The sequence below is a fragment of the Antechinus flavipes genome, chromosome 4, assembly GCF_016432865.1.
Source record: "Antechinus flavipes isolate AdamAnt ecotype Samford, QLD, Australia chromosome 4, AdamAnt_v2, whole genome shotgun sequence".
Lineage (NCBI taxonomy): Eukaryota > Metazoa > Chordata > Mammalia > Dasyuromorphia > Dasyuridae > Antechinus > Antechinus flavipes.
The window spans coordinates 240,667,350-241,745,025 of NC_067401.1; the positions used below are offsets into that span (position 1 = coordinate 240,667,350).

At 33.9% G+C, this 1,077,676-nt stretch overlaps 6 protein-coding genes, 1 long non-coding RNA gene and 1 pseudogene across 8 annotated transcripts; 5 read left to right on the forward strand and 3 right to left on the reverse strand.

Annotated features, from left to right (window-relative positions):
• The first annotated feature begins 179,715 nt into the window (after positions 1-179,715).
• KCNQ5 (potassium voltage-gated channel subfamily Q member 5) lies at positions 179,716-829,783 on the forward strand. 2 transcript variants are annotated; one of them, XM_051997265.1, is made up of 15 exons: positions 179,716-180,189; positions 611,572-611,662; positions 671,765-671,891; positions 713,859-714,034; positions 714,843-714,968; positions 732,146-732,256; positions 739,155-739,250; positions 745,404-745,498; positions 749,315-749,341; positions 753,813-753,869; positions 758,126-758,346; positions 785,028-785,136; positions 814,135-814,266; positions 821,952-822,078; positions 824,719-829,783. In XM_051997265.1, exons 1-15 carry the CDS (start codon positions 179,795-179,797, stop codon positions 825,676-825,678), a joined length of 2,850 nt encoding a protein of 949 aa, XP_051853225.1. In that variant the 5' UTR covers positions 179,716-179,794; the 3' UTR covers positions 825,679-829,783. The 2 variants fall into 2 exon arrangements, with proteins under 2 accessions (XP_051853225.1, XP_051853226.1); XM_051997266.1 differs by lacking the exon at positions 753,813-753,869.
• LOC127559233 (60S ribosomal protein L37a-like) lies at positions 766,389-766,699 on the forward strand (annotated as a pseudogene).
• Positions 829,784-850,175: 20,392 nt separating the features above from the next.
• Positions 850,176-852,623, reverse strand: LOC127559417 (insulin-like growth factor 2 mRNA-binding protein 3-B). Its single transcript, XM_051993187.1, has 3 exons — positions 852,359-852,623; positions 851,785-851,982; positions 850,176-850,289 (listed from the first exon to the last, which is right to left on the reverse strand). Exons 1-3 carry the CDS (start codon positions 852,480-852,482, stop codon positions 850,234-850,236), a joined length of 378 nt encoding a protein of 125 aa, XP_051849147.1. The 5' UTR covers positions 852,483-852,623; the 3' UTR covers positions 850,176-850,233.
• A 41,912-nt stretch (positions 852,624-894,535) lies between these two features.
• Positions 894,536-912,180, forward strand: DDX43 (DEAD-box helicase 43). The gene is made up of 16 exons (XM_051997267.1): positions 894,536-895,218; positions 896,849-896,904; positions 898,489-898,618; positions 900,353-900,466; positions 903,285-903,366; positions 903,922-904,078; positions 904,202-904,320; positions 906,765-906,875; positions 906,983-907,124; positions 907,673-907,773; positions 908,856-908,943; positions 909,559-909,686; positions 909,901-910,010; positions 910,285-910,423; positions 910,716-910,803; positions 911,128-912,180. The coding sequence occupies exons 1-16, from the start codon at positions 894,957-894,959 to the stop codon at positions 911,239-911,241; spliced, it is 1,941 nt and encodes a 646-aa protein (XP_051853227.1). The 5' UTR covers positions 894,536-894,956; the 3' UTR covers positions 911,242-912,180.
• A 2,519-nt stretch (positions 912,181-914,699) lies between these two features.
• Positions 914,700-935,986, reverse strand: CGAS (cyclic GMP-AMP synthase). Its single transcript, XM_051997268.1, has 5 exons — positions 933,573-935,986; positions 926,940-927,159; positions 917,784-918,026; positions 915,649-915,748; positions 914,700-915,118 (listed from the first exon to the last, which is right to left on the reverse strand). The coding sequence occupies exons 1-5, from the start codon at positions 934,188-934,190 to the stop codon at positions 914,770-914,772; spliced, it is 1,530 nt and encodes a 509-aa protein (XP_051853228.1). The 5' UTR covers positions 934,191-935,986; the 3' UTR covers positions 914,700-914,769.
• Positions 935,987-949,038: 13,052 nt separating this feature from the next.
• On the forward strand, positions 949,039-975,195 carry MTO1 (mitochondrial tRNA translation optimization 1). Its single transcript, XM_051997269.1, has 12 exons — positions 949,039-950,744; positions 953,201-953,400; positions 953,997-954,114; positions 954,687-954,976; positions 955,464-955,576; positions 958,578-958,768; positions 959,640-959,770; positions 963,851-964,055; positions 964,142-964,313; positions 970,422-970,540; positions 972,372-972,532; positions 974,510-975,195. Exons 1-12 carry the CDS (start codon positions 950,342-950,344, stop codon positions 974,669-974,671), a joined length of 2,265 nt encoding a protein of 754 aa, XP_051853229.1. The 5' UTR covers positions 949,039-950,341; the 3' UTR covers positions 974,672-975,195.
• Positions 975,196-993,493: 18,298 nt separating this feature from the next.
• EEF1A1 (eukaryotic translation elongation factor 1 alpha 1) lies at positions 993,494-997,485 on the reverse strand. Its single transcript, XM_051997273.1, has 8 exons — positions 997,395-997,485; positions 995,936-996,113; positions 995,364-995,543; positions 994,922-995,218; positions 994,691-994,841; positions 994,328-994,584; positions 993,991-994,225; positions 993,494-993,899 (listed from the first exon to the last, which is right to left on the reverse strand). Exons 2-8 carry the CDS (start codon positions 996,077-996,079, stop codon positions 993,775-993,777), a joined length of 1,389 nt encoding a protein of 462 aa, XP_051853233.1. The 5' UTR covers positions 996,080-996,113; positions 997,395-997,485; the 3' UTR covers positions 993,494-993,774.
• Positions 997,486-997,568: 83 nt separating this feature from the next.
• Positions 997,569-1,005,065, forward strand: LOC127561913 (uncharacterized). The gene is made up of 3 exons (XR_007953570.1): positions 997,569-998,179; positions 1,004,184-1,004,252; positions 1,004,838-1,005,065. It is a non-coding gene; the product is annotated as an uncharacterized LOC127561913 (long non-coding RNA).
• The last annotated feature ends 72,611 nt before the right edge of the window (positions 1,005,066-1,077,676 follow it).

The window sequence follows — 1,077,676 nt, forward strand, 5'->3', positions numbered from 1 at the left end:
AAGACCTCAGCCCTAATAAGGATCACTGTGAATTCATATTGACTTATGAAATCACAATCACATATTAGCATTATCTATGTTTTACTCTAGGAATACTTCCTGGAGGGAGGAAGAAGGGTGAAAGTGGCAGAAAGCTAAATAGCACAGTGAATAAAATGCCTGATCTGCAACTCATTTCCTGAGGTTAAATCTGGACTCTGACACTTACTAGTTATGTGACCCTGAAAAAATCACTTAACGCTGTTTGTCTCAGTTTCCTCATCTGTAATATGATTGGAGAAAAAAAAGGCAAACCACTCCAGTATATTGCTAAGAAAACCCCAAAAGGGGTCCCAAAGAATCAGACATGAAAGCAAGCAAATAACAACAAATTGTATTTATACTTATTTTGTTAAACATTTTAATTTGGTTCAAGTGAATTCAAGAGGTCATAGGACCTATGGGTTATATATCTAATATTTTTGTATTATACTATGCTGACTCTCATTTAATGTTTGTCCTTATCCAGTTTTGCTTCTTTAAATTTGATCCATTCTTTCACTCTATAAAGATATTTTGGTTTTGAAACCCCCAAAAATTTATTGAACCTAGAGACTAGGAAGAGAGCAACTGTTTTCTTTCATAGCTAATAGATTAACCAGTAATTGTCATTATTCATCATCATTTTTTTTAAAAAGTACTCATCAAAATAATGAAGAATTAATTTAATACACTTTGTTTTTCTGCCTTGGCTAAAGAAATTTTAATTTCTTTTTTTTTTTTTTGTTTGTTTTTGCTGAGATAATTGGGGTTAAGTGACTTGCCTAGAATCACACAGCTAGGAAGAGTAAAGCGTCTGAGGTCACATTTGAACTCAGGTCCTTCTGATTTCAGGGTTGGTGTTCTAGCTGCCCCTAAAGAAATTTTTATTACTCTTGACCATAAAATGAGAATTGACCTGTGGACATTTAAACAGGCCTCACTATCACATTGTTCAACTAAGTGGGGTGTGGCAATTCTTTTCAATTCTTAGTTTTCAATTGTTTTACAAAACAAACAACAGAGTTGAAGAAAAATAGAGGTTAACAGAACTAACTGGCAAAGGTAAAGACAGATCTCTAATGAAGATATTATTAGCATAGCACACTGATCAAGTTGTAATTAGGACATTCTGGAAACAACTGATGAAAGTTAAGCAGATTTTTTTTTCTATTGTCCAGTTTAGAGACACATTTTTTTTTTTTTCCATAAGAATCATTTCCTTATATTTTCCTTAAGTTTACAATAACAAGTCTATTCACAGGCCTTTGCAATAATGGTAAATAGCCCTCATTAAATACCCATTATATGATAGATACTCTAAAAGTACAACAAAGTAAGGCATATCTAAGCTTCTGATTCCTCAGAAGAAAACTATCAAGACTTTATAGCCCAAACTATTCAAATTCTTCTTTATATCTATTTCAAATCCTTCTAGTCTAGTTTATTTTTTTCCTTCTCATCTCTTCCTTCCGAGTGAAATTCTCTGTCATAACTCTTAATAGAGTTGGAAACTGTTTTAACCTTCCTTTCTCCATTTCAAATAATCACAGTTTCTCATAACTTTATTTTCTGACCTCTCCTGTTTATTTTACTGTCAGCATGATCAGTTTTCCATCTCTCCCACAAGAAAAATGCAATTCAAGTATCACTCATATAATTTTCTTCAGTGTTATGCAAACACTAAACCTTTCAATGTGTGAGGGACCATTTATATGAAAAATTACCTTGTTCAAATTTACTCCCAAACAGAATACTACTTGGACTTACATTAGCATTTATTGAGTCCAAAAATAATGTTAAGAAACTAAAATACAGAGTTCTTTTGGTCTGAGACTTTGAAGGCTACCTCCTTCAGGAAGCCTTTCTTGGTTCCTTCAACTTCTCGTGCCATTTACTCCAAGGTTCCTTTTTAATTTCTCTGGAGATAGTAGAGGAAGAAGAGGAGAAGGCAAAAGAGGAAGAGTAGAAGAATAAGAAGTAGAAGAAGGAGGAGGAGGAAGAAGAGGGGGAGGAAAAGGAGGAGGAGAGAGGGAAGAAGAATTTTCAATAAAAATTTCTTTCTTTTTTTTTTTTTTTTTTTGCTGAGGAAATTGGGGTTAAGTGACTTACCCAGGATCAGACAGCTAGGAACTATTAAGTGTCTGAGGCTGGATTTAAACTCAAGTCCTCCTGACTTCAGGGCCAATTCTCTATCCACTGAGCCATCTAGCTGCCCCCTCAATAAAACTTTCAAAGGAAATCAATATGCTGGTAGAAACTTTTGTGTAAAATTATTATAATAGATAACAATTATATAAACAATTTACATATATTACTGCATTTAAATCTCAATAAACTCACAGCTTTACAAGCTGTGATTTTATTATTATCACTTTTAAAGATAAGGATACAGAGTAGTGATTTATGTGTGATTATGGAGTTAATAAATCTCATATGCTTTTGACCCAGGTCTTTAGTATCTCAGGGCTCCCAGCCTTCCCATCACTTTGTGCTGCTTTTGCTCAAATATTAAGAAAAATTCTTGCTCTTTATTTATAGTCATTTTTATTTTTTCTTAATTTGTTTTAATCATGTCCAACTCTTTGTGACCCATTACTGACAGCAATGTTAGCAATATAATCCAAAAATGTTATTGTGGAGTTGCTTTAGTTATGACCAACTCTTTATGATTCTTGTTAGGGTTTTCTGGGCAAAGATACTGGAGTCATTTATCAGTTCCTTCTCCATCTCATTTTAAAGACAAAGAAACTGAGGCAAACAAGGTTAATTGCTCATGGGTCACATATGTTTGTATCTGTCTAAGGCCAGATTTGAATTCAGGAAGAGTATCTCGGTTTTCAAGTCCAATGCTCTAAGGACTACAACACCTAACTGCCCCATTTTTACTTTAACAGATATTAAATTCGCCCCCACCAGAAGTGGCCTTCAAAGAAAGTTGATTATGGATTATTAGTCAAATAATCTGAAGCATTCTTACTTCTCTCATCTTATAGTCCAAACCTAAATTTAACCTTTCCAAAACAGATTTCATTTGGCTTTATGAATTTCAATACAGATGAGCGCAAATTAAATCCTTTGTTTTTCTCAAGCAATTTGTATTTACCATAAGTACTATACTGCCAGTAGGAAGCATTTCTTGATTTCTAAAGAGTTGCCCTTGGTAAGACTGGGACTTTAACAGAAATGAATTTTGATGCTGAATTAGTTCCTTTTAGAGACATATGTAAGAGCTTTCACAAGTATATTTATTAATATTTGATGCATTTAAAAAATAAGGAGAAAAAAAGCATCTGTGGTGAGATGAACATATGTAGAGAGTTTGTTTTTTTTTTCTTTTTCTTTTTTTCTCCACTGCTGATTTGTGACTGTTGATCTGTCAATATATCATACTGGGATAATCACTCACAGTATAAGTGTTAAATCTGAGCAATTTGTACAGAGGAAAAGTACAGTAAGACAGTATAAGTCAGTACCCAAGAATAGAGACTTTATTCAAATGTATGGAGAAAGATGTACCAAAGCCATATATAATGCTCCAATACCAACACAGAAGAAAAGATTTCGTGGCACCGAACAGTTTAGTCAGCACTTCTGTCATTTGCAGTATGGAGATAATGGGCAGGTAATCTTGGAACTACTCCCCAAAGCTATTCCTTAGGTGTTCTGAATCAGCCACCAGTTTTCTCAACTACAGACAGTGTTTCGAGAAAAAAAAAAAAAAAAGATATAGGAGTTCATCAGAAATAGAACAAAATGTAAAATGTAGCAGCAAATGTTAACAAGCCATTTTGGTCCTCTTGGGGGAGTAGGAATGAGCTTAGAGTTAATAACAAGGTTACATAATAGAGAGGCTGAAACTACAGAATTGGCAGGATAGCCCTCTGAATAGATCTGCATCCTCATGGCAAAAAGGCTGCAAAGCATGTTTTTCTCATTCAAACCCAAACAAAACCAAAATATAGTTATGTGCATATGTGTGTATGTGTGATTTCAGGGGTTTATATTTGTACACCAGCTTTATGAGATTATTTGGTATAACTATATGCTAGCCTGTTATGTGTCAGGCTATATGTATACACATTTGCATGAATAAATGTACACATGTATATATACAGAATATACATTTTGTGCACACATGTGTGAATAGTATATTATGGTATATTGTGCACATGTGCACATATGCTATATATCTTCATTTATATAATATGACACATGCATATGAATGTATGTATTACATACTATTATTATCCCCATTTTTGCTGCTGTTCAGTCATGTCCAATTCTTCATGACTCTATTTTGGGGTTTTCTTGGCAAAAATATTGAATGATTCATCATTTTCTTTTCTAGCTCCCTTTATATATGAGGAAATTAAAGCAAAGATGCTTCAGATAGTGTCTGAGGACAGATTTGAACTCACGAAGATGATCTGGATTCCAAATTCAGTGCTTTATTGACTATGGCACCACCCAGCTACCTTTAATCCCATTTTACAGTTGAGGAAAATGAAGCAAAAAGTGCTGAAGGAACTTTTCAAGAATCACAGACATACCTTTCTATGCGTGTAGTGAGCCACATAGCTGTCTCTTCTAGTGCTTAAAACTGTATTAGACTTTTTGGATAATCTCCATGCACATACATTTAGAGTTTTATGGGCAGTGAATGTGTAGATGTCTATATGTAGAATAGCATTTTGGTTATGTTCACGCAGATCTGTGGGTACATCCATACATAAGTATATGTGCCCATATGTATATATGTTTATGTAAAAAGCAAACATATTTATTTTTAACATGTGTCATTGCATGTTGTTAAATATTATTTTTAAAAAATCATTAATCATCAAAGTTTCATTTTTAGTTCTTGTTTTACTTCTAATTTTCAATCTGCTTAAATTATTTTCTTTTGATAGTCTATAAAAAATCTCATTTCTTTTGTAGTCTAGCACTTCTTTTATAGATGAAAAAACCATAACTCCTCCCCAATTTTTTTGGCTTTGATTTATAGATTTCAAGATTGAAATGTTCCCTGACCCAAAGATAATTATAAATGTTGGAAGGGATATGGGAAAACTGGGACACTAATACATTGTTGGTGGAGTTGTAAACAGATCCAACAAATCTGGAAAGCAATTTAGAATTATAACTAAAGGGCTATCAGACTGTGCATGCTTTTTCATCTAGAAGTGTCTCTACTGGGCCTGTTTACCAAAGAGATCATAAAAAAGGGAAAAGGACCCATATGTGCAAAAGTGTTTGTGATAAGCCTTTTTGTAATGGAAAGGAACTGGAAACTGAAAGGATGCCCCTCAATTGGGGGATGGCTGAACAAATTATGGTTGTTCTGTAAGAAACAACCAGCAGTATGATTTCAGAGAAGCCTGGAAATACTTACGTGAACTGATGCTAAGTAAAGTAAGTAGAACCAAGAAAACATTCTACGCAACAATAAGATTATGTGATGATCAATTGTGATGGACTTGGCTCTTTTCAACAATGAGGTAATTCAAGCCAATTCTAATGGGCTTAATGATAGAGAGAGACATCTGCATAAAGAAAGAAAACTGTGGGGACTGAATGTGGATTGCAACATAATATTTTCACCTTTTTATTGTTTTTTCTTGTATTTTGTTTTTCTTTTTGATCTGATTTTTCTTGTGCCACATGACAAATGTGGAAATATGTGTAAAAGAATCATACATGTTCAACATGTATTGGATTGCTTGCTATCTAGGGAAGAAGATGGGAGAAGGAAGGAAAAATTTTGGAACACAAAGTTTTGCAAAGATGAATGTTGAAAACTATCTTTCCATGTATTTTGAAAATTAAAAAGCTATTATTAAAATAATTTTAAATAAAAGAAAAATAGAAATGTTCCCTGACCTATTCCCCAAGTTTAGCAGCTAATGCTTTCTAAATGATAACTATATGGTTCAAAAGAATTCCTTCCTACCATTAAGCAATAAAAACAAAACTCAGGTCACAACTAACATATTTCAATGGAGTTTATTGAAAAAGGTGAATTATTAAGAGATAAATAACAATAAGCTAGATTCAAAAGAATTCCTCCTTACCATTAAGCAATAAAAACAAAACTCAGGTGACAATTAACATATTTCAGTGGAGTTTATTGAAAAATATGACTTATTAAGAAATAAATAACAATAAGCTAGATATCAAATAGCAATTTGCAGGAAGAGCAAAAGTTACCAGTAACCCTCTAAGTACTTTAAAGAGCATTCTATTGGAACTGGAGAGTATTGGGTTTGCTTTTTTGATCTTACACCAGCCTTTACCATACCAACACAAGTATTAGTAGCCCCATGAAACTTGAAGGGTGTCTTCAGCAAGAGTGTAATTTGAGGCTGTTGTTTTTCAGTCATGTACAAGTCTCCATGACTCCATTTAGAGCTGTTGGGTTGTTTTTATTTTTGTTTTTTGGCAGGGATGTTTTGCCATTTCTTTCTCCATCTCATTTTACAGATTAGGAAACTGAGGCAAACAAGACTAAGAGATTTGCCCAGAATCACATAGCTAGTAAGTGTTTAAGTCTAGATTTAAATTCAGGAAGATGAGTCTTCCTGATTCCAAACATTGTCCTCTATCCACTGTGCCATCTTGTTCTCTACATTTGAGGCTAGAATTTCCTAATTTTATCTAGTAAAAAAGTTCTATTTCTGAAGGCAGTTCTTATCGATAAGATTCTCATTCTTAAAGGTTTTTATTGTTAGAGGTACTAATTTGGCAAGTGTCATAAGCATAAACTCCTAGACAGTCTTTTTTGAGTTTTAATTAGTCAAAGTAGATGTGTCTGAATCATGGATAACCTCTTCTGTAGCTATCAGAAGTCTTTGACCTTAATGGCTTCTGATGTGGGCACTAGTTGGGAAGGAGACCTACTAGGGACTAATTCTCATAAATACACAAGGAATATGATTTCAGTGATACTAAAAGAAACAACTGGTCTTTTTTTAACATGCAGAAAAAACTTTTGCAAAGTTAGAAGGACATAAATAAAAATAAAGTCTATCAAATTATCAAAATATGTGAGGCTATATATAAGGATGCTTCAAAGGAAACTATTAATCCACCATACAAACAAAAGACTACAATAAACCACAATTAATACAAAAGTTTCTTTTATTTACAAAAGGAATTTCCCAAAATGAGAGCTACTCTTCCCATTTCAGAGCACAATAAAAAATAATGATGACGTTAATAGCAATAATATTGACTTGAACTATCACTTAGCATCACTTTTACTTGTATAAAGTGATATGTCATTGGGCATCTAGGTGGCACAGTGTTTAGAGTGTTGGACCTGGATTTTTCTTTCTAACTTCAAATCCAACCTTAGATAATTACTAGCTATGTAACCCTGGGCTAGTTACTTAACCCACTTTGCCTCAGTTTCTTCTTCTACAAAATGAGAAGAAAATGGCAATTCACTCCAATGGGAACACAGTGTCAGATATGACTGAAAACAAGACCCAACAAAAACAACATGTCACTCGTACCTTGAGTCATGATGTAAAGTCACAGTAATCCAAATAAGGCCCTAGTTAATGAAAAAATACAAGACCATCTTGTACAGAAGTGAAATGACTTGTCTAAGACTAAATAAGTAGAGATTTTAATCCAGACGTTCTAAGTTCACACACAGTATTCTTTCCCTTGTTCCAGGCATTCTTTTGTGATGATATAATTACCTAAAACAAGGTTCTGTAGCCCTTCTAAGCCCTTCTAAGACTAAATACTTTAGGGTGATAGTTGTCAATTTTTCCAAAAATTAAACTTTACTTCAAGGGCAGCTAGATGGTGCAGTGGATAGAGCACTAGCCCTGAAGTCAGGAGGACCTGAGTTCAAATCTAGCCTCGGATACTTAAGATTTCCTAGCTGTGTGACCAGGACAAGTCACTCAACCCCAATTGCCTCAGCAAAATAAATAAATAAATAATGATAATAAATTTTAAAAATTTACTTCAACTCTAACAACTGCAAAGTGGGACATATATTATCAGCTAAGGGAAGAAATGGACTCTGGTAGTAGTCACTGATGTTCACCTATCCTTAAAATCCCAATTTTAAACTGGTAGCTGAAAATCCTGTGGGTTAGAGAAAAAACAGTACATTTGGGTGAGTTTTTATTCTTTATGAGAAAAGTAGAGGGGCAGCTAGGTGGCCCTGTGGATAGAGCAGCAGCCCTGAAGTCAGGAGGACCTGAGTTCAAATCTGGCCTCAGACACTTAACACTTCCAAGCTGTGTGACCCTGGGCAAGTTACTTAACTCAAGTCACTTAACCCAATTGCCTCAGCAAAAGAGAGACAGCGATAGAGACAGAGACAGACACAGAGACAGAGACAGACAGAGAAAGACAGAGACAGAGACAGAGACAGAAGTAGAAATATATAAGAATGATATTATTCAATAAAAGAGGAGGTCCCAGCTGTAATTATATTCTAATGATGATAGGCTCCAGACCTTGAATACAGACAAATTTTTGGGTGCTTACTTCTTCATTGTACTTATCCTTATTCTTCAATTCAACAAGGTTTGGGGACCTGAAAAGAACTATGAAAAGAAATAACAGAAGAGGTTTGGAAAGGTTGCAGGTAATGTGGAAGTGCAATTTCCCATCCAGACCACACACACACACATACACCCCTTCAGCCATATTTGGCTTGCATAAAATCTTGTAGAAAGGGCACACCTAAATGTGCCCTGTAAATTCTCCACTCTGACCAACTTTGGAGATATAATCTATTATATTTTCCACATTATGGGGCTTAAGGTTATATCATCACCTTAATTTAGAAAATCTGCATAAAATTTTTTACTTTTCCTTTCTACCAGAGAAAAAGTGCTAATTTTTTTTCTTTTATGGGATATTTACAGTATTTCATCATAGAATTTGGATTGTTATATAATGATATATAACATATATGATACATATAGTTTATGTATTTCTTAGTTTCTAAAATGTTTCTGTGTCACCTTCTAAACTTCATGTGACATTTAGGGCCTCCATAAAACTCCCTCCAAATTCCCATTTAATTTCTTATGCCCACACATAAGGGGAAAATTATGATGTATAAGGGATAACTGTATTCTAGTTCTCCTAAATCCTGAGATCTTTTATTACTTCAATACTTTACAAAGTTGGCTAATCAAGTCAATAGTCTTAGAGTTGTCAATATTCCTGAAAAATTAATCTTTAAAGATATATTGATTCTCCTTTCACTCTAACTCCCTTTCCTTCTTTCTTTGTCTCTTCTTTTATCTCATTTCATCACTATTGTCCCCATCTATTGTATCTTTTTGATCTAGAGTTGTAATTTTATTACTGTAAGCAAAGCCTCTAATTGCAAATTGGCAATCCATCTGTAATTTATACTCATAATGCTTTGTCTGGGGAATTTTAAGACAAAGTGACTTCCCAGATATTATCAACTAGTATATCTCAGAGGCAGAACCTGAACCTTGGGCTTCTTAACTCCAAAGCCAGCACTCTATCTATTATGTAGCACTGCTTCTAGAAAAGTCATGTTTATTGAATGAATATTTAATGAATACATCAGACTGAAGGAAAGACTTTGTGACAGGTTTGGTGTTAAGGAGCCTTAGGGAGCTACAATTTCTTTTTCAACAATAGATCAATGTAGGACTCTGAGAAATGGGAAAATACAAAATTTATAAGTTAATGATTCATAGATGAGGGAATAAGCAATGAGAAGATTGCAAAGCTCTCTAGGAATTCAGTCAAGACTATGGCACTTTTAAATATATAAAGAAAGCAGCAAAATACTGAAAAATTTTTTTAAAAGTCTTAAGACAATTCTAAAGTCTTAAACAACAACAACAAAAAAGAGATAAGTTACAACAATGTCTCCTTTGGCAATTATGACAAAATATTCTTAATTTAGAAAGATGTAGTTTTGCAGTGGCAATTAAGAAGCAACCTTCTAAATTATTGAAAATTCTGATTTTATATATATATATATATGTATATATATGTACATATATATATATATAATGTATTTTGAAAAGAATTTTTTTATTTCATTCAAAAGACAATTGAGTGAATATGAAAAGTAGATAAAAGTCAGTAGGATATTGTGGATAGAGGGCTGGCCATGGTGTCAGATTCCAATTCATCCATCATACATACTAATTATGGCCCTGAGCAAATCATTTAATTTTGCAGTTCTTTAGGCAACTCTATAAGGCTGTAAGTTACCTGATGTTTCCCATTTACATTGGTGCAGTCAGTTCCTATAACAGGAACTTTCTACACTGCAAAATCACATATAAATCATGAGTTCAAGGCTCTTACCATTGAAGAATTAATTTACCTAGAGAGTAACAAGATATACTTACAAGTCCTAAATATAACTAGAGAATCTCAGAAATTGATGAGACCTTAAAAGTTGCCTAGTGCCCACTCCCTGCCCCCAGAAGCATAAAAAGCAACTTTGAGAAGTGGCTATCTAGCTTTATTAGGAACTTTTCCCTGTTATTTTGATGTTGGTTTGACTTTTCTTCTGTTCCAGGACTACTTGCTTTTCTCTCTCTCTCTCTGAAATGGGCATAATATGATTAATAAAATAGCAGAATAGTGGTGTTCAGAATAACTTTCTTAATCCAAGGAGAAAACCAGGTAAGATGCCTTCTGAAATAGAACTGAATAGCTGGACTACTTGAAGTTCCCACTCAATGTACTCATTTTTAACCCTTCTGTGCATCAGGTGAAATCAACCAAATCCACTTAACAGGTTGAATTTTAAGTTTCAGTTATGGTAAAATATATCTAGTACTTCTATAGTAATAACTCAGACTAAAACCCAAACACCTCATAATAGGTAGACCATATTTATTCTATCTATGCTATCAAAAAATTATAAATTTGAAGAGAATTGGACTTCAGGGGTGGAAGAGAGATGCAGTTGCCCACAGAATTAGATGGATGGGAAAAGGCTGTCACATCCAAGGAAAAAATGTCCTCCCTTAGTAGAAGAATAGGAACCCCTATGTCCTTCAGTGAGGGAATGATGAGGATATCCAGATTCAGGAGACTGTGCATGAGAAAATGTGTGCAAAATATGTGTATATCATCATAGAATGGGAAGGAACCAAACAATGACTATGGAAGCCTAAAACAAATAACTGGGAAGAAATAAAAAGGAAGAAAAAGTCAGAGAGAAGAACTGGACATAAACCTAAGTTCCAAAATAGTAAGTCAACAATGCAACTAATAGAATTAGGAAAAATATATAAAAAAATTCCAAAAAGACTACAATATAATGAATAGTTGCAGTATTTAGTCAACAATAATTAATAAACAAATATTAAGCACTTTGTTCCAGGAACTATAATTTAAAAGAAAGTGAATCAAAACCTCCAAGGAAAAAAGAGATTAAGAATATCAGTTATTCAGATTTTTTTATAGATTCTGAAACAAAAGCAAGAAACTCTAAATTGCTTCCAAAAAGGTAAAAATCTTAAAAGAAGTAATCAGGACAGAAATAATATCAGAAATCAGAGATTCCAATGAAAAATTAAGACGAACATCATCTAGACAATTTAGAGGACACAAGGGATAATCTCTCCAAAGCAAATGACTTTGAAGACAAAAAGTATAAATAAAAGGACAATAAGCTTTCCAGGAAAAAATAATAAATTTAAAAGGCCAAATGCTGTAATAAAGGGAAAAATACAAGAAAATTGTCCAGACATTTTGAAAATGGATATGCACAGATCGTTGACCCAGTTCTCAAACTTGAAACTCCAAAGAAGTCAGTGATAAAAATTCAATGCCATATAATGAATTTTTCTAGCTCTCATATCTGAAGTCCTTCATATCTGAAGGAAAATCAATTTTCACATTATCAAATAAACATAAGAGAAATCAGAATTGTGGGAAAAGCCAAGGAAAAAAATCTCAGAATAACTTTCCAAAAAGCTGAGTTTAATCATTAAAAAAAAAAAAAAGTGTTGAGTCATTCCTGCAAAAAAAACTAGAGATAAGCAGAGCATTCAACCTGAAAATGCTACAAATAAAAGAAAGTAAGAAAGTTAAATAAAAGGAAATGAATAAATAATTCTTAAATTATATTCACTAGATTTTCATTCTTTTTTATACTATCACTCTTCATAGTAGAGCAACTCATAGGATTAAACAAAGGCTTATTGATCAAGAAATTAGAGAAAGCTGTAGTTTAGGAGATTTTGGACTTACAATAATGAACTTGCCTCTCATGCCTAGCCCACTGAGTGATATAGAAAGTAAAGGGGTGAGGGGAGAAAGGGGAGGAGATAAATAAGAATACATGACTGTCAAAAGACCATAAGAGCTTTTAGAAGACTGTCATCGATGATCTATCATTAAGCTATGACTTCAACATCCAAAAAGGTATTCTCAAGGGTGAGATGGTGTCTAACATTTTCTTGAATTGACTGTATGCTTATGGAAAGTAGAAAAGGGGGAAGCTAAATGAAAGTTGAATGTTGTCTGACAGAAAATAATGCTATTTTGGGCTAATTCTTTTCAAAAAGCAAATTGTCATTTTCAAATAACGAGCTCCTTTTCCCATTTTGTTTTCCTTATTTTACTCTTCATGGTACAACCAAAACCCTTCTCTTACCCTTAATCTCTTCTCCCAAGTATTTTAAGTATTTTCCACTTAAAAACCTAGAGCTTATTTTCCTGCCAAATTCTTGAATTAGATATATTTTTTTCATTGATTACTAAATTTCTGGCTTTGAACTAAAGAGAACTAATACTTAATCTATTTTTTTCCTTAACTCTGGCCCTAAATTTGGACTATACAAAGTTCATCTTTTTCATGTTTGTTGAAACACTGTGGATTCAGCTCTGGCTGGAGTAACTATTAATCTCCCAATTATCACTAGCACATATTTATCTCTTCCCCTCCTCCACAGGGGCAGTAGAAGGAAATATGTTTCTATTATTCTGGGGTTGTTTCACTTATGTGAATATTATTTCTAGTGTGAGTCTGTGAAGGACAATAAACAAGATTTGAGCTCATTGGTAATCTGGTTAGGGATGAGTCACATATTTAAAAGTTTATCTGAAAGTTAAAAAGTAAAATTAAACCTCTCCCAAAGACACAAATATAATTTGGATAAACCACACATATGTCATTCCATTCTCTTGATATCACTCAATATTTCAAAATTTTAATTAATTTTTATTTTAATTTAATTAATAAATAAGATCTCTTTTTGTTTGGGGTCCACAAAGTATTTGAGGTTAAATTACTTGTAATTCAATTGGATAACTTGGAATGTGTATTATTGTCTCTCATTCTTTTCTAATTCCATGGTTTCAAGGATCACCTCAAAGATCCCCAAATTTCTCTACTCCCACCATTTCTACCAACTTTCTATATTTCCAGTTACCTATTGTATGGCTTCAACTGCATTACCTGCTAGTTCTTCAAACCTGATATGACCCCAAATGAACTCATGATAGAATCTTAGGAGCACAGATATAAAACTAAAAGGTCCTTAGAAGCTAGCAAATTTAGTTCTCCTATTTTATAGATTAGAAAATTGAGACCTGGGGAAAGGGGGATTATATGCTCAAGCAAAGTAGTAAGTTCCATAACTGGTATTTGGACCTCAGTCTTCTTAATCCAGAATTTGTTCTTCCTCTTCCAAAGTTATACAATCTGATCAAAATCTCTGTCTCTTTGTCTGTCTGCCTTGTCTCTGTGACTCTGTCTGTCTCTCAGTATATAGAGAAATAGAGAGAGAAATGTGTGTGTGTGTGTGTGTGTGTGTGTGTGTGTGTGTGTGTGTGATATAGCTATCTCCTTCCCTCCCCCTTTTCTCAAACCACTATTCTTTCAATCATCCAATCTCTCTAAAATATTGAGTCAGCTTTGACTCATACTTCCCTCACCAACAAAATCTAATTAATTGCTAAGTCTTGTTGATTCCACCTCTTCAATTTGCTCTTGTCCCTGAACCCTTCTGTTCATTTCCCCTGAAACCTTCATAATTCACTTCCTCATCTCTTCTTATTTAGACCAAGTGATTCCTAAGTAATCTTCCTAATGCATTGTTTTAATCATGTCATTACTCTTCTTAAAAAAAAAACAAAAAACCTTTTGTTGGGATCCCATTGCCTAGAATAATGTATAAAATCCTTATCTCAGCTCTCAGAATTTTACATAATCTAGTTATTATCACCTTTTTCAACATTATCTGATACAACCCAACTTTATATATTTGATAGTTCCATAAAACCAACAGTCTTCTCATTCCTCTCCTATTTCTATGCCTTTGCTCATATTCTTCTAAAATTAAACTGGACTCAAATACTTCTAAGTCCAAGTTCTTCAAATTCTTCATCTTTGCAAAAAGATATGAATTGCTAAAATGAAAGGGTAATAATTTTCATTTAATCCTGTGAATTATTCTATTAATAAGGAAGAACAATTTCTGATTATTCCCTCCATCTAGAATGTTCTTTCTTTTCATATCTGCTTTCTGACTTTATTAAAGTCTCAGCTAAAATCACATCTAAAATCATATCTTTTCCCAATTCTTTCTTAATTTGAGATTTTTTGCTTTCTTAATTATTTCCTGTTTGTTGTACATATAGCTTGTCATTTTATCCATTAAATTGAAGGATTCTTGAAACCAGAACCTGCCTTTTGTCTCTGGAGTGTGAGGAATAGTCTCAATACTTGGCACAGTGAGCATATAATAGATAATAAATAAATGGCTATTGATTTTAGTCAATCAATGGAATGAGTAATGCTATGTTATAGAGAGAGAAGAAAGGGAACAATCTTTTATTAAATGCCTACTATGTATCAGGAACAGTGCTAAACACTTTACAAAAATTATCTTATTTAAATAGTGAAGGAAGAATCAAAGATATGATATGTGATTTGTTAAAAGGCATATTTTACATAGATGAATAAATGGAGTTATCATAGTAGAATTCAACCATAGGAAAGGGAATGAACTAGTTCATTTGGTTATATAAAATATTCAAGAAAAGGGGCTTTACTTCGATAGCAAGAACACCACCAAAAACTTAAGACATTATGAAAGTCAAAAGAATCAGTTAAGAGTGAGTTGGTGTTTATCTTTGTCTCAGATTCAGATCAGTTGTTTTCAGTTTAAGGAGGTAAGGAAACAAAGGACTTGGAAATCCACTCAAAAAGAATTTTTTTTTACTGAGATGAAATCCATGTTCTGCTATTTGTATGAATTAAAGTAACTCAAAAGTCTTTGTGCTTCTATTATTTATAATCTTATAGGGTTTGATTAGATAAACCAAATAGTCTTTCCTAAGTTCTAAATTCCTCCAAAAAACAATCCAAATTCTCTACTGCCATAAGGATTGTATCATCTTGAAAGTTATTTGTAGAGAACTGGGTTTAGGTGTTTAGTGTCTACTGGGATATTAGAGATTTGAGGACCTACAAGTTAAGGATTCCAGACGTTCTTAAACTTTTGTTCTCAGTATCTTCATGTTGTTAAAAAAAACTATCGAGGATCTGTTCAAAGAGTTTTTGTTCACATGGGTTATATTTATAGCTATTTGCTATATTAGAAATAAAAAATAATTTTGAATTTGTAGACCCTCTGAAAGGGTTTCAGAGATCTCAACAATTCTTTGGACTACACTTTGAGGACCACTGGATTAGACTATAGGGACACTTATAGGAAGTGGGTATTACATGCAGACTTATAATTCTAACTCTATATCTATCTGTTGGTTGCTGTGTTGTATATGGAATATGGCTAAGCTAAACCAGTTTTAAAACGGTACCCAAAATATCTGATGTTGCTCATAGACCTAGAGAAGGCCTTAGAGGCCAAATAGCCCAGCACCTTCATTTTATAAAGGAGGAATCGTGACCCCAGAAAATTTAAATGACTTGCTCAAGATCCCATAGATGTGAGAGAAAGGGAAATTGAACTCAGATCCTAAAATTTAAAAGATTGCTCTTTTTTCTCTGTACCCTATCTTTCAGGTCATTATTTAATTTGGTTGAATTGGCAACATTCTGAGAAAGTAGGATTTTACAACATTGTACATCAGTTTCTATTACTATTAGCATCAATTTATAGAGGTGCTATAATTATATTAATCAATTATTATAATATAATGGAAATAAGTCTCTAAGGTATTATATGTATATATTCTACATCAATTCTATTTAAACATTTAATGTATAGTATAATGTATTTTAAATTATAGCAATGATAAAATTTATCATAAGGCAATTGCATTATTATAGAGAATTACTCTTTGAATTTTTTTTCTACCAATACAGAATGACAACACATTCCCAACTTAGTCTTCAAAAGTTACCTGGGTTACTAAGAAATATGTTCTGACTTGTAGAAGTGTATAGCGTATAGATTGCTAGATTGCTGGACTTGTTCAAATCTGAGTCAAGATAATAACCACTTATTAAATGCTTACCACATGCCAGCCACTGAGTCACATGTTAGAATCAGGAAGAAATAGGCTCAAATTCCAATTCAGTCATTCACTAGCAGCATAACTTTCTCAACTTTACTTTCCTCATCTTTAAAGGAGAGATAACAACAGCATCTATCTCATAGAGCTATAACAATCCAATGAGAGAGCAAGTTGTAAACCTTAAAGTGTCACACAACATACCATGATGATCATTACAGTCCCAAAGTCAATATTTTCAGAGATAAGACTTCAACCCACTACATCTTCCTGATTTCTAAGCCAGATCTCTACTCACTAGCACCCTTTTACTTCATATTTAATGGGGAAACAATGAGGCCCTTGAAATTCACTGAATATTTAGCAAAAGAATTTTATTTTGCTCTAATACAACAAGAATTTGCAGCAAAGAATGTCCAGCTTTTCTGAATGTGCTGTCCTTCTCTGCCTCCAGAGTGGCCCTTCACTTGTTCATCTCTATCTGGAAAACTTTTAGTCAGTGGCAGACATTCACCAAATCTTTAAGACCTATACTACACATAGATAGGCTGTCTTTGTCCCTAGCCCAGGATGCTGCTTAAGGGATACTGGGAGCCTTGGAGCGGGGTAGATTTAAAACCAGATCTTCACAAGTCCAGCTTCAATGTGTTATCTTAAAGATGCTGGAGTGAACCACTTCTTGAATTCTCCTTATCTTCTATGTTTCAAGAAGTACAAAATAGGACCCTTGCCCTTTAAGTAGATCACTGAAAAGCAGTGTTACACTTCACTATAAAGCAGTCATGTCATCTTGCAAAACTCAGGAAATGTTGCAGATAATTTGCTGACATGGATATTTACCCACACCTTAGATCAGCATTCCAATAATAGGATATCATATTATTAAACCCCAAAATGACATGTCCCCTTTCTTTACACTAACATTTTTTCATCTTGGCAAATAGCTAGGATTGCTGTAGCCATGGGGATGTCACCTCAGAGAAATTCAACATTTTGGGTAAGGACCTTAGAATTGATGATGCTGTTGTTAAAAAAAAATGCACCTGACCATGAGAAGAACTTCTTAGAAGATGACATTCAGGAACCATTTGAGGATTAAAAAACCATTGTATAAACCAAATGGCATAGTTCATTTGTTTTGTTTTTGTCTTTACTTTTTTTTTTACATAACTCATTTGTAAGCACTGTAATTAGAAAATTCCCACCAAGATGCAGAGGCCAAGTGAAATACATTATGCACAGATGCACAACTGAAAGGTAATTATATAAAAGCAACATTTGCTGGTGAGGCAAGAGAGGCCAAAGCAAGACATTTAAGGAAAAAGGAAAATCACACAAGTGATCAGTAGATTGAATTATATTGGGCTATTTTTATGACTTTAAGTGGCTAGGGTTTTTTGAGGAATAAGAGTCAGATCTATGTAAGTGTCTGCAACTCAGAAGAGACACTCTGAATTTTTGGCTTTCCAATTTCCATCACATTTGTCTGACTCCACTTCTTTCTGATCACTGACTAGTAAAGAGGAAACTAGGCGAGAATGTATTGTCTCTAAGCAATTTTTGCCTTATGGCAATACCTTGTATCTTACTTATTGGCAACTATTTGAGGCTCTACCCTTTACCTTAATAACTGAGGGCCCAGACATAACTTGAATATAATAATTTTTCAAAATTATTCTTTGCGAGACAATCAGGGTTAAGTGACTCACCCAAGGTCACGCAGTCAGTGTCTGAAGCCAGTTTTGAACTCAAATCTTTCTGATTCCAGGACCAGTACTCTATCCACTGTACCACTTGGCTACCTCGAGCATAATCATATTGATAATAATGACTATATATATACCAAATTTAATATTTTTAAAATATTATTTTTTTACATAACTCATTTGTAAGCACTGTAATTAGAAAGTTCTCACCAAGATGCAGAGGCCAAGTGAAATACATTATGCACAGATGCACAACTGAAAGGTAATTATATAAAAGCAACATTTGCTGGTGAGGCAAGAGAGGCCAAAGCAAGACATTTAAGGAAAAAGGAAAATCACACAAGTGACCAGTAGATTGAATTATATTGGGCTATTTTTATGACTTTAAGTGGCTAAGGCTTTTTGAGGAATAAGAGTCAGATCTATGTAAGTGTCTGCAACTCAGAAGAGACACTCTGAATTTTTGGCTTTCCAATTTCCATCACATTTGTCTGACTCCACTTCTTTCTGATCACTGACTAGTAAAGAGGAAACTAGGCGAGAATTGTCATTTTCTAGAACAATCTTGTGTCTTTCTAAAATGTCATCAGAAATCTTACGAGCAATACTAAGCAATTGTCTGGAAAAGATCTAGGAGTTTTAAAAATATCAAGTTCCAGATTAGTGTAATAAACCACTCCAAAAAGCTAATACTATCTTCAGCTGCTTTTAGAAAACTACAATGTTTAGGACTAGAGAAGTAATAGTCCTGTTTTGTTCTGCCTTTTAGTCTTCCACATCTAGAATCTTATCTCCAGTTTTGGAGTCATATTCTATAAAGGCCATTAAAAATCTCACATTTTATAGAAGAGGTTATTCAGGATATTGACAGGACATTTTTTTTAAAATGGGCAGGCTTTGCATGGAAAAGAGGAGATTTAGAGAGTTATGTGGTCACCAATCTTCAAATATTGGAAAACTGTTACATGAAAAGAGGATTAGACTTATTGGTCTTGTTTCTAGAATCCAGCAAATCAGTTTGACAACAATGAATAATGAAAAGAAAATTCTGGAATTAGAATGCCTGGGTTTAGATCCCAATTCTTATACTACATATGTGACTTTGAGCAAGTTAGTTAGGACCATAGATTTAGAATTGAAAGAGAACTTAAAGATACATTTTTCATGTCAGAAAACAAAGCAGAGAGTAAGCAACTTTTTGGATTACATAGCAATCAAGTATCTGAAATAGGATTTGAACTCCAATTTTTCTAATGGCAAGTCCAGTGATCTCTTCACTATGTCCCAGATTCTCTCTCTTTCTAGGCTGCCTTGTTCTTGTTAGGGCTGGTTGTTGAACTGGAGTTCCCTTATATTTCTAGATCTAGTAATCTATGATCCTACATTATAAATAGGTCGATGTAGGCCTTATGTAAGGGAAAATAAAAACTTTAACAATCAGAATATTTTTTTAAAAAAGACTTTCTTTTAGGAAGTAGTAGAATCTCCCTTTTTAGAATACTTTAGGCAAAGTCTGGATAACCACTTGCTAAGTGTTTTCAAAGAGTTGTCTTAAGTAGGTACAGATTAAACTAAAATGAATTTGGAGTTATCATTATTTCTAAATTCTTCAATTCTCTATGACTCTCCCTCAACACTGCCCATAAAGATTATTTCTTGCATAATACAGTAAAGAATGTGTTGACCAAGGATATGAACAATTTTCAGATAAAGAAATTAAAACCATTTCTAGTCATATGAAAAGGTGCTCTAAATCACTATTGATCAGAAAAATACACATTAAGACAACTGTGAGGTACCACTACACATTTCTCAGATTGGCTAACATGATAGGAAAAGATAATGACGAATGTTGGAGGAGATGTGGAAAAATTGGGACACTAATACATTATTGGTGGAATTGTCAATACATCCAACCATTCTGGAGAGTGATTTGGAACTATGCTCAAAAAGTTATCAAACTGTGCATACCCTTTGATCCAGCAGTGTTTCTACTGGTTTCTACCCCAAAGAGATACTAAAAAAGGGAAAGGGACCTGTATGTGCCAAAATGTTTGTGGCAGCCTTTGAGTAATGGCAAGAAACAGGAAAACTGAGTGGATGCCCATCAATTGAAGAATGGCTGAATAAATTATGGTATATAAATTTTCTATAAGAAGTGATCAGCAGGATGATTTCAGAAAGGCCTGGAGAGACTTACATGAACTGATGCTGATTGAAACAAGCAGAACGAGAAGATCATTTTACACAACAACAAGATTATACAATGATCAATTCTGATGGATGTGGCTCTTTTCAGCAATAAGAAGATTCAAGCCAATTCCAATGATCTTGTGATAAAGAGAGCCATCTACACCATGAGATAGGACTGTGGGAACTGAGGATAGATCACAATATAACATTTTCACTCTTTTTTATGTTTTGTTTGAATTTTATTTTCTTTCTCATTTTTTTCCTTTTTGATCTGATTTTTCCTGTACAGCAAGATGACTGGATAAATATGTATGCCTATATTGGATTTAACATATATATTTTACCATGTTTAACATATATTGGATTACTTGCCATCTAAGGGAGGGGGTAGGGGGAAGAGGGGGAAAATTGGAACACAAGGATTTTCAAGGGTCAATGCTAAAAAATCATCCTTGCATATATTTGGAAAATTAAAAAAAAAACTTCAATTAAAAAAATGTGCTGATCTTGGAGTCAGAAAGACAAGTTCAAATCTTTACTTCAGATATTTATCAGCCATATGACCATGGGCAAATTTCTTGACCTTTCCAGTTCTCAGTTTTCTTGTTTGCAAAAATAAAGGAATTGGAATTACTGCATCTAAGATGCCATCTATATTTATGATCTCTATCTGTAGTTCTATGATAGGGCATGTCATGAGGTGTAATCTTCCCAAACATACATATCACAATAAAGGTCACCTTTGCCTGCTCCATGTGGTACTCCTCCTATTAAAGGTCTATGAACAATTTTATTTATGTTTAAAAATCCCAGAAGGCCCTTTATTCTTCATGTGAATTGGTTTGGGAAAGTCGCTGTGGTGTTTTTGGGAAAGGTGACTAACTATCTCCCTTCAGGGGTATTCATCTGCTATATGCAAATCCAGGAAGAGGGAAATGATGAGATTGTGCTTCTATAATTTGGTTTACTTGTTGCTGAAGAGCAGATTTTAGAGCCTGCAGCACAGTACCCTTCTATTGATAGTACCTGAAGAACAGTAAATAGTTCTGAAGGAAGAGGTTATAAGTAATGACAAGCCTGTGTGCTACTAGGGATTAACAGGTGTACATCTCAAGCAAGAACTAATCCACAGGGTGAGTCAACAAAACCCAGAAGGAGGACAAAAAGGTGAGCCTGAGCCAAATGCTGTGCCAGAGTTAGAGAATTAACAAATTAAGCAATAGCAAAGCCCAAGTTAAAAACCAGGAATGCAATAGTCAGCCAAATGTTGGGTCAAAGAGATAGGCAGGAAAAGATGTCCCACATCCTGAAATGGTAAGTCAGAAGTCATGTAAAAGTATGCACAATGTAAAATGAGGAACATCAGGTGGAGGAGGAAATTCAGTATTTCAAAAATGATGATTTGCTTTACATAAAGAATCCCCAAAATGTCACCATTTTATGATCGAAAGAATGGTTGGCACATTGCCTCACCTCTAACATGGCTTTTTTGAAAGCCATAAACTAATGGGGGCAAAGACAATTGTAAGTAAAAGTATGGTCAAATGAATTCTAATATAGAGTCAGAAACATCAGAGATCATTATCTCCAATTGATATTTTATTGGAATCCCTTCCACAACTTCCCCAATAAGCAGTCATCTGGCTTCTCTTTGTATTTAGTATAATGCAAACCACAAAAGTAGTGAGGAAACATAAAGTAAGGGAAAGGAAGCAGCTAAATAGCACAGTGGAGAGTTAGGGGGGACTGAATTGAAATCTAATCTCAGACATTCATTAATTGTGTGACTCTGAGCAAGTCACTTAATCCTTTTGCCTCAGTTTCTTTAAATGTAAAAATGTAAAAAAAAATGTAAAATGAGTGGGAAAAAGAAATGTCAAACTACTCCCAATATCTTTGCCAAGAAAACTCCATAGGTCGCAAAGAATAAATTTATCAACTAAACAAGGTAAATGAAATAAACAAGCATTTGTTAAGTGCCTGTATGCTAGGCACTATGCTATTTCCACATTTTACCATTTTAATATTTTTACAAATATTATCTCATGTAAAACATGGGTGATCATGTCAATAAGCATAAATAAGCAGAATTCTATCAATTCTGAAGTTGGGCATACCTCTTATAACAGTATAGAACAGCTACCAATCACTACACTCCATTCTACCAATCATTACACTCCATACTAGAAACTCATTATGGCTGGTGATCATCAGATTAGCTGGATTGTTTCTCATTGTACCAGAACAATTATAGCATTATTTATATTTTTTAGATAGATCATGACAAGGCCAAGTTGTAAATGTCCTCCTGTATCCTAAATTCTATACCTAAAAATATTGTTTTTATCTTGTCTGTGAGCTTTATATGTTCCCCTGCTGTAAAAACAATCAACTACAAAGTGTAAATCCCATTTGTATGTACTCTGAAGAGAGAAGATCTCTGGGGACATTACATTTCTCTATGTAAGGCCATGAGAGTAAACTAAAAAATTGAGTCTAAGTCAGGTGAATTACCAAGAAAATATATCTAGGAAAAATGGACCCCAAGCTTTTTGGTTATCAGTACTTACATATTATTTAAAGCATTTCCTTCCATGGGATTCGAAACATGGATTAAGTCAGGAAACTATTCTGGAAATAAGAAAAGTATCTTGTGTTGTCTTCTCTATCACACATGACCAAACTGGGTTCTGTGATGTAACTAGAGATGGCTACCACTAGACACACACACACATATATATACATACATACATACACACACACACACACACACATATATATACATATGTAGAAAATACTTCTATACATACATCTATATATCGTTTTTCTTTGTATACAGATAGCATCTTCTTTCATATGTCTTTCATATTTAATTTGGATAGTTATAATAGTTAAAATAATGTACTTGCTCAAAGTCCTTCTTAAAGTAATATTGTTGTTAATGTATACAACGTTCTTTTGGTTCTGTTTATTTTGCTCTTCATTATTTTGTGTAAGTCTATCAGTTTGTCTAAATCCGTCATTTCTTATAACACAGTATTCTATCACAATCATATATTACAACTTGTTAAAACATTTCCCAATGGACTTTTGATCTATCCTATTCCCCAGTTGGACTATCTCTTCATTCAATACTACAACTGTTACTACTACTATTGAATTCCTGCCTATGTACATACTCCCTTTGCTCATTTCAACTTCCTTGGTTCTGGGCTTTTGTCTCTGACTGACTACCAATAGAATATTAAAATCTAGGTGATCTTAATATATATATGCATATGTATATAAGAATGTGAATATATATCAAAAGATATAATAAATATAAATTGATAAAGAAAAGATAAGGTCAGAAAAAAATGGCATAAGCAAGCAGAGAAGACAAGAATTGAACAATAAAAATAGAGCTGAGGAAAGTAAAAAGATCACTGCAGAACTAGGGTGGGGCAGGAAAATAATTCATTTCCCCTGCAAGGATTAATAATGAAACAAGTTACTCACCTCTTGGCAGAAGTGATGATAGTCTCAAGATGGAGAATTAGATACATTTTTGGACATAGTTGATTCATTTGCTTGACTATGCATATATCTTTCAAAGGTTTCATTTTGCTTCTTTTTCACCAGTGGGAGGACCAGAGTGGTAGAAGAGTGAGAAAATAAATGCTCAATAATTGAAAAGAAAAAGATTTTGTTGTTCAGTCCTGAGTGTTCAAATCTTTGTGATCCTATTTGCAGTTTTCTTGGCAAAATGGTTTGCTATTTCTTTCTCCAGCTGATTTTACGGATGAAGAAACTGAAGCAAACAGGGTTAAATGACTTGCCCAGGATCATACAACTAGTAAGTATCTGAGGCTGCATTTGAATTAAGGAAGATTAGTTTTCCTGATTACAAGTCCAGTGCTCTATCCACCAAGCTATCTACTCCCTTATTTATTATATTTTTAAAGTTTACCATAATAAATAAAGCGTATAGATTTATATGTATATTACATACAATATATGATGTATGCTATATTATATATATATATATATATATGATAGATTGAAAAAAAATTAGAGTAGGTGATTTGATATATAGATTATTTTTGCTATGGATTAATGTTTCCCTTAATTTTTATTTATTATAAGTGATGGCTTGGGAAGGATTAAGAAAGGAATACATTGGAAAATGTAGGTGATATAGGGGAAAAAAAGACACTTCAAAAGCATAACCTAAGACTTGAACAACAGGCTAAGCGTTTTGGAGTTGATCAATAGGTTGACAAGCTATCAAATGCCCCAAATATTTGTTAAAAGTAAGTAGAATATAAAGTCTTAATAGGAATCTTCCTTTAGTAAATAAAAAAGCTGTGATTAGCACACTATATATAAATATGAGTATAACTAAAGTGTCTGAAAACATTTTATTTTCTTATAAATAACCTAAAATTTCTAGGATTATATAATATTGCTTTTCATTTCTGTTCCTTAGTGCCTGGTTCTATATATTGATTAGCTCATTTTCCTTATGTTGCTTACTTTAAAAAAATTAATTTGGCTGTTGTTTTTGTGAAATTCTGCAATTTCTGTATCTATCTTAATTTATAAATACATTTATTTCTTATTGTAAATAGGAAGTTGACAATATCATAGAAATCTTTGTATTGTTGCTTTTCTCTTTCAGATTATTATCAAGGAAGCAGAATCTAGTATCTTTAGATCATATGTATAAAACCTGAATCCTTAAGAAGACTTCACGTGTTTTGATGTTTTTGTCAACAAAATTGTCAGTAATTCCCTTTTCAAAGGAAAAAAGTAAATTTCAGATGATTTTTTCCAATAGTGTCCAATTTCTCATGATCCCATTTGAATTTTCTTGGTAAAGATACTGAGATAGTTTATCATTTCTCTCTCTAGCTCATTTTACATAGAAAGAAACTGAGGCAAACAGGGTGAAGTGGCTTGACCAGGGTCACATACCTAAGTATGTAGGGCCACATTTGAACTCTAGGCTTGTCACTTTATCCACTGTGCCATCTAGTTACTCCTCATTTTAGTTTAAACAAATTCAAATTTTGGGATTCAAGTTGTGCTATTGGGGTACAGATTACTTTTACAAGTAATAAGTCTGGTCTTAGATTATCATATATTCAGAATCATAAAATTCAGAGTTAGAAGGGATTCTAGAAATCATCAGTGGTTCCCAAAGGGATTATGTGGTCAACTAATCAAGAACTGATAACAGATCACATTGTATCCTCTCTGGAATTCTCAAACACAAGATGTGTCTACCACACAATCATTCCTACGTTTATTTTCCACTATTCCTCCCTCTACTATGTCAGCTCCCAACTGTTCCCATTTTGAGCTCTGCATCATTCTCTCAGCATACCTGATGCCTGGGCACCCATAGCAATAGTTCTATAGATGTCATTGGGAAAAGTCTACTCCTTTCTCTTTTTCCCCACCCTTCCAATCACACATCTTCACTCTCTTTTATTCCACATATCCACTCAGGTGCCTAAATGCATGGATTCTACTCCATCATATATCTGGCATCTTATAATTCTCTCTAAATTCACATAGCTACCACATAGTTCAGGATCTTCTCACTTTTCACTACATTACTTCAATCATCTCCTAATTTGTCCCCAAAATTCATGAATGTTCCTCTCCAAAGCATCTTTCACAAAGCTGTCAAAGTGGGTTTTTTCTAAAAATACTTTTCTATTTCCCTATCTAACAAATTTCCATGACTCCCTCTTGGTTCTGGGATTGAATATTATTTATTTTTTATCTAGTTACTTTTTAATTTCTATTTTTACAAGTTTTATATTATACTTAATTATTTGTATGGTAGTACATGCTAAGTAGCATAAGTATTTCTCATGTATTTGAATTCTGTCTCTGCCACTTATTGGCTTTAGGAACTCATCCAATTTCCCTGTGCCTTGGTTTTCTTATCAGTAAAATGGAGTAGATTAAATTACCTCTAAAATCTGTATCCTACCTATAATTTAAATTGAATTTGTGAACTCATGGAAATTCCCATCTATTTTCACAAGTAAAGTTTTCTAGACATACACCACTATTTAGTAGGTTTGTACAGCTGATTATTTGAAATTAAGTGTAATGTTTTCATGAAATCCATTGTTCAGGTTTCCCCAGGGACTTCTTAGGCACCCAAAGTTAAGACTTGTTCTTAGGGATTGACCTCTAAAGGGCCAGTTTATCATTTTGACCAGTGCTCCCACTCCAAAGTTATTACACTCTAGGAAATCACCAAAATACAAAAGAAACTTAAGTTTCTTTGAATGTAGGTAACAGAGCCCCCAACTCCTAAACAATATAGGTATTGGTTATAAGGTAACATTTTTTCATCCATCACAGAAAATGAATATCCAGGAATCCATAAGCAAATACAAAATACAAAAAAAAAAAAAAAAAAAAAAAAAAAGTCAGCCCAGCAGACTCTTCTCCTTTTCTACCTCCCCAAAATAAATACATTTAGAGGAATTCTGAACAAACACTTATCATCTAAATAATTCATGGCTGCTGCAAAGTTGGCCCAGTAGTGAATCTTTGACACATACCTCCAACGCAAATACTCATGGCAGGGTTTTAATCCATTAGCTGTAAAGTGATCCTCTTATGACTAACATCTAATTCTCCAAAAAAGCATACTGGGGAGTGAATGTTCTTACTTTAAGGGCCTTGTTTCTGACTCTTGATCACAGGAGTCCTCAATCTTTTAGGAACTCAAAAACTCAGGTTACCCTTAAGAATACTCTTAAGGCTAAGAGGATCTACTTTGAGGATCTCTAGCAACTCATCTAAACCCATAAAAGGAAACAGAAATACAGAAGGTGTCAGGAAAATACTTTTGGAACTATGTGAAAAGAACTCGGCCATAAGTATAGGCTGGTAGAAAAATGACTTTTCTGTTCTATTCCCTATTCCTCCTCTTAATCTCCCCCTTGCATCTTGGAGACAAGCAAGGTCAATGGCAACAGCCAGATGAATTCCCTGTGTCCTCTCAGCTAGATGCTAAAGATATGTCTACCTCCATAGGAAGTGAACTTCACACAAAGAACTATATCTTGTAGTCTCATTAGGTTTATTAGGGAATGGTTTAAATTGATCAAGGGTTATCTTGATGAACTTTCCTTACAATGCATCTATCTCTGATAAATCTCAAATTAGCTTTGTCCCATTCCTATGTTTTTTATTCTAAATTCTGTCAATCAAAATTTTAGTTATCAGTACAACTTTCAGGCCTTCTCCAAGCTTAATAATCATGCCATACATTTTTTAATTCAGTGTTGGCCAGGATATAATTAAAACCAAAATTTTGGAACACTACATTAGGGCCTTCTTTATGGTTTGGCTTCAATTTATTATCTCCCCCCCTTTCCATCTCTCAATCTGAGTACACCAATTAAAGCAACAGTATCATTGTTCCTGGAAAAGGAAATCACATGGCTGCCTTATGTATGGATCAATGATTCCCATGATTCCCCAAACACTCTCTTCCTTGACTATATATCTAATACAAGTAATGTTCATACCTATTAGAATATAAACTCCTCAAGAACAGGGAACTATTTCATGTTTATATTTGTGTTTCCAATACTTCACCCAGTGATTAGCATGTAGGTGCCTAAGAATGATTTTTATTCATTCACTGTGTTCCAACTTCATCTTTGTATTCTATCATCTGGAACACTTCTCTCCATGCTGGTCAATGAGCATTAAAGAGAAACAAACAAACAAACAAACAAACAAAAAACTTTAGTTAAAATGTAAAGCATTCTCAAAGTTAATAGAAAGATGCTGATCTTTTCCTTTCAAACAACTAATGAATTCTAATGCCACTAATTTTATTTGATTATTATTTATTTATTCTTTCAAATACATATTGCAAGACCAGAGCTGTGGCTTCTTTAAGAAGGGCTATTTTAAAGTGCACATTACTGCAAATGAATTTTGATATATCTGTTCTATTCAAAACAAATATTTGAACTTCTGCTAATTTGAAGGTACTGCATAGCAGTGGGAAAGGAGGAGAAAACTGAATAAGACAAAGTTTCTCTTCTTACGGAGCTTATAATTTAAATGGGAAATGCAAAACACTTGTGCAAATTAATATAATGAAAAGGAAAGTGCAAAAATAAGTTATATTAGAATTTAGAGAAGTGAGAAATGGTTTTCATTTGGGGGAAAACAATCATTAATGTTTACAAGGAAGTCTGTGGACAATAAAAAATTATAAAAATATTCACATCAACATTGTTTCTTAACAATTAAAAACTGTAAACAACTTTTATGTCCAGCATTTTGTGAATGACATATTGCAGTAAATTAATAAAATCTCATCTTTTTTTATCATGGAAAGTGACCTCTCCACTCAATTCTTGTTCTGATAGTTTATCCTGTAATGGAGGGCACTTTTTCAGGTCGGAAAATCTTGGCAATAGGATGTTAATCCCAATAGATCCCAACAAGATTTAAATGTTTTGTGTATAGATCTATGAGCTTGTTATTAGAGGACTAAGTCTTGCTAGTATAAATATACTCGTGAAACTGTTGAAATTAGTCTTGCTAAATTTCAAGTTTCACTAGTATATTTATTATAGGGGTATGAATTTTTTTACTATGGCAACTCATAAAGGCCATATCTTAAATCAGAGGGACTGCAATCTGCTTTAGAGGCAAATGTATTCACACCAATTAAATTACAGATCCTGGAAATGGAAGTGTGAAGCATAATGAATGATGAAATGAATAATGGGAAGAAATTAGAAAAGGAATTTATGTAAAGAAATATTGGGCAAAGCAGAATCTGGACATGATATACATTGATTTCAATGTCTAAGTTAAAAGTACACAGAAAAAAATGTTCAAAAATAGAAGTGAACAAGATATTATTTTGTGTAAGTCAATATGCATGTAAATTACTTCATAGCTACCCTTCATTCACATAAAAAAATCAAAATAACACTTTAATCAATTAACTTTAAAATCTATATTTACTTGAATAACTAAATTAATTTTAATTACTTTAATCAAATTAATAACTTTGGTTGGTGATGAGGCTGATTCTATACACAACTTCTGCTCATAGAAATAATTACATTTTAAAAATATAAGATTTTTTAAATCTGCTAAACTAATTAGAGAGATGGAGCTAACTAATGATGCCAAGGAGAATGGTAAAATGGGAGATGGGGTAAGGGGAAAAAAAGAGAGGAGGGAGACAGAAGGAGGGAAGAAAAAAGGTGGAAAGATGGAGAGAACAAGTGAGCAAGAGCGAGAGAGCTAGAGAGAGAGAGAGAGAGAGAGAGGAGAGAGAGAGAGAGAGAGAGAGAGAGAGAGAGAGAGAGATGCCTTAACATGCACAGTGCATCTTGGGCAGTATTAAATTGATCCACTTACTAACTTCCTAAATATGAGCCAAAGCAGACTATTTCCAAGCAAATTTTTTCCCTCAGTGGGTTTTTTTTCCTTAAAATAAATTGGAATTTGGAACAGGAAATAGAGCCTCCTATAAGATAAGCACAAACAATTATGTTTTGGCAAAAATAAAATCCCTTAACTGATCCATTTCATATATAGTATAGAGTAATGAGATTTGGTAGTATGAAAAGAATGATAAAGATGTATCATATTATCAAAAACTAACCAGAAGAAAAACACAAAGATTTATAAATTGATTTGTTCTATTGTATCAGAAATGTTTGCCTTCTATGTTTGTTATTGAACAAAAGCTAGAAAGAGTAGTAGAGAATAATGTGTGACTCCTATCTGACTAAATAGTATGTATTACTAGACCACTATGAGACTTTGTAGAGAAATTGCCCCTAACAGCTCACTATTAATTGCCAAATGCCAGGTTCCTCTAGCAATTACCCTTATTTCACAGCTCCAGCACAAATGTGATTCACCTTGTACTTCAATTTACTTACAAACATTTGTTTTATCCTTTTCTCCACTTTCAGCCCATCATGTGACAGCTTATTGAGCCTCAATTGACACATAGAGATGCTTATTAAGTTCTAATTATGGAACAGATCCTATGGTAGGTGCTGAGGATACAAAAAAAAAAAATGTAAAAGGAACAAGCTCTACCTCAAGAATTTACATTCTGGCAAAAAAAAAAAAAAACCTAGTAAATGTCTAAGAATAAAATAAGGACAGCTTAGGTGGCTCAATGAATTGAGTCCTAGCTTTGGGATCAGGAAAACAGCTTTTTGAGTTCAAATCTTGCCAGAGATACTAGCCCTGAGACCTTAGGCAAAAATCTTCCTCCTGTTTACCCTAGTTCATGATCTGTAAAATAAGCTGGAAAAGAAAATGGCAGACCACTCCAATATTTTTGTCAAGACAGTCCCAAATGGGGTAGACATGACCGACATGACTAAACACAATATATACACAATACAGAATAAATATAAAGTAAATAAATACAAGGTGATTAAAAAATATGACTATTACCTTTTTAAAGACTCTGGAAAGACTTTATATAGAACATGATATATTGATATATCCTACTGACATCCATTCTGCATGCATGACCAACCAAGACAGAAGATTTAGTCTAGCTGAATATTAATAATGTGCTATTGATCAACTTACATATTTATTAGGTGTCTGCTATGTAGTTGATATGAAATACAACACACACAAAAAGTAAATTATCCTTGCTCTTGAAGAGCTTGAAATCTAGTCAGGGGAGACAACAAATACATAAATAGGTATGTATAAAGTAGATACAAAAAGACTAGAGGGGAGGGGGAAGGGAAGGCTTAGAAAGAAACTAGAAGTTGGGAGGGGTTAGGAAAAATTTCACATAAAAGGTGGTGCTTCAGCAGAATCCTGAAGGTAATGGGGAATTCTTTAAGATGAAAGTAAGGAGGGAACAAATCTTGGCATAGAGAGCAGCACTATGAAGGAACAGAAGTAGGAGAGTCAAAATAGTATGTATGATAGTATTGCTTGATGAATAGTAATTATTATTTGACTCAACATTTATTGTCCACTTACCTCATAAGTAAAGAAAAATCAGAACAAAAAAGAAAAACCACAAGAAAACAACAACAACAAAATTAACAATAGCAAATAAAGGTAAAAATAGTATGCATCATTCACATTCAGCCTCCATAGTTCTTTTTCTAGACAGATGCATTTTCCATCTGACATCTGTTGGAATTATATTGGATCACTGTATTTCTAAGAATTAATTCTATCATAACTCTATCATAATTCTATTATAACATAATCATCATTCAGTCTTGTTGTTAGTGTATACAATGTTTTCCCGATTCTCCTCATTTCACTCAACATCAGTTCATGTAGGTCTTTCTAGGCTTTTTCTGAAAACAGTCTTTTCAGCATTTCTTATAGAACAATAACATTCTGTTGCATTCATATACTGTGAACTTGTTCAGCCATTCCCTGATTGATGGCATCCACTCAGCTTCCAGTTCCTTCCCACTACAAAAAGAGCTGCTATAAACATTTTTTTTGCACGTTTCCTTTTCCCCTTTTATGATATCTTTGGGATATAGAATAGTAGCACTCCATGGATTCTTATGGGAAAGTATGCCCCAGACTTTTAGGAATATTGGTTTTATATCAACAGTTCTGAATATTCCACATTAGTAAATGTAATTTTATTCTTGTTCAGTTGTTCAGTCATATTCAACTCTTTGTATCCCAAAGGACCATACTATCCATGAAATTTTTTTGCCAAAGATAGTGTAGTGGTTTGCCATTTCCTTTTCCAGTGAATTAAGGCAAACAGAAGATATATGATTGATATTCCCAGGGTCACACAGCTAATCTCTGAGACCAAATTTGAATTCAAGTTTTCTTGACTCTTCCCACTAATTCACTTATCTTCCATTAGTAAATTTTATTGTCTAGTCATGTCTGACACTTAGTGATCTCCATGGAAAGCACCCTAGGCCCTTTTATCCTCCATTATCTCCCAAAATTTGTCCAAGCTCATATTTGTTTCTTCCCTGGAACTATCTATCTATGATCTTCTGCCATCCTCTTTTCCTTTATCCTTAAAATTTTCCCAACATGAGAGACTTTTCCAATGAGTTCCATCTTCTCATTATGTAGCCAAAGTATTTAAGCTTCAACTTCAATGGAATGAGTCATGCAGTGAGTCATCTAAATTAATTTCTTTAAATATTGACTGATCTGATCTTTTTGCTGTCCATAGGACTCTCAAAAATCTTCTAAAGCACCACAGATTCCAAATGTCAATTCTGTGGCCTCAGATTTTCTTTTCATCCAACTCTCACAGAAGTTAAGAGAACTAAAAGTTAGCAAAATTATATTGATGGAGAATCTCAACCTCTCTCAAGCAGAACTAGATAAATTTAACCACAAAATAAATAAGGAAAAAGTTAAGGAAGTAAATAGGATGTTAGAAAAGTTAGGTATAATAGACTTCTGGAGAAAATTGAATGGGAACAGAAAGGAATATATTTATTTCCTCTGCAATACATGAAACCTACACAAAAACTGACCATGTATTAGAGCATAAAAATCTCAAAATCAAATGCAGAAAAGCATAAATAGTAAATGCATCTTTTTTCAGATCATGAAGCAATAAAAATTAAACTTGATAAAGGGCCAAGGGAAAAAAAGTAGAGCAAAAATTATTGGAAACTAAATAATCTAATCCTAAAGAATGAGTGGGTAAAATAAAAATCATAGAAACAATTGATAATTTCATCCAAGAGAATGGCAATCATGAGACAACATACCAAAACTTATGGGATGCAGTTCTTAAAGGAAATTTTGTATCTCCAGATGCTTACTTGAATAAAATATATAGAGAGAATTCAACTCTCACAGCTCTATGTTGCTAAAAAAAAAAAATAGCTTTGACTACATGGACCTTTGTTGGAAAGATTATGTCTCCACTTTTTACTATGCTGTCCGAATTTGCCATAGTTTTCGTCTAAGGATCAATCATCTTTTAATTTCATGGCTGCAGTCACCATCTCAATGAAGAGCAAAATGAGCAGAACCAAGAGAACATTGTATATAATACATATAAAAATGACTTTGAGTGAATATGTTATTTTGTCTATAATAAACATCCAAATTAGTTACAAAAGACTATGAAAAAGATGATATCTGGATTCAGATAAAGAACTGATAAATAGAAACATGTAAAGAATATGTGTGTGTGATTGTGTGTATATACATTCCTCTTTGTGTCTAATAGTAGTCATCTTTATGGTAGAATGGGGGAGTGAAGAAAAAAGAAATTTACATGACAATTTTTTTTGTATATTTGAAAAGAATAGCAAGTTATGCATAGTAGATCTGCACAATCTTTTGTGTAATTATCTTTTTATATTTTACTATGTTATAGAAATGCTCATTTTATTCCATAAATTAAGAAATAAAATAAAATATATATATTTTTTAAAGATATAGTTCTGGGAAACACCAATATATCATTGATGTTATTATCCTACACACAAAAGAAATTAAATAAAAAATTTAATGAATACCATTTTGAGATCTATTCTAGGCTTATGAAATGCAGAACAATTATGATTATTGACATTAATAAAGTTTGTATAATGTTATTTTCAGATTCCCATGATCTCTTTTGGCCATCCAATCAACCCTATAAAGTCTGTAAAACAATAATCAGCATCATTTTGCATTTTAAAAAATGACAGCCAGGTAAAGTTTGTTTTCCAAGATGACATAGTTAATAAGAATTCTGATTGAAACCCTATTTACTGATTTTACCTCACAATGGAAAAAAAATATCAATTCATTATTTTACTGAGTTAATAGGAATCTTAAGAATCTATCTTGTCTACTCTTTTGGGCAAAAATGCAGTTAGGAGTAGATTCTGTTCTTAAAGGCTTCGTAATATAAGAAATGTCAGCTAACAATATTTAACATCAGAAATTGTATCTCACCTAGAGTCTTTCAATTTTACCTTAAATTTATTTCCTCCCAACTAAGTCCATTCTCACTTCACAAGAAGAAGAAGTGAATTACTTTCTCTACTTTCCCTATATGCACAAAGTCATATTCTTTGAGAGCAAATAATGCTGTTTAATTGTCTTTGTATCTATCAACCTGCTTGGATTAAAGTATTTTAGGATTTACAGAAACCAGATTTGATCATATCTTTACATAGAGTTTCTCTCTAGAAATACCATAATTTTATTCTCTGGAGGGAGAAGAAAAGAGGAACTCAGTTTCCCATAGGGAAGCCTACCTAGTCTTGTAGTCAATGAAGAGAAAGCTTGTTATTATTTTGGACAGAAGTGCCAAACACAAAGACTATAACACTCCTGAGAGCTGCCTGAATCACATTATTTAAATGTGATATATATATTTAAATATTTAAGAAATATTTATCAAAATTAGCCATAATAAAATAAAATATAGATAACGTTCGTTTAGGATTTTCTAAGTCAATATGCAACCTAGCAAATCCTTAAATACAGTTTAATGGCACCATTTCTATTTGAATTTGATACTACTAGTCCAAAGAATCATGTGCAATGGAAAAACCATCTGTGATCAATAGAAGAATTCCTGGACCTAGTTGCAACTGTAACTGACTACTAGATGATACATTAGATAGAACTCTGAATTTGAAGTTAAGAAGATCTCAATTGAAACCAGCCTCAAGCCACTTGCTAGCTATGTTACTCTGGGTTGGTCTTTTAACCTCTACTGTTTCCTCAACTGCAAAATGAAGACAATAATAATAACTGCCTCACAGTATAATTAAGATCAAATAAAATCATATTTCTAAAGTACCTAACATTCAGTAGCCCTCAATAAAAAAATATGCTAATAAATCAGGAAGTGGAGTGGTTCACCAGACACAGAAGGAGCATTGTCTTTATTATTTGGTGTGGGAGTACTTTTTGCATTATTTTGTTTGGGACAAATAAAGTCCATCACATGTTCAATGTCTTAGTGTTCAGTTAATCTTATTATTTGTGTAGAAGTTAAGGGCACTTTTCTTTTATGTTACTTAGGAATTAAATTCCATTGTTTCTAAGAGATACCTGGGTATAAGCATAAACCAAAAGGTATGAATATGAATAAATCCCTGAGATTGAATTTGTTTTATTTAAACTCAGAGTTTTAAGTTTGAGTCAAAGATTACAACATATAGTAACACTTTTAAAGTATTTGTTGAGCTTTTTAATCTTTGCCTCTAGCTATGACCTACCCCAGTTGCACTGCATTTTTTTAAGAGAATCTTAAAACAGTCCAATTTCATTTTGGATGAGATTCTTACTGACTCATGGCCCTTGATAGGAAAAAAAATCTAAAAGAATTTTCCTCCTGTCACAACACAGCCCAATGACTCGTTGCAAGTATACCCTTCACAGAATTAAAGAAGGAAAATTCTATTTAAAGGTTCAAGAAAATGAAAAAGAAATAGCAACAAGTATCTTATGAAATAAAAATATACATCTCTCATATAGCTATACAGAATCTCAGTCAGTAATAGTAAGGACTGGGCATATTCTTCCTCCCTTCTCCTCACTATGTTTCCTGCAGTTATTATGAGCTTCTTCAAGAGAATCCTTCTGTATTTCCACATAATTCACAGTAGGTGGCAATAGACATTGTTTATAATATGACCCAACTCTGCCCAAGAAAATGTCTCTTTGCTGATGGGTATTAGAAGAAAAGAGAAAGGCTTCTAAGGTTTTTTTTTTTTTTTTTTTTTTTTTTCCTTTTGGAGAAGAGAGACAGTTTTCTTATATGACCAGACTTGGATATATCTTTTATTGGTGATTCCCTTTTGCTAATGCCTGTGATGATCATTGATTTCACAAAAGCTTGACTAGAAAACAAGATTTCACCTCTTTATTTTCATTTCTTTTTTTGGGGGGGATTATGTGTTATTTTTTTGTTTGTTTATTTGTTTAATATATATAGCTCTTTATTGACAGAACATATGCATGTGTAATTTTTCACCGTTATCCCTTGCAATTACTTCTGATCCAACTTTTTCCTTCCTTCCCTCAACCCCCTCTCCTAGATGGCAGGGAGTCTTATACATGTTAAATATATTATAATATATCTAAAATACAATATATGTGTGCAGATCTATATAGTTCTCTTGTTGCACAAGAAAAATCAGATTTAGAAAGGTAAAATTAACCTGGGAAGAAAAACAAAAATGCAAGCAGTCTACACTTATTTCCCAATATTCTTTCACTGGATGTAGCTAGTTCTGTTCATCACTGATCAAATGGATCTGAATTGGATCCTCTCATTGCCGAAGATATCCACTTCCATCAGAGTTGATCCTTATATAGTATTGTTGTTGAAGTGTATAATAATCTCCTGGTTGTACTCATTTCACTCAGCATCAATTCATGTAAGTCTCTCCAAGCTGCTCTGTATTCATCCTGCTGGTCATTTCTTACAGAACAATAATATTCCATAACAGTCATATACCATAATTTACTCAGCAATTCTCCAATTGATGGGCATCCATTCAACTTCCAGTTTCTAGCCACTACAAAAAGGACTGCCACAATTTTTTGCACATACAGGTTCCTTTCCCTTCTTTAATATCTCTTTGGGATATAAGCCCAGTAGTAACACTGCTGGATCAAAGGGTATGCACAGTTTGATAACTTTTTGAGCATAGTTCCAAATTGTTCTCCAGAATGGTTTGATCCATTCACAACTCCACTAACAATGCAACCAGTTTTCCCACATCCCCTTCAACAATTGTCATTGTCTTTTCCTGTCGTTTTAGCCTATCTGACAGGTGTGTAGTTTACCTCTGTATTTTCAAGAAAATCCAAATCGCTAATTCCAGGTTTGAATATGATAGTTACAAATAAATCTTGGTATATTTTCTCTAATAGTCTCCCACCCTACACAGAACATTCATCACTTCTCTAAGAGAAGAGCAATTTAAATTTCTGAGCCATTCACATCCAGAGGACTGTGAGAACTGAATCTGAATGTGGATCACAATTTAGCATTCTCACTCTTTTTGTTGTTGTTCACTTGTATTTTGTTTTCTTTACTTATATTCTTTCCTTTTTGATCTGATTTTTCTTGTGCAGCAAGAGAATTGTATAAATATGTTTACACATATTAGATTTAACATGCATTTTAACATGTATATCATATATTGGATTGCTTGCCATCTAGGAGAGGTGGTGGGGGGAGGAGGAGATAAATCTAAGACACAAGGCTATGCAAGGATCAATGATGAAAAATTATCCATGCATATGTTTTGAAAATAAAAAAGCTTTAAAAATAAATAAATTTCTTCTCATTAACTGAAAGTAGAAGAATTGCCATCATGAAGAGAAAGAAAAAGTAAAAATAATGCCTGAACTCAAGGAGTTTATGTTCTAACAAAGGAGACAATGTGGATATATAACATAAATAAGTTATATAACAGAGTGTACAGAAGGTTCAGTAAGGAAGGGATTAGTGCTGGAAGTATTTAAATCACCCAAGACTACTGAGTCATCCAAAAGTGGGTATGTATGCATGTAAAGGTCTATCTTGTCTCTATGCTGAGGAAGGGGGAAGCAGGAGGCAAGTAGAAGGAACTGTATAATGATTCATTCCACTTTCCAACTCCCCACATTCTTTTTCAGGGGGTAACACCCCTCAGAATGTAGGCAAAGAGTGAAAGAGGAATTAGGTCCATATTAGGTTCATTATGAAAGAGCAGATTGGGTAGAATGAGGGTGAAGGCTTAGGCCAAGAACAAAGGATAATCATTCAACAACACCTACTATGGCTTTGGTTTCTGAAGTGTCACAGCAACTCTCTTCCCCCAAATACCACAGACAGAGCCTCACTGGAAGTATAAGCAGAAACCAAAGCATCCTCCACACAATCTAGATGCAAGAAAGTTCTCTCCTCTGCTGCTTTTAATAGGTCCTTTATGGAATGACTATACAGTACTTAGAGGCTAGTATCAAATCAATTTTCTGATTTTTTTTCTTCTCCCATAAAGCAAAATAATCCCTACTCTTTTAGCTTCGTTTCATAAATCCTGTTTTCTAATGCTTTAATAATCTTTATGGCTCTTCTATGAAACCTCTCCAAGGATGTGTTCCTCTCAAGGTATTTTCTTCAATATCAGTCTCAGCAAAAAAGCATTTTGTACCTAGTTCTACAAGGCACTGTTCCAGGTACTGTGAATAAGTGCTCTTCAACATTTTTTTTTGTTTCAGGGAAAATATATGGATTTGGAAATGTGCCTAACCATACAGTGGTAACAGTGGTCCCCCTGTTAATGGATGGAAATTGGCCCTCTAGGAGTTGGGGCATATAGTAGGGAAAGAAGAGAAGAAAGGAAAGAAGGGGAAAAAGGAAGAAAAAGGAAGGGAGGGAAAAAAGAAGGAAAAGGAAAGGAAGGAAGGAAGGAAGGAAGGAAGGAAGGAAGGAAGGAAGGAAGGAAGGAAGGAAGGAAGGAAGGAAGGAAAGACAAAAGGAAAAACAAAAAATGTATACAAAGACTATTTATAATGGTTAGCTGGAAAACAGGGCAGTTAGGCAGCATAGTGGTGGATCTGGAGTCAAAAATACTCATCTTATGTTCAAATCTAGCCTCATACATTAATGAGACCAGGGCAAGTCACTTGTCTCTGTTTGTCTCAGTTTTCTCATCTGTAAAATAAGCTACAGAAGGAAATGACAAATTACTTCAGTATCTTTGTCAACAAAACCCAAATGAGGTCACAGAGAATCAAAAGTAATTGAAAAAAGACTGCCTACCAACAAGTAATACCTGAGAAATGCTGGCATCAGTTTACTTTGGTCCAATCCTGACTTCTAGAGATAATTACTGATATTGTGTAATCTCATTTGAGCTTCACAGTTACCTGGTACAGTAAGTACTCAACTCTTCTCAGCAACACAATGATCAAAGACAAGTATTACAGAATTGTGAAGGAAAATACTATCCATAACCAGATAATGAACTGATGGATTCAGAATATAGATCGAAGCATATTTTTATCTATTTTATTCTTTCTCATTTTTCCCTTTTGAAGGAAAAAGTATTACCCATATTTTACAGAGTAAGATATTAATGCATAGAAATGTTAAAGGATTTGCATGTGGTCACATATGTAGCAAATATCAGAGGCTCAGAGGAAATTTAGAGCTTCCTAACTCCAAGCCTAACCCCATTTTACTACATTATAATTTCTCTTTAATCTAAGACAGAAAAATGAAGTGGAATCACAAAATCAAGTAGATATTTGGGATTATAGCATAGCTTTCTTTTTTAAACTAGAAGAGATATTAAAGAAAATCTATTCTAAATTAGTCTTTTACTCAGGATTTATCTAAGGATAATGAGCTAATTAATTGACCCAGAATTCTTGTATCAATTGAACTGGAACTAGTCTCTAATTTGTAGATAGGAGCCAAACAAAGCAGGCTAGAGACAGGAGAGTTAGAATCAAACAAAAGAAAATAATACTATTTTCCCCCAGATTTACATCAAGAAAATCTTTAGCATTCATTTTTATAAGATTTTGAGTTCCAAATTTTTTTCCCTCGCTTCCTTCATTCCCTAACTTCATCCCCTCCGCTCTTCTGAAGATGGTAGGTAGTTTGATAGAGTTTATATATTTACTATCATGTAAAATGTATTTCCTTATAAGTTAGTTGTGAAAAAAGAAAGTTCAAAAGGGGAAAAAATGGGAAAGAATGAAGTAGTTTTAAAAATAGGCTTTGATCTACATTCTGAATGCATCATTAACTGATTGTAGATTCCTATGTGATTCCTTAATGCCTTTCTTGGATCATTGTGCTGCTGAGAAGAGCTGAATCAACCATAGTTGATCAACATTACTGATACTTGGCACAATATTTTCCTAGTTTTGCTCATTTTATTTTGTATCAATTCATATGTCTTTCCAGGTTTTCCTGAAATCTGCCTGTTAATCATTTTTTTATTCCACAATAGTTTTCCATTTATATTCATGCTACAGGTTTTTCTGAAGTCTGTCTGTTCATCATTCCTTACTGTATAATAGTATTGCATTATATTCATGTACCACAATTTGTTCAGCCATTCCCCAGTTGATGGGTACTACTTCAATTTCCAATATTTTGCCACCACAAAAAGAGCTGATATAAATATTTTTGCATATGTATATCCTTTTCCCTTTTTAATGATCTTTCTGGGATACAGATCTAGCAGTGGTATATCTGGGGCAAAAGGTGTGCACAGTCTGGTTGCTTTTTGTAAATAATTCCAAATTGCTCTCCAAAGTGTTTAGATCAGTTCACAAATCCTCTCCAACATTTATCACTTTTCTTTTTTGTCATATTGGCCAATATAACAGATATGAGATGGTGTATCAGAGTTGTTTTAATGTGCATTTCTTTATTGAAAAGTGATTTAAAGCACTTAGTCATATGCCTATAAATATTTTTTTAATTTCTTCATCTGAAAACTGCGTATTCATATTCTTTGACTATTTAACAATTGGGAAATGGCTTATATTCTTAAATTTGACTCAGTTCTCAATGCATTTGAGAAATAAGTACTTTAACAGACATACTTCTATAAGGATTGTTTCCCAACTTTCTGTTTTCCTTCTGATTTTGGTTGTATCAGTTTTGTTTATTCAAAACCTTTTTAATTTTATATAATCAAAATTATTTTGCATTTCATAATGTTCTCGCTTTTTTATTTGTTTGTGAATTCTCCCCCCTCCCATAGATCTAACAGATAGAATATTCCTTGTTGTAATTTGCTTATGGTATCACCCTTTAATCATGAATTGTCTTCATTAATGGTGTGAAATGTTGGTCTATATCTAGTTTATGTTCTATAGTTTTCCAATTTGCTTAGCAATTTTTGTCAAATAGTAAATTCTTATTCCAAAGGCTGGGGCCTTTGGATTTATCAAACACTAGGTTACTTTAGTCATTGACTACTGGGTCTTGTGCACCAAATCTATTCCATTGAACCACTGGATTTAGTTCTTAATAGTTCATTTCTTAACCAGTACCAGATTGTTTTGATAGTTACTTCTTTATAATATAATTTGAGGTCTGATATTGCTAGTCCACCTTCCTTTGTAAATTTTTTTCATAAATTCTCTTGATATTTTCTACCTTTTGTTCTTTCAAATGATTTTTTCCACTATTCTTCTTAACTCTATTGTATAGTGGGGGTTTGGGTACTTTCATCACTATAGTACAGTATTGTCATTTTTATTATATTGGCTTGACATACTCATGAACAAATGACATTTTTTCCCAATTGTTTAGGTTTGATTTAGTTGTGTGAAAAGTGTTTTGTATTATGTTCATATAATTCCTAGATTCATCTGAGCAGGTAGACTCCCAAATATTTTACATTATTTTGAATGGAATTTTTCTTTCTAACTCTCTTGCTGCTGGATATTGTTGGTCATATAAAGAAATGCTAATGATTTATATGGGTTTAGCCTATATTTTGCAAATCTGCACTTATTATCAGTGAAGTTATTGATTATTTCAAATAATTTTAAATTGATGTTTTCTCTAAGTATTCTATCATATCATATGCAAATAATGATAATTTTGTTTTCTCACAACCTGTTCAAATTCCTTCAATTTATTTTTCTTCTTTTCTTGCTTAAGCTAACATTTCTAGAACTATAGTGAATAATAGTAGTAATAATAGGCACATTGCTTCACCCCTGATCTTGTTAGGAAAGCTTCTAACTTATTTCCATTACAAATAATATTTGCTGATGATTTTGTATACATATTGCTTATCATTTAAAAAAATTCTCCCTGTATTCCTATACTTTCTGATGTTTTTTTTAAATTATTATCAATAGGAATGTGTGCTATATTTTATTTTTTTTAAAGACTTTTTTTAGCATCTATTGAGAAAATTCTATGTTCTCTATTGATTTTCTTATTGGTATGGGTTTTCCAATATTGGATCAGTTCTGCATTCCTGGTATAAACCCTATCTGACGATAGTATATAATTTTTGTGATATAGTGCTTTAATCTCCTTCCTAGTATTTTGCATCCATATTCATTAGTGAAATTAATTCCATAATTTTTTTCTCTGTTTTAGCTCTTCCTGGCTTAGTTATTAGCACCATTTTTATGTCATAAAAGAAGTTTGGTAGGGCTCCCTCTTTGTTTATTTTTTTTTTGCAAATTCTATATATAATATTGGCATTAATTGTCCTTTAAATAATTGGTAGAATTACTTGTGAATCTGGCCCTAAGGATTTTTTCCTAGGCTGATGTCTTTTGATTCCTGAATAAATTGGATTTAATTGAGTCAAAGTTGCATAAAGTAATCAGCTTCATTCTCCCAGCTAGAGCCAACACTGTTCAATGGCAAAATCATCACCATGACTGGTGATGACTTGAGATTCATTGGGTGACCTTGGTGTCTTCAATATGTAACCAAGCTCTAAGTATTCTACAGCACCTGCTTCACCTGTTTTCATGGTTGTTGGAATAAACTGTTCTCTTCCACCTATTCCATCAGGAGAAGTCTTTATATGCTTAGGATAGACATGCCCTAACTTATCATGGAGTTTGAGGCCTCTTGGTTACTTTCAACCTACTTTAGCATATTTCCTGAAATAGTTTACAGGGATGTGGTCACTGTGCATGCTAATGTTTCTGGGAGTCACAGAGGAGAATTAGATGGATCAGATGGAAACCAAAGATAGAAAGCAGACTTGTAAAGAGCTTGGCAGCCCTGACCCCAGAGGGAGTAGTCTTCCCTGAACAAATCCTACACTCCCCAATTTTTTTTCCCTAGGAAATTTGTTAATGGCCTATTCAATTTCTTTTTTGAAGATGATATTATTTAGGCTTTCTACTTCTTGATGTGTTAAACTAGGTAACTTTAAAAAATTTATTAAAGCTTTCATTTACAAAACATATGCATGGGTAATTTTTCAGCACTGACCCTTGCAAAACTTTCTGTTCCAAGTTTTTCCCTTCTCCCCACTATGCCCTTCCCTAGATGGCAGGTAGTCTAATACATGTTAAAATATATGTTAAATCCAATATCTCTACATTCATATTCATAGTTATCTTGCAGCACAAGAAAAATTAGATAAAGAAGGAAAGAAAAAAACCTGAGAAAGAAAACAAAATGCAAGCAAACATCAACAGAACAAGTGAAGAAAAAGTGTTGTGCACCACACTCAGTTCCCACAGTCCTCTTTCTGGGTATTGCTGGTTCTCTTCATCACTGAACAATGGGAACTGGTTTGAATCATCTCATTGTTGAAGAGAGCCCCGTCCATCTGAAATGATCATTGAATAGTCTTCTTGTTGGTGTGTATAATGATCTACTGGTTCTGTTCATTTCAGTTAGCATTAGTTAATATAAGTCTCTCCAGGCCTCTCTGAAATTGTCCTGCTGATCACTTCTTATAGAACAATAATATTCCATAACATTCATATACCATAATTTATTCAGACATTCTTCAATTGATGGGCGGATTATCCATTCAGTTTCCAGTTTCTTGCCACTACAAAAAGGGCTGCCACAAACATTTTTGTACATGTTTCCTTTCCCTTTCCCTCCTTTAAGATCTCATTGAGATATAAACCCAGTAGAAACACTGTTGGATCAAAGGTTATGGACAGTTGGATAACTTTTTGAGTATAGTTCCAAATTACTCTCCAGAATGGTTGGATCAATTCACAATTCCACCAGCAATGTATCAGTGTGGGTTTTCCCACATCCCCTCCAATATTCCTCATTATCTTTTCCTGTTATCTCAGCCAGTCTGACAGGTTTGTAGTGGTATCTCAGAGTTGTCTTAATTTGCATTGCTCTGATCAGTAGTGACTTAGATTCATATGACTACAAATAATTTCAATTTCTTCATCTGAAAATTGTCTGTTCATATCCTTTGACCATTTATCAATTAAAGAATGGCTTGAATTCTTATAAATTTGAGTCAATTCTCTGTATGTTTTAGAAATAAGGCTTTTATACGAACCTTTAACTGTAAAAATGTTTTCCCAGTTTATTGCTTACCTTCTAATCTTGTCTATATTAGTTTTGTTTGTACAAAAACTTTTTTAACTTAATATAATCAAAATTATTTTGTGATCAATAGTGAGCTCTATTTCTTCTTTGGTCACAAATTCTTTCTTCCTCCACAGATCTGAGAGGTAAATTATCCTATGTTCTTCTAATTTGCTTATAATATCATGCTTTATGTCTAGATCATGAACCCATTTCCACCTTATCTTGGTATATGGTGTTAGGTGTGGGTCAATGCCTAATTTCTGCCATACTGGTTTTCAATTTTCCCAGCAGTTTTTGTTAAATAGTGAATTCTTGTCCCAAAAGCTGGGGTCTTTGGGTTTATCAAACACCCGATTATTGTAGTATTCAACTATTTTGTCCTGTGAACCTAACCTTTTCCACTGATCAACTCGTCTATTTCTTAGCCAGTACCAAATGGTTTTTGATGACAGCTGCTTTATAATATAATTTTAGATCTGGTTACAGCCAGGCCACCTTGATTTGCTTTTTTTTCCCATTAATTCTCTTGAAATTCTTGATCTTTTGTTCTTCCAAATGAATTTTGTCATTATTTTTTTTCTATGTCAGTAAAATAGTTTCTTGGGAGTTTGATTGGTATAGCACTAAAATAGATTAGTTTAGGTATTATTGTCATATTTATTATATTTGCTTGACCTATCCAAGAGCACTTGATACTTTTCCAATTGTTTAGATCTGACTTTATTTGTGTGGAAAGTGTTTTATTATTTTGCTCAAATAGTTCCTGACTTTTCCTTGTCAGATATATTCCCAGATATTTTATACTATCAACAGTTATTTTAAATGGAATTTCTTTTTGTATCTCTTGCTATTGGATTTTGTAGTGATGTATAAAAATGCTGATGATTTATGTGGATTTATTTTGTATCCTGTAATGTTCAAGCTAGCTTTTTGGAGGTCTGCTGGAAGGGCCTTGGTCTTAGCAGGATAGACATCAGAAGAATGGACAAGAAGAGAGTCCAAAGTCTTTATAGTCTCTTACACACTTTGTGTCTGTCATAGTCTGACCCAGTATCTTCCAGAAGTCTGCCAGTGTGCCTGTTTGACTTCCTGTCCCCAGTTCTTATATACCCTATTACGTTTACATCACTACAGCATACTGAATATGTGTGAACTAGAAAACTATTACATCACCATGTTATGCAATAAGTATATATGTGAACTAGTAAACCATAGTCTCATCAATTCCTCTGAGTTTTAACACCTTGTTTCCAGTACACTTCTTTCAAGCATAATTGCTTGAAAGTTCTGGCTCTCTACAGTATTCTGCAATTTTTCTAAAGTTGTGAATTGTTTCTAGTAGTTTTTTACTTGATTCTCTAGGCTTCTCTAAGTATACCATCATACCATCTGCAAAGAGTGATAATTTAATTTCTTCCTGACCTACTCTAATTCATTTAATCTCTTTTTATTTTCTAACATTTCTAATATAATATTGAATAATAATAGTGATAGTGGGTAGCCTTGTTCACTTCTCATCTTATTGGGAATGGTTCTAGTTTGTCCCCATTACATATGATGTTTGCTCATGGTTTTAAATAGATGCTACTAATCATTTTAAGGAAAAGTCCATTTATTCCTATATTGTCTAGTGTTCTTAATAGGAATGGGTATTGGATTTTATCAACTTTTTCTGCATCTATTGATATAATCACATGATTTTTGTTGGTTTGGTTATTGATATAGTTGATTATGCTGATAGTTTTCCTAATATTGAATCGGCCCTGCATTCCTGGGATAAATCCTACTTGGTATGTACATTATCCTGGAGATAACTCTCTGTAATTTCATTGCTAATATTTTATTTAAGATTTTTGCAATATCCCTTAAGGAAATTGGTCTATAATTTTCTTTCTACCTGGTTTAGCTATCAGCACCATATCTGTGTCATAAAAGGAACTTGGTAGGACCCCTTCTTTCCCTATTTTTTTCACTAGTTTATATGGTATTGGAATTAATTGTTCTTTGAATGTTTGGTAGAATTCACATGTAAATCCATCTGGCCCTGGAAATTTTTTCTTAGAGAGTGGATGAATACCTTCTTCTATTTCTTTTTCTAAAATGGAACAATTTAAATAATTTATTTCCTCTTCTGTTAACTTGAGCAATCTATATTTTTGTAGATATTCCTCCATTTCATTTAGATTATCAAATTCATTGGCATATAGTTGGGCAAAGTAACTCCTAATTATTGCTCTAATTTCCTCTTCATTGGTGGAAAGTTCTCCCTTTTTATTTTTGAGATTAACAAATTGATTTTCTTTTTTTTCCTTTTTCTAATCAAATTACCTAAAGGTTTATCTATTTTGGGTTTTTTTCATAAAACCAACTTTTAAGTTTATTAATTCAATAGTTTTCTTATTTTCAATTTTATTAATATCTCCTTTTATTTTCAGAATTTCAAATTTGGTATTTAATTGGAGGGTTTTAATTTGTTCTTTTTCTAGCTTTTTTAGTTGTAAGCCCAAGTCATTGATCTTCTCTTTCTCTATTTTATGCAAGTAAGCACTAGAGATATAAAATTTCCCCTCTAACCGCATTGGCTATATCCCACAAATTTTGATATGTTGCCTCATTGTCATTCTCTTGGATGAAATTATGTGTCTATGATTTGCTGTTTCATCCATTCATTCTTTAGGATTATATTATTTAATTTCCAATTACCTTTTGGTCTATTTTCTCCTGGCCTTATATTATATGTGATTTTTATTGCACCATGATCTGAAAAAAAAATGCATTTACTATTGCTGCCTTTCTGCATTTGATTTTGAGGTTTTTATGCCCTAATACATGGTCAATTTTTATATAAGTTCTATGAACCACTGAGAAAAAAGTAAATTCCTTTCTGCCTTCAAATTTCTCCAAAGTTCTATCATACCTAACTTTTTTTTAACATTCTGTTTACCTCCTTACCTTCTTTTTTTATTTATTTGGTGGTTCAATTTATCTAGTTCTGAGAGAACAAGATTGAGATCTCCCACTAGTAAAGTTTTGCTGTCTATTTCTACTTGCATCTCTCTTAACTTCTCCTTTAGGAATTTGGATGCTATGCCACTTGGTGCATATATGTTTATTATTGATATTGCTTCCTTATGTATGATACCCTTTAGTAAAATATAGTTTCCTTCCTTATCTCTTTTAATTAAATCTATCTTTGCTTTTACTTCGTCTGAGATCAGGATTGCTACCCCTGCTTTTTTTACTTCACTTGAAGCATAAGAGATTCTGCTCCAGCCCTTTATCTTCACTCTGTCTATATCACTATGTTTTAAATGTGTTTCTAGTAAACAACATATTATAGGATTCTGGTTTTTAATCCAGTCTGCTATCCACTTTTGTTTTATGGGAGAATTCATCCCATTCACATCCATAGTTAAAATGACTAATTCTGTATTTACTGCCATCTTATTTACTCTGTTGTGCTTTTCTCTTTCTTTTCCCCCTTTCTTCCTCCCCAATATTTTGCTTTTGATGAAAAGCAAGTTCCTTAAACTGTCCTCACCCTTTAGAGCCCCTCCCCCCTTTTTACATATTTCCCTTAATATTTCTGTTTCTCCTTCTATTAGTCTTTCCCTTTCTTTTCCCTCTTTCCTTCCCACTTCCCTATAAGGTGAGACAAGTTTCTCTGTGAAACCAAATATGTCTGATATTCTTTCTTAGAGCCAAATCTGATGAGAGTAAGATTCACACAAAGTTCATTCCCCTCCCTTTTTTCCCTCAATTAAAATAGGTTTTCTTTGCCTCTTCATTAGACTTAATTTCCCTTATTTTGCCTTCTTTTTCCAGTACCTTCCACCTCTAGTTTCTTTCCTCAAATGGAGAAAGAACAGTATATTCCTCAGTCATTCAATCAAATATACCATTGATCTTACAAATAAAAACAGCAAAAAAAAAAAAAAAAAAAAAAAGTTCCAAATCTGCAACTCTATGCCAACTCAGTAAATCCTTCCTAGATGCATTTTGAATAAAACAATATGGCTATTATGGCCACAAAGAGAAATCTAATCCAAGTAAGATGAAATTGAGTTATTCTAATAAACAGTCCATGTGCAAATCTCAAAACATTTCCAGTCCCTTTCCACCTCTAGTTTCTTTTTCATATTATCTTAATAAAATCAAATTATACCTGCATTCTCTAAGTGTACCCATAACAGAAATATAGTTCTCAAGAGTTCTTTCCTTTTTACCTTTTTATTCTTCTTTTGAGTTCAGTGTTTGGAAATCACATTTTTGGTTCAGTTCTGGTCTTTTCATTAGAAATAGGTGAAATTCACCTATATCCATTGAATGTCTATCTTCTTCCTTAAAAGATAATGCTCATTTTAGCTGGATAGCTTATTTTTGGCTGTAATCCAATTTCCTTTGCCCTTTGGAATACCTGATTCCAGGTCCTTCAATACTTTATTGTAGAAGTTGTTAAGTCTTGGGTAATCCTAATTGTGACTCCTTGGTATTTAAATTGTTTCTTTCTGGCTGCTTGCAATATCTTTTCCTTGGTTCAATAATTCTGAACCTTAGCCACGATATTCCTAGGGGATTTAATTTTGGGGTCTCTTTCAGGAGATGTCGGTGAATTCTTTCGGTGCCTATTTTACCTTCTGATTCTAAAATATAAGGGCAGTTTTCTTGTATGATTTCCTCTAAGGCAATGTCTAGGTTCTTTTTTTCATCATACTTTTTTAGGAAGTTCAATAATCCTTAGATCATCTCTCCTAGATCTATTTTCCAGGTCAGTTGTTTTTCCTAGGAGATATTTCATATTTTCTTCTATTTTTCTTTTTTTTGTTTGTTTGTTTGTTTGACTTATTCTTGAAGTCTTATTGAATCATTCACTTCCATTTGTTCAATTCTAATTTTTAGGGAATTATTTTTTTCAGTTAAGTTTTTTAGCTCCTTTTGTAATTGGCCAGTTGAATTTTTTTGTTCAATGCCTTCTTTATCCATTTCACAAATGTTGTTTTTCAGTGAATTGGTGTCTTTTTCATATCTCTTTTGTAGGATTGATCTCAGTTCATTTCCCCATTTTTCTTCTAATTCTCTTTGAAGATTCTTTATGCAATCTTCCAAGTAAGCTTTGTGAAATGGGTACTAGTTCATGTCTCCCTTTGGAGCTTCATCTAGAGTTGCTTTGCCTTTAGAAACCTCAGGAATAGAGATCTGTTCTTCTCTCTGTCCATAAAAGCTGTTTATGCTGAGTGTTCTTTTTGGTTTTTTATTCTTTTTTTTTTTTAAGTTTAAGGTCTGTTCAATGAAAAGAAGTGACAGCTGCTTTAATTTACCCTGGGGCAGTTCTGTTGATTGATTTTCAGTGCTGAGTAATGGCAGCTAGATCCAGCATTCTTCCAGGGCTCAGTGGTTTTCAATTTGCCTTTAGTAGCAAATCTACCAAACCAAATGCTTGCAACCCAGGCTCACAGAAGATTCCCAGGTGCATGGAATTGCAACGCTCTGACTCCCAGCCCCAGCTCCTTGCCCCATCTCCCTGTGCTGCAGTCTGGGCTCTACAGACTGTCCCCCTGCCCAATTGAAATAGACCTGTTCTGAAATTCTACTAAGGTAGCTTTTTCTGGGAATGTGTTGTACTCCAAATACACATTCATAATATTCATTGATTTCACTCAAATTCAGATTTATTGGCATATAATTGGGTGAAAGAATTCCTAATTGCTTTATTTTTTTTATTAGTTGTTATTTCATCCTTTTCATTTTTAATCCTAAATATTTGGTTTTGTCCAAATTTTTTAAAAATCATATTAACCAATGGCTTATCTATCTTATTGATTTTTTCATAGAATCAGACCCTAGATTTATTTATTAACTCAAGTTTTTTTTTCTTTTCCTTTTAATTTTATTAATCTCATCTTTGATTTTCAGGATTTCAAATTCAGTGCTCAAATAGTATTTTTAAATTTATTCTTTTTTCAAGATTTCACTTTTTTAGTTGCATGCCTAATTCATTGATCTGTTCTTTTTCTATTTTGTTGATGTAAGAATTTAGAGAAATAAACTTTCCCCTAAGGTCTGCTTTGGCTCCATCCCATAAATTTTGGTATGTTGTCTCATTGCTTTCATTCTCTTTAATAAAATTATTGATTTTTTTAAAAAAAGTAACACTTTGTCTTTAGATTATTTAGTTTCCAATTATTTTTAATCTATATTTTCATCACCCTTTATTCAAAGTAATTATACTGCATTATGATCCCAAAAATGCATTTAATATTTTATATTTAATTTTGAGCTTTTATGCCCTATTATGCTATCTATTTTTGTGTAAGTGCCATGTGCTGCTAAGGACAAGGTATATTCTTTTTTTGTTCCTAGTAAGCTTTCAATGAAACTCCATCATATCTAACTTTTCTGATATTCTATTTACTTCCTTACTTTCTTTTTTGCTTTTGCTTTTGGGCTTTTTGATTAGATTTATCAAGTTTTCAGAGGGGACAATTGAGACCTTTCACTGATATAGCTATATTTTCATTTCTTCCTATAACTCACTTAACTTTTCTTTAAGAATTTGAATGCTATACAACTTGGTGAAAATATATTTAGTATTGATATTGCTTCATTGTCCATTGTACTTTTTAGCAAGTTGTAATTTCCTTTCTTGTTTCATTTAATTACATCTATTTTTGCTCTTGCTTTGTCTGAGATCAAGATTGCTACTCCTGCCTTTTTTTTTATGTCAGCTGAAGCATAATACATTCTGATCCAGCGCCTTATCTTTAGTCTGTGTGTATCTCTCTGTTACAAGTGTGTTTCTTGTAAACAACATATTGTAGAATTCTGATGTGTATTTTTTTTATTCTTCTATATGCTACTATTTTATGGAAGAGTTGATCCCATTCACATTCACAGCTATGATTACCTGTATATTTCCCTCCATTTTTTTTGCTTCTATCACCTCTCTTAATCTGTTCTTCCTTGTATCAGTCTCCAACCTCCACTACACACACACACACACACACACACACACACACACACACACACACACACACTACTTCATTTCCTTCCCTCCTACTTCCATGTTGGATAAGATAGATTTCTATATACAATTGATTGTGTATATTATTCCTTCTTTGAACCAATACAGATGAGAGTAAGGTCCAAGCAATGTTCATTGCCAAACTTTCCATTTTTCCCTTCACTGTATCAGGTCTTAATGTAGAATAATTTATACCATTATACCTGCCCCTTCCTTTTGTACCCAGATATGGGATTTGAATCCAGGGTTCTGACTTCAGAACTCATGTTATTCTACTAGACCATGCTGCTCTTGAACTGAATTGAATTGGGAGACAATCATCACATTACAGAATAAAACCTTTGAGTAATTAAAATTTATTCTTTCCAGTTCATAAAACAAGTGTAAATGAGAGGTTTTAAAATGGCCTGCTATAAGTTAACCATTGAGAATTTAGTGAATGTTTACCTTTTCTCTATTCCTTTTCAATCTATCTCAATGCAGAGAAAACAGGGGTTCTTACTAGCATAAGATCAAAATTCTGAGAAACATAAGGAAAAGTATGACAAATCTAGCTTGCATTATTTGAGGGCTTTTTTTTCTGACTTGTTTAAATTTAGACTATACTTAAGAAAAACAATATCACCACCTCCCACACCATAGGTGCATAATCATTTTGTCTTGGGCAAAAACAAACAGAAACATGAAAGACATACACAGAGTCTTGCCTTTTGGTATTGTTTTAGTTAGCATAATTTATCTCCTCCTCTCAAAATAATCACATAAGTCATTAAATACCAATCTCTCAAAGCAACTGTTTATCATACCTACCTATCCATAATATATTTTTTCTTGTTATTATTGTTTCTTTTTCAATCATTCCAGTTGTGCCTGATTCTTCATTAACCCATTTGGGATTTTCTTGGCAAAGATAATAGAGTGGTTTTGCCATTTCTTTCTCCAGCTCATTTTATAAATGAGGAAACTGAGGCAAACAGGGTTAGGTAATTTGCCAAAGGTCACTCAGCTAGTATATATGTAAGTCACATTTGAACTCAAAAATATGAATCTTCCTAACTTGAAGCTTGGCACACTATCCACTGAGCCAGCTGGTTGTGTGTGTGTGTGTGTGTGTGTGTGTGTGTGTGTGTGTGTGTGTGTGGATATAGATAGATACACACACATTTATATGCATATATATGTGTATATAGTCCATGGCATAAGTCTTTGCTATTAAGCCTTAGAAGGAAAAAAGGGAAATTGGAATTTCCAATTTAGAAATTTTATAATTTTTCTATAAGCTGCTCTTTACATTTGACAAGACTGTTTATATGTATCTGAGTGAGAATAAAAGTTTTTCTGGCTGTTTTCCTTCCCAACAGTGTCAGTGTTCAGTCAGTATCTGTGGTTCTCTAGTTGACATTTTTAACACTTCATGAATAATCATCTGTCTTTCCAGTTCAGAATCCACTTCTCCAGGAATATTTATACTGAAAAACTTGAATTAATTTTAAGCAACAACCTACCCTTTGCAAAAAATAAGAATTAAATGATCTCCTCTCTTCTGAACTCTTGATTCAGGCTCTCACCCCTTCATGTCTAAATTTTTACAATAACTTACTGGTTGATCTGTAGAGGGGAACCCTGGATGAGATATAAGACCCTTTAGTCCACTCAAAGGGAACCTGTGACATGTCTGGTTTGGTTTCCCCATACCTCCCAGAAGAATCTCTGCTTTCCTGAGAAGTCAAGAAGTGTGACAACCTGTGTTGTAATTAAAGCAGAGTTATACTAAAGTGGCAAGCAAACATCTACTCACAATACCAAGTTTCTTTTGTGGTTCCACATGTGAAGTATCCTATAGTTAGCACATGTGCAGTGTGCTATAGTTATATATATATATATGTATATATATATATATATATATATATATATATATATATATATATATATATATATATATATTAGAGTACATAAGGCTGAGAAAATTTTGAATAAACAGAGTCCCATTTGACCATCTTTGTGGAGTTCTGCCCCTTCATTCCTCACCCATGATCAGGATTTGGGCTGGTACTGAAATCTCTAGTGAGCAGGTCCAGACAATTGGCACCCAATGTGGGGTTCTGGTAGGGCACACAGAAGCTCAACTGACAAAAGCAGTGCAAGATCTGGCAAAGAGTCCCCATGACCCAGGCACAGGGTAAGTTTAAACAACAACAACAACAACAAAAATAGGCAAGAGAATTGGCAAAGGCTAATCTAGTCACTTTCGTTTTTCATCCAAAATGGGGCAAGTGCTAACAAAAGATCATCCCTCTCCAGGGAAGTATGAAGAATGCTTAGTTAGGTTGATAAAAAAGCAAGTTTTTTAATGACTCAGAAGAAAATCACTGAGTTCTTGGATGTTGTGGAGTGCATAACTTCATGGCTCTCTGGGGAGGAAAGATTGGAGCCAGAAATGTGGAAAGTAGTGGGAGAACAATTAACTGAATACTACCATTCTATGGGCTCTGGATCAATCCCTAAGCACATATTCCTTATGTACAATGTAATAAAATCGGCTTCAAGAAATCCCATATATAAGAAAAAGAAAGCTTTTAGTGTGGGGTATCAAACAAGGAAGTATGAGGAGAACAAATCAGGGGATGGTGCCCTCAGCCTCAGAAGGTACAGAATCTGGGATGGGGATAAAGATAGGGACAATACTGGAAAGTATTGAGGGGCATAGCACTTCTGTTTCTTAATCAGCTTTCACTTCCACTTATGTCCATGCATGCACCCTTGGGGTATCCTGTGATGCCTGATCCTCCTCCCTCAACTCCACATTCTTGGGTGGGAGAAAGAGGAGTGGGAGGGGTGGTAACACATTGGCCCCACCAGCACAGTTTTGCCCTCCTCCTGTGTCCCCATTGCAAGCATTAGCTAAAGCAAGGGAAGAGGGGCTGGTCACATTTGGATTGAGAATAGAAGCACACTCTGTGATTGAAGAACCTGCTTAATGAGCCTCCAGGTCAAATCAGGAGAAGACACATTCCTTTTAATCTGGAAGTTATCAAAAATCTAAAAAAGGCTTATATTCCTTATGAGCCTACATCATCTTATGTTAAAATGCTATTAGAAAACTTGGTTTATGAAATCCTAACCCCTAATGATTGGAAATCCATAGTAAAAACAGCACAAGCCTTATTCCTTATCCAGTGCTTGTGGCTAGTATCTTGTTAAAGGCCAGTAATAAGTAATACAATTATCTAGGATAAGACCTAACAAGATATACATCTTTTATACCAATGTACAAATTAATGTATGCTGTGAAACCATCCCAGAGTGGCAAATTTTATTGGCCCCAACTCCAAATTTTACACAGGGTCCCCCTTAAGGATAGACTGGCTATTGCATAATTGGCCATGGATTTTTAAAGAAAAGGTTTTTATGATCCCTCTTAAAGAACCAACCATTTTTATAGATGCATCCAAACATAACATTGATGCTGTATATTCTCCTGACTTAGCTATATAAAAAAAAATAGTCAGAACTTCCTTTCACTCCACTCAGCAGTATGCAATTATGCTAGCTCTTACTTATTGGTAAATATAATATCTAATCCCGCTTATTCAGTAGCTGTGGTACAAAGAATTGCTACAGCCTAAATAAAATTTGTAGCCTCTAACATATTTCAGCTTTTTTAAGGAACTTCAGGAGCAAGTGAGAAACTGCCCAATTAAATATTACCTCTTCCATGACCCCTCTTGTATTGGTCTTCCAGGACCTAATTTTTATGGAAACTCAAAGGCAGATCACATTCTCACTCCCCTATTTCAGACCACTAAGAATCTAATTCTAAATATTACCAGGCTATATGAGCTTTACATGTGCAGTTTGGAATAACGAAAGAGGAAGCTAGGAGCATAGTAAAAGCCTGTACGACTTGCCTTCCTTTCCATGCTCCTATATTCCCTCCAGGGAAGAATCCTTGTGATTTGAGGCCCAATGAAATTTGGCCAATAGGTGTGATCTATTATAAATTGTTAGGTCATCTGTCTTTTATCCATGTTATTGTGGACACCTTCTCAGGATTTACTTTTGCAGCACCAGCAGCAAAAGAGATGGACTGGGTAGTCATTGAATTCCTTACACAAACCTTTGCAGTATAGGAGTGCCTAGCAATAAAAACAGAATAATGGACCTGCATATACTTCTAAACATTTTGCACACTTTTGTGCACAGTATAAGATTTCACCCACTACTGGCATACCCTTCAATCTTTAAGAACAGGCAATAGTAGAGATAATGAATAGAGATATCGAGATGCTCCTCCAAAAACAAAAGAGAGGGGGAGCCAAAAATAAACCTAGAGAACTTCTAAATTTAATCCTTTATTTTATTAATTGTTTGATTTTTGATGAGGACACACTGACTCCAGCAGACAGGTTTCATAACCTGTCAGAAGGGCAGTGTCTGGTGCAAGCAGCTCTGATATCTTTAGATAATTGCCAAATGATGTGAAGCGATCCAGAGAGTGGTGAATGGAAGAGATCAGATAGGTTAACTGCTTGGGGGAGAGGGTTTGCTTGTGTCTCTACAGATGGAGAAAGAATCAAATGGGTGTCAACATGTCATATCCAACTTGTCCATTTGGAGAGAGACGGAAAAAAGGAAGACCTTTGAAACAAAGGAGAAAACCCAGGAAACATTGAGTGATTCCATCTCTGACTATGACCAACACTGAAAGAGCATGACTGTTAGCTCTATGTGTAGGGCAATTGATTAATGAATATTACCATGACCATAAAAAATAATTGCTAATGAGAGACTGATGCAGGACTTCAAAACCTGCAGGAATCATTGGATTCCCTAATACATGAAGTAATGGACAATTGGCTTTGGATTATTTCTTGGCTGCTGAAGGAAGTGTATGTGTGGTTGTGAATTAATAGTTATTTTCTAAACCTTCCTTCTGGGATTCATGGAAGTTTTGTATAGTATCTTGTTTATTCATATTGCTTGTTATATTATTATTTGCCTGTGTGATTCTTCCTATGCTAAAACTTGTTTTATGGATTTAACCACTGATGTCTACCTGCTTCAATTAAAACAAAAGAAAGCAGAGATATAGAAAGCCACAGATAATGGGGAAGCCTGGGCAAGATATAAGACTCTTTAGCCCAGTAAAAAGAACCCTGCTGATGTGTCTGGTTTGGCTCCCCATTTCCCTACCCCCACCCCCCAGGAGCATCTTGGCTTTCCTGAGAAGTCAGGAGGCATGACAACATGTATTGTAATTAAAGCAAAGTTATGCTAAAATGACAAGGAAACATCTGCACACAATAGCAAGTTGTTTATGTGGTCCCACATGTGCAGTATGCTATAATTATATAAATGTATTAGGATATACAAGGCTAAGAAAAATTGTACTAAATGGACTCCTGTTTGACAATCTTCTTGACTCCACCCCTTCACTCCTCACTCATGATCAGGATTTGGACTGGTACCAAAATCCTCTAGTAAACAGGTCCTGACAATGACCTCCTTCCTTCATCTCTCTAGTATCTTCCCAAAGCATTGGTCTGACTACCCACCAGTGCCTATTCAATAAATTCCACTGACTCACTATTACATTAAAATCAAATATAAAATCCTCTCTTTAATTTTTAAAAGTTTTTTGGTTTGTTTATTTTTTTCCTTGCTGACTATTAGATAAATAATGTTGGTCAGTAAGAACCACATTGCAGAGACCACTCCTTGGTCTTTCCTCTGGCTATAAAATTAGCATATCTATACATGAAAAACTAGATAAATGTGTCTCCTTACTTGTGTTTCTTTGCTAAATTCTTTTGCAACTTAGCTCACTTCAAATGGTATTACAATTACAATAAACTTTGCCCCTTGACCAGGAAATGGGTTCAAGCCTGAAAATTCTTCTGAGACACCTTGTGACATCAGTCTGCGACTCCAGTTCTTTGGGGTTCCCTTCCCAACCTCAAGATGCATATAAAGTCTGCACCTTCTAGGAGAGGTATAACAATAAACCTAAGGCCACCTGATCTTGGGAATGATGTAGTTTAAAATTATATATCTCCTACCCTAGCTTCTAGGGAAGATGTACTGATATCTCTAAGGTTCCCTGGGAAGTGCTATCATTCCACAAAAATTGCAGGCTGTGAGATCATAATTTTTTGGTCAGTGATAAAATTTCTGAGACAATAATGGGGTACATACCAGACCACTTCTCAAATCCACTTGTAAGTCATAAAATTAGCATATCATGAAGTATCTTATCATTTTTTTCTATAAATTTATCCTATTCTGGTTCTTTACTAAATTCTTTTGAAACTCAGCCCATTTAAATTGGCATTATAATTATAAAAAACTTCACCCCTTGAGTTGGAGATGGGTCCGACCCTGCAAATTCTTTTGAGACACCTTGCAACACTGGTCTGGTACCCCAACCTTTTAGGGTCTCCTTTGAACCCTAACTTATATAATGTATAGATTTGAATGGGATTGATTGAGTGAAGTTTTCTCAGTCTAAGAGACTAGGCCTAAGTCACATGATCTCTATTCCCAGAGCCGGAAGATCAGGCCTTGGGCCTCAGGTTGCAGGAAGTCACATGATCTCTAGGTCTAAAGGTCAGACCCTAAGTCAGTGACAGGAAGTTATAGGAAGCGATATGACTCACAGGAAGCAGACAACATCGGTGACTATCGGTCAAGGATGGTTACTTCCTTTTAACCTATCAATGAAAAGGCTTGGGTCTTTTCTTATTTAACCAACTTTACTGCTTCCTGCTTCTCAGGTTGACAAGCACATGCTGAGAGCTGTGATGCCTCCTAGTTGTGCTTGAGCCTCTCCCTGCAGGGACTAAATAAATGCTTTCTCTTTATACCTGAAGATGTCTCTGATTAGTTAATTTGGGGAAGGGAGTCTAGCACTTTCCCACACAGATTTATATAACTAGAGAGCGCTCTCTCTCTCTCTCTCTCTCTCTCTCTCTCTCTCTCTCTCTCTCTCTCTCTCTTCTCTCTCTCTCTCTCTCCTCTCTCTCTCTCTCTCTCTCTCTCTCTCTCTCTTCTCTCTCACGCTCGCTCTCTCTCTCTCTCACGCTCGCTCTCTCTCTCTCTCTCTCTCTCTCTGTCTCGCTCTCTCTTTGTCTCTATATCTCTCTTCTCTCTGTCTTTCTCTCTGTCTCTGTCTCTCACACTAGATAATTAGATAGCTTAGGAAGCATTCCTTGATTAATGGATAGAGATTAGGAGCACTGCTTAAAACTATATATTATTTTTCCTAGCCTAATAATATTTAATGAAGCACATAAATATCTAGCTTGGAAACTCCTGTCTCTTGTTAAGAACAGATAGGTCAAAAAGTCTCTCTTGGAGAAGGGTGGGTAGAAGAGATTTTTAAAATATCTATTTTTGCCTCCTTCCATCCACATTAAGATAGATCCATTTGGATATACATACATGTGGCAAAACTGCACAGTACATAGATACTGTAAATAGTTGTTTGCTAAGCCCCCATTATATTGTAAGTTTCTTGAGATCAGCAATTCCCCCTAGTCCTCATTCTTTCCTCCTTCTCCTTCCCTCCCCTCAAGTCAGCATAATTCCAGACACATTGTAGGCACTTGTTATACTTGTTGACTTAACTTGAAATGTAAAGGTGTATCTCAGAGACTAGGGACTATCTGAATCAGCATATGAAAGGGACAGGACTTCAATTAAACATGGAGACTGAATAGGGATATTAGCTCCAGGGTTTGGCTTGCCAATCACCAGGCACTTTATTTATCAAGTACTTACTGAGTCTCAAGACCTAGAAATAACAAAAAATGAAACAATAATTCCCCCTCAGGGCAATTAGAAGTGCAATGGTTTAGAGCACAAAGGCAGGAAGACACATCTTCCTGAGTTCAAATCTAGCCTCAGACACTTACTAGCTTTGTGATTCTGGGAAAGTCATATAACCTTGCTTGCCTCAGTTTTCTCATCTATAAAATGAACTGGAAAAGGAAATGGCAAAACACTCCAATATCTTTGCCAAGGAAACTCCAGATGAGATCACAAAGAGTAGGATGCAAAATTGTGTGGAATTATGTGGAATTAACTGAGTGAAGACACTTTCATGGGAATATAGCCTTAAAACTATATACCCTAATTGTAACTTAGGTCTTTATAAGAATACATAGAGCTATAAGCTTTAAAAAAAAAAAAAAAAAAGTTGTAGGTATTTGTCTCCTCTGGTTTCCCACCATCTCTTACTTAATATTTAAGTACCTCTTTTAAGGTACTTTTTAAAAGGGAATTTATTCTTTTTTTTTTCTGAGTTAGATTTCTGCTCTTAGAATGTAAGCCCAGACTCCTCCAAACAATGAGAGGAGAGGCCAAGCTGGAGTGGGAGCTTCTGAATTCAGGTTATTTAATCTTGTGTTTTGCACTTTTTATTTTGCACTCCTTTTTCTGACAAACACCTTGTCAGATGGGAAATGCTCTTTCTCGAGACAGCGATGAGGAGAGCCCCAAAACTCTTTCTTTTTCTCTCTCTCTGACTTTGGGGGTAAGCCATGAGGTAAAGTACTTGAGAAGCAACTTGAAGGAGAGATTCTCTTTGAACCCTGCCTCTGCAAAAGACCCACCCAGGGAATCAAGATAAAGTAGTTTCATTCCATTTGAGTATGGAACTCAACTCACTCATACTTAGCCAGAGCTGGAGATTCCAACTCTATTGAATTGGAGATTGGCCCAGAGACACTCATTCAGTTCCAAGATTTTCTATTCTGATTCCAGCTCAAACTGCACCTAGCTTCTATCAAAAGCTGCCCCCAGCTTCTAGCCTAGGTTTCAATTATAAAAGGAGGCAACTTGGGGCTCAGCTCCTTGCAGAGGATCTAACGTGCTAAGGAACCTCTCTCTTTCCTTGGCATAAGCTGCAACTCTCTGCCCGCTGAAATAATATTCTCTTTCAGCATTACTCACTCTTTATTTCTTTCTCTTTCTCATCTATTTTATCTCTATCTCTTTCTCACTTATTCCCTAACAAGACTTTATTCACTCTCTCTGCTACAGGAATTCTTTGATAGAAACTCTCTCTACCTGGACTCCTCCACTAGAAACTTTATATCCCTCTGTCAGGGATTTCACCACCACCACCAAGGAATTCAGTCTTTCTAAAAAAGGCTGACTTCCCAATGCTAATAATAAACTTCTTTTTGCCAGTCTAGCTTTTTGGGTTCATAAATTCCTTTACAAAGGACCCCTGTACCAATCAAAAGGGTTCCCACAACTCATTGCCCTGTGCCAAATGCTAGGGGAATCAAGGGGACCCCTGCACCGAACCTGATCATTTGGGGAAACAACCCCAAACCGCTTCATTTGATTCCCTAACCTCCAGGAACCCTGAACCTCTTCAAAAGTAATCAATTCCTTTTTGCTTTTTCTTACTCTGAGAGTTTCTGATTATTTTTATGATTGCTAGTGCCCCAAACAACTAAACAACAACTTTCCTTCTAGGAGTTTATATTCTACCACAAAAGAAAATACATAGATGCATAATCATATACAAAAGAAATACAGGGCAAATAGATAGCACAGTGGATAGAGCACCAGCCTTGAAGTCAGGAGAATCCGAGTTCAAATCCAGCCTCAAACACTTAACACTTCCTAGCTGTATGATCCTGGTCAAGTCACTTAACCCCAATTTCTTCAGCAAAAGAAAAAAGAAAGAAAGAAAAGAAAGAAAAGGAAAGTTAAGGGGAAAACATTAGTATCTAGAAGTATCAAGAAATATTTATTGTAGAAGGTGACAATTGAGTTAAATCTTAAAGAAAAGTAGGGCTTCTAAGAAGAGATGAGGAAGAAGTGTATTCAGAGCGTGAAGATACAGGAGAAGAAAAGTATGGAAGTAGAAAACAATTCTTGTCTCTGTCATGTGAAGAAGAAAAAGAAGGCTAGTTTGGTTGACCAAAGTGTATGTGTAGGAGAGTGATGTATATATGCACAAGAAGATAGGTTATGAAGGATTTCAAATGCCAAAGAGAAGAGTTTGTACTTGATCTTGGGTGCAACAGGAAACTGCTGTAATTCCCTGATCATAGGAGTAAGTGATAGACTGTGTTATAGGAAAATATATTCAGTAGCTATATGGAGGCTAAATTTGAGTGAGGAAGGAATTAAAGCAGGGAAACCAATTAGGATGCTACAGCAATGGTTATTTGCTTTGATCTAATTTTATCACTCTGGCTAACCATTTAAGACTGCTTTAAGGAATTGTTTTTAAGAGATTTTGAATAAGAAAGATCCTTAAAGCCATTTGACTTATTTTACAGATGAGAAAACTGAGGTAACAAGAGATTAAGTACTTGCTCAGGCTCGTACAGGGAGTGTCAAAGGTAAAATTTAAACTCAGGATTTCTGATTTAAAATCCAGAGCCCTATCAGTATACCATGTTTCTTCTGTTGGATGTGGACCCACAGAGTACTTTGTTCCTGGGATAGCTATTCTTGGCCATAACTGCCATTCAAGTTGATTGACTGTTCCCAGGTGATACATAACCTTATTTGAAAACCACAAAGGCTGTGTAATTTAAATGAGAAAACTTAAGTAATAAGGACAGGCACAATAGCATTTCATGCAGATTATAAGAACATAGATTCCTGATTGCAGGGTAGACATTTCCTAATGTACTGAATCTCAAAAGCAAGCAACAACAAGCAAAGAGCCCAGGAAAATGATAATTATGCTGACTTGAGAAAGGAAAATTAATAATTGCATGCTCTTGAATCCAACACAACACACTAGAAGCAAAAAAAAAAAATAATTCTTTTAAAAAGCAACATTAAAGTCATGCTAGTACAGAGGTGAACTCAAAAACTGAGAAAACTAGGAACATAAAAATAATTCATGTTACAGCCTTCTTCAGAGTTTCTAAAGCAGCCAATTTTGCTTGTTATCATAAGTAGGAAAGATAGACATTTTTCTGTTGCCCCAGAGAATCAAGAGCAGCACCATTCAGTCCTCTGAAAAGATCCTACACTCTTTTCACCTAAAATGCCATAAACATTTTTTCAATTAAAAAAAAAAAACTGAGGCATGGGTAGGTATAAGAGGTAAAGCTTTATGGGAGCATTGTGAGGTAATAGAGGTACACTTGCACAAATACACTTGTAATTACTATCTGTATTACTCTCAAAGGAGATTCTGGATCAAACAGTTCTTACATTGTATCATTGATGCTAACATGAGCCAATAAATACTTCATCCCCCTGAATACTGTTAATACAAATAAAAAACACAAAATAAATATCCCAATTTTAAGTTAAGATCTCATTGACACTATATTTTAAAATGTATCTTTTGCTTTTTATCTCATTGCTCAATGTATCTACCTACTTGTCAATCACAAAGAGCCATGTTAGAGCAAAGAATTAGAAAGATAAGGGGAACTGCTTAAAACTATATATTATTTTTCCTAGCCTAATAATATTTAATGAAGCACATAAATATCTAGCTTGGAAACTCCTGTCTCTTGTTAAGAACAGATAGGTCAAAAAGTCTCTCTTGGAGAAGGGTGGGTAGAAGAGATTTTTAAAATATCTATTTTTGCCTCCTTCCATCCACATTAAGATAGATCCATTTGGATATACATACATGTGGCAAAACTGCACAGTACATAGATACTGTAAATAGTTGTTTGCTAAGCCCCCATTATATTGTAAGTTTCTTGAGATCAGCAATTCCCCCTAGTCCTCATTCTTTCCTCCTTCTCCTTCCCTCCCCTCAAGTCAGCATAATTCCAGACACATTGTAGGCACTTGTTATACTTGTTGACTTAACTTGAAATGTAAAGGTGTATCTCAGAGACTAGGGACTATCTGAATCAGCATATGAAAGGGACAGGACTTCAATTAAACATGGAGACTGAATAGGGATATTAGCTCCAGGGTTTGGCTTGCCAATCACCAGGCACTTTATTTATCAAGTACTTACTGAGTCTCAAGACCTAGAAATAACAAAAAATGAAACAATAATTCCCCCTCAGGGCAATTAGAAGTGCAATGGTTTAGAGCACAAAGGCAGGAAGACACATCTTCCTGAGTTCAAATCTAGCCTCAGACACTTACTAGCTTTGTGATTCTGGGAAAGTCATATAACCTTGCTTGCCTCAGTTTTCTCATCTATAAAATGAACTGGAAAAGGAAATGGCAAAACACTCCAATATCTTTGCCAAGGAAACTCCAGATGAGATCACAAAGAGTAGGATGCAAAATTGTGTGGAATTATGTGGAATTAACTGAGTGAAGACACTTTCATGGGAATATAGCCTTAAAACTATATACCCTAATTGTAACTTAGGTCTTTATAAGAATACATAGAGCTATAAGCTTTAAAAAAAAAAAAAAAGTTGTAGGTATTTGTCTCCTCTGGTTTCCCACCATCTCTTACTTAATATTTAAGTACCTCTTTTAAGGTACTTTTTAAAAGGGAATTTATTCTTTTTTTTTTTCTGAGTTAGATTTCTGCTCTTAGAATGTAAGCCCAGACTCCTCCAAACAATGAGAGGAGAGGCCAAGCTGGAGTGGGAGCTTCTGAATTCAGGTTATTTAATCTTGTGTTTTGCACTTTTTATTTTGCACTCCTTTTTCTGACAAACACCTTGTCAGATGGGAAATGCTCTTTCTCGAGACAGCGATGAGGAGAGCCCCAAAACTCTTTCTTTTTCTCTCTCTCTGACTTTGGGGGTAAGCCATGAGGTAAAGTACTTGAGAAGCAACTTGAAGGAGAGATTCTCTTTGAACCCCGCCTCTGCAAAAGACCCACCCAGGGAATCAAGATAAAGTAGTTTCATTCCATTTGAGTATGGAACTCAACTCACTCATACTTAGCCAGAGCTGGAGATTCCAACTCTATTGAATTGGAGATTGGCCCAGAGACACTCATTCAGTTCCAAGATTTTCTATTCTGATTCCAGCTCAAACTGCACCTAGCTTCTATCAAAAGCTGCCCCCAGCTTCTAGCCTAGGTTTCAATTATAAAAGGAGGCAACTTGGGGCTCAGCTCCTTGCAGAGGATCTAACGTGCTAAGGAACCTCTCTCTTTCCTTGGCATAAGCTGCAACTCTCTGCCCGCTGAAATAATATTCTCTTTCAGCATTACTCACTCTTTATTTCTTTCTCTTTCTCATCTATTTTATCTCTATCTCTTTCTCACTTATTCCCTAACAAGACTTTATTCACTCTCTCTGCTACAGGAATTCTTTGATAGAAACTCTCTCTACCTGGACTCCTCCACTAGAAACTTTATATCCCTCTGTCAGGGATTTCACCACCACCACCAAGGAATTCAGTCTTTCTAAAAAAGGCTGACTTCCCAATGCTAATAATAAACTTCTTTTTGCCAGTCTAGCTTTTTGGGTTCATAAATTCCTTTACAAAGGACCCCTGTACCAATCAAAAGGGTTCCCACAACTCATTGCCCTGTGCCAAATGCTAGGGGAATCAAGGGGACCCCTGCACCGAACCTGATCATTTGGGGAAACAACCCCAAACCGCTTCATTTGATTCCCTAACCTCCAGGAACCCTGAACCTCTTCAAAAGTAATCAATTCCTTTTTGCTTTTTCTTACTCTGAGAGTTTCTGATTATTTTTATGATTGCTAGTGCCCCAAACAACTAAACAACAACTTTCCTTCTAGGAGTTTATATTCTACCACAAAAGAAAATACATAGATGCATAATCATATACAAAAGAAATACAGGGCAAATAGATAGCACAGTGGATAGAGCACCAGCCTTGAAGTCAGGAGAATCCGAGTTCAAATCCAGCCTCAAACACTTAACACTTCCTAGCTGTATGATCCTGGTCAAGTCACTTAACCCCAATTTCTTCAGCAAAAGAAAAAAGAAAGAAAGAAAAGAAAGAAAAGGAAAGTTAAGGGAAAACATTAGTATCTAGAAGTATCAAGAAATATTTATTGTAGAAGGTGACAATTGAGTTAAATCTTAAAGAAAAGTAGGGCTTCTAAGAAGAGATGAGGAAGAAGTGTATTCAGAGCGTGAAGATACAGGAGAAGAAAAGTATGGAAGTAGAAAACAATTCTTGTCTCTGTCATGTGAAGAAGAAAAAGAAGGCTAGTTTGGTTGACCAAAGTGTATGTGTAGGAGAGTGATGTATATATGCACAAGAAGATAGGTTATGAAGGATTTCAAATGCCAAAGAGAAGAGTTTGTACTTGATCTTGGGTGCAACAGGAAACTGCTGTAATTCCCTGATCATAGGAGTAAGTGATAGACTGTGTTATAGGAAAATATATTCAGTAGCTATATGGAGGCTAAATTTGAGTGAGGAAGGAATTAAAGCAGGGAAACCAATTAGGATGCTACAGCAATGGTTATTTGCTTTGATCTAATTTTATCACTCTGGCTAACCATTTAAGACTGCTTTAAGGAATTGTTTTTAAGAGATTTTGAATAAGAAAGATCCTTAAAGCCATTTGACTTATTTTACAGATGAGAAAACTGAGGTAACAAGAGATTAAGTACTTGCTCAGGCTCGTACAGGGAGTGTCAAAGGTAAAATTTAAACTCAGGATTTCTGATTTAAAATCCAGAGCCCTATCAGTATACCATGTTTCTTCTGTTGGATGTGGACCCACAGAGTACTTTGTTCCTGGGATAGCTATTCTTGGCCATAACTGCCATTCAAGTTGATTGACTGTTCCCAGGTGATACATAACCTTATTTGAAAACCACAAAGGCTGTGTAATTTAAATGAGAAAACTTAAGTAATAAGGACAGGCACAATAGCATTTCATGCAGATTATAAGAACATAGATTCCTGATTGCAGGGTAGACATTTCCTAATGTACTGAATCTCAAAAGCAAGCAACAACAAGCAAAGAGCCCAGGAAAATGATAATTATGCTGACTTGAGAAAGGAAAATTAATAATTGCATGCTCTTGAATCCAACACAACACACTAGAAGCAAAAAAAAAACATTAAAGTCATGCTAGTACAGAGGTGAACTCAAAAACTGAGAAAACTAGGAACATAAAAATAATTCATGTTACAGCCTTCTTCAGAGTTTCTAAAGCAGCCAATTTTGCTTGTTATCATAAGTAGGAAAGATAGACATTTTTCTGTTGCCCCAGAGAATCAAGAGCAGCACCATTCAGTCCTCTGAAAAGATCCTACACTCTTTTCACCTAAAATGCCATAAACATTTTTTCAATTAAAAAAAAAAACTGAGGCATGGGTAGGTATAAGAGGTAAAGCTTTATGGGAGCATTGTGAGGTAATAGAGGTACACTTGCACAAATACACTTGTAATTACTATCTGTATTACTCTCAAAGGAGATTCTGGATCTTACATTGTATCATTGATGCTAACATGAGCCAATAAATACTTCATCCCCCTGAATACTGTTAATACAAATAAAAAACACAAAATAAATATCCCAATTTTAAGTTAAGATCTCATTGACACTATATTTTAAAATGTATCTTTTGCTTTTTATCTCATTGCTCAATGTATCTACCTACTTGTCAATCACAAAGAGCCATGTTAGAGCAAAGAATTAGAAAGATAAGGGGAACTCATATAAAGGAAATTTGACATTATGTGCAATATCCTATATTCATAGCTTCTACCTCAGGAAAGAAGATGGAAAGATATCATGACATATTTCTTCTTTGATGCCAGTTTTGGTCATGGTAATTTTACAACTGTTGGTAACTCAGAAGCAGATCACTGGGTTCTCAGATGCTCTGGAGTGCATGTCTCTGTGGCTTTGTAAGAAGGAGAGTTTGGAGCCAGAGATGTGGAGGTTAGTGATAGAACAACTAACTGAATACAATGAATTAAAGAATCCTACAAGTTTTAAAAAGAGGAAAGATTTTAACTCTGGCAGTCAGATAAGGAAGTATGAGGAGAAAAACAAGCCCGAGAGTTGGTACCCATAGCCCCAGAGAGTACAGCACCTGGGGCAAATCTAAGGAAGTCTTTTTTTTTAGAATTTTACTGATTTCTTTTGCTTGTTACTGCTCTAGAAGATCTGCAGGGCAAGGCCATTTGGGGGAAAAGAAAGTTAAGTATCCTAAGTACTATTGTCTGTTGGGCAGAAAGATAATTAATTAAGTACCTTAAGTACCTGAGCATGTGCCCTTAGGGTATTCCCCATTTCCTGACCCTCCTCCCTCAACTCTGCCTTCATGGGGGGTGATGGGGAAGGAAGAGGAGTAGTGGAAGGGCTAGTGATACCATCAATACCAGCAGCTGAACTTGGTGCTGCCCCTTTGGGGTGGAAGTTTGGGGATGGAGCAGGGGATTTTGCTCCTTTTTTAGTGTTTTAAAAAAAAAAGGTTCCCCATCAATCCATGGGGAAAAGACATCTTACAAGAGTTAGGAAACAATTAAGTACTTTGGCTTTTTAGGCAGGGCTGTTGTAGAAGGCCTGCCAACACTCTCACCTGTTCCCATTCAATAGAAAATTAATATATCCAGTGTGGGTGGAACAGTGTTCCTTAATCAGTGAAAAAATTCAGGCCTACTGATACACACTCCTGAAATGCAATTTGGTGATATTTATCCAGATTTTGACTCCCAACAACAGAATCCAGGATCAAGACCCTCCTCCAAAAATAAAAGAAAGGGGGAGCCACAGATAACCTTAGAGAAATCCTAAATTTATGTATTAATTTTTTTTTTATTTTTGATGGAGATGCACTGTCTCTGGCAGACAAGTTTCATATCCCACTGGAAGGGCAGTCTTCAGTGAGAGCACGTCCACTATCTTTAGATGATTGCCAGGTGATGTGGAGAGATTCACAAAGTGGTGAATGAAAGGGACCAGATAGGTTAACTGCTTGGAGGAGAGGATTTGCTTATATCTCAACAGATGGAGAAGGATGCCAACAAGCCATGTCTTCTTTATCTGTTGGAGAGGGATGGAGGGAAGGAAACTCTCAAGGCAATGGAGAAGACCCAAGAACATCATGTGGTTCCATTGATGACTATGCCCACCACTGAAAGAGTTTGGCAGTTAACCTTTTGTGTACTCATGAACATCAGAAATACTTTTCAATAAGACTGATGCAGGACTTCAAAACCTGCAGGAATCATTGGCTTCCCTGACACGTGAAGTGATAGACAATAGATTGCTTTTGGACTATTTCTTGGCTGTGGAAGGAGGTGTGTGTGGTTATGAATCGAAAGTTATTTTTTTACACCTTCCTTCTGGGACTCATGGAAATCTTTATAGTATTTTGTTTATTCATATTATTTGTTATGTTACTACTTGCTTGTATGATATACAACTTGCCTGTGTGGTTCCTCCCATGGTAATGGATTTAATCACTGGTTATATCTGCTTCCATTAAAACAAAAGAAAGGGTGAGATGTAGAGAGTCACAGTTAGTGGGGACACTCTGGGTAAGGTATAAGACCCTTCAGCCCAGAGGGAACCTGCTAATAATGTCTGGTTTGGCTCCCCATCTCTCCTAAGGGCTCTTTCTGTTTATTGAAGCAGTGAATAGAGCACTGAATCTGGAGTTTAAAAGACCTGAGTTCAAATCTACTTTCAGATACTTACTAGTTGTATGATACTGACAACTTCACTTAGCCTCTGACTGCCTCAATTTCCTCAACTGTAAAATGGGATAATAATAGCAACTCCCTCACACAATTGTTGTGATGATCAAATAAGATAGCCTTTTTAAAATGCCTAACACATAATAAGTACTTAATAAATGTTCATTCACAGCATTCATTACTTAACTTTCTGGTCAACATTTAAATGCCTGATAGCTTAAAACATTAATTTATTGTTTTCATTATGTTACTATTTCTTCATTATGTTACTATTCCTCAGTTATTTTTGTTCTTTTTGTTTTGTTTCTGATAGTTAAATTGGAAACAGTGGGGCTAGAGTGGAAACATTCCTGGACTTGGAATTAGGTAAATTAGGTTCAAACCCTAATTCTACCATTTAGTTGCTCTCCAAGAGGACCATGATATCTGGAAGGTGATTCCATGACATGCAAGTGAGAGAGGGCTGTGTAAGGTCACCTGCTTCACTTTGCCCTCTAGAGCCATCTGGGTCCAGTGGCAAGATGTAGATCAAGACAAGTGGAAATGGCTCTGGATGAAATGGGAGACCATGACCTTTTAAAGTTATGGTCTCTAACAGGTCTCAGTTGGACTGAGGCTGCATCCATTCAGTGATTAAGGTTAGGAAGCAATTGAGCAAAGAATCTCCTCTTTCACCTAGTCCAAAAAAGATCTAGATAAATAAATAAATGAATGAATGACTCTGGGAGGGGAAGACCCTCAAGGTTTTTGCTAAAGCAGAAATGATTGCTATTTACATTAAATCTCAGTCAATTAGGACCCAAACAATGATTAAATGGGGCTTGCACTGGACTTATTGGTATAATCATAATTGGTATGAATCTAGGATTCAGTTTCCTTTCTGCAAAATGCAGGAGTTGGATGAAAAGTTCTCTAAAGTCTCCCCTGATTAAATCCTGTGACTGATTTTTATTTCTTTGAAGTCTATACAACTTTGAGATCTAAATGTAATAAATCTTTAATGAATGATTTAGGACTATGATTATAATAATTTACATTAGGACTTTATGGTTTACAAATATCTCATTTGTTCTTTAAAACAACATTATAAAAGGAAAAAGAATCTATTTGTACAAAAATATTTAAAGCAGCTCTTTTTTTGGTGGTAAGGAATTAGAAAATGTAAATAAGCTTATCAGTTGGGAAATAACTGAACAAGTTTTGGTTTTGGTATATGATTGTGATGGAGTACTATTGAGGTATAAGAAAAAACAAGAAAGTTAATTTCAGAAAAACTTGACTTGCATAAAAGTGAAGTGAGCAAAACCAAGAGGACCATTGTTCCCAATAAAAGCAATATTACAAGAATGATCGACTATGACTGAGTTAGCCATTCTCAGCAATACAGTGATCCAAGAACTTCTGAAGAACATGATAAAAAGTATTAACCACATCCGGAAGAATTAATGGAGTCTGAATGCAGGTTGAAACATTATGTAATAAGTGTTAAAGGACAAGATGTGAAACCAGGACTGTCTCATTTCAAGTGAAACACTCTCTCCACAATTTCAGGAGGCCTCTCAGAAATGCTTACTGAAGTATAAATATGGTGATATGTAAAATTTTGGAAAATATTATAATGTCTTCACCAAAAGGGCCTAAGAATATTAATAGAATGCAATTTTCATGGAAGAATAATAATTTCATATTCTTGAAATAAACTAGATTCACAGACCTCAAGCAAACCAATGAGTTCAGGTACCTTCCCTAAAGAGCTGAGTATCATGCTTAATGAGCTAATAATGATCATAATGGGCTGCTAATTTATGGAATGAAAGGTGAAATTGTTTCATCTCATTTCCCTAGACCTCAATTTCATCCAATGAAAGGCTAAAGGAGCTAGACCAGATGGCCTCCAAGGTTGGCAAAGGCAGAATTGAGGCATTTTCCAACAACTTGGCAAGGTATTAAGTTCTTTGATCAACTTGAGAGTATCACAGTCCCTAGACCATTGAATGAAGGGCAACTAAAAGGAGAAAAGGAACTTCCTTTGACTAGTTAAAAGGACTGGTCACATTCCTTGGGCCTATATAAGAAAACAAAACATCTAGTTATTAAAAGAGCCAACCACAGCAGGCAATAAAGAAAAGAACTTAGCTACTGTTCTTTCATGTTTAGAGATTTCTCTCTTTGCCTTCTGCTCCCTTCCTTTTCATATCTAGAGATTGACCCCTAGGAATGGGATGGTGTTGTTTGAGAAACTGCAGACAGATACAAGATTCAAAAAGAACAACCTTGGGGGTTTCTGCTGATTCCAGAGTAAGGATTCCCATTCATTTTTGGGAAAAGATATACAGAAAAGATATACAGTGCCCTATAACAAGATTTTAATAAAACCAGAAAGTGGAAGAAGTAACAACTTTGAACAGTGAAGACCCATTCAATAGAACTTGGAAACCAAGGTCAATACAAGAAATTTGAGGGTATCATCAGTCCTGCTGCTCTGAAGGCATAAGTTGAGATACTTCATGCATACCTCAGCCATATCTCCTTTACATGGGCACCTCTCCACTTTTGAACTCCACAGGCTTCCATTCTGCCCATTGACATTATGAGTATTTGTCCAAAAGCATACTCCCGCTTTATAGGGGAGCAGTTGCATTGCTACTATTCTCTCTTTTTTTTTTTTTTTTTTGCTTTTGTAAATATCTCCCAATTATATTTTAATGTAGTTTAATTTGTACCCAGGGTTTTTGCTGGCCACATGATGCTGGCAGGGCCAGAATTTGATACCTTTGATCTAAATTTAAGAAGATGGTAGAAAATTGCTAATAATTCAGATTAAGCTTAATATTCTGGATACTTTATTTTCTTTCCTGGGGAAACAATTTCTTAAGTACTCCCTAGCACAGTCCTGCCTAGTATCTGATGAAGAGTAGAGGTGTGCCCATAAATGTCCAAAGTCTTTCCAAGAAAAAAAAAATGTACCCAAGATAGACTTCCAAATTCAATTCTATATCTTTATTTTATTTTAATTTATGGAACAAAACAAGCATTTCCATAACATAATACAAAAAAGATTGTATGTAAAAGTGCAAAACTACTGTAAACAACTTGCTATTTTTTCCAACTATAAAACAAATTTTTATATAATTTCTTTTTAATTTTTTCTCTTTTCCCCTCTGTTGTGAGCTTTTTCTTCTCAAAAAGCAGCCAGGTGATAAAAGTTCAGATCTTTTATTATCCCAATATAGCCCGGTTAGCTTAGAGGCCTATCTCTCTGCTTGGTTCCAAGAGCTCTCTCCAAATGTCTTTAAATCCAAAGGTCTGGTTCTTCAGCCTCTGCCTCTGCTGTCTTCAGCCTCCAGCCAGCTCCAGTCTTCATGCCATTCCGGTGAAAATCCCCCAAAGTGCTCTGTGTCTGTTTCTTTTATACAAGAGGGAGGAATTGTGGGATACGAGAGAGAGGGATTATGGGTTTTCTCCCATAGTGCTCTCTGGCCCAAAGAACTTCAAGGAGGTGTGAACTCATTGAACTCCAATGAGTAAAGGTGTGGACACAAGCCTTGTATTAATTAGTTCTACTTAGTACCTTGTTTCAGGTTCTGCCCAAAACATCTTCTTGTAAGATTAGATCAACTCTAATTCGTTAACAGTTAGTAAGGATTCCAACATCTCCCCCTTTCTTTTGTTTTAAAACATAGGGGGTTTCTGAGGGGGTACACATAAAGCCATCAATATGGGCCAGAACTTTGTAACAGATATATATGGTATACATAAATCCATCAATATGGGAGGCATTATACATAATTTACATAAGCACATAGCAATATAACACAGGATAGTAGTAATGTAACAAATAACATGAATCATCCTGAAAATTTACACATGTCCATAAGTCCTAGAAACAGTCCAATAGGATTCCATTGTCCATTAGTTCATGTGCCAGGAATCTAATAATTCCTGTAAGCTCTGAAGTACTGCAAAAGGTCTCATCAACAATTTTTCATCTCAGGGAATCCAGTGATTCTTGCTGGTTTTTCAGGAACTGAAAGCTGAGGATTTTAAAGTTCTTTTGACAGTCTCATTGTTAGCCTTTTCCACCTGTGGAAATATAAGCAGATCCTCTTCCCCAAGCAATTAACCTAATTCCCTTCTATTTACCAAATTTGGGATTTCTTCTCATCATCTGGTAATTACATTGGAGTCGTTTGCATTGGATATTGTCTTGTTGTCTTAAAAGGCCTGTATTCTCCCCAACTGTAATCCTGATTGCTTTTCTGTTGGTTGATGACATCAGAGTTCTGAATTTCTAAAGTCTCTCTGGGTGTGACCTCAGCTGCTATCATGCCCCACCTGTCCTTTGATTGATACTTTAGAGCTGGGCCCTGCCTCTCATTCCTCTGGGTCAATATACATTTAGAGGCCCAGTGAAAGCCTCGGTTACATTTTGGACATGGGGTTTTGGGTTTTCTCTCACCCTGTCTTCTCATTGTATCTCTGTATCTACATTGGGCTCTTAGATGTCCAATTTTTCCGCAATGAAAACATCGACGAGTTTCTCTAGAATTCCTCTGCCAAGAAGGACCTTGTCTTTCCATGTTCATCATAGTCTGGGCATAATAAGCATTTGTGCCCACTGTGGCACAGCGTCTTATGATTTCTTCTAAAGGAGCATTTTTGTCTAGCCCCCATATAATTCTCTTGCAAATCTCATTGGCATTTTCCTTAGCCAAATGTCTAGTCATTATTTCTGTTGCTGCATTGTCTCCAATGGTTCTTATTACAGCTGTTTGTAAACGTCCCACAAAATCTGCAAAAGGTTCATTGGGACCTTGCTCTATTTTTGTGAAAACATTATTTCCATCTTTCTGTCCAGGGAGAGAATTCCAAGCTTTTATTGCAGCCTTAGAAATTTGCTCATACACTGTTATGGGATAATAAATCTGTTCTGAACTCTCTGCATACTGACCTTCACCAGCTAGTTGGTCAAAAGCAACTTGTACAATAGCTCCTGTTTGCCTATTGCGTTGGGCTTGAATCCTACATAATTCATGAAACTTTGAAAGCCACAATAAATTTTGTCCCGGTTCTAGACAAGTTTTCACTATGGATTTCCAGTCATTCGGGGTTAGGATTTCATAAGACAAATTATCTAGTAACATCTTCACATAAGATGATGTAGCCCCATAAAGAGTGCAACCCTTTTTCAAATCTTTAATTTTTTCCAAATTAAAAGGAGTGTATCTTCTCCCTTTCTGACCTGAGGAGTTGAGCTCTTCAATCACAGGATATGCATTTATAAAATCAGATATATCTTCTCCTTCATTTTTTGCCTTAATTAATGCTTTTTCTAATCTTGTCAAATTCTGCTTTACAGGAGAAGCTGACTGTGTTTCTGTCTCTCTCCCTCCCCCTTGTTCCACCCATGAAGGGTTCATTGTGGGGGGAGGATCATGAGATGTGGAATCACCTAATTCCTCCTGCTGTGAAGTATCATACTCAGAATTGTAATTAACTCCATTCTCATCTGATTTGTCCTCCTTTTCACCTAGTAAAGTTGGCAATTCTTCCTCCTGTACTTTCCTTTTCATCATTCTATCACTTAAATAACTTCTTATAGCCAATTGTATTACATTATATGTATTAATTATTGAGTTAGGCCCATTTTTATCATAGAATTGACAAAGATCCTCTCCAACCAATTTCCATTCATTTAGATCTAATTCCTTATCAAGAGAGAAACAAGGACATATGTCCTTTACAGTTTGTAAAAATTCAGTGATTTGCTGTAAACTTATAATTAAACCTTGGCTTTCCATAATTTTGACAATGCTCTGTAAACATTTTCCTTGAACAGAAACAGGCTGTTTTCTAAATATCTGTCCCATCTTAGCTGAAATTCTACTTTAACTCTTTTAGCAAAATTTCTTTATTGCACTCACCCTAATTTCTGGGTTGAAGAGTCTTTTCCACTGGATCAGGATCAGAGGCTTTTCCACTTGAATCAGGATCGGAGCTTTTCCACTGAAATCCACTGAGGGGTCTGTTTGCCCCACGTTGGGCGCCAAAATGTTGTGAGCTTTTTCTTCTCAAAAAGCAGCCAGGTGATAAAAGTTCAGATCTTTTATTATCCCAATATAGCCCGGTTAGCTTAGAGGCCTATCTCTCTGCTTGGTTCCAAGAGCTCTCTCCAAATGTCTTTAAATCCAAAGGTCTGGTTCTTCAGCCTCTGCCTCTGCTGTCTTCAGCCTCCAGCCAGCTCCAGTCTTCATGCCATTCCGGTGAAAATCCCCCAAAGTGCTCTGTGTCTGTTTCTTTTATACAAGAGGGAGGAATTGTGGGATACGAGAGAGAGGGATTATGGGTTTTCTCCCATAGTGCTCTCTGGCCCAAAGAACTTCAAGGGAGGTGTGAACTCATTGAACTCCAATGAGTAAAGGTGTGGACACAAGCCTTGTATTAATTAGTTCTACTTAGTACCTTGTTTCAGGTTCTGCCCAAAACATCTTCTTGTAAGATTAGATCAACTCTAATTCGTTAACAGTTAGTAAGGATTCCAACACCCCTCCTTTCACCCTATAGATTCGGCAATATAGACACAGATATGTAAAACCATTCTGTACATACCTTTATTCATTCTTTTGCTGAATGCAGACAGCATCTTTCTTCTTATGTCCTTTATAATTAATTTGGGTATTTATGATGGACAAAATAACAAAATAACTCAAAGTTATTCTTAAAACAATATTGCTTTTAATATATTCAATGTTTTCTTGATTCTGTTCATTTTACTCTTCATTATTTTCTGCAAATCTTCCCCATGTTGTTCTAAAATTATTGAACTCATCATTTCTTATAGCACAGTAGTATTCCGTCACAATCCTACAACACAACATTTTCAGCCATTCCTCAATTGAAGGGTATCCCTGCAATTTCTAGTTCTTTGCCATTACAAAGAGAGCTGCTAGAAACATTTTAGAACAAATAAGTTATTTTCCTTTTTCTCTAATCATCTTTGGGGGAAAAAAAGGGAGAGGCAGCTAGATGACACAGTACATAGAGTACCAGCCCTGAATTCAGGAGGACCTGAATTCAAGTCTAATCTCAAGACACTTAACATTGTCTAGCTGTATGACCCTGGGCAAGTTACTTAACCCCAATAGCCTCAGCAAAAAAATAAAAATAAAAAAGTAGTAGTATTTGCTGGGTCAAAGAGTATATAGGTTGTTTAATAATTCTTTGGGGTTTAATTCCAGATTACTCTCCAAAATGGTTGGGTCATTTTACAATTCCACCAACAATAAATTAGTGTCCCAATTTTTCCACATCTTCTGCAACACTTGTCACTTTCCCTATTATTTCAGCCAATCTGGTAAGCATAAAATAATACTCCGAGGTTGCTTCAATCTGCATCACACAATCAATAATGATTTATAGTATTTTCATATGACTGTATGTTGTTTTTATTTCTTCACTGGAAAACTATCTCTTCTTATCCTTTGACCATTTATCAATTGGGGAATCACTTGTATTTTTATAGATTTGACAAAGTTCTAATTATTATTTGTGAATCTCCTTCCATTTTGTTTTTACTCACTATATTCCTTCTTAGCCTCCCTTTTTATCCTATACTTATTACCTTGTCTTTTCCTCTTATTATTTCTTTTATCTATTTCTCTAAATTCTCTTCCTTATCATGTCTCCCTATGCTATAATCCTTTGTTTTCTCTTTTTTGATATTTGAATTCCTTTTCAAGTTCTTCCAGATTTAATTGGGGGCTTGTAACCATTTGACATTATTATTTATTGTAGGAATGGCTTTTTTTAACTTCACTATATTCCTCTAAAGATGAATCCATTGGCAAAGAGATGGAAATGAGTCAATTGGGGAGTGGCTAAATAACTTATGGCATGTTAAAGTAATGGAATATTATGGTTCTTTAAGAAATAAGACTGATTATAGAAAGGCTTAGAAAGATTTACATGAACTGATGTTGAGTAAAGCAAGCAGAAGCAGGACAACAAGGTATATGACAACAGCAACATTGTGTGATTATCAACTATGATAGACTTGGCTTTTCTCAGCAATTCAATGATTCAAGATGTATCAAAGCATATTATTTTCACCCTTTTTTCCTTCTTTTTTATTACTTGTGGTTTTTCTCTTTTGTTCTGATTTTTCTCTTTTAATATGACTTATATGGAAATATATATAATTCATATTATATACATATATACATGTGAATACAGATCTTTCTTTTATGCCAAAATAGTCATCAATAATCAGATTCTTACTCATGTTTATTTTTAATTTGATTTATTTTATTTTCAGTTACATAATATTATTATAATCAAGTTTTAATCTCAAATTGTGAATAATGTTGTTCTAGGCTTCAAGTCCTTCTAACTGTTCTTTTTTAATTGGGGGTGGGAACAGGTTTCAACCTCATCATCTCCTCTCTTTCTCCCCTAAGCCCCAGCCACACCATCCCAAAAATGTTCTTTCTTCCTGTATTTCTACAATCAAAAGACATGTGCCCACTCCTCCTCCCATAGCCATAGCCAAGGATTACTTCTGATCAGCAGAGGTCCTTTAATCTTTTGTCTGCTTTGAGGTCTTCTTTGCTGACTATTGATTCAGTGGAGTCAGCCTGGAGGAGTCAAGTAAACACGACTCAGACCAAACTTCAGGCACTGAAATCTTCTCTGAGGTCCTCTCAAAATGTCTTGGGAGAACAACTGTTTTACTCTCTTTATTTTTGCTGCTCTATGTTCATGTCATAGCAATTTTCTGTCTGTTTTTAGAGGAAATCTGGAGAGCCTGGAACATTTGGACCTACTCCACCATCTTCCCAGAATGCTCCTATTTACTCTGCCTGCCTTGAATTAATTGTGCCCTCTGACTGATTAGCTTAAAATTCAATACATCAGTGGAGGTTAACACTGTATACCAAGATAAGATCGAAATGGGTTCATGATCTAGGCATAAAGAATGAGGTTATAACTAAATTAGAAGAACATAGGATAGTTTACCTCTCAGATCTGTGGAGGAGCAAGGAATTTGTGACCAAAGAAGAACTAGAGATCATTATTGATCACAAAATAGAAAATTTTGATTATATCAAGTTAAAAAGGTTTTGTACAAACAAAACTACTGCAGACAAGATTAGAAGGGAAGCAATAAACTGGGAAAACATCTTTACAGTTAAAGGTTCTGATAAAGTCCTCATTTCCAAAAAATATAGAGAATTGACTCAAATTTATAAGAAATCAAGCCATTCTCCAATTGATAAATGGCCAAAGGATATGAACAGAAAATTTTCATATGAAGAAATTGAAATTATTTGTAGTCATATGAAAAGATGCTCCAAATCACTATTGTTAAGAGAAGTGCAAATTAAGACAACTCTGAGATAGCACTACATACTTGTCACACTGGCTAAGATGACAGGAAAAGATAATGATGAATGTTGAAGGTGATGTGGGAAAACTGGGACACTGATGCATTGTTGGTGGAGTTGTGAATGGATCCAGCCATTCTGGAGAGAGATTTGGAACTATACTCAAAAAGTTGTCAAACTGTGCATACCCTTTGATCCAGCAATGTTACTACTGGGCTTATATCCCAAAGAGATAATAAAGAAGGGAAAGGGACCTGTATGTGCAAAAATATTTGTGGCAGCCCTTGTTGTAGTGCTAGAAACTGAAAATCAAATGGATGCCCATCAATTGGAGAATGGTTGGGTAAATTGTGGTATATGAATGTTATGGAATATTATTGTTTTGTAAGAAATAACCAACAGGATGAATATAGAGAGGCTTGGAGAGACCTACATGAACTGATGCTAAGTGAAATAAGTAGAACCAGGAGATCATTAGGCACTTCAACAATACTCTATGAGGATCACTTCTGATGGATGTGGTTATCTATCTTCAACAATGAGAGGATCCAAATCAGTTCCAGTTGATCAGTAATGAACAGACCCAGCTACACTCAGTGAAAGAACACTGGGAAATGAGTGTGAACCACAGCATAGCATTTACATTCTTTCTGTTATTGTTTGCTTGCATTTTTGTTTTACTTCCCAGGTTATTTTTAACCTTCTTTCTAAATCTGATTTTTCTTGTGTAGCAAGACAACTGTATAAATATGTATAAATGTATTGTATTTAACATATACTTTAACATATTTAACATGAATGAGACAACCTGCCATCTAGGGAAGGGGGTGGAGGAAGGAGGGGAAAAATTGGAACAGAAGCTTTTGCAAGTGTCAGTGTTGAAAAATTGCCCATGTCAATAAAAAGCTATAATAAAAAAATTTTAAATAAAAAGAATGAGAGCCTAAAGAGTACCTTGAAGCTAAAGTAGCCATCCCCCGAGGAAATATAAGAAAGGAGAGAAGAATTTCTGTCTCATGTTAATTTGGGAGGACTTAAAAAGGAAAAGAATATTAATTGTCTACTATGTACAATGTATTATTCGTTGGATTATCTATATATTTGGAATGAAGCATATGTTCTGCATTGACATAAAAAAGTTTATAAATTAACTAGCAAGGATTTGATTATCATATGCCAAATGATAACTTCATAGGATAATCCTACATAGCAACTGGGTAAAACATTGCATTGAAGTTTTATTTAAAAATATGTGCATACATTGATCTGTAATTTCAGCAATATGAATATGTCTTCCAGTGTTACAGACAGTATATACATATCCTTTTATCTGTTGTCTTCCATAAATCCCCCAAAGGGGAACCATGAAATATGTAGGTTAGGACATGAATATCAGTGGAACATGTGACCTGTCCACAAATTATCTCTGATTCTCTCTAAGTACTTTTCCCACCTTCTTTTCTGGTCATGTTTCTTTGATGATTCATTTAACATCATTTCTCTTGTGCAATGATGCCTTGGTAATTCAGAATACCTAATTTTATTGTAGGTCTCCCTCGCCCTTTGGATTGCCTACAAGTTTAAGGAAGGAAGAAAGGAATGGAAGGAGAAAGGAGGGAAGAAAGGGAGGGAGGAGGAAAGGAAGGAAGCTAATTGTATTGGGGATCTTCAATGAGTTAGCTCTTTCTAACAAAGGCTGTTATTTGTCCTTCATTCTGAAAAAAGACCATAACATCAGGGAGATGATACCATGACATGTAAGTGAATTGAATTTGAGTGAGGGATGATTGTACGAAGTCACCAGCCTCACTTTTTTTTTCAGAACCATCTGAGTGCAGTAGCCAGATATAGATCAGAATTATTGTCCTATTTGATTATTGATCTTATTCATTGTTCTTCTGCAATGTGGGTCCAAGACATACAAATTGGTATATCAAGTCTATGAACTGCCCTATGACCATATACTATATATTCTGGAATTCATTATGTATTTGTTTTCCAATCTATAATTAGGCAGAATTCTTTTCAGTGATCATAGGTCTCATTTACAAGGAACTGCAATTCTGGAACTTTATTCATCAGCACAAAGTCATTTGCAAATGAGTACATCTGGAGAAATATACCTTCTTTGGGAAATTTGTTCTTTCCGTACTCTGACCTGGACATCCTCTATGAGTGTAGATATTTTCTCCTTAACTTATGTCTCTTAAAATCAAGGGTCATTGAGAGAAACTATTACTATTTTTGCATCTTTCCAAGAATCGAGTATGATTTAAATGTATTCATGAAAGACTCTTTCTTGGAGAGGAACTTTTTTTTTTAGATTTTTTTTTCATTTTAATGACTTTTTACTGACAGATAATTTTTTACAACATGCCAGGGTAATTTTTTACAACATTATCCCTTGCACTCACTTCTGTTCTGATATTACCCGTTCCTCTCTCCACTCCCTCCCCCAAATGGCAAGCAGTCCTATACATGTTAAATATGTCGCAGTATATCCTAGATACAATATATGTGTGCAGAACCGAACAGTTCTCTTGTTGCATAGGGAGAATTGGATTCAGAAGGTATAAATAACCTGGGAAGAAAAACAAAAATGCAAGCAGTTTACATTCATTTCCCAGTGTTCTTTCTTTGGGTGTAGCTGCTTTTGTCCATCATTGATCAATTGAAACTGAATTAGATCTCTTTATCGAAGAAATCCACTTCCATCAGAATACATGCTCAAACAGTATTATTGGTGAGATATATAATGATCTCTTGGTTCTGCTCATTTCACTTAGCATTAGTTCATGTAAGTCTTGCCAATCCTCTCTGTTTTCATCCTGCTGGTCATTTCTTAAAGAACAAAAATATTCCATAACATTCATATACCACAATTTACTCAACCATTCTCCAATTGATGGGCATCCATTCATTTTCTAGCTTCTAGCCACTACAAACAAGGCTGCCACAAACATTTTGGCACATACAGGTCCCTTTCCCTTCTTTAGCATCTCTTTGGGGTATAAGCCCAATAGAAACACTGTTGGATCAAAGGGTATGCACATTTTGATAACTTTTTGAGCATAGTTCCAAATTGTTTGGAGAGGAACTCTTAATGTGACACAGTATTATATTAAATCAAATGGTTTGGTTTTATTTTTAATAGCAAATTAACAAACATTGTGGGATTTTGTATTCTTCATAATATCTAGTCAATTTACCTGTGATGGTAAATATGTGTTTTATTATAGAATATAATTTAGAAAGTCCGCCTACTGGCTTTTTGTGCTTTCATTTAGAGTGATCTCTCTGTGTAGATTATTCTCATAAAAAAGATTTTAAATAAAGGGAAAAATGTGTATTTTTGTAGTTAATTTATGTTTTCTTGATTGCTTCCCCCCTTTTTGGATGTCTTAAGGGTCATTCCCTTGATAGACTCAAAATTATCTTTCCTCTAGCATAGATCTCTTTTATATATTTGACCTAATCCAATTGTTCCCCACTTTGTTTTCCTCATTGACATTCTTTCATCCCATTGAAGCACATCAAGAGCTATAATGTTATGATTCAAATGTGTTAACTCCACATTTCTCCCCTAATGAAGAAGAGTTTATTCTGACATTTTAAAAAATGTATTCCATTTTAAATTTGTGTGTTATCTTTATAGTTTCCCTTTAAATTCCCAAATAATTATCTGCCTTCACTGGATCTCTTGCCACATTTTCTATAAACTTCTTATTTCTTCATATGATATTGTTTCTCATTTTCTGCCATCCTCCTCTATAGATAATTTTATATTCTAAAAACCAACTTTGACCTTAGTCTTAGATCTATATTAACTTTGTAACTAAAACTAACCTTCCCATCATCCTCTTTTCTATTATGTTTGGATATCTATCTTCCAATACCACTTCCTTATGGATGAGGGAAATGGAGTAAGCTAAACTAGTGTACTTCATTCAGACAACTCTATTCTGGAGCTGCCTCAGCAGCTCCTCAGGACATCTCAGCAGCCTTGCCAGCTCTTTCCTCCTTCCTTATGATTACAGAAGAAGAATAGTTCTTCACTAGTTTCAGGATCAAATATAAAATTCTCTGTTTGGTATTCAAAGGGCTTCATAACCTCATATAAAACAAATTTCCATTCTTCTTGTCAAACTAAACAGTGTCCACTGTTCTTCAACTAGTGATACTGCCTTCCTTGCAATTCTTTGTTCCATGCATTTTCACTGGCTGTCTCCCAATCCTGGAATACATCCCCTTCTCATTTCTATTTCATGGGTCCCTTGACTTCCTTCATTTCCTAATTAAAATTTCATCTTCTACAGCAAAACTTTCTGGACTCCCATTAATCCTAGTGTCTTCTGTCTATTGAGTATTTCTGACTTATTTTGTCAATAGCTTTTTTGTACATAAATGGTTTTGTTTTATCTACTTTTATTATATAATTAGTTCTTTGAGAGCAAGGACTATATTTTGACTTTCTTTCTGTCCCTAACACTTAAAACAGTTCCTAGATCATAGTATGTGTTTAATAAATGTTTATTAATTATTAATAAGATTTCATCCCTCCATTTATATTCTTTAAACAGCTAGCATATATTATATGCTATATTACAAATATATATTAAACATAGGAAAAGCATTACAAATACAAAGATAAAAATAAAACATTTCTTTCCCTCAAGGAACTTATATTCTATTAAGAAAAATAGCATGTACACATACAAGTAATTAGAATATATAATATGTTGTTATATTGATTGATAGGTAGAGAGACAAATAGATACGTGTCTATCATTTTTTATCTCATTCTAATTTGACTCTTCCAGTATGTTGCTCCAGGAATTATTCTGTCTTTTATCCAATGACTCCTTCCTATCTGATTATATCCATTCTATAAAGAAATCTTTATATAAGTCTTCTATTTAATTCATATCCTGTTCTATCTCCATTCTATTCTTCAATACTCAACTTCTAGAAAAGGTTATCTATGCTCAAAATCTCTGCTTCCTCATCACCAATTTTCACATTAATCCTTTAAAGTTTGATTTCTACCCCTACTCATTACTAAAAAATACTCTCTAAAAGATGCCTCACCTCCTGACCCACCAAATCCACTAAAACTTTTGAATCCATGTCCTTCTTGACTTACCTGTTCCTTTTGATATAGTTGACATATTTCTCTTACTGTTTGTCCTCTTGACTTCAGAAATGTTGTGATCTCTTCATTCTCTATCTACCCTACTTATTTTTCTCATTTTGTTTCTTTCTTTGTTCTCTTTTTGACTTCTAAGTGATTTTATTTTCCCAAGCTTCTGTGCTTAACTCTCTTCTATCTGTATATGTTTTCTCTTGGCAATAACTAACTTCTGAATTTAATCTCCAGAACTATATCTCTAATCCAAATCTATCTTCTGAAATCCAGATTCAAATTGTCAGCTACTTTTAGGATATCTGAACTTAAATGTTCCCCTCTTAACTCAAACTCAATATGATATAATAGATTTTATTAGCTTTCCCCCCAAAAAAATCCCAAAAAATACTTTTGTCTGGAAAACCTGGTTTCTAAGAAACCAGGTTTCCATGTCCAAAGTTTGGGGTTTGCTATTTGGGGGAAGGGGGGATGTGTACCCTCTCTTTTATTTCTAATATCCCAGCAATTACTAAGTCCTATCAAATTGTTTTTCTAGTGTTTCTTAAATCCACATACTCCTCTATACTCAAGAAAAGTATTTTGTCATACATATCATATAACATTACTCCTATAAGGGAAAATACTCACTAGCTTCCCATTGCTTTTTGAATAAAGTCCCAGCTCGTTTACATGACATTCAAAGCTTTCCACAATCTGGCACCGTCTTGTCTTTTTCAGCCTTATGTTCTATTATTCCCTCTACACTTTCTATACTTCAGCAAAATTGACATACTTTCTTCTAAATGTACTCTAATATATCTAAATGTATCTCCTACCTCTGTTACTTCTCTCTATGCCCAGAAAACCTTTCTCCCTCCCTCTTCTTTCCCTATTAAACTTCTTTCTGTCCTTTAGGACCTAACTCATGTCAAAATATAAGAGAATTCCATTCACTTTGGAAAGAAATGGATAAACTAGTGAGCATACAGAAACCATGGTGATGAAGAGCTTTATGATTATGCCATATGAGGTTTCGTTGTAGGAACTGAAGGAATTTAGCCTGAAGAAGAGAAGGAAAGAAATAATAGCTATCTTCAAACACTTGAAAAGTTGTAATGTGGAAGAAGGGCTTCTCTTGTACAATTTGACACCAGAAATAAGAACTAAGACCAATAGAGATGGAGTTATAAGAAAACAAACTTCATCTTGATATAAAGAGAAACCTCCTAACTAGTTATCCCAAAGTCAAATGAGCTAAATAAGAAATGCTATAGATTTCTTCTCATTAAAAGTCTCCAAGTGAAGGATAGATGACCAGAATGTTGTAAAGGGGATCTGTTCAGATGGGTTAGACTAGATGAGCCCTAAAGTTTAGAAGATACCCATGATTCCACAATCAAAATGCCAGATGCAAAATTTGAACATGCATCATCATGATACTAAATCCAGCATTCTATCTCTGAGGCATGCTTCCATTTTATTTTTAATTAATCTTTATTGGTATGGGTGAATACTTCCCACTTCTGGTAATTCACATGAGAACTTAGAATTTTAGATAAATAGATAGACAGACAGACAGACAGACAGAAGCAAGAACAGGTAAGAAAACATCTTTAGTAGATCATGATACTATTCCATGAGAATAATGTCTATCAGAAATTCTAAAACTCAGAGTGAGCTAAGGCTACAAATGAAAGCTAAATGACAAATGAAGCAGTTTGATTGAAAAAAAAAAACTCTATTAGAGAAATACAAGAAAGAGATCAGACCTTGATTTGATATGGATGAAAGAAATTACACCAATATAACAATAGTAAAGTAAATCTCATTGATTCTTGCTTCAATTCTGATTTCTTATCAATGGATGTAACCTTTTCACTAAAAATGACAGAATAGAAATGACTAAATGTTGTTACCAAAAATAACAAAATAGAAGCAGGGAATCTAGTTGCCTTCAATGAATTTAACTGGCCCAGATAAATAAGTTTCATAGGTCCTGAAAGAACTGGTGAATGTGACTGCTAAGCCATTATCATTGGTATTTGAAAGATGATGAAGAATGGAAGAGGTATAACTTGAACCTGGACAAATATCATGATTTTTTTTCTTAAATGTCAGGTATGTGAAAATAAAGTTTGCACACTATAATCAATGACCTTGACCTTAATTCTTGAGAAAATTCTTGATAAATTATTAAAGCATTGATTAGTAAACATTAAGGAAAGCAATGATTACAAAGAATCAGTATGGATTTATGAAGAACAGATCATTTTGTACTAACCTCATTTTCTTTCTTGACAAGATTTAAAAAGATCAGAGAAATTCTGAAATTATAGTATAGCTACATTTAAGCAAGCTTTTAATCATGTCTCCTATTAGCCTTGTGGAGAGATATAAACTAGACAATAATATGAAAAGATTAACTGAGAACTGATTGCACTGAGAGTGATCTGTTAGTCACTAATCGTTCAATGACAATACAAGCAGAAGGTCTCCAGTGGAGCACACTAAGAATCTGTGTTGAGCCCCTTGCTATTTAACAAGTTTGTCAATGACTTAGATAAAAGTATAAATGTCATATGTATCTTATTTGTAAGTGACACAAAGCTGGCAGTGATAACTAGCACATTGGATGACAGAGTCAGAATCCAAAGCTGTCTTAAAACTAACAACATGAAGTGAAATAGGGATATATTTGCTCTCATAAAAATCAATTTTACATGTATGATATGAGTAAAACTTGATTAGGTAGTAGTTTGCATTTTTACAAAAAAGAGATAGGGGCTGAAGTGAACTTTAAGCTTAATTTGAATCAGTGGTGTGATATGTTGATCAAAAAACATAACATAACACATTTGTTAGTCTCATTAACATGGCTATCCAAAGGCATGGTGAAATGATTAAACCCTCTGTATCTGCTTTGGTCCGACTGCTTTTGAAGATTGTTTTCAGTTCTAGGTACTGCAGTTTTGAAAGGATAATAATAAGCAAGGAGGACAATCAGAATGACAGAGCCTTGTATGCGTTATATGAGGATCACAACAACCTTGAGAGATAAGTGCTATTATCATCTCCAGGAGAGACTGTTGTTCAATCATTTTCAGTAGTGTCTGATTCTTCATGAGTTTATTTGGGGTTTTCTTGGCAAAGATACTTGAGTAGTTTGCTATTTTCTTCTCCAGCTCATTTTATAGATAAGAAAACTTAAGTTCCAGGATCACATAAGTAGTAAGTGTCTAAAGTCAGATTTGAACTCAGGAAAATGACTCTTCCTCATTTGTAATCCAGTTCTCTATGGACTGCTAATTAGCTGCCCAGGAGGGATTCGACTTATTCTATTTGGGTCCCAGACGGCAGGACCAGGGACAGTAGGTAAAAGCAACAAAGAGATAAATTTAGGCTTGATGTCAGAAAAAAAAAGTTCCTAATAATTAGGACCATTCTGAAGTGAAATAGAATACTTTGGGAAGTGTAAGTAGGTCTCCTTCATAAATACATGAGCACTTATCTACTGTGGGGATTCTTTTTGGGGTATAGATTGGACAAGACATTTGTTCAGTTCCTTCTAGTTCTCAATTTCTGTGATTTCTACTTTCTTCAGGAGGTCTAGTATTGAACCATTTTTATCAACTAAATGAAAGGGCAAGTGCTCTTGGGCTATGTTTTAGAGAGATGAAATTTATGCATCCATCATCATTCCCAATAAGTATTCTCTTGGTTTTTTTTGTTTCCAAGAAGGGTAAAGAACTGAGATCTTCCATTAGTGAATAATATTATTATGGTCTGAAATTATTACCTGTTTCCCTCCAATTAGTTATGTTCTAAGGAATGCAGGTTTTTACCAAGTTAAGCCTCTAAAAGGTACCTAACAGCATACATTTTTTGTTGAAATGGATGGTATCCATTCTGTACCCATTATGGCTATTTCAAGTATTGTAAAATGAATGCCCCATGTATCAGCCAATGTTTCTACTTCATTTTAATGTTCCATTAAAGAATTTTTGGCAGATCTTCTAAAGTGCCATGGCAAATCTTGATAATATCCTGCTTTTCTCACTTTGTAAGTCAAGGACTTACAAACCACATGGACCATATATATTGCAGCACTAATTGCATCATGGGCTATGCTTAGAAATTAAGAAATGTGAATCCCACACAACCATCTTATCACTTCTAGAGTTTGTGTTGGGACCAGAAGGCTCACAGATGGAGCCCACGTAAGTAACAGCTACTCCTAAGTGGGCCCATCCGTACAATATCTGGGACTCACAGCATTTCTTAGGAAGCATGAATTTTTGTCACCAAATTATTCTAAAGTAATCCAGGTTGACAGGAAACCCCTTCATGTAACAACTAAAGGTATCCTTACTCTGGCCACCAGTATATGAACAAGTTTTAAACTATTCTATGGATTGTGTTTCAATGTTACTAAAATGTAAATTAAATACTTTCTAAAATGCTTAGTACAGTGAGTGGCACATAGTAGGTGCTTACTAAATGCTTGAACTATCCCTTATTTCTGTCTCCCTCCCTCCCCATTTGTGGGAGAGAATACTGCTTCAGCATGAGTATAAATACAACCTCCTCACAACCAAATAAAGCAGAGATCTTTCTCTTGCTGGCCCATTAATATCCAAGGAAGCTAATCTTTTAAAAAGATAAATCATAAAGTTAAGGATCAGCTTTGCTTCCTGTAGCAATAGTGTTAAAAACCTGGCTTCAAGTCCTGGAAAGGATTCAATTCCCTGTCACCATTTTGAAAGACCACCAAATCTTTCCTAAGAAGACTTCATGCTGTCTGGGCAGCATGCATATAGGGCCTTCCTTTTTTCACACTTCAGTCAAAAAAGTTGTAGGCCAGACTCCATCAGTACTTTGGCAGATGCCTTTTCATACAGCATTTTTAAAAAATAGGAATTTCAGGATACCTCTGATCAGAGTCTTTCTTTGCCTCAGCCTCATTGGTCTCCCCACCCCAAGAAAGCAGAAATAAGAATTTTAAATATTTCAAAAGACAACATATAGGATCATCCCAGTGATGAGAGGAAGTTTTTCATATACTCCATGATGACCCCTTAGTTAGCAAGTTGGCTCTACTTATTTATTTTTGAATACCAAATTTTGTAGTGACAAATTTATTTAGTGGGCCATTTGTATCAATAATAGTTAACATTATTAACTAAGTGCTAATAGCAGTTATGTAGCAAACATGCTTAATAGAACCACTGAGGAATGTCTAATACCTCTTTACTCTTGGGTACAGGGTGGGAGAAAGCTATAAATAACTTACCAGCAGAATGTAAATTATTTGAATACAGAAGTTGTTTTTCATTGGTTTTGGAATACTCAATGCCTAGCAAGTTGTATGTATAATAAATGGTTGCTGAATGAATAAAAGGCTATGTCACCATCAATGGAATATCACAGTTCTGATACTAACTTAATAGTAATCTGAAACAGGATGACTGATTTCCTTTCTCAGGCTGATACCAGACTTACAGATGGATCATCATTTTGTACAAATAAATCACAAAGTGGTGCAGCTTACTTGACTAAATTACATGACAGCTTGGGCCCTTCAACCTATAATTCTGGTATATATTGCTGAAGCTGTTCAATATGCAGCTGTTATTAATATTATGCCATCTTCAAATTAATGAACAGGCAGAACCCTTTAACTAGAAGATAAGACAATTTCTACCCTGCTATATCTTACCTTTATATCAAGTCTTTATATTGACTAAAAGCACCCCCAAAAAATAAATTAAAAAAAAAGTCACACATTCTAAAAAGGTACTCTTTGTTCCATATGGCCTTGTCTTTCACTTATACATACCTGAAATTTTAAAGAATTAATATGATTTCACCAGGAAAGGAAATTCTTTAGGTGGAAAAGTCTCTCATTAATTCAAATTACAAATCTTGTGAGTTAATAGATACGTCACCTAAGATACATAAAAGTTAAATGACTTGCTCTGTGTCACAGAGCTTATGTAAAAGACATGAAGCTTATTGAGATTTTGGTTTTTTTTTTAATCTCCTTAATTTTTAAATTCATCTCTCCAATTTCCCTACCATGTAAGTCATCTTAACAAAGAATATAAGGAGACAGGAGAGAACCAATTCTTCAAAATTAAGCAACATATTAACTGAGTCTGACAGGTACATGCAATATTCCATAACCATAATTCCATACTTATGAAAAGAAGGAAAGGAGTTACATTTTTAAAGACCTTTTCTGGGGAAAAAATTCTTCATTATAATTACATAGAATTCAATTTAAATTTTTTTCTTTTCAATTATTTTATGAAAATCATTGCATATGACAACTTTTTATTTCATTCTGTAGGGTTTCTCTATGTTTTTTTGAACCATCAATATTCATCATCTTTTAGTGTACTAACATTTATTTTATTCATATATCACAATTTGTTCATCAGTTTCTCAAACGATGAAAACCTACTTTGCTACCACAAAAAAGTACCGCTACAAATATTTTATGTACAGGGGAATTTTCTTCCTGTCCCTTTTGGGTAGGTGACTAGCAGTTGGATCTCTGGGTTAAAGAATATGGGCATCTTAGTCACATTTTTAAGTATAATTCCAATTTTTTCTGGAATGGTTAAATCAATTCACAGCTCCACTAAAAGTGTATTTATGTGCCTCTCTTCTCAGAGTTCCTCCAAAATCACCTATTTTCATTTTTTATATTTTTGCCAATTTATTGGAACAAGTTGTCTTTCTGAGTCTAGCAGTCCATCTCTCATGCCACATGGATTTATTTGCCATACACAATCTTAATACAATGCCAAAGGGGGGAAGCACCTTTATCTTGAGTGCCTAAAAATGTCGGAGGTATTGAAAGAAAACAAAAAGCAAGACTGATAGATGAGTAGAAGCTTACCTTTTGAATCTGGGTGACCTGGTATGGCTGAATCATTCAAATTTAACAACATATGAGTCATTCAGTGCTCTAAATGATTCCTCTTTAGGGCTGTCCCTGAGTTGAGTTTAAATCTTAAATTCTACTCTACTCTGAAATTACCTAGGACACAAAGGAACCTTTCATGTTCACCAGTAAAAACAATGGTTCTTTCAAAGTTCCCAAAATAGAACATGACCTATATAATGATTTGTTCAGAGCAGGAAGTAGAGTCAAAGAAATTTTGGATTTTTTTTAAGAAGATTAAGAGCCTCTGATTTTACCTACTGGATTTGAAAGGATACAGGCTAAAAGTCATCATATGAGTATTGATGGAAGTCTAAACTCTTCACTGAGATTCTATGACTCAAGTATGTGTTACCCTAACTTCCATCAGAACAAGTTGGTTCTGATTTAGTTTAAAAAACTAAAAAAGCCATAAGCAATGAGAAGAATTCTTCTCTAACAATTAAAGAGGTTAATGTGTAGGGATACAGCAGTATGTTGATCCTAAATATTAACACAAAAGAATTGTCTATGACTATTGTGTGATATTTTCCCCTTAATGGTGAAGTAGAACAAAAAAGCATTTTACAAGTTATAGAGGGGGAAAATCACATGATAATCAGAAAATGGGTACCATCCCTTGCTGTTTATCATGTCTACATTTCTACTCAATTCAGCTCATTATAGTTATCCAATGTGAAAGCATCTTGACTGGACATTAAATTCTCCTAAGCTATCTATTGTGCAGTCCCTGTTAGTTGATGCTTGTTGTTGAGAACAGATGGTCATTGAGAGTAGTTTTGAGTTAGCAATAGAATAACAATGTGATAAGATTTGAAGGGCTAAAGATATAGAGATAAGCAGGATCTTGGAAGCAAAGAGAGATTAAATGACTTATCCTGTATCTCATGTCTAATAAGAGTCTAAGGCAGGATTAAACTTAGATCTTTATGATTCCAATTTAAGCATGATTGGGTAGACTGTTGTCTGAGACAGTCATTAAGGACCTCACCTTAAGTCACTACTTCTAATACCAGAGTATAGACAATAGAACAAAGGAACTTGGACAAGGTTGAGAAAAAAAAGCTAAAAATAGAAGCTTGCTAGTGATGTTAGATTCCTTGCAGTTTGTAATTTTCTATTTAATATCCCCAATTCCTCATACTGCATGCTAACATTGCCCAGTGCTTCCATTTCTAAATTACAATTAAATTCTTAACACTGTTCCATATGCTTAAAAGGAGCAATGGATGAACAAGTGGAATCTTGCCAATTTCTCTAGTTATTCATTTTGTAAACTTTCTATTTTTCACCCTCCTCCTGTGCCCAAATCAACCCTATAAAGTGCTATTCCTTCATTCCCCTTCATCCTGTACTGAAAATGTCTTTTTCTCTGCTCTCTGATATTCAATCAAAAACAGCCAGACTGGTTATAATAAACAGCATGCATTTCTGGGTCAGAAAGCAGACCATCTGTGCATCAAACATCTGTATAATAAAAACACTAAACCATATCACCAGTTATTGATTTATTAAAAAAATGTAAATTGGTTAATTTTGTAACATTAGAAAATATTTGAATATAAGTACCTCTATTGTAATCATGCTGGACTGAACACTATAGCTTTAATCATTTTCACTAATCATCCAATAATACATTTTTCTATAGTCTCAACTATTACAATTATCCCTATGGGATCTCCTTACCACAGAATTCTTCCTGCTCTCATTCATCTTTCACCCAACTGCCAAATAAATTTTCTCAAAGCAGAAGACTGACCACGTGAGCTCCTTCCTCAATGAACTTCAGTGGCTCCTTATAACCGCCAAGATTTAGTAAGATCTCCTCCATATGGCACTTAAAAACTTGTCTCCAACCTGCCATATATACATTTTTTCCCTTCATTATAGTGCAGGAAAATTGGCTTTTTTGTTGCTCCTTACATATGACACTTCATCTTTTATCTTTTCTATGTTTTTCTATAATATCTCCCTTACATAAGAATGCATATTCTCCTCAGCTCTTGGAATCCTGGGAATCTCTCGTTTCCTTCAAATCTCACTTCATGTTATGTTCAACCTTGTACATAAAGCTTTTCCAGTTCCTTCAGACTACTCATTCTTCTTCCTTCAAAAAAAAATAGATTGTATTTATTGTGTGTGTTTGTGTTGTTCTACTAATAAAACATAGGATCCTTGAAGGCAGAAAATGTTTAACTTTTGTCTTTATATTCTCAGTACCTAGTGTGGTATTTGGTAATATATACATGCTCAGTTTTAAGTGTGTGGATTGACAGATTAAGTAGATGCTTAATAAATACTTGTGGACTATCTGATTAAGTATAATGTTTTCCATTTCACATTTTATAAATATATATATATAATGTTATATTTAATCTTTATAATAACTCTGTGAAGTCAGTCACATAAGCATTGTTGGCTTAGGTAGGATAAATAATTAACCCCAGATCACAAAGATGGAAGTATTCATATCATTGTTCTTTCCAATATACCATATTTCTATTTTAATCATTCAATCAATAAACATTTTTAATCACTTCCTATATGGTAGTCAACTCCCAAAGTCCTGACCACTTTAGAACTGTCTGAGAAGAGACTTCAGTGAATTAGTGAATTGTCACCTCTCTAACCCTGTGTAATCAACTGACATGGAAATTTGCTTGGTCTGTGGGGCACAAACCATCCAATATTTCCCCAAAGTGAACTGATTCCTCATTCAAATTCCAGTAGAGTTAGTTTATTTTCACATATATGAATAGTAGTCCTGCCACCTGGAAATGGGTCTCGCTAAATGGGATAAATATTGTAAGCTCCTTAAGGTAAACTAAAATCCAGCCTTAAAGTCAGTTTAAGAAGAATGTTGTTGTGCTCCTCTGGGATGCAGTTTAAATGATAATGATATTGAAGTGAGATGAGAATGATAATGTGGCACTTTAGATTTGAAACCTTAATTGGAGAATAATTAGGTTTAGCATATAGTGCTAATATAATAGTGCACTATTACACCGTTCATAACACAGTCTTTTTGCATATTCCTTTATGGGAAAAACAAGTAAAATGGCTGAGCCTGGAAAGGGGTGCTTCTGCCTACTCATAGAAAATGGAAAAACTGGTCAGGCAAAATAACATCTTATAAGACAAGTTAAAAAAAAAAAAGGTGTCATGTTACTCAAGGGCAGCTGGAAAGCTGACAAATAACAGGATAAGGATGGTAAGATAAATAGAAAGAGGCAAGGCTGGAGGAGTTTCCATGACTCATTACTGAACTACAGTAAGCAAAGAGACCCAAAGATGGACTCTACAGGGATGAAAGGGAAGTAACCATAGAGGAAAGAAGACAGGCAAAAGTACTGTAAGGTCTCCATGAGAAGGAAAGAGATGAAATGGAATGATGTCATGGAGAGAAAGATACCTTTCTTGGCCAGACATATGGAAAATAGAAGCACAGAGATTACTTTTGTTTATGCTCCTGAGCCAGCAAGGACCTGTTTACAATACTGAAGGTTAAGTAAAAGATGATGGTTGTACCATAAGGTGGCAGGAACACCTTCCTTAAAGTGAGTGTAGTACGCCTGTCTAGAGAGTTAGTCTGCTAGGAAGAATTCAAGAGAAAGTTTAAAATCCATCAGGCTTATGGCAAGCAAAGATACAGCACAGATCATCAGCTGGGTTAAGGGGTTTCATTTGTTTGCCCTGTAACACATTTGAAAAAAAGATGTCAGAGGAAGACAGAAGGGGAAAATGGTATAAACTCACATTTTAATTTTTTTCCTAGTTCAAAAGTAGCAGAAGCCAGAATAAACCTGAGATGACAGTAACTGTGGGAGTGACTAAAATGAAATCAGAAGGTTGTTTTCATTGAGTAGCTATCTCCATGGCAATAAGGATAGCTGTTGTGCACTAAAAAGTGAAAGGAGCAAATGAATAAATAAGGAACATGGTGTCTTGGCTTGGACAGAGTTTGAAGCACACCAGTGAGGAACTGGTGTGAATGTGCAAAGGAGCAGGGGTATCAGGAATGACTAACATTCTAGCTTCCTAGAGAATGTAAGACAAGATTCCTCTCCAGACAGAAAGAGTTGGGGGAGAAGGGCCCTGGTTAACCATAGACATTGCCTGGTTATTATCTCGAATGAAGTATGAACAATTCACCTTAACAGGCTGACTTAGTAACTATGCTTAGACAAACTCCAACATTCAGTTCTTAATGCATCTTTGCATATTTATAATTCCAAAACACATATGAAAAAGTTTTAGATTAAAAACTCAACAACTTTTATTTTGCATTCATTATAGCAAATGAAGCAGAATTTTAATCAAAAGAAAAATAATTGATATTTCTGTTCACCATTGACAACAGAATATCCAGGGTAAGAAAGAACCTTAAAAATCATTTCATTCAACCATCAAGCTTTTAGATAAATATATTGAGGAATAGAGAAATTAAGTAAGGGATTTATTTGCCCAAGGTCTCAGAGATGATAAGATACAGAGCTCACTCTAGATAAAACATTCTTTTTACAACACCAACTAAATATGTTAGAGTGGGTCCCTTACACTAAACATTCGTTTAAATTTAATAATTATTGTAATATTACTACTGTGAACTATGCTCCTCATACTTCCATACCTTTAAGAAATTTCTCTCTTCACAAAAAATTCTAGGTAGGAGGTAGAACAGGTATTTTTATCTACATGATTTCTCAATTGTATTGGTTTTTAGTCATCTCCCAAGGGCACTCAGTGGGCTACTTCTTTTCCTCATAACATGTGTCCCAGAATAGCAATAGGAAGTCAGTGATGGTAGGAACCAAATGTTAAAAAGAAGAGGGAGTCAAAATCACAGTTTTAATAAAAGAATGTGCCTTGCAAGGATAGGCAGTCGCTGTTGACATAATACTATTCTATGGCTGTCAGTAGAATGACCCAGTCATGTTGGTGAAAAGAGTTCTCATAACTAGCTGTTATTCAAGCAAAAGTTCCTATTGTCTCTCAGTCCATAAGACTGGAGGGAATATATTGTAGAAAGATGAATCTTTACCTAGAATGCTGTGAATCTAGAAAGGACAGAAGTAATGTGGGAAGGGAAATTGTGTAGTCAACAAATTTATTTCAGGAAGAAGTGGGTGGCTTTGTTGGTGGTGAGAGCTTTAGTACAGAGGAGAAAGCAACTATCAGCCACCAACCATTGTGCCCCTTTGGATTGGTTGATAGGCATGCAGTGCAGTTACAACAAGGATTTTGCTGCCTGCATAAATGAAGGGAAAGGGTCAGCTGTGGTATTTTTCTAATATTGTGAAACTCCAGAGTAATCTTTGTAGTTAGTGGCCCAAGAGTATGGTAGGATTCAAAAGAACTTTTCTCACCTCAACTTAAGTAGCAGAAAAGCCTAAAAGGAAAAATTGAAGGAGTTCAAAAATTATGTTTCACATTAAAAGGTGTTTTTTTATTAATGTTGTGTGAAACCATGGGTTTGACATATAAAAGAGCTAAAATAATCTTAAGAATATAGAATAAAAAAGTTTTTTTCATTGGTTTTGTTATCTTCACATACCTTAGATGCCTGAAACCATTCACCTTATGTTGTCTCAGGATGGGTCTTCTTTGTGTCATTTGACCTGGATATTCTTTTTAGCACCATTTCTTCCTCCTCTCTAAGGGTTCCTAAGATGGTGATATTAAAGTGCAACTGTGGTGAATTCCATTGTCTTCAATGATAGGGGGAAATGGTAATAAAATTATTTTTGCATTCTTATTCTGTTACTTTCTTTTCACCTTCATCTTTAAATGCCATCCAGCTGACTATGATTTGTTGTTTCTCAATAATCTTCTTTTAAATTGGTTTTATTCTTTCATATATTCATAATCTTTTATTATCATTTTTATATGATGTGTCAAATGAATTTACGTTATGGACCAATGTTACTCTTTCCTGCCATATTTTTCCACTTGGCAAAAAATTATGTGCTTACTAACTAAGGTACTTCTTAGTGTATTTTGATCTCTTTTTAGCAAATTATTTATATCCAATAAGCTGCCTTAAAAAATTACTGAAGTCTGTGTCATTTCTAACATCCATCTCTTATCATTGATAACTTATTTAAAGAGATCAAGATGGAGCTGTTCTACTGGTATGTCATTTTTCTCATTTTTATTCTTCTAATATTGTTCTGTTTTTTACCCTTGCTTTAATAAATTGATAGTCTGATATTAATCCAGACAGTTGGTTCAAAAATGACTTCCTCAACATTAATGAGCTATTTCCTCTCCATGTATAATCACTTTCATTTTTTTTGTGATGTTATTTAGTACCCACCCAATCCATAATGTTCTAATTCTTTTCTTTAAAAATAGAGTACTTAGATCTCAAGTCAGGAAGAGCTGAGTTCAACTTCTACCCTGATACATACTAACTGAGTGATCATAGAAAAACACTTAATTTCCCTAATCTTCATTTTCTGTAAAAAAAAAAAAAAAAAGACTAAGACGATATGGCTTCTAAGAGCTCTTCTGTATCTATGGTTTTTATGAGTTCTTTTGGAGTCTTATTTGTTTCACTGAGTGCAGGAAGTAAAATTATTTTTCTTTGTATCTTCATCTCTTAGCACAGTCCCTCTCACTGTTTAGTCCTTCTTGAGTCCTTGTTGAGTATCTATGAAACCTCTGTGCAGGTTAAAATTTTTAGCCTCCTCAGAATTCAATCTTAATTCCTATTTTTCAAAATATTTCTGCTGTCCTCATCTATTTCATATTTTCACTGAGGCATATATTGATTTAACTTGGCATGTTTTGATGAGCTCATTATAGAATTTATCTCTCTTTGCCCTCTGCAAAAGACATTGATGCATAAGATGCAATTATTATCATTGAGGTCTTTTTGCAAATTTTTGTCATAAATACTACAATATGAGATGAACAAATGTCTCATGAAATGAAGTATTTTGTCATCCCTGGATGAGCAATAAAATCGATTCCAAAAATTCTTTTCTTTACTTTTCCAAAGAGAGCATCTAAGCCATATGTATATTTAGTTCTGACTTTATTATTTCTTCTGATTTTGTTTTTAATGAGTATGTTGAGATCAGTATGATTGTTTTCTCCAGGAATATGTCTATTTGTTTATCATTGGATAACGATGTCATTTTTACAGAATCAGCAGTTCTGTTAGCATTTATACATGATCAACAAACTATATAATTCTTTGTATATTATGCTTTGTAAATAGAATGAATAAGACTTGTATTCTGAGAATTCTAACCTGGAGTCTTCAGAAGTTTTTGTCTGAATTAGAAAAAAGAGGAGGAATAAGAAAGTAGAATGGTGTGAGGTTGTTTAGCTTTTAGGAAATGGTGCCAGGTTTTAAGGTGGAGAAGAATAGTAATAGAATGGGGGATGATCAAAAATTGATGTTAATTAACAGACACTACAGAAGACAATGAGAAAAGGGGGGGAGGGGTGAAGGATGAAGGATGTTTTTCAAATTGAAAGACAAACAAGTAAACCAGGGATTTTCAAAAACTATAATGGTAAGTTGAACAGAGTGCAAAAAGATGTATTTTAGAGGGAAATGGATGCCCTTAATTACAAGATCTGGAAAATATCAGCTAGGAAAAAAGGAAATTCAAAGCATAAAAAGTAATTCTTTTAATATCAATCCACATTTTTTTAATATAAGAAATCAATCCAACATCTTGTGGCTGTGGGATATACTTCATCCTTGCTTAGTTTTGTAGACCTGGGGAGTGAATAAAACCATTCCTCATGGGAACCTAGAGTATCCATTCCTAATTATCCTTCGGTTCCAGATCAAGGGACCCCTATGATATGAGGAAGAAGTGCCATCCAATAATAGAATTCCTGACTCCTTATAACTATAAGATAGCAAAGGTCTCAAAGATTTTCTTTTGGGGAATTAAAACATTCTGGTCCTTTACTGCTTAATTATATGAAAGGACTCAATATGTTGTCTTGTCTTTCTTCCCAGACTTCTTGATCTAAGTTTTGAAAGAAATCTGGGGTTTCAAGATGAAAGTGAAAACAGAGTATATTCTAGGGAGACAGCTAGGCTGCATAATGGATAGAACCTTGGACCTTGAGTCAGGAAGATTTGAGCTTAAAACCAGCTCAGACAATAGCTGTTGACTACAGGCACATCATTTTAACCTCTATGCTTCAGTTCTTCATTTTTAAAATGGAAGTTAATATGAGGATCAATTCTGATGGAAGTGGCTATCTTTGGCAATGAGAAGATCCAAATCAGTTCCAACTGAACAGTGATGAATAGAACCAGCAATACTCAGCAAAAGAGCACTGGGAAATGAGTGTGGACCACAACATAGCATTCGCATTCTTTCTGTTGTTGTTTGCTTACATTTTTGCTTTTCTTCCCAGGTTATTTTTAACCTTCTTTCTAAATCCAATTTTTCTGTGCAACAAGATAACTGTATAAATATGTATGTATATATAATATTATATTTATATTATATCTAACATATTCTTTAATATGTTTAACATGTATGGGACTGCCTGCCATCTAGGGGAGGGAGTGGAGGAGAGGAGGGGAAAAGTTGGAACAGAAGTTTTTGCAAGGGTCAGTGTTGAAAAATTATCCATGCATATTTTTGTCAATAAAAAAACTATAATAACAAAAAATTTTAAATCAAAAAATAAAATGGAAGTTAAAATAGCATCTAGCTCCTAGATTTTTGTTAGAATCAAATGAGATAATTATTGTAAAGCACTTTGTTTAAATATTGTTGCATAAATATTAGTTGTTATTGTTGTTATTATAATTATTTTTATTATTGATGACCAGTGCACAGAGTTGAGATATAGAAAGTCAAATGTGAAGAAAAGCAAGGCACTGATCTTAAGCTTTAGAATTACAAATATTAACAAATAGTCCCTGTCCTCATAGCTTGAATTTAGTACTATTGCCACCTCCAATTAAAGACTTGGTAAATACTTGAATGTTCATTTGAAGTTCAATAAGCATAGCATGTGTTTATCTTATGCACTGTGATACAAAGGCACCAGGAGGGACAATTTCTGCTATAGGAATCTACAGTTTGGTTGGAAGAAAGTAGAGTGACATAGCAATGCAACCATTCTTAGGTGAGATAACATGGGACACTCACAAATGAATTTTATTTATACTGGAATCTCTACCTCAATACATCTCTGACTATCTCATTTTCTGCTTTAACTATTGCAATAGATCTTTCACCAGGCATTTTATGTTTTTTTTACAAAACTCTTGCTCTGATCATTCTTTGATCTATTCAATAAATCCTCATCAAATCAATGATTTACTAAAACCTAGCATTTAAATTTTCTCTGCATCTTGGCCAGAAGGAGGTAAGAGATTACCAGAAGAAGAAATGACTGATTATACAGAGCCACCTGGAACAAGGAAAGAGTCAAAAGGGAAAGATCAGATAAGATTCAGTGCATGTAACAAATAAATATAATAACAGATAAAATGAAATCATTAAGAGTCAGAGCATAAGCCGTGCTTTATATATAGCCAGGAGAACCTCACATGAACATGATCTGAGCAGATGAAACCTAAATTTTATATTATCTCTATATTGTAGTCAGTTGCCTTGACTTTTTACATAAGTTTAGGAACAGACACATATACAGGTATAATGTGATAGACAATTTAATTTTATTTATTTGAAAGTTTCTTCAACAGAATGCTTCAAATGCAAAAAATTAATTTTATGTTAACACCTCTGCCCAGATGGGTAGAAGTTATTTCTGTGATACTGTATTTTGCCTCTATAGCGAAGGGGAAGAAAAAAGCAAGAAGTATTTATATACCACTGGGCATTATGCTAAACATTTAAAACATATACCATTTTAACTTTTAACCAGGTAGATGTTGTTATCATCTCCATTTTGTAGTTGAGGTAACTGAAGGAAATAGAGGTTAAATGATTTGCCCCCCAAAAAATGATTAAGAAGGTCTAAGACTTGATATAAATTCAGGTTTTTCTGACTCCTGGCCTAGCACTCTATCCACTGCACCATCTAGCTAATTCTTATTGAGGGAAATGTGACTTCTGATTATCTGAGACATTAATAAGCCTGATGCTGAATACCTGTTTAAGATTCAGGAAAACTACTCACCCAGAAAGGACAGAAATATAACATTTATATGTTAGTAAGTATGGAATACTGAAAATAGAATGGAGTAAGATTTAAGAAGCCGGGATTATGATCACTGTTTTATCACTGATTTTCTGTGTGATCATGAGGAACTCAATAAACATTTAAATGTGAGGTGCTATATTAGGTGTTGGGTATACAAAGACAAAAATGAAACTCCCTCTTTTCAGGAAATTTATATGTGAAACATCTCTTTTCAAGAAATGTATATGTTTCTGAGGGGATATGGCATATTAACAGTCATTGTGAATGAATATGCAACAATTTGAGTAGGAAACATGAACAACTGAAATGGGATTGGATTGCAAGGTCTTCCTAATCAAAGTTGTATCCAAATTTGTCTTGAAGAAAGCTAGGGAACTTTAAAAATGAAGGTCCCCGGAAATGAAGGGGAAAAAAGTAACTTCTGTGATCATGGGAAGAGCTACATATGGTAGATCTATTTGGCCAGATTTTGGCCAGAATATGGAAAGGAGAGTTATATGAAATGTCTGATAAAATGAGCTAAGAGTCAAAGAATGAAGGAAGGGCTTCTTGTTGTTTGTTTTTATATCTTCAGAACTAAGCTGAATGTCAGGCACATAAAAAGTGTTTAATAAATGCTTGAATGTTGACTGAACTGGATGTTAAATGTCAAGTCATTTCCCTACCTTCACAGTATCATTTCATTTATCTGTAATATGAGGAGGGGCTAGATGACATAAAGGTCCTTTTTCAGGGATGATTTCTGGCATATATATTTATATGCATATGAATGTCTGTGTGGATTTCAGGCATATAATGAAATAGAGAATCTCAAAATGTTTGCTTTGGGGGGAAAGACGGTTTAAGAGAAAGATTACTAAATGAAAACACATAAAATTCTTAGGATAGCAGTATTAGATATCATTTTAAGATAACTATAGGTCATTTCTATCATTCTGCTCCTAGAAGCAAAAACAAGATTGAAATAATCTTCATTAATAATTTAATATGAAAGATTGATATTTGTTTGGGACACAAAAGATCATTTCACAAACAAAAAATAAGCAAACAGAATGTCCTTGTATTTATAATCTTAATTAGCCATAATAAGTCCAGAAGGAATGGAAGAGGACATATTTGTATTAAAACCTAGAAAATTATAATACTTATTTCCAGTATTAAATAAAGAAAAATATTAATCATATGTTTACATGTCTTCTAGTGACAATAAAGAACAAGATGCTTGGGTGAGAGCAGAGGGTTGTGCAAAATAACAAAAGCTTCAAAAGGTGACCTTTTAATTTCATATCTCCCAACTCATTTTTGCCTCCAAACAGATTTTAGAGTATGCCTTTAGTTCCTTAGTTAAGAGGAACTAGTCATCCAAAATAGTTTTCTGATGCCCTTGTGGACCACCAATATCATTTTAGCTCTAGTTAAAAAATTCTGACCTTTATGTTCAAGACTCCAAGGTGATTTCCTTGAATTTTTTTGTTGGAGAGAGAGAGAGAGAGAGAGAGAGAGAGAGAGAGAGAGAGAGAGAGAGAGAGAGAGAGAGAAAGAGAGAGAGAGAGAGAGAAAGGGAGGGAAGGAGAGTTGTCTTTAAACTTTTTAAACTTTTCAAGGATATAGGGCTTTAAGAAGGTTTTAGCCCTACTTCTCATTCAGTGCATATAATTAGTGTTTTAAAATGATATTTACTTAATTGGGTTGCAACAAATAAAAGCATCATTCTAATAAATTTCTCCTTGGGGATAATAGGAGCCTTGGACTTAATCTGGCTCAACCCCTAACAGAAGCATAAAATCCTTCTATAATGTTACTGAATATCAGTCATCCATTTTTTGCTTTAGTTTCTCCAGTATTAAGGAACATCTTGATTCCTAAGGAACTATCTTTGGTCACTTCTAATTTCCTGATTGTTTTTTTTCTTCATTCTGTCTTTCTGTCTTCCTATTGTCCTTCCTTCCTTTCTTTTTCCTTTTTTTCTTTCTTTTTCTTTCTTGTTTTCTTGCTTTTTTCTTGCTTGCTTGCTTTTTTCTTCTTTCCCTCTTCTTCCTTTCTTCTTTCTTCCTTCCTTCTTTCCTTTCTTCTTTCTTCCTTCCTTCTTCTCTTCCATTTTTCTTTCCTTTCATTCCTTATTTGGTTTTTTTCTTTCTTTTCTTTCCTTCCTCTACCTTCCTTCTTTCTTTCCTTCCTTCCTTTCTTCCACCCTTTATTTCTCCACAGAAGTAAAAAAATAGGCAACAATTTTGAATTCCATCTGTTGTTTCTCATTCTTCCTTCTCTAGCCAAGTAGAATAAGCAGAGTAAGTTCTCCATAAGCATAAGTCTTATTTTCTCTTTACAAAACATCTCTATTTCCTTCAAACAAAATTTGGTTGGTATAAATTTAAGACTACTGATCTTCATTTGTCATGAATCTATTTGCCACAGAATAACAGAATTTGAGAGCTGTATGTACCTATATGTGCATATATTGCCACCCTAGTTAGAATGTAATATCCTTCAGGTCTTTCTGTCCTTAGTGCCTAGCATAACACCTAGTGAATAGTAAATTCTTACTTAATAAATGTGTTATTGATTTATTGACCTTAGCATTCATGTAGTGTAACAAAGATATGCCAGATAATGATCATAAATGGTCATCTATCATCTGAAATTTCCAGGGAGAGGGAAATCAACACTTCTTGAAGTTACTCACTCAAATTTTGGATAGATCTATTTTTCCTTCCTTTTTTGAAATATAAATTAAATAGTAAATAGAAAAAAATGACATAGAAAAAGAAAAAATACATTGTTATATGCACAGAATATAAGAGAGGATTCAAAATTCACAACAATAAATTTCCATTTCAAGAAAGCATATATAACAATAAAATACATTGTACTCAATACTGTCCATCTTTTCTTTGCTCCCTTGTAGATTTTCTTTTGTTGTCTGCTGTGCACTTTTTATTTTATTCTTTTTTTCTCCTTTCTTCCCTGCTACCTCTTCCAAGCAGGGTACAGTTAAGCATGGTTAAACATACACACACACATATATACACACACACATGCACATACACACACCCCTATGTGTGTATATCTATGTATATATATATATATATATATACACACTTACATATACCTATACATACAAACATACATATACATACCTACATACTTTTTTGAACAAATTTTGGATAGATCTATTTTTCAAAATACATATATATGCATTATTTCTTGTTTCCTATCTCTGCTAATGCTTCAACTTCTACCTGCTAACTTTACTTGCATATTAACCTATATGCATGCATTGTTTCTGTTTTGATTCATTCCTGATGTGAGTAGATTTCAGAACTACCTGGCCCCATCTAATTCTCATCTAATTTCTCTGTGTGCATTCTTGATCTTCAACCTCATTATTTTAGCATGATTATCTATCTTTTTTTAACCTTTTGGTATACTATTATGCTTTTGAGAATCACATTATACTCACATACTCAAACTTTCTTTTGGACTATTCAATTACTAATGACAATCTTTGAAATATAGTTTACATTTTCATGTATAAAACATAAATAGTTTTTTTGTTATTAAGTCCCTGGAAACTAATCGTTGATCTTGGCTTCTATATGTTAAATTTCCAAGTTTGTTTGTAACAATCCTGAAAATGACAGTTCATTGAAAGTATATTTTTTCATTTATTATTATATTATTATACTTATTATTGATATTATTATAATATTTTATTATACTTAATGTTATTTTATTATTATATTATTATACTTAATTTTGCTGGATATAAAAATAATACTTTCAGCTACAACTCTGGGCCTTTTGATTGTCAATATCTAGTGTTCCAGGATGTTACCTTTTATTGTAGGCACTACTAAATTCTGTGCAATCCTAATTGTAGTTTCAGAATATTTGAATTGTTTGTTGTTGTTGTTACTTGTAAAATTTTCTCTTTGAGCTGAGGGTTTCTAAATTTAGAATTGATTTTTCTATATGTTTTTCTTGCTGGATCTCTATGAGGTAGTGATTAGTAAATTTTTTCTATTTCTACTTTCCTCTCATGTTCAATCACTTCAAGACAATTTTCTTTATTTCTTATATTACTGTATCAAGATTCATTTTTTTTTTGTCATAATTCTCAGGTGATCCAACTATTCTTGTTTTCTTGAGATTCGTTGTTTTTTCTTATGAGATGTCTCACATTCTCTTCTGTTGTTTTATTCTTTATGTTTTGTTTTATTATTTTTTGGTCTTTTATAATTTTACTAGCCTTTCCTTGCCCAATTCTAATTTTCAAAGAGCCATTTTCTTCCTTAAGACTCTGGATCTTCTTTTGTAGTTGATTGATTTTCTTTTCATAATATTCTTGCTTTTCTTGGATTTTTTTTTAGTCTTTCCTCAATTTCTTTCATTTTATTTTTAAAATCTTTTTTGAGTTCTATGAATTCTTTGAAACAGATGATAATTGAAGGTTACTCTTTGGGATAGAGGAGGTTTTTTTTTTTTTAATTTCAATATCCTCCTCTGGAGATGATTCCAGGTTTTCCCTATTCCCATAGTAATTTCCTATAGTGGGATTCTTTCTCCTTTGCCTGATCTTTTTTTCTATATTAGAGTTTGTTAGTATAATCACCTCTAATCCTGGGATAGGGGAGATGATGCCTTTGGTTTCAGTTCTTTCTACAGTTCTCCCCTCTAATCTGGAACCCCGAATTCAAGAATTCTACCTTCCTGAAAGTGCTTGCAGCTAGCTTCCCTGCCTCACTGCTTCTGCACTCATTGTGTATGCTCATTCCTTCTCACCAGGGCAACATCTCTGCAGTAAAACTGGGTCACGCATTCCTAATGAATAGATGTACCCTCAGTCTTCCTGGATTCAGACCCCCATCTCCCCATATTATCCAGGAGGTGAAAGTTCCTATGATTAGAATTGAGGCAAATGCCCAACTCAGCTAGCCCCAGGACTCTACTTCCTGTTTTAATGGAGCTAGCTTGAAGGTATTTGCCCTTCTCACTAGACAAACTTCTGTCCTGGGGTCTTTCTTCAGTCTTCTCTAGTTGTCCCAGGAAGACCTTATTCTTCCCTGCCTTGTTTATTTTTCCCTGGTCTATGTTTGCTCTGGAGAACAATTTTATTTGTTTGTGGAGGATATCTGAAGTGCTTGGAATTTTCTGACCTACTCTGCCACCTTCCTAGAATCCTCTCTGGACAGATATAATTGTAATGAAGTTTTTTTTTTTTATTGTTTGTATTGTTTTGTTTTTTTCTATATGAAGCCTAAACTCACTTCTTTGTCACTTCAGTTCTTTTGCTCCTGATTCTGCAATCTGAAGCCAAAATATAAAAGAATAGATCCTCTTCCACATGACAGATCTTCAAATAATTGAACACAACTTTCATGGTCACACTGATCTTTCTTTTTTTCAAGTCAAACAGTTCCATCAGTCACTCCTCAGAGGACATGCAAACAAAGCTCTTATCATCTTGTTTGCCCTCTTCTTAACTTTATCCAGTTTATAAATGAATTAATGAATAGATGATGAATGAATCAATCAACAAGTGTTTATTAAATTCTTTCTATGACCAAGAGTTGTGCTAAGTGCTAGGAATATAAATAAATAAATAACAGTTCCAGCTCTCAAGAAGCTAAAAATGTAATGGGAGAGATAACAAGCAACATATACAAAAAAAAAAAAATGCCCATCATAAATTGAAGATAATTTCAGGGGAAAGGTAATAAAGTTAAGGAGAATGGGAAAAGTCTATTTGCTAAAGGTAAGATTTTGGCTGAGACTTGAAGGTAACAGAAACCACAAAGTGAAAATGAAAAGAAAGCAAATTCCAGACAGGTGGGACATCTAGTGAAAATGCCTAGAGTCAAGAAATGGAGTTACTTGTTCTAGGAGCTGCAAGCAAACCAGTGTCATCACATCCCAGGATATGTGAAGAGCAGTGAGATGTAAGATTTAAAGATTGGAAAGATAAGAGGAGGTCAGGGTATGATGGATTTTAGAAGTCAAATTGAGAATTATTGTATTCAATCTTAGTGGTAAAAGGGACCCACTGGAGTTCGTCAAATGCAAGGGTGTTGAGGTCAGATTTGTGCTTTAGTTAGATTTATTGAATAATTTTGTGAACAATGGACTGGGGTGGAGAGAAATTTAAGTCAGGAATACCAGCCAGACCATTATGTAATAGTTCACACAGATGATGAGAGCCTGTATAAGGAGGTTGGGGGAATGGTGGAAGGAGGGTTTAGAGATATTATGAAAGCAGAAAATGTCTTTATGTAAAGCTGTCTTTGTGGTTAAACTGCTGGACTTGAAGTGAGGAATATCTGAGTTCAAATCTTACCTCAAACACTAGCTATATGATCCTAGGCAAGTTACTTATTCCTGTTTACCTCAGTTTTCTTCTCTGAAAAATAAACTAGAGGAGGAAATGGCAAATCTGTCTAGTGTCTGTGACAAAAATTACAGTCAGTCACAACTGAACAACAAAATGAAAGTAGTACTGAGTGAGATCCATAGGCCCTACTTCCAGGGTCTACACCATGGTGGCTTCCCTGGGTAATACCTGTAGAGCTTGGGGTTAAAGTAGGGCTGGTGATCCAGGGTAGGAACTGAAACTTTTGTTCCCAAGATTTTTAGGCTTAGGGTCCTAAAGTATCTCCATTGAGATCAACATAATATAGTACTTTGACTCATCTGATACATGCTGCTTCCTGTGTCTTTTCCAGGGCATTTTTCTTTTGATAAGTTACTTAAACTGTGGTGCCCAGAATTACCATATGACAGAAGAGATCTGATCAGAGTACAGTGGTACTATTATTTTATTATTCCTGGAAGTTATGTCTTTTAGTTCAGTTCAAGGTCTTACAAGCATTTTGTCTACCAAATTATATTGTTGACTTATACTGGATTTGCTGTACACTGCAGATTTCTTTTAGACAAACCCTCTAACCATTTCCTGTCTGTTTTATACTTGTAACATTGATTTTTTAAACCTAAGTATAAAACTTTATATTTATTCCTGTTGAATTTCATTTTATCTAATTTATCTTAATCCTTTAGCCTAAAAGATCTTTTTTTAGATTTTGTTGCTCAATATGTTAACTGTCCCTTCCATACTTGTATCATTTATAAACTAGAAATGTCTTCAGAAAAGCCAATGACAATCAATTAATCAACAAACATTATTAAAAAGCATACTGTGCAAGGCACTATATTATATACTGAGAATACAAATGAAAATAATGAACGACCCCTATTCTCAAGGATTTGTTGCATATCACAGAGCAAAACATAGATTCCTGGGGTGCTCCACTGGGTACCTTCTACACACTTATCATTAATCATTAATGCATTCTCTTTGAGTCCAATCATTGGCAATTCTGAATCTATCAAACTACATTGTTGGCAATCTGTATAACTCCAACTTCACAAGAAGAGTATGAAATACTTCATCAAAAAAAGCTTTATTGAAATCTATGCAATGTCCATGTATTCCCCTCTTCCACCAGTTTAATAAGCTTGTCAAAAATAGAAAATGAGGATTGTGCTGCATAACGTGTTCTTGACAAAGCCATATTGATTCTTGTCTTTTTCTTGATTTCTTGATTCTTGATCACCTTGTCTTTTTCTAAATGTTCATCAACCATCTCTTTAATGATCTATTCTAGAATTTTCTCTGGGATTGAAATCAAGCTCTCTGATCTGAAGGGTTCATTCTATTCTCCTTTATTGAAAATTGTGACATAAACCCCAATTCAGTATTGTGCTATATCTCCCTTTTTCCGTGTCTTTCAAAATAATGTCAGTGGCTGAACAATCACATCCACAAATTCTTTGCAATATCTAAAATGTATTTCATCTGGGCCAGATGACTTGAATTCAACAAGAGCACCCAGGTGCTCTTTTACTGATAATTCACTTTCTGTTATTGTCCTTTGTTTGTTTGCTTTGAGACAGTCTTTTGACTTCATCCCTGATGAAAATACAGCAGTTATTCACTGCTGATCAGCATAGAAGCTTGTTTTATTTCTGACTTGGACCAATTTTTTCTTCCTTAGGCAGTTTCAAAATCTTTTGCTCCAGAAGCTCACCATACTGGTTTCAGGTTTAAGTTGATTTTAGCACTACTGTAACTCAGAACTCAGCAAAATTCATTAGCCTCAGTTTCCCCAGCTGAAGAGACTCAGACATGTACCATATATGCCAAGGTAGCCTTACCCATCTTATGTATCAACTCCTTGTTAGTCTTTTTCATTCTGTTATTTCCAGGACAAATGCTATTCTCAATGGCAGAACAAAAGAGAACCAATATAAGTACTGAATTTTTAATTAATAAATAAAAAAGCATCTTAAATTTTTGCCATATGCAAAGCATTATGCTAAATATTGAATATGCAAACAGAAGAACAAGATAGTTCTTGTTCTTCAGGACTTTATAATCTAACAGGGTTATACAACAGAAGAGATAGAAGAGTTTAGTTGCAAAGAAGATTGAAAGATTTTATGGTCCCAAGGGTAAAAGAGCAAAGATGATTGTCATAAATATTGCTTAATGGTCACTTCCACTGATATATTTTCTGTTTCTAATATTGAACCATTTGGAAATACCAAGAACTTTGGTACTGAAAACTCTTTTCTGGATCTTTAGTAGCTGGGGTTGTTGAAGAGATAAGGCAGTAGCAGCAGAATCAATTGTTAGGCTTCATTTCCACTGAGTCCATTTCACAGTTTGATGGCTTCAGAGGCTAAGCTAGAAGCAAATCCAATGATCTGGACATACAGAAACACCTAGAGTTTTGGAGTTTACCTATTCACAAGAGATGAGCAGCTCTTTCTCTTTTTATTGTTGTTAGCCATCATTATGCCATCTACACTCAGCAAAAGTCCTATCCCTCTTTTCATATTCCCTTTTATTCCAATATAGCTAAAAATAATTTTTATTATCCTTATCCATCTTTGCTGGCTCCTGCTTATTCTGAATTTTAGTGTTGCTGACCCTATTGTTTACAAGATTTTGTCATATATAGATAGATAGATAGATAATCTTTGCTCCTATATTCTAACCCAATCTTGGTTAAGTTCTAATTTGGTTGATAAGTTCCTTGATCATCCCCATCAGTCTCTTATTTTTCTTCCTTCAAACTCATTCCAACTTCTTCCTGTTCTTCCTAAAATAAGTGCTCATGATACTGCAGATATGTATTTGTTAGGCAAGAGTATAATAAAACTATTTTTTCTTTCTAGACTTTTTTTTTAAATTTGTGTCTCTTTCAGACTTTGTCAGATTTGCTCCAGCAATAGAGAGATCTTAAGAAATACTCCATTAGGATTCAGAGTTGATTTTTTTATACTTTGTAAAAGAAGTTAAACTTTTAAGTGGCTCATTTGTATACTAAAAGGCAAGCAGTGGGTACAATGTCTAAAGAGCTGGACCTGAAGTCAGAAAGATTCTTCTTCCTGAGTTCAAATCCAACCTCAGACACTTAATAGCTGTGTGACATTGGGCAAACCACTTAACCCAGTTTGCCTCATTTCCTCATCTGCAAAATAAGCTGGGAAAGGAAATGACAAACTACTCCAATATCATTGCCAAGAAAACCCCATATGAAGTCGCAAGTCAGACACATCTGAAAACAATTCAACAACAGACAGCAGAGACAGTGACTTTCCAGTTCATCACCTCCTTCCATTTCTTTCCTCTACTTCTAGTAGTTTTATGAACAAAGAAGTACAACTTCTAGTTTTAAAAAATGGGGAACCTTGAGAAATTTTTGCCGATTATTAGCCAGATAAATGATCATAGTCACAGCTTAGCCTGAAAAGATGAATATTTGGGAACTACACTGAGCAATCACAATAAATTAGCATGAGTTCTCTCCCTGAAGGAACCAAGAGAAGTAACTGAAAGGAAAGACTAAGCTTATGGGCTTTAACTTGCTAAGATGACCTTACTCTTGGACTTCCTGCATGGAAGGTAGCAGGACTTAGAAACAAGATCTTGAAGAAGAAAAAATTAAAAGATTTCAGAACCTGTGCCTGTGGTAAATATTCTTACTCTAATGAAAGATCACAGACATGCTCCAATAGAGAATATAGCTAAGCCAGAATCTGGAGAGAGTAGAAACTCCAAGCCCAGAACTCTAGGCACTGTGTCTTCCAGCTACTCCTAATAGGAGACAGTTATATTATCTTAGAGATATTTTTGAGACATAATATGAAACTGACAATGTATGCAACATTTCTATTTATTTAATACAAACTAGCAAATAAATTTCATTGCTCAACAAATATTTCATTTGGACTGCAAATTTTGAAGTTGCCTTTGAAATTCAGAAAGTCATCATTAGAAGAAGCAATATACCAATTTTTCTTGTGCAGCAAAATAATTGTATAAATATGTATACATATTTTGGATTTAACATATATTTGAAAACATTTATCATGTATTGGATTACCTCTTCCCCACCACTGTTGACCAGGAGAGTAAGATTCATGGTGATCGCACTACCATAGATGCAAGCATAATTGCTAATAAGGTTCAAGGTGAAGAAGGAGGTCAGAACTAGCCAGTAATTTTTCAATTTTGTTTTTGTTATTTAGTCATTTTCAGTCATGTCTGAGTTTTCATAACCCCCTTTTGGGGTTTTCTTCACAAAGATACTATAGTGGTTTACTAATTCCTTTTCCAGCTCTTTTTACAAGTAAGGAAACTGAAGTAAGTAGGTTTCAGTGACTTGCTTAAGATCACACAGTTAGTAAACATCTGAGAATGGAATCAGGAATAAGATATCTACACAGATAACAGAATTCAAAGTATAACTTGGGATTCAAGTCTGGTGCATTTGCATGAGTGTCCATTTCTTTGGAGAGAGTAGTTATTCATTCTGCTTGAGAGGCAAAGATAATAAGAATTTGACAGAGGAAAAAAAGTACTTCTGACTTCTAGATCTGAGAAAAAATATATACAATTTCTGGCCTTTTTCAGGAAGATGATACTAGAAAGAGGAAAAAGACATAGGGAATGCAGAAATGCAGAAAATCCAGAATCTGAACTTTTTCTTGATTTCTAGCTTGCTAAACTAAAGATTTCAGGAATTTCCCTTTGGATGAAATTAGGGAATCTCTATATCTTGGTTGAGCTAAAATACCTCACTTTCAGTGAAAGACTATTATTTGGTGCTTTCTAATCTGTATAATATCTCCTTTTTTTCTTTTTTTATTGATTGGAAATTGGGAAAATTGATTTATTCACTATTCAATATTTGTGATGGTCTTTGTATAAGTAACATTTGGTGGAAAGAAAGTTAAGCATTCTGATGATGGGGCATTCCTTCCCGTTAAGAGATAGTAGTTAGGGAAATAGCTTAAATAAAAAAAAACAATTTTCTTGAGATGAGGAATATATTGTGGGTGGAGAAATAGAGAGAGAGATGGAGAGAGAGAGAGAGAGAGAGAGAGAGAGAGAGAGAGAGAGAGAGAGAGAGAGAATTCTAGTTCAATATTCTCTGTCAGGGGGAAGGTTAGACTAGTTCAACCCCATGGTCCCATTTTTTAATCCTTTTACAGCAGGAATCAAAATCACTTTTGTAGACCAATAGGCAAGATTGTAAAGAAATGCATTTCTCCCTGTAAGACACATTTAATAAAACAAATACCTCAGAGAATACACATATTCTAGAGGTGAACACTTATCATTCTACATAGGCAAAGTTGATAAAGATTAATACCAAAAATAAAATAACTGGAAATGAGACATAAAACACTAAGAGTAAGTATCATTAAATTGAGTCACTTTCTACTTTTGCCAAGAGTTAGCTTGTATATTTTAGGGCAGGATAATAGCCAAATCCATGCTATGGCCAACATCTGAATCTTAAGTTAAGAACACATAAGTCACATTAGAATAACAGATTCAGAATTGGAAGGGATGATGAAAATTATCTAGTTCAACCCCTTTATTTCACACATAAGGAAATTGAGATCCAAAGAAATGAAGTGTCCTGACTAGTTCAGAGAACTAAAAATGTAGGTCTTCTAACTCCAGTTCCAGTAATTGCTAACTTTTCTGGCATGTCCAACTCTTCATGACCCCTTTTGGGGTTTTCTTGACAAAAATACTAAAATAGATTGCCATTTCTTTTTACAGATGAGGAAAGTGAGGTAAGCAGGTTTAAGTGGCTTGCCCAGAGCCACACAGTTAGTAAATGTGTGAGATTGAGTTTAAACTCAGGTATTCCTGACTCCAGGCCCAGCACTCTATCCAAAACGCCATCTATCTTTTCAATGTTTCCATTTGTCCATATATTATTATCCCCATCTATCTAAACAATTCAAACTTTTTATCCCATTTACTCTCAGATCATATTCTAGTTCCTCTTTAGAGAATTTTCCAAACACACTAGTCCACCTCAATCTTTCTCTATTTATAGCACCTATCACATCAAATCTGGATTATACAAATTAGTTCTTAATCAATAACTGTGATGACCGCATATTTAAAATCAGCTGGAGTCAGGAATTCAGGTTAAAGGAAAAATCTTCAATCTTTATTCTCAATAGAGAGAATCCTCAGTAGAGGTGAAGAAGGATTGCGATAGCAATCTGGGCAGCTGCAACAGGAAGCCAGCTAGCAGAGGGGGATCGGAGGTGAAAGGCCATTGAGATAGCAATGGGAGCAGCTGTGTCAAGTCACTTTATTATCTATATTGTTATGCTTTTCAAGGAATTTTGCATAATTTTAACATATATAAAGAACGTTAAAGACACTGAAGGTAGACTTTAAGAAAGCATTTATAATACCACATTCAATATTTTATTTTATTAAATTATCAGAAAACAATAAGCACAATGGAATCCTATACTCTTATCTCTCAGTAGTTATGCAATAGTGAAGATAGGTTCTACTATGGAATATAGCTTTTAAAAGCCTGATTATTTGTTTCTAACACCATTACCAAGGAGATGTTTGGTATCCAGATAAATAGGTCAATGATTATTGATGATCTCTCAGTTGTTAATTTTAGGATGATATCCATAATTTTCCCATGATTTTGTTCTTTACTCTCTATAATCTGAATCTCAGTCTCTCAGAGTCCTCAAAATTGTGACACCTTAAGCAGAGAACTACACTTTGTCTATAACAGCTGCTTTTCCTATCTTTGTTCTCTCCTTATTTTCTCTCATGTTCTCTTATATAAGTATATCTAGGTCTGTGATCAAAGACTCCAAATGTGATGGCTTTACTCTCTCTCTGAAGGCAAAAAGTATTTAGATATTTGCATATATTTTTCCATCTTTCTTCTGTTCCTTGACCTCCCTCTAGTTTCATTCAGTTACCATTACAAGGATTTCACAAAGGTTGCACGGAACTTTACTTATACTTTTGCTTTTTTATTTCTACTGCTTCCTATTGTTATATGAAACAATATTGCACATATTCTTCCAATGGCATTTTTGACATTTTTTACAAAAAGCTTTTATTGTGGATGAATAGTGTTTGTTCCTTTTTGATTAAATGTTTTTGACTAAAATGCCTTCTAGATTCTTTTGGGATTTTTTTGTTTGCTTTTCATTAAGGCTGTTGATTTACATTGGCTAAGCATCTATATGAAATTATTAGTCAGTGTTGATTTCCCTTCTTCCATTTCACATTTTTTTTTTGCATCAAGAACTTGTTTAAATAGGTCAGGTTGAAATTGTTTTGATTATATATCATAATGGCATCCAATTATGTAGATAATCCATAGAACTCAGCAATCAGTATAGAGTATAGACATGTCTTGCACAGACCCTATAAATGGGCAATTAATTAATCTCACAATAGGAGGAATGTGGGCTGAATTGTTTTGAGGATATTGCAATTCTCTTCTTATAACTTCAAACTTTTCCCATAAAACAATGGCCTATTTAGAAGGATCTTAGCATATTTTATAGACTCCATATAATTTTTTTTAAAAATTAGTGTCATCCAGAAGTCAATGGAAAGGTACATGAGTGTAAGAAGATTGTAACAAAATAAGAATCTGTGGAGAAGAACTAAAATCAAAGATATTATCAATGAAATGTAAAAGAGAAGCTTGTCACAGTGAATGGAAGAGATAAACACTGGTCAACCCGAATGTTTTCTTGTTAACCTTTCAATGTTAAAAAAAAAAAAAAATGAAGGTCCCAAGCATAGTGTATGAATCCCCGTAATATTCTTATAAGAATTTCACAGGATAGGGCATCATGGATGGATCATATGTCCACATAGATGAAATTATAAATGCATTTCAATATTTGAATTTTTTTCATTTTCATTTTCTTCTAGGTTTACACTGATATTAATCTTTGTTCTAATAAGACAGCAGTCTAACTATACATAAACAGCTGATTTAGGAATGACTCCCAAATTAATATGGAGTCTTTTGCTGCCTATGAAAACAAAATAAATTTTATTTTTGTAATGTTATTCAAAACTTTTTTTTAATTCTTTTATAAAATGAAGTGTTCATTTATATAGGCTTTGTAGTCTACATGTCATTGGCCTCCCTTACACTTTAATCCTATACCATATTTTCTAACATATTGTTGGCCTCCCCAGTCTATTTCCAGCCTATTTCCATCATTTCTAAATTAAATCCAAGCATGTGTTGATTTAATTTAGAAGGTTTTGTCACATTCTTTGTAGAATTCCCCTACCTTTTTAATCTTCTAACACAAATATTAGCACATAAATTGAAATTATTTTCATAGTGACTTTTTTGCAAAAACCTATCATAAGCACTCTGATGCAAGATGATTAAATGTCCTATAAAATGTTTCATGTTTCCTGGGAATAAACACAAAATATACTCTGCTATTTTCTTATTTTCCTCTATAAGGAGAAACCATGATTGATCCTTTCATTCAGAACCAACTTCCTCCTTTTTATAAAGAATATATCCATATTGGTGCAATTCAATTCCTGCAGTAAAATGTTGACTTCATTGTTCACTGGATGAGGAGCTCATGTTTAGATTATCAGCAATTAAGTTAAAAAATAAAATAACTATGTGGTTCTTCGCATCCTCTGTCCCTTTTTTCTGCCACCATCATATAGAAACACTAGATTGAGGGCCATTTTGTACATTTCTAAGTTTCAAACTTGCCTCAGACAAAGATTTACCAGCAAGTAGTCAGTCTATCAATGATGAACAAAGTCACACTATTAAAATAAGCTGATCTGACACAATCTGAAAACATTTAATGGAGATAAATGTAAAATTTTACTAGGATTCAAAAAATCAACTTCCCAAGTAGAAGATTAAAATATGTGACCAAAGAGCAGTTTATCTGACAAGGTTATGAAAGTTTTAGTGGATTGAGAGTTTAATGTTCAATATAATCCAAAGTGTAATATAACAACCAAAAATGCTAATTTAATTTCAGACCAAATTAATAGTATGATAACATCCACAACTAAGGAAGCTATATTTATATTCTACTGTCTCCTGCTCATTCAATATTTTGAATGTTGTGTTTAATTCTGGAAAGACATTGATAAGCTGGAGAATAATCAGAGCATTATAGCCAAAATGGTGTTGAATTCAAGATGGATAAAAACTGGTTAAAGGAAATGAGGATATTTATCCTAAAGCAAAGAAGACTCATGAATGATGTGACAACTGTGTTCAAGTATCTGAAGGGCTTGCATAGGAAAGAATTAGATTTACTCTGTTTGGCCCCAGAGGGCAAAACAAGCAGAGACAGTAAGAAGTTGCACATAGTCATATTTCAATAGTGGATTATGAACTGCCTCGGGAAAATTGTGTTTTCTACCTCTTTTGAACACTTCAAACAAAGACTGGGTGATTATGTATTGAGTATGCTGTAGAGGTAATTCTTCTTAAGTGAAGGGTTGGAATATATAGCCTCTGAAGTTTCTTCTGAGTTTTTGTGATTCTATAATCTTCCTATCATTATCATATAAAGAAATCACTATAGTTTCAATAAATAGTGGCCAGTTTGAAATAAAAACCTAATAAGTACATCTAAAATTAAAAATGTGATATAATACAAATAACACTAGACTTGAAGAGGGAGGGTATGAGTTCTCACTACATCTTATCAGCTAGGTGATCTGAAATCAGATATCCCGTAGGCCTCACTTTCCTCATCTATAAAATGAGGGGATTGAATTAAGTTATCTTGATAGTCTCATCTAACTCTAAATCAAATGCTGTAGTGAGCTAAATAGACTTTAGAAATAAAGAAAAACTCTCACATAAAAGAAAAATGAACATCCAGTGTGAATATACATCTATAATCATAGAGATTTGCTTTACAAAAGTTATATGAAATGAACTATGTAGGAAATAAGATAATAATGACAAGCACTAATATGTATGTGGTGCTTTAAAAAATACAAGCTGTGTTATTTCAGTTGCTCTTTACAATAAAATGCTAGGCCCCTTTGAGCCTACTGCAAATTCTTAGCATAGCTGCTCTAATTTCCCCGAGGCCAAGGGCTTATGAGTCCAAACTTATAGTCACAGCTAATTCAATCCTTACAGAATATAATATTTTCTTATTCAGGTAGATTTATTACACTATTAAGTAAAATAATAGCACTGTTCCAGATTCACTTGTCTTCCCTTTCTTTATTTAAAAACATGTATTCTTTATGAATTTTTTCCTTTATTTTCTTTTTTAAGTGCCAGATACTTTATTAACATTATCTCATTTTAGTTACACAACAACCTTATGAGATAGGTACTATTATTATTCCCATTTTTTACACTTAAGGAAATTGAGGCAGATAGATTTCAAGTGACTACCTCAGTTTTCTCATCTGTAAAATGAGCTAGAGAAGGAATTAAATCTCTTCAGTATCTTTTCCACAGAAACACCAAATGGTGTTTCACCAATTTCCAAATGGAATCACAAAGAATTGCATAGAATTGAAAAATGATTGACCAATAACCCAGTGTAGTAAAAATAGAAGGAACTTTGGATTCAGAGTCACAAGACCTGAGTTTAAATCACAGCTCTGTGACTTAATGCCTGTATGATAACAGAGCAAATTTTATAACATCTCCAGAAGTTAGTTTCCACATAGTTCATGTATGGGCCTGGATTTCAATTTAGGTTTTCTTGAATCCATGTCCAGTGTCCTATCCTTTGTACCACCTAACTCCCTCTAAAACCTGGAAAAAGAAGATCTAGGTTCAAATTATATCTCATTAATTTATGTCATAAAAATGTTATATCATATAACCTTTTAGAATCCACTTTTCCTCATTTGTAAAATGGGATTAATAACACCTTTACTCTTTGCTATGTAGCTATTTTTTTTAAATAATAGCTCTTTATTTTCAAAATATATGCACATATAGCTTTTAACATTCACCTTTGCAAAACCTTGTGTTCCAAAATTTTCTCCCTCACTTCCCCTACTCCCTCCCTAGACAGCAAGTAATCCAATTATTGTTAAACATGTGCGATTCTTCTACACATATTTCCACAATTATTATGCTACACAAGAAAAATTAGGTCAAAAAGGAAAAAATGCAAAAGAAGTAGAAAGCAAGTAAACAACAACAGAAAAGGTAAAATACTATGTTGAGAATTCAGTCCTCAGAGGCCTCTTTCTGTGTGCAGGTGGTTCTCTCCATCCCAAGTCTATTAGAATTGGTTTGAATCACCTCATTGTTGAAAAGAGCCACATCCATCAGAAATGAACATCACATAATCTTGTTGTGTACAAGGTTCTCTTGGTTCTATTCACTTTGCTTAGCATCACTTCATGTAAGTCTCTCCAGGACTTTCTGAAGTCATCCTGCTGATTGTTTCTTATCAACAATAACATTCCATAACATTCATACACCATAACTTATTCAGTCCTTCTCCAACTGATGGGTATCTGCTCAATTTCCATTTCCTTGCCACTATAAACATTTTTGCACATATGGGTACTTTTCCATTTTTATGACCTCTTGGGGATACAGGCCCAGTAGATACTGCTGGATCAATGGCTACACACAATTTTATAGTCCTTTGGGCATAGTTTCAAATTGCTCTCTAGAATGATTGGGTCAGTTCACAACTCTACCCACAATGTATTAGTGTCCCAGTTTTCTCAAATTCCCTCCAACATTCATCATTATCTTTTCCTGTCATCTTAGGTGTGCAGTGGTACCTCAGAGTTTTCTTAATTTGCATTTCTCTGATCAATAGTCATTTACAGTATTTTTCAAATGACTAGAAATGGTTTTAATTTATTCATCTAAAATTGTTCATATGCTTTGACTATTTATCAATTAGAGAATGTCTTATATTTTTATAAATTTGAGTCAATTCTCTCTATATATTTTTTAAAGAGGCCTTTATTAGAACACCTGGATGTAAAATTTTCCCCCAATTTTCTGTTTCCCTTTTAAGCTTGTCAGAATTAGTTTTGTTTGTACAAAAATGTTTTAATTTAATATAATAAAAATTATCCATTTTGCATTTCATAATATATTCTAGTTCTTCTTTGACCACAAATTCCTTCCTTCTCCACAGATCTGAGAGGTAGACTATCCTTTATTCTTCTAATTTGCCTTACACTATCACTCTTTATACCTAAATCACATACCCATTCCAGCCTTATCTTGGTATAGAGTATTAGATGCTAGTCAGTGCCTAGTTTCTGCCATACTATTTTCCAGTTTCCCAACAATTTTTGTCAAATATTGAGCTCTAATCCCAGAAGTTGGGGTCTTTCAAACACTAGATTACTATAATCCTTGACTATTCTTGTAAACCTAACCTATTCCACTGATCAATTACTCTATCTCTAACCAATACCATACGATTTTGATGTTCCTCTCTGTCTTATTTTATTCATCTTCATATCCTCTCATGTTTTCTTCTTTTTACAGATGTCTTGGCTGCTAAATTTAGGTTCAGAGAGCAATCAAAAGGAAGGAATATCAACCCTATTCTCTATTGGAGCTTTCTAAATATTTCTTATAATAATACAATAGTATTCACTATTAGGTTTACTCTAAAAAAAATGACTATTCTGAAAATAAGTGACCTGCTTTATATTATTATTAATAATAATATTTAACAATATCACTGAGAGTAATGTTAGAAATCATGATAACAATGAATTCTAGTTCATTCCTTTTAGAATGCTTTCTTTTTCTTGGCTTATGTTGCCTAATGCTTTAATAACCCTCTTAAGTTTTTACTTCTAAACATATCAGAAAGGAAAGCCATTACAGAATCCAATTGTGGGCCAGTGTTAACTGAGAATATACCTTAGTACAAGTCCCAACCTAACTGAATAAAATGCAGGCTTTACTTGAGTGTTGAACCCAGGTGCTCAGAAAATGTAATAATGATCTGGAAAGGTTTGTTTCTATTCATAATCATTTATATCTACTCTACATTATATGTCTATGTATGTATATATATACACATATGCAAACATACTTATCCATACACATATAATTGTATTAATGCAATTACAGGAGTTAAGACTAGAAGTCATATTTTGTTACTAAATATATTTTATGTCACATTAAAATCACTTCAATTCATCACTTTCTGATCAATTTTAGTGATAATTTTCTTCTCATAAATTGATATGCAAAATGAATACAAATTGTTCATTAAATGCTCTTTTTTTTACTTCAGTAAATCTTATTTATGACCAGTATGAAAATATCATTTTCACCTTGCCTTACATTAGATTTGTTGAAACTTGTTTAAAAATATAGTGACCATTTCAGAAACTGGAGTTTAAGAATTTCCTATTTAAATAAATGTTCAGAATAAATAATATGTATGCAGTTCATCATTGGGATTCAAAGGTAGAATTTATTACTATGTCCAACATTGAGTATAACCCCCTGTAAAATTAACAGGAAAACAAACTAAATATCTTTTTATTGATTTATTATTCCTTTAGGCATTTTTTTTTGCATTCCCCAGTTAGGGATGATAGATTAGTAGAAGAAGGACTTCATTTATTCATCCAAAGATGGAGATTTAACTGCTTTGCATGTATTAGACAAAAGGATCTTGCAAATCTGAAAACAAGTTGAGATTTCATTACTTTTCTGAAATTGACTGCATTTGACATTTGCCCATTTTCTCCTCCTTTGCTTTCTCAAGGGATTATACTCTCCTACTTCTTTTCCTATTTCTCTACTCTCTTTCATTATACTTTATACTGCTCTTAACTTTTTAAGACAAAAATTCCAAAACTCTCTACTCCATCATTTTCTCATTTCTCTACATACTTTTTCTTGGCAATCATATTTACATGACTTTAAGTATCACTTCTACAGAGCTGACCTATCTTTTCTGTTCATATCATCCTAATGATCAAAAATTTTTCTGTAAGAAATAAAATTCAAACTCCTTTGCTTGGTATTCAAGCTTGATTAACAAACAGATACCACTTTATTTCTTTTCTTTTGTCATATGACATACTTCCATGTCCTCTATGCTTTTAAACATGTATGTCCCTCCATGCATTGTGTTGGTGTTTTTGCTTTACCTTTTCATCTCTCCTGTAAATTGAGGGTTCTAGAAAGTTTAAGAGACATCAGGAAGTAATATTGTCCTTATTCACTATTGTTCTATCCCCTTCTCTTCACTCCCATCCCCATTACTCTAATTTATATTTTCATAACTTTTCAGTTGAATTATTGCAATAGTTTCCTAATTGCTCTCCTTACTTCAACTTTCCAATGTGGCCCACAAGAATTGTCAAAGAGATTTTCCTAAAGCATAAATCTGTATCACTCCCTTTCTCAATAAGCTGTGTTATTGTTCAATTGTTTAAGTGATGTCCAACTCTGCAAGATCCCATTTGAGGGTTTTCTTATCAAAGATACTGAAGTAGTTTGCCATTTTCTTCTAACATTATTACTTCTAGAAGAAAAAATACATCCTCCTGTGTTTGCCATTCAAAGTTTTTCAAAACCTAGCCCTAATATACCTTCCTAGCTCTATTATATATTACTTTCCTTCACACAAATCTATTTTCTTGCTTTCTCTCATACATAAAACTCCAACTTTTCTGCAGGCTGGTTCCCATTCCTGTAATGTATTACTTCTAGCTCTTAGAATCTCTTATTTTCTTCAAAACAAGTATCAGGTCCTACATAAGTCATTTTCTAATCCTCTAACTACTAAAACAGCTAGGTGGAGCAATGGATTGAGCACAAGAAGTAGCCCTGAGTTTAAATCTTCCCTTAGACCTTTACTATCTGTGTGACCTATATGAAGTCACAACCCTTTTGCCTAAGTTTCTTGATCTATAAAAAGATCTGGAAAAGGAAATGGCAAATCACTGTAGTATTTTTGCCAAGAAAACCCTAAATGGGAATATGGAGAGTCAGATAGGACTGGAAAACAATTGACAGACAACTTGTAGCACTCCTTCCCTAACCAATCATCTCTTTCATACATATACAAGCACAAATTGTCACCCACTGTTAGAAAGAAATCTTCAGGACAAATATGTCTCACTTTTGTATTTGTATCTCCACAGTGCAACCCACATCAACTTTTTGGGTCTCATTTAAGATTTTTTTTTTGTGATTCCCCCTCATTCTCCTTCTATACTTCAACAAGGAGCTGTACAAAAGAACAAGTGGTTTTGAATATACTTATATAATACTAATTTATCATTCCTTATACTTTGGGCATATCTTATTTCATGCTTCAGGAAAAAATAGCACTAACTAGGATATTCCTCCATTGCCCTTTTTCTATTCTCTTTTTCTATTCATCTTACTGGAAAACAGTAGGAACTTAATAAATTAACATTTATCAATAGAAAAATTGATTGGCAGAGAGAGAATAGGGAATCTATACTATCCTCAGGATGCTCTGGGATAGGAAATATCAATCTATACCCTGTGGGTGAATATCGAGTTATCTGCCTCTTCTTTCAGCTGTGCTTGAGGTTTAAACTTGTTTATTCTGCAGGTGGTCAGGCACAGAGGAGTTACACTGTAGTTTAGTCTTCTGTAAAGACAGGAGTAGTTTACACTGTGATGTGAGAAGTCACTGGAGCAACTGGCAACTACTATTAGTAAGAACATAATTCTACTCTCTGCTGTGATTGAGACTGCTAGAGACTAGCACTGCAAAGGAGAGTGTGATCCTGAGTCAGGGACAGGAATGCAAGCCATGACAAGAGCATAAAAAGTACTGAGACTTCCAGCTAATGTGAAATCAGTTGCAGAGAAAAGGGACTCTTAGGAAGATGCTGGAAATAAGAGACTGATTTCTCTTACTTTGTTCCTCATTATCTTTCCCTCATATTTCCTAATCCAGAGATAGGGATCCTGATATACACATACTGATTTCTATGAGCTGGTATGCAGGTGATTGAGCAATTCTCCCATTATCCTCCAGGACCTTCCATGGAAAATGAGCAAAGATTTAAGGGATGGGATGGAGGTGGATGCCATGTCCTATATAATTTGATTTGATTGAATTGTAAATCAATCAATATGCATTCATTAAGTGCCTACTCAACCTCTGGGTTAGTAAACAAAGAATATAAAGATGAAAAAATGAAGCAGTCCTTATATTCAAGGAGCTTAAATTCTATAGAGAAAAGCAACAGCTACCACTATATTCAATAAAATAAATAATGGAGATAGAAACCAGAGAGAAGATAGTTCTATTGAATAGAGGAGGTTCACAAACAGGGTACATAGATTTTGAATTTGAATATATTGAGTATTATTCCTCTAATTTAATTCTAGACCCTGTTTCAGTTCATGAAGCCATATTCTGAAAATGACCATCTGCAGGTGAATATAGCTGATACAAAAGCATTGAGATGGAATAGAGAATAGTCTACATGAAAAAGTGCAAATTAGCCAATATGTCTATATTGTAGAATGTGTAGAAAAGGTGTCAAAAGACATGATGCCTTCATGAGAAAGGTAAATCATGGTGAACACCTAAAGATAGAAGGAATCTTAGAAAAAGAGATATAGGATCAAGAGTTGAAAGATTTAAGGGACTTTGGAAGTTCTCTAGTCCAACTACCCTAATTCTATTGCTGAGAAAATGGAGTGCCAGAGAGAAATGACTTGCCCAAGTTGATTCAGGTGGTTAATGGTAGAGCCAATATTCAAACTCAGGGTCTCTGTAATACAACAGAAGAAAGTTTTCAGAAACAGAAGGCAAAGAGGATAATGACTAGGGTTACATTTACAACAGGGAACAGTGATTGTTAGCAACAATTAGGACTACTAGCAGTGACTGCCTTTGATGGTTATCTCCTCTTCCTCCCCCATATTACCCCCAAACATATAATTCCACATTCTTCTTAACATTCTACTTGGCTTAGGTCTTCAAGGAAATGTAAAGTTTTAAGGAAGTATCTATCATCTACCCCATACAAGTAGGAAAATATGCCAGGAGATAAGACATTACAACTATAGTGCCTTGGAGCAATGTTAATGTAGCCTTTCAGTCATATAAGAGATCAGGTCTGGACAACTTTTACTAAGGGTAGTTGGGGGAAAATCATCATGGTTAGCACTACTACAGACTGTAGATCACTTTGACCATAAGAGATAAAAATTCTAAACCTGATAATTATGGACCAAACAATGAACAAGAAGTAAAATATTCTTGGCAGTAAATTCCATAAGTTCAAAATAGTTAAGGGGGAGGGGGGAATAAATGATAAATTCACAAAAAAAAATGGTATTAAATTTTTTTTAGTATCTCTTCTGCAGACCAAAAAAGGGAGATTGCAATAATTATGAAGCCAAGAATCAGAGTTTGAAAAACCTTTCTCTGTCTGTATATTGAAATATCTTTTTCATGATCTGTTGATCATTCTTTAAATTCTTGCATTTTTCTTCTGAACAATTAGAATTTATTGTGCATGAGCCATTGACAGTTGTCATTAGGTAGAATGAATGAGATTTCTCTACTTAGGAGCCATGCAGGAATAATAAGGAAGGAAGAGATAATTGAGGACCTGTGCAATTATACATAGTAGATGCTTAATAATTATTGAATGAATGTTGGACTCACAAACATTCATCAGGAAATACAGTCTTGACAACACAGATTATGAAAACGTAGTTTCATCTGTTTACTGTCTTCTTAAAATATGTCACTGGGAATTACATGAGCTATTTTAATAATAATAATAAAACTAATATAATAGTATATTAATAATACAAAGATTATAGTAATATAATTGTCATAGCTAGCATTTATATAATGCTATATGGTTTGAAAAATTTTTTGCAAATATTATATCATTTGGTTCTCTCAACAACCCTTGGAAATAGGTACTATTATTATTCCTAGTATATAAATTAGGGAACTGAGAAAGTTAAGTGATTTGTCCAAAGTCACACAGCGAGTGTCTGAAGTTGCATTTGCATTCAGGTTCAGGTCCAGCTCTATATCCAATATACGATCTAGCTGCCTCTCTTCTTATTTATAACCCATAGATAGTGTTGTATGCTCCAATGACTAAACATTTTAAGAATTATTGTTCTGGATAAAGAAAGTCTAAGAAAGGATCATCGATTATCCATCAAAAGGTAAGCATCATAGCTGTATTACAAATGCTAGAACCTTGATTTTATTGAGTATCTCCAATTTATTCCATATATTTCTTGTTTGTACATATTTGGTATTCACATGATCTCCTCTATTAAGCTGTGAACTCTTTGAGAGTAGGGACTGTCTTTTGCCTTTCTTTGTGTACTCAGCACAGTCCCAGCTATATAGTAAGAACTTAATAAATACTTATTGACTGACTGTCTGAAATAGTGCTGCTAATCTGAACAACTGGCTATTTAGTCCGTTTTTTAATGCACAAATGATATAGTAGATAGAGCACTGGGCTTGGAATCAGGAAAACATCTTTATGAGTTCAAATGTAGCCTCACATCCTCACTAGCTATGGGACCTTGGACAATTCACTGAATTTTTTGCCTCAGTTTACTCATCTGTAAAATGAGCTGAAAAAGAAAGTGGCAAACCATTCTAGTATCTTTGTTGAGAAAACCCCAAATGGGATCATAAAGAATCAAACATGATTAAACAACCAAACAATAAAAATCTGGGGGCAATAAAGATTACATGAAAGGGATAAAACCAAAATTACTCATTATCTCCTATTTAAAACTAGCTGCTATTATCTTCATCTTAGTTTTACATAGAACTTATGTCAATATAATATTCAATAAATGACAGCAATAAAAGCATTTAGAACTTTCATTAAATGTATCTTTTAAAATGTATGAATGATTAGTATCAAAAGATCAAGAAAGCCCTTATTTAAACACTGGTATGAGTAGATATGCAGTTCTTGAGGAAATAAATACCATTGGCCACAGTTTATTAGTTTCTGCTCTCCAAAGTCCACTAGTTCTGATTAGTATTATTTATAAATCTTCTTTCTCCAAAATACTGAACAATGATATTGCATTGTATTTCAAAATATCAGTTCAACCACTGAAAAGTCCTAACTCCAGAAGCTATTTTTTCTTAAATAAGGACACTAGAAGCACTACTGAACCCATTGAACTTAATGATTTAGACATAAATCTATTTTAGGAATGCACATTTCAATATATTTTTCACCCATCATATTGCTATTTCTTAATAGAAAGACTTTGACTCACACATGACTTTGTAGAGTTGGTCTATGAAAGAAAAATGATTTAGATTTGGCACTCCTAGGGAATAGAACAAGAAGCAAAGAGTAGAAATTGCAAACAGAAAAGATTCAACAGTTTAAATACTTTTAGATCTATCCTAAGGTTTAATGAGAGAGGAGTCTAGAAAGTCATCCAACATCAAGAAATGCATTGAGAAACAATTTGGAATTCCCAAGTTGTCCCTTTAAACTAAAATGAGACTAGCAAACAGCGTGTGTGTGTGTGTGTGTGTGTGTGTGTGTGTGTGTGTGTGTAGCTCTGGGGGTGTTGGGTGTAAAATCAATCTGTTTGGGATCATATCAATGAATCCCAGAAATTCAATTTCTTCTTGCTGCAGAAGTTGGTTGATAACTTGTCCTGAATATAGTAGAAAAAATTCCAATTCATTGGACTAAATGATTTCTGGATTCTTTTCCAACCTTGAGGTTCTGTTGTATTTTCATATACTTCTGGAGACTAATGGTTTTTGAAACATAGTCTAAAACATATTGTTGTCAAAACTTAGTTTGCTGAATAAAAATGCAGGACAGGCAAACTAGAGATAGAGGTGAACAATGATATCAAAAACTGGAGTAACACAACAGATTAAAAGCATGGCCAATAGATGGGGCAGGGATAGGAGAAGAACTTGTAGTGAAAAGAGTTTTTGTTTATCTTGATATTGTGTATATCATTCTTCCTAGTTTTTCTTGGAAAATCAAAATACTGTAAATTATAATTCTGTGAAAAGAAGCATTTTCCTCTAAAAGCATTAAAAACACTGAGAATTCAAAGATTTTAGAAAATATGACAAGGGTTCTTTTCGTTGAAAGAAATTCAACGTGCTGTTTTGAGTATGTTTACTTTAAATTTCAGGCATTCTTTTTTCAGAATGGAAAGTGTGGTCTTCAGAAAGCCACAGTTTCCATTGTATAGCTTAAAGGATAGAGACTGTTTTCTGTTACTAATGTATCCCATTTTCCAGGCAATTTTCTGATACTATAAAACAATTAAGGAAGACGACCTCTTCTAGACTATTTTGCTAAACGTTCTGAGTGCCATCTGCTGTATGCTTATGGCTACTGTATGAATAGGTAAAGACTACTCCTTAGTTGATGCAGGAAGTCGATAAAACTAGAAACAACTCCTGTATCCTTGATGAATAAGTCACATGATGATCTTAAAATTCTGGAGAACAGTGTTTTCAGGCTAACTTTATCTATAAAGAGATCTATGATTAATAATACATTCTATGATTAACGTACAGACTCACACATTTAGAGCTAGAAAGGACCATAGCCCAACCTCTTCCCCCCAAAAAAAAAATTTATAGCAAAGGAAACTGGAGTAAAGGGAAAGGGAAAATGATCTTTACAAATAGATTCATTTGATCTTCATAATAACCTTAATAAATAGGTGCTGTTATTATCCTCATTTTCCAGCTGAAGAAATTGAGACAATCAGAGATCACCTGACTTGCCCAGGGGAGCATAGATAATAAATGTCTGAGGCTGAATTTAAACTCAAATTTTCCTGACTCCCCGACCAGTGCAATATTCATTGTATGCATTGAGGCCAAGACAACTTAGAAATTTGTCCACAGACACAGAAGTAGAATGAAATAGGATCAAGATTTGAACTTAGGTCTCCTGGTTTCAGAGCCTTCTTTCCACTGTACCACTCCACTTCCATGGGGTTTTGATGCAGGTTGGTCATTTTCAATCATGTCCAATTCTTCATGATCCCATTTGGGGTTTCCTTGGCAAAGATGCTAAAGTGATTTGCATTTCTTTCTCCAGCTCATTTTACAGATAAGGAAACTGAGGCAGAAGTATTAAGTCACTTGCCCAGAATCACACAAGTAGTTAATGTCTGTGGGACATGTGGGAGATGAATCTTCTTGACTCTAGGCCAATGAGATTATATATTGTGCCATCTAACTGGATTAATGTGTATTGAATATAGATTATAGTTATATGGTATGATATATCACATGTATATCCCTGTTATATTTATGCTTTCCTTTATTAAAAAAAAAAAAAAACAATGCTTACAATTATTCCAGCCAAGGAGCAGTTTGTAGCCAGCTTTATCTCTTTTTAGAAAGCAACTATGAAGCCTTGAAATGTGTTTTTTAGGAGAAAAATAATGCAAACTTCATTTACACTCTCTAAAGGTTGAAAACAATTCAAAAGTAACTCCTGAAAAAGTTCATGTGTATCAGAGACCACATATTTTCTTGTTGAATGATAAACTATGTTTAATTTTTTAATTAATTAACTAATTTAATACACATTGCTTTATGAATCATGTTGAGAAAGAAAAATCAGAAAAAAAAAAAGGAAAAACCATGGAAGAGAGGAAAAAAACAGGAAAAAGAAGTGAACATAGCATGTGTTGATTTATATTCAATCTCCATACTTCTTTTTCTGGATGCAGATGGCATTTTCTATCCAAAGTCTATTGGTATTGTTTTGGATCACTGAACCACTGAGAAGAAGCAAGTCTTGATCATCTCACATTCTTACTATTATTGTGTGTACAGTGTATTCCTGGTTCTGCTTGTTTCACTCAACATCAGTTCATGTAAATCTTTCTAGGCCTTTTCAAAATCAGCTTATTCATCATTTTTAAATAGACCAATAATATTCCATTACCTTCATGTACCACCATCAATTCATACATTCCTCAATAGGCATCTTTCATTTTTCAATTTTTTGTTACCACAAAAGAGCTGCTACAAACATTTTTACACTTGTGGGTTCTTTTTTCCTTCTTTATGATTTACTTAGGATATAGATCAGTAGTGGCACTATTTAGTCAAAGGATATGCACAGTTTTATAGCCCATTGGGTTTAGTTCCAGAATGCTCTCCAGAACTATTGGATCATTTCACAACTTCACCAACAGTAATGCATTAGTGTCCCAATTTTCTTACATCCCCTCCAATATTTATCATTCTCTTTTCCTGTCATCTTAGCCAACCTAAGAAATATAAGGTGGTACCTCAGAATTGTTTTAATTTGTATTTCTCTAATCAATAATGATTTAGAGCATTTTTTTCATATGACCATAAGTGATTTTAATTTCAGCATCTGAAAATTGTCTGTTCATATCTTTTGTCCATTTATCAATTGGGGAATGTGTATTCTTATAAATTTGACACAGTTCTTTATATATTTTAGAAATGAGATCTTTATAAGAAACACTGGCTATAAAGATTTTTTCCCAACTTTGTACTTCTCTTTTAATCTTGTTTCTGTTGGTTTTGTTTGGATAAAACCTTTTTAATTTAATTTAATCAAAGTTGTTCATTTTGCCTTTCATAATGTTCTCTAATTCTTCTTAGGTCATAAATTCCTCCCTTCTTCAAAAATCTGATAGGTAAATTATCCCTTATTCTCCTAATTTGTTTATGATGTCATTCTTTATACCCAAATCATGTATCTAATTTGAACTTGTTACATACATTTTGGTATGGAGTATGAGATATAGGTCTATGCTAAGTCTCTGACATATTATTTTCCAGTTTTCCCAGCAATTTTTGTCAAATAGTGGGTTATTATTCCAGAAGCTGTAATTTGGCAGTTTATCAAATACTTGATTACTATAGGCCTTTATTATGATGTCATGTATATTTAATCTATTTAACTGATCTATTCTTACATGTCTTAGTACTAAATGCTTCTGCTACTTTATAATATAGTTTGGGGTTTGGTACTACTAAGTCACCATCCTTTGCATTTTTTTCATTAATTCCCTTGATATTCTTGACCTTTTTTCCTTCCAGAAGAATTTGGTTATTTTTTTTTAGTTCTATAAAATAATTTTTTGGCAGTTTGATTAGTATGGCACTGAACAAGTAGTTCAATTTAGGCATATTGCAATTTTTATTATATTAGCTTGGCCTACTCATGATCAATTGATATTTTTCCAGTTGCTTAGATCTGACTATTTGTGTGAGAAGTTTTTTGTAACTGTATTCATATAGTTCTTGCATTTGTCTTGGCATTTTGACCATAGTTATTTTAAAAGGAATTTCTTTTGTTATCTCTTGCTGATAGGCTTTGTCATTGATATATAGAAAGGATGATGATTTGTGTGAATTTATTTTATATCCTGCAACTTTGCTAAAGCTGCTAATTTTTTCCAGTATGTTTTGGACGATTTTCTAGGACTTTCTAAGTATATCATTATATCATCTACAAAGATTTTGGTCATGACCTTTGTTTAGACCAATAATTTTTAAATTTAATTTAAATTTAAATTAATTAAAATATAAATTTAATTTTTTAATATTTAAAAATATTTTAAAAGAGGAGAAAGAAGATTTTAAATGGAAGAAGTAGTTATAACATTTTAAGAAATTCAGTTAGAAACAAAAATTTCAGAAAAGTTGTTCCTTCAAGGTTGCCTAAAAGTTTCAGGTTTCTCTATGTGTGGTGGAAGTTTGTTTGTTTGTTTTTTTCATCAACCTGACAAGGAATCACTTCAGATCTAGAAAGATATAGATATCAGAATACTTCAGATCTAGGAAAAAAAATGAGAGATTATCTAGTCAAATCCAAATTTGCACAGAAATTCCCTGGGCAACAACACCAAAGTGTTTCAGTGAAGGGGAAATTACCACTACTCTCTCTTTCCCAAGACAGAGGTCTTTTCTCTTTTTGTTGCTATTCAGTCATTTCTAACTCTTTGTGACCTAATGGATCATGACAATACAATGTGGTTTTCTTGGAAAAAATATTGGAGCGGTTTGCCATTTTCTTCCTTCTTGTTATTATACAGATGAGGAACCTGAGGCAAACAGAGGTAAGTAACTTGCCCAACATCATATAGCTAGTGTCTGACCCTAGTTTTGAACTCAGGTCTTCCTGACTGCAGACCCAGTGCTCTATCAATGGATACAGCCCTATCAGAGCCCCCTAGTTGTCTTTTTCTATTTTTGCACAGCTCTAAAAATATTCTAAACAAGTTTGTTTCAGTATGAAGCCTAAATTTCTCTTCTCTGCAACTTGTGTCCATCACTCTTTGGTTTGTTTGTTGGGACAAGACAAAATAAGTTTAAGCCCTCATTTACATGATAGCTTTTTAAGAGCATGAAGATAGCTATGCTTCCTCACTTCCACCCACACTGCAACCCAAGTTTTGTTTTGTCCTTTTTTTTAATTTTCTTGTCATTTTCATTTTGAAATTCATTTATTTTTTAAGCAGTAGTGTTGCTGTGAATTTGCCAAATCTAAGTAAGGAACTTAAACAATTCCTTGACTAAAATAAATTCTCTCAATTTTCTGTAAATTATATAAATATGGATGGGTATTAATCACAAAAATAAGTTGCTATGTAGTTCCTTTTTTACTTCTAGATCTCCATTTTTAGGAATAAAATAAATTTTATCATTTGCTTGTCTTCTTAATGGGTAAGAGAAGGACTAGAAAGAGGGAAAGAATTCAGAAGTCAAAAAAATATATAAGAATGGTAAAAATGAATAAATATATTTTAATTAATAAATTAATTCAAAGACCATTAAATTGTCCAAAGGATATTTGCCACATTTCATAGGTCTTTAATTAAGTTCAAATCCCAGTAAAACAAACAACAACAACAAAACAAATTGAATGTTAACAGAGGTTGAATCTGTACTTAAAATCATATCATCTATTTCCTTCAGAACTTCTAGAGTAAACAATAATGATCTCCAACTAGCTATAGTTATTTTTTTCTTTTTCTCTCTCTTATCCCCTCTCTATTTTGCATCTGCTAAGCAGCCTAGTTTTAACTCCACAGAAGAAGATGCCCCTGTCAGGATAGCTCTTCACTAGATCAAGACTTGATTGACACCATCTCCCTTAGTGTCTTCTTCCCTCTGATTGGAAGGCTGGAGGGTAAATGACCAAACTTCTCCCATTACCTTCCTTTTAAAGGGCAACAATTGGATTCTCAGTCACTTCACTTTTCCTCTCTACCTAATTTACACTTCATAGAACAAGAAACATTCTGGTACCTCACACCCTCCCTTTTCCTACTTCCTGTGGTACATTGTCTCCCATTTTAGATTGTTAGTTCCTTGAGGACAAGGATTATCTTTCTTTTTTTATGAATTATATCCCCATTGCTTAACATTGTTCCTGGCACATAGTAGGTGTTTAATAAATGTTTATAGGATTAGATCACCAGTGATCGTTGCCTATAGGTTGCTGATAAATATTAGTATAAACAGGCTGGATTCCTAAAGTGTGATTGTGACTTCAGGTTATAGCAGTAATCTTGTGGGGCTACTTTTAACACTATAACTTGATATGGAAGGATAATTTTTCAACATTGACCCTTGCAAAACCTTGTGTTCAAATTTTTCCCCCTTTCCCCCACCCATTCCCTCCCCTAGATGGCAAGTAATCCAGTATATGTTGAACATGGAAAAATATATGTAAGTCTAATATAGGCATATATATTTATACAATTATCTTGCTGAACAAGAAAAATCAGATCAAAAAGGAAAAAAAAATTTGAGGAAGAAAATAAAATTCAAGCAAGCCACAGCAAAAGAAGTGAAAATGCTATGTTTTGATCCACCCTCAGTTCCCACAGTCCTCTCTCTTAGTATAAGTGGCTCTCATCAACACAAGATCATTGAAACTGGCCTGAATCATTTCATTGTTGAGAAGAGCTAAGTTCATCAGAATTGATCATCATATAATATTGCTGTTGCCATGTACAATGATCTGGTTTTGCTCATTTCACTTATTCACTTTTAAGAAGAAGTTAAAAGATGCAATGTTCTTGGTGGCTTTCTGGAAGTCTTTGGGCAGCCTTCATTTCAGCTCAGTAATCTCCAGAAGAGTAGCCAGGTATTAAAGTCCAGATCCTTTATTATCTCTTTCAAAGTCTTGTCTCCTTTCCTGTGGCCCAGTTAGCTTTCTTAAAGGCCTTCTGGAGTCTTGGTTTCAGTGAAGAAACTAAGGAGGGGAGCCTGCTCCCAAGGTGATGTGAGATGGGATGAATGAATCTGAGTCCAAGGGCTTGGAGTTCAGCTGCCAGTCCGCTTGTCTTCCCTAATTCTGAGCCCAAGCTCTCTCAGGTCCCCAGGAGAGCAACCAGGAGCCTGACTGAAAGTGGAAATGTATCTCTCTCCTTGGCTACAAGAGCTTGGCTTATATACTCTACACTAAGTATAAACTTGTTGTAAGATTAAATCAATCATACTGAACTTAGAGAACTATTAAGCACCAGGCTAAACTAGATAACCATTGTATCATCAGTTCCACTTGCTACTTGTAAGAATCCTTGTTTCAAGTTCCGAGTTCTGGCCCATAACAAAAAGATGCCAACTTTAATATTTAGAAGTATTTAATGAATCCTTTATCTCCTCTTTAAGTCCATAAAAGTACCAAAGTGTACTTTTTAAATACTTTTCAAAAAGCCATTCTCCTACTGATGGGCATGTACTCATTTTCCAGTTCCTTGCCACTACAAAAAAAAAGCTATATGAATATTTGTGGGTCCTATTCTCTCTTTTATGATCTCTTTGTGAAACACTCAGTAGAGACACTGCTGGATCAAAAGGTTAAGCCTTATTTTCCTTACTTGATGGAATCCATCTTAAAATTATATAATACATAGCACAGTATTAAGAATCAGAAATTCTCTCCTGGTATTGAAGAAGATGGATTTCTGTTTTGTACATAACATCTTTTGTTTCTTCTCAGAAACATTTTCTGTCTCTATTTCTGTTCAAATTAACAAATATTTTGGTCAAATTGTAAATAATTTTTCTCTTGAACAAATGAATAATATTCTCACTTTCTTCTCCCAAATGTTCTTCTAATTTACATAGTGTTTCCAGTGAATATATTAAGTAGCAGGAAGGTTTTTGAACATGTTTCCATTGTAGTTTTTCCATAAGATCTTAGTCTGCTTTAGTAGAATGAGCACATACCTCCTTTCTTGTAAAATGAAAGATCTATTGAGCTAATAGGCAGCCTGCTCCATTTCCATTCAGGAAGCAACGTTTCAAAATGTACAAGAGCTTTAGTCTTAAAACACTCCAGAGTATAAGGTTCTTGCATATTTCAGTCCCTCACCAGCCCAGATGAAAGTTTTCAGGCAGTCTGGATAAAAGTCATTGTGTTCTTGTGATGGAAAACCAAAGTAGCACTTAGGCTTGTTTTTGAATTTTTGCCAGTAGTTATTTTCTTACATTACAGACTGTTGTAACTGTCATTGGGTATATAATTCCCAATACATTCTTGATAATTAAACAAGTTGCCAGTGATCACTATAAAATTATTATAACTAAATATACCTTAAAATTACTGACATAGGGAGAAAACCTAATGGACAGCCTAAAATGTCTCTGTTGATTAATTAGATCAAAACTAAAACGATCCAATACTGAGCATTCCATGAAATGCATGACTAAAAAATAAGTGGAAACACTGACCTGTCTGCCTATGTTCTATGACTATTGGTTGGAATTATGTATCAAAATCAGGAAGGAACTATCAAGGTCATCTAATCAAACCCCATAACTTTACAAATGAGGAAGCTGAGACCCAGAAATGTTATGCATTTTACTCAGTCACATAGACAATACACATCAGAGCCAAGATTCTAGACCAGGATAACACCTTACACAAACACACACTTTCCCATCAGTCACCAAAAAAGATCATACAGAAATTACAAGACCATACATATGTAATTTCAACAGCTTGTCACTCTACAGAAAACATCACTGCATAAATTACATTAAAAAATGATAAAAGAAACTCTGGAAGAGTAACTATTAAATCCTTTATATATCAAGAAGTAAATTCTATGAGGCTAGAAACTAAGATATTTGAGAATGGTTTCTAGGGCTAAAGAGAACTCCCCTTTTTTCCCTCTGGAATAGGTAGCCTGATGAGAAGAAGCAGTATCTACCTTATTTGACAAATAGATACTCTTCTTAAATTCTTTGGTTTTAAGGAGGAAAAAGTTTGCTTCTATTACTAGAAGGTCCCAAAAGACTTTGGTGATGCTCTTTGCCAACTCTTCTGATGCTATATTGTGTATAAATTGAGTCAGCAAAAATCTGAATTTTCAATGTTTTTATTACAGAAGGATAAATTTCATTTTATCATGAATTTTTTCTCAACTAAACGTTCTATAATTTTTTGAAAGATATCACTTGCCCACTTCTAACTCAATCATATAAGTTTTGGCTTTCTATCCCCAGTTTTGCTGATCTTTTAGTGAAATATCTTTTAATTTTCTATATAGTTTTACCTCTTTCTATGTATGTTTAATAGATGCTATTAAATCACAAGTTATCTACTTATCCCCACCCCCAAACCATTAATTCCTGCTTGTAGAAGTTGAAAGCACATTTTGAAGTCTTTCTGGGGAAAAAAAAAACAAAACTCAAAACATTATAAATTTTTTTCATTGTAAAGATAATTTTGTATCTTTAAAGTTCATAGCACTAATGACATGACTGTATACTTCAATCTTAATATTTTCCTGTTTGTCACATTCTTATTTATACATCTGATATTACTGTGTGTTGTAAGAAAAAGGTGGGATTTTGTGTAAAAAATATGTATATATGATGAACAGACTGATTTCAGAAAAGCCTGGAAAGACTTATAGGAATTGATGCTAAGTGAAGTGACCAGAGCCAAGAGATTAGTGTACACAATAACAGGAAGATTATATGATGATCAACTGTAACAGACTTGGCTCTTTTCAACAATGAGGTGATTCAAAGCAATTCCAATAGACTTGTGATAGAAAGTGTCATTCACATCCAGAAAGAAAAAAAAAAAAAACTATGAAGAATGAATGTGGATCAAAACATAATATTTTCACTTTTGTTGTTGTTATTGTTTTTTTCCTTGTTTTTCACATTTGATCTGATTTTTCTTATGCAACATGACAAATATGAGATATGGAAATATTGTACATGTTTACCCTATATCAGATTGCTTACTGTCTTGGGGAGGAGGAAGAGAGGGAAAGAAGAAGAATTTTGGAATACAAGATTTTGTAAAAGTTGAATGTTGAAAATCATCTTTGCATGCATTTGGAAAAAATAAAATATCATAACAACCTTTAAATAAGACAACCACAAATAAGTATGCAAAATGATAAATACAAAGGGTTATGAAATTTCAAAGGCATCCAAAAACTTTTTATATAAGAGAATGTGGGGGAATTGAGGAGATTTCATGGGGAAGTTGTATTTGATTTAGACCTAGAATGAATAAGATTTTGGCATACAGAGACTGACAGAAAGATGTTCCAAGAAGAGAATATAGGTTAAGAAAAGCATAAGAATAGAAAACTACAATGAGTGATAGAGTTTATAATGATATATGAAGGGGAATGGATAAGGATGAATTGCTTGGATTAGAGAAAAATCAGAAAGCCTTGCATGGCAGTGAGAGAATATAGGATGAAGTCATGAAATCGTTTCAAATGTAGAACCAGTAAAGGAAAGGGTAGTTGAAAAGGAATGTTGAAATACAATCATGATAAGTCTTAGATGACAGATTAAGGAGTTTATATTATATTTTATTATCTAGAACAGCAGCTATCAAGGTTGACATAGATATCAAGCTATCTCTAGAAATAGAATGATAGATCCCTTAAGAAAAACATTTTACTATTTTATCAAGCATGGCATCTAGGACTTGTCAGAAAAAAAATAATAAGTACACTAATTCCTCAAGCTCAGGTTTCCAACTATGAAAAAAAATTTTTTAGTTGTGCCAAGATAGTGAGTACACTTCTGGTGGGATATCATCATATCAAAAATCCAACCACTGGGAAACATTTGGAAAATCATTTAAGACCTTTTCATTTAGGAATTCATTAGGTGAAGCCAAAATAGTGACTTCTAAAAACATATAAACCCCTTGAAATTCTTGCAAAGCTCCTTAGCCCCAGGGAATAATATCTGTTCTGGTTCTTCTTCCTTCATTTGGTTCTAGTGCAAGTTACATGGACTTAAAAGAGATTTTCCAATTCTGAGGCTAAGTAGCTAAGAGGCAGCTGAATTGTTATAGTACCTCACTTCTTGATTCTCAAAATATAATTTCATATTATGTGAAATGAATGGCATTAGATATACTCTGGAAAATTACAAAGTAGTAGCCTATAATGACAAAATTTATATATTTTATCATACATGTCAAGTTCTCCTTAACTTTAGTCCCAACTCAAATACCATCTTCTACAGTAAGCCTTTTAATCATAGGGGTTTCCTCTTTTTATTATTTCATATTTATCCTTCGTATAGTTTACTTTGGAGATAGCTAGGTGGCACAGTAAATAGGGTTTGGGGCCTGGAGTCAAGAAAGCTCATCTTCCTGAATTCAAATCTGACCTCAGACATTTACTTGATATTTGACTCTAGGCAAGTCACTTAACCCTATTTGTCTAAATGTCCTCCTCATATGTAAAATGAGAAGAAAATGGCAAGTCACTCCAGTGTCTTTGCAAAAAAAAAAAAAATTAAAAACAAAACAGCCACATAAAATCAACTGTGACTTAGAAAATGATTTAACAAAAAAAAGTTTGTTATGTGTATATTTGTTTCTATTTTCATCTCCCCCATTTGATTGTAAGCTCCTTGAGGACTTTTTCCTCTTTCCCCCTAATACTTAAGATAGCCCCTGATACATAGTAGGAACTTAATAAATTTTTATTGAAGAAATCTCACTAATAAAAGATTAATATTATATGTTAATAAGTCTATAAATATGATATTATAAATATATTTATAATTAAATATGGATCATTTTATATACGGATTATTTTTGCAATGACTTTGGATTAGCTTTACAAAGTCTTTGGTTAAGATATTTAAAAATATCATAGCCTATTCATGGGAGAAAGCTTCCAACGATACACTTGTGTGAGCAACAAACTTTGAGAAAAGTTTATTACAGCTGCTCATGCCACAAAACTGTGTGAATTCAGCCATGCAACCACTCAAAGACTGTATTTTGTTGTTTACATTTGAGATTTATAAAAATGCAATGATTTGCCAAGTCCTCTGGGCACAAATACAACCAAAACACTAAACAGAGAAAAAAGCAGACTTGTTTTTCCCATATTTATAATGTTAGTTCTTGAATTACTGGAAGTTATCAGAGCAATTGAGCCTAAGATGATTTACTCAATTTTTTTCTTTTATTTTAAACAGTGATGTCCCGGATTAGCTGAAATTTAAAATGATAAGTGACATTGATAGAGTGGCTATTTATCTACCAATAAGTGTGTTATATGTACTCTAGAAGAAATGGGAGGTTACCAAGAGGAGGGAATGTGAGAAAATTCCTTTTGGGGAAAGTTAATCTATTGATTGACATTTTGAGTCAACCAGACCTAAACAAGCAGCAGCCGAATCTTTGAAAAGCAATATTTAAGAGCTAATCTCAAATGAGGCACAGCTGGGTATTTAACTAAACAATTATAAGGTCTTTGAGAATAAGGATTAAACTAATTTTATAGTGGACAGACCAAACTTTGCTGATTTGCTCAAAGTCACATAACAAATTTATCCAGATATCTCTGACCAAATATCAAATCTTAAACATGTATACAAAAGAAAAAACCCACATTTTATGATAACTAGTATGTGTTACAAAAAGACTAATAATACTTCTGAAACATAGCATGACGGTTGATAATGTGCTGCATTTGGAGTTAGGATAACCAAGGTTCAGATTTTATTTTAGACACTGATGTACCATAACTTAACTTCTCTGCACCTCCCTGATAAAGAAAGTCCCCTATAGTTGTTTATTTTTTTATCTTTCCCAGTTATGACTTACTTAAAAACATATTTTTAGGACTACACATGCATAAACTATGTCCAATTGCTTACCTTCTCAATGAAAGGGATGAGGGAAGAGACAGAGAATTTGAAATTTAACATTTGAAAAAAGTAAAGGAAAATTACTTTTCCATGTAATTGGGAAAATAAAATTTAAAAATATTAAATTTAAAAAGAAAGTCCTATATACTTAAATCATCATTGTATTAATATATTATAAGCATTCTGTAATGATAAATAATCATCATCATTATCATCACCATTATCTTCCAATGGGGCAGAATGGGTAAGCATGTCATTTGTCTATAAAGAGATAAATTTAATAGCTTTTCTTCAATTCCATCGGTGCTAATGTCTTCCCCTAAAATGACCTTCAATTTACCATATATATACATATATCTTTTATGTACTTAGTTGTTTGCACTTTATCTCCTTAAATAGAATTTGAACTCCCTGAGGGCAAGGGCTATTTTTGTCTTTTTTTGCAAACCCAGTGCTTAACATGGTGATAGGCACAAAGTTAAGAGCTTCATAAATACTTATCAACTTAATTTAATCTGGCATAACAAGTGACACTGTTTTAAGATACATCTCATATAAGTTAAAGTATCTTCAAAAAAGGAAATTTACTCAAATAGTAAGATATAGACTCCTGGTTTTCACATTAATCTTTTTTAAAATGTAGGTCAAACTCTGTCAATTCTCTACTCAAAAAAATATTCAGTGGTTTCTTCCTGCTTAAAATATTATATAATTCTTTAGATTTGGTATCAGAAGACCTAAATTTGAATATTACTATTTGCTAGTTATCTACTCTCAGGCAAATGGGCTTAACTTCTATGAATCTTAGTTCCTTCATTTATAAAATGTAAGGAAACCATCTCATGGCATTGCTATATAAACTAAAGGAAATACATTGACTCTAAGATATGTTATGCCATTGAAGTGTACTTCTTCCAATGTGAAGATGATAATTTAGCTATACCATTTCATTCTATTCCACTCTTTTCCATGTTCTCTTTTAAGTCTTTCACAGAAGCCTCAACCAACATGTTAAGAGACTTTTCTCTAGCTTTTGTTACGTATGGATGCCAAAAGGTCCCAAGAAACTAGGTGGTATGTGAATGGAGCACTATACTTGGAGTAAGGAAGACTGATCTCCCCCAGTTCAAATCCAGATTCAGATACTACTAACTGTGTGATCCTGGGTAAGTCACCTAACCCTGTTTGCTCTGTACTATAATATAATAATAATACATAGCATGTATATAGAACTTTGAGACTTAAACAGAACTTTACAAATGTTTTCTCATTTGGTCATCACAACTATCCTGTGAAATGTGTGCAGTTAATATTCCTAGATGATATAATTGAGGCTAATATAAGGTAAGTTATTGCTTAATCTGCATGGCCAGTAAGTATATAAAGCCAAATTTGATCTTAGCTCTTCCTGAGGGAGGGAAAGAGGGAGGAAGGAAGGAAGGGAGGGAAAAAGGGAGGAAGGAAAAAAAGGAAGGGAAGAAAAGAAGGGAGGAAGAGAGGGAGGGGGGAGGAAAGGAGAGAGAGAGGGAAGAAAAAAGAAGGGAGGGAAGGAAGAAAAGGAAGAAGGGAGGGAAAAAGAAAAGGAGGAAGGAAGGAAGGAAGAAGGGAGGGAAGGAAGGAGGAAGAGAAGGAAGGAGGCAGAGAAGGAAGGAAGGAAGGAAGGAGGGAAGGAAGGAAGGAGAGGGGGGAGGGAGAGAATGCTGAAAGAGATGAGGGAGAGAGAGTAGGAAGAAGAAAAGGAAAGAAAAGAACAAGAAAAAAGATCACTAACCTAGCATTTAAGAGTTTCTATAATTTGACTCCAACATACCTTTCCAATTTTTTTTATTCTACCCCTCTTCACAACTATGCCCTGGCTTGATCCATTACTTTCCTATTTCCATGAATTTTCTTAGCCAATCACCTGAGATATGCATCAATACTAGTTGAAATCCTCTTCTTTAAAAACCAAGCTTATATTATCCACCTCTTTCCAAAATTCATCTCTGATCCTCCCAGATGAGAGTGATTTCCTTATTCAAATTTTCTTGTAGTATTTTATGTGGAACTTTCTGTTTTTCTACCATATTATATCTCTAGACCCATATTATTCTACATGCTATTTCTTTCCATATTTCTTATCCATAATAATTATAGACTCATATGATTATATACTTACATTTGGAAGGGACTTAAAAGTAATTTGATTCAATCCCTGATTCAATATGTAAAAACTGAGATCCAGAGGTTAGGGAATCTCTCAAGGTGCTCTTAGTTTGTTTCTTTCATTGCCCTATTTTGTATCATGTAATAATGACTTCAAGGTTTTTAAAGTTTTTTTTAACTATATTATCCCATTTGATACTTACTCCAACCCTTTGAGGTAGATACTAATATAATTCCCACTTTTTGAAAGACAATACAGAGGTTCAAAGAAGTCATTTACCTAGGGACACACTATTAATAATTGTCTGGAATTGAAATCAAACTCAAATTTTCCTGCATCTGACTCAACTACTCTGTTCATTACTCCTTATTGTCAGCTTTTTAATAGCAAACTATCTTTTTTTTTTATCTTTATATTTCTACCGTCACCTAAAATGGTATCTAACACATCATAGTTGTCTACCATTTAATCATAAATGTAATTAAATTATATTTATAATAAAATACAATTGAATTGAATTGAACATATCCACTAGGGAAAATATGCATAAAAACTATTAGTGATGTATGTAGATAAGAGATCATAGAATGTCATAGCTGGAAAGTTTAAGTCTCATTTTATGCTTTAAAAAGGGAGGATCAAGAATGGTTTCTGGGAAGATAGTAAAGTAGATCAGAAAATTCCAAGCACTTCAGATTTCCCCCACAAATAAAATTGCACCCCAGAGCAAACATAAACCAGTGAAAAATAAATAAGTGGGGGGGAAAAATAGGAGTCCTCCTGGGACAACCAGGAGAGACCTGAAGAAAGACCCCAGGACAAAAGTTTGACAAGTGTGATATATAATAAACCTATCCAGGCTAGCTCCACTGAAATTGTAAGCAGAGAGCCTTGAGGCTATCTGGATTTAGTGGTAGCCTCAATCCTAACCATAGGAACTTTTATTTCCTAGACAATGTAATAGTCAGGAATTTGAGTCTGGGGGAAATTGAGGGAACCACTGTTGATAAGGAGTGCACTGTTGAGACGCTGACCTGGGCAGGAAGAAACCAGCACACAATGAGAGCGGAAGCAGTGGGGCAGGGAAACTGCTGGATCCAGGAACTTGCAGGATGGTGAAGTTTTTGATTTGGGGTTTCAAGCTAGAGCAGAGAACTGAAGGACCTGAAGCTAGATACACCATTCTCCACCACCCAGTAGAGGTGGTCATACTTACAAATTTTTACTAAAAGAAAATAAACAAGGTAAACAAGAACACTGTGAAAAGAAAGTCAATCAACTAGAAAAGAAGAAGAGAGAGTTCAAAACAATAAATTTCCATTTCAAGAAAGCACATATATTAGTAAAACACATTGGTTTCAAAACTGTCCATCTTTTTTTCTTCCTTGTGGGTTTTCTTTTATTCTTTGCTGTGCACTTTTAAAAATATTTTTAAATTTTTAATATTAAAAAAATTTTTTTTGGATTTTTTGGATTTAAAAATTTTTTTGTTTGCACTTTTTACTTTATTCATTTTCCTCACTTTTCTTCCTCCCTTCCTCCCCCAAGAAGGCTATAGTTAAGCAAGGATATATTTATGTGTGTGTGTTTTTCTCTACACGTGTGTGTATGTATAAACACACATATATATGTTAAAGAATAAATTGACTCCTTGAAAATTAGAATTGGGCAAGGAGAAACCAGTGAAGTTATGAGACAAAAATAATAATAAAACAAATTTTTTAAAAAATGAAAAAATAGAAGAGAATATGAAGCATCTCATAAGAAAAATGATAGATCTGAAGAACAGATCAAGAAGAAAAAACATAAGAAGAAAGCAGTTACCAAAAAAGAAATGTGATATACTAATATAAGAAAGAATCAAAGAAAACTGACTTGGAATGATAGAACAAGAGGGAAAAGTAGAAATAGAACAAAAAGCCACCAATCACTACATGAAAGAATAAGGAAAACATTCAGGGATATCAGTGATAAATTTCAAAGCCCCCAGAACAAACAAAAATTTACAACAAAACAAACAAAAAATAAAAACAATTTTAAAATGTTGGAGCTGTGATTAGAATTATACAGAATTTATCAACAGCTACAATAAAAGACCACAGATCCTGGAATATTATATACCAACAATCAAAAGAACTAGGTTTGTGGCCAAAACTTTTACATCCAGCAAAATTAAGTATAATATTGAATGAAAAAATGGAATTCAATGAAATGTAAAATTTTCAGTATTTTGTCTGAAACAAACCTATAAACTCAATAGAAAATTTGACATATGAGGCAACATCAAAGACTAATTTCAAGGGATTAAAAAAAAACTATGTTTTATACATGGAAATGTATACCATATCTCAAAGTTTGTCATTAGTAATTAGACAGTCCAAAAGTAAGATTGGGATAAAGCTTATAAAAGGCAAAACCATAAAGGAAAAGGTAAAAAAAGTAATTATACTATACAAATAGTATATTATACTATACTATACAAGAACAACATAGAGGAATTAGATGGGGAAGAAACTAGTAGTTCTGAAATCCTACTCACATCAGAATGAGTTAAAGAGAGAACAATACACCCATACATATACACATACATATGAATAAACACATGCATGTATACACACATACACACACACACATACACATATACACCACAAGAACAGCATAGCACTCTCCAAAATCTATAAATAAGAGGGGGAGATAATTAAAAAAGAAAAAAGAGATGTAGAAGAATGAGTAGACTAATGGAAAAGGGATATAGAAGGAAGGAAAGAATAGGGAAAGTTTACAGAAGAGATTTTTGGGCTGGGGTGGGGGAAGTTAAATAATAGTGATGCAAGTTATTGGGTATAAATAAAATAGAAGAATTAGAAGGGATGGAAAACAAGAGATAATGTATAATATGCATATATATGTATTATACATGTGTGTACACATGCACCTCAACATATATGTGTGTTTATACATACATACACGTGTAGAGAAAAACACACACACATAAATATATCCTTGCTTAACTATAGCCTTCTTGGGGGAGGAAGGGAAGAAGAAAAGTGAGGAAAATGAATAAAGTAAAAAGTGTACACAAAAAAATTTTTAAATCCAAAAAATCCAAAAAAATTTTTTTTAATATTAAAAATTTAAAAATATTTTTTAAAGTGCACAGCAAAGAATAAAAGAAAACCCACAAGGAAGAAAAAAAGATGGACAGTTTTGAAACCAATGTGTTTTACTAATATATGTGCTTTCTTGAAATGGAAATTTATTGTTTTGAACTCTCTCATATGATCCACTATGTATCTGACTATGCTTTTCTCCCCTTTTTTTCTCTCTTTTTTTTCTATTTAAGTTTTATATCCTTTTTTAAAGTGAGAATCAGAGAATTGAAGATACTTGCCTAAAGTCATACAAGTCACTAACAGAAATCAAGACTAGAACAAGGTCCCAAGTCTTGGTCCAAGATTTTTTGCATTCAATTTTTAGTTAAAAAAAAAAAGCAAAAAAACATTATTTTTTCTATTTTTTTATATCCTCCATGTTTTCAATAAAATTTGCCCCTTTTTCCTTCCAGAGGAACATCACTTATAACAAAGAATGAATATGAAGGTACAAAGCCATCAGCAAAATTAACTAAACATCAAAGAGTCATGTTCCATATCCACAATCCTGATGTATGCAAAGAAATGGGGACGATTTCTTCCCATCTATTTTCTTTAGAGACAATCTCATACATTCTTATTATACAGAATTTAGTTTTTGTTATTTTGTTTTTTCCATTTGTATTGTAAGATTTGAACACCAATGCTAGGTTCCCCATATACTATGCCATTCTACTTCTCATATTTTACTATATGATTTACTGTAAAAATTGTTCAATCATATCCACTCTTCATAACCTGTAAAACATACTATCCATGGGTTTTCTTGACAAAGATACTGTTCTGTGTGCAGTTTCCTTCTCTAGCTGTTTAATGCAACTAGAAATTGCCCAAATCACACAGCTAATAAATGTCTGAGGCCAGATCAACTCAGGTCTTCTTACTCCAGGCCCAGTGTGAAATCCCACTGGGCAACCTTGCCACCTTCTTAATAATATTACTGTTATAAAAAATTGTCTTCTGGTTTTGCTCATTGTACTTTACACCAATTCATGCAAGCCTTCCCATGTTTCTCTGAAAACATCCCTTCCATCATCTTGTACAATACAATAATATTCTGTGACATTCATCATTCCCCTAGCATGTGAAGGGATATGGAATGTGAAGGATCTATGGAAGCACATAGGCAAGAATCACAGCGGATTAGAAGGCACAGATGTGAATTGCTATTTATACCAGTAGGGGATGTATACACATAGATGAGATATATTGAAGTGTTAAGGGAGAAAAGTATAATTTTTATATTAAGAGAAATGACATTTGATTCTTTCGAATAGATGAGATAAAGAGATCTCATATAGATGAGATTCAAAAATTCTCACTGCAAATTTATAGTAAAGGGAATTCTTTATGGTATATTTAAAGAAGAGTCAATATTGAGATAATGAATCTATATAATTCCTACATTACACTAAACTTTAATATGTAATTAACTAGATGTGACATAACATAGAAAACTTCACAAATTAATTTATAGTTCAAGAAATAGCCAAAAAACCTATACTACATTAGTAGAACTATGACTTTTAATTATGAATTTAAAAATAATAATGTTAAATACTTTTAATAATACATAAGAAGGAATAATGTGTATTATACCAAGCAATCTATTTGCTGAAGTGATTAGTGAATATTCTTTTAATATTCAAATAATTAAAATGAGCAGGTCAAAATCAATATAGGTAGCTACCCATCACTCTCAAAATTACCACTTCATAAACATTCTAAATTTTTTAAATTAAAATTGCTCCTTGAATTGGAGCATTAGTATTTATGTTTCTATCTACATTTTCTTTTTAATTTATTATAAAAAATAAAATTAAATCCTTGAGTATTATTAATAGTATTCCCCAATGTTTGCAGGCAAAAGAAATTAAATATCAACTAATTTTCACTTACCATTAGCAAAAGAAAAAATATGAGTATTAACTTTAATATTTCCTGTGGAACACTTGAGTACAAGCACTTCCAAGTGAAATGAATGTCCTTTTGCTATTTGTATTGACACCTCCTCAAAGCCAAAAAACTGCATCAATAAAAAGGAAGCCAGATGGAACAACAGCATTTACTTCAGACTAGATAATCTACAAGGTCCTTTGCAAGTTCTGAAATTCTTTTATCCTCTACTTGTAAAATACAAAATAGACACACTAAACAAGTAATGAATAGACAATGTGTCTTATTCATGTCTATTTTGAAAACCTTGTTTTTCTAATAAATATACAGCATACATGGTACATGCAAAATGGTGATGAATACTTGTTACTTGTGAGTTTGGTTACTAAGAACACTAGGATCTACTCTGAGGCTGCTTATGTGTAGGGTAGAGGGTGTATTATGGGAGGACTAACATCTCTGGTATGAGGATTTGCAGATCCCTTTTCAGGGCTGCTTATCAACCTTTGATGTCCACTTTTATCCAACTCTCACCTATGACTCCAAGAAATTCTAGCAAGTACATCAGCCACACTCAGTAAAAGCATCTTGGGTGAATGAACTTAACCAAGTTAAAGGAAACTGACAGGCCTTAAACCTATCAGTGAGTTAGGGAGTTTATATGAAAGATGGGAAGACTTCTCCCAGGGGAATGGGTGGATGAGAGCAGTTTGTTCCAATGGCCAAGAAAATGGATGAAGCAGGAGCTGTGGAGCACTTAGATATTGGTCAGACATCAAAGATACCAAAGGTACTGCATCTGAGAAATTACCAGTTATTTTGACTCTTATCCTGATTGGAAAAGAGTGAGGCTGACAGTTTTATGCAATTCTGCTTCACTTAAATATAATTCATTCTCAAATGAAGAGTGAATTCATTCTCATTTGTTCTCTTTGAAAACAAAAGACAAACATCAACATGTGTACATACCACAATCTATTGAATGGCAACCAATAAAGGCTATTCTGGTATTTTCTTCAAATAACTAGAAATGTTGACTAGTAGTGTGGTTCAACAGATAAATGAATAGATGACCAATCTTGAAGTTAAGAGTTCAATTCAGTGGGCATTTATTCAGTCATTGCAACGCACTCTGTTTGTTGCTGGGAATATAAAGACAGAAATGAGGATCACAGCTATAGAAAAGTGATGGTAGCTCACCTAGTCCAACTCATTCATCATAAAATGATTACATGATTTGATTAAGATCATACAAGTAGCAAGTAGCAGAGACATTATTCAAACAAAGAACCTATGACTTGAGTTTTGGTTCTCCCCCCATGTATCATGTACCATTTTTATATGAAATGGGAGTGAAATATACAGCTAAGTTCATACATAGCTATATGTCTCTGAGCAAGTCATTTAATCCTGATTGTCTCCAAAAAAATAAAAATAGTTAAGTTCTTTCTAGGGTGGGATGAGATAAAAACTCTAGGTATCAGAGAAGGGGCCATTTGAGCTATCTTGAATGGAGCTAGAGAGATTCTAAGAGAAAAAGGTAAGGAAAAAGAGCATTCCAGACATGGGAGACAACCTGTGCAAAAACATGGAGGATGAAGATGTAATGTCAAGGACATAACACAGGAAGCAAACCAGTTTAGTTGGAACATAAAATGTATTATAAGGAGCATTGGACAAGATCTAGGTTTGAGTCATTCTTCAGATATTTATTAGTTGAATGTCTATAGACAAGTCTAACCTCCCAATGCCATAAATAAATGTCTTTAAGATTAGGTTACAGAGTAGTTTCCCCACTAAAAATTTCTAATACTAGTAAAATCACTTGCTTAATTTTTTTTAAGAATAAAGTCCTTGAGCAGGATACAAAATAAATCCACACAAGTCATCAGCATTCTTATATATATCACTAACAAAATCCAACAATCAGAGTTATAAAGAGAAATTCCATTTAAAGTAACTACTGATAGTATAAAATACTTAGGAATCTATCTGCCAAAGGAAAATCAGAAAGTTTATGAGCAAAACCACAAAACGTTTTCCACACAAATTAAGTCAGATCTAACCAATTGGAAAAATATTAAATGCTCTTGGATAGGAGAGCAAATATAAGAAAGATGACAATACTACCTAAACTAATCTATTTGTTTAGCGCTATACCAATCAGACTCCCAAAAAACTATTTTGATGACCTAGAAAAAATAACAACAAAGTTCATATGGAAAAACAAAAGGTCAAGAATTTCTAGGGAATTAATGAAAAAAAATCAAATGAAGGTGGCCTAGCTGCACCAGATCTAAAATTATATTATAAAGCAACTATTACCAAAACCATTTGGTATTGGCTAAGAAATAGATTAGTTAATCAGTGTAATAGATTAGGTTCAAAGGACAAAACAGTCAATAACCTTAATACTCTAGTGTTTGACAAACCCAAAGACCCCAGCTTTGGGGATGAGAACTCACTGTTTGATAAAAATTGCTGGGAAAATTGGAAACTAGTATGGCAGAAACTAGGCATTGACCCACACTTTACACTGTACACCAAGATAAGGTCAAAATGGGTTCATGAACTAGGCATAAAGAATGAGATTATAAATAAATTAGAGGAACATAGGATAGTTTACCTCTCAGACCTGTGGAAGAGAAAAGAATTTATGACCAAAGAAGAACTAGAGATCATTACTGATCACAAAATAGAAAATGTTGATTATATCAAACTGAAAATTTTTTGTACAAACAAAACTAATGCAGACAAGATTAGAAGGGAAACAATAAACTGGGAAAACATTTTTACAGTCAAAGGTTCTGATAAAGGCCTCTTCTCCAAAATATATAGAGAATTAACTCTAATTTATAAGAAATCAAGCCACTCTCTAATTGATAAATGGTCAAAGGACATGAACAGACAATTCTCAAATGAAGAAATTGAAACTATTTCTAGCCATATGAAAAGATGCTCCAAGTCATTATTAATCAAAGAAATGCAAATTAAGACAACCCTGAGATACCACTACACACTTGTTAGACTGGCTAGAATGACAGGGAAAGACAATGCAGAATGTTGGAGGGGATGTGGGAAAACAGGGACATTAATACATTGTTGGTGGAATTGTGAATACATCCAGCAATTCTGGAGAGCAATTTGGAACTATGCTCAAAAAATTATCAAACTGTGCATACCCTTTGATCCAGCAGTGTTACTACTGGGCTTATATCCCAAAGAGATACTAAAGAAGGGAAAGGGACCTGTATGTGCAAGAATATTTATGGCAGCCCTGTTTGTAGTGACAAGAAACTGGAAACTGAGTGGATGCCCATCAATTGAAGAATGGCTGAATAAATTGTGGTATATGAATATTATGGAATATTATTGTTCAATAAGAAATGACCAGCAGGATGGTTTCAGAAAGACCTGGAGAGATTTACATGAACTGATACTGAGTGAAATGAGCAGGACCAGGAGATCATTATATACTTCAACAACAATATTATATGATGATCAATTCTGATGGACCTGGCCCTTTTCAGCAATGAAATGAACCAAATCAGTTCCAATGAAGCAGTAATGAACTGAGCCAGCTACACCCAGCGAAAGAACTCTGGGAGATGACTAAGAACCATTACATTGAATTCCCGATCCCTATTTTTGCCTGCCTGCATTTTTTTTTTAATTTCCTTCACAGGCTAATTGTACAATATTTCAGAGTTTGATTCTTTTTGTACAGCAAAATAATGGTTTGAACATATAAACTTATTTTGTATTTAATTTATACTTTAATATATTTAACATGTACTAGTCATCCTGCCATCTAGGGGAGGGGGTAGGGGGAAGGAGGGGAAATATTGAAACAAAAGGTTTGGTAATTGTCAATGCTGTAAAATTACCCATTCATATAACTTGTAAATAAAAAGCTATAATAATAAAAAAAAAGAACCTATAAAAAAAGAATAAAGTCCTTGAGTTTCTTTTTTAGCCATTATTCAGAATTTTATAGGAAATAATGGAACAGTCAAATCATCAAGACAAAAGTTCCACTGAGATTTCACTATTTAAATTCTTCAACAAAGTCATGCCTCTATCCTTCCTCTATTTTTTTTTCTATTCAACCAGGTTTCTTTAGAAAAAATCAGAAAAAAAAAATGAACTAAGTAACTCCATGATTTATATTGCAAGGGGAAATAAAAAATACTTTTTATTTCCATTCTATCTGCATAGGAAAATTGACTATTTTTAATTGAATATTCACAAAATGCTATCCATATGTCTCTCTGCTGGTTGGTTAGACAAACTCTTGCTTGAGTTTATATATTATAACAATGAAAATGAAGATAATTATAATCATTGATTTTGGAAGGACTAGATAGCTATGGCAGACTGGAATCCATTGTCGTGTAGTTACCAAGACACTGAGGCAGGGAACTCAGAAAACCATAATTTTGAATTCATTGTGGGGTCTTTCTTTCAGGAGGTGATTGGTGGATTCTTTTGATGGCTATTTTACCCTCTGGTTCTAAGATATCAGGGCAGTTTTTCTTAATTTCTTGAAAGATGTAGTCTAGGCTTTATTTTTTCTATTGTGATTTTCAGGTAGTCCAATAATTCTTAGATTGTCTCTCCTGGATCTATTTTCCAAGTCAGTTGTTTTTTCCAATGAGGTAGAATTACACAATGAAGAGAATTTACAAATTCTTTTTTTTTCATTTTTTTCGTTTTGCTTTACTGATTCTTGATGTCTCATTGAGACATTCACTTCTACTTGTTCAATTCTAATTTTTAGTTAATTATTACTTTAGTTAGCTTTTTTGCTTCCTTTTGCATTTGACCAATTGCACTTTTATATGAGTGGTTTCTTCATTGGATTTTTTTTTCCCATTTCACCAATTCTATTTTTTAAAGAATTGTTTTCTTTTTCCATTTCACCAAATCTATTTTTTTAAGAAGTGGTTTTCTTCAGTGTGTTTTTTTTTCCATTTTTCCATTTCCTTTTGCCTTCAATCTCTCCCAACATCAAGGTTTTTTCCAATGTGTTCCATCCTCTTATTATGTGGCCAAAGTATTTACACTTCATCTTAAGTATTTGAGTGAGTAGTCTGAATTAATCTCTTTAATTATTGACTGATTTGACCTTCCTTGCTATTTAAGGAACTCTCCAAAGATTTCTTTAGCAGCAGATTTCCAAAATGTTGATTCTATGGAACTTAGCTTTCCTTAAATCCCAACTCTCACAGCCATACTGGAAAATTCAAATTTTTCACTATATGTACTTTTGCTGGCAAGGCAACATCCCCACTTTATAATATGCTCTCCTGATTTGTCATTGCTTTCCTTCCAAGGAGCGAGGCTCTTTTTTTTTTTCTTTTGAGCCAGGCTCTTTTAACTTCATGGCTGTAGTCACCATTTACAATGATCTTTAAGCCCAAGAATATTAAAACTGATACTTCTTGCATTTCTTTTCTCTTTATTTTCCAAGAAGAGATAGGGCCATTTGTCGAGATATTAGGGTGGTTTTTTTAATGTTAAGTGTCAACCCACTTTTACATTCTCCTCTTTTACTCTCATTAAGGGTCTTTTTAATTCCTCTTCACTTCCTACCATCAGAGTCTGAATATATGAGATTGTTGATAATTCTCCCAACAGTCTTAAATTTGTTGATTTATCCATACTATCATTTTGCATGACATATTCTGCATATAATTTAAATAAATTGACAACATGCATCCTTATTATATGTCTTTTCCAATCTTAAATCAAATAACATTTGTTCCATGTTTGATTCTAACTGTTGCTTCTTGACCTGCATATAATTTTCTCAGGAGGTAAATAAGATGATCTGGAATCCCCATGTCTTTGAAGATTTGTCACATTTTGTTGTGATCCACATAATCAAAGGCTTGAATGTAGCCAATGAAACTGAAATAGAATTTTTTTAGAACTCCTTTCTTTTTTCCATAATTCAGCAAATGCTAGCAATTTGGTCTCCAATTCCTTTGCTTCTTTGGAAACCAGCCTATTTTTCTGGTAATTCTCAGTTCACAAATTGCTGAAATCTAGTTTGCATAATCATGTTGACACATGAAATGAGTACAATTATTCAGTAATTTGGACATTCTTGACATTCTCCTACTTTAGAATTGGGACATAAACTAATTTTTTAAATCCAATAATCACTGTTGTATTTTCCAAATTTGCTATCATATTGAGTACAGAACTTTGACACCATCATCTTTCAGGATTTTAAATAGCTCAGCTGGAATCCCATCACTTCGCTAAGCTTATGGGTTAGCAATGCTTTCTAATACCCACTTAACTTCATTATCTAGAATGCCTAGATCTAGATCAATAACCATACCATTGTAGTTATCAGTAATGTTAAATATTTTGTGTGTGTGTGTGTGTGTGTAGCTTATTCTTGCCACATCTTCTTAAAATCTTCTGCTTCCCTTAAATCGCTATCATATTTGTCTTTTATGATATGTATTTTTGCCTGATGCTTTCCTTTAATATCTCTAATTTTCTTGAAAATATTGCTTATCTTTCCCATTTTGTTGGTTTTTTCTTCTTCTTTTTAGTGTTTATTTAAGAAAATTGTCTTGTCTCTTTGTTATTGAATGTAGGCAAGGGTAAAGAACATACAAGTTCCCTATTGTAAATTATATGTCTAACTAGTATGCCTGGAATTCAGAAATTCAGGTATGAAGATGAAGGTGTAACAAAGGTGGAGTGCTAAGTTCTTTCCCTAGGGCACTGAAATGACAGTGCCATTAAAGCTCTAGTACTACATCAGTAGAAGAAAAGGAGATTCAAAATGAGTTGTCAAGAAGAAGGAAATGGATGCCTGTTCCCTTTCTCCCCATATGCCTTCTTTTTGCTGGTGATTATACTCAGGTGAGCTCCTTCCTGGTTCAACTATTGCCCTCAATCCTTCTTTTTCTATGGGCCAGTGGTCAGGTTTGAAGATTCATTTCATTCTATTTTAGACAGAATTTGTGCTTCTTGAGACCCCCCCAAAATGTTACTATTTTGAACTTATATAATTCTGCAAGGACTTCTGTTTATCTGCTCCAGAAAGAATGGGAGACCAGTTCAAACTGAAACAAATAGCTTTCCACTTCTCTTTTTTAAAGTAATCAGAACAATGAGTCTAAAACCACTGCCACACTATATCTGGGTGTCTATCAAGGTGAGATGGTCTGATATTTGCTAGTCTCTGTCTCTCTTTTCTCCTGCTCCCAAGTCTATATGCTACCAACCTTTTCAAAGAGGCAAACACTCTATGCTGTAAGTAGATATCATGTATATTTGTGTGGGGACCAGGTTTTTCTAAACTAAGACTTATTCAGGATTCCTCTGATAGCTTATCTTTGAAATTAACATGAAATGAGATATTCATAGGTCATTCAATTATTAACAATGAGGAGATTTACTTAGCCATGGCAGGAGAAGGATATTTAATAATTTGTGCACTGAAAACTTCTGACTTCAATCAGCTAAGCAAAACTCTCTTGCCACTAAGTTACCCATCATATTCTGGCCAGCCAAGTATCAGCCTAAAGCTTCTCTTGACCTTTTTGGTCTCAAATGAGCAGGACGTAATGTCAGAAGTATGAATCTTTAGTTTCCTGAGACAATTAAGTCTCTGGGATTGTTTCATTATCTTTTAAGGAAAAAGTAATCTAATTCTCTTAAGGGTGAGAACATGCAAATAATAATGTTCCCATCACACCAAAATATCAAATTGGAATAGTGTTTTTTCTGTGGGACTTTGAAGCATTAAAGAAGTGGCACTACTCACTTAAAACCAAAACATCTTAGGATGATGAGACACTAATACTTCAGGTCTTATAATTATCTGAGACTTTATTTCATGGGGGAAAATGAAAGCCAAAGCATCTCTAGCTGAGATCAGGAACTTGAGCAATTCATATTAAGAAAGAGCAATGGGGACAGAATGGGGACAACTATAGCAATCTAGTGTTTGACAAACCCAAAGATCCTAACTTTTGGGATAAGAATTCATTATTTGATTAAAAACTGCTGGGATAACTGGAAATTAGTATGGCAGAAATTAGGCATGGATCCACACTTAACACCATATACCAAGATAAGATCAAAATGGGGTCCATGACCTAGGCATAAAGAACAAGATTATAAATAAATTAGAGGAACATAGGATAGTTTATCTCTCAGACTTATGGAGGAGAAAGAAATTTGTGACCAAAGATGAACTAGAGACCATTACTGATCACAAAATAGAAAATTTTGATTATATCAAATTAAAAAGCCTTTGTACAAACAAAACGAATGCAAACAAAATTAGAAGGGAAGCAACAAACTGGGAAAACATCTTCACAGTTAAAGGTTCTGATAAAGGCCTCATTTCCAAAATATATAGAGAACTGACTCTAATTTATAAGAAATCAAGCCGTTCTCCAATTGATAAATGGTCAAAGGACATGAACAGACAATTTTCAGATGATGAAGTTGAAACTATTACCACTCATATGAAAGAGTGTTCCAAATCATTATTGATCAGAGAAATGCAAATTAAGACAACTCTGAGATACCACTACACACCTGTCAGATTGGCTAAGATGACAGGAAAAAATAATGATGAATGTTGGAGGGGATGCGGGAAAACTGGGACACTGATGCATTGTTGGTGGAGTTGTGAACGAATCCAACCATTCTGGAGAGCAATCTGGAATTATGCCCAAAAAGTTATCAAACTATGCATACCCTTTGATCCAGCAGTGTTTCTATTGGGCTTATATCCCAAAGAAATACTAAAGAAGGGAAAGGGATCTATATGTGCCAAAATGTTTGTGGCAGCCCTGTTTGTAGTGGCTAGAAACTGGAAATTGAATGGATGTGCATCAATTGGAGAATGGTTGGATAAATTGTGGTATATGAAGGTTATGGAATATTATTGTTCTGTAAGAAATGACCAGCAGGATGAATACAGAGAGGCTTGGAGAGACTTGCATGAACTGATGCTAAGTGAAATGAGCAGAACCAAGAGATCATTATACACTTCGACAATGATAATGTATAAGAATGTATTCTGATGGAAGTGGATTTCTTTGACAAAGAGACCTAACTCAGTTTCAATTGATAAATGATGGACAGAAGTAGCTATACCCAAAGAAAGAACACTGGGAAACAGATGTGAACTATCTGCATTTTTGTTTTTCTTCCCGGGTTATTTTTACCTTCTGAATCCAATTCTCCCTGTGCAACAAGAGAACTGTTCGGTTCTGCAAACATATACAGTATCTAGGATATACTGCAACATATCTAACATATATAGGACTGCTTGCCATCTAGGGGAGGGGGTGGAGGGAGGGACGGGAAAAATTGGAACAGAAGTGAGTGCAAGGGATAATGTTGTAAAAAAAAAATTACATTTCGAACATAAATTCTTCGGCCCCCTCCAAAAAAAAAAAAGAAATATTAGAAAATGAACAACTTCAAAATAAAATTTCAATACAAAATTCTAAAAAAAAAAAGAAAGAAAAAAAGAAAGAAAGAAAGAGCAATGGGGAGGGGGGAGAAGAAGAATATTGTCAACATTTTTGTTTCCTTCACTAAAATCCTATTTCCAAGTTCTGTCATGCCCTAGAGTAGATCTAGAGATCTCAAAATCCATGTCAATGAAATACAAGCTCTGAAAAATTCTACAAAGATGAAAAAACTTTAGGTACTAGGACAGTGATGGACTTGTTATTGTCTGAGGATGAAGCTATTTCAGTTGACAGAGATTCATTACTTCTCAAATCAAAAAACAGAAGTGCTATCTATGTCAGTTATAAGTAATCATACTAAAAAGATCTGTAAGCATCAAATCAAAATATTTGAAGAATATTAAGTACAAAATAGTAATATAGTTGAAGTTATTAAAAATATTTAGAGAATGTCCTAAGGAAGATGAGTGGTCTTGAAACCATGCCACACAAAAATTTGCTTAGGGAACTAGAAATGTTTGTTCTAGACTGGAGAAGACTTCAGACAGAATATACAAATAATGAACAAAAAGTTCAAGGGTAATTTGTAAAGGAATTAAGTTTATTTTATACCATTATTCCTTAGGGATATCTCACTTTATCCATGTAGTCAGGGGTTCTTAATCTGGGATCAGTATTGATTTCATGGTTCTATGAAGTTGGATGAGGAAATAATGTATTGATTTCCTTTGAAATGTTCTATATTTTATTTTATGTGTTTAAAAATATGCTGAGGAGGGGTACATAGGTTTTTGCCAGACTGCCAAAGGAATCTATGACACAAAAAAAGTTAGGAATTCCTAATATGGATTCTATCCTTCTAACCAATGTAGAAGATCACAACCATTCTATAACTTAGTAGATAGTGTTTGAGAATTACTATGTTAATTAATTCCAATATTATATAAATTATTTGGAAAAATAGACAAAGAAAGAGTACTACCAAATTCCTTTTATGACACAAATATGGTTCTGATACCTAAATCAAGAAGAGTCAAAACAGAGAAAGAAAAGTATAAACCAATTTCCCAAATGAATATTTATGCGAAAACTTTAAATAAAATATTAACCAGGAGATTACAGCAATTTATCACCAGGATGACATGTTATAACCAGGTGAACTTTATACTAGAAATGCAGAACTGTTGCAATATTTTTAAAAACCATCAGCATAATTGACAATATTAATAACAAAACCAACAACAATCATGATTATCTCAAAAAAAATATTCCCCAAAAAGCTTTTGCTAAATGCAGCACCCGTTCCTATTAAAAATACTAGAAAATATAGGAATAAATGGAGCTTCCCTTAAAATGATAAGTATTATCTATCTAAAACTACCAGTGAAAATTACTCTAAAGGAATTCATTGTCCTATAGACAATCTGCTGAAAAGACTCTATGAACTTAGGTAGGTTACTTCTTGGAAGGAAGGAAGAAAATAAGCCTTTATTAAATATCTACTCTGTCTGGGGAAATCACTATAGTTTATCAAGTTATTTATGTATATACATATATAAATACACACACACACACACACACATTATATATACACACACACACACACACACACACACACACACATAAACACTATAAATCCTCACAACAAACCCTGTGAGGGAGGTGTTGTTATTATCTCCATTTTTCAGCTAAGAAATCTGAGGTAAGTAAAGGTTCAGTGAATTGTCCAAAATCACACTGCTGTTAGGGTCAGAGGCCAAATTTAAACTCATATTTTCTTGATTCCAGGCCCAGCATTCTATCCACTGTACTACTTAACTGCCTCTAGGTAGCAGTCAGCACAGGACCCACACCAAAAGCCTTTCTAATATGATAAGCTTTATCAGATCTTGAATTCTACTGGCATATCTTTCAAAAACTGGGGTCACCTTCATATTGTGATAAGTTATTAGAGCTGGGTATTGTTAAAGCTGTAGAAATTATAACTGTATGAAAATAACATGAAATGCTTTTGGTAGAGATTGAATTCACATTCACTGGAGGTATTACAGCAGATACTAAAAGTCATCTTCAACTCTTTCCTCTCCAGCTCTTATCCACATCAAATCTATATTACCAAATCTTGTCCTTTTTACCTTCACAATGCTCTCTAGCCATCCCCCTCTTTCCCCTGACATGGCTACTACATTAGCTCAGGTCCTCATCATCTCTTAACTGATAACTACAATAACCTTGTAAGTTGTCTCCCTCACTCAATTTGTTCCTCTCTCTCAAGGCTATATAGCTATAAAACTGATACCTCTAAAAATCGGATCATAGCCCTCTCTTGCTCAAATGATTTTAGTGCCTTCTTATTGCCTCCAACATAAAAAAAAAACCAGACTCTGTCAGTTAAAACTCTTTTTTATGTGGCACTAACATTTTTTTCCTTTTCCTGAGTTGATTAATCATATATGACTCTATGAGACCCCATTTAGAGTTTTCTCGGAAAAGATACCAGAATGGTTTGCCATTTCCTTCTCCAGTCCATTTTATAGATGGAAGTTAGTTGTCCCATTTTTTCCCCTAGACTTAGCACTTGTGGATCATTGCCCAACTTTCAGTCGTCAGTGAAAATTATGCTTTATCTTTCAAGCTCTATTTTGAGTCCATATGTACACTCTGAAACCAAAATTCATGAGTCCCTTCTGCCCGTGATTTATTTAACAATCAGTCAGAAGATACAATTAGTTCAAAATAAAGTAATGTTATAAAATTGCACAGTAAGAAAAATGACAACAAAACATTTCCCCAATAAATCTGACTTACATTATCTCATAAATACATAAGAAACACACATGGAGAGGTACACATGTTAAAAAAAAACATATTGGCAGAGCATATGCAAGGAGATTAATATATGTAGGGAACTCATGTGTCATGCATGGATATGGACAACATATGCTTTTGAGGCTGCAGGACATCTGGTGATGTCATTGCATTTTTCCTGTTGGTCTGCTCCCTACTGGTCATATTGGAGGCATTGTACTGTTCCATTGAATAAATATTCCCTGCCAGGCAAAGCTGTCTTTCTTATGGGACTGTGAATCTTCCCTTTGTTTACAGTTTCTGGCTTCCAGTGAAGTTATTTTGCTAGCTATCTCTTCTTCAGGAAAAAAGTAGGATCCAAAATATGCCTTCAGTTCAAAGCTATAGGCTCTTAGAAAAGCATTAGAAAAGGACTAACAAAAAACCTTCACTAAGGGGAAACTTCTTTCCTTCCTCCAAATTGTGTGACTTCTTGTTCCCTTCAGAGTCTTGGTTATAAAATCTTTCTTCTCTCTAGTAGTTTGCATCTTTTGTTTATTTGTTTGTTTGTTTGTTTTGCCCTGTGGGAGAATCTCTTCAGAACAAACCACAGAAATATTTTTGGCCAAATTGTATTCATAAGTTCAAATCTTTCTTTTAAATGGATCTTTATGGTCAGGTCTCTCAATCAGAGAACTCATTCTAGTTTTGGATAAAACATTCCCCTATCCCTCCAGTTTTTATCTCTAAAAGCTACACTACACAGACAAGAGCCACTCACCTAGCAACTGTCAGATGGTCTGAAGTTACACAATCTTTAAGTTGCTGAACTTCAAAACCTTTCCATTCTCTCACGAAAATGACCAGACATACAAAAAGCATAGAGACAAAGCTAAGTTTGGAAGACAATGTCATTGTATCTCCTTGCTCATAGCCAAATCCATGCATTTCCTTATAATTATTAAATCAATGAAATTTGAAAACATTTTTGGGATTACCCTTACATTCACATTATCTGTCCTTCACTTTATGTTCCAGAAAAATTAAATAACTTTTCTATTGTCTTAAGCATTCCATCTCCTCCTTTCTGTCCAATTGCTCAAAAAATTCTCTGTACTTCAACTGATCACTCTTCTCATTTCTGAGAATCCCTTAGGGAGCTCAGTTCAAGCACTTCTTTCTTGGTCCTCTTCCAAATTACTTTGTATTAATTTGGTGTATATTTGTAATTTATCTCTTTTTAATACCCACTACCTAACACAATGTCTGGAATATAATAAGTGATTAATCACTGATTGTGGATTGGATTGAATTGATGTGAAATAGATTTAATTGGTTGAATGAACAGTTTGGAGCATGTTCATCCATTTGGTAAGTGTTAGATTACATCTAAGGACCTTTCCTATGGTATAATTCTGTGGTTTTCATTGTGAGAACAATTTAGTGTTAAACTGATTAGTATTAATTTTAAGTGGGACAGTGGTTCAAAGATGGAGATTATGTGAAAAGTGAGTCTACTGTGAGATCATAAAGGATGAACAGGAGTTCAGTAAACAGAAAAGAAGGTGGAGAGCATTCCAGTTTAGGAGAACATTGGGAGGAATGCACAAAGTCAGAGATAAGAATGATAAGAACTGGGAGCAAAAGTTCATGAACAAAAGTAGTTTCTCTACCTTCATAGTTCTAATCTCGACTTTATGACTTAATAATTTTGTATTTAGAGAATAGATTGTGAGGTTTAGTCATCTTCTAGTTGATAGCCTCTTCCTTATTTTTAATCTAATACTATTCAGCATTAGCAATACCCTTCCTTAAACAATATTTCAAACATGTCTCACACTCACACTTCCTAGATCCTGTCCAATTAAGTAACTTAAAAAAAAAAAAAAGCTTTTTATAAGGGACCGTTGGAATCTTTACAAACTGCTAACTCATTAGAATTGATCGATTATTGATCTGATCTTACAAGGAGATGTTTTGGGCCAAAACCTGAAACAAGGTACTAAGTAGAACTAATTGATACAATGCCTGTGTTTACACCTTTACTCATTGGAATTCATAAGTATGGGAGATTCACAAAGTTAACTGTGTAACTTTGTGAATTCACACCTCCCTTGAAGCTCTTAGGGCCAGAGAGCACTCTGGAAGAAAACCCATAATTCCATTCTCTCAGAAGAATCCTATATAAGCCCAGTCAAGAGAGTTCAGCTGATTTGGAGGCTGAAGACACAGAGCACTCTGGGAGAGCCAGAAGCCCTCTCTCAGAAGCAAGACAGATTCAACTTAGTGCTGGCTCTAGAGGCTGAAGAAAGCAGAGGCAGAAGCAAAGGACAAAGCTGCAAGAGCTCTTAAAACCAAGGAGAGAGAGAGGCCTCTGAGAAAAGCTAACCAGGCTATATTGGAGATTGAGAGCCAGAAGCCCTCTCTCCGAGGCAAGAGAGATTCATTCCATTTTCCACTTGGCTGGCTGGAGGACTGAAGGACAAACCTTTGGATTTGGAGACACTCAGAGAGAGCTCTTGGAACCAAGCAGAGAGATAGGCCTCTAAGCTAACTGGGCTATATTGGAGGCAATAAAAGATCTGAACTTTTAACCACAAAATAAATAAGAAAGAAGTCAAAGAGGTAAATAGAATACTAGAAAAGTTAGATATGATAGATCTCTGGAGAAAATGTAATGGAGACAGAAAGGAATACACTTTCTTTTCAGCAGTTCATGGAACCTATACAAAAATTGACCATATATTAGGACATAAAAACCTCAAACTCAAATGTAGTAAGGCAGAAATAGTAAATGCATCCTTTTCAGACCACGATGCATTGAAAATTACATTCAACAAAAAAGCAGGGGGAAGTAGACCAAAAAATAATTGGAAACTAAATAATCTCATACTAAAGAATGATTGGGTGAAACAGCAAATCATAGACATAATTAATAACTTCACCCAAGAAAACGATAATAATGAGACATCATACCAAAATGTATGGGATGCACCCAAAGCGGTAATAAGGGGAAATTTCATATCTCTAGAGGCCTATTTGTATAAAATAGAGAAAGAGAAGGTCAATGAATTGGGTTTGCAATTAAAAATGCTAGAAAAGGAACAAATTAAAAACCCCCAGTCAAACACTAAACTTGAAATTCTAAAAGTAAAAGGTGAGATCAATAAAATTGAAAGTAAAAAAACTATTGAATTGATTAATAAAACTAAGAGTTGGTTCTATGAAAAAACCAACAAAATAGACAAACCCTTAGTAAATCTGATTAAAAAAAGGAAAGAGGAAAATCAAATTGTTAGTCTTAAAAATGAAAAGGGAGAACTCACCACTAACGAAGAGGAAATTAGAGCAATAATTAGGAGTTACTTTGCCCAACTTTATGCCAATAAATTCGACAACTTAAATGAAATAGAAAAATACCTCCAAAAATACAGCTTGCCCAAACTAACAGAGGAAGAAGTAAATATCCTAAACAGTCCCATCTCAGAAAAAGAAATAGAACAAACTATCAATCAACTCCCTAAGAAAAAATCCCCAGGACCAGATGGATTTACATGTGAATTCTACCAAACATTTAAAGAACAATTAACTCCAATGTTATATAAACTATTTGAAAAAATAGGGATTGAAGGAGTCCTACCAAACTCCTTTTATGACACAGATATGGTACTGATACCTAAACCAGGTAGGCTGAAAACAGAGAAAGAAAATTATAGACCAATCTCCCTAATGAATATTGATGCTAAAATCTTAAATAAAATATTAGCAAAAAGATTACAGAAAATTGTCACCAGGATAATACACTATGACCAAGTAGGATTTATACCAGGAATGCAGGGCTGGTTCAATATTAGGAAAACTATTAGCATAATTGACTATATCAATAACCAAACAAACAAAAACCACATGATCATCTCAATAGATGCAGAAAAAGCATTTGATAAAATCCAACATCCATTCCTAATAAAAACACTTGAGAGCATAGGAATAAATGGACTTTTCCTTAAAATAGTCAGGAGCATATATTTAAAACCATCAGTAAGCATCATATGCAATGGGGAAAAACTGGAACCTTTCCCAGTAAGATCTGGAGTGAAGCAAGGCTGCCCACTATCACCATTATTATTTAATATCGTATTAGAAACACTAGCCTCTGCAATAAGAGTCGAGAAAGATATAAAAGGAATTAGAGTAGGCAATGAGGAAACCAAACTATCACTCTTTGCAGATGATATGATGGTATACCTAGAGAACCCCAGAGATTCTACCAAAAAGCTATTGGAAATAATTCATAATTTTAGCAAAGTAGCTGGCTACAAAATAAATCCCCATAAATCCTCAGCATTTTTATACATCACCAACAAAACCCAACAGCAAGAGATACAAAGAGAAATTCCATTCAGAATAACTGTTGATACCATAAAATATTTGGGAATCTATCTACCAAAGGAAAGTCAGGAATTATATGAGCAAAATTATAAAAAAGTCTCCACACAAATAAAGTCAGACTTAAATAATTGGAAAAATATTAAGTGCTCTTGGATCGGCCGAGCGAACATAATAAAGATGACAATACTCCCTAAACTAATCTATTTATTTAGTGCTATACCAATCAGACTTCCAAGAAAATATTTTATTGATCTAGAAAAAATAACAACAAAATTCATATGGAACAATAAAAAGTTGAGAATCTCAAGGGAATTAATGAAAAAAAAATCAAATGAAGGTGGCCTAGCTGTACCTGATCTAAAATTATATTATAAAGCAGCAGTCACCAAAACCATTTGGTATTGGCTAAGAAATAGATTAGTGGATCAGTGGAAAAGGCTAGGCTCACAAGACAGAATAGTCAATTATAGCAATCTAGTGTTTGACAAACCCAAAGCCCCTAACTTCTGGGAAAAGAATTCATTATTTGATAAAAACTGCTGGGATAATTGGAAATTAGTATGGCAGAAATTAGGCATGGACCCACACTTAACACCATATACCAAGATAAGATCAAAATGGGTCTATGACCTAGGCATAAAGAACGAGACTATAAATAAATTAGAGGAACATAGAATAGTTTATCTCTCAGACTTGTGGAGGAGAAAGAAATTTGTGACCAAAGATGAACTAGAGACCATTACTGATCACAGAATAGAAAATTTCGATTACATCAAATTAAAAAGCTTTTGTACAAATAAAACTAATGCAAACAAGATTAGAAGGGAAGCAACAAACTGGGAAAACATTTTCACAGTTAAAGGTTCTGATAAAGGCCTCATTTCCAAAATATATAGAGAACTGACTCAAATTTATAAGAAATCAAGCCATTCTCCAATTGATAAATGGTCAAAGGATATGAACAGATAATTTTCAGAGGATGAGATTGAAACTATTACCACTCATATGAAAGAGTGTTCCAAATCATTATTGATCAGAGAAATGCAAATTAAGACAACTCTGAGATACCACTACACACCTGTCAGATTGGCTAAGATAACAGGAAACAATAATGATGAATGTTGGAGGGGATGCGGGAAAACTGGGACACTAATGCATTGTTGGTGGAGTTGTGAACGAATCCAACCATTCTGGAGAGCAATCTGGAATTATGCCCAAAAAATTATCAAATTGTGCATACCCTTTGATCCAGCAGTGTTTCTATTGGGCTTATATCCCAAAGAAATACTAAAGAAGGGAAAGGGACCTGTATGTGCCAAAATGTTTGTAGCAGCCCTGTTTGTAGTGGCTAGAAACTGGAAAATGAATGGATGCCCATCAATTGGAGAATGGCTGGGTAAATTGTGGTATATGAATGTTATGGAATATTATTGTTCTGTAAGAAATGACCAGCAGGATGAATACAGAGAGGACTGGCGAGACTTACATGAGCTGATGCTAAGTGAAATGAGCAGAACCAGGAGATCATTATACACTTCGACAACGATATTGTATGAGGACATATTTTGATGGAAGTGGATTTCTTTGACAAAGAGACCTGAGTTTCAATTGATAAATGACGAACAAAAGCAGCTACACCCAAAGAAAGAACACTGGGAAATGAATGTAAACTATCTGCATTTTTGTTTTTCTTCCCGGATTATTTATACCTTCTGAATCCAATTCTCCCTACGCAACAAGAGAACTGTTCGGTTCTGCAAACATATATTGTATCTAGGATATACTGCAACATATCCAACATATAAAGGACTGCTTGCCATCTAGGGGAGGGGGTGGAGGGAGGGAGGGGGAAAAAATCGGAACAGAAACGAGTGTCAATATAATGTAATTATTAAATAAAAAATTTAAAAAAAAAAAAAAAAAAGATCTGAACTTTTTTACCTGGCTGTGTTTTGAGGTGATTATTACTTTCAACTGCAACTAAGGCTTCCTCCAGAAAACCTCCCCGAGAAACCTGCTCTCTCCCCCAGAGAGAACCTTTATATTATTTTAAAGAAGAAAAAGAACACTACAAGGGATAAACAAGTCCAGGTCAGAAACAGCGTATTAAACTTTGGTGCTGAAACAAGTAGCCTTTGCCCTTCTACCTTACCCTTGACAAGATAGGGAATAAATGTTATTCAGTCTCTTTCAGTTATGTCTAATTCTTTGTGAACTCATTTGGGTTTTTTTGTTTTGTTTTGTTTTTTAGAAAAGATACTGGAATGGTTTGCTATTTCCTTGTCTAGTTCATTTTGAAGATGAGAAAATTTAGGCAAATGGAGAAATGACTTGTCCAGGATCACATAATTAATAATGTCTAAAGACGGCTCTGAAATTAGGAAGAGGAATCTTCCTGATTCCCAACCAAGCATTCTATCCACTACATCATCTAGTAGCTCAGTGTGAAGAAGTAGGAGAAGGAGAGGGAGAAAAGGAAGGAGGACGAGGAGGAGGAGAAGAAGAAGATGAATGACAACAACAACAACAACAAACAAGAAACAATAGGACCCAGAACAACAAGAACAAGAACAAGAAAGAAAGAAAAGAAAAGAAAAAGAAATGCTTGCCATAAATTGGTGCTTTCCTACCTATCGCTATTTACCTTATCTTTAATATATGACCATAATAACAACATTTAACTTATAAGGTTGCTGGAATGATCAAAATAAGTAAGAAAAAAACACTAAGTAAATTCTTATAAAACTTTGTAAATCTTAAAGTGCTATATAAATGTTAATTGTTATTATCTCATCCCATTCAAAAATTTGGAATATTGGAATCTTCACATATCATACTTCATCCAAAAGGATAAAGCTATCATATATACCAAATTAAATCCATCTCTTTTTCATGTTTCTCTCTACTCACATCTTCTGTGAATCAAAAACCCCTTCTGGAATGAATTATTCTAATTACCACCACCACCACCACTCCAGTAAATTGATATTTTTTTATTCCATCTCCGACTAATGTATACATATATAAATTTTTCTTCAATTGATTTTCCCCAAAGTATCTGTTTTTTTTTTTTCAATTCACCACTGTAAGTCAAATCAGCAAGTATTCATTCATTAATTTGAATAAATATTAGTTGAGAGTCCAAAACTCATCACTTTTCAGATTGAAACAAAACATGGTTAGTTATGTGTATAATTTTATAGAATTATATCCTTAATTCAAACAAATAAAATTTAAAAAGATTCTTAGAATATCCTGTATATAGTTGAAATAGAATTTTTCAAAAACATTTCATAATGTTTATGTGATATATATATATAGTGTATACACATATGTTTTAAATAGCAGATGATTCTAATAAAATTCATTTTAAATGCAAACAAAAAGGAAGCAAGGAAAAAATAATAATTTTTAAGATCTCTCAAACCCAAGAAATGGCAATAAAATCAAAATTCTATCTTCTTCTTCTATCTTAGAGATACTGAAAAATCCATGATAGCCCATCTAATCTCATGTCTGAAAACACTACATTATTATTTGAAGCCATGCAGAATACTTTTAATTTAAGCACTCTTTTTGAAAAAACTTAATAGAGAAATCTCAACACCACTAGGGGGCACAGAATTATAACAGAATTTCCTGGTATACCAGGTTAAAATTAATATGAAAAATGTCCCAAAAATCTTAATTCAGTTTTAACCTATAATACATACACACACACACGTGCACACATGCATACAAATGTATATGTGATAGTATATAAAGTAAGATTGTGTGAATATTTGACATACACACATATAATTATATCTAGCTATATTATATATATGGTCTATGCATTTATTTCAAGGGGAAAATGAGATTTCTTTTGCATCTTCCTCTCAACAATGTACAAAGTATATTTTATAAAAAAATAAGATCTAATAACTATAGTAAAATTACTCTTCATGCAGAAATTGCTGTTTAGGTAGTTAATAGAAAGAAGGTCTTATTGATGATGTTCCATCATATTAGCATAAATTTTTGAAGTCAATTTTAAATTTTAAAAGTCAATACTTCTTTATCTAAATTAAGTTTACAATTCAAAGTTGTAATAAATTAAGGGGAAGGTTAAAAGTAAATGTAAGTTTAGAATTTATTTATTTCTATTTAATCTCAATACTTATTTAGCAGAGGTTATATCTACCTTCTTTCTCTATTTCCATTTTAATAACTAGAGAGACATCATGGGGATAAATGGGACTGGTAACTGAGAGGAAGACAGGAGAAAGCAAAATAGAGGAAAAATTTGTGGCAAGAGAGCTGGAATAAGTTAAGAGAATAGAAAAAGAATGGAAGTTTTTGTACTGGGAAAATACCATTGAAAGTTTGGAAACCTCCAGAGATTTTGCCATGACTTAGCTGGAGAAACTAGTCACATTGGGAAGCTACAGGACGTTGAGGAGAGAGAGGGAGAACAAGAGAAAAAGGAAAGAGGAAAGAAACAGAGATCATATAGAACTTAAAGGAAAGGGACTCCACTAGATAAGGTCTCATACTGTACATATTGTCACTTTATAGTTTTACATATCTTTGGAACAAATGATTTCTCCTTCAAGGATTTATGTCTTGTTATTTTCTTTTTAGTAACATTTTCTTTAGTATTGTATAATTGAATAAATTGAGGGATTCACTGCATGTGTACGTGTACACACACACACACACACACACACACACACACACATATATATATATATATATATATATATATCTGTTTATACATATATATGTGTGTGTGTATGTATGTATATATATATATATATATATATATATATATATATATATATATATATATATATATTTCCCCAGGCTTATTTCCCCAAGGCTCCAAGCCAGGATACTGAGAGAATTTCTCCTAATCTGTCTTAATCCTTCATATCATAAATATTCAGAAATGAGTTCTTCTTTAATGAAAAGGAAAAGGAAGCTAATAGTAAATTTGGAGATTTCTTCAGGAGATTCTGTGTGTGTGTGTGTGTGTGTGTGTGTGTGTGTGTTGGTGTGTGTGATTATTATTGTCATTATAACTGATTATCTCCTTTATCTTATTGTTTTTGATGGAGTTCAGTTAGAAATGGTTCTGGGACAAGTTGTTGTCTTGCTATTATTCTATTTTGTTTACTGTTCAATGGACTATTGCACAGATGGATAAAATCATTGCTTTTTTGTAATTGAATAAAAGGATTGGGAATGTAAGTACATCTTCTGAAGTCTCACTAAAAGCAACTTTGGAACAACTCCAATAACAGATAGGATGATAAGGGAGGATATTTGACTCATCCTGTCCTGACATAATTTTGATTTATTTGTTATCTTTATATTTTGAAAACTTTTTTGGACACATAGATTAGAGATTCTGACTCTTTGATATGATGATATCTATTAGAAGATGTACTAATACATCTGGAGTCAAGAAGACCTGAATTTGAATCCGGACTCTGCCATTTAATAAGTGTGTGGCCCTGATCAAGTTAACTTAATCTCTGTCTCCCTAAGTTTCTTTATTTCATTAAAATGAAAATAATTATAAAATCAAACTTCCATGGTCTTATGAAAAATAAAATGAGATATTTGTAACTATAAATTTTATAAATCTTGTCACTGTAGAAATATTTGTTATTTAAAATATTTGTCTTAATGTTATGTCTGGAAAATTATAAACAATAGTTCTGTCTGTGTTAATGATACAATTCCAATGATACAGTTCATTGGTTGAATTCTCTTTGATATGTATTTTGTACAGTTTCTCTAGTATTTGTCCTCAGTTGGTTATAAAAGATACTACAGTTCTGATGTAGAATTTTCATCACCACACTGAATATTACTAAGTATTCAGTACATCTTAAATTGCTGTAACCTATAGTGTTGTGTTGCAGTTTCTACTCTTTTTTCAAATAATCTACTTTGATTATTAAGTCTGAGCTCTTAAATGATAACCTATTTGTACCTGATCCTGAACCCTTATCAAAATCTCCCTTCCTTTCTATAAACAAATCTATAAAATTCAGCCACTTATCATCACCATCATTACAAACTTGCAACCACCTTGGGAGTAGCTATTCCAGAGGAGGAAACTCTGACAGGTAAAAATCATTCAATAATGATAACAATAATAATAAAATAACAACATATGAATATCATACTATATAATACAAAATAATATAATATAAATATGTAAAATTGTTATTGGAAGAAGAAGAAGTTAATCTTTTCACTTTGCTTTGGTCTCTTTGAGCAGAATCTCTCTAGTGATCTCTTTCAGAATCTCCACAACTACTTCTCTACCCACAAGATTGTGACCTGGGGGAATTTTTATTCTAGGTCTCTGCTTTAATGAATGGTGACACATTCTCCTGGATCACTTTTCCAATCATGTTTCACTTCACTTTCTAGCTACCTCCTCCACAACATTTCCATTTACCTTGAAATAACCTTCACTGGAACACTAATGCATTGTTGATGGAGTTGTTAATTGAATTAATCATTCAGGAGAACAATTTGGAACAATGTCCAAAGAGCTCCAAAATTGTGCATATCCTCTACTCCTACAATGCCACTGCTAGATCTATATCCCAAAGACAATCAAAAAAGAGGAAAGAATTTATTTTTATAAAAAATAACAGCTCTTTCTTTTTTTGTTGTTGGCTAAAAATTGGAAATTGAAAGGATGCCCATCAATTGAAGAATGGCTAAACCAACTGACATATGATTGTGGAATATTATTATACTATAAGAAATGGTAAAGCAAGATGATTTCAGAAAACCTGAAAAGACTTACAAGAATTTATGTATAATGAAATGAAAAGAACATGAAGAATATTGTCCACAATAATATTAGTACTGTTCAATGAAGAATATGAAAGACTTAGCTATTCTCATCAATACAATGATCTAAGACAATCCCAAAGGTCTAATGATGAAAAACACCAGAGAAAGAACTGATAATTGAACATGGAACAAAGTTTGCTATTTTTCACTTTCTTTCTTTAAGTTTTGTTCTTTTATTTGAGTCTTCTCACCCAAAATGACCAATATGGAAATGTTATACAAAATTGCACATGTAGAACCAATATTTGATTGCTTACTATCTCAGGAATTGGGGAAGGGGAGAGAAGAGGGAAGAAACTTTAAATTTTAAACAAAAATGTTTTCAAAAATACCCTTTCCTCACTGCTTTTCAATTCTGGAATCATTCAAACACAGTTAAATCAACTCTGCAATTATTCCTGAAAGGGCTATGTCAATCTAATCATTATGGACTCATTCACCATTCCTGTAACTTTCCAGACAAAAGCATCTCACTCTGGCCACTACTCCACTAAAAATGTTGTTTCTTCTATGAGAAGAAAGACTATCTTTGCTGTTTGTATTTGTATTCCTAGAGTTTATGACAATTCTCTATATATGGTAAGAGTTTCATAATTGCTTTTTCCTTCATTCATTTTTAGTAATGCCAACAACCAAAGTTTATTTTCACTGGTCATTTCATATGTTTATAAATATAGGGTATATTCTTGTCCTATTGACTAACCTTTTTCAGTTGTATTGGACCATTTGCTTGTAATCTCACATTTATCTTACTAATTGTTTGAACTGAACCATTCCCAATAAGATTAGGAGTAAAACAAGGTTGCCTACTATCACCATTACTATTCAATATTACATTAGAAATGCTTACTTTGGCAATAAGAGTTGAGAAAGAGATTAAAGGAATTAGATTAGGTAATGAGGAAATCAAATTATCACTCTTTGCTGATGATATGATGGTATATTTAGAGAATCCCAGAGATTCTACTAAAAAGCTATTAGAAATAATCCACACCTTTAGCAAAGTTGCAGGATACAAAATGAAGCCACGTAAGTCATCATCATTCTTATATATTACTAATAAAATCCAACAGTTAGCATTACAAAGAGAAATTCCATTTAAAGTAACTACCAATAGTATACAATATTTAAGAATCTATCTGCTAAGGGGAAATCAGAAACTATATGAGCGAAACTACAAAACACTTTCCACACAAATAAAGTCAGATCTAACCAATTGGAAAAATATTAAATGCTCTTGGATAGGCGAGCAATATAATAAAGATGACAATACTACCTAGACTAACCTATTTGTTTAGCGCTATACCAATCAGACTCCCAAAAAACTATTTTAATGATCTCGAAAAAATAACAACAAAGTTCATTTGGAAAAACAAAAGGTCAAGAATTTCAAGGGAATTAATGAAAAAAAAATCAAAGTGGTCTAGCTATACCAGATCTAAAATCATATTATAAAGCAACTATTACCAAAACCATTTGGTATTGGCTAAGAAATAGACTAGTTGATCAATGTAATAGGTTAGGTTCAAAGGACAAAACAGTCAGTAACTTTTAATAATCTAGTGTTTGACAAACCCAAAGACCCCAGCTTTGGGGATGAGAACTCACTGTTTGACAAAAATTGCTGGGAAAATTGGAAACTAGTATGGCAGAAACTAGGCATTGACCCACACTTAACACTGTACACCAAGATAAGGTCAAAATAGGTTCATGACCTAAGCATAAAGAATGAGATTATAAATAAATTAGAAGAACATAGGATAGTTTACCCCTCAGATCTGTGGAAGAGGAAGGAATTTATGGCCAAAGAAGAACTAGAGATCATTATTGATCACAAAACAGAAAATGTTGATTATATCAAGTTGAAAAGTTTTTATACAAACAAAACTAATGCAGACAAGATTAGAAGGGAAGCAATAAACTGGGAAAACATTTTTACAATCAAAGGTTCTGATAAAGGCTTCATTTCCAAAATATATAGAGAATTGACTCTCATTTATAAGAAATCAAGCCACTCTCCAACTGATAAATGGTCAAAGGATATGAACAGACAATTCTCAGATGAAGAAATTGAAACTATTTCTAGCCATATGAAAAGATGTTCCAAGTCATTATTAATCAGAGAAATGCAAATTAAGACAACTCTGAGATACCACTACACACCTGTTAGATTGGCTAGAATGATAGGGAAAGATAAGGCGGAATGTTGGAGGGGATGTGGGAAATCAGGAGCACTGATACATTGTTGGTGGAATTGTGAACACAACCAGCCATTCTGGAGAGTAATTTGGAACTATGCTCAAAAAGTTATCAAACTGTGCATATAAAGGGAAAGGGACCTGTATGTGCAAGAATGTTTGTGGCAGCCCTCTTTGTAGTGGCCAGAAACTGGAAACTGAATGGATGCTCAACAACTGTAGAATGGTTGAATAAATTGTGGTATATGAATATTATGGAATATTATTGTTGTGTAAGAAATGACCAGCAGGATGATTTCAGAAAGGCCTGGAGAGACTTAAATGAACTGATGCTCAATGAAATGAGTAGGACCAGGAAATCATTATATACTTCAACAACAATACTATATGATGATCAATTCTGATGGACGTGGCCCTCTTCAACAATGAGATGAACTAAATCAGTTCCAATAGAGCAGTAATGAATTGAACCCACTACACTCAGTGAAAGAACTCTGGGAGATGACTATGAACTACTGCATAGAATTCCCAATCTCTATTTTTGTCTGCCTGCATTTTTGATTTCCTTCACAGGTTAAGTGTACACTATTTCAAAATCTGATTCTTTTTATAAGCAAAATGACTGGACATGTAAAACAAACAAACAAACAAACAAAAAACCTAATTGTTTGAACTGAAGAATTATCTGAAGCATACCCTTGATTATGGAACATCTTTATTTACATTTTTTGAGTGAATATTTGACCTTCTTCTTGATACATTTTCATTTAATAGGCGCCTATAATTTCTTTCTTTTTAAATATTTTATTTTTCCAAATATATGTAAAAATTTTTTTAACAGACTTTTAGAAAAACTGAGTTCCAAATTCTTTCCCTCCCTCCTCTCCTCTTCTCTCCTCTGATATGGTAAACAATTCTATGTAGGTTATCCATGTGGTATCATGAAAAAAAATCTCCTCTTCTCTGAGATGATAACCAATTCTATATATGTTATATATGTACCATCATGAAAAACATATTAATCAACACCTATCTTTTCAATATGATGAAATGGAAACTATCACATAATTTTTATTTGACTTAAAGTTTCTTTACTTATCACAAAAGAAGTAAAACAAAAAAAAATCAATTAGATAATACCCCCCCCCAAAAAAAAAAACCTAAGCTTCTTAACCAATTCATAGACATATTCAAAATATAGGAGACCTCAGACATAGCTTAAGTTCTTAGACTCAATGGTGCTAGGAGTTTACATCTTCCCCAAAGCTTTCCCTCCCAACAGACTTTTGTATAGTAAAACCTTTGAATCATCCTGAGAATTTGGGGTCTGTCACAAGCATAAAACTCCTATCTTCTTCAAGTGATTTCTGCTCATTAACTGAGATGTGTAAGACTTGAGTATTTGTAAGTTATTTATTGCTAGTAGGGCAGTGAAATATTAAAAATCAGGGCAAGCATAGAAAGAAGCTGGCCTGTACCATTGCCCTCTTGTCTTCCTTTTTCTGTCTTTGCACAAATACCAGCCTGCAAATCATGCCTGTTGCTGGAATTTACATCATTTCATTCTCTCTTTTTTTTTTAACTATCCTCACATCCTCTCTTTATGGGCAGCCAAGAGATGGAAATTCAGCTGCTCTCCTTTTCATTCCCTGCTCTACGGGTACCTCATTGACATGGGAGGAAGGTGTAGTGATAGTACTATAATTGAAGAGATTTAGACCATTTAAAGCAATTTCTATATGCTGCATCCATGGGTAAAAGTCTGATTCTAAAGTTTTCATGGTCACTGAGAAACTGAGATCAAGGATGATATTGAGGAAAGGTTGGGTTACCTATTCTGGTCCAGGAACTTTACAAAATCATGAGGGAAAAGGAATGTGGGAGCCTAACAAAGTTATGTTGCTTTGGCTAACTATTTTCAAATCAGTTCAATATCAGGAAATCCCCAATCAGAGTCTTTAGGTTGAAAACTACATTTGAGTAGAGTTTAATGATGATTTCCTGAGAAAGGACAGTTCTTTCAAGATACTCACTTGCAAATAATATTTAAATGGTTGCATCTAGCATGAAAATATTACAGAAACTCTTATTACAGATCTATAATTACTCAAGAGTTTGATCTGAGCAATCAACATCCTAAAATTCAAGTAAGTGAAAAAATGTCTATAAGTCAAATTAGGAGAAAAATTTAGACAGTCAATCTATAGAAGACATGTTAGAAAATCTCTAATAAGATAGGTATTCAACCTAATGGGAACTTAGAGGAGAATATGAACATGGGTTCAACATAGACAGATATGGATAGATTGTATTCTTCAGTGCTAGAAGAAAGAACAAAATTCATGAAAACACATTTTGATTTGAGAATTATCTGACCAATAAAAAATTAGCCTAGGAACCAAGTTGATTGATTAATTAGATTTATGGTTACATCTAGTCTTGTAACATTGTAGAATCTGTTTGGAGAACTCTGTATTTACTCAAGAAAGTTTGACCTGATCATCCACATAATAAAACCCAAGTGGACAGAACATGTCTATATTCCAAATTATGACATGCATTTATAAAAAACAAAGAGTCAAGATAGCTGGGTTCTAATGATCCATCATCTACTTCTAATTGACCACTTGGTGTAGAGAAAAGCCATTTAACCTCTTTAGTTTCCTTGTTCCTAAAATGTGATATTGAATGAAAAACATTCCAAAGCCTCTTCTATTTCTAAAATTCTATGGTTCTTTTCCTTGTGTAGATCTGATCCTTATGGAGAACAGTTTTTTTAATAACCAACTCACTTGCCCACCAATACAACTTAGGTTTTTCTAGACCTCTGAAGATAGCTCTCAATCAAAATGCATAGACTGAACAGAATTCTGGTCTCAGACTTGGGGAGAAAGTTTGTAGTAAGCTTATATTAAAGTAATGTAGTCAGTAGCCTAACCTGAGGATGTGTTTGTGGAATAGGTTTATGCCAATATATTTTGGCACCCTCTGGTGGGCAGCGAAATGCTTCATTATGCAATTTAACACCTTTAGAGTATTCAAAGATCCTTATTTCTGAGAAGAAAATTGGGAAACTGTGAACTCTTTCACAAACCTGATTTTCATTGGAAAAGAAAATGTTTTAATGAAGACTATGTTTCTATTGAATTTTCAAAAAGAATAATAAACCATTTCTCTCTCTTTTTTTAAATTTTCCATCTTTTCTCCACTTACTTGGAAGTGGGAGAGAGAAGAAACACCTGATAACTTAGTAATAATACCTTGTAATAGGTAACATTTATAATGTGTTTTAAGGTTTGAAAAAAAAATTTACATATTTCATTTGATTCTCACAATTTGGTAAAATAGGAACTTCTATGATCACCATTTATAAATGAGGAAACTGAGGCTGACAGATTAAGAGATAATCCAAGGTCACATATCTGTGTCTGAGACAGGTTTTGAACTTGTCTTTCTGACTCCAACTCCAGCACTCTTCACCATTATGCCTAGCTATTTTTCCAAAAACTTATGCTTCCAAAATTTATGCAAATATAGCATCATATCTAGATTTTTAGCAGTTACTTTTCTTTGACACATTTAACCAAGCAAAAGCTTCATATATTGAAATGGATATTAGTTGTGTGTGCATAATATTTATTAATTCGTTAGTTTAATTAGCTTCATTTACCTGTAAATGCTAACACTGCCAAAGAATAGGTCCCAGGACATATCTAAAATTAGCATTGCTAATTTTAAATATATATATATTTCTAGACTGATTAACACAGTAAGAGCACATATTGCTAAGTAGACAAAGAATTGAATCAGTTTTCATGTAGACCTCAAATAGAGGAAAACTACTCCAGGGTCACAGAATTTATATTTAATAGGAATATTGGCTAAAGGGAGATCTTGTTGAGAGAATTTTTAAGCAAATTTATCACCAATTAGGGAGGAGGGAACACCCGTAATTTAAAACTCATTGAGAGTAGAAAATTATTCCTCCAGGAAACAGGAAACATTTTCCTTTTAGCCTATTTTAATTGATTTTTTTTTTTTATTTTGGTCAGTCCTGTTATCTGACTGCCTTGAAAAGTGGGGGAAGGAAGTGGGCAGAGAACTTTTCTACCAATTTAGGTCAGATTGGTACTTGCTTAGCAAGTTTTAGTCCTGAGTTGTTGCCTAGAGTGCATTGAGAGACTAAGTGGCTTGTCATAGTCAGATATGTACCAGAGACCACTTGCACTCAGGAAAACGCCTGACTCCATTGACAGCTTTATCCAATATAGCATGATGCATTTCTAATTGTTCTCTTAATAATACCAACACACAGAGTCTACACTACATTTTTTCTTATTTTAAATATGTATTAACATGAAGTGAGGCACTTTAGCAGATTAATAGTTGACCATGGAGTCAGAAAAAACCGAGTGTAAATCTCATCCCTGACCTACATTGACTGTGTGAACCTAGAGAAGTAACTGCTCCTTCCAATGCTCTAACAACCCTCTAAGCTTATAAATTACAAGAAAGTGCTTTTCTGTATGGATAGAAGAAGTAATCCCGAAGGGAAATTCACTAAATCAGTAAAATGACAAATGCATTCCTCATCTCTTGTAATGTACATATTTTCCTTCTGTCACCAGGTCAATTTAAAAGGTCAATTAAAAGAAATTATTTCAGTAATGAGAGACAATGTGTTGGACTAAAGTGCTAGACTCTGAGCCAGAAAAGCTTTAAATCTTACCTCTAAAGCTTAGTATCTATGTGATCATAAGCAAATCGCTTAATCTCTGAGCCTCAGGGCATTTTTTCCTAAATTTTACCTAGGTGAGATAGAGAGCAATTGGATGAAATCATAGATCTCTGAGTTTGACAATACACGCTGCAAAAGTGCTTAATTGTATAGTTTATAAAATCTCATTAATACAGCTTCTACTTATGGAAAGTTGAAGGGGGGAAGTCAGCCTTAAAATAAAGCTATCCCTTAGATGAAGGGTTTCTCTAATTTTGTTCATCTAATATATCATTTCTGTGCAACTTCATGTTAGATAGAAATAGTTTACCTTAAATATACTTAAAGTTTTGTGGGGGTTTTTCTTCCAAAGGAGAGGATTATTAAATATATGCCAAAATTTTAGTTGATTATGAATTTTTTAAAAGTTCGATGAAGCAGATTATGAAACTACTGAGAACTCCTCAGGGCGCTGAATTAATCAGTAGCTTTACTTGACAGGAAACAGGTGTCCTTGTCAAGGTCTCGATGTTCAGTGAGGTTTCCTACAAGTGGGGGGTCTCAATGCAGGGCCTAGAAGATGGTCGAGTTCTTCACTCACTGATGTGAATGATTTAGGGTTAAGAGGAAGTGTTTTATTTATTTATAGTTCAGTGCAGAAAATTACAAACTCACGGAATTTGTCATTTTAAGTTTCTGATATATTGACCCCAAGTTTCCTATACAAATTCTGAAACGGGGTCTAAAGATAGGAAAATGTTTCCGCTCTATGGCATTGGGATACTATCATTGTGCACCCCTACCCCCACCCCTACCTCCACTTCCGTCTACATCTGCCTTCAATATCAGGGCACTAGGCAGTTTCCTGAGCACCTCCTCAACGTGTGGGTGTTCTGTGTGTTAGAGGAAAGAGTGTCTCTGAGTGCTGGTGTACAGAGGAGAGTCACGTGGCGTCCCTGCCCCCCTAAATGTGCTGCTCTGAGAGTGTGTTGTGGGGCTTGGGCTGAAAGGCTGCGGAGAGAGGACTGAGGAAAAAATCTGAGTTGAGAGAAACAGACTGGAGACGAAAGTGTCCAGTGCTGGGTCAGTGTTGACTCGGGCTTTGTCACAACAATCCCAATAATAAATAAAACAAGAGGTAAACCCCACTGAACAAGCAGGAATGACTGGAGTGGGTATGGACCCACTGAGTATATATTGATGCTTATCTCAGCGAAGGCAAGGGGGGAAAGTGCAGAGTTATGCCTCAGGCTTCTCTCACCTTTACTTTTTTTTTTTTTTTTAAAGACCTAAATATCCTAGAACTAAAGATTGCTGCTGTCTTCCTTTCCTTCTCCATTCCATTGGAATCCAGACTTCTGTCAGCTTCACTTGGGGATCATTTTTCTTACAGTTAGAGGAAGTTCCTAAGCCTGAGGAAGAAGGCTTTCCTTTGGTACAGCTTCTACATTGTTTGTAATGGTATAGAGATAGAGATAGATAGATGTAGATAGATAGATAGATAGATAGATAGATAGATAGATAGATAGATAGATAGATAATAGTGTGTGTGTTAGAGAAAGACTATAGATTAATGCGTTTTCAAAGCTGCTTTCAGAACCTGAAGGGCGGAGGAGGACTGGGAGCCGAGAAAAGGAGGATCTCCACGCAACCTGAAGAGTGGGGGTGGGATTTCGGAATCTAAGTGAATGCGTACGGGGCGATCCAGTAAATCCCTCCTTGCAACATGTTTCTCAATGTATAAATAGTGCAACAATACACAGACTGGGGGAGGGGGAGAATCCGAGAAGCTAGAGGTTCATCTGCAGAGAAGACTAAGTGCGTGTTCTCCAAATCTCCCAGATCCTTCTCCTAGACCCAAAGAGTCTCGGCTGCCGCTGCCGCCAGTACCAATTTGGCAGGCTTTAGGACTTTCTGGTACTTAAATGGAAATTTCTTGACTTGAAAGACCAGGGTTCTGGGGACCAGGAGCCCTTATCTTCGTTGTCACTGGCAGAGGTGGCTGTTCTTCATCTCCGACGGGACCACTTTGGAATTTTCTTCCCCCGCCCAATCTGAGATGGATGGATAGTTTCTTGCCCGGCTGTGTGGTCTTCTTTTTATCTACAAATTAACGACGGTGCTGGGGTTTAGAGAAACAACTCGAGAGGGATGCCGGGTGGGTGCGCGCTCTGCACAGCGCTTGGTTTTGCTTAGCACCCTCTTTTTGAAAAGCTAAAAAACTAGGGGCGGGAGGGCGAGCTCTATGAGCTTCAAGGGGAACCCCACACTTGGACAGTCCGCCCTTCCTTTATTTCTCCCCATCCGCTCGAGGTCTGTGCTCAGTACCTGAGTAGGTTGGCCAGGGATAGGGCAAGGCAGGGCTTTTCACGCTCAAACCTATTATCCTAAGGATGGACATACCCGGCTGAGCTGCGTAGCCAGCAGAGGCACGTCGAGCACACGGACCTTTACAGTTGCCTAGTTCCCTCGCTTGGGGCACAAAACGGCTGACATAGGCAGAAGACCTTCCCCATCAGCCCCCTGCCTCTGCCTCTCCTGGAAGCATCCACTCAGATCAATCGAAAGGAAAGGAAAGGCACGGGGTCAGCCTCCAAAGTCGAGTACTTGGCCCAAGACCCAGTCTAGGATAGCTAGTGGGGACGCGATTGGGGCCAGTGTACTCGCCCGCTCGCCTGTGAATACCAGTTCCTGCATTTCGGAAGCTCTGGGTTTCTTCTCTCCCTCTCTGGAGGCAGTTAGGGGAGGCGACAGGATTATGAAAGAAAAGAAAAAAACCCCAGTTCCTCAAGAGCCCTCAAAGTGACAGACACAAAGACCAGGTCCAGATTGATCGTGTGTGGCCCCCCAGACTTGGGAACGATTGCCACTTTCTTCCTCTTCCTCCTTGGCTCGCCCTCCCTCCCCACCCCCTGACCCTAGGAGGCTTGTTGGCTGTCTGCTTCCCCGCCCCCAGGCCGCGGCGGTCGGGCAGGCGGGCAACCGGGGCTCCATCCACGCCGTCCCGCTCGCATGAGACCGTTTTCCCCGCCGCTGGCGCCCCCCTCCCCGCGCCCGTGGTGATGCCATGCCCCGCAACCACGGGGGAGGAGATGAGGGCGGCTCCGCCGGGCTCTGGCTGAAGAGCAGCGCGGCAGCGGGCGGGGGGCGCCTGGCTACGGGCATGAAGGATGTGGAGGCGGGCCGGGGCCGCGTGCTCCTGAACTCGGCTGCCCGCGGAGACGGCTTGCTGCTGTTGGGCACCAGCGCCGGCGCGCTCGGCGGCGGCGGCGGCGGCGGTGGCGGCTTCAGGGAGAACCGCCGGGCGAAGCACGGAGCCCGAATGAGCCTGCTGGGGAAGCCGCTGGCTTACAACAGTAGCCAGAGCTGCAGGAGGAACGTCAAGTATCGGCGGCTGCAGAATTATCTGTACAACGTACTGGAGAGACCCCGAGGGTGGGCGTTCATCTACCACGCGTTCGTGTGAGTACCCCCCGAGGCATGCCGCCTCGGGCTACGCTGCCAGCAGGCGGCGGGCGCGGGGAGCCGTGCAGTGCACTGCCGTGCTGTGGGTGGCACCCGCGTCGTGCCTCCTCCGCGCAGACTACTGCTCCGGGAGTGCATGTGGCCATGTGCACCGCTCCCCGGGAAGCGCGCTCTCCCCCGCCCCCTGCCCGCGCCTCCATCCAGGAGCTCCGGACCGGGCGCCCTGGCGTGCAACTGTTTTTCTCACAACCTTTTACACACACGCACATACATACACACACACCCTCGCTCTGACCCTAGGTTTTTTTTTCTACTCCTGAACTTGTCGGGTTCTTATGCCAGGCAGTATATGTATGTTTCTCTCCTCTGTTTTTGCTGGGCAGGATGTGTGAGAAGCAGGTAGTGAGTCGGGGATAAGAGGATTTGGTAGTGCTAAAACGAAAACCCTTGAGTAGGATAGAGAACCAAGTTCAGTGACCTAAAACTAGTTGGAGAAGTAACGTTTGAAGGATTGCTGGGCAGTGAATGGTCTAGATGCTGGTGGAGGAGAAAGAAGGGGTGTCAGAGAGGTAGGAAGCAAGATTTGGAACCTTGGGAATAATCATTAGGGCTCAATAAGGAAAAGCTGGGTTTTGAGAGAGAGAAGCTGCTCGACTTTCGACTAGCCCGGAAGCCGATTTCATCACCTCCACAGGGCAACAAAATGTGTTAGAATAGACAGCCCGTTACTGGCACAAAGATGTTAGCAATGGGGAAAACTGGCTAATAGTGAAAAATAATAATAAAGTTAGAAATTGTTCCAGCTTCTGGAGCTGGTTATAGATGTGGAGTTGGAACGTGGAATGTTCGCAAGTTTTATAATAACAGAGACCTGCGCTGGGGGGCTCAGTCTTCTCCAAATCTGATATTAATAAGATGCTTCCTGAAGTACCATGAGCTGCTTCAGACGCTTGGGCAAGGGATCAGGCAGGAGTTGAGTTTCCAGCAGCACCATCCTGGCTCTAAATCAATATAAAGTGTGTGTGTTTAAGCAAAACCCTCACCAGCTAGCTGTGAATGCTTAATGAGAAAATGATTAGAAGCAAATGTTGACTTTTCCCTTAGGCATTTAAAACCTTTCACTGGTTTACTACTGTTTCCCCACAAGGTCCATTCATCCCTTCAATCCTTTTTCTACTTCAGTTTTGTGTATCTGGCCATTTCAATGCGATTTTCGAAAGCTCACCTTTTCCTGACTCTTCCCCACTCTCCAAGTGAAAATTTAATCGGTTTTATAAAGAGATGCTTATAGAAAAAGTTATCAATACATTCCTTATGTCTGCTTGAATCTTTTTTTTTTTTAAGATTGTCTGGATTTCTGCATGTACTGTCTAATCAAAGTGGTTCCCAAATATTTTCATGTAAATATAGCTCTCATTATTATTGAAGCATTGACATAGTAGCCTGAAACATTTTTCCAACAAGAAGGTAGAAGCTGAATTAGTATGTGATTCCTGAGTTTGACCAGGTGGAGCTCTGCACTCTGCAAGACTGAAGTATGACAGTTTTTATAGTCCAAAACTGGACTAGACCCAGGCTTTTTTAGCTTACCTCCATCAGATTCACATGTCATCCTTTATTTCTTACAAGGAAAAGATTGGTACATCACAATTAAAACAAAAAGTGTAAGTGATCATTATGAATGGTGTTTAAGTTGCAATATATTCACATGTGTTTCTAGAAATGTTTTACTCTAAATAATGGACATATTAGTTGTGGTTTGGTGTTCAACCTAAGTTGGTAAACACATAGTAGCATTAGAGTTCCTAGTAAATTCATTGGTTTATGTTCGTAAAATATTTAACAGGACTACATTCAGTATTCTATAGTTGCTTCTTAATTTAAAAAATTATAATTTTTACAGATTAATGAATTTCAATTGAATATTAAATGTGAGAAGAATGTACCTACTAAGATTACAATATGTCCATTATATTTCTAAGTGTCATCCTATATTATATCATCTCCATTACAATAACTTTTTGAAGCCACATTCGTGTTTATTCTCTTTTATTTCAAAATAGTTTTGTTAATTTTCTTAAAAACAAAAATAGATTCACTATGAATGAACATATGGATATCTTCCACCTATGGAGAGATGGGGAAAGAATTTGCCCACATCAGTATAACTAAAGTGAAGTTTTCTATATTCGTTTTAGAGCATGCTGCAGTTCCCAAGGAATTAGAAAGGGGTGCTAGATCCACACTAACCAAAAAGGAAAAGAAAAAGGAAGAACAGAAAAAGAAAAGGAAAAGGAGAGGAAGGTCCAGGGGGAGGGATTGCTTTTTCTCTTCCCTTTCTCTGAGAAAGTTGTGTGAAACTTCAAAAGGTCCTAAATAAAGGTCTTACCTTGGTCTTTACAAGTTAGCAATTCAAATATCCTATAGAATAACTGATATCTCAAAAAAAAAAAAAAAACTTATAGTTAGTTGGAACAGGACCTCTGAAAATTTCATTGATAATGAAAGACTTTGTAAGAAAATTATTTCTGGAAAAGTGTGACTAAATAACATGACCTGCCAGCCTGGGAATTCCCAAATCCTACTTAATAACAGTTTTTTTTTTTTTTTTTTTTTTTTTTTTTTTTTTTTTTTTTTGTAGCATGTATTTTGCCAAGAGCAAGTATATGGTGATTAATGAAGTACTTTAGGGATAGATTTACTTAGCAGACCAACATTTTCACTGCCAAGAAACAAGGAAGACACATCTAAAGTTATGCTTCATGTAGAGAAAGATTTCTATTAAGTAGGAAGAAGTTATTAATTCATTGTGATGGTATAAAAATAGCATCTACAGGTTTTTGTTAACACATATTAAAGCCTAAGACTGCTAGAGAATTTAAGACTCCCTATTTCTTTTCCTCTGGTACATACTCTTGGAGAAATGAGGAGGATGGAGAATGATTATTGGGTAGATAAAATAGTGATGGTACTGAGTGGAGGAAACATTAAGATATATAGCGTTTTTCTTTCTTTTTTAATGTTTATTAGGTACCACTAAAGATGATTACTTGTTTTATCTTTTTAACTTGACTAAGGGATAGGAATAGAAATTGGACTGGTGATATCAATTGCACAGCAAACTTCTTGGATCAGGAAACTCCCTCTATCAATGCAGGCTGGTACCTTCTAGGATACCAATAGTTTTAGTTTTCTAACCACAGAGAACTGAAAAGTTGTGAATTGTTCATGGTCATACAGGCAATATATATAAGGACAGAAGAACCCAGGTTTTCTCGGGCTGAGATCATCTCTCTTACCACTGTTATATACTCTCTTTTAATTCATTTGTTTGTTTGTTTTATTAAATAGCTGTTTAACTTGGCATTTTAAAAAGCAGGTATATCTGTCTTTGGATCTCTGTCTTTTAGGTGAATAGTACAAATGGGAAGTTTTATATTTTTCTGAATGATTTTCTCTCCCTCTCTTTGTTTTTTTTTTTCTTTTCTTCTCTCTTTTTTTCTTCTTTTTTCTTTTTTTGCCTTTTAAAACATGGCTCTCTTTAAGAATGTTTTTAGCAAAAGAAAGCATGAAAGAGATCCATACATAAATTTATGTGTGTGTTTTAATAATTGCAAGGGAGAAAATATGTTGCAGACACATCTAAATCACCATTTGTTACTGTATCAAAACTCTGTTATTGTATCTTAACCTGGACAACTAGATTTGGATTCTATGACCAATACTTTGGAGAAAACTAACCTGATTATAAACTACAGAGAGGAAATTGTCTTAATGAGTTCTGTATTTTCTAAAATCAATATGCAGAGAGTTGTTTTAGAGTGTTTCAAAGATTTTTAGAATGAAGGCAGAGATTCTTTACTTCTTTATAGGGGAAAAAGCACAGGGCTAAGAAACAGGACACTCAGATATGAATTCTATTATTAATTTGATTGTCAGCTTGAGCTAATACCTTATTATCTTTGTTTCCTCTTCTGAGAAGTGAGATTAATAAGTCACATAATGATGTCAAAAATCTCCTTTTTGGAACACTTACTTATTACAACTGCTTTATTATTCAGCTAGGTAATGCAGTGATTAGAACAGTAGGCCTAGAGTCAGGAAGATCTGAGTAAACATTCAGCCTCAGACACTTACTAGATGTGTAACTCTGGGTAAATCACTTAATCTCTATTTGTCTTGGTTTTCTCAACTATAAAATAAAGATAATAGTATCTACTTCACAGAATTGTTGTGAGGATTGAATGAGATAATATTTGTAAAGCACTTAGCACAATGCCTAGCCTGTAGGAGGGGTTATATAAATGTCCATTCCCTTTCCTGGATTATTGTTCCAAATGTATGGATGAAATACTATAAGACTCACTTGTACCCAGTAAAACAAGTAGTTAAGTAGTTACCCCAGTAGTCAATACCAGAAATGATTCCAAATCCTGAAGTGTTTCTATCCAATCTGGCCTACTAACATCTATAAGAGGGGTAAAATGAGAAATATATAAATGTATACATAGATCACATATATGTATATAAGTGTGTGTATACATATATCATGTATATGTACATGAGTATGTGAGAAAGTATAAATCAATACATAAACATGATGATATGTGACATAATCTGGGTTATCTCTGATCTCCCAGTTTCTCTCACACATCCCAAAAGTAAGATACTAGCATTGTGTGTTTGATAAAGCTGTAGTTTGGTGCTTTCCCTGTAGAGTGTGCTTAATTACTAACTAAATATTAGTTATGTCGTTTGAGATTATTTGCTCCTTTGGACGTTTATTAATTTTATTTTCTGTAACCTACTATATGCCTAAGTGCTAGATTTGTTATTTGCATTTTATTAATTCTGTCTCCTTACCAAAAATCACTTAACCACTTTTAGATTTAAAATAGCTTTTATTTTACTTTGTGCATCTAGTAATGTATGATATTTTGTTTTATTTATTCATTTTGAACTAAACACAAAAACATCCCAGAAAACAGCATTTCCACAATCATAGCATCTACTTTTTCAAATCATGTAATAAATATTAGACATTATTTTCAATGTTATACTGCTTTTCTGTGCTTCCTTCTAAATTTTCTTTTGCCCTTTGCTGAGCACTTTTAATTTTTTTTCTCCCTCCCTCCCCACCCCACTCTAGTTAAGTCTACCGTATGAATATGCACATATGCATAAATAAATAAAACCAAATAATACACATTTCTACTTATGTCTTTCTCGGGATGTGGATAGCATCTTCTTTCCTAAAACCTTTGTGATTGGCTTGAGTATGATCTCAAAATGACTTAGTTGTTCAGAATTGTTCTTAGAGCAATACTGTTGTTACTATATGCAAAATCCTCTTGCTTCTGCTCATTACATTCTTCATCATCTCATGCAAATTTTTCCATGTTTTTCCAAAATCAACTAGTTCATCATTTCTTGTAGCACAGTAGTGTTCCATTACAATTACATCCCACAACCATATTTTAGAATATTTAAGTTATTTTCCTTTTTCTCTAATTACTTTGGGAAACAGTCTTAATTGTATAGCATGATCAGGGAATACATAGTTTTATAACTCTTTGAACATAATTGCAAATTGCTCTCCAAAATGACTGCAGTTCACAACAGTGAATCAGTGTCCCAATTTTTCCATATTCTCTCCAACATCTGTTGCTTTCCCTTCTATCATTTTAGCCAACCTGATACGTTCAAGATGATTTCATCAAAAAACTGCCTGTTTATATCATTTGACTATTTGCCATTCAGGAATGACCCTTACTCTTATAACAAAGACAAAGTTCTTTATGGATTTGAGAAATAAGAAATTTATCTAAGAAATAACATTAGATCATTTAACATCAGCTACTTGGTCAGTTTCCATTTAGATGCATATTTTAAGAGTGTTCTGTTGGACTTCGAACATATTGAAAAGTGTTAAAAAAAAATAAGGAGCTGATAATGTTGGGGAAATTATCAATAATACAAAACTCAAGAAAAGCAAATTTCTAAATCGAATGAAGTCATGACACAAGAGCACTTGTAAACAAGGAAGAAAGCCAGCTGCCTTTAGATAATTGCTTGCAAAGAAAAAGTGCCAATTTTAATTTTTAATTGCAAATGGCTATTTTGGCAAGTGAAAATGCCAACAGAGTATCTTTTATCTTAGCACAGAGGCACAAAGCAACTTGAAACCCCCTTGTGATATAGCAACCACTGGTAGTTCTGCTTTATGATTTAGTGGGTGTTTCTATTTTAATTTCCTAGATCTTCAATTGTTTACAAGGAACTTACATATAGAGTTTTATTGGGTTGCTAATTGGAACATAGGTTTTCATAATGAGTGCAGTTTTTCAAAATAGATAAAATTATTTATAATTCTTGATATTTTAAATGATTTGGAAGACTGCCTAGTTAAATATATTAGTACATACCAGAATTTTGCAAAATAATAATAATAATAATAATTATAGAGTGTTTTGGTAGTTTTCAGTTTTGATATTTAGTTATAAATAACTGGGGAGAGGAATAATATGTGTTATATCCACCCAATGACTGGATAAGGAAACTTTCACCACCAATGTAGGCTCTTAGTTTCTTTGCAACTCACAGTCTTAGAATTGCCCAGAATACTGAGAGGTTAAATGATTACCCAGAATCATAGGACTAGTATGAGGCAGAGGTAACACTTAACTTCAAGTATTCTCTTTCTCCCAAACTAGATCCCTATGTTGCCTTTTTTTAAATAAAAATCAATTTGAACATTATGTATACCTTGTACTTTAGCAAAATAGGTTTTATATTTAAATGAACTTTTTAGATTTTTTAACTTTCAGCAATAATATAAGATTATTATAACAATATAAGCATGTGTAAGCTGAAGATTTTTTAAGGTATCCTTAAGTCTTACATAAAGAAATATGAAACTTGATCATTTTATATTTCAAAGAATATTTAAGTTTAAGTTTATGATTTGAAATGTGACCTTTTTTTAGAACACAGTTTCAAAAATCAGAGTTTTCATTTTAATTATTTGGAATGTAATTCTAGCATCTCTGTTGCATTTTAATCAGAGATAGGATTTACTTATAGACTGTTATCTTCATCATCTGTGCACTTATTAGGTGAGAGAGAGAGGGGGGAGGAAAAAAGGAAAGAGAGAGAGAGAGAGAGAGAGAGAGAGAGAGAGAGAGAGAGAGAGAAACTGTCACTATCATAGTTTACCAATTTTGTGGGGGTTTTTGCCAATTCTGCAAAATGTTTTTTACTGATTTTATCAGCCTCCCAAACTCTAGATCCTTCTTATCTGAATTCTTGATCTCTGACTACCTGAATTTGTGATTATCTTCTAGTTCTTTCTTAATGTGTTCTTTGGCATAGGCTAACCCTAATAGGACAAGAAGCCAGCCAGCAGTCTCTCTCTGCCTCTCTTCCTCCTCTCAGCCTCCACCCACCAAAATCGTCCTTTCCTATACAACACATCAGGACTTGCACAAAGAGTGGGCAGGGGCCATTCTTTCTCCAAGCATATATATTAATAGAGTAAGGTCCAATTACTATTTAGCCTCATGTGCTTGGGACCTCAGTGCATCAACTCAAGCTTCAGCCCATTACAAATCAGCCGTTCTTTTATAATTTATTTATTTAAAGTGTAGCATGAACAAGACTGAGAAGCTATCTTTTGGGCCTTTCATATAGCATTTGTTGAAGACAAAACTTACTTGAACCCAGATCTTCATGATTTGGCACTATCCATTACACAGTCATACTTCTTCCACATAATTGGGATGTTCAATAAATGTGTGTTCAACTGAATGGAATTAGGATAGATTCATTAGTTTGTATAATTGAAACATGTGAAACACATGGGATTTTAATAAATCAAAAATTAAAACAATGGAATACACAGTGATACAATCTGTAATAAGATGAAGAATGAGAAACCAAGAAAAGGGAGTCAACAATATAAGATGATTCAGAAGTTAAAGAGCATGAAGACTGAGAAAAATCCTTTGAATTGGATAAATTATTGGCTCATTGGTAACCTTTGAAATAGAAGCTTGAAAATTAATGGCAGAGACCATTGAGGTTTCAAGAACGTATAGAGAAAGTTTATGATAAGAAAGTAAAGGTTCAATTTTTTTTAATGTCTTTGGGAAAAAAAGTAAAATATAGATTCACAACATTTTATATTTGAAGCTCAGAAATCATTTAGTCCAAGGTGTGACACTCATGGCTATAAAACTTCTGAGTGCAAGTTGAATCAGAATAAAATGTAAGTGAGAAATGTTTAGCAAAATAAATAAGAATATGTGAAAACATAGACGATATAAGTTTGTTGTTTTCAAGTCAATATGCAATAGGGGTCCATTTCTAATTGAGGTTGTTATAGTTCAACTTTTTCACTTTATTGATGCCAGAAGAAGTTAATTACTCATCCAAGGTTATATAGATATTAAGAGGAATGACAGCTGGATAGAGTAGAAGAACCAGAAGCAGGATTTTTTTTTCATGATAGGAAAAAATATATACTTGTAGGAATAGAGAAAGAACAAGTGGAGACTAAGAAATTAAAGATGCGTGGGAAAGAATAGGATTTCTGGGAAAAGATTCTGGAATGTGTTATAGGTTAGATAAGATGAAAGGCCTAAGGAGAGGAGTCAATTTTAGCCAGGAATTGAGTACCTCTCCTCCTGAGGCAGGAAGGAAAGTAGAGAGAATTAATGAAAACTGAAGTGTTCTAAGCAGTGTAGAAGACATAAATTGAAGGAACACTCATTGTGTGAACTAATTTTTCCTAGTGAATTAGGGGATTAAATCATGCATAAGTGTGTGGATGAGTTGCAGTTTGGGTATTGAGATGAGAGGAAAAAAATTGGAATAGTAACTGTGAAAAAGAAATAAGCTTTTCGCCCTCTCCATACTGTTTTTGCCTATAGATGTTCTGTATTTCACTTGTATTTGCCTTTTAATTATTCTCCAAGTATATAATGTTAAACTCAAATCCCATTCTGTACCATTGTTCCTGAGTTTCCAAAAGCCCATAGCAATTTGTATTCATTTTTCTCTTTTCTTATCTATATCATGTCCTTTTTCTAAGGACCTGTTCATATTCAACCTCTGGATTGTACTAATATTTTCCCCTCCTGGATTTTATATTTAATGTGAGTACCATACTTTTTTTTCATTTCATTATATTCTGTTTTGCATTATCCTTCAGTTGTTTCATGTACTTAAACCTTATTGTGCCAGCTAGATTTCAAGCTTTCACAAGAAAAGTCATATACCATAGAAGTATTTAACACAATAAACACTTTAGTTAAAATCAGTACATATTCTTTATTTTATTCCATTACTACATTTCACCTCTGCACATTAACAAGGAGTTATTTTAATATCTTAACATATTTTTGCAAATATGTTCATGAATGCCCCCCCATTTAAATTGTTGACTTAGATTGCTTTAATGAAGCACTAACATTATTTGCTGTCCAACTTTAAAATATTTTATATTTTCATTACATTGCACCAACACCTCATTCAAAACTGTATTGACTGCTTCATTTCAGTACAAGAGCAGAATACACGAAGTCTGCACTGATTCTTATCCTAGCCTTCCAACAGGAGAGATCTTTGAGATTCTTCAGAATAATATGTATCTGTCTTTCACTTTAGTCTATCTGTATTTCTAACATTTTCCCTTATTCATTTATTCTTTTACTTTTCTATTCCATTCATTGTAGTGTTTCCAGTTTTACCACAATCCAATCTTCTTTTATAAATTTACTTTTTCCTTTCCACATCTAGCTTTCAGAAGCAGTACTTCTCCATTTTATTGCCAGGCATCATTTGTAACCTTATGTGTTCCTCCCTTTAAAGGAACCTCCTAGAGGGAACTAATAATGCACTAACACTTAAAACCATAAGCATGTCCTGAGGCTACATGGTGTAAGTGGCAGTTGCTATCTAATTTAATTTAATGCCTTCTATTCTTTAATTCAACATTGACCTCAGGCAGAACAACCACAGAGGGTAAGGAATTCCAGTTTCCTTATACCATTAGAGCAGGAAGTTTTTTTTTTTTTCTTCTGTTTTATGTTTGTTGTTTTTATCATTTTGTTTTGTTTTTCTTTTAATGAGTGGAGTGATGGGGGTAATGGTCAGCATTTATTTAGAAAAGTTCTAGGATCAGGTATAAAAAATGCTTATTCCCTGCTGGCCCAAGTAGAATATCACCTGCCATAAGAGGGATTTGGGTTTCTAAAAATATGTTTGAGGAATAGGGGAGGTAAAGTGGGGTAAATTTTCTCACTTAAAAGAGGAACAAAAGAAGAAATAAATTGAAGGAATACTCCTTGTATGAACTAATGTTTCCCAATGAATTAGGGGATTAAATCATACATAATTGTGTGGATGAGTTGCCAATGAGTTAAGAGTGCAGCAGAAGAGGAAGGGTGAAGTGGCAGACAACTTGATTCTTACTATCTTTGGAATTGACTCAAAGGCAATAGCGCGCGCACGCGCACACACACACACACACACACTCATTTGGAGGGGGGAGGGGGAATTGGGGGAAGCAATAATCAGAAACAGAACACTTTTGAGGAAATAAATGGAGAGAAGAAGAAAGGAAAAGTAAAGAGAGGGAGGGAGAGAGGAACAAGAAAAAAATGGGAAAAATAACATGGAGAAAAATACACAGTAATCATAATTGTGAAAAAATATATAGCAAGTTTCACTGATAAAGGCCTCACTTCTCAAATATATATATTTAGTATAGTTTTAAATCAAATTTATAAAAATAAGAGCCATTCCCCAATTGATAAATGATCAAAGGATGTGAACAGACAGTTTTCAGATGAAAGCAAAGCTATCAATAGAGATATGAAAACATGCTCTAAACCACTATGAATGAAAATTCATAATGTAATATAATAAATGAAGATAAAAATAAAATAAAAATAAATAAAATAATGTAATAAAAATATGTAAATTAAAAGAAATATGAGGAATTAAATCACCCCTATCAGATTAGCTAATTTGACAGAAAAGGAAAATGACAAATGTTGGCCACTAAATTTCTGTTATAAGAGGTTTGAACCAATCCAATCATTTCGGAGAGCAATTTGGAACTATGCTCAAAGGGCTATAAAACTATGCATGCCCTTTCAGCTAGTAATACCACTAGTAGTATGTATCCCAAAGAGATTTTTTTTTGAAAGGAAAAGAATCAATATGTACCAAAATATTTATAGCATTTCTGTGATGACTGTGATTTAAAATCAGCTGGAGTCAGGAATTCAGGTTAAGGGAAAAATCTTCAATCTTTATTCTTAGTAGAGGTGAAGAAGGATTGCAATAGCAATATGGGTAGCTGCTAAAGGAAGCCAGCTAGAACAGGTGAAGGGGGATTGCAGGTGAAAGGGGGTCGTGATACCAATGCAAGCAGCTGTGTCAAGAAACCAGCCAGCAGTCTCTCTTTCCACTTCCTTCTCTACTTCCCTGCCTCCACCCACCAAAATCGTCATTTCCTATACAACACATCAGGACTTACACAAAGAGTGGGCAGGGGCCATTCTTTCGCCAAGCATATATATTAATAGAGTATGGTCCAATTACTATTTAGCCTCATGTGCTTGGGACCTCAGTCCATCAACTCAAGCCTCAGCTCATTACATCTCCTGCTTTCTTTTCTTTTAGAACACAGGTGGTCATGCCATTCCTGACTCCTCCGGGAGGTCAGAGCCCCTAAGGGGAGGTGATCACACCCTCCTTGACTTCTCAGGAAAGGAGGTGAAAGCACTAAAAAGGACATAATCGCACCTTCCCTGATATCTCAGGAAGGGAGATGAAAAGCACCAAAGGGAAGTGAGGGTTGCTAGCGGGTTTCTGGACTGAAGGGTCTTATTATGCACAAACCCATCAGCATGGGAGGTATTACACAAGCACATAGCAATAATGCAGAGGCTATTAGTGATGATCCTCCCCGCAGTCAGTGCAGGCTTGATGTGGTGTCACAAACATGAATTGCACACCCAAGTAACGGTATAACAAACAATATAAATCAACATGGTGTTGTAAAAGATTGCCAGAAGTTCTAGAAGGAGAGTATGTAAACAGCAGTCACATATATAACTTCTTCAGCAGCTAAAAGATAGTTCAAAACCAATCTATTCTCCATTGCTTCACATATCAGGGAATCCCATGATCCCCCCAAGTTTTTGAAGTCCTGCAAGAGTCTTTTTATGTGTTAGGGAATCCAATGATTCCAGCAGATTTTGAAGTCCTGTAAGAGTCTTATCATTTCTCCGAAAATCCAATGATTCCTGAGGGCTTTCAAGTCTTATGTCTCAAAGAATCCATTGATTCCTTAGGGTTTTCAAGTCTTACAACAATCTTATGTCTCAGAGAATCCAGTGATTTCTGAGGGTTTTCAAGTCCTACAACAATCTTATCATGTCTCAGAGAATCCAATGATTCCTGAGGGTTTTGAAGTCCAACAATTTTCTATGTCCATGAGTCAAATGCCACAACTGCCATGCTCTTTCAATGGTGAGCACAATTAGCAACAGAACCGCCCGATATTTCTTGGGTCTTCTCCTTTGTTTCAAGGGTCTGCTCTGTCTCTCTGTGATGGACAAGGTGAATATGGCTCATTGGCACCCTTCTGATTCCTTCTCTACCTGTAGAGATACAAGCAAACCCTCTCCCCCAAGCAGTTAGCCTATCTGGTCCCTTCCATTCACCTCTTTCTGGGTCTCTCCACATGACCTGGTGATTATCTAAAGATAGTGGAGCTGCTCGTATGCCCTTCCAGTGGATTATAAAACCTGTCTGCTGGAGCCAGTGCATCTTTGTCAAAAATCAAGAAGTTAATAATATGAAGGGTTAGATTTAGAAGTTCTCTAGGGTTACCAAGCAGAAAGAGAGACTGCTGGCTGGTTTCTTGACACAGCTGCTCGCATTGGTATCGCGACCCCCTTTCACCTGCAATCCCCCCACCTATTCTAGCTGGTTTCCTTTAGCAGCTGCCCATATTGCTATCGCAATCCTTCTTCACCACTACTGAGAATAAAGATTGAAGATTTTTCCCTTAACCTGAATTCCTGACTCTGGCTGATTTTAAATATGCGGTCATCACATTTGGCGCCCTAGGTGGGGCTGTTTTTCATTCCCTGTGGCAAAATTGTCCATTCATATCTTTTATAAGGCTCAGCTAAGTTAACACTGGGCACTGAAAAGGCAAATCTTTTCACAGTTCTTTTTGTGGTGACGAAGAGTTGGAAATTGAGGGGAATCCCATCAATTGGGGAATGGCTAAGCAGATTATAATATATGACTATGATGAAATACTATTATGCTATCAGAAATGACAAACGGAATGCTTTCAGGAAAATTTAGAAAGTTATATGAATTGATGCAAAGTGAAATGAACAGAACTAGAACATTGTATATAGCGATGTCAATATTATATGATGACCAACCATGAACTATTATCAGCAATACAATGATCAAAGACAATTCTAAGGGATTTGTGAAAAATGCTCATCCAATCTGCATATGAATGCAGATTGAAGCATACTTAACATTTTTTTTTAATTTGGGGGTTTTGTTTTGTTTGGTCTGTGTTTTCTTTCACACTGGACAATTGGGTAAATGCATTTTCCATGACTATACATATAACCTTTATCAAATGCTTGCCATCTTGATGAACTAAGTAAGGAGGGAAAAAGGAAGAGAATTTAGAATTCACAATTTTAAAAAATAAATGTTAAAAATTGTTTTTATATGTAATTGAACAAGTAAAATATAGAAAAAAATTAAAAGTAATGTTTTCAATTTGGAATAAATCTATCTCTGCTCAAGGAAAAAAAAAGACAAACATGAATTGTTATTACCATTTAGAATTGTTAGAGAATGCATCTTGAAACATAGAAACATGTCTCAATGATTTTTTAATGTATTCTCTTATCTGTATTTAAATAACAGTTTATTATTATTATTAGAAATTTACAGCACAAATAGCCCTTTTTCATTGTAGGAGAAATAAAGAAGCATTAGCGAAGCTACTGCTTTTGGCCTAGTGATATCATGTAAATGTATGAGATCGTATTCCTAAGATTCTAAGATTTGAGGCTACCTAGAGAAGTTGACTGGATATTGTCATAATATCCTGAAGAAGATAGTTTGTTTTGATTCAAGATTGACCATCCTCATCAAGAAAACCAAACAGGTCAGCATTCTTTTTGTTCCAGAAATGTTTGCAAGATTTTAAATTTAGAGCTGGAATGAACCTTAGAACCATCGAGTCCAACTTCCTTAATTTACAGATGAGGAAACTTAGCAGAGAGGTTAAATGACTTACTTGCCCAAGATCACATAAATAGAAAGTTTCTGATGCAAGATTAGAAGCTAGATTTTGCTAACTGCAAATGTTGTTTCTTATCCATTGAGCCACATTAATATCAAATGCCTCGGTGTTTTCTTTTTTGTTGTTCGTTGTTTAGAGCCCTCAAGTATATTCACAATATTATATCATTTGTCTCTTCAAGACTATAGTATTGTTTTTAATCAAAACATCCATGTAATTCTTGTATCAATTATTTTTCTTTAAGAGACTAAATATAAAATTTTGATGAGTCATATTAGTAATGTTTTAGGAAGATTGACCTATCTGTAATATGTAGTACTGAAAATACTGAAGTATCTTCAGAACAAGATAACCAAAATGGCAAAAAACAAAAAGAAACAAAGGAAAAAAAAAAAACCTTGAATTTCATATTGTATGAAGATACAGATATTTAAACCTTAGAAAGGAGAAAGCTTATAGGTTCATGATGCTACTGTTTTTTTATTGTTTTTTCAATTGTGTCTGACTCTTTGTGACTTCATTTGGAGTTTTCTTGACAAAGATAAGAGGAATGTCATTTCATTTTCTGGCTCATTTTTACAAATGAGGAAACTGAGGCAAACAGTATTAAGATACTTGCCCATGGTCACAGAGCTAAGAAGCATCTGAAGACAGATTTCAACTCAGCAAGATGAATCTTTATGATCTCAGGGCAGAACTCTATCCACTGTGATATCTAGTTACCCAGAGACATGTTAAGCTGTCTTCGGATTGTTGTATAGAGAAAGGATAAACCTGCCTTGTTAGAACCAAATGAGGGATATCAGGTCAAGTTTCAGAGAAGCAAATTTCAGCTTGATAAAAGGAAAAACTACCTAATAGTTAGAACTATTGAGTCATGGAATTGGCAAGGTGATGGTTTCCCCCTCATTGAAATTCTTCAAAGACTTAGAAGACAATGTGACAGATGTTTTCTGTGGAGGATTCTTAAGACCTAGGTTTAACTTGATGATCACCAAAATCCCCATCAAATTTTGAAATTATGAGATTGTTTAGGATCATCTATGATTACTATAGTGGGGAGCAAATACAAATAATCTAGAGACAAGATGATGAGTGCTTGAACAAGGATTGAAATTTTGAGGCAAAAAAGAGGGAAGTAATGGAAAAGGAAGAAAAAAGCCAAAGCAAAAGTTCTATTATAAATAGTCAATAAATGTATTGAGAATGAGAGAGGATGGGGTTTGTAGGGAATCTAACATCTTGAGAATGGGTAACTAGGTAGAATATTTATATTAGTGATATAAAAAGGGACATCAGGAATGGGGGATGATTTTGAGAAGTTGATGGCTTTAATTTTACATGCCACTGAGTAGGATGATGAGACATCAAAGTGGAAATAGCCATTGGCTACTTAGAAAAATGTGATTGGATTCTGGGAGAGAGAAAGGAGAAGGAAATTCAAAAATTATCAGAATAAAAAATTTCGTTGAAGCAGAGAGAGAGAGAGAGAGAGAGAGAGAGAGAGAGAGAGAGAGAGAAGAGCACAAGTATCACAAATTGAGTTTTTTGATAAAGCAACATTTAAAGTGCAGGAAGAAAAATCAGTGAAGGGAGCAGAAGAGTTAAATCAAACCAATATAATGGAAAGAAGTCAAGTTCAAATCCTAGCCTTGCAACCCTTTCCTTCTGATCTTCTGCAAGCTATTGAACATTCTGGACTTGTTTCCACATTCCACATGAGTCTGTATTCCTAGACTCATGGAGGGAAAGGGAGAAGAGAATTTCAAGAAGGTTCATTTATGACAGACATTTCACAGAAGGCAATGAGTGAGCATTGAGAAAAGACAATTGGGTTTTATCATTACTAAGTAAATGTTTTTTGATGGATCATTTTAAGTTTAGTTGTCATGGAACAAGTTAAGTTGTAGAGAGGAAAGAATGAGTAGTGAGATAGTAAGATAATAAAAGAAAAGTTTGTATACCATTTAAAAACTTTGGTAGTTAATGGATAGAAATGGCAACATCTCTTGAGAGATCTAGAGGATAAAGGATCTTGCAGATGTGAGGAAGGTTGAACCAGGTGTTAATATTACTATTTGATTGTTAAAGAAACATGTCCAAAGAAAGTCACACTACTAGTTAATAGTGTAACATAGAACAGAACCCAAAGTTTTCTTCTCTTAACATGTCTCCTGCCACATTATATGGAAATTTCAGCAATTATTAATCATGGCTTCATGAAGCTTAACTTGACTTTTTTTTCTAATTAAAACCTTCTACCTAAAAGCTTAATATATCCATTTAGCTAGTGAAAGGAAAGAAGTCATGGCATAATTTAGAAAATTACAATATTTTTACTAGTGTTGACAAGTAGTTTTGTAAATGAGAAAAATGAGAAAATCTTAAGATATTTTCCAGTGCAAACATTAAAGTTTGTGATATTAGCAGCTTCAGTGTAGTTGAAATTGTATTTCATTGTGATTTCATATTGACAAATGCTTAGAATTTTTTAAATTAACATTTTAACTGAAATTTCTATTTTTTCTATTTAATTTCTATTTGAAATCTATATTTTTAATTTTCTAACAAGTTCAAGAAAGGTATATTTTCATAAAATAGGTCATTGTATTTTTTGAGGGGCAAGGGAAGCTTGGACATGTATTGTGTGTATGTATATATGGAATGATTTTAATGAATATTATCACATATTTAGCATCAGATTTTGTTATACCTGGGAAGATCTTAAACTAATTCATCAACTCCAAACATATTATTTTTGTATATAAGGAAACTGAACCCCAGAAAGAAGCAATTAACTGGTTCATGGTCATATAGCTAATGAAAAGCAGAGAAGAGAATAAAACTTAGGTTTTTTGACTCCCAGTTGAAGAAATGTATTTCAATCAAACATTCTGCTCACTTTGTCATCATCTGATATATGTATATGTATATTTATATATAATATCATCTTGTATTTTATATCAAAATTGGTAATGAATTTTTCAAGTAAAATTATTGTGTGAAACTAATTTAATTTAATAATTTTCTAATAATAATATTTTCAACAGCTTTATCCTCAGCTCAAGTGGTCTTTTCTTTTCTTTTTTTTTTGGGGGGGGGAAGGGCTTTGAAACAATACTTTATAGAAAGAAAACAATATATTATCTCAGTGATTTTGCTTTCTATAAAAAGAAGAATTTCTCAAACGTTCTGACAATCAATGAGAAAATTTTTTAGGGCTTAGAAACATATTTGGGCTTATTCAGACTAAGCAAAATGATTCTATAGACTGAAGATGTTTTTGTTATGCTGAAACATCTAATAACTCACCTTTATACAATGTTATACAGTAAGTAGTAAGTTGTTCAGTCCTCTCAGTTGCATCCAATTCTTGTGATCCCATTTGAGACTATCCTGGCAATGGCACTGGAGTAGTTTGTCATTTCCTTCTCCAGCTCATTATATAGATAAGGAAACTGAGGCAAACATAGTTAAGTGAATTTAACCTCAGAGAGATGAATCTCTTAGATTCCCAATCTGACATTCTATATATCAAACTACCTCACTGTCAGTTTTATAGTATACAAACATTAAACTCCAACAGTCCCATGAGGCAGGAAATAGAAATGGGTCATCCCCATTTTACAGATGAACTGAAGACTTAGAGGAATTGAAAAGCCTGACAAAATGTTCACATCTGATAAATTATAAAGCTGGGACACCTTTCAAGGTTTTCTGACCCCAAATTCAGTGCTTTGTTATGGAAAATGTATAGTATTCACATTAGTCAAATAAGAAAAGATAACTTGTTTTCATTAAGGTGCATCTGTGGTCATTGTTGAACAGAGAATTACTTCTTATTGAGTGCTAGAAATTTTATCAGAAAATATATTGAGATAGTATCAAATCATACTTTTGGAGTATTTTTTTCATAATAACTCTACATGTAAATATTTTTATTAAAAGCAATTGACTTGCCTAGAGGCATGCAACTAATAATTGCTGGTGCTGGGAATTGAATTCAGGTTTTCCAATTCTGGATTCAACATATATCCCATTACTTGAGTGGCTCTTGTACTGAATAAGCAACACTCAGGATAGGACTGCTGGACATTACATGAGAATTCCAATAGTAATATGCACAGACACCAACTCAGTAATTGCATATGGTAAATCCATTAGGTCAACTAACTCCAGAAACATAAACTACCTCTAACAGCTGTATTTAAATCTGCCAAACTAAAACAGATTTGGCAGGCAGCTCATATGCTCTAATGAAGCAGGTGCCAAGAGAGTCAGCTGGGACAGAAGCAGCCAGATAAGATAAACCCAGCCCTGAAAATCTTTTGTGGCCAAAAGATGGTATGTAGGCAAAAAACATCAGGCAATGAAAGCTACTAAAATGTTAGTACAAGTGGCCAAAATAAAACCTGAACTTCATTGATCTCTCTACTGACTATATCAGCATTATCAATCTAGCTATCTACCCTCAACTATCTATATCAATCTATCTATCTATCATCTCTCTACTTGCTTATTATTTATCTATATCTATCTGTCTCTCTATTATCTATCTGTCTATCTCATGAACTTCTTTTTATGGTAATAATATATTTAGAAAAGTATTTCATTAACATTACAGGACCAGGAACATTTGGAGGCAGGTAGGTGGCTTCATGGATAGAGCACTGGTCCAAATCAGGAGGGGCTAAGTTCAAATATGGCCTCAAACATTTACTAGCTGTGAGATTCTGGGAAAGCCCTTAACATTTATTTTTCTTAATCCACTAGAGAAAGAACTAGCAAACCACTCCAATATTTTTGCCAAGAAAACCTTGGTCACAAAGAGTTGGATACAACTAAATGACTCAACAACAACATGGATCTTTGGGCTTAAATAGGATGTGTCCCTGAACTATAAATATGGTACCAGTGCAAATTCAGTTGCCAACTTGGGGAGTATATACACACACTTTTAACTTGCAAAAAATGAATTCTGGAAATGGTGGACCCAAACAACTCACCCTAAGTTAAGAACTTCCATATATTTCATCTATGTAGTCACCTGGTCAAAGTGAATATTATGTGGAATATGGTGTTGTCTATATGTAACTCCATCTCTTGACTATCCATTTTAAGGAGATGTCATATTCTTTATCATTTTCTCTAAAGTTCTATCACAGATGTCCCTGATTCTGAGTTTTTTCAAGTCAGTCAATATCCATTGTGCAGGTTAGGAGCAGGGTTGATAAAGAAGATCAAGGGAGCCTTTTGCAAATTCAAGACTTTATTCCTGAATAGTTTGGAGAGGTGATTGTTATTACTGCCACAAACACTAGCAGCCCTTTAAATACATCTTTATTTTAAGAGCTGAATTTTGTACCACCTACCTTTGCTTCCCTGGTGAGCAGACAATTTAAAAACCTTGATCATACAGAGGGTGGCCTCAGCGGGTGTTTTCATTTCACATTTATTATACTGCTTCAATATGTTTAGGTGCTTAAAAAAATAGAAACAGCCTATCTGCACTGTAGGCATGCAAAATAGTTGCTGAATAAGCAAATGTAACCATAGTAGATTGATTGTTTTAATGAACATTAATAAAATAATTTCTGCAAAACATTTAGTTATTCCGATGATAAGGTACCATGTCACATAACAAATGAAATTGAATAACCCTTCATATTACCTTGCTAAAAACAAACCAAAAAAAAAAAAAAACACCTTTTAAACTAAGGGGAAATGGGAGCATCAAGGAAGATATATATCTGCTATTTAGGGCAGGCAAAAGGATAATAATCAAGAAAAATCAGAGCTGTTTAACTCATTTCATTCATATTGGAAAAATAAAATGGCCAGAGATTGATGTCTTCATGGCCCCTGACCGAAAGAGCAACCTCCCAATTTTCTTTTTCTCCTCTCTCTTCTGATCCTTGTCCTGAGATCTGTATTCTGGAGAAGAAGGTACATACCCAAGATTCACTTGTGAAAATGGAAGTAAACTAACTTCCCAGTGATTTAAATGTCATGTGCTTCTTTTGCCTTGGTAAACAAAAGATTGAAAACATCACCCTCTTTTCTGAAATCATTCTAAGGTTTAATTCTTCCTTCTCCTCCTAAGACAAACAATGAAACTATTGCTTTTTACTGAGGGCAAATATCTTCTACAAGTAGACTACCCTTGTTTCAATTCACAAATTGCAGAATACATGAAGAAGAACAAATAGGACTGTTGCTCAGGAGGAATTGGAAGATGATGAAAGACTGTGGAGAGATGACAGAATTTTTCACCTATTATTTTGTATCTGCCTTTGGCTAGGAAAGGAAAGTGATCTTTGGATTGAAAAGTGCAGATAAAAAATTGGCTGATAGGAAGCTGATGCTCAGGGTACGTAAAAAGATGGAAAAGAGATAGCTGTCCTGGACAAATATCAGAACCAGAGAAAATTACATCTCTTACTACTAAAAGAATTGGTAGATTTAATTTCTGAACCACAATAATTAATTTTGAAAAAATCTTTGAAGAAAAATGGAGGTGAACTAGAGAATGGCAAAGACTTTCTTGATTTTTAAATAAGAAAAGATAATGGAGTCTACAAACTACAAGTCAATGAGCTTAGCTTTGATACCTGACAAAATTCAAAAATATATTGTTATTGTTGCTCCTATTTTTTCAACAAGTATTTAGTAAATATTTTTAAAAATTAAAGCAAAAATCACAGAGACTGCATAGATTCAGCAACGTATCAATGACCTTTTTCTTCTGTCTTCCTCTCTTCCATTCTTTTTCCTTTCTCTTCTCTTCCCTTTTCTTTTCTTCCCTTCCTTTTGTAGCTACCTTCAAGAATTTGAAGCACTGTTCTCTGTGTGAAGGAATAGATTTGTTCTGCTTAGCACTAACAAGAGAACTAAGAAGAATGAAGAGAAGTTATATAGAGAAAAAACTTGGCTTGGTATTAAAGGGGAAAGGGGAATTATAAGTGGAATGGACCTTATCAGAAATGTTTAAAGTCTGAGTGGCCTCTCTCAGATATGTTGTAGATTCTTTTTCAGAAACTGATTTGCCACAATAAGTTTTGAATTTGAAATTTTGTGATTCCATCATCTTTGTTAATGCGTTTTATGTGTTCATCTATATCACAGTATTGTGCAAAATACTATGAGAGATACAAGGACAGGGATAGAGTTAGATTTCCGATTCCACTGGTGTTGTAAACTAAAAATAAGGAACTTCTTCTGGTAATGTAGGGTAATATCTTCTCTGAAATATACAATCTTAGAAAGTTTCCAAGGATACTAAGGAGTGATTTACCAAGGGTTACATAGCCAATGTGTATTAGAGGCAAAACAAGAGTTCAAGTCTTCCAAGTTTCAAGGCTACTTTTCCATCCCCTTATCCTGTGTTACTTGTCAAAAACTAAAATGTAGTCCTTAATTTTAAGGAACTGATAGGCTAATAGTAAAAATAAGGTCACAATAAATGTTTGTTGAAGTAATTAAATGCATGTAATAATAATAATAATGGTGTACATAATAAATATTTGTGGAAACTAATTGAATACAATTAGTTCCCACATGTAAAAAGCAAAAAACAGAATAATTAAGACTAAGCACCATCCAAGAAGAAAAAGATCATTATTGACTAATGGGGTCAGGAAAGAAAACTTAGAAGAAGTGTCATTTTGGGCAAGAAATTAAAGGATTACTATTAATAATATTAATAACTGATTTTATGTGTAGTATTTTAGAGTTTAAGCAAAGATGGGAATAAAGTGTATTCCCTAGAAAAAAAGACTGGTATAAAGAAAGGCTGGTTGTATTTGGGGAATATACATAGATACAACTAGAAGGGAAAGTAGGTAGTTGTTCAGTTAATTTGTACCTTCTAGATCAGCAAACTGCATGCAATAAATTAAAAGGCATTTAGGTGTCCATTATCCAAATTGGCTGTCTACATTAATCAAATTAATACAATCAATTGAATTCCGGTCACTTTGTACTGACTGACTAGTCTGAGATTCCAGGTATATGTAGCCAAACTAACAAATGGAAATTAGGGACAGCTTTATCTGAACAATGGCTTTAGGCCAGACGTAAGTCTCAGGCTAGATACATATAGATTGTAACAAGATGATTCTAAGAAGTACTTTTACATGGGACTATTGATCCAATATGTTTGGCACAGTTATTTTTTTCTCAGTGGTTCTATAAACAAAATGATAAATATTCCAGCAATTTCCTCCAGGGCACAAGACTGTAGCTAATTAAGTTGACCAATATATATATATATATAGTGGTAGCAGGTGTTATTGTATATGAATATAGACCTTACCATTAAGACAAAATTACCAATGTGATCAGCATTAGAATTGCTGCCCATGAAAGTTAGTCAGATGCTGTAATGTTCTCTCTAAAATGTAATGTTCTCTGTTGAGGTTTTCTTGGGGATTCTGGGAATAGGCTTCATTTCAATTTAGTAATCACCACAGGAGTAGCCAGGGGTTAAAGTCTAAATTCTTTATTGTCTCCTTCAAAGTCTTGTCTCCTTCACTTGGGGCTCGGCTAGTTTCTCTGGAGGCCTTTCTCTCTCCTTGGTTCGGAGAGCTTGAGCTCCCATCTGCTTTCTCTGGCTTCTGAATCTCCCTGAATTCAAAGGTTTGTGCTTCAGCCTCCAGCTGCCACAAAGGTGGACCATGGAATAAATCTGTCTCAGCCTCCAAGCTTCTAGTGCGCTTGTCCTTTCTGGCCCTGAGAGCTTCTTGCTTATATGCCCCACATTGAGTATACACCAATCATTATATCACTAGGAAACCATTATTTGTTGTAGGATTAAGTCAATGCTAAACTAGATTTAACCATTGTCTCCTCAATTCCACTTAGTACCTTGTTTCAAGTTCTGGCCCATAACATCTCCTTGTAGGATTAAATCAATCATACTGAAATATGTTAAATTAGATAACTATTGTTTCTATCAATTACACTGATTTAGTACCTTGTAAGAATCCTTTGTTTCAAGTTCAGAGTTCTGGCCCATAACAAGATGCCAAATAATTTTTGGTCTTGGCATTGGCAGACACCAATGCAGACTATGACAAAAAATGAAACTTGTAGTAAAGGATACCTTTTTCCTCACAAGATGAAAACAAAATGTAAATGACATACCAGAAATTCAGGTAGGTTATTAGATACATTCTGGATATGTTATCTCTGATGCTTTAAAGTACTATAGACAAGAAATTCTTCAAAAGCTAAAAAAAAATTGTTATCATAATATAAAAACCAAAACTTGATAGGTTTGATAAATTTAACAACAGATTTTTTAAATAATTTTTTTTTCATTTTCAAAATATATGCAAAGATAGTTTTCAACATTCATCCTTGCAAAATCTTGTGTTCCAAATTTTTCCCTCCCTTTCTCTACTCCTTCTCCTAGACACAAAGTAATCTATGTTAAACATGTGTAATTTTTCTATACATATTTCCACAATTATCATGCTACATAAGAAAAATCAGAACAAAAAGGAAGAAAATGAGAAAGAAAACAAAAAGCAAGCAAACAACAATAAAAAAGATGAAAATACTATGTTGTGTTCCACATTCAGTCCCCACAGTCCTCTTTCTGGATGCAGATGGCTCTCTTCGTCACAAGTCTATTTGAATTGACCTGAATCACCTCATTCAACAGGTATTTTTTTTTAACACTTGTCATATGACTATTCCTATTCTAGTTCCTATTAGATTCTAAAGAGTATTTATTTAAACAGTTTAGTAGTTATTTCATTTGATCAGTATTATGTAACAAGAGATTATTGTTTTTGTAGGGCAGACAATATGACAGGTAGCTGAGTGGTACAGTGGATAGAGGTTTGCTTTGGAGTTAAGAAGACTCATCTTTGTGAGTCAAATCCTCACCCCAGCTTCAGACACTTACTAGCTATATAATCCTGGACAAGTCACAACCCTGTTTGCCTCAGTTTCCTCATGGGTAAAATGAATTGAAGAAGAAAATGCCAAACCTGTATTGTCTCAGCCAAGAAAACTGCAAATGGGGTGGAAGAAAGTGACTAAAAACAACTAAAGAACAAAAGACAGTGTGGAACTGTGATCTCATTCAATGTAGGTATATCCCAGTGTGGACATCCCTTTTATTAATAGCTGTGTGATGCAACAAGAGATTAAATGACTTGGTAGTCATACATCTGATCTAAAAGAATACTTGAATTCAGATTTTCCTAAGACTAAGCCAGGGCCTCTATCTACTATGTCAAACTGTCTCTCAATTTACAATTATTATTAAAATGATAGACAACGTTGGGTTATATTAAAGACTTGTAGAGTCATGCAATTGTATTGATGGGAGGGACATCAGAAGTCACATGATCTAATATATCCAGGGTATTTAGTATGTATTTTAAAAGGATTTAATTTTATAATATGCAAGCAACTATTTAGCTTCTTCCTGAAAGCCTCAAGGATTGAAGAACTTAGTTCTTACCAAGGCAACCCATTCTACTTTTGCATACCTTAATTGTTATAAAATTATTAAATTTATTAACTTGAAATCAGTCCCTTGTCAATTTCTACATCCTTTCTCTAGTTCTGTCCTCTATAGTCAAGCAAAACAAAAATCTAAATGTTAGCATTAAGGACTTTAAAATAGCTCCCATACCCTGTGTCATCTTCTGTTATCTAGGTTGAACACTCCATCTTTTCAGTTGACTCTTGTATGTATTTCAATTTCATTTACTACCCTGGTTTGCCTTAGAGATATTGTGGCATAAAAAAATAGAGAGCTGGCCTTGGCACTAGGAAGATCTGTACTAAATCCTAACTCCAACATATATTGGTTTTTGTAACCCTGGGCAATTCACTTAACCTCTCAATGTTTTTGGCTGACCTGAACTGATAGTTTCCTCACATGGGAATTCCCTATATTAATGGAATTAAAAGTTCGGTTATATTGCATCCTGGTCATTACCACTTCCGTTTTTAAGTGTTCACTAATCATCCTTTTAAATAATAAATTCTTGAAAAATGTATTCTTTTTCCAGGAATCAAAGTCAAACTCACTGGCCTATAGTTTGAAGAATTTCTCATCTCACCATTTTTGAAAATCAAGTCAACACGCCTCCTTTTCAGGTCTATATATCTTTCTTGTTTCTACTTTTTTTTTTCTAAAATCTGCACCAACAGCTTAATAATCAAATCCAAAAATCTTTTTGGTACCCTGAGCTACAATTTATGCAGGTAAAATAAACTTTTGAAGGTAGGCATATGCAGCTTTTCATCTGTCTTTTGTTTCAATTTCCCTTTAACTATTTTGCTTGTATACTTCCCAATTTCAACTTCTTCGTTGGTAAAAGAAATAGAAATAAATTAGGAATTGAATAAGTTTACTTTCTCTCTTTGAAAATAATTATCTTACTTCAAGCAATAGTCCTGTTCGTTTTTATTTATTTACTGTCAACATAATTAAAGTCAAAACAAACAAACAAAAAATCTCCTTTCTTTGCCAGTTTCACATCATTCTGGATTTATTACCCAAATTATTATACTGCTTTTCCACTCTTTAGTTGCTTGCTTTTACCTTTGTCTTTTTAAAAGCAATCTCTTCTTATAGTTCTCTTTTTCATTCTCATCAAATTCATTTGTGTTTGTGCCATTTGATTTTTATTCTCTTGAGATTCTTTTATCCTTCTTCAGTCAACTTCCCCTCTGTAATTTTATGCATGAGTTCCTTGCTTTCCATTCTCTGAATTTTTTGAAACACATTCTAAAGCATTAGACTACTCAGCTTTTTCATTGTCATTCATCATGAACTAGCCCCTTCTTATTGATCAGAATAAGATCCAGAATAGCATTTTTCTTTGTTGCTTCCCTACATTTTCTGAAGGATGAAGTTATCAGTCAGATATAAATTCCTCAGCTGCTCTTCTTTACCAGGGAGGTACTTCTAGCAGATGTCTGGATAGTTGAAGTCCCTTGTCACTAATGTATCCTATCTCACTGCTTGCTTTTGGACTTGCTTCAGGAATTCCTCCAGGAAATATCAATGTAGGAAATTCATCTAACTAGATTCCCACCCTGAATCAGATGCTCAATGGTGTTTGACTTTAGGACCTATACTAAAAAAATTCTTTATCTACCTTAGTGGTCAAACTACAGGAAAAAAAAATTAATTTTCTATGATGTTTTGATGGGGTGGCAGGGTAAGAGAAGGGAAAATTATGGGCCAAATTTTAATGTGATTATATATATATTTTTAGATTGTCCCATTATTGAGTCTTCCATCTTCTGGATCACACACCTTTTTTTTTTTTTTGGTTGTATTATACAGGAAATATGTGGGCAGAACAGCTGCACATAGAGACAGCTGCCCCCTCCCCAAAACCGCACCCCAACCATGAATAATAAGAGAAGCTTTAACATTTTGAGTGTAAATATGTGCCTATCCACCTTACCTAGGAAGAAGAATTTAATTTGGCTTACAGTAAAGGATGAAAAGACAGATTATAAATTTATACCGAGTGATTTCCCACATGCCTCAGATTCTTTATTTCTATTTTAAAATTTTAAAATTGAACAATTAACTCCAATGCTAAATAAACTATTTGAAAAAATAGGGATTGAAGGAGTCCTACCAAACTCCTTTTATGACACAGACATGGTACTGATACCTAAACCAGGTAGGTTGAAAACAGAGAAAGAAAATTATAGACCAGTCTCCCTAATGAATATTGATGCTAAAATCTTAAATAAAATATTAGCAAAAAGATTACAGAAAATCATCCCCAGGATAATACACTATGACCAAGTAGGATTTATACCAGGAATGCAGGGCTGGTTCAATATTAGGAAAACTAATAGCATAATTGACTATATCAATAACCAACCAAACAAAAACCATATGATCATCTCAATAGATGCAGAAAAAGCATTTGATAAAATTCAACATCCATTCCTAATAAAAACACTTGAGAGCATAGGAATAAATGGACTTTTCCTTAAAATAGTCAGGAGCATATATTTAAAACTATCAGTAAGCATCATATGCAATGGGGAAAAACTGGAACCTTTTCCAGTAAGATCTGGAGTGAAGCAAGGTTGCCCACTATCACCATTATTATTCAATATCATATTAGAAACACTAGCCTCTGCAATAAGAGTCGAGAAAGATATTAAAGGAATTAGAGTAGGCAATGAGGAAACCAAACTATCACTCTTTGCAGATGATATGATGGTATACCTAGAGAACCCCAGAGATTCTACTAAAAAGCTATTAGAAATAATTCATAATTTTAGCAAAGTAGCTAGATACAAAATAAATCCCCATAAATCCTCAGCATTTTTATACATCACCAACAAAACCTAACAGCAAGAGATACAAAGAGAAATTCCATTCAGAATAACTGTTGATAGTATAAAATATTTGGGAATCTATCTACCAAAGGAAAGTCAGGAATTATATGAGCAAAATTACAAAAAAGTTTCCACACAAATAAAGTCAGACTTAAATAATTGGAAAAATATTAAGTGTTCTTGGATAGACCGAGCAAATCTAATAAAGATGACAATACTCCCTAAACTAATCTATTTATTTAGTGCTATACCAATCAGACTTCCAAGAAAATATTTTAATGATCTAGAAAAAATAACAACAAAATTCATATGGAACAATAAAAAGTCGAGAATCTCAAGGGAACTAATGAAAAAAAATTCAAATGAAGGTGGCCTAGCTGTACCTGATCTAAAATTATATTATAAAGCAGCAGTCACCAAAACCATTTGGTATTGGCTAAGAAATAGATTAGCTGATCAGTGGAAAAGGTTAGGTTCACAAGACAGAATAGTCAACTATAGCTATCTAGTGTTTGACAAACCCAAAGATCCTAACTTTTGGGATAAAAATTCATTATTTGATAAAAAACTGCTGGGATAACTGGAAATTAGAATGGCAGAAATTAGGCATGGATCCACACTTAACACCATATACCAAGATAAGATCAAAATGGGTCCATGACCTAGGCATAAAGAACGAGATTATAAAAAAAATTAGAGGAACATAGGATAGTTTATCTCTCAGACTTGTGGAGGAGAAAGAAATTTGTGACCAAAGATGAACTAGAGACTATTACCGATCACAAAATAGAAAACTTTTATTATATCAAAAAGCCTTTGTACAAACGAAACAAATGCAAACAAGATTAGAAGGGAAGCAACAAACTGGGAAAACATCTTCACAATTAAAGGTTCTAATAAAGGCCTCATTTCCAAAATATATAGAGAACTGACTCAAATTTATAAGAAATCAAGCCATTCTCCAATTGATAAATGGTCAAAGGATATGAACAGACAATTTTCAGATGATGAAATTGAAACCATTACTACTCATATGAAAGAGTGTTCCAAATCATTATTGATCAGAGAAATACAAATTAAGACAACTCTGAGATACCACTACATACCTGTCAGATTGGCTAAGATGACAGGAAAAAATAATGATGAATATTGGAGGGGATGCGGGAAAACTGGGACATTGATGCATTGTTGGTGGAACTGTGAACAAATCCAACCATTCTGGAGAGCAATCTGGAATTATGCCCAAAAAGTTATCAAATTGTGCATACCCTTTGATCCAGCAGTGTTTTTATTGGGCTTATATCCCAAAGAAATACTAAAGAAGGGACAGAGACCTGTATGTGCCAAAATGTTTGTGGCAGCCCTGTTTGTAGTGGCTAGAAACTGGAAATTGAATGGATACCCATCAACTGGAGAATGGCTGGGTAAATTGTGCTATATGAATGTTATGGAATATTATTGTTCTGTAAGAAATGACCAGCAGGATGAATACAGAGAGGCTTGGAGAGACTTACATGAACTGATGCTAAGTGAAATGAGCAGAACCAGGAGATCACTTTACACTTCGACAATGATATTGTATGAAGATGTATTCTGATGGAAGTGGATTTCTTTGACAAAGACTCAGTTTCAATTGATAAATGATGGACAGAAGCAGCTACACTCAAAGAAAGAACACTGGGAAACGAATGTGAACTATTTGCATTTTTGTTTTTCTTTCCGAGTTGTTTTTACCTTCTGAATCCAATTCTCCCTATGCAACAAGAGAACTGCTCGGTTCTGCAAACGTATATTGTATCTAGGATATACTGCAACATATCTAACATATATAGGACTGCTTGCCATCTAGGGGAGGGGGTGGAGAGAGGGAGGGGAAAAATCAGAACAGAAGCGAGTGCAAGGGATAATGTTGTAAAAAAAAATTACCCTGGCATGAATTCTGTCAATATAAAGTTATTATAAAATAAAAAATAAAATATTTATATAGAGTAAAATTTTAAAAATATTTTTTCATTTATAGATAAAAACAATTTAATATTCATTTTTAAAAAATTATAGTTCCAAATTCTCTATCAAATTTTTTAAATAACACTTGAATTCTTTATTCAACTCTAATTTATTGAAATAAGTCTGACCATGATTATAGGATGAGAGAAAAGGTAATAAAATCCCCTTAATTCAGTTTCTTTATGCATGGAGAATATAACATGGAGAAAAAAGAGGTCTGGCTTTAGAATTCCCAAGATTTATTTTCAAGTTCTTCCCTCAATGCTTATTGGCTCTGACTCAGGGTAAATTATTTTAAAACTCTCTGGGCCCCCAGGACAACTCTGGGACAAGGAGAATTTCCATTTGGCAATGACAGGCACACTTTCCATACTAAAAACTTGATATAAGGATGACACTGCAGGTCCAATGATGTGGCATGAATTCTAACCAAGATTAAAGAGATGGAATACCATACCTGTCTTAGATGAAAAGGTACCATGTAGAAACATGCTATATTAAGATCATTTATGGAAGATATTTCCAATGAAAAGTATGTCAGGTTGTTTTAAAACTATGTAGTTTTTAAAAACTGTTTACATTTTGTGGTAGTTGTTGTTAAAACTTATGATTTCATTAGTGTAGGTAACTCACAATGAAGAAATTCCCTCTAGCAATGCATATTTGCATTTGGTCTTCAACAGAGTCTAGATTATTTGACAGGATCACATTAGTAGTGTCAGAAGTACATTTGAACCCAGATTCTATTTCCAAGGCTAGATTCTTTATATGCTATGCCATTCTATTTCTCTTATTTTACTTCCCAGTCATGTACAATTCTTCATGACCCTATGGACCACACTGTCCATGGGGTTTTCCTGACAAAGATCTCATAGTGCTTTGCCATTTCCTTTTCCAGTGGATTAAGGTAAACAGAGATTAAGTGACTTGTCTAGAGTCAGTTGTTTAGCGTCTGAGATCAGATTTGAACTAATTTTCCTCATCAGTAATTTTCCTCATCCAGGCCCAGTACTTTATTCACTGAGGCACCTAGGCCCCTACTTGCCTCCTATGGACTTAACAATCTATAAAATTACAAATCCACATACATGCACCTGCACTAATATGCTCATTAAACTATTAAGCTGCCTTGAAATTTGGCAGAAGTATATTCTTTTATTGGTCAAACAGTAGGTAGCTTTTTGACTAATGAAAAGATTAATTTCTAATTAAGATTGTATATATTTACAGTATGAACACTAAATAGTGTGAAAATAAAATAAAGACTTGAATCAAGTACAAATAAGTAAATTTTGTAAATTTGCAATTATTATACTTTTTCTAAAACGTTATAGCATATCAGAATGTATTCCTACTAATAACTGGGAGAAAAACACTAAAGAAACTAGGAGAAAGAACAGATAGATGGAATTTGGGGGGAAAATGGTTATGGTATTTTGGGTGACTTTGAAAAGAAAGGAAAACCTTCCATTAAATTTTAAAGTAAGATAACATCTGAAAAATTTCCACTCATAAGAGTCTTTATGATGTTGATGTAAAAGCTCAGGTAGAGATTTTTTTTTCACTAACTATGAGTTTTGGTTTTAAAAAATTAATAACATAGTTTTAAAAAGCTTCCCTTTCATTATTGTCTTCTTTATCCACTGTACACATACTCATATCCCCATATCCACACACACACACACACACACACACACACGCACGCAAGCACACACATGTATACATCTTTAGTCTTTTTTTAAGAGTTTGGGTATAATAAACAACACAGCTTAAATATGTGAAGACAGTCCAAACATTCATTCAGACATTTAAAGGGAACCAACCCAAAACAAGCCTTTCATTAAGTGTAGATAATTTTGAAAATAAATTTATGCTTACCCTTTCTGATTTTTATCAGCACCTGTGGCTTGAGATGAAAGGGAAAAGAAGAAATTCTAGATGAAGGCACTTTTCCAGTTCTCTTGACCATTTTAGTTTCATTTTTCTGAGAGACCATCTACTACTCTAGAATATCCATGCATCATCATACCCCACCCACCATCTTTTCCTTCTTACTCTCAAATTGTCTCATCCAAAAACTATACCAGATTTATTGGAGGTGACCAACTACTTGCCAGAATTTCTAGCTTGGATCCTACTCCATACCTAGAAACCTAAGTCTCACTGAAATCTTCAGTAGATTTTTCAGTTGAGGTAGTTTCTGTGACCAGAATTAAAGCAATATCTTTTTTCTTCTTCTTGACAATATGACTCCTGTGTCAAAAAGGTTCATTTTGTTTTTTGCTACATAGGTCTTCAAAGAGAATATAATAGATATCAGAATAGTAACTTGTACTACTCATTCCTATTTTGTTTACTCTGAAAGAATATTTTAATTCTTTTTTAATCTGAAATTAGAAATAAAACAAGCATTTCCATAACAAGAGAAAAGGGAAAGATGATCACCTATGAGATTACAAGCCCTGTTTGTAGTGGCTAGAAGCTGGAAAATGAAAGGATGCCCATCAATTGGAGAATGGTTGAGTAAATTGTGGTATATGAATGTTATGGAATATTATTGTTCTGTAAGGAATGACCAGCAGGATGAATACAGAGAGGACTGGCGAGACTTACATGAACTGATGCTAAGTGAAAGGAGCAGAACCAGGAGATCCTTATATACCTCAACAACAATACTGTTTGAGGATGTATTCTGATGGAAGTGGTTCTCTTCGATAAAGAGAGCCTTAATTGATCAAAGATGGACAGAAGCAGCTACACCCAAAGAAAGAACACTGGGAAATGAATATAAACTGCTTGCACTTTTGTTTTTCTTCCCGGGCTATTTATACCTTCTGAATTCAATTCTCCCTGGGCAACAAGAAAACTGTTCGGTTCTGCACACATATATTGTATCTAGGATATACTGTAACCTATTCAACATGTAAAGGACTGATTGCCATCTAGGGGAGGGAGTGAAGGGAGGGAGGGGAAAAATCAGAACAGAAGTGAGGCAAGGGATAATGCTGTAAAAAATTACCCTGGCATGGGTTCTATCAATAAAAAGTTATTAAAAAAAACCCTATGAGATTGCAAACTATTATATGCAGCTTTTAAATATATAATAAAGTTATCATGTAACTTTCTTTTTCTCCTTTTTTTCCTTCCCCTCCTCCTCTACAGCTGCTTAGCATTAGACACAAATATGTGTGTGTGTGTGTGTGTGTAAAATCATTCTATATACATCCTTCAATTTATCAGTTCTTTCTCTGGACAGCATCTTTCTTCATAGGTCCTTTGTAATTAATTTAGATATTTATACTAGTCTATATGACTTAGTTGCTCAAAGTTCTTAAAACATTGCTTTTACTGCATAGAGCAGTTTGGCTGCTATTCATTTCTCTCTTCATTATTTCATGCAAGTCTTTCCATTGTTTTCTAAAATTAACCAGCTCATCATTTTTTATAGTACAGTGGTATTCCATCAAAATTATAGATTGTCAAATGATAGGGGAAGTCTCTCCTGGGTTTTCATTAGTATTTGTGTTTGAACTGCAACATTTCCCAGATCTTTCATGTACTGAAGTCCCTGCCCCACTTCCTAGTTTTCATTTTTTCCACTGCCTACTTGAGGTTGTCAGATTGAGTGGAGATAATCGTACAGTTCTTTCTTTACATGTACCAAATAATACCCTTTTCCTTGAATTCTCAAGTCTTTACCCTTTGTGGCTCTTTTAACAATTTTTATCGACTTGTTTGCCTTGGTCATTCTGACTTTTCTCCCTTAGTTTCCATCAATTTTGTCATAGGTTCTTTAATTTTGTCCTCAACAACAGAGTTCAGATGGAGGAGGAGCTGCAGAATTGACTAGTCAAGTCTAAGCAATGCCCGGTTATATTTTTTACTGGATTTTAGCAATTGAATTTAGAATCTGCTTCATTATGCTACAAATGTAGTCAATATGTAGCTTATTAAAGATACGGGTGTTTGGAATTGATGAATAAATATTAGCGTATGGCTAATATGCTTCTAAGCATTGCATTTAATTTAGCCAGTACTCATGTGTCATAAATAACTTTAACTTTTACTGTGCAAATATTTAAAATTGTTGAAAACCCTCCAAGGAAATTCATTTATCAAAGCAAATTAAAATGTTCTCAAAAATATTTAAAAGTTTGTTCAGTGATTTTTAACTAACTCTCCATGGCTTCAAAGTTACTGGAGGTTTGCCATTTCCTTCTCCAATTTTATAGATGAGCAAACAAGATTAAGTGACTTGCCCAGGGTTATATGGCTGGGTAAGTATCTGAGGCTAGATTTGAACTCAAATCTAGACTTGTTCCCAACTCCAGGCTAGCTATGTTATCCATTGCACCACATCATTGCCCAAAACTAAGAGGGCAAAACAATTTTTGTTGTTTTGAGTTATAGTGGAAATAGTGTGTGGGGGTGTGTGTGCTATGTATGAGTATATAAATATTTATAACTTAGAGGTAATATGAATATGTTCATGAAAAATTTTATTAACATGAACATTACTTGGTACTCTAAAAAATGTTTTAGACATCCGTGATGCTACATAAGCATTTATTGACTAAATAGGAATTGAAATAAGCATGTTTTAGAAAAATCCTCCAAAAGAACAAAAATAAATGCTTCATGTAGCTTTACTATAGACAGTGTTCTCCAAAAATATATCTAAAGTATAATTTATAAATAGTCCAACATGAGGATTGGCTGCCATAACACTCATTTATTGTGAAGCTGCCAAAAATACTATAATGTGATGATAATAATTCAGTTACTATGCAAATTCTATAGATATTTTATTATGATACTTTTCTTTATTACTTTAATAGGCTTGGAACTCTACTGTTTTGCTTTCAGAGGTGACTATGCATTTGAATAAAAATGTGCCCTAATTATAATATAATTGGTGAGTTAAACCAGCTAAATATCCAATCACAAAGAGCAGTCAGCAGTGGGCAATGGGAGATAGATTAGATTTGGAGCTGCTGCCTACAGTTTTATGTAAACATTACCATCAAATAATACCCTTGTATGAGAAACATTATCATAGCAGGTATATTCATAAATATTTATCTCAAAAAAATTGATCCTATGACTACATCATTGACATCATAGAAGTTATGGGATTTTTTCATTTCAAAAGACCTTGTTGAGACCTAAAAACACTATCTAATTGCATCTCCCTTTTTTGTAGACATTAAGATGTTACAGCACTAGTTGAATCAGGTAACATTGTTGCATCTCATCAGAATCCCTGAGTTAATGGAAATTTTTAAAATTGACAAATATCTAGGTTAAAAAAAAATGTGTCTTTGAGGTAATCATTTACAAGCTTCAATAGATCAACTAAAGTGTGTTCTAATTGATTTGGGAACTTCCTCAGTGTTACATATTACAATCTATCCATGCATTCTTATCCAGTGCAATTTTGTTCATAATCTCCTATAAATCCTCTACAAGAGAGCTACTTTTTCTACTTCTCTTACCATTGCATATGGACATGTGGGCTCTTTGTTGTTTCCCTCACTTTGGTCAGTCAGTTTCTTTGATGGAATCTTATATACCTCTTCTCTTGCACAATTCTCCATTGGTGATGTGCAGACCACTTGTGCCATTCTATTGCCTTTTGGGAAATCCAGAACTAAAATTCTCCAAAGTTTGTGGTATTCTATTACTCACAAAGAACATCACTGGAAGAACACTGATTTTTTTTAAAAATGGTTCTTAATTCAAGAAGTGTGAAGTCATTAAAAAGCATTGCATGTTTTCACAAATATAATCCTTTGTAATTTGCTCCTCTTGTAAATTTGGAGACCCAACTCACTGTCTTCTTGAAATATGTATACATGATATATGTACCAATGGATCAGTTCAATGTATCATCTATCCAATTGAAATGGCATAATCTATACTATACACAATAATTATTCTTCATTCACTTAGTTTTTCCTGTGTGGATAACTTAGAGAAATTATTCTGAGTGATTTTGGATTTTATTTAGGAAGCTCTACAATATTCTGAGAGTTCATGCAATTAGCGCCAATGGCAACATTTGGAGGACTTCACTATTTACAGGAAATCATTTTAATTTAAACTCTGTGACAGACATCTTCCAAATTAACAACAAACCCCCCTTTTGAGTCTACATTCTCTTTTTCATGTCTCATTTTACTTTAATAGCCAAGTGTTATCAAACAAAGTTATTTCTTGTTAGATCTTTTAATTTTGACATATTCTTGAGATGCCTATCTTGTTGCATGAAAATAAAATGACGCATTTAATTAACATGCTATGTATATCTTATCGTTATCTATAATAATATTACAAATTTTTTAAATTTTTAATAAATTAAATATAGTGGTACATTTTACTCATTATAACTTTAAGTCAATTATGTGATCATAATGATGTTCTCTGCTGTCAAGTATCATTTGTGAAACCCTGTCTAATCCCTTGCTAAATATTTATCAAGGCTATTTTTCATCCATGTGTAGATTATTCTAATGAAGACTGTAGAAATGAGAAAGTTGGCTTGTGAGTTGGTATTAATATTTTCTCAGCCAACTTTTTTCCCAAGCATTTATTCCCCAGATTTTTGAGAATTAATCTTTCAATGCCTTCAAAAGAATATTGCTTCCAAGTTGAAACTCATTTGTATACACTTGACTTCTATACAGTCTAGTTACTCTACTCACCTTTTTTTTTTATTTTCATTTTTTACTTCCTTATGTAGTACACTGGAGATATATGTGTGTGTGTGTGTGTGTGTGTGTGTGTGTGTGTGTATGTGTGTGTGTGTGTGTGTGTGTATGTTTCTGATAATAAAAATATTGCAGGACTTTACTATTTTCCCCCATTTATGGGTTATCCTTCTTCCAGCTTTATTTTAAATGGACTTTAGATGACCTTTCAGTTTTTCATCTAGTTTTCTGCAACCATATTTTTCACTTCACTACTTTCTTGCTCATTATTATATGAGACAATATTTCCACCCTCCTTCTCCCTGAGATCTTACAAGTGAATTTATATTCTAAATCCCTTGATTGTTGTATTTCTTTATTTGGGGAAGATATTTATTATTTTGTTGGCTGATATGGTTTCTAGGCCTCTTTGGTCTCTTTATTTGGGATTAATTTGAACTGGCTAAAATTTTTAGGACATAAACTCTATTAATATCTGGTCCTTTATTCTTTTCAAATTTTTGCACAATAATAGTTTAATAAGTAATTTGGGAGTTGTGTTAACTGGCATTATGACTTCTCATTTTTATTCTTTCATTTAATTTGTTATTTATTTGGACTAGCAAGTTGGTGATCTATACGGATTATATATCAGCAGCACAGAATGATTCAGAAATGATTTCTACATTAGAAACAGTAATTTCTTTTCTGTTAAAATATAATCACTTCCTTTTTTATTCTATTATTTTTAGTCCTGTGCTTCTGAACACTCTTTTTGAACAAAGTATTCACAATATGTAGACATGAGACTTTTGTATAATCTCTAAGTCTTTTTTTTTTGCCTCTGATATTACTCCTAAACTATTTTTTCCCAACCCTTTTTTTTTTTTTTGCCATTTTCCTCTATATTCATTTTTTGCACTGAAGCCTGAGTTCTACTTTGGACACATGGAATTTGAAGTGGTAATATGACATCTAAGTGAAAATATCCTTTTGACAACTTGAGACATAGGAATTGAGCTCTAGTGAGAGGTCTGAACTGGTAATAGAGATTTGAGAGCTATAACCATAAAAGTGGTAGCTAATACCATGAAATAGAGTAAGTTGACTGAGAAAAAGTATAGCAAGAGATCAGAAAATTAAAGACTGAACCCTGGCAAATGGTTGCAGTTAAGAGTGAAATGAAGTTAAAAAAAAAAAAAAAGCAAACAGTAAGACAAATACAGAATAATAGAGAACTAGAAGGAAAAAAAAATGCGCTAACAAAGTTTTAAAGAAAATTTGAGCACACAATAGCATCAATTCTATAAAAATTAAGTCCATTTCATAGAACTTTCATCAGTATTTAAAATGAAGAAATAGGAAATAGGCTTTTATTTTATCATGTATACAGTATCAAAATATGAACATTATTCAATGTTGGAAAAATTACACATGGATATGCTTTGTAAATAAAAAGCTTTAATAAAAAATAAAAATATGAATATTATTGCACATTTATCACACTGACAATTTTAAGAGTATTGTTTTTTGAAAATAAAAACAAATTTCAGCAGTTGCTTAGTGAATATTGAAAATTTTGCTTATGCCTAACCTGATTAGATATGCTTGAATATTTGAAATTTTTAGCTTTGTTGGATTCTGCATAATTCATAGTAGACCAGGAATACATTTCAAATGAACAAAACCTAACTTCTGTTATATTGAGCAGCAAGAATTTAAAAAAAAAAAAAAAAGAAACTTTGGTTGTTTCAGTTGGGTGATAATGTGTATAGAACAGAAGAAATTTGCATGATCACATAAGGTTCAATTCTGTGTTCCAAATGACATTAAATATAGGGAAAAAATTAAGTCTTAAAAGCAATAATTAATTGCATAAAGCATATATATATTACATATTTGTTTTACATACTTATGATATTTTTAAAAAATCTTATCTCTTCAAGAGAGTCTACACACTAAGAATTGCCCATATAAATGAAATCACAGGTTTAGACCTCTCCCTACCCTGTCTAAATATGCCCATTTATGCCAGAAATATAAGGCATCAGAGGAAAATCAAAATATATTGGAAAATATGCATGTTTATTATAAAAGAGCCTAAGTCTACATGGTTGTGAAGCACTTTTTGGGAAAAAGTAGATGTTCAGTTATATAACCATTGATCTACACTGCTAAACAGATATCTGAATTTTACCAGATGTTTGATTTTTATATAATCCAAATACCTGAACAATTGATTGAATTTTTCACTTTTTGTCCAGAAGTTTTGACAGAATAGATGTTACAGACTGGTTTTGTGAATAATTAAGATGGTAATGCAAATTTGGTAGGGGACCTTGGAGATCTATACTGATTAGATTTTCTTATTATTACAAGATCTACACAACTGCTAAATAAAGTCAATTGATTTACATGCCCTGAATGGATATATGACCACATCTTACTGGGTGTTCAGACCATTTTTAAAACAAAATCTTTCCATGATTTGGTTGTACAGCCCCCAAAAAGATTCATGAAGGAAAAAATAATCAGAAAAAATAATCCACAAAGCAAATTTCTCTGCTTTCATGTCTGCTTTGTTCATACACAGAGTCATCTAGAACTTGTAGCAAAGCCACCAAAAAATTTCCCACTTTTTGGTCACCGAATGAACTCCATAATATATAATATACAATTGTTGATCTAATATATGTGTGTGTGCATGTATGTATGTACATGTATATATGTAGATGTTCATTTTTACTTCACAATAATCCTTGAATTGATTTTCCTACTCCATGTTTCTTCTGACTTCAGTCTTTCTACCACTCAGAGGTCAAAAAGATCTTCCTAAAGTGCAGGTCTGACCCTATCACTACCTTGCCTAAAACTCCAATAGTTCCTTATTGCCTTGAGGTAATCTTATTACCTGTAAGGAAACACTTCCAATCTGGCACCTTCCCTTTATAGTTTTCTTAAAATTTACTCCTCTCTATGTATTTTCATTGTCTTCCTTGTTGTTCTTCACACACAACAATCCATTTCTCAATTCTGTTTTTTTTTTTTTCCTCTGGCTATGTTTTTCTCCCCTCATCTCTACTTCCTTATTCCTGCTGTCCCAATGAAAGTGTATTCTAAATATTTTTATCTCTAGTATGTACATAGTAGTTTGTTCCTTGCTTTTTTTATTATTATAAGTTCCTGGAGGTCAGGAATTGTATTTGATTTACCTTGTATCTAAGTAATTTATCTTAGGTACTTAGCCCAGTTCCTGCCACATGGTAATTATTTAATAAATGCTTATTGACTTGATTTGTTGACTTGTGGAATAAAGAGATATCTTCAATACATCAAGATGCATTTCACCTATTTTCTTCATTAAGAAAAAAGTGGATTATTATATACTTGTTCATGCTATTGTACAAATTGAAGTAACGTTTTAAAGGTTAGGAAGAAAAAAATATGATTAAAAAATGATGAAATCAGTCCCATTTAATTTCATCTTCTAATCAAATATTAAGGAACAAATCATAGAGTTTCATAGATTTTTAAAGAGATCTTAAAATCAAATAGATTATTTTTTATTATATTTCAGTATTTTTAGAAGTATCAGGGAAATGGTTTTTCATTCCCTCACTTCTTTCCATGGAGTTCTAGTTGGTCTGATTATTTCACTTCATAAACTAGAGATGTTTCAAGGTCTGTTCTGATCTGTTCTAGACTACTGATATTAGTTTACCCTGCCTCAACCTGGATAAATGCATACATAAATAATATATAGATAGATAGATAGATAGATAGATAGATAGATTAATTGATATAGATTTAGATAGGTCATTTATTAAATGCACTGTGTATCAAAAATAAAGCCATTTCCTAAGACATAAAATAAGAAAACAATTCCCTGCTCTCGGGGTTAAATTGTAATTAGGAAAGACAATGTATAAAGGGAAAGGTGGAAAGGAAAAGGTTAGAGTAAATGTATGTACCTGCTTAGGGGCAAAGCAGCAAATGTGGCAGTGGATCAGATATATTTTAATGTTCTATTTCTCTCCTGAATGTTTTTTTTTAAGTGTTATATTTGGAAGAGATGAAAACTACTACAATTGAGTATCTTCTCAACATGTGCACAGCAAAAACTGGGAGAGGGTTACTAGATATTAGGCTTTATTGAAAAAAATTAATTACCTTTGATCATTGAAGATAAGAATAATTCAGTGCAAGCTGCTCTTCGAAATCCTCCCTGCTCCCACAATGACTTGTAAAGGAGTGCAGTTTGAGGGCAAAGATTTAAACCTAGCAATCTTACAAAGAGTAGACACAATAATTATTTGATAATTTGTAAGAGGCAGAGCATGGGAATAAATAAAACAGAAGTCTTGCATATAGAAGGAATATTTTTTGAATTGAATTGACATTAATAAAGATTCCTGTATATATATGAACTATGCAGTGGATGTGAAATCACTGTCCATTTTCATAGTGGGTATAAATACAATAGTTAACAGTTTAAGGGAGGAAGGGCTATGCAAGATCACCTACCTCACTTCCCTCTTTGGGCAGAGGGGAGGGAAGTAAGGTAGGTGATCTTGCATAGCCCTTCCTCCCTTAAATCCAATTTGCTTACATGTTATAGCATCACTTCACTGATTTCATGGTCCTCTTTGAGAATGAAAGATTAACAACAGAATCACAATAAAGCAAATGAAGGTTAACCTTACAAGAACAGGTTTCTTTAAAATATTTTCTTTTCCCAAATACTTTTTAAGACTTGTTTTCTATTGGTTTATCTATGTACATAATGCTTATTCAGTAGAGTATAAGATCCTTGAGGACAGAAACTATTTTGTTTTTGTTTTTTTATAACTGCAGAACCAAATGTAGTGCTTAGACTGTAACACGGAATAAAATGGAACAGATTTTAAAGTAGTGTATTAGATGAAGTGAAATCAAATTTATGATTGAGAAACTGAGTTATTCCTATACACGGTACCTTGTTGATCTGTGGAACTCAAATCTATATGAAGTTTACTTTAAATGAGATAATTTTTTTTAAACTTTGTACATATCTATATGACAAAAAATAACTGGACATACTTAGATTTTTTTGTTTTTATTTTAGATGAACTGATAGTTCCCTCAAGTGGTCAGCAATTAGCCATTAATGTGACCAAAATAAATTCAGTATTGTTAATTCAGTGGCCCAAAGCAGACATCTCAGTGTGTTTTCTCTTCAGCTCTTCATTCATTTTTTAAAGACACAACTCTGCGCAAATAAAATAGCAAAAATCTGATGTAGGCAGCTTCATTAGAAACAGCACAGACAACCTTTCTACACCTAATTGATGGTAAAAATAATATTTTCTTATTAAATTCAACTCCACCAATATTTACTAAATACCTGCAGTCTGATCTATTCTTATAGCTTGTAGGTTTACCTAGAAAATATTTCAGGCTCAATATTAGCCTAAGGCTGAAACCAAGTAATACATAATTAGAAGTTACAGCTTCTATAATATAATGTCTTCACAAATATAATATGGTGATCGTGTTTTGGAGGTCACAAACTCATCATATGAAAGAATGAAAATCAGATGATTAGGATGAAAGGGTGAGTTTGTTATCCATTTATTTAGTGACAAGTTTATGAAAGAAATCTTCATTATTATAGCAAGAAAACACTAAATGTTTTGGTACTGGACAAAATGGCAGCATTTCTGGCTAATACTAAGTTTTAATATTTATCTTAAAATTTTAACTCTCTATGAAATTTCATATGACTATATATATATATATATATATATATATATATGACTAATATACTTTGACTTTCTCTAGCATTTTTTAAACATTCTGATTATGATAGGTTAAGGAAATGACAAAGTGATTTTGGCTATTGAACTTTAATGTGAGAGGAGAAAGCAGGCTGGGTTCTTTTTATAGTTATCATGAATGGATCCTTTCATTAACATTTCACATTACCCACCTAAAGTAACAGGAGCTAAAATGTTTTAGCTGTGGTTAAGTGAAAATTCAAATGCCCATACAAAGTTAGTCAAACTACTTGCTTTTTTAAAAATCATACTATTAATCCAGACTATCATTGTTTGATTTGAAGCTTCAATTTTAATTTTAATTCAATTCAGTAAATATTTATTAAGTGTCTGCTATGTACTATGCTATGCTAAACTATGGAAATACAATTTTTTTTTAAAAAGAAAGGGCTTAATGGTGGGGGAGGGAGGAAACATATAAAAGGAAATTGGAAAGAGGAAGGCCATCAAAGGTACCTGGTTCAGGGGGATGATGTTCTGTGGAGTTCCAAACCAAGCACAGCAGTTGATAGAAAGTCTACATCTAGTTGAAAATTCAGATCCCAGCCCTCTATAAGAAGATGTTTAGTATTCCACTCTCCTGCCCTGCAATGTTGTTACTTTATTATAGAATATTTTATAATTTATATATAGAAAATTTTTAATTTCATTTATTTTATGACATTATTTATTTGATATATATGATATTGATTTACTAATTATTTTATGATTTAAAAAATATTAGAAGTTTCTCATGAGGAGAAAGAAGATATATATAGTATATACTTCTTTGCCTTTTTTCTTTCTCATGTCTGGATCTTTTAAGATTTTTCGGAGAATTTGAGATCCTATAAGCCCCTGGAATTTTATCAAGTCATTTAAAATACTTGTGTTTTACTATTTTAATATTGAAATTTATAGATATTTCTCATTGGTCCTTGTCCAACATATTAAAACCATGTTTTTTTCTTGTGTGTATTTTAATAGATTCTATTGAAGTACTTAGATGGTGTAGTAGATAAGGTACTGAGCCTGGAGTCAGCAAGACCTGAATTAAAATATACTATCAGATATTAGTTGCATTATTGTGAGCAAGTCATTTAACTTCTTTTTGCCTTAGTTTCCTTAAGTGTAATAATAATAATCACAATAATAATAGCTGTGGACAAAAATAACAACACTTACCTCTCAAAGTTGTTGTGAGGATCAAATTAAAAATATGTATATATAGCCTTTAGCACAGTGCCTGGCATATAATGGGCTCTATGTAAATACTTATTGCCTTTCCACCTCCACCCCTCATTTATTTTTGACTTAACATAGATGCCCATCACTTCATCGTAATAAGTAATGTTTGCATACTTTCAATATCAAAGGTAAGAGAAGAAAAATGTATTTTCATAAAAGTATTGGGTATACACTAAGATTCTTTGTTCAGCATTTTAATTCAAAGCTAATTTCTTTATTCCTTAATAGTCTTTCACCTGGTCTCTTTTGTATTGCTTTTTCCTATTTCTGCTAGTTCTCTAACCATGTCTGCTTTCTTTATAATCGTTTATTTGTCTTACTCTCTATATACTTTATGTAGATATTTTGAAGACTGCTTTTAGGATAGAGCTTAACAGTATTGGTCTACAATCTACAATACAATTATAGTTATTTTATCCTAATTGAAAGTACATACTTCCTTACAAAGTAGAAATCAAGTTTTTCTTTTTGTACATTATTTCCATTTTTAAAAAATCTTACTGTTTAGTGTCTGGCTCAAAAATATCTGACTTGATATTCTTATTTGAATGGCGAATCTGTGAGAAATGAACTTGTTTTTGTGGCAAATTTTCCAATCTATAAGTATAAGAAGAAAGTAATGAAAACTTGATAGCTTGGGAAATGGATAATGCAGAATAATTGTTAGATTTTTGCTGGCTTATAGTGGTATGAGTTAGAAATGGCCATAGGGTTAATGATGTCTTCTTTAAATTTTAGAATGATTATTTTAAAAGCCTTCTGGAAAACTCTTCAGCACATGACAATGATTCATCAATCAGTAAAACAATTGTTTCCAACAGAAATTAGAGTAGTAGAGCAATGGGTATGCTAAGTAAAGCTATTATTTAATATTATAATTATAACAACACTTGGAATTTGCTTGATTACATTTCATGAATGGACAGCTAGGTGGTATAATGAAGAGAGTGCCTGGCCTTGGAGTTGGAAAGACTCTTCTTCCTGAGTTCAAATATGACCTCAGTATTTTACTAGCTATGTAACCTATGTTGCCTCAATTTCTTCATCTGTAAAATGAACCAGAAAAAGAACTGGCAAACTTCTACAATATCTTTGCCAAGAAAACCCTAAACAGGGTCATCAAGAATTACTGAAAAATGATTGAATAATAAATGCCATGAATGACCTTTGCAGATGCATTTTGTAAAATGGCATCATCCTTATTTTAAAATAAGCTAATGTTAGCACAAGTTATGTGTCCCTTTTTACTTGCTCTCCCAGTCCCTGATGTTAACAATTGTTAGATTGACCTCCTGTGACCATTATTATCCTAATATAATCTTTCATCTAGCCAAATCCTAAACTAATGGATGTTTGGGTAATTATAGTAATGCTTGTAGACAATAAGACAAAAGGTGAAAATAGTCGGATAGTTTATAAGGCAGGATGATAGTATCTTCAAGACTTGACCACATAACTGGAATTTAATAGTATATCTAGATCTAATTAATTAGAAGGGAATTCAGTGACTTAGAGCTAATTCAGCCCTCCTTAGTTTACAGATGAGTAAACTGATGCCTTAAATTAATTTGTTTTAAAGTTTTGGCGCCTCATGTAACTCATACAGAAACAAATATAGTAACCTGAAAATCAGCACCATTCAATTTTTCCATCTTAACATGTCATACAGACAGCTAGCATCAGAAGTAAAATAAAAACTATGATCCTCTGACTCTGGAGAAGAATGGTCTTTTTATTTTGTCATTTCTATCTAGCAAGTCTATGAAATTTAGGAAATAATTCTTCAATGATAAAGGAATTCAAATGAGGACCAAGTTTAGGGGTAGACATAATGTATTAAATTTTGAACATGTTGAGTTTAAAATACCTGTAGGTTGTCTAATGTTCAGTAGATGCTGTGAGATAGCATCAAGAGAGAAGATAAGGCTGCATATAGACTTTTGAGAATTATTCATACAAAAATAATAATTAAATCTGTGGGAGAAGATGGGGTCACCAAGTCAGACTATGTAGAAAGAAATGAAAAGTGTAGTTATAACAGAGTCAAGTCACAATCACATTAGACATGACTTGGATGATAAATGAACAAAGACTGAAAGGGAGTGGTCAACAAGTTAGGAAGAGAACCAGGAGAGAGTAGTGTTCAAAAAGGAGAAGGGAAGAGAGAGAGAAAAGGAAAGAGAGGAAGAGAAGAAGGAGGAGGAAGAGACAGATAGACAGACAGAGATACTGAGTAAGAGAGAGACAGAGACAAAGGGAAACAGGTAGAAGAGACTATCAAAAAGGAAAAGATGATTAATATTGTATAATGCTGTAGAGAGAGCAAAAAGGATAATGAATGAGAAGAGGCCATTAGGCTTGGTATTACAAGATCATTAGTAATTTTGTAGAGAATGAATTCAATTGAGTGATGAGGTTGGTACTCAGATTGAAGAGGATTTAGAAGAGAGTAAGAACAGAATTGGAACACAAGTGTAAATAATGTTTTCAAGAAATGGCTGAGAAAGAGAAAAGAGATTTAGTCTGGCAGCTAGTGAGGACAGAAGAATCTAGAATAATTGAATGGTACTGATTTTCAAGATGTTATATATGAATTGCACATGGAATCAACATCTTTAAATTTTTAATATAAATAAAATATTTCTGTTTTAGGACCTTTCGTAAATAAAAAAAAGTGTTTGAATTTCATATATATTACCCTCATACTAGGAATTTGGACTCCACAAACCTTTTTTTTATATCTACATAGATCTAATCTACATAGAAAGCCTTACATAAGTAAATAATCTAGAGCATAGAAATATAAACAGAAATATAAATTTCTTATAATTCCTCCTTATTGCTGAATTTATTCATGGGGTTATTTAATTTTCAAGTCACCAGCTATTTATTGAGTGGTTAATGTGTGTTCTGTACTGTGACAGTTCTATGTCTAGCCAGAACATACATATATTATGCTGCCTAGAACTTAAGGAAGTTGCATTTGCTCAATAAATGCTGTGAAATATCAAGTCTGATTCATTCCCTCACATGTAGGAGTGAGACTGGGTAGCTTAAACTTATTTTGGCATAGTCAGCTTGGTTTTGGGCAAAAAGAGTGGAGAAAGAATATTTACTTTGGTTCCCTCATTTATTGGTGATTTGATCCTCTGTGGTGAAAGTTCTGCTTTAGCATCTAGCCCCATAGCAAGGTATCTGCAGGATAGGAATGAGGACTGGAATAATTGCCATGAAAAATATGAGTTGAACGATTATATAGTGGCCACAGCTATTCCTTTCCTCCATCCACCACTTGGAGAATGGCATAAACAGTATGCTTTCATGGCAATTTCAGAGGTCATTAGCTCTTCAGAAATTCCAAGGAAGGAAATTAGAGATGGATTGTCTTTCCCATGCATCTTCCTAGATACAAAAAAAAAAAAAAAACATACAGGAAGAAAAAATGAAAATGAATTTTTAAGATTGAGGAAAATATAATTTTATACTAAGAACTAGACTATCGGATCATAAATTGAGAGTTAGAAGAAATGTCAGAAATTATCCAATTCAACCCACTCATCTAATAGATGAATATATCCAGAGAAGTTACATGACTTAATCAGAGTTATACAACTTGTAAGTGTCAGAGGCAAATTTTGAATTCAGATTTTCTGACTCCAATATAGTAGTTTTAAGTAAACTTAATTGAAATAAATAAGTGCTTATAAATTGAGAATTAATAATTTTTTTAGTGTAAAAATGCTTGAGCTACCATTGAATTTTTTCCTCTCTTGTATTACCTTCAGTCATTTATTGCCAAACTTCATCCCTGAATTATCCCTACTATAAATCTTATTTTCTTATTCATATTCTCCTGAAGAAAATCATATAATTGAATCAACTGGTTTCATTATGCATTTATGTTATTTAATCTTATTTGGACCATCAAAGCTATACAGTTATAGTTTTCCTTGATTGATTTTCTATCATACTTTCCACATCAGCTATTACAAATATTCTACTTGAGTCCTTTAGTTACCTACAGGACTTCTTCCCTTCTCTTCAGCCTCCAACTTTACTGAGAAGTGAAGATGACATGAGTCCTTCTTCCCATTTCCATATGTCAATACCTTTTTTCTTCATGTCCTATTCTCTCCTCTTCTGAATCAATTCATGATAAATAGGTGGAATTTATTCTTCATTTTTCCTACTATCATTTTCCTCATCTTCCTTTAACTCTTTTCTAGCTGCCTACAAACTTGTACAACTTACCTTAAAACAAAACTAAACCCCAAAAATACCTTCACCAGATCAAGTCAATCTCTCCATCTTTCCCTTTTCCAATCAAAATCTCTGGGAGGTAGAATGGGAAAGAGAGACAACTTTTTTTATACTCACTGCCTCCATATTCTCATCTTCCTCTTTTCAATCTCTTACAGACTGGCTTCTGAACCATTAAAAATATTCTCTTCTCTTTGCAGATGATATGATGGTATACCTAGAGAACCCCAGAGATTCTCCTAAAAAGCTATTAGAAATAATTCATAATTTTAGCAAAGTAGCTAGATACAAAATAAATCCCCATAAATCCTCAGCATTTTTATACATCACCAACAAAATCCAACAGCAAGAGATACAAAGAGAAATTCCATTCAGAATAACTGTTGATAGCATAAAATATTTGGGAATCTATCTACCAAAGGAAAGTCAGAAATTATATGAGCAAAATTACAAAAAGTTTCCACACAAATAAAGTCAGACTTAAATAATTAGAAAAATATTAAGTGTTCTTGGATAGACCAAGCGAATCTAATAAAGATGACAATACTCCCTAAACTAATCTATTTATTTAGTGCTATACCAATCAGACTTCCAAGAAAATATTTTAATGATCTAGAAAAAATAACAACAAAATTCATATGGAACAATAAAAAGTCGAGAATCTCAAGGGAATTAATGAAAAAAAAATCAAATGAAGGCGGCCTAGCTGTACCTGATCTAAAATTATATTATAAAGCAGCAGTCACCAAAACCATTTGGTACTGGCTAAGAAATAGATTAGTTAATCAGTGGAAAAGATTAGGTTCACAAGACAGAATAGTCAACTATAGCAATCTAGTGTTTGACAAACCCAAAGATCCTAACTTTTGGGATAAGAACTCATTATTTGATAAAAACTGCTGGGATAACTGGAAATTAGTATGGCAGAAACTAGGCATGGACCCATATTTAACACCATATACCAAGATAAGATCAAAATGGATCCATGACCTAGGCATAAAGAATGAGATTATAAATAAATTAGAGGAACATAGGATAGTTTATCTCTCAAACTTGTGGAGGAGAAAGAAATTTGTGACCAAAGATGAACTAGAGACCATTACTGATCACAAAATAGAAAATTTTGATTATATCAAATTAAAGAGCCTTTGTACAAACGAAACGAATGCAAACAAGATTAGAAGGGAAGCCACAAACTGGGAAAACATCTTCACAATTAAAGGTTCTGATAAAGGCCTCATTTCCAAACTATATAGAGAACTGACTCTAATTTATAAGAAATCAAGCCATTCTCCAATTGATAAATGGTCAAAGGATATGAACAGACAATTTTCAGGTGATGAAATTGAAACCATTACCACTCATATGAAAGAGTGTTCCAAATCATTATTGATCAGAGAAATGCAAATTAAGACAACTCTGAGATACCACTACACACCTGTCAGATTGGCTAAGATGACAGGAAAAAATAATGATGAATGTTGGAGGGGATGCGGGAAAACTGGGACACTGATGCCTTGTTGGTGGAGTTGTGAACGAATCCAACCATTCTGGAGAGCAATCTGGAATTATGCCCAAAAAGTTATCAAATTGTGTATAACCTTTGATCCAGCAGTTTTTTTATTGGGCTTATATCCCAAAGAAATACTAAAGAAGGGAAAAGGACCTGTATGTGCCAAAATGTTTGTGGCAGCCCTGTTTGTAGTGGCTAGAAACTGGAAATTGAATGGATGCCCATCAATTGGAGAATGGTTGAGTAAATTGTGGTATATGAATGTTATGGAATATTTTTGTTCTGTAAGAAATGACCAGCAGGATGAATACAGAGAGGCTTGGTGAGACTTACATGAACTGATGCTAAGTGAAATGAGCAGAACCAGGAGATCATTATACACTTCGACAGCGATATTGTATGAGGATGTATTCTAATGGAAGTGGACTTCTTTGACAAAGAGACCTAACTGAGTTTCAATTGATAAATGATGGACAGAAGCAGCTATACCCAAAGAAAGAACACTGGGAAACGAATGCGAACTATCTGCATCTTTGTTTTTCTTCCCAGGTTATTTTTATCTTCTGAATCCAATTCTCCCTGTGCAACAAGAGAACTGTTCAGTTCTGCAAACATATATTGTATCTAGGATATACTGCAACATATCCAACATATATAGGACTGCTTGCCATCTAGGGGAGGGGGTGGAGGGAGAGAGGGGAACAATCGGAACAGAAACGAGTGCAAGGGATAATGTTATAAAAAAATTATCCTGGCATGGATTCTGTCAATATAAAGTTATTATTAAATAAAATAAAATAAAATATTAAAAAAATTCTCTTCAAGATTATCAACAATCTCTTAACTTGAAATTCAGAATTCTACTAGAATTCTTTGAAATATTTAATAGATAGCCATTTTATTTTCCTGAAAAATGTCTTCTCCCTTAATGTCTATTATCCTGCTTTTTTTTGTTGTTTTCTTCCTATTTGATCAACTATTCTCAGTCTCCTGTTTCATCATTGTCTAATATTCACTCTATCCTGGGTCCTCTTCTGTATTCTCTATTCTTTAGTGCTTCAGTTAACTCAGTTATCATTTCTATGCAGATGAATCATAAATTTACATAACCAAATTCCACATTACCAAGTGTCTGCTATAACATGAAACTTACAGGCACACCGGTTTATAAACTTGGATTCATTCTTGATTCTTTTTTCTCCTTTAATCCTAATATTCAATTAGTTGCTAAATCTACAATGTTTCTTCAGTCACATAGCATCTTACCTAGACAAAAGTGCTCATCAGATTCCACTTGACTATTACAATAATCTTCTAACTGACCTCTCTTCCTCCAACTTCTCCCCTCAGTAATCTGTCCTCACCATAGTTAGCAAATTGATATTCCTAAAATATAGCAAAAACACATTTCTTTTCACATAACTTTGATTTCACATAACATTGATCAAAATAAGTCAAATTGTTTCCTTGAAATGCAGATGATATAAGTACAATTTTGGTAAATATTATATGGAAATATTATAAATATTCACATGGTCAGTATAAATAAACTTGAAAATTTATAAAAAATTCAATTGAATAAACATTTATTAAGTATTTATTAGATGTCAAATACTGCTAAATGTCAGAGCTGATAAATGCCAGTTTTGAAAGCAAATTTGAAAGAACATATCAAGCAAAAGAGCTTGATTTCAGTAGAACAACATACCAATTCTGAGGTATTTTCCTAGGATACCATGAAAATTACTAAAAAAAAGTATAACAATATTTCTAATTTATGACTGATGTCTTATTAGTGTAATGTGGTATAATATATAGAGAGCCAGCCTTGAAGCCAAGAAGGTATGTGCTAAAGTCCTTTCTCTGACCAAATTGGCTGGATGATTCTGGCAGATCAGCTAGTTTTTTTAGTGCTCTAAGCAACTTCATAAAATTCCAAAAAAGTACTGATCTGCATTACTAAAGGAAATATTTTCACATGGGGTTTTCCCTTTGCAAATGAAATCTCAGGTCCAGTCTCTAGTTCCTATTTTCTTAGTGTAGAAATTAATACATTTTGTTCCTAGTCTTATCAGCATCCTTTTTCCCCTAATGATAAGGTACAAATGATAGTGAAGAGATGCGAAAATTGGGGGTGGGGAATCCCCTCTGGTGGGCGCAGTTCCAATGCAAAAGAATTCCCAACCTGAAAAGTCTGTGTGAATTTTTATTGGCACCAAGAAGCCAGATTTGCTAGGAAGACAGACTTCTTGGTGGATAAAGAGTCCTGTTAAGGAAATAACAAAGGTTAACACTGAGAAGAGAATATCTTCACAGTGGGCAAAAGTCCTGACAGGCAGCATTGCCAAGATGAGAACTTCCTTAGCAAAACAAATTCCTGTTTTGGACTTCTGTAAAAATTTGAGGTTCAGAGTTGTCTTTTATTAGCTGTCTGAGGCTTAGGCTTCTGTTCAAAATTGAAAGAGATTGCTTCATGTAGTCAATGTCCAGGTTGGGAGCTATCTGGACTAATCAATAGAGGACCATCAGGCAAAGATCTCCAATGGAATAAAATCACTTAACTTGGGAAGGAGGGTGTTGTCTCGTAAAAGTATGCTTTTCCTATGGGAGAGCTTGAGCCCCTGAGTCACCCTTCTTTTACAGATTAAAGGGGATACAGTTTCAGAGTTCACCCCCATCATGGGGACATAGGTTAAAAAAAAGAGGTAACTAGACACAAAAACTACTTCTATGGTGGATTGAAACACCACCAGTTAGTAGATGTACACTTAGGGGAAAAAAAAACTTCATTATGTATTTTTTATTTGTCGGCATGTAATATAAATATATGTGTGTGTGATATATACAAGCTTTGCTTGCTTTCACTGGGTTTTTTTTTAAGATCCTATATGATTTGGATAGCTTTCAATATGTCAACATCTGTCTGATTCAACAATGAATAATTTAGATTCAGATAATACCATGATTTTTGCATATGATGTATTTTAAGATATTATTTATAATGTGTTGATAAAATGGGCTAGGAGCTAAAACTGTATTGCCAACATCTACAAAGAGGAAAGGGGGGAAAATTGCTCAGAGATTTTGGAAGAGGAGTTATTATCAATTTCTGCAGTGTCAGAAGACATTATAGAATGTAAGCTCCTAGAGGGCAGGAACTGTTTCTCTTTTACTTGTTACTCTAATGCTTGGTATAGTGCCTAGAATTTAGTAAGCATTTATTAAATGCTTTAAAAAAAAATACTGATTTCTTCAGTCATAGAGGTGGGACAGAAAATATGGCATTGAGTTTGAAGTTAGAAGTCTAGAATTCAAATGTGGCTTCACATATTTAGCAGGTCTGTGACCCTGAGCAACTCACTTAACCCTTTGTTGGGTCCCAGATTCCCTATTTGTAAAATAGGGATAATAAAAGCACCTATTTCCCAGCATTGTTATGAGGATCTAATGAAATGCTATTTTTAAAAGCTTTGTAAACTTTTAAGTACTCTATAAATGCTAAACATCCTTCATTGTAATCTGAAAGAGACTGATATAATAGAATGGAAATTGGCCTGAGAGAAGGAGATACCTACATTCACTTACTAGCTGTGTGGCTCTGAGCAAGTTACTGAATCTTATTTACTCATCTGTAAAATTGGTTGTTGTGAAAAAATCTCTTTGCAAAATTTAAAATGCTATGTAAAGGTAAATAGTTGTGACTTCTGATTGTCCCAATGAGTATTATTCACAAGACCCACGAATTTGATTGCTGTTCAGCTCTTTCAGTCACATCCAGCTCTTCATGACCCCTTTTGGAATTTTCTTGGCAAGGATGTTGGAATGATTTGTCATTTCCTTCTCCAGCTCATTTGCTGATGAGGAAACTTAGGTAGTGTAAAGTAATTTGCCCAGGGTCACACAGCTAGTAAGCATCTGAGGCCACATTGGAACTCAGGTGTTTTGGCTGTAGAATTAAAAACCCTATCCATTATACCACCTAGCTGTCCATATCTATGTATCCTATCTCACAGCCATAAATTTAGGCTTCTAGGGTTAGTTGTGTCAATTAGCCATATGCACCACATGGAATAAAATTATTTGCTGACTTGTCAAAATTCCTTTGCCCCCCTCTTCAGTTTCATTTTCCACAAGACTACATTCTTCTGTATTCCTCCCTCATGCTCCAGAAATCTTTTCATCCTGAAATACCACTTCAAACTGGAATTCACACTTCAAAAGTATGCTCTACTCTTGGAACCTCGCTCTGATTGGACAGGACTTTCCAGAACCATCATTGAAGAAGGGCATTTGGTCAGCCATATCTTTGTTTGCTATCACACTATACTTCACTGGATTTCTCCATTATGCCCATTCCCAAACTTTTTCAACTTCTTTTTATGTATTGTCTTCCCCATTTGAGTATAAGTAGCTTGAGAGCATAAACAATTTTTTCCCTTCTATTTGTATTCTAGGCCCCTAGTACAGTGTCGGGCACATAGGAAGTGCTTAATAAATTCTTGTTTATTTGGTTGTGTTATTTTTATGAACAGCTAATTTACCTCTTCAGTTATTTGCATCGATTTTCATTCTTACTGACCCAGACAGTTGAGTTAATTATAAATGTGATAGGTGACAAAGTGAATAGAGATCTGAAATTAGGAAGACTCATGTTTGTGAGTTGAAATCTGATCTGAGATATTTACTGGCTTGGGTGGCCCTGGACAAGTCACTTAACCCTGTTTGCCTCATCAGCAAATGAGTTAAAGAAAAAAATGGCAAACTATTACCAATGTGGTCACAAAAAGTCAGACATGTCTGAAATGACAAAAACAACAAATAAATGTGTCACAGAGATGTGATGGGATGTACACAGACAAATGAATACAGTAACCTTGGAACGCTATACATTTAATCAATAATAGTTCTCTTGCTTTCCAGGAGTCCTCAAACTATGCCCGTGGGCCAGATGAGGCAGCTGAGGATGATTATCTCCTTCACCCACGGCTATGAAGTTTCTTTATTTAAAGGCCCACAAAACAAAGTTTTTGTTTTTACTATAGTCTGGCCCTCCAACAGTCTGAGGGACAGTGAACTGGCCCCCTATGTAAAAATTTTGAGGACCCCTGCTAGACTTTGGGGGATATCCCTCTTGACACTTTCATGATGAGTTTATCAATTACATGAGAAAATTATCTTATCACTTTGTACTCACTTCACTTGAAACCCAAATTGATACTATCTGTTTCCTTTCTAAGAAGTCCAAAAGACTTTTTCCAGTTTCAGGAAATCAAATCTATCTACAAAAAGATAAAAATTCACTGACCACTGATAATGTTCAAAGTAATGTGACAGTCACTAAAGACAGTTACAAACAAAGAGCTGCTCAAAAGTTATGGGCACTGACCAAGGCTGTACAATCAATCTTTGCTCTTGAAAGGAGTCCTATTTATAGTAAGCAACATTCATTTGGATGTGTAATTCTGGTATGTTTGTGAAAATATAATTCATGTTTCTTGAGGCTTATACATATCAATGGCAGATTTGTGTCTTGAAAATTTACTGTGGTCTCTTCCAAACCCATATTTACTTATTGCCGAATATGTTAATAAAATGTCATTGTTGTCAGAGAAATACAAGAGTAATTAAGAAGAAGCTACCAATAGAGAAAAATCTTAATAGAAAGGATAAGAAGTATAACTGCTATTTGTAACTGTTTTAAGTTTTTAAAGTTCCCTCCTTACAATCTTGTCAGGAAAGTAGTGCAAATATTTTTATCCCCATTTTACAAATTAGAAAGTAGAAGCTCTAAAAATTTTTAAAAAGATTTAAAAACCTCATACTTGAAATTCTTTAACTATGTCTTTACATAGTCATACCTCTAGCACATACTTAATCACTTAACCTGTCAATGGTCTTCGCAAACTTCTAAGTTCATAAGTTGTGGAGAAGGTGTTACTTGGATTATTAATAAAGGGAATTTCTTCTCTCAGGAGTTCCCTATAGTAGTGAATTCATAGGTCTAATTATATTCATGTATAGTTATATTCATCCATAAAAATGGACTTAACAGAAGGAATACATTTTTATATTACTTTTGGATAAATCTAAATTCTAGTTCCATGATTTAATATTATCAATCCAGCAATGCCATAATTATAAGGAAAAATACATATTTATTATTCAAAGAATAGCAAATGATGTTAAATTCTGTTGCTGCAGAAGAAATAGCTAGGTCATATATTTTAACATATAACTATGGCCAGTATTAACAATGTGTGTTAAAATGAATAATATTTCATTAATATTTTAATTATATCATAGATTTAGAATTAGAAGGGACTTTAGAGGTCATCTAGTTCAAACTCCTCATTCTATAGGTTAGGAAACCAAATCCAAGTCACAAGAATTCTCATGCAGGTCTACTAAGTCCAAAATCTACCATTCCAATACACCACATTACCATTCCTATTTAAATGAATTTGGATACTTTTCTAATTTTTCACACTTGATCGATAGAATTGGAGGTTTTGCTTCCATTTTTTTTATCTTGGGGATTTTTAGATCGCCATATTTTACCCCATTTGAAAATACAGTATCCACTCAGAACTCAATCCCACTACTCATCAGCACCAAATCTTTGATTTTTCCATTTCCGACATGGGCCCATGGTTCCATCCCTAGGCATCTTTGTGACCCTTCATTTCTGAGCTTTCTATATTGGTGTTTGAGTTAATCCATTAAGTTCACACCCTTTTTCAGTTCAGAATGCAGAAGTTCAAGAGGCCCACAAGCCTCAGCCTCCCCCAGCAGCAGGAATTATAGGCACCAGCCATCATGCCTGACCTGGATAATAGACTTCCAATAATAACTTGAACGAAATCCTGTATGAAAACACATACTTTTAAAGTAACTACTGGCTCAGTTTTAAGCTTATTGTTATATCCATAATTGCAAAGGGGTGAATTTAAAGAAAATTGGTCAAGAAAACTGCTATTTGTTTTTGTAATTTAATAGTGAATTGAGGTTGAAGTTTGCCAGACATATAATAACATCAGTACCCCAAAGATAAAAAACACAATTATAGTTATATATTCTTTTAAATATTCCTGAACATTGGACAAAGGTTTAATTGTAGATTCTCATCTACTTTTCAAATAAAATTTCTGAAAAAATACAGACTGTTAAAACAGCAAAAAATACAATAAATATAAAAAATCTGGTATTAGCATAGTTCACAGGAGATTCCTTTGGTAAGAATTGAATCTGTTTCCTTCCCCCACACTCTTTACCTTACTATTTTCAATTATCTTCCTTTACGGGCTTCTAGCTAGGCCAAATCTTCCTTAGGGACTGATTCCTCTTAAGTTAGGAGAAGGAAAAAAGATCTGGGTCAGCAAATTTCCTCAGCTATGTATTTTACTTGAGCCAGATGCTACATTTCTTACTTTCCCCTTCTACGTTTGTGGACTTCTTGGGTTTAGATTCTGCTTAATCGCTTGATTTAAATTCTCTTCTGACTCTTTCATATAGGGTTCTATCTGCTCATGACCTAGTGGGCCTTGACTCATACCTGCAGCTCTCCCACCTATCCTGGGATTGAACATGAATATTGGCTGAGATGATTCTACAATTCTACAATTTTGACTTTTAATCTTTGTTGATCTCTATTACATATACTTCAGCTTTGTAGTCCTGGCTACTTTCCTGGTATGAAAATGATGGTTTGCTTACTGCCCAAAGGCCCAGGTTTATTTATCTGGAACTGCAATGGCTTAAAAATAACACAGCATATTAGGCTTCCCACCATGATAGTTAGGGCTCTTTGATTGTGTGGGGTGGGGTGAGGTTGGCGGGGTATGATCATAGAGAGACATTGATCAGTAAATTTGACCAAAATTGGTAGTCAGATAGTTTTGAAATTATTTTGCTGACAAGAAGTTAGGTACCATCTGCAATAAACTCAGATTATAAACAATGCTGAACTATAACATTATATTGATAATAATCCTTGTCACTTTGTATTTTTATTGGGGCTGTAATTCCCATGGGGACCATGTGATATTGGGGAGTAAATTTAGGCAAATGTTAACCATGATGTTAAAAGACTTTTGCCTCTTGAGTTTAAATTTTCTACTATTATGGTATTCAAGAAATAGTAATTTCAATTTTATATAATACGTAGTAATTTCACCTTCAAACACAATGGAGTAGATTAAGAATTTCTAAAGTAACCATGGCAACTCTCTTGCTTATATTATAGCACACTTACTATAGCAGAGTATGTGGAGTATAAATATTCTCAGTTTGGAAACATATAAATACTCATCAAGGCAAACATGTTTGCTTCTGATGTGTTTTTAAGAAAACAGCTAATTGCACTATTGTTTTAAAAAATTAAGCACGATGCTGGGGATCATAGCATTAATGGCAAAGTAAAATTATCTTTTTTTGGTGAATCTTAGATTCTGTCCTTTTAAGAATATGAAAACTGTGGAAACCTGTGAAGATTATAGTAAAATTATTGGAATGAGAAAAATACTTAAGAAGATATTAAATTGATTGGATAGATTAAACTTAGATATTAGGAATGATATGCCATATGATAAATCCTTATTGGCAGAGCCACTATATTAAAATATTATTCAAGTATTCTTTTTTAATTTAGTTGACATTATTACATATTTTTGATGTTCAAGTCATTTGCTATAGAGATAAAGATTAAGTATAAAACACAAGCACTGACCTCAAGAAATCAAATGGAAAGTACAAGTACTCAAGATCATTGTTTAGGTCCAAAATCAGGGGCTGTTGGTTCAAATCTTGACTCTTGCCCCTGTGTAAATTTGGGCAAGTCACTTAACCTTCATGGCCTCAGTTTCTTTCTGTGTAAAAAACAAAAAAAAAAGTGAGGAAGAAGAAAGACAACTTCAAAAAAATTATAATGAAAAATGCTATCCTTCTTCCAAGAAAGAATTGAAGGAAATCTGAATGCAGATTGAAGCATACTATTTTATATATATATATTTTTTACAGCTTTTTTTGGTTCTGTTTTCTTTCAAAACATGAATAATATGGAAATGTGTTTTGCATGACTGCACATGTAGAATCTACATCAAATTGCCTGCCATCTAAGGGGGGGAAGGAAGGGACAGGAAGAGAAGGAAGGAGAGAATTTGGAATTATTTTTTTTTAATTTTTAAAATTAAAAAAAATTGTTTTTTCATGTAATTGGAAAAAAATTTTTAAAAGAGGAAGAAGGGGCTAGACCAAATGATCTCTACTGACCTATCCAGCTTTCAATCTACGATCTTTTGAACTGTGATACTAAGAAGAATGAAAAAATTCAAGATAACATCCAAAAGTACTGTGAGAATTATAAGTAGGAAGATATCATTTTTTATTTAAAAAGGATAAGGGATAGTTTCATGGAGAAGGTCTTTCTTGAAGAAAGGGACAACAATAAGCAGATGTTAATTGGGGAGGGGTAGTTAGAGGTAGAGAATCTGCCCAAGACCTGGGAATAATATGAGTAGAAAGATGGAAATAGTTGGGAGCAAGAACAGGATGCAAATGGAGGATGGAGAAGAGTCAGTACTTGTGGAATGGAAAACTGAAGGAGTTCATCATGAGAGAGGCTGGACAGATAGATTGGAGTAAGATTTCAAAGGGTCTTGAATGTTGAAGTCTGAAATTCACTTTATGTAGGCCATGAGGAACCTACTGAGTCAAAGTTTTTGAATACAGGAATGAAGTGATTATGACAGTGTGGAACTGATGATGATCAGGAGAATATAAAAAACTACAGAACAAGATACTTAGGTTAATTGAAAAAGGAATTTTCCAACACAGTTATTAAACATTGGAATAGGTTCCTGGAAAAGTTGTAGAATTTCATTCCTTAGAGGACTTCACATAGTATAATAATTGGCGAGGATACTTTAGGCACAGCTTTGGGGGCAATGAAATGGATTCATTGAACTCTGGAAATTACTTTTAGTCCTATATTTTATATTCCTAGATGTCTCTAATTTTTTGTGATAATAAGAATTTTTCCCTACAGGGGGAAAAAAATCAATTGAAGGTCATCCATAAAAATAAGCTTTATTTAGCCCCCCCCCCTTTTAGAAGAATAAATATATAATGTTCAATTTTCTTGCTTTCAAAAAGTTAGAAAAAATATTTTTTTTAATTTAGAAATGCAATAAATATTAGAAGATGTTACAGTTCTATAATATTTTCATGGTCAATTTGAAGGAAGAAGATGAAGAAAAGAGCTAAGGATAGTAGAAAGAGGAAGAAGACAGGAAATATTCAATTACATTAAGGAGACAAAAGCATGCAAAGGAAAAGAGAGAAAGAAAAGAGAAATAAAAAGATGAAAAGAAGAATGAGCTAGATATTTCTGTATAGAATTTATTTTAGATCACCTTTCAATTTTTTTTCTTTTGGAAAGGTAGGGTAGACCAGGGCTTCTTAATCTTTTTCCACTTGTGACTCCTTTTCACTCAAGAAATTTTTATGTGACTTTAGTTGTATGGGTATAAATAATAGATATAAAAATACGTATACTGATAACGAATCATAATTTTGCTATCCCCATATTCAGTTACAAAACTCCCATATGAAGTCCCCCTTAAGAAGCCAAGGGCTATATTATACATGATTAATAGATTGATGTCAACTCTAATGGTATGCCAAAGTTCAAAATCTTGCTCCGTCACTATCAATGACTATGAAATTGTAAAGATTCAGATTTTTGGTTCAAAAGTTATCAGAAAATTCTTGACTTAGAGCTATATAAAGTTAGAATGTGTTTCATCATGACTCAATGAGTTCTTCATCCCTGGAAGTGTTTAGTAGATCCTATATTATGAGTAATAATGCATGTTTTATAATTTAGGACTATATAATCTTAGTCCATTTCAACAGGGAGACTATTTAATTCCAAAGCAGTGGATAGATTGCTGGGCTTGATGTCATTAAGACTCCTTTTCTGAGTTCAAATATGACTTCATACACTTACAATTTGGGTGACCTTAGGCAAATCATTTAACCCTGTTTGCCTCAGTTCTTCATCTATAAAATGAGATGAAGAAGAAAAAGGCAAACCACTCAAGTATCTTTGCCAGGAAAACTCCAGTGAGATCATAAAGGTAACAACAAATTCCTATCATTAATTACCATTATTTCTATCTATAGTTATATTATTACTCATAATTATGTTGTCATTTAATTGTGTGTAGAGAGAAATAATGACAATAACAATAGCTGACATTTACATAATGCTTACTATATGTCAAGCACTGTACTATGATTTCCAGCTCTTTGCTACCACAAAGAGAGCTTCCATAAATATCTAATATATACCTACACATTTTCTCCTTAAAACATATAAGCTCCATTTCATAATTTGGTCTTCTTATCACCAGTGCCTAGCACAGTATTTGATATATAAAAAGAGCTTACTATATGCTTGTTAATGGATTGACTGAACCGAATGTAGTGATATTTTAAAGACAATTATGAGTAGGTTTAAAGTTTGGAACTTTGTTTCTATATGCCATAATTTACGATACCTTCTTTCAAGTTTAAAATTGTTTGCAATAATACTTTCATACTTCATCTCTTTGAAAATATTTATGTCCCCCTTTATGCTTCAAACAGATGTAAAATTCATATATTTTGTTGTTTTCATTTTCATTTTCATTAAGATACACTAAGGTAATGTGTTAATCAATAGTAGCCTAAAACATGAATATTTAAAATGTAGTTATTTAGGTACAGTGAAAGATGAATTTCTTTCACAATAATAACTTATTTCACATTGTTAAACTGTTATCTGTGTAGGTGGAACGAACTAATAAAATTTGGCCAGGAGTTTCCATGAGAACTGTTTTTATCATCCATTTACAGTGGTTAAATGTCAGGCAAATGGAAAATTATTCTGGGGATACCATCTCTAGTTATATACTATATAGTTCAAATCACTGATGAGGATGGGATTCTGCCTATCTTGTCTCTGATTTTTTTTCATGATTCCATTAGGGTAAAAAAATAAAGGAATGTGATTCCATTGGAATAAAGAATTCTTACTGTGGAAACTAGCCCTTACAGAGTGCTACAAAATATAAGGTTTTTGAAAATGTATTTCCCTAACTACATGTAAAAATAATGTTTAATATTCATTTTTAAAATTTTAAATTTTAAATTCTCTCCTTCTTTCCTCTTCACCCGTGCATTGAAAAGACAAGCAATTCAAAGTAAGTTATACATACACATGTAGTCATGAATTCCATGTCATGTAATGAAAGAAAACAGACCCCCAAAAATTTTTTCAAGAAAAATAAAGTTTAAAAAGTATGTTTCAATCTATGTTCAAATTTCTTTCTCTGGGAATAGATAGCATTTTTCATTATAATTTCTTCCAGAGTTGCCTTGGATCATTGCTGAGAATAGCTAAGTCATTCACAGCTGTTACTTTATACACAATACCTTTCACTTTACAGAAGATGCTCATGTAAATTCTGAGAACATCCTGCTCATCATTTCAGCTTAGCTGAATAGATGATAGTATGATGGAATACTATTTTGCTATAAGAAATGCCCTCAATTGATGGGCATCCCCTCAATTTCCAATTCTTTGCCACCAGAAAAGAGCTGCTATAAATATTTTTGTACAAATTAATCTTTTTTCCTTTATATTTTATATATCTGGAGATACAGAACTAGTAGTGGTATTGCTAGGTCAAAGGGTATATATGCTTTTATGGCTCTTTGGGTATAATTCCAAATTGCTCCATAGAGTGACTGAATCAATTCATAACTCCTCCAGCAGTGCAGTAATGTCTCATTTTTCTTGCATCCCACCCACCATTTGTCATTTTTTTCTTTTCTGATCTAATAGCCAATTTAATAAGTATGAGACAGTACCCCAGAATTATTTTAATTTACATTTCTACGATAAATAATCTTAGAGAATTTTTTCATATTATACATAGCTTTCATTACTCCAACTGTTCATATTTTTTGATTATTTATCAAATGGGTAATGGCTCTTATTTTTATACATTTGGCTCAATTCTCTATTTTGAGAAATGAGGCTTTTATCAGAGAAACTTGATTCAAATATTTCTTTCACAGTTACTATTGATAACTGTATTTTCTTACATCCTATTTTCTGCTCACCCTGTTAATCCTATTCTTTCTTCTTTCACTCTGTCCCTTATCAAAAGTATTTTGCCTCTGACTGCCCCCTCCCTCAATCTACCTTCCCTTCTATCACCTCCCCCCTTTATCCTCTTCCTCTCCTACTTTTCCATAGAGTAAGATAGATTTTATATCCAAATTTGCATGTTATTCCTTCCTTGAACAAATTTTGATGAGAGTAAGGTTCACTCATTCCCTCTTACTTCCCTTCCACTACAAAAGCTTTTTTTAAACACTTCTTTTACATGAGATAATTTATTCCATTCTACCTTTTCCTTACCTTTCTCTGAGTACATTCTTCCATCACCCTTTAATTTTATTATTTATCTATATTCATATTTAACTCATACCTCTCCTCTGTGTCTATATATACTCCTAACTGCCCTGATAATGAGAAAGTTCTTAGGAATTTAAAGTACCAAACATCTTCTCTTGATGGAATATAAATAGTTTAACCTTATTACGTCCCTTATGATTTCCTTTTTTTGCTTACCTTGTTATGCTTTTCTTGAATTTTATATTTCAAAGTCAAATTTTCTAGAATGCTTGAAATTCCTCTATTTATTTAATATTCTTTTTCTCCTGAAGGATTATACTCTGTTTTGATGGATAGGAGAATTTTGGTTGCAAACCTTTTTCCTTTGCTCTTCATACTGTCAAATTTCAAGCTCTCTGATCCTTTAGTATAGAACCTGCTAAATCTTGTGATATCCTGACTGTGGCTTTTTGACTTGGGAGTTCTGGAACTTGGCTATTATATTCCTGGAAGTTTTTCTTTTGGGTTCTCTTTCAAGAGATGATCAGTGGATTCCTTATTACTATTATTATTATTAAATTTTTTCATTTACAAAGCATATGCATAGGTAATTTTTTTTAACATTGACCCTTGCATAATCTTTTGTTCCAAAATTTTCCCTCCTTCTCCCGACCCCCTAGCTGGCAGGTTGTCCAATACATGTTAAATATGTTGGAATACATGTTAGAGCCAAAATATGTATACATATTTATACAGTTATCTTGTTGCACAAGAAAAATCAGATCAAGAAGGAAGGAAAAGAAAAGCTTTGAAAGAAAATAAAATGCAAGCAAATAACAACAGAGGAAATGAGAATGCTATGTTGTATTCCACACTCTGTTCCCATGATTCTTTCTCTGGGTGTGGATGGCTCTCTTCATTACTGCACAAGTGAAACTGTTTTGAATCATCTCAATGTTGAAGAGAGCCATATCCTTCAGAAATGATTATCATATATCCTTGTTGTTGCTATGTATAATGATCTCCTGGTTCTGCTCATTTCACTTAGCATCAGTTTATGTAAGTCTCTCCAAACTTCTCTGAAATCATCCTGTTGGTTGTTTCTTATAGAACAATAATATTCCATAATATTCATATACCACAATTTATTTAGCCCTTCAATTGATGGGCATCCATTCAGTTTCCAGTTTCTAGCCACTACAAAAAAGGCTGCCACAAACATTTTTGTACATGTGGGTCCCTTTCCCTCCTTTAATATCTCTTTGGGCCATAAAGCAGAATTGTCTAAATGGAAAAAGAGGCACAAAAATTCACTAAAGAAAAAACTTAAAAAGAATTGATCACATGGAAACTTATGATTATAAGAAATCAAGATACCAAAAAAAAAAAAAAGCAAAAGAATGAAAAAAATAGAAGACAAATATGAAATGGCTTACTGGAAAAACAACGGTCCTGGAAAATAGATCAAGAAAAGATAATTTAAAAATTATTGGACTACCTAAAAGATATGATCAAAACAAGCCTAGATATCAACTTTCAAGAAATTGTAGAGGAAAACTGTGTTCATATACCAGAACCAGAAGATAAAACATAAATTGAAAGAATCCACTGACCAAGAGAAATGCAAATTAAGACAGCTCTGAGATACCATTACATACCTGTCAGATTGGCAGGATTTGGCCAATTCTGCTTTTTTAAAGTATCCCTCTCCTCATTGTCTTTTTGTACTTCTTTTACCATTTGGTGTAGGGTTTTTGTAAGTGTTTTTTTTTCTTCAGTAATTTTTATATCTTCTTTACTAAGACATTGACTCATTTTTCTCAATTTTTTTTGCATTACTCTTTTTTTCTTTCCAATTTTTCCTCTACTTGATTTTCAAAATTCTTTTTGATCTCTTTTATGGCCTTTGAGACCAATTCACATATTTCTTGGAACCTTTGGATGTAGGAACTTTGACTTTGTTATCTTCTTCTTAGTGCATGTTTTGATCATCCTTGTCATCATAGTAGCTTTCAATATAGTCAGACTATTTTTCTGTTGTTTGTTAATTTTCCAGCCTATTTCTTGACTTTTATCTTTTTGTTACATCCTCTGCTTTCAGGAAGGGGAGTGCATTGTCCCAAATTTCAGTATTTTTGTGTGGCTCTTTTCAGAGATAGTTCTAGGGATGTGTAAATTTTCAGTTCTTCCAAGATGGTGTAATCTGAGTAGATATGTGTTTACTACTCTCTTAGCCTGTGCTCTGGTCTGTGAGTGACCACAAGCATTCTATTTTGCCTTGGAACTATAATGAGGATTTCCATTCCTCTATGGCTGTAATTTCTAGTGTGCTAAAAGCTCTTCTTTTCTCTGATATTGTCACTCAGGTCTATGTCCTGGATCCAAGTTGGACAAAAAACAGAGACCTGCCTCAGGATTAGCAAAGAGATCTCTGTAATTTCCTTCTGACCAGTTATTTAACCTCTTCATCATCATCTTTAGGCTGAGAATTCTGGAAGGCAGCTGCTGCCACTGCTAATTCAATGACTCCCAAGGGCTTCTCCTGATTTGTTAGGGTAGGTCTGCCATGGTGGGGCCAATGCTGGATTGTGCTCCACTATCTCATCCAGGTGCAATGAAACTTTTATGCTGACCTTTTATATTGTCATTGGCTGGAATATTACTTCATCCCACCCTTTTGTAAGTTCTGCTGCTCCTGAAATTGTTTTGTGGCATTAATGAAAGATATTCAGAAGGGTTTGGGGTAAAACTTAGGCAAGTTTCTGCCTTTTTTCTGCCATTGTGATTCCCCCATCCTATTCTCTCCAAAACATAGGTTTTTTTTTAATTGTATAGGATTCTTATGAGCTAAATTCCTTTCACCATCATTATAAATGGTGTAAAGAATCCAGATCTTCTTGATTCCAAAATAAGTATTTTTCTTTACTACATTAACCTGTTTCTAATATGATTACATTATATAATTCTCTCCAACAAGTTCAATGTACATAGGTCAGTTCAGCTAGACCATCTGGCTCCAGCCATCCTATATTCCTCCTCTGGGGATTACCATTGGTAATATTCCCATAAAGACTACTCTTATTGGAAATATCTCCTCTAACTCTGGTTCTAGTAAGATTGTTCCCAGATATTTTTGAGAATGCTAAAGAACAGGAATGTTCCTAATAAGTAAAGACTTTCTAATGATGAAATAGAGTTTAACAAGTCTAAAGTAAAATTTACTATCACTAATTTTACCATGATACTTCCCTATGATTTTTGTCTTTATGAACTGTGATCAGAAGCTGATATCTTAGAATAAAAGATAGCTGGTACTGACCTTTTGCCAGTGACTTACCATGTTGCCAAAGTGTTTACCTTTTTTGGTTCTACATGTAAATATCTAAGAAAAGATATTAATAGCTTTTTGTAAGCAAAATAGTTTTGGAATTGAGGTGAAATATCCTTTAAGGGTAATGTTTCTTTTGGGGAAAAGGGTATATATTATAGTATGTAGTACTGTCTGATAATTACTTGGTGAAAAGGGAAATAATTTAATTAAACTCCGACTCAAGTGACAACAGACTGAGCTGAATAAGCAATCTTATTTGACTTATTTTGGTTTTTGTTACACTGATGGATACCACATGTCTGTCTTAAGTGTTTTATTTTTCTGGGTGGTTAGTAATTACTGCCATTATTGTCTGATATGGCAGTCCTCAGATAATGGCTATTCTGCTTATAATCAAATAAGAAAAAAAGTTATTTTTGGCTTTGCTTATGGAAAAAAGAAGGCATTTTGTGAAATTGTGGTTTAGAGGCCACTTAGCAAAAGGATTGATGGTTTCTTGGAATCATAATTTTAATTTTTCAAAAAAGAAGTAGATGAAAGGAATATTGCTGTAAGAATGAAGCAGTTTGTGACCCTGATGGGAACCCATGTGCCCTTTAAGTAAAAGCAATGGAATGATAAGTCCTCCCATAAAAGGATATGCAGCTATATTAAGAAAAATGGGGAATGAATGGTGCATTTATTGCTCAGATGACTAAGTTCTAATAATAACAATACCTTACACTTATATATCAAGCTGCCCTTTTCTAAGTACTGTCAGATATGATGAGAAAATTTCAGCACAGAAATTAAGCCATCCTCATACTGTCATATTTAGGAAAACCCATGCATGCATGGAAGAGGGAAATGGGGGCCATTGATGCTGAGTAAAGAAAATTGAAAATCACTAATATTTTTTATATTTATCTGATAAAAATTTTAGTCACTATAGGAGACCAAAATATTGAACTTGATAATATATGATCATATATCTGGGATGCCTTCAAACACATTACATTTTCACTTGCATTATAGAGGTAATTCCTATACAGATTAAACTAGTTTCTTATTGAGAACCTCTTCCATCATAAAGACTCCTAGAGAGGTTTCATTTAAAATGGAGTAAGAAAATTTTGTACTTTGAATGTTTTTGATTGGTAACTTTGAGTTCAATTTGACATATATTTACAACTTTTTTAACTTGTAGGTATTTTCACCAATGTATTCAAATATGTGACTAGGAATTTCTCTACTGTTCCTTTAACATCTATGCTTTTTACATTATTGTTTCTCCACTACCCTAAGGAACCAGTGACTACATTTCTTTAATCCCATTAGTGAAGCCTATGAAATGGAAAAGAAAAAAAAATCTTCCACAGCACATTTTCCAAATTTTAAAATTGGCAGAGATTTTTATGGGAAAATGAGTGAGGAAATCAAATTGAGACAGTTTTAATGAGTTTGCAATTTCCTTTGTAAAGGCATTATTTCTTGATATATATGAAAAATATATAAAATTACATGTATATAATAGATGTGGGGTTTAGCATCTCACATACCTTGCATATGCTGGGCACTTATGAATGTTAGTAACAATGGTATGAGTACTTTAAACATGCACAAAACATCTGCAATGCACTTGATCAAAATATTGATTATGTTTTGTCAACATTTTGTGTAATTATCTTTTAATTTAAAAAATTCCAATGATATGACTTCCTCCCCCAGCTGACTTTTCTATAATATAGAAACATTTTATTTAATTTACCTTTTGATTTTATATTTATGCCTTCTTTTCAAGGGGACAAAGGCAATAGATCACTTTCTCTTCTATCTAGTTACTGTGTGGCATAGAAACAGGATTTTCTGAATGGAGTATTTAAATGCTTGTCTATAAGCACCTGACTCTATGGATTTATGCTGTATTCTATAGACTTCAGTATTCAGTTACTCTAGATTCTCCAAATTCATTTGTGGATGTATAATCTTGAATATATGTAATAGGAAAAGGTTCTGATTTCCATGGAAGATTTAAAAATGTGCATATGTATATTTAAAGTTTATTAGCAAACTGATAAGTATATATTCATGGAAGGAGTAGAAAGCATATTGATTCTGATATCTGAAGGACTGTATTTGAATCCTATCTTTTGATACAATATATTTAGAGGAAAGTCATTTAACTTCTCTGGGCCTTATTTTCCTTGTTTATGAAAGGAAAGGATTAATTTAAAGGCCTTTGAAGTATCTTCCAGCTCTAATCTGGAAGTCTGTGTTTCATTTCTCCTATTAAATTATAGACTGTTTGATGGTAAGGATTGTGTTTTAATCATCTTTGTTTCACTTAGCACAGTACCTTGTACATAATATATACTCAATAAATAGTTATTGAATGAGTGAATGGATGAATGGATAACAGAAACAATATCTCCTAATCATAAACTTATTAATAATGAAGACTTGGATTTTTTGGTCATTTGATTAGAAGACTAAACACATATAAACTATAGAACAGAGGTTTATGGCAAGGAATTCTTTATGTCTGTTATGTGAACATAATAGATATTCAAATACACCCACAGTGATCCTGGGAATGTGCTGATGGATTACAGTCATTCACATCCATGCCCACTGTGCTTCTCAGGAATGTAAACATAAATATCATAGCCTGTAGCTACACAGAGGTAGCCAGCTGCTGATTCATTAGCCCTTAGCTAGTTCCTTGGGTGAGGATCTATTCCAATACTCTAATTAATTATTTGTGAAGACCTCAAAGTTTAAAATAGGCAACCCTGAATAGATGTCTTTAATCCTAAAATCCTAAGGATTCTGAAGAACAGGGACTATTGCATGCACACATGCATGAATGTAAATATACACACACACAAACACATTTGATTTTAATCTGTTAAGAAGTATAGTTATTCAAATACAAATACAATCAAAGGAGAAGAAAAGAAAAATCAAAAGAAAAAACTGACGTAATTTTGATGTGTATAAATTTCCATTATCTGTCATTAGCCTCAACCCCAAAGATTTTTATATATCTATACACATATACACATATTTGTAATGAAGATAGATGCATAAATGCTCATAATGAATATATATGTATATATATTTATAATAAAGATAGAAATATGCACATATTTATATTTAATATGTCATCCTTTTATTCATGACTCTTTTCATTTATTTTATATATCTATTACTCTTATTACCTTTACATAGCTGTGGTCAGTTTACATATATAATTCATAGTATAACATATGATATATGTTTATTATTATTATTTAACTTCAGTTGTTTTTTTACATGATGTCATTTAAGTCTTCCCAGACACCTTTGAATTCTTCATTTGTTTTCTGTTATGGCATAATTATATTACATCTGTAAACCATAATTTGTTCAATCAGTCTTCAGTTGTTGAACATTTAGTTTACTTATGGATTTTTGTTTTTGCAAATAGTGCCAGATTCAGTAGTTTTGTACAACTAGATCTTTTTTTTCCTCCTGTCAATAACCTTCTACCAGCAGAATTGCCTTTACAAGAGATATGTGGATTTTTGCTAACGCTTTTTTACATGATTTTCCAAAAAAGGATTGGAATTGTTTGTGACTTCACCTTTTGCCTATTTTTACCACAGCCACATGATAATTATATTTTATTTATTTATTTTTTCTTGTTGAAGATGCTAACCAATAATTATTGACTTCTCTGTTCTATTTAAAAAAAAAAACCCAGCCACAACAACAACAACAACAACACACACACACACACACACACACACACACACACACACACACTTTACTACATAGGCCAAAAATATGCCACTAAAGGAACCAACCTTGGTTATATTATTCAAGTTATGAATATTAGAGTATTTTTCCCTCACTACAATGTCTCAATAGGTTAATTTTTCTTTTACCACATTGCCTGACTTTGGTAGTATAGATTCATTGGGTAGAGGAAAAAGAAGCTACATTAAGAGCAACAACAAAAATATAGCAATGCCTCCTCTTTTCACTTGCAGATAAAATTCAGTCAGTAAAATCATCAAGGCATTAATATGAAACCAGGAGTAGAAATTAGTATTATGCTTCTTTCATGTCTTTGTTGGATGATTCCCAGATAAAGCCCCAAGGAAGCATACATTTTAATTTATAGAAAAAAAATTTTTCAACCTGGTGTTTTAAGTGGGTGTTTAGTAAGTGGCAACAGGAGAAAGAACACTAAACTGCAATTACTTACTGCAAATCACCACTTGCTAGACATACAGCTTACTAATTGTGTACTAATGAGCTTTAGTAAAGAAAAAGGAACTGAAAATAAAAGCATTGCTCTCTTGCTACTTTTATAAAAAATGATATGTTTGAAGAGGCAATGTAGTTATTATATGACAGTACAGGTTATTTGTGCCCATACATTCCCCAAATATCTGGGGAATGACCACTTCCAGAATTGGATAAGGAGGTTTGTGTTCTCTTTCCCTGATGATTCTTGATGAAAGATCACCAGCCATGATCTTCTAGTCCTTTAACTAGAGATTTCACAAGCCCACAAAACTGCTTCGAAAGTACAGATCTGTTTATACACAAAGTAAGACATGAAATAAATTAAATTGAGTGTTACACTTAACTCTGCTGGCATGAGAAAAGTATTTTCCATTTGTGCTTGATAATTTTCCCTCAAAATGGTGGGATTTTCTTTGGTGGGAGAAACAGATGGCAGAAGGAGGGAGAATGGAAATTGTCTAGAAGAGGAGGATCAGTATTTGAGACTGTCAATGCTACAAGTGACAAAATTAACTAATTAAGAAAATATCTGATATGTAATTTAATCTTTACCATTCCAAGAAAAAAATGTATTAATCAATTAATAAATAAGTATTTACTAAGCATCTACTAGGTGTTAGACATTGTGTTAAGCACTTTATAATTATTATTTTCTTCATTCTCCTAACATCCCTGGGAGATAGGTATGGTTATTATCCTCATTTTACAGTTAAGGAAACAAAGGTAGACAGAAGTTAAGTGATTTGCTCAGGATCACACAGCTAATAAAGTACTTGAGACTGGATTTGCTTCCTGACTTGAATCTCAGGACTCTACCCAAAACTCCACCTTCTGATTGCTTTTGTGCACATTCTTTCTAGTTGTTGTTGTTTTGACATGTTGGTTGTGTCTTACTCTTTGTGATCTCATTTGGGGTTTTCTTGGCAAAGATACTGGAGTAGTACACTGTGTCCTTCTTCAGTTAATTTTTACAGTTGAAAAAACTGAGGCAAATAGGGTTAAGTAACTTAGCCCTGGTCATAAAGTTACTTAAATTCAAATCTTCCTGACTCCAGGTCTGGGGCTCTAAATTATCTAGTTACACACACACACACACACACACACACACACACACACACACACTATATATATATATATATATATATATATATATATATATATATATATATATATATATATATACATATATATATATATATATACAACTGAGTTCTGCTTTTGTTTGCTCTAATTGAAACTTTCCATGCTTTTCTTCACTCATCATATTTGTCATTTTCTTCATAGTATAATAATAATTCATTAAAATCATGGCACCATTATTTGTTGTCCTTACCTAAATCTTATTTCATGTTAAAATTGTTATTATTTATTCTTGTCCTCTTTTAGTTGGAATTCAGATAGAAACAGTTCTGGGAAAAGTTTATCTTGTTATTATTCTTTTGTATTAAATGGGCTATGCCTATGGATTATAGCCCAAGTGGATAAAGTTGCTGCTTTGTGAAATTGAATAGAAGGATTAGGTTGTGAGCTCCAAGATTGAGAATCATATCTTGCACTTCCACAAACTTCTAAAGTTATCAAAATCCTTTCCTTATCATATGAAAAATGGATTTAATTGTGGTTTTAATGTTATAAACAATACAAAAAAGAGAGAAATAATGAAGAACTTTGGCTCTGGGGTTTATTTTAATTTGTAGACTTAAATTGAATCATAAAAGTGCTCAAAAAAAAAAAAACTCGAGCTAATTTACTGTAACATTAAGCATCAAAAAAAATTTTTTAAACTTTTTTTCAGCAATTTTGGGTGAAAATCTTTCTAAATGTACTGCATTGCTTCATTCCCTGTTAAACAGTAAGTATTATAAGACATAGTTTAGATTTTCCTTGATGACATAGAATTATATCATCATTAGTGGATTAAAGCATAATACAGTTATGATAAGGGGTTTTTGATGTACATTGCCCACACATTAAATGGATCCACTCCCTAAATATATTTTACATTCGCATAGGAATTTTTGTTCCTCTTAGGTTTTCTATTTGATTCTGACTGCTAGGAGAATGCTTTTTTTTCCTAATTAATCACTATATTTTCTAAGTAGAAACTTCTAATCTGCTGTGGGTTAAGAAATAAAATAGCCAATATTGTTATAAATGTGTATAAAATAAGAGTTGATAGAAATTGAGTGAGGATGAAGTGCTATCTTTCAGATTGTTCATTAACTTTGATGTTTAAATTTAGTGGCATGATTTTTTTTCTTTTCTTTTTTCTTTTCTTTTTTCTTTTTTTTTTTTTTTGCCAGAAGGTCTGTTTTTGTTATTTACTGCCAGTTTCTCAGCTATATTCTGGAGAGCTGAATTTGGCATTCACATATTCTCTGAATAGCTATATTGATGGGGTATTTCAAATTCAAAACAAGCAAAACAGATTTTTCAGTAAGAAATTGCTAGAACTTTATAATTCTCATTACAAATACATCATATTTTACTTAAAAAATAAAAAGCTAGGGAGAAGACAGTAAGACAATTCAATATTTTCAGTATTTTTGAGACTGCAAAAAATCCTGTATTTGAAGAAAATGAAATTTTCATGATACATAAGGAATCACATTTCTATTTTTTCTTAAGTAAGCAAAAAATATACATATGCCAGAGAACAACCCTAGCATGAAAAATCATTTCAAGATACAAAATGATTCATTTGCTTGATAAAACTATTTAGACAAAGCTAGGTTAATTATTAAGTTAATTGTTAAGATTTTAGCTATTTACAAGTCATCTTACAATCCATTTTTGAGAGTTTTCTAAATCATTCATCTTAATTCAGAATTCTCATGATGGGGAAATCCATTTATTGATAATCCATCTGGAGTTAATTTTAAGGTTTATAATAACTTTGCATAATAAAAAGGTCTTTCTGCTGTCTTCTAAGTAAAATAGAAAATTATGCAACTTAACTTTGATCACTCACTTAATGTATATAGATTTTTAAAAGTCACTAGTTACCCCAAAAAATGAGTTCAGAGACAGAACTGTTGTCAAGTTGTCAAGAGTTAAGTTCCATATGAACTACCTTGTATTACAGAAAAGAATAATTGAATTATCATATGCTATACCCTTAGCTCAGTACATCCATTACAAAAATTGTTTTGTTTTGCCAAAAGAAGAAATATGATAAGGAATGTTGTAGCAACACAAAAACTGCTCTAAGATAATAAGCTATATTAATTAGGGACAGAAATAGCATTTTTGTACATAGATGGTTGTGTATTATTATTATCATTAGATTCATATTGGAGAAAACATAAATTCTCATTGAAAATAAAAGATTTAGAAACTACACTGTGAAAATTAATCCCAGAAAGGTAAATATTGATATTTATACAATTTAACTCACAAATTTATGACATATGAATTAGGATTTATTTTATAACATGTTCATTGTATCTGTGTTATTTTTTATGGAAAGCTATTTATGAAAAAACATAATTTCAAAGTGAAGGGAAAAAATGAAGAGCTTTGGGTAAAATATCCCCTTTCATTTCCTGGGGGTAGGCTCTGATTCATTGTCTTAATCATGATCTTCTGTATTCAAATGTTCAAGGGTAGGAGATTAAAATTACATCATATGGCACCCAGAAAGGGAGATAAGCTGTCTTTTCAAAGAATAAAAGTCTAGTGCACTGTTATAATCCTATTGAAATCCAGTCTTAAATATTTATTAATACCATATACATCAATCTAATTTAAATTCCACCATTGGAGTGATTATTAGTAAGTATAAGGAAGTGTTAACTACTAGCATGTTTTTCAACTAGAAAGTTGTTTTTAGTTAAAAGACCTCTGTCCCCATCCCCATTAGATTTAAGTTAGAAATGATAGACCTGTGTACCATTTTATATTAACTTGAAATGTTTTTGTTGTTTGTCCTTTTGTCTCAAAGAGGACCATAACATCAAGGAGGTGATTTCATGACATGCAAGTAAATTGGATTTAAGAGAGGAAGGGCTGGTCAAGGTCACCGCCTCACTTTCCCCTCTAGAGCCATTTGTATCCAGGAGCAAGATATAGATTAAAATGACTGGAGCATCACATTGTCTTCATTGCACCATTCCCTAGATAATTGAATTAAATAAGAGTGTAACTTAAGTAGATCTAGAAATCTTCATCTGGGATGGTAGGCAAATCCAGTAGATTCATTGTGCTTTTTACACATTCCCATTAGGATGATGACTTCTGTGCTAAGAGATAGACCCTTAAGCCATATTTTTAAATTGTAGAATATTGGGTGCAGAATTTTATCAGCCAATTGGAAATTCTCATTGTTGAACTTTTTTTAAAAAAGAATTCAAGGCTATTGGTTTCTTATCAGTGAATAATTGCTAACAAGGTACGTTTCTACCATTTTTAGATTCTTTTAAGTCAATATTAAGTTTCTATCACTATTTTTTTAAAACAAAGTTTATGCACTCTATAGCCAAATATTATGTCTCAAATATGACTCTTGTTTTTTTTCCCATTCATTTCAGTACTTTCATTTAATTTTAAAATATAACAAAATACATACAAAGTAATACAAAATAATTTGAAGAGGGAGTGAGTGCTGTTACCTAAGATGATTAACAAAGGTCACATGAATGAGATGCTCCTAATCTGTTCTTTGAAGAGAACTAGACTGTCAGTTAAATTTGCAGAGAGGAAAAAAATATTTCAGATACAGAGGATCAAAGCCATGTGGGCAAGATGTGGGCATATACATAATAGGTAGCTGTCTGATTTGACTAGAATAGGGATAGTGTGAGGGGGGGAATTATGAAATGACCAAAAAGGTAGGTGGAACCCACTTTGTAGAAAGATGTAAATATGACACTGTGAGATTTGTATTTTGCTCTAGAGACAATAGGGAGCTGTTGAACATTTTTGTGGAAAGAATAGTTATTTACAGAGACAGATTTATATCTTGAGAATATCAATTTGATAGCTTTGAGGACGTTAAATTGTGCACAGGGATCTTTTAGGAAACTCTTGCAGTAATCCAGGTGAAAAATGATAGCTTGAATGAGGATAGACAATTTATGAGAAGAGAAAATGTTGTGGGTTTGAGAGATTATGTAGAGGCTAGATTGACAAGACTTGGCACTTGATTAGGATGAAGGTGAAAAGAGAAGGAAAACTGAACAATGATTATGAGGTCATGAACCTGGATTACTGATTAAATGGTAGTGCCATCAACAGAACTGAAGAAGTTTAAAAGAAGAATGAATTGAAGAGAAATATAGAGATCTCTCTTTTGGACATGCTAAATTTGAGATAGTTAAAGGGTATCCAGATGAAGATACCTAGCATCCAATTAGCAATATGAAACCACAATTCAGGAGACTGATATTTAAGTCTAACTAAATAGAATTGAATATGGAGATCAGGGAGTCATCTATACTGAGATGATGATTGAATATATGGGAATTGACAAAATAAGGAATAGACCATAGAGAAATAAAGAGAATGCAGTCTAGAACCTAGGAGATTATCTATACTTAATGGACAGGAGGATGATTAACTAGCAAAGGAGACTGAGAAGGAGCAGTTAAACAGGTTAAGAAAAGAAACAGAGTAATTTCATGAAAACCATAGTAGAAGAGAATGTTTAGGAGGAAGTCATAAGTGATTTCAAAATCTACACGCAATGCAAGAAAGATGAGAATTGAATAAAGGCCTTTAGATTTAAGAGGGAAAAAAAGGTTTTTAATCTGTAATGATGACATAATGGGTATTTTTTTTCACTATGCTTTTAATCATGAATAACTTGCTCTGATATGTAAAATAGTACATTGCTGCATCATGGAATAATGGACCTAGTAACTCCTCTATTTTGCAGATATAAAAGCTGATGCCTAGGTTTAAATAATTTGCCCAAAGTAACATAGTAAATTTCAGAGTTTTGTCTTTTAAAAAATTACATTTAGGGTTTATTTATTTATAGTGATCTTAAATAATACTTTTGGGTGAGAAATCAGTGCAGAGAAAATCAAATCAGGATAATAGTATACCACAAATAAATGTTAGGTCTGAACAGAAGTTCTTTAATCCTTGAAAATAAGTTACAGATCACTGCACTAAGAATTAATAGTTGTTTTTAATTCAGCTTGTATAAATTATTTAAGATAAATATTCTACTCCTCCCTTTTTTCAAATTAAATGAATTAAATCGAATTTAAATTTAAAATCTAATGTTTTTTGCATTTTAGTAGTTATTTATATTTAAGTTAATAATTTTCAATACTTTAAGCAACATAAATAACTTTTAGTCACTCCCTAAGTCTTTACTGAGATTTTTTGTCCATTCATTTTCATTCACCTTTCTATATCTACTTTTCATTTTAGCCTTGTGTTGAGTGTGTTCTATTTCTATATCCTCAGAATAATACCATCTTTATGTAGTAGTAGATGTTTATACTAATTTTCAAAAGAACAGAGGTTTAGATTTTGTTTTGTTTTAAGAAAGTCACATGACTTGTAAAAATATTTTTGAAAATAACTCTCAATGTCTATAGAGCTGTGCAAATGAAAGAATCTTAAACTGAACATTTTGTAGGCTTACGACCTGTATTTTACAATTACTCTGCAGTTGACCCTTTAGTCCTATTTTGAATTACTAGATGAAAATAAGGTTTCACTTCAAGTGGTAGTTGCTAAGGGTAACTGGTACTGACACCAAAAGATGAATACTCTACTTCCTTAGTATAATGTCTACTTTGTGAGCTAAATAAAGAGCTAAATTGCAGAGAAGGATGTTGGATAAATATGAAATATTAAAAAAGCAAAAACAAGATTATTAGAAGTATAGAATTTTAAAAAATAAAAATTGCTATTTGAACTTTTGATGGCAATTATCTAGCAGTCTGATCTGTTGAACACTTTGCTCTTCCATCTAGTGTATGCAGCAAATCAACATTATTCCATCAGCTATTACTTTCCCTTTTTTTCTCAAAATTTGTTTCTGATGATTATGTCAGAGATAGATATATGTATGTTGATAATATGTATGGAAAAATATTTCATCAAGTTCTCTTGATTTGAAAAGGAAAAAATATATATTGTTAATATGCCTACTTCTGTTGGAAGATTTACTATTTGGAAATTTGGAGTCATTGATGGTTAAAGTTTTCTGGGCAATAGTGTGTGTGTGTGTGTGTGTGTGTGTGTGTGTGTGTGTGTTTATCTTGTCAAGAGTAAGTACATAATGCATTTTGATTTCTACAACTAAATTTATTCCATTAACCTTTACATTGAAAATAATGGAGTTTTTATAACATCATCCAAATTTGCTGCTGATTTTGCTGATCACAAGCTGTGGGATATTGGTTTGCCCTAATAGGGGCAAAAAGCTCTTTATTATTTCATGGACAAATATTAAAAAAAAAAAACTGAATGAATAATGTGGCGATAAAGAAGCCGTAATAATTGGATTAAAGTAATGGAAGGAATTATTGGTTATTTCATTTGCACTATAAGATACAAGAACTTAAAATATTTCAGCATTTATATATCTTACTTGCTATTATTAAATTCTGAATATAAATTAGTTACTAGGAATAGAAAATACAGACATCTTCTGACTCTCTTGGTTTGGCAAGAGAAATTTGTAGTATTTGATTCTAGTAATTCAATTTCATTTTTTGCTAAAATCATAGTTATTTCAGAAAGAACATTTAATATTGTTTTTAAAGCTTTTTTATTTTAAAAACATATGCATAGATAATTTTTCAACATTGACCCTTAAAAAAAACCTTGTGTTCCAAATTTTCTCTTCTTTCCCTCCCCCCATTCCCCTAGATGCCAAGTAATACAATATATGTTAAACATGTTAAAATATGTTAAATCCAGTATATGTATTCCTATTTATACAATTATCTTGCTGCACAAGAAAAATCAAATCAAAAAGGAAAGAAAAATGAGAAAACAAAATGCAAGCAAAGAGCAACAAAAAGAATGAAAATGCTATGTTGTGACCCATACTCAATTCCCACAGTCCTCTGTCTGGATGTAGATGGCCCTCTTCAGATGATTCAGGCTGGTCTGAATCATCTCATTGTTGAAGAAAATCACGTCCATCAGAATTGATCATTGTATAATCTTGTCATTGCCATGTACCATGATCTCTTGGTTCTGCTCATTTCACTCACCATCAGTTCATATAAGTCTTTCCAGGCCCGCCTGAAATCATCCTGCTGATTACTTCTTATAGAACATTCACATACCATAACTTATTCAGCCATTCTCCAACTGATGGGCATCCACTCAATTTCCAGTTTCTTGCTACTACAAAAAGGGCTGCCACAAACATTTGCACACATGTGGGTCCCTTTCCCCCCTTTAAGATCTCTTTATAAGCCCAGTAGAAAAACTGCTGGATCAAAGGGCATACATATTTTGATAGCCCTTTGAGCATAGTTCCAAATTGCTCTCCAGTATGATTGGATCAGTTCACAACTCCACCAACAATGTATTATTGTCCCAGTTTTCCCACATCCCCTCCAGCATTCATCATTATCTTTTCCTATCATCTTAGCCAATCTGACAGGTGTGTAGTGATACCTCAGAGTTGCCTTAATCTGCATTTCTCTGATCAATAGTGATTTAGAGCACCTTTTCATATGGTTTCAATTTCTTCATCTGAAAATTGTCTGTTCATATCCTTCGACCATTTATCAGTTGGAGAACAGCATTCAGTTTTGAAAGCAAGAGAAGGAAAGATAAGCTAATTGTTCTTTAAATAATGATGGTACATTTTTAAAAATGAGATCATTCAATTCTAATCATTTCTATAAAACTTTTATTATATGCCCAATTGTTAAGTAATAAAATAGGTACTAGATGCTGAAGAAACAAAAAGGAAAATAACATATTCCTTATTTTCAAAGGACTTGCAGTTTAATGCCCCTGGGGAAGGGGGAGATAAATATACATATATATGCATGATACAATGTTGAAGATAAATAGAGCAAAGGAGAGTTTTAAATAGAGTAAAATAGAAAGGAGAAAGAGAAAATCACTTTCACTAAGAAGAATCAGGGATGGCTCTATAGAGGAAGTAGCACTTCAGCTGGGCCATAAGTGAAGAAAATTATGACAGGCAAAAATAGAAAAGAAATGTATTCCCCATAGAGAAGACTGATTATGATAATGATTATGCGAGGGAGAAGAGAAAAGAGCAAGTGTGGTGAGTAGCCACCAAGTTCAAATCATGTATTTTCTCCTCATCTTTGTTTTTAAGCATCTTGACTATCTTCAGGTCATTTTAACATAGTACAATGGGGGGGGGGGGAGCAATTGCAAATAAACCAGCAAATCTTATATACAGTTTGCTATTCCTTTAAAAATACATATTAGTTATCATCTAACTTTCTTTTTTTCTTCCCTTTCCATATTCTAGAGATGGCCATAATTAGACACAAATACATTCAAATATACATATATATGTAAAATCTGTATATACGCTTATCAGTTCTTTCTCTGGATGCAGGTAAAAGCTTTCTTTATAAGTTCTTTGTAGTTAATTTGGGCATTTATTATAGTAAAATGATTTATTCATTCAAAGTTGTTCTTTTTTTAGATATCTTCACTTTATTTCTTTTTTTTTAATTTATGGGATAAAATAAATATTCCCATAACATGCCATAATAAAAAAGATGAATGCATATGAAACTTATGTTTTATATTGAGTGTATAATTTGCTGTTTCTTTTAAAAAATACATGATAAAGATATCATATAAATTTCTTTTCTTCCCTCCTCTTTCCTCTCCCCCTTTCCCTAGATGTTACTACCATTAGACACAAATAAGTGTAGTACACATACACACACATGTGCAAGCATGCATGGATGCATAGATGTATGTATATATATGTAAAATTAGTAGCTATGTTTCAATGTGTAATGCAATTCTGTGCATTATGATATTTAAATATGTAATGCACAGTATATCATGCTATGTAAGATATGTGTTAATTTTAACCTATATAAAGAGTGATCTGTCACTAATTTTTTCAAACCATGCTTAAATGTCTTTTTAGCCTCCGCAATTCAAGGAAATGAGCTTAGACTAGATCAGCTCAATTGCTCCTCTAATCCCTCAGAGTCTATGATCTGCCTGCCAACATGAAAGTAGGAAAGAATGTAAAAGTTTTGTGACCCAATCTTTACTGAGCCTTCATTAATAAGAGATGGTAAACTCAGTAAGGCATATTATATACTATAATTGGGACAGCTAAGTAGCTCAGGGGATATAGGGCTGGGATCAGGAATCAGGAAGACAACTTCCTAAGTTCAAATCTGATCTCAGATACTAGTTGTATGACTCTGTGCAAGTCATTTAACCCTGTTTGCCTCAGTTTCCAAACCACTTTAGTGGTTTGTCACTAGTCATATGTGACTAAAACAACTGAACAACAGTGAGTACTGTAATGACTACATTTGTAGTCTTACTTCTAAATACTCAACAACAATATTGAAAGTGCAGGGTTTTTTTTTTAAGTTAACTACTACAGAGATTATTTCCAACAGTTGTCTTCAATATTTACTAATACATAATCACCATGAGAAATCCTCTTCTAGAAGGTAACTAGCCAGAGCATATACCACCCATGGCCTGCTTTTAGCTTTAAATTAATAATACATGGTAAAATGAAAAGAATAAAGACTGTTCAGTCAAAGAAGATTCCCAAGGATGATGACACTTTTATACAAGCTCTGACTAAATCCTACAAGTCTGAACAGGTTTCCTATATGGGCCCAGTGATGGACTCTACTGTTTGAGTAATAATTTAATTAAGTTTGGATTTTCATCATTGGATCTGCTATGTGGTGATGGGTTTTATTTGAGGGAGGTCACAACTCTAGAGCATAATCTACAAAGTTAAAAAAAAAAAAGATGACAGTGTCTCTCAGTAGAGTGAAGGCTCTAATGAAATTACAGATGCTTGAAATATTGAAGTCTACCAACCCATCAATATCTATTAAAATTTAATTTTAACAAATATTAAATATTTTTCAGCTTACTAAAATATAAATATAGCTTACTGAAAAAAGTCCATATATAGTTTGAAAATCAAAACACAGGGTTTTTTCCTACTTCATTTTATAATATGCAAATCATTCAGATTTGGAAATTGTTATTGAACTTTTTTTTGTTGTAATTTTACAGTGCAGCCTTTCTATAATGCTGTCTTCAGGTTTCATATTACTAGATCTTATTTAATGTTAAAATTGTTCAAGGATATCCTTCTGAGATATATAGTAACATGATCTTATACAAAGTGGCCTTCCCCTATGGAAATTAATGCTATATTAAATTACTTAGAATAAGGCAATAGCACATTTTCAGAGTAAGAGGGCAATCTGATTTATAATTTGTGGAAAACAATTAGTAAACTTTCCTTCCATGCTTTTTTTGCGAATCTTTTGTAAAATATATGTATAGTAATAAAAAGAATCACACCTATTCTAGCATATTCCCAATATTCAAAAATATAAAGCATTTTGTTAATGAGTCTTTGTAAAAGGACGAGCCTTTATTAGACTGTGTTCCAGTTTTTCTTTTTGTTGGGAAAACTTGATCCTTTTAAAAGTATAATGTATGCTATGTTCCTTTTCTTAGGCTGAATTTTCATGAAAGAAAACATCCAAATAAAAACAAAAAGATTCCACTATCCAGATTTCTCCAAATATTCATATATTTGGCATCAGACAGATTATTTGTTGGATCTACAATTTTCTAATATTTATTTGAATATTTGGCCTTTCTAACTATTCTTTTTCAGTTTAAGGGGCAATACGATATAATATAAAGAATATTGTATTAAAAGCCTAAAAATTTAGATTTCTACTCCTTGCTACATTTCATATGACTTATGTGACTTTGGGAGGTAGATTAATATGCTCTATGTGTGTAATATCAGGATAATGAAATAATTTTCACAAAGTCTCATTATGAGAAGTAAATGAGATAATGTACATAACAAATTTTGTAGGCCCTAAAATGCTATGCACATATCAGTGATTATGGTTATTAGATTCATTTGAAACTAGTGTGTGTGTGTGTGTGTGTGTGTGTGTGTACATAAACATATATGTATATAAGTTAAAGTTCAGAATTTCAAAGATTTGTGATTTCTTCTGTCTGGCCACTTAATGCAGCCCTAAGATTTTATAAATGGTTTTTTTTTTAGTTACTATGATTAATTAATCCTCCTGTGGTCAAACTGACAATGAGCCTCTGGAGACCTGGCCTAGGCTGGTACTTTGATGATAAACACACAGCCCATTTCCAGAGACCTTTTCTAAGTTGATTTGGACCAATCAGAGCTTGACTCTAATGGTAGAGCCTTTGAGAACTCAGAAGTCAATTTTATGCCCTAATAAGAAATCAGAGTTCAACCCTGAAAGAAGATATATCTTACAAATTTTAGTATACACATATATACACACACATCTATATGCATGTGTATGTTGACATATATATATATAGAATATGTGAAAAATTCCCCATCCTGCAGAAATCATATATCTCTCATATTCATGGCTATTATACATAAATGAAAGGTCTTTATGCTTACATATATATATACATATATATACACATATATATATTTCTATTTAATCATTATCAAAGTATATCAAATCACCATTGTCTTCCTCACTTAAAGAAATCAGTCTATGGTTGTTTTTATAAGGGAAAACACAATGTATCTATAGCAAATGTCTATATTGGCTTCAAGAAAAAATGTGGGGTTATCTGTGCCAAAATTCAATAACATTTTATAATTATTTTTAAAATGCAGTAACCTTAAAAACTATATTGAGTATGTGATTGCCCATGCAGGTTGCAAAAGCTTTTGAATCTTGTACACCTTTGGTCAAGTGCTTGCATTTTTTATTGTTCTTTATCCAGAAATGTTTGATTTGTTGTGTATCACATTCAATTGAACTTCCCACAGCCTTCTATTGCCTTTGTTTAATCAGTGTGTATTGGACAAGGGTGAGATCACTAATGGAAAATAATGAGAAAGAGAAAATAATGAGACTTTTGACAAGGTAAGCAGTCTGCCGAGATAATCTGACATGCAATTTGCACTTCCAGGTTTCATGGCAGCTTCTTGGAAACTCAAAGAAGCAATTTTAATTACATTGCCTTTTTGTCTTGAATTTTTATCTCACCTTCAAGACATTTCTTTTTAGAGTGCTTTACCATGAAATGAGGTGTTATTATACCCTCCATTAAGAATGGGGAAACAAAGTCTGTGAATCTCAAAAATTAAAGATTATTTTATGATATCAGTAATCTCACTCTTTTTTTTTTACAAAATAATTTATTGTCATTTCCTTTAAATGAGTCGTTCATTTGGTGTATCTAAAATAGTTTCATTTATGAAATTCACTTTTCAAACAATATCACATCCATCCTATTAATTATATTGCACTTTGAAAGGCTATATAACAAACAATTATAGATATTTAAACAGGATTTATTCCTTAAATACCTTAATGCAGTTTTAAGCTTTAAGAGAATTATAAGAATAACTTATTCTTGAAATTAAACTTAAATGATTTTTAAGCTTGAATATCTTTTTGCAATATCCTGAATAATTCATATATTATACTTAAACATTTCATTATAAATAGTTCATGATAAAATTATTGTGCATACTTTCAATACATGGCATTTGAAGTTAAATTCTCAATTTTCACATATTTTATTGTTTATTAGTGTTCTGTTAGCTTAATTTTGTGTGACAATTCTCTCTGACACTGAAACTTAACAAAATTATCTTTCTACTAAAATAATACAAGTTTAATTTTTGAAGTTTTAACTGCATTAGAACTTAGCAATTAATTTCTGTTAGAATAACATTTCAAAGATCACAGATGTTATAGTTGTGTTAAAACTTATTTTCTTCTATGGCAAAAATAAAATACAAATTCTGTTCTAAATGCCTTTCAAATAGTGATGCCCTGGGTCTTACCAAATATTTATGGTTAAGGTTGTAGTAGATAAGCATTATAAAGATAGGTTAATTGGATGGATAAATGACAGTGATACAATGCTTCTTCATATCATACTTAAAACTGACTGAACCTGCTAGAGCAACTTCTTGTAATATAAGAATGCAGGAGTCCAAAATTTCCTATTCACAGTTCCACTTGTTCAGTGATGAAGAGAGCCATCTACACCCAGAAAAAGGACTGTAGGAACAGAGTGTGGAACACAACATAGCATTATCACTTTTTCTGTTGTTATTTGCTTGCATTTTGTTTTTTCTCAGTTTTTTTCTTCCTTCTTGATCTGATTTTTCTTGTGTAAGAAGATAACTATATAAATATCTATATAAATATTGAATCTAACATGTATTTCAACATATTTAATATGTATTGGATTACCTGCCAGCTGGGTGGGGAGAGGCGGGGAAGAAGGGGAAATTTTGTAACAAAAGGTTTTGCAAGAGTCAATATTGGAAAAATTACCCATGCATATACTTTGGAAATAAAAATATCTAATTAAAAAAAATTCTCTCTTCATGCCCAAAACTTAGACTCCTAGAGTTTAGAGTCCTTTGTGGGAAAAAAAAAAAGACAAAGATTAAGCATGGAAGTGAAAAAAAAATAAAGGAAGCTGTGAGGAAGGAATATTTGATGCACAGAAGGCAGGTGAATGATGTATAAGAAATTGAGAGAAGATTAAAAAAAATTTGTAGATGAATCAACACTGCAGTTGCATCTCATTAATAGTTTTATCTAATTTTCTTAGTCACAGTTGTCACTTGTCAAATTTTAGAAAAAGAAATCTTGATAAGATGAAATGTCTTATAAAAGAAGTATCCATTCATGCTTGTAAATACAGTCCAATGGGTAGGTTTTTTTTTTTACAATGATGATTATCCTTGGTTTATTTTTAAAAATAAGATCTAAAAAGCACCACTATTATGTTTAGCTGACATTTACATGGTGGTTATTACAGGAAAGGCTAAGCAATTCATAGAGGGAAAAGGAAAGATTCTTATAATACTTTTTTTTTAATCAGGAGAAACTATGGTTTCAGAAAATCTTGATTTCAATATGATAATCAAATGTAAATAATGGAAAGGGTCTACAATTTTTTGACTTGTGAATTCTCTCCACCACTGCAGATCACAACCTTCCCATAATTTAATAGATATGCCCTAGGGAGCTGCCTCAGACAAGAAAAAAAGAGTGGACAAAGATCAGTTGATACAGCTGGCTGATCATAGCTAGCTGGAAAGTAAATAATATACTAAGACTTTAGCATCATCCTATCAAAGAGATAGAATTTGGATCCAGGTTTTACTGATTTTCTAAAACCAAGGACTCAGTTAACTATACCATGTTATTGCTACTTCTTATTCAGAGCAATACAATAATAACTTATTAGTAAAGAAATGAGATTATTACATTGAAAATTTTATGACTTAGAAAATGTGTTTATATTATCTTTGAAGGTAGTTTGATTTAATGGAAAGAGAATTTTACTTGGATGTAGGGATAGATTTACCCCAAATTGCTATTTGTTCATACAGAAACATACACATAAATACACACATATTCATTCTGAATTCACATCTCTTAAGAGGTGGATAATATATTTCATTATGATTCCCCTGGAATTATGGTTGACCCTTGTGCTATTCAGAGTTTTTAAATTTTAAAGTTGTCTTTATGATACTGTAGTTATCACTTAAATTGTTCTCTTGATTCTGCTCACTTAAATCTACATCATTTTAAACAAGTCTCCCAGGAGTTTTTATCCTTATTCTCTTCATTATTTTATATAATACCATGGTATTCAAATGCTGTAATTTGCTCAGCCATTCCTCAATTACAGTTATCTGCCCTATTGCTAATTGTTTGCATACCTCCCCTCCGTAAAGAGCTCCTTTAACTATTTTTATACATATGAATTCTTTTAACCTTTGTTAAAATGTCTTTAGAGTCTATACCTAGTAATAGTATTCTTGCATCAAAGGATATGCACAATTTGATATTTGGGGAGGAGGGCAATTGTTCTAAATTGCTTGCCAGAATACTATGCCTATTCATAGCTTCACTGTAGTATATGAATGTGTTTCCCATGCCTTAAATTATTAGTAACTTAAATAATTTTATGTGGTTTTTGATAGCTTGGATATCTTACTGCAAAAACTACCTTCCATTTCTTTACACCACTTATAAATTAGATGCTGACTTTATATTTTTAGAGAGAAGATAACATTCATATTGATGGTTAGAAATGACTTTAGCTTTGATATTTCTCACAGAAAATACATTGTAAACAATTATTTAATTCTTTTATTCCTCTTTATAGTTCTAAAAATTGTATAACCAGTAAACTTGGTTAAGCTTAGATGACTGGGGATTTAAACACACACACACACATATATATATTTATCTATATATATAGATATATATGTAAGCATGTCAATATGTAAAGGAGATAAATTAAAACCTTTAAGAAAATAGTTTGTCTTTAGTTTAATAAATATTATTTTTTAAAACTTCTTAGAAATATAGAGCTTATTGATTAATGAGCAAGATGTTGCAATTTTAGTAATTAATGAATGAATAGGATATATCCCTTAATTGCCTTAGAATTCAGAAAGAGAAAATGTGTGGTGAAAATGAGCTTCTAGCACTTAAATAAAGGGGTAAATACCCATTTGGGCTATACATAACTTAATTGACCCAAACTTTGCTTCTACTTTATGGGATTCTTGTGAGGAAAACACTTTGTAAAAATGTAAAGCACTATATAAATGTAACATATCATTATTGTGAGGTAGGAAGTATTATCATGTTTCATGGTTTTTTCCCCATTAAGTGAACTGATGCTCAGAAAGGTTAATTGATTCACACGGTCTTGCAGCTAATTAGTGACAAAACTGAAACAAACCTAAGTATTCTGCTTCCAAATTTAGTCTTTTCACTCTACCAGTGCTTCATCAAAATTTGAACTAATCCTTCTTAAAGTTACCTTCAATTTGTCTGTCAAATTTATATATTTGTGCATTATAACAAGTGGATATATTGGCTAGCGTGCTACTAAAGAATAAACAGCAAAAAAGGGAAATAGTGTCACATTATAATTTTCCAGACAATTTAGAACCATATTTTTATGTATGTTCTTCATGACTCATTCCAAGTATATAAATGAATGATGCAAAAAAGATAAACCAGAGCCTATTATATAAATTTAAAATGAGCCCATTTTGGATGTTATCCAAGAGAATTTATTAGTGGAGCTCCCAGAAGATCCTACCTCATTACAATTGCAATTACCTGAAAGTTAGCCTTCCAACCAGAAACAGAATTGGAGAAGGAATACCTTGGGGAGTCTACCATTGTAATTTCATTAGTACATGGAACTCCTGCCACAAAATCACTACTGATAAAGATTGGCAACCCATATTCAGTTAAATCAATGAATGTATCTATAAATATGAAATATATACTAGGCACTGTGGTATAATCTATATTTTAGGGATACAAAGACAAAAATGAAACTGTTCCTGCTCTCAAGGAGATTAAATTCTATGAGGGAAAACACATGTATATGGATTTCTGTAATATATGAAAAATAAATATAAAGCAAATTTTTTTGAGAAAATGATACAAGTAGCTAAATAGTTTAGGAAAAACCTTCATATAGAAGTGGTCCATTGAGCAAAGTTCAGAGAACTAAAGCATTATAAGAAGTAGTTGTGAAGTGGGAGTGAATTCCAAGAATGAGGAATAGCTAACATAAAGAAAAGGAGACAGATGATGGAGTGTCATGAGGAATGACTAAGAAGAAGCCTAATTTATCTAAGCTTCAGGTATGGAAAGGAATAGGATATGTTACTAGAAAAGTAGGTTGAGACTAAGTTGTGAAGGACTTTAAAAAGTAAACCAGAATTATGATGAATAGCAAGCCATTAGAGTTCATTGAGTAGAAAAAATGAGAATCAAGTCTTTTAGGAAAATAAAACCATTTTGATAGCTGTATGTAGAATGAGACAGAAAATGTCATCAATTAGGAACTTGTTTCAGTAGTCTAGATGAGAGGTAGTACAGCCCTGAGTGAGGCTGATGACCTTGTGAGAAGAGAAAAGAAGACAAATGAAAGTATTTAAAGAAGTATATGTAATAAGATTTGATAAATGATTATATGGAATGAGGAGTCACAGATGGCTCTGGTGTCATGAAATTAGGTAACTGGAAAGATGATATCTTCAACAAGAAATAGATAAATTCAGAAGAGAGATGGGTTTAAGAGAAAATGAGGAGCCCAATTTTAAATTTATTGAGTTGGAGATGCTTACAAGACATCCGATTAAAGATGCATGAGTGGGACTCAAGACATGAACTAGGATAAAACATAAAAAAATAAAGTCGCATGATCTTAGAATAGCTTGAAGCCCATGTGTATCAAAAACAACTTTAATCAAGGTCTTTCCTAGAATCAGTATCTATTGACTATGTAATGGTCTCCAAATAGGTTCCTAAGCAAGATTAATCAATTGGAAGATGATAAAATGGATTACATTCCCATTCATTGCACATTAACCATTATGGAGCTTATCTTCAACTCAGCCTTTTCATTCATTAAAGCCCAACACCCCTATGTTCACCTTTTTTTCTTTGACACCATCATTTGATTTATGATGCTTATAACCTCATCAATTGAGGATTCATGCTCAGGATTTTTTGGATAGGCATATAAGATCAAAAAGTTTGGAGGTCACTGAACTGCAAAATAGTACCTATTGAAGAACTAGAGCAAGATCTTAAATTATGTCAAATATTAATGATTTGCATTTCCTTTTTTATAAAAGCTTTTTATTCATAAAACATGCATGGGTAATTTTTCAACATTGACCCTTGCAAAACTTTCTGTTTCAAATTTTTCCCTCTTTTCCCCCACTCCCTCCCTAGATGGCAAGTAGTCCAATAAATCTTAACTATGTTAAAATATATGTTAAATCCAATATATGTATTCATATGTATACAGTTATCTTGCTGCACAAGAAAAATCGGATCTAAAAAGAAAAAAAAAACCTGAGAAGGAAAACAAAATGCAAGCAAGCATCAACAGAAAGTATGAAAATGCTATGATTTGGTCTACACTCAGTTCCCACAGGCATCTCTCTGGGTGTATATGGCTTTCTTCAAAACTGAACAATTGGAACTGCTTTACAAGAGAACTGTTCGGTTCTGCAAATATGTATTGTATCTAGGATATACTGCAACATATTTAACATATATAGGACTGCTTGCCATCCTGGGGGGGGGGAGGAGGGAGGGAGGGGAAAAAACGAAACATAAGTGATTGCAAGGGATAATGTCGTGTAAAAATTATCCTGGCATGGATTCTGTCAATACAAAGTTATTATTAAATAAAATAAAATTTAAAAAAAATTGGAACTGCTTTGAATCATCTCATTGTTGAAGAGAGCCATGTCCATTAAAATTGATCATTGTATAGTCTTGTTGCTGTGTTTAATAATCTCCTGGTTCTGCTCATTTCACTTAGCATCAGTTCATGTAGGTCTCTCCAGGCCTGTCTGAAATCATCCTTTTGGTCATTTCTTACAGAATAATATTCCATAACCTTCATATACCACAATTTATTCAGCCATTATCCAATTGATGGGCATCCATTCAGTTTCCAGTTTCTGGCTACTACAAAGAGGGCTGCCACAAACGTTTTTGCACATATGGGTCCCTTTTCCTCCTTTAAGATCTCTTTGGGATATAAGCCCATTAGAAACACTATTGGGTCAAAGGGTATGCACAGTTTGATAACATTTTGAGCACAGTTCCTGATTGCTCTCCAGAATGGTTGGATTCATTTGCAGTTCCATCAACAATATATCAGTGTCCCAGTTTTCCCATACCCCCTTCAACATTTGTCATTATCTTTTCCTGTCATCTTAGCCAATCTGACAAGTGTGTAGTGGTATCTCAGAATTGTCTTAATTTGCATTTCTCTGATGAATAGTGGAGCATCTTTACAGATGACTAAAAATAGTTTCAATTTCTTCATTTCAAATGCATTTCCATTTAAAATTTAATTCCTTTTTTTTACAGAGTTAAGAAGAAAAAACTAAGAAAGAACTACATTTTGCTGATATAAACATCATGTATCAAATTATTATGTCAAATTTGAACTTGATGACAAATAAAAAGATTAGGAAGGGTTGAAATTCATCAAAATGTTATCACTTAAATTTTCAGGAATTAATTCAATGGCCAAATTTTATTGTTGCTTGAATCCTTTTTCTTGTTAGCTAAGTAACATATTTCTTAGCACTTTCTTTTCCTCTCCTTTATAGATAAGTAATTCAAGTACACCAAAAAGTGTACTTAGAAATTTGAAATATTAGTTTGATTCTCTGTTTATTGCTGAATTCACTTGAATCTGTGCTATATTGGAGTTATAATTAAAGTATAAAGTACATCTAACATAGGTAATGGCAATCAACAGTTTTGAACTTTAACCTTATCATTCTTAAAGCCTAAGGGTTCTTAATTGAATCATTGAGACAAATTCTTACTTTGATTTTCTCAAATCATTTTTCTTAATGACAGTAAAATTATGGAATTTGCTCTACTGGACAAGCTATTAATAAAAATTTCAACAGTGAGAAAATAAAAGAGGTTATGAACCTAAAAGATATGGAAGAGCTAAAAATGATAAGATTTGATAAATAAATTAGAGGTAAGAGAGGCCAAATTTTTAATCATTGAAGAGGAAATTTTTGTAACATTGAAATAAGTAACGAAGTCAAGAGGAGACATAGGTTTTTAGGGAAAGATGATAGATTGATTATCTAAATAATTACTGAGGTATCATGAAACATCTGGATATGTTCTTTACATTGTTCAAGAAACATAACAATAACATGGGAGAGAAATACAAGTTGAAAAAATAAATTGAGGAAATAACTGTGTGTATGAGAGACAGACTTAGGGACAGACAGAGACAAACATGGAGAAGGAAGAGAGACAGAAAGACAGAGACATACACATAAAAACAGAGTGGAAGAAATGAGAGAAAAAAAGAAACTGAGAATTGCAGAGCTTCTAAAGAAATAATTCCTAATAAAATCCTCATTAGTATTACACAAGTGTAAATAATTTTTCCCCTCAATATAGGCCTATTATTTCATTAGTGTAGAATGGAACAATCATTGGACTAACTCTTTCCATACCAAATGTTTTTAACTTGAGATTTTTGAACTTTCGGAAAAGTAATATTTTGATAACCATATTTCAATATAATTGGTTTCTCTTATAATCTTATTAATTTAATTTCATGCATTTAAAAATATTATTCTGAAAAAAAGCTTTATTAAACTGCCTGAAGTGTCTGTGATTTGCAAAAAAAGATTAAGAACTTCTATGCTATATTCCTGCTCTTTAATTTTGTTTAGGAATTGCCTAGGGACATTGAGAAGTTAAATGACTTGCTTGGAGTGATACAATCAGGATATTAAAAAGACTGAAGCCATGTTCCATTACCTCTCCAATTTCATTATTTATTTCTTTGTCTGTTTATTTACTTATTTACTTTTGTCATCCACTTATTCATTTTTTTTAACTTTTTGCTTATGTAAAAACTAATATTGCCCTATCTTGCCCAAGCTAAAAGTGCAGAAATTGTCAGTACCGCCATTAAACACAGTGGAGCTTTGTTTAGAACTTGACACTAATTCTTCTTTATGGCTGTTCTTACGTTCCTTCTATTTTGTTCAAGTTATTTTGTCATTTCCTTAGGTAATTGTAAATCTTGCTTTTTTTTAGACAATACTTCTATTAAATGAGAATTGACTTGGCAGTCAGAGGGGTTGGGTTCAAATCCCATGGCTGATGCCCCCTTCCTTCTCCATCCTTGTATGACTAAGCACTTCACTTAACTTTCCTGACTTCAGTATCATAATCTATAAGATGAGGTGGTACAATGCTTAGTGTCAGGCCTAAAGTGAAAAGACTCATCTACCTAGACTCAAATCTAGCCTCAGCCTCTAGCTATGTGACCCTAAGCAAGCACTTCATCCAGTTTGCCTCAGTTTCCTGAAACAATTTTCTGAACAGAAGGATATGGCAAACCACTCCAGGATTTTTGTCAAGAAAACTCTAGATAGGGTCATGAAGAGTTAGACATGATTGAAATAACTAACAACAAGATTTATTAACAAGTCCCTTAATTTTCCTGGATTCTTGTTTCTTTGTCTGTTGAATAAAGGGATTAAAATACATGGCTATCTCCAAAGATGTGATACAATGATCTGTGAGCTTACTAGTGTGATTACTTCCTTAGCCCAGGTCATAATTTCTCCATGCCTTAAGAAATGATTATTGTTGCCCAGCTACTCCCCAAAACAGTCATCATCTATTGACTAAAATTCTTTGTTGAGCTTTTCTCTCCTAACCTCCTCTAATGAGTTTCTCTCCCCCTGAATTTAGGATGATAGATACATAATCTGCTCTCAAATCTAAACTATAAGCTTTTCCAGTGTGGTAGAATCTGGCAGCTTATATTTCATCAATATAGTCTTCATAATCCCCGATGGAACATTTAAAACGGCCTGTTGTATGCCTTTTGATGGTTTTTTTTGAAGTTTTTTGGTCTGTAAATCCAAGAGTAGAGGAAGAGGAAGCACAGAACTGGTCTAAATAAAGTATATGAATTGTTGAAAGCAATCATTTCAAGATTTATAAATCATATTTTGGTATATATCTCACAGAAGGATAATTTAAGGTCTAGTCAAGAGTCTAGGAATTTTTGGCTTAATGCATATATTTTTGAAAATTAACAAAGTAATTCAGAAAACCACTAATAATTTTTATATTTATTTAAATTATGCAAATGTGAAATGAAATAGTGAAATTGCAAATGGCATATGTTCTTTCCTACACTAATTCTTTGGTCATGAAGGGAGGAATCTCTGTTAATTCTATTTAAAAGTATGTCTTTTGACATTCAAAAGGCAACTATCTTCTGAATTAGTATTGGTTTTGCAAATAGTCTTTTAGCTATAAAAAATTAATATGAATTAATAATATTATAAATAAGTTCTAGCTAAGAACTATTATTATATGCTATGGATATGGGGAAGTAAAGGGTGAAATATATTTATAATGGATCAAGTTTTTTAATATTCACGTTTAAATACAAAATTTTGTATTTCCTTGTAGAGCTGACAAATTTTGACCTAGAATAATAAATCCTCTCTTTCCATATATAAAAATATTATTCTTATCATTGAAAGCAAACACCATGTTTCTCACCTTTACTTTGCCTCCTAATTTTTGAATTGTCTTAGACTATATAAGTAAAGTTCATAATCCCAATTATTGACCTAATTGAATCAATTATATAGAGTTTGAAATTTTCCTAAAATGATATCTAATACATCCTAGTGGGTAGATTGGAATTAGGGAGGAAAAAAATTGGGATTTTTTCCTAGATGTAGGGATTAAGAGGTCCCTGCTTCTCCTATGCAACAGCCACAGACAATTTATCTATTGCTATGAGATTTAAATGCAACCAGACCAGATATTTTACAGATATTTTAACTACCAAATACTTAATGTAATGTTGTCAGGCCCTCTTCCTCCCCTTCTTACCCTCCATATGGCCCTAACTTCTGCTTTGAATACCTTGAAGGCAATTTTTTCCAGTCTTCTAATATCAATTTTGAAATCATTCCTGTTTACATAGAAATCTCTCAGCAAATGTTTTTTCCACATGCCAAGGCAAAAGGCTTTGTAAAACCCCCACTAAAACAAATTTTTCATTGTAGATAACTTCACTAAAGCTTCTGCTCAAGAGTGGATAGGTTTAGGTTGTAAATAAGTAAATATACTTAGCAGCTATTTGCAAGTATATTGGAGTGGCAGCTAGGTTGTAAAAATAATTATATTATAAGGCATCTTTTGCCTTAACTCCTACCAAGCCCTAGCCAAAGTACTGCATGTATTTCAAAAAGCACAGGACATGTTTGAAAATTTCAGTCAAATACTTTTTTAGGTTTTATTTTATAGAATCACAGATTTAGATTTGTAAAAAATCTTCAAGACCACTGAGTCCATCCTGTTCATTTCACAGATGAAGAAATGTGATTAAAGTGACTTTCCCAGGATCACATACATAGTAACTGTCAGAAGCAGATTTTGAAATGAGGTCCCAGCACTCTATCTATGATCACCTCTGACTTAGTGTCTGCTACTTAAGGGAGGCTTTTCAACCAGTCAACCTTGGGGATTAGATAGACTATCTGACAAATTATGCTCTTGTTCTTCCCTGCGTCTGCCATGTGAACCCTCTAAACCTCCAGCAACATTTAAATGTAAGTAAGCATTCTTACTCTTTCCAAAAGAGTTTGCATTTCTCTCTGCTTGGTTACCATAAAAAAATACACATTAAAAATATTCTTCCTGCCTTTAAAATGTACATTCCAGGTGGATTCAGGTTTTTTAAATATGCATATGGAAATCATCAGTGAAACCATTTAGGGATCAAAGTTCAATTTTTTAAATATTTTGAAAATATTAGATATATTTTTCATAGCCAGCGTTTCCTAAGATTGAAACTAGTGGTGAAATGTGACTATAAACTTAGCTATTATATTTGGCCAGACCTTAAGGTGAACATGCAAAAAAGCCTGCTAAGGAAACTATTTGTTACAAGATTGCCAGATCATTCTGAAATTAAAGAATTCATATGGTTTAAATGAAAAGCAGAACTTTTACATGATTTTCAAAACTAGATCTGAATGTTAATAGCACTTTGAGGTCTATCCAAACACACTTAACAAATTTTCTTTAATTTCCCTCTGAATGAAAAGACATGGTATTACTTTATATCAAAACAAGAGTGTAGCTAGGTGGCTTAGGAGAGAGAATGCCATGGTTGGACTCAGGAATACCTGGACAAATCACTTTATCTTATTTGCCACATTTTCCTTGTCTTTAAAATAAGCTGGAGAAGTAAAGGGCAAACTACTTCAGTATCTTTGCCAAGAAACCCAATTGGGGTCATAAAGAGTTGGACATGACTGAAAAATGATTAAACTATAACAAACTAAAAGAAAACATTATGCAGAATTGATGATTTTTGAATTTTTGGCGATTTCTAGGAGAGGATTAGATATAGTTCTTCTGGCCAGGATCATTTTTAAAAGGCTTATTCTATGGGATATTCTATAAAATGAGAGTTTAACAATTGAAATTAATGAATAAATAATTTATATGCAATGATTTTTTTACATCAAAATTTAAAAAAAAATTTATATGTGCTTTGAAAAATAATACAATTGACATAATTTTTAGAAGTAATAGAGGGTGATACAGTAAATTAAATAATAGCAGCTAGCTAGTGAGATAAATAGAATGCTAAATTTGGAGTCTGGGAGACTCTTGCATAAATTATCTCACAACCATAAGCTTATATAAAATTTTCAGGACATATACCTTCATTTAATATTGACTTTCCATGAGTAATTTCCATTTCATTAAGAAATATGCTTTTAAAATTCTGATAATCCACACATTTATTTATTGGCTGATATGTTACACTGATTTCTCAATTGCTAAAAGAAATTTCATGGAAAACAAAACCAAGCTGATGTTTCAGTAGTCCAGAAATATTACTAGCCTGATCAAAAATCCTTACCAGAAAGACTGAGTTATAAACTTTCTATTATTTAGTGGATAAGACTTAGAGACTCATTTGAAGATTTGAGAGAATAATTGGCTTTACTTACACCACATAACTGGTATCAGAATTTCAAACTCAGAAATTTTTCCTAACTCCAGAAGTTCATTAAAAAGAACTATTTCTCCAGGAGTGCTTTACCAAGTGATTGACACAATTTGTTATTGGACTTTTTTGCAAAAGCTGTAAATTCAAGAAAGAATCTGTTCCAATAAGATATGTGCAGAAAGACCAGTAGAATGATTCATGCTTATCACAAACCACTGGGCTACTTTATTTTGAAGTGATATGTATTCACAAGTGGCTAATTTTTGTCATTGAGCTCTACTCTTAAGCATGTACATTTTCCTCAGGATGTCTCCTCCAGTAATTTGATTCTACATGATTTATCTTAGCCCAAAGAACAAATGCAAACTTTACATGGAGTTAGCTACTCAGTAAATATGTTTGATGACCAAAAATATGACATTCTTGGTTTAGAGGGGAAAAAATTATTCATACAAAGGGGCACCATGTTGTAATGAATAGATCATTGGTCTTAGAGTCAGAAAGATGTTCACTCTAGATCCACTTCCAACACATATTGGTTTTGTTACCCTGGACACAATTAACTTTTTGTTACCTATCTCCTGACTAGAACTCTTTAACACCCTTGACACATTGCAAAGAATGTGGCTAACTGCATTGGTACAGTGAGTTTGCTCTTTACCTTTACCAATGAAATCACAGCTCTGATTTGAAGGAATAAAAATTTTAGAGCAAAATGATATATAAACAAATTATATATGTGTGTATTATAAACATTTAAATGTATATTTTATGTGTAATATTCTATTATGCAAATAGAAATATTTTAAAATGGTATTTGTATAGAATAAATTGCATCTTCCAATGGCATTCATCAGTCAAATGTCTAGCCCTGATTACTTATTTCATTTAAAAGTTGTCTTTATTACTAAAAAAAAAAATCTTATTTTAAAATTTTTTCTGACATCCTGTTAGCATACACAAAATGGAAACTGACCTTCCTTATAAGTATTTGGTATATATCTGGTATACTTTTAGATTACTAGATATCCCTGATTCTTTAAAATAGAAGTGCTAATAATGAATTCTCAAAGATATTTACATTGAGAAAAGATAAAAGAGAGTTTTAAAATGGAACAACCCATGATTTGTGTCCAGTAATGGACTGATCATTAAGAATATTTCCTAGTGGTGCAAATAAGATTAATTTATGTTTAATCTAAATGTCTTTCACTGTCCTAATTTTATTGCTGGATAGTGACAAAATCATAATATTATGATCTGCCAAATAAATATGATAGACATTGGACAATCAGATAGGGAATAGAGATTAGATTCCTGGAATATGAAGAATTATCACAAATTTGTAAAGCTAGACAAAGAGAGTGACAGTGAAAGAAATCTCTGGAGAGGAAAGGGTAATAATTTTAAATGAATTTAATGATTTAAAACTACATCTAAAAATTGCTTAAAGAAGCAGATGCTGAATAGTCAGTGTCATTGATTATCTAACTAGAAAAAAAGAAAAACATGAGTATTTCTTTAAAGACATGCCAAACATATTGTTGTTGTTGTTGTTGTTGTTTATTCTGCATTGGGTGTTTCTTGTCAATCTATAGAAATAGGAATACCTTTTAGGAGTAAATTAAATCAAATGCCATTTAGTATCTTAGTCAAGAAGTAATGATTGGTTGGGCTGTGAAGAGAGTCAGTATGATTTTCTTTGGGGAAAATGAACTCTTAGAATGCATTTTCTTAGTCTAACCTGACATTTGTAATTCACTCTGAGATTACTGTCTGAAGGGAACTGCTAATTTAAATAGTCATTAGCTACAATTTATGAGCTAACATTGAGACATCTTGGAAATTTATAAGGCTCATGAATAAATAAAATTTTGAAAAGGAAATAATGGGAATGCCTGGTAATGATTGGATATAAAAAATATTGTGTCAAAACATCATTTCATTTTATTGTTTATATACTTCTTTTTGGAAGAAAGTTCCATTAACTTTCACAGATCTAAAAGAAATACTGGAGACCTAACCAATTCATACCATCAATTGCAAATATGAGGTTTATAAAGTAGAAAGTGATCAGCAGTGATAAGTAGTAACAGGCTAGGTTGTACCTTTTTGCAGTTGGGAAGTGACTCAGTTAAAGGAACTAGGAGAGACTGAATATTTCTATGGCTGCCATTGGCTAATAGGGTAGCATGCGGAAAATCATTTAACCTCAATTCTTGCATTTGTTTTTGGGAACAGGCTGAGAAGTGTTAACAGGGTGGAAAATGTAGTCTCATGGAAGTAAATGCTGAATTAGGTTCCATTGCTAATAATAGTCAACAAACAGAAATGCTTCCACCACCTTTCATGCCACCTGAATATAGAACACTTGTCATCTCTAATAACAGAGATTTGGAGAGTCTGTTTTACAATATATAGATCAAGTATTAAACTTCAGTATTGTAGTATTTTTTTAAAAATTCATTGGTATGGGCCTGGTGTTAAGGAAAGATAAACTCACTGCTTTTGGCCCCAGTCAATATTTGGAAAACTAGCTAGTAGAAGGAATTCTACTTGATTTATCCTACTATGCTTTGGGTTTAGAATGATTCCTTGAAAGATGAAGTAGATCAGAGTCATAATTAGTATTTTTTGTGGGGCAAAAATAGTTAAATGAAGAGTGGGAAGAAGCAGGAGATAAGGCATGAAGTAAAATGTGTCTGGGAAGGAAATGTGGGCTTTAGAACAAAAGTAAAATTCCTCTAAAAGTAAAGATAACCTAAAGCAAATACCCATTTTCTCATGTCAAGGTTATTACAAACTTACAATACACATTATTCCCAACCCACATTACCCTCATACACAGACACACACAGACACACACACACACACACACAAAACGTTATGTGGTGACTAAAGTTAAAATGGACATTAAGGACATACAATGGACAGAATAATATTGAAAAGATCATTAAAATTCTAATCATAAGATACTGATTCAAATATCAACCCAAGCAGTCACTTTTGTGTGATTTTAAGAATGTAAGCAAGTCTCTTCCCTCCCTGAGGCTCATTTTCACCAGCTGTTAAATAATGGGGTTAGGCTAAATCAAGCATTCTTATCTTGGGATCTAGGAACCTATAAGAAATCTGCAAATTGATTTCAGGAAATACATGCACCTGAATTGAAAATATTGTATCTTTATTTCTTTATACAGTTACACTTTTCATATTGAGATTTTCCCCATCACAGTTCCAGTGTAACACAGGTTGCAAGTCAGCAAAAGAAATTAAATGGGAATTTTAGGCGAATTTTTGTGGGAGCCAAAGACAAGCTACAAAGACTAGTAGACAACACAAAAAATGTCTAGAAATTTAGCAATACGTACAATATATGGATATTATTGAATATCCTGATAATCATTGTGTAAAGGTGGACTTGTATTCTAAAAAGTTACCTATTTCCATGTAGAAAGTTGATGGACTCACTATGCAAATTGAGGTGTGTGTATGCATATTTGAATATATTATTTGCAGTGAAGTATATTTCCTGAAGTCAGGAAAACTTATTTCCATTAGTTCAGATCTAGTCTCCTACATTTACTCGCTATGTGACCCTGGGCAAGTCACTTAACCCTAGTTACCTCAGTTTCCTCATCTGTAAAATGAGCTGGAAAAGAAAATGGCAAAGCACTCTAGTATCTCTACCAAGAAAATCCCAAATGGGATCACAGAGAATCAACTACAACTAAGATGATTGAACTATAATAGCATATATACACATGTAAGTAGATACCATGTCTTACATGTATGTTGTACCATTTTAAATGTTGCACATATATACATATTCATATAAAGACACCCCTCCATCCTTCTTTGTTCTTGTACCTGTGTTTTAACTACCTTTGTCCCTTTAGCCTTCATCCCAAGAAATTAGAAGAGTGAAAATCAGCTAGTACTTGGTAACATGAGGATAAAATGGGGTGGGCAGAGAAAGGATGCTTCAGTACTAAGGATCTGTAAAATCTGTCATGTGTGAAATGACTCCAGAAATATAGATTGCAAACCATCCACACCTTATTCTGAGGGCCTTTTGTCCATTTTCTCCCATTATTCTTCAAAGGATGATTACCTAACATGCGGGTGTGGCCTTGTTCTACATTTCTTGATATTACATAAATAATAACGGACCTTACAGGCTATCTCTGCAGGAATCTTTCACTTTCCCAATGTGATGGGCTCACCTCATTTTCTGGTCATAGTTTTCTCTGATAACATTTCTTATATCACTTCTACAGAGTTCTTTCTGGATAATATCTTGCCCATTATAAGCCTTTCCATTTCACTCTAAAAAAATTAAAGTGTTTATACACACATATTATACACCATACATATACTATATATATATAGACACATGCTTTTATATATTATATATGTATAATTATGCATGTCTAAGTATTACTTGTCTTCTTTTAAACATGTTCATCCAATTATTTCCTAAGTTAAACAAAATAAGCAAAAAACCTAGAAAGTTCAACTTCTTATCTTATAGTGTTCTATCATTTATTCAAAAACTCTGGAATGATGTAGATGGAAAATTTTCAATGTAATTAGCTGCCCAAATCTTTTCCAACTTTTGTTAATGTAAAACATAAACTTGACAGATTTCATTCCTTTATTTCTAAAATTATTTATCTTGTCAGAATGCTGATGAGTTCAAAGCTTTTCCCACTAATGCATTGAAATAGGAAAAAAAAATATGTTGTGGTTACAATAAAAATTTCATATGCTTCAGTTTTACTGTCCTTCTAAAATGTGCGCTGTTTGTGAACGATTTAACACAAAGAAAAGAATGTAAATCATAAAATTTTCTACAAAAATGAATCATAACAGACAAATTGATTTTACAACAATTTGACAGGTTGTAAGTATATTAAAGGGTTTAGATAATTTATTTTGGATTTCTAGTTAAATGGTGCTGCAGAAACTGGAAATGGTATATATGAAAATTAGGTCAGATTAAGAAATATCTCTTAAAGTACAATTATATTTTGTTAATATGAATAATTATTGATACTTTGGATAACATTTTTTATATCCAATTAAGTTTTTTCTTCCTGTTTCTTGTCTTTATGATTATTATTATAATAAAATCGCTACTATGTGTTTGAACATAAATTATGGGGCAGAAAGTCAAGGATATTGTCACTCTGGGTTAAAAGATTGGGAGATATTGAATTGAATTAAATCTTTTAAATTACTTCAGATTAAAACCAGAAATTGCTAGGGTTTTTCTTCAAATATATAGTTTATATTGAATCATTTATCTTCACTTTAATGTCCATAATAGTATTTTATATAACTATAATCGAAATCAGACAAAAGAAAGATTAGCAATGAATTCTCTGTTACTAATTTTTCTCCCTACTAACTTCCTTAGTTTTTTTTTAACTTTAATGGAATGACACAGAGAGGAGGAGACTTTTTAATTCTTTCAGACCTCTTTAGTTGATCATGTAGTCTATAGTTGATGTAGCTTTCTTGGGTGATAGTAGAAAGCTGACTGATCTTATGATTAAAAGATCTAAGTTTGAGCCTTGACTTTGATGCTTATCAGCTATATGATCATAAGCAAATCAATTAATCTCCATAAGCTCATCTTTGCTCACCTAGAAAGTTAGTCAGTAATGCTTATAATGCTCACATTTGGGGGTTGGAGCAGTCTATTTTACAAACTTTTGATCACTGCAAAAATGTGAACTAGAATTATTTTCATTATAAGCAAGGGAAGTGAATGCTGGTTGTTAAATTTTCAGTATGAGCATTTATACCTCAGAAATTGGAAAATGGTACAAATCACAGCTGGATTTATTGTTTCATGATTTGTTTAGACTTTTAAAAGGGATGAAGTAAATTTTAATCATTCAGATTAAATTTAAAAGTATATTATGAATATATACCTTTCTCAACAATCTATTATTAAAATTTACCAATGTACAACTACTTATATGGTACCATAATGACTTGGAAGAGTTAATGTCTCTCTGTATCCCTAAATTAATACTGGAGAATAATTAAGCATTGAAGGAGAATCCATTATAAATGCTCATAAAAAAGACAAGTACAGAATAGACATCAGCTTTCTATAGTAATCTACACCAATAGAAATTTTTAAATGTCATTTTTATATGTTCCTGGCTTGTCAAAAGAACAATACTTAAAACTATAGGTAGTAATTTTCTATGCTCATTCATATTCATAAACATGAAGACACCCACATTCCAAGTTAATTAGCATATCTGTATGATACTTAAGTTATCTTTGAGAGGAAATTTAAGTTATCTTTGAGAGGAAATTATTAATTTAATCCTTCTTGGTTTTTTACATTCATGGAGACAGTTGTCCAACCAATTTTGTCAAATAAAACACTTTATCATGTATTACAACAACATATAAATGTGTTCCTAATAGATAGAATTTATATATAGTATGCTCTATAAATAGAAAAATAAACTAACAGAGTGAGAGATATTAGATATATCTAAATAGATACAGGTATATAAAGTATAGATATAAATATATATGAAGATAAATTATATATGAAGATATACATATATATATGTCTATATCTTTAAGGTTTGTAAAATGTCCTACGAATATTGTTTTATTTTATTCTCAAAACAACTCTGGGAGGTTGCTGGTACTATTCTATTCATTTTGCAGATTAGGCCATAATCTGTGCCATGTTAAATGACTTCTGAGCAGGTCATTATTACTTCAAGTCCAGCATTCTATCAATGGCACCCCCTAGCTGCCTTCTTCAACAATGAAAAAATTACAATCAATTAATTAAAAAAATCATTGATAAAATCCTTACTTTTAGCCAAGCACTGTGCTAAATGCTAGAAATAGAGAGAAAAATCAAAAATGATTCCTGTTTCAAGGAACTCACATCATAATAAAGAGATGATATAAGGATCAGTTCAGGCCAGAGAGTTCTGGATTTGGATAGTGTGAGTTGGACATATCCCTTAACCTCTTGCAAACTCAGTATCTTCTATTGTAAAAGAGGGAATTGTGCTCGAAGATATCTAAAATCCTTCTAGATCTAAATTTTTGTATGTATAAAATACAAATAAAATTAATAAACGGTCACTTTGGAAACAAAGGCACTAGTAGATAGAGGGGTCAGGAAAGGCCTCTTGTAGAAGATTGTTTACATATTAATTAACTCACAGAACAAACTGTTTTAATAAAAGGGTTTTTTTTTTTGCCTTATCCTAAATCTTTTTATTTGATTTCATGACTAAATAAAAGCATGGTCACATATCCATACACACAAAGAATTGTTTTTAAAAGTCTTCTATTTTTAAAGTCTGTTTAAAGGTCTGATTTCATACTGTCAGCCGGGATAATTAAAATACTCAGCTTAAGACTGAAGATTTTAATTAAGTAAACATATTCTGGAGGATAGACTAATAAAAATAACATACTTTGATAATACTTTGAATTTTACAGTTTTTTCCATCAAAACATAAATTTAAGATAAATATGATGATATGGACTTATCTTTGTATATCTTTAGAAAATTGTTGACTTCCATTTCAGAACTCATAAAAAATCAATTCAAATTATCAAATACTCACAACATAACATTCTCATTCTTTTGTTGTTCATTTGCATTTTGTTTTCTTATTTATTTTCTTTCCTTTTCAATCTGATTTTTCTTGTGCAACAAGATAATTGTATAAATATATTTACATATATGAGATTTAACATTTATTTTAACATGTATAACATATATTGGATTGCTTGCCATCTAGGAGTAGGGATGGGGGGAAGGAGGGGAAAATTTGTAACACAAGGCTCTGCAATCAACATTGGTAAATTATCTGTGCATATGTTTTTAAAATAAAAAGCTTTAATAAAAAATATTTATCAAATACCTAGTATGTTAATATTATATTATGCTTGGCATTAGAGATTCAAGGACAAAAATCCTTAAGGAAGTAATATTCTCCTGAAAGTAAAGTGGTGGTAAAGAGACCAGTAAGATAGGAAATAATACATACTTGCATCGGGCAGCTAGATGATATAGTGGATAGAGTACCAGTCCTGGAGACAGGAGGATCTGAGTTCAAATCATACCTCAGACACTTAACCCTTCCTAGTTGTGTGATCATGGGCAAATCACTTAACCCCAATTGCCACACACACACAAGATAATAATTCATATATTTATACACACACATGCACATGCATACATACACAAAGGTATATGTGTGTATACATACATACATACAGAGAGAGAGTTATAAGTAAAGGGAAGTAAAGCTTTCAATTGAGTTTCATCTCTTGCTCAGTATTATATCTGGAATACCTATCATATTGAACATTAAAGAATTCAGCTTGAGTGTACTGAATTTGCGGAAGAATTAGCAATTTAATTGGAGCATTGAATTCATGATCATAAACATATAACACCATGTATCTAGACCTGGAATGAATATAAAGAGCATCTACGCCAGTACCCTCATTTGAAAAATGAGAAAACTGAGCCATAGAAAAGCTAACTGACAAAAGATATTAATAGTAAAGATAGAAAGCAAACTTTGACTCAAAATCTAGCTTTCTATGCATTATATCACACTCAAATAATATAAAATCTATCAGAAAGTTGGGGCCAGATTATAGAGGCTTTTTAAATATGCAAGGCTAATATGTATTTTAGCCTGGAGAAAATACAAAGTTACTAAAGTTTCTTAAATGATGGAGTTGTGACTGAGTATAAGTGTGTATACATATACATACATTATGTGCATATTATATATATACACATATGCACACTATATGCACATATGACAAATACACACTTAAATTTTCTTTTATCATATCAATTTATGATATATAAGCAATTTATAATTTTAACTAAAGTTATCTGATCCTTATATCTAGAGTCAGTCAGAAATGGAATAATAATTATTTATTTGTGATATAGAGAAAAGATGCTTGAACACTATGATATTGAGAACTAATCAGATAAAGACATTTATTTCATTATATTTAAATCTCCTGGAATTTAAATCATATGTTAACCTCACAATGGTCCATTTTGGATAGAGTGGAAGTAGGTATGAATTATAATTTTAAGTGAATCATTTTGATTATTAAATGGTACCATCATCTGCTAATTTCTTTATAAAGTTTTTACACTGCCTCTTCTCAATAGACCAAAGTGTTCAATGTTCACTTTGGTCATTCAGGATTTGACGAGTCTTTGATTGTAGTAAGTTAAATTATTTGGAGGAAGGACAGTACCTGATCTGAAGGACCTCATACTAATGGGAGAGAAAACATGCAAACAACTGTTATATAAACAAGCTATATAAAGAAAAATTTTAAAACACTCAACATAGAGAAGGCACTAGAATTAAGTGGTATTAAGTAAAGCTTCTTGTAAAAATGGAATTTTTAGCTGAGACTTGAATTGATATACCACTGGCATAACCCTTCAAATCTCCACCATCCCTTTGATGTCATGATGGGGTATTGGACTAGAACTGGAGTAAATTCTTACCCTGGTTATCTAAAAATTAATAAAATTGGATCCCACAAACCTTGAATTCACAATTAAGGAAGTTCTGCTAAATAATTTGCTATCCACAAAAGTGTGCATGTGATTTCATGTGGGCAAGACTATAGGCAAGGATGCCATCATTGCATATGATGTTTGAAGATCAACTGTTAGCATATAAGGGTTTGATTTATCCTTCATGTGTTTATGAAACAGAGGTGCCTAGATTTCTAAATAAAATGAAGAAACCATGTGGGGAAGAAATAAAAGCAAAAAAGGATAATTACAAAGTAAATTATTAAATTCTGATTTGTGAATCCTTAGAAAGAGAAGTCATAAGTTTTGGAGATCAGAACAAGTCCAATAAAAAACCAAGTCATTCCAGACTAAGCTCAATTTTTTTTAGTTAGTAAAATACTAGAGAAATAATATTTAAAATGTTATATAAAGGACTGCTTGCCATCTAGGGGAGGGGGTGGAGGGAGGGAGGGAAAAAAAATCGGAACAGAAACGAGTGTCAATATAAAGTAATTATTAAATAAAAATTAAAAATATATATATTTAAAATGTTAGAAAAAATTGACAATTTTATGATATTCTTGTTAAAAGGAAAGAGAAAAAATAGGCTGGATGATTATACAGTCAATTTTGAAACTTGTTGTAAAACCACATTTAAAGACCAGTAATTAATAGATTGATATCAGTGTAGAGGAGGGTCTATACTGATGTGTCAAGGACTTCTGGCCCTGCTCCTCCATATTCAATATTGTTATCAGTAACTTAGATGAAGATGGAAAAGGCAAGGTTATCAAACTTAGAGATGTAATAAATCTGGGAGGGAAAAGTATGCCAGAAGAAAGTATCAGGACGAAAAAAGATTCTCCCAGGTTGAAATGATTGTCAGAATCTAAGGAGATGATTTTAAACAGGAATAAATATAAAGATCTTTACTTCTCCTTTTTGCCTATACAAAAATGACCTACCATTGTCAAGCTCTTCCTCCCAGATGAAATCTGAATCAAACTATCAGCCAAACCTAAATTATATTTTCGGCTTTCTTTAGCACTTGTTAACATGTGCCACAAAATTTAACATTTATTTCCCGTATTTCATGTGTCAGTCTAATCTCTAATAATATTTTAAATTTCTTGAGGGTGAGGAAAGAGGTTTTTATTTCTTATTATTTGTACAGTAAGTCAAGCAATAATTACCTACAAATTGCAGTTATAACTATGCAATTATTGTTACAAACATAATTGAGATATTCAAGCATATTTGGCTTATTGTTCTTACTCAGAAAAAAGACTCTTTAGTTATTTGTCCATGTGAAACAAAATTTTAATATAATTCCTTGAGTGAGTTAAGGAGAGAGTTCAAACATTATTCCTAGAATGGGTTCTCTCTTTATCGCCAACTCATAGTATGCCTAAATTCCTTTAAGATGCAATTTAGGGACCAAATATGAAAAGCTTTTCTTTATTCCCTCCAACTGCTTGTGCCTTCCCTCCCAAATTACTTTGTATTTAATATTTACTATATATTTATATTTATTAACTGTGTACAATATATTTACATATACACCTATATATTTATGCATCACATAGATATAATAAATTTATTGTCTCCCTGATTAGAATGAGAGTGAATAAAGATTGTTTCATGCTTTGTACTTGTATCTCCATCTCCTGGCACAATGTCTGGAACAAAATAGGTGCTTAATAAATACTTGTAAATTGGTTGATTTCTTGGTTGATTATGGGCTTTTTCCTTCTCCCTCTAAATAATAGAAAGGAGATAGAAATATTGATGCATGATTAATAGTTATAAGAAGTTGTTTTTCAATTTTCCTTATTCATTTAATAAATATTTATTAAGTATTTATTGTGTGCAGAATGATGTGTTAAGTAATAGGGAGTTTTGACAGGATATAAACCCTGATGTGATGGAGTTTATGATAATACATAAATAAAAATAACTATAATAAGCTATATAATAAATAATATTACATGAAAATAAATTTGAGAATTATATAATAAAGTATTATGTGAAGCCCTATAGAGGGGGTCAGGAGATCAAAGAAAGATTTGTAGAGAAAGCAGTATTTGAGTTTATCATTAAAGAGTGGATGAGACTCGGACAAGATTGGTGAGAGTAAATATTCTAAGCACAGAGAAAATTTGAGCAAAGATTTATATGTACAAGGACTCACTGAATATTCAAAGAACAGAGGCGAGTCCAGTTTAGTTGGAAAATAAACTAGAGAGAGTGATATGAAATAAGACTGGAAGAGAGTATGGCACCAGATTATGGGGATATTGTAGGAGGCTAGACAGGTTATAATAAAGCCTTTTCTTTTAGTAGGGTATCAACTATAAGAAATAACAGATTCAAGAGATACTATAGTGATAGAATCAACTAGACTTTGTCATTGATTAGATATGAGTTGAAGACAAAGGAAGTCCTCATCCTAGTACTAGTTTTTTCAAAAAAATTTAAAAAAATGTGTATTTTCAGCAACTGTAGAATGTACTCTATATTGTATTGAACTTCCTTTATATCTAAGCATTCATTGTATTCTAGGTAGCAGTCAGCAGAGAATAAAGGTAAAGGGCAGGCCTCAGAGCCAGGAAGACAGGAGTGTGGTCCTTGCCTAAAATCTATTGACTATGTGACCCTGGACAAGTCAATTACCTCTCAGTGCCCTAGTCAGTGCTCTAACATTACAAATTACACGATACCTACCTGCATTGCAATGTAAAGAGAGTCTTCTTGTCCAGTTTTCTATACCAATTAAATCATCAGTCTAGTCCTTCCCTATTTGTTATTACTGAAATTTGATTTATCTTACATTGAAAAGTCTTGAATTCTATCCTTATCTATCTATGCATATATAGTCTTCATATGTCAAAATAGAAAGTGTAATGGAATGCAGATTAATGTAGAAGTAATGTAGATTAGTGTGAAAATTTAATACAGAAAATTCTGTCTTGGCTGACATTGGCTTAAAATCTTAGAATACTAATTTTATCCAGCTGAAAATATAAATATTTGTAGTTATTCCTTATTTATCCCTGACTAAATGACATTTTTTCTTGATTTTCTACAATTACAGAAATCTCCCTGGAAAGACAAAAATATTATTATTCATAATAGTCAGTATTCATATAAGTTTACAAAGTTCTTTTGATGTTATCTCATTTGATCCTCAGATAATCTTATGAAATAGATATGATCATTAATACTAATATTCAACTTAACATAGTACCTGACACACAGTAGATGCTTAACAAATGTTTATCAATTGATTGATTGAAATAATTTGCACATTGTCATGCAGATGATAAATATGAGAGGCAGGATTCCAATTCTAGTACTCCTGACTCCACTAGACAACCAATCTACCACTGACTCATATACTTTTGACTTTGTTGTTTTTTACCAAATAGCTGTGGTCTTGATGGAATAATGCTCTGGAGGAGAAAGAGCAAAAAAAGAAATCACTCAACAATATATGCAAATATTAAATGAACAAATTTTATAAAATCAAAAATGCATGATTTTCCAAAAAGCTTTGGCATAATAAATCACTTAAATAGCATTTATCAGATCTTTCTCCCTTTCTTTTCCCTGAAAAATAAAATAGTCATGGAGTACAGCCCATAACCAGTTTCCTAAAACACTTATTTGGACAAGGAGTCATTCTAAATGTGAACTTTTATTGCCTTGTTTTTAAAACATTTCTTTCAACCCATGCAAAGTATTCAGTGCTGTTTGGGCCTGGAATTTCATTCACTGATCAATTCAAACCCTATTAAAATGACTAATGATCTAGGATTACATTTGATCCTCAGAAATAAAATGTTTCTAGAAACAAAAAATACTATTATTCTTTTTCCTATAATATTTTCACAATCCCACAATGCTGATTTTATGGCCCTAAAATGATTTTGGCCCAGAAACAACAAATCTAAACCAAGGGTTCACCTCCAATAAAATCAAGATGAACTGAGAAATAGCTGGAAATGTTCAGCTTTTCTTTGTGTTCTGGAAATAATTTTAAAACTCTGGGTTTGTTCTAACTTTTAGCTACTTCTGCTCTTTCCTCCATGATAGGTAATATGGAGTATGGTTGTTTTGGAGTAAGATCAAATTCAAATCCTGTTTCACACACTATCTGTGTGACCTTAGTAATGTCACCTAACTTTTCTCAGTTTCAATTTCCTTATATGTAACATGGGGATAAAAATAGCACTTCCCTCAATAGGTTGATATGGATGTCTAAGGTGGTAGAGAGTACATGCAGCAAAAAACAGGGCATATGAAACTTAGCTTCTGAACATTAAACACCAGAGGTGATTTTCAGACCTTTGCAGCTTTCTTTTTAATGCATAGTTATGTATTTATGATAGATTTTACCTGCTACATACAAAAATCATCTCTAAATTAATAATATGTTAAAACTCCAGCTTAAAATAAAATTCCAGGGGCAGCCAAATGGTACCCATCTTGGAGTCAGGAAGACCTAAGTATAAACCAGTCTCAGACACTTAATACTTATTAGCTGTGTGACCTGGATAAGTCCCTTAACCCCAATTGCTTCTCAAAAAGAAGCAAAAAGTTAAATAAAATAAAATTTTAAGACAGCACATGTATATGAAAGTCATCTTTTTAGGTGGCACAATAGGTAGAACACTGGATCTGGAATCAAGAAGAACTGAATTCAAATTCATCTTCTCAGATACTTACTAGCTGTGTAATCCTGAACAAGTTATTTAATCTCTGATTCAGTTTCCTCAATGGGGATAATAATTAACACTTATCTCTAGGGTCGTTAGTTGCATAATTGATTCTGTAATTTATTGTTAAAATGATTTATAATTGATTTAAAATAATTATAATTTAGAATAAAAGTTTTTATTGATTTGACTTATAATAAATTTATTATTTATAATAACTGTCAGTACAATATGTATCATTTTTAAAATAAATAAATATGCACATATTTGGGGTGTGATAAAAAACTATTTTACTGATTAAAGTACATAATTTTCAGAATTTAGTGATCACAGAACCAGTTGGCCACTAAAGTTCTATATGGTTACATCTAGGATTTTGTAAGTCACTATGAAAGTATATTTTGTCTTAGACAATAAATTTCTTCAGAAAATATCATATTACTTATAACTTACAGATAGGCAAACAGTTTATGAATGAACAAGAGAGAGAAAGAAGAGCAAGGTAAAAATGGATAATTTAAATTATATTACATTAAAAAGATTTCATATAAATAAAATAAATGTGGCTAAGATCAGAAGGAAAGTAGAAAATGGAAGGATAAGAGGAAATTTTTATTCTCAGATAAAGGTTTCATATTTCAAATATATAAAGAACTTTGTTAAATTTGTAAGAACACGTGTTATTCCCCAATTGATAAATAGCCAAAATATATGATCAATCAGTTTTCTGAGGGAGAAATCAAAACACTTTATACTCATGAAAAAATGCTTTAAACCATTATTGATGAGAGAAATGCAAATTAAAATAACATTTAGATATCACTTACACTTATTAAATTGGCTAAAATGATTGTAGAGGAAAGTGACAAATATTGGAGAGTATGTTGAAAAATCGGGGCACTGATACATTTGTTGGGACTATGAATTGATTCTTCCATTTTGGAGAACAATAAATCAAAATTAAATATTTTTTTTTTACAAAGGAAATATCACATGAGAGAGGATAATCCTATTCTGCTTGGAACTGGAAAGCAGAAATAAGATCATTAGGTAGGGGCTACAAAAAGGCAAATTTTGGGAAAACTATCTTGACAAAGTTTTCTAGAAATAGAAGGAACATCTTCAATAAATAATAAATTATTGATCATTTGTAAAGTTTTTAGTAGCATATAGTGTATCTTAATAAATTATTGTTCTCCTCCCTTTACTCTCCTCACTAGAGAGCATAGGCAGCCATTTATTATAAAATAATAGGATATAGAATTGAAAGTTACCTTAGAGGTGATATACTCTAAATCACTCATTCTTCAGATGAAAAAAATTGAAAACTAAGGAGTTCAGATTTTGTTCAAAGGCAGCCACTCAGGCAATAGTACCTGTAGTATTAAATCTACAGGTAATGGTTGGATTTGATAACCTGTGAAGCTTGTTCCAATCTCAAGATTTTGTAATCCAATGAAACCAAAAGAAATGAGAATGTCAGAATGCTGATCCAAAAGAGGGCTGTTTAATACAGCCATCAGTTAATGCTTCTCCTTTCGAAATTTATCCTGAAGACAATGAGCAAGCAGAATACAAATACTAGGAATAATTGCAAAGATACATACACATATGTACGCATGCACATGCAAATATCCAAGGAATATAAACATTCTCAAATAAATCTTTATCCCCACAACTATCTCTAAGCAGTCCTAGACATACATCCCAACTACTATTATTGCCATATTATATCTTCTAATTTTAGATAATATTACAGTCCCCATTTTGACCCCCTTGTACTTAACAGGAACTCAGGCAATCAACAAGCATTTAAAAAGCACTTACTATAAGCCATACCTTGTGCAAAGTGCTGAAATATCAAAAACAAAACAAAACAAAAAACCACAAAACTACAAAGTAAAGAGAAAGTAATGTCATAGGAAAGATACTGGGAACAGTGCAAAATGCTGGAATTAAAAAAAACTTATCAAATAAAAGGTAATGTCAAAGGAAAGACACTAGGAAGAGTGGGAGAGGCCTCCTACAGAAGGTGGAACTTGCACTGTCTTGAAGCAAGCCAGTGAAATCTAGAAGCAGAAAAGAGGAAGATCATTCCAGGAATGAGATATGGTCATTGAAAAGGCATAAAGTGTCATATTCAAGGAACAAGAGAAATGCTCATGTTACTGCATCATAGATTATGTGAAGAGAAGTATAATGTAAAACTATAGATTTTAAAGATTTAAATGGTTTTTAAATGACAAAAAAGATTTTATATGAAATAAAAGAGAAACAATGAAGAGGATTTCTATTGTTTGATTGATGGATAGATGGGTGGATGGATGGAAAGATGTTAGTGTTAGGTACAAAGCAATTCTCTTTAATAGAAGGAAAGCCCCTTGAAGACAGGGATTGTTTCTTTCCCCTCCTTCCTCTTTGTCTTTATATCCTTTAGCATATATTAGGAAAATAATGAATGCTTTTGAATTTAAATTCCAGTGTTCCTAACTCAGAATATCTCATTTTTCACCTGGCTGCTCTACTATGGGATTTTTCTGAGTTTTCCATTATGCTCCAGGAAGTTCATTATTAGGAAAACCTTATCATTATTCAAGATAACAACAGACTTGGTATTTCAGGTCATCAATACTTTCTGCCTCTCTGATTAGAAGATGAGGTCCATGAACTTCAAATCCTCTTGGACTTAGTTCAAAATATCCTCTCATTTCTTACCTGGATGTACTATTTTGAGACTTCTCTGACTTCTCCACTATACCCCCACATTGAGTACCTTTCTTCCAACCCATACCATTCCTTTACAATTTACTTTTTATGTACTGTTTTCTCCTATTGGAGTATAGATTTGAAGGAATGCACTATCTTTTTACATTTATCTCCCCAGAACTTAGCACATTTCCTGGTATACAATATACATGCTAAATAAATACTATTTATTGATTGACTGATTTGAAACCATGCAACAGAAATGATGATGCAAGTAAGTTTGAAAACTTTTCTGGTTTAGATATTTTTGCATAAAAAGTGTCCCCACAGCTTCTTGTGTAGCTAGGGGGGGATTTAGCTAGTAGCTAGGAGGATTTAATACCTCATGTGTTATTTTAGTCTTAAGTCAGTCAAAGATTTAATGAATCATACTAATAATTCAAATAAAATATACTTCAAATATATACGTATATCTCCAAGTATAGCCATATTTAGATATAATTTATAATTTACAAAATTAGTTTTATATAAAATATTTTAAATAATATTTGGTTTTTATACTTTTGTTATTTTCCTGTTGACTTGCTTCCCAGAAGAGATAATTACTTCATAAAATTGGGATGTTCTAATATTGCCAGTAATCCATTTTCCTTCATTACAAAATCTTTCATATGTATTAAGTCAATTTATGTTCAGAGATACAGATTTAGTAGTATATTTTTATTTCTGTTATTATATGGTCTGTGGTAAGCAATTTGAATGCTCCAGGAGTCCTGGATATATTGAGAGGATTGAAAATCCTTTGCAGTTTACTAAGGAATTTACATCCATCCAGGACTTTTACAAGTTAAAAGTCTAAATCCAGTGGTATCATCTTAAGTAAAACATATCCAAAATATGTTATGAAGCTTTTAATAATGAAGCTTGCAAAATGAAAATATTTTATCAGAAAAAAACTTTAGGCTACATGATTCACTAATTTATAACATATGCTGAAGCCACCTTGGTAAATCCATTGTAATGGTATTAAATTGACATTCTTCTAAATTAATCTCTAATAGGATCCCAAAATTTTTATTCTCCTTGGATAAACATCTACAACTTTTCTCAGATAAAGAAAATTGTCTCTCAGGATCTATAAACATTTTTAATTAAAGTGTACTAAAAAAAAATACAATATGCATGTACTCTTACTCCAAAAATACATGAGGATAATGATTCTATTAATGGGTACTTAGTATAAAAGTTAAAGTAGAAAAAAAATTATATAAATAAGGAACCAGTATAACCAACAGTATTAGCTATAATAATAAAAGAATAATAAGGGAAAATAGCATAGTGCATAGACAGCTAGCCTCAGAATCAGGAAGTTGTGGGTTCAAATCCCCACTCTGACACATACTGGGTTTCATGATCCTCTTAATTCTCTAGGCAAATCTCTAAGATCATAATGGAACTAAAGAAGATAATCTGCATAGCTCAAGGGAATTTCCTGACCTGGAAATTTCTTTTGCCAATAAAATAACAGTTTGGGTCCTTCATCTCAAAAGATATAAGATGAAGAAGTTAAAAGCAAAAGAATAATCATGAGAGAATCAATCATAAGCTGAGTTCCAAGGAATATAGGATATAATTCCATCTACCTTGCACCATCCACAAAGAGAATATACTATTACTTTCTCTTGTATTATCAAGTTCTAATCTGATACCCATTAGCTGTGTGATCAAGTTACTTGACCTCTCTGTCAAGTAGAATTTAGACATGGAAGAGAGTTTGAAGATCATTTGATCTAAATCCTTCATCTTACATATGGAAAATTTAAGGTTCTAAGAAGTTGTCATTTCCCCAAAAGGCTGAGGTAATGAACCAGGATTTAACTCCTGGTCTTCAGCTACCAATCCAACATTGTTGTTTAATTGGGTAGATTGACTCTATTGAAGGTATCCCTACTTACAAAATCATAGATTCTTGATGGAATAATATTGGTCTAAGTTAATAGTGTATTTATTTAGTTAATAATTTTGGGTAATTTGTATTTTATAAGAAAAACTATTATTTCCCCTTACATGTCCCTCAAACAGATTGTTGTAACACACTTCAAAAAATATATTTCATATTTTTGTTCTGTAAGAAACGATCAACAGGATGATTTCAGAGAAGCCTGGAGAGACTTACGTGAACTTATACTAAGTGAAATGAGCAGAACCAGGAGATCATTGTACATGGCAACAACAAGATTATACAATAATCAGTTCTGATGGACATAGCTCTCTTCAACAATGAGATGATTCAGACTAGTTCCAGTGTGATGAAGAGAGCCATTTACATGCAGGGAGAGGACTGTGGGAACTGAGTGTGGTTCACAAAATAGCATTTTCACTCTTTCTGTTGTTGTTTGCTTGCATTTTATTTTCTTTCTCATTTTTCCTGTTTGATTTGATTTTTCTTGTGCAGCAAGATAATTGAATAAATATGTATGCATATATTGGATTTGACATATCTCTACCATGTTTAACATATATTGGATTATTTGCCATGGGGGGTGCAGGGGGAGAGAGGAAGAGGAGGAGAAATTGGAACACAAAGTTTTGCAAGGGTTAATGTTGAAAAATTAACCATGCATATGTTTTGAAAATAAAAAGCTTTAATTAAAAAAAGATACTGGAGTATTTGTTATTGTGATTGATTACTAGAGTGATCTGCTAATTCCTTCTCCAACTCATTTTACAAGTGAAAAAAACTTAGGCAAACAGGGTAAAGTGACTTGCCAAGGTTACACAATTAAGTGTCTGAAGCCAGATTTGAACTCAGGAAAATGAGTCTTCCAGACTTTAGGGCTAGTATTCTATCTACTGAGTCACTGAGTTGCCCCCAAATTATCCCTACATCCTTATATTTTTATAAATATTAGCAATTGGACATTTTGGAAGCAATTTGAAGAAAGATTAAGGAAGTAGTCTTCCATCTATTTGTTTAATACATTCCTCTAGCACTAAAAAAAAAAAAAAAAAAAAAAAAGACATCTACACATGGACACAGTATAATTAGTAAGAAATTTTCAAGCTGATAAGTCCATCAGCTGAAATAACAAAGCCTAGCAGGTGAATTCTTCCTTTCTAGCCTCCCCTGTGGTGTTTGCTTATTAATCTTAACTAAAATATCAACATTGATAAAAATTAGATATCTCGTTTTTAAAGACTAGATAGATCTATAACTATAAGTACCACAAAGAAATGTATTTTTTAATGTGGATAAGATGACTCAGAGGATGGAAATGTTATTAGAAACTTATCTTGTAATTCATAGCAAAAGATGAAACCACACATTTTTAGATTGATTCTGCTTTCCTGACATTTGAGAGAAAATTACAACTTTAATAACATACTTAAGTGAGAAAAATTATATTTTATTAAATATAACCTTTAGTGAACAGGTTGCATTGATTTTTATTTTTAAAATGCTATAGAAATAATTTGTTTAACTTTTGCAAATGAAATTTTCACCCAATAGAAATAGTCTGAAGTTTATAATTCCATGTTTTGTTACCAAGCAGCCAGTTAAAGTAGGATGTCTGAAAGAAAAAAGCAAATCCTAATTTAATTCGACCCAATAATACTATTTTTGATACAAGGTGAATAAGATATACTTTTTAGGTGACTCATAAGAAAGTGATTCCATCAGGGTGGTTTAAACAAACTTCATAAACTATATTAAAGCCACAAGCAAATGCTAACATCTTAGACCTTATACCACAAATTCTAAATGCATATATTATCTAAATACTAAAAGTAATGCAGATAGGAAGAACTTTGGATAGAGATAGTAATAAAAAAGAAAAGGGAAAAATCTGATTACATAAAACCAAAGTATGTGCACAAATAAAATTAATGCAATTGTAATGAAAAGGAAAATCATTAACCTGGGGGAGGGGGAAGGAATAATATTTACAATAAATTTCTCTGATAGAGATCTCATGTCAAATATTAAAACATATAAAAACTAGAGATATTGCCTATTTTATCATAGAATCATTGATTTATGAGACATTAAAAACTTTTTAGCCAACTTTTTCATTTTACACATCAGGAAACTGAGGCTCATGAAGGCTATGTGACTTGCTCATGGTCGCATAATTATGTGTCAAAAGACAATGAATAGCCAGTTTTCAAAAGAAGAAATACAAATGAATGACAACAATATTTTTTAAAATTCCAAATCACTAATGATTAGAAAAATGCAAATTAAAAGAACTCAAAGATTTAGGTTCACAAGCATCAGATTATTTTAAATGACTGAAAAAAGGAGAAATTACCATTGTTAAAGAGGCTATGAGATAGGCATATTACTAACCTATTGTTGGAAGTGTGAAATGGTACAACCATTCCAGAAAGTAGTGTAAAACTCTACAAAAAAAATCATTAATATGCACATTCTCAAGATTCCATTTATAGGCTATATGTCAAAGTGGTAAAGATAGTAGGAAAGGATCTATATTAGAGAAAATATTTATAGTAGCACTTTATGTTTTAGCAAAAAAAAATTAATAAAACTGGAAACAAGGTTAGTACTTTTCTGCTGGAGAAGGGCCAAAGTGGCATATGAATATATTGGGATATTATTGTACTGGAAGAAATGACAGATGGAACAATTTCTTAGAAAACAATATAAACTTATATAAACTGATGCAATTTGAAGTGAAAAGGACCTGCAGAACAATTTACACATTTATTACAATAATTTAAAGAAATATGTTTTGACTTAACAAGTGAATTTAATTTAAGTGAGGCAGATTTGTTATTCCAAAAGAAACAAGCTTCCTACCCCTTGGCAAAGAGGCAATAAGGTAGAGATTCAAAATATTTTCAGATATATCCAGTGTTTACATTTTCTTTGTTTGCATATACTTACTTGTATACAAGTTTGAGTATACTTACTTTTATTTGTAGATGTTGAGGAAACAGAGTTGTGGAAAAGAAATAAAGAGCAAAATAGTGGAACATTGGTATGTATTATAAAGGTATACAGAAAAAGTAGAAAGAAATTTAGAAGGAGACACCAACAAGCAAGGTATTGTTGGTACTTTCATTACATTTAAAATATATAAAATCAAGTTATGTAATAAAGATTGGGTTTCATATACAATTCTCTTTTTCTGCTTTTTGAATATTGAAATATTCACATTTTGATGTTGTTATTTACAGAAGAAAATTAAATACTAGGTTTAGGAGTCCTGGATAAAATACTCAAGTTATAACCAGTTATTTTTCTATTAAAATTTTTTATATGAAAAAATCCCTTATGGAGCAGAGAGTAAGGCTGAAAACTGTAGCTTTGTGAACCTCGGGTATCATTTTTAAAATGAGGATCAAAAGAGCATCTACTTTGCAGGGTTACTGTGAGTCTCAAATGTAATAGCATATGTAATGCATTTTTAAAGCATTAGATAAAGTTGGTTTTACTGCGACGACGACTATTACTACTACTACTACTACTACTATGACAACGATGATGACTACTACTATTCTAGAGGTTATAGAGACCTTATATACTATATAGTACAGATACCTTTTTTTGCAGGTAAGGAGCATAAAACCTGGGAAAACTCAAATGGCTAACCCAAAGCCACACAATTAGTTAGTGTTGGGAATTAAAAACCATCTGTTTAACTCCAATTTCAATATCCTTTCCATGATGTCATAAACTTCTACTCACAATTAATGTAATATGCTGTAAATGTCACTTTCTTATCATAGAAGGTAATGACCTATTTTTTTAATAAGATATCTTTGGTGAAAAATGCAGTAGAAGATTTTTCAGTACAAATTTCAGTACAAAACTGAAATGATATGCATAATTCTAACTCTGATTTGAATTTAGATTACAGGATACAGAGGTAGAAATCTTAATCAAGTAGCCTTCATAGATCAAGGTTAAGACAAAGATGACCAGAAATAAGTAAACCTTAGATTATTCCCTAAAATGAGAAAATTCTCCCAAAAAAATGATTTCATGAATAGGAGAATTGCAGCTATTCCCTAGTAGAGGAAAGTTAAGTTGATCAAAAATTCAGAATTAAATTAAACAAGCATTTATTAAGCACCTGCTAGGACAGAGTATGAGGAGGAAGGGTAGGTGAGAGAATGAGAGAAAGTAAGAATGTTAATTTTTTAAAATAAGTTTTTAAAGGTCTTTTTGTCACTTAGCTCAGAATTGCTGCTGTTATTTGTTATTGTCATCTGCTGCTGGGATTGCTTTTTCCTCTTAGTGTGATTACTTTTTTGTGTAACTGCCCCTGCCAACATATCTGGGGTAAATCGACACATTTTTTGTTCTTTTGAAAGTCCCCCCTGCCATTCTTCTAGAACATAGCTGATCTAGAGACAGTGACAAGATCTGTATTGCAATGATCAGGAGGAGGAAGTAGATATAAATTTCAATAAGGTCAGCATCAGGAGGATAACTTGAGTTGTTAGAAATGTTATGGGCAAGAGAATATTTGAGGCCTGTAGAACTCCTTGAAATTCTTATTTACAACACTAATTTTTAAAAGTAAACTTAAGATGCAAAAATTGAGATAGGTATTTTAACAGGGAATGTATAAATTTCTATGAGATCTGCTCTGTGTTCATAAAAGTCTCTTGGTTAGAATTAAACAAAATAGAATGTTAGCCCTGGAAGGTTCTTAGAAATTATTTCAACCACTTGAATTTACAAAGTTGGACATGGCTATCAGGGTCCTGTCTACAAGGCTAGACTTGTTGTGATTTGTACAGTTGTGATTTGTACCCTGATCCCCCCTTTAGGTAATAGAGAGGGGAAAGACAGAGTGGCTAATTACTATAATGCCTTCTATTGAAACACTCTTGTCTTGCTTCCAACAATGGGAGCGTAGAATTCATAGAATTAGAAATCGAAAGATCAGTCATGTTGGTGCATGTTCAGGCTTATTACATTTTATCTCCTTTAAACCCAATACAAATTGCCCCTCTTAGTCTTTTTCATAGAAAATAGAATATAGTTTCTTGTCTTAACAATGTATGTTCCCCATCCCTAAACTCTAGTACCTCTTCACATCCATCTCATTAAATTTCTAGTCTTCTTCAAGAGTCAGTTCACCCATCAATTTCTCCATAAGACCTATTCTGATCCTCATCTACCTCCTAGTCACCAGTATGCTGCCTCAAAATTAATTTAAATTGGGGGGTAGCTAGTTGGTGCAATGGATAGAGCACCAGCCCTGAAGTCAGGAGGACCTGAGTTCAAATTTGAACTCAGACACTTAAAATTTACTAGCTATGTGACTCTGAGCAAGTCACTTAACCCCAATTTGCCTCACCAAAAAAAAAAAATAATAATTTAAATCTACTTTGTATATATTTCTATATATAGACATATTCTCTCCCTTAGTAAAATACAGACTCTTTGAAGACTAATTTTTTGTCTTTATAGTTCAAATGAGTAGATTAGCACCTGATATATTGTAAGTGCATAATAGATGATTGTTTACTAGTTGACTGATTGACTCCATGTACCAGCATAAGCCTATCTGATTATTTTTTCCAGCCAAAAGTTTCCCCATCAGTTTACCTTTTAGAAAAAGAACTGACTTACCTTTCCCTATCCAGTTATTTGTTTTATTTCCCTTAGTTCAGTCACATGGGACTTGAATTTTGATCTGATAGATTTTCTTGGAATTTGAGGTTGTCCTTAGTAATCTGTGCTTTTTGTTTTTCAATTGCTTTTGAAATTTAGCTATTTTAGGCAGTTAGTTGGCACAGTGGATAGAGCTCCAGACCTGAAATAAGAATGACCTGAGTTCAAATCTGACCTCAGACATAACACTTCCTAGTTGTGTGACCCTGGTCAAGTCACTTAACCCCAATTGCCTCAGCAAAAAAAAAAAAAAGAAAGAAAGAAAGAAAAGAAAATTTAGCTATCTAGCTGTTAGATATTCAGGTTACCTTAGCCAAAACAAACTTATAAAAAATTCATATTTTTGAGAAGTGATTTCTAAGCATTTGTACCCCTAGAAGGAAAAATATATAATAGAACAATGTCAATTCAGGTCTCCAAATAAGTTTTTTGAGGATCTTAACTATTTCTTAACAGTATTGTCATTAAACCTTGTCTCTGTTACCTAGAAAGGTTACAATGACAAAAAAGGTACATTGACAGTGTCAGAAAATCTTATGTGTGGTAAAAATCAATTCTAAAAATACTTAACTTGGAAAAGATGTTTACAGATTACAATAGGGCTGTTGGCACAAGTCTGAAGCTGTCTGCTTGGCATGGATAGAAGTCTCCTTTATTTTCATTTCTTTTTTAAAAAAACAAAAGGAAAAATATCAAGTAAAATCAACAAAATGTAAAAAAAATTATGAGTTTTAAGAATTTTCTCATACTCACAAATGTCTTCTGTTAGTAGAGAAATAGTTTCCTTGGTTCTCACATCTATTGTCTTGATGATTTGTATCTCCTATCAGTGGTTTCAGTGGTCCAATCTCTTCACTGTATCTTGCCTTGAATTTGAATACTTACTTTCTCAACTCTATATTTTCTTTCTCTCTATTTTTACTCTTTATTCTTCCATGACTTCTTTGATATAGTTGGGAAAATCAAGTAAAATAGTCAGAAAGGAAAGCATCTCTACTTTTCTTCTCACCTTTCAATTTAAGGGATATACAAAGACTTTTATAGAAAGAAGATGGTGGGAAATGCCTTTTTAAGTGCAAGAAATTATATAACCAAATACGTGTATATTTCTGCTCCATACTTGTAATGAAATAAATGTCTAGGACAGGGCAATTTATTTTCTTCTGAAATGTGGATGCATGTCAAAGCCCTTCTCCTTATAGTGAGAGAAGATTTAAGGTCCAATAACCATTATCTGAGTACAAAGTACTCTAGATCCTTTCAGAGACATTTAATAAAGAGAAAGACAAAAGATGCTTTAAAAAAGCAATAAGAAGATAAAAATACAAAAGAAAACATGAGCTAGTTTGAAATAGCCTAGGGTAAAACATTCTCTTATAAGATAGAATTGGAAATAGAAGAAGAAATACAAAATGCCAGGGGTACTTATGATGGGGGTGAACCAGGAGATCCTGAGACCCCAAATCACCATTCTTTTACACATTAAAGGGGACAGAGTTTCAGGGTTTACCCCCTCATTTATAGTAAGGTCAAATTTTAGAATGAAAAATAAATTTTAGGCTCATTGACTATGTTTATATTTGAAGCTTAAAAAATTGTCCCACTAAGTTAACGAACCAGATAATTCACTCCATATTGTGCCTAAAATACAACATATTGTAACTAAAGTACCTAAGTGAAGGGAGGTTAGGGAGGGAAATTCAGAGACAGAGAGAGAAAATGATGTCTCAGAAACACAGATGAAGAAACTGGCTCAGAAAGGTCTAGTGGATTTCTCACGACTACACATGACAGAGCAAAAAAATTGTAAATTTGTAGTATGCAAATGTTTTACATGTACTCTCTTAGACAAAAGGGAAGTGAGAGTAGTTGAAGCTCATAAACTGCTGAGGAATGGGAAAGAGAAGATTTGAGTTCTAGGACACTAAGGGAACAATGGACTGCTATGTTTTTCCTCCTTTTCCCTCCTCCCCCCAAAATCCCTCACATGATCCCTTTTTATATCTTCTCTCCATGACTTCCCCTCTCCATCCTTCATTCCAAAAAGGCCATTTTCTTTTACTCTCTCTCTCTCACTTCCTATTGAAAGCTATTGATAGGACCCTTTCCTCATTTTCTGGGAAAGAGCATTGTTTGAGGACTCTCTGAGGCCATAAAAAGAGTATAAAATCCTTAATCCCATGGATTGGATTACATGGCCTGAGAGATGCTTCTAAATGGGATAGAATCCCTTTATAATAACTGTCTCCCTCTTGCATAATTGAATTTGTCTTAATTATTTCTTGGAATTATTTATAGATTGTGAATTCAAAAGTTGATAGGAAAGTGCATTTGGGATAGTATTTGCCCTGGACAGCAGGGAGCAGTTACCCTAGGTGCCAAAGTTGCTAGTCATATTTCCAGAATTAAGATTCAAGGTCAAATGTTTCTTGACTCCAAATTCAGCACTTTTTCATTGTGCCACATTATCTTTCTAAAATGTCTAAGTGGAGGGAGGTTGGGAGTGCAATTCAGACAGAGACAGAGAAAAAGAGAGAAGGGAGGGAAGGAAGGAAGGAAGGAAGGAAGGAAGGAAGGAAGGAAGGAAGGAAGGAAGGAAGGAAGGAAGGAAGGAAGGAAAGAAGGAAGGAAAGAAGGAAGGAAGGAAAGAAGGAAGGAAGGAAAGAAGAAGGAAGGAAGGAAAGAAGGAAGGAAGGAAAGAAGGAAGAAAGGAAAGAAGGAAGGAAGGAAGGAAAGAAGGAAGGAAAGAAGGAAGGAAGGAAGGAAGGAAGGAAGGAAGAAGAAGGAAGGAAGGAAGGAAGGAAGGAAGGAAGGAAGGAAGGAAGGAAGGAAGAAGGAAGGAAGGAAGGAAGGAAGGAAAGAAGGAAGGAAGGAAGGAAGGAAGGAAGGAAGGAAGGAAGGAAGGAAGGAAGGAAGGAAGGAAGGAAGGAAGGAAGGGAGGGAGGGAGGAGGAAGGAAGGAAGGGAGGGAGGAAGGAAGGAAGGAAGGAGAGAGAAAAAGTTATATTATAAAGAAACCCTTTTCCCCATTATGCTTCACACTTGACCATCCTGGAACCCATATTCCCAATAACCATTACATCATCTCTATCTTAATCTTTTCCTAGTCTCTGTAGCTTACTAATGAGGTTCTGCCTTACATGAAAAGAGCTGTCATCCATAGCTTAGCTTCATGAGAATCCTCATTCATATCAACAGGGAATTGAAGTAAGGACATGACAACATTAAATATATTCAGCATATTTGTGTCCCAAAAGGAAACTCTGAAAACACATTCCTGTATAAATATTTTTGTCTTTGATGGTTTAGTCAGAAAGCATAATAGGAGCAGATAGTGTCTTCTTCATATGACCTTTGTAATTAAGGAAAAAAAGAAATTTGCATAATATCTATCATATATTTAAAAGAAATAGCAAGTTGGACGTAATAGATTTGCAGTTTCATGTGAAATAATTTTCTCGTATTATGTTATAAGAATGCTTGTTTTATTCCATAAATTAAACATTAAACAAATAAATAATTTTAAAGCCTACTGGGCTAAGCACTGAAAATGCAAAGAAAACCCAAACCAGATCCTGTACCCAAGGAAATCAGTCTATTGGAAGGGGATAATATGCCAATAACTATATACCAAAATAAATAAATGAAAATAAATGCATCCTTGCTGGCTGACTACTTGTTGATTTATAGACAAATCAAAAGAGGCTAAACTTACAGACCAGTGCATGTGTGGTACTTTTCATAGTTCTCAGTAATCCAAAGTCACCTCCTTATCACCTTAAAATCACACAAGTAGAATTTAAGTGACTTACTGTACACAGATTACACATTAAATGTGCTTTTGTAGATTGGCCTAAGGACCCAGTTATCATATAAAACACTGTTCCTATGGGAAAACAAACCTTGAGTTCCAAAGAATTAATTTTAGAAAACGGACTTTGGACACAAACATTTAGTAATCCAACCCTATTTTAAATTGAAGATTAATGCTGTTTTGTTTTTACAGTATACTATAGGAGATTAATTCCATGAATTTGGGGGATTTGCTGATAGAACTCCTTTACTTGTTTATAACTTTGTAGTCAATCAGATCAAGTATTCATTTTATTTTTTTAATCTCTTCTGGATAATTATGGGGGCAATTTAGTATTTTCAGTAATTTGAATACCTTGGACCAAGGACTAGTTTCTGTGTGGATTTATTTTCCCCTTTCTCCACACATTTGCCATTCATTCAGTTCCTTTTCTTTGTAATTCTTCATGCTATTTTTGCTCATGTGACAGTACTCATATCCAAACTCATTTGAGTTCATTTTTCAAGTAAGAATTCATGAGCAAATTAAGGTGTATTACATTTACTTCGCTTCCTCTTTCTGCTTAAATTTTTAAACATTTGAGATTCCTGTGATATGATTTCTCATATAGATACCCAAAGTTTTGTAGACTGTGTATAGGCATGATGGATCTCCAGGTGTTTATGTATTTTGATTAAATATTATATTTACATATAGTAGTTCCTGATTTTCTTAATGTCCTCATCCTTTTACATATTCAATTGACTAACAGCACTATCAGTGGGAAAATAGGTTTGTAGATGAATGCTGGAAATAAAACAAATGGGGTCAGCTTTTATCAATGGAATAAAGACTAGAAAAGAGTCAATTTCTCTGTTTCTTAGTGGAATTTTTTGGGTTTTGTTTGCTTTGTTTTTAAAGGGTATAAATATAATATAGTCATCTTAAATATACATTCTCCTAAATAAAATTTAAGATATATGAGATCATCTTTTGACTATTGCTTGCCCTCTCTCATCTATATCTGAATTAGATATATTTGAAGCTTATCTGCATCTATATAAGATCAAAATCTTTCAAAAGGCAAATAGGCAATTGAAAGAAACTACTTTTTACTTGGAGTGGAAGGCATATGTCATTCATTCTTAATTAAATTTATTTAATGACTGAGGACTATGAAAAATAAGATAGATTGCTTTGTAGATATACTTTCAGTCTGGACTCACACACAGACAGATACACACAGAAAAGTAGAACATGAGAAATACATAATTTACTTGACTAAGAATAATGTTTTATACTCATAGTCACTGGAGTGAATTTTTTATTTCTTATATTATACTCTTTAGTCACTATTCAGCAATGGTATGACTGATAAACAAATAATGAATCACTGCCTGAAATGAATGACTCTTCTATGGTATTTGCAAAGTCCTTTTTATACATACTGATATGTGACCCTTCTCATGAATGAAATATGGCAACGAACATAAACACAATATCGTTTTGTGTCTCTTTTTCCCTATGTATTTTAATCTCAAAGACAGAAATATGAAAGAAAAGAGAAATGATTCTGTTTTACTCAAAGCAGGCCAGACTATTTAAAAAAAATTCATCATGGCACTTTATTTTTTCCCCTCAAAATGGTAAGATTGAAAATAGAGATTAGAAATTTTGATTATCTATATACATTTAACAACCTATTTTTAAGGCAAAGCTATTGAAAGGAGTCATATAGCTGACAATTTAAATGAACTCATTTCCTAGTAAAATCGAGTATTTGTATGGAGAAACAGAGAGAGAGAGAGAGAGAGAGAGAGAGAATGCTATATATGTATAGATAACATTTTCCTTAATGTTTCTGATTGCTTTTGCTTTACTAATAAACTTGAAAGACAGGAATTTTTGGAATGTGTCCACTGTTTGAATATATTATTTATTCATGATATACAATATTATTACCCAATTTAATTAGTGGCAATATAACTGAGATTTATATTCAATTCTGAATGAATATAATCAAAAACTCTACAAATCTTAAAACATTTCATTTAGGTCAAGTAGTAATTTTTTCCCCTATGAATACAAATGTCTTTCAGATAAGTAAGTAAATATCTCATCTTCAGGTTTTTGATGAACACACTCTTACATCTGTTGATATCATCAATTTATTTAATTTAAGATTAGATTGTAAAGTAGGAATCTTTATTTTTTGGACCAAAATCATTTCTAAATTTTTAGGAAAATTTATATATATATTTATATATACATACATACATACATACACATACATATAGATATTCAAATTGTGACACAGTGAACTTTATTTCTAGTAATCCTTTCACCTACAAAGACATGCCTTAAATATGTGGTTTTAAAAGTTAAATTTAATAATGGAAAAAAAATTATATAAAATCATCTACATTTTAATATGTTTTACCTGATTTCACATGTATAATTGATGTTATATTGTTTGCCTTCTCAATAAATGAAAGAAAAGCAGGAGAGAGGGAAAAATTGAAACTCAAATTTTTAAAAAATGTTAAAAACAGATAATAAAATTTTGGAAAATAAAATAATTTCAAAAATAAAGCTAATTAAATAAAATCATTTATATTATTTTAAAATTAGATAATATTTTTCAAGATATCACCTTTATTTCTTTTATCAAAACCCACTTAGTTAAAGCAGGAAAAGAAGCTGAACACCCCATTTAAGTATAAACAATTTATTTTCAGAGTACTTTTTTGAGGGAGAGGAGGTAATATGGAGTGCTAAACTTCCTTGCTGTGTATATTTATAAAACTCAAATATATTTTACATATAAAAATAATAAATACTAAAAATTTAGCTTGTTATTCAGACTCTCAATGATGCCATCCAGCAGTCCTCAAACTTTTTAAATAGGGGGCTAGTTCACTGTCCCTCAGACTGTTGGAGGGCCGGCCTATAGTAAAAACAAAAACTTTGTTTTGTGGGCCTTTAAATAAAGAAACGTCATAGCCGTTGGTGAGGGGATAAAGATCCTCAGCTGCTGCATCTGGCCCGTGGGCCATAGTTTGAGGACCCCTGCTAGACCAACTGGTCATAAAGATCTCTTAGCAAAGACATTGGAATAGTTTGTTCTTTCCTTCTTCAGTTTCATGCAGACAGGGTTTAAGTCATTTGCCCAGATATGAATCACATATCTATTTGCTCAAGATGACACAACTAGTAAATGTCTGAGTTCAGATTTGAACTCTGCTCTTTCTGGTCTCTCTGACTTCAGGCCTAGTGCTCTATCTACTGTACCTTTAGATGTCCCATAAAAATATACTTTAGATTCAAGTAAAGTCCAATTAAAAATGGTAAAGGGAAAGTGAAAATATATAGAAACAAGTGAAGAAAAAAGAGTGAGACAGAAGGAAGATAAGGAGAGACTCAATAAGTTATAAGGTAAGTGAACATAGGAAATAAACTTTTTTCTCCCACAATCATCTTTTCAAATATGGGGTACTTTTGGAATATGAAATCACTTCCCTTTAAAAATCTAATTCATTATCTATCTGCTATTCACAATTCTTCAACTGTTTTAGTCCTTGATCCATCTCTGGCCATATGGAGGAATAAGGAATAGAGAGATTATTTTAAGGCTATGAAATCAACATCTTTTCTTAAGGTATTTACCAGATGAATTCAATTTTAACACTCTATTCAATCCATGGTCTAAAGAACCTTCCTCTTACCTGGATTAACTATATTTAAAAATTTAAGTTTCCTAAGATTATCCACTTATTAGGCACATATATAGAAACTATATGTATATATAGTTCCTCTATAGTTTTTATTTATGTTAGTAAATTTATAATTATATAAATTTTTGTGTATACTATATATTTAAATGTATATGAAATATTTGCTTAACATAGTCCTTTTCACATAGTAGATATTTATAAGTAAGTAAATAGGCTAATAATTAGATAAACTGCTAACAAATAACATGGAAAAATATATAAATGAATAATTATTGGAAAACCAATTTGCTCTTTGATATCCTGTTTAATTATGGGAAAATCCATTCCTCGAGTAAAGCCTTACATATCAATAACATGTCTCATATATAAGCTAAAATAAAATGGATTGCAAATTGGCTTTCATTTTTAGAATATTAATTCAGATCAGATTAGAAAATTATAATTTCTATTCAACTAGCAACACCATTTTTGTCAGCATCCTATTTACATCTTATCTTTTCAGTCAAAAGTGTTGAAAATCTACTCTTTATCCGTTAGCTATCTTTCTCAATTGATCTTTCAGAGAATGAAATGTTAGTTTTGTGAAAATTTACAATAATTGATTTTAAGTATTGTTCTTAAAACTTTTATCTTTTTGATCCCTTGTTTTGTCTATTACCAATTATTTATTGTCCTCAATATTGTCAGTGATTGTTGACAAATAACAGTTAGAAATTCTATGGAGGGAAATTATCAAGTATCCTGTTTCTTTAACCAAAAAGAAATAAATTAGGGAGTATTTTTTTATCTTACTTCACATTTATAAAGGCATTCTACCAAGCTTCCAAGGTTTTGTCCAAAACATAACTTATTTTTCCTCTAAAACCTGTTCCTCTTCCAAATTTTCCTGTTTCTACTAAAAGCATCCTTTTCATTCCAGTTTTTTATGTTTTTTCAAAGGTGACTGGTAGATTCTTCCTCTACCTTTCCCTCTGGTCCTAGTAAATCTTGAAAGTTTTTATTTTTGATCTTTTGAAATGTGGTTAGACTTTATGTTTTCTTTTGTTTTTTTTTTTTCTAAATCATTTGCTTTACTAATTCTTGTCATCTTGTGGAGTCATTGGGTACTGCTTGGATTCTTTGTCAGGAGATCTATTACTTAGGTAAGGCTTTTCACCTTCTATTATAAGGTATTTATTTTCCCATTAGGCCCTTTAGAACTCTTATTTCACATATTCAAAAATTTTAATTTCTTTCTTATTTTTTCCAGATATTTTTGTAAGCCTTGTGACCAAACCATTTTCCCCACTGACATTCTGCTTACAGTTGTTGTGCAGTTAGTGTTTTCTTCTAGGTTTATCTCTTGGACATCTCATAATGTTTCTTTACAATTTGGGGTACCTTCTTCAATTAATTCATGTTTCTAATCTAAGGCATTGATTTGTTTGATTGCAAACACATGTGTATATGACACAGCAGTCTTTTCTTATTCTGAGATGGGAGTGGGAGGTTTCAGATCCTGTTGAGTTCTGATCTTAACTTTCTAGGTTCCTCTTGCTGTCTTGAACCTGTCCAAATGCATCTCTGTCCAGAGCATTTGTTCAATTAAGCGCATGGTGATTTTTCTGAGAAGATGCCTTTTCAAGATATCTTTTTGTGAAGTCTTGGACTGTATGAAAGAGATTTGGTTGTCTTTTTCTGTGTTTCTTTACCTTTATTTGAACTGATACCTTTTTTAGATCATTGTTGATGTATATGTGAGAGAGTTGATCTACGCCATTCATGTGGCCAATTTAACCATGTTTAACTTTTAAAGCCTTTTACAAACTAAGTCCCAATCTATTTTTCTAGCTTCGTTGTACAATACTTCTCCTTCTCGCTTTTGTGATCTAGCCAAACTACTTTCTCTCTTCCTCAAATATCTCTATCCTCTGTCCCTGTGCTTTAGCTCCCATTACTGATTTGCTATAACTAAAACATACTCCCTTCACAGAATATGTCTCCTTCTTAAACAGCTCAAGCTTCATCTTCTGCATGTAATCTTCCTTGATCTCTCAAACTGCAAGGTTTTTCCCTCATTAAGCACCTTGTATTTAGCTATTGTGGTTGTGTTTGTTCTTTTTATACTTTCCCCCATTAGAATAAAGTTTCTTGAGAGTTTTTATTCCATTATAGTTTGTCAAGAAAACCCAAAATGGGGTCGACTGAAAATGACTAAACAACAACAAAAAACACAGAGCAGGCATTTAAAAATGATTATTAATTGGTAAATTGAATTTGAATTTATGGATGATGTAGTCATACTGTATATAGGTTTTTCTGAATTCTTCCTTCCTTTCTTTGGCTATAAGGTTTTTTCTTTTGGGGTGGAGTAATATGCCAGTAAAAATCAGTATAACTTCACCTGACATGTGAATTGTTGAAAGTAATAGTAAAATTTTGGCTTCAATATTAGCACAGATTTAAACCTTTAGTTTGGAACACAATGACTTTAGGAGAAGAATGGCTTGAAAATAAATTTCTTTTTATCAAGATCCTAGCAGGATTTCTAGCTACTATGATTTGCCTTACTGCTATGTCATGCTAAAATTATAGATTACTTTGTTCATTTAAAAATGATTTAGCTGATAATAACTTTGACATAAGTGGCTTTTATTTAGAAGTATTCATTATGGAGTCATCTGTAGAGCAAAAGCTTTTTTTTTTTAGTTTTTGTTTTAGTTGGAATAAATATTTAGTATTTACTTTCTGATAATTTGAATATTCAATGTTGTTTTTGAAAATATTGAGAGTGTGGTAAGATCTGTATGTTTTTTAATAATTTTATATACATTTTAACTATACAACTTTAGCAACATGATTCTCAACCTTCTTATGATATTTTTAAATCCCTTTGTAAATTTAACATCAAGGAAACTTGACTTAAAGAAAGAACCATTAGAAAAGCACAAATTTGGTTACAATATGAAATGTTTACCAAATATATTCTTTTGAAAACCATATATTTATTTTTTTCTTTGCTTGTTTAAAAAATAACAGAATATCACCAAACTTTATATACCACAGTCCAGCTTAATTTCATCTCTGATAATGGCACTGGTGAATATTATATAGGGAAGAAAACATGACTTACTTATAGGAGCACAGGATTTTCAAGTGGAAAAGACTTAGAGAGCATCTAGCCCCATGTACCTCAATTTATAGATAAGGGAGTAGGTGCAAAGAAGGTAAGTGAATGTCCTTTATAATTAAAATTAAAATGGCAGAACCTGGATTCAAATCCAGGTCTTCTGACTCCAAATCTGATTCAGTTCAAAAAGTATTTATTAAATACCTCTAATCTAGTGTTCTCTACTTTCACATTACCTAAAGATCACCTCAAAGGATTAGAAGTATATCATTTTAGGAAGTTGTTTCACATCTTTAGGCTTCAGTTTCCTAATCTATAAATTGAGAGAGGTAAGGCTTGACGACTTTTAAGGTCTCTCCTAGCTCTAGATCTCTATCTTTATGATTCCTAAAATCTCTTACCTCATTTAAATAATCTAGTATAGGTATAACATCTATAAAATAATCCAAACTTTCTTTATTCTATTTTTTAAATTCTTTATCAAGTTTTAGGGTGATAACATCTATATATTTATTCTGCTTATTAGTGGTAACTTTATCTTAACTATAAATGCATTTATATTTGTTTCATCTATGCCATTCTTTTTATATGGATTTTTGTCCTATTCCCACATCGTCTTTGTTTTTCCAGACTAAGGGTATTAATTTTTCAGTCTACCCTCATACCTTCAATCTCCTAAATCATTTTATTTTCCCTTTCCTGGAATTTCTCTTGTGTTTCTCTTGAGTTATATGACCAGAACTATTTGCAGTGTTCCAAGTAGTATTTCTGCTTTATTTCCATTACCTTATTTTGATCATGTCTAACATTTTGCAGGCCTTTATTTAGACACAGCACAATAGTAGACTAAAGTCTTTAGCAAATAGTTGAAAATGATTCCTAGGTCAGAGATCACCCTTTCTGGTGCAACGACTCATAGCTCAGATTCTGGAGATAGATATAAGGGCTTCTTATATAATATATAAGTAAAATAAAGCTCACATTTATAAAGTGTTTTCAAGTTTTATAACAACTGAAAGATAGTTTTTATTTCTCCTAAATACAACACTTTCTATTTGACCATATTACAAATCATTGACTGACTACTTATCCATGCACTCACCGAGACTCAATACGATTGTTTTAAAATATAGCCTTAGCTCTTTTTGTGGTAACTAAGAACTGGAAATTGGAAAGGGATGCCTCAGTTGGGAAATGGATAAACAAGCAATGAATATGACTTTAATGGAATATTGTTGTGCTGTAAGAAATGAAAAGCAGAATGATTTCAGAAAAACCTGGAAAAATTTAAATAAACTGATGCATAATGAAGTAAACACAACAACTTTGTACATCGTAAAGCAATATTGTTCAATGAAGAACTGTGATTGACTTAGCTAATCTCAGAAATACAATGATTTGAAACAATTCCAAAGGACTTACGAAGAAGCATACTATCTGCCTTCAGAGAAAGAATTGATATTGATTGAATACAGATTAAATCATGCTATTTTTGACTCTTTCATTTTTTTCTTTTATTTGAGTTTTCTTGTACAACATGACTAATATGGAAATTTTTTACATGATTGCATATGAAATCTCAGGGAGGGGAGAGGTAACAGAGATAGAATTTGAAACTCAAAACTATAAGTAAAAATGTTTAATTTTTAAAAATTTAGTCTCATTTTCTCACTGTAATCTTTTGTGTCATCTGCATACCCAGAGAGCATTGTGGTGAAAACTTTGAACCAGTATAAAGCATGCATGCACATGCTCGCATACACACACACACACACACACACACACACACACACACACACACACCTTAATAACAGTCCTAGAATCTTTCCAGGAAAACTGGAAAGCATTTCCAAGGCCATTGAGTCTTACTCCTTCGTTCTACACAAGAGGAAATTGAGTCTCATAAATATGACTTATCCAAAGTAATAAATATCAAAAGTAGGATTGAAAGGTAGAACCTCTTACTCTAGATCTTACTCTTTTTCCCATCAATGCATAAAAATTCCCATTTACTCCAAATTTCAGTGTCTCTAAATAGCCTTAGCTATGACTAATATATTTACTTCAATCCCATATTAAAGCAATCTTTTCAAGTAGTCATTATTGTAGAACCAAGTTAAAGTAATGCTGAAAATCTAAATAAATACATCATTTGATTACCCCTTGCCTTTGTCAATCTGTTTATTAATCCTACAACAAATGACCTAAAAATGCCCTGTTACAGAAATGGTGTTCCCTTTCTTCTAGTAAATGATTCTTATTTAAGGGTTTAATGATCTTTTTCCTCTTTATAGATGCTAATAGTTTATCTCCTATGGAAGTAGGACTCTGCAGGCTTTAGTTCTCAGGATCATCTCCAAAGGATTCATAATATTTCATTCATGTTGTCCCATCAGTAGACCTGAGTCCATAACTTGACTCTGACACTAATTTGTGTGACATTAGGCAAGTATCCCTATTTTTCAGATCATGAAACTGAGGCTAACAAAGATCAAGTGATTTACCCAGGGTTATACAACTAGTAAATGCCTGAGGCTGGATTTGAACACTGATCTTCTTGACTCCAGGCTCAATCTTCTTTCCACATATGTAACCTCTATATCTCACTAGATGACCTCTGGAGTCCCTTCCAACTTTAAATCAATGATTCTGTAATCTTATCCACTTTGAATTTTAATTTATATTCCATTATTCTGAGTGGAGCTAAGAAAAGTTAAGTTTTCCACTTGTGAATTCGTCTTTGTAATTCAATCCTCTTTTGCTGTTCTATATTTAAACTGACCTACTTGTTAATATTACAACTCCCTGATTCTCAATCATTGGGTGCTTTTCAAGTTTCTGCCAGTTCACTTTCATACAATTTGAGCACCCACTTCTCCTGAACATATAAAGGAAAGAATCGCAGATTTGGTATCGGAAGGGATGAATTTAACTCTTCTCTACACTTCTACATATGACACTGCTTTGATTCTTATAAGTCTTAGGTGATCTAATATGAGAGGGTTTTTTTAGGGGGGGTTTTCGGGGGGGAGGGCATTTTTTAAATAGTTCATATTGTTTAATGTTCAGAAGGTAGATGTGGAGGGCAAAGGGCAAAGCTTGGCTCCTTTAAGAAAAGTATCTGGCAAGAAGCAATTTTGAAAGTGGTGCTGGAAAGAGGTAAGTGATATGATACAGTAATGACCTTTTATCATAAACAAAAGGCAAATGAGGGCTATGTGAGGGAGTTGAAAGTCCCTACTCAGCCACCCATTTAATCTGATCCTAATTGGAACATTAGGTCACAAGAGAAGCAGTGCCTGCATGGTCTCAGAATTCTTTGGGATCTTTCTCGCTGACTACAAAGGAAAAAGGAAACTAAAAGCCATTTATCCCAAAAGGAATTGGTTAGGAAGTACCTTGAGAATATTCAAGAATTTTAACACCTTTTACTAGATTTCCAGCAGAATGTGAAAGCTGGGCTAACCAGATGCATAAGGGGCCAAAACAGCTGAGGATTTCTAACTCCCAAATTTCAAGGAGTTTCAGAAGTCTGTCATAGTGGCTACTGTCCAAGTTTTAAAGAAATCTAAGTGAGCAAAAGTTTAAGAAATAGTAACTGTTAAAGTTACAACTCTGTAATAAAGTTACAAAGTTTGGTTACGTACAGGTTCAATTTCTTTTGCTACTTAATCCAAATAGTCATTTGGATTTTTGTCTCATTGTAATAGCTTCTCACTGTTTGCTTTTTAATAAAAATAACCAATGCTAGGATTGTGAGCTTTTATCTTCTCAGTTAAGAGAAGAACCTAATTGTTTGTACTATATTCAATCACTGAAGATTTTTGGTTCCATCTTGAATTTCAGGCATTCCTAGGTTAAATTAACCATTCATTCATTAATCCATTTATTAAACAAATATTTATTGAGAATTTTCTATACAAATAGCTCTATGAGATATAAGGATGAATAAGACATCACCCTTATCCTAAAGTACTTTCCAATCTAATAGAAGAGGCAAAGGTATACTATAATAGTGATAGCAGTATAGGATAGGTGACGAGAAATTCATTAAGTACAAGAAGACCTGAGTTCAAACCTCATCTCTATCATTTATTGCTATGTATACTTTGAGAACTCATTTAATTTCTATGGACCTTAGTTTCCTCAACTGTAGCAGGAGGGATTTGCACTCACAGATCCCTACATCTCTGACTCCTGAGGAAGCATATCTTATAAAGTCAGCCTTCTAGTTCACTGTCAGTAAAGGTCACCATTGGTATCAAAATTTCTCTTCAGCTTATACCAGAGGAAGTTATCTGAGGTTCTTTTTTGCACTCACTTCAATCAACCTTTTCTTATATTTATTTTTATATCATTTCCTCTAAATAAAATATAAGGCTTTTGAAGACAAAATTTGCAGTTTTTCATCTTTTTATTTCCATTGTCCAACATAGAGACATATATTCCTTGATACTTCATCAAAAAGTTCAAAAGAATCAAACACTTTTGATTTAGACTAATCAAAAATCCATGTGATAGTGTCTTATATTTAAAGCAAAAAAAATTTAGAACTTTGAAAGCCGTATGCTGCCTTAAAAATAACCAAATAAAGCTATAAGCAGAAAAAATATTTTTTAAACCTGAATATTAAAATTATTACAATTTAAAATGAGAGAAATGTCAACTAATTTAGACCATAATGACGTGAATAGCACATTTCACACTCTTTTGAATGATTTTACTATATAAGTAGAAAACGTAATCTTTCTACTATTCAATACAACAAAATACAAAGCATTGATTGGATATTTGTGCCACTTTGCCAAGTACTTTATAGTGAGCTACTGCAAAGAAGGGAGAGGGGGCAGTGTGCACTCGCTTACTTATATGACCTTAGTCAAATCATTAGTGAATATATTTATGTTTGCTTTCCCAGCTAAGTTAATTCCTGGTGTTAGACCCTATTTTAATAATTCAGATCAACACCTATGCTTTATGTATTAGTAAGACTTAGGGAGATACTTGAGGTATATATGAGTTAAAAATCTGACCCAAGGTCAACTAGCTAGAATCAGAAGTGAGACTATAATCCAAGTCTTTTTAATTCCAGACCAAATTTTCAATTCACTTTGCCTTCCTCAACATGTAAATTGAGAATAATAATACTTGCAGGATCTGTGTCCCAGATGAGTGAGATTGCCTTATCAGTCAGTAAATTCTCCCTAACTAGAATTCTTCAGGATAAGGCTAGATATTAAGGATATTAGAAAATGGACTTATCATTAGTTAAAGGATTTGACTAGACTTGTCAGACTTCTAGATGGGTGATACAGTTTATAGAATGCTGGATGTCAAGTCAGGATGTTTGTTATTGTTGTTGTTCAGTCGTTTCAGGCACGTCTGATTCTTCATGACCCCAGTTGTAAAATGAGCTGGAGAATGAAATGGCAAAACACTCTAATAGATTTGCCAAGAAAATTTCAAATAGGCTTATGGATAGGGACGTGACTGAAATAACTGAAAAAAATTATTCATTGGGGTCAACCTTGAATAATTAGCCCTTCAAATTATGTCATAAATAAGGAACCAAGTCTCACGAAATAATAAAAAGTCATTCTAGAGTGATATGTTTCATTAAGTTATAGCCCTGAACTTTTACTACTTTACTAAGTTTTGTTTGCAAAGTCATTGCTTCAATGGGATACAAACATCATCTTTACAAAAATAATATTGAAAGAAAATAATAACCTAAATTATTTGCATATTTATCAGCATAAGCAGTACTTTCACAAACAACAGTGTTCAGCAGGCTGAGAACTAAAGACTAAGCAGCCATTCATTTTAATTTGCATTTGCTCCACAAGTTTATTTTGTTGAAAGTCCAGGAATTTGTTATGAGTGTAACTCAAACTCTTTAAATTTATAGTATAAGAAGAAATTTTTCCTGCTTCATCACATGGTTGTTAGAAATAAAACTAATTCTCAGTTATTTGAAATAGTTACAGCTCTGCCTGAAATATTTTGTACCAAATTTCAGAAAGTTGTGCATCAAATGAATATTTTTTTAATTTATTAAATTCTAGTCTCAGAAATTTCCCAGTTGTATGACCTTGGGCAAGTCAGACACAAATGAAACAACTACAAAAACACTGAAACAGCTACATGGCAAAGTGGATGAAGCATATCTTTCTTAATTCAACTCTGATCTCAGACACTAAATTTATGTATCAAGACACTTACTATATGCCTTGTTTTACGCCCTAGAGTAATAGGGTATAGGAGGAGTTTGAGATATGAGATCTAGGATAGATGGATTAAATTTTTTATTGTTGAATTCTGTCTATAATAAAAACATTTCCAAACTCTAGCCAGTTATTTAGACTTTTGATACAAAACATAGAAGTACAAAAGAAAAAAAAAACAGGATCTTATTTGCTATGTTGTGACTCAATTTGCATGAAAATGCAATAAATACTTGAAAATGACTTTCAGATTTCTTGAAGACATAAAGAATACTTTGATTTGTTGAAGATTGGTCCCATCCACACAAAATGACCATTTCTGAAGTCAGTCTTGGTATTGTTATTTATATGAAAAATCTTCTGATGTTGGTGTTTGTTCCCTAAGTGTGGGATAAAGAGCAGTGCTACATAAAATATATCTTTGCATTATGAAGTCTTTAGTTCTCAGCTGCTGAGCACTGTTGTTTGTTACAGTACTGCTTATGCTGATGGTGTCTGAGGTCAGATTTGAACTAAGAAAGATGTGCTTTATCCACTTTGCCATGTAGCTGTCCCTTTCAGTGTTTTTCAGTTGTTTAATATGTGTCTGACTTGCTCAAGGTCATACAACTGGGAAATTTCTGAGACTGGATCTTAATTCAAGTCTTCCTGACTCCAAGCCCAACTCTCTATCCACTGCACCACCTTTATTATAATTGTATTTGTTTTTCTACACTGTCATAAAGAAGATGGTGGGATACTGTTTGATCTACAGTTGAAACACATATGAATGTCACTGGGTTGTTTGTTATTTTAAACAATAGAGCTAAATGAACAGAATTACTTATAGCATTTAGAAACAGAATGTGTGTGTGTGTGTGTGTGTGTGTGTGTGTGTGTGTGTGTGTGTGTAAATATTAGAGTGTTTGGGTTATTTTAAGTATTCTTAATTCCTTATCTCACTATGCTTTAGTTCTTTCTTCTTTGAGACAAATATTAACCCATAAATATCTATAACAAAAATACTTTTTGATGGTAAAAGCAATACTGCATTTGAAGTTTAGAAATCATTTCGTGTTCATTCTTCTTTAAAATAATTTCCCCCCAATATCTCTCAATGGACATTGGTTATTTTTTAAATAAGCCTAAATGCAAAACACTTCCTGTGACCTATGAAAGTCCATGAAAATTTATCACTTTCCTAAGAAATTTCATAAAGATGGAATGGAAAATTGAAATTATAACTACATCAATAATGAAATTTTAAAAACCCTTTCCTTTACACATAAATAAATAATACTTTTATAGTTACATGAATTCATAACTTCACATATAGATACTCCAAGAGGAGGAAGATCATGACCAACAACACTCATTCCATTTGATTCTTACTCTTGTCCTCTCATAAATCAGCAGTGAACATGCTGATAACCTCGCTCTGGTTCTACAATGAGACCTTAACCTTTCTTAGATAGAACATAGACTGTTCATCATTTATCTTTATTTCTAAGATTACCTTCTTTTCTGGTCATATGTCTCTCTCACTGATGACATTCTTTTGGCCTGTTTGTTAACTTATGGGTAAAGAGGTCAAAACTATTCAAATTTGATAAAAATGAATATAGAGGTGGTGTAACCACTTATTCATTTAAGAAGCATTTTTTGAAATACCTTCTATAGGTTAGGAACTGTGCAGGGTGCTGGAAATATGAAGACCAAAAAAAAAAAAAGAGTTCATTTCCTCGAGTATTTTACATTTGGAGTGAGGGGAATGTTGGAGGAGATATTAAATGATATGAATACAGAAAATTAAGTACAAGATATGTACAAATAAAAAGCAAAATAATTTCTTGCAGGGGACATCTAGCAATAGAGGTGAGGATAAGGATAGATTTTCTGTGCCTGAACTGAGCTTTGAAAGGAGGCAGATATTCTAAAAGACAAGTGAAGAAGGACCATGATAGCTTGAGGGAAAAATAAAATTGAATGATAATTTTCTAAAGATGGAGGAGACAATTACTAGTATATAACCCAATTGTAGCAAATTCTATGTAAAATATTTTTTATTTTCATCATTATATTTAGTCTGAGATTTGCCAGGAGGTACTCCTTCTACTAAAGCTATTGAGACCTTAGCACCTTAGCAGAAGATTTGCTATGGCTGAAAATATTCATCATAGGCAGCCTTCTGTTGATACATCTTTCTGAACTTAGTTTGGCTGACCCTCAGAGAGTAGGAACCGGAACCTCAATTGTGAGACATGTCATCAGATTGTTTCCAGATTGACAGTACCTGTTAGAACTTAGGATGAGTTGGATGGCTCAGAGTACATTTGATTCAATCACTCATTTTACAGTGAAGGAAATTGAGTCCCAAGGAAGTAAAGTGATTTGTTCAAGATTATAGAAAGTCAAAGGCAAGTCTGTTTCCAAAGCTCTAGAGGTACTTGTCTCTTCTGTGCCACATTATCTTTCCTGTTGTACTTATTGTTCAGTTGTGTATAGGGTTTTTCAAAGCACTTTCCACAACCATCTTCCATGATAATTTTTGTTGTTCAGTTGCCTTTCAGCCATGTTTGATTTGTCATGATGCCATTTGGGGTTTTCTTAATAGATAGAGTGGTATGGTTTACCATTTTCTTCTTCAGTTCATTTTACATATGAGGAAACTGGGACAAACAGAGGTAAGTCATTGACCCAGAATCACAAAGCTAGTGAGGTTCTGCAGCTGGATTTGAATTTAGGTCCTTCTCCTGACTCCAGGCCTGATACTCTATCAACTGTACAACTTAACTACACAACTGTAGCCTGGCCTTCAAGGAACTAGAGTAACACCATGCCAAAATGAAACATCACAATAGGGCTTCAATGAAAGTTTTGTCATGATTTTTGTTAACTAGTCCAAAGTCACACACATTTAGTGAGAGTCTGAATCTGGATTTGAATTCAGGAAGATAGTCTTCCTGGTGAGAGTCTGAATCGAGATTTGAATTCAGGAAGATAGTCTTCCTGACTCCAAGCCCAGCACTCTTATCTGCTCATAAATTAATTATATTAACATAAAGTTTTTTCTCCATTAAAAGTTTAAAATTTTTATTAGAAATAACAACTATCAGTCATTCAACTAAATTTGCTTAATAACTTTATAATCAATTGCCATTAATGCATAAAATAGCAATATACTGTTTTTACTTCCTCCAAGTCTTCATTTTCCTTTATTCATTCATCCTCATTTACTGTTCCTTATATAAGTATGGATAGCATGTACATCATTCTGATTCTGATCTTTTCACTTGCATCCTGTCAAAAATGTTTTTTCCTGTATTTATTGCAATCTTTTTAAATTTTCAGGCTTATATTCAATAACATTAATAGGATATAATCTATTTCACCATTCTCCTATTGTTAGGTTATCTAAATTACTTCCTTTTTTAACAACATGAAATTTTTTAAATTTTATTTCTATTTCATTTTGAGACTGAATGTCTTCATCTCACCTAGGCTAGAAATGCAATGACTACTCCTAAGTTCCCATTATGCTGGTTAGCTCAAAGGATTTAACCTACTCCATTTTTCCTCTGCATATCAGTTCAGCTTTCCTTAACTATTTTGGTAGTCCTTTGCTTCCAGGGAACTCTTCATATTGGTTGTTGTTGTTCAGTCATTTCAGTTTTCCAACTTTTTATGATCTCACTTGAGATTTTCTTGGCAGAGATATTGGAGTGATGTGCCATGTCCTTCATTAGCTCATTTTTACAAATGAGAAAACTGAGGTAAATAGGGTTAAGTGACTTGCCCACGCTCACATAGTAAGTTTTTGAAGCCTAATTTGACCTTACGTCTTCCTGACTCCAGACTTGGCATTCTATCTACCGCCCCCACCTAGTTGTCCCATCATATTGGTACTGGAGTTAATACAAATAACTGATTGGTTTTAGCCCTACTGGAACTCAGAATTCTCAGATTCAAGCAATCCACAAGCCTTGGTCTCCTTCAGCTACAGGCACTACTTAGAAGCCTACACCACCTTGCTTGGTTAATTACATTATCATGTTGTTACAAAACTACTAACAGATTAAGAACATGCTGATTACTAGAGATCTCTCTGAAATAATCAGAGAAGCTACATAGTACAAACGTAAAATTTCATTTATAGTAAATTAGTATTAGTATATAGTTATATTAAAGGTGCTTATGACTTTACAAGGACATTATACATAAACTGTGTTAATACATTTACTAAACCATGATAAAATGCTAAAATATGAACTTCCAATGAATGTTCTACATTTAATGACTCAAATGTTGACATAACAGAAGTGTGCAATATAACAAAGTAACAGCAAAGAGTCTATCTGTATTCTAACGGTCTGTACAGAGCTTAAAACAAATAATATCACCATCACCATCCTGACAAGTATTAGCTGCAATAGAACCCTTAAATTACTTTTATCCTTTTTTCAAAGGACATTTGAAAGGAATTTCATATTCATTTAAATTTGAAACTTTAACTTATTTTCCCTGAGACAGATTTAATAAAAAAATATTGCTTTGACCTAAACAGAAAATTGTACATAAAGTTTATCAACATTTATTGACTAACAAATTACTGATCCCTATATTTGTTTTTATTATAGAGAGTGGGGTAGAGAGAAAAAGAGATATAAAAGAAATAAAAAGCACAATTCTATTACCCATAAAACTCCTGGTTTAGTTGGGAGATCGAAAATATTTTTTAAACCTATACTTAACACTGGAAAAAAAAAAGGATAATCCAGGGTCAATTGAGATGTGATTGCTGAAATGGTAGTCTGAGTAGAGAGGTTCAATTCAATTCAACCATCATTTATTAAGCATCTACAATGTTCCAAGCATTGTGTTATGTCCTGTGGGTACAAAAAAAACTAAAAATTAAATATTCTTTGCTTCCAAGGAAGATCCCTTTTTGGGGATGGCAGGAGATGCAGGAATTAGACAGGTATACAGATAATTAAATGTGAAATACATTGAAGATGAAAATGTACTACATTGAAAGCTGACCTTCATCCCTCTCCCTACTTTTTTCTAACCTTCTAGATTTTGCCACCATATCTCAGCTGCCTTCTCATTCTGAAACTCCTCTCAACAGCTGAAACTCCTCCTCCTGGAACATTTAGCCCCTTCTCCCATTTGTTAGTTCCTTCTATGAAGAAGAGCACCAGTCATTTTGAGGAAGAGCACCAGTCAACCATCCTTCATTCTCCCCCCTCACTCTAACTCTGACTTTCTAGATTTTGCAAACATGTCCCAGGTAGAGATTTCCCGGCTTTGCTTCTTCAATTCCCTTTCACCCATTAGAAAATATACTTCTCAAGTAGAGGAAATCAGCTTTCTTTTTTGCTTAGCTCAATGCCTGACATATTGTAAGCTCTTAATAAGTGTTTATTGACTACTTTGTAGAAATGGTTTTGCCTCTGAAATATACTGGCTATATGTAACATTGACGAAGACATTGAACTTTTTTGGCACTCTAAGCAGCTTACTAAAACTATAGAATGCAGGGATAAAACTATGGATTTGCAGTGATGAAAGGAATTTCCTCTTCTGAGATTTTCCTATGTATTTGGCTCTATTCCTATTCCTTAGTAATGAGGAAAAAAGAATTAACAGTTGAAATAATTAAGGAAAACTTCCCAAAGGTGAGGTACTTATACTTCCCTTGAAGGAGGATAAGGATGTTGAGAGACAGGTGAAAAAATAGGTAATTCTAGGAAGGGGGAAAAGGGAATGTGCAAATTCACAAAAGTGGGAAAGTATGAATTTACTTTTGGGAATACCTACTGTCCTATCATAGTTGAAAACATAAAATAAATAGAAGGGGGGACTTGAAAGATAGCTTGAACCAGCTTTTGGAGAGCCTTAAAATGGCATACTGAAAAAGCTGCATTTTATCTTAGAGATGATTATCATGATGATGAGGAAGAAGAGGAGGAGAAAAAGAGGAGGAGGAGAAAGAAGGGAATGGAGAGAAGGAGGAGGAGGAGAAAGAGGAGGAGGATAATTAACATTTAAGCATCACTTATTATGTGACAGGCATTGTGTCTATTTAATCTAGAGAGTGACATAAGCAGAACTGAACCTGAGGAAAAGAAGTAAGAGAATATTTTATGTAGAAAGAAACTTTGGGAACAAGTTCTGAAGAATGAAAATAATACAACATGGTAGGGAGGAAGAGAGAAGGTAGAATGTTAAAAGGCAAAATTCAACAAAGAAATTCTAATTTTTCAACTCATGCATAACAAACCCAAGTGATTTTGCTTCTCTAAAATATCAGCTGAGACCTTTTCATCTAATGAGCCATTTTCTCTCTCACTGTTTCCTTTTCCTCTTTTCATGTTGCCATTTAAGAAGTAAGTTGTATGCCATTCTAAGTCTTTATTTTGGGAAAGTAGTTTTAAGGCCATAAATATCAGTATATACAGGAAGAAAAATCAATTAGCAAATCCACCTATCACTATCTTCTTCGTTGTCAACTGTAATCATTTATTTGTTTGGACAAACATCTGCTTTCATTAGACTCATTATTCCCTGGCACTTGTTACAAAACTACTAACAGATTAAGAACATACTTATTACTAGAGACTATATTTTAGTTTTCTTGTATTTTATATTATCTTCCCTGTGATACTCTCCCCACTCTGGCAAAGATATATAAGCACAAGTTAGCCATTATATTTAGTATTACTGATAGAAAAGTGAAAGATCTCACTAAAAGTCATATGGTTTCTTAACATTTGTGGGATTGGGGGATAAATGGGAATCCTGTTGTCATTTTTGAGGGATTGATGCACTTCTTTAATGGAGTTCCTCTCTAGAATTCTAAGGTATCTCCTCCCTTCCCTGCAGAAATATTCAGCAGGTAAGCCATCAGCTCTCAGCACTGTATTATGTTTCATACCTCTGATTAAATCAGTGCCAAAATATTGAAAAACTTTGTCTTGCTGTTTATTTGTCCTGGGGACTGGCTTCTTGATATCAGCTCTCTTCTTTTCTCTTTATTTCCTCAATGGGACTTGTCTAGCTTCTACCTTTTTTAAAGGAACATTTGAAGGGAGTTTTTGATGTACCAAAGCAGACATACCAGTGATCAGGGGTGAGTCACAGTTTCCCCAATGCTGTCAGGCACATACTGACAGATACTAATAGTAGCTGTCACTAAACTAATTTGAAAGCAATGGTGAAAGAAAACAGTGTTCTTACTGTTTTTAACTAAGATGTTTAGTCTGCTCTGTTGTCTATTCAGTGAGCTCAATGGATACTGTACCTAAATGCATCTCAGAGGAAAGCAAATCTTGGTGTGTGTACAATTTTTATATTGGTTTAAGAGGCTTAAGATTTTGAGTATGGTAATAATCGTATTAATAATAATAGTTTGCTATTATCACTAGCAAAAATAATAACTATCATTTGAATATGTGTCACGCACTGTACTAAGCACTTTACAAATTTTATATCATTTGATCCTCACAATAACCCTGGGAAGTACCAAAATTTTTCCCATTTTACATTGAAGAAATTATGTCAGGCAGAAGTTAGTTGACTAGTTCAGGATCACAAAGTTAGTAAATTGTCTTTGGTTGGACGAGAATTCATGTATTTCTCACTCCAGGACTAATACTCCATTCATTTTGCCATCTAATTGCCTATGATGATAATGTATTGGATAAATGTATTGGATAATGTATTGGTAATCTGAGGATTAGCCTCAGACGAGTCTGCCTTTGTAATTCTAGGTTCTATTTGTATTTCCCTATTATTTTTACAATTGAAGTTTCAAAAATATGCATAATATTAACACTGATAGTATCCAAAGAAGCCATCCAGCATAATCCACCCTTGAAAAGGGATCTATTTTATGTCATACCTGGCAAATGGTCAAACAGCATTTGCCTTAAAGACTTCAAGTGAAGGGAATTCCACTATCTCCTAAAGCAGAGTATTACATTTTCTTTAATTTTGCAAACCTTTGTGCTTCCTTATGGGCATCAAATGTTTGTATTCTAATTTTTTTTTGTTTCATTAAATCAATCATCAGTTATTTCTTGAGTACCAATTTGTCTAATTCCTTTAGTGTCTATGGGATACAAAAGAAATACTATATTATTTGGACTATATGATCTATACGCATGAAATGGAATATTTAAAGGATATATATATGTATGTATATGTATGCATATAATATGTGCATATATAGTATAAGTGCTCATATACTGAAAATGATTATTTAATTGATTATAGGTGATAGATTTGAAGAAAGATGCAGCCCATAATGGAATTAATATACTATAATAATATAAAGTACTCATGTAGGTCTTTAAAGTTTGCAAAGTCTTTTCCATATCTTATCTCATTTGATTCTCCAAACAACTCTGGGACATCAATGCTGTTATCATTATTATCCTCATATAACATATAAGAAAAATGACTGTTTAGAAATGATTAAATGGCTTGCCTTGAGCCACAGAGCAGGTTAAGTGTATGGGGCAGGATTTAAACTCAGGTCTTCCTGAGATTAAATCCAATACTTTTCATCGAGACACCTAGTCACATATATATGTATATACACATATATGCATGCATATATGCACATAGGTATATATGTATATATACATACATACACTTTACTGACAAATTTCTATTCCACTATATTGAGCATAAGATCATAGATTCAGAGTTGAAAGGGGGCTTGGAAGCCATGCACATGACAAGTGCTTTTAAAATACTTGTTGATTGAGTTCAGTCCTTTTATTTTATAGATGAGAAAGTGAAGCCCTTCAAGATTAAGGTTGTACAAGATCACTCGGCAGAATTGATGGATCTGGTTTTGAATCCTGCTCTCCTGATGTCAATAGTCTAATGATGATCATTAAAAGCACTAATCTAGTGTTCTTAATACAAAGAAAACTGGACTTCAAACTGTATTTATTAATAATGTGAACATGATTTTATACCATATCAGAATATTTTAGTTATATTAACTCATTTTATTTATATAATAACTTTGTTAGATAGCCACTATATTGATATCATTTCTGTTTTATAAATGAGAAAACTGAGTCACATGAATTTTAAGTGAGTGAAAAAGATACACAGCTAGAGGCAGAGCCAGGAATAATGTTCAGATCTGCAAGGCATTTTTCATTATAGAACATTGATGCTCTGTGATTATTAATAGGAGAATCCATATTTCTTTTTTTAAGTGATCATTTTCAAGAGTGTAAGTCACTGTTGGAGTAGGGAGGAAAGCTCATGCTATCAAATTAGCTATAGTTTTAGGGAAGACTTGTAGCAGCATCTAGCTGCAATTCTTGTCTTGATAGAAATGAGCATAAACTCCATGATGTATGCCATTGACCCTTGAGTCCATTTAGGTGCCTTCAAGAGCAATCACAATTGATTTCTTAAATAATCCTACCCTAAGTAATGGTGATATGTAAATATAAATGGTGGAAACACCATAGTAACAGCAGTAAGAATATATCAAACAGGATATAATGGAAAAACCAGCACTTAGAGTCAGAAATCTCTTATAGCTTTCATCCATAAAAGTGGAAGTAATAATATCTCTTCTATCTTTCTAGATCATCATGAGAATCAGATGAAATAACACATCAAAGCATTTTACAAGTTATAAAATGCAAATGGAAGATATTATTTAGTAGAAGCTCTAATTATGTTTCATTCATAGAAATAAGTTCTATAGGATCAAATTTCTATTAAAAATTACTTTTATTGAAAGCCTGATGAGCAATCACAATCATTAAAGAATTTTATGAACAACATATATTAGGAAGAATATTTGGCCTAGAAATGAATAGTCCTAGCTATGAGAAATCATAGGAAATTTATTTTATTTTCTTGGCTTCAGTTTCCTTTTCTAGGAAATGGTAGCATTGTACTAGAACAGATATTTTTCACCCCTTTTTCATGGATTGATTTGGCAGTATGGTGAAGCCTAGGAACCCCTTCTCAGAAGAATGCTAATGCAAAAAATACATACAATTATCACTGTATAACCTCAAAGAGATTGAACAAAGAGGAGAAGGATACAAGAACAAAAACATTTTTGTGGTAGTAAACTACTGGACACTAACATTATTTGGAGGATGACTGAATAATTATAATAATATTATGGAATGCTATTATATTAAAAGAAATGATGAAAGAGAAAGTTTCAGTGAAACCTTATGATCTATATGAACTGATATAGAATGAAATGAGCAGAACCAGAAAAATTCATACAATAGCAGAATTGAGAAGGCAAACAACTTTGAGTCATGGACTCAAGATAAAACACATTACCCATCTTCCCTATGAGGGAAGTGATAGATTTGCAGTGTAGATTGAGACATATACGTATATGTGTATTTCAACATGGTCAATGTGGAAATACATTTTACTTGACATATTTTTACAGGGCTTTTTTTTTTGTTCTTTTTTATGGAGGAAGGGAAATGGAAAGGAGAGGAACAGATTTTTCTTCACTCGGAAAAAATATTAATGCATAGTATTACAAAGATTGTTGAGAGGTAAAAAGATTTTCCCCCATTAAAGTTCATGGATACTCTAAAAATCTCTTGGATCCCTGATTAAAAGTTCCTGCTCTAGAAAACCCATAGGTTCCCATCTAGCTATAACAATTTATGAGTATATCTTAATTGAGAATATAATATATTAGAAAACCCATAAAATGTTGAAAGAGTTCAAGAGTAGTAAGTAGAAAATTTTAGTGGAAGCAAGGGAGAAATTTTCGTAAAGATTAAGAGAAGGTGGAGTGTCAGGGAACTCTTAGTGTCTCTTCCTGTGCAAGGTCTATCATGTTACTTGTGCATATATTCCATTCAGAAAAAGGCAAAGAAGTGGATTGGCACAACCAGGATTTATGAGCAGCCATTCAGCCAGATGTGTCATGATTCATGAACCACCTGTGGTTTACCCATAACTTGTTTTTCTTAAGTGAAGGGAGTTAACCTTGGGATACTGCAATGATTTTAATGTGTGTATTTATATTTTTCCCCCTATTCTTCCCTATAATTTCTCTTTAATTTCCATGCCATGGTAGAACCTTATAATTCATAGATTGCTTAAATGAGCAATTCTCATACATATCTGTCATTTTTGTTTTTATTCTTAGATCCATTTCTAAGGGAAAATTCAGTCATAACCCACACTTAGTAACACTAAAGCCATTTATACACTGTATCTTTAATCACAAAAGGTATAGAAGAAAAATTAATTAACAGGTGTAAGATTAAAGCCAAATAGATAAAATAGGATTATTAAAAATACATTTTGCCAACTTCTGTGTCAAAAAGGAGTTATTTTCTCATCATAAAATATACTTTAAAATGAAATTATTCCGGTAATGATTCTTAATTATAAGTGATAATAGAATAAATGGATTAATTATTCCAAAAAAATCTCCAAATTCCGTACAACCAACAAATGCTATTAAATTTTACTTTGATCCATTCCCAGCAAGTGGATCTTTTTTTGATTTGAACTTGATCCTCTTATTTTTTCTTCTACCATCAGATATTCATCCTATTGCTACTGGACAGGGAAAAGGCACACAGCCCTTCCAAGGTTCCTTCTTATCTTTTTTCCTTCCCATTTTTCTTTCCTTTCTTCCTCCTTACTTAACTCCCTCTCTCTCTGTCTTCCTTCCTTCCTTTTCCCCTCTCTTTCTTCTTTCCCTCATCTTTCCCTTTCAACTTTTATCCCTTTTTTCCTTCCTTCTTACTGATCCCTTTCCTTAGTTCTTCCTTTTTCCTTCTTTCATCCCAATCTTTTCCCCTCCTTTCTTCTTTCCTTACTCCTCATTTTCTTCTTTCTCTCATACTTTCCTTCCTTCTTCCTTTCACCCAACCCTCCCTCCTTTTGCTTCTTCCTTCAACAAGTTTTATTAATCATTTATTATGTACTACATATGGGAGACACAAAGTTAAAGTCAAAAAAGTGCCTTCAAGGAATTTACGGTTTACTAGGGGCAAACATTCCATACACAGATAAACAAATATAAAATCATATAGAGAATGACTCTAATGAATGGGGCACAAAGATAGATAAATCATTTGATCTAAATTTAAACTACCATATTATGAGCCTGAGTAGATATTGTATTCTGTATGCAAACATAAACACATTGTATACAACTATATACAGAATAATTATCAATAAATACAAGATGATTTGGAAGAGAGGACATTCACAGTTGGTAGGGATCAGGAACTATTGTGGAGAAAGTGGTTCATGAGCTGAATTGTACATCTTTGAGGTAGCAATGAGAGAATGCATTCCAAGCCTCGTGGACAATTGGTGCAAAGGTATGTAGATATGAGATGGATTGTCTTGTGTTAAAAACAGTAAGCAGCTCTCTTGGCCTATGTAGAGTGAATGGAGTCATGTATACTAAGGCTCTACTGGTGCCATTTTGTAAAGGACGTAAAAAAGTCCACAAGCCAAATAAGAATTTTTGATTATTTTGAAATCTCATTTGCTTTAATATTGAGTCTTGCAAGAATTGCATTTGATAGGAATAGTATATTTGAATTTTGTTTTCAATTCACCAACCTCACTTTGCCCATTTAATCTGACCTATTATTGATTATTCTACAGTTTTTGGCTTTCTGTTTTCTATATTCAGCTTCTACCTAGTTTCTCTTCCATTTTTTAATTTAGAATTATTAGATTTCTTCTCTGATTCTTTAATCCTCCTAGTGTTTTGAATTCCTTTCTCTTATTTCAAATTTTATTGTTTGTACTTATCTGAATATACTAAAATATAAATTCCCTGCTCACCCCCTATTTTTCTTTCCTAGGACAATGTCAGTCCTTGAAAACAGAGATAATTTTTCATTCTGATTTTTGTATCATCAACACTTTCCTTGAATATCACCATGTTCATCATAAACTCTTAACAAAGGTTTGTTGAATTGAGTTAAGTTTCTGGGTTTTTTAAACTTTATCCAATTTTTTGAAAAATGCACAAATACTAATATCCATTCAATTGAATTGTTTTATTATACTGATTGAAAATACATTTTGTTAATAAGTATATAAACTTAGTAGCAAAACAATCAGAAACCCAGAAAAAAATCATCAAAACAATATTTTTATTTTGTAGAATTGCTAGATTGATTTTTTAAGAGCCAGAAATTAAATACTGAAAAACAAACAAACTTGATACTCACATTCCCAAACTTCAAGGTGTTTTTCAAAAAACATTTTGGGTGGCAATTTTATATTCATTTTACAGATGGAGAAGTTTATAGACAAAGAAGCAAATAACCTGTGCACATTGTGAGTCATAGACTCAGCTAGGAAGGGAACTCCCAAACTGCCTTTCCTAAAATAGTATGTTGTCCATCCAAAAACAGTGTCTCCACGGGGAAAGAAGAAATGACAGTACCTTTGGCAAGAAACAGCATGTGAAAATTGATAGGACTCAGAATATACAGAGGTAAGGATTATAGGGAAATCATTCTGAATGTCAGATTATGGGTGCTTTTTGAAAAAAAAAAGAAAAAAATAAAGCTACATGAAAATAAAGCTCTATCTATAATTCAAAGATTCATGTTTTGAAACTTACATAAGACAATCTATCTTGAATTTATTCATGTAATTTAGGTACTTTTTTATTTGACCATTCAACAGAATTTTATTTCATACCTTCCAATTATTGACAAATAATGGCAGCATGATTGAGTTCATGAACAGCTGATCTTAAAGCTAAGAAGCTCTGGGTTTAAATCCCAACTCTGATACATATTGACATTGAGATCCTGAACACATCCTTTAATGATTTCACACTAAAGGCAATTTTCTGAGGTTATTTATCAGTTGCAGAGAAGATGTTGATCTGCATCAGTGGAAGGGGTTTTATTCCCTATTTGAAAACATAGGCCCATGTTCATCCCTTTGAAAGTGCTGTGTTCGACAATAGAAGAAACAATAAAATAATTTAGATATAATAATTTCTGTGCTTAAGGAGTTTATAAACTAGTAGGTTGACAAAATTGATATGTCCTTAAGTTCTCATTTTTTGTGGCACTAGCTTAAGCATTAAATCATTTAATCTCTTTAGAAAATTTCTCTTCTCTAAAATGAAAAGATTGGACTACATGATCCCTAAGATTTCTTCTAACTCTAAATAACCATATTATGAGCCTAATAGTTGAGCCTTTGTCACAATAAACTATTTGGTCAAGTCACTGATATTTTCATATATGATATGCCTGATAATGAGTTAGTAATGACGTTTGTCACCAGAAGCACTGTTAATTAAGCCATGATCAGATCTGTTCCATTTCTTATCTCTCCATTGTCCTCTCTCTAACACTTCATCTATGAATATCCATGGGATAACTCAATTGCATTTCACCCCATGTTCACTGTAACTTTATTTTTCCTTAACTATTCCTTTGCTATTTTTAAGGTAAGATTCTCATAAATCTTTTGTCACCCTCCTTTGTAAATCCAAATCAGTGGGTTTTATATTATCTTGTCCTAAAACAATCCTCAAATTAAAAAAAATTTCAAAATATTTATTGCAAGAATTAGGCATAGTCATCACCATTGGGGTAAAATGAGGATTATAAACAAAAGTGGCACAGTCATACATAGCAGGGAGTGATAGTACTTAGTCCACAAAAACAAAGTTAGGGATTGAACCTATGATTTCAGTAATAAAAGGATCTTACCTTCTCTGTAACTCAATTTTAGAGTTGCCTAGAACACTGAGAACTTAAATGACTTGTCTTGGGTCATACAGCTAATATGTGTCAAATGCAGGACTTGAAATCAAGTCTTGATGGTTGCGAAACCATCTTTCCATCCAATACCACATATTGCATACTTCCCAGAAGAATGCTTGTCATATAAAAATAAACCAGACAAGTTGAAAGCTTGCTATGTAATTCATGATATTAAAACCAAAATTTACAACATATTCAAGGGAGATTAAACATCAGCATACTTTTCCCACCTAGTTTGAAAACTTAGCTACTTTTACAGAGAACAGAGGAGTTGATTGTATTTAATCCATGTTGGACATCAAAATGAGAGAAAGAAACTTTGAAATGAGTTTTAAATGAAGAGAGAAAAATTGATTAGTGTTATTTTGTTTAAATGTCTTCATTATCTTTATTGGAATCAGGAAAAAACACAGTTTAACTATCTTTGAACTTGCAATACCCTTTGCTTCTGAATCTTATATTTCTCCTAGAACTCTTCAGCCCTATAGTGTTTCACATAATTCTTGTTGCTAATGACTCATAAGGATGTGTGTCACCTACTAGTCTCTTCTGTGGTGTCTGTGTTTTCTTTGGAGGTCATCTACCGTAGTCCAAAAAAGGTCCATTCCTGTATAATGATTAAGACCATTTCCAAAAGGGCTGTGGCTCTAGTTAATGAAGGTAGACATAAATTCTGACAGAAATTGAGGGAAATTTCTTGGGTGACTTTCTTTATGTCTGTCTGAAATTCTTTGTACAGGAGAGTAATTGAGGCACAAGAATGGGGGGGGGGGAGGGGAAGGTCCATGCAAATCATGATGAAAAGAACCCTGGGCATGAAATTGTCAAAATATCTCTCATCTGTTCTTTTCTATTGTTAGTTTCCTTTGTTTCTTAATTACTTGCTATCCTTTTCTCAGTTTCATTACTTGGAGCACCTTTATTTAAAGACTTGTATAAAGCTCATTGTCTTCTTCAGTTGGATCTTGTTTGTGCATCTACAAAAGGTCTTTATCTGTAACTCTTCTGCCTCAATCTAAATGTAGTCTCTCCTCCACGGTCTACAACAAAATTAACCAAATGCCTTTGAATTTAATTTTGTGAGGTTTTTAGAAGTCTTAATAGTTTAGAAAATTCCACCATAACATGACTCTTTTCAACAATGAGATGATTCAGGCCAATTCCAATAAAGTTGGGATGGAGAGAGCCATCTGCAACCAGAAAGAGGACTGTTGGGACTGAATGTGGATCGTGACAAAATTTTTTCACTTATTTGTTGTTGTTTTCTTACTTTTGTCTTTTTTATCACTTTTTCCCATTTTTATATGATTTTTCTTGTGCAGCATTATAAATGTGGAAATATGCATAGAAAAATTACTTGCTGTCAGAGGGGAGGATGAAGGGAGTAAAATTTGGAACACCAGGTTTCGCGAGGGTAAATGTTGAAAACTATCTTTGCATGTATTTTGAAAATAAAAAGCTATTATTTATAAAAGAAAGAAAATTCCCCTACCAAGTAGTATAGACTTTTTCTTGGGAGAAGGAGGAGGTGAGTGTGGCATAATGAACTGAATTCATAGGAATGAAGTAGCCAGGAATTCATGGGTTAAAATCCTATTTACTATTTTTATGAACATGAGCAATTGACTTAACTAATCTGCCCTTCATTTTCCAGATTTATAAAATTAAATTATTGGATCAGGCAGACTTTTAGCTCCAAATCTATGATTCTGTGTTTACAGAGAGAAAAAATAAAATAAATGATTTTAAAAGTTAATTTAATCCATAAAATACATAATAGTGATTAGGTGTCATTTTTTTCATTTAGCATTTTATGTACATCATGGAATCTAAAAATTTCCAAAAATGAATTTGTACATTTCCAAAAATAAAATTAGGAATTCTAAAAATGAATGTTGTTAAATCAGAATATATAGACACTTAGTTGTACTTATGGAAAACTAAATACTAGAACTATTAATCACATGACAATCATATGAGAAATTAATATATAAAGAATTCATATTCATATAAAGCTTTTTCCAAAATGCTTTTCAATATTAGCTTGCATGGATTAGTATAGAGAAAACCTAAACTATACAAAAGCATTCAAACCAAGTGAATTTTTGCTTGTACTTTGGTCCTTAAGAGAATATGAATCAGGATGAATCACTCCTAGAAAAAGTGAGTGGTGACTCATGGCTTGCCAAGCAAAGGACCACAGTGGGAAAAAAGCTATCGGTGTCACATCCCAGAAAAGACTGGATAATTAATGTTTTTAAAGATCTTCACCTCTAAAGAAAAAATATGCAAAAGTGTTTTGAACACTAACCTTTTAAAAAAAATCTTACATTTCAAAACTAGTAACCATGTAGAAATTAATACAAATAAGAAATTGTAGACTCCAGCACACAGTGGCTTGAGCAGGTTTGTGAAGAGATTTAAAGATAAAATATAAAAGTTTTTATATGACCCTGAAATCACTAGGCAAGCTTCATGAGCAGGGAAGTGACATAGTATGATGAATTTAGGAATATCATTTTGGTAATTAAGTGAATGATATGACTGAAGAGTAGAGAACCTTTAGATAGGGAGGACAACTGAGAGGCTATTGTAAATATGAGAAAGATATGATAAAGGCCTAAAAATCATCCAACAACTTCTTGTTATAATCATATTTTTAATATTTTGTGAAACTTGGGAGGTTATTAAACCTTGTTTTTTTCTATTTGTATAAATGTAAAATAGTATTCTGCTTATTGAATTCTTATATCCCAGATTAGTTTTCAATAGGACAAACATCTTGAAAAGATATTATAAGATTATAGATCTAGAACCAGAAAAAAGCTTAGAAATTATTTATTTCTACTCCATTTTATAGATGAGGAAACTGAGGCTGTGTAGTTATAAGATATAACCAAGTTAGTACACATTGAGATCAGAATTTGAACTCAGATTTTCCTGGCTCCAAATCTAGTATTCTACCCATTAGTAATGTGACATGTATGAATGCCTTCTTCTCTTTTTATAGATAGGACTGTAGAATTGAAAGGGACCTTAAAAATTATAAAAATCTAACTTTTAATTTACAGATGAAAAGACTGAGGACTTAAGAGAAAACCTGGCTTGCCCAAGGTTCCAGAGATAGTGAATAACAAAGTATACATTTTTTTGGGCTTCAAAATAATTTGAATCCACCTCTTCTAACTCTAAATCTGGCCTTTGGATATGATTTAAGATTCTACTTTTCTCACTGGAAAATAGAAGAAAAAGCTGAGGTCCATTTAAGCTCTACTTCCTGGCCAATATAGCACTAATTTTTTGCTGATTTATTTTATTTCCAAGGATGGATGAGTTTGGCAGATTTATCATACCAGAAAATGTAGTCTATTTTAAAGACATTGCCCAGCATTTTATCATTCATTCCTGCAAGAAACATATTATAATATTATAGGAGATCTTCCACAATTTTATTCTTGAGAAAGCTTACACTATCTTTGAGAGAATATGTCAAAATAGCTCTCTGTACAGTTTTGAATCTAGTATTCAGTGCTCATTTTCTTCCAGAGTTAACCATATACACTTGGTATTAATAAATGAGTCATTTGAATGGTTGTTACTCTGTGGAGTAAATTTTGCATCTTCAGGGAACATGTTTGAACTCAGTGGTTTGGTTATTTTACACAATGTGAAGAAAAGATGATGGGCAGCTGGAAAGAGTGCCAGACATAGAGTTAAGAAAACTCATATTCATACGTTTAAATCTAGCACAGACATTTACTAGCTGTTTGACCCTGGGCAAATCACTACATCCTGTTTGCCTCAGTTTTCTTATCTGTAAAATGAGCTAAAGAGCAAGATGGTAAACTATTTTAGTATCTCTGCCAAGAAAATCCCAATAGGGTCAGAAAGAATTGAATATGAATGAAAATAATTAAGCAAGAAAAGATGATCCTTTCTCATCCTTTCTCATACTTCGATGAACCTATTATTCTGATTCAGAGTTTTTATTTCCATTAAAAACAAAAGTTACATGCCCCTAGAACTCTACCTTTCTCTCTTTTTTAAAAAATCTGATCTGCCAATGTACAAATAAGATCTGACTGGACTATCTGAAGGGTGCAGATTCAGAATAGGTATGACTGTAATTTCAAAGACCCTACATGCTTTCCTCCTTGTATTTTCTTTAATTTTCTGAATTTTACTAGGGAGACAACTTGAAGCAATGGAATGACTAGCAGTGGTTTTTTTCACCAGAGTTCAGGATCCAGGTCTACCATTCACTAGATGTATAGTCTTGAGCTGGTCATTTAACTCTTCTTAGCCTTAATTTCTTCACCTATGAAATAGAGATGGTGATACTTCCAGTACCTACCTTTATTGACCCACATATAGTAGAAAGTTTCACATTTAGAGTAAGAGAACTTGGGATTTTTTTCTGCCTCTGGTGTATGATGTCTGTGTGACCTCAAGGCAATATATACCTGTATTTAAATTTAATATGAAGCAGTAAATTTCTAAGGGACCTCCAAACCAAAATATGGAACATAAGGTTTTGCAAGACTGAATGTTGAAAACTATCTTTGCATGTATTTTGAAAAATATAAAAATTCTTATAAAAAAAAAAAAAACAGGTTGGACCAGATGATCTTTGAGGTCTCTTCCAACTCTTGGTTTTTGTGCTTCTGTGAATTAGAAGATACCTTAAGGATCATCTAGTTCCCAACTTCTTAAATTGTGGTTCATGATCCATATGTGGTCTTGTAACTAAAAGTGGGGGTCACTTTATGATTTATTATCAGTAAATGTTTGCTATATATACCTATTTTATTTACTTACATAACTGGGGTCACTTAAAAATTTCTTGGAAATTTGGGATAGCCAGTGGAAAAAAGTTTAAGAAACCATGATTTCGTTTAACTTGTTCATTTTACATAAGAAAAAAACTAAGCCAATGTAACTTGCCAAAGATCATGCAGTGAAGTGTGGCACAGCCAAATCTGAATATCTCAATCTGTTTAAGGAATTCGTTTTGGGGGGAGAACTTTGTAGTTTGCTGTTCAATCATTTTTCAGTCATGTTTGACTCTTCATGACCCAATTTAGGGTTTTCTTGGCAAGGATACAGTAGTAGTTTGCCATTTCCTTCTCTACCTCAAATTATAGATTAGGAAACTGAGGCAAGAAGTGACATAGCTAGTGCCCAGAGTGATATAGCTAGCAAGTGTCTTAAGCCAAATTTAAACTTAGGATGATGATGAGTCTTCTCTACTCTAGTCCAGCACACTCCAGGTCCAGGTCCAGGTCCATTGTTCCACCTAACTGATTTAGCTGATTTTCTGAGAAGGAGGAAACTAGATACGTAAAGAAATTGTCTTTGTTTTTTTATGTATAATGTTGATCTAGAAAGAGAATCTGTAAACTTATTGTTTTTCAAAACATATTATACTAAGGACTTTAGAAGTTTCTCCAGTCTGCCAAAGAGGTCCATGCAGCATTGTGTTAATGGATATTTATCAATTCCCCAAGGAGAAAAAAAGTACTCCTGACATAGTTTTATACGTAATATGCATTATGGACTTTTTCTCCATCATTTTCTCAAGTCTAGGCAATCAACAAAATAAAAACTCAAACCTTGATTTGTTATTTTGCTGATTTCTTATTTGTGAATGCTCACACTGAAAATTTAACAATCAGTTCTCATAAGGGCAAGTTGGCTTCAGCACATTCATAACATCAAAAAAGTTAGTAATCCTAGATCTTAAAGTAAAACTAATTCAATTTATGTTTGTGTCCTGAATATGAATTTTTATAGGCCAAATATGAGAGGTTTTTAAAATATGATACAATTGATTATCAATTCACTTCAACAAACACTTCAGTGTAAGGCTCTATATCAGATATTGTGGAAAAGGCAGATAAAACAGTCTTTGCCTCATTGGTACTTACATGCTGATAGAGTAGGTGAGATGGGCACACAAATGATTGAAAAAGGTTAGAATATGATAGATGTGTGAACAACTGAAGTGCTATGAAGATCCAAGGAATTTTAACTCTCTTCGCACCTAGCACCTAATACAAAGCTTGATACACAAGGTAGTTGCTTAATAAGTGATAATTACCATGGTTTGTTGAAGGTTGATCCTGGCCTCAAAAGAATTTGCATTCTACTTGTAGGTGAAGAGGAAGATGGAACAACAATTGGGGGAGCAAATAATTGTACATAATGCAATTTCATAAACATATGTGGAATGCTTACTATCTGAAAGGCTCTGTAGCAGGTGCTATGGTTGATACAAATAAAACACAATCTTTGTCCTTCAAATGCTTACAAACCAATACAAAAAATAAAAACAAGTAGCCATGCCATGTAGAACGAAAATGTAATAAATGCATAAGAGTAAAAGAAAGAATATGGAGATATGGGAATGAAAAAGCCAAGGGGATTATGATAAATTATATAGAGAAAATAATGTGAGCAGAATCTTAGCAAGATAGGAAGATTATCAATAGATAAAGGAGTAGAGCCCTCAGGGATAGAGTAAAGATGTACATTTCATTTTAGGAATACAGGATTGCATATACAAAAGCATGAAGTGCAAAAAGCTTAATGTGAGAGAAAGGAGTATAAGTAGTACAACTGGACTTGAGGGAAATATTGTAGTAATGTGAATTAAAATTGGAATGGCAGTTTGAAGTCAAATTAAGAAAAATTGAGATCCAGATTAAGGAATTTATATTTTTTTTCCTAAAAGCAATGGAGAATCATTGAAGATTGTGGAGTAGAGTGATGTGATTATAGCTGTGTATTAAGATTATTCTAGTGCCTGTGAGTCTTTTTGGAGTGGGGACACACTGGAGGTCAGGAGGATGAATTGCAATAGCATAAGAGAAATGATTAAGATATATCTTTTCAAAACTTCAGCTTATATTTGCCAAAGTGGTTTAGAGCAATACCCTGGAATATTTGAGGATAAAAGTACTCTTCATTCCCAACTAGTAATTCAGATTCTTTAAGTAATGGACAATAAGACAGTCAACTGCCTGAAAAGAGTAGGTGAGGGAGGAGAGTGGGAGAAAGAGATGGAGGAGGAGAAAAAGGGAGAGAAGAGGGGGGACACAGAGGAAATGAGGGAAGGAGTAAAGGAGAGGGGGGAAATTCATGAAGGGAGAAATGGAAAAAGAAAGAGAGACAAGGTGGGAAGTAAAGAGAAAGAGTGTGTATTAATGTTACAGAGAGACACACACAGACAGACAAGACAAACAGACAGAAAGACAGAGAGAGACAGAGAAGGACACAGGAAGAGAGGAAAGGAGGAAAGGAGCGGGGAGAGAGAAACAATAATTGTTTATAAGTATAATTGACTTTAGGAAATTTCTAGACTATTATGCATACTCAAATCAATCAACACCAATTTTTATTAACTGAAAATACAATTCTTAATATTTATTTGAGAAATACAAGACACATAATTATTATTGAAATAAAAATACAATCAGATTATCAATCAATAAAGCCCTGACCTGGGCCACTACTCCACCCTAGACCCTTACTAGAAAAGAACTGACAGAGCAGACTTCTGTGGCTTTCACCTGTTGCTCAAAATAAAGAGAGAACATATGCCTGAGGTTAAAACCTCTGCACCTCTATATCCTTCCTAGTGTAGTCAGACTATTTGTAAATATCTTTTGTTTTTTTTTTTTGCTAAAATATCTATAGCAAATTTGTCAGCGCCCCAGGAATTTGTGGAATTGGCAAAATCTCAGTCTCAGAATTGAAAGTTACTTCATTATCCATCTCCTTTGAATCATTCCTGAACAAGACTTCCCCACAAGATATCCAATGAACTGTCATTCATTCAGCCTTTGCTTGAAGCCCTTCAGTAAAAGGGGATCAAGGGATAGCTAGGTGGTGCAGTAGATAGAGCACCACCCCTGAAGTCAGGAGGACCTGAGTTAAAAAAAAAATAGGAGATCCAGTAACTCTCTTGTAGCCACCCACTCCATGTGTTTTTTTTTTTTCCCTTCCCAACATCAAGCCCAAAGTTTCCCTTTTCTACTTCACATCTATGAGTTCTATTCTTTATAACAGGGATTAACATTTTTCATACCACGAACCCTTTTGGCAACCTATTGAAGTCCTCCAAAGCTGAAATTAAAACTCAGGTACCCAAAACTCTTTCCACTGTGGTTTAAGTGCTAGGCCTGGGGTTTGGAAAACCTGAGTTCTAATCTAGCATCTCAGAAATTTACTAGCTGTGTGACCCTGAGCAAGTCATCTAACCACTGTTTGCTAGTACTTACCCCTCCCAGCATAGTTTTAATTAAATAAGATAACATTTGTTAAAAAAAAAAAAAAACCACAAACTTTGACACTTAATAGGTGCTTAATAAATACTTGTTTCATTCTTTCTTTTTCCCTTCTTTCCGTCTTTCCCTTCTTTACTTTAAAATAAGTCAGTCTTGGAGATTTGAAAGAAGGAAAAGTTTTGGCTTTCAGTCTGGAAAGTAAAAAGTTTGTACCAAGGAAGATATATTACAGCAGAAGGAAAGGAAGATATATTTGGAGTTTTGGTGAATTTCATTTTATAACATCTCTGGGCCAAGCACTCAAGTTAAAGTACAATGTGGGAAAGAACATAAGGTTTGACAATTTAAAAAAAAGCTAATTCTTTTTCATGCTCAGTTTGAAGTGTTGATGAGATAGGAAGGTGTGAGCCTAGTGGGAAGGAGAGAGGGGGGAAAAAAAGAAAGAAAGTAAATTGACCTGAAGTGATTACATAGCCCAAAACAAAATTGTGCCAATAGTGACAGTTCTTTCTAAAAGGATGTACTCAAAGTACCAATAAGTATTACTGAGCCAAGCACATTCTGCTCCTAGCATGACACAGAACTGAGCTGAGCAAGTAATTTCACAGGCAGAGCAAAGGAGCATATTTACAAAGGGCAGCCTTGCACTTCACAATTGACATATATTGCTACTGAAGTGTGTCTTTATGTGGTCATCACAACTCTTATTAGTTCCCGGGGAAGAGCTTTTAGAGGAGCACTATTAAAATTCCAAATTTCAGTCCTTCATAGGCAGGAGCTCAACTCTTAGCTGATGTTTAATCAACTTGTGGAGCTAATTAATTGTATAGATAGAGACTTATTGGCATCTGAACATTTTGGAGGAGGGAAGAATCTTTGATTCTAAGCTGCCACCAAGTCACAGGTCAATACAGCTTCTTTTCCAGGATCTAGTTGAGGGTAAATGTAGATACCAGTTCAGCACTGGAATTAAAATGAAAGGCACTCTCTTGTTGCTTTCAAATCCTTCTAAAAATAGCCATAAGTCTTGGCCAAAGCTAATATAGACAGGATTCCCATGGAAACCCTTTGGGCAAGGAGAAGAGGGTGTTCTGTTTTTTTTACCAGTTATTAACCAATATGTCCTGCTCGTTCCCTCCTGTAACACATAACTCCTTTCTCATAATATGGGACTGTATTTGTTATGAAAGTTACTGAGGCCTGAAGGCATTTGATTATCATTCTTCATATCTAGTGGGGAAAATACACAGTGCATTGCTTATGCTCGTTTTAAAAATTAAGATTAAAAAAAAAACTTTGCCAAAAAAAGATGTAAGGGGATATTGATGTGGATCAGTTTGATTTTCTTTGCCCAAGCTTTCACTTCTCTTAATGGTGTGTGTCTGTGTGTCTGTATGTCTGTGTATCTGTGTGTGTGTGTGTGTGTGTGTGTGTGTGTGTGTGTGTACTCATGCACATGCCCGTTTTTGTACCATTCAGACTGAGTTCCTTTTTCATAGTTTAAAGTGACTTCTGCCATTTTCTTTATCTATGAAATTCCTCCTTCTTTTCATTTGCTTGGCTTTCTGGAACTTATCTTCCATAAATATCAATTTTTCTATAACTATTTCATGCTTTGATAATGAAAAACTACAAGGGGACTAAAAAAAGAACTCAAACTTGTTAGCTGGACCTTTTGTAAATCTTCTCTCTTCTGTAAGAGATAATTGTTAATAGCAAAATAGTAGAATCAGAATTGGGGGCCACAATGATTAAAACCTAGTTGTATATCACTTCTGATTCATAGTTATAGATATCAAAATACTAAAAACTTGATAATTTTCTGAATATTAAAAACAAAATAAATTTTGCAGTAATATTTTCTATCCATTAAGACAAAAAGAACATTATTTAGAATGTGATTTGCTCTTATGTTATTTTATTACCCCTTATATTCTTTCCTTTTTTTTCTTTTGTTTTTGCTTTATTGGGAAGATAATAAATGTCAGTCTACTTATTACCTTACTAATGTACTTAAAAACTAAAGCTAATTAAAAATTTTATTAATAACTTGATAATAATTCTATAATAGACATTTTATGTATGTCACTATATAAATATGTAGTGCGTATATTTTATGTAAATATATCATGTATATATATTATACATATATACACATATATATTATTTTTTTTATTTATCATAGGATATAATCTCACTCCAATGCCTCATTTTGATATAGATAACACCCTCAGCCCAAAGAGGCAAGTTTTGTCAGGATCTCCTAAGATATAAATTCTTTATATTTAGGCCCAGTGACACAGTGTGTATCTACCATATGTGAACTAGCCTAGAAAAAGTTTACGACTTTTCAATGACAGAGACCTGACTACCAGGCTATAAGCTTCTTTGGAGGAACATCATCACCTAAGACAATAGTTCTCAAATTTTTCTTAATCTCAGAGCCTCTTTACATTTTAAAAATTGAGGGCTCCAAAGAGTTCTTGTTTATGTGGACTATATCTTTACATATTTGTCGTATGAGAATGTTTAATAAAATTTTAAATAATTCATTTAAAAACAGGAATACTGTCAATTATATGTTAATATAAATAGTACATTTTTAACAAAAAAATCCTAATAAAAAAGTGAAAAGAGTGGGGGTTTTTTAATATTTTTGCAAGTCTTTTTTTAATGTCTGGTTTAATAGAAGGCAGCTGCTTTCTTAAATCTGTTCATTCGATCTGTTCCAATATGTTGTTTTGGTTAAAGTTTATGAAGAAAATTTGGCTTGATACAAATATCTTGTTGGAAAAGAGACAACATCCCTTTTTTTACATTGAAGACCCCTGAGGAACCCAAGGAATCTACAGAGCACACTTTGAGAATTACTGGCCTAAGGTATGGAGGAGCTGTAGTAGAGGTCAGCGGTAGAAATACCCTTGTGTGTGAGTTCCACATAAGGTGCTGTGTTCTATAAGAAAATCAGATTAAATTAGACAAAAAAAAATGAGATGCATAAAATTAGAGAAGCTACTTCAAATGTTTGTATGGACTATTTGTCTCTGAACTGTGACAAAGCATTCCAAGCTTGTGTTGATCTGATCAGCCACAATAGGACACATTGTAACTCAACTTTAACCTAGTGATATAATTTTGCTCCTCTTCAAGAACAAAGGACAACCAATCAGAAATACCCACATCAATGAAATAAGTGGTCCTTTGGAAGTATTGTACTATGATATGTCCCTGATTTAATTATTTAACTATATATTTTTTTAAATATATATTATATAGATATACATATATGTGTATGTGGAGAGAGAAGGACAGAGATGAGATCAAGAAACTCTTGAGACAGAGAGAGAGAAGTATGAAATTTGCTTCTTATTCTATCTGTTGTGGTCATATCTAGAGGAACAGGAAACATTCATTTTCACAACATACTGAATGTAAGTTTCTTGAGGGTAAGGATGGTCTTACTTTTGTACATTTTTATATCCAGTGTTTAGCACACTATTTGGAACACAGTAAAAGCTTAGTAAATCCTTTTTCTTTCATTCATATTTAAGCACAACATTCTGAAACATCCTTTGAAAATACTGTCCTATAGATAAATTTATGAATTCTATGTACATTCTCAAGGATGCTTTTGTTATTCAAGCATTTCAGTCATACCCAATCTTTGTGACCCCATTTGGAATTTTCTTGGGAAAAGATTCTGAAGTGATTTTCCATTCACTTTACAGGTGAGGAAATTGAGGCAAATAAGTCTAAATGACTTGCCCAAGAATACCCAGCTAGTAAATGTCTGAGTTTAGATTTGAAATCAGGAGGATAAGTCTTTCAGACTCTAGGCTCAGCATTCTATCTACTCATCTAGTTGCTCTAAAAATGTTAGGAACTGGGAATGAAAGCCAGTAAGAGAAGCCTCTGAATTCCTAAAAAGAATTTCAAAATTCCTGAAGACAGGATACAATTGGCAAGTTTATTTTTTCCTCAACTCCTCTTCCATATAAATGTGTTGCTTGGAGGAAGGAGAAATGTTCTATATAGCTACTATGTTATTACTGAAGTTGCTTCCCATTATAGGAATTAAAGGACTGATTCTAGTTTGGAAATTCCTTTTCTTTTCTCCAATTAGATGAAGCATATCTTCCAGAGTACTTTTCCAGTAGAGCAGTTTGAATGTGGTAGGGGGGAAATCTAAGACCAAATGGAGTCCAGGAACAATGAGGACAAAACTATAAAGACTTGACTTAGATGTCCACAAGAAAGGATATATACATATAGAAATACATACCCCACACACACATACACACACACAAACATATATATATATATGATGAGATACGAGAATTGGGGTGGGAGATCCCCTCTGGCTGGAGCCACAGGTCCTATGCAAAAGAATTTGCAAACCTGAAATCTGTGACAAAAGGAATTTTATTTCCCCTAAGAAGACAGCTTGCTAGGAAGTCAGCCTTCTTAGTGGGCAGGGAATAAGCAAAGGTGGGTTACACTGAGAAGAAGATATCTTCGTCAATGGGCAGTTTGACCTGCCCTTGATTATATTGGGTAAATCTTGGCCTGGGGTCTGGGAGCAGTTTGGGCTGCTCAATAGCAGACTATCAGGCTGAGATCTCCTAAATAAAATCACTTAACTGGGAGTTTGAGCTACTGGCAGTAGTTCCAGACTAATCTTTAATTCAATAGAGGACCATGTCTCTGGCCAAGATATTCAACTGAGATGGATCATTCAACTGGTCCCTCAAGGGTGGGCCTCTTTCAGAGGAGAGTTTGAGACTCAGGAACTTCCCCCAACAAGGGGGACAGTTTCAGAGTTCACCCCAAAGGTTAAGAAACATAATTTACATCATTCTTGCCCAAAAGATCTGTTACATCATGTATATATTGTATATATGCACATACACACACACACACACACACACACACACACACACATATATATATATATATATATATATATATATGTATGTATGTATACATTCGGAGTTGTGAGTAATAACTCTTTCAAACATAAACTTCCTTTATACTTCAAAGGAAATATAATCTCACTATTATAGGCATTATCTCCAAAAACAAAACCCAATCAAACTTTCTTATCCATATGATTCATCCAAGACCTTTGGTAAATCCATGAAATTAGTTTCAACCAATGTTCTGGGAACCTTCCTCTACAAAAGACTCTTGATATTGCATAGACAGTACAGAAAATACATTACTAGCCTCTATTTCCAGTTATTTATTTCTTTGATATTACATTTTACCTTATTTTTCCAATGTAATTCTTGGTTGCTAAAATATTGCAGCCTACACACCTATCATGTGACTTTCCAATTACTTTTCAAAGACTGGGAACTCTATACTTCAGAGATTATGGTAATGTTTTGTGACTCATAACTAAACAGCTTTGCTTAAAGGATATTGATATAAAAAAGAGATATCTTTGTTTTAAGGATAAACTTAAGATTTTTTTTTAAATCATTGAATAATTCCCTAAAGCAAGATGCCTTCAGAAAGGACTTCCCCAGAGTATACTTGGTAAGCAATATATTTGCAACAATGATGTACAAATGCAAATGTGGAAACTAAAGTTCAATTGATTGAGAAAATAATTTTTATAAGAACCTTGACAGATGCTTTCCATTTTTCATCTGCTTACTGTCCTTTTACCAGTTTTATTAAGTGCCCTTGGGTTCATTTAGCTTAACTATGTCTCTTGCAAGTTTTCTATAAACTTGTTTTTCTCTTTTTCTCTTTGCCTTTTGATCGATCTCTCTCTGTCTCTCTCTCTCTCTCTCTCTCTCTCTCACACACACACACACACACACACACACACAGTATTCATAATATCCATAATCTTCCTTCATAAAATTTTAGAGAAGGATTGATATTCAAAACTAATGTGTCCCTCAGCTAACAACTTTTGGAGTATTATTTCTTACATATTTCATCATGTGTTTCTACCATTATCCCCTATACTTCACATTTTCAATGAAGTTGATGGATATCAAATGTGTATATTAATTTAATTTGGAGTGTCTTGGAAAGTTTTTTAAGAATTCTGCAACAAAATGCTAGTGCATGCTACTATTATCCTTATCATGATCTTTTTTTCTGAATGGTCATCATAAGTACAGTAACTCCATATAAATGATACATTTATATTCATGAAACAATATTTCTGTTGCATCACAAAACAACTAATTTTTTAAAGTTTTATTGTACTTAAAATTATGAATATCATTCTTTGTCTGTGGGCCATACAAAAATAAACTGCCCCTGGAACTTGGCCCATAGATAGAGTTTGCTAACTCTATTTTACAGTTGTGGACACTGTCAGAAAGATCAAATATCTTTCTTTCTTTGCTAAGGCAATTGGGGTTAAGTGACTTGCCCAGGCTCACATAGCTAGGAAGTGTTAAGTGTCTGAGACCACATTTGAACGCAAGTCCTCCTGATTTCAAGGTTGGTGCTCTATCGACTGTGCTACCTAGCTGCCCCATTCAAATAGCTTTCTTAAGTTTACACAATAATTAGCTTTGCCAAAAACTATATGCATAATTTCTTTTCTAAAAGTTTATTTATTTTTAATTATAACGACAGAACATATGCATGGGTAATATTTTACATTATCCCTTGCACTCACTTCTGTTCTGACTTTTCCCTTCTCTCCCTCCACCCTCTTCCCTAGATAGCAGGCAGTCTTATACATGTTAAATATGTTATAGTATATCCTAGATACAATATATGTGTACAGAACTATACAATTCTCTTGTATGCATGATTTCTAATTCTAAGTATAATCTGCTTTCCACTACAATATTCGTTTTTAGTGTTCAAACCTTTGACATAACTTAAAGAAAACAACGTGGGTTATAAGCAGGTTCTACTTCATTAATTTCTCTTTTTCCAAGAAAAAGAAATAATTTGTATGAATTCTTTTAATATCTAAGTTTTCACTGAAAAAATATTTTTGAAATAGTGTTAGCAATTGGATCTTTACTGAAGTACCCTCCTCTTCTGGGATTACTTGATGAACTACTGCTAACTTTGGCAGGATAAGTTCCCAAAGAATGACCAACTGCATCTCTCCTCAGTTTTCTAAAGATTAACCTAAGGGATCAGCTAGGTAATACAGTAGATAGAGCACCAATCCTGAAGTCAGGAGGACCTGAGTTCAAATCTAGCCTCAGACACTTAACACTTCGTAGCTGTGTGACCCTGGGCAAGTCACTTAACCCCAATTGCCTTAGCAAAAAAAAATAATAATAATAATAAATATAATTAATTTAAGGACCCCTAGGGATTTTTAGTATTATTGCTCATGAGTCTCCATAGTTGTGCTTCAACTTATTATCTGAGAGTAGTCTCAATTGGACTTCATTAAAAGTATTTACCAAAGTGTTACATTAAAGAATAGTTGAAACAAAATATTTCTCCCTCAAATGCTGAAGGTGCCTATTATTTTAAGAACATTAAATTCCAAAATAATTTGACATTTCTAGCTCATTTTACAGATGAGAAAACTGAGGCAAATAAAGTTAAATTATTTTCCTAGGGCCACATAACTAGTAAGTGACTGTGGCCATATTTGAACTCAGGATAATTCCTGAGTCTTCCTGATTCCTGCACTCTTTCCACTGAACCACCTAGCTGGCCTCCTTTAAATTATTCTTTTTAAAATATGTTACCATAATCATAACCATACTTTTCATTGAAATAAAAGGGTAACATTTAAGTTTTATATTATATATATATAATATTTATATTTTATATTGACAAAAATGTCAACCTCATGAATTTATGAAACTACTTGCATAAAGGATTTTCCTAATCAAATATCAATTGTCCATAATAATACAGGATAAATTTGAGCTTTTTCACCTCTCAGTGACTCAGTTTGCCGAAAAGTAAAACTTAAGAGATATTGTAGGGTTTTTTTAATTAAATGCCCTGATTTTTGACTACTTAATTTCTAACATTTCTTGTGAGTTATAGCTTGTGTCTTTTAGCACTGTTTTCCTCTAAATTAAAGGTCCTATTTAGAGCTAATTCTTTGTATCACTTATAATAATAATAATATATGTACACAAGTACATTTGATATTTTAAAAATGCCACAGATGCCTGCTCAAAAACACCAGGACCAAAAGAGGGTGCAACATCTAAGAGATCATTGGATTCAGCTGAAAGTTACTTTAGGCTAGAGCCAAAAGATTATTTGTATATTACCCACTCGTGAGCTACATTTTATAAGATTTTTATGTATCTACATTGATTTACACATATGCTAGTATAAGTAAAACATTCTTGTCCTAGAAAAAGTATTCTATTGCACTGCTTAAATGTTTAACTATGCATTATGTTTGCCACTGTTTCAACAGATAGGACTCCCACTTACTGCTGTGCCTTATGAATTATTTAACTAAATATATTACATTCATCTATTTTAGTTAAGTTTTCCTTTTATGTGTTCAGTTAAATTGGTCTGACATTATTATCTGAATATGATTTAAATGTTTAAGCTCATCCTCACAAGAAATAAAGTTAGTGGTATAGCACTGAAACCATTTCAACAAAGTACTCAGCAAATGTCAAAAAATAACAATAATAAATTACACAAGAGTATTAATGAACTATTTAGAAATAGAGACAATCTTGAATTTTTACACCTTACTGTAAACTCAGTGCCTTGAAAATTACATCTCTAAATGATATTTTTAGACTTTACACAGTTATCACAAACTATTCATGTACCTTTAAAAAAAATAATCATAGCAATTTACTTCTAGTGTAAAGGAATATACTCTCACTTATGATTCAGAATTAATCCGAGTGTTCTGGACTTTAGCGAAAACACCAATATAGTATAATAAAAATCATTAAAATTATGATATTAATAATTTGTTTCTGCAAGCAGATTTAATAGTCTTACAACCAATATATATTGGCCTTAAAGGAATGAGTTATTATAAACACCATCAATGTAGATAGTTGAAAGAAACAGTGTAGGAGTCCAAATTACAGGTTCAAGAACCTATTTTTCTTCTTTCTCCCACACACACACTCATCTCCTGTCATATTCTTTTCCAATAGTTTGCAAATTTCCAATGTATCTCAGTGTATCTTCTGCTAGGCAAATGCATATAGTATCAGTTGAAAAAGACAGGCTATAGTGCTATTTGTCATATGTCAAAATTCATCATAAATAAATACTCATGGAGTTGCTTACAGCACCAATTAAAATTAGCTCAAAATAAATGACCACAACAACAATCCTAAAGGTATTCAGTTTAGCTAAGATTTTTTTTTCAATCTAGTACAGAAGAAAATTGCAAATGTGTCTATAGTAACCATGAATTTCACATTATTCCTACTAAATGGACTTCAAAAAGCCAAATGTGTTTTAGATGAAGAATATGAATTGCAGAACCTGTCTTACTTTGATGATTCAAATAGTCTCTTAAGAGGGAGGAAGGATAGTCTATACTGAAAATAATGCTATATTTGGAATGAGAAGAGCAGCTACATGGATGATTGGATAAGACTCTAAGCTTGGAGTCAGGAAAAGCTGTGTTCAAATTCAGCCTTAGACAGACTTGGGTAAGTCACTTAAGCTTCTTTTCATCTGTTTCTTCATCTGTAAAATGAGTGGGAGAAGGAAATAGAAAGCCACTCCAATTTTGCCAAGAAAATCCCAAAAATGGTCACAAAGAGTGAAACATGATTGAATAACAGCAATATATTGGGGTAAGAAGGCTTGAATTCAAATTCTAGTCTTTGACAAGGCTTACAATCCATTTCCTGACAGCAATGGTAAATTCAATATATAGAATAAGATATACATGGACAACAAAGGAATTTCTTTTCCTTGACTAAGTATATTTGTAGCAAGAATTTTATTTTTCTTTTATTTCTATTTGGATAACAGGTTAGGAAGAAGAAGATAGAGAATACATAAAAAAGAAAATAAGATCATAGAAGTATTTTTAAATGGACAAAAGGACAGAGAAGGAAGGCCAGTGGGGGGGGAAGGGGGGAATCACAATTTATTTGTTATCTGAAAAGGAATTTCTATGTAAGAGCTTCACAATTTCACCTTTAATACTGTTTCTGTTCTGTTACATATTTAGAAGTGCCTATTTTATTTAGTGTTTGTTAAATATAGAATAAAGAAATGAATAAAGTGGAAATAGTAGTCTATGAGGGTCCCTTCCAGCCCTCCATGTGGGATCATGAAGGTGACACATTTTTAAAAAAGGATTATCTATTTTAGACTGTTGGAAAGATGGAAAGATGTGACAAAAAATTAGATATATGATGACTCAGAATGATGGAGGAACAGCATATGTTTTTAAACAAACATGAATATGGCAGCTAGTTTTATAAACCAATACATATAAGTTCCTTGAAGGGAATAATTGTTTCTCTTTCTTGTCTTTCTATCCCCAGTACCTAGTACAGTGCATAGTTCATAGTATGAGTTTAATAAATATTTGTCGAATGGAATAGAACTGAATTGAATTAAATCTTGCACTTAATTATGATGGGCTTTGTTTTGAGATTAGCCAACAAATATTGGTCTTTGAAAAATATTGTGTCCATTGTTGGGCAAAAACAAATGAATGAAAAATAGACAGACAGACATATAGATACATAGATAGATACATAGATAGTACCTAAGCCAATTTAACTTTTATGGCCTCTTTCATATAATCTGAAGAATTGGAGAGCATTTATAAGATATATTTGCAAAGCTTTTATTTTTTTTGATGTTCTTTAATTCTCCTCCTCTAAGAATGGTGATAGAACATGATACATGCCAGCCCTCTGACAGAGAGGTACTAGACTCAGGATACAGATTGAGATATATTTGGGGGCATAATGGACTTGGTTTTATTAATGGAGTTACAAGGTGGGAGGTAGCTTTTTGTTCACTGAAAAAAATTTAAAAGGAAAAAATTCTCTCCCACTGAAATGATTGATTTCTTCATATCCACCCCATTTCTTTTAAATCCTCTTCCAAATTTTCTAATTCATCCATTCATTTTAGTTATAGGACACTAGAAGTAATTTCTTAAATAAATCTGTGATATTTGTAAACATTTCAGCATTACCTTTATTGCCATTGCCCAGAATTTGGGGGTATCATTTCTGTTCTCACCCACAAATGAATTCACTAATAAAATTAATTTTTTTAATTGTCATCTCTTCAGAAAATACCCATCTTCATATACGTAGAGCTAGTCTCTCCCTGAGTTCTTTTCTATAAGTTCAACTATCTGTTGAACTTTTTGAACTATTTTTTTTGAACAATTATAAATATACAAAACTCAACGTAGTCGTTGATCTGTAGTCAGATCTAAGCTCTTTATCTTTCCCACAATCCTTCCCTACCCACTCTTTGGAATTGAAAGAAAAGGGAAAAGGTAAAGAAGGTAAAGTTGCAATATTGCAACCTTAGTCTGGACTTAGTCTTAATCTATCTCTCAAATTTAATTATATTTTAATCCCCTTCATGCTAGAATGTCTTACTTTCACTCCTTAGAAGTATGGTACCTTTGTACATCTCTGTGACTTTCTTCACATAGACTTTCTATCTTCCTCTCCATTTCAGAATTCTAGTTTTTGTTAAAACTTGGAACAGTTGCTATGAAAATATGAATATTTTCTTAACTACCCTTCCCCACTAACTGCCACTGCTTCCCCCATTCTCCCCAAAATAACCTTTATCTATTTTGTACATGTTTTTGCATGTTTTTATGTATGTGTGTGTTGTCTCTTCCAATGGAATGTATGCTCTTTGAAGACAGGAAGTATTTTACTTTTAGAGCAGCTATGAATGGTATAGTGATTGTGTCTGGAATTGGGGAGACCTGAACTCAAAACCAATCTCAAGGATTTCTAACTCTGTGACCTCAGACAAGTCATTTAATCCCTGTGTACCTTGCTTTCTCATCCTTTAAATGGGGATAGTTAATTGTGATCAAATGAGATAAAATTTGTAAAGTATATATCACAATGTCTTGAACATAGTAGGTGCTATATAATGTTAGCTATTATTACTTCACTCATATCTCCTATGCCTAACACAATGCCTGTCATAATTTATTTATAATCATAATAAATTCTTATTAATTGATGAGTATCTTTTATTTTTACATCAATATATAGCTCTCTATATCATGTCTAGTGAACATCCATCCCCTTTTTTAAAATAAAATTTGCCAAGATACATTTAAGCCTTTTTAGTGGGTGGGGGAAGGGCAAGAGGGAGATAATTTGGAAATCAATTTTTTACATGTTAAAAATAAATACTAAATGTTTAAAATAAGTAATTTTTTTAAAAAGGTCAATAAAACCAACCAACACATCAACTATGCTTGTCAGCATATGCAATATTCCCTATTCATTGCCCTGCATCTTAGCAGAGAAGAGGAAGATACTCCTTTTTCTTCCTTCTTTTTCCCTCCCTTTCTCTCCCTCCCTTACTCTTCTTCCCTTTCTCCCCTTCCCCCTTACACATACACACATAACACACATGCACAGAGGCACAAATATTACTAGGAATACTTCACTGTATATTGGTTCTTTTTTTTCATCTTTCATCTCTTCATTGTATATGCTAAGCAGTTGGTTGGACATCTGGATCATGGAGAACAGACAGTGTAGTCCCCTTTTCTACATCATTTCTAATAGTTTTCCAGAATGATTGGACCAGTTAACAGCTCCACCACCAGTATATTAGTAAGCCTGCCTTCTCACAGCCCTTCCAACATTATTTCCATCTTTTGTCATCTTTGCCATTTGGTTGTCTCTGACATGTTTGAGGAATGAAAGTGGCATGCCCTGGAGAAGTAAATTTGGGAAGAATAGTCTCCAGAATATCCACTGTCCTTCCCTTTGGCTTCTGTTCTGAATACTGCCATTTCTTTTCTTTTTTTTTTAATTTGTTTTAATTAATTTATTTATTTTAATACACATTGCTTTATGAATAATGTTAGAAGAGAAAAAATTGTCTCTTTAGTTTCCTCAAATTTAAAATGGGTATAATAATAGCACCTGTCTCCCATAGTTGTTCTGAGATCCACTCAGATATGTGTAAAGAGCTTAACACAGTGCCTGGCATCTAATAAGTATTTAAGAAATAATTGTTTCTTTCCTTCCTATGATGCTGAATAACTCTTTAAACTTTCTGTACCTCAATTAACTCATCTTTTAAAAAGTTGTTGAGCTGGATGACTTTGATGGTCCTTCAGATTCTGAATCTGTGATCTATTTCTTTATGTTTTTATAAGTGATATTGTTTTGAACATTGAATAAAAAATATATTGACTAGAAATAGTAGAAAATATCTACTATAGAAATGATAGTATCTGTAATAAGAGTTCCTCACCATTTGTGAATTTTTTAAAATATTGCCAATTGTATTTCATTATATTTTCTTTGCAACTCTATAATTTTATTAAAAATATTCTGAGCAGAGGTCCTTAGGCTTCTCTAAAACCTAAATGGTTCATATCACACACACACACACACACACACACACACACACACACACACACACACATGTTAAGAACCTCTATTTTACTAAGGGTAAAAATGAAGATGTGCATTTGCTATAATATGATTTTTTATAAGTTACATAATTTTATAACAATAAATAAGAATATTCATTTAAAATGTAATATTAAACAATAATGGACTATGCATCAAGAGAAAATTGAGTTTAAATCTTATTGCTGACACTGATTTAACTTGGATATGTCACAAAAATCACTCTAAACCTCAGTTTCTTCATCTGTAAAATTCAAACAATAATAACTGTAGTCTACCTCATTGAGATGCTGTGATATTCAAGAGAAATAATGTATCTAAAATACATTGTAAACTTACAAATTTTATAGAACTAATTAGTATAAAAAAGAATAACATGATGGAACCTAATCTTAAGTATAGTAATTCTCAAACTTCTAGGTTTTTAAGACCCTTTTACACTTTTAAAATTGAGAATTCCAAAGGTCTTTTGTACATATGAATCATATTTACCATGTTGGAAAATAAAACTGATAAGATTTTTAAGTATTAATTTATTTTAAAACAATAATAATGAACCCATTATATGTTAACAACATTTTTATGGAAAATATATTTTCAAAAATAGTTCTACATATTTTGCAAATCTGGCTTAACAGAAGACAGTTAGATTCTCATATCAGCTTCTGGATTCAATCTGTTGTGACTTGTTATTTTAATTGAAATATATGAAAAAAATCCAGCTTCACAACAATATGTGCTTAGAAAAGGAAAGCATGTTTTATTAGCCTTTTCTGATAATGTGGTTATTCTTCTTTGATAATACACCAAAACTCAACAAATAGCAATTTATTAAAGGTTAGTTGTAGTTGGATTCTAAATCATATCTATGAACTTTTCAGAGGATGTTGCATTCAAATCCACTGCTTTATGTTATACTCCAAATGTTATCTTTTATGCATACATGATTTTATATTATCATACATTGAGGAAAATATTGGTTTCCTGAGTTATGTAAATATTCCAAATGATAATTTAATTTTTAAAAGCACATTTGTTAAAATCACCACTGATCTCATCAGAAAAATCTTTAAGTATTGGGAAGCTATGAAGCTCAAAGAAATAGATACATATTTTTCCAAAATTCTAATTTTCTCTAGAAAGTTCTAATTTTATCATCACAGGTTGTGTAGCCTCTTGAAAACTCCACTTTATAGTCCTGAGAGAATGAGAGTGAAAAACACAAATAACATCATGGTATTTCTTGAAAATAGCTTAGACCTCAAAGATCTGAAAAGTTCTCTAAGACCTCCTCAGAGCCCTGAGAATCACCAGTCTAATAGAACAGTCAGAACACAGAAACAGTTTATAAAAGGAGGTAAAATAATGGAGGATACAAAGTGCTACATTGGTTGAGAGGAGGGAAAAATGACTTCTATGATCATATTCAATAGGAGTAGTAAAACACATATTGGAGGGGTCATATGAGCAAGAAGTAATGTGGCAAAGCATAGTGCTAGATGACATGAGCAGGTGCTCTGGCTGATGCAAAAAGACCACAAGTAGCAAATGACAGAAAACAGGTCCGGAAAATGACTCTTTCACAAACCCTCTCTTTGTGGTTCTGACATGAGCTAAATTGTGTCATCCAAGGTCAAGATTTTAAAAAAATAACTGCCTTTTCCATTTAAAAAAAATTAATTTCAGTGGTACTTTCTTATACTAAATCTATGATTATTTGATCTTAGAGGTAAGAAAGAAGCAAAAAAAGAGTAACAGCTGTTAATTTGATTGAAGCGGGAAGCCATCCAGACTATTTAAGAATTATTTTTAGCCTTTGCGCTGACAGGTGCTATACCCTCATTCAAAGACTCCTGAAGAAAGCATGCCTATAGTAGATACAACTTGCAAAACTACTTCCAGCAAAAGAAACAGAAACCAGTTTAAATTTAGCAGTAGGAAACAGAAGTATCAGAATAGAAGTCCTCAAAACACCTCCATCAATTGACTGTTAGTGAGAAAGGTAACTTGTCTCTAGTTTGTAAATAGAGTGAACTTCCATTACTTTGGAGAGTTGAGGAGAGAAGGCACATGAGGAGGACTTTGGAAATTTGAGGAAGGTTATGTAGGAATTGCAGCAGAAAATAGCATTCTGTTTTGCTATTCTGGATTTTTAAAACTTGACAGATAGCTTTATCTCTAGGGATACTCTTAAAAGACAGCAAAATATAATGGAATTAAATATTGTGATATTCTAATTAATTGATTTGATTGACAGGTCTGAATATAAGGTAATTACTTTGTACTTCCTTAGTAATGATACCTAAATCTGTAACTCCAGCCTCCTCCATTACCATGAGCTCCAGAAGACTACATATTGGGTATTTCTATCTAATGACTTCCATTTTCCATTCTCTTCTTTCTCTTTCTCTGTTTCTCTTTCTCTGTTCTCCTCTATCTCTGATTCTCTGTATGTCTTTCTCAGTCTGAGAGGTTAAAACATCTTCCTCTTTCAATACCTTCTCAGTCCTTCTCCTTTCTTTCTCTTTTCCATCTTTACCTATTACCTTTACCTTTATCCATTAGTCTAGAACAGACTTTATTATTTTGCTTTTCAAATTCTTCCTTCTTTTCACTTAAGAATAGGTTCTCTTCTCAATTTATATTAAATTACTCTAATTCCCACCAATAATAGTGACTTTTTCTAAATTATTGTTTTCTAAACTAATATTTATTTAATATATGCTAATATTTATTACATTTATTTTCATCTCTCATGTCTGTTCAATTATAAGCATCGAAACTATGTTATTCTTTTTTTTGAATACCTAGTGTTTTTCTTGTAATTAATAACTTCTGTTGAATTTAATTCTTTAAAAATTTATTGTTACAGTGTAGCTAGCTGGTGCACTGGATAGAGCACCAGCCCTGAAATCAGGAGGACCTGAGTTTAAATGTGGCCTCAGACCCTTAACACTTTTAGCTGTGTGACCCTGGGCAAGTCACTTAATTCCAATTGCCTCAACAAAAATAAATGAAAATTTTAAAAAATTATTGTTACGATAGTGAGAGTTATGTAGGGACAATTAAGTAGCATAGTACACAGAACATTCAACTAGGAGTCAAATAGACATCTTCCTCAGTTCAAATCTGGCCTCATTATATATGCAAAACCTTAAAGTGACAATGAATCTTTACATGGAAAGAAAATCCAGCCATTGCTTTTACTCATACTTCATTCATTTGGATTCAGCCAGTTAAGCATATTTACCAGTTGACCTGACTGAAATTTGCTTTTGTGAAGAAAAGATTTATTAAGCTAGATTGCAAAAAACAAAGCCTCTACTTAAGAAAATGAACTATATTTAAAAATATTGGTACATGATATAAAAAGCAAATGCTAATTACAAAAATGTCATCAGAATTCATTCAAGCAGGTAAGATCTTTAATATTTCATTAGGAGATTATTGCAATTACTTTATTTGCCTTAAAAACTAAGACTTTTCTGGTCTGCTTTCTTAACATGTCAGAATTAGTGAGAATTATTTTTATATGATGACAATGAGGTGTTCACTCCATAAAGCATTGGATTTGGAATCAAGAAACTCCTATTTGTAAGTTCAAATATGATCTCAGAAACTTACTAGCTATGTGATCTTTGGTGAGACATTCAACCCCATTGCCTCATTTTCCTCTTCTATAAAATGAACTACAGAAAGAAATGGCAAACTAGTCCAGTATCTCTGCTCAGAAAAAGAAACCCCAAAGAGGGTTACCAAAAGATGGACATAGCTGAAATGACTCAACAATAATAACATTTTTTCAACTACACTATTAACATTTCTATCAGTGGTAGTTGTTTGAGCCACTATATGTATATAGCAATAACAAACATGTTTAAAAACAGTGTTTAATATCTAATATAGTATAGGAATTCAACCATAATTATGTCATTGATAATAGATTAATGATGTCAAACTCAAATAGAAATCAAGATCATTAATTCACATAAGGTTCCTGGCAGGGTGCATATTGACAAAATTAAAACATAGTTTTAATTTTGTTTTATTGTATTTCTATTTTTAAGACTATTCTCAAATATATTTTAAGTTCAGGTCATATTCAAGAGTATTATAAGTCAGGCCATGTGTTTAATAGCTCTGATATAGAAAAATCCCAGGTAAGGTAACTCTCAGAGCAGACTACCATCTTCTCTATCAGATATAGATCTTAAAAAGCTGCTGAAAGCATTGAGAGATTAGGTGTCTTTTCCATCCTCACACAGCCAGTATGGGACTGAGGTAGGACTAAAATAGTGGTCTAATTACTTACTAAACTACACAACCTCAATATATTTCATCTCTTTGAGCCAGTTAAGTTCTAATATACATAGATTTTTTTTAAAAAAGAAGCAGTTGGAGTTAAGTGCTTTGCCCAGAGTCACATAACAAATAAGGTCACATTTGATTTCAGGTCTGACTCCACCTTGCTATCTCATAAGTGTAGATTTTTAAATGGCCCATTTCAGACCTAATACAAATTGGACATTTAGGTAGGGGCTTATAAAGAATTATGGATTAAACCATAACCAAATAATATATATATATTGATGTGACATATCATGGATAATTAGCTTGGTTTTATATATATATATATATATATGTATATATATATATATATACATACATATGTATATATATATATATACATACACACACACACATATATATATGCATATATATGTACATACATAGATTAGATATAGATAAATAGGATAAACCAAGGGTAATTGAAATATTCTTAATTTTGTGAATAAACTAGTCTGCATTATATACTAACCTATACAGTAGTGAATATTCCTTTCTTATAACACAACTTTAGTCAGTATGATTACACTTCTAATTTGATCAAATAAGATGAATATTTTTTAAAATCCCACAGAGATCCACTAGTATTTAACATATTACCAATGTTTTTGTGAATGACATAAACATAATATTTTTTAAAGCCAGAATAGCAATAAAAACATTCTGTTAATGCAGAAAAACAGTATGTGACCAAGGAAAGTTGTACACATAGCTCTAAATAGTCTTGACTTTTCATAAGAATGATTTGATTGTGTAAAGCTTAATATGGGTGAATTTCATTTTAATCTCTTCAGGGTCCACTGTCTGTCCTTTGGTGATGGTGCCAAGGAAAAGAAACTGAAAGGCAAGCAAATCAAGGAGAAACAATGAGCTCATATAATTCACAAGATGAATAATTTATCCATTGATAATTGAAAGCATAAATTATGTTTCATCTTTTGTAAATCTGTATACTGATGTAAAAGTCATCCAGGGAAAAGCTGGATCTCTTCACTATACCTCCTTATTATTTGACAAAGCTTTTTATTAATGAAGAGCTTTTAAATTAATGAATAAATAGGAAAATAATTTCAATCCAACAAATATTTATTAGATGTACATTCCATGCATTGTTTGAAGCTCTGGAGTTATAAAACAATGTCTGGCCGCAAGTAGATTACATTCTGTTGGATGGATAAAATGTGTGTATGCGTGATATAATTTGAAAAGGGAAAGAAAACAAAAATTGGGAGTGGGAGGAAAGAACATATAAAGAAAGATTTCCCATCGGACATAGTATTGAGATAAGTTTTGAAGGAGACTAAACCATAACATAAAGAAGCTGAGAGAGCATGTTAGACAAATCTCAGCAGAGTAATAAAAGACAAGATATAGAATGCCAAATTCAGAGGATAGCAGTTAGACCAATCGGGCTATTTTCATCATTTTTCTGTTCATAAATTCAAAAAAATACTAATCAGATAAGTAAAAAGGCAGCTTGATTTTATACTTTCTCTAGATATATAAAAGATGAGCCATTCTAATTTATGCAAATATCCTAAGTGGCTGTTTGTCAGTCTATAATTCATGAAGAGAGTAATGTAGAGTCTTTCTAGGATTTTAAATAACAAAATGATGAATTTGCATTTCATCCTAGAAACAATAGTCACTGAATTCTCTTGACTAGGATACTTTCATGACCAAACTCATTCTTTAGGAAGAATATTTCAATGAAAATGGATTGAAAAGGGAACAAGTTGGAATCAGGGATTCCAATTAGGAGGATATGTAATAGTCCAGGAAAAAAGTGATTTAAAAAAAATGAATTAAGATTGTGACTGTGTGGACAAAAAGCAGGGGACAAATGGGATAAATTTGATGAAGGTAGAATTGATGAGATGATAATTTAGTGGACAAAGGAAAGAAGGGAAAGTGAAATGGAGGAAGTGGGGGAGGAATCAATAAAAACTCCATCTAAAATGGCCAAATAAAATCTAAATGACCACTATAATAACAGGCAGTCTTACATAGAAGGTCTTGCAAGGCAAGTCCTTGAATTCAAATGGATTTGGGTTCAAGGTCTGCTGCTGTCAATTTTCTTAACCTCTCAGTGCCCTTAGCAACTCTCTAAAATCATAAGTTAAAGAGATGTGTTGATTATGAGTAAAGAAAGTTTTCATGAAAGTGATAGATTGAGAATAAAAAAATTATAATAACGTGACTATCATGCCATGTTAATATTTCATACAGTACCTAATCCATTATGGTTGTTCTATAGATATTAAATTTGACTTGACATTTAAAATATTTTGTTTAAATTAAATAGATTTTCCAGGAATGCAATTTATTTTTGTATCATAGATTAATCTGTTTCTTAGACCATCATAGTAAACTTGAAAAATGATATAATATTTATATTATATGGATCATCATATAATTAATCATATAATATAATAATAATCATATAATGTGCTAAGCAGTAATATTAAGTGATTTATAAATATATCATTATTATTATATTACTATTATTATACATATTTTACCCTTGAGAAAACTGAGTTATAGGTTAAATAATTTGCCCAGAGTCACAACTATGAAGTATCTAAGTTCAGATTTAAACTCAAATCTTCTGGACTTCATATCCTACTTTATCTACTGTTTCACCTAGTTGCCTAAGATTTTGAAGGGATCTTTGAATCATTTTTGTCATTGTTGTTGGTTGATTTCATGTCTAACTCTCTGTGACCCACTTACTGGAGCAGCTTTTCCATTTTCTTCTCCCCCTCCTCCCTTCAGGGTCACACAGCTAATAAATATCTGAGGCTAGATTTGAACTCATAAAGATGAGTTTCTGATTCCAAGCTCAGTGCTCTATCCACTGTATCACCTAACTGCTCTTTTGAAGTCATATTCTATGGTCCAGTCTTTTCATTTCTAGGAAATTAAAAAATAGAGAAGTTGATGGAATTGTTGAGAATCCCATAGGGAATAAATGAAAGACCCTACATTTCACCTCCGGTCTTCTGATATCAAACCCATTTTCCCTTTCATTATACCACACTTCTTATTTGTTATTCATAGTGAAAAATAAATAATATCCTTATGGTTCCAGGAGGAATCTTAAAGGCCATCTAGTTCAATCCCCTTATTTTGGAAATGAAGAAACTAAGTTCCAGCAAGGTAAGATGACTTGACCAGTCATACAAATAATACATGAAAGAGCTGGGATTTAAAAAAAGGTTCTTCTGATTCTAAATTCAATGCTCTTTTTGAAAAATTACTCTTCTCTCCACCTGAAAACCACATATAATAGAATATTTTCATTGACTTCTCCTTTAATCTTTATATTTTTATTGTGAATTTAAGAAGCATCAATTCACACGAATATCTTGATATTTAAAAACTAACTTACAAAAGAAAATTATATTCAAAATTATTAAATTATGGCATGTATAATTTGTTTTTTAAGTGTGTCACATTTTACATGGTAGTAATATAATTGCCTTGTTTGTTTCCCCTGCTCAACTCTTTATTTTGTGTATTTTTTTTCATGTTTTACTGATGATTCTTTCTATTCTTGGGGGGGAGGGGTTGCATCTCTATCATGACTCACTAAAACCTCTTCCACAAATAGATTTCCTCATTCCCTCATAACAGATGCAGTTTGGTGTAGCAGAGAGAGAAAAGGAGAGCTGATCTTAGAGCTAATAAATCTGTGTTCTATTCCAACTTCTGAAACATATTGGCTGTGTGTTTGTTGTTGTTCAATCATTTTTCAGTCCTGACCATTTCTTCAGGACTCTTTCTGGGGTTTTCTTGGCAAAGATACTGTAATGGTTTACCATTTTGTAGATGAGGAAACTGAAGTAAACAAGATTAAGTGACTTACCCTGGGTGATACAACCAGTGAATATCTGAGGTCAATTTGAACTGGCTCTAGTTGGATGAGTTTTCCTTACTCCAGGCTCAAAACTCTACACCACCTAACTGCTCTCAATGATTATCTAACCCTCCTCTTTCCCAGTTTTTCCCAGACAGCTATCTAATGAGATAAGTTCAGAAGATATTAAGCTACTTTGAGGGAGAGTATTTCCTCAAGTAAGAGTTTCCTTGGGGCAACTGTGCTACCTAGAGCAAATCACTTAACCCTGTTTACCTCAGTTTCCTCATCTGTGAAATGAGTTGGAGAAAGAAATGGCAAATAACTCCAGAAAACTCCAGTGAGTGAACAACAAAACATTCCCTTTACTAATGAAATCACAGATCTAGTTGCTATCCCAATCCCTATCTCAAGGAAAACAAATCAATACTTTAGCCATGTCTAAAAATGTCTAAAAACAAATGGCTTATTCATCACTTTTCTTTGACTATTCCATTAGCTTCAGTATTTTTCCAGGGCTAAACTAGTGAGTGTAATTTTTATTTCTATTGATTTTAGCATATAAAGATAGTAATTGTGTTCCACATGAGTTTTAAAGATAATTTGATTCAAATACATAAAGTAGAAATACTATGTAGAATACTCATGCAATTAAAGAAAAAATATTATTTTTTAATAAAAACATTTCCTTCCTTACAATCCCTAAAAAGTAGAATTTTATGCCTTTTGTGGGACAGAGTTGAGACAGACTTTTTGAAGACTGAGTGATAGTTTGTAATGTCCAGCAGGCTCTATCAAGTCTTCCTAACAAGTCTGAAAAAACTTGAATATAAACCTGACATCAGATTGTCATCCAAGAACTAGTCTGGCTACATGTAGATGAGCCTTTTGTCAGAAAATTAACTTTAAAAGGAATGGCAAATTGTACATAATAGATATATAGTTTTATATGCAATTTTTATCATACTATGTTATATAAATGCTTGTTTTATCCCATAGATTAAAAATAAGATAAAATAAATAATTAAAAAAGAAATTAATAAGGAGTTAAAATTATCTGCTTCTTCCTGAAAGAAATGCTCTATAAAATATAGAACAATTCATATTATATATATATATATGCTAATAGATTCCTTATGTTTAGAAAATCAATGTATCAGTGTTAAAACTGTAAATATAATTTATAGTCCATAGTCCAGATAATACTCTATAATCATTTTCTATTTTTAAAAAAAAGAAAATTAACACACTAGTGATGATATTTTTTTTGCCCACATCAAGTCATGTAGGCTCACTCATAAGTTAAAGAGAGGTTGCAGTCAGCATTGTTACAGGATACTTCAACATCCTTGAAATCATATTTCTATGAAGTGTTCAGATAATACATATTGATTAATTTGAGAAATCTGGTAGAAGAATATAAGATACAAAGAGGATGTAGTTGATTTTAGTTTTGTCTTTGAATTTCTAGTTCCTCAAACAGGACATGGCAACTAGTAGGTACATGCCTATGTGGAGCTGATTTTGAAGGATCCCAGTAGTTCTGACCTTTGGTATGTTATGCCAATTGAGTACCCTAACATAAACATCAATTTAGCTAGCTACTGAGAGCAGGAGACCACCAGATTGCCTAAGGAGGATTTTACGGGACCAGACAATATAGAAAGCAGATCAAACTTACTGTGCCATTCAGAAGTGACCTATTCTAAAGTTTCCTTCTGAAAACCCAGCCTGCAGAGTTGCTATGTATGTGTGTGTGTGTGTGTGTGTGTGTGTGTGTGTGTGTATGTATGTGAAAATCATTATGATAGATCTTTTGACCTTGTCAGCAGATAATGGTAAGGTAAACTATAGTCACTGAGGGTTAAATGCAACATAAATCCCCAGAACCACTAAAGCTACTTGACCCAAACAGGAACTTCTCTGATTGTATTTTTATTAAAATCCTTATAGTTGTATAATCTCAATAAGTTTTTATATAAAGAGATTAATTCCTGAGATATCTACCTCAAATGGTGTAGTGATGCACAGTAAATTGTCCTTATTGGAGTCAGAAGGATAAGGTTTTGTTTGTTTACATTTTTTTAATTTTCAGTTTATTAAACAAAATAAGCATTTCCATTATACAGTACAATAAAAATATATTGTACATGAAAATTCAAATATACCATGTATAACTTGCTATTCCCTCCAAATATACAAGAGAAATACCATATAAATTTCTTTTTCTCCTTTCCTTTCTCCCTGTCCTGGAGAAGGTTACATTAGATACAACTGTATTCATGTGTGCATGAATGTGTAAAATTATTTTATATATACTTCTCTATCAGTATTTTCTCTGATTGCAGATAGCATCTTTTTTTCATTTGTCCTTTATTTTTAATTTGTGTATTTATAATAGTCAAAATGACTTAATTGATTTAAAACAATCATTGCTATAACATTTTGATCCTTACTTCTTACACATGTTGGCTGGATGAGCATGGGCAGCTCATTTAAACTCCTGGAACTCCCAGGAACTCTTTAGGATATGAAGTAAAAACTAGTAATTAATCAATATGCATTTGTGGATTAAGGCAAAGAAATTAAAGCCATTTCTACTAATATGAAAAAATTGCTCTGAATCACTATTGATTAGAGAAATTAAGACAACTCTGTGGTACCACTTTATATCTCTTAGATTGCCTAAGTGACAGAAAAAAATGATAAATACTGGAGAAGATATGGGAAAATTAAGATACTAATGCATTGTTGATGGAATTGTGAAATGATACTACTATTCTAGACAGCAATTTAGAACTATGCTTAAAGTGGCAAACTATGCTTAATTGTGCCATACTATTAGGTCCAGCATTGTACTCAGTCTGTATCCTAAAGAGATCATAAAAGAGGGAAAAGGACCCATGTGTGCAAAAATGTTTGTAGCTGACCTTTTTGTAGTGGCAAGGAACTGGAAATTGATGCCCTTCAATTGGGGAATGACTGAATAAGTTATAACATATGAATGTAATGTAATCTTATTGTTCTATTGAAAACAATTATGAGCGGGCTGATTTCAGAAAAGTCTGGAAAGACTTACATGAATTGATGCTAAGTGAAGTAAACAGAACCAGGAGAACATTGTACAAAAAGATTATATGGTGGTCAAATGTGATGGACTTGACTCTTTTCAACATTGAGATGATTCAAGATAATTCCAAAAGAGTTGTGATGGAAAGTGCCATCTACATACAGAGAGAAAATGATGAAGACTGAATGTGGATCAAAGCTTGGAATTTTCACATTTTTTGTAGCTGTTTGCTTGGTTTTTTTTTCCCCTTTCTCATGGTTTTCCACTTTTGATATTTTTTTTGCTCAGCATGATGAATATAGAAATATTTTTGGAAGAATTGCACATATTTAATCTATATCATATTACTTGTTCTTTGGGGATGGCACAGCAGGGAAGAACAGGGAGAAAAATTTGAAACAGTTTTGCAAAGGTGACTATTGAAAACTATTTTTGCATGTATTTAAAAAATAAAATACTATTAAATTTTTTAAAATATGCATTTGTGGAGGAAGTTTCTAATAAGAGCTACCTAACCTATCCTATTATTATCCTCAAGCACAAGTTGAAACAGCAATAATAGGAGGAATCAAGTCTCATATTAAATCTAATATCTATATTTTATTAGAGTAAGATGGCAATAGGGGAAAAGGAAAGAAAATAAACATTTATTTAGTTCCTATGATGTGCCAAATGTACAAAATGCTAAGCATTTTGCATATTTCTATCATTTTTTCACAACAATTCTATAAGATAAGTACTATTATTATCCATATTTTATAGTTAAAGAAACTGAAGGAAGCACAGGTTAAGTGACTTGTCCAAGATCACACAGCCAAGACATGTCCAAGACTAGATATGAATTTGGTCTTCTTAAATCTAGGTCCAGTACCACATATTTATAAATCACTTTGCATAATTATTTTGTTTGTTTCTAAAAACAATTTTACAAGAGAGGTGCTCATATTATTCCTCATTTTACTCATAAATCACAGCAAAATTCAATAACTTACCAATGTCACATAGCTAAAAAAAAATGACTCAAGTCCAATGTTCCATCAATATTAATGGTCAACTGAGTGATTCAGTGGAAAGAGCTGTGAACCTGGATTCAGTGAAACTTGAGTTCAGATTTGGCCTCAGACACTAGTGCATGTTGTATGATCTTGGGGAAATCATTTAACCTTTGATTCAGTTTTGTCATCCACAAAATGAGCATAATATTAGGATCTACCTCTCAAAATTGATATTAGGATCAAATGAGATATTTGTAAAGTGATTTGCAAATCTCAAAGAGCTATATAAATACTAGCTTTTCATGAATGTAATTGATTCCTAGCTATTAAGTACACTTCTACTATTCAATTTTACCATTTTAACTTCTTTCTAAACAGTTTTACCTTCAGTTTTCTCTTAACAAACTTGGAATTTGTATAACAGTGTCTCCTTTTTGTGTAGATAAAGCAGATTTTCTATCTAAAATCATCATTTTATTAAATTAAATCCCATGTTCTGTTTTGCCACATTCTTTTGGCAAAGAATCTGTCCCTATCCCTTTAATAATTGCATACTCTATGCCTTTATCCAAAGTCAATAATAAAAATATTAACATAGAGCCCAGTGTGGATCCTTGAGGGATTCCCTCAAAGACTTTCTTGTAAGTTACCAGTGAACCATTAGACTTGAAATTTGCCCATTCAACTTATTTTTTAATAAGAGAATGATGGTATCATTCTCTAGCCTTACCTTACTATCTTTGATACATAAATAGCATGAACAATAATTTAGTATGTACCAAATATAACTCTATTAAATCAGTAGTATACAAGATAACAAACAGCAAAGGGAAATACCTAAAATACATTGAAATAAAGTACACAGAACAGTATATTGTTAGTTTGAAGGACATAGCCCACAATTCCCTTCTCCTCCACATCTGATAATAGAAAGCTTTATGTAGCACAGACAAATATCCTACGTATGCGCTTCAGATAAAGAAATTGGGGTGAGGGGAGAGCAGAGAATATCATACTATTTAATGAAAAGAAAACTGTAACAATATCAGCTTTGTCAAGTATTTCAGTAGTTGGCTATAAAATCTGAATAAACAGTTTGAGGATAAAGGACATTTTCCTTTTCTGTATTCTGGTGTCTGGCTTTATTTTTAATTTCTTCTTTGTTGATGCTAGTGTTCCTAGATTGGCTATTCATTTTTCTTATTTATAAAGAAAGGTGACTGGAGCCCATTGACAGCAATGAGAAAGAAAGGCTTGTGTGAGTGTTTTATTAAAGAGCCCCCAAAACCTTGGGGAGAAAAATATTTGCAATGAAAAGGCCAAATGGATTTTAGACCCTAGAATCGGAAGATAGTAAGGTCTATTAGGTCTGAAGAAATCTCAATCTCAATTTTAAATTTTTGTTACTTCAAAAGTCTCTATGTTTTTCACATAGCAGGCACTTATTAATGTTGATTGTTTTATTCTATCCTTATATACTGGCAGTTATAGAATTAACCCTGTTAATTACATGACAGTGTTATATGAAACAGGAATACTTACTTGATGTTCGTAGAGACCAATTATTTTCATTTCATTTAATTCATTTCATCAAATCAATTAATTCATTTAATTAAATTAATATAATGGATTCTATCTTAATCCTCAGTTACAAAGTGAAGGATAAATGTACACCCATAACCAATTCAGGCAAATTTCATATAAAGAAAACCAATTGTCTTTATATACCATTCTATATAGAATATGTATTCTATATACTAGTGAACTTCTAGAAAAAAATTGCCCTAGATTGATTCTGTGAGGTTGCATATATTTAAAAAATGTAATTTATGAGACTTCACCTATGTGTTTACTAGATAGAAAATACCTTTAGTTCAAAGCAAAAATATTTTATGAAAGCATAGAAAGGGAAAGAATAATAGAACATTACTCTCTAAAACCAGGGCATTTTTTTTTCCTTTTTATCCCAAATGGAAAGGGTAGCCAATCATACACAAAGGGAACAATTGTGGTTCCAGTACAGAGAAGAATTCGACTATCTAGTGCACATTTGAGAAGGTCACACATACTTGAAATATGTGACCAAACTATATCTGAAATAGTATGCATATTTTAGATGCTGCAAGATCACCAAATCCTTGGTGAATAATCATGCTACCCTTGTTGAGTCTGCTAGCTGCCAAAGATTGCATCACCATTGGTCCCCAATGAACTTGCCATCTCCATTCCCTTATGGTCCTCACTGCACTTAACAGCACTTCAGTTGCTTCACGATGGTATCATGCATCACTACTGGCTTCATGCTTGCTGAACTTCCCTCTCCTATCAATTTCTGATTTTTTTTTCTTTTCAGGGGTGCTGCTGACCATCTTGGCTTCCATTTGCCAGAATCTAGTGATTAAAAATTCTCTCCCAGATAAGAACATGCTGATATGTCTTTAGTTAAAGACAGGAGTAAAGAACAGCACCTAAGTAGACAGACTACAAATTAAGATTGTCTGTTCTTTAAACTCATTTCCTCTTCCTGGCAGGGTACATGACCTTATCTTGAGCCTCTCTATAAAAAATCTCCTTTAACCCTCATAAGTTTCTAATTGCTGTCATCTTACATCTCCTACTTGCAAATAATTTCAGAAGACTTTCTCCTCAACACACTAAAGATCTGAGGTACTTTAATTCTCCTCAACCCCTTAGGTCATCTGGGTCCTTCTATACATATGAATGGACATAAAAGGCATAAACAAGAAATCTAAGTGGGGATACTGTGAGGCTCTCACCTGCAAACATCCTGAACAATCTATTAACTTAACTCCCTGTCTTTCACATGCAGCAACAAATCTTCCAGGCCTTGAGTTGCTCTACAAATTGAAAAGTCCAACTAAAAATTAAAAATCTTTGTATGTTTGTATTCTTGTATCTAGCACATTGTCTAATAAATTTTTATGAATATGGTCCCATGTGGTTATTTCTTTCATCAGTTCAGAGTCTAACTAATCCATACCAGCTCATCCTGCATGATTCTTGTCTTTTCTCTAAATTCTATGTAGGATATTCAGTGTGTTGAAAGCTTTCTTTTGAGATTTTCTTTTTCTTTTTTCTTTTTTCCCCCTGTTTCCATTTCCTAGATATTCATCTGGTATTCCTTGTCATCAATTCATGAGTACCTTACTTCCTATAAATTTTTCTCAATGACATCGTTTTCTTGCTTATATGGCCTCAAAGAAAATAAATTAAAGCCAAATTGACCCCATCATGTGTTTTTCCATCTTTCTTTGAGTTAACCAAAATTTGTATTCTTCTGAGATTGTTTTTGCAATATGTCTATCTATAAAGCATCATTAAAAGAATGTTCCTATTTAAAAAGGGAGATGGTTGAGAGAATGAAAGGGAGAAAGGGAAGAAGGGCAATATATATTCTAAAAGGAGGAAAAATTAAAAGAAAGGGGGAAAGGTCATTGGAGCCTTTTTTTAAATCACAGTAAATAGAAGTCCAGCAAAAACCACAAACAGGATGGTTTTGAAAGCTATATGCTTAATGTGTGTATATATACATATATATCACATATTACATTTATACATTACACATATATGTTATATGTGTGTAATATATTTTTAAAAGCAAAACAAATAGTATATGTTAGCAGTTTCATCTACAATCTTCATTTTCTATTCTACTATGTGTATGGAAATGCCCATTTTCTTTTTCAAGTTTCCTAAGTCCAAAATAAAAAAATATATTTTTAAAAATTCTAAAGGATTTAGGTTCATTCCTTAGTATATTGTTTGTTGAATTCAATTTAATTTAATTTACAAAGCAGAAAAAAAGAATCTTTTACCTTATCATTCCTTTACATATCATTCCTTTATATATCAATAAACAAGTATTTGTTACACTTCTATTATATGAAATGAGTCCCTGAAGGCATTTAAAATTATTCAGTTTACAAAATTCATTTTAAACAGCTTTTTCCATGAGTATAGCACAAAATCTAATATACTTGTAGAGTAGATGCAACTAGTGTTAATTTTCTGCTGATGGTAGATTAATAGTATCATTTTATTGCATAATGCTTGTAATTGAGAAGCAGAATAGAATAGTGGATAGATGATGGTCTGAGTTTAAATCTCGCCTATGGCATATACTAGCTGTGTAATCATGGAAAATTAGATATCATGTTCCCTTCCCCTATATACTTATAATTAGAGGTAACCTTCAATCAGCTTTAAATGGGTTGTGAGCAGATTATTAAATTTTCAGAACAAATATTTACACCTCTAAAATCAGCAAAAGTTTTAAATTAGGGTGTAATGTATTGTTTTGTTAATTCTCTAGATTTAAGAAAATGTTAATGATGCAGAATACTTTTAAAAGTGTGTCATGCATACATGTTTTACCCCCTAGAGAGATAGTAGTTAAAGATTTACTTATATACCTTTGCTTACAATTATTGAAAATGGTATGATCTGAAAAAGAGTAGGATTTTAGGGCCAAATAATCTACACTATAAATAAAATAATCTTGAGATTCTATGTGGCATATACTTGTTTTCCAAAAAAAAACAAGTTTACTGTTTTCCAGCCATATTTCTGTTTTTCATATTCAGATAATTGATGAGGATTATTCACAACTGTTACAGTTAGAGAATTTCAGAGTTGGAATACATAAAGGAAATATATCTGAACTAAGTATTCTCATTGCTTATTATTTTTTCTTCCCCTTTATCATTACATCCCATATCTTTAAGGCCTAGACAACCAGCACTAGACCAATAGCAGGGTTAGGGAAGAATCCATAAGTCTTAAGTTTTGCTAAAGACTTCATTAGTGAAAAAAATTAAAAGGGTCAAAAAATGAATCCCCAGTGGCTTCAGAATTCTTTGAGCCTGTTTGTAATTAAGTTGCACATATATGTCAGGGAATACTTGAACTTATGAAAAAAATCTTATTGATATAATTTAAAAGCTATGCAACTGATAGTTATCATTATTAATGTTCACTTCCTAAAGTGTTCTATTTTTCAAAGCTCTTAATTAAATTTTAAGATACAAGATGCCAAATAATTCTATAAATTTCAATCCTGTAAATGTTGTAATGTAATATGAGTTCTAATACTAGATTTTTTCCTTAACAGATATATGAAGTGAACAATCATTTTCAAGAAATTATGCTTTTCTTCTGCTATTATTTTATAGATGAGGAAACTGAAACCTAAAATCTTTATGAACATGCAGGTCATGGCCAACCCTTGACTAGAATTGACATTTGTTGACTATCCAGAATACTTTCCATCTTTATCATCTCTTTCCCCTATATTATGCTAATTCTTTGACTTTTAAGTCTGTGTATTTAGCCACAATCCAGATTTAAATTCCCAACAGACTTTTTCACATAGATGTTTCTCTGGCATTACCAGCCCAATATGTCCAAAGCTAAGCTCATCACCATTTCCCCAAAGCCTGCCATGAACCCCTTAAATTCTGTCAATGTCATCATGATTCTTCTAGTCAACCAACCTTAAAACTTCACTCATGCTTGACTCCTCTTTTTCTCTCCCTCAGGCCCTATAGCCAATTAGGTATGAAAGACTGTCAGTTCTGCCTCTACAATATTTCTTGTATGTTTTCCATTCTTTCTATTCCAATTGCTAATAATGTACGGTTCAGGCCCTTGTTATTTCTCCCCTAGAATATTGCTATAGCCACCTAATGAGCCCCCTTTGTTGTAATCTCTCCCACTTCAAGAAATCCTACAGCGTAATAAATCTTTCTAATACACAGTTCTGATTCTGTCACTCCTCTGCTCAGAAACCTTCAATTACTTCCCAGTGCTTACCTAATAATCTGACTCTAACCAACTTTTCCAGCTTTATCTCTTACAATTCCCTTTCACATTTAGATTCTAATGCTTCAACCAAACTGGATTGTTCAGCTTTTCTCCAAATTTTTTTTGTTCTTTCTGACCACCATATTTTTTCATAAATAGTTACTAATATGCAGAAACTGTTATAGACATGGGCTCTCTCCCCAAACTCTGTCTATTCAAATCATGCCCATACATCAAGACAACCACAGGTGTCACTCCTTGAATTTAGAGCTAGAAGGGACCTTAGAAATTGTCTTAATCCAATGTTTTTCTTTAAAAATAAAATTAGATGACATTTTAAAAATGTTTAGCAACATCCTAAACATAAACAACAAAAGTAGATGCTTAATAAATGTTTGTTCCCTTCTTCTTACAAATGAGGAAATGAAGACCTAGCAAGGTTAAGTGATGTGATCCACGTCATATAGTCATTAAGTCATAGAGCCATCATTTAAACCCATGAATATATCAAAGATCCCTTTCAGGCCTTAAAATAGTTTGATTTCTTTGACCTTCAATGCTAAGGTCTCTGCATGTAACATTATCCACATTGTCTTGTTTTCTTTCTTTTTTTTTATTTTTGGAAGGTCAGTATGGAGAAGAAGCAAAAATTCTGAACTCTACAGAGACAATTAAATTATTCCATTACTAATGACTTCACCTTTTTGTTTTTAAATCCAGCTTCCCAGTATTAACATTGAAAAAGACTGAGATTCCGGATACAATCAACCCCTACTTAAAGAAATGATGAACCTAATGAAAGTAGGAATGATTGTATCAGATATAGGCAAGGGAAATTTCTGATCCTTCAACAACTTACATGGTCTTTCTTCCCATTCTTATGGGAATCCTATTTTAAATCCAGATTTTATTTATTTTTTAAATGAGAAAAGTTTCTAATTTAATTTATATACTTAACTTTAAATTTTTAAGAATTGAAAGAAGTACTTTTTTAAAAAATGAAGCATGAAAAAAGTATCTCTCCTTTTCCCTCCATCACTTAAACACTCTTCTCAGAGACAAGATTTAGAAGAAACTTTAAAATGAAAACAAATACAACTGGGAAAAAAGGATTCTTGATTTAAAACTTGGAATGATATCAAAGGTCATCTAGATTTTCTTGATTCCCTCAAAAAGACATTTTCTTTCTGTAGTTATTTGTAGATTTTTCTTTTTAAAATATTTATATATTTTGTTATTTGTGTTTTAATTCCTCTCCTAAATTTTGATGTGCCTTATTGTATATAGTCCACGTCTTATTCATCTTTATACCCCCGTATTCCATGCAGGTAGTAGTTTCCTAATAAAAGTTTAATTGAACCGAACCAAGCTGTGGATTATTAGGTCCCTAGTGTGATGGGGAAAACATTTTAAAATGAGAAGTCTGTTTAGCTTCAATAAGAATGATTAATACAATGAGAAAATTAATAGCAAGAGAATTAGGTCATATATTTTCAATTAGTTCAATAACAAAATTTACTTTATCTGGAAAGTAGTGAGAGGGCAGAAGGCATCAAAGGACAAAACTATAAAGGCTGCAAGATGTCAAGTATATGTCTGAGAGAGTCTAGTAACATTTTATAAGTATTTTCCCCTTGATAAATGTAGGGGTTTGTTTTTTGGAGGCTGGGTAGAAAGAACATGTTGGGGGAAAAAAAGCAGTGAACAGAATGTACTTGTATTTCACAAAGGGACATTTTATAATGAACTGGATGGGACCCAGCACACAAGAAGAAATGAATAGTATTGCAATAAGGGGATCCCTGCAATGTTCAAAAAAAAGCAAACTAGACTGAACTTGTCAAGATTCATTCTTTCTTAATGTTTCCAAATCTTTCTGAAATTCATCAGAAGATTAGTTAAATATAAGCAAATTCTTGATTCCCAAACAATCCAGTTGTTTATATCATTCTAGGAAGTTTTGACACCAAGAGTTCCTGAGAGAATTAAAAAACAACATCCAAGAGATTATTAACTTAAAATGCTAAATGAGGCTTACATTTTTGAATGTAGCTTGTATGGGAAGTGGTTTTTTTCTGTATTATGATTGTGTGTTACAAGTGTTTGTCTTTCTTTTTAAAAATTAGTGTTAATCAATTAGGGAGGGATCAGTGAAAGATAAAGAGATTAAAAGCTTGTAAAAAAATAAAATGATAAATGCAAAAAAAAAAAAAAATTAAGGGAAAGAGGGGAATGTATAGAGCATGTATAGAGCAAAAACCAAAATGAAGAAAAAGCAATTTTCAAATGTGGGGTCATATAATCAGGACTGATGTGAACAATTTGGTTTATCCTACTATTCTTTGAAGCTTACATCTATTTCTCATAATGATAATATCATTTCTCCAGGGACTAGGAGATTTTTATTGTTAGATTTGTTCATTTTATTTATTATCTGTGTTGATCATGTTTTAAACAACTTAGATATGATGCTGACAAGTTCAAGAATTAATTTAATAGGACAGTTTGGCATAGTTCTAAACAATTAAATATTTTATAATAACTTGTGTTTATGCCTTCTGTGTTAGTAATATGTATATATGAATATATATATGATAACTGAAAGAATTCTTAAATATAGGAAGCTGACCAAAAAGTCAGTTGTTTTCCATGCTCATCAGCCAAAATTGACCTAAAAAAATCATTATACAAATAAGTAATAAAGTTGTCAGCCTCAAAGAAATGCTTTCCTATAGAAATTAGTGGAAACAGAGAAGTATTCTACTTCTCTGGTATTATGAGCAATGAGTTCTGAAACCTTAAAAAAGAAGGCAAATATGAATTCAGATTTACTTGCTATATACAGAGATGATTCTAAGACAAGGCTCATGCCTCAGGTAGGATGGACATCAGAAAAAGGCCATATATACAAAGTCAATGAGATAAAGTTTAGTATGAAGTTTAGGGGCTAGGCTGAGTTTCTAGGGATTACAAACCCCTTCTCCCCTCACTCAACCGGAAAGCCTCTTTTCCTTTTTTCCTATATCCTCCAACCTTTTAAACACACAATCCTCCCACATACAAAGTGGAAAAGTGTGAAAAGTCCTGGCGCCTGGGGAAATTTCCAGTTGTGCTACAAGGTCATTTTTCTCTAGCTTCTGGTGTCTTATCAAATGACTCTTGGCTAGGTTTCTTGATGGATAGTGTTTCTGGAAAAGCAGTCATTTAGAGAATAGAAAAACCACCTGCAGGGTAATATCTTCACATGGGAGGAGAAAATTCAAAGAAAGAAACTTTACAACTCTAAAAATGTATAATTTAGAATTTTTTAACAACACATAGAAGATTCTATAATTACATTCTAAGCTGTGGGTTCCATTTCTGAAATTCTTTTGTCTTTTAGACTCTTTTTCTACTTTTTTCTTAGATTCTCTCTGTTTATTTCTTGGAAATGTTGCTAAGGATATTATTTTTCTAGCTTATTTTTCTTAAAAGATTATCTTTTATGTGTTTTCAGGGGCTGTTTGTGACATAATCCTTTACCCCTTTAAAAACTCAGTTTAAAAAAAAATACTGAAGTCATACAGAATTCTAAAACCTGTCATGTGCTTTCTGGGTTTCCTACAATGAAATCAATTTTTGAACAAAATGGATCTTAAAATAAGCATAATTCTAAAATGGTAATGCTTTGTTGTTACTAATCATGTTTTTGAGAACTAGAATATTTCAAAACCTTGTGTATACTTTTCATCTTCATTTAAAGATAGATTACTCTCCCAGCTGACTTTGATGATGCTATTACAATTCAACCTGCCCAGATTGTTCTATGTGCTTTGAAACTTGTTGCTGCCCTATAATAACCGGGAGAGCATAACTGCAGGGTTCCAATTACTCTGGCAAAGGAACCTCATTACATTGTCTCTGACTAAGCATGTAATTAATGTCTCTATTTCAAGGCCATTTCAGCAAATTCAAAACTAAAAGATTATCCATATATATTGAGGGAATATGTGATAGTAGGCAATAAAGGCAGAAGTATTCTCAGAAAGTTAAAAAAAATTCCACATAGGTCATGGGTGAATTATCATGGCTAAAGATATGGCTTTAAGTGGCCCCAAAATGCTATTGTAGTCTTGGGAAGGAGGTCCACACATGCATACACATGCATTTCAATATTGATAAAAGGAATAATAGTATTTTATAAGAGGTCCAAAGCCAAAAGACATAAGAACACCAGAATCAGTATTGTGATGTGCAGAACTTTCTTGGGTTGTTTTTTGGTCTATAAAAGAGACATTCCATGTCTGGTCTATGGTGCACAATGAAAAGAAAGAAAGAAAAAATTAATAAAGTTATATTAATGTAGTTTTGATGTTATGGATAGTTGGAATTCTATTTAGTAGGTAGAAATCAGTGACTTCCACAGCTATAGAGTATTTAGTTCAAGTTATGGCAAGAGGAGTCATGTAAATAGAGATGTGTTCAAATGTTCTTTCTAGTTATGTCTATAAATAGGAATGCTTAAGTAGAAACTGAGAACTTCTTCATATGTGTTTATAGTCTCACAGAGTAATTCATTGTTGTATTTTCAATGAGCCAAATTCTTGGTATTCTAACAGTGAAATAATTTTTACCCCATGGACCCCATGATTTCATTGACATAGGTATTCTCTTTAACAATGTCTATCACCAAACATACCTGCCTGCTTAACATGTGGTACTTCTCTCAGTGGTTTCAAATAGATTTGTCACAAAATGTCCATTCAATGTCTGAGGTCTTGATTTGCATTCTTTTTACATTGAATAGATTCCAATAAAATACATGGACTGTCTATTGACTGTCACTCTCTCACATTATGTGAGCAGCACAGTGGTGGGATGTTGGTAAATGTTTAATAACAGATTTTGGAGTAGGAGGTGGGGAACATATGTACAAGATACCTTTAAATTTTATCTGCATTATTTACATTTTGTCCATCACTTTCTTAAGTCTATTCATTCAATAATGCAATAAATCAAATCCCGTTTATAGGGCTTGACAATTTCTGAGGTATAGATGCTCACACTGAAAATGTAGCAATCTGCTTCCCCCAAACTGGTGTGAGCTAGTTTCAGCATACTTCTAGACTGACCCATCATTTTTTCTACTTATACATTTCTTCAATATAATTCTTTACTTGCAATGTGTTTCAGCCTGTTCACACCTACCATGGACCACCTTCTTTGAATGTTTCTCAACTTTAGTTCTTTTAAGGTTTTATATATATATATATATATATATACACACACACATATATATACACATATACATATATATATATACATACACATATATAACACATTATATATAATATATATGTATGTATATATATTAATATATAGTCCATTATTTACATCCATTCAACAAAAGCAGAAAAATTAGGATGCCTGTATTTTTTTTAAAAAGATGGGTTTTTGTTTGAAGCAGAAGCTTAGGGTTATTAAAAGAAATGTAGTCTCAGTGACAATCTAGCCTGTTTTTTTTTCCCAATTTAAATCTGAATCCAAATCATTATGCATTTGCAGCATCTGTCAAAGATATAGGTAATAATAGATGATCTGTATAAGTTGCACATCCAACTATGAATCATAGTCCAGATAATAGGTATTTTTCATCTGCTGATTTTTCCTCTCTCAATTTTTCCAAGTGGTTACAAATCTGATAGAGAAAGCTCTATCTGGAGACTTGATGCAACTGGTTCAGTGTCTTCTGCAAATAGGAACATCTGAAGTCCCTCACCATATACATAGAATCTCATATATTTGGGGTTTGCATTAAACCTTTTTTGTGACTGTGGTCAACACTTTTATTGATTATATCTCCCTATTTTGTGCCTCACTTGATATTAATAATCTGAATATTGTTTAATAAAATTAATTCCATTCCATCTTTGAAGATATCTCTTACAGTTTTGACATATAATAATAGTAGCTAACATTTACATAGCACTTTACAAAGTACTTCACATGAGCAATCTTATTTAATTGTTTACAAAGTACTTCACATGAGCAATCTTACTTAATTGTTACAACATTACTGAGAAATAGGTGTTAGAATTATTCCCATTTTATGGATTAGGAAACCAAGTCTAAGAAACATTTAAAAGAAGGGTCTAAATTCACACAGTTAATAAATGTGTGATCCAATATTGATATTCAGGTCTGATGATTCCAAGGGTAGCTCTACTGTACCGCCTGGCTACATGGGATACACCTGGTTAAAAGAGAGCCTTCAGGGCAGCAAATCAAATAACTTTTTTAATAGTCAGCAAAGTGAGGTTTTTGTAATCTCCATAATTCAGTCGTAAGAGAGTGGACATATGATCTGCTATGGAATACTCCTTACAAAAGCCTATCTTTTCATTTACTTCTGAGACCCTCATCAACGTTGCCTTCAAAGTCTGTATAGATTATTCTCATAAAAATTATAAAAATAGAAAAATAGGCACATGGATTTGTGGTTGTTAATGTAATCTGTGGCCCAGAACTCCATAGAACACTCTGTGATCCTGCAAACTTGGTATGATTTTAAGACCTAAGCCAGAGAGTGAGTATTCTCTTTGGCTCATTTTGCTCCCACCCAGAGTTTACTCTGGGACATCTCCAAATATAGCTAACGTCTAGGTTCCACGAAATGGGAAATAGGTTCTCTAAATCTCGTATGAGGTCCCAAGGTAACAAATTCATTTTGAGGACAAAATAGTATTTATTTCACATTGCAAAGAAAATTAAGATCCCAAGATTCAACAAGATCTATAAATAAATACAGAAAGCACATAAAGTACTTACAGCTGTCCATCTCATAAGGAACTGAAATTTGTATAGCCAAAGGGGGGCAATATTCTGCCTCTCTCTCTCTCTCTCTCTCTCTCTCTCTCTCTCTCTCTCTCTCTCTCTCTCTCTCTCTCTCTCTCTCTCTCTCTCCTCCCCACTTTTGTCTCCTCATCTCAGTTCCAACCTCTGAAACTCTTAAATTTGGAGTTGCTCTGGGGCAGCTTTTGAGGCTTTCCTTATTCAAATCTCCCTTTTTAGTTTAGAAGGCTAAATTCTAGAATTACACTGCTTAGAAAATAAAAACCCAAGGCAAGAGATTAGGATTTAGGAATATTATCCATGAGCCAAGTAGGTAAACTCATGTCTCTGCCACATGCTGCCACAAAATACTATGGTTTTTTTGTTCTGGATTTTGTCTTGAGCTGAAAAAGTCTAATGTTAATAACTCTCTTCTGCAGCTATAAGGCAAGAAAGCTCTGGGCTTCTGGGCTAACCTCTAAATTTTCTCCCTAAGGCAGCCATTAAGAGTCTCTGTATTGTTCATGTACAGAATTCTCCTTATCTTTCTAATTTAGAATCTACTACACTAAATTCTCTGCAGTATTCTGAATAGAAAAAAGACAAAAGTAAAAAAAATTCTGAGGACAACTTTTATAACAATCACTATCACAATAGCTAACATTTGTATAGCACTTATGTGCCAAAAGTCTGACTTTTCCAATTTCTAGTACCTGGATATTTTGGGAGCAACTATAGTAATTCAAAATCAGTAAAGACATCTCAGAAAAAGTTCCAATAGGCATGTTCCATACCTTCCATGCCTATTAGGTATCTCCAAATAAAGGCTTACATTTTGTAACCTCAACAAATTGATCATGGAACTCTTATGATGAATTCCCTTGCACTAATATTATCTCAATTCTCTTTTGAAAGGTAATAATAAGATCTTATATTTTTCAACACCTCTGATATCCTCCTCTTTTTTTTTTAATCTACCTTATGCATTGAGTCCTTGGTGCTCTCAACATTGTTAACATCAACAGGCACTTTCTCTGTGTGTGCTTGGTTTAATTAAGCTGCTTTTCCCATATTTGTTTTCTGAAGTACTATTTTTACTCCCTCTATCCAGGATCTGGCCTTAAGCATCTAAATGTGATAGCTCATAATCCTTAATAGTTGGGTTTCTTACTAAGACAAATTTTGCAGGTGTTTCCCATTTTTGTTATGTTTATTGTCTTGTTCTAAGTTATATCTATAAATACTTTCAGGATGACTTTACTTAGATGGGCATCTGTCTAAGTCTTCTTTAAATTGGTTTTCTTATTATATAAAGCAATATTGGTCATAATATTCTATCAACTATATGAAACTTTGCAAATAATTTTATATTTCTTACTGATGTTGGGTTTCTCTACTTAATAAGAAGATATAACCATCAGTAGCTTCAGTAATTTCTAGATTCTTTTTTTTTTAACAGTCACTGGCAATATCCTTTCTTCTATCCATTTCCCACTTTAATTTGCTTTCATTTGATTTCATCAGTGCTTAGAGCTCTATCAATGCATATCCATACTTTACCTGCAACTTATAGTTTTAGAGAACCGCCTAGGGTACTGATATTTTAAGCAGATTGCCCAATATTATATGTCAGAAACAGAACTTGAACTTGGGTCTTCTTGAATATGATTCCAGCTCTCTATCCATTCTACCTAACTTTGTTTAAATAACGAAGGCTGAAAGCTGTTTTCATCACATGCCATATTTCTTTTTTCTTTTGAATATTTTTAAGTAATTTTAATCTGTGCTCTAACAAGTGGGGCTTGTTTATTCATTGATTCAGGAATGATTCTCAAATTCCAACATTTCCTTAATTTATAGATGAGGAACTTGAGGTACATCCAGGGTCCCATAGGTAGTAAAGGTCTTTTAGAATATGTAAACTTGTGTCTTCTTAGTCATTAACTTCATTTTTTTTGTTGTTAATGTTGAATTTATTTGGTGCTGAGTCCAATGCCTTTCTATTCTTTTCTCAAGGAAAGTATTCGAGAAGCAATTGGCATGAGGGTTTCTGGTAATCAACTATTGCAGTGAATAGCAATAGGATGACACATTATTGAGGGTCCTAGAAAGTTCTTCACATAATTTCTCTATATTTTTACTTCTTAATATATTTTGGCACATAAGCTATATTTTGTGATGCTAGACTTTTTGAAAATATTCATCAAGAGCACTGCCATATCAAATGACTAAATGTTCCATTCATGTACTATTTTTATTGCCTTTGGATCCATGATATAGCCAAAGAGGGCAAATAAGAAATACTGGGAAGTAATTGCATGTCTTTGAACAGGAACTATTTGAAATTATAATTATTAAGTTATAGTTATTGATTCCTGTTATATGCCAGAACTCTGAAACAAGGATTCTTACAAGGTGTTAAGTCAGTGGAATTGATAAAGACTATGGTAGTTCAGTACATGTACTATAGTTCTACAAGATTCACACCTATGATAAGAAAGCATATAAGCTCAAACAAACTTAGCCAGATTCAGAACTAGGGAAGACAGAGACCATGGTGGTGGGCCTCCTGATTCCCCCACAGAAGCCAAGACACATTCAGGAGGACCTAAAGAAAGCTGGCCCAGAGGCAAGGAGATAATAAAGGATTTGGACAAGTACCTGGCTGTACTTGTAGTGATTACTGAACTGAAAGGAAGGCTGCTCCTAGAGACCCAAAGGAAACCAAACCAAAAGAGAACACTACAGATTCCAGTTCAATGAAAATATGCTGTGCAAATTCAAGTAATGCCACTACATCATTGTTGTTCATATAATTGGGACCTAGACAACTGCAGCAACTCTTTTTTTTTTTTTTTTTTTTTGGTACTCCAAAAAAAAATCTGTGATTTATCTTTCATTCAATAGAAATTTGTATCAATCTTTTCATTTCTTGTATAAAAAAGATCAAAGTTGAATTTTATACACTAGCATAATAGCATAGTCATAGGAGAATAGATTTAGAATTGGAAAGATCTTCCAAGGTAATATAGTCTAACCTCCTCATTTTTCAGATAAAGATACTGACTTGGACAAAGAATCTCTCATTTAGTACTAACATCCTAGTTAATATTTATAGGTGTTTTAAATTTTTTTAAACACTCTTAGAACTCTCCATCTCCCTTTCTGCCATTCTACTACTGTCACGGCAGAAGTAGAAAGGGATCACACATGACTGAGGGTTATTATGAATTTGATTCATTGATTTCTATGGCCAAAGATTTTATAACCAAATGGCAAACTTATTGTTGATTAGTCTGTCTATGTATATCAAGGCTACCCTTCAGAAAGCAGATATAGTTTATTGTTGACACCATACATGAAAGATTTCCTACTTTTCCAGAGCTTGTGTTCTGATGTAGACTGTGAATAACTTTAATGACATAATGAGTCTATCAAATGATGAAAACTGATAGAAAGTGATAGACAGAAGGTCTAAGAATTATGGAATTGTGAGCAGAAAATAAATATTATTCCATTTGCTTTACTGAACTAGTCAAGAAATTGTAGCTTTAAATTTAACAATGGGAAATTTTCTTAATATTCACAGTTGGTCAGCCTTTTTAAATATTTTAATATTGAAATAAATATTATTTATTTTAAATATTACTTATTTCAACTTAAACATGTTTTAAGTGATTACTAAGTATAGACAGTGTGCTAGCCACTATGGAATACAAGGTAAATGACATAATCTGTGTCTTTACCCCATGACATTTGCAATCTATTAGATTATATGGCATTTTGAAATAAAATGTCAAACCAGCTCAGATTTTGATGGGTGACATCAAAGTTAAATGTTTGTATTCATATTTTAAAATTATCTAAGTAATAACAGAAGTGTTTGTAATATAAAGGATCCTTTTTATTATAATTACATCAGTGTATCTAATTATTATTTATCTCTTTATTATTAATTAGATTAATTAATTATTTATATATTGTGATGTAATATAATAAATATATTAATAACTAATGTGTTATTATATAAAGAGATATATTATCTCTTTAGCAAAAAGTAAATCCATGGAGGCTAGTCAGGGTGCTGCTCTCTGAGAGAATAAAGCCAAGCAAGAGATGCAGAGTTTAGGAGAGACAGAGACAGACAGATTGACTGAGGGAGGGAGAGAGAGAAAGAGCACAAAAGAGAGTGCAAGAGCTCGCGAGAGAGCAAGGGCGAGGGAGAGAAGTGTTTAGTTAGGGTGGCTAATGAGGAAGAGACGAATATAGCCTTTGCAACATTAGAATGAGATAGGATGAACAAAAGAAATTCAGGGAATTTAAGGCCAGTTCTTTGGGTGTGAAAACCCCCAATCACAATTCTCAGTTGTCTCATCCATCAGGGGGAAAATATCCTCTAAACTGAGAACCTGTTTTATATCTATCATAACAAAAATGAGGGAAATTAGTCCAAAAAAAAGTTGAAGAACATCTTAGGTAATATATAATGCAATAGTCCTGTGTTATAGATGTGGAAGGTGAGGCCCAGAAAAGTTATAATTATTATCATCTCATCTTTAATATGGTCTCAGCTGCAAAAACTGTTTAAATCACCACATATAGTTGAATTAAAAAGCATTATGTAAATCAGAATTTGAAGTTCATTCATTCATACTTAATCACTTAACCAAGTGTTTATTAATTGTCAAGCATTGTACTTCAGTGTCTTTCATACCTTACTCCTCAAATTGGATTCAGAGTTTATGCAAAATGTTCTCTCAAAATGAGAAAAAGTTTTTTTTCTCCCTTTCCAAGTTATGTTATCCAAGCAATCTATAAGTATAATACCTTAGTTCTCAGCCCAAGATGCATATTCAACTTTTTTTTCCTTTTTACTCTGGATTTCATTTATCTAACTGCCATCTAATTATGGTGGATAAGCACCATTTGAATGAATTCTTTGCCAGCAAAAAATAATCATATTACAAATATGTTTGTGCTTACTTAAGAAAGTGAATATTTCAAACAGAATTCAAAATGAATCCTGAGTAGGCAGGCAGCTTTTCCTAACAGGGACTTAAAGCTTTCGATTTCTCAGAAATAGATATAAAGAAAGAATTTCCCATGCTTCTGGTCTTCACCATTTACATATAAATTGATATTTATTTATTATGATAGGCTGTTTTAAGATATTCTACAAGAACTCAGGTTTTGGGGTTTTTTAAGCACAAATATTTATATAAGGTAAAGAAAAGGCAACAAGCATTTGTTAAATGACTTCTATAAACAAGGGATTGTGGTTTATTTGATCACAAATAGTTACCATAATGTTTTTGACTGTATTGAGATGGGAAAGATTAACAATTACTTAACAGCAATGAACAGATACCAAAAATTAACAATCACTTGCCATATAAGGTTTTATTATCAATTATCTGTGATAGACTAAGCTATTTCTCAGAATCATAGATTTCAGAATTAGAAAGGACCTCAGGGGTCTAGCCCATGCTCTGAAAGTGCATTCTATTATTCATATAAGATATGGTCCTGCTTTCAGGATTATTTGGATTGATTGGTTTGTGACTTGTTTAGTTATTGTCCTTCATTCTTAAAGAGAATCAAAATAACATCACTGTGGTAAAGTCGAGTTACAATATGTCCAACTATGACTGATCAGATAGTAAACGAAGAATGTTCTTCCACAGGTTAGACACAAATAGTCCATGTGAACATTGGGGTGGGTTCTCAAAATTTGCCCATTTCTTTGAAATTACTTCAATTCTGCTTTGTTCATAGTGCACAGCCTTCTTTGATGAAGGCACATCATACTGGGTGATCTTGTGTTGTTGTCTCCCTTGTCATGACCATTGAGATTTCTTGTATTGACTGTTGGACCAGCAGAGTTGTGCACACATATAGTTTCCCCCTAATAAACATGTAAACTTTGTTAGGTCAAGGAATCTTTGGTTTTTGCTGTATCCACAGAAAAAGTACATATATATATATATACTTTATTCATATATATGTACCATATATAAATACTTCATATATATATACACACACACATGTATGTATGTATCATGTGTATGTGTGTGTGTGTCCATTGAATTGAAATACCTTTATAAGAATTCATTTTACAACTTCCTCAACATCAACCTTTGTTAAGACCTCTAAGGAAGGAGAAACCTACTACTTCCTGAAGCAAGTATATCACTCTTTTCTATAGTTTTAAATGTGAAGGAAGTGGTTGTTGTGGTCATAGTTATTGTTGTTGTTGCTCACTTCAAGCTTAAATTAGTTTTTCTGCAACTTTTACCTTTTGCTTCAGTTTCTGCCCTGTGGCTCTAAACAAACAAGTTCCTTTTCTCCATAACAGTCCTTCAAATATTAGAAAATAGCTATTTATAGCCCCTAAGTCTTCTCTTTTTCAGGCAAAACACCATTACTTCTTTGATCCTAATGTGGTTATCCCACCATATTGATTTACTTTTTTTGGCTGTTCTCTAGCCTGTCAAAGCTCTTCCTTAAATATTCCTGAGTCAAACACAATTTTCTAGATCTATAGGTCAAGATTCATATCCTATGTTCTGGGTACTATGCCTCTTCTACTGCATAATAACATTGTGTTAGCTTCTTTGACTACAATTTTAACATATCAAGTATGTAGTTCATTAAACTCCAGGATCTGGTGTCAGGAAGACTTGAGTTCAACTCTAGCCTCAGATGCTTACTAGCTGTGTGACTCTGGGCAAGTCACTTAATCCTGTTTGCCTCCTTTTCCTCAACTATTTCCTCAACTATATAAATTCCTGGAGAAGGAAATGGCAAACCATTCTAGTATTTTTGCCAACAAAACTCCTAATTTGGTCATGAATAGTTGAACACAACTAAAATGATTCAGCAACATAACTACTAATATAGTAGTTCCTTGCTGAGAAATTGTAGTTTTATTAAATATGAAATATTGACTATCAATAGATGATAATTCCATAGATAAAATATGAAGTTATATAGTTTCTAGTGCCTTAATTGTAATATGATATGTTGTCAAAATAGCCTTACTTGAGGTTTTTTTCTTTCTTGTGCTTGACAATGCCTAAATGACATCATTTCAGATCAGATAGATTCATTTCAAAATAACTAAATGGAAAAATGTGGTTTGTATAGCCAGAGTCTTGGGTTGGACATCAGACCACCTAAATTCCTGTTTCAGATCTGCAACTGAGCAATATTCTGTGCAGCAGGAGACCTGACATCACCCCAGATATTCAGTCAAACAAATATCACTTTGTTGTTGGTTTTGCAGATTCCAATATTTTGATGGGGAAATATTTTCCCCGCTATTAAAAAGCTATTTTAATAGATACTATTCTGTTAAGATGGAGCTGGTGTCAATCTGAGTGTGGTGGTTCATGATGTCTATAATATCTGCTATCAGAGTGACAGATCTTTGGATCACTTGAGCACATGAGTTCTGAGCTGCAAAGTGCTATGGAGAAACAGTGGTGCCATATTTGATGTTAATATAGTGAATACTAGATGGTGCAATGGATAGGGTACCACGTCTAAAGTTAAGAAGATTCATCTTTCAGACTCAGACATTAATTAGCTGTGTAACCCTGGATAAGTCACTTAACCCTTTTTGCCTCAGTTTTACTCATCTGTAAAATGAACTGGAGAAGAAAATGGCAAACCACTTTACTCTCTTTGCCAAGAAAATCCCAAATAGGATCATGAAAAATCAAAAATAAACAACAAAAAAGCTTCCAGGAGTGGAGTGGAGGTCCATGAATTATTTAAAAAAGGATTAACCAGCCAAGATTGGGAAGGAAGTAGTTCAAATTTTCTATGATGATCAAAGTGGGATCAGACCCTAAGTAGCCTCTGCATTTCCATCCCTAGCAAGAGTTATCTACAAGTAAATATTAAATAAATACAGTAGAACTGGTAGTAAAAGAGAGTCATTGTCAATCTCATTTATACCCTAAAATCTGAGCATGATTTCTCTGCATTGCATCTTTGAGGTAATTTAGGCTGCTTTGTTTGAACTGAATTTTTTATTAGCATGAACAAAAATAGGAACTATTATGAAAAAAATTTTACTTCTGAAGTTCAAAAGATTTGTGACAGAAATTAAGCAGTAATTTATGTCTTGCCATTAAGAGAGATATAGCTAACCACAAAGTTCAAGAAGTTGTTACTTTTACAGTAGGATATTTTCATGAAAGGACAGAAGTTACTGTGAAAGTTCTTGGACTTGAAGTCCTGCCAGGTAAAACAGCTGAACATTTAAATACTTAGGTTTCCTCTCTTCTAGGCTGCAGCAAGCTTGTGGCACAAATAAATAAATATTTTAAAGTGGGAGCAGGTAGTCAGAGAAGGGAGAAGGGTGGCCTAGACCCTAAGAGACCATAAATCCAAACCCAATCCCATATCCCTCATTATATAGATAAAGAGATTAAGACTGAGAGATTAAATGAGGATTATACCACTTGTAATTCAGGTGTTCCCAACTCCAAATTCCAGTACATTACTTATTGTGCCACATAGCTCTTTGTGATTTCATCTTTATAGGGAGCTACATCTATCACCACAAATGTACTCTGCAATTTACAATCCCAGAGATTTGAATGGGTATATTGAGAGATTAAGGGAATTGGCTGGGGTCATATAGCCAAAGGTAGGATTTGAACCTGGAACTTCCTAATAAAGGCCATCTCTCAATAGCCATTAAAGATGTTTAAGAATGGACCGTATTTATACAAAATTTTAAGGCTTACAAAGCCCTTTTTAAATCTTTGGATTAAATCATGTGAATGCTTTTGCCTCTTTTTCAGATGAAGAAAGTGAATTTCAGAAGTCACATAGCTAGAAAATTATAGAGTGAAGATCTTGTACCCAGATCTTCTGACCCAAGACCTAATGAGAAGTCTTTCAACTCTACACAGTCTGTGATTTTTGTGACACTGATGCAAGCTTTGTATTTCTAAAAATATAAATTACTTTTTAAAAATTCCATTAAATGCCATCTAACCACAATCAAATATTGTTGGAAATCTATTGTACTGAACAAAACTGTTTCAATTATACCATTTATTATAGTGTTGTTATGTCATGACTATAAAAATATTCAAAAATTTCTGTTTCTATAGCACAGAAGGTGATACTAAAATAATTTTGTGGTTTTTGTGAAGTTCAGTATAAATTTTCTCACATCTTTATATAAGAATTCAGATTTGTTTGAATGTCTGTTTGACATTTATTTGCCTGTTTGATGTCTATTTGAAAAAATTTTAATTACAAATTATTTCAATCACTCTGATTTTTTTTTAATCAGTTGAAATAGTGCCATCATTCCTAAGAAATTTTTAGAAGGTCTTGAGTCAGAATTTTGGTTCGTATATATAAGCACATAAGTGGTAGACCAAGAAGTTTAGTGGCAAAATGGTCTGTCTTAGATGCTAGATGAGTCATCTTGGGCAAATCACTCAATTTTTTCAAGTGTCTAATTCTTGATCCCAAAGACATGGGGATAATGATAACACCCACTTCACAGGGTTGTTGTGAGGATTGAATTTGATAACACACATAAAATGTTTTTGTGGTTCAATTACTTTCTTATTTGTGACCCCATTTGAGGTATTCTTGGCAAAGATACTAGCATAAGTTGCCATTTCTTTCTCTATATCATTTTGTAGATGAAGAAACTAGATTAATGTAGATGAAGAAAATAGGGTTAATTGATTTGCCCAGAGTCAAAAAGCAAGTAAATGTCCAAAGTCAGATTTCAACTCAGGAAGATGAATCTTTCTGACTTCATGCCAAGGACTCTGTGCCACCAACTATCCCAAAAAGTGCTTTGCAAATCTTAAAGAGTTATATAAATATTAGCTATCATTATTAGATATCATTTTTGGATATTTGAAATTGAAAAGAAACTTAAAACAAGTAGAAATTCTTAATTTTTCCTACCCTAAGAGAAATCTGGAAAAAAATGCTAAAAAATGCTAAAATTTTGATTTGTACTTTTTATATTAGATGTAAGTTGTTTAAATCTATACTTTTGAAAAGCAGATTTTGATAACTAATATCAATTATCATGAATTCAATTAGAAATAAAAAGTCCAGAAAGAACTGATCTCAGTGAGATCATTAGAATATAAATCACTTTTATTTTATCATGCTTTTAAAAATCCTCATGTTCTTACTGAGTATATTGAACCATTATTACAAGGGTAAGTTCTCGAAAAATCATAGATGGGTGAACATGTTTAAACATTTTTTGAGATTATTATAGAACCATAGGTATTAGAAATAGAAGTGACCTTGGTGCTTTGATTTTACAAAAGTAAAAAATGTAAAATCAAGGATAACAAATATGTTCAAGGTAGTTAAATAGAAAGACAAATCAAGGGTTCTTTCCAATGCACCACACTTCTATTTTTAAAAAGAGAAGAAATTTGTCTTCTTACTTTTGGAAATGATTATAATAACAGATCATTTTTGTTTATTAACAACTTTTGGGAGAATAAGAAAAGTTATCACTGGCAACTATGACTGTGAAATCTCTCTTCATGATGAAAATGAAATGTCCAAAAGTTTGCCAAGAGATGTTTGAAAAAAATTATCATGAGCAAATTGAGTTTTTTAGACAATTAAAAGCTGTCTAAATATCAGTGTGACATCAGTTTTAGTAGTTAAGTGATAAAAATGACAAATAATAAATCATCTCTGTATTTTAATATTATATTTCATTTTTTGAAATTGTATTCATTTTAGAAAAATAAATTCATCAAATTTGATTTAATGTTTATACCTTGAAAGAAATTCTAAAATAAAAACTTCCAGAAATCAGACAAAAAAATTCTTTGTCAAACCACTTTTCCAGATTTTTAGTTCAGAAAATAATGACCATGGACATATGTTTGCTGTATATCATAGGCCCAACTTTTTATTTTTTTTAAAATAAGCCTTTTGTTACTTTAAAGTGTACCTTTGCTGGACAATTTTTTATTTCCAAAAGCATAACTTGATAAATCAGCTTAGTCTGTCTAATGTGTTTGGACTCAAATATCCCCCAAAGACAGAATGAATAAGTCCTGTACATTAGTCACCTGCTGGACTCCCTTCAGACATACTGGAACTGTCTAATTTTTTTTTCAAGCACCTGAAATATTTCCTATACTTGCTAGAATAAACAAGATAACCCTGGCCTTTTCTCAGGCTCTAGGGAACTTTAGATCCAAGTGTGATTTCAGACACTTCTCAGTAAAATTGTTGATCTGTGCTAAATGTTAAATCCCATGCACATTCACTTCATATTTCTTTTCCTGAAGTTGTTCTTCAAATGTCCAGAAAAATAAATGTCCCTTTATTCTAGCAAATCATCCCTTCACCTTGGAGAGATATTATTCTGATAATCTTTTTCTCTTATATCACCAAAAATGTTGGCAAATTTAGATTCAAAGGAAAAAATAAAGTATGACATCGTGAACATCTCATGATATTAAAAGTAGTGCATTTCAAGGATCTTTGAGGCCATCAGTTTGAGGATTGTCACTCCACTGACAGGTAAGAGATTCAAATCCCTTTATATCTTAGTAGATGTTCAACTGTCTTCAGAAGTTATTATGGCCAACAATTTCAAAGGACTCTTGATGAAAAATCACATCCACCTTCAGGGAAAGAATCCTGAGTGCAGATTGAAGCACATTTTTTACTTTACTTTTCTTGCTTTTGCAACATGACTAATATGAAGATATGTCTTGTGTGACTTCAAATATATAACAGTATTGTATTGCTTGACTTTTATGTGAAGGAGAGAAAGATTAGAAGGAGGAAGAGAATTTAAGACTTGGAATTTAATTTTTAAAATTCAATGTTAAAACAATTAAGAGTTGCTGTGGCAAAAATATATATATATATCACCTGCCACCATGCTAACAATGAACATTTCTGAGCCTCTCTGAAATAGTCCCTGACCAATAGAGATTGTCTAATACTGGGAATACACTCAAAGGTTTTCCAGCTCAGAAGGATCTGCTAGAGTTTGCAATCCACCAGCATAGCCTTTGACAATCCAGATTTACTTCCATATACTCCATCAAAGAAGGACTTACTTGAATATAAACAAAAAGATTTATATGTGACGTGATTGATAGAGAGCTGGCCTTAGATCCAGAAAGAACTGAGTTCAAGTTGTGCTTATAAACAATACTGACTACATCACCATAGGCAAGCTACTTAACATCTCAAGCAATAGACAATTCTTTCTCATTCTAAGTTGCAAAGAAGGTGCTGACCGACTTTGATAGAGGGAATTTAGTCATCTACTGTGTTTCCCCGATAATAAGACACTGTCTTATTGTTTTTTTGGACAAAAAAAAAAAAAAACCACCAGAGGGCTTATTTTCAGGGGAGGGCTTATTTTAATGAACATTGACAGCAATTTTAATAAACAGGTAAATGTGAACAAAAAAAAGTACCTTTATTCAATAATGTTCATGTCATCTTCTTCAACAACATCGTCATAAGTGTCCATACCCTGAATTCCATCCTGGATGTCTTGCGCCTCTATTTCCTTCAGAAGAAGTGGACCCAATCTGTCATGTCCAGCAATATAGCTCTCTTTAAATGAACATGTCTTGTCCAGGTAACTGCTCGTAGTGCGTTGGCGACACAGCTGTCAGTAATTTTATCCCATGACTTCTTCACCCAAGTCACGACTTCTTGCAGACAGGGCCTCACAAAGTTTCCATGCTGATTTCTTTCCATTCTATTTTCAATATTTTATTCTATTGACTTCCATGCGCAAATGGTCCTTGAATGGCTTGTTTATTGCAATATCAAGGGTCTGGAGAGAGGCAGTCATTCCTGCAGGAATCATTACTTGATCTTTTCTTCTCTCTGCAAGGAAGTTCTTCATTTCTTTAGCGCGGTGAGTGCTGGCTGAGTTCTTCTTTTATCCTCCATCATGCCCCCTGAGTTCTTCTTTTATCCTCCATCATGCCCCTTTTATCTTTCATCATGCCCCCTCACTCCCGCTTACATACCGGGTTTTTATGTTGTCCTGCCTCAGCTTTCCTCCATGGCACTGCTCTCAATGGCGCCAGCAAGCAAATCACTGGGGAAGAACAGGATGGCATGCTCACTGTTGCAGCTCTGATTGGATGCAGCTCGGAGCGCGGCGTGCATTTCACCCAGGGGGGAAGGGGGATGGTGCATACAGAGGGTACCATAATGTAGCGTGTAGCACAGGGGATCACCTACACTACAGTAGCAATCTCAATAGGGCTTATTTTCGGGGGAGGGCTTATTTTAGAGGAATCTTACACAGTAAGGGGAGGGCTTATTTTTGGGATAGATCTTATTATCGGGAAAACATGGTAGGATTCTCCATACCAAGGAATATTTTAGGTCTCAAAATGAAAAAGCATAGCTAAGAAGCGGTATATACTCTATACTTTTAAATCAGGAACCTGAGGTGTATGGATGTGTTTTGTTATTGTTATTCTGTTGTATTGTGTGTTTTTTGATAACAGTATTTCAAAATAGTTGGTTTATTTTGTAGGCTTCTATATTTTAAATGCATCTAAAAACATTATTCTGACAATGAAACTATAGGTTTTACAGACTGAAAAAAATTATACAAGACAAAATCTATAGGTTTTTTTTATCATAAAGTAACAAACGAAATTGATTAATAACCCCTACATATAAATTTACTGGTATTTCATATGACATTTCATATCTCTCCCAAGACTAAGAGAAACCCCATACTATAAAAAGTTTTGTTTTTCTCCTGAAAATAAACATTTCTTTTTCTCTAGAGTTCTGATGTCTCATCATGGCATAGAGGTTATGCAGAATTATTAAAGACTATGGCAGCTAAGCATGAGATCTGACAAGTCCTACCATATTTTAAGTAGTCCTGGTGATAGACAAAGACCAATCTAGCTAAGCAAAGAGAGACACATCAACTCAAGTTGGCTTTTAGGTCATGAGTTGGGCCCACAATTAAAAAGAAGAAAGAGAGCAACCTTGATTCCATTTCAGAAATTATACTTGACTTCCAATAATTTTAAGCTGCTCCTCAAACCAAATCACAACTTTTTTAACCCAAAATATTGATTGCTGTGAAGCATCAAAGTTGAATGTGACCAAAGGGAAATGGAGTGATACATGGGGGAGGGGTATAACTAGGCTGTAACATATTCACAATGGTGACCTATTGCAAAAAAAATGTCACAAGAGAAATCACTGAGGAAAAAGTATGATTGGAAAAAGAAAGCATACTGTCCATAGAGTCTGAGTGACATATTCCAGATAGACAACACCCATTACCCACAAAAGATTTTTAAAAAGCCCCAAAAATGGAAGAGTATGAAAGAGTGGAAATAACAAGCTCTTAGCTTAGAGTTGGAGGACCTGAGTTTGAATCCTGAATGACAATATTTGTAGATTGGGGAAGTGCCTTAATGCCTCTGGAGCTCTTAGTTTCATCATCTATAAAATGAGGGGATTGAATTCTCATTCAGCTATAGATGTATGATTTTATAATCCCCAATTTTCCCAAATTTGTTCCAGAGCTAAAAATCTAATGAGAGAATATAGATGAGAACTGCATAATATTAGAAACCATGGATGAAAAATTATTTTCTAGTCCAAGAATAACCATACCAAGATCATAATCTATATCCAACACACACCAAGCTTTGATTCTCTCCTGGTTTTTGTAACCAACTAAAATGTAACTACGGATAAAACCCCAAGGAAAGAGTATACTTCCTGGGAAGAGAAATGTTTCTATCTCCTTGCTAACATATCAGATCTTGGATTGTTTGTCCTACCTGACACAAAAATAGTTACATGTGACTAAATAACTATTTGAGCTTGAAGGGGTTTCCTGACCATTATTTGGGAATTTTGTCTTGCAGTCATTTGCCTTGCAGATTTTCTGGTTAGCATTATAATGATATTTAACTGTGCAAACAGACAAAAGCGATGGACATATATATATATATATATATATATATATATATTTTAATATTAGCATAAATGATTATTTTTTTTCAAAGCTAATAGAATTGCCTTTTCATAAAGCAAAATTATGTGGGTCATTTTCTGAGTACCAAACCATTTTGGATTGTAAAGCTAATGTTGGAAGATAATTGGTGATCAGGTGCAAATAATTATAATCAGTCTTTGAAGTTATAGCTATAGAAATAACTGGCCCATATGTCAAAAGCCTAATGGAAATTGGCAGGTCAGTGAAAATTAAACTGTGTACAAAATTTATAATTTCCTGTCTAGCCTTTCTCTTCTATTTTTGTCATGTCTCAAATGGGACCTCCATGTCATTTTATAATTTTATTTACCTGCTTATTCTAAAAGAGATGACATAGATATAAAAATCAAGTACTATTCTGAGAATTAGGAATACCTGGTTTCAAATCTCATCTCTTTTACATTTCCAGTTGTATACTTATGGGCAAGGCACTTAACCTTTGTGTGTTTCAGGAAGCTCTCAAGAATTGTCTGTGTCAGAGAAGAGTGAAATCTGTTTCATTAGAGCAAATTGCCATATTAGGAGTTCCTAAACTGATGAAACTTCAGCTGCTTTGAGTGTTCCATATCTTCTACTGAGAATGGGCCTTTTTTCTTTTTTTTTAATCTTTTTCACATCTTTTTCTTTACCTTTCTCTTGCTTTCTTACCTCATGATTAATAGTTTGGGTTTTTTTTTTTTTGACATATAGCAATGTCCAATAAATTCTTACTATTGATTACTCACTTCGGGATATTTTACTTATAATCTAGTAATATGGAGGATAAAGAGAAAAAAAGAAAAGGAAATGTTAGACATGGCTAGAAGAGGAAAAATATGGCAAGCCCAATGAAAAGTTACCAAGTCAAAAAGGAATCAAGGAGAATATTGTACATTTTATTTTTCCTCAATGACATTCATTAAGCTATTTGGAGCCTGGATTTTCAGTCAAAATTTTATTTCTTGTACTTTGCTAATTTCAGTATACTCCCTTGAGGCTTCTTCTAGTGCTATTATCTTTATATTTGTTTTCACTTCCTCTTGTGCTCAATTCCTTTTCTTCAATTTTTTTCTTTAGTTCTGTCCTTTATTTATCTTTGTTTCTCTGCTTGAGATTGTGAACAGATTGTTGTTTGTTTTCTTTTGGAGATTAGTATAATTTGTTTTCTATTTTCCTCTTACAATATGAACCAAATCTGATATGGACTTTCCATAATAAACAATCTTTACTTCCTTTCTAATACATGATAAAGGTACCAATTTCTTTTCTCTGGTTTAATTATCATTCCTTGCTCTCCATATATATATGACCAGTTAGTTTCATTATAACTATTCATTTTCATTTTAATAACAAATGTTTTGTAAAATTCAATTTGGGAACTGTGGCTTTTTCCCACAGAGAATAGTATAGTTTTGTTTTTATTATTTAAATCAATTAATAAATGTCCATCAAATATCTACTTTTTTAATCCAATGCTATGCATGACGTTTCTGAAACATATAAAAAGAGAAAAATCCCATTATAGTTCTTGCCAAAGAATTTATAATTAAGGATTTTTTTAGAATCTTATCAATAGAGTTTCACAGGACTTTGAAATTATTCTTGCTTGTGTATGTATTTGTGTGTGTAGACATATATACATATATGCTATCTTGGTTAATTTTGAGATAAATATATATTATTCCACATCTGAAAATCTTATGTTAATTACAAGAAAGAAATTTCTACATCTCCCTCTTTCCAATTTCAACTACCATCAGATAATATTGTGGATAGTTCTGCTGGGCACATTTGGATAAATGTTAAGAATTTGTCTGCCATTTACAATTGGTCAAGTGCTAACCCAAGATATAACAAAGTATCCTTTGGGATAACAAGTCATGATCTAAGCCACCTATCTCCACTATAGTAGAGTTGCATGTGATAAAAATTGAAGACTAACTTGTTTAAGTGCTTTGGCTCAAGAGATCCAACCCAAAATGTGGGAATTATTACAAGAGCTATTGTCTGTAGCTAAAGTATACCTGGTTTTGGAGGAGGAATAAGGACTTATAGAAATATGAGAAATATAATTCTTTTTTTCTTTTCTATCTCTTTCTTCTTCTCCTTTTTTTTCTCTCCTCTATAACCATCTCCTTATTTCCTGGATCCCTGCTCCATTATTTAAAGCAATGAGAAGATTACATAATATAGAGGGCTAGAACTCTGAAAAAGTATACTTAAGACTCAGTATGATTGATTGCTACTTCAACAGTAAAAATGATTGTTTCAAGAAAAAAAGGGAGAAGGGGGAAGAATTCTAAAAATACCATATTTCCTAGATTACCAATGAGCAATTAATTATCAGTAATTTTTGCCTAATGACCAAGAAGTTGAAAGTTGCAATAAAATACTAAAGGAACTAAAAAATGACTTTTAGTGCATTGGTCTGATGGAGAGTCATGAAAAGATGTAAGAATTAAACAGAATAACAAAGAACAGAGTTGTTGTGATCTGGGCTATTTGAGAGTTGCCCAAAATGATGAGCTCACAGATCCACTGAAGTTCTGATGTCTTTTCAGAATGATTTGGTAATATTTTCTTACTACATAGCTAACATATTAAAAAAAAACTTTAAATTTTGCAGCATACTTTACATATATTTTCTTTGATGGTCACAACTGCTGTGAGGCAGATACTATTATTACCCTCATTTTACAGATAAGTAAACTAAGAGAAAGAGGATAAGTAGCTTGGACATAGTCCACAACCAGCAGGTATTTAAAGAATCATTTAAATTTCAGCTCTCCTAAATCTAGGACCACCACTATAGCAACTTATCTGCTTTCTTTTTTCCCCTTCAGAAGCAAGTGACTAGCCTAAGATTACATAGTATGTGCTTGAGTCTAGATTTGAACTTAGGAAGATGGCGGAGAGGAGGCACAGAGCTGTGTAGCTCCATGCTTTCTCTCACTATCCATTTCATTACAAGCCTCTGAATTAATGCTTGACTGAAAAAAAAAACCCACAAATAGTTATCAAGAGAAGCCATCCTTGAGATTCGCCAAGAAAGGTCTGTCTTTACTGGAGGGCCGGGACGGTTTTAGATCGGGCGCAGGCGGTGGGCAGCGGCAGTGAGAGCACGGGAGCAGACTGGAGAGGGGGTGGGCAGTGATCGCAGCCATCTCTGCGGGGAGAGCTTCGCTACAGGATTAGATACTTTGCTCCGGCAGCAAGTCAGCAGCCCAGCAGAGAAGCTAAAAACACCGGGGGTGAAGAATACAACCCCAAACAGCTGGAGTCTCTCGGGACCTGGCCGCCCCCCCCTCCCCCCCCCCCCCAGTGACTCAACACGCTCTGGGATCTCAGCGCGCAGGTGCAGCACAGTAGGGCTAGTGCCTCACTGCTGCCTCCCCCCACAGTCTGTAGAGGAAGCTCGGTAACACACCCAGCCCCTCCCCCAAAGAAAGACTCCAGTTTTTTCTGTTTTTCTTTACTAGTCTGTCTTTGATTATTAGACAGAATGAGCAAGAAACTGAAGAGGACTTTAACCCTTGACAGCTTCTATACAGATAGAGAGCAGACTCTAAATCCTGAGGAGACTAAAAACAGACAGTCCCCAGGTGAATCCCCAAAGGAGGAGATCATCTGTTCCTCAGCACAGATGAACCTCATAGAAGTAATTAAAAAGGCTCTCACAAGGGAGCTAGAAGAAAAATGGGAAAAGGAGAGGGAGGCTTGGCAAAAGAGCCTGGAGAAGTCAGTTAAAGAGAGAGTGGATAAAGAAGTAAAATCCTTCAAAAATAGGATTGGTGAACTGGAAACAGAAAATAGCTCTCTAAAAAACAAAATTGGCGAAATGGAAAAAAATTCCACAGAACAAAAGAACTCAATGGGACAATTAGAAAAAGATTTTTAAAAAGTGAGTGAAGAAAATACTTCACTGAAAATCAGAATTGAACAATTGGAATTGAATGACTCGAGGAGACAAGAAGAATCAGTCAAGCAAATCCAAAAAAATCAAACAATGGAAAAGAAGGTGAAATACCTTCTGGGGAAGACAACAGACCTGGAAAACAGATCCAGGAGAGACAATCTGAGAATCATTGGACTTCCAGAAAAACATGATGAAAAAAAGAGCCTGGACACTATTTTCCAGGAAATTATCAAAGAGAACTGCCCAGAAGTCATAGGAACAGAGGAAAAAATAAACATTGAAAGGATTCATCGATCACCCACTGAAAGGGATCCTAAAATCAAAACACAAAGGAATATAGTGGCCAAATGCCAGAACCCTCAGACGAAGGAAAAAATATTGCAAGCGGCTAGAAAAACCCAATTCAAGTATCAAGGAGCCACAATAAGGATCACCCAGGATCTGGCAGCATCCACATTAAAAGATCGAAGGGCCTGGAATATGATATTCCGAAAGGCTAAGGAACTTGGTATGCAACCAAAAATAACTTACCCAGCGAGAATGAGCATCTTTTTCCAGGGAAGAAGATGGACATTCAACGAAGTAAGCGAATTTCATCTATTTCTGATGAAAAAGCCAGAACTTAACAAAAAGTTTGATCTACAAATATAGAACTCAAGAGAAATCTAAAAAGGTAGATTTGAACTTAGGTCCTTCTGATTCCAGGTCCAAAGCTTTATACTCTGTGGTACCCAGCTGCCCCCACCCACCTGCTTTTTCAGAGGTTGTATCAGGATCGATTGAGCATCATTTAGAGGAATGAGCTCTAATCTTGCCTCTGTTACTAATTTGCAGAATAAAACAATGATCAAGAGAACTATTTTCTTCCTTGTTGTTCCTCTATGTAGTTGTATCACTTTACACAAGGTACTTTAGATTTTTGGGTCTCAATTTCTACATCTCTGAAGCCCCTGCCAATTCTGAAATTCCTGAGATATTATGGAGCAAAAACTATTTGTATACAATCACATATTTTCTTTTTTGTAAAATGAGTGAAAGAGATTAGATGATCTATAAAGTCTTTTCCAACTTTAACATTCTAAGATTTTAATTAGACAGTAAATAGACACATATTATGTGCCAGACATTAGGATAAGCACTAGGTATACAAATAAAGTCAAAAATAGCCCCTGCTCTCTGGGAATTCACAATGGGAAACAATATATAAACAACTATGTACAAAGAAGACATAGAAAGAATAAATTTAAAAATGACTTACAGGAGGAAGGCACTTGCTAGTGAAGGGGGATTTAAAAAGGCTTACTCTAGATAGGGTGATTTTTTTTATTACTACTCAAAGGAAACCAGGGAAGCTAGGAATTTTTTGAGAAATATCCTAAACAATGTACAAAGATTGGACCTCATAGTAGCGACTACAAGAATGAGAGGCTTATTGCAGCCTGATTTAGAAGAAACCAGGAAGTTTAAATTAAAATATATTGCAGTCCCTAGAATGGGCATGTCTCTGAGCTTAATTTCAACTGAGAAAACTGAATTACTTGGGACAAATCATCTACTCTGCTATCTACATTGATCAAATTAACTGACTAATAGCATATTTCCGCTTCACCCTGTGTTTCTACATACATCAGAGCCTAAATGCAAATTAGATGCAGGTAATCAAATTTCATGAATTAAATATAACAGAATGGAAATCTGTACTTCCACATTTTGGGTTCAACCTCCTTGAATATGTTATAGAACTGTCTTTTTGATCATATTAATGCTTTAGCTTTATTATGTAGGGTATATACACAGTTTCAAAGATTGATATTATATTTAACTCTGCCAGATCATAATTAATGTTATTTACTTGTCAATCCCAATGACTTATGATAGCTATTTAAAATAAATCTTAATTAGTATAAGAAAATAATTATGTGCCTGTATGTTCCTGTACGTATATATTTGTTTACTTCTTTTGGTAGTAGAGTTGATAAACAGTTGATAATTTTTTTTAATCCTTTACTCATTAGTCAGGCCAAATTCAAAAATTCATTTCAATCAGCATGATTTAAGAATTTACTAAATATAAGTTCTTATATTTATATATATATATAATAAAATATAAATATACATATAATAAATAAATACTAAATACAATACTAAGTGCTGAGTTCACAAAAAAAAATATTTCCTAACTTCAAGGAATTTATGTTTCATTGGAGGGGTGAATGCAAAAGCACACATTCATACTAAGTTATTTCAAGAGGACTATTAATAATTGTGGGGTGGGCTTTGGTAGAGTTCAGAGTTGATTGTGAAAGACCTTGAGTAGCATGTGGGACCTGAGCTCTGTTTTTAAGAAACTCAGGAAGGAGTCAGAATTGTAGAAGACTTTAAATTTCAAGCCAAATAGCTCATCTTTTAGCTATTTCAATAAATTAAGATGCTGGGGCAGTTAAATGACACAGTAAAGGGAGCACTGATCCTGAAGTCAGGAAGACCTGAGTTCAAATACAGCCTTAGATGCTTGCTGCGTGACTCTGGATAAATCAGAGTCCCTGATTTGCCACTGAAAGAAAGAACAAACAAAGAAACTATCATGACATTTCAGATTTTAAAATAAGTATATGATATCATCAAATCTTTTCTTTGGGGAATAGCAATTTAGTATTGATGGGACAGATATAACATCCAGAATAGACTAGACTATTCCAGTCTGATATCCAAGATAGACTGAACTATTCCATTAAGACTAACTACTCTGCAATAGTCTGAATGAGATGACTAAGATAAAAGCTTTATGAATGGAATGAAAGACAAATTCAAGTGATGTTGTAAAGGTAGGCTTTCAATTAGAAATTGATCAGGACTGATTCTAACTGAATGTCCAGCCAATTCTCAATAAGTTATACTTTAAGGGGCCAGTAAGATGAACAATAGGAAGCCATGGAAATAATGGCCCAGAAAAGCAAGAATAGTCTGTATACTCCAAATTCAATGGGAAATATTTGCCTGATTTTTTTCTGTGCATTTTGAGAAGGAAAATTTTGAAATAATTGCTACCAAACTGACTTTGGTAATTTGGTGGCAGATCCAGGCACATGAAGACATCAGAAGTATATAAATATTGTCTAGCACATCAAATTCTGGCTTCCTCTTTACAACACAGTGAATAATAGATAGCTTGTTGGCACCTGTTGATAAACTGAATATTATTTGGCCAGATATTTTTCTTCTCTTATTCAATACTTACAATTATCATCCATATGAGCAAAAGTATGAAATATAAGGAGTGGGGAAAAGGCAGGTTCCATAAACATACAAATAATAACTCATTCAATTCAACAGATATTAAGTAACTATGTGGCTTAGTGGATAGAGTACCAGTTCTGGAATCCAGCCTTATATTACTTCCCAGTTATATATCTCTGGGCAAATCACTTAATGCTGTTTGCCTCAATTTTCTCATTTGTAAAATAAGATTGAGAAGAAAGTGGCAAACTACTCCAGTATCTTTGCCAAGAAAATGCCAAATGATGTCACAAAGAGTAGGGCATGACCAAAAAAGGTTAAACAACCAAAAATTGCAAGATACTGTTAAAAGCAACCAGCAGAAACTTCAAATAATAACTAGATTTCACTTTACCAATCTATCAAGACAAAAGTGGTTTCAGGGTCAGTAGACTAAGTCAACCTAGAGAGCATACAGTTGTACTCTTTGTAATACTTCCTGTTACATTTATTTTTTTTTCTAAGAGTTCATAAATGTGCCCTTTATGTGATCCAGGTCTGTATTTTTGTAGACAGCTGGAAAATTTCACTCACACACTAATGTTTCCAATGAACACAAAATACCTCTTCCATGGCGCAGCTGCCAATAAGCAGTATTTTTAGAGGCGCTTGTCACAGTTTCTGTTTGGCTCTGTTGTGAATGTTAATGATCTCCGAATGACTTTAAAAAACTTACTGATTAAAGACAATATAGTGCTGCTTCATTAGGGGTTATGTGTAATAATAAGTGTTTACCACTTATTTATCTAAAGCATATATGTCATTATAATACATTCTAGTTAAGTGACTTGACACATACTGGCAACTCACACAGGTTGATTTCCATAAAAATCTGGAATGGCACTCATTTCTCATTCTGTATTTCCTGTGCTAAAGAGGAAATTGATTTGAATAGATGCTGAGGGTTCGGGTAGAAATGACATTCTTATCTTCTGGACTTTTGTTTGATTCTTTTTTAAATAAATATATCTAAGACAATAAATATTATATCTGGAAGGAACCAAAGAGATTATCTAGTCTGACCCTTGAGAAATTAATTATTTTGACCAAGGTTACAAAATTGGTCTATGGCAGAGACAAGACTTTAACCTCCAGCTTCAGATTCAGTGATCTTTTTTTTTTTTTCAATCGAACAGCCTCTGAAATTTTTTTGGTTAGCTTGCTTATAAAAGTTTACTATTCATAAATATTGGTCTATCTCTCAACTAGTTGTAGATGAGAAAAAATTAGCTGAAATGGACCTTATCATGTTCATAGCATCACAGTTCTAGAGCTATCAAGGACCTTAGACTAGAATAAATCTAGTCTTATCCTTTCATTGAACCAAAATGTAAATTGGAGCCCAGAAATGATATATGCCCAACATCACACAGATAATTATCAAAGGCTGGATGTGAACACAACCCTCCATAATATCGACACCCTTTCATTACAGTATAAAGCCTCTTCTTCCAGACTTGGTGAATGTATAATAAGAAATCCAATAATAAATAAGTCAGAGAAGCCATCCAAAATGTTTATATAGACTATTTGTGTTTGACCTGTGGCAGAACATTCTGACCTCGATTTGGTCTGATCAGCCATAGTTAAATACACTTTAACTCGACTCTAAAATAGTGATGTCATTTTGTTCCTCTTTGATAATAAACCATCTACGCACCAACCAACCAACCAACCAAATGGCAGGTTCAGTACACACAGACTCAGGTAGGTGGCTCAGTGGGTTGAGAGCTGGGTCTGGAGTAAGGAAGACCTAAGTTTAAATCCAACCTCAGACACTTGCTAGTTGTGTGACCCTGGACAAGAAGTCCCTTGGGAAACTTCTTCCACTGGAGAAGAAAATGGCAAACCACTCCAGTATCATCACCAAGAAAACCCTAAAAACAATATTGACATCTACAGGATCACAAAAAGTCAGATATTACTGAACCAAACAGTTCACGTATAACATGCATAAAACATTAGGACTAACCTACTATTGTATTTTTTATGTTTTCTGCATATGACCATAAAGTCTCCAAATGATTGTTAACTACATAATAAAACATTGTGTGTAAATTTCCTTTGGGAATTTGAGAACTAGAAAATCTTGTAGTTTTTCAGAGTAAAAATCTATTTTTCCTCATTCTAAGAAGTGGAAGGATAAAACAGAATTTTCGCCATTTTATTACTTCAGTATTCTCAGAAATGTATAAATGATTGTAAGGCTGTTGAGAACACTTCAAACTACTAAAATATAAAATGCTAGAAATGATGGTTATTGCATTGCTAAAGAAGTGGAACAGTTACTATTTTGGTATTCCCTAAGAGAAGGCTTAGAACTAAAATACTATATGAGCATGCCTTAATATTCATTACCTCAGGGCAAAAAAAGTAAAGATTAAATACTATCACAATTATTATATTTATTTCCCATTTTTACATATTGGGTTTTTTTTAAATATCATCCTCTAGTTTGTCTTGACCTTAACCACACTAGTAACATATTTATACTGGAAAATTTTTAAGTGCTAACAAGATCTTGTGCCTAACTTTTCTCTCTCAGAGGAAACTGACCTCTCATAAACCCTATAGAGACCATTTCCATGTACCCATATACAAAGTAATAAATAACTCTTTTCAGTAACAAAAATGGTTCTATTGTGATACAGCATAATTCAAACACAGGCTTAGATAGCAAGATGTAAGAGATGACCAGAAACCAAAAGCACATGAATAAATAGGTTGTAGATGAGACAGAGATGTGACAACAGTTTGCTGTGCTGTTTTTGAAGTGACCTTGAAAAACTGCTAGAAAAATAAAATTCTTTGTGAAGGAAAGGGTAAGACTGGTACAATGCAAAAAACAGAATCAAATCTTGCCTCTGATCCTAACCATATGGCCTTAGATACATCACATAATTACCCTTAGCTTCAGCTTTTTCATCTATAAGAAGGAATTCCACTGGGTTATCTTTGAATTTTCTTCATATCATAGATCATAGATCATAGATCTAATTTCCTCTCTTCCTAAGAGAGACCTTCATTTAATCTCCTAAAGTTTCCTAAAACTCAGTTAATATAAAAATAGTATATAAAAAAGTTAATATAAAAATGAGGGGCAGTCAATTAATCATTAGATGTTTATTAAGCAATGTTGTACAATTTTTACAGGGCCAGCCTTAGAGTTGGAAAACCATGGGTTCAAATTTTACACTTGGTCTACACTAATTGGGTGACCCCTAAACAAACTGCTTAACCTCTTACTGTGCCCAGACAGTGCTCTAAGATTAAGTAATAGATGGATCATTGGCCCTCATAGTTAAAGTAAATTTCTGTAATGGAAGATCTCTGCACTAATGAAATACCATGTCTTGACCAAAGTAGATATATGATAGATAGATGATAATCAGCCCTGCTGGATGATAAACCATGAACATTCATTTCAACTAAATCTCTCACTCCTAAAACTATTATGATATAATCCTGTGAATTTCATCAACAATGTCACATTTTTAGTTAAACATAACTTATAATGGTCATTTTTTTTATAGAGCACCTATATGTTGTGATTACTATAGCAGCTAGGTGGTGTAGTAGATAGAATGCCTTAACTGGAGTCAGGATGATCATCTTCCTGAATTCAAATCTGGCCTCAGATACTTACTAGCTGTGTGACCCTGGGCAAGTCACTTAATGCTGTTTGCCTCTATTTCCTCATCTATAAAATGAGCTGAAGAAGGAAATGGCAAACTACTCCAGTATCTTTACCAAGAAAACCCTAAATGACATGGTAAAAAGTCAGACACATCTGAAAACAATTGAACAATATTGCTGTAAAGAATATGTGAAATCATTTCAGTGCTGAGGACATTATGTGCCATACAACTTATTTAACTAAAATTAGTGTGGGACAGCCATTCTTGATGTTATGGAGAACAGCTCAGAATCAGCTTTTCTTTAAATGCAAAACAAATCAACAAAAACCACTGTTTACATGTTAGAGTAAGATCTATGGCATCCTGCTGAAACTGTACACAATGTAATTTTGAACATTAGTAGTGAAATGAGATAGAGTTGAAGAGTCACTGTGAATTAGAAACATCACTCCCCTAGTAATGAAGGATGCTAGCTTTATTTGCTGTGCATAGGAATAAAGAGACTGATTGGGTTGGTTTCAAAGCTAAGATGCACTTAGACCATAGTTCCTGGCACATGAGCACCAACAGCAGATGCAGGAAAATGTTTCAGAAATTATAGTAGAGAGGCTAAATAAATAAAATTCATCACAAGCCAGATATGTTCCTCCTCAACCCCTGCCAATTATATACTGTAGGTAGTCATTTGAATTATTGGGAAACACAATTTTAAAGAAGGAAAAAAAAGATCAATTATTATTTAAGTAGGTTACAATGTAGATTTTCCAATGGAATGTCCAATTAACATTGCTTGAGAATATTTTATAGAGTAGTGTTACAATAAAGCATGTAAAATCTTGGAAGAAACCCAAATTTTTTAGCTTTCTGGGCACAGTTTAGAAAAGCATTACTTTTCAAGCATTCATTCTTACCTTTCTAGAGGTGTTATTCTCTCGTGGGAAAATCATGTGCTCTGATGACAAGCTTATTGCATATTGTATTTGTCAGGGACCTTTGGCTAAAATGAGTGTTTTTACTGATACACACACACACACACACACACACACACACACACGCATACACACATAAATATTTCAATAGCTTTATTTTAGAAATCTTATGTACATTATTCTCCTAGTGAGGAAGTTCAACCCTGGATCATCACCAAATTGGCTATATGGAAATTAATTTCTTGTGTACTGTAACTCTCAAGCTAGATAGCCATTTGTCAGGAATATTGCAGAAATGATTTCAACTAATGCCTGGACTAGATGCTATCCTAGGTGCACTCTTTCTCCCTCCCTTTCTCCCTCTCTCCCTCTCTCCTTCTTTTCCTCCCTCCCTTTTTCCTTCCCTTCCTCCCTCTCTCTCTCTCTCTCTCTCTCTCTCTCTCTCTCTCTCTCTCTCTCTCTCTCTCTCTCTTCTCTCTTTCTCTCTTTCTTTTTCTCTCTCTCTCCCTCTCTCTCTGTCACATACACACACACACACACATCATTTTGGTGTTTTATGATTCTGAGACCTTGTGCTAAATTGCAAAGAGGTCATACTCTTCACCAATGAAGGAAATGCCTATTCCACTGAAATTACAAATCATTATAGTATTGAGGTTTCAGTAAATTTCTTTCATTATAAAGATTCTACCCTATAAAGAATCTACTAATTCTATTTAGTACATTAATAAAGTTATTCTTGTAGTATTCTAGAAATATTTTCTAGTACTAAAAAATAAGTATGTTATTCTTACTAGTTTATAAGCATATCCAATGTGTGGGAAGGACTGATAATTAGGATGCCTGGATAGTATCCTCTCCTCAATTTATATTCTTCCCTTTAAATTATTCATAGCTCATTGATTTTCATGCAATGCCCCAATTTCATCCTCATTTATTGAATTGAGAAGAGGGAGGAAACTTAAGGGAAGATGGCAATGGTTATTTGTGAATAGGAACAAAAATAATATGATAGACTACCCTAGTACAGTTATGTCACTATGACTATAATCCAGACTATGTATATCAGAAGATTGCTTTAACTTTCTTCCCACCTCTATGACAGACCAAGTCAAAACTTGGAGGATTAGATCAATCTCTTTTCCATTGTTGTAGATTTTACTAAAAGAAAATTTAAAAAAAACAAAAACTTTTAAAAAGCTTTGCTATATTCTAGGGCTCAAGGAAGAAAAAGGAAAGGAAGAGAACTAGGAAAATAAGAAAAGACCCGGAAGTAAAGTGGCAGGATAAAGGGAAAGGAAACAAGGTAACATATTCAACCAATGGAGAGACAATAAAAGGAAATCAGTAATGTTCACATAGATATAGCATAGCCAAAAACTGTAGTTCCAATGAAGTAGGTCTAAGAATAATTCTAGACTTCTGTACTAATTGTCTTAGTAATCACATGTTCCAGAGAAATTTGGGCATTGTAAGCAGCTAATTGAATACGTTAATCAACTGTCACAACACCATAGTGTTTACTGGAGTAGCTTTTCTTTTTATTAATTGGTGATAGTTTGTGAATTATTTCCATTTAAGGAACAGTCATGGTAGAAAAATAATGTCCCTTTAATTCTCACAGATAAAAAGTGCTAGAAAGATTAGTTCTTTGCAGAATCAGGATGTAAATTTTAAAAGCTCTTTGTTCTTCCACGTGGCATTCATTGACAGAAGTGCCCCATGCTGTGTTAGCTGTGCTCATTAAGGATGTTTTTCAGAAGTGCTCTCAATCTCACACTTTTCACACACATCAGAGATAAACCTGAGAAGTGGAAAATTGTCATGCATTTCAATAGTGCATTATTCTCATGCAGCAGTGCATGAGGACTTTTATTGTATCTTTTTAAATGCCTAATGCGTACCACTAACTAGCCCTTCAGTGGCCCTTTTCTCTATTACTTGCATATAGGTTTTTTTTCTGATTATATCTTGTTTTGTCATCTCTTCTTTTTCTTTTTTTCCAAATACATCTCTGGCTCAACCTAAATGTGTATTTTAACCACTTTTCTGCATATGGGTCAGAACATAAGTATTTATTTTCTATCTTTTATTTTCTTATTAGGTTGTCTTATGTGGGATTTCCAGTAGGATAGTCTATTCTAAAACGAAAAACAAAGATGGCAATGTTTTTTTAATTTGTGCGTGTAGTCAAGTCAATGATCATTTATTGAGTACTTATTATGTGCCAGCTCTATGCTAAATTCTAGGAGACATTTTAAAAAAAGACAAGAAGTCCCTGTGTTCCAGGGACTCACAGTCTATCTGGGACAACAACATGGAAAAAAAAAAACTATGTACAAATAAGATCTATACAGGATAAAATAGAATAACAGGAATGTATTAAGGATGAACGGGAAAAGTTTCTTGAAGAAGGTAGAATTCTATCTGGGAAAAACAAGGAAGTCATTGTCATGAGATCTGCAGAGCAAATAGGGGTAAGTGAAGTGTGAGAAGACTGAAAAAGCAGGAGGATGGCAGCTTTTTCAAGACTTTAAATACCAAATGAACAATTATATATTTGATCCTGATGGTGATAATTTCATGTAATATACTTAGAATTTTAAGAAAGAAATCATATTTTTAGATTTGACTAATATGGCTGATACTTTACTCTTTTTTTCTTTCTTTTTTTTTTTTTTGAAGAAAAAAGGTGATAAAGCAGGTCTCTTGTTACCTTATTCTTGTCATATGTCTATTTCACTTCTTTTTTCAATCATAAATTTCCTAAAGGAATTATATGGGAGAAAGAGAAGATGTATTGGTCATGTGATGAGTAAATGATAGGAAGATGGCCAAAGTGGTCCACTTGTAATTATACAAGAAAAGGGGAAACTCTAGCAGGTTGAGGTTCCACAATGAGCTTTATTGAAGATATGAAAGAGAGGCACATGAGATAGGCATACATGAATAGGTTACAATGCTCTTAATTGAAAGATAATCCAAAAACAATAATGTCATAATTGCATTTGTGTGTTTGAGAACATATCCTCTACTTTGTATTTTACTTGGGTCCTAGCATACAAGTGGTATAGTAATTAGTAATGTTCTTTAACCTAAGTGTGGTCTACATTGCCCTATTACAAATGTCATTTTAATTCTTCTGAAATCATGTTGTTGTATGATGTATAATATGGCACCTCTATGAGAATATTTGTGTTTTTTAGATGTTTTCTATGATAGCTGACAATTGAGATATCATTAAAAGCCCAGCACAGATGCCCAAAAGAAATGCAACACAATCTTCTTCCATTCAGCTCTAACCCCAGTGGATTGCCTGTTCAGTACCTGTTTAGGATTGTTCTTGAGTCATTTCAATAATGCCTAATTCTTTGTGAAGAATTTTTCTTCTCCAACTCATTTTACAAATGATTAAATGGAGGCAAATAGGGTTAAGTGATTGAAAAGTCTAAGGCCAGACTTGAATTCAGAATTTACTGACTACAGGACCAGAATTGTATCCATTATGTCATCCAGCAGCCCCAAGTACAAATATCAATAAACTGTTTCAGTGGATTCCCCACTACGTTGCATGTAAAAATCAGGAAAAATGAACTTTCATCCACTTTCCTCTATCTTCTTCATTATTATAAATTTCACCAGTAATTCAGAATTCCTTAAGTCAATGCAATTAACATGATCTTTTCTATGAGTAGAAAAGGCAGCTAGATGACAATTGTCTGGGAATATTTTTACTAGTTTGTAAATTTGCATTAATTTAAAAGAGTAGCTAGGGAACTCAGTGGATAAAATGTAAAGTGAGTCAGAAAAGGAAATGGCAAACCACTCCATTATCTTTGTCAAGAAAATCCCAAAAAGGGATCATGAAGAGTTGGACATGACTAAAGCAACATGCTTTATAAACAGATATATAAAATATATAAACAGAAGCATTTGAAAAATTTTATTATTAATAAGTAATTTATTTTCTTTAGATCTTATACAGAACATCTTCCATGATACTTGTAAGCATCTATCTCTACAATTAACACCTTGCCTAATGTCTACATTAATTTATCTATAGTTAGTGATATGTCATAGGACCTTAGAAGATATTGATACATATGAAAAAAGCATCTTGTCCTTGAAAAGCCTTTAAGGTTATGTACATATTGTTGTGACCAGCAAAATCCTTTATTTAAATCAATGAACAATAAACAAAGTAACTAAAGTCCTCATTAGTACTTATGGTAGGAGCACACACACACACACACACACACACACACCCTTGGATATCTTTAAAATTATATACTTTGATTCTAATTTATTTCAGTGTAGAAATATACAAAAGAAGTTTGATGAAATTTTTTCTGGAAAATATAGTTCAGATAAAGGAATAAAATTATGTGTTTATAAACTTTTCAAAAGTCTCATACCTGAATATTATATAAGCTTTTATAAAGGTACAATTTTTAAAATTTTGAATAGGTCAAGCACTGAAGGATATTTAAAAACTGAATTTGCCTGTAAGATAACATCATGGTATTATTCCCTTAGAGTCCTTTGGATTTCATTCCTTTGAGAGTCCCATCATTTCTATACAAATTTCACTGAGAAAAGTGTCAACTGAATTCAGTGAAGAAATAGAAGTTAGAGATAGTAAAATTCTTTAAATCCTGGATTCTAATCTAGATCAACCATTGATCCAGTCAATCTATAAGAAATCATCAATATCTGCTTTTGTCAACTCAAGTAATTTTTTTTTGATAGCAATAATAATAGTTAATATGGATCAATTAAAAATGGTGGATCTGTGAAATGGTACAATTATTCTGGGGGAAAAAATTTGTAGATATGACCCCAAAGTAAGTAAACTATGCATGACCTCTTTTCAACAATACTATTTCAACAATATTATTTATAAGTCTATTTATAAGACAACCCCCCGAAAAAAAATTGAGAGGAAAAGTTCTTTATGTTCAAAAATATTTACAATTGTACAAAACCTAAAATTTCCTTGTGGAAGTAATGTTGGAAGAGTTGTTACTTATGAATTATTATGAAGAGGTATAGTTTTCTGTGTGTTCTACATGTTTTGATACATGCAACTGAACATAAACAAATTTAATTATGATCAAATTGCCCCTTATATCTCAATTGCAATAGAACAGACTTGTATTTCCAAAAAAAAAATTATCATAGGGAACTGATTGTAGTCTTTGTTCCCTCTGTACATTAATATGTAAAATAAGAATTATAAATGATTATAATTTCAAAGCAAGAACCTTCTTTGAATGTATGATCCTCAAGGTATCAAAAAACTTAACTTTTGAAAACTAATAGAATGGCACTGATCAATGTGGTAAATAAAAGAAATGGAAGATCTTCCCTGTGGTAAATTAAGGGTTCATTGCTAAGTGGCTCCAGCACCATTTTTCAGAAGTAAATAGCCTTATGTCTACTACAGTAAAAACCACAATAGAGTAGTGCTTCAAGTTAGCTGAGTAAAGGTTTGCTCTATTAATATTATTTAGTTCTGGAGCAAAACTAAATAATATTAAGAGACAACAGGTGAGGGTAAATTTTTCCCCTTCATAAGTGGAAACAAGAATGGGAGAGAATTAAACTTGGAAACATTTCCATTATTTCCATCTCATTAATTAAACTTTTGTTATTGATAAAGGAAAGGGCTTTTTTATTAATATTTTATTTTATTTTATTTAATAATAACTTTATATTGACAGAATCCATGCCAGGGTAATTTTTTTTACAACATTATCCCTTGCACTCATTTCTGTTCCGATTTTTCCCCTCCCTCCTTCCACCCCCTCCCCTAGATGGCAAGCAGTCCTATATATGTTAGATATGTTGCAGTATATCCTAGATACAATATATGTTTGCAGAACTGAACAGTTCTCTTGTTGCACAGGGAAAATTGGATTCAGAAGGTAAAAATAACCTGGGAAGAAAAACAAAAATGCAGATAGTTTGCATTCGTTTCCCAGTGTTCTTTCTTTGGGTGTAGCTGCTTCTGTCCATCATTATCAATTGAAGTTCAGTTAGGTCTCTTTGTCAAAGAAATCTACTTCCATCAGAATACATCCTCATACAATATCATTGTCGAAATGTATAATGATTGCCTGGTTCTGCTCATTTCACTTAGCATCAGTTCATGTAAGTCTCTCCAAGACTCTCTGTATTCATCCTGCTGGTCATTTCTTACAGAACAATAATATTCCATAACATTCATATACCACAATTTACCCAGCCATTCTCCAATTGATGGGCATCCATTCAATTTCCAGTTTCTAGCCACTACAAACAGAGCTGCCATAAACATTTTGGCACATACAGGTCCCTTTCCCTTCTTTAGTGTCTCTTTGGGATATAAGCCCAATAGAAACACTGCTGGATCAAAGGGTATGCACAATTTGATAACTTTTTGGGCATAATTCCAGATTGCTCTCCGGAATGGTTGGATTCATTCACAACTCCATCAACAATGCATCAGTGTCCCAGTTTTCCCGCATCCCCTCCAACATTCATCATTATTTTTTCCTGTCATCTTAGCCAATCTGACAGGTGTATAGTGGTATCTTAGAGTTGTCTTAATTTGAATTTCTCTGATCAATAATGATTTGGAACACTCTTTCATATGAGTGGTACTAGTTTCAATTTCATCATCTGAAAATTGTCTGTTCATATCCTTTGACCATTTATCAATTGGAGAATGGCTTGATTTCTTATAAATTTGAGTCAGTTCTCTATATATTTTGGAAATGAGGCCTTTATCAGAACCTTTAACTGTGAAGATGTTTTCCCAGTTTGTTGCTTCCCTTCTAATCTTGTTTGCATTAGTTTTGTTTGTACAAAGGCTTTTTAATTTGATGTAATCGAAATTTTCTATTTTGTGATCAGTAATGGTCTCTAGTTCATCTTTGGTCACAAATTTCTTTCTCCTCCACAAGTCTGAGAGATAAACTATCCTATGTTCCTCTAATTTATTTATAATCTCGTTCTTTATGTCTAGGTCATGGACCCATTTCGATCTTATCTTGGTATATGGTGTTAAGTGTGGGTCCATGCCTAATTTCTGCCATACTAATTTCCACTTATCCCAGCAGTTTTTATCAAATAATGAATTCTTATCCCAAAAGTTAGGATCTTTGGGTTTGTCAAACACTAGATTGCTATAGTTGACTATTCTGTCGTGTGAACCTAACCTTTTCCACTGATCAACTAATCTATTTCTTAGCCAATACCAAATGGTTTTGGTGACTGCTGCTTTATAATATGATTTTAGATCAGGTACAGCTAGGCCACCTTCATTTGATTTTTTTTTTCATTAATTCCCTTGAGATTCTCGACTTTTTATTATTCCATATGAATTTTGTTGTTATTTTTTCTAGATCATTAAAATATTTTCTTGGAAGTCTGATTGGTATAGCACTAAATAAATAGATTAGTTTAGGGAGTATTGTCATCTTTATTAGATTCGCTTGGCCTATCTAAGAGCACTTAATATTTTTCCAATTATTTAAGTCTGACTTTATTTGTGTGGAAACTTTTTTGTAATTTTGCTAATATAATTCCTGACTTTCCTTTGGTAGATAGATTCCCAAATATGTTATGCTATCAACAGTTATTCTGAATGGAATTTCTCTTTGTATCTCTTGCAGTTGGGTTTTGTTGTTGATGTATAAAAATGCTGAGGATTTATAGGGATTTATTTTATATCCACCAACTTTGCTAAAATTATGAATTATTTCTAATAGCTTTTTAGTAGAATCTCTGGGGTTCTCTAGGTATATCATCATATTATCTGCAAAGAGTGATAGTTTGGTTTCCTCATTGCCTACTCTAATTCCTTTAATATCTTTCTCGACTCTTATTGCAGAGGCTGGGGTTTCTAATACGATATTAAATAATAATGGTGATAGTGGGCAACCTTGCTTCACTCCAGATCTTACTGGAAAAGGTTCCAGTTTTTCCCCATTGCATATGATGCTTACTGATGGTTTTAAATATATGCTCCTGACTATTTTAAGGAAAAGTCCATTTATTCCTATGCTTTCAAGTGTTTTTATTAGGAATGGATGTTGGATTTTATCAAATGCTTTTTCTGCATCTATTGAGATGATCATATGGTTTTTGTTTGGTTGGTTATTAATATAGTCGATTATGCTAATAATTTTCCTAATATTGAACCAGCCCTGCATTCCTGGTATAAATCCTACTTGGTCATAGTGTATTATCCTGGGGATGATTTTCTGTAATCTTTTTGCTAATATTTTATTTAAGATTTTAGCATCAATATTCATTAGGGAGATTGGTCTATAATTTTCTTTCTCTGTTTTCAGCCTACGTGGTTTAGGTATTAGTACCATGTCTGTGTTGTAAAAGGAGTTTGGTAGGACTCCTTCAATCCCTATTTTTTCAAATAGTTTATTTAGCATTGGAGTTAATTGTTCTTTAAATGTTTGGTAGAATTCACATGTAAATTCATCTGGTCCTGGGGATTTTTTCTTAGGGAGTTGGTTGATAGTTTGTTCTATTTCTTTTTCTGAGATGGGACTGTTTAGGATATTTACTTCTTCCTCTGTTAGTTTGAGCAAGCTATATTTTTGGAGGTATTCTTCTATTTCATTTAAGTTGTCGAATTTATTGGCATAAAGTTGGGCAAAGTAACTCCAAATTATTGCTCTAATTTCCTCTTCGTTAGTGGCAAGTTCTCCCTTTTCATTTTTAAGACTAACAATTTGATTTTCCTCTAAGGAAAGGGCTTTTAAGGTTTTTTGTAATCGGTCAGGTATCACATCAAGGAAAAAGGAGAGTAGTACTTTTTCATTAGTGTTACCAAAACTAGTTTATAATAAAGCACATCACTTTTTTTAAAATGTTATTTTAATAGCATATTATTTTCCAATTACGTTTAAGAATGGTTTTCAACTTTCATTTTTGTAATATTTTGAGTTCCAATTTTTTTCTGTCTTTCCCTCCCTCCCTCCCTTATGCCTATGCTAGCAAGCAAACTGATATAAGTTACACATATTCTTTTATTTTAAACATGTTTCTACATGAATCATATTAGGAAAGAAAAATCAGAACAAAAGGGGAACAAAAGGGAGAAAGAAAAACAAAACAAACAAAATATGAAAACAATCTTCATAATTGTTTCTCTGGATGCAGATTGCATTCTTTATTCAAAGTTTATTGAAATTGCCTTGGACCACTGAATTGTTTAGAAGAGCTAAGTCTATCATTGTTGATCTTCACATAATGTTACTATTACTGTGGACAATGTTTTCCTGGTTCTGTTCTCTTCAATCAGAATCATTTCACATAAATCTTTCCAGGCGTTTCTGAAATCTTCCTGCTCATTATTTCTTATAGAACAATAGTATTATATTACATTCATATAAAATAACTTATTCAGCCATTCTCCAGTTGATGAGCATCCACTCATTTTCCATGCCACAACAAACTACAAACATTTTGCACATGTAAAACACATCATTTATGAGATTTGTGTAGTGGGGAAAACATTGGATTTAAGATCAGAGGACTTGATTTGAAATCCCAAATCTTATATATTGCCAGTGTGAATCTATGTTCAGTTTCTTTGCCTGCACATGGAAGACATTGGAATAAATGACCTACAAAGGTTCCTTACTGCTATAAATCTATGATATTAATTCTTTAATACCCTTGTTTACCTACTACATCAAATTCTTGAGTTTCATTACTGTGGATCCTCTTTCCATATTATTTGAAAGTCAATGGAAGATACTGAGCCACAAATTTTTATCACAATGCAATCAATATGGAGACAAAGCTTTATGAAGCAACTTGGTTGAGTCTTAGATGAATGATTTAACAGTTAGTATAACCCTTCCAGAACCTGCTTCCTATTGGCTATGTTTTTAAGATCTCAGGGTTGCTGGAGCCTGGACAATCTGGTTTGGAATTCTATTTCAAACACTCTTTAGCTGTGTGACCCTAAAAAAGTCAGTCAATCTCTCTAAGATTCAGTTTCCTCATCTATAAAATAGGGATAATAATAATAATAATAACACCTTTGTCACAAAGTTGTTAAGTGAGTCATACAAGATTACATTTGTAAAATTATTTTACAAACCTTAAAATGCTCTGAAAAATTAACTATTATTATTGATTTAAGACACCCAGTTGGCTTAGTGGATAGAGCACTGTGCCTAGAATCATGAAGACCTAAGTTAAAAATCAATTCTTAAACACTTAACAGCTCTGTGATCCTGGGCCCCTACCTCCCAGGGTTTTTGGGAGAATCAAATGAGATAATGATTGTAAAGTGCTTAGCACAGTGCCTATTACATAATAGGCAATTAATAAATCATTATTCTCTTCTACTCCTTATTATTGAGGGTTATTATTATTAATGCCCAAATGGTGAAAGGACTTGTCCAAAGTCACTGCTATTTAACTACTTATAATTTATTCAAAATGGAAATTCTGAGTCAGTAAATCAATTGGCAAAATAAAATTGTAAATAGCTTTGTCTATTGATCTCCCTCAGCTTATTTAATTTAGTATTAAAACACAAATTGAATGGACCCTAACTGGTACAAAAACATATAATCATCTATTGTATCTTATGAGGAGTTAAACGTAAATATATGGAGCAGTATTCAGACAGACTGAATTATCACTTACATTCGGATTAATTTACTATGAGCAAATACTGATTAAACTACACATAAAATCCTTTAAGATTCTATCTATTCATGTTAGGATTGATGATTTAAAATATTAACTTGTTTCCCTCTGTTGATTAACATTATAACATCACTATAAACAATATTTTAACATGGATATTAATTAACATAAATTGCATTGTGGTGAGGAGTACCATTGAAAAATTCACCACATAAAAGAAATCATATTAGTTTATTTCACAAATTAAGCAAATAGTGACAATAGAACAACTAAGATGGGTGATTTTATGTTACATATTATTCCCATGGTGTATGTAGTTATTTTAACTATTGATTTTATGAAAGTTGAGCTAATAATATATGAAATTCACCTCTGTGTCACCATTATTATTTGACTAAAATGTTTGCACTGCTATTAAAGGAAATTTTTAAATGACTGGCATTTTATAGACACATGCATATTTTTACCAAGCCATATGGGATTCCTAACCTCTATGTGTTAACAATTTATTTGAGAAATTACTTGTAAGTTGTTAACAATGCACTTGGCTGACTTCTATACTGCGGCGTTTCATAGATATATTTAAGATTGTTATTCATATGCTTTGCCATCTGTGGCTTGTATCCCTAAAATATTCTATGATTCTATGAATACCCCCCAAAAACAAAGTTCATTTTAAAGAGTGGATTTCAAAGAATTATAGAATTTACATTCAAAGATAGTTTAGAGAACATCTAATACAATCCTCCCCCCTATTTTTTTCCAAACAAGGGAGGCAATGACCTGAAAAATCAATGAAAAGTCAAGTTCACAAATGTGGACCATAGTGGAGGACTCAAAATTAGGTCATCCACCTATAAGTCAATTGCTTCCAGTAGGATATGTTTTAAATTTGAGGGATTACTAGCCACCTAATAATGGAAGAATAAAAGAGGAGGAAGACATGGAAGAGAAGGATGAGAAGGAAAAGGGAAGAAAGAAGAACAACAACAACAACAGCAACAACAAAGATAACAGGAGGAGGAGGAGGAGCAGAAGAACAGGGGGAGGAAGAGGAGGAAGAAAAAAAAGGAAGAGGAGGAGGAAGAGAAGGAGGAGGAAGAGAAAGAAGAGAAGAGGAGGAAAGGAGGAGGAGGAGGAAGGGGAAGAGGAAGAAAAAAAAGAACAAGAACATGAGGAGAAAGAAGAAAAAAGGAAAGAATAAAGAGAAAGAAAGAGGAATAAGACCTAATGCTATTATTTGAGGTTTTAAAAATCTTTATAGTATTAATACTAAAACTAAGTATCTTTGTTTCATCTTCCACCTTTGCATTTCTTCATAGCTGGGACTATTTTTTTTAGAATTATAATTCTGCCACTCTATAATTCATTTCCAAAATAAGGAATATCTGGGTGGAATTATCAAGAAAGAATTTCTTTTCCAGAGTGGCTAACGTACTTAACATGCCTCTTTAACATTTATAAATGGCCTCATAAAACATTCCAATGATCACAAGATTAAGTATATGGGCCTCAATTCGGAAAAACATCACTCTTATAATGCTTCTCTAAAGTACCATATTTATAATTTAGTGAATATGTAATAGCATTTTTTTCTGGTTCACTGAATTGTAAGTCAATGATACTAAGGTCTAAAACAGCCGAATGTCCTCTTATAAAGGCAGATGATAGAATTTTATTGGTGTTTGAAATCATGCTTAGGTCTGTTTCTATACTTCAGTATCACTAATAATGCCAAGAAAGCAAAAGAAACTGTGTCTGTCTCTCTTCCCTGATTTTTTTCTCCTTTGGGGTTCTCTCTTTTCTGGTCACAAAGACTACTGGACATTTAGCTTGGCTTTAGGAGAGGTAGCACTCTAATGCACCACATGGTCTTAAGCATGTATGATTTAGAACTTAAAGGTGTTGGAATATATGGGATAGCTGTTGGAATACACAGGAACCACCTGACAGTGACTGCTGGAGGTCCAACCCAGAATGGATCTCCTCTTGTGAGAGGATGATACAAGGAGACTGAGAGACTGTTGCTGTTGTCTGAGCTCTTTGACTGAGAAACTGTTGCTTTGTCTGACCTCTCTCCTCTTCCCTCTGCCTCCAGTTTATCTCATTCTCAGTCCGTGATAACTGTGTCAGCAAAGGCTGCCTTGCAACTCATGTTATGATCCACAACTGTGAAGGCTCTTGGAGAATTGACCTATCCCTTAACATAAAGGGACCTTAAAGATCATCTAGTTCACTCTTACATAGATTCATCCCCTCATTTTACAAGTGAGAATATGAAAGTCTTATATGATAAATGACTTGTCAAGGATCATATTCAAGTAATAAATAGGACCATAAGTTTATATAATACAACAAAACTTATAATAAGTATTCTTCACAACTTCCCAGATCATTGGTCCAGTGATTATCTCTATTTTACAGATGAGGAAATTGAAACTCAAAGATACTAAATGATTTTTCAGGACCTGAAAACTAGTAATTATCAGTCAGAAATCAATTCAGAATTCCTGAAGAAAAAATCTAGTAATCTTCTACTAGAACATAGTTTCCTTACTAGGGAAGCCACAGAATTTCTCAAAATTATTTGTTAATAAATTAATTCATAGAAGGGATCTCAAAAGAGATCCAATTCAATCCATTCATTTTATAGATGAGGAAACTAAGGAGCAGAAAAGGTAAATACTTTAGAACTGTTCCTCACATGCTTTATAAATGCTTATTTCCTGACTAACTGACAAAATGACTGATTTACCTGGATTACATGGGAAATAAACATAAAAAGAAGGATTTCACATCATTTATTCTTCCTCTTTCTTCCTCCATCCCCACCAAAAAGCAGTTTGTTGATTTTCTTCTTCTTGAAAGGATGCTAATTTAAAGAATGTTTCTGTTTGAAAATTAAAGACCACTTTGTGCCTCTCAAAATAACTGCCTTCACTCATATTCTTAACATGTGTATTCATTCACTTTCCATGTCATATTCATAGATGTGATTGTGATCAGCAGTCTCGAACTTAAAATTTTTTGTATGTATTTGTGTCTTTTTTTGGTATGTATTTGTTCATTCCTGGAAAGAGATAGAAGATAAGGAGTGGGATCAGGGAGAGATACAAGATGTAGACAGTCTTTCCAATTTTGTGCCAAACTTTAGCTTCATATGAAATAATTTTTGTGTTGAAAACAAAAGGAAGATTATACAATAAAAACAAAAACTTCTATTATTTCCCCAAAATTTCAAATTGCTTGATTAGCATGTAGGTATCTTTGGGAAGAGTTAAATTTTTAAATAGCAATGAACCTCCCCAAGTTAAACAGCTATAGTAGATTTTAGAGTCCACAGTTTATTCTATAAAAAGAAACCCTTCACACTAATGCCAAACTTTCTGTTTCATGCTAATTTAGGGTTGTTTAAGGCAAAGAATTTTGGCAAACTCATCTTTCTCTCTTTTTTGGTGGTAACTGCCCTTTTTGCTTAAGAATTTCTTGTTTCTATATAGTTTTTGAGTTTCTAAGTTAGCAAACTATTGTAATGAATCATCTAGTAAGATGTTGGTTGAGTGCAATGATGGATCAGGTGTACAAAAATGTGCAATTTTTAAATTTGCACACAGTTTAGGAATAGGTTATTCAGAATTTACAGAAAAAATATCTTGTGGAGAAGACATCTTAAAGTTGGGAACTTCTTTTTAGAGGGGGAATATAGTAGAAAGAACACAGAATTTGGAATCAGGCTCTTCCAGTTCAGTACTTACAGTTGTTCAGTCATGTCTTTGTCTTCATGATTCCTATTTGAATTTGCAAAGATAAGTGAGCGGTTTGCCATTACTTTCTCCAGCTCATTTTACAGGTAGGAACTTTCATATACCAGAGATCCTGTAAAGTTTAAGAATAATAGGGTGATTGGATAGGTACCCATGAAATGAAACATCAAGATTCTGGACAGCACAGGAATTTGTATATTAAGAAACTAAATAAAGTATAAAATAATTCAAATGAAAATAAATGTCAGTGCTTTTGAATAAAATTACTGTATTTCAATAGTTTGTTTTAGCTTCAGAAAATCATGGCTGACTTTCCTATTTTCTATAAATAATAATTTTATGAAAAGAGATGCAATTAACTTTTTAATATAGGTAAGACTATCTAATAGTTCTCATATTCCATGGCCTTCCCTCCCACTCCTCCAATATTCTTCTGTTTAATCAAATCCTAACTGAGATAAATAAAGGAAATTTGAATTTCAATTAAAATTTAAATGAATTTGTGATATCATTGATTCAGAAAATCCCTTCAGTAATGCATTTCATAACCCGTTCATGCCTATCCAACATGTGTCTTGTTTATATTCCTCTCCAAAGAGAAGCACAGTAGGGTCTACCCAGAATGAATGAGGTCTTTCTTACTATGTCCTAACAAATATCATGAGATATTAGTGCAGCCCTCCAGATATACAAACATCTGTCATCCTTTGAGTTTGCTGGGTGACAAGCCTACCTCCTTTTCCTATCAGTTAGTAAATTAATTAACATTTAAGTATCTACTATGTACTAGGCATTTTGCTAAGTGCTGATGAATCAAAGCAAAATTCTCAAGGACCTCTAAGTTAGAAGGGAATGACAACATGCAACTTCTATGATATCCTTTGTCTCCTTCTTCTTTGGAATTCCTTGTTGGCTAGATACTACAGTCTACTCACATTCACTATATGTTTGTCTTTTATCCTCTGTATCATGTTCATCTTTAGTTCTTTGAAAGTAACAGTGTTCCCCTATCTTGTTGCCATATAACAAGACCAGAAAATGTAACACTGAAGAGATGGAGCATTGCTTTCATGGAAATCTTGGGGTCAGTAAAGAACTATGCAGTTTCCCAAACTTGTAATCCAATTATCCTTCTCTTTAGTTTTGGGCCCAATTCATTGTCCATCTGTACTAGCCAAGCCATATAAACATATTTCTAAACAATTCTTATATACACCCAAATACATGTTGAAATCTGGGCAATTGAAGATGTTTACTTGATGATCATGCAAAATATTATTTATTTATCCATTTAGAGTCATTCCATTTCACAAATGTACTTCACTACTTCTAGACTAGTTCTGAGGAAGGAATGACTGTTTCCTATTGCACCCACTCCAATCCTGGTTTCCTCAAAGTGACTTCATAAAAAGTCACTCACCTCCTTTTATATCAACACACCTACCCATGATATGCTCTCTTATGGGTTCAGATGTTTAGGTGAGAGAGAAAGAAATCTTGAATTTATCTTTTTTTGTTGCTATTATTCAGTCCTTTCTAATTATGTGCAGTTCTTTATGATCCAATTTTGGGCTTTCTTGGCAAAAATACTGAAGCAGTTTTTCATTTATTTCTCCAGCTCATTTTACAGATATGGAAACTGAGATAAAGTGATTTGCCTATGCTCACATGCTCATGTAGCTAGTAAATATCTGAAACCAGATTTGAATTGATTCTAGATCTAGTGTTCTATCCATTTTCTTTAAGTCTTACTTCTATCCTTGAGACATCTCAATGTAGCTATTCCTTTTAAATTCAATAGGTGTCACAATGAATAGAGCATTGGCCCTGAAGTCAAGAGTTCAAATGTGGTTGAATGGCCTTAGACACTTGTGTTATATGATCTTGGGCATATCACTTAATCTATCTGCTTCCTCAGTTGTAAAGTGGGAATCATAATAGCACCTACCTCCCAAGATTGTTGTGTGAATCAAATGAAATAATATTTGTAAGGCACTTAACAGAATGGCTGGCATATAGTAGGGTCTCCCTATCTCACTCAGAATGGAAGAATAATAGATATTTATTAATTCCAGCCCACTACTGAAAAAGCATAAGAGTTTTTACCCAAACTTCTGCAACAGATTAAGGCAAACTAGGTGGAATGACTGGTCCAGGATTACACAGTCAGTGAGTGTCTAAGGTCAAATTTGAATTCAAATCTTCCTTACTCCAGACTCAGCACTCTATTGACTATTCTACTTTGTTATATCTAGGTATATAGTGGCTGTCTGCTTTGGTATCTCCTCCTCCTTCTAGACTATACAGACTCTTTGAAGGCAGGTATCCTGTCTTGCATAAACTTTGTACAATTCCTAGAACCTAGTATAGTTATACCCATATATAAAGATGTATTCAATAGGCACTTCATAAGTGTTTGTTGTTGTTGCTATTCCCAAAGAATTGTTTATAGATTAATTAAAGCCAGACTCATTAAAAGAAAATAATTTCCTCTTAATCATAAATTATATGCTCCCTACTGTATACAGGTGCTTTAAAATGATTTGAATCCCAGAAATCAGTGAAAATATTTAAAGACATAAAACATGGATGATAGAAATTCTTCCATAACTTAAATGGTGAATTCTATGTGGGTAGGACTCTTTGGGGGTATTTTTTAAAGTTTCTTTTTAACTGAACATTGAAGAATTTGTTGAAAATATGTATAATTAATTCATCACCTCCTGCTTTTTTGTGAATTTGAATTTGTACATGTAAATTCCCCTATATTGAATTGGGAATTAAAACCTTAATATTCAGCTGAAGAAAACAAAATTATTACTGAAGAATGTCAGCATGTGTTTTGATAATGGTATTTCAATATAATTCTTTTTGTAATCCTGTTTTAAAATTTTTTATACATTTAAGGACAGTAATCCACGACATAAAAAATTGCTAAGAATTCCTTTCTAAAATAACTTTCCTGTAGACCCTTCCTCATTGTCTACTTGGTTTGGGTTGGGTTGGATTGGGTTTAGGGAATTTTTTTTCCATTGAATCTGGGCACAAACTATTTTCCCAGTAGTAACTTGTATGTCAGTAACAGCTGCAGAATGAGGATCACACAAGTCATTGGCAAGAGCTGTGGCTCACTCCAAGTTCTTGACCTCAAGCCGTTTCTGAGTCGGCAAGATGCTGCATAGTGTCTGTCTTTTGCTACTTCCAGCAGGGCATGCTGCACTTTGTAATGCAAACCTCATAAGCTGGCTAGACAGCTAGAGAAGAGAAGAAAATGACAGTGGAAAGAGTGAGTGTTCTAAATAGTTTGTGAGTCTAATAAGCATGGATCAGTCCTGTAGCCATGTTTTTAAAAAAAAAAGTGACAGTGAGTTCTGGATATTTAAAAAACAAGTCACTTTATTTTCATTGTCCATGAGGTTTTTTTTTTCTAAGAATACACTTTGCTTAGAATCCCCAATTTGTAAAACATTTAAGTATGTTTTCATTGGATTCATTTAAGTTTTTCCAAAATATTTCTACTAATAAGTACAATTTCTAATATTTCCTCCCATCATTTTTGTCTGTTGAGTGTCACTATATCCCATGGGGAAGTAAATTGAGCTTCAGAGATTCAATTCACATATTATTTCTGAAAAGTAATTCAGTTTAAAAATTCTCATACTTGTATATGACAAACCATATAATCCTGACTACTGTTTGGGAAATGGAAGGAACAAGAGAGGATATTTGCAGTTTAGCAAATGCCTGTCTCTAGAGAATTGAGATGATACTTTAAAGCACTTCATTGACAAGAGAAGAAATTATTAATTTTTCTTGCAAAACTAAACTATAATTTAATTATAACTATTTTCTATCTTTCTTATGCTTTTACCTCCACTGATTATAATTTTTCATATTTTACAAAGTAAACATTTTCCATGCTCTTTTATTCTTTTCCACTTAACAGATATTGATGTTTTATTCTCACTACTAAGCAAGTGAAAGGGATGTAAAAGTCAGCCTGCCTTTTAATTTATGCATTTATTTGTCAATATCAGATCATTAGTGCTGTTAAACCAAAATTGAAAGTCACTGTCTGCAGCCTGGTGATATTGTGCCAAATATCACCTACAGAGCAAGCTGGAAAACAGCATTAGTATGGAAGCAGGAGAACCATCAAAAGACCTCAATATCCTGAGTCAATAGCTTGAAAAACTTAAGTTATAATTCAGTTCATATAAATAAGTTCTAATCAGTCAATAAGTTATAGTTGGCTGAATGACAAAAACACAGAAATCATACCTGCCTCAGAGAGTTTACTACTCATCAAAGGAAGATACAACACCTAAATTAATAGGTGTGATTATGTGATTGTAAGAATTAGGGAAGAAATGAAGAGAACCATTAAGATCTCCTTCAGATGATGGGTTTTGCAATGAATTTTGAAAAAGTTAAGGATGTTGTTAAATGGAAAGAGTGGGGAGAAAGAGAATCCCAGGAATTAGGAACAGTAGTACAAAGGCACTCAGATGAAAGAAGTATTGTATGGAATAGTAAATAGTCCAGTATCACTCAGTGGACTATGGAAATGTATGGAAGGGAGTAAAATGTAATAAGACTGGAAAGGTAGAAAAGGGCCCAGTTGTGAAGAGTCTTAAATGCCAAACTCTTGTTTAGTTGTTTCATGTCTGAATCTTTGTGACTCCATATGGAATATTCTTGGCAAAGATAATGGAGTGGTTTAGCATTTGAATCTCCAGGTCCTTTTTTAGATGAGGAAACTGAGACAAAGGGTTAAGTGACTTGTCTATGGTCACAAACTGGTTTCGAATTCATGAAGATGAGTCTTCCTGATGGTCTGGCACTCTATTGTGCCCCATCCCCACCCCTACCCAATTGCCCCAAATGCCAAACAAAGGATTGTAGATTAAATACTTAACCTCATGTAAAACCAGTGGAGTTTATTGAACAGGAAATGATATGATCATAGCATTTGCTGTGTATGAAGCACTGTGCTGTTTCTGCCACCAGGGTTACCAAAAACAATGCAAGTAAGAAGGAAGGAAAGAGAAGAAGGAAGGAGGGAAGGAAGGAAGGAGGAAAGGAAGGAGGGAAGGAAGGAAGGAAGGAAGGAAGGAAGGAAGGAAGGAAGGAAGGAAGGAAGGAAGGAAGGAAGGAAGGAAGGAAGGAAGGAAGGAAGGAAGGAAGGAGGAAGGAAGGAGGAAAAGAAGGAAAGAAGGGAAGAAGAAAAGAAGGAAGGAAGGAAGGAGGAAAAGAAGGAAAGAAGGGAAGAGGAAAAGAAGGAAGGAAGGAAGGAAGAAGGAAAAGAAGGAAGGTACGAAGGAGGGAAGGAGGGAAGGAAGGAGAGAAGGAGGGAAGGAAGGAGGGAAGGAGGGAAGGAAGAAGGAAGGAGGGAGGAAAGGAGAGAAGGAAGGAAGGAAGGAGGGAAGGAAGGAAGGAGTGAAGGAGGGAAGGAGGGAAGGAAAGAAGGAAGGAAAGAAAGAGGGAAGGAAGGAAGGAAGGAGGGAGGGAAGGGAAAAACCAATTCCTGTCTTTTAAAGTATTATATTCTACTGAATGGATATGATATTTACACAGATATGCATGTACAAGATAGAGGATTATTAGTAATTATTAATAAATGGAATGTTTTAAAGGAGCATTAGAAAAGGCATCCCATAAGTGCTAATACCAAAAACAGGAGTCAGAGGTAGGGAGAGGAGTGAGAACATTACAGACATAAAACACCAGCAGTGTGAAGGAAGAAGTAATGGATTTAATGATAACTTCAGAGAATATCAGGGGCTCCAATTTTGTTGAAACACAAAATATATAACAGAAAGTAAGATGAAATAATTCTGGAAAAACTAGGCTAAAGCAACATTGTGAAGGTTTTTAACTGCCAACCTTAGTAGCTAATATTTCACACTAAATAAAATAGGGATCTCTCTAAAGTACAGATCTGACCATGTCACTCCCCTCCCTATTCAATAAACTCCAGTGACTCTCTATTACCTCCAGAATGAAATATAAAATTCCCTGTTTGGCAAAGATTTTCAAGTACTGTTCACCCCCCAAACACCTTTCCAATCATCCTATACTAAAAATACACCCACACCCTACTCTTGGCAATCCAACGACACTAACCTCCTTGTCACTGACCTCAAATAAGAAAGTCTCCTGATTCCATACATTTCCCCTGGCTGAACCTATACTGGAATTTTCTCCTTTCTCATCTCTACCTTCTAGCCACCTTTCTTGAATTCCCTACCTTACTTCAAGTTGCACCTTCTATAAGAAATCTTTTCTAACACCTCTTAATTCTAGTGCATTCTCTCTGTTGATTTTTTCCAATTTTTCCAGTATAAAGTTTCTTTGTACATAGTTATTTTCATGTTATCTCTTCCATTAGACTGAGCTGCTTGAGAGTAGGGACTTTTTGACCTTTTTTCATATCACCAGTTATTAGCACAGTGGCTGATACATAATAGATATTAATTAATGTTTATTGATTAACTGACAATAGGAGTGACCACTCAAGAACCTTGCACAGGGGAATGACTGGATACAAACTAGTGGAAAGAAGGATACAGATATGAGAGATTTTGTGGAATTTGAATTGATAATAGTGACAATAGATTGGATATGAGGAACAAGAGTGAGGGAAGCATTAAGGAGACACCAAAAGTTATAACATCAGATGATTAGTAGGATATTGGGAATTTGGAGGTATGATGGGTTTATAGGAAAAGATGAATTTTATTTAAAGAATAATGAGTGAGACATCAGAATGGAAATGTTTGGCAGGCAAGTCTCATCGAGTTAATACTAGGTATTGTACTAAGGACTAGGAGTACAAAAACAAGTAAAAGTCCTTCCCTCAAGGAACTTAAATTCTGAGGGAGAATAACACACTATCACACACACACACACACACACACACACACACACACACACACACACACCTCCTTTGGTGCTAAAAAGCAGGTTGGGAAATGGTAAACAAGTCCGGAAAGTCAGGAATGTAACCCAAAAAAGAATGAAGGCGTATGATTGGTCTGAATACTTCTTCAAAATGGATGTTCCAAGAGGAACTCACCAATCAAAAGAGAAAGTCACAAGGTGGTACTGTCTTGTAGGGTGAATAGGTAGCTAAGGATTAGTAGAAAAATATGGAGAGTAAGCAACTGAGCGGGGAGATGAATGAAGGATTGAAAGTGAAAAAGCTGAAGGCATTTGATGATATAGGCTTAGAAAGATATAAGGGCTACATATACAGATTGGATTACTCAATTATCAATAAATCTATTTGCAAACATTTATTAAATGCCCACTATACGACAGGAAATGGGCATACAAAGGCAAGATCAAGAGAGTCCCTGCCCTCAAGGAACATATTTTATATTTTCAATTAGGAGCTTACAACATATTTGTGCATAAATAAATATAGGGAAAAATATATATGCATCCAACTCTTCATGACTCCATTTGGGGGTTTGTTGGCAATGATATTGGAGTGATTTGCCATTTCCTTCTTTAGCTCATTTTACAGATGAGGAAATTGAGGCAAACATGATTAAATGATTGCTCAAAGTCACATAATAGTAAGTGTCTGAGGCCACATTTGAATTCAGATCTTCCTGCTCTTAGGCCTGGTACTATTATCCACTGCACCACCTAGCTGCTCCTCAACAACAAATACAGGATATGTGTGGTGTTCTCTTATTTCGTATAACATATGATGATTCTCTCTGGGAGCAGGTTTCTTGGGGAAGTTTTCTGGAGGCAGCCTTAGTTTCGGTTCAGAGTAATAATCACTCCAAACGCAGCCAGCAGTTAAAATCCAGTCCTTTATTGTGTCCTTCAAAGTCTTGAGCTTTAGCGCCTAGCTCCCTCCGAATGTCTCCAGCCAGTACAAAGGTGGAATATGGAATGAATCTGTCTCCGCCTCCAAGAGTGGGCTTCTGCCCCTGGCCCTGAGAGCTTATATGCTTATATGCTATACACTGAGTACATATCAATCACTATATCACTGGGAAACCATTATTTTTTGTAGGATTAAATCAATTCTAAACTAGATTTAAACATTGTCTCCTCAATTCCACTTAGTACCTTGTTTCAAGTTCTGGCCCATAACATCTCCTTGTAGGATCAGATCAATCATACTGAACCATGCTAAATTAGATAATTATTGTCTCTATCAATGACTTAACATTTTGTAAGGATTCCAACAGATATGTACAAAGTAATGTGGGGGATAGCATGTGGGGGAAGCACTAACAATGGGAAAATCAGAAAAGTCCTCTTGAGGAAGGTATTTAATTACATAGTACTTTTATAACCATAATGAACTTTTTTATTAGATATTTTATCTTTATAATAACCCTGTCAGATGCTATTATCTCAGTCTTTGAAATAAGGATCGTGAAGCTCAAGTTAATTGACATCAAACATTCAATCAGTCAACCAATAGGCATTCATTAAGTGCCTATGTTGTGATAGTTATACAAATGGAAAGTGGAAAAGTCCAAATCATTTAATTCCAGGTCCACTACACTTTTTCAGTCTACCCTACTGCCTCAAATATTTTATATCTAAAGAAATTTCTCTCTATCAAGGATATTACCTTCATTTCAGTTTCTCAGATTAATAGAATTTTTACAACAGTTCTCAGATCTTATCTTTGGTCTCAACTCAAGTCACCACCTTAGATCAGCTCCTTCTTGCCTTTTACCTAAGTGACAGCAGCCTTCAAATCTCTGTCCATCTCCTCTTAGTTGTAAGAAAGAAATATTTCTTAAGCATGGGCCTATCATTCCCTACTCAATAAACTCCACTGTAGAATATGAGTTTCTCTGTTAGGCTTTTAAGACACTTTACTTAGTTGCCTCAATTTATCTTTCTGGATGAATAATATATTATTCATCTTTCTCACCTTGTGCTCAGGAGCTCAACATTTTTTTAGCATTGTGGAGCCCTTGACTATCGGGTTTTGACCCTTTCTCAGAGGATTGTTTTTAAATGATTAAAATGAAATATGTGGCATGGCACAGGAAACCCTTTATCTATATTGAAATAAAAATGTATTCCATCCAATCTCACAGACCCCCTAAAATCTCTACAATTATCTTAAGAATCTCTAGTCGGGACTAAATGGCTTTAGATTCTTCATACATGGTACTCTTTACTTTATACTGGCCATCTCCTATGACTAGAATAGTATTCCCTTCTCATTTCTGTCTCAAAGAATCTGTCTCTCCTTCAACATGCACTTCAGGCACCATCTTCTACCTGAAGTTTTTCTTGATCTCCAATGCCAATACCCTTCCTTCCTGGCTACTTTGTATTTAGCTACTTTACATATTTTTTTTTGTTTTCATTGAATACATTTTATTTTAATTAATATATTTAATTTAATATTAATTTAATTATATATGATTTAAATTATTATATTTGTTTTACATTAATTCTGCATATATTTATATGTCATGTTATCTCATCTGATATGTTGTAAGCAGAGATTGTTTCACAAATTTTTTTTTGTCATTATACCCCAAACTAGTACATTGTCTGACACTTGTTAGATTCATAATACATACGTATTGATACACTGATCAGGTGATATGATGACATTTAAGAGCTTTATAAAATTCAAATCATTTTTAAAATGTGAAATAGTAACATATTGGCCATCAAAATTGTAAAGTAGATCAAGGGCCAGGCTTGGAGTCAGAAAGACTCATCTTTCTGAGTTCAAATCTAACTTCAGACACTTATTAGCTATATGATCCTGGGCAAGTCATTTAAGTCTGTCTTCCTCCTTTTCCTCATCTGTAAATTGTAGAAATTTCTTTCTAGGGAAGAAAATGGCAAACCACTCCAGTAATCTATACCAAGAAAGTTCCAAATAGAGTTACAACTGAAAAATGACTAACAAAAAATTATGTTTGTGAAATTTGAAACTCTCTGTACAGATGTTAGATATTAGTGTTCTGATTCATCATTACTTTTATCTATTCTGAAAAAAGGGATCTTTGAGAAATGAGCTATGCCCCTAACTAAAAACAAACAAAAATCCTGAATCTTAGAAGATAACACACAATTCATTTCAACTAGAGCAAAGAATATATGGGTTAAAAAAAAAAAAAGAACACAATCACTTCTAAGAGCTTAACTACATATATACAGATAAATATGAGATTTTTTTAAAAGAATATAATATGATGAAGGAAGAAGTTCAGAAAGTTTTATATGGAAACTTTTAAAATGTAAGAATTCAGAAATTAGTCTCTTCTAAAACAGTGGTTCTCAAAGTGTGGCCCAGAGAATTCTAGGGATCTCTAAAACCCTTTCATAAGGTCAACAATTTCTAAATTAGATTTTATTTCTAATATGGTAAATATCTATAAATATAAATACAAAACTTTTTGGACAGATCCTCAATAATTTTAGTAGTATAAATGGATCCAAGAGCAAAAGTTTAAGAACTAGTCTAGAACATGGGTTCATAATCTTATGTACTTATGTGTACTTTTTTGTTGATTAGTTATTTTTATGTCTGACTCTTAATTATCCATTTTGGGATTTTCTTGGAAAAGATTCTGGAGTAGTTTTCCATACCTTTCTACAGTTTATTTTATAGATGAGAATACTGAAGCAAACAAGGTTAAGTGACTTGCTCAGGTCCATATATATCCAAGGTGATACCATATTTGAACTCAGGTCTTCCTGACTCTAGCCACTACACCACCTAGCTATTCCTAAAGCTAGGTATGCTTTGCTGTACACTTTGAAATAAATTGATAGTAGAATTTCAATATGATCTTTGAACCTTTGTAGTTCTATGTCTTTTATTTTATGCATTTAAAAACATTACTCTGAGGAGTCTACAAGTTCTACAAGATGGCCAGAGGAGCTCATTACACACCACACACACACACACACACACACACACACACACACACACATTAAGAATTTCCATTCTAGGGGGATCTGGATTTGAAGTCTACTATGTAATACCAATGCAAAATTGTAGATGTTATCTAGCCTCTCAGTGCCTTATTCCTTATTTATAAAACAATTGCATAGCACATGCCTTCTAAAATTCTTTAATGTTTTAAGTTGTCTGATTCTGTACATTCCATTATATAAATAATCAGCTACCATAGAATAATATTATTCATATACTTGATAAGAAAAGAGGTTTGACCTTTGACTCCAATCAACTAGAAAACTAATTTCCATTAGGAATAGATTTTTAACATATCTTAGTATTCTTATTTTCCATTTAACAGCATATCAAGCAAAGTTGGGGTTATAATTTAAATATAAGAGAACATTAAATGGTCTCTTATATCTAGCATTCTGGTATCCTTTTAAAAACTTCAGCAGATGAAATCCATAATTCATTAAGTCTTTTAAAAATAACTTCACTCCCAACTTTAATTTTGAAAATTAAAAAAGAAAGAAAGAATACTCCTAGCAAATTAGTATTTAGTACCTTTGCCCTGATTAATTAGAATATTGGCACCATTACCCTAGCCTCTAACCCTGCCTGTCCCTCTATATATCCATCAACACATATTTATTAAGCACCTATTATGTGCCAGGCACTTTGCTAGGCAATGGGAATAGAAATACATATTGTTGATTTTTCTGTTGTGTACAACTGTTAGTGACCCCATTTGGGTGGTGTTGGGTTTTTTTGACAAAGATACTAAAGTGGTTTGACTTACTTCTCCATTTCATTTTACAGATGACCATTGTAAGTGATTTGCTCAAGGTCACATAGCTAAGTAAGGTCTGAGGCCAGATTTCAATTCATGAAGATGAGTCTTCCTGATTCCAGGCCAGGCACTCTATCCACTGTGCCAAAATAAAATAATTCCTACTCCTAAAATACTTACATTCTAGTTAGATATCTAATAAATACATAGAACATTATAGAGATCATACATATGAAGTTAATAGATGTTAACATATATAAAAGTTAAATACAAGAAACTTTTGAAGAGAGGATTTTAGCAATTATAAAGAAAGGCTTCATAGAGAACTGCATTGAGATATTTGAATATCATTTCTAAGGGAGAGAAGAACTCAGTGAAGAGTCTAATCACATAGAACAGCCAGTGCAAACAAATGCTTGGAGATGGGAGATGTAGTGCCATATGTGAGAAATAGTTTTACTTGATTGTAGAAAGAAAAGGAGAATAGTGTTGAGCTGAAATTACACAGGGCTTTAACAATCAAACAGAGGAGCTTCTATATAATCCTAGAAGCAATAGGAATCCACTGGAATTAATTGAATAATAGAGTCACATGGTCAGATCTGTAAATTATTTTGCTAGCAAGTGTATAAGGAGAAGCCAGAGGTAGAAAAACTTAATTAGGAGGTCACAGCTCTCTTAGTACTAACACCAATACCAACTGAGACTTCTACTAACTCAAAGAAAATCTTTGCCTCTAACACTAACCCAGAAAACAAAAACCACTTTAGCCTCTGTTTCTCCCTTAGAGTTCTTTTTTTTTCAATTTTAACAAAATTTTTGTGTTTAGCCCAAAGATAAATTTTATGGCCACTGGAGCTACTGATTGATGTAGAACTGGTTTACAACCTTCCTTACCTGTCTTTAAAAAAAAAATCACAGTGGGATGAGCACAGATGTTCTACTTGTAGAATAACCACCAGAGGTTACTACATTGCTTTCTTGTAGAAGAAGGTAATATTATTTTTAACACTGCATTTTTACACAGTCTAACACATTATAAAAAGGGAACAAATTATTTCAAAAGTTGGAAGACAAAATTACCAGTAAAAATACCAGTTGAATCTGCTTTAACCACATAGTATTAGGAAAGAGTTCAGTCACCAGTCATGTCTTCCCCTGAGATTAGTTATTAGATCTCCTGATATGATTAGCCTTGTTAATGCTTTAGGAAAAAGCAGATAATTATCCTGTTCTAAATTTAGAAGCACTCATCATTTTTTGTAGATTAGAAATAGTGAGAGTAAGTATTTCTCTATCAGTCTTTTCATTTCAGAGGTTAAAAGTTAATACATGAGAAGACATCATGCCCAGGAAAAAGTATCTAATGTGAATCTCATTTAATGAAGGTGTTTATGTAAAGAACTACTTTAACATATTCTGGTTCTATTTCCTGATATTTTTGCTATGGCCTTGAAGTGTGTGTCTAAAAATATTCCTGACTTTGACTACACAAGTCATCTGTAAACATTTTTTAAAAGATACTAGTTAAACCATGGCCAGATCTAGTTTACTTATGAAGCAAAAATCCCATCATTTCCTCTAACTTAGAGTCTTCTTCCCCATCACATCTTCCTCATAAGGACTTTTCTAGCCTGAGTTCTATTTTATATAACACTTTGAAGATTATAAAGCATTTTACATACATTATATCATATGATCCTTACAACACCCTTGTGAGGTAAGTACTATACATGTGAGAAACATATTTTAAAAAGAAGAATCAGATATATAAACCCAGTTTACAGAAGAAAAATAAGAATCAGAGGAGTAAAATGAGAAGCAGGATCCAAGTCCAGTTTTAACACTTTGCCCATGTGCTGCCATTTCTGAAAGACTATAGAAACTTATCACAAAATATTTTGGGAAATGCTTAGAGCCTGAAAAACCTTTATGAACCTGAACCTGAAAAAAGAACCTATAATGATAAAATTTCAGGTAGCATTTGGCCACAAAGGTCTGTTAAGGTTCATTCCACTTCAAGGATAATAATCAGAACCTGATTACATATCTAATTCTTCTTTCTAAAATAGTAAATTAATTCATATGCTTCTAATATTCATTCATTCTTCCCCAGTCCAATAGTTTTATAGAAGTTTATAGAAGAAATGAAATCAAAGTTTATCTAACCCCAAACCCAAGGTCTGGCTCATCCTTATCCTTGAACTTTTTGCTCATTCTGTTCCTTATGCCTATAATATCTTTACTCTCTCAATTAAATATTGACTAATCAATTTAAAGAATAGCTCAAATGTCACAGTCTCTATAAAGCACCTACCGATACCAACTAATGTTAACTACCCTCCCTTAGAATCTTATGTAGCACTTTGTTTTGCAGCTTTCTAATTGATATATATATATATGAAATAAGATATTAAATGTGTAATATATATATAACAGTGTAATACATAATATAACAATATTATATTATATATTATATGTAGCAACATTATATATTGATATAAAATTCATCCAAGACAATGTATGCCTTGGGCATATTGTGTGTGTGTGTGTGTGTGTGTGTGTATAAAATATATGTTGGGTAAATTTATATCAACATAAAAGCATATTGATATAAAATTTATCCAAGACAATATTGTTATCTGATGCCTCTCTGGAACTTATAATTTATTAGAGATAATATATAAAAACTTATAATAACATACAGAGGATTGTTCAGAACTGCCAAAATATATCTATGTATCTTTATATGTATACATATATGTACATGATGTATATACTATTACTATAGTAATTTATCTGTGAATGTATATGGGTATGAGTCTATGGATATACATATATCTCTTTATATGTGTATATATGTATATTCTTATATCTATTCACATATATACATATATATTTGCATGTGTTATTATAATTTTTATATCTTATTCCTCCAATACATTGTAAGATTCATAGATGCATTAGACAACAACTTGACTTGTGTAAACTTTGTATCACTCCCAGTTCCTAACATAGTATTCTCAACTTTGCAGCTGCTTAATAATTGTTTATTCAATCAAATCAGTTGTATCAATATTGAATAGAAATAGATATACCCAGGAGTTTATTAAGTAGGTGGCTGTTTGGACTTTTGCTTTAGTAAAATTATTTTACACACTGGAATGGGAAGAAATAGAAGGTCAAGTGACCAGTGTGAAGATTATTACATAGTCCAGGTATTAAGTTATTATATCCTGCATACAGGTGGGATAGTATCAGAAGAGAAGCGTACATACATGAGGATGATATATAGAGGTAGAAATGACCAGCCTTGACTACAGATTGAATATGTAAGGTCTGCTCAGGCATTTCTGAGTATAAAAGTTAATAGATGCTGAGCACTGAAGCCTTGAGGGATCATTTCTGTCAGGGATGGCAAGGGGAAATCACTGGAGCAGCATCATGGAAGATACAGATTGGATAATGGAAAAGATTTCAATAAGTAAAGGGATAAGAAAGAATGTTCTAAGGGACATTAATAGGATAAGATTTAGAGGTGAAAATTCCAAAGGGTGATTAATGAACAGCAAATAAATTAGTTTAACTAGAATGGAGGGAGTGTATAAAGGAAAAGGGAAAGATGGCTATTGCTGAGTTATTTCAATTATGTATGATCCTTCATCACCCCATTTAGGGTTTTCTTGGCAAAGATACTGAAGTAGTTTGCCAGCTGATCCATTTTGCCAGGCAATTAGAGCTTAAGATGTGTTCATGGTCACTTGCCCAGCTAGGAAGTATTTGAAGTTAGATTTGAACTCAGATCTTCCTGTCTCCAGTCCTAATTTTCTATTCACCAAGGCAATAGCTGCCTCTTACCTAACAGCAAGTAAATCAATTTGACTAGAGTGAAGAGTACCTGTAAGGAAATAGGAGGAAATGTGAATAAATGGTAAATAATAGAAGGTTTTGAACACCAGGCTAAATAGTTTTGAACTTCAATCAATAGACAAGAAGATATTAAAGTCTTTGATCAAGAAAGAAGCATGATTTGAAATACAGTTTTGGGAAGATTGATATGGCAAAAGGATAAATCTAATGTAGGATATCAGAAAAGAGAAAGTGTGAAGAATGGAATGTTATTTTTCAGCAATCAGGAAGAATTGAATTTAAATCCAGCCTGAGATACTTCCAAGCTGTGTGATCATGGGCAAGTCCCATGAGTTTTCTGGGCCTTACTTTTCTCATGTGTAAAATGGGGATAATAATACTTATAGCACTTACCTAATAGTGTTGTTATGAGGATCAAATAAGATAATGTATATAATGTGTCTTGGAAACCACTAAGCCATAAATGTCAACTTTTATTATAAACTTCAAAGGGTTTTGTTCATTAAAGGCTTGCAAAATTTTAAAGTACTTTATAAATGAGGACTGTTATTATTTCCATGCATATAAGAAAGAACTGCCAAAATTAAACAAATGGCTGGATATTGGAAACGTAAAAGGAAAAGGAAGAGCTGGAGAAGTCTCCAAAGTTTTGAGCCCAAATAGAGAAAGTGGTAGTGTTATTAAAATAAATAAACAAGTCAAAAGAAAATCCTGGTTTGAATAAGAACTTTAGCTTTAGCTAAGTACAATTTGAGATGATCTTACTATCAGTATATTGCAACTTACTATTAAGGTGAAAAATATCCATTTGGATGTTCAAAAATCAAAGATTGTAGCCAAGGTCAAGAAATACAAAACTTGGAATTTTAATTTGGTGCTGAAGGTGCAGATTAAAAAGCCATGTAGATAGGCTGAAACAAGATCTTCAAAAAAGATAGTAGAAAGAATAAGAAACCAAGAAAGAACATTGGAAAATTTCTACATTTAAATGGTCGAAAAGGGGGAAAGCAAGTAAAGAAATCAGAGAGATAGGAAAAGAAATTAAGTAGCATAATATTAAGTAGCCAAGGAAAAAAAGAGTTCCAAAGAAGTTGTGGTCATTAGTGTCAAATATTGCAGAGTGGAAAAAAGCAGTTGAAGACCAGAAATGCCTTTTAGATTTCGTCAATGGAAAGTCATTGATAATCTTGAAGGATAGTGTCAGTAGAATGGTAAATAAAGACTCAGATTTCAGAGGGTTAAGGAGTCAGTAGATGACGAAGTTGCCACCTTATCAATGTAGACATGTTAAGGATGAAAAGAAGTAAAAATAAGATAATTAGCTTGAGTGCTAATAGTCAAGAGAAGGTATTTTCTTCAGAATGGAGAGATCTGTAGTATTTGAAGGCAAAGGTGAAGATGCTGGATAGAGAAAAGATATTTGGGGGACAGGATACTGGAGGAGGGAAGCATCAGTAGCATGATACAGAGAACACAGGTAGAGAGAATTGTTCAGATCAAGTGATCCTGAAAAGACACTTATTTACATATCACAAAAGTTAAAGAAAAAAGAATTGAGTTGTTTCCTAGAATCTTGGGACAAGAGAATGGGAGTGTACTCAGAAGTTTACTGTCGAAAGCTTTAAAGCATGAGTTTCCTATAGCACTCCTGTTAGAAAATACCTATATTAAGAAGTGCAGAAGGTATCATTTGCGATGTTATTTCCTCAGTTTTTTTTTTTTTTCATGGAGAGGTGCCTTTTCTTGGCATAAGACAAAGAATGGTAGACTGAGTGAGAAGACACACCCTAGAGGAACATTCCTGTTGGTACTTCCCTCCCCTCAGCAGTCTAAACATGTCTGTGGCTAGGGCCCACCACCAACTAAAGATCAAATAAAAAAGATCACCAAGCATTTCTGAGGTTTGTGACAGGAGGAGGATGTATAGGCAGAGTCACTTCTCACACTGTCAGGACCATATGGTGCTTGACTCACCTATCATCCAGAATAGCCTCATTTCCCTAAATATGTCTTTATGCAGGGCTGCGACTCAACCCTGCAGACAGCAGGAAGCCAACAAGAAAAGAATCTTATTCATTATCAGGTCCAACAAATAAATGTAATAATTCAATTTTATTTAATACGCCATGTTCTAGACAGTCTTCTAGAAATTTGAAGCAACACAGTCAAAGGATTTAGGATCTAAGGGGACATGCTTTTTGAGGAAATACGATCCAGTAGAAAAAAAAAAAAATACCGGATATGTACTCTGAAACCTGCGGTCTAAATCCTGACTCTCCTCTTTATTCTATGATTCAGATCAATAGGGATTATTATCCCACAAAACAATTAATATGAGGGCTTTGGCTCTCTATGGTTTTTCTCCAGTCTTAAACTCAATCATTTCAAAATATGTCCAATATCTATAGCTGCTGTAAATCTTTGAAAGGGATTCTGGATAAATGTCAGTGCATGCTCTCTGTGTATTTGAGTCTGTTGAGAACTCAAAGGATAGAACAGATAGTTTTACTAAATCTTGGGTAGAGTTATAACTCTCCAAGTTTTCCCCCTTTAAAATGCAGAGCCAAATCTGAGAACAAAGTCAAATCAAGTACAGAGCTTTCTAGAGTTTTGCCAGTAGCTCCATCTTGCTGTTTGAATATTGGCAATAGCAGCTAGATCTAATTAAAGTATTAGAATTATATTAAGTTATCAGAAGATTTTCATTTTTTTCTTTATGTGAAATACTTTTCAAAAGTTTTCTGAGTTCATAAAGGTTATGTTTATAGTATCTCAAGCCAACAGTTCTCCTTTGGGAGTATATTTTTTAAATTAAAACTCAAGTTAATAGATCAATAAGGATTCTTTTTTATAGAAGTCTGATATAATTCTCTAGGAATATATCTGTGGTAAAAGACAAGGCACTTCTGTGGTTATTGTAACTAATTATTCACTTATACATAAAATTATATTGATCTTGTTATAAAAGATGAAATACTCTGTATAGCAGGTGTGATAAGATTTCCAGTAACATTTCAAGCCATTATAACTGTTATATTCAATTCAATAAAGTTTTAAAAGTATCTGTTATAGATAGGTCACTGTTCTAGGGCTAGTGGGAATATAGAGAAGAATAAAAACTATCTCAACCTTGAAGGAGTTTATGATCTAGTGGGAAGATTAGAAAAGTATACAGGCATAAGTGTAGTCAGGTGTCTCCATGATCCATCCATGATCTTCATGAGTGTAAATGCAGTCTTCAACACTTACTAGTTGTATGAACCTGGACAAGTCACTTAACTCTATTTGCCTCAGTTCCCTCATCTGTAAAATGGGTTGAAGAAGAAAAAGGCAAACCACTCCATTATCTCTACCAAGAAAATCCCAATATGGGGGTAAAAAAGAGTTGGTTATAATTGAAATGACTCAGCAATAATTATAGTTCATGGTAAAATGTGATATGCTGAGTAGAATGCTGGTCTTGAAGTCAGAGGGAACTGAATTTGAATCTTCTCTCAAACATTTACTAGTAAATGACTTCTTCCAGGCTCAGTTCCCTTATCTGTAAAATGAGATTCCTTGTGGTAGGAGCAAATAAAATATACAAAATTCACCACAAACCTTAAACCCCTATGTAAATATTAGCTGCTATTATCATCATCATTATTAAAGAGCCAAAAAAGATCAATCTTATTAGAAGAATAATAACAGAAGAGTTTATAAATGACCCCAGAAGAATTCTAAGTGATGAGCTTGATACCTTTTTGAGCAGGGAAATGAACTTGGTTAGATCTAAGTGCTTTAGGGAAATCACTTTAAATATATTGTAGAGGTTAGGAAAAAGACTGAAGATAGGGAGATTAAAAAGCTATTGAAATAGTCTAAGTGAGAGTTATGAGATGTTGCGCTTAAGTAATGGCTACATGAACAGAGAGAAGCATAAATATGGGAGACATGTCATTAGGAGAGAATCAACAATATATGGCCACTGATTCTTCATGTAAGATGAGCAACATAAAAAGAGTGGAAGCCACAAACCAGTGTGACTCAGAAGATAGAAAGTTGGCAGCTGAGAAGACCTAGATTATGATTTGAATAATAATTTCCAATCTACATTGAGTTCCCTATATTAATGAAATCATCTTTCCAGACTAAATGATTGGCATGCTCACTAAAAATTCAACTATTTCACCCAAATCAAATATTTTGACTTCTTTCATTGACTTTTGTCAAAATATTTCATTTGACAATGAAAAGTGTGTTTTTCCTTTAAAGGCTGGATAATCCCACCTCTCTATAACCCTTTAGACACAGTTATTATTGACTTGTTCTTATCCACACTGAGCAGGAATTCTCTTTTCTAGGTTAGTAGTTCCCAGACTTTTTGGTATCTTGACTTTCCTTGTCCTTTTCATTTGTGTTCCTCCCACTATGAACCCCCTATCAATGGCTCTGCAGAGCCTGGGATTGAGAACAGATTTTAAAAGACAGCCAGTGAGAGTAACAGAGGGTGCAGTTTGGTCCAAGGGACACCAATCATTCTTCACAATACCCCATATATTCATAAAATCATGACTTAAATACCTATTGGTTGCTGTCAAATTCACTCTCCTTTATCTGAATTTGTATTTTGCTTTCCATTCCATTTCTGATTATCTCAATTACCATTCCATTTCTGATTACCTCAATTAGTCTCTGTGATCTTAAATTCTATAATTTCTGTAATATAATATATGTAACATATATAATATAATATAATTTTATAATCTTATGGCTAAATTCAGTTCTTCATTCTTCTTAGCTTTTCACAATGACCTCTATAGTACCTCCAAATTTTGGAGGAAAAAAACTTGACAAATATGTGATCAAAACCAGTAACATTAGGCCAAATACTCCTGTATTCATCCACAAAAAGAAAAAGAATTTGTATGTTTGCTCAAGTAAGCATCTATACCCAGTACTAAATCAGGTTCCATTTTGCTCTTCCCATTGATGATGATTCAATTCAGTAAATAAATTCAATAAATATTTATTCAGTTAATTATTAAAGTCTACTATTTATTAAAGATATTTATTAAAGTCTATTATGTACCAAGCACTGTACTAAATACTACAGATACAAACAAGAAATAAAAAGATAGTCCTTGCCCTCAAGGAACTTACAATCTAATGAAATACACAAAAGGAAATTAAAAGTGAGAGATACCACAAGGTACCGAACACAGGTAAATGATGTTCCAAATCACTGTTGAAAAATGAAGTTACCTGGAAAGTTTTGAGTCCTCTACAAAGGAAGGCTTTAGTAGGAATTTATTAGTCTACCCCTAGCCCTCTAATCAGAGGAGAGAGGTGTTTGAGGGAGTTGCAAAATTGTTGAGTATCAAAAGATGAGTTAATTCACAGGGTGAAATCTCAAGTTATCATTTTATCCTCAGAGAGGCAAAATGTTTCATGGAGTCAAAACCAAACAGAACTACTGATGAAAAAATGGAAAAACTTCCAATGAAAGCAAGACACACAATAACACATAAAATGGCAGCTTTTTGTCAGCTTTTGAAATAATTTTGTTCATTTTCCACATTTTAAAATTAATTTTTACCTTCTAATAAATCCTCTTTTCAATTTGTTCCTTCCTAACACCAACAAGAAGGCAACATACCCATTAGTATTCACAAATAGGAAGATTCCATCCATGTTTGAGTGGGTCTGATCCACCTCTCTTCAAGTACTTATACTCAGTGGTCAATAGACAAGTTTCTTTAAACAGGTCAAAACATGTATCCATTCTCCAATGTACCCAATTCTTGCTGTTTATGAAATTGGAAATAAGAGCTAATTTATGTAAAATTACTCTGTTTCCTTTAACAAATATAATCCCATGAACTTTTTTTTTCAAATAGAGCAGACATGCAAATTAGAAAAATCTATTAGCTATGTGAACTTGGATAAGTCATGTAATTTGTTAGCTTCCTCTTCTATAGAGTAAGGAAGCTGGACAAGGTAATCTCTAAGACCCTTTCCAACTATAACATTGATTTGTTAGCTGGTGAGAAGCATTTATAGCCAGAAAATACTTAGCCCTTAGTCATCAAGTAAATAGCCTCTTCTGTCAGTCCCCCTCCCAATAGATCTGAGATAATAAAAGGCGACCTTATTTATCATTGTTCAACATGCTTCCCTCCAAGTATTTTCTTTTTGGATTTGAACATGGATATTCTATCCTACATGAGCCTCACTCTCTGGAAAGGCAAAGCTCTTAAGATACAAAGTACTATATGAAACTTTTATCAGGTCTGGATTTTCAGGAGACCTTAACTGTAAGAAGTTCACTCAATGCTGAAGATCCCAGATAGGAGAATTCTATTTTGGCTAGACAATTGTTAGTCACATGTGAGTCAAAGTTTGTACTAAAGCAAGAAAAAAACCTGATGACTGATTTTTTTTTTAATGATTATTTAAAAAATTCATTTTATGAATGCCTAGAAAGCCCATGGCCTGATTTTGATAATGTTAGAAATATGATTTCCAGGTAATCTGGCTACTCTCAGGACATCATAAAACACAGAATATAAAAACTAGAAAGCTCCATTATGCCATCGATAGGAAGACAGAGAAACAATTGATCATAGCCCAGTCCATATGAGAGAGACTTGCACTGGGATACATGCTGAGCTCCCCAGGCACCCTTGTTTGCTTCTTAATGTAGAAACAACATTGCTATATTACATGAAATGCTAAACCAGAACCTAAAATGTGTTCTTAACATTCATATGTAACTTCCATTCAAATGACCCAAAAGAATATTCCAGCTCTGCTATTTTTGTATGGTGGTTTTTCAACTGGAATGTAGAAAAGAAGCCAGGAATGTGAGTGCTTTCATTTGATCCAAGGTCCCATTTGTTTTTTATCATTTTCCAGCTCCCATTTTTTAAAAAATTAAAAGTACTGCTGAATCTTGACATTGTGTGATACCTGATTCTAGGCATGGGGATAAGAAATAAGGCTTGATTTTCTCTACTTAAATGAATAGCTCTCCTCATATAATTTGGAGTGCAGTTGCATCAGTTTTCCCTAAATGTTAATTATTATATTTCGAAGAACCTAAAATCCAAATGTTTCATTGAAAAATACACTTCAGAAATATATTCATTTTACCATAGCTTAGGTGGTTTTTTCTTCTCTATTTTCTTCAGCTTTTAAAAATGTACTATTCATTGACACAATCAGATTGGAGAGATCTTTTGAGTCAAAAGATCTGTGTTCAATTTGTGTCTCTGACAAATACTAGCTGTGTGACTATGGACAAGTCAACTTCACAGCACCCCAGGCAACCCTCTGAAATTCTAAGTTCAGAATAGTTGTCTTTCTCCATCACTGGAGAAATTTCCATACCAATGTCCCTTACCAGTGAAGTCATTAGTTTGTGCCCCCACAAAATATATGCATGCATGCATACACATGTGTGTTATACATATATATATTATATGTGTGCACATGTGCACATGAGTAGCTCAGAATGGATGGTATATTTCTGGGCCTTGATTAAGAAAAACCTGAATTTAAATTTGACTTCCCAGATGCTTACTAGCTATTGACCCTGGACAAGTCACTTAACTTCTGTCTACCTCAATTTCTTCAACTATAAAATGATAATAATAGTATCCACCTTATAAAGTTATTGTGAGAATCAAATAAAAGATATTTGTAAAATGATAAGTAAAATAACTGGTACATAGTAGTAAAGTAAGTTTAATAGACTCTTATTCCATTCTATTACATATGTGTATATAAATAATATGTGTGTAACACATTCACAATCAGTGTTATCAGTGCTTAGTATCATTGTTCTCCAAATTATGAAAGTCAGATTAATTTCCTGCAAATGGGTGATATGCTTACTCTATTGAGTAACTTCAAATTCCAGCAGTTAAAGCATGGCTAATTCATCAGCCACTTTTTATTTTTCAATTCTGACCAATATTCATTGGTTTTGGAGAAAAACATACTGTCCCTTCTAAAATTAGACTAGAAGGAATGTATTTTCTCAAGACTAATCTTTTATTGGGACTTTCTACTATTATTTTCAACCAGGGTAATATGCTTCTAGCAATAAAGCTCTATGGCCATGGGCACAAAGTGGATTCTCTTTTTTCCCCTTTTGTCTCTTCTGTTTTCAACACTATTATGGTAATTTTAGGCTGAATTGAGTATATAGTGAAGGATGGTGACCAGAAGGAGCAAGTATAATGCTGATATTGCATGAAGAGAACCTTATTAGACACTCTAGTTAAGCTATAGGTCACTTATACAACAGAACTAAACTTTCAAAAAAAATTAGAAGAGCTGAATCAGAAGGGAAAAAAAAGTTTTGCTATAAGCTAAAGACAAAGGAGATGATGGTTATTCAATCTCCAGGTGATTGTCAGTTATCCACATTGGCAAGACAAAATTAAAATTTTGCTAACCTACCAATGAATTTGGCTATTAAGACAGAGGCCTGAAGCATTATTTTATTATTCACAATAATTTCTGACAATAAGGACCATCATAAACTGCCCAACTTGGAAAACATATTCCTAAAATGATTCCTTCTTCCACTTAACTTTCATACTCCATTTAAGCTAACTACTTTCACATTTAGGTTTAATTCCTCTGCTGAAAAAAATCTTCTGCAACTCTCTATTATCCGTTTAGTAAAGATTAAAGTCCCTTATTGGGCTTTGTAAACAAACCTATCTTTTCAATCTTTTGTCACAGTGCTTTCTTATGCTCCATACTGCAAGCAAATTAGTCTGTCCCCTATGACTCAAATATACCTTGTATTTTCTAACCTCTTTCACTTGCCTCATTCCATCTCATTTAAACTCTATCTCTTTTCCTGTTAAACTCCTACCCATCCTTTAAAACCAAGTTAAAATACCACCTACTATATGAAACTGTCAGTAATGATCTTTTCCCCTTTGGAACTTACATATGCACTTTGTTGTGTAACTCTCTAATGCATTAATCATATATTATGTCTCATTGTGTCTCATGTTAGCATATGTTTTTGATCTCTTAACTATCTGCAAACTCCATGCTAAGAAAGCAGCATAGCATTTGGAAAGGACACTGAGCCTAGTGATATTAAGAGATAGAAAGGGACAGGGCTTATTCCAGAATAAAGTACTGTATTTCATTTGCAGGAATATATAAAGATAAACTTTAATTCCAAAAACACTATCTCTAAAATTTGTTAGGCTTAGATTTTTGATGCTAGAAAAAATTATTTTACTTCCTTAAGATTTAGTCTCCTCATATGTAAAATGGAGACACTACCAATTACATTACTTACTTAAGGGAGCCTTTGTGAGGAAATTATTTTGTAAACTTTAAAGTATTATGTAAACATAAGCTACAAAAATAACTTATAAAGGAAGCTTATATATAAAGCTTATGAAGGAAGCACATGTTGTATCTCCTCCTCATTATAAATGTATTACACACAAGGTAAATTATTACTATATGATGGATTAGAAGTGAGACATCTTGTGAAACTATAATAATATTGCCTTTTAATATGTTAAGTCAGCTTTCTCTTTCCCAAATTTCAGTGAAAGTTTTTATTAAAGAATAAAGAGAAATTGATGTAGAATGTATGTATGCACCATACTATAGTAGGTTTTAAGAGTTATCAGCCATAAAGCTTGTGTTATTGGAGAGAAAAGCTAGTCAACAAACATAAGCATTTACTATGTGCCAAGCGCTGTGCTATCCTCTGAGAATAAAAAAGAAGATAAAACAGTTTCTTTCATTAAGGAATTTATATCAAGGAAACAACCTGTAAATAAGCAGGTGTGTTTTAATAATGGCATTAGTAAGCTAAAGGTTGTCCAGAGAAGGATAATGAGGTTATTGAGTAACTTTACAACTATGCCAGATGGAGAACAGTCAAGGAAACAACAGAAGAGAGAACTTACTGGGAGGGAGAAAGACTGTCATATGTAAGAAGAATTAAATTTGAATTTTCACCATAGAAGCCAGAATTAGGAACAATCAGTAGAGGAAAGTTTTACATTGATGTAAGGAAAAGTTCTCTTCTATTTAGAGATATTCAAAAATGGAAAGAACTTTTTTGAAAGATAGTAGGTTTCCTCTCACTAGTGTTCTTCAAATTCAGATTTGGACAAGATGATCTTGGAGGTGTCTTTCAACTCTTAAAATTTAATTCTATGATATTAAGAGATAGAAAGAGGATATAATACTGTATTTCATTAGTCATTGCAGGAATACATAAAGATGATCTTGAATTTCAAAAACACTGAACATTTCTCCTTTTTATTCAGTGGGAATCATAGGAGAATATGTTAAGAAATTCAGTATAGTTATATGTTGCTGTCCTTGGTATTTGAAGATTATGCTGAAGGTTTTTATCCATGTGAGCTAGTATCATTGATAAAAACCACACAAGATAAATAATATCAAAAAATTCATATAAATATTCTGATACCAGATTCTTTGGCCTCTAACTTCAGTATCCTTTAGCATTGTTTTAAGTTAGTAGTTGCCCAGTTTTAAGCTATAAAGAGAGAGTGTCATTAAATTTCTCACTGATGTCTTTCCCAAAAACTTTATAATCAAGTAATCCTTCTGTTTCTTCTGCCTCATAAATGGATTACTACTTACATCGAATAAGTAGCAATTAAGGAGGTGAACTACCTATGTTTTAAAAACAAATAGAATACAGTTTTTTTCTAGCAAATCTTTCATCTTTAGCAAAAACCAAAAGAAAGTAATGTATTCAGACTATGAAAAACAGAAACTAAAGAACAGGAAAATTTTATCAGATACCTTTTTTCTTAATTATCCATGGGCAGCTAAGTGGCACAGTGGATAAGGAAAACTCTTCGAATTTGTTCAAATCTGACCTGAAATACTTACTAGCTCTATATCTTTGGGCAAGTGACTTAACCCTATTACCTCAGTTTTTCATCTATAAAATGAAATTGGAAAGGAAATGACAAACCATTCCAGTGCCAAGAAAACCCAAAATAAGGTAACAAAAAAATCAGAAACAACAACTATAATTATCCATAATACTAGTTTAATATGATAGTATATTTTGTTAAATTCTCTTTTTTATGTAAATTCTAGTCCAATAGGAACATATTATACTTGACTTAGTGACCAAAAATTGGGGATAAAGGGATTTAAAACCAGTTTCCAAGTTTTCATCTTTGAGTATTGGAAGTGAATTTCATAGGTGCGTTTTTTTTTTTTTGAAGAATCTAATCAAGATAATATGTAACCAGTGTCCTCTCTGTAAACTTTGATTTATTTTGCATTTCCTGGAAGTCTATTAAATTATGGAATGAAATGAGGTTTTTAAATGTTTCTCTACTCACCCAGGACTGCCAAATAAAATTCAGTTCATTTTTTATGTAGGATTGATTCCAAGAGCATGAAAGGAATTTTTCCTCTAGTTAATTATGACTTTTATATTGTTCATTTCATTTTTTTAAATTTTAATGTTTAATACTATTAGTGGTTTTAAGATATTCTTTGGAAAACAAAAAAAAATTATATTATTTTATTTTTCCAAGTCCACCCAAACCCCAAGTTGATGCCTTTTATTCTGTTCATTCTTCTAAATGTGTATATGATATTCTGTATTAGTTTCTTAGTTTATGGAGGACAATGAATGGTCATTTATTTCATTCACCTGAATTTTACCTAGAAGTCTGCTTAAACCAACTCTTTCCAGTATCAATTTATCCTATTTTCATAATCTTCAGAGAAAAGATAATTCTACCAACTTTTCACTATCTTAAGAAATCTCAGTTTTAGATAATTATTGATGTTATCTTCCCTAAAATTCCTCCTGCTTCAATTACTAGCATAGTCTTTAATTGGTTTTCTCCCCTTCTTTAATCCTTCCTGTACTTCACTTCTCTATTTGTCTTTCAATGTACCTCATAAATCCATTTCTACTAAAGAATTGCCTGTTACTCCCTATTTCTTACTACAACAAAATTGAACTCTGACATATTTTCAAGATGTATATTCTCTGTTCCCATGTCTCCAACTTTATTTCTATTTTACCCACAAATTAACTCTTAATGACAGTCAAAAATTTTTTCTAGATTAAGTCATTTCATGTCTCTTTAAATTACAAATATATTGATGAATCTTTGTATTGTATTTCCTCTTCCTTGCATATAGTATTCTTATGGGAAGAAGACCTCTAATCTTCTGAATGCTTTGCCTTCATATATATTCCAGATTATAGCATTAGCAGGATTTATTATTTTCACTATGTATTGCTATCTTATAGTCAGCTTAATATTACTATGAGCACAGTTCTTACTTCTGAACAGTTACAAAATTTTCTGCTTCTCTAAAAGTCGTAGTGCAGTTTTGAACATTAGTAGCATAATAGTGCACTGAGACTCTTGAGGTACAATCTTTTAATGAATTGGATTAAAATTTAAGCTCTTGTTATTCCTAAAAAAAAAAAAAAAAAAAAAAAAACAGGGGAGCAGTTAGTGTGTACTAATTAATTCCTCACTTTTACTTAGGAAAAATGAATATTATTGTGGTTAACATTACCATTTATTACATTTAAACATTTTTTCAGGTACAATACAAAATACAGAGCCATATCCATTGAGAATTTGGAATTGCCAAAAGAAAATGCAATAATCACAACTTCATTGTCTACATATTAATGGGTACAGTTTGATTTTAACTAGTATGATTTTAAATAGCTAAATTTAAGTAGGTATAAAAATGATCATAGAGTGTATAACATTAACTATTACCTTTAGCAAGTCACTTTAACTTGCTTGAATCTCATTTTTCCCATTTTTAAAATGATGATTGATATACCTACGTTACCTGAGAAGAATATTGACAGGATTTAATGACAATTCAGTGTAAAGTACCTTGTCACCCTAAAATGCTAAATAGGCTAGTATTGGTGGGTTTTTACCCACTTATTAAATGGTCAAAAGGATAAAATTGGCATGGCATATTAAGTAAAAATTCCTGTATATCACAAGAAAAAGAATAATGCATATAATAATTATTTAAAGAATTCATATGCTTATCTAGAGGAAAATAAAAAATCATTAATGGCATTGTTTTGTTGTCTTGTTTCAAAATGATCATATGCTTTTTAACATCTTCAAATCCTTTTATAAAAAAATAGAAGAGAGATTATATTTATTCTGATTGGCATCAGGAAGAACCAGGACCAATGCACAAAAGTTTAAACAATCATATTTCATCTCAAAATACGGAGGAACTTCATTTTAGAGTTGTGGAATGGCCTTCTTAAGTTGTAGTAAAATCCTTTTTATTGTAGATATCTTCAAATGAAGGCTAAATAATCACTTCTGTGGTATATTTTAGAAATGATTTGGGCTTTCAACAGGATTACCAGATGACTCCTCCTCCAAAGTCACTCAGTAAGCATTCATGCTCTTAGTAAGTGCCAGCCACTGAGGATATATTGTATCAGGCAAAATGCAGTTCATGCTGTCAATGGGTACTCAGTCTAAGGGTGGAAATAACAAAAACAACTATGTACAAACAAGAAATAGGCTGATTATATGATCCAACTGAAAATGGACCAAAGTATTTATACTTCCAGAGGGTATAGGCTGAGACTTGAATCTATAAACTAATAGACTATGGAAATGGGAATGACTGTGTCAAGATCAGGTGAGCATGGCAAGTCAATATAGGGATTAAAAGAAGTGGTACATCCATTATGTGTTCTCACCTCTTCTTTCCCCCCTACTCTTAAACTTATATGGAATATGAAAATAATAATTGTGCTCTTGGACTTATACTTTTTTAAATTTATGGAATAAAATAAGCAATTTCATAACATATAATTTTTAAAAGTAATTGCACATGAAATTAAAAATCTATTATCTACAATTTGCTATCCCTTTTAAATACATATAAAATTATCATATAAATTCCCTCTTTTAGACACAAATAAGAATGTATATGCATATAATATATACATACATGCACACATGTATGTAAAATTATTCTATATGTATTTCTATTTATTAGTTCTTTCTCTAATTTGTACTTTCTAGTTACCCAAAATTTCAGAAAATATATTACTAATGAAATGTTGTTATTTGCAAAATGGTAACACTTTCATTGAGATTATTATTATAAAAACTCAATTTTTAAGAATAGTTATCCCAGATATGGAAGAATGTGGACTGCCTTCTCTCTCATATATTCTTTATTTTCTCTCCTTCCTCTATTTCCTCCACCCCCTCTCTACTCTTTTCTCTCATCAGACTTAGCAAATAAATGAGTCATCCTGGAAAATGTTAAAAGGAATGTAATTACCTTTAATTTATTCATCTCTAGGTCTATCTATTCCATGAGGAAACATGTTCCTTAAAAACTCAAGGCACAAGTTAACATGATCCAAATAAATTTCTATTCATTAAGGTGGACACATATTTTAGTAATCTACTATTGAAAGATTTATTTATTTATTGGCTTAATTTCATAGCACTACATTTTACCAAAGTTAACACTACATATGAATTCTTAGAAACACTGACCTGAAAGAATCTTGCCAGATTAGAAAAAAATTATACTTTGGATTTCAAAGGCTAGTGTAGAAATCTAGTCAATTATGTCATCTAAAGAGTAAGGTATATTACAAGGCAATCAGCTCTATAAAATTGACATTCCTAACCTTTTGCTAAATTGCATGAAGGTTGTATCATTGCATGGCCAGCTAAATATAAACATAAATAATTCTGTGCTTTGCTCCCTGTGCTTTTGCTGACTGACAGAACAATTAAGGAAACAAGTTTCCTTTACAAAATTACAGCCCCACGCAGCTTTGAGTAAGCAGAAAGTGTACATTAGAAATATTTTTAGCTTGACATGAAACTTTCTAAAGGCTCCCAATTAAGCACTTAAGCACAACAAACTATAATAACAACTGCCAAAATAACTTAGAAATCATACCTTTGGTTGGATCATTCAACGTACACATATATTTTAATCTTAAACCAAAACTATTGTTTGGAGGACATTATGGAAAGACTATGTGTTATGCTTAAACATTCTTTAATTGAAACACTATTCTAATGTAACTCATGAGCAACTTGGGCTCATTTTTTCTAAATGCATGGCAGATGGAGTAAATCTTTAAGTTTCACTATATGATAAAGCATTATCTATAAGATAAAATTTATAAAATAAGTAATCTACAAAGGGAAAGAGAAGTTTGAAATCTCTATGGCTATTTAATAAATAGTTGGGCTGCAGTCTTATCTTCAGGATATGTTATAGTAAGGTAATATTACAAATAGATTTGACCTGGACTTTTTCCATAGCATATAGGGAAGATTTCAATTCAAATCTTGAGTTCTAACACTTGAATTTATAATCTATCAATACCTGGATGAAACCTGATGTGGTAATAGAATGAAAGGCAAAATTTTACTAGCTGTGCAAGACCATAAGTAATGCACTTAACTATTTTATTGACTTTTTTTTCTTATTTGTAAAATGAGAGGTGGACTTCATAGTTAGCAGGATAATGCCAAAATAGGAAACCAGAAGTATTTTGCTACAGTGTCTATATCAGCAGTAATCTAATTTTATAGAATACATCCCAACCATGGAATTTCAGTCCTACACACACATACATATACACTCACATACATATACACATACAAATACCTATAATACATCTAAAACACCATTAATATTGCTAATATATGTGTTATAAGCATTGTTTACATATATGTCTAAATATATTTGTGTGTATGTTTATGCAGATGTGTGTATGCATGTATGTGTATTTGAATTAAATTGGAAAGCAGTAATACCAAGTCATCAAGCATAAGGCATGATTATGCTAGTTACATCAGACAAAATTCTAAGAAATACAATTATTTTCTAAATGTAATTTACTTGATTGTCATTTTATGAATTTTCATAATAAAATAAATCTACTGTGCTTGGGAAAATTACAAATTATGTGTGCTGCATAGATGAATTAGAATTGACTTGTCACCCTACTTGTCTTATGGCAACAACTAAAAATAATGTCAACAGTAAAGTTCTCTATGCCAAATCAATTTTGCTATTGTTTTTTTAATCTGTTGGGGTTGGAGAAACACTAAGACTACTACAGAAGCTTGACTCAAGAGAGATCTGGGATTCATATGTTTCCTCTCACACATACTAACTATATTGCCCTAGGAGAACATTCAACCTTTTAGACAGTCATTTTTTTCAGTTGTGAAAAAGTGATTAAAAAATAATACTTTAAATGGTTATTACACAACAGAATGGAAGAAAGGATAGTAATGTGAGTCTCTTTAAAGGTCCAGAAAGAGAGGGGTAAGAATTAAGAACCCTTCTTCTTTGTCATACTCTCTGTTGTACTGCCAATAACCCTTGGGTAAAAAAAAAATTCTTAGTTACTATTTAAATTTTTTCTTTGGCTAAACTCAGGTGAAGAGGGAAATACAATTTTCTTTGAATTGATTGTCCATAGTTTTTTTTTTTTTGGGGGGGTTTGTATGAATTAATGTGAAAAATTATACCAAGTTTAGCAAAATAAAGAAATTCATTATCCAAAATTTAATCAGGGCTTCTCTGTAATTTGAAACAGTATAAAAAAGGGAATTCTCCCTTAGTCTTTACAGGTCAAATAGCTTTGCTTCATTCCTTCACAGTACTGTTAGTACATATAGTACTGATAATGGTTACCTGGCAACTTACAGGAGAAAGGGTCTGATCCCACCCTCTGGATTTCTGATTGAAGAAGGTATGCTAAAGAAACTAAATGTGCTCCATTGTTAAGCATTATATCTAGTAACTAATTCAGGGTAGAAGAGAGTGTCAGCAGGCTTAGCTACAGAGACAACTGATGTGACTTGAAATGCAGAACATTATCTCCAAGAGATTTTTTAAACCAGGCATTCAAAATATAGACAGAGAGATATAAGATCAATTCTGAAAATTCAGAATAGTTTCAGGAGCAAAAAATACTGAATCCTAAAATGGTGCTTTTGTTAATTAAACAAATCTGATATAAATACAGATATATTGTATCCAGGCTCCATGCAGTCCCATGGTAGTCTATATAAATGGGATATTGCAAATACCTATGTTTAAAAAAAAAAAAAAAACTTTTGTAGGACCATGAAGTTAATCTAATTCCACAGGGCTGCTCAGGCTACATGATGCTTACTATATCTGATTTGTTGGTATTCAGGTTTCATTTTTTTTTCATTTTTTTCATTTGTGTCTGATTCCCTGTGACCCCATTTGGAGTTTTAATGGCAAAGATACTAGAGTAGTTTGCCATTTTCTTCTATAGCTCATTTATAGGTGAAGAAACTGAGGCAGATAGTGTTAATTAATTTGCTCAGAGTCACAAAGCAAGTAAGTGTCTGAAGCTGGATTTGAACTCAGAAAGAAACCTTCCTGACTCAAGGTACAGCACTCTATCCACTGCACCACCTAGTTACTTCACTATATCAGGTTGCTTCCTTCTTTTCAACATAGCTATTTCATCATTTAGAGAGCTAATACTCTTTCGCTTAAAAAGAAAATGTGGCAGAAGTTCTGGAGGTAGTGCCAAGATGACATAGTGAAACTAGGAACCTGCTGAAGCTTTCCCAATTTCCCTCAAAAACTACATGAAACCAAGCCTCTGAACAGTCTAATGGAATGAAACCACTCTCCAGCTCAAGATAGATTTCATTGGGGTAAAATGGGTGTTTATCCCATTGTACAGGAAAGTCAGTCAGAGGATCTTAATCACAGCAGATCAGCAACTGAGATTCTAGGTACTGGTTCAGTAGCAAAGCATACCAGTGGGGCAGTCTCCAGCCCCAGAGGAGAAGGCAAATTGCCAACCTGGCAAAGAAGGCTGTTGCCTGAACAGAGTAGGTAGAACTACCCCCTGCTGTGAGGAAGCCATCAAATGCAAAGGGCCCCTATGCTTAAAGCCAAGGCTCAGGACTACCCAAAAAGCTTGGGATAGTACCCACTGTACCCCAAGAGCAGAATTCAACTTGTAAAGTCACAAAATGAGAAAAAAGAAAGAAAAAAGAAAAGAAGCTTAACCATAAAAAGATAACATGGGGGCAGCTAGTTGGTATAGTGGATAGAGCACTAGCACTGAAGTCAGGAGGACCTGAGTTCAAATCTGACTTCAGATATTTAACCCTTCCTGGCTGTGTGACCCTGGGCAACTCATTTAACTCCAATTGCCTCAGGGAAAAAAAGGTGCTATGGTTTCAGGGAGGACCAAAAAACCAACTCAGAAGAGGACAAAATGCCACTTGGGAAATTTCAAAGCATGATATGAATTAGTCTCAAGTCTAAAGAAGCTCCTAAAGAATTTTAAAAAGCAAATGAGAGAAGATGAAGAAAAATTGGAGAAAGAAATGAGAAGTATGCAAGAAAGAGCCAAGGAAGAAAAAATGAAGAGCAAAGATTACCTGAAGAAAACAATTCCTTAAAAACACAATTTGCCAAATGTAAAAAAAAAAATTACACTGAAGAAAATAACACCTTGAAAAGTTGAATTAATCAAATGGAAAAAGAGACACAAAGGCTAAATTTTAAAAATCATACATTAAAAACTAGAACAGGCAAATGGAAGTTAATGACTAAATTTAGACTTTGAGATTCTGTCAGATAAACTAAAAAGAATGAAAAGATGGAAGAACATATAAAATATTTCATTGGAAAAAGCCAGCCTGGAAAATAGATCTAGAAGAGACATTTTAAAAATTATTGGTCTACCTGAAGGCCATACCCCCCCCCCCAAAAAAAAGAGTCTGAATACCATTGTTTAAAAGTTCATCCAGGAAAACTATCTTGATATGCTAGAACAAGAGGGTAAAATAGTCATTGAAAGAATCCATCAATCACTTCTGAAAAAGATCCCACAAGAAACATTGTTGTAAAACTTCAGAAGGATGATCTCAAGGAAAAAATCCTGCAAGCTTCCAGAAAAAAAATCAATTCAAGTATCAAGGAGCCACAGTTAGGATAACCCAGGAGCTGACAGCTTCTACAATAGAAAATTGGAATACCATATACCAGAAGGCAAAGGACCTAGGATTACAACCAATAATCAACTACCTAGCAAGACTGAGCATCATCTTTCAAGGGAGGAAATAGATCTTCAATGAAGTAAGGAACTTTAGACATTTCTATTGGAAAAAACCACAAGGACAGAAGCAGATATCTGAGTGGATTAAAAATCCTAAAATATGTTGTTTACAAGAAACACATTTGAAACAAAAAGATACATACATAATAAGAGTAAAAAGCTAGAACAGAATTTATTCTTCTTTTATCAAAGCAAAAAAAAAGGTAGAAATTCTGATCTTGGATAGAAAGAAAACATATCTTCAATGGATTCATAATTTCTCAGAAGTAATGTGAGCCTGGGCAACTCACTTAATTCTTGCATTAGTTTCCTCATCTTTAAATCAGGCATAATAGTAGCACTTATGTTCCAATATTAGTGTGAAGATAAAATGTTTGCAAAATGCCTTGCAAATTTTAACATACTATATAAATTCTACCTATTCTTTTTGAAAAAGCACATAAATCTATTCTAGACCCTTTTAGGGGCCCAGGGAACACAGTGTTTTATAATGGGGACAGCATTATACTTATATTCAGGAAATTATAGAATGGTAGATGTACAACTATAAAGAACCTCAAAGAGGCCTTGTGTTCAAATCACTTGCTACCTGTGGGACTATGGGAAAATCATTTGACTTCTTTGGTCCTTATTTTACTCATCTGTGATATGAGGTAATTAATATAGATATTTCAGGTCTAAATCTATAATATGACATTCTCTTCCCCCTCTAGATATATGATTCTGTGATCTTATGTAATCTATCCTAGATCTAAATTTCTCTAAATCAGATTCAATATTCTTCTAGACTTTCTTATTGATTACTGGCTGATACTAAAATCCCAGGTTTTCAGGCTTCAATCTGATTTTCTCTAAATTTAAGCTAATTCCTTATCTGTAACTTTCAAATGAAAATAATAATCCTCCACACTTATCCACCTCTTAGTGATACTGTGAAAATTTGGCAAATTAATGTTTAATAAAGAACTTGAGATGTTCAGAGAAAAGTACTGGTAGCAGCTGGCTTGGAACACTGGGTACCATTTCCATGAGGTGTTTGTTACAGAGTGACTCAGAATCTGCTATTAAAGAAGAGGAAGACATAGTTCTATGGGCAGTTCTATCTTTGACTTAAAGCCAAAAAAATGCAATAATAGAATTTTAGAATTAGAAGGAACCTTAGAGATCATTTGGTCCAAATTCTTTATTTATAGAAGAGACTACTAGGGTCCCAGAGACATAAAATCACTTGACCAAAGTCACAAAGTTGTTGGCAAGGGTAGGGAAAAGCTTACAACTCCTGCTTATTAGACTTGTTTTCTTTCCACATTCTGCCATAAATGTGTAAGGTGATGTGCTCAGATATGTTCTTGAGTTTTTCTGTGATATTTATCAATAATAAAATAGCTCCCATTTTATTCAAAACAATTGAAATCTATTACATTAAACTAAAAATCAAAAATTTTATACTAGCATATATTAGATAATATAGTAGCATATAAAGATTGAAGACAACAGGAAAAGAGGACAGCAAAGGATGAAATGGATAAATAGACAGTGCATGGATATAAATTTGGACAGACTTTGAGATATAGTAGAGGATAGAAGGACCTTATGTTTGTGAGACATAGTGAAGGATAGAAGAACTTTGTGTTTGTCTATGGGGTCATAAAGAGTGAAATATGACAAATCGACTGAACAACAGAAAAATAACATAGATAAAATACTTCTTTATGTATATCACAGCATTTTATTCATAGCAAAGTAGGTACTATAATTATCATTATGCCCGGTTCATAGATGAAGTAACTGAAACTTAGGGTATAAGAGTAAGAGAATTCTAGATGGGTTATTTAGCTATTGAGTGACAAATCTAATAATTGAATCCTGGTCTTCTGACTCAGAGCTCCATATACTTTACATTTCACTTGTATGGCTCTGTTTATCTCCAATTCCCCCCCAAAAAAAAATTTATTTCATTTTGATTTACGCATATTCATTTTTTCTACACCACCCCACCACTGTGTGGGAAAAAATGAAAAAACTCCTCATAAAAATACAGAGTTGAGTCAAGTCCAAAAATAAAATTTTGAGTCTCTTACTTCTTTGACAGAAGTACAAGAGTTTAGTTCACTCATCAGTCCTCTGGAATCATGAGTGATCACTGAATCGACCAGAATATTTAAGACTTTTATTGTCTAAAACTCAAATGTTAATAGCAGCCCTTCTCACTTCCTAGAAGTGCTGTGAAAATTGACAAGTTAATGTTTATAAAGTACTTGAAATCCTGAGATGAAAGTGCTACATAAACATAAAACCATGGTGTGATTCTTCTTTTGCAAAACAGGAGCACCTAGTTCCATAGTGAACCATGTTTCTCATTTGGTTTCCATTTGCCTGTAGCTCTGTTTCTCTAAGTTGGCCAATGAGCCAATGAGTGATTTTTAAATTTTCTGTCTAATTACAAGTGAATGAAAGAAGAGGATGTGTGTTTTACAAGAAGTAAACATCCCCTAGCAAGTAGAATCTTTTTTTATCCTTTTTCATCACTACAATGAAGAGAGTTCAGGCATCAAATCTATTTTACCCAATGTGTTAAAAATTTGACCTCTCCCCGGGCTACTAAAAGCAATCCCAATCCATTTGTTTTAAATAAAATCCCCATGAACATGTTTTATTCAAAAATTAAAAGGAATTGATTGGTGACCAACTGGTATTGAATAAAAATGCATATATTTCTTTTTAAAATCATCAACTCCAGGGCAACCATATGAATGATACAAATGATTGTCAAATTAAGAAAAATATTATTAACACTAGATAACAATGTTGCTCATTTAAAGAAAAAATTGATATCTTGTGGAATGACTTAAATCAAAATAAAATTTGTTTTAATTTGTATATGTAAAATTATCAGCTTACTGACATTTCAGGCAAAAAAAAATTCTCTGCTATTTGTACTGTGTGTCAATAACAATATTAATTACCACTTAGTAGTCAAGAACTGAGTTTATATCCAGCTGTTAATCTGGATCCAGCTCAAAAAAAAAAAAAAAAAACAGTTGTGTACTTTAAACAGCTAGCTGTATTTCAGTGTTTGAGCATCATTTTCTGGGCTTCTGATGATATAGAACCATTCAAACTTCTATTGTGCATTTTTACACTTTATGATTCCTTAATCATTGTTAACTGCTCCTACCTAACCCAAATAGCATCAAAGCATAACTGAAAATGAATAAATAACAATAAAACACACACACACTCACACACACACACACACACACACACACACACACACACATCAGTGATTACACAATTTCCATTTCCTTGTGCTTTAGAAGCTGGTGGGTGGCAGAGTGGTTAGAATATTAAAGTATTCTGAAGTAAGGAATAAGAGTTCAAATCTAGCCTCAAGTGCTTACTAACTATGTGACCCTAGCAAATTACCCATTGCCTGCCTCAGCTTCCTGAGCTGTAAAATAGAGGAAATAATAGCAACTATCTCTTAGGTTTCTAAGGATAATTTAAATAATATTTGTAGAGCACTTAATACAGTCTCCAGCATGTTGTAGACATTTAATAAATGCTTATTCCTTTCCTATTCTCTAAAATAAGAACAGTATCAATGTAGTTTCTATTAAATTTTAAAATGACAACATTTTTGAGAGATTTCTAGCTGTAATCTTAAACACATTAAAATGATCTGAACTTCCTGCAGCACACATTATATTACAGAGCAAATTTTGGGCTTCTTGTCTTTTGTTCTCCCTCTTACAAAAAACCGACTCTTCTTAGAGAGATAAAAGCCTACTCATCTTCCACAAAATAGTGCTGTCCTAAAATGCTTTGATTTATTATACAGTGCCACCTCTCTAAAACATATTTTCTAGAGTCAAAAAACCTCATTGAAAATCTACATCTGTCTCTTACACGTTGTGTGATCTTGAGCAAGTGACTTAAGCTGGGGATCAGTTTCCTCAACTGTCAAATGTGAAGACATTCCACCAGCATTTATTCAGCACATATATGCCAGCTTGGTGCTCAATGGTTGGACAAGATGTCTTATAAGATCTAGATTGTTGATTTTAAGAATAGCATTGTATATGAGGTTCTTTTTGGTCCCTGTTTAACTAAAAGATTTCACTACTATATTAATAAAACATGTCATAGGTTTCAACAATAATGTTGTGATGCAATTCTGATATATATTTATTACATATATGATTAGATATTTTCTTTTTTAAATATAAAAATATAATATACAAAAAAAGTGAAAATAGTTTTCATGGAATTATGGTTTGGGAGTATGTTATTAAAAAGCCATTGAAATTGTACATTTAGTTAGAATTCTGAGATTTTTCCAATTGTTTTCTTAAAATATTTTATAACCCTCCACAAATGCTTTCTGTATGTCAGCTATATGCATGGTTTTGTACCAAGTGTTTCATATGGCAATGACCTACTTGGTACTAGAAAATCAACAAATAAGTCAGCAAATATTTATTAAGAAGTTTCTATAGGGGAGATACTATGCTGGAAGTGAAACTACTAGAGAAATGAAGAGAGAGGAATGAAACAGTCCCAACTCTTAATCCTGGATTTATACCAGGGTTGGCTGTGTTAGAAAGGAGTGGGGGGGAAAATTCACTTTTTGTGAATGGATAAATTATCAAGTGGATAAAATATCAAAAAAAATTCAATATTCTATTTTATTTGTAGGAGCAAATGACAACTACAAATGATAGAAAAATTAGAGATTTTTTTAAAGTCTAGCATATAAAGATTGATTGTAAAGTTAGTATCTGAAGAAGCAGATTCTTAGCTAATAACCCAACTGTATAAAAATAACTATATATGGATAGCCTTGAGGATATCATATGTGGGGATGTCATTTATTATTTTTATTATAAGAAATGTCTCAAATAAATCTGTAAGTTAAGCCTGGGTATCATTCTGTCCAACTAGGAGAAGATGAAATTAATCCCTTTCCCATTTTACCATGCATCAAGTTATATGTGTGTATATATGTGTGCATATGCATGCATATATGTGTGTGTATATATAATCCAGTGTATCTCTATAGTTTTAAAGAAAATCCTATTGGAATATTTAAAAGGCAAAAGTAATTTTATCTTAATAGTGTTTATGTGACAGAATAGACTAAAATTCAGATATTTAACAAATTAAAAATATTGTTCCCCCTTTTAAAAGGAATGTTTGTTAGAAAGATCATAAAATGTTATTAGCACAATCCTTACTGTGCAGAAAGGGCTAAGAAAATTAGTAGTGCTTTGAAGTAAAGTTGATGGAACAAGCATAATAATTAGAGATAAAATGTAAACCTAAAGGAAATGTAATTCTTTCAATTCAAATTGATGGGTATCTGAATTTAATTAATATAAATATACAATCATCCTAATCTTATCCACCCTTAGAAACTGAATTCTTCAAGAATAGGGATTATCTCTTGGCTCTTTTGTTATCACCAGAATTTAGCACTGTGCCTGACATATAATAGGTTCTTTATAAATATTTATCAACTACTGGCTGCCTACACAAAATTAAGGACAGTGGATCCCTTTTTAATATTATTGGTATCAAAAAAACAGGAATAATATCCACACCATTAACTAACCATATCTAGGGTTTGTGCAATTGTGATTCATGGAAATAATTTTTAAAATGGAATGATCAATAAACAAGCCTACTAGATGCCAGACACTGTGCTAACTAAATCCAAGTAGTATTAAGTTCTAATGTACTTTATTAAAGCGCACACACACACACACACACACACACACACACACAAATAGAATATGTCTGTTTTGATTTTTGGATAAGACACATGATTTCATTACTTTAGGAAATCTCAGGAACAAAGTCCCTTCTAAGAAAGTAGATCTGTAACTCCTTTGCAATTTATAGCCTTAGAAAGTTGCTTATAGTTCAGTGAATACCCTCACATCTTGTAGCCACCATGGACAGGACTGGAACTCAGGTCTTCCTGACTCTGAAGCCAGCTTTCTATCTACCATGGCATTCTGCCTTTTATATAAAGTACATTAATTTAGGAAAATAATTTTAAAAGCCTACTCTACCCTTATTTTCAAAAATCCGGTATCAGGATAGAATTGTTTTTTTTTTTAATCTTTTTATCTTAATAGTGTTTATGTGACAGAATAGACTGAAATTCAGATATTTAACAAATTTAAAATATTGTTCCCCCCTTTAAAAGGAATGTTTGTTAGAAAGATCATAAAATGTTATTATTTTAAGAGAAATGTTTTTGCATTTTTTTCATTTTATAAACAATTTTAATAGCATGAAAAAGTAGAGATATTTACAAACCCAGCAAAAGTGTGTTAATACAGTAATTGGATAGTTTATAGTAGGTAGCAGCCATATAAACTCAAACCATATTATGTGGGTGATTTTTTTAAAAAGTAAATAGATTAATTCAATCATGTCAGTTGATAATTGTCTTTTATGCTTTCACAGTTTTCCTGTTTTAATTACATGGTCTTGTGGAACAAAAACATAATTACCATTTTTAGTCTTCTAGGCATCCTTGAGCAAAATCACTCTTGATTTTGACATTTTTGTATCATTGATAATGTGACTTTGCCTTTATTCTGAAGAACATGGAGTTCTATGCAAGATCTAGTTCTTAAATGGCCATTGTTTTATGCCAGTTATCAAACATTGTGAGTGTGAGTGATATAAGAATAAGGATAATCCCAGATTTTTATTGAGTCTACATATCCACTCCTGATCAATACTATACCATACTAAATATTTGTGTTCTCTTTTTTCTGGGAAAGACAGAATTATACTCAAGTAGATTGATAAATTTCTTATCAATTCTATTCATATCTTTAAGCAGAATTAATTTTTTGCAAATTTTATGAATTTTAGGTAACATAAAAGCTATAAATAAAATGGTCTAGAAATTAAAAGTCTGTCATCTTAGATATTTTAGTTAAATTTATCCCTCCCCTTTTACCAGCATATAGGTTTATTTAAAGATTAGACAGACAGCTAACATTTATTAAGTGCCTCCTGTTATATTAGGCAGAGTGCTAAGCACTGGGCATTCAAAGAAAAGAAAAAAATAGTCCCTGCTTACAAGGTGCTCACAATCTAATGGGAAGGGGAGACATGCAAACACTTGTGTACAACAAAGATATATAGATCACAAATTGGGTTAGTCTCAAAGGAAAAGGCACAACATTAATGGCCACTAAGAAAGATTTTTTAAGAGAAAGTGGGATTTTATCTGAGATTTGGAGAAAAACCAGGGAGGGTAGAAGGCAGAAATGAGGAGGAAAAAAGTTCCAAGCATGAAATATAGCTACTGAAAATACTAAGATTATCTAGTATGAGGAACAAGTTACAAGGGTTCTAGTGTTACTAGATCATTGAGTACAAAAGGCAGGAATGAGGTATAAAATGACTGGGAAGGTGGGAATGGCCAATTCATGGATAGTTTCTGAAAACAATCCTGGTGGTAATAGGGAGCCACTGGAAAGTATTGAATGAGAAAGAGGAGTAGTATGGTCAATTTGATTGTTGAGTAAAAGGTAGATTTGAGTACAGACAAAGAAGGGAGAACAATAAGCAAAAAGTGAGGTGATAAAAGTCTGCACCATGCTGGTAATAACAAAGCAAATAAGTGCAAAATAGTTTTCAGAATATCCAAGGAAACTTAATAATGCATATGACACATATGTCAGCCATATTAATATTATTTTACATATATTGTTGGTATTGTGTATATATTTGTGTATATGAAGATATGTATATGTATATATATATATGTGTGTATCTGTATGTATACATATATATAAAATGTGTGTGTATTTATGTGTATGCATATGAATGCATATATGCATACTTAACCCATAGTCTACTTGGTAGAGGCAAGAGGAAGGAAAGGGAGGAAAAGAATAAAGCACAACTGTTAGAGTTCAAATGTTGGAGTTTGTTCTTCTCAGGGCACAGCTGGTTTAGAGGCTTAGAGCCCTTCGGATGTCTCCAAATCCAAAGGTTCTGTCCTTCAGCCTCTGCCTCTGCTTTCTTCTGCCTCCAGCAGAGATGGCTTCTGGCGTAGCTCCACTGAAATCCGTCAAAAGTGTTCTCTGCAGCAGAGTCGTTTCTCTCGAGTCTAGCGCGATCAGCCAGCCAAGAGGAAAAAATGTATTCTGGAATGGCTGTCTCGCCTTATATGTGAACCTTCTGAGAGAATGGGATTATGGGTTTTCTCCCATAGTGCTCTCTGGCCCAAAGAGCTTTAAGGTGTGGTGTAGAAAGTGTACTTTTTGAAGCTAGCATACTTGTGGAGTCCAATGAGTAAAGGTGGGAACACAAGCCTTGTCTTGATTAGTTCTACTTAGTACCTTGTTTCAGGTTCTGGCCAAAACAACTTCTTGTAAGATTAGATCAACTCTAATTACTTAGCAGTTAGTAAGGATTCCAACATCTCCCCCTTTCTTTTGTTTTAAAACATAGGGGGTTTCTGAGGGGGTACACATAAATCCATCAATATGGGCCAGAACTTTGTAACAGATATACATGGTATACATAAATCCATCAATATGGGAGGCATTATACATAATTTACATGAGCACATAGCAATATAACACAGGCTAGTAGTAATGTAACAAATAACAAGAATCAATCTGAAAATTTACACATGTCCATAAGTCCTAGAAACAGTCCAATAGGATTCCATTGTCCATTAGTTCATGTGCCAGGAATCTAATAATTCTTGTGAGCACAATCAGCAACAGAACCACCCGATATTTCTTGGGTCTTCTCCTTTGTTTCAAGGGTCTGCTCCATCTTTCTGCGATGGACAAGGCGAATGCGGCTCGTAGGCACCCATCTGATTCCTTCTCCACCTGTAGAGATGCAAGCAAATCCTCTCCCCCAAGCAGTTAGCCTATCTGGTCCCTTCCATTCACCACTTTCTGGGTCTCTCCACATCACCTGGCGATTATCTAAAGATAGTGGAGCTGCTCGCACTGGACACTGCTCTTCTGGTGGGTTATAAAACCTGTCTTCTGGAGCCAGTGCATCTTTATCAAAGATTAAAAAATTAATGGTATAGAGAACTAAATTTAGAAGTTCTCTAGGGTTACCCGTGGCTCCCCCTTTCTTTTGTTTTTGGAGGAGTGTCTTAATGTCTCTGTTTCTTCTTTCTACTATTGCTTGACCTTGAGGATTGAAGGGTATGCCAGTAGTGTGTAAAATCTTATACTGTGCACAAAAGTGTTCAAAATGTTTGGAGGTATATGCCGGTCCATTATCTGTTTTTATTTCTTGTGGCACACCCATAATTGCGAATGCTTGAATGAGGAATTCAGTGACCACTCGGGCTGTCTCTTTTGCTGCTGGTATGGCAAAAGTGAATCCTGAAAAGGTGTCTACCACAACGTGGATAAAAGACAGACGACCAAAAGATTTATAATGAGTCACATCCATTTGCCAGATTTCATTGGGTCTCAAACCACGAGGGTTCTTCCCTGGAGGCAGTGTAGGAGCGTGGAAGGGAAGGCAAGCTGTACAGCTTTTTACTATGCTCCTAGCTTCTTCTCTTGTAATCCCAAACTGTAAACGCAAAGCTCGAGCAGCCTGATGGTATTTAGAATGGGATTCCTGGGCCTCCTGAAATAAAGGCGTACTGGCCAACATAGTTAAAAGGCTATCTGCCTTTGAATTTCCATCAAAAATAGGACCTGGAAGTCCACTATGTGAATGGACATGCAGGATATAAATCTTTCCTGGATGCTTTCTCACTTGCTCTTGAAGTTCCTTAAAGAGCTGATATATATTAGAAGCTGCAAATTTTATTTGGGCTGTGGCAATTCTTTGTACCACACCTACTGAATAGGCTGAATCAGATATTATATTTATGTCACCTGGGTAATAAGTGAGAGCTAGCATGATCGCATATAATTCGTTTGGCTGAGTGGACTGAAAAGGAGTTCTGACTACTCTTTTTACGGTTAGATCATGAGAGTATACAGCACAAATATTTTGTTTGGCTGCGTCTGTAAAACTGGTTGGTCCTTCAAGAGGAACCTTAGAAACCTTCTCTTCAAAAATCCATTGCCAATTATGCAGTAGTCTGGTTATCTTTAATGGAGATCCATGTGCAAAATTTGGAGCCATGGCCAATAAAATCTGCCACTCTGGGATGGTTTCACAGCATGCATTAATTTGTGCATTTGTATAGAAGGTATATATCTTGTCAGGTCTTGTCCCAGATAATTGTATTGCTCGCTTAATGGCCTTTAATAGAATCCTAGCCACAAGCACTGGGTAAGGCGTAAGGCTTTGTTCTGGTTGTGCTGGGAGGTTCACCCACTCTATCACACTGTCTCCTTGATGAAGGACTGCTGTGGGTGCTTCTTTCGTAGCAAAAACTGATATTTCCAAGGGTTTTTGAGTTACTCTCTCAACTACATTGGATAAAGCCAGTTCAACTTCTCTCAAGGTCTCTTGAGCTTCTTTTGTAAGCCGGCGTGGTGAATTTAAAGCAGTGTCTCCCCTTAAAATGTCATATAGGGATTGCAATTGATTGGTAGTTAAACCTAATACTGGACGCATCCATTGGATATCTCCTATTAATTTTTGGAAATCATTTAAGGTGTTCAACCTCTCTGTTCTTAAACACAGTTTTTGTAGAGTAAGTGCCTTAGGATATATTTCATATCCTAAATATTGAAAAGGAGCATGCCTTTGAATTTTTTCTGTAGCGATATGAAGTTTGTAGTATCTTAGTGTTTCTATGGTTTTTTGTAGACATGCTTCTAGAATTTGTTCCTCCGGTGCACATCCCAATATATCATCCATATAATGTAATAGCATAACTTTTGGAAATGCTTTTCTTATTGGAGCAAGAGCAGCAGCAACATACATTTGACACATAGTGGGGCTGTTCTTCATACCCTGTGGCAAAACCGTCCATTCATATCTTTTATAAGGCTCAGCTAAATTGACACTGGGCACCGAAAAGGCAAATCTCTTCATATCCTCCTTATCCAGAGGAATGGAATAGAAACAATCCTTGATGTCTATAACCCAAAGAGGCCATTCTCTAGGAAGCTGAGTAGGAGATGGAAGTCCAGGCTGAAGAGTTCCCATAGTTTCCATCTGTTCGTTCACTTTTCTTAAATCAGTGAGCATCCTCCATTTTCCCGATTTCTTTTTTACAACGAACACTGGTGAATTCCAAGGACTTAGAGAAGGTTGTAAATGCCCTTGTTCAAGCTGCTCCTGTACTATATCTAATAAGGCCTGAATTTTATCGCTACTTAAGGGCCACTGTTCTATCCACACTGGTGTATCAGTTTTCCATTGGATAGGAATAGGTGAAAGTGTTGGCAGGCCTTCAACAGCAGTCCTGCTTAAAAAACCGAAGTACTCATTTTTAACCCCAATTGTTGTAAAACGTCTCTTCCCCACAGATTGATGGGGATTTTTTCAACTATAAAAGGAGTAAAAACTCCTGTTTTGCCTTCAAAAGTCCATCTCATAGGGGCAGCACTAACTTCAGCTGCTATTGATCCTCCTACTCCAGACATATAGGTATCTGCTTTAATCTTTGGCCAGTGACTGGGCCAACTGGCACCTCTAATAACTGTACGATCCACACCTGTGTCTACCAATCCTTCCAATGGTAGGCCATTTATATAGATAGTAAGCATAGGTCGGTCAGCCGTTACTGCTGCTGTCCAGTATATTCCTGGTTTTTGTGGTCTGGAGTCAGAACCTGGGTGACTATCACGAGGCTGCTTATTAGGATTCTGTATGAATAAACCTGATGCTACTACATCTCCTGGGTGATAAGTCACATATTGTCTACCTGTATTAGTGACTGGGATATTATCTACACATTCCCCAGTTTCCCACATCAGTGTGTGGATGGACACTGTTTTGTACATACAAGGAGGTGAAATGGTCAAGCCTACTGTGCCTGGAGGTAAGGGATCCATAGGCTGGAGAGGAACAGATTTCACCTCTCCAGGGGGTATCTCAGTTGTCCCAGCTGCATACAGCTCTATTCTCCCCAATTGTAATTCCCTTCTGCCATCAGGTTGCTTCCTGGCTGGTTGACTGTGTAATCCCCTTCTCCCATCATATGGCTTTCTGGCTGATTGGTCATGTCTGGGTACTGGACTTCTAGGCACTCTCTGGGTGCACCATTGGCTGCCATCATGCCCCAAGTGTTTTTTGCCTTGGGCCCTGGGGCTGGGCCCCTCATCCCGTTTCCCTGAATCTGTCTGCATTCTGAGGCCCAATGGAAGCCTCTGTTGCATTTTGGACATGGGGTTTGGGGTCTTGTTCTCCCACCTTGTCTTCCCATTCTATCTCTATACCAACATTGAGCTTTCAGATGTCCTACTTTTCCACACTGAAAGCATCTACGAGTCTCTCTGGAAGTCCCTTGCCAAGAGGGATTCTGTCTTCTCATGTTTGGATTTTGGGAAGTCTGCATCATAGCCTGGCTATAAAAGGCACCTGTGCCCACTGTGGCACAGCATCTTATGAGCTCCTCTAAAGGAGCATCCTTGCGCAGTCCTAGTATAATTCTTCTGCAAACCTCATTAGCATTTTCCTTAGCAAGTTGCCTTATCAAGATGTCTGTTATTGCATTTTCTCCATTTGTTCTTATGATAGCTGTCTGCAAGCGTCCCACAAAGTCAGCGAAGGGTTCATTTGGCCCTTGTGTTATTTTTGTGAAGGCCCCCCCCTTGTTGTCTTTATTGTGAAGAGAAGCCCACGCTTTGATAGCATTATCAGCAATTTGCTGATATGCTGCTACAGAATAACTAGTTTGTGCTGTGACATCTGCATAAGGACCTGTACCTGTTAGTAGGTCACAGGTGATTGCAGTATGAACTCCACTTTGAATATTTTGTTGGGCTTGTATCCTACAGAGTTCACTATATTCAGAAAGCCACAAGTAGTTCTGTCCAGGTTCTAGGCATATTTTTGCTATCGATTTCCAGTCATTAGGGGTCAAGATTTCAAAAGACAAATTTTGTAATAGCATCTTAACATAAGCTGATGTAGCCCCATAAAGAGTGCAAGCTTTTTTCAGGTCTTTGAGGATTTCTATATCAAAAGGTGAGTATCTTCTACTTTCTTGACCTGAAGAATTAAACTGTTGAATTACAGGAAAAATGTGGTGTTGAAATTCTGATACATTTTTCCCTTCTTCTCTGGCCTTAATTAGTCCCTTTTGCAATCTACTCATAGGATGAGGTGCTGGATGCTGGGGGGGAGGTGCTGGATACTGGGGAGGAGGTGCTGGATGCTGAGGGGGAGGTGCTAGATGCTGGAGGGGAGGTGCTGTTGCTGTCACTGCCCCCCCCACTACCCCTCCTCCCTCCATCCAGGAGGGTGGAGTTGATGAAGGAGAGTCAATTACCTGCTCCTCAGGTGGGGCTGAGGCTGCCTCAGATTCACCCCACCCTTGAGCCTTACTTAAGTCTCCCTGCCCTGTGGGGATATGGCCATTAATCTGTTCTTTGTCTTCCTCCTTTATCTCAGGCTTCCCCCTTTGGCTATTCCTAGAGTTTTTTCCTTTTCTCCTAGAACAAGTACGGTATTTTAAGGCCATCTGTATCGTATTATATAAAAAGAATACTTCAATGGAAACTGAACGAGGACCGTTTTCATTGTAATATGCGGAGAGCTGTTGACCAACCAATGCCCAGTTTTTTAGAGAGATTTTTTCTTCCTCTAAGAGCCAAGGGGAGGTGCGTTTTAATGTAGCCAGAAGTCTAGCTGCCTGTCCCCAAGTTACAAGTAGCCCTTGATCTTCTATCAGCTTAAGCAGGCTTTCTATAGCACCACTCCTGGGTGGGTCTGGGGTTGGGGGGGTTGGGGTGGGGGATGGAGAATCTTTACCTAGGATCTGTCCCATTTCAGCCAAAAAAGGTTGTACTCACTCAGTTCCTGGTCACTGGAGACTTCTTCAGTGAAAGTAGGGTCCTTGGTTCCCACGCTTGGGCGCCAAATGTTAGAGTTCAAATGTTGGAGTTTGTTCTTCTCAGGGCACAGCCGGTTTAGAGGCTTAGAGCCCTTCGGATGTCTCCAAATCCAAAGGTTCTGTCCTTCAGCCTCTGCCTCTGCTTTCTTCTGCCTCCAGCAGAGATGGCTTCTGGCGTAGCTCCACTGAAATCCGTCAAAAGTGTTCTCTGCAGCAGAGTCGTTTCTCTCGAGTCTAGCGCGATCAGCCAGCCAAGAGGAAAAAATGTATTCTGGAATGGCTGTCTCGCCTTATATGTGAACCTTCTGAGAGAATGGGATTATGGGTTTTCTCCCATAGTGCTCTCTGGCCCAAAGAGCTTTAAGGTGTGGTGTAGAAAGTGTACTTTTTGAAGCTAGCATACTTGTGGAGTCCAATGAGTAAAGGTGGGAACACAAGCCTTGTCTTGATTAGTTCTACTTAGTACCTTGTTTCAGGTTCTGGCCAAAACAACTTCTTGTAAGATTAGATCAACTCTAATTACTTAGCAGTTAGTAAGGATTCCAACACACAACAGAGAACAAAAGAAAACTTACAAGAAAGCAAAGGTGGATAGTTATGATTACAATGTCTTCTATTGTTATATATGCTTTCTTGAAATGGAAATTTATTGTTACATATTTTGAATCTTTCCTTATATATTGCTGGGCACGTGGCATTTTTTTCTTTTTCTGTCTTTTTGCGATTTTTTCTTATTTTGCATTTAAGCTTTAAATAAATAAATAAGTTTTAAAAGAAAACAAAATTTAAAAATATTTTTTTCAAATAAGGCCTATAAAAATATACCAATATTGAGAATAAATTCAGATAACTATATGAACATTCCATTGGATACTCATTAGGTTATAAATATGTATATGTACATATGTATGTGTATGTATATATGTGTATATATACAATCAACAACATACACTCAACTGAAATTTATATATCTATATATATATGTATATTTATATATACATATATATTACAGTTGATTGTATATTTGAGAAAACAAAATAAGTTGCATTCAATTTATCTGGAAAGATAATCTTGATTATGAAGAGTAAATTATTCTGGCAAGATACCAATTATGTATATTATATTTTGAGGTAATATTAGGAAGGAGCTTTGATAAAATTCTGCTGACATTAGTATACAAAAAGAAACATGTAGAAACTGCAAAATCACACATAATGATTGAGATAGAAGGGAAATCAGAGTATTTCCTTTCCAATACACCTGAAATGGGATCTTGCACTAAAAAGAAAGTGGTTTATAAATCAGAAACATGTTAAGTATAGAAATAAGAATGGTTATAGACAGAAAAAAATCAATTTCAACATGCATTTTAAGTCATCCTGAACTATAGATGAGTTTTACATTTAAGACAAAAGTTTCTTTTTAAAACACCTTTTGCTACTATAAATGTGTTTCTACTTCGGGAACAATAAAATTTAATCCTTATGTGGTTTTAAAAAAACAATAAACAAAAAACAAAACAAAACATTTAGCAAAGAAGTGAAAGTAAGAAGTTTGAACAAAATTACTTGGATATTGACCAGACACTCCCCAGAACCCCTCATCCCCACCCCTTCCAGTAGTACTAAAAACAATGTTTTCTGAACTAAGAAAATCCTACGCTCATGCTTAGCATGAGTGTTTTTCAAAAGTTACAATAGAACACAGATGCACACAGATGGTAGTTATATTTTGACCTTATTAATTTTTAAGAGTTCTAACATTAACTTTTATTATTGATTTTTCACCCCACCATTTCTTCTATTCAGAAAACTAAGAACTCAGAGGAGCTATTTGACATGCAACTTTTGATTTAGGATACAATCTTTCTTTCATATATTTATTTGCTACATTGTTATTTTATTAGCTCTAAAGTATCCACATCAATTTGAGGATTCTATTTTCTTAGACATGACCAAACATTACTTCCCTTAGTGAATTCTTATCATGTCTAATGATAACTATATATATATATATATATGCATATATATGTAGTTTTTTCCTTTTTCTATCTTTTCTTTTTGTAATTTTTTCTTATTTGCATTTAAGCTTTAAATAAATAATTAATGCTTATAAAATACTTAAAACATAAAATCAATATTTTTCTCAATTATATTTAATAATAGCAGTGATATATATGTATGTGTGTGTATAATCTCCTGAAGTAGATAACATAAGCATCATCATCACCCAAATTTTATAGATGAGTAAACTCATGTCTAGAGAAGTCAATTGCTAATAGTCACACAGCTCAGAAGTGGCAAATTCATTCTTAAGTCTTCTATGCTCAGCAACTGTGCAGAAGCATAGGTCAAATCTGAAAAAAAGGAAAAAAGGGAGGGAAGGAAGGAAGGAAGGAAGGAAGGAGAAGAAGAAAGGAGGAGGGAGGGAGGAAGGGAGGAAGAAAGCAAGGAGGAAAAGGAGGGAAAAGGGAGGAATGAAGGGAGGGAAGAGGAAAAGGAGGGAGGGAGGGAGGGAAGGAAGGAGAAAGGAAGGAAGGGAGGGAGGAAAGAAGAAAAGGAAACAGAAGAAAGGGAGGAAAGGAGGGAAGAAAAGAGAGAAGCCTTCTAAAAATTAGCACTATCTGAAAATGGAATTGTTTCCTATGGAGGGGTATTAATATACTTCTTGTGATGGGGAACTCTCCACCTCACAAAACAGATGATTCCATTTATGTACTTGACTCTTAGTAAATTCCCATAATTTTTCATAAGTTAAAAATAGTCTTACATGAAGAAAAAACATGCAGCATTAGGCTCTGGAAAATATCTCAAATACTGGCCATAACAGTTTCCTTATTGGATAAAGTGTAGGGCTGGAAGACCCTATAATGCAATTTTGCACTTTCTGTACTTTTTGGGTTCTAAAGAAAAAAAAAACAGAAATGGCTTGTTACCCTGGAAACTGTCTAATGGCCTAAAATCATAGGAGTCCTCCCAACTTTGAATATTAACAAGTGTTATTAAGGATTTGGTTGGTACTGTGCTAGGCATTGTAGGAAATACAAAAGAAGTATAAGACCTTAAGGAACTTGCAATGTGGTTAGTGAGACAAGACTAGTACAAATGAAATGGAAAAGAGCTTAAAATACAGTTAAGTGCCAAATCATGTAGTGCAGTCAATAAGTACAATTGACATCCAGAAGAGAGAGAGAATGAGTACTGAATTGGAATTGAAAAGTGAAAGATGACTAGAGAAGAAGAGTCTGGAACATGAAAAGCTAAAGTTTCAACATGAAAGATGGATGAGAAAGAGTGTGTGCCAGATAATGTCTTACCTCTGTTTTTTCCCTTGAATTAATTTTTTAAAGTAATTTCCAACTCAGAGAAAATTTGTAATTTGAACAAATGGGCCATGCTTTGAAAATATTACCAGTTATCTGTGAAATAAACAGAAGCACTACTTCAGGATGCAGCACCCACTGAATTACAAAGTTATTGAAGAAAGATTTTAGGGCAGGGATCCTCAAACTTTTTAAATAGGGGGTCAGTTCACTGTCCCTCAGACTGTTGGAGGGCTGGACTATAATAAAAACAAAAACTATGAACAAATTCCTATGCACGCTGCATATATCTTATTTTGAAGTAAAGAAACAAATACAGTATTTAAAATGAAATAAAGTTAAATCAACAAACTTACCAGTATTTCAATGGGAACTATAAGCCTGCTTTTGGCTAATGAGATGGTCAATGTCTGGTTCCATATTTGTCACTGCTAGTGGTAACAAGTGATACAAAGTGTGCATCCATTAGTCTTGATCTGGTTGGAGATTTCAAATGTTACATTCTAGAAAAAGTCTGTTCACAGACATAAGTGCTGCTAAAGATGGTTGACATTTTGAGTGCATGGTTCCTGAGATGAGGATATGTTTCAGAGAGGAGAGATGCATAGAAATTATGAAGGCTGCTTGACTTGAATGCGTCTTTCAGAGAGTCACAATTCTGCAGTTCAGCCAGTTCTATTTGGTAAATTGTAGCCACATTTTCAATGTCAATAGAAAACGGTTTACAGAAAAGCTGTATGTCCTGTTCATGGAGATGAAGCTCTTTAAATTTAAATTGGAATTCCGTTTGCCATTTTTTTCAGTGAATCCACACATGTTTTGTTTGGGAATGCAATCAGCGGTTTTTCTGCTAACAGATTTTGAGTTGTGGGGAGATGGCAGAAGTTTTCCTCCTTCACTTGTTTGATGAGAACTAATTTTATTTCAAATGCTTTGACATGTGATTGTATATCACAGATGAGCTTCCCCTTTCCTTGAAGTTGCATACTGAAATTGTTGAGTAGCTCTGTTATATCTATCAGAAAGGCAAGGTGCCATTTCCATTCTGCATCACTGAGCTCTGGTACTTCTTTGTTTTTTGAAAGCAGAAAAGTTGTAATCTGTGGCAGTAAGTCATAGAAATGTTTCAAAACTCTTCCTCGACTCAGCCAATGGACTTCTGTGTGATATAGAACATCTTCATACTCAACATTTAGCTCAGATAGAAATTCCTGAAATTGTCTGTGATTTAGTACATTAGCTCTAATGAAGTTAACACAAGATACCACAATTTTCATAACAGAGTCCCACTTCAGTGATTTACTATACAGCCCTTGTTGGTGGAGGAGGCAGTGTATGGCTATTGGATGAGAATGGTTATGTTTGTCCATCTCTTGGTTAATGCGAGCAATTACTCCTTTCTTAGACCCCACCATGCTAGGAGCACCATCAATTGTCACGCTGGCTAGTTTAGCCCAGTCCAGTTCCAAACCATTTATAGTTTGGCAAACCTTTTTCATAGACATTCTCTACTGTAGTTGTTCCTTTGATGCTTTGCAGTGCAGCAAGCTCTTCTATAACTTCAAAATAATCATTTGTCCCACAAATAAAAATTAGAAGTTGTGCAGAATCACAAACATCATTGCTTTCATCATGTGCCAAGGAAAAATATGAAAAATTTTTTATGGAGTTTTGCAAATGCTGATGCAGAAATGTCTTCCATTTCTTCAATCCTCCGTGTAATTGTAGGTGCTGAAAGACTCACTGTACTAAATAAACCGGCCTTTTCTGGATACATCTCTTTGGCAACAGAAAGAAGGCATTCTTTAACAAATTCTCCCTCCACAAATGATCTGCCAGTGCATGCTATTAGCCTGGCAATTTGAAAACTTGCTCACAGTGATGAAATATTTAGCTGCTTCTGCTTCACAAAAGTATTTTGCTGAGTTGTCAATGTATTTTTCAGTTTTAATATTTTATCTTTTCTCATTTCTCCAACCAAACAATCATATTTATCTTTATGTTGAGTTTCATAGTGTTGATACAAATTATATTCTTTGAACATAGACACGATATTCTGGCATATCAGACATACAGCTCTTTCCTTGCACCGCATGAAAAAGTAATTATAAGTCCACTGTTCTTTGAATAGCCTACACTCCGAGTCAATTTTTCTTTTTCTTGACATCATTATTTCCTAGAGATTCCAAATTGCTATTAGTAAAATACCTATATATATAGTGCTACAAAAACTTTGCCCACACAGAGACATACAGCCTTCAATGCCCAACTTCCTCCAAGCTGCCTCTGTGCTGTGATGCTTCCGTTTCCCACACTCTCTCTCCTGCTCTTCTTGCTCCCACTTCCAACCTTCACTGCTGCAGTGAATTCCCCCTGCAGCGGCTGTGACATGTGCACTATGCACTGTACATCCCCCGTGCCTGTCTGTTGTGGTGGCTGCCATTACTGTACAAGGCCGCTGGCCATCAGTTCTCACATGTCAAGCAGTCCACTAGGTGCTAGACATACAATGTCCCTTTCCTCATGGAGTTTATACTTTATTAGGGTGAAATAATGTGTACTCTGAAAAATAGAAGTATAAAATAATGTTTGGGGTTAAGGGTATTTGCAATTGGAAAAATCAGGTTAACTGTCAGAAGATAGTTAATCTTAGATAACCCTGAAGTTGAAGCATCTGTTAGCTCACAGGATAGAGCACTGGGCCTGCAGTCTGGAAGATCTGAGTTCAAATCTAGCCTCAGACACTTCCTAACTGTGTAACTATGGCCAATCCATTTAACTTCTTATTGCTTTACTAAATGGATCCACTAAAGAAGTAAGTGGCAAACCATCCCTATATCTCTGCCAAGAAAATAACAAACAGGTCACAAAACTAAAATGAATGAACAACAAAATAGCTACAACCCTGAAGTTATCTCAAAATTCTGGGTGGAAATGAGAAAGAAATGTATTTGAAAAATGAGAAACAATGTGAACAAAGATAACACTGCAGAAGATGATGTTTCCTCTCTGATGACTAGTAAAATTGGGATTTAGAGTAATTCTCTAAGGAGAGTGATGTACAACATATAGAAAGATAGGTTGAAGCTACATTGTGCAAGATATTATTTGTATTTTATCCTAGAAGCAAGACAGAGACATCAGTGCTTCTTGAGCAAAGGAATAAAATGGTCAGACTTGTACTTTAGGAATATTTGACAACTGTGTGGATGATGAATTGGACAGGGGGAAATTATAGGGAGAGAGACCAATTATGGTGCATTTATGTAGGGGGGGGGGACATGTATAAAGTTTCTACTATGTGCCATTCACTATGCTAAGCATTTTACAAATATTATCTCATTTGATCATTGCAGTAGCCCTAAAGGTAAAGGCTATTAGGATCCCCTTTATAGGTGAGGAAACTGAGATAGACAGAGATTAAGTGACTTGCTCAGGTAGGAAGTACTTGAGGTCAGATTTCAACTCTAGTCTTCCTGATTCCAGGCCCAGTACTCTATCCACTCTGCCTCTCATAATCCAGACAATAAATGGTGAGAACCACAACTAGACTTGTGAACTGGGGGAAAAGGAATAAATATGAGAGCTGCTGTTAGAGGTAACAAGACTTAGCAAGTGATTATAAATAAGGGTTGAATGAGACAAAAAAAAAAAAAAAAAAAACAAGGATGACATCAAAGTTATAAACCTAGGTGTCCAAAAAGATGATTGTACCTATAACAGGAAAAATGAAACCAAGATCAGGAAAAGAGGTTAATTTGTGGGAAAATATAATGAGTTTTGTTTTGGACATGTTGAGTTTAAGTTGTCTGTGGGGCATGTAATTGGATATTTATAACAGGGAATTGATGCTATGAGCTAACTCAATGAGTCATCTGCATAGAGATCATAGTTAAGCATTGTGGAACTGATTAGTTTACCAAAAGAGAAAAATGCAAGAGAGAGAGGAGAGAGAGAGAGAGAGAGGGGGGGGGGGGGGAGGACAAAGTGCTGAGTCGCTGCCCCCATGCACAGGAAATAATTTGAAAAAGGATACTTAAGAGGAACCAAAAAGGTAAGAGGAGATACAAAGAGTGCCAAGTTGAAAAATTCAATAGGAGACACCAAGAGGGTGTCTAGTGTCAATATAAATGACTGGGACATAAGAAACTGGGAGTAATGAGATTAATAACATTATACTAAAGGACAGCTAGACTATACCTCTAAAAGTCTCCATATTTCTAAAAGGCAGAAGCTAATGATAACTACTATGTATTTGGGAATGGATGGAGTCTATACCTGTGATTTCATCAAGATAAAGAAAATGCAGCATGGAAATTCACTGGGATGTAACTACATACAGTTACTCTGTGTCCGTGGTAGGATTTGAACTCACATCTTGACCATAAAAGCCGTTCTCTATCTATTCCACCATGTGGCTTCTGCATTGACTCATTGTCAGGTTTACAAAATGCCTTATAGACATTGTGCCATCTGAGTTTAACAAGGAGCCTAGTGAGATATGCAACATAGTTATTATTATCCAGATATTTTCAATGAGTAAATAGATCTTAAGGGTGTCTAAGTAACTTGTTTGTGTGTGCTCAGCCAGTCAGTCTCAGAGGTGTTATTTAAATCCAATTGTTTTCTGACTCTAAGCAAGCACTTTTTCTAATTTCCTTAACCCTTCTTGTTTTCAGGAGGGGAGGTGGAGGAAAGCTAGAGAAGCAGCAAGATATAATAAAAATGATCAGTTACCAGAAATTTTGGTGCTGTTACTATCTTAGGCAAGTCATGTAATTTTTTGAACTCAGTGTCCTGACATCAATAAAATACGATCATTTTAGCAGATAATCATTAAGTTGGTTATAACTATAACAGTCTTATTATTCTGTATATACTTATATATGCTCATGTTATCACTCTTCTTAGGATATAAGCTCCATCATTTTTGTCTATACACTGAGCTCAGTTCCTGGCACATTGTAAATATTTCATAGATGTTTGATCATTTTTGCTATAATAATAATAACTCACATATACTTTTTTATATACATAGCACTTTAAGTTTTGACTCTGTAATAGAGATGATTATAATACCATTTTGCAAATAAGAAAACTAATTCTGAGATGGGGTTAAGTGATTTGTCAGGATAAACAGAATTTGAATATGGGTCTCACTTTTTCCAAGTCTTGCTTTCCTTACTTGCTTTCTTACCTACCATTAATCTACTGAATATTTTTAGTGAATAATAAAAGAACTAAATACAACTATCCTTGATATATTAGTCTATTGCTAGCAAGAGTCCTTATTGAAATCTGAGTTACATTAAAATGTAATTAGAACATGCACAACAAAACAAATACAAATGCAATACAGCATAGATAATGTTCGTTCATGGCTTAAGTCAATATCCAACTTCTAGATTTTGTTTCTATTTCAATTTGGCTATTTGCTCTATCAACTTTTTTTTGGAAATTCTTAAATTTCTTTGTTAGAAATTCACTTTACATATATATTCATTCCTTTATCCTTGTCAGTTTTTTGTCCTCAACTCCTGCAGTCTCTATCACTTTCCATAACTCAGGAGAAAACTGTTTCCCTGATCTTTCTAAATTCTATATTGGATTTGACCATGAGTTTATTGTGTCATTATATACCTTTTCTTTGTGTCCTGATTTTTTAATCCGATATAATTTTCTATAAATGCTTTTTATATATCCTCCTCTAAATCATGCTTTATGAGTGTGTTCATTTTTTTATTTTCGCTTAGATCTTCTCAGTTTATTCCCTATTTTTTTCATCTTTGGATATTTTTCTTCAAAGTGGCATCTGTCTATCTGTTGCTGACTCTCTCTCTCTCTCTCTCTCTCTCTCTCTCTCTCTCTCTCTCTCTCTCTCTCTCCCTCACCCCACTTTGATACATTATTTTAAAAGCATGTTTTGAAATTTTTGAAGCAAGGCTGTCTTGAATATTGTGAAGAAGCTACATTGAGAGAGATATTGGAGTAGATTATCTCAAATGGTTATTTACACATTAAGACTCTATGTATCTGCCTTCTCTGCCTTATATATATCTCTTGCTCCTACCCCACACCTCCCACTACCTATTTTTTAGCACAATAGAAGAGTAATAAGCTTTCACTCTAGTTTCTACCTTGCTAGAGCCCTCCATCAAAGTCCTGATATGATATTTAATTCTGGCTTGAAATTGGACCATGAACTTTCAAAGGTCACACTTGTAGACTGCAAACTTGGATTGGAAAGACTCTGAGAACAAGTGTGATCTGTTGTTTAAATGTTATCCTAACAAAATTTGGTGAAACTAATTATCAGAAGGCTGATCATTGAACAATTCATTTCATTCAACCACTGTGATTTTCTAAGAAAGTCTGTGAAAATGTGGGTTTTGTATCTGTGGGAGAGAAATGTTAAATATGTGAGTATTCAGCTACAAATTAATTCTTCATTAAATATTCCCAGGGTAATGGGAAATGGCTTATAATGGTAAATGTCTATTTTTCTGTTTGGCTGTTTCCCTCCTCTACCATAATGCAATGAAAAATAGGCGCAACAAACATAGTCTTGATTATGGAAGCCACACATTAACAATAAAATTTTAGTTATCCTCATTCCATTTTCTAGGGATTATAAATTACATATTTTTTAGTTATAAATGTTATACTTAAGCTTTTTCCCTCCCTTTTTTGCCTTCCAGTTTTTTCCTTTAACTTTTTCCCTTCCTTTTTTTTGCCTCCCAGTTTTCCTTTTTGGCATCCCTTTTCCTAGAATGTATTCTCAGTCTCCTTCAACACTGGTACTTCTCTAATGCTACTATCTTCCCCCTTATTTTTCTAATCTTTATATCCCTAGCTATATGTATCATTCAGTCTTCCTGCTTGTTTCCACTATTCCTATTGCTGCTACTGTATGTCATAGCTAAGATGGTTAGGTTGGTAGTCATGAGGCAGCTTGTAAAATCAAACATAAATTCTTCTAGTTACTGATCAGAATGAACATTTGTATCCAATCTTGAAAATAGTATAAATATCATTAATTTTTATATTGACAATGATTTAACCAAAGATAAGGATTTTTTAAAATCCTACTAAAAGGCTTAAAGGAGTTGATGAGCTAACTATTAAAAGCTAACAGTACAAGAATCAATAATATACAATTCACAGAATTTTTCAGTTATATATTCAAAGTCATCTAGCTTAGGGCTTCTCACTATGAGGGTGAAGAAATTGTTATTTATTATCAGTAAATATTTGATTTGTCTACCTATTTTATGTACCTATATACCTAAAGTAACATAAAAATTTCTCAGTCAAAGAGGGGTCATGAACAGAAAAAGTTTAGGAAGCCCTAATTAGTTAAACCCAGGAATGCCTTCCACAAGATTCCTGAGTGCCCATAGAGCTTCTTTTTGGAATTCTCCTGTGAAAAGAAAATCAGTATATTCTGAGCATCTTTCTGCTCCCTCCTGTTTTCCTTTTGGACCACTCTAATTTTTTTTGTTTACATCAGCCCAAATTCTACTTCTATTGCAATGTAATTGTTTTTTTTTTTCCTTCTACTTCTTGGCCCCCTCAACATACACACACACACATATGTACACACACAGACAGGAAGAGAAAGGAAGGAAAGAAGAAAGAAAAGAAGGAAGGAAGGAAGGAAGGAAGGAAGGAAGGAAGGAAGGAAGGAAGGAAGGAAGGAAGGAAGGAAGCAAGGAAGGAGAGACAGAGAGGGGGGAGGAAGGGAGGGAGGGAGGAAAAGAGAGAAAGAAGCAAGGGAGGGAGAGACAGCTCAAAAGCCCTCCCCATTTGCTTGTCTTTTCATTTTATTTTTTCTTGTGTTTTTTTTTTCTGTCCCTAGCATTTACACTCAAATTTAAAGGAAAGAAAAAAAGAGAAAACCCTTGTAACATCCATTCATAGTCAAGCAAATTCACACATTATCCACATCCAAAATGTTGTCCTGTTCTAGGTCTTGAATCCATCTTTTCTGTCAAGAAACATCATTGATTTTCAGGACTCATGGTAGCTCATTACATTGAACAGATTTCTTTAGTGCTTCACAGTTATTTGTCTTTCAAATGATGTTCCATCCTGGTTATAAGTCTGTTGGTTTTTCTCAGAATGCTATTAGTTCCTATGAAATATCTATTAGGGCCTCAAAACTGTTACACTTATATAGTGACATATAACCAGGACTGGTTAACACATCTTCTCAAATGCTGATACCATTCAAAAAGCATTAGCATTGGGACACACAATTGAAAAATCTTTCAGTCTGGAAGGAGTGTCTCACCTTAGACACTTAGAACTAAGCCATCCACAAAGAATTGGCTCCAAGGATCCACACTCATACCCTCTTCCTTCTTTATATTCACTGCATTATTCAACAACTACTCTGAATTCCCTCATTCTACTTGGCTCATTCCATAACCATTTTCCACTTTATAATAAAATACTTTGGGCCAAATTTTGCCACTAAGCCAAATCTCCCTCTATCATTAGCATCAAAGAACACCTCTTTTATAGACTGGGAAGTTAATTAGAATTTATTGGCAGATTCACATGTTATATCTTCCTAACACAGCTTTTCACCTTTCCTCAAGCTTTTTAAAACTAAAATCAAATAAAGCTAGCTTTTCATACGATAGCCTTTAAACACTTGAAAATATATAATGTGCCCCTTAATTCTTTTGTTTTACTTGCATGAAATAATGAAGAGTGAAATGAGCAGAATCAAGAGAATGTTGTATTCAGTAATAGCAACATTATTTTGAGAATGACAGGGAAAAATTATTTGACTTTTATAAATACCCAGATTAACTATAAAGGACATATTAAAAAAGATATTTAAATTCAGAGAAGAATTGATAAGTAGAAATACATATAAAATAAATTTACACATCCATACATACACATACACACACATATAAATGGTAGCCATCTTTAGAGTAGAGGAAGGAGGAGGGAAGGAAAAAAAAGGGGAGAAAGAAATTCTCATGACAATTTTTTTTGCATATTTGAAAGGAATAACAAGTTGTGCATAGTAGATTTGCAGTTTCATGTACAATCATAATTTTTATTGTAGTGTTTTATGGAAATACTTATTTTATTCCATAAATAAAGAATAAAATAAACTTTTAAAAAAGAAAAAATATAGCATCACTCCCTCCCCATCTCCAACTTAATTCTTTGCTTCACTTAATTTAAGATTTTTAGTTCCTTCCTGGTCTTTCTTAATAATGGTCTTATAGTATCTTCTGACTAATTTGGTTGTCATCCTCTGAACATTTTCAGTTTGTCGATATCTTTCCTAAAATGTGATACCTAAAACTGAAGAAAATAGTCCCCATATAATTTTCCCACTACAAAATACAAAATACAAAAAGGGGATTATCATCTCTCTTACTCTGTAAAATATACTATAGCTCTCAATATAACCTAAGAAACATTAACATTTTTGGACCACAATCTAACTCTATTGACTTATGTCAAACTTTTCAGTGTGCCACAACTCTCCATATTTTTTCATATAAGTTGTTTTCCTCACAAACTTAATTTTGACCCAAAATATGTTTGAATTACAGTAATAAAGATGTCTCTAGGCTAAAAGCTGAAGTTTTTATTTTATTAGTTATTATTTTATCTTTTCTCATAGGAATGCATCCACAGTTTTAACTGTACAAGCACAGAAGAAAAACTGATGACATTTTCTGTATTTTTCAGGCCCATTTCTTTATAAATAAGGCAATTTGGGTGTATTTCCAAAAAAAAAAAAGAATGTCTGGTTAGTTGCTTCAGGTCTCCACTCAATTCTGTGCACCGAGGCATGTTTTGGAAACATAAATTTTCACTTCATAGGTAGTAAACTGTGAGGACTTTAAATTCTCTATAAGAAAATATATCAAAGACATGATTTTTGATAATTTTCTAGGAAGAACTATGGATCTGAGCCACAGGAAATGTTCCTAGGAGACATAAGTCCCTCATCATATCTATTTCTACTTCAATAATTTATAACCACATATAGACTTTGTGATTTTTCCAGACTCAAGGAAATGGAAAATGTTAATCCCTAACAGTAAGTTACCAGATATCCCAGCATAAACAGGAGCAAACTTCTGTCTCAGAAGCTTCTGTAGATCTGGAGACTTCTTGGATCCAAAAGTCTTCTCCAAGGATGCATTCCTAAGTATCATATAAGTCATCTGTATGAGTGAATCTTGGTTTTGCAGACTTTTAGGCAACACTTTATTTTACTAGTATCAGCCTGTTGGTCTCCTTGACAAAAATTCTATTATTTAGATATTTGGGGGACTGGGGGAATCCATTCTCAAGTGAATTACTGATTTTGCTGTACTGTAATACAGAATTCCTTTATGTAAAATATATTGGACAGACTACAATCTAGACTAGATATGAAATCAATTAGAGTGTGTGTTATAACTCTGAATTCTCAGCACTATACACAGCTAGAGAATGCAAACTTTGAATTAGAATCTAGTCATTACATTAAAACCCTTTTGTAGAATCTGTGTTAAATCTCTTCATATTCCCAAAAACTTCAGAGTGACTAGTAAATGCTAGAGATGTTCAATAAATGGTTATCTGACAGTCCATGATTTCAATTAGTCTTTTTTCTTTAAAACAAACAAAAAACTAGCTTCACCTAAATCACCACTTTTATTGTGGAACTCTATTAGGCCAGATATTGTTGAAACTATAATCTGTGGATTAAGCTAGAAATCATTTAGAATCTGTGTATCAGGCCTCTGTATTCCTAGAGCCTAAGGCAGTTAGGGAATGTAATTTCTAAACTAGATTAGAATATTATTGTTCTGTAAGAAATGACCAGCAGGATGAATACAGAGAGGACTGGCGAGACTTACATGAACTGATGCTAAGTGAAATGAGCAGAACCAGGAGATCATTATACACTTCGACAACGATATTGTATGAGGACATATTTTGATGGAAGTGGATTTCTTTGACAAAGAGACCTGAATTTCAATTGATAAATGACAGACAAAAGCAGCTACACCCAAAGAAAGAACACTGGGAAACGAATGTGAACTATCTGCATTTTTGTTTTTCTTCCCGGGTTATTTATACCTTCTGAATCCAATTCTCCCTATGCAACAAGAGAACTGTTCGGTTCTGCAAACATATATTGTATCTAAGATATACTGCAACATATGCAACATATAAAGGACTGCTTGCCATCTAGGGGAGGGGGTGGAGGGAGGGAGGGAAAAAAAATCGGAACAGAAACGAGTGTCAATATAAAGTAATTATTAAATAAAAATTAAAAAAAAAAAAGAAATTATGTGGGGTCTATATGTTTTCTCTTTCTCTGTTTCTGCCTTTGTTTCTGTCTCTTGTCTCTGTCTCTCTTTTTCTTTCTGTCTCTCTGTCTACACACACACATACACACACACTCACTCATACACAATGTATGTGTACATATATGTATGTATACATGCATATACATATATATACATATTCCCAAAAATATAACTATATATATATGTGTGTGTGTATATGTATATATATATATATATACACATACATATATATATATATATATATATGGACTTTATAAACATTCAATAGATTTCTGCCTGACAATCTGTAATTTCAATTTGTCTGAAGCAGAAAGTTGTGATGACTGTGTCTTGAAGTAGAAATGTCAGCTTCTACTCATCAGTGTGAAGATGCCAATCAACAAGTATTCATTTATCTTCCACTATGTGGCCAGCACCATGATTGACATTATAATATACTCATTTGGACATACTACAGTCTAAAATAGTGGTTCTCAAAGTATGGTCTAGAGAATCCTGGGGATCTCTGAAACCCTTTTAGAGGAACTACAAATTCAAAAATAGTTTTTATTTCCAATATGGTAAATGTCTATAAATATAATCCAGATAAACAAAAATGCTTTGGAGAGATCCTCAATAATTTTTAATAGGATAAAGATACTGAAAACAAAAGTTTGAGAACCACTGGTCTAAAACATTATCTTCATGTCTCATCCCTAACCAAACAACCCCTTTTCTAAACTTTTCTATCTAGTGTGCTACTGTTCTTCCAGTCTCCTAAAGTGACTTCAACATCACTCAATCACTCATCACTCTCCTTCACGATATATATATATATATCTGCCATTTTCACATATTAAAAATGTCTTATATCTACCTCCTTTTCACAACTCAAATGACAACCATTTTAGCTCAGTCCCACATCATCATCTCAGTCCTGTACTAGGGCAGTTGTCTTTCCTAATTAAATGCTTTGCCTCAAATTTTTCTCCTTTCTAAAATATCTACCACACAACCATTGGTCCTCTTCAAAAAGAAGGATAAACACCAACAATCACACCACCACTGACAGCGTGATTTTCCTTAAGTATAATTCTTACTTTGTCAATCTCTTCAATCCATTTCAACATTTCCTTGGCACTATGACCAAATACACTTCCTCTGTTTAATTCATAAAGTCCTTTACAACCTATCGTCAATCTACCTTTATAGACTCATTAGGTATTATTCTCTTCACACACTACAATCCACAAAAACTGGTCTTCTTGTTCTATGTGCACATATGCCACTCCATCTGCTGTTTTCATACTTTTGCTACAGCTGTCCCTCAGACAGGAATGCATTCACCCTTCACTTTCCTCACTTAAGAATAACTTTTCTCCTTAAAGATATAACTCAGGAGTAATCTTCAATATGAAGTTTTTCCTGATTACTTCTCTTATTACCCAGAGCTATTATTGTCCTCTCTCTGTAAACTATGGTGTATTTACTTTATATGTGGAAGTTAGGTAATGCACTTGATGAAATAATGGAGTTCAATGGATGGAATACTATACTTGGAGTCAGAAAGAAATAAGTTCAAAGGATGCCCCAGACAATTATTTCCTGTGTCTCTGAGCAAGTCACATAGTCTCTGTTTCAGTTTCCTCAACCATAAAATGGAAATCATAATAGCATCTACTTCACAGGATTGTTCTAAGGAGCAAATGTGATAATATTCATAAAGTAGCACAGTACTTGGCACATGGGAAGTGCTTGTTTCCTTCCTTCTTATCTACCATAAAAACTATATGTGTATATATTGAGTAAACTACATTTTCTTATATATTGTTTCTCTTTTTAATATGTTTTTATGTAACCAGTGCCTACCACAGTGCCTGAGTCAACATAGAGTCTTAGCAAATGCTTATTGAGTGGTTAATATCAAAGAAATGTACAAGCTGATTCATGGCTTAAAAGTCTATATAATCTGGCATAGGGAAAAAGTCTTAACATATATGAAAATTTTCATTGATAAGATAATATGGTATATAGTATTCATTTATATGATATTAAATATAAGTGTAATATGAATTCAGAGATATAGTTTGAACTAGTGTACTTATAGAAGGTCCCTGGGAAAAAAGGAAGCATTGATTTGAGTATTGAATGAGTAGGAGTTACATCCATAAAAAAGATAGTCTTGTAGCAATTTACAATTAAATGTTTTTGGTATGCTTTAATTAATATTTTATTTCTAAAATCCATATCATGTCTGAATTAGAAATATTTACTGAAAGACTATCGCAAAAGATCATTACAATTATATTTAAAATTAAAATCTATGTTTTTCTATTCTCCTGAATTAAAACTTACATCAGGGAGCCTCTTTTCTTTGTAAAATGAAACAAAATCATAGTTCCAAAAAGCCAGACTGATTTATTCACTTTTCTTTCTTTTTTTCCTAAGGTAAGCATACAGTAAAGTGTTCTTTGTTATAATCCAATCTTCATTGTATTTTGCTTATAATTTAATCAAAAATGTAAAAGTGGTCTGCTAAGGCTCCTTAGGACAGAACTACTTAGTACATAGAAACAGTAAATTATTAAAGAGAGTCCCAGTGGCTTCAGTCTTAATGCAACTTGAAAAGTGACTAATGTGTCTCCTAGGTGTAACTTTTGCTTGCTGGGAGAATTTCACTTAACATACAGCCTGATTTAAATTTCATAACATCTCTGATCTGTTTTTTTCAGTGGCATTGTTGGATTGTTTGCAAAACAATTTGAAGTTCTTAAAAGAAGACTTATTTATAAGTGCAAAATATCAGAACTGGTTGAAATAAATTTAGGTTTGTGAAATGACATTGGGGTTTTTGAAAATTTATTTGAAGTCTAATCATAAACATACATTCAGTTTAAAGATGCAATATGAAAAACAGAAAAGCTCAATGGGCTAATGACATAATGCACGGTATTTACTTTTAAGTTATTATTAGAGTAGTGTTTCAATTGAAAATTAATATAGATGATTACTCACCAAGGCCTGATCAAAATTTATTTCTTTAATCCTTTATTCTAGATGATTGGACTTTCCTAATCAAAAGTAAAAAAGGTTCTTCTGTTAGGAGGATTCTATTTCAATTCCTGGTACCAAGGCCAATCAATGCCAGGCATGTTTCTGGATTGATTGACATGTAAATAACACTATATAAATTAATTTTATGTTTCTTTTCATAATGTATATGTACATATGTTCTCAAACCAGCAAAAGTCACATCAAGAAATCTTTTTTTCTCCCATTATTTACACAGAAAAGAGTTATAAGGAAAGAGCACATGATTTAGCATAACAGAATTTCAGATCAAATCCCACTTCTACTTACTACCTATGAAATCTTTGGCAACTCATTGGACCTACCTAGACTTCAGTTTCCTTATCAATGGTTTGTTTTTGAGGGATTTTTTTTATTCTTTTGGTTTGGGAAAGAATTTTTTTAAAGCTAAAATGGTGTCTTCATCAGGGTAAAGAATTCCCTTTACCAATGCAAAACAGAAACCTATCTCACTTTCACTCTGCTAGATCTTCCCAATATACTAATCGTATAATGGGGTTGATTAGATTTGGGTTATTTTCATTTAGTGGTGATATAGGGAGGAATTGGGATTCTTTTAGAAGAGCAAAGTGGACTACTCGCATGCTGTAGACAGCTGTGAGTGTTGTGGTTAGGATTATACATAGGGCTCAGGTGTTTACGTGTGATGTATTTGAGATATTAAGCACTTTGCCAGTGGTCACAAGCCTCTATGAGTCAGGAGCAGAATATGATTTCAAGTCTTTCTAACTTTAATACCAGTCTATTTATCTACTCCACTATTCTGCCTCTTAAATATACATAATGCAAGTTTCTTAAGAATAGAACATTGCTGTTTTTATATTCTCAGCATCTATCACAGTGCTTGGTATAGACCAAATTATTAATACATGTTTGTTAATTGATTGATGTATTAAAGACTACATAAATTAACTTGGTGGTCTCTTTGGTACTGTACCAATATCCATAATCCAAAACCAACATGATAAAGAAGTGATACTGGCAGACAAAGTCAATTAACAAAATAGCTGCAAAGTACCATTCTCATTTCACCATAAAAAAAGGTAGAAAATGGAATTACTGCACCCACCACAGTATATCCTACCTTATATCCTACCTGTATTAAGATGAATACAAGGCTACTATCACCCTACCACAAACATGCTTTGAGATTCAGTGCATTATCTCTTTGACAAACTAATCCCCATACTTAATTGTTCTGATCACTAGGGATCTTGAATAGGATGTTTTGCCATCCAACAAACTAACACCAGTAGGATGCCAGCTGGAGTTGTGTCATGAAAACTTGGCCCCAATTCTAAACTCAACAATGTGTTGAAATTAGGGCATATTATTTACTTAGTTCCTGGCTACATACTTACCACTGACAATTAAAGATCACTAATAATGGCTTGTGTTTGTATGAACCCTTCATCCAAGGGGATCCCAAAGCACCAAATGAATCATAGTAGAGTCATTTAACTTTCCCCGTGGAGTATTTTTATAAACTTAGATTTGAAGCGGAGAGGAGTGTTTTTCTGAAGAGAAAAAATTCTCCTGAATATATCTTGGGGATGGGAGAAAGGGTATACATTAGTGGGAACTGTAGACAGGACACTGGTTTAAATCAAGAGATTTAAATGTTGGTTTGGTAAGAGCCAGCTCTCTATAATTTTTATATATGCTATCAACTTTAGGACAAGGATGTGTATGGTCTTCACCTTTTCATCTTTTTCTCTTCCCATTTCAATCATCTATCCAATTCTCTGCTCTGTAATAGTAATGGCTAGATATGAGGAATGTATTCCTTCCTTGTCTCCAATTTTCAGATTCATTATCTACTTCCAAGGCTCAGTTCAGGTGCTACTTTCCATATACAAGCTACTTCTTCAATATCCAGCTATTAGTATGTCATCATTCTTTATTAATTTTACTACAATACTTTCTATGTTCTCTTTGTTGCCCTCTTCAGTTCTTAACTATGTGAAAATATACACGTATGCAACTTATTTGTATGTATGTCCCAGGAGAACAAAAGCTCATTGAAGAAAGGAACTTTTTTCATTTTTGTCTTTGTTTTGTTAGTCTATTGTTCAGTCATTTCAATCATGTCTGACTCTTCATGACTCTATTTGGGTTTTTGGGGGGAGAAATAATGAAGCAATTTGCTACTTCCTTCTCTAGCTCATTTTACAGATGAGGAAACTAAGGCAAACAGGATTAAGTGACTTGCCAAGGTGCATACAACTATTAAGTGTCCAAAGTCAGATTTGAGCCCAGGAAGATGAATCTTCCTGACTCCAGGCTCAGCACTCTATCCACTGAAGCACTCTATCCTAGTTGTCCTAGTGCCTAGCAGATGATGTTTAATAGGTTTCTGTTGAATTGAGTTAATAAAATATAGCCAAAAAAATTACAACATAACTAAATCCTTCACCTCCCAAATGATTTATTAAGCTGAATTATGTGTAAAATGCCTGCCAAATGGGTAGATTACAAGAATTTTGACCTCATCATTCTTATCATGGTAAAATATCATTAGTAAAGTCACTTCCTGAAAAAAAGTAATGGTAATACAAAAACATTGAGAAACTGAGGCAGTTGCTAGATTCACTGAAGTTTAGATTGTCTAACACAACTGAGGAATTTGTTGTGTTTCAATCATGACTAATTCTCTGCAGCCTCACTTAGGGTTTTCTTGGCAAGGATCTTGGAGTAGTTTGCTATTTGGAGTTAGTTCCCTTCTCCAGTGAATGGAATTAAATAAAAAAGAGAATTAAAAGAGGTCTTGGAGATCAAACACCTTTCCTTTAAAAGAATTCTCTCTACAACATTCCTTCCAGATGGACATCTATTCTCTATCTGAATACTTAAAATGTTTGGGGGAGTTCATTATTTTTATTTTTTTAATATGAAGTTAATCATCAACAAACAGAAATTGCAATATTCATAAAAGCAAAAAAAAAGTTTTTATAAAAAAATGTGAATTTCCATCATGTAAATTATTTAAAATTTCAAATAACAAAGTAACACTGCTTTTTGAGTAAGCCTTTTTCCATTGTTGAATGACTTCAATTATAAGAGTTCTCTATTTTCATGTGAAATTTACCTCCATTCAAGTTCTATCTACTGGTCATCATTCTGACCTCTAGAAATGTCAAAGTAGAATAAGTCTGATTTCCCTCTTCCTTACAGTGGCTTTTTAAATGCCTGAAATCTTGATTTGGAATCATGGCACCTCCTTCCTCTCTTTCCCCCACTTCTTATCTTATCTAGGCCAAATATTTCTATTAGCCATAACTTATTCTCATAAACATATATTTTTCAGAGCTACCTCTATTCAATTGTATGATCTTAAAAAAAATTAGAATTGGATTTGAGCTACAATCTATTTCCATTATTTTAGGCTCTTGACTTCACTTAACTAGGCTTTTTCCATAGAATCTTGAAGCCCTCTCAAGATATGCTTAAATCATCCTTTAACGTAGCTAGCTCAGTAAATGAAGAGGTTTAGATAACTAGGCCCTTTTCTTTCCTTCTGCAAAATCCTGTCTCATTTCTTTCTTGCATTCACTCTACAGAGTCAGACAAAACTGAAATGACTGAATAATAACAATTAATATTAAATTAAATAAAAAGCCAATAAATTGTCCATCTCAATTTATTGCTTTCAGCAAATTGTTGTTTGTTTAACCATTTCTTATCTAAAATACAAAAGGAGAATTTCTATTTTTATAAATAGATAATTTAAGCCTCATTATTTAAGGTTTATTTTAAATATTATTTAGGATCAGCATCTACCCATTTTGCTGCAATATTCCAACACAGATATGCCATGAATAAGCTGGGAATTGTATTTCTCATGTGGTAAATTTAAGGTACCTTAGTGTGTTTATAATATAATCTTTCAATGGAGATTAAATTTGTTTTATAGTTCTTGCTTTTTAGTACTTAGACCAAATGTAGGTCATATTTGATTAATTATAATTGGTTCAGTGAAAATCCCATTATTCCAAATTTCATGATTGCCTATACTTTCCTCAGCGAAAAGAGTTAAAACTATGTTTGCACAAATTCACAAAAAAAAAAAAAAAACCACCCTGGAATTTTATTTTATTTGGGAAAAAATAAGTAGTTGAAAACATTTATTATCCTTTGCCTTTTAAAATTAATTTGAGAAATGCAAATTAGTGAAAGCTAATTAAAGTTGTCATTTACTTTTTATAAATATGATGTTTCCATTTCCATATCATAATTTTGCAGTCATAAATTTAATTGTTTAATATCAGTGTACTCTATAAAAAGTGGAACCATAAGACATTAATATCAAAGTTAATTCTTAATGTGAAAATTTTGACATGAAATTCAGGGAAAAACAAATAAAGGCAAACTTCTAGCATTTTACTCTTTTCTATCTTTCCTTTCCTTATTCACAATTCTTTTGTTAATATAATAAACCATCGGACAGCTTTACCTTTCAACGTTAATAAATAAACCTCTCATATAGCCATGATATGGGAATTTTGGAACCCATGATAATCATAACCTCAACAAACAAACAAACAAAAAACCTCACCTTTGGAATGCAGGGCTAGACACTAATTTTATGAGGGCTGGAGACTGAGATCCTTTAAACTGAGGGTGTTGCTGTGCATTAGAATCAGAGAAGACTTAGAGCCTTTCTTGCCTAATCTTGTAATTTCCTATTTTAATTAACACTTTCTAATTTGATTCTGGGGTCTATAGTTTCTATGATGTGGAAGAACTACAAATGAAGTTAATGCCCTCTGAATGTATTGCTCTATGACGAAGTTCTACTCATCTCACCCTTGTGAACTAAGTGTACCAAATTTTTTTAACCACATCTCGCTTAAATAAAAACACATGCACACATACTTACAACATATACACACATCATTTCTCCTTTAGAACAAAATAGCAAAATAAAAAAATTTTCTTTATGAGTTACTTTAAAAAGGCATTTTTGGAAGGAAGTGTTGAGAGGGTGGTGTTAAACTTGTTATTTGATTAATGACTGGGACTCTTTACTTCAGTGCAAATCAGCAATTGTTCTGCAATTTTTAATCTTGGAGGACTTCCTAGGGGGATAGAGAATAAATAACTTGTTCTTGGTTACACAGCTAATGCACTCTTTAAACTTGAATCTAGATCTTTTTAATTCTAAGACCAACACTCTATCCACTGTAACTCAGTTGTCTTTAAGATGTATTGTCATATTATTCTAAAAAGAGACAATATAATCAGCATCTTTTTCTTTAAAAAAAATTGATTTGTATTCTAATTGTAAGGAAAAATTAAGTTTTCAATAAATTCTTAATATTTTTCAGAATTTTTCTTAAAAGCATCTTTAAAACTATATAAATTGAGGGGAAAATGTGCTATTTTTAATCTCCTAAATTATTAAGTAAAAAACAGAGTGATTTAGTGGATAAAGAACTAGCTTTGGGAAGATGTGGATTCAAGTTCTGATCCTGATACATTCTGGCTTTGTCACTTTGTAATTTAGTGGGTGATTTAGTGGATAAAGAACTAGCTTTGGGAAGATGTGGATTCAAGTTCTGATCCTGATGTATTCTGGCTTTGTAACTTTAGGCAAGTTTTTTAACAAAGTCTCTTCTTCTTCCTCTCCACCCCAAGACAGGCATACTTGTTTCCATCTCTCATTTGTGAATCTTCCATCTGAAGTATGGGCCCAGGGCCCAGGAAAGCCAGGCTTTACTCGCATTCCAGCCATACTTTTAATTGACCAGAATTCATCATCATCAACTGCCTTCTTACATTAGAATTTTCTTCCTTCATATTGCCCTATTTCTCTCAAACTCAAACTTTCTTTCTAATATATAAAATATAACCTTTGAACCCAACCCAAGATCATGCCCAGTTTAGCAAAAAAAAAAAAAAAAATTTAAGTATTCTCTAAGTGATAAGTACTATGGTAGATGTTGAGACTAAAAAAAGTAGAAATAAAACATTCCATTAGACTTTGACTTCTTTGAGAACAATACAATAATTTTTTTTAATTTGGGGTTTGGGTTTGGGGATGTGTGTGTGTGCGAGTTTTGTTGTTATTAACCTTGTATTCCCAGAATTTAGCACAGTGCTTGATACATAAATGAACTTAGAAGATTTTGGCAATTAACTGACTCCCTGCTCTCAAAACTGAACACTCTCAAACTATAATGAGACATCCAAGGATGAATACTGACAAATTCTGAATATACTAAAATCTGCTTTACAAAACAAAATATAAAGATAAATGAGAAATAAAAATAGAAGTACTCTATAGAACCTCCTTTTACAGATTAGATAGAAACTGATTATCGCATATTTAAGTACCTATGGATGTTCGAGAGGGTTTGGGGAAGCCTTCTGAGTTTATTGGCTCAAATCAGGAGTTGACTTGAGGGACCCCAAGGCTAGAATCACTTCCAAAATAGACTCAACAAACCTTGATTCATCTTGAAGATAATCAGAAATACACTAGATCTCTTTATTCTTCCTTCGGCTCCCACTCATGGAGTTTAAAGTTATTCCAAAGGGATTCTAGCCATTTCAAGTTGCTGTCTAGGATCTTCAGGGACCATCTAATAGCAATTGGAATGCTAAACAGGGTACAAAAGTTATCTCTTCTGCCAAGCAGCATGCCCAGGATAGATTTCCCAGAACCAAGTATAGGCCTCTCAGATTTGCCCTGGTACCTACAAGCAGCAAAGGTCTCAGAACCACCCCAAGGAATGTCTCTGCAAAGCTACAAGACCTACTTTCTATTATTATCAAATAATTAGAAACCAAGTAGAACCAAGGGCACCACAAATGTCACCAAGAAAATAGCCATCAGATATGATTTTATTGCAACAAGTTTGAGCTACTATGACTTGTTTTTCATGAACAATTTGCCTGCTAAAATGTTCAAATTCTAAATTATCACATGTTCAGTCACAGGGGAGAATAGGAAACAACTTGACATTATGAAAAATTCCCCTTCAATACAATTATTATAAATTTGAGATTTGTGAAGTATATAGTGAAAAATGTTAATTTACATGAATCATTTTATTTGATATTCACAGCAAATTTCTGAAGCAAATGTTATAGGCCTTATGAGCCCCATTTTACTGATGAAAATATTGAGGCCAAAAGAGGATAAATGATTTCTCTTAACCTACAGCTGATAGAGTAAGGCTTCAAATACAGGTTTCCCTGATCTTAAAAAAAAACTCTCTTGAAATATAATATGCATATTTAACATGTATAAGACTGCTTGTCATCTGGGGGAGGGGGTGGAGGGAGGGAGGGGAAACATCAGAACAGAAGTGAGTGCAAAGGATAATGTTGTAAAAAATTACCCTGGCATGGGTTCTGTTAATAAAAAAGTTATTTTAAAAAAAAAGAATGAAAGAAAAAATAAATAAAAATAAAAACTAAAAAAAAAGAAGTATTTTGATATAGAAGGTTAATCATAGCATATGATGCTTAGTTTATTCATCTGTTAAATGGGAATAATAGCTAGCAATTATATGACTCTTTACAAATACTATCTCATTTATTATCACTATTTTATAGATGGGAAAACTAAGGCAGCCAGGGGTTAAAGGGCTTGCCCAGGGATACCTTATAAATGAGACTCTGAGGCCAGATTTCCCCCTACTGTCTTCCTGACTTCAGATATACCATTTTATGTATTGTACCTACCACCTAGTTTACTCTAAGCTGCTACCTTTATTTCACAATTCTTTGTGAGACAAAAAGGATATGAGGTATGTAAAGTCTTTGGATCAAAGTATGGATTTTATAAATGCTTGATGACTGACTGTTTTGCAATCTTAATGTCAAATTTTGTTCTTCTGGCATTTCAAAACACTTCATAACTCTCTCCTCCAGGACCAACTCTCTTTACTTCAATCTCTTGTTTTCTTTCTTCTCTTCCTGCTTTGCCACAGGTAAATTCTGACCTTGCTTAAATTCCATTAACCTGTTTGGGCTTTAGTTTCATCATCTGTAAAGTGAAGACTAGATACAGACTTCACAGTCTTTAAGGTCTCTTCCAAATCAAAATCTATGAATCTATTATTTTCCCATCTTCTCTTCCAAAGTAATAGGTTAATGGTGTAGTCAAATGGGAACATATTGTCCAGGAAGAAAAAATTTTAATTTCCTTTATTCTCACCTCAAGCACAAAAGGTATCTTGAAATGCCAAATATGTGAAAGTTTTCAAACTCCAGGAGCCCAAAAGGCTTTTAGGTCCTCCCAAAGGCAAAAACCAAATAACAAAGAATATTTATATAATTATTTGAGATTTGTAAAGTATATAGTGAAAAATGTTACTTACATGCATCATTTTATTTAATATTCTTGAAGCAAATGTTGTAGGCTTTATGAGCTCCATTTTGCAGATGAAAATACTGAGGCCAAAAGAGGATAAGTGATTTCTCTTAACCCACATCTCGTAGGTATTTGAGCAATGCTTCAAACACAGGTTTCCCTGACTTGAAATGTGGCACTTTATATAATACAACATGATTCCACTCAGTATTGTATGATAAAACCCTCTCTTGTTACATGTCATAGTAGAAAAAATACTACATTTAGAGGCTCATGACCTGGGACTATAATTTGCTAGATGTGTATGATCTTAAACAAATCACAGAGCCCATCTGAATACCAATTCTCATCTGCAAAATAGGAATAATATTTAATATTTGCACTACTTACCTCTAAGACAATGCTTCTTATGTTTCTTGATCTCTCCATTTAACTTTTAAAATGTATTGAGGGCTCCAAACAAAAAGCTTTTGTTCAAGCAATGGACAGATTTTTCTCATATTAGGAATCAAAATATCTCATTATTCTTATAAAAATAAGTTTAACCTCACAGACATCCCCCTTAAAGAATCTAAGGTTCTGTAGATCATACCTCAAAAACTGCTTCTCTAAAAGATCTCTCTGACTTTTTGTGTGTGTTACTCTTTTTAAGTCTTTCTCTGTCTCTGTCTCTTTTTCTCTCTCTGTCTCTTTGTGATTCTGTCTCTCAGCATCTCTCTGTCTCTGTTTCTTTCTGTATCTGTCTCTCTGTTTACCCTCTGTCTCTGTGTTTCTGTCTCTGTGTGTGTGTCTTTTCCTTTTTTTCTGTCTCTGTCTCTATGTTTCTCTCTGTCTTTTTTTTGTCTGTCTCTCTGTCTCTGTCTGTCTCTGTTTTTGTCTGTCTCTGTCTCTTTTTGTGTGTCTTTATCTCTGTGTCTCTCTGTCTCTGTCTTTCTTTGTGTCTGTGTGTGTGTCTCTCTGTCTCTGATTCTGTCTCTCTTTTTCTCTCTCCCCCTTCCTCCATACTTGCTGTATAACTTAAAATTTTAGAAATTTGTTTGGGACACCAAAAAATTAATTGGCTTGCCCCATCATCACAAATAGCATGTGTCAGAGGTAAGAAATAAAATCAGGATAGGAAGACCAGTCTTCAATCTCCTACATCATGCCTCTCACTGGTACTATTTAATCCTTGGAGGATCAATCAAGATAAGACATAGTAAATGTTTTATAATCTTTAGATCATTATGTAAATTAAATTGTTGCATCATATAATATGTGGTTCCTCTTATAAGCATTTAAAAAGAATTTAGAAGAGAAAAAAATATCAGTGTGTTTTATTAAAAGCTTATTATCCTAAATTTAAATATGTAAGAAAGTTATATAGAAGCATAGCTAGAATAGTGCTAAGCTAAGAGAAGAGATGAGGAGACCACCACTCTTTCAGTAGGGAGATGGGAAACAAATTGCTAAGTGTTACATATACTTTCAACTATTGTCACTCTCGATTTGCTAGATTTAACTCTGTTTCAAAAGAAGGCTCTTTTGCGGGGAAGGGAAGAGTCAGAGCAGATATCCAGAAGTGATTTATCAAAACAAAAGTTTGTCAATAGAAGTTACTTTTAAAAAGAGAAAGGAAAAAAAAATAAGAGGCATGACTGTATTCATGAAACAGAAATTGATTTTTTTTAAGGTTAGGAGGGATTCCAAGGAAAGGCTACCACCAAAGTATTATATGATTGATGATAAGAAAAATTATTAAGATTCTCTAGGTGAGATGGAAAGAACCCAGGGTTAAAAGTTAGAGAACCTGAATTTGAATTTGAGCCTCTATATTTCATATATCTGTATTGGCAAGTGACTTCCAGTCTCTGGGCCTAAATTTCCTCATCTATAAAACAAAGAGGTTAAGCTGGATGATATCTGAGATGCTTTCTAGTTCTAAACCCTATGATCTGTAACAGATGGTATCTTACTCACAGTCCCCAAAGAAGAATAAATCAAGAAATTCTACATTTTAAAAAGGTTTTTTCTATGATGAATATAAAATCATACAGTAAAAAAAATCTAGAAAGGTCATACAGTATTATCTAGGCAGAATTTCAACTAAATGAGCCCAGAGAGATGCACCTGTTCAATTCAAAACCCTCTAGGAAGAGACATGCTAAAATCTTCCTTAGTGACCTTTTCAGCATCTCTCACACTTACAATAAGAGAATTTTTCCCCTTGTAACATTCAACCTAAACTTCCTGGAGAAAAATTATAGCCCATTTTCTGTTTAGTCATTAATGGAAAATAAGTACAAATAGACTCTCCCTTGTTGAATTTTCATATTCACACAACTTTTTCAATTAACCTTTCTCCTTTGGTCCTAAAGTTAATAATGCTATAAGTAAACTTATAAATTGAAAACTGAATTCAGACTCATTTCTTTTGGCTCCAGATATTTAATCTTCAGCTTGTTACATTTGGCCTTTCTCTTCCTCTTGAGGATGGATCTGTGTGTGTATATATGTTTAGTAATAGCTAAGTAAGGAATGGTTAATTTTAGTCTCAGGGTCAGAGCTTCTTGAACCTGTAGCATGTTTCTGTAGATATCAAGTACCTTTTCTGTGTAATGTTATGGATTTTGTAAATAAACCCAAGCTGTAATGGGGGGAAGGGGGAGATTCTCCATGTATTTCTAAACTCTGAGTAGGGTGTTCTTTTTTCCTTCCATCAGAAAGCTTGTCCTAATAAAATTCTCCACCTTTTTTGGACAGAGTAAGAACAGAAATGCTTACATGGTATTTCAGCTTCCAGATATCAGATGTGATTTATTATGGAAGAAGACAGCAGGCCCAATGGCTCTAACTGGCTTAAAAAGAGCCATTCTGTACTTTCTGCTTAATCATGTTAGAAGTCATCTTAGCATTTAATTACATTTCAGGTGCATTTCAAAAGGAGTAGCACTGTTGGTGTCATACATTAAAAATAATCTGAAAAATTCAGGTTATCTTCTTGGGCGGGAAAGCAGTGTGTTAGTACATCTAAATAGACTTGGTGTAAGATTTTAGGACTTAGAGAAAATAGTATCTAAAGTATCAAGTCAGTATGTACCTTGCAAAAACTTGACATTCTTCTCTAAGTGTCTCTAAAAATTATAAAATTCTATTTTTTCATTGAATCTATAAGTAAACAACATAGAAGATTATTAGGAAAGGATAGGGACTGGTCTAGAAAACTCTTACATAAGGAAACTTTCTGTGCCAAAATAGGTCAGAACACTGGTACATCTAGTCTTAAAGCGTTTCCTAGAACATTGAGAAGGTAGAAGACTTATCCAGGGTCACACAACTAGTATGTGTCAAAAACCTTGTCTTTCTTTAGATTCAAAGTCTATCATGTATTTCCTATACCAGAAAATATAAATGAAGATCAATAGCTTAAATAGCTTAAAAGAAACAAGGACACCTTTTCCAAACCGAAAGACCTTACTTTTTTGGATTTTCTTTGAAATGAGAGAATTTTTTTATAATCATGAGTGAACACTACACATCATTTCTTGATATAAAATTTCTTTGGGACGAAAGGAAGACAATATGACTAATCACCACAAAAGAAATTGGATACCATTTTGTATTTTTATGGGAAATTTTATGGAGGAAAAGATTCACATTCATCAACCTGAGTGGAAGAAACATATAGTGATTTATTTGTATGTAGAGAAAATAAGCTAGTAAATAGTAAAAAAGGAGAGAAATGGGACCTTTTAGGTTCATTTAGAACTGATATTGACCTATATACAATTAAATGAACTCAATTTCATAGAAATAGCACAAAAAATAGTGTCAGAGTTGAAGTCAGGAAGACTGGAATTCAAATCTGGCCTCAGATACTTACTAGCTGTGTACCCAGGGTAAATCACCTAACCCTGTTTGCTTTAGTTTCTACATCTATAAATAAGTAGGAGAAGGAAGTAGCAAACCATTCTAGTATCTTTGTCAAGAAAACCCACAAAGTTAGACAAGTCTGAAAAATGATTAAATCACAACTGTGAACTTCTAAGGTAAATTATTTCCTCCTCAATTTTTCCCTCAGTCAATGACTGACAAGCATCATTAAGAACTATAATGCAACAGGTGCTATTTTGAATTTCAATTATATTGCTACCTATGAAACAATCTCTCAGACTTTTATTTTGTTCTTTTAAAAATAAAAGACTATGTACTATATAATAACTGAAATCACTTCTTGGTCAAAAAGATCAATTTCTATGACTTGGGCACACAGTTGGTAGCATTGGGATTTTAACTAAGATCTCTTCACTCCAAGAATAACAGGGAAGAAGGAATGAAGAAGAGGAAAAGGAGGAGGAGGAGGAAAAGGAGGAGGAGAAAGAGTAGGAGGAAGAAAAGGAGAAAAAGAAAGAGGAGGAGGAAGAAGAAGAGAAAGAGGAGGAGGAGGAAGAAAGGAGGGGAAAAAAAGGAAAGGAGGAGGAAGAAGAGGAGAAAGGAGGAAAGGAGGAGGAGGAAAAGGAAAAAGAAAAAACCTATATCCAAAACCATCAAGGAATGTCAAGTTCTAATTAGCAAAAAGAAAAAAAAAAAATTTTCCGGTGGTTAAAGTAGGCAAGGCTAACATAACTGTTTAAACTTTAATATCTAAATAAATACATAGAATACTATGTAGCTATTAAAAGGTACTCCTAATGAACTAGGTTGATAGAGAAATATGTATATTTGTAAAAAATAGGACACAATAATCTGTATACTCTTATTACAACAATTTCAATTATATATGTCCGTATGTATATTCACACATATACACATTAATAATGATTTGGAAGGATATGAGTAGAAATGACAGAAATTGTGGGAGGAAATAATTGTGACTTATTTGAGTCTATGATAATAAGAGAAGTATAGACCTAGTCTGACACCAAATTAAGATTTGTTTACGTTTATTTCAGGAAGATCAGAGAAGAAGATATATATTATATATACTCCTATATCCCACAAAGCAAAAAAATAAGATGTTCCAAAGAGCAAAATTCTAATTATGAAACATGAATTATTCTGACTATGAAAGGGGGAGATGTCTAAAAAAGAAAACATGGTTATTTGGGAAAGTTGCCAATTAGGTAGTTTAATAGATGAAATGCCAGGAAGATTTGAGTTTACACCCACTCTCAAACATTTACTGGCTATATGATGGTGGGCAAGCCACTTAATCTCTGTTTACCTCAGCTTCTTCATCTATAAAATGGGGATATCAAACTCCCAATTCTCATCTCCATCACATTCATCTTGCAACTCTCACAGCAGTTGTGAAAATCAAATGAAATAATTGTAAAACACAGCACAGTGACTGGCACATAGTAATTGCTATATGTTGTTATCATCATCATTATTCACTCTGATTTTTAAAAATATGTCTAGAAGATGGAAATAATTAGTAACTCAAGATGAAGCATTGATTCTGGAGTCAGAGGAGACGTGTTCAAAATTTATCTCTGATGCATTTCAGTTCTTTGTGATTTGACTTTTTGTGAGTCATTTAGAAGTAACGGTTTTCCATTTCTTTCTCCATCTCATTTTATAAATGGGGAAAATGAGGCAAGCAAAATAAAGTGATTTGTCCAATATCACACAGGTAATAATTGTTTGAAGTTAGATTTGAACTCAGAAAGATAAGTTTTCATGACTCCAGTCTTCAGGCTCTCTCCACTACCACCACCTACTTTCCCAATTCACATTCTATTGGATTAGAAGAATTAGGATATCGTTATATATAACTAAGTATATTCAAAATATATACAGAGGCAAATGGAGGTAATCCCAGAGGAGAAGGCACTAGCAGCTGTAGGGAAATGAAAAAAATCTTCTTGCAGGAAATGGATTTTGAGCTGATTCTTTCAGTAAACCAGAAACTCAGTGAAGCAGAAGAGAAGAGAAATCACTCCCATGCAAAGATATAGGGATAGATAAACATGGAGATGGTCAATTTTCATAAAAGGCAAGCAAGTAAAATGTTCAAACTTTAATATAGTGAGCTTGACTTCCTTTAATTCCTGGCAAAATTCTCAAGCTATTATTGAATGGCTTGTTGGAGAAGTTTTAGAAATGGGACTATTTATTACTAAAAACCAATAAGAGTTCATCAAGAATAGATCATGCTATAGTCAGCTCACTTAATTTTTTAAAACAGGATAGCTGTGTTTAACATATATTGGACTACTTGCCATCTAGGGGAGGGCATCGGAGAAGGGGGGGAAACTGGAACACAGGGTTTTGCAAGAGCTAATGCTGAAGAATTGTCCGTGCATATTTTGAAAAATATGTTAATAAAAATTAAGATTGCTACACAAGAAAATATTGAAATATCATAGAGTTATAAATGGGTATGGTGATATTTGTGTAGCACTTTAAGGTATATTAAATTCTCTATATACATCAACTTCTTTGATCTAGTTCAAGGTTTTTTAACTTGGGTGAAAGATTCTCCAGCCTTATCTCTCATAGATCACAGGGGAATATAGGAAATAAATTGTGTGCTTTATTTCTTAAGCATAATTGCAAGGTATACTCTAGAATCAGTTTTATATTAAGTGGGAGTAAGGAAGTTTTATTAAATTTTAAAAATGAAAACCCCTGGAATGTAATCTTCTTGAAATTGGGAACTGTTCATTTTTGTCCTTGTATCATAAATGCCTCACATAAAGCACATAATATTTATAAATGTCTGTTGAATTGAATTGAATTAGTAATAATCCTATAAAATTGGGTCTGTGGATATTATCCCCACTTTCTACATGTAGCATACCAAGATTTTAGTGAATATTATTTCATAGAATTGCCAGGAGTTTTTAAAACCTCAAAAACTTTTAGCATGTTATATTTTCTTCATAGGCTACTAGTTAGCATAGCACTTCTCTAAAGTTTGTAAGTTAATAATTAAGGATAAGGCCAAGCTAGCCGAGAACTGTGAAACATTTGCTTCCTGTTCCCTCTCCTATTTTTCTTCCACCTTATTGTGCTTCCTAATTCTACCATACTATCTACCTGCCAATTCTTCCTGGCTTTTTGTTGTGGTGTCCCATTCAAGATAATCAATGATTATCTTGATATAATCAAGATAAGCAATGATTATCTGCTACCATCTGCCTATACTCCTCATCTACTTATCCTCCTCACAACTACTTTGGGTACAATCTTCAACTTGCTATCAAGCTGAAAATCATATAAGTTACTTTGAAACAAAGTTAACTGTTGTTGGTCCTTCTTTTTCAAAGATTAATAACATTATGAGGGGATAAGGAGAGTGTTTTACCTTGCTTGTGAATTGGATTTAATCCAATTGCACAAAATCGGCCTTATTGTTTCTCAAAGTCATCAAAGTCCAGCAGCAAAACAAAAATCAGAATGCGGGGCAACGGCCCGAGATGCAATGGATGACCTTAACATATTCAATGACCTTGGCACGTGCTTCATCCCCTTTCATGGCCATTAGAACAAATTATTCTTATTCACCCATTCCTCTGGGAGAAACTTTCACATGCTTGGGGTAGACATTTCCCTATCTCACTAATGGATTTGTGGACCATCATTTACCCTCAACCTGGTTTAGTCCATCTGTTGAGACAACTAATGAAGGATGTTAACCATTCCAGAAACATTTGTATTTGCATTTTATATGGCTCTCAAGCAGAAGAAAAGAAAACCATTGGTGACAAAATTATCTGTGGATATCAAATGATAGATATTTGAGGGTAAGAGAATCTTTCTAGAATCCTTCAAATCATATATGCCATATTGGTATAGAAAAGGTTCATTGTTGAAAACACTGGCTTTTCTTAACATGTCAGAACCTATTGAATAAGGAAAGATATTGGGCAGTCTGGAGCTTTCAGTAGGTGCTGGTAGAAAATGGATGTTATTGAATTTTTATTTTAAAGTCTTCTTATTTTTTTTCACGTTATTTTTGTAATTCAAAATAATCAAGTTCTAAACACCAAATGATGATATAAAAGAAGTGGAAGACAACAGTCCTACCTTACAGTAGAAGAAAGAATCTTCTTAAAGAAATTATCTAATTGAAAAAATTTATTCTCCATTTGGTGTTGCCATTTTTGGATATATAATGAAAAAATGTCTACCTCGACTTTTACATTGATAATAAAAAACTCTAATTTACTTATTTTTTATTATAGCCTCAATTTCTATATAGAAAAAATTTGGGAAACAAAACAAATTAAGCTATAAACATTTTTATAAGCTTATGATATGAAGTACAGTAAAAAGAGCACTAACTCTGGAGTCAGAAGGCCTGGGTTCAAATCTTACTTATGACACTGCCTGTGTGATCTGGGGAAATGTATTAAACCTCATTGAACCTCAATTTCCTCAACTGTGAAATAAAAACATTGGATTAGATGGACTTTGAGGTCACTTCCAATTCTCTAACTATGATCCTGAGGCTTGAGTTTCAATCTTCATTCTACTATTTACTATGCATATATCTGTGGGCAAATCAATTTCTCACCTATAATAATAATTATTATTATTAATGACATATATAGTCCTTTAAAAATTTGAAGAAATAATATAATTATTACAAGATGTATTCTAAGAAAGCCCAAAACATAAAAGTCTAACATGTAATTGTTAGTGGAATCTAAGTGCTTTAAAAAAAAGTCTTTGGATACTCTCCACCCATCTTTTAGGCTTATTTTTTTTTCCCAAAACTGGTTTTCATTGCCTTTTATATCATTTAACTTTAATGGCAATTATTATACACCAATTATGATTGCTTTATCCTTACTCTGTTCTGTCCTTGTATAATATATTGAAATACTATATTAGATTATATCATTTTATAATCATCTATATAGTATATATATACTATATACTTGTATAAAGAGTAGACATTTATACTCTTTATGCTATACATATAGTATAGTATAGTATATACTATTTTCAATCAGAGATTCATCTAAAAATTGAAACCACACAACATTAAATTTGTAGTTTTCTGAGCTTTGTGTTGCAAGTAACTTGATTTTAAAAAAAAACAGATTTCTGTCCTGTTTTATTTTCATCTTTATAGAAACTTATAATATGACTAATGAGTGATGATTCATGCAACTCTTGGCATATAATTAATCATAGGCATAGAAACCATCATCTTCTATGTAGTTTTTATCAGCCATGCTCCTTACTCTGCCTCCTCTCTTGCTTTGTATTACTAGTTTGCCTTCCTGCAGAAATATTCTGACATCAAAGCCATTTATTCCATATTAGGGTAGTGAGATATAGTATCTGGAGAAGAGATTCATTTCTAACTTAAAAGTATAATGAATTTTATTCTTAAACTTTTCATCACTTAGCTATTAGATCCTATGACAATTAGAATTTTCTCCTTATCTTAAGAAATCTCACTTAATGCTTATAAATATATACAAATGTATTTATAAAAAATATAAATAAACTTTTCATCTTTTATAAAAGGAAGCATTCATGCACCAAGCATTTATTAAGTATCTACTGTATATTAAAACAGCTCAATTAGATAGCTCAGTAAATAAAGCACTGGACCTGAAACAAGAAGACTTGAATCAAAATCTGGCTTTGGACATTTACTTACTGTCACTTTACCTTTGTTTACCTTAATGTGCAGAAGAAAAAAATGGCAAACTATTCCAGTATTCTCACCAAGAAAACCCAATGAACAGTATAAGTGTCCTATGATCCATGAGATCACAGAATCAGAGATGATTGAATAACAACTATGTATAAGAACTTATTAACATTAAGTATTCATTCAATAAAAAGTTGTGGGTGGGGAGCAGCTAGATGGCACAGTGGATAGCGTACTGGCCCTAGAGTCAGGAAGACCTGAATTCAAATTTTGCTTCAGACATTTAACAGTTACTAGCTGTGTGATCCTGGGTAAGTCACTTAACCCCAATTGCCTCATAAAATAAAAAACTAAAGCAGGACGAGGCCTCAGAAGTCATATAACCCATCCCCTTAATTGTACAGAAGAGGAAATTAAGATCCAGGGAGATTAAAAAGCTTGCCTAAAATTGTGTAAGTAGTAAGTATCCAAGGAAGGAATTCCACTAAGTCCTCTGAGAAATTCAGAGCTCATGCTCTCTCATTGTGTCACATTTCTTCCTGACAAGCCATAAATCTTTATAAGCACTGAAATATTAAAATATATTTTATAAATATGAACCATTTGACTTTTTGTTTATTTATCTGTCAAGTTGAGTTGGAATTATAACAAGGGAAAAATCCTGGTAAGACCACTCCTCATGCTAAGCTCATACTCTATTTAAACCCCCTGAGGCATTCATTGTTGGATTTTACAGCCTACTTTCAAAAAATCAAAGCTCACATTTTTTAAAGGATTCTGAAAAAAAAAGTGAAAGAAAAGGAAGAGAATCCAATATGAAAAAAATAAAAACCCTGGGATGGAGCCAACTTTGAAAAAAAGGGTCAAGAGAATAGAACATTAGTAAGTACCAGGAAAAGATAAAAGCCAAGAAGAAAGCATTCTGCCTTGTGCATGTATAAGGGCAGGGGTTGCAAGAGGACAGAACAGAGAAGTTCCTACTGCTACCTGCAGGAAATCCTCACCCGACAATTTGCAACACAGCAGGTGATGAGTGAGAATAAGAGATGACAGGCAACTGACTGAGCCAGCACAAAAGATAAGGAAGTAGAGAGGCAGAACAGTATGAGAAGGAAGAATCTCAAATAAAATGGATTAGTAGGGAAAATGCTTAAGTGGTAAATGGGCAGGTATGCTGTTGAAATAAAGGTGCTCAAGTCAATGAAAGGTTGTGATTAATATGTTATAGCATATGGTAAAGGTCACAGTTATTATCTGATATTTATTTAGAATGTAACAGGCATGTAAATACATATCTTTTCTGCTCTTCCAGACAATTTAAGCACTATCATTGCCACACCTTTGGAAAGTGTGAGCAAACCTTGTCTCAGTTAAATATTATAGTACTCTTACAGGAAGCAAAGTGCGTATAACGCATGTACCAATGGCAACTTTGTCCACTGATGGAGAGGATTTTTCTTCCCTCCAGAAGTGCATTACATAGAGCCCATACAGTGCCCAGCCTCAGTAATTATACATACCTTCTCTGAAAAATTCAGAGTACCTGTAGAGGGTCACAGACAATGGGGAAACTCTGAGTGAGGTATAAGACTCTTTAGCCCAGAGGGAACCTGCTAACTATGTCTGGTTCAGCTCCCCATTTCCCCTCAGGGCTCTCGGCCTTTCTGAGAAGTCAGGGGGTAACAATCTGTGTTGTGATTGAAGGAGAGTGATACCAAGTGGCAAAGAGTCATCTACGTACAACAGCAAGTTGTTTATGTGGTCTCATGTGCACAGTATATATTTAGTACATATGCAGTGTTGCTTTGGTTATATAAGGGTATGAGGGTATATAAGGGTGAAAGAACTGAGAATAAACAGACTCCATTTTTCCACCATCCTCGGAAGTCCTGCCTCATCACTTCTCCATTAAGATGGTATATTTTAATCACCCCGGCATGGAGGATCTAGAAAACACAGTACATTTTGTCACCCCAACTTGGGGCTCTAGAAAGCAGGATCAACAAGTACCAAATAAGAGAAAGGAAGGAACGAAGGAAGGAAGGAAGGAAGGATGGATGGAGGGAGAGAGGAAGGGAGGGAGAAAGGGAGAGAGGGAGGAAGAAGGCAGAACAGAAAGGAAAGAAAAGAAAAGAAAGAGAAAATTGGCATATGAACTTGGGGGTGGGGATTCTTGGCACTTAGTAAGTACTTACTGTATGTTTCCTGATTGAATATCAGCTCTTTAAATGGTCAGATGAGAGCAGTCCCCTGATATATAGAGCCACCATAAACAATCTTTTATTTACTGGCTTTTTTTATTCTTTTTTGGTGGTTGTGGTTTTGTTTTTGAAAGGCACTTGGGACTAAATGATTTGCCCAGGGTCACACAATTAGGAAGTATTAAGTGTCTGAGGTCAAATTTGAACTCAGGTCCTCATGACTCATGGATCAGTATTCTATCCACTGAATCATCTGGTTGCCCCACTTTATCTAATTAATAGAAGAGTTACCCACCCTTGTCTACCTAACTCCATTAGAACTCTCCCATTTGACCAAGAACAAGAAATCCCCAGGGTTTTCACTAGAATTCATTCCTGGAAACCACATCATAAAGCAAATCACTATAAGATAGATAGTATTTTCGATGTTATGATAATTTATTACAATTAGCTTTCAAATCCTATAAATGTATATAATATAGTATTTCACCCTTTCACCCATTTTTATCTCTTTACAAGTATAACTAATCAATATCAAATCAGCAGCAGATAACAAGAGAATTAAGAGGAAAACAATCAGTGTCTTTAAATCCCTCCTTCAAGCCTTTCCTGTAATCAGGAACGGAGGATGTAGTTCAGCCAACCATTTACATGTAAGGGGAAAGTTATAAAAGTAGCTACAAAGTCATTAACAGGAAATTTTCAAAAGAGCTTCGAAATATCTCTGACATAATTGCTAGAGTAGACACCTTGACTCCAATTGACTGCTGCCTTTGGAGCAGCATAAATAGATAGTCCCATGATGAAATAGTATGGCAGGAGGTAGCAAGAATTGTGTTGTTCTCTTTATTAGGCAATTAAGATTGAGTAAAAGAGAGAACTGCAAAGTAGCATTACTTTGAGATTGACAGTATTCAACTAACTGCTTTTGACACTTAAATTACTAGACTAGTTTCCAGGCCAAATTAGTCATTCAGCAAGCAAATCCTTTCCCTAATCATCCTCTTTCTTTACTCCTGACACCATACCCCTTCAAAGCATACTCATACAAAGTCAGGATGCTTTGAGCTGATACCAGCAGCTCCCTTATAGCAATGATTTTCTGCCCATATCTGCCAACAGAACCGCCATTCTTCATCAGTCCTTCATATATTTAGATACTATGTCACTCAGTCCATATATATTAAATATATATACCAATTTGTTATCTATTGTGCCTTTGAGTATAGTATAGTTTCCCATTTATCTCCTTTTATTGTCTTTTTACTTTCTTCCTCTCTAGCCCTAATTAATATCCCTGCTCTTTTTTTATTTCATCTGAAACATTTTGCTCCAATCCCTTATTCTAACTCTATATGAATTAATATGCTACAGGTATGTTTTTATGAATGTTTTGTGAATGCATTCATCTCATTCACATTCATAGTTATGATTATTGTATGTTTCCTGTCATATTGTTTTCCTGTATTTTTTTTCTTTTCCCCATCCTTTCCCTTCTTTACAAGAAGAAAATAATAAAAGTGAAAAATCATTTAACATGTTTTATTTATAAAGGAAGCAGTTTATTACTTCTCCCTTGTTCCCTTGATCTCTCTGAGCCCAATTTTTTACTTTCCTCTTTCCTTTTAATTACTCCTCTCATGCTCTCCCTTTCAACATTGCCATTTGTTTTGTTTATATCTATTTCCTTATCATCCTACCTTCCCTCTTATGATCCCCTCTCACTGTCTCCTCATATTTCCCTATTGAATTTAAAGTGTTCCTGTAACACCATATTTGTGGTAGGGGGAAGAAAAGTGGTGATATTCTTGTGTTCAATCTGCCTTTGTTTGATTCAGATGAAAGAAAGTTAATAGGATGTCTGTGTTCCATCTCTTTCTCCGTATTTGAATTTTCTTCACCTTACCTATCTCTATTTTGTGAAAAAGTGTTTCCTTCATCTTCCCCCTCTATTCCTTCCCTATAATGGTCCTCTTCTTATACTAAGGCCATAAAAATAGAACAAAACCACATGTGAACTCTCTTCCTGGCTCATTCATTGTTGTTGCTGATGTTAGTGGTGGTCCTTCAGGAAGGTGATGCTATGACACGTAAGTGAATTAAACTTAAGTGAAGGAGAGCTGTGCAAAGTCACTAGCCTCACTTTCTTCTCTGAAGCCATTTGGATCCAATGGCAAGATATAGATCAAGACAACTGGAGATGGCACTGGAAGCAATGGAAGACTACCTTTTTAAGCTATATTTTAACAGGTTGACTGATATAATACCCAATCCAGAAATTAAGGCTAGATAAAACTTGAAGCAGAGAATAGGCTCTTTTACCTGGTCAACACACACACAGACACACATACACACACATGCACTCATATCTGGGAGGGGAAGACCCTCAGACTTTCTAGCCAAAACAGAAACAATTGTTATTTACATTCACTCTGAGTGAATTAGGGCCCCAAAAAAGACTAAATGGGGCTTGTCCTGGGACTAGAGTTCTGAGAAGACGCCTTTTTTCTCTCAATTCATCCTCACATAGTTTCTTCCAAGTGATAAAATCTGCATGACTTTCTATGTTTCTCTTGTCTTTTGCATTTCCATTTCAAATATTTAACGGTTCTGACCTTTTCATGAGAAATCTTTGGAAATCTCCACTTTCATTAAAACTCCATTTCCTTGCTTCCATCTTTTGAATATGTTCTTTTAAAGTCTGAGTTGGCTGATGTGTTCCCTGTGGATATAAAATATATCTTTAAATAGCTTTCCCTTAATCCATCATCAGAATCATTTATTTGTATCTTCAGAATTTTTGCTTGAGAGCACTCCATATTTTTGGAATTGATTTCCCTATAGAAACATAACTCATTAGATCTAATTATTCTTGATCTAAAGTCTTAGAAATCTAGCAACCCGAAATGTTGAGCTGGCATCAACCATGTCTAGCTTTCTCTTTCTCATTAATCACAATTTCTAAAGGGTCCTTTGTGATGACCGCATTAGCACCCTGGATACTTAAAATCAGCCGGAGTCAGGATAAGCGAAAGTCCTTGATTTTTATTCTTTATCTAAGGGAGAGGAAAGCTTGCTGACATAGGAATCTCCTCTTTCTTCTCCTGCTCCGAGCCACCTCACTAGTCCTACTCCACTCTCTAAATCCTCCACCCAATCTCTCTATACAACAGATCAAGGCTGCACAGAGTAGTGGGCAGGACCATTCTTTCTCCAAGCATATGCTAATAGAGTATTGTCCAATTGGTAATTAGCCTTAAATGCTGGGACCTCAGTGCATCAACTCAGTTTCAGCCCATTTCGATCCTTCCCTAAAAAATTTAATCATTATTCTTCAGTTACCAACCCCTCTTTATTAACCACTCATCTTTGGAGAAATGAAGTTATGAAGTGGATAGCAGCACTAATAGATAGCCAAATAGATCTTTGTTGTATTATTGCAGACCAAAATCGATGTTATATATATCCATATGCTCTGTGTTATTTATGAAGCTTATGCAATATACTATAAAACCATTAGACAACCAAAAATGCTATATAAAATTCACCTGCCATCATGCCTTAAATAAAGTTTATAAGATGTAAAGATAAAAAAGCCTTAATTGCAGCTCTCAGTGAGCCTGCAATTTAAAATACTTTTTGCTAAGGATATCAGGAAAGCCTGAGATATGTTCAGAGGATAAAATTTTTTGCAGAAAAAAATTTATGTTACTATTTGTTTCAAGGGTTTGTTCTTGTTGGGGAGAGGGAAAGTAGAGCTAGGGATAGCATAATCCCAAAAAAGTTATTGATGAACATTAAAGAAGAAAAGGAAGGCCCTGAAGAATCACATACAAGAGGGATAACTTTGAAAAGTACATGACGAATTAATTCAATATTTTAAAAGAGAAGAAAGCTATACATCATAAAGATTCAGTTTCCTTTATAACACTTTCTATTCTATATATATGGAAATGATCTTTTTATGGGACTTTTAATCTCAGGATTTAAAAAAAATTAAATTTAAAAAAATATTATGCTATTAAGTAGGTTGTAATCATTGACCAAAATATATGTACATATTAACCATTTCTGCACTAACATAGCAAATCTGCATTACTTGCCTTTTAATTAGTATCATGGTTTCTATACTAGGAACTATGTGGGGATACTAAAAATTCATCCACATCATACAACTTCATGACTAATTGGTACTCCTGGAAATATCAGTTTTTGCCTGAATCTACAATATTAAAGCAATCCACATATTTTTCAAAGATAGCAGAGCTCCAACTCCAGTCAGAGTCAGTCCAGTACTTGATAAAGGAAAAAGCATTTGATTTGGAGTTAGAAGAGAATGTGTTTATTCAGTCATGTACAACTCTCTGTGATCCTTATTATGGAGTTTTCTTGGCAAAGACACTGGAGTGGTTTCCATTTCCTTCTCCAGCTCATTTGGCAAATAAGGAAAATTAGACAAATAATTAAGTGACTTTCCTAAGGTCACACAGCTAAGAAACATCTGAAGTCTGATTTGCACTCAGGAAGAGAGATCCTCCTGACTCCCACCCAGCACTCTATTCATTGAGCCACCTAACCGCCTGTAGAGAACATGCTTTTCTGATAACTCACTGATTCTGTTTCTTCTTTTGTAAAAATGAGGATTGTATTGACATCACCTCCCTTACCAAATAGTTGAGAGGGAAGTGTTAGGTGAGCATGAAGGTAATAACTATACAAATGTGAGTAGTAGTATTTTGGACTCTCAATTTTTGAGCCCCTGAACCTTAACAAAAACCTTTGGGAATTTTATTTTTCAAAAGCCACCTCCAAACCTGTTGGGAACAATGATACCTCTCATCTTTGAGATGAGATCCCACAGATATCTAAAGAGAATTACTAGGCATTTGGCTTCACTATGGAAGAACATAAGTAGCAGACCTGGGGAGTAACAATCAGTAAATGTATCTGACTGTAATATGATATGACAGTAGGATTTCCTCCACCAATTACTAACATGGGAAATGTCTGTGAGCTGTTTTTCACTGGGAGCAGATTCCTCTAGATAAAAAGCAATTTACAGACTGAAGCATGCTTCAACAATTTTTAGTTATATATATTTTGTAAAGGACAGTTTCTTTCTTTAAAAAAATATAAGATATTCTATACTATGAATTTTCTGGGTCTGTTTCAGAAACAGTAATAGCAATTTTTTGTTTTCTTTTGAGAAATACATCTGCTATGAATTAAAACATCTACTTTCTTTCTTACTGAGTTAAGCAATAAAATAGTACCATACCTTTAACAAGTTCTAATGGTTGTCAGTAAGGATTTCTAAAGCTCATAAAATGGAAGCATGTAACTACAATGGTATAGTAAAAATTATGGTGGCAAGAAAAGACATATGGACAGATCTGTGAAGGCAGAAGGAAAGATATGTCTTTCTTTTGCCCACCTTAGAATTTTCTATTTTATGTAAGTTTTTCCATATCTGGTTATCTATGAGAAGAAAAGCTTTAAAAGAAATGCAAAACAATCTTTTCCAGCATGGCACAGATAGAAGGGTAGGCTACAGCTAACTGGTGTTAGAGAGCTGGTAAGCAATGCTGTGTGAGGAAAATCATGGAAAAACAGCAGAAAGAACAACAATTCAAACTTGACTCAGGCTATGGAATTCTAAAGGAAATACTCTATTTCCTGATCAATAGTGTGTGGTTTGAGATGAGAAAAAGGGATAAGGGAAATCACCAGAATGAGAGGGTGATACAATAGAAATAACAATAACAACAAGAACTAATATTTATATAGTACTTACTATGTGCCTGGTAATAGTCTATGCACTTTAAAATGATGATCTCATTTGATCCCACAACAATCCCAGAAGATATGGGCTGTTATTATTTCCATTTTACAGATGAGAAAACTGAGGCAAACAGAGGTTAGATGACTTGTCCACAGTCAAAACTCTATGTGATTATCTGAAACTGTATTGGAATTCAAGTTTTCTTGATTCAAGTCCAACCTTCTATCCACTGTGCCACCTTCACTATCAGAAGATATAGATTCAAATCTTGCTTCCCTTATGTGATATTGTTCCTCAGTTTCCTCATATGTAAAATGAGTGGAATGAACTAAATTGAGGTCCTTTGTATCTCTAAATTTGTCATCTGATGATTTCAGAGGATAATCATTATTAATCATACAGAAAAAGAAAGAATATCTAGTAGCTACTAGGTCAAAGAAGAATAATATTTCCTTACTAGGATGGGCATGTACCTTTTATGTAAGGTACTATCAGTTCTCTAATTAAAATATTGTAATATATCCCATATCATATGTTCTTTTTTCTTCCATAGCAAAACATTTAATTTCTCTCCTATAATAATAATAAAAGCACAATATTATTATTCTATTATTTTATATCATTTCAGTTTCTGGTTTTTCATGACCCCTTTGGGGGTTTCTTGGCAAAAATAGTGGAGTCATTTGCCATTTCTTCTCCATTTTACAGATGAAAAAACTGAGGCAAACAGAATTAAGTGAGTTGACCAATATCACATGGGTACTAAGTGTCTGAATCTTTATTTGAACTCATGAAGATAAATATTTGAGTCTAGTACTCTATCTCTTATGCCACCCAGCTGCCCTGTTCTATTGTTAGTAAAAATTAAAAGTTATTTTTTCATCAGTGGAAATTTGCTTGTAGTAATGTATCTATAGTTTTTCAACTTCAATTTATTGTACATGGCACATGTTTTCAATCTGTTAACCAAAAGATAAGTGTAACCTATAACCACTGAACAAAGATAACCATCCAACAGAGGTACCGAGACTACAGCTTAGTCTGTTAGTACTATGTTTTAACCAATTAAGTCATAATAATTTGAATTGGTATTATTGTATTGCTTGCTTCAAAGTTTTTTGTATACATCATTTCATATAATGCTATACAAAAACTTAATAGCATCACAAAACTATCTGTGCTAAAGGAAAGATTTTATCATGTGTCTTAATTCCATTGCCTTCATCATTCTTTTTTTCACAACTTCATTTCAAAAATAACCAAAATTGCTCTTTCTTTTGCCCACCTTAGAATTTTCCATCTTAAGTAAGTTTTTCCATATCTGGTTATCTCCAGGAAAAAAAAATTTTAAAAATGCAAAACAATCTTTTCAAGCATGACACAGACAGAAGAATAAACCACAGCTAACTGGTGCATTCAGTTACTCTGATACACAGTGAGCTAGTAAGCAATGTCATGTGAAGAAACCATGGTGAAAGAGCAGAAAATATAGAATTCTTTTAGGAAATGGATTCTATCTTCTAATCAACAGAAATGGGTGAAAACAAAGACAAAAATGAGACAGTCTCTGTCCTGAAGAAACTTGAATTCTACTTGGGAAACTATGAAGTACATTTGTTTTTTAACATTTATCATAGACCAAGGGGAGGCAAACAATTGGCCAAAGAAATTTTTTTCTGAAATAATGAAGTATTTTGATGTGTTCACTTTTAAGAAAAAGAATTAGCCTTAGCCAAGAAAAAATCAGAAGAGAAATGTGATGACTTAACCATAGCTGAGCTGGAAAGTGACAAGCACACCTTGCATACTATATGTCATCCAGAAGAATGACTTTTAAAAGGTTGTTTCTCTAGGAAGAGGAGGAACTTTCAATGAAAGCAAGGATAGTACACTGGAAAAAATGTTCTTTAAGAGATTATAAAATGTCAGTACATAAATAATGCTTAGTCTCTTTGGGTCTCACTTTCCTCATGTGTAAAATGAAGTCAAATGAAATGACCACCATGATCCCATCCTGCTCTAGAGATATGATCTTGTTGAATTATGAAAAGCATCAAATCTTTCATTTTAAGCAATGGAACAACCATCTATCTGCCTGTTATTCAAGCAGCTATGGTTTATTGAGAGCTTCATATAATATTTGTTGGATTAATCTTATCTTATTATGTCCCATAAGCCTGTATTACTCATTTTAAAGGGGTACAAAAGAGACATTTAGTAGCTTCTTTTAAAATGCCATCTAATCCTCATAGTCTAAAAGATTAGAGTACAATAAAGTGTTGTCTCTACTCCAGAAGTTTTAGCCATTCCCCAGAGAATCTAGTGATGATCTTTACAGCTGAGACAATTCATAATAATCAGAGAACTGTTCATTTGAAGAATCATTTCATTTTTACTTTATGATGCTATAGCCAAGAAATAGATGTGATCTATGGATATTAGAGTACATGAAATATTTTTTCTGAAACACAAATCAAAATCCAGAAAATTTAAGACCTTACACAAATTAAACAAACAAACAGAGGCTAGCTTGACAATCTTCAATAAAACCTCTTACTCAGGTTTGATCATTTGGAGAGCTACAAATGTAGAGGAAGCCCATACTTGCAAATGAGTTCTGTTCTAAATGTTCATTTTTAAGTCTGAGTTAAACTAAGAAACCACTTTCCAGTAGAAAAAAAATGTTATAAATGGTCACTAGATTGCTTGGCTTATACCCAAAAGGCTATTTAATCCATGATATAGATTAAATGCTTTGCATTTGCCATGACAAATAGGAAATTATATTGTTTTAAATTTAATTGTTAAACAAATTCTAAAAAATTAGATTGATTAAAGAGCAGTTTTTCTGTATCTTAAGTGCCCATGCCCAAGGAAAGCAAGTTACAACTTTTTCAATATCCCCACTATATGACAATTACCTATACAAAGTACTATCAGTTTTTCTGATATCTAGATGGCAGAATAAGAGAAGAGGAATTATGCGATGAGAGGTAGAAGGGGTTCCTAGCAAATTTCTAAGCATTTCCAAGGCTTTTGGAGGTTCATTTACTAACCATACTAAGTACTAGCAAGTATTTGTTGTCCGTTGTATGCAACATCTACTATGAGAGAGGTTGAGCCCTACTTTGAATAAAACAAGGCCTCTCCTCAGAAAGAACCTTTTGTTGTTGTTATGAGGCAGTTGGAGCTAAGTGGTTGCCCAGGAGAGAGGGGCACACAGTAAGTGTCAAGTGTTTAAGGTCAGATTGGAACTCATGTCCTCCTTACTCCAGGAGCTATTGCTCTCTTCATTGTGCCACCTAGCTGCCTCTCTATTCAGAAGGAACTTAAAATTATCCTGATGAATTATCTATCATGCCTTGCATTTATAGAGCCCTTTTCAATTTACAAAATGTTTTCACATGCATTATTTTATTGAAAATAAACCTGTAAGGTAGATAGGACAAGTCTTGTTGATTTCATTTTTACAAATGAGAAAATTAAGGTACAGACAAGTTAAAATGGTTAATCCAAAGTCATGCGACTGATATAAAAAGTAGGAAGGATTTCAAATCAAGATATGAATAAAATTTACCAAATTTTTATCATATATCTTCATACTATATGTGATGTGCTGATGGAGTTATAAAACTTCTCAGAATTTGAACCCAGCTCCTCAAACATCAAATTCAACACTGTTTTCATTGTTCCAATGTTCTGAGATCATGAAAGGATTCATGGAGGAAGTGGAATTTGAGTAATACCTTCAAGGCTTGGTAGAATGTATATATAGATAAAGACCAAAATATGTGTAAATATTAACTATATTATAATATATAAACATATGTAAACATAAATAAAAGTATTTTAATATATTTATATATAAACTTTCAATATATCTATATGTAATATCTAACATCTAATTTTTTGTATATAACATATATATAGAAACATAGAAAAATAGTATTTCAAAACTGAATTTCTTGAATTCAAGTTAATATATTTTAACTTTGCAATAGCATGTAAAATATCAGATGTATAAATATATGCATATATGTATATATAATATTAGACATGTGGTATGTGTAAATGCACATTATATATATGAATATTGTATATGTATATATGTTCCTAATCTATATATGTAGTATTTGACATGTTGCTAAGTTGAATAGAGAACCTGAATAGAAAATTTACAAATAGTCATTTCCTGACATCCTTTTGTTTTGTTTTTTGTTGTTGTGAACATCAAGGGATAAACAGTAGCATTCCATCAGAAGAGTTATAATATATAAATAGAAAGAAAGAAATTTAATGATATTACAAAATTATATAAAATCACTTTTCCTTAAAAAAAAATTAGATTTCAAGGAAAAAGCTACAGCAATCAGATTTAATAGAAAAGTCTATTTGTCTTGATGTTAGGACAAGAGATAGAATCTTTTAGATGACAAATTCTAGGACAGAACTTTAAAAGAAAAGAAATGTCCCATGATCTCTAATAAGGTGTTTTGGTTTTGTTTTATTTTTTTAAGTAAAGGAAATTGACTTGGTAGAGTAGAATGAAAAGGAAAAAAAGAAAAAGATGAAATTGGAAGGGGATATATGCAACTCAAAGTCCTTTATTTGGCCAGACCTCTGGAAAATGAAAGCACTAAGAATAAATTTTGCCTAAGTGCAGATGACTATCTTCTGCCAACATCAGTTCATTTTCACTGATGAAAACTGAAGAAAGTAACAGTTGCAGCTTAGGTGAAGAGAATTACCCAGCAATACATTTATCAAGCTGCACCATGGCTCAAGTCCAAGGCTAGTATCGTTGGAAACACAAGAGTAAAAGAATGTAAGTAGACACTTAAATCATCTCCAGTATTCTCCATTCGCCTAGCCTAGACCAAAAAGAGAAGAGGAAGATACTATACACACGGAAACAAATCAAGCAGAAAATTGTGTGTTGAAAGCAGTTCACCCCTTGTTAGATTTGCTCTTCCAATTTTTGTTGGAAAAATTTTGTTCTTTGCAATAAATTTATCTCCTTTAAATTTAAGTAAGGCATTTTAGATTTAAAGATTTAAAGACTGACTGCCTGTCCTATTTATTATGTAAAATTGGGTTAAGTCAAACCTGCAGCCCTTGCTGAAGAATGCTTTTTAAGAGAAGGAAAACTAAAAAGTGAAAATGGCAAAATGGTACTTTCATATGATTGGGGGAGAGATACTGGGGGAATTTCATCTCACTATGATGAGTTATTTCTTTAGCTTCTGCCATGGAGAAAAATAATAAGAAACAGGATATTTTAGAGCAGAGTTGCTATTTGAAAGTGACAGGGACTGTGTAGAGGCAAAGGCACTTCTTCCTCATCCAAAAAATTATAGTTTCTGAAACATAAGCAGAACTTCTATGAAAAACAGCACATATTGCCAAAATGGAAGAAAAATTCTCAGATAGGACTTTTGACTTGAAAGATTCAATGTGAATTGTTGAGGGGAAAGTTAAGAATTAGTTTTAAAAGTAGTGAATTGGTCATCAGTTGTTTTCTTTTTGCTATTTTTAAATTGCTCCAAAAACAATTATTGACCTTTCTGTTTTATGTTGTATAAGTTTCAATAATAAAAGAAGAAACATATCATAGCAGAGTAAATAAGAGAAATCAGAAAGATTAGGTGTTTAGATGTTTAGATGTGGGTTCTGGTATGTATTGACATCTTAAGAAGATGAATCTTAAGCAAGTCATTTAACCTCCTCTCATCCTGGAAACTCCTTATGACAACAATGCTAAATTCAAAAAAGATTACTGATTTGCATCAATGGAGAGAGTTTCTATACCAGAAACTATTAGATTCAAAAACTGAGCTAAATTTTATTGTGACATTTAGTCGTTTTAAACATAAAGTCTTACATTTAGGTTCAAGAAATTTATTGTACTAATATAAGATAGAGGAGATAAAATTAAATATGATAGAGGAGATAAAATTAAATATTCATCCATCTATTAAAAACAATAATAACGACCATGTTTTAGTGAACTGCAAGCATATGATTTAGTATGAAGTAGAAGCAAAGTGGTATAATGGATAGAATGCTAGATTTGGAGTCAGGAAGTTCTCAATTCAAATCCTTCTTTAGACACTTTCTTACTATGTGGTCCTGGACAAATCACTTTACTTGTCTCAATTTCAGTGTTCTCATTTGTACAATGGGGATGAGAATAATAATAACTTTCTCATAGGGTCATTGTGAGGATTAAATATGATAATTATATATAATGTTCTTAAAGACCATATCAGCAGTTATCAAAGTGTGATTAGGCATCCCTACAGACCCTAAGACTATTTCAGAGGATTTTGGAGGCCAAAATCATAATGCTAAAACATTTTAATATCTAATATAGCAAACACAAATCAAAGTTCCTCAGAGTCCTCAATAAGATGTCAAGAATCACCAAAGTTTATAAATGATAGCTATTTTGCAGTTTTTTCATTAGGCTATACTAAAAATGGCAAACCTTTCAGAAATAAGGGTGTAATTGTCCCACTGTTGTTGTTGTTTGTCCTTTGTTATTGAGGAGGATCATGACATCAGGGAAGTGATTCCATGACATGCAAATGAAATGGATTTAAGTGAGGGGAAGTTGTGCAAGGTCACCTGCCTTACTTTCCCCTCCAGAGAAATCTGGGTCCAGTGGCAAGATATGGATCAAGATAGCTGGAGATGGTCCTGGATGAAATGGGAGACCTTGGCTTTTTTTAAGCGAAGGTTTGACTGAGACTTCACCCATGACTAAGACTAGGCAGCAATTGAGGCAAAGAATCTCCTCTTTTACCTAGTCCAAAATATTTATAAATCTGGGAGCAGAAGACCCTCAGGATTTCCTGCCAAAGAAGAAATGATTGCTATTTACATTCAATTTGAGTCAAGCAGGATCCAAACAATGACCTATTGGTGGCCAATAAGAATCAGATTAGTTTTAGTTTAAGATGTGATCCTTTAAAAAGGAATCTAACCAGTAAAACCCCCAAGATATCTTGCGACAGTTCAGCGTGTAAAAGAGAAAGAAAAAAATTCTTTTAAGAGCATTTGTAGGTTAGGGTATGAGACCTTATGTTCTCTGCCACAATCAGACTGCTTCTAAAATATCACATTCAGGTCTGGACATTATATTTAAGGAAAGAGAACATCCAGAAGATAGTAGCCAGGATGGAAAAAATGTCTTGAGTTCATGACATGAAGATCCATAAAAAATTGAGAACATTTAGTCTAGAGGGAAAGAGGTGGCTTAGAAAGGACATGATAACTATCATCAAATACTTCAAAAATTATCATATGACTTATCTAGACCTCTCTTCCACAGTGATCAATAGAAGGAAGATGCACATTTTGGCCAGTTGTAAGAGGAAAACACCTTAACTTATAATTAATAGTTAAAATGATCTTCTTTGGGACATAGTTTCTTCCTTATGGAAGTCTTTAAGTAGAGATTAGCTGACTGTCAGTTATCATAATAGGGATTCTTGATTTATTTGTTTTACTAGCTATTCAAAGTTTGATTTGGAAGGCTACTAAATTCCTTTCTGAGTCTGCAAATCAACTTTTCTAAATTATCATTTTCCCTATCTCCAACAATAAAATTAGAGTTCTGGACTAAAAACAAATGTTTACATTTTAATCACAAAAGAAGGCGTGAAAAATATAATGTAGTGGTTCTCAAACTTTTGTTTTCAGTATCTTTATCCTATTAAAAATTATTGAGGATCTCTCCAAAGAGTTTTTGTTTATCTGGATTATATTTATAGACATTTACCATATTGGAAATAAAAACTATTTTTGAATTTGTACACCCTCTAAAAGGGTTTCAAAGATCCCCAGGATTCTCTAGACCATACTTTGAGAACCACTGATATAATGCCTTGTTTCAATGGAACACACTTTCATGTTAAGTTCTAATAGATGAATTGCTTTCTACTATTATTTAGCATAAGGAATAACATCTCAAGATGAGAGGATAAAAAAAAAAAGATGAGAGGGTAGATTGTCAGCATTTTAAATGATAAAAGAGTAAAAAGAGCAAATTACATAAAACATAAAATGATAAATTATTGAATTGAGCAATAATAAATATCATGCCCTTGAATGCCAAAGTTATCCTGTAATTGACTAAACTGCCATTCTTCTCCTTTATCCTTTACAAATTAATTCAAATATAACATTTAAAAATGTTTACAATGAATCTTCATGGGTCAGAAAGAATTTTTTTGGTTGTTGCAAATAAGCATACATGTGTGCATAATTGTGAAGTTACCTTCAACTACTCTGTATTTATTTTGCATGTTTAGATTTATCTACATTGTCTCCCTCATTAAAGTAAGGGTAGAGACTGTTTTTGCCTTTTTCTTTTACTCTAAGTGCTTAGCACACTGCTTAGCATATAGTAAATGCTTAATAACTAATCTTTGCTGCTTACTTGAATGATAGGATTAATCAATTCATTCTCCCCTTTTCTCCTCATCTGAGATCTATTTGATCCCTGAGGTTGTTTTGCCTCCCTAAAACTCTACTGAAATTGTAATCAGGTTCCTCAGTATTTATGTTCCCTTCATCCAAAAGTAAATTGAATTCCCAGTGAATGGATTGGCACTGGAATAGAAACTGGTATACAAACTTATCAATGTTGCAGTACCTGACCTAGAATCATGGTTCTATAATAGACACATTTGACATGGATGGTCATAGAAATTAAGATCAATAAACAGTTGTATTGATAAGTAAAATATTTAACAACCAGCTCTCTGGGGTAGGAAATGTAAATACTACACACTTAAGTTTTATCTATATTGCTAACATTTTCTGTATCACTTTCACAAATCTAGACAATCAACAAAACAATAAATCAAGGGCTGGTTAGTAGCATCTGCTGATTTCCTAGGGGTAAAAACTCACACTGAATATTCAATAATCTCTTCCCAGGACCCAGTCCAAGCTAGTTCACACCCCTAGATAAAATACTAAGAACTACACCTTATCCACAGCCAGAGAAGCAATCTATAAAGTGTTAACTTCTGGGGTCTGGGAATTTAATTCAATTCAACCTATATTCATTAAGTTCCAAAGAAAAAGACACTATACTGGATAGATATTATAGATACAAATGGTAAGATTCAAAGGAACATATGGCCTTGAGAAGCTTACATTCTATTGAACTTATAATATATAAAGGGCTAGTTAAATAGAAGTAAATCTGAAAAGGAGAAAATATTGATAACTAAGAGAATCAGAAAAGTCTTCTTTTAAGAGGTGACTCCTGAACTGAGCTTTGAAAGAAACTAAAGATTTAAGAAGTGGAAGGAGAGAGAAAGTATGTGCTATTTATAGAGGACAGCTTATAAAAAAACACAGGGGCAATAATAGAAGAAAACTAAATTGGAGGAATAGCAACGAGGGTGATTTTACAGGCCAGAGTATATGAAGGAGAGTTGTAACTGAAACACCTGTAAAGGTAAGCTAGAAATAAATTATGAAGAACTTTAAATATGAAAGAATTTATTTTTATCCCTCTGGGCTAGAGGGAATCTTATGAGCGTTCTTTAGCTGAGTTGGATATGGAGAATGAAGGCAAATTGGAGTCATGGATTGATTCCAGGTCATGAAAGTGGTTGACTGATAGGTGAGTCAACTAGGCCCTGCATTTTTATGCTGGACCAGGATGTTTCAAATAAATTCAAATACAGCCTCAGTAATTTACTATCTCTCTGGGCAAGTCACTTAACCTTTTTCTGCCTCAGTTTCCTCAACTTTATGTTTATAATTTCACTAAACAGCAAATTTAGGCTGGGAAAGAATATTAAAGATCATTTACTCTATCCACATACATGCATACTTATTTTAATAATAAGAAAACTGGGTCCAAGAAAAGTTCAATGATTTGCCAAAGTTTGCACAAGTAATAGATGGCAGAGAAAATACTTAACTTGAATTCCTCCAAATCCAAATGGAAGAAACCTTACTGACCATCTAGTTCACCCTTTTTTCTTGCAAATGAGAAAGCTGAGGCTTAGAGAGGTTAAATGTCTTTTTTTTTAATTTATGGAATAAAATAAGCATTTCCATAACAGTACAATAAAAAAGATGGTTGTACATGAAACTATAAATCTACTATGTTCAATTTGATATTCTCTTCAAATATACAACAAATTATTATGTACTTTTTTTCCTTCCCTCTTGACCTCCCCTCCTTATCTTAGATGGCTATCATTAGACACAAAAAGATATATCCACATTGTTGTATTTTTAAGTTCTTTCTCTGGATGCAGATGGCATTTTTCTTCATATGTCTTTTATAGTTAATTTGGGTATTTAAACTAGGCAAAATAACTTTTTCACTCAGTTGTTCTTAAAGAAACATTGCTGGTTGTCTTGGTTCTACACGTTTTGCTTTTCATTTTTGTGCATCTTTCCATGTTTTCTAAAATCACTGAGGTCATCATTTCTCATAGCATAGTAGTATTCCATCATTACAATCATATATCACAACTTATTTAGTCATTCCCCAAATGATGGGCATCCTTACAATTCTAGCTTTTTGCTGCCATAAGGAGAGCTTCTATAAACTTAGGGGTTTTTTTCTTCTTTCCCTAATCATTTTCACATATATTAATGATTTATTATATATTTTGATTTATTGATTATTGATCCTAAAAATAAACTTGTAAGGTAAGCCAGGAAATTATTTTCTCCACTTTACAGATGAAATATCTAAGACTTAGAGGAATTAAGTAGTTTCTTACTTGTAGCTCACTTGTAGCCATGAAGTGACAAAATGAGAACGAAAATTCCAGTCCTTATTCCATGTTCAATGCTCTTCCACTGGGCTCAGTCCTACTTGAGACCAGCCCTGGCAATTTATGCACAGTTAGATGCAAAATCTATTACATGGACAAGTAGATTGAGAGGATTGAGAATTTTAAGAGGGAGAGTAATAAAAATTGCAAAAATATATGTGTAGCTATTAAGAGAACAACGAAAATTAATAATAAAATAATAGTTTGGGAGATTAAAGTTTGGAAGGAACTACAGGAAATACAAATATTATTGAGCCCTAGATAGGTGTTACAGGAAAAGCAAAAAAGAACACACAATCATTAGAGCTTACAATTTAGTAGAAAGACATACAAAAATAACTCTAGTGCAAAGTATACTGAAAAATTAAAGAAAAAAAGACAGAGAAGACAGTACTCTTGATTAGAGGAATCACAGAAATCTTTTTGCATACAGTGAGATTAGTCCTTGTTGTTTCAAGGACTGAAAAGGTCCAGAAAGAAGCTAGGGACATTCTGGTATAAAAGTGGTACTCTTTTGCTGGGCCACATCCTCCAAGTTATCTTCTCTTCCACATCAGCCTACACTGAATTTCTTAGCTTCTCTTCCCAAACAGTTGAAGTTCTTTGAGATGTGGCCCATTTTTTAGTCCCAGAAGTCAGCAAGAGTTTCAATAGGAGAGTAAAGAGGATTTCAGGAAACTAGGGAGATGAATCCCTGGGCCTGACACAATATATATAAAAGATAGAAGCTATAGGAAAAGAAAAGGGAATAAGAAAAAAAAATATTCTGGGTAGGGTTTGGGGTGAGGTGGCTGGGAATATTCTTTTAAAGGAGCAGAAAAAGACATTTGCTCAAAAATACCTTTCCAGTAAGGAGTATTAATTAGGCGTTATTGCCATCTATGTTTAGAGTAGAATTAAAAATATATTTCTGGACATAATTTTTCAATAAAAGTTCTATGGAATTTCCATATTTAATCCTAAACATAGCCATGGGAGCAGTCCTTATTTGAATGTCTTATTATGAGCAAAATACTAACATATGATAGTAAGGCAAAGTAGCTAGAAAACCAAAGTGTGGGTTTTATATCTCATTACATATATTATACTCAATCATGTATTTTATAATGTTTGTATTTGTCTTCCTCATCTTGGTGCATTATTGCTGATTATCCCTTATTGCTGGTATATTCTCTCTCATCATTACTTCTGAAAATCCCTTGCCTACTTTACAATCTAATTCCTTTCTTCAAGTTCAGATGTTGCCCATTCAATTAAGATTTCACCTTCTGTAGGATGCCTTTCCCAGTGTCTCTCTCTTTCTCCTATATAACTTACCAGAACCTTCCCCTTAAAAGTTATCATTCAACAATTTAGTAGGTATCTTATGGATACCTATTGTTGTCCCTCCCATTAGAAGCCTTGAATCCAAGTTCTGGATCTGTCATTCACTAGCCATCAGTCATTTAATCCTTCAGAGCCTCAATTTATTCATCTGAAACATAAGAGTAATAGTATACCTCTTCTGCTAATTTCATATATATTGAATAAGACAATATACATATATATGAAAATACTTTTACTATTACAGTGTTATACAAATGTGAGAATTTTCTAAAAAAAAAAAAATTAAGCATTAGCTTGAATCTTCCTTCTTCCCTCTCTTTTTGTCTTCTCTTTAATTGTTCTCTCTTCTATCTCGCTTATTTTCTTTTTCTTCCTCTCCTTTTTTCTTTCTTTGTTTATTCTCTTTTATTTTTGCTTGGCAACCATTAAGTGTATAATTAGGATTAGGTTTCTAATACATCAATCTGGGTAAATTGATCCTATATGAATTTCTTATATGTTTATTCCAAGCTCATAAAACTTAGATTTTGTGTGCCATACTAGCATCTGGCCTTCAACTTTCTTTAAAGATTTTGCACTGTTCTCATATTAAAACTGAATTATTCTCTATGCTGACATTTTTGCTGATGGTTTCTATGTTTTAAAAAGTATTGCTCAGGCATTTTTCCTCTTTATTTGGCAGAGTACAGACCTGCTGTCATTCTTCACTGCAGCAAACACATATATAAGCATTTAAACTGACTAATTGAATCTAAGAGAGAAGGAGAACTATAAGAATAAAGACATGAAAATAAGTAGAAGTGTCTGAAACTTCTGTTGAATTGAAGTGAATCATCACAGATTATTTCTATTATTTGATGTTAACATCATTTCCCGAATTTTAGGTGAAATGACTTGAAAAGGTTTCAAAATGTTCAGTCCCTATCTATTAAATGAGAGTTAGACTGTAACCCTCCCACTCCTAGTATTTTATGACACAATGACTCTGATGAACTAAAAATGTTGATGATGTGATAACAATGATATATTGCCTGCTAACAGAGCATTTAGGAGAAAGCAGGCACTAATGAACACTTGATGAATCATGACCACATATATTTTTGTCCTAATGAATGGATTAATTCATTTAATGAACTTACAGATCTTTTCTCTAATGAAGAAATCTCCTCCTCCCAACTCCAATTATTTTAAACTCTCTTTTATATTATTGTAAGAAGCTTTTGTAATTTATCAGCAGTAACAATTAACTAGTTTTATTTTTTTTACTATTTATTACATAAATAAATAATGGTTTCATAGTTATATACCAGTATTGAGTTAAAAGGATCCATATTCTCTCTGAGATTTATTTGAGAATATTACAAAAGCAAAGAATACTTAAAAGACTAAGATGGCAGTGATGTGTACATGTATATTTTTTAATTCTATACTATTACTTTGTATGGATGACTATTCAGTAAATTATGTAAAAGAAGATACTTGTATATTCATCTTCACTCAAAACGGATACATCAAATAAGACTGAATACTAAAATTGAAGGCCTTTCTATTAGCAATCTGACATGCCATGAATGACAGCATGGCAAGAAGAGTACAAGGAATCAATAGTAGAGGGACTTTGGACATGTAGGGTGGGAATGAGAATGCCAAAATTAAGATATGACCAAAAGAAATTCTAATATAAATACCCTTGAGGCTAAATACAAAGTGTTAGGTTATTACTGCCAGTATTGAATGATAAGAAGCTCATTATCTGTGCTTCTGTTTACATCCCTCATCTCATCTAATTATTCATTTAAGTAAAATCCTGCTTACCTATGAGCACATGAAAATGAACCTGACTTCCTGATGGGAAACACCAGACTTGGAAAATTCAAGCAAATTATGAAAGGGAAACATGCTCTACAAAGACCCATAATCAGGATAGAAGTTTTTAATCAAAATAGTCCCTACCTTGGGAATAGAAGTATAAGCAAAGCTCAGCACATTAATTTGCTCATTGCACTTTCCTGCTATGGGTTTTAACCAAAGCTTGCCTTTAATCTTAACACAAATGTGGGAAAAGGGCTTCTGGACATGTAGAACAACATGATTTTTTGTTTATATTTCAAGAACATTTAAAGCCAAATTCTGTGTGCAGATATGTGCATGGGCACGTGTGTGTTGCATATCTCTAATGGAACAGAATCACAGTCACTGACAAGAATCATTATTAGTCTCTATGGCAGCAGTTTTGCATCTCATATTTTCATAGAAGCACAAAGCAGAAAAGGAGATGTCTCATATGTCTTCTTTTCAGCTAAGTTTATTGTTTACCCAGGATTAATAATGGGAAATAATCCTTAATACAAATCAAAAAAGAGACAATTCAAGTCTCATCCTAAGCTTTTCCTGGTCATAATCTAATAAGTCACCAAGACCATGCTTGCATTAATATGTCTAAGAAAGCCCTCCAGCAGCTGATATTAGCTTACATTCCACTCCCCTAAGCATTTCAGTAGAGCATTTGTAAAGAAAATGTGAGTCAGAAGAGAATCAAAAATAGAGATTCTGAGGGTAGCAGGGAGGAGAATGATTACTATAATGAGAAGCTGTACATATGGGCAGCTCACTCTTTGTAATAATAATTGTACAGAAGTTTGGAGGTATTGCTGGCTCATTAACTATAATAGAGTAAGACATCAGCATAACAGATATTTGTGTTCAGCCTGATTCTTTCATTCTAACTCTGCAGTGAACTCTGAAGCTTCAAGTGAAAGAACTCCACCTCTTACAGTTTGCTTATCCAGGATAAGAGGAAGCTGAATTCTCCCACAACTTATGTAAATCCTGAGGATGGTTCTTTTTCATCCCAGTTTCTAATATTCAGGCTTGAAAATTATGCTTCTATATGGAAGCTCTGTTACTTATTTGTATGCTACAAGCCAACTTGACACATATTAGGAGCTTAATAAATGCTACTTGTCTGATTGACTAAGGATAAGTTAGGGAGAAACTGGAGCAATATTTCATTCCTTAGCACCCACAGAAAATATTTGCCCTAAACTTGATAGAGTGCTTCATAGCATTCTCTTTACGTCTGGTTCTTCCTTCTACAAAATACCGTAGTACCTATGTGAACAATTCTTTCAAAAACAAAGCACCTTTTAACAAACTTGATCTGGATAATGAATGAGTGAAAAATGTTTATTAAGAATATTCTATGTCTGCACATGTATAGCCTATATCAAATTGCTTGCCTTCTTAATGGGGGAGGAGAAGATGGAGAGAATTTAGGACTCAAAAAATGTAAATGTTAAAAATTGTTTTTACATGTAATTGGGGGGAATACTAAATTAATTTTTAATAACTTACCATGTGTCAAACAACATTCTGACTAGTAGTATACAAATACAAGCCCTAAAGGAGCTTATATATCAATAAAAGAAAATAACATATAGAGAAGAATGGTGTCAGGGAAAGGTGATTTAGGCTGTGGAGTGACAAAGATGGATGGGGAAGTGATCAATTTGGCAGTTAATCACATGCTCTTTCCCAAAGCAATAATACTATTATTTTGATATCTATGGTCAAAATATGAGACAGAAAGAAGAGATAGAGAGAGTAGAAGCAGGGATCAAAAGATAGGCGTATGGTTAGAAAGTGACATTTTGGGAAAATTTTGGTCTCTTCTTTGCTAAATTGGAGGTAAAAGCAACTTAAGAGGAGGAGACAATGATCCTATCCCATGTACAGACCTCTTCTAAGAATATCAGTACTCAGGCCTGATTAATGGCAGGACCTCACTCACGGTAATGTGGGAAATGGAGCACACACCAACCAAGCTGCCTACAGTCTGCTTTGGCCTTGAGCTGAAAGGAAATACTCCTACCATGTTGTTCAGGAATCTGAGAAGTCATAGCACACCTCGCTGTCAGGAGCAGGTACAACAGAATTGCTCAAGATGGCACAGCTGTGAAAGAATCCTAGAGTTTTTAATATTTCTAGTTCCTGACACCTGAGTGTTAGGAAGCAGCTTAAAAATGCATTTTCTGAATACTGGGAGTCCCACAATGTAATTATAGGGAGCATCTTGAAGAAGGAAGGCTAAGAAAGTAGAATTGGGAGGGGAAAAAAGGCTTCTATGACAGATGAACTTTAGTTCTATCAAAAGTTCCAGTACTTTTTCTGTTTATTTCATAAGGATGCAATAGAGATGGATTTAAATCAGAAAAATCTGAAAAGAGAGAAAGCTAGAGAAGTTATATTGTACTTTACAAAAAATAAGGATAGTTATTTAATTGAATGTTGTGTGGTACTATGGAAAGAGCCTTGATTCAAGAATCATGTCTGACCCCATTTGGGATTTCCTTGGTAAAGATAATGAAGTGGTTTATCCTTTCCTTCTTCAGTTTATTATACAGATGAGCAAACTGAGACAAATGGGATTAAGTGACTGACTAGTCACACAGCTAGAAAATATCTCAATCAAAAGATAAGATTTCAAATCTGCTTCTGACACCAACCTACCATCTTGATGTCCTGGAGAGTCACTTCATCATCCTGAACCTCAGTTTTCTCAACTATAAAAATGAGGCCCTAGATTATATGGCCTCTGAGGTTCATTCTAGCTCTAGGTCTTTGATCCCTTCATTAGAGCTTAGTTTCCTTATCTGTAAAATTGACATTTTATGGGAATGATTGGAATAGAGTTTTGATTTTAAAATCAATGCTATTAACTCAAAAGTCAGCTCCAAGAATTAAATGGAATAATGTATGTAGAACATCCTGTACACACTCTCACACATTATTTAAATAATAACTATTATTATCAGTGATGTTGGAATAATTCTCTAGTGCATTATTGTGGAAATGATCTTAGATTTTCTAAAGGTCAACAAAGGTCAAGTTCTAGAAGGTTATTTCAAGCATGAAAAAAATCTAAACACTAACCAAGAGTTCTGTCTGTTGTCCTAGAAATGTCCTAGCTAGAGCAAGTGCAGTGAGGCACATCACCACATAGTTGATCATAGGTGATGCCTTATTTGGATTGTAGTAAATCATGAAAAAGATAAAAATGTAAAAACAACTCTTGTTTTTCTACTTCATCTTTTACAGTGATGGTGACAAAGTGATAGAAGAAGCTAAAGAAAGTACAAAGGATCATAAAGAATTTAACTAGTTAGAAAACATTTGAAGTAATCAATGAGGAGTAGTTATCCAACCGTCTGACAAGAAATGAAACACTTAACAGAAAGAAAATATGGTTAAATAGAAGGATGATTCACATTTCTTCTCAGATAGGCAGATAAATAAAGAAGTTAACTGAATTTATTTCATCATATCCCCCATTGCAATGTATAACTTTATCAACTCTTAGTCATCTCACCTAGCAATACATCCATCTATACTTATACATATACACCTACAATGAAAAAATAAAATGAGTAATAAATGCATATTGTCCAGATTATGATGTATAGTTGAACAGAAAATCCATTAAGGTAACCCAAAACTTTATCTGTATATTTCTTGGACAGTTACAAAGTATGGATTATTGTGTGGGACCAAAACTTTGAAGAATGAAGAAAGTAAAGTACATTGCATTTAGAAAATTGACCAGGTCTTTTAATTATCCCAAACTATTCCATATAGCAAAAGACTATCTTTTCATTTCAGTACTCTTTCTGCTAGATATTTAAAGATTGAACGTATAAAACACCAAAAAAATGCAAATTACAAAGAAACTAAAAAGTGTGGGAGACATGATTAGGTACAAATAAGCCATAGAATATTAGCAAAGCTGGCCTATGTAAATAGAAAAGGGAATTAACAAGTCATGTAGAGATTTTGAGTGAAACATGTAGAGAACCAAAATAATGTGCTCATATTCATGAGATCTTAAAAGAATCAGAGAATGATGCCCATGGCATTGAACAGATTTTTATTAATAAAAAATAAACTGGGACAAGAGTTGGGATAATGAGATATAGACAGGTTGCAAATATTAAGAGTGAAGGGAATATTCAATTTGGAATGATCATGGATTTAGCTAAGTATTTAAGGAAAAGTAAAAAAATGAGCCTTGGACTAGTGGATAAAGTGATGGACGTGGCATCAAGAGGACCTGAATTCAAATCTTGTTCAGATATTTATTGTTCATGTGACCCTGAACATATCATTTAATCTCTCTCTGCCTTGGTTTCCTTATCTGTAAAAATGAGGATAATAATTGTCCTTGATTCATAGGCTCATGTGAAGATCAAATGAGATAACCTAGGTAAAGTGCTTTGCAAAATCTTAAAGCAGGAAATAAATGTTAATTATTACTTTGCTATAATAACTTCTCCCCCCCCAAAAAAAAAAAAAGAATAAACTGACATCTATATCTTCTGAAAAAATCCAGGAGGAGTAAAATCAAGAGACCACATGATCATAGGTTTAGAATGAAAGGGATGGAAGAAACCTGAATGTTCATCAAGTCCTAAGTCTCCTTTTTACAATTAAGGAAATTGAAGTTCAGACAGTTTAAGGGAAGGTGAAGCTACTTTTGAATCCATATCTTCCTGATTCTGACTTCAGAATTCTAAATCCACTGAACCATGGAGGAAAGGAGAGAATGATAAGCTCAAGTGGAGCCCATGGTTTCCATTATTGACTTAGGGAGTTGTTGAGTCAAATTTTAAGATTTTTTAACTACTGCACTATGTAAATTGCAAAGATGGAATCATTATTATTATTGCATATGCATTTATCCTGCAACTTTGATACTAACCATAGCTTGCACAATATCTTAAATATGAAACATACTTAAGAAAAACCAAAAGCCTGGGTTTGAAATTAGTTGTAGTGGGTGGCAGACATCCCAGAAAATTTGTTCTGCCTCATCATGCAAGAGGAGAAGAAAGCTGGATGGCATTTGAAAAACTGGAGCACTTTCAGTGATCCCAAGCTGCCTCTTTGGATGCTCTTCCATAGAAAGGCTGTGCTCCAAGTACAGGGGGGACCTTTTATGTAGTTGAAGATAAACTGTGAAGTGCTTAGGTTGCTTATGAAATACCACATCAAAGATAAAATGGCCATATGCTACTTCATTGATGCTTTTTTATGCTTAGCATTTTACCAAGAGTTTAAAGTCTAAGCACCCTGGTTCTAAAAAAGGGGGATTCTTCCATCTTTATACCTAGTCAATTCATAATAACAAGTCTCAATATAGGAGGTATGAAGAGAGGTGGGAAGCAGATTTAATCATCCTTAAAGTGTAGAAATACTCCCAAACCACTATATACTGGAAACAATAAAGACCCAAAAGGAACTTTTCTTCATATTTCTATTATGTACTTCAATTCCATTATCTTATCATTCTTTCCCTCTCCAATCTTGCATTTATTCAGAAGTGTTATGATTTTAAATATACAAAAGAGCCTAATAGATAAAAAGTGACTTTAGAGTTAGAAAACCTGAATTGATCTGTGACCTTAGGCAAAGCATCAAAGTTTTCCATACTTCAGTATGCTATAATTAACAATAGGACCATTTTTCTTGTTTGTCCTTTGTTTTTGAAGAGGATCATTGACAACATGGAGTGATGTCTTAAATTGCATATGAATTAGATTTAAGTGAGGCTGAGTTGTGCAAATCTGCCTTGTTCTCTTTTTCTGAGTCATAGAAGTCCAATGGCATAATAGTGGGACCATTAGCAGCTTATAGATGCTTTCCACCTCTTATCATCAGAAAGTTATAACCTTTAACATTTTCTTCATATTATTTTTACTTGAGAAATGTTCAAATGGCCTTTTTGCTTCTTTAGAATATATTAATGATGTTCATCCTTTATTTAAGCTTCATCTAATTTGTTACTCCTTTATTAAAATATAGCCAGACCTTTATCTATTTGTCCTTAGCTTCCCTGCTTTAAAAATATATATTTTAAGTTATGCCTTTAAAATTGAATGAATCAGCAACCTTCTTTTAATGGTGAGCCAAAAGGTCTAACTTGCAATTCTTGCAATTTGTTTGGCCCATGTAGAAATGAACTTAGTCTATATATTTTGTAGACATAGTCAAATCATCACAAAAATTTTTTCTTGAGTTAGTACTTACATTTCTTATTTTTGGATTATATTTGCCAACCACAAAAGTGATTTGATGAAGTAAATTGAGATTGGATAACAGAATTTCCAAATTGTGTACAATCATAGAATTATAGAATTAAAGGGGACCTTAAGCATCCTCTGGTCACATTTTCTATGAGATTAGTTGTTCCCTAAGATTGTATTTAGTTATAACACTTCAAGTATGAAACATGTATATGAATATAAGTGAAACATGGCTCCCTCTCAGTGGAGGTATGGAATGAAATATACTTTCTCAGATGTTGTCAATGTGTTCACTTCTTTTCTTGGCTGTTCTAGGGTTCTATTTTGGGAGGAAAGGGGATGGATTCATTTGGAGTTCCAGTGATATTTTTAAGAGAACATAAACAAATTTTGTTAACTTTGGTATGAACAATATGGCATAGTGAATAGAGACCTGGCTTCAGAATCAAAAGCCCTTTGTTTCTACCTGTTTCATATGATTGTGTCGACCCTTGCCAAGTTTCTTTAACCTCTCAGTGTCCCCAGGCCATTCTCTAAGACTATAAATTTCAGGACAAATTTGCACTAATAGAAAAAATTCCTCACTGTTAAAAAGTATACATATATACAAATGTATACATGTATATTTGTGTTTATGCATATTATACAAAGAATTTTCCTATATCCTAGTGTGTACATACATATATACACAGAGATAGATGTATATATATGTGTGTGTGTGCATGTATGTATAAATATGTATATGTTTTTCCTGTTGTGTGAATTGATACACACACACACACATATTTTCTTAGTGAATACCTCATAGGGTTGTTTATGAAAATAAAAAAGATAGTATATGTAAAGTTCCTTGCAAATTTTAAACTACTATGTGAATGTCTATTATTAATTAAATAATATCTCATTATAATTTCTTTCCAGCCTGAAGTTTATATTTACTACTACATGCTTCCCAAAAAGGGAAAATGAGTGTTAGGAAAATTCAAACACTTTTAGTATTAATACTAATGTTAGTACTAAACTATTAACTAGCACAAAAGATTGCCGGTTAGCAGCCCCAGGTTCAGTTTTCTGACTAGCAGGAGACCACAGTTTATTTTTGAATACTCTATAACATCTGGCATAGTGCTAAGTCAATAGGACATACTTGATAAATATCTGTGGATTATTTGACTTAGCAACATATTTTTGTCCCTAGGTAACATAAGATTTTAGGAATTACTAACAAAATTACAGAACACAAGCCTTGAAAGGGACTTCAGAAGTAATGTGTAATCCCTAACCCTAACCTAAAAGTAGTTCACTAGATAGAGTACAGGGCTAGGGTCAGGAAGATTCATTTTCTTGAGTTCAAATCTAGCCTTAGATATTTGCTAGCTGTGTGACCCTGGGCAAGTCACTTAACTCTGTTTTCTTCTATTTCCTCATCTATAAAATGACCTAGAGAAAGAAATGACAATCCACTCCAAAATCTTTGCCATGAGAGCCCCCAATGGGATCATAAAGAGTCAGACATACCTGAAAAAATACTGAACAACAACTTATTACAGAGAATCAGAGAGAGCTGAAAGGGATCTTAAAGTGCATTCTCCTCATTTTACAAATGGTAAAATGGAGGAACAGGGAGCCTACTGTACTAATCCAATATTTCCCCAGGTAGTTAGAAGCAAATATGGAACTCCTAACTCATGTCCTTTGATTCCAAATGCAGTGCCCTTTCTATTGTCCCATGATGCTTCCTAAGCATGAATCCTACCTGCCATATCCCTGATAAATGAAGCAGCCATCAAATCCAAGTTCTTGTTTTTGACACAAAGTTTAACCAGTCCCTTAAGGGAATCAGTGATGAACATTTGACTTGGAAACCATTCTCGCTAGTTTCCATTTTTAATTCATCATTTTTTCCTAAGGAGTTTTTAATATGAAAAGGAATTTTTGTTCTAACAGATCATCTACTTCTGCTGCTAATTTACTACTTGAAGGCTCAATCCCTTGAGACACATCCATCATTTCCCAGACAACTCCCCATGGTCTTGGAAACTTGGGCTGAACTCTATTTTTAGAAAACAATAGGCAGCAGAAATAGGTGAACTTAAGAATGAAAATATCTTCTCTGAAACAAATAATCCTTCAGTGAAAGTTGAAGGAGGAAAAATGATTACAGGTCCCTTCTCTAGGGTCTTTTCAGCTCTAGATCAAAAATTCACAAAATTAGAAGTTGCAAAAATGCATAGAATAAGGACCAGATTAAGATTTTTTTTGCACTTAGACTCACCAATATCTAGGACAGTACTTGGAATATTGTAAATACTTAAGAAATATTGAGTGATTGATTGGACCCGTGATTTCATTGTTAAAACACTCCCAGTTAAAGAAATTTCCTTTACTTATATAAGCACTTTCTCTGAAAATTATCATCTTTTTAACATGCTTAGACCTCTAAATAATTAAGTGATTTCTTCAGGGGACACACAAACAATAGATTCAGAGATAATACTTGATCTAAGTCTTTCTGGCTTTGAGCCTGTTTTTCTCTCTACTGTACTTAATTTAATCCAAAAAAGAGACAGTATGGTATAAGCTGGAAGGTCAATCTTTGTGTCAGGAAAACCTGGGTTCAAGTCTGGCCTTTACCACCTGTATATTCATGAGTGACCATGATCAAGTTGCATAAATCTCTCAGGATTTTAGACATTTCTTTCTCTAAGATTTTAAGTTACAAATGAATTTCTTATCTTCCATTATGCAACTAAACCCTTCTCTGCTCCAAAACATTAATAAACACACTAAATCATGGGAAAAGATTTCTGTACTTAGATATCCACATAATCACTTTATTGATGGTGACAGTGAGAGGGTTGTAGGTTATTTGTGGATTTTGAAATAAAAATAGCTTCACAGATGCCTCTAATTCTAAATCCATTAATTGGGTGAAACAATCAGTCAAAACCATTGTTCAGCCTGTAGACCATGAATTAATTTACTGTTTCAATAAGTTGTTTTGGCATTTAAATACATGCTATCTCAAAGACTATAGTATCTTTTTAGAATATGTCAAAAATGAATATAAAAAACTTTGTTCTTCAACATATATTAACAATGTAACTGAAACTGAAGATAGTATTTATTTAAATAGCTTTTTATTTTCAAAATATATGCAAAGATAGTTTTCAACATTCACCCTTGAAAAACCTTGCGTTTCAAATTTTTCCCCAGTCTTCCTCCCCACCCCTTCCTCTAGACAGAAAGTAATCCAATATATGTGAAACTCGTACAATTCTTCTATACATATTTCCACATTTATCCTTGCTGCACAAGAAAAATCAAATTGAAAAGAGAAAAAAATGAGAAAGAAAACAAAAAAGCAAGCAAACAACAAAAAAGATAAAAAATACTATATTGTGATCCACTTTCAGTCCCCATAGTCCTTTCTTTGGATGCAGATGGCCCTCTCCATCACAAGTCTTTTGGAACTGGCCTGAATCACCTCATGTTCATCTGAATTGATCATCGCATAATCTTGTTGTTGCTACTCATAATCTTGTTTCTACTCACTTCTCTCAGCATCAGTTCATGTAAGTCTCTCCAGGCCTTTCTGAAATCATCCTGCTGGTCATTTTGAAGATAGTGTTTTTAAAATATATTAGGAGATATTTTATTTCCAGGCAGAGGAAAGAAAGATTTCCCCAAATTTCATATACATCACTATTTGCTTTTATGATTTGATAATATATTGGAATTAGAATTAAAAGACCTAGATTCTGGCTTTGCCTTTACCAGTTCTAGTTGCATAAAAGTAATCTAATTTAAAGATGATAAACTTTTCCCCCATAAAATTCTTTTGTCTTGAAGCACAAAGGTAACTTTAAAATATTAATTAATGTTGCTAGAGCAAGAAATTATGAGCTTATTAAAAGCTACACCATTGTGAAAAAAGAAACACACTTAAATTGTTCATATAAAAAAAATCAGTTCTATAATATCTACTGCTATCCTATTCTTTAATTCCCACTTCTCTCTTCTTCTATTTTAGATTTTGGAAGGCTGTGCATTTTTTTTCAGCCTAATTAACTATCCTTGTCATAAGAGGAGGCGCAATAAATTATAATAAGAACTATTCACAGGCACCTTCTATGTACACAACACTGTATTACACCCAAGAGAGGATAGAATAGTGAATAAGACATGAACCATTCTCTCAAGAAACCCATAATTTTAGAAGAATGCTAAGACAGATACACAAATAATTCTGATTTCCCTCAACTTATATTAATAACAAGGATCAGGCTTACTTGAAAAGTTAAGATGGTTAACTACATTTCTTCTAAGAATGTATAAGTTTCCACCTTGCAGAATTTACCACTGTTTTAAAAATCTAAATCTTTTTATAAAATTTTAAGGGAAAGATAATGGAAACTATTTCCTTAGAATAAAGACAAATTAAGTATTTCAAGAATTTTCTCATCTCCACAGTGCTTATATAGATATAGATAAGAGAAAAAAAGACTATTTTTATTCTGTTATAAACTCTACTAAAAGAGTAGTAGATGAAGCTTAAGATTTAGAATCAGAAAGCTCTTATTTCAAATTTCCCATCACACAATTATAGCTACACAACCTTAGCAAATTACTTTATCTCCCTCCGCCTCAATTCCTCATGAATAAAATGTTAAGTCTGGACTTGATGGCATCTAGGACCTCTTCCAGCTCTAAATCTGTGATTCTATAAATTAAAGGTCATTTTTTAAAAATTCAATACTATAGGAAATTCTCTTCAAAATCTTCCCAAAATCAGTATCCATCAGACATTGGCCAAATGAAATAAAAATGTGTGGCTATTTCAGTATTTTGTAATCCTCTATTAACTTCATGGAAATGAAATTTATGAAAAAAAAAGTACAATCAGAAAGAATTTTGCTTTTGTAATATGTGTCAAAAATCTCTGGACTGAATCCCAGTGAGATTTTCATGCACTTTAACTGTGACAAGCTTAAGAAAAAAATTCCAGAAAATGTGACTTGTTCATCTCTCACTTAGAAAACTGTCTGAATTGTTTACACTAGGAATGAGCTAGGCAGGTTCACTCTTGTTTCATAGATGAATTGTTTTGCTGTGTAGCACCTCAGTCTATGCAGCCTTTGTAGATGGCAAGTTTCAGAGACCTTTAGTCATGAATTGGGGGAAGGGACTAAGCATTTACACAACACTCCTTATTTGCCAGCAATTGTACTAAAGGCTTTACAAATGTTTTTTTCAGTTGATCATAGGAGTAAAGATGAGAATAAAAGAACCAATCAATCAAATAGCATTTATTAAGCACTTTCTATGTTACAAGCACAGTGCTAAATACTAGGGATACAAAGAAAAGCAAAAAATACTACCTGCTCTCAAGAAACTTCCAGTATAAAGAAGACAACAAGCAAGCAATCATGAATAAAACAAGTTATACACAAGGTAAATTGAAGATAATAAACAGAGCAAAATCCCTAGCATTAAGGAGGATTAGGAAGGGCTTCTTTCAGAAAGTAGATTTTAGCTGAAACTTGAAGGAAACCAAGAAGTAGAGACCAAAGAACTGAAAATTTTTCAGTGAGATGATACACGAAAAGATGCTTAGCTAAAAGGAACCATTGAGATTATGTAATTCCTCATTTTTATAAATGACACAATGGAGGCAAGGATTACACAGGTAGCAAGAAGCAGAATGTACTTTTCCAACAGCAAAATCATGACTATCTGTATATCATTTCAAGTCAATAATACTATATCTCTGCATATAGTATAAGAAAACTGGCCAGAGAATCTAGTTGTTCTCTGTTCAGTACATAACAAAATATTTGGGGACTATTGTTCAAATAATATAACTTTGCATTTGATATAACTACTACATTTTTTTATATCAATTGCTTCCAATTAATGAGTCCCTCATCAATGATTGGTAGTTTAATTGTTCGAATTTTCCCCCATGATCTGAGGAAATAAACTTCAGTTATATATATATAACTTGTATATGTCAAATATCATTGGACTTGAAAATTATTCATGTTACCACATACCTAAGATCTTCAAAAAGGAAACACTCTTGGATGAATCAAGATGTACTACTTTTAAGACAGTCCCAGGAATGACATTTTGGAATTGAGAAACAGCTTTTCTTAAATAAAGAGTAAATGCTTAAGAATTTCATCTTTATCAACATGATATTGCTCTCTGTTGTAACCACTTTAGAAAATTGTAGCTGAGGAGAAATACTATCATACTAATTTCTTTAGTCAAAATTCCCTAATTACACAATAGACTGTATTGCTCTTTCTTGTTAATTATAATTCATTCAGCTAATTAAAACAAAAAATGAAAACTGATTTTAAGTGACAGATTGGACAAATGTTTTTATGGTTGTTCTTCAAATTACTACTTGTAAATATTACCTTCATCCAGGTGCACAAAATTCTAACATAGAGTTAAAAGTCACCTTGATATCGGGCTCTTGGATAGTCTTTGTTTTTATTAAACATTTAATATTTCCAGGATATTTTTCTTCTATTTTATTTTTTTCCTCAAAGACAAAATGACGTAGCATGATTTTAGCACCTTTTCTACTGGTGAAGAAATTGCAAAAGAGGAATTAAGTAATATGACTGAAACAATATAAGCAAATAAATGACAAATTCAAGCATACAGCATTCATATTTAGTTGTCTAGTAGATTGCTATATTATCTGAGTCAATTATAGTAGCATCTGCCTCTCAGAGTTATAAGGATTAAATGATATATTAATTGGAAAGTGCTTAGTACAATGCCTGGTACATACTAAGCAGTATATAAATATTAGCTGTTATTTTTTATTATTATTGTTTTCTAATAAGCAAATTCAACTCATATATTCTATGAATTCAAGAATTATGAGGCAAAGGACCACAGTGAAAATGATCCTGAATAGTTGTATAAATCAAATTATATTTGAAAATTTTAGGTAGATAATTCATTAAAATTAGTAGAAAAGGTTATTAAAATGAGACAGTTGCTAGTCTAGTACTATTACTATCACTATTAATCACTGTGATTAATAGCCGAGTAAGTGATCTTAACTTTGTGTCTCATTTTCTTCACCTGTCAAATGGGGGTAAATGCATCACTTCACAAGGTCTTGTTCAGCCGAATCTGATTCTTCATGATGTCCTTTGAAGTTTTCTTGACAAGGATGATGGAGTGGTTTGCCATTTCCTTCTCCAGGGGATTAAGGACAACAGAGATTAAATGATTTGCCTGAAATCACATAGCTAGTAAATATCTGAGGTCAGATTTGAATTCAAGTTTTCCCAACTTTAGATGCAGTACTCTATTCACTGAGCCACCTAGCTACCTCCACTCACAAGATCTTAATGAAATTCAAATGAGATGAGATATTAAAGAATTTTGCAAAATTGAGAGAGATATTGCCAGGGTTTCAGGTGTAGCTGTTTCTAAAAGGATACTAAATCAGACTGGTGCAGTGGGAAGAGAGCTCAGTTTGAACTCAGAAGACAAATTCATATCCTGACTGTTTCACCTTCTCTCTGAATATCCTTGAACAAGTTTTTTTAACCCTTTTCTAGGTTTTGTTTTCTCTTCTGAAAAATGAGGTAGCTGTGTCACTTAACCCTGTTTGTCTCAGTTCCCCCATCTGTAAAATAAGCTAAAGAAGGAAATGATAAATCACTCCAGTATCTTTGCCAAGAAAACCCCAAATGGGGTCACAAAGAGTCAGACATAACTGAAAAATTACTGAAAATGATCCTGAATAGTTGTATAAATCAAGTTATATTTGAAAATTTGTAGGTAGATAGTTCAAATCATTAAAATTAGTAGAAAAGGTTATTAAAATTCATTGAAGGCACACTGGCCTAACCAAATAGGGAAAAGAAAAGAAAATGCATATTTAGGAACTATGAGGATAATAGAACTGTAGGCACACCCGAACATGATTGGAAAAGGCACTCTTAGGTCTTCACTCTCATTTTTTAAAAGTAGAAAAAGAACATGTAATGAAATAAAAGTGATTTTAATCAATCTCACAATAAAGGAATTTACATACCAAAATGATGGAGTAAATTTGCTCTAAGCACAGTGGGTTCTATGCAGACTTTAATTATTTAAAAATCACTCTTTTTTTATTAAATGATTTTTTGATGTTCAATTTTAACATAGCTGTGACATCACAATAATTCATTTTGTAACAAAAAAGTTTTGAAAACAAATCAACACAATAGCCATGTCCCAGGGGTCTCCTTCACCCCATAGCCACCCATCCACCACCCTTCTATTAGAATGTGTTTCACTCTCAATCCTCTGAAGTCACAGTCAATCTGTGCATTGAGAAAAGTTCAGGAATCTTTCAATATTGTTTCCTGCATGTTTTGATTGTGTATATATACATATATAGCTTTTCTGGTTCTCTTTATTTCCTTCTGCATGAGTTCAATGAAGTCTGCAAAAGTTTTTCTGAATTCTTCAAATGTGTTGTTTCTCATAGTATAACATTATTCCATTATATTTTGCATATGATATTTCATAAATTGGGGACAATAAACACCAAATTCACATAATAAGCACTTAATGAATATTTGTTAATGATGATAAGAGATTTAAAATATAATCCATTTTGTAGTTTCCTTCTAGCTTATGAGTTTTTGAATGACAGAATATGATTAAATTCATCATCCAATGCCCATATGGAAATTGAAATAGAACTGAAGCTGCCGTTTCAATTTTGGGCAACTCTATCTTTCAGGGCCTCCATTCAATCATTTACAAAATCAACAAATGAGGCTAAATTTTCTCAAAGGTCCCTTTTAATTCTAAAATTCTCTGAATTGGAGTAAATCTGAGAAGGTTCAGACATTAAATGCTTTTGCCCAAGTGAGGGAGGGAAAGAGAATTAAAAACCATGTATGAAGGACAGAAGAGGAATTCTGTGAAATAATACCCACTGTCCAGTCTGAACTGCCCACCCACTCTGTTACTTCCCATTGGCACAGAAACTACCTGCCAGCATTTTCAGTTGGCCAAGAAACTGTAGAGATCTGGAAAATTTTTATTATCGCTAAAACAGTGAATAAAACAATCATTGGTGGAACAAAGTCACTTCTATGTATTGCTATCATGAATCTTCAAAAACATGATTGAGCAGAAATAATAAAAAGGACTATATTTAAAGAAACAGGCAGGAGACTTAATAAGAAAACAGCAAGAGAGCAAGGGCATAAATAAGATAGAACAAAATATGTACTTGTTAAGCGCCTATTCTGTACCAGGTGCTGTACTATTAGTACTGGGGTTACAAAACAGAAAAAGGAAATCTCTGCCCTCAAGAAGTTCATACTCTAATAATGAAAGAAAACACAAAAAGAAGTTAAAAAGCAGAGAGAAAGAGGGGTAAGAGAAGGTATTCAGAATGGGGCATGATGATGATGATGTAGTAGAATTCAAAGAATTCAACTAATGGACTAGGAAGTTTTTTGTTCTTCCTTCCAACTCTCCAAACAAGGTTCAGAGACTTCTGAGGATCTAATGAGGTGTCAATACCAAAGCTAAAGTATTTTCTGGGACAATGTTTCCTGTTGATAAGCTTTTTAGGAGGACAGTGATGGTAGAGTGGAATCCAAAGAATGTGCTTGATGGGGGTGGGAGAAAAGATAAAATTCACCAAAATAGTTTCAGTCCTTTCTATGAATCTTGAGTTCTCCAAAGCTATATTAGAGGAACACAAATCTGACAAGTCATATCAAACTAGAAATGCTTTGAGGATTATTCTGGTAATGTCATGAATGTTTTTTGAGCCTTTCCTCCAAGAACAGCTTAAATGAGTTGGGGGAGATTCACCACCAGATGGACTACCAGGTGGTAAATTTATCTCCAACTACATTAACTCACAAATATAGGCTACTAAGGTATCTGAAACAGTTTATTGATTTATTGTTTGCATAAATTATGGGTTATGATCTCTAAAGAGAAAATAATGAGTATTGTTAAATTGAGGAAATTTGACATTTTAATAATTTATAAGATAGAATTGCTAGCTATAGTGATTGATGGTATTTTGAGAACATTAAGTCAAACCAGCTTGTCTATATCATTAAATACAATCTTGCAATGGAAAGTCTGAGGCAGAAATAGCATCTTATAAATTTGTTGGTTACTTGTCTAAATGGATGAATGGATGAATGAGTGATTGAAATTAATTAAAATGAGAGTTCTAAAATAGCTAACTTTGAAAAACAGATAAAACTTTTCAGTCAGAAGAAGCTATGTTATATGTTGTCTTAAGATAAAATTCACTAGGATAAATTCAGTTGAGATTTACTTACTGCTAGTTTCCTAAATTTATAATGCCACATTTGATTCCAGAAAAACTAACTCCAAAATTTGGATTTTAAGTATCTTAGCTAGCCTGGGATGTCTAAATCCTCTTGAAAATAACCAGAGTATTTGAAAGCATGTTTGCCGTTAACCAAATAGTAAGCTATGTGGTTTTAGCTCCCTTTTGATGTCATTAATGTGATTCAGTTAATCACCACAACCAAGCCATCTGGCCATTTTAAAGGAACCTTTTCTCAAATGGTACTTGAAGTAAGGTTAAAGAGGTCTCCTTTAAGGGAACCTTTAATTAACCATATGCAATTCTACTTGATAATGTTTATGCATATGTTGCTTACATTAATTGCTTTAGTAAGGTAATTAATGTAACACGTTGACTTCTGTTCATTTGAAATATAACAAATGTTCATACCAGCTGTGGAAATGATTGAATGTAGTAAATGAATGAGTCATTGATGGATTTGCTTGTTCAAATCAAATCTGCTATTCAAGCTGTCTTCTGACTTAGTAATCAAGAAAGATGCTTCATTGACCTGATGATCATAAAATTCCAATGTTATTCATAATTTGGGGAAGCTTATTACATGACTAATAGAGTCACTGACCCTTTCTTTACATTTCTTCATTAACCTTTGTTCTCTGCAGCAAATCAGATCATCTTTGAATGCAGTTAATTTTGAAAAGAGTAGCCTTTGTCCTTTTTCATAATCAAATATGTAGCTAATCCTTGAACAGAAACATCGCGATTACCTGTTATGCATATTGCCCATTTCTAATTGGATACCAAAATACATTTGAGAGTTTGAAAGAGTGATCACAGAACATACTCCTATTATCAGTTATTTGCACTTTTACCATATTCTCCTACAGTAGTATATTTTCAAAAATACTAAAGTTTACTTACCTTTTATCAATTCAGAATGGAAAATATAATAATACCTCATTCTGAAAAAAAGTGATAGACAACAAACAGGAAGGAAAATAGTGATGAGAGCCTATTCTCTTTAAAAAGAACATATGAGATTTGAAGGGAATGTCTATACACTCTCCAAAACCACTTTTTAAAAGATAGTAAATTTCACTTTTTGAACTTGAATGTTCAGTGGCATTTTTTTTAACTTTATACTCTGGCATTTCAAAGTATGAGTATGAAACCTGCCACGTAAAAAATAAAATCAGGAAGAATATATGGAACATCATAGATAGTACCATTTTCTACGATTTAGAATGCTTCAGGATTTGATTATAAATTCATTCAGAGGTACAAATGCTCTTCATATTAACTTGTTTTTAGTGTTCTTTGCTAGCAACTTCTTATCTTTAAAAGGTAAAATATGCAATGATTCTTTTTAATTAAGTACTTTTTTTCAATTATCACATTAAGTTTTTTCTCCTTCCTGTCTTTCCCGCTTCCCTTCTCTCTGGTCAAAAATGGAGAAAAAAAATTATGGTCTAGCAAAATAGATTCCTGTGGTTTTTTCCTGTATATTAATCTATCTCCTCTGTCAGGAGATAAATAGTATTCTTTATCTTGTGTCTTTTGGAATCCTAGATAATCATTGTTTTTTTCAGAGTTCTTAAATCTTTTCAAAATTACAATGTTGATGTTATAAGGGAGGAAAGTTCTGCTTACTTCAGTTTTAATCACTCCATACAAATTTTCTCAGTTTTCTCTGAAAACTCCCTTTCTTATAACATGACAGCATTCCATTACACTCTTCTATTTTAATTGGTTGAACCTTTCCCTAATTGAAGGTATTCTTTTAATGTTCAGTATTCTGTCACAATACAAAAATAGAGATATTTTAAATATTTTTTTCACAATATGACCTTTTTTCTTATCTTTGCCCTCTTTGGATTGTAGTGCTAGTAATGGTATTACAGAGTCAAAAGAGTAACAGTTTAATAACTTTAGAAGACATAGTTCCATATGTATAAAATATAAAATATAAAATCCCATTCTTTCTAAAATGGCCTTTTCTAATTTTGAGGAAGTTTTTTCTTTAATTGGAATGGAATGCTCCTTTATCTTATATTCTTAGTTCTTCCAGCTAAAAACAGCAAAAGCACATTTAATTTCTGTTTCTCAACTACATAAAGTTGTCTCTCCACCTCCATGGTCTTAACTATACCCTCCCATTGCCATGCAATTCTCTAAATTAAACATCTCCAATTCATTATACTAATCCTCATGTGGCATGGTTTCCAGCCTTCTTTCCATCTTGATCACCTTCCTATGAACACCTATCACCTTGTCAATTTCCTTTCTTAAAGATGGTACCGTAACTAAATATATTACTTCACATTGGTCTAACCTGAGCAGAACATAACAGAAATATCATTTTCCCATTATGTTTCTGTTCATGTCATTTAAGATCACATCACATGATCAACTATAAATGGCTTTGCTATTCTCAGCAGTACAATGATCCATAACTACTCTGAAAAACACGATGAAAAATCCTATCCATAACTCAGAAAAGGAACTGATTGTGAGTGACTACAAATTGAAGCATTCTCTCTGTGTCTCTCTTCTTTTAATTTTTTTAACTTTATTTTTCTTTTGGGTTTTTTAATTAGGATGGGAGATCTATGTTTTCTTTCACAACATGACTTTTATGGAAATGTTTTGCATAATTTCATATGTGTTTTCTTATTTGGGATAGGGATAAGAGAGCGAACCTAGAATTCAAAAATTTCAAAACACAATGTTAAAAATATTTTAAATGTAGGGAAAATATTAAATTAATAAGATCATATCACAACACTGTCATGTTTTAGTCTTGTATTTTTATTGAGTTTATAATCCCATAAAACTACCAGGTCTCTTTAGTATAAGCTATTGTCTAGAACTATGGTTCTCAAAATATAATCCAGATAATCTTTGAGGGTCTCTGAAACCCTTTCAGAGGGCCTAAAAATTCTAAATTAGTTTTTATTTCTAATATATTAAATATCTATAAATATAACCCACAAAAACAAAAACTATTTGAACAGATCCCCAACAATTTTAATAGTATAACGATATTGAGAACAAAAATTTAAGAACCACTTGTCTAGAGACTGATTCCCTACACTCATCCAATCCTTTATTTTTACAGATAATTTTTAAAATTATTTTTGAACCTATAATATCTTATCTTATTACACTTATGTAGAGAACTATTTTGATTCCCTGAATCATAGATTCAAAGCTATAAGGAAGATAAGAGGTCATCAAGTCCCTTCATTTTACAGATAACAAAACTGAAGATCAGAGAGATTGAGTGATTTGCCCGTGGTCACAGAACTAGTAGTGTCTGAGGCAAGATTTGAACCAAATCCAGAGTTCTACTCAAAACACCACATTTTCTTCTTAATTGACTGCTACCTGCATTAGCAGTACTATGGTGTAGAAAATAATCTGTACTTGTATCCAGAGCTGAAATGAATTTGTATAAAATACTTCATAATATGGTATCCATTTCCTTGTAAACACATTTCAGTTTTTAAAAATGTAAAGAGAGTAAGATTTATGATTTGCAGAATCATTATGTAGTCTATATTGTATCTAACAAGAGTATAGGGAAGCAATTGTTTGAGTCCCTAATTAGGCTTTTATCATCTAATACTTTTCATGTACCTGTATTTGCAAAGGTAACAGTATCAACGCATCAAAGAAAGTAAAGGAATATATTTATATCAATTTAAAATGATCACTCTCTTTTCCCAATTAGTGTAGAAATATGAATATGGATGAAACTGATGCCTTAAACAAAAAGTCTTTTATGTTTACTATTGGCAAAGATGCTTTGCAATTTATTTTAGTTACCAACATGTTTTTGCAACTTTATTTAGCTCAATTCATTATTCCAACCTGTTTTTTAACCCAAAGGAGGGGGAAAAAAACATTTTAACTTTCCATAAGCCACTTTGATCTTTCTCAAACAGAAAATAGATTATGAATCAATTGAATGATGTAAAGGAAACAAAAATGTAACTTTTTCATTTAGAAACAGATTTTAGTAAGAGAATACCCTTGCAGTTCCAATCTTCACAATGACTCCAGAACCGGTAGATAGGAGGAGCAACCATATCAAGTTTGCTTATGATTTATTTAATTACTCTAGTTTTTGACAAGTTGAAAAAAATCAATTTCAGAAGCTGAGTCTTTAAGGTCTTTATTTTGTTTGAAAAGATTAAATTATAACTTTTAAATAAAATATCCAGGTGGCACAAGATGTGAACATATGGAGATTGCAGGTCTTAATTAAATAGTAAAGAGCAATTAGGCCTCTAGACTGCTGAAGTTTTCCTCTCTTCAAACAACAAATCAAGCAATAATTAAGTGCCTGCTGTATGTTGAATCCTTTACTAGGTACAGAGGATACAAAGAGAGAAATTAAATAGTATCTGCCTTTAAAGAAGGGAAGGGAATAAGATTTATATAGCATCTACTAAGTGTTAGGCACTGTGCTAACCAGCTTACAAATAAATACCTCATTTAATCCACACAACAATCCTGTGAGGTAGCTATCATTATTATATCTATTTTATAGTTGAGGAAATTGAGACAGAGGTTAAGTAACTTGCCCAGGATCACACAACTAGTAAATGTCTGAGGATAAATTTGAACTATGATCTTCCTGATTCTAGGTCAAGCTCTCCAGTGATTGGACCACCTATCTCCTTCAAGAAACTACTTTTCTGTATGTGTGTAGATGTCTTTGTGTATATAACTATCTATTATGCCCCCTACCTGCCATATAGACATAGCTCAGTAATCTATCTTTATAAGCCACTGACAAAAATTATCGCCTATTGGCCATCCATCCTTCTGTGGTAAGCAGAAACTTTGCTCTTTGAATAACCAATATATTGTTCAGAACCAAGCTTTGTTCCTGTAGCCTTCCCAGTTTGATATATCCTGTCAAAGCTTATACTCATTAGTATTTTTGTTTGTTGTTGTTCAGTCATGTCCAATATTTCATGACCCCATTTGGGGTTTTCTTGGCAAAGATACTGATGTACTCTGCTATTTATTCATCTTTATTTGATCTAAATAAAGAAGCATACACACAGAGATATGACTGTAAATATATGTAATGTTTGTGAACATATATATATGCATACATATAATATAATACAAAACATTGTGTATGTGTATATGATCTCCTAAAAGTTTATATATACAATATTTATGTGTATAGAAGAGACAAAAAAATAAATACAAGGTAATAAGTGAGTGGCCCATAAGCTGAGTTTTGAAGGTAACTAGAATCTTAGAGGTAGATATAAAAAGAATTGCATTTCAGGATAGCTATCAACTTTCCCAAAATGAAATCTTATTTGAAATAAAAGATTGTTCCTACTTTCAGCATGAAGACAGGCTATTCCATTTACCTTCCCCTGTGCTTTGGGTGAATGCTCTTAAGATTCAGGTCTGTTTTTATTCTGTGTCAGATGTCAGAGGTTCTTAACATTGTTTCATGGAACCCTTTAGCAGTCCAGTGAACCCTAAGGACCCTTCCCAGAATAATATTTTTAAATAAATAAAATAAAATACACAGGATTCCGAAGGAAACCAACTTGGTTGAATTACCAATTAAAGAAATAATTAACCAATTAGTTATCAGATTGAAATGTTATTCCTGTCTTGTTTATTACAGTGCTTTTGACATACAGAAGTAACCTATAAATTGTTTAATAATTTTGAATTAGGATTGTAAACTATAGTTTTAGAGACTAAAGAGGTCCTTTTCTATGTTTCCTCAGGACCTATCTCAGTGCCAGGTTGATTGGAGTGCTTGATAAATATTTGTTTATCAATTAGAGGGCATCTATTCCCTTTTTATTACTTTCTAGATTAAGAACTAAAGCTCAAAGAGGTTAAATAACTTGCTGAAGTTCACATAGTTAATTTCCCATGTCCAAGTTGATCAGCATTGTGTTACCATGGAAAGAGTGCTAAATTTGGGGATCAGAAGTGTATTTGTGTATATTTCTTGTACTGTAATTTATTTTTATAATATTTTTCAAAGATATAAATTATGACACCTATTTCTTAATGAATAAACTAAAGAATGAGAAAATGCCCAGACTGCCTAACATCATTGTTGTTGGTGGGGATGTTGGTGGTCCTTTATTCTGGAAAGGATAGCTATCGGGAAAGTGATATCTTTACTTGTAAGTGAATTGAATTTGTGTGAGGCAGAGCTGTGCAAAGTCATCACCTTCACTCTTTTCTTCCAGAGTCCTCAGAGGTAAGTGGCAAGACATAATAATCTGGCCCTGGATACAATAGGAGACATTGGCCTTTTAAAACTAAGGTCTTTCCCAAGATCGAGTTCTGGATCTATAGTCAGGGGGACCCAAGTTCAAATCTGGCCTCAGACACTTTCTAGCTGTGGATTCCTAGTAAATTTTTAAGCTTGTTTACTTCAGTTTCCTCGTTTATAAAATAAATGGCAAATCACTCCAGTATCTTTCCCAAGAAAACTCCAGATGGGGTCACAAAGAGTCAGATGTGATGGAAAAACAATAACCTAACATCACAGAAAGAACTCAAAGCATAAACAGTTATCTCTCCTAAGAGGTGACTGTGTAATTCTGCCAGAACGAGAAGGAACAGATAAAAGATATCCATCGTACATCTATCTACTTTACAGAATGGATGTACTTTCACAATGGTGGAATTAACAGAATTTTATTACTTTCGAAATATCCTTTTTCCCCCCATTGATATTAAATCACACATATTCTCAGACATGTTTCTACAATGAAAAATGAAATCTCCAAAAGATTATGTAGAAAATATTTTGTTAACATAGAATTAAAAAGGGAATCCTCCACTAAAGTTCTTCTCCAGGACCTCACCACACTGTGGTATTGCCTAAACATAGATTATTGACAGGTATACTAATGAGTGAAGCAGCTGGTGACTCAGTGAATAAAGCACTGGACCTAGAAAACCTGAATTCAAATCTAGCTTCAGATACTTCTTAGCTGTGTGAATTTAGGCAAGTTACTTAACCTCTTATCATCAGACAAAATGACAAAATGGAAGATGAATAAATAATAGATCACTCCAGTATTTTTTTGTCAAGAAAATCCCAAATGGATTCATAAGATCACATGACTGAACAACAAACAGAAATACTAATGAGTAAAACTCTGACAGGGTATAACAAGCTGGAAAAGCTACAGGAACAAGGCTTGGTTTTGAACAAGATATCAGTCATTCAAAGAGCAAAGTTTCTGTTTGCTCATTACCAGAAAGATAGTCACTAGGAGATAATTTTTGTCAGATACTCATGAAGATAGTCCACTGAGATATGCTGGTTTCACTGTGTGAAAGTAAAGGACTCTCTCTTATCAATAAAATCACCTGATCCTTGAAAGATTAGCATGTTTTGGGGATTGTAAATAACCTATCACTGGAAGTATTTTTTCAATATTATCATTTTGCAAGGATTTCCATACTGTAAAATTTCTTCTTTGTATTAGTATAATCTCAATATCTCAGAGAACAGATAATGTTCTTGTGCCTGAGAATCACAGGCTACAATCCACATGGTTCTTAAGATTTAACTCCCTTCTTTTTTTTTATTGCTATTGATGGCTCCTTATCAATTTCAATAGGATCAGGGATTTTGAGTTGGCAAAGATTTTATCATCCATTCAATCCAATCTCTCTTTTTCTAAATTAGGAAAACAGGACCAGAAATATTTTGACAATTGTTTGGATCAAAAAGATAATAAAAATACAAAGTCAAGATTTAAGCACATCTTCTAACTCAAAACCTAATGCTCATTCCACTGTTCCACTTTGGTATGCGTTATATGTATTTTTCTTGTTGTCGTTCAGTCATTTCAATCATGACTTTTTAGGATCCCATGTGGGGTTTTTCCTAGCAGAGGTTCTGCAGTGGTTTCCCATTTCCTTGTCCAGCTCATTTTACTATGAGAAAGCCGAGGCAAACATGGTTGAGTGATTTGCCAGGGTCACACTAATAAGTGTCTGAGGTCAGATTTTCACTCAGAAAAATGAGTCTTCCTGCCTCCAGATTAGGAACACTCTCTATCATACCACCTATCTGTCACATAGATATAGATATAAGTAGAAATACAGATACAGATATTGACATAAAATTGGAGTTTTCAGATATTATACAAAAATATTTTTTGAAAATTAATTCTGAAAGCTCAAAAAATCAATGCAAAAGGTTTACTAAAATGAAGGAAGCTGATGTCAGATATGATAACAGAATTAGCAGCTCTATTAGAATGTTTTTTTTTTTCATTTACAGAAGTTTTAACTGACTAATAAATCTACTGTTTCACTAAATACATGTGATTAACACTTTGGCCCCACTCTATCATAATTTTCTTATGAATTTGAACTCTCAAAATTTACAAGAGAATCAGTTTCTCTGATTTTTTTCACCAATCTATTAAGTATATTAGAAAATCCTGGCACAACAACTGAAATTGTTCATTGGTCATGAAATTTAAAATAGATATTTTTCACATTTTAGTTGGTTTGATCCAACATCCAAATCCCAATTTTTAACTGTAATATAATAATAACATATAATATGATTTTTTAAAAAATTAATGATGAGGAGGCTAGGTACTTGGGTTTTCAAGCGAAGTTTTTCAAGACTTTCTTACCTATTGCTTTTTCCTCTCCTTTCTCCTTTGTATTGGTTTTATTGTGTTGGTTGGTGGGAGAAAATATTAAATGTATGATAAGGAGGCTCAAGTTCATTTTTTTATTTATAAATATTTTCTTCTTTATAGTGCTTTTATTTATCTTATTATAGTCATTGAGTATATTGTTTTAAATTGGTTGTTGTCCCTCATTCTTGAAAAAGACTTTAATTTTAATATCATATTTGTCATTAAATATAGTTCCCCACTCACCTATGCCCAGACTACAGAATTCAGGTCTCCGTTATAATAATTTTTTTTAAATTACACAAAAATAACCAATATCCCCTACCTTTCTGTCCAGAAGAGAAAGACCATACAATCACAACATTCAGAGCAGAAGAGACTTGGATGTTATTTAAAACAAAATTGTCATTTTGCATTTCTTAGGATCATAGGTTTAGACTAGGACAGAACCTTAGATAGTCTGTGTCCCAGTTCTTTTGTTTTATTGATGATTAACCCAAAGTCCAGATAGTTTAAGCAACTTATCAACAGTCATATTTTTTTTTGATTCTTCAAATTGTATTTTTTTCATCAGTTATGTCAAGAAAAATTTTAGCATTTGTTTTTACAAAATTTTGAGTTCCAAATTTTTCTCTCTCCCTTTCTCTCTCCTCTCTTCTTTCAAAGCTAATAGGCAATTAATATAGCTTATATATGTGCTATTATATAAAACATTTTCTTATAAATATAGTTGTGAGAGAAGAAAGAAATCAAAAAGAAAAAAAAAAAAAAACAAGAGAAAAAAGTTTAAAATATATGCCTCAATCTGCACTCAGAATCCATCAATCTTTATCTGGTTATGTATAGCAATTTCCTTCATAAGTCCTTTGTACTTGTCTTGGATCATTGTTGCAGAGAAGAGCTGAGTCAATCATAGTTGATCATTACACAGTGCTGCTGATACTATAATATGTTTTCTTAGATCTGCTGCTTTCAATTTGTATTAGTTTGTACAAGTCTTTCCAAGTCTTTCTGAAATCTGCCTTTTATCATTTCTTATTGCACAATAGCATTCCATTATAGTCATATAATACAATTTGTTTAGCTATTCCCCAAATAATGAGCATCATCTCAATATCAATATCCAATATTTTGCTACTGTGAAAAGGTTATTATAAATATTTTTGAACTTTTAAGACCTTTTTCCTTTTTTTAATGATCTCTTTGGAATGTAGACCTAGTAGTGGTACTGCTGGATATTTCTCATTTTATCTTTTCATTTTTGGTATGCACAGTTTGGTTGCCCTTTGGACATAGTTCTCCAGAATGGTTGGATCAATTCACAACTCCACCAACCGTATGTTAGTGTCCCAATTTTCCCATATCTTCTCTACCACTTACCACTTTCCTTTATCCTCATATTGGCCAATCTGATAAATGTAAGGTGATATAAAAAGTGATTTAGAGCATTTCTTCATATGCCTATAAATTGCTTTGATTTTCTTCATCTGAAAACTTCTTATTCATATCTTTTGACCATTTATCAATTGGGGAATGGTTTGTATACTTATAAATTTGACTTCGTTCTCTATATATTTGAGAAATGAGGCCTTTATCAAAGACAATTGCTATAGAGATTGTTTCCCAGATTTCTTCTTTCATTCTAATCTTAGTTTCATTGGTTCTGTTTCTACAAAATCTTTTTAGTCTAGTATAATCAAAAGCACCTATTTTGCATTTTGTAATGTTTTTCATCTCTTTTTTGGTCATGAATTTTCCCATTCCCATAGGTCTTACAGATAGACAATTCCTGATCCCTCTAATTTGCTTATGGTTTCTAATATTCTATTTACTTCCTTAGTTTCTTTCTTGTTTATTTTTGTTTGGATTTATCAAGTTCTGAGAGGGAACAGTTGAGGTCCCTCCATTAGTAGGGTTTTAATCTCTATTTTTTTCTATAATGCACTTAACTTCTTGCTTAAGAATTTGGATTTTATTCCACTTGTTGCATATATGTTTATTATTGATGTTGCTTTGTTGTCTATGATAGCTTTTCTCAAAATGTAATTTTCTTCCTTATATCATTTGATTAGATCTTTTTTTGCTTTTAATTTGTCTAAGATCTGCTTTTTTAAAAAATCAAAAAAAATCAGCTGATGCATAGTAGATTTTGCTCTAGCTCCTTACCTTTATTCTGTGTGTCTCTCTGCCTTAGTGTGTTTTTTATAAACAACATATAGGGTTCTGGTTTTTAATCTACTCTGCTATCTACTTCCATTTTTATGGGAGAGTTCATCCCTTTCACATTCACAGTTATGATTACTACCTGTGTATTTTCCTCAATCTTATATTTTGTCCAGTTTGTTCTCGTTTTCCTTTCACTCTTTCCCTCCTTGCCAGTTTTTTTCTTCTTTTATCTATCATCTTCCCCAAATCTACTCTCCCTTCTGTCAGAAATCACGCCTCTTTTGGGTAATCTTTTCCTCTCTTACTTCTCTATTGGCTAAGATAGATTTCTATATTCAACTGATTGTATATATTATCCCTAGTCATATTTTTACTGGCAAAAGCAACTTTTAGACCAGACTCCTCTGGTTTTAAATCCAAGATTTTTTTTTACTAAGCCAAACTACTGTGTGTTTCATTATCTGTTCTCTGGAACCAAGATAGATCATTATATTCCTCATGGTTTTGCTTCCTTGTAGTATTTTTATTTATCTTATTATAGTCATTAAGTATGTTGTGTTAAATTGGTTGTTGTTCCTCATTCTTGAAGAGGTCCAAAATGACATCACTATGATGGGATCAAGGTACAATTGACTAGTCAGACTAATATGAGCATAGAAGTCTCTACCACAAGTCAGGCATAAATAGTCCATATGAACATTTGGAGTGAAGATGCCTCTAAATTTGCATCTCATATTTCTTTTGAGTTGCTGCAATTCTCCTTTGCTCATAGAGTACAGTGCTTTCTTTGATGGGGGTACATATGCTGAGTGCCAGTGTCTCCCATTCCACATTGATATTGTTACAAAATTTTATTATAGTCATGTGTATTTAACTCCATTTTTCATTCTGAATATCATACATAACTAAATAATATTGTCACCTATTTATACTTCTCTGATCCATCACCTTTCAATAGTATTTTAGTTCCTAAAGCTATATTTGCCATTTTCACACATACACTCCAAATACAAACAGGCAGATACATTTTCCTGATTTCTCTTAGCATCCTTCCTTGTCTACTAATGTCATTGGACTGCCAAGCATGAGTCTAAAAACTGTATAAGAAAGATTTTAGAAGACACCAGAACAAAAAAGAAAAAAATATACTAGAAAACAAGCAAATAAATGTGAAGACAAATAGCAGAATTCACTACCTTGAAACAAATCAAATAAAATGTTTTCCAAATTAAGAATCTGATATTCAGACCAATGTGCATAATTGCTTTGTTGCTTAACAATCCTTTCTTGTAGATATGACTGTAACAAAACAGGAAGCATCCCTTCCCAAAAATTGAATAGGAGAATTGAAGCAATTCGCTAGCCTCACCTAAACCAGACAAAAGACAAAAGAAAAAAAGAGCTCACTTCATATCCAGAAAACACTATCTTCTTTATTTATTTCACTTTTATCATTTCAGCAAATTAAAGCTTAAAACTTCTTATTCCATTTTTAAGAACTTTTAAAGACACGCACATACACACACACACACACACACACACACACACACACACACACTTGTATATATATGATATGTTTATCACCACAACCTTTGATTTCATTAGTATGAGGAAGTCCTAGTATGAACTCTTCTATCAACTCAAGTCAGCACTTGCTTGAAAGCTATACTGAGAAGTTAAATGACTTTCTTGGAATCACAGAAACAGTATGTGTGAGAGGAAGGATCTAAGCATAGGTCATCCTAACTCTATAGCTGGATTTCTTATCAGATGTGACTTTGGGCAAGCTACTTAATCTCTGTCTGCTTCAGGTTTCTCATCTATAAAATGGGACCATTAATAGCACCTATTTTATAGTGTTCTTTTGAGGATAAAATGAGAAAATGCTTTGCAAACTTTAAAGCACTATACAATGCCAGCTTACATATCTATTTAAAAATATATATACATATTTACATACATATAAATACATGTCTTTGTATGTGTATACATGTCCAGGGTTCCTAGTTAGCAAAGTAGATAAATCACAGAGCTTGGAGACTCATCTTCTTGAGTTCAAATCTAACCTTAGACACTTACTAACTGTGTGACTCATAACAATAAACCCTGTTTGTCTCAGTTTCCTCATCTTTCCCCCAGAATATGAGAGCTGAAAAAAGAAATGGCAAACCACTCTAGCGTCTTCACTAAAAAAAAAAAAAAAAAAAAAAAAAAAAGGTTATGAAGTGTCACAGACAACTGAAACAATTGAGAAAAAACTGTGCATATTTAGTGTGTTTATTTATTCATTTATTTGTGTGTTTGTTTATTTTGTTCAATAAGCATTTATTACTCACTGTGTGCCAATTACTGTGTTGTATAGAAAGAAGAAAATGAAAGATAAAATAGTCCTTGTTCTAAAAGAACTCCTTTCTTCTAGGAAGAAACAATATATATAGAGAAAACTAAAAAATATACATAGGAAATGCAGAGTAGTACTGGGTGAAGAAGAGGTCAAGAACAAAAAAGAGCATCAGTAATGATTTCACCTAGGGAAAGATATATGTCGAAAACACATTTTTTTCATAGTGACTAGTTCCCAGTGCACATCATGAGGCATAAATATGCAAGTTTTAGCCCTATAATTGGATGTGATTTAAATTGCAAATTTTTATTTAAAATTAAAATTTTTAAAAAGAGTTATCTCTATTAGCAATGCTATTTCAAAACCACCACAGGTTGCTTGCTACATTGATAAGAATATAATAGCTACGTTTTGTCAAAACCCTGTAATCCTTGTACCGTAAAGAAACAAGCCCTTGAAATGTATGGCACAGTGTTGTCATTATTATTGTTGTTTCCCTATTTGTTAAGCACTAGAAGAGTTCTTAGAATTGGTTGGTGCAAGAGTAGAGTTAAGTTTGGCTCACTAAGGATGGAAGTGCTCTGACACTCTCATTTGGCTGAACCCTGAGGGCTCTACCAAAACCCTGGCTGGGCTCCAAGATAATCACAGGGTAAGCAAAATTTCAAGGGTTTGGACTGAGTACTGAATACAAGGATCTGACCAAAGCACTGATGGCCCCATCAAGCAAAGGGAGGAAATAAAGGTCTGTGATTTCATTCCAACCATTCTAAAATTCCAGAGGTTCTTATTTTCTGTTTTAGGAATTTTAAAAGGACATTTTTACAGGGCACATTCTTTTGTTATGGGGTTTTGATCACAGTCCTATCAAGGCTGATAGATAATATTTTCCATAATTGGCTGAGGTTAAATACTGGGCCCCTAAGCAAAAATTTCAGAAAATTTCCTTTGCCCTCTTGACATTCACAAAATAATTATCTCTATGAGAGACAAAGAGAGGCACACACACTGACAGACAGACAGAAGAAGAAGAAGAAGAAGAAGAAGAAGAAGAAGAAGAAGAAGAAGAAGAAGAAGAAGAAGAAGAAGAAGAAGAAGAAAAGAAGAAGAAGAAAAAGAGGAAGAAGAAGAAGAAGAAGAAGAAGAAAAAGAGGAAGAAGAAGAAGAAAAGAAGAAGAAGAAAAGAAGAAGAAGAAGAAGAAAAGAAGAAGAAGAAGAAGAAGAAGAAGAAGGACGAAGAAGAAGAAGACGAAGAAGAAGAAGGACGAAGAAGAAGAAGGACGAAGAAGAAGAAGAAGGACGAAGAAGAAGAAGAAGGACGAAGAAGAAGAAGAAGGACGAAGAAGAAGAAGAGAAAGAGATGCCTTGGCACACATAGTGTATCTTGGGCAGTATTACTGCAAGATTTCTTTGTCAACCATTGTTATTTGATCCAGATTGGAATGGTTATATCCCCTGTTTGCAATCAAAAAGGTAAAGTTGATTATTATACTTTTTTGACTGGATATTTTGCTTTCTTTATGCTAACTAAAGGAAAGACTCCAAGTTGTTTTTGTCAGAAACTTTAAAAGTCAATTAATATAAATTAATAATACATTGTCATAAGAGTATAAGATTTAGAGCCAGAAAGGACCTTGAAATCTATTTAGTCCTCCTTTCATTTAGAGTAGGAAATTAAATAACATCTAAGTTTACCAACTAGTATTAGTTGTTCTAATGGTTATAGTGTTTCAGCAGTATCTTCCAGGAGTAACAATTGTGTTAGTTTATAACAGTGCCCATATAGTTTTCTTAACAGTTTACAAATGAGGAAACAAAGACACAGAGAAGACAAGAGATTTATTTGTAAAGGATCCCATGGCTACCAGCAGATTGTTGTTATTGTTAATCCTGTCTGATTCTTCATGAAATCATTTTCTATTTCCTTCTCCAGTTTGTTTTATAGATTTGGAAACTGAGATAAACAGGATAGTGATTTATCCATAGTCACCAGATAGTAAGTGTCTGAGGCCAGATTTGAAGTCAGGTACTCCTGACTCCAGGCCCTGCACTCTATCCACTTCATCATCTAGATGCCCAACTGGAAGAATTTAGCTTTAAAAAGAATGTTTTCAACTCTAAATATAGTGTTTTAATCATTTCACCACTATGCAAATATCTTCCATTATCATTAATAATAAAAATTATTTTATTCAAACTAGCTGAAATTTCAGGGAAAAAAATAATCTTATTTCTAGCTCTAATAGGAAGTATAAGGAAAGAACAGCAGATAAAGAAATTAGAAGGCCTGAGTTTGGGTCTAGGCCTGCTTGCTTTCTATTTTACTTTGAATGAGTCATTTCTCTGAATCTTGTGTGTGTTCTTAAGTGGCAATAATGGCATAAGATAAAGTCAGAGTTAGAAAGAATTGGGTCGTCTTCTCTCTGACCTACACTCTCTCTCTGTTACTAAGTATAAATAATTTAACTATTTAGTGATTTCAAGCAAGTTTGTAAAATTATATTGCAGGTAAGTTGTAGCTGTGTGTCAGGAGATAATATTGTTATATCTCAACTTCCCTATCTTGATAAAATCACAAATCTGCACACACATCCCAAAAAAAGTCACAAAAGGTGTTATATGATTTCTTTCATCCAATCTGTTTGATGGGGTCTTTTTTCAATTTCTCAGAACTCTAACCTTTGTATATTTCCTCCTGACCTGTTTATCTACCATCTTTCCTCTCCCTGAGGTGTTGAAAAGAAAAGTGGATCAGTAGTAGGACATGACAGATATGAGGCATCTGAAGATCTCATTTTCTGAGATTCTAGAAGCTTATTGTTATTAATTTTCATTTTCAAGAATTAAATAGAGGTAATGGTATTAAATGTATTTAGATCTAGCATCTAGATGTGCAGTAGAGAGAGTAATGTAAAATAGGAGGACTCATCTTCCTGAGTTCAAATCTGGTCTCAAATGTTTACTAACTGTGTAAACCTGGTCAAGTCATTTACTTCAATTTCATTATCTAAAAAATGACCTGGAGAAGAAAATGGCAAACTATTCCAGTATCTTTTCCAAGAAAACCCCCAAATAGTATCTCAACGGGTTAGATTACAACTGTAAAAGACTCAAAACCAAAATGCTGAAGTCAAGAAATTATGATCATCTGAGCAAGAGCTATTGTATAAAATTTTATGCTTTTATATGAGGGAAAAATATCATTAGATCCTAAAAGACATTTCATTTGGAAACAATCTTTCCAACTAGTCACAGATTTAGTATATTGTTTTCTAATAAAAAGAGGAAAGATTATTTAGCCAGTGAAAAGTAAAAGAAGCATCAACATCTTTAACTTTATGCTTTTCAAGATAATTATTAATAAATATATACTTTCTCTTTTATTTTATTTTATTTACATATTTTTAATTAAGAAGCATTTTTCTCCCTCCTACCTCCTGCCCTGCTGAAAAACAAAATAAAGCAAATCCTGTTTAACGAATAAGCCTAATCAAGTCAACAAATTATCAATTTGGCCACTTCTGGAATTCAAGTTTCATTCTACAGATTGAGTCCACAGACATTTCTTAAATACAACCTTCCCTTTCACTTTCTTGGTCATGTTTTTTAGAAATCAACAAAACAAAATTTTGAACAATCATTGACCTAGAATAACAATATGACACCTTTTCCTCAGAGAATGTTTCTACACAAATACATGACAGTGTCGTTACCCTTCACTGATTTTGCATGTGACCAAGTATTCAATGGGTGGATTAACAGTGCTCCAAATAAAAATGTAAAACTTTGGGGACACTTGACACATCAGCTACACAGCTGTCAATTTGGCAGTTGTAACAAATTCAATCTTGTGCTGTGCCCATCAGAAATTCAAGGGATTAACTACAAAAAGGTATGAAAAATTGAATGCAAATGCAGAAAAAAATCTCTGTTGCCATACCCTAATTATGTACTAAATTTCTGGGTCATTTGCAAAAAAAAAAAATATATATATATATATATACATATATATATATATACTAATTTAAATAGTGTATCAGTTCTTAAGACAAAGTAACAATTGTCGTTCTTTAAAGAAAAAAAAACCTATTTAACAGCTTTACCCTAATATTCATAGATTATAGTTTATAGAAAAGTAGCATGAGTAATGCATAGAGGATTAGCCTAGAAGCTAGGAAGACCTTATTCAAATTCTGCCTCTGATATAGGCTAGCTTTGTGACCTAGGGAAAGTCATTAAATCAGTCATTCTCTCAATGCAATAGAGCAAAAATGCATTGAATTTTGAGTAAAGAAATTTGAGTTCAAATCAAATTCAAATCCATATTATCCTATTTACTAATTTCACATCTATGGGCCAGTAACTTAACTTCTCTGAAATTCAGTTTCCTTACCTGTAAAATAAGAGGGTTGAACTAATTGACTTCTGATGCTCCTTCTGGCATGGCTGTCAGATCAACTGTTTTGGCTGAAGTTATTACTCAAATATTTAAGTTCTATTCTGACACCTTATTTTGACTCTGATTCTAAGTTCTAGTGTTAGATTAAAATGAAAAAGGCCTAAATTCAAATCCTGTCACAGATAATAGCTGAGTGAACCTGGGCAAACCATTTAATTTTGGCCTCCATTTCTTCAAATTTAAAATGAGGGGAATTGAACTCAGTGGTCTCTAAGGTCCCTTACAATTCAAAATCTATGATTTATGAATATATGAAAGGTTTTGTCACCTTCACCCTGGCAGGATCAACCAAGATGGTAAAGTTTCATTTATATATATAAATGTTGACATATATGGATCTCTCATCCAAGAACCAGTCTATTTCAAAAGAAGTTGCTCAATGTTGAATTGGGGGTGGGAAGTGAGGTAAGAGGAAGAGACTGAAGGGGTAAGGTTAGAGTGCACAACAAATCAAGAATTATCTTCAAAGGCATTATAAGCTTGCAAAGTTCCTCAGTGGTAAGAACCCCCATACTAATGAGATCACTAAATGACTGGGCAAAAAAATTAGCTTATTAAGTCTTGGGCTGCATCAATCCACACTACGCAGTTGAGCCATTTTCAAGAAAAATAGTTGAATTGGTTTGCTTATTTTCAAGGCATAAATAGCCAGTAGTGTAGGTGGAGATAATTCTTAATGATTACATTTTTTTAATCTTTCAGTTTACAAACATACAGATCCAAGCTTAGTTGGCACACTAAATGCACAGAATCAAATTGTTCTAAAGGGAGATGAGGAAAATTAGGTAATCTATTTCAGAATCTTTTCCAAAAACACCATTGGTGCTTCAGCATTAAAAGAAAAGACAGTTTCTTCTCATTTACAATTTAAATAGGAGCTGAAGTTCTAGCCTGGTAATGCATGTTATTGTCACCTGTTCTTTTTTTAAAGAAGCATTAAATGTGCCGTTTAGTTTCTGAAAATCTCCTATTAATTCTAAATCAAGGCCTGCCCCTCTTCTTCTATTTATTCCAGTATTCTGTGGAATGGCCAGACAGCCCTCATTGTCCTCTTGGCCCTATTCCTGACTTTCTAGACTTCAAAGTCATGCTGTTATACAGAATACCTTCAGCTTCATCCCCACTCAATTCTCCCTCTAGGCTTTTTTTTCTCCCTCTAATATAATGTCTTCTTCGATTAGAATGAAAACTCCTTTTAAGGATTATGTCAGGGACTGTTTTTCTCTTTATTTATATGTATATCCCCATTGCTTAGCACAGTGGTGGGCATACAGTTAATCCTTAATAAATGCTTATTTCTTATGAAACAACTTTTCCTTTCACTGTATACCATGTAACATGTATTTAATAAAACCTGAGCTAAAATTATTTCAGATCATAAACTCAAATGAGAGATTATAATGTCAAGAATTTGTGAGGATTAGATAAAGGCAACCATAGTCTCAGTGAGGCAACATTATTTTTAGTTACTAAATCTTCCAACAGCAGATTATAGAAACTATCAATCATTTTCCAGTTCTTTGAGGCTTCTAATTAATCAAGCAACTGAGTTAATAATAGCATGTTTTTATTAATAACATACAGAAACACCTGTACTTATTCATCATGAATCTTCAGAAATTAGGTGGTATTCAAAGAGTGTTAATGATCATCTGAAAATTAGTGAACATGATCCAGGACTAATTTGTCATTAAAAGTAAAATAACTAAATTTTCAGTAAACTCATATGAAGGGAAAGTTTGATAAATTGCTGAATTTATAGAATAATTATTCATATATCTTAATTTACTTTCTCTCCCTTATTGCTTTTAAATATTTAGTTTCTCAACACTAGTTGTTTTTTTTCTTTCATCACTGATGCTATATCTTTTATAAGATGAATGTAGTTAAAATAAAGTTGATAGGCTATACTCTCAAATGAAGATACTTTTACAATGGAACTCAGCCACTTCTCTGCAATCTGTTATTGTAATGAGTTCCCTAACACTGAGAGGTTAAATGTCTTGCCCAGCGTCATCCAGCTAATAAGTGTCAGAGTCAGGTTTCAATTCATTGTACTACAGTTGTCTATATGGTCAAAATGGAATAGACATACTGAAAACAGGCTTCACAACTTCAAAATTATATTTGTTACCATTGAAGCTTCATTATATATGCGATGAAATTAATGTGTCTATTATTCAAGATAACCCTTTTTATCTTCATTGAGAAAGTTAATTGTTTAAATTTCCATCCTATGGAATATTTTAATATGTAGATATGCAAGCAGTTAGTTGTCCCCTAGGCACTATTCTAGGTGCTAAGACTGCAAAGATAAAAATGAAATTATCAAGTTCTATTGAAAGTAAGCAAGTCTAAATATGATACAAAATAAATACAAAGCAAGTTAAACAGTTGACACAGTGTATAAAAAAACAGGACTGGGGTCAGGAAGACCTGAGTTCATATATGCCCTCAGACACTTACTAGCTGTGTGATCCTGGATAAGTCATTTAAAATGAGCTGGAAAAGGAAATGGCAAACCATTCCAGTAACTCACATAGAGTTGGATGTGACTAAAACAACTGAACAACAAAATACAAAGCAAGTTCAAAAAATATGGGGACATTAACAACTGGGGGTATCAAGAAAACCTCATGCAGGGGCAGCTAGGTGGCGCAGTGGATAGAGCACCAGCCCTGAAGTCAGGAGGACCTGAGTTCAAATCTGGTCTCAGACACTGTCTAGCTGTGTGACCCTGGGCAAGTCACTTAACCCCAATTGCCTCAGCAAAAAAAAAAAAAAAAAAAAAAAGAAAACCTCATGCAGGAAATGGTTCTTGAAATTATGTTTTGAAAGGGAGAAGAGATTCTAAGAAATGGAGTTAAAAAGAGAGAACATTATCAGAATGTGAGACAATCTATACAAAGATACAGAGAAAGAAGATGGTTAAAAAAATAACCTATAAGGAATAGCAAATAGGCCAGTTTTTAATATATGCTTTTTTTGCTGAGGTAATTGGATTTAAGTGTCTTGTCCAGGGTCATACAACTAGGAAGTGTTAAGTGTCTAAGACTAGATTTGAATCCGGGTCCTCCTGACGATCCACTGTGCCACCTAGCTGCCTCAGTTTTTCATAATTCTAGATTTCCTTCTTCACTAATGATTAGAAGGAATGAGTTGGTTTCCAAGGATTTGGGCTTTTTAACAAGTTACTCAACTAGTAAATTTATAACAGGAAATTCTTATTATCTAATCTAAATTTGTTATGTAGTGTTTCCATCACTTCTTCACTTTCTGACTATTGTGGAAATGTAGAGTAAAAAGAAGGGATACTGTAAAATAAATCTAGAATGATATGCTAGAGATAGACTGTGAAGGACTTTAAATGTCCAATATAGGAGTTTGTGTTTTATCCTAGCAAGAATAAGGAGTCACTAAGGTTTCTTGAGCAAAAGAGTATCCTGGGTAGAAGATATATAATTTTTAATACCAGTTCGGCAGTTCTATAAAGGATGGGTTGGAGAGGAAAAAGAGGCTAGACACAGAAAGACCTATTAGTAAACTATTATAGTTATCCAACCAATAGTTTTCTTGTAGAAGATGGCACTTGAGCTAAATTTTAGAATAAGCGGATAGACAGAAGATAGAGAGTACAGAGAAAAAGTGCTGAACTTAGAGATATGGAACCTGGATTTGAATCCAACCTCTGCTAATGGGATGTCAAATTCATCATTGTAAAATGAGCAGATTTTGCTAAGTAACCTGTAAAATACTTTTCAACTTTAGAGCTATGGTCCTGTGATTCCAAATTATAGATGGGTACATGAATCCCATAGTTTAGTTTGGGTAAATATAACACTTGTGAATGATGATGATAACTACAAAATTAAGGCCACCCCTCCCCTTTAAGGAGGAGTGAAGGTACAGATATTGAAAATAAAAGACATTAAGAAAGTGGTATTTAGGGTACTATTGGGGATGTCAACACAAATATTAAGACACAAATTGACCTGAAGTATTTGAGAAATGGAACTCATTCTAGGACAGAGTTGTTCTTGTTCAGAAACAGGGAATATGAGAAGATATGTAATATTATTAGTATAGGAAAATTTCAGATGAGAAAACCAGTGTAGTTCATAATCTACTTATCAACTTAGAGTCAGAAAATTACCTGGAAAAATGAGAAGTTAAATGAGTTACCCAGGATCACATAGTCAGCAAATTCCAGAAACAAAATAAACCTAGGACTTTCTCATTTTAAGATCAGGTAGGTGGTGAAGTGGATAGAGCACCACCCCTGAAGTCAGGAGGACCTGAGTTCAAATCTAATCTCTTAACCACCTACCACCAAACATCTTTAAAAGATACATGCATACAGACTTAAAGGTTGAACTGTCTTCTCCTAATATAACTCTAGATCTTTTATTAACAAACCATCTACATTTTACTTCTGCTTTATATGCCTTCTTTCCACATTGGTATGGGGAATTCCTCATTCTATTCTATTCTATTCTATTCTATTCTATTCTATTCTATTCTATTCTATTCTATTCTATTCTATTCTATTCTATTCTATCCTATTCTATTCTATTCTAAAAGCATAATATTCTGCATGTTATAGTGTGAGACTTGTCTGACTCCATTGTGAAGTACCCTGATCAGAGTCATATAATCAGCATGTGGCAGTGGCAGGACTTCATCCCAGGTCTACTCTACTCTGAAGGTACCTCTCTAACTACTGTACCACACCATTTTTCTTATACTTTTTCCATCTTCTTACATAGAATCCTAACTCCCTCCCCATAAGATACAACATTCCTGTATACCTTCATCCCTAACCATGCCTAATACTGAATGTATCTCTGCCCCATGAAATATAGGGAGAGAAAGAAGAGATGTATTCACTGACAGTTTTATGTATTTTTCTTGCCACCATCACTCACCATTTCTCTTCAAAGTTTTATTCCATGTAGATATATCATCTTATTCTGACCTGATGATAATTGACTGAGTCCCCAGGCCATTTGCCCTACTTTATCAAAAAGTTCAGTACCTAGTTCAATAGCTTCCTGTGAACATCTTGCTCCATTTGTCAAAATCTTGGGCAGATGTGAATTTTTTTTTGGGTAAAGTATGCCCCAGGAAGATAAAGAGCTTCTTGTCTTTCCGTCTTTAGTCTGTGTTTATATAAGCCATTGACTGACAGTGCAAGAGTGGAGTCTAAATATACCAGAAAGACAGATAGGAAGTGCCCTCTGTACCACCCATCATTGTAAAGTCAGGGGTAGTGGGACATAAGGTGCCTCAGTGGGCAAGGACTGAAAAATCATGACTATTCATGACCCACCATAATCATGAGAGTAGTCACATTTAGATCCTACTCTTATTGGCAAAATGAAAATTAGAAGATGCTCGAAAGTCCATCTATTTTCTCTACTGACAAAGGATAACCCTCAGAATTCCAAAAATCATGAAGTTATTAGATTTCTTGGGGCAAAATTTGACCTTTCACCTAATTTCTAGATTTATTCTTCCTTGTCCATAAAATTTCTTTTTTATTTTCCTATTCAATCCAAATGGTTAGTGAATGCAATGAATGGTGATGTTTGTGAAGGCTTTCATATCAAATTAGGTTCTATAAATGTATAGAGTATAAATAGCTCATTGTTACAATAATAATATTATCCATGATGTGTTTTTAAAATAATTTTATTACGAATGGAAAGTCGTGAGTTCATAGGGAGTTTATTTAAAAAAAAAAACTAAGAGAAGAGCTCATGTGTTTTTAATTTGGCAATTTGAGTTTTCTATTAAATTAAGAAATCTCTCTATTGGGACAATACTTTGGTGCCATAATATTGAATAGTAGTAGGGATCAGAGATCCAAACCATTGTGGTTCCAAAGACATAATAGCATTGAAAACTAAGGGTTTTGTAGGTCTCTCTGTATTGTGTTTCTTATACTCTTATACTTTTTATACTTTTACTCTGAAAGCATAAACTAAAACATAAATACCAATTTCCATTTGTTCTTAGAAAATACAAAAAAAAAACATAATTCATCTCAAATTCATTAAATGAATATAGACTAGGACTAGGTAGGGACCAGACTTGGGGTTTCAGTGGAACCAGAAAATTTCTGGATGATGAAACCCTTTATTGAAATGAGGCAGCAGCTTTCCTGAAATTTATAAGAAGTTTAGGAAGTTACCCAGAACAATAAGAAGTTAAGTGATTTGCTTGCCCATTTTTTACACAGCCAATTTATGAAAGAGATGGATGGAACTTAAAACTAGATCAAGGTCTCTTTCCATCATGCCATGTCACCTTTCAAATAAATTAATATTTAAATAATAAAAATATTCTTTGTTTTGTTAAATATTCTGTATTAGCTAAAGTATAATTATAAACAGAAATAGATGATCAATCAATTAAAGAGAAAAAAAATTATGAAATTATTAGCTTTTCTTCAGTCTTCAAATTTGTATCCCCAATACCTAGCAGTGCTTGGCACATAGGAGTATTCACCAAGTCTTTCTTGATTGATTGGTTGGTTGGTTGGTTTAAATGTGTTGATATATTTCTATATTTGCTTTATTATATAACACTGTGATGATAGTAATCATAAGATTCAATCCAATTACATTACAACATTTAGTAAGAACCTCTATATGCAAAAATCCAAACTATGAAGTTTAGCTAAGAGATGGTCTGTACCTTCACAGGATTTACTGTCTACTAAGATAATGTGGCACATAAACAACTATGCTACTGAATAATGCCTGATAAATGTATGAAAGGATTATAAACAAACCACTCTGTGAAGAGGAAAAATAATTACTGATCAAAGAATAATGGAAGGCATCCTACAAGAAGTAATATTTGAACTGACCTTTAAAAAGATATAAAGAACTTAACAGATAGAACTAAGAAAAATGATTTAGAGAAGATAAGGAGGAGCCAGCCAAAGCAGAGGACACATATTAGAAAGGTGGGGAAGAATCAAGATAATGTAACTTTGAAGAAATTATATGTTGGCTTTTAGAATAAATGGAGAAAACAAGACATCTTAATTCCTGTTTCAAATAAACTTCTATAAATGTCATATTTGTTCTTGAATTTGATTAGTCCCTTCTACACCTCACCAAATTACTCCAAAGCATCTTTTATCCTTCTAAACTCTAATTAATCAATAGTTATTAAGAGAATGATAAAAAGAAAATCGCATAAAATCATTTTCTGGCAAATCAGTAAATATTATTGGTACTGATTCAACACTGCATGTAACATATGTGATTTCCAAGAATTTCAAGGTGTTTAAACATTTAAGGTGTCTTAATAGATTTGAATATTTTAGCTCCTTTGTAAAGAATATGTATATATACATGCAAATATACATATATATGTATGTATTGTGCATTTATAGATATAAGTGGCATAGATATCAACATATAAACACATTTGTATATGTATACCTCACTGGTAAAAATCCTGTAAAATAGGTACAAAGGAAGAGTTTTTACTTCCATTTTCCCTACAAAACTTCTGTGCTGTTGTTCAGTCATTTCAGTAATATCTGACTCTTCATGACCCCATTTAGGGTTTTCTTAGCAAAGATACTGGAGTGGTTTGCCATTTCCAGCTCATTTGACAGAATGGCAACTGAAGCAGTCAGGGTTAAAAGATTTGCTCAGGGTTACATAGCTAGTGAGACTTGATTTGAAATTGAGATGAGTCTTCCTGACTCCATGTTTGGCATTATATCTACTGAGCACCTACGTGGCACAGTGGACAGAGTGTAAATCTCAAGTCAGGAAGACCTGAGTTTAAGACATGAGCTTACATTCTTCTGCTGGTAGCAATAGATTTTCTATGACCCATTCTTCTTTCACTTAAGTCACTTAACTTGTTTGCTTCAGTTTCCTCATTTGTAAAAATTGGGATAATAATAAAAACCTATTTCCCAGGGTTGTTATGAGAATTAAATGAGATACTAATTGTAAAATACTTATAACAATGTCTAACATGTAGTATTGCTATACGAATACTATTGTTATCATTAGTTATTAATATTAATTATAATAATCTAGTCTAACCCCCTCATTTTTGCTGGTGGAGAAGCTGAGGTCAAGAAATGTATCTAATTAAAATATAAGCCAAAAATTACATCTGCATATATACTATTCCTGGAAAACAAAAAACTGAGATCTCATGTAAAACCTAAGGATTCTATTTTTCTTAACATTTTGTCAAATGGTCATTTTTACAACAACAAAAACCCAATTCCATTTTGTTTATTTAGATGTAATACTGTAATAAAATGCATGCAAAAATCTTTATAATTCATGTTATTGGGATCTTTTGTCCCAATAAATAGACAACTCTACTCTTTCAGGACAGTTAAGAATGTATTCCTTATCTAGGAAACAACTCTTGGTACTTCAAGAAAATAAGGTAATTTTGAAATAACTGCTCAGCTGCACTTCAATTAATAAGAACTCAAGTTTTATTGAGGTCTTATAAGAGGAGGGAAGTTTTCGACTTTCTAAGGATTCAGCACAAACTCATTAAAGCCACATGAACTTTCTTCATTATCTTACTGTAAATATTCTGGCAGATGCCCCAGTCAGTGGGCTTACTCTTCCCAAGGATTTCTCCTGTGGTTTCTAGATAAAGGAGATAGTACTGAGTTTAGAGAATGTTGTTTTTGTTTTATTATTCATTTGTTTGTTTGTTTTACCAGACTTTCAATTTGATTGATGCATTGTGCTCCCAGTAAGGAATTTTTTTCTATCAATGTAGATTAGCACCTATTCTTCAATGAATACACTTAGAAAATTAACTGGGCCACTAAGAAGTTAGAGCTCTAAGCTAGTATGTGTCAAAGGCAATTCTTGGACCCAGGTCCAAGTTGAGGCCAACTTTTGTATCTACCATTCCATTTTGCTAATCAGTGCTAAATTATTCTTTTCTCATTTGGGAAAGATAATGTGATTACATTCTTGATACTCTTTCTGGTTTGTGGTGTCTTTTTTTGTTGTTTGTTTATATCTATGTGTATATGTTTATATATATTTAGAGAGAAAGAGAGATAATTTGACACTCATGTATTTTATTACGTTTTTTTTTACTTTATCTGTCCCCAAATGATACTTATTTACATATATGTATACATGTTCATATTACAAATTTATGTCTATATAAAATATATAGAGAGAGCTGTGTACTAGTGGTGTATCTAGGTATCTTGCTTAATTACAAATGCAGAAATGCTAACACATCATTTCAGTTTATTTATATTGAAACGATTCCCCAAAAAAATAATTGAACTAAATATAATTCATTGAGAATAGATGAAGATATTGCTGGCAATATTATTTACCCTATGAATACTTGCAATTAATATGATAGCAGTGGCACTTCCTCTCTTAATATTCTAGGTGACATTAATGGGAAAATGATAAAGAATCTTTGGGTCAAAGTTAAGTATGTATCTAGCCATTCCATATCTCTAGATATCCTTGTTACTCTTTTATTTTCTTCAGATCAACATTTCTCTCTGGTTCCAAAATCAATTTGGACTCTCTCAACTATATGTATTCCTGTGTTTAATTCATCATTTTAAAAAAAAAATGTAACAAAAAACATTAAAAAAAAAAACACTGACCAAATTAAAATAAAAATTCAACAGTTTCTACAATGTAGAAATCATGCTGCATATTGGAAATTTGGGTTAAACCTTAGCTTACTATTGATTCTATTTATATTGACAGTTATTTAATGTCAGATGTTCTATCTTAAAAAGCTGCTCCTTTTTTCTGACTTTGTCTTATACCACAAATTAGCAACAGAAGTATTGTTTTCTTCTTTTTTTGTATTTATTTATTAAGTACCTAATTATGATATAGCTGCCATATTCTAAAGATAAATATATAGGATGATGAGTATTATTGCAGATGCAAAACGATGCATAAAGATGTGTCTAGGAACTTTTTCATGTGTGTTATTGGTGTGCATAAATACAAAAAAAAAAAACTGACATTTTCTTAGATTTACCTGGTGGAATTGAGCCTTACCTATACATGAGAAGTAAAAATTGGCATACATATGGATTATCAGATAAGATAGCCATTTCCTAGGATTACAAATTCAATTCAGATACATTTTCATATCAATATTCCCAACTGTGTATGAAAAATATTTAAAATTCATCTTGCCTAGCAAATTTCTGTTATTCCCAAAACTTATGTGTTGTAGTATACTCACAAAATATTACAATATTCAACTATTTCCCTAATTCCTTAAATTAATAATTGATCAAGTTCCATATGCCAAATTCTCTTAGAGGCAGTGTTGGCATTATATAAACTAGTGCAAAGGTCATTTAACTTCAATACCTTGCATACAATAGGCAATAAATTAAACATTGTTTAATTGAATTTAATTGGATTATAAATAAATATTTCAGTACTAATTAATCATTCTTCCTCTCTTTACATATCAAGATAAAAATCTTAACTTTCCCAACTCTGAATTCTTGTTGTTAAAAATGAGAAAAACACTGTTCTTTATCACCTTTTATGTACCATCTTGTACAATCCATTCAGCAACTCATTGTGTTCAGTCCCAATTCCACCCAAGACAAAGAAATTTTTATTTCTCTTGAAAAAAGTTGACTTAAGAATGGACTAAATGGATTATAGGATCCTAGGTTTAGAACTCAGAAGGCAATTAAAAACTCATCTAAATCTAATCTTCTTCTTTTACAGATTAAAGAACTAAGGTCAAATGACTTGCCCAAGATCATGGATGTAGTAAATGGCAAGACTGGTATTCAGACCCACTTTGGCCATTTGACTGCAAATCCAGAATTCTTCCTTCTGTAGCATACTATGTCAGTTTTTTTCCATACCTACTTTTTTATCATGGTAAACTAGCTAATTGAAAAACCCTTGAGAATAGATGAAGATATTGCTGGCAATGTCTTTTACATCTATGAATAACTGCAATTAATATGATAGCAATAGCACTTCATCTCCTGATATTGCAGGTGACATTAATGGAGAATTTCAAATACGTTGTGATATTGATTCAAGATTGCCGTATTCTATTTACTGGTATTTTATATTGCCTGTTCCTTTATTTGGGCTGATAGAAATCTGTAAACAAAGCCAATATTATTTAAATTTAAATAATAAAAACAACAATAATGAAACTAGCATTTACATCCACCTCAAAGATTTACCAAAGTGCTTTATCTGGGCAGCTAGGTGGCACAGTGGATAGAGCACCAGCCCTGGAGTCAGGAGGACCTAAGTTCAAATGTGAATCAGATACTTAACACTCCCTAGCTGTGTGATTCTGGGAAAGTCACTTAACCCCAGTTTCCTCTCCCCCCCAAAAAATACTTTATCTTCACAACAACCCTGGAAGGTAAGCCTAAATTATATCCTTTTTACATATGCGGAAATTTAAGCAGACAGCAGTGATTTAGCTCAGGGTCAAATCACAAGATAGTGTCTGAGATGAAATTTGAACTTAGTTCCAGACTCCTGGTCTAATTCTCTATCCACATTCTACCCACCAGCATTTCTTGATAAAACCATTTATTATCTTTCATTATGTCCTTTATGGTGAATCATTTGGTAGGATTTAGAGATTTATCTAAAGTTCCAGAATAGAGAAATGAGATTCACTTTTCACAAAGAAAAAATAAAATTATCTGAAATTCAGATAGAAAATTCTGACCACTAATTTATGTATTCATTACAAAAACAGTTGAATTATTTGACAATTACTTTGATTTTCTGTCTCACCAATGGGAATCTAACTGCCATAGTTCCTTTTCTAGTCACAGATTACATTCAAACCCCTCCCAGCTGTCTCATTACGTTAAAAAGTTATCAAATAGACAGCTGTTGTATCCACATTCCTTGGTCCACATTGATGACTAAGGCACTTTATGTCATGCGATTAACCACTGGAATCTTTACTGGCAACCCAGTTACACTTTTAATTTCTAGATAGTTGATCTACAAGGGAAGTACTAATAGGTAGCAGCCCTGAGACTAGAAGAACAAACTAATCCCCTTCTGTTACTACTCTTGGTGAATCAGGCCTTGAATTCCAAAGATTTATCTCTAGAAACAATGCAGTTTGAGAGGAAGTAAACAAATTGAATGTATTTGTCAATGTGCCCGATGAAGACAAACTCCTAGAATTTACTCCATTTGCCATATCTCTCTCTCCAAAGACTTAAGTGAGGCAGCTTATGGCTCAATAGAGTCAGGAAAACCTGAGTTCAAATCCAGCTTCAGATATTTCCTAGATGATACTAGGCTAGTCACTTAACTTTTGATTGCCTGATAAAATATATGTATTATTGGAGACACAGCTAGGTGGTGCAGTGGATAAAGCACCACCCCTGAAGTCAGAGGACCTGAGTTCAAATCTGACTTTGGACACCACCTAAATATTTCCTAACTGTGTGACTCTGGGCAAGTCACTTAACCCCAATTGCCTCAAAAAAAAAAAAAAAGTTATCTACTGGAGAATGAAATGGCATATGACTCTAGTGTCTTTGCCAAGAAAACCCCAAATGGGATCACAAAGGGTCAGATATGACTGACCAACATCAAAAAAGGGACAAAATATTTTCTTTTAATTGGCACAGACTAGGATCCCAAAAGGCAGGTCCACTATCACTACATTGCACTCTCTTGGCACTTCATTTCCAAACAGATCTTTCTACACATACACTCAAAATGCACAACTTAGAATAAGCTATAACTATCCTTATATGTCCAGGCTCAGGTTTCTATGAAACTGAATTCAGCAAATGATGGAAACTCATTGTAGAACTCAAACTCTCATTGTCAAACCCTTCAGCCAGACCTCTACTTGATCTTATTACTGACTACTGTGACAGATTGGTTAGCTACATTTTTCCCCCTGACTCCCACCCAGCCCATGTTTCCAGCCACTGTTATTTTCCCTAAAGAACCAAACCCATGCTTCTGGACTCTCTCATCATAAGGATCATTTATCATGCCCTTTCTCTCATCCCTAGCCTAGTCCATGTAAAGTTCTTAGAACCAGGCTTGAACAGGTCCCCACTTCAGACTCTACCCCACAATAGAGACCAGAGGGACCCTGTAAAGTTAAGTCTTGGCCTACAAAGTGGTGTTGCTGACATATTTTCTGGAATGGAAGAAAAAGAGTGAAGTACACTGAGAACTTATTTTCTCCAAATCACAACATTATTAGAAACCTTAGAATCATAGTATGGAAATGTGGTTCAAATTTCACTAATGAGGTAAAGGTCATCTTTCAATGAGACATCCTGACTTGTTTAACGTAGGACAAAAATGAAGGAAAAATGTTTGTGCTTAACACTCTGAAGTAATTATAATCTACCCATGTAAAAATAAGGCTCTATAAGTTTGCCAAGAAGAAAATAAGAGTCAAGTGGTAGAATAGGAAGCAAAGAGAAGAGATACTATATGGCAATTGTGCTGAATTGTTGTTTAAGCAGGAGTGGTTAAAAGAGCCAAACCATAACTTCAAAGTTACTCAATCAGCACATACATGTTGTGCACACACAAACACAAAAATTTATCAAGTACTTTGTCACTTGTGCCAATGGTTTTTTTCTGTTTTTTTTTAGCTTATGGATCATTTAGATGTGTCATCATTATCATTATCATCACCATCCATCAAGCATTTTCATTACACCCTCTTTTAGCTATTGCGCAGTGCTAAATATAGACTTATAGTTCATGTTTGTAAAGTACTTTAACATTTTTTCCAAGTACTTTCATATTCAGTCCTTCTCTTTTCTAGACCAATATATTCTAAAAATCTCTTTTAGGAAAATTGTTCCATATATTGGAAGTTTCTCAAGATGCACTTGTAGGGAGATTTATAATAGCTCCTAATTGGAATGATTTTTGAAAATGATACTAACATATTTTGATGTGTAAGCCAAAACAAATACTTTGGTGGGAGGGGGAGGTAAAAGTAAGATATATACAAACTGCTAGATCTACAAAGAATTGGAATATTAAACCCACAAAATTCTTTAAAATAAAATATTTTGTTCAACTAAGTACCACTCCTATTTAATAGTTTAATATTTTGATTGTTCAACAGTACATTAAATATATTTGTGTTCTAATCAAAATGGTATTGAATTATATGTTATTTCAAAATAGGAATGCCAAACTATGCCAATCTTGAATTTTGAAAGGAATTTCACCTTAATAAAAACTCAAAAACAAGGACAAATAATGTAGCTTCAGGTTTCAATATCATATTCTAAACTTAGATCAGGTTCACAAATTGTTTTTGAACCTGAACTGAGTAAACATGGTGTGAACTGGAGCTAAGTTACAAGGTTTGGCATTCTTTGAAATTCGGTTTTCCTTTTGCTGTATGTTAACTCTATCCTCGCCCTGCTAGTGTTTTAACAGGCTGAACTGAATTCAACAATATCTTCTTCAACCTTGCACTCACTGCACTATCTCTTATCTCCTTCAAATTCCCATTTAGATTCTACTTGCAGTTGCCCACATTTATGCCCTTTCTTCTCTTTTATTAAAATTGATCCTGCCATTAACTCTTTGTCTCCCTTAAGCTGATGAACTTTCTTTGTATTAGAGTTCTTTGCGTTTAGTTAAATGTTACTTTTTAAGTGTCATTTAGGTCTTTTCATCTCTATATATGTCTCAATAGGAAAGGGGGGAAAGACATATTTTGTCAGTTTGAAGAATTGCAGGTATGAAACCCTCTTCTGTTTTGCAAATTGGCAACTCACCTTTTAACAGTATCAAAGAGAAAGGATTTGAATCCAACTCTGATTCAAAGATCAATCAAGTCATGATTGCCATCCTATCTCTAGTTCTTTGCACAATTCAAGGACAATATATTCTGTTTTTTCATTATCTCACAATTCATTAAGCATTTTAAGCATCTATTATATGTTAAGTAGGCAGTTCGTTTATATAAAAAATAGGGTATAGAACTTGAAGTCAAGAAGACTCCAAATTCTACCTCAGATACTTAGAAGCTATAACCCTGAGCAAGTCCAAGTCTGTCTGCTGTCTGCTGTTTGCCTCAATTTCCTGAATTGTATAATGGAGACAATAATAAGATCTAACTCACAGGTTGTTGTGAAAGGCAAGTGACATATATGAAAAGCTCTTTGCAAACCTTAAAGCACTTAATAAATATTTGCTGTTATTGTTTTTCTTGTTAATATCACTGTGCTAAATGCTGGAAATACAAAGCCATAAATGAATTAGTGCCTTCCCTCAAAGAGTTTACATTCTATATAATAATTTGCATAGTGCCTCAACATTTTAGACTTATTTCTAGTAAACAGATATTGGTATGTTGAATTAAGTTGGCATATAAAGGAGAAGAGCTTTTACTGACATCTTCTTTATCCCATTAAGATGCATTTGTTTGTAGAAGCAATCTAATTAGTGCGCATTATTCCAGAGATCAGTCTGACCTGGTTTTTGCCAGCTATAAATCAGAATTTTCTTCTTCAATTTAACCATCCCATTTGACCTAGCTATTCTGAAAGGATAGGGGAAATAATATTTTCTTGATCATCTCTAAAAAAGCACTATTGACCACATTATCAAAATCTTTTATGTTGGTTGTCCATGTGTTTTTTGCTGGTACAGGTCTGTCACATATTGTACTTTTAATGCCCACAATTAAAGAGAATGGATAAAAGATATGACATATGAAAAAATAAGAAATTCATTTTCCCATTGTTAACTTCTCTCCTTTGTTTTCATTCTCAGTCCTTGCCAGTAACCCACACATAATAATAACTCCAGTCTTTGCCAAGCTTTTCCTTCTTCTACTTAACCCTGAGTGCATTTATTATTTATTACCCTATCTCCAGTTCCCATGACCATGGTTTACTTGTGTTTTACTTGTTTAACTTTAGATGTTTTTCTTTAAAATATAGAAATGGAAGATGATGATGTAGTGAGAACATATGACAGTTGGAAAAAAGCAGAGGAAACTTCATAGAACATTTATTCTGTGCTTCATTCTTTTTGCCACTGCCTAAAAAAAACCTAGTTATCTTTGTTCATGAAAATAGATAGTCTAGGGAATCTCACAATCACTGAGATATGCGATTTTAACTAGAATCTCAATATTGCCTTAGAAATCATTTTATTTTTCCCTAATTGAGCCTAATCTCCTCCTCTCATCTCAAGGCCCCAACACAAATCCCAGCTTGCACAGCAGATACCTTTCCCTCCTCTAAAACTGAGAATATTGAGGCCATTTCTCTGAGCTCCTTCATCTCCCTTACTCTACAACTCAAAATCCCTTTTCTGTTCAGCCATTATCTCTTTATTTATTCTAGTCTCAGAGTATGAAGAGGTTTTTTTCTTGCCAAAGCCTTCTGCTGATAACTCTAAATCTCTATGACCTCTGGAATTTTGGACCAGTCACCAAATCTCTTGATTTGAGTTTTCTCACCTATAACATATGGATATTGGCTAATGATGAAGCATGCTATTCATCTCCTATCAGACAAGTGATGAGCTAGAAGGACAAAATTGAGGTATCCATTTTCAGGCACAGTCAATGAAGGAGTTTGTTTTACTTTATCATACTTAATGGAGTTTGGGAAGCAGCATGGATGGGTAGTGATAGTAATTCCCCATCTACCCACCTTACCAAAAAAGAAGAAAGATTATCAATGAAACATCTAAAAATACAGAAAACAGAGTAGTAGCAAATTCAGAAGGGGAATCAATTCCCTTTCAATCACTTTAAACAAGAAAGGCATTGTTGGAACTATCCTGCTACATTTTTATATTTTTAAAAAAAGAGGCACATAATATTCACCATTTCATACATAATCTTCTTTTTGGGGTTTTTTTTTTAGTTGAAATATTCATATTCATAGTAAGAAAAAATAAAATTTAAAGTTACAAAATGAGGAGATTGGATTGGACAGTCCCTTAGGTCTCTTCTAGCCCTAAAGTCATAGTAAACTCTTGTGGTTGTATCTCTTTTTGGAATTATATTTATCAATTACAATTATCCCTTCCACATTGCAACTTAAAAAATTAAATGGGAACTTGGAGGAAGTTTTACAGAAGTCGCAGACAACACACAAAAGCCAGCAAATGACACAGAAAAGGTTTTAAAAAATTCAAAAATGCATAAAATAACTAAATAGCATTATAAAATATCACATGCTTTATTTTTTATACTATATTAATTATGAATTTTTCTGGTTTGGAGGAAGGGTCAAAAAATTTTACATGGATTTTCCTATTTGCAAGAGTACTTGCAAGATGATGGGATAGTGAGAACATAAGAAAGTTGGGAGAAAAAAGAGAAAACTTCATAGAATATTTATTCTATACTTCATTCTTTTTTTCCCATTGCCTAAAAAATCCTAGTTATCTTTGTTCATGAAAATAGATAGCATATAGCACTGAACTATAGCTCTCCCGCAGTCACTCACTCAATAAGCATTTATTAAGTACTTACTATGTACCAGGCATCATGCTAAGTATTGGGTATATAAATAAAGGAAAAATATATATGATCTCTGCTCACAAAAAAAAAATTACATTCTAATGGAAGGAGATAATTGACAAATTTTTTTCAAGATATATATAGGGTTGGGGCAGCTAGGTGGCATAGTGAATAGAGCACCAGCCCTGAAGTCAGGAGGACCTGAGTTTAAATCTGGTCTCAGACACAACACTTCCTGTCTATGTGACCCTGGGCAAATCGCTTAACCCCAATTGCCTTAGAAAAAAAAAAAAAAGGCATAGATAGGACTAATGGAAATCTCACAACATAGCTAATATGGAAATATGTTGTACATGATTTCACATGTATAATGATATCATATTTCTTGCCTTCTCAATGTGTGGGAGAAGAAACTAAAGAGAGGAAGAGAATTCAGAATTCAATTTTTTAAATAAATATTAGAAAGAAATTTTTTTTAAAAATAGAACATATTCCCAGAAGGAAAAGTTAGATGGGGCCTGGAAAAGCTATCAAAAGAAGATAGGGTCTAAGAGCTAATAAGGAAGCCAGAGAAGCTTGGAGACAATGGGAAGAAGCGAAAAAGGACTATCCCAAGCATGGGAGTTGTGCAGGGAGAGAGCAGCCAATAAAAAGACACTAAGTTAGATCATGGAAAAACAATAAGCCAGCTCTGGTGGTTTTTAAAAGTCAAATAAAAGATTTTATATGTGATCTTAGAGGTAATTAGGTAGTCACTGGAATGATAGGTCAAAGGTCCACGTAAATAGTATAGAATTAAATTGATTCACCAAAGAGCAAGGAGAATGAAGGGATGAGAGTGTATACAGTGTAGTTCAAGTCCCAGAGGGCAGGAATTGTTGTTTGTAGCAACTAACATAGTGCCTTTCACAAGATGGACATTTAATGAATGTTTATTTAATTTAATGGAATCAGCATAAGTGAAGTTTTTATTTCACTGTTCACATTCTTTGATTAACTTTTAAAACTTTTATTCAGCAACCTTAAAATAGAGTGAAATTTAGATATATATTTCCTTTATATTTATCTTCAACCATTTTATCCATATACATTGATCTGTGATGCCAAAAAGAATCATGAAAATAAATTCATAATTTCTACCTAAACGCTCACAACTATAAAATTAGGATCAATAGACACATCAGTACATGTAATTTAATCTTGTCTGTTTCTCACTATTATGTTTAATTTTTTTGTTATTTGATCATTTGGTCATGTCAAACTCTTCATGATCCCATGAGTCATATAATACCAGGCCCTTCTATCTTCCATTAACTCTCAAAGTTTGTTAAAGTTCATGTTCATTATTTACACTATCTAACCATTTCATCCTCTGCCATCCCCTTCTAGTTTTGCCTTCAATTTTTTCTCAATATCAAGGTCTTTTCCAATGAGTCCTGTTTTCTTGTTATGTGGCTAAAGTATTTAAGCTTCAGCTTCAGTATTCAATCTTGCAGTGAATAACCTGAATTAATTTTTCTAAGTATTGATTGATTTGACCTTGGTTCAAGGGACTCTCAGATATGTTTAACTGAGCACCATAATTGGGATAATGGATAGAGTGTGAACCTAGAGTCAAAAGCTCTAAGTTCAAATTCTTGCCTCAGGTATTTATTAGCTTTATGATCCTGGATAATGCACTGAACTACTATCAGTTTCATTTTCTTAAATTGTAAAAATAGTACCTACCTCACAGGGTTGTTATGAAGATGAAATGAGATAATATATATAAAGAACTTTATAAATCTTAAAGTACCATAAAATTAGCTACTATTGTTGTTGTAATGACAGGAGAAAAGGCAGAATGAGAAAAAATGAAAGACCAAAAAAAGGGGGAGAAAGAGAGCAAGAATAAGATAGGTAGTTGGATAATGAATAAAATGAAGTAATACAATAATGCTGACAGGAAAAGATAAGCAGATCAATAAAAGTAACCACTTAAGATAACTAAAATCAGCATTCTACAGTTTATCCATTTAGAGCAAGGTTATTAAACAACACTAAGTTGAGCTTTGGTAGCCAGAAATTCACTTAGTACATTCCTTGCATCCTTTAAAGATTTTTTTATTTTTTGTTATTGTTGCTAAATCTTCTGTCCAACTGAGTAAGCCATTTCTTTTCTTATTTAAAAACTTTTTTGAGGCAAGCCTGCTCATTGGTTAATGTTTTCCCTCAATCCCCAGTCAGCAGTTGGCAAGGATCTGAGTTGAAAATTTTGTACCACATAAAGTGTCTTTTCTAAAAAAGGCACATTTCCCTTAAATAACTGTATCAAAAGTTGGTTTTGATGGCTGGCTCCATTTGTGTAATAAAATTGTGTCTGACATCTGTTTAATACAACTACATGAGGCTTTTAAGTGAAGGACAAACCTCAGAATGAAGGCTGATAGAAACCTGCTGCTAGTGGGGCGTGTGTGCTAGGAGAGTTGATTCATCTTGTCAGCTGTTATTATCTTTTTATCTGGATCGAGTTAACTTGAGATTTGTACTGAACTCATGGAAAAGATCCGCTTTTGTTTTCTTTATAGCAGATAGGAAAAGTCTTCTGGCAGAGGTCTTCAAAGGCTCTTAAGTCAGTAGCATCATGGAAATTTGGCTGTAACCCGAGCCCTTGGGTAGATATAAACTTTAGTTAAGGTTATTTAACAGACCATTGTTCCATAATTTTTCATTTCTTTATTTTATATTAGCATAGTTGCTGACAGTCAAGAATGAGCCCATATGTATGTTCCTAGTATTGTATAGTCTAAGTAATTGTAAAATTTAAATTTAAATTGGATGAATAAACATGAAAATGCAACATGAATTAAACATCTAGAGTCCTTCTGTACTGTTTAGCTTGTACTCCATTAAATTTAGCACTAAGTATAGAATTGAGGACTTTGATTAAAAGAGAAATTGGACAACTAGATTAATTTATTGGAGTGCACCTCTGCTTATTTAATCTTTCCCCCCTCCCTTTTAAATGAATTTTTAATTAGTTTTAGTTTTACTAAGACTCAGAACTAAAAGCTAACTATCCTACTCTATTCTATCTCTTAGTGGGAAATTTGGACCTTTAACAGAAAATGATGAAATATTTGATTGCTATATTGTACATTCTGGGAATTCTGGGGATAGATTTTTTTCAGCTCAAATGGTATATATTTTTCTCAAGAGTATTTTATTTTTCCAATTACATGTGAAGATAGTTTCCAAGATTCATTTTTCTAAGACTATAAGTTCCCAATTTTTGCCCTTTACTTTCTTATCTCATTCCTCCCTAAGACAGCAAGCAATCTGGTATAGGTTATACATGTACAATCATCTTAAATATATCAAATTATATAATATATTTAATGTATTTTCCAAACCTTTAAGTGCTATAAAAATGCTAGCTATTCTTATAAAAATGTACAAATTCAGCCTCTGTCTGTCTGTCTGTGTAACTCTGAGCAAGTTTCTTAAATTCTGTTTGCCTCAGTTTCCTTGATTATAATATGGGAATAATAATAGTGCCTACCTCCCAAGGTTATTGTGAGGTTCAAATAAGATAATGTTTGTAAAAGGTGCTTAGCACAATGCTTGGAAGTTAGTAGGCACTCAGTAAGTGTTTATCCTCTTCCTTTCTCTTTTCTTTGCTAGACTACACATTCCTCCTTCCCAAAATTGATTCTTCTATGTCATGGTATCCAGTTGCCTTCTCCCTCCTTATCACTCACCTTTAGACACATTCTAATTTGTCAAAAATACTTTCTAAAATATGTTACTCAAAACTCAATATTGTCTTCCAAAAGCAATTAAATACATAATATAGTAGAACTACTCTTACTTTGAGTCTGGATATTATGCTTACATTAATGCATTACAACTCTATGTTTGGAGCTTTGGTTGCCATGTCAAACTATTTGCTTATATTTGTTTTGATTGTACTTAAAAGACCACAAGATCACTTTAATAAGAATCATTGTCTAGACACATCTCTCCATTTTAATTAAGATTAAGAATATGTAAGATACTTAATAAGTGTATAATCCTTCCCCTCCCTTTCTCATGTAGAACTTTACACATTTTCCTATCCAATTTATTCTAATTCCAATATGTTGAGATTTTTCTGGATACTAACCATATTGTCCCATGTATTAGCCATTCCTACTAGATTTATGTCATCTATTAATATAATGCACATATCTTCTAAATCTTCATCTGAGACATTTTTAAAGAGTATGGAGTATGGCAGTTAGCCATCTTTTTTTTTACACACATATACATGTTTTATCTCATAACAGTGATAACATTTCAAAAATCAAAATCACCGAGAATTACTTTTTTTATGATATAGCCTAAAGTCATTATCTTCCCCCAAATATATTTCTAGAATATTTTCTAGAAATTTAGATTTCTAGAAATCTAGAATATTTCTAGAAGGAATCTGCCCTACAACTTGATTCTTACTTGCCTCATCTCATTTCCTGCTGCTAAAATCCTTCCTGGACCTCAAAGTCTGGTTTAGCAACCTCTCCTTTCTCTGAACCCCTGGCATTTGTAATAATCTATTTTGTTATAATCATTTGGGCATTTGTCATCCTATTTGCCTGACAGACTTTGGGGGCAAAGATTAATGTTTTATATTTGTATCTCACCCTACTGGTGTTTTGGATATATTCTTAATATTTATTTGTTGAGTTGAATTTAGCTTTTTCAGTCCTCGGGTCCAAAATATCAATAAACTGCATTTAGTTGCTATTGTACTCCTCCAATTTGTCCATTCCTGAGTAAACCTAAATAAAAAATAAATGGTTATAAAACTATAGATTTAAAAATGTGAGAAATCTTAGAAGCCATCAAGTCTGATCTATCATTTTATAGATGAAGAAACTGAAATAGAGAAAAATTTTAAAATTTGCCCAGGACCAAGTGACTAGTAAGTATATGAGACAGGATTTGAACTCAAATCTTCCTGACTCCATGTCCAATGCCTTTATATTCTGAAAAGGTCTAAAGGGAAATAGTATTCTATTTGTCCTTTCATTCATTCCCAGGATAGTGTTTTTTAAGTACTTTCTACATTCAGAACTGAGTCTCAAGATACTGAGAAAAAAAAAAAAAAAGAAAATGCATCAGTTTTCTCTATGAGAAAATGATCCAAACTCAAGCTAATTTAAAAGAGAATTGGCATCAACCCATAACTTATTCTCCTGGAATAATCCTTAAGCAATACAGATTCTGTCCATATTTTCTTGGGTATTTCCAATGGAAGAGCAAATGTTTTTAAAGAATATGTGATTTTGCCTAGCCTGCTCTTCACTCCTTTACAACCTTTTCAATGTTAGAATCAATATTTGGCCACCAGACATAGTGTCTAGCCAATAACCTCATGAAAACAACTCCCAGATATGTTTCATGTAGTGTAATCAAGATAACATGGCCACCTTCTGGATTTCCCCATAAAAGGCATCTTTTACAGATGGATAACTCATGCTGACAGCTATGGACTGCCTAAATTCCTCAGGCAGTTTCTCTACTGGTCACTCTCTTTACACAAAATTCAGAGCTTTGGACATCCCAAAACATCATACAGCTGCAATTGTATGATGTGAGCAGTCTAAAGAGATGAATTGGAAAGATTTCTTAACACAAAAACTCCCAATGGTGATGTCACAGAATATTCTAGTATATGTAATGGCTTGGACATCAGCATTTGTCATTGGCCAGGCTTCTAAATAACTTAAGCCCTAAATGGAAAACTATAGGTGATGAATTCTGTGAAAAGAAATGTGATTATTTCCCTTAAGATTATCTATTACGGGACAGTGAGATGGCACAATGGATAGAGATTCAAGTTTAAAGCCAGGAATACCTGAGTTTAAATCTGGCTTTTAAACCATTATTAGTTGTGTCACTTAATCCCTGTTTGCCTTAGTTTCGTCATCTATAAAATGTGCTGGAGAAGGAAATAGTAAAACTACTATAGTATCTTTGCCAAGAAAACCTCAAATGGGGTTACAAAGAGTCAGATGTGATTAAAATAATAACAATAGCAACAGAATATCTATTAAAGCCAAGCTACAATATATTTCTGGTTAGTTTCTTTCTTGTTGATGATGCATAACAATAGAAGTCTAGTTGTATTTCCCTTTATAACATAAAATAATGCTCTAGGATTTCATTTTCTCAAAATATATATTCCAAATTAAGTTTAACTATAAATAAAAGAATTTAACAACATCACTTTTGAGTCATCTTCTTAAATGCATAAAAACATCAATAAGCAAAATGAAATGTGGTGGTCACTGAAGTACAAGATTAACAATAAAAGAGAGAAAAAGTTTTGCTTTTGTTAGGCAATGCAGGTGGTCTAATGGAAAAGAACTGGGTTATACATGTCAAGAAATCCTGAGATCAAAGGTCAGCTTTGTTATAGTGAAACTGAGCAAGTTACTTCATCTTTGGGGACCTCAGCTTCCTTATTTATAAATCGAAGGGGTTAAGTTAAAATGATCTCTCAAAAAAACTTTTTGGCTCCAAATCTTGTGATCCTAAAAACTGAAATTATAGCTGAACTGATTAGGAATCCTTTTGTGGGTTAACCTCACTTTTCTCCCTAATTCTCAGTATCTTTCCCATGCCCCTGATCTTCACTAACTTATATTTGGACAATAAAGCTAAAGGTTTTTTTTAGAGATTATTTAACTTGAAAATACTGAGAAATCCATTTCTTAATCTAGAGCCAAGTTTTTCTGATTTTGTTAGGAACCATGTTTATAGGTCTATATGTGTGTGTCCTTAATATTTTTAACTAAAATTGCTAGATTGATTCTTGTTTGTGTATTAGTAGAACTGAAACAATTCCTGAAAATCCAGTACTGTTTTGGATCTTCTGACAGAGTAAAAACTGCTTTGAGCTTTACATCACTCACCATCATTTACAGCATTAACAACTGCTATCTCGTGTGCCAGGCTCAGACTTCTAGTCCATCCAAAGCCTTTGCCTCAAAAGACCTTTTCCTATTGGTTGTTGCCATCTGTATTGGTCTATCAGTCTCTGTTTTTCTGTTTCCTTTTCTTACAATCCATTCCTCTGCTGACTTTGTTTATGTATTTTCTATTTCCTCTTCCAACAGCCCATTTCTTTGTGTATTAGTTAATATTTAGAAAGTCCTAGTATCCATGTTTAGCATATATTGGACTACTTGTCATCTGGGGGAGGGATTAGGGGAAAAGGGGGGCATTGGAACCCAAGGTTTTGCAAGAGCTAATGTTGAAGAATTGTCCACGTGTGTGTTTTGAAAAATAAAAAGCTTGGGGCAGCTAGGTGGCACAGTGGATAGAGTATCAACCCTGAAATCAGAAGGACCTGAGTTCAGAAGTAGCCTCAGACACTTAACACTTCATAGCTGTGTGATCCTGGGCAAGTCCCTTAACTCCAATTGCTTCAGCAAAATAAAATTTTAAAGAATAAAAACCTTTAATAAAGAAAAAAATGAAAGAAAAAAAAGAAAAGGTAGAGAAGACAGAAAAAATGTAAGAATATTCTTTATGAAACTATTATAACCTTTATTTTTAGAAGAGATTGAAGATAAGTCTTGTAGTGATATTCTCTGGGAAGCCAAATAAGAAAACACTGTTGAACTATTTCAACAGTGAGGATTCGGAAGGTGCTTGTACCCATGTGATGTTGCCACTTAGTCATTTCTGTCATGTCTGACTTTTCATGACCACATTTGAGGTTTTCTTGTCAAGAATACTGGAGTGGTTTGTTATTTGCTTCTCTGGCTCACTTTACAGATGAGAAAACTGAGGCAAACAGGATCATTAAGTGATTTGTCCAGAGTCACACAACTAATAAGTGCCTTAGGCCAAATTTAAACTCAAAGAGATGAGTTTTCTTGACTTCAGACCCAGCACTCCATCTAGTCCTCTCTACTTATAGCCAGTGCCCCTTAAAACAGCTGGAAAAAATCATTTGCTCACTATCCTACAACTTCATGTTGAAAGAACAGGGTAATCATACCACAGTCATTTTCATGTTCAATATAGCTGAATAGGACAGGTAACAGGTAAAGCTTTCTTATTCTAATAATAAGTTTTTAAATGCAAGATAGTAGTTCTGTCATAGAAAGCTGAGGGAGGAGGAAGAAGTGTTGATGATGAATAGAAATTTATTAATAAACTTCACAATCTAGGCTATTTGCAGAGCAATACATACCTAATTAAAGAAATGACATCCCAACACTGAAGTGAGGGAGATATTGGTGTGTTTTTTCAACTAAACTTTCATTAGGAGCTTTCAATGTCTAGCACTAAGAGACATAAAGATAACACTGAAGAATTGTAAGGCTGCTAAGAAATTTTGCTGACTGCTGCATTTTGAAAGCATGCCAATTCCAGGCCAGAGGAGAAGCAGAATGCTTCTAAGTGTATTATTTTGGAAGATACCAGCACTAGTTGAATATCTTGAACTTCTTTGCAAAGAAGCCCTTTTTTTTTTCTTAAAATGATATTTGGACATCTTGAGTAAGGAGTCTTTGAAATATAACTCTTGCTAAAGCCTTGAAAGGAGATACATTAGGCATCTCACATGATTAGAACTACACCAGGTTCATATATATATATTTTAAAGATTAGATACCTATCCATATCTATGCTTTAGAAATCTCATCCACAACTTACATGAACGGATGCTAAATGAAATGAGCAGAACCAGGAGATCACTGTACACAGCAACAACAAGATTATATGATGATCAATTCTGACAGACATGGCTCTTTTCAATAATGAGATGATTGAGGTAGTTCCAATGAACTTGTACAGAAGAGAGCCGTCTACATCCAGAGAGAGGACTATGGGACTGAGTGTGGATCACAACATAGCATTTTCACTCTTTTTATTGTTCTTTGCTTGCATTTTATTTTCTCATTTTTCTTTCCTCTTTGATCTGATTTTTCTTATGCCACAAAATAATTCTATAAATATGTATACATACATTGGATTTAGCATATATTTTAACATGTTCAATATCTATTGGATTGCTTGCCATCTAGGGGAGGGGGTGGAAGGAAGGAGGAAAAATTGGAACACAAGGAGGAGCAATTGGAACAATTTTAAATCATACTTATTCATTCAGAAACATGACTTTAAAAATAGAAGAAAATACTGACAAACTATTACCAGGAAGCTTCAGCAATCTAATGTGAGGTTTCTTTTTTTTCTTCATTCTAAATTGAAAATTAGCACTAGATTATGTACATAGGTCTAATAGTATCTAGGGAACAGTACAAAAAAACTCTAGAATTTAAATTAAAAGTTTTGTGTAGAATAATAAATAATGCATATTTCTGTATTTTCCTGATTGGGATATTTTATTAAACTAGCAATGGTTAGGCATCATGAATTCTGGCCCCAGTGGGAAACATTAAATTTTGCTAGAAGAAAAGAGATGAATGTGAGGTTACTGTTTTTCTCACAAGAAAAGAAGTCATTTATTACATAAATCCTTTGGGGGTTAATTGTCCACTAGATGGACTTAATACCATTTTCTCCATCTATCTATTCCCAACATACATAACACCCATGAAGAAACCAAACCTTGTTGACATAAGCAAGAATAGGTTTGTCATTTTCAAGATTGCTCAAGGCAATCTAAAAAAAACACTGAATCCAGTCCTATATTGTTTAGAAATAGTTTTCTCTTTTCTTTCCAAGAGCACATTGCATCTTTCTAGAATTAAATATATCTTCTATTTAAGTTAGTAACATGCATTTTTATGAAATATTATAAAACAAATTCTAACATAGAAATATTCATAATAAAGACAATTTATCTTCATTCAGAAAGATAAATATACTCTATTTAATCACAGATTTCATTTTAAAGATATTTGTTTAAATGTATTCCTTGTTGATTGGAATACCCTATTCGAGCCCCAAGTGAAGGAAACAAGAGATTCATTCCACCCTATGACTTCAAAATTACATAAAGTTCCCATGGGAATATGGTCCACTGATAGGGAGTGGAAAGGGAAGAACAATTAACATTTTATTAAGAAGTTCACATAATTTTTCTCCTATCCATTTTTACAATCATGAGACAGAAAAAGAGAGAGAGTAAGAAGGAGGGGAGAAGAGAGAACACTTTTTAAGCTTTAAATGAACAGCGAATTTACTCAATTAACTTTCCAATTTCCAATTAATTGTATTTGTGCCTTCGTACATATTTAAAAGTATGATTCTGAAATATTGTTATCTACATTACTCATTTTACTCGAGTATATGACCTATATAATTATGTTTTGATTGTTGTAAAGATGTGTTAAATCTATTGCAGAGTAAATCAATAGTAATAGCAAATGTCATTGTAGTTAAAGTAAAACAATGTAAGATCCCTTAAGAATGTATACAGTCTTTCACATTGTGTCTTCCTCTTTTCCCATTCATGTTAAACTAGGAACCTTCAAATACAATGAAAACAATGACTTTAGGGCAAAAATAATGTAGTTTTTGTGTTGCATACAAGTATTAATTTTAAATATTGTATATGTTTTATTAAAAGGTTCTTAAGAGTCCATTTTTATTGAATAACAATAGCAACAATGCAAGTCATTCAATAATTAATGTACATCTAGATCTTTTTTATGTAAATTGTATCTCTTGATAGCTGTGTACACTTTAAATAACCTATGCTTTTTTCTTTTGTATCTTTAATGTTATTAAGCCAAAAACATTGCATGCTGACTGAGAATTGTGAATTTTAAATCTAGATTGAGCTACTTAGATTTTTTTGGTAATCCATTGACCTGTGACATCATGGCTTGAATTAATGGACAATGTCTGATTAGTCTCTACAACTATTAAGAGTGTGAATATTTGTAATACTTTTAAGTCCAATTCAAAGTAACTGCTAGTTGTGAATAAACATCGTGAATCAAGCTGCCAAGTTTTTACTGAAAAATGTCCTTCTATTTCTATAAATATTTCATGGTACTTGACTGCTCAAATCAGAGCCAGAAGAGTCTTATTGTTGTTGGGGGGAGGGGAGGTGGTGTTCCTAGTTTACATAAAGAAATCTTTACATTCTTTAATGTCAAATGGGAGACAGAATCTCATTTCATCCTTACAACAAAAGTAGTTGCTATTATTATCACCATTTTACAAAAACTGAGGAAAGTTAAATGATTTGCCCTAGATCACACAACTAGTATCTGAGGACTAAGTGTTTGAACTCAGGTTCTCCCAACTCAAAGTCTAGCAATTTATCCACTGCACCACCTCCAGATTTTTCACATTACCTGAGAAGCTGAGAAAGGTAGTAAAATTAGGAAATATAGCCCAAAGAAAATAGGAAGAGAAAGCAAGGAAACTTAATGACCACTTTTCTGAATGATCAAGAATTAAAACTCCTAAAAATTGTAGTCAAACATAAAAATTAAATCAAGTTCAAATAGTGTGTTAGACTTAGATATTTCAATAACTCAAATCTTTGCTCTAATTGAGGCATGTACTCCATCCATTTACAAAGATTGCAATCCCATTGTCTTTCTCATCCTATATGAGTTTTTCTATATTCTCTTCTAAATCCTACATGAAGAGTATAATCAAGTGTTAGTGGAGTGTTCCTCAAGCCTCTAGGCATTATATGTATACTAATTGAGCATGAGGACTTCATCAGTGTTTTTCTTGCCCTTTTAGCATGAAAATCACTCCTTTTTCCAATTGTGATTCTTCACTAAGCATTAAACTACTAATAATGGATTTCTTTGTAATTAGCTAAATCGGTCCTCAGAAAGTATATGTAGTCTAATGCTACAGATATACTCAAAAGTTTTTCCTTTGACTCAAAAGTCAATCCTTTCAGAGACTGTGCTCAACAAACAAGTATTCAAGTTCATTTGATGATGGATCACATTATGATGAAACATGATGGCTGAACCAAAAACTATATACACTAATCAATGTTATAGTCCTGTACACAGAACACTTATAACATGTTTTTGAGAATGATATAGATGTTATAAATCAAATAGAATTTTAAAATGTTAGTATTAGAAGTTACCATAGAGATCATTTAGTCTTACTGGTAAGTAAAGGTTAAGTGACGTGGCCAACTATACACAACTAGTTGGTGACAGATCTTCTCTAGAATCCATTTCTTAATGCTTTTTCCACTTTGCCACACTAGGAATGTTTTAAAGCAGTTATAGATTTAAATCCATATCTTTTATAAGTAATTGTCATAAGATCAAACAGATCAATGAACTTTATTTGAGAAACCATCATTAATTTAGATACATTTCTGGAAGAAATAGTCTATTGTAAATTAATTTAATGAGATTTTAAATTCTCCCTCTTATTTTTGAGAAATCTGTTGTTTAGAAAGTAATTCTTAACTTTGTGATACTTCTCAAAGGGATTTACAGCAGAGCTAAGAGACTTTTAGAAAGTAGAAAGTTCTTTACTCTGCTACGCTCAATTGAGGGCTTCATGATAAAATTACTATTTTTTCACTTAAAGTGGAACCCACAAATGGGATGATTTTGCCAGATCATACACATGGTACAGATCAAAATCTCTCTCCTCTAGCTAGAGAAGTGGTATCCTGTAGGTGCAGAATAAGGCATACATTGTAATAAGTGGTTTGTTTTATTTAAGTGTACTTTTTTACAAGGAATTATTCTTGAAGGGAAGAGGAAGTTTATTGAAAAAATGATAATTAGATTTTTAAAGGACATCAATTAAATCTTCAAGTCCCATTTTCTACTAGAGGCAATAGTTTAAAAGTTGAAGGGCAGCTAAGTGGCTCAGTGGATAAAGCACCAATTCAAAGAGAAGACCTGAATTCAAATATAGCCCTGGATACTTCCTAACTATGTGATCCTGAACAATTTGCTTATCCCATCTGTTTCAGTTTCTTCAACTATAGATAGAGATAATAACTCTCCTCATATGATTGTCTTAGGCTCAAATAAGATAGTATTTACAAAGCACTGAATATATAGTAGACATTTAATAAATGCTTGTTCTCTTCCCTTTATGCCCATTATACATATTGGATTATGATCACAAAGCATTTCCCTCAAGAGTTAAAAAACTATGTCAGTACCTGGAATAGTTCTCTGGCAGAGGCAGTGAACAGCTGACATGAAATGGAACCATTTCAAATTGGCCTTAAAAACTAATCTTGTTTTTCTTGGGCTGGAGGAGGAGCAAGGCAGATTGTCCAAGTCTTAGTAGTCTGACTTACTAGAACTCAGAAAATATAAGACAGCTGGGAAATGTTCACAAAACCAGTATCTTTCAGTTCTATTCATGAATTAATCCCTTTCTTCCTTCTCATTTCAAAGGAAAATAAGTATACATTCACATACACACACACACACACACACACACACACACACACATACACACACACAAATATGCACTGTCTCTTTCTCTTATGTGTTGCTTAGTGTAACCATATACGGAAAACAAGATAATGGTAATGAAGCAATTGGTAAAAGATCAACAGTGTCACTCTCCCTATCAACACAGGAAATAAAGGATCATGAATTTAAGAATGCTTTGGTACTTATCTCAGGGTGTTGTTGTTTTTTTGGGTTTTTTGCCCCCATAAGTCGCTTTAAGGGATAAAAAAAAAAGTTTCTTGTCTTATCACTTTGGTTCAGTGAAGTTTTCAAACCTCTCTTTGTAATTTTGGTAGTCAGATTTCTTATCAATTCTCTCATCATCTATAATCCTTATTTCCAAATGAAAATGAGTATTTTGATTTTTGAGATATAGCCATGAATAAGAAGTATTTAAACAATAGCCCATCTATCTCAGTAAATATTTATAGAGCATTCACGATATACTCAGTATAATATTAGGCAACTCCCACAATCAAAAGAAACCGATCATTTCCAAGGAGTCTGTATTCTTGTTTGAGAGAAAAATCTAATAAACCTAAAATAAATGAGGAGAAATAGTTCAAGAAATATATCTTAAAATATAAAGGAAAATAATATTAAAGGATTTCAGAACTCTGATCAAAGTCATGACCATCTTCTCTTAGTAAAGAAGTAGTCTATATGTGAAGAATAACAAAAATATTGTCAGTTATGGCCACAATGTTGATTTTTTTAAACTGTACTTCATTACAAGGAATGATTCTATTGTAAAAGATAATTAATTGAGAAAGAACAGTAATATTTTTAAAAGAACATCAATAAAATCATCAAGTATTACATGACGTCAGAAAGATTTGAATTCAAATCAGACTTTAGGCACTTACTAGCCATGTGACCCCAGATAAGTTATTTAACTCACTTTCTACCTCAGTTATAGTTACATGTGCCACAGTTACATTTCATCTATAAAATTAAAATAATAATATCTATCTGCCAGGATTGTTGTTAGAACAAACCTATTATGACATATTTTTTAAACGCTTTGCAAACTTTAAAATGTTATAAATGCCATTTTTTATTATCATCACCATTATTTTTATTACATACTAGACATTATATACTCTAAACAACTTACTTAACTTCTTGGTACCCTAAACAATAATCCAAGATTATGAATTATAGAATAGATCCCAGTCTTCATTGATAAATGATTTCCTTACTGGAAGTTTACTATACCATTAAAATCAAAAGTCCAGTACAAAAATTGATGATTATGATAGTGGTAATGGTGGTGATGGTGGTGGTGCTGGTGAAGGTAAAGATGAAGATGATGAAGTGCTAAGTTTTTTGGTATTTAACATAAGTGCTATGGACTTGGAGATGGAAGATATATGTGTGAGCTAAGTTACTGAATGAAAGCTTCATGAAGAAAATGGCTCCTAAGCTGAATTTTGAAGAATGTTGAAGACTTTAACTTAAAAATGCCAAGGACTCCCAGTTCATCCAGAATCATCTCTGTCCTCCTGTTCTATATCTTGCCATTGGATCCAAATGACTGGAGGAGAAAGTGAGGCAAGTGAACTTGCTCAGCCCTCCTTCATTTGGATCCAATTCACTTTCATGCTATGGCATCTCCTCCCTTATGTCATGGTCCTTTTCAAGAAGGAAGAACAACCAAAATCTGCTTAGGTATTCCTTAAAAAGTATTTAAGCAGGATTTAAGCAGACAGAAAGGAGGTAGAGTCAAATATAGAAAAAGAAACAAAATCAGAGAAAATGAAACAATAAAGAGCAGGACTTAACAGTCAAATCTTGCCTCAGATAGTCATGGTTTTGTGATGCTGGGCAAGTCACCCAACTTTCTCCTCTCAGTTTTGTCATCTATAAAATGAGTATAAAAATAACTCCTACTAGCAATATTTTGAAGATCAAATGAGTTAAGCATTTAAAGTACTGTATAAAAATGAGCTACAGTTATCTTCATCATTATTAATAGCTGAATGACTATTGTGGAGCCAGTTAGGTATTTGGAGCAAAAGCTTCATATTGGGGCATAGTGAACCAAACTATTTTGTAGGCCAACAAGGTTAAGGTACATGCCTATAGTCACACAGCTAATTAGTATGTGAGGCTGGATTTGAACTGAAGTCCTTCTGACTCTAGCATTAGTGCTCTCTCCACTTACCACCTCACTGTGCTTGAATCAAATTAGTGAAAACATTAGATACCAGCAGGAGTAGTTTGGATTTGACAGGTTTGGACTTGGAGGATTTGCACTGAGAAATTTGGTTTCCGTAGTAATAATGACCTTAACGAGACATGATGAAGATGATGTCGTCAAAAGATTATTCTGGCAATAGAGTGCATGATAGATTGAAACAAGAAGACCTTAGAGTTAAGTCCATTTAGAAGATTGTCTAGGTTTGAAGTCATAAAGGTATGAACTAAAGCAGTGACAGTAGAAACTAAAAAGAAGAGACAGATGTGAAAAACATTTCAAAGAAAGAAGGAATGTGGTAAAGAGTGAAAAGTAAGGGAAGAATGAAGAATGAAGGACAAGAAAAAGTCAGACATAACTGATTTTCTAAACCTGGGGAATTAGGAAAATGGTAAGTACCATTGACAGAAATGAAGAGTTTAGGAAGTCCAATAAAAGTAAAGAGAAAAGGTAATAATGAGATTCTATTGTTTATCATCAATTAATCCATATTTCAAGAAGATGCTAGACAATCTTGAACATTTTCCTGTGATGAAAAAAAGCAGAGATGACATGATAAATGAATAATGCTCTTTATTCCCTTAAATATATTGATTTGAGAAACACAAAAATCTTTCCTGATGAAAAATATCACCCCTACCAGTCTTTTATGGTGTCTAAGATTCTCTGTCCCTTCACTTAAGGCATCACATCTCCAGAAGAACCTGGTCAAAAGGCACGTATTTGAACTGAAAAGTTTAATATGTAAAGCCACTAGTACCTTTTAACAGATGAGTTCTCCATTCCCTTTATCTTTTTCATACATACAAAAACAAAAAAAAATCATGAAATAGAAAACATGACAGGTAAATACTGATGGGAAGAATGAGATATACCTAAGAAGGATAGGCATAGAAGGCAGGACAGTAGACAACTGAAAGGAATTCAAGAATAGGAAAGAAGGTATCTACAGCATGGGGAACTGGATTGAGGAGAGAGAGAATAATGAAGATAAATTTTCCTTATTTAACAATTTTGCCTGCAGCTGGTTCTGTTTTTTAGTAAACAAGAATATAACACTGGAACAAAGAGGTCAGTTTATTCTGAATCAATCTTATTTAATCCCAAAATAGCTTTTAAACTATCTTTTTCTTAAATCCTAAAACTTCAAAACAAGAAATAATATTATTAAATTTTCCTTTCTTGGCTTTTTATTGTAATCTTTATAAATGTAAAAGTGATTCTTCCCTGCATAATTGAATTATACAGGTAAATCTCATTATCAAGTTCCACCATTTACTCTCTAGGGAAACTTGAGCAACTTATTTAGCCTAGCTTTAGTTTTCTCTTTTGCATAGCTCTACCTAACTCCCAAGGTTCCTGTGAGCAAATCTCAGATGCTATATAAATATGAGCCATTATAATTACTCCATGTGGCAGGACTAGCAGTTTTCCCTAAAAGCTGAAGAAGATGAAATACTTCAATGACTTTTTCTCCAGATTCTGACTCTTTGATGTAAGACTGGATTAGCTAGTTGAGGTGGATGGAACATTAGGAGATAATGAAATATCTAATCTATCAAGATTATTTTCTGTAATGATTTTCTGTCAGACTTTTTCTGTGGTATGACATTCTCCAACAGTGTTACTGGCAAAGGAGAGAGTGTCTGTTGGACTTTCTGCAGTGTCAAGATCAGTAATACTTCTCAAGACATCTTTGAAGGATTTCTATAACCATAGACTTATGCTGCCTACCTCTGAAGAAGATTGCATAAATTTGGGAGAAATTTTATATACTGCAAAAAAAATCTTCTGAAATGTTTCCTTTTCAAATCTCTAGCACAGAAATAGCTTATTCTGGTAATGAGATTTTATATTCTATTTGTCACTTGAAAGTATTATGTCTAATAAACCACATATAGAATTAGAATTTTCCTAATTTGAAAATTTTATTTTATATATATATGTATAGACATGCATATATTATAATGATATATCATATCCATATGTGTGTATATAGATATAGACATATGGATTGAAAGGTAGTATGACATAGTGGGTAAAGTCTGACCTTGGAATCCATAAACTCCAGTCCTGGGACCATGGAGAAGTCAGTTAACTCAATCATGCATTACATAACTCTCTGTGGGTTTTAGAGAATTACCTAGTTAAATAATTGAAATCAGTTTCCACTATGGAAATTCACTATAAAATCCCAAGATCATATGTGTGTATTTATGTATGTGCATGTATTATATACACATATGAGTATTGTGCCTATGTACCAAACATATGTTTATGTATATATGTATATATCCACATAGATATAACCTATTAATGAGGTAGCATAGATTACTGGATAGATTCTCTTCTTTCCTGATCTTTACTAGCTATGTGACCTAAGTCACTAAACTATTAGTTTTAAGATAGCATCCTAGAATTTATTATGAATGGTTTGATTTGAATTGGTAGAGAGATTTCCCTCACCTGAAATTCTTCATGCTAGTAAAATTACATAATCACTTACATGCAGTATATATTGATATATATGCATGGATATATCATTGATAGGATAAACTTTCTTTTCCTGCAACAGACAATATCTCCATGAATTCCTGATATGGAGTCTCAGGTTACCAAGCTTCTAGGCCATAGGTTTATTTTTCTAATAAGTCTGAATGTATATCAAGTTTATGAAAGTATAGATAGTATTTTAATATAATAACTCAAATATACATAACATTATTTCAGTTTTTAAAATCCTTCCCTGCAATAATATTTTGAGGAAAATAAAATAAATTTCAGCATGCTAATTTTATATATGAGGAAACAGGCCAGCAAAATAAAATTGTGTTTCCAAACTTACAATGAATCTGATACTTGAACCCAGATCTCTACATTTCCAGTCCAGTGAGTTTTCAAATACATTGCACTAGGAAATCAATTTCTGTAAAATTTAAATTTAGATACTGAGATGAAAGGAAATTAAAATTTATAAGGAAGGACATCACTCTTATGAAACTCTATGTGTGAAAAGTATTGAATTTTAAAAATTTATTCTAAGATGAACAAGAAAAATATCTTACTTTCAATTGAAAGTGCAGCAAGATATCTAAGTTGTTTTATTTTTCCTATGCAAAAATCTATAGAAATTCAGTAAAAGACTGAATGACAATCAAAAATCATTTTGAAATGAAAGCATAAAAATTCTTTGTGTTGCCTACAGCATCATGGCAAAAGAAAGATCCTCAGGAAAAGTTTTTAGCTCTTGAAGTTTTAGCCTATTGTAAAAGCCACCTGACACTTATTACAGATACTAGCACCCACTTAATTTCTTATCTCTTTCCTTTCCATTATATTTTTCAACCTGCCAGTGTTGAACATAGAGACAAGGATGAAATACTGTTTTGATTGATTAGAACCAATTCTATTTGGTACAAATGACCCAATGGAAATAACGAAGAGGGAAAACTGATTTACCCTCTATTCTGTCAATCACATAACAGCAATGAATCATTCAGGGACTTAGTCAAACCTGCCAAAGAGAATTCAAAATATGAGATCACTTTGTTGCATCCATTTGTCTTTTGAGTCTTTTGACACTTACAAATATAAAAAACTATGCAATATAGAGAAGCTTTTCTCATGGTTATAACCTATATTGACAGAATCTTGAGTTTGACCTTGAATTCTGAAGTCATATTACACCTTTAGAGATCTCTGTGCCACAGAGGGCTATATAAAAGCTAATGTTGTGCTCCTTTTCTCAAGTCACCCAATGAAAACTTTTTATGACTGAACTTACAAGCAATGTGAATAACATTCAAATGGCCTGTTCAAGCTGATTCAAGTGGTCACCCCTGCTGAGCTTCAAAAACTCAACTCCTTTTCCTGTACTTGCACAAGAAACATGGACTAGAACCCCCTAATGTCAGGAATTATGAAAAAATCATGGGTTCCATTGCCATTTTTCATATAAGAATACTGAAAAAAAATTTGGAAAAACAAGAGAGTAAATCCAATTTATGCATTACTGAGAGACATGACAAAATGATTAGAAAACCAGCCATAGAGTCAGGGAAATTGCCTCTGATATATACTGACTATAATACTTTAGCGAAGTCACTTAACTTTTCCCTGTCTCAAGGCAATTAACACTATAAATTGTAGAATAAATTTGTTTGTTCATTGAGGCAATTGGGATTAAGTGACTTGCCCAAGGTCACACAGCTAGGAAGTGTTAAGTGTCTTGAGATCAGCTTTGAATTCAGGTCCTCCTGACTTCAGGGCTGGTGCTCTATCCACTATACCACCTTGTTGCCCTTAGAATAAGTTTTGAGTTTGCACTGATACAGTGATTTTTCTTCACAGGAATTTCCTTACATCAGTGAAATTATTAGTCTGGTCCATTTTTTTCCCTTTGGTTTGGTTTGAGCTTTGTTTTGTTTTGTTTCATATTTGTTTTTGTCAAATTTTGGAAGTATTTTGTACAGTTTGCTGAATGACTTAAAATTAAACTGTCCTTGAACAATAGAACATGATTCCATGGTTCTAAGATATTAAGTTTCTAGAATCAACCTTTCTTTACAGAGAATTCATCAAAAGAAATGGTAGTCAAAATGTCACATCTGACTGAAGCCATGTCTGTTTAGATACATTCTCCATGTGTCTTCTTTTTTCCAACCCATACTCCAACTACCAATCTGTTCAGTTCCTTTCTGTCCACATTTAATGTAATCCAAATGAATAACTGTAACTTTAGGGTCAGTAGTGTTCATCTATAGTACACAGACAAAATAGCTGTCTGTATGTCAGAAGACCTGTTCTAATATCTAACTCTCCTATAGAATAATCTTGAAAATGTCATGTCTAATGTTGATTTTCTATTGTTGCTTCCTGAAAATAGAATCCTACAATGAAATGAGGTTCTACTATTGCCAGGATAGTTGTGGTTTGAAAAACCAAAGAATTTTAGAGTTGGAAGGTACTTAAAAGCTCAGTTAATTTAATCTCCTTTTTTTACAGATGAGGAAAATGAGATTCAGTCTTATATGCAGACAGAAAGATGAGAAAGAATACAAAACAAAAGGATAGAAAGAGCCTTGGATTTGGCACCAGAGTACTTGGTTTCATTTGTGACATTCAATTAGTCATTTAACTTAACTGGATACCATCTTTATGTAAAAATGAATGAGGGAGCTGGAATAGCTAATCTTTAATGTCACTTTTAGCTCTACAGTATATCCACTGCATATCTTAGGGCCATGCATGAGTAATAGGATAAGAGAATTGGGCCAGTGCTTCCCTACTAAGGCTTCCTTACACTTTCATGATATCATTTCTATCTTTTATGTTCAACTATAGTTATTTGTAGACATCCTTCATCACATACAAACCTATAATAACCTCTTCTATTCCTCATTTTTTAAAAATAATAAAAACATCTATTTCGCTCTTAATATTATATAATAACCTATATTTAGACAAATACACTTTTCTCAATTGTGGTTTTATCTTTATGCATACAAATATTTTAATCAACAAATTATTTAATATATACATATGTTTGCAAAATGTTTTACTTATATTATCTCATTTGATCCTCACAATTACCCTCTGGATTAGGTGCTATTATTATCTCATTTTACAGATGAAAAAACTGAAGCTGAGAAAGGCTAAATAACTTACCTAAGATCATAAAGCTATTAAGTATATGAGATAAGATTTGAACTCAAGTCTTCCTGAATACAATTACAACTTTCCAACTTCAAACCTACCTATTGCCTACACTCATGCACACATGCACACATGTGTCCACACATGCATGTGTGTAAACAGAGTACATTTTATTTGTTTTATATATAAATATATGTGCACATAATTTCAAAAGACTTAGAAAAGTCATCTTTGTGTTAAATTCTAAAAACCTCAAAATAAGAAATAGCATTATTGAATTTTTCTCTTCTTTGTTTTTGAAAAATCTTTGCAAATATAAAAGTTTTCTTTTCCAATGTAATTCTATTTTATAAATATACCTCATCATCAAGCCTAATGTCAGTATTTACATATGTAAGTATGTGTACAAGTCTATCCAGGTATATAGATGGATATGTGTGTGTATCAATAAAATGCTTTGAAATGCAATAAGAGTTTAACCTCCCTGTATGCAGAGTCATTTGAGCAGTCTAGAGAAGCAGGAGCAAGATTCTTTTTAAAGCTGATTGTGGACATTTATTTTCAGGAAAATAAGGATTGCTTTATGTCCCCATAATGAATGTTTTTCAGCCTTTCACAATCTAAAGAATCTTTCATCGCTTCCAAAATTGTATAATATTGGTATTCAACTTCCTACAAGAAGATAACAAACCCCATTAAGAGCCAATCCTAAAGGGAATTGTTTATCTATTTCTCTTGAGTAGGTACTCTGTGTGTACTAAGCATTGGAATTTATGTTTTGCGCTCTCTGGAGACATCTGTCTGGTGGTTTTATTTTTTCCTGATGTTACATCAGATCACAAAGTCTGCTGCCATTAGTTCTTTAACTACTCGAAAGGATTTTTTTTCTGTCTGCTGTCTTAGTCACTTCACTACCTTATCTCTACAGGCCAAATACAATAAACTAATCTCTGGGGAGAATCAGTTGTCAGCTAGCTTCCCCATAGAGTCTACACAGGATCAATTTCAATTCTTTTTAATTTCAGTGCATTAGTTTATCATATCCTCATAAGAAAGGGGCCTTTCAAACAGAAGTTTGCAGGATATATTTACAAGCTTAATTTTTATGGAGAAATGCTTCAAGCCCAGACAATTATTGTCAAACATTTTTAACAAATGGCACAACCTTTGTCATATCTCACTTCCTTGCATAAACAAGTCCTTTGAAACAAAGGATGGAAAATTTAATCCACATGGTTTATGTCATCAAAACCATTAGATTGGATTATTTTCCATTGTGTCAGCAATGAATGGTCTGTTGAAAAGATGATTTAAAGGGGAAAGTCATGTGCATTGAGTAAATAGTTTCTCTTCACTTAGTAAGTAAAAATGATTATTTTGATCACTATTGTAATTGGGATTAGCAGAATACTATAACATCTATCTTTCATTAACAGTAGAAAATAAGATCTATTTTCATATGGACCAAAGTGGGATAGACCTAGTCTGCAGAATTAATAAATTTTTGAGCTTATTGAGACCTTTGAAATTATCTCTTCTAAGGCCTTCCTTTACAACAACAAAACAGGGACTCAAAGAAAATAAATGATATACGCAAGTTCTTACGAGCAGTAAATGACAAAACAGAGATGAAAACCTGAATTTAGATCATAGAATCATCCATTTAGAACTAGAAGAGAGCTTAGAGTTCATCTAATCAAACCCTTTCATTTTACATATCAGAAATCTCAGCCTCAGAGAAGTTAAAAGACTTGACCAAAATCAAAAGGTCATTAATGAGAATCAATCAATGATAATTTATTAAATGATTAAGCTAGAATCATAACCCAGATCCTTTGGCTACAAAGATAGTAAGATTTCTACTATATCACAGATAGAATGAAATCATTTGTATCATATATCCTTGTGACTTCCTTTGCTCCTTAGACTTACCTGCTATCCATGAGGACAAGGCCTTTGTCTTACATAAACTTTGCAACTCTAGATTTGCTGTCGCCATTAATTTATGGCATATGGATAAAGATGACAGAACTAAACCTGATGAGAAATTGCATACTGAAACTAGGTCTGTTGGAACTACTATGTGTTTGCTTATCAGTGGGAAAATATGTAATTGTAGAATTATTCAATATTTGGATATTTGATACATTAACTCAACAATTCAAATTTTATTAAGCACTTAGTAAGCACAAGACATAATGTTAGGCACTGGGTATGCAAAGAAGAAAACTGAATTCTTGTTCAGAAAGATAAGAGGAAAGATAAGATTAAAATATTAGGGACACAAAACAGAATGTGCTAAACACCAAGGAGAGGGCCAGGCAAAATACTCTAAAAACACTAAGAAGAGAAGTTTTATAGTCAAAGGCCAAGATGGAATGGTAAAAGAATCAGAGAATATTTCTTTGAGAAATAGCACCTGGTCTCAGCTTTAGAGAAAAAGGGGATTCAAAATACAGACGTAGAAAGGAATTCATTGCAAGCATAGGTGTTAGTGTTATTGGTAATGGTGTGTCCTTCATTCTCAAAGAAGATTAATGTAACAAAAAAGATTGAATAGAGAAATAATTGGATAAGAATGGGGGACAAAACCTAATTCTGTTTGGAAGGAACATCAAGTTCCTGAAAGGGTTTGAAATAAATGACTGAGAAAAGCAGACTGGAACCTGAGTGTATAGTATTATAAATGTCAAGGTACAAACTAATATTATAATATTTGGTAAGCAACAGGGAGAGCTTTATTTCTCTGACTTCTACTAATCTAACAGATGTATAGCTTTCATATTCTATTGATATCCATTAACTGTCAGAACATGAGGAAGGCCTTCAGCAAATTGGGTGGGTACCCTATGACAAACTGAAGAAAGCACATGGATAAACATCTTCCAAAATGAGTAGATATTGGTGAATAATGATCTGCATCTTTAGAGGGAATACCCAGTTCTTTGATATGACATATATTTTAAAATATCTATATCATTTGAATACCTCAAATGATTTGGTGTGTCTTCATGAGTTTCAAATATGGTTCTCATGAACTATGTTTTAAAGCCCAAACAAAATTTTATTTATCATAGTAAATAAGTAATATTTTCCTTGTGGGTAAAAAAATGTATCTTTATGTACTAAAATAATGCTATTAGTCTACTGTCAATATGATAAATGGTTTACACTGCTTTCTCAGCAGTGATACATTTGCTTTGACCCATATATAATCTTATACCTTAGCTTCCCTATGGCCAACTTCTTATTTCTATTGAAGGTACCACCATTGCTTTAGACTCTCAGGCTAGAATCCTTTGAATCATCTTTCACCCTTGCCTCTCCTACTTCCATTTTATAAGCATGTTTTTCTTTGTAGCCCCTTATATTCACTAATACTACCACAGACCCTCATCAGCTCTTACCTTGATTATTACTTTGATTTCCTAATTGGTCTTCTAGGCATACTAGTATCTCCTAAATGTCAGAAGAATACATGGAATCCTCCACCCCAGCTTGTTCAGGGAATCCCTCATGATGAATAAGACTGTAATAATCTCTAAACAATCTGTCTCTAAAGAATCTTTTATACAGCTTGTTAAAGTGATATTTCTAAATCACAGGTCTGACTGTATCTCTTTCATTCAATTAGCTCTACTGGCTCTTCAGTCCCTCTAGGATGAAATACAAACTCCTCTATTCTCATTTAAAGTCCTAAACAATCTGGCTCCCACTAACCATTCTACAGTTTTTATTACACATTACTCATTTTAATACATTCTCTGGTCCAACCGCACTCGCCTTCTTTCTGTTCTTCAACTATGACATTTCACTCCGGTCTCCACACATTTATGCTAGCATAGAATGCATTTCATCTTCATCTGTGCTATCTAAATTATTATTTTTCATGAAAGCTCAGTGCAGACTTCTATCTCTTATTTGAGATCTTTCTTGATTTCCCTAGTTGTTTAGTTTTACTTTCCTTGCCTCCCTCCAAAAATGTTCCTGTATTTCTGTGTATGTTTGATGCAAATATCATTCCCCCTAATAAAAGTTAAAACTCTTTTAGGTCAGGAATTTTCTTTTTTTTTTTTTGCTTTTCTACCCAAAACTACTATATTTTAGGTTCTTAACAAATGCTCAGAGATGAATTGGTTTCTCCAAAATGCCTTTCAAATCCTTTCTCTCCATTATCAATGCCATTGCCTTATTCCAGAAATCTGTCATCCCATATGTGAATTATATTACAAAGGCACAAAACAAGTAGACTGTCTCCAGTCTCTTCCTCATCTATTCCAGCTTTAAACTTCATTGCACTAAGCATTGAGAGCAATGTAAATGGTAAATAAATAATGCTCCATTTTCTAATGAAGGGACATGACATCAATAAATCAATAACATCAATTTTAAAATAGGAAATGATATAGAGAGAGGTGTAAAGCATGTACTACATGAGATCCAAAAAAAGGGAAGAATGAGTCATGGCAATTTGTTGGTGGAGATAACATTTTTTTGTAGATAACATTTTAACTGGGCTTTAAGGAATGTATAAAATTTCCATAGATGTTGATGGGTATAAAGACCACTCTGGACAAAGGATGGCATGAGATAAGACCTGGGGACAGAGAAAAGTGAGTCATAAACTGAACAATTAAACAGTCCGGTTATAAAACAACTAGGTCATACAGTGGATAGAACATGAGCCAGGAGCCAGGAAAACCTGTGTTCAAATTTGGTCTCAAATATTTATTAAATATCACTTACCCCTTTTGTTCAAGTTCTTCATTTATAAAATGAGCTAGAGAAAGAAATGTCATACCATCCCAGTATCTTTGTCAATAAAACCCGAACAGGATCACAAAGAGTAAGACAAAACTAAAAAATAACTGGTACAGCATGTGAAGGGAGAAATATAAAAAAGGTAAGGCTAGGAAGGTTAAGTGATAGCTGATTATAAAAGGCCTCAAAAGTCAGGGTAAGGAAATTAGATTATATAGGTTAACATAAATTTGTCAACACTAACTCCTTTGTTTATCTTAGTGCCCAAGATATTAGACAGTTTGTGAGATGGCATAGTACACCCATAAAACATAAGACAACATAGACATGAAAGGAAAGTCACTGAAAAGAAAGAAACCCCTTGTAGCTAGACTGTACTGTCAGCAAGAATCAGTTCCAAACAGGAGAATGAACCAATCTTACAAGAAGCAGCCCTAGAGAAAGAAGAACTGTTAAATTTTGCTAGCCTCTTGCCATAAGTGCTACCTGAAGCAACTTGACTTCTTTGATGTAAATCTTACATTCTATGTAAGAAAGAGACAGGATACATAAATATAGGTTTATTCAGGATATGTACAAAACAGATATAAGGTAATGTTGGGGGTGGAATTAGGGAAGGTAGTAGTAGTTATGGAAATCAAGTAGTTAGGGAAATCCATGAAGGTATTGCTTAAATTGAGCCTTGAAAAAAACCAGATATTCCAAGTGGTCGATCACCAAAAAATCTGCGTCCAAGTCAAAACTCTATCTCTGTCTGTCTGATGCTGGGCAGGATTCCAATCAACTCTCAAAAACTCTAAATTGTGGGATAGTTGCTGAACTACACTAGCAAAGAGTTTCCCCACAGGGAATTTCAATTCCAACACCAATGAAATCACAGGAACCATTTCTTCCAAAGTATATTAAGTGGCCCAAATGACAGAAAGCTTGGCCTAAAGTCAGGAAAACCTGAATTCAAATGAAACACATCATCTGTATGATCCTGTACAACAAATTAACTTCTGCTTGTCCCCGTTTATTTAACTGTAAATGGGAATAATAATAATAGCACCCACTTTATAGAGTTATTGTAAAGATCAAGTAAGACATTTTTGTAAAGCATTGAGCACAGTACCTGGTACATAATAGATACTTAATAAATACTAATTCTCTTCTTCCTCCTTCCCTTACATCTCTCCCAACCCCAACAGAACTTACCACAATACTAAGCACATAATTGGTGATTACCAAATAGGAATCTGTTAATTGACTGATTCTAGTCAATAGCTAACAAGATCAAAATCTTATAAAAATCTGTCATTACTCTGGCCACATGAACTGTCTTTGTTGAGCACAATATAGAGTTTTTAACTTGTGTTGGGTATTTCCTGATGTTTATGGATTTTTGACCTCTTCCCTGTGGGGTTTACCTCCCATTGATATAGATCACAATCTTTTCACACCTTCCCAACCTGTGCTGAGCTTTTTAGTTTTTCCCTCAGTTTTGTAAATCATTGAAATTCTCCTATGCATTCCAGATAGAATATGACCCCATAGCCTTTTCACTATTATGCTAAAATGACAAAAGGAAAGAATTTTTTCACTTAATGTCTCTTAGTTGCTCAGGAAAAAAAAAAAACTTCCCACTCTAATGACCCAATAAAGAAATATTAGCAATGAGGCAATGATTATCAATCTCATATTTTTTGCTGATTTTCCTAGAAATGATACAGAAGCTTAACATGGATCTGGAGGACATCTGACATCTATCACAGTTAATTTTGAAAATGCAGGCACTAAGCCCTCTGGACAAGGAGTTGATTCCAGTTTCATTAAGCCATCTCAACATCCAGCAATTTCATTTAATAAACCAGAGTTGACCCCATCTCCTGGCATGCAAAGGATGCTGTTACTCTACTTTTGAGATTCACGTAGAAATACTCCTCACTTATTTTCAACTTAATTTGAGACTTCTCATTTTCAGTTCACTTGTGACCAGGCATATTAAGCAAGGCCTTTGGAAGTAGACTCTGTTGACGTGGGGCTAACTACAGAATGAGAAAGAGGTTAGCCCTTTGACTTTAAACACAGGACAACACAGACTAACAAAGATGCTAAGCAATACAGTTAAAGGCATGCAAAATAACATCTTGGTTATATATAGAGAGAGAGGGAGATAATTATAATTCATTTGATATCATTTTTGTAGTTTATAGAACATTTTCACAGACATCTCATTCTCATGAGAATCCTGTTAAGTAGAAGGGACAGTTATGATCTCCATTTTGCAGATAAAGAAACTGAGACTCATTGGTTAAGGAAAATACCTGAGATTACAATACTTGTATCTGATAAATCCAGGGTTCAATCAAACCTTCTAAATCCAATTTTCTATACCTCACTGCCTCCTCTAAATCTCAAAGAACATATATACATGTAAAGAAGGCATTGTTAGGCACAAAATTTTAGATAAGTAAATTTCAAAAATGTTCATAAAAGGAATAACTATATTCCCACCAGAAAAAAAAGGTAGGCACTAATATACTGCCAGAGATTCTGGTACAATAATAATAGGGTTTCTATAAATTTTTAAGGGCATCTAAGTGGCACAATGGATAGTGTCAAGCCTGGAGTCAGGAAGACTTGTCTTCCTGAGTTCAAATCTGGACTCAGACACTTACTAGTGATGTGACCCTGGGCAGGTCACTTAACCCTGCCACCTTAGTTTTCTCATATGTAAAATGAGCTAGATGAGGAAATGACAAATCATTGCAGTATCTAGGCCAAGAAAACCCCAATTGTGGTCATGAAGAATCAGATACAACTGAAAAACAACAGAACATTAGAGCTTTAAGGTTTGCAAACTAAAAGAAAAAAATTAATATATTAACATTTATAATAAGAAAGAAAACAAAACATGATATGACTCCTGTTTAGGGCAGATAGAAAAAAAATAAATTTTATTTAGCTTCACCATAAAGAGAATGATCATCAACCTGCGATATATAGAACAATTAGATATTATAAAGTTAAGTCTTCAGATCTAGGCAAATTCTATCTTAGCTTACTTTTTAAAATTGCAGATGTGATCAAAGAATTACTATTGAGAAATCTTTGAGAAATGGAAAATGTGTAATAAAAATGATGATCAATAAGTGTTATTATGTTCAAAAGTGTGTGTGTTTGTGTGTGTGTTTGTGTGTGTGTGTGCATGTGAATGTGTGTATATTAGAGAGAAGAGATGATGGATACCAATCACAAAATTCTAGAACAGATGTTTTTTGAATTTTTGAGGTCAGAAGAGGGGAGAAGAATGCCATCACTGGAAGAAAAAAAGTATAAGGATTCTCACTAGAATTACTAGGTTGGTAGACCAAAAGAGTCATATAAAATAATGTATTTTGTCAAGGTATTCGGTAAAGTCCCAAGTGATAGCCTAGTGCACAGATTGTCGTTATGGTCAGAGGGCTGAGCCTTCTTCCTTTTTATATTAGATTATAGTAACTGTGCTAAAGGAATGTTCCTGAGTTTACTTTTAGATTGTCTCAACTTATTTAATCAGCTATCACTCTTAGAAAGGAAAGCACCATAAAATATGCTATTTTCCAGAGTGTCTGATTTCATCTAAACCCAGATATAAACATTCAGAATATGGAAGATGAATACTCAAAAATATTAGCTGATAGCCCTGCTTTTAAAACTTTGCAATGATTCCAGTAATTCCACTTATTGATTAAAGCTCTTTATGGCTATTTAAAGCTTAAGAAGTACTTGTTGCATTAGCTAGAGGAAGGGAAGGAGAGGGGTTTATTCAACTGCATACTCCAAATCAACTTTAAAGATTCCAAGTAATATTGTACTTAATTCTCCTTGAATTGCAGTGGGACTTGGAGCTTGTTATCAGGTACATTTTGTCTGTGAAATGCTTTTCTTTTGTAGAAAAATCATTCAGATAGAACATTTTGCAAATTACCAAGTTTCAAAAGAAATGTAATTTCAAGATACTTGAGAATGAAATAGACTTCAGCTGCTCTCTTTGACAAGTACACTCTTTTGTTGACATTAGGTAGCATGTCTGCCAGGCAAATACTATATGCCAATGTGTTTTCTATAGATGCTAATATATATGTGTCCCTCTTATACAGTGAAAATAAGTCTACATTTGAATTAAATTTTATGTAAACAAAGACTTAACACACATTATTTCAAGTCAAAGCAAAATCATTTTATTTGAATTTGTTAGAAGCTATTTAAACAAAAAAAAGTTTCATTTTTGCCTTTGTTTCTCTGTAATCTAGCACAATTCTTGGCACATATTGATTGCTTTATAAAATGCTTGTTGATTGAACTACATAAACTATATTGCACCAAGTGCTGTGTTAATGCAGCTAGGTGACAATGAATAAGAGATTTCTTAATCAAGTAATTTGTTTCCTTGGAAGGAGGATGTAACTGCAGGCATTTCTATGTTATTGAAGACAGATTGAAAGCTGCTAGACTGCATATGTCAAACTTCATTAATCCTCAACACATTTTAAATTTCTCAATGATACACCTAGAAAGGATATGAGTTCAACACCCCAGCCTTAGACATTTAGAATTTATATGACCCTAAGCAAGTCATTTTACTTTGTTTGCTTCAGTTTTGTCAATGATAAAATGGAGATGGAAATATCATCTATTTCCCAGGGTTGCTGTGAGGATCAAATGAAATATTAGAGAGATTTAGCCAGAATATGATGTATAACAGGCACCTATATAAATAGTTATTTCTTTCCCCTATTATCTGACAGTGTTCTTGCTATCACTGCTATCAACAGTAATGGTAATAATGATACTGCTTCAATATGGTCCAAGAGATGTTCTTATGTTTGTACATTTTATAAAAATTAACATAGCTAAAGACATAGAAAGTCAGATAAATTCAAATTTTAGAGAGGGTAACTTCTTAGGTTTACAGTGTTAAGGCTGCTGGGAACTTTCGAGACCATTCAGTCCAGTCTTCTCATTTTATAAATGAGAAAACCAAAATTTAGAGAAGTGCTTTGCCTTTTTGCAGAACAATGTAAGAGGAATACAATATCTTCCAACTTCTACGGGCAGCTTAGGGAAGCTAGGAGACAGGGTGGAGGCAGTAGGGACTCTTCCTGTGCAAAAATGGATTTATAGTTATAATGGTTTACACTCTGAAGGTTACCAATTAAAATATTGCTCTAGTGTACAGGCCTTTTTTTGCAAATCATTTATATGGGAAAGATATTTACTTCTGATTGGGTGGAATATTCAAGAAGAGAGATGATGGAAGAGGAAATAAGAGAATTGACAGGAAAGGAAAGGGAAGAAAAAGAAAGGAAAGGAAATGAGGTATCTTGAGATTACATAATATACACGTAGCCCAAATCTGTGTATTCTATAACAAAAATAAAGAAATAGTACAATTACCATCATGAAGTCTACAGAGATATTTAAGTGATTAAATAAATCCTTTTCCTACTTTCATGATTTCTTTTGTTCCTAGAATATTAAAGCTGCATCTTAATGTTAGTCAATCTTCCCTTATTTGATATCATGTAAATTTCATGATCTACAGAAAATAATATCACTGCTTTAATCAGTAGGTTTTGTGTTATCCAAATAGAGAGCAGGAGGATAAGCAATGAACTGCCGATTAATATTTTTCAAATTTAAATGAAAGCAAGTATAGTTTTTAATATGTTGAGTGGATACCCTTCTCCCTTTGTGAACTTATAGAAAGTCAGGCATGAATGGAATATAAGGTGCCTGAGTGAAGGGAATTCCTACATAATTCAGATCATAGATTTCTTCAAGTATTTCAGAGACACTGCTTAAGTTAAGAGTATATTTTTTATCTGTTAATTTTTATATTGGTGAACTGGTTTAAGGCATAATACAAAAAGAATGTAAATATGAATAGAAGAGGGTGAAATATGTGTACTATAAACATTTTATGGGTTTTTTACATTGGAATCCTTGAATTTTTCTTCTGAAGTAAACTTCTCCCAAAAATGGCCATCAATTTTCTCTCTTTGATATTTGACTTGTCACCAGAAACAGTACTTCTGAGTTAACTGCCAGTCTTCCTTATATTTCAATGGATTGCATGAGATTTTCAGAAGTAGTTCAAAATTATAAATATGTCCTGGAGTAAGTAGTCAAGACTTTTTTAACCTGCTACACAGAATGATTAGCTTCAGATTTTGAAAGTGAACCTTCCCTTGAGTTAGATGACTTATTCCAAGGTCATTATCCAAGCCATAGAATTTATATCACTCTGATGCTAAGATTGGAAAATCCATCTACTTGTTTCCAAGAAGAAGCAACTTACCTGGATTACTAGTTAAAGATAACAACTCATAACTTCTGAGACTCACAACTACAGTCACAAGAATGATTAGAGAGGAGTAATTTCTGTTGCCTGATTAATTTAATAGGTAATTTCATGCTCCTCCTTCTTTCTACTTTTATGAAAACAAAAGCAATAATGGTTCAGAATCTTGAAAATGTATCAACTTTTTCCTATGAGCCAATGGCTTGTCATAGGAATTGTAGCCAGTGCCTGAAAAGGAGCTGTCCATGGTTGTCCAGAGATTAACATGTTCTGCCCTTACCTTCCACTTTTACTCTCAAATTGTTTCTTGGAGAAAGTTAGCAATTAAACTATAGTCTGAGGAACCCAAAGATTCTTTATTTGGAAGAATAAAAGGCAAACATCTACTAAAAAATTCTTCCTTTATTAAGTTAAAAATATCATGTCAGCGCTTCGAACCATATGATACTGAATGGAAACATGCATATGTTGACACTGAGTGTATATGCTTTCCAATTACCTTTATCATTCAACATTTATTCATTTAAATTGTTCTAGTTGTTTTATTATTAGCAATTTAAATGTATCTATCTACAATCTTAATTCAATGTTCTTATCAGATTTATTTTTGTTTTTGTTTTCCAGTTTTCTCCTTGTCTTTGGTTGCTTGATTTTGTCAGTGTTTTCTACCATTCCCGAGCACACAAAATTGGCCTCTAGTTGCCTCTTGATTCTGGTAAGTGAAATTTATGAATAGAAATTTACATAAAGTCTAAATACTGCCTAATTATAAAATGTATATCTATGTTATTTAGAGTTTGTGTTTTCTTTCCAAAAATTCTATCAGAGATGAAAAGGATGAACGATGGAGTGCAACAATTTTGAAATTTAGGGAGTATCAAGAAGAATTGCTACAAGCAGGATAACTTTCAAAGTAACTAGCTATACAAAACACAGCTATGGTTTCATATGCAATGCTTTTTTTTTCCTGTACTACTCTGTATGTTGAAATGCCTGTTTTGCTTGTTGTTTATGTCCAGAATAAAAAAGAAAAACTTTATGTAATGAATAATCATGGGTTGCAAATTAGGGGTTTGGAGTACATAATAAAGAACAGACAACACTAGAAAGCACTTTGGTGATTATATTTATACATCCTAATTAGCAAGTTATCAGAAAAGTCCCAGGCACTGCATGGGATTTCTTTTTCCTTTTCCTCTTGTCTCTCATCATATGGTATAATGGCAGGTACTCAACAACTCCAGTTTGGCAGCAACTAAACAAAAAGGAACATGAATTGAATAGAGAATAGGAAGGTGGCATCTGGTAGAAACATAGGTGGCTCTTTCATGTGCTATATAAACCAACAGATTGCTTTGAGAGTTCCATTGCTAATACTGTTGCTTTTATATGTAATCTGAAGTATATAGGCATATGCAATTCTTTTACTAAATTAGAAAAAAGTTCCCCAAAAATGTTTTAACCTAAATTATTTTGTGTCATGGTTCTGGAGTTGGAAGGAATCCTTGAACTATCTGTACAACTACCTGATTTTACAGATGAGGAGACTGAGGCCCATAAGGTAAAATGACTTTCCCAAATTCACACAAAAAATTAAACAACATAGCTAAGATTTAAACTCAAGTCTTTCACTAAATCCACTAAATCCACTCTCAGCTCTTACACTTAAATCAATCAAGTCCTTACAATGTGCTGGGCATTGGAACAAATGCTAAAAAATATAAAAATAAAAGATGGAATCATGCCTATCTGTAAAAATGTTTTTACATTCTTTTTAAATTTAATTCCATTTATTTTGTTATTTTTTAAATTCCACATTATCTCCCTCCCTTTTTCCTTCTCTCTCTCTAGAGAAGATCATCATTTAAGAGAGAGAGAGTAGAGACAGAGACAAAGAGACAGAGAGAGAGAGAGAGAGAGAGAGAGAGAGAGGTAAAATCATACTATTCCTACTCATAGTTATAAATTCTTTTTCTGGAGTTGAATAATATATTTCTTCATAGGCCCTATGTAGTTGATTTGAATATTTATAATGTTCAAAATAGCTTAGTCATTCACAGTTATTCTTCCAACAATATTGCTGTTACTGTATCCAACATTATCTTGATTCTCCTAATTTCATTCTTCATTATTTCATGTTAGTCTTTCCATTTTTGTTCTAAAATCAATCTGCTTATCATTTCTACAGCATAGCAGTATCCTATCACAATCATATACCACAACTTATTTGGCCATTTTCTAATTATTGAGCATCCCTGTAATTTCCAAAGGTGTTACAGTTTAACAGGGACTCATGCTTTCTAATACAACCCAAATAACCTTTTATAAGAACTATATCAAATATAATTTAAAATTTGTACTTTTCCAGTTATTGTGATCTAATACAGTCCTCAGAGCTGCTGACTAAGGCCTAGAAGTAACAAGGGTTTTTTTTTTCTTTCTTTAATAATAATAGCTTTTTATTTTTCAAAATAATTGAATTGAATTTTTCAAAATTCAAAAAAAATCAAAGATAATTTTCAACATTCACCCCTGCAAAACCCCTGCATTTCAATTTTTTCTCCTTCCCTCCCTACATCATCGCATCCCCTGAACAGTAAACAATCTAACACAGGTTACACATGTGCAATTCTTCTAAAGATATTTCTATAGTTACCATACTATGCAAGAAAAATCAGATCAAAAGGGGAAAAAGAGAAAGAAAAAAAAGCAAACAAACAACAAAAAAATTAAAATACTATGCTGTGATCCACATTCAGTCTTTATGTATATAGTCTTTTCTCTGAATGTGGATGGTTCTTTCCATCACAATTCTATTAGAATTGCCTTGAACCACCTCATTATTGAAAAGAGCCAAATCCATCCCAGATGATATCACATAATCTTGTTGTTGCTGTGTACAATGTTCTTTTGGTTCTACTCACCTCACTTAGCATCAACTCATGTAAGTCTCTCAAGGCCTTTATGAAATCATCCTGCTGATCTCTTCTTATAGAACTATAATATTCTATTATATTCATATAACATAACTTATTCAGTCATTCCCCAACTGATAGCAATTCTTTTCTTAAAGGACTATTCAAATAAGCCACAAATCTGTTCATTCCAATTCAGCTACACACCTGTGAAATGGTGTACCAATGCATCCCCCAAAATAAAGAAAACTTACATGGATGAAACATTATTTCATTTGAACAAACTAAGTTTCAGTACTCTGGATGCTCTGTGAAGGTAGAGAGTGAAAAAAAGTAGTTAATTGCATTCTCTGCGGCATAATGCAGAGAAAAGCACTGAAACTGGAGCCCAAAGACAGTTCCAATAATGGCTCTGCTGCTTATATGACCTTGGAAGAGTCATTTGCCTCTCTAGGCCTTAGTTTCCATATCTAGAAAAGGAAGGAATTGTACTTGATAGCTACTCAGGGGGGCTATAAAACTATAAATGTGTGAGCATTCTCTAGGTTTACTTGACATTAATAGTGACATAATAATTAACAATAACTAATTAATCATTCTGATGTATCTTGCAGAAAACAGTCATTCTGGTGGCCAGGGAATTGTTTTTCATTAAATGTAAAGTTCTACTTAGGACCAGAATATAAATACATTCCATAATCCAAGAGTCTAACAGTATTCATTTGATATGTCAACCATTGATAATGGACCACCAGACATTACACTAAATTCCATGGTAATTACAGAATCAGGTGCTGATTGCAGTCATGATTTTTTTAAGCTGTTAAGGAGGGAAGAATTGACCAGCAGCAATTCAGTAATTTGGAATAAGTTTGAATATGGCAATTTGAGAAGTAGTCCTAAATCCATTGATGTCAAGAGTATTCTTATTTATTTTAAGATGAGTACCTCTGTATAAATGGAAGCACTGCTTTGAACAATGGTGGGCAGGCATTGCTTGCTATGTAGTGTTCTCAGAAAGCTGTTGCTAAGTGCTTTTCTATGAGAGAGGAGATTTGTTAGTCATCTTCTTTTTATTCAAATTGTGATGAATTATCAAGTATCTTAGGGCACTCTACTCTTTGAAAAGAACAGCATTGTTAATATCAACTTAGAAATATGCCCAATGTGTTGCATGGCTAATTATGATTTAATCACTGATGAAAACTAAAAACAGTTTTCATAAGAACATAGCTTTAATTAAATAGCAAAAACTCAAGTGTGTCCATGGTTTGCCCATTTTTCCCTTTAACTAGAAATTAATGAACAAAAAATGTATGCATACTAATTTTTTCACCAGTTAATATTTGCATGTCATTTATACTAATTGTATAATTGCTGTAGACCAGCAGGGAAAGAAATAGGAAATTCTAGCACGCATAATGATTTGAGGAGTATGCTGTTAATATTTTAATATAAAATATTTAGCTAGTTAATCTGATTTCAAATTGAGTTTCTCTCCTGGGGATTATAAACAATCAGAATTTGAAAGGCAAAATTTTGACATTTGTTTCCATTACAAGTAGAGAAAAAAATTTAAATTGGAGAAAAACATAAACTACACAATCACAATTTTCATTTTTTATGAGTAGATTTCTACACTAGGCAGCATGAGGTAGAGGACAAAACCCTGGATTTGAGATCATATGATTTAAATATCAGTTCTGCCTTTTACCTCCTTTGTTAATCTCTTTGGACTCCTCCAAAATAATATAAATTCCCTGAAAACCTCACTTTTTTATTTATTAATTGATTGACTTCCTTTTCCTCATTTGCAAAACTACTATCAATGATTTCTAAAGTCTCATTTCTAAATTCTGTGTTTCTAAATAAGTCTATTTTGCTATGCTGAAATACCTTTCATGATATACCAAATTTGATCTTCATGAATCATTTTTCATGCGAATTAAAAGATGTCCAAATCTGTAGAGTGAATCACATTGTAGTTGAAATTTTGACCATCAGACATCTATTCCAAGATCACCTTCTTCCACATTCCTTTGCATATTTCTCTGATCCTTTTTTTTGTTGGGGGGGAGGAGGAGAGAACAAGACCTGTGATTTATAGCTAAAGACAGTTCCCTTTGAGTAATTGCTTCCACCAATAGAGATAACCATAAACTGCAGTTTAGAGTATTAGAGAATTATTTAGAGTAATTGAGAGATTAAGTGATTTTTTTCAACTCACATTGGATATTTACCATTTCTCTGGACCTCACCTGTTCACCAATGACTTTGAAAACTCTAGGTCTACCAGACTTTGTCAAATATCACAAATATCTCAACTTATATTTCAACTTTAGCCTTCCCCAAAAAAATAATTCATTCCTTCTCTTATTCCCGTTCATCCTATTTCAATACCATTAAATTAGACCAAGCAAACAATCAGGTAAACACAAAGTAGAAAAAAAAATCACATTCAATGGCAATTTTCCATGCTACAAATCCTAGATTTGATGGATCTGTTTGATTGTTTGACTTTTAAATTATATGGAACAAAAGAGGTAGAGTTTTATTCTTTACATAATTGTCTCATATTCTTGATAGATTGATAAAAGTGATGTCCATAGTGTTTCTGCACATATTCTTGCCTTGTGTACAGAAATGCAGATTTGTGGAATTTTGATAATATTAATCTGGAAATATTAGAAATTACCTTTGAAAATAAGGTTTTTTCAGCAGTCTTAAAACCATGGTCAAGTGTCTTATAATTATGTTGAGTTTTTTGTACAAAAATTCTAATCCAGCTAAATGTATTACATTGGCACACATTACACATGAGACATATGCTCCTTCTAACTACTTTCTATTTCCAGTGACTAATAAAACAGTTCTTGATGGGACTGATGACAGTTTTCATGGTTTTATCAACTGTTCTATCAAAGGTCTACATCTGTTGAGTAGAACATTGGGCTGAGAGAGCTCCAAAACTGACAGCGTTGATTATTGTGGCTTCCATCCAATGACTCAAAACTGTGAGCACAACATGACACGGAGTTGTGCATGGGAATTCCAAGGACAATGTGGAACTTGAGCTCCTTTCCTGCAGCTTATAGCCTCACACCATATGCATTTCCTGGAGTTTGTTTCTCTTACTTAAAGTCGACCTTCCAAAGTACAATTCCCATCACCTAATGAAGACTTTTCTGTCTGAGCTTTCTCTTCAGACACGGTTATGTTTTGATTACAACGTTTGCTTCAAGTGTTGCTTACAACTCTTTGCCTAAAAAGTTATTTACTTAGTATAAATAGTAAATAGTAAAGGCCCAGTTTATCACAGTATATTAATCCACAAACTTGGTTCTAAGAATTCCAAATAAAAATTGACAAGGATTACTATAAGGAAACAAGATCTAGTAAATCTAGCAAATAAAGCAAAAACATCATGTCTGATACTGCTATGTCCAATCATAGTCTGCTTCCCATGAGGTGGATACATGCTTATGAAAAGGATTGTCAGATCTTCGCATTAATTACTAAAGGGAACTTTATATTTCTGGAAGATTCTTATTTCAAGATAAAAAAAATCCTATACTCTCTCCTGAAATAATCAGTTGAAGTTCAGCTAATGCCTACTTGGGGAGCCATTTGCTTCCAATTATATTCATTCTAAGATATTAATTTTAGACCTTTAAATATGTTGAGTACATATTACCAAAATTTTATAGATTAAAAAAATGAGACCCAAAGAAATTAAATGGTCTGGTCAAGGGCACTCATGTAGTAAGTGGCAGAGCCAGGATTCAAACCCAGATGCTTTAATGCCACATCCAGCATACCACATTGTCTCCTCTTATTTTGAATTGTTTTTCATCCTGCTTACTCTGTGCAAAACTGAATTTTACTTTCCTCACCTATAAACAAAGGCATTTAATGTTATGTGCTTTCAAGTCCATTCCAATTCAAAAATTCTGTGTTCTATAACTTATAATCTATTCTGGGAATGATGTAATCTCATTTTGCCATACAATTCTATCTTTAGGAACAGGAGAAAATGAGAGTTAGTGATGAGGTACCCAAGGTTATACATGGACAAAGCTGCACATGAACAAGAGTGACCTTAAAGTTATAGTTATTCCAATCACACTACAGAGTAGATGGACTGGGCTGATTAATTAAACTGAATTTAAAGACTGGAAAGAGAATAGACTCTTGGTTCCCTATAGACTCAGCTCAATTCAGATATGATATCTAAGGTACCCCTTCTTTTGATAAATTCACTTCTAATTTACTGATTCCTCTAATTGTCACAAGCCATAATTCAAGAGTAATACAGTTACAGCATTTTTTATTCCAGTTTGCAGAAAGAATTTAAAACTAGATTTTCCTGACTCTAGATTGGTTGATTGATTGATTAATTGATCAGTGAGAGGCAATTTATAGATCTCTATAGAATCCATGGTCCAACCAAACTGTATTCTTGATATTTCTTATACATGATACCCCATCCCTTATTCCGGTGTTTTTTGCAGATTATCCCCATGCCTGGAACATCCTCCCACCTCATCTTCATTACTTAGAATCTAAACGTTTCCTAATTCTTCCAACTCTTAACCAAAATTATCTTGTATATATTTTGAATACCTTAATATGTATGTGTTGTCTCCCCCAATAGATTCAGATATGCTTGTGAGAGTTGTGGTTTGCTCACATTTTTGGCACTAGCATGGACCAGAAGCAGACATTGGACCCAAATGATCCTGACTTCAAGGTCTGTCCATTACATGATACTACATTTATCAACCAGTAAAAAAGCATTTGTTAAGCATTTACTATATGCCATTGATTGCACAAAGACAAAAATGAAATAGTCCCTGCCCTGAAGGAGCATCCTTCCTTTCTACTTAATGTGGGAGGAGCTATGAGGCAGATACTATTATTTACCTGTGCACATTCATTTTCTCTAACAATGCAAAGCAAAACCCACCCATTCCTGCCCATATTGTTTTACTCTTATTAATACCCTCCCACAAGTCCCCCACGATGATCCATCAAATATTCTAGAGTTTTTTCTTGCTTTTTCCTCTCATTGTGAGAGCACCAGGGGAGTACTCTGACTATTGATCTGTCGTCTTATTTTCTCTTTTTGTCATACAATTTGTGCTGTTTCTATCCTTCTTTTTCTTCATATGTTGTATACTCACCATTCACTTTTCCATTGCCTTCTATATAATTCTCCTTTGTTATTAACTCTTTAGAGAGAGCTGTATTTTTCTGTCTTATTACTGTTTAGCAACAATTATAAAATGTAAGTAGTAGAAAGATGGCTCTTGCCTGCTTGAAAAGCTTAAAGAGTGTAAAACAGTCTTGAAATCCCCGATAATCAATAAGAATTTATTAAACATGTAGTTTTGTGCCAGGCACTGTGCTAAAAGGCAAGGATATAAATACAAAAACTGAAAGGATCTTTATTTGCTCTCCTCCTGTTTAACTCTGGAACAATTTACTGTCCAATTGTACTGTTCAGATAAACATTCTGATGAAAAAGCTCTGTAGGGTATCTATCTAAATGAATGTTTGAATTTGAGAAATGGACATTCTTCATCTACTTGATCTTTCCTGTGTAGATAGGACAAATTCCTTTGAGTGACTGATAATCTCTCCAAGAAGATTCTGCAGTATTCTGGGAATTAATGCAATAAACACAGTGTCATTTGTAAATGGAAGCCTTTGGATAATGACCAAATCTTTTAGAGGGATGTATCTTTGTATTGCCCAATTAAAATGGTATGCAACCCACCTTCTGCTGCTTTTGGTCAGGAAAACTGTTACCAATTTGAGATACATGAAAAAGGTCTCATAATATCTTTTGACCTACGCTAAGCTGCCCTTTTATCAAAACTTCAAAATATTACCATAATTTGACTGATAAAGGGCAAATTGTGATGTGTTATACAGATGTTCCAGAATACCTGGATAGCAGACACACTACAAACACAACAAGAACTTATAATCTGCTGATTTCAGCAGATAGCAAATCAAATATGGCTGTTATCTTGCTTTACCCAATTGATGTGTTCCTGGTATAAATTTTATATTAAATTACAATACACATTAAATACAATAATTGAACTTTCTATCAAAAGAACATACTTTGTGTTCTTTGTAAAGTGGGTCACTCCTTACTTTGTCTGTCTCAAAGGTTTGAATTCTTTTGTTTATTTTCATTTTTGATGATCTCCAATCATATTAGCATTTCCCAGAATAATGGGAAAACTTGAAGATTTAAGAGAAAGCTTTCTTTTGTACTAATTGGATTCTGAAATTTAAATAGCAAGACATATGTTATGTTCATTGCTCCCTTTATAGATTCACAAAATTTAAGAATTGGAAGGAATCTTAGAAGTGATTGAATCCAAGCCATGCCTAAAGAGGAATTCCTTCTAGAGTAACCCTGACATATTCAGAACAGTGTTATCAGCATTGCGGGAGGACTGGAAACCAGTTGAAAAAACTCAGATAGTTTTAACCTAGAGATGAAAAATAGGAAAAGAATAAAACCTTTGTCTTTTAGCATCTGAAAGGTTATTAATGAAAGAGGGATTACATCTATTCTGCTTGACACCAGAAAACAAAATTAGAATTGGAGAATTGAAGCAATTAAAAAAAATGTTAGATATGATGTAAGAAAAGACTTATCCAGCCTGTTTGAGACTTCCAATAATGGGAAACTCTAGCCTCCCTATTCCACTTTGGAATAACTGAAATTTTTTAAAGTTTTCCTTAGATCAATCTTATTTCATAATAATCACTTGCTGTCTTATTCCCAAAATAGATTTGCTGCATTATTTTAATCAGGAACTGATCAGGTCAATCATGACTACAGTCTGGTTGAAAGACCCATGGAAACAACACACTACAAGAGAATTTTTTTTTATACTTTGGAATATATAATTTAATGGGAGGAGAAAGGACAGGGTTTCAAAAAATACTACTCCAAGCAATTTGGAACTATGCTCAAAAAGTTATTAAACTGTATATACCCTTTGATCCAGCAGTGTTTCTACTGGGCTTATACCCCAAAGAGATACTAAAGAAAGGAAAGGGACCTGTATGTGCCAAAATGCAGCCCTGTTTGTAGTGGCTAGAAGCTGGAAAATGAAAGGATGTCCATCAATTGGAGAATGGTTGAGTAAATTGTGGTATATGAATGTTATGGAATATTATTGTTCTGTAAGGAATGACCAGCAGGAAGAATACAGAGAGGACTGGCGAGACTTACATGAACTGATGCTGAGTGAAATGAGCAGAACCAGGAGATCATTATATACCTCAATAACGATACTGTTTGAGGATGTATTCTGATGGAAGTGGATCTCTTCAATAAAGAGAGCCTTAATTGATCAAAGATGGACAGAAGCAGCTACACCCAGAGAAAGAACACTGGGAAATGAATATAAACTGCTTGCATTTTTGTTTTTCTTCCCAGGTTATTTATACCTTCTGAATTCAATTCTCCCTGTGCAACAAGAAAACTGTTAGGTTCTGCACACATATATTGTATCTAGGATATACTGCAACCCATTCAACATGTAAAGGACTGCTTGCCATCTGGAGGAAGGGGTGGAGGGAGGGAGGGGAAAAATCGGAACAGAAGCGAATGCAAGGGATAATGCTGTAAAAAAAAATTACCCTGGCATGCGTTCTATCAATAAAAAGTTATTTTAAAAAAAATACTACTCCAGAATAAGAAAGTCATGCATGAATATGCTTCCCAGAAATAATTCAGGTAAGAATATAAACTACTATCACCCTAAACTCTTTATTGATCAGTGTTCATTTTTTTAAATTTGCCAACATTCTACTTATCAAAGTGTCCTACTTTCTCCCAAACCTCCACTTCTATGGGAAGAGTAGCCAAATTTGACTTAAAACTACCTTATTAACACAATTTGCCATCATAGAATCACAGATTTAGAAATATAAGAAACCTTAGAAGTTATTTTATCTAACCTCTTTATTTTACAGAGAAGGAAACTAGAAGAAGGATCAGGAAAGATGTTACTGCCTAAAGTTACATCAGTAGCAAACTTCAGAGACAGTACCTGAATCACACTCCTCTGATTCCTAAGCCATTTATATATCATGCTGCTTCTACAACTTTTAGATTATCCAAAAAAAAAAATTTTGCCACAAACATTTTTTCAATAATAAATTTTGCTATAGTATAATATCTACAGATCAGATGCAGACAAAAAGATTATACTTCTTTATCTAAAATCTCTAGCATTGAATATAATATGACAGGATCTCAAAGAATATAAATAACCCATTCAAATAGAACTATGTTGTGTTTTTAACTGAAATGACAAACTATAAAATGTGACAGTATGACATAAGAAGCATGAGTGAGAGTATGATAGCTCTAATATCATAACCTTGCAATTAATGAGAAAAGCTTTTATATCTGCCCAAGAAACAAGGGAAACCATGTAATTATTTTCCCACTTGACTCTCATCAAGAAAAATGCAAATAAAAATCTAAATGATTCATGAAGACTTTTAAAATCATCAATCCACTGGTGACTAGGAAGAATTAAAAAAAAAAAAAAACCTCAAGTGGTTAACCACCTACACTGAATCTTAACTAGGAGATAATAATATAGTAACTTGCTATGTAAAAGTAGTTGAAATGTTATTGGAAATAACTGTACAAGTTAAAGATATTGAAATCATGCCTGAAAAAATCTCAGTATATGCTTTTACAAAGATTTTAAGAAGCATAATACTGATACAATGAGGTGTGGACAGTCATGTGTGATCCTAACTCCATTCTACACTACATTTTATTAGAATATTTGTTTCTAGTGTTAGAAAAGTAGTCAAAGAGAGCTTCTTAATAGATTGCCAGGGGAAGGAACAAAAGGGAGAGAAAAAGAAAGAAGGGAAGGGAGGAGACAGAGAAAAAAGAAAGGAAGAAAGGAAGGAAGGGAGGGAGGGAGGGAAGGAGGAAGGAAGGAAGGAAGGAAGGAAGGAAGGAAGGAAGGAAGGAAGGAAGGAAGGAAGGAAGGAAGGAAGGAAGGAAGGAAGGAAGGACTTATTAATTATCTACTATGTGCCAGGCAGTGTTTAAATGCTAGGAATATAAAGACAAAAATAGAAATAAAAAGTAGTATTTATGTAGCACCTTGACATGTTCTGGACACAGTGTATGTTCTTTACAAATATTATCTTATTTGATCATCACAACAAGCCTTGGACATAGATATTATTATTGTTTACATTTTACAGGTGAAGAAATTAGAGGCAGACAGAGAAGTTAAATGACTTACTCAGATTTATGTAGCTAGTAAGTTTCTGAGCTGCTTTTGTCCTCGGTTTTGACTCTAGGTCCTGCTCACTATCCCCTACACCACCTAGCTGCCAAATTTACTTATTTGTTGATTTCCTCCAGTAGAAGATAAATTCCTTGAGGGCAGATGCTAATTTGAAATGAGGCTGCAAGGCAGTGCAAAGCACAAAGTAGCAATTAATAGAGGATTGTTGAATTGAATTGAATGTTTTACAAATAACAACATGGAAATGTTTATTTGTCATGGAGCCACAGTTTAAAGGAGGTAAAAATAAGATGTCACCTGCTAGAAGACTTATCAGCTTTTAGAAAGTTAAATATTCCCAAACCCTAAATATCAACCAGGCAAATAATATTTCATTCTGGATTAAATAAAGCTGCTATTGACTTGGCTTCCTCCATATCTGTAAATCAAGGAAAAAACACCAGAACAACTTGTAAAATTAGAAATTCATAGCTGTAAGTGTATCTGTATGTGTGCATATCTGTGTTTGATATAGATATATTAAGCCATTATTATCTGTTTATTTCTGAACCAAATTAAGAGGAATTTAGAATGTCAGCTGTATGTTTCTGAAAGGATCTTAATATGATGTTAAAAAATGTAGTTTTGAAAAAGAAGGAAGAACTCTAAACAGGTCCCTGGCATTAGGAGAAAAGACACAAGAAATAAAGAAGAAAAAGTCCAGGACCATAACAAGAAAAGTTAGGACCCAGGAAAATTACTTTGTATGATCAATACTATGTCTATCTTTGTCCAGTCAAATATTTTTATATCTACTACATAATTTTGGGTTAAAATAAACATCATTTGGCCTTGAAGAAGAAATTTTTAAAATATGAATTATAGTATATAGAGGTGTAATGCTGGAGAAACTGAGGCAAGATAGAGGTTAGAGAGTTATAATAATTTAATTTATTGGAAAATTAATTAATTGACTGGATCAGATTCTTGTCTCCAAGTATCCAGTACCAATATAAGTTCTCAATGACATGTGTGTGTATATACATACATATACATATGTATGTATATACACACATGTGGCTCCACTATGGGGTAGACTGAGGCAGGAGCAGAGCCAGAGTGCTGAGAGCGGGAACACGGGACAATCAGTCAGATCCTGACAGGTTGGGGGGAGGCATTCTGATAAATTGGAATTACAGAATGAGGAGAGGCACCAGACATTCTGATGATGTCAAGATAGAAGGTCTTTCTCCTTATCTGAATCATCATGATTAGGAGGGAGGAGTGGTTTTATAGGATTGACCAGAACAATTAGGAACTGAGGCAGAACAATTCAGGGAAACCAAGGCAGGACAATTTTGACCAAACCTATGTGAAGCAAATAAACCAAAATAAAACTAGAAAAATGCAAAGACTTATAGCAAGGAAAAGTCTCTCTCTGCTTACCCCAGAGTTAATCAGCAATACAAAGGCTAGCATGTCAGGTCCTCTGCAGTTGGGGAGCATCTCAGCCAGAGAATCCAGTTTGAGATGGACAGTTCACTGTGAGTTAGGTCTGTGGTCATTTGTGCATTTAACTCAGCTTCTGTTTATAAAGCAGCAGGGCTCAAGTCCCATTCAGAGGGGCAACCCACTCCAGGAGAGAAGGGTGAGGCTTGGAGTAGCTCCACCTGTCCTTGTCCACAGGAACAGCCAGGGCTGAAAGGATACAGATTTCTGAGAAGATTATGCACAGTTAAACCAAGGCAGGCAACCCCAAACTTTTAGAGGCCTTATATCAAACTGCAAAGTCCTTTGAGAATGCTGAAATACTAATTAAGAAATGGGTTACAGGGGTGGAGAAACAGAGAAATGGCTAGTCACAAGAAAGGAGTCTGATTTCAGGTTGTTTCTAAATCCCAAAAACTGAGTCTGCCAGGGCAATTCCAACAGAATAAGGGATTTCAAAGTTGAAGCATAAGCAGCAAATCATAGTCTAGTAAATTTAAGGACTTCCAATTCAATCTGAACTAGTGAGATGGAGGGGAGGCAGAAGTGCCTAAGACAAGTGAATAGGAACTAGGGGTTCCCATTCTTTCAGGTATTTTTGAGAAAACGCACCAGTTTCCCCAATTTCCTATCTTTTCCTCTCTTTTTTTCTCATGGAAAGGAATTATCAAATAAACATTCCACATATAAATCCCAAGAGTAAATCAAAATTCTTATACATAACAGACTAGTACTGTAGGGTTTCCTAAAAAATCCCTCAAACATAACAGCAATAGTTACACAGTTTTAACAAATTCCATCCCAAATTTTAAACACACAGTAATAGATGACCCAATCAGTCATTCATCACCATTCCCAAATTCCCCATATCAGTCCAAAGTGTACTAGGAGGAGGGGAGATGGTCTCATTCAAAAACTGCTTCATGCTGATAGGTGGAGACTCTCAGTCCAGGGAGGGGGATGGGTGTAGTGTGGCGTGCTGACAATCAAAGCTGATCTAGGTCCCAGAAGCAAGTCAATATCTGTAATCTGACCAAAATCTAGGACGAAAAAAAAAAAATTAAAAAACAAAACAAAACACAAACCTAACAAATAAAGGTTAGAACAGTCTGAGATAGAAAGACTGGTCCACAATGATGGCTACAAGATGTGGAAAGGCCAAATAGACTGGCCAGCAGCTTCCTATGTGAAGAGATGCTTGTCTCACAGGCAAAAGTCTGTCAGCTATAGTCCCTATAAAAAAACAGCAGTTGGATCTCACAGACCACTATTAATTTTCCTCTCATTAGTTAGAAACCTTTTAAAAAAACACTTGAATATCATAGACACAATATACAGTAACAGATAGATGACAGACTAAATACTTATTTGCCCAAGTATTTAGAATATAATGATTACATATAACCAGATTGGAAACAGCAAGATATGACATAATTGAATTGTATTAACAGTTTCTATTGACCATTGATCTGATCATAGAAATCACTCACAAGAGGAAAAAATGCAGAGACATAACTATAACATAACATAAACAGTTAAAACTCAACCTTCAGCACATACAAGATAAAATAGCTTTAATTCATTTTTACTCCAGTTAATTATCCCACTACCTGTCAGAGGGTGGAGCTTTAAAACTCCCAAATAGCATTAACTATAAGCCCAAGAAATTTTACTTCCAATAACAAATCCCATTAACCAAAGTTTCAGATAAATCCTAAACAGATATTTATCATAACCTTATACTGATAACAGTAAGAATTTTTCTTAGTAACTTTACTTCTTTCATATCTAAGTAGACAGTTTCATAAGTGAACATTATACATATAAACCAGTTTGCTTTTAAAATACCCAATACATAGACAAATATCCCAAATTGCATATTGTCCATAATAGAAACATTTTCAAAAGGACAAAAAAAAAAAAAAAAAAAACTATTATTTTCAGAGGCTCTTTCAATGACCTCAGGATGACCCATTACAATCAATTAAAACTTAGATAGAATATCCTAATACCACATAAAAGAATCCAAGAGATTCTTAAATATATTAAACTTTTAGAAATAACCCTACCAAAGTATGAATCACATTTATGACCATATTCCTTAACCAAGGAAATCATTATGTATCAAAAGAAACAAATATTCAGTCAATTAACTTAAATCACACTTTGCTCCACCAGGTGGCTACAACTTGATAAAAAATGTCTGGAACACACTTAGTGGGGGGTGGGGAGAAGGAAGGAGAGGATTCTCCCCACTCTATCTCCAAAGAAGCAGGGGGGAGGGAAGGCGAGGTAAACTGCACCCCTGGACAAAAGATTCCCTCCTGTTTCCCTCTCAATTTTCCCCATACAGAAATCCTTCCATTAAAAACTTTCCTCTGTCTTTTCCATTCTTTCTAACTAGATACTCCATTGCTAAAATAGCTATTAAGTAACTATTAAGATTCACAATACAGTGGATAGCTAAATGATTCCATAAAACCCACATGTCCAGCAAAACTGGATTTAAAGCATAACTTATAATGTTAACAAATTATCCAAAGTGTTTCAGAAGGTAACAAACTTTACCTAATTAGAGACATGTGACCCCTTTCAGGCAAGTTAGCAAAACTTCTCTCTAACAAGCAATTGTTCTTAAGACCTTATATTCAAAGATAATTAAATCTAGCCTGCATAGGCAACAGTAAAATTATTTCCCACAATTTTAAAACTGCCCAAAAGAATACATTTTTTTTCACTATTTCTCCAAAACCTTTCTCTGAGTTTCAAAGCAATTAGCGTAAACTCCTTTGTCCTCCAGAGACCCTATCTATCTGCCCAGCCCAGCCTAAGCCAAGCCTGAATTTTAAACTGTTTCAAGGAAAAACTCCAGTGCCAGTTTTAAAATACTTACAAATTAGTGCAACAACTTACAATGTTTAAAATCACAAACAAATTCTATACCAAGCACAGTTGCAACATTGAAAATAACAATTCTTAATCATTGTTCCTAACTTTTTAGCAGAACTCTTTAACCAACAAGCTAGACAGACAAGTCACACAGAACACAGACATAGATTGCTCAGTTACAACATTAAACAAAACATTTAACACATATAACCAGAGAGTGCCCAAAAAGGTGATCAGAGTCAGAAAAGACCAGATATGTCTTAGGAGACACCCAAACCAGAGGGGATCGTCCAGCATCCTGGAATGATACCATTCTCAGGATTTAATGCCCATCAGCATTCTATTTTTCTTAGAATCCAGATGCTAGCACAGACAGACAGAACAAGTAAACAATCAGATTATGTCCTAAAATATCCAGACTTACTCTCCCATGGCCAAAATTGAGTGTCCACCATTGGGCTGTGGCTGAAAATTGTTTTTTCCCAGAGATTCTGGAAAAAATCCAAGGACCCAGATCCTCAACTATCTCAAGGCCCAAAGTGGAGACCCAAAGGTCTCTAATCTCTAATCCTGCTCTCATTTTCTAATATCTCGGTGGGCAGACTCCAAATTATAATGCCAGAGAAACTGAGGCAAGATAGAGATTAGAGAGTATTTAATATTTTATTTGAAAGGAAGAGATTTACTGGGACCAAATGGATCCATGGTTTGGTCCCAGGGCTGAATGAGACTATTGTCTCCAAGAATCCAGCAAACAATCTGAGTTCTCAATGACATATATACATGTGGCTCAGACAAAAGGGTAAACCGAGGCAGGGGCAGAATCAGGGTGCTGAGAGCGAGCTAATAATCTGGTTCTGACAGGGTTGGGGCATGGGGAATATCTGATAAATTGGGATTACATAATGGGGAGAGACACCCAACATTCTGATGATGTGTAAGACAGAAGATCTTTCTCCTTATCTAGATCATCATGATTGGGGGGGGGGGGTTGCAGGATTGACCACAACAATTAGGAACTGAGGCAGAACAATTCAGGGGCACCGAGGCAGGACAATTTAGGGAAACTGAGTCAGGACAATAAAAGAGAACTGTAGCACAACAGTGGGAGAGGGCCAATAGCCTAACTTCTTTTTCTTGCTTTCAGAAGAAGAGGATAATTAATAGCACATTGTAATGTACACGTACCTCCTACTGAGTCCACTCTTCCACCTCTCACTTCTACTGGAAGGTCATTTCTCCAAAGACTAGTTGATTAGTTTTCCTTTAACATTCTAAAGGTAACCCTGAGGGGATAGTATTTCTTGAAATATCCTTCAAAGCTTCACTATTGTAGCTCCCAGTGACATCAGCCAATAGTCACAATTAGCTTTTAATAAAGATTATTTACTATGGTGTTATAGTAAAAATTGTTGGTACAAAATATTCTATTGAAAAACTTGGGGCATACCTTCAAATAAGTATATACAGAATCCACTGCAAGAATGGGCTTAAATGTATAATATTATTAATATTAAGTGAGGCAAAAAAAACTAGGGGACTCACCAAAAGTGTCATGGAAGAGATCCAGTGAAAAGTTCAAGTTGAAAAGGGATTTCACATAAATGATAAGATTCTCCATAAGCTCTTGGTTATTTATTGCATGTTGCTAATTGAATCAAGAATTGGACAATGATAGAACTTCCTGGTTAAGATCTATAATCACTCAAAAGGATTTACCTAACCATTCACACAAGGGAGAAAAAACAACAAATTAATTGAGTTGAACACACCAAAGAGTTCATTCTCCAAAGAAATCATTGTGAATAGACATTGCAAGTGGATAATGAGTTGGGCATATACATAATTAAACAGAAAGAGGAAAGTGGTTGGAATTGCCTTTGAGAAATTGCAGGGTTTTTTTAATAACACTAAATTTCTTCTGAATGAAATGTCTACAATTTTGATATCATTATTCTATTAGTTTTGTTGTATGACTGCTAATCATGGAATACTGTAGGAACTAAAATTTTAAAAGAAATATTATGCAGATGGCAATGGAAAGTGGAATTGAAGGTGTGGTCAGGCTATTTTTCTTTTGTCTATAATTTACTTATATAAAACCTAAAAGAGAATTATGTATTAAAAAGGGCAAGAAACTTCTGTGTGGCCCATTGGAACCTAAAAAAAGTCAGTGAATAGAGCATTGGGCCTAGAGTCAGGAGGAACTGAGTTCAAATCTACTCTCAAATACTTACTATTTGTATCTTTATTTCATTCTCCTAAGGTAAAAATGGAGATAATAATAATAATATCTACCTCCTAGGATTTGATCAGACATGATAATATTTGTAAAACTCTTTGTAAGCTTTTAATGCTATATATATCACAGTAGACAGAGTGCCAGCCTTGGAGTGAGACTTATCTTCCTTAATTCAAATCTGTTCTCATACTCTTGCTAGCTGCGTGAGCCTGAACAAGTCACTTAATTCTGAATGTATCAGTTCATTATCTGTAAAATGAGCTGGAGTAGAAAATGGCAAACCATTCCAGTATCTTTGCAAACAAACAAAACAAAACAAAACACAAAAGATATCATGAAGAGTCAGACACACCTGAAAAATGACTAAACTACTAACTATAATTTTTATTATTAATGACAAAATATATTACAAATACAAAATCATTTATAGAGTATAGGGAAGGAAAGTACAATACCATTTAGTTAATAATAATCATTATTAATATGAGATTTTTAATTTTAAAATTATTTTGTTCTGGTTTCGATAATAAACCTGAATATAGATCTGTTTTTTCTGGTCTTCATTTCAGCCAGAATCCTATAATTAGGGGCTTTTTATACTATCATTTCCTTTATCCAAATTCCCCCCTTCCCCAAAAAGTACAAACATTTCAAACTATTTAAAAAAGAAGATTCCATACAATATACAACAGTGGATCACAGAGGCAAAATAAGAAACTAGAAACAGATTAGAGTGAAAATAAATAGGAGTTCAATTGGATTGAGAAAAGTACCCACACCATAAAGTATAAGTGGAAGTCAGAATCTAGATGGAAAGTATTATATCTGGGTGCTATTGGAATTTATATCAAGATAATGTCTAGAAACAAGGACTGGCAATCAGAAGTCACACTAGTGTTATAGTTTCAAGCAAGATGGTACATTAAAGTCAGTTTACATTCAGGACACAAGAGATCTATGGGAACTTAAATGTGGTCGGAAAGAAAAGCAGGAAATTTTTCATTCTAAGTCAAAATCTTTCCCAACCAGAAGTTCCTTATATGACTCCAATAGGGACAGAAAGCCATAGAAACAGAAATATTGGACTTCTGAAGTCTTAGCCAGAATAAGAGAAGTGAATGCATCTGACTAGAGTGAATGTGCAGGTGCAAAGTAAAGGGAATTTGTAATATCTGGTTTTGATTTTGATTTCCTATAAATTTCCAATATTAAAATATTATCATTGAGTCCTATATTTGAGCCCTTTCATAGCATAGTGTTGGCTCTGATTACATAAAGCAAAAGCCAATAGCCGTAGAAGACTACAATGTTGGAAAGACCTTTTGTACAACCTCAGCAACTGACTTAATCTGTTTTCTGAGGACCAACCTAGCTAAATACAAAGAGATATATCATTAGGAGATTAGCCTCTTGGTGACAAATTAATCAGCCAAGGCAATACACAAATTTAAACACACACACACACACACACACACACACACACACAAAATGGTTCTGTGTGGACCCATTCTGAATCTTTATATAAAACATGAATCTTTATTAATAGTGGCAGAATACTGGAAAATAGGGCAGCAAGTATGAATAATAATACAGCTTTTACACCTTCTATAAACTTTAGTTGAGATATTGATACTTTCCATGTGAAATCATTGAACAATGAGAAAGTATAGCACTAAATCATATGGCATAAAAATCTTGAAAACCTAAATATAATAAAATGTCATTTAATATAATATATAAGCATATAATATAAATATATTATACATGTTACTATATATTTATAATAATTATTAAGGATTTATTGTTATTGTAGTATTGTATTATGTCCAGTTCTTCATGATTCTTAAACCATATTTTATACATAGGTTTTTCTTGGTAAGGATACTGGAGTGTTTTGCCATTTCCTTCTCCAGTGGATTAAAGCAAACAAGTTAAGTGACATACACAACAACTGGGCCATACAACTACTAAGTGTCTGAAGCATGATTTGAATTCAGGTCTTTATAACTCCAAATCCAACACTATCCACTGAGGAGGCACCTACCTGCTTCCTAGTTTATTATTAAATATAATACTACTCTAATTTATATCAACATATATTTAATATAATATAATATAATATCTCCTTAATTAATATTAATTTATATTCTAATATGAATACAATGTTATTTTAAGATATTTAATATAAACATAATATAAATTGTTTTATTTATAAAACATTAGAGAGAAGGAAAATGCAATTAAACAGCAGGTGATTTATAGGTCCTCCTGAGAGAGTTATATTATTGACTATATGGACCTAAGAGGTCCTTTCCTAAGAAAGGGAAGAAATTTAGTTTAATAATAATAACTTTCATTTACATAGCACTCTAAGTTTTATAAAGTACTTTATAAGTTTTATCTCATGGGGGGATTCTGAGAAGATGGTGGAGTAGGTTGGTAAATTTCAAGCTCTCCCAAATTCCCTCACAAATAGAACAAATTTCCACCTTAGGATGACTATAGACTGATGAAAAATCAAGACTTGGGGCAGAACAAGGGACCTCTTGATACAACCCGAGAAAACCTGAAGAAAGACCTCTTGATACAACCCGAGAAAATCTGAAGAAAGACCCTGGACTGAAGAATTAACTGTCAGTAGTGCAGACACCTCTGGACTGGCTCCAAAGAAACACCAAGTGGGGATCCCTCAGGCTAACTGGCTGAGGCTGGAACCTCAGCAGGAATCATAGAGACTCACCTCCCAAACTGTTTGTCAGGTCGAGGTTTGAATCCCAGAAAGTGAAGTGAACCTTGGCTGATTGGGAATACCAGGGCCAGCTGTGCTGCTGAGACACAGCCCTCTGGGAGAAAGAACCGGCACCAATTGAGCACAAAAGCAGCAAGGCAGGAGCACATTTTAATTTTAAAAAATAACTTTTTACCCCAAAGAGTAAGATGAAATGGCTCCCCTCTCACAGAGAATTTATAGAACTCAAAGAATTTAAAAATCAAATGAGAGACATTGAGGAAAAACTTTTAAAAGTAAAATAAAAACCATTCAAGAAAAACAAGATTATGAAAAAAAAAAAGTTAACCAACTAGAAAAGGAGGTACAGAGTCTCAAAAATGAAAATAATTCTTTGAAAATTAGAATTGGGCAAAGGGAAGCCAGTGAAGCTATGAGAGATCAAGAAATAATAAAACAGTTATAAGGAATGAGATAATAGAACAGAATGTGAAATATCTCGTAAGAAAAATAACACATCTGAAGAACACATCAAGAAGAGAAAATATAATAATAATTGGACTTCCAGAAAGTTGTGACCAAAAAGAGAACCTTGACACAACAATGCAGGAAATAATCCAAGAAAATTATCCTGGAGTAATAGAATGTGAGGGGAAAATAGAAATAGAAAAAAAAAATACACTGATCACCATCTCAAAGAGATTTTTTATGGGAAACACAAAATAATAATATTGACAAATTTTGAAACTCCCAAATAAAAGAGAAAATCTTGCAAGAAACAAGAAAAAACAATTCAAATGTGCTGGAGCTACAATTAGAATTGTACAAGACTTATCAACACAACAAGCTACAATAAATGACCAATAGAATCATATCTACCAACAATCAAAAGAACTAGGCCTGTGACCAAAAAATATATCCAACAAAATTATTTATAATTTTGAATGAAAAAAATGGACCTTCAATGAACTTGCAGATTTTCAGGACTTTTTGTCAACCAAACCAGAAACTTATCAGAAAATTTAACATATAAAAACTAGTATCAAAAATCAATTTTCAGGAACTCAAAATGGACAAACTATTCGTGTTTTTTTACATGGAAAATGTATACTATATGTTTAAGATTCATATCAACAATAGGGTAACTCAAAAAATGATTGGCAGAGTTAAGGTAAAAATAGTAATCATGTTATACAAATGAGATATAGAGGAAGAATAGACACAGGGTCGTTAAAGGGGATAGGAGGACTAAGTTCTGAAAACCTATTACATCGGGAATAGGCAACACTACATATACCATGAAGGTATATATGTATATACCTACATATGTATATATGTATAACACCCTCCAAAATCTATTTTAAAAGCGGGGAGGGATCAGCAAATGGAGAAGCAAAGGGTGAGGGAAGAAGAAAAAGGAGGGATCCTTGGGTGGGAGGAGATTAAGTAATAGCAAGGCAAGTTATGGAGGAAAACTTAATTAGAGTCAGCAAGGAGAGGAAAAAAGTGTGTATGTGTAAGGGGGGGTGTGTGTATATGAGTGTATATGTTTATATATATAATATACATTATTGTGTGTGCATGAGTATATGTGCATATATATACATGTATATATAAATATATCTTTTCTTAAATGTAGCTTGCTTGGGGACAGGATGAAAGGAGGAAGGAAGAATAAAGTAAATAAGGTGTGCAACAGAGACCCCAAAGAACAATTTACCAGGAAGTAAGGAAAAAAATGGACATTCATGAGTATAATTTCTTCTACTAATAAATGTACTTTCTTGAGCTGGTAATTTGTTGTTATATATTTTGAATCCTCCCTGATGTTCTGCTGGGCACATGACAATGTTCTCTTTTGTTTTGCTTTATTTTGTTTTGTATGACTTTTCTTTTTTTCTTATTCTGTTTTTTCAAATTTAAAAAAATATTTCATCTCATCTAATAAAGCAAACAGTTGTTAAATGATTTGCCCAGGATAATATTGCTGTTAACTATCTGATGGTAGATTTGAACTTAAGTCCTCGATTCTAGCACTCTATCTACTGTATCACCTACCTGTCTTTTTATCTTGATAACTGCCTATCATATTTATTATGTGTAAGGAATTATGCCAGCCATTGTGATACAAAAGCAGAAATGAAATATCCCCTGCCCTTCAGGAACTTAAAATCTTATCCGGGGGAAATGTACATATTTAGCTACATACAAAATAAAAATACATAATTGGGGAAGGGAATCAGTAAAAACTGCTATGATAAGGAAAGGCTTTATGTAGAAAGTGGTATTTAAACTGAAACTATCTGAATCCAGAGAAAGAATTGATTAATAAAAGTATATATGGTATGATTTTACATATACATATGAATGTACATAGGTATATATTCTTATATATGTATATATATTTATACATATATACATACACATATGTGTGTGTATTTGTGTCTAATGGTAGACTGGAAGGCAGTGGGGAAGAGGAAAAAATTGCATGAAAACTTTAAAATAAACAGAAAGTTGTACATAATAAAGTTGCAGCTTCATATGCAATCATTTTCTATTATACTGTGTTATGGACATGCTTATTTTATCCCATAAGTTAAAAATAAAATTAATTTTTAAAATGAACTGAGTCTTAAAAAAAAAAAAAAAAAAGAGAGAGGTCAAGAGGAAGTACATTACAGTAATGGAAAACAGACATTTCAAGAAGAGAGCTGGGAGGAGAAGGAGGAGGAAGAACAAAGGACGGGCTGCTGGGCCTAGAGTCAGGAAGATTAATTTTTCTGAATTCAAATTTGACCTTACTAGCTGTGTGAGCTTGTGCAAGTCACTTAACCAAGTTTGCCTCAGTTTCCTCGTCTGTAAAATGTGCTGGAGAAGAAAATGGCAAACAATTCCAATATCTTTGCCAAGAATACTCCAAATGGCTTCATAGAGAGAGATGCAACTGAAAAATGATTGAACAGCAACAACAAAAGACTAATTTGGTTGAAAGGTAAAGGTGGGTAAGGTCCATTAGTCTGGAGAAGCAAATTAATGCCAGAAGATAAAGAACCTTGTAATAATGTAGAATCACTGGCATTTATTAAATATTAGAGTGACCTGGTCAAAGAAAATCACTGTGGAGGGATAGCTAAGTGGCGCAGTGGATAGGATACCAGCCCTGAAGTCAGGAGTTCAAATTTGGAATCTGACACTTAATACTTCCTAGCTGTGTGACCCTGGGCAAGTCACTTAACCCCAATTACCTCAGCAAAAAAAAAAAAATCACTTTGGTAGCTCAGTGGAAGATGGATTGAAATAGGGAAAGACTTGAAGCTGGAAGAACAATTAAGGGATTATTTAAATAACTCAGTAAGAAGTGGTAAATGTAGTAGTCACAGGTAAAGAGAAGGACATGGATTGAGAGATATTATGGAAACTGCATAAAGATTTGGTAATTTATTGGGATAATTTATGTGGGTTAGAAAGAGAAAGAGTCAATGCTAGGAAGTGCAATGACTAGAAAAATGGTGGAGCTCTTAACAAAAATGTTTGGCAGCATTAAATTTCTTACTTAAGAAAAAAAGAGAAACTTAGATTACCTCAGTGGATAAAGTGCAGGTTCTGGAATCAAGAGAACCTGAGTTCAAATGTGACCTCAAACATTTAATACTTAAGAATTGTGTTACTCTGAGCAAGTCACTTAACCCCATTGCCTCTCAAAAAATAGGAAAGAAAGAAGACAATTTGTGGAAATATGTTTAGAAGAAATTCACATGTTTAACTTGTGATGGATTGCTTGCTATCTAGGGGAGAGAGGGAGAAATTTTTAAAGGCTTTGCAAAGGTGAATGTTGAAAATTATCTTTGCACATATTTGGAAAAATACAAATCTGTTATTTTAAAAAAATAAATAAATAAAGCAACAGGTTTTTGTAGTCACATACTCAGGTAGCATCTAGATGGAGCAATAGTTAGAGTGCTGGACCTGGAATAAAAAAAATTCATCTTCCTGAGTTTAAATCTAGCCTCAGATATTAACTGTGTGGCCATGGGCAAATCACTTAACCAAATTTGCCTAAATTCCTCATCTGTAAAATGAGCTGGAGGAAGAAATAGCAACCTACTGCAACAGATAATCCCAAATAGGATAGTGAAGAGACAAAAATAATTGAAAAATGTAACTCATCTGAATACATCTATACAGGCTAAGCTTATATATGAGAATCTTTTCAAGAAAAAGTAGATAGCCAGATACACACATACATCTCTAAATACACAGATAAATGAATGAATAAATAGATAAATGGATGCATAAATGAAATATGTAAAAAAGGATAAAAATGAAAACTAATAAGCAATAGATTCCATGTAGAAAATAAAGGTTTGCTATTATAATTGTCCCTATCTGTATTTGAGGAAAAAATGGGTAACTCTTGTTTTGAAAACTGAAATTCAGGGAAGCTAGGTGGCAAGTGAATAGATCACCAGCCCTGAAGTCAGGAGGACCTGAGTTCAAATATGACCTTAGACACTTAACACTTCCGAGCTGTGTGATCTTGTGCAAGTCACTTAATCCCAACTGTTTTAACCAAAAAAAAAAAAAAAAAAAAAACTAAAGTTCAGAATAGACAAGGCAGAACAATGGCAATCTCTTAGGGCTACAGCAGCCCAGCAATCCTTAACATAGGATCACAGATTTAGAACTAGCAGGAACCTCGGGAGTAATTAGGTGCTCACTTTACAGAAGAGAAAACTGAGGCAAAAAAAAAAAATTAAACAGCATGCCCAGGATCACATAACTTATAATTATTAAGACAATATTTAAATGCAGATCTTGCTGTTTCCAGATCTAGCACCTTCACAACAACACATTACTGTTCAGTCATTTTCCATTGCAACTGATTCTTTGTGACTCTATTTGGAGCTTTTGTCAAAGACACTGGAGTGGTTTCTTTCCCCAACTCATTTTACAGATGGGGAAGCTGAGGCAAATGGCAGAAAGTGACTTACCCAGGGTCACACAGCTTATGTCAGATGCCAGATTTGATCTCAGGAAGAAGAGATTTCCTGACTCCTGTTCTAGCTCTCTATCTCCTGCACCACCTAGATGTCCATACTACCTCTCAAAATTTCAAAGTCAGTTACTAATAAATATTACTAAATAAATGATAAATAAAAATTAATAAATAAACTTTGCAAATTCCATAGTGTATAAACACTGCTATTCTCCTAAAGCAGGTATGAATCCCCTTGTCAAAGTAAAGTAAGCAAACATTTTCTCTGCTATTTTAGACAAGATGTTTGGCTCAATATTTTTAGTGTAATTTCTAGAATGCATGTATTAATCTCATTTCATAACTACTGCCCCATGGGCATGCTTTAAACTGAATTCCCGGGAGACTTTCCTTGGAAATAATATCTTAAAATAAAAGAAACTATAAGTTGGAGGAAAATCCAAACCACTCAAAAACCAGTTTTTCTTAGTGGGTTTGAGGTTGAGGGAGAAAGATAGGATTTTGATGGATTCCAATGATCTTTATCTAATCTATACAGTATTATCTAGTGTCTAGATACAGGAAGTTATCCTAAATGATGAACACCTTTTTCAGTTTTCAACCAGATGTTTGGTGTCATGAGGTCTTAGTTTGAGAAAAGTGCAATCATTCTTAGAATATTAATTTGACATGAAATTCATATCTCTAGTTTAAATATTCATATGATTCTGATTCCTGATTGACATGGTACTGCTAGGCTGATTTTTTCTTTTTAAATCAGGTGGAGAATTTTTACATTTTAATTGAACTAAGCACATATTTTATGGAAATTATTAGAGAGACCTTTCTTTCTCCCTCTTCAAAATATATATTGTGCTCTTTTTTTATGTTACTGCTTATTCAAGTGAATAGAGTAAGTGTTCAAAAGTTAAGAAGTAGCAAAGATAATGTCAATGAACATAGGTTAGTCTGATGTGCTGACTTGATAGAGGAATAGGCTTTGGGAGGTAGTGTAGTGTAGTTTAGTGGGAAGAAGACTAGATATTCAAAAATCAGGAAACAGGTGAAAATAATGACTTTTTACATTAATTATGTAGCTTTGTGAAAGTTATTTACCTCTCTGAAAATGTCACTTCCTTTATCAGCCAATTAGCAAGCATCTCTTAAGTATTTACTATGTGCCAGACACTATGCTGAGTCCTGAAGATACAAAGAGAAAGGGAATTAAAAACAACAACAAAGTCCCTTCTGTAACTAGTCTACATGTTAATAGTCAGTTATAAGATACAATACAGAGTAGATGGTTAGGTAGAAGGAGCAGCTAGGTTGCACAGTGGATGGGGAGCCAGTCCTGAAATCAGGAAGATCTAAATTCAAATTCAGCCTCAGATTCTTAGCTGTATGATGCTGAACTAGGACTTAGCCCTGTCTGCCTCAGTTTCCTCATCTATAAAATGAACTGGAAAAGGAAATAGCAAATCACTCCAATATCTTTGCCAAGAAAACCCTAAATAGGGTCACAAAGAGTCAAACATGACTGAAATGGTTGAACAAAAAGAAGAGACAGAAGGTAATCTCAGCAGGGAATGCACTAGCAGCTGGAAAAGGCCTCCTGCACTTCAGCTAAATCTTAAAGGAAGTCAGAGATTTTAAGAGATAAAGATGAGGAAAGAGAGCATTCAAGAAATGAAGGGCAACTAGTAAAAGGAAACAATGATTTTGTGTGTGAGGAACAGTAAGTAGGCCAGTGAGGCTAAACCATAAGTGGGAGGAAATAGTAAGTTAAAAAACAAACAAACAAAAAAGACTAGAAGAGTAGAAAATGATCAGTTGTTGAAGCAAATGTGTTTATATTTAATATATAAATCCTAGAGGGAATTTAAGGAGTCACTGGAGTTTATGATGCATGGGGATGATATGGTCAGATCTATGCTTTAAGAAAATCACTTTGGTAATAATAGTACTTACAATACCTACCTCAGAGAATTAGAGTGGCAAAAGAACTTGAAAAACCTTTAAGCATTAGAGAAATGGACATTTTTTGTTATGGTAACATTTTGAAGGGTGTGACATTTTGCTCCATTGTTTCAATACTTCCATTGATTATTGAACTGAAACTTTCCAAAACTCATTGGCTTCTCTATCCCAAACTGCTACTCTTTTTGAAGCCTTACTACTCAGGTAGGCTCTCAGTCTTTTTTTTAATAATAAAAAAAAATACATATCAACACTTTTTGTATCATCATCCAGCTTGGAATTGAACCTATTCAAAAACTGAACCCACCATTGTTATGTCACGTTGGGACATGTGTGAATGAAGGATGGATGAAGGATATTAACAATAGACAGATAGCTATTTATGTGTTAATATGTCTTTGGAATATAAAAGAAACCTTCAAATGAAAATTAATTTTACTATCTCTTCCAGTAAAAAGACAGGGAGATTGAAGGTTGGCCTTAGAGCTAGAAATACCTACTTTCAAGTTCTGCCCTTGACATATACTGGCTTTGTGACATTGAGCAGGTTACAGCTTCTCAGGGTTTTAAGTAACTTTTTAAAACCATAAATTGCATTAAAAGACCTCTACTGGTAGAGGGAATGTCCTTAACTAGAAACTCTAAATGCTAATAAATTCAGAGGTCCAGGCCATATTCCATATCCTCTCTTTCTTTCAACCTTATTATATTAATTTCCAAAAAAAATTAAAATAACCAGGCTTTCTCTTATCTCTAATAGATTTAATTAAAATGATCGTGTAGTAATTGACTATATATAACCTGTATTGAATTGCTTACTGTCATGAGGAGAGGGAAGGTGAGAAGGGGAGAGAGAAAATTTAGAACTCAAAAAAAATTTTAAATGAATGATAAAATTTGTCTTTACTTGTAACCAGGATAAAAATAAAATAGAATTATAATGTAGGTTTGATGCTTCCTAGATCCAGTAAATTGCAATATCTATGGCTTCCTTCATTTTAGGACAACTAAACAAATCCTGAGTTCAATTCTTTTCTGATACTGAAGACCTTTAAAGTTTGTAGATACATGGAAAATGTAGATAATGAAGAAACTGAGGCAAACAGGATTTAGTGGCTTGTTTAGAGTCACATAGCTGGTATCTGAGGCTGAATTTGAACTCGGCTCTTCTTTGCTCTAGGCTCTGCCCTCTGCCTACTCTGCCACCTAGTGCCCTTAAATGTATGTATCTTCCTGTGTTCTGTGAAGTTAATACCTATTTGGCAACTGCCCATCAACCAATGCTAATTAAAAATTTTATCTTGTAGCCTTTCATTTTGATCTCTTGATTGCCTGTCAAATGGATATAAATGGGAGGAATTAATCTTAAGCAGGATTTTAGAATCTCTGGGTTGGAGAATGTCCCAAAAGTATTTAATAAATGTTTGTTAATTGAGTGATAAATTGATTAAACTCATAAAAAGGAAAAAAACAACAGTTAATGAGACTGATGAGAATATTATTAGATGGGACTTTATATAATGGATGATCACAGCCCTTGTATACATTGTTTAGTTTCTTTTTTAATTAACTCGAGTCAATACAGAACAGGTTTCTCTTTGTTCCTAAACATAGGTGCAAAGGAGATTAAGATATCTTCTTTACTTGTCTCAAGATAATTAGTAAATTCCCTCAGTAGCGGGTCATAATCTAGCATGATCATTTGGACTACTTGGGATGTATTTCAGGTTCCAAGTTCAGGTAGTGCTTATTCAGGGCCTTGGACAATGCAAAAATATGATGAAAATGAGAATCATTTTTCATTCATTAATGTTCTATATTTTGAATAGAGGGAAATAAATGTGTTCTAGTAGCTCTCCTGAAATGTCTTTGGAATTTGACTTTTTTTAGGAAATTTTATCTAAAAAGTCATTGTATTACCATGTAATCTACCCTCAAGTGTAGAGTGTCAATGCCTCTGCTAGACATACATGCCCTAAGAACATCAAAGACAGATAAAATGGTATATATATTTATGTGTATTATACATTATGTATATGTATCATATGTATTATACATATATATATACATGTGCATATATATGTATATGCATAAATGTGGGCAGGTAGGTAATACAATGAATAGAGAGCTGGACCTGGAGTCAGGAAAATTCATCTTCCTGAGTTCAAATGTATCTTCAAATCTTACTGCCCCTGGGCAAGTCAATTAATCCTGTTTGCCTTAGTTTCCTCATCTGTAAAATGAGCTGGAAAAAGAAATGGAAAACCATTCCATTGTCTTTACAAAAAAAATCCCACATGGGGTATCAAAGAGTCAGATATGAACTAAAAGAATTGAAAAATAAATACATAAAATGCACAGAATTTGCATAGAAGTACTTTTGTGGTAGCAAAAATCTAAAAGCAAAGTAGGTACCCAATGACATGGAAAAACAATTAAATATGATATATTAATGTAATGAAATATTATTACTATTTAATAAATGATGAAGAGGAGTTCAGAAAAACTTAGGAATGTTTGCAGGAAACTATATAAAGTTCCCAAAATCAGAACAACTTGCATAATGACCCCAATAATGGGAAGCAGTACAATTTTGAAAGCCATCAAAATTCTGATGATTTTTATCAGAGGTGTAATGAATTATAGATGTGTAATTGAGCATTTATTATCACACATGGTCATTTTATGCATTTGTTTTACTTAATTGTGCTTTGTTTCTGATGAGGTCTTCATGGGTAATGAAGAAGGATAGTTACTGGAAAGTAACATTATTTTATTATATTCTGTCAACTTGCCCCAGATGATAATGTTCCAATAGATCAAAAGGGCTTTCCAGGTTAGAGCTACAGATTTATTTGGCAGAGTTTAGAGTGTCTCTGAGGAACTAATAGAGAATGTAGTTTGTGAAATGGCATAAAAACATCTCAGTTGCTTTGCTTAGATAATAGATAAAACCATCCTTTTATATTGATCCTCTGATCCCCATAAATATTATAAAATTATAAATGCTAATTTTAAAGTAATAGATAGAAATGTAATAAAAATTCTCTATGAGCCAAACAAGAGCCTACATTTAGCCTTTAAGAAAATTAATGAAAACCACAGTGATTATTATATGGAGTTGTTGCCTTTGAATTTTATTTAAAAATAAAATAAGGTGGATTCATCCAGAGATGAAGCTTTAAGGAAAATCTTGTTATAATTTGAGTACTTTAGAGTATAAGTAGTGAAGAGGTAACCCTGAGCCTAGAACGGGATATTTCAGCCTAAGGTACATATAGAGTGAAGGAAGTAAAGAAGGAAACAAGTCTTTATTCAGTGTCAGGCACTGTGCTAAGTGTTTTGCAAAACTTATCTTGTTTGAGCATCACAACTACTCCTGGTGATGAGTGCTAGACTCCCATTTTATAGTAGAAGAAACAGGCAGATGGATTAAGCGACTTACTCAGCGTCATGCAATTAGTGTCCGAGTTTGGATTTTAAAATATTTGAAAATTGAACTCCAAGTCCCATTGCTTTAAATACTCAATCAGAAAGGAAAAAATATAGTCAAGGTCAGCAGAAAACTGTGTAAGTATGCTAATCCCCAAAACAGGCACCCCTGTAAACTAAAGGCTCTAATAATTACAACAAAAACAATTACAAGTTGACTGGCTATAACAATTGTCTCAATTGAATCATCAAACAACTTCTGGAAATAAAAACTAAAGTCTTTAACCAAGAGGGAAATATTGATAATTTAGGGAGATGGCCAATAAGACTTCATCTAATATGAGAGATATTCAACAAATATATATGAATACATGGAGAGATATAATAATATTTCATTTATTTAATCCAAATAAACATGTCTCAAATTTCATTTTATATATCTAATGCCTGCCAAAAAAAAGTTTCTTTAATTATAAAGTTGAAACTTTTAACCAAGTTGAAAAAAATAAACTGGATATTATAATAAACTCAGTATCAGTTTTTTATGCCATTCTGAAAAAAAAAACAAAATGTTTTTCTTAATTAGGAATCTTTTCTGTATACAATAATATATAACTGACTAGATTTTGAGTTTGTAAGGGGCAGTACTTAATTTTTGCCTTAAAGATAATGCTTTTAATATAAATCTGTCTACATCATTCACTGGCTATTCCTGATATCTTGAATTCTGTCCCTCTTCATCTCTGCCTCATGGCATTTCTGACTTTCCTCAAGTGTCTGACCTCTCTTAAAGCTAAAGAGCCTTCTCTTTGTTGATCTTTTCCAATTTATCCTTGATATATAGCTAGATAAAGGTAGCTAAATAATGATCTATCATCTATCTATAACTATATAATATGTAATGCAAATGACCATATACAAACAATATCTATTGAGAGTGAGAGAGAGGTTTTCATGGTTATTCACATGTTTTTCTCCCATTAGACTGTGAAATTCTTGAGAGCTGTTGTCTTTTATCTTTCTTCCCTAGTACCCAGTAGATATATTAATATATTTATGTGTTTAATAAATGCATGTTGACTCCCTAAATATCACCTATCTTCATTATCTCCCTAATCCAAGATTTTTAGCATCCAATCCAATGCTATTTATTGGCTATTTTCTGATCTACTCAAAAACATCTTTTAAATTCTCCCTGGTAGAAAGAAAAGAAATACAGGTTACACTATTTTTCTTTCAAGTTTTCTGTTAAGGTTCTCATCCTTTGCTCTTGATTATTATTCTGTATGTACCTTGGTGGAATGGATAGAGTGCCAGTGTTAGGAAGATCTAAATTTAAAGTCTGTTGCAGATCTTTACTAGCTGTGTGACCTTAGGCAAGTCACTTTCATCTCTTTCAACCCATTTACTTTTCTGTACAGTGGAAATAATAATATCATCTATTATAAGGAGTTATTGTGAGGATCAAATGAATAATATATGTAAAGGTCTTTGTAAGCCTTAAATTCTATGTAGATGTTAACTATTATTATTCATCTTGAAACTAAAATTGTTCATCTTTAACTCTCTACTTCCTACATATCTCAAATACCAGAAATAATCTTTAAAAAAAAAAACATGAATACCTTTTGCCCATAATATCCTTTTTCCCTAATTCCCACTCCTTTTCTCCAAGTCATTATATCAACATGAAAAGCTAAAAAAAAATTTAAAAATAACAACTCAATAATAATATTTCAATAATAACAATACTATAATGATTACAGAGTGCTTTAAAAAGCACCTTTGCAAAGGTCCTCTGGTGTTCCATGAGGTTTTCAAGGTGATTATGTTTGAAGTGAATCTTGAAGGAAAAGAACCTAAAGGCTCAGGTTTTTCTTTTCTGATGTCAAAGCATTTGATTATGTCAAGAACTCAGGTGAAGCAAACTCTCATATCTGAAAGCCTTTCCATAATGGAAAGGCTCCAAAAATGGTGTCTGTTGTCTAAGAACTAGTCAAGTAGGTCATCCATTAGAAATGAATTTTTTATCCATGACAGCTTAAAAAAGAAAAATATTAATTAATCTTCAACCCTAACTTGCCCCCCCCTTACACTTCTGCTGAAGCAAAAGAACAAAAAAAAAAAAAAAAGAGCAAAAGGAGGTAAGATTCACACAGTGTTTAGATCATCTCAACATATTCATTTTTCTATGTTATTTTCCAGTGATCAGAGAGCTGTTCTATTATTGGAGAAATTGAATCTTGAAGATATTGAGATTCTAGGTATAAATGAAACTAGAAGAGAAAAAGAAGTCATATTAAATAAAAAGATGGCTCATAGAGTCATCTTGGAGAGAAGAATATAAAGAAGTAGGAAGTATCTATTATGGAGGATGAAATGGTGGGAAAATTCTATGAGGAATTTGACAAGACCATCCAAACTAATGATCAAATGAGATAACACATGTAAGAGTTCCAGAAAGTGCTATACAAATGTTAGATGTTATTATTATTACTATGTAAAGATCAATACTGTGTGACATCAGTGAAAAAATTGGCACAGGGGATGATGATAAAAAATAATATAGGAAAATATGACTCAAAATTAAGAAATTAAAGAGGCCAAAAAATGAATAGACTATTCAGAAGACTCATTCCTGTATATCACTAATATTTTCTTCAATAGGGAAGTACATGAAGCATATGGATACATAGTGCACATAAAGAACATGGTGAACCCTAAACTTTTTATTTTGTTGAGTATTTTTAAAGTATTTTCTTAGATAGAGATATAATCTTGATCTTTCAACAATGATTTTTCTATCAATACATTGATGCCATGAGAAATGTGATCATAACTGTAACTTTGTTCAGTACTCCTTTGATTGCCAATATCAAATGAAGCATGAAATGGGGAGACATTCTCATCCTAGATATTTTTACAGTTTGGGAGAGTGTGCTGCAGAGTCCAAATAAAAAGAATTCTTTGTAGATGGTATATTCCTCTAGATATTTCTGTTTGTGAAGGACATTATCCCAGTTGTAACAGCCCCCAGAATACTGCAGACCCCTCTCAGTGAAATCCCAAATCTTTCCAAAAAAATTACTTCAACAATGCAAAAAAGAAAAAAAATTAGTGAAAATTGCCTACTATTGGATCAATAAATAAACACTTATTATGTGTTAATGCACTAGAAATTTAGGGAAAAAATGAAATTCCCTTTCCCCAAAATCCTTCCATTCTTTTGGAAGGGACCAAATATGCATATGTGTGTATATAAAAAACATACAAAATAATTAGAATATATTTGGGGTAGGGGATTCTATAGGGGGACTATCTGGAAAGTTTTCATATAAAAGCTGAGTTTTGAAGGAAATCATATATTACAAGAAGTGGAGATGAGGAGTGTATTCTGTATGTGGGGGCATAGCAAGTAAAGAAGAGGCAGTCAATGCAAAGGCTTGAAGCTAAGAGCCGGATTATGGTGTGTGAAGAATTAAGTTGAATAAAAAGGCTGTTGACCTGGTATATTGGTACTTGTGTCCTACTAAGCAAGAAAGGAACAAAAGAAGGGAGGAAGAAAGAGAAAAAAGAAGGAAGGAAGGAAGGAAGGAAGGAAGGAAGGAAGGAAGGAAGGAAGGAAGGAAGGAAGGAAGGAAGGAAGGAAGGAAGGAAAGAAGGAAGGAAGGAAGGAAGGGAGAAAAGGAAGGAAAAAGGGAGGGAAGGAGGGAGGGAAGGAGGGAGGGAAGGAGGGAGGGAAGGAAGAAAAGGTTGAAGGAAAGAAGAAAAGAGGTGATGGATGTAATATTCTCTTTAAAATGTAACATTCTCTTGTTAGGGTTTTCTTGAGGTTCTCTGGGAGCAGTCTTCATTTCAGTTCAGTAATCACCACAAGTATAGCCAGGGATGAAGGTCCAAATCCTTTATTGTCTCTTTCCAAGTCTTATCTCCTTTCCTGCGGCTCGGCTTTCTTATAGTCTAGATCCTTTATTATCTCCTTCCTGGGTCTGGGCAGTTTTCTGGAGAGCCTTTCAGGTCTGGCCTTGGTTTTGTGAACTTGAGCTCCCGCCTGCCTTCTCTGGTTTCTGAATCTCCCCAACTGAATCTGGGCTGAGGCTCCTAGCTTATATATGCTCTCTTATTAAAGATGTGAATCTTGTAGAACTCTAGTAAGTACTAAGAACATGTACTGAACTAGAGAACTGTTAAGCAGCATGCTAAACTAGATAACCATTGTCTGAATCAATTCCACTGACTTAGCACCTTGTAAGAATCCTTTGTTTCAAGTTCAGAATTCTGGCCCATAACAGATGAGAGAAGGAGGAAGGAGAGAGGGAGGAAGGAAATTTGCCCATAATCGCACAGTGAACAAATGTTAAGTGCCTACTATGTGCCAATCACTATGATAAGCACAGGAAGTACAAAAAAAGGGAAAAGAAAGTCTCTGCCCTCAAGGAGTTCACAATCTAAGGCTCACAATCTAAGGCTCAGAGCCTGCTTATAAATCCAGACTTGACTCCCAAGATCAGAGCTCTTTTCCTAATACCATTCTGAAAGGAGAGCATCTCAAAAGTGCTGTTTTCCATTCATATCATGAAGTGAGACGTGGGGAGAATTTTATTAGGAAAATAAGAGAGGTAAAATGGATGGTTTTCTATATCCTATTTACCTGGATTTTGTCCGTATAAGTGCATTATCTTTATTTATTCTTATAGCATTAAAGCATGTATATTGAAATTAAATTAGAAAAACATATACCAAAGTAAATATAAATCATTCTTAGGTTGGCTGCTATTTAAGATTATCTAAATCCTCAAAGATTTCATAGACATTTAGACAAGATAAATGAGTTGTATTTGCAATCTTGCTGCATAGTACCAAGTATAAGCCTTTATTGTTTATTACTAAAGCCTATCTCAGTATGTTTCACCAACTAAGTATTTGATAAATTTTTATTGAATTGCATTTTGAATGTTTAATGAGCATATGCATAATTTGGTAAGTTTAAGTTATACTTTAGGTGTGTGTCTGATACAGTCTTATTTTTGGCTCATATTTATATTTCTATTTCCTGCCCTATGGTAGGAAGAGATGCAGTTACTCTCCATGACCTGCTACCTATACAAATTGCTTATTTGTTTCATTGCACAATGTTCTTTTTTTGTTCTTGACCAAATATCTAATATATAGCCCGGCAGTTTTGATTTTTTTAAAGCAAAGTTTTTTAAAAAGCAGAAAAATCTTCATCCATCCCTCTGGCTTTGCCCAATTTCCTATTCTTGATCTGTTTTTCCAATACTCTAATTTCTATAGTCTTTATACTCCCTACCAAACTTCCATTTGAACTTCAGCTCCTGAATTTCACCTCACCTTCTGCTGTGATTAAGTTATTCCTTGGTATTTTTCTCTAGCCAAACCAATCCCTGATTGCCTCTTGCCCTTCCTTTTCCCTTCAAAGAAATCTAAATTGTCAGGAGAGTTTTAACAGTAGCCAGACTCCAACAGTAACTGGAGCCAGACAGGGTGACAGTGTTTTTTTTTATTGAATGCAGAATTCTGGTCATTCCTTATTTGAATGATTCTTTCTACACCCTCAGAAGTATTGGAAATAATCAAATTCAAGGATTCAAACTGAGACCAAGTAGCATTTTTCACCATCTTTATTAAGAGGGAATTTTAGTTATCAACACAAGCTGACCAAATAATGGTCTGGATTCTACTTTAATGGAAGACTCTATTTTAATTAGCTCATTCATCATTTATATGTAAAGAATTCTATCAAAGTACCCAAATTATGTGTTCTCTCAAATTAGATATTTTTATAACAATTTCATGTGTGTAATGGATTTCCTTAGCAAAACTCATAGATATGTAAATATAAAGATAGTGTAGATATAGATACAGTAAGTATAAACTTCAATAAATGTATCATAAATCTTCAAATTAACAGTCATAATTAATGAGGTTTCATTATGAATGTGTTCTCAAAGCCAGTGAGATTAGGCTATTACTACTATGTTCTATAATAAATGCAATGAAAGGGTGAAGAAATTATCAAATGGGAAGTTTCAACCATCTGCACAATTTGAACTCTATAAAAGTTAGGTCAGTAATAAGTTTAGGGAATATACAATCATAGGATCTTAAAGCTAGAAGGGACCTTAGAAATCATACAAGTCAACCACATCATTTTACAGAGTCAAATCCAGGGTAAAAGGTCAACATCACAGAGTTAGCAAGTAAAAGATAACTATGGCCAATCAGTCCCCTTAGTTGGTGGTCATCACTTGGATAACATGGGGGAAAAAATTAAAATGAGAGGGAAAGGGTAAAAATGAGCAATTATATTACACAAATGAAGTGTGAAAGGAAGAACTGATACAGAGGAACTAGGCTAGTAGTGCTAGAACTTTACTCTCATCAGGTCTGGGTTAAAGAGGGAACAACATGTACAACTAAAAAGATATAAAAGTCTAAACTTATGAACAGAATAAGGGAGAGATGTGTATATTAAAATTTGGGGAAAAGGGGGGAGAAAATAAGGAAGGGGCTCTTAAAAGGATAGATAAAGTAATTATTAGAAGGATAAGGGAAGAGGATAAGATAATGGGGATGGTATAAAAAGAGAAATTGAGAAGGACCATAGTGAGTAAAAATAAGATGGAGGGAAATCCACAAATAGTAGTTATAATTTTGAATGTGGAAATCACCCATAAAACAAAAAATGGATTACAGAATGGATTAAAAATCAGAAATCAACAATACATTGTTTACAAGAAATAGATCTAACAATGAGAGATATACACAGAGTTAGAAATGAAGGGCTGGAGTAGAATTTATTATGCTTCAGCTGACGCAACAACAAAGATTAGGGTAGTAATGATCTTAGACAAAGTTAAGGTTAAAATAGGTTCAATGTAAAGAGATAAACAGGGTAACTTCATTTTGATGAAAGCTATTATAGACAGTAAAGGAATAACAATATTGATTCTATATGCACCAAATACTATAGGATCTATATTTTTAAAAGTTAAATGGATTATGGTACTCTAACCTTTTCCTCCAAGAACTAGATAAATCTAACCAAAACCAAAAACAAATAAGAAAATCAAGGAAGTGAATAGAATTTTAGATAATCTAGATATGATAATTATCTAGAAAGAATTGAATGGGAATAGAAAGAAATACACTTATTTTTTCCTTAGTGACTCATGGCACCTTTACAAAAATTGACCATATATTAAGACATAAAAATGTTATTAGTTAAAAGCAGAAAAAGAGAATATTAGAAGTATCTTTTTCAGATCACATGATACCCCAAAAACATAGGGTAAAAAACTAATTGGAGATTAAACAACTTAATCTTAAAGAATTAGTGGATTAAAGAACAAATTATAGAAATGATTAATAAGTTCATTAAAAAGAATGACAATAATGAGACATATAATCAAAACCTATAGTTCACAACAGCAGTAAACAGAAGAAAATGTTTATCTCTAAATACTACATCAAAATAGAGAAAGTGCAGATCAATAAATTGGGTAAGCAATTAAAAAAACTTTTTTTAAAAAATACACTAAAAATCCCCAATAAAATACTAAATTGGAAATCTGAAAAATTAATGGTGTGAATAATAAAATTTAGTTGTAAAAAATTAAATTAGTAAATAAAATTAGGAAACTGGTTTTATTTAAAAAACAATAAACTAGATAAACCATTGGTTAATTTGAGGATAGGAGAGAAAGAGAGAGAGAGAGACAGACAGACAGATAGACAGATACCAAATCACTAGTATTAAAAGTAAAAGGGTGATATACCACTAATAATGATGAAATTAAAACAATTATAAGGAGTTATTTTGCCCAATTATCTATTAATAAATTCAACACTTTAAATGAAATGGAAGAATATTTGTAAAAATATTAGGTAAAATTATTGCAGGGGAAACTGACAAAGTCTGGAGAGGATAAGGGAAAATTGGGACACTAATTCACTGTTAGTGGAACAGTGAAGTGATCCAACAATTTTGGAGAGCAATCTGGAATTATGCCCAAAAAGTTATTAAACTGCCTAAACCCTTTGACCCATCAATACCACTACTAAATTTATTTCCAAAGATAATTAGGGAAAAAGAAAAATAATCTATACATTCTAAAATATTCATAGAAATTCTTTTTGTGGTGGCAAAGAACTGGAAATTGTAGGAGTGCCTATCAGTTGGGGAAATAACTGAATAAGATGTGATATATAATCATGATGGAATACTATTGTGCTTTTAAAAAATGACGAACTAGTAATTTTAGAAAAACATGGATAGATTTGCATGAAATAATAAATAATGAAATTTCCCTATCAGAGGACATCTAGCAGAGCCAAGAGAACATTGTATATGCTAACAGTAATATTGTTTTGAAAACAACTTTGAGCAACTAAGTCATTTTGACTGTCATTAAATACTCAGATTAATTATAAAAGACCTATGAAAGAAGATGCTATCTGCATCCAGAGAAAGAACTGATAAATACTAGTATATAGAGAATGATATATGTCTGTCTGTGTGTGTAATGGTAACCATCCTAGAAGTGGGAGGAGGGGGGACCTGGAGAGAAAGGTTAAAAAAAAAGGAGGGGGATGAAACTTCCATGACAACTTTGTTATATATTTAAAAGAAATAGCAAGGTCTACATAGTAGATTTTCAGTTTTATATGCAACCGTCTTTTATTATTATTATTATTATTATTATTATTATTATTATTATTATCCTATGTTATGGGATACCTATCATGTATGTTTTGATTAAATGACCTCTGAAGTCCCTTCTACCTCTCAAACTCTATTATTCAGCATTCACCATTCTTTTAATCATACATATTCCCTGTGTTTGAAAGCAAGAACCTTCAGACATATTCCATAATTTGGAGAACTGTGCAAATCCTGCTGAAGCATATTGTAAGCCTAGTTCTTGAGTTTGTTCCTCTTCTCCATTAACATGAGAATAAGTGGATTATCATAGGGATGAGTTAGTGGTGAAATAAGCAGTTGAGGAGTTTCTCTTTCTCCCTGATTCTTTGCCTTCTTCATCTTCACCCCCATTCTCTCCCCTCCTACACACCCCATGTTCTGTCAAGTGCTGTGAAAGGCGATGTAGCCCAGGATGAAGACAGAAGCTATAAACAGACAGATGCTGCCATCTTCACTATGACCTAATCTTCTTCCCTATCAGAGGACACTGTTACATTAATTTTGAAACTGGCATAACAGAAACGCCTTCCTGGAAGTTGGCAGTCAAGGTTGGCAAGGGATAGAAGAAAGAATATCAAATGGCAAATAAGGGAGAAACTCCTTTCCTCTTCGAGCCAAGGAAAATACATTGCTTTTGTCTATCTGGTTTCCATAATGGAGACCAAAACTCTAAGGGCTCCTTATTGAATTTTCATACAGCTCAGTTGTCATTGGTCACTGAGCTCTGTTATAAATTTACTTTTCAGTACACCTTGCTCTGGGACTCCTTTTGTGCGGATCTTAAAAGAGGTCAACTTGACACGTCTGTATCACTTTACAGCTATTCAGGCATTGGATGGTTCTCATGAAACAGTAGGCGGATAAGAAGTGGACGGCATCTGATCCTTAAATATCATTCACAACTACATCTGCTTTTCCAGAAGGAATATTAACTCTGCAGGGTTTCTGGTTTTGCGCAAAGTATTCCTTCAAGTTGGAATTCCAAAGCTTTTAATAATAGTGTATAGACACAGACTTTTGTTATTGATTATGTATTGGATATTGCATATTTTTGTTTTTTGGTTCTTGGTTTTTTTTTTTTAATTAGGACCTCTGATTTCGTTCCCAAGGAGCAGCTCCTTCTAGCAATACAAAGCTTTTCTGAAGTTTTGGTAGTTTTTAAAAATTAACCTGGGACCCTGATAGATGAAGTGACTTCCCCAGGAAACAATGGATAGCACAGGAGATAAGAGTACTGGTCATGGAGTCAGGAAGATCTAACTTTAAATCGAGCCTCAGACTAGTAGCATGATCTATTCTCTGTTTGCTTGAGTTTCCCCAAAGGTAAAAGGTGATAACATCAAGATCAAAGGAGAGCAACATTTGTAAAGAACTTAGCACAGTGCTGGTACATCATTGTTGCTGAGTCATTTCAGTCATTTCATCTCTGACTCTCCATGACTTCTATTGGGATTTTCTTAGCAAACATACTGCTAGTATATCCTTCTCCAGCCTATTTTACAGATGAGGAAACGGAGGCAAACAGGGCTAAGTGACTTGCCCAGGGTCACAAAGCTATTAAGTGTCTGAGGACACATTTGAACTCAAAAAAAAAGTCTTTCTGATTCCAAACTCAGTGTCTTATCCACTGGGCCACCTAGCTGCCCTTGGAACATACTAGACACTGTACAAATGTTTATTCCCTTTCCTCTTCCTTCCATAGTCACACAGCCATTATATGTCAGAGTCTATACTTGAATCTGAGTCTCCTTGACTATGAAACCATATCTAATATATCATGATGCTTAAAACAGAATGCTTTGGAAATCAGAATTCTATTAATTTACATGTTTGTGGGATCTGAGAGTCTATCTATGGTTGCCTCTCCAATTTTAAATTGAGGAAACTGAAGAAAAATAAATTCAAGAAATGTTTATTAAGATGAATACATGAAGAACACTGTATACTTCTTGGAAAAGATATGAAGTTTAGGTAAAGCATGTTCTATTTTCTTACAAAGCTTTAAGGCTAGCATGGATATATGACCATAGAATCAGAGTCTGTCACACAGTAGGCATTTAGTAAATGTTTATTGATTGATTAGAAGAGTTAGAGTTGGCAAGGACCTGAAAGATCATCCATTACAATCCCCTAATATTATAGATAAGGAAACAAGTCCAGAGAAGGTTAAGTGTATTGCCTATGGTCACAAAAGTGGCAAACAACAGAGCTATTATAATACAAATTAATATGTACCAAGTGCAGAAGTGAGGCATGAAATACTGTGACAATCATTGGGGGAAAGCCATTACCAACTGCGACATCAAAGATCCTATGAAAGAAGTAGCATCTGAGATCTGTAAGAATAGCTGCTGACAAAGAAGCTCTTTCACATACAATTTTTTATTCAAATCTCTGGGAAAGAAAAAATACAGATGTTATCTGAATCTTGCACATAAGAAAACTGAAATCTAATTTACACAATTAATGAGTAATTAAGTTTAAATCTTTATTCACACAATTAATGAGTAACAAAGTTTAAACCTTAGTGTTCAGATCCCAAATTTAATGCTTATTTCACAAAAGCACAATCAGTAACCATATTACCTGTATACTGTTTTTCTAAGAGTTGTACTGTCCTTATAGAAACATCAATGAAAGAATTAATTCTGCAACCAAATAAAGCAAGAGGAAGGAACAACACTTGTTTTTATGAGTACGCATCATTTCTCTCCCAGCCACATGATATTCCCAAAGCAATCCAAATCAGTGACATTTATATTGTTGATCAATGCCATCAGCACTTACTGGATATTTGGTGCTTATGCATAATTGATGACATAGGTAGAAGTGGAATATTAAGATATGTCTATGACGAAAACAAAAATATTTGGCAGCTGCATGACAAAAAAATAAAAGAAATAGTAATCCAGAATCTCATTCAGTTAATTTGAGATTGTGTTATAAATGAGAATTCTTAATCTGTTTGTGGAAGCAGCTAGGTGGTTCAGTAGATATAAAACCCTGTGCTTGGAGTCTAGAAAATTTGAGTTCAAATTTGGCCTCTAATACTCATTAACTATGTGATCCTTGGCAAGTTACTTAACTATTATTTGTCTTAATCCACTGGAAAAGTAAATGGCAAACCACTCCTGAATCTTTGCCAAGAATATTTTATGATCAGTATGGTCCACAAGGTGGATATGACTCAACAACAACAATTTATTTACTAGCATAGGTGGCTTATGGTATAAGCCACCAATATTACCTGGCAAGTATTATAAATGATTTGAATAATTTAAAGAGAGACAAATGCAGAGAGTCTAAAATCTCCAGAGATGACAATTGAAATGTATTTTTGAAGTTTACATACTTAATAAAATTCAATTTATATTGAAATTAGTCATTTGGAACCATTATCTTTTTGTTTGTGATCTGTTTTGAAGGACATAAAACTTCATTTTTCTGCATTTAAGAGGCATTATAAATGTAAATAGGAATCATAGCATGATAATAGAGCCAGCACTGCCTTAGAAAGCTGGGTCTTAAGCCCCAACTCTGTTAAATAGAGCCTCCATGACTCAATACAAGTCTTAGGTAACAGTGAAAGACAGAAATGGTGAAGTTCCTCATCAGGGAGTTCCCTATACTAATGGAATCACACTTTGAACTGATGGATTATGCATTTTTTTTAATATAGACTACTCCAGATTTTCTTTGTCTACTTTATGTCTCTGCTTTTCACACTGCTCAAATCTACTTAGATTTAATCCCAACATTGGGGAGGGGGGAGAGAGAAAGGGAGTGTCTGTGTGAGAGGTATACATCTAGAGCTTTTCAGAAGTCCTTCTCAGTTCTAGTTCTATTTTCCTATGATCAATTAATGAAATCTTGGTGAAGAGAAATAAAGAATTCAATAACAGTAGTATAAACAGATAAGTACCATCAACCATAAAACAAATATACATCATGAGTTTAAGGCTACTAGTTTAGTTCATAAATCATGAAGTCTCTCAAAAATTACTAAATGTGAGAATGGGACTTATATAGAAAGAATAACTTTTGGGCAATAGGTAAGCAAATCAAGACCAAAATATAAGATAAATTGTAGTGTTATTTTTTTCAAGAATACTCAGAAAATTCTGTGTGTGGTACCCTAGACTAAGAATTAAAAGGGATCTGAGGGTCTATATAGGGTTGCCTCTCCAATTTTAAATTAAGGAAACTGAAGCTCAGGGAGTTTAAGTGACTTTTCCCAATGTCATATTGTTAGTAAATGGCAGAGAAAGAATTTGAACTCAGAGCCTCAGGATTTTGTTCTGGTTCTCTTTTCATTACATCCTGATTCAAGCTTAAATTTGAATCAGATAACCCAAACAAACCTTTAGCGTTTTGGAAAGTGCTATAAAAGACTACAGAGTAGCCTATACTTTTGTTGTCATTCAGTCATTTTAGTTGTGTCCATCTCTTCCTGACCCCTTCTGAAATTGTCTTGGTAAAGATACTATAATTGTTTTCTATTTCTTCTTTAGTTCATTTTACAGATGAGGAAACTGAGGCAAACAGGATTAAGTGACTTACCCAAAGTCACCCAAGCAGTAAGTGTCTAAAGTCAAATTTGAACTTAGGTCCTCCTAGTTTCAGGCCTGATGCTATATTCTCTGTGCTACCTACTAGTCCATTGTCTGTAGTATTTTGAGAAAAAATAAAAAATAATAAAAACAAAAAGCAAAGAAAACCTTGATTTTGGTGATCATCAGCTCCACACTGTCCTTAGTTTTACTCCTTAATGAAGTAACAAATCTCTAAAAAATCACTCCTCTAAATGTCACTCTCCCCCTCATATATCTTATACATTTAGAACTCAAAGGGATCTTAAAGGTCATCTGGTCCAATAACCCAAAACAAATTAAAATGAAATTGTTTTTGTTAAACAAATCCATATTTATCAAAGTAAATAAAAATACAATAAAATATAGATAATGTTAATCTGTGTTTTTCTAGTTAATATGTGAAACACATATAGGAGTCTCTTTCAATTTGTTTGACATTACTGATCTAGTCCACTGCCCCCTCTTTTTATATAGAAGGAAACTCTAGCCTTTATATAGGAAACTATAGAGATTCAGTGACTTGTCCAGAGTCCTATAGATAGCTAGTAGTATGGGAACTTTCCCAAAGATCTTCTGAGTCCATTTTATTCCACTAAGAAGTTTCCCCATTAAAGCTGTCATCCAAGTATTCCTATAAATGACTCTGTTTTTAGATTGAGTTGTTCAGTCATTTCAACCCTGTCTGAATTTTCTTGACCTTTTGAGGTCATTTCCTTCTCCAACTCATTTTATAAATGAGGAAACTGAGGCAAACAGTTGTCCAGGGTCACATAGTGTCTGAGGTCAGGTTTGAACTCAGGAAGGTGAGTCTTCCTTACTCCAAACCTGGCACTCTATCCATGGTTCACCTAGCTTCCCCAAGTACCTACTCTAGCATTTGGAATAACATTTTAAAAGTCCAGTGTTTTAATATGAATGCAAAAATAACAACAAAACATGCAAACTAAATACTGTAAACTTATAGAGACCAAGTCCAGTCTAATTAAGTTACAGGTATTTATAAAGCATCCCTTTCACTTGCAAAGACACTGTGCTAAGTTTTGATGATACAAAGAAAGGGGGGAAATAGATAAATGAAAAGGCACCTTTCTCTGATACTTTGCAGAGATGGAGGGCAAGTCACAACCTTCTGCTTGCCTTAATTCATTAGAAAAGGAAATGGCAAACCACTTCAGTATCTTTGCCAAGAAAGCATCATGAGCAGCATGATCCATGGGGTCAACAACTCTAGGAGACAAACTAGGATGAAATGTATTGGGAAATGTAGCTCATATAAAAAGAAACTATAACAATATAAGTTGTTTTTAGCTCTTCAAGTTGGTTAAAGATTGCCTTATCACTTACTTCATCTCTACTATCCTAATTGTGGGAAATGATGAGCTTATCTGAATAAATCATAACAGTGATGATTATGGGTGAGGATGAGGATGAGGATGGTGGTGATGGTGGTAATAATGGTGATGAAAGATAAAGAGGAAGAATAAGAACTTTATGGTGGCAGCTAAGTAACAGTGAATAAAGCAGTGGGCCTAGAGTCAGGAAGAGCTGAGCTCAGATTCAACCTCAAGTACTTACTAGTTATGTGACCCTGGTTAAGTCACTTAACCTTTGACTCAATTTCCTTAGCTGTAAAATGGGATTGATAATAGTACCAACCTAGTGAGAATCAAATGAAATAATTTCTATAAAGTTCTTAACGCAATAGTACAGAGTAGTCATGGCACATAGTAGGTACTTGAAAAGTGTTTGTTTACTCCCTTCGTATTTACAAAATACTTCAAGGCTTGCAAAGCCTTACAACAATCCTGCAAGGTATGTACTGTCAATGATGGTGATTTATAATTCCTTGGTTTCATCTCTGAAATTACAGATGCCAAACATCTGGTAGAGCCAAAACAAACTGTGCTAGAAAACAGAAGGGACTCACACTCTCTCTCCTTCTTGAACCTTTCCTTCTTTTCAAGTAACAGAAGGTCCATGATATCAACGGTGACAAATATTCTTCCTACCTTGGGAAAAATTAGTGGTGAAAACCAAGAGCTAGAAAAAATAGAGCAAGATGCAAAAGAAGAAATCATATCTTGTGTTCTATGGGAAGAGGAAAGAAGATGTTCATTGCTCCCAAAATGAGTTCAACACTAGAAATAATAAGCGTGAAATTGGTTAATTACCATAACTGTCCTATTGCAGAGATTAATCCCAAAAAGGTACATTCCAGCATAAAAGGTATCTTACTATAAGATGCTAGGCTTACTCTTATTCCAATTAGTGTCAACAAAGCTGAACAGATGGGATAGGGAAAAAATCATAGGTTGGGTAAATTTTTTACTGATTTTTTTTTAAAAAGTACATTTATGCCTCATTTAAATAAGCAAAATGTTACAGAATTTTATTTAATAGCACTGATAAAATAGAGTACCAATTCACTCCTAGTTAGGAAAACCAAAATTCAAATTCAGCTGCAGAAAGTTTTAGCTATATGACTCTTATCTAGGGACTCCTGTGTACCTGACAAGCTACTGTTTTTTTTTTAACTCAGAGCTATATTTTCCATTATAGTTTTCATCACCTTAGCTTAACACTTTATTGTTTGTTGCTATTTAATCATTTCAATTATATCCAACTCTTTGTGACCTCCCTTTGGGGTTTTCCTGGCAAAGATACTGGAGTAGTTTGCCATTTCTTACTCCAACTCATTTTATAGATGAAGAAATTCAGGTAAACAGTGTTAACTAACTTGTCTAGAGTTTCACAACTAATCTGTTGTCTTAGTCTAGATTTGAACTCAGGAAGATAAGTCTTTTTGACTCCTAGTGCAGCCACTTGGGTCACCTAGCTGCTCTAACCTTAACTCTTCCATAAATCCATCTTTGTTTTGAAGTCACTTGAGTATGAATTTATATATTGAATTAATTTAGCCTCTTAATGGGTTTTTCATGGAATTCCTCTACTTATTTTTGCTTTGCCACAGATGTGGGTTGTAGTTACTTTTCATGGATTTTTTTTTGTTTGTGTTCTTTATGATCACTGCATATGAGATGACCAAGTGTCCCATGAAATTATGCTTCCAAAAAAAGTTCTAATTACCTTTGAATACATGGTAAATTTAAATTCTACCAGCTCTTTTATTTTCTTCTTCAAAAAGAATTCATGAACTATATTTCCCATTTAGTTGAAACTTCTTTTTTTCCCCTCCGATTCCATTAGGTTCTAAGTTGCTTAAAAGTACAGTGTCTTTGACCTCTTTTTGTAGCCCCAATGCTTAGAGTAGTACCTGGCACAGAATAGACACTTTTTAATTTGTTGTTCAGTCATTGTAGGTATGTCTAATTTCTTGTGATCCCATTAAGGGTTGTCTCGGTAAAGATATTGGAATGGTTTGCCATTTCCTTCTCTAGCTCATTAAATAGATGAAGAAACTCAGGCAAATAGGGAGAGTGACTTACTACAGAACTAAAAAGTGTCTGAAGCTGGATTTGAACTCATGAACATGACTCTTCCTGATTCTAAGACCTGTGTTCTAAACTATATGATCTAGAATAAACACAATTAATATTTACTGAATTGACAGGATCCCATTTCTGGCAAAAAGTTCAATATTGATATAATTCAATTCTTTCAGTTATAACAGAGGCAGTATAGCTATATTAGAAGTCAAACAATTGGAGTTCAAGTCCTATCCCTATCATCTGTGTGACTCTAAGCCTCAGTTTCCAGATCCTTAAAAGTGGAAAGTTGATCTTGTTGACCTTTCAGGTCTCTAAATCTATGGTCCAATATTGATTTTTTGGCCATTAAACAAGGATGATTTATTTAAAGTAAATTAATATTTATACGTTTAAAACTGTGATTCTCCTCATCTTCTGCTCCCTTTTCTGCCACCGTCATCACTGCAAAAAAAAGAGACAGGTACATGAGAGTGAGGGTAATTTTATATTTCTCTTTCTTTCACTGATGGCTATGGCTAAAGATTGAGACATGTAATAGCCAAACTACTGGAACTGAGGCTTTGTTAGCGAGGCTACATCCACAGATCCAGTTTTTCAATAAGAGCATTCTTCAAGCCTTCTCCACTAAGTAGAACCTGCCAGAATTCATGCTTTATTGACATGGCCTAGGAGAAGTCAGTAATCTTCTACATCATAGCTTTGGATCAAGACTCTATGACAAGATCTTCACATATTAATGTTTATATATATATGGCACAATGAGTCAGGAAAAATCTGACCTTAACCTCTGGCTGCCTCAGTTTCCTCAAATGTAAAATGGAGATGTTTTTAATGAAGATCCAATTAAGTATTTGTAAAGCATTTAGCACAGTGCTTGGCTTAGAGCAGATTCTGTAGAAATCCTAGCTATTATATTATTATCATTATATAATTTCATTTCATATCATATTATTAGCATTATTACCCTTAAATTGTTGGTTGTCTTGCTTGGGACAAGCCCAAAAATGATTCACAAGAGCACCAAAAACCTAAAAACTCAGAAGTAAATGAACAGAAAATCCACACTTTAAAAAGCAAGGATTTGAACCAAATGAAATGCTGGTTTGTTTCAGTTCATTTTTGAACAATATTTTGAACCAGTTTTAATCTAATTCTATTCCTTTAGAAAACAGAAGTCCGCTGCCATTTTGAACTGGCCCACCAAATTTTATTTGGAAAAATAATGTTTGAAAGTAATTCAGTAAGAAAAACTGTAATATTCCTGTTCATTTCTTTAATATAGCTAGGTAGCACTGGGGCAGTGGCAAAATAGATAGAATATCAAGCCTATTTTTTCCACAATAAGGTGATTTGAGGCAATTCCAATAGACTTAAGATGAAAAAGAGCCATCCACATCTAGAGTGAGAGCTAGGAAGACTGAATGTGGATTAAAGTATAGTATTTACACCTTTGGTTTTTGTCTGCTTGGGTTTTTTTCTTTCTGGTGTTTTTTCCCTTTTGATCTGATTTTTCTTGCATAGCATGGCGAATATGAAAATATATTTAGAAGAATTACACATGCTTAACCTATATAGATTGCTTGCTGTCTTGGGGAGAGAGGACGGGAAAAAAGAGGAGAAAATTTTGGAACACAAAATTTTGCAAAGTGAATGTTGAAAACTATTTTTGCATGTATTTGGAAAAATAAAGTACTATTTTTAAAATGAAGGAAAAAAGGAATGCCAAGCTTAGAGTCCAGAAGACTCATCTTACTTACCAAGTTCAAGTCTAGTCTGAGACATTTACTAGCTATGTGACCCTGGCCAATCTTATTTGCTTCAGTTCCTTCACTGTAAAAGAAGCTGGAGAAGGAAAATGGCAAAAAAAAAAAAAAAAACCTCCAATATCTTTGCCAAGAAACCCCCAAAGGGGTTATAAAGAGTAAGATATTACTGAACAACTAAACAACAATACAGGTGGCATAGAGGATAAATTCCAGTTTGGGAGGCAGGAAAACTTGTATTTGAATCCTCCTTCAGATACTTATTTGCTGCTTGACTCTAGGAAATTCATTTCATTTCTCTCATTTGCCTTTTCTGTAAATTAAGCATAATCATAGCTACTGACCTGTCAGAGTTATGAGAATTAAATGATAAAATAGAAGCAAAATGTTTTGCAATTTTTAAAGCACTAGAGAGAAATTATCTATTTTAATTAGTATGAGTCCAGTTTTGCGTTTATGATTCTGTTTCAGACACCTAATAAAAAGAAATCTTTTACAACAAAGTCTGAAGAAAAGAACTTGATGACCCTAATTCTTTCTTCCCAGTTGATATGGGGTGGCAAAACCTGTGTTGAATTGTCTGTTAAGGTACAGAAGGAGAAAAAAATTACACACATTCCCCCTACCAACTAACTAGAGACATCTATCACTGTTTTAATAAATGCAGTCCTATAGAAAGGAGGAACAGAAAAGAAGAGGTGTTGCCTGAGATTTTCTTCACATAAATGCAGAGCTAAATGGAGGATTTTTAAACTGACAGTTATGCAGTGGGTGGAGAAGAGCTGGTTTTCTTGAGATATTTGTGAACTCCTAAAGAGATGGAAAAAAGTTAGAGTAAATTCCTACTCATTAAATTACTGGCAACAACTTAGACTTTCAGAAGACCAGGTATAATGCTAGTCCAGGAAGGACTGCTTTATAAGCCAAATCTGTCAGTAGTAACTTTCTGTCTCCTCTGAAACTCCCATAGGACTCTATTCTCCCTGTTGTCCCTCCAGGTGACTAAAACCCTCATGCTATTGCTATCCTTTCTCCTCCCCCCATTCTCTCAAACCTGTTTTTAAATTCTTCATTCATACAAAAAGGTCAAATTAATTTTTGATGAGTGAACATTAGTGAATAATTGTTCATAATATCACTTTCTGCCTCCTGGGTATGGAACTTGTAAGAGAAATGAACATTCAGGGGAAAGGCATGAAAGTGTGATGGTAGATTTTCAAGTAATAATCAGTTAACTGGAATGAGGAAGGTCCTTGGGGGACACTACTAAAATAAAACAAGTGCTTGCCTACTACACCTACCTGTAAATCTGGTTCTGGCCAGATGCTTTCTTCATTATTATGGAATTAGAGTGAACTCTGAATCATTCATGCTAATAAAAGGGAAAGTGAGACATGGGTGGTACAGAGAAAAAGATCATTCAAAAATCATATTCTATTTGTCTTTTCAATATACTGAGACAAATTTTCACATATGTATATTCTCAACTCTCTCTAAACCTACCCTGCATTGGCTCATTGAAGAGTGTAGGTTTCAGATCACTATGGATAACCTACAAACTGGAAAATCAAGAGTTGGTTGAATAATCATTTATGCCTGAAAAAAGTCAAAACCTATTATAAGCATCTATCTTTTATTAATATTGAAGGTTTTAATAACTGTATTATGTCCAATTCTATCTCTATCCAAAACATAAGGATATGAACTGTGTTAAATTTTCCTTTGTATTTTCTTGAGAAAGTAGTGTTTTTCACTGAAGTTACTAACCTGCTCAATAACATCTGCTCAAAATTGAAAAATTGTCAATAGTCTAAGAATGAAAAATTATAGAGTGGAGTTTAAGGGTGAGAAACATGTCAAAGGAAGGTTCTAACATACTTTAACTCAGAACTTTCTCCATATTATATACTTAAGATTATCACTTGGGATCTTATGGCTTTTGGTGGGAGGGAAGGGGGGAATGGGATGGGGTGAAGAATATCTAACAATCTCCCAGTTATAATTTGTGCCCCTGACCTAAAATGGATATTAAAATAAGCAAAGAGGGTGAGTTTCAGTGTAGGCAGTCAGAGACCTTGGAGAAAGGCCAAATGAAATAATATTTAGGGTTAAGAACATGCTGAGCTATTAATATGGGGAAGTTAAGATGGGCAAGTAAACTCAAGGCAATATGTTTGTAGTTATTTGCTTGCTGTAATCCTGCACTTGGAGCCAAGAGTTTGAATTCTAACTCAGATACTTTCTAACTGTGTGATCCTGGGCAAACTCTCTGTCTCAGTTACCTCACCTGGAAAAATGGGTGTAGATAACAGCATCTGCTTCAAAGAGTTCTAGGAAGTTAAAAAGAAATAACATTATTAAAGCTCTTTGCAGACCTTAAAACACTATATAAATGTTAATATTATCATTGTTGTTGAGATTGTTATATCTTGTATATACCTACTGAGGGCAGAGAATGTCTTTGTTTGTACCAGTGGCACTTTCAAAAACACCTGGTAAAAAGTAAAGATTTAATAAATATTTCTGATTGATTAATTAAAACTATTATCATACATGGTGAGAAAGACCTGTGTTCAATTCCTGCTTTTGGCTCTGTGATTATGAGTCATTACTTAACTTGGTCAGAGCTCTGAACAATTCTTAAAGATAACTCCTATAATAGATATAATAGATAACTTGCATTATAGGGGCAGAAATCACAGAACCTTAAAATACTGATGTATCCAGTCAGAAATTAACAGGGACAAGTGAATTGATTGCTAATTCCATATCTATTAAAAGTTGATGAGTTGCATGACGTTTTGTGTCTGTGTTCTAGTTTTCGGATTTATAATTGTGTTTGGAGAACACTCCCTCTACAGGAAACTAAGAATATAGGCAATATGATATCATTATCTCCATATTCTACATAGAAAGCTTGAGTAGCACCAGGGAGCAGCAAATACTCAGCTGTCCAAGCAAATTTCTACTAGCTATAGAAGTGAGAATAATACAGTACAGATTATGAAACACATTTCCCTCCACTTAGTAATGAGGTAGTTGAATATTGCTATAATGTCGATTTTAGGTTGTTTTGTCTAAAAGTTCTAATTATTTTTTTCTTTATTACAATAAAGGACTTAGTGCCATGAAGAGACTGGGGTGGATAATATAGGGAAATAACTGTAAAAAAAATGATCATTAATAATCCTTTCCTCCTTCTGATAAGAGGGTAGAAAACTGAGAGTTCTTCCCAGAACCTCCTTTTAGGGAGATGTTCAGGCCAGCTGCTTATTCATTTCACACCAACTCTATTCCTTTGGATTATTCCATCATTCCCTATTGTGCATAGTAGGCATTTAACAAATATTTATTAAAGGTTTTTTTTAAAGAAGCACAGATAATCATCAGGACTACTTTTGCTAAAAGATCAGGAGCCTTCTGGTCTAGAGGCAGGCACATTTCTCGTCCTTGAATTGAATACAGTACCATTAGCAATCTTCCATAGAGAGATAATTAATTTTGTCAATAAGACCCTAAGTTTTAAAAAAACTTATAACTTATTATTGCGTCTAACCCTCTGAGAACTGCATGTAGGAGACAGAGCTTTCCTGGGGAACACTAATCTTTTCTTTTTTTCATGTCTCCTCATGGGAGAAGAAAGAAAATCAATTTGTCTTTGAGCCACTGTATCCACCAGCTCAATTCCAAAGTTCTTCACTGGAATGAGCATTAAAAGGGTGAAAGAGAAGACTCAGGGAAGTTGGCAACTATCTTCAAGAACCTTATTGTCTTTCTTGTGGAAGAGGAATTTGACTTGTTCTTTGTGGACCCATAGAGAAAAATTAAAAATATAAGTGGAAGTTGCAAAAAATAGCATTTACAAGCACCAATATAAAGGGAAGGGCTGACAGGATGAACTTTATAGTAATTAAAGCTGGCTAAAAGTAGAACAGGCTGTCTTGAAAGGTAATCTTTGTAGGTCTACAAAAATAAAAACTGAAAGGCTGACCATTTATTACAACAACCATCACAACAGCAGTCTAGTTGAAGCACCTTTTTTAAAGTGAATTGAACTAAATTTATATTGAGACCCCTTCTTACTCCAAAATTATGGAATAATATGATTCTGTGGAATGGTCTTGAATTGCTAGTGGAAAAAGAAACCAAATTTCCATTTTTATGAAAGATCATTAGTTCTCTCTGGCCATTCTATTTCCAATTTCCTCTTCCTGTTCACTGTCTTACAAGATAACATTTTAAAATGTTCTTGTTTTACCAATGGTAGGATGTGGTACTGTTGACCCATGTTCAATGGGGCTGGGTGGTTTTCACATCAAACAAATAGTTATCTGTAAAGTCCAAAATACTAAAGAAAAAAAATTCAAGACTTTTTGAAGATATCTAACACTAGACAAGTGAGGTCTTTTGCAAATCTGGACACTCCTATCCCACCATCATCACCACCACTATCATCTCTTTCCAGTTCTGGAGCCAAAATCAAAATAAATCTCTATTGTACCTGGAAAGAGTCTATCAGTCTACTCTCCCATGGCTACCCTTACTATTCCTGTAACTTTCCAGACCAAAATATTCTTTCCTGGATACTACACTCTTTTTTTAGAATATTAAGCTTCTTGAGGACAGGAACTGTCACCTTTGTTCTTATGTTTTTGTTCCTTAATAAATGTTTTTAATTCATTAGTCATTATTTGTTTCAGATATTCCCACTCTTCAACATCTCACTTCTAAAATTCAGTGATTTGTTTGTTTGCTACATTGATCTTCATGTTCTGATTTTAAGAGTCACGAGTAGATTTTATCACCATTTATTTTTATACTTCCAGAATTTTCCACTTTCCCCATAATTATGACCACAATCCTTCTGACTGATATCTTCCTTGAAGATTTACATCTCAGCTTACGTCACAAAACTTTCCCCATAGGGATTCTATGAGAAGAGATCCTGGCCTGACTGTTCTAAGTTACTTTAAGTACAGAGAAGGGGAAAAAAAGAATGAAAAAAGCTGGAAATTGATTGTGCTGATATTCTGAATAGAACTGTGAGCTCCAATTTGGTGTGACTAATTAGCCACAGCTCTTCAAGAATTGGTGCAAATGTCACAGGGTTTATAATGTCAACATTTCATTTTCACAAAAAATTCAACTTGATGGCATAAAACCAGGAAAAGCTAATGGCCACAGCAGCCATCTAGCAAATTAGACAAAGGTCACTGAGTGTTTTAATGAACAGTGCTGTTAATTAATGAGAAAACAACTAGAACATGGGCTATTTGGCGTTGTAGCATCTTGCAAAAATCAATCAATTTTGACTTAAAGCCACTTTAGGAAGCACAAGAATAATATAACTCACCAAGACTAGTTTGAAATCTCTAGAGACATAGAAAAGCTATTTCTAGAGTTTGTTAAATGAGGACTCTTGTATCTTTAATATCCGAAAGATAGGGTTAATGGCTAGATCATTGTTCTAGGAAGCAATAGGCTTGAATTATATTCACATCTTTTTTCACTGAATCTTAGTTTTAATAATTTCTGTGTCTTTTCTCCTTACTTCTAAACCAAGGACAGGAAATATGTTCCTTATGGTATATTATAAAAATTAATGAGGGAACACAAGTGTGATGTGATATAGCACACAGAGCCCTAAAGTATGAAAAGCTTACTAACCATGCGAATTTCATCCATTCATTCACTTCTAATCCTTTGTTTTTTTCATCTAAAAAATGGGTAATGAAGCATCTAATACTCTTTACCTCACAGAGTTGTAAGAATCAAACAATTATTGTGTAAAATATTTTAATTGTAAAACAGGATTACATATTACTGTGGATGATATGTATAGTGTTGATAGCATTTCAATATTGATAGAAATGTGAATCCCTGGGGTTGTAGCAAAAAAATAATTATATGTTACTTTAGTTACATTATACCTTTCTTTTAAGAATTTTATTCTTATTTGGCCTCTTTCTGCCTTCTTGAAAAGAATGAACATTTCTTAGGAAGGGACAGCTAAGTAGTTCAATGAATAAAGAGCAGAGCCTGGAGTCAGGAAGTTGTTGCTGTTATTGTTGTGGCTTAGTCATTTTCAGTCATGTCTAGTTCTTTGTGATCCTTTTTGGTGTTTTCTTGACAAAAATACTGGAGTGGTTTGCCATTTTCTTCTCCAGCTCATTTTATAGATGAGGAAACTGAGGCAAATGGGGTTAAATAACTTGTTCAGGGTCACATACCTAGTAAGTGTCTGAGGCCAAATGTAAACTCTGTTCTTCCTAATTCCAGGCCTAGTGCTCTAACCACTGTCACACTCCACTGCCCTGGAGAAAGGAAGACCTGAGTTCAAATTCAGCCTCAGATACTTGCTCACTGTGTGACTTAGGCAAGTCACTTAACCCTGTTTGCCTCCTTTTCTCATTTTTAAAAATGAGCTGGAGAAGGAAATGGCAAACCACTCCAATATCCTTTGCCAAAACAAAAAACAAATGGGGCCATGAAGAATTAGACGTGACTGAAACAACTAAACAACAAAGACAAGAAAAAAATTATCAACTTAACCAGAGAACTATAGTTTTAAATGGCAAAAGCCAAACTATAACACTCCCTGACTCCAGGGTCCAACAAATGAGTAAAACTAGTTATTTAATTCAAATTTAGGGTTTCTGGAACACAATTTGGCTATGTTATTGTGAAAAAAGCACTGAATTAAAATCAGAAGACTTGGATTCAAATCCCAGTTCTGTATCTCATAACCTCATCTATAAACTGGAGAAGATAATAATAATAATATTGATATTATTAAAATATTTTTAAAATTAAAATATTAAAATAAATTAAATTATATTTTAAATTTTTTAAAAAATATTATGAAGGAGCCCATCAGCTTCATTTAAATGTCAAAGGGGTATGTACCATATTAAAAAAAAAAAAAAGGTAAAGAATTCCTGGTATAACCTATCTCTGTCCCCTCACTGTGGAGATTAAGAAACCTAAACCCGGATAGTTAAATATCTCATACAAGGTTATGCAGAAAATAAGTGGCAGAGAATGAATTTGAATTCAGGTCTTCTGTAACATGCTGACTTCTCCTAGTTAATAGTTAATAGAAAAGTAATATAAAATATTAATATCTAGTCTTCACATCATTAAATTTCTACCATGAATTCCAGAACCACAAATTTGGTTCTTTTTTTAAAATGGTGCAAATACCATGTTTGGTTTTGGGGAGGAATATACTCAGTTTTTCTGTAGCCAAACTTCTTACTTAAATCTCAGGACAGATCATACCTTTCTACAATATATAAACTACTTCCCCTTGCCCATAGGCAAAGTTTGAAAAACATACCTGTGTTTTGCTCTCCCCTGAACTATAATGATACTAGTAAAATCAAAGAATAAATCATCTCTTAAAACTATTCTCTCCCTCGTCCAATCTGTTGTGTTAAATGAAATAACTAAATGAAATTGGTTCATTTAGTTGGTTCTTCTCAAAACTTCTCCTTAATAACTTTGTTACTCAAATCACTTAACGTGTCTAGATCTCAGTTTCTTCATCTTTTAAAAGAAAAGGTGGAACTTATAGGCTTCTAACTTTATGATCCTACAACCTTATGACCACACATATAATTGAAGATTATTTTAAATCATATATGCACCAACAATTTAATTTTTAACACTGTGTCCACCATCTTTCATCAGTAACTCAAGATGTTTCCCTTTCACAAGCAAGAGAGCATCCCCTTTGTACCCGCTTCAACATAAGGGAAACATCAGGCTTTAATTCCATACATTTATTCTCACTGATTACCATTTATATTATTATTACTAGTGGTAGCAGTAGTAGCAGTAATAATAATAGTAGAGTAGTAGTAGTAGTAGTAATTGGAACAGTTATAAATGTAGTAGCAGTAGAAGTAGTCAAAATAGTTATAGTAATAGTAGTAAGAATAAGTCCAGTAGTAGTACTAGTAGTTGAAATGATTATATTAATAGTAATAACAAAGTAGTTATATTAATCATAGTTGAAGTAGTTACAATAATAATAGTAATAGTAGCAGCAGCAGTAGTTATGATAGTAATAAAAGCAGTAGCTATAATAGTAGTAGCAGTAATAGAAGTCAAAATAGTTATAATAATAGTAATACTAGTTGAAATAGTAGTTGTAGTAGTTGAAGTACTAATAATTGGAGTGATTGTCATATTAGTTACAATAGTAGTAGTAGCAATAGCAGTTATAATAGTAGTAATGCTATTAGAAGTAGTAACAGCAGAATTTTTATAGTGCTGTAAATTTAGCCAAACATATTGCATGCTTTTTTTCATTTGATCATCACAATGAGTCTGAGATCATGCTATGATTATCCCCACTTTTCAGATGAGGAAACTAAAACTAAAAAGTGGTTTGCCCAGGGTAACAAGGATAATAAAGGTCTGAGGTGGCATTTGAACTCCATCTTTCTGATTCACTCTACTGCTACTACCATAGAGGGATGAAGGAATTGGGGTTGCTCTGATATTTTTTGTTTTGTTTTGCTTTAAGAGCACTATGAAGTAGCAAAGAACCAATTTTGATCAACATAGCACTTGTTCCCTAGCTAATCAGTACAACAAGTTAATTATGTTATTCTTGACAGGGAAAAGCTTTTACCTTCCAAATGTAATTTTGGCCTTTTATTCTATGACAAGCCTCTTAATGAGCCATTTTGAGTCTGCCTTACCTCAGAGTTAACTTCCAACTCTTCCTAAATGGCCTCAGAGTCACAGATCCATAACCATGATGTTATCATATCTCACAGAGGGGCAAGATAAGATAACAACCTAACTTGCCAATAAGTACGGAGTTCTTAGTATCAGTTTCTCCTCTCATGCAGTATGAATGTCCACCCTTACATGGTCTGCTGTTTTGTAAAAATGTAATTAAATTATAGGGAAAGAGATTGAACTGTGGTCTTATTGATATAGGGAACTCTCAAGTGGGAAATCCTCTAACAATGTAAATTAGCACTTAGTCTGCAACAGTCTTAAAGAGTTAGCTACAGTGAGGAGAAGTTAAGTTATTTGCTCAGGGTCACATAGCCAGAATGTGACATGGGCAAGGCTTAAATCCAGACTTGTCCTGACTCCTAGGTCAGCTCTTAATCTACAGAACAGTGCTGCCTTATTTAAAATAATAAAAAAGGAACAAAATTAATGTGTAAATGTTTGCTTCCCCACAAAACAGGTCATCTTCACAGGCTTAAGATTTTCCTTCTCTCTCTCTCTCTCTCTCTCTCTCTCTCTCTCTCTCTCTCTCTCTCTCTCTCTCTCTCTCTCTCTCTCTCTTCTCTCTCTCTCTCTCTCCTCCTCTCTCTTTCTCTCTCTCTTCTCTCTCTCTCTCTCTCTCTCTCTCTCTCTCTCTCTCTCTCTCTCTCTCTCTCTCTCTCTCTCGTCTTTCTCTCTCTTTCCTCTCTCTTTCTCTCTCCTCTCTCTCTCTTTTCTCTCTCTCTCTCTCTTTCCTCTCTCTCATCTCTCTGTGTCTCTCTGTATCTCTCTGTCTCTGCCTGTCTCTGTGTCTCATAAGCATTGAAATGAAAATGTTTTCTACCTAATATATACATTTGAAATTAGGTTGCTGATTGTAAATTCAGACATTCTTCATTACTAGGTAGCTAATCTAAAGTCTATCACTCCTCCATATGGATTGAACAGATTATCAGTTATTCAGCCTTTATATATGAAATTGGATCAATCCTAAAATGTAAAGACCTGAAGAGGAATAATGTTTTGCTGCACATATTGTTGTTGTCCAGTTATATCCAATTTTTTATGACCTCATTTGGGGTTTTCTTAGCAGAGAGTAGTTTGCCATTTTCCTATCAATTTAGTCGATCTAGTAGATCTATTAGTAGTCAATTTAGTAGATCTATTTCCTCTGGCAATCAGAAGTTAACTGCCTTATCCAGGGTCATGAAGCTAGGCTAAATTTGAACTTGCGCCTTCCTGACTCCAGGCCCAGTGCTCTGAGCTACCAATTGCCATGTATTTGCAAGGATTTTTTGTTGCAATTTGATTCAGAAAAGAAGAATAAAAGCAGCATGATATAGTAAGTAAAGTTTTGATATAATCTAATAGAAAAAGGCAGAGCTCCAGGATTTGAATCTCAATACTATCATTAGTTTCTCTGAGATCTTGAGCCAGTCATCACTCCACTCTAGGTCCCAGTTTGAAGAGTGTGGCCCAGGTGACCCCCAAGGTCCAGTTAAAATTAAAAGCTCCAAGTGATGACTTAACATATTCAGAACTACCCAAAAGTCAGCTGGTTTCCTCTAAAATACCTGCCACAAATATATATATATATATTTTGTGCTTTTTAGGAGTTTGTGATGATTGTTGTCTTCGGTTTGGAATTCATCATCCGTATCTGGTCGGCTGGTTGCTGCTGTCGCTACAGAGGATGGCAAGGAAGATTGAGATTTGCCAGGAAGCCATTCTGTGTTATAGGTGAGCATCAAAGCAATGATACAGACCAGCAACAATAACACCAAGTTTTCTCAACGCCCCGTATTGATGCATGTGAAATTGATACAGTGCTTTCAGGGCTGATCTGAACTAAGCATTGATTTCAATTTGAACCAGCATTTCTCTTTACTGACACAGCATTCTAACTGAGATTACCTAGGATGGATAAATGTCTAACAGTCATCAAAATGCCCATCAATGAACACTATGGAAATAGTGCATTCAAAGAATTCCCTTTCACTGACACAAAGAAATCTGTTCATGATGTTATCTGGCATGGATTTTTTTAAGGTTACACAGAGATAGATAGAAGTTATTGATTTCTAGATGACCTTAAATAGTCATAAGTACTTTCACATGGTCCCTCACCAACCAACCCTGCCAGTTTGGAAACCTAAAATGATGACTGTACCAGAAGTCACAGTACATAGTTCTATTATAAAAGACTTTTGAGAAATAAGGAATGGAGATTAAATGGCTCTCTAGATAAAGTAGACTTAGTTCAAAATCATCTTAAACTTAAATTCTCCCAACACTCATCCTGGCAGAGTAGATCCCAGGGTAACTATGACATCTCCCCTTAGGGCACTACGAATATCCCTTGGAGGAATTTGGGTGGAGAGGGAGTGAAAAGAATGTCTTTTTAATACTATAGCCCCAACCACTGTGTCTCATATATTATTATTTGACATCAATTAGTAAGCAAGAGTTAGGTAGCTTTTAGTGTTTTCTGAACTCTGAGGATAAGAATCATGGATTTTCCCAGACTGAACAAGCCTGGCAAAATGTAATGGTTTCTGTCTTATTTACTAACACAAGCAGATTCAAGGGATGTCCAGCAGAAGTATTCTTTTTCTTACCATAGTTCTACTTGGGGGATGACTGGGTGGATAGTGCTAAATCTAGAGTCAGGAGGACTCATCTTCCTGAATTCAAATCTGGTCTTAAGACATGTAATAGCTGTCTAATTCTGAATAAGTCACTTAAGCCTGTTTGAATCAGTTTCCTCGTTTGTAAAATGAATTAGAGAAAGAAATAGCAAACTAATCCTGTGTTGTTGCCAAGAAAATCCCAAATGAGGTCACAAGGAGTAACACAACTGAAATGAGTGAACAACAGTTCTATTTCAGACTTCTTAAAAGATCTGTGTATGATGTGAGCTACGTGCTTTCTCAGTGTAAGCAGGCTAACACTGCATCTGCAACCAACAAGAATGTTCAGAATCCTTTCTACTTGGATACCAGCATAAAGTGACATAATATGAGATGCTGTTAATGAGGATACAAATAGCATTTTTAAGTAGCATGGCTCCCACACTAACAATGAGCTTAGGACAAGTATCCTATCTACCACATCAATTTATCAAAGACTGAATATTCCCTCATTCTCTCTGATCTTTCTCTATCTCAATTGAAATTCAAACCAAAATGGAGTATGGGGACTACAACATTGTTTGGGGTTCTTCTTCCATTATTACCATAGTTGATATTTCTCTTTTTTAAAAAAAAATATTGAATATCAATGCTCACATGGCTCCTAACTACAAGAATCTTATACTCACTAACATAGGCATATAATGAGATTTTAGATCTGGATCTGGAAGAGACCTCAAAGACTATCTAATTTAATGCCCTAATTTTACTGATAAAGAAGAAAAGGTATTTTTAAAATACCTATTATGTAACAAGCACTATACTAAGTACTTTACAAATATGTCATTTTTTTTTCATCACAACAATACTGTGAAGTAGGTGCTATTATTATCCTCATTTTACAATTGAGGAAACTGAGACACACAGAGCCATATCATACAGTTAACAAATATCTGAGGCCAGATTTTAACTCAGGACTTCTTAAATGTAGGTCTGGCACTCTTATTTGCTGTACCATCTAAATGCCTGTGAAGAGTAAACTGAAGTCCAGGGAAAATTAAGGTTGTGCAAGTAGTGTTCAGAAGGTGTTATAACTATCATTACTTATCGCTTTCCAGTCCTATTTATGAATTCTGTGCTTTAAAATCTCCAGAAGTCTGTAGTATAATCCACTACATGATATCCTCCCCAGGCACATGCATAACAGAGGAATGTTTACATGATATATAGGGGAAGCCATCCTGGGAGCTAGACACCCTGGAGCTACACTACTTTATCACTCAAAAATCACTTTTGGCTTTCATCCCCTCCCTCCTGATGACACATTCGGTTCTGCAGGAAGATGATCAGCAGAAGAAAAATGGGCCAGCTTTGCTCTTAGAAACTGACTTCAGAAGGTCCCAGAGGACCTTGCCAAGAATCACCCATCTCACAAGTATCTGAGGAAGAATTTGAATTCAGGACCTCCTAACTTCAATTCCAGTGTCATATACATTATTCTCTGTTACTGTCACTCACTGATTTAGAACTATTGTTTGTCAAAAGCCAGAGATATCACCACTGATGTCTTAGCTTGCCTGTAAATTGCACTTAAATGAGATTGAAAGGGACCTCAGAAATCATGTAAGTCAACCTCCCCATTTCATAGATGAGAAACTAAAACTAAGAGAGGAAATGTAATTAGCTCAAATATAGGTAACATATAGTAAAGATGGGATTCCAAGTTAGATTTTCAAATTACCAATCTAGTGTTTTTCTAATAAAGTCATGAAGCCTTCCCAGAATTAAATTATATTTGGTTATGTCAATTGACTTTATCATAAACAATAAGAATAGTTCACATTTGTGTAGAAATCCTTTAACTTTTACAAAGGTTTCCCATAGTATTTCTTTTTTTTTTTTTCCTGAGCCAATTGGAGTTAAGTGACTTGCTCAGGAAGCTAGGAAGTATTAAGTGTCTGAGATCATATTTGAACTCAGGTCCTCCTGACTTCAGGGCTGGTGCTCTCTCCACTGCACCACCTAGTTGCCCTTCCCATAGAATTTCTGTAAGGCAAAATTCAACCACATTTTATAGAAGATAAACTTGGAAAACTTTGTTATGGTTAAACATGGTATACTGGAAAAAACATTTTAATGTGAGTCAGGACACTGAATATAAATCCTTGTTATATCGAAACACACTGTCTGAACACAAGCAACTTACTTCCCATTTCAGGCTCTCAGGCTAAAAGATAGAGTAGACCTAAGGGGTCTCTAAGATATTTTACAATGTTAATAGTGTATGATTTATTCGATTTGACCATTTCTTTTCATTAACTGGCTGCTTTGATATACAAGTACAGCCTTTTTTTTTTTTCCACAGAATGTTTTATTGAGTTGGGTCTTTCATGTCAAGATTCAGCATTATTTTTTCAAACTTGGGGGGGAAGGATAAAACTCAAAGTGAATTATAAATTATCATAGTCCTCAGATGCCTTCCTGGTGCTGAATTAAGACTATTGCTATTTATTTGTCCAAATATCTCTTCCCTCAGACATCATGATTCTTTTCTGTTGTCGAGTTATTATGCTACTTTACAAGCAATGAGGTGGGTGTAGGAATCTTTGATTTTCAGGAATAGTCCACCCAGAACACATAACTGAAGAGATTTGATTTTATCACATTTTCTTATTTTACTCTCTATATTCCCGGACAGCAAAAGCTGCATCAAAAAGCATGGTAACCTGATCTCATATTGTCTCACAAAAAAAATACTTCATATTCCCCAGGAGGCCAAAACTAACCAGTCCAGATAACAGATGGGCAGCCAAAATTTACTCAACTTATATTGTATGAAAAAGGTTTTGTGGATGATTACAGGAATCTCCAACTTCACATTTTAAAACCAATTTAAAATTGGTTTCTCTCCAACACCGGGAGTTGGGAAAGCATTTATTCTGGCATAAGAGCTAGAAAGAAAATTCCATCTATAGGAACCTGCTGTCTTTTGATAACTGCTTTTAGTCTATAGATGCATCGGCTTCCCTTAGTCCTTGAATCCCCTCTCTTCCTTCCCTAGATACCATTGTTTCTTTAAAAAAAAAAAAGAAGAAGATCAAAAATAGCATCCTTTTCTCTTTGATGATCTATCCCTCCTGTTAGAGACATGTACAGATTGATACATACTTCACAGTTGGGGTGTCATTTTATTCAGAGATAGCTTCAATTTAATTGAGTTCAAAGTATAGTACTATCTGTCTTTTCATTCACTCCGTTATTTTATTCCCCCTAAATTAATTGCTTTGCAAAAGGAGTTAATGTCATCTAAGTGAAACTCAGTGATAACTGATTCAGAGGATAGGACTGGCATTTAGGTTTGGGATAACTGTTTCTTTAGTTTATAATATATATACATTTATGATTTCACTAAATAAGATAATATCTATAAAGTGTTTTAGCAAAGTGCCTGATATATAGTAGACACTATTAATTCTTATTCCCTATCTCCCTCATCTGGAGCCTAATTAAATCTGTGTAATGATGAGCTATGTTTTAATGGAATCTGCTTTGATAGTGACATAACCTATCATGAAAGAGATTTGGTTAAAATAATAAAATAGCTACATGGCACAGTGGATAGTGCACTGGACTGAGAATCACGAAGACTCATCTACATGTGTTCCAATTTGGCTTCAGATATTTACTATCTGTGTGACCACTTAATCCTGTTTACTTCAATTTCCTTATCTGTAAAATAAAATAGAGAAGGAAATAGCAAACCATCCCAGTGTCTTTGCCAAGAAAATCCCAAATGGAGTCACAAAGAGTCAGATATGACTGAAATGACTAAACAAAAACAAAATAAAGTGTTATTATTTTTCATTCTCAAAAAGGACCAATGATATCAGGGGAGTGATATCTTGATTTGCAAGTGAATTGGATTTACAAGAGGCAGAGCTGTGCAAAGTCATCAATTTCACTCTCTCCTCTAAAATCATGGGAGTCTAGTACCAAGATAGGTGAGGATGACAAGGGATAGCACCCAGATTCCATGGGAGATCTTAACTTTTTAAGCTAAGATCTTTCCCAAGTTTCAGTGTGAGTGAGGCAACAGTCATTCAGTGATTAAAGGTTAGAAGCAAAAGAAGACCTAGTTTGACTTTACAAAAGAATCGGTCTAGGAAAAGACCCTCAGTTTCTGGACAGATCAGAAAGAATTGCTATTTATATTCGCTTGCTATTTACATTCACTCTGGCTTGGGCTGGGACCTATTATTGGTAATCAGTGGGAACCAGAATGAGCTCCATTTGAATCCCAGTGGGTTTTATCAAAGTCTGGTTTATCAGAGCTTTATTTCTAGAAATTATAATTGAAAGCTACATAAAACAAAAGAGCTAATTGTCCCAGTTTTTCCAGAAAATAAAAAAAATACTACTAGAATAAAGTGAAGTAAATGCATTACAACAGGTTGCACAAATATTAAACTCTTGTTTAGATTACTTTTGTGTTGGCCATTATAGAATAAAATCAGATTAATTCATGATAATTACATATAATCTAAGCTTACATTTATATAGTACCATGTTTTTAGGTCTAGATTTAAGATTTCATTGGTATCAAAATGGGTCCATGACCTAGGCATAAAGAATGAGATTATAAATAAATTAGAGGAACATAGGATAGTTTATCTCTCAGACTTGTGGTGGAGAAAGAAATTTGTGACCAAAGATGAACTAGAGACCATTACTGATCACAAAATTGAAAATTTTGATTATATCAAATTAAAAAGTCTTTGTACAAACAGAACGAATGCAAACACGATTAGAAGGGAAGCAACAAACTGGGAAAACATCTTTACAATTAAAGGTTCTGATAAAGGCCTCATTTCCAAAATATATAGAGAACTGACTCAAATTTATAAAAAATCAAGCCATTCTCCAATTGATAAATGGTCAAAGGATATGAACAGACAATTTTCAGATGATGAAATTGAAACTATTACCACTCACATGAAAGAGTGTTCCAAATCACTATTGATCAGAGAAATGCAAATTAAGACAACTCTGAGATATCACTACACACCTGTCAGATTGGCTAAGATGACAGGAAAAAATAATGATGAATGTTGGAGGGGATGCGGGAAAACGGAGACACTGATGCATTTTTGGTGGAGTTGTGAACGAATCCAACCATTCTGGAGAGCAATCTGGAATTATGCCCAAAAAGTTATCAAACTGTGCATACCCTTTGATCCAGCAGTGTTTCTATTGGGCTTATATCCCAAAGAGATACTAAAGAAGGGAAAGGGACCTGTATGTGCCAAAATGTTTGTAGCAGCCCTGTTTGCAGTGGCTAGAAACTGGAAAATGAATGGATGCCCATCAATTGGAGAATGGCTTGGTAAATTGTGGTATATGAATGTTATGGAATATTATTGCTCTGTAAGGAATGACCAGCAGGATGAATACAGAGAGGCTTGGAGAGACCTACATGGACTGATGCTAAGTGAGATGAGCAGAACCAGGAGATCATTATACACTTCGACAACGATATTGTATGAGGATGTATTCTGATGGAAGTGGATTTCTATGACAAAGAGACCTAACTGAGTTTCAATGGATAAATGATGGACAGAGACAGCTACACCCAGAGAAGGAACACTGGGAAACGAATGTGAACTATTTGCATTTTTGATTTTCTTCCCGAGTTATTTTTTTACCTTCTGAATCCAATTCTCCCTGTGCAACAGGAGAACTGTTCGGTTCTGCAAACATATATTGTATCTAGGATATACTGCAACATATTTAACATATATAGGACTGCTTGCCATCTTGGGGGGGGGGGGTGGAGGGAGGGAGGAGAAAAAACGAAACATAAGCGAGTGCAAGGGATAATGTTGTAAAAAATTACCCTGGCATGGATTCTGTCAATACAAAGTTATTATTAAATAAAATAAAATTAATTTAAAAATTAAATATATATATATATATATAAAGATTTCATTGGTATAAGGAACTTCCATTAAGAAAACCAATTCAAAACAGTGTCTGCTCTACAACTTATAATGGAAGAGAATTCCTTGGATACTAAGAAATCCAAGGGCTTATTCAGGGATGCATAGCCATTACATAGGAAAGATTGGATTTGGACTCAGGTTTTCCTGACTCTAAGGTTCTTACAATTCATTATATCACTCTGAATCTTAAATATAGATTGTACTTTATTTTTTAAAAACAGATTTTTCTATGCCCAAAGGGCTATCAAACTGTGCATACCCTTTGATCCAGCAATGTTTCTACTAGGTCTGTAACCCAAAGAGATCATAAAAAAGAAAGGAAGAAAGAAAAGGACCCATATGTGAAAAAATGTTGTAGCAATCCTTTTTGTAGTGGCAAGAAATTAGAAAGAGAATGAATGCCCATCAATTGGGGAATTGGTAAATTAAGTATAATATATGAATGTAATCGAATATTATTGTTCTATAAGAAACAATGAATGGGCTGATTTCAGAAAAACCTGGAAAGTTATATGAACTGATGCTGAGTGAAGTGAATAAAACCAAGTGAACATTTTACATAGCAACAAGTTATGCAATGATCAACTGTGATGGATAGCTTTTTTCAATGGTAAGATGATTCAAGGCAATTTCAATAGACTAGTGATGGAAAGAGCCATTCACATCCAGAGAGAGAACTACAGAAACTGAAAATAGAGCATTTTCACCTTTATTGTTGTTGTTATTGTTATTGATGATGATGATAATGATTTGCTTGTGCTTTGTTCTTCCTTATAGTTCTTTTTCCTTTTGATCTTTTTTTTTTTTTCCACAACATGATGAATGTGGAAATGTTTAGCAGAACTGCATATATTTAACCTATATTGAGTTGCTTGCTGTGTCGGGGAAAGGGGAAGGAGAGAGGTTTGAAACACAAGGTTTTGCAAAGGTGAATGTTAAAAACTATCTTTGCACGTATTGGAAAAATAAAAGGCTATTTAAAATAAATATATTTTAATACTGAGGGGAAAAAAACAATTCTTGTTTGCCTAAGGGCAAAATAGCACTAACCCTAGCAAGAGATAGGAGAATGGAATAAATGACCTCTCCTTGGCCCCTAGGATATTGTGATTTGATATTCATGTCAAATGTCTTCCATGAACTCTCCTTGGAGTATTCCCAAAAGAAGAGCATCCACAAGACTGCTGTGGCCTAGGCATTGGTTCAGGGGACATATGTGAAGACTACTACTTTTGATATGGAGGACACAATCATTATCCATTGGCCCGTTTTTCCAATACCTCTAGCCAATAAAGAGACTAACAGTCCATTTGTGCTGGTAAGCCCCAGAATGACTGTTTCACAATTTTATGCTGCTATTTGAGATTTGTTTCATATCTATTACATGTAATCAAGAGCCAATTCTCAACAACTTTCTGGTTTTCTTTTTCCAGACTATTGTCCCCTGACCCATGATGCAAAAAAGACAGTGTCAAAGCACAGCAAGAAATCATTAATTTGTGTGTGTGTGTATACCTATATTTTCACATTTTATAAAACATCTTTTAGCCATGTTTAAATTAAGTGAAGATCTGCATGTCCTTTCTTAAAACTAGAAGTTTTCTTTCACAGCTGTATTGATTTAACTCCCTTTGTGTTTGGGGAGGAGTCACTTTAAAGCTGATAAGAAACTGTCTTCAGTAAAAGGACCTCCCTCTTATATCCTAATTTGTTCAATGCACATCCCTCCCAGCAAGGCAGTAATGATATTTTCACAGCTTTGGGTATTGATCATTATACTTCTGGTTGGCAGAATGTTTTTGGTTTAGCACTTCATAATTACAACCCATATTGTCCTGACTTTACCTAGGCTGCCTACCTATACTATAAACATTTGGTGATTGCCTTTGCAATCTGACACAGATTATTCAGACCAGTAGCCAAAGTGGCAAAAATGTTCATGAAAGTGGTTTCATAATCCTTTTGTGTTTTCACTAATGACCTTCCAATGAATAGCAAGTGGTACCAAAGACTGGTACTTAAATTATAGTAATGAACCTAATCTGTCAGAAAGTCTTGCAAATTATTTCTAGCAGTGATTCCTTGGGCCCTTTGGTGTCTTCTTCTGAAGAAATCGATATTTATGCATCTTTTTTTCAGTCTTGCAGTATATCTCCCGGGAAGCATAAGACAGCAGTCTGATATTATTCATGAACCTATACTTAGAGTTATACACATACACCTACACACATAACATGCATGTGTGTGTTTGTGTGTGTGTGTGTGTGTATTTCATCTCTTTCATTCCCATTTCAAAAACTTTTTTTAAGCAAGTTGATCCCTGATTAGGAATAGAGTAATAAATCACAAGAGAAACATTTCTCTCTTAAACATATTTCTTTGAAATTTGATACTGGGCCTTCAAGAAAATGTCAATAACTATTGTGTTTAGGAAAAAAAATAATAAACCAGACTCTTAGCTTTACTAAAACCAAAAAATAAAATGATTAGCTGTATTTAATCTCCATCAGTGTGAGTTTATCTTAATAAGGAAACAGCTGCCCATATATTCAGAAGGTGGACCAATGGAATTCCAGAATTGCTCTTCTACCACCACCATTTTTAAACTGATATATATATGCATGTTACTTCCTCTTCTATCTTTGCTTTTAAAGAATTTTGTTATGTTATGTTTAAACATCTAATTTGTCTTCTCCACACAATTCTTGCTTAGATTTGTATATCATTTCCTCTCTAGCATATTTTTAACTCACATTTTCCTTTAATTCAATATGTCCTAAGTCTGAAAAAAATATATAGGCTAATTCTACAAGTATGTCTAAATTGATCATTTGAAGTTGAACCCTAAATCATCACATGAAGTTATCAGAATCACAGAATTTGAAGAGAAAAATACTTCAGTAGCCATCTTGTCTAACCCATGCCCAAAAGGAATTCATATTTTAACATACCTGGCAAGGTTAAAAAGTCTTTATTTGAAGAACTCCAGTGAAGAAGAATCTATCCACTACCTAAGGCAGCCTACATTCTGCTTTTAAACAGCTCTATTTATCAACAAATTCTTCCTAAAATTAATCCTTCTACTCTCAGTTCTAAAATGCCTAGTTCCTTCGATCTCTTATTGCTGTTCAGTCAATTTTCAGTCCGACTTTTCATGACTCCATTTGGGATTTTCTTGTCAAAAATAGTGGAATAGTTAGCCATTTCCTTGTCCAGCTCATTTTACAAATAAGGAAACTGAGGCAAATAAGATTAAGTGATTTATCAGGATTCCACAGTAAGTGTCTGAGGTTAAATTTGAACTCAGGAAAATGAGTTTTTCTGACTCCAGGCCTGGCATTCTATCTATTCCCATTGGTCCTTTATCAACTTTGTTATCTCTTTTAGATACTCTGCAGTTTATCAATGTTTTTCTTAAACTGTGACAACCAGAACTGAGCACAACATTTCAGAAATAGTCTGGCAACAACAGAGAAAACAGAGTGACTACCACCTCTTTAATTCCTAAAAGCTTTGTCTACTTTAACAAAAACCAAGATGGCATTTGTTTCCATTTTAGTCAAAGTAACCATACCAAAAAGAAAAAAATCATAGAACGGAAGAGACATAACTATGATGAATTAGCCAAACCTTTAACCTACTAGAATAGTCAGGAAATGGTGTCTGCTCAGTTATTTTTGTTACTCTTGATTTAAATTAAGTGGTATTCATGGCCAGCAGGAAATCTTCAGGGAATCTTCAGAGAATCTCTTTAAGAAAGAGAAAAAAACAGGTCTGAAATCTGCAAACAAAATGCTAGATCTGTATTTTGCAACCATGAAAATAACCAAATCAGTTTGTTTATTGCTGGCATCTGCCTTGAAAGAAAAAGAGGGAAAAAAGCAATAACCCAACTTGTAGTTACTTTGCAGTTCCCATCTATACTTGAGGACTCCAAAAGTGCTGCCCTTAGGGAAACTGCAAAACAATAAACACAAAATGACCTCCTGGGGTACTTCACTACCTCCTTGCATGGAATCCAGTCCTGCTTTATACTAACTTTCACTCCATAATGAACCCTGTTACCTGGCTTCCAGTATATTTCCTAATTGGCTAGATTGCCCAGAGCAAGAAAATGTCTCCTTGGGAATATTTTGGAATGCTTGTTAGTTCTTAAAGGCCACTCAGATGCCTTTTTAGGAAATTATTACTCTGGTGCACTAAATTTGAACTTATGGATAGACTGGATATGATCTGAGAAATCTGGCATGATCTGAAAGAATCCATAGAATTCTTCGTTTCTAGTAAAATGTACAACTGTTTCTCAAAACTTAAAGCTTACATGTATTTATCTGATTTTAGTAAGTAGTTACCTTTTCTACTGATGTAAACCTCAATTTTTTAAGAATAATGCTATACTGTGTAAATTACAAGGGGGCATTTTACAAAGAGTTTAGTTAGGTTTAAGAAATTAAGTGGAATAATTAGATACCAATTCATTCCTAATCAGTAAGAATTGGTTTCTTAAATGTTAATAAAAGAAACAGCATGATGGAATAAGCAGAATATTGAACTAAAAATTAGGAAACCTCAGTCTGAAGCCAAGTTCCTCTACTAGCGAAGTGTGAATGTGACAAGTCAATTAAACTATCAGTGCCTGTTTTCTTGCCCATAACATGAGAAATTGGACTGGATATTTTCAAAAGGTTCCCTCAAATTATAAGTTCTATTATCATAAATTATTAGAAAAGGCTACAAAATAACCAGAAAAATGCAAAATACAGCCACCATGAACAAACAAAAGAGTATTAAAAATCAAAGATTTGTTTCCCATCTTAATACTGACTTCTGAATCCTCCTTTCTTGGAGTCATTTTTTCTAAATGTCTTTGCTCTACCACAAATTAGCAGTTCTGTGACCTTAAACAAATTGTTTCATATCTCTGAACTTTGGTTTTCTTATTGATAGAATTTTGGAATTGGAGATTTCTAATACTCCTTTCAATAATAAAATTAATTTTGATTCCATTCATTTAATAAATATTTATTCATTCAGTCCCAACTAAAATCCCATCTTCTACAAGAAGCCTTCCCCAACATCTCTTAATTCTAATGCCTCCCCTATGTTAATATTTCCCATTTATCCTATATATAGCTTGCTCTGTATGTGTATTTCTTTTAATGTCTCCCCCATTAGAATGTAAAATACTTGAAAGTAGGAACTCTTTTTGTACAGGCATCATTTAACACAGTGCCTGACACATAGTAGGCTCTTAATAAATACTTTTTGACTGATTGATTGAATAGCTCTAGGTGCTTGAGAAATTTATAAGTAGTTAAGACAATCTCTAATGGAATTTGCAATCCTACAAGGGATTACACATGTGCAAATAATTATTTTGTTTATCGTTGTTTTGTCAAACTCTTTTAGGGTTTTCTTGGCAAAGATACTAGATAATCTATATTTTCTGTCATCTACTGGCCTTTGCATCATCTTCTATGTAAGATGGAAGATCTGTGTAAGATTTTTTGGCTCCCCCTTCATACCAGAGAAGTCTGAATTTTTTCTATTTCTTTTATGGGGTATTTATAGTGCCTTATTGTAAAATTTGAATTAAATATTTGGTCATAGGCTATATGTAGATCTATGTTAAGTAAAATACTTTTTTTGCATCATTTGCTGGCCTTTGCATGAATCTTCAATTTCTGCAAAACTCCCCAAAAAATTCCCATTTAATTTTTTATGCTGACCCACAATATATAATAACTACAGTGAGAAAAATCGTGATGTGGAAGGGATAACTATATACATTAATTGTATAAGTACTATGTAATATCTGAAAAAAGAATATAGTAAATGTTTAATAAATTCTTGTTGAATGACTGATTTCTAACTGGAGTGATCAGGATAGAAACTAAGTTAGGCTTTGAAGGATAGACAGGATTTTTAAAAGTAAGATGTACATAGTAATACAGTCATAAATACATTCCCATAAGCATTTTTCAGTATTTTCCATTCAGATTGCTGAATGTGGCAGGAAATTTTAATCTCATTGATCTCTCAATTTCTTCCTGATTTAGAGGTCCATATCTAGAGCAGCCTATAGTGGGCTTTTCCGAAGTCACATAGTTTTTAAGTGCCTGAGTCAAGACTCAACTACAAACTTTCCTGATTTCAGCTCTGGCACTTTATGTCCTCTGCTACCTTGTTTCAGCACATACCCAGAAGTGTTGATGTCTGTATCTGTGCAACTATGTCAGCAGCCCTAGCTTCGCCTTGATTTGGTTCTCCTATTTCCATCACCATTCCCACATTATCCACACACACAACACTGTGCCTAAATTGGCCTACCTATGGTAATGGAGAGAATATTGAGTGTGAAGACAAAGGACCTGTGCTCTGACATTTACTACCTAATCAATTTTGGATGGTAACAATAACAACAACAATTATATCTAGAATTTATATTGCATTTTAAGACTGCAAAGCTCTTTACCAAAATATTATCTCATTTTATCCTCAAATAATCCTGAGAAGTGGGTGTTATTGTTACTTTCTTTTTTATTAATTTTATTTTTCATTTGCAAAATAAAACAAGCATTTCTATAACATAATTTTTTAAGATTCCATTTGAAACTGCAAACCTATTATGTATAATTTGCTGTTCCTTTTAAATATCAGTTATAATATAAATGTCTTTTTTTCTTCTCTTCCACACCTACTAGAGATGGCTGCCATATATATATATATGTAAAATCATTCTATACATTCTACATATAGTTCTATCTATAAGTTCTTTCTCTAAATACAAATGTCTTTTTTTTTTCATGTCTTTTGTAGTTAACTTGGGTATTTATAATAGTCAAAATGACTTATTCAAAGTTGTTCTTAAAACAATATTGCTAGATGAGGAAATTGAGACAAACCTAGGTTAAATGATTCTAACTTTAATCTTTCTGACTCCATATCCAATACTTAATATACTTACTCCACCATACTACTTTGCTTCTTCAGTCACTTAATCTCCTGAATTTTCTCATAATTTCCTCATTTGTAAAATAAAAAGCTTGGACTAGATGATCTCTGAGTATTTTTCCTAGCTTTCACTCTATCAGTTTTTATCATTTTACTTTATAGAAGAAGTTCAAGTAGGGAGAATATATTTTACAACCTTGCTATTAATAAAATGAATCCAACTCTATAGTATTAAGCAAATTCTCAAAGTATACTATCTGATACAAGGGAAAGAAAACTGGAAATATTCAGCAGAGTGGCACATGCCTCTAATCAATGCTACCAGAAAGGCTAAGGATGGCACATGACTTGAATTCTGGAATTTAGCACTGTTGCAAGGCAGAAAGGTAAAGACTAAAGTTGTTTGCTCACACTAAATTAAGCATCAGTCCCCAGGATCAGGCCGCCGCCACCCAATCTTGGAAGGGATGAAATGATCTAGCTCAGAAATGGAGGAAGTCAAAGTTTCCGTGCCATTCAACAATGGAATGAGGTGATAAAGAGAGACAGTAGGGAGAGAGGGAAAATAGACAGACAGACAGACACAGGTTCCCAAAATTAAATAAAATAAGAGAAAAACTAATTTAAAATCAGAAAACAGGGCCATTTGCAACCTCTGTGTCTCTGTGGCTAAATTTCTTCAATGGCAAATTGAGAGAGTTGAATTACATAACATCAAAGGTCCATTCAAGCTATAAATCTATAATCTTATGACATAAAACTCTGCTCCATCTTCCTCATTCTGCATGTCACAGCATAGATTTAAATGGTTAACATTTATGTTTCTGTGACAAGCTGCCATGATGTTCAATCTGAAGACTTATGATCTGTTTGCAACATTAAACTATCACTATGGGGCAAATTTTCAAAGTAGAGCTTGGGATTTGCCAGTGTGAATTCCATTAATTTCAGTAGGAGTCCTTTAGTCAAGTTACTGTGGAGTTTTGTAAGTGTGTGATAGCTTTTTTTTTTTCCCTTCTTTTTAAAATAAATACCATCTAATGACTCAGTCTGCTAGCTGAGAACAGGATTTGAAAATGTAGACAATGTAGTTAGTATAGTAGGTGGCTTTTAAAATTAGATTTTAAACCCTCACTCTTATTAGGCTTACCAACAACAATACAAATACTCTGGAAAATTCTAGAGAGGGTACCTTTCTATAAAAGAACTTGGGGTTCAGGGAGAACATAGGACCCCTAAAGAAGCAGGGTCCCAGCCTAACATTGTTATTCTCCCTGGGAAGACAAGAAATGGGAGTCATTTTAGCTATACACCAAATGACAAGTCAGCAGTGCAGTCAGAACACACTCCATGTTTCCTGGTAAGCCTCTAGTCTTAATTTGCCACCTCTCCTTAGATGCTATTTTAATTGCAGCATAATCCTTTAAAGCTACATATAGGATACTAATGAGGGAGGCAGAAAAACATAAATTTGTGACCACAGTCCCTTGTGGAAAAATCTATATTTTTGTATCTCACTTCAGTTTATGTTTGATTGTTAGCAGAGAAAAGCCATCTCCTGCAAGGAAGGAAAGGGGGACACTGAATGTGAGATATTGCATATACTGTCAGATGTGTATTGGTTGGGTTTGCTGAGCTTTTATTTTTTTCTTTTTTTTTTTTTTTTTTTTACAATCCTTGTTAAAAGGGAGATTCATCAGATTAAGTTGGTGGGAAAGAAGAATAAAAGAAGAAATGAATGTGGGGGAAAAAATGAATGTGATGTAAAAACAAAAGGAATTTTCTTTAAATACCTGAATTATAATATACTTTTCTGGATCTGCATTCTAGACTATGTAAGATAGTGTCACATACAGTTAAATAGGATCTTTGTTCTTCATATAGTCACAAATTCAGATTTAGAACAAGATGGGATAGAGATCTAGTCCAGCTCTCTCCTTTTATAGATGAGGAATTGAATAAAGTTAAGAGAAGTACTCAAGCCCATATGGGTAGTAAATGGCAGAAATAGGATTTGAAACCAGATGTTTTGGATTCATATGTAAATATTATCCAATTTTCCCAATTAAAAACCCATTTCCCAATTAAAAATTTAAAAACTAGGAAAGTTTTTCCTCCAGATGACATGCACTATTATCCCTTAAAAAGATCTACAAGGAAATAAATGGTTAAAAAGTCCATGGAAAAAGCATGCCAGATGATTGTCTCCACGCCAGTCATCCCTTGGGAGTTTTACAAAATAAAAGGACCATATTAGGAAAAATCATGTCCCAAGTTTCTTCATTTTCTGGAAAAAGAAAAGAGTGTATCTTCATGTTCTTCTTTTGTCATTTGTTATCCTTTTCACAGGGATATTTTATGTCCCATGACTTCAGGCATGTTGATATTTCTATTGTCTTTTTCCTGTGTGTGTGTGTGTGTGTGTGTGTGTGTGTAAGTGTGTGTGTGTGTGTGTGTGTGTGTGTGTGTGTGTATTGGATAAAGTTTAAGATTTAAGATCTTATCTGCTCCCAAAATAGAAGCTTTTAGATAAGAGAAAGTGGTTCTTTATATTGGGTAATGGAATATCTGGTGTCCCCAGAGTCAGGCCCTAAAGTCATAATCTCAAATTGATAGAGGAGTCTTCTGATTAGATCTGATTTACCCCTTAGGAGGCCTAGTCTTTTAAACAGACATCATTGCCAATGCAGTTCTGGACATAGTAAGCAGGGACTCATAGTTAATTGTTCTCTTCCTTATTTATCAGATCTAATGGTTTAATTAGTTTACATAGCACCTTGTTTTGCAAAACTCTTTACATATGTTATTTATGTTATTTCATTAAGTCATCACAATTACGTAGGTGCTATTATTATCCTCATTTTACAATTATTCTCAAAAGAAACTAAGGCTGAGAGGCTGACTTACCCAAGTTAACACTGCAAGTTTTAACTCAGGCTTTCTTTGCTTCAAACCCAGCACAATCCACTGTACCACTTAGTTGTCTCGGGGGAAAACAACCATAGCTTACATGGAATAAAGCATTTTTCTGTCTCCAAGTCTAACACTCTTTCTGGTGTCACCTCCCTAAGATCCAGCAAACATTCTCATTATGAGAGGAGACTGAAGAGTGGCCAGTAGGGACCCAGTCCCTGAAAGATGTGCAGTGTCTTTTGCCTGCTCCAAGGCAGCCTTAGTTCCTTTTAGCCAGTCCTCTCATCATATTTTTAAAACACAAATGAAGATGCCTGGAATGTCCTTCTTGGCAATGGCATATGGCTTGATGTGTAATTGAACTACATTTTTTTATTCCAACGATTTACAAAGTACACATTTCTATTTTTTCTGTAAATTTAAGAAACATTTTAAAAAGCTGAAATTGCAGAAAAATCACTTAGGTCAAGAAACAAATAAAAATGTAGTTCATCACATTCTGATATTTATAAATTTGACTTATATGTGAATACATTTAGAGACTAATTAATTTAAAAAGCTAATAATGCATATATTCCTGTACCAATGCAATCTGAACTGAAACTAACTTTGTAATAAGAAAAAACTTGACTTGAGCAAGTCTTACTGAAATCAGTCTTAATGATACTTCCTAAAATGATTTTGCTGCATTATATAAAGCTGAAGGGCATAATTCCAACAAAATAGTGTTTAAAGCAGCTACAAAGATATAATGATGCTGGTTAGATCTACAAATATTGGTTAGAAAAAAGATAAAGAAATGGTAAAGAATAACTTATTAATAAATAAGATATTCTTTACCATTTCTTTATCTTTTTTCTAACTCTCTGCCTAACTTCCTTCAGGACATCTTCCATCTTTTATAATAAAATTCATTCTTGCAGGCAGTAAATTTATCCAAAAGTCTCTAATGGATGAAATTCAAGATTTGACTCTGTTCTCAGTCATCTTCCTTAATCTTTCTTAAACAGTTGACACTTTCAGCATTTGTAGGACCTTGAGATCATGGCACATTGAAGTTTGAAGGCGCTATATTGTTTACACTGGATAAAAGTTAGGGGGAAGCATGATAACTGTCTTCTACATTTGAAGGATTGTCACTCAGGTGAGGGCTGCTTAGCTTCAAAGGACAAAACTAGAAGCAGCATTTGGAGATTGCACAGAAGCCAATTTAAATTTGAAATGTTAGTAAATGGTAACAATAATCCTCACCAAAGATCTTCCAGCAAAGCCTGGATGATCACTCTTGCTGTAGGGATGCTATAGGGATGGTTTCTGTTTAGATAGCAGTTGGATTAGATGAGATCTAAGGTCCCTTCCAACTCAGAGATTCTATAACTACTTTTTCCTTCTCTCCATCCCTCCTCATCTTGAGTTTTATGGGACTGTAAAACCTTGTTGCTTTTACCTCTCATTATTACCATTTTTTAATCTTTCACAGGCTCTTTTTTGTCCCCATAATACTTTAAAAGGTTTGTCTCTTTTGACTGACCTCATCTTTACCATTTCTCTTTCTATTCTAACCTATTCTCCTGGTATCTTTCCTAACATCTTGCTTATATATCGTGTCTTCATTTATAAGCTTATTGATGGAAAGGACCATGTTTTATCATTATTATGTACTATAGCAACCTTCTAACTGAGAATAGTTACCCAAAAAAGGGTTTTATTTTTCATTAAAATTACTTCATTCTTTGGACTACCTTTAGTTGAAAAGTCAGTGAACCAGAGTAAATCCAGCGTTATCTCCTCTGGTTTAAGAGTTAATCCACTTGAATTACTCCACAGGAGACTTGGAAACTAGTGTATATTTGTTAGAGAGACTCAGAGAAATCCCCTGAATTTGGATATTTATATATAGAGATTAGAAACAGAGACATCTTAGTCATCCTTTAATTTGGACTTTTTTTGTATTTGCAGCATTTCTAAAAACAGAAGCAGACAGTACCTACCATAGTTTCAGAAGACCTCAGATAGAGTCAAAAGGTACCTTAGAGATCATCTAGTTCAATTGCTTATCCTATGCATGAATCTCCTCTACAGCACCCCAAAAAATGATCTTTTAGTCTGCTTGAATACCTACAGTGATATGGAACTCATTTCTGAGGGCAAAATGCATCATATTTGGAGAAAATGTTAGGAAATTCTTAGGAATTTGTTAGGAAATATGATGCATTTTGGAGAAAATGTTAGGAAATTCTTCTTTGTATTGAATAAAAATTTGTTCTCTCCTTATTCCAATAAATTTCTACCCTCCTAAAACAAGTAGAATATCTATATGGCAGACCTTCAGATATTCTTGTACAGTAATCATTTCTCACTTACCCATTCCAATCTTTTTTCTTTAGGTTCAACAACCAGATCCAAAGGTTCTCAATCTTTTTGTATGTGTCATGGATTCCATTAGCAAAATCTGTCAAAGGTGAAGCTTATGGATTCCATCTCAAAATAATGTTTTTAAAGCTATAGGATTAGGGTGGATAGAGCACCAGCCCTCAAATCAGGAGAATCTGAGTTCAAATCCAGCCTCAGATCCTTAGTTATGTAACCCTGAGCAAGCCACTTAATCCAAACTGTCTTACCAAAATATAATAATAATAATAATAAAGTTCTATAGGATTTTATTTTAAATAAATTCTTGTATTTAAATATATAACATTTCAAAGGAAAACAATCATACTGAAATATAGTTATCAAAATATTTTTTTAAAACAAGTTTATCAGTGTCAGATTAAGAATTTCTGCTCAAGAAATCTTCATATGACAAATCCCCCTCCTTAAGTTTGGTGCATATATCTGAATATAATTTTCCATATGTAATTATATGAAGACATTGTACAGTTGGACTAAAGATACTTTCTTTTCTCTGTACTATGCTTCAATTAATGCCACACAAGATCATTTTAGCTCTCACAATTAAGCTTATAGCAAAATAAATTCTCTAAAATTTCTTCACATGAATTTCTGTCAATTTCCTTAGGTTGCATTTGTTAAGTTGGCCTTTGTCCCCTCCCTTTCCAGGTGCAGGATTTTATATTTATCTCTTTTAAATTTTGTTACTTTACATTCTACTCAATATTTCAGCAAGATAATTTGGAATCCATATAATGACATCTAATGCTCTAATGATGACCTTCCAATTTTATGTCACATATAGCATTGAAGAACTAGTTTGGTGCAGAGGCAAGAACATTGACTATGGAATCATAAGACCAGATTTCAAATCCCACCACAACCACTTAGTTAGATATGTGTTTTTGGATAAATCACTAAACCCCTCAGGCCTCAACTAAATTTTTATGAGAAAATTAGCCTAGATGTCTCTGAGATGTTTTCCCTGTCTAAAGACAGCTAAATGGTTCAATAAATAGATTCCTGGGTCTAGAATCAAAAAGACCCAAATTCAAATTTGGCATCAGACATATACTAGCTGTTTGATTGGGCTAAGAGCCTGAGCAAGTTAATTAAATGCCAACTGCCTCAACTGCCTCAATTCTAAAATGGGGGGGGGGGGGTAATAATAACATCTATTCCCCAAGATTGTCATGAGGATAAAATAAGATATTTGTTAAAGTACTTAATACAGAATCTGGTACATAATAGATGCTTGGTGTGGGTATGGTGGGGAGCAGTAGGTGGTATAACAGAGAAAGCATCAGGTCTGGAATCAAGAAAGACTGGGTCCAAATCCAGCCTGAGATACTAAGTAGCTACGTGACCCTGAGCAAATCCCTTAACCCTATTTGTCTTAGCTTCCTTTCCTCAAAAATTGTCTGGAGAAGGAAATGGCAAACCACTCCAGTATCTTTGCCACAAAAACCCCAAATGGGGTTACAGAGACAGACAAAACTGAAAAAAAATTGAGCAACAAAGAAGATGCTTAATAAATGTTTATTTGTTCCTTCCATTTCTATACATAATATCCTATGATATATCTTTATCTGGGTTTTTCATATTATATACATATGTATATATATATATATATGTATATATATATATATATATATATATATACTCATACATACATACATACATATATAAAAGCATATGTATGTGTGTGTATATATGTATAAATTTTCAGGAATAAAAATGTAGATCTTCCCTCCAGGTTGATACCAACCCATTAATCAATATGCTCTCAATACGATTTCTCATCAAGATAGAAATCCACCTAACTACTCTCATGTAGTCTGAACCAGTTGACTTGAACTCATATGAAGCAAATAAATCCTTCTCTTATATTAGCATTTTGTTTATTTTTGCTTCAATACTCTCCTTTTATCACTGCATAAAAAGTTGCACCATTCTTCCAATGTTCCCCTGCTTGTTCTCAAAATCCAGGCCCATATTTTTAATACCAGTATTCTCCTGGCACTATTATATGACTGCAAGTCATAGAATGCTATAATCTGAAGAATTAAAGTTAAAGACACACAAAAGGCATGACATGAGTATGATGGTTCTGAGTGGGCTGCAAAGCATTATAAATACACTTTTTTAATTTTGCAAGAGAAGCAGGGATAGAGCCTGGAAAAAAATAGATAGACTGTCACATAACCAGAGCAAGGTATAACTAATAGATAGTCCATATGCTAGTATTCATGCAATATTAAACAGATGAAGGAAGGCCCTCAAATATTGAATATACTCCTGCAGTAGATTATTGGAGGACTTGAACAAGGATGACCAAACATGGATGTTGCATGTATCATTGTCAAGAATACCCATATTGATGAGTTTACATATCAATTGCACTTTTGAAATAATCCATTTTCTCTTATTCATTTTTACTGTGAAAGTAATAAAGGTGGAAATAAATAGGGATTTGGTAGATTTGCTTTCACCAAGTTAACAGCATCATATTCACCTCACACAAAAGGCCAACTCCTTCATTATTCTTCTTGCCCCAATATGTTGAGGGGTTTTTAATCTTCCTTGTCATCCTTAGAATTTTCTGTGTACTTCAATTCATTATGGATTTTAGCCTTCTTTATGGCAGTGCCACACTTTTATATTTCTCCTTGGTTACATGCCTCTACTTCTGTTTGTTCATGTATTTTCAATTGGTATTATCACATAATAAGGCTCTTTAGCTATTAGGCCTTTTTTTGTCACTATTAGGGGTCATTCAAGGCTGTGTTGTCAGAATTTTATCCTTGAATGCCTCTTATCCCTCTTGAAGTGTATTCCACGTTAGAAACTCAAACCATAAGATCATGTTCCAGAGATCTCTTCTCTAAATTTGATGAAATCCATTATCCTAAATAAAGAATTCATTTCTGACTATTCCAAATTTTCCCCTTTTTGACTCTCACAAACTCTAAGAAGACATAATTATTTTCTCCTGGTTTCCAAATCCATTTTACTCCATCAAATAATTCTTTCTTGTTGGTCCAGAGTAGGTCTCATTCCTTACTTCTCCTACCTTATAAAAATATACATTATCATCAAAGCAAGTTAATTATTTGTCAGATGCTGTGGGTTTTTTTTTATGAGACCTATGGCATATGTCTCAAAAAATTATATCCATTGTGTTTTTTTATCTTCCCTTTATGCCAGTTTTGTGATATGTGTCAGGAATTCACCATACATTTGCTCCACCTGGCTTGGAAACTTGTAGTACATTTATTCACTGATACTTTTCTTTCCCTTCCATCTTTTTCTTTATTCAAACTCTCTTACACTAGTAGTTTCCAGCCATTTTAAACATGAGCATTACTTTTTTTTTTTAATTCAAAATGTCTCAGGCACTTTGCACAACAAATAGCGTATAAGAATCATGATTTTACAGAAATATCCTGATAAATGAGGCAAACATATTTCTGGCATTCTTTAGAGAATTGTTTCCTTTTTTTTTCCTAATAGTCTCTATTGGGTCAGGATGAAAGATCATTCTTTGGAAATAGACATACAAATATTAATTCTACTATTCAGAAAGATTTCCTCTATGTGTGGGTATGAATGAATATAGAGAAGATCCAACCTTGGTTGAATAGCAATTCAATAACACTTTTTAAAGGAATTTACTTTATTTTTTTAACAAGAACATCTTTTTTTGCAACATTTGGGGAAATAGTAATACATATGTTGTTCAATTGTGTCCCCATTTGTCCTTCGTGACTCTATTTCTTGTCAAAGATACTGGAATAATTTGCCATGTTTTTCTCCAATTCATTTTACAGAGGAAGAAACTGAGGCAAAAAGAGTTAAGTGACTTGCTCTGGGTCACATGGCCATAAGTGTCTGAGGCCAGAGTTGAACTCAGACATATGATATTTCCTGACTCTAGACCTAGCACCTAGTATACATAAATCCATCAATATGGGAGGCATTATACATAATTTACATAAGCACATAGCAATATAACACAGGCTAGTAGTAATGTAACAAATAACATGAATCATCCTGAAAATTTACACATGTCCATAAGTCCTAGAAATAGTCCAAAAGGATTCCATTGTCTATTAGTTCATGTGCCAGGAATCCAATAGTTCCTGTAAGCTCTGATGTACTGCAAAAGTCTCATCAACAATTTTTCATCTCAGGGAATCCAATGGTTCTTGCTGATTTTTCAAGGACTAAAACAGTTTCATCTTGTGTTAGGAAATCCAATGATTCCTGAAAATTTTAAAAGTCTTTTTAACAGTCTTATTGTCAGCCATCTGATTCTTTCTCCATCTGTGGAAATATAAGCAGATCCTCTTCCCCAAGCAGTTAACTTATCTAATTCCCTTCTATTTACCACTTTTGTAATTTCATCATTTGGTAATTACATTGGAGCTGTTTGTCTTGTTGTCTTAAAAGGTCTGTATTCTTCCCAACTGTAATCCTGATAGCTTTTCTGTTGGTTGATGACATCAGAGTTCCGAATTTCTAAAGTCTCTCTGGGTGTAACCTCAGCTGCTATCATGCCCCACCTGTCCTTTGATTGATACTTTGGAGCTGGGTCCTAGACCTAGCCCCAGTCCTTATGCCTTTCTCTTTATAATCCATATTAGTATTCCTGAAGAGATTATTTAAAACATAGATATCTATCCTCAAATATCTATCAAAACTGGGCAAGCTCTATATTTTTACCTGTTGAAAAGTTCCTGAAATTGGTAACCTTTATGACAATCCATTAATATCAAATAAAAATGTCAGCTTATCCAAAATAATGCCCTGCTAGTAGGATTTTATTTGTATCCCACTTAGAAATTCAAGAATAAATGCCTCAACTTGGCTTTTAAGGACTTCTGTGAACTGTCTCCAATTTATTTCTCTAGGCTTATTTCATATTCATTTCCTTCTATATTTTAAGTACAGCCTAGTTGGGAATACAAAATATTCCTTGAATTCAGCCCCTCACCTCCCACTTCTATAAATTTTCTCAGGCTGTTCTCCTTTGCTATAATATAACCCTTCTGAGATCTTTCAAAATTCTTATTTTTCCTTAAAGGGTCACCCCAAATCGCACCTCCTGTATGTGATCTTCCCTGGTAACAGTACATAGTGTATCAAGCCTGAAGTCAGGAAACCTCATCTTCTGAACTGAAATCTGACCTCAGACACTAACTGTGTGAACCTGGACAAGTCACTTTAATTCTATTTTGCCTCAGTTTTCTCATCTATAAAATAAGCTAGAGAAAGAAATGGCAAAGTAGGTAATGAAGAGTTGGACACAATTGAGCAGTGACAAATGCTTTAGTGAATTAATAAATATTTGGAAACTATAATACTTAGATTGGAGGAATTTGCTATTCAACCAGGGTTGGGTCGTCTCTATATTCATTCATACCCACACATAAAGGAAATCTTTCTGAATAGTAGAATTAATATTTTTATGTCTATTTCCAAAGAATGATCTTTCATCCTGACCCTATAGAGACTATTAAGAAAAAAAGGGAAACAATTCTCTAAAGAATGCCAGAAATGTGTTTGCCTCATTTATCAGGATATTTCCGTAAAATCAGGGGGTTTGGTTTTTTCCCATTAATAATTTAGATAAGCCAATGTCTTTTTCCATCATGCTTTGCTTGTATAAAAGCACTTAGTTATTTAATTAAATGCCTTTTTATGTATTGGTATGGTTTTTTTTTAATGAAGCTGTGCTCCTCTAAGGCTGACTTTTTCTTTGATTTTTCTCTTCTGGCTTTTACAAGAAGTCTTAAAATATTTGATTTTTTTCTCTTACCACGGGCTTTAATTCTGTATTTGGAATTTGGAGATCACAGTGCTGTGGCTAATCCCCAAGAAATCTGTAATTTGATGACTCTGAAATTGATCTCTTATCAGATTTCTGTGGGATTGTGCTATTTGTTGATCATGACATGAAACTATACACAAAACCCTTTTTTGTATTACATTACTGGGATATTTTTCAGTTTTCTGTTTATAGGAACATTTCTAGCCACTGAATGGTGGTTAAGCTCCCCACAAAAAGGTGACTAGCTGTAGTTTCCTTTAAAAGAATTGCTAGGGTTACATCAGCATATGTTGTCAATAAACCCTGCTGTTTATTCTCCCTTAATCAAAAAGTGACATATTCCAAAATTACACTGCAGGAGTCAAAGGAATTGATAATGAGAAAGAAAAATGTGAGTTCAAAGCAGAATTTTATCTCGTGGCATGGAGAACAGTCTTGTTGCTAGTCTGTGCTGAGTTTTGGTTTTGGTTTTTTCAATAATTTTCCTTTTTATTTTTATGAAATAGACACATATAAATATTTGCCCCAACAAGGTACAGAAAATGGGACTACAAATTAAGACATTAATCCCTTTTCTACACAGCTTGCTGAGTTAGGTTGGTTGGGGTTTTGTTTTGGGAGGATTTTTTGTTAGGGGTTTTTTGGAAGAGAAAGGATATTAGGGAGGGTACATTTCAAATATAACAGGGTAATTCCAATGTTGTACTTGTTGTCTGTGTCCCCTTCTGAACTTCCTTATCCTCTCTTCATGATATTTTGTTGTGTTTTTTTTTTTTTAAGAATTGAATAACATCCTTTCCTTTTTTGTATCCTTATAACAAGAATACTCATGCAAAACAATTCAAAATATTTGTTATGTCTGAAAATGTCTCACAATATCTCTAATATATCAGGTATGAGGAATTTTAATTCTACCTCTGCAAATAATTGGCTGAACAAACTTTACACAACCTCATATAACCTATCTCAGCCTGTTTCCTTCCTTTATAAAGTATATATGAAAAAATTAACTTATCCTCATAGGTTGGTGCCATAGTTTCTTCCACATAATGATTGCTTAGTAAATATTGGTTAAGTTCAATTGATAAGTAACAATCAATATAAAGTAATTGCAGAATCATAAATATTTGAGAAACTATTATGTACCCAGTTTCACTATGAACAAAATCCATCCTTAAAAAATTGTATAAATTCACCAGACAAGGGTAAGACTGAAGTAAAAAAGTGTCCAATTTTTATTTTAGTCAGCTACAGAAAAAAAAAAAAAAAAGGTTGCAAAACAGCAGGAAACTGAGATTCAATAAAATCTCAGTGGATCATTAGGTATTCATTTAAGGCTTTTATTTAATCCAAACCATTTCCACAAAACACCATCATTTCATTCCTCAGCAAAATCCAAGTCCATTTTCACACTCCAGGATTTAATCCTAAGAATTATTAGAGCCTAAACTATAGGCAGTTACTTATTTCTAAAAATACCAAATGTTTGGAGAAAGGAAAGAAGGAAGGAAGGAAGGAAGGAAGGAAGGAAGGAAGGAAGGAAGGAAGGAAGGAAGGAAAGAAACAAAGAAAGAAAGGGGAAGTAAGTGAAAAGAAAGAAAGAAAAACAGGGGAAGTAAGTGATTGCCAGTTTCTCCAGGAACATAATGTTAGTTACCATTCATAGGTATCATATATGCGAGAATTCTACACTTTTTAGGTAAGTGACAACTCCATCTACAGAATCTCAATAGCATGATCAATCCATAGAACTTCCTGAAGACTCACTATCAATAATACACTAGTAAGTAATGAATTCTTGGAATTTGTATCAAGTCTAAGTCATAATATCAAGTTTCTTATCACAAAGAATCTTCATATCCAAACATTACTCAAAGTGCCTCAGTGCCAGGGTTCATTGAGTCTTAGTCATCCAACCAGAGGGTATGTAAAATGAAAATATTTGTGAGATATTTTCATTTTTACTCTGCAGAGTTAATACTGAAATAACATTGTTCAGTTGCTGACATACAAGTATGCAGGGTATGACACTGAACAAAATCTCCAAGTGTTGGATTTCACTATGTGACATGGGGGATTTCCAATAGAAGTTTGCCCCCTTGATCATTCATTGGGAAGAGTCCAATTCTGCTTTTAGTTCTCTGGTCAGATAGCAGCAGTATGGAGTTTCACTCATGGTTTGGTCTGAATGTAGCCTTGCATTTTTGGCCGGTAGCAAAGAGACTATTTGGCATAGTGAATAGAGAGAATTGGCTCTGAGGTCAGAAAGATCTGTATTCAACCCTGCCTCTCAAACATACTCCCAGTGTGCTGCTGGTCATATCACTTAATCCCTTGAGCAACTTTCAGTTAGTTTAAATTGCAGAGAAGGTGCTGATAAGTATTAGGTGGAGGAAGTTTCTCCCCAGGAAGTCTACACTGATAAAATCACAGAAGAAAGAGAGAGAGAGAAAGAAAGAAAGAAAGAAAGAAAGAAAGAAAGAAAGAAAGAAAGAAAGAAAGAAAGAAAGAAAGAAAAAAAGAAAGAAAGAAAGAAGAAAGAAAGAAAGAAAGAAAGAAAGAAAGAAAAAAAGAAAGAAAGAAAGAAAGAAAGAAAGAAAGAAAGAAAGAAAAGAAAGAAAGAAAGAAAGAAAGAAAGAAAGAAAGAAAGAAAGAAGAAAGAAAGAAGGAAGGAAGGAAGGAAGGAAGGAAGGAAGGAAGGAAGGAAGGAAGGAAGGGAGAGAGGAAGGGAGGGAGGAAGGGAGGAAGGAAGGAAGGGAGAGAGGAAGGGAGGGAGGAAGGGAGGGAGGAAGGGAGGGAGGAAGGGAGAGAGGAAGGAAGGAAAGAAGGAAGGAAGGAAGGAAGGAAGGAAGGAAGGAAGGAAGGAAGGAAGGAAGGAAGGAAGGAAGGAAAAGAAAACATGCCATGGAATGTTTTTTAAAAGTGGTTAGTTCATTATTAATATTAATCATTAGTTCAATCATGTCTGACTCTTCTTGATCCCATTTCGGGTTTTGAAAAAGATACTAGAGTGATGTGCCATTTCCTTCTCCAGCTCCCTTTTGTAGATGTTTTCTGAAGAAAACAGAGTTAAATGACTTGCTTAATATCACGCAACTATGATTCCGAGTCCAAAGCTCTATTCACTGTACCAACTAGCTGTCCTAATTAGAATATTAAGAGTCCAACATTTTAGGTTCTAAGAATTAGTCCTCAACCTTTCAGTGAGTACAGTTCTTGTCCCCCTCCCCCCAGTCTGAAAAGTTCTCTCATTTTGACTTCACTTCTTAGAAGCCCTCATTCCTTCAAAACTCAAGTCAAACATTACTTTCTGTGGGAGATCTTTCCTGGTAACACACAAACATACACACACACACACACACACACACACACACACACACATATCTACCATCTATTCTATCCATATTTTGTATGTATCTATTGATATATTTGTTGTCTCCTCATCAAAATGTAAGCTTCAACAAGACTTATTTTTTCCTTGTCTTTCCAGCACTTTCCAGCTTATTTTTTGACTACTTGATTTCTATATTTCTATATAAATATTTCTGTATCTTAACAATGAAGCCCCTTAAAATGAAGAAACTCTCCCTGTCTATTCTAATTCACTTCTTCAATCATCCAAAGTATCATTCAAAAAAGTTGCATTAATTGAGGAAAAATGACATGTCGTCTCTGAAATTTTCTCTTGTACATATATAGCTTGGATATTTTCTTTATATTTCAGTGGCATATGAATATATGAGGGTTTTTTTAGCTGTCATATCACATATTATTAACACATAATGATCTTGTAGCCTATTAAAGCCCTTAGGTTTTTTAATTGTATTTCTTCCCCGGCTTGTATTTGTGAAGTCAATTTTTTGACAGCTAAGTGGCACAATGAGTAAAGTGGCAGACCTAGAGTAAGGAACTCATATTCTTGAGTTTAAATATGACGTCAGACACTTACCCCCTGTGCGATCTTGGTCAAGTTACTGAACTTCATTTGCCTCAGTTTCCTCTGTAAATTCCTCTGTAAATTAATCTGGAGAAGAAAATGGCAAACAACTCCAGTAACCCTTCCAAGAAAACCCCAAATGAGGCCACAGATACAACTAAAAACAAATAAACAAATGAACACACAGTAAAAATTCTTACATCTCCTTTAGAAATTACATTTTCTTCTATTCAGTCCAATATTTTAATCTGTTGAGACCTTTTTGAATCCTGAATGTCATCAGGAGTATTAGCTCTTTCTCCCAACTTTGGGTCATCTGCAGATTTTATAAATATACCATCATTCTCTTTATCTCAGTGATTGATAAAAAAGTTTAATAGCACAGCTTCAAACAAAGATATCCTAATGCACTTCACTGAAGAACTCCAGCCAAATTGATGTCAAGCCATCATGACTAGTCTTCAAGTCCTGCCATTCAATCAGTTCCAAAACCATGCAGTTGTACCAATATCTGCCGTGTATCTCTTTATCTTTTCAAATAGAATGGCATGAGGCACTTTATTAAATGCCTTGATAAAGCTGAGGTTAACAATATTCACTTTGCATATCAGTTCAACTGCCCTGCCAAAAATATAAATAATAACAATAATAGTTAATATTTATGTAGTACCTACTATGTATCAAGTACTGCTCAAATTGCTTTTTACAATTACCTCATTTGATCCTCACAACAACCCTGGGAGGTAGGTATTATTATTATCCTCATTTTACAGTTGGGGAAAATGAGACCAACAAAAATTAAGTGATTTGCCCACAAATCTAAAATAAGTGTCTGAGGTTGAATTTAAACTCAGGTCTTCCTGATTTTAAGCCCAGCATTCTGACTTTTCTGCCACTTAATTGCCTAAAGTGAATGAATGAATGAATAATTAGATAGACAGATAGATAGATAGATAGATAGATAGATAGATAGACAGAAAGATAGATAGATAGATAGATAGATAGATAGATAGATAGATAGATAGATAGATAGATGAATTTTTAAAAAAAGGAAGGAGATTAGGTCTGGAATGGCCTGTTCTTGCTAAAACTATTCCACCTCTTTTTGAAAGCCATTTACTTTTTCTAGCTCTTAACTAACCATCTCTTTAATAACATCTTCTAGCATTTTGACAGGCATTGAAGCCAAACTCACCAAGTAACCATTTGCAGACTCTATTCTCTCCTATTTTTTGAAAATCAAGACATTTGTCCTTCATCAGTCCTTTAGTACTTCTGTTGTTCTCTAAATATCATTGATAGCAGTTCAGTAATCACTTTTACCAGTTCTTCTGAGTATGAAGTTAATCTGAGCCAAGTAAATCGAATTCATTAAGGGTAGCTAGGGTTTCTCTAACTTAATACTATGAGACATATTTGTCCTACCCTTTCTAAACCAAAGGTCATTCTGCTCAGCAGAGAAAACAGAAGCAAAATTAGAAGTGAACAGTTCCTGTCCCTTCTTGGATTTTCACCTTGTACTGTGATGGAGCTAACAAGAAACTCCATTATTGTCCTTAGTTTCTCTCACCAGCTCCATCCCAAGGTAGAAGTGAGTCATTCCTATAATTTAAATCATGGCCCAAAAAATCCAAATCCCATCCTCAGATACCACCTTTTTAACCAGCTGTTCACTTACAAAATCATTTTTCTCTCCTATATCCCTTGCCTTCAATGGCAAACTGTTTGAAAATACCACCTGTGCCTGGACTCTTACCCAAGAGTACATAATCTTAGCAACCGTTTCAAAGTTTCTTCTGGAAGTATCATCTCTGCTTATATGAATCACCACAAATGGATAGTCTTCATCTACTTTGAAGTTTTAAAAAGGTCTCTGTTAGGGGTAGAGGAAAAAAACAGACCTATTGTCAAATAGTTCACTTAGTTCATCTGAACAGAAAGTCATCAGCCTCCACTACTCTTCTTCTGACTTTTACTGGATAATATCTTATCTAAAAGCTCTATTTTCATCATTCCTAAGAAAGAAAAGCAGATGCTTTCCTCTGAGATCATAAAATTGCTTCCTCTTCAGGAAGAACTTCAAATTGGAACTTTTGGCCCCAAATCTAGAGTTCCATCTTCCTTTCCGCCTTTTAGTGACGTTTTCTTACTCTCCAATGTCCTAACTCAGGTCAGATTTCCCTTCTATGTCTTTACATCTTTTTCTACCCCTAAATGAGGCTCCTCTTTATTGTTGTTTATTTATTTGGTTTTTTTTAAGGAGCACATCATTATCCCCCAAAACTTACAATATAGAGAAGTATTCCTTGAGCCCCTTCACCTTCTCTTCTAGAAAAGAAACCAGCTATACTTAGAACAGAGATTGTCCATCACAAAATTGTGGCAGAAATGCAAACATCACACACTCAAAAGAAAAGGTCATGTTTGACATTTACTGATATCAGACCATGCTAAATTTCCTTTTTTTTTTTTTAATATCACCTCTTGGCTCTAAGTTAGACTAAGTTAAATCCTTCTTGTTCTTGGTGTCTTATGGCATTTGTTCATTTATAGACTTTGTACATTCCTAGTGAGTTGTCACTTGGCATAGGTGGACTAGTGATAAGAAGGGGTATAGGTATAGTGAAAAAGAAAACTGAGCTGAGAGTAAGGAGAGCAAGTCCTTTTAGTCCTGCCCTCACGGTTTACTGGTTTGTACAAGTAACCTTACTTAAGAAATTTCCTCATTATTGGTGGCCTTATCGAAAACCCCCACTATCCTTCTGCCCTGGAGCTCTTTTGTCCCGTTGATGTGCATCTTCTGGTATTTCCATTTTATTAAAGAACAAAGGGAAACTATCTTTCATTTCTTCTCCCAGCTCTGATTCTGATTCATTGGACTTCATCACCATTATCCCACCCCACTTTTCACCTCCCTTTTATCTTCCCTTATTAAGATGTAAAATCCGGAAGGAAGGAAGGAAGGAAAAAAACGGGAAAACATATCAAATATATCAAGTGTCTGCTGCTACATGCCAGAAACTGAATTAATACTTTGCAAACATTATCTCATCTGATCTTTAAGAACAAAGATTTAAATTTTTTCCTTGTATTTATATATCCATTCAAGAACACAGTGGTTATTGACTTGGCTAGCATTTAAGTTCTAATTGCTCCATAGTCCTTATCTATAATAGTTATCATTAAAGTAAATAATATTTTTAAAAATTTCCAATTTTCAAATGTCTTCCCTTGTCAACAGAAAATGAGAATACCAAGAGACCATCTCAAAATTGTGACAAAGAATCTGGTGAAAATTCAGTTGAATAGTAGGAAAGGTAGAGAACAGAGACCCAGCAATCTCTCAAAGCCAACGTAAAACAGTATTTCTACTGGTAGATACTCCATTTGTCAGAGTTCTCCAGGCCAGGCAGAATGCCAGTCAGGTACAATCACAGCCATATGGAAAAGGACAACATCCACTACTATAGATCCTTGGATAAAAAATGTTCTAGCAATGAAGCCTTCAAGAAGTGGCAGCCAGAATGAGACAAGGTATGGAGTTCTTCTATTTCCTTAGAAGGCAAATACTGGGTCCCAGATGAAATATAATTCCTCCCCATGGTGTCCCTCTATGTCTCACTGACACTATGGCACCTGGAACAACTGCAGAAATGGAGTATTATCCCTTCTTTCCCAAAGCTTCAGGGGCCCCAGTTTAGAGTTCCACACAGTCCTCCAACAGTCAGTTTCCAAGCTGATTCATGGCGAGGAAAGAGGGGTACCCTAATAGTTGTGACTCTTACTCAGTGAGGAACTTATCTTTCTTTTGTATCACTCTACATCAGACTTTAGCTTGAAGAGAAGACAAGAAAATTGGTAACTCCCTCACAGCAAAATTACTAAACAAAAGAATGCTGTGTTTTCTCCACCAGAATCAGGGTTTCACATACTTGGAAATAAATAGTTAACCTATGATTTAATTCCCAGGTTAAGAAACTCCTTTTTCCAACACTGTTCACAACTTTCTCCACAACTTGTAAACTTAAAAGTTGCCCAAAGCACTGAAAGATTAAATGTCTAGGGTCACACAGTCTATTAGTAAGTACTAAAGACATAACTTGAATTCAAATCTTCCTGGTTCAATGGCTACCTCTCACCTCATCATGTCACACTGCCTTTCTTACATGCTATAAAACCTATATATTATCTTGTATACAATCACACATTCATTTTTTCTTAGGCATGATAATTCAAAAAATCTCATAAGATTAGTTTTATTGCAGTTTCATGTAGTTTTCCTTTAACTCTAGAATTATCATTATTGTCCCAGGAAAACTGGAATTTCTGGTTATCTTAAACAATGCAAACCTTGCTCTTTCAAACTATTTTTCCCCAGTGAATCTTTTCATGCTCTTGATAATTTTTGGCAATTCTTCTCTGACCTCCCTTTAAGCAGTCTTTCTACCACAGCCCTGGAGGATTTGGAACAGAATACTGCCTTGTTCTGTAACACAATGCCTTAGTGTATATAACCCCAATATTACCTGGTCCTTTGAGGGCAGATTTCACTTCAGACATCTAATTGGCTGCCTAATTCCATTTCTGTCTATCCCTTCTTTCTTTTTATCTGCCCATATTTCTTCAGATTAATGAAATCTCAGTTTGCCTGGCTGGATCTCTTTCTTTAATTTTCACCTCATAGTTTGGATTTGTGCCATCTTCTTAACTATGCTGCTGCTCACAGTCCTTCATAATGTGAGAGTTCTCTCCTCGTTTTCCAACATAGTGACTCCAAGTCTAAGTCCCTTCAGTTAGAATTCTTGAAATGTGTATAATAAACAGCATAAATTACTAAAAACTTCAAACATAAGATTTTAAGAAAAGGCTTAAGCAATTTGGATTACTTTGTCTGCAGAAGAAATCATGGAAGGATATAATAACCAAAGCTTTAAGATATAATATTTGTGTAATGTAATGGAAAAACCATTGGATTTAAACATGGTGGTCAAAAGATAGGGGCTTAAATCGCAAGTTTGCTATTGCTATCTGTGTAGCCAGAAGCAAATCACTTGAACTCTCTCATACCCAATTTCCCTATCTGTAATCTGAAAATAACAACTATTAGGATTGTTATAACATCATCATCAATAATAATAATAGCTAATATTTATATAGTTCTTTGCCAGGGACTGAGCTAAGAACTTCACAAATACTGTCTCATTTAAATCTCTAAACAAACTTGTGAAGTGGGTGCTATTATTTTCCTTTTTTCAATCGGAAAACTGAGGCAGAAAAAGATTATGGTTACACAGCTAATAAGTATTTGAGAGAGAATTTGAATTTAGGTCTTCTTGACTCCAGGCCAGTGCTCTCTCCACTGCACAACCTAGCTACATCTCATAAAAATCAAGCAAAATAATGAGTTTTTATAAGCCATAGTATGAACATAAAGGACAGTCTTAATTACAAGGAAATGATAGGTGCCCTTATTTTCTTTTTGATCCAGAATGAAATCAAGATGAAGTCAACCAATCAATTTTTATTAAACTATTTGCCAGAGGAAAAGCATAGAAGGGCAATTTCTGTTCAGTAGTAGGGAATATTTCCTATGACACTGGAAGAAATCACCAAAAGAAAAAAAAAAAAATCACTGAATAATCTGACATAATGCAATTTATCTATGGCTCCTTAATCCAACCTCATATTTAATGTCAATTCAATTCAACATATATGTATTAAAAATACAAAGAAAAAAACAAAATGGATCCTAATGCAATTTAACAAGTATTTACTAAGTACTTTTTATATGTCAGGCACTATATATGGCAATAGGAATATAAAAGCAAAAAAGAAATGCTCTCTGCTCACAGGTCATTATATTTTACTATGGACTACAGTATATTAGTATTCCGATATGTAAATACAAAATGATTAGAAGAAAAAAGAATTTTGAATTGGGGAAGGTCAGGAAGAACTTAATGTAAGAAATGAAAATTGAGTGATTCTTGAAGGAAATTTAGGATTACAAAAGATGGAAGGCAAGGAAGGAGTACATTTCATACATTCAGATGCATAAAACTTTTATGAAATAACAGAGATAAAATATTGAGTTGGGCACAGCTAGTAGCCCCAGTTGACTGGGATGTAATGTTTGTGAAGCAAAGTAAAATAGGGAAGGAAAATAGTAATGGGAAGTCTACTTTGTGGAGGAATTTAAATACCAGTCAAAGCAGCTTCTATTTTATTCTAAAGGCACAAAACTGTTTTCATCAGAGAGAGCAGTGTGATCAGACCTTTGCTTTGGGAATATACATGGAGAGAGAGATTAGAAATTGAAAGAAGACTAGGAATTTTGCGATAATCCATACAAATTGCCAAGAATTAAGATAATAGTTGTCTGAGTGATGGAAAGAGAAATGATGTAACATGTGCAGGTAAAAGCAGTAGGAGCAACAAATGACAATAAATGGGAGAGATGAAGAGTCAAGAATGAGTGTTTATCCTTATTAGCTATCTATATGAATACAGTCATTTCTTCACTGTCCTTTGGGTTAACTGAAATTTTGATTCTTCTTAATTCCATAACAAGGGATGTTTTTATAGACAAAAATCACATTATAATATGTCTCTTCTTAGTATGTTTACTAGATTGTTTTGAGATATTAACTAGTCCCCTCCCCCACAGTTTCTTGATTTTCTTCTCATTTCTTTTTCTCTGAAAGTATGAAGCTTTAAAAGTACTCTTTTAAAGCATTAGTCAAGACATCTTCTCAATTATTAATTATTCTGAGTTGTTTTTTCTTGCCTATAGTCTCATCTTGCCTCTCCATAATTATATGTACTCCAGTTGTTTGGAACTTTGGTTTCATTCCTATTTTATTCTCCATAATGCCCTTTTCTTTTCTCCATGACTTTTCACTGATGTAACTTACTCTTTTTTGATTTTCCACTTGATTTTTTTAGCTCTCATTACTTCTTCTGCTACTGATTTTCTTAACTCATAGATTCTTGCCTTTATTCACAGAGGCTGAAAATAATCCTTAACAAAGAAAAAATTGATCCTTCTTTAGCTAAGTATTTTTCTTTTCAAAAGAACTATAATCTATATATTTAAGTTTATAGCCCCTTATTATGAAGTTCATTTTTATTGGGGCTTCAGAATGAGAAAAAAAAAATCTCATACTGATTCTACTTCTATACTTTCTTTTGGTTGTTCTGCCAGAGAAAGCTTGCGTCACTAGTTTCAAGAGATGGTATTATGAGAGTAATCCTATTCCAGGGCCTGAGGTGACTCCTGGACTGACTCCTCAGTGGTTCCTATTACCTCACTGGCTGCTTGATCCATGGGGCTTAGTGATATACAGGTTGGGATGTCTGCAGAAAGTGAAGGATGGAGGTAGTGAAATTTGGAAAACAGTAGCTTATGGGCACATTAAATGAAGGGATTTAGAGGGCAACAGAGCTCTAGTATAGTTCAGCTACTTGATATGACTGGGAACAAGGACCACAAGTTTAGTGTTCACATTTCATTAGATCTTCACCATTTTCTTTTTCCAGAGAATGAACAAAGAAAGAAAGATAAGATATCTTCTGTTCCCTCCTTCCCTAAATAGTCTTGCTGATGATTTAGGCAAAGAAGAGAAGAAGGAAAGTTGGTGCAGATGAGATTCATGAAAAATCGAAGGACTGGGGACATGTTCTTCCTTTCATCATCATCCCTAAAATGAGAAAGTTAAACTAGATCTTCCCTAAAAACCCTTTTAACATATCTTTATGATTTGTTCATTCTTCCTTTCATGGTTCTCATGTGTTTAAATTCTACTATGAAGATAAGCAAATTCATTCACTTTAGCTTCTGTCTTACCATAAATTTACATTCCAAAACATCATGATTTTTATTTTCATAAATTGTGCTAAGAGGTTGCTATGATATTTTCCCTTACAGCAGTTCTCTAATTGATTCTTTTGAAAACTTCTGTTATTTTAGATGAAAAGCCAGTGTGGCAAAATAAAAAGAACACTGAATTTGGCAATAGAGAATCTGTGGCTCAAACACCATCTGTGTGACCTTAGGCAACTTCCATAGACCTTTTCATTTCCTGATATAAAAAAAAAAAAATGAGGAAGTTGACCTAGATCTCTGAGGACCCTTACAATTCTGAATCTATGGTAGAATCTATAACTTAATTTCCTGAACCATTAATGAAATATGAAAAGGCAGCTTATCCCTTATTGAATTCTATTGACTTCAGTTAAAACAAAAATAAGACTTTATAAATCACTCTGTCCAACTCTCTCCACTTGCATACAAGAAAGTTATAGCTCAGAGAAGGAAAATGAGTTGCCTATAGTCATACAGGTGATAAATATCAGAGCAGGATTTAAATATGTTCAAACTCAGATTTCTTTCCATTCTACCATCCTATCTCATTAGAAAAGAAGAGAAACTGAAAATTTCTGAAAAGAAATCACACCAATGAAAATGAATTCTTAGTAGAATAAAAGGGAACAGATGCCTCCAAATTAAGTTAAAGTGGTTTCCAAATTTTAAAATGTTGTTAGAACAGAAAAACACTAAAGGGTTTTGAAAATAAAAAGTCTAATGGGCAAACCAGTTTATGAATATAACCTAACAAGAAAAAAAAATTTTTTAAAGCAACATTCACCATTTCTGCTTTGATTGTTCATCTATGGTTTTAATTTCACTAAACTTTGACTTTCTATTCTGATATGAATTACAATGAGATGATTAAATCAGATCTGCTATTACTTTTGCATATTTTAGTGACTTTGAACACTTAGACTGAGTCATTTTATATTTTTTTTAATTAATTCAAATCTATGACTGTTCTTTTGATTCCCTTCCCCTTCTTTTTGGCTAATGAACTTTGTTCTTATTTTGGTATACTATAAGATGTAGAGTATTTTTTAAATATTTTGTGTCTTATGTGTATATGTATATTTCACATACATTTCACACAATTTTGTCTCTTAGTTTTCAATGTTCTTTCCTACCAAAGACAGCAAAAGCAATGGAGAAATGGAAATAATCCTAAATCTGGAACCAATTCAATTCAATAAACATTTATTAAGCATCTACTATGTTCTAGGCACTATGCAAAGTTTCAAATCTCAGCTTGACTTTTCCATTTAATAGCTTGATGACCATGGGCAAATCACTTAATTTCTCTGAATTTTTATGCCCTTGTCTATTAAATGGGATAATAATCACTTAATTTCTCTGAATTTTTATGCCCTTGTCTATTAAATGGGATAATAAATCACTACACATTTCATAAGGCAGTAGAAAATACATACATGCATATATATATATAAATTTATTGTCTTTGATATTGGTAATATTTTTATGAAATCATGGAATTCCAGAGCTGGAAGTAGATTTTAAAACAAACATATCAATATACTATTGGTAAAGTTGTGAACTAGTCCAACTATTGGGGAAATTGAGTTAAAATCATGTTAGAAAAATTACTGAAATGTCTATGTCCTTCCAAATTCAATCTATCACTTACTATTTGTTGAACCTGGGCAAATTAACTTCTTTAGCTCAGCTTACTCATCTGCAAAATGATGTTAATCTAGATGATATCAAAAATATCTCCCAGTGCTAAATCTATAAGCCTATAGATCTCGTGATCTTATGACCTAGAAATCCTATGATAAGCATATACCTCCAAGGAAATCATAGATAAAAAGAAAGGCCCTATATGCAAAAACACATTTATAGTAGCACATTCTGTAGTAGCAAAGAATTGTAAATAAAGTAGATGCCTATCAATCAGAGAAAGGTACATAAGCATAATGGAATTTGCACTGTAAGAAATGATTGATATGAAGAATTTGGAGAAACATGAAAAGATATATGAATTGCCACAAGGTGAAGTAATCATAACCAAGAAAATCAATCAATAAACATGAATTAAAGTAACTACTACATACCAGACAGGCACCTATGTGGCACAGCGAATACAATGCCACACCTGGAATCAGGAAGACTCATCTTCCTGAATTCAGGTATGATCTCAAGCACTTAAAAGCTGTGTACAAGTCGCTGAATCCTGTTTGCCTCAGTTTCCTCACCTATAAAAAGAGCTGGAGAAGAAAATGTAAAACCAGTATCTTTAGACAAGAAAATCCTAAATGGAGTCACAAAGAATTAAGCAGAACTGAAAAAAGTAACAAAACAAAATATATCAGACACTTTGCCAAGTTCTAGACACTATGCTAAGAGTTTTATATATATATATAATATGCAACAATGAAACAAGAAACAAGAATAAAAGTAAATACTATGTAAGTATGATAAAACTTATCTCTGAAAAAACAACATGAGAAAATGCATCAATCACCTTTCCTTCCATGAAAAGGTAGAGAATCATGAATATAGACATTGCATATGTTGATAGTTAACAAAATGACTGGTTTTACAGAACCACTTTTTTTTTCTTTCAATGCTTCTTTGCTTTTTTCTTGGGACTCTCTGAGACCTGATTTCTTTTTTTAATTATATATAAATTTTATTATTATTTTTTGGAGTTAATTGGTGTTAAGTGGTCACACAACTAATAAGTATCTGAAGCCACATTTGAACTCAAGGTGCTTCTACCTCCAAAGCCAGTATTCTATCCATGACACTACCCTCTAAGGTAGATGCTATTATTAACCCCAGATTTTAAATGAAAAAACAAAGGCCAAGAATGTAAGGGATTTGCCATCGTCACACAGCTAAGTTAGGGTGTAAAGAGAAAATTGAATATAGGTCTTCCCAGTTCCAAGTACAACACTGCATTCACTAAACCATCTAGTTGTATCACCTGGGTGGTATAAAAGCTAAAGAGGAATTTAAAATGTACAAATTAAAATAACAATAACTAGAGGAGTTTTTTTTTAAGCATTTTCTTTCTCTCCTTCCCTCATGTGATTACATTTAGAGAAAGACTCTTACACCAAGAGGCAGCTAACAAAGTAGAAAGAGTCCTGGAGTTGGAGACAAGAAGCCCTGAGTTCAAATCTTTTCTTAGACATTTATTAGTTGTTTGAATTTAGACAAGTCACTTAATCTCTCTCAACCTCATTTTTCTCATTTGAAAATATCTATCTTATAGAATTGTTGTGAGGATCCAGTGAGTACATATATACAATACATTGCAAATCTGAGAGTTCTATATTAATAATATAATTTCGCAACAATATTATTACAATATTAATAAAATAATATGCTAGTTATTATTATCTCCATTGACTTTTAGTCCCAGAACACATATAGAAAACTGGTAGGAGGAAATGGACAAAAGGCCCTCAAGCATTGTGTCTAAGGATGGTCCTAACCTTTTCCTTCAGTTGCACCCTCTTGGCCTAATACCTAACATATTCCAAGGGACTATTCATAAAAAAATCAAAAATGTTGCAAAAGAATATTCTTCTCCTCACTTGAATACTGTGCTTTTCTCAGTCATTACAAAAAATTTGAACTGAAGAGTGAATCTGAATTAATACAGTTGTTAACCTGGAAGATCACAGGATTCTAAATGTAGTAACCTTGAAGTTTAACGTTGTTTTTGTGTGTGAAATCTCTGTATGACATGGTCCTCTCAAAGCAGAAATATAATTTTACTTGAGGACATTAGGGTCAAATTAATTTAGGCAAAAATTTTCATGATAACTATTCAGCTCCATTTTTTCTACTATAAAGTACCTGTCCCTCCAGAAAGATTTCACCATTGAGGATACCAGATTATTTTCTTTTCTTTTCTTTTCTTTCCTAAGCTAGTTTCTCTTTATTATTCATCTTGTTTCCCTAGTTTCAAGGTGACTATATATTTTAGAAGTTGAAATGTGGATGTGTAAGACATAGTTATGTATTTAAATACATTTTATATATTGATGTATAAATTACTATTAAAATATATTGCTTACATGCTGAATATATATATTAATGACTAAGTCTATAAGAATAACCCTATGCTAGTGTCTTATCCTGGCACTGAAATTCCAGAAGGAAACTCAACTCATTGGAAGTTTCCAATGGCTGGTGTTCCAACAATGTTATTTTAATAAGAATCATTTATATAAAACTGTCATTTATATAAACCTATAAGATTTGCAACTTACTTTATGAATCTATATTATCCAATTCTATCAATCCTCTCAATTAGACTTTGTTATTATCCCCCATTTTACTGATGAGGAAACTGTTGCAGACAAGAGTTTAAGTGTTTTGCCCAGGGCCACATAGGTAGTAAATATCTCAGACTGGATTTAAAATTAGGTCTCCCTCAATTCCAATAGACTTGAAATAGAAAGTGTTATTCACATCCAGAGAGAGAACTATGGATACTGAATGTACATAGAAGCATAGTATTTTCACCTTTTTATTTATTTGTTTGCTTTTTCTTTCTCGTAGCTTTTCTCCTTTTGGTCTGATTTTTCTCATACAACATAACAAATATGGAAATATATTTAAAAGAATTACACAAGTTTAACCTATATGAAATTGCTTGCTGACTTGGAGAAGGGGGAGATAAAGGAGGGAGGAAGAAAAAATTGTAACACAAAATCTTATAAAAATGAATGTTGGCAATTACCTTTACATATATTTGAAAAAATAAAATGCTATTGAGAAAAAATAAATAAAATAAAATCAGGTCTTCCTGCCTCCAAGTCCTGTACTCTAAAAGCTCAAGATGATATATATTCATATTCATATTCAACTTTAGTTGAATCATCTAATCTTATGCAGAAACACCCAGACTTCTTAGCTAGCTTATTGAGGATTAGATGTTTTGTGGTTCTAGTCTGACTGGGGCAAATGAAAAAGTTCATGCTTGAGTCAGAGGAAAGAATAAAGCCTCTGCCTACGACAACTTTGATTTCTTTCTGCTAGCATAAATGCCATCTGAGTAATATCTACAGTTCAGGAGAAAAAAGCTGAAGTTTTGATAATTTTGTGGTTAAACAAAGACAAAAGGATTTGGTCAAAAATGTTTGCTTGAGATCAAAAAATTCTGGATTATTCCACTAATGGCCACTGTCCCATGTTTCTTTCAGATACCATTGTTCTCATCGCTTCAATAGCAGTTGTTTCTGCAAAAACTCAGGGTAATATTTTTGCAACATCTGCACTCAGAAGTCTTCGTTTCCTACAGATCCTCCGCATGGTGCGTATGGACCGAAGAGGAGGAACTTGGAAATTATTAGGTTCAGTTGTCTATGCTCACAGCAAGGTAAGTTTGTTTTTTGCATCACAGGTCAAAATTTGTTCAAGCATTTCATTGGATACATGGCACAGTGGAAAAGAAGATTGAATGTGAAACCATAGGTTCAAATCCCCTGAAATCATCCTTCCAGAGCCTGTTTTCCCTTATGTACAATGAAAAATTATATTATATAGATAGACATAGATATTTATATATATATATATATATATATACACACACACACACACACACACACAACATAAGGACACTATAGAGAAAGCATTTTGTAATCCTTAAAGCATTATGTAAATATGAAATGTCAATTAATTGTTTTTTATAATACATAATTAAATTAACAAATAAACATATCAGTTTAATTCTAAATCTGGATGTTAGATGCTGATTAATGCTGATCTGCTATATGTTGGTCAGTAATGTTTTTTGCAAAATAATCATAAATAATATACCGACCCGATGCATTGTGATGTGGAATGTAAGTGCCTTTGTTGATGTAATCTGTACAGCTAAAAATTCTCCATCTATAATTAAATATAAGATTCAGTGTGATACATTAAACAGAATGTTGAGCTTGGGTATGAAAACCTGGGTTCAAATTCTTCATTTGACATTTACTAGCTGAAGTGGGCAAATCACAACTTATTTGTGCCCTAACACTTATGTATTAAATTATAAGTTGATTATGGTCTACATTAATGAAGGGAGTTTTCATATCAGAAGTTTTTCATAATCATAGAATTCCTTCACATATAAATGAACATATATATTTCTTTTTTATCTTTCCTATTTAAAATTCTTTCATTCCTTTTGTATCTAGGAATTAATCACAGCTTGGTACATAGGATTTTTGGTTCTTATTTTTTCATCTTTCCTTGTCTACCTGGTGGAAAAGGATGCAAATAAACAGTTTTCTACTTATGCAGATGCTCTCTGGTGGGGCACAGTAAGTATCAAAATAATCATTTGTTTAATCATTGGATGAGTGCTATGCAATGTTGTTTGTGAATATTTCCATCAAAAGTTACTAACTTCAGGGAAACAAGTTTAGTATATATGTACCATGTTAAGGATAAACAAATGAAAAATATAACAGTGGCATGAAATAAAACAGACATGCAAAGTAAAAAATAGAAGTCTGTCTATCTATCTATCTATCTATATATATGTGTATATATATATACATATATATGCATATGTACATATATATGAGCATAAAAAGTGAACTCGATCATTTGAACTCTTAAAATCTCTCTGTAATATATAAATGCTGTAATATTTCAGAAAACTCTTATTTCCTTGACATAAATATACTCTCTACTTGAGCAGATCTCATTCTCTCAGTTGCTTAATAAATAATAATCAATCAGTATTTATTAAGCACCTACTACATGCTAGACATTATTTCTGACACTAGAGATAAAAAGACAATAATAAAATAATTTCTGTCCTCAAGGATATCATATTTTATTGGAGGAAACAACATTTGACATAGAAAAAACAGATAGAAAGATAGATGGATGCATGGATGAATAAATACAAAGTATATTTTTTAAAATACAACTAATTCATTTTAAGTATTATAAATACTCAAAACAACTACAAAGGACCTAGGAATAAAGATACAATCTGCCTCCAAAGAAAGAACTGATAAGTAGAAGTATAATATGGTATGTGTGTGTGTGTGTGTGTGTGTGTGTGTGTGTGTGTGTGTGTATGATGTATATACATTTATTTGTATATTTACATATATTTGTATATAATGGTAATCATCTCTAGGATAGGGGGAAAGGAGGGGAAAAAATATAAAAATGCATAGCAGAAAAAGGAACCCTAGAAAGCAGAATAGCTTTGAAAACAATGTACAATATTTTTTTAAAAAGTAAATATTCTGAAATGTAAATTCATGGTTTTTATAATGATCCTCTTTTTATGTTGTGCTATATACATGGAAATGTTCTTTTTTGTCTTTATGTATTTAAGTCCAAGATGAATATTAAAAATATATATATAAAATAAATCTGGAGAAGGAGCATTAGGAACTGAGAATATAAGAAATGGCTTTAAAGAAAAGACTTCAAATAGAATGTGTCATATGAGCAGCATTTTGAAGGAAACAAGAAATTCAGTAAAGTTAAAATGGGAATGAATTTCAGGCAAGGAGAACAGTCAGTGCAAAGATGCAGAAATGGGAGCTGGTGGGTCATGTGTGAACAACAGAAAGAAAGGCAGTGAAATACAAAAAGAGCATTAGCATTATTACATAATAAGGGTGGGAGGCAGGTAGAGTCCAAGTTTTGAAATACTTTAATGGGTAAACAGAGAAGTTTAGATTTTGTTCTTCAAGGTATTCAGAAATCATTGGGGTTCTTTAATTAAGAGAGTGACACGATCACTCCCATAATTTATGAAAATCAGTTTTGATTACTCTGTGGATAAACAAAAAGGAAAATGTCACTGAGAGACAGAGACAGAGAAAGACAGAGGCAAACAGAGAAAGAGAATACAGAAGAAAAAAGTGGTTGACAATGGCAAGAGCTTCAAGAATTATTATGGTCAAAAAATTGAAACGAGACAGAGAGAACAATTAGGAGCCCATTGCAATATCGGAGGCAATGTGTTTGAACTAGAGTGGTGATTGGAGTAGTAGAGAGAAAGAAATGGATGCACAACATACTGTGGAAGTAAACATTTTAGTAATTGTTTAGATATGTAAAATGAAGGATGGTAAACTATCAAAGATAATGCCAAGGTTGCAAATTTAGGATTGAAAGGATGGTAGCACAATTGAGAGAAATAGAAAAATTTGAAAAGGGGGGTGAGTTTGAATGAAAAGATAATGATTTCAATTTTGGACATGTTGAGTTTGAGATACCTCAGGGTTATCCAATTTGATATATCCAGGAGAAAATTGGAGATGTACAACTAGAATTCAGGAATGAAACTAAATAGAATATATAGATAGAAAAGTCATCTGATAGAGATTGAAATCCATGAGAACTCATGAGATTGACAAAGAGAAAGGATAATTTAGGAGTTCTTAACCTAGTGTCCATGAGGATCCATTAACCTGGAAGTAGGGGAAATTACATCACCAACTTCTAATTAAAACAATGTTTCCTTCAAGTATTAAAAAAATGTGATTCTGAAAAGGGATTCATAGGCTTGATCAGATGGCCAAAGGAGTCTATAACACATTTTATAAGTTTGAAAAATTTATACTATAGAAAAAGAATAGCAAAAGGCATCACACAACCTTAAAATGAATCCATAGAAAAGGGTATAATATGAAAAATGAGCATACAGAGGAGACTGAGAAGAAATGTCCATACAGGTAAGAGGAGAACAGTGTCATAAAAACTCAAAGAAGAAAGAAAATCCTGAAGGAGTAAGTAGTCAATAGAATTGCTTCCAAATTTATTATAACCAAAAGAGTCATCAACCTATTAAAAAAAAAAAATCCGATGATAAGCCAATAGATATGCATTCTATCCCCAGAGTTCTCTTGCTTAGCAGGGCCTGTTAGATTTGGGCTATGCTGACTTAGTCTTCAAGAATGATAAGGCATTAATTTATATATTTATATACCCCTCCAGTCCATTAAAAATTTCTCAGTCACAAAGAGGTTGTAAGTGGAAAAAAGTTTCAAAAGTCCTGTTATAAATAACATTGATCATTTTCTAAATATTATTGTTAAATAGAAGTGGAGAAAATGCAACACTTATTTATATAAAAACAAGCAAATAAAAGACAGAAATTTCCATTTTCATTAACATGATAAAAATCATTTATCCAAATGAAGAACTAGGTTTTTTTTTTTTTGCTTTTTCCCCTTTTTTTCCTCAGTATTTTATTTTTCCAAATATATGCAAAAATAATTTAAATGTTCACTTCTGTAAAACTCTGTATTCGAAATTTTTCTCCCTCTCTCCCTCACCTTCCTCTTTCCCAAGATAGCAAGCACTCTAATATAGGTTAAATATATGGTATTCCTTTAAATATATTTCTATATTTGTCATGCTGTGCAAGAAAAATCAAAAGGAGGGAAGGGGAGCCACAAGAAAATAAACAAACATAAAGATGAAAATACTCTACCTTTATCCACATTCATTCTCCATAGTTTTCTCTCTGGATGCAGATGGCATTTTCCATCCAAAGTCTATTGGAATTGACTTGAATCACCACATTGTTGAGAAGAGTCAAGTCCATCACAGATGATCATCACATAATCTTCTTGTTGTTCTCTATGCTTTCCTGGTTCTTCTCAGCATCAGTTCACGTAGTCTTTCCAGACTTTTCTGAAATCTGCTCATCATTTCTTACAGAACAATATTTCTTTACATTCATATACCATAACTTATTTGGCCATTCCCTAGCCGATGGGCATCTCCTCAATTTCCAATTCCTTGTCATTACAAAAAAGAATTGCTACAAACATTTTTGCATATATGGGTCCTTTTCCCTTTCTTAATTATCTGTTTGGGATACAAACACAATGTCAAGATTGCTGGTTCAAAAGTTATGCACAGTTTTATAACTCCTTTGGCATGGTTCTAAATTATTCTCCAGAACGGCTGTATTATTTCACAACTCTACTTACAATGCATTAGTGTTCCAGTTTTCCCACATCCCTTCGACATTTATCATTATCTTTTTCTCTCATTTTAGTCAATCTGACAGGTGTGAAGTAGTTCCTCAGAGTTGTCTTAATTTGCATTTCTCTAATCAATAGTGATTTAGAGCATTTTATATGACTTAAAATGGCTTTCATTTCTTCATCTGAAAATTTTTCCTATTCTTTGACCATTTGACAATTGGGGAATGATTGTGTTCTTATAAATTTGAGTCAGTTCTCTATATATTTTAGAAATGAGGCTTTTATCAGATACACTGGCTGTAAAAAAATTTTTCTGTTTTCTGTTCCCTTCTGATCTTGGTTACATTGACTTTGTACAAAAACTTTTTAATTTAATGTAATCAAAATTATTCATTTTGCATTTCACAATACTTTCTAGTTCTTCTCTGGACATAAATTCCTCCCTTCTCCACAGATCTGACAAGCAGATTATCCCCTTACTGTACTAATTTGCCTGCATTATCAACCTTTATATCTAAATCATGAACTTTAGAGTCATTTTTAATGAAGAAAATGTAACCACTTTCCCAATAAAAATTAGATCCAAGGAAGTATTTCTATTCTTATAATACTAGTATCATTTGATATACTTCCAGAAGTGCTATCTATAACATAAGGTAAGAAAAATAACTTTAAAATTACCATCCACAAAAAAATAGATAATATAAATATCTGATGGTATATGGCATCCTATGACTGTCAACAAAAATAAAATTGAACATTTAAGAAAAAGAATGATAATACATTCCAGAGAAAGAACTGATGACATCTGAAAACACACTAAAACATAATATTTTTTACTTATGTTGTTTCTTCTTGTTTTTATTTTGTTTAACTTTCTTCCACTAAAAAAATAAAGCATCAAAAGACTCAGTGAAGAAATGTATTCCTAATGAAATGTGTTAGAATTGTTCAGACTAGATGTGTAAATCCTGTGGGGTTTTTTTCTTTTCATTCTCTTATAGGCTCACAAACTTTATCTCTTCATTTTTTGTAATATCAAAATATACTTATTTGGGTGTTATCTTTAATTAAGCATGTCAAATAGGAATTATTTTGTGAAAATGTAAAGTATCTTCAATTGTCCAATACTTTTACAAACTTCTTTGATTTCACAACAGATCCATTATAACACCACAAACATTTATTCCACAAAGGTGAATTCTCTAGAAAAATCATTAATAACTTTTATTATACCTTATAGACTAAAAAAGAAAATGAAAATAAATTGACATTTCAATACTGGCAAAAATTTTTCTGCTATCTGAATCAAAGACAAATAGATCTATTATTCATATACTCAAGTGCATCTGCAATCTCATTGATTGGAAATTCGATTCAAGTTTCAGTGTGTCAAAATCAGTTATCCCTCATTCAAGCCCGTGGTTGCAAAACCACAATATTTGAATTCTTCATGGATGGATTCATAATCTCATTAGTTGTCAATACTACCATCTCCTGTGCAGATTGCAATTTTTCAATACCTTTCCATCTCATGAGATTACTGCCCACATCTTTCTGTCAATCTTCCATAAAGGATTCCCCACCCCCCTCAGTTCCATGGAGGGTATTTTCTAATGTTTTTTCTATTCCATGGAAAATACAGCATCAGATTGTCTGTTGTATCTCATCCTCATCTCATGTATGACTCACCCAATTTTCATACACATCCTGTTTCTTACTTTTTCTATGACTCTTTTTGCATGACAGCATTGTTTATATGTTGCCACCCTACTTGAATTCACCATGAACATTTCTGTGCTCATTATGTCAACAAAGTCTTTGACATTGTCAGATGGTCCTGCATCAGAAACTGATGGTCTTACATCAGTAGAAATGTTATTAAAGAAGTGTCATTGCCATCTGCTTTGCTGCTGCACTCTATAGACCATGAAGCCTTTCCATCTGACTTGCAGATGAAACCTATATGTTTTGTCTCTCCCATTAGAATGTGTGTTCCTTAAAATTAGTGACTGTCTTACTCTTCTATTTTTAATCCCAGATGGTCCTTGAGAGTACGACCTTGATACAGATTTTAGTTGGGATAATATTGAAATGTTCTGGGCCTTGATATAATTAATTTATAAGCATCTGTGAACTGGAAAACTTGAAGAAGTCCCCCATCTATAAGAAATTTTCATACTATCATAGGGAATTCTTCTTCTATTTAGATTCCATGCAAGACATTCTTCATGCAATTGCAAATGACTTAAGTGAGCATATGTCTCCCTGTTTTGTGCCTTGCTTGATGTTGACTCAGAGTAGACTACAAAACAAAGTTTTTCCATGGTCACATCTGCTACAGAATTTTATATGAATGCATAGGAGATAGATTCTTTGAAGAGAAATTTTAAGATATATCTTGTTGTATTGAAACAGATTTTTCTAATCAATAAATAGAGCAAAATTTTGTTTTCTATATTTTAGTCAGTTATATGATTAGGAAGATATGATCTGCTATAGAAATTATATACAAAAAATATCTACTCCCTTCTCTTCCTTTCATCATAAAAGCTTTTGATGCATGCACAGACCATTCTCTTAAATGTGTTATATAGATCAAGAAGCAGTCATATAGTTTAAAACTGCTGGCATGTTTTTTATCACTTTCTTGGGCTTTTGTCTTGTTTTATTAAAATCTAATCTGTTATCTTCTCCATTATTTTCAAATTTTTTACCCATTAAGATATCTTGAAAATCAGTGCCAAATTACCTTTAAAATTGTTTTATCCCCAATGCAGATTTCTCTTATTTTAATATAGTCAGGTCCAGCAACACTTATAAAAATAATCTTAAACACCATTGTACTTGTAATTGGATACTGATTTGGCAGGATCCGTTTATCAGTATTAATGAGAATAAAGTATTACAAAAATACTAACAGGTCTGTTTTTTTAATGTCTGCTTTGGTTTGTTTGTTTTCTTCTCATCTTCTAATAATATCTACAAGTGTTCTCAGGATAATGTGCTAAACTGGGTCTCAATGACTTTCCCTTTGTATTTATTTTCTATATTTTGTATTTAAACATCATGTGTTTATTTTGCATATTTCTCCTTTTTTAACCAAAAAATATATTAACCACTGATAGACACTAGGTAATAATGAGATGAGCAAGATAGTGCCTGTTCTCAAGGAGATTATATTTTTTTAGAGAGGAGACAACATAACACGATGTAACATCCTAGCATGATACATATTTATTAACTGCCTAGTATATGCCAGGCACTGTGCTAAGCACTGGGGATTATTTTGTTTATTTCTAATATAAACTTATAAATGTATATATTGCTTTACCTGATTCAAAATAAGTCCTTGAAGACAGAAATTGCTTTATTTTTGTCCTCATAAGCCCAGAACCAAGCATAGAGCCTTCTACATGGTAAGTGCTTAATAAATGTTAGTTGTTTTACTCATTTAGTAAGGGTAGAGCCTTTTTTCCCTTCAACTGATTGCTAATGTTTTGTGAAGAAATATTATTTGTATTCCTCCATCATATTTTCTCATTATGTTTTGCAAATGATGTTGTAATTGAAGCTAGTGGCGCTTTGGATACCATGTGTCTTGACTAAGAGAAAACACTTTACTAGATGAGGTGATTTCTGATCCCTTGATTTTCTCATCATAATGATTTAATTTGCCTGGCTAAAGAGAGCTTGTAAATTATCCTTCTATTTATCTATAATTGATTTTGTTATGTCAAGAATGTCAATATGGATATGGTTCCTTTCTTCTGATAGATTCTGTTTTTAACAATCAGGAGATAAAGATAGTATGTTAACATACCAGAATAACAATACGAAACTAATATTTGTAAATAATTTAAGAACTCTATTATCCTTAGCTTTTGTCTAACCTGCATCCCTTTTTTTTCTACCCTTCTGATACTATCAGCATTGAAGAATAGGACTAAGAGATACTTTGCATTTTTATCTAGTTCATCTCAGCAAAAAAAAAAAAAAAAATGTCACTTAATAATAATCAACCTTCTGGTGAAGATCCTCTCTGCAATGATCTAAGGTAGCCCTCAGATAGCAGACATAGGTTTTAATTAGGCCTGTATATAAAACTTGTTCAAATTGGTTAGACCTGTCAGAGCTTAAGCTCCAAGGATGGTATTTTTTTTTTCAATCAATAGCACTTACTAAGCTTCTAATATGTGTCTGGCATTATACCAAGTGCTTCAGATGCAAAGTGGCAAAAACAATCCTGCCTTCAAGAAACTCACAGTCCAATGGGGAAGGCAATTATATATAAATAGCTACATAGAAGCAACATACAGAATAAGTAGAAAGGAACTTCACAGAGAAAGGCTGGAATAGCTAGAATTGATCAGGAAAAACTTTAAATAGGAGGTGATTTTCTTTCTTTTTTTTTTTTAATAGCTTTTCATTTACAAGTTATATGCATGGGTAATTTTATAGCATTGACAATTGCCAAACCTTTTGTTCCAATTTTTCCCCTTTTTCCCTCCACCTCCTCCCCTAGATGGTAGGATGACCAATACATGTTAAATATGTTATAGTATAAATTAAATACAATATAAATATACATGTCCAAACTGTTATTTTGCTGTACAAAAAGAATCAGACTCTGAAATATTGTACAATTAGCCTGTGAAGGAAATCAAAAATGCAAGCAGGCAAAAATATAGGGATTGGGAATTCAATGTAATGGTTCTTAGTCATCTCCCAGAGTTCTTTCACTGGGCATAGCTGGTTCAATTCATTACTGCTCCATTGGAACTGATTTGGTTCATCTCATTGTTGAAGAGGGCCAGATCCATCAGAATTGATCATTATATAGTATTGTTGTTGAAGTATATAATGATCTCCTGGTCCTGCTCATTTCACTCAACATCAGTTCGTGTAAATCTCTAGGAGGTGATTTTCAAGCTGAACCTTCCATGCAATGATACTATATCCCAGGGCATGACACAATAACTGGCATAGAGGGCACTTAATAAATATTTATTGACTGAGTCAAGTTTTGAATCTAGGATTTCATTAGTTCAGAGAACAAAAAATCAGTATTCTTTAACTTAGGAGTTCCTAACCTAATCTGTGAACTTGGGTGGATGGAGAGATAGATAAATGGATTGATGGAAAGATAGAAAAATATAGATAGATAAATAGGTAGATAGGTAAATAAGTAAATATGGATGGAGAAAGAGGCAGAGAGAGATGGATATATTAGGTGGACATTTAAATAAACAGATAAATGAATGGTTAGATAGATATAAGGAAAGAAAGACAAAGATAGATGGATACATAAGTAGAATGTAAATAGATAAATGAATAGATGATAGATAATTATATTTCAATATAATTAGTTTTCTTTGGAAGCATATATATTCATTTTATGTATTTAAATGTATAATGTTTTAAATGATATAAGGGTTTTTTTAAATATGTTATTCTGAGATGGAGTCCATAAGCTTCACCAGACTGCCTGAAGGATCTATGACACAGAAAAAAAAGTTAAGAATCTTGATTTAACTTGAAACTTTTTTTTCCTTTAACCAAAAGAATAAATAGACATTAGAATATGCCATAACCACAAGTCCTCTGTTAATGTAATCATTTAATTTTCTTCTATTACTTTCTCCCAACTCCCACCACTCCAAACACACTCAAGCATTAATGGACATTTTGCATTGTGTATACACACACACACACACACACACACACAAGAGAGAAAGAGAAACACATGCGCACAAACTCACATACAACTAAAAAAAGGCAGTTGTTTTTTTTTTTTTAAAAAGGGCAGTTAAACTGACAAAATGGTTGCTTAAAATACCTTTTTGTGTACAAGGCAAATGAAAATATATGACTCATGGGAAGATAAACTGTGTAAACTGAGAAAACAGAAGATTTTTCTTGCCAACAAAAGGAAGACAATTGATTAACCAAACCTTGAAAGCTACAAATTTTTATTCATTTGTGATATTTTTCCTTTACTCTTTTTTTAGAGAATTCTAATGTATTTAAATTACTAAGACACACAAATGAATTCTTACCATTAAAATTCAATTTCTGGTGGGCTCAACCTGGCAGAATCTTTATCCTCCTTTCCCATTAGCATTCCTTTTTTTTCCCTCCCTATTAATAAGAATCGCTGTATTGTGTGTTAAACAGTATGTGGGAAACTCTTAATATGCCTCTCACTTAGTCACCAGCTTGTTTCTTTTACCAGAATAACTCACATAGTGTTTTCTTAAAAGGTCATATCTGTGACATCCCAAGGGAAGTCAACATGCTTTCATTGATTTGTTTATTTGTAGTGATACTATTTTGACTGATGATATACTTTTTTGAATGTATATTTTTTTATCTTTTTTAATATATTTTGAATGGCTTTCTCTTTGTAAATGTGTCTGTGTGTGTCTTTCTGTATGTGTCTCTGTCTCTGTGTGTATGACTCTTTCTGTGTATCTCCGTCTCTTTTTCTGTGTGTGTTTCTCTCTATCTCTGTCTCTTCCTTCCTTCCTCCTTCCTTTAACTTTTCCCCTCCATCTCTCCCTCCCTCCCTCTCTCTTCCTTCCTTTTTCTCTCTCTAATTCTTTCTCTTTCTCTCTCTCTCTTTTTCTCTGTCTCTCTCTCTGTTTGTCTCTCTCTCTCTCTCTCTCTCTCTCTCTCTGTGTCTCTCTCTCTCTCACATACAAACATGCAAGCATGCACATGCACTCACACACTATTTTTGAATAAGAGTAAAAATCTCTCAAGATTCTGAGCTTCTAGAATTACAAAAACTGCTCTCCACACTGTATGTTTGTTGATATTGATTCATCAAATGAATCAATCTAAAAACTAAAAGTTGTCACTATGGGTACAGAAGCAGAGATTTTCATTTTATAAAAGGTAAGAGTTAAATGGAAGGCCTTTCTCTTCTTGATATTTTACAAAGAACATCCCTCAATGACTCATCTCTAAAGTGCAAAGATGAAAGAGATTTCACTTATAAAAGGACTAAGATCCTGACACAAATGAATGACTGTATTCACTATCAAACAAAGATTCTAAATGTAAAATGTAAACCTTCCATGTTGAAGGTCAAGGAAATTTGATCTCAAAGCCAGGGTTCAGATCAAAACAGGAGAAAATATTATATTTAACTAACAGATAACAAAAGGTAAAAATGTCAGACCAATAAGCTTGAAAGTAGTAGGCATCTAATTGTACACCTGAAGACACAGAGTATGTCAATTTGATGGAGAAGAAATAGAATAAGACTAGAAGTTAAAAGTCTTGAGTTCTAGTGTCATCTCATGAGTTATAGACTAATTACCAATTCATCTTAGTGAAAAGATTTTCTACACTAGTAATTTCCTAGGACTCAAAAGACTGTTTTTTCTACTCCAACTCTCTGCCCCCTCCTTGAAAAAAAAAAGCCTAAGAAAATTAAAGAACAGAAGTAAAAGATATCTCTATCATGTCTTCTTATGCATATTCATACACGTATGCTTAAGTAAAACTATTTTTACATAAAATCAGAGTGCCTTTAAATTGTTCTACCATATAAAAATATTTTGGTGAAACCTCATGTGTAACATAAAAGCTTCTCAAGCTATAAAGAATAAGACCTCTTAAAAGAGGACCCATCCTAATATTAACTCATATATACTGTTTCAATTCATTTCCTAAAAAGTAGCCTCTACATTGAATACACTGAATAAAAGAAATTATTAGCTTATAACAAAAAGATTAGTTCTTTCGCCAACACTAATGTGACCAAGTACTTCTACCACAAATACTCCTAGGATGGTTAAATGTATCATCATAATTTATCAAAACCCTTTTTTCATAAATGATGCATACCTAATTATTATGAATCTGTTTTTTTATTTTCTTTCTCTTTTTTTTTTTTTTTTGCTAAGACAATTGGAGTTAAATGACTTGCCTAGGGTCACACAGCTAGGAAATGTTAAGTGTCTGAGGACAGATTTGAACTCAGGTCCTCCTGACTTCAGGGCTGGTGCTCTATCCACTGTGCCACCTAGCTGCCCCTGTTTATTTTCTTTGGTAATCTTACACTCATGCTCACTCTCACCTATATATCTCTGCATTCTTCAGTATCAAAATAGACAGTTGACTTCTATTAGATTTGCTTTAAAAATCTGAATGTCCTGTCAACATTTTGAACTCATGTGTTCTAAATGGAAGACATCTTTTCCCCTAAACTCCTTCTCCAAACATCCCTATTACTGTTGAAAGCATCATTATTCTTCCAGTCACCCACATTTATGACTTTAGAATCATCTTTGACTGGTTTTTTTTTTCTGTTTCATCCTGTTCCATATACATTTGAGTGAAAATTTTGTCCATTTTGCTCCAATAATATCTTGTCATATTTGGTCCTTTTCTCTATCTGCCACAATATCCTAGTTCAGGCTCTTGTCACTTCTTGCCTACACTTTTACAAAAACCTTCTAATTGGTATTTATCCTTCAAGGTTTGCATTTTTTCCTCATCCAACCTCCATACAATTGCCAAAATAATCTTCATAAAACATAGGCTACACTACATCACTTACCTGCTTAAAATTCTTCCCTGGATCCCTATTACCTTTAGAATAAAACACATACTCCTTGGCCTGGCAATTAAAATCCTCTACAATCTAACTGCAACCTACCTGTCAAGTATTATATAACTTCCCTTTCTGCAATGTATAATCCAATCAGAGTGGTCAACTAGTGGATCCCATCTCAATATTTCTTCTCCCATCTCAATGCCTTTGTCTCAACTATTCTCATGCTTAAAAAAAGCATTCTTTCCTCACCCTCCCTTTTAACATACTCAGCTTCCTTCAAAGCTCAGTTCAACCTTCACATCCTAAACATTTTCCTGTGCTTCTTTGCTTCTCAATTATCTTAATATTTACTTATGTGTTTTATATATTTTAAATCTTCCTTGATGTTCTGCTGACAGTTTTGTTTTGTTTTTTTCTTTTTATTTTCCTTTATTGTCTTATTCTATTTTGTTTTTTCTAATTTTATATTTAGTTTAATTTTTTAATTAAAATTAGAGAACAAATAAAAATGAAGTATTAAATGATAAATATTAATTTATTGAAATCAGAAAAAAACCTATGTGTATGCAAATTATATAACTTAGTAAAATATAAGTTCTTAGAGGACAGAAATCCATTTTTATTTTATCCAGTACTTGGCATGTGCCTTAGTGTTTTAAAAAATGCTTAATATATTTAGGGAATTGAATTAAACAGAATAAAATCCAGTGCTTAAACTCTAGCACTTTCTCTTATTTTTCCCACCCCTTGAATTTTTTAAATTTTATTTTTAATCTATGAAATAAAACAAGCATTTCTATAACAGTGAAACCAAAAAAAAAAAAAAAAAAAGATGATTGCACATGAAACTGCATATCTCTTATATATAATTTGTCATTCTTTTTAAATATATAATAAAGTTATCATGAAAATTATTTTTTCCATTTTTTCTCCTTCCTTTCCCTCATCTGTGTTATCACAAAGCAGTAAGGGAGAAAATAACAGTCATAAGTCTACCAAAGGAGACATCAAATTTCCCATTTCAGTGTTTAATCCTCTGCTATTCAATGGCTACATAGAGAGCTAGACTTGGAGTCACAAAGATTTGACTTCAAATCTAGCCTCAGACACTTATATCCAGTCTCAGACACTTATTTACAAGCTCTGTGACTCTAAATAAGTCACTTAACTTCTGTCTGCCTTGCTTTTCCCAATTGCAAAATTGGGACAATAATAACACTTATCTCCCAGCATTACTGTGAGCATCAAATGAAATCATATTTGTAAAACATTTACAATGCTTGGCACTGTAAAAAGTAGATGCTTGATAAGTGCTTTGTTTCTTTTCTCCTCTGGATGAAAATTATTTAATTCATTGGGGTTTATTTTTGCTTTAGTTAAGCTGTACTAGTGAATTGCACAGTTAGTCAAGGTTTTCTGAATAAAAGATAAAATCATTGCTTCTTCATCATATTGGTCATCCCAGAGCACTATGATGATTTGGTAGAGTTATCAGGCATCAGCTACTTATATCTTTTGCTCAATATCTCTGGGGTTCAGTCACTGGCAAAAGAGAGGGAACTCATTGGTATTCCTAAGCATAATGGAGCCTGAAGTGTTCTCAGGAGCTCTACAGAGAAGAAGTAGGTTTTATGTCATCTTGTTTCCTACAGCTCAAAAGCCAATGCACAACCTTATTTAAAACCATTTATGATGGCAAAACAAATATGACAAGATGCAATCAATACTGACTTGACCTGCCATTACAATTGGTGGTTATCTCAGAAGGTCAGTGTTCTTTTCTAGAGGGTTAAACTAATGAAGAATTTTCCAGAGAGCACATCTATCAACTATGTCAATAAAGATAATAGGTGTCCTAAATGCTGTCAAAGATGATGTGGCTGAAATGCTTCCAAAGATAATGGGTCATGAAGATCATGTCTACAATGCCTTCTTTTTCTCTGAAAGTGGGCTGCTTATTAATAGAGTATAAAACAGGAATCAGATTTGGTGTGCAATTCTGGATATGTAGCCCAATGGATATATTATTATCCCATTGTTTCATAGATGAAGAAAAGCAGGAGGGAGGAAGAAAAGTATTGAGAACATTACAAGAACTTCTCATATAACTTTGTATAAACACTCACTTAAAAAAAAAAAAACACCAAATTTTTATTGAGTTTAGCAAGCCAAAAGTCAGAAAGATTGTAGAAAGATAGAAATAAGCTTTTGGTCAGTTCAATATTAAAGGACAGTTTCCTCCTTTAATTCAAACAATGTACAAAGTATGAAGTGATAAATATTGGGCATTTTGTAATTACTAAGAAAAGCTTTGGAGGGTTTTTTTACGTGTAGCTTAAACCATGGAAAATCACAGATAGAGCAAAAGGTAGATTGACCTCTAAGTAGAGTGAGTCAGTGCAGATGTAGGGGAAAGCTATGCCTCCACCATACAAATTGTTACCAATATCAAGCATCAGATACAGGAAAAAACTCACAATTTTACATATAGCCAACATCAGTGAGAGAAAATGAAATTGCTGTTTTTTCTAATTAATCAAGCAAGCAAACATTTATTAAATATCTACTATATGCTAAGCACTGTTAGTTTTCAGGGAATTTTCATTCTATCAGTGAAAACAACACATGTACATATAAATATATATGGAACATACGTGAAATAAATACAGTTATCCTTTCCACATTGCAATTTTCCTGATCATGGAAGGGCATAAGAAATTAAATAAAAATTTGAGGGAAGTTTTGTGGAAGCCTCACATGACATGTGAAAACCAAAAGAAAACACAAAATGTTTAGAAACTCAGAAATCCATAAAATACATGTATAGTATTATGTAATATCTTTTAATACATAATAATTTAGGTTTCTCTGGTACAAAATGAAAATAAAAAAATTTATGCAGATTTTCCAGATCAAAGGGTGCCATACCCCTACCACTTCCACAATATGGAAGGGATAACTATACAAAGTAACTTTGGAAGGAAGACAATAGCAACTAGGGATATGAAGAAACACTTTACAAAGAAGCCAGTGCTTGTGAGGTAAACTTCAAAGGAAACAGGATATTAAAAATCAGAGATGAAGAGAGATTGCCTTTTTGGCATGGAAGATGAGTAAGAAGAACATGGACACCAAATTTAGGTTAAATGCAATTATCAAACTAGGCTCTAGGGAATAGACAATGTCCCTCCTCTTGGGTGAGAGATGAGAGACTATGAGAGTAGAATATTGCATATGCTACCAGATATGCTCATTTTAATCTGTTAGGTTTTCTAACTAATTTTATTAAATTTCTTAATGCTTAATTTAATTTTCAATATTTCAGAGAATTCGTTAGGGATGAAACATATTTGGAAATCACTATAATATGTACAAAGTCAGCAAAAAATATCTTACTTTGAAGCACCATTCCCTTCCCAAAAGATGATGCTGAATCTTTCCGGATAGTTAATTCTTGGTTGTAATCCTAAATCCTTTGCCTTCCAGAATATGGTATTCCAGGACCTCCAATCCTTTATTGTAGAAGCTCCCAGATCTTGAGTAATCCTGATTGTTGCTCCTTCATACTGAAATTGTTTTTGTCTGGTACCTTGCCGTACTTTTTTCCTTGAGATTGTAGTTTTGGAGTTTTGCAGTAATGTTTCTTGGGATTTTCCTTGTAGAATTTCTTTCTGAAGGTGATTGATGGATTCTCACCCTTCATTATAGTTTCCTCAAGGTCCTCCCCAGAATCCAACCTAGTAGCTTATCTCTATTGCTTCAAAAGTATGAGAGGGCAGTGAATGCTGAGTAAATGGAATCTAATCTAAGAGAACCCCAGAGCTGCTTGCAGGGGTCCTTGAACTACCGCCTGCGGGCCAGATGCAGCAGCTGAAGATGTTTATCCCCCTCACCCAGGGCTATGAAGTTTCTTTATTTAAAGGCCCACAAAACAAAGTTTTTGTTTTTACTATAGTCCGGCCCTCCAACAGTCTGAGGGACAGTGGAACTGGCCCCCTATTTTAAAAGTTTGAGGACCCCTGATGGGGTTATGAGTCTACCTCCTGGATATTGCCTCCTTGTGGTCATGGTAGGTATTAAGGTAGAGAATCTCTAAAGCATAGGAAGAAGGTAAAGAAGAGAATGTTAACATACCAAAGGGCATTCTGGGTTGTCACTCTCTCAGTTTACAAAATCCCACTCTCCCATACAATGGAGAGAATTGAATTGATATAGAAGAGACTACATGATACTTTCTACCAGACCCCCTTCTATCTTTCTAATCTTATACTTCTTCTCCCTACTACAATAAACATTTATTAAGCACCTATTAAATGCTAGGCATTATACTAAATTATGGGAAATTCAAAAAGAGGCAAAATCCAGTCCCTGCCCTCAGGGAGTTTACAACCTAATAGAGGGGGCAACATGAGAACAAATTTACACATAGCAAGAAAAATATAGGATAAATATATTTAAGAAAGGGGGAGCAATTTAATCATAACCTAGATACTGTTGTGCACATACAGAGATAGCTCCTATCTCTGAATCTTAATATTGATTGGCTAATTCCAAAAGCTAAAATGTTCTTTTTCCTGACCTCAGTCTCTTTGAACCCTGGTATTCCTCAAGATTCAACTCAAGCACCACATGAAGTCTTTCCCCAACTGCTTATGCACTCCTTTCTCAAAACTACCTCATATTTATTTCATATATATTCAGCAGATATATAAATATATGTGTGTTGTCTCCCTGATAGAATATAATCTCTTTGAAAATAGGGAAAGCTTCACTTTCTCCTATTGTAATCCAAGCACTCAACCCAGTATGTCACAGAAAATTAAGGCCCTGTAATCAAGAGGGTCAACTAAACACATCAGAACATGATTTAATAGAAAAGTATCTTTGCCTCTCAAACACGGTTCCCACATTTCTTTGTAAGTACTTAACTTTCATGCTCTGCTTGTTTTGTTTTTAGATTACATTGACAACGATTGGCTACGGAGATAAAACTCCCCTAACTTGGCTTGGAAGATTGCTTTCTGCAGGGTTTGCCCTCCTTGGCATTTCTTTCTTTGCGCTACCCGCTGTGAGTATCTTTGCAAAAAATCAAACAGATAAAATAAGCCTTTAAGGAAATGTTACATTGATCTTTCCATAATTTAACCTGTGTATCCAAATTATTTGCAAAAAAAGGAATACTTTTTTGGCATATTTTTTGTGATGGAATACTACTGTGCAATAAGAAATTATGAATTTAATAATTTTAGGAAAACATGGGGAAAAATTCATAAAATAATGAAAGATAAAATGAGCAGAACCCAGAGAACATTGTATATAGTAACAGCAATATTGTTTTAAGAATGACTTTGAATGAAAAAAATTGACTATAAGTACCCAAATTTACTATAAAAAGCCTGTGAAAAAGATATTATCTGTATCCAGAGTAAAAACTGATAAAATGAAATATGTATAGAATAATTTTACATATATATGGTATAATATATTTGTGTCTAATGGTAGTTATCTGGGGGGTGCAGAGAGAAGAAAAAGAGAAATTTACATAATTTTGTTGTATTTTTTTAAAGGAATAGCAAGTTGTTCATAGTAGAGTTGCAATCTTTTGCAATCTCTTGTGCAATCTTTTTTTTATTGTACTATATTATAGAAATGCTTGTTTTACTCCATAAATTAAAAACAAAATTTTAAAAGATAGATAGGTAGATTTATTTCAACTTTCACTAACTTTTTAAGTGTCTACTGGATAGTAATCAACTGTTACAGAATACTGGGGAACATACAGAGATTAAATGGCATTAAAAGTCTAATTAGGGTTACTTTGTTACTTAACCAGTATTTTTTATACTATCTAGAGGAAACGGTCACTCAGGCATACTCTAATATCAATTATTCATACCATTCACAAATTTTAAATCTATACAGATGTTAAAATGTATATGCTCCATGTTAAACATACTAGATTAAAATTAGTCTATGAATTTGCCTTCCCTGCTACAGATGAATTTGCATACATTAGATATTTATGTCCCCAGATTCATAGGCATTAAAAGAACATAATCTTTAATTTTTAAAGTGTCAGATATTTTCTTCTTTATGTCACAGCCATCAATTTTCTTAATGCATAGCCTCAGTGTTTTGTCAGCAGATAGACAAGCACATACATTTTCTGTTTCTTTCATACATTTCTGTTTAGCTCTATTATAAAAGCTATAAGAGTAATCATTCTGTTCTCTGGTTAACTAACGACATTTATTTAGTAAAATTATATTTCTTTTTGCTTTGACCCCAATCTTATTTCTTCCTTTCCCCTTCTCTCTCCCCTGGCACCTCTTCCCTCCTCCAATCAGCATAGAGAGCGGTGAGCTGGCAATGCTGTGAGCATCATCAGTGAGGGCTCATGTGAAGAAAAGTGTCCCTTCTGTCCACATTCAGATGTGATGGTACCAGTCCCAGTTTGCTCAGAGGCACCACTTCACAGCACAGCACAGAAATTGCCATGAGAAGTGGCTAGGGGACAGAAAGGTTTTGAGGAGGCAAAACTTACATCAGTTTACTTCTGAGCTCTCCTTTTGTTTGTGAAAGGAGCCTGGTCCCTGTGATATGAGATCAGAAATAAAGTTCTGTTTGACATTTAAAGTTCACATGATATGATCCCCAATTATTTTTTTTATCTTCTTAGGCCTTATTCCCTCCATTCATTCTACAATCTATATATACTCTCTCTTTTCTTTGCCTTCCCACTGACTGTCTCTCTTTCATAGAATATTCTCCCTCCTTCCCTCTAATTCCTGATTTCTCTGATTTCCTTCTAATCTCAACTCCTAGGTCATTCTTGGTCCCTCCTTACCTGATAGTGCTATTCCTTCTGAAATTATTTTCCATTTACTTTGTACATATCTTATACGTACTAAATTGTTTATATGAAATCTCCCCCATTAGAATGTAAATTGTTTGAGGACACTGACTGTTTTTTGCCTTTCTTTGTATCTTCAGTACATAATAGTGCTGGGAACATAGCAAATGCTTAATAAATGCTTCTTGACTGGCAACAGACCATTCTAAACATTCATTTATTCAGAGGACATTTTACCCATCAACCTCAACTCTTTGGCTTATTTCAAAAATAAGAAAATAAATTTTAAAATACTCTTGAACTATGTTTTGTTTTAAATCAGTCACCTTAAAAATATTATAAATATACTAAATGTATTTTTTTTGATGCTGCTAACTCAACAATTGCACAACATAATAACATATGTTCTTCTGGTAGGTATAAGTATATCTATATCTAGTACCTAATCTAAGTATAAATATATTTTCTTCCTATTCTGAGAGCAGAAATACTGAGACCACCTATCTACTATTCTTTGCTATCTAGAACATGGCTAAAAATAGGAAGAAAGGGCCTCTGAGCAACAAAAATAGATGTCTTAAAACTCATTTATGTGTCTTATTCATAACAAAAGCCCTTAAGTCCTCAATCAAGATATATGTACTCTTTAATTCTACAACATTCCAACCATTCACAGATATTTTCATCCATAGAATATTAGAAGATGCAAATTAAAAGAGGAAAGAGGTTGATAAAGATAGACACAGTAACAACAAAAAATGATAGTTAAAATGGGATAAAATGATAGCAATAAAAAGGATCAAAAGACCCCTATAAATATAAATAAGAAATCAAAAAATACAATGATCTAAATACCTTTGGAGGGAGGAAGAAATATAAAACTTAATACTTTCTGCATAATCAAGAAATAACTAAATGATGTTAGGGTGATCGTTATCAGTTCCAAAAGATAAAAAAAAAGAAAAAGTAATATTTTGGGATGACAGTCCTTTAAGAATTCAGGAAAATGTATAATATTTTTGAGAAAGCCTTATATCTAAAAAAAACTAATTTGTTTTATTTGATGTGGACCTGACATGTCACTGGTATAAAGAATTCTCATCTTTAAATAATAGCTTTTGACACGGCAACTGAGAGGTTAAGTTACTTGCCAAAGGCCACAGAGCCAAAAGTCACAGAGCTTGAACCTGGTTCTTCTTGACTTCAGAGAAGTCTTTATTTACAATGCCATCCTGCCCAATCTATTTGCTTCTTTTTAATAGATATTTAATGAGTTAAACTTTGGGTTACATGAAAAATTCATTTGTGTGTACTTTCCATTCCCCAACAATGCAAGAACAAAAGAGGTGTTACTATGAGTAGAACAAATGTACAATATAGTGCTCGATATACTTTTATCGAATGAATGAACAAATGAAAGGATGTAATCAAGAACCTATTTTAGAAAAGTAAAATAGCTAGAAATGTCACTAAGGCCTCTGTATTCTTTGAACTGTAAAGCTTTGCTCAAGATTGGAGGCATGTGTTGACATTTTTAATACATTTTAGAATGAATCTTGGCTTCTCACTGCTGATTTTCTCTTTTTATTGCTGGAGAAGTCATTACCTACATATATTCTAGGCATATTTTGTCCCCATTTCTCATATCTCCATTCCTCCTTTCCAAAACCCATCAATAGCAATCAATTCTCACTTTGAAGGTTCAGGGTGAGAAATTATTGAATCTTCCCTATCTCCCCAGGTATACTGAAACCAGTCAATTGTTAAATTATAATTGTGAGCATGAAAACTGACAATTACAAATCCAGACTTGATTTATTGTCTTATTACTTGTCTAGACCCAGGATTTAGAACAACCCTACTGACTGGGGTAGTTCCAGATTTGTACAATCTGGAAGCTAAAAATAATTTTTACATTTTTAAATAAAGCTACTTTAAAAAAAAAAACCATATGACTGGACAAATTTGACTCTGAGGCCCTGATTTTCCAATTTTTGGCGAATTTAAGGAAATGACAAAGAAGAAAGAAAAAGATTATATATTTGTTAAGGGCTGGTTATGTGGCATGCTCAATACCTTACAAATATTATCCCATTTTATTCTCACAACAACACTATAGTATTATTCTTATCCTCATTTTACAGTTGGGAAAACTGAATTGAGTTGCCCAAGATCACACTCACTAGTAAGTGTGTAAGGCTGGATTTAAATTCAGGTCTTTCTGATTTTAGGCCCAATCTTCTATCCACTGTGCCATCAATATGCTATGAATAATACATGTAAAAGTGTGCACATGTTTTTCACCTAAGGTATTTAGGAAACATTTACCAGCATACTTCTGCCTACACCCAAGCTAAATGTTTACCTAAAATTTATACATATCCCTCTCTTTAATTCTGAATGAATGCTTTTCATCAGAGTACTGGTTACACTGTGGTATCCATACTGTTTAACTGCAAAAACATAAAGCAAAGCTACAAAATATAACCTCACTATTGACTGTCCCAGTATTCCCTTTTGAGTTTCATTTAAGACACCCATAAAATCTGGAAAATTGAAAAACTAAGGGAAAAGAGGAGAAGGGGGTAAAAGCAAGATCATAAGAGGGACAATAATATATTTGCTTTATGACATTAAATCAATAAGCAGCCACAAGTAAGATGGATGAAAAAGAGCCCTTGGAGTCAGGAACACCTTGATTCAAACCCTACCTTAGAAATTCACTAGCTGCATGATCCTGAGTTAGTTACATTCATTTAACCTCTCTCAAACTAGGTATCTTCTTGTCTAAAATGGGGGATACTAATAATAGTGTTTTTGCAAGGTTCTTATAAATTAATATATTTAAAGCACTTTTTAAACCGTTGAGCACCTTATAAGTGCTATCACTATCATTATTATTAATATTGATAGTCCATAAAAGGCATTTTAACAGACTTCTATCTAAGGGTTCTGTACTAAGTAAAACAAGAAGAGAGGAAGAAAAAACTGGAATAATGCCATGATAGGACAATGAACAGGCCTGGTTTGATTTAGATAGTTTGATGAGGAGAGATTTAATAAGACCTACCATAGCCTAATTCATTATTCTTGAATAAGATCAATAGGATTTTCAACCCATGGCCAGCAAATCCAAATTTGATCATATGTTACTTGCTAGATAGGTACTATGTAGAATTTGTTTTCATTTTCCAATGAAATCTCATCCAATCTCAATCCAAAATTTCAAGTACAAAAGACAAAGTTTTGGTCTTCTTAGCCATGATAAGCACCATATTGTAAAGGATTTGTTTTTATTTTGTTTTTCTAAACTCCATATCTAAGTCAGAGTAACACCCTAAAAGATTACCTTTATGCATACACACATCTCCTTCCGCTTTTTTTTAAGTATTTTCTTCCTAGACTTAATGCAGCAGTTCTATTATCACATTTCAATATATATTTCTTATTTTTATTAACATATATTAAAAAAGATGATTATAAGAAAGATCAATCCAATAGACATCTTAAAAGACAACGTGGTATTTAGGGGAACAAAGGAAACATTAGACATGAAGTAAGAAAATCTAAATTCAAATCCTATCTCTACCATTTAAAAGATGTGCAATCATGGGTAACTTCTCAGTTTCCTCATCTGTAAAAAAAAAATGGAAATAACCATATTTGCATTTCCTATTTCACATGGGCTATTGAAAAAAAAATGGTTCTAAAACATAAAGTCCCATGTAAATGGGAGCCTTTCTTATGCCTTTACATAGAGCTTTCCAGTGAAATCTAGGCATCATAATGGACAATAATTTGACTCTGATTCAGCAATCTGCTGCTAGTATCATAAAAATTAAAGACAGATATGAGATTGGAGTGAAATAGATGAACAAAATCATTGTACTGGCTGGAATCTAACTAAACTTGACAATATGTATATATACATATTGTTGTATGTATATGTTGTTCCAACTCAGATCTGAGTTAGCACATAAGCAAAACATCTACAAAGGAAAAGCTGTGAGTCTATAGTTAGGAAAACATTTGAAAGACATAGTGAGTTGACCAGAATCCCCCACCTATTCAGGTAATACATGTTTATATCTATAATAGCAGTTCATTGAGATTCTGTGATTCTAACATTAAAAATCTTTCTCTGTCCTAAATACTAGGATAATTTTTGTTCAATCAATATGGCCTGATGGTTTGGAAATTAGCATAGGTTTAGCAAAGTGCTGCAAATGCTTGTGTATCAGCACCAGACATTCTCTAAATGCTCCCTTAATATAAACTCACACCCATCACACTTTAAAACAATGGTTCTCTACTGAAGCAGAATTCCAAACCCTCCATTTCATAAGAGAATCCTATCTGAGAGTCACCAAAAAATGTCAGCATGGAGTAAACAAGAACCAAGAAAAGCCTGTAATTTTACTGAATGTAAGACTTTCTGGAAATATTCAGAAAAAAGCCAGCAAATGATGAGCCCTTTTTAGTTTACTAATTAATGACATCCTGCTTTTAAAAGATTCTTAGTGTAGAACTCAAAATCTTACAAAATGAATATTGAAAACTATCTTTACACATAATTGGAAAAAATAAAATATTATTAAGTACTATTAATTTAAAAAGGCTCTTGTGATATTTTTAATACTGTGGCATTGATATTTTGACATTACATTAAAATGTAAAGATACTATCCTAGGTGCTCATACTAAGCAATATGCTTTGTATCCAACTCAATTTAATAAACATTAGTTGTTGGCAGATCTGATGTGTAAAGAATGGTGCTGAGCACTAAAGGAGATACAAAGAAGTATGAAGCATACATGGTGCCTAAGCTCTTGGAGTTTACAATCTAGGGAGTGAAATTAACCATATAAAGAAATATAAGGCTAATAGAATAGAAATACGATGCTAAATTGAATGAATAAGAGGCACTGTATGCTGATAAAATCCTTGGAGGTCATTAAACCTCTAGATAAAGAAGGATCAGGAAAGATTCCATGGAGAAACAAGACCTTCAAGAATTTTATCATTAAAAAATTATTTCTTAGTTTTCTGATATTCACCTATTTTAATAGGTTCTTAAAATGTAAAAATGGTTGTGCTTTGTATTTTATTCCAGGGTATTCTTGGCTCAGGGTTTGCATTAAAAGTACAGGAACAGCACCGTCAGAAACACTTTGAGAAAAGAAGGAATCCAGCTGCCAGCCTAATTCAGGTAAATTTCAGTGTAATAGGTGGGTAGCAGAATCTGTCTCAGTTAAATACTTGTTGGGTACATTTTATAGTCTTTGTGCTTCATTGTTTTGGAGAATTGTTGTTTTGTTTAAAGGAACATGAAGCCTGAATCAAATGTATAATAACATGAAAACATCTTGGATTTGGATTTATTGGGTTCATTTTTTTCCAAGGAGCTAAATGTACATTTTCAGTGCTTCATTCATGCATCATTCAGATGAATAGGCTTGCCAATAAGGCCAAGCAGAGGGCAGTGGCTGGGTGGTTTGCTGGCTGAATTAATTTATTTTATGAATAACTTAGAAAAACAGAATTGATCATTACGTGATGGAGCAGAATATGGTACTAACCCTCATATTAAATTTTTTTTGAACCAACAGGATAGCAGCTATCTAAGGTGACAATACATTTAAAGTATAATGGTTGGAATTTCATAGTGAATTAATTTTAGCTATCATTTGGTACAACTTGAAACAAATATCCTCTTTATAAACTGACCATACATTTTTGGTTGGAAGTATGAAGAAATTCAGTGTTGGAGAAAGTGAAAAATTAAGCATGATGTTTAACTGAAACCAGTTCACAGGAGCATTGACTTTTTTAGTCAGCATTTCTTCTTATTCAGTGGCTATGAACTTGTATTCCATAGCCAACAAAATGCTTTCCCTTCTCTGCCGTCCATAGTTTACTGGCATGCCGTCTGCTATTGGACCTTGTAGAGAATTTAACACACTTTTTTTCCCCCACTCAAATTCTTTTTTCCCCTTATGACCTAATAATACACAGTAAGCTTTTGGTTATACAGGGGTTGAATATCCAACATGCAAATTTTTTCTAGATTTCTGGCTTCTCTTTCTGTCAGTTTCTTAACCACTTTGATGCTTATTGGTACCTTTGCCAGAGATTGAATGGGGAAAGAAGGAGAAAGGAAAATTTGAAACCATTCATTTTTCTTCTCTTTATTAGCTCATGGAAAGACTGTTTATATCTAATAACTGAATGGTTTTTGGTTTCTTTTTAATTTGAATTCTCCCCTCTTGCCTGTTGGCATTGAAAGCAAAGGTAAATGTAATACCCAATTAAATTAACATGAAGGCAAATTTTTACTTCATTTTTAAATTCCCAGTTTTCAAAATAAAATTGGGGAAGGGAAGAAGATATAAGTCCCCCCCTTTTCTAAGCTGGGGAAAAATTTACTTCTGAGCTCTGGGAGTCAAACAACATCTGGGGTTATGAAAAGGAGAGTTATTTACTTTGTTCGGTTTTTAAAAGTTGCCCCAGTATCCCTTAATCCTTAGGAAAGCATTGATTGGTTGTTTGGTGTGTTCAATATCATTAATGAATTCTCACTGCTACTGTCCTTTAATCTTGCTTCACTCCAAAGCATCAGTAGCTGAATTTGAAAGTGAGGCCCTTTACAGAATATTTATTACAAGGCACATTTATGATAAGAGAATAAAGGAAGAAATTTTTTTACTTGACAAGTCATTCCTCTTAAGGCCTAAAATGTTTGAGGAAAATGAATCCCAAATGAACTTTTTCATTTGATAATTTCTGCTGCTAAAGCAAATGTATAGAGGCATAGAAGTACATTGAATGCACCATAGGAGAGTCCATGAAAAAGGAAGGAACCTCTCTCCATAAGGAGCTATTTGTTTTTTAATCATTTTAGGAAAAAGACTCTATCTTGGAAACCCATGATACATTTTGTTATATGCACAATGGGAAAAGGGGAATGGCCCCAGGTGTAGGGGGTAGGGAAAGCTACAAATTAGGCATCAGGAAAGTAAAATTATCAGATTTGTAAATTATTCTTCTGCTTATCTTTCTAATGCTGATTCTAATTATTTTTTAACAAATAAGAGTATTCAATGATCTTGACTTTCTAATCAAAGTTTTGTGAAATTTATTTGGGGAGGGGAAGTAATGTGCCACCAAAAAAGGTTTTATTTCATCATTACCAATAATCAAGTCACAATCTGTTCATTTTTAAAAAGCAGTAAACTGAATTAGTTGCAGTATTAATAAAAGGGTAATTCTTCATTGTGTTCTTCATTATTTTCACTATCCAAAATTGGGGTCTACAAGCTAGTCTGCACATGTACATCTGCATAATTTATATCACGCACTACATTGGTATACTAGCTATATGTGCTGACATTTTGTTCATTTATATATTGACTAAATTCTTCTTAGACAGCAGTGTGTTGAGAATAACAAGCCCAAACCTAATCCTATTTGGTTTAAATCACAACTATTGTCTTTTTAGAGGATAATACAAACAAGAAAAATACTCAGTGCACATCCAAGAAGCAACCAACATTACTGGTACTTCAGAGCTTTCATGAAAAAATACAAAAGCACCTTAGTTTGCAACCACTGTAAATCCAGTACCTTCATATAATCCATTTAAATAAAGTTTTCATTTAAAGAAAAGCAAATAACTTATGACAAAAAGTATATCTTTCTAATGGTCTATATGTTTGCCAAAGTCTTATAATTCCTAAGTTTTTGATGAGTCATTTCAGTCCAACTCTTTTGATCCTTTTTGGGATATTCCTGGCAAAGATTGTAGAGTGGTTTGCCAACTCCTCCATTTCATTTTACAGATGAGGAAAACTGAGGCAATCAGGGCTAAGTAACTTTCCCAAGGTCATAAAGCTTAAGTGTCTAAGACGAGATTTGAATTCAGGAAGATGAATCTTCCTGACTCCAGGCTTCAGGCTCTATCCACTCCTCCGCCAATTTGCCCAATTCTTAAGTGCTATCAAAAATTCCAAAGCTTTTGAATTGGTATTTTAAAAAAAATTCTTCCCAAAGTCCCATATTAACCATGTATTCACATAGTTACTATGTAAGGTTATATATACAGTAAAACTACATTGCAATGGTCCACAAGGATCATTATCAATCTCTCCTCCTCCATAAGAAAATCCAAGTTATGCCTGACTTGTGTATATAATTATGTATTAAAATTTGAATTAGATTGTTTTTCATACAGCCCCAAGCTTATCAAATAACAAGCAACTCTACCCTGCATTGTTGATCACATAAAGTTGACCTTTGGCATATATGTGTGTTAGGATCTGTCCTAGACATTTTTTATTCCTTCTACCAAAAAATGATATGGCTGAAAAAGTTCAAATGTTTTGAATTATCAATGCATTAGTCACTTAATCATTTGTTAATGAAACTATTAGAGTTCACTTCCCAATATGTACTGGCAACTTATGATTTCTCAACTATTTATATTAGAGATAGAGTTCTTCAAATGTACTTAAGGAAAATACAAGGTTATTCTTGTGAAAAGAATAGCAGAACTATTCATTTCTTTTCTTTTAGACTAAAACTAGAGTTCCACTTAGTCCCTTTTATACTGTTTGTCTATAAAACCAATTTTTATTAACAGAGAAGATTGAAAAAGCCAGTAATTGACAATTAAGAATAGATAGGATAGAAGAGAGGTGAGAAGTTGGTGGTAAAGAAAATGTTCAGTCTTTCTAAAGTGGACCTGTTCTGCCTATTATTCTTTATGGCCTTGTGGGTAATGATTCAGTCTCTTCATATTATTGTTTGATTATGATTTGTTGTGTTGGGATCTTGAGGATAGGGAAAAGAATGGAGTTGCAAACTCATTGATGAGTGAGAATACACACAAGCTTTGACATCCAAATACAGATATTTATGGAAATGATTTTAAATAAGTGGCCATTTCCAATATGACCACAGTGGGAAAATTTGTTGAGTTTACTCCATAAAAAACAAAAGTTATTTCAAAAAAAAAAAAAATCCATGGTTTGTCATACGATTACCTTAAATTGAATTGTAGATAATTGTGCAATTTAATATCTAGACAGCCGAGTGGCAGAGTGGATAGAGTACTGACCATGGATTCAGGAAGACTCATCTTACTGAGTTCCATTCCAGTCTCAGATACTTATTAGCTGTGTGACCCTGGGCAATTCATTTAATGCTATTTATCTCAGTTTCCTCATTTGCAAAGTTAGCTGGAGACGGAAATGACAAACCCACTCTTTGTATCTTTGACAAGAAAGATCCAAGTGAGGTCACAAGTTAGAAACAAATAAAACGAATCAACAACTATAATTTAATATTTTTTTTAAAAAAAGGTAATCTTTAGGAAGCTGAGATTTCTCATGTAAATTAGATGCCCAATATCTACTCATATATACTTCAGCACTTTTGTTCTAGATTTTTTGGGTGCACCCTCTCCTGTTAACTCATCAATGAACCCCTCCATCAGGCACCTACTATATACAAGGCACTATGCTAGGCACTGTGGATACAAATACAAAGAAAGAAACAATCTTGATCAATTTATAATCTAATGAAAATTCCATCCTAGGCACTCTCTTTTCCCATAAGGAGATTACTACTCTGCCATTCAGATTTCAAATCTCTCAGTTGTTAGAAAAACAACATGATATAGTGGAAAGAATGTTGGATTTGGATCAGAGATCCAAGGTTCAAAATCCCAGTTCTGGCTCTTGCTACCTATGTAAACCTGGGTATGACGTTTAATCTTTGGAATTCAGTTTCTAAATCTATTTTCCTAAACTTCCATGCCTGATTTGTGATCTATTTCTTTAATTCATCACGTATTTCTATTTTCTGATCAGAAAATCTGTAGCAAACTCCCACTACAATAATTCTCCTCTCTTGCCCCCAAATACTCTCCACCAAAGATCTACCATGCCAACACATTCATATAATGAATCCAATAAAATCCATTGCCATCTATCACTCTGATTCCTGAATTTCCTCACATAAGAATGTCTTTTTGATAAACCCTTTTTGTTCAACCTGAATTAAGTTTCTCCTGTTGATACATTTCAACACAAGTCATGCCTTACCAAGTCATGTTCCCACTAAAGTAGTTTAGTTCCTTGGATTAAAATATCCAATTCATTTATTATCCATAGTTCATGTATTTTTATATAATCATTTCTAGAATATTTTTCCTATGGATTACTCAGAATTATTGTTCTTTGAATAGCATATTGGTGGTTTTTTCTAATCATGAATGAAATGAGCCTAAGTAAAGGCCTGATCTGTTTAAATGAACTTGTCATTTAAAGTAAAATAGTTTCGACATATTGGTTGCAACAGCATACTTTGCTCCAGAAATTTGAGTTAATAGTTTGTCATGATAATGTGCTCAGGTCAAATACATAGCAAGAATGCTCATTAAATGTCCCTAGAAAGTAGTTTTTAATGGATAATTTTTCTAGATATTACTGTATTTCTTGCACCATCACCTAGTTAAAGAAAAAAACTGAACCTGTCATTTGAATATTTTGTCTAGATAACAAATATATTTGGGGTGATAGATTTTTTTTTTTAATTTTCCATCAAGCTCCGCTATTGTGTAGACAGAATCAAGAGCCAGTCCTGGACTTCCAACTTTTCAGCATTCCCAAGTTGTACTTGGAGAATCTTATCTTTTCCCCTGCTCTAATTTTGGTCTTGGTTTGGATTATCACTATTTCTTTACATCTTTAGCTTCAAAATAATTGTGTAAGTTCCACCTCAGGAAATTTCATAAATTGAAATCATTTACCACTCCTGTCTATTTACTAATTAGATTTGAAACTATTTAAAAGCTATTTGCAGCTGTCTAATTGATCTTTAATTAAAGGATTCAAGATGACTGTCTTTTCCTATATCATATTTTGGTTTTCAAAGATTTTCCTACAAGTTTTCCTGGTATAGTTTCCTAAGCTAATAAAACAAGCCATACCCTTGGTTTAGGCCAAATTAATTTTTTTCCATAAACAAGTACTAATTTATTTAATATCATTCTATGTTGGTTTTCTTGTGCTTTTCTATTCTTTCCTGATACCAGGCTGCTTGGTGAATTTATTTGACTGACTTCAGAGGAACAAGCCTAGCAACCACCTCACCATATTATAAAAGTATTCTTCCATCCCTCAGGCATGTATCAGGACTATGAATGATAAGGACAGAAATCCTTTAACGTGTATTGTTTTACTAATCAGCTTTTCCATTTTTGTTCTGTCTCCTGCTCCCTCTGCCTTGTTTTGTTTTTTTTTTTTTATTCTTTTCCTTTTTTTCTTTTTTCTTTTTTTTTTATCATGTATCCGGCCCATAGTGTGTATGGCGTAGTTATGCAGCTGATGAGAAATCAGTTTCCATTGCTACCTGGAAGCCTCATTTGAAGGCCTTGCATACCTGCAGTCCTACCAAGTAGGTACCTGTCTGAGAGTCAGTGGTGTGCTCTATGTCTGTTCCAGCCTGTTTTTGTTTTTATTTTTGGGTTTTTGTTTTGTTGTTATTGTTGTTGGTTTTGTTTTATTTTGTTTTGTTTTTAATGAGCATTAATGTTTGGCTTAAGTAATTCTGTGTATCTCTTTGGGAGTTTCAAATCTGGCTTGTTAGCAACTTGAACTCCAGATTTAATGTACCTGATAAAACCCATTGCCATCTATCAATGATGCTAAGTAAATAGATTAGGAGGACAATGTTCAGAGTCTCACAATCTTATATTCTTTACTCACCGAAATCATCAATGATACCAATCCTTTGTTAATGTTCATCAAAGATGTTAATAATCATAGGCAAATGAATAAGTATGTTGTTTGTTTTGCTAATTCTTTGAATGTTGGCATGAAGAATAGTGCACAAACAACTTTTAAAGGTAAATTACTTCCATGAATTTTAATGATTTCTAGAAAAAACTTTGTAGAGAATTCAATTTGTACATAATATTAAGAAATCAAGACTAAAATCTATATATGTGTATAGACTCAGATATATACTTATGCACAGAACACTTCTACTATTCCATCCTAGTCCTTCAATACCTCTATCCATAATAACTGCAATAACCTGAGGGCAAGTAAAAAGATTTCAAAAAACCCTCTTTTCTATATTCTATATATTAATTCTTAATCCCTCTCAATAGACAAGTGATTTAAATTTACCCATTTAAATCTGAAAGTTCCATTAAGAGTAAATATCATCTGTATATTATGATTTAAAGAAACAACATTCTTAACTTTCATTTTGAAATCAAACTAACATAATTGTTGAAGCAAATAAACAAATAGGACAGACTTAACTTGATTATATTGTGAGACTGAAGAATTTCTCTGTCAGCTTAAAAATTTACTACTTTGTTATCATTAGCAATCAAAAATGTCAAGATAATATGATGCTGTCAAAGACCTCAGCAAAAAAAATTACAGGACTCATTCTAAGGTATAGAGCCTGACAAATGGCTATTGATAAATTGAGTCAATCATCAATTAAACTATTTAAGCAGTTAATGGAGCGGACAACCAATAAATATTTCTTGAATTGACTGGGGTTTTATCTGGTTTGGTTGAAATGGGTTGTGTCTGTCCTTTAACTGTTTAAATATTGTGACTTTTGCTTTTCCCATTTAGGACATTAAAACATCTTCTCTTCTAACCTCAAACTAACCCTGACTTTGATCTTTATGATCAAGTAAAATTGATTTAATGTCCTAACTACTACAGGCAGGGTTCTATTCCTGAATGGGAAAACTTCCCTTTTTTGCTGATTCCAGAGGAACCTTACTTCCTCAGATGATAAGTAAGGAGACTTTGTAAATTTAGGCTTTATCCATTTCATTTGTCTGGGTCCAAGGTTTTTATCTACAAAATTTGGAAGTTATCCAAGATGATTCTAAAAATGATTGCTTCAAGATACTATGAAAAAAATGCTGAACTTCAGTCAGAGGACTTGAATTTAAACCTGGCTTTGCTAATGTGACTTTGAGCAAGTCACAATTCCTCTGGGCTTCAGTTTTCTCATTTATAATGATCTCTAAGACCCCTAACAGCTTTAGAGTTATTATTCTATGATTCTTTATATCTCTCAGATTCTGTGATTCTGTATGCCACTGTTTAGAACAATGTCAGCACCGAGGACAGTTCTAAAGACACCAGATTTCAGAAATAGACCTATCTAAAGTCCCACTTTAAAGATAATTGATGGATACACGTTAACTGAATACTTTTTTCCTGGGTAAAACATATAAACCATAAGCATTTACTTTATTGAGGACTAGGCCTTAGGGAAAGGCTTCAGACCATTGTAGTTATAAGAAGCTGTGACATTTTAGGAAAAGAACATAGCAAATTGCCAGTGATTCCTCAGGGTATGAATCTTGGAAGAGGAAAAAATAAGTAGAATTTGGAAGCATTTTGTATTTCTAAACCTCTTGAGGGAACTTATGCAAACAAGTGTTTGCTACATGAATTTAAACAGAGAAGGGTAGAAGGAAAGCCAAAAAAACTGAATTTTAAAGTGATAAAAATAAAGTAGTTTATTATCACATGAGATTATTCAGCATCCCCCAAGCAATTTTAGAAAAGTCATTTTGGAATGTGGAAAAACTTATTTTTATAAACAGGGAATATCATGTGCATATATTGTCATTTTACTTGAATAATCTCCCATTACCTCCTCACCTCCTATGTTTTTTTTTTTTCAAACAGGGTTGGAGGAGAGTAGAAAGAATTACATAAATATCTAAATAATGGTCTGCCACTTCTTATGTCTTTTATCAATTATTGATAGTTTCACTTTCATTTACTTAATAAATGAGTTTTTACAAAGCAGTCAGTGTCACAATTAACTGGATTTTCTATTTCATAGAATCATAGATTTCCCTATGGTTATAAAATTCAACCCCCTCATTCTACAGATGAAGAAACTGAGACTCAGAGAAGTTAAGTAGCTTGCCCAGAGTCACAAAATCAGTAAAGTGTCTGAGATGGAATTTGAACCAGACCTTCTGGATTCAAATCCACTGCCTTATCTCCACCATCAACAAGTTTCATTTCCTAAAAGACTGATTTAATAGAGTTTATATTTCAGATAAATATAATTCAAAAATAGTTGAAAGAGGCATTTACACTTAGAATTTCCTTTTTTTTCAAATCTCTAATTGGGAATGTAATATCTTAAGAGATAAATTAGGCAGTTCAGCTCACTGCTAATGCTCTTCATGGGTTTGCAGAAGCAGTGGGGTACCTATAGACACCCAGGGAAAGTAGAATGGAAGAAGAGACAAAGAGGAAAGAGGCTGAGAAGCAACTGGTAGGGTTAGAAGAGTAAGTGATGTCCCTTCCAAAACCTTGGATTTAATTTAATACTGTGCTGATTCCTCATATAAAAGTCTCATCTTATTGCCACTTGAAAGAGAGTTGAGATTGAGAGTGGGTATGAAGGTGGAAGTTTTGCAAACAAAATGCTTCTCTTTGTCCTTAAAACAAGTGAGAAAGAATATTCAGAAAGAAGTAAAATGCAAGTGAAAAGTTTACAGTCAGAAACATTCAAGTGATTTTTAAAAACGACATTAACTCTCAAAGACCACTAGAACACCTTTTGGTACCACTAATGTGGTACTTTCTCATTGCATTTTTCTACAGCTAAACTTATTACTGGAAAATATTCAAGTACTACTCAATCATAGCCTGGGAGAATTCCTGTAGATTTCCAAAGCACCTAATTTATTCCTGGCGAATGGTTTACACAGTGAGAAAAGCTGGTTCAGTCAGAGACTCCACTACAGAAGCACATTCACACATTAATGAGTCCAGATAAAGAATAGAACAGAAGAACTAAAATAAATCAGGCTATATCTGTGGCATTAGAATCCTTTTAAATGCCTTTGCTTATTCCATCAGAATAAACCCATATTTATTATTACAGCTAACTTTGCTTAATGAGAGGTCTATAATTTGCTGTATTTTGCACACAATGTGATTGTTAAATTAGTGTTTGACTGACAGTCTGCAGCTCAAAATGTGTGTGTATGTGTGTGTATGTGTATTTTAAAGTTGCCGTTGTCATTATTTTCAGGGATATTACATTTATGAAACTTGCTTAAATATTTCTTCCATAAAAGTTTTATTTTAAATGTTTGCTTTTTCTGATTCCCAATTTAGCATGTATCAAATGTAAAATCATTTAAATGTATTATTGACTAACATCATCTTGTTTCTCTTCCATCTGCATTCATAACTGAAGGAAAGACCAAGGGGAAACATCCAGCAGGTTTGTGATTTCTCTTTTGCTAAATGTTTGTTTATATAAGCCAGGCATCTGGTGGATATTTTAGATGGGTTTCTTCTGGGTAAAATCGATCAACAAATACAAAATGATTAAAAGTGACCTTTCCCAAGACAGTTTGAAAATGTTTCATCGATCACTCACCTGCTGTCTTATACACTCCATTGAGCAAAGACTATTCTAAGGGGGTAAAGGGAAAGAGAAACAACTGTTTGTAACTCCTTACTACCCCACTAGGCAAAAATCATGCCAAAAAATTCAAATATAGTCATCTAAAAGGCAAATACTTGTTTTCAAGAGCCATGAACATGGAGAGCTTAACAAGTGGGCAAAACAGGTAGCTACCTAAGAGAATGATTTTGAAGGACTCATCCATAGAAGTCATTCCTTTGAATTAAGGCCCCAGCTCCAAGAGTCTCTTAAATGCAGTTATGTTATCAGGAAAGGGAACAAATTATCTCATTATCAGCCATTAACATCTTAGCTTAGAGTAATTTATTAGATTAGGTAAAAGCTTCATACTATTTTGAATCTATGAAGTGCTTGACAAATGAAGGTTTTTGTTTTTTTTTAATTCATGCATTCATAAACCCTGTGGGGAAGGAAGATGGGACAGATAAGGTTTGGTAGAGATGAGGAGCTCTAGAATATTATGGAGTTCCAGGCATGTAGTAACCAGGAAGGAATAAGCTGACAGAGGCACTTCATTAAGAGTAGCAAACACAAATAAAAATAAAGGGGGATGGCTAGAAGTAGATGAAAAGTGCTGAAAACAAACCTATTATGCTTACTTCTTTGACCACAGTCAGTCCTGGGTCAAAAGCTTTTAAAACCAGACAGAGTCTCACAACATGAGTTTACTATGCTAGTAACTGATCCTTAACTTTTTATATTAGAAACCTGATTTTTCCTATTCATTCAGGACTACTAAGGGGCTCAGGGAATCATCTGCTCATGGCTAACAAATCCACTAGAGACTTGCTTAATTATTCAGACTGTCAATTAACTGATCTATAAGGAGGCTATAGCTGAAAGACAAAAATAACCATTATTGGTTGTTTACCCAAGGGATTCCCTTCTAAGGTAATGGTCCAATTGTAGAAACCAAATCAAAAAATTGTTTGTCATAAAATCAAACAAAAAACAGATATCCTTAAGGGATCTTTAAGGGATTCCCTTATAATTCCCTTTGTTTTCACTCAAGAGATATTTTTATCCAGAAAAATAGATCTGACATTAAAATCAGGACACATTCTCTTTGGGGCATTTTTTTTTCCAGAAACCCTGAAAAAATGATGATTCTGATTCTAATTTTTTTAGATTCTATGTTGACCACTACCCTTCTGTTATGTTATTTTAATCAGGCTACAGTTTATTTTATATTAGTGACATTTTCATTTCTTAATAGAGAAAGACACTTCAATGGACCGTGCTTTTAGAAAAAGTGGAGGGTTTTATCCCATTCACAAATTTTACACAAATTTGTGAAATACCATTTCACAAAATATACTCTCATTTTGATGCATCCACATTCTTCTTTACTAATTCTATTCCTAAGGTATACTTAAACAGTGTTGGTTCTCCCAAAATATAATAATGTTGCACAGGTACACGAATAAGGATGTATAATCTACATTGCTCCCTCCACCTAAGAAGTATCTTATAAAAATAATTAATATTTATGCATATCCTACGTTTATAAAATCCTTTACGTGCATTATCATGTTTAAATCCTATAGCAAACATGCAAGATGAATTTTTGAGGTATCTTCACTTTATTGAGAAGGAAAATTAAATTAAAAAAAAAGGCAGATGAAAATTATCATCTTGAGATATATGATAAATTGATCCCTTAACCAAGCTAAACATGCAGAGAAGGATAGGATTTCATGAGAATTTTCACTGGGTAGATTGATAGTCTAGGCTTTAAGAATATTGTGTCTGCAAACAAACTAAATCTGTTTAAAGGTAGTTCAGCATTTAGGAATATTGGCCCTGGCTTTAGACAAAAAATTTGTTAATTTGTCTTATCCTGTTTTTAGAGTTCATCAAAACCAAATTCTCACAAGCTTAAATGTTTCCCACACGCTTTTTAATAGTTTTATTTTTAGTTTATTGTGGTTATCTACCACAAGTACAGGCCAAATTCATATTAGGAGACTCAGAGGATTTTTTCAAAGAGTATTAGTATTTCAGTTCTTTGCAGATGGGTTTAACAATCCACTGTCACTCAGATATGTATGTCTATTTGTAAAGACTTCAATGGGCTATGAATAATGTATAAAGATATTTTATTTTATGCTTAGTCATAATAAATAAATATTTTCTCCATATCATTCATTATTATGACAATGTTTAAACAAAGTTCATGGTAGATATTTATCAAGTAAGGGAGAATAGTACTGGAGAAACCCAATATGGTGATGATTCTATACAATTATGAGGGATACAGGGAGAAATTTAAGCAATGTAAAAATAAAATATGGAAATAAAAAATTATTTTAAAAATTTACAATAGAACTCCCAAATAAAGAGAAAGATGGCATTAACTCTAGTAAGAAAAAAATCATGACCTTTTAATCGGGTCGACTGAACTAGGATGAACACAACATTATCTATCTGCTAATCTGGAATATTTTTGGTTACATGGCCTATTATGACTCATTTCCTACAATACTCCCCTGAGCCTGCCCTACCTACCTATAAAATAAAGGCAATGTTAGCATTACTCACTCAATCATTTGTTTTCCCAACCACTTCATGTACTTCCCGCTGCCCTCCCACAGGTAGCCTACTTATTGTCACATAAGTGGAGAATGTTGTTCATGTCAATACTTTTAAATGGAATTATTTAGAGATAAGAAGATGTTCTAATTTTTCCATATATGGACATTCATAAAGACAGCTGTTGGCCATGAATTAAACTTGTATTTGAATGAACCATGATTCCTATTTTATCCAACTCGTGATTTTTCAGAGGTTGATTATCCAATTATCCTGATATTTAGGACCTTTGCTTCAGTTTCTCCCTCATATAGCCTATCTTTTGTCCTTGTTCCCCAACTGTTACTCCTTTCAACAAGTGGAGTAGAGAAAGAACATGAAGCTCAGAGTCATTAGTTTTGCTGCTTGCTACCACCTTATTTTCACTAGCTAGGAAATGAAGCCATATGTATTGTTATTAATTAAACTAAGCTTTGTAGTTTAGTTGTGGATTTCAGTGTCCTAGCTTATCCCATTCTCTATTATCAAATGAAGGCTAAATGTCTTCATTTTGTAGTAGGCTTCAAAATAAAGCTTTCAAAGTATGGATAAGGTATTATGTTAAATTCAAGATTTCTATCTTTTGAACCTTTCAACTGTAGTTATCAGAAGCTGAGTATTTATGAGAATGGTCATAAAAAGAAACATTTTAAAATTTTAAACAGAAATTATATTCTGTTTTAGTGAAAGCGTGTGTTGTGATATGTTTAAGTGCCTTTTCTGAAGCATGATTTTTTTGGTGGTTGTGTATAGATCTTAGTGGGGGGGAGGGGAAGTCTGTTGTCTTGGGACATTTTCAAAAATTGCCAAATGTCTGCTACCTTAGATTTCTCCTACTCATATCTTCTATTCATCACTTTCTATTTCTTCTAACTGTTGTTTTGGATTATTTGCATGTGATATGAATCCTACTAAATAAGACCTGTCTCTAATTCATATTTAGTCAAAATGTGTCTTTATTGGCAAAATGTTCATTTGCTTCAAGAACATCATTTTTGCTTCCAGTTCTCTTCTAGTCAGGAAGAGAATTTGGTTCTTTTTTACATGCATATATTGCATTACAATATTATTTTTAAAAATCCATTTTTTCTGTATAATAAGGAGTAGTAAATCATTTTCCACTGTCTGGTCATTTTTAACATAGACACTCCTATACAAAAGGATCAAAAGGATGTATCCTAATCATAATTGGTTGCATCCAGATACTATCTGGAAATAGAAAAACTACAAGTCCACTTTTTAAAAATTCAAACCACAAATATTAGTGCAATTACTGTGATCTTCAATATGTTTCTATAATTGTTTGTTGAAAAGAAATTTTAATACATATATGCTAATAAAAGTGCTAAAGTAATATTTATAAATAGTTCCATAAAAAGTAATGATCATTTTCATTTGAAATGGAAGTTGATATGTGCACCTACCAAATCTTATTGTGGTAATTATTCTCTCACATCTCTTTCCCCTTTCCCTCCTCCCCAACCTAATTGGAAATGGCCTTGAATTCCTTTCATGTAATAGAATTGAAAAAGTATTGTTTGTTGCTTCTATGGTTTCTGCATTCACAGGAGAATTACAAATGAATGAAGCAGGAACCTGATTTGCTTTGATTTGTAGAAGAAAAAAACACCTAAGCCCTTTCCTAGTAGTGAAATGCTTAGTAATGTGATCCTCTATTTCCCCTCACTCCTAGTAAGCTCTGTAGTAATAAACAGAAGCTCTTCAAGATGTACACCTCTCGGAAACATAGGTATCCAGCATCCTGTCTATTGACATGATCTTTGAGAATGCCAACTAACATCAGGTGCATGATTAGTTTATACTCCCTCTCCCTCCTTAGAGCTTTACAGATCCTGACATCTAGGGACTCTCTCTTGATTGGGGGTTTTTCAAGCTGCTTGTAATTTTCCTTGTTGCCTGTTGCCTGTCATGATATATCTACTACAGAGGCAATTGAGTGATGACCATCAGTGTTATCTCTCAATCCCCTGGCACATCCATCTTGTTGGAAAATTGTTCCAGCTGCACTGGATGTAAAAAAGCTGAGTTCAACTCAGTTGTGTCCAAAGTGGGAACTTATAGATATTTAATCATATGAAAGGCTCAACTAATCATTGCATATTCATCTATTTCATCCTAAACCCAAATGACTTACTGGAATAGTGATGGCAGTATTATGATGCTGCAGCCACATTCCCTTGTAGGAAATCTTTGGAATATACTGCATGCTGGGCTGTATCAATACCCTACACTTATTTCTGGATGCTGTTGAGGAGAGGATTCCCTTAGCTCCAGCTTGTGTAGGCTTGGAGGTGTGAGGGTATGTGTTTAGTCAGAACAGAGCTTTGATTCAGTTGGATTCTGATGCCTTCTTGATTCCCTTTCCCCAAAGTGAATTTTCAGCTTATTGGTTTTTTGGGAATAATCCAGAAATTTTTACCTTAAAATACTGGCACACAAATACTCTTGGGGGAGGGGAAGGGAGTAACATGGAAAGGATGAAAGATTCTTGATCATTTTTATCACAGATTAAAAAATAATAAAAGTGAATTCTTTAACTTAACCAGTAGAAAATATGAATCTTAATCAGTGTACTTTTCAATAATAGCTCCCTAATCAGCATAATAGCTGCCTAATCAAGAAGTTCTATTAATTTCCAATGAGGAAAGAAGTAGATAGATTAATAAAAGCAATAAGTGGGAACAAGACCAAATTGTGCCTTCTAAAACAAGGGTCCTTAATCTTTTTTTTTTGTCAGATCCTCTTTTGGTAGTCTGATTAATGGCCCCTTTTCTGAATAATGTTTTTAAATATGTAAAATACTCAGGATGACAAAGGAAAGCAATTATACTGAAATATAGGTATCAAAATGTTAAAAAATAATAATAATATTTAAGCCAAGTTCAGATACCAGTTTAAGCACCCGTTCTCTAAAGGAAAATTTTGTTTGTTATGAGATTAAAATTTGACTTTTTACTGAACTTTAATATATATTATGGAAAAGAAAAAGAAAACAGTGGGTCTTTTGAAATTTAGTATTCTTGACAGTTTCAATATTGTTGAATTTGTTTCTAAATAATTTCTTGGAGAATATGGAATTTGTGTTCATGTTGGACCTTGGTAAATAGCTAGTGAGTGTGCAAAAAAAGGTCATAAAGCTGAGTACGTGGAAACATATCCATCACCCTCATCATTATTCCATTTGGTTGCCAGGATTCAGCAAATGAAATAATATTCCACTCAAATGTGACCCATTTTTCTCTGTTTTATAGTTAATGTTGAAGCCTGTTTTCACAATGGCTCATTTTTAAAATAGTCATTTCTTGTCTTATGAAAATCTGAGTTGATTCAATGAAATCAATAATTTTTACTGTTTATTTTTACTTTGCAGCTGCCAAAATAAGAAACAAAACAAATAAGATTCTTGATTTGCCTCTTTTTATCAGTTTCTACTCATTTAATTAGTACAAGAAAAAGAGAGGTCTAGTAAGGGACATAAGTAGGGACTATGAGCTCACATTTACATAGGAAATTCCCTGGTAAAGAAATTCCCTCTCTATTAATTCAGGTTGACACCTTCTCTGCCATTTATAGAGCTGCCTAGAGCACTGAGAGGCTAAATGATTTGTACAGCCAGGCAACTAATTTGTATCATTAAAAGTATGTGAACCATCTTCCTGGTGTCAAGGCTGCCCCTCCCTTCTTTACTTCTTGCTGCTTCTTCCATTCATTTAATAAGTACTAGAAAGAGACAAAGTTAGAAAGCTTGAGAAAAATCACTTTACTTCATCTAAAGCCAAATTTCAATAATAACCATTATTGACTAGTTAATAGTTAATTTTGTATCTATAAAGCTAGAAAAGTTAATGGGATTAAGTAAAAAAGAGAATATATGTAATGATAGTTATATATCATTGGAGTCATTCATTAATCTTGATGTCTTAAGACATCAAAGCTAATGTAAGCTTCTTGGACTAATTATAAGTGATTAAACACATATTCAGATATAAAAAGGTGATTTGAACTGGAGAACAATAAACCTGAAACAATAAATCTTTTTCCTAGATAAAAAAGTGAGTTGAAGGTCAGATTTTATTTACCAGGATTTGTTAGCATCTTGTGTGAGGAGTAAGTGGCATTTTTAGCCCTTCAATGTTATGGGTTGTTTTGGGGGTTTTTTAACAACTATTGGTGACTTTCATAGAGTAGAATGAGAATATAAAAATGTAAGTGTTTTAGGTTAGTTGTTTTTTCATAAGATAATCTGCCACCTAATAAATGTGGTGAAATCTTACCTACAGTGAAACCTTGTTACTGATGTGATTGTTTTAAAGAATTCTTGAAACAGTCCCCTTTTATAAAGCTGCCCAGCATGTTCTTTGCATGTGTCTCCCACTCCTATTCCTACTTCAACCATTCATGCTAGACTCAGCCATGTTTGTATTCCAAATGAAGAGCAGTCAAATGCATGGTCAACCTGTCGATTGTTCTCCAGAATTTCATGACCTCAGGAGTTCATGGTTTGATTTGTTTTCATACTGTATAAGCACACATAAAATGTTGTGTCTCCTTAAAGTATCATCTGTTAAGCAATTAGGCATGGAAAAAAAATATGTTAATGTTTCTCGTTAGCTACAAAATACATCCACTAAACACATTTGCTGTTGGCATGCTGCAGTTTGGGACAATGGACCTTGCGGTAAGTGGAAAAGACAAGGCTTCCACTTCATGAATAGTTGGACAACCCTTGTCAATAAAAATGCCTCTTTTCCCCCACCCATCTTCATACTTCCCAAAGGCTGTGACACAGCAGCCTCCCCTTAGACCCAATGAAATGATTTCAGACTCATGGAATTGCCAGAAACTTTTCCTTGAGCCTTCAACCCCATTATTCTATAAAGCCAATACATAAATTTGTACATCTCCGATACAGTTCATTGTGTGTTACCCTCCTATGAATGCTTCTGGCTATTTTCTGGGTGCAACACTGAAGCAAACCAAGCAGATTCACAATACTCATAGGGCACCAACACAAACATCCAGGGCAAAGCAAAAATGGCAAAAAAGGCAAAAATGACTCACATGTATACAAATGAACACCGACAGAGTCACCAACCTGCAAGCACATGGAGGAGGAGAAATACCTTACCTGCAGATGCATGTGACGTCCTGTGTCTGATATTTTTAAAGTACAAGTTGTATCAGTCACCAATAATGCAAACCTAGCTGGCATTTGAGAACCTGGCTGCCCTGCCAGGAATAATTTACAAGCTGCCACAGCAAATCAATAACCTGTTTAACAGCAGGAAATTGTGTTAGTGAACATGGAACATAACATCGCGTTTCTGTTAATCGGTCATCATACTCATTACATCTCAGAGCTGTTCTCTAAGGCCTGTTGTCTGTCTTACATAAATGAATGTCAGCCTAAAGGAAATGTGATGTGTGGAGTGTTGTTTGTCTGACAATATGTATGCAGTATTGCCAGCTGTCATGAAAATGCATGCATCCCTCAATATCATAACCTTGCCCGCAAAATAAGCAGCATGTGGAAAATATATATGTATATCAATAACTGTCTTCCCTGTTTTCCTGTAGAAATGATTAGAAATGCACTGAATCCAGCTCTGAACAGGAAGTAAATACAAAAACTCTCTAAAGTTAAAACTATCAGGAAAACCACCTGCTTGTCTTCTAAAAACTTAGTTGACTTGTAGTTGTCTTTCATTGGATTTTCTCCAAATTGCTGTGCTTTGTTTTAATCCTTTCTACAGTTACTCTAAGAGGGACTACCTATAAAATGTAAATGATTTCAAAGGCGTGCAATCACACAGATTGGAAAGGCTTCCTTTTTTAGGATGGGGGAGGGAGGGAATCAGTTTTTCTTTTTGGAATTGCTGTACTGCCTAAGATATGCACTGCATACAGGTGACTCATATTATTTTTCCAAGTAAAGATGAAGAAATATATCAAGTTATAATAAAACTCCCCATCTGTTTCTCACAGCCAGAAGCTAAGTTTTAAAGAACGGGTGCGAATGGCTAGCCCAAGAGGTCAGAGTATCAAGAGCAGACAAGCATCAGTGGGAGACCGCCGATCTCCAAGCACGGACATCACAGCTGAGAGTAGCCCAACCAAAGTGCAGAAAAGCTGGAGTTTCAATGACCGAACTCGCTTCCGACCTTCCCTACGTCTCAAAAGTTCTCAGCCAAAGCCAGTAATAGATGGTGAGTTGTTTTTTTTTTTTTCAATTTGTATTTGATATGTGGTGTTAGATCATATTAAAGTAAGTATTCTTCCTCAGGATTGCTTTTAAAAAGGAGGAAACAACCCTTAAGAGAGAATCCTGTGTATTTATTCAAAATTCATTCTTTGGCTTTGAGTGGAAACTATAAAAAACATAGTTTTACTTTTTTTAAGTTTCAGTAGGATTTCATTAATTCTTCTCTATAACCTAAAAAATCAATTATTTCTCAGATAAACCCCTGTTAAGACCAATGTGGGCTTTCTTTTGGTCTCTATTGTTTCAGATCAAACTTGGTTTTTCAGGCTGCCGTTAACTTTATACAATGCTATGAATTAGGAAAAGTCTCTGACTTTAAGCCACTTCTAATATAGCTGGTCTAACATAAAATCAACCTACCTCAGAGAAATGAATGCTGGATGACTCAGTCACTAAACCATATATAAGAATCCCTGTAGATCACATTAATTTAGAACACTATGTTTTCTATGAACACTATGAAACACATGTTTTATTGTAACTTATTTTCATAAATATTTCCCAGTTACATTTCAATCTGATTTTGGTCACACTAAGGAGTATTGTGGGTCATATATGGCACCCAGGCTGCATGGTTGTCACCTTTGATATAGTAGATAGAACTGGCTTCCAAGCCAGGAACACCTCTGATAAAAACTGACTAGGTAAGTCACTTAGCTCTCTAAGTCTGTACTCTCAATCCTCTAAGTCTGTAAATTGAAGAAATGGTGCCAACCTGTATTGGTAGACAAAGTTTCTTCATCTAGAACTTCCCCTCAATTCTATTCCTATGTCTAGAAAGAAAGATCTAATATAATTTGTTCTCTTCTTCCCTCCACTTCTTTTTTATTTCTAACCCTAACTCTGTTTCTAACTCTAATTCTCTCTAGATGGCCTTTCAGTTTCCTTCCAGGTTTAGAGTGATTATCTATAATCATATAATATCCATATACTTCTTCCCACTACATTCTCGCTTCCAGTAGTGCCAGTGTACTAAAAATTGTTCTGTTGAAGATTATCAGTATAAAGTAAGAAGAATAAGAATAAAAAGATTTAGTCTATCAGTTCAGTAGTGGTGATTTATAATGCTTTAATAGTCAACAATGGAATAAACATATAAGCAATAAAATATATAAATAATAAAAGAATTCAACTTTTACAGATAATCAACTTGGCTACACTGGCTTTTTTTTCATTTACAATCTCTCTTTTCTGCCTCTTTTTTTAAACCCTAATGCAAAAGCATTTATTTGAATAACCTAGTAATAGGATTTATTTTTAAAAGATTATTTTTATTTTTCAACTAAAAATTTTTTTATATATACCTCTTATTTTTTTCCCCTCATTGAGCAAATTAAAAACAAAACCAAAAACAAAACTTTGAAAAACAAATCCCTCAGTACACAGTCTGGCAATAGTAAGTCCTACATTAACTATATCCAAAAATGTTTGTCTCCCTCTGCATCCTGAATTCATCATCTCTCCATTATGAGATAAATGAGATGTCATATATGTGGATTTTTTTGGATTCCTTGTTCATCATTTCATTGATCAGAATTCTAAAGTTTTTCAGAGCTATTTTTTCCCTATAAATTGGGTAAATAATTCATCTGGTTCTGCTCATTTTACTCTGAATCAACTCACAAAGATCTTCCCAGTTTCTTTGAGTTTCTTCATTTGTTATTATTATGATGTAATAACAAAATTCACAGTAGAGCATTTCCTCTAAAACAGGGCATACTCTGCCACCAACATACATACCATTAATGGAAAGAGCAGGCAAATTTAGATCTCAAACACAAGAATTTTCCACTTAGGAAATATATGAGGAGGGACAACTAAAGCATACATCACTGCAGAGCCCCTGATGTTAACTCAAGATGTCTTTGTGTTATAGTCATTGGGTGTGATATTTGGATTGAGTATTTGGCTTTGTCCCTTGGCTCTGATCTTCCCTTCCTCTAGCTCTGGACTAAACTAAAGTCGTTGACTGGGAAATTGGCAAATCTTTCAGAGAGATCCAGAACCCTCACTTATGGCCACTGAGGAAGGACCCTTCCAGAGTCTTAGCAAGATTCCCACTCCAGGCACCAAGCTTTCTCCTTTCCAAAAACCTCTCCTAAAAGGTTAAGTTTAACCTTTTTCATTTACCTCTTTCTCCATCATCTCTTCTTTTTCCATCCAATTAACAGCTGTATATTTCCCACTATATTCTAAGCACTATTCTAGCTTTGCTCTTACTCTTGCATCCTTCTTCATTGGTCATCCACTTCAGCTAGGCTTTAGTGATTAAGGACCAATGTTCCCTCTCACTTCCTAATAATGTCCCAGAAGTAATCATTTCACTTTGCTCTGCATTGGTCAGAGACATGTATGGGCTATGGTGTTCAGTTGGGAGTACCAAATTTTTAAAAGGACTATTGACAAATTATGGTACATCCATAGGAGGACAAGAAAGATGATAAAAAATCTGTAAATTCTGTCTTATAAAAAATTGAAAGAGCTGTTTAATCTGCACGACAAAAGACTAAATAAAGTAAGATGTAGAAGCAGAGCAGTATAGAATTTTAGGGCTTAGAATTTTAGAGATGATCTTGCCCTGGCATCCCATTTTATGTATGAAGAAATTAAAATCCCAAAAGGTTAAATGACAACTATTTAGTGGCAGAACTGGGATTAATTAGGCATCTCCTAAGGATTTCTGCTCCATGTGATCTTTTCTACCCTTAATTGTCCATCTTCAAAGATTTTTCATATGAAAAAGGGAATAGGCTTGTTCCGAGAATAGAACTAGCACCAGTTTCAACTCAATGTTAAGGAAAAACTTTCTAATTTTTCTATCAATTATAACTATTAGAAATCAATAATAGAGGCAGCTTGATGGCACAATGGATAGAACACTGGCCCTGGAATCAGAAGACATAAGTTCAAATCATCCAGACCCTAACTAACTCTGTAACTCTGGGCAAATCACTTAACCCTGATTGTCTCAAAAAATTAAATTTTAGTAAATTTAAATTTCTTTTAATAACAATGGGAAATGAGCATTTGGGACTAAACACTAGGGGTAGTCAAAAAAAGGCAAAACCTGTCAAGGGATATGGTAAAAAATATATATATATATATATTCATGCATTTAGTGAGAAGTTAAACTGTATGACCCTGAAGAAGCCTTTCAAGCTTAATATTTATTGATTACCTGAGCTGTGCTTGTGACTTTACCAATGATGACTTCTCTGTCAGTTTTGAAGATGTCCAAGCAAAAGTGTATGAGAAAGTACTATGTTAGAAAAAATAGTATTTTTATTCTTGAGATTTTTTACCTACTTTTTGAATCAGTCAAAGAATACCAGTCACTATCTATTACCTTTTAATATGGCCTCTTCTATCCCTTACTCCATTGCCAACAAACTTTCCCCAATCAATAATCAAGAAAAAGTCACTTATTGTCCTGACATTTGGCTATTTCTCACTTGATAATCTTTCAACTTAGACCACCACCACCACCTTTCCCTTTCCATTTCTTCATTCTTATTCCAAAGCTAAAAGGTATCACTTTGGAGAAACTTGCAAAATCTACCCAATTTTATCTAATGTATGTTAGTTATTGTTTATCCTTTGTTCTTGAAGAGGACCATGATATCAGGGAGGTGATATCATGACAGACAAGGGAATTGGATCTGGGTAAGGGAGAGCTGGGCAAGGTCACCTATCTCACCTTCCACTCCAAAGATCAAGACAGCTAGAGATGGATGAAATAGGAGACCTTGGACTTTTTAAGTTAAGGCCTTCAACAGGTGTCACTGACTGAGGCTGCACCCATTCAGTGATAAAGGTTAGGTAGCAAATGAGACAAAGAATCTCTTTCACCTATTCAAAAAAACAAAAATCTAAATAAATAAGTAAATGAATGAATGAATAATATAAAAAGTACTCAACTACAATTTCAGAAAATAAACTAGATTTGATATGCTTTTATACTTAATTGGTATGTTTTATGAATCAACTTCCTTTAATTTATTTGATATTCATGGGCAGAACACTATTCTAAGAAATATCTAGTGTAATAAATGCATGAGAATCAGTGTGGAGGTTGATAGAGGCCTGGCATTTGAACCAGAGAGACTTGAGTTCAAATCTTCTCTCTGAACAGGTCTTAGTCTCTAACTGCTCCTAGATGACTCTTTGAACCCTAAGTGACAATGGTAGCTCCTGAGTTTACCAGGACAAAAACATGACCAATCTCATTTAGTTCCTTACTACGGCCCAGAAGATTTTTTGATTCTACCCTTAGTGACTTCTTTGGAGCAGGTAGGTACCACAGTAAATAAAGTGACAGATCCAAAATCTGGAAGACTTCTTCCAGAGTTAAAATCCAGATTTTGCTACTTAGTATCTGTGTGACCCTGGGCAAATCACCTAACCCTGTTGGCCTCTGTTTCCCCATCTGTAAAATGAGCTGAAGAAGGAAACACAAAGCCACTCCAGTATCTTTGCTGAGAAAATCCTAGATAAGCTCATAAAGAGTTAGACACAATAACAATGACTCCCTTATTCTCCCTTGGTGTCCCATTCCACACAATTTTTCTAAAACTTTTCCTCTCTCTTCAAATTTTTATGTTCCTCACCCCCATAATTATAGTAGGTAATGGCTTATATTTTACTGAAAAAGTTAAAGCTTTCTAATTTAGGGCTCTCTAGTACTTCTCAATGGTAGCATTCTTTCTCCCTTCCTTCCATCCTATCTTATAATAAGAGGTATCCCCAATCCCTATTAAGGCTAATTAATTTCCTTGCCTGACTACTTGATCCCATCACCGTCTTCTCCCAGTACCTTGTACCAACTATTATTTCCCATTTCTCTCATTCAGCTGTAATTTCTCCTTTGCCCTTAGTTTGTTTCCATCTGCCTAAAAATCCCCCAATCCTTGGATCTCTCTTGGTCCTTCAATCCCATCCAGTTTTTGTCCCATCTCTCCTCCGACTTTCGTACCCCAATTTCTTGATAATAGTGTTTGTACTGAAGCAGCTAGGTGATGAAGTGGATAGAGCATTGGTACTGGAGTCAGGAGAACCTGAGTTCAATACAGCTTCAGACACTTAACACTTACTATCTGGGCAAATACCCTAATTGTATTTCAAAAAAAGAAAGAAAATATAGTTTGTACTTATAAGTGTGTGGTTGTTGTTGTTTTTTTAACTAGATTTCTGATTTAATACATCTAAGTCCTAGGCTCTATAACTTTCTCTACCACTACAATTCAGCACGTTTTCTCCAACAGTTTTTGAGAATTGTCCTGCAACCCTGAGAACTTAAGTGATTTTTGATGGGTCACACACCCAGTATGTCATGAATCTGTCTTCCTTACTGAGTCAGCTTCTCAATCCACCATAATATTGCCTCTACCTTTCAAGGATTCATAACTTTTTTGTGTGTTGTGGAGCACTTTGGCAGCCTAGCAAAATCAATGGACTGCTTCTCAGAGCTATGTTTTAAAATGCATAAAAATTACATAGGATTGCAAAGGAAACTAATTATATTGAAATAGTTATCAAAAAAAAAAAATTAACATGTTCTTGAACTTCAGGTTAAGAAGCTTTCACCTAGATTCTTACCTAAATTCTATATTTCATCCAACTCTCTCCCCACCCTGGCTCCTATCGCAATGCTCTGTACACAGCACAAACATAATAAATATATAATTGAACTGAATTGAATCTAGTCCCATCTGTGTCATAAAAAGAGCCTCCACTCAGGGAGTTTTAGTCAATTCTATTCATTTTAATAAGTTTTATTTTTCATGCCATATGGAACTATGCTAGACACAGTGGGAGATAAACATGAGATAAAAAATGTGTTCACTTCCTCAAACAACTTATAACCTTATATACCTAGTTTGAGGTAAGAGTTTTGCTCTGCTTCATAACCCTTTTTCACAGGGTTTTGTGTAACCATGGAGAAAAAAAAATAATCTTCAGAATTCTTCAACCTCTGATTTTTCAGAGCCATTCTATTGTTGACCTCTAAAAAAGGCACAAAATTAGCCCTTATACAAATCCCAGAATCTAACCTATATTGGAGAAGCACCATTCATAGATCTCAAATTATTTCCTTTCGCAATGCACAGTTGGCCATTGACTTCACAAAAACATACAAATATGACACAAGTTTAAAATTATATTTAATAGCTTTCATGATGTGTGGTACTTGATAAAGAAGAAAAAAGGGTTTAAACAGAAGTCTAGATCTTTTTTCTTTTTTTTTTTCTCAAGGATATACCTGACAGGAAAAAAAAAGACAAAATGTTCATTGGTTTCTCTCTGCTCTCTTTTGTATGAAATTCAGTGCATTATTCAACCATACCCCAATACCTCTTTTCTCCACCTGATTTTGGCCCAACTCTTTCTAATTTTTGGAATCAGAAAGTCTCTGTTGGGAGCTTAGAGGTCATTTAGTTAAAATACCATGGAAGTATGAATCTTCTTTGCTGAATGGCTGGCAAATGGTCATTTAGTTTTGCCACATCTATTGCAGAAAAACCGTGTCTCCCTTGCCTCCAACTCATGAAAGATTCCTTCTTTTGTGAATCTGTTATAGGAGCAACTGATATTCCCATCAGTCATACAGAACTGGTGACTAACAATTGCCATAGATTTCTCCCTATGATATTTTCCATGATTCCATTTTTTACTTAAGAGATTTCACAAGTCATTGAATCTTGCCACCAATCATTTGAAGCTAGCTTGGTGAGTTGTTTAAAAAAAAAATAGTGTTTATGTTATACATTAGCATATTTTTAAATTGAATACTCTTAAGTGTTCATTAGCTAAATATGTTCTAACTAAATAGACTGCCAACTCCATGTTTAAGTAATTTGGGGAATCAGTCCTATCCATGCCCCTTTCTCATCTATATGCTATAAATTCATCTCTTCCAGCTTCCCTAATTAATAATTATTGCTAACATTGACATAATATTTCGAGATGTACCAAACACATTACATACATTATTTCATTTGACTCTCATAACAAATTTATCAGGTAAATAATATTATTATTTCCATTTTACAGATGAAGAAATTGAATCTTAGAGAGATTAGGTGTCTTCAGTTAGGGTCACACAACCAGTTAAGTGTTCTAAGGCAGGATTTGAACGTAGGTCTTCTTGACAGTAATGTCCAGTCATTTTAATCATTATGCAATTCAAAATCCTACCATGTGTCAGGCATTATGCTATGCTACAGAGGAAAATACTCATTGCCTTTAAGGCACTTATATTTTTGTTGTGGGGGAAGGAAGTAGAAGAGGCAGGGTGGGAGACAACATTCACACAAAATATTAGAGAGTAATTATAAATTAAACACAAGTATTACAGAGTAAATATAAAATAATTTTAAGAGGGGAAATTTTAATAACTAGGTGTTCCAGGAAAAGCTTTAACTAAGAATCAGTCTTGAACTGAGCCTTGAAGGGAGCTAGGAATTCCACTAGTTTTGGAGAAAATTCATTCTAAGCATAAAAACTTTAATGAAAATATTGTGTTCAGGGAATATCAAATAAAACAGTTTTACTAAAATGTAAAATCAAAATGACAGAGTAATACATCAACCTAGAAAGATAAGTAAAAGACTTTTAAGGTGAAACTGAGAGGTTTGGATTTTCTCCTAGAGATGCTAAGAAGTCCCTGTAGCTTGGGAGAAGGGGGAGGAGGAGAGAAGAGGTAACATGATCAGATTAGCCCATTGGGAAATACAATTTGACCCCCATGTGGAGAATGAATTAGAGTAGAGAGAGACTAAAGGCTGTGAGACTAATTAGCAGACTTCTGTTCAGGAGAAAGGTGATGAAGGCCCAGACTAGAGTGGAGGTTGAGAAAAGGGGATAAATGAGAGTTAACAAGACAAAGCAATCAATTGGATTAAAATAATTTTCCAGAGACTCCAAAACTCCAACTATAGATTATATATAATACTTTCCTCTCCGAGCTCCAGCCCTGCAATTGGCAACATGGCTAAATGTACCAAGAAGGTCAAAATTGTTACTAAATATGGAACACATTATGGTACATCCCTCAGAAAAACAATGAAGAAAATTGAAATTTGCCAACATGTCAAGTATACCGGCTCCTTCTGTGGCAAGATCAAAATGAAGAGGTGGGCCGTGGATATCTGACATTGTGGGTCCTGTTTGAAAACAGGAGCTGGTGTGCATGGATCTACAATACCATCTTAGCAATCACAGTCAAATCTGCCATTCAGAAGATGGAAGGAATCGAAAAACCAGTAAAATTCTTCTTAGCAAATATTTGTAGCCCATAACCCAACAATAAATGGGTTAATTTGTGAAATTAAAAAAGATTATATATGTATATATAATATAAGATGTTGTGTATAATAACAATGGGAAGCTAGGTGGCACAGTGGATAAAAGTCCAGATCTAGAATCAGAAAAACTCATCTTTCTGGGTTCAAATCTGGCCTCAGACTCTGACTAGATAAGTAGGTCTGGGCAAAGTCCAGATTGCCTTAATTTTCTTATCTGTAAAAATGAGCTGAAAAAGGAAATAGCCAACCACTCCAGTATTTTTGCCAAGAAAATCCCAAATGGGGTCATAAAAAGTCAAGACACAATCAAAGAGACTGAACAACAACAATAATAGCAAAGCTATTGATTGGTCAAATTGATCCTGCTCTTATTTAGGACTACTAAATAGTAGTCCTGTTACTATTTTTTTCTTATATTTTCTGACACCACTTGCAAGCATTTAGCAGCCTCTGCTAGTGTGTCTACCAACAAAACAAAAGAAAGAGTTAATGGGAAATTTCTTAGGGGTGTTCTCATTTCCCCCAAGTGATGAAGGAAGGAAATGTTGTATACCCAGCTATAGTAAAACCAAGCTCTATTGGATGGAGCTGGAGTCCAGCGGAACTGATTCACCGAGCCAGGACCATTTACTATGGAGAATGGTTAAACACAGGCCACCCAGGGAAGCAGAGCAGAGCTTACCAAGAATTTGGAATGTTTCTGCTAACCACTCAGCTAGTTTCATGTGATCCGCCTCCAGGGAAGGCACCAGCTGTCTTGGCCAATATGGTGGAAGGGGTCATGGCCAAGGCAAATTGCCTATCTGTCCATCTCTTTTACTTTGAACTGAGGCTATTTGTATTAAGGGAGGCTGGTGAAGTGGTTGACTGGAAATGATGGAAGCCAAACCCTTCCCTTTTAACCTGAATTTACTATCAGCAGTTTGGAATCAAGCTGCCAGGCTCTGGGCAGTGGTTGCTCCAATTACCTAAATCAATACTGGAATCAGTCCTTCTGGGTAATTGAAACTGCCTTGCCCAAATCAGCCAGCTTTTTGTTTTAATGAAGGTAGTCACCCAGGAGCATAGCCTAACCTAGATTTTGCTATTTGCAATTTATCATTTTTCTCAGAAAAAAACAAACAAACAAACAGCTTCTATTTATCATTTTCAAAGGCAAATTTTCAGTTTTTCTTTTAAAAAAATTTTTTTAGTTTATGTCTATTAAAAAAATTTTCCACAAACTGTGGGTTTTATGTTAAAATAATATTTTCTTCAGAGAATAAACTAAGAATCTTACAAGTAAGACTAGGGACTCCTATGATTTCACTACTTTTGTAAATTCCTACTACCAGTTGCAAGCCAATTAGAGTCTTATAAAGTTTTGTCTAGAGCAGAGAAGTGACTCGGTCAGTATGTGTCAAAGAAAGGATTTGAACCCAGTTTTTCAGGCATTAAAGTCGTTTCTGAATTCTTTTCCACCTCATCTAGCATATAGTAGGCAGGTAATAAATAGCTGATGGATGAATAGGTAAAAAAAAAAAAAAATTGAGATTTGGCCTGTTCATCATTGCCATCTTCTATTAAGAACTTTATTCTGACATTAATGCCTGCCTACAGAAAGAAGAAATATCCCCATTTATAAGATATTTGAGGATGATTGATAGAGTCATGGCTAATTGCATACCTAAACCACACTCTTACATGTGGTCTTCAAAGGAGATCTTCAAAGTTGCCACAAGCAACAGAGAAAACCATAGCTAAGAGATCAGAGAAAATGGCCTAAAGACAGAAACCTGAATTAGATATCCTGGAGGAAAAACTGGAGTATCTCTTAGATCCCTTCAGGGAAACATGCAGCCCAGGAAAGAATAGAAGTAACAACAGCTAGAAGCAGCTAGAGATAAGCTGGGCAATGCAACAATGGAAGGGTCCCTGGAAAATGGAGGAATTCCAGAAGATAATGTCCCAGGCACAGAGGAGTACATCCTGAGCAATGCTGAGTTCCTGAACCAAGTGGGATAGTTTTAGTGCGAATCAGAAGCAAGGGCCTTTGAATACTGAAGGACAAAAAAAAATTGATGTGAGTAATGATTCAAAGGGTCAAACTCAGGCCTTATTCTTCACTAATGCTGTTAATTCTATGAATTGTGAAGGATAAGGGGATGAGAATCCACTTTTTGGTAATCCTAAGTACTTTCCAAATTCCCACAAAAAAAGGGATAAGGATCTCCAGGTCCCTTGCAAGCAATTCTTTGAAGATAGGATATGTTTTCATCTGGTCAAGAAAAAAACAACACAGAAAAAGTCTTGAACTCATCTACGAAAAATCAAAATATCTGTCTTTCCCCTCCTGTGGGCCCTATAGTCAGCCCTGTTGGCCTATGTAGCCGCTTAGGCTTATTATACTATGCTGGGACAGTAGTCTCCTCCCCCCAATCAATCAATCATTTAGGGGTATGGAGAGGAAAAAAGGGAGGCAAAACTATCATCACAGGACTATACCAAAGGTATAAATGGTAAAAATGACTTGACAAAGTGAATACTTACTAAAGAGGGGAGATTTTTCTTCACTGTTTCAATCCTTGGGTTCAAGTACTTTGTGTTTCGCATTTTCTGTCAAGTGAAACAAAACCATGCTATATTCAATGTGTTGTGGATCTGAGCGCTTGAATAAGGATTGAAGGTCCTTCTCCCTTTTTGTGGAGACCTGGACATGAGCTAAATTCAAAAGCTCCTATGAAAAATCCTCAGAGGAGGCAGAGGCAAATAATAGATATAGTATATAAATAAAAAATATAGATATATTCTCCTTGATGCTTCTATCAACGTGATGCTGTGGAAAGAGCACTGATTCTACAATCAGAGAACTTGGAGTCTGAACCATAATATTCATGTGGCAAATCACTTTCTCTAGGCCCGAGTTAAATTTTCTGTAAAATAAGAGTTGGACTAACTAAAATCTCTTCCAGTTTTAGGCCTGCAGTCCTAAATCCAGAGTTTCCATCCTGAGCTATAGGTTATCTATCAATAAGTGAATGAAAGAACACAGCTACATTTGCACATTCATCTTCATGGATAAAAACCCTAGATTTCTTTAAGGAATAGATTCTAAATTCTATAGGAAATGTTCAGCAGTGAAGCTCCTCTAGAATTGCAAGTGTATTTTATGCTACTCAAAGGAAATATAATCTCTCCTCCTCACTCTCTCATCTCATTTTCTTTCGTCCAGGACAGAGGTAATATTAATACCTAACTACAATACTTGGAAATCTAAAATTAACAAATGCAAAATTATATGCTCACATGAACTTTATTCTCTAGGAAGCATTCCATGGAATCCTATTTGTTGAAAAGCTATAGCAATAATGACACCCTGTCTCCCCAAAAAGGCAGCTTTCTTCATCATCAAAATAATCAGATTTTAATCAAATAATTTACATGAACAGGATTGCTCATGCTGAAGCTGAATACTTTACTGAAGATAGCAGAAATCTTTGTTCTCTCTTAGAGGCAGGGACAGGAAGGCTTGGTTTGATATGTTTCCTTTATTTTAGTTGTTTGATATTAATTAGCTAAAACGCATATGAGGACAAGGGCTTATGCGGCTTTTTCTTTGAATTCCCAATGCTTAAAATAGTACTAGCATGGAATAAGTTTTAATAAATCTTTATTGATTGATAACATTATTCAGAATGTCAGCCATAGATGTCAATGTATACAATAATTAGATGATGGTTTAAAATGATAATAAAAAGCTCTGGATTGCTTTGCGATTTTCACTGCAACTAATTAGGAGTATGTGAAAGCATATTCTAGCCTTTCCCTTTGAGTAAAGATTGTAAATATGGCAATATATACAATTAAGAAGAACAAAGAAAACAAAATAGTTTAGCATCTTCTTATTCTCTTTATGAGCCATTACTAAGCCATTATTGTGACGGAATCAGCAATTTTTGTTGTAGAGAAATTGAACTAATTGTTTTTAAAACCCTCTGATGCTACATATCATTACTCAAAACACAGTCATCCTTTAATTATGTGTCAGGAACTAGTCCATGAAATTTTGCCAGTATTTTTGCAGACTATTTTTCAAACTCTAGCCTAAAAAAAAATGTTAATAGAGAATCTAGGAATATAGGAATGGGTAACACAATTTGCTTAACTGAAGATGCCAAGATAATATATGACTTATGTGTTCAGCCAATACAAAGAATAGCTTTAATCTTAAAGAGAAAATATTTAGTTGTAGTATCTTACATAATATCTCCTTGTTAGCCACATTTAGTGTTACTAAATATTGTTGATTAGCAAATAAAGGGACAAAACCAAAAGAAATCAAGAGTGCTAAGTTACAAAATGTTCTCATTAACATATTTTGATGGACAAAATTAAATTATAATTATGATAATGCATCTACCATATTAATCATTGATATTGAGATATGTTCAATGGCACAGTGAATAAAGACCTGTAGTCAGGAGGATTCATCTTCCTGAGTTCAAAACTGACCTCAGATACATTATGTGTCTCTAGACAAGTCATTTAATCCTGATGGATAATAATAGCACCTACCTTCTGGGATTGCTGTAAGGATCAAATAAGATAATAATTGTAAAGTGCTTACCATAGTATCTGGTATATTGTAAGAGCAATATAAATGTTAGCAATTATTATTATTGCAGCCTCCTGAATGGGGAACTAGGAAATATAGGAATAGATATCTGCTCAGAGAAAAGCCAGAAGCTTTAAATAGGTTATACAGGACAATAATTACTTTTTGAGAGTGCTGAGATGGAAGTCCAAAAGCAGATGATATCTGCATCAGAAGCATCAAAATTCAAGGAGTGCTTAAATGAGATAAAATCAAAGACAGACTATACAAAAGTTCAATACCATGACAATTCAGGACAACTGGGGTTACACACTGTACTTCTTGTAAGATTTTGCAAGCTTTTATAACTAAATAAATGCTTCTCTTTAAATGGAGGACATCATTCTCACAATTAGTCGGCATCCTCCTCAGTTCCTCAGGCTTGTTCACTCAGCTTTTAAATTATAATATTTTTATTTCCACAATATATCTTGCTTACTTCTTTTGATTCACATAGTCACTGTTCTCTTTCAAACTCTCATTATTTCTCACCTAGCTATTGCAACAGTTTTCTAATTGCTCTCCCTGCTTCCATACACTTTTCTCTTCAACTTATCTTCCTCTTAGCTACCAAAGTGATTTTCCTAAAGCATAGGACTGACCATATCACTCTCTCGATCAATAAATTTCATTGGTTCATGTCAAGAAAGCCTATATAATAAATACTAAAGATTGTGTTCAAAGCTAATCTTAATTCTTAAGTATTAATTCTTAATACTTAAGGAATATAGTATAAACCTCTTTGTTTACCTTAAAAAGCTCTTTATAGACTAGATCTAACCTACATTTTTGGTCATTTTACAAACCATTCCCCTTCATGCTCAATGTAGTCTAGATAAACTTCCCCTCTCTCCCATTTCCATGCCTTTGTATCATCCATTCCTCATGCCTGAAATGCAACCCTTCCCAACTTCCACCTCTTAAAATCCTCGGCTTTTTTCAAGGTTCAACTCAAGAGCCATCCTCACTATTAAACCTCTCCTGGTTCCTCTCAGCTTCTAGTGCTTTCTCCCCAACAATGACCTTGTATCTCTTTTAGTGAAAGCATTATATATGGAGACTCGACCATAGTGTCAATAAAATCTGGGTTCAAGCTCTTCCTCTGGCACATACTGCATCCTCTTTTTCCAGTATTTTTATACATTATACTCCAACTCCCCCAAGTATTCTATGATCCAATGACATTGGTCACCTCACTATTACTCAGACAGGATATTTCATCTCTAGTCGTTGGGCATTTTCACTGGCTGGCTCACAAACCTTGTTCTCTCCTTCTTCATTTCAATCTCCTACATTCTTTGTTTCTCACCAAATTTCAACTAAAGTCTTACCTTCTGCAAGAAATCTTTCTTAATTCTCCTTAATTCTAGTACCTTCCTTCTCCTGAATCTCATCAACATATCCCTTGTTTGGATATAGTCTTTTGTATGTTCTCTCCCCTATTTCACTGTGCGCTCCAAGAAGTCAGGAACTATCTTTTTGCCTTTCCTTGTATTGCAGTGCCCATCACTTAACAGGAGCTTAGCAAATATTTATTTATTAACCAACAAACTGGTTGTGTAAAGATGGATAAATTATTTTATCTTTCATTACTCTAAATCAAGATTATTAGCTGAAGAAAAGCTATCTACCTAAAGGGAGAGTTTCACATCAGAGAATTCCCCTTATCCAGGAAATCTCAAAGTGCAATTATCCCTATATAATCTTTATTTGTACCTGTTTTCTCTATTCCCCCTGCCTTACCAAAAAAATCTAAGTTCCTTGAAGGCAAAGACTATTTTGCATCTGTTTGTGTAAAACTGGGACCTAGCACTGATATTGGCTCATAGTAAATATTTTAAAATATTTGCTGATTAATAATCCAGTCCAGACCTTCCATGTTCCCCTAAATAAGTCATGTTTAGGCAGTTTTCCAACAACAACATTATTTTCTAAGGAAATGACTGTCTCTAAGCAATGGCCAGCACTTGAGAGAACATACTATTCTCTAGGCAGAAACAACAGGTGGGAGAGGGATTTTGGTGTAGGGCAATGGGGTCAAACTCAAATAGTAATGGGGCCACTAAACTGTATATAAGCCTCCCTATGAATTTCATATGAACTGACCAAATATTATACCACATATTATAATTAATTATAATTAGCCACATACCATAATTATTTATACTTAATGTAATTAACCACATATTGTATCACATGTTTTATTGTATTTTATTTATTTTTTTAAATCTCTCCCTATTATATTTTAATCTGATTCTGGGCCACGGAATATTATAGGCCACATATTTGACCCCTCTGATGTTGCTTAATAGAGACCTGTCTCAGATCAGGAAGGCTTTGGTTTAAGTCCTGCCTCTGAAATACACTGACTGGGTGACCCTAGAAAAGTCACTTAGCTTCTTAGTTTCCCCAAGAAAGACCTTAAATGTGTAGTGAAATTGGGAAGGGTTTCTTCTCCAGGATTAAATCAATGGTTCTGTTCAAAAAAGGGGGAGGATTCAAAAACAAGTGGGGATTCCCTGAGGAAACATAGTCACAATAATTATGAATTATTATTTACAATGAAATTATTAGTGGGAGAAAAATAACAAGCTCTGGCAGCTCTTGAAGAAGAGGAAGGTTTGGCATGGTGACCCATGTTTGTATTCCTAGGCATTTATTAGTGGATCACTTGATTTCAGGAACTCGGAGGCTCTGAGCTGTAGTGGATAAGGAATAACCACTCAGGTGTTTTCACTAAGCGTGACACCATTATGGTGAGTGCCAGGACCTCTAAAAAGAGAACCAATGAAAGGCAAACTGTCATGGTCAAAAATAAAGCAGGTCAAAGCTCCCAAGCCCAATCTGTAATAGGATCTGCCCATGACTAGCCCATCTACATTTTAAGCCTTGGCAAGATAGCATTAGTCAATATTTTAAAAGATGGGGGGCCCCATTACTGGGTCTGTATCCCAAGGAAATCATAAAGAAGGAAAAGGACTCACATGTGCAAAAATGGTTGTAGCAACTCTTTGTGGGAGCAAAGAATTGGAAGAGGAGTGGATGTCCATCCATTGGGGAATGGCTGAACAGGTTGTAGTACATGAAAGTAATGGAATATTATTGTTCTATAAAAAATGATAAACAAGGTGATTTTAAAAAGACCTGGAAAGATTTACACAAACTGATGCTGAGTGTAACAAGCAGAACCAGGAATATATCGTACACAATATCAGCAAGAATGTGGGATGATCAGTCATGAAACACTTGATTCTTTTGAATGGTTCAGTGATCCAAGGCAATCCCAATAGACTTTGGATAGAAAATGCCATCTGCATCCAGAAAATGAACTATGGAGATTGAATATAAATCAACACATATAATGTTCACTTCTTTTTTCTGTTTTTTTTTCTCTCCCATAGTTTTTCCTCTTTCAACATAATTCATAAAGCGATGTGTATTAAAAATAAATAAATTTCAAAAAAAAGATGGGGTCTCCTCTAGGGATCACTATTATTTCACTCTACCTGCACTTGGTTTATTACTATAGGAATGACTGCTACAATCCTCTATGGTAACTATGTACTCAAAGATTATTATAAATAAAAAATATTTTCCAACAAGTCTTATAACAGTAGACTTGGGGATAACTGTAAAGATGCATGGCAAACCCATCCAGGTTAGATGGCTTTCCCAGATTCAAACTGGTGGTCAGTATGGCACCCCCTTGTTCTTGGTTCCTGATTCCTAGGCCAGTAGTTTTTTTCTATTTTTTGTATATTTCCCTAACTTCAATCTCATAACAAACTAGTAGTTCTTTCTATATTAATTATCTCTGAAGTAATAAATTTACATATAAAAATACTATAATTGCATCTACATATGATTCTTACTTAAACCCAACTCATTTGCATGTCATAGCAATACCTCCCTGATGTCATAGTCCTCTTTGAGAACAAAGGACAAACTATTATCTATAATAAATTTTTAAGAATTAAAAAGCTATCATAATAATTATTAATTGGTACAGACTTATAATTTTATTACTATATAGAATTTCCTGTATGGAAACTTTCTTCATAAATATAAATTGTCAATATATCTCAGCCAGGAATCCTATCTTAAATATTTAATGTCTCTCAATTTCCATTTCCTCATCTGTAAAATGGGTATAATAATATATATTATAATGTATTAACCATATATTATGTGTAATACACATATATAATATATAATAATTAAGTAATACATATAAAGTGCTTTTAAAAATATAAAGTGCTATATAAATGCTAGCTACTATTATTATATCTTATATCATACTTCTTTTCTTTTTTAATAACTTTTTATTGACAGAACCCATGCCAGGGTAATTTTTTACAGCATTATCCCTTACAATCACTTCTGTTCCGATTTTTCCCCTCCTTCCCTCAACCCCCTCCCCCAGATGGCAAGTAGTCCTTTATATGTTGAATAGGTTACAGTATATCCTAGACACAATATATGTGTGCAGAATCGAACAGTTTTCTTGTTGCACAGGGAGAATTGGATTCAGAAGGTAAAAATAACCCGGGAAGAAAAACAAAAATACAAGCAGTTTATATTCATTTCTCAGTGTTCTTTCTTTGGGTGTAGCTGCTTCTGTCCATCCTTGATCAACTGAAACTGAGTTAGATCTCTTTATCGAAGAGATCCACTTCCATCAGAATACATCCTCAAACAGTATCGTTGTTGAGGTATATAATGATCTCCTGGTTCTGCTCATTTCACTTAGCATCAGTTCATGTAAGTCTCGCCAGTCCTCTCTGTATTCATCCTGCTGGTCATTCCTTACAGAACAATAATTATATCATTCTTCTTCTCCTCATAGTAATTACTAATATAATGTCATTAGAATTGTGGCTGCCCTTTGAATACTATTTGAAAACTCTTCTGCAAACATGAGCTTAGAACATTTCTTTTCTTCTTAACTTGCCAGCCACAATTTTCTTTTAAATATGCCATCAGAGCACCACATAAAAGTGGCATCCACAAATGTCATAGAAAAATCATTAGGCTAAATACTTTTTTCCAATTAAAGGCCATTAATTGGAGAGGTAGAGAGAGGTTTTGATCCTGAGCAAATCACTTAATCTCAATCTACCTTAGTTTCTTCATTTGCAAAATGAAATCATAATAGTCCTGACTTCTAATAGTTGTTGTGAAGATCAAATGAGATAATATTTATAGAGTGCTTAGCATAGTGCCTTGTCACTTAACAAATGCTTGTTCCCTTTCCCTCTCTCCCACCACCTAAAATTTTATCAATAACAAGTTGACCAAGTTATTGGTTGGGAGGGGTCAGAGTGGAAAGAGTGTGAAATTAAGAATCAAAGAACATGGATTCACTTCTGTCTCAGAATTCTAGCTTTTGGGACAGCTTAATTAAAATAAAAGCTTTTCTCCATTCACATTTCTTCTACATGAAAAGACATTTCGTTAATATGACAGTTTGCAAATTAGTAGGAATTTAAAAACCTTTCCCTTTGTAAACTTATGCCTCATTAAGCATTTTCATGAGTTAATTGTGTGATCTCCAGCAGTTTCTTCATCTATTAAATGAGTCTAAGATCTGTTCTAGCTCCAGTTCTGTGATCAATCAACAAGCATTTTATTAAGTATCATGCGTTGGAATCTAGCTAGCACGGATGGGCTGTAGCTACACAGTTCAATTCTAATACCTTTGTCCAGGTCTCTATCAAGCACTAGTCTTTCCTAGGATTCATAAATTTTCCAATGACTCAAAGTTTATAACTCATTCCATCTGCTCTTTTGCTTGGGGCTCTTCTCAACCATGTATTCTAGAGCCATGAGGAAATGTGCTGAAAATGCCAATTAGAAAAATACTTGGTGATAAAAATCTTAAAACCTAAGAATTATTTGTGAAATTAAAAGATGCTTCATTTTAATATTTATGTATATATTACCTATGTAATCTTTGCTGAAATAGCAAATACATTCTTAATCATTTAGTATATATATATATATATATGTACCCATTCATATATATGTGTAGGACTATGTACATGTATACGCATACATATTTGCACAGACATATACACACATGTATTATATAGTATATATCCTGGACATATGGTATACATTTTTGTTTCAGATACTACTATCTAGAGCAAGCCATATAAGTGGTTCGTGTTTTTTAGGGTATAATCCTTCCTTATACAATTCCATTGATTTCAAGTAGCTATTTGCCTAAAACGTTCACAAAGAATGGTATTTATAACCCACACCTAGAGCATTAAAAATTTTCCTTTACAATAAAGCGAGAGAATAATATTAGTCTACTGTTAATGTTAATTCATGATTGTCCAACTAAAACTGAGCCACTGACATGCCCTTTATTAAAGGATAAATTCTTTTTTGCTCCAGTCATTTCAATTATGTCCAATTCTGTGTGACCCAAGTTGGGGTTTTCTTAACAGAGATACAAAATTGATTTGCTATTTCTCTCTTCAACTCATTTTACTGATGAGTAAACTGAGGCAAATGGGTTTAAGTTCACTTTATCTAGGGTCACACAGTTAGTATCTGAGGCCAGATTTGAACCCAAGAGAGATAAGTATTCCTGACTCCAAGCTCAGATCTATATCCACTGCACCATGAAACATAATGTCCAGTAACTCCAGGACTTTTGATTAACATACTTATTTCTAAATCACCAGCCTTATCTGCCAGTGGAGGCAATAGAACTCAGTGGATTGGGAGTCTGCAGCTTATAATTACATCAATGAGTATTTCATTGTGTTCTCAGAATTCGAACTTCTTGGATATTTAATTTAAAAGCTAGGTGGTGCCACAGCCCTGAAATCAGGAGGACCTGAGTTCAAATCTTGTCTCAGACACTTACTTCCTAGCTGTGTGAGCCTGGACAAGTCACTTGACCCCAGTTTTAAGGAGGGAAAAAAAATGCCTTCTGCTTATCAAATAGCATCATGAGGTACATTAAAGTAAAAACTAAGGGGCAGCTAGGTGGCACAGTGGATAGAGCACTAGCCCTGAAGTCAGAAGGACCTGAGTTCAAATCTGGCCTCAGAGACTTAACACTTCCTAGCTGCATGGCCCTGGACAAGTCACTTAACCCCAGGGGAAAAAAGTAAAAGCTTAGAAGTAGACAGGAATTCCAGTTCATGTCTGGAAAGTAAAAACTGCTTTTGCCTTTGTATATCTAGTGATTTATATAGTCCCTGGCACATCAGTACCTAATAAAAATGCTTTTTGATCAACTAATTATTGATTATTTTTTCTTTTTGAAAAACCTAGTTATAGACATAGTTGGCATTTTTGAAAAATTGAAAAAGAGACTGGAAAATTTTTTACAATGATCCATTTAGAACAGCTCAATGTTCTATAGCACTTTGCACTCTTTTATCTTCTTTGCCAAAGATGTTTTTCACTGTCATCAAAAAATTGTCTTGTATGCTAGCTAAGAGATATTCAACTTTTATTCTTTGTTGAAAAACTAGCTAGAAAATTCAGGTTGCATGGAATTTTCAAAAAGGACTAGCACCTCTGCTGTGAGAGCTTGCTGAGTCCTTTTCAAGGCTACTTATCTGCCTTTGGTGACCACCTGATTCTATACCATTTATACCAAGCACATAAAGACTTTTTGTTGAATGGACAGATGAAAACAATTGGTTCCAACGGTCATGAAAGCAGCTAACGCAGTTGTTGCGGAGGACTTAGAATTTGGTCAGATATTGAAAATGGCAAGGTCACCTTGGGTCGTCCTGGGCTACAGCCAGTCATTTTGATTTTGGTCCTGCCATTGAACTTCAGTGACTCAGGAAGAAAATATGGTTGACAATTTTGCACAACTCTGCTTTATTTGATTCCAATTCGTGAGCAAGTCAAGATATCACTCAAATGTCATTAGTCCTCTTAGAAAGTGAAGGACAAACAACAGTTAGAAAAATATATGAATCAACAAGAACTTAGAATGACAATAAAAAGTGGATGACGTTTTCTGAAGCATTTTCCAGCCTCTCACATGTTCCTTGAAAAGTCTGGCAGGATCCTTATTAACTATGAATGATTTTCCACATATCAAAGAAATTAGCTTTAAGCAAGAACACAGGACCATATATAGAAAAAGTGTTCATACATCAGGGCCCAACTAGCTACTTTACATTCTAATAGCTCAGTTGAAGATACCTTTGAACTGGTGTAAGAATTTAATTTGATATCTATATTTAGGATGATTTTTAATGAGTCAGGAAATGACAGCAGTGAGGGAAGGTATAAGAAACCCAAGCAGCAGAGGAAGTAAAAAGCTCTTGGAAAATGAATTGTAGTTCATGGCATGATGTTATGAATTAGTTGTCAACACTGTAAGTAATGGTCACATCAGGATACTGTCTTGCAATGTGATAGGGTAGAATAATTTCATGTGTCATTTAAGTTCCTGGAATTAAAATGTTTGGCAGACTCCTGATCCTGTGTCAAGATCAGAAGAGACGTGAATTTTTCATGTGTAACAAGATAAGTAACTACTTTTAAAAAGAAGAGGTAATCATCCAAGCATGAAGTTGTGGGGGTCAAAGGAAATACCAAAGGGTAAAGAAGACAGAATTGAAATACAGAAGACTGGTTATCCTAAAGCTGATTTTTCATGACTCCCCAGAATAATATGCTAGAAAGCTGCCACCAATTCTTATAATTCTAAAGAGGCTAAAGATCATTTCTTTTGCTTGTTTATGAGTCAGAATAAGCTATTGTTGCTTTGAAAGGGTGCTATGTTGTCTCAAATGAACTTTCTGGGAAGGTTCCATTGGCGAGAAAGGAGAAGTCCCATTTTCTTGGATCACTGATTAATTTTGAAGGAAGAACTAATTAAAGGATTTGTATAGATTTCCTTTGGACCAAATAGTGAAATTTAGAGAACTTGGACTACAGAGAGGCAGTATGGCTTAAGGAATGGGTAGATAGCCAAACAGAGAATCAGAAAGACCTGGGTTCAAGTTTTATTTTTAACACATAATGGCTTTGTGGTCCTGGGCTGATTAATTAACGTGTCATTGCTCTAGATAACTCTCTAAGATTATAAATTACAGATAAAACAGTAGGAGTTTCCTTACTTAGGAGTTCCTATACTGATGAAATCACAAATATAGTTCCTACCCTTGTAAAGGGAAAAAGTAATCTATGTAGAAAGGACAGAAATACATTCTGACTTTCCTCCATCCCACAAGCTCCCCCAAAAAAATCTTACCAAGAAATTAACAACAAAGTTTCATCTAAAAATCCCATTCTCTTCCATGACCCCCTTTAATATTAATGCTTTCCCTTTGATTATCTCCAGTTTATTCCATAGATATCTTGATTATACATGTATATTGTCTCCCCCATTAGACTGTGAGTTCCTTGAGGCAAAACCTGGGGTTTTTTGTCTTTCTTTGTACCCTCAATGCTTACGCACTCATTAGAACTATTCAGCAAATGCTTCTTGACTGACCAACTGACTGAGATTAAGATAAAATAGTTAAACAGGAAAGGGATAATTTTGATCTACCCACCATGTTTCCATTCACAGTTTTGAATTCCAATGGAAAGAATTTGCAGTGGAAGCAAAATGATGGACTTTGGAAGCAACAATAGATGCAGAATTCCAGTTTTTCAGTTCCTTCACAACTCCCAACATCCAAGCAATCCTTTTTCCAGCATACTGGAATGGATGGCAAAGCATAAATTTGATTCCTGAATTTCAAAATTCAGAATATAATTTCAAATAAAAGTATTTGAAAGCAAAACCCCAATTTGACTGGAAAAGAAATTGAACAAAAGTCTTATTTTCCTTCCTTCAATTTAAGGCCAAATCTTTGGTCTAAAAGTCTTTTAATGGTCTCAACCAGTCTCTTACCCTGTTGAACACAAGAAAGCATGCCTTATACCTCTGTGTATCACCTACATTTATTAAGTAAACAACTCTGTTGTAATGAAGCAGAACAATGACTGAAGGATTCACCCTACTGGCAATAAATTACCCTTATAAATCACATCTCAATCATATTAATATTAGTTACATTCTATGAGCATATAATGCCTGGCAGCAACACAGGTGAAATAGGTGGTAGATAGATAGAAACATTAGGACACAAGAAGAGAGTCTGGTATTAAAAGTTTTCCATACCTCTCATGACCCAGTAAGGGTAAAACAATATGAACAAACAGTCCTTAAAATAATTCAAACTATTAGCAGCTATATAAAAAGTGCTACAAATCAATAGTAATAGAAATGCAAATTAAAACAACCCAGAGGTTTCACCTCTCACCCAGCCAACTGACGAAAGATGACAAAAGACGGTAATAATGGTTGTTGGAAGGACTATGGGAAAATGGACACATTAATTCAGTCAGTCAATAGACATTTATTAAGCACCTACACTGTCAGGCATTGTGCTAAGTGCAGAAGATATATCAAAAAATAAAAGTCTCTACTGTCAAAGAGCTCAGTCTAATGGAGAAAACAACATGAAAACAACTCCATACAAACAAGACATGCGTAGGAGGATAAATTGGGGATGATCAGAGGAAGCTAAGAATAAGAAGGACTAGAAAGGCTTCTGCAGAAGGTATGACTTTAGCTCCGACTTGAAGGAAGCCAAGGAAACCAGGAAATAGAAACTATGATTGCTTCAAAAAATAAAAAAGTCATGTAATAATAACAGCTAACATTTACATGGCACTTACTATATTCATGTCAATTATTCGACATATATTATTTCATTTGATTCTTACAACATTGCAAGGAGGGTGTTTATTATTATCTCCATTTTATAGATGAGGAAATTAAGGCAAAAAGATGTCGAACTCACAAATGACAAACTTACCAGATCTAACATTCTAGTCCCATGCTGCCTAAAATGCATCTAAATTAAAGAAAAGCTGGATATGAGATGTTGCATTTTCTTCACATGAAGAAACTATGTTAATACCTATATCTTAAAGTAACTATGATAATGAATAGTAATGAAAATTCATTTTGAACTGTTGTATATAATGTGATTATAGAGTCTGCTTAGAATCTGCCCAATTAAAATAAAACATACCTAAATAAAAGGGAAGAAGTTTAGAAACAACTGGTTTCCAGCAGTATCACAGCTGATAAAATGTGGGCATGAATGTGCATTTGACAGTTTTTAAGGGAAATTGTTACTATACATAGTATTCAAATGCTATCTTTAGAATGTTTCATAGGTTATCTACTCAGAAGAAAAAGGCAGAGTATAATGCTTAAAGGCATCTACCAAAAACTCCCTAATGGCCTCCCTGTGAACTCTCTGCTCTGTAACTGTGAGAATAACAAGACCAACAATAGACATTTATAATCCACTTTTAAGTTTAGAAAGCACCTTATGTGTATAAATTCCTATGAACTTCACAACCATTTAAATTAAATTATATAAATATTATTGTCAATATTTTACAAAAGAGGAAAATCAGTGCCTGTCCAGGGTCATAAAGCTAGTAAGTGTCTGAATCAGGACATTAGCCCAGTCCTTTCTCAGTTTTCACATTTGTAAAATGGGAGAAATAATATCTGATTTAACTACTTTTCAGAGTTAAGCCTGTTGGCATGGTCTCCAAGAGAAGGACACTAAATTGTGTCAATGAGAATGTTTGGTTCTTATATGATTAATCTTACCAGTTCAGTCGGGTGGCTGTGAAGCAGGCTTCTGTGATTAGGACACATTAGATGGAACTAGAATGAAAAAAGGATATAGCTCTAGCTTTATTATTTTATCTTATATTGATATATCAACCATTCCAGACAAAAAGGACTTTCAACAATTCCCAACTTGACATTCATCTCCCACCTCCATTCATTTTCAGAAGTCATCCTCTAAAGCTGAATGATATAGATAGATAGATAATGGAGGGATAGAGGAATAGAAGGATAGCTAGATGGATGGATGATAGATAGATGATAAATACATGGATAGATAGACAGACAAATACATGCATACATAGGTAGACAGATAGATAGATACATGGATATAAGTAGACAGACAGATAGATAGATACATGGATACATAGGCAGACAGGCAGATAGATACATGGATACATAGGTAGACAGATAGATACATGGATATAAGTAGACAGACAGACAGATACATGGATTCATAGGTAGACAGACAGACAAATAAATGGATGGATGATAGATACATAGATGATAAATATGTGGATTCATATATATACATTTGTATATGTATGTATATCTATGCATATATATATGTAAACAGTATAGATAATCTAGGATGGAAGGGACTAAGATTAAGAAGGATTAAGAAGAGTTTCTTTAAGAAGATAGGACCTTAATTGAGTCATTAAAAAAAAAAAAAAAAAAAAAAGCTAGAGAAACCAGGAGCCAGAGATGAGAAGGGAAAAAGTTCCAGAAATGAGGAAGAGACAGAGAAAATGATCAGAGTCTGGATATAGAATGTTGTATTCAAAGAACAGCAAGGAAGCAGTATCACTGTATCACAGAGGATGTGAGGAGAGTAAAATACAAGAAACCTAGAAACATAGGAAGGGGCCAAGTAATGAAGAAAGATAAAAGCCTAACAAAGGATTTGATATTTCATCTTGATGGGAACAAGGAACCATCAGAGTTCATTGAATAAAAAGGAATATTGTCAGATTTGTGATTGAGGTATATTAATTTGACAACTGAAAAAGGATAGATTGGTGGGGAGACAACTAGTAAGTTATGGCAACACAGAAACATCTAATACTGTTTTAAACTTTGTGACTCTTGGGGGCAGCTATATGGTTCAATAGATTGAATACTGGCCCTAAAACCAGGAGGAGCTGAGTTCAAATATGACCTCAGACACACTTAACTTCAATTGCCTCATAAAAAAAAGGAAAGAAAAAATAGAATAAACTTCATGACTGTGCAGTGAAGGTACATAGGAAAGGAAATGATAGCACAAAGAAACCAATTTATTTTTAATGCTAGGCATGGTACTAGGTGCTAGTATTATTAAAGACAAAAAGTAAGCAGTTCCTGCCCTCTAGAATCTTACAGTCTATTAGGGAAGACAAAATGAATGTATATAAAAATCTGCAAAATAAAAAAAGAACAAATAAAAAATAATTTGGGAGTGTTGAGAGAAGAGTCACTGGCACATAGAAAAAATCAGAAAAAGTTTCACATAGACAGTGATGCAGGCAGTTAGATTGCCCAGTGGATAAAGTTCTGGACCTGGAATCAGAAAGACTCACCTTCCTGAATTCATCTAGCCTCAGACATTTCCTGACTCTGGGCAAGTCACCTGTTTGCCTCAGTTTCCTCTGTTGTAAAATGAATCAAAGAAGGAAATGGCAAATCGCTCTGTTATCTTTCCCAAGAAAGCCCCAAATGGAATCATGAAGTCAGACATGAATGAACAACAAAGATAGTTGAGCTTGAGCTGAACTTGGAAGGATTCTCAAAAATGTAAGACGAGAGGGAATGTCCCAGATATGGGAGCCATTCAGGGCAAGGGCACTGGAGATTAGCTAAAATCACACTATCTGCCCATCTTAGATTAGACAGTCTGTATTTTTGGTTTATGCTGTGGTGATATTTAAATTGAAGACAAATAGCAAGGTGTGCTTTGTATCATTGGTTTTGTTCTAAGGATTTATTACTCAACTCATCATTTTATCTTGCAGCTGACACTGCTCTTGGAACAGATGATGTATATGATGAGAAAGGATGTCAATGTGATGTTTCGGTAGAAGACCTTACACCACCACTGAAAACTGTCATTAGGGCCATCAGGTAAGTGAGAATAATGTGGCAGAGACCCAGAACTAATTGTTACTATGTTGTTATGTTTCTTTCTTTATAGATAAACCTGTTGTAATAATTTCTGCCTTAGGTTCTTATTAGTCAACATGTCTATCAAAAACTAAGTGACTCAGAAAGTGGAGCCCAAAGAAACATTGGGTTTTCAATCTACTTTTCTATTTACTTTAGTTAAAATTTTCATAAGAATCTGTTCTATAAGAAGGGAGTCTAGTACACTGCCTGGCACATGTTAGGCAGTTATTGACTCTTACTGATTAGTTTAATGATTTATTGATTGATCTCTCTAGTGCAAGAAAAATGCTTCCTTTTAGACTTTGTCTATACAAAGCCAAGAAGCCAATAAAAGACTTAAGAAATTACACCAATATCCCTAATTTATGAACATTCCAGTGATAGATATATTTCCTCCTAATTTTAGCTAGAGATCTGTCATCCAGATCCATTCAAGCCAATGCAAATATCTTGGTCTGAACACTTTGCATTACATTCTTTTAGTCTAAGTTTCTGGAAACCAATGTATGTGTAGTGATTTTAGTAACTATTAGAAGAAACAAGGCATATTGTGAGATAATAAAATATTAGTAAGTCTGGAAAGCTTTAAAATGTATTAGCAATATTAGACCGAAAAATAAATAAAATAACGCCCTACCACCTTTATCTTCCTCTCTCATGGTTAGTCAATAATTCACACACACACACACACACACACACAAATTTCAAATAACTGGCAATATGGGAGCAGTAGAAATCTTGGGTGGGTTCTGTGCTCTGAAGGTCCAGTCAAAAAGTTCCTGAAATGAGGTGAAGAGAGGAAAGGAAGCTTTCAAAATCACCTTGAAAATTAAATTAATATCTAATTATTAAATCAGGGTCAAGGTTTTCCCCCTTCCTGCTTTCTCATACAGAAATCAACCGATGTGGGAAATCTTTCTCAAAGACTTACCCAAGCTAACATCTAACCAGAGACAGTAAAAGAAATTCTAAGTTGAAGTAAATGGGTGGATTCCTGCTCATTGTGATTACTCAGACAGATCTAGGAAAATTTTGAATCTCCCTTTTGTCAGAGATGATATTGAAAATGATGTCTTTTTGACCAAGATTTGGATTCTCAATGTTCAAATGACTCAGTGTCAATGTAAGGTACCTCAAAACCTTCATTGTAATACAGCCCACCCTTATTGTAATATTCGTATTTTCATTAATCATAACCAATCAGAGTTGATTGCCACCCTCAGGAATATCTGCTTTTCCACAGGTATGGGGTGAACCTACCATCATAAGATTCTTTGATATTCAAGAATGCCACTGATCCCCTTTATTAATAATATGTTAGCCTTATAAATAAAATAACTAAATTATCCAGAAACTATGCCTTTTGAAATTTTTAAACATGACAGTGTCCATAAAGTAGAAATGAGGAATAAAGACTAGCAGGGACCACAAAAAGCATAAAATCTTGGTTAATCAGAGTATACACTTTCAACCCATTTACCTGTCATATCTCAAGACCTTATTTTTTTAATTTTTCTGCTTTTAACTTTTGTGCTTTCAACCTATACTCAGGGAAACAAATCGACCTCCATTTGTGGTTTAATTTACTCATCAAGAGAGACAGGCAGTTTATATCAACATTTGTTTCACTGTCACTTTAAAAACTGCATGACACATGGAGAGAGTCAAAAGATCTAAATGTAAATCCTGCCCGTTCCATCTAAAAGTTATATGACATAGGCAAGTCATTTAACTTCTCTGCACCTATTTCAGTGGCTATAAAATTGGGTCAATAAGATTATCTGCCTATTTCATATGATTGCTGTGAGGAAAGTGCTTTATAAACTATATAGAAATATGAGTTAATATCATTTTTATAATGTTTCATTGCTTTGAAGATTCATCTCTGGCTTCTTACATTTTTAACTAGATTTTTATTCCTTCATGAGCTTCTGAAACTTGCTTGTTTCTACATCTGGAAGAAATGTTTTCTTCCTCTTTCAACATTTGTTTTCCTCAGGCAAAGTCATCAAGAACAATTAACTTTTTACCTTGGTACAATTTGTCTCGAGATACTTTTCAGTGCTAAAATCCTGTAATTCTACCAAAATATGCTTGGGATGACCTGATAAGTGGATGAAAGATTTATGTTTAGTTTTCTAGATACAATCATGTGACTAAAGGATCATGTTAGTTACTGACACCTGGAAAGCCATTTGGAGGTTCAAGTCGATACATCTTTTTCAGAAGTGTCCTTTGCCCTGATCATCTTTGTTGCATAAATAAGCTCAGTGTCACTTAGCCAGAACTCACAACAGATACACCATACCAGATGGCTAAAGTACCATAATAGTTTTAGCTTTTTTGTTGTTGACAAAATTTATCCATCATTAATGTGATCTCTCTTTATGTCTATGAGTTTTTTCCTATTTTATTTGGTGGTTTAAAAAAAAAATTTGTAACCCAATCATTACATATTATTTTTTGAAAATAAAATTAAATGTTATGATGGAGAAAAAACCTATCATTGGCAAGCCAGAAAAAATAAATGCATTGGATTTGCTATTATTTATAAGGTTTTAGTTACTATATATTTTCTATGGTTATTAATGTTTTTTAGGCATGTATCATATGACTGGGCATTTTTATGGAATGCTGAAATTCCCCCTCTCTGATCTTCATCTTCTCTCTTTCCATTTCTTTCTCTACTTGTCTCCTTCTAAATCTATTTTTGCCATCACTTTGGGTTCTAATACCTCCATCCCTATTCTATATTCATTCTACTTCCTTCTTTGTTGACTCTGTGGTTAAATAATTCAACGAAGAACCATCCTTCACTCTTGAATATTTCTTCTCCTGATTCCCCTTGTCTTTCTTTTATCACTTACCTACCTGCCATTCTTCAATCCCTATCGACTTCAACAATCACCTTATCTGCTCCTGTTTGTTTTTCAGCTGCTAAATAATATTACTAGATGTTTTTGGTGAATGTTACCCAAATATACTTGACTGCCTCCACTAGAAAATCATATTATCCAGTTTCAATTAAACATGGCACTTATTTTATGCTTTCTTGATTGATTCTTTATCATGTCCAGTCAATTTCAGTTAACAAGTATTAATTAAGTGCCTATTACAAGTCAGCCACTGTGCTAAGTGCTTGGTGTACAAAGAAAAGTATAAGACAGTCCATGTATTCGAGTTCGCAATCTAATGGGATAGACAATGTGGAAAGAAGATACAATACATAAAAATGAATTGAAAAGAATCAACAGAGGGATAGTATTAAGATTGAGGTGAACAGAAAAGGGCTTTTTACAGAAGGAGGGCTTTTTGCTGAGACCTAAAGGAATTCAGTTATATCAGGAAGCTGGGACAAGGGCAAGAGTTATAGGAATGGTGAACATCCAATGAAAATGCAACACTCAGAAACAGAAGATGGAATTAATGTGTTTGTTCACCGTTGCTCATATTTTCTCTTTTTCCCCCACAAGTCCTGAACTTCTCTCATAACAGGCTGCTTTACCTTCAACATTACTGAAAAAATTGAGACCATCTGTCTTGCTCCCTTTCTTGATACCTCAAAATTCCTCTATATCACTATCCTAATAACATGTAAATTCTAACACTGGGATTCAATAATTTCACAAGTTAGAGAAGACATAGCTATATAGCAGTTCACTACAAAAAGATGGGATTTTACTGGACTGCAAGCTCAACATGAGTTAATTTCTCCTTTACATTGATAGTCTAAAGAATTTCTTGATGAAAGCAACCAGGATATCAAGTTCACAGCATAGAGGATCAAGTGAAAGAACTGGGGATGTGTAACCCAGAGGCTTTTAAAAGCCAAGAAAACTAAGTTCAAGTATTTTAAAGAACATTTTTCCTTGTAAGAAAGAAGAGTCCCATTCTGTGATGGCAGAGCAGATTATTTCCAAATGTGATAACTTATATATCAAACTTCCTTTTTACTTGTTTGAGTAAAATTAATTGATTTGGCTTCGAATTAAGGTTGATTCTAATCATTAATAGAGCCAGGGATTTATCTCCTAAGTTCGTCACCCAAACTGCCATCTATCACTTTTTCTTTCTCTCTCTCTCTTTCTCTCTCTCTCTCTCTCTTTCTCTCCTTCTCTTCTCCCCCTCAGGACCTAGCAGGGTGCCTTGCACATAATAAGCACTTCATAAATACTGCTCTATTAATAATAACAATAGCTAATATTTAATAATAGCTAGCATAACACTATAAGGTTTGAAAATGACTTTTACATATGGTATCTCATTAAGCAACAGAATAGATCATTTATGTAATTCAATCTTGCTAAAATAATGGGATAACAATCAGTCTGTATTTAAACATAATTTTAAAAATTAGAAAAGTTTGATAATTTTCCATAAAACAATAGAATTTCCATTTTCTTTATTTTTTTCTCTTTTGTTCCTTCCTATTTTTTTTACAAAGGTATTAGGACTAGTTCATTTAGATACCAAATACAGGATTTTAATTTTCTTAATTGGGTTGATAATAAAAGAGAAGAAAAGAAACATATTTGTTATCAGGAGTTTTTTTTTTTTTTTCAAATGAATCACCTGTTTAATCACTGTTAATTTTTCATTAGCTCTCTGCTATTTTAAAAGAGATGATAAAGATTTTGTTTGCAAGGCACTGTAGAAAAATTCACAGCAGCCAAATCCTTGCTACATTAAAGTAAATGACTCTGGAAAAAGGGAATATATTTAGTCATTACTCCATCTCAAAATTCTTTGGCTTTTGTATTACCAAAAATAAGGACAAATTTCTGTTTGGAGAATTTTATTTATTTTTGATGTCATCAGTGACACTGTAAATTGATAAAGATTATATATATAGTACTTGAGAGTAAATTAAACTGAATAGCATCACTATTTACCATAATTTTTATTGGGTAATCAGAGATTATAATTATGACATATTATGATAATACATTATAAAAATACTAATTTATACATTTTATAACTATTTTACAAATAAAATGTGGTTTATAATAATTAATAGCATTAATTTTATTTAATGATGTAGTTGCTTGTTTTGAATGTGTGTTCTAAAAAGTATTTTTTCTAAACTTTAAGAATTGCAAAATGAGAAAGATAATCTGAATATAAAATGAGATTTCTTTTAAAGGAAACCAAAATGGGGGAAAGAAGGATGGAGGTATGGTATTGGACCTGTAATTTCATAAGGATTTTCTATGTGAGAAAAGTTCTTCTACCAGTGCAGATCTTAAAAAGTTGCTTGGGACACTAAGATTAAGTGACTTGCTCCAGCAGAAATTGAATTCAAGTTATCCAAGATTCTATCCCCAAGTTCTCAAACTTCTTAGTCTCAGAACCTCTTCACTCTTAAAAATTACTAGGGATCACCTCACATCTCTCAGATTGACTAAGATGATAGGAAAAGATAATGATAAATATTGGAAGGGATATGGGAAAAATGGAACACTAATGCATTGTTGATGAGGTGAAATGATCCAACCATTTTGGAGAACATTTTGGAACTATGTCCAAAAGGCTATAAAACTGCATATCCTTTAATCCAACAATGCTCTTACTAGGTCTGTATCCCAAGGAAATCATAAAGGAAGGGAAAGGATCAACATGTGCAAAAATGTTTGTAGCAGCTCTTTTTGTGGTGACAAAGAACTGGAAAATGAGTAAATGTCCATCAATTAGGGAATGGCCGAAACATTTATGATATATGAAATTCATGGACTATTACTGTTCTGTATCTGTAAAAAAAAAAAGGTGAACAAGCTGATTTTAGAAAGGGCTGCAAAGATTTACACAGACTGATACTATATCATGCCCCAACTGATGGTCATCCCCCTCAATTTCCAATTCATTATCAGCACAAAAAGAGCTGCTATAAATATTTTGTAAAAAATGTTTTAAAAGTTCTTCCCCCCCCTTTTCTTGATCTGTTGAGAGACCTAATGGTGGTATGGCTGAGTCAAAGAATATGCACAGTTTTATAGTCCTCTGAGAGTAGTTTCAAATTGTTTTCCAGAAAGGATTGGATCAGTTTACAACTCCACCAATAATGCATTAGTGTTCCTATTTTTACACATCCTCTCCAGGATTTGTCATTTTTCCTTTCTGCTATGTTACTCAATCTGACAAGTGTGAGGTGGTACCTCCAAAATGTTTTTTTTATTTGTGTTTTTCTAATCAATATTACTTTAAAGCATTTTATGTGATTATAGATAGCTTTAATTTCATCTTCTTCTGAAAACTGCCTATTCATATCCTTCATCCAATTTATCCCCTACGTTGTTTTTATAAATTTGACTCAGTTTCCTCTATGTTTGAAAAATAGAAACTTGTTGTTAAAAAAAATAGAAGCTTCCTATAAAAATGCTTGATTATTATTTCAAGCAATATGTAGTTTCCCTGGTTATCTCCTAATTTAGGCTATTTTTGCTTTTGCTTTGACTGTCATGATTGCTACCCCTGAATTTCTTATCTCAGCTGAAGCATAATAGATTGTGCTTAAGCCCCTTACTTTATTTAACTCTGTATGTTTTTCTGCTTTGAGTGTGTTTCTTGTTAAAACAACATATTGTTAGATATTTGTTTTTCATTCATTCTTCTTTCCACTTCAATTTTATGGATGAGTTTACCTCATTCACATTCTTTTATTATGATTATTATTTTCTCTCTCCTGTTTTGTTTATCTTTATCTCTTTTTTTACCCTGTCCCTTCACAAAAGTCTATTTTTGCTTTTGAGCATTGTTTCCCTTAATCTGACCTTCCTTTTATCACCCCATCTCCTTTTCCCTTATCACCTTCCTCTACTACTTCCCTGTTGGGTAAGATAGATTTCTATATCCTACTAGTGTGTGGATATGGGTAGGTATATACCCACTCACACTATACACACACACACATTATATATATATATATATGTATCCCACCCATTTTCCTCGCTTATTTCATATGAGATAATTTTCCCCATTCTTCCTCTCCCTTCCTTCTTCTTGATGAGATTAGATTCAAGGAACCAAATGATGAGATTAGGGTTCCTTGTGGTCAGGGAATTAAATGATGAGGCAAAGTCCCAACAGAGAGATATAAAGTCTTCTCCAGGAAATAGGTGAAGATAAAGAGAAGGTAATGCTGAAAGAGAATATCATTCCAGCGGGCAGAGGTTTCTTTGGCATAGCATGGCATAGCATGGCATATTAGGTCTTCTTTGAGGATTGAGTTTAAAATTGCTGTTTTTATAATAGAAGCCTTTGCCTACAAGCCAAGGCCTGATCCCCCTCCTAATGGGGGCTAGTAGGTGGAGTTGGAGCTGGAATTGAATAAAAAAATCTTCAAATGAATAGGTTTGGAATTCTCTAACTCAGGACTCAACCAGCCTCACCTAGATAACAGAATGAAGCTGTTTATCCTTGGGCAGGGTCTTTACAGTGGCAGGATTCAAGGAGAAAGTCTCCTTGAAGGAGCTTCTCAAATGTTCTATCTCATGGCTCATTCCCAAAGTCAGAGAGAGAAAAAGAGAAAGAGTTTGGGACTCCCCTCATCATTCTCAAAGAGCATCCATTTTTCTCACTGCTTCTTTTTTTTTTTTTTAGATCATCTAACACAATCAATTCATATCATTACCCTTTTATCTATGTAGACTCTTTCTAAATTACCTAATAATGATAAAAGTTATTAGGAGTTGCATGTATCATCTCATATAAAAATATAAATACTTTAACCTTGTTAAATCCCTTATGAATTCTTTTTCATGTTTACAATTTTATGTTTCTCTTGAGTCTTGTATTTAAATGTCGAATTTTCTATTCAGCTCTGATCTTTTCTTCAGGAAAGTCCTTTATTTCATTAAAAATCAATTTTTCTTCTCTGAAGGATTACACTTAGCTTTGTTGAGTAGGTTATTCTGGGTTTATTGTTTTTCTAATGAGATATTTCATATTTTCTTCTATTTTTTTCATTCTTTTTACTTTGTTTTATTGTTTCTTAAAGTCTCATGGAGTCATTAGCTTCCACTTGCTCAATTCTGTCTTTTTTAAGGAATTATTGAACCTCTTTCATCCATTTGGCCAATTCTTTTCTTTTAAAAAATTCTTAAGAATTTTTTTTTTTTGGTGTCTGTTACCATTTGTCTAGTTCTGGGTTTTAAATTATTTTCTTCAAAATTTTTGTGCCTCTTTTGCAAAGCTGTTAATACTCTTTCCATAGTTTTCTTATATCATATTGTTTTTTCCCCACAATTTTTCCTCAACCATTCTTAATCTCTTTCTTCAAGTTTTCTAGGAATTCTGTTGGGGCCAGTATCCAGTTAGCATTTTTTTTTTAATTTCCTTGTAGCTATTTTCAAGTTATTATTTTCTCTTGAGTTTTTGTCTTTGATCTTTCCTGCTACCACAGTAGCTTTTTATGGTCAGTTTATTCTTTGTTATTGTTTGCTCATTTTTCTAGCCTATTCTTGATTTTGAATTTAATGTTAAAATTGAACTTTGCTCACCTAGAAACAGGTTGGCAATATCCTAAGCTTCAGGCTTTTTCACTTTGCTGTTTTCAGAGCTCATTCTGGGTTTTTCTAAGTTTTCAGTGCTTCCAAGTGGTGAAAACTGGGGAAAGGTATGGTCACTCTCTCCTGGACAGTGTCTGGCCTTTATCCAGGAAGTGTCCCTATTCTTCTATAGCCACAACCTCTAGCACTCTGCTTACCCCTGTAACCAGGACCCATGCTTCCTTATGACCAACCACAAGGCTCCTCTCCATCGTGGAGCCAGAGTTAGGTATAGGTAATAAAGTTGCAAATCAGAACCAGATCCTATGTCAATGTCAACTCAGGGTTCCCTATAATCTTTTTCTAACTAGTTGTGCAATCACCTTATAGTCTTTGGGATGAGAGCCCCCAAAGCTGATGCTGCTTCTGGCTGCTGCTGCCTGCTGCTGCCTGCTGGCTGCTGCTGCTTCTGGCTGCTACTGCTGCTGGCTGCTGCCTGCTGGCTGCTGCTGCTGCTGCTGCTGCCTGCTGGCTGGTGCTGCTGCTGCTGCTGCCTGCTGGCTGGTGCTGCTGCTGCTGCTGCTGCTGCTGCTGCTGCTGCCTGCTGGCTGCTGGCTGCTGCTGGCTGCTGCTGGCTCCTGACTTCTAGCTGCTGCTGTAGGCTGTTGCTGGCTGCTGCTGCTACTGCTGCCTGCTGGCTGCTGGCTGCTGCTGGCTCCTGACTTCTAGCTGCTGCTGCTACTGCTGGTTGCTGCTACTGCTGCTGCTGCAATTAACACCAAGGTCCTTGTTGCTGGTGTTGCAGCTGCCTGTACTATGTCCAAGGCTCCAGTTCAGTGACAAGGACCTCTCTGCTGACCTCCTAAATTATCTTGGATTTGAAAAATATCTTGCCCTGAAGTTTTGTTTGCTATGCCATTTCAGAATTCAATTTGATACATTATTTCAAAGCTGTTTTGAAATGAATGTTAGAAGAATTTGGCTGGGTTGCTGCCTCTATGATGCCATCTTGGCCCCAACCTCTTTATATCCTCTTCTGCATTCAATCTGTTATAATATGTTGTTTCAGTTGAAGTATATGAAGAAAATCTGGTCTCATACACATATGTAATTACAAAAGATAAAAGTGTCTTTATAGGCAAATAATATCTTAATATTTTTTATAAAAATAGTTTTTACCTCATGGAGACCTTGGTCTCTCAGAGCTCATCAGAGTACACTTTGAGGATCACTATACTACATGGTGCTATGTCTCTGAAAAATTAACACACAATCACACAAATAATATATATTTTCCATGAAAGGAACTTTTTTAAAAATTTTTAACAATTCAAATAAAGATATTTTATTCTTTTTTAAATATCACTGTTTTCTTCTTTATTATATTCATCATATTTCTCTATTTCCAGATCCTTTTTCAATTTGTCTTTGCTACCATTCATTGCATTTGAAAGGCAGTGTTTCTGAAGCCCTAAGCAAGAAATTTAAGAACTATTCTTTCCCACAAAATTAAAAGCCAATTGAATAGAAATCAACTTTTTTTACCTTTGTTAAGAAGGTATGCCTTCATGAAAAAGTCAGTTGTGTTTCTTAGATAAGACGACTTGAAAGATGTTCTATCCTCAAAAACTGGCCTTAGAAAAAATGGGTGTGTGTGTGTGTGTGTGTATATATATATATATATATATATATATATATATATATATATATATATATGTATTCACAAATCTCTCCAGGTGATAAAATTTAACTGGTTTAAAAAGTCAGATTTTGATGTTTCTAATCTTCTTAGCTTCAGGCATAAGGCTCTTTCCAATGTCCTTTTGTCTTTTTTTGAAGAGCTACCAACCTCTTAATTCCACATGACTGAAAACCAGTCAGCCAGTAATTCAGCCATCATCCAGCCCCTTCCTTGACATCTCACAATTATTCCACTGGAAATGTTTCTTTTGGAAATATTTTTCATCCCATTACAATGGTGATTTTGGATCATCAACCATAATAGCTATGATTTAAGATTTTCATTTCCCATGATCTTCAGAGAGATGAATTTTGTTTCTTTCTCAATTATCACATTGCTCACTATATAGAATATAAGCATATCATTGACACTTCTAATCTGGTTAAACTAATATGTGTTTCCCAACAGCTATGGGTATACCATTGTTATTCAATCAACTTCAATGAAATTCATTGTTGGCCACAAAGATAATGCTGCCCACATGTAGGCAAAGCACAACTTTTTCTATCAATCATCAAGCATTTATTAATAGCCTAATATATGTCAGACATTCTGCCAATTGCTAAGGATACAAGAAAGAGAAAAAAGTAGTCCCTCCTCTCAAGAAGCTTACATTCTAATGGCAGAGACAATATGCAAAAACAATTATATACAAAAAAGATATATACAAGATAAATTGAGGGTAGTATTAGAGGGAAGACACTAAAATTAAGAGCTGGAGTGACTTCTTTTAATATCAGATGATTCTTCCTTTAAATGTTATCTAAGATGCTTTTAATTCAGTAGCTTTAAATTCAATAACTTTTCATTTTAGACCTTTAATTGATGCTTTTGTGGCTGATTAACATTTCATTTGTTGTTTTTAAAATGGAACATATCAGCTTGGAATTGAAGGGTTTTTTTTCTTTCTTTATTTACTTCCAGTGACATCAGCATTACATTTCATTCCTACTTCAGTATGGTTTGTGCTTTCTTTTTTTCTTTTTTAATCTAGATCTATAATTTCATCCCCAGAGAAACATCCTAAGAGAGGAACTTCCTCTACCAGTAAGAGTAGTTAGAAAGTTGCCTAAGGCATTGAAAGATCAGGGTTACATAGTCTAGCTGTGTCAAAAGTAGTTCTTGAACTAAGGTCTTCCTGAGTCCAAGACGATTTGTCTCTCTATCCATTAAGGCATAATTCTTCTCTTGTCATTTCAGCCTAGTAAGTAATTATTGTTTTTAAATTTTTCTTCATATCCATGTCTCAACTTCCATGTCATATTTCACCCCTATTCTTCCAATCTAAAATAAAAAACAGCCTTTTGTCACATAATAAATGATCCACTAGTTAATCAGTCCCAGAACAGAAAGGGCAGGTGACCCTTTAACAAGGACTATGAAATCATAATTTCTCTATCTATGAAAATATGATCCCAGTGTTAATCTGCACTCAAGTTTTATATCAGATTTACAGAGTTAGAGAAGGTAGGGGCAAAAAAGGGTTGCTATAAACATTTTTGCACATGGAGATCCTTTTTCCTTTTTTATGATCTCTTCAGAAAAGGCATTTAAACATAGCACAACACACACTTTCACTAAAACATAAAATACAATTTCTGTTTTAAATTTTTAAATGTTTCTTTTTATGACCATTCTAATAAATACAGGATAACTCAGCTTCTGATACACTATAGCAGAAAGGTTCAAAAGGCAGAAATCTTGAATATAATACCTTATTCATACTTTGAAAATTGTATAAATAGATAAATGAAAAATAGGAAATCACTTAAAAGGGGAAGACATTAAGAGGGGTTGGGAAAGGCTTTCCTATAGAAGATATGGTTTTAGTAGGAGCTTAAAAGAAATCAGTGAGCAAATATTAAGAAGAGAGAGAAAATGTCCAGCTTTGTGAGATAAAGTGTCTTATTTGAGGAACATAAAAGAGATTAGTGTCATTATATCACTGTGTCACTGTGCTGAGAAGTGAGGTATAAGAATATTGGGAATGTAGATGTGGGCTAGGTTATTCAGGGATTTGAACGTGATTCTGGAAGTGATAAGGAGTCACTGGAATTTATTGAGTAGGAGGGGTACCATGGTCAGTCTTGTGCTTTAGGAAAATCTCTTTGATGCCTGAATAAAGGATGGATTGAAATAAACAGAGACTTCAGGCAGGCAGAAACACCAACAGATTATTGCTATAATTCAAACATAAGGTAATGAGGGACTACCCCATAATGGTGATTGTGTCAAAGGAAAAAAGATGGCAATTTGAAAGATGTTGCCAAGGTGAAATCAGCAGGGCTTATCAACAGATTGGATATAGATAGGGTTATAAGATAGTGAGGCGTCCAGGATGATATTTAGGTTGTGATAGGGTTATTTTGTTCTTCAGAAATAAACAAAACAAATTTATGATGGAAAATTATACATATCATTGAACTGCATGTATATATATGCATATATATATATATATATATATATATATACTAGATTAATGGGAGAGGGAATGTACAACAGACATTTCAGTCCTCCCAGTATATTCTGAACAGGGTTTGGCCATACCTATCATAAAACCTCTGATGAATTTTATGCATAATGGATAAAGCCTCAGGCTTGGAGTCCTAAAAACTTAAAGTACTGCTTCTAGCACATACTATCTGTGTGATTATAAGCACAGTACTTAAGCATTCAATGCCAATGTGCCTTATTATTGAGTTTCTATATTAGAAGTCACCCAGTGATAACATGTCTAGCAAATGAACTTGAAGTTTATATTAATATAAGTATACCATAGACATAATTTATGAGATGAAAAATATATTTTGACTACTCAAAAAAATTAAAATCAAGTCCCCTTTACTAGCAAGTTTTACTAGCAATCTGCTTTCAAATAGATCTTGTTTTATTATTATCTATTATCAAATAGATGAAATAGATCTAAAGCTTCCAGTCACTTTAAGATTCAATCCAAAGTGCCTTCCTCTTAAGGATACATAAATTTGCCACCTCCTTTTACAGAGATTCATGGCATCACCTCCCCGATCTCATGCTCCTCTCTAAGAACAAATGACAAACAATGGGATGCATGCATATAAGGAAAGAATTGTCCAATTTTCAAGGAAGTAGGAATGGGGGGTAAAGGAAGGTGATTATAAATATAACCACACAGATATAGGGGAAAACACCCAGTTTAAGGTTGATGAGGGAAAAGGGGACAGGATCTAGGGAAATCATAAGAACAAAAGAAAAAGGAGACCCCTGAAGTGATAGCCCTAAATACTTTCTTTCTTTAATTCATTCTTCTTTTTTAAATTCAAGTATTCTTGTAAAAAATGACTAACATGGTAATGGTTTACATGATTATCCATGTGTAACCTATATCTCATTGCTTACCATCTCAGGAAAGGGGAAGAGGAAAGACAGAGAGAGAAACAGAATTTGAAACTTAAAACTTTTTTTTTAAATGTTTTTAAAATTACTTCAACATGTAATTGGGAGGAAATAAAATAGTGTATATTAAAAAATATGTTTTTAAAAAAGAAATATTGTGAAAAGCAGTGGACTTGCAGGACTAGAGGCAGGCAAATATCTCAATTTCAAAAAAGGAAGAGAATAAATTCTGCAAATTATAGAACATTAATGTTTATCTTGATTACTAGAAAAATTAAATAATATTAAAGGGCTGATTAATAATAATAATCTGTCTATTTCTCCATTCAAATAATCATATAATTTTTGACAGGTTGTAAGGTTATAATTGAGGGCCAAGAGAAATTCATCAAAGGTTTTATGATAGGTATGGCCAAACCCTGTTCAGAATACACTGGGAGAACTGAAATGTCTGTTGTACATTCCCTCTCTCATTAATCCAGTATATATTTCATTCAGTTATGAAAATAGCTGCTATATTCTCAGTCTTTAAACTACCTACTGACCTGAATACTGCACATCAGCCTCTATTACACTATTCAAAATTAACTTAAGATTGTATGGTCATAAATGATAGTTCTGCCCAATGCCCAGTTTATTCCCAGTTGGAGATCAAATGTTAGCATTTCTTAAAGCCTGCTTGCTGTTCTTATATGGAGCTATTTTTGCTGAGCAGAAAATAAAGAAGTGTGGGCTCTGCAGTATATACATAAGTAAATATATAGCTATCCTTCAGTATAAAGAATCACAGCATCTCAGAGTAGGAAGGGATGTCAGAGGTCATCTGGTTCAACTTTAGCAAAAATCCAAATCTGACCAGTGATCATGCATCCAGACATTGCTCAAAGACCTCTGAAGGAAATCCACTACCTTCCAAGGCAGACCATTCCATTCTTGAATAACTCTAAGTATTAGATTTTTTTCCTTTAAATTAAACTTAAATATGCCTCCTTTGTGAGTTTTATTTGCTGTTCCTAATACTACCCTCTAGTTCCAAGCAGAACAAGTCTAATGCTGCTTTCATGGGTCCTTTATATACCTGAAGATAACTATCATTTCCCTGCTAAATATTCTCTTTTCCAGACTAGATATTCTCAGTTCCTTCAACTAATCTTCATATTTTATGATGTAATTTGCTGTCTCTTAGGAACTTGATCCAACTTATAAATTTGATATATAACCATTAATGACTAAGTGTTACTTTTGGTCATCTGTCTAATATATCTCTCTTTTTTTCTCACAAGAATAGCTTTAGGGACGTTGTCAAATGCTTTACTAAAACCTAAGAAAAAAAGTGTTCCATTGACCTACCAAGCTAATGACCTTGTCAGAAATGGAAATGAAGTTAGTATGGCATGATCTGTTCTTGAAGAAATTATGCTATTTCTTTAAGATTATTCCTCTATTAATCATCACAATGTTATTAAGTTTTTCCAGCAATTAAGATGAATATTAATGTCCTACAGTTTACAGAGTCCACTCTCTTCCCTTTCTGGAAATTGAGATAATATGTTCTTGTCTCCAGTCCTGCAGTCCCTTGCTTTCCACAAAAAAAAAAAAAAAAAAAAAAAAAGTGTTTAAAAGCATCTATTATCTCACCCCTACTACTCGTCATAATTGCTTTGACCCTTTTTTTTTCATGGAAAAGAAAACTCTCATAGAAAATATACATATTCGAGCAAAACAAATTCCCATATGCCCATGTACAAAAATATATGTCTCATTCTGCCTCCTAAATTATCACCTTTCTAAGTGGGAGGTCCATAATTTCACCCTCAGTCCTTAAGACCCATGGTTATCATAATTTATTGTACTTTATCAGATCTCTAAAGTCCTTCAAAGATGTTTCTCTTTACAATATTGTGATTATAAAAAGAGATCTTGACAGTTTCCTCTAACATTGTCCATTTAATCAGTGTTCATAGTATATAACATTTCATTAAATTCATACACCATAATTTGTTTAGCCATTCTCTAATATGTAGAGCACCCCTCCATAGTTTACAGTTTGGGGCTACTATGAAAAGAATTGTAGGAAGATATGAGATGTGTTTTGCTTTTGTTTAGTCTGACTCTTTATGATCCCATTTGGGGTTTTCTTGTCAAAGATATTTGGGAGGGTTTACCATTTTATTCTCTGACTCATTTTACAGAGAGAAAACTGAAGCAAACAGGGTTAAAATAATTTGTCTATCTTTGCAAATGTGAGTTCTTTTCCTCTTTATTTAATTCCTTTGAGCTACAGACCTACTGTAGGTGTACATAATTTAATGATCTTTGGGGCTTTCTAGAAAGGCTAGACCAATTCACAGCCTCACCAACAAGGTATCAATGTGCTTTTTTTCCTGCATTCTCTGCAACATCCATTACTTTTTTCTCTTTGCCTGTCTGATGAATATGATGTAGAACTTCAGAGCTGCTTTTAATTGGCATTTCTACAATTGTTAGTGATTTGGAGCAGCTTTTCATATGGTTGATAGCTTGAATTTCTTCCTTTGAAAACTACCTGTGTTCTCTGATTATTAATCTCTTGAGAAATGGCTCTTATTCTTATAATTTTGAATTTGTTCTTTCCATATCCCTTTATGATCTTTCAAAAATCATTGACAGTGGTTCAGTAACTACATCTATTTGTTCTTTCAGTCACCAACGATGCATTTTCTAAGAATCAAGTAACTTGAACTCATCAAGAAGGGTGAGGTGTTCTCTATCTCTTCAGTTATCTATCAATTCTCAATCAGCATTTTTGTTGTGTCCTTTCAGTACACATTCTTCTTGTCAGAGAAAACAGAAGCAAAGAAAGATTAGGGTATTTCTTTCTTCTCTCTGTTTTCATTTTTTCATCATTCTGTTCCCTCCAAGCATGGATCTATTCTCTCTTTGCCCAAGAGAGCTAGAAACAAAAAAAAAAAAAAAAAAAAAAAAAATCAATTTTTTGTTTATATAACTTTTCTTTGAGAGTCTCAATTCATTTTGAACTTTACCCCTGTTGATACTATTCTTATTCGATTGTGTGAGCTTTGCAATTCATCCTCTTTTATTTGCCCTAGCTGCCATCTTTTTAAAAATCTAAGATCATTGATGAATCCTATGTATTAGTTTCTGCCTCTTAAGAAAAATCCTTTTCTTCTCATTTGTATCTTCAGAATTTCCTTTTTAAGACTTTTCCATCTTTCCTGAGTTTCCTGGATTCAACATTGGACCTAAAACTGTAAGACCTATGTTCAAATCTCAACTGAAACCCAATTAAATTGTATGACTACAGACAACTTAATCAGTTTCTCTGAGAGTTTCTGCAAATGTAATTGGGACAAAAATACTTGCTCTGTTAATCTAATAGGTTGATCTATCTCAAAATAATATATGAATTTAGCTATTGTAATTAATAATATTTATTTAAAGTATTTATTAAGATTCTACAATGGTGGTTCATTTGAGTTTCTCACTAGCAAGTGAGTTAATCAAACTATTTTCTCTGTTCTGCACAATAAAGAATCCTCTTCTCACAAAGTGATGATTTTTGTCAACCCTCTTTCCTGTTTGTCCTGGGAAGAGAACTTCTGGCAATCTGGTTGTGCAATATGGAGGCAGTTGTTATTTGTCCTTCATTTTCAAGGAGAATAGAGATCTCACAGGTTATTTCTTAATTTATGCTTTTAAGTGAGGCAGAGTTGTGCAAAGCAGTCCTCGCTCTCTCTTTCTGAGTCATTAAAGTCCAGTGGCAGGACAAAAGTCAAGACAACTAGTGCCTGCCTGGAATGCAGTAGATAACCTTGGCGTCTTTGATGTGTGAATATGCTCTAAGCCATCCACATTGCCTGCTTCAGCTGCTTTCATGTCCACTGGAACAGACTGTTCTCATCTGCCCATTCTGCCAGGGGAAGTCTTCATATGCTAGGAATAGACATCCCCCTAATAGGTTTGACACCCGTCAGTTACCCTAACCTGGTTTCTCCTGCTTACTGAGATGATTTGCCAATGTATGGCAGCAGCCTCTCACAAGCACAGGTAAGAATTAAATGAAGATGAACACCAAAGGTGAATGAGCTCTGCTAAAAAGGGCTCAGATCACTTCCCAGCTATGGGACCCTGGGTAAGTCACTTAACCCCAATTGCCTGAGCAGAAAAGTAAAAAATTAAAAAATAAATAATAGATACAAAGGATTCAGAAAACCCTCACATGAGAGGTAATAGTCCTCCCTGAACACCCCATACACCCCTATGTGACCCTCCCTCTCTGAGTTTCAATTTCCTTATCTGTAAAGTGAGGACATAAGATTTGACATCTTCTAAGGTCCATTCAAGCTCCCAATCTTTGATCCTATGACACGTTATGCAAGACTATAATAACACTAGCTAGATTGTGTTTGGGAAGATAGATAATACCATTCACTGGCTTATGGCCCTCATTCACATATAAACCTGGCACTTCTCTAAAGATAGCCGCTTTGCTTTGTAACTACTGAAACTGTTCAAAATGTAACCTTTTTTTTTTTTTTTTAAACAAGTTAATGGGTACAGAAAGTACTCACATGCAAGCCTTTGGAGAGGGCCCAACAGGGACATCTTTCTGCCAGAAATCAGGGCTATCTCATAACTTATACTGTCCTGTTTGGAGGCTCCATAAAAATGATGGGCAGAGTTGTTTTGTTCCCATCAGTCTCTGCTCTCTTATAGCTTTTCTTAGGAGAAGATGGTTACTCCCCAAAGGACCAGATTACTGCCTACCTGGCTTCAATTTCTGTAGCTCAGTTGCCAGCACTGATGTCATTAATTGCCCCATCTCCTGTGGCCCCTCTGCCAACATTGATGTCATCCATTGCCATTGATCTCTTGTTGCTCAATTCCACTATAGCTCCCACCTTTTGTGTTTCTTTCTCATTCCATATGGCTCCAACTCTTACAGTGTAGCTTTTTCCCCAGAAATCAGTTTTCTATTCTCCAGCAGATGGCACATTATCTCTTTTCCGGATCTGATCATTTCCAGCCAACCCACTTGGAGAGACTTCTCCGGAAATCCTGGGGGCTCTCAAATATAAATGGTCTCTGAGGTCCCTTCCAGTCAATATCTATGATGCTATGAGACAAGGAAGGAGTAGCTGGGTAGCACAGTGGATAGAGTATGGGGCCTGAATTCAGTTCAAATTTAGTCTCAGACACTTACTAGCTGTGAAACCATGGGCAAGTCATTTAACCTCAGTTTCCTCATTTGTAAAATGAGCTAGAGAAGGAGAGGGCAAACGACTTCAAGCACCTTTGCCAAGAAAAACTCAAATAAGGTCATGAAGAGTTAAACATAGCTAAGAAACAACTGAACAACATGACACAAGAATTACAAAAGATTCCACAAGTAATTACCTAGGAGTCAAGTTGCACCTATAGATCAGTGTCTCCATTATTTCAAAGTCTACTATAGACACCTGGACCTCATAGTGTCATCTTTACAGACAAAAGTTCTCTTTATATGGCTGCAGTAAATTAGAAGTGTATAACAAGAACAATATATTTGTGTGTATGTCTTTATCTCTCTTCCCTCTTTAATTTTTTTTCTTTGCTCAGAATTCTCATGCAAGTTTACAAATTCTCAGCTGTTTCTACAGTTATCTTTCTGATTTATGATGAATCTCTTCCACCCTCAAGTGGTGGTGATGGGGTACTTCATTTTGTTGCCTTTTGAATGCTTGTTTCTTTCTCTCTCATCTTTTATTTGGCAGTTACTATGAAGAACAGTACCTTCAGTTAGTGAAGATCTGAGTTCAAGTTTCCCCTATCCCCATATTTTTGGTGTGAGGTTTGGTTTTAGAGGCTCTCGATATCCTAACCCTATTAAGAGGCAAAGTGAAATGAGTTACCATCCAATGTTGCCTCTTTATTCAACAGCAAGGCATGAATGAAAAATATTTGAAAGTAGCTTTATTCTTTTCTCTAAAATTAAGTACTTCTTCAAATAAATGAGGTTATTAGTTGATCTCTCTGGAATTTATTATAAATTAAGAGAATGTTCAGTTAAATTCCTTTTAGCTACAAATAAATAAAAGATCCTAGAGTCTCCCTTTCCCTACAAAATTAACAACATATTTTTGTTTTGTTTTTAGCAGCATTGGATGCTCAACAAAGTTTTGTCCTCTGATATGCTTCAAGAATTATAAAGCAAAACTAAAGATTTAACTAAATTATAAATAGAAAAATTTGGCATAGGCTCACCAGAATGTCAAAATCCCACTGTTCTATCACCCCTGGGCAAAAGTGATTCTTTAATCTCGAATCCAACACCTATATACTGCATTTAGAGTTTTAGACAGCCCTGCTCTCCCAGAGCTCTTGCTGGAATTTCAGCTCTTTCTCCAGGCTAATAGGGGAGATGGCATTCCACACAACACAATTTGTTTGACTGTTCTGAAATCAAGGGACACCCACTCAGTTTCCAATTCTTTACTCTTATAAAAAGTACTTCTATGAATATCTTTTTCCTAGATAGAAGGAAAATTTGAAATCTGAAGAGAAAGAAAGAAATCTAAGAAATGGTTTATCAGTCTTTCTGCTCTTGCCCTCTCTTTTCACATAGTTGACAGATTGTGCAAATAGGGAAAGTTGAATCTGCTGTAATCACAGTGACTTCTCATTTTATCCCTTCTTCAAACTTGTATTGATTGTTTTATCTTTGTTCAAACAAATCTAATACTATCTGACTATACACAGATGACTGATTCTGAAATGACTTTCTCTTTAGTAACCAGTCATTTCCTGAATGTAAAAATACAGTCAGTTTTAATTTTTGTAACATTGTTTGGTCTTCAACGTATTCTAATTTCTTTCTTAATGCTATTTTTTTACCTCATTGCCACTTCCTATCATGCCTTTCAATATGCATATACCTCATTACTTAGAAGTACTATTAGTATTCATATATCACAAATAATCATTACAGTAATCAGAATTCTGAATTTTTCACTGTTATTTTCTTTTATATTATTGCCTTGTGTATCATGAGAAAGTAATCATGATCTAACATGCTATCCTACCCACCTCCTGACTGAGGGCTTATAGATTCAAGATGGAGAATGAAACATACATATTTGTACATAGCAATATGGCAGTTTGTTTTGTTAACCTGTACATATTTGATAACAATGGTTTTGTTTTTTTCTAATTAGAGGTTGAAGGTAGGATATGTCTGTTTATAAATAAGACTTCTGACCAAATGGACCACAATTCTTTGAATGCTTTCATTCCTTGATCCCTAAATACAATTTCTAACATCATTTCCACCATCATCCCCTAAATTTATAGAAATGCTACTTAAAACCAAGAGTTTTGTTTTGTTTTGTTTTGTTTTTTACTGTTTCAATTTTGTATTTTTATTCTCAGTACTTAGCACATAGTATACTCTTTAAAAATGCTTGTTGATTGATTGATTGGAGGGGAAAAATGGAAATGATTATGGGGTATAGGGACTATTGAATTATGAAAAGAGACTGCAGGTTGGATCTCTACAATCCAGAAAAAAAAAAAAAAAAGCTGAGAACAGAGATATTTTAAGGCATTTGCAATCCCAAACAATATGAAAACAATGATAATTGACATTTTCTTTCCAGTTCTGATGTTTTAGAATGAAGAGGTATTTTCTAAAGCTTTGCAGCTACAATTTGTAAATTATTGTTCTTAATATTAGTAAAATGTGACATTTTAATGTTTTCAAAATTTTATATACATAATCTCACTTAATTATCCTAATAACTCTGCAGGTGGGAATCAGTCTGATACCTTTCTTCTCCTATACTTTCCTTTTTTTTTTTTTTTAAGTAACTTTTTATTGACAGAACCCATGCCAGGGTAATTTTTTACAACATTATCCTTTGCACTCACTTCTGTTCCGATAAAACCAAGAGTTAATGTAGAACGTAGCAGGGGCAATGATGATGGAAAGAGTGGCTGAATCTGGTCAAATACATGCAGAAGGGCTCCATGCTGGAGATCATACAACTTTAAAGGAACAAAAATAAATTTTCAATATATCTTGGGAAGATTACAACAGAATGTAAAAAATAAGAGAGAATACTATTAGTTGACTGACCTACCTAGCTTACTAGACTGATTATAAACTTTCACACACTATACAGTACAATCAGTTTGGTTTATTTGGTATTCACAAATGGCATTCCAGCTCTCTTATGTTTGTCTTTGTACAAGCTGTTCCCTATGCCTGAAATTCATTCCTTCCTTAACTCCCTGACTTGGGATCTCTAGATTTTTTCAAATGCTACCCTCTATCCAAGAAACTTAGAAGTTATTACCTCCCCACCCACAAATTTCCTCATATTTTTATACATATTTTCTCTATTATATTTAATATTGTATATTTTTCTCTATTATATTTATTATCTATATAGTTATCTTGCCCAGTAGAATATAAAATCCTAGAGAATTTTGTTTCATTTTTGTCTTTTAATCCCAGAGTTTAGCTCAGTGCCTGGCATATAGTGAGATTATCACTTATATTTTGATTAAATAGATTGGTTAATTGATTAAAGTACCAATTAATATAACTACATCCCCATCAACATAAAGCTAATTTCTTTTTATACACAGCATCTAGCCTTTTTTTTTTTTATTGTGAATTTAAGTCAGTCAGTCAACAAGCATTTATTAAGAGCTATGTGCCAATCACTGTGCTAAGTGCTAGGAAAGATAAACTAAGACCCCATGATGATGTAAATAGTTTAATAGCCTATTTCCAATCTTATCCATCTAAAAAATGAATTATTTATATGTTATATGTCTATACATATACATGCATATATATATGCATATATTTAATACTAGATTTTTAAGAAATAAATTATTCTTTTCATTTTCTTACTATATTTGTTCCTCCTAGCCATTATATTGAAGTTGAAGAGAACCAAAGTTTATATTGATTTAATTGGGAGCATCTTGTTAAATTCTTTAGAGAATTTTTCCTTCTTCAATCTCTGCAATATATATGATGTAATTATTTTCATAAGGGTCTTTCCCCCCCAATGGTTCCATGAAATAAAGTTTATTGCTTTAAACCATTTATTCACTTTTCCATGGCCTCTGAACCATCCCTCTAATTGGCAGATACTTCTTTTATCCATCTATAGTCAAAGCATCAATATGTATATGGTTCAATTCTTCTAAGTGTAGAGCAACTCCTTGATTATAAGACAATGAATCACTCCTTAAAAGCTATTGTTGTTGAATCATTTCCATTGTGTTTTACTCTTTGTGTCCTCATTTGGAGTTTTCTTGGCAAAGATACCGTAATGATTTTTCATTTCCTTCTCTAGCTCATTTTACAGATGAGGGAAATGAGGTAAGCAGAATCAAGTGACTTAATCAGAGTCACAGAGTTATTAAGTGTCTGAGACCAGATTTGAACTCAGGAAGATGAGTCTTTCTGACTCCAAGCCCACAGTTCTATCCACTGCTGCCCTATTTGGTACTAGGCTATCAAGAAATAGTTTATTCTTTCCATTTTCTTATATTAGCTCCTCCATATTTTGATATGATGGTTTGTGACTTTTTGGTGTAATATAATTAATCGCTGGAGTTTGAGGAATAGAATGGGGTTAGTAACACTAGATCAAAGAGTATTTAAACAAGGGGAGAAGAGGAGGAATAAAGTATAAGACAGAAAAGTAGGAAGAAACTAAATTATGAAAAGCTTTGAATTCACAGCCAGAGCTTAAGATACAAAAGTTTTGGCTCATTGTAATTCCACTTATGGTTTTACCTAAATTATTGGATCCTGCACCTTTGATATTTGCTGAGGAGAAAGTAAAAATGGGGAGAAGGGATTGGAGGAAAAAGTGATTTTGGAAAATCCACTGTAGATTTTGACCCCAGGGAACTCTAAAGGCTCATTCCACTTTTGAGAATATGATTCAAAAAAAAGTCCAAAAAAAAAAATCCCTATAGCCCATTCATACATAGGTTTTTATTGAGATTGCCTATAATCTGTAGCAGAAGTACCAATTACATAATTCCCAGGTCTTTTCAGTGGAAATTAAAATATGCTCATTTGGATATTTAAATATCTATGAAGTCATTAAAGTATCCAAAAAGTCCAATATATTCAACAAATTATTCTCCAACTTTTCCTTCTTCCTTCAATAAGAAGAAATCTAAGATGAAACATTCTACTATACCAATAATTCTCAAATTTGTTGGTCTACAGATCTTTTTATACACTTAAAAACTGAGAATCCCAAAGCACTCTTGGTTCTGTGGATTTTATGTTAACACAAATACTTCTGTGAAAAATAAATATGTTTTCCAAATAAAATTGTCAGAAGAATATTATTGTTTTACATATTTTTGTACATGTCTTTAATGTTTGCTTAACAGAGGACAAAGGATTCCCATCTGCTTCTACACTCAATCTATTGAAAGATATTTTTTGGTTAAAGTATATGAAGAAAATTCAGCCTTACTCAGATAGGTAGTTGAAAAATGGGAAAATATCTTAAGAGGCAAATAACATGTTGATATTTTGTCAATGTATTTTATTTTATGCATTTATTTTAAATAGTATTTTATTTATTTTATTCATTTATACATGCAAAGATAGTTTTCAACACTCACCTTTGCAAAATCTTGTGTTCCAAATTTTTCGTCCTCACCTCCTTTTTCCCCCCCTCTCCAAACAATGCAATATAGGTGAAAAATGTATAACTCTTCTAAATACATTTCCATAGTCATCATGCTGCACAAAAATATCAGATCAAAAGAAAAAAAAGCACAAAAAAAAAAAGGAAGAAAAAACAAGTAAAAAAAAAAAAAAAAGGTGAAAATACTTTCTTATGATCCATATTCAGTCTCCATAGTTCTCTCTCTGGATATGGATGGCATTTTCTTTCACCTCCTTGATGTCATGGTCCTTTTTGAGAATGAAAGACAAATAACAATCATCACAAGTCTATTGGAATTGCTTTGAATCACCTCACTACTGAAAAGAGCCACATCCACCACAGTTAATCATCACATAATCTTCTTGCTGTATACAATGTTCTCTTGGTTCTGCTCACTTCACTCAGCATCAGTTGATGTAAGTCTTTCTAGACCTCTCTGAAATCATCCTGCTGATTATTTCTTACAGAACAAAAATATTCCATTCTATTCACATGCCATAACTTATTCAATCATTCTCCAACTGATGGGCATCCACTCAGTTTCCAATTCCTTGCCATTGTCAAAAGGGCTGTTACCAACATTTTTGCAAATGTAGGTACTTTTTATTCTTTTGTGATCTCTTTAAGATACAGATGCAGTAAAAGCAAGTATTATTTTTTTAATTTTTATCTCATTGGATGTTCTAAAACTCTCAACACCCTGCAGACCACATTTTGAGAATCACTGCACTACATAAAACCTAGCTCATGGCATACACCTTCCTGGCACACTCCCTCTCTAGGATAGCCTAGAAGTAATTAAATCTCGTTCTTCTTGATCTTCTCTGGGAAAATCCAGAGAATCATCATACTCTGTAAGCAAATCTAAATTAACAGAAAATTAGCTACTTTTATAAATCCATTCTGTTTTATCAAATGTAATTAACTGAGGCAGAAGATTCCTACTTACTTCATTCAACCTCTCTGGACTCAGTTTCCTTATCTGTAAAATGAGAGGATTGAAGTGGATCCTATAAGATACGTTTTAGTTCTAAACGTAAGATTTCTAATACTTACCTCATAGACTCCAAAGAGATAATGTATATATAAATACTTTTGCAAAATTTACAAGACTAGAAAGATTGGTTATTGTCATTATCTCTTAGCCTCCTTTCATTCCCATCTCCAAGAACAAGAAAAATTGTTCTATTTCTATTTTAGAATGATTAGTCCTTAATTAGTAAATCTGCCTTATATGCTCAGTTTCAAACATTCCAAATATTATGCATCCCATGTTTAAGAGTTTAGTTTTGATAAATCAATGTGGCAGCCTATGCCACTTGGGAAGCCAATATTCTATGAAGCAATCAGACTGGTGGCCCATTAGACATTTTAAAACCCATTTTGCATATTTTTCATCATCTTGTCATAAAGAAATAATAAAAGCTGCCAGCTTCATGGCCTTACATTTGACATAATAATATTGATCACAATGATTAACTATGGGCTTTTTTTTCCCCTTAGTTTTGGCTAGCTTACAGACAGTAAATTATGTGCAATAAAAATTAAATTAGCTAATGTTTTTATATGAAATATTATGACTAGGTGATAGCTTGCAGCTTAAAATAGAGCAAATGAGGGCCCACTAGTTTTCATGGGCCATGGCACTATAGCCTCAGGCCATTTCTGCTCTTAATATTGCTGTTTGATGACATGCAGACTCCCAGGCTTGTGGTCCTCAGTCAGTACAATCACAACCATTAGAAAACTTTTCCTGGAGTCCATTTTTCAGCTGTTTTATGATGGTTACCTGACCCACAAATGAACCAAAAGTTGAACGGGCTCCTTTTTTTTTTTAATTAATAGAGCCATAAAGAATGGCCTCCCTAAACTTCCTCTCTGACCCCAACATAGATGTGAATGAAGAAGTTTGCAATCTCTCCAAGAGTTTTGAGAATGGTGCTAGTATTTAGGGGAGAAGAGCTTTACCTGTATAATTAAGATCAATTCAAATAAAAATGCACATGTTGAAGAAAAAAACAGTTGATATATTCCAAATATAATCAAAATCAGTTTTTTCCTACAAGAGTTAGAAAATAAAAGCCAGACAGACAAGAAAGTAGTATGGATTAGTGGATTGAATGATAGACTTGGGAGTCAGAAAGACTCAAGAATGCCTCCTCAGATGTTAACTACCTGTTTGTCTAAAATGGGAACAATAATAACAGCATCTACCTCCAATAGTTGTGAGGATCAAATAAGATTGATATCTATATAAAGTACTTTGACTATCTTTAAGCTTTAAATAAATATCAAGTACCATCATCATCATCACCATACCAAAATAACAAGGTGCTAAAATGAAACAAACTATCCTTCAATCAGTTATCTTCTAATAATTGTCATCTATTTAAATCTTTCTGTAAGAAAAAAAAAATCCATAATAAGAGGAAAAAAATAATGGGTGGGGGAGAGAGGGGATAAATAGATACAAATTATAGAGAAACAACTGAATGTACACTAAGTTTTCAGCTCTTCAATGTGAAAAGACTATCCCAAAGCCATCGTTGACTTACAAGTTGTTGATGACATAATTTTTCTGTTGTAATAGACAAAGGAACAAACAGTTCATCTAAAAAAGAACGTATTAAATTGAAAACAGAAGGACTGCTATATAGTTTTAAGCACTCTGGATCTGTCTTCTCTGATTGGCACTTAGCTATATAGAGTATATCCATTTTGAAATCCTGGGAGATCCATTTTGTATTACAAGTTTCTGTATTCAAATATGCTTTCACACATACATATGTACATGTATGTACACATCTGTGTGTGTTTATGAGTATATATATTTCCTATGGATAGGTCTGTTTTCTGTGAGTTTTTGTTTTAATCTGCTTTTTTTTTTTTAATCTCCCACTTTAATCTTCGAATGCTTTCAGGAATTTTTTTTTAAAACATAAGTAGCCATGAGAGGTATCATGGTGTAATAGAGCCCAGTTTCTAAAACTGGTTCACAAATCCATATGGGATTTCATAAATGAATATAAGGGTCACAAAATTATGATTTATTATCTAAATGCTTTGTTTGAGGGCCCACATAAAAATTTATCAGATGAAAAGGGGCTGTAAGTGGAAAAAGTTTTAAATCATGTCAACCTAGGAGTCAGAAATGCCTTGCTCAAGATCTAACTTTGTGACCATGGGAGATTTATCCAATCTTATACCTCCTCTGATCTATATGTAAGGGGTGAGGGGTGTTAGGGAAAAAAAAGTATAAGCCTAGATTTTTTTAAATGTAATTATATTAACATATTATAAAAATGTATTGACCCACCATATAGTTGTCTTTAGCTGGGGTGTTCCAGGATTACCTGGAATCAGGAAGACCTGAACTCAAATCCTACCTCAGACATTTATTTCCTGGGTTTATTTATGTGACTATGGTCATGATACAACCTTTTCAATGCTCAATATCACTCTCTAAATGATGGGAATAATAACAACACCTACTTTGTAGGGCTGTTGTGAGGATCAAATGAGATTATATATGTAAAGCTTAGATTGAACACTGAGATTGTAATCAAAAGAAATGAATTCTGTCACTTAAAGTAGCTGCCACCTTGATCAAGTTATCTAATTTTTCTGGGTCTTGGCTTTTTCATTTATGAAGTGAAACTAACAATATTTGAATTATTATTCTTGTTTGTGTTTTTAAATGAGAAAACTAATATGAAATAGATGTTCTGGTTCCCTTAAATCCAATTCACAATCTAGTAAAGACATCATCCTTGTGATATTATCGATCCCCTTTGAGAACAAGGGACTAACAAGAACAATCAGAAAAATTATATATATATCAATTGTTGTTGTTTTCAGTCTTGTCCTTGACCCCATTTCCTTCTCTAGCTCTTTTTTCAGAGGAGGAAACTGAGGCAAACAAGGTTAAAGTGACTAGGTCACATAGCTTGTTTGCCTCAGTTTCCTCCTCTGAAAAATGAGCTACAGAAGGAAATGTATCTGAGTATCTGAGGCCAGATTTGAATTCAGGAAGATCAAGGCCCAGCACTATATCCAGCATATCACCTAGCTGCCCTACATAATAATTACAACAACACAAATGGAAAAACAACAGCAAAAAAGGAAAATGAATGGTATGAATTATAATGAAGACTGGTCCCAAAGAAAAGATATGAGAAAGTGCCATTCTCATTTTCCTCCACTCTATTCCTAATTTCTCAGTAGTATGAAATGTTACATATAATGTCAAACTATTTCTGGTTAGATTTTAACTGTGTTGAGAGGTTTTTTTAATTAGTTTTTTTCTTTGTAATAAAAGATTTCTCCCTGGGAAGCATTGGAAGAGGGTTATATCAGAAAATGTAGCTGATGGAAAACAAAAGATGTAAAGCAAAGTTTATTTTTTAGAAACAATCTTGTGAAAAATGTTAAAACAAATAATTTATTGTATTTTTTTAATGATGTCTAGACAATTTGGGAAAGACCCCTAGCACTCTAGGGACTTCTTATGGCAATTTTATGAAAGGTCATAGATGAAAATCCTTTAGTCTCCACACTAATAAGATCACAGAAGTATTGCAGTTATGTTCACTTTTACACCAACTTCAATAACTTCTTTAATCAAAAGGATTCAGAATCATTGGCAATGTATTTCTTTTTGCAGAATTATGAAGTTTCATGTTGCAAAAAGGAAGTTTAAGGAGACATTACGTCCCTATGATGTGAAAGATGTCATTGAACAATATTCTGCTGGACATCTGGATATGCTCTGTAGAATCAAGAGTCTTCAAACACGGTAAGTCATGGGTTCTTTTCATAGTTTAAAAATGCATATGAACTACCCTCAGATTTGTTCCTCAGGATAAAACAATGACCACACCAACCATCCCTATTAAAAGCTTTACTAACCTGATAAGTTCTGCCAGAACTTTTGTTCTAATGATATAACCAATCTTCAAAAAGCCTGGGTCATATCAACCCCACAAGGAAATAAATACCAGATGACTTTGTAAGTCCTTTTAAAAAATAATAATAATACATTTATTTGTAATAATAGGCTTCTTGAGATAATATAGAAATCCATTTAGCAAGCACTGATCAAATACATCCCATATGCCAGGCACTGTGCTAAGATCTGGGAATACAAAGACACAATACAAAAATATTCCCTATTCTGAAGCATGCAATAAGACTTCCATTCACATAGAGCTGTATCACATCTAAAAAAGAAAGTATTGTCAAACTAATCTTGTTGAACATTTAATAAGAGATCACCCTTATGGAATCAGTGTCCTTTTTGTTTAAAAAAAGTTTGTGTTGTGTTGTTGTTGTTGTTTTTTCCCCCCAGAAATGCCTTTCAGAAAACTCCTGGTTTTTTTCCTTATTTAAACTGATCTTCCCATTCCATCTTACTAAATAAATCCTCCCTCTCTTCCGTGAAAGGGCCTGTAGTCAAAAAGACTTGAATTCAAATCTAACTTCAGATACTAGCTGTTAGTCCCTGGGCAAGTCACTTTAATCCTGTTTGTTTCAATTTCCTCACCTATAAAATGAGCTGGAAAAGGATATGGCAAACACTCTAGTATTTTTACTAAGAAAACTCCAAACGGAGTCCCAACGAATCAGGCTATACAAAAGCAAAACAAATCTCACACCCTCCTACAATTTCCAATATTGAGCTTTCTCTTCTTTGAACTACCACAGAATTCATCCTTTCTTTGCAACATCTTATGGGGTTTGCTCATTGGTTTTTGGTGGGTCTTATTGCTCCTTACTAATTAACAGTCAATAACCAAGAAGCAATTTTTTTTCAGTTTCTGCTATGTCCCAGATATGATACTAAGCTCTGGGGACACACAAAATAGAAAGATAATCCCTGCCCTAGAGGAGCATACAATATGACTAAATTGGGGACAAAGCCTTCTCTAACCATTTCTCTATTACCAGAAATGTCAGAAGTAAATAAATGCTTCACTAATTGGTTGAAATAAATTTATCTGTGAAAATGTCAAAAACATTACTTTCAACCAAAACATCTTATCAGATCATTCAAAGCATTAGATAACTCAATATTTTGTTGAAACAAGGTCAACTATTCAGACTGATGGACTTGTCTGATCAAAGAGCTCCTACAAACAAGAACTGAGCTTTATACAGGATGTGATTTTTAAAAAGCTTAGTTTTAAGCTTTAAATAACAGAAAAGTGGATAAAAACTTTGGGATTCCCTGTATTTCTTGCATAACTCCCTACCTAGACAAACACACAAAAGGAGCACAATAATAACACATAATGTACTTTTTAAATGTATTTATTGATTAATTTTCTTTTTTTAATTAAAGCTTTTTATTTTTCAAAACATATTCATGGATAATTCTTTGACATTAACCCTTGCAAAACCCTGTGTTCCAATTTCCCCCACCCTCACTGTCTCCCCTAGATAGCAAGTAGTCCAATATATATGTTAAACATGGTAGAAATATATATTATGATTAATTTTCTATATTCATTCAGTAATTCAAATATTTACTTCTTACTATGTAGAAGAAGGGCACTTGGGTGGTACAGTTACAATGCAAAACCTGGAGTCAAGAAAAATTATCTTCCAGAGTTCAAATCTGAGCTCATACACTTACTCACTGTATGACCCTGGCAAGTCTTTTAACTATATTTGCCTCAATTGAGCAGGAGCAGGAAATGGCAAAACATTCCAGTATCTTTGTCGAGAAAACCCCAAATAAGGTCAGAAGAAATAACTTCTGAAAACAACTGAACAACAACAACAAAAGTATGAGAAATTATGTAAAATACTAAGCTAAGAGCTATGGAAATTTTTTTTAAAAAATGAATGAGACAATTCCTTTGCTCTCCAGCACTTAACTTGGTGCCTGAAACATAATAAGTGCTTGTTGATTGATTTATTGATTAATTGAGTAGAGAAGTTTACAATCTTTCAGACTAAATAACTTGGCTTTGGATAAGTATAACCTTCATGTCTCTAGTAAAACAGAAAGTTGAGATGATTGTCCAAGCAATCCAGTTGCAACCCCGAGTAAGTCAGAAGCAAGTTGTTGTTGTTTTTAACATGGATAAAATTCACCTAGAATTAAGTTCATTTATTTTTTTCTTAATAATAGTTTTTTTTTAATTTTCAAAATACATGCAAAGATAGTTTTCGACATTCATCTTTGCAAGACTGTGTTCCAAATTTCGCTTCCTCTCTCCCCCCCTTCCCCTTCTAGACAACAAATAATCCAATAGAGGTTAAACATGTGCAATTCTTCTAAACACATTTCTACATTTATCATGCTGCACAAGAAAAATCAAATCAAAAAGGGAAAAGGAAAAACGAGAAAGAAAAAAAGCAAGCAAACAACAAAGGTGAAAATATTATATTGTGATCCACATTCAGTCAAAATTGTTTATTTTAGTTCAATAAACATTATTTTAAAACATACTAGATGCCAAGCAGACTGAGAGATGTCAAAATCAATACAAATAGTAATATAATTAGCTGGTATTTCTGTAGCTTTTAGATTTTCACAGCATTATATAAATAATCTCATATGAACTTCACAAACACCTTGTATAGGAGATACTACAGGTATTATCAACTTAACTTTAAACTGAGGCCCAGAGAGGTTAACCTATGATCACAGCCAGGAAGTATCAGAAGTCTTCATAACTCCAAGGCCATGCAAAAAGACATTGTTTGTCCTCAAGGAGCTTGTGACCCAGCAACTATTCTGATTCTTCACTTTACTTTGCCCTTAGATAAATAAATCATTTTAAGCTTTTCTTTAAAGGAATTTGCTCTCTAGTTCCCTAATTTTTAGGGGAAAATTAATTTTAATTTTTTGGGAGAAAATTTAATTTTTATAATATTTATATTGAAATTCTTTATACTATAATGAGAGGGAAAAAAGATTTTTGTGGCACCAAATCATTTCTCTTTATTTCAATCACTACCTCATACAAAAACACACATGACTTACCTTTTCCAATACAAAATATAGTCATAACCTCAATTTTGATAACCTTTTAAGGGTATTTCCAAGAATGATGGATCTGTGATCTCATTAGTAAGGGTATTCATCCTACTGACAACCATGAAACATAAAAACTATGATGGTGGTGATAGTGATCACGCACCTTTTTGTGGCTCTTTAAGACTCAAAAGGCTTTTTATTACAAACTTTCTGTAAGATAGAAGAAACAAAGATGTTAACACAAGATACAGTTTATTTTATAGAAGCTTTACCCCACATGTCCATATTTTCTTGTTGTTATTCCTATGATTTCATTAATGTAGAAGATTCTTGGCATGAAAATTCTATGCAAGTAATCCGCAAATTTTTTTCTGAGACAATCAGGGTGAAGTGACCTTCTTAGAGTCACAGAGTTAGTAAATATCTGAAGCTAGATTCAAACTCAGGCTTTTCGGGCCAGTTCTGTAGCCAATGAGTCATGTGCCCTACGTAATGAATAATTTAAACCCTAGCTGCCAGAAGCATGAAAAAATTTAAAGACTTGCTTCTGATTACATAGCAAATATGCATTAGAGGCAGGGCTTGAATTACAGATCTTTCTGACTAAGGCTGGTTGTCTATCCACTGAACCATGTCACTTCTCATCAATATAGATAGACAGATAGATTGATAGATAAGGGCCCTATTGGATATAGCACCAGTCCTGAAGTCAGGAGAATCTAAATTGAAATCCAGCACAAGACACTTAATATTGTGTGACCCTAAACAAGTCACTTAACCCCAATTGCCTCACAGATAATAATAATTTTATATATACATATATATATGTATATATATATGTATGTTTATGCATATGTGCTTACATATGCATATATATGTATGTTGTTCGGTCAGAGAGCTTGAGGACTTGGGAGCTGAGCTAGGAAGACTGAGAGAACCTCAGCTGATTAGGAATGTTAGGCCCAGCAAGGGGGTAGGGACAGTGCTGGCTGGAAGAACTTTTTAGAGCTCTTGGGTTGGGGTTCCAGGTCAGAAGGAAAAGCTGAAGGGAAGCTAGAGACACCATCCACTCACCCTAGAATTATAAGTGCTTACACTAACAGTTCTCATTAAAAAAAAAAAAATGAATTGGCAAAGAAGAAAGAACCCAACCATAAAAATTTATTATGGGAATAGGAAAGACCAGAGTTCATCTCCAGAGAAGGACAATGAAATTTAAAAAAAAAAAAAAAAGTAAAGTTAAATGACTATCTTCCCAGGAAAAATTTGTAGAACTCAGAAAAGGCTTTAAAAATCAAATGAGAGAAAATGAGGAAAAGCAAAAAATTAAATTAAAACCATTCAAGAAAAACAAATTTATGAAAAAAAAAAGTTAACCAACTAAAAAAGAAGACATAAGAGTTTTTGTTTTGGTTTGGTTTGGTTTGGGTTTTTTGCTGACAGAATTGAGGTTAAGAGACATCCCCAGGTCATACAGCTAGGACATGTTAAGTGTCTGAGATCACAGTTGAACTCAGATTCTCTTGACTTCAGGGCTGGTGCTCTATCTACTGCACCACCTAGCTGTCCTGATATAGAGTCTTGAAGAAGAAAATAATTCTTTGAAAATCAGAATTGGGCAAAGGGAAGCCACTAAAGCTATAATAGACCAAGAAGTAACAAAGCAAAATATAAAGAATGAAAAAAAAAATAGAACAGAATGTGAAATATAAGTAAAACAACAGATCTAGAGAACAGATCAAAAAGAAAAATTAAAAGAATAATTGGACTACCCGAAAGCTCTGACCAAAAAAAGAAGCTTGATATGATAATGCGAGAAATAATCAAAGAAAATTGTCAAAAGAACTAGGTCTGTGGCCAAAAATATCATATCCAGCAAAATAATCCAAAATGTTGAATGGGAGAAAAAGTAGATATTTAACTAATTTGCAGATTTTCAGGACTTTGTCTCACCCAAACCTGAACTTAATAGAAAATTTAACATATAGGAATGAATACCAAAGATAAATTTCAAAAAATTCAACATGGACAAATTGTTTATGTGATGTGCATGGAAATGTATACCATATGTTTAAGAATGACATCAATAATTGGGTAGCTCAAAAGAAAGACTGGGGCAGAATTGAGTATGATCTGGCTCTAAAAAAGCAAAATTGTCTAAGAAAAGCTAAAAATAGAAATTATACTATATGAAATAAGGTGCAGAAAAAGAATTGCCACAGAGGCATTAATGGGGAGTGAGGGAGGTTGGTAGTTCTGAAAAACTATTCACATTGGGAAGGGTTAAATAGGCAACACTATATATAAAAGCAAAAAGTGAAGTCAAGAAGAATGAGTAGATTTATGGCAGTGGGACAAAGTGTGTAGATTAATGGGAAAAGGATAAAGAATAAAGTGAGGTATAGACGGATGTTTAGATTAATGGGAATGGAGTAATGTAGGTTAATAAGAGTGAAATTAAGAAAAAAGGAAAGGATATGATAAGGGTGTGAGGAGCTTAAGTAATAAGGCAAATTAAAGAGTAGAATTAAAGTAGAAGAATTAACCTAGATAGGAAATAAGAGATATACACAAATACTACAAGACTCAAAAATAGAATTTATTAGGAAAAAAAAAAAAGTAGGACTAATAATCACTGATCTTAGACAAAGTCAACTTAAGGATTCAATCAAGAGAGAAATCTACATTAAATGTGCATATATGTATCTGAGCATATGTAGACATGTATGCATGTAGCTCTATGTATGCCTATAAATGTATATATTATATGCATATATATGTGGGGAGGAGGTCTATGGGGAGATTAATGTATCTGTAAGTGTATGTGTATATATATATATATACACCTGAGTTTAACTATAGCCTGTGTGGAGGGGAGAATGAAAGGGGGGAAAAAAAAGTAAAAAATGCACAGTAGAGAACAAAGGAATAATCTACAAAGAAGCAAATAAAAGATGAGACACTCATGAATATAATTTCTTCTATCATTGTCTATGCTTTCTTGAAATGGAAAGTTATTGTTGTATATTTTGAATCCTCTCTGATGTTTGCTGAGCACACGACAATGTTCTGTTTTGTTCTATTTTGTTTTATCTTTCTTTTCTTTCTTTTTTCTATCCTGTTTTTTTTTTCTAAAAAAATTTTATTGTTGTTCCATTATGAACAAGGAATAATGTTCAATACATGATACAAGAGAATAATACAGTGTATACACTATTCAGCTAATCAAGGAAAGAGATGTTTTTATATTAGACAAGCAAAAATCATTTACTGGATGCATACTTATTTCACACACACACACACACACACACACACACACACACACACATTGATTATTTTGGTCCTATTTATCAATCCTTTATTTCTATGTAAAGTTAACTCTTGTTGCAGATAGTATTTATCATTAGCTATGGAAAAAAAAATTGGAAAAAAAGACAAAATTAGAAAAGTTGACAGGGAATATTTCATAATGATTATGACTCTCCAAAAGTGGAATGAAATCAACAGCTAATGGGTTACCCCTCTTTGGAAATCTTCAAGCAAAAGTTGGATGACCAATAAGGAATAATGGTTGGTGAGATTCTTGGTTGTAGATGGGCTAGATTTTGGAAATTTCTCTAATTCTTAGAGTCTGATTCCAGGACTCTGTCATCTGAGTACCAATCCAGCTAAATTTGGAAAGTTCTATCACTAGATATTATGATCTGCATTAGTAAGACAAAAAGTTCAGGGAAGGGAGAAAGGAAGGGAGGGAGGGAAGAAGAAAGAGAAGGAGGGAAGGAGGGGAAAAGGAAAGAGAGGGAGGGAGGAAGAAAAAGAAGGAAGGGAAGGAGAAAGAAAAAAAGGCGGGAGGAAGGGAAAGAAGAAAGAAAAAAGGAAGAAAGGAAAAGGGAGGGATGGAGAAAGGAAGAAAGGAAAAGGGAGGGATGGAGGAAGGAAGGAAGAGAGAGAGAAAAAGAAAGAAAAAGAAGGAAGGAAGAAGGAAGGAAGGAAGGAAGAAAAAGAAGGAAGGAAGGAAGGAAAGAAGGAAGGAAGGAAGGAAGGAAGGAAGAAGAAAGAAAGAAAGAAAGAAAGAAAGAAAGAAAGAAAGAAGGAAGGAAGGAAGGAAGGAAGGAAGGAAGGAAGGAAGGAAGGAAGAAGAAAGAAGAAGAAAGAAAGAAAGAAAGAAAGAAAGAAAGAAAGAAAGAAAGAAAGAAAGAAAGAAAGAAGGAAAGAAGGAAGGAAGAAGAGAAGGAAGGAGAGAAGGAAGGAGAGAAGGAAAAAAAGGAGGGAAGGAGAGAGAAAAAGAAAAGAAAAAAGGTGTTTTTATGTGAGTAAAATTTTACATCTCTTGGAATAAATACCAAAAAGAATAAAGTCAACCTTTTGTTTTATTTCAACATATGTTTAAATAACTGTATTTCCCTTTTCTTTCCAAATCATTTCACCCACCAGACTGTGTCAAGGCCTCTTTCATTAGGAGCCACACTCATTTCAATTTTGTTCTCTGACAGCGTTGATCAAATTCTTGGAAAAGGGCAAATTACATCAGATAAGAAGAGCCGAGAGAAAAACACTGCAGAGCTAGAAACTGCGGATGACCTCAGCATGCTAGGTCGTGTGGTCAAGGTTGAGAAACAGGTATGTTTCAGCTAGCCTTGGTAGCTGTCTGGCCTTCTTTTTGTCTCCTCTATCTGGTTTGATCACAGGAGGTCAGATATATTTCAGGTAATACACATCAGAAAAAAAGATAAAACCCAGAAGGAATAAAATGGAAAAATATATTAGATAATGTACATAGTATTTTTCCTAGGATACATACAAAATTTTTAAAAAGTAACAGTTCATTGCAATGATTAAAATAATTTGAGCTGGAAACCATTGTAGATTTTCATTTTTAAAAGGCAAAGGTTTGCTTTCTTCTATTCTGGTTTCCAGTAGTTCGGTTCAATTTATCATTATACTTTTTTTTAATAAAAGAAAAATTATTTTAATTATAAATGCACAGCTAGTAGAAAAATTTTCAGGGTCTGTCTGCACAAAAATACATAATTCAAGCCTCCTACTCAAAGCAATTTGACCTGAAATAAATGTATGTATACATACATATATTATATATGTGTGTATGTATACATATATACATAAGTAGAATTGCCTGAATAATAACTCACCTTTCAATAATGATTTAAGATTTTTAAAAATGTTTTTGCCACAGCAGTCCTATAAAGTAAATGGTTAAAATATTATTAAACATATTTTACAGATAAATAAACTAACATGTAAATCTTCTAAGTGACTTGCTAAATGTCATTCAACTATTAAATAGAAGACCAAAATCTGAAACTAGGCCTGCAGATATTAAGTCCAGTATACTTTTTTTCTATATCATGTAATTGTCCCTTATTTCTCACACATCTTCATTTTAATTTTGAGTTCTAGAAATGGCAGCCTTTTAAATTTTATCTCCATTTGTCATATAGCTCTTGGATGCTTTCCTGATAAAAGACTCTCCTCCCTCAAGAAGCAGTCCTGTAGGAGAATTCTACTAAAATTAAGCTCCTTTTTAATTCAATTCAATTAATTCAATAAATATTGATCAATAACATACTAAATGTCAGAAAGAGTAAAAGATGCCAAAAATCAATACAAATAGTAACAATCATTGACATTTCTAAAGCACTTTCACATTTTCAAAATGTCTGGCATACATAATCTCAATATGGGCCACATAACCACCCTGTAAATAAGATTCTACAAATGTTATCAATTGTATTTTGAAGAAGCATATTACATGAGAAAGTGACTTGCCCATGATACACAATCAGGAAGCATTATATGTAAGATTTAAACTTCTGTTTCAGTTCCTACATTGTAAAAGGACAATTCTCCTGTAGAATATAAGTTCTTTGAGAGCAGACATGTTTTGATTTGATTTTTGCTTTTATCACTAGTATCTAGAAGAGTACCTGACATCCCAGTGTTTGATAAGTACTAATTGAATTAAATTAGAAGGCTATATGATTCAGTATGGTAAGTCCTAAATTAAGCATCAAAGAAACTGGGTTTGAATTCTGACTCTTCTAGAATTAATACTTGTATGACACTGTGCAAACCACTTAACACTAGAAGAATCAGAATTTAAGAATACCTTGAAAGATCAATTTATGGCAAATGGCACAGTGCATTTGAACATACTAGAGAAAGTAGAATGAATTTTTAATGAAGACTTATTATGAATACTTTCAGGGATCATTTCTATAGTAGGCGACTAGAGAATTGTGGCTCAAATTATGAAATGATGCAGAGTGGAGCGAGCAGAACCAAGAAACAATTCATACAATGATCACAATATTGTAAAGATAATCAAGTGATCAACTCAATAACCAACCACAATTCCAAAGGACCAGTGGTTAACTATGCTAAAAAACTTACTGATTAATAATGCTATCACCCCTCAGAGAGAGATCTAATGGACTAACTGATCGAGTCAATAATCAACTACAGTTCCAAAAGACCAGTGACTATGTTAAAGACTTACTGATTAACAGTGCTATCACCCCTCCCAGAGAGAGATCTAATGGACTAACTGATCAACTCAGTAATCAATCATAATTCCAAAGGACCAGTGGCTAACTGGGCTAAAGACTTACTGATTAATAATGTTATCACCCCTCCCAGAGAGAGATCTAATAAACCAACTGATCAACTTAATAATCAACCACAATTCCAAAGGACCAGTGGCTAACTGTGCTAAAGACTTACTGATTAATAATGCTATCACTCTCCAGAGAGACATTTAATGGACTAAAAGTATAGATGAAAGACTTTTCTTTTTACTTTCTTTTTCTTTAGCCTAATTCAGAAATTTGTTTTGCATGACTATATATTTATAATAAATTTTATTTTTCTTGCCTTTTCAATGAATGGAGAAGAAAAGAGCCAAAGGAAAAAATTAGAGCTAAAAATTGAATTTTTTAAAGTAAAATGATAATATCTGCTTGTAATTATATTTAAAATGTATGTATACAGATAGGAGAAATAATAAATTATAGCAAAATTACCAAAAAAAAATTTTTTAATTCCTCCATCAATTGAAACAATTGACATTCATAATCCATCTCCTGTTTTTAGATTCCTCATCTATAAAATAAATACTTGCTTATATTCTATCTCTTATATCTATGATATTATATCTATTATTCTTATATTATATCTATATATTATATTATATTATATCGATTCTTTATCGATATTCATGTGGGCCATTTTTCTACTTTCTAGGTACAGTCTATAGAATCAAAACTGGACTGCCTCTTGGACATATATCAACAGGTCCTAAGGAAAGGCTCTGCATCAGCCCTGACTTTGGCTTCATTTCAAATTCCACCGTTTGAATGTGAACAAACATCCGATTATCAAAGTCCTGTGGACAGCAAAGACCTGTCCAGTTCCGCACAAAACAGTGGCTGCTTATCCAGGTCGGCCAGTGCCAATATCTCCCGAGGCCTGCAGTTTATACTTACACCAAATGAGTTCAGCACTCAGACTTTCTATGCTCTCAGCCCAACTATGCATAGCCAAGCAACACCGGTGCCAATGAGTCAAAGTGACGGACCGGCAATGGTGGTCACCAACAACATTACAAACCAAATACACCAGGTGACCAAGCCAGTGGCCCCCACCACCTTACAGATCCCCCCTCTCCCAGCCATCAAACATATCCCCAAACCTGAGCCCATACAGATAAGCCCTGCCACCATGCAGGAGAGTATCTCCGACGTCACTGCCTGCCTCGTTGCCTCAAAGGAAAGCGTTCCATCTATACAGTCCAACCCAACCAAGGATCGTTCCCTGAGAAAAAGCTTTGACATGGGAGGAGAGACCCTGCTGTCTGTTCGCCCTCCAGTACAAAAAGATTTGGGCAAATCATTATCTGTACAAAACCTAATCAGATCGACGGAGGAACTGAATGTGCAGCTTTCAGGTAGTGACTCGGGGGGCTCCAGAGGCAGCCAAGAGTTTTATCCCAAATGGAGAGAATCCACTTTATTTATAACTGATGAAGAAGTGGGCCTAGAAGAGACAGAAACTGAGACTTTGGATAGCATTTCTCAGCCTGCCAAGGAAACAGCTTTCCCTTCTGACTCTCTAAGGACTGGAATGTCAAGATCATCTCAAAACATTTGTAAGGCAGGGGAAAGTCCAGATGTACTCAGCTTGCCTCACGTCAAACTTAAATAATTTCTTGATTTTCTTTCTAGGCTTAGCACTTCCTTTAGCCATACATATCATTGCATGAACTATGTTGAAAGCCCTTTTTAAAAGATAAAATAATGAGAATCAGGAAGAATAAGAAAGGCAGTTTAAGAGCCCATTATCTTCTAATTGCATGAAAATGCATGTTTCAGAGATGGCTGAAATTCCAAGGTACACCAACATTAACCCATTCATTTAATAATAAGGTACCAGAGGTTAAAATCCTGAAGGAAAAAAAAAATCTTACACAGCTAATGCTATGGGCTAGATTAAAAAAAAAAAAAGCTAATATTTGAACATTTACAAAAACTGATACTGTATTTTGAAAGTATGAAAGTAAACATCTTCAAATTTAAAGCACTTTTGCTTTATGGTTAAATACAAAAATATTATTTTCCAAACTGGGCCATTGTCTATGTTTATAGACATATAAACTCCTGAGGCTGACAAGAAAAGCATATATCAGATTAGAAATAGCTCCCATCACAAGATAGACATGTTGCCGTTCCAAGGCCATCATTTATCTTTTAATGTAGTTTAGAATGTTGATTTCTGTAATTTTGGGGTGACTTAGTGTTGGAGTAAATGAGTTTACACACCATTTTCAGATAGTTTTTTGCACTAAGAACATTCTTTTTCTATGAAATGTGCAAATGAAGAGGTTCAAAGTCAATAGCAAAAGCAAACAAACTAGCCCAGTGAAGGGGAATATCAGGTATAGAAAAAGATCTTCCGTGATAATCAAATCAATGATGGCCAACTAAAATGGGAAATGATTGATTCTAGGCTTGGAATTGTAGCAACAATTGACTTCTGCACAACCAACTCATTCAACCAAGACTGTCCAGGAAGATGGCCAAAGTTAACTGGTCTGACTGCTGCATGGTCCACTTATTCCAGTCATGGAGGCACAGCCTTCAATCTTGTCATGTCAATGCTGCTTTTAAACTCTTCTAAGACTAATGTGTTTTAACAATAAAGCCCTCTCAGGAAAGGGGGTATAATGTTATTGTTCCCTATCTCTGAAGGGAGCTGTTACTTTCCCATAAAGCTGACAGTGTAGAACATACAAGACAGATGGAGAATTTAGATGGGCCTGAAGTAAGATAAAAGGTGAATGAAATAAAAGGAAATAATCAGGAAATATAAAATCAATGGCTTACTCCCAGGGGGGGGGAAGAGGCCCAAAGGAAGAAGTGAGCAAAACAAAACAAACCAATGAAAAATATATAATAGGAGCAGATCAAAAGATGAAAGAGCAGTGTTATTTGAGAATTCTTATATTTCCCCAATATTTAATAGATTCAACATGCAAATTCCCCCTCCCTTATCTTTTTTTAGGTGGGAAGGGAGGTCTCCCTGTTTTACCCAAACTAGAAATGCAATGGTCATTAAAAGATCCAATCTCAATACTTATCAACACAGAAGATTTAACCTACTCTACTTTTCCAGCATGATTTGGTTTGCCCAGCCTTAGGCAGATTTGTGGGCCCCCATTATTAGGAGTCCACCATATTAGTGCCTGACATAGTCGGAACACCAGAATAGCTTAATGCAGTAATCCACCAGCCTCAGTCTTCCCAACTTCAAGAATTATAGGTATGCACCACCCACTTTGAGCTGAAATAATTTTTTTTTCATATTAAAAAAAAGCTAAAATTATTTGGAAGCATCTTCATTGCTGAATGTTACTAATGGCCTCTCTTCAATGCCAGAGTAATCTGCTCCAATGTGAGCATATTCTCTATATAAATATCTAAATGCAAGGTGCCTCCATATTTTATACACTTAAAGAAAGGTTTGTGTACCATACAAGAATGTCATTCTTGGGGCAGCTAGATGGCACAGTGGATAGAGCAGTCAGGAGAACCCGAGTTCAAATCTGACCTATGACACTTAACACTTCCTAGTTAGGTGACCCTAGGCAAGTCACTTAACTTCAATTGCCTTACCAAAAAAAAAAAAAAAAAAAAACATCAAGAATGCCCCTCTTAACCTGGGAGCTTCTATCCTCTGTTCTGAAAATTCAGTCAGAAATCTGCCAAGATTAGAAGGGACAGAGAATCAAAATGCATAATGCAACAGAAACCAGGCAGAATAATACAGAAACCAGGCAGAATAATGCAACAGAAACCAAGCAGAAAGTCTAAAGAGAAAATAAAGATGAAAAAGCCACTTTATCCGAGTAAAAGCAGCCCTTTGTCAGTCCCAGAGAGTAAGCACTGATTGCTGTGGGAAACCAGTGTAGTAAGTTGCCCAAAGTAGCTGGAGGAATTCTAGACTATCTGTCCCTTCAAGGTACCATATCACAGCTAAATTTAAAGGGCAAAGAAAAAGGGGTATTGCTAACAACATTCTAATATGCTTCCAAAGACAGCTGGACTAAATTTACTTTCAATCACACATGCACTCAGAAACAGGTTGTGCTTTTGTCTATTTGTATAGTCAAATCTATTAATGAATGCTTCCCTGTAACATTTATTGTATATTGCAGCCATAGCCTCAGATTAGCAGTGAAAGAATGGCCAGAGGAACATGTCCTCAGTCTGTGTCTAAGATTTTTTTTTCCATAAAATTTCTTAAATCCCATATAACCATCTTCTTCAACATGTGGGTTTCACAGATACTAGCAAGTAAGCTTTCTTATCTAACTCCTTCATCTCTTTCTCTCACTTGGAGCTATTTTATTTTTCAATTTCAAGAGCTGTTCACAGACCTCCTATCCCTATTTCACTTCTGAATCCCCCATTTAGCCTTAGCCAGGCTCCAACCAAGTCAGACCTCTGCCCTACCTTAAGCCTCACATATTCCATGCACTTAGTGGGCTCTCAATATTAATGGATATATTAATAAATAAGCAATTAACAAATATTAATGAATAGGAAGGAAAAAAGGAGACACAACTTTCAGGTAGCACTGGTTCCTGGACCACTTGTGCTGGATCAAACCCCCACTGGCAGCAAGAATTCTGAATGTATGGGGACACCTACCAAGGCCGCGGGTTTGGCACAATTTAACCATAGGAGTATATAGCATCCAAACCAGATGTGCCGGCACATCTGGTCTATAATCTATACACGCCTATGAGTTTAGCCCTTAGGCCAGACCTGGTTAGAAATTAAAATCATTTTTAAAAAAGGAAAAGAAAAATCACCTGTCCCAGCAGTTTTAATCATGGCTAAACTCTGTAAACTGTATTGTGAAGAACTTGAACTGTTTACTTTGAATATGTGATCACCGCTGCCTCCATCTTTCTTTTTACATAAGAATTATTGAATACTATATGATAAACTTATTATGTGAAAGTACATGCATCCTGTAGGACTATATATAATGTATTGTAATATGGATCCTATGAGATATGGGTGATGGTCCCAGATTCATACTGGGTCAAATTACGGTTGGGAAATTCCACAGGGTGTCTTGAAGCACAATTAGCCAAGCACTGAGTAACCATTTAACTTTTTCTAAATTTGAATTTTCCTACTTTCTTCGATATGTTCATCTGGACATGATAATATCTGATCACAAACACCACTTTTGTGTAATCAACCAAGGTTTTCAAACATTTCAGATGTCTCATCAGAATACTACACTTCTGTCCATCTGAACTAATTGACAGATTTCAAATATTGTTCAAACAAACTTTATCAAAATTTTGAGGCTTTGTTTTTGCTTGTGTTTTACGGTGCCTTCCTCGTTTCCCTTTGGTTCCCGCAGAGGTCAGAGAGTTCTAAATCTGTAGATAGGAAGAGGTAATGGAAAAGACAAACTTGGGCCTAGAAAACCCAAGTTAGTGAGGAAGAAGTATGAATTATGATGAGAATTGGGCAGAGTGCAGCTAAACTAATGAGTTTACCCTTAGGCTTTCCTTTCATTTAACAGGAACAAGAAAGGGTCATTCACATTAAATTATCTCACAAAAGTTGGTATTTTCGCCTTAAATAACATGCTTGTGTTCTCTTAAGAGTAACTTAATTTATTTAATATAATTGTGTGCACTTCAATGAGCATTTCTAAAATTCATGTATGACAATGGAATTAATTGTCTTTTTCTCAAGAACAAATAAATCAGGAATATCACAATGGATTCAGGTGACTTGAAATCTAGTATTCTCCTTCACTATCATTTAAGGGTCAATGTTGGTTTGCTTTTTTAATGGAAGCAATTCAAGACATCTCTGCAACCAGTTTGACAAAGTTTTTCCTCTAAATTGACTGGATAGTTTATTTAATCCACTGCTTATTTCAATCTCACTACACACAAATTCTGTTTTTGTTTTTGAGACTGAGTATCTCTAGTTTACCCATGGGCAACTTTATCACACCCAATCCCACAAAGAGACAGAGCTTGGACCTATCCCATTTCTGACCTGAATTATTCATTCTTCTTTAGGCAATCTAGTACACCACTCCTACCCAGGGCTCACTTTATTAATGCAGAATTTAATATGGACACCAGATTAGTTTAGCTCAAAGCAGCTCAGAACTTTTTGAGCTCAAGAAATCTATCAAGCCCAGCCTCCTTGAATTGCAGGCCACATACCTGGCCACATAGATACAATCTTAAAGAATATTGTTTGGTAATTGATTCAACTGATAAGATGCATTACAATGTAGTGAAGAGAACCAGTCTTGGAATCAGGACAACCTGGGTTCAAGTCCTTCTGTGTGACCATGGACAAATAACAATCTCCCGGATGCAAGTCTTCAATAAGGCTATAAATTACAAAAGAGTCAGGTTGAATTCACAGAAGAATCTTCCACAGATGAAAATCATAGTTCTCCATCTCTCCAGCAAGAAATAGTCAATTCACTAAGTCTTTGATGGTCATGAAAGTATTATTAAGGCATTTTTTTATTTTTCAAAAAAATTGTATTTGATTAAAAGTAATCATACTTTATTCACCCGTAGATAACAAGTATACTTCAAAATTCTTCATGTTAATAGTATTTGCTGAGCACATGTACCAAATATCAGGTCTTAAGTGTCTTCCACTACTCCATTATACCTCCCTAATATTTGCCCTCTCCCCAAAGTCCTCATCACAACACCTAATAAGCATCGCAGTGCCTTTAAGATAATCTGGTATCTAAGCACCACCTGAAAAACTTAATGAAGGGAATTTTAGGGCAAAATACATAAGATAAAAAGGAAAAAAAAATTGGATTCATTCACATTCTGGTTTATTAACAATTACTAATACCTGAGTGCCCTTGGATGAGTCTTACTTAAGTTTTCCTCTGTAAAATAAGTATTTAGACTATATTGTCTCTGAAGTCACTTTCCAGCTCTAAATCTATGACCCAATAGCATCTGTATGTACTTGTACATTATTCTTTCTTCCATTCAATACCATTTTCTTTATTGCTATTATAAAAGTAGTGATTATTTCAGATTGAACACAGTTCTGCCATAAGATAGAGAACAGGAACTGAAAATTCAGATTTATCGCAACTTTATAAAACTGATCATCATCATACCCTCTTAAAGTAATATTAATTATTACTTGCACTCAAGTAATGTCCTCCTCTGGATAGATGGATTATAATAAGTATTAACTAACAGTAGTTTTTTCAACACCCTTAAGATGCAATAATTAATCTTGTTGTACCCATTTTGTGTTATCTCTAGAGGCAACTCTGAAAGCTGCAAAAAAGGTGCAGACCTGTACTAGTAGAAGGAACTTCCTTATTTAGCAGTTCTCTAGACTAACAATTCTTAAAGTGTAGTCCAAGGAACACTGGGAGTTTCTGAGACCCTTTCACACGATCCATGAAATGAAATTTTGCTATTAATTTTTTAATCATAATTCTAAGGCTTATTAATTTCTAATATAGTAACTATCAATAGATATAAGCTCTATAAAACTCTTTAACAGAACCTCAATAATTTTTAAGAGTATAAAGGAGTCTAAAAAAGGTTTGTGACCTGAAGCCCTATACCACTGAAGTCACAGGTCTATTCCTTATTCCTCTTCCCTGCCTTAAAAATAGGAAAGGGGAGTTGGGGGGAAGAGGAAAGGTAAAGGGAAAAAAGAAGGAAGGAAGAGAAAGAAGAAAAGAATGAAAAATGGGGCAGGTAGGTAGAGCAGTGGATAGAGCACCAGCCTTAAGTCAGGAGGACCTGAGTTCAAATTTAATCTCAGACACTTAATACTTCCTAGCTGTGTGACCCTGGGCAAGTCACTTAACCCATTTGCCTCAGCAAAAAGAAAAAAAGAAAAGGAAGGAAGAATGGAAAGAAGGAAATCGGAGTAAAGGAAGAAAAAAAATAAAATTTGCTCATTCTCAAAATCCTAGGGGAAATATGGCAAAGAACCAAAAGCTAATGTGCTACTTACTGATACATAGCCCTCATGGAACCAATTCTCCTTATTCTAATGCTATTAAATTATCTCTAGAGTAGGTCTTCCCATCTTTTACCTGAGTGACAATCTAATAGAAAATAGGATGCTGAAGGGTATTTTTGTTTTGATAGATATTTATTGAATGTGAAGGTGATAATCCAACTACTTCCTTAAAAGCAACAAAACAGAACTAAATTATGAGTTACTCATGACATCACCTAAGAACAACTGAAAAAGGGAAAATATTCTGAGGTAGACAATATCCAAGAGCATAGAACTTGAAGTCTGAAAGATTTGTTGTTGTTCAGTCATTTCAATCATATCCAATTCCTCCTAACCCCATGTGGAGTTTTCTTAGCAAAAATATTAGAGTGGTTTGTCATTTCTTCCAGCTCATTTTACAGATGAGGCAACTATCTATAAACCTTATAGAAGGTCACATAGCTAGAGTCTAAGATTTGAAATCAGATCTTCCTGATTTCATGCTTGATTTTCAGTCCACTGCGCCACCTAGTGTCCAGAGTCAGAAAGACTTAAATTCAAATCCAGTTTTGAAACCTAATTGTTATGACCTGAGTCAAGTCATCTAAATTTTCTAGAACTCAGTTTCCTCATCTTTAAAATAAAGATGCTGTCTTTATTACAAGAGTTTTTTTCCTTTTTTTTTTCTTCAATGGGGGAAGGGAGATAAGAGAATAGGAGAAAATTTCCATAAATTAAAATTTTTACTTAATTTTAAAAATAAGAAATTTTCCAGGGGTCCTCAAACTACAGCCCGCCGGCCAGATGCGGCAGCTGAGGACGATTATCCCCCTCACCCACGGCTATGAAGTTTCTTTATTTAAAGGCCCACAAAACAAAGTTTTTGTTTTTACTATAGTCTGGCCCTCCAACAGTCTGAGGGACAGTGAACTGGCCCCCTATTTAAAAAGTTTGAGGACTCCTGTTAGACTATATAAAGTCCCTATAATCCTAAAAAAAAAAAAAACTTGACTGTTTATAAAACAAATACAATAATAGATTGTAGTAAACATAAGACAACTGAAACATACTTTTTAAAATAACTTTTCATTTTCAAAATATATGCAAAAATAGTTTTCAACATTCACCCTTGCAAAACATTGTGTTCCAAATTTTTCTCCCTCCCCTCCCATTCCTCAAGTAATCCAATATATATTAAACATGTACAATTCTTTTGTATATATTAACATATTTATCATGCTGCAGAAGAAAAATCAGATCAAAAAGGAGAAAGAAAACAAAAAATAAGCAAATAACAACCAAAAAAGGGGAAATACTATGTTGTGATCCACATTCATTCCCCATAAATCTCTTTCTGGATTCAGAGAACTATGTTCTCCTGATTCTACTCATTTCACTTAGATCAGTTCATGTAAATCTCTACAGGCCTCTCTGAAATCATCCTGCTGATTGTCTCTTATAGAATAATAATGTTCCATAACATTCATATTACCCTAACTTATTTAGACATTCCCTAATTGATAGGTTTCCACTCAGTTTCCCAACTGTTTATATTTAAAAGGAGGTTTGTTTCAGTTTTTAAGATATGAAAAGCACTCAGGACTCTATTAAGTAAAATTGTTATGCAAATTACTACTAAAACAAAATAAAGATGACTTCTAAGAAATTATTCCATTCTTATAATGTCCCCAAACAAAAAAAAAAAAAAAAAAAAATACACAAATTGTTTCTACTCAAAATAATTGTAGAGAAGTAATAAAATGTTAAGCCTCTTTGTGCCCCCAAAACCTTCTTGAGTTCATTTTCTCTAAGTCGTATGTCTCAATGTGACAGTCCCTGAAATATCAAAGCAGTTTCAGGAATGGTATTTTTAGATATTTTTAATTGAGAGTTATGAGAGCTATGTTAGGGCACAGAAACAGCAAGGAAGAAATAATGATAAGATATAAAACCAAAAAAGGCAACAGCAACAGAAGCAATAACCAACATTTACATAGTCACCTACTATGTACCATGCACTGTGCTAAGAACTTTATTTTTATTATCTCATTTGACCTTCATTACAACCCTGAGAAGTAGGTATTATTATTATCCCACTTTACAGATAAGGAAACAAAAGAAGACAAAGTTTTCATGACCTGCGGAGGGTCACAGAGGTATTAAAAAGTGTCTGAGGCCATATTTGAAATCAGAAGTGCCTAGAACAAGCATATCAAGGTTAAATGATTTGTCTACAATTCTGAAGCCAGTATTTCTCAGAGGATTTGAACTCAGGGTCCTCTAAGACCAGTGGCTCTCTATCCACAAAATCACAATCTCTAAATCCTTTCATTACAAATCAGGAAGCTGAGAACCTGAAACATTAGGTGGTTTATCCAAATGGATCTCTGGGTAATGAGTGACAGAAACTGGGAGGTGGATGTTACCTTCTACACTTCCTCCTAAAAAATTATAGCTATAGACAGCAATGTGGATATAAATTATCACCCAATTTTTAAAAAATTTTTAAACTTTGAATTTTTTTATAACGTGATATGAGCCTCATACCCTGACAAGGAAGTATCAATTTATCCAGAAAACAGCTAGTTTCTGATTAAACTGCAGTAGACAAGGTCTTGAAGGCCCCTCCCCCACTCTCCTTTGCCTTTCAGACCTTTTCAATTCCCTAACAACAACTCAGTTATTTCTCTAGTCAGTCACTCAGGAAGAAAACGAATTGATAAATTCATTGACACTATTATATTTCCGACTGGATCTTTTATTTTCCTCATGGGAAATTTTAAAAGAAGCCTGGAGAAAAACAACCAAAACCAAAGGAATTTATTATGGTAGCATTGCAAATCTCAGTGGAGGATGGCGTCGGACTTCACATTTAAGCCCCTTAAATTCAGCAGTGATTCATAACATTAATCAAATTGTGACTGATACCTCTTCCCTTCTCCAGTCAAATTTTCTATGAGGATTCACTGCAAACACAAAAAGTGACAAGAGAAATTCTAAAAAGATTTTTTCACTCTCCCCACAAAGCCACCACATCATCCCTACATGACTTTTTTAATTCAACGTAAAAGAAACAATTACCATCCTCATTATAATTATTTGGGGAAATTTTTATTTTCCTAGTAGCTAAAACAAAGGGATTGTGAAATATTGGGGGGAAGAGGAATTGGGAAGAATTAAACATAGAATTCAATCACAATAATGGTCCTGAAAAAAGATATCCATATATGTACAATTCAGTTCATGCATGCAGATTTTTAGTCTAGAAGAGCCCAATCTACAGTGGCTGGCGCGATGTTTTGCTTTTGAAAGAACATACCAAGCACTGTGCTAATCACTGGGAACATAAATAAAGCAAAGACAGCCTCAGCCCTCGAGGAGTTTACATTCAAAAGGAGGAGAGCACGGTCTTGGAAAAGTAGTAGACAGGGAAGGACTAAATTAAGGAGCATAGTAAATTAAAGAGCTGACAGTAGGGAATGGATCAGGGGAATGCGCAGACACACCCCATCCAGGAACAATGGCAGAATTGATTTAATCTTGATTCTTGGTTCCAGGACTCCAAAGAGGAAAGGGAAAGGCATTTTGGGGCGAAGGGAGTTTTAGAAAAGGGAGTTAAAAGAATCATGGCTGGAGTTTTCCTGAAACTACAGAGGGGAGGACTAGTCATCACAGTGCAAAGTAGAGAACCCCAGAAAGAGCAATTTCTCCAGATGTTCTCTAATGTAGGTCACGAGGAAGTTATGAAGAATTTCTGAAAGTTATAACTTGGAAAGAGGAAAGTGTCACTATTTGTTGATTGATTTTAGTACTTTTATTTCTTTTTAGCAGTATTAATTTAGCTTTAGGAAAAGAGAAATTTGAGTTCAGTATTTGGCATTGCAGTGTATATGTACAGGATTACCCAACATGGAATGGATTTGAATTATTTTAAGTAAAAAACAAAGATTACAAAACACAACAGTAAGCTTTTCTATTGCTTTCTTCTTTTACTCTTCAACAGCCAACCTCATTTTTTGTTCAGGTTCTCTTTGAGACTACCATAATGCATTCAGTTAAACCAAGAACTTAAAAGTCAAGATTCTCTTGTCAAAAAAGGGATGTGGACAAAGTGGGGAGCAAATCTGAGAGTTAAAGTGTTTATGTAAAAAAAAAAAAAATTCTAGGAATTTCAAAGAAATGATCCACTATTAGGATTTCTGAATAAAATATGAACTCAATTTAAAGTAACAAAGGCGAGTGACCAAGAGATAAATATATGTATAAGTCGTACTAAACATTATTTTAGAGTTGTCCATTCCTCAGCTAGCATCGCTGAGCACTGTCACACTGCTCACATATTAAAGAAACAAAACCTTGGTTTCCATATTTGGAAACCTGTTTCCATGTTTGGAAATCTGATGTTAGGATTTCTTGAGTAAAATCTCATTTACAAATACTCCAGCTAATAGAAATGCCAATAAGAAAACTATCCACTCTCTGGATTTCTATTATAATTGCATTCCTGAGTCACATCTGTCCCCTGAAGACTAATCTTGTACTTCAAACCCAAACAGTGTAAACAGGAGTATTTCTTTAGTCAAGAAAGCCAACTGTACATCTTTTTTGCCTTTTTAATATTGTCCTGCAATATTAACAGCTGAAAAGATTTGCATAATCAGTGCTAGATAATGAAGTCTCTTGCAGTCCTTCTTAAGCATCTGCGTTTCTTTATTTCTAGTCTCTCCGAGCTCTCTAGTGGATACTATTCTTTGCCTTGTAACAGATGAATAACTTAATAAAATGAGCTTTAAAAAAATCAAACACATTATTGTTCTCAAACCCAGTTATTCTAACATTAGCTGAAGTGGCAACAATATGCTAATATGAAGAACTGAAATCGGGGATAGTGACTATCCCATGCAGAATTTTTTTCTTCAGATGGTACCTGTACCCAGATGGACAGCTTCAGCTGGGTTATTTCCCAAACAATTTGTTTGCAAGTGATATTAGGACTAATAAAAAGAATGTAAGACAATCCAATTTCTTTTAATCTGCCTTAATAATTTTAAAGTAAATTTGAATGCTTGTTAGAAATGGCTGGTAGGAGCCATCCCCAAAATGGAAACCTTTATGGTGAGATGTCTAACCTTAATCTTATTGACCAGAAAACCTGGAGAAAGTTTTTGTAATTGTTAGATTACTCTACAGTAGACCAGAGACCAGTAGACTTACTTCATCAAAAGGCATTTACATAATAAGGCTGAGAATTAAAAATGCAAATATAAATTAAGACAATCCTTACTTTTGGTTCTGGTGCAGTTGTGTCTGACTCTGTGACCCCATAGCATACTAGACCCTGCTATTCTCCCACTGTCTCCTGAAATTTGTTTAAGTTCGTGTTTATTGTTTTTATGATAGATAATTCTATCCAACTCATTCCCTGCTGTCCCTTTCTCCTTTTGTCTTCAGTCTTTCTCAATTATCAAGGTCTTTTCCAACAAGTCCCATCTTTTGTATTTAAGCTTCAGTATTTGATCTTCCAGACAATAAATTGAATTTTTTTTTAAGTATTGATTGATTTGACCTCCTTGCTGTACAAAGGACTCTCTTAAATTTTCATCATTCCTTACCTTTAAGAATTCTATAATCTGGGTCAGCTAGGTGGTTTTTAAATTCTGATCCTTAAGGGATTTTTTTTCTTTATTTTAGTAATCAAGAGGAAGTCTCCTGAAGAGGAATGTGTCCATAGTGTACATTAGAATGGTTTTATATTTTGGTCATATATGTATAACCAACCTATATCAAGATTGCTTACTGTCTTGGGGAGGAAGTAAGGAAAAAAAAAGGAGAAAAACTTGGAACTCAAAATCTTACGAAGATGAATGTAGAAAACCATCTTTACATATAATTGGGGGCAAAATATTATTAAATAGGAAAAAAAGAAAAGAAAGACTTTGTGTTCAATAAGGTAAAAGACAGATTCAAGAAAAGAGACTGGGGCAGAAAAGCTGGGTGAATAGTCTGAGTGAAAAGTGATTTGAACCAGAAAGAATAGGTAGCCAGGAAAATAGAAGGAGAAGATGGTTTGCAGAAACATGGATAAAGTAGAATGGACATCAAATTATTGGACATGATTGCAAGTAAGAGTAAAGATTGAAAGATAACCTAACAATTCTAAGCCTGAGTAACTGGGAGGCTAGGGGATAATCCAGAAATAAAAAGTTTAGGTGAGGGATAGGTTGGAGCCCCTAAGTGACACAGTGGATAGGGCCTAGAATCAGAAATAACTGAGTTCAGACTTGGCTATGTGACCCTGAGCAAGTCACTCTTTATCTCAGTTTCTTCATCTGTAAAATTTGCTGGAGAAAGAAATGGCAAATCACTCCAATATCTTTGCCAAGAAAACTTCAACACAAAGAGTTGGACAGGACTGAACAAGCATCAAGAATGGACTTCCATCTTGTATATTTTTAGTTTAGTTCTTGGTTTGTTTTTTTTTTTACATGTCATGTCAGCCTCATTAGAATGTAGGCTTCTTGAAGGCATTAACTGTTTTTGCCTTGCTTTTGTTAACAAAGGACTTCCAGGTCCATAAAGTGATCATAAATGAAAGAATCTGATCACAGATTACAAAGCTTTATTATCTGAGAGAAGGCTTGCTGGGGAGAGAAGATTCCTCAACTGTTTAAGGGGAATGGAAAAAGCGTGAAATAATAGTTTCTAGATGCTTGGGGAGAGAGGGTGGGGAAAATTAAAGAAGACATCTACAGACACATAATAAGCCAGGATATTTAGAAAGGATGGTTATGGCTAAAGTCTGCAGCTGCTTCTGAGCTGTTTGGTTCTAGCACCTATACAAGTAACTCCAAATTTGGCTAGAGTTCACTGCAAAGGATTATTATGTTCTAGTCTTTCTGGTTGACTAGTTATAATACTCTGATTGGCTTAAAAAGCCCATGTTAACATGTTATACACTCAGTGCTTAATATTGCACCTGGCACATAGTAATTATGTAATAAATGCTTGTTGATTGTTTGACAGAGAACCCGCATTGAAATCTTAACTCTGACTTTTCTTCTCTTTTTTCTGTAAAATAAAGCAGTTGAATTAGATTTCCTCTAATGTCTCTTCCAGCTCTAAATCTATGAACTATGAAGTTAATTAACTTTACAAACAAACTGTGCCAAAAGGTTGTGTCTGAGACTAAGAAATCAGAGGGAAATTCTGGGCAAGACTCCAGTTCTCTTCTATTCCCTATATATGTAACTCTTCAGGAAATCCAAACAAGCAAAAACCCCTATTGTCCAACCAACACCCACCCAGAAGCCCTAATAGAATTCTGCCAAAATTGGAAAGATTTGTATGGAACTGATGACAATTGAGGTCTGCAGAACCAAAAGGATAATGTGCACAAAAAAATAAAGCAGTTTGAGTATCAGAATTGGGATTAATGCAATGACTTTCCCTAACTTCAGAGAACTGATAGAGTAGCAAGCATATTTCCCTAATATTGGCCTAGAGATTACAAGGACAATAGATGTACAATGAGGCATATGTTTTAGACATGATCAGCATTTTGATTTGTCGTATTTAATTATACTTTTTGGTTACAAGGGAGGGTTCTGGGTGTGAAGGAAAGGGCAGGTCATTGAGAACTGATAGTATTATTTTTAAAGTATCAATAAAATTGTTTTTTTTTTCTGTAAAGTAATTCAATCAATAGGTACTTTTTAATTTTAATTCTCTTCAATTAACAATTTTTTTAAACAAATTCAATTAACAAATATTTATTCTCTGTTTTTCCCATCCCAAAAGAAGCCCCTTGTAATAATGTTCAATCAAGCAAAACAAATTCCCACACTGGCCATATTCAAAACACCTGTCTTATTCTGCATCCTGAGTTCATCATCTCTGTCAGAAGGTGGATAGAATGCTTTCTCATCACCAATAAGTGATTCAGAGATTCAATTTCTACCTAAGGGGATATCCCGCAAGAGTAGAAGGCCAGGTCTCCAGAAATCTACTAAGATAGATTGAACAACCCTCCTCATGTCCCCAGATATTTTAAAAGGAGGGGATTTTAGAGCTGTCCTAAAGCTTTGCTTTTGGCATTACATTCAATAATCCAAGTACATTAGTTTGGGCTGAGAGAATCCTAACTCCAGGCCCATTGGTCCTCTAAGCAACAAAAACGTTCAAGGGATGATTTGGAAGGGAGAGATTAATTTTGGAGAGAGTTTTGTTCTCTCATCCAGAACACAGCCAGATTTAGGACTGTCAAATACAGAATAAGTAAATGATAAGTAAGTGTCTTCCTCAGGGAATTTATTATACTCAGAAAAGTACAATATGTTAGAAGAAAACAAGTCTAGCATATTTAAAAAAATATAATCACAGTAATTTGGAGGGAGTATGGAAGCAGGAAATGAGGAAAAGCTTTTTTATGGAGGTCAAACTTGAGCTGAACCTAACCTTTAAGGGTTTCAAGAAGTTGGGAGAACATTTCAGGCACAAGTAATAGAAAGAGCAAAATAATCCAGTTTGAATGGAGTATAAAGTGTCTGAGGGAGAGTAATGTGTAATCAGTATTAAAAGGTAGGTTGGAGCAAGATTGTAAGGAACTCTAAATACTAGAAGAGTTTATTTAATCCTTTGTAAAGAAAGGATCTACTGAAGTTTCTAGAATAGAAGTGACATAGGAATATTTCTGACTATATTATTCTCTTTTCCTAAATAAAGTCTCATCTAGGTTTATGAGGCATTTCTTTCAGACTGTTCTTTATTAATTCAGAAATGTGAGTCTGAGCATTTGCCCAAGTCAGTTCCAGCTGACTTGTTTTCTTGACACCAGCACATAAGACAATGCTCAACAGCAAAGGCTTTCCACGTATTATTTCATTTTATCCTGACAATAACCCAGAGATACAGTGCTATTATTATCCCCACTTTACACTTTATTATCCTCCTTACCTAAGGTAGACTTAAGTGACTTAAGAAGTGGGTTTATTAAATGTCTGTGGTCCAATCCTGAATGCTTCTAACTTTCTATTCACTGCCACCTACCTGTCATTTGTTAAGTTAATTGGTTGACTGAAAGTACACTAGGGAACCCAGTTTCCTTCCCAGCTCTTGTGTTGATTTGGTCATGGACAAATACAGAAACTTAACAAGAAAAGCCACTGTGGAGTAATAATAAGAGTCAAGAGAAATGGAGATGAAATCATTTAAATTCTCTCAGGTTCATTTTCCATATCTGTAAAATGGAAATAATAGAGTTGTGAGGAAAATACTTTGTAACACTTCATTTAAGTTGTAATACACATACATGAGGGATATTAAAAAATTAATAGAGGTAAAGATTTAAATTGAGTTATATTGAGAAATAGGATTTCTCTAGAGGAACATCACTTCCTTCAATAGAATGATTATCTATCTAATAGAGTAATATTTAGAACTGGAAGGGGCCTTAATAATTTACTTGATCATAATAACATCATTTTTCAGATGAGGAAAATGGGTCCAAATGATTTAAGTTATAGCATCACAGATTTGGGTTTGGAAGTCATCTCAATCAACCCTTGTTTTATTTTTTGTTTTTCACTTAATAGTATTTTTTTTCCCCAATTACATATAAAGATAGATTTCAACATTCATTTTTGGTAAGATTTTGAGTTCCAAATATTTTTCTTCCTCTACCTTCTCTCCTTACTTAGCAAGCAATCTGATATAGATTATACAGATATAATCCTTTTTCATGTTTCCATATTAGTCATCCAACTCTAATTTTAAGGGATTAAAAAAATTTCAGGCCCACCCAGAAAGGTCAAGTGATTTGCCTGAGGTCATAAAGAAAGCTAGGCAGTGAAGTAGATAAGAATGCCAGGCCTGAAGTCAAAAAGATTCATCTTCCTGAGTTCAAATATGATCTCAGACAACTTATTACTTGTGTGATCCTGGGCAAATCACTTAACCTTATTTGCCTCAGTTTCTTCATCTGTAAAAATGAGGAGAAGGAAATGATAAGTTACTCTAGGACATTTGCCAAGAGGACACAAACAACATAAAGGTAATAAATAACAAAGTTGGTATTTGAACCCAGTCTCCTGGGGAAAGTCCAGTATAATTTCTGGAGAATGAACTAGAAACTCAGATCTCCTGCCTCACAGTCAAATCAATAAGTTTTTATTAATTGCCTATTATGTTCTATGATAAGAGCTGGACCTGTTTGTAGTGGCTAGAAACTGGAAAATGAATGGATGCCCATCAATTGGAGAATGGTTGAATAAATTGCGGTATATGAACGTTATGGAATATTATTGTTCTGTAAGGAATGACCAGCAGGATGAATAAGAGAGGACTGGCGAGACTTACATGAACTGATGCTAAGTGAAATGAGCAGAACCAGGAGATCATTATATACCTCAACAATGATACTGTTTGAGGATGAATTCTGATGGAAGTGGATCTCTTCCATAAAGAGAGCTAATTCAGTTTCAATTGATCAAGGATGGACAGAAGCAGCTACACCCAAAGAAAGAACACTGGGAAATGAATATAAACTGCTTGCATTTTTGTTTTTCTTCCTGGGTTATTTATACCTTCTGAATCCAATTCTCCCTGTGCAACAAGAAAACTGTTCAGTTCTGCATACATATATTTTATCTAGGATATACTGTAACCTATTTAACATGCTTGCCATCTGGGGGAAGGGGTGGAGGGAGGGAGGGGAAAAATCGGAACAGAAGTGAGTACAAGGGATAATGCTGTAAAAAATTACTCTGGCATGGGTTCTGTCAATAAAAAGTTATTAAATATATATATGTATATATGTATATATATGTGTGTGTGTATATATATATATATATATATATATATCTACTGCCCCATTCATCTTGATTCAGTCCTCTTTGGTGGAAATAATTGATTTAAAGCCATCTAGGTGTTTAGTGCATAGAGCATGTGACTGTAAGGAAGACTTTAATTGAAGTCTGCCTCATAAATTTAACAGTATACTCAATTTCTTCATCTGTAAATATATATATATATATATATAACACTTAGAACACCTTAAATATAAATACTAGCCTTCGTTAGTGATACCGAATAAATAGTCAAAAATACACTACCTTGGGGCAGCTAGGTAGCACAGTGGATAGAGCATCATCTCTGAATACAGGAAGACCTGAGTTCAAATCTGGCCTCAGACACTTAATACTTCCTAGCTATGTGACCCTGGGCAAGTCACTTAACCCCAATTCCTTAGGGGTGGGGAGCAGGGGGGAGAAGTGCACTACCTTTGAAATTAGTCAACAAACATTAAGTACATACTTAATCCAAATGACTTTTTCTCAATCTTCCTTCTGCTTAACCTCTTGCTATGTTGATCATGCTCCTTAGTATTTCTTCCTGGCCTTTTAGAACACCATTCCCTCTGGGTTTTCATTCTAAATTATCAGTTCCCTCCTTTTCAGTCTTATGCTGGATTCTTATCCAGATGACATCTTCTAACCATAGGTATCCCTTGAGAATTCTGAAGTAGGCTCTCTCCTCTTCCTCCATTAAACTACTTCATTTGGTGACCTCATCATTTCCCAAGGATGTAATTACCATCTCTATGGTGGTGATTCTCGAATCTGCCTATCCCGTTCCAAACTCTAGGCTGACCTCCATTCTTGCATCTACAATTGCCTTTCAAACATCTCAACTGGATGTCCAGGAGCCATCTTAAATTCAGCATATCCTAAACAGAATTCATTGTCTTTCTCCCTAAACCATCCCCCCTACTTACATTATAGAGGGCAACATCATCCTCCCAGTACCTCAAGCTCAAAACCCATTAATGATTCCTCAATTCCTCACCATCTCTTATCTCCTATCTGTTGTCAAAGCCCATTGATTTCACTTTTGCAGCATCTCTTGAATATGTCTCCTTGTCATTCTGAGGCAGACCTGTATCACCTTAGGCCTGGATTGCATCAACAGCCTGCAGGTGGTTCTGCCTGCCTTAGCTCTCTCCCCACTCCAATCTACCCTCCATTCCCATGCCAAAATTATTTTCCTAAAGTTCAGATCTGTCACCACCACAACCTATGACCTTCAGAATCAAATACAAAATCCTCCTTTAAAACTTTTCATTATCTACCCCACTGCCCCACTTTTGAGACTTCCTGCCATATATTCTTCAATTCAGTGTCATTGGTCTCTTGGCTATTCCACAAACAAAATAATCCAATTCCTAACTGGAATATTCTGCCTCCTCACCTCTGTTTACTGAACTCCCTGGCCGCCTTTAAGTCTCAACTAAAATTCCGCCTTCTACACAAAGCCCTTCCCAAGCACTTAATTCTAGTGACTAATCTCTTTTAATTATTTCCAATTTATATTGTGTATAGCTTGCTTTGTATATATTTATTTGCATGTTATCTTCTCCATTCAATTATGAGTTCCTTGTGGACAGGGACTGTCTTTTGCCATTTTTTGTAGCAAACTATACCTCTGTTAAGAAAATGACATGAGATCTCAAGAGTTAGACAAGAATGAACAACAAAAGCATGCCCAGGGTTTAGCATAGTGCCTGACACATAGAAGGTCAAATGATTATGGATAGAGAGATTAATTACGATTCAGTGGGCATAAAGTTAAACACTGAGAATACAAAGAAAGACCAAAGGTTAAAATAATTTGAGACAAATACAAAAAATGGCAAGACAGTCCCTGTCCACAAGCAACTCATAATCTAATGGAGAAGTACAAATAATGGAGAAAATGTAAAGAAGTCACTAAATGACCCACAAACTCCTTTCTAATTTTAGTTCCTCAAACTGCCTTTGGTAGCTAGCATCCTTGAAAGAAAAAAAATCACAAGATTATTGCTTGAGTTCAGCACCAAGTCTGTCTCTGTAGGCAACCTTGCTTTTCTCTTGTCAGAAAATGAAAGGAAGATAAATTATGGGGCTTCTTGGTTTACCTCATTTACAAGGGAATAAATTCTCTGGCTGATTGTGGTAATCAGGTCAGCTTTGGATCTTAGAGGAAAAGAATCAGCAAGTATCAATTATGGGCCAATGAGGAATTAATCTCATCATTGAGATGCAAATTCAAATCTTGACTGACACCATCTCCCTCAGACTCCTCTCCCCTCTAATTGGAGGGCTTTCCACTGGACTTTCCACACACACTCCATTTTGTATCTATGCTATGTATAACATTCATGTGTTACATCTAGGTCTCTCCACCTCCCTCCTGTCTACTTAGGTGTATTGTCTTCCCCCATTAGATTGTAAACCATTAATATGCTTCCACAGCACTTAGTAGGTGCGTAGTGCTGTTTAACTCTTCCGGCCCCATTGGGGTTTAAGAATTGGTTCTTTTTAAACAAAGATATCGGAGTGGTAAGCCATTTCCTTCTGCAGCTTATTTTGCAGAGGAGAAAACTGAGACAAAAGTGTCTAATGCCAGATGTAAACTCTCCTGCCTCTAGGATTGGCACTCTATCCACACTGCGCCACCTGCTGTCCAAAGGAGGCACTTAATATTTACTGGATTGGATATGGTATTCGATAAAAATCAATAATTCAAGGAGAATCCTGTATGAATAATTTATTATTTGCAAAGGTGACAGAAATTTTAAACTGGCTTTAATGAGCACAACTATGAACTGTTGATGGGCCCAGTTAGTTATGGAAAATTACATACAATAATGCCATTTTATAGATGTCTTCTTGAAATATCTTTATAAATATATTATCTTCATAAATATTTATATTTTGTACCGCCTGAGATCCAGAGCTGACCTGATAATGTACGTGAAATATTTTGCGAACTTTAAAACATAAAGAGAATGTCACAAACATCTTAAGAATTTTGGTATACCCTTAGAAGTATTAGCTATTATTAGCAGAACTTGGAATTGTATAGAGTATCTACACTTCTGTATAAACATGAGTATCTGTCATTATCTTTTTAGATTTTCTTTTTTGGAATGTTTTCTCATTACTCAAGAGTTTTTTGCAGGCTATATACAGACTCTTGGCTCAATTTCTAGATCCAGCTCCATCTTTCTGATTTATGGTGAATCTTTTACACCCTCAAGTGGTACTTCTGGTGTACTTCATTTGAATCTATTTTGAATGTTTGCTTCATCTCTCTTTTACTTTATATTCCTAAGTATTGGCCCAATTTGATCCCTAAACACAATTAAAGAATCTTATTAGGCACAATAATGAATCACCAAAGACCATATTAGTGAGGAACAAAGCTGGACACAAAGTAAGGCCATCCAGCACCCAAGATTTTCTACGGAGAAATTCAGTTATCCACACTAGCTGACTCCACCCTTACCCCTCAGTTCCACTCTTTCCCAGGGAATGCTATCTAAATCTAATCAATGTTATCAAAACTACTGGAAAGGTTAGTTTGATTGATTTGACTTTTCCTTTTAGGGATCTTTCCAGGTCACCACTCCCCCTAAGTGTAATCTTCTTCATAGGAATGTAAGCTCCAAGGGCAGGCCCAGCCTAGTCTCCAGGAGGTAAGTGCAATGAGGAAGAATAAACTTAATGCTTTACATTCATTCATTCAATTAGCATGTATTAAGTGCCTACTCCAAGATAAGTAGTGGAATTGCATTTAGCAGTGAATTAGAGCTTTTACAAACTCAGGGAAGGGAGGAGGTGGATTTAATTGAATTCAACCATTTTTTAAAGCATCTTATTTTTATTGCTTTTATTTTTTAATGTGTTCAATTCTTAATAGATCCATCCTACTCTCCCCTACTCACTGAGCTATCCTTTCCACAAGCATTTCAACCTTCTGCTTTGAAAGGCAGTATGTGACAGTGCAAAAAGCATTGGATTTGGAGACGAGGCCCTGGATTCAAATTGTATCTATTTTTGTTGTCATCGAGTTATTTTAGTCATGTCCAACTCTTTAACACTATTTGGGTTTCCGTGGCAAGATACTGGAGGAGGAGGAATTCCCTTGACAATTTCTCCTATTAGTTATTTTTTGTTATTTATTCATTTCAGTCATGTCTGATGAGAAAATGACTTGTCCAGGGTCACACAACTCATTAGGTGCATAATGCCAGATTTTTAACTCAGCAGCCAGGGCTGCCACTTGATCCGCTTCACCATGTAGGTCCTTGAAGGGTTTAGACTCTACAATAACTTCTAGCTCTAAATCTAGGTTGTTGTATACGCTTCATTTTCAAGGAGGACCAGTGATCACAGGGACTTGAAAGTGATTTGGATTTAAATGAGGCAGAATTGCAGTCATCAAAATCCAGTGGCAAGACAATCAAAATGGCTGGCAATGAGCCAAGATGGTGGTGCTAGGATACAAGGAATGACCTTGGTATTTTAGATGTCTGACTAAACTTTAAGCATTCTACAGCCTTCCTATGGAATTTGTTCCTGGAACAAATTGTTCTCATCCCCTCATTCTGCTGGGTTAAGTCTTTATATACTTCAGGTAGACACCCCCTAATTCACTGATAGAAATTATTCCAGGGTGGGAGAGAAACAACCTGTGCAAAAGGGAGATGGAATGTCATATGTAAGGATTAAATAGGTCAATTTGGCTAGAATGTAGAAAGGAGAAAGTTTTAGTCTGGAAGGATAGGTTGGAATCAGATTCTGATTGTTTACCATAGACAAGTCACGCAAGCCCAGTTTTCCCTTTTCTTTATGTGTAAAATGGAGAAATAGCACTCACCTCCAGAGCTGTTGTGAGGATCAAATGAAATAGGAAAATTGTTTAGCACAGTGCCTGGCCCATAGTAAATGCTCTTTACTACTAGCTGCTTATGACTACTGCTTTTAAGTTTCAAATAAATTTCTTATTTTATCCCAGAGGCAAGCTGGAGTCAATGAAGTTGTATTAGTGTGGTTTTCTAGTTCCAAAAGATTGATTCTTTTCCTTAATGGCCTTTACTATCAATTTAGTGGATTGGTGACCCAAAAATGTGGAAATCATGAAAAAAAAAAAAATCAAAAAATCATGAATGGTAGTCCAGGATATAAAAAAAAAAAAGTTATTTCCCTTTAACCACAGCCTCTTAAAAACTCAATATCTGATTTGATTATGCTCATAGAATCCAATTTTTCCCGAGGTACAAAGAGATAATGTATAAATATTTCAAATTGGGCAGTTGATGCAATCGATAGAGAACTAGGCCTTACGTCAGAAAATCCAATTTCAGATGAGACCTCAGACATTAGCTTTGACTCAATTTGACACCAAGACACACCGATTTTATATTTGCAACATTTTTTTGAATGCTCCCCTTTCCCAATACTGCCACTGCTCAGGTGCAGGCCCTCATCATACCTGAATCACTGCAAGTCCTTGGTAACTGATGAGCACCTTGGCTCAGTTGTCTATTTCTCGAGTCCTAGTCAGAGGTTACAGCCATCTGATTCTGCCCCAAACTTGGGGCAGGGATGGGACCAGTTGAGGAAGAGAATGGTAATAAACTTCCCTAGCTGTAAGATTGTTGTGCAAGCCAAAAAACCCTCGTAACTGAGTTTATAACCTGAAAGAGTATTGAAAACAAAACTATCCATCATGACCCTGTGTCTCCTGTACTTTTGAGACATTTTATAAAAATGTTATTGCCATTTTCTTCAGTCTCTACAATAAAGCAAGCACTGGGACTGGAGTAAAGAAACTGACATTTCTTAGCTGTGACTTTGGCAAGTCTCTTAACCCTTATCTGCCTTTAAAAAAAAGGGAGGGGAAGGGCAATAGAATAAAAATAGTTATCTCCCAGAGTTGTTTTGAGGATCAAAGATATTTACAAAATGCTTATCAGTAGTGCTTGGCATAGAGTAGGGACTAAATTTCCTTTCTACCGAGTGAGTATGCTTTTAATAATTTAATAAAGATTCTGCAATATCTGACACCCACAGTCAATATTTTTTCATCTTTTCTTCCTAGACCAAGACAAAAAGTATTGATTAGTCAGTATAACCTTTGGTCTGCTCACTGCTTCAAATTTCACATACAACTTTTCAGGAAAATTCTATATGCACTGAGCACAGTAGGCAGTAACTGGATTTCTCCATTCCTGACCCATTGCAGGTTTTCAATCTAAACTTTAGGACAAATTTCAGCTTTAATAACCAAAGGAACCATTGCACAAAACCCTGAACACATGAAATAACTGATTTCAACTATAATACCACCCCACTTATTTTTCCTCAGTTGATAGACAAAATGCATGAAATAACCCACTTCCAATTTTCTCATTTGGGAAGGACGCATACCATTCTATGCCATGAGTTCTGTGATCAGGCGCTAGTGAAAGCAGGTTTAAAAAAAAAAAAAAAAAACTGGTTTCTCTTGGAATTTCAGTATCCAATACTAGATTTGGAGGAAAGTCCTGGTTGTGACCAGAAGGCAAATGACTACTTTCTTTGACCCTCCTAAACTAGATTACAAAAAGACAATCCTCAAGAATCTGATCAGAACCTGTTAAAGATAGGGGTAAGCTAGGTAGCCTCATAGAGAATCTGACCTCAAATCTGGCCTGAAAACGCTTAATTGTGTGACCTTGGGCAAGCCACTTAACCGAGATTAACTCAAATTCTTGAAGATCTAAGAAGAAAGCCTTGGATAGCAAATGAAGGGAAATGCAATGGTTCATGGACTCAATTGGGATTATTTGGATTTTATTCAGTTACAGGGGCTAAATTTTAAAGGCTTTCTCTCTAACAAATTATTCCCCATCTCTTACTATACTGAAGGACTTTTAAATGTTCCTCCAATCTAGCCCACAATTCCCCATGTTCCTCATCCTAGATTACCAAACCATCAACAAAAATTCCTTTTATACCCTTGGGGTAAGGATTTTATCCCAGCCTGCTCCTAAATAGTTACTATTCTCTCTTGGACATAACTATGCAGAAGGAAAATGACCAACGAAACTCAAAGATCTTAAAACAGGAAACCCATTTTCTTCCTAAAACCCTAGTTAAGGCCAGAAGTCCCTTTTCACTACATCTTATTTCACCAGCTCCATCATTTTCTACCCAAAATCTCTCCTTCAGATACCCCAGAGGTAGCTGGAAAGGGGGAGCATTTGGGTAGAAATGGAGAAGGTACACAGGAAAAATAAGTATGATTGTTCCTTCCCAACCCTATCCCCTAAAAAAGAAAAAATAGGAATAAAAAACCAAACATAATTTATTTGTATAAAATTAACAAAAAGCAGCTGGGTAGCATATTACTTCTTTTCCTGAATGGACATCTGGGCAACAGCTTGCTGTGCTTCGTCTGCAGCTGAAAAGAAAAAGATTTGATCCTGTGACTGAAAGGAAAAGGTCATGACTCCTCATTTCTCTAGGGTGTTGTACATACCCTTACATGCATATATCCAGGATTATGTTCATTCACTTCATTTCTTCACCCTGGTCCCTTTGTCTAAACTCCCAAAATCCCCTTTGCAAGAAGGGAGTCTTAGTGAATTTATTACTAAATGGCATGTGCTGGCTTACCAACCTCTTCCACTTTTTTTTGGCTCCTACCCCTAAAAATAGGGGCTTCCCATTGCTTTATCTTTGTGGGTGGCACAGTGAATACAGCCCTGGGGCTTGGACTCTGAAAAGCCCAAGTTCAAATCTTGTTCGTACACTAGATCTATAAAATGGGAACAACAACATTTACCTATTTCCCAGGCTTGTAATTCCTTATATCTCAGGACTCTCATGTATCCTACTTCCAAAAGTGATGAGCCATCATCTCAAACTCAAACCCAAGTTTTTTTTTAAGTTCAAATTCCTAGAGTAAGAAATAGCCAGCTATACCCTCCTATTCCAAAAGAAGCTAGGGGATATAAAATCATAATTAAAATCATAATTAAATTCCAATTCTACTTAGCACCTTCTTGCCTCAAGATTCTTAGTATTACTTGACTTCTCTAGACTCTGGAGAAAATCATTCTTACTGGCTCCTCTTGACCTAGTCTAGTGTTCCAAGCCACTCTACAATACCCCATGACTCACGTCATTACAGTGACTTACCAGCACTTCCTACTCATTCAGAACAATTCACCTGAACCTCATTTGAATGTACCTTCCTTTATTAATATAGGGTCAAAAAAATCTAACTGCCCCCTCATGATAAAGACAATGGAGTAGTTTTGTCATTTCCTTCTCTGGCCCATTTTGCAGTTGAGAAAACTGAGGCAAACAGGTTTAAGTGAGTTGCCCATACAGCTTCAGTATCTGAAGTAAGCATCTAATTTAAACTCAGGAAGATGAAAGTCTTCCTGACTTCAGGCCAATTATTCACTGAGCCATCTGTGTGTGTGTGTGTGTGTGTGTGTGTGTGTGTGTGTATTTATTTATATTTATACACACATACATGTACACACAAAAACACACAATTGCATAAATACTGTATTATAAACATACACCATATGTATAAACATTTTCATTCAAAAAGACATGCCCAAGATTGCACAAGTAAATCCAGTTAAGTTAGAGTCAATGGTACAATGACTCCCAATTCTGAGCAATCTTTTACTGTTTTATCTCTATATCCCTAATACCAAAGCAAAAAAGTCACGAAGAAACCCATCTCTTGAAAATCAAGTCAACAAAAGCTATTAATTGAAGTCCCCCTGGGCTTATTGTGGGTCGGTCACAGCACTAGGCAATGGGAATACAAATGCAAAGACAAGCAATCTCCACTCTCTAGGAATCAAAGCACATGTGGTTTGGAGAGCCTGAGGGCAGGAAGTGTACAGACATCCCACCCGAAGTAAGTCACTTACCATCAGGGGAGGCTGGTGGATACCATCTGATGATACATTCAACCAGTTCTTTTGCTCTAATTCTACAATGGTTGCTTCCGAAAACTAGAACCTCTGCTTTTTCGGGCTTTTCACCGTTCTCTTCTTGATTGAAGAGATCTATTTTAATTTGAGCTCCTGAAAGAGTCTCCATTGCTCGAATCCTCGATCCTTTCATCCCTGAGTCAAGTCAACAAGAGTCCATTAAGCTCCTACTACGTGCCAAGCAGGGACTGAACATGGGCTGATACAAAGACAAGCAACTAAACCCCATAAACCACAAGCCACAACCACAGGAACAAAGGGGAGTGAAAAGAGGGCTCTCGAAGTGGTAGCGGGGCTGGGGAAGTGCCGGGAATCCCGGGTTGTGACGGCTCAGAACCCTACACTCGGCAGCCCGGCTGAGCAGGCAGCGCCAGGAAGCAGCCACGTGGGCAGCGGCCGGAGCGCGGGCTCACTCCCCCGGATTCTCCCCGCGCTCAAGCGTGGGGAAGGGACCACTTGCGAACCCGGGAAGGTACATCTGGGAGAAGAGTTCGGCTCCCAAAGCACTCACCTATAAGGGCACCCACGAGTCGAGCCTCGACCAGAAACCGTAGAGGGTCTTTTTCCTGGGGTCTGGGTCTCGGTCTCCGAGGACGGGACTGGTTATAATCTTCTCGAACAAGCTGATTACTCATGGTGTCCTCGGGACGCAGGTGATACCGGCCAAGAGCAGACGGAAAGACTGGGGTTCAATGAACTCAAGTCCAATTTCAAAGGCACAGGTAAGAGTCCACCCCTTCACAGATCGCCCGCCACTGGCCGGGGCAAATTCAGAATCAACCAATCCCTTCTCGCCTCAGCCGCTGAGGGCGGTGCCTCTCTCATTCTCACGCCCACCCTCACTCCCACCCCCACCTCCATCCCCACCCCCATCCCCACCCCAAGCTTCGGAATCCATTTTTCCCCCAGCCCACCCACCCACCCTTTTCCATTGAGAAGAAAATATTTGTCTTTAGTTTTCTTGATTGATTTAATTATACAGAGAAGGAGGATGGTGAGAGAACTGGTGGGAGAAACAGAAAGGGAGACATTTAATTTTTCTTATCATTAAGTTATTAAGCTGTTAAAGTGTTACTAATTAATATTAAATTAATATAATAATAATTCATGGCATGTATTTTTCAATGTTATCTCATTTGATCCTTGTAACTATGGCTAACAAGTTGGTAACTGTTTAAAGCTTGCAAAAACATATTTTATATTTATATATTTTCTTGTTTGTTCCTACCAAAACTCTGTGACATTCCATGGTTTTAATAATGTCCTACTCTTCGTGACTCTTTTGGGGTTTTTCTTGGCAGACAGTGGAATGCTTTGTCATTTCCGTCTCTGCTCATATTACAGATGGAGAACCTATTTTTAACAACCAGGGTTAAGTGACTTGTCCAAGGTCACACAGCCAGTACGTTGGCCACGCGTTTTACTCACTGAGCCACCTAGCTGCTTTCCTTTCAACGCCTTTCACAGCATACATTCCCCCATCCTCCATCCGAGAGGGAGAGGGGGCTGTTATAACCCCAATTTACATATTATGAAACCCGGAAGAAAGGTTAGGTATTTTAAAACATGTCACAAAGCTAAGAGGCTGAAACTGGATTCAAATTCCCGTCCAGGCTGAATTCAAACGCAGATCTATCCTGAATTCCAACAGGACCCTACCTACTTTGCTACCTAGCCTCCCGACTGCAGAATAGGAGATGAAACAACTCGAATAGAATTGGATGAGTTGAGTGATTCGATCTAATTCTTCCTGTGTGTATTAAGCCTAATATGTACCAAGCACTTGAGGGTATAAAGACTAAACTAATTCTACTGCAAAGTTTACATCTCCATATACAGATAAGTAAATAATATCTGTATATTTTTTAAAATGTGATGGATGGTTAGAATACAAACAAAATATGCGTCTGTATATAAATAATATATATACCCATATATGTAAATTCAAAATGTGTGTAAATTATGTATATATACATAATTGTGTATATATATCTAGACATACATACACATATTTAGTATAACTTCTACGTTTTACAGATGGGAAAATAGGCTCAGGAAAATGAGTTGCCAAGATTACAGAAGACGTAAGTGGAATTCCACTCGTCTTCCTCTCATTCTTAATCACTGACCCAAACTACAAAATAAATATAGGTTTTTTGGGGTTTTTTTGGAGGGATGGGGAAAAAATTCCAACTTTAAGAATTGGAGAGTGACTTTTGAGCTAAGATAGGTAGGTAGCAGCTCCAAGAAACTGAAATGAAGAGAGAGCATTCCAGGAAAGGAAGGGAAAGAAACAATCTATGATAAGGTAAGAAGGCAGGAAACCACTGAAGCACAGTGTGGGTTTATCTCCAATGTATCCTGTAAACTATCTTGTTTGTACATAGTTTGTTTGTATGTCATTTCCTCCATTAGATTGTGAGCACCTTGAAAGCAGGGGTTACATCTCTTTTTTGTATCATAGCATGATGCCCAGAACATACAAGCATTAATAAATGCTTGCTTGACTGATTGAGAGTATAAACAACCTTGAAAAAATCTGGAACCACAATGCCAACCCCTCCCCCTCCAAGCCAAAACCCAGTTCCTGCCCTTAAGCATTTATTCAGCATTCACTTTTGATTATTTTGTAATGATTCTTTCCAGTTTACATACCTATTTTTATACCTATTTTATATACCTATATGCCTGGAATTTCTTAAAAATTTCTCAGGCAAAAAGGGGTCGAGTGGAAAATGTTTAAGAAACCTTGGCCTATGTTATAAGAGCTATAATCCACTACAGAAATATCCTATATCATTTCCTTCTAGAAATTATTATGAATTTCAACAGGATAGTAATATACTTTATTTAGAAGTCTCAAGAACTCAAAAGAAATTTTAATAGTTGGGGTGATATTAAATTCTGATTGAGAGGAATAGTTTCAAAATGATCTCTTCTAATCATGTACAAAGTTAAATGCTTTGTTTAAAAAAGTTTCTTTTGCAAACAAGAAAATTAGCAAATTTGTAGTTTTTGATAGAAAAACTTCAAATGGACACATGGTGGTTTGGTGGTTTATTAAAGGGGAGAAAAAGCAAGAATAAGTTACACATTAAGCGCCTCAAATGTACATCATGTTGAGATTGTGAAATCTGAATGTCATAATAATTGGATCTATACTTTAAAGTCATTCTATTTCCAGTGTCTGACATAAAAAACTATTGATTTTATTTTTTGTTATTTTATTTTATTTTACAATTATTTACAATTTTTAATTGTATTTTACTTTTCCAAATACATGCAAAGATAATTTTCAGTATCTACCTTCACAAAACCTTGTGTTCCAGATTTTTCTCCCCTTCCTCTCCATTTTCCCCTCCCCAAGACTGCAAGCAATTTTATATAGGTTAAATGTGTGCAGTTCTTTTAAACATATTTCCATATTTGTCATGCTGAGCAAAAACAAACAAAACCAATTAAAAGGAAAAAAAAACACAAGAAAGAAGAAAGAAAAAGCTAATCAACAACAAACAGTGAAAATACTATGCTTTGATCTGCATTCAGTCTTCATAGTTCTCTATTTGGATGTGGATGGCACTTTCCCTACAAATGTGTTGGAATTGCAGCGAATCACTTCAAAGAACCAAGGGACTCTTCATTTTTAAATAATCCACTGTTCCTGTTTTCCCTTCCATGGTTCATTTCTTCTGGTTCATTTGACATATTTCTGATGCCTACACCCAAAGAATTCCTTTCCTTGATCCCCCTTCCCTTGACTTTTATAAAATCAGAGATTTAAAACTGAAAAGAAACTTAAAGATCATCTAATCCAACGACCCCCCCCCTTTTCATTTTATTTTATTTTACAAACAAAACAATAAAACAATAACAACAAATAATAAAAATTTATTTTCTCAAATAACTCCTCAGGCACTAGTTGTATGACTTCTGCTTGACTCAGTTTACATCCCTATAAAATAAAGATAACAATATAAAATCTACTTCCCAGGGTATTTATGACGATAAAATGAGATAGCAAACTTAAAAACATTCTATGAATGCTAGTTTTGAGAAAGAGAAAAAGGAAGAGTTTTTCCAGGAGGGTGGGGGGAAGAAGAAAGAGGGGAGACTTCCTAAGGCTTTACTGCTTTCTAACTTCGCTGTTATTATCTAGGGTCTTCTTCCAAGGACCCAGGTTTCTAACTTCAGTCCTTAATTCCTCCTTTTTATTTATACCACACATAGTCTATTGCCAAATCTTAGTTCTACCTTCACAACATTATACATGTGTGCATGCACATGTTTATATATGCATATATGTATGTATATACAACAGTTCCTGAGGCTGAGATTCAACAAAGTATGGATCGATTGTCTGCTGCTTGTGCTAATTTTGGTCTAAGGATTAAAAGCAAGAAAACAGATTCTTCACTAGCCAGCACTGCTTTGTTTTAGCCCATTTCCCAATGTATGTTGTTATTGTTGTTGTTGTTCCTATTTGAGTTTTCTTGGCAAAGATTGGTTTGCTAGTTATTTCTCCAACTCGTTTTATAGGTAAAGACTGAGACAAACAGGGGTAAGTAAGTGACTTTTCAGGGTCACATAACTACTAAGCGTCTAAGGCCAGATTTGAAATTGTAAAGGAGAACTTGGGAAGACTCCAGGCCTAGTAGTTTAGCCAATGAGCCATCTAGCTGTCTTAATGAATAATATCAATGTCATTATTATTGGTGTGATTATCAGTATAGCTAGGTAACTCATCTAAGACTTATAGTCTTAGAAATTTACCTGAACTCATTTACTCCACATAGGTACCTATCTATTCAGGATGTATTGCTTTCTTCTACTTCCTACAGGCAAAAACATGAAATTGAAAAAATTTATGGAAAGGATTGGAGTCTTCTCCACATTCCACGATGTTTTGACCACTTGGACAATCACTATGTAGCACCTCAGCTTGAATTACTAGAATCTGCTGACAATGAGCCGAAAATGAAGGGTGAACAATCAATCCAAAGTCAGCATAGCAATCAGCTTTAACCAAAGTATGGAGATCTTTGTGGTCACAGTGTTTTGGGGGTTGGGATCATCACTAGCTTATGAATTCACACTTCTAAAAAACCCAACAATCCTGGCAGAAAGTCAACAGACAACTGACAGGTTCCTAAAAATGAGGAAATCTGCCAGTATGATCCGTATGATCTACAAAAAAAAAACCAGTATCCTCAGAGCCAATATCACATGAAAGTTGAATATGCTGGAGAGGGAAGGGGGAGATTTACCTGGAGAAAGCTATTTCCCACCAAATTTCCTATTTGGGACCAGAGAAGCAATAGGTGAAATTATATAATGAAAGAGAAGGAAAGAGAGAAAGAGCTTTATTGTCTCTTCCTTTTTTTTTTTCCTTTCCTTCCTTCCAAAGATAAATGATCACCCTCAAATTCAGGATGTTGCTATTTTCTCCCTCAGGAAGGGAAAAAACACACACACACACACACACACCTCTGCTGAGAAATAGAAATGCCAAAGTGGGCTTACAGGGGAAAGACAACTTCTGGGTTTAACAAAGAGCCCAGTTCTAAACCGCCCATCCTCTGCTCTTCAGTCTTACCTCTATATGCAAAAGTAATGATTTTCAGAGGCCCTATCACAATTAAGTTACACTCTGTGACAAGCAATACCAACTAAAATGAAGAAATCCTCACAGTCTAGTGAATTTGGAGAAACCAAAAAACTTGGATATGATCCTCCCAAATGTTCTTTTTTTTCCTTTTAACTAAATTATCAAATAACAATAATTTATTTTTTCTCCTTCACCCTCACAAATACACCCACTGTAAGAAAGGGAAAAAAAAGGAAAAACAAAGCCCTTGTAACAAATATGCATAGCTAGGGAAAGCAAATTCTCCTATTGGCCATGTCCAAAAACATATATCATATTCTAAATATTAACCAATCTCCTCTCTGTTTGGAGGTAGGCAGCATTTTCATTATCAGTTCTCTGGAATTATAGTTGATCAGATTTTTTGTTAAGTTTTTTAATTTATTTTGAACTCAAATACAAAATAAGAAAAAAAATATTGCTATATACAAAACAATAGAGAAGATTCAATATAAAACCATAAATTTGCATTTCAAGAAAACCTATGTAATAAATATTGCACATTGTTTTCAGAGCTGCCCATCCTTTTTTTTTTTTTTTTTTGCTTCCTTGTAGGTTTTCTTTAAATACATATACATGTATGTGTGTACATGTATACACACATAGATATACAATACATAGATATCTATAAACATGTGTATATATACTCATACACATGTGTAAGATGGTACTATGTTTATTTCCATTTGTCATCTGTTTCTCTGAAGATGAAGAGTATCTTCCTTCATAAGACCAAGTTTTTCCATGTTTTTTTAAATCAACCAACCCATCATTTCCTACACCACCATAATATTCCAAAATAAAACATTCTGAGAAATTGCTTATGTAAGTTTTTCCCCAAATTTTCTGCATTTCTACTATTATTAATTATATAAGCTTTATTTATTCAAGAAAATTTTGATTAAAAATATAAAAATTATTCATTATATAATTCAACAATGCTCTCACCTGTAAATATAGTTTAAGGTGTGCTAATTACTGAATCTGCTTCTTTTACTTCTTTTTATTCCCTGATTTCTTTGAAGTTCCTAACCTTCTCTTCTTCCAAATCAACTTTGTTATTTTTTCTAACCCAGTAAGATAATTTTAAAGTAATTTAATTGGGATGGCATTACAAAATTAGGTTAGGTAAAATTGTTAGGGTTTTTTGTCATATTGGCTTAACTTACCCATAAAAAATAAATATTTAGATCTGACTTTATTTGTATAAAAATGTTTTATTTTTATGTTCATATAATTTCTGTGGCTGTTTTATTTTTTTCCAGTTAAATACAAAGATACTTTTCACCATTTATTTTTATAAGATTTTGAGTTCCAAATGTTTTCTTTCTTTGTCCCTCCCTTACTTCCCCCCTCTCCAAAACAGCAAGCAATCTGATATAGATTATATATGTATAATCATTTTAAACATTTCCATATTAATCATGTTCTGAAAGAAAATCAAAACTAAAGAGAAAAACCACAAGAAAATAAAAAAGCAAACAAACAACAAAAAAAGGTGAAAATAGTATGCTTCTATGGCATTCAGTCTTCATGATTCTCTCTCTGGATGTGAATGTCATTTTCTTTCCCAAGTCTATTAGAATTAGATCACTGAATTGCTGAGAAGAGATAAGTCTATCATAGTTGATCATGTTACTGTTTTCCTGATTCGGCTTATTTCATTTAGTATCAATTCATGTAAGTTTTCCCAAGCTTTTCTGAAATCAGTCTGCTCATCATTTCTTTTTTGTTTTTGTTTTAAATTTATTTAATGTTTCCCTAATTACATTCAAAACAACTTATGTTTGTTTTTAAGATTTTTGAGGTTCTCTTCCTTATCCCCATCCACAATTAAGAAACCACATGTGAAATTATGCAAAACAATTGCATAAAAGTCAAGTTGTGAAAGAAAACAGATCTTCCACCCTAATGAAAATAAAAACCTCAAGAAAAATTGTTAAAAATAAAGAAGTGATAGAATAATAAAGAATGCTTCGAACTATATTCAGAATCAATCAGTTTCTTCTATGGTATGGATACGATTTTTCATCATAAGTCCTTCAAAAATTATACTATTGCTCCTCATTTCAAGATGAGTCATATACCATAACTTATTCGACCATTCCTAATTGATGGTGAGCATCCACTCAATTTCCAATTCCTTGTCACCATTTAAAAAAAAAAAGTTTTTGCCTCTTTTTGTATCCCTAGGCCTTAGTACTGGGCCTGTCTTTAATAAGTAGGTATTTAACAAATGTTTGTTGATTGATTGGCTTAATTTCATGCTTTCCTTGATTGTTTGATTTTTGTCTTTTTGTGTGTGTATAATGGCAAGAAAGGATGAGGAACTGAGTTTACAAGCTTTGTTTTGGTTTGTCAATAGAAAATGGGTGTGGTGATAACATTAGCTTCATGCAAAGGCCATTTGCAAGGGCCCTATCCTTTGTCAGATCTTGATCTTTACTGATGTCCACAGTTAATACTTCCCTTCTCATATTTGTATTTCATTTTAAACCAGTTAGATTTAATCTCCACAGTACACATTTCATTTTTCCTTAACAAGAGGCTGTGAATTTAATTTTGTCCTTGTACCTCTTATCCTATCTTGCACATAGTTTTAAATCTTTGTCCTTTGTTTTGAAGACGAATGCCAGCTCCTGCTTAAATTGGAAGTAGCGTTGCACAGGCAGCCACACTCTCAATATCATTAAAGTCCAAAAGCAAGACAAAAGTCAGGATGACTATCAATGGCCCAGTGGATGACTTTGGGGTCTTTAATGTCTGACCAAGCTCTAAGTTCTCTATGTTTGTTTCAACTACCTACAAAATTGTTTAAACAAATTGTTCTCCTCAGCCCATTCTGCCAAGGGAAGTCTTCTTGCTTGAGATAGACTCCCAAATAGTAAATAAAGGTTGAATCAAATTGAATTAATTTGAGAGGAATTTTCCTGAGTGAAGCATTTTCTGACTTCTTTACTCCAATTAGTGCATTTTCTCTCCTGAAATTATCATTTCTCTTCTCTGAGTGCAGGTTGTAACCTCTTATCAGAAAATAAGCTCTCTGAGGGCAAGAATTTAAAATTTACTTTGTCTTTGCATCCCTGGTGCCTAACAGTCTTTTTTAAATCTTGTAGGCACTTCACAAATGTGTATCTAATTAAGTTGAACAGTACTTCACTAAATGACTTAATCAAAAGGCTCTTTGGATGTCCCTTTCCTATTCAGCAAATTGGGCTCCTTCCTTTTCACTTCTCACTAGTCTAACTCTCCTTGACAATTCAATCAGTCTTTCAAATCAGAAAACTCTTTTTAATCTAGTTAACCTTAATCTTAAAGAAAAGGGTGAGTGAAGGTGGGGTCGTGACTGAGTGGTGAGAGTGACTGGGGGTGGAGGCATAATTTCAGTTGAGAAAGTATTGGGTGATTCCATTGGGTCAAGCCAATAACAAGTGGGAGAAGGTGGAGCAGTGAAGGGGCAGGATTCTTGTGTGAATCTTTTAAGAGGTTAAAATTCACAAAATTGAGGAAAAGCCTCTGATAAGTCTGCACGGCCCTGCAACCATGAACAAGTGTCAGGAAGGAGGACCACTGACCAACCAAGAATGCCGGCTCCCCCAACAATCAAGACAAGAAGGCCAGAAATCTAAAGCAGCGGCAGAAGCCAGCGAGTCCGACATTGACTCTGAAGCAGAAGCAGAGGCCTCAAAGGCTCAGACTGAAGCAGGAGAAGCCTCCGAAGCTGAAGAAAAAAGCAGCAATGCCAAAGGCCCAATATCACAAATGGGAGAGAGAGAGGCACTTTTGTTTGCCGATAGACAGGCACCTTGTGGGCTTCCTTATCGGTGAGTGATCCCGGGACGGGGTTCTTTGGCAACTATCTTTCCTTTGTAGATTGTCCTCGCCATCCTTCTCAGAGTTAAGACCCAAGTGATCCCTAAGCCTAAGAAGCTTAGCACTCTGTTTCCGCTATCGCCAGCCCTCCGCTTCCCCCCAGGACGGCCCCCGTTGCTGTCTCACCAAGCTCTGAGTCTTCAAGATGACTCATTCCTCTTTTTCCCCTTTCCCAGAGATTTACGTCCGTCTCCCCCGGATGCCCTTATGTCATCCTTCGTCCATTCTCTTTGCACAAGTCCTAAGGGCTTTACAATAAGAGCTTTCCAGCAGGTCACCCACACTCGAATGAGCATTAAAGCAGACAGAAATAAACGTTTCATCTACATCTATGGAAGCTTCGAAGAATGCCGAAGAGGGAGAAAAGTGGTGGAATGTGTACTTGGTTGGTTCGAGCCGGCACACAGACCGGACTTAATCTGATCTCAAAGAGAATACAGATGTCCCCAAAACAGATGAAAGGTATCCCAAATTTTGCCCCTAAAGTACCTCCAACCCAGTAAAACCTTGCTGTTCTAATTCTTAATTTTAAGAAATGTCTGAGTGACCTATTCTGAGCTGAGTACTACTTGACATTCAAAGATGGACTTCTCACAGACTGTTAGTCAATACCATGACCAACCTTCATCCCAGAGAACTAGGAATGAAGAATATTGCCTGACAAGTGGTGAGGAGGACTTAATATGAACGATGAGACACCTTGGATCAAGAGACCACAAACGGACATATTGCCTAATTAGACATTGGCTTTTAATATTTTTTTTTCCATTTCAGAGATGATAAAGGGAGACTGCATGAGAGAATTTTGTTCAACGATGCAAATAGAATCTCTAAAATTTTATAAATATCTTTTCATGATGTGATTTTTTTTTTAAATGATGTGCATTTTCCAAATGAATTCCTCTCCTTCACCCCTCCAGGAGAATCTTAGTTTAAAATGGAAAATGACAGAAAGAGGGAGAAAAATAGTTCTAATTGAACTAACAAATCAAATAGAGCTTTATATGCATTCATCTACACAGATCTAACTTCTACCTCTACTTTCCCTTCCCATCCAGCAAAACCAATTACTGATTAATTATCAATTGATTAATTGATTAATAATCAATCGACATGTAATTACTAAAATTATTCTGGATATTCTGTATAGTGGGGAACTATTGTTGAGGGCTTGAATTTTCCTCAAAGAATCAATCCTTAAGAAGCAGTGATTACTAGATGCTGGGTATACAAAAACAAAAATAGTCCCAGCTCTTTAGAAGTACACATTTTAATGGGAAAATTCCCTCAATGGGCTTATAAAATATCTACTCATGAGAAGGTGGAAAACTGCTTTAGAATAAGAAGAGGTGGTACTTTCTAAGGTCTGGAAATGAGGGGGGGGGGGAAAGGGAAATAATGGAATAATAACTTCAAAGACAACATCTAGCCAAGTTGTTGTTTGGGTTTTGTTTTAAAGGATCCCAAGAGACAGTCATAGGCATCAGGCAATAAATTAGGTAAAATAGACAACCAAAAGCTATGATTTACAACAGCAAATTTTACTTGGGCAAGTGTTCATTGGCCAAGTATTTCTTCCACAATGAATTTTAATATAAGGACAAGAGTTTAGCCTGTCTCCTACCAGAGCTGTTGTAGATTGCTAGCAAAGAAAGACCAGCACAATAAGGGTGGGGATAGAAACTAGATCTATAGCATGAGAACAAGGAACTCTCTGTAAAGCCAACTCCCATCTACCAATGCAAGTAGGCATGTGCCTCCTGAAACTTTGCTCTTAAAAGTTGCTTAAAATTAAGACAACTCTGAGATACCACTACACACCTATCAGATTGGCTAAGATGAGAGGAAAAGATAGTGACGAATGTTGGAGGGGATGCGGGAAAACCGGGACACTGATGCATTGTTGGTAGAACTGTGAACAGATCCAACCATTCTGGCGAGCAATTTGGAACTATGTGCAAAAAGTTATCAAACTGTGCATACCCTTTGATTCAGCAGTGTTTCTACTGAGCTTAATCCCAACGAGATCTTAAAGGAGGGAAAGGAATTCACATGTGCAAAAAATGTTTGTGGCAGCCATTTTTGTAGTGGCAAGGAACTGGAAACTGAATGGATGCCCATCAACTGGAGAATGGATGAATAAGTTATGATATATTAATGTTATGGAATATTACTGTTCTATTAAAAAAATAATGACCAGGGTGATTTCAGAGAGGCTTGGAGAGACTTACATAAACTGATGCTAAGTGAAATGAACAAAACCTGGAGATCAATGTACATTGCAACAGCAAGATTATAGGATGATCAATTCTTATGGATGTGGCTTTTCTCAACAGACCATTCAGGTCATTTTCCAATGATCTTGGGATGATTAGAACCATCTACACCCAAAAAGAGGATTGTGGGAACTGAATGTGGATCACAACATAGCATTTTCACTTCTTTTGTTGTTTGCTTGAGTTTTATTTTCTTTCTCATTTTTGTTTCCTTTTTGATCTGATCTTTCTTGTGCAGCAAGATAATTGTATAAATACATTTGCCTATATTGGATTTACATACATTTTTACTATGTTTAACATAATATAAATTTTTTGTTACTGTGGATCTGGTTAAAACAAAACAGCAATATAATGTGTAAGGCACAGCTAAACATTTACTAGCCTTTAATAACTCAACAATCATAATTATTAGCTAATTGGTATAATAGATTATTCAGGATCAAATTGTAATTCTTATTAAATAATGGGATTTTTTAAAAAGTTGCTTATAAAGCACTGAAGGGTAAATTGCCTCAAGGAGAGTCACATAGCCAGGATATGTCCAGAGGAGTGATTTGAACCCACAGTTTCTTGCCTTTTAGTCCAGTTCTCCATTCTCCAAGCACACTCCAAGACAAGTACTCTGTTGTCTCCAAGGACAATGGACATTTTAGTTTCATTCCTGATTTTATTGTAAGCCATTCTATTTTATGATGTCAGGTGCTATACAGTCATATCCAATTCACCGAGATCACATTTGAGGTTTTCCGGGCAGAAATATTGGAGTGATTGCTATTTCCTTCTCTAGATCATTTTTACAGATGAAACAGGAAAATAGAGTTAAATTATTTGTCCCAAGGTGACAGCTAGTAAGCATATGAAACCAGATTTGAACTCAGGAGGATGAGTCTTATTGACTTCAGGTCCACAACTCTATCCATTTTGCCATCTATTTACTTTAGGTGTTGATCTAATTTCTTTCATATTGCTGTGGAAATTCCCAAACAAGGTTTGATCAAATAAGAGTTCTTACAATAAGAACAGAGAGCTCTTACAATAAAGGCTATCAAGCAGTTCACCAACATTAACCTAAGTACCACAGCAGATAGGAAATCATCATTCTGTTTACATCCATGGAACCTAAGAGGCCAAAATGAGATGGAATATGTGCTTGATTGGTAGAATGTGTGCTGGATTGGTACCAACCGGCACTCACAAAATAGGGACTTATCTACTGCTGCCCCCAGACAAATGAAGAGCATTTCATAAGTTTCTCCAATCCAGTAATGCATTTCTATTTCCTTCCATTTTAATTTCAAGAAATATCTCTTAATGACTTTGAATTGAGTATTACTAGGGATGCAAAGATGGAATTCTTATCAAAACTCTGTTCCTAGTCAATGTCATGATCAGCCTTTATCCCAGAGAACTAGAAATGAAAAATTGCCTATTTTCCAGGAGGGGGGGTTCAATATGAACAATGAAACAATATTTTGAATCATGGCCTAAGTGGGCATTTTGCTTAATATTGGTTTGAAGGGATTTGTTCCCCAAAAGGGAAGCAAGGAAAGGAGGAGGAAAAACTGAATTTTGTTCAATGAAAAAATAAAACGAAATCTATTAAAATATTTTATGAATATCTTCAGATTTTTCTGGACATGTATTTCCCAAAGGAATTCCTCTCCTTTTCCATTTCCAGAGAGTTCTTGCTTTTAAAAAGAATAGAAAAGAGAGAAAAAAAAAACAGTTTAGCTAAATGAATCTACATATCAAAATTTTGCAAAATCACTCATTAAGCAATCAACAGATAATTTGGGAATATAAACACAAAGTAAAAACATTCCCTGCCCTTAAGAGGCTTACCTAATTTTTTCTTCCAGCAAATGGGGTTAAGGACTTGCCCAGGGTCACACAGTAATAAGTGTTAAGCATCTGATTTCAGATTTGAACACAGCTCCTCCTTAATATAGGGCTGGTACTCTATCCACTGTGCCATCTAGCTGCTCCCAACCTTATCTTTTAGTGGGAAGAAAGATCCATCAATGCACTTGGAAAAATCTATATGGATATGGAAAATTGCCTTAGAGAAAGAGTTTGTGGGGTTTTGTGCCCACTAGTCACCGATTCACATTTCCCCTCAATAACTGTCCTCTCTTATAACTAACTATAGCCTAACAATACCAATCAACACATTGGTCACATATGAAAATACATGTCTCCTGCATAAGTGGGATATCTGCCAAAATGTGAGTGGGTTCTTTCCTCTGTTATAAACTGAGTCTTTAAAATAAAGACTTTCAATCATTGCTTCATATATTCCTCTACTACTACAATATCCCATTAAAACCTCCCTTGGAATGACAACAAAATAATAAGCACAGTTACCCAAAAAAACAACAGGGTCTGACAACATTCTGTCCCTCACCCTCACAACTGAGAGGTTAATTTCACACTCTTATTTGTAACCAAGATCCATTGCAATTGGCATGACTTCATCTGCTTTTGCATGTTGTTTTCTTTAGTGCTATTGGAATCATGATGCATATTATTCTTTTGGTTCTGCTTTCTATTGTTTCTGTTTATATAGTGCTTTGTAAGGTTTTTAGCTGTGGTTGATATATTTTATTTTTCATCACTTATAATCCCTCCTTCCTCTCTTAGAATAAAGAATTTTAAAAGTGAATGGAAAAAAAGCAATTTAGGAAATTAATTGATTTAGAATGATTAGATTGTAGAATGAGCCCTTCTAGTTAAAAATTTGATATTTACCAATATAGGTGAGCTAAGATTGTGTGCCTTTTAATGGGCATTGACTCTGTCAATTAATTTCTTTAAACTAGCTTTCATTTTTTTATTCTCAAGTCCCATAAAGGGAAGAAACTTTACTTTTATTACCTATAACTATCCTGTGATATGTTAGCAAATTATGTGAACATATTTAGGAAATTCAAAAAACAACTAGTCTTAAATTATTTGATTTGTGCAGAGTGAACATTACAACTGCATATATAAAATTTTGAGTCCAGTTTTTAGAACTTGTCATTAGAACATGCTCACAGCCTTTGTATCCCATTAGAAACATTTATATTTGACATATGTAATCATCTGATCTTGTATATTTTCAAAATATTTTCACTTTAACTGTTCACACCAGTTATTTACTCTAGCTGACAAGCTGCCTATTTCCCTCTTAGGAGAATGATATTCTACTAATGATTTAATCTTTTACAAAGTACCAACATTCTTTTGAAGTTGGTAACTTCTAGCCTAAGTTTAATGGCCACACAAATGAATTTACTCAAAAGATGTTTACTTTGATTGTAACAAAAGACCAGAGATAAAGTGTGTAATAAAAAACTAACAGTATCCAAATTACAAGAGAAGTCATTTTTCTAGCTATATTATTATATATATAGCTACTGGGTTTCATAACATAAGCACACAGGTTAAAGTGCAATTATTTAATTTTATTTGATAATTAGACATTACAAAAGGAAAAATTTAATTTGCATAGCCATCTATTATACTACCCTAAGAATTTTTGAAGCTCTACCTTCTTAGCCTACAATAAATTAATTTAGATGAGTTTGATGGTCAAATCCATTCATCTTTCAATCCAGTTTTCTAAGAAACTCTTGTTTGTAGAATATGTGCCACTGGGCCTTGCTCATACTATATATACCCGAAGCACTATATAAATGTTAGCTATTGTGATCTTCAATTCTCTATTCTGTTTTAGAAGTGTCTATTATATAATACAGAGCAGCTAGGTGGTAGAGTGCCAGGGCTGGAGACTCTGCATGTGTGGGCAAGTCACTTCATTCACCCTATTTGCCTCAATTTCCACATCTGAAAAATGAGCTGAAGAAGGAAATGGCAAACTGCTCTAGTATCTTTGCCAATAAAACCCCAAGTGGGGTCACAAAGAGTCAAATGCTGAAAAGCAACTCAACAACAACAAAAGTTATATAATACTTTAAATTGGGAATCATTACATTAACTCTTTTTGTGTTCTGTGCAAACTCTCAATATCTTTGATAAGTCCATGCCCTGCCTATATCAGATCAAGCTCCTTAGGGCTTTATGCTCAGACTGAATATCCAACCTCTACTTAGAATCTTGGAGCATGGGACTAGATCTTGAAGTCTTATAACATTGGCACTCTGCTCAATCCTTACTCTGCTGTATGAGTCTAGCACTCAGCACTATTTCTCAATTTTAATTATTCTAAACTGTTAACAAGATCAGCTAGATCTTAGGACTTTGCTTTTTACAGATGAGAACTGTTTTGGCCATCTTTAAGAGCTCAAAGCATAAAAGCAATTTGATCCCAGAGGTGAGATGAATGAGATGGGAGACTCATAAAGTGTGAGAAGAACTCCAGTTTATTATGCCATACAGCCTTGTTGATATACATTTTTGCAAGTCTGATAATCTTGTGAACATTGGCAATCTCCAATCACCATTCAGAGAAGCAGCTTTTGGGCTTTGTATATGCAAGATATCTTCCAATGGGAGTAGAGCCAATCCAGCAATTCAGCAACTCACTCACAGGTGAGAGGCCCTATCAAGGCATCCCTGCTTATGTAGCCACTGGCTGTGACCTGTAGAGGGCTGAAACTCTGAAAAAGTATACTTCAAACAAGAATACTTACAACAAAGTGTTAACTCAGTGGAATTGATGAGATGATGACTCTTTAGAATATATATACTTAGTATTTAGCATGGTGATGTAATGGTTCTCTAGTTCACACATAGTCAGTATGCTGTAATGATGTAATTATAATAGAGTATTTAAGGGCTGAGAGGACTAGAAAAGAGACATTCCATTTTTGACCATCTTCCTAATGGCTCTCCTGCCTTCATCACTTCTCCACTAAGACCAAGACTCAGACTGATCCCAAGGTCCTCCAGAAAGCTAGCCAGAACATTACAATGATCCTCCAGCTTACTCGTTCCCATGAACACAAATCATTGCTTCTTGATTGACAAGAGCATTTCTGAAACTTATTGTGCACCAAAGGTCAAGGTGGGCTCGGTACTCCCTCTCGGTAGAATCCCATAGCCTAGTAGAAAATATCTCATCTGGGTCCTTGCTGTACCAACTGCACAGGAAACTGTTTTCATTATCTTTATGTCTTTTAACAACTAAATCTAAAAAGAGTTCACTTTTCTAACAATATTTATTTTTTTAATTAAATTTTATTTTTTATTATAGCTTTTAATATACAAAACATATGCATGCGTAACTTTTCAACATTGACCTTTGCAAAACCTTCTGTTCCAACTTTTCCCCTTTCCCTCCACCCCCTCCCCTAGATGGCAAATAGTCCCATACATTCTAACAATATTTCTAATACAACGAATCAAATAATTGCTAGGCAATTTTCAGTCATTATATCATTTAGGTCTCAAAAAACCCTGGAAGCACTTCCAAAGTACTACCTTTCAAACAAAATCACACAGCTTTCAAATTTTCTGTTCTATGCAATTTCCCAACATTTTGTCAAAATGCCAAATAGTAAAATAAAATCTGAATAATCATAATTGTCCCACTTAAAATGAAACCAGAATCAATTTAATTATACCTGGATCTATATTTCCAAGTGGTATCATATGGGACACTTAAGTAATAATTTTAATTATTTAATCTTATTCTTTACAAGGCCCATTCATTTCATAAGGCCTACTATTTTTAGCTAGTTCACTGCCAAAGACTTAAAGTGGCTGTCCCTCATTTGGGGCTCTAAACTACCATATTTATCCTAATAGGGAAATACACTTAGGAGCACATTCTGATGTATTTTTCAGGACAAATTAAATCTGGATGTATAATCTATAATGGTAACATTTAAATCTCATTTTATCTAAAGTTCATTTTCTGTTATCATTTCAATAAAGAGTCCATTATTATCAATAAACTCATTTTTAAACACACATGTTGTTTAAATCCCTTTAGATCCCTATTTTTTTTAAATTTCCTTTCAAACCACCCAAATATTCTGAATGAGTGGTCCTAAATAGCAATTTGCCAATCCCATCTCCCAGGTTTGGAGCCCAGAAATTTTGAGCTATATAATCATAAAGAATAACTACATAAATTTTCCCATTCCTCAAACCTTTTTCAACATGCTTAAATTTTCTTCTTTAATCTCCTTCTTTCTCTCTCTCTCTCTCTCTCTCTCTCTCAAAAGTGTTGCCCCACTAGCACCACTGATGAAACTACAGCTGGAACAAAAACAAGCATGCTTCTATTGCCACACCTACTAACCAGGTTGATTGAACTTGATTGGACTTTGGGAAAAGGAAAAAAAAACGCAACTTACTTTATACTTACCAGGATGGATACATACTCACATAAAAAGAAAAGAAAATCCTTTGATAGTACTTTCAAACCCATTTCTTTCTAATCATTGAAATGACTTATTTATCTGCAAAAGATCAGTTTAATTGTATTGTAAAGCAGGATTATGCAAAAAAAGTTCAAATTACTAAATATTCATTTCATACACCAGCAAAGTTATGCTTAAAATTCTCCAAGAGAGGTTTCAGCAAATGAATGGCTGAATAAGTTATGGTATATGAATGTTATGGTATATTATTGTTCTATAGAAATGATCAGCAAGATGATTTTAGAAAGGCCTAGAGAGACTTACATGAACTGATGTGAAGTGAAATGAGCAGAAGCAGGAGATTATTGTGCAAATCAACAGCAATATTATACGACAATCAATTCTGATAAACATGATTCTTTCCAACAATGAGATGTTTGAGGCCAGTTCCAATGATCTTGTGATGAAGAGAACCATCTATGCCTAGAGAGAGGACTGTAAGAACTGAATGTGGATCACAACATAACATTCTCAGTCTTTTTAATGTTTGCTTGCATTTTATTTTCTTACTCATTTTCTTTTCCTTTTGATCTTATTTTTCTTGTGCAACAAGAGAATTGTATAAATATGTTTACACATATTGGATTTAACATATATTTTAACATGTATAATATAGATTGCTTGACATCTAGAGGAGGGGGTTGGGGAAGGGGGGAAAAATCTGAACCACAAGGCTATGCAAGGGTCAATGTTGAAAAATTATCTGTGTATATGTTTTGAAAATAAAAAAGCTGAGCCAACCAGCTGCTTCTTCTCCCTTAACTTCTTCCTATTTTTGGACAGGTCTCATTTTTAAATTGTCCTGACAGCAAATGTCTTTTTTATTACTCTTTCTTTAAAAAAAAAAAAATAGCTTTTTAAGGGTGTTCCAAATCCCTATTGATCAGAGAAATGCAAATTAAGACAACTCTAACACTACACACCTGTCAGATTAACTAAAATGACAGGAAAAAATAATGATACAGGAAAACTGGGACACTGATTTTTTAAAATAACTTTTTATTGATAGAACTCATGCCAGGGTAATTTTTTACAACATTATCCCTTGCATTCACTTCTGTTCCGATTTTTCCCCTCCCTCCCTCCACCCCCTCCCCCATATGGCAAGCAATCCTTTACATGTTGAATAGGTTACAGTATATCCTGGATACAATATATGTGTGCAGAACTGAACAGTTTTCTTGTTGCATAGGGAGAATTGAATTCAGAAGGTATAAATAATCCGGGAAGAAAAACAAGAATGCAAGCAATTTATATTTATCTCCCAGTGTTCTTTCTTTGGGTGTAGCTGCTTCTGCCCATCTTTGATCAATTGAAACTGAATTAGCTCTCTTTATCGAAGAGATCCACTTCCATCAGAATACATCCTCAAACAGTATCATTGTTGAGGTATATAATGATCTCCTGGTTCTGCTCATTTCACTCAGTATCAGTTCATGTAAGTCTCGCCAGTCCTCTCTGTATTCATCCTGCTGGTCATTCCTTACAGAACAATAATGTTCCATAACATTCATATGCCACAATTTACTCAACCATTTTCCAATTGATGGGCATCCATTCATTTTCCAGCTTCTAGCCACTACAAACAGGGCTGCCACAAACATTTTGGCACATACAGGTCCCTTTCCCTTCTTTAGTATCTCTTTGGGGTATAAGCCCAGTAGAAACACTGCTGGATCAAAGGGTATGCACAGTTTGATAACTTTTTGAGCATAGTTCCAAATTGCTCTCCAGAATGGCTGGATGTGTTCACAATTCCACCAACAATGTGTCAACACTGATGCATTGTTGATGGAGTTGTGAACAAATCTAACCATTCTGGAGAGCAATCTGGAATTATGCCCAAAAAGTTATCAAACTGTGCATACCCTTTGATTCAGCAGTGTTACAATGGGCTTATATATCCCAAAGAGATACTAAAGAAGGGGAAGGGACCTGTATGTGCCAAAATGTTTGTGGCAGCCCTTTTTGTAGTGGCTAGAAACTGGAAAATGAATGGATGCCCATCAATTGGAGAATGATTGGGTAAATTGTGGTATATGAATGTTATGGAATATTATTGTTCTGTAAGAAATGACCAGCAGGATGAATACAGAGGGGCTTGGAAAGACTTACATGAACTGATGCCGAGTGAAATGAGCAGAACCAGGAGATCATTATACATTTCAACAACAATACTGTATGAGGATGTATTCTGATGGAAGTGGATATCTTTGACAAAGAGAAGATCTAATTCAGTTCCAATTGATCAATGATGGACAGAATGAGCTATACCCAGAGAAGGAACACTGGGAAATGAATGTGGACTACTTGCATTTTTGTTTTTCTACTGGGCTTATATCCCAAAAATATCTTAAAGGAGAGAAAGGGACCTACATATGCAAAAATGTTTGTAGCAGCCCTATTTGTTGTGGCTAGAAACTGGAAAATGAATGGATGCCCATCAATTGGAGAATGGCTGGGTAAATTGTGGTATATGAATGTTATGGAATATTATTGTTCTGTAAGAAATGACCAGCAGGTTGAATACAGAGAGGACTGGCGAGACTTACATGAACTGATGCTAAGTGAAATGAGCAGAACCAGGAGATCATTATACACTTCGACAACGATATTGTATGCGGACATATTTTGATGGAAGTGGATTTCTTTGACAAAGAGACCTAACTGAGTTTCAATTGATAAATGACGGACAAAAGCAGCTACACCCAAAGAAAGAACACTGGGAAACGAATGTGAACTATCTGCATTTTTGTTTTTCTTCCCGGGTTATTTATACCTTCTGAATCCAATTCTCCCTGTGCAACAAGAGAACTGTTCGGTTCTGCAAACATATATTGTATTTAGGATATACTGCAACATATCCAACATATAAAGGACTGCTTGCCATCTAGGGGAGGGGGTGGAGGGAGGGAGGGGGAAAAAAATCGGAACAGAAACGAATGCAAGGGATAATGTTGTAAAAAAAAATTACCCTGGCATGGATTCTGTCAATATAAAGTAATTATTAAATAAAAATTAAAAAAAAAATAACCAGCAGGGTGATTTCAGAGAGGCCTGGAGAGACTTACATGAACTGATGCTAAGTGAAATGAGCAGATCCAGGAGATCATTGTACATGGCAACAACAAAATTATACAATGATCAATTCTGATGGACATGGCTCTTTTCAACAATGAGATGATTCAGGCCAATTCCAATGATCTTGTGATGAAGAGAGCCATCTATACCTAGAGAGAGGACTTTGGGAACTGAATGTAGATTATAACATAGCACTCTTTTTGTTGTTGTTTGCTTGCATTTTATTTTCTTTCTCATTTTTTTTCTTTGTGACTTGATTTTTCTTGTGTAGCATGATAATTGTGGAAATGTGTATGCATATATTGGATTTAACATATATTCTTATATATTCTTCATATATTCTTACCATGTTTAATATATAGTGGATTACTTGCCATCTGGGGAGGGCATGGGGGAAGGGGGGAAATTGGAACACAAAGTTTTGCAAGGCTTAATGTTGAAAAATTTTCCATACATATGTTTTGAAAATAAAAAGCTTTAATAAAAATAAAATAATATAGCCTCTAGGATTAGTATCCAGATGAAGACCTCCACTGGGAATTTGCTTCTCTTTCAAGCAGCCTATTCTATTCTCAGGAATTGCTTTTTGTCAGGAATTTATTTTCCTCTTTAAACATACTGGTTTTTTCCTCTCTTTGTTATGACTATTGTTCATCCTATGTCTTCAAAGACCAGTGACATCATAAATGATGTGTTGACTTTCATTTGAGTGGGGCAGAGTTGGGCAAAATCATGGGCTTCGTTCTCTTCCAGAATCATTGAAGTCTAGTAAAAGGCAAAAAGAGCTGGAGGGCTAAGAGTGCTAGAGCATTATTCTCATCAGAAATGAGTTAAAGGGGAATGACACATAACATTTAGAAGGATATAAAAGTCCTTTTAACTTACAGAGAAGTAGGTGATAGAATAAGGGAGGAAGTCTTAGAATCTGTGAAGATCAAGAAGTGTGGGTATATTAAGGAATAGGAGGGCAAGGAGAGATGATGATAAAGTCCTATCATACTCCTTTTGCTAAATAAATATGGTATTAATACCTAAACCAGGAAGAGAAAAAAAAAGAGAGAGAGAAAATTGTATACCAATTTCATTTATGAATATAGATACAAAAATCCTAAATAAACACTAACTAGAAGACATATATCATAAAAATTATACATGTTGACCAATTGGGATTTATACCAGAAATGTAGAAATGTTTTAACATATGGAAAACTAATTTTTTAAAATAATTATAACTTTTTATTGACAGAACCCATGCCTGGGTAAATTTTTACAACATTATCCCTTGCACTCACTTCTGTTCCCACTTTTCCCCTCTCTCCCTCCACCCCTTCCCCCAGATGGCAAGCAGTCCTATACATGTTAAGTATGTCAATATATCCTAGATACAATATATGTGTGTAGAATCGAACAATTCTTTTGTTGCACAGGAAGAATTGGATTCAGAAGGTAAAAATAACCAGGGAAGAAAAACAAAAAGGCAAACAGTTTACATTCATTTCCCAGTGTTCTTTCTTTGGGTGTAGCTGCTTCTGTCCATCCTTGATCAATTGGAACTGAGTTAGATCTTCTTTTTGTCCAAGAAATCCACTTCCATCAAAATATATCCTCATATAGTATCGTTGTTGAAGCGTATAATGACCTCCTAGTCCTACTCATTACATTCAGCATCAGTTCATGTAAGTCTCTCCAAGCCTCTCTGTATTCATCCTGCTGATCATTTCTTATAAAACAATAATATTCCATAACATTCTTATACCACAATTTACCCAGCCATTCTCCAATTGATGGACATCCATTCAATTTCCAGTTTCTAGCCTCTACAAACAGGACTGCCACAAACATTTTGGCACATACAGGTCCCTTTCCCTTTAGTATCTCTCTCTTTTTTTTTTTTTAAATAACTTTTTATTGATAGAACCCATGCCAGGGTAATTTTTTTACAGCATTATCCCTTACATTCACTTCTGTTCCGATTTTTCCCCTCTCTCCCTATACCCCCTCCCCTAGATGGCAAGCAGTCCTTTACATGTTGAATAGGTTACAGTATATCCTAGATACAATATATGTGTGCAGAACCGAACAGTTTTCTTGTTGCACAGGGAGAATTGAATTCAGAAGGTATAAATAACCCGGAAAGAAAAACAAAAATGCAAGCAGTTTATATTAATTTCCCAGTGTTCTTTCTTTGGGTGTAGCTGCTTCTGCCCATCTTTGATCAATTAAAGCTCTCTTTATCGAAGAGATCCACTTCCATCAGAATACATCCTCAAACAGTATCGTTGTTGAGGTATATAATGATCTCCTGGTTCTGCTCCTTTCACTTAGCATCAGTTCATGTAAGTCTCGCCAGTCCTCTCTGTATTCATCCTGCTGGTCATTCCTTACAGAACAATAATATTTCCATAACATTCATATACCACAATTTACTCAACCATTCTCCAATTGATGGGCATCCATTCAATTTGCAGTTTCTAGCCACTACAAAAAGGGCTGCCACAAACATTTGGAACATACAGGTTCCTTCCCCTTCTTTAGTATCTCTTTGGTATATAAACCCAGTAGTAGCACTGCTGGATCAAAGGGTATGCACAGTTTGATAACTTTTTGGGCATAATTCCAGATTGCTCTCCAGAATGGTTGGATTAGTTCAGAACTCCAACAATGCATCAGTGTCCCAGTTTTCCCGCAAACTCTCCAACATTTATCATCATTTTTTCTTGTCACCTTAGCCATTCTGACAGGTGTGTAGTGGTATCTCAGAGTTGTCTTAATTTGCCTTTCTCTGATCAATACTGATTTGAAACACTTTCATATGAGTAGAAATAGTTTCAATTTCATCACCTGAAAACTGTCTGTTCATATCCTTTAACATATGGAAAACTATTAACATAATTGATTTATCAGTAACAAAAATAGCAAAATTATATGATTATATCAGTAGATGCAAAAAAAGCTTTAGACAAAATACATTCATTCCTATTAAAGACATTTGAAAACATAGGTATAAGTGGATTTTTCCTTAAAATGATAAGATCCATCTACCTAAAAAACCATCAGCAAGCATTCTTTGTAATGGAGATAAGTTAGAAGCCTTCCCAATAACAACAAGAGTGAAACAAGAATGCCCATTATCACTCATATTACTCAATACTGCATTAGAAATGCTAGCAATAGTAATAAAATAAGAAAAATAGATGGAAGGAATCTGAATGAGCAATAAAGTAATAAAACTAATTTTTTTGCAAATGATATGATGATATACTTGCAAAATCCAAGAGATTCAACTAAAAAGCTAGTTGAAATAATTAATAATTTTAGCAAAGTAACAGGATATAAAATAAGCTCATGTAGATCATCAGTATTTCTATATATCATCAATAAAACTATTCAAAAAGAGTTAGTAAAAGATTTAAAATCCATTTAAAATAGTATAGCTGGGGCAGATAGGTGGAGCAGTGGATAGAGCACCAGCCCTGAAGTCAGGAGGACCTGAGTTCAAATTTGGTCTCAGACACTTAATACTTCTTAGCTGTGTGACCTTGGGCAAGTCACTTAACCCCAATTGCTTCAGCAAAAAAAATAAAAAAATCATATACCTGCCAAAACAAAATTCAGGAACTACATAAACATAATTATAAAATACTTTTTATACAAATAAAGTAAGATTTAAATAACTGAAGAAATAATAATTGTTCATGAGTACACAGAGCCAATATAATAAAAATAGCAGTTCTACCTAATCTACTTATTCAATGCCATCCCAATTACAGTTCCAAAAAACATTAGTAGAACTAGGAAAAATAATAGCAAAACTCATTTGAAGAAGAAAAGATCAAGAATATCAAAGGAATTAATGAAAAAAAATGTAAAGGAAGGAGATTTAGTAGTACAGATCTTAAATTAAATTATATTGTAAGACAACAATGATCAATCCATCTACTACAATTTAGTATGGCTAAGAAATAGAAAGGTAGATCAGCAGAGCAAAGTAGACTTAAATCATTAGAGTAACCTTATGTCTGACAAATGTAAAGATTTAAGCTTTTGGTATAGGAATAAACTATTTGGTAAAAATTGTTAGAAAAACTGGAAAGCAGTTTGGCAAAAATTGGGTATTGACCATTTTCTTATATCATTTACCAAGACAAGGTCAGAATGGATACATGGCCTAGCTGTAAAAGGAGATATCATAAGTAAATTAGAAGAACATGGAACATATTATCTAACAGACTTATTATGAACAGGAGAATAATTTATGAATAAACAAGAGTGAGAGCACTAGGAGATGTAAAATGGAAATGGTTCTGTACAAATAAAACCAATGCAGTCAAAATTAGAAAGAAAGCAGGAAATTGGGGGGAATTTTTATAGTTTCTCAGATAAAGATCCCATCTTGTTAAGATCCTTACAAAATGATAAGCCAGTTGTCTAATTTAAGCACCGTGTTTAGCAGTTGTCTAGTTCAGAGTTCACACCTTTCACACCTGTAAGAGTTCACACATTAGTTCACACATTAGCCTTCGAAATTCACAAGTCAGGATTCAATATAAGATTCACAAGTTCAGTGGAGGAGATTCACAAGTCAGGAACCCACAATCCCACTCTCTCAGAGGAGTCAACCTTTGAGTTCACACCTCTAAAAGAGAATATAAAAGGACAAGCACTAGAGACTTTTGGGAGATTGAGAAAACAGGATTCAATTGGGCAGAATGAAGGATTCAGACAGAGCTAGAGGCTGAAGCTGGCAGAAGCAAAGGACAAGCTGCAGGAGCTCTTGGAACCAAGGAGGGAGATAGGCCTCTAAGAAAACTAACTGGGATATTTTGGAAGAGACAATAAAAGGACTGGACTTTAACAGCTGGCTGCATTTGAGGTGGTTATTATATTGAACTGAAACTAAGGCTGCCTCCAGAAGCTCCCCAAGAAACCTGTTCCCAGAAAACAATCATATTTTAGAAAAGAAGAACATTACACCATCTTAAATATATAGAGAATCTTGTCAAATTTTAAAGAATATGAGTCATTTCCCAACTAGTAAATAGTCAAAGGATATGAACAGGAAGTTTTTCTATGAAGAAATCAAAATTATATATTGTCACATAAAAATTATTGATTAGAGAAATTCAAATTAAAATAACTTTGAAATTTTACCTTACACCTATCATATTGGCTAAAATTATAGAAGAGGAAAATGATAAATGTTGGAGGAGATATAGAAAAAATTGGGTAATCGATAAACTGTTTTTGGAACTTTGAATTGATCCAACCATTTTGGAAGATAATCTGAAATTATGCCCAAAGAGTTATAAAACCACATATATTTTCTTTTTTTTTTTCTTCTTTACTCCTGTACTTTTTTTTTAATATTTTATTTTATTTTATTTAATAATAACTTTATATTGACAGAATCCATGCCAGGGTAATTTTTTTTACAACATTATCCCTTGCACTCATTTCTGTTCCGATTTTTCCCCTCTCTCCCTCCACCCCCTTCCCTAGATGGCAAGCAGTCCTATATATGTTAGATATGTTGCAGTATATCCTAGATACAGTATATGTTTGCAGAACCGAACAGTTCTCTTGTTGCACAGGGAGAATTGGATTCAGAAGGTAAAAATAACCCGGGAAGAAAAACAAAAATGCAAGTAGTCCACATTCATTTCCCAGTGTTCCTTCTCTGGATATAGCTCATTCTGTCCATCATTGATCAATTGGAACTGAATTAGATCTTCTCTTTGTCAAAGATATCCACTTCCATCAGAATACATCCTCATACAGTATTGTTGTTGAAATGTATAATGATCTCCTGGTTCTGCTCATTTCACTTAGCATCAGTTCATGTAAGTCTCGCCAGTCCTCTCTATATTCATCCTGCTGGTCATTCCTTACAGAACAATAATATTCCATAACATTCATATACCACAATTTACCCAATCATTCTCCAATTGATGGGCATTCATTCATTTTCCAGTTTCTAGCCACTACAAAAAAGGCTGCCACAAACATTTTGGAACATACAGGTTTCTTCCCCTTCTTCAGTATCTCTTTGGGATATAAGCCCAGTAGTAGCACTGCTGGATCAAAAGGTATGCACAGTTTGATAACTTTTTGGGCATAATTCCAGATTGTTCTCCAGAATGGTGGGATTCATTCACAACTCCACCAACAATGCATCAGTGTCCCAGTTTTCCCGCATCCCCTCCAACATTCATCATTATTTTTTCCTGTCATCTTAGCCAATCTGACAGGTGTGTAGTGGTATCTCAGAGTTGTCTTAATTTGCATTTCTCTGATCAATAATGATTTGGAACACTCTTTCATATGAGTGGTAATAGTTTCAATTTCATCATCTGAAAATTGTCTGTTCATATCCTTTGACCAGTTATCAATTGGAGAATGGCTTGATTTCTTATAAATTTGAGTCAGTTCTCTATATATTTTGGAAATGAGGCCTTTATCAGAATCTTTAACTATAAAGATGTTTTCCCAGTTTGTTGCTTCCCTTCTAATCTTGTTTGAGATTAGTTTTGTTTGTACAAAGGCTTTTTAATTTGATATAATCAAAATTTTCTATTTTGTGATCAGTAATGGTCTCTAGTTCATCTTTGGTCACAAATTTCTTTCTCCTCCACAAGTCTGAGAGATAAACTATGTTCCTCTAATTTATTTATAATCTCATTCTTTATGCCTAGGTCATGGACCCATTTTGATTTTATCTTGGTATATGGTGTTAAGTGTGGGTCCTTGCCTAATTTCTGCCATACTAATTTCCAGTTATCCCAGCAGTTTTTATCAAATAATGAAATCTTATCCCAAAAGTTAGGATCTTTGGGTTTGTCAAACACTAGATTGCTATAGTTGACTCTTCTGTCTTGTGAACCTATCCGTTTCCACTGATCAACTAATCTATTTCTTAGCCAATACCAAATGGTTTTGGTGACTGCTGCTTTATAATATAATTTTAGATCAGGTACAGCTAGGCCATCTTCATTTGATTTTTTTTTTCATTAATTCCCTTGAGATTCTCGACTTTTTATTATTCCATATGAATTTTGTTGTTATTTTTTCTAGATCATTAAAATGTTTTCTTGGACACATATATTTTCTGACTCAACAACACCACTATTAGGTTTGTTTTCCAAGGTGTTCTGTGTTCTATATTATAAAATATTTATAGCAGCTCTCTTTGTGGTGACAAAGAACAGGAAACTGAGTGGATCCCCATCAATTAGGAAATGGTTGAACAAGTTGTAGTATTTGATTATGATAGAATACTAATGCTTGTAAGAAGTGATAAGCAAGTTGATTTTAGAAAAAACTTAGAAAGACTTACAGGAAATAATGAAGAGTGAAATGAATAGAACCAAGAGAGCATTGTATACAGTAATAGTTATACTATTCAAAAAAATAATTGTAAACAACTAAGTTATTCTGAGTATTATAAATACTCAAATCAATTATAAAGGACTTATGAAAGAAGATGCTATCCATTTCCAGAGAAAGAACTAAAAAACAAAAGTATGAGTAATATGGTTTTACTTGTAAAGATATGTATATGCATGTATACAAAGTGTACATACCAAAAATGGTAGCATTCTATAGTGTAAGTGGGAAGGAGTGTAACATAGTGTAGTATAGGGAAAAAAAGAGATAGCTTGGAAATTAAAATGTTGAAAAAAACCCAAATATTTTAAAGTCACTTCTGCTGTATAGAATGTCTCTCTCAGAGTAGGAAGTGGAGAGAGATGCTGGGGGAAGTTATGATTATGTAAAAAAAAAAAATCAGTAAAATATACTTAAAGCAAAAATTTAAAAATTAATGACAGAGCCTGAAACAAAAATTCTAAAGTTTGTGCTTTGTAAAGAGAATGATACTGTCTCGGTGAAATGGCTAAAGAATCAAGTATGTAGTTTCAGAAGACCTGGATAATATCTTTGTGAAGTTGGAATTTTCTAGGCTCTGGTTTATTTTTCTGTGGGCTGGCTGTAAGAGTTGAATTAGGTACTCTTTTGGTCTTTTCTAGATCTAAAATTTTATGACTCAACATTATTTCAGAAAGGCATTCAAGAGTACCATACTGAGTATGTATTCCAAAGAAATCATAAAAGAGGGAAAAGGACCCACATGTGCAAAAATGTTTGCAACAGCTTTTTTTGTGGTGGTAAAGAATTGGAAAATGAGTAAATGTCCATCAACTGGGTAATGGCTGAATAAATTATGATACATGAAAGTAATGGAAAATGATGAAGAGGCTGACTTTAGAAAGTTCTGGAAAGATTTAGATGAACTAATGCTGACCAAAACAAGCAGAACCAGGAAAACTTTATATACAACAACAGCAAGATTGTGTGATAATCAACTATGACATCTGATTCTTCTCAGCCATTCAGCAATCCAAACCAATTCCTATAAACCTTGGATGGAAAATGCCATCCATATCCAGAGAGAGAACTATGAAGGCTGAATGTAAAATCAACACATGCTATGTTTATTTTTGTTTGTTTGTTTTTTCTCTTGTGATTTTTCCCTTTTGTTCTGATTTTTCTCTCCCAGTATGATTCATGAGGAAATATGTTTAAAAAAAAAAAAAAAAAAAAAAAGAGTGTACATGTTTAACAACAACAACAACAACAACAAAATGCTTTTATAAGTAACTGGGGAGAGAAAAAAACATTGGGAAATGAAATGGACCACAACATAGCATTTATACTCTTTCTTTATTGTTTGTTTGCATTTTTGTTTTTTCTCCTCAGGTTATTTTTATCTCTTTTCTAAATCCAAGCTTTCTTGTGCAGCAAGATAACTGTATAAATATGCATACATATATTGTATTTAACATATATTTTAACATATTTAACATGTATGGGACTACCTAACATCTGGGGGAGGGAGTAAAGGGAAGGGGTGGAGTTGAAACAAAAGTTTTTGCAAGGGTCAATGTTGAAAAATTACCCATGCATATGTTTTGTATATAAAAAGCTATAATTTTTAAAATTAAAAAAAAAAAAGTAACTGGGGAAAATAATTTTTTTTTAAAAGGCATGCAAGAATGGAGAATTGGGTTTATAGTAGGAAGACCTGAATACAAGTATTGCCTCTGATAAATACTGGCTGTATATCACCTTGAGATTAGCCATTTAACATCTCAATGCTCTAGTAACTCTGCAAAGCTTTAAGTAGCAAAGGTGCCCACTTACATTAATAGATTTTCTTGACTTGGGAGTTCCCTAGATACAATGAAATCATAGGGCCAGTTATCCCTTAGGTTACTTAAGTTTCAGTTTTCTCATCCTAAAATTAAAACCATAACTCTTTGTTAAAATGGAAACTATACTATATTTAGGACCAAAGGACCTGGATTTCAGTCCTGGGCCTGATATTATAATTGAAATAATGACTTTGGATAAATTAGAAAATTTCTCTGAGCTTCAGTTTACTCATTTGTAAAAAAAAAAAAAAAAAAAAAAAAAAGATAAGGTTGGACCACATGTCCTTTAAGTCTCCTTTCATTTCCAGAGCTATGTGACACTGTGTTGAATCGCTTTGAAACTGTTTTTTTTTTCTTTATATTCCAAGTGCTTAGCATAGTTTCCCATATGGTAGGTACTAAAAAACAAATAAAAAAAAAAAACCTGCTTTAACTTAAAATTCCATTTCTTTTTGAAGATAGATCATGAGAATGCAAATATTAGCTCAATTCTTGGCCAAACTTTCTTCATATTTATGACTTGATGTCCCTGAAACAAAATCCTTAAGACAGTTGCTGACGAATTTATTTGGCTTTGTTTTGTTTTGATTTGATTTGTTTTGGGAGAGAGGATGAAAAATAATGTAACAGGATATTTTCCTTATTTCATTTACAATGATATATGTACATGTTGTCTTCCCCTTTAGAACAGAAAATCCTTGAAGGAAGGATTATCTTAATTTTATATATGCAGTATAGATTTTAGAACAAAGTTGATACTTTGTATATATTTTTAATTGGTTAATTGCTTTTTTATTTAACCCACTAGAAACACAATCAATTTCAGTTCCCAGCCGAGCTGACTGGGCATCTGAAGAAATAAACAGTATTTTTTCCTACTTTTAAATTCTCTCTCTCTTTCTCTCTCTGTCTCTCTCTCTCTCTCTCTCTCTCTCTGTCTTTCTCCCTCCCCTCTGTTATTTTGAATTATGTTAGGTCTTGTAAGCAACTCAAATTCTTTTAGAAACAGATGAGCATAAATTATTACAAAATTTTAAGAATTATTTAATTAAATAATATGTTATGGAATAATATTGTTCTGTAAGAAATGACCAGCAGGATGATTTCAGAAAGGCCTGGAAAGACTTACATGAACTGATGTTGACTGAAATGAGCAGAACCAGGAGATCATTATATACTTCAACAACAATACTATATGATGATCAATTCTGATGGACATGGCTGAGATGAGATGAGATGAACCAAATCAGTTTCAATTGTTCAATAATGTTCAAAAATGTTCAATAATGAAGAGAACCAGCTACACCCAGCAAAAGAACTATGGGAAATGAGTGTGGACCACAACATACATTTCTACTCCTTCTGTTTTTGTCCACTTGCATTTTTGTTTTCCTTCTCAGGTTATTTTTACCTTATTTCTAAATCGGATTCTTCTTGTGCAGCAAGATAACTGTATAAATATGTATACATATATTGTATTTAACATATACTTTAACATATTTAACATGTATTGGTCTACTTACTATCTAGGGGAGCAGGTGGAGGGAAGGAGGGGAAAAGTTGGAACAGAAGGTTTTGCAAGGGTCAATGCTGAAAAATTACCCATGCATATGTCTTGTAAATAAAAAGCTATAATTAAAAAAAATTTTAAAAATGCAAAAAAAAGCATTTAATTATTCAAAAAATCTATGATTTCATCAGTATGAGTATTTCTTCCATCAACCACAACACAGTTCCTGCTATAAGAAATCTTTTTCACATACTATTATATGCCCTGCCCCCTCCAAAAATCAACTGGTGACTAGCCTCCCACTAATGAATTTAGTTGGGTATATCCTTGGACAATAGACAAGAGACTCCTTAGATTATATTAGAGACCCTTTCAGCTTGATAGTATTTGCCATAGTTTATTACCTATTAATATAATCCTGAAGAATCTAAGGTATTCTCCATATCAGGTATCAAACCAGGGCTTTGGAAACTATAAACAAATAATAATTCTTGAATCCTTGAATAATCCTCCTTTTTCAAACTAAATTTACCTTTGAAATGAGCTAGTATGACACATTGTTGGTGGAATTGTGAATACATCTAGCCATACAGGAGAACAATTTGGAACTATGCTCAAAAAGTTATCAAACTGTGCATAGCCTTTGATCCAGCAGTGTTTTTACTGGGCTTATACCCAAAAAGATACTAAAGAAGGGAAAGGAACCTGTATGTGCCAAAATGTTTGTGGCAGCCCTGTTTGTAGTGGCTAGCAGCTGGAAGATGAATGGATGCCCATCAATTGGAGAATGGTTGAGTACATTGTGGTATATGAATGTTATGGAATATTATTTTTCTGTAAGAAATGACAAGCAGGATAAGTACAGAGAGGATTGGCAAGACTTACATGAACTGATGCTAAGTGAAATGAGCAGAACCAGGAGATCATTATATACCTCAACAACGATACTGTGAGGATGTATTCTGATGGAAGTGGATTTCTTTGACAAAGAGAAGATCTAACTGAGTTTCAATTGATCAAGGATGGACAGAAGCAGCTACACCCAAAGAAAGAACACTGGGAAATGAATGGAAACTGCTTGTATTTTTGTCTTTCTTCCCAGGTTATTTTTACCTTCTGAATCCAGTTCTTCCTGTGCAACAAGAGAACTGTTCAGTTCTGCACACATATATTGTATCTAGGATACACTGCGACATATTTAACTTGTTTAGGACTGCTTGCCATCTGGGGAAGGGGGTGAAGGGAGGGGAAAAGTGGGAACAGAAGAGAATACAAGCGATAATGCTGTAAAAAAAATTACCCAGGCATGGTCTCTGTCAATAAAAAGTTATAAAAAAAAGAAAGAAAGAAAGAAATGAGCTAGTATGTTAAGATATATTAATATAACTTTGGACCTGAACATGAAAAAAATAGCAAAGGAATTTGGGGGTTCCTAAGAACTAGTAAAAAAGACTTTGTTAAAAGATTTTGGAATACAATTCTATCCTTTCATCAACATACAGTTCTATCATAGTTGTTCCTTTAGTGTTTTGTTTATTGGATTCCATTTTGTTCACATTTTCCCCATCATTATCATCCTCTGAACAATCAACTCAGTCTGCGAAACTACAAAATGAGACATTTCTACCTCTTCGACCTTATAGCAAAGAGAGTGGATACATGATGGTTAAAAGAAAGGAGGGAGAAAAAATAAACATACCATCCTAGTAATTAAGGTTGGATGATTCCAATCAGCTTTGGACAATGGCAGGTGGTCTAAAAAGATATGGGGAGTGGTAGATAGGGCTTGCCTATGCCTCTGAAACAGAAGTTGGACTTAGCCCAGCAGTTAATAAGTATCTAAGGCTAAATTTGAACTCTTATTGTTGGCATAGCTCACTACATCATGAAGCTATCTAGGCTCCTGGAGGAAAAAATCTGTCCACTCATCTTCAAATGACAATTTTTTTTGGCCAACTTTCTTTTTGTAGATAGCAAGCAGATTAAGGTAGGTGAATTGTAGACTTAACAAATTTTGAAAATCTTGGGGTTTAAAACAAATGATTAGACCCAGGAAAATTAGCAGTCAGACTGATTTATCTACCCATAGAAAAATTCAACAAGTCTCCCCTCATATCCACCTGAACCAACCCAAAGCTTACTCTCTCCTTAAGTATCCTTGCTTTTGTCCCCCAGTCAAGATTGAAAAGAATGCATTTGAACTAGTTTATCCTAAGAAGTTAAATCTGCAATCCTTGGGTCTTTGCCTGAGCTGTTCCCAATACCTGGAATGTTCGTGTTCTCTCTCTCTCTCTCTCTCTCTCTCTCTCTCTCTCTCTCTCTCTCTCTCTCTCTCTCTGTCCCTCCCCCCTCCTTCAACAATATCAAAGAACAACCAAGATGTCCATCATTTCCTATAGGAAGTCAAAATACTTTTGTATTCATTCTCCATATATTTTCTATTTATATTCTTAGCTATACAGCCCAATAATACATAAGCTCCCAGAAGTCAAAGACTATTTTTGATTTTTGTTATCTCAGCAGTTAGCACATAAGGTGTAAAGAAGTAGTTGCTGAAGGCTATATGATGATCAACTGTGATGCAGTTGGTTCTTCTCAGCAATGTGGTCTTTGACTCAAGACAATTTTAATAGACTTGCATCCAAAGAGAGAACTGTGGAGACTGTGGATTGAAACATAGTATTTTCACCTTTTTGATAGTTTTTCTTTCTCATTGTTTTTTCCCTTTTGGTCTGATTTTTCTTGCACATGACAAATATGGAAATATGTTTAAAAGAATTGCACATATTTAACCTATATCAGATTGCTTGCTGTCTTGGGGAGAATGGAGGTAAGGGAGTGAGAGAGGGAGAAAAATTTGGAACACAAATCTTTACATGAATTTGGGAAAATGAAATACTATTGAGAAATTTGTTTTAAAAAGAGAGAGAGAGATGCTAAGAAGCAGTAAAGATATTTTATTTGAGAGCAATGACATCACAAAAAATAAAGAAATGTTTGATGAATTGAATTGGTACAAATTTCTTCTAAATTATTTTTTTCTCTTTTTTCAGTCTATCAGATTTAATGCTCCTTCCATCTCTCTTCCTCCACAAATGATTCATCTTGGTAGGATTAGACTTTTGTTTGATTTGTAAAGCCTGGAGATCAGAAGGAAGAGGAGACAGCAACTTGGTAATGAAATTAAAATAGACCACCTCCAGATTGAGATTTTTCTAGATGAGAAGTTTCATCAAAAAAGAGAATGACCATGGATAACTTATTTTTTCTTTGTTTTTAAGATTCAAAATTCACACTTGGGCGGAAAGAGAAATATTTGAGGAAATCTGTTTGTTGTCTTTGCCCAGACTTGTGATTTCATTAGTAGGAGTTCCAGATAAGGATTTTTCTTAACCAAGACAGCTTTATAGCTAGCTGCCAGGCAATTTAGGGTCTTAGAGAAATTCTGGAGTCTCTCTTACTCAGAGGCCAGCTCTCTAAGTAGGAGGCCATGCTGTCCTAATTGGGAGATTGGGGTGATATATAAACAAGAGATATAAATAAAAATTTTATAAAAAACCCTATTCTCCAAAAATATAAGCATTTGATATAGATTGTTTCACCTCTTTTACTCTGGTAAGGTTTAAAAAAATAAAAAAGGAAAGGAGGTATTGAAAATAAATACAGTTATAATGATACTGCATAATTCCACTTTTGTGGATTTTCTATTGGCAAATCAACTCTATCATTGTTCCTGTAAGGGAACTACTTTCCTAAAATCCCTCTCTTCTATCTCCACACTTTTTGTCATTTTTCAATGACAATGTGTTACAATTCTCCCTTGTAAGAAATAAATCTAGTCAAGAAAAAAAAAATTAATATGCTCACCATGACTAAAAATGTACCACCAAATGTACCACCAAAAATGTCTACAACAAGAGGTGGGTAGAATGCCTCACTATGAGTTTTGTGGACTCATATGACTGATCACTGCAGTGATCAGATTTACTTTAGCAGTACTTCCTGAGCTTCTTAGGAGTAGCCTGAATAAGAACTCTGAGCAATTAAAAGTAGATTCGTGGGAGGATTGTGACTGAAAAAGTAGGGACACCAAAGATAGGAAGAATTCCATTCCTGTTCACTTGAAAGGCTCTTACTAAGCAAGAGCTTACTAGGCACTGTGGGAATGAACTTTGGGAATGCTACTACAGGTCATCTTGAGTTAGAGAGGGGAGGAGGGGGATAAAAGAGAATCAACATTTATATAATTCTTACTATGTGCTTGACACTGTCTTAAGAAGTTTTCAAATAATCTCATTTGATCTTCACTACAACCCTGAAAGTATTTACTATTATTATCCCTTATAATAGTTTATAGTTGAGGAAACTGAATCCAAGAATTTATAATTTGTTAGATTGACACAATTATTGTCTGAGGCTGAATATGAACTCAGATCTTGACTCCAGGCCCAGCACTTTTTCCAAAGCGCTACCTGACTGCCATAGTGAGGAGTAAAGATAATTTCCTGAATCATGCACCAATTTTATTTTGTTTGTCCTTCTCTCCCAACATCACCTCTCAATACTTGCTCCAAACTTCTAAAAGTATCTTCCCCTTCAGCCATATTTTCCTTACATACAATGTAATACATAAATCCCCGAGACCACCAGGATTTAGTTAATCCCTTAGGTTCCTGAGGAGGACTTCGAAGGCTTTACGAAGTGAATTTTAACCCACAGAAAGAACGAAGCTGCTCGCTTTGTGGCGCTCCTCTCCAGCGGAAGAAAAGGTCGGGCCAATTCTTGTTTTCAGATTTGGAATCTAATCTATGTAGGGTCCGAAGAATGCGGAAGGTCTTCATTCCGCCCCTCTTCCCACCGCAGCTGCACTTAAGACAACCTAGACAAGACTAGACTACCTGAAAATGTAGGGTATCCTACAGCCAATTAGAGAATTTTCTAAATGCCAGGAACTCGTTTGGAGTCTGGAGGTACCAAGATAAAACAAGATTCTGTTCTCTTCAATCCTCTTTTCCCCGGTTTAATATAGCATAGAGCCATGGCTCTGTCTAAAATTATTAGGAAAACTTCAAAAGAAAGAGCAAAATTTCCAGCCTGCCAATGAGATACAGCCCCCAAAGGGTACCCAAATCTTTTCTCCTCCCATTTGCCTGAATGACTATGGCCCACCCACACCAGTGGAGCGGCTGGATCTCGTGAAGTGATATGCGATTATCCTGGCAAGCGCTCACGTAGGTAGATGGGGAAGCCCACCAAAGAAAGTATCTTTTTTTTCCCTCAACTTTCCACCAGTTTCTTAGGGTTTCTCTCCTCCCTCTTTTGTTTTAAAAACGTTAAGGGTACCTTACCTACATATTACATATTTAACTCAGAGAAAGAAATTAACTATCACTTTTTCAGAGAGGCAATTAGGCTTGCATAGTGGACCGATTGAGGTGTGTTCAACACCTTTTCTAAAAGGGCAACTCATTAATCAAGTCTTCGCCCCATTTCTACATCAACAAAACCCCAATAATAATAATAGCACCTCCTTCTGGGTAATGAGGCCGAGAGTGAAAAGAGAGAATGCCTCTAAAGTGTTTTGAAAACCCTAAAAGTAAGTGTTAACTATTATTACCTCATTTTCCCAATTAACCTTTCAATTATTTAGGTACTTTGAAGATGAAAATTGATGGACACCTTAAAACGTTTTTTTTCTAATTGACAATCTGGCTTTTTATTGTGTGTGTGTGTGTGGGGGGGGGTTGTTCATTCTCTCTGATAACAGGTTTTTTTAAGGTTACAAAGGACTCCCCTGGTACTATTTCTTTTGATCATAAATGAATAGTAAAATAGGCATACAAGTTTTATAATCTTTGTTTTATAAATGAGGGGCAAAGTGTGGCAATAGACTGATAGAAAGCAGAGATCTTCTGGAGAAGGAAATAGCAAACCAATCGAGTATCTTTACCAAAAAAACAAAACAAAACAAAAAACCTCAAATGGGTTTCATGACTGAACAATAACAAAATGTTTTAGTTTCTAAACATTTTTTTAAAACAGCCATGTTTTCATGTTGCAAGGTAATTAAAATTAGCTATTTGCAGATAATATGATAATATACTTAGAGAGCCGGAAAGAATAAAGGAGGGGCAGTTAGGTGGTGCAGTGGATAGAGCACCAGCCCTGAAGTCTGGAGAACTTAAGTTCAAATTTAACCTCAGACACTTAACACTTTCTAGCTGTGTGACTCTAGGCAAGTCACTTAACTCCAATTGTCTCAGCCAAAAAAAAAAAAAAAAAATCAAGGGAAAAAGTGGATGAAACAAATAACTTCAGAAAAGTTGCAAGACAAAATGTGCCCACACAAATCATTAGCATTTCTATATATTATCTATATGTTATCAACAAAACTCAGCAGGAAGAGATAGGGAAATTTCACCTAAAATAACCACAGATAGGGTAAAATATTTGAGATTCTACCTGCCAAGTCACACATAAGAACTATATCAACATAATTACAAAACATTCTTCACACAAATAAAGATTTAAACAATTGGAGAAATATTAATTGCTCCTGAGTAGGCTGAACCAATATAATGTAAATGACAATACTGCCTAAATTAATTTACTTAGTACTATAATAACAAAATTCATCTGGAGGAACAAAAGATCAAGATTTTCAAAGGAATCAATGAAAAAAAATGTAAAGGAAGGAGGTCCAACAGTACCAGATCTCAAACGATACTACAAAACTGTAATCATCAAAACTGTTATTGAATAAGAATTAAGAGTGGTTGGTCAAGTGAATAAATTAGGTATACAATTTACAGTAGTAAATGAGCATAGTATACCGGGTTTATCAAATCCAAAGATATCAATTATCTGTGCATGAATATTTGACAGAAATTGAAAGAATTACTGGAAAGTAGTCTGGGAAAAACTAGACATAGACCAGTATCTTATATTACAAAGCCAATTTCAAAATGGGTACATGATTCAGAAATAATGTGTGATGATATAAATTAATTAGAGTAGCATGGAAGAAAGTACCTATCAGATCTATGGATAAGGGAAGGGTCTGTATCTAAATAAGAGATGGAGAGGTTCATAAAAAATGAAATGGATAATCCTGATTATGAACATTTTAAAAGTTTTTGCACAAAGAGAACTAATACAGCCAAAATTAGAAGAAAAGCAGGAAAATGGAGAGGAAATTTTGCAGCAAGTTCTTCTGATAAAGATCTCATTTCTCAAATCTATAGGAACTGAGCCAAATTTATAAGAATAAAGACCATTCCCCAATCGAGAAATTGTTAAAGGATATGAACAGGCAGTTTTAAAGGAAGAAAGCAAAATTACCAATAGTTATACAAAAAAAAAAATTATCTGAACCATTAATAATTATATAAATGCAAGTTAAAACAACTCTAAGGTGGCACTTTACACCAATCACATTAGTTACGATAACAGTAAAGGAAAATGAAATGACAAATGCTGCAGCAATGTGGAAAAATTGATACCTTAATGCCTAGCTTCTTAAACTAGTTTGCAACCCCATTTGAAGTCTTGTAACTGAATGTGGAAGGTTACAAAATTATGATTTATTATAAGTAAATGTTTGATTTGTATACCTATTTTATATTCCTATATATCTGGGGTCATGTAAAAATTTCTCGAGTGAAAAAGGGTCTCAAGTCTTAAACTTTTTAAGAAACCCTGCACTGGTGTATTGTAAATTGGGCTGTGAATTAGTCTAACCATTCTAGGGTTAATTTAGAACTATGTCCAAAAAGTTTTAAAACTATATATACTTTTTGATTCAGAAATACCACTATGAGGTCTATACCCCAAAGAGATAAAAGAAAATGGGAAAAAGATTCATGTATACAAAAATATTTATTAGTTTTTTTGTTGTGTGATGGCAAAGAATAAGAAACTGAGAGGATGCCTATCAATTAAAGAACAGTTGAAAAAGATATGTTATAAGAATATGATGAAATATTATTGTGCTGTAAGAAATGATGAAAGGCAGGGTTTCAGAAACCTAGAAAAACATATGAACTGATGCACAGTGAAGTGAACAGAACCAGGAGAATGTACATAATAACAGTAATATTGTAAAGATAATCAAATGTTTAAGACTTAACTCTAATCAATGCATTGATCCACCATAATTCTAAAGTACTCATAATGAAAACTAGATAGATGTACCCTGTGTGCAGACTGATACATGTTTTCTTTTTCCTGTTTTCATTATTTTTTTCTAGAACCTGGCTAATGCAGAAACATATTTTGCATAACTTCATATGTTTAATGTACATTGTATTTTTGCATTCTTAATGAGAAGTGGAGAGGGAAATTGGAACTGAAAATTAAAAAAAAAATTTTTAAAGGTAGACAATTGACTCATCACTGTTTTCTTTGCGATAGAAAGGTGGAAAGAGGTCAACAGTACCATTTCTAAGCAATGCCACTCATTCACCCTTATTTTTTCTCCCAAAAGCCTTCTGAAGGACATTCATTTCACATAATTGAAGTATCAACTATATATACATTATTCAAAGAAAAAAATGGAAGTATCTTACCCTTCAGGGGCATTATATTCTATAGGGAGGATAAATCTTGTACACAGATAGATATAATAGATCATTTGAGAAAGGAGAGATCACTAACAACTGATGATTAAAGATGGCATTTGGGGAACTTCACAAAGGGGTTAGCTTCTCAGCTGAGCCTTAAAGAAATAAAATAATTTTTAGAAGTGAGGATGAAGATAGATTTCTTTACAAGTGTAATTCACTTTATGCAAACACACGGAGGTGTATGATGAAGTATCTACTCTAAGGAACAACTAATCCTACAGTCAGAAATTTAGAACATCTGAAAAGGATTAATATGAAACCAGTTTGAAAAAGTAGGTCAAAGTCAGGTTGTAAAGAGATTTTTTTAAAAAGGGAAGGAGGAAAATGGGAAAATTTCCCCCTGAATCTTTCTCTTCTCACCCCATTTCACCCAGTTCTTCACATTTCCAAATACACAAAACACAATCATTTCAGTTTTTAACATAGGAGCTTAGGTGACAACAGAATATCCAAGTGGAAATACTTTGTAGGCAGATGAGACTTAGGAATAGTTCTCAGAAAGGATAATATTCGTTGATAGTCATCTGCAAATCATAAGCATAGAGGACACCATTGAAACAATTGTATATGGATAAAACTGTTGGATAAAAGTATTTATAGGAGGAGAAATGCTACTACAAAGTCCTTTTGGAACTTCGGTTACTAATTCAATTCCATTCAAGAAAGAAGTAAAAATTGAAATCTATTATTCTGGAAAAATAAGGGAAGTCCCTTAAAATCCCAGATAGATATTTTTACTTGACTCTACTTAAAAAAAAGGACAAAAACTATTCATCCATTTATTTATAGAGAGAGCTTTCCTGAGGGGGGGCACACAGCTGTTTGATATAAAGTTTCTGCATTCATTAATAATAGTTAACAAACATAACTTCAAGATTCCCCTTCCTTTTTTTTTTTCCACTGAATTTTTCTCATTACACTACTACCATAACTGAGTGAAGCAGGCAACTATTACTAATATTTCTTACAAATGTCTTCTTTCTTAGAATATAAACTCCTTAAGAGCAGAAATAATATGGGATTTTTTTTCCTGCCTTCTTTTTGTTTACTCAGCAAAGTCACTTGTATATAGAAAGTGCTTAATACATGCTTCTTTCTTTTCTTCTTTTTTTAAATAAACAAAAAATGGAAGCAGACACTCAAAAAAATTACCTATATTGGTTAACAAACAAAAAACAAAAACACCAGAAAACTGAAATTTGAATGCAGATTTCTGAACTATAAATTGGGGGGTCCTTTCCTCTCTATTACCAACTACCTCTACTTTACCTTTTCCCCTCTAATTAGGACTATATATAGACCAATTAAGAGCGGAAAAGTTTGTCTAATATTGTGTTTTATATTGTGGTCGTGAAGCAAGGCTGGAAATCAGGTAATTAAACTTTCCCAACGTGGAGGAAATTAAGTCCCACAAGAAGTTAATGACTTTCCCACAATCATGGAGTTAAAAGAACCCAAGCTTCTTGTCACCTAATGCTCCACATTATTTCATTTGCAACACTTTCTTGCCTCCTCAGATTACACAAAGATAAATGAATAATTAAAATAACTGAAAGTAAAAAGAACTTACACATATAGCTGCATCTAAGGACCTCATCCTTGTCTTAAAATGCAGTTCAAAGAATGAGAATTAGCCAATCATTTCAGTGTCAGTCCCTGTTAAGACCAGTATTTGCTACATGTCCTCTGTTGAGCCTTGTAGTGCACCAAAAGGTGCACCTAATAGAAATATTTACATTGTACTCAAGAGATGTGCCCCTAAGAGTGACATAATACAAACGTATCATCAATATTATTAAGAAATCTGAGACTCTCACCCCAAGCCAAGTACATATTCTATTCTTTTTAGTTGCTATCCATTTTTTGTAAATAATACTTGAGTCTCAGGTGCTTAGATCCCTTTCCTGAAATAGGTGAGGAAAGCCTAAGGTTAAAAGGGAATAGAGGATTTGTTGAAGAGTCCATTGAGACGGAACTGTGATTTTGGAGAAAACAGACACACCATTTATACTCCGAGTTTCAGTTTCCCTTTGTAAAACAAACACAAAAATCTGTTAAAAAAAAAAAATCTTGCATTCCCATATCTTACGGGGCCTCTTTAATTATCATTATCTAGTTCTAGATACATAGGTTTGAACTCTAACTGCAAAGGACGTACAATTCCTAATGCGCCTGCCCCACCTCTTAGGGGACAGCTTTTCGAGGACTCCAAGGTCTTCAAGAGAGCGGATTGGCCGTATCCCAGAGGCTCCGCCCCTCTTCAACCGCCAGCCAATCGTTTCCTCAGGCAGTGACCAGGCCTCAGAGGGGCGGAGGCAGGTCTCGGGTATGTAAACGCGGGCCTCGTGTCGGAAAGGCAGGGCCCAGTTCACTGCTGGACAGAGCTTCGGTTCCTCCCGGCTCTTCTGCCTCTGGGGAGGCTCCTACCATCGACCACAGGAGAAACCAGACGCCTTCCCCTCTAACTAACACCTTCTCGCTTATCCTGCCATCCCCCAATCCCACCCCAACTCCCGCAATGTCCACCAAAGAAACTTACAGCAACAGCGCCTCTCGCAACCCCAGCGCCGCCTCTCGCGGCCCAGCCCCTGACAAGAAAACGCCCACAGCGCCCCCTCGGGCGGCGGGCGGCAGTGCAAGGGGGCGGGGAGGTGGCGGTAGCTCCCGCGGAGGCTCCCGAGGGCCCTCCGGAACCCTTGAGTACCGGGCCCGAGGCTCCTGCTACCGGGAAACGCCGCTCTGTTTTAAACTCGATAGCTCCGTCGTCGGGGCGGTCATAGGTAAGGGGCAGGTGGGGAGCATCCCGGGGCCTCGGGAGGGCAGGGTCGTCTTCTTGGCCTTTGCAGAGTCCAGGCCGGCCGGAGGAACCCGGCTGGGAGGGTTTGACTCTGGACACTCGAGAGTAAAATACCTGCCCCGAAGGTTAAAACGTGCTAGTGGATTGGAATGGAATCGATATAGGATTTTATGCTTGAGCTTAATAAATCCTTTACTTGATGAATAGCAGAGCTCGCATTGGGTGGGGCCTCCCTGCCTTCCCTCTATTGGCTTATGAACCTGGGCTCCCTTTGATCCCTTTCCTGAGCCGGGGTCCCCAGCTTCCTTTAGGATTGTCCCAACTCCAAATCATCCCCTGTTCTGCTCCTCCCCCACTCTCAACCCAGCTTTCTTGGGGGCCGCTGTAGGGTAGCAAGTGGCGGAAGAAGATAGATGCCTAACCTGGATAAAGAAGAGACCCGAGTTCTTTCTAAAAAACGGATTGTAAACTTTGAGATTGGACCCCTACCGCCCATATTGTCTGTAAACTTTAAGCATGGCACCCTTACTAGCTATTGTTAAATAAACTTTTAAGCGTGGCACTCTTAGGGTCTCCCTTGTCAATACACTTTAAGCTTAAACCTTTACTTGTTCCTCTAGTCAGAAGAGTGCCTTCCCTAGTCCAATCCAGGTTTACCCCCAAAGTTGTCATATTTTTATGTTTATATTCAGAAGATGTTGGCTGTTAACAGATTAGGATGTTTATCCTTCCCTAGGGTTTTTATATTTTAAACCTAAAGACTAAACTTGCAAGCCTTTAAAAGGAATTGTTCAGTTTTAGACAAAATAACAAAAAGTAGAGGGAAGATTTGTTATGATCAAAAAGAACTGATTCCAAGTCCCAGCTCATTTCCTTACTACAGTTGTGACTTTAAGCAAGTCATATAAACATCTAATCTTGATTTCTCTTAAAGAGAGAAAGACAAACTAGATAAAACAAACTCTTAATTAATAAAAATCGGCTTTTCTCCTATCTCTCTCTCTTCCCGCAATGGGGAAGCAAAAAAACCAAAATCCATTACCAAAAAAATCTACGTTCAGATTTGATTAGCTTTTTTAGGAGGTGATAGTTTATTATCTTTTAGTTATAGATTAGTTATAATCTATAACCTTTTAAACTATTCCAAAAGAGTAATGTAATCCCTTTACCAATCCAATCCAGCAAGCTTGTATTAAACCTAATTTCTGAGGAAGGCACTGTTTAGGCAAAAAAAAAAAAAAAAATTTAAAAAAAAACCCTCAACCTTTACTAAAATTATTTTTCAGGACTGGGAAGGAAAAAAATAAATGCAATATGAAAGCCAAGTAAAATAGCCCCCAATTCCACAAATAGAAGTTTGATCTTTATTTCACCAGGTCATATTTTGAGATATCAGAGAAATGTTTGTTCATTCTCAAAAAAAAAAAAAAAAAAAAAAATATTTGGGTCTCCCCAAATATACTTTAGGTATAAGTGATGGCAGAGGAAGGAGAAAGTAGAAAGTAGAGAGTTCCTAGAATTTAACCTAATAATCTTATATACCTTATATAATTAGCCCAACAAACTGTCCAAATCTTATTCTTATTTTGTATAATTTATAAATGTTTTAACAGGTCGGGGTGGAGCAAAAATAAAGGAAATTCAAGAATCAACAGGTTCTAAAATTCAGGTAAATGTTAATTTTGATAATCTAGAAATGAAAGTTCTGGAATTTGGGATTTCAGAAAATCTAATCATCATAGCTATTTGAAGTATGAGCCTACAAAAGGAATCGGCATAAAGTTGCTGATGAATTTTAAAAGTGCAGACTGGCAACCTCCAATTCTACTTTAGTAGCTTTGCTACTTTTAATCATTTGTCATGTAATTCTTTGCATTTTTATGGTAGTGTAAGCATCAAATTGCCTGCACAGATAGTATTTCATTGTGTTCTTCACTACGCCTGTGAAGCAGAAATTCAACTTGATTTATAGGTGAAACTTGAAAGGTTGTCTAAGATCATATGGCAACCACATGAAAATACTCTCCAAATCAGTAACAATAAGAGAACTGTAAATCAAAATCACCTCATATTCTGCAAACTGGCAAAATTTATCATTGTTGGAGGGCTTGTAAAAAGGCACAGACATTGTCTTTCAAATGGTATAGCCATTTTGGAAAACAATTTGAAATTATGCAAATAAAGTGACTAAAATGTCCCAGAGACTCTTGTAATAGACTTAGACCCCAAGGAATTAGTAAGGGAAAAAAATCCCCCATACCCCAAAATATTTATAGCAGAACTTTTTGTGATAGCTAAGAATTGAAAACAAAGTAAATGCCTATCAGCTGGGGAATGGTTAAACAAATTGTGGCACATAACTGTAATGCAACATTACTGTACTATAAGAAGTGAGTTAGGTGATAAAAGCTGGAAAAAGCTAAATTAATTGATGCAGAGTGAAATGAGGAAGGATAAAGAGACTAATATATACAGTAACTACAACAATGTAAATAAAAAGACCATAACAATACTCCCCCAAAAAAGTAAATGTGACAGAATTATAAAGACTAAATAGTACCCAGATGAATCAATATGAAAAGATGTTCCCATCCTATGCCTTTATGGAAGTGCAAGGTCCAAAGTGTTACATATATTTTCAGATTTTCTTGATGGGATTTTTCATTTGAACTGTCTTTTGTTTTCCTCTTGAAAAAAAATATGGTTTGTAATATGGAACAGTTTGGGGAGAGGAAAAGGATGTCATACATGGGGGATGCTGTGGTGATTCAGAAACAGAAAATACTAATTAAAAAAATTTAAACTTATATGGCTAGTCAGGTGCTCTGCCTCTGTGGTACATGATCTCTTCCCTTTACCTATCTTAAAAGATAGGGGGAGGCCTTCTAAAAAGCTTTCATCAATATCTTTTTGTTATTGCCTTGTCAACTGAAATGATATTCTCATTTTAATTGATCATTATATTATTCTGAAGCACTTAAAAAATTCTACTTTCATGGAAAAGTTCTATTAATATTTACTTTATTAGATGATACAGACCTTATTCTAGGTCCATCTTAAGTAACTATCTTGTTTAACTATTAGAAATTAGAAGATGAATCCAGGATATGAGCCAAGAGGGCTTCTGAAACGTGATAATCCTGGTCCACTAAAACCTTTATTATATTTACTTAAATTTTTTTTTACCATTCTGAATTTGGACATTTATGGGCATAAGAAGATTATGATTATTGCTGTCTTTCCATATTTTTAGATAATAAAGGGGGATCTAGAGTCAGAAACCAGAATATACGGCAACAAGGAGAACCAGAAATCAGCTAAGTTAATGATAGAGGAAATAGTAAAAAAAATAGAAAAGTATTCTAAAGAAGACACAAAAACTGGTAAGTTAATTGTGTATTACAAATCTATGTAAAATAACTGCTCTACAGGATTCTTTATTTAGGAAAAAAAAAAAAGCCATTAAGTAAATTTTCAACAGTTACTGACGTTAATAGCTATAACATTTACTCTTTTCCCCAATACTCCTTCTCTAATAAATTCAATGAATCGCTAATCTTCCAGAGATTTTCCCAGTTTCTTTAGTCTGTCCCTTGCTTTAGTATTATACTTAGGGATGAAGCATTTATTGAATGCCCTACTGTATGTCAGGCATTGTGCTAAGGGTACTTAAATATTAACCTAATTAACTTACTATTAAATATTAAGATCCTCATAATAACCCTTGAGATTGGTGCTGTTGTCTCCATTTTACAGTTGAGAAAATTGAGACTGAGTATAATCTGCCCATAGTCACAAAGCTAGTAAATGTCTGTGGTCAAATTTGAACTAACGTCTTCCTGACTACAGACTCAGGAGTCTGAGTCATCCAACTTCCTTAGTTGAAATTATGTTGGCTGTCGTAAAAAACATGACATTTGTAACTTTGTAATTATATCCACAACTACTCCCCAAATTTTGATCTGAACAGACTTAATCATGTTAATGACCAGCAAAATAAAGCACCATTACATTTATATGATATATAAAGTTGTAAAGTCATATGAATATAATCTATTTTTGTACAAACTTAATCATGTTTTTAATAAGCATTAAGTCTTTGATACATAGTATTGCTTTAGGGTTCAGGAAGATAGAAAAGCAGAAATATGTTCTGTTATTATTTCCTAGGTTCATATCCTGCCTGTGATCTTATCACCTATGTGACCTGAGGCTAGTCACCTTGAACCTTAGTTCCTTTAGAATTGGATGATCTTGTTGACCTCTAAAGTTCTATAGCTATGACCTCATGACAAATATAATAGTTACTGTATTATTTGTACAGTCCATCTCACTGGGTTCTTACGGGCATATTTAGCATCTTTAAAATTCTATAGAAATAGGAGTTCCTGTTATTTTTTTTAAGGGTTTTCACATATACCAAATTATTCTCAGAATCAGATATGTACAGTTACCAGACTATTGTTTAGATGAGAGAAATGAGGTACACAAAATTAGTTGATTAAAAAAAAGCTTAAGTTTGTTAGACATGTATGTTTAACATGAGAATAACAAATTTAATTACACTAATTTAAAAGAGTTGTCCCTTAGTTCCATTAGAGTGATAAAAGATGATATTGTCTAATTCACATTTATATAGTGATTTTAAGGTGTATAAAGTGCTTTTCTTATACCCCTGAAAGGTAAGAATTATAATCAGTAAGTGCTCTTCTCACTTGTCAGAGAGAAAACAAACTATGGCAGGGTAGCTAGGTGATGTAATGAATAGAGAATATCCCTGGAGTCAGAAAGACCTGAGGTCAAGTCCAGCCTCAGACTCTTACTAGCTGTATGACCCCAGGCAAATCACTTAATCTAAAATTCCCTTTCTCAGCACCCGCCAAACTCAACCTTGAAGAATGTTTGTTATTCTTTCCACATTACCTACTTTTTACATTAAAAAATTTATCTTAGAAATCATCATTAACACTTTATATTGAACTAGTAAATGTAATTTATATTGAATAGTTTTCTCTTTATTAGTAAATTGAAGACAATGTTTATGAAAGCAGAAATTGTTACAAAACAATTTTTTTAAACTTCTGATGACTTTGCCTTAACATCTCTGCATCCTGAAGGAAACCCTCTGAAATCATCCTGTAATGAAAATGGCCCAGAGAAAAAAGTTCCAGTAATTGATTGGGAGGCTATTAAACAGGACCATCTCCACTACATTAAAACAAAATGGGACGGTTAGTACAACAAACATTCCTTGTGATTTTTGTCTTAAATGCAAATAATAATTCTGGTAAAATATGCTTCTTTTACCATTATTGAAGAACTCTCTATTGAATAAGGAATAGAAACAGTTTTATAGGACATGATCTTATTTTAATTCTTTGTACAAGTTGCTTACTAAAGGATAAGGCAGTCAATAGCTGACTATTATGTGATAGGACTACTGTGACTTTCTCTAATTCTTTTTTATAAATAGTTTATGGGCATGCATGCATATGTGAGTGTGTGTATATTTGTATGTTAGTAATTCAGGTAGTGACTAATAGTATATAAATTTAAGAAGAGAACTTTGGAAATGCAGACCTGTGATTTAATTGGTGTAAAGAATTCTTGTTACCAAAGCAGGTCTTACATTTACATTCTGATTTATAGTGTTAGCTGCCTAAGACACTGGGAGATTGTGTTTTTCACAGCTAGGTCCACTCTGTATATAGTTTTTCCTCAGCTCCTGGCAGGTTTTCTATTCAATATTTACTGGACCTCTCAGTCTGAGGTCATATTAATAGAGTCTAGATAAGGAAGAAACTGCCCTATCTTCTTTGGATTGGTTCTGGGATCTGAATTTGAAAAGGTAAGATAAGCTAATATAATAAAAATGACAATTCTCCTTAAACTAATCTAGTTATTCAATGCCATCCCAATTAAACTACCAAAAATTACTTTATTGAGCTAGAAAGACAGTAATCTACTTGGAGAAACAAAAGGTCAAGAATATCAAAAGGATTTGGGTGGAAAAAATTGTAAAGGAAGGAAGTTTAGCGATACCAGATCTTATATTATTTTGTAAAGCAGTAACTATCAAAACTATCTGATACTAATAACTAAGATATAGAAAGGAGGATCAGTAGAACAGAGCAGACATGCAATACACACTGATTAATCATAACTTTGTATCTGACAAATTTAAACTTTTGGGATTAGACTATATTATTTGGTAAAAATTGGAAAGCAATTTGGCAGAAATGGGTGTAGACCAATATATTAAAACGCATATCAAAATGATATCAAAATAGATATAAGACATAAATATAAAAGGAGATATCATAAGTAAATTAGAAGAATATAAAACATATTGCCTATCAGACTTATATATAGAAGAATTTATTAATAAACAGCAGATAGAGAGCACTGTGAGATGTAAAATGGATGACTTTAATTACATTCAGTTAAAAAGGTTTTGTACAAATAAAATCAGTTTAGCCAAGATTAGAAGGAAAGAAAAAGGTTTGGAAGAGGTGGAATTTTATAGGCAGTTTCTCAGATAAAGGTCTCATATCTCAAATATGTAGGAAATTTGTCAATTTTTAAGAATATTAGTCATCCCCAAATTGGTAAATGGTTAAAGTATATGAATAAGTGGTTTTCCCATAATGAAATCAAAACTATATATATTGTATGAAAAAATGTTCTAAATTATTATTGAGTAGAGAAATGCAAATTAAAACAACTTTGAATTACCATCTCACATCTATTAGGCTAAAATGATAGTAGGGGAAAATGATAAATTTTGGAGATGATGTGGAAAAATTGGAACATTAAACTATTTTTGGAACTTTGAACTGATCACAACCATTTTAGAAAGCAATCTGGTATTATGCCCAGAGAGTTATAAAACTCTGTATACCCTCTTGACCCAACAATATCAATATTACCTCTGTTTTTCATAATGATCTAGGGGGAAAGGAAAACTTTATATATATATATGTCCTAAAATATTTGTAGCAGCTTTCTTTGTGTGGCATAGAACTGGAAATTGAGGGGATACTCATCAATTAGGAATGCCTGAACATGTATATCATTATAATGGAATACTGCTGTGCTGTAAGGAGTGATAAGCTGGTGAATTTTAGAAAAACATAGAAAGACTTGCATAAAATAATGAAAAGTGAAGTGAGCAGAACCAAGAGGACATTATATGCAGTAACAGCAATACTGTTCAAAGAATAATTGTAAACAACCAAGTTATTCTGAGTACTATAAATGTTCAAGTCAATTATAAAGGACCTGTGAAGGAAGAGGCTATCCATTTCCATAGAAAGAGCTGATAAACAGAAGTTTGCATGTTATGGTTTTACATTTATTTATAAATTTTTTTGTGTCAAGTGGTAGCTTTCTCTAGTGTGGGATTGAGAGGGAGACAGATAATTTGAAATTAAAATGTAACCAAAATAATTTAATTAAAAAATGAGAAATCTAAAAAAAAAAAAGAAAAAAAAAAGGTAAAGTAACAAGAATAACGAATGGATTAGGAGCCATGTCATGGGAACATTGAAAGAACTACAGAAGAGAAGGTTTACTGAGTTCTTCAGATATTTAAAGAGTTGTTATATGAAATAATTATTCTAAACTCCAGAGGATCAGAGGAAAATTAACAATCTTTTAAACAAAGCATTCTCAAAGTAGATACCTTGGAATTATTCAGTGTCAAGTAGAGACTAGATGACCATTTGACATGGTTGGTAGAGAAGTAGTTGCTAAGCAAGGCAGGATTGACTGTTACATTAGTTAATTTCTCTGATCCATTCTGATTCCATGATTATTATGAATCAATACTTTTGCAAAGTATGATAACTATAATTGAGTCAAATTATAAAATGATTGAAAACGTCACACTGAAGGGATTTACTTTCCTTTACTGAGCTTGATATCCAGTTGAAGCTGTGGTAATCTTCTACATATTTAGGCACTTATATTTATATATATATCTTAATTCTAATTAGAATTCCCAAATACTTTGACTAATGGAGTACTTTTTTTTTTCCTCCCACCAAGGTCTTCCCCCAATTAAGAAAGATTTCTACATAGAATCTTCAAAAACAAAATTAATGTCACAAACACAAGTAGATAAGTGGAGGTAAGTAAATTTTATATATGGAAGTACTTTGAGTAAACTCACTGGTTGTTTGTAGTTGCTTTAAATGTATCAGGGAAATCAAATGCCAGCAAATTGAACTGGAAAATGTGGCATAATCCCACCTTTACAATAATTAAAACTGTCAGCCTGAGAATAAAGTGATAATTATCACATAGGCTAATAAGAACTTCTCAGATCTACCTTAGAGTAATTGGGAGTGAAAATCTTATAGTATCCATTATATGCATTTTTAAAATATCTGTCAAAATTATAACATCTTTGCAGATACAGCTTTCTTTAAAATATATCATTATTTGTAAACACAATTTTCATTGGTCCTGTTATACTCTCTTTTAATCTTTGTCAAAGAAGATAGGAATTTATGATTCTATATGCAATCTCTCTTTTAAACTCATTTATATTTGAATATGTAAGTTTTCTTGATGGTGTATAATCTTTAAACATAAGAGAAGAATGGGTCAATACTTATTCCTACACCAGATTAGTGAATTCTAAAGGGACTGTGCTATTAATCTTTCTCTTTTTCCTGTAAAGGGAAGAAAACAATAATATAATGTGTGATGACTTAAGAGAAAATGAAAAACGTATAATTCCCAATCCAGTATGTACATTTGAAGATGCATTTGATCATTATCCTGATGTTATGGCTAATATAAAGAAAGTAGGTTTTACAAGACCTACACCTATCCAGGTATACTACATACAGCTCAATATATTGATTAGGTATAATATTTGGAGGCGGGAGAAGATAGTTGTAGTGGGGAAATCACATTAAAAACTGTAATTTGGTTTTAATGCTTGTCATTTTTTTCAGTCACAAGCATGGCCAATAATATTAAAAGGAATTGATCTAATTGGTATTGCCCAAACTGGCACAGGAAAGACTTTAGCCTATTTAATGCCAGGATTTATTCATCTTGATTTACAGCCACGGTAAGAATTCTTCTTTTTATGTTTTAAGAATGTGATAGGGGCAGCTAGGTGGCGCCGTGGATAGAGCACTGGGCCTGAAGTCAGGAGGACCTGAGTTCAAGTCTGGCCTCAGATACTTAACACTTCCTGGCTGTGTGACCCTGGGCAAGTCACTTAACCCCGATTGCCTCAGCAAAAAAAAAAAAAAAAAGAATGTGATAGGGGTTTTTTGTTGGAGATGGTTTTTTAAAGATAGGACTAAGCTTTCATAATTAGTGAATTAATCTAAAGTCAAGTCTTAAGGTACACTTGCAATCTTTCCAGCCAGGTATAATTTAAGGCGTTTGTAGCTAGAAAATTTGAGACTCTACAGAAGTAATTAGGTAAATAATTGAAATATTTGTTTTGTACTTTATTTAATATTGTTCTCCATTTACATTCAAAACATTTCTTTTTACATTTGTTTTTAAGATTTTGGAGTTCTAGATTCTCTCCCTTATCCCCACCCACAATTAAGAAACCACATGTGAAGTTATGCAAAACATTTCCATAAAAGTCAAATTGTGAAAGAAAACATAGATCTCCCACCCTAATAAAAATAAAAACCCTTGAGAAAAAAATTAAATTTAAAAGAGAGAATGCTTCAGTATATATTCAGATACAGTTTCTTCTATGGGTATAGATAGGATTTTTCATCATAAATCCTTCAGAGTAGTTATGGAATATACTGTTAGGGGCCAGAACTCTGAACTTGAAACAGAGGATTCTTACAAGGTACTAAATCAGTGGAATTGATAGAGACAATAGTTATCTAATTTAGCATGTTTCAGTATGATTGATTTACTCCTACAAGGAGATGTTATGGGCCAGAACTTAAAATAAGGTACTAAATGGAATTGAGGAGACAATGGTTAAATCTAGTTTAGCATTAATTTAATCCTACAACAAATAATAGTTTCCTAGTGATATAATGATTGGTGTATACTCATTGTGGAGGATAAGAAAGAGAAAAGCACATTAGAAGCTCTTGGAGGCTGAGACAGATTCATTTCATTGTCCACCTTTGTGGTGGCTGCAGGCTGAAGCACAAATCTTTGGATTCAGAAAGATTCAGAGAAAGAGGCAGGAATTCAAGCTCTTGGAACAAGGAGAGAGATAGGCCTCTAAGAAAACTAGTCAATCCCAAAGTGAAGGAAATAGGACTTTGAAGGAGACAATAAAGAATTTGGACTTTAACATCTAGTGCACTTGTGATTACTGAACTAAAAGGAAGGCTGCTTCCAAAGACCACAAGAAAACCTCAACAGAGAACATTACATTTTATAGAGAACACTACATTATACTAGTGAGAACAGCAAAAGTCATTTACAGCTGGTCATCCTAGAACGTTGTTACTTCGTATACAATATATTTCACTTTGTTCATGGAAGACTTTTCAAGTGTTTTTTTTTTTTTTCCCTGAGAGCTTCCTGCTCATCAATTCCCAGAGAACACTAATATGCCTTTACCAACATATACCACAGTTTATTGAGCCATTTCTCAATTGATGGGCATCCCCTCAATCTCCAATTTTTTATTTATTTATTTATTTTTTTTGCCTTGAGAAGAGAGCTGCTATGAATATTGGTCATTTTCCTTTTTTTTTTTTCCTTTGGTTTTGTTTTTTCCTCAAATCTCTTGGTATTCATGCCTAGTAGTAGTGTTGTTAGGTCAAAGGATATGCATGAATTTACAGCTTTTGGGGTACAGATCATATCTTTTGATCAATTATCAATTGAGGCATGGCTTTTATTTTTTATAAATTTGATTCAATTTCCTTTGAAAAATGAGACCTTATCAGAGAAACTTGCTTCAAATTTTTTTTTTTTTACAATTACTATTGCTAATTGTATTACCCCCCCCCCCCCCATTCTCTCCTTTTACCCCATCCCGCTTCAAAAGTGTTTTGCTACTGACCACTCCCTCCCCCAATATGCCCTCTCATTTGTCACCCTCCCCCTTCCTATATCCCATTTTCCTCTTACTTTCCTTCAGGGTAAGATAGATTTCTATGCCTTTATTGAGTATGTATGTTATTTCCTATTTGAGCTAATAATTGGAATGTTTTGGTAAAAGATTACTGGAAAAGCAAAATATTTTCTCATATATCCATCATCTATAACCCTAACATTTGGTTAACATTTGCTATCACATTGCAGTTTTAAATTATGCACTTTCTTCAAGATTTCTCCTTATACTTTTCCTCCCTTTCTTCTTATATCTGATAATCTATCATTTTCACATCTTCAACTATCACCCTTAATGGTATTTCTCTCCTGATTATAGCTAGGGAACGTGTCTTCCCCCTTGCTGATTGCTAAAACCCCTTTCTTTATTAAAAACAATTATGAATTTTAGCCTGCTCTTAGCACATAAAATCTTTGCCCCTTGAGTATAACTAATACTTCCCTATCTACACTTTAAAGAACCATGGAGAAAAGGGATGGTCCTGGAATGCTTGTGTTGACACCAACGAGAGAATTGGCTTTACAAGTAGAAAGTGAATGTAAAAAATATACCTACAAAGGAATTAAAAGGTAATTTCTATTGCTTTTTATATTTTAATATTATTTCTGTTTACTGGACATTTACCATGATTATTGGGAAGATTTTTTGTAACTAAACCTTGTGGAACTTTTGGCAGCATTTGTATATATGGTGGTGGAGACAGAAGAGGTCAGATTGAACATGTTACTAAGGGTGTAGATATTGTCATTGCTACTCCTGGTAGACTCAATGATCTTCAAATGAATGAATTCATCAACCTGAATAGCATCACATATTTGGTAAGCTTATTTCACAGGAGGGGCAGGAGGTAGAGGAATGAAAAAAAAAAATTATCTTCCCCAATCATTTTGAATTTTGTAATTTAATCAAAATGTTATTTTAATGTAATCAATAACCACTCATTTCATCTCAAGTGAAGTACTTATTGTAATAGAAATTAAGAGAATTACAAAATCAAATTCCTAAAAGCCCAAAGGAGATTTTATTGTGTATTACATGAAGTAGTAGAACTCTTGTGAGGTTCTAAGCCTGGAGTATATGGATAAATTATCAGGTGGATCACAAGTTTGAATGAGAAAAGAAATTACATCATTACTTTCACTAATCTGTAACTGAAATGTTGCACTTCTTTTAATTATGAATATAGGCAATAAACATCATTCTGAAAAAAGATCCATATCCTTCTTCAGAATTGCCAACGGGGTCCATGAAACAGAGATTAAGAACCAATGTCTTAAATGAGTAGTTATTTTGCTTTTAGGTTGGGCTTTGGGGAAAAATAGGATCTAAAAGAATTGTTTAAAATAGCATTTCCAATTCTTTACAGGTTCTAGATGAGGCTGATAAAATGTTAGACATGGGGTTTGAACCTCAAATAATGAAGATTTTATTAGATGTTCGGCCAGATAGACAAACTATTATGACCAGGTATGTAAATGACATTTCCATTTGTAAAATAGAATTAATGGAATATGTAGGTCTTTTCTGATTTTGACAATTTCCTAATGTACTATGAAGACTACTTCATAAAATCTTAAATTATTCCCTTGAATAATAAAAATAAAGTGAATGCTAAATCTAGTAATAGTTATATAATGAAACCAGATTTTTGATTAACTGTAAATTCTTTTCATTTTCTATTGATTTCTCTTTGACCTGAAGCGTAAAATCTCTCAAGTTATAGCTCTTCTTTGCCCTTCATTGTGGGGGAAAAAAGTTCTTTCTGATACTTCATCAGTGGCATTATCATTCACTTATGCCACTGTCTTTTACCTTCATCTCTTAACACTCTTATGTTCTATAACCAAATCTCTCCTCCCTATTGTCATCATTTATGGGAGGGCGGGGAGGGGAGTACATTATTTCACTTAAACTTCACATTAATCTTTTTGGATAGGTGCTTCTGTATTCTCATTTTACAGATGAGGAAACTGAGACTTGGGGATTAAATGATTTATCCAAGGTCACATAGCTAATATGTGTCTGACTTAAGATTCAGACCCACACAGCAGCACTTTTACCTAATCCTAAACCATCCATCTCAAATTAATCTTCCATATGAGAAAAAGTAATTGTCTTTGCTTTTTCAAACTAGTCGATTGTTGCTCACCTAAATATTAAACACTTGGTGTCAGCCTGACTTTAAATCCTTTCTTTCTTAAATGAAATAAACTTTCAGCTATTCTTATACGATATAACTACTCAATATAATACAGCTAAATTCCTTTACTTAACTGATAAAATCATATCCTTCCTTTTATGATCCAAATCAAATACTGTCTTCATGAAAACTTCCCTAATTACCTCTTGCCTCATCCCCAAACATTGAAAGAAAGGAAGATCACTTCCTATTTTTATCTTACTAGATTAGAAATTTCGTAAGAATAGGGCTCATCTTAGTTTCTTGGTTCTTTCTCCTAGTACATATGACTTACACTGTCACATATTTTGTTTGATGCCAATACCTAGAAACATAACATTTTTCCATGTATTTTTTTTTTTACATCCAGTGCTACTTGGCCTGATGCTGTACGTCGCCTTTCACAAAAATATTTGAATGATCCAATGATTGTTTATGTTGGAACTCTGGATCTTGCGGTAAGCTTTTTAAACTTGAGATTTGTGTCACTTCTTTTGAGTGGGTATAAGGAAGCTTATGTGTCAAGTCAATGAAAATAGTTATAGATTCCATATCCTATATAGAAAATGAGGTCCTATAATTGACCTGCTGTTAGAAAAATATTTAAACAAGGACACATTTAAACAGGGACAAATCTGGGTAAGCTCCAACCATAAGACAGTAGGCATATAGTCTAAGGTAATCCTATTTCACTGGGCATTCTTCCTTTTATTAGAACTTTCGCACCTCAGACCTTTGGCACTCTTAACTTTTGTGTTTCTTCACTAGCCAGCTTTAAAAATGGCATAATTTGACCAATTTTTAAAATATAATACAGTGGTTGTTCCCTGTTTCAGGAAAAAGAGGGACATAATTCACATATATCAAGGTCTACTCAGGAAATCAAGAAATAAGATGTACATTGTGTTTTTCAATGGGAATTTTTAAAAATTGCTCTAAAGGAAATTATGACACTGTTCATAGCAATATGTTTTTGATGAATGAGGGTTAAAAGATTTAACTTATAGAAGTGATAATATTTGTATCTTCACCTGTTTTTCTAAATCTGAATTTTTTTTTCTTCAATGGTTTAGGCTGTAAATACTGTGAGGCAGAAAATAATCATAACCACAGAACAAGAGAAGCCTGCTCTTATACATTCCTTCATTGATTCAATGAAGCCTGAAGATAAAGTAATTATTTTTGTAGGAAGAAAACTGATGTGAGTAAGATAGTGCTCACATTTGTCTGCCTGTCTCAGAAATATTAATTTTTACTCATCTTATTTGTGTCTCTTTTGGCACTAAAAGCCAAAATCTAACCATGAAGTCTGCCATTAATAAAATACAACCTTCTTAGGTTGGTGGTAGTATTGCTAGAAATTCCTGTGATTTATTAGTTTAGATTGCATTTTAAATTGTCAATTTTTTTCTTAGTGCTGATGATATATCCAGTGACCTGAGCATTAAGGGTTTACCTGTACAATCATTACATGGTAATCGGGAGCAAAGTGATCGTGAACGAGCACTGAACGAGTTTAAAACAGGTATGTTTATACAGTGATTACTATTCCAGTGAATCATGCTTCAAATTTATTTTGCCTCTAAACTAATTCTAGACTCAGGAAATACCATTGACAAGGTATAAACACCAACAAAAAATAGTATCCATCTAAAAAGTGGGTTGATTGGGTCTCAGAAAAATGTATCCCTTGGTGATTAGTAAATTGAACAGCCTCATTTGCATATAAATATATAGGGGGACATATACATGTCTATCTATAAATTAAATCCCTGTTTTTGGTTTTTCAATTTTTCTAGGAATAGTAAGAATATTAATAGCTACAGATTTGGCATCACGAGGTCTTGATGTCTTAGATATCACCCATGTTTTTAACTTTGATTTTCCTCGAAACCTCGAGGAGTATGTCCATAGAGTAGGACGAACTGGAAGAGCTGGGTAAGAATGTTATGCTTTTTGCAATTAATTCTTTTTCACTTTTTCATTACTCCTGTACAAGCAAATCTTTTAATGGTTCCTTGCATATAAGTTGCCTGTTTTTCTATAACTTTATAATAGGCCTAACATTCTGCTACTTTATGTCCTGAAAATTTTCAAACTTGGTTACTAACCTGAATGACCTGCTAATTACTAATTAAATACTAATCTAGTAAATCAATAATGTGTCTTATTTCAATATTAGATAGAAAACATGATAAGAGTTTACTTACATGAGATTGTTCTCTTAAAGGCATACAGGGGAATCAATTACCCTACTAACTAGGAATGATTGGAAAATAGCTGGTGAATTAATCAACATTTTGGAGAGAGCCAACCAGGTGAGTAAATTTAATTTGGTATTTCCTAATTCCTTTTAATTTTTAAATTTTGTTTGTTAACAAACATATTTCCTTGTTAGGAAATATGAAAAAAATGTTTTGGTTGTGTTAGCAAATGTGAGAGTAAATAAAATTTTTTAAGACTTCATGATGAGATCTGCAAATTTATTACTACGTAATTAGAGTTTTAGTGTTTTTAATCTCATTAATTAACATCAATCTACAAATTTCCCTCAAATTACTGCTGAGAATGTGGAGTAGCGCTTTAGCTAGAAAGCATTTTTTAATAAAATTTTAATAACCTAGTGCACTTAATAATTTCAGGAAATTCCAAATGAGCTTATATTAATGGCTGAAAGATATAAACAGCACAAACAGAAAAAAGATGAAGAAAGAAACATGTCAAGAACTCGTGGAAGGACAAGAAACATTTATTGATTTTTGGAAGCATATACAATCCAGGAAACAACTTACTTTTGGAGTTGTTGCCTTTCAGCTCAGCCAAAGCTAAACAGTGAGGGCATTGGAAGTCATCAAAGGAAAGACAATTCTGGATTTGGTTTTTTCCCTTTTTTTTTTTTTTTTTTTAATATATTGTCAAGAAACGAGTATTACATTGAAAGTTCAGATCTGAATGTAAGTAAAAAAAATATGACTTGCATATGAAAGGACAGTTCAGTCGTCAATATGTTTAAAGATATAGACATCTTAGAACATTTTTGTACTTTGTTTAATAAAATCAAAAGTATTTTAAAAACTTTAGATTCTTTGGAGCCTTTTCCTTCCCCTGATTCCCTTCTCCTCTCCTCACTAAAACAAACACAAAAAACCCCTTCAAACTATTTCTTGTATAATTAGAGTACATATTCTAATAAAATTAGGAATTTTGCCTTCTTTCTTATGATACGTTTTCATTTCTGTTGTCCAATTCAGCTATGGCTGGACATGTGGCTTTTGTTTCACCAAGGGGTCTTCTCCAGTGCTTTGGATGCAGTTTCTAAATTAGCCCTACTTCAAATGACCAGTTCCTACTTTCTCTTTTGACTCCTCTAGGCTATACCTTTGCGCCTGAAGGGAACATTGGCTGATTGGCTCCATAGGACACATTATCACTTGCCACAAGGTTAACAATCCAGTGACCTTCCTCCAATAGACCTCTCCAGCCACTGAAAATATTCATGAACTCATTCCTTAATGGTTAGCCTGCTCCCATCATACCCTGATGATAAGAGTGATTCTGAACTCCCAGTTTTCATGATAGAAATCCTTCATGATACTCTATCCTTCAATGTCACCTCAACTCTAACCACCTTTATCCTATGACCTACTCTAAATCTACCCACCCCTTCCACTGTGCTCTCTAAAATGACTACTCCATAATTAACAAACTTGTTTTCAATTTAAATCTTTTTCTTTTCCATTCCTATTTTCTTGAACTCAGAGCTGCCTCATTTCTGATTTGCTGCATCTTTGGCCGCCCTTTTCAATATTCATTGAGCTTTTATGGGCAGGAACATACATGTGCATGCACACACACATGAAAGAGTCAGAATAATCTTTGTTCCTTTTTGCCACATTGTGACTTTCCGTCTACTACCCTTACTCAGTAAACTTTTCTCTGAGGTCCAGAACAATCCATATTTATCTCCAATTAAAATTCCAGTAACTATTATTAATATTTAATACATTTAGGCATTTACCTTTTTTCCCTCAATGGACTCAGCCTTCTCTATTACCCTCATACTAAGGAACTGCAATATATATATTGCTATTTCCTCAAACACTTAACTTCCTGGTTCTTTAATTTACTCATTACCCATCACCTATTCATTAACTTCATCTTTATACAGAGATGGTCTTATCTTTGATTTGATCACATGTCCCACTTGACATTTGTGAACCCTGAAATTCCTTTATCTGATCATAATTTTTTATAGTTCCATCTTTCCTTATGTCTGAGACCCCTAACCCTGTCCCTGCCTCCTAATATAATCTCCACTCTTGCTATCCCTCAGTTATTTTCGAGGCCACCTCTCCAGTCTCAATTCATTATCCTACTCTCCACAGCATCTGTTCCAAATATTAAGTCTCTCTTTAAACCTCTCCTTTTGCCCTTCAACCTCCTCCACTGAAAATCTTGCCTCATAATTCAATGAAAAAAAATTTAATTCATTTGCTGTACAAATATCATCCCCCTTTTTTCCTTGATATTCTTTTCTGTAGGTTTTAATACCACTGCTCTCTTCTGTTTCTCCTAACTGTCTGATCACTCCTCAATCTCCTTTCCAGAATCTTGATTCTCCCTCCATAGTAATTTCTTTGGTGATCTTTGTTGATCTCTACCAATTTAATTTTCATGTCCATTCAAGATGATTTCCAGATCAATTTATCTACCCCATCCTCTCTCCAGTCTCTTGACTTTCAATCTCCTAACTCTAGGTACTTCTTGGACATTTCAAATTGTATGTCCTATAGACATCTTAAACTCAACATGTCTAAAACAGAACTTATCTTTCCCCCCAAACCCTCCCTTCTTCCTGACTTTCCTATTGTAGGAAATCTCAATGACATAGGCTTACAACTCAGATGTCATCTTCAACTCTCCACTTCCTCTCACCCTTCACATTGAATCTATTGCCAAGCCCTGTTGAGTCTCCTTTTGCAGCATCTCTCCTACATGTCCTCTTCTCTCCTCTGACACGATAGCAATCCTGGTGTAGGCCCTCATCACATCTCACCTGAACTATTGGGATAGCTTTCTTGTGGGTCTCCCTGCCTTATCTCTTCTTACTCCATTCCATCCTCCCCTTTACTACTAAAGTGATCGGGTAATCGGTCTGAAGCACAGAGCTAATATCTCTGCCTCACCATACATCAATAAACTCCAGTGGTTCCCTGTTACCTCTTAAACAAAACATAAATGCCTCTATATGACTTTTAAAGCCCTTCACAACTTGGTCCCTTCCTACCTTTCAAAGCCTTCTTAAACTTGACTCCCATCTGTTCAGATCTAGTAACAATGGGCTTGCTATTTAATTTAATTACAAACCCTCCATCTTCTGACTGTCTTTTTATTGGCTCTCCTTCATGCCTGGAAGGCCCTTCTTTTCTTCCTCATTTTCAACTTCTGCTTCCTTCAAGCCTTTCTCAATCCACCTCAGTTCCTTCCCTCTAAAATTATCTCCTCTATGTTCACTTGACATTTCGTGACAAGATTTCTTTGTAGTCATATTCACATATACGAAAATGTTGGTGACTAGAAAAATCTATAATTGATTTTTTTTTTTCCCCTGGGGCCCATTTCTTTCAAAAGTCCATTTTTTGGAAGGCTTTATCCTCTCCTAATTCCCTCAGCCACATAAAAGGCATGTCTTGCCTTTTATAATTAATCTTAATTATTTTGTGATTAAGATTATAATTACTACATACAATATGTAATTATATTAACATAATTAATATAATTATTCATATTGTAATTAACATTAGATATTTTATAATATAAATAATTTATAATTATTTTAGAGCACTGAGGTCATTTCATACTTTTGCTCCCCTTTATCTCAATAGATTTGTCATCATCCTAACAATAGCATTTGCATTTTTAACTATGATTTCTTTACTGCTTACTAAATAATTTGTTTTTAAAATTCCAATTTAAAAATGGCTACCATTTCAATGACAAATTTTTAAGCTTTTATTAAAGATTTTTGGTTTTGTCCCAGTTTGCTGAAAAACTATTCTTTCTTCTATACTGGCAAAGCCATTGACAGAATATAGAACATTCTTTTCCATTAATCTTTTTTTTGCCCCACTTACTCATTTTAAATCCCCCCCCCATTCTTTGCCCCATCCTACCAAAAAAGAGAATACATCTATTTTCAGAGAAGACAATTCAGTGACAATTTCAGAAATTACTTTATTAAGGTGACAGCAACTGTAAGTCTTCTTTCTTTTCTAAGCATAATCTTATTCATCAAACACTGGAAACATATTGTTTTTTTGAAATTCAATTTGCTTTAAGAGAAATATTTGACTGTTTTTGTCAATAAGATCACGACTAAAGAGATTACATCTAGGAATAAAAAAATGTATAAGTTGTTCTATCTGGAGACAATGAAGAAAGTAAGTCACACAGGCATCAAAACACTGTTGTAGATTTTCTTTTTGCCATTGACTGTCGTGTGGTTTCTGGGCACATAAGTGAAAGAAGGCAGTTTTAATGTGATAGGAATGGAATTTGTTTAGCCCCTTGTGGTTCTCAAACTTTTTTTTCAGTTGTTCAAGAAGATATTTCATCAACTTTAAACATTTTTTCCTGTTAATGAAAAAGTAAATGTAAGGTTGGCCCTTTTGCTGTCTTATATTTAATTGTTTTGAGATAATTTTTTCCACAAAGATTTGTAGGTAAGGATTATATCTTATATGGCAGTTCTTACTAAATTGTTGAGAATGGAGCAAGTACTAAGTATTTATTTGAGAGGAAAGGATGTAGACTGTTTCTTCATACATCAAAGTCTACACAATCTTTCTGAAAGCAAGTTAGTTTTTCTGATTTAATACTACTCTGTGCTGTATTTAAAATCTTAAAACCTATTTATAATTCCCCTAAATCTAGGCTTAAAGTAAGATGAATTAACTCTTTAGGGGCACACTAATACTCAGATTTGTAGAATAGCCTTAATAAATTTTTTAAAAATCAATTCAGGAAAACACTTGCTATTAAAAGGAACTGATAGCACCAGCAAAAGAAAAAGAATAACAAAGACAAAACAAAATAAACAGTTCCTGTTCTACATTCTATTGACCATCCAACAAAGCAGTATGAAAACCAGACACATAACTCACCTGCAACATAACATTTTAGTTTCACAGCATCTTTTAGAACTTCCATGATTCATTAGCATTTTCTTCTCAATGTGTGAGAAGGAAAGCCGCCATATGTTAGCTGAATTTTTAAAAAAGTAAATAAAAAAGTGTCAGTTTACAAAATGTTATATTCCATATGTAATAGCTAATTCTATCTAGCTTGTTCTATCCAACAAAACACCCCATCCTAATATTAGGAAATATCTATTACTTTAATATGCTTTATTTCACACATCAAAAGTTAAGCAGGTCAGGGTCATACCTAGAATTAAAGAAAACTTGAGAAATCATCTTTCCCCACCCCTTTTATTTTACAGATGAAGGCACTGAGACCCAGAGAAACTAAATGACTTGACTGAGATCTAGCACCTTATTAATTAGTGGCAAAACCAATATTAGAACCTAGCTCTCCTGACATTTTGTCCAATACCATACTATATAACCTCTAATAATTTGAAGACAAGTGAAATTTTAACAGCTTGGAATTATGTTTCAAATTTATTTGTTTGCTTTGGGGGAGAACAAGAGATAGTGTTCCTAAATCAGTAAATATTTAGTATTAAAGTCATTTATGCTGAAACCAATTCATTAAAAAATACAATTATAATTAATATGATAATTATATTGTCTGTTTATATATAACATTTATCTAATTCATAATATAATATTTATATATAATATGTTATAACTAATTAGAACTTTTAAAATATATTTTCACAGCAAGGTACTGCAGTGGATAGGTGGGCCTGAAGTTGGGAAGACCTAGCTTCAAATCCAGACTCAGATTTTTTATATGCTACATAATCCTGGACAAGTAATCTATTTGCCTCAGTATCCTTAATTATAAAATGGGGATAATAATATCTGCCTCCCAAGATTGTTGTAAAGTTCAAATGAGATATTTGTACAGCATTTAGCATAGTACTGATATATAGTAGGTACTTAATAAAAATGAGCTTTTTTTTGGTAGGATACTGATGTAAAGGTAAGTAGGTTGAAATAAGACTATTCTCCCTTAGCCTAACCTAATTAAAACATTCTTAAACCCTACTACAGAATGTATGAAGTGAAGCATAACTTTACTTGCTTTCTAAATACACACACACACACACACACACATACACTCACACACTTTCTAGCAATCACAGAAAAATGCTGATTATATAAACAGAAAATTTGGGTGACATAGACTTCTCTGAAAGATTCTTTGGATTTAGAGTACTGAAGGTGACATGAAGCTAATCAGAGCTGAATTCTAATTGCAGCTTTGCTGTTAATTTATTGTGGCCCTCCTTTCTTCCCAGATTTGGGAGAGGTGATGTAGTACAGGTAATCTAGACCTGGCATCCAGAGATCTGGGTCTAAATCCTTATTCCAACACTTATTAGTTGTGTAACCATAAGGAAGTCATTTAATATCTCTATGCTGCCATTTCTCTAGCTGTAAAAGGTGTATACTACTTTCCTCATAAGTTCCTTGGAGGAAAGGATATATAAAAGTAAACCATTTGGGGATAAAGGTCACTAAGGTGAAGGTCAAAGAAAAATCAAAGAACTACATAAACACAAGTTATTTCCTGTAAGAGGTTTTACCTTAATGTTTTAAGAATAAATTCCATTTTAAACAAAAGGAAATTTTGGTGACCCTTTATTTCACATTTCATAAAATATGTATTATATGGTTTCCATGTAGCAATGGCAATAAGACATTTTAGGAGCTTCTCTAGCTCATGTCATCTGCTAAGTAATCAACATGATTTATCAAGTAGTTTTAATAGTTTTCTTTTATTCTAATTATAAGATAAAGACAGAAAGCATCTGAATTATCTCTAACTCTGATTTCATGAAAATATATAAATTTAACTGTGAGGAAAAAAAGCAATCCAAATGGCATCACTATTGAAAGGACAAAAAAATTACTAACCTATTTCTATCAATACTGTTTGGACCAAAAGCTCTTACACTTTTTGTGTCATAGACTCTTTTAGTAAAACCTATAGACCCTTCCTCAGAATCATATTCTTAAATACATAAACTATAAATATATATATACATATATATATATTACATATATATGCTTAAAATAATGCTAATAGTATTTAATATTCAAAATACCTTGAAAACCATTTCCTTCCTTTACAGGTTTAGGTACAAGATAAACTGGCTCGAATTTAAATTTCCTCTTTTCTTTTTTTCCTAGCCAGTTTTCAATTGGTAGACCCCCGCATGTACTTGAGGGCCAGCTGCTCTTCGATTCCAAAGCTAGGACTATGTCCACTGATATTTCTTCAGGTTTTCTAATTAGAAGGGTTACTGCTGGACTTGTAGGCTTTTTTCTCTCCACAGTAATGTCCATTTCTGTTTGAATATTTAAAAGAAAAATAGGAAGTTTATTTAATTTAATTCAATAATATTTGTTAGATGGCTGAGCATTATACTAGTCACTGGCACAGAGAAAGAGTTAAGATTATATTACTTCATGGCAGAAATTAGGCATGGACCCACACTTAACACCATATATCAAGATAAAATCAAAATGGGTCCATGACCTAGGCATAAAGAACGAGATTATAAATAAATTAGAGGAACATAAGATAGTTTATCTCTCAGACTTGTGGAGAGAAAGAAATTTGTGACCAAAGATGAACTAAAGACCATTATTGATCACAAAATAGAAAATTTTGATTATATCAAATTAAAAGGCCTTTGTACAAACAAAACTAATGCAAACAAGATTAGAAGGGAAGCAACAAACTGGGAAAACATCTTCACAGTTAAAGGTTCTGATAAAGGCCTCATTTCCAAAATATATAGAGAACTGACTCAAATTTATAAGAAATCAAGCCATTCTCCAATTGATAACTGGTCAAAGGATATGAACAGACAATTTTCAGATGATGAAATTGAAACTATTACCACTCATATGAAAGAGTGTTCCAAATCATTATTGATCAGAGAAATGCAAATTAAGGCAACTCTGAGATGCCACTACACATCTGTCAGATTGGCTAAGATGACAGGAAAAAATAATGATGAATGTTGGAGGGGATGTGGGAAAACTGGGACACTGATGCATTGTTGGTGGAGTTGTGAACAAATCCAACAATTCTGGAGAGCAATCTGGAATTATGCCCAAAAAGCTATCAAAATGTGCATACCCTTTGATCCAGCAGTGTTTCCTTTGGGCTTATATCCCAAAGAAATACTAAAGAAGGGAAAGGGACCTGTATATGCCAAAATGTTTGTGGCAGCCCTGTTTGTAGTGGCTAGAAACTGGAAATTGAATGGATGCCCATCAATTGGAGAATGGCTGGGTAAATTGTGGTATATGAATGTTATGGAATATTATTGTTCTGTAAGAAATGACCAGCAGGATGAATACGGAGAGGACTGGCGAGACTTACATGAACTGATGCTAAGTGAAATGAGCAGAACCAGGAGATCATTATACACTTCGACAACGATATTGTATGAGGATGTATTCTGATGGAAGTGGATTTCTTTGACAAAGAGACCTGAGTTTCAATTGATAAATGATGGACAGAAGCAGCTACACTCAAAGAAAGAACACTGGGAAACGAATGTGAACTATTTGCATTTTTGTTTTTCTTCCTGGGTTATTTTTACCTTCTGAATCCAATTCTCCCTGTGCAACAAGAGAACTGTTCGGTTCTGCAAACATATATTGTATCTAGGATATACTGCAACATATCTAACATATATAGGACTGCTTGCCATCTAGGGGAGGGGATGGAGGGAGGAAGGGGAAAAATCGGAACAGAAGCGAGTGCAAGGGATAATGTTGTAAAAAAATTACCCTGGCATGGATATAAAGTTATTATAAAATAAAATAAAATATTAATTTTTAAAAAATATTATATTCATGGATCTTGCTGTCTCTTAAAGCACTATGACATATATCAAAATAACTATTCTGATATACTTACATGGAGCTATGATTTGACCAATGTGTTAACTTTTTTCTTAGGGAAAATCCAATCCCTCTGTGTCTATTCATCCTGTACAATCCTAACTTAATTTTGTTTTCCAACTATGTCTCTTAATAAGATTCATTCAATACAATGGAGACCTTTCTTTGGATCCTTTTAACATTTATGGGAGTACCAGTGTCACTTTCTGGCTATTCACAATTTTTTCCCAAAGAAATCATGTAGCACTTTTAAAGATCCTGAGTTACTTACCCCGACAAAATATTTTACACTTATATGTATGTATATATGAATATACCTATATGTCCATATATACAGACATGTATAGACACACATTTATATGCACATATGTATTAGAATTTTTAATACTAATAGCTTTTGATCTTCAAAATATATGCAAAGATAGATTTTAACATTCACCCTTGCAAAACCTTGTTTTGCAAATTTTTCTCCCTCCCTCTGTACTGCCCCGTCTCCCAGACAGCAAGTAATCCAATATAAGTTAAACATGTACAATTCCTCTAAATATATCTCCACATTTATCATTATTCTTGAATTGTTAAAGGTGCTATTATCTTTATATAAATAGATTAGGGAAAATATTTATTGCAAATATGAAAAATTTTGACATTGCAAATGTAGAGCTAACCTTCAAACTTGGTGATTCCCATTCAATGGGAATTCAATTCCCATTCAATAATTAATGTTCAATGGATTTTTTAAAAAATTATTGATAACAATACTATATGATGATCAATTCTGATGGACCTCGCCATCTTCAGCAATGAGATGAACCAAATCAGTTCCAATGGAGCAGTAATGAACTGAACCAGCTATACCCAGCAAAAGAACTCTGGGAAATGACTAAGAACCATTACATTGAATTCCCAATCCCTATATTTTTGCCCTCCTGCATTTTTGATTTCCTTCACAAGCTAATTGTACAATATTCCAGAGTCTGATTCTTTTTGTACAGCAAAATAACAGTTTGGACATGTATACTTATTTTGTATTTAATTTATACTTTAATATATTTAACATGTATTGGTCTGCTTGCCATCTAGGGGAGGGGATGGAGGGAGGAAGGGGAAAAATCGGAACAGAAGCGAGTGCAAGGGATAATGTTGTAAAAAAATTACCCTGGCATGGATATAAAGTTATTATAAAATAAAATAAAATATTAATTTTTAAAAAATATTATATTCATGGATCTTGCTGTCTCTTAAAGCACTATGACATATATCAAAATAACTATTCTGATATACTTACATGGAGCTATGATTTGACCAATGTGTTAACTTTTTTCTTAGGGAAAATCCAATCCCTCTGTGTCTATTCATCCTGTACAATCCTAACTTAATTTTGTTTTCCAACTATGTCTCTTAATAAGATTCATTCAATACAATGGAGACCTTTCTTTGGATCCTTTTAACATTTATGGGAGTACCAGTGTCACTTTCTGGCTATTCACAATTTTTTCCCAAAGAAATCATGTAGCACTTTTAAAGATCCTGAGTTACTTACCCCGACAAAATATTTTACACTTATATGTATGTATATATGAATATACCTATATGTCCATATATACAGACATGTATAGACACACATTTATATGCACATATGTATTAGAATTTTTAATACTAATAGCTTTTGATCTTCAAAATATATGCAAAGATAGATTTTAACATTCACCCTTGCAAAACCTTGTTTTGCAAATTTTTCTCCCTCCCTCTGTACTGCCCCGTCTCCCAGACAGCAAGTAATCCAATATAAGTTAAACATGTACAATTCCTCTAAATATATCTCCACATTTATCATTATTCTTGAATTGTTAAAGGTGCTATTATCTTTATATAAATAGATTAGGGAAAATATTTATTGCAAATATGAAAAATTTTGACATTGCAAATGTAGAGCTAACCTTCAAACTTGGTGATTCCCATTCAATGGGAATTCAATTCCCATTCAATAATTAATGTTCAATGGATTTTTTAAAAAATTTATTGATAACAATACTATATGATGATCAATTCTGATGGACCTCGCCATCTTCAGCAATGAGATGAACCAAATCAGTTCCAATGGAGCAGTAATGAACTGAACCAGCTATACCCAGCAAAAGAACTCTGGGAAATGACTAAGAACCATTACATTGAATTCCCAATCCCTATATTTTTGCCCTCCTGCATTTTTGATTTCCTTCACAAGCTAATTGTACAATATTCCAGAGTCTGATTCTTTTTGTACAGCAAAATAACAGTTTGGACATGTATACTTATTTTGTATTTAATTTATACTTTAATATATTTAACATGTATTGGTCATCCTGCCATCTAGGGGAGGGGATGGGGAGAAGGAGGGGAAAAATTGGAATAAAAGGTTTGGCAATTGTCAATGCTGTAAAATTACCCATGCATATAACTTGTAAATAAAAAGCTATTAAAAATTTTTAAAAATTTATTGATATGATTTGTTTTTTACATCATTTTTATTTTCAAATATGTTCCTTTCCACCCTCACTATCTCCTCCTCCTACTTCTAAGAGCCATCCTTTTTAACAAAATGTTGTTTTGCATTCTTTGTATGTATATAGATATAGATATAGATATAGATATATGTGACTAGCTAGCTTTCTTTTTCAGGTATACACACCCCTGACAAGATGGCTAGATAAAGGCAGCAAGCCAGTCAAACTCTCAACATTTCTCCCAAAACAATTTTGAAATAACACTTAAAACTGAATTTTGGAGCAGCATAACCAACAAAAAGTCAGAGAGAGAGCTTTTTTTGTAAAAGCATTGTGATCTTTTGCATTCATTTGGAATCTTTCTTTCTTCGAAATATCTTGAAAACTAATCCCTCAGTAACTTTAAAATGATGTCACTTTCATCTTAGATTTGGTGAGAATAATGAACTCTGATTTTCTGACTATTTTCTTAAGTGCCACTTGCCACTTTTTCATATAAAGGAGTTGTTCTTTGAATTCCAAGATCTAATCACAGAAAAGAGGCCAAGTACAAAGCAGTAAGCTAACTATAAAAATTGAGCTGCTTCCAAAAAAACTGGGAGCAAAGTAGATGCCCATTAACCAGAGAATGACTAAAAGCAACATGTTACCTGAATGTAATGGAATATTACTATGCTATAAGAAACAGTATATGTGCTGAATACAGAGAAACATGGAAAGATTTACATGAACTAATGCAAAATAAAGCAACCAGATGCAGGAAAACAATATACACAATCGCTATAAACAATAGAAATGGAGAGGAAAAAGTCATAACACAAGACCTAAAGAATAACATTCTAAAATACAGAACAAGCAAAACCCCAAAAAAACAACATAAGAAGATATCTCCCTCCCAATTCATATAGAGATGTGCTAAGTTCAAAATGTGGAACATTGAATTTATTGCTATATTTTAAAATTATTGATTTTAAAATGTATTGATTAATTTTACTAATATCTTTCTTTAAGCAATATCTTTACTTTTAACTACTTTTCAGAGTTGATAATTTAAACCACTGGGTTGGAATTGTTCAATGTACACAATGTCTTCTTGTCATCTTTTTATTTTCTTCTAATTTGTTACTTATTTTGATATTTGTTCTAACCAAATGATTTTATTTCACACCAACAGTTGATTATGGAATAGTTATTCCACTTGATCAGTTTTCTATTAAGATTTTCATTATTTATGATCTCATGGCTCCTTTGAACAGAACACTACCATCAAGGCTCCCTTCTTCCAAAAGGACACTGCAAAATAATTCAAAAGTCCATTAACAAGCAAGCAATATTGCTGATTGTCTTAAAGCTTGAAACATTTCAGAGTCTCCTGAATGAGAGTTTGACCTAACCATCAAAACATCAACCTGGTCACAAGTAAGGGATCCAGACAAGAAGTTACAGAGAACTGACAGCTTAATTATGTCTAAAGGCATCATAAAAAGAAATCTTGTTTTTCCTGAATTAAATAATCTCTTTAAATGGAGTAGCAACATCCTTGGAAGAGATAATATATAAAGATCTGAGATATAAGCACTTTTAGGAATTTCCCATTGGCCACTCCTTTAATTCTACTGTGAACTTTGTCATTCCCTGTTATAATCTCAGTGTGGACATGCAAAGCTATATCTGCTTAGATATCCTCAAGGATATCAGTCCTATGATATAGCTTTTTGTTTATCCAAAGCCTCCTGTGAGAACATAGCTTATTGACTACACAAAGTTCTGGACAAACACTATAACCTTTAAAATATACCTGATTAAACCTATGTGAAATAGGTGACTAACCAAGCACCCTGATCCTGGCTGTCCAGTTTTCCTTTCTTTCATCTTATGCATATGTGTATATATCTGTCTATCTCTGTATATACATACACATGAACCTTTTCCCCCTTTATAATCTGTCTTCTCCCTCTTTTATACAGGACTCTTTTTCATAGATTGTTTTCCCTTTCTTTTTAAAGGGAAAAAGTAATTTTTTTCAAAAAAGACGTTTTTTAACTAATATTTTTATTGTACACAGTAACAACAAGATTATACAATAATCAACTGTGATGGCCTTGGCTTTTTTCAATAATGAATTGATTCCTATGCCCAAAGGGCTATAAAATTGTGCATACTCTCTATGATCCAACAGTGTCTCTAATGGGCCTATATCCCAAAAAGATCACAAAAAAGGGAAATGGATCCATCTGCAAAAATGTTTATAGCAGCTCTTTTTGTAGTGGCAAGGAACTGGAAACTGAATGGATGCCCATCAGTTGGAGAATGGCCGAATAAATTATGGTATATGAATGTTATGGAATATTATTGTTACATAAGAAATGATAAGCAGGGTGATTTCAGAAAAGTCTGGAAAGACTTATATGAACTGATGCTAAGTGAAATGAGCAGAATCAGGAGAACATTGTACACCATAACAAGATTATATGATGATCAACTCGGAAGGACATGGCTCTTTTCAACATAAACAATATAACAACCAAGAGAACATAAGAATCCAGTGATTCAAGGCAGTTCCAATAGACTTGTGATGGAAAGTGCCAACCACAACCACAAAAAGAACTATGGATCTTGAATTTGGATCAAAGCATTGCATTTTTACTTTGTTGTTGTTATTTGTTTACTTTGTTTTTCTTTCCTTTCTTGTGTTTTCCCTTTTGATCTGATTTTTTTTTTTTTTTTTTTTTTGCACAACATGACAAATACAGAAATCTGTTTAGAAGAATCACATACGTTTAACCTATATTAGGTTGTTGTTTTGGGGGAGGGAGAGGGAAGAGGAGAGTAAGAAAATTTTGAAATATAAGGTTTTGCAATGATGAATATTGGAAGCTATCTTTCCATGTATTTGGAAAAAAGTACTATAAAAATATATAAAAAAAAAAAAACCAAACCCTAATGTTCTGGTCAAGCCACATCATTGTTGTATCAATTATAATATATATTAATAATTAATATTACTAATATAATAATAAATTATGTCTTTTTAAAATTATTTTTGATATGCCATTAGAAGTACAACATTCATCAGTGCACATATCTTGACTAAACACTGTAAATAAACAGTAATTAAATGGGTTAAGGGGAATGGACTGAATTGCCTTTGGGAAAGTTCAGTTTCATTAATGACCCCAGACTTTTTGCAGAAACAAAAATCCATATTTTTAGTACTAATAGTCTTCTGGTATCATTGTATGGTTGTGATTCATAGAATACTATAACCTATGAAGAATTTAAACTGGATATCAGTCACAGAGCAATAGAGAAATACCTACATTATGCAACATATAATAAATACAGAAATATAAAGAAATAGAATAAAAAATGGCATCTCCCCCCAAAAATATAATCAACAAAAGAAGCTGGGCCAATCTAAAAAGTGAGATATAACCAAAAGTCAGCCAGGGTGAACCACTGGTATATTTGTGAAGTTAAAAGAAAGTAAAGAAGGTCTTTATCATATTTGTTTCCTGCCCACACATTCACACATGCACTTCTGTGAAGACAGGAAATGAATAACACAAGACAAGCAAATACAGATAAGTTGTGCTACACAGTACTAGAGGCAACATGAAAATCAATGAAGTCACAGCATGATCTCATTTGGCATCTACCATGTCTAGAAATTCTTTATTCTTGAAGAAAATATTCATGATGCTAAGTGTAGTGCTTCTGCGTAGTCTACATTTCTTTGAACATTTTCATTTTTATTTTGAACCATAATATATAACTTAATTTGAATTTTATTTGCTAGGCAGAAGGATTTTGAGCAGAAGAGTGACAAAATCTATGCATGATAAAAATTAGTCTGGCAGTGATATTAAGAACTGACTGAAAAGGAAAAAGTGGAAGCAAAAACTTCCCTTTGAAAGTTTTTTCAGTACTACAAGGAAGTAGTAATTATGTCTTTTATTAATATAGTGATGGAAAGAATAGAAAAGAGATATGATAAATACTGTAGAGATAGGACTGATAGGCTTTAGTAATCAATTGGATATAAGAAGTTAAGAAAAAGGAAGCATCAAAGATTTAGTGCCAAAGTTTCAAACATGGGAGATTGGGAAAATATAACCAGAATGAGTAGTTATCAGTATCATGCTCTAGAAAGATGAAGAACATAAAAACTAAAATAAATCATTGAAAATTGAGATTAGGAAATCACAAAACAACCGTAGAGAGGCAGCATTTCATGAGAATAGTATAATTGAAATGTTTCTCCTCACTATTCCCTTTACCAATACCCAACAGAACCTTCCTCTATAATAAATGACTGCAATCAATTAAAACAAATTAATATATTGGTCTTATTTTAAAATATATCTCATTCTGAACCTATTATGCACTACCTATTTGCCAACAGGCAGGAGACATGTATAAATAACATCTATTTTACTTTATTTTGGAAAGAAAAACAAGTCTTATAACAAATAAGCAAAACAAATCCACTCTGTAGCCATCTCCAAAAATATGTCTCTGTAATTCTGTGTCCATAGAAGGAAGTTGAAGAATTGTGTAATCAGAATGGGAGAGACCTTATAAACATTCTGAAGCCTCCTAAGGAAGAGAAAAATCCACTAACCAATGCTGAAGTCATTGAGATATGTATTTAAACAATTTCTTATGAAAATATAAAAAGAAAACCAAACACACAATCTTTATATTTTTTATGATATTTCCTGGCAAAGCTGTGAAGATGAGTTACTATTTAAATGTTATACATTACTTAATTGTATAATCATAATAAAAGGCAAAGAACCAATATAATCTGGACAAGCAAATTTTTAAGAACAGAGGATTCTAAAATCTTACCTTTTATATGTTTTACTTCTTCCTTAATGAGTTTCCTAAATTGAGACTGAAACTTAGAAGCTGATAATATTCCATTATCTAAAAATTTGCTCAAAGGGTTTCCTTTTGGATTTCTTTTAAACTTCACAAAATAAAATGCACCACTGTCATCATATTCTTTTAGTTCAATTCTAGAAACTTGCAGTTTAAGCATGATATCAAATTCATTAGGAGCAGAAATCTGTGAAACAACAAATAAAATAAAATAAAATTACATTGATATGAATGATGTATTTTTAATGTCTTGATAAGTTACCAAACATTAATTTTACTTAGAATTTCCATTTACTAATTCAATTTTTTAAATTCCTAAAATTAAAATTTTATCACACATAAATCAGTTTTTATGGGTTTAATGTTCCATAATTTTTTCCCAGAGGAATTAAGCTCATAGAATGGGCTAGGACCTTAAATAAATTTTCATTTATTCTTTCTTTGCTCCTCACTATAGAAGGAATCATTCTTCATTTGTGAAAATAGTACTAATGACCCATCATATTGCCAAAATCTAGACCTCAAGTTGTTTTTATTTTGAAGATGTACTTACCCATGTCATCACCCTTCCTTGAAGGAGCAGCCCTAGATAAATGATGGAACAAATTTCTTTTTCTTTAATCTTTTGCTCTCCTCCTTGGTGTTCAGTATAAGTCTATAGGTGTCCAGGCCCATAAGGAGGTTAGATGGATCAGTGGAAAGAGTCAAAAGAATAGAGTTCACCACTCTTTCTATTATTGTTTGCTTGGATTTTTGTTTTTCTTCCCAGGTTATTATTATCTTCTTTCTAAATCTGATTTTTCTTGTGTAGCAAGACAACTGCATAAATATATATACCTATATTGTATTTAACATATACTTTAACATATTTAACATATATGGGACTACCTGCCATCTAGAGGAGGAGGTAGAGGGAAACAGGGGAAAAGTTGGAACAAGGGTCAGTGTTGAAAAATACCCATGCATATGTTTTGTCGATAATAATAATAACAAAAAAAAGAATAGAATTCACCTATTAAGTTACCTCTAAAAGAATTAAAGCAGTGGCTTTATTTGGATGGAAAGTTATACAACTCATACAAATCATTTTAATTATGCATAAAATTAAAATGTGGTCTGAGAAAATTTCAACTTGTAAACTATGAAGTAATAACTCATTTACATAGCAGAGACAGAATGATTCAAACAACTGAACGAGGCTGCTTAGTATAGTGAATGCAATGCTGAGCTTAGATCAGAAGACTTTCAATTTTAGATTCTGTTAATTCCTATGGTTGTCAACTTGGACAACACATTGAAAGAAATTATTATTTTCTATTACTAGCTAATTATTAAATTAGGATTAAGATTTTTCCTTTCTATTTCTTCCTTTAGAAACCAGCCCTTGCAGGTTAATCAGTCATTCTCTGAAGGACACTGCTGATTGATGATATTGGCCAAATCCTTCAGGGACATACCTTGCAACCGTTCATGAAACTCCATTCAACAGGAAAACTTTACAAACAGAATCTAATCTAGGTGAATTCTTGTCCTTAGGAACCAAATTTGTGCCTTTGCAGACCCTCCATTAGAATTCAGGGTGACCCAGTTTATGAAGAAAACAATCAGTGGTCTAGGTAGAGATGGATTCCTTTATCCAAATAGAGACAGCTGAATCTCATGATCACGTCTCATTCTCAGCAGGAGGAGCTAAAAGAAGACTTTTAACCCACCTCTTCATTAATATCTATCCCTTATTATTCACCAGTGAGGGTTGATTTTCATCTATCAGGGGCACTTTCTTTTCCAAAGGTATTTAAGCAATCAGGGATCTGTATAGTTTTGACTTTGTTACCCAGAGAGACTACTTACTAACCATCAATTTATTGATTATCCAATAACCCAATTATTAATTCACCAGAAAACAGAAACTCTTGTCTCTCGGGCTTTTCATTTATCATAACATCAAGCTTCTCAGAGACTTTTTTTTTTTTCTTATTTGTAAAATGAGGACAAAAATGAAATAATGTATAATGCATATAAAGCACTTTGTAGATTGTAAAACAATATATATAAATGTCATTTTCCAGGTAATTAGAGCTTTACTTTTTTAAAATTAATTTTTTTTCTCTCTTGAACCTTCTCATACCTCTACTAAAGGAAAAAACCCCTTGTGACCAAAAAGAACTCCAGAAGTGGGAAAATACTAAGTTAAAAAAAATTGGGAGGAGGGTAAAATAGAAAAAGAAAAATCCTATTTATTGGAAGAATTAGATTTTTTTTAAAGGAATCACTGAAAAGAAAAGCAATAACTAACATGTACATGGTACTTTATGCTGTCCTTACAACAACCTTCCCAGTTATATCCCAAAGAGATCTTAAAGAAGGGAAAGGGACTTGTATGTGCAAGAATGTTTGTGGCAGTCCTCTTTGTAGTGGCCAGAAACTGGAAACTGAGTAGATGCCCATCAATGGAGAATGGCTGAATAAATTGTGGTATATGAATATTATGGAATATTATTGTTCAATAAGAAATGACCAGCAGGATGGTTTCAGAAAGGCCTGGAGAGACTTACATGAACTGATGCTGAGTGAAACGAGCAGGGCCAGGAGATCATTATATACTTCAACAACAATACTATAGGATGATCAATTCTGATGGACATGTCCATCTTCAGCAATGAGATGAACCAAATCAATTCCAATGGAGCAGTAATGAACTGAACCAGCAATACCCAGCGAAAGATGACTAAGAACCATCACATAGAATTCCCAATTCCTATATTTTTGCCGCCTGCATTTTTGATTTCCTTCACAAGCTAATTGTACAACATTTCAGAGTCCTATTCTTTTTGTACAACAAAATAATGGTTTGGACATGTGTACTTATTTTGCATTTAATTTATACTTTAACATATTTAACATGTATTGGTCATCCTGCCATCTAGAGGAGGGGGTGGGAGGAGGGAAGGGAAAAATTGGAACAAAAGGTTTGGCAATTGTCAATGCTGTAAAATTACCCGTGCATATAACTTGTAAATAAAAAGCTATTAAAAATTTAAAAAAAAAAAAAACAACTTCCCAGGCAGATGATTCAAATATTATCTGTTTTACAAATGAGAAGATGGATTCAAAGAAGTTAATAAACTTGTCCACTATTGTACATCTAAAAAATATCAGAGTTAGGATTTGAACCCTGTATTCTTATCCTCTACAATGCAGAGTCTACAAGCCAGGCTTTCTCTCTTCTCTTTCCCAACTCTTTCCCCACATCCCAGCAAATCAAATGAATTTTGATGGCAAATTAAAATGTACAAAGAAAGTATAAATAAAGGAAAAAGAAAGGTGGAAAAGGACTTATATCCAAAGACATACATGAGAAAGATAAAGGAAAAAATAAATTCAAAAAATTGTATTCCTGTGAGCATAAATACCCAGTTAATGCTTCTGCACTTTTGAGAATTATCACCAACTTGAATGCCTACTCTCCCTTTTCCACTCTACCCCTCTTTCCCTTTACCTACTGAAAGACTACCCAGTTTTTAAAATCTAATTCAAAGATTACCTTACACATAAAATATTCTCTGGTTCCAGAGAGATGTTTTCTTTTTTTCATTTGAAATCCTGTAGTGTTTTATACCATTCTTCTGGTACCCCATCCTATGTATCCTCTCTAGGATTATTTGTGCACAGATCTTATCTTTCTACTAGCTTAGGCTCATATATTTAGAATTCAAGGTAACAAGAACCTTAAAAAGTTACGTGGTAAGATATAAATTTAAGTTTAATTACTTTGGGAACTAGGTATGAAATAGAGTGGAATGATGAGAAACTTGTCACAGGGAGACCAATTAGGAAGCAGTTTCAATAATCTAAGAGATGATGAGGCCCTGAACACAGGTTGTAGTTTTGAGTGAAGGGATCAGATGTGAGAAATTTTGTAAAGGTTGAAATAATGAAATTTGATAATTGATTAAATATATTGAGTGAGAAAGAATGAGGACTGTGGAATCATGCTAAGATTCTGAACTTGAGACTAGAAGAATATCTTTAAAAGAAATAGGGAAATTTAGAAGAGGGGAAGCTTTTGAGGGACAAGATAATGAGTTCAGTTTTTAGACATATTGAGCTTGAAGCATTTAGGGCATCCAGTTTGAAATGTACAAGCAATTGGTGATATATAATTGAAACTCAGGAAAGTAACTACTCTTAAATATGTGGATGTTAGCTCTATAAGGATGATACTTGAATTCCTGGGCACTAATAAGGTTACCAAGAGAAATATGCAGGGAAAAAAAAGCCTAAGACAAAAAGAGACATGATAGAGACAGTAAGACTTGAGGCACAATCAGACAGATTTTGATAGGAGGAAAATTCAGCAATGGGAGTACCATTTTTGCTGAAGTAATAATATATATGTAATTTTTTTCTCTTATTTATCTCTTTTTAACACCAATGTTTTTATTGTTCAGAGAACTTAAATTAAAATCCCACGTTTATTACTCCTAATTTACGCCTAATGATTTTTTATAAATCATTTAATCTCTCTATACCTTAGTTTTTAGTTTTTTGCTTTTTATCTAAAAAAAAAAAAGAAAAGAAAAGAAAAGAAAAAAAGGAGAGACTGGCCTACATGCCTTTAAAGTCTCTTCCAGTTCTAAATTTGTCATCCTATGAAAACATTTAATGCAGGGGGTTCTAGGAATTTTTTCCTACACGAATATCTGATTAGGTTTCTTCTTAGGAATTCTTCTCACCTAACACAAGACATCCCTATAACATTTTGATTAGTAAAGTCTGTAGATCAAAAGTGCCCCAGAAATGTTTGTTGAATAAATGAATGGATAAATGAATCTTCAAATGAACCTTCCTCAATCCACAATACCATTGTTGGTACTCAATAGTCATTTAAGCAAACTAGTTTTCACTTAATAACTGCTGCTTTTAGGAGATACTTTTTGCAAATAATGTTCAGTTTTACTTAGAAATAACAGAGAAATTTCAGTTTTATTTGCACAAAATAAAATGTTTGATAGGAAATGCAGAATTTATACTACAAAATTCCTCAAAATTTAGATGAAACTAACCTTGTCAATCTTGGATATTGTAAAGAAGTAAAGCATTAAGTTTCTTTCCATCAGATGGAAGTATTTAGAAAGTGCCAGAAGATCAAAGGTTACATATAGTACATTAAGGTTTTGAAGAGTTACACCCTTTTGACTTAAGCTATCATTTTGATGATGTGCAAATTGTTAAAGGCAGTCCATCCAGCTGCCTTTGCTGAATTCCCTGTTCTTTTATAATTAAATCCTCCATATCTAAACATGAGCCATAGAAACTCTTCATCTGAAAAGGGTGGCAGCAGAAGTATCACTGGCTCCAGGAAAAATAGGTGCCACCTTTTTCCCCTCCCTATCAAGGATGAAAATCATAAGCTTTAGGATAAAAAGTGAGTTCAGGGTTTATTCTGGTCTAACCTCTAATGTAGTGAGAAAACAGAAGTCAGGAGAGAACTTTGTATTAAATACTGCCCTGAGGTTCACTAATTATGTGACTAAGGAAAAGGGAGGAGGGGGGAGAGAAAGCCCTTCAGTGTCCCCAGGCCTCTAAAATGAACATGTTGCAAGTGAATTTTAATAAAAGGATAAACAGACAGATCTCTACACAAGATAACATTTCTTAGCAAAAACCTCTACCTATCAGTAGGTGAGTTAATGGCTTGCCTCCACTAGCCAAAGTCCTCAAGCATATAGACAGCTCCCTTTTTACTGGTTTTGGGGAGTACAAAATAAAGAAGGAACAAAGTAGATGAAATCATGGAATAAAGTGCCAACATGATTGGTTACAGATCTGAGACCCAGAGAACAACATGATTGGTTGGAAATTTGGTAATGAGAACTGCAAGTCTTCCCTGCCGCCCTCCACCCACCCCCACCCCAATCCTCCACCCCTTTCTCTCAAGAGGCTAATAAGAGCTCATTGTTTGAGTTCAAGTGCAAGACAACAGGCCAGATTTATGTATGACAAACCAACCATTCTTGAAGAATAATTTGGTAAAGATACCAGGTCCAAACTCTTTCTGTTCACATACTCTGCAAGGTTAGCAAAATTCATTTAAAGGCGATTTGGATTTTTGAACTTAACCCATTACAAGCCAAGTGAACTCTAAACCAAGTTCAGAAAAAAAAAAAAAAAAAAAAAAAAAAAACCATGATTTAAGCAGTTACAGGATAAAAGCAATTAATTGTAAACAGAATCATAAGAAAATAATACAAGATGAATTTTTTTTTGAAGCAATTAGGGTTAAGTGACTTACTCAATCCAGGGTCAAACGACTTGCTCAACGGGAAATTAAATATCAAGTATAGTGAACTATTTCCCATTCAAAATCCAGCTTTCTTTCGTGGATCCCCCATGGAGAAATGAGCAGCTATAACGCAAAGGAGGTAAGGGAAATTTTGTTTTTGGTGAAAATGGACCTACAGAGAGCCAGGGTAATGTATGTAAAGTATAAGGATAAAATAAAGCAAAACATTTTGCAAACGTTTAAAGATCTATAAGGAAGCCAACTATTATTCTCAATGAGGAGATAAAGGATAAGCAAACTTTTAGTCAACTCACCTTCACAAACTCGTAGTAGCTGCCTGTGCCCAGCCTCTCAATGCCCTCGAAGGCCGAGTCAAGGAGAGGTAGCTTCCGTTTCAGGTGGTCCACGACCTTATTCACCAACTCGCAGGCTTTAGATTTATCCTGACGCCTCAGCTTCACTTTTTCCACTACACTCTCTAGTTTGCAGCTAGCAGAGTTCTGGCGGAGGACCTTCTTTTTAAGGTTCACATGATCCCTTTTTTCGTTGGCCAAGATTCCCGGCTCGTTGAAAAGGGATGTCGGGGCACCAGGGGACTCATCCTCCTCAAGGACCGGTCTCCTGTCCCTCAGTGTATGTCCGTCCTCTGGATGGGGAAGCCCCTTCTTACCGGACTGAGACTCCGGAGCCCTGACCGGGAGTTTCTCCTGGACTACAGGAGGTTGTTTCTTCTGCCTTACAGGGGGTTTCTTCTCCCGCAGAATTTCCGAACCACTGGAACAGGAGCCTTTGCCTACAGCGGAGTCCTGAAGATCGGGGGCAGCCTGAGAGGGAAGACTCGAAGTACGGGTTTGTGCTGCCTGCGACTTGCGGGAACCTCGGGTTGAACTCTTGCGCTTGGTTGCTGGATCCTTTGTCACTCTCCCTTCCATCTCAGACCATTCAAGTTTTCCCGGATCTCTCGTCTTAAGAGTCTCTAGGAGAAAAAGGCTTTCCTAGAAGAGGCGGGAGTGGGGCGGACTGAAGCAAGGGGGTGAAATGGAAGGGTGGATTCTAAGGAAATGAAACTTAATAAAACTTGGAGGGAAGTCTGCTGCACAAAAACGTAGTTAAAAGGGAAACCCCAGTTATTTTCTAAGATTCCCTCATTGAGTAATTAACTGGGATGAGGTAAAATAGTTATACAATAAACTTTATAACTTTTTACAACTCAAAAAAAAAAAAAAAACCTTAATAAGCAGTGTGTCCTTATGCTGCGATCACTTGCTTTGTACAGTTTGATTTTGGAGTAGTAAGATTTTAACACATTCTTTTCTTCTTCATCATGGAATCACACTCAGCAAAATGTATATTAAACATATCTTTGACATAGTTTTCATTTTTCCAAGTCTAAACTTGACTTTAGAGCATGGGCTTTCTCTTTTAAAATACATTTTATTAATATCTTTTTGTTTTTACATACTAGATTTCCCCTTATTCTCTTTTCTCTTTCCCCCTCTCTCTCTTATAGTTTTTTTTTTTTAAAGAAAAAAATTAACAAAACTAATCAATACAGTTGAGGTTATGTGCAATGTTCAACATCCTTTCCCATCCCTGGGACATTTGGATGGCAACAGTGGATAAAATACTGGCTCTGGAATCAGGGCGACTTATACCCTCCTCATTTCTGTGAAAGATTAAAGAAAGGAAGTCTTCTTTCCCCCTCTCTCAATTTTAAACATCCTGATCCAATCATTCTGGAGAGCAATTTGGAACTCTGCCCGATAGACTATCAAAATATGCATAGCTTTTAATCTGTCACTATCTCTATTAGGTCTATATCCCAAAGAAATCATTAAAAAAGGGGGAAAGATTCACATATGCAAAAATGTTTGTAGCAGTCCTTTTTGTAGTGGCAAAGAACGAAATTGAATGGTTGCCCAAGTTGAGGAATGGCTGAATAAGTTAGGATATTTTAATGTAATAGAATATTATTGTTCTATAAGAAATGATGAGCAAACTGATTTCAGAAAATCCTGGAAAGACTTGCACGAATTGATGGTGAATAAAGTGAGTAGAACCAAGAGAACATTGTACATTTCATCATTAGTCTTTTGGGATTGTCCTGGATCATTGTGTTGGCGAGAATAGCTAAATCATTCATAATTCTTCATCGAATAATATTGCTGCTACTGTGTACAAAGTTCTGTTCTGTTCACTTCACTATGCATCAGTTCATGTAAGTCTTCCCAGATTTTTTTTCTGCTTGTCATTACTTATAGTACGATGCTATTCCATTACAATTATATACCATAAATTGTTTAGCCATTCTCCAATTGATGGACATCCTTTTGATTTCCAATTCTTAGCCACCACAAAAAGAGCTATACTAAATAATTTTGTACAAATAGGTTTCTTCCCCCCCCCCTTTTTTTTTGCATGTCTTTGGAATAAAGACCTGAAGTGATATTGTTGGGTCAAAGTATATGCACAATTTTATAGCCCTTCGGTTAGTTCCAAGTTGCTCTTCAGAATGACTGGTCCAGTTCACAATTCCACTAACAATGATGCATTCGTGTCCCAGTTCTCCCACATCCCTTTCAACATTTATAATTTTCTTTTTTTGTCACATTAGCCAGTCAATATGATAGCTGTGAAGTGGTAATTCAAGAGTTGTATTAATTTGTACTTTTCTGATCAATAATAAATTTAGAACTTTTTTATCTGCCCATAAATAGTTTTGATTTCTTTGTCTGAAAACTGCTTGTTCACATGCTTTGATCATTTATCAATTGGGGAATGACTTATATTCTTATAAATTTGACACAGTTCATTATATATTTTAGAAATGAAGCTTTTAACAGGGATACTTGTAGCAAAATTTCCTCCCAGTTTTCTGTTTTCCTTAAAATTTTGGTTGCATTGATTTTGTTAATGCAAAATCTTTTTAATCTGATATAATCAAAATGATCTGTTTTTACATTGGAAATGCTTTCCATAGCTTCTTTGGTTCTAAATTCTTCTCTCTTTATATATTGAATGTTGATATCTCTGCATGTAATTTTTTATTGTAATATGATCTGAAAAGGATGAGTTTACTTTTTCTGCTTTTGATTGTAAAGTTTATTCCTAATATATGGTCAATTTTTATGTAGGTGCCATGTGCTGATGAGAAAGAGATATATTCCTTTCTGTTCCTATTCAATTTTCTCCAGAGAGCTATCATATCTAAACTTTTCTAGAATTTTATTCATCTTCTTCATTTCTTGTTTATTTTTTGGCTAGATTTTTCTAGTTCTAAGAGAGGAAAGTTGAGATTCTCTCACCAGTATAGTGTTACTATGTATTTCCTCCTGTAACTCATTCAACTTCTTCAAAAATTTATTTTTAAATAGTATTTTTCTTTCTGCATTTATATGTCAAGAAGAATCTTAGCACAAATTTTTACAAGATTTTGAATCCCAAATTTTTCTTTCCCCTCTTCCAAAGGTAGTAAGCAGCTTGATACAATTTATCCATGTGCTATCATGTAAAATATATTTCTATATCAGCCACAGTTGTGAAAAAAAAAAAAAAGACAGACAAGTCAGCCATCTTTGGACCTAACACGCTAACTGTAGCTGTACATGACAGAGATTTACAATTCCATATACAGATCCGGTTTTTTCTGTCTTTTGTATATGAAACACAATTGATGGTATTTGTCAAGTTCAAAAGACAAAAAATTTAAAAATATATTTTAAAATGAAAAAAATTAAGCATAATCCTGGATTTTAAAAAGGGGGGCATTTAACAAACTGAGTCAGGTATTTGTGGCAAAACAGCAGAACTTTAGGGAAAATTCAACAGATAACATCCAAGAGAAATATAAGGTAAACATTAATATTGAATTTTCTTTAGAGACCAATTATAAGGGACTCAATAAGGTCAAATTCTTTAATTCTTGTATGTGAAAATATTATCTATTCTTATGACTGCCATCAGTATTTGAGTAGTTTAAAAGACTTGGGCCAAGCTGAGTATGATGAGCTAAAAAAAAAAAAAAAAACTATAGGGAGAGATAAAAAGCATCAATTACCTCATACAAATGTATAGATGTATGTATATGTAAATGTTTACATTCAAAAAGAAATAGAGGGGAGATGAAGGGAGAGGATAAAGGAGGGACATAGAGATGGGTAGGATAAGGAATAGGAGGGCAAGGCAGTAGGTAGAAATAAAGAAGAAGAGCAGATACAGATAGGAGTAATATTAAGATGATGAGGAAAAATAGGAAATGCAAGTCACTTAATCCCAATTGCCTCAGCACATGCGCGCGCACACACACACACACACACACACACACACACACAAGAATTAGCTGTCCCAGTCTGCAAGTGAGATTTTTGGCAAAATGGATTTATTTTCACTGAGAATTTCTCTCAGTGGGCCGCTTCTTGATTAGGAAGATAGTGAAGTTTGAGGTATAGAGTTTTGATTTTATATAGCCTTCTATGGCTTGGAGCTAGGAAGATGTCCAGATGAATTGAGGGACTAATTTCCAGGTCAGTAATGGATGTTGATTGTTTCTCAGACCAAAGTGATTCCCAGATTAATTGGAGGTGGAAGTTTCCCATAAGAACCAGGTAGGACGGTGGGGATGTTCCCAGAGGCCCAGAGGGGTTGAAATTCAGGGTTTTTCCAACCCAGGCCCACCCCCCAAAAAAAGATCAGGGGGACACAGTTCTATTACATCAATTCCAATTAAATCCCAGAGGAAAAAAGATGTTAAGTAAGGGGACTTGACAATATCATACATTAAATTATAAGGTAAGAGCATAAGGTGAAGAGTATTGAAGTATAAAATGAATAATTTTGATTATTCTGAAGCCAAGAATAGAAGGAATGCAGAAAATTGGGGGGGAAAGCTTTCATAGAAATGATTTCTGATTAGGATATGATTGCATTGGAAATGCTGTGTGGTACAGGAAATGAACTGGTTGATTTAGAAAAACATGGGGTGATTTGGACTTATGAAAGAAGATGCCATTCACCTTGAATGAGACCAGGTGAAGTTTTCTCAAAAAGTCTATGTGTGAGATAGAGTAGGTCCGGACTAACCTAAGTCATGTTGATGCTGTTAGTGGCAGTGAAGAGAGTTGTGAGAATTGATGTGAGAATCCCCTCTGGTCTCAGAACTGGTCCAACATGAAAAGAATTCACAAACTCAGAATCTTAGTGGCAAAAAAGGAAGTTTTATTTTTCACTAAGAAGCTCTCTTTTAGTGGACAAATCTCTTAATGAAGAGATTTGCAAAGAATGTGTTAAGAGAAACCTATTTTATGAGCATATCTTGGGGCTGGAGGCAGTTTGAACTGGTTATTAGACCAAGATCTTCCAATTGAATGAAATCATTTTGAAGGCTTTTTCCCCCCGGGATTTGGAGTTTCCTAAATGGGCATCCGGCTACCCAAAAGATCAATGGGGGGTGATTTGTTTGAGATTTCCAATTGATATTGGAATGACCAGCAGGATGAATACGAGACGACTGGCAAGACTTACATGAATTGATGCTGAGTGAAATGAGCAGAACCAGAAGATTATTATATACCTCAACAACGATACTGTTTGAGGATGTATTCTGATGGAAGTGGATCTCTTCGATAAAGAGAGCTAATTCAGTTTCAATTGATCAAAGATGGGCAGAAGCAGCTACACCCAAAGAAAGAACACTGGGAGATGAATATAAACTGCTTGCATTTTTGTTTTTCTTCCCGGATTATTTATACCTTCTGAATTCAATTCTCCCTGTGCAACAAGAAAACTGTTCGGTTCTGCACACACATATTGTATCCAAGATATACTGTAACCTGTTCAACATGTAAAGAATTGCTTGCCATCTGGGGGAGGGGGTGGAGGGAGGAAGGGGAAAAATCGGAACAGAAGTGAATGCAAGGGATAATGCTGTAAAAAATTACCCTGACATGAGTTCTATCAATAAAAAGTTATTTTTTTAAAAAAGGATAATGCTGTAAAAAAAATTACCCTGGCACGGGTATCAATAAAAAGTTATTAAAAAAAAGAGAGAGAGAGAGAGATTTCCAATTGAATGATGCTGCTTGTCTTAGAAAATAGTCCGTCTGGAAAATATGCCCCCTCCCAGACTCTCTGCAGTCTGGGAGACCCCAAATCTCTCTTCTTTTACAAATCAAAGAGGACACAGTTTCATCGTGATTTTACAGATTAAAGGGGACAAGTTCAGAGTTCATCTCCCCTTCTCCTCCCTCTCATTTCTCCCCCCTCAAGCAGTTAACCCCCAAATTAATTTGGGGTAAAAGGATTAAAGGTCCTCAGTAGTTACTTCGAGCTGACAAGGGTTGTAGAGTTGTCCCTAAATTCATGGAGGGGGTTCCAAGCCAGGAGGGAAAGTGTGAGATCTGAAGATAGCAGCAGCGGCAGCAGCATCTAAGGGGTGTTGTGTGTCTCAATCAGTCATCCCATGATGTGCAGGCTGAAGGAGCAGTTGAAAATTCACAGCTTGAATCTCAGAGGAAACAAGTCTCACAAGCAGTTTGAAAATGCAGGGGCCAAATATGAGTTTAAAAAACAATATTAGGAGTGGAGTTAGTATAGGGTTAGTAGAGACCATAGTCAAGAACCCCACCCAGAGGAAGACTGGGGAAGTATAAGGAGTTTCTCATGAATGGCTTACATCCAAGCAGCTTTCTCTAAGATTCTCTCAGTGCAAAGTTTGAACTCCCTTGAATTGTTAATGCACATACAGCAAGAAGTATGATCTATTTCAGCAAGCATTTTGATATCTCCTGAGCCTTCTCAGTCTTGGATGGAAAGCTTCTATCCAGTTTGTAAAGGTATCAATAAAGACTAGAAGCAATTTGAAATCTCTACAAGGGGGCATATGCATGAAATCTATTTGCCAAATCCTCACCAGAGTATGCACCCCTTCTCTGAATTGGCTTTAGGAGAGGGGGAGTTTTAACAGCTCCCTCAGAATTCACCTGGGCACAAATTGGGCAGGCCTGGCAGACCTGTTTGATTGTTTCTCCCAGCTTGTGACCAGTGAAAATGTATTTCATCAGGGATTGGAGAGCATTTCTCCCCAGGTGTGTAGCCTGATGGAGACCAAGAATCAATTTCCACTGACTTGCCTCTGGGATTAAGAGGTGGTCTGAAGGTGTTTGAAAGCAGCCAGAGGAAGAAAGAATGTATCCCCTTTCTACTGCAAGGGTTTTTTCCTGTAACCTATAGGAAGAGGTATAAGAATCAGGGAGCTGGGAATTAAAGGTGCTATGGTCAGGGGTAAATGGGCAACAGTTTAACAGCTGAATCTGCAAACCTGTTTCCCTTGGCCGAAGTGAATCTCCCTTCTGGTGTCCTTTACAAAACATGATTGAAATTTTCCTGGGTTCCTGGACAGGTTGCAATAGCTATAGAATTTCTTCTGCATGTTTAATGGAAGAATTCTTTGATGAGACAGACCTCTCACCCACCCACCCCCACCCCTTATAGCCCCTTGAGCATGCAAAATATGAAAAGCATATTTGGAGTCAGTATAGATGTTCACGCATTCCCTTCCCCAGTTCTAAAGCTCTACTTAGGGCAATGAGTTCATATTCTGTGTAAAAGTCCCAGGAGGCAGTGGTTTAGCCTCCAGGGTGCTATTGAAAGTCATTACAGAATAACCTGCCTTTCTTTCCCCATTTTCAAGAAAGCTTGACCCATCTGTAAACCATTCCCCATCTGGGTTCTCAAGGGGAATTTCCCTTAAGTCAGGTCGGCTGGAGTAGACAGAATCTAGAGCTTCTTCACAATTATGGATAATTTCTCCAGAGTGGGAAGTGTCAGGAAGCAAGGTGGCAGGATTTAAAGTATGACAAGCTCAGAGAGTTAGGTCCGGGGTATCTAGCAGGAGAGCCTGATTCTAGTAAGCCTCCCAGTCGCAAAGCACTTGGCTTCTAAAATGCTCCAGACTCAGTCGGGAATTAAAACCTCTAATGGCTATCCTAGGGTTAAAAATGTACTGGATCTCAAGATCTCTTAACTCTAACTAAAAGTTTGTGCGTAAAAAGTTTCTCTGGAGAGCTGAGAAGAAATCATACCCCAATAAAGGAGCAGGATAGGAGGGACTAATAAATAATCATTTAAATGACAGGTCAGCACACTGGTGAGGCAGAGGACAGGTCTTAAGACAAGTCTTGAGTTCCCCTGCAATCCCCACTCTATGGGGGAACTCTGGATAGAGACCAGAGTTGCAGAGCTAGAGTGAAGGAAAAGCCCCTCCCATAGCAAAAAGAAATTCAATACTCTTACCAGCCACATCTAACTATAGCCAGGGTTCTGCTGTTGATGTGTTGAATCCAAGGGGAGCTTGACCAAAGACCAAAGTCCTGCTGGACTCCAGGGCATTGAGGAGACAGCTAATCCCCTATAGGCAGTCCCTCCTTCAGTGCTCCTCCTGCTCAAACTCAGGACAAGGACTGGGGAGTTTAAAGCATGGACTTTTGTGGTTCCCAGAAATAGCAGCCAAGAGTAGGGACTTTTCTCCAAATCTCACTTTAATTCTGAGACCTTTCTCCTTGGCTACAGCCTGATCCCTATCATAAACTCCAATAGCTGTTTTTAAGGGAGAAATTTGAGGAACTAAATCTGGCTTCTCCAGCTTCCTCCATATATCTGGAGCAAATTGTTCAATATTAACATCTCCCCAGGACAGATGAAAGAGGATGTTCCCTTTGGATACCTCAAAAGGCTGGGTGGGATCCTCAGAGTAATGACCAGGGTTTTTTGCAGTCTGGGAGATATTTGACATTGAAACAGGCACTTCTGCTCTGAGTGCCTCTCCCGGAGGGAATGCTGTTTCTCCCAGGAGGCAGAAGTTACACTGAGGAGTTGAAAAAGAGCTGGGATTCCCAGGATTTAGTTCAGGTGAGAGAGACAGAGTTAAAGAGATAGTGCTGGACATAAGGGCCTGTTATGAAAGGGATTTAGAGGTCCTAGAGGAGGAGGAAGGAGGGAGTTTGATTTCCTTCCAGCAAGTTTAACCAGCATCCTGCAATGCTGTTTTAATTTAAGCTTTTTAGGCTTGAGATCTTTCAAGCTGAATTTGTTTCTGCCTAAGGAAGGATCCTTAGAAACAAAGATGTTTTGTTGCATTTTGCCAAAAGCCTTAAGTTTCCCTGATTCTATAGCTCCTTGCCCTTCTCCAGCTGTCTCTAGAGATGGAGAGATGACAAAATGTTCCTTGAATAAGGGGGCCTTTTTGTTAGAGAATGCAGGTATTCCCATACAGGCATCCCCAAGAGAATTCTGCTGGGCATGGAGTTCCAACAATACAAATTTTCCCGAGAATTTGGATTGTTCTGGCTATAGAATAAAACAACAACAAAAAAGGCTTTACTTCTTCCAGATTTGGGGGGATTCCCAGTCAGAGAAATAAAATGATGCTTTTAGTGGCAGTGCAGAGAGTTGTGAGAATTGATGTGAGAGTCCTCTCTAGTCTCAGAGCAGGTCCAACGTGAAAAGAATTCACGAACTCAAAATCTTAGTGTCAAAAAATGAAGTTTTATTTTTCACTAAAAAGCTCTCTCTTACCACTACACACTGTAAGATTGGCTAGAATGACAGGGAAAGATAATGCAGAATGCTGGAGGGGATATGGGAAAACTGGGACACTGATACATTGTTGGTGGAATTGTGAATACATCCAGCCATTCTGGAGAATGATTAGGAATTATGCCCAAAAAGTTATCAAACTGTGCATACCCTTTGATCCAGTAGTGTTACTACTGGGCTTATATCCCAAAGAGATCTTAAAGAAGGGAAAGGAACTTGTATGTGCAAGAATGTTTGTGGCAGCCCTCTATGTAGTGGCCAGAAACTGAAAACTGAGTGGATAACCCTTAATTGGAGAATGGCTGAATAAATTGTGGTATATGAATGTTATGGAATATTATTGTTCTGTAAGAAATGAGCAGCAGGATGATTTCAGAAAGGCCTGGAGAGACTCACATGAGCTGATGCTGAGTGAAATGAGCAGGATCAGGAGATCATTATATACTTCAACAACAATTCTATATGATGATCAATTCTGATTGACATGGCCCTCTTCAACAATGAGATGAACCAAATTCCAATAGAGTAGTAATGAATTGAACCAGCTATACCCAGCAAAAGAACTCTGGGAGATGATTATGAACTACTACATAGAATTCCCAATACCTCTATTTTTGTCTGCCTGCATTTTTTATTTCCTTCATAGGTTAATTGTACACTATTTCAAAGTCCGATTCTTTTTTGTACAGCAAAATAACTGTATTGACATGTATACATATATTGTATTTAACATATATTTTAACATATATAACATGTATTGGTCAACCTGCCATCTGGGGGAAGGGGTATAGGGAAGGAAGGGAAAAATTATAACAAAGGGTTTTGCAGTTGTCAATGCTGAAAAATTACCCATGCATATACCTTGTAAACAAAAAGCTATAATTAAAAAAAAAGAACTGAAAAAAAAAGCTCTCTCACTGGACAAATTCTCTTAATGAGATTTGCAAAGAATGTGTTAACAGAAACCTATTTTATGAGAAAATCTTGAGGCTGGGGGTAGTTTGAACTGATTATCAGACCAAGATCTCCCAATTGAATGAAATCATTTTGAAGGATTTCCTCCCTCTCCGCCCCCCCCCCCCCACTCCCCCTGGAATCTGGAGTTTCCTGAATGGGGATCTGACTACCCAAAAGATCAATGGGGAGTAATTTGCCTGAGATTTCCAAATGAATGATCCTGCTTATCTTAGAAAAAGGCCCCTCTGGAAAATATGCCCCTTCTCAGACTCTGGGAGATCCCAAATCTCCCTTCTTTGCAGATCAAAGGGTCACAGTTTCAGAGTAATTATTTTACAGATTAAAGGGGACACAATTTCAGAGTTCACCCACATCAATATGATTCCCTATTTCCAGAGGTCTGCAGAGTGGGAAGATCAGGTCTTGGGCCCAGGATATAGGAAGTCACATGATCTCAAGGCTTAGCTCAGCTATAAGTGACTTATAGGAAAGAGACAACTTTGGTGACCATTGGTCAATGGTGGTTACTTCCTTTCAGTCTATCCAATGAAAAGACTTGGGTCTTTAGCTGTTTAACCAGCTTTATTGTTTCTGGTTTTCAAGTCCGGTATATGTTGGGAGCTCTTTCCCCAGGTGTGCTTGCACCTCTCCCTGCAGGGTCTAAATAAATGCTTTCTCTTTGTAGCTGAAGATGTCTCTGCTTAGTTAATTTGGGGAAGGGGGTCTAGCACTAGTCCCACACAACATTCAAAGAAACAGATAAGAAATAGGTGACAAGTGGAAATAAGCATAATGTGGTCTTATGTATTTGTGAATATGTCTATGTTTTTAGATATCTATGCATTATATAAATATATCCACACTTAACAGTAGCCTTCTGGGGAGGAGGGAGAAAAGAAAGGGGGAAAAATAAGGACAGAAGAGAATAAAAGAAAATCCACAAAGAAGTAAAAAAAAAAAAAAAAAAAAAAAAAAGCTGGGCAGCTTTGAAAATAATTCGTAGTGTTTATTTTACAAGGTTTTTTTGAAATGCAAATTTATTAATACTGAATACTCTCTTATGTTCTGCTGTGTATGTCAATGTTGTTTTTTCTTGTCCCATTATGTGAGACTAGGTGCTACATCCCCTTACCAAATTGACTACCCAGAGTTCAGAGACAAACAGGAAGCATTTATTCAGTCCTTGTAAGGAGAGGTCCAAACATACCAGCTAAGCAGACAGAGAGCCTTTCAGTTCCCATCTCCCAGCATTGTGGCCTGGCTAGCAGGAAATGATGAATTGGTTAAACAGCAAAAAACCTAGGTTCATTGGATGGATTGAAAAGGAAGTAATAATTTACCAATGGTCAGCAATGCTGTCTACTTCCTGTGGGTCACATAACTTCATGAAACTTAGACTTTAGGGTCTGACTTCTGCCCTACAGCCCTCTGAGAATAGGGATCACATGACTTCCCGAAATTTGGGTCTAAGGCTTTAATTTAATTTAATTTTTAATTTAATCTAATTTTGGGTCTCGCTTCTGAGAAATCTTTACCTGGTCCCATTCACCATTTTATATTTCAATTTAAAATAAAATAATTTATCCAAAACAAAGCACGAGACCCTTTCTCAAAATAATGATTTTAAGTGCATAAAATGAAACACATAGGATTACAAAAAACATAATTATATTAAAAATAAGTTACTAAGATATTTGTTTTTCATTGTCCCCAATTTGATGCCTAGCTCTTCCTGGAATGAGGAATGTTTGCAGTTCTTTATTACCACAGAAATTGTTTCTATACATATTTTGGCATGTATGATATCTTCTGTAAGATTATCTTTTTTTTTGTATGATACGATTGTGAGCAATGAAATATTAAAGTCTTTAAGAATTAAAAAATGAGTATCACTGAGAAACCAATGGAGAAATAGGTTGAAACATTGTCAAATTAAGTATAATGGGAATTGATACATTACATAGTGCTTATGTGGTATGTCTTCATGTGGGAGAAGTTAAGGAGGCTCTATTCAAGAGAGCTATGATGACATGTAATAGAAAGTGTATCTATAGACATTCTGTAATGGGTTCTGGTCAGTTCTATGAAGAAGCAGCTCTTTGAGTGCAATGGAAGCATTAAAAAAAAAAGTAGCAACCAAATCCTTAGCTATCTAGTATTGTATATCTAATTGTATATCATTAATTGTATTGTATATCTAATTTGTTGCCAGATCTTCTTTCTTCCTCAATAACATCTCTCTCATATATTCCCTTCTCACCACTGACACATCTCATTCTTTGTATAAACCCTCTTTATCTTATGTCTGGACTATTTCAAGAGCCTTTCTACCTCAAATGCCTTTCCATTCCAATCTATCACTCAGCTGCCAAAGTGATCTTTCTAATGTGCAGATCTGACAATATTACTTCCCATTCAATAAATTACAGTAGCCTCTCATACTTCCAGAATCAAATAGAATATCCTCTGTTTAAAGCCATTTACATTGCCCTTTTCCAATCTTACTACCTTTTACTTGGTTATACATGTTCTAGGCGATCTGCTGTTTCTGACAGATGAAACTACACCTCCCACTCTGTGCCTTTTCACTGGATGACTCATGCCTATTATCAGATTCTTTGCTTTCTTCTTAAATCTCGTGTGCGGGAGACTTTTTCTGCTCTTCCTGTTTCTTGATCCTCCCAACTAGTTTTTTACTTCAGATTAACTTCCTTTAACTGTTTATATCTTGTATGTTCCCAGATATTTATATGTCTCCCCCATTAAAATGTGGGCTCTTTGAGATCAGTGAGTGAATTTTTTCTTCTTTTTTCTTTTGCTGTATTAAAGGCTTAACAAATGGTATTGACTGACTGACAGAAATGGAATAGACTGAGAAGCTGAAAAGTCAGGTTATTAGCAGAAAAAGTCAGGTTATTAGCAGAAAAAGTAGTATGTACAATGAAGTCTCTTATTATGAGGTCAGGAGTTGAGGTAGACAGAAAGACTATGAGACTGAGATACTTAACTCATAAAGGAAGGAAAATGTCCTGGGTGTCCATAGATAATACTCTAAGATCTGGATTACATGATAAATTTGGATGGAATGAATCTCAAAAGAGGATGGGCTAATGGGAAGCAAGAGCAGTCTATCTCCTTAATGTAGGCTGGTGAGTCAGAGAGTATAAAAGAAAATATAGCAACCAGAAAGGGTGGCAAGGAAAGTAATATCAGAAGAAACTCAAATGTTACTGAGTTCCGGAAGATGAAAGATAGCTGGATAATTGAGATTATATAAAATTTTTTAAAGTTTTTACAGGAACAAAACTAAAGTAGTTTAAATTAGAGGGGAAAGCAATAATTAGGAAAAATTCTGAAGCTAATTTCTCTCACAGAGAGCTCATATCCAATATATAATGAACTGATGAAAATTTATAAGACTAATAGCCATTCACCCACAGATAAATGGTCAAAGAAGTAGTTGAAGTTGTAGTTGAAGTTCTCAAAAGAAAAATAATCTAAGCTATCTAAAACCATATAAAAGAATGTTCTAAATCCCTAATAAATACAAAATAAAGCAACCCTGAGATTCTCCCTGACTTTATGCCCATCAGATTGGCAAAGATGACAAAAGAAAATGACAAATGATGGAAGGGCTGCAGTAAAAGAGGTTCAATAATGCATTATTGATAGACCTGTAAACTGTTCCCACATCTAGAACACTATTTGGAACTATGCCCCCAAAATTATACCTTTTGACCCAATAATGCCACTATTATGCCTATACATTAAAGAGAGCAAATAAAAAGGAAAAAGATCCACATGAAAATATTTTTATATACAAATAGTTATAGTAGCATTTTTTGTAGTAGTATCCTATTGGGGAATGGTTAAATAATAATGGGATATTATTATACCATAAGAAACAATAAAATGGAAAGTTTCAAAGAAAAACCTTTTATGAAATGATACAGTAAAGTGAACAGAACTAGAATAGTTTATATGACGACAAAGTTATAAAGAAAATCAACTTTGAAAGACTAGAACTCTGATCAATGCAATGACAAAAAATATGATTCTAGAGGACTTAAAATGAAGTACAAATTTGTAGAAGGTAGTGATGTTGACTGTTTTGAGTCCCAAGAGGACCAACTCACAACAGGCAAGAACTGGTAAGGACCAACAAGTCCAGACAGAATTCAGGAGCTGGCAGTCTGAGATGGTTCTGATTTTGGATTAGCCTCTTAAGCAAAGTTACTTAAATAAACTTTTTCTACTTGTGACTTTTTTTTTTCCTAGAGAAATTTTTATGTGCTTCTGAGTACACAGGTATATAAAATAGGTGTACAAATCAAATATTTACAGATAATAAATTATAATTCTGTGATTCACATTCAGTTTTAAGACTCTATATGGCATCACTACCCACAATTTAAGAAACTAGGATCTACAGCACTGGAGAACATGAGACAAGACAAGCCTGAAGCCTGAGTCCCCAGGTGGCTGATACAGCTGATACCTTCTGTGAAGAAACCACATGTAGTCAGCTTGTATAGGGCTGATGTATGGGGAAGGCAGAAGATACAAGTAAGCAGATTGAATTCTGGTAACTCCCCAAAACAAAGACAGATGGATAGGCTGCAGGCCTCTTTTCTTTCTTTTTTTTTTTTTTAAGTGCAAATTCCACTTTTATTTGGATTTTAAAGCTTCTGATGGACAAAATTCATAATGTATACATATTAGAAAAGTGAATAACACTTTAAACCCTTTCAATATAGCAGTAAGGATTAAACGATTTAACTAGATTTAAAAGCATTTAGGCTGAAAAGGCATAAATATCAATTTAAAGGTTTTATACTTTTTTTTCTCTTGAAGGGTAATGAGTATCTGTGTAGGAAATGTAAGTAATGGCTTTCAACCAGCTGAATGAAAATACAGAAACTAGCTTTATTCTATTTTTTTTTTTACTTCATAAATAAACCTGATTTTATTCCATACAAGTCTGCATTTTCAAACAAAAATAACACTGTTATTTAGACCAACATATTTTCCACAGCCATACCACACCACAGGAAAAAAAAGTGGTTATTTTTTTTTTAATCTCTTAATTTAGACATTTGTTGTTAGTTATGAAATTCTAGAATGTAGATATCAAATTCTACTTACTAAATTTTTAATGATATTCACCATAGAAATAAACAATTCTAAAATAAATTCATACACACAAAAAATAAAAACCTTGACTGGGCCCACAAAGTAAGTTTCTACTTCTCAGAAACCCCAATTCTGCTTAAGTTTGACTGTCAAGTGGAACTTGAACTGAAGCTGACTGAATACAAACTCTTTGAGAGCAGCAAACTCTTTTGAGAGCAGTTTGTCTTTGCATCTCCAGTTCCTACCGCAGCACATGGAGCAGACATTTATTAAAGATTTGCCATTTGAATGCCCATCAATTGGAGAATGGCTGAGTAAATTGTGGTATATGAATGTTATGGAATATTGTTGTTCTGTAAGAAATGACCAACAGGATGAATACAGAGAGGCTTGGAGAGACTTACATGAACTGATGCTGAATGTAATGAGTAGGACCAGGAGATCATTATACACTTCCACAACGATACTGTATGAGGATGTATTCTGATGGAAGTGGATTTCTTTGACAAAGAGACCTGAGTTTCAATTGATAAATGATGGACAGAAGCAGCTACACCCAAAGAAAGAACACTGGGAAACGAATGTGAACTATTTGCATTTTTGTTTTTCTTCCCGGGTTATTTTTACCTTCTGAATCCAATTCTCCCTGTGTAAGAAGAGAACTGTTCGGGGTTCTGCAAACATATATTGTATCTAGGATATACTTTAACATATCTAACATATACAGGACTGCTTGCCACCTAGGGGAGGGGGTGGAAGGAGGGAGGGGAAAAATTGGAACAGAAACGAGTGCAAGGGATAATGTTGTAAAAAAAATTACCCTGGCATGGATTCTGTCAATATAAAGTTATTATTAAATAAAATTTAAAATAAAATATTAAAAAAAATATTTGCCATTAATTGACAGGATGCTAACTAGGGCAAAAGAGAGAGAAGTTGACTGGCTATAGTGCTATTAAGGAAGTGGAGAATGTTGTAATATCTCTTAAGAGGAATATAGACATTTAGATATGTAATTAAACACACACAGAGAACTAATAATAATAAAGAGCTCACCAGGAGCCAGGGATGTGGAGAGGGCAATGTATTATTTATGTACACTATAAGGGGAAAAGGAGGGTCTTAATTTTTTTTTTCTTTCTGTTATCATAGAACCCTCTGACAACACCCTTTCCAGAACATGGGGAATTAAAAAAAATTTTTTTCTTAATGCAACATTTCAGTTTCAGGTTACTGAAAAACACAAGTTTATTTAACTGCTGATGAAAGATCAAAAATCCCCTGTCTTACACCCCGACCACACACTAAGATCTGGGAAAGGGGGGAGGAAATCATGTGAGAACAAGCTCAGGAACACGTGGTTGTGCCCGCCTCCTCTACCTCCTCCTTTTTCCTCCGTCCCATGGGGTACGGGACCATTGGAGGCGTAATGGGACGGGTTCACGGCGCCCTAAGACCGCGCGCGCCACGTCACGACGTCAGTAAAGATGGCGGCCCCCTGCAGTCTCCGAGTACTATTCGGTCGCCATTGATTTTGAGCAACTGCAGTGCCCCCGTCACGGTTCTTAACAGGGGCGATTTCTGCCCCGCTCTCACTATGCTCCCCTTAGGCCATTGGAGTTGCCGGTTAGCGGCTCGCCTCAGCAAACAGCCCCTACCGATATCCCGCTCTTACGGAGGCCCTGCAGTGCCACACTACGACGTGGTGATCATTGGCGGGGGACATGCGGGGACAGAGGCGGCGGCGGCCGCGGCTCGCTGTGGCTCCCGGACTCTGCTGCTTACGCACCGCTTAGACACTATCGGTAGGAGCTGCTGCGGGGAAGGGGCGGGGCTTAGATGAAGGGCTCCGAGTGCGCCTGCGTTTCTCTTTCCCTTTCCTCCTCTCCCTCCTCCAGTGGTCTCCCACTGGGTGCAAGGGAGGGGCCTCAAAATGAAAGGAGAGGACCAGAGGAAGTTAGGTCATTTGTTGAATTAATGTTCTAGCCGAATGAATGCGATCCGTTGTACTTCCTGAGAGAAAGGGAGAAACAGCCCCTTTCTATTTAATTCTGAGCAAGTCTCTTGACTTCCCAGGGACTCAGTTTCCTCGTGTATAAATGGGAGGGTTGGATGAGATGGCCTTTCCAGCCTTTTAATTTTTTTTTTTTAAATCATTTTGTGCCCTGGACTCTTTTAACAGTCTGGTAGAACCTGTGGACCTCTTCTCAGAATGTTTTTAAACACATGAAATAATTAGGCAGAATGAGAAAGGAAATCTGTTATATTGAAAATCAGATTATATATATATATATATTTTTTTTTTTTCCAAAAAGTTCAAACAACCTGTTAAAAAACTCTTGGCAATATTTCACTCTTTTCTGAGGTGTTTTCCGCGTTCTCCCTAATGAAGTCCTTCCTGACCCCCAGAGCAGGAAGTGTTTATCTCTCCAGGCACTGACAGCACTTTGGATGGTTCATCTGCATTTATTCTAATGATTCTAATGTTTATTAAGGTTTCAAATCTTGTTATTGTAGTTGTCATTCCTATTATAGTTACTTGTACCTCAATCTGACTCCTTATTAGATTGTGGAATTATTATAGTTACTTGTGCCTCAATCTGACTCCTTATTAGATTGTGGAATCCTTGAACACAGAACTCTTATACAATTTTGTATTCCCACTGTTTAGCATAATTCTTTGCACATTTGCTAAATTGAACTTTATGAAACCTTTCTAGAGATGTAAAGCTATAATTTCCATATTTTAAGCTTAATCTTTATGTTGTAATCATTGTATTACTGAGTTAGAATAGGAATGTAACTTCCAAAAAGGCTTGGGTTTCCAAAGTTGTGTGTGAATCTCTGTGTGAATCAAAAGAATCTTTTGATAATTTAGCTAATGGTGCTGTAACATCGTCACTTCTTAGGACTGAAAATAAATTCAAGGTTTTGGTCCAATTTCTTTAGATGAAAGGATGAATCACAAAAATCTAGAGATAAGCAGGCTTAATATTGAATCATTAGTGTGATGTAGTTGCCAGAAAAGCTAGTAATGTCTTACTACTTAAAAGAGAGACATTGCTTATAAGAACAGAGAACTGATTGATTGTCCTTCTACATTCTGCCCAACTCAAATATTAGAAGTGATATATTCACTTCATTAATAATTTGGGGAATATACAGAGGAAGGCAACCAGGTTATTGAAGTAGAGTGCATTTTATAGAAGATACAGTTGAAGGCATTAAGCCTCTAGAAAATAAAATTGGAAGAATGGAAGATAGGGAGGGAATATATTTACAATGTATGTATTTGAAGGCTGTCATTTGAAAGTGGAATTAAACTTTGTTTGACCTGAGTAGAACTATGAGCAATGAGTAGACATTGCAAAGAGGGGGTTTTAGGCTTTTGTCAGGAGAAAAAAATGCCTAACAATTGTCTGAGAGTTGAATGAACTGCTTTGGGAGGTAGTGGGTCCCTCATTGGAGATTTTCAAGCAGAGGCTAAAAAGGAATTCTTGATAAGTATCTTATAGTGGGGGGGTTCTTTTTTCCATAGGTGTTAAATTGGATGGAAGTTAACATGGATCTTTAAAAATAACTAATTGGGTTTCTCCCTTGCTATCTAGCATTTGTTTTAGAATGTGTCCATTCCCTTCACTATGCATATCCCCCATGTTTGCCCACTGTTACTGTATGTTGTAGTTGTTAATACCTAGGCATTTGCATTAATTGGAAAAGTTACATAAATAGCTTGAATTATTAACAATATAATTATATATAAATTCAGGTTGCAGTACAGTAGAAAGAACTTTGGGCCTGGATTCAAATCCCACCTCTGAAATTTAACACTTGTGTTGCCTGAGGCAAGTCACATTTCCCAGGGCCTCAATTTTCTTAACTGTAAAATGAAGATGATAAATTAGATGGTCTTTTGAAATTTCTTTTACTTCTAGATCTATCTGTTTTGGTAATCACTAGTATCATAAGAGTTGTTAAGAAATCATTATCAGTTATCATTGTGGAAAGTTAGTCTGCTTGTTCACAAAAGAGGGTTAGGAAAAGGAATTGGAGAGGAAATCTGGGAATTGACAATATTTTTCTAAAACCGGAAGGAACATCAGTAACAAAAACAACAAGAAAGTTTAGTTAAATATGAGAAATAGTAGTTATTTAGTTTTTAGTATATTGTTGACTTGGCTTTCATTTACATTTCATGGGGATGATTACAAAAGTAATGGCATTTTTTTTTGTTTTTTGTTTTGGTATGTTCTTTTCTCAGGTCAGATGTCTTGTAATCCTTCCTTTGGAGGTATTGGGAAAGGTCATTTAATGAGGGAAATAGATGCCCTGGACGGTCTGTGTTCTCGGATCTGTGATCAGTCTGGTGTACATTATAAAGTACTGAACCGATGTAAGGGACCAGCTGTATGGGGTCTCCGAGCTCAGATTGATAGAAAACTTTATAAGCAAAAGATGCAGGTGAGATTTAAATAAATGCTTTTGACATTGTTAACCACCTCTTCCTGGACACCCTTTCTCTCTTCAGGGTGTGTGTGACATCATTGTCCTCTCTCCCTTTTTCCCTCCCTCTTCCCCTCTTTCCTTCCCTCTCTCTGTCTCTGCCTCTGTCTTTCTCTCCCTCCGTTCTTCTCTTAACTGTTTCACAATCCCTCAGTCTTCTTTGATAGTACATCATCTATTTAATGCCCTCTTACTAATTGGTGTTTCCTAGCCTTCTGACCTGGGCCCTCTTCTGTTTTTTGTTGTAGTTTCCAAAACTCAGTTCAAATAATCATTTCTACATGAAACCTTTCCTATTGCAAGCAGGGCAGTTAGTGGCCCTTCCTCTCTTCCCCTCAAAAATTCCACAAATTTACCTTGTATTTATTTTGCATAGCCTTGTTTATGTTCATGTTGTCATCTTGAGGTCAGGATCGGTTTCATTTTTGTCTTTGTATTCCTAGTGTCTGGCATATAGAGATGGACTAATAAATGATTATTGATAAAGGAAAAAATGAAATTGGTGAGGAAACACTTTGACTCAGATTTCTCAATCATTTCTTCTCTGTTGGTAGGAGGAAATCTTGACTACACCTCTGCTAACTGTTAAAGAGACAGCTGTGGAAGATCTTCTTCTTACGGAACCAGACTCAGACCACCCTGGAAAATGTCGTGTCAGTGGTGTTGTGCTAGGTATATATTCGATATAGGATATTTGACAGTGTCTATTTTTAAAGCTATGAGTTTTTGTGGTTATTTTAGCTGTTGTTTGTTTTAAAAGAAAACTTGGATTATTTAGATTCGTTACATTCTAACTTCTATTCTAGCATAGGACTTTTTAATCTTCTATAATACATTCTCCTTTGGCACTCTGATAAAAACTTATGGACTCTTTTCTCAAAATAGTGTTTTTAAATTTTAGTTAGGTGTTAATGAAAATAAAGATGTGATTTTTTTTTTTCCTCATCCAACTTCACAGAGCCTCTGAAATCTGTCCACAGATTCTGGGTGTCTGTAGACTCACTCAACAAATTTGGACTTGTTAACAAAGTAGAGCCCAGTTACAAATTCAGTATCTATCTCAGATTTCTAGAAATCTGAAATCCATTTTTAAAAAATCCACTAATCAGATGACATAGAATAGTCACCAGCCTGTTTAATCTTTGGTAATAATTGGAACAAAGATAATTGATTTTGTTCTCTCTTTTTCCCTTTCTTCCCCAATTCCACCCCCCCCCCCTTTTTTTTTTTCATAAATCATCTAGAAGATGGAAGCAGAGTGTATGCTGAGAGTGTTGTCCTAACTACTGGCACATTTCTGAGAGGAATGATTCTAATTGGATTGGAAGCATATCCAGCAGGGCGCCTAGGAGATCAGTCTTCTATTGGCTTGGCACAGACTCTGGAAAAATTGGGGTTTGTTGTGGGAAGGTTGAAGACAGGAACTCCACCCCGAATTGCCAAAGATTCTATTAATTTTAGTATTCTGAATAAGCAATTGCCTGACAACCCATCTGTACCATTCAGCTTTCTCAGTGAAGCAGTTTGGCTTAGGGTAAGAATTTTCAAAGCTATGATAGTAATTGGACTGCATTAGAAACTTTTTTGGAGGAGTCTTGGTAGCTAAAATTAAAGGAAATCATTTCATATTTTCTAATTTCAGTCCAAATTTCTTGTTTAAAGTATAAGCAACAAATCTTCAAAAGGATTAATTTAGAAAAAATTAGCCCCACTTTTCTTAAAATTATATTAATTCCCCATAGCTTTCCTCATCATTTCAGTTTTTTAAAAATTATGTTACACATTTAAAAGTTGAGAACTTAAAAAATGAAGGTTTAGTTTCTGATCATGACTCCTAATATTATGTGACTTAGAATAAACCTCTTTCTCTTTGGAATTAAAAAAAGAAGTTATGAAGTTTATTCTTCATAGATTTTAATATCAGTAAAAAACTTGTATAAATCATCTCATAATTCATAATGATTAAAACAAAAACTAAAGGTTCAAAGTAATTTTGTAACATCTTATGGGGTTTTTTTTAGCCAGAAGACCAGCTACCATGTTACTTAACAAATACCAACTCAAGAGTTGAACAAATTGTTAATGAAAACATTCATCTTAATACTCATGTGAAAGAGACTACCAAAGGACCCCGGTAAGAATGAACTATTCCGTTGGAGGGGATGTGGGAAAACAGGGACACTGATACATTGTTGGTGGAATTGTGAACACATCCAGCCATACTGGAGAGCAATTTGGAACTATTATCAAAAAGTTATCAAACTGTGCATACCCTTTGATCCAGCAGTGTTTCTACTGGGCTTATACCCCAAAGAGATACTAAAGAAAGGAAAGGGACCTGTATGTGCCAAAATGTTTGTAGCAGCCCTATTTGTAGTGGCTAGAAGCTGGAAAATGAAAGGATGCCCATCAATTGGAGAATGGTTGAGTAAAGTGTGGTTTATGAATATTATGGAATATTATTGTTCTGTAAGGAATGACCAGCAGGATGAATACAGAGAGGACTGGCGAGACTTACATGAACTGATGCAAAGTGAAACGAGCAGAACCAGGAGATCACTATATACCTCAACAACGATACTGTTTGAGGATGTATTCTGATGGAAGTGGATCTCTTCGATAAAGAGAGCTTTAATTGATCAAAGATGAATAGAAGCAGCTACACCCAAAGAAAGAACACTGGGAAATGAATATAAACTGCTTGCACTTTTGTTTTTCTTCCCGGGTTATTTATACCTTCTGAATTCAATTCTCCCTGTGCAACAAGAGAACTGTTCGGTTCTGCACACATATATTGTATCTAAGATATACTGTAACCTATTCAACATGTAAAGGACTGCTTGCCATCTGAGGGAGGGAGTGGAAAGAGGGAGGGGAAAAATCGGAACAGAAGTGAATGCAAGGGATAATGCTATAAAAAATTACCCTGGCATGGGTTCTATCAATAAAAAGTTATTTAAAAAAAAAAAAAAGAATGAACTATTCTGACAATATGCCGAATAACTTATATTTTTAATATATGTATTTTTAATGTAATAATATAATAAAAAATTATTTTTAATACAAAATTTCAGAATTAAAAGGGACCTCCTTCAGTAGCCATGCAGTTCTGCCCTTACTCAAAAAAGTATGAGTTTGGGTTATAGATTATGAGCTGTAGATCTCAGTATATCTAGTAAGTGATTATCTGGCTCCTACCTGGAGACTTCTAATTACAAAACTTACTGCCTCAAAAAGCTGTTCATTTCACTGTCATATCAAACTAATAGTTAGGAATTTTATCCTGACAAGCTTAAATTTGTCTTTTTGCAATTTACTTATTCTGCCTTCCAGAGTCAAACAGAACAATTCTGATTCCTCTTCCAGTCAGTCAACAAGTATTTATTAAGCACTTATTATATGGCAAGAGCTGTGCTAAGTGTTAGAGAATTAAAAAAAAAAAAAAAAAAGCAAAAGACAGTCCTTGCCCTCGAGGAACAGCTCACAGTTTAGTAGGGGAGAGAATAAGCAAACATATGTGCAAACAAACTGTGTACAGGATAAATAGGAAATAATTTTAAAAGAGAAGGCACTAAAATTAAAAGGGGTCTAGTATCACTGGAATCCAGTGGGGCTTAAGTTGTAAGACTAGAAAGGTGGGTGGGGAGAGCAGGAAGCTAGAAGGAAGATATAAAGGGTTTTGAATGCCAAATAAGATTTTGTATTTGATTCTGGAGGTCATAGGGAATTTATTGAGTATGGAGATGACCTGGTTGGATCATGTCTTCCACATGATAACCCTTTAAATAGTTGAAATACATGTCAGTGTTCTCTCCACTCCCAATTCTCAAATCTCCTCTTTTAGGTCTTTCAGTTGGTCCTAATGTGGCTTGAGGTTGAAGCCCTTCACCATCCTGGGTGTCCTTCAGTTTATCAGAGTATTGACTAGAACTGGACATGATATTCCAAATATATTCCAAATATTCCAAATAAGGCAGATTGCAATATTCCTGGAAGTTATGTCTGTTTTTAGCTATTGTTTCATATTAACTTTTTGGCTGCACTATTGCACTGTTAAATTATTTTAGCTTTCAATCTACAAAAATTTTTAGATCTTTTTCAGATAAACTGCTATTGAACCACACCAATCCTATATTGTACTTATGAAGGTAATTTTTTTAAATAAGATGTGATATTGAATTCATTATGTATTTTAAAAGAAAAGCAAGATGTTACATAATAGATACTTGTAATTTGATATTTAATCCTATTTTCTATTCATCTAAATATATAGAAATACTCATTTTACTTGAGATTAAGTGTAATCATCTTTTAAAATGCAACCTAACAATTTAGTCTGTCAAGATAATAATAGCAATAGTTTTGCAAAGTGTTTTACATGTTATCTAAATTGGTCTTCACAACAACCCTCTGTAAGGTAGGTGCTTTTATAATCCTCATTTTATGGATAAGCAAACTGAAGCAAACAAAGTTAAAGAGATTTTTCTCAGGATCACAGAGATAGTATCTGAGTTGAATTTGAATTCATGTTTTCTTGATTCCAACTCTAGCACTCTATCCACTGAGCCCCCTATCAGTCCTATCTTTTTTGGAGCCTGGCTTTCTTACCCATTTTTAATCCCTCCTTCCATATTTGGGCAATCTGAAAATTTGGTACACTTGCCTTCTATGCCTTTATCCAAGTGCTAATAAAAATGTTATATAGCACAGGTTCAAGACCAAAAACCAGTGCTTTGGGGATATTTTATTGGAAAACTCCTTCCAAGTTGACATTGAGCTATTAAAGAATAATCTTTAATTCAGCCATTTAATCAATTCTGAATGAATATAAGTACACTATTGCCTGGTTTGTCTGTTTTTTTCTAAAAGATTAGCTCAAGAGACTTGTTAAATGCTTTGCTAAAATCTAGGTAAATTTTGTCTTTATAGCATTCTCTGATTTACTAGGTTAGTAGCCTTTTCTAAAAATGAAATAAAATTAGTCTGCCCTAATCTATTCTAAATGAAGCTATACTAGCTCTTTTTTATTGTCTTTTTCCTTGTCTAGTTGTTTACTTAGTAAGTTATTGAACCTTCTTTTGTACTATTGTTAGTGTTGGCTTTTCCTTCATTTGTTTCAAATTTTCTATTAACAGATACTGTCCTTCAATTGAGTCAAAGATTTTACGTTTTCCAAACCGTATACATCAAGTGTGGTTGGAACCAGAAGGAATGGATTCTGATCTCATCTATCCACAAGGGCTTTCTATGACACTACCACCTAACATGCAAGAACAGCTGATCACATCTATCAGAGGCTTGGAGAAAGCCAGGATTGTACAACCAGGTACTATGTTATATTTGTCCTTCCATGCAAGTTTAGCACTACTTAACTTGATAGTGAATCAGTCAATAAGTATTTATTAAGCATCCATTATTTGCTCTAGGCCCTGGAGATTCACAGGTACTAAGAATGAAATAATCACTATTTTTTAAGAAATTTAAATTGTAATGGGAAGACAATAAATACATATATAAGTATATGCAGAAAAAATATAAAGAAAATAAATACAAGGCTGCTAAGGAGAGGATGATACCAGTTGTTGGGTTAGGAATCAGAGAAGGCTTTAGGTAGAAGATAATATTTCAGATGTGTCTTGAGTGAAATGAGGGATCCTATGAGGAGGGAGTAAATTCTGGGATAGGGAATAGTCATTGCAAAAACCCACAGAGAAGATAAGAGTATCATGTGAAAGGGTCAAAAAATAGGAGTGATGTACAATAAGACTTTAAGTTTACTCAAGTTTAAGTTGACTCAAGGTTTGAATAGATTTAAAAGCTAAACTAAGAAGTTTACATATTATCCTTAAAGCAATATAGAGCCAGTAGAACTTATTGAATAGGGCAATGACATGGAAGAAAATCATTTTGGCAACAGTGTATAGATGGCTTAGAGCAAGAGAAACCTGCAGCAAGAGAACCATTCAGGTGCCCTTGATGAACTTTTGAACTAGAGTGGTAGATGTGGAACTATAGAGAAGAGATCATAGTTTACATCACTTCTTATAGTCTGGAAATAGAAAATTTAAACATCAGACTATGTCCATAGAAGTATTCTGTCTTGTTTTTGATGAATCGTAACAATATTTATTATGTCGTTTCTGCTTTGAGGAAATCTGGTGACATTACTTTATCCTTGTTGCTTATTCTTTGGATAGGTTATGGTGTTCAATATGATTATTTGGATCCCCGTCAGATCACTTCTTCTCTTGAAACGCATTTGGTTCAGCGACTTTTCTTTGCCGGACAAATAAATGGTACTACTGGTTATGAAGAAGCAGCCGCCCAAGTAAGTGGCTATATATGGAATGTAATGGGACAGCATTTGATGGATCATAGATTTATAGTTGGAAGGAACCTTGGAAGAAATTCCTCATTTTGTAGATGAGGAAATTAAGATTTAAGGAGAATAATCTTGCCTAAGGTCACACATAATTAGTACCTGAGGTAGGATTTGTACTCAAGTCCTTATTCATTAAAGGCTACAGTATTTGTAGCATTAGGCTATGCTTTAGGGATTGTAAACAAAAGCAAGCAAGGTAATTCCTGCTCTCAGGGAGCTCACATTCTAATTAGGGGAAGAAACACATACAGAACAGTTGAATTGCAGGTCAGATGGAAAGACCAAATGTAGTGGTCCCTAATGTGCAAGGATGGATGACAAAGTCTTTAGCTTATAATGGCAGGTCAGATAGCAATACCTGGGGGCTCTAAAAGAACTGTTGGAAATGAAATATTTATTCAATGTGTTGCTAGGTTGGGGAATTATAGTGACAGTTACTGTCTATTTTATTGTTTCCAGAAGAAGTTGAAAAAATCTATCAAGGCAAGTCCACATACTTTCATAGTGATTTTACTGCAACAGGGGAACATAGCAGAAAAATATGTTCAGATTTAATTAATGAATAATAACAAAGGCTTGTAGATGATTCAAAAGACAGGACAGTATATATTCCAGGCAGGACCTTGATAGGTATAGTCAGGGACTTTGAGCCCAGGAGTACCAGGAATAACATCATACATCCCCACTGACCCCGCAAGCCTTGGGTTCTGCTCCTACCTAGCTTTTGCAGCTATCATTCAGGGAATGAATTCTTGTGGAGATGCATCCTGGCACCTGATTCTATAGATACTGCAGCCACTGCTTCTTTAGCTATTGAAAATCCAGAAAAGAAATTTCTCACCACCAAAGTCCTTGGTACCACCACATAATTAAACATATAGCAGATAAGATTTTATGTGGAAATAACATTAAAGAGAATATATTGCTATCTTCTTTGCTGCCATACCATAGGAGAACCATAATGTTTTTATTTCTGATTTGAAGGTGAAACCTTATATATATTTTTGTCACCCCCTATTTTAATACAAATAGAATTCTTTAGAATAGACACTATTTTGCTTTTCTTTCTGTATCCTCAGTGTTTAATACAGGGATTTTCACATGATAAATATTTGAGAAATGTTTTTTCTTTCATTCATTCATACTAAGGAGTCTCACATCTGTGTCATGAATATTTCATTAAGATGTTTTAAAGAACATAGAAATCATATAGAAAATTTAATTGACCACATTTTTAACAAAAAGAAATCAACTAATAATGATGTTCTATGTATACAAAGTCAGACTAATGATTAATTGCAATGGAGATAAAAATCACTTAAATCAGAAGAAAGGATACATAAAGAAGACAACACTAAAATCTGACTTAATCAAAAGAGTTGCAGTTACTAAGGAAGTTAGGAATGGAAAAAGGGAAAGATATTGCCTTTACTACTTCCTATAGGATTTTAACTAATGTAAAACAGATGCCACAACAAAGTTTTCAAAAGGTTCCTGAAACTAACCTAGCCAGCAAATACTTGATTTCATTGCTAGAGGTAAAAAATAATGCCATTTTTAAGGTATAACTATGTTAGTAAATCATGGAGGAGAACGTTAGATGATTATGAGCAGTATTGCCTCTTTAATATCAAAAAGCAATGGAGACAAATTTTGGTATTAGACTTAATTGAGTTGATTCCAAAATATTTATAGACACAAGCTAGATAAGGACAACAAGAACACAGAAATTATAACATATTTGTCAGACTTTTTGTTATCTATTTTCAGTATCATAGTTAACAGCCAACTAGCACAAAGTCGTGACCATTATTGACCTGAATATTCCCTGAAAGAGAGTGGGATACTGTTGAAAGTCTGGGAAAGAGAGAGCAGGACATAAATGTAAAATCCCTTCCTCCAGTTCTTTGCTGATACTCTCATCCCTGTCTGCAAATGTGTTTTTCAGAGGAGAGCTAGAATACTGAACTTATTAAAAGAGCTGAAGAAGATTCTCACAACCCTGGAATTGTTGTATTTTGTTTTTACCAAAGTTTCTCATCAAGTCCTGCCTGAAGGACATTCCCCTTCAATGACCAAAAAGCAAAAAACAAACAACTGTTCTCTCAGAAAAGTTCCAAAATAACAACAAAAAAAGTTCTAATAGCAACAGAAAAGAAAGAAGAGCCTAATGCTCATTATGTTATTACTTCTTTTTCTGGGGCACCAAGTACTTAAGATGCTTGATATACCTTCTCAAAACAGGAGATGACTATATTTCTGTTGGAACTATTGATTTCAGGAAAGAGTGGTTAAACTAGACCAGATTCAGAGAAAAAGAAAAAATTTGTCTGAACTGAAGCAGAACAAAGTAAGCAGAACCAGGAGAACATTATAGAATGTGACTATAAAATTATAAAGAAAAATTTAAGAACTCTGACCAATGCAAAGACCAATCATTATCCCACAAAACTGGTGATATATAAACATGATAATGCTTCCCACTTCTTGGCAGACAGGTGATAGAATAGAGTTATAGAATTAGACATACATTTTAAAGTAGAGCATGGATATGTTTTGTATGACTATACTTTGTTGTTAAAAGCAAGGAATTTTATTTGGAGAGAAGGAAGAAGAGAGTTGGGAAGAAATTATGGGATAGTAAATGTGATGCTAAAAAAAGAAGAAAAAAAAGAATGTAAATGAATCATTAAAAAAAGAAGAAAGCAGATGAAAAATCAGATGAAGCTATATAAGCAGAAAAGTATTGATTGTCCCATGTTATATTTGAAATATACAAAAAAGATCCAAATTGCATGGTTATGGTTTCATAGATATTACTCATTTTCTATTCTATACAAAAGGAAATTTTTTTATTTGCCAAATTCATAATAATAAAAAGTTATTTTTTAAAAAATTAAAATGTCTTGGGGGCAGTTAGGTGGCATAGTGGATGGAGCATTGGCTCTGTAATCAGGAGACCCGAGTTCAAATCCAATCTCGGATACTTAATATGTTCTAGATGTGTGACCCTGGACAAGTCATTTAACCCCAATTGCCTCTCAAAATTAAAAAAAAAAATCACTAAAAATTAAAATATCTCAACAAGATATCCCAAATGAATAGAAAAAAGATCACAAAAACTTATGAAAAAAATGTAATTAGTAGAATACCAATAGTTACAAATTCCTATTTTCTCTTCTTTATAAAAATGATCTGTACATGTGCTAAGAGTATCCTTGATTAAAATGAGAAAGGACTATTTTGCTAACATTTTTTACAGCAGACTGAACCTTCCTTTATATTCATACAGTTGACCAAAAGGTGTAGAAAATAGAAGATTCTGTTATGTTTATTGTTTGTTGTTTACAGAAACCTTTCAACTCGGTACAGCAAAGTTCAGCCTTAAAGATTCTTTTCCAATACGTAATTACAAGCATGTGTGAATATTCCTTCATAACACCACCACAGAAATAACTGAAATCAAGTGAGTCAAAAAAACAGGGAGACATATGTTCCACAAAAGTATTACTGTAGTGGAGAATGTAAAGTCCATCTGGAAGAAAGGGGTCTTTACCAAGGGTCTACTACAACCCCTGAGATCCTTTAATATGCTTTGAGTACAGGAAATTGAGACTTCAATAAATTAAGTGACTTGTCCTTCATCACACAGTTGAGAGATACACAGTGTGAGAGGCAAGTTTTTAATTCCATACTTTCTTACTTCAGATTCTACTATATCCATTATGTCACAGTGCCTTTAACAGAATTGTACTTCTAAAATAGAAAAGAGAAACAATGTGTTTATCCTTTCTCATCTTAAATTATATTCTTTTTTTTTTTAAGTTTCACTTAAGTTCATTGGCACGCTTTATGTTATTTTCTTACATTATTAGGCTTTGATCTTCTTTAAATAAGACACATTTGTAGTAACTTCACAATTATTCTTATAACCTTTCAGTTTTGGGTTTGTATGTGTGTGTGTTCGTGTGTGTGTGTGTGTGTGTGTGTGTGTGTGTGTGTGTGTTTGTGTGTATATGTGTGTAGGGAATAATAGCTGGAATCAACGCCAGTCTTCGGGTCCATGGCAAACCTCCATTTGTCGTTAGTCGCACAGAGGGCTATATTGGAGTCTTGATTGATGACCTTACCACACTGGGTACCAGTGAACCATATCGAATGTTTACTAGCCGAGTAGAGTTCCGTGTCTCTCTCCGGCCTGATAATGCTGACAGCAGACTTACTTTCCGAGGTAATTATGTCTTTTCCCTATGACTTCTTTACTTGACATAAATGACTTTTAAAAACTTATCTTGATCCTCTGTTCTTTTTTCCCAGGCTACAGTGAAACTGGTTGTGTATCACAGCAGCGGTATAATCGAGCTTCTTTGATGAAATCTTCTTTAGAAGAAGGAATTGCTGTGCTGAAATCTCTCCAGTTTTCTGGCTACAAATGGAAAAAAATGATTCCAGAAGCCCCAATAAGCACTATTAAAAGTAAGCCTCAAAGGTAAGAGTTTGAGTAGAATTTCTTGGTTTTGACAGTATTCAAATAATAATTATTAAAAAAATGTGAACCTTTTTTGCTGGTTTCTATTCCTTCTTAGGAGAAAAGGAAATAGAATATCTAAATAGACCTATTTTAGAAAAATAAATTGAACAAAGCATAAATGCGCTTTTTAAGAAAAAAAGCACCAGGACCAGATAGATTTACAATCTGTCAAACATTTAGACACCAACTAATTCCAATATTAAATAAATTATTTGGAATAATAGATAAAGAAAAAGTCCTACCAAACTTCTTTTATGAAACAAATATGATACTGATATTTAAGCCAGGAAGAGCAAAAAGAGAGAAAGAAAATTATAGATTAATTTCATTAATAAAAATCCTAAATAAAATACTAGCTAGGAGATTTCAATAATATAGTACATTATGACCAAGCAGAATTTATACAGTTTAATAGAATGAAAACTTTTGACATAATTATGTCAATAATAAAAGTAACACAAATCCTATAAATCAATAGATGCAGAAAAAGATTTTGATAATGTGTAATACTTTTTTTTTATTAAAGCTTTTTATTTTCAAAACATATATATGGGTAATTTTCAACATTCACCCTTATAAAAGCTTGTGTTCCAATTTTTTTTCTCTTCCTTCCCCTCACCCCCTCCCCAACAAGTAATCTAATATATGTTAAACGTGCAATTTCTCTATACAAATTTCTACAATTATCATGCTGCACAAAAAAAAAATCAGATCAAAAAGGAAAATAATAAGAAAGAAAACAGCAAGCAAACAACAGAAAAAGTGAAAATATTATGTTGACACTTACTTCTATTAAAATACTTTAATCCCTTCTTGATTACCATGTCCTTGACCTTTCTTCACCATACACCTCTTTATTTTATTTTTTTCTTGTAAATGTCTGTGAAATATCCTAAGATTTATTCAATGGATGGAGCAGTAAGGTTAATGCACTTCACAAATCCACTAACAGTACATTAGTGTATCAATTTTCCCATATCTCCTCCAACATTTATCATTTTCCTTTTTTTGTCATATTAATCAATCTGATAGGTATGAGGTAGTACCTCAGGGTTGTTTTAATTTACATTTCACTAATCAATAATAATTTAGAACATTCTTCCTATATGACTATAGATAGCTTTGATTTGTTTTGATTCACTGCTTTTGATCATATATCAATCAGAAAATGACTTGTATTATAAAATTGAGTCAGTTCTCTCTATATTTGAGAAATAAGACCTTTATCAGAGATGCTTGCTTTTAAAAATTGTTTCCCATCTTTTTGCTTTCCTTCTGATTTTGATTGCATTAGTTTTGTTTGTGTAAAATATTTTTAATATAATCAAAATTATCATTTTTACGTCTTATAATGTTCTCCATCTCTTGTTTGGAGACAAATTCTTTCCTTCTCCATAGATCTGACAATTTTCTTGCTCCTCTAATTTGTTTATGGTATCTTCCTTTTTGTCTAAATCATATACCCATTTTGACCTTACCTTGTTATGTGGTACAAGATATTAGTTTATAACTAGTTTCTACCATACTGTTTTCCAGTTTTCCCAGCAGTTTTTGTAAAATAATGGGTTCTTGTCCCCAAAGCTTGAGTCTTTGGGTTTATTAAACAGAAATACTATAGTCATTTATTATTGTAATCTTGTATACCTAAGTTGTTCCACTGATTCACCATTCTATTTCTTATCTAGTATCAGATTGTTTCCTGATTATCACTTGATAATACTGTTTGAGATCTGCATAATTAGGCTACTTTTCCTCTCTTTTTTTTTTTTCCATTAATTCCTTCAATATTCTTTGCCTTTTGTTCTTCCAGATAAATTTTGTTATTTTTTTTAACTGTATAAAATAATTTTTGGTAGTTTGGTATGGCACTACATAAGTAAAGTAATTTAGGTGGATTTAACTATTTTTAAATATTTGTAAATAATAATGACAACTAGCTTTTAGATATTGCTTTAAAGTTCACAAAATACTTGAAATAGTTTTACTTGAGCCTCATCAAAAAACCTCTAAAGTAAGTATAATTTCTATTTTACAACCAAGGAAACTCAGATTCAAAGAGTTTAAATGACTTGTGATCAAACAGTTCAGTATCAGAAGCAGGATTTTAATTTGTCTTATATTTCTAAATTCAGTACTCGATTTTGTCATGTTGCTTCTTAACTTATGACCTTTTAACAGTTTCTGAAACATAACATGTCTATTAATCTCTCTCTCATTACCTTCTTCTCCCTTCCACCTTGAACATTTTTTTAAATATGAAAAACAAATCCCTTAATACACAGTTACTTAGTCTAGCAAAAGAAATTCCCATATTAGTTATGTCCAACATTTTATGTCTCTTCATGTTGAGGAAATAAAATTTTTACCTTTAATCTTTTGGACCTTTGATTTATCATGACATTGATTAGAGTTCTAAAATTTTGTTTAGATCATACCTAACCATTCTGTGTTGGGCCTTCTGTTTTTTTCTGTATCATTTCATTTCATGATCTCATCATTTCCCATGAATTAAATTATCTCTATATTGATGATCCCTGGATCTACTTCTAGCCTTACCCTCCCTGTTAATCACCAGACTCACATTGCCAGCTGACTTATTAAACATCTTAAACCATTCAAACTTTGCTGCTTGCTATTTTCTGTGCCTTTTCACAAGCAGTCTCACACCTTAGAGTCATTAGTTTTCTTTAAGCTCAGCTGCTACCCTCTGTTAGAAGCCTTTTCTGAGATCCTTAAGTTGTTAGTGATCTCCTTCCTCACATTACCTTGTATTTAATTCTTCTTTTTACAAATTATATCCTCCTGTTAGAATGTAAACTCCTTGAAGGCAGGGACTGCAGTGTCTCCAGCATCAACATTTAAGTGTCTTCCACATAGTACTATAGGTGCTTAATAAATGTTTATTAAATTAAATTTGTTGAACATAATTATTCTATGCTAATTACCACTTACATAGCCACAACTATCTTATCTACTTACTTGTATCCAGTGCATCCTTTCTTCTCCACATAGTTCCGAAATTGATATTCCTCAAGTGCAGGGATAGATAGTGATATGTTGTTGCTCAGTCATTTCAGTAGTGTCTGACTCTTCATGATACCATTTGGGGTTCTTGGCACAGTTACTGGAGTGGTTTACCATTTTCTTCTCCAATTCTTTTTACAGATAAGGAAACAGACAAATAGGGTTCAGTGACTTTCCAGAGGTCACACAGCTAGTGTCTGAGGCCAGATTTGAAATGAATCTTCCTTGCTCCAGACCCAGCACTATATCCACCACAGTACCTACCTGCCTCCTAATGGTGTCATGGACAAGCTTTGCTGGGTTTCCCCTTGTCTTTAGGATAAACTGTAAGCCCTCCAGTTTTTAAAGCCTTTAACAATCTGACTACCACTGATTTTTCCAGGTCAATCACATATTATTTCCATACTATAAACTCTTACCAAGTTAACAAACTTGACATTCTATGAACTTTTTGCCAAGAAATGCCTATCTTCACTATTAGAATTGCTTGGAATTTTTTCACTCTTCATCTCCTTTTATTTTAAAATATATTTTTATTGATTTCTTTTGGTTTACATCTGCTAGATTTCCTCCTGTATCTCTCCCCCTTCCAGAGAGTCATCTCTTATAACAAAGAATTTATTAAAGAGAAGAAAAATTCAACAAAACTGAGTAATACATCAGAAAAAATCTGTTACATGCAATATTTTATATCGATGAGTTCCTCTGCACCCATCTCTGCAGAGGAACAAAGGAAGATATTCTTTCCTATCTTTCCTTTGAGATTGTTTTTCTCTTTATAATTTCACAACATTCATCATTATATGTTTTGTTGTTTTTATTTACATCATTGTAGTAATTGTATGTATTGTTATTCTGACTCTGCTTACTTCACTTTAATTCAGTTCATGTAAGTCTTTATATGCCTTCTGTTTTCATCTATGGTTTCTTGTGACATGGTAAATAATCCCTGACTCTCTCTGAGACTCAGCTCTAATCTTGATTCCTCTAGTTAGGGGGAATTCCCCCAGTTGTTAGTCATCTCCCTCCCAAATACAGTTCATTCATTAGTTCATTTGTTCTCACAAAGGAGCATGACATCAAGGAGGTGTTGTCATGACTTGCAAGTGAATTGGATGTAAATAAGGGAGGGCAGTGCAGGGTCACCTATTCCACTGTCTCCTCCAGAGCCATCTGGATCCAATGGCCAGATAGAGATCAGGATGACTGGAGATGATCTTGGATGCAGTGGGAGACCTTAACTTTTTTTAAGCTAAGGTTTTTAACAGATCTCAGATTGACTGAGGCAATACCCATTCAGTGATTAAGGCTAGGAGAAAGCCAGGCAAAAAATGGCCTGTTTTAGCTAGTCAAAAAAACAAAACAAAAATCAGTCTAGTATTTTTGCAAGCTGTGGAATTAATTTCAATCCAGGGGATTCTCTTTATTCATCTGCATATCAGGTGTTCTCTAGGAGATCAAATTTCTACAAATCCATCATTCTCTCAAAAGGAGATAGAAACCTACACTTTATTTTTTTTTCAATTTCCTTAATTTTATTTTATTTTATTTTTGCATGTATTTTTTTAATTTTTATTTAATGTTTACTTTATATTGACAACATTATCCCTTGCACTCGTTTCTTTTCCGATTTTTTTTTCCCCTCCCTCCCTTCACCCCCTCCCCTAGATGGCAAGCAGTCCTTTATATGTTGGATATGTTGCAGTATATCCTAGATACAATATATGTTTGCAGAACCGAACAGTTCTCTTGTTGCATAGGGAGAATTGGATTCAGAAGGTATAAATAACCCGGGAAGAAAAACAAAAATGCAGATAGTTCACATTCGTTTCCCAGTGTTCTTTCTTTGGGTGTAGCTGCTTTTGTCCGTCATTTATCAATTGAAACTTAGTTAGGTCTCTTTGTCAAAGAAATCCACTTCCATCAAAATATGTCCTCATACAATATCGTTGTCGAAGTGTATAATGATCTCCTGGTTCTGCTCATTTCACTCAGCATCAGTTCATGTAAGTCTCGCCAGTCCTCTCTGTATTCATCCTGCTGTAAACCTACACTTTCTATTCCTAATCCCAGTATAAGAAATTTGTCAGACAGATTATCCAAAATATAGCTTGGGGGTGTGGTAGGATCAAGTGAAGTTTTTTGTATATATCCTTAAGAGGCAATGTGGTATCATGGATAGAAAGCAGGGAAGGAAGATGTGGTTTCAAGATCTACCTCTTGCACATATTGATTGTAAGCTTGTACAAGACATTTGCCTTTCCAGTGCTTCAGACAGCTCTCTCTAACTTAGCTGCCTTGGTAGATAAAATTCCCTATATCAGTGAAATTCCCTATCTCCTAATTCCAAATCCTAGCATTTATTTATCCTAGCAAAGAGTAGGTGCTTTAGTAAGTGTTTGTTGATTGTATTTTTAAAATACATATAATAAGCCATAGCTCATTTCTTCATGGAATTTTCATCCTAATGTGAACCATCTTATTATGAATATATAATATTATAGTTCACATCAAATTTTAGTGTAAATAAAAATGTTTTCTGTGTTGTACTATTATTTTTTATGCTTTGTTTCATTCACCGCCAAAAAGATGGAGAGAATATTAAATGGGAAAAGAAAAGAGCCACAGTGGTCATAGGGACCCAGAGATGGAGTCTACAGTCTAGATATATGCAGTAATGATTTTGTCAACAAAGCAGCTCAGAATTCATTAACTGCATTTATATTAATTTTTAGAACTTTTTGAAGCTGCTGTTTTCTTTCATTTTCTACTAAAAGAGGAACCTTTCTGCTTTCATTCCATTTAGTTACTTCAACAGTGAATTTATTTGGTTCCTCCAGTCAGTTGCATTTTTAACATGACTTTTAGGTGGAAATTTTTTTTTTCTAAAATTTATCAAAGAGTTGGAGAAAATAAGAAGGTGATGTTATTTTTAGATACACTAGAGAATTCTTTCCATGGAGGTAGTTAATGGATTCTGATTCTTTATCTGCTTCATATGATTTTGATTCCTTTGATAAATAAACATTTCGTTATTTGTAGCGCTTTGGACATTTTGAAATATGAAGAAGTTGACATGGCAATGTTAGCCAAAGTTCTTCCAGAACCCTTGACAAAGTTTGCTGAATGTCAGGAACTAATGAACAGACTGAAAATAGAAGGTAAAGTATATATGTCTGTTTTCCTAGGCTCCTTAAACACAGAAACTGTTCTCACTTTTCCTTTGTTTCACCAGGCACCTTGAACAGTGTCTGGCAATAAATGTTTAAGAAATATTTATCGACTTTAAACAGCTTCCAGCCATGGTATTCTTTCTATAATCTTTCAGGGTCTTATTATTCACTGGCATTTGTTTAATGTGGCTCAATTTAATATGATAATATAATGAAGTTAAAACTCACTTAGATGATCATATTCTGCAGTCTTGCCATCTATATTCCTCTGAATCTCAATATATCTTCATATAGTATTCACTGCTTAAAATATTGAGTACCTTAAAAAAATAGCTTTTTTTTAAAAAAGCTGGGAAAAAAGACTGGGAACCCTGGTGCTTATATAATATGGTTCTGTCATTAATCTGTGTGTTATTAGATTATACTTAGATATTATCTTCTCCCTAAAATGAGGGATTTCCTCATTTTAAATTATTGCAACAGTCCAGCAAATAAGTGATAAATACTACCTTCATGAAAATACTGGGGCCTGGTGACCTACGTACATTTGCCATTTACCCTGAGTTGTCGCAGAAAATTAGTCACCGGTCAGCAACTTTTCTATTATTAAAAGATTTTTCTTTCCTTAAAAAAAAGCACTGGTCCTGAAGTCAGGAAAACTTGAGCTCAGATTTAACTTCAGACATACACTTGACATTTACTGTTGTGTGAACCCTATGCAAGTCACTTAACCCTGATTGCCCCACAAAAAGAAAAATTAGAAACAAAACTAGAACTTAGGTCCAGTATTTCCCTACATGTTGCTTCTAGATACCAAAGGAAATCTTAGTAGCATTTCTTCCATCACTATATATTTATTTTGAATGCACACACAACACATACATATATCCATACCCACACACATACACATATACTTATGGACAAATGCTTGTGCATTTTACTAATAATCCAGTCAGTTTAGTGATAGGGACAGTTAGCATTCAAATTTTTATCTTGATTATGGTATCAGAATACAAATTTTTTGGAGATGATTTCTCTTCTTTGGATAATAGAGATCTGCCAATAAATTGGACTTTATAAAAGGTTTTCCAAATTTATACTTCCAAAAGGAAAAAAGAATACTTACTATGACAAACAGTTTACACAGCTGTAATAGTATAATCGCTAAGCTTTTTGTTTCTATACTGGTAATTGCAGACTTCAGGAGAAAATCTGCCTATTCCTTATCATCACCACTAGATGTTTCCAGCTGACAATTTGTCTTTTCCCATCCTAAAATTAATTCACAGATTGGTCTAATTACCAGCCCCTTTCCCTGTTGTCTGTAGAACAAATAAAATGTCCTTTGACTTCACTTTTTTTTATCTTCCTAGATATTCCAAGGATGTCAAGCACTTAGCGGTTGACTAATTGATTACTTAGTAACTTCAAAAGTATATGTATGTTAGCTGCAAATTTAGGTTATTAAAAATTAGTGAATTTTGCCTTTAGAACCAACTTCAGAAAAACTTTGATGGAGATGGGCAGATCATACTCACACAAAATTCATTTTACACTACTTTTGTATGCATCATTATTGTAAAAACATTGATTTATAGTGAAACTCAAGGCTCTGGAATATAAATCGAGGAACTGAAGACACTAACAAGTCTTTACATTTAGAATAAATTTAGAATATTTAGAATAAAATCTATTTTTACAAATCTTTGTTAATTTGTTAATTTTGGTTTTGATCCCTGCTTTCTTTTTAAATGACTATGATATACATAATATCTCTATCTGTACATAACATAACTTTTCTGTTTTCCTTCTTCACCAGCCACTTATGAATTAAGTCTGATTCTTCAACAAAAGGAAATAGAGGAAATTCGACGAGATGAAGCCCTTCAGCTCCCAAAAGATCTGGATTATTTGACTATCAGAGATGTTTCCTTGTCCCAAGAAGTTCGAGAAAAGCTACATTCTAGTCGCCCACAAACAGTAAGTGGCACATGAGAGGACTGTAACGTATAAAGAAACGGAGCATTAATTTTGTCATGAGTATCAATATATCTCAGACTATGTCATATTTTTGTTGTGTTCCTTTATTTTTGTGGAGCAGAAATTTGAACAAAGAATTTCTACCCAAGAAAGAATTGTGACTTAAATATGCCTTTTATCAGGAGTCCCCTGTGTCATTTGCCATCTCTTCAAAATAATTTGTATACAGAGTCTAAAAGAAATCTGATGAAAGTGAGTGAGTAGGAGGCAAAACTGATTTTTGATTTGGAGTGCCAGGTCCTAATTCTTAATTTTTGTATGACTTTTTTGTATGTTATTTCAGTTTCCCTGGACTTCATTTACTTTGTTTGTAAATAAGAGATTTGAACTTTACCTCTAAGGTCCTTTACAGCTTCAATTGCTGTGAACTTACGGAAATGTCATTTGGGAGGAGGGAATATAAAAGGTATGGAATTATTCATGGTAATAGTTATTGATAATTTCAGATGAAGGGCAAGAAGATCTGGATGGATTTTAGACCTGTTTCCCAAGTATATGGGTTTTGTTATTTTAGGCAAGTTACTTCATCTCCAAGTGCCCCCAGACCACTCTATAGAGTTTCAGAGCAGAAGCTGCCCTGCTTTAACCATGTAGAAATTTTCACCACAGGAGCTCCTTGTAACAAGTGAAAAAAAACAGGTTCTGTACCCTCATCATCTTCTTCTAATCACTGAAATCAGGCATTCTATAATAAATGCCTAGCATTTCTATTAAATTCTGGCTAGATTTCCCTGGGAGAAAAACTATAGAACAATGGTATCAAACTCAAATAGAAACTGACTTAGAAAACCTCTTATTATCTACATTGCATTGTATTTTTTTTATTTATTTATTTTGGATTTTTAAATTTATTTTGGTAAATTTCCCAGTTACATTTTAATATTGTGGTGGTTTTTGGGGGTCTAACTCCAGATAGATGCTCTAGAAAATATTTACCACAGACAGACTTTTTTCCTGAGCTTATTGAAAAAGGGAATATAATGAATATAAGAGATATAAATACTGTTTATGCTCTAGATTTTATGAACTGATGACATTTTCAGCAGTTCTAATGGTTTTTAGCCTATCTACTTGTTAGATTTATTATTGTTGTTAGATATGGCATCTTCCTTCAAACAGTTTAAAAGCAGGAATGGGGAACCTTTTTTCTGCCAAGGATATTTATAATATCTTTCACACCCATACAAAATTATCAACTTATCAACAATGTCATTTAGCAGGTGACCTAAGGGCCAGACAATTCTCACCCCTGGTTTAAATTATATTAGGGTGAGACTAAACAGCAAAATGAAGCACACCAGTGCCTCTAAACTCATCCTCACTGTTTTTTCTTTCATATCATATAAAGAAACAACTGTTTAATCTCGCTCAGACCTGTAGTGTGATCATTTATTTTTCCATAAAATGGAATCATGGCTATTTATGTTTTATGTAGCTAATTTTGCAAGTATTAAGTATTGGGTTTTATTGTTAGCGAGTTCACTTTAAAGTTTTTCTGCTGCTTCCTTGTTAGTGTTTGTTATAATTGCCTCTAAGCAGTTAGTTAATTGTATTTGATTGGAAAAATATACTCCTTAGTTGGTGGTCCCTTTTTTTACCATGGAATTACAGATACCATGGTAAGGCATAAAGTCCTAGGCCTGGAGTCAAAATGTATGTTCAAATCCAGCCTCACAAACTTACTGGCTATGTGATCCCGCAAACAAGTCTTAACTTCTCTTTGCCTCACTTTGCTCATCTATAAACTGAAGATAATAGAACTTATTTCCCAGAATTGTTGTGAAGATTAAATAAGACAATATTTAATAATTGTTAATTATTGTTAATAATTAATCTTAATAGTAAGTACTTTGTAAACTTTAAAGCACAGCACTTATGATCATGGCTTTATATTTATTTATTCTTTTCATTTCTTAGATTGGAGCTGCTAGTCGAATACCTGGAATAACTCCTGCTGCTATTGTTAATCTTCTAAGATTTGTAAAGACTACTAAACACAAAAAGGAATCTGTAGATAAACTGTCTCTAAATGATCAATACTTAAGTAAGACAGATAGACTTCAAAAGATAGAATTATAGCATTTTATTTATAGAAAAATTTCTGAAGGACTACTGAACCAATTCTGTAAAGCAATATATACATATACACTAATGTTAACATGTCTAACAACTATCAAAATATAATGTATATGCTTTACTAGATCATTGTGGAATTGTCATTATTTCAAGAGAAGAACCAAAAAGTATTCTTTCAAAAACTTGAATTATGGTTTTGAAGAAATAGTTAAGAAAGTATTAAGGAAAATTGAGGAGATTTACATAAATTACTGTAGCATGACATGAACAATTTATACAATGTCAGCAACATTATCAAGAAATACAACTTTGAAAGATTTTAAAACTTTGATCAAAGCAATGCCAATGGTGGATCCAGAGAATTGAAGATGAAGCATGTTATCCATTTTTTCACTGAATGATGATAGACTGAAAATGCCTAATGAGATATGCATTTTTGAACACTGTTAACTGTTGTTAACATTCATGTTGTTAACATCCATGTTTCTATTTTCCCCATTATTAAAAAGAATTATTTACCTACTGTATTGATTTTAAGATCTTGAATTAGATGAAATTATTTATATAACCTCTAAGTTTTATTCCTAATTTAATATAATGATGTGACAAACCCTAACCCCAATATAAAATTGAAACTGAAAAAATCTGAGTTGATCTCAGTAGGTAAAATTTCAACAAGGAAGATTAAAATAAAAATAAGAATCTTTCAGACTTTATTGAAGAACAATATATTTTGGTTTTTCAAGCTAGCCAAAAAGGCAGTTTCAAAATCACCAGATATTCATGATTTAGACATAAAGGGCGATACTAGAAACAAATTGATAGAGCAAGGGATCTACCTCTCAGATCTGTGGAAAAGGGAGGAATTTATGGCCAAAGAAGAACTAGAGACTATTATTGAAATACAAAATGGATAATTTTGATTACATTAAATTAGGTTTTGCACAAACAAAACCAATGTAGCCAAGGGAAGCAGAAAGCTGGGGAACAATTTATAGTCAATATTTCTGATAAAGATTGCATTTCTAAATTACATAGATTTATAAGAATATAAGTCATTTTCCAATTACTAAATGGTCAAAGGATACAAATAGACAGTTTTCAGATGAAGAAATGAAAAAAATGCTGTAAATTACTATTGATTAGAGAAATGCAAATTAAAACAACTCTGAGGTATCACTTCACACCTTTCAGATTGGCTATGACAGGAAAAGATCATAAATGTTGGGAATGGAGGTGGGAAAACTGGGACACTAATATATTGTTGATGGAGTGGTGAAATAATTCACCCATTTTGGAGAGCAACTTGGAACTATACCCAAAGGACAACCAAACCTTTGACCCAAAAATACCACTACCGTGTTTCCCTGATAATAAGACACTGTCTTTTTTTTTTTTTTTTTTTTTTTTTGGACAGAAAAACACCAGAGGGCTTATTTTAATGAATATTGACAGCAATTTTAATAAACAGGTAAATGTGAACAAAAAAAGTACCTTTATTTAATAATGATCATGTCATCTTCTTCAAAAACATCATCATAAGTGTCCATACCCTGAATTCCATCCTGGATGTCTTGCGCCTCTATTTCCTTCAGAAGAAGTGGACCCAATCTGTCATGTCCATCAATATAGCTCTCTTTAAATGAACATGTCTTGTCCAGGTAACCTGTTTACATACCAGGTTTTTATGTTGTCCTGCCTCAGCTCTCTTCCACGGCACTGCTCTCAATGCCGCCAGCAAGCAAATCACTGGGGAAGAACAGGATGACCTGCTCACTGCTGCAGCTCTGATTGGATGCAGTCGGAGCCCGGCGTGCGTTTCACTGGAGGGGAGGGGAGGACAGTGCATACAGAGGGTACCGTAATGTAGCAGGTAGCGCAGGGGATCATCTTCACTACAGTAGCAATCTCAATAAGGCTTATTTTCGGGATAGGTCTTATTATCGGGGAAACACGGTATTAAGTCTGTATCCCAAAGTGATAATAGAAGGAAGAGGACCACATGTGCAAAAATATCTATAGCATCTCTTTTTGTAGTGGCAAGGAACTGGAAACTGAATAGATGCCCATTAGTTGGGGAATGGCTGAATAAGTTATGATATATGAATGTAATGGAATATTATTCTAGAAGAAATGATGAGCAGGCTAATTTCTGGAGAGATTTAAATGAACTGATGAGTGAAGGAAGCAGAACCAGGAGAACATAGTAACAGCAGGATTATGTGATGATCAACTGTGATGGATTTGATTCTTCTTGAATGGAGAATGCTATCCTTCAGAAGGAAAACTAGAGACTGAATGTGGATCAAAGCACAATGTTTTCACCTTTTTTGTTGTTTGCTTTTTCTTATGGGTTTTTTTCCCTTTTTGTCTGATTTTTCTTGACAAACATGACATATATTTTTTAAAAAGTCATGTAATAAGAATTCTCTTCCAGTTCACATTCATATTTTTTTTTTTTACTAATTAGTCATATACAAACACATACACAAAAATCACCAGGTACCTTAACTAACAAAGGATTGGGCTGGATTCAAGTATTATTATGGGACTAAATAAAGACCTCTTTTTTCTCAAAGGAAAAAGACATCATTAAACCGCATTACCAGATCACAAAGGAAATGCCCTTTCTTTTCCCTTTCCCTCAATCCACATAAGGACGCACTTTGCCACAAATTCCCACATCACTAGTGAGAGAGGACCTATAAATAGGGCAACTCATGTCCCAGCTGGGATTCCTCTCTACCTATGATGCTACTAGCTGTTTCTGCTGCTGAGTAAAATTGGTCTTGTAACTTTCTAAATGGAAATCCTTATCCAGTATTCATTATATTCCTGTTTTGTGTGTAGCACACAACAGTAGCTACTGCTGTGCATATACTTTTCCTTTTAAATTAGTGAGATCAGAAATCACCTTTATGATTATCGATTCCTCTTAAAATACAGTATATTAAGCAGTCTTGAAGAAGGAAGCAACCGCATGTAGTCATTTGTTCTTTTGTAATATATTTTCTCAAGGAAACGCCAGTGTCATTTCTTAACATGAGAAACTCACAAGGCTGCCAGCAAAAAATTTCTTTTCTAATCCTTCATTTGGAAAAAGAAATGTAGTCCTTAACTACGAGTACTTTTTTCTTGGGCAGCTAGGTGGCGCAGTGGATAAAGGGCCAGACCTAGAGTTAGGAAGACAACTCTGATTTCAGGCCTCAGACCTTATTAGCTATGTGTCTCTGGGCAAGTCATTTAACCCTGTTTGGCTTACGTTCCTCATCTGGAATGTGAGCTGGACAAGGAAATGACAAACTACTCCAGTATCTTTGCCAATGAAATCCCAAATAGGGTCAAAAAGAATTAAACAAAACTGAACAACAATAAACTTCATTGCCACCGATAATCAGGATAATTTTGGTATAAGGCTTTCCCAGCCTGAACCTGGGACATGCAGGCTACCTCAGGTACTATCTTGGGAGATATAAGAGGAATTTGGCATGGTGGAATTTTCTGTTTTGTCTGAAGGATAATAATCCAAATTTCTGGCACTGTCCCAGAAGAAATGCCATTTTCTATTCTTGAATTCAGTTCCTTTCTATTAAAGTTAAAAAAAAAAAAATTAGTGTTGATCCTTACTGGAGCACCCTATTCTCTGAAAAATGCTTGAGAATCATCTTGTTTGGGGCAGCTAGGTGGTGCAGTGGATAGAGCACTAGCGCTGAAGTCAGGAGAACCTGAGTTCAAATGTGACGTCAGACTTGCAACACCTCTTAGCTGTGTGACCCTAGGCAAGTCACTTAACCCCAATTGCTTCAGCAAAAAAAAAAAAAAGAAAGAAAAAGAAAAAGAATCATCTTTTTTGATAATTCTAAAACCTCTAATTCACCTCCAGTTTCCATTTTTAAATTTCCTTTGACCCAGATATTTGGTTCTAGGGAGTAGTAAATTGTTTTTAACATATGACTTAAAATAATTTAAAGTCCTTAATGCTAGATTGCTTGTGTAAAATTTCCAAAAACAACAAATGCCATCCTAATCTTCCTGATGCTAATAACCCAATAATGATACAAAATGTTACATGTTGCTATATTTCCATTCCCATCCCATAACTGTCTTCATGAAAATCCACAGAAATCCCTATGGTCATTTCACTTAAAACCAACTACACTCTAGAAATTCCCTATCCCATTCTTGCAACAATGATTAGATTATAGCAGAAGTTTGTTGCACTCATGATTTCCCCCATTTACCACATGCTAAGTAGTTGGGAATTTGCCAGGCATTAAAGTTAACTTTGAAAAATATAAAACAAAAGCAGAAATAACTGAAAAATATTGTAAGATTATTTATTTGACATATTTATGAAGAGGAAGCCTGTATTTTTAATTAGAATTTTAAGCTAAAGTGATAGCCTATCTAGATTTTCCAAAGTGGGGTCTTAGGCTGTAATAAAGGAGTAAACACAAAGTGGTCCATAGGCAAGACAATGAAGGAATGAGGAAAAGAAATGTGGCAGTTGGATGGAAGCAGAAATTGTGTGATGATATGTCTTGAAAGTAGCTTTAATCTTCAATTCAAATATTCCTTAGTTCTTACAATAACCTTTTAAAATAGGAGGAAAATAGTGCCTAGTACATGATAGGTAGTTACTAAGTGCTTGTTGATTATCATTAACCATTGATTGATAGGGAAACAAGAATAAGTTTAAGAAAATAAAATAGAAGAGAACTAGTTCTCTAATTCTGAGCTTCATTTTTTTTCTTAAGTGCTTCACAGTCAATTACTAAATATTCACAGAAATTTGTTATAAAGATAGCACAAATAATTCAAATTCATTGTAATCCTCAAATTACGGTTCTAATTTTTTTCTACTCTGAAATTTGCCAGACCTACTAATCTTTAAGAATGGAGAACAAGATTTGAATTTTTCATTCTTTCCTTTTATTTTTTCCCCTCTTTGCTATTCCTAATACAGAGCTACTAAATAAGTAACAAAAAGTTCAACTAGACATAACAAAGGAGGAAAATAGGAATCACAACAGGAATAACGTACAAAATAGTTACTTAAAATTGCTGTAAACTAGAACTCATTTAGGTAAAGTCCAAAATTTGACTTCCATTTTGACAGAGAACTTCCTAGAAACTTAATAGATTTTCATTAGTTCCTGTAATCAAATTAATACACTCCTGGTAGAGCTGTGAATTTGTCCATTCTGAAAAGCAATCTGGTAGTATAAAAAATGCTCGTAAATAATAACACACTGTATAAATACAAATCATTATTATTTCTGTGCAAACTTACGGCTTTTGCCATTTACTCCCTGTGACCTAGGAAAGTCCTTTAATCTTTCTGTGCCTCAGTTTTCTCATCTAAAAAATAAGGGGTTGTACTAAATAACCTCTGAGGATCCTTTCACTTCTAAATCTATGATATGACCATCAAGTTTCAGGAAATGCAGCAAAAACAAAGTCACTATTCACTATCTATTGATAGTCCTGTCAACCTGCCATCTCAGGTATCATGTGTCAACTCTAAGATCTTAAGTTTCCTTTATTTTACTTAGATGATTACAGTGAAATAGTAACTAGATGGAACAGGCCAGTCAACAAATATTTACTATGTGCTGGTTATACATGAACAATTAAAAACATGATCTCTATTCTTAAAAAAACTCACATTCTAATGGCTTTGCCTTTTTCCATTTGAACTCCCACATTACTAATCTGATAATTAAAAAATATTTAAAAGGCTTTTCCTTACTGATATGGATTATTGGTTAGGAACTGTAGGAGATAATAGAGGTGGTAGGAATTGGTCCTCCTGCTCTAGTGGACTCTATTCACTGTACCATTTAGCTGTCTCCAAGGGGTTGTTTGAACTGAAAAGATTACTAGTTTTAGAAATGAAAGAGATCCTAGAAATTCCCTAGTTTAAATTCTCTGAACCTAGGTTTCCTTCTCTATAAAAAGGTAAAGTAATTTGTCTAAGATTATACAAGGTAGTAAGTGTAATCCTGGAATTTTAACTCTATAAGTGCTAAAGAGAAGAGATTATAGTAAACACTAATTTCCCTTGAATATCTGTCACAATTCTGCTGTGTCCATGCTGTTGTTTGTCCTTCATGCTTGAAGAGGACCAAAATGGCATCATAATGTTGGGTCAATGTACAGTATGTCTAGCTGTAGCTAATCATACCAAAATGAGCTACTACAGTTTGAGCATAAATAGTCTGTATGACTGTCATTTGGGAGGGAGAAGTCTTTAAACTTGTGCATCAAATCTGTGGTCAGTTTTACTTTTTTGTGGCAGTGACAGGGGCAGGAAAGTCTAGTATGTGTTTCCCAACCAAGGAGTATACAGACACTTCTTTTCTGGCCATGCTGACTTCCCTTTTATCTTCCCATTCTCCCTTTCCTATCTGATTCTGTGGAATGTTCCCAGGGATATGATGATAAAAATTTAACAATCAGGTTTCCAAAGGAAAACAATACACAATATAATTTTCAGTTTAACCTGAAAACATTTATCAAAAGCAGCTATGTAGTATGTTGGATGGAGCACTGGTCTTGGAGTCAGGGGGACATGAATTCAAGTTTGACCTTAGACACTTGACACTGACTGTGTGATCCTGAGAAAGTCACTTAACTCTAATTGCCTCAAAAATATTATCCATCTAACTGAGAAATCACTACACATCTCTCAAATTGGCTAAGATGACAGAACAATGATAAATATTGGAAGGGATTTGGGAAAACTGGGACACACTAATATATTGTTGGTAGAGTTGTAAACTGATCCAACCATTTAATATGGAATTATGCCCAAAGGGCTATGAAACTGCATACCCTTTGATCCATCAATGTCTCTCCTGGATCTGTATCCCAACAAGATCATAAAAAAGGAAAAAGGACCCACATTTGCAAAAATGTTTGTGGCAGCCCTTTTTGTAGAGGCAAGAAACTAGAAACTAAATGGATACTTGTAGAAGGTCATAGTCAGTGGGGAAACAATGTCTGGTTTGGCTCCCCATCGCCCTTAAAGGCTCTCAGCCTTCCTGAGAAGTCAGGGGGTGGTGACAATGTGTGTTGAGATTGAAGCAAAGTGATACCAGGTGAACGAATGATACCAAGTGGCAAACTACATACAATAGCAAGTTGTTTATGTGGTCCCACATCACAGTGTTATTTTTGTTACATTATATAAAGGGGAAAACCCTTGAAATAAACAGACTCCATTTTTCCACTATCCTTGGGAGTCTCGCCTCATCACTTCTCCACTAGGAAGGTATATTTTAATCACCCCAGTGTGGGGGTTCTAGAAAGCAGGACTCAATATTTTAATCATCCCAACGTGGGGCTCTAGAAAACAGGACACAACAGATGCCCATCATTTGAGGAATAGCTGAATAAGTTATGGTATTTGTTATGGAATATTATTGTTCTGTAAGAAACAATCAGCAGGATGATTTCAGAAAAGCCTTTAGAGACTTACATGAATTGTTGCCAAGTGAAATGAGTAGAACCAAGAAAACACTATACACAGTAACAAGATTATGTGATGAACAACTGTGATGGATTTGGCTCTTTTCAATAATGAGTAATTCAGGCCAATTCCAATAGACTTGAATCCAGAAAGAGAATCACAATATAGTATTTTCAACTTTTTTGTTGTTTTTTGCTTGCTTTTTTTCTTTCTCATTTTTTTCTTTTTGATCTGATTTTTCTTGTGCAGCATGATAAATGTGGAAATATCTTTAGAAGAAAAAAAAAATTATCCATCACTTTAAATCAAGACAATCAACAAAACAATAAATCAAATCTTGATTTGTAGTATTTGCCCAAATTCTAAAGTATAAACATTCACACTGAAAATTTAATAATGAGCTTGAATGGTGTAGGCAAGCGTTCAAGCCAAGAGAAATAAAAAGATTGAATCCAGAAAGAGACATGGAGAGATACATACACAAAGAGAATGCTCAATAAATTGAACTCTACCCCCCTACCTACCTACGAAAATCCACAGTTCAAGATTAACACCACATTTTTCAGCTAGATCTTGCTATCATTTCCTTTTAGTAGCATCATTGATACTGGTTTTTATTTAACCTACTTTTTCTACTTATATCTTTTTTTTTTCCAATAGTGTCATGGGCTGCCTCGCCATGCAGTATTCCTTTTATAATATCTTGATAACTTCCCCAAAATAAGACCATCAATCACACCATTAGAGAACATTGAAACTATTATTGTCAAGAGAAGCTTCGATTTCCAGAGTATTAGTGCCCACCTTGGTTGACATCAGTCTGGGTCCCAAGGCAGAGGATGATTCTCAAGTCTTAATATTAAAAAAATTTTTCACTAAACCTTATTATCCCTCTAGATATCCTGTTTTTTCTCCCATTTTCAAGCAAACTCCCCCTTAGAAAAAGCTGTCTGCCCTCATTCTTTGCCTTTCTTTTTTTTTCAATTCTCAACTCTGTAATCTGGATTCTGACCTCCATCATTCAAGTGAAATTGTTCTCTCCAGAGTTACCAAGTCAGACCCAATAATCTTTTCTCAGTCCTTGTCCTGTCCTCTCTGCAGTACTTGATGCTGTTGACCAACATCTCTTCTTAGATACTTTCTCCTCTCTGGATTTTCATACCATCTCTTGGTTCTCTATCTGATCTCTCCTTAGTCTCCTTTATTGGATCATCATCCATATCACACCTCTAATTAAGTCTCTAACTGTATCCCCTTCTAGTCTTTCTTTATATCTCCCCACTGGCAAATTAATCAACTCTCTCAGGTTTATCATCTTCAATCCTATACATGCTCTTCAGGGTCGCCATATTGACCTTTTTGTTCTCCATATATGACATTCCATCTTCAGTCTTCATGCCTTTGTACTGGCTGTCTTCCAAATCTAGAATGCACTTTCTTTTCATTTCTTCCTCTTGGAATCCCTAGAAGACTTAGGCTAAGCATCTATCTACATGTAGCCTTTCCATGAAAAGAAAACCAACTAAACAAAAATATCCAAAACAGTGAAAATATCTAATAAATGTATATAAATTTTCTGTTCTAGTAGTCTTCCACCTATCTGCCTTCAGAGAAAAGGCCTGTTTCATTATATTATCAGTTCTATGGTGACATTATTGTACTCTCTTTTTCTCTTCCTTCTCCTCCTTTTTCTCCTCCTCCTCTTGCATTTCCTCACATGTAAAATGGCAATATACCTAGTCATAAGTAGATGACTCAAATGAAATAATATATTTAAAAACAATATATAATTCAATTTGTTAAACATTTATCATGGGACTACTGTGTGCCAGATACTGGTAATAAAGACAAAACCAAAATAATTCCAGACTTCAAGAATTTTACATTTGAGTGGAGAAAACAACATATGCACATTCACAGTTATAAGTAGACTGATATTCATGCAGTGAATACAAAGAACTTTGTGCATGATGATGGGAAAAGCACTAACTAAGGAAATCAAGAAAGTCTGCTTATAGGAAGAGGCATTTGAGATGAGTTTTGAAAGGAGCTAGAGATTTCAAGAAGCAGAGGTGTGGAAAGGGAGCTCTCAAGGTATGAAAATGGGACCTGCAATATTATGCTAAAGAAACAGAAAGAACTTAGAATGTGTGAAGGACATGAATGTATAATCAAAAAGGGTAGAGCCATACTGAGGACTTTAAAATGGGAAATAAAAAGAGCATATTTAATTCCAGAGGGAATTAGCAGCCAGTGAAACTTCTTAAGTTGGAAAGTGACTTGATTAAGTAGAATTTTGCTTTAAGAATATCTTTTTGGCAACTGTCTGGAGGATGAAATGGAGAGGGGGAAGATGAGTATCGTGGAAGCTAATTAGACTATTGCAATAGTCTAATTGAGAGATGAGGGCCTGAACTAGAGTGACAGTCACATGCATGAACAGAAGGGAACAGATGCAAGAGATGTTGTGAAGATAGAATTAACAATACCAGCAACTGATTGGATATTAGAGTAAAAAAAAAAAAAAAAGTGGAGTTGTAGATGTCTAGGTTTTGAATCTAGGGGAATGAAAGAATGGTGGTACCCTCCACAATAAATTAATTAGCTAAGAGAAGAGGTTGACTTAAATCAGTGGTACTTTACCTGGAATCTGTAAATTTTTTTTTAATATTTTAAACTGTATTTTATGTATTTAATTTTATGCATTTAAAAGAAAGGGTTCATATCACTCTACACTCTCAGATTGGTTAAGACAGGAAAAGATGATAAAGGTTGGAAGGGGTGTGGGAAAACTGGGACACTAATTCATTGTTGGTGGAGTTGTGAAATGATCCAACCCTTCTGGAGAGCAATTTGGAACTATGCACAAGGGCCTATCAAACTGTGCATACCCTTTGACCCAGCAGTGTTTCTACTGGGCTTATATCCCAAAGAAATCATAAAGGAGGGAAAGGGACTCACATGTGCAAAAATGTCTATAGCAGCTCTTTTTGTAGTGGCAAGGAACTAGAAACTGAGTGGATACCCATCAGTTGGGGAATGGCTGGGTAAGTTATAGTATATGAATGTTATGGAATATTATTGTGCTTTAAGAAATGATCAGCAGGATAATTTCAGAAAAGTCTGGAAAGACTTATATGAACGGAAACTGGGTGAAATGAGCAGAAGTAGAAGATCATTGTACATGGCAACAGCAAGATAATATGATAATCAATTCTGATGGACATGATTCTTTTCAACAATGAGATGGATTTAGCCATCTGCTTTCAGAGAGAGGACTGTGGGCACCGAGTGTGGATCACTTTTTTTGTTGTTTGCATTTTGTTTTCTTTCTCATCTTTTATCTTTCATCTGATTTTTCTTGTGCAGCATGATAACTCTGGAAATATGCAAAGAAGAATTGTACATGTTTAACATATTAGATTACTGTCTAGGGGAGGGGAGGGAGAACAATTTGTAACACAAGGTTTTGCAAGGGTGAACATTGAAAATTATCTTTGCATGTATTTGAAAATAAAAAAGCTATTATTTTAAAAAAAGAGGACCAAAGATATCTGACACAAAGTTCATATTCTTTTTGAACAGACTAAGAAGAAATTTAAAGCTGAATTACTTTTTTTTTTACTGTTCTAATTTCAGTAATGTAGAAGACAACATAGGATAGTGCAGAGATGTCAAATATGCTGCAGGGCTGCCTGCAAACCCATAATATTCCTGAATGTAGTCCAAAGAGGATGAAAATGTAATTGGGAAAAATATAACAAAATAAATAAAAAATAAAACATGTTAATTTGTAGTTTTCTAAGTCAATATGCCCCACTAGGGATCAGTTTCTATTTGAGTTTATGACATCACTGCCCTAGACTAATGAATCACAAATCACAAGTTCCAGTCCAAAAAGAAATTCAGCAATATACAATTATAAGGGTTTATAACTGGTTGAACTTATTCCCAGTTGACATCAACCCATTAATCATCAGTTTTCGAATTAAGTTCTGACTTTACCTAAGTGAGTTTACCCAAAAGGATAGCATGAGAGCCTGCTGTATTTTTATGCTTACAGTTGGCTCTTTTCCCTGTCCTTGATATCAATGGAGTACATGCCCGATAGTATCACCAGATCAGAGGATACAGCTTAGTAATTCCAAATTGAAAATCATAGTTCCACCAGAATTGTCTGTCCTCCCATAACCCCTCCAAAAATCGTCATTTTCCTCACATCATTTTTGACAATCTGATGTGAAGCAGAACTTACTTCTGAGTTTTTAGTTTATGTTTCTCTCATTATTAATGACTTGGAGTATTCCTTCATATGGTTGTTGATAGCTTCCATTTTTTCATTTGAGAACTGCCTGTTACATTTTTTGACTACTTATCTATTGTGGAATGATTTTGATAACATTTGGTGAGGAGCTAGATGGGAAAAAATGGTGGATTTCAAGTCAAAAGAACTTCAATTTGAATTCCAGATTTGTCACTTATTGCCACTTAACCCATATGGACTTCAGATCCTTCATCTGTAAAATGAGGGATTGATTTGAAGGAAAAAAAAAATTTTTAAATCATTTTAAAATGTATAAACTTATCTTGTGAATTGATCCAAAGCATTCAGAAAAGCTTTTTGGAATTCTGTCCAAAGAGCTATCAAACTGTGCATACCCTTTGATCCAGGAGTGTTACTACTAGGTCTGTATCCCAAAGAGATCCTAAGAGGAAAAAGGACCCATATGTGGAAAAATATTTGTAGTTCTGTTTGGGGTGAATCAATTGGCTAAGTTGTGTGCTGAATGTAATGGAACACTATTGTGCTATAAGAAATAATGAGCAGATTTTGGAAAAACCTAGAAAGATTTACAGTGCTGAGTGAAGTGAGCAGAATTAGGTGAACACCATACACAGCAACAGCAAGATTATATGATGATAAATTATGGTAAGACTTAGCTCTTCTCAGAAATATTATGACCCAAGACAATTCCCATAGATTTGAATTGGAAAGTGCCATTCACATCTAGAGAATTAAGGAGACTGAATATAGATCAAAGCATTATTTTCACTTTTTGTTTTCCTTCTGGTTTTTCCCCTTATGTTCTGATTTTTCTTTTACAAGATGACTAATGTGGAAATATTCAACATGATTGTACACGTATACTCTAAATCAGATTTCTTGCTGTCTTGGGGAAAGGAAAAAAATTGGGGATTCAAAATCTTACAAGTATGAATGCTGAAAATCATTCATATGGAATGGAAAAATATGCTATTAAAATAAAATAAAAACAAAAAATGAATGTTGAAAACTATCTTTACATGAAATTGAGGGAAAAACCCCAAATATCATTAAATGAAAAAAATTTTTAAATATTTATCAACTGTCAATAAATGTCAATTTCAATATGCAAAAATAAAAAAAAAACTGTATTTGAAATTTTGGTCCCTCCCTTCTAACAAGTATGGTTAAAGAAATCAATACATTAGCCATAATCTGAAAATGTATGCCTCATTCTGTATTTCTACTTCCTCACCTCTCTTTCAAAAAGGCAAGGAAAGTTGCACCATCATAATGGAGTATGATATCTAAGATTCCTTCCAACTCTAAATCCTATTATTTTGTTCTGATGGTTACTTCTTTCATGCTACAATTCTAAAATGTTACCTCTTCTTATTTTGAAAATCCTATCTAAATTAACAGCTTTAGATGATTTAAATTTTAGGTATTTAGATATTATATATTAGATTATTTAGATGATTTAAAGATCACATTTTCCCTTTGTTGTGTTTTCAGTGACTTTTAATGAAAAGCAAAAAAGCAAATCTTAATTAACTCAATTTTATTTATTTTAAAACTATTCATGTTACATTCAACCTTTTTTGGAATGATTTTGAGAACAGTTAGGATCCCGTATGTCCCAAAAATTAAGAACATAAGCACAATTTAGAATACCTTTTCAATTATTTGACATCTAAAACCACCTACCAAGGTTGCTTTTGAAAGTTTACACCACATATAGCAAATTTTTTCAATTTCATTTTATTCACTTGCAATTCATCCTAATTAGACTGAGAACTCAAAAGATTTAAGTCCTTGTCTTTTATGGATTTATGATCTTTTTCCACATTGAAGGCAGGGTGGTTTAAAGGTCCCCTTTGTAATCTGGCTGGATTTAACATCCACTAGGTGGTGCTAAAAACCAGACAATCTGAAAACACTAAATAAGCACCTCCTCTTCTTCCCAGCATCTCTTCCCCATTCCCATTAGGTAATTTTTTTTTTTTTTTTAAAGAAAACTAGAAATGTGCATGATATAGCAGATTTCATAGTGATTAGGCACTCATTGTGATATCATTTACTTTTAAGGGACTCTGGGAAGGCCTTGGATTTAACTAGTTAGTACCTTTCTCTGTTTAAAGTTTTGATTCTTGTAAAAATTTAAAACCAAATACTTTCGAAGTTTGAAAATATTACCTAGTTCAACCTGTTAATTTTAAATAGGAAATGTCAACTAAGTGCACTGAAGTATAGCAATTGGTATCAGAGATCCCTGTGCCAGGACTATATGACTCTGTAATCACTCTTTGGCCACATATGCCTAAAAGAAAGAACCAAATTCTCTTAAAGACCATCCATACTATGTTACACCAAAAAATTTCCTTTCCAAATTAAGCTTCCAGTGAAATGTTGACTCTTACCAACTATTCATTTCTAAAACTCTTTTCTACTAGGATGTTTGTATATAAAAGTTAACTTTTTTTCTGTTTACCATGAGGTATATAAATCAGATGTAATATTTGGCAATTATCACACTGGGGGGAAATGATTGTTAAAAGTTGTGGATTAGGAATGCTACTGAGAAAAAGCAGTTCTGAGGTCTCTGGCCACAACTATTTGACTACTTTATATTTGATTTAGTGAAGAAATTTGCTATTTATATAGCACTTCAAAGTTTTCAAAGGGGACTTTGAAAAAACAAAAAAACAGCTAGTTTTTTTTCTTCTAGAACAAAATGAGACCCCAAAATTATTTGTAACCACAAAACTAAGTGACAGAGGCAGGATTTAAGTCATTTGCTTTTCTTGGGAAAGAATTGATTTTTAATACAAAGTTTGGGTAAGCAAACACAAGCATAAGGCTGTATTGGGGTTTTTTTTTGGGGGGGGGAGGGGAAGAGGAATCATAGCTGCTTTTTTTTTTAGAATTCTTTCACATGGAGTTTATTATTTTTTTTAACTTCTTTAAATTACTTTTTATTGATAGAGCTTAATATTTCAAAAGGGGAAGAGGTACTGGAATATTAAAACTTTCACTGCCCTGGAAAATTTTTTTCTTTTAAATTTATTTTTTTAAACTTCAAATGGCTGCACAATTTCTTTATTCATCCTCAGGCCTTTGAAATGTGTTAAAATATGAAAATGTTCCTAAACAACTAAAATATTTTACTCAAGGGATATAACCTTCCAAGTATTTTCCTTGCCCCAAACAAGCCATTCGCTATTTTTTAGTTTCCACAACAGGATCCGGTCTAAATATTTTAAACGTTACCAATTCCAAGAAAATACATTTCTCATCAATACAATTTCTATTGGGTATGTTGCTCTAGGACAATTGGCTGGTGAAAAAGTGAGACTTGGGAACTAAGTCTGGAAAAAGACTAAATTAAGGTATCTTTGTATAATTGTCACTTATCTTTGATGGGGATACAAAATGGGATAATTTTAAATTTGCTGATGTAAGTCAGCATGTTTAAATGCAAATGAAGACATGTTCCTACTATAAGCCAATTTTGTTAGAATTCCCGATCTAATTGGTATAATGAACTTTTGTGAGAAAACCTACCATTTATCAGCAACTTAACTTGAGCTCTAAAAGGTTAAGTGACTCACCTAGGTCATACATGCCTGGAAACAAATTCTGAATTTAATGACTATGCTACAATAAAACATGTAGACCTCTCTATCTGCTAAGACAGGGTGGTTCATGACGAAGCTAAATTTAAAAGATGCAAATAAAAAGCTGATTGTGTATAATATACAAAATATTAACCTAGCAATAAGTCTTCATATAGTATGTATACACCCCTCCCCCCCAATAAATGATATCCCTAGTTTTTTCCAGCTCTTACCTGAGCTATCCTGTATAAACCAAATCATGGCTAACATTTGCCTTAACACCGCTTATTACCTACTCCTATAACCTTCAGCTAACGAACTTTGGCTCCTAGTAACCAGAACAAGCTAGACAAAGGATTTTTCTATCATTCAAAACTATTAAGTTCAGGGTAGTTAAATTGTAGTGTAGGTGGAAAAGGACTTTGAAAATGAAGTCATCTGCATTGATCTTATACATTACCATCTTTTGGAGTGAGCCAGCGAAATTTCAGCAAAAATGCATCAACATCAAATTTCTGTTCGTATAAAATAAGTTATGAAATTAGGGTATTCTGGTTATTCTTACCAAATGCATATACATAATTACTATATCTCAAGGAATTTAAATACAACTCACACAAACTATGCCGAATAAAATTTAATTTTTAACAAATCAAGGTATTTTATGATCTTACAGTGCCTTGGTCATCATCATTGTTATCTATTTTCAAGTTCTACCAGGTTAAGTTTGAATGTTCTGATTGACATTTTCCAGAATAAGCCCGATATCACCTCTCAAAATTTGTGCTTTTCCAAATTTTAGATATGATTCCCAGTTTTAACCTAGCTAAATAGATTTAGTCTGGATTTTTCACTCCCTCTCCTCCCATTCTCCATTCTCTTGGTGGTACTCATTAAAAGCATTGGTTAATTTCACTCATGGCACTATGGATCAAAAAGGTCATTTACCTTGTGTTATCTTCTGTCTAACAGTAAAGTCAATCTCATTGACAGAAAGGTAACAATTTTTTCAACTTCAATATAACCCATATAAATGCTTCTAGGTGGCATCTTAAAAGCATGAAAGCTTTTAAGTATCATACTTAGTTAATTTGTAAGACACTAGGGGTCACAAAGAACAAATGGGAATCTGGTAATGGTTTAAGATTGTAAACCCAAATGTAAACATTACCAATATTCAAACCAAATCAAATTACCAGTTAACCCAGTGATTCATGCCTACAAGTTACAGGCTTATAGACTAAAATCTTCCAAATGTGAAGAGAATATATTGTAATAATGGAACCTGGCAATGATTCCTTAGCAATTGCTAAGTCAGAGTATTATAAGCTCCAATAATCCAATGAATATTCACTGAATACTCAAATATATTGTTCCCAAAGGCTTTATGAAGGTCATAGAAGGTCCAGTTTTTGCACATTTACAAATATTTGAAGATGGACAGTTTTTCCAAATGTTTCAGTCAACCTATGCTTTCCTAAAACATGTATCAAAGCATACTAATTTTCTATATAGAACCTGGTCAAATTGTGTCCAATTTACAAGACAATTTAAATTGGAAAAAATCCTACCACCACAAACCAAGTTGTGGTTCACCTCAATAGTTGTGATTTAGTCACAAACCCTCTTCTGCCCATGCATTTTACAAAAGGAAATGTTACTCAGCCATAACACCAAAAGCACAAGTGGCTTTGCAATAGTTCCTGACACTACATGTTAAGAAAAATTAAGCTGAAAGAATCCTCAACTAAAAAAGGCATAGGGAGTTTATCCACTAAAACCAACCTTGTCAGTCCATTTATTGGGAATGTTTTGGAAAACCAATTTATCTACATGGTGGTACATTTGTACTTGCCACATAGTCATTAGGACAAGTGATTCAAATCAGGAGACAGTCAACCTAAACAAATTCCCTCCATTTGTCCACGTGTGGCAATAAATACTCCAAACCACAGGGCTTGTGAGCAATCTGAGGGAGTAGCTAAGTAGCTGAAAAGTAAAACCATTTATCATGAAACAGATCTTTCACTTCAGAGTTCTCTAACCCACTATACATTTTTATACTTTCAATGTCTAACATATTTGTCCTATTTTCACTCACACCTACTTTAAAAAATTGAATTTTCCTACACCTGGACTTGGGCACTTTTGGTTTTATTGTACTGCTTCTCCAAGTCCTGGTAGTAATATTCCTCTAATCCAGTTCTGGTAGAAATCGGTGTCATTTACTTTCTAACAAAAATTTGCAATTCAAGTGGGGTTGGTTAAACTTCAACACAATTGAAAACAGGTCTAGATCTTCCTTTTCCGAATAAAAACCCCCTTTATTAAGACAATGTCATTTATAATTTTCCAACAACTTATTTACCTTGTGGATTACATTTAGAAATATTTACCTAAAGTGCTATTTCCCAGCTATAGATCATCTATATAACATCTGCCAGAGGTTCCCACCACAAATGCAACATGCATGTTTAATCATAAATTCTTAAACCCTTAATATATCCACCCAACACCCTACTAATTAGTGATTAAGGGTTTGTTTTGAGGCAGTTTAACAGAGCTGGAAAATTCCAAGTTATCCACAATAAGGATATTCATCTTTCAAGAAGGTGTTTTCTGACCTTCCAGATTTAGTTCTATTAAAAGTTTTGGTTCCAAAAATGAACTTGAGGTAATTTTACTAGTAAGAGGTAATGTAATGATAAACTCCATAGAAAGAATGCTAGCTTTTCAATAATAAGATTAATCTTAGAAGTTGGGAACTTTATTACTATCACATACTAAATAAACTATTACACCACGTTGTATGAAGTAACAAAGCAGCTAACATGGCAGTTTTCTGCTAGTGGCACACCTGACATTCATTAATTCACTAAATTTTCTTTATCATCCCCCCAGATAGCATTACTTCCATTTGGCACAATCAGAATTTAAGAGGTAATGCTAAAACTCCATAGAAACAATTCTCATTTCAGTGCTAGTATATTTCGCCTCAAACAGATGGACAATTACATAATTTCTATAAGACAGTGCCAATTTTCTTTAAAAAAAAATCCATCTAATCCTATATATATCCTTTACCAGAAGACTTGCTGGTGTTTTAGATGAGATTGTCTAGCTAGAAAAAAGAGCTAAAGCCAAAGGCTTTGGAAGGGCATTGTTAAAAAATTATAGCACTTTACCCCTTAACCTACAAAAAAGAATACCATTATTTTCATTAAAAGGCTTAAGTACAGCCCTAACAAGTCAGATGAACACATTTCTATCAGTTTTGTTCAAAGGTAAACTATACATTTTTTCAAACAAAAATTACAATTTTAGGTCAAGTGAGCTCACTTGCCAGTGTTGGTACTTTTTTGTGCCCAGAAATTGTAGCCAAGATTCTGTGGCCAATGGAATTATTTGTGCCTGCTTACATCCTTTCCACCCCCAAATTCTAATAATGGTTGACCCAAAGAACACACAGGTTTCGCATTAAACTGTTTTAATGGTCTCAAAATTCTGTGACAGATTTTTGGTCAAGTTGTTTCCATTTAAAAATTACTGATTTTAAAAACTAATAACTTAAAACTGCCACGAAACAAATGGTCCACAAAAACATTCCTTTCCTCCTGAAGCTTTTACGATGCATTGTAATCATTAACCAGTCTTTTACTATTAAACTTAAATGGCCAATTGAGACAAACAGTTCTGAGACCGTTCTTCCACCACTGATTAAGACTGGGGTGGCAGGTATTTTACAGAATATTCATTTAGCCTTCTGGGCCTTCTGGGCAGATTTTGTGACCTTGCCAGCTCCAGCAGCCTTCTTGTCAACTGCCTTGATGACACCAACTGCAACAGTCTGCCTCATATCACGAACAGCAAAACGACCTGAATAGAAAAATATTCATTAGGTTACTGTGTAATAGGATACAAAGCAGTAAGCTTTAGTGTTTCCATAATTAGTCATCAAAATACTTACCCAGAGGAGGATAATCAGAGAAGCTCTCCACACACATAGGCTTGCCTGGAACCATGTCAACGATGGCAGCATCACCAGATTTCAGGAATTTAGGGCCATCTTCCAGCTTCTTACCAGAACGACGATCAATCTTCTCCTTCAGTTCAGCAAACTTGCAAGCAATGTGAGCAGTGTGACAATCCAGAACAGGTGCATAGCCAGCACTGATTTGGCCTGGATGGTTTAGGATAATGACCTAAAAAAAAAAAAAACAAACAAACAAGTCAAATTAAACCTATTTCTAACCCCCCAAACAAGTTAGGTCATGTGCTGACGATCTAAAACCTCAAGATGGTACCTGTGCAGTGAAACCAGCAGCTTCCATAGGTGGGTCATTCTTGCTATCACCAGCCACATTACCACGGCGGACATCTTTGACAGACACGTTCTTGACATTGAAACCAACATTATCCCCAGGCAGAGCCTCACTCAAAGCTTCATGGTGCATTTCAACAGACTTTACTTCAGTTGTAACATTGACTGGAGCAAAGGTGACCACCATGCCTGGTTTCAGAACACCAGTTTCCACACGGCCAACAGGTACAGTACCAATACCTAAAAAGAAAAAGCAAAATTCCTTTACAAAAGCCAAGATGACAGTGAACATTGTTTTACCTTTCAGATTTACTACAAAATTTTTGTTTAATCTAATTTTACTTACCACCAATCTTGTAGACATCTTGAAGGGGTAGACGAAGGGGCTTATCAGTTGGACGAGTTGGTGGCAGGATGCAATCCAAAGCTTCAAGCAGTGTAGTTCCATTAGCATTTCCATCCTTACGGGTGACTTTCCATCCCTTAAACCAAGGCATCTTAAAGACAAAAGTTTCATAATTTAGTAATTGCAACTTGGGTGCATACATACAAAAACAGATTACTTGAACATACTCACATTAGAGCTTGGCTCTAGCATGTTGTCACCATTCCATCCTGAAATTGGCACAAAAGCTACTGTATCAGGGTTGTAGCCAATTTTCTTGATATAGGTACTGACTTCCTTGACAATTTCCTCGTATCTCTTCTGGCTGTAGGGGGGCTCGGTGGAATCCATTTTGTTTACACCAACAATCAGTTGTTTCACACCTAGTGTGTAGGCCAGAAGGGCATGCTCACGGGTCTGCCCATTCTTTGAGATACCAGCTTCAAATTCACCAACACCAGCAGCAACAATCAGGACAGCACAGTCAGCCTATTAAAAACAAGATTTTTTGAGAACACTAAAGTAATCTGTAAACACAAAAACTGTTTAAACCAAATCAGTTTGGGTAGTTGCCTAAGCAAATTGTTAAATCCCTACCAAAGTGACCAACTGAACAGTATCTGTTAATACAAACCTGAGATGTGCCTGTAATCATGTTCTTGATAAAGTCTCTGTGTCCCGGAGCATCAATAATAGTCACATAGTATTTGCTGGTCTCAAATTTCCACAGGGAGATATCAATAGTGATACCACGCTCACGTTCAGCCTTCAGTTTATCCAAGACCCAGGCATATTTGAAGGAGCCCTTTCCCATCTGCAAGAGTAAAAATTCACACTTGGTATCTTCTAATTACCATCAAGTCGATTTTTTAGAAACCAGAATACTGTGGTTTCAATTACTGGATAAAAATAATTTGGCCTATACCGACTTGGCTTAAAGAGGTGACAGATTCCTTAGACAAATCCTATTTCCTAGTAGCTTTCTATGAACTTACTACCCTGAAAAGGGATAAGGGGGGTATTCTGGACCACTCTAACTCTACACTCTTTTAACTGGAGTGTTAACAGACCACTATGCAATACTTTGATAATTTTATTCTCACATTAAAATTCCCAGAAAACAGTCCTCAGAAGTTTGAAAGGTAGAGACTCACCCTGACCACACTATCACAAGTCCCAATGTCTTTTCCCCTCATGATTACATACCTCAGCAGCCTCCTTCTCGAACTTCTCAATGGTTCTCTTATCAATTCCACCACATTTGTAGATGAGGTGACCAGTAGTGGTGGACTTGCCAGAGTCTACATGTCCAATGACGACAATGTTAATGTGAGTCTTTTCCTTGCCCATTTTTGTGGAGGTTTAGCGATGGTTTTCACAACACCTGAGCAAAGAAACAGAGGCTTGTATTAACAATCAAATGTGGTGGAGGTGGGGAAAAGACCTCTAAAAATTTCAAGCTGGGGTGGCAGCCCCCGCGTGCCAATCTGGGCAACAGCGGCTCCTACTCGGGCCTCTCAATCTCCTCCCACTAGACACACGCACACCACACACTCACCACACACGAGGTGGATTCCGAGGGCGGCGCCCCTCCCCCAGTCCACAGCATTGTCTGCTCCGGAGGGGGGGGGCGAGGGCTGGCCTCAGTCCCGGGGGGGGGCCTTAGGGCTCAGGCCGGCCACGAAAGCTAGACAGGGAGGGGCGGCGAGGCCCCCGTCCCTTTCTTTGTGCCGGTGACTCACCCGCCCGCCTCAGCCACCGCCGTGTCCTCCATTTTGTGCTCCCTGCACCAGGCCCGGGGAGCGGCCATTTTTCAGCTCACGCACCCGTCTGGCCTGGCCAGAGGCGGCGGTCCCGGCTTAAACGCCGGCCCTCATTCCTGAGGGAGACTGAAGCCAAAGATCAAAAGACCATTTTGCCCACCTGCCTTTGAGTGGTTCCCGAAAGTGTACGTAAACCCCTCCCCCCTTCTCTTGTACCCCTCCCCCCTACCGCCATGCGGCCCCTGAAGACGAGGCCTAGCCTCTCTACGGCCAGCCGGCCGCCATCCTGCGCGTCCCCGCTGCCGCTGCGCGTCCCCGGCTTGCCTCTCCCCGGCCCCGCCCCTCGAGCCGCCGAGGCCGCGCCACATGTGCCACGAACTAGAGGCGGGTGGGCTCCGTAGCGCGCGCCACCGCCACCGCCTTCCTTTCCCAATCACACACACGCAATCGGTCTCACAGACGCCGCGAGCAACAGCGCCGGCACCGACCCACACACAAGAAAGTGCCTGTGAGAACCTACAGGGACAGGGTAACGCCCGGCCGCCATCGTAAGAAAAACGACACCTCACGTCCTATCTAGCAGTCACTCAAAAAACGAAATCCGAACAAAAATAAAGGCTAAGGGAAGGACCGTGGAAAAATCGCGCGGGGACTGACCCAGCACGAGGCTAGGCAGCGGGGCCGCAGCTCGTGCCAGTCAGTCAGGCCCAAGCACGAGGCGTGTCCCGGGAAAATTCCAATGCTCGAAAGCGCCACACTTTCAGACTCAAATTAGACCAGTAGGAAGGGGGAGAAAAAAAAAAAAGGAAAAGGTAAAAGAAGTGGAAAATTGGGGGAAGGGACACCGAAGGCAGTAGGCCTCACGCCAGGCAAGGCCTGCCGGACGCAGCGTTCGCTCCTACCTGTGTTCTGGCGGCAAACCCGTTGCGAAAAAGAACGTCTAGGGCGGCAGCGCTACTTATATACTGTCCTCCCCTCCTCCCTCCGGGAAAGGAGGTGGAGCCAGCCGCGCGTCACCGCTACCCAGCTCCCCCCGCGCTTCAGCCACCCGCTCAGGTTCAACGTGCCCATTCGTCCCCTCCCCCACGGGGGCTCTCTCTTGGGGACAGAGGGAAATGTGCGCCCAATCCCACAAAGCGCACAGGAAGGCGCGCGCATTCGTCCCGGCCCCGCCCAGTTCTCTGTGCGGAGTGAGAGTCGAGGAAAGACTGGACGAGTCAGCGGTTCAGTCAGAGCGAGTTTTACGACGATCCCTTAAAATTGCCTTCTCGGTTCCCACCCGCCCGCCCCTTCCACTCCTTCCAGGCGGAGGCGATTCTTTTTGTATGAATTACTCTTGGGGCTCTGGGTTCGGCGTTCCAGGGGGGGAGGTGGGGGAAGAGTCCAGAATCTTCCTCCCCCTTAATGCCTTCTAGAAAAACCGGCTAATGCAACCGGGAACAAATAGGCGAACATGTCTTTCCCTGGCCTTAGGTCTTGCTGGAGCCCAGCCAGATGCCAAAGGGGGATGGGGGAGGAAGAAAGGGAAGATAATCATTCACCCCTGGTCGGTTGCTCTTTGGGCCCTGGCACTCACTCCTCCTTACCCCGCTTCCACTCCTTTTCTCCTCTACTTGGAGAAGCCACGTGACACGAATGTCCAGGGCGGACACCTCAGTCCGGATGGGCCTTCTCCACTCGTTCTATGGTGAGGCAACTTTTTGGGCTGGGACCCGCATCCAATTGTTGGCAATATAGGGCCTTACCTACCGTTCCCTTTTTATGACTTTCCTAATGGTTTGATGATAAGTGATGAGTCTGCATTTAAATGTGGGTCTCTTTAACTCTTTCCTAGGCACATCAATCACCACAGACCCTGCTTTCCACCTCCCCGTCACTATGGTATCCCCGATGGGCCAAACTTCTTTACCGGCTCATAGGCCTTGATTCTTGGGAAAAGATCTACAATTTCCCCATAGAATTATAGTCAGAAAGGCCACCGTGCTATACATTCTTTTGTGATTCACCCTCTTCCGGTTTCGACATCCATTTCCTTTCTTCCCCTCCCTTCCTAAAGTGAAAAAAAAATTCTTCCAGGAGAGATCTCAAAAGAATCTTTTTAGCTCACTCAGTCCTTCCACATGACTTGCAGCCCAACTTTGCAAGGCGCTGCCTGCTTCTCAACTACACAAAGGTCCTGGCTCTTCTCGGGGTTCCTTCTAGCATGGTCCCACTAATTATCTGGATTCATTAAAACCAAACACCTTTACTTTCTTCCTATCTCTGACTCGACTACTTTGCTTAAAATTAGAATTAGGGATGAATGAGGTGGCTTAGATGAGATGTCTAGAATCAGTGAAGTACTTTTTGAGGAGATGGGAGAGGAAAGCCTAAGGAAATTGAGGAGGGGGGAATAGATTTGTTTAAAAATTATAGCCTCATGTTTCGACTTGTATGTGTGTGTTTATATATACACGTTGTTTTAGTATAAACATAAATGTGCTGCCCAACTTCTCATTTATTACCCACTCTTACTAGGCACTGTATTTTTTTTTTAAGTTTAAAACAAAGTTTTAAAGTTTAAACTGCAGCTAGGAATGAGGAGGAAAAGCTAATATTAGGAAAAAATAAATATGTCTATTTTTAAGAGCCTATTCTGTTAAGGATACTGTTGTCATATAACTGATATCCATTAGAAAAAAAGATAATTGGCTAAAATATTTCATCAGAAAATATGTAGCCTTTTCTGTATTGCTTATTTTTCTTTTCCCTTCTTTCTTATTCTTCACATTGCAGCCCACACAACCCACACACATGCCCTTTATTCTGTTAGAGGCACCCATGCATAGTTAATGAAATTTTAAAAAGTAGGTTCACGATTTCTTCTAATTTTTGTTTTATGAAAATTATGATTGATGATTTCCTGAAGTAGATTTTTCCTTCCATAATTATTCATACTGTGTATATCAGGAAAGAATGTGGTATCTCAGCAAAAAAAGCATTTATAAAGTAATTTGTGAACATTTAAAGCACTACATAAATGTCCACTCTTATTATGGTCCCAGGCTTTCAGGCAAAGCTTAGGACATCACCCAAAGATTTTATTATTTTCTGTGCAGTCTTCACTAGTAAATATCTCTTTTCATCAGAATGTTAGATTTACACAAAATTAATATTTGCTATGCTAATGAAATGTGATTGATTTTTTTAAAAGAATGGGAGGTTGTAAAGAAATGATTATGCTAATGAGAGATTTTTGATGTTTGATAGGAAAGTAGTGTGCTGAGCATAGCTAAAATCAAAAGAAAAATATAAAGATAGACATCACTTTTTTCAAACAGGAAACTGTAAATATTCATTATGATGATGACGATGGTTGGAAAGATGACAGCTCAAGAGATATTTAAGATTCTAAACTAAACCAAGTAAACAGGCATATTTAAATGTGCCATTTCCAACAACACATTCTCAAGATTCAGTTGAAATAACTGAAATTTGTACACTGATGTTGAATTATTGTATATTTAGAAGTATGCACCTGCAGTTAATCAAACTGCATGCAATCTTTCAAACATAAGCATATCTGAATAGGCACCTTTACCAAATCTCGGTGTTTATTGCTTCTGTTTAGAAATAAAGGCAAGTAAGCACTTGTTCACTAGCACCATGCTGGAAACTATGGACTTCATGGAGAAAATCAATGAACGGTTTTATAGAAGCTTACAAAGTCTTTGGGATCCCAGTAACAACTAATCCTGTTTGAAATGAACTATATTCAAATTTTACCTTTCAGTATCATCTTAGCAATATTGCTTTGCTCTTTTAACCAAAGTACCTTAAATTAAATATAATTAAAGTAACAAAATGGGCCAATCAATTTTTATCCTTTTCAGCTGGCCAGATGCATGGAAAACAGTCCCCAAGTATTCCTCATTGAGGAAAATGGAAATCAAGACAAGAACAACCGGCAAAATCCTGGTTCCAGTTAGTTATTTATCCCAATTTATAAACATATTTTCTAATCGGAAAGCCAGTGATTGCATATAGTTTTCCATTTTAAAAGACTCCCTTTAAAGTTAATTACTTCTGTTAAGTCTTAGAACAACAAATAAAGCCAGAGAAATAAATCCCGGATTCCTATTCAATTACTCAAGCAAACTCGGGCCCAATGAGCCTAGCATGGTGGTGAACATTTACCCCCTGAACTGGGAACTCTATAAACTTTTTATTCTTTTTATTATTTTAGTCACAATCTGAGTGCCTCAATTCTCCAGTGGAGATGGTTAGGGATGGGTGTATGGCTTAGGAGTTTTTTGGGGGAAATAGGAAAATTGTTTTTCTTCAGGCATTCTAAATTAGAAAGGAAGGTCATGAAGGATAAAGAGCAAAAAGGATAAACTAAGTTCGTCTTCTCTCTCTGGAATGGAAGAAGACATGCCTGGGCTGCACATTTAGCGAGAATGGGATGTATTGTGTGGTAGTCAGGATTTGAGGAGTGGTACTTTGGTGGAGATGGCTTGAAAAATTGTGATGAATGGGATAAGAGGAGTTCAAGCACCATGGTACCAATTTCCCATCTCTTTCCCATTTCTATCTGTTTTTCCAATGAAACGGGCTAGGCAGGAGGGGTGGGAGCGGAGTCTGAGAGGTGACTCAAGGACGCCTTTTTCTCCTCCCCTCCCAGTCCAGGAGGGCAGGGGTGGGTGGGGCCCCAGAGGGGCCATTTTCCCTGTCCCTATGGAGAAAGATCTTTAAGTGGGACTCGGCCGGGGTGCGGTAGGAGACGAGAGTGGGGGTGGCTTAGCAGAGGGCACACCTGTTTCCCAGCGGGGGAAATTCTCTCCAGTCTCCTCCCCATCCCCCCTCATATAACTGTGCGCACAGCGGGAGACCTGGGGAGTGGCCTTGAACTATACAAAAAATCCTAAGGGGTTGGTGGCTGGGACCCAGACCCGGAGCTCCCTCTGACCCCAGGGAAACGGGATCGCACCCCCTACCCTCCATCCTTCCTCAGTTCTCAAGCCTTGCTGAGCTTGAACGCATCCTACGCACTTCCTTCCTTCCAGGTTTAAGTCCACGAGGTTGGTGAAAATCCAAGACCGGAGACCAGAAGAAATCGGGCCAGAGAGAAAACAAACACGTGGCTGGGGGAGGAGGGGACATTTGGGCATTACGTCACTGCCACTCCTAATAGATGCCTTCTGAAAGAGTAAAGATATAAATCTTAAGGCAAATTCTCTCCCTCCCTTTCTTTTCATGCCTTCTTTCCAAATGTTAAGGGTATCTGATAATGTAGCAGCATGTTGGTTCACTAAGATTTTGGAATAGATACAATATGCCCTTAACTAACTGGAACATTAAGAATGTTACAGTATTGAGATAAAAATATGTTACAGTAACAATGGGGAGAGTTTTAGACATTGTTTTTGGTCACACATTGACGTATTTTATTTAAATTATTTTTTTCCTGAATCGATCATAATAGTTTATTGTTCTGAAAATATCTGTGATCCCAAAATTACCATTAGTCACGTGATGATTTTTGCCAACCGGCTTTACTTTTTGTTGAAGGAATAATCTTTTAATATACATAGTTTATGACCTATATTCTTCAATTTACATTAACTACTCCGCTACTATGTCTAATTTAAAAGTTTTAAAGAAATTCTATCTAGCTGTTACCATATTTAGGCTGTTCCTTTACAATTTACAAAATTTACAATTTTAAAGTATTCTAGATACTATCAAGCTGTGTTAATTGAGTTAAACAAGGCACATGATTTTCTAGGAAGAAATAAGAGGGGAATATATTGAGGAATGAAAGTGATATAAAAACAAAAGTTATCAATACAATACCTTAAAATGTCATCCTGAAATTTAAACATTAAAGCTATGAATATTTTGGATCTGAAATTCAAATTCTCATTGCAATAATTTATATGTAATGATTCCATGATCCTTTGAGAAAGGATCTTTGGAAGTAAATGACCAAAGAGATTAGGGGAAAGAGATTTCCTGAAGACAATATTAGAACTCTGCAGATTTCTTATTGCAAAGATTTAAACTGAGATATAATGACCAAAGTTGAAGGGCCCAAAAATACCAGTGAGATGGAGGGACAATTTCACAGTCTTGCCTTGGATGACTTAGTCAAGCATAGTTCTGGATTTGGATATCAAATCATACTTCTACAAGCTCAAAAATATAAAATACCCAATGTTTCTAAGGCAAGTCCTGTTTCCTGATTCCAGAATAATGATGTGGTCCCAATGTTTTTAAAAAGTTAATGTAAAAGAATTCTCTATTTGCCCTTTTTGGCAATATACCTATCCTATATGAAATGTCATTTATTTCACAAAATCATAAGATTTGTATGAAACCTCAAAGAATATCTAATTCAAAATATAACCTGAGGGAAATCATTTGTACAATATCCCTGGCAGATGTTTACCCAGCCTTGAAAATCTCCATTGACTGGCAACTCATCACCTCAAATGGTGACAAATTCTACTTTAGGGCAGGGCTCTTACTAATGCTTTTTTACCTCTTTAAGTTTAAGTTTCAAACTTATATCTTTATTTTTTCCTCCTCTCCCCTTTCAAGGAAAAGGTGATCAATACCTAATGTTTTTCAAAGCTGTGCTGATCTCATCTTTTCTTTTTCCTATATCATTCACATTTCATTCCCTCTTTCCTTTCTACTTCAAACTTCTTCAGATATTTACAACTCCCTAAAAAAGTTAACCCTCAAATTTCAGAGTTGGAAAGGGGTATTAATGGGTGTTAATGGTTATATAGCCAACCCACTTGTCAAGTTAACTTTCATTTATCTCCTAAACCACTATTTGGGATTTACTTTCCCTTGGATCGAGTAGTAAATGCCCAGAAAATAAAGAATCCTACTTATACTTTTTCCAGAGCTCTTTCCCTTATTTTTTTCTTCTTTTTGACAGAACTGTAGTAAAGGATAGTTATAGTTCCCGGTACCATTTCTTTATCACCTACTTTCATTCCTTAAACCTTTACAATCTAGTTTTTGTCCCCATAACATTTATACTTATTAAAAACAATTGCTTTTTCTTCACTATTTTTCTTGGCTTCTCATTAACATGGGACAAAATTACTATGTCCTTCTTGAAAGCATTTCCTTTCCTGTCATGAGTAACACAGTGCTCCCCAATTCTCTTTATTTTCCTTTGATGGATCCTCTTTTTCTCTGCCTCTAAATATAAATATCCTCCAAAGACCCTTTACTCCTTTTTTTCTACAACAGAAATGTCAAATACCTAGCCAGCAAACTGGCAGCCCACTCTACAGTGTGGCCTGAGCCAGAATGAAAGGTAATTGGGAAATATTTAACAAAAATAAGTTGAAAAAAATGTAGGCAATAAATAAAGTTAATATGTAGTTTTCTAATTTTCTGCTGTTGCACAGATTCTTATTTATGGTGTGATGGCCCATTTTCTCTATGACTTTGACACATTTGTTCTATATTGCCTTGGTTATGTCATTCACTTACATGGCTTCAGCTATTCCCTCTTTTTATATTTATGTGTGTCTGGTTCTCTTACCAAATTGTGAATTCCCTAAGAGGAGGGACTTTTATCTAAACATTGTGTCTACTTTAGTGCCTAGCAAAGTGCTTTATACAGAATAAGCATTTAATTATTGTAATAAACATAATTCCAACTTTATATTTCTTTCTAATTCCAGATCTCCAACTGTCTACTATTTATTTCCACCTGGATGTCCAATTGATGACTCAAGTGAATATGTCCAAAGGTGAACTTAAGATTTCATCTCAATTCTAAAACCTCAGAGTTAATCTTGATTCTTTCTTCTCTCTCAATTACTATACCACTCAGTGCTGACTATTCTGATTCTAGGAGTACAATATAGTTTATCTTTAAGACACTTTACATTAGGACTGGAAAGGACATTAAATGTCATCTCTAATCTTGCAGCCTCACTTCACAATTGTTGGACAAAGTTTCCCAGCTAGTAAATGATAGTCTTAGAACTATAATTTGATAAGCCAGGAATCTTTCCCCATGTACCATATTGCTTAGAGGTATCTTCCCTGGAAACAGACTCCTTCCTTTTTTTTTTTATCTCAAATTAATATTTAGTAAGTAGCCTACTATATGTGCAAGGGCTGGAGATGTTCAGTTATATCTGACTTTGTGATCCTTTTTAGTATTTTCTTGTCAAAGATACTGGAATGGTTTGCCATTTATTTCCTTCTCCAGCTCATTTTACAAATTAGGAAACTGAGGTGTACAGGATTAAGTAACTTGCTTAGAGTCACAAAGTTAGGATGTGTCTGATGCTATATTTGAACTCATGAAGAATTTTTCCTAATTCTAGATCTAGTACTTTATTACTATGCCACTGGGCTGGAGGTACAAACAAACAAAGAAAACAGTTCCTGGCTTCCAAGAGCCTACATTCTGGAGAGTATGATATGTATACAGATAGATTCCATATGATTTGAAGAAAGAATAAAGACAAAAAGTATTGATATCTCCTACTAATATTTAATAAAATTCTTCTCTGTTTGATTATCTAATAAAGTTAATCCAGATTCTACCCTTACCTTTCCTGAGCTATATTTACTGTGTGCTGCTCCAGGTTTTAGAGGTTTCCTAATCTTTTCAATATGCACCCTGTAGCCATTATTTTTCCTGATCTACATAACTAATCCCAGCCTTGGTTTTTGTTCCTCTCACTAAATCCATTCTGCTTTATCTTTCTAGGACCAAGTCCTTAGTACTTTAAATCATCATATAAAAGACAAATATTAACAAGGATTAAGTAAACTAAAACTGATAAGTATTCTCCAACTTCATAGCTTGCCTCCTCCCTAGAACATAAATATACTAAAGAGGGACTTTATCTCTAAAAGTTGCTGAGCAATGCCAAAATATAGACCTTTCTCATTTTCTCTCTCCAGGGATATAACCTTAGTTTGTGTTTTTCAGCCTGTTCCCAACTTCCACTCTCCCAGGATTTCCCATTCCTCCTCAATATATCCCTGCTATATTAATTTTAATGAATAGATCTGATTATGGCATTCCATAATCAGATGCTTTCCATACATATTCTAAAACCAAAAGCTTCTGTGATTCCATATTTTCCATATTGCTTAGGCCATAAGACTCAATGGAGTCTTTAAAATCATGGATCTGGCTTCTAACACACACACACACACACACACACACACACACACACACACACACACACACACACACACACACACACACCCCCTTTGGATAAGTCACTTCTTCCTCTATCACCAGTTTCAGATTTTTTTGTTTATTTCCAAGAACCACTTTTAACAATAACAACACCATGTTTTGAATCCTCAGGGTAATTTAATATACTACTTGTAATTTTCTTTTAAATTTAGATACTAAGTGGTTACAATATTGACTTTTGTCTCCAAAAAGTTTCAAATTAAAATGTATAATTGTAAAATATAAAATTTCATTCTATTGATAATTATGAAAACTCTAAACATATAATTGTGAAACAATTATAAATATTTTACATAGCACATCCTATGAGAATTAAAATAATCTAACATATGCTTATTATCTGCAAAATTAAATTTTATTTTACAAATTTTGTTGAAGAAAAGTAATATTTTAAAAAGAAATTAAGTTTCAACTTAGAAGATATCAGACATAATATAATAATGTATAAACTTAAATTGCAATGCTAGACTTTTTTTATTTGAATAAGAATTCAGAGAATTTGGCTCAATCTCAAATACACATTGTCTTAATCTGGTTTACCTTGAATTTATTTTTGTATTTGATTTACCACAAGAATAATGTGAAAATGTTCATTCATAAAATACTGTGAGAAATGTTTCTCTTGTTGAATGCTGGAAATTCACTTTAAAAAATTTTTAGTTACCCCATTAATAAAAATGAATGACTAGTTACATCATGAAATACTTTCTAGCTTTTTTTCTGACTAACAACAAAATATATTAAAAGACAAATGTGTTTAAAGTGCAATAGTATATATTGCTTTATTTTTTTAAAACAATGTTTATATTCAAATTAACTTTGGTGATGAAATAATCACTTTAGAAGTTATTTCCTTCTCTTCTACCATGGCACATTGGCTACATTTTCACAGAAACTATTGAATGACTGACTGGCCAGTATCATCAACTAGTTCATTTGAAAATCTACTAAAGAGAAGGAAGATAAGTTAAGTGGATGATCAGATTTAAGTTTAAATCTGAAAACAAGCTGAATACTGAAATGAAAACCAATATAAAGTTTGTTTCTGCAGAATATTTGTGAGAGTCTTTAATGATTTCAAGATGGCTAGTAATGCACTTGCCCAGTGATCATTGCTCAGTGATTAATAATAAACTGATATTTGCTAAACAAGAATGCAAATATTCATAAGATCTTGATCACATGATTACACAGCTGATAAGATACAATTTCAGATTATCTGAGAGGAAGAAGAGAACTACTCTAGTGTAGTGTGAAGAATCAGTTTGCATTTGAATGTGGAATTCTTGTGGTGTTTTGGAAACAGATGACAGGTTGAAAAATAGCAAGAACAAATAATCAGAAAGATCAGATTTTCATGTAATTGGTGCATGAATGCCAAAAATATTATATAAATTAATCATGATGATTTCAAATCACTATAAAAATAAATTTGTAATGCTTGCTTGTCATTAAGAGGGAAAATAAATAGATAAAGTACATGCTTATCATTAAGGGGGAAAATCACACATTATAATATAGTCAAGCAATTATGTATTACTTAAGGTGCTATGAAAGAATTTAATATGAACCTTTTGGATCATCTTTGTGAGTCATGGAGACCATTGCTTTATTGCTGTTTCCTTATTTGTAAAATAATCGATGTTGATTAGAAGACCCCCTGAGGGGTTCCTTCTAATTCCAGACTAAAGAATAACTTTTGAAACTTAATCTGGCATTTAGGATCCTTTCATAATCTGGCTCTAACTCATAGGTGTAAAAGAGATAGCATGATACTGGGTTGATAGTCAAAAAGAACTGAATTCAAATCAAGGTTCTCCTCCTCCTCCTTCTCCTTTTCCTCCTTCTTCTTAACCGTATTTTATTTTTCCAAACTCATGCAGATAGTTTTCAACATTCACCTTTGCAAAACCTTAGTTCCAAATTTTTCTCTGTGTCTTCCCCCCATCATCCCTTCCCAAGATATCAAGCAATTTGAGATAGGTTAAACATGTGCAATTCTTCTAAACATATTTCCATATTTGTCCTGCTGCACAAGAAAAATCACAAGAAAAAAAATACTAGAAAGAAAAAAAAATGAATAATAGTCATCTAATAATCTTTTAATAATTAAAACATTCACTTTAAAAAAATATCATCTGAAAATTGTTCATATCCTTTGACTATCAATTGAAGAAGGGCTTTTATTCTTATAAATTTGAGTCAATTCTCTATATATGTTAGAAATGAGGCCTTTATCAGAAATATTGGCTATAAAATTTTCCCTTCTATTTTCTGCTTCCCTCCTAATCTTGGATAAATAGCTTTTGTTTGTGCAAAGCATTTTTAATTTAATACATTCACTGTAATGCCGGAGAAACTGAGCAAGACAGAGGTTAGAGACCAATTTAATAGTTTATTAAATGGAGAGATATACTGGGATCAAATGGATCTTGGTCCAAACGCTGGACGAGACTATCATCTCAAAGAATCCAGTGCTAGTATCAGAGAATAACCTTTTTTGTAAAATAACAAGAACAATGATATAATGGGGGAGGTACCTGGATGGGAATAACCTAATGGGGGGACGTGTACCTAGGATGATACAATGGAGGGAGGTACTGGAGAGGTTACTGACGTTCTAATGACATCTAAAATGGATAAACCTTTGTCCTGTCAAACATAAAGGAATGATTATAACTTAAAGATATAAAACCTTTATCTCATCGACCATTTAAGAGGGAATGATTATAGCCTGGGGTTTTGGGGCAGAGCAACTGAGGTAGACCTTTATCTCATCAAACATTAAGAGGGAAAGGTTATAACCTGAGGCAGAATAATTAAATAGGACAATTAGGGAAACTAGGTCAGGACTTCAAGAAGGAACTGTAGCACAACTTCACATTATCCATTTTGCATTTCATAATGTCCTCTAGTTCTTCTTTGGTCATAAATTCCTCCCTTCTCCACAGATCTGAGAAGTAAACTATTCCTTGTTCTCCTAATTTTCTGCTATTTGTTTCTTGAGTTACTTTAGGGCAAGTTCATCTTTATGGACATCAGTTTTCTAATTAGTTAAATGAAGGGTTTGAAATTGATCATCTCTATGATCCTTTAAAACTTAAAATTATTCTTTTCTAATCTTATTTTACACGACTCGCTTTTATTGATCTTTTCGAGGAGCTTAATTGGGTTTCAATTTCCAGAACATACCTCTTAATTTTTCTTTCCTCCCAGTGCCTTTGTTCATACCTCTGTGCCTAGAATAACTTCTATGCCCGTTTTTTGAAATTTTGTCCAAATTTAAGAGGTCAAAGGGAGAAAAATATCTGTTTATTGAAATATATGTTATTGGGAGGTGATGCAGTGGATAGAGCACTAGCCCTGAAGTCAGGAAGACCTATCTTAGTTCAAATCTGAACTCAGACACTTAATACTTCCTAACTGCATGACCCTAGGCAAGTCACTTAACCCCAACTGCCTTAGCCAATACACATATACAGAGGGGGGGGGGGAGGAAAGAGGGGAGAGGGGAGAGGAAATTAGGATTCAAATTCTGATTCATACCTCTACTACCTTGGTGACCTCCTGAATAAGTCGTTTATCCTTTCAACACCAGCTACTAACAATGTTGTCTTATTTCAACTTTGAAATCCTAGTATATAGCACAGAGCTTTGTATGTAGTAAAAGGCTTCAAGGTCTGGCTCAAATCTCACTTTATGCAAGAAGTCTTCTCTAAAATCTCCAGGCCCTCTGAGTTCTCTTGTAAACTACAAAATCTAAAATAAATTATAAAAGTTATCATTATAAGGTGGTAGTTTTTTATATGAATGTTCTAGATTTATTACATCATAAGAAATTGTCGGAATCTTTACAAATTGTTAAGTCATTAGAGTTGATAGAGACAATAATTATCTAATTTAGCATGGTTCAGTATCACTGATCTGATCTCACAAGGAGATGTTTTGAGTCAGAACCTGAAACAAGGTACTAAGTAGAACTAATTGATACAATGCTTGTGTTCATACCAGTACTCATTGGAGTTCCACAAGTATGGGAGATTCACAAAGTAAACTTTGTAACTTTGTGAATTCACACCTCCCTTAGGTGTGCCTCCAGAAGGAAGAGTCAACCTTTGGGAGATGATATATAAGAAGCGGACTCAGTCGGGAGCTCAGCTGAATTTAGATTGAGAGGGGAGTGTCAAGTGAGTTCAGCCAGAAGCCCTCTCTGAGTGAGTAGTTTTACTTCCGAACATTGACTGGGGTCAGAGAGGAGCACCCTGGGAGATTGAGAGCCAGAAGCCCTCTCTCAGAGGTAAGACAGATTCACCTTTGTGCTGGCTGGGCTGAAGGACAAACCTTTGGATTTGGAGACATTCGGAGGGAGCTCTTGGAACCAAGCAGAGAGATAGGCCTCTAAGCTAACCGGGGTATATTGGAGGCAATAAAAAATCTGAACTTTTATCACCTGACTGCATTTTGAGGTGATTATTACTTTCAACTGCAACCAAGGCTGCCTCCAGAAAACCTCCCCTGAGAAACCTGCTTTCTCCCAGAAAAAAACATCATTATTATATTTTAAAAAAAGAAAATCACCATAAGAAATGACAAAAGTCAGAAATTCAGAGAAAGATGGGAAGATAAATGATGTGATACAGAATAAGGAAGCAGGACCAAGAGATCAATATACATAATGACTAGCATTAAATCAGTTAACATCAGTCAACAAGAATTTTTTTTTCAAATTTTACCTTCCTTTCCCTCATCCTCTTCCCTAGATGGCAAGCAATCCAACATATGTTATACATGTTAAATATATGTTAAGTCCAATATATGTAAACATATTTATACAATTATCTTGCTGCACAAGAAAGATTAGATCAAAAAAGAAAGAAAATGAATAAGAAAATAAAATGAAAATAAAAAACAACAAAAAGACTGAGAATGTTTTGTTATGATCCACACTCAATTCTTGCAGTCCTCTCTTTGGATGTAGATGGCTCTCTTCATCACGAGATCATTGAAACTGTCCTCAATCATCTCATTGTTGGAAAGAGCCACGTCCATCAAAATTGATCGTAGTATAATATTGTTGTTGCTATGTACAATGATTTCCTAGTTCTGTTTATTTCACTTAGCATCAGTTCATGTAAATCTCTTTGCCTCTTTGAAATCATCCTGCTGATAATTTCTTATAGAACAGTAATATTCTATAACATTCATATACCAAAACTTATTCAGCCATTCTCTAACTGATGGGCATCTACTCAGTTTCCAGTTTCTTGCCCTACAAAAAGGGCTGCCACAAATATTTTTGCACATATGGATCCCTTTCCCTCCTTTAAGATCTCGTTGGGAGATAGGCCCAATAGAAACACTGCTGGATCAAAGTGATGCTGTTTGAGTGGTCTAGATTAGTGGCTATAAGAGAGTTGTTAAGAATCCACTTTAAATTGGTGGCAGGTTTTAGGAGTAAAAGAATTCACTCATTCCCAAATTATTCGTGGCAAAATGAAAGTTTATTTTTAGATAGAAATCAGTTTACCAAGAGACTGACTTCTATAGTGGTAGATCTATGGAAAATAGAGTTTTGCACTGAGAATGCAGTTGTCAGTGGACAGAAGGTCCTGGCAGCAAAGGGAGTTGTAGAGGGCTGAAACTCTTGAGTCGTTGCACTGAGGTTGGTTCAAGCACTTAGGGCTCATTACTGATTGGACGATACTCTATGGGCATATGCTTAGAAAATGGTCCTTCCCACTATCCTGTATTGGCTCAATGATTGGTGTATACAGAGGATTGTAGGAGGGACTAGGAGTGGAGTAAGATGAATCAGGGTCACTTTAGCAATAGACAAGGAAGAAGATGCTTGTGGAGATTCTGCTTCCAGACTGTTCACTTCTATCCCTAAAGACCAAGAATAAAGACTAAGGACTTTTGCTTACCCTGACTCCAGCTGATTCTAAAGTGTCCTGGGTCCTAGTGTGGTTGTCACAGGGAGCTCCCAAGGTCCATCTCCAAAAGACCTTAATTGAAGGAAGCCGTTGTATTGGGAGTCTTTAATTGAATAAGGTTGGAATTCTAGATAACAGAATGAAACTGTTTGTCTTATTTCCCTTGGGCAGAGTCCCTAACTGAGGCAAAGTTGAAAGAGATTTTCTCCTTCAAGGATTTTTAGAGTTTCAAGGTCCCTTCTTCAAAGGGATATTCACAGTTTGATCATTTTTTGAACATAGGTCCAAATTGCTCTCCAGATTGGCTGGATCCATTCACAATTACACCAACAATGTATTAATGTCCCAGTTTTCCCATATCCCCTCTGACATTTGTCATTATCTTTTCCTATTATCTTAGCCAGACTGAGAGGTATGTAGTAATATCTCAGAGTTGTCTTAATTTACATTTTTCTGATCAATAATGATTAAGAGCACCTTTTCATATGACTAGAAATGATTTTAATTTCTTCATCTGAAAATTATCTATTCATATTCTTTCACCATTTATTAATTGGAGAATGGCTTGAATTCTTGTAAATTTTAGTCAGTTCTTTATATATTTTAGAAATGAGGTCTTTAACAGAACCCTTAAATGTAAAAATGTTTTTAAGGTGATTTTTTTTTAAGAGATGAAAAAATTTCTCCAGTAATAGTCAGTCTCCTTGCCTCAATTGCCCATCATAATCCATCTGCTAAGTTTTCTAGAGCAGGGCTTCTTAAACTTTTTCCATTCAACCTCTTTTTGCTTGTGAATTTTTTTTTTATGTTCTAGATATGTAAGTATATGAAATAGGTATATAGATCAAATATTTAATGATAATCAATTATAACCTTATGACTCCCACATTCAATTACAAGATTCCATAAGGGGATTGAAAACCATAGCTTAAAAAGCTGGAATCTAGAGAATTTTCTTCCTTCCAGGTCTATGAGGCTGCTTTGCACTCAGGTGATGAGAGGTAATCTCTTTAGGAATATCTCAGTATTTTTAAGGAAAAACTAGCCTAACCTGCATAGGGAACAGGGATTAATATATTGCTTAATGTACCCCTACTTTCTGTTTGACAGGGACAAGACATTTACCCCATCTGTATGAAATACTAATTGTTGTTCTTTATAAAGAATGCTTTGTATACAATAGACATATTTGTTGACTGCTAAAAAAACACAAAACTTTACCTATCCTTCAAAGTCTAACTCAAATTTCACTTCATCCAGAAAGTCTCCTCTGATGTCCCTAGACTCTTGAATTATCTTTCAAACAGTAAAACCAACTCATCATGGAATGGTATTTATGAAGAGACAATAAAATATTTCATAGAATCAGAGAGATTTCAAAGATTACCCACTCCATTCCTGAACAAGAATTCCTTCTACAACATAGCCAACTAGTGATCATCCAGCTTTTACTGAAGTGTTCCAGTGAGGGCTAACTTACTACTTTTACAAGATGTATTTGTTTGGGAGGGAATTCAGGTCAGTTCCAGTGATCTAGTGATGGAGAGAGCCATCTGCACCCAGAGAGAGGACTGTGAGAACTGAGTGTGAATAACAACATAGTATTTTCACTTTTTTGTTGTTGTTTGCTTGCATTTTGTTTTCTTTGTCACTTTTTTTCATTTTTGATCTGATTTTTCTTGTGCAGCACAATAATTGTGTAAATATTTATAGAAGAATTACACATATTTAATATATATTGTATTGCTTGCCTCTAGGGGAGGGAATGGGAAGAAGAGAAGAAGAAAACATTTTGCAAGGGTGAATGTTGAAAATTATCCATGCATATGTTTTGAAAATTAAAAAAAAAGGAAAAAAAGATGTACATGTTCACATTTGGGTAGTTGTCTTTGTTAGGAAGTTTCTACCCATAGCTCCTCATTTTATCCCTTGGAACCAAGCATAACGAGTCTAAACTTTTTACGCAACTTGAAATGACTATCATAGGATCATAGATTAAACATAGAAAGGACCTTAAAGGTCACCTAGTCCAACACCATCATTTTATAGTTGAGGGAATTGAATTCTAAAAATGTTAAGACAAGGTCATATTGGTAGTATGTGGCACAGCAGAAATTTGAATTCTGAGTCTGAATTTAATAATCCAACACTTTCTCTACTGTACCTTATCTGCTTCCCCCAGGTCTTCAGGCTAACTATCCCCAATTTTTTCAACCTCATGTCATGTTTAAGACAAGCAATCAGTTCCAGACAAAATAATGGCATTACCTGGATGAAACCTAGGTTTTTTTTTATCTTTGAGAGGGAGGCAGTGTAGGACGGTGAACATGGAATATTTGAATCAGTTTGAAGAGGAAGAACACCTACATAAAGAAAGTAGAAAGATCCCTGGTTTCATTCCTAGAAAAAAATATTTCTCCTTATCATGGGAACAATTATAATTAAGATGCCTAGATGATTGATTTTTGAAAATAAAAATAGAATCCTCCTTTTCCTAAAAACATGGCAATAGGAAGTTCCCTTGGCCTTCCTGTTGCCTAATGATATTTCCAAAAGATGTGCCATATTGAGTGCTATATGGCCACAATTCCTGCAGAATATTTGAAGTGAATTAAAAGTTTGCACTTTGCCTGTACAGTAGCTACATAGTAAAGAACAGTAAAATCTTATATTATAAAAAATTCTTGTGAAAAATTAATTGGCATTTTTAATGTCTGTACCATCTTCATCTTAATCACTTTTGGAGAGAAGGATAGGGAAAGATGTTTAAGAAATGTATTTTGATTTGTCAAAAGTTTTCAAAAACAGGGTAACTAAAAAAGAACAGAATTTGGGTTCTTTTTTTTATTTTATTGTTTCTTAGTAAATTTATTTATTTTTTAATATGAATTTATTTTATGAATCATGTGGGGAGAAAAAAATTGGAGCAAAAGGTAAAAACCATGGGAGAAATTAAAAAAAAAACTAGAAAAAGAAGTGAACATAGCATGTATTGATTTACATTCAATCTCCTTAGTTCTTTTTTTGGATGCAGATGGTAATTTCTGTCCAAAGTCTATTGGAGATTTGAATTCTTTACTTGAAGTTCTCATTCATGAAGGATTATACTAACATATATAAATAGATATTTATTTGTCAGATTTTCTTAATCAAAGATACATTATACCTTTTAATAGATATCTCTTTATGTCTTGGTTACCTGTGGGAATTGTATATTAAATAAAATTAGACTACAAATTGTCAGCATTCCCCTTAAATAATTCAAGAAATCAAAATTTGCAAAACAGAGATTGGACCTACCTCATTAAAAAAATCATTGTATGGAGCAGGAATGAATTGAACCAGCTACACCCAGAGAAAGAACTCTGAGAGATGACTAAGAACCATTACATAGAATTCCCAATCCCTCTATTTTTGTCCACTGCATTTTTTATTTCCTTTACAGGCTAATTGTACACTGTTTCAGAGCTAATTGTACACTATTTCAGAGTCCAATTCTTTTTGTACAGCAAAATAACGGTTTGGACATGTATACTTATTTTGTATTTAATTTATACTTTAACATATTTAACATGTATTGGTCAACCTGCCATCTGGGGGAGGGGATGGGGGAAATGAGGGGAAAAAATGGAACAAAAGGTTTGGCAATTATCAATGCTATAAAATTACCCATGCATATAACTTCTAAATAAAAAGCTATTAAAAAAAAATCATTGTAAAGATTTCTCCATTCTAAATTTGAGTCTGCAAGTGTATTGCCAAATGTTTTTTAAAAGCTCCTAAATTATCATTTAGGGAAAAGAAAATGAGTACAGAGTTCTTTGTGAATGCATTATTTTAATGATAATTTTTCTTTTCAATCTAGTGTAAAGGGTTGAAACTCTTGAGTTCACGCATTGAGGTTGGACAACCGAGCACTTAAGGCTAACTACCGATTGGACAATACTCTATTAGCATATGCTTGGAAAATGCCCCTCCCCACTATTCTGTGCTAGCTCAATAATTGGTGTATACAGAGAATTGTAGGAGGGACTAAGGGATGGAGTAAGACTAGCCTGAGTCACTTCTGGGCGGGAGACCAAGAAGGAAGGTAGTGGAGATTCTGCGTCCATCCAATTCATTCCTACCTCTAAAGACCAAGAATAAAGATTAAGAACTTTTTTGCTTATCCTGACTCCGACTGATTCTAAGGTATCCAGGGTGCTAACATGGTCATCACAATATAGGAATTCCTTTTTTTCTTTACAAGGCAACAAAAATTTTGACAAATAGAAAAAAAAAATCTGTTCAATCACTAGCTCTAATACATTATTTCATGGGCATTTCATGTAAACTCCAATAGTCCAATGACTCTGCCATCTTCCAATAAAAAATATTCCCTACAGAAATGCAAACTAACTCAAAAATGACTACCTAGTCTTTACTAGAATAGGCTTAGATGACCAGATATGGCAGGGTATCCTTGTCCTCTCATAGTGGAGTAGAAAGGGAGTAAGCAGTTTTTGAGATAAATCTTGAATAAATACACAGCACTACTTTTGCTCATTCTATATTACTCTCAGTCATGTCTTCTCATAAGTTTAGATCAGGTGGTTTACTCTTCTTCATACTTTCTTTTCGTAGCATGGACTCAATTTTATTGATTTCAAAGAGCTAAATAAATATTTGTTGTTATTGTTTGCCCTTCCTTCTGGAAGAGGACCATGACATCAGAGAAGGCAAGTGAATTGGATTTAAGTGAAGGAAGGTTGTGCAATGTCACCCGCCTTCCTTTCCCCTTCAGAGCCATGTGGATGTAGTAACAAGATATCTCCAAATAAATATTTACTACTTACTATGTGCCGACACTGTGTGACATTTAGCTTTTAACTCTCGCAATAAAAAGACAAAAGAAAAACTGTCTTTGCCTTCCAGGAGCTTACATTCTACTAGAGAAAAATAATATATACAAAATGATACAAAGTATCAAATGCAAAGTAATTTCAGGACAGTTTGTTGTATACCTATATAAAGAACTAACAATTGAAGTGAACCTTGAAGGCAAAAGATTTTTAGAGGAAGAGATAAGGGGAGAACTCATTCCAGGCTCTGGGTTAGAAGAGTAAATGTCATTTACCAGGATTGGCAAGTAGGCCAAGTTGATAGAAATGTAAAGTGCTGATGTATAATCAGCATGGAAAGGTAAATTAGAGCAAAATTATGGTGGTATTTAAATGCCATATAGAGGAAGGCGTACTTAAGTTTCATTTTGTCTTTTTTGATAGTTTTTGTTATTGTTGAATAATTTTAGTCATGTGGGGTTTTCTTGGCAAAGGTACTAGACTGGTTTTTCCTTTCCTTCTCCAGTTCATTTTACAGATGAAGAACTGAAGCAAGATTAAGTAATTTGCTCATGGTCACACAACTAGTTACTATCTAAGACTAAATTTGAACTGAAGTCCCCTTGACTCCAACTTCAGTGCTCTATCCCCTGGGCCACCTAGTGGCCCCTGAAGGGAGAGACATATAATGACAAATACTAATTAAGAATTTGGCCTGCACTCTAATCCCTAGTACCATTGTAATGTTGGAGAAACTGAGGCAGGATAGAGATTAGAGAACGATTTAACAATGTGTTTAAAGAGAGAGATTTACTGGGATCAAATGGATGCATGGTTTGGTCACAGGGCTGAATGAGATTATCCTCTCCAAGAATTCAGCAGTGAATGTCAGATACAAGAATACAGTAGTTAGAATGTCAGAATGTCAGATAAAGATTCTTTTATGGGGTAACAAGACCGATGACATAATGGGGGAGGTACTTGGATGGGGATAACCTGGGGGAGGTCATCATGGTGGGGAAGAACCTAGGATGAGGATGACATAATGGAGACAGGCACCTAGGATGACATAATGGAGGGAGGTACTGAAGAGGTTCTTGATAGTCTAATGATGTCTAAAATGGAGAAAGATCTTTATCCCATCAAACATTAAGAGGGAATGATTATAGTCTAAGGTCTAAGATATAAGATCTTTATCCTATCAAACATTAAGAGGGAATGGTTATAACCTGAGGCAGAATAACTGAATGGGATAATTAGGGAAACTGGGTCAGGATATTAAAAGGGAACTGTGTACAACACCATCTCACTGTCTCTTAGAAGTATTAGAGAGCTATTAAAGCTTCCTAAATAAGAAAGTGATGTAGTGAGTTTAGTGTTTTAGGATATCAGTAGAACATGCAGATTTTTCCTTGTTTATCACTTCCTCTTCCTTTCATATAACTTTTTAAAGAATGCCTTCAATGTTAATGAAGATCAGTGGTGTCAAATTCAAAAAGGAACTAACCTAAACATAAGGATCCCTTAAGTCTACATATTGATTTAGAAAATTACATATTTTTTAAAAAAAGAAAATGACATATTACCATTATCTGTGTTCCATGGTATTATTTATTATTTTGTTAAATATTTCCCAATCATATTTTAATTTAGTTTGCCCATACTAAAGAATGTTGTGGACCACATGCCTCTCAATAGCCTGTATTTATACTTCAGTATAGATTATTCTCATAAAAATTTTATATAGATGGGAAAATAGGCATATGAAACCAATAGCTTTTCATATTCCTTAATTTAATTCATAATTCCTTAATAATTCCTTGTATTTTTGTGAAATAAATAATAAATTGTGGGATTGTAGTCATGATTTTGGATTCTTTCCTTTCTTTACATGTTAAGAATTAATTCCTGAAGGCCTTCAAAGTTGTGTTATTCTAGAATGGCTTTACTTAACATTTTGAGCCCTAGTCTTCTCATATGTAAAGTGATAATGAAACCTGTAAGTACCTACCTCACAGGTTGTTGTAGGGATCAAAGCATATGCATATTAAGTACCTTTTAAACTTTAAAGTACTATATAAATGTTAACTTTCTTGGGTAAAATTCTTTTGAGATAATGACATTGAACTGATTATTCTGAATTTTAGAGATTATCCTAGACCTTTGCTGACATAATGCAAAATCTTGTCAGACAAGGTCTACACAGTGGGGGAGGTCTCCACAACTGTTGTCAAAAGGACTATGATATTAAAGGATAGTTAAGAACTGGGGAGTTGTGCTTCCTTTAAAAAACCCCAGCAACAATAACTTATCTTTCCTTCCTCCCTTAATAATAAAAATAACAAGAGAATCTTATCTGTTCTGCTGTTCAATTGTTTCAGTCCTGTCCAACTCTTTGTGACCCCATTTGGGGTTTTCTTGGCAAAGATACTGCAGTGGTTTGCCATTTCCTTTTCCAGGTCATTTTACAGATGAGAAACTGAGGCAAACAAGGTTGCTTGTCCAATGTCACATGACCATTAACAAGATTCCTTTTTTTGTGAGTGCCTTGGAAATCCTCTTCAACCTATTCCAATTTATTAATTTATTAAATATTGTCTGCTATGTTCCAGATAGTGTGCTAAGTGCTGGGGATACAATGAATAAGTAAGAAAGACAGTCTCTGACTTCAAGGAAATTGAGTGAGGTGGGCAAGCAACACAAAAAAAGGCAAAAAGGTGAGATTGAGGTAAGGGGACACCTAGTGGGGGCATCTTGTTCCATGGAGTTGCAATTAGGAAAAGCAGCAGAGGCAGACTGAAACAAACTGAAGAAAAGTCTGGTTTCTACTCTCTATAAAAGAAGGCATTGGAAGGAATTTGGTATGCCACTCTCTAGCCCACCAGAATGAAGAGGAGGCTGAAGAAGGTGTTGCTTAAGAATTGACTTAAAATAATGATGAGAATAGAGGTCATGAGCTTAACTGAGAGGGACATCATTCCACCCCCACTCCCACCTCTCCCAGGTAAAATTAGGAAAAGCAGATGAAGAGTGTAGTGAGCCTAACATTTCACCATCTCTCTTCAGATCAGATATTTTAATAAGCTTACTATAATCACTAGGTTAACCTTTTCTGTGTTTCAGTTTTCCCCTTCAATTTTTCCTCTAATGTTTGGGCTAGTTTTCTGGAGGTCCTTCAGACAGGCCTTGGTCTCAGCAGGATAGACACCATGAGAATGGTCGGAATAGCAGGGGTCCTCAAACTACAGCCCACAGACCAGATGCAGCAGCTGAGGATGTTTTATCTCCCTCACCCAGGGCTATGAAGTTTCTTTATTTAAAGGCCCACAAAACAAAGTTTGTGTTTTTTACTATAGTCTGGCCCTCCAACAGTCTGAGGGACAGTGACCTGGCCCCCTATTTAAAAAGTTTGAGGACCCCTGGAAGAGTCTTTATTGTCTCCTTCACAGCCTGTCTCCTTTACAATCTGTGTCTATCTGTCTGACCCAGTTTTGATCTTAGTGGAATGCTGGAAGCAGGAGAGCCACCAGGAAGATAGTCAAAAATGAAATGTCTCCTTTCTAGTCCTTCTTAGCCCTTATATACCTTATTGTAATTAAATCATTACAGCATACTGATTATGTGTGAATTAGAGAACCATTACATCACCATGCTAAGTACTAAATATATATATATATATATATATATACTAGAGAACCATCATCTCATCAATTCCACTGAGTTAACACCTTGTTGTAAGTATCCTTGTTTCAAGTATACTTCTCCAAAGTTCCAGCCCTCTACATTTTCCTATTGAGAGAAAGCAAATTTTCAATGAGGATCACATTAACTTTTTATGTGTGGAACTGGCAGCACACCATTGCTTAATCAATTATGAAGAGAAACCTTAATTAACAACAAAAACCCCAAAATTTTGATCAGTAGTTTATGATTTCCTCAAATTCTATATCCTTCTGTTATATTAATGTTTTGAAATGTATTAAGTTTTAGGGTTGGGTTTTCTTTCTTTTTTTTTCTGTGTCCCAGTTTTCTATATCCCCTCCAATATTTATCATTATCTTTTCCTGCCGTCTTAGCCAATTTGAGAGGTGTGTAGTGGTACCTCAGAGTTGTCTTAATTTGCATTTCTCTAATCAATAGTGATTTAGAGTATTTTTTTCATCTGACTAGAAATGGTTTTAATTTCTTCATCTGAAAATTGTCCATTTCCTTTGACCATTTATCAATTGGAGAAAGGCTTGTATTCTTATAAATTTGAATCAATTCTCTATATATTTTAGAAATGAGACCTTTATCAGAACCCTTGAATATAAAATTTCTTCTCCTTCCCCCCAGTTTTCTGCTTCCCTTCTAATCTTGACTGCATGGTTTTGTTTGTACAAAAGCTTTTTAATTTAATATAATTAAAATTATCCATCTAGTTCTTCTTTGGCCATAAATTCCTTCCTTCACCATAGATCTCAGAAGGGGGCTATCCCTTGTTCTCCTAATTAGCTTATAGTATCACCCCTTTTGTCTAAATTATGAACTCATATTCATTTTATCTTGGCATAGGGTGTTAGATGTTGATTAATGTCTAGTTTCTGCTATACTATTTTCCAATTTTCCCAGCAATTTTTGTCAAATAGTGAGTTCTTATCCCGGAAGCTGTAGTTTTGGGGTTTATCAAACACCAGAACTTTTATCATTAATTATTGTGTCTCGTGAACCAAATCTATTCCACTGATCAACTATTCCATTTCTTAGTCAGCACCAAATGGTTTTGATGATTGATGCTTTATAAATAGTTTTAGGTCTAGTACAGCTAAGCTACCTTTATTTGCATTTTTTCATTAATCCCTTTGAAATGCTTGACTTTTTGTTCTTCCAAATAAACTGTGTTATTATTTTTTCCTACCTCTGTAATTTCTTGGCAGTTTGATTGCTGTGACACCGAATAAGTTGATTAATTTTAGGTAGAACTGTCATTTTTATTATATTAGCTTGGCCTACCCATGTTTCTAGTAGTTTTTAAGTGGATTTTCTAGGATTCTCTAAGTATTCTGTCATATCATCTGCAAAGAGCCTCTTTTTTTTTCTGATTACAGAATCATTTACATTGTCTCTTTGCTCCATTACATCATTCCAGTACCATCTGTTGTATTTATTTACTGTTCCCCCCAACACAGTTAGAAACTTAAATTTAAGGAAACACCCCCATTTTGATAAAGAAAACTTGTCCCTTACATTAGTCATTGATGGCAACTAAAAATTAGGCATATGTGACAAGATAACTTCTGCATAGGTAACTGTGATACTACCTTAACCACCACACAATTGAGACTGTTCCTGAAAGTCATCTTGAGAATTCCAGAAGTAATTTTTGATGGCTTCTTCCACCAATTTTGCAGAACTATCTGTTATCATCTTATTTGTTGATGTGGCCTAAAATAGACTTACTGACTAGGTTAGGGATATACATCCTTGAAGCAGTTATGGCTCAGCTAACCTAATCCAGCTGTCATTTGCTAGCTCTTTGAAGCTGAATAAATAGAACCATATGGATCAAAATATAGCTCACATCCGAAGACAACACTATTGTCTTTGAAGTTTGAGCAGATTCCCTGCTGAATGCCTTTATCTACTAGTTGTGTGAGCAAGTTGCTGTGTGTAGCAGACACTTAAATAATAGCAAATGTTGTTAGGACAGGTAAAAAAGTAGTTGAAAAAATTTTTTGAAAAGTATATGTTCTACATATATTTCTATCATGTTTAACATATATTGGACTACTTGCCATCTAAGGGAAGGTGTGAGGGAAGATGGGGGAAATTGGAACATAAAGTTTTGCAAGGACTAATTTTGAAGAATTGTCCACACATATGTTTGGAAAAATAAAAAGCTTTAATTAAAAAAAAGAAAGAAAAGTATATGTTCTAGCATGCATGAACATGCTAAAATTATTTTTAATGTACTCAGTGATATTGGACAAATCACTTAACCTTTCTCTGATTCAATAACCATTTCTCATAATTGTAACATCCTACTTTTGGAGCTGGAAGGAACCTGAGAAGTCGAATTCAACTTCTACCCCTATCACTTTACCAAAGAAGAAACTGAGTCCCAGAGAAGTAAAAATGACTTGTTTAAGGATGTAAGTGACAGTGTTAGGAATTTGAACTCGTCTAACTCTGAATTTAGTGGAGTTGAGGTTTGTTTGTTTTTTTTCCATATTTTGTACTTTAAGATATGGAATAAAAGTATCATGTTACAAGACTGTTTATAACAATGGAAAATAATTACAAAGTGCTTTGCAAATAGTGTTATAATCTGTGGTTGAGGCCTGTCAAAGCCTCTGGATTTACATAAATTAGGTCCAATCTTGGGGGGCTAAGTATCATTTTCTCTTTGATTAATTATGTATCTACCCTGGAATTTAATCTGGGGAAATATCTTCAAAATAAAGTTTGGTTATAAGTCATGGCTAGGTTTACATAAAAGTAGTTAAAGGGGGTTCTTGGCTCCTGTTTAAGCACTCAGGATACTAAACACATATCAGAAAAGATTACCTTTATTTCACAACATAGAAGACACAGAAGATGCAAAAGATTCACAGGAACTTTTAAACCATTATAGAAACATGCAACACTTTAGACGTCCATAAATCCTTCACTTTTTGATATTCTGATAAATTTTTATTCCCCAAAACACCTACACAACATTCTCCTTTGTCCTAATTTGTAGTACTTCCCTATGGTTTGGACTTCCTTCAAAAAAAAAAAATACTTTGAAGATGTTGAATAAGCAATTCCCTTTCAGCCAGACTGTCACTCTAGGGGTCTATTTCTGCCTTTCACTTCTTCAGGAAATCTCTCAGTATTCCAGTTACTGTCATCTCTTGGTCTGGGAAAGTCCAAGTCTTAGGAGGGGTACAGAACAGATTTTTGGTATTTTTGTATTTGGTATTTTTGCTAAATTGCCTTTTTTTCTCTGTGGGTGTGTGAAACCATTTAATCTGGAGAAAGGGGGGGTACAAAATGATTGATATAAAGGTAGAAAGTATTGATCAAACATATGTAAAGAAAAAAAAGACCTGACCCCAAATAATTTTGAGATAGTGATACTAATGCGAAAGTGAAGATTTTAAAAAATCATTTTAAAAAAATTGAATACTTTTTCTCTAAATAGTTTTGTCTCTTTCCCATCAGAAACTCTGATTCCATCCCTGAAAAGCTTGGTTTTATAGATGAGCATTTGCCTTATCTTGTCTAAAATTAGACCTCAAAGCCACTTCCTGGCTATCTCTATAACATAGCTGTTAAACTTTCCTCCCTCCCGCTTCTAGCTCCCTTTTATGGTTATATCCCACTATTAGGATGTAAACCCCTTGCAAGACCTAAGCTGTTTTGCTTACTTTTAATTTTATCTCCAAAATTGAAGGCGATACCTGGCAAATAGTAAATATTTAATTAATGTTCTATTCATCCATCATCTGTTCATCCGTCCATCTATCTATCTATGTATCTATCTATTAGTAAGCAACTAAATTGTGCAATGGATAGAGCTTGTTGATCCTGAAGTCAGGGAGACTTGAGTTCAAATTTGGTCTCAGACATTTATTAGCTGTATAACACTGGGCAAGTCACTTACTTTGTTAGCCTTAGTTTCCTCATCTATAAAATCAGCTGGAGAAGGAAATGGCAAATAACTCTAGTTCTTTGCCAAGAAAACACTATATGGAATCCTGATGAATTGGACACAACTGAAATGACTAAACAGCAAAACTATTTCACATTATATAGGACTTTATAGTCTCGAAAACATTTTCCTTTATAACACCCTATGAGGTAGTATAAATAAATATTTATAGATGAGGAACTAAGAAATATTGCAAATATGCATATGCATGTGTGTATGTAGTGCTTATGAGATGACTTTGAAAGACTTAAGAACTCTGGTGCAATTAACAATCATAATTCCAGAGGAATGACGATGATCTATATAAAGTTTCTTCTGAGAAAGGTGTTAGAATCAACATGTAGAATAAGACATACATTTTTAGACATGGTCAGTGCAGAAAATGTTTTTGCTTAACTACCCATGTTTATTATATGAATTTTGATTTTTTAAAAATGGGTAGCGGGAGAAAGTGGGAGAGAAACAAAATTAATTCTTATTAATTGAAAAAAATAAAATAAAGGTTACAATAAAAAGTACTTCATGAACCTTAAGTTATTACATAAATGCTAGTTTTTATTATTAGTTGGGACTGGTAGTGATCAGCATTTTTTTTCTCTTTGAAATAAATAAACTCCTGAGTGTCTCTTTGATTTTAGCAAGGGTATTGAAATCCATATCTTGTGTGAAGAAAAATGCAGGAAAAACAATTTCCATGCTAATTTCCTAGTTGGCTTTATCTTGCTCCTAGTATCTTTTCCCTTTCCCTCAAAGATGTCATGTTTTTGTGGATCAATTGGTCCCAGAATCTGGGTACTTCAGCAGCTCTAAAGGGGTGTCCTTATAGCATAGCAAGTAGGCGGCAATTCAACCTTTGTTTAACATTCTCAGTGAAGAAATTTACAGCTTACATCACCTTTGGATATTTCTAATTTGGGGGAAGTTTTTTCCTTAGGCCAACTCTAAATTTGTTTCTTTCCAAATTCTATTAGATCATTCAATTAAGAGCAAGAGGGTATTTTAATCCTGTAATTTTACTTCTCAAGTCCCTTTTAGTTCTAAACTTGTGATATAGGTACCTTCAAGAATATCTATTATTAAGAACTCATTAGAACTTAGTCTAGCAATCCAGACAGAAAGAACCAATTAGAATATTTGTTCCCCAGAGTATACCATGTAGTTGGAAGAAGAGTCCATTGAAGTAGAATACTGATATATCTATATATCTATCTGTATCTTTGTCCACCCAGTGCATTGGAGTTCTCAGATAGATATCTGCTACGTACCTACTTACCTATCTATCTGTCTGTCTATCTATCTATATTGAATAAATATAATGCATTTAGATAAAGAGCCTGGCCTAGCATTGAATAGGAGGAAGAGAGTGAGCTGGATTGCCTTTGGGAACCTGAATCAATTTTTTAGTATCCCATAGGGACTTCCAAGTCCCTATAAAAAAACAAAACAAAGCAAAGCAAAGCAAAACAAAACACCATCGTGGAATAGTGGATAAAAAGTACACATGAGAGTCAAGAAAGCCTAGGTATAAGTCCCCAGATCTGTGTAACCCTGGGAAATGTATTTAAGTTCTTAGTGACTCAACCAATTTTCTAAGACAGTAAGTTATAGACCAGCTTTGCACTGATAGAGAAATTTCCGACATCTGTGAAAGTACAAGTTCACATTGCTTCTTCCTTTTCCTCAAAAACAAAAACAAAAACCCTCCAAAACCCAAACACCTGATGGTGCCATAGGGTTGCAAATCATGGAATATCATAATCTTAGAGGAAATCAAATGGTGGGTAACCAGAGAAAAATGGAAAAAGATATAATAGATATTAAATTGAAGTGTATACTCTATCCATCAGTCTATTGACAAGCCTTCATGGCATGCTAAATTCTAGTACACAAATAATGATGAAACAGTCCTTGATTTTAATAAATTTATAGTACATTCTACCAATGATGACATGCATTTAAGATATAACATAAAAAGACAAAGATCTGTATATTTGGGAAAAAGACATGAATCAGTCATAAGTGGGGGATAAAAGGCTTAAAAGATTACGAAAGCATTCTGAAATCCTTGAAACATTAAGAAATTAGATGAGATCTCCAATGCACTGGGTAGACCTACAATGATTTTCTGAAAGGAAATCAACAAAAACCAACAACGGAATGAGAAAGCATGGACCTGGTAGCATTTAGTTATACAGGAAATTTTCTTAAGAATGAGATCATTGGTCCATCAAAGTATTATTTAAATATCCATTACATTATAACTCCAAGGCTCAGAATCCCAGATCTGAGATCATATGGGCTACATTCACTTATGGAAGCTTCTCCATGGGTAGCTCTTCAGCTTATCTATAGTTCCCCCTGAGGGCATCAGAATTTGGCTTACATCCAGGCCTTCAGAAAAGAAAGAAAAAGGAGAAATGCCCTCAGCTCCCATTTAAACACTGCAGCAGTAAATATAGAAAAGATTTTATTTAACATAATAGAAAACACAAAAGGAATACTCAAGTCCAAACTGGTCAAACAAGTGTTCCTATCTTAACCAGGGCCTAAATGGTTCACATGCTTCACAGAACCAGCAAAAGTTAGGCCCAAATTCCAGGCCATGGCTCCTTCTCTCTTTGGGGAAATGTGTGAGCATATGTAGGGAATCCATTCCATCTGAGTTGCCTCTGTGTCTCTGTGCCTCTTTTGATAAATGGATCTATGTCTGTTGTTTTATTGCTTTCTGTATGGGATAAAGAGGGAGAGGGATAATGTCTCCTTAGATAGCTGCTCTTCCATTGAAATGCCTCCTTTCCTTCCTCTTTTCATCTGAGGAACTAGTTCAAATTTGTACCAAAATATTTATTTGTACAAAAATATTTATAGCAACTCTTTTTCTGTGGTGGCAAAGAATTGGAAATTGGTGGGACACCCATCAATTGAGGAATGACTGAACAAGAGATATATGATTATAATGGAATACTCTTGTCCTATAAGAAATGATGAGCAGAACATTTCAGAAAAACCTATAAAAGTTACATATATTGATGCTAAGTGAGCAAAACCAAGAGAACCTTGTACACAGTAGCAACATTGTGTGATGATTAACTATAATTGACTTAGCTCTTCTCAGCAATACAATGATGCAAGACTATTTCAAAAAACTTATGTTGGAAAGCTTTTCTAATTCAGAGAAAGATAATGGAATCTAAATACAGGTCAAAGAATAGTATTTTCACTCTTTTTGTGTGTGTGGCTTTTCTCTTTTGTTTTATTTCTTTCACAGCATGACTAATGTGGAAATATGTTTACAGGACTGCAAACATATAGTCATTTCAGGTTGCTTGCATTCTTAGAGGGAATAGGAAAGAGAAAAAATTTGAAACTCAAAATCTTATAAAAATGAATGTTGAACTTATTAACCAACACCACCAAAAAAAAAAAAAAAGAATGTTGAAATTATGTGTAATTGGAAAGAATAAAATACTATTTAACATATGTATATTAAACAGTATTTTATTATACATAATATACATGCATATATACATATGTGTGTGTATATGTCTATATCTTGTTCAGGATGGAGAAGTGGATGGCCTTCCAGTCCTGTATAAGAAACTTATGCTATGTGATCCATTTTCTTCAGACAACTCCCTATGATTTAGCTATTGAGTCATAGCCTGGGAGTTCCCCATTCTGATGAAATCCCCAACAGCTGGGGAAAAAAGGCTTTTCAGACCATCCTCATTACATGTTTAGGCATTCTCTGCTACAAAAACCTAGAAGAAAGCACTTCTGCAATATTAGTGTTCTCCTTTCTCCCCCTCTCCCCCCCCAATTTTTTTAAATTTATTGAAAATTTGAGTATGGGAAATAGGTAAGGGAGACAACCTATCACAGATTATTTCAAGAACCTATGATTTCTTTTTTTTTCCTTTTCTTTCTTTTTTTTCTTTTTCTTTCTTTTTTTTCTTTCTTTTTTTTTTTTTTCTGAGGCAATTGGGGTTAAGCCAGGGTCACACAGCTACTATGATTTCATTATTAGAGGTAAGTATTTTCTCCACTGATAGATCACAAGTCCTCTATAAACTAAGTGGTAAAGATGTTAAAAAATCCTAAGCATTTGTTCTAAAATTCATTCATTTGATATTATAAATCTATTCAATACAAAGTTAGATATCATTCATGCAAATTTTATATGTTTCTTTCCTAAACTGTAATTTAAAGACTCAATTTGTCATGAATAAGTAGAAAATGAATAATTTATATCAAGGAAGTACATTCTCCAGATTTTTAAATTAATCAATCAACAAACATTTATTAAACAGATACAAATATACAAAAACTTCATGAAATATACACATCCATTGAGCCAAAGCTCCATATCTAAAAATACATTAAATATGAGGCTGAAGCATTTGCTCTAGTGATTTAGGAGAGCAATATTACCTTTATCAATAATTATAAACTTTCTTAAGAAAACTATATATTATGAAAAGCAAAGATGATATATGTTTTATCCAATAAAACTAATATCAGAGGTCAAACAGCTCTGATTACACTGGTTTTGTATGAAGTTGACTATAATTCACCAATTATCTTTCATTGTGACATTTTTTAAAAGTAGGAATGGAAATAGCAAAATATTTTAGAAAGTAGCTTTTTTGAAAGTGTAATCATCTTTGACTGGTGATCAGAGTATACCCATCTTCCTGATCCTCATCCTATTTTTCTAGGCTCTTCTAATATTACTCCCCTTTAAATACTCTGTGATCCAACTAAACAGGACTATTTTTTTGTTTTTCCGCAAGAAGAGTCCCCTGTATGAGTTGATTCAATATAGCAAACTTATTTGACTAATCCCCTCTGTGCATGTGATCATACTGTTGATTCCATAAATGGAATGTTCTCCTTTTTCTCTTAACCCTTTAAAATTCAATTCAGGTTCCCTCTTCTTCAAGAAGCCTTCCATGCTCTTTCTAGCAAGAAATGACTCTGCCTTTACATAGTACTTTTTTCTCTAATAAACTTATGTATTAATTCACATTAGATGTTTCTTTTCCCTTTTTCTATATATCCTATCCCTTTCAAATTCCAAAAGCTCCCAAACAGTTTTATTTATCTCTGGATCCGCAACTATTCAACCCCCAAACTTTGAGTACAACATTTTCAATGTTAAGATACAACTGTCCCTAATAAGAAGAGTAATTAATCTTCATTCATTCAGCTTGTGATTCAATAGGAAGGGAAGGTACTCGGATAAGTCTGCCAGCTGGCAGATATTTGATGCAAAGAGATCAAGCCTGGCCGCTATTTTAACTGAGGCCAGTTGCTTCTGACTGATATGATATACTGTGCCAATTTTTTTTTAAGTTTTGATTTTAACAACCTTAAGTCAGAAGAACTAGGTACAAGTCCCATCTCTGCCACTTAACTAGCTGTGTGACTTTAGGTCAATAATTTAGAGAGGCAAAAAATTTTTGAGATGGATGAAAAGGATCTTAGAAATCATTTAATCCATTTCCCTTATTTAACAGATAAAGATCCTGAGCTCTTCAGAAGTTAATTGAAAAAAAAAAAAAGAAGTTAATTGAGTTGCCCAAGTGGCAATATTGGGCTTAGTGGCAAGAATGAAGAGTTACTGATTTACAATAGATTACTTTGGTACCACATTTCAAGACTATGCAAGCTAAAGGAAACATAAAGAGTAGGAGTTTCTGCCAGAGACTTCGAAACGAGAAGAGGAAGGCAACATTTACTAAACTCTTACTAAATGCCAGGTACCACGTTAAGCATTTTATATATATTATCTCTTTTGATCCTCACAATACTTCTAAAGGTAGGTAGTACTGTGCTCCCATTTTACAACTGAGAAAACTGAAGCAGGTAGATATTAAATGACTTGTCCAGGATCACCCAGCTAGGAAGCATCAGAGGCCATGTTTGAACACAGGTCTTCCAGACTCCAGGTCCAATGCTCTATCCATTATACCATCTATCAAAAATAAGCAAGAAAATGTCTTATTTGAGGAAAATTTCAACTATTAGAATAATACAATCTTACTTAAGGCCCAACCAATGCCATCCTTCAATGTTTCCATGATCTTTTTGAGTTTTTTTATTATGTAATTTATTATGTAAATTAATTAACTAATAATATTAGAGAGACAGAACTTACTGACACCGGTCCTCTTATTACAAGCAATTTTTTTTGTGCAAAAAAATTTATGTAGGTTTAACTTTTGCTAGGCCTTAAAGCAACATTGTAAATCAGAAGATTCTCAGATAAAAGAGATTCTTACCTGGGATATTTAAATTGTAATCTGTATTTTTAGACAACAATAATAGTACATATTTTTATAATTCCTTACTACATAGAATTATATAGAAATTACATAAAATCATATAATTTTTTTCCTTTGATTTTCAAATTAGCCTTGTGTGATTGATAGAAAAAAAAAGTTAAAAAAAATTTTTTAATTGAAAAGTTTTTGTACAAACAAAACTAATGCAGACAAGATTAGAAGGGAAGCAATAAACTGGGAAAACATTTTTACAGTCAAATTTACATTTCTGATAAAGGCCTCATTTCCAAAATATATAGAGAATTGATTCTAAATTTCTAAGAAATCAAGCCATTCTCCAATTGATAAATGGTCAAAGAATATAAACAGACAATTCTCAGACAAAGAAATTGAAACTATTTCTAGCCATATGAAAAGATGCTCCAAGTCATTATTAATCAGAGAAATGCAAATTAAGACAACTCTGAGATTGTCTAGAATGACAGGGAAAGATAATGTGCAATGTTGGAGGGGATGTGGGAAAACGGGGACACTGATACATTGTTGGTGGAATTATGAATGCATCCAACCATTCTGGAGAGCAATTTGGAACTATTCTCAAAAAGTTATCAAACTGTGCATACCCTTTGATCCAGCAGTATTTCTACTGGGCTTATATCCCAAAGAAATCTTAAAGAAGGGAAAGGGACCTGTATGTGCAAGAATGTTTGTGGCAGGTCCCTTTGTAGTGGCCAGAAACTGGAAACTGGATGCCCATTAATTGGAGAATGGCTGAATAAATTGTGGTATATGAATATTATAGAATACTATTGTTCGGTAAGAAATGACCAGCAGGATGATTTCAGAAAGGCCTGGAGAGACTTACATGAACTGATGCTGAGAGAAATGAGCAGGACCAGGAGATCATTATATGCTTCAACAACAATACTATATGATAATCAATTCTGATGGATGTGGCCATCTCCAGCAATGAGATGAACCAAATCAGTTCCAATAGAGCAGTAATGAATAGAGCAGCTACACCCAGTGAAAGAACTCTGGGATATGAATTGGAACTATTACATAGAATTCCCAGTCCCTCTATTTTTGTCCGCCTGCATTTTTGATTTCCTTCATAGGCTAATAGTATACTATTTCAAGTTTTATACAGCAAAATAACTGTTAAGACATGTATACTTATATTATATTTAATTTATATTTTAACATGTTTGGTCAACTTGCCATCTAGGGAAGGGGATGGGTGGAAGGAGAGGAAAAATTGGAACAAAAGATTTGGCAATTGTCAATGCTGTAAAATTGCCCATTCATATAACTTGTAAATAAAAACCTATAATTAAAAAAAATTTTTTTTTAATTTAGTAGGAGGTAGAACTCAGAGTCCTGAAGAATTGAGTTCAAAAGTCCTAGTTGTGTGACCCGGGGCAAGTCACTTAATCTCTACTTTCCAAGGTTGTTGTGAGGATAAGTAAGATGATATTTGCAAAAGTGCTTTGAAAATCTTAAATAAAATTATATTGTTTGTATTTTGTTTCACAATCATTGAACCTATGTTTTGCTAATTGTAAACAGAACATAAATGTATCATGACTTTCTATAGCCTTTGATTATTGTTAACTGTCATATCAAGATGAATTAGCCAAATTTTCAGTGAGGTTGTAGAAAATGATAACCCTCTTTTGAACCAGCTATTAAATTAAATTTTGATATTTTTAAAATACCCAGCATGTCATGGGATCATGAGATAAATTAAGTAGGATCTCATACCTTACATCTTATTGTTTGAAATACATGTTGTGGGGTATTTTTCTTAGTGAAAATATATAATTAGACTTTTGAACTGTTTTCTGCGTTTATTGGTAGCAATGACACCAAAGACAAAGGGGAATGAATGAAAAATTTTAAACTGGAAAGAAAACATAAAATATACTACATTTTCCATGTGTCTTGTAATTATTTAGAGGTTAAAGAATCTTAGAAATTGAGAAATTATAAAAGCCTTTGGAAATTAAAGAAAATCTTAAAGCAATTTATAAATGTTAGTGATTATTATTTTTAATTCGATTTATTTTTTCAAATCCAAATTATTACCTTCTTCTCTCCCTCTCTTTCACCCACTGAAAAGGAAAAAACAAAACAAAACCTATGTCTACTCATGTAAAATAAATTGTATTAGCCATGTCCAAAAGAAAAAAAAATTAAAGGAAAATAACTATGATTATTATTACTTGAATTTTGTTGTTCATATGTTTCAGCCATGGCCCATTCTTCATGACTTAATATGGGGTTTTATTGACAGAGTTTAGTATTTTCTTTTCCAGTTCATTTTTAAGTTACTTGCTCAGGATCATACAGCTAGTAAATGAGTTCCGATTTGATGAGTGTTCCTAATTCTAGGCCCAGCACTCTATTTACAGCATACCTTGGGAAAAAAGGCACCAGTTCTCTCTGTTTCTCTCTTTGTCTCTTTCTCTCTCTCTCCTTCTCTCCCTCTCTTTTATTAGATTTTTATTTTTAAAACATATGCATAGATAGTCTTCAACATTCACCCTTGCAAAACCTTGTGTTCCAATTTTTTTCTCTCCATTACTTCCACCCCTCCCTTAGGCAGCAAATAATCTAATATGTGTTAAACATATGTAATTCTTTTGTACATATTTCCACAATTATCATGCTGCACAAGAAAAATCAGAACAAAAAGCAAAAAAGATGAGAAAGAAAACAAAATGCAAGCAAACAACAACAAAAAAGTGAAAATACTATGTTGTGATCCACACTCAGTCCTCACAATTCTCTCTCTGGGGTGCAGATGACTCTCTCCATGTCAAGAACACTGGAACTAGCCTAAATCATCTTGCTGTTGAAAACAATTGTGTCCATCAGAATTGATCATTATATAATCTTGCTGTTGCTGTGAATAATGTTCTCCTGGTTCTATTCACTTCACTGAGCATCAGTTCATGTAAGTCTCTCCAGGCCTCTCTGAAATCATCTTGCTGAATATTTCTTATAGAACAATAATATTCCATAACATTCATATACCATAACTTATTCAGCCATTTTCCAACCTATGGGCATCCACGCAGTTTCCAATTTCTTGCAATTATAAAAAGGACTGCTACAAATATTTTTGCATACATGGATGCTTTTTCCTTTTTTTATGATCTCTTTGGGATACAGGCCCAGTAGAAACTGTTGGATCAAAGGGTAGTCCTATGGGCTTAGTTCCATATTGCTTTCCAGAATGGTTGGATCAGTTCACAACTCCACCAACAATATATTAGTGTCCCACATTTCCTCCAACATTCATCATTATCTTTCCCTTTTCATTTTAGTCAATCTGAGAGGTATGTAGTGGTACTTCAGAATTGTCTTGATTTGCATTTCTCTGCTCAATAGTGATTTAGAGCATTTTTATATGACTATAAATGGTTTTAATTTCTTCATCTGAAAATTATTCATATCATATCAATTGGAGAATATCTTGAATTCGTGTAAATTTGAGTCAATTATATATTTTAGAAATGAGGACTTTATACAAAATCAAAATGTAAAAATTTTCCCCAGTTTATTGCTTCCCTTCTAATCTTGACTGCATTGGTTTTGTTTGTTCAAAAACTTTTTAACTTAATATAATTAAAATTTTCCATTTTGTATTCCATCATGTAGGTAGTTCTTTGGCCACATATTCGGAAGGCACCAGTTTTCTTAGAAGTTTCAATTTTCTTATCTATAAAATGGAAATAATATTATTTAGATAAAATATAGTACAAGTTTATTTTGAACCAGTTAATATGAAACTTAAAGCCACCTAACATGTGAATTATTATTATCATGATAAGAAAAAGAAGTCACTGAAGAAGGAAAAGAGACCAAGTTTATACAGTCCCAGGTCTTAATAATAAGTTCAGGCAGTTGTATATTTTTACAGAAAATTTTCAATCAATTTGCAAATATGTTTTAGCAACTCTATTAGATAGGTACTTGAGAGGAAAAGTAATGGATCATCCAGGAGTGACTAGATTTGGGAGAAATTAGAGTAGTAAAAGAAATTAGGATGGAATAATCATAATAATATATTTACATAGTGTCTTAAGTTTTGTTAACCCAAATTAGAACAATTCATGGGGTAGAAGCGGATTTTACTGAGACAGTTCAGTATTGTCAAAACCACTCCTGACACCTACTGGTTATATGATCCTGATCATATCTGAGCCTGAATTTCCTCATCTGTAAAAAGATCATAATAACAGCATTTTCCTCCCAGGGTTGTTAAAAGGGTTAAAGGAGATAATATAGATCTAGAGCAAAACTTAAATTTCTATGCCAAATCTCACTATCCTAATTTTTACAGATGAAGAAACTGAGACTCAGAGAGGTTAATTCTAGCATTAAGGTTTTCTCCAAGGTCAAGGAGTTAGTGTCAGAGGTAGCTTTTGAACCCAGGTTTTCTCAACTTATCCAGTACCTGATCCACTCTGCTATTTTATAGATATATAGATATAGATAGCTATTTAGTGACATTAGTCATCTTATTACTCTAACACCTCCTCCACTGTCACAGTACTATATCTTCAAAGGTCTATTGAATCATTTTACTGAAGTCTTGGCAAAGAACAATTAGCTCTTTGAAATGAATTTCTGAAAGAATGGCAAGAAGACAGAATGGCTGGCACTGAGAAGAAATAAAAGGCTCAGGCCCTTTCATTCAGAAGTTCTTGCTGGTCAGAGCTTACTTTAGGAGTAAGCCAAAACTGGATCTTTCTTAAGTATCCAGACAATGCGGTAGAATCTGCCAGATTCTGATAATGTAACCAAAGATTTAATAACTCAGAAGTGGAGAGATTGACTTGATTGCAGCCAAGATTCATTAAGGATGAACCATGATGTTGTTAGGCCAGTAGTGGTGTGCTGATCAATGTTTAATGGTTGTTTCTCTGTTAAAAAAAAAAAAAATTAAAAATTACACAACATATTCAAGTTGTGTAAAAAATCTGCATATTTAACATTTCCCCTCTCACTTTTAAAAGTCTAAACAATCAACAAAACGATAAATCAAATTGTCATTTGTGGAGTTTGCCAATTTCTGAGCTGCAAATGTTCATAACAAAATTTTAACTGTGGCTGTCAGGAGGAGCTGGCTCGATCCAGCACAAGCTTGAGTAAGTCTCTATTATTATAAGATTAAACTGATATAGTGAAATATCAAGAAGATGTCTAGCAAAATTAATCAATTCATAAGAGTTCTAATATAACAGTTGGTTAATCTCAAAACATTATGGTTAAATAGACCAAGTAATTAAAAACCTTAGGTTTTTTTTTTTAAAGGTATCAGATTACACTTCCACCAAAGGCATCATTGATTTAGAGCTAGAAGGAATCTCAGAGGTCATTTAGGCCATTTCATAAATGAGGAAACAATCCCAGAGAGATGAAAGAACTTAAAGTAACATTCATTCATTTATCAAGTATTTATTAAGCACCTATAGTCATCGACGGAGCAGTGGATAGAAATGAAGAAGACCTTAGTTCAGATTCTGCCTCAGAGACTTCCTAGTTATATGATCCTAGACAAGTTAATTGATCTTTGTTGGACTCAGATTCCTCATTTGTAAAATGAAGATAATAATAGCATACTTTAGAATTGTTGAGGATAAAATGAGCTAGTAATTCTAAAGCATTTAGCATGTCTGGTACATAAAAGAACTGTATTAGCCATACAATTAGCCATTATATAGTAGAGAGTATATTGGATTTGAAGTAAGAAAAAACTGGGTTCATCTCCTACCTCAGAAATTCTCCAGTTATGTGATCCTGGATCACTTAACTTCTCTATAACTCAGCTTCTACATTTTTAAAATGAGAAAATTGGACTTTATGGCCTCTAAGGTATCTTAGAGTTTCTAATTTTAAATCTATGATCTCGTGTTTAGGCACTGGGGCAAAACAAAGCAAAAAAGAAAAAGGGTTCCTACCCTTGAGGAGATTACATTCTAGGACCAAACTATATAAATGTAGTTTTAGATAGAGAACTTTGGGTAAATGAATGTGAATAGTTTCCAACAAGCTATTGTATATTTGTGTCTATATTTATATAAATATAATTTCAGGGAAAAGGGAGGAAATTGTCTCACTTAAAAGGTAGAGCTTGAGTTGAGCTTAGAACACAGCAGAGTCAGAATTTGAACCCAAGTCCAATGTTCAGTCCAGCATTTGTTCCACAAATCATATTACAAAGACATCTAATATCTATGTAGGTAAAGAGCATTAGACATGGAGTTAAAAAAACAAACCCTGAATTCAAATCCTGCCTCAGTTATTTACTATTGTTAATTCATTTAATTTGTTAGCTTCAGTTTTCTTATCTGTAAAATGGTGATAGTAATTGCACCTACAATTCAGGGTCATTGTGAAGCTAAAATGAGTTATTTGTAAAGCACTTTGAAAATCTTAAGGCACTATATAAATGCTAGTTATTGTTATTAAGGTTTTAATGGTATCAACCTGGGATTCTGGATGGAACACATTCTATCTTTCCAAGTTAAGTATCTGGTGCCTGTCCTGTTATATAAGTGAGAGTGGGGTGTGCAAAGTTACCTGCCTCATTTTCTCCTTCAGAGCCATCTGTGTTCAGGGGCAAGACATAGACCAGAACTACTGGAGATGGCCCTGGATACAGTGGGATCTTGGCCTTTATAAGCTAAGATTTTATTTAACAGGTCTCAGTTTGATTGAGGCAACTTCCATTCAGTGATAAAGGTTAGGTAAGAATTGAGGCAAAAAATGGCTTCTTTTACCTGGTTAAAAAAACCCAACAATCTGGGAAGGCAAGATTATCAGGGTTTCTGGTCAAAACAAAAATAATTGTAATTTATGTTTACTCTGAGTCAAATAGAGCTTGACCAGGGATCTATTGTTGACCAATCAATGAGAACCAGAGAGATTTGGTTTTAAGGCATGGAGTTTAAGAAAGAAATCTAGCTGGCAAATCCCAAGATATATTGGGAAGTTTCAGAAATCAGAAAAATAATTTTTTTTCATTCTTTTGGACAGAGTACCTATAGGTAAGGATATGTTATTCTATGATGAAATGAAAAAAGAAAGAAAAAGAAAAAGAGAGAGAGAGAGAAAGAGAAGGAAAGAAAGAAAATGGTAGAGAAAGAAGGAAAGAAAAAAGAAAAGAAGAAAGAATCATGTTGCCCAACTAATCAGACACAAAAATTTGTAAAATACTGCAGTATATTTAAGACAAATAGAAGAAGAAAAAGATAGTGTCTTGACTAGCTAAACTTGAATAGAGATTTATTATGTATACCATAATTTTACATATACATGTTTATGTATATATGAATATGCATATGAAACACCCAAACACATATATGCCTATTTGTGTCTAATAATAGCCATCTCTAGAATAGGGGAGGGAAGAAAAAAAGGGAGAAAATAATTTATATGATAACTTCATTGTATGTTTGGAGGGAATAGCAAATTATACATGGTCAATTTGTAGTTTCATATGCAATCATCTTTTTTTTTATCGTACTGGGTTATGAAAAATGCTTATTTTGTTCCATGAATTAAAGATAAAATAATTTTTTTTAAAAAGAAAGAAAAAAAATTACAACCAGAGGAGTTTAATTATCTGGAAATAAATGTTTTTAGCCACAAAAATTCATGAAGTACTCTATACTTCTGGAAGGAAATACCCACACCAATACAAAATCATGTTTCTTATGGAATATAAAATTATCTGATTTCTCATCTTACAATGCTTTCATAGACTCTTTACCATTTCCTCTTACCCAACCAAAAATAAAAGGAAAAAATTTTACACAGAAAAAGGATCCTAGAGATCTTATGGAAGTCTGCCAGACTTAAGCTTTAGGCTAGATTTAAAATTTGGATAAAATTTTTTGATATTTGACTCCAAATAGCCTTACCAACCCATCGGGAGATCTAAATAATAAGGAAAAAAGTTTTTTTGGAGAGGTTGTTTTGGGTATAAATACAACAATAAGTTTTAGTTCTATTTCTATCCTCAGTACTTTAACTTATCTTTAAAATTCACAGAAGTGTAAATGAACCTACAAGTTTTCATTTTATTTTTATCCTTAGCAGTTTAAATGTTTTTTTAGCTTATCTTTAAAATTTACACATAATAGTAAAATATACCATTTAAGTTTTTAAGCAACTAAATAAGTACTTAAGCAACAAAGCAAAGCAACAAAAATGGAATTAAACATATATTTAATAGCACAAGTTTAAAAATAGACTCTTTACTTGCTGGTTAAACTTGATTCCCATCAGCTAGGTTTTCAAGTCCTATTTTGAGACTTAAATAGAAATTAAGGGTTAATTATTTTAAGAATGCAGAATTTTCCTTTATAATACTTAAAAGATGTTAATTGATCTAGACTAAGTAATTTAAATTAATAATTTAAAGGTTCTCCTATTCTCTTTTAACTTCCCTCAGACCTCTCTCTCAAAACACTGTTAATCAATACTTGTTATCTCCTCTTAAAATCTTCTTATACATACTTTAATTCAATAAGTTACTCACTAGAAGAAGGTGAAGATTCCTGCTGGGAAGACTGTTGCCTTGCTAGAAAAAGAAATCAATCAGAATGCAGTTCAATCACAATAAAACACTGTTCTAAGTTGGTCAACTTCCTTTAAGCAAAAGCCAAATAATTATATGACATCCCACCAATATGGGGACTTCAAATCTGCTTTTAGTTCTATAAGCACATAGGTGTTGTGTATTGAGGATGGAATTCAAAACTAGCTAGAAGCAGGCGTTGACATAAATAAGCATTTGAGACCTGAATATGAACTGAATTGCCAAATTCTGCCTAACAATATCCATTAGTAGAAAGGGCATTTTCAATGCTCAATTATAGTTTCCTCTCCCTAGGAAAGGACCAAACACGCAGCTAACTGGAGGAAACAAACAAACAAAAAAGAGGTTCCCAGTATATTTAGCCCTTTAAACATTTCCTCCTCCACTTTTCCCTTTACCCCCTTCACCATAGGCATGTTATCTTTCTTGGTATCCTGGATTTAGAAATATTGGAAGAATTATGTATAAAATATATAAAAAGGGCTGAGTTGGCTCGATTTGCAACAAAACTTAAACTCATCCCTCCCAGGACTCTTCTGTGGCTATTGCTAAGAGTTCCTACGACTAAGTACTTAGCTTTAGAGGGATAAGAGAAAGGCAGAAATTCCTGGCTGGATATGCAAATTAGAAATTCAAAAGAATATTTCATAGAATAACTCAGACAAAAAATTCAGAAACAAATACTTCTCCACACCTCAAATCTTTTATGTATAGGGTTTAGGAAGGACTAGGCTATGTGTTGTCAGAAGATCTGGGCTCAATTTTAGAATATGCTGCAGATTTGATATCTGCTTGACTTTGGGCTGATCAATCCTTTAACATCTTTGGATCTTGGTTTTCTCACATGTAAAAAAAATGAGCTTGAACAAAATCAGGAGTTCTTCATCTTCTTTGTGTCATGGGACCTTCTAGCAATTTAGTGAAAGTTATGAACCCTTTTTCAGATTAATGAAGAAAATGATAAATTTCAGTTGAGGCTAGTGAAAATAAAGATGTATTGTTTTTCCATTTAAGTTCATGGACATCCTGAAATATATCTTAAGTTAGGAATTTCTGACTCAGATGAATTCTATAATTCTTTTCAAATCAAAATCTCTGAGATTGCTGTAAGAACTAGGGTAAGATTAATTTCTACCAAAATTTACCACATATATGAAAACATTTCATAAATGTGATTGATGAATTTTTGGAACAATCTTAATCAGATTTCAGTGGGACAAATAGAAAAGTCAGTCAGGTAAATATTCGTTAAAGTCCAGAGAATGTGCTAAATGCTATAATACAAATAGAATACAAAGAAAGGGCAAAATAAAAAAGTCCCTGTTCTCAAGATTATCAAAATCTATCAAAATCATGACAACATGAACACAACTACAAATGTATAAACAAAATATCTACAGGGTAAATTGGGAATAATCAAGAATGGGAAGGCATTGGCATCAAGGGGAATCAGGAAAGGTTTTTTTTAGAAGGTGGTGTTTTAGCTTAGATCCTAAGGGCAAGAAATAGTGAGGAGAAAGAGAATTCCAGCCATGGGGGACAGTTAATGAAAATATTTGGAGTCAAGAGATGCGGTGATTTGTTTTTACAAACAACTAGCAAGTAGGAGGCCAGCATCATTGACTCTCAGAGTACCTACACGGTAGTAAGGTATACAAAGACTGAAAAGAGTAGGTGAGGGCTAAGTTATAAAGAGCTTTGAATGCCAGATGATTTTATATTTGATCTTGGTGATGATAGGGAATGGCTGGAGTTTACTGAAGGGGAGATGACATGAATTTTAGGAAGTTCAATTTTTTTTGTTTTTTGTTTTTTGCTGAGGCAATTGGGGTTAAATGACTTGCCCAATGTCACACAGCTAGGAATTGTTAAGTGTTTGAGGTCCTCCTGACTTCAGGGCTGGTGCTCTATCCACTGTGCCACCTAGCTACCCCGGAAGATCAATCTTATAGCTGAATGAATGGTAGACTGGAGTTGGAAAAGTTACTCAGTCAGTCAAATATTTTTTAGGCACCTATTTTGTGTCTAACATTATGGTAAGTGCTAGGGATATGCAGAAAGACAAAAGAACCCTAAAAAAGCTAACAATTTAACAGTCTCCTATTAATAACTTAATGGGAAACAATAGGAAAACAACTGGGTACAAACAAGATATCTACAGGTTGAATTAGAGATGTGTGGAAAAGAGAAAACAGCAGCATTTAGGGGGATTGGGAAAGACTTCTCATAGAAGGTGAGATTTTAGCAGAGATTTGAAGGAAACTAGGGAAGTTGGGTGATGTACATGAGGGTCTGCTCCAGGCATGTGGAACAGCTGGTGAAAATCTCCAGTGTCTACAGATAGGATGGTCTGTGGAAGGAACAGCAAAATGGCCAGTGTCTCTGGAACAGAGTATGTGACAGGGAATAAGGTAGAAGGAGACTGAAAAAACATAGGATGAGGCCAGGTTGTTAAGGGCTTTGAATATCCAACATTTATATATGAACCTGGAAAATTGTTGGAATCCTTACAAAGTGTTAAGTCATTAGAGTTGATAGAGACAATAATTATCTAATTTAGCATGGTTCAGTATCATTGATCTGATCTTACAAGGAGATGTTATGGGCAGAAGAAACAAGGTATTAAGTGAAACTGATAGAAACAATGCTTGTGTTCACACCTTTAGAGAGTGCATATAAGCAAGAAGCTCTTAGGGCCAGAGAGCACTCTGGGACAGACACAGAGGCATTCTGGGATAGACACGGAGCACTCTGGGAGAGCCAGAAGCCCTCTCTCAGAGGCGCAGCCAGATTCATTCACTTCATCTCACACCACTGTGGTGGCTGGCCTCCTGCACTTCCCGCACTGAGACCAAGGCTGGTCTGAAAGGCTCTTCAGAAAGCTGCCCAGCCCTAGGTAAGGAGACAAAAGATTCATTCCATTTTCCACCTTTGTGCTGGCTGGAGGCTAAAGAACAAACCTTTGGATTTGGAGACATTCAGAGGGAGCTCTTGGAACTAAGCAGAGAGATAGGCCTCCAAAAAAAACTAACCAGGCTATTTTGGAGGAAGTAATAAAAGATCTGAACTTTTAACACCTGGCTGTATTTGGGATGATTATTGATCTGAACTGAAAACTAAGGCTGCCTCCAGAAAACCTCCCCAAGAAACCTGCTCCCAGAGAGAACCCTTATACTTTAAAGAAGAAGAACACCACAGAAAATAACAGTCACCAAAATTTATTGAAGAGGTGAGGGTGTAACATAGACATAACTGAGGTTTAAGAAGATCACTTTGATAGCTGAGTGGATTGACAAAGGGAAGGGTCAAAGAGGTAGAGGAATGCAGATGCATCATTGTGAGGATGAAAAACAGGGTTTAGATATCTAAGCACGAGGGAAAAGATCTAATGATAAACGTCTATGATCAGATAAAGGAATTTCAGAGTTTTTGAACCTGAAAGTGGGATGCTTTTGGCTTATGGCAAGATTAAGGATGGTAAAGTGGATTGAAGGGATAGGTCATGGGAAATGAATAGATTGAGGAAATAGGAAATTAGAGTATTTGAAAGAATATGAATATATTTGCAGTTGAAGTCCCCCTTTGTTCTATAGTTTTATTTATTTTTTCCCTCAGTATTATATTTTTCCAAATTTATGTAAAAATAGTTTTCAACTTTCATTTTTGTAAGACTTGTGTTTCCAAATTTTTCTCCCTCTCTTCCTTAACTTCCTTCTCCCCAAGACATGAAGCAAGGTTATAGGTTATATGTATATAACCTATATAATAGGTTAACTATCTTTTAAACTATATTCCCATATTTGTCATGTTGTACTAGAAAAATCAGAGCAAAAGGGGAAAAAAAAAAACCACATGAAAGAAAAAGCAAACAAATAAAAAACCAACCAAAAAGTATGAAAATATTATGCTTCAATCCAAATTTGGTCTCCAACCTAACTGAGTTTCAATGGATAAATGATGGACAGAAACAGCTACACCCAAAGAAGGAACACTGGGAAACGAATGTGAACTATTTGCATTTTTGATTTTCTTCCTGAGTTATTTTTACCTTCTGAATCCAATTCTCCCTGTGCAACAGGAGAACTGTTCGGTTCTGCAAATATGTATTGTATCTAGGATATACTGCAACATATTTAACATATATAGGACTGTTTGCCATCTTGGGGGGGGGGTGGAGGGAGGGAGGGGAAAAAACGAAACATAAGCGAGTGCAAGGGATAATGTTGTAAAAAATTACCCTGGCATGGATTCTGTCAATACAAAGTTATTATTAAATAAAATAAAATTAAAAAAAAAAACAAAAACAAATTTGGTCTCCAGAGTCTCTCTCTGGATATAGATGACATTTTTCATGCTAAATCTATTGGAATTGTTTTGGATGATTTAATTATTGAGAAGAGCCAAATCTACCATAGCTGATCATCACATATCTAGCTGTTACTAGGTACAATGTTCTCCCAGTTCTGCTTACTTCACTCAACAATTCATGTAAATTTTTTCAGGCCTTTCTAAAATCAGCCTGCTCATCATTAAAAAAAAAATAGAACAATGATATTCAATTAATTTCATATATCATAACTTGTTCATTCAATACTCAATTGATGGGCATTCATTCAATTTCCAATTCTTTGCTCCTACAAAAAGAGCTGCTAAAAACATTCTTGGGCATGTGGATCCTTTTCCCTCTTTTATGATCTCTTTGGAATACAGACCCAGTAGAGACATTGCTGGATCAAAGGATGTGCACAATTTGATAGCAGTTTTGGCATGGTTTCATGTTGCTCTCCAGAAAGGTTGGTTCAGTTCACAATTCCACTAACAATTCATTAGTGTTCCAGTCAATTCATACAAGTTTTCCAACATTCCTCTGCATTCTTCATATTTAACAGCACAGTTAATATTTCTTTACATTTATATACCACATTTCTCAAGTACTAGGAAGATTATTTGTTTCTAACTTTTCCCAGTTAGTTTTTCTTGTTCTTCATTTCCCATCTATAATGGAGTTAGTCATTTCAGCTTAATCACTACTTCTTCCATAACATCTCACAGCCTTTAGTTATATTATATAATTCAAAGATTATTTAGAAATTTAGAATTTCTCACAAATTTCTATCCAATAATTTTCTTGATAGGGGCTTTCCTAACATAGCTTTAATCTTTTGACTAGAAGAAACCTTAGGGAAAACAAGGAAAACTATCTATTATCTCCACTCAGTGTAATTCATTCAATATAATTCATAAAATGACAAGATGTGTTACCAGCAGATTCTTCTGATGACAACACAAAGAATTTTTATATTTTAAAAAACCTATGATGAATTGTAAACTTCTGTAAATGAACAAAATAGTGGCAAGTACTTTGGGGACAGGTTAAGTTTGTTTTGATTTAGGACAACATAAATATGAGGCCCCAAGAGTTTCAAGTTCCCAGTTCTACCTTTGTTAGTTCATTGGGCCAGTTTGACTTCATAATTTCCCCTGATTACTTTAGGGACTTATAATTTTTTTTCCCTAAATTTCTATTTAAGTTATAATTGTTCATGACCCACAGAGGGAGACCTTAAATTAGCCACCCGAGGATAGTAGCATCACAGCATGGTTGAATTAACACTGATACTGAAAGGAGTTGGCTTCCCTTAAGTGACTATTTGCTTCAGTCAGAATTGCATACAGGAATTATAGAGTATATTCTGCTACCTGAACTCTCTTCAGTAAGGAAATTAAATTTTGCTGAGAAAAATGAGTGCTTATTTTTAAATGTGAAAGTGATTTTAGAATGGTTGGACAAACTGAATATAATGAAATATGATCTGAGGGGAACTCAGAGGCACATAGGAAGACTGGGTAAACTGATGCAGTGTAAATTAGGTAAAACTGGGAAAATATTGCTTGCAACAATGTACATGAAAAGGCCTTTAAAAGGAAGTCAAACTCTAAGTAATTGTAAAGTCTAATATTGGTGTCTTAGAACAAATAATGAAACATACTTTTTCCCTGTAGAAGAGAGGTAGGGGGCTATGGAAACAGTATCTTGCATACATTGCAAATGAGCTCTCTCTCTCTCTCTCTCTCTCTCTCTTTTGTTGAGACAGTTGGGGTTAAGTGACTTGTCCAGGGTCACACACATAAAAAGTATTAAGTGTTTAAGATCAGATTTGAATTCAGGTCCTCCTGACTTCTGGGCTGGTTAGTTATCCACTGAGCCACCTAGCTACCCCTATGGGATCTCTTTTAAATGTTGTTTTTGTTTATTTTTTTTTTTTTAATGTGTAAGCCAATTTTGAGCACATTCAGTTTGCCTGAAATCCTCTCCCCCTCCCCCCCATGTGGTGGGATATCCTCTTTTCATTGGCTGAGTCTTTAAAATTAGTGAGATGGTCATTCTTTTCTTTACATCATTTTTTAGCTGTTGTTCTACTATCTACACCCAGATAATTATGGAGCTGTGAACTTGAGTGCCCAGTGAGCTTGTACATGTTTGTTTCTGATCTGGATGGAGTTTGTCCTCAGTGTCAGGTGCCAGAGGTGATCTCTATAGGCCCTGGACTTTAAGTAGTGGTGATTTTGGAGCCAAGATTTCAGACTGGGTGGGGTAGCCAGCCAGGCAGGAAAGTATGGAAATCCTGAAAAGTCAGGGTTCCTGGGACAGGTTTGACCTCTAAACAGGGACTATGCTGTTTGGAAATTAGATTAAATTATGAACCTAATCCTCTTCTCCTCCCCAGAGATTGAGGAGTGAAAGCTATGTGTGGGGTTATGTTTCCCATGTCTTGGGTGGGGGGAGTGTCTTTGTATATTTGTGATTATATTTGGAAGTAACAAAGCTCCACTTTATTATACATGTTACAAGGAAGGTCAGGTGTCCTTCCTTATTGGGTGGCCTGAGTCTGGGGGGAGACTACGTAAAAATGACTGATATAAAGAACAAAGGTATCAATACAATTCTTTTTATTTTATTTTTAAGTAATTTTATTTTTTATGGTTATTTTTATTTTAAATAGTATTTTATTTTTTATCTTTAAACAGTATTTCATTTTATTTTTAAGTAGTATTTCATTTTTCCCAGTTACTTGTAATGATAATTTTTAACATTCATTTAAATTTTTTTTACCTCCCTCCTTATTTCACTTCCCCCCTCCCTAAGACAGTAAGCAATTTAATATAGATTTTTACAAAGCATACACACATACACACAGATCTATATATAAGCAATCATGTAAAACATATTTCCATATTAGTCATGTTGTAAAAGAAAAAAAGAGACCAAAAGGAAAACACTACCAAAAATGTGAGCTATAGTATACTTTGATCTACATTCAGACTCCATCTGTTCTTTCTCTGGATATGGATAGAAGTTTTCAGCATGAGTTCTTTGGGATTGTCATGGATCATTGTATTGCTGAGAATAGCTAAATCATTCATAGTTGATCATCATACAATACTGTTGCTACTGTATACAATTTTTTCCTGGTTCTTCTCATTTCATTTTGCATCAATTTATACCAATCTTTCCAGATTTTTCTGAAATCTTCCTGCTCATCATTTCTTATGGCACAATAATATTTCATCATAATCACATAACATAATTTGTTTGGCCATCCTTCAATTGATTGTTATCCCCTCAATTTACAATTTTTTGCTACCATAAAAAGAGCTGCTATAAATATTTTTGTACAAATAGGTCCTTTTTCTGTTTTTTTTTTTTTTTTTTCCTTTTTAAAAAATCTCTTTGGGATACAAACTTAGTAGTGGATCTAAGAATATGCACAATTTGGTTGGCTTTTGAGCATAGTTCCAAATTGTTCTCTAGAATGGTTGGATCAGTTCACCAACTGTGTATTAATGCATTAGTGTCCTAATTTTTCCATATCCCCTCCAGTATTTATCATTCTCTCTCTCTCTTTCTCTCTCTCTCTCTCTCACTCTCTCTCTTTTTTGGTCATATAGAAAATCCAATAGGTATGGTAGTATCTCAGAGTTGTTTGAATTAATACAAATGTATGACATGTTGGCAACATAGTAGGTGGTATTTTTGTTCAGGTAGCAGTTGGATTAGATGACCCCCTGATGTTCCTAACAACACTAAAATTCTGTCAAACATAATAATCACCAATTTGTCTACCTCCCAGACCTGGGCTGTCAATAAGGATTTTTGGACAGATTAAGAAACAAGATATTTCCACTTTTTAGCCATTATTGAAAGCAGTATGAACATTCAGAATTTATAATGTAAGACTCAGGTGTCTTTACCTTCTATCCTTTAACACAAAACATTGAAATTATTGATATTATTATATTAGCTGATTTTTTTCCTTAATTTTTCTTCTTGCTTTGAGTTTTATTTTTCTTCCTTGAAGGAAATAATCATGGAAAGGAGAGGGGTTAGAATTAGGAATGGGATTAGATATAAAATACTATGTTGGTGAGATATGCCACCCTAAGGAAGGATGCTATTTCAAATTAATTGTTCAATTAAATCAACATTACAAATGTTTAAACCATAGGCAAGTATTGAGCCAGATGATGAAGCAATAAATAGAATCATAGACTAACACTAAATATTTTCAGTTGAGAATTGCCTTGAAATAGAAGAGTTTATTTCCATATGTGCAAGCCAGACACAGACCACAGGCAAATAAACTTATGACCCTGTTTCCTGTGCCTACGTCAATTGTATTTCCTGAACCAAAAATTGGGACAGATGACTTTACAGAAGATGTTACTTTTGTACAATCCCACTAAAAACACATTTTCTTTTCTTGAATTTCTGATCAGCCACTGAATCTGAACGTGTCAAGAAATAACAGCAAATTCTCAAACCAAATTGCATTCTAAGTCTGCCACTGTAATATTGTGACAGAGGACTAATTAAAAATAAAATCAAATAAAAACAATATATATAAGACCAAAAAGAGAGGAGTAAGAACCTTCTTCTCATAAAAGGGCTTTACTTTGGTGCTTAAATGGATTCGATTTCTGTTTTGAGGATGGTTGATCCCCCAAAGAGGAAATCTAATTTTTCTTAAACTCTTTGGCTTATTATGCTCCTATCCATGTCTGGTTAATATTTAACAATAGACTCTCAAAAACAAATAACCACAACACACTTTTAAATTTAATTTGCATTATTAACATTTTTGTAGTCACTTTCTTAAGTCTAGACAATCAACAAAACAATAAGTCAACCCCTAATTTGTAACGTTTGTCAATTTTCAAAGCCAAAAATGCTCACACTGAAAATTTAGTAATAGCATTTGGAGAGCTGATTCAAGCTGGCTGGAGCACACTGCTTTATAAGAGTTCTAGCTTAGGAATAGTTGATGTATAGGACCTCCCCAAAAGGGATCAATAGGATTTCTTTCTGAAGGTCACACAATGTATAAAATAAATCAAGTTTAGAATTAGTAAACCTCAGAGCCAGATAAATTTGGGTTCAAGTCTTTCCTATAGTATTAACTAGAATTTTTATAGCACCTTCTATGTACGAGGCATTGTGCTAAGCACTTTAAAATATTATCTCAACTTAAATTGCTTGCTTAGAGAGGGAGGGGAAAAATGGGAACTCAAAATCTTACAAAAATGAATGTTGAAAATTGTCTTTACATGTAATTGTAAAACTAAAATATTATTAAAATATTATCTTATTTGATCTTCCAACAATCAATATTATAGATAATTTTGCTGGATATGATATTTTTGACCACAGGCCTAGTTCTTTTAATTGTCACTAGATACATCAGGACCTATGGTTTTTTAATGTGGCCTCTGATAAAATCCTGTATGGAGCTATGTATTTGAATTGTGGTTTTTTTTTTTTTTTTCTTTTTCTTGCAAAATTTTCTCTTTGATCTTGAGGTTTTGATATCTGAAAATACTATTTCTCTGGTTTTTCACAAAGGATCTCATTGAGGTAGTTATCTGTGGATTTTAAAAATTTCTATTTTTCCCTCCTGGTCTATCACTCCAGACAATTTTCTTGGATTATTTCTTGCATTATTGTGTCAAAGTTCTTTTCTTGGCAGTCCATTTATTCTTATATTTTCTCTTCTTGATCTCTTAGATCTGTCGCTTTTCTTATGTTTCACATTGTTTTATTTTTTCATTCTTTAGAATCTGTTTTGTTATTTTTTGTTATTTCTCATAGCTTCAATGGCTTCCCCTTGCCCAATTCTAATTTTCAAAAAGTTATTTTCATCTTTGAGACTATGTATCTCCTTTTCTAGTTGGTTAACTTTTTTTTTTTTCTCCATAATGTTATTTTTCTTGCATGGGCTTTATTTATTTAGTTAGTTTTCCCTCAATGTCTCTCATTTGATTTAAAAAAATTTTTTTGAGTTCTTCTGTAAATTCTTTCTGGGCATAAAGCCATTTCATGTAACTCTGGGATAGAAGAAGCTCTTTTTACTTTAGTGTCCTTTGAAGATGAACCCTCTTGTCTTCCCTGTTCTCATAGTAAATTTCTAAGGTGGTGTTCTGTCTTCTCTGCTGGTCCATTAAAAAAAAAAAAGGTAGTAGTGTAAGCACTTCTAAATGTGGGGTAGGGAAATAGTGCCTCAAGATTCATTTCAGCTTTCTCCTGTGACTTGGAACCCCAAACAAAAGCTCTACCTTCCAGCAAGTGCCTACAATTAGCAGTGTCCCTGCCTCACTGTTTCTGCAATCATGGATATGTTTCTTCTAGCCCAGTGCTGCTTCCCTACTGCACAACTGGGCCTGGTATTCCTAATTAGTCAAGGTTCATTCATTCTTCTTGGACTCGAACCCTAACTCTACAAATAATACAGGTGGTGAAAGTTTCTGTGGTTCCTTTTGAGGCTCTAGCCACATCCAGTTGGCTCCAGGGCTCTCCATTTAAAAGCAAGCTCTGAGGCGTTTGCCCTTCACTTGGGTTAATCCCTGGCCCTGAGATCTTTCTTCAGATCTTATTGGGCTGTACTTGGAGGAGCCCAATTCTACTCCAAGTCTTTTTGATTTTTTGCCAATCTATGTGTGCCCTGAGGCGCAAATTTGTTCTGTTTGTGTGGAAAATCTGGAGAACTTGAAATTTACCAGCCTACTCTTCCGTCTTTCCAGAATCTTCCCCTTAATTTTTAAATTTAGGGACTAAAGCAAGTATTTCTATAATATAGAATATTAAAAAGATATTTGTATGTGAAACTAAATATATTATATGCAACTTACTATTCCTTTTAAATATATAATAAAGCCATCATGAAAATTTCCCTCTTTTCTTTTTCTCCTCTCCTCTCCTTAGAGATAGCCACTATTAAACACAAATAGGCATACACACACACACACACACACACACACACACAAAACAAAACCACATATAAATATTCCCTATATACTCCTATTTATTACTCCTTTCTCTAGATGCAGATGGTGTCTTTCTTCATTTGTCCTTTATAGTTTATTTGGGTATTTATGACTCTCAAAATCACTTACTTGCACTGTCATTCTTAAAATAATACTGCTGTTATTATATACAATTTTTTATTGGTTCTGCTCATTTTTCAACTCATTATTTTGTGCAAGTCTTGGAAGATTGGGAAGATGGTGGAGAATAGACACATCTCTATTTGAACTTCTCCAAGCTTCCCTCAAATCAACAGCAGATTAAGCCTCTGAACTGGTTTTGGAGTGACAGAACCCATAAATACTTGGAGTACAACAAATGTCCAGAAGAAGATACTAGGGAAGAACTTCAGAAAAGGAGAAAAGGTCTATTTCAAAAGGGCAGGGGAGAGGCTGCTGAGACCAGACCTCAGCTCAGGGAGTCTGGGGCAATGAACTGCTACACTAGGGGAATCTATTGTTAGGCTCTTAGGCTACTCTGTCCTGGTTACAAGCCAGTAGTTCAGCAGATTGGCTGTGAGACACCCAAAACAAATACAAAAGGCAAATTGTGAGCCTCTGAACCCCAGAACTCCAGAAAAATGGGACCTGGCCACATCTATCCAGCACCAGAAATCAGTCAGCAGTACTGGCCCCAAAAGAAACTAAACTAGCTGTTGTCCCTTTGCCTTAAGAGCAGACCTCAATCCTTTTTTTAAAAAATGAGCAAAAAAGCAAATAGAACTCTGATTATAGAGTTTGTAGAGAGAAAGGGAAGAACAACCTTCAAATCTGAAGATCCTAAAAGCACATCAGCCCCAAATGAAGCCCCAAAGGGTGATATAAGTTGATCTCCATTTCACAAGGCATTCTTAGAAGAATTCAAAAAGGATCTTAAAAGAGAGTTAGAAGAAAAATTGGTGAAAGAAATGAGATCTTTGCAAGAGGGTACAGAAAAGAAAAAACAGAAATTATCTGAAGAAAACTCCTTAAAAATAGATTTGATGAAATGGGAAGAGCATATAACTCCTTATAAAATAGATTTGATGAAATGGAAAAACCAGATAACTCTACAAAACAGATATGAAAAAGAAATCAATTCATTGAAAAACAGAATTTGTGAAATGGAAAAAAAAATGCAACGAACAAAACACCTCACTTAAAAGTTCAATTAACCAAGTACAAAAGGAGATAAAAAAGCTAACTGAAGAAACTAATTCAGTAAAAATTCCATTGAACAAATGGAAGTAAATGACTCAATTAGACTTCAAAAAGAATCAAACAAAATAAAAAAAAAATAATAGAAGAAAATGTAAAACACCTCATTGAAAAAACAACTGACCTAGAAAAAAGATCTAGGAGAGACAATCTAAGAATTATTGGACTTCCTTAAAAAAAAAAAAAAAAAAAAAAAAACATGATGAAAAAAAGAGCCTAAACATCATCTTTCAGGAAATCATCAAGCGAAACTTCCCAGATGTCCTAGAATCAAAGGGTAAAATAGTAATTGAAAAAATTCACTGATCACCTCCTGGAAGAGACCCCAAAATGAAAACTCCAAGGAACATCACAGCTAAATTTCAGAATTATCAAATCAAGGAGAAAAAAAAAAAATATATATATATATATATATATATATATATATTCCCCCCCTCCCCCCAAGGAGAAAATATTGCAGGCAGCTAGAAGAAAACAATTCAAATATCATGGAACCACAATAAGAATTATCCAGGACCTAGTAACTTCCACTTTAGAAGACTGAAGGGCATGGAATCTGATATTGCAAAAGGCAAAGGAACTGGGATTGCAGCCAAGAATCAACTATCCAGCAAAATTGAGCATCATCTTTCTTTTCTTTTTCTTATTTAAAATTTTCATTTATTTATTAAAGCTTTTTATTTTCAAAGCATATGCATGAATAATTTTTCAACATTAACCCTTGCAAAACCTTTTCTTCCAATTTCCCTACTCCTCCACCTTTTCCCGTAGATGGCAAGTAGTCCATTATATGTTAAACATGGTAGAAATATATGTTAAATCCAATATGTACATACATATTTATACAATTATCTTGCTACACAAGAAAAATCAAATCAAACCAAAAAAAAAAAAAAAAGAAAGAAAAGAAAATGAAATTAAACAACAACAAAAAGAATGAAAATGCTATGCTGTGAATCACATTTCATTCCCACAGTCCTCTCTCTGGTTGTAAATGGCTCTCTTCATCATAAGATCATTGGCACTGGTCTGAATCAACTCATTGTTGAAAAGAGCCATGTCAATCAGAATTGATCATTGTATAATCTTGTTGGTGCCATATACAATGATTTCTTGATTCTGCTCATTTCACTTAGTGTTAAAGGATAGGTCAATTCTCTAAGAGCCTCCACAACTGTGAATCATAATAACATCTGAAGGAGTTGCAAGGCAGCCTTTGCTGATACAGGTGTTGCAGATTGGGAATGAAATAAATTGGAGTCACAGGGAAGAGGAGAGAGGTCAGACAACACAAACGGCCTCTCAGTCAGAGAACAGCAACTGCCTCTCAGTTTCCTTGTAACATCCTCTCACAAGAAGAGATCCATTCTGTAGGAGTGAGTTGGATCTCCAGCAGCCAATGTCAGGTGGCTCCCATGTATTCCAACAGCTCCCGTTTATTCCAACAACTTAGCATCAGTTTATGTAAATCTCTCCAGGCCTTTCTGAAATCATCTTGCTGATTGTTTCTTCTAGAACAATAATATTCTATAACATTCATATACCATAATTTATTCAGCCATTCTCCAACTGATGGGCATCTACTCAGTTTCCAGTTTCTTGCCACTACAAAAAGGGCTGGCACAAATACATTTGCACATATGAGTCTCTTTCCTTCTTTTAAAATCTCTTTGGAATATAAGCCCAGTAGAAACACTGCTGTATCAAAGGGTATCAAACTGTTTGATAATTCTTTGGTTAGAGCTCCAAATTGCTCTCCAGAATGGTTGCATCAGTTCACAACTCCACCAACATTATATTCATGTCTGAGTTTTCTCACATCCCCTTCAACATTCATCATTATCTTTTCCTGTCATCTTAGCCAATCTAAGAAATGTGTAGTGGTATCTCAGAGTCATCTTAATTTGCATTTCTCTGATCAATAGTGATCAGCATCTTTTCATATGACTAGAATAGTTTCAATTTCTTATTAAAAACACTAGAGAATATAGGAATAAATAGACTTTTTCTTAAAATGATAAGTAGCATCTATTTAAAACCATCAGCAAGCATCATATGTAATGGGGATAACTGCAATCACTCCCAATAAGATCAGGAGGGAAACAAGGTTGCCCACTATCACCATTACTATTCAATATTGTATTAGAAATGTTAGCTTTGGCAATAAAAGAAAAAGAGATTAAAGGAATTAGAGTAGGTAATGAGGAAACCAAATTATCACTCTTTGCAGATGATAAGATGGTATACTTAGAGAACCGTAGAAAATCAATTAAAAAACTACAAGAAACAATTCACAACTTTAGCAAAGTTGCAGGATACAGAATAAATCCACAGAAATCATCAGCATTTTTACATATTACCAACAAAGTCCAACAGCAAGAGATATAAAGAGAAATTCCATTTAAAATAACTGTCAACAATATAAAATAATTAGAAGTCTGTCTGCCAAGGCAAACTAGGAACTGTATAAATACAGTTACAAAGCACTTTCCACACAAATAAAGTCAGATCTAATCAATTGGAAAAACATCAAGTGCTAATGGGGAAGCTAAGTGAATATATTGCTATACCAATCAAACTCCCAAAAATTATTTTACAGATCTAGAAAAAAATAATAAAAAAGTTCATCTGGAAGAACAAAAGGTCAAGAATTTCAAGGGAATTAATGAGAAAAAAATGCAAATGAAGGTGGCCTAGCTGTACCAGATCTAAAACTCTACTATAAAGCAGCAGTCATCAAAACCATTTAATACTGGCTAAGAAATAGAGTAGTCCATCAAATAGTTAAGGTTTACAGGACAAAATAGTCACTGACTATCGTGATCTAATATTTGACAAACCCAAAGACTCCAGCTTTTGGGATAAGAATTCACTATTTGACAAAAACTGCTGGGAAAATTGGAAACTAGTATGGCAGAAACTAGGCATTGATCCTAACATCATATACTAAAATAAGGTTGAAATGTGTTCATCATTTAGATATAGTGATATTATAAGCAAATTAGAATAAAGGATAGTCTAATTCTCAGATCTGTGGAGAAGGAAGAAATTTATGGCCAAAGAAGAACTGGAATTCATTATTGAACATAAAATAGATAATTTTGATTATATGAAGTTAAATAGTTTCTGTACCAACAAAATTAATGCAGACAAGATCAGAAGGGAAATAATAAACTGGGTATCACAACATAGCATTTTCATTCATTTTGTTGTTGTTTGCTTGCATTTTATTTTTTTATTTTTTCCTCAGGTCTTTTTTCATTAAAGTTTTTTTATTTATAAAAAATATGCATGGGTGATTTTTCAACATTGACCCTTGCAAAACTTTTTGTTCCAAATTTTTCCCTCCTTCCCCTCACCTCTTCCCTTAGCTAGCAGATAGTCAATACATGTTAGCATTTTATTTTCTTTCTTGATCTGATTTTTCTTGTTCAGTAAAATAATTTTATAAATATGTATGCTTATATTAGATTTAACATATATATTTTACTATGTTTAACATATATTGAATTACTTGCTGTCGGGGGGGGGGGAGATGTGGGGAAGGTGGAGAAAAATTGGAACACAAGGTTTTGCAAGGGTCAATGTTTGAAAAATTATCCATGGCATATATACTTATATTATATTTAATTTATTCTTTAACATATTTAACATGTATTGGTCAACCTGCCATCTGGGGGAGGGGGTGGGAGGAAAGAGGGGAAAAATTGGAACAAAAGGTTTGGCAATTGTCAATGCTGTAAAATTACCCATGCATATAACTTGTAAATAATAACTATAATAAAAAAATAATAATCTATAAGAAAAAAGAAAAGAAAAAGTATCCATGGGTATGTTTTAGAAATAAAAAGCTTTAATAAAAAAAAAATTTAAAAAGTAAAAAACATGGGAAGAAAAAAAAGTCTTTCAGTTTTTCTAAGATCATTGAGCTTATAATTTTTTATAGCATAATATTATTCAATCACAATCATATATCATATATACCTTTGATGGAGTGATAAAGACCACAGTGTTCACAATAAGATGCTTGAAGTTATTAATAATCCCTTCATTTCTATAGTAATTTACTGCCAACAAAACATTTTCACATAATTTCATTTCATCTTCACAACAATTCTATGAGATAGAGCAGGCAAAAATTGTTATCCCTATTTTGCTGATGAGATCTTGAGATTGAGATATTTGAGTTACTGAGATTTGAAAAGCTACAAAACTAAATACAAACAGGTAAACAAGACCCAAATCTTCTTGCTCTCAATCTAGTCATCTTTTTACTAAAATCTTGGCATCTTAGTATTGTAAAAGACTAGATTTAATCTAGTTCTAACTACCTATCCAATAGGTGAATTGTTACCATATTACATGAATCTCTGCAATAATATTCTTAGTAGACAGAGAGAACTAGTTTCTCTTCCATCACATATCATGATGAGAAAATCATCACTTTACAAAGACACCTACTCCAATTTTTTTTTTTTTTAGCAGATCTAATTGTTAATGTCAGAGACATGTTCAAATGAACATGGCTGCTCTTCTAGCATATATAAGCATATACAAAGTGTTTATGTAAGTGTAAATGAACACTTATGAAATATCTTTTTTGGTTACAATTATGGAATTGGGCAGGTCAGACCAGAAGGAGAGTCCTCAAGATGCGGGAAAGATTCCTTTCTAGATTCCCACCCTCTCCTAGTTAATAATGTAAATTGTCCTCTCACAAATCCTGGTCCCTTTGAATTCCAGTAGAAGATCTGACCTGTTCCCAGCCCCATCCAGATCTGAGCCAACTTTGGGGCTACACCCCAAACCCCTCGAGCTAAGTCTCCTATTATAAAAAGGCCACTAAGTCTCCTATTATAAAAAGGCCACGCTCGGAACCCCTCTTTGCAGAGATTCCAAACATGGTAACCATGTGAGGACCCTCTGTCCACTGCACTCTTTGTCCAGTGCCCTCCTTAGCTCCATCTTCACCTAATAATAAACCTCTTTTATCAATCTAGCTCTCCAGGCCAATAAATGCTTTTATTGGGAACTCGCCGCTACTAGACTCCCTTGCGCCGAATCTGTATCCCAAACCTGCCACTAGACCTTAACCCTAATTTCATTTAGGTACCCCAAAGCTAGACCTCAACATTTGGTTCCCTGACGAAACGAACACCGGAAGCTAGATAATTTGGAGATCAAACTGAAACCCAACCTTTTCGGGGCACTCAGAACCAATCTGGGTTTTGATCTGTTCAGGCAGTATTCTTCCGGGAAGAATCTGCGTTCTTTCTTTTGTCTCACTCTATCTCTAAAGGTAGTGGGGAGAATATATGTGTATTCCGTCTCACTCTACTTCCATTTCAGGTGAAAAGGCTTCTATTTTTACGGATATCAGGACCAGGCAATCCGGCACTCTGGACAAGGTAAAAGACTTTTTTTTCTTTCCTTATCTTGCAGTGGACACCCAAAGCCCTCGGGTCGGGCTTGGGTCTTTGTTGGGAGCTCTAAGCTCTGGCACAATTCTTTAGGAATTGCTGCGGATTGACAAAAGGCCTTCTTTTGTCGGCTCTGTCTCTTAAGAGATACGAGGGAGGCTGCAAGGATCTGGAAAAATAAAAGTTTTTACCTGTCCACAATCTGGACACTCCCCTGCCTCTAAAGTCTTTCCTGGAGCAGATGCTTTGCTTGAAGAAACTCCCTCTGTCCAAATCCTTTGGAGAGATGAAGGCCCTTCCTTTGAATCTCAATGCATTTCTAATCTTTTTTCGTCTCCAGATAGTCCTGCTCTCCAGCAGGAACTGTTGAGATATGAGAGGAAGTGTTTTTTTAATACACACCCCCAGACCAAGGAGACACATGGCCATTCTGGGGACCCCCCCCCTTGGGTTCCCAGGCCAGTGCTCTTTGATCTGTTCTGGGGAGATAGCTAGAGAAACTTAAGAGGAGACGTGTTTGAGCCCTTCTCCCACTCCACTGTTAAATGCAATGGAGTTTCTAATGGTCAGGCTGTAGCCACGAGGAGAAAGATCACTGAATTGGGCTGAGTTTAGAGAATGTCTCTGCCCATGGCTGCTACTTCTGGGCAGGGGTAAGCGGTCTCCCCTTCAGGTTTTGCTCTCCCAACAAGATTTGGGGGCTTAGATGAACTGCCCTGCCTTCAAGTTCCAGCGTGGAATCGCCAGAGGAGCCCTCGCCATTCAAGACTCACTCTTCCTCCCCCACCCTCGTTCTGGCCTTTCCTCCCCCTTCTTCTATGGAGTGGGGAGTGTAGAACTCGAGGCCTGTTTTGGACCTCTCCCATGTGGCTTGGTAACCTGCCATTTAAATGCTCTTATCCTGTCCCCTTCTTGGGGTTACTGTACAGTGGGGAGATTGGGGACTCAATCTTAAATCTTCTTAAATCTCCAGAAAAGTTTTCACCAACTTTTAAAATAGAACTTTACTAGCAATTTGGACAAGTGGGCTGCGCCCCTCCCAGACCTTTACCTGGCTCTTAAAGCCGCAGCTTCCAGCCCTCAGGAAGTGTGCTCGTCCCATACATTTTAAGCGGGACTCGGTTTCCCTGATTTAGTCATCCTGCATTAACTGTAGAAGCCTCAGAATTACGCTTTTGCATGCTCACAAGGCTATCTACAAAGACGGGATTTTAAACTGCTCTCGGTTTTTTTTCTTAGCCTCAGGCTACTACTTTAAACCTTTTCTTAGCTGTTTGTGGAGAGATAACCTAGGTAAACCAGGCTAGGTCTGTCTCTCTCTCTCTCTCACTCACTTTGCTACCTAACCCTACAAGTAGGAACTCTTTTGCTCCTAATTTTCTTAGTCCTAAGACCTGTTGTGTAATGACTGCGTATTTAAAATCAGCCGGAGTCAGGAACTCAGGTTAAGGGAAAAATCTTCAGTCTTTATTGAAGTGAAGAGGTGAAAAAAGATTGCGATAGCAATATGGGCAGCTGCGACAGGAAGCCAGCTAGCAGAGAAAGTGGGGCCTGAGCTCTCCTCCCCTTCCTTTTTCACTCCCCTGCCTCCACCCACCAGAATTGTCATTTCCTATACAACACATCAGGACTTGCACAAAGAGTGGGTGGGGGCCATTCTTTCTCCAAGCTTATATATTAATAGAGTATGGTCTAATTACTATTTAGCCTCATGTGCTTGGGACCTCGGTGCATCAACTCAAGCCTCAGCCCATTACACTTTAGCTCTGTTCTATTTTCTGGATTGGCATTCTATGTCCCTGCCAACAAAGGGCTTTTTTTCTTGGGCTCCAACCCTGGCCAGGTTGCAGCTTCAAGAAAGACCTTTGAATGATGGCTGGGGAATAAAATTTCAGGTCAAGGCAAATTAAATTCTTTAAAAGATGGGCTTTTTTTCCTTTTCTCCCCTCATTCCTTGACTGCAGCAAGAAATGAGTTAATGGGAGAAACTGAAGCCATTTAAGAATTTGGTGAATACCTTTAGGAAAGAAGTCTCTTTCCTGTGTGCTTTTCTCAAATTCTCTAGACTTGTTCCCTGTTTTCCCTCCCTCATTCTTTGAGAAGTTATTGAGGGACTAAGATGGGAATATAAAATAGAGGTTATTAAAACAAAATGCTGGTAGTTTAACCTTCCTACTGTGTGGGTCAAAAACCATTAATAAAACAACTGGATAGATCTCTAGAAGCAAAGCAAAGTTTATTTACGTTCTCGAGATCGGGCATCCAACCCCTCGAGCAAACAATCGAAGGGAGGAGGCACCGTAGGGGGTAGGGTCGGTGCTTTTATCCCTAACGCAAATTCCCCCTCCCACCACTGACCCTCATCCTTATTGGCTGAGGATCTTACATTCTAAACGCGGGAACTACCCAAGAAATTGAACTTGGCCCATATTTGGCTGAAATAGGGAGGATAACAAGAAGGGGACTTAAGTATGCCCTTGACCTTAAAGTCCTTCAGGCCTACTCAAACTTTGAAATAGATGAAGCCTTACTCGATTTTCACAACTGTCTTGAAAGATCTCATTTTATCTCGTTCACTACTTAGATGGTGTTTTCTAGAGGTATTAGGTAATTTGTAACTTGAGTTATACCTTAAAATTTGTCATCTCTGTTGGGCAATTATAAGTTACATGAAATTTGGTTGTGAACCTTGAAGTTTAAAGTTAAAATTTTTTTTCTTTGACTTAAAGATCTGTGTAATGTTAAATTTAAAACTATCTACTTAGATAAGAAAGATAGCTGTATAAGCTGTAAACCCTTTACTGTGATTCTTGAGAACTAGATTCATCTGAAGCCCCTGATTAATGATAATTGCTGTAGAAGATAAAATCCTTTGGGACTGCAGCTAATATTTGCTGGGAGTTTTGAATTCAGGTGTGACTGTATAGGTCATAAGGTGGAATGGTTAAAACTTAAAGACAGTTACCTTAAGTAAAACTGCCTTAAATAGGTATTTTAATTTGCGGCCAGACTTTGGTTGCTGCTATTAATCTTTTAACCTTTTTACTTCCTGGGCTAGAGTTTCTTTATCTAAAGGTTTCCTTCACCCAAGTACTTAGGGCCGCTCCCACCTTGTCTTTTGAGAAAGCTGGGAATCTCATGGCCCTGATTAGGCGTAGGCCTAGAGCCCTTTTACACCGTATGTTGATGGAAGGCAGGGCTAGGCCCCTGACTTGCTGCTCATATGCATACTGTCTAGAGTTAAGAGAGTAGCTATTGAAAGGAGAACACACCACTCCTACCACATCTCTCCTTTGCTACCTTGCCCTCAGTGTTGGTGGCCCTCTTAGGAGGTTTCCACTGAGGCAAACCCACCACAACATGCTTCTATAACGAGGGGCGGCTCAAATTCCCGGGCTAATTTGAGCTTGCTGGGAGACTCCGGGAGTCTTGGGGTGGGAGGGGATTTGTCGCTCATAGGATACTGTGAGGACGAAATCCTGTTTTGTTTTTTTTTTTTTTTTTTTTTTGCAAACGGTCTTCTGGGGAGGGCCCTTTGTGATACCTTCTAGAGACGTTTACATTACAGAATGGTAAAGTTTTTGGGTTTTGCCATGAATTAGCCTTCTTCCCCATCCCTATAGAGATTTTAAACTGTCTCTTAATGCAGAGACAAACCCTGGGCTTGAGAAAAATGCCTCAATCTCAACACCTGAACCCTGAATAGATTAGCTGAATTCCAATCTCTCTGGACAAGTCCATCCTTTAAAGTGCTTTTTTCTTTCTAATCCTGGGACTGATTAACACTTGTGCCCTTAGGCAAAAGTAGCAAACCAAAACACACCCAGCACAATTGTCTCTTTAAAAGTTGAAAGACTCAGCCTGGTGAAACCTAGGACCCACCCACCATCTCCAAACCTCAATGTTTCTTCTACTCTGCTGCTAACAGCTGTTGGTTTCCCTTTAACTCTAACCCGAGACTCTCAGCTCTTTTCTTCTCAGGGCAACTTTTGCCTCCTGAAAAAAACATTTGGAGCGGAAGCGCCTTTTAATACAAATCTCTCCCAGACTTAGTCCTATAGGTGCCCTGGAAACTGTCCGAGGAGACCCTAGTCACTTGTCCTGAGTTCGAGCAGGAGGAACAACAGAGAAATTGCGTCACACCACAGGGGTTGAATTGGCCCCCGTTGTCCTGCTCCCGGGTAGGGAATTGGGGGTCTGGCCCTGTTTCCGTTTTTATCCCAGGACAGTCCCAACACCTCAGGGGTGATAAGCTGGGTTAGCAGTGCTGAGATACTTTGCACTCCCTCTGCCCCCTTCCACCCCTCCCCCATAAGAGTGGGGAAAGTGGGGGGAAGGCTTAGGATCTTTGCTTATTGAGGAACCAACTCTTTTTAAAGAAAGGCAGCACAGTTAAAAGATTCCTAAGAGCTTAAATTGCATTCTTATCTTGATTAGATATATAGTCTTCCAGTTTCCCCCGACTTCTTAGTCCACACCCTGAACCAACACCAGGAGAAATTAGCTTCCCTGGAAATTAAGAGTGAAAGGGCTAAACCCGAGGCTACTTAACACTTTTTACTATAGACAAATAATCTTTTGCTCCCAGCATTTTCTCCTACTTCTCCTTGTTAGATGGGCCATCAGCATTTTTACAGGCAGCCCACAGAAGGGACGAGATGCATCTCCTGCTGTCTCCATCTCCACCCTGGATGACACCCCTGTTTTAACCCGCTCCCGAGATCTGGGCTTCAACCTTTGGACCTTTGGACTCTCAACTGCCCTTCAGCCTGGAGAACATGGGACAACTGACTGGGAACGACTGACTGGGATACACATCCCTTAGATACCCTGCTGTCATCTCCAAACCCCACACCTCATGCCTCACCTCCTGGCATGAAACCCCAAATCTCTACGACCCTTGCTAGCTCGAAGCAGTTTGTAATGCTGGAGAAACTGAGGCAGGAGAGAGATTAGAGAGTTTTAATATTTTTATTAATGGAAGAGTAAGATTGACTGGACAGGACTCTCGTCTCAGATTATCCAGTCAGACAGAGATAAGTATACTGGGACCAAGGAATCCATATTGGTCCCAGGGCTGGAGGAGTCCGGCATACAACTGCCAGCCGCCATACTCCAGCAATGAATGGAAGAACCCCAACTTCTTAAATACCTTTTTGGAGACAAAGAAGAGAAAGGGAGGGAAAGTTTTTATCAGGGAGGGGAAGCCATATCTTCGGTTATCTTGGAATATTCTAAAGGAATATTGTAAATCCATAAAAGAGTCAGGAGATCTACTCTTCTATCTTGCTAATTTATAACCCCAGAGCGAATAATCCTTAGTTTTACTGGGTCAGAGACAGAACAGTTAAGGAAACTGAGACAGGGAAACTGAGTCAGGACAGTTAAAGAGAACTGTGGCATAACAAGTTAAGAGGAGATCGGCGCCCCTTTTCCCACATGCCTTTGGAGGTGACTGCTTAAGGGGTGGATAAAGAGGGGACCCCCGAACTTGGAAAATCCTGCAAGGAGAAAATCTTCAATTCTGTCTCAAGAAGAGACTTTGCCCCATGTCTTTTTCCTTAAATGAATTTAAGTTCCAACTGCTTGAGGGGGGAATGATGCGAGAAAGATTCCTTTCTAGATTCCCACCCTCTCCTAGTTAATAATGTAAATTGCCCTTTAACTCACAAATCCTGGTCCCTTTGAATTCCAATAGAAAATCTGACCTGTTCCCAGCCCCACCCGGATATGAGCCAACTTTGGGGCTACACCCCAAAGCCCCTCGAGCTAAGTCTCCTATTATAAAAAGGCCATGCTGGGAACCCCTCTTTGCAGAGATTCCAAACATGCTAGCCATGTGAGGACCCTCTGTCCACTGGACTCTTTGTCCAGTGCCCTCTTTATCTCTGTCTTCACTTAATAATAAACCTCTTTTATCAGTCTAGCTCTCCAGGCCAATAAATGCTTTTATTGGGAACTCACACCGCTACTAGACCTTGCGCCAAATCTGTACCCCAAACCTGCCACTAGACCTTAACCCTAATTTCATTTAGGTACCTCAAATCTAGACCTCAACACTTAGAATTGAGCAAGAAGAGAAGACAGGAGTAGTAGAAGTGAGAAAATGGCTCCTGCTTTTTTTTTTTTTTTTTTTTTCTGAGCCAATTGGGGTTAGGTGACTTGCTCAGAGTCACACAGCTAGGAAGTGTTAAGTGTCTGAGGCCAGATTTGTACTCATGTCCACCTGACTTCAGGGCTGGTGCTCTATCCATTGCACCACCTAGCTGTCCCATAGTTCTTGGTTTTTGAGAATTTTTTTCCATTCTGTGCTGTATCTAATCCAGTGAAGTGTGAAACACTGAAGCTTTACTTTTCTCTTTGAGATGCAAACAATTGATAATGGAGGTAGCAGGCACTGTCTAGATATGAGTTCCTATGATTGATTTGGTCATGCACCTCTAAATAAATCTTAATGTCAAAGAAAAGTGCTCTTTCCCAAGTGGCAGTTCTAATTCAGTAACAAAGAGTCCAAACTGGTGATCAGAACACTATCCCTTCCTTCCAGTGAAAAAAGGAATAGCAACTGTTGGTCCCTGTATAAAGAAAAGAAGAAAGGAAGGAAAGGAAGGAAGGGAGAAAATAAAAGGGAAGGAGAAAAAAGGAAAGAAAAGAAAGGAAGAAAGCAAGAAAAGAAAAAAAAGTGAAAACAGAAATATTGATTACACCCTGTCAGCATCATATATATTAGTTTGTAAACCTTGAAAGCAAAAGTTAAGCAATTTTTTCATCTTTGTATCTTTAGACTTAGCCCAGTGCTCTGAATATAATAGGAATTTAATAAATAGTTCTTAAATTGAGATTAAGAGGGATGAAATGCTGTGGCTCAGCTGTCTAGACAATAATGTTCTAGTTATATCTTAAAGTAGACCTTGCTCTAGAGATCAGTTAATCTTTATAAACTGTCCTGATAAGCCAACATTTTAAAATAATTAAGCTAGACAAAGGCTTATGGTTGATAAATATATGCCAAAAATTATCTCACAAATCTCACTGTAACTAATGTTGAAGCAGACAGGCTTCCAAAATTTGATTACACAGACATCTTAGAAATATATTCAAACCAAACATAAATTTTATAATTGCTCCTCTGTCTAGTGAGGGAGTCAATATGACAAGAAATGAAAGGGAGCCCATTTACAAAAGTTTGCTGTGGTTTCTAGAAATATTCTAGAAAATAGTCATTCTAGATCCTGACTAAAGGGTATGTGATTTCATGCTTTCTGTGCCATAGAGAAAAAAGAATAATAACTAACATCTACTTAACACTTCAAGATTTTGTCAACAAAAATTCATTTTCACTTCTCCCCTCTCTCTTCCTTCATTGAGAAAGCAAAATCAAAACAAAAACAAAGAATTGCACTAGCCATTCCGGAAAGCAATTTAGAACTATGTCCAAAGGGCTATAAAATTGAGCATACCCTTTGATCCAGCAGTGTCATTACTAGGTCTGTATCCCAAAGAGATTATAAAAAGGGGGAAAGACTCACATGTGCCAAAATATTTGCAGCAGCTTTTGTGTGTGTGTGTGTGTGTGTGTGTGTGTGTGTGTGGTGACAAAGAATTGGAAATTGAGGGAATGTCGATCAGTTGGGGAGTGGCTGCATAAATTATGGTATATGAATGCAATGAAATATTATTGTTCTATAAGAAATGATTGTACAGATTGACTTCAGAAAAGTCTAGAAACACTTACATGAGCTGATACTGATTGAAGCAAGCAAAAACAGGAGAGCATTATACACAGCTCTATATATACATATATAGCAAGATTATATGGTGGTCAACTATGATAGACTCAGCTCTTTTCAGTTATTCAATGATCCAAAGGCAATTCCAAAAACCTCTAGATGGAGAATGCCATCCTCATCCAGAAAAAAGAACTATGGAAGAAGAATGGAATCTGAAGCATACTATTCCACCTTTCTTTTGTTTTTTCTTTCTTGAGGTTTCTCTCTTTTGTTCTGATTTTTCTCCTACAACATGATTTATATGGAAACATTTTTAATGTTTCCTATAAACCTATAGGAAATGTACAACCTAAAAAAATTAAATAAAATTTTTTAAAAGAAAAGAAAAAAATTATTTCTGCTTAAAATAATTGTACATATATAACCTATTTCAGATGCTTACTATCTTGGGGAAGGGGGAAGTAAAGGAAGGAGGGAGAAAACAATTTGAAAACCCAAATCTTACAAAAATGAATTTTGAAAATTGTCTTTACATGTAATTGGAAAAATGAAATATTACCAAGGAAAGAAAAGAAATAAAAACTCCCACAAAATAAAAACCCTTTTATTACAAACATGTTAGAGTGATGCAAAACAAATTCTTTCATTGACCAAGTCTAAAAAGAAAAAAATCAGTCTGCAATAAGTTGTTCCCAGCTAGAAGAAAGAGTTGAAAGATTATTTGAAGCAGAAATGACACAGAGTAAGGGAAATCTAGGAACTTTGGAGGCCCAGGGTACATACACTGGTCAAGTCAGCTATAATTGCAAGACAAGTGTGCATCTACTCTGAATTAGCAATTAAAGCTTGTCTGGCTCACTGATGGGTTTATGCAGTAATCTGTTGGATAGAATTTGCTGCTATCCTGGGAGCTAATGAATTTATTCTCCCTACACTTCCTTTTAATCTGTTGCCTAGCAAACTGCCTTTAGCTTGTCCCTGGGAGTTACTCCCTCTCTTTAAACCTTGCTTTATTTTCTGTCTGAATTTTTATAATTAGTATTGTCTCCAGATAGAGATAATCTGATATTTTATTGTATTCTAAATTTTGGTGAAAAGTGAACGTGCCAAAGTACTTTGGAAGCAATTTGAATGACACACCAAAAGTCCAAAAGAAAGAAGATAAAATGGGCCACTAACCTCTTGCCAGAGAGGTGATGAACTTAAAAAGAAAAAACAAGAGCTTCCTTCCTTCCTTTCTTCCTTCCTTCCTTTTTTCCTTCCTTCCTTCCTTCCTTCCTTCCTTCCTTTTTTCCTTCCTTCCTTCCTTCCTTCTTTCCTTCCTTCCTTCTTTGCTCAATGAGAAGCAGAGACATTATAAACGTGTGTAAAAATAACTAAAAAAAAATTAATGAGTGGACAGGGGAACATATTTTCAAGTATTTGAAAATCTAATAAGTGGAAGAGGGATTAAATTTGTTCTACTTGGTCCCAGATGATGGTAGAACTAGGAGTAAAAATAATTTTTAAAAGGCAGAACTTGGGCTCAACATAAAGAATAACCCTCTAATAATTACAACTGTCCAAAAGTGGAAAGGAGCTATTCTGGGATGTAGTAAGTTCCTTCTAAGATGAACATATATGTAATCTTTTTTTTAAATTAAAGCTTTTTATTTAAAAAAAAATTATATAGGTAATTTTCAACATTCACACTTCCAAAACCTTATGTTCCCAATTTTTTTCTCCCTCCCTTAGAAGAAAAGTAATCCAATATATGTTAAGCATGTGTAATTCTTCTATACATATTTCCATAATTATCATATTGTACAAGAAAAAATCAGATCAAAAAGGTAAGATGACATTTCTCTCTTTCTCAACTTATATCTTCCTTATTTATTGAGTCAAGTCCTACTGCCTACTAACATGTTCAAATCTCTACCCCAATCCTTATAATCCTTTCTTATGTTATATCAAAGAAATATAGTTTATTTAATTTTTTAAAAATTTGATATTTTATTTTATCCCAATTATATGTAAAAACAAATTTTAATATTTATTAAAAATTTTTTTCTTGAGTTTCACATTTTCTCCTTTCCCTTTCCCCCTCATTGAGAGGGCAAGCCATTTGATTTAGATTATATACATGCAGTCATACAAAAGTTATTCTATGTTAATCACAGACCAAAAAGAACAGCAACAACAATTGAAGAAAATGTATGCTTCAAACTGCATTCAGATTAAATTTCTATCTAGAAATAGAGAACATTTAAAAAATAATTTAGCAAAACTAATCAACACCACAAATGTGTGCAAAACTATTTTTAATAATATGCAGCATTTTACATTTAGGGTTTTCCCTTTATTGAAAGAATGTAAAGGTCTTTCATCATTTGATCTCTAACAAAAAGAACCAGTAATCTTATAATTGCTAAAGGCAATAGTCTTTTCTCAGTTCTCATCATCCTTAATCTCTCTACTACTTTTGAGCGTCAACAGCTCTCACTTCTTGCATAATATCTTCCTTTAGCTTCCATGACATTGTTCTCTTCCTAGTCTTATTTCCTCTTTTCAGTTTCCTTTTCTGGTGAATCATCCATCTCCTGCTCCCTGAGCATAAGTATCTTAAGAAAAGACTTTTCCATTCTCTTTGTACTATCACTCCTTTGATCATCTCTTCAACTGTTTGGTCTTCTCAATTTGCAGTGTTTGTGATAAGCATTTACACAAAGTCCACCATGAAAATTATCACCACCCATGTGACATGTTATAGAGGATGATGAGTATTGAAATAATAAATGAATTTATGAGAGCTCATGAGATCACCAAGTGATACAGTTTTGAGGAGCAGAGAGCCCATTAAAGAGCCTGGCGGCTATCCAAAGTTAGAAGATCTGAGCAGGATGAAGATCTAACAAAAGTGACTGAGGAGAGGTCATACAGGTCAGAGGACTAAGAGAGAATAGCACCATGAAAACCTAGAAAGAAGAGAGAATCAAAGAGAAGAAAATAATGCTTTGATAGTAAGCTATGTAAGCACAAAAATTGAACCTGGAGAGGACAATGAAAAACTTGAAAAAATATGATTTAGGAGTAAAGAATGGAAGAACCAAAGGCTTGTAGACTATAGAAAAGCGTATTCTTGATACATTGGGAATATCTTTTTTAGAGAAAAGTATAGGAGAGCCCTGGACATAGTGAGCATCAAATAACACAGAAAAAGTAATTGATTTCTATTTTAATAGACATGGTTCAACTCATTAATAATATAGAAATCATTTCTTAGTAACCTGATTGAATATATTCAGACCCACTGATTTGATAGATGTGAGATAAAAATTAGCATAATAACAGAAGAAATAATAAAAATGAGAAAATAATAGTATTTGTTTTCTATTAAAATACTCCAACCTAGTCCAATTCTTTTTGTACAGCAAAATAATGGTTTGGACACGTATACTTATTTTGTATTTAATTTATCCTCTAATATATTTAACATGTATTGGTCATCCTGCCATCTAGGGGAAGGGATGGAGGAAAGGAGGGGAAAAATTGGAAAAAAAGGTTTGGCAATTGTCAATGCTGTAAAATTACCTATGGATATAACTTGTAAATAAAAAGCTATTAAAATTAAAAAAAAAAAAAAGAAATGGGAGTAACTGTTATGTATGTGTAATATATGGGAGGGGGAGGGGACCAAAATAAGGAGCACATAATAGGTGCTTAATAAACGTTTGTTGATTGATTGATACTATAAAAAAAATACTCCAACCTGACCTACTTATATAAATTATTGATGCTGAAAATGGATGAAGGGACTCCAGCATCAGTTGTATTAAAGTTCTGAATTAGGGTGGTAGCTGTGTGAATATTGAGAAGTGGATTGATGCAGGAGAGAGTATAGAAGTAGAATTAATAAGACTTTTCAGCGAATTGACTATAATATTTGTAAAGTGTTTTGGAACACTCATTAATACTAAATATATAAAACAATATGAATGCTAGCTATTATTATCATTACCCACCACTGCTACCATTAGTTTGTTGTTGATGTTCAGTCTGAGCTGACTCTTTGATAATCCCATTTAGGCAAAGACACTGGAGTAATTTACCATTTCATTCTCCTGCATTGTAAATGAGGAAACTGAGGTGAACAAGGTTAAGGATCTTGCCCAGCTAGTGAATGTCTGAGGTCAAATTTGAACTCAGGGCTTCCTGACTCCAGGCCCAGGGCTTTATTTTGTTTTTTATTTCTTTAATTAGTTAATTATTTTGAGTTTTCAATAGTATTTTATTTTTTCTAATACATGCCATTTCTTTTTCCAGTTTATTTTATAAGATCACATGGTTATTAAGTGTTTGAGATCACATTTGAACTCATCTTTCAGATTCTAGTGCTAGTGCTCTATTGCTCTAGCTGCCCTTGTATCCTTGTTGTTAGGACATTAAGAATGAACAAAAGTAGTTTTTAGATCATATTTTGAAAATTTCTGGTCAAATGGGTTTGAGTTTTAGTTCTTATTCTAATTCTAACTAGTTTGAATTCAAATTAGTTTTATCTCCTTTGACAAGTAAAATGATGTTTTTGATGATGTTTATGATGAAGGCATGGAGAGAATGCTGGGCTGGGGAATAAGGAAGATTCATCTTCATGAGTTCAATGCCAACCTTAGATACTTACTAGCTATGTAACCCTGCAAGTCATTTATCCTTCTTTGCTTCAATTCTTCATCTGTACAATGAATTGGAGAAGGAAATGACAAACGACTCCAGTATCTCTGCCAAGAAAACTCCAAATGGGATCATGGAGAGGCAGACACAACTGACATGACAGAATAACATAATGACAAAATTGACATAACCTATGAAAATATTTTTAAAAGGACTCCACAAGCATAAGTACTAATTTCTACAAAACACTTTGAAATATTAACTACCATGTTATTTTTAAAGGATTCTATTGCCCTTTGCCTTAGGGTAAATGTAATAGTACAACTTAGGGCCTGGGCAGTGGGCATTCCAAATAACTTCTGGGCAGTCGTTCGCTTGTTTGGTAAGTTCTAAGCTGGTCAGCCAAGTGTTTGATGTCATTATTTTCTGCACATGTGTGGAATGAAAGGTTGTGAAAATGTTTGGCTACAAAGTACAGTGATAGGGAGAGAGACAAGGACTGGATCTCTGATTTTATCAGGACAAGGAATTTCTAGTTTAGGAAAATCTCTTTATTATTTAGGTTAGCACCTTCTCTACAGTTTTAATCTTGAAGAGTTGCCTAGACCATAAGATAAATGATTTGTCCAGGGTTATATAATCAATTTGTATCAGAACTTCAGTCCTCCTAGCTCTGAGACTAGCTTTCTGTTCATTGTGCCTACTTGCTTTATGAAGAACAATGGATTATTTTTTAAATTAAAAATTTTTTTCAGTTCTAAATTTTCTCCATTCATCCTCCTGTCAGCTATTGAGAAAACAAAAAAATATGAATTTCATTATACATATGAAGTTATGTAGAACATATTTCTTTATTAACCATGTTACAAATTTTTAAAAGCAAGAAAAATAAAGTAAGTGAAAAAAATTTGCTTCAATCTGCACTCAGAATTTATCAGTATTTTCTCAAGTGGACAGCATTTTTCATTATAAGTCTTTTGGAATTATCATGGATCATTGTATTGATCAAAGTAGCTATGTCTTTCACAATTATTATTACAACATTGCTATTATTGTACAAAATGATCTCCTGGTGCTTCTCACTTTACTCTGTATCAGTTCATATTAAATCTTCCCAGGTTTTTCTGAATTATCATTTCTTACAGCACAACAGCATTCTGTTACAATCTGTTACAAATGTTGCAACATTTTCAGCCACTCCACAACTGATGAACATCCACTAAATTTTCAATTTTTTGCTACCATAGAAACAACTGCGATGAGTATTTTTGTATATATGGGTCCTTTTCCTTTTCTTTTGATTTCTTTGGAATACAAAATTAATAGAGGTATTGTGGAATGAATATTCATTACTGACAGGATGGTTTTGAGTGCAAGCACCAAAATACTGATGATCATGCAGTATATGCTCAAATTCATTGTCACTGGTCTGGTTATTATGATGCAGACCAATACTCATACTTAATCAGGGTATAAGTTCCCAGGATCCTTCCTTCCCCCCTCCCCAATCTTATTTTCTCTTTATTTTTCATTTTAAAAAATCATTGCTATTAATACCTTTAGATTGTAAATGTTCTTAAATATCACAGTCATTTACTAATATACTTCCTTGTTATCATGAACAAAAAGAAGCAATATTAACCAATCCAGTTACCCTTTCTGAGAATGTCTATAAAATTCCACAATCATCATCTCCTACAGATCTACATGAGGAATGGATGTGTTTTTCATTTTCTGGAATGCAAACTGTTTATTGCAATCAATTTGAATTCACCTGCCTTTTGATATAATTTTCAATCATGTTATTATAATTGTATATATTGCTTTTTTGAATCTGTTTACTTTTTTGCTTTATTCTGTAACAATTAATACAAATCTTCCAAAGTTTTTTCCTAAATTTTGCATTTTCAATGTTTCATATAATAATAATAATAATAAAACCCCATCTTCATGTTGCAATTCTTGATAATCTTCAATTGATGGGTATCCTCTTTTTTTTTTTATCAGAGTGCTATTACAAATATTTTTGGGTACACAGACCCTTTATGTCTGTTATTAATCCTCTTAGGATATATATTGTTCAGTCATTTCAGCCATGTCTAATTCTTTGTGACCTAATAAGGAGTTTTCTTGGTAAAGATACTACAGTGGTTTGCCATTTCCATCTTCCAGTTTCTTTTACAGATGAGGAAACTGAGACAAATAAGATGAAGTGACTTGCCTAGCATCACACAGCTAGTAAGAATCTGAGGCCAGATTTGAACTCAGAAAAATGTATCTTTCTGACTCTAGGTCTCACACTCTCTATCCACTGTACCACCTAACTGCTCTCTAAGATATGTATGCTCAGTAATAATAATATGTTTGGGCACGAGACTGGGTATAATTGAGTAACTTCTCACATAATTCATTCTTATTTTTCAGAATGTGTGGGCCAATTCACAGCTGCGTGAAATGCAGCCTAGTATGTCTGTCTTCTCACTAATCTCTCCAACATTATTTCCATTTAAAAATCATTTTTGCCAATTTTATAAATATGAGATGAAATAGAATGGTTATTTTAATTGCATTTTTCTCTTCCACTGTTTCTTGGCACAGTAGAAAGAGGATTTTAGAGTGAGAGAAAGTGTGTTAAAAATTCTACTTTGGTTGATTGTTACCTGTGTGACTGGAGAAATCATTAAATTTCCTTGAACTTTAGATATGCCATCAGTAAAGTGAGGGAGGATTGAACTTCAGAATCTTTGAGATCCCTCCAGTTCTAGATCTATTAACAGTGATTTTCAAAAGTTTGCCCACCCCCATATACTTATTCATCATTTACATTTTCATCTTTAAGCTTTGTTCATATTCTTTAGCCACTTACTTATTAGGGAATAGTCTTTGGCAACATGTACGCATATTTTCCTTGGATATATACCTTGGACAGGAATAAGAATTAGACTTGGGATTTCATTAATATAAGGAAGTCCTTTCTCTACTTTTGCTACTAATGAATTATGACAAAACTTTCTCTACTATTGAAGTAGTTATCCACACATATAGTTTTAAAAAGTTGTCTCTTAAATATCAAGTTATAGTCAGTGATATTATTACAAAAGTTTTTTTTTAAACTTGTAGTTGAACTGCTTTTGCTTGTGTACAAGCTTTAAATTTTATGTAATTTAAATGTCTATCTGATCTTTTATTATCACCCCTCTTCCTTGCTTGCAAATTCTCCCCAGAGAACTGAAAGATACTTCCTTCTATTATCCCTTAATTTTTATGATGTGACCTATAATGTTACATTTTGGTCCCCATTAAGAGGACTTTGTCAGGCAGTGTTACAGATGAGAAAACAAAGGCTCAAACCCCGCCCCCCCCAAAAAAAACCCTCAGAGACTTGCCCAGTCACAAAGCATAGCCTTTTCATACTTTTTTGAATGCAATCTATACTTCTAGAAAAAATTTCTCAAAATGAAGTTTGCAAAGGTTTTACTTTGTAATAGTAAGACTTGTCAAGGGTTAACCTTTAGGTTTCAGTCTTTGAATTACAAATCTAACTAGAGATTTAATAATATCTTACAGAATCAAGAGGATCATTTAAATCCTGATCCTTATATGACTGTTGACAATCTCTGTAAAACTAATAAGCCAAATCATTATGATGATGAAGAGAATATAAGTCATAGTGGAAAGAATATTGGATTTTGGAGTCAAAAGATTTATGAGGAATTCAGACTTGGCCACGCATTACTTGTGTGACTCTAACAGCTGTGAGAAATTAATTTTAAATCTTTCAACTTTCATGTCTCCAATTCGTCACTGCTTATACTTTTTCACTTCACAAAGTTATTATGAGATCCATATAGATAATGCAAAAGTTTTATTGAATATTATGGAAAAGTGAGAGATTCTTTAAAAATTTTCTATTGTTATATTTTGGTTTTCTGTCCCCAGTTTCCTAGTATATATATCTCTTTTCCTATCTTCCAACCAGAAATCTGTACCTTGTACCAAAGAATTTGTAAAACAAAATAAAACAAAACAAAAAACCCAAGAAAAAAGTCAGTTCAGTAAAACTTCAACATATCAACTTAGTTCAATAATATAAGCAGTGTTACATACTCATAATTTTCCATCTCTGCAAAAATGTTGTTTTTATGTTTGTGAATACACAAATCTCTTCTTTGAGACAAAGCTTGACCATTAGAATTCTACAATTTTCTTGTTATTGTTTGTGCCTTTGCATTGTTGTAGTTATTACATATCTTGTTTTTCTCTTTCTGCTTATTTCAAACTCCTCTGTTTTCCCAAACTCTTCTGTTTTCTTCATGTACATCATTTATACATTAATATTCCATTACAACCCAGTGCCACAATTTGTTTTCTCATTCTCTAAGTGGAGAATAAAGAGACTCTTTCTGTCTCCTAGTTGTGCGCTCTCAAATTTGGGCTTCAACTTAGAAATGAATATCACCAAGTTTGAGAAACTACTCTGCATGTTACTAGCTTTCATTTTTAATTGTTTTTATTGATTACTTCTGCTTCTTACATTATAAGAGTATGCTTATCTTTCCACTCTTCCTCTCTGAAAGCCATGCCACATGACAAATAGTATTTGTTTAGAGAGGAAAGAAAAGGTGATTACAACTTATTGATACATTGAAAAAAATTTTAAAACATGTGCAAAATATAATAGTTGGCTGGGGATATCTTCTTTTCTCTTGATTCAAATCTTGTTTAATGTTTATGATTTTGGGTAAAAAGAGAGGGGGGAAAGAGAGAGAGAGACACACACAGAGACAGAGACAGAGAAAGAGAGAAAGAAAGACAGAGAGAGATAGACACACACACACAAAGAGAGAGACAGAGAGAGATAGAGACAGACAGACAGACACATACATATACACACACGAGAGAGAGAGAGACAGAGAGACAGAGAGACAGAGAGACAGAGAGAATATGGTCTCAGACACTTATGACTTCCTAACTGTGACCCTGGGCAAGTCACTTAACCCCAATTGCCTCAGGGAAAAAAAAAAGATCTTTATAATTTTGTTACATTTACTATTAATTGGTGTTTCATTGTTCTTTCCATTTAAATTGCTGTAGTTACTGTATATAATGTTTTCTTGTCTCTACTTATTTCACTTTGTATCAATTCATATAGAGATCTTTCCATCCTTCTCTACATTCATCACACAATTGAACAGTAATATTTCATTACATTCATGTACCACAATTTGTTTAGCTACTCCCCATTTGATAGCATCTGCATTGTTTCCAGTTCTTAGTTTTTATTAAAAAGTGCTGATATAAATATTTTGGAATACTATATATATACTCTTTTCTTACTGATGAAGTCCCTGGTTCAAAGGGTATGGACATTTTAGTTATTTTATCTGCATAATCCAAATTGTTTTTGAAAATAATTATGCCATTTTATAGCTCTACCAACAATGTTTTAGTGTGCCTATCTTTCTGCAATCCCTCTAATATGAACTGCTGCTATTTTTGTCACTTTTGCTGATTTGCAAGGTATGAGATAAAATTCTAATGTTGCTTTGACTTGAATTTCTTTTTAGTGATTTGGAGCATTTTTTTTTTTTTAGAATGGGAATACTTTGCAGTTCTTTTGAGAACAATTTATATCTTTTGACTAGTTTTAGAGAAATGATAACTAGTCATATATTTATTATTTATATATCTCAAATATGTCACTATTATTGCTAGGTTAGCTTAGAATGATGACCCATAAATTTCACTTTGTTTATATCTGTCTGTCTGTTTATCTATCTATCTGGTATCTTTGTAGCTTATTTGGGACTTCTGACATCAGCCAATTAACTGCCAGAAAATATTTACAAAAATATTTTACAAATAATTCAATATTCCTTCTATTCCTATTTAAATAACTCTCCCGATGAATGAGTGTTGGAGTTATTTGGTTTAGCAGGAAAACTATTATCTCTTAGATGGCCCCCATCACCACTTTGTCAGTTAGTCTTTCCCAGCTGTTCTTTCCATGGAGAAGCCTTTTCCCTTAGTCTGTCCCAGCTGTCAAAGGCTCAAAGCAGGGCAGCATTTCATTTTTACTTGTTACTTTTTAAAAGTTTTTTTCCTCTATTTTTAATGTATTTTTAAAATTTTAAAATGTTAAAGCTTTTTATTTTCAAAACATATGCATAGTTTTCAACATTCACCCTTGCAAAACCTTGTTCCAATTTTTTTTCTTCCTTTCTTCTCCCATCCTCTCCCCTAGACAGCGATCTAATGTATGTCAAACATGTGAAACTATTCTATACATATTTTCACAACCATCAAGCTGCATAAGAAAAATCAGACCAAAAAGGAAATAAATGAAAAAGAAAACAAAATACAAGCAAACAACAATAACAAAAAAGTGAAAACACTCTGTTGTGATCCACACTCAGTCCCCATAGTCCTCTCTCTGGGTGCAAATGGCTCTTTTCATCACAAGATCATTGGAACTGGACTGAATTACCTCGCTGTTGAAAAGTGCCATATCCATCAGAATTGATCATCATATATTCTTGTTATTGCTATGTACAATGTTCTCCTGGTTCTACTCACTTCACTCAGCATCAGTTCATGTAAATCTCTCCAGGACTCTTTGAAATCATTCTGCTGATTGTTTCTTATAGAACAGTAATATTCCATAATATTCATATGCCATAACTTATTCAGTCATTCTCTGACTGATGGACACCCACTCAGTTTCTAGTGACAAGGAACCTTGTCACCATATAAAAGGGCTGCTACAAACATTTTTACACATATGAGTCCTTTTCCCTTTTTAATGATATTTTTGGGATACAGACCCAGTAGAGACACTGCTGGATCAAAGGGTATGTACAGTTTGATAGCCCTTTGGGTATGATTTCATATTGCTTTCCAGAATGATGGATTAATTCACAACTGGGAGATGTCATTTCTTTAAACCTAAAGATAGAGTGCAATGAATAGAAGAATTTCTTTCCTTTTCTTTTTTTATAGTTTTTTATTTACAAGATATATTGCGTGGGTAATTTTTCAGCATTGACAATCACAAAACCTTGTGTTCCAATTTTCCCCCTCCTTCCCCTCTCCCTTCCCAGATGGCAGATTGACCAATACATGTTAAATATGTTAAAGTATAAGTTAAATACTATATATATATATATGTATATATATATATATACATGTCCATACAGTTATTTTGCTGTACAAAAAGAATCAGACTTTGAAACAGTGTACAATTAACCTGTAAAGGAAATAAAAAATGCAGGCAGACAAAAATAGAGGGATTGGGAATTCTATGTAGTGGTTCATAGTCATCTCCCAGAATTCTTTCGCTGGGTGTAGCTGGTTCATTTCATTACTGCTCTATTGGAACTGATTTGGTTCATCTCATTGTTGAAGAGAGCCATGTCCATTAGAATTGATCATCATGTAATATTGTTCTTGAAGGATATAATGATCTCCTGGTACTGCTCATTTCACTCAGCATTAGTTCATGTAAGTCTCTCCAGGCCTTTCTGAAATCATCCTGCTGGTCATTTCTTACAGAAAAATAACATTCCATAATATTCATATACCACAATTTATTCAGCCATTCTCCAATTGATGGGCATCCACTCAGTTTCTAGTTTCTGGCCACTACAAAGAGGGCTGCCACAAACATTTTTGCACATCCAGGTCCCTTTCCCTAGCAGAAGAATTTCTTAAGGTCAGTTGTCTCATTGGGCTTGGGGGAGGGGATGGGGAGGAAGATTTTACCAAAATTAATGCTGCTGGTTAGCCTTTTCTTTCATTAGGAGAGTCTATGGTGATCTGAAATCACTTTGCTTTTGAAGAGTTATCAGTAACATTTTTGGCATCCAGACAGGAACCCTTTTGGTAATTTGGAAAGAGAATTTCTTTTTCATTTCTAGAACAACCACAGTCTCTCACTCTACTAGTTTCCCCTTTATCTCAGACACAATTGTACACTGAACAATCTTATTAAAACCAATATCTTTTAAAAAAAAACATTTGGCCAATACAATATATAAAGTAAACATTGAAGGACAAAAAAATAGAAAATAGGCTCATTAAGAGAGCTAGTAGGAAGCAGGAGATGGTGAAGTTTTTTTTTACCATCGTTATTGTTTACATCCAGGAAATAGCTACAGTCTTTTAATTTATCTGCTTCTCTCATTCTCTCTTGAAATTTCATGGTCATACCAGCATCCAAAAGCTCATTGTTTTATCTTCTCTCTCTTTCTCTCAGTCTTTCTCTCT

What these genes read in the sequence shown, in the direction of transcription:
- KCNQ5 (XM_051997265.1), top strand. Translation starts at nt 179,795, where the DNA reads ATGCCCCGCAACCACGGGGGAGGAGATGAGGGCGGCTCCGCCGGGCTC. An exon ending in GCCAAAGCCAGTAATAGATG is followed by an intron (nt 758,347 to 785,027) that starts GTGAGTTGTTTT and finishes TTTATCTTGCAG; the next exon opens with CTGACACTGCTCTTGGAACA. An exon ending in ATCAAGAGTCTTCAAACACG is followed by an intron (nt 814,267 to 821,951) that starts GTAAGTCATGGG and finishes GTTCTCTGACAG; the next exon opens with CGTTGATCAAATTCTTGGAA.
- LOC127559417 (XM_051993187.1), bottom strand. Translation starts at nt 852,482, where the DNA reads ATGAGTAATCAGCTTGTTCGAGAAGATTATAACCAGTCCCGTCCTCGG. An exon ending in ACTCGTGGGTGCCCTTATAG is followed by an intron (nt 851,983 to 852,358) that starts GTGAGTGCTTTG and finishes GACTTGACTCAG; the next exon opens with GGATGAAAGGATCGAGGATT. An exon ending in TCCACCAGCCTCCCCTGATG is followed by an intron (nt 850,290 to 851,784) that starts GTAAGTGACTTA and finishes TTTTCTTTTCAG; the next exon opens with CTGCAGACGAAGCACAGCAA.
- DDX43 (XM_051997267.1), top strand. Translation starts at nt 894,957, where the DNA reads ATGTCCACCAAAGAAACTTACAGCAACAGCGCCTCTCGCAACCCCAGC. An exon ending in CAAGACCTACACCTATCCAG is followed by an intron (nt 904,079 to 904,201) that starts GTATACTACATA and finishes CATTTTTTTCAG; the next exon opens with TCACAAGCATGGCCAATAAT. An exon ending in TTGGAACTCTGGATCTTGCG is followed by an intron (nt 908,944 to 909,558) that starts GTAAGCTTTTTA and finishes TCAATGGTTTAG; the next exon opens with GCTGTAAATACTGTGAGGCA.
- CGAS (XM_051997268.1), bottom strand. Translation starts at nt 934,190, where the DNA reads ATGGAAGGGAGAGTGACAAAGGATCCAGCAACCAAGCGCAAGAGTTCA. An exon ending in GCTACTACGAGTTTGTGAAG is followed by an intron (nt 927,160 to 933,572) that starts GTGAGTTGACTA and finishes GTTGTTTCACAG; the next exon opens with ATTTCTGCTCCTAATGAATT. An exon ending in GGAAGGAAATGGTTTTCAAG is followed by an intron (nt 915,749 to 917,783) that starts GTATTTTGAATA and finishes TTAAAAATTCAG; the next exon opens with CTAACATATGGCGGCTTTCC.
- MTO1 (XM_051997269.1), top strand. Translation starts at nt 950,342, where the DNA reads ATGGGGTACGGGACCATTGGAGGCGTAATGGGACGGGTTCACGGCGCC. An exon ending in TTTATAAGCAAAAGATGCAG is followed by an intron (nt 953,401 to 953,996) that starts GTGAGATTTAAA and finishes CTCTGTTGGTAG; the next exon opens with GAGGAAATCTTGACTACACC. An exon ending in GAACAGACTGAAAATAGAAG is followed by an intron (nt 970,541 to 972,371) that starts GTAAAGTATATA and finishes CTTCTTCACCAG; the next exon opens with CCACTTATGAATTAAGTCTG.
- EEF1A1 (XM_051997273.1), bottom strand. Translation starts at nt 996,079, where the DNA reads ATGGGCAAGGAAAAGACTCACATTAACATTGTCGTCATTGGACATGTA. An exon ending in TGATTACAGGCACATCTCAG is followed by an intron (nt 995,219 to 995,363) that starts GTTTGTATTAAC and finishes TGTTTTTAATAG; the next exon opens with GCTGACTGTGCTGTCCTGAT. An exon ending in AGATGTCTACAAGATTGGTG is followed by an intron (nt 994,585 to 994,690) that starts GTAAGTAAAATT and finishes TTTTCTTTTTAG; the next exon opens with GTATTGGTACTGTACCTGTT.